The sequence below is a fragment of the Cyanistes caeruleus genome, chromosome 3 (assembly GCF_971803275.1).
Source record: "Cyanistes caeruleus chromosome 3, bCyaCae1.hap1.1, whole genome shotgun sequence".
Classification (NCBI taxonomy): domain Eukaryota; kingdom Metazoa; phylum Chordata; class Aves; order Passeriformes; family Paridae; genus Cyanistes; species Cyanistes caeruleus.
The window spans coordinates 52,749,568-53,903,000 of NC_141703.1; the positions used below are offsets into that span (position 1 = coordinate 52,749,568).

The following is a 1,153,433-nucleotide window of genomic DNA, read 5'->3' on the forward strand; positions in this document are numbered from 1 at the left end:
TGGGTTCCAGTCACTTCATCACATGTTGTCTCTGCTACTGCTTCCTCTTCAGGGAGGGGACTCGTTATGCTCTTCCCCACCATGGGCTCTTGTTTCCCTAGTGGTACACAGGTCTCTCCAGGAGCCTGCTCCAGCTGTGGTGCTGAATGGAGTCTCAGCCTCCCTCAGGCACCCAACAGCTCCAGCGTGGGCTCTTCACCACAGGCTGTGGGTGGATCTCTGCTGCCCTGTGGACCTCCGTGGGCTGCAGGGGCACAGCTGACTCACCGTGGTCTTTACCACACGCTGCAGGGGAATCTCTGACTGCTGCTGGAACACCTCACCCTCCTTCACTGACCTTGGTGTCTGCAGAGTAGTTCCTCTCACATATTCTCAATCCTCTCTTGCAGTTGCTGTTCAGTAACACAGTAGTTTTTCTTCCTTCTTAGCTCTGTTTTCCTAGAGGCAGCATCACAGTCGCTGATGGCCTTGGCCTTGGCCAGCAGGTATGTCTTAGAGTCATCTGGCAAGGGCTCTGTCTGACACAGGGAAACATTCTGGCATCATCTCACAGAAGCTACCTCTGCAGCCTGTTACCTAAACCTTGCCATATAAACCCAATACGATTTGAGTTATGCTAGTTACCTATTCAGCTGCTCATATCACCTCTCTATATGAGTTCCTGTGTAATCTGCTCTCCACTGAGAGGATGTCAGCCTGTAATCAGTGTCTCAAAGTGCTTGCATTCTGGAAGTTCTGGAGCCAAATCTACCCCAGAAGGGCATAGTTTGCAGAAAACAGTAGCTGAAGGCTCTGTTATCACACAACCCTACTTGTCTGAAATTTTGACAAAAACACTCTTGTTAGGTCTGCCTTGGATCTACATGAATTTACTCAACTTAATAGAGTTCTCATCTAAATTAACAGACATATGTTGGCCTAAAGAGGGATAAAACAAAACAAGTTTCTCATCCTTTTGTACTACCTATATATTGTGGTGAATCTCTAGCAGCATGCTGGAACAAAAGCTGTTAAAATTCTTCTTGAAGCAAAGCGATACATAATAAATTTCTATTTTTATAAGAAAATCAGATTTTTTTTTTACTTTTTTCCATCTATGCTTGTTAATGGAAGCAGATAAAAATGGGTCTACTTTTGTTTAGAAAATTTTCATAGAATCATAAATTGTATTTCCTTTTGTAAGAAAGTGGAAATCAGAAAATATGATTTTTACTTCTCCATGCAATTTTCTGATGTTTGGTTTAGATAAATATTAAAATTAGGTTATTTGAAAAACCTTCACTTACTGATGATATTAGCAACTACCACTATTACTGCACTTATACTCCACTGACCTTTTAGAATCTCAGCTCTAAAACTCCACTGCTGTGTTCTGATCAGATTGCATGTCTGGGGCTCTGGGATGATTTATCAGTTAGAAATTATTTGAAGGGGATGTATGATTGTAATATAGTTCCCTGATGGATCTTCCATAAAACTTACAACAGGCATAGAACGAGGTCACAGGGATGTTATCCAGCTTAAAATTTCTGTTCTAAGTTTCAAAATCTCTGCAATCTGGCTTCATTTACATCATACTCATAGAAAGAGAATAGCAATGACCCTAAAAATAAGAATGCAAATTTAATACTTGCCCCTTATAGAGCATGTAGCCTTTTTCAAAATAATAAAGGAAAACTGTCTCAAACTACAAAATAATGAAATATAGTAGATCTGCATTATGAATGTTCATGAAAAGAGAAAGTAAGAAGGAAACTTTATACTGTGCTTTGTGGTTCTACAGAACTCATTTACAACAAACATGAAGGAATTCTTTACAATCAGATAGCAGGAAAACTTTTTTAAAATATTAGAGCAGTCATAACTTTTTGTCTGTATTCTTCCTCTCTTCTGGGATGGTGTTAGAGAAATGGAATAGTCAACAGCAAAGTAAAACAATGTCTGTCTAAAGTTAGTAGAAGGGAACTCTAGTAGAAGGGAACTCTACCTCAGAGAAGATACAACATGTATCAGCATAGCTAGCTATGAATTCCATAGAATCATAGACTCTTCTGATTTGAAATGGCCCCACAAGGATCATCAACTCCTGAACCTGCATGGGACAACCACAAGAATCACACCATCTCCCTGAGAGAACGTAATTCTTTTTCCTCACTTTTAAATTTCTGCAATAAATGAGCATATGTTACTATTTCTGAAAAATATGTATATGTAACCTCTTTCATCTCTCTATATATATGGCAGGGCCTGTGAAACAAATATCATATTCCTTTGTAAATTGTTCCGCTAATCTAAAGGGATATATTGGACCTATACAGTACCTGCAGCAACTGATAACAAAATTAGAGTTCAGGAAAAGGTGGATTCTCTCAGTGTCCACCAACTGTCAGTCAGGACTCCTGATATGCAGAAGAGTTGTAAGGATCACACTGGAACATAGGAAGTATGGCATATTCACCTCATCATTTCTCCATATAGTAATGACAACATGTCAAAGGTATTTGTGATCTGTTTCAAAGGTTCTCCAAACTGATGAAACTGATGCATGACAGATCTAGTAATTAAAAACAATCAAATACATTTAATTAATTTAATAGAAGTGTTTTTGCCATGTTCCAAATCTAAGATCTGTCATCGAGATCATCCAGCTGCACCAAGGAGATTTTGTCACAATAACTTGGAGATGGCCAAACACATTCAGTAAACAGAAGTATTACTATGTTATTTTTAATCTTTAGCATGTGCAGTTTTCAATTATCAAGCTGTATGTTGCTGCGCATACCTTCAGGTTAGAACAAAAATACAATTTAAATCTCTGTCTTTTATAAAATTTACAATACCCTAGAGATCTTTTCATCCATAGATGGAGAAATAGCACACAGCATATTTGTAGTTATCCCTAATCCCCCACTTTGTAAAACATAAAATATTTTCTGTTTCTAAACATAAAGATGACAAACACTTTTCGAAAATAATCAAAAGTAAAAGTGTATGAAGTAGGCATACTGTGTGTACTTTGTGAATATACTGAAATATGGCATTACTTCGCATCAAATTACACTGAATTGCGCCCTACCTGAGGTAGTGTGAAGGGACTTTCCCAGTGTGTAGTGTCACTGTAAGTAAGGAAACTTAACTCACTTATATCAGAGAACAGTAAGCAGCTTACTTTGGGTCATAATGGAGTTGGTGTTTTAGATCCTTCAGAACAAAACTGGCTCTGTGATAAAACCAAAGGCCTTATTCCAGACTCTAAGCACAACCAGTCAAGTGGAATGACTCTAGAAGTTAGAGTGAAGCAATACTGTTCACAATTTATTCTCACTTATTCAGTATTTAAAGGGTTTCTCTCTTAAGCACCTGATACATAATTAGACTCAAGCCCTTAATTAACCCTTCTTTATTCATTTAAGATAATAACAATGGTTACAGTCTTGTTTCATTGCAATAAAGGGCAAACATACCCAAAGAAATGTCATATAATGTGTATTCCCTGAATTATTGCTCACCTGGCAATTCAAGTTCCACTTACTATGTCATCAGCGCCATTTTTGCCAACATGTAGTCTTTTTTCCTCTGAGTTTTGCAAGAACATTGTAGTAGTGAGCAATTTTGATGTTGGTAATCTACATAACTGACTGGAATGAAACAAGACAGGAGAAGTGTTAAAGCTGTGAGCCTTGAGAGCTCAACACTGCTTCTTTAAAACCCCGAAACCAAGTCTGAATTCCCATTTAGATGCTTCATTGGACACAGAATTAAACAGGACATTGAATTAAAATCTGCACTGCTTAAGAGTCTAATGTTAATTCACCAAAATAAATGGAAAAATTACTATTCCTTTCAAGACCATTTTTGGACCGGGTCCAAGAAGCATAATGTTCCCTCTTACAAAGAAGCAGCTCTTCATGCAGCAGCCAGCTCCTGAGTTCCAGTGAAAGCTCTGAATGAGTAAAATGTTACCCTATATATATTGATGAATCATGGTCAATTTGCTGTCTACCAGCACCCCCAAGTCCAGATTTTGTATATCTGACCATATTTCAAATTGCAAGAATATTGTTTTGTATTTTGGGCAGGCACAGATTTTTCAGAAAATTCTTATCTGAATTAAATATCTGGAAAGTTCTTAATTTTCATTTCAGATGGAAATTAATAAATTACAGCAAGGAGTAGATGACTTCTCTTTCAGTCTGTGAGCAGTTTCAATGCCTCAAAGCTCATGAATTTCATATATTTTAATGACTAATGGTATCACTAAGGGTGTAACCAGTTTGTCTTGAATCAGACATATCTGAACCTGTTGTTTTGAGTAGTCAAAACAGGGACATTTGAGCACGGCAGTCTGACTATTAAAAATAATGATGAGGTTGGTGTCTAGTTAGCTAAGGTGAATTAAGGATCTTTCATGGACAAGGACAGAGTAAATGGCAACCAGTGGCTAAAGATCCTGGGATTTGTTTAAGAACCAAGAAGATTAGAGTTTTTACTCTACTGTTATTCACTCCTTCACTCCCTCACTTAGTCACTCCCCTCCAGCTATATGTTCAATAGGTCTTGACATATTTTTCCTGCCAGGAGCATCCCAGCTAGTCCAGGAATGTTGGGCAGAAATTCATGTTGGTTCTTGCCATGCTGCTGCTCACAAGGAGCAGCCTCACAAAGTGTATTACCTCACAAAGTCCCGGACCATTCCCTGGCATTTGTCTGTACACAGTACTCTGATTTCCATGGTACTCACCCATGTCTGAGGCTTTTCCTTCAATCAGGATGTTTACCCACTTTGAGAGAGCACTTCTTCCTAAATTTCAATAGTCAGTGTGCAGAGGCACAGTACACAATTGTCTTCCGGACTTGCAGTTCTTTTCTTACATCACTTGTCAACTGGAGGATTCAGGACATGCTGCTTTTGTTCAGTTCAAGTTTTATCAGTATTTTTACACACATATGCACCCAGTTATCTGTCATGTTAGCATTCACATTTTAAGCTGTTTTTTCATAAGAAACATGACCTTGTAAAAATTACTATGGTTATCACTGTTTCAGATCATAATGTATTATAAACAATTGTGAAAGAAATGCCAATATTCACAGGTGATTACTTCAAGAATTTTTCATTTTATGAATTTTTTCTCTTTCTCTGCACTGCTGCCTCTGGCAAAACAGATATGATTTTCTAAAAACTGGATTTCACTATGAAAGTACTTTTTGAGTATTCATATTATTTGCCATCACCTTTTTACCTATGCCAGTTGATGTAGCTATATACTCGTAACAAGATGATTTATCAAAGTGAAAGCCGTTAACTCATTTTAGTATTTAATGACCAAATAAAATATACTAAGCAAAGTAGCAATTATGATTTTTAAAGAGCATAGAAATTTTTAAAAATAAAAAATGAGTGGGTTACTTAATTCCAAAGAAATGGTTACATCTGGAAGTCAAGACAGGTTATAACTTGGCTGGAAGTGCTTAACCTTTTCGTAAGAGCCCTTCAGGACACTATTCTAACAATAATCATGAAGGATTCCCTATACTAAAAGGTATAACCAAGATCCTGTGTTCAGAATCAAGAGTTATAAATGAATGGTTTATGATAAAACAAATGTCATCTTAAAACCTATATATAAATTTAAACACCATCATGATATATTCACAAGACATTACAAAATGTTGCATGGCACAAAAGTTGAATTTTACAAGATTCTATGTTACTAGAAATTGTTCCATGGATCTGTTCCATATTATGGACAGAAAGCAATATAATTTTGCCTTTTAAAATGTTTCTAAGTCTTATTTTGACATGTACTAGCACCCCAAATACTGTAGAAGCCAAGACTCTGCAATCACCAGGCATTGTATGGTTTACTGGTCTGAGGGTGAAAAATCCTGCCTGCAGAAAATACTGGTACTCCATGAAAGCAATGCTGAAAATAAGAGCTGGAGAAGACTGACAGACAGATGGTTAATTTGTCTGATGAGGCTCAGTATAGGTCGAATAGACCTTTGTGTATTTGGTCATCATAATATCTCTGAGGCAGACAGGCATCTCCCTGCATGGCTTTTAATGTTTTGGAGAGAGCTAATGGAGAATTTGTATTGTTCAGCATGGAAATAGATGTGATTTCTTCATTTCATGATCATGTATTGGAAATTACTTGGACAATTTCAGGTGCAAGGTCACTTAAAACATCCAGCCAATACCAAGAAAGTTCAGGGAAGCCACTTTGTTTCTATATTCTATACCTTGCATACTCTCAGAATTCAGTATTCTTGTTTCATTAGTCACAAATATGTAGTCAGGTTCACAAATAGTTCTATGATCTAAATGTTTAGTATAGGCAATGCAGAGATCTGGTAATCTTCAGTGGGTGGATGAAAGCATCTATTAGATACTAGCAATGTCTCTTTACAGAAAACAATGAAAGTTGTGCTGTTGTAGCATTTGTTTGCAACTCAAATTTCACTTTTCAGCAGGTAGTTTACCTGACATAAAATTCAACTGAAATTAATTACCACTGTAAACCAAATTACTTTTGAATTTGTAATCCTGTGCCACAAATATTTCATGCTTTCAAATGATAGGCATTTTCAGTGAGTTATTATAATGAATTGTTGATTATTACTTACACAAGCCAGACAAAATTAGTTTATAACTGTTTATTGTTTATCAGTCAAAATTGCTAGTTCTTATAGCATTACATTTCTATCATTCTATGACTTATATTAGCTCTTGGATGCATATGCTGGTGGCACAAATGTGTACAGCCCCTCTGCAAAATTATTTTTTCTTCTCAGAACACTGTATTAACCTACTGAGGAAGAAAAGTCTACAGTGAGAGTTGATAATGAGAAAGAAATATTTCAAGACAGATCTTTATGTTGGAGTGTTTATTTACTCGATTACATATATCATTTATGACTCATTCTTGCTATCAAGAGGTACATTTTACATTACAGTTTTCAAGGTCTAATTGTTGACAAAATGTTTTAAAATCACTGTTTTCTTGAGTGTTCCTCCCTCTCTTCAAATTTGATGGCTTTGGATTTAAGAATTAGGAGGTGAAAAACACTGGATGAGAGAGTCAGCTTTGTCAAATACCTTCATCTTAGAGGGGCATCTTCACCACTGCAGATTTGAATAGAATTCAGCTCATAAGTACATAAGTGAATGTATCAGATCAAAGAAAATAAGAAGTTTACAACTGAGACAAACCAAATCAATAGAGATGTAATTCGATTGTGTCATAATTTCATACTACTTATTTTTCACTCTGTCCTTGTTTCAATATATGTTTGCTTTGCCCCTGTGGGAGGACATTTGTTTTTGTGCTTTCTTCCATTTTCTGATAAATGGATATTGCATAGAGAACAAAAACACCAGGATAAAAAACAAAACAACTCATAAAGGAAGGCTTTCTCATCTTAATTTCTGTACAATAAGATACAGATTATAAGGAACAATAGCAGCATAGACCATTAAGAGAACTATCCTGAAAACAGTGGTCAAAAAGCAGAATCACAAATTCAATATCATAAAAAAGCCATGGCAAATTTAGAATTGTATTTTTGTGGAAGAAAAAGGAAAAAAGAGAGAAAGAAAGAAAGATAAATAGTTCAAATCTGCCTGCAGCAAAGTGATAATCAGTCATTATTCATGTTTAAATTAAGGACATAATTTAAATGCTTAGTTTGATCTGATCTTAAAAGCCTAGCTTCTTCTGAGTTCTTAAGTGAACAAATTGTTTTATATAGGAATTCTGAGAAAGGAACTGTACTGAAGAGCAGATCAATTTATGAGTAAATAAGTTTTAACCTATAAAAGTGAACTAGAAGAGTAAATCACAGATTAATCACAGATTATTCACTTTCCACATAAAATTATTTCCAAAGTAGACCTTCATACAATAACTGATGTGAACTCACAATGTCACAATTTTTCATAGTGGTTGCCAAACCCAGTGCTCTAAAAGGACCAAACCAGAAAAACTCTATATGAAAAAATCAAATTGATTTGCAAAATGCTCTTTAAAATCAACAAATCATCAGGGCAGGCAATAGCCCATTTTTCCATTGATTACTAATAGATCTTTATGGTGAAATTGGAAAGTACTTTGGACTTGATTAACATAAGAGATCTGATAGCCAGGATGCCTTGGCAAGAACAAACAGAGCTTTGAAGATTGCAAGAAGATTGAATCAATCCTGGTGACAGGGAGAAAATTGAAATACACACGTATGTTTGTATGTTTGTATGATGTTTAACTCAATTACTGTAGTAAAAAATTACTAGCTTTCTTAGAATGTAGCCCACAGTAAAACTGGATGCTGATCTTCAAGTCAGTTGTCCCCATCTCTCTTCATCACCGATAGTTTTTCTCATTATTTAGGTTTCTCTAAATATCTTATTTTTAATTGTTCAGTGGACAATAAATATGAACAATTGCAACCTTCAGATTGCTTGCCATAGCTATTTAAAGTTTTCTGCGCATGTCTAGTCATCACCATCACATGGTAATGTTTCCACTCTTGATATAGCTTACCGCAAAAAGAGTAGTAGAGTATAGCAAACAGCAAATAACAAATACATACATCCATGTGTGAATGTCTTTCTTCTCATATGGGTAGGTATCTACAGAAAAAAAATTGTATTCCCCAAGCATCCCTACAAGAAAAACTTGTTCCTGTAATTATTCAAAGCTTGCAAAAAAAACCAACAAAAAACCCATGGTGGAAACAGTTAAATAAACATCCATCTGGATTTAAACAAATATTTGTAAACATTGTATTAATACATTTCTCCATATTTCTTCACATACATATCTTCCCCTTTATGCTTTCTAAAATGTAGGTGAAAGTAAAATGTAGGAACCAGGGAGCTTTTAAACCAATTTTATATTTTTTATCTGCCTTATTCTATATATGAAATTGAGTTAATATTTACTATAAGAGAGCTTCAATTATTTTTTGTTTACATCCATTAATGCTGTGCTTTTAAAACCTGTAGCAAGTACATCATGTGTCTCTGTGAACATTATCATTACATTCTCTGATTGTTGTCTTATGTGATATGGAAAATAATCAACTGTCCAATTTTTGTTGAAAATCGCAAAAAGACTGTCATATAAGATATAAGAAAGCAATTTCCTGAATTCATTGACCTTTCAATTGATATCATAACACAGCATAATCACTAGGCATTTAAATTAGCAATGTAACTCAGTGTAGACGGATAACTGTGAAATCTCAAGGGCTTGTTGCCTGAACAAGACCACAGCACTGTAGTTAAAAGGGTAAATGCGCTTCATGTTTAGGGATGACCTTTAAGTCCCACAGCTGCCTATCATACATCTTGTTAATCTGCCCTGTTGTTGGGTTCATCTGCTTATTTTATCCTTATTTTTTTGTAGAAGTTTAGTTTTCAGTCAGGTCTGACACTTCTGCCACAGGTGCAAGACAGGTCTGTATGCTTTATTTTGTCATAATCTAGGCTCACAGACATCTGCCTAAGGAAAATATTTAACACTGAAAAAATGGTTTACTCTTAAAAGCTTTTTCTTTTAAAAGGAAAATAAAATACAAGTAGAGTTTCATTTTGCTTTCTTTTGATACATATATTTGATTATTAGTTTGATTAGAATAATCTGACATGTTTTTAGCTTCCTTAAGATGAAACATCCAGCCTTTATAACTTTTTATACTCTGAATAGTCATCAGAGAGGAGCTGGCACTCACAGTTTTTCTGGATATTATAGTACCTAATGAAAGATGAGGCAAAAGAATGTCTGCATAAAGATGTGTCTCCATTCCTGTGTTGAGAATAAAGAGCAGCAGCCTCTCTCTCTCTCTCTCTGACAGTAGGCAGAAAAACTCAAAGACAGGCAGGGAGAAGAATTCCAGGACAAGCTTTTAGAAGAAGTCACTTGAGATAAGAATTCAAGGTCTACGCAAATTTGGTTTTTCACAATGCCGCTTCTATGTGCAATTATAGCCCTTCTGTGGACATGAACGTGTAGATGCATAATTTATTCTGTTTGAACTTGCAAAATTAAAAGTTTTCAGTTTGTGAGCCTTTGAAATTATATGAACATGTGTACTGGACCCACCTAAGCAGGATCACATCTCAGCACAAGTCATGTCCCATTAACACAAGAAGATTATTTAGTGAAAAACAAAATTAAAACACAGCAAAACAAACCAGCTGATTTCCTTAGCCAGTATTTTAGTCTATGAGGTCAAAATCCATTGCCATTGACTGGAAAAACTCTGGAAGAAACCTAAGGAGTGTTGTTTGATGGAGGACTGGAAAATTTGATTCATTGGTGTCTGACAGTGGTGTTTGAAATGGGTTTGGGATTACTGGCCTTAGAGGCCAAGTGTCGTACCGCTGAAAACCCTTGACACTGACAAGAAAGATGTTAAGGATTCAAAATTCAAAAGGCAGTTGAACAAACATTCTTATCCTATAAGTCACCTCTTCTGGACATTCACAGCTATATTTTTTCTCCAGTTGAATTTATACCATTATTCCTGCTTTCTACAGATTGAATTTTGGTAATCTAATTAAAACCTATTCACTCAGTGTTACCTACTGGTTAGCTGAAGACCCCAATAAGTTTGTGTTGTAATTAAGTAACATCCCTGATGAGCTGACAATATGTAATACTTGGTAGCCTGAACAGCAATACCAGAATGTTCCTCTTTGTAGAGAAACACAAGTAAATTGATAAAATTCAAGTTAGTTCTTCTTTTAAGTGGGAAAAGGACTATAGCTTTCTGTACACAAATCATTCTGTTCTTTTAATCTCCTTTTTTTTTTCCTCTCTGACATATAAACTTTTCTAAAATAAGCAGTAATTTTCAGGGTTTATAACATTCATTATCCCCTCCGCTTATCTTGTGTAGCAGGCTTGTGCTTTTTAAAAGGACATTTTTCTTGTTGTATTGCTGTTTACTTCTCACACAGTACTTTTACAGAGAAAATGTCATGTTGGGAAGTGCCCAGGTAACCTCCATACAATGTTGGTTTTGTTTTGGATTTTTAACCACAACTTTATTTTACAAAAGGGCTTTTAACAGCAAACCCAGATCAAAGCACTGCAGAGTTTGGAGACAAAACAAAAGTTCCACAGTTAGGAAAAATCAATGATCTTTCAAATAAATCAAGATTAAATCAAATCAAGCCAACTTAACAGAGGATTTTAAAGCCAAACAGTGACTTGGCTTACCTGATAGCCAACCACAGGTATAACAGATCAGATGAATATAAAGCCAGTAGTAAATGCCTGTATCCTCTCCAATCTCACGTTTTAAACAAATAAAAAGACATTGAGTTAGCTCCTGACACCTTTATTGGCAAGTATTTGTTCCACAGGATGTCTTTCAGTGGGGCAGAACTAAAATTAGATGCTATTTTATATAAGATGGCAGAAATTGACTTTTGTCATCAATCAGCTATATCATTTCAAGTAACTGTGAAGTACTGAATGTCAATAAACATATTGGAGATATCTAATTAATTATTAGAATGTCTAAATTGAAATTCAGTAAGCTGTTTCAAAATATGCAGGCCTTAATTACTTCCTTTTGCACAGAACACATGCTAGATCATTTTTAGAATAGTATGTCTCATTAAACACTGTATTTATTCATCAGTCCTAGTGGGGTGAAAGGTTTATAGCACAGAGTCAGCAGTAGAAGGAAAAATATTTGACTTGAACTTATACATTTGTTCTTATACTGTAAGTGATTTTGGCATTTATAAACTGGTTCTTGCTCTGGACTCTCTAAATCTCAGCTAAAATGCCAAGCTAGTCATCAGCCATCCATTTCCCTTTCATCCAAGTGCTCTGTCCAGTGTAGAACCTGACACATTAGAAATTGTGCTGATATTCTGCATACATGCACAATCTCAGCTTATTTTTTCAGTTGCCAGTTAACCCTGGCTAGTTTTGCATAAAATAGCATATCTGACTTATCAATTCAGTCATAAAATATAAAGTGATAATCATAGATGAAAAATGAAATTTCCTTCTAAGCAACTTGCAGTATTATTAGCAGGTAGCTAGCTCATAGCAACAAAATATAAAACTCAAATTCTTTGATAGTAGTTCATAGTTTATGATCCATTTTGAGTAGTCTAATATTTTAAACAATCATGTTCAGGTTTTACCTCACAAGAGAGAAAAGAAGAGATAAGGCCACATTTCATTACTAAATATTAGTCAAATGTACCCAGTGAATTCATCAGACTTCCTTTAGGAACTGTCAAACAATGAAGAATATCTGAATGTCTTTAGTTACACAAATGTGGGATACATCTCATTTAGCTTTATTAACATAAAGCTGAGGCATCAAACTTTGAGCTAGATATACATCCACTGTATGCTCAGTATCTTCCTATAGCAAGGAAGAAAGAGGTGTTAGATATCTGACTTTAGCATATCAGAATGTGGGTAAGAAGAGTCCCACTTCTTATTGTACAATGTTAAAAGGATAAATATTTTTATCTGCTATTGATATTAATTTATTTAGGAAGCATTTACATCTATGGCACTGGAAGTTGACAACTCCAGTCACATCTCAAAGTTTTGCTTTAGGGCCTCCTGTTATGTATTATATGTATTATGGGCCTAGAAAACATGCAAGTATGTTGTTTTTTGGGGTTTTTTTCCCAGCTGGATGCTGATTTCTATAAAACAAATCATAAAGATCATTTTCAATTAATTTATTTTCATTCATCTGTATAGTTACTCCTTTTCAATCACTTCATCTTGTTAGTGTCTTAACAAAAGGAGAACAGAGACATCTTGATTGAGTGTCAGACAGGATGGATCTTCTTTTCATGTTTTTGCAGTTAGTTTAATATTTTGAATTCTCACAAATCCCTGTGTGTTCTTATTGACTCTTACACTGCCTTTGCAAAGATTTGATATGTGAGTAGTGGTTATTACAGGAGGACAAAAATTCTAAATTTCTTGCAGAAAATACAGTGATATTTTTCCCAAAACTCTCACTCTCTGGTGGTTTATTCAGTTCAATTTTCCAGTGCAGATCATCTTCACAACAGCTGCACTAATAGTCAATACTCCATGCCAGGTCCTATTTTCTGATCCATAGAACACATTAAATCACTTTTACTTGCGAGTTTGCCAATTAGCTTTTTCCACTGGATGAGTTTTCTTCATCAATTAAAATTATTGGTGATCATCTGAAGTAATTTCCCTAGTTCATTGCCACTATTTCTGTGCCACTATTAAAGCTAGTACATTATGCCTTTATCAGCTGTCTTTACCTGTCTACTGATCTAAACAGACTGATGCTGATATTTAAATTACAATGATGGATCTCAGATGTGCTCAGGAAGAAATTTGGATCCACTCAGAATTTACCTTGCTTCATTTATTTAAGTTCACAGAATCATAGAATGGGTTGGGTTGGGTTGGGTTGGAAGGGACTTCAAAGATCATCTAGTTCCAAACCCCCTGCCATGGACAGGGACACCTTCCACTAGACCAGGTTTCTCAGAACCCCATGCAACCTGTGTTTGAATTCTTACAGGAATGTGAATGGAGTTTCATCCGCAACTTCTCTGGGAAACCTGTTCCTTTGCCTAACCACCCTCACAGTACAGATTTTCTTCCTATCTAATTTATTCTTTTCCAGTTTGAAGCTATTCTCCCTTGCTCTATGACTACATACCCATGTAAAAAGTCCTTCTTGAGCTTTTTTTGTAGGTCCTTTTTATGTAATCAGAGGCCACAATAAGGTTTCCATGGAGTCTTCTTGTCTCCAGGCTGAACAGCCCCAACTCTCTCAACACATCTCCATAGGAAAGCTGACCCAGCCCTCTGATCATCTTCATAGACTTCCTCTGCACTCCCTTCATCAGGTCCAATAGTGTCCTTACTATTTTGGGGGTCCCAGAGCTGTATACCTGAGATGAGACCCAGAGAGCAGAGTAGAGGGGCAGAATCATCTCTTTCAGTGTGTCGATCACGCTGCTTCTCATGCAGTATGGGGTATGGGTGGCTTTCTGGTCTGCAAGCACAAATTTCTGGGTCATGCCAAGTTTTTCATCCACTAATGTCCTCCTCCTCAGGGCTGCTTTCAATCCACTCATTGGCCAGCTTGTGTCTGTGGTTGGGATTGCCCTAATCCAGGTGCAGGATTTTACATTTGACCTTGTTGGAATGCATGAGGTTTGCACAGAATTACCTCTCTAGTCTGTCAAGGTTCCCTCTCCATGACATCCCTTCTCTCCAGTGTGTTGACCACAGCACCCAGCTTCTTGTTGCCAGTAAACTCCTTGAGGGTGTATTTAATGACACCACACCAACAGAGTCATTAAGGAGTGCTGGTCCTAATATTGATCCCTGAGAAGGATCACTTGTCTTCACTCGGACTCTGAGCTGTAGACCTCAACTCTGAGTACAACCATCACTTCAACCCCTTATCCACCAAGTGGTCCAGCCATCAAGCCCAAGTCTCTCCAGTTTTAGAGACAAGGATGTTATGTGAGCCAATGTCAAGTGTTTTGCACAAGTCCAGGTGCATGACATCAATTGCTCTTCCTAACACTGTAGCCCCATCTCAGTAGACCACAAAATTTTTCAGGCATTATTTGAACTTAGTGAAGACATACTGACTGTCAACAATCACTTCATTCTTTTTCATGTGCCTTAACAAAATTGCCAGGAGAATGAGCTTCATGATCCCATTGCAGGGAAACTTGTGGATACAAAGAAAGAGCTACATACAATACAGTTTAGTCTAGATGAGTAAAAAAGCAAGGGCACAACAGAACATATTTACTTTTCAACATTGCAGACAACAATTCTGGCTCAAAACCATATTATTTTATTCAAACCCTCTAAAGAAGTTAGAGGCATTTCTTCTTCCCTTGCCTGGACTTCAAAGGTCAGAAAACCTCATGAATTCCAACAAGGTCAAATGTAAAATCCTGCATCTGGATTAGGGCAATCCCAAACACAGACACAAGCTGGCCAATGAGTGGATTGAAAGCAGCCCTGAGGAGGAAGACATTGAACTACTGGAGGATGAAAAACTTGGCATGACCCAGAAATGTATGTTGGCAGCCCAGACTGACTGGCCTGTCATTCCCTGGGTCTTCCTTTAATTTCTTAAAAAAAACAACAACAACAAAAACCAAACAAACAAACAAACAAAAAAACCCAGGAGGATTTATTAAAAAAAAGAAAAAAAACCACCCTAATTAAAAAGTTAATTTTAGAATTACTTTTAATTCGTTAAAATAAATAACATAATTGAATTAATTTCATCACAAGAATGGGGGTTACTTGTCCCCTTCTCTAGTCAGTTGAATGTCAACAGATTGCTACTATTTTCAAATATGATGGATAGTGCCTTAACTACTTCATCAGCCAGTTCCCTTGGGACCCACATCTGCATCTTGCCAAGTCCCATGGATCTGTGCTCCTTCAGGTTTCTTAGCTGTTTTTTAGCCTTATCTCCTCCCACACTGAGTGGTTCTTCATTTTCCCAGTTCTTTGTTTTTTGGTCTTGGATGATAAGGCTGAAGCACTTGCTGCTTTACTGGGTCCTCGCTTTCCCCTAACCTTGAACCTGTCTAGCTTCTGTCACATAAATGGGATTGGTCTCATATCCTTTCTCAATTTTCCCTGGCATGTTTACTGTGTTACACAAAGACAAATCCAAAACTTCTTTCATATAAATCTTGCCTAGCAATTTCAGGAGATGCAAACCAGCACTGCAAGCAAATATGAGCAACCCAAAACAAATTTTTCTTTTAAATGAAACCAGTCATCAAAAAACCAAAAAACCAAAAAAATTAAGTAATACTAGTTGAGTACAACTGGAATATATATGACCAACTTTTGAGTAGTCTCTATTAGCATATCATTAAATATAAATATGTGGAAAGTATTGGTCCATGCCCATGCATGATAAGTTCGAAGTTATTTTTTTTCCCATAAGTTGCAGCTACCCAGTGCTTCTGAAATTCATTATGAAACTATTCAAGAATGAAAGTTGAATGAGAGATAAAAATTAACCTGATCCAAACTGCTTAAGATTCATAAATAGTGACCACATCAACACCACAGGGCGGGCATGCTCTACAATCCTGCAACCTATATGATCTGGAAGCATCCTAGGTGCATGCCAGAAAGAAACCTGGGCATGCATCATCTTTATGTGCACTAAGGTTTCCTTTGCAAGGAAACTTGTGGATACAGAGAAAGAACTACAATACATTCTAGTCTAGATGGGTGGAAAAGCAAGAGCACAACACAACACATTTGCACAACAGTACAGACAACAATTCTGGCCCAAAACCAAATTATATTATCCAGACCCTCTAAAGAAGTTAGAGGCATTTTTTTTCTCTTCCTTTGCCTGGGCTTTAAACCATCTTTAAAAAAGAGAAAACTGCCATTGACTAAGACACCTTGTTCTAACATATACCTAGTTTATAGTAATTTTAGAAACATTGGGAGGTGGGGGTGAAGATGGTGGTTTTTTTAAATAACTGTTTCTTTAATCCACACCTGAAGTTGCTAATATTGCTTGTAAAGTGTAAGTGAATGATGTGAAAGTAATTTCTTTGCTATAAACCCACAAATATTCCCAGTGACAGCTTTTCATTAAGAAAACATTAATTTTAGAAGCATTACTAGAAGTTTCTAATGTTAGCACTCATCAATAATCTGATTCAATTTAAAATGCATATAAAAACAGCCATTCATTAAAAATTTTATAATAAAAATCTTAAATGAAGTACTTTGTAATGCAAAGACAGAGAAATTTCCTTCTCTCTCTACAAAGAGAGAGGTTTCCTTGTCTTTCCCCCTTTTACATTTTATGTTATTCAATGGCATTGGAAACATACAGTAAAAATCAAGGCATTTCCCACTTTTTCCAATGAGTGCTACTGCTTTGCTCTCTTCCTTCTACAAAATTCCAAATTTTATAAAGGTAAAACAGCAATATGAAAGTATACAAAATAACATTAACCGTGAAAAACACTTTTCTATTTTACATATTGTTAAAAGCAGAACCAAGACTTTGGAATATCACACAAACTCAGTATATTTGAAACCTTGTAAAATCTCATTTTTTCCTCATTTAATTGAAAAAAATAATTAATTTTAAAAGCACTGTAGTCCCAAACTTCTATCACAGAAAAGAAATGAGGACACTAAACTTTCCACGTATTTATAAGTCTAATTATAGATTAATATATAAATATATAATAATATAATATATAAATGCGACAATACATTGTCGCATTCTCAAATCTGGAAATTGGTTTAGGCAACAGCTGCATTGAAAGATCCTCTAACAGGATGACAAAGATCTCCAGTAAAAGAGTTTCCTTTTTCAGTGTCAAAGCAGATTGGCTACTTGTGATCATATACATACATATATATCTATAAAAGAAATTTACATGTATGAAATAATACATATGTAAGTCAGAATTCTGTCAATTTCTGGTTCAGCAAGACACAGTTCATCCTGAAACTTAATAATGAAGTCTAGAAAACACATTTACTTATGTAATGTAATTACCTGGGACAGTGGAAACATTTTAAAAGAAAACCTGTAGACAGTTTTTAGGAATTTGGTCACAGCTTTAGAGTTAGACTGTAGCAGGTAAGCCACACAAACCTTATTTTTTGTTGCAACTGAGCACCAAAGATGTAACCTGTTGTCACCGGAAGCCTTGAATGTGAGCTCTTAGATTGTTACACAGGCACTGGACCCCATTAAAAAGGCTGTATAAACACTAAGTCACTCTAAAACATAAGGCCTAAAAAGCTATGTGTCTGATGAGTAGTGAAATACATTCAAACATTAAATTATATACTTCCTCTCTACTTACATTGGATGAGATCTGAAATTCACAGCAGTCAACCTGGTAATGAAACAGTAATAAAATAGAAAAATGGATTTGTCAGACCCTCTCTCACATCTACTTCCACAGCTCAGCAGAGGATGTGTTTTTATTCATCTCAGATAGGGATCTAAAATTTAAAATTCCTTCAGGAGCTTAGGGACTTAAGTGATGATTTTAGACATGAGCAAATGATCATTGGTTCTCTTAAATACAGTTCAGAATATACTCTTATGCTATATTTTATGCCAAAGTTTTCATCATATCCACATGCCATACTCTTAACATTAATTTAATAAAGTGGTTTGTGGCTTTATATTAATTTTATGCTGAATTATTAGTTTTTCATAGAATCATAGAATGCTTTTGATTGGAAGAAACATTAAATGTCAGGTAGTCCAACCTCCCCTGCAATACTCTGGGACATCTTCAACTAGATCAAGTTTTTCAAAACTCTGCCTAACCTGACCTTGAGTGTTCCCACATTTTTAGTTTTTAATATCTTAAGTCCTATTTCTCACAGCAATTCCCTCATCCTTAGGTTGCATGTAGTGCAAACAATGTGAAAGAAAGGAATAAGGTCTCTGTTATTAGTCAGCTCAGTTTTTCAGCACCTAAATAGGATTAACCTTTTCCAGGATGATAAAAATTAGCTCATGATTTTCAATAATTGCAAAGAGGACACAGAAATGAGAACGGGAACATTTTCACACTATGAGAAACTTTATTGCATATACTTGAGGTGTTCTAAGAGTACTTAGACTTATTATGTTGTTATTATCATGCTGCACATTCCCAAAATATAAGTACCAGAAGATTCCTATTTAATTTCCCTGAAAATATTCTATATTTGACTAGATGATTGACATGATGATGATTTGACATGATGTAGACCATTCAATCTTCATATAGTTTTTAAATGGAAGCTGGTTTAGAGAGCCTATCTTAGAATATATTGTGAAGCTATTCTGGGAATGGAAAGTCTGGTCCTAATATTACTGATTAATTTAAAAACTACATTTGATTTGATGGCTCCCAATCTAAGCCAAACTTTGACAGTTCTGTAGCACTTGCACCCATCTGTCCTAGAGAATTTAAAAAACATAAATATGAGAAATACTTTTAACAAGTAAGAACATCAAGGCACCAAAAAAAAAAAAGGAAACAAGCAATACTAATTGCTGGGATAAATCCAGATGTCCAAGTCCCATCCTAGAAAACAAACCTTAATATATGTTTAAAAAAACAGTTTAGTCATGTATTGTCACTTAGCAGGGAATAAAAAGAAGCAGATATGCTAGACAGTTTTAATGCCTGTTTTACAATAAAATGAATCATGTCCTAATCTCCACTGACTTATATCAACCAGATTTTATTGACTATGAAGGAAGACTCGCATAAAAAGCTCAGATAGACACATCTAAACTCTATAGTTAGTGAGACAAATCCCACCTAAACACTTGGAAGTCATTACACAACATATTATACACTTTTTAGCTTCATTCCTTTTTTCTAGAAAAAATTAATAGAAGTAATTGCAAAATTCTTGTTTTCTTGAAAGCTTCATAGCTTTCTATCTTCTAGGGGCTTTTTGCTGTATTTCTGTTTGAAGGTGATGGGTTGGGAGGTTTTTGTTTTTTTTTTTCATTTTGACCAAGAAATTAATAACCTAAGAAAACTGAGACAGAGGAAAATTACAGCAAGTCAGTTTTTGATCTTTCAGTAGATCAAATTTTTCACTTAAACCACTTACAAAACTATTTTGTCTTGACAGATAGTTATAACAACAAAATAATGTTATAATTACTGCTGCTTGCTCCTCTTTCTACATGCATCTTTCCTCTTATATATTTCCATATATGCAAATATCAGCCTGTAATTTCTCTCTGTACCATGAAACTAATATCCTGTGATGGAATGCTAATTTAATTGAACTTACTTTGAAGCGGATGTTGAGCTGTCATTTCAACCAAAGTTTCAATAAATCTTGTCTAAATACTGTGCAGTTTCTTAAAGAATAGTCTTTGAGAGCTCAGAAATGTCTTCATTAATTTATTTTGATAGGTTTAGATATCACGAGAGAACTCTTTGTTGCAAACTCTTCAAATGTAAGTTGTCATGCAAGGGGAAAAAATATACCTCAACTATTGTGTTCTTTAGTTCATGTGTTTCCAAGTATAAAAAAGTCAATGTCCATTTGGTACTGAGGCTGATGACTAAATAAAAAGTCATATTTCAGAACTAATTATTGTACAAGTTATTTGTAACTAGACCTCTACAAAACACTAATTAAAAAAACCCAAAAACACAAACAAACAAACTCTCACAAATTGGACTCCCATTACGTGTGCTGACAGACACGTAGCTTCTATACTGAAATTCCAATTTATACTGGAATTCCTGTTTCAAACAGTAAGACCCAAAAACTTCCTAGGAATATTTTGCATCATGCTGCTCCATAACGGTCAAGATCCCCTGTCCTGGTAGAGTTTTCTAGGACCAATTGTCTAGCTTTATCATTAAAGTATATCTGACTGACAGCATCATCTATTCAGGAGTCTTGGAAAGGTCAACAAGATGCATTTGGAACACATATTTGCAACTGAACTTCTGCTTGAAAGGTGAATTAAAATAATGGAACTGTAAATAAGGGGATGCAACAGAATATAAACGAGGAAGAAACTCTGAAAGACTTCTGACAAGGTTCTTTAGTAGGACAGGAAAACTACTTGTATCTAAGGCAATTATAAAAAAGAATAATTTCTCATTTTTTCTGACTAAATCAAGCCTCTGAAACATGATGTTTATCTTTCCAACTTTGCTGGCATAGCAACCATGAAATGTTTCTCCTGTACAACACCTATAATTACAAATTTTTTGATGTTCAGTGTTCTTGCCTAACATAGAAAAAAATGTAAGAATAAGAGACTTCTTTCCCAAACAATAAGAAAGACATTTTCAGAATATGCAGACTTCATAAATGAAAGGCTACCATGCTGAAGTTGAAAATTTCCACCTTAAAGAACAATAATTTGCACAGCAATCAAAAGAGAGGATGATCTGAAATATGGGTAGATTGCAGATATATGCAGGATAAAGAGTCATCTTGGATCCCCTAGCAACTGGATGAGCAGAAAATAAAATTAATACATTTGTGGGGTTTTTTGTGTCTGTGACCAAAGAAACACTGTAGTGATGAGCTGGAAGCAGACTCCCAAGAAAGGTGGAATAAATAGGAGAAAATAAAAAATAACCAAGAAATGTGTATTAGCATCACAATCAGAGGCTACTATTTTCTAGGCTTCAAAACTGCAGTAATGCAAAAAGGCAACTTTCAGACTCACTGGCACAGAAGCTTGAGTGTCAAGGCAAGGTGAATAGGACTTCCAATACCTCCTACAAAAACAGAATAGCAAGCTGTTTATCCTTAGTTCATCTGAAATATGAATCAGCGCTGACTTATATCTGTGACCAAAGGAGGTGCATGAGCCAAAGCTATAAATGGTAGAGCTGAACCATGTACAAGAAATCTAAATATATCCCCCAGAAGTTTACTGAAAAAAAAATACAGAGGGCAAACTAATAGTTTCCAGCTCTAAATATTCCAAAACCCCACAAAAACTTTATTACATATATAAAAGATTTATCATGTGAACATCAGAATGTTGATGCCGTGACTGGTCATTTTTGTTGATTATTATTCAATTTTTATTGATTATTATTGATTGAAAAACAAATGAATACTTGAGTTCTAGAAACAGTACATTATGTTATGTTACATTGTGTTACTTTGTTTTACTGTATTATTCATTATGTCTTTGGATGTGTGGATCTTTTACATTATGTGCACTAACATATGTGAAAAATTTTGCACTTGTCTGTTGCAAACTATTCTTGAAATACCAAATATTTATATTATTTCAATGCTTCAACCATCAAAGCCTAACATGGTTACATTTAATTTTTTCCTACATTCTTATTAAATGTCTGTAATTAAATTCAAGTGTACTCAAGTTAAACATGCTTCAGGGGAGCACAGATTTAGATGACTTTAATGGAATCTGGATTTCATATATTGATATACTTCTCATTAGCAGACTAAATATTGACACTACCTTACACTGACATAAAGAGCAAAACTTTTCTAGAATACAGCTGACTGCAAATCAGAAGTTTTCAGCTGCTTCTCAACTTCAGTGAATGTACATGCTGCATCTTATGGACCCAGTGCCTTCACTTTTCACATAATTACTCTCTTGTCAGTTCTGTCCTTCTTTCCAATAATTCCAGCTCCTTCTAATTGCAGATTCCACTAAAATGAAAACCACAAGCTGCTCCCTTCCCCCCACTCCCTCTGGTGAGACATACAAAAGGCAGAGGTAAGAAAATTATATGGCAAACAGCAGTGAGATAAGAAAATGAACAATAACACCATCATTATTATTAACAAAAATCTACAAAACCAGGGTGATTTACATGCAAAGATGCTCACTGACCAACCTGGTGCCATGAAACACTCAAGAAACTGACAAAATTGCAGCAGACCCTTAGCGGGCAATCTTTCTCTTCTTGGCCATAATCCATGCCCTTCTCCTTCTCATAAGTGAGTCACTTATTCTACCCCATGGCAGTTTTGGGAGATGGTATAGAATAACAATCTAGAAATGCCCACATGCTTCCAGGCTCTGTCCCCACACAACTAGTGTGAAAAAATGAACTCTGTCCTGCTGAGAGCCAGGATGCACCCTCACAGTTAAAAACTGCTTGTTGACATTCAGCCTCCTGTTCTTCATTTTGTGATACAATATAAAAATGGTAGATCAGCTTGGAAGTAGAATTTGTATAATGTGTGGTTCTGTAGGGAAACAAAGTTGCAGCATATACACATCTGGTTCATTTACCCAAGGATTTCTGAGTAACCTTGCAAATGACAACACAGCCCACTGAAAAATTATAGCAGCTCTCCAGCTGTTTAATTTAGGATATGATAAATGGCATGCTCTTTGGATTTCTCTGCAACTAGAAGAGATGAGGTTCAAAATAAAGCTGGATATCTGTCTGCTCTTTCAGTAATTTCACAGTAGGGTTATCAGAGACTATTCAGTCTAGACTAATTGAAGGAAAGTTCATTGCTGTTGGAAATAGGTACCTGTGAAGTAATGTTTCATTTCAACCAAAAAGACAAATTGCTGTGTCTTACACTTGAAATAATTGCAGTAACCCCTCTAGAGAAAGGAGGCAATATATGGGAATAATCAGCTAATTGTGATATGTGATATGTTATCCCTCTGAAACTTAATATAACAGACATCACGAGAGAACTCTTCATTGCAAAGACAAAGCTGCATGAAAGACATTAGAGAACTGTGATGCCATTCCTTACCAACTGAAGGAGTACATAACAAAACAAAGTCACAGTTCACTGAAACAGATAATTTTAGTCTTGGAAATGGCAAAGTGTTCTACAGGGCTTTTTTTTTTTCCATAAGATTATATCTACATGGAATAGTCATTATATTTTATGAAAGCCTAGAACATACAGTCTATTCACATCTAAACAGTTAACATCAATTAGGGTATTAACAATCTGAAAGCGTGACACCTTTGAAGAAAGTATATGGAAGAGAAGTATCAATTCACTACCTATTGCATTAAGGGTAGATTGAACATCCTAGGCTACTTCTAAACTAAATTTATATGAGGCTTTTTACACTTAGAAGTAAAACCATTTTGAAAGATTTGAAGAAATCTCTTTCCACCCTTATTAGAAACTTTATTTAGAAGTGTTGATGCCTATTTTCACACAATGATTGGACTTCACTAATCAACAATGAGCATTTGGAATAAACTTTATAATCACCACCTAAACCAGATTTTATGTTAGGTATCTCTTCATTGTAAGCAGATAGCTTCCAATGTTTTCACTCACCATAGTTTGATGAGGGTATTTATGGGTATCAAGATGAAAGAATGAGTGATTTTTTAATGTTATTTTCAGATTTATTTCAAAGCATCTGAAATGCTAGCCAAACCAATGGGAAGGCATTTTCACAGGAATATATCGTGGTTTGAAATGACTGGTTCCAAGCACTAAAAAATATACAAATAAGCACAAAGTATTATTGTTCTATTACTTGTCTCTATTCTTCATACTTTTGTAATCTTTATATAAAAGAGAACAATATAATTTAACTCCAGCTGTCTGATCCTTGATCCTGATTGCATGAGAGCCCAAGAACTGAAGAAAATTTTCTACCAGAGCTAACAATTTTGACATATAGAAAGTGCAATGTTTCAGGAAAATTCTAATCTGCTCAATTAGGGTAGGTCATACAGTATTGCTACAGCTCCTGGAAGGAACAGTAACAAAAAAGATGTTTCACAGTCTTGAAATCAGGTGGTTTCATTGTTTAAACTTGGCCAAGAAATAACAAAAACTTACTGCCAAATACAGCAGCAATCATGGGTGCACATCCGGGTCTTATTCAAATATCAATTACACCTGTCTAAATTAAAAATTGATCAAGATCAGTAAATTTAGAGCAATTTAAAAACAATGTAATGTTAGAATTAGATCAATCACTTCAAAAATATTAAAATATAGTTAGAAGGAGTATATCTTGCATAGAATTTTTTCTACTCCTCTTGACTACTTTCCTAAATCCCTAAGATATTTTTGTGTAATTTTGATTAAATTCTAAGTCATGTTATAGTGTAGATTAATTTTTATTTTTTTTTTTTAAGCTCTGCAATTCCAAGCCAGCTGGGAGACAACATATGCTTGCTTGCTCCTTTGAAATATTTTAGTATTTCATGGCTCAAAATTATAGAAATATTAATTTCAACCTATATAAGACATGCTAGAGGTCAGGCAAAGACAAATGCACAAGCTAGCAATAAACAAATTACTTCATTTCACCTGAAAACATGTTTATATTGCACTTATGCTTTAACCCTCACTTGAATAATACTTATTCAGTTCAAAAAAGTGCTCTAAATTAGTAAGAAGTGTTAGCAAGTTTGCATCATTTCCAAGCTCAATATAGCCAATATAGTCATAGCAGCTTCTAAAACCTGGGAGAAACAATGCAGTGGCCCATATTGCAAATTATCCTTGCTCTTTGGTAAAGAGTTATTTTTTATAATTACAGTTAGATTGGCTAGGCTCTCTGGCAACTGAAGACCTCTACGAAAAACTGCATACCTTCAGAGAGTGCATTAACCATCCTTCTTGTAGCTATCCACAAATGTTTTTGCATCCTTTCAAGTGATTAGTCTTTCAACATGTGCACACAGACTATATTCCAATGCAAAGCAATTTATTTCTTATCTTTCTCTCCTTAGCTTAACTCCCTAAATCAGTTAAACAATCAATTAGTTTATCATTGAAGTGGAACTACAGTAACAGTTGCAGTACAGTTAGCTCTGAATTGTATTAAGATACCTTACAAAGGCTGTGTCTCATCCCTCAGGGTGGGGATTACAAAGGTAGAGATTCTTTTTTGTGCATAACACCTCATAAATGATTCTGGCCATTGTTTAGTGCTTCAGAAATAGAGAAAGAGCTTTTAAAAGCATACAGTTATCTTTTAAAAGCATACAGTTAGTACCCAGTTCTAGGAAGACAAATTCTGTTTTTCTAATATGAATTAAAGAGCAGCCATGTGGCTTCCATTCAAGCTTCACCAATTGATTTTTATCTTTCCTGAGGTTAAACTGCGTGCTATAATTAATGCTGCCCCCAGGTAGTTGTAACTTTTACAAATAATATTCAGCGTGTGATAATAGGTCTCTCTGGCCGTGACAGCAGCATGGGGTCACATTAATACAGAATAAATGGTCTTGAAAAAAATTCAGTATTAAATTTATCTTTTCAGCTCTTTTTTCTTACAAATAACCCTCAAGAATAATGTAATAGAAATAGGAGAAAAGAAAAACCCTATCAAATCCAGATAAAGTTTGTCATCTCCCAAATGTCTTGAATTGCCAAAGTGCTATTCATATGTATTCTTTTCTCTATTTGAATGTATCAGGTTTCATCTTTCAAATGCTGTAAATCCATAATAAGGTTTTGAATGCAGTATTCAAAGTAATTGCTGGAGTACACCATATTTAAATGGCTGCTCATACAGCCAAAACAGTTGTTCCACTCTCTTCTTTGTTTCAGTGGTATGCCTTTCACTATTCCTTACAATTTGTCTCATGTCAGGCACAACAATATAAAATTAATAATATTACGTTTCAATTTGCTCTTTTTATTCTGTCTGAAAACACAAAGCTGGGGTATAGAATCTTGTTTTCCTCCCAGTTACAATGTAAATTGAAGAGCTAGTAGATGTGTAGGTAGAGTGTTTAAAGAGCTGTAGAGGTTTTCCCAGGCCAAAAGGAAGAGCATGGTACATACCCAGTATATCTAACATCTGTCAAGTACACAGATGATGTCCATGAGTTACTATTGAGAGCTGTCATTTAAACCATGCTCAAATTTTACTCCAGAGAAAGTTAGCTCTCTCAGAACACAGCCCAGGAGTAAGAAGGCATGAGTGTCATTTGTACAGTCAATGGACCGATGCCTTGGAGAAAACCTAGGAAAGAAACTGACCATATGGACATGCTAATTTTTTAATACTTTGTCACCATGTCATATCCACTAACTTGGAATTTAGGACAATGTTTAAGACAGCAATATAAGCAAAGTCAGTGACCAAATTAGAATGAGAAATCTGACGGGCCTTAAGAAGTTTTAGTTACTTTGGCTAATCGATGTAACTTTGTAACTTGGCTAATTGATGTAATATTTGTAACTCTTCTGAAGGCTGAGTGGCTGCACAATCATCTCTCCCAGGAAAAGAAAAAATTTCCATGTCTCCTCAAATTACAAGACACAGGTAACATCTTTGTTTTCTCTAATAGAAATATACAGAACTTTGAATGTTTTTCTAGATGTAAATGTGAATATAACATAGTATTCTACTGCTGGACTGTGAAAGAAAAAATCCATAATACTTGAAAAATTCAGACACAAGACATCTATGACAAAACCACCTACACAGCATAAACTATAGACCAATTTAAGACCTCATATCTCATTTCCAGCCTTCAATACATCTATGTAACCTCATTTCCCATGTTAGAGTTTTATCTCCATTATGCCCTCAAAGGTGTTGAAAGAACAACTTCTTAATCTAACCTAGTACTCCTAAATCACTTATTTAAAAATTAGCAGCAGCACTGCTTATTAAATAAGTTATGTTCTTCTGTGTAAGTAGGATTTTGCACTGTGATAGTCATTGTACATCCACAAAAAGTGGGACATTTAACCATAGCAGCCGTGTAGGCATCATTTCAGTAATGACTCATGCCACTGCTCTGGTGCTCTGACCCTCACTGTGCCTCCCTAGATCAAGTTTGGCATTATGACACTGATATCTTAAACACTAACAGCCCTCTTGAGACAAATTGAGCCAGCTTGAGATGATCTCAGAATATTAAACATCCGCGTCTTGAATAGCTTCTGATTCATGAGGAGGATACTTCCAACAGTCAAGCACTCTCCTCCAAAGGGAGCTCTGAATCTCAGAGGTGGGTAACAAGTGAAAAAGGAGCATAGGAGCCAGAAAGCTTGAGACTGCTTTGTATGACACTTGGCCTAGTTAATGTTAGCGAATATGTTATGGGTCAATAAAACATTCACAAATTCACAATGCTTGGATTTTGTATTTTTCCCATTAGGATAGGATTGCTTTCATTCATTATGTTGATAGAGAAAGGAAATATCAGTTTTTTCAACCTTCCTTTTACATAGTTTGAGTCCTTGACCAAAATGAAAGTTGCAGTACATGTGCCTGCATACTAATAATGAAGAGATTACAGTTAAAATATAGAAGTTAAAGCTGGATAAAACCAAGAAATCTGGCAGTGGTTTAGATAAATAAAAAGCTACAAAGTAAAGAGCAGAAGATTGAAAATACTTTGTCTCAGAAACAGATAATTCAACAGATTTTCAATTTTATGTTAAATCATAGAAAAATTCTTCAGTACTCTGCTGTAGAATATTCTTAGCGTATGATCTTTAAACATGCCAGGAGGTTATTACAGCCCCTGTCACGTTAGCTGTCTAAAACTTTAAATGATCTTATCACAATAATAAACTAAAGCTCAGTTTTAAGTGCTCCTATGGAATGAATGCTTGAAAGGATTATTATGGGTTTTGAAGCCAATGACCTCTTGGCCATCCCTTTGAATCTAATTTGGCTAAGTAATAGCAATAAACTGTTACAATCCAATGAATATTTAATGGAATAAATAAAATTACATGTGTATTGTTATTTTTGATTACTGATTTGAATCTTATTCTCCTTGATTCTGGAAGAAATTAATATTTCTATATTGCCATTTATATGCAAATATATTTTAAAGATAGGTCTATTACTTTCTAAATTGGGTTGGTTTAGAATAAATTAAGACAAAGAGAGTATGAAACACCAAAGAGAGATGCGTATCATTATTTTATTTATACACCTGGTTTTATAAACAAGTTCTGAGTGGTCTAAAACTGGGTAGTAAAGGTGTAATAATGAACTCTTGCCTCTCCTCATACTCTATGAGATAGATAGTAGATACATTATAGGAAAAAGCCTTGTGACAGAACAAGAGCAAAAAAAAAAAAGAGACATTCCTTATTCTCTTGTCACACCTCTTCATCCAGCAGAAAAGTAACCTTAAATTAAACCTCTGAATATGCTTAGTATGTAAGCCATAAATAATTGAGGGTCCAGTCTTGAAGAGGTTGTCTTTTGAGGATCAAATATTCCAGGTGTTATATCACTGTCCTTTCTAAACCTTATGGTTGCATAGATGAGAGTAACTAGACAAGCAGTTAATGCAACTATTTATGGCTTCAATTGGGACAGTTAACAGACATCCTCAAAGAAATGCAGTAATTATTGACCTGACTCTTCTCAGTGTGAAATTTCGATACCACTGACTGAAGTGATGAATAAAATCACATGTCTATAAGGTTTAAAACTGTACTTCTGGAACCTACCTGGTGCTCAAAAAATGTCTGTGTAACAAAACTGAGCCAATAAATGTGGTTCTCAGAAATCTGAGTAGATCAATGGTTTTGAGATGCTTCAAATTAGTTGAATCCCAAGATCACTACCTAGCCCCTTTTGGTGGTTTATTTAAATAAACAAGAGTTCTAGGGACTTTATTATACTGGTCACAGTGCTGTTGTACTCAGCCATATTAACTCTCAATTTTAAATTATAACACACAAAGAATTTCATATTTAAGCAGCAATTTCATCTTAGCTACTGTCATTGTGTGCAATTTTATCCAGTACAGAAACGTGTGTTAGCATAAGACACTTTTCATCCTGAATCATTATGTTTATGTAAAGAGGCTGTTCTTCATATGATAGCAGTTGTTCATTTTGGAGATCAGAAATTAAATATATGTGTGGTTTTACTACCTGGAAAATCACCTACTACAGAAAAAGTGCTTGTAAAATGAAAATGTTTAATTTGAAAAAAAGGGTAACTAGAGGACAACAATTTAAAAACGTAAAAAAATATATTTTTAACTAAATTCTGTTATTGGCTATTGTGATATAGTACTAATATATTCTATTTTCTTCAAATGAGGGAAATATTAGCTATACATTTGATACAACAAACTTCCCAGTTTCAGTTTGGATACTTCTTTTGGGGCAATACCATTAAATACTTCCTCTGAAGAGCTTTTCTGACAAGAATTTCCAGCTGAGAGGTCTTAGAAGAGGATTTTTTTTCCTTAATCAAATATAAAACCCATATATATTGAAAGTAAATGTTTTGACTTTTTATGTACAAGGAAGAAGGATATTTTCAGTCATTTTAGATTTATAGATGGTTCCTGCAACTAGAATTATCATGCCATGATATTTAAAAATTCAAAAGCCTGGATTCTTCACTTTTAGTAATTCTTCCTTTTTATAGTAATTTTTCACTTTCTTTTACAACCAAGGAAAAAAAAAAAAAAAAGAAATTTCAAAAAGTCCTCAAAACCCAGCAGTGCTTTAGTATCGTTCCTTTAAAAATGCAAATGAATTTTTTTCAGACAGGAATGAAAACCAAGTTGACAGATACTGCCACTACAACACATCTTCTATAGTCATCTCAAGTGAACGCTTGATCATTCACACTCTCATAGTTCCAACGTAGCTCAACATATGGTAGGATGTTGTGACACACTTGCATGACTCATTAGTCAGGGATCTGATATGTAAAGCAGGAATCAAAGATCACAATTGCTCTTCAAGAAGCACAGGGGACATCGTAAGCATTTTTTTTAATTTCTTTTGTTTTCCTAGGCAATTTGATTCCAACAAAGTTATTCACAAATTTCCAAGATAATAGAGCTTTAGTTTACCACTGCCTTTGTTGTAACAAAAATTCTGACAGGTCTCAGTGTTTCTTTTTTTTTTTTTCTCAGGCCGAAGAAGACATTTCAGCACTCATAGAACTAACTTCTTACTTCAATCCAGCTGTTCAAGCACTGACATAAAATGATTTTGTTAAGGTTTCTTATACATCCTGGGTCTCCTGGTTGCACAGGAAGAAATTATTTAGAGTCATAAGTTTTGTAACTCAAGACTGAATCCTAAATAAAGATATTATAAAAATCAACCTTTTAAACTTCATGTTTACATTTATTTAGCCTTGAAAATGATGAATTTTTGTTTTTAAATCACTAGACGCTGAGTGTCTCAGCAGACTGATTTACTTAGTATATGAGCTTTGGCTACTGGTACCCAACGCGAGTTTCTGCAGAAAGGAAAATATGGTCCAGCTATGCTGGAGTAGTTATTATTTCTCACAACAACCTTTTAAGTCATATATTAACTGGTAACCAACAACATTAAAATTTTAAAAGTGTTTTCTTTTACAAAACCTGTAGTTTAAAAATACTGAATGCTGTGATATAGTATCACCATTATTAAGGATCTGACTGATACTTTATTATCAAAAAGGACAAATTATTAAAAGATCTCCAGATCTGCTTTTCCTGCTAGATGGTGTTTTCTAAAGTAGAAATCACTCACCTCCAGGCTCTCTCCAGTTGAGCCCCATCTGTCTTGAAAAGCTCTTTTTCTCCCCAAGACTTTACTTAGGTCAGGCATTTCCAAATATTTACTTAATGATGGTGACAATAGGGTTGAGTGTTTATGCGTGGGAATCAGGGGAAGGCCCAGAAGGCAGATATCATGGTGAGAGTCTATTGTAGAGGCAACCAGGATGAAGAGACAGAAAAAATATTCTGTAAGCATATGTAAGAAGTCTCATTATTGCTTCTTCTCATGAGGGACTTCAACATACAGGTTGTACGCTTGAAATACAATAGAGTAGAGAGGAAATAGTCTGGAATATGTAGAAAATAGCTTGATACATCTGGCTGGAGACCCAACCAGGGAAGACATTCTCCTGGACCTACTGTTTACACACAGAGAAGAATTTGTGTTTGATATGACGGCCCTGAGCACAACAATCCTGAAATGAGAGTGTTTTATTCTAAGTAAGGAGGGGTGCTAACAGAACTTCTGTGTTCGACTTCCAGGTGAGCAGGTTTTGGACCACTTAGGAGACTGGTTGAGAGAGTCCCTTGGGAGGCAGTTTTGAAGATCCAGGGAGGCTGGACATTCTTCAAAATGGAAATATTAAAGGGGCAGGAGTAGGCCATCACCTTGTGCCAAAAGACGATCCAATGGAGAAGACAAACCTGGTTGAACAGAGACCTTTGGCTGGAACTCAGGGAAAAAAAGGAAAATCTATAACCTTCAGAAGAAGAAGCAAGCAGCTCAGGATGATTACAAGGATATTATGAGGCTGTGCAGGGAGAAAACTGAGAGGGCCAGTGCTCAAAAGGAATTAATCTGGCAACTGCTATGAAAGACTATAAAAAAAATTTCTACAAATAGATTAGTAGTAAAAGGAGGACAAAGCAGAATCTTCATCCCTTATTGGGAGTGTGGGAAAAGACAGTGCTAAGGGATGAGGAAAATGTTTTTTTTGACATGGTCTTTAATAGTAACACCAGTTGTTCTCCAGCTACCCCGCTTCCTGAGCAGGAAAACAAGAACACAAAGACAATGTAGCTCCCATAATCAAAGGGGAAATGATCAATGACCTCCTTATGATTTCTGCTTAATATCTTGACTTTCTCCTAATGAATGAATTCTACCTTTTCAGGTGATAAGATATATAAAGGTGATCTGAAAAATGCCCTGAAAAATATGCAACTACTTACCTCAAAGATTACAAATTAATATTATAAATGGAACCTTACTGCATTTTTGTGTGCCTATGACCAAATATCCTGAAAGAAAAACAAGAACTGTACAAGGACGTTTTTTTGTGTTTCAGAAAGGTTAGGTTGTCATGTTTTTTTAAAAAAAACAGTTAAATACTGTTCCAGAAACTGGATCTAGAAGTGCAAAATCTGTCTGATCTGTACATTTAGGGTAGAAATATTTACATTTGTAGTGGAAGATATTTGTCAACACACTTAGAAATTCAGGAGTGAATCTCAGAAAGTGTCTCAAAATGAGTTACCAGTTTTCCCCTAGAATTAAAGATTTTCATACCTAACACTAAGAACAAATTTATCTTCTTTATATGACCACAATACAATGTAGTTGTTTAAATAATCCATGGCATTTAGAGCAGCCATCATGAAAAAAATATTTTTTACAATGCATGTATTACTATGAATAAGGAAATGCAGTCAAAGCAGAAATTCAGGTGTATTGCAAAAAATTCACAGGCAACTAAACTGTCACCAGAAAAGTTGCAAAGATACATTTACTTGAATACAGTAATTTCCATTTATCAGAACAGGTCTAAACAGCTAAAGTTAATTTTTGAAAAACTATATAATGCCATAAAATAGTATAAATAAATAAATTTTTAAAATTTATTATATTCTTGTACATTCTTTATTAGAATTTGTATATCATCATTATTGGGCAAATTTGCACTGTAGCACTCTGGGGTTTTCCTTTCTTCTCTGCAATAGGAGACATGCCAAGAATCAAAACACTTGTCATCTTCTCTTACATCTTAATTTCTTCACAGGTATATTTTCAATAACAAAGCCTTAATTTTTTTCCTTGTCTTTTTTGGGTTTTTTGGGGTTTTGTTTTTGTTTGGTTGGTTGGTTTTTTTTGTTTAGATTAAGTCCAGAAGCAATGGCTTTCTCCAAAACTGGCTAGAGTCCCAGGCCACATTCCTTTACTGATGCTTTTCAAAACAAAATATCATCTGTGCAAAAGTTATCTGTGTCTATGCAATAAAATAAATCTTCTGCATTTCCCAGTGATATGCAACAAGAGCTGAACCTCAGACTGCGATCAGAGGAAATGGTGCTTTCCAAGAAGCCATTCAGTATGCAAAAATATGAGCTCTAGTTTTATATGGTCATATGCCAGGACTGGCTTAGTAAATAACAGCCAACTCTCAAAAACTATTTCCACTGCAGTTAAATTTAAAAAGCTAATTTTTAGGCATTTTCTTTCTTGAGCTTATAAGAATAAGTACCTAGCTTTCTTAGTAATTTCTCCATGGTTTTGCATTTTTCCTATGGTTCAACAATAATAAACTATATCAAGTTATAACCCATTTTCTCTTCAATCTCTGATATCAAAATTAAAATAAAATGTCTTCTTTAAACTCTTCTTTATAGTATGGTGAACTTTTCCAGAATTTTCCTCTGTGCTATCTGCATATTCAGCAGCTTTTTTGGTTTTTTTTTTATTTATGTTAAAGTCAAATGAGTGACAAATGAAAAAAGATATTTTTTTTTTCCATATACTGGCACATATATTTATACAAACATAAAATTAGATTTGTGGAAAAAATAATCTAGTTAAGATGCAAATAATTATCCTGTCTCATTTTTGTTACTTATGGATTTCTTTAACAGTACTAATTTCATTAGTTCAGGTACCACAGTGCCTTTTGTATCACTCAAATTAGTACAGTTCCTATATAGCTTTTATCCATTCTTTCATTGCTATATTAATTTAGGAATAGGTCTTCTAAATCAATGATAGTTTAACTTCTTTGTAAATAAGGCACGTTCTGTTTTGATACTTGCAATCTCTTATGGCCATAATAATTTCTTGGCTTTTTTTTTCCAAAATGTGATGAGTTGGCTTTGTTCTCTGCTGTGCACAGTTCTGAATGGGCTCCAGTTTTTAATTTCCCATATCTTTCTACTTTAATATCATTCTTAATAGTACATTCTCCAACAGTTTAAAAATCCTATCCATTTTCCATCATATTCAGTTTTTTTCAGGTAATTTCCTTTGCTTAGCTAATTCTGCTTATTTTGTTATCTCAAATTTGTTTTCAGTCAGGTTCTTTTAATGTTTGTTTGTCCAATTTTTAATTTTTTTTCTATTTCTATTTTATAATAGGGGATTCCAATTATTCCCCCAAATTGCAAGAAGAGATCTCATTCATAGATGCATTACAAATTTCTCTCTGCTTTTCTTTTAATAAACTCTATTAAAAGCACCTTTCCATCTATTTTACATGAAGCTAAGCACCTCTCATATCTTTAATAGTTATAGAATTAACCTCCTCTGCATGAATTAACTGAGCAGTATTAAAATCAGGTAATGCTTCAGAAATAGCTGCTTTAGAAATATGACTGCCTCTAAATGTCTTCTTTTCTGCTGCCACCCATTTATTACACATTTCACGTGAACTTTAAATCTTCCACATTTCCAAATACTTTTGAGTCTAGTGAAATTTTTCAAGACTTCAGTCTTCTTTTCCAGTTCTTATTTCATCTTTCTTTTGATGCTGTGAATTGCTCACATAATCAATGAAGAAAGAAGTGTCTAAGAATGGTAGGGTCCTTTGAGACTCACCAGATTTCAAACTGGTTAGCACTGTGAAGGATGGGCTATTGCATCTTATAACATTCATTTGACAATTAATTCAAGATTGCATGCTTTTTTTAATAAGAGTGGAACAGAGGAACTTGGGAAATAGCATCCTGACAGCCTCACCTCTGTTCTTGGAAACAGCAACTCCTGGAGTCTATGCTAAGGCACAAGGCTGTGATTTAGACAGGCCAGCATGTCTTTGCCAAGGACAAATCCTGCCTGACTAGCTCAGTGGCCTTTTATGATGGAGAAATTACATCAGTGGACAAGGCTTTGGAGGGACCTATGATGGTTTTCAGTGATTAAATGGGACTTATAAGGAAAAAATGGGGACAAACTTTTTTTGGCATGTCTTGCCACACTAGAATAAGGGGTACATGGCTTTAAAATAAAAGAGAGCAGATATGGATAGTATGTAAGGAAGACTCTTTTTACAATGACAGTTGTCAAACACCAGAACAGGTTTTTCACAGACATTAGTTGTCCCATTCCTGGAAACATTTAAGGCCAGGTTGGATGGGGCTTTGAAAAACATGTTCTAATTGAACATACCCATGTTTATTGCAGGAACCTTTTAAAGGTTCCTTCCAACCCAACTACTGTATTCTTCTATGGCATCCTAGTTTAGGCATGTTGTTAAACAACTACCTCACCAAGATTTTAGGTAAATTGGCCCCATGGAGGTAATTCAGATTATCTAACATAATATTCTTTGTTGAGTCACAGGAAAAACTCCTTTGAAGACAAGCAGACAGCCAAACAGTCCATCCAGATAAGGCAGCTTTAATTTCATTTAATATATGTACTGATTTTGGCTGGGGAAGAGCAGTTAATTTTCTTCAGACTAGCTGCTATGGGGCTGTATTTTGGATTTGTACTGAAAACAGTGTTTATAATAGACGTTTTTGTTCTTGCTGAGCAGGGCTTACACATAGCCAAGGCTTCTGCTTCTTGTACCACCCACCAGTGAAGAGGCTGGAGGTACACATGAACTGTGGAGAAAACATAGACTTCAGCTGACCAAGGGGATATTCCAGACCATGTGGCATCATGCTCAACAGACAAAGATGGGGAAAGAAGGATAAAGAATGTTTAGAGTCCTGCTTGCCTGGAGAGATCTGAACACCTGCCTGGCCTTGGGAAGCAGTGAATTTATTTCATGTTTTGCTTTGCTTGAGCACATGGCTTGTATTTTACCTATTAAGCTGTCTTTATCTGAACCCATGATTTTTCTCACTTTTAGTCTTCTGATTCTCTCCACAGTCCTGCTAGTATGTGAGTGTGTGAGGTTGAGCTGCCAACTGAGGTTAAAGCATTACAATGTATAAGAAATCTTCAAACAATATTTTTTTCAAAAAGAAACTCAGTTAATTAGATCAATTATTGAGCTGTTTGTACTACAGGAAAATTACCGGAAATTTCCATCTCAAGCTTTTTGGAACTCAGTTTATCTAATCCTCTTCAATACAAGAGTGGAGAAAAGCACATTTTGCCTAATAATCTACTACATTATGCATTCACTCATAGAGGCTCTTGTGACAAGATTTAGTCATTTCCATAAAGTCAAAAGTGGGTTGCAACCACAATTGCATGGAATTTTGTTCTATTTTCTACTTAATATCAGGCCACTGTTAAGTCCAGTGTGTATACACTGCAAGACTAGCCAAAGGAAAGAGCCTGATTAATAATACATACAACTGAGTCCTAATTATTCAGGATTGATAGTTCCAAATTTGCTTGTAGAACCCTTATTCTTTTTTAAGAGCTATCTAACTGTGGTTTGATATTAAATTTTACAATTAGAGAGAAATTGCCCATCTCAGAAACAAAAAACACCTTTCAAATGTGTTGGCAAACAAAATTAAGTACAGGAGACATTTTCAGAATAATGAAAACTAGCTACTTGAGTAGATGTCCAGTGAATGAAAGAACTTACAGTTTAAAGCAGTTCCCCAAGACACTTGACACTTTGTTTTTCCTCATATTTTAAGTGGTATCACTTAAAATAAGGGACATCAGATTCTACATCTACCACTATTTTCAGGTAAATATTACATTTAAATTTCTTTTCTTTTCTTGACTTTGCAAATTTCCTACTGTTCAATACAGTTTATGATTAAGTATTTTTTTCATCATTTTTGCATGAGATGCCTATCATTAAATACCCATAGTGTTCTTGTGTTCTGAGATAGTGTCTTTCTATAATTTTTTTAATCTTAAATTAGGATTTGTCTATGATTCTCATCATGCTTTTCATGCTTCAGCACACTTAATGCATATTGTACTCTCCAGTCTTCACTAATATGACATATTTTACAAGTCACAACATAGCTTTGCTTCAAGACTTATTTACTACTACTCTGCTGTACATTTTATACAGGTCTATAGAACTAAAATTTACATATGTGATATTAAAATCTCTACTGAAGACAAGATGGCATAGTCTGTCACTCAAATATTGATTTAGAAATTGGTAAAAGTTAATAAAAATTCCCTTTTTCTGCCAACCAACCAACCAACCAACCAACTTAATCATTCTCTTAACTTTGGAAGACTTGGAAGGAAGCAGCAAATGATTCAGGGGCTAACATTACTATCTTTCTCACTTTTATTCAGCAATGTGACATCTGCTGCATTTGACTATCTGCAAGACATAACACTTTTTACCACTTTTGCGTAATGTTTTTGGAACAATATGAAGCATCATTAGTGTATTTCACTTCCAAACGTTATTGTCTCATGTTGCTTTATTACCACAATAAACTTGTGAATCATAGTAACTAACACAGTAGGTCTCCTGTAGTGAATTCATTTTCATATCCTCTTTTGTTATCATAAATGTGATCCAGAAAATTGTAAAGTCAGCAGTTCTATACAGCTTATTAATAAAGCACATTACAGGGATGCATTAAAGCCTCACCAGCTGTATTATAATGAAACACTCTAGTTATAATTACAATTATGCTAACATTTAATAATAATTGGGCCTCTGTGTCTGTAGCTCATTTGCTCAATAGGAGATTTGGTCTTGTCAGAAGTAGCCATTCCCTCAGCAGGTGACCTGGTTGCAAACATAACAGAGTTTAAACAGAGCATGAAGTTAGCAATGGCATAAAAAGGGCAGATCTGCAGGTGGGGTTACCATCTGTGAGGAGGAAAACGTGAAATAATGAGCTATATGGGCTTCTCCCTTCGTGGAGATCAGCTATCCAAGGGTGAAAAGAGGAGAAACAAAGATAATGGATGAGAAAGAAAACAAAAGTGGACAGGTGAAGAAATTACCTGACCTACAATACACAGCTTTCTACCATTAACAGTACATAGGACTACAATGTCAAGAGTAAACAACTAGCTACATGTGTCAAGTAATGCTACCAACACTTCTTCTGAAACAGAAAATTATTTTGAGAGTACTAGGAATTTATTTTTGAAGCCAGACTTTCTCTTCAAAGACAACAGCAGAGACCTTGGAGAGAGGTAGACGATTGTCCATTTTAGCTTCTTGGTCTCCAACAAAAAAGTCTACTGATACACTGTAACCTTAATCAAGAAACAGCAGCAGGAGTCAACCCACAAAGCTATCCTTAGAGATGGAGCTGAGCAGTCTGGAAAATTTTCCAGTTGATAGCAGATTATTTACAAGAAAACAGCACTTCTCCTCTATGAAAAGGAATACTTTGCACCCAAGAATTTACAGGAACAGACACAACCAAGTTTATACACCTCGTTATTATCATCCCTACCAAATTACAGACACAGAGGTAGGAAGCTGTCATTCCTATTGCTGTACTAACTGTTATTAACTCTTAACTCTGTACTAGATCTAGGCTCCATCTGCTTTTGGATTCAGGATGGGAACATATAGAAGATTCCAACTTCCAGGAGGAATGCCTTTACATGGAATTATCCTTCCCTCATCACTGCAGATAGACTTATTGTGTTCATATTGTGTAGAAATATGTACATTGTGAGCTCTTTCAGACAAAGTGTAGAAATAGTGGCTACACATATCTTCCTGAACTTTATTCTAAAATTACTCTGACCTGTTAAAGGAATGTCTTATATATCCTGTGCAAGAGCAGCTGAGAGTCACTGGAGCCTTATCAACTCCAGTCAACTAGTCATTATCAACTGGACTATTATTAGTGGGACAAAAATGTCCCTTCCATGGTCTCTCTCCAAGATATAATGTCGTCTGTTGCATTTATGCCTTCTCAGCTTGGGTACACGGCATAGGGAGAGGAGCCTACCTCAAGCAGAATATATGCTTTGCAGAATCTTCTATTGAAGTTATTGGCGGGAGGGAGAGGGAAAAATCCAGCTCAGCCTGAAATACTGGTAACTCTCTGATTAACAAAAGAAGGGAAAGCTGTCAGCTTACTGTAATTAAAAAAACAAAAAAAAACCAAAAAAAACCAAAACAAAAGCAACAAAGCAACAATAAAAAAACAAAAACCAAAAACTAAAAAACACACACCAAAAAAAACCCCAAAATAAACCCCAAGAAACCCAGAAACAAATAAGAAAGGGTTTTCTGCTCCTTTCTTCCAATTTTGCTTGGAAAAATCTCGGAGGATAAAACTGTGGCTTAGAAAATATCTAAAAAAACATGAGAATGTAATGTGGGAGGTCAGAAGATTTGAAGTATTTAATTTGAAGTATACAGAAGCTGCTCACTGAAACTGCATTAAGTTTATAATTCAAGGTCAGGACTATGATCCAGAGATGCAGAAATAGAAACAGTCATCATATATCTACATTCATTTAGAATGAATGGTCCTCTTATCCCTCTTGGGAATGTTTACACAACTAGCTTAAACCAATGTTCAGCTGTCTAGGAGTACATGAGCTTAATATCACCCCAAGCAAATTGTTGAAAGATATGACTTAAATTCTATAAGAAGAAAAATGCATAAAAAGTGGCCTTCAGATATAGAAAGGACAGAAATGGGACCAAACAAACCCAGCATTGATTACTATCTCGATATTACAAAGAGTGTCTGAATTAAATAATATGAATATCCTATTGCCTGTTGATCTTGGCATAAAAGGAGTGATGTAACACTGCTAGTGTATCAGTTTCTAGGGAATATTCAGAGCTAGAGAGATCTGGGCTCTTTATTTAGTGAAGCAACTTAGGCACCTTTAAAAGATAAATCTATACTCCTACATGATGTTCCCACCTAGAACTAGAGTTGTGAAGACACAGTTGGTGATCCCTTAGAATTACTTTTAAATGCTGTTCAATTAAACCCACAGTATGCCTTTCTTAGGATATATGAATATCATGATCCAAAAAAGAATGCTGGTGATATGTTTCTTTGATGGAAATTTTGAATCCATCAAAAACTGCTGTCAAGTATTTTAATTTTTGTAAGGGGTGGATGTAGCATAAGTGTCACACGCCCATATTTCTTTTAATAGAAAATATTTATATGTGACAATCAGTGTAATGTTAAAGAGTAAAGTAAATCAGCATACTTTAGACAGAATAAGTGTTTATTGGGCTCTTGTTTGCTCATAGGAAAATAACCTAGGGAATAAAGCATTTTTAACAGTTCTTTGGAAAGAGGTGTCAGGACTCAATAAAAAGGGAACAAAAGAGTAAATTATCATCCATGGAAAGTGAATGGGGTTTGTTCATAAAGAAAAGTTTTCAAAATGTGGTCCCTTTATAAAGATTCATATAATTGTATTTTTGTTTCTTAGAATCTTGATCTTCATTTTATTACCATAAATGGTCTTCATTTTATTACCTCTGATTCTTATACCGTCAGAGACATTATGTATTAAATGTATTAAAAATTAACTAATAGACTGATTTCAAGTATTCTTTAACCCTAAAAAAAACAAACCTGTCTTTGCAAACTGTTAAAGCTCACCATATATTAATCAATCTTTTGGGTTGGAAAAGACCTCTAAGATCATCAAGTCAAACTCTAAACCTAACTGTGTGAAGTCCATGACTAAACTGTGTTCCTAAGTGCCATAACTAAATATCTTTTAAACCCCTTCTCTGAGGAGTATCTTCCAATGCCTGGTAACCCTCTCAGTGAAAAAATGCTTCATAAGATTTCATTTCAAACTTTCCGTATTGCAACTTGCAGACATTTCCTCTCATCCTGTCACTAATTACCTGGCAGAAGAGGCCAATCCCCTCCTGGCTACAACCTCCTTTCAGGTAGTTGCAGTAAGTGATAAAGTCACTCCTGAGCCTCCGTCTCTCCAGGCTAAACAGCCTCAGCTCCCTCAACGGCTTCTCAGAGGGCTTGAGGTGGTCAAAACCACACAAAGTACTGGAGGTGAAGAATGCAGAGTAGAGAAGAACAATCGCTTTCTTTGACCAGACAGCTATACTGTCCTTAATGCACCCCAGGACACAGCTGGGCGCTTTTTTCTGCTCAGGCAGCTGTTGATGTGTATTGGCAGCTCCCAACAACCCAATCTGCCCAGGTTTCTTTCTGCAAGGCTGTTCTCTAGCCTCTTGTCTCCCAGTTTGTATGTATGGTGGAGAATTCAGCACTTGCTCTTGTGGAATTTCATACATTTGCTGATTGCCCAGCCCTCTAGTCTATCCAAATCTCTCTGTAAGACTTCTCCACCCTCAAACTCCTCCTAGTTTACTATCATTAGCAAACTTACTCAATAGATATTTGATTCCTTCACCAGATCATTTATGAAAAATTAAGGAGCACTGGCCCTATAATTGGGCCCTGGGGGACTCCACTGGTGATTAATTGCCAGCCTGGCATAACCCCATTTACTACAATATTTTGGGTCCAACCCATCAGTCAAATGTTCGTGCAATGTATGATGGATTTGCCTAACTGGATGCTGGACATTTTGTCCAGATGGACACTGTGAGAGACAATATACGTGAGAGACATTGATGCACATAACATTGAAACATATTATTGGCATATATGCTCTAAATTTCCTTCCACTTGAGTATTTTCACTAAAGAATTAGTGAACCATGGGAATAGATGTGGGTAGGATTACCTTAACTGGTACTTGCCTGTCATACAAATGTCTTCCATTGAACATGATAATTTATCTTCAGGTTTGAATCATTAGGCCTGGGACTGATTTAGCAAAGCTGGAAGTGAATTGTGTTCTTTTGATTTTCATGTATTGGGGAAACCTACTTGCAGATTTGTATAACACTATATGAGTTGACTTATGGATTTATAGCTATTATAATACTGGAATGCTTCACTGAGTGGTTAGATTTAGACTGGCTTTCTTTATATAAAACATTTCTTTGAAATGTGCCAGTGTACAGTTTTGATTGTTCACTCAGTAGAATTGGCATTCAAGGAAACATTTCTTGTTAGCTACAGTGCTTCACTTAGGGTCTTGTAATTCCTTAGCAGAACTCTCAACATTACGACATCACAGTTCATACATGATTATTGATTATACAATTGAGGGTCAGTGCAAGGCCCTTATGTTTTAAATCTGAAAAATACATTGCCAAGCATTTCACAGTTAGGATTCACAGTTCTGCAATGTGGTCAGCTGTCCTCTATTACCTCAGTCCATCAAAACTCAATATATTTTTATCCAGAATTGGTAATGGGCTCTTCTGCCACTGCTTAATGAATTTTTTTTATCCCCAGAGAGAGATTGTAGAATATCTGTAATTATATTTTTAAAGGCCTCCTTTGATCATCACTTTATGATAGTTAAAGATATTGTAAACAATTAACTAATACAAGTAAAAGCGCTTATGTATTCCAATATGAAGCTTTAATAAGGAAAATTAAAGTAGGTTCTAGGGAAAGTATCTGAAAACTTCTACTGAATTTCAGGTTAAATCATCTTGTTACTCTAATTTTGTAAGAATTATGTGTCATCAGCATCCTTGTATTGTGTAGAAATTTTACCCAGAGTCATCAAAAAATCGTCTGCTTAACTTCTGGAATACTATATACTCAAAAAGTACTCAAAAAGACATTAATATGTAGGCATATAAAAAAAAATAGTATTTTAAATGAATAAGTCACAAAATCATTTATAAAATTGTGTCCTTGTCCTTTATTTTTTCCCCTTTTTTAGCAATACTTTCTTGAAGAATATCACTGTTGTTTTTGATGGTATGAGAGGCACCACTGTATTTTCTTCCTGACAGCTGCTGAGAGATAGGTCTCATTTGTTTCTTCTTTTCAGATCTTGGAAGGAAAGTTGATTATCAATAAAAGGTAAGTTAGAAATTAATGTACATATTTTAAATAAAATAATATATTATAGCTACATTGCTTCAATATGTACTACACTAGCAGACACTTTATATTGTATTATATAAAGATTTTTCATATGTATTATATGATGTACTATAAGGCACTTTTTCATGTATGATACAGAAACTGTCACCATATAAATGAAAGGAATTGGGAAAAACTGTGCAGCAGTATGTAAAGAAATATAATTTCCCTCCATACATCTTACAAATGCAAAGATGTGATTCAGAAATAAATTCTCATCACAAGGAGACCACCAATGATCTTAGCAGAAAGATGAACTATAAGTGATCAACATTCTATATAAAATAGATTCTAGACAGCAATATTTGATTACAATTTGAAGGAATTATAGGTTTTATGAATTACCTTTTATTCATATAATATTTCAATAATAAAATCTTCCCAACAGGAATTTCTATTGTAATTTTAGTGAATTTAAATTGAAGCTTCATTTACAATATGAAAATCACATTTTGCACAATATTTTATCACTGTAATGATTCCTAGCTTTCTCATAATTTCTGAATAGTAAAATACATTATTTTAAGATTATTAGTAGCAACAATATATCAGTATATCAGGATTATTAATGAAAGCATATATTTTATATAAGCTCCACTTTCATTAATTCTTTATTAAAATAATGTCTTATACAGGGAAGATGGCTCTTTAAAAGAACTATGCTTTGATTGGCTAAGAGGTTTTGATAACATATTTTTAACTTAATCAAATTTTAATTTATTCAAAAGACTTCTACTAAATATATCTAACCATGCCACATTCCAATGATATCACATACACATTTTGTAAAATATTCTCTACAATATTATAAGTTAAAGTACAAGAAAGACATTAACATCACAGAACCTGTATAAAAAAAAGTTGTGATTTCATAATTATGGGTGTGATCTCTATTCAAGATTTTCTGCATATTGAGTGAAAATAGAAACACCAAAATTCAATAGTTCTTTTGATCACTTAACAAAAAATACGCTGATTTTTCAAGCATCACAGCTTTCTCTTAAAATTCATTGGAAGCATAGGTAAACTCATAGTAGCATTACATGATATGAATATATTACAATTATTATATTACAGCCTCTCAAGATTCAAAATTGAGGTTTTCCACTTCAGTGAGTGTATGAATCCTAATAAAATATGCATACCTAACTATGTAAGACCTAAAGAGCAATTTAACGCTACTACAATACAGTTACTTAATCTCTTACCTTTTCTTGTGTTTTATAAATATTCAGGAAAGAACTTCAGAAATCTGTATTTTAAGCACTACAGATTTAGTGCTGTAAAAAATGAACAGGTTAATAGCAATTCTGTCTGTGCTACACTTTTTAGAGTTGCTTGTTTGACTCCCAGTAAGCTAGTCTCACAGCTTCTAAATTTTAGTATTTATATTAAAATTGAAACCAGAAAAAGCCAAATGCATATAAATTGTTATTTATAGCAGTTTCATTTTCATTCTTCAACTTAATCAATGAGTATTAAAACTGGAAGTGGCAAAGCAAGTTTGCACTTCTTTCTCCTTCAAAAATACAAACAGTAAATCTTAACCACACATAATTTCTGCTGTTATATATTGTAAAGGTTATGTTTATACTATGAGCTGTGAATTAGATTAATGAGTTTTCTCAGCACCATAAACCTCCTCCACCAAAACAGGAACTAAATTGCAATAAATCACTGTTTATGTTCACATATTTATGGGACAGCAAAGATTTAGAGTTCTTCTACTTGGAAAACTGCCCCAACACAAGAGGAAAAAAAATTACAGCTTCTGTATTGTAAGGTGGGTGAATAGGGGCAAAAGCATGAACATTGTTTTCACTTCACTATAATAATGCCAGTAATTTATTAAAAGCAAGTGCTAGAGCAAAGCTATTTTGCCAATGCTTCAGCCAAAGTGACAACACACCATACAGTCACATTTTTAAATAACAACCTGTGTTTTCTCCTTTTGTGGTACTGAATATCACAACTATTAAATTGCACATATTTTTACATTATTCTTGAAATGAATATTTTTTTTAAAAAAAAAAATTAGTGATGGAATGGTAAACTAAAACTCTATTCTTTATATACTTCATGCATTAAAAATTCCTTCTTGAAATATGAAGAGCATTATTTACTTCTACACATTTACACTGATGATTTCAGATTACTGTGGTTGTGATTTCTAAATGTATTCCTCATAGGAAAGTACTGTACTTCCTGCATTTTCTGCATTTTCTTTCATAAGTCTTTCATTCTACATTTTATTCCATCTATTACCCATAACATTTTCTATTATCTGTACAAGAGAACAAACTTATTAAGACGTCTTTAAATTTTAAGAAGGTTTATGTCTTGATATTTTTTTAATATCTGGTCTTAAAGAAAAAAGAAAAAGCATTTGTTTTCAAGGAAATGTTATGCAAATATACCTACTTTCCAATGTCTATTGTAATATTTTTTATTTATGGAGAAACTCCTAAAATTATAACAAGAATGGTTTGTAGAGCTACTACTTTTTTTTTTTTTCCCAACAGCTTCAAAAAGGGGAGCAGTGTTCTCTCCCCTTCCCAGGCATAAATGCCTTTGTGAGCAACTTAAGTCATCCCTTCAACATATTGCAGACGAGTCGTCAACACAACAAAGAAGAGGGACATTCTTATCACTCCATGCATTGTTAAACTGTGGAACCGATTTTTATAGAATGTAGCAGATGGCAAAATCTCATATGAACTACAAAAGTCATCAGATAAGTTCAAAAAAGAAAAACAGGCATGAATTGCAAGATTTGTTAAAGGAAGTGATATTTTGCGCTTCCTACACTACAGCTTTGTGTTCCAACACTCTTTCTGATAGCATCTATTATCTGCTATCAAGGAAGTATTAAACTGCATGGTTCTTAACTTACTTCTTATGGCTCTTAATCATTGAATGGTTCTTATTTTGTGTTCTTATGCAATGCTGTGTTTCTTCACTCATCTGCAGGAACCTATCTGCTGTCATCTCATCTGAGAAATGGTAATATGGTGGCAGTTACAGAGTCTTTTATATAAGTGCAAAAGTGAATGTAAGATCTTTCCCAGAAATAAAATTACTAATTTTATATTTAAGTGATTTGTTAATAAAAAGTGAGGTCATGAAGAAAAAAGTGATTAGTTTGAATTTATATGCAGAAGGTGGCACATAAAGGTATGTGAACTGCAAAGGTGGATTTAATTTTCAAAACTTTGAGAACCACTGTCTGCATAGAAACATATTATTTCAGGTTTATAGTTTCATGGGAACCAGATAAGACTTTTAACAAAAAAAGAAATCCCAAACCATTATCATATACACTTTGTAAGAGAAAAGTAAATCTCTTGTCTACAGTAGTACATTTGTATTGCTCTTCTTTCCTCCTTGAACCTCCTCAGTAATTTTATGCATCATACTTTATTTATTTCAAAATATTGAAAAATTACACTTATAGTCAATGAAGACTTTCTAATAAAGAGTCAATCTGATCTCTGCTGATTGTACATGTCAGGATGCTATATCCATGTTCTTCAGTTGCTTATTCCTCTTCACTGATTGTAAAATGAGCATACACTCTGTCAGATATAGTTCTCCTCACTGTGGCAGTCTGCACGTAGCCCTCCTGAGGAACTGTAAGTCTTTAACACAAAGTAAAGAAGTGTTTCTTTTAACATTTGGAGAGCTGAAATTAATGACACCTACTCTAGAAGCAGAATAGTATGTTATGTAGTCTCAGTCAGTGTGAAATTAGCAAAAGAATAAAAAGCAAAGCAAAAAAGAAAAATCTCCAGTTAAACCACCAATCCCAAATGTTCTTGTTCAGATCACTAACTCAGAGTAGTGTCTAGTAAAGGTTAGTTTATGGATTCAGAAAATTTCAGATATAAGGTTCTAGTGATATTTAATTCTTTAGATACACTAGAGTAAGTAACTTAATTGCAATATTCAGCTATTCCATTCATCACTCTTATTTCAGGAAAAAACAGTTACTGTTTAAACTCTGTACATAAGAAGAAGCAGAAGGAAGAGCAGAATTTTCTTTTCAATAATTAACGGTTCTGTTCATCAAGTCCATCTCCTTGCCCTGTACAAAACAACCCCAAAAAATCACACCGTGTGCCTGAGACCATTGTCCAAACTGTTCTCGAACCTGGCTTGGTGAGGCAGTCCAGCACAGAGCAGAGCAGGACAGTCCCCTCCCTTGCCTGGCTGTGATGCTGTGACTGGTGCACCCCAGGACACAGCTGCCCTTCCTGGCTGCCAGGGCACTGCTGGCTCATGTTCAGCTTGTCATAGTACTCTTCAGAGAAGTGAAATTCATTATAAAATTATTGATTTGTGATATTTTATTAGATTTATGAAAAGGAAGGTTGATCTTCTATTTTTTCCCAATTGTTTTCATAATTATATACTATGTGGTGAACTAGTGCTGTTAAGTCATGCATAATCTTGAACTTAATTATAATACCCATGTCTGAATTAAGTAAAAATGTAAATAAACAGGTAAGAATGTGAAACAACTAGAAATAGTTTGCCAAAATCAGGTTCAGTTCATACACTGGAGGTTTTAATTATATGAAGTGTCCTTAGAATAAACCACATGCAGCACCACAATCCTAGCGTTTATGAATGCTAGAAGAAGAAAATAGTTTACAAAGTTTACATCATATAAAAAGGTGATCCCAATTGTCACAGTACTTCAGTCATATTGGACCAAGTGAGGAATTTTGTGACACTGTTACCAGCAGCACTTTTCAGTGTAATCGACCCCCATACCTTTTCAGTTTCTTCTAGTAAAACTTTTATAAACAGCAACATTTAGGGCCTATGTAAAATGTCCCATGAGATCATATTTCAGCTGGTATTTTTGCTGTCATACCAGACATAATCACCAGATGATCACTATTTTGCTATTTGGAATTTCCTGAGTCATCTAACTACTTGACAGAAAGATTTTTGACATCACCTCTAGAATATAAGTATTCTTTCTCTCTCTCAAAATTTCTTTCTAAAACTAAGGCTTTCTAGCTAAATCTTTCTGAATTGACTGTTTTCCCTTAGGTCACTCTCTTCAAGAGTTAGTTCAAGGTTATTTTGTTGTTTTATTTATCCTATATATTTTCTGAACAAGGAATGGTCAGACTATAACAAGCATGATTAATTTACTGTAATGATTCACTTCCTATAGCCTTCTTAACTTATAATAACTATCTGGAAGATTAGACTTCTCATCTAGGCTACTTTAAGTCTCTCGGAAAGAAAAGGTAAATAAACAAATAAATAAAGATACTTATCCCCTCTTAAAGTAGATGCCTAATTTGGATAACAGATCACCTACATGACCTATCTTTCCCTATTATCAAACTGCAATGGAACACAAGACAAATACAGCTTACTGCAAGTACCCTGCAGTTTGCTGTGGAGTGCTATTTGTACACCTCAGCATCCTGGTCCAACAAGATTTTTGTAAATATAAACCCAAACCAAAATATTAACTTGGTCTTTCTCTGGAGCTCTTTATGCTTGGGTAGAGATACTGCTTTAATTTCATCAGGAAGTAACATGATGTGTGTTTTCTCTTGTGCAGACAGAGTTGTTTTGGTTTTGTTTTTTTTAAATGTGACTCTGTTCAGTGCAGAAAACTCACACATTAACACAGGTGTAATCCACACTTCCCAACCTGACAGCTGACAAATTCTGGAAGCTCAATTCTTGTTAACCAGTAACCTTTCTGTTTCCCTGGAAGATGCAGTGACAGTGCAATGAGGATTATAAGATTCTTAACATTATTTAGCACAGATTTTATTCTCCCACAGAGACCACAAATGCCATGAATAATACAGATGCTATGATTTGGCATTTCAAGTATTTTACCCCTGATTTTGTTAGCTGTGGGATTCACATTATTTTACATAAGCAGCTCAGGTGACACAGTAATAGACAGAGTATGAAAGAATTAATCATACTACTCCTCCAGACTTAAATTACAAATGGCACTAAAGAGACAGAAAATACATATGTGAAAAGAGAATCTTAATTGTGACCTAGTTGGTTTTATTAGAGTTAATTAGGTCAGTGGAGCTGGCCTAATTTTTTAATTAATAAATTGATTCCAAAGGAATAGGTGAAAATATTGCCAGACTTTAATAATCCAGGGAGGGTAATTACATTGCAGAGATTACAGAAACAGTTTTTAACCACTCATTTTTCATTTGAATTATTTGACTCTTACATAACCGTTTTAAACTATGCTGTACTGTAGCTACAGTGTAGGTGGTACTTCTTACAAAGTTTAGATAAATATAAACTAGAAAGCATGCATTTTTTTCTCTCCTAGATTCTCTAGTCTGTATTATTTGGGAAAAAATCATAAGCTTTTTTTTTTTTTTTTGATTCCTTTCCGATGTATTTCCAAATAGAAAATACAGATAAATTTAGCAACCTGAAGACATCAAAACTGTGGGCAAATTTCCCAGAAGTTTTTTTTCTTAATAATGTCTTAAATTTAGTATGGATATTCTTTATACTCAATTTCTCTGCTCTTATCTAATTATTTTCTTTTAATTCCCTTAGAGAAGAATGCCTAATAATTAGAGGAAATCTTAATTGGTTTTGAATTTTATAAATAAATCAGCAAGGTTCTTCCCTGAAAAAAGATAGACCTGATGAACTGTTTTCTACTCCCAAAGGAATTCTAAACTCATTTAGGTTAAGCTACCACTAAGATTAAACACAAATTTTTTAATATGCCACACCATTTGAAAATTAGATATAAAGAAACTGCAAGAAAAGAGCAATTGATAACATGGGTGAGACTGGTCATATTATATCATATGATCAGATTAAATTATTTTGAGGAAATTTTGAAAAACGAGAATGGCTGAATAATAAGAAATCACCTTTTATTAGCAATAGATCTGAAACCAATTAATTTCTGGCTTCACCTGGGTCATCACTGCTCAGTCTTGCAAGCTCCATTGCAAGTTCTTACACAGCATGGAAAAGATGACAGTTTATTATGTGGTCTTCCTGCACAGAAGAAGCTGTATAACTATGATTCTACATTGCCTTATACAGGCTTATAAATTGGGAACTCCAAATCTAGAGGCTTTAGAGCTTGAGCTCTCAGATCCAAACACATAGAACTTCAAATTCCGGAATATTATAAATTACAAAATCCACTACTTAGATATATATTAACTTAATGTTTTCTGTTATTCAATGGAAATATAGATTACATTCAATTAAATATTATTTATAAATGTCTAATTTCTTTATCTCCTAGATTTGACCTGAACCCTACCTCTTGAGAGATAACTATCTTCAGAAAACTGTAAGACATTTTGTCCGTGATATTTGTTTCAAGACAGAGTCCAGAAACCAAGAGTTTTAAATTTACAGATAAATTTACTTGTACTCATCATCTTTTTTGGTACACTCAGTCTGCTAACAACTGAGGTATGTAGTAAGATAAGTATTGGTTTGAGTAATCCTTTTTAACAATAATGAACCAAGAATTCTAAGTATATCATGGTGTATGAAAGACTGCACAAAGCACTGACTTTTGAGTCAGGAGAGAAAGGCTATATCACAGGCTATCATACACAGAATGTTAAGGTCATTTCATTATTCTGTTTCTTTGTCTTCTTGTTTATAAATTGGAATTTATCTATCTGTATAAAGGAGACTCATATTTAAGTATGAATTTACTACATTATTTCTAAACTGACTATGATTATTATTGTCAGCTATTAGCATTATTGTAAGTATAAATTCCCTCACATATATTCACCAAGTATTAAAATTTAACAGTGAATATATGATTACAAAAAAACAATGAGTGAACCAAATTTGGTTTATTTTTTTTTTTACTTTATAAAAACATGAGCTGATGATATAGATTTAACAATATTATGCTATCAATAAATAGGTCTAAGATCTTTTTATATCTTAATAATTTTAATTCTTCATTAATATTTCCTGAGTTAGGGAAATATTTGTATAATAATTTGGGACCCTGGTGAAGAACCAACAATAATTTCCAGGACTGGGGCATTCTCTAGTCTATGCCCATAGATGCCTTTTACCTTCTTCAGATTATCTTCCTAATACTCAAAAATATCACTGATACATGCTCTTTTATTTGTAGACAACAACGTTCCTAGTTTCATATAGTGTGAGTGTATCAGCTCACACTATATGAGGACTCAGAAATTTTTTACAATAATTTTGATAAAAACAAGAACTTCTTGAATATCTGCCTGTATGTGTGTATATATATATATAACTAATCAAATTTGACTGTTAGAAGAAAACCTTAATAGAATATAATTATGATGTGTTACAGTGCTGTCATATAGAATATTAATAAGAGAAGTAAGCCAGGGTTATTATGAGGCAATAATGTGCAATTTTTGATGCGGAGAAGACTCACAAATTAGCCAAAGTTGTTCTTCCCAATCACAAACCAAATCTCCAGACACCTGCAGTAGCAGAACAAGACCAGTAAGTTGTAGTACATGTTGGGAAAGAGGCATAGAGAGCACAAAACCAGCAATCCCATTTCTAGATAGTTGTGGGGTTAGTTGGTATAGGAAAAGTTTAGAAATTATGGGAAAAAATAATTAGTATTCATAGATGTCAATTGCTGGGGTTTTTTTCTTCTTCTTCTTCTTCCTTACTTTTATTTTCCATGAATCTCTGGTGAACCAGTAAATAAGATTTTCTTTTGCAGGGTAGAGTTTTTGCCTTCATTCACAATCAGCCACTAACATCAATGTGAAGGAGTTCACAGATGTCAAGATCTATTATGCCAGTGGTTTTAGTATGATTAGGAGATATTGGCTCAGTACAGAGATCCAGCCTACCACTTCTGGAATGGTGTAGTGTTATCCTGACAGGGATAAAGCGAAAAATCCTTTCCTAAAAGAGAAGGCACTTTAAAGGAACTAAAATTTGTACCTGTAGGAGAACTGAAATGTGCTAATGGTAATTTCCTTTCTAGTAGCACCTTAAATAGCACACTTGTCCCTGCCGTGCTGAACAGTGAAAGCCAAAATGCCACTTTTCAGTCCTTGACAAAAAGCTCTTCCTTGAGCCAGTTTGCTGAACAATGGACCTAGGAGATCAGCAGCAATAAGAAGCTTAAAAACAACAGTGAGGAGCTGAGTTTCTTCTTGTGCTGTTCTTTTACTCTTTTCATGTCTCTTTGACACGATGCACATATTTTAAAAATACACAGATAATTTCAAAATTGTGCAAAGACTCCAACTGACTTAGGTACCAAAGAAATCACTCTCGCAATCTTCCTGATACACAGAACAATGCTATTGTCCTCTAACCAATATTTTTACTATTCGCAGTAACAAGACTATGTAAAACACACAAGTGTACACAAGAGTTCTAATTGTCATATTTCTCAACAAATAATAATACCCTCTTTATCTTAAATACACAGAATCAAACAAATAAACAAAAGCCCCCAAACAATAACAATAAAACCCAAAACACTACTGTTTTTAAAGAGAAACTGCATGTCTTTATGTTAGACTTTACATACACTGGCATCCTTTTGCACTTTGCAGAGTAAAAATTATTAAGGATTACCTTATTTGTGGAACAATATATACCACAAGTGAAACATCAAAAGAATAGCCCTCTGTAGCAGATCACATTGTAATGCTTGCAAATACATTGCTACAGTCTAAGATTTTTGTACCTATATCTTCGTTTTACAGGCAAGGTTGATAATGACTGTGCATAAAATATATTTTATTTGGATTTGTAGCAAGACTTTGATCAAGTTTTACATGACAGGCCTCAGCTTAAAACTACAAGCTTCAGAGATCCAGATTAATCACAGAAAAGTAAAAAGAGCTAGCTAGAAAATAGACTAGTGACTGTGTGGTGGAAAAAAACCCAACAACTTACAGTGGTTTAATGTAGGCCAGTGTTCACATCTTAAAGTGTCAAACCTTTGCAGAATGTATGAGGCAAATAACACCACCTAACCAGCTGCCTGTAAATGTAAGGATGACACAGAATGAACAGAGAGGTGGATGGCACAGCCCACAGCAGGGTGGAGGGTGTGAGGGGCGCTGAGGTACATCCTCTTCAGGAGGCACGGACACCGCTTCTCAGGGATGATTTGAGTGGCACAGGCCCACTGCAACACACAGGGTTGACAGTAAATACATTGGGCAGTCTCAGTTTTTGACTGAACACCACACTACCTCTATGAAAAACTATTATCTCTGTATGTGCTTAAAATACTTGCTTTCCTGCTCATGTTCTCGTGAGCTGCATCATTCACGAGGCTGCTAGTGGTGTCCCATATACTCTGCTGTGGGGTAAGGAGGGAGGTAAGTGTACATTACATCACTGAATTCTCTCTGTGAGAATATCCTTCAGTGAGATGGATAAATTTTTTTTTATTTTATGGCACAGGAAAAAAATGATGTCACATTCTACAACCCTTTAATGCTGTTTTTAAGTGTTCTATAGAAATGAAACAGTTCTGAGTTTCTCACTTTTGTGAATTGTTTCAATGTAATTATTAACTTGATAAATCCAAGTGTAAACATGTAAATAAAAGCAGACCTATTTTAAAGAGGTTTAGAATTCATTGATTTCATTTGTGCGTACCTAGTTCTTAGGAGAAATAATGATTCTAGTCTAACATTTATGTGCTTAAACACTAATTAAAAAGCAACTTAAGCTTAAAAATTTGTTCTATATCTCATATGTGCACTGTATCTTGAATGTTTGTCATTTTTTTGTCCTACAACACTCCTGAAAACTTTCTTTCCAATAGCAGGTCTTGCCTCCATTACTTCCCTGAAATTAACTGTTACAAATAGAACAGAATAGAACCTCAAACTCCATGCCCACACGTCCTTTAAATACCTCCAGAGGTGATGACTCAGCCACTTACTTGGGCAGCCCATTCTGCTTCCTGACAACCCTTTCAGTGGAGAATTTTTTTCTGATACCCAATCTAAACCTTTCATGGTGCAACTGAAGACCGTTTCTCCTATTGCTGGCTGCTTGTGAGAACAGACCAACCCCCACCTCATTACAACCTTGTTTCCCATAGTGTTAGGGACCCTTAAGGTCTCCCTTGAGTCTCTTCCTTGCTAAACAGCCCCAGCTTCCTCAGCTGCTTTTCATAAGGCCCTTCATAAACTTTGTTGTCCTTTTCTGGACATGATCCAGGACCTCAGTAAGGTCTTTATCTAGTGAGGGGCCCAGAACTGAACACAGGGTTCAAGGTGCAGCCTCACCAGTGCCAAATACAGGGAGAGACTTGCTGCAGGACAATGGTCCTGATGGCCACACTATTGCTAATATAGGCCAGGATGCCATTGGCCTTCTTGGCTACCTGGGCACACACACTGTCTCGTGTTCAGCCAGCTCTTATGCAGGAGCCCCATCTCTTTTTGCACTAGGCAGCTTTCCAGACACTGTGTCCCAAAGCCTGCAGTACTGCATGGTGCTGTTACCAAGGTTAGGATAGGAGCATCAATCCATCCTGTCCACATCCCTCTACAGACCTGTGCGTGCAGCAGGTCTCTGAATATTCTTTCCTGGATTATGGGACTTCATTCTTCTTCCCATCTCTGTCTTCCAGCTCAGGGGTCTGGGTATCCAGATAAAAGCTGAGTTTTAGTACTAAAGACTGAGGCAAAGAAATCAATAAGTGCTTCAGCCTTTTCCTAATCCTTTGACATGATGTTTCATCATGGACCCAAAAAATATGGAGATTTTCCTTAGTCCTCCTTTTGCTACTAATATATATAAATAAAGATTTTTTTTTTTTTTATTGCCTATTACCACAGTAGCCAGGTTCTACAGAATATTCCTTATGCCTCTTTTACCTGGTTGTGTGATCTATAACAGAATTCCACCATGATATTTGCCTTGTTGGCTTTCTCCCTGAATCTTACCTATAAACACTCAATGCTACTGTCACCATCCTTAAGCTCTAAGACAGTCAAAAATACTCCCTAATGTACAGGACTGACCAATCACCTCTCCTTCCTTGTCTATCCATTCTGAAGAGTTTTTAGCCATCCATTATAGCACCCCTATTGTGCAAGTTGTCCCACCATATTTCATTGATGGCTACTATGTCATCATTTTTGCACTGCACAGTGGCTTCAAGATCTTTCAATTACCCCACTAACTCCTGTGTGAAGAGTCTTTTCCCCTGTGAGATAGGCTTACCCTATCTATTACCAACAGGCAAGTGTCCTGTAAACTGTCCCATAATCGCAAAAACTGGGACTGCAGAATGGGGAGTCTGTCTCACCATGTTCTTCACCACAGGCTGTGGAGGAAATCTCTTCTCTAGCACCTGGAGCACCTCTCCACCTTCTCTCGTTTCAGTGCCTGCAGATGACTCATCTGTTTTTCCTCATTCCCCCTTATGCTCTGCCCTTTCTAAAACATATTTTCCCCAAGATACCACTACCTTGGCTGTGGGGCTCAGCTGTGCTTTGCAGAGAGCTGCTTCCAGACTTGGGAGGTGGCTGGAACCACCTGTGCTCCTCACAGGGGTTTCCCTGCAACCCCTGAAAATCAGCACCTGGACACCTTCACCTGGTGCTCATTTATTGCTAGTGCAGAACAGATAGGCAAAGTAATCCAGCATAATTGTGAAGGTTTATGTTGATTGCATGCACAGACCCTTTTTACAACAAATGTGTATAAAGTAAAGATGAACTGTCCCCATGAAATATGGTGAAGGTTTCAAATGTGTAAAATCCTCAGATGCTTCCAGAATCCGAGAGAAAAAAGAGTAAATGCTACCTTTCTCTCACAAATTTATCTTGTCAAATTGCATTCAGCTCCTAATCCTGAACACCACAGTTCCCTTTATCACCAGTTTTTTATGGTTTTGATTATTCATTAAAGTAAATATTTAAACATTTTATTTTTTAATCCTTCCTTTTTTGCATGTTTATTCAAATAGTCATTGTTTTCATCCAAATGGCATCATTTCATAGTGATGTTCATTTGCCAACTAATATTTCCCCTGCATACAATGAAAAATTCTATGCTTGTTGCTTTTCATTCTATCAGTTTTCAATACTTGCTTATCAGTCCTTGCCTGTGAAAACTGATCATACCTAACAATTTAGTGTACTTTTAATTTTTTGTTATTTTATATGTTCTTTTTAATTAGCAGCCAAAACTGTTCTGTTTCCCTGCATTTCTCAAATGCTTCTGGGTAAATCTCTCTCTACCTTACAATACAAGCTCTTTATGCAAGGGATATATTACAGTTTCTCTGACGGAATATCTGCAATTCTACTGAGATTAATTACTTTATATATGTTTTCTTAGAAAATATTTTATAGCATATTCATTTGGATTTCTTTTAATCATGGAGCAGATGTTTTCACCTCAGAATTTCCGCATGATCAATGTCTTCAATGCTCTTAAAACTAAAGGAACAATATACAGAATATGAAAATTATCTCACTTAGACCCAAAGCCTCTGCTTATGTTATTGCACACAAACCCAAGGCATTTTAATCATTCATTACATGGCTGATGTTGCCCAGTCTGCTTAAAAAAAACCAAAACAAAAACCCTGTAGAATGCTTAATAGCACAAGTCACAGAATACTGTTCTATTTGTACACATACAATAATTGGCGAAAGAAATTTTTCAAAAGAAAAACTCTGTGAGAACGTGGTAGAGATAATTGATTAAACCTCTCCTACTCAGTAGGATACACTGTAATTTTTTATCAAACCCAGCAGAAATTATTAAACTTATTAGGGAAGAAAAATAATTTTAGTCACTAGCCACCTGAGCATTTTGAATGGAGGTCGCTGGTATATAATGGTAAAATTACAGGGGTCAGAAAAAATTGAGAAGGATTAAAAGCCAAGAAAACAGAAAAAAAATGGAGGGAGGAGAATGAAAGAAGCAATTTAACCATCAGATTAAATGTAGTTCTGAGAAAGGACTGCAAAGATTTTGGGGCATAATGAGTGAAGAAAACTTGTTTCAGTAAGCTAGGAAATTTTCTCTTGTAATTTCATTTTTATGCTAGTCATCAAGTCCATATTATGCATGGGTTTTTGGATATACAGACATTACCTAAAGAAAACATTGCATCCTTTCAACATTTTGTCCTCCTTACTATACTAACCTACAACATCTGAAAGCTTTCAATGTCTCATGTAAAAAGGGACAATATTAGAATTAAAAATTCAAAGTTATTGGTGACACATTATGCTTACTTTTGATCCTACAAAGCAATCACATGACAAAGCTCTCTTGCAGCCTTCATTTTGATTTTTATTGGATCCCTTCCCCATATTTATAAATATTAATTCAAAGAGACTAACAAGTTAAGTTTAACATTTGTTCAGGGACAGCAAAAAAAGAGGTCACAAAGTATAGACACATATAAACAGCAGAATGCTTTTTAATCCCAATCTGTAAAAAATGAGGGACCACTAAAGCTTCAAATCAGAGCACAAGAAGTTTTCAGATATTTGCTTATCAATCTAAGCCTCTGAACAATGTCACTCTGTCTTGCTGTCAATTTTGAAACCAATCAGGGGTTTCCTGAGTTAGGACAAGCTCTGCATCATCTCCTCTGAATTCCTAGAAAAAGCATATTTCTTTCCTTCACCTCAAGGAGCAGTAATGCATCTGTTCCCTGCTTTTCTGAGATATTTATTGTTTAGAAGAACTGCATTCTTACCTCAGCTGTACCTTGGAGCTGTTACTTGGTCTCTTTTTTGGCCTCTGTCATCCTGTCTCTAGCTGCAAGTGCCTCACCCTGGTGGCCAAGAGCCTAACAGGACTGGGAGCAGGCAGAAAATACCAGGTTCTCCAAACATTTCCATGTGATCCAGAGTGCAGGAATGTTACTTTCTGTGGGCTTGTCCCATGCTTTTTGAAGAAGCAGTACATTAACAGATCAGATATGCCCAGTTACAACCACATAATTACATATTTTCATGGATATAGTTCTAGAAATAATGCATGAAATTGAAGATATGCGAAAAGCTTCAAAGAAACAGTTCTGTCCATTTACTTCAGGAGATGTGGTTAGGCCACTGTGATCAAGGTATTTTGTGCTGACAAACCAGAGTTCATTATTAGAATGTTACATTGAATCTTCCTTTTTTATACTTTCTCAATTTCCCTTTACACAAATTATAGAATTTTGAAGCTAATGATGGATATAGCACAGCACAATTGCTATTCACTGAAGTCTCAGCAAAGAGGCTACTACATGCAAACCCACAAAGTCATGGATGATAGGAGAAAATATAAAGCTATTTTGTTTTTCATATTCAGCCTAATTACCGGTATATAATGAGGTGGCAGACTCACTGAGTACCAAGTGTACCCGCAGAGAACAGAGTCCATTTTCAAAATTTGTCTCAATTTAGTGAAATTTATGGAGCTGAGAACAAGATGACAGAAGTAATAGGTTTGAGATGAGAAGCAGAAGTCTGGAATTATTTTCCTTTAAAAAAAAAAATATGGTAGCAAATATTTGAAAAATAAAATATCCCAGCTGGAATATTTTTCAAGTACATATTTGATAAGTATTAAACTCCAAATAAACAAACAAACCAAAATAAAAATGCAAAATACTTAATTCTGGTTACATGCTTCTCTTATGAATTTGTTACATTCAGGTTATGGAATACTTGAATTCCCACCAATAACAGAAAAAGCCTTGTTATGGGCAAAAAACAATGCATTGTATATGCAAAGCTGAAAATTTATAAAACTCATTAAAAACTCCTAACAGTGTAATCAAAGAACTGTTACTCCAGTTGCATTGATTTTAACATTTCTAGGTCAAATCAGATGCTGGTAGAATGATGTATACACAAGCTCTATAGAATCTACTCCTCCTTTGGCACTATGCTCAGCCTTCTACTCTGTATCCTGTCATCAATTGCTTCAGCTCTTGGGGGTTTTAGGTATTAAATCATCATTATACCAATGATGGAGGACATATGGTACTAGATATTAATAGTTTCTTCCTCCTCACTCTAGGATCCACCTAGGTTCATTTTTCATACATTGTCTTGGTCAGAAAAGACAAGTGTTTGCTAGGGAAGACAGGAACCTCCATTAAAATGGAAAAAAACGTAAGCGCCGTCCCCAAATTACTATAATCTTGAAAACAAGGGGCTCTCAGACAAAGATATGGGAATAGGAATAACTGTCCTTTACTAGGAAAATCAAAATAAAAATGGAGTAGCACAAAAATAAAAGCACTGACAGAGTCAGAATATAACCTGACACCCTGTTGTTCAGGGTGTTGGTAGCAGTCTGATTAAATGGTGGCTGCAGTCCTCCTGCAGTGACAGATGTGGATCTGTTGAAGCAGTGATCCTACACAAGGGTTTAGTTTCCTTCTGAAGGTCTGGTGGTGTAGATGAGTCCAGTCTTCCTCTGGGAATCCAGTGGAGAAGGGCTGCCTGTGGTCTTCCAAGTCTCAGATTCTATCCAGGTAAGAATGCTTGGCTCCTCCCCCTGGGTGGAGCATCTCACCATGGGTTGGTGTAATTTTATCAGTCATGCAGTGAGATTCAGTGGCCCATTAACAGAAAATAACCCCCCTGGAGGGAGGATGGGTCATGGAAGAGATAAAGAACACTGCCCCACCTGGTTTTAACAGCTGGTAATAGAATACATATTTTTGGTTACATCTTGCATTGCAACCAAAGACATACATATATCGTCACATTCCACATCTTCCTTTTACCTTCAAGTGCACCACACACCTGAATTTTCTGCATATGCGGTGATTTATATGTAATGGATACTTACTCTTTTTTTTGTCACCCCTATAACTGTTCTTTTTCCCTCTCTCCCAAGGCTGCATTCCTTTGAGGAAGCTGCTGAATGGTGGTGAGTGGCTTAAGGATACTGGAGTCTGCTGTCACCGGGTGCCTGCATTTTCCAGACACCTGTGATCACTCTCTCTCCGGTTGCACTCCTGTCCTAGGTTTGCTGCCTGTCACATGCACTAGCAATAATGCTCTTACTGGGTTGCAATGCTAGAGATTTGTGATACAGGAATTTCGATCCAATTTCACATTGAGCAAAAATGTACTTTCTCACAAAAATAGTATGGTACTTTGTCTAAAAGAGGAATATAGAACTGTTTTGACAGTGATTAAATAATATATTGACACTTACAATTTCAACATTTTTTTTCCTCTAGTTGACTCTGTTAGCCCAATACTTTTTAATAGGAAATTTTAACCTGTTAATAGGGAATTAAAAGAAATTTTGCCAATGATAACCCATAGATTATCAAATAAACCACCCAAAAATGAATGCTATATTCTATTTCCTGATAATAATACCTTTTGTTATTTGATTTAGCTCCTCAAAAGTGCAAATATCCTATGATAAATGGATATACTGAAAGTTTTGAAGATCTATTACCATTGTTATGAATCCTTTTTCTTAGACTCAATGCCACATTTATTGTCTGTATTTAAATAGGTGTGAATTTTAAAATACAAATTTTGTTTATAAAACATCAAAATCAGTAGTTGAACAGCAAATATTGTATGTTTTATTCAATACTTTTGTTTTATATCTTTATGCTAATGTCCTTCTTTTGAACATAACTATTCTTCAAGACACAAAAGTAATTTAGTCTAACTATGATGATTCTGACTGAATTAATTAAAGTGGTCACACTCCCTACTGTGGTTAGACAATGGTTTTGAGCACCAGAGTGGCATTGTAGATTGATACTTTTTGAGTAAACTGAAGTCAATTACGAAAGTTTCAGGATAAAACAAAATAATACTTCATATGTTCTGAATCACCTATAATATTATTTCAATAGCTCTACAGTATGCTTTTAAAAATGGGTGCATTTTCAGAGATTTTTTTTTATCACTTTGCCATGGTGATAAAGAAGATCTTCAAAATTACAATCCTTGGTTCAGAATATTAGAGAGACCCTGAAATAAGAAAGTCAATGCTTATTAGGCAAGGAGCTGACAGAACAGAGAGGAAAATCAAGAAAATAAAGATAAGGGAAACAACAGGAGGTTGCTTGTTGAGCCTGGTGACCTTATTTGCTGTTCTTAATATGCTAAAATTGTACCAATCACAAAAAAAGAGAGGGAAAAAAAAGTCCTTTAAAATTCAATTTTTCAGCACAGCGGTTAGATATTATTGGATTTTGTTCCCTGCATCTATTCTATTTTACTTTTTTCCCTCAGGGTAATACTTTAAAATGCAACTTGTTGTAAGCTAAAATGGAAAAACCTCACCTGATTATACATGGGTAAGTTATTGTTACTGACATGTATGCAAACTGCTAACTAGTGCTGTGTGCCCTTCATTCAGCCTGCATTATTTCCTTGACAAGAAGCACCAAAATTACTGGGTAAGAGTGAAATACAGCCTTGAACTAGTCTCAGAGCTTATTAAATATTTAATAAGTAATAAGAATCCATCAAAGGATGGACTTTCCCTTACCTGTGACAGCTGGAGGCAAGAATTGTTTTACAACTTGGCCTGAAAAGTGATTCTCTGTGAAAATGACATGAGCATAAGAGGCAGGAAGGAGGAAAAACACTATTGTTAACATTTAAATATACAGTAGTCTATGAATAGCTGACTTATTTTCTTTTATTATTATGGGGCCCCAGGAACTAGGAGCTATGACTGCCGACACAGTTTTGTGCATTTATCTATGTGTATGAGTTGAGTAACATGGAAGGCTTTGATACAGTTTCAGCTGAAATTTCCTCTTTTCTGCTTCTGCTGCCAACTACTTAGATACCATAATAGCTGAAGTGGTTTAGTCCTGTGACTTTGAATGTAATTAAAAAGGAAAATGTTTGCTACTTTTGATGAAACATGCATACATAAATTCAACATTGCTTGTAACAATCCTTTTCCTGAATAAGAAATGTCTTCCTTATATCTATCCTGAATCTGCCCTCTATTAGTTTAAAAATGCTATCCCATGTCCTATTGCAGCAGGCCTCATTAAAAAGTCCATTCCCAAAGAAGCCTGTATTTTGGTGAATATGCTAAACTTGACTTATTTTCCATAATTTGCTCTATGGTATAAATCTAGAGTATCAATTCTAAAAGGTACTTATCACTTTTGTAACATTGAAAATTGTTCCTTTAAATATTTTTGGTTGGATGGGGTAAAAATTGAAAAAGAAATGAGAGTTCCTAATAAATTACCAACATCAAAGTGGCCTGAAGTAGAGAAATGAGAGGCTAAAAACTCTGTGCTGAAACATCCATGAAAATGGAGAAGATACCCAGGTGAATTAGTGCTTCACCCCTGGGCTCTGAGCAACAAGCACCAGTGCAGGACCCAAAGGAAGAAATGTTATGTCTTATCATCACAGGCCCCATTACATTTGGTGCCCTTTTCTTTTTTCTTTTTTTTTTTTTTTTTTTTTTTCTCATTAAAATAGATAAGGGCTTCTTTAATAAGCAAGAAATTTTAGAAGTCTGGAATTTGCCATATAATTAAGCACGTGGGAGGCAGAGTTTCAAACTGTGAAATAAAAACAGTGTAACAAAATTTTTGATGTCATAACTCTTGAGAGATGAAAGAAAACATTTATCTCTGAACAGTTATAAGAATTGATCAAGTACTAGAAAAGGATCTGAGAGATTCTTGAATTAAAATTAGCCCTTAACAAAACACTTAGAAATTATTCAAGCAGAATTATATTGTAATCAATAATTCAATGTATAGAAAGTACAGAAATATTCTGACTGAAAATCCTAATGTAATACAAGAAAAGGTACTAAATATCAACTGAATGCAAAGTTCAGAGCTCAGGAATATCAACAGTGTATCAATTTCATCCGAATGCATACAGGCTAAGAAAATTTGCATTTAAGAAAAGTAAAAATTAATACAGTCAGTTGGATCTGTTTGCAGGCAGCTACAGTGAGCCCTATAAAGATAAAAGAACAACTGCAGCACCCCTAGCACAGGTGAATTTTTTTGTCGAAGCAGTGGAAAATTGAATATAAGTGAACTAGCACACTAAGGCAACTGTAACATTTCCTTATTTAAAATGAAACAATGGTGCACAACTACTGTTATAGATGAAGCAGAATTAACAATAAAATACAAGTAATGGAAAGTAAAATGTAAAAATTCTGAACTTCCAATGGTGTGCTTATTATCACTAAATTTACATATGAAGAAGATAAAAATTAGGAAAGATTTTATTAGCTTAAGGAAAAAAAAAAAAAAGATGTTGTTCAGCTAAAATGTATCTAGCCAGATAAAACTAATTATTGATTTTCATATTTGGGGCTGTAAAGCTTATATTTGAAATACATATATTCCAGAATTATTTTCCTTGCTGAAGGGACATTGGGTCCAAAGAAGTATTACAGTTATAAAGGCAATCCAAATGATCTGTTTCATGAGGCTGGTGGAGACAGAGACTGAGAAAACATGAATATCAGAGTATACATCTGATCATGTAATTCTCTCCAGCTGCTAGGCACCCCACTTCAGGATTAAAATAAAAATTCCATACTACTTCTGGGATCCAGAATACAGGATAGACCTCTGTTCAGAGCTAATCAGAATTCAGAAGACAAAACGCAGGAACAAATCATATTGACTAATGTGAGTATTCAACTAAGGAGTTTCTCTGCCTACTAACTTTTGTTAACTCTCTTAATTAGTTAGCAGATAAAATAGGTTATGGTATTTTAAGTTGACTAGAGTGATTTTTATTTTTTTTTTCTGAAATATATTAGAGAGAGGCCAAAAAAATTATTAACTGGAAGAAATGGGGAGGTATCAGTAACTTCCAACAAAGGATAGAGTGGCCCTTTTCTGCCACCACAGAAAAAGAAATGTTTTTTACCTTTGCCTAGGGGAAGGACTGAGAACAGACTTCTAGTCATGCATGCACCCAAATCTTTGTTAAGAGTCCCAGGAGTTCAGTAAATATCAATCACCTACCTATGACTCCCATTGGACTTCACAACATGTGATATTCACTGGGTTATCTACACACAACAACAAAGTACATGAGCAGTGCATGTTGTAGTTTTGGTGTCTAATAACTATATAGTGCCTAATAACTTTATAGATAACTTTCCAGTGAAATAAGGAGTACTTCCTGTGTTTGGCAGAGGTTTCCAGAAGTCTCTGTGGTATTTATAATGAAGGCAGCGAGATCCAATGATCTGATGAACTTTTGCACCTTTCAAGTCGAAAAAGTGAATTTAGATGTCTCCAAGGGTAAAAAGGCTTGAGCAGCTCCAGGTATTGATGATTAGAGTGCATACCAGGGATAAGCTCATCTTGTCTAACATGACCTAGATTGTTCTGAGACAGACATTGCCCATAATTGATACCAGTGTGATTGAAAACTAGCTTAGCAAGGTCCTAAGAGACACAAAGAAATAATGAATTCTTCAACAATGTTTAGGCTTTTATCTTGAAATTTTAGCTGTCAATCTTGACAAGATTATGAAAAAAAATGATTGTGCTCTATCATGGATTATGCCTCATACTGGTTTTCCTTCTGCTAAAAGAAAATATTCTGTAAACTGTTAGAGCTGTCTTGAAAAGTATTGAGCATTTTCTTTGAAGGGTTCTAATTATTTATTTCTTAGTAAAGCCGTGAATTTAGTATGGTGTCTGTTGTTTACCTACCCAGCAGTGAACAGTAAGAAAAACAGAAACTACTAATGAGGGCAAGATATTTAAGAGTGTCTCAGTGGGGTAAAGAGATGTTCTCTCAGCCATTCTGTCTGAAAGCCAAAACTGACTCATCAAGCATGAATTATATCTAAGTCAGGGAGACTGAGACCTAGATCACTGCTAAAATCTAGACATAAGACTTCTACTGATTTTAATCAGAGTTACATACTTCAGTGTTTCCTAGGATTTGGCCTGCTCAAAATACCCATAATTACCTAAAAAATAATGTTGACACATGGATGTTTCACATACAAAACTTGTATACTGTGCATTGAGCCTGGCCACAAAATTAATTTTATGTCCTTGAAAACTAAGTTAACTATTTATCTTTACAGCAGTTTCTGCTGGAGAAACCAAGATGTGAGAGGGATTGTAACAGAACTATCCATTGCAGTCTTCATTCCATCATGGGACAATTACATACAGCTGACTGTCTCACTGCAAAAAAGAGGAGACCATGATGAAGTTGAACAGGCATTTTTTTAATTGGTTGCATCTTCGTGGTTCTCCCTGATAAGGTGCCAGCAGACAGCTGACAACATAAAGCTATATCCACACAAGTTTGTCAATATGATTTAAGGTGAGGGAAAAAAATTGATTTTAAGCTCCTATTCCCTACACCAAATTTAGTAAAAATGTGTCTGAATAGATATTACATTTCATACGAAACATGGATTACATTGCATTAAAAAAGAGATTCCAGTAAATGGAATATTTCACTTATGTATTTCTGTGAATATAAATGTAAGCAGTAAGAAAGGCAGCACTATCCTCTTTGGTGCTATTTTTACCTCCCAAAACAGCATCTTTCTATGCCAAGAATGAAGATGTTGCTTGTTTGTTGTTTTCTCCTCATTTTAACTGTACCAAGGACAATCTTTGTTAGAGAAGCAGGTGTGGTGTAAAGAATAACTAATGAATTCAGGAGGAAGGATTCATTGTGTACTTTCAATAAAAGGAACTTTCTTATTCAGTCTTTCAGGACCCAATCCAAGACTCATTGAAGTCAGCTTGATTCCCTGCTCTGATTATTCAATACGGAATCATCAGAGACAAAGTAAACAAGACATGTCCTAATAAGTTCCATAGGAGCTACAATCCTGCCTAAGGAAATCAATATTACTTCTGTATCTGGTTGTACATCACTGTACCCATTGTGCAACGAGTACTTTTACCCTCTGGATGCAGACATTGAGAGCGCTTACTTCATCTAGTCATCAGTGCACCAGTTCTTAAACTCCCCGTGTTCTGAGGTATCCCAAGTACAGCTGAACATCACAGCCTGCAGTCTTCTAGTAAATTCTGTATCCTCTAGTATCTTTGAGTTTCTATCAGATTTTTGTGTCTCACAGAAAATGCAGAACTTCAGCTGATTTGGAAACATAAGCTAGATGGCCACCAGTGTTCAATTCCATGGGCTGGGTCCCACTTAGGTTTAGTACTTTGCTGTGCTTGGCAACATAAACCAGTAAGTAAATGTGGTGAGTCGACCCTGGCCAGCAACCTAGCCCCAGCTCTGTTGTTCATCCAACATGTCTTCAGTGGGATGGGGAGTGAATCTGTATGACAAAAATGAGAAAAACTCATGGGTCCAGAAAAATGGGCACTTTAAAAGTGAAAGGGGGGAAGGGATGGGAAGGGATGGGAAGGGAAGGGAAGTTGAAGGGAAGGGAAGGGAGTTTTGGGCACTACTGCTAGCTGCAGAAGTTTTATCTGTTGTTCTAAGAATGTGGTCATGGATGACATGTGTGATATTCAGATTGCACGTTTTGTGGAAGAAACGTTTGGTTTTAATAGTAGGAATAAGGATATGTGCCCATAAAGAAGCAACTGAACGAGAATGGCTGTTCATATTTTTTTTTCTTCCTTTGAGCATATGTGAACCATCCAGCAACAGTCTAACTCTTAATTCTTGTATAGGTAATTACCTCCTAAATAAGTTAATCAGCTTTCTTACCTTCTAAAAGGATGCATGAGTAAAAGGCAATTTTGACACTAACACCTTGACATGAGGAATAATGTAAAGTGACTGATGGAACAACATAAATAGCAATAAGCCACTAAGAAGATTCCCTCTCTAGTTCTTGCAAATGTGATTTTAGATCAACTGCAGTTTCATTTCTTCAGCTACACTTTTTTGGCAGTACGAAACTTCTGAAGTAAAACTTCTACATCTTTGACAGCTAGTGATGCTATATGCTGTCTTTTGCTGCTAATTATCTAGCATAATTTCCCTGGAATTTTTGTGACTGCTTAAAACTTCTTATCAAATAACTGTTTCCAGCTACATTTCTGTTATTTTTGGGCATTGCATAGTAGTAAAAAAACCCCATTAATATAATTTACATAAAGTAAACTTTACAGGTGATTATCTGAAAGTCTGTGGTCCTATCACAAAAGAGCTGATTGCTGCTGTGCTTTACCTTGACTGTGTGTGCACTTGACTCTGAGGGCCACCACCAAGCTGCAGCTGGCACAGCTGGCAGCAGCACACCTGCTAAGCAGAGCAGGCTAATGAGGATATCTCACACCAGCACACTTTTCTTTATGGTGGATAATATAGTTCTTCAGTAGAGGAAAAGTCCTTGTCCCCATCTGCAAAGTCCAAACTCTGCATGGGTCTGCCACAAGCCTGCTCACTGCTTGCCCTGAAATGACAGCTGCAGTTAGCTAACAGCATTACATAGTGAAACTCTGGGGTTTTTTTCTGTTTTGTTTTGGTTATTTTCCCTTCCAAATACTCTTTTTCAAACTTTTATATGCTTTTTTATAGAATTCTAAAATACAGACATAGAAACCAAAGCTAAAACTGTCTCTTGCTACTGTGCCTTCATATGTACAATATATTATGATTATTCTCCTTTGGTAGCAGGTATACCTCTGGCCACCATGGATTATGAAAACAGTCAGTCAATATTTGCTCACCTTCAAACAAAGAAAGGTAGAATGGTTAAAAATTAGTCCCCAGCACACTTTTCCACATCAGTTGTTGATCAGCTGTCGAGACACACTGACAAAGTCATATCATCTAAAATGTCATATTGGAGAAAACGTGCTTTTCTAAAGACTGTATATTGTGTACAGATATATTTTACAGGCAAGCACTTTACTAAATATGTATTGAATAAAATGTGAAGAGATTTTCCATTTTCTAACAACTACTTGTTAGTATTTTAGTCTCTTAAGAAAATATACTATGTATCTCTAAAAGTTTAGTTAACAAGTGATTGGAGTGTGATTGTATGATAAAATAAAAAAAAAATAAAAACCCTTTTCCTATTATTTTTTCACATTAGGACACCTAAGTATTAGCTGTTTGCATAGGTTTTGTGTATGTACCTTATTGTGTATAATGATTTTTTATCATTAGTCCTACATTTAGACTATTATTAGCTAACAAACATTGTTCATATTGAGCTGAGAATTAACTAGCAGAACAACTCATAATATTTATGGAAAATAAGACAACTTTACTACTTATGTATTATGAATTGTAACTATAACAAAAGGGAAGATATAATTATTGCATAAATAAGACTACCCAACATTTCCTTTTACATGATTCATCCTAATTAAATATGCTTTCAGTGTTAATTGCCCAATATTTCACTTTCAGATTGATTAGGACACTGTTTCTTGAGTACTCTGGAATTTTGCCCATATCAACTTCAGTTCTTTGTCTTTCTTTTATACTTTTTGAGCATAAGGAAGCTCTGGAGCCATCTTACTGACAGAAGTCAAAGCTTCATAACATTTAGACTGCTTTTTTTTTCCTCCCAGATACTCTGTAAAGAGGAAGGGAAAAATAACAGATTTTGAAGATTCTTATTAACATAAACTAGCTGGCCACTTTATAGTACTTAGAGCAAGTTTAGAATGTCAGCCTCTAAAGTGATATAACTTTGATACTATTCAGCTTCTTAAATTGTTTAAAATTTGTGTGCTATAAAGCTGGTGACTAGTTGTTCAATAAGTTAGATATTTATTTGAAAATCTTTTTCTTTCCATGTATCTTTGAAGTCTAACTGAAATTACTTGAAATTTAAATATATATGTATTTGTTTTTTTAAAGGCTTTTACACCAGAAAATAATTTCAGCTTTAGTATTAAAGAAGAAGCTAGAAATTGGAAGACTTATAAATAACTACTCCAAACTTTTATTAAAAAAAGAAAAATATCTCAAGCATCTTGGAGTTCATGGAGCTCTGTGTTGCCTCAGATATTCTCCCTAACATTTAAAAATAGCTAACAGCTTGGTATAACAATTCAAGATACTTGTTGTATTGAAGAAAATAAAATACTTTTGTTTTCAGTTCATAAAGGTGTGTTCAGTCATTGGGAAAATATCACTGTAGCTGGAATGCAGTTGCTACTACACTTGTATTTAGTGAATTTTAAGACCTTGGATACAGATTTCTGAAGGTACTATGTTGATCACTTATTTTAATTACTTCATCATTTCAGTTCAACTACCTGAGTAGCTAGTCAGAAAAATAAAATCTAATCTATGTTTCAACGAAAATTTTTACACATTTTTAATACATGGCACAGAGCTGTAATTTCCTACAAAGCTCTTTACCAGCAGATCAAGCTTATGCATTTATTGAAACAGTATAAATAGCTGCCTCTAAGTGAGGGATGTGGTAGAAGCCCTCTGAACCAATGCCTCCTTGAACAAACCCAGAGGAGGTCAATAATTTTTTTAATTCCTCAGTTCTTCATTTTCCTCTTTCTCATTTTCTTGATTACATCTGGGGAGACTCAGGCACACAGAAGTCACAAAGTAGCTTTGATCAGGCCCAGCTAGAGAGTTTGGGAATAAAACTGTAGGGCTTGCAGTGGACGTGAATTCCATCAGCAGAATATAGTGTAAAACAAAGCAGAGAAAAATACTCATAACACAGTGATTCCTATATAATTAGAAAGATGAAATTAGGAATGGAAGCTGCCAGCATTTTGAGAAAACCCAAGGACTTCCACTAAAGTTAATTATTTGTAGAAATGTTTTCCAAACTAGTAATGAACTGTGATCCTTAAGTTTTTAGTAACACCAAGTTTTATTTGTAGCTCAAGTCACCTCACCTCCCTGTAAGACAGTCTAAAAGGTTTGTTCGTACCTGAAAAGGGGACTTTTAAAAGGTGTCCATGCTACAGTTAATTGAAGCTAAAAATAAATATCTTTTGTTTCTTTTGTACACATCGGTTGTTCTTACTCTGCTCTTTTGAAAAAAAAAATATTGAAAATTAAAATGAGTAATTAACAATGTCTTCTCCTTTATCCTATTGTAGAAAAGCTTTTATTTCCCAAAAGAGGAGAACATAAGCTGCTTTAAACAAAACAGAGCACAGCTAGACAAATTTGGGTTGTAAGCTCTGCACAATTGCAGCCAGAGCTAGTTCTGCTTATATTCATTCTTTAAATGTGTGATGCAAGCTAAGAAAGGAAAAGATTTTCAAGTCCTCCACCCAGAGTTGCAAGGGAATAATAATAAAGCCACAGGTCAGGTGCTTCAAGATACTGCTTTATAGTACTTGATACAAAAATGTACATGAACACAGAAGCTCAGCGCTTTGAAAGCCAAGGTCGGCACAAGGTATCCAGCTTTCAACAGCAGTTGCAGAGAGTCTGAGTTGTCAAATAATGATTGTCAGAGAGAGAAAATGAAAATCCAAACCTCACTTTGCTTCATCTTTTGCTGCATTCAGTAGGTGCACATGAAGTGTCTGGGCCCTTTTCAGCTTTAACCATACTTCAGGCTCCTTCCACCCACCCAAGTGACAAGACTGCTGCTCTGCTTACTCTTGTGATGACAGCAAACATTCCCCTGGCTATGGAAGTGCCTGTTAGCAAATGGTGCTAAGGAAAAATCTGGGCAATACAGAAATCAATAGCAGAGCTTTTCATCGACTATAATGAAGCTGGATTTCATGTTGCAAGCCAGAATTCTTACACTTCAGTTTACTGCATTTCTTTTCAACAGCATTCAGGAGCTGAAAAGATTTATCCAATGACACACTTTATTTCTAATTTACTTATGATGGAAAATGCTTTAATAAAAAGCCCATGTATGGCAAAAAAAAAAAAAAAAAAAAAAAAAAGGGAACTTCTGAAATTAAATCTCTTTGTCCACTATTTGTAGACTGTCTTACTGGAAAAGCAGTTAGAATTTTTTAAAATATATTAATATATGTTTAATAAATTTCAAATCAGAATGAAGACATAAAGCTAGAAATATTCGCTTGCTCTTTGATGCCTGGAGAATCTGGAAGGGACATAAAATAAACTGATGAAATTACAACCACCACTGAAGTATATCTCTTCCCTTTATTTAGTGTCCTGAAGTGATTAATGCTCAGCACCCCAAACGACTTAATTATTTAGAATAAAAGTCACAAATTCTCACATTTATTATTTATTTGATGGTGGGAGAAATAAAAAGAAAAAGTATTCTGTTTATTTAAATGCATTTTAACTATCATCTGATCTGTTTGACAAAGAAACAGTAGAATAGTACTGAAAAAGTAATATTTAGGACTGTTCAGAAACTGATTTCCTTCCTTCCCTCCTTCCCTCCTTCCTCTGAAGATAAAAGAAGTAAATCTGAACTGAAATAGAAATATTAATGTTTGAAATTAACAGTCAATTAATAAAAACAGCACATTAAAAAATCAAAGCACTTGAAACATTATTTCTTGAATGTATTAATGCACATACCAGTAAATACTTTTGAGTATATACATTTATATTGAAGGCTATCTACTCTTAAATCACTTATTTTATTGTTTTATCACTAGCGATTAGGCATTATGAAGTATTTTATATTCATAATGCCTTTAAACTTAAGACCATTCAATTTAAAATATTTAGGCCAGGTTTGTTTGAAAAAATATTAAATAGGATATTAATATCCTATATATATCCTATATAGTCAAGAATCTAGTCTTGATTCTGAGCCTGACCCAAGACTAGGATATTTCCAGCAACTCAGTGGAGGGTGCCATCATACAGTGGGATGTCTTCTCAACTGGTTCTGTCAGATCAAACTCAGATACTTTGAGTTGTCTGCTCCATACTCTCCTTGTAGTTGATAGAAAAAAAATCCCACAAAATTTCAGACTGTGATTCATGTGAGCCCAGGTGATGTGGTTTCTGCTTAAGGACTCAAACTCTAAGTTTCTTTGCCTATGGTCCACTGGTATTTCAGATGCAGATGTGCAGACATTAAAGATGAACTCTCCTGGGTAGGAGGAGTCATAGCTTCAAAACACCTTCCTTTATTCAAGATATTAAAATGAGCAATGCTGTACCAAAGCCACAAACCTTTGTTACTTCATTAGAATGGGCAAAGACCTTCACACTCATGACCCATGTGTGAAGTGATGAAGCACTGCAACACAGCAGGAAATGCCTTGAATATCGTGAAGCTCTGAAGACAGACAGATTTCTATTTTCTAAAACATCAGAGTGAGGATAAACTCCCTGATTTTTAGGGCACTGGCTACAGACACACCATGCACTTAAGTACACAGCTGTAAAAATGCTGCAGAAAGTATCTCTTTAATACACTGCTTCCCTCTGCTTCAAGGTAGACCAGGATAGAAAAGCCTGGCTCTTATTTCTCCATGGAATAAATATAAATTCTCGAAAAAGGACACCCTAATTTGTGAACAGCTTGGCTCATGCTTAAGGTAATTTCTAGCTCACTACCAGGAAGTCAGTGAAGGTATAAGAATTATTTAAATCTTTTTTTATTATTATTTTTTTAATTATTTTTTGATTTTTTTTTCCTGTGGGGGCATATCACCCATAATACTTAGACCTGATTGAAAATGAGGCTGATTTCGATGTTCTAATAACAAAATAGAAAATTTAGGGAGATGGTAAAATGTCAAATAGTAACACACATTACCATTCCAATAGCTGCAAAGATCTTAAATGCATCTTTTAATCTAGCCAAGTATTTTATTTTAGCTTTCCACATTTATAGTAACAGGCACCTTTCACTCAAAGCCTAAGTAATCTTAGACCTTAATAGCTTTTCACTGCAATATGAATCATACTTTCCTTTACTCATCCCCAGTGATGGAAATGTGAATTTGAATTATTGGAATAAGAAAATTATAGGTAATTTATGTTTGTTGTAGTCTTGTTTCTATGATTTTGAGAGAAGATGGCCATAATTTGTAACCCTGGTAACAGGGACTGCACATCCATTTGTTAAATCTGACCCAACAAACGGCTTGTTCCTCTGAATTTTAGCTGGAAGGAAGAGAAAAAAAAAAAAAAAACAGAAAAAAAGAAAAATAAGAAAATGAGATTAACTCATCATTTGGGAATTTCCTTCTTGTTGTTATTGTTAATTATTCAAGTATTATTAGAGAATTAAATATTACAAAAGGATTTCAATAATAATTGCTTCTGCTGGAGCTATATTTAATTGTCTCAATCTCAAAGGAAAAAATCACTTTAAATAATGTCACTGGATAATAGCACCAAAAGTAACGATCCATTGAATAACACGCTTGATTTCATCACATACCTAATCAACACCTATTCAGATTTTTTACCTAAGACTTGGTTAAACATTTACTTACAATTGCAGCAAACACAGACCTTACAGTGAGAGTAACTGCATAAAACCTGAAAAAACCCTACAAAGATCCCAATTTTTTGTAAAAAATGTGGATCATGACTCTGCTTCCTCTGTAGTAAACAGAAATCAAAGTTCTTTAAAGCTTGCAAGAGGTGCCTTGTAACTTCTAGCATTTTGTCCTCAATTAGGATCAGTTTACAGCTGAAACATTGGTCTGTTAATTTAAATTGATTTGATGTGATGGAGCAGACTGTGTTCTAAATACTTTTTCCTAAATCACACTCAATTAAATAAAAAGCTTGTGATGTGTTGATGGGATATCAGTGCCCACAAGCTGTAGGGTTTGGCTGTATTATATAAATGTTTCTTTTTTTTAAAAGCAGTCAATCTCTGCACTTTTCTGTGATGTATCTTTTGAAATCCACTGCTGAAAACATACTTATCTCCTGAAACAGTCCCACTCTAATGACCACATTCCATTAACAACCTTTTTTCCCAGGCATGTTCTGTCTGTGGATCTAGTGTACCTTTTACCCATTACATGCCTTCAGACAATCAATTTCACAGACATTTCGCACAAAGTAGTGAATTTCATCCTCATAGTCCATTTGCCAGGTGTTTCTTCAGCTCTTAAATAAAATATTCAATTACCTAAGCAACTGTCACACCACTGAATTTTGCTAGTCAGAAGAAAATGCACGCACCTGTGCACAACCTCCTAAACTTATTTTAGCTTTTATTTTTCTTGGGGCTTTTTGTTTGTTTTGGTTTGGTTTGGTTTTGTTGTTGTTGTTTTTGTTTGGGTTTTTGTAATGTAAATATAAAACCCAAATGCCCTCTTCTGATACAGACTTGTCAAGATTTCAGTTGCCCTCTGTCAGGTCTGGATTGAATCTGGATCCCATACATTTCTATATTTACTAACACTAGCTAATGGCTGATCATAAATTCCAGGCAACTTTCTTGGATAAACTTTTTTAGTGCACAATCAAGTCAGATCCTCTTTATGTAATGGAACACCATATGGTGCTTCTGATAACACTGTAAAACCTGTGCCTGAGCCTCCTTGAGACACAGCTGGCTAGAAAAATTTGACTTGGAAATTTTTGAAAAATTTTCTGTGAGGCAGTGTAGTCGGATTTCTTCATGGTAACATTCAGGCACAATGCACAGGGTGAGAAAGAACCACTGAGTCAGCTATACAATTTCTCAAATATGCATATACACTTTCATATTTCCGTATTAAAGCATGAATGTAACTAAAATTCAATATCCCAGAGAGCATTTACCGTTCCTGTTCCTTTTGCAAGACAGTGAACTCACGATTTAGGCTGTGTCTTCGAGACCCACAACCCTCTGGCCTGGCTGAACTGTGTACCTGGCTACTGAAGGAGAAACTTCCCTATTTGCGCCAAAAGCTTTTCCCTTTTAAAACACTCTGTGACTCTTCCAACCCCCTGGGCTTTTGCTGCAAATTTTCCAGCTCTGACACGAACATGCACCCTTTCCACTTCTGGGCAGAGTTGTTCAAAGTCAATGGCCCTGCTGCTAGCAAGCACATTGATCCACTGGTGTAGAGCCATTAAGTGTTGATGGCCCTTGATTGCTCTGTCAAGGCTTCCCAGCTACAATCTTTCCTCTACCCGCCAACTTCCGGCTTTAAAATTAATGCTTTAAGCTGCACTAAATGTTACCTTCGAAATGAAGTGTAAAACACAACAGCCTATTCACAAAACACGAATGGGAATCATACATTGACAAAGACATAACACCAAAACATCACCACTTTCGTTGAGAGTTAAACAAATTTCAATTACTCTTTTCCAGCAATTAAGACTCGAAAATCTAAGGAAATTAAAATTAAAAGAACGCCACAAGTGTAAGTATGGAACAGAGGAGTCATCTCTGAGAAAATGTGTGGGTAATAATTCTCTGACTTCATAGCAAAAAGGCCAATCTCTTACTAGGGCAGAGCGAAATGATGAGCTATATGAATCTCAAGTGTTGTCAATCATGTGTCTGAACTATCCTAAAGAGTCAAGTTTTATATGAGACTTTTCAATGAGCTCAGCTTGACTCACTCTTTGGCACAGTGAGTGCTATTACTGATGATTTGCACACTAAATCGATGAAAATTCCCATAATAAATTATTGACTTATTTAATCCCATTTCACCCAGCCAGGCATATAATTAATCACAGTTTTGCAAAACCATGAACCTGTTAAAATCCAAATATGTATGTAATCAACAGTGCTTCTCAGATTAGCTTTAATCTGCTGACTAATAACATGAAGATTGATATTCCCACTCAAACAACCCCTCTATCCATTGAAAGCAGAGATGTATATTGAAACAGCAAATGGATTTCATATTTTATCCTCTAAATAGATGCCAGATGCTCGCCTAGTGTCACCTGGTAGAGGTCTATTGAAGGAAATGTCAATTTATACCAGCTGGTCTATGTGACTACGTGTCTAGGTGAAAGTGAATTTCTATGATTTGTATACAGAGTTCTTTGTTCCACTTACTTCATTCTTCTTTAATGACAGCAAATTAGAGTTAGCTGCATATGTTGTTTCAGTTTAGAAGCAAAATGTACAGCCTAATGTTGCCTTTATATTTGTTAAAAGAGTTGCATTTCCTAACAATACCCAGAAAGGGCAGTTATGTCCTCAGGAGAAGGAAGAGCAGTTTTCAACTGAGTTTAAAAGGCAAGTGAAGAGGGAAAAAAAAAAAAAAAAGTATGCAGAAAACAGCTCAGAAAACTCTAGAGGAACTAAAACTCATGAGCAGAAAATTCTATGCAAAAAAAAATTCAGTACTGAGCAAATGCAGTTACAATGAGCTGCAATCTCAGGTGTTTCCATACATGAGGTTTTTTTTTTTGTGTGTGTTTCCAAAAATAACATAAATATATACAATAGATCAGTCTATCCCAGTCTGAGTTATATATAAGTTTTGGTAGACAGCTTCTTGTTACTGCGTTGCAGTTGTTGTTTTCAAGCTGCTTTTATGTCTTATTTTGATATGCAAATAACAGAGGCTCAAATGTTAAATCACCTACCAAACAACAATTCAATCTTATTTTATTCTACTTCTCTAAACATTCTTTTCTGATTTTGCTTTTCTAAAGGCAAAAAAACCTCTTCCATTCAGATTGGAAACAGGGCTCCAAACTAGGCTATGTAAATTAATGCACTCATTCTGAGATTAAACCAAGTAAAATATTTAAACACTTAAAAAAAATAAATTATACAATGTTTTTAAAAACAGCAAGGTTTTCACAAAGGTATAATTATAAATAGGAAAAAAAAAATCTGACTTAGTGTTCTAGATATTGTAATTTTCACTGAGACCCATCCTTGCTCAGATTTTAAAGGAGCTGAGTCCCCAGTAGAATTTTTCTTCTTGTTTTTAAGATAGTATTTACATATACATGCAGAGATTTATGATAATGCATTTACAAGTGTTGCAGCCAGCCAGAAACAGTGAAGAAAATATATCTGTTACTTACTTATATAAAGAAATGCTTATAAGCAGAGAATGTCTATGCCAGAGTGTGAGAAACTACCACTGAAATAAGGATTGAGCGCACAGTGAGAAAGCTTTCACAGTGTAGTATCAGTGGAAGTGGGGCTGCTGGGACAAACTCATCTAAAATATTCTCAATATCACCCTGAATGAATGGTTCCACTAAGAGAGGTAATAGAAGTTACCAAGAAGTTACCAAGAACCGGTGGCACAGTCACAGGCCAACGTGCTTGTGATTACATACATGTTTTTAATGTATATAAATATATATATATACACACACATATATGTATGTATGTATTTATGAATGAATGAAAAATATGTGTCTGTGTGTGTGTATATACATATACATATACATATACATATACATATACATATACATATACATATACATATACATATACATATACATATACATATACATATTCTTCTGTGACTCCATATACTTAAAAAAGGATATTCCACAAACGTGTATGCCAACAAATCATGTCCACACATCTGTTTTATTTTGTTCTTGCTTTTTAAAATGAGCACTGGACAACACATTCTGCCCAAAAGAACTTCTATTTCAGTAACTAGGCAACAGAGGTAGACCAGAGATCAATTATGTCACATTTTTCCAGTAATCAGTGCCTATGACATCAAGGTTTCCTTATCTCTCAGTAGTGCACATACCACAGCTTGCTAATAACTGGCAAATAGTAAGGGCTTTGCTTTATAAATAAGTGAATAACAGCAGAGGCTCAAACAAAGTAAGAGGCAGTATTACTCTGGAAATTATTAACCATGGTAGAACAATACATGCATAAACAAATCAAAACAAGCGAGGCCCAGCCACCTCTGACAAGGATTCTGGGACATAATTGAAAACACTTAGCAAACCAGCTGTCTGGAGCAAAAAGGAAGACTTATACTTTATTTAGCTAAAATTAGCAGATGTACTTCAGGGGGCAGAAAGCAGTTACATGACCTGGAATTTGGCTCAGCCACACCCCAGTTATGAGTCAAGGGTATAGATCTCTGTGGCTACAAACTGGTAAATTTACTTACAATTCACAGAGCTGTACTGGGATTACGGTATCTGCTTACAATTTTTGTGGGCACTTTATAGACTATTCCAATACTGAAATTGCAAAGCAACTTGAAGATCTGTGCATTAAAATTTTATGAAAGTGGATCAAAAAGATTATTTTAAAAGTTCTTCTGGGAAATGTTTATTTGTACGTTCAACATTACAATATAAATTACTGTAAGTGAGTTAAAGATTCTAAACAAAGAGAATACCAAATGCCCCAAAATAATTCATTTTCCTATATCATCCTGTTCAAGAGGCATCACTCCCTTGATTTTTAAGTTCTTTGGACAACTAGTGAACTATTGCATAACACAGGCCCACTTTTCTGTCAAAAATAATCACTGACTTCAATGGAGCTTGCCAAATTTAGATCAGCAGTGTCCAGAGTAGAAACTGGACCTCAGACATCACAAGTTTGTTGGATTTTTTTTTTTAAACCAATATTTTTCTGCAATTGCATCTCTGAAGAACTGTAGACTTCCCTGTGGAGGAACTAAAAAAGTAAGATCTGCTGCTGGAGCACAACTCTGACAGTAACATACAAGGCTGGTTTTTTTCTGTTACTGAGCTATTATGTCTACCATACTTTGGACAATATAATGTAGTCCATCGTGCCTGTAGCTTTGCTCAGCTTGTGGTTTCTAATGTTCTCTGTGGTAGTCATTACACAGCCTGCAGCCACTAACAGTTGCTGAACATGCTTTTGAAGCTCAGTATAGAAGCCTGGCTTGCCCTCTGACAGACATTGAAAATGTTGTCTGTGTAGTCAGCTCATTTATTTAGAAGATGTAGATATACCTAGAGTGCTACATAAGGAGGTTTTCTTGAGGTTTTCTTAGAAACAGCCTATCTATTTCGGAATAAACTATATGCACTTAGCTGGAGGGACAGTGTGGATCAAGCTTAGGGAAAAATGAGATGTTGGCAGAGGAGAAGCAGAGAAACTTGTGTTATGGAGAGTTTTATAAAGTTTAACTGGGGGAAAGTATCTAACCCAACATCATAAAATATTGAAATGAGAGCATGTAATTAGGAAAATAATTCTGTGAGATGTAATTAGATCTGTTTGATGTGAAAACTGGATGAGTAATCATTTCCTGTATGCAAATACTTAGTGCACATGTATTTCAAATATAAGGTCTAAGGAGTGCATACATTGTCTGAAATATATATTAATGACACAAATCTTCTAAATGGGTGCTCAGATATTACTGGGGGAGTAAACAGTTCTATGAAAGGGAGTTGTCATTTTTCACAGCATTTTAGTTAGGGAGTGCAAATGTGGTATAATGACTGAGGAGCTGCTATTCATGGGAGAGTTTTTTAAGTGTTGTACCGTACTAGAATGTTTTTTACTGCTTCACTGGACTGAGGTAAAAAATTTTATGTACCTTTAAGGGATGATATTATTTATAACTGAGTGTATAAACTTAAGGAAATCAGAAACAAAATAAAACAACTATCTATTTCATAGAACCATAAAATAATGTAGTGGGTTGGGTTGGAAGGGACCTTAGATCATCTAGATCCAACTCTCTGCCATGGGTAGGAGCACTTCTTACTAGACTGGGTTGCTCAGAGCCCAATCCAACCTGGCCCTGAATACCTCCAGCAGTGGGGTATCCACAACTTCTCTGGGAAACATGTTCCAGGGCTTCACCATGCTCTGAATAACAAATTTCTTCCTAATATCTAATCGAAACATACTCTCTTACAGTCTGAAGTCACTCCCCCTTGCCCTGTCATTACACACCCTTGTAAAAACTCTCTCTCCCTCTTTCCCATAGGCTTCCTTCAGGAAGGCCACATTTAGGTGACCCCAAAGCCTTCTCCAGACTGAACAATCCCAATTCTCTTGGCCCTTCCTCATATCAGGGTTACTCCATCCCATCTAATCATTTTATCCCTTCTAATCATCATCTCTAAACAACAGATTTTTGTGAGAACAGTTAGGACTGCACAGCAATATTTTTTGGTCCTTAGGTCAATGTCAATGATGTGTCTTCTGTTCCAAAATTAAAGTCTACTGTGAGAATACTTGCTAGTCATGATAAAGTTTTTTTCCTCCTGGAGGGAATTATTTATTATTTAAATTTTTATTCAAGGCACAGTAAGTGACTTTTGCTACTATTAATGTTATATGTCTACTTCAAGACATGTATGATAATGCGTATTTCATAAATGTGTATATATATATATATATTTGAAGAGGTGTATCATTAAAAAAGGATCATCAATTGCTTCTCCAGATGCAGAAAACAAGACCAAGGTAATTAATTTTACCATTTGTTATTAAAAATACTATGTCTCTTAGACTTTTCAGAAAATTTAGCATATGTTTATTGATAGAATTCAGGATTTGAATTTAGGAACAGCAATATGTATTCTGAAGAATCCACATTTTATGGACTACTCCATATGCATTCTCTTTATACAACTGCATGGGATTCAGTTCTCAGCCATACATTCTGTTTGCAAAGAAACATTTGTAAGTAAATTGAGAAGGAAATTCTGCATCTCTAAAAGCAAATAAATGAGAAAATAAATTACCTACAAGCACCAGACACTGAATTGGTAATCAAATCCTGAAAGTCTTGAAAGAGAATTATGGGATTGCATATTAAATACTTGACATTATTTTCTTTTCTCCCAGAGAGAATATGACTTTCCTGTGCAAAACATTCAGATTATAGCTCGTGTCCTGTGCTCTCAGCCCTTTAAATTGTTTAAGATTTTAAAATTTAATCAAGGGATTTCTTAATGGAGGTGAATGAAGAGTAACATCAGAAATACATTTGACAAAAGGGTAACAAATTTCTACTTAATTATTTACAATGGCTCTATACTGCTACTTAGAGACACAAAGCAGTCAGGCTCCTGAGCATCAGATCCAGCAGTCTGGAAGGACAAGGGCATCAATTCGTCCTCACATCATGCAAACAGTTTTCAAGATTGCATCTTGTTGATCTTGATGAAATTACAAGTCTAGGATCTGATGCAGCATGCCAGTAATTTATGATCACAGGTCACTCCAAGCTGAATGCTTTCAGGGCACATCAAGCCTACTTGTCATTTGCATGCAACTCATTTTGTCACCTAAGAGATTTTTTTTCCTCAGGCCACTGGGCAGGCATTTGCAGATCTGGAAGGCCTGAATTTTTTAGAAAATGACCTCTTTTCATCCATCACAACATTAAAACAAACATCAATGCAAAATGTAATATTAAAGCAATTAACCTATTATCTTCAGGTCAGGTGTTTGTTATTTTGCCATTTACAGAATGACAAACTCTCCCACTTGGCTGCTGATGTTTGGACTGGGCCAGCTGTCTGTTCTTTCTAAATGCTCTTTCAGTTGATTATGTCACTATGAAGTGCCCTTCTTCCCACCACTTGGGATTACTCCTATTTAACTCTATAGCTGAGAAATTTTCCTATATTGCCTATTCAAGGAAAAAGAAAAAGATAGGTTTTGTAGATGTTATGTAACATTTTCCTCACCTTTCCACATTTTGGACAGGTTTATTTTTTTTTTCTCCAGAGAAATCTTTCTCACTCTTAATGTATTAGGTGGGAAAAAAAAAAAGTAAATAAGTTATTTGATGTTATTTCTAATGCTATGCCACTCGCAGGGACCTCAGGGTTCCTATAAGAATAGTAACAATTTAGTAAAGCAAGGTAACATTTCTCAAGGCATTTCAAAATTAGGGCTTATATGATAGAAGTATACCAAGCTTCATATAGACTTATTGGAGGAAGTTTAAATATTTGAATAATTCTGATTATGGGGGATGGGGGTTGGATGGGGAGGGGTTGCAACAGGAATAGAATTTATTAGCACTAACTTAGGCATCTTCACTCTATGTCTGTCCTAGTCATCCTCTATTTCTTTGCAAACAGCTCTAAGAGGAAGTTCATCTCACCCAATGATATCTAAGATAAATCAGGAAAAAAAAGCCTCTTGAGGATTCCAGTTTCTACCTAATGACAATGGGGAGGGGTAATTCATTCAGCTTTAGACACAGAACTGATGTTTCTCTGAAATTATGCGGAATGAATCTTGCATTGGGCATATTTTTACTCTAGGTGCAGACTGCCAACTGGGTCAAACCTGTGCTGTGGCACAGTTACTGCACAGCTTCTCTGTATCACAAGGCACTCTAGCTAACTCCCATGAAGCAGAAGTCTTGCTTCTTATGTCTAGAGCATAACAATGGAAGTGTTTACTTGATCAACAAAAAGTATTCTAACACAATTTTAAAAAGCATTATGCCTGTACTGCCTTTAAACTATGCAAAGCAATTTAAGTCAGACCCAGTCCAAAGCAGCTAACTTGGAACTGTCACTACTGGTGATATCCACAACAGAGTAACTACACAAGAGTAGTGTAGTAAGATTTCTGTCTTAGTAGTCAATATAGAGATCAAGCCTAAGCACTTCAGAAGAAAATGGATTTGCATCTCTGTTGCAATTTCATTAGGCATACTTAGAGTCTGATCTCGTGCTCAATAGACTTTGAAATGGAATAGACCAAACCCACACATGAATGAATACATGTTTAGGAACAAACTAAGTAAAGTGGCAACCTGACCATATTTAGACTCATATATATATATATATTCACATTGTTTGTTTGGAGTTTTTTTGCATTTGGTTATGGTACATAGCTTGGACTTTAAAGGAAGTTACACGAATATATCACTTCAAACCAAAACTCTTTTTCCTTCTTTTCTGGTATACCATGTTGTACTTTGGACAGCCTTATCCTGCGGCCTTATGCTTTGCATGTTTTACTTCATCAGCTTTCATGTTTCAGCTACTATAACTGGACAAATATCTCTCCACCTTTTTTTATTCCATGTATTAAGACAAACAGCTCAACCAAACTTTCTGTCATGTCATCCTGTCATCAATTCACACACAACGGGGGAAAGAAAAACACCTCTCCTTCTCTACTGCTACCAAAACTGTCATTCAGAATTATAAACCAGGTCATATAATTTGCTCCAAACATTTTCCACAACATTCATGGGAGATGAAGGTGCAAAAAGCATCCAAGAGCATGTTATCACCTATAGGAGAAATCTGAATTAGTCTTTCAAAAGTGTAAGGTTTGTTCTTTGTTCATATATTTTCTGAGAGAAAGACAAAGGAAGCTTGGACAAAGAAGTCTGTTCAAACCTCTAGCAAATGCAAATAGGTATTGCAAGAAAAATAAAACATTTTCTCTGTGTTCTGTTTTCCTATAATATACGCCTATCAAGCTTTGAGCAACAGTACCAATTAAACTAACCATAAAAGCTTGACATTTAGTGTTGAAAGAGATAATAAGGGAGCACAAGTGAAACCTTTCAGGGGAATAAGGAAACTGAAGGTGAGTCATAGCACCTGGAAAGATCTGTTGATTCTGTATGAAATTTAAAGGACAAATTGCACACAGACTGTAGAAACAAGGTTTTATAACAGCTACAGCAACTTGGATGCTGCAGCGCCACACATCTGTTTTATATATTGTTGAATAATTTAGTAATGAATTTTAAAATTAGAATAAGTTGCGAAGGGCCATTAATATTGCATAGAGAATTGTTGAATTATATGAGATCAAAATTACATCTGTTGTAGAGTGTTTCTTCCAGTAATGGTCACCTATGTTTATACATAGTCACTGCTTTTGTTAATTGTGAGTACGTTAGCGATGTTCTGGAGACTGAAATCAACAGATGTTATATAGTATATAGCTCTTCCAGATGGCAAACACTCCTGCTTTAATAGTTTAAATCACCCTTTTTTTATCATCAATACCTAAACATCACTACAGAACTGTTTTGTTGTTTTTTTCTTGCAACTATTAAGTTGGGAAAAAAAGTAGTCAATTTTTAAGTGTGCCTTCAGAAAGATGATGAACAATGAAGATACAATTGTTTAAATTTCTACTTGATTATGATACACATTGGATTTTTTCTGAAGTTCCTCAAGAAAAGCTTTGAAAAGTGTGAAAACTATTGCTGTGAAGAGAAATCTTTTTTTTATCTGACCAAGTGTCAACATGTTTACCTTTTAAAATGCCATGCTTCTGTGCTTTCATGAGACAAAAACACAAGGCTTTCTGAAACAGTGAGTGGAGAATAAAACTTCCGCTTTGTTATCAGAATGTATAGGAATGTTTTATAGAGTAAATTATTTTATAGTAATGCAATATTTCAATAGGATTTTATTGGTTGGTCATTCTTGCTACCACTTATATTGAATAAAAAATATTTTCTCATATTCTTTCAGTGAATGCTGTTTTCAGAATGGAACACACTTGCTGAAAAGTACTTCAAGATGCTGACAGACTCTTAAATTAGTATTTTTAATATTAATAATTAATATTAATTTAATATTAATATTTTTTATCTGACCCCCTTGATTCAGAAAGGTACAACCCTTGTTGCAAGGCACAGCATTGTTGCAAACACCTACCACTGTTTTCCTTTCTGAAGCCTTATCACAGATATTTGAGTATCTGCATTCCCAAATCAAACCCATATTAATTTTTCCTGTGATATTACTGTCAATCTCAGCACAGCTGTGAAATATAACAATGCAGTCTGTTGCAAAAATGAAGCAAAGGGCTTTATTTATTTATTTTAGAGTTTAAAATTATGAAAAATATTATATTAATGATGAGAGTTTTTTGGTTGCTATTAAGGTACCTTCTATATTTAGTCACCTGGTGACTCCTTGAATCACTTCTTGTTTCTCTAATGCTCACTGAATCAAGTTGACTTTGCAGGCTTCCAGACAGGTACTTAGAATGGATACATACTGTTTTTTTCTCCCACTCCTGCCTCAAAATACAAGGTCATATATCCACTCTCCTGTCCCTTGATGGGTACTCTCCAGCTGAAATCTGTTATGTAGCCATCTGTTTATTAACTACGAGAATTCTACAAAATGCATCTGTAAAAGAAACTAATTTTTTTAGAAATAACAACTAGCACTTTAGAAAAACAATTTCCATTTTCTGCACACCAGACTTGACAGTGAATTCCCTCTACCTTCTGCTTGTTTTGACCTTACTTACTGAGCAAGCATAGATATTTTCCTTTGTGCTTCTTCAGTGAATAGCGAATGTTCCTCTTTTTCATGTATTTTGTCTGTGCTTCAAAGTCCTTGATGATACAAACATTGTGGGAATGTACTCAACACTTTCTAAAAGATGTTTTCTTTCTCATGACAGTGACTGAATATAAATAATTAAATAATCACAATGCTAATGAATGTCCAAATTTCGGAAACTGAAATGTCATCTTTAGCATATATTGAAAGGGGTTTTCACTGATATAAGAGGGGAAAAAGGGGAAAAAAAATGACTTTTATTTCTTTTTGATACTAAAATTTCTGAGATTTACTTCTTGAAATTATAGGAGCTCCTTAGTCCATTTGCTACTGGTCTGATGTTTATATGTGTGTGTATAAATACAATCATGGAGAGAGACCTGGTGATTGCAGGAAACAAACACAAGAACATGTGTTCAGAGTTCAAATTCCTGGGCAAGTTCCTTCAGGTGTTACTGCCTGGTGATCTGCAGGTGTATTTGTTCCACTGGAGCTCCTCCATTGACATCTTTGTGTGGAAGTAGAGAGGCACTGTGCATTTTGGCTGTGGCAAAAGTTGGAAGAAAGATGGTGGTCTTTTAGAAGGAGGGATAGAGGGAATAGAAAGTCTCCAGGCATGATTCTGCTACAGACAAGAGTTTTAGAACTAAAGTACAAGACTAGTTAAAAAAAAAAAGATGAAGAAGAGTAAAGTATTATCACAGCACAATTGCTATCTATTGTACTGTGTATTTTGGTTTTTTAACCTATAATTAAGAATCACTGCAGTCTACTACAACCTGAAAGTCTCAAATCTTAAGCCAGTGGGAGAGAGAGTAACTTGAAAATGTATTATTAATATTATAACCAGGCGAATGGTTGATGGAGAGAAACAGGCATCTGTTGTAAGACAGGTGTTTATGACCAGCAGTATGTTTAATTTCAGGTCAGGACCATAAGAATAGCTGACCATGGAAGAGTTAAATGCACAGTGTGCTACAGTGAATACACTGTGAGCCATATTTATAGCTAATACAGCAAACTAATTACCCTGGCAGGTAAATTACTGACAATCGCATGTCTTACTTAAGTGTGTCAGAGTGCAGGTAAATTATCTGAATAGGCTGTTGAGCTATTCTGAGTCATTCTAGGTAAGCCTAGCTGATGGAGAGAAAAAGTGGATGCTACAGATACTAACAAAATCCAGTCTTATATTCCTTCTTATTCAGAATGGTTGTAGATAATCCACAATTCAGTGTCATAATGCCTTTGAATACTTCCTACAGGGCAGCATGATGTAGTCAAATAAACATATATATAAGATATGTATCATATAAATTATAAAATAATTATTATTTTTCATTAAAGTACCACAATCTTGATACAAATGATTAAAAAGTCAACATTTTGGCAACCCAAACCACTTTTCATTGATTCTAAATTGCCAGCCTCAGAAAAAAAATATGATTTTCACTCAGATTATTCATATAGTCAAGGCCTGAAATTCTCAAATGCAACACTTGGTGGTGGTTGTCTATGTAGCATAGAATAAAACTGAAATAACATGTATGAGAGAATCAAGTAGAAGTAAAAATTACTTAAAAATCTATCTGCACAGATAGTTTGTATGGCAAAACATACAGTAGAGCTTTATTGAACACTACATAGATTTGCCTTAATTTTAACTATTTAATTTTAAGTTCCAAGTGGAAAAGGCATCAGTAATGTGTGTACTGTTGTTTATTTAGTACAGGTCCATAGCCTTCAATACATTTCAAAGCTATATTTGCTTCCTCTAGATTTGAATTAATCTCTCAGTCTTCCTGCTATGGAAAGCTACCAGCTGTGACCATCAGTAAGTCCTCTTTTTTTTGTCATAGAAAAACATATAGTGCCATATCCAGAGACAAATTAGTCTGGTGGGTTCAGAAATGGGAGTCAGCAAAAATAAAGAAAGAATGAATTACCTAAGAGCAGAACAACAAGGCTGAGAAAAGACTCATGCTGAGAGTGCTGTGGCATGGGTAGATGTACAATATAATGAGCATAACAAAAATAATCACTGTACTTCCAGCCAAAGAGATTCCAATATTTCTGTTCTCAAAATGGCGTCCTAAAATTTCCAAACTTTTTTTATTTCCTGGCAAGTTTAAGTATCTGTTATTATTACTAAAATTATCTCAAATTCTAGCATTCTTCTTGCTCCATTAACAGCAATAGATATGTGCTTTGAATCCCTACAAGAAGAGAAATCCACTTATTAATAATAAATGCATTATATTTAAGAAAAAACATTTTTAAACATCTGTCTTTGTCACCACCTCAAATTCGATGCAACTTCAGAGATGATATCTGTAGAGACAGAAATTGCCTCAAAAATTACTTCCCTGACATAAAGATCTATAATGTCTTAAGGTAACTGGGAATCTACTGTATTTTTGAACAGTAGGATCCCTCTTGGCATTGAAGAAAACAGAAAGATCTATAGTTTTATAGACTGAAAGTAGTTATATTGATGCCATTAAGGGTATGAAAATAAGATTAAAACTCCACGAACGCTTAAGAAAACAAAAAAATATTGAAATGTAAACCAGAAAATTAATGAAATCCAAGGGCCACTATATCTGTACTACTGCAGGAAGAGTATGGTGCCTCAACAAAATAGAACAACTCGATAATTGAAACCCTCATTTTGTTCAGTCATTCACAAGAACTACATGTACTCACTAGCAATGATCAGCAGCAACAGAGACACCATCACAGGTACCACTGGGTGGATATTTAAAGAGCAAAACACATAGCCTCCAATATATCATAGAAAATTTGAATATGGTTTTTTTGGAAGGGACCATAAGGATCACCTAGTTCCAGCTCCCTGCCATGGAGACCAATCTTCCACTAGGCCAGGTTGCCCAGAGTCCCATCCAACCTGGACTTGAACACCTCCAAGGATGGGATATCCACAACTTCTCTGGGCAACCTGTTCCAGTGTCCCACTACCCTCACAGTAAAGAATGTCTTCCTTATAATTGCATAACATAACTAAGTCTACCCTTTTTCAGTTTAAAGCTATTTGGCCAATGGGAGACATGTCCCTCTAATGAGAGTGCAGTAGACTACAAGAATCATATCCCTTGACCTGCTGGTCATGCTGCTTTTGATGCATTTGTGCTTAGGATTGCCTCTACTCATGTTGATGACTTTATACTTGGTGTTGTTGAACTTCATGAAATTTGGATAGTCCAAACCTGTCCAGGTCCCTGTGGATGTTATCCCTTCCCTCCAGCATGTTAACTGCACCACACAGTTCAGTGTCATCATCAAACTTGGTGAGAGTGTATTCAATCCCACTGTCCATGCCATTGGCTCCTGAGGAGCCTGTTCGTCACTGGTCTCCACTTGGACATACATCCACTGATTGCTACTCCACAAGTTCCTAAAATTCCACAGACTGCCTCTGTCCTCAGTTCCACCTGTCTTAAAAATATGGAAGAGAAAACAAAACCCAAATTGCACATGACTAAATACTTAATTTAAAACTGAGAAAGAAGCACTGTGTCCATCAGTCAGTAACTGAGAGATGCTAAGAGAGAGAAATGCTTTCAGATACAGACCTGCTCTACTCAGCCTGTCAGTGGGATAAAAATAATAAATCTAGGCTGGTTTAATCCAGCAGCAAAAGATAATTCTATTTATAAAACAGAGCTGTCTTGGATATTGCATTGAGGACTGGAGTCAACACTGCTTTCTTCCTATTCACATGTGACCTGACTTGGGAGGACTTGGCACACTGAATAATACCTATCTCAGATAGTTTTAGGTACTGAACCAAGCCCTATTCCCGTCTGCTCCTCACACAGTCAGTGGAGATCTGAATGACCTATAGCAGTGTCAATCACAATTTAGCCACTTAAGGTAAATATCTAAATTTAAGTGAAATTCATGCAGGCCTGATTAACTGCATAAAAATGGTCTCTTAAGGCCAATCTTGAGGCATACAAGTGTAGGAGAAAAGCTATTTACTCCCACAGGCAAACTTTTGTCCAAGATATTCAGATGTGTTACAAACCATAAGTGTGATTAATATGAAGCTGACTGAGGTGAGAAAAGTGGTGGCACCTTAGCCAAAACCTGAAAAATTACTGTGTTAATATGTGAATTATAGCTATATCCTTATAGTATTTTGTCATATATTATATAATTGAAAACCCAGAATTTCTCATCTGACTTCAGTAAACAGTCCCCAAAGTACTTGTCTTTCTAGATTTTCAACACAAATAGGGCAATGTTTAGTTAGTCAGCATAATTTTTTTCCCTGTTATGCAATATAAGGCAATATCAACATGGCGATAAACACAGACCTTTTTTGGCTAGTTCTTTTGCTCTCCATTCCCAAATAATCTGTCAGGTAGTCTGTCTCTAAAGCTTTATGATTTTCTGAAATGGATGGTATTGCAGAGCTGTGGTAGTCATACCATGGCTAAGTGTGTATGTTATACTTTCTATTATAAGCTCAGTTGGGCCTTTATATCTAATTTTAACTTCAGACTGTTCTATTAGAAATTTCTCTTGTGTGGTACTCGAAAAGAAGATGACTTCTTTTTTCCCCTAGAAAGTTTGAGGGTAATTGGACAAGGCATTTATGAAAATGCTGGAAAAGCAGTAGTAATTTGCATTTTACATTATATTAATGTATTTCAGAACAGCATATCTCCAAAACAGAATGTCGTAGAAAAAGTAAATGTGATTTATTCTTCTGTTGTCACTGAGGACTGAGGAGTTTATGATTTTTACAGGACTAGACAGATCTACCAGTGATAGGGAGGAAGTAAAGCTTAAAAGGTTCCCAGAAGTTGGGCTGCTGTGAGGGCCTTTGTTTACCAGGTACTCAACAAAAGTAGGCTGTCTCAGGATCTGCCTACCTGAGAATATTTTAAAAGACAGATTTGGGAATAAACAGAGATATAAGATTAAGTTTTCTCTTACAAAAAGAAAAAAAGAAGCAAAATCCCTTAAAATTCATTGACACAAATTTTCAGATATGTCCTCTATTACTTTAGAAGAAGATTTTATTAGAACATTCTGCAAGAAGTAAGAAATTTGAAAGTTGGGAAACTGTAGCATTTTAAAATAAAATTAATAAAATCTGAAAACTAGAAACTCTAACATTCTTATGCAAAGTACCAACTACTCCATTTTTCCTTTCTCTTACTCTTGCTTGGGTAGCTTTCAGGTATAGCTGAAATGCCATGTATTGACCTTTAATTTTAGGTCATGATCACCTACTAAGAACTAAACCACAATGTTGTATTACTGCAAAAACATAATGTTAAAATATAGATACTATAAATTACTGGAAAAAATATTGCAACTTTAAGCAAAAAGAAATTATAACTTTGTGTTGTTCTATTCTTCTTTCCCTAGCTTTTGAAATATTCTCTCTAATGTTCTTAGAACATACATATAAAAAACACATTATCATCACAGGAAATTGATATAATTTCTAATGTAAATCTCAAGCCTAAATTTTTCATATTTTACTTAGAGGAAGTTGAGAAACATAGATTTAGAGCAAGTGTCATATTTACAAGCCGGTAAACTGGAAAACAAAATATAGCCATTAGAAGCTGAAGACTAAAATTCACCTCTAGCTTGCATTCAAAAAAAAGATTATAGTATTATACACACAATTCTTCACATTAATATTTTATATACCTTACTGAAGGTTTTAGTGTACTGTATTTCATACAATTTTCAGTATTATTGGAATATATAATTATATAGAACATATAATTATGTCTTAGAGTAGAGATTGATTATTAGCCCAGGTGTATGCAAGGTATGGAAGGAAAATTTTTTCACTTAATTTTAGTCACCTAAAATTTAGTCACCATTTCCAAAGTAGTAGTCCCAAACTCTAACTATCCCTTGGAAACAGAAAACACCTCCAGAAAGCAATTTATCCCCTTTGAAGACGCCAAGATAAATTCAGTTTCCTCAAAACACGGATTTTCTGTTTTAAGTGTTGTAGGACATGAGACATGAAGATTGGGTTGGCAGACACAACTGAAGAGACCCCTTTGGAGCTGTTGCTGAAAGCATACCACAGGGCATACCAAAATACTTAAAATATCACTAGACTCAATGATTTGGGAATTGAATTCCACACAGCTGTCAAGTTTAAACTAAATACACAACTTTCTTAGTGATTTAAATTAGGTAAGAGTATTGCCAGAGGCAGGAACCAAAACACGCAAAGTCTAATAGGTGGGTTGGTTAGTCATGTGACTTTTTTAGTAATTATGCTATCTGGAGAACAGTTAGTACAGGTCTGCCCATCAACGTTGCAGAAAATGCATACCGTCAAGAGATTCAAGAAAGGTATAATGAGTGACTTTTAAGCCAAGGACAGCAAGCATACAGAGTTCTGTATGTCCTTAACTTGTAAAAATAATAACTGTTTAGTAAAATCATTAACCATGTTCAAAAAACACAACTTTCAGTCTCATAATCTTTAAATGCATGCTTAAACTTAGCAATTTGGAAGCCTTTTCTGAATGAAAGCTTAAAAGATGAAGGTTACACATAAGAGAGAGAAAACAAGATAGCTCAAAAAGACTGAAGATAAGAAAGCTAAAAATATTTCCTTCTTTCTAGAGTAATGCATTTTCTTGGAAATACATAATGATCTAACTACAGCGATGCTCCTCTTACACTGAAAATTTATTCTTAAATGATTTAGCAATTGCAGTGTATGATGAATAAATTATATATGAAGATTAAGTAAGAAAGCATTAGAGTGTCAATTTCTTGCTTTTTTTTTTTTTTTCTTTAGCAGGATTAATCCCGTAGTTGTATTCTAACCCAAACTGGTATATTTTATGTATCATAAGGAAGGAATTTTAAAATTAAGGTGTTATTTTTCCTGCTAAGATACAAATCTTGAGGTCTAGAGATGGTCCTATAATTACAGATTTTTTGTAATTTAGGGGTGCTTTGGGAAAATTTTGCTAGCCTACTCCTCCTCTTCATGTGCAAATGATGACATATCAACATTTAAACACAGTTATAGCCATCTACACTTAATAGACTACTGGAGGAATCAGTATTAACCAGTTGATTCAGTCTACAAGTTTCTTGTAGCATGAAAGAATTTTGTGCAGAGATTTAAAGTGCTATTTAAAATTATTTTTCTAATTCAATAAGTTGTCTGACTCTTGTAGCTTAGCCATTTTAACACTGAGAGAGTGATATTCCTTGTTAATCAGCTGTCAATCACATTTTCAGTTAAGGGCTTGCCCTACATACAAGTGTGAAAATCACTTCAAAAAAAGGTTTCTGTGTTCTTTAACGGTTTCCTAAATCAATATGACATATATTACTCATATTTCTTCAAACAATTACTGCATTATTACTGTCTCCTATCAAAGGAGTAGCAAAAAGAACCTACCTCAAATCAATTTAGAATGACAGACCTACTTAATAGCTGACATCTGTAGTACACAGATTTTATTTTTTAAGCTGGCAAAGAAAAATAGTCCTACCTTTCCTTTAAAATTCCCTCCTGCAAAAACATTCAAATGGCACTGAATGTTAAAAAGAGAAATTGTGATTCTTTGAAATATCAGATATTTAATAATATTAAAAATGTTATTGTATCCTTCTCTTTATGCTATTTGGCATGAAAAGCTTAATAAGTTCCATTTCAGTTTACTGGGGTTTTGGTGTCTGTACATTACGTGAAACTGAAGAAATGCAGAGCAGACAACTCTTCATTCAGAGAACTGATAAGCTCAATAAGACATAGGTCCTGACTCAAATGGGCTATTGTTTTTCACTTTTCTTACACATTTGGGAAGCATAAAGTAATGTTTTCTGTGAAGGAAACTTCTTTCCCTATCCAAAAGGAGTACTTTCCTCATACACTGTCTAAATAACAGGCCACCTCAAGACAAATACTAGCTGAAGAACTGGTGTATTAGAAATGCTAGGTGTAGGTTATATATTTGGGTAAAAGGCCACGGTGAAGATTTTGTCTCTCAGATATCCTCTGACTGCAGGAATCCTGGGCACAGATACAGATTCTGCCTTCTAGCTGAAGTACTGTATGTTAGAGAGTTTTGAGTTTTGATCCTTTACCATAAATCTTCAGTTTGCCACACGATGGTAGAAAGTGTTATGTGGTCTGTGATATACAAGGTCACATAAAATAGATGTAAACCCTGTACAGGACATGTACCTACAGTTCATTGTGTTTGAACTAGATTATTTCCAGGCCCTTTCCATCCTATGACCCTACTATTTGACCTCCAGAGGATAGCAGGATATATACAGGTTACACATTTCATCTCTTACACCTAGAAAATACCTTTGCCCAAGTTTTCAGTCCTATCACTGCAACTGCACCATGCTTCTGAAGAAAACTGTAAATTCAAAGGTTTGAAGCTTTGATGAAGTGCTTGAACTGGAGCTGAATCTGAGGAAAGAATCTGACAGTGATACTGAGCAATGTGAAATTCCACATCTGAAGAAGGATGAGAAGGTAGCTGTGGATCAGTGCTGATTAAAAAGCATTTCTACAATCAGAAACTGAACTGTGGTGCTCTACATTTCATTGCTGAAGTCTGAACCTACACTTGGTTAAATAAAAAATAACAGTCCCATTTATTTCAGTGATTGTCAGACTAAGCTTCTGACAGGAAGCTTGTCATACTCTTCAAATAGAGGGCAAACCTTCACAGCAACACACTTCCACTTACAGTTTTCAGAATACATAATGCCTTACAGAAATTACAAATGAAAGTTGCTTCTAGTTTGCCTTCTCTTGATACAGCTGAGTCTCATAAATTTTAATTGAGCCATATAGAGCAGAGTGGGTGAAAAGGAAGTGGCATAGGAAGAAAACAAAGGTGACCTGATACATGATATCTTTCTCTCTGTCAAGGCACTTCTCATAAAATACTGACTGGTACCTTAAGGAAATGAGTATGAATGATAGTCATGGGGAGCAGAGGGAAAAAAGGTGTTAAACTTGTCTTTCTTTCTTTAAAGGTTATTTCTAATTTTTCATTTAATCTCCTTAATGAGATGCCTGTTGTTGCCCCAGACATACTTGCCTATTTCAACAGGTGACAGTTTGAACTGCAAACTTCAACTATTAGAAGGGAATAGCTAGTTAAAGACTCTTTTTATAAGAATTTATAAAATTAATATAAAGATTCTTTCTAAAAGAATCATAAAGTAAAAAATATACAAATGTTCAGAAAATTCAAAATGTTCAGAAGTGAATGACCCATTCCTGACCTTTAAATGTTTAATTTTATACAGCTGATCGTCAAAATAAAATTGTTTATGCTCCAGCATAAAACATTACATGGATATTAAATATATGAGGATATTAAGAAATCAGCCTATTTACAGTTTATGGGCTGCGTTTCATATACAGTGTCAGGTTACAAGCATCACTTTGAACCTGGGCCTTACATGTCTTCTGACTTTTAGCTCAGCATTGAGCTAAATCCCACAGATGGTGTTATGAGAAATGCTTGCTTTTATCACACAGCAGACAACAAGAGTCATTAAAATTTGATGACTTAAATGGGATAATGTTCAACAAAGAGATACATGAAATCCAGAATAATTTTCTTTCAAGTTTCTACATGTGAAAGATAAAATTTCTTGGTAACTGATTACCCTGAAAAGACTTCAGTTACTGAAAAAGTTGGTTGACAATTATAACAGAAAGGTTTGCACAAACTTTTCTCTCCAGAATAGGTGCACTCTGCAATAACCCTTATAGTCCCTGTCCACAGTTATCCACAGAGAGGACCTAATGAAAAGCACAGAAGCTGTCTCTAACTATTAGCTTATCTTTCATCCACAACAGGATGAAAAATCCAGTGATACAAGGGCATGCACCCATCATCAACGTGAGCATCTCTCCTGGATTATTCAGTTCACATATAGCAGGATGGCTATATCCAAAATACATTGAAATCAGCGATGGACCGCTACCAAAACTCATTTGGACAAGGTGTAAAGATGGTTGTTGATTTGTTCCTTTTCTTTTTTCTTTCCCCACAGAGCAAAGTGTTGTGGGGAAAAGCGAAGGCTCTGCTGCAGCTCAACAAAGAAATTCTTTTTCAGCATGAAGGTGAGGCCATGTATTGCATGCCCAGAAATGTATAGTTAAGGCATATATGAGGTTGGGATAATAATGAAGGGAGGAAACAAACCTGCTTCACTCTTGTTTACCACAGCTTTAAAAAAAGAAAAATTCTGTCTATGTTCGCAGGTTAGCAGCTTGAAGCATTGTGAGCTTCAGCATGAGTTACTATTCATGCAATCTGCAGTGGCAGGGAAACTGTTCACCAGGGGGAGCTTGGAACTGAAACTGATTAACACCAGAGATGTACTCACAGTGGGCAGGGAGGAAACTTTCAAGCTAAGAGAAATTTAGGAGTATGTATTCCCCTGTGTATGTGGAGAATATGTACTTGGAATAGGTAATAGCTTATTATCCTTTCAATGTGAATCCATTTCATCTTGGTTCAGTCTTACTTAAATACTAAGTGATTTCTTCTCCTTGATAACATGAGGCAAAGTTCCAGAGAAGGTGTCAAACTTTAGAAGGGAATAAGAATGCAAGAAAATAGTGATTATTATCACTTACAATTTTTTATAACAATGTGAAACATCTTTCTGGATCTTTTTTTAACCTTATAATGTTTCATGATGTTGTAACTATATTTTTTTTCTTTGTCTTGCCAGCATATATTCAAACTTTCCTTCCATCCATTCTTTAAGAATTTAGGTAGAAAACTATGTTCACAATTTAGAAAAATGTCTAGGTTCTTTTGTTTGTTTGTTTGTTTTTTGTATGTTTGGGGTTTTTTTGTTTGGTTATTTTTAATGCAATATGGTCTCTGAATATTAGTGCTAAATAGAGACGGTCTCCTCTTCCTGGTCATGCCCTAAGCAACATAAAATTAAAAAAAAAATAAATATACATGACTGTTTAAATGCTTATCACTAAAATTAAATAATTCTAGTTGGCATCACATGATCTGATCAAAGTAAAGGTGATTTGGGGAGTGTAGAAGAACAAATGATTAACAGTAAACAATTTAATAACAATTAGCCTCTTTACCATGTATCAAATGCTCACAAGTAGCTTAATACTTTCTCAACTAGATTCATTCCCTCTGACTATTCACTATATAGTTTCTCTCAATTACATGGATTTTAAATTCTTCATTTGAATTGTTTATTCAAAAGCAATATTATTTTTCTTGAAAAAAAATTAATTGAATGTATTGATAAATGTAAATGAAATAATGTATCTAGTTGAAACACCTTAGATTAAAAATTCATAATATACTCTCTTATATATTTGCTGTCTGAGCAGTAAACAGATCCTTAGTAGAAAGTTTTCACTAGAATGTCTGCAAGTATTGTAAGTACAAGTAGAAGATATTTAATAGCTATATTCTGTTTGGTAAGGTTTTCTAGAATGGGAAACTGAATCAACAAAAAATTTTAACCTAATTCTCCCCACACATCAAAAAAGCCCTCCTTCATGCCAGTATTAAAAGAAATAGGTCTGGTATTAATTTCTTTCTTCAGCCTGTTTCCTCTGGACAGTTTTTAATGTGTTGGCATAAATTCTGATGTCTCTTTATTTCCCTTCTTTTTCTCTATTGCACTCAGATATACACTGAGAAACCTTTCTTGTGAGAATCTATCTATAGCAGCATAGCGGTCAGCCTCAACCCTCGGCCAGGAGTCCTTGCAACAGTAGTTTAAGAGGCATGATGTGGCCTGCATTTTTACTAGCAAAAGTGACAGGCCTTTGGCAGAGCTCTCCTAAGCTCTCCCTCCTCTCACTTCAAAGTGCTTTACTACATTTTGCGTATTCTTTCTCCAAAACCTAGTTTCAGCAGGAATGATCAAAACAGCTATTAAAGCCCGTCCCTACAATATTTTATGATTGTGATGAGGCTGTCTATAGAAGGCTACTGAGATGCTACAGTGTTTACCAGAATATGCTACTTTTCAGTTCTATTATTCTTTTGCATAAACAAGGTTGAACTGTTACAACTTTGCTTGACCATAAAGGAGAAATGGCTCAGCACAGCCCTCCTGTTTTGTTAACACTGATGCCTTAGGAATAATTTTTCTTTAACAGCAGCTGCAAAGAGGACCCAAAATTTATTTTCCTCAAATTCCAAATTCTGTGCCAGATCCACTGTAAATCTAAGTATGAATATGTGCAACTGGTGGGCATAAGGTTAGTAAAAGAGCAAGGGTCTGAGGCTTTCATTGGAAGCCATTGTACAGGCAGAAGGCAGCTACTGCTGCTGCTGCCACGTGATGTGCTGACAAAGGCTCTAACTGTTGCTCTGTTTCCTTTTTTTAGCTAAACTCACAGTTCTGAACTGCTGATACTTGGTTCCCCTTTCCTTTTATGTCTTTTATTTAATCCTTATCACTTCAATATCTTGAGAGACTTGCAGGCAGGTTATCACTTCAGTAGAATTCCTAACTTTTTTTTTTTCCATACCTATACTTTCCAAAATTAGAAATTCCTCATTTTAGATCAGCAGAACTGGTGGTGATAATCATGGTTAGCCAAGAGTCCAGATCCTCAGACAAGTTTATAGGGATGGGGACCATCCAAGGTCAAATGCAAGGGAAATCATCAGCAAACCCAGCATAGGATCGGGTCCACATGTCAAGAAGTGTCACAAATATTTCTGGGCAGGTGTACAGTGATGAGACAGATCTGAAGTCAAACCAGAAAGTCAAGCCTGTAATACCCTGTATTTATCCTAGTTTCACTAAAGATTTTTTTAATGAACTTTATTCAAATTGTAATCATCAGCATCTATCCTAATCAAATGGGAAATCCAAACAGTTTGACAGAAAGCCTCTTTTCTTTCTTATCATAAATCTAGACATACCCTGTGGTAACTACAGTGAGAAAGAAAAGCGTGAGCTTTCTCAGAAGCACTTCTTTTTTCATAACATATTCTTATTAACAAGGCAAATACTGCACATCTGTTTTCCTGCTGGCAGCATGGTATTGCATTTGTTTTGGATTTGTGTTTTGTCTGATTCATAGCCATATTCTGCAGCCTTTTCCTTAAGTATCTTCAGTATTATCCTGCTGAATACCTATTCTGAAGCAAGGTCTCCCCTTTTGCTATCTCTGTAGTGATATTTGCTTTTCATGCTGTCCCCAAAGTCATTCTCTACTGCAGTTACTGTACTTTATAAACAACAGATGTTCCTTGCCCCTTGTCCATCTTAAATGATAGCTGTCAAGATGTGACATCAGAATAGGCCACCTTGGCAACAAACAAACATAAAATACCCCATTCCAAAGTCTGGACTATAGGTGCTTTTCAGTGCTAACTGCTCTGGCTAGAGATGTGAACATAATCCCAATTCTTCTGCTTTTTCTCTGTGTTTAGAAAAACAACCTTCCCAGAACACTTAAAATTCTGGCAAAAGAATTAATTTAATAAATTATGCTCCAATTAAATGCAATAATTTGTGTTGCCAGTGGGTAAGATTCACACCCATACCAATGCAAAAGAACAGTAGAAGGCAAAATCTACCCATTTAGTTTTAAGCTAATTTTCCTTTCATTCATCCTAGAATTGTTTTGACTGTGAACTGAAAAAAAAGAAAAAAAAATCCTCCAGCATGATAATAGCTATTTTTCATACTTTACCAAAGAAATTCAAGAGACTTTACACGGTAATTACAGGTCAAGCTTTAAAAATGAATGTGAAGATAAATCAAATTCTCTTACACCTACTCTCACTGGCTTGTCCTTAAGTTCTGTTGGATGGAAACCAGTACTGTTTTAATTATTAATTTTTCCCAGGCTTTATTTTTTATTCTTTCTTTTCTCAGTGGAAATTTTAAAATATAAGTGTAAGATTTTTCTTCTAAATCTTATGTTCCAGTTATGTGCTTTTCAGTACATAGTTTACAGACACTTGCAAATTCAGGAGAGCTAGCTAAGGGAAGAAATCTGTGTTGTCAGAGTTTAAATCTGGATATTGCATTTTCATTGTGAAAAGGTTCAAGGGGCTGAAAATCATTAAAAAATTATTATCACTTAAATCCTTCATTTACATCTATTCCATCTGAATCACAAATTAGTTCAAAGAGTCCCATGACCTGTGTTAAGTTTGGTAAGATGATTAAGAGGTATGACCCTCTGGAATTGCTTATATGTGATGTGTTAGAAAGTTATGCCAGTTTAAGCCTTGTACCAAAAAAATGACCATAATTTGTAAAGATTTGTGAATTTCCTTTAAAGCAGGCAGGAGAAAGCTGATTGGCATGAGTTTGCACACCAAGGACCTTGAAGACAATACAGTTAGGATCCTTACTTACTACAACTTAGATGTTCTTGCCTCGTGACATAATGATTGCACCAATTTACAGTTTCTTTAGACATACGCAGAATGAAAGCAAGTAAAAAGTATTCCAATAAGTTTAGTGGAAAGGGCTCTAATTTACAGGAAATTACGAATAATTTTTGTACTTCCCCCATACAAATGAACACTATCAAATGTCCATTAATTCACCTATTTCATCCCTTACAGTACAATAAATCTACTCTGCCCTTATGTGAGTCTATCTTAAAAGAGAAGATAATGAGAAGCTGTCCTAGAAAGCACCTACTTGGGCAATGATTTGAGAAAAATTTCTGACCACACACATAAGAGGGGAAATCTGTAGAAGAAAAATTAGACATACAAGCCAAAAGATATTTCCCATTATGAAATAAAATATACATGCCTATAGAACTCTTTCTAATAAGTCTAATTTTGCTATACCATTCATAATGGAGATTGCATATGAAATTCAACCATTTCCACCCATCCCTAGCTTTCTGAAAACCTGGTGTCAACAATGACTTCATTTACAGAATATTATTAAGATCTTTCTGCTTTATTTTAGAACATGCTATCAAATATAGCAAGAAACAGTCACTGATTAACTCTCCTCTGAAATGTGAACACTTGGAAGAGACAGCATTGTAAGCTACTCCAGCATTGCTGAATGTAGAGCAAGGTCCCAACACAGTTTTCCTGCTTGTATGTGCAATGTTCATACCAGTTCTTCCAGTTCACATATCTTAATGGGAGCTTACTTACTTACTTATCTGATGAATACCCTCATAACTGAATTTGTATTTCTCCAGTCACATAGTCCTGGAATATTATTTCTTATTTTCAATTTTTTTCAGTCTGTGGCCACATATTTGGGCAAACTAAAACACAGGTTTCTTTGTTTCTTTCAAGTTTAGATGCATCTATATGACTTCCTAGCCACACATTATTCTTACCACTATTTAATAGTTCCCAGTCTTCATCAGTCATGTTTTAATCCATATTGTAATAGTAACGTGAAATAGATAGGTGCAAAAATCTAAGACCACAGAGGCCAGTTTTTTTTTACATATGTCAATAGTGAAAGGACAAGGAAAAGGTTTTAAACTAAGAGAGGAGAGATTTAGATTAGATGTTAAGAAGAAATTCTTTACTCAAGAAGGTAGTGAGGTATTTGAACAGATTGCTTAGAGAAGCTGTGGGTACATCATCCCTGGAAATGTTCAAGGCCAGGTTGGATGGGGATCAGACCAACCAGGTCTGGTGGAAAACATTCCAGCCATGGCAGAGGGATTGGAAATAGATGATTTTAAGACCTCTTGCAACCCAAACTATTCTGTGATTCTGACTCATATCTACACATTAGGAGGCCAGGGGTAGATCTCTGCTCTCTGAGCCAAGTTTAATTCCAAGAGTGTTTAAATCTAGCCTCTTGTACAGCACATTGGCTATATTCACAGTCTGTCATGCCCTTCAGACCCCAAGGCATCAGCACCTTTACTATTTGGAGAAAAAATTCAGGTCATGTACCTAAAGAAATGTGAGAACTGTTTTGGACACTTGTTTTAGAGGGGCAGTGGCTTAGCAAACAGCCACAGCCAATTTGATGGTCTCCTCTGACTTTCCAAACATATTGGTAATCATTGAACACTGAACTTTATTAATACATTGTAAAAATAAGAAAGAAGAATCTACATTTGTTATGGTACATCATCTATGAAAATTGCTTCCATTTGCTGTGTAAGTAGTCTGGCATCTTCCTTGCAAAGAACATCTATGAAAATGATTATTATTTCTATTTTTAATTGCAGCACACAGCAGCTGTATCACAGAATGTTTCAGATTGGAAGCCACCACAGTGGATCATCTGGTCAAACCTCTCTGCTCAAGCAGGGTTATCCTAGGGCACATTGCACAGGACTGTGCCCACATGATTCCTAAATAGTGAGGGAGACTCCACCACTCCTCTGAACAACCTGTTCCAGTGTGGTCACCCACACAGTGAAAAAATTCTTCCTTGTATTTGTGTGGAACTTCTTTTGCATCAGTTTCTGCCCATTGCCTCTTGTCCTATTTCTTGGCAGTACTGAGCAGAGGCTGGCTTCATCCTCTAGACACTCTCAGGTACTGATAGATGTTGATGTGGTCCCCTCTCAGTCATCTCTTCCTGAGGCTGAACAGGCCCAGCTCTCTCAGCCTTTCCTCATAAGAGACATGCTCCTGTTCCCCAATCATCTTTGTTGTCCTAAATCAATATGTTATTTCTAATTCCAGCCTACAGCTACTGCTGATTAGCAGGAAGATTTAAAAAACAGTGACAGTGTCTGTCTATGCTAAAAATTTACCGGAAGCTTTTCAAACTGTCAGGGTTTTTGCAGCAAATGAAGTGTACTGCTTAGAGAAAAGTAAATGAAGCTGAACATGTACTTGATATTGATTCAGTCTACACAACAGATGGCAACATGGATGCAAATAAAGTGCTTGTCCTTTTATTATTATTAGTTAATATTTACATCACTGGAATGCCCAGAGGCCTCAGTTAGGAACAGAGACCCGTTATGCTAGATACTACACAAATACACACCGAAACATTTTGTTCCAGTATCATCTTTCTTCTGCTGCACACTAAACTCATTGATGACTCATTTGTATTGCCCAGAGAGTCATTCAAGCATACAGTGGGTTGATTTCCTCCAGCTGCTCTGAAAAGTTTATAACCTAAGCAGCAAGGGAAGGAAGAAAGGAAGGAAAGAAAGAAATCTTCATAAATGCAGGATTTAATTTTGAAGGTTTAGTCTTATGTATCTTATAACAGGGATGTGTTGCAATACTGCTTCTTGATCTGTTTTCTCAGTTAACTTCTTAGTTTCCATGTTTCCTTAGTTTGTCTACCATACAGAAACTCTTTTCATAATCCTGTCTCCTGCCCTTTGATTCATTCTTGTTGCTTATTCTCTACTGATTCCATGGCAGGTGCTTTTACCTGGTCCTCCAAGCCTGGAAAAACACTAGGAACAATACAGGAGTTAAAAGTGTGTGGTATTCACTGGCCAACAAAAACATCTCTAAGTATGAACTAAACTAGTTAATTCGATTTTCAAATTCAAGATGTTCCACTGTTTTCATTCAGAGTGTGATGTATTTTAATGATGCTAGTTAATATATTGCAGCATTGTATACTGTTCTACAACACAGATTATTATTATATATAGTCAGTTTTCCACAGAAAAGCTCCGTTGGCTCCAGGTTTTTGCCTGAGGACAGTTTCTACCAAGTAACAGGTGTGAGGCCTCCCCCTGCCCCATCAATCCTTGCTCACAGCAGGTGCATAGCTCTGTCTCTCACAATTAAGTCCTAGTGGAGTTTGAAACTAGATTTCAATCAACTGCTTTCTGATCCTGTGGATGGGTTTCAGATACATTGGCATACAAAGTTTCTCTCTCCTCTTTTCCTGCTTTCTCACCTTTTAGAAGGAAAAATTGAAAGATTTTTTTAGAAGTATACTAAGAGCTTTGATGTTTAGGATTGACACAAAACCCCACTATTTAGCTTCCGTCAGATGCAGTAGAAATTCAGCTATCTAAAAAGAAGAATAGTTTTTAGGATTCTAAAATTAAAGAACTAGAAAAATCAGGCTTTCCATGGAAACTTTGTTGCAGAACGAACTACAAAGTATTATAATATTAGCCTGACAAAAACAAAAAACAAAAAACAAAAAAAAACCCAAAAAAACTTAAATTTAAAATAACATATTAGATTGCAAAATAAAAACATTTTAAAATTCAATTAGTATTAAAGATATATTATAAATATTATCATTTTAGTATCTTATAAGAAAAATACAAGTGGTAAAAAAGAAGCCTTAAGAGAAGTACTTCTTAGACTTATATTGTATTAAGGATATCTACTTGTCAAAGAAATTAAGTGTTCCTGATGACATTTAAAGGAAGAAAATCCATTATATTTGCAGTCAATCATCACTAGGATTCAGAGTTAATATCATGCAGCCACCTTTTATACCTCTCCAGAAAAGTCACAGATGATGATTTGTGCATACAGTATCCCATAGCATTCATCTGATGAAATGTTAATTATTTTATTGCTGGTAGTATTTTTCTTTAGTAACTCTTGGAGTTAAAAAAAAAAATTATCTCTACAGTTTGCTGACTGGTACAGCTTAGTCTAAACTTCCATTCACTAAAGCCAGTTAATAGATATATTCACACTCAGATTCTTGGAAAATATCTGGTAACAGTCATTACTGATTACTGAGTTGATCTTTAGACTTGTATTTTTGTAGAGAAGAAAAAAACTCCATGTTAGTAATACCAAAACCAGGGATAACTGATTATGTACAATCTTCATGCAGCTACTCCTATGCAAGACTGGTAATACTGTCCCAATTATTACTGTGACGCACTATTACAGGAAACAAGAAGTGCTGTAACATTCCCCCAAAGAAAACAAGGATGTGCTGTTCCACAAAAATACTTCTACCATTGCTACCTTTTGTCAGGGGTTGTTCATAAAAAAATCCTTTAGGGGTATTTAGTTAGGTGTATTTCCTGTAAATCAAATAGAAATGCTAGGTCAAGCTCTATCTGGAAAATTGGGGGAAATTATCTTGACTGACTAGGTCTGAGAGCAATAAATCCTGTTGCTTTGGTAATAATTCTCACTTTAGAAAGAACAGGAAATACTGAATATAAAAATTGACCTGAAAGTTAAAATAATGGGAGCAGGAGATTGATCCATAATGGCAAATAATAGACCAATGTTATTTGTGACCACTTCCACCTCAGGATGTTTTTGACAACAGATATTGTCTCATTATCATGAAAATCTTTTCCTATTCAGCCATTATTCACCACCCATCCTTCCTTGTATCTCCCATAGCTTATTGGCCAATATTGATAGCCTGCACTTTGCACAAGATGACCTCTTGTCCTTCCAGAGGATCAAGCAAAAATATTATTTATTATTTGGCAAGGTTCCCTCTATAGAGTTTTCTGGCTTCAAATGAAGCATTCCAAACTTATCTGAACATTGTCTTATAATACTGACATCTCATTCAATCTAAAGACATTATTATAACATCAAGTGGGAGACCATAACAGATGCACATGAGCCATATACGCTCCTAGGGAATGAGATTGAAAATGTGGTATTCATTCTGGAATAAAACTCTGGATCAAATCCCATCAAGTAGCTCTAGTCACATTTAGTTACATAACTAGATTTTACTGCCCAGCTCTTTGGTTTATCTTCAAATTTGATGCAAACTACAACTCTGGAATTTATCTCCAAGCCTGGATTTTTTGTAATTAAATGGGAATGTGGTGGCCTGACATCACCAAAATGCCTCAGAACATGTGCTGTGAATTGCACATGTTCTCTACAAGTCCCTAAAGCATTCTGGTATCACAATGAGTATCAGAGTGATTGCAACTCTACAGCCAGGAGCCTATTGTCTATTTCAGAGCACTGAGCTGAACCCAGTTCAGCTGGCTTTTTTGGAAGTGGCACATGTCTAATCACAAGTTTTTGCTCCCTACCTCATGCTAACTATGGCAATGCCATAACCCCTCACAGACAGCCTCGATGACCTTCCTTTTACAGGCAATCCAGTTGTACAAGGTAAAACCCAGGAATGGCTAGACTATTCTGTAAGGTCACACATTCAGATTACAGCAGTAAATCATAGGCTTCAAATGCCAATAAGGCTGGAAATAATGAATGCCACTGACAGAAGCTCACAATATTAAAAGAAGTTATTTTTAATGTTTCTTAAAAGCAGTGTAAATATGGATTCAGAAAGTCACATGAGCTTATTCTTGTGGTGCAGCCTCTGCAGAAAGGAGGTCAGACTGTTCTTGTTTATGTCAAGGACTCAAAGCAGTATTCCTGGTTGACACTGGGGACAAGGAAGGAAGAATTTCACCTTTAAAAGCTCATGTTAAAGACAGGACAAAGAGGTTCTTTTCAAAGATGCTTGGTTTCAATTTGTATGTATTGGACTTGATCTCTATCACTGCTCTGTTTTTATATTGACACAATTCGACTGGATACTGATGAGTCACCTTTAATTTAGCCTAATGTATTTGAAAGGAAAAGGCTTCAGATTGTATGAAAAATCAAGCATAAGGCAGACTTTTGTGGCTAATATGGGTTAGAGGAATTTTCTTAGCTATTTTGGCACTTGTTTTTGCAAAAAAAAACCACAAAAGTTGTAATGTCTTGTTTCTGACAGGCTAGGGATTGTTTTCTTTTATAGTACTTTATGAGCCACATAATTTGCTATGTGTCACATTTATCAAATAATGCTTATTAATAAAGTTAATCTTGAGTTTTTGACTAATTCATCTGAAAAATCCTTAGCACCCACGCATGATATAACCTTTTTGTAAATGTGAGTCATTTACTTAAACTAAGGAAATGTTTATGGCAGTGTAAAACATTAATTAGTTATCAGTCTAAGAAAATACCAGGAACTAATGTTCAAATTCCTTGTATTTTAACAGATGTCAAAGAGATTAAGTCAAACAATTAACCTTCATATGACAAAAAATGTCATAGAGTAGAACAAGTCTTTAGTGTATCTGTTAAACACAAAGAGCATGCAAAAGCAAGCCAAACTCTAGTCAGCAAAAAGAGACAGTTATTTCTGTACAGAGATATATTTTACATTGGATATTCAGGCCGCTTCTAGCCTTCAGTCTATGTTTCACATTGCTTGGGCAGCATGTGCTAGTGCCACAGCAAATCCATTCCTCAGAATATAGTCTGAAATAAAACAAGTTTTAGATCATGGTCATAGTGGTCATGGTTATAGTTTAGTAATCCATATTAGAAACTAAGTGACTCCATTGCCTTCCTTTTAGGGACTGGCTTGTCCTTGGTTAAATAATGCCCTTGTAAAATTGCAAGGCAAAAATAAACTGTTTTCCTCTTAACTAAACACAGATAACCCAGTGATGTGAAATTACTGAAAAGATGTGATTTGGGGAAATTACAGTTCCTTGCTTAGTATGTGTTGTACATGCCCTACAGCCTTCCCTAACCAGTAGCTCCCAATTTCATTTAAATTGTAATGATTTCCTTTAAGGACAATTACGTTGCCTAAGAGCAATGCATGCATAATAATGCTGCTTTGGCATGGTTCAGTGTAGAACAGGAGTAATAACTGTTTATTAATATGATAATTAACTGTTAATGCTTAGCAACCTAATTATATCTGTTAAATAACTTACATTTTTAAGCCAAATTCTAATGGAAGGAATTCTATTAAAAATAATAAAGAGCAATGAATATTATAGTAAAGAGCGCAGTTCCAGTTAAAATGCTGGATTTTGACTTCATGTGCATGAAACAGATTTGGAATTTCTGCATGAACAAAAGAAGTTGAAAGGGTTTCCTTGTTCTAATAGAGGATGTCTCAATGTTAGAATTTGGGTCTTATTTGCAAAATGCAAAAATGAACTATGAATATCATAAAATTTAAAGAAATTAATAAGGCTATGTGTACTCCTTAGGGTTATTAGAAAGAGCTGAGAAAGGGAAAGACTTTTAGCAAGAGTTGCACAAGTTTCACTAGCAGTGACCTTAGAAAATTGTCTAATTAATTGTCCTTTGTTTGGTGTAGTAACAAGAACTACATTGATACTGAACAAACACATTGACAAATAAAATTCTGGCTAGGAGCAATAAGATTCCATATCTCAAAAAGGTGAACTAATTGGTGGTAGTCTGAAAGAGGAAAATCAAGGATGATCAAATACCTAAATGGTACATCTTATGACAAAAAATGCTTTTTTTCTTGTTTTTAGCCTAAAGAAGAAAAAGCTGAGGAGGAACAAGACAGTCTCCCAGTCAGAAGTCAAGTAAAATTGAGGAAGAACTGAATTGAGCAAAGCCAGTGAACTGAACACAGAACAGTCTTTAACTGAACAAAGAAATGTTGAAGTAAAGATTTAGAATGTATTTCTAAATACATTTTTTATATATATATATATATATATACACATTTATATATTTATACATATATATATAGCAAACCCAGCAAGAGTTTATTTCATATACTCTAAATTAATTTTGGAAAATTGTTCTCTGAAGTATTGCCACTGTACTTAAGAGATCTGTGACATTTGATTATCTCTTCCCTTATTCACTGGATCTGCAACCTGTGCAGGAAAAGTCACAGTTTCAGTTCTGTGGCTGCTAATTTTTATAGTGTTTTTCTCATAATCTTGACCAAACTATGCTTAAAAACATTGTAATTGCAATTTCCATTATCACCCTTATAGAGTTCAAAAAAACAGCTCAAGAAAAAATTAATCTCAACATACTTAGAATCACAGATAATAATGAATCTAGGTATCCTGAAGACAATGCCATATCAGGAGATTCTGTACTTTAGGCAAACCTTAACATTTATTTAAGATGGAAGTGGAAATTTTCCACCTTAATTTTTCCTGTAGCATCTTTTTTTGTCCCATAGTTCTGAGGGCTATTATGTCTCACAGGGTTTATCTAACACTAAGCCTTAGTCCAGATTTTTTTATAATAAACAGTTTTTTGAATTTCTACTAGTCCTTCACTTCTGGGATTTCTAACCCTTCAGCCCTTTTCTCTGCTTGTCACTATTAAGTTAAATAAGAGCATAATGTAGAATAATTTTACATGATCCTTTTGATCTCCTTTCTTTCATAGTTCTAAAACTGGCTTTATAACCTATATCCTATAATCTTCATTATCAGAATCTATAATTCCATTCTTCAGGATAAAGAATTCAAATTGATTATGTATTCAAAATAAGTTCTTCCTTATGTGGCATTCCAACATGACTCATTGAAAGTTTTAATTATCAACTAGCATTTGAATTTGATTTTGTTCCAAAGCTAAGACCAACAGGCATTTGCAGAATACAATGTCATACCAACCAATGTCACCTAGCTGGCAGACAGAAACTTATTGACCCAGTCTCTTTTTCCCTAGGAATTCATTGACATGACAAGGTCAACATACAAGGGGCATGTTGAAAAACATTAGGGGTGATAGGTAATACAGGGATTGATTCAAAATACCTTGCAGTGATGCAGAGGTTTTGTATAAACTCACTGGACACTAGATAGGACTTTAGAATATAGATATTATTAATGAGAAAAATTAAAATATAACTTAATAATGATAATTTGTATCACAAAGATAATGCTAGGAGAACTGATTGACACAAAGTGTACTCTCAGATGCCATATTACCCTCACTCTAGAAAATTTCATTTGTAAGAATTGAAGGAAGCAAAAAAGGAACACTGAAATTTGTGACCTTTCATCACAACTGGAATAAATCAACTCTAAAATAAAAGGGCATAACACTAGCACTCTGCATTCTCCACACTGAGGAACCTCATTTATCTCTTAGAAGAGAAATGGATTCTTGGCAAACTGAGCTGGCTGACAGTGTTCTGACTTGTTTGAGCCAGCTATTTCAGGGTGATTCATTAAGATCTATTAACACAAAATTTAAGATCCCTGACTTTTCACTTTTTATTTCAGAATTAGAAATTCTGCTGCAGTGAGGTCAATTAAACTCTTTATTATTATCAAGCTGATAAAGTAAAAAAGACTTTTATTTTCCTTTAATTCAATTATGGATGGTGCAGCAGACTATACTGATTTCTAGGACTGTACTGCAATCACAATTAATAGATTGAGTAGTCACTGGACACACACACACACACACACACATATATATATATATATATATATATATATATACACACATATATATATGTATGTGTGTGATATAAATATGGTTGACATGAATCCCAGTATTACTTGAACATTTGCACCCTTCAGGAAATTTGTGCTTGTACACCAGAGGTGTCAGTGCTGCAAAGATAGAAAGAAGGAGGTATATATATATATATATATATATATATTGTTTAGAGGAATGTAAAGCACTTACTAGTGCAATTGTGGCTAGTACCTACACAACATCTATGACCAGCAAGATCCTGGTCACTGGCAAGCTGAACATGAGCCAGCAGTGCCCTGGCAGCCAGGAGGGCCAACCCTGTCCTGGGGTGCATCAGGCACAGCATCACAGTCAGGCAAGGAAAGCGATTGTCCTGCTCTGTTCTGCACTGGGGCAGCCTCACCTCCAGTGCTGGGGGCAGTTCTGGGTGCCACAATGTAAGAAAGACATTAAACTGTTAGAGAGTGTCCAAAGGAGGGCTGTAAAGATGATGAAGGGTCATGAGGAAGCCATATGAGAAGTGGCTGAGGTCACTTGGTCTGTTCAGCCTGGAGGAGAGGACGCTGAGAGGAGACCCCAATGCATGTACAACTTCCTCATGAGGGGAAGAAGGGCAGATGCTGATCCCTTTAGGGTGACCAGTGGCAGGCCACACTGAATGGCCAGCTTGCTTTAACCGAGTGGCTCACAGATCCTGATCTAAGCACCTTCTCAGAAGTTCTGATATTACTAAATATTACTAAATACTAAAGCCTGTGAAAGATGATCTACAAAACCAGTTTGCAAACATAAAGGAGCTGCATAAAGCTAGTCAATAGGTATGTAGGAGTGTTCTCCATACATACTTCTGAATGCACAAGTCACTCCTCAGAGACAAGACTCTGTCAAGCTAGAATCACAGGTTAGATCCATTCCTGACAGTTTGGAGGCTTAGCTGATCAGGCTTGTATTTGTTACAGAGTAGATGTCAGCAATGGTCTCTGACTACATACACTAGCCTAGTGGTTACATGCACTTGCCCAGTAAGGGATCTGTTCTGGATTTGAAACTCACCTGGAAGAAATTCATGCACATTTTAGTCTGGTTGAGCGCAAAGTTTGGCTTTCACGTGTAGCTGTTGGAGTATACAAATGCAAGGCTTGTGGCAAGTGCGAACAGGAGAGAAAGATCACTTGGCATTCCGGTTCTGAGTATCCTCTGCTTGGGTGTGGAGGAAACCTGGTTCTGATCCTCACCAGCCTGCTTCTCATTTTCTAATCACCAAGCAGTGTAAAATGCATAAACAGCTCAAGGCATAAGGATTTGAAAGCTGATCTCTTTTTATCAGCAGACATTCATTCATCTGCAGAGTCCAGCTTTCTAAATTCCCTCCATTTGGTTCTAGGAATCCCACATATTTTTGTACTTTGGTGAGGGTGCAATAGCAGGAAACATCCGCGAAAAGGCAGACTTCTGGGGCACTTCCCTCACCACAAAACTGGAGAAGGAGAGAGGCATGGGTATAAATACTAAGCAGAGAAAAAGACTGACAATAAGTTTTTCCTTTCCTACCTGAGCTGCAAGTTTCTGAACTGGAGGCTGTTTGGCTGAGTAAAGAGGAAAGGGACACCTTTGCTCTGGCCCTGCATTTCAGTGGAAGTTCTCACAGCTACTACTCTCCAGAGAAGGATGTGTGCATTTCAGGAATGCTGCGAGCCTGGCTGTGAGGCCAGGCTTGCATGAGGTGCCTATGTCACCAGCCCAAGTCACAGGGTAGCAGAGGTGAGTGCTGCTCACCTCACTCCCTAGGGCCACTTCTCTTATGCATGTGTGCCCACTTAAGAATTTTTTTCAACTCAGATTTAAGGCATCAAACTAGACTAAAGAAGACATGAACTGTGTGCTTTGGGTCTACATATGCATATATGGTGGCCGTTTTTGTGATGCTCATTCATCCTAATTTGCACCACATCAATTAATCTCCAGGTATAAAAAAAAAATAAAAATTAATATATACAAACAGATAAAAAATTGCTCTCCTATCCTTCAGTTTCATTCTGCCTGGTGGCCTAATGTTCTTCCAAACAAAAATAAGAAAATATTTGATTGCATTTTCCACAGATTTCTGGTCATGTAATTTTTTGTAACTTGTCTGTAAAGCTCCAGTGGAGTGATATAAATAACAAAGAGGGAGTAAAAATAAAAATCACTCAGTGGTTTATATAATCCTCTCCACAATGTTTTGTTTCATGAAAAATATTTTCTTGTCTCTTGGCATCCTTTTTTCCTAAAAATTAGTAAAGTAGAGAAGTATTGTGCTGTCATATGTCACCCTCTTTAACAGGCTCTCAATCACTTTCATTTAGTGACACTGGACCTTGCAAGTGACCCTAGACCATATTCTCTCTTAGTGTCACATTATTGTTATTTATTGTATCACTAGAGCCTAGATGCAGAAATCTGTAGGCTTTGAAAAGCAAGGTTGCTCGGCACTCCTCAAAACAAAATAATATCATATTCATAAATTAATACTCAAACACAAAAAAATAGATACAAGTCCTCTTGTAAAAAGAATAAATAAAGTCACTGCTTTATTTATTTAATTTTCTCATAATGTTTTTTTCTGTCTTGACAGTTTTCTCAGCACACATATAACTACAGACATAATTAAAATTGTTGATGACTTAAAAATATAGAAATAAAGGCATTGTGAAGGAGAAGTCTATAAGCTGACTTGAAGAGACTGGGCAATTGGTTGTGGGAACAGTATATAAAAGTAAAAGGAAAGATATTTGAAAATAGAAGGTAAAATTACTTAAAGGAATACATGGCAATATCCTTGCAAGAGATAAAAAAGGAAAATATTTTATTCATAAGTATATTTCTATATCTATAGAAACAAAAAATAATACCTTGCCAATGTTCTCATCCATTGCAAGCTGGTGAAGGATTTTAGAACAATAAAAGCAATATATTCCTCAAATTTAGGAAGAAGAAATATAATAGCAACTCATACAGAATAAGGAGATGCCAGTAGCACTGGAAAAGGAAAAAGCTTTCATGAAGAAAACATTTCCAGTCTCCAAGATACAAAAAACACAAAAATCATTTTATAAATAGAAGTATTTATGACAGTGTGTGTCTATATTCAAAATCTTGAGATATTAACAAAATAATCTTAACGTCTCAATTAATTTTCTACCATCATTTTTTACCAAGCTTTTTTCTAAAAAATTATGTAATAGGTAACAGTGTGTAGAATAATTGTCTTTACACAGCTGAAGTTGACTTTATTATCAATCAATGTCACATTTGAGCCATAAATATTTGTACAATGTCACAGCTGTTAAATGATGTCACAGCAACACTTTAGCATTATGTAACACCAAAGAGCTGAGGGCCACTAAACAGATCTGAGATTTCACAGCACAGCTTTTTGGCCCCTTGGAGCTGTTTGAAACTATTTTCTGCTCATGATCCATGCATGAATAACAGATAAATAAGTTTTATATGTGAACTTGAATTCATCCCACTCACCAGTCTTAAATCAGTAGAGAAAAAAAAAAGTCTTAAAATCAGTGGAGAAAACCATAAACTTTTGACTCATCTTTCAACTCATTTTAAAGTGAGCATCTAAAATAGGTCAGAAGTATTGTACCTTGAAAGGTCTTATTTCTATCTCTTGATTAGAAAAGGAGCTTACAAAGGCTAAAAACATATAGATGTCTCCACTGTAGATTTCTAACATTTAATGAGATTAGTTCCATTAATGTATTTTAAATATTTACTTTTCTGTATAAAATCTTGGTTACATGTGTCCAGAAGTACAGGCAATGCACCAGTGCTCACTCTGCTTGTTTCATCAAATCTCTCAATATTCTGCCAGAGCAGCACAAAACTTTCAAATATACATGCACTTAATTATCTTTAACATTTTGTGTCTCAGTCAAAACACTATTGTCTTCAAAGTAATATTTTCTGAAGATAATTAATTATTCACATCCTCAGAAAATGTTATGATAAGAAGGAACAATTCATGTCACATAACTTCAGACATCTAAAAGTTACAGACATAAGACTGAGCCAGTCACCCTAAGTTCCCTTGATAGTAACTAAAAAGAAATTGACACCACCGAAGAGCAATACGTCTGACCTATCCTAGATACCAATCTTAGGATTAGAAGAATCATTCCCTTGAGGTATCCATTTCTCTTCATTGACTATAAAGAAAGAATAGGGAAGGTTAGAGAGATTTATTTTTTTTCTTTAAAAAATGCCAAAACTAGGGCAGATAAATCTTACACTAGGAGAAAAAAAGTTAGGCTACTTTGTACAGAAAACCTGTAAGAATACTTAAGCCAAGGGGCCAAATTAAGCTGTGTTGAAAATAGAGCAACAGAACAGAATCTGGTGGAGTTTTTAACATGTATGAGGCTCAATATATATTCAGTATAATTGGCCACTCAAGAAAACTCAGGAAAACTGTTAACAAAAAAGACCTTCTGATCAAACACAGAAATGAAGTATCTGTTCCAAGGCAGCCACATATTTCATATTTAATGCTAAGAATATTTATAGGAGTTCAGACTTAACTTGATAGGCTAAGTTCACATGCACTTTTAGAATGACAACAAATTAACCCTTTGGGTATTGGTGTCATACCTACAGAAAAGATTAAGGTCAACTCTCTCCTTCTATGTAGGTGACTGTCACTAGAACGCCAAGCTTAAAGCCAAATGCAGAAATTGACCTACAGTGAGTGCATTTCTGGAAGCTAGTCAGGGCTGTGTGGACAAAAAATGGTAGGTTTGGAAGAAACTGACTGGAATATAAGGGGTATAACACTTCCTTACCCAACTAATTTACAAAGACTATCCTGTATCAATGAAATATATATTTATTTAAAAATTGTAATTGAAATTCTTCTAAAACAAGGACATTTCTTGCAAAGCAGGGAAATTAATTTTGTTCCATCCTGGATTTCCATAGTTCTAACTTGCTAAACTTGGCATGAAGTGGTTGGGTTTTTTTGGCAATACTAGCTTAAAGTACAAATATCGTAACTTCATAAAAAGTGTAATTAAATAAAAGTATTTTTTAAACTTTTGTTACCATAATAGCTAAAGTAAACTTTTCATAGAGTCATATTTAAATCTATAATAAAGAATAATGTACAGAGAAAAGAAAAAAGGAAGATTCTGCACATTCTTCAGATAAATATTGCATAAGGTCAGGTTGGACAGGGCTCGGATCAACCTGATCTATTTGAAGATGTCTGGGCTCATTGCAGGGGGGTTGGACTAAATGACCTTTAAAGGTCCCTTCCAGCCCAAACTGTTCTGTGATTCTATGATTCTATAAGTTAACATTTTCATGTGCATGATTTCCTGTAGAGCAAACATGTAGAATAGCTGTCCTGAAGTCAGCAGCAACATTACAAAAATTGTTTAATGTCAGGCTTTCAGATGGTTCTGGGTGTACTGGGACTCTGTTTTTTACACAGGCTTGTGCACCACAAGTATTCTCACCCCTCACTCATTCTGGTCATTACACTGACTTATTTGTACAACACAAATAACATATCTGGTGTTTCACTGAAAAGAGACAGGATTTGCTGTGGTCAAGGTGTGGGGCAAAGGCAGGAAAGAAGGGACACATGCATTAGTGAGCACTAGGGAGAGGGAGAGCATTAGGGTAAAGCCTAAGACATGTTTGATGTGTAAACTCACATCAAAAATTGAAGCACAAAAGTAGTCATGAATACCTTGACATGTCTAAAACTTCAATATAATTTCATTTTAAAATACATTTGACTCCATTTATAACAATTATATAAATGCAGTATCAACAACCTACAATGCATTTTTTTTATAATTTTACAAACATATTTCTCTGAAGGAAACTTAATACTCTTAAGAATTTATCAGAAATATCATAGAACCATCATCTTTTTTAAAATGGTATTTGAGAGAAAAAAACATCTACAAACTTTCCCCCCAGAAAAGAAATCTAAGATTTTTTTTTTCAGTTCTGGTAAACCCAGATATGCCTGCAAGAGGTTGCCCATAGTAACCTGTGGTATGCCCATAGCCTGATGCACTGACAAAGGACAGAAGGAAAAGACTTCTCAAGACCTTGAACAAAAAGTCTAAAGGAAATACAACATTATGCTATGCTTCTGTGTTTGGGAGCACCCCAGAGACAGAGGAACTGCATACAATATGAAAAAGATGATGCAAGACTCTATTTTGTTCCTCTTGAGTTTATCGAAAGTTATATCAATGCTAACTAAATGAGACTAGGAGTAAAATTTTCCACAGTGATAATCTTATTTCATAATGGTTCTTTTTTAAGTGTCCACAGGGGACACTAGAAGAACACCAGGTCAGATAAGCCACAAGGCAGATACATTATAGTCATTTTAATGGTGCAGTAAAGGAGACAGAGTTATGATCCAAAAGGTAGGAAATTAGAACAGAATTCCCCCAGTCCAGGCTGGCTTGGGAGCTGAACAGAGCAGGATGGGAAAACATATCAACAGTAGATAACTTAGAATTTGACTTTCAGCGTAGAGCAGATAGAGGCAAGTCCCATCAGGAATATTTACTTAAAACCTGTCTGTGCATACAAAATGTGTTTTTTTTCTTACATGATATTTAATAAAAGATTTCAGCAACAACACAGTCCCATTTCATAGATATCATGGGTTTCATGAATATTTCTTTACTTTTTACCTACACATTGTATTCAACAGAATGATCCATGGTCTTTCTTTGTGTGGATAAGCACACAAAGGTCAAAGACTATGGCTCCACACCTGGCTGAACTGTTCAGCAGAAATGCAGCTGGACTGTGGAAACCAATTCTGTTAAATTCAGCAGGTGTCTTCCAAAGTAGCTGGGAATTAACTACTAAAGATTTCTTTAATTTCATCCTTCCTGTACAACACTGAATCCAATAGGCCTCACAAACAACTTCCTATAATGTAGGAGACTTAATGATAAAATGAAGTCAATGTTCTGGATTAATGCTTTCCAAAGTCACAGGCTGTTAAGTAGGTTACCAGAACAATTTTCAGACATGTTCACTAATCATCAAAAGGTCCTTAGTACCTAAGAAGTGACCTCAAGCATGATTTATTAATGCTTATCATTAACTTAGCACTACTGCATTCAGTTTTTGGACAGAAAGTTGCTGCCAATCAGCCTTAAAATAAGCTCAAAAAATCTTCCTACTTGTATTAATATCAGTTAAACTGCTTATGATATTTGATGGCAGGTTTTGACTGTGAAATTATAAAAACATTGGATGATGATATATTAGTAAGCATAGGACACAATTATAATGACAGCATTTGCTACCATAAATGTTAAGGCATACTATCAAACACAAAAATTCAGGGCAAGAGCTTAAGAAGAAAAGATTTAAAACATATCCTTTTCTTAAGTAATGTACTTTCCTAAATGTAATACATGTTTCTTATGATCATTCTAGAGGAAGTTATTCTCTAAAGGAATTTGAATACATAAGGGCTGATGGTTAGTGTCTTGCTGACACTGGACAAAATTTGAACATGAGGAGTGGGTGGAAAAAGAATAAGGAGAATAGTATTGTGTATGAAGGTTAGAGCAGAAAATTGGGGGCAATTAGTCTGGAACACTGCAGAGAGGCCATTGTTCCTGGCTAGGACATTTGCTGAGACTGCAAATCACATATTTATTTATTTCTGCTGAACTAGCCTTCTATGTAATAAAGTGCTGCAAGGGCACAGACCAAGAACAGTAACATAATTCATTTGAAATTAAGTCAGAGCAACCAGCTTATAGATAAATGGATAAAGAGCTACATCTTTTTCTGGCATAAATTGGGTGTAACGTCATTGCAGTCAATGGAATTGTATCATTTTACATCAGGAGAGAATTTGTTCTACAACACAAGCAATAGTTTTGGCAGTTATATCCCATTTTCTGTAACACCAAAGCTATAGAAAAATCCCATTCTCAGCTTCTTGTTGATCCATTTAGTTGTTCTGTCTAATGGCTAGATGGGTCCTCCAAGAATTAAAAAACAAATCAATTTTCCCTGCTGATGATATCTGAAGACAAAGGTATGGAATTAAATTCTGACACTTTTCACACCTAGAAGTTTTACTAAGCTCAACAGCACCGTTTCATAATGTACAAATTTGGTACATTGGTTCCTGTAGTTCTTTTTCTTTAAAATGTCTGAATATTTGAATAGCAGTAAACAGAACACCTGCATAAATTTAGATTCCATGACAACTTCAGCTCGGATGTTTCCTCTACATATATCTCAATCACTAAAAGAATGAGCTGAGGCAATTTGTCCAGATTGAACATTTAAACAGTTTTATTCTTTAATGAAATTCCCATTTCTAATTTTTTTTAGGCATTTAGAAATTATTTTGAAACTTACGGCAGCAATAATTCTTTATTTCACAATTTCCAGAATTTCAAAAATTAATCTAAATACTTGGCTCTGCAGAGGCATTGCAATCATTTCTTGCTCATATTTTGCTAGGTATTTGTTTCATTGTTGCTATTATCTTTTGTTGTTGTTCATCTTGGTATTTCACAGGTGAAGAAAGAAACTAAATCTCTTTGAGAAGACAGTTGGATCTAAGAATCCTTAGATAAGCCTTAGTTTTATTCTGGAATATTTCTATATTTTTAATTCATGTCTCTGGCATTTCATGCAATACAATAGGAAAACAGAAATGCCTTTTAGTGAAAGGGAAAGGTTTGTTTCAGAAGGTATTAGTAATTTCCTTAATATTGCTACATATTTCTTCATGGTCTTTTAACAAACTACATGGACTTTTGAGAGTCTCTTAGATTCTTTATATTTCTTCTTTAGTTTGCTTAAACTGATAAAACATAGAGAAAAAGGAAATGTTCTTTTCAGTGCTGCTTGGATCACAGAGAACTACTTACAGTTGTGACAAGCACCTTTTCATCTTTTTAGGAAAGGTTTCTCTTCAGTTTGTCCAAAGATTTGTCCCTGATATGTAGCATTAACAGGACAACAGCTTACACTGGAGGTTTGTAGAATCTGGAAACTTAAAGGAAAAATGCAGCCTACAGTGCTGAAGATTCACAACAAATTTAGACTCTATGCTAGAAATCTGCTCTAAACATATTTTGGTGTGGGAAGTGCTGTGACTGTGATATCGTCATATTAGGATACATCTGCAAAAGGACTTGCAAACCAAGCATTGACACTGTGGCTTTACTATGTTACTCAGAAATCTTTTGCTGGACTGCCACCTAGATCTATAGGCCACCTATATTCCCTGTCCAACAATCTCCATAACAGAGGTTCTGATCCTACTGTGCTTATACCCTGGTAAAGCTGCTAAATGTCTGGTCTCATCAGGGACTTCCAGTGTGGCCAACTCTCCAATGTGTTTGAATAGCATCACACAAAACACTTTTATCCAGTATCTTAGTACTCTCCTAGGACAGAGAATCTGAGAACTGAATCCTCACCTCTAACCCTGGCATCCTTTGAGATGAACACTCTATTACTATATTGAGAGTGGCTGGGACTTTTCTGTAGACTTTCTTATTGTTCAGTTTTTATTTGTCAGGTTTTGCGTAACAGTGTGTAAAAGTGGTGTCTCAGACTCTTACATAAAAGAATTCTTGTGTCAGAGAAATAAGTATGTCTTCTTGAGTAAGGGTTTAGTACCTTTCTCTACCCTCAGTATTTTCAAAGAGCTTTACTATTTCAAGTGACTCTCTGACTGCCTTGCAAGTTTCTGGGACACCTCCCTTTACCAATGCATTGAAAAAGGAGAAAATACAGTTTGTCTGCAGAACAGTCAGAAATTAGGTATCACAGTACATAAATTCTTCTCTGGATCCTTATCAATCTCCCCAGTGACCTGAAAAAGAACAAAATTGTACTGCATTTATATCCACCACAGAATCTGAATTTCAACATATTACTATCACGGAATTATAGTCAGGCACACAGAAATGCAGATTTAAGGTATCCATTTCTGATGGCCTCACAACCACATGTGGGAGAGGTAGGTGAAATGTTATAGCTGTGCAGAATATGTTTCCTCTTCATCAGTGACCATTGTGCAGTATTTGTAAATATTAAAGCATTTTATTTCAAATCCTTCTCAAGTTAATAATGGTTTTCAAATTATTAGATTAAATGCACCCTCCTGAAATGTGACAAAACCAGTGGAGTTTCACCAGATATGTACATGATTTTGGTTTTTTTTTCCCTTTCTGGCTTTTTCTTTTTTTTTTTTTTTTTTTTTTTTTAATTTATATAGCTTTTCAGCACTGCTAGTGGAAAAGAATCTCAGAGAACAGATAAATTGTCTGCACTGATTGTTTTTTAGTACCCCTGAACACAGAAAAAAAAAGTTTCAGGGTCAACTACAGTCACAGTTTTAGAAAAGAAGAAGGTTAAATTAGGCCCTCAACATATAAACAAAGGTTTGAGAAAAGTTACTAACCCACTGATCACTAGCCATCTCAACTAGGTTGAGAGCTGCTTGATGAGCAGCTTATTTGGGTAGGGACAGGTGACTGTTAGTCGCAGAGGAATTTTTGAGTGAAGAAAAGATGTTCACACAATGAAGGGGCTTAAGATGTCAATAAAGCACATGTTTATGGCAGTGGCATTATGCAGTTAGCTGTGAGTCACAGGTTGAAAAGCAAAAGTCATTTAGTTTGCTAATTACAATGAGCTGCTAAACTGAAGGATTCTGCTACAATTTATGCAGCACGAAGTATGGAGACAAAACACTAGAACATTTTAAATATGACCATTAAGGGTTTTTTACTAAAATAGCATCTGAGTCCAGCAGAATCCCACTGGAAGAACGTTAAAAGTGCTCTCAGTCTTTCCTGCTCAGTCCCTGTCTTGCACTGTAGTTTCCCGTGATGCTAGTCCTTCAGTTGATCGTTTTAGCACAGTGAATGGGTGTTTGGTGTGTGAGAGGCCTTGACTGGATATTGTCCAGGGAAAGTTTGATTCAATAAAATATCAAGTCCTTTCACAGGAAGGCCAGTGCACAAAGTAGAGATGTCTCAAACAATTCACCTGAGTTGAGGGTTCCAAACCTCTCTTTTCTGCACATGACACAGCTACAAGAAAGTGGGCTGCGACCTGTGTGACACTTCCAGGTTGTCCATATCTAGACCTGTTTTGTTCTACACTTCTAAATTTTCGTTGTATTTTCTGAAATTCACTGCTACTCTTCCTCTACAGACATGTAACTGTTTTCAATTGGAACTTATTATGCACAGTATAGACAAGTACACAAACAGATGACTCAGTGGTGGGAAATAGATATCTGGTCACACCCCTACAAATACACCAGGGATGATTTGTACACAATTTATGTTTAACAGGACTTAGAAAAATTACCCATATCATATGGCAGCAAGGGGGTAAGATTTCTTTCGGAGTTAAATATAACAGGGTCATTACTCTGGTTTTTGAGGCACATCCAGATAGAAATACCTACAAAAGTTACCCTCTGCATGAGGAAGCAACATTAAAATTCACAGTGAAGGAACTTGAAGACACTTTTACATAAAGCTGATCTGAACTGATGTCACGGGATTACAAGTTATATTAAAAAGAAAGGAAATGAAAGCCATGGCATGATATCCATCAAAGTAGTGTGGCAAAGTATATAAACTGCCCTTTGATAGCTATCAAGCATTGGCAGTAACTACAATAAAATCCTGTGGTGATCATCTACCATCATATGTTGGGCAGCCTCATGCTAAGTGGTACTATGCATGCTGCGCTGTCCTTAGGAGAATGCAGTTAACCCTCTGGAGCCTCCTAATTTCCTCTATGAAAGAGATTTCCAGGGGAGACTGTGTTTGAAGTCATTCGTACAACTGTCTCAAAACACCTTGGAGTTGTTCTTCTGAATCAAGAGTCTCTGAAATAATAAACGGGTTAAGAGCTTAACCAGGGGAATAGAAGCAATATACAATGATTAAGAATTTAGCAAGGAGAGTAGAAGCAATGTAGAAGAGTTAATTATTAGCAGATGGAGCAAGTTAGAATTATGACAATGTACCATTTGATTGACTTTGTTGTATTTGTAGAAGCAGGATGGAGAGGATAGGACATTGTAAAGATGAAGAAACCTGGGTCCCAAAACCAGCCAGAACCAGGCTGGAGAGCTTGGACTATGGCTGAGGAACCTGAGAGCCTGCCAAGACAAAGGTGGAAAGTTTACCATGAGGAAGGCGTCCCTGACTTCATCCTAGGAGATCACTGAACCATTTCAAAACCCACTGGCTCATTTTGAGGAAGGAGCTGTGCAAATGTGAAAGGACTTTGAACCCATTTAAATACAAAGCAGGGGTAGGCGGAGTTAGGTAATACATATGTATAGGCATATTGAATAATTATATGAATATGTAATATTCTTGTGGAGAAAAAGAAGGGAAGAGCCCAGTGAATTTTGCACATTCCTTTGGGAGATTACTCCTGGTGTGCCCAGAGTTGTAATAAACATACCACTTTCTAACTTTAATTAAGTTGGAGTGCCTTTGTTCGCGCTTCACTTCTGCAGAGTAAGTGAAAGGAAACAGGTAACTGGTAGATGCTCCCTCTGTGCTTGCATGAGTGCATCTGGAAACCAGTTTTCACTTGATATGTCACTTGTCTTCTATCTGCTGCCTTAGCACATTTTTCTTGACAGCAATTAGCTCTTGTGCCTCGAGAATGAAGAGTTTAACAAAATCCACCATAGGAAAGAGTCCTTCTCCTTTCACTTTGCATCCTCATCGGTCAGACTGTGTAGGAAGGGCCATTCTGTTCAGCTTCCTTTTCTGTCCTCTGTCCATCTCATTTTTGCCTACTTGCTAGCCTATTTACATGAATAAAATTGACATTAAATATGCAATCGTTAGTGGAAATGTCCTGGAGAACTTGCCACTAAATAATGTAATTTAGCTAATTAAGTTAGACTGGTAATAAAGCTAATGATAGAAACAAGAGTTTTGGCAACAAGCACCAAGTTCTGTGAAGAAGAATGTGATTGCTGATTGGATTCTATTCACCTTTAAAACTGCCATTTTGATGTTCATAAAGTAAGCACTGCTTTGTGGAAAAAGAGTGCTTTCACAGATGCATGGATCAGTAATGACTACAGAATCGGGATAAAACAGGCTGTTTAAGATTCAGGGTGTGTGTCATACCAAACTTCTTTCTCCAGAGGGCTCAGAAGCTCACAGCCAGCATCTTCTGGAAATGTGTCACCTTCGGTCGCTATTGATCAGTAGCTACCCACTGTTGTGCTGGAGATTCAGCTTACCAGCAACAAAGTACTGAAAGCACCAAGGGTGCTGCACAACAGTGCACAGAGCTTTTTGATGAATAAAGTAAAGAAAGAGATATCTTTGAATAAGGTCAGAAATTATTCAGTGATAACATGTTTTCATGTTATCTGTGAAAGCATCACCACAGCTCAGTTGACAGAGGTGAGAGACTACTCCAAAACACTGAGAAACAATCACACAGGCTATCTTGTTTTTTTGCACTGAAGAAAAGAGCTTCATTCTCTTGTTTTTTTGTCTTCATTTTTATCCAGCTGAATTTGGACTGCTTTACTTCAGTTTTACTTAACAATACTTTGTGAAAAGTGATTTATTTTAAGGTATCAGCAAAATAGTTCCTAAAGACAATTCTTCTAAGCTACAAAGACATCAAAAGTTTATAATAATTTCAATTTAAAACTAAAAAATTGTATCAGATAAATATCCATGCAAAGAAGTAGTAAAGTTATGATAAAATGGGATGCACACAAATGACCAAAGTACACACAGGCACATCAATTCAGTTTAGAGTCCAGTCAACCTATGAACTTTCTGTCTAACTTTCTTCCTGGAAATCCATGGGCGCTTAGGATTTTGCATGATGTTCCCCCTTGAAATCAAGGTCCAAAACTGTCCTATGAGAAACTACTATTTTTTGTCACACTCACTGAAGGGAAAAACTTGTGCTGGTTGCACCTACCTATTCTCTGCAGCCCCTGAAGTCATGGCACAGGTCTGTTCAGCCCCCTGGCAGGCAGTAGGAAAATTCTTCTGAGTTTACTGTGCTCAGGTGGAAGAACTGTTTCATGCTTTGAGTAATCATCTGACATCTTTCCTTGAAAAATCCTCTACAAACCTACACATCTCCACCCAAACCGTGGTAAAGGGGATGTGGAAGAGAAGAAAAAATGAAGCCAAGAGAGAAGACAGCTTTACTAGATAAACACAATAAGATGACACGTAGATATTTTGTCTCAAGCCATTTGTGGATATTTCAGAAGGATGCATCATCAGGGAACTGAGTCTCTTTTGTCTAAGTTTCTGCAGTTATTTCCCATGTGGTTTCCTCCAACATTTACAAAAAAATCACATTCAATTTGGAATAATAGCACAGTCATTATCTACCTGGTTATGCTTAACTTTAGAAGGGGCAAAGTTACTGAAAGGCAGTATTTTTCTTTCCTGCATCAGCCTCATTTTTGTGATTGACAACTGACTGACTGACTGACTCCCTTTTGGTTTTTGAGTGTGCTTGCCCTTTTATTCACATTTCTAACTTTCCAAAGGCAGCCAGAAATGGCTGGATAAAATTTGCATAAATATCAGTATGTAATTAATAATTGCTTGTGCCAGAGAACATGCAGTTATGGGAAAACAGGGGATGTGGGGTAAAGAAAGTCTAGGGCCCAGTCTTAAAAGTTTGCTGTATATTTACTGTAATGGAGGAAAGAAACACCAAGCTATTTACGAAACCTGGAAAGATCTGCAGCCTGCTATTACAGGAGGCAATGTTCAGCAGGCTTAATAAAAAGATGTGCCCTTCAGACTGCTCCCAGTTTGTCCTATCATGTCTTTTTCCATCTTCTGCCTTATAACATTTTCTATGCCTTGTAAACTGATAGGAATTCATTCCTCAATGGCCATATACAGAGGTTAATAAGCTCCAAGCAGCAGCTGACTTGGCACTAGAGGAGAAATACTCTGTGCTACATCCAGTTCAGAAATGTTACCTTCATATCCCCTTCCCTGTATTGGGAAACTAAGTCTTTTTCCACTTCAGTTCTTCTGGATATAGACTGGCAGTGTGGTAAGTCTTTCCTCTTGTCCTGTGTCCAAGAGGCTGCTCATTGTGAAAATTGCAAGTCAATGTGATGTGACACTGAGTCAGCCAGAGATATGAGGTAGGTGTGCCAACATTGTTCCTTACGTCAAACCACAAAACAGAGTTTTAGTGTTAAAAATCATAATTCATTCGGTCACAGGGTAGGACAAGAACACTACTACAACGGAGGAAAGGAAAATTTGTGGGGAACACAGCTTAAACCATTTGAAAACAAATGTCTCCTCTATCCACTGTTCCTATCCTTCCTTCTGACCTTGCCCTCCATCCTGCAGTTTTCACAGTGGATTGCAGCAGACTCTCTCTGACTATCTCTGAAAGTTTCCTTTCTGTCACCTCTGTGTCTGTGCTCTCTGCTTTCTCACTGATTCGCACGCCAGCTGCAGGCTCCCTGCCTGCTCCACCCTGCACTTGCCAAAGGTTGTCCAGCAAAGCCTCTAAACTCACTCTCAGAGATAACACCATCTCTGTCTCCCTTCAGAGGGTGCAAAATCCAGGACAAAACAAAGCAGCAGCTTTTGACCTTGCTGTCTAATACAGCCTTTCAGAAAAACACACTGCCCATGGAAACTGTGAACAAACAAGTAACTCAGGCTGTTTAACATGTCACTGTGACACGGCGGTGAGCGGTAGGAAAGGCTAAAAGAATTTAAAGGATTATTGGGGGACAAGCAACTAATCCTATGTGTATTTCTCTCACATTTCTTACATCGTAAAATGTCATTCACTTGTGCAGTCATGAAGCAGAGGACTTGCTTGTTTAAGAGGAACAGATCAGTAAGGTACTGAGGATTTCTATTCCTCAGAAGGATTCCTTCTAAGGTGATAAAAGATCATAGTTATCTATACTGGCACAAACAGCAAGGTGTCTCTGCCTTGTAATATTAGAGCCGAAATATGACACTTTCTGTGCCTTAAATTCAATTTTTTTTATCCTTGGAAGACACGTACAAATTCCACTATAAAATAAATGGAGTTTTGCACCAAGTCTTGAGAATGTTAGAGGTTAAAAATATTCTCTACCTCCTGCTCCATCTATGCCCTGCCATCTCTATATTTTTTTCATACATATGCAAGTTTATGCTGTAAAATGTTCATAGCAGGAGCTTGCTATAAAAAAAAAGCTATGTATTATACCTGATAAAATGCTAAAATAAAATGGAATTAAAAAAAAACTGTGAAATATACCTTGGACGCTGTGTGATGCTGCACTGGGAAATATACCTCACAGGAAACTATGAAACCTGTAACCTAAAACATGGCACCAATCAATCCATGAGAAAAACTAATATGCATGATGCCTGGGTTTCGTGTACTCAGTGAGCACATTCACATGATAAGGCTTTTTATCATTTGAATGTGCTGTACCAGAAGGGAAAGTATAAAAAGTACACTGTCACCAATTTGGAATGAGGTCTGTAGCAGTCTGCTGCAAAGGAAGCCAACCATAAATGGGGGAAAAAGAGATGTCTAAATAGGCAAGCCTTTCTAGAAAAAAAATAAAAAAAAATAACCTGTAAGAATGCAGACTATTGGTATAGATTTATTTTTTTTTCCCTTATTTTTTTTTCAACTATAATCCTTGAGAGACTTTTGAGACAGTCATTAATATAAAAGTTGAAAAATTGCCAGTTTACATATTTTTATTTTCCTGCTCCTTGCAATTAAATTCAGTAATACGAGCAACGCTGATTCTTTTTTTCCACCTTTTCCATTCTTCCAGTTCCTCAGGTTCTTAAAATTCTGAAGTCATGAAAGCACTAAAAGAAATATTAAACCCTGAAATTTTTCTAGTCAGCCACTCTTCCAACACTCATTTTTAAAAATTAAATATTTCTTGTTTCACCATTTTGAAGCTTTCAAAGTCCTAAACTTGTAACTGTAAAAATAGACCCTAACAGAACTATCACTCAGAGCATTGAACCAAATGGCACAAATAGGGTAGGAGTAGAAAGGCCAAGTAAGGAAAATCTAAAAAAAATCAAAAAAAACCCCACCTATTTCCAGATCAGTAACTTTAAAAAATGCATGTATACATGCATTTTTTGGCTTGTGTCTTTTCTTCTAGTTTGATCTTTTCAGTGCCGAAAAAAATGCAATTCACCATTTATTTATGTTTTTGGCTTTGTTCAAATGTTTCTCTGCCTTTCGATAAATTCTACTCACAACATGTAAATATCTGTGACAAAGACCATCCCCCTGGAGTGTTACAGGATGCATTGCTAAGCAACATTTTTTTTTTAGTTTGCTTTGATTTTTTTCCTTTTGTTCTCTCTTGGAGTTCTTTTAGTCTCTTGCTGTCTTACTGTGCGAATGCAGAGGGAAGTTCCACCAGGGCCCCTCTCTGCAAATAATATGCTATGCAAAGAATTCAGATTTCAGAGAGCCCATGCAGAAGATCATGACATTTCTTAACTGACTTTGAATGTAATGTTCAGAAACAGAATCCCACTGTCATATGGGAATATAAACCTGGGGTATTTCCACTCAAGATTTCCATTACCCCCCAAGTGGATGGGTCTGCGGAAGGCTCAACTTCAGAGCAGAAAATTATCTTTTCCACTTTTTCTCCCTTCTTCTTCACTTTTTGTTTTAATTTGTAAAAGAAATCTGAGTATATAGACTAGATGGGAATCACAGAGTTTGGATTGATTTTTTTCTTTTTTAAACAGGTACAAGCTGCTTTTATAGCATTTCATTTGAGAATATGAAGCTTTTCATGCCCTCAAACCATAAGGTGCCTTCCTGCCTCACTCTTATTATTGAGGCCTGCATTTCTGTTAATGCTGGTGTTAGGGGTGACATGGCAGTGGTTTCAAATGGGTTTGCAGCTGACCAACAGCACTCATAAATGGTAAGTTTCCAGACGTTTATGACAAAATTCATCTCTACAGACAAGGAAATCTTATATTGGTATGAGGCTGGCAGCTCTGAGGCAACCTTGACATAAATTTTCAGCAAACATATTCCTGCCATTGCAAGCTGTGCTATTCTATCAATTCAGTGTGATTATCTAGTCCAATACTGGGAATCCACATTTAATAGATGGTTCCAGCAGCAATCCTCTGACGCCATCAGCTAAAGCTTGTTCTCACTATCTTCTTTACCCTCGTCTATATTGGTGTCTATAAGAGAGCTTCCCAGTTCCATGAATTGGTATGTAAGGGCAGGTATTTGCTTCATAAACTCCTGCTGCTTCTCAGCTGCTTCTCAGTGCAGTGGAGGATTTTCAATGCCGCATGTAATTAACTATAACTGAGAAAGTAAAAACTAAGTGTAACAGGTAAAAATGTGATTTTTCAGGGTTGTTCCTTCCTACAGTTTTTCAAATTGCACTATGTCTCTCCCAAAAATGAATTCATGAATGACTATAGTATTTTTACCAGTGAACTATACTTGTGGAAATGGAAATTCCTGGTTTCCCTAAAGAGAAATAAACACTTTATGAACAGAAACAACACCTCAACATTTCATATAACAAGGCAGTAGTGCAGATGATTACAAGAATCTTAGCATATTGATAGTTCATGGACATCCTTACCCACTTTAACAAAAAATATTCATTTGTAAAGAGTGAACAAAACTTATTTTGTGCAAGGGTTGTATTTTGGCAAGTAGTAACAGCAAGAATTTCACTTTGAGATTTCACACTTGGAGCAATTGTACTTGTGTGATCTATTCCACTGAGCACAGAATCCATTTTTTCAAGCACTGAAGCTATTTGTTGGGGACAGCTTGAGACAATCTGGCAGTGCCTTTAACATTGACCTGTATCACCCCCTAAGGGCAATAGAGGTCAAGGCATTAGGCCACCGACAACGTGACAACTGTGCAGCTTCACTGTGATACAGTCAAATAACAACATGTATAAAATGTGAATATTCCCATCAACCCAGCAATTAAGCATAAAAGTAACATTGTAGAACCATTAATCAAAAATCCTAGCTTAATTTTAACAAACTGACACAGATGTTGCTTTCTTTCCCCTTTTGTTTCCTAATTCATATAATTTTTCATGGTATTACCTTTGTTTCTTGTTTCAGTCTTGGCCTTTGTGAGTACAGCCCTTTCTTGTCAGAATACTCCTACATCTTTTGCTACCTAGTACTTCTTAAATGTGTATCATTTCTACAGCTAAATTGCATAAAACATTCCTTTGCTACCAAAAAAAATAAGCAGTTTCTACTGCAAGAGATCACATTTTCCCATTTGATGTTCCTATGGACTGCTTCCATTTCCCCAGCTATCTTGAGATGGGAAGTCCAGCTGTTTGCTTTTTTCACTTCTTTCATTAGAGTTCACACTTTACCTCCAGATACCCTGCTAGAGAAACTGTCTTCCTAGACCAAAGCCCTCTGGAGATGTATAAACATTTTTGAGCATGTTAGAAGCACTAATGTGCAGAAACTTACCCTCTGCTGCATATGTGGCCTCTTCAGCTCTGTGCAGGAGTGCTCTTCTGTCTGAAAATAAAAAAGAGTGGATGAAATAAGAAGAGTTCTGTGCAACTGTAGCAATATTATTTTTTTCCTCCTTATAAATGCATTTACCAAGCAAATACCCAAATCCACTGGAGTTGTGGCTGATAAGGCACCTATCCCTGCAAGGTTGTGGACTCTGTCTCAGAAAGAGCATGGTGTGCACTTCCTCCATCCCCTCTACCTTTGTCTGCCATCAACTCTGTGGTCCTCTTCTTACCTGAGAAAGCAAGGTCTTTTTATTACATGAATAGGTTTGAAACAGTATTTTTACAATATTATTTTACCAATAATACTGTTACTTGATCACAATGAAATTACAGTCCCATTGTCGTTTTCACAAAACTTTATGAAAGAGTCACTATAATAGGAAAAACATCACCTGACAGGTATCTTCTTTCCTTTACTTCCTTCCTGCAAATGCTTGCAGCGTTCCTTGTCAGATAATAATGCACTGGATGCAGTAGCATTTTTCACTAACTTGGTCACCATTGTAATACTAACAGTACTCCCATAATATGTACCCAGATGAATACAAGCTTATTGTTGGATGTAAGTGATGTCAACCTTCAAAATTGAACGGTTACTCCAAAAATAACAGCTTTATAAAAGGAAAATTGCCTTTTTAGCCAGTATTGTCCTATCAAGGATTTTATCTAAGTAGTTAACTTGATAGCTTTAAGAAAACTTTGTTGTAATTAATTAATGTATTGTGTCTTGCTTGATTTTATTTCATACCACAATTTTTAATTCAATTAATTAACAGTATAGCCTCATTAAGCAATATGTTTTTAAATGCAGCTCATTTGTAAAACAGATATTGATTTACATCTTAATGCTCCTCTTACATTCAAGTTGTATAGAAATTGCACTCTTGCCTGAAATTAGACACAGTCTTACATATTTAAATTCTTCCAAAATAATATGAAATTCTGACAAACAGAAGAGGGATAGATGCTTCTTTGGCAAAGCAGGGATAGTAGAGAGCTGCAGAATGTGAAGGTGTTTAGGGTCTAGGCAGAAAAAACCCTACAACCTCAGTTAAGACAAACAATGACAACTTTCCAAGCACTTTGTTATTTATATATAGGTATTTTATCTGGTTGGTTAGTTAATATTGGTTTGTGGCTTGCTTGTTTTTAATAAAAAAGCTCTGATAAATATTTCAGCCTATAAAATTGCAGGACTGAATTATTAAAAAAAAGGGAGAAAGGCCTGTATAATTCATTATCTTCTTGTGAAATGGGTTTTTTTCTAATTGTTGTCTCTCACTGCATCTAAGGTATGAGACGGAAATCTAGTAATGTCAAGTTGTGAATATAAGATGACATTCACAATATGCCTCTCTTTTACATCTTTTCACAGATATTGTTTCCTACCATAAGGTCTAAACAATTACTTGATGGATTAAGGATTATTATTTTCTGAGTCTAGTTAGGTTTCAAAAATACTTTCTATAAACTTCTTTAGTGCAATTTGAATTGCATTATAAGAAACGCAAGTAACTAAAAGGAACTATTTAAACCTGCACTGCTCAAAACGACATGATACACAGGATTTTCTATTATGGCAATTTCACGTAATATTTTGTCACCCTAACAGAACCAAAAACCGGGTTTCACACTAACAGAGAATGATAGCCTAATTTCTTTATATGCCTGTGATTAAATGAAGAGTCTTAAGGCGTCCGAGTATTGTCGTGGCAGTGGGCTAGGGTGCCCCAGAAGCAGAATGCATTCAGGGATACTCCAACAAGCGAGTTAAACAGGAGATGCCCGGGCGGCTGTCCCGCCCGCCGCTGCGCCCGCTGGCTCCCGGCGGCCCTGCAGTTCCCCCCGGCCGCCTCTAGATGCCGCTGTTTACTGCGCTTCGGGACAGCCGCCACAGCTCGGGGAAATCGCGCAAACCCGCGCTCCCCACGCCAGCAGCCGAGGTTTCTGCAGCTTCAGGGTAAAACAAACCCAGTTTCTATATTTATTTGCAAAACTAACGACCCCTCCGCCCCACCTCCCCCCCAAAAAAAAAACGCCAAAACAAAACAACCCGAACTTGTACTTTTCCTTCATCAAATAGGATTGTTCTCTGAAATACAATGAAAATAGTTTTCATTGCAGCCTAAGCCATAAAATGTATCACAGGAATGCTTTTCTAGTTACAGAAACTCCTTTATACATACACACATGCTTAATTATTCTGGATGTCTTTGTTTAAAAATGACACTGTATAAATATTAATCCTTTTTTCTCCAACTATTCTTTGTTCCACAATCTACATTCATTATAGCACAGTAAATTTGAGATCATCAGATCAGTTACTGCTATTTAGATGTAAATGTCTTCAAGGAAGATTAATTACTCTCTAATTCAGATTTATTTTTTTTTTATTATTGGGATAATGAAGACATTCTCTGACACTTCCATGATAATTAAAAAAAACACTCGTAATTCAACATAACCCCCACAAACACAAAAAAACCCAAACAGAAACTCCCCTGTGCCTCCATATAACACAGTTCACACCAGAGAGAATTTTGGAAAGTGTATGGGTAATTTTTATGGCATTTAAGCTAGTAAATGAGGTTAGGTGAAGATCCAGGAGTCCATTTAGTAGTTGAAATGTTCACCTTCGAGTTGCATATCCCTCACAGGAGCTCCTTGGCTCCCTCTGGAACACACGAGAAGAATGCAAAATTACAGAGGGCTATCTTTCAGAAATGAAAAAGAAACCATTTTTTCCTTTAAACCAGTCAGAGAAGAAGAAATTCTGACTAGCGTGGTGATCTATCCACAAGCACATGGAGAGCATGTACTCATACATGTAACTTTTCCATTTGCACCTCCTGCCAGACTCTCTCAAAGAACGAGGGAGCCCTGTTTAGGCAAATGAAAGCAACTGGTTTTGGAATGCTTTAGAATCACCTGCTAGAAACCTCTGAGAAGTGGAAAACAAGCCACCAAGAGCACTTGAATCACAGGCTAGAAATTCATTACAGTTCTCTGAGGAGGCAGGAGAGCCAGGAGGCTTTTTTTTACTTTGTCCTGTGTGACTCAAGCATGCACCACCCTTCTGTGTACCACCTGCAATTCACTGATTACTCGGGGAGGGTCAGGCTTACTGACACTATGAAGGATACTGACATGGCTAAGATGTTCTTCCAGAAGGTAGGAGTTGCAATTTTGAACCTATGAAGATAAAAACCTGGGCTAAAGGAACACTAAAACCATTTAAACACAAATTTCATTGTTATGCTTAAAAGCAGAGTAAAACAAAATGTTCCATGTTTTACACAATACTTGATTTTGTAAGCATGCACTGGTTTCTCCAGTGGGAAGAGGAAAAGGATCTTTGTAGATACTGAAGTGGCATGAGAAGTGCATTGCTTAGACAGGCCAAGAATAAGAGGTTTTTGAACAGCCACAAAAGCACAAATGCAACTTCTCAGAACTTTTTTAATTGAAGCAAGCTGCGGACAACCTTCATTCAGTCTGATGACATTCAAGATAAGATTTTTAGAATTGTATTGTGAGATAGATGCCTAGGTAGTGTCCATAACTTACTTGAGACAACTAAGATATTTTTCAACCTGTTTTTGAGGCTTTGGGATTTTTTAAACCACATAGCTTCTTAGTGGTTTCCCAATATTATGCAAGACCTACTGCTCATCAGAGCAAGCAGTACCAGTGTAATAAGAACACAAGTTGTGACTGCACACTTTATGTGGGAGCCCCTTTAGGCTGAGTGGGAACACAGATATAATAACTTGTAATGCTAACTGAATGAATGCAGTTAAAGAAAGAATTATGAAAATGAGCATCCTGACTGTGTTTAGTGGGGAGGAGCTGTATTTTCAACATTACCTCCCATTAATAATGGTAAAACATACAGGTCCTGATCTTGAAATGAGTTTCTTATACTTTAAAGCCCACGTTCAGGCACAGCATAATTCTGCTTCATGACCAATACTGTCATTTCAACTTTTGGGAAAACTGAAACATATGAACTTCTGCAAGAGAACCAGTTATGTTCAATATCTGTAGGCTGATTGAAAGCTTATATCTATTAATAAATAAAAAAAAAAAAGATTACTTGTTAACCATAGATGTGTCACTGCCAAAGAATCCAAGCTTTGGCAAAAGCCTTAACCTTACAGGATTTTATATTAAATGTTTCAAAGCAACATATGGGACTGGCTGAGGAATACCTTCATTGCTGTTCCATTGAGAAAGTGTAGGGCACTGAACTACCACAGACCAAAGCCGAATGGCAGAAAAAACTTGTCAACAGAATAGAGATTTTCACTCACGTTCACAGACTTAGAGCCAAGATCAAATACTTAATGGGGAAAAAAATTGAAAGCTCACAATTCTGCTGGTTGTCTTGTAGTAGTGTATGTGTTTATTACTATTTCTGTCAGTAATGAAAAGCCTGTTATTGTGCTGAATACAACTGGCTGTCTCACTGTGCATCCTGAAGTCCTCTGGCACTCATGCTGCTAGAAAAAATACTAATATTTCAGTAAGACTCCCTACATTTCTCAGACAAGAATCAGCTGAACAGGAGTGTAAACCAAGCAGCAGCTGAAGCACACCTTCTTGAGATGACTAGTGTTCAGTGTATCAAGTTTACTGAATTGCACAGAAGTTTTGTGGGATTGACAGCACTGAAGCAGTGGGGGAGAAAAAGGCTTTATAATTACTACTCCTCAATGGTACAGTAATAGCATATGGAAGGTGGATCTGGTTTTACAATGACTGACATAGTTTGTTATGCCTTAAAATAAAAGACCTCACAATTACAGAAATGAGACAAATGCATAATTTTTGTATTACACTTTCATGCGTTTTTCCCCTGGCATCAGGTGCATTTTACCTGAGCTTTCAGTCTAAGCAAATCTGTACATTTCTTTTGCTATTGCCCAGATTTACTGTCTTCACTGACAAATAGTTATATAGATATATTCTATAGAGAAGAGGAATGTCTAAAGAGGATGGTGAATAAACTCTACTTACTGTTTTTCAAAATATTCTGTCTTGGAAACAAATATCCTCTCCTCATCACAGGCCTGGGGTTTGCAAGCACAGATATAAGTGAATCAGACAGAAGGCCTTCAGTCTATCCAAGCTTTAAAAAGATAAAGGGGAAAGACGGAGATATGAAAGGGAATCTAAAAACTGATCCCTGTAAATCCATCTGAAAATAACAACTTTCAGGCCTATGTCAGAACAAACTTTGTCAGGGAAAAAACTGTGGCACTTCCAAGCTATTCCTAATATTGCATTTTTCAGATTATAAGGTGTCCTCCCTTGGAGGGGGGATTTTCCTTGCTCAGACAAGCTGAGCCTGCCCGAGCCCATTGCAGGAAAAAGGGTGATGGGTGCCTTGCTAGGCTTTGCTGTAGATCACTGCAGCACCCTCCTGCCTCTGTTAGGATGAAAAGCAATCTCATCTACCTGTCTAGACAAGGCTTTGCACTGGTCTGATCCCTTTCTTTGGTGCTGCTTGTGACATCCAGAAATTTGACAAGGAAAGCAATTATTGATCAGTCTGAAGTGTGTTTTGCAGTGATAATTGTCTAAGCATGACTGAGTGATGCCCCTATAGATAGGTGCTTACTTATTTCCTGATGCATGTCGTCCTCAGAGCAACAGAAACATTGATAAGAGAGAGGACAAAGTGACTAACTTTGATGGAGTTTGTGTTGAAACATCTGCTGCTTGTCAACATGGGAGGCAGAGGCAGTAATTTATTAGCAATAAAAAAGGAAAACCCATGAAACTCCAACTTATTCTTCCCCTGAACTATTTTCTAAGAATGCCCTGTAGGTTTCCATAAAGGGAAAATACTGCCCCATTACCTGTATGTTTTCACTTTGCTTACATTATGACTTACATACATGATAGCACATTATTTACTTTAAGACTGATTAACTTCTGCCTATTAAGAATGATAAAGTCACTAAATGGAACAGTGAAAAATCTATGAAAACTCATACAGTGGTAATTTAGATTTTTTCTCTTGCCTAGAATCTAAATATTTTTAGGTTATTGGACAGAATGTAAATGACAGCAAAGATATTTGGTGACATTTCCTATTCTCTGAATACATACCAAACACAGACCTGTAATTTTCCCCCATTGTTTTCATGAGAGTAATTTCATTTGGATTAATCCTTTCTTTCAGGCTCAGCTCTGCATGAGCACTCTGCAAAATTTTGGCTTCCATATAAAGAGGAGCTCAGAGAGGAACTGGCCTCCAGAAAGCCAAAATGACATCAAAGTACTTCCCCAGAACATGGTGGCATGTACAGAGTCGGGGTACTGCTGCCCATAGGAGGAGGGCACGCACCTTCTCTTTCGCAGCTTTTGAGCTGAAGAACAAAGGGTCTTTGAAAATCACAGCCATGCCACTGGGGCACAGAAAAGGGATGTGGTTCAGGAGTCTGTGCTCTTCCCTCCAGTGCATATGCATGGCAAATAGAGGGGCATCATCTGCTCAATGAAAGGGTGTAGCCCTTGCAATATTTCTACCACTAGGACACTAAACATACAACTCCCAAGACATAAAACCTCAAAACCATGGATGCCTTGGTTTAACTGGAATGTTAAGAAATGCAGAAGTGTTAGAAATAAGAAGATCATAACAGCATGATGCTTTTAAACAGAAATCAGTCATCTGTCTGCCTGCCTTTGTAATTTAAAGAATAAAGCTATGTCTCCGTCAAACAAGTTGGTTTTGTTTTGTTTTTTTTTTTTCCCAGAGGACATAGGGTTTAATCAAGCTTTACTTCCTTAGTAACCTTTTGTAAATGGTGAGGCATGACTGACAGAAGAGTTAGGACTGAAAAAAAATAAGATATTTAGGTTCAAATCCAGATGTAAAGATGTCAATCTTACTAATGCAAGTTAGTGTGAGTATATATAATGATTTAAATGAGCATTTTCTATTTTCTGTGCAAGCAAGGAGCAGGTCATAAGTTGAAAGCAGAAAAACAAAGTAAATGCCTGTTTTGGTAAACCATGACAATGCCTGAAGGAAGTCTCATTCCACATTTTGGGTCTCATTCTGCTCCTGTCAACATTGCATCACAATAACTCCATCTATCAGATCTACATTAGTGTTTTGATGGAAATGAAAATGCTTCAACAAAGCTTTCTTCAGACATTTTTTTGTCTGAAAGCCTTTAGACTTCTTTTCTTTTACCTTCTACTCTTTTTTAAACAATAAAGCATCAATAAGACACCAGGTTATTTATAGGTTCTGGAATATTTCTGCCTTACAGAAAAGCACAGTTGTTTGAATCTGCTTCTGTGTTCTGATTCATCAGGTCCTTCCATCATAAAAAATGACATGAGTGTAGCAAAGAATTGAGCATTTTTTTTTCTTTTTGTGCCACACGAAATTACGTCTAAGTGGTCCAATAATTGCATTTTAAACAGCACTTATTATTCTTTTTTAGTTAAATACAAATGGATTTTTATTATTACAGTAAATGGACACTAAAGCCCTGTGAGGGAGGAAAAAGCCCCAGACACTTTCAAGCAAACAATTCAAGCTTGCATATTAATCTGTACCTTTAAATAAACAGCAATAATTAATAGGAGTTGGACACCTTGTTGTATTGTACAGTGACAGGGATTAAACACTGGCACTGCAAAATGACATCTTTCAGCTTGTGCACTTGTAGACCCTTCAGAGCCATGAACTGACATTTGCAATCTTTGTCAGTCAAAAAAAATGGCAAATTCAGTTAAATTTAGTTCTGCCATTCAAATGGAATGAAGGTCATCACCTGCCCCTTTTGTGATTCGATTACCCAGGGATTGAGTTTATTTTCCTGAAGAAAGACACATTAAAAGGTCCCAATTCTGCAACTCTTGCCCCATCTCAGCAGCTGTATTGGCTTAAATTATTAATCATCAAGTGACTTAGCTACTACAGTTCATTTAAGAGTACTGATTATTATATAGTCCTGAATTGCTCACTTAAGCATTTTTCCTTTCCTAGAGCTCCCACAACCATTCTGAAAAACAATTAAATACATTTTGAAATTGCAAAAAAATACTATATTAAATAAATAGAATTTATAATTCAATTACCTGGCTTTATCAAATGCTGTAGTTACATATGGTTTACATTACCCAAAACACTTTTATTGACTTCATTAATGTAAATAAAGACTACAGGTCAAATCCTTCTACCCAAGAAGACAAGGTAACTCTGAAGCAAGCTCCTGAATTACAAGCCATTAAGTGTACAAAGTCTGGACCAAAGCACCATGCTTACAAGGAGAAACATGCTTGTAAGGATATGAAGAAAACACGGACTTCATAATCCTCTCCACATGCTGTTCCTAACCGTGTGGCATTCCTCTCTTGTCTTCACAGATGCCTTGAAGTTTTGAGGGTTAGGAGTACAGCAGATGATAGGCATCACTTTTTGGCCCAGTGCTTCTTGTAAGTGGATTTTGTGAGGTTACTGTGAGACTGAATTGTGGCAGAAGCTGTAATCAAGGGTACAGCAATGCCAGTGCCAGTTAGAGCAGAGTGAATGTTTGCCCTGTGGAGGTGGGCTCCTTCATGGACTGAAAACTCCCTGTAACAGAGAGTTTTTTGCCTGCCACACTGAACTCCTAATCTCGTGTCCTTCCAGGAATAACCACATCAGAAACAGCCGGAGAGACCTCAGCAAAACCGGCAATACAGCCTTGAATACTTCCTATTGCAGACAGGACCAAGGGTGTATTTCCCAATGACTTAAGCAACATTCAAAGACAAGACCTCTGGGGATAATATTAAGGATTGCTCAATAGTTAGCACATAACCTGCTATCTGAACACACAAGCAGATTTTTATAATGCATTTTTTCACTATGCTGCACTGAAGGGGACATCCTATAGGTGCACCATAGGTCAGGTTCCAGTGTTGCAGTGCTCTGCCATGAAATAAGAAAGCTCATTCATTAGCATATGAATCAGCTCTCCACAGAAAGTGGTAGAGCTGCAGGAGAGGAAAAGCCATTTTGCTTTAATAATAACAGCCTGTAAGAGGCAATCCCAGGTACAAAATGATCAAGTGACCAGAGCCAGTTCAGTGAAGAATGATAGCATTTTATGCTCAACACTTCAAGATTAAAGTCTTTAGTTAGCTAAGCATAATGTGAATCAGTTTCATGTATAATGCATTGTGTGAGCCTGTAGCCACTGTGATACAATGTAAGCAATTCCATTTAGTGCAATTTGACTATAGCTAGTACAGAATAATTGGAGTCAGTTTCTAGTATGCTAGAATTTGAGTCAAATATGATATGGAAAAGAATTTGATACATAATAATATGGAGGGGAAGATAACAAGCAATGATGTGGATGAATAGTTAGTATGTTATAATACAGAAGTCATTTTAATAGCTTGTGATGTGATTACGAATCCAGTGCTCTTATACGTAGACAAAAGGCTAATCCATAATGGTAAAGAAAGGCAACTATTGAGGAACAGTACAAATAATTGCACCACAGCTGCATTTGAGGGGAACATGACATTGAATACTGCAGTTTTCTCAAATATAAGATTGATGAAGTAAACAGAGGATAAACATGGCTACTCAAGTGAGCACAGGACATGTCTCAGAGCAGTTCCTCACATTGCAGGGGTGGCGTGAATGCTGCACTGGGTGATTCCAACTCCTGCTCAGGAATTCAGCCCTTTCTGTTGTTTTCTACCATTCTTAGAAGCAGTTGTGAGAGTTCTAACCCCTTTGGAACTCCAGCCCTCAATTTCACAATCTGTTGTGGAAATACAACAGTTTGAAGATGTGCCTCTTCCATGAGGTTAATAATGTATGATTAGTTAAAGAACTACAGTGTTTTAAAGCGAGCATGTAAACATTAACATGACAGATCTACACATAAACATTGTTGGCTTCCTAAAATCACTTCTGAAAACAGCAAAAACGTGCTATTATTGTGACTTGTGATTGCATTGGGTTGAAGTCCAAGACACTAGTTCACTGAGGGGTTTTTTTTCTGTTCCTAACTTTTCACGAGTCTAACCCTGTGCACATGAGAAGAGCTCATTTATGAACATGTGCTAATCGGTTCTGACTACAAGTTTAAGTCATCCCTGAGCAAACAGAAAACTATTCAGCTTAGCAATAAAGTTAAATAATTATTACCAGGCTATGTGATGTGACTACAATGTGACATTGAAATGACTATGGTGTGATTAGAATAAGAATGTTATATGCTTGTGATGTTACTAGAATGAGACTATAAAACGTCTGTGATGCCATACTGCTGTGATATGACTAGTGTCAGGAAAAATGTGTGCATTATTAATGCATACATAAACATGCCATATTTCAGAAGCAGACTGCACTACACAGAATGCTAGCAGTTCTAATTATCTCCTTTATTAATGGCTGTTCTGCTTTGTATTTTAAAAAAACAAAAGAACTGCATACTTAATTCATTCACAGAATTCTTTTCCTAAGTGGCTTGGCAGTAAGGTTGCTCCTTCATGTCACTTGCTTGACTTTCAACGCTGGGGCTCTAGCCATCCTTCTCGTATTACATAATGAACATTTTTCTTAAACTATTATTAGATCCAGCTCTGTTTTCTGACGTTCCTTGATGTCATCAAAACCGGGATAATTTTTTCTTTTTCCCTGTGTATCTGTAACAACAGTATTTTGGACACAACTACAAAGCACAGCAAAACTGAGAGCGTTTAATCTTTACGCATCATGGGATTACAGGACGTGCAATGCTCACATACAGTGTCTGCATCCGTATGACTTGCAAGGATGTGTACACTTATCAGTATGTAGCACACAATTCCAAGTCAGGAAAATTACTGACCTCTGAGAGGTACAAGCAGCTTCCACCATTTGTTAACAGTGCAGCCTATGTGCAGACACATGTGGAAGTGTAAGAGCCTGCATCTGAAAATGTAGAATCTTCAAGGCAGAACTCTGATCTTTAGCTCACCAATGCTATCCACTGAAAATGTGCAAATGAGATAGTACCGCATACAGAAAAAGTCAAATGCTGATGTTATCTTTGTTTTTTTTTCTATGCATATGTATTTGAAAGGCTTAACCAGAAGCAGCAACCAGCGTGGCCACGTACCAGGGCATACTAAATTGGATAGGTTCTATCACACAGCTTGTAAGTTCAAGCTGAGAAAAGCTAGCAATAAAAGCACAGTCAAATGAAGGTTCATTCATGCTTCAGAAAACGTTGAAAAAGGCACTACATATAATGCACTATAGATAATGCACTATAATCATCTTCTTGTCACACTTTTGAGGTCACTCATATCATAATACATTGGCATTTTATTACAGTGTCTTCCAGGCATGTGATGCTTCTTTGTGGCTAGCTGGATAATTTACCTGTGTCATTTATGGGGAAGGCGAAACGATCACTTTTATTATTTATCAAACCATAGAGAGGAGGAATCTTTTCCAGTTCAATGTTTAAGCAGACAAAACCCAAACCAGCAGAGCAGATCTCTCCCTCCCCTGGCGAATGTGTCGGCTGACCCTTCGGGAAAGGGAAGGAGAAAGGTGTGCAGGCGTAAATGGGAGCCGAGACAGGGCTGGAGTCAGAGCAGCCTGAATTATAGATGAAAGGGCATGTATTAAATATAAGGCCGAACCGGGCGAAGGCGGGCTGGGGCAGGCGCTTGCCTCCGACCCCGCGCGGCGCCGGGCGGCGGCCCCGCGGCCCCCGCTCCGCTCCGGGCCCGACTCGCACCACGGGCGGTCGCGCTGCCCCGCGCAAGCGACACCGAGCAGGCACTGAGGCATCCCCCGCCCCCCCAGACCTCAAACCGCACCACCATCCCAAACGCACACCAAGCCCTTATTTCCAAATTACCCCTCAGCTACGCGCAACCCCGACGCTGCTTTCCGCGCCCCTCGGGGCGCTGCGCCCCCGACCGCCGAGCGCCCGCCCGCCCGCCCTCCGGATGGCCGCGCCGCGCCCGCGTGTCTCCGCCGCGCTCCTCCCGCGGAACGCCCCGCTCCCGCCGGTTCCCGGGCCGCCGGCAGTCCCCCGCCGCCCGCCGCGTCCCCCGGTCCCCGCCGGTCCCCTCCGCGCGGCGCGCAGCCCCCTCCCGCCCGGCCGGGCCGGGGAGCGACGTGCCCGGCGGCCAATGCCGCGGCCGCGCTCCGCCATCCACCGCCCCCGCCGGCGCGGGCCAATGCGGTGCGGCGGGAGGGGTGGCCTCGCGCCGCTCCCACCCTCCCTCTGGGCTTATTGAGAGTTATATCAAGAATTTCAGTTCAGAGAGAGAGAGGGAGAAGGAGAGAGCGAATGTGAGGGAGAGAGGCTGGGAGGGAGGGAAGGAGGGAGGGAAGGAGGGAGGGAGGAGGGAAAGCGCCGCCGCTTCCTCCCGTCACTAAAGCAATAACCTATTAGGATTTTTTTTTTTAGAATTTTTTTTTTTTTTTTTTTTTTTTTTTTTGGCAACTGTCACCCCAGAGCTAAAGAGGGAGAAGCACCGCCAGACCAACTCTTGCCATTTCCAGTCAGAAGTTGCAGACTGCATGTAGCTGCCTCTGCTCTGCCGAGAGAGGGACGGGAATGGTGTGCAGTGCAGAGTGGAAAATACCCCCGCTCTAAGAAGTGCACCGGATTTTTCTCTTGCTGTTTGTTTGGGTTGTTGCGTGCACGTTAGGCACCCAAAGGATCGCCGCTTCGTAGGAATGAAACGTGGAGAGGATGACTAACGACAGAACTGTGAATTTGTTCCCTGGAGTTGCTAATTTGCCACCCCGAAGCAACACATATCTCGAGGAGGAAGCGTTTGGCTGCTGCTGATTTCTCCAAAACTGGTGGTTTACCAGATGCATTGTGCTGTATCTGCTGGAACAGATCATTGCTTAGCTGCAGCAGATCGTCAAAGGTAGACAACTAACGTAAGTGCAAAGTTACCCTTACAGTGGGATGCATTTCCTTTAAAGAAAAAAAAAAAAGCAAAAAAAAAAAAAGCCTACACGCAGTATATTTATCTAGGGAAAGAATCAGTGTTTGGGATTCAGTTGATGTTGGTGGAAAAAGCTCACCTACTCGCTGTCTCTGCATCCCTACCTGCATTACTCTGCTGGAAGTAATCACAGGCATCAGTTACTGTGCAGCTTAATGCAGATAAGATTAGTGCTTAGGGCTGCCTAGTTCCGTCAAACTGTAGGTGCTGGCAGCCTTGCACCCCGATAATGCGCGGTTAGCAGTGCATGCAAACAGAAGTCTGTCAGTCGCTTTTCTTTTTTTTTTTTCCTTCCACCTGCATTATTAGTCTGCAGTATTTATATGTGGCAGCTGCTAATATAATCCTGAAGTGAGATCAGTGTCAACTGGGAAAAGGCTGCACCTTTTTTTCCTCCTCATGTCATCAGAAAATGTATATTCCCCCCCATCTGTAAACATGCCTCCTGCTTCTAAGTTACATTTGGAATTTCCAGCCTCCTGATTTAGACTGTGTTTAAAATACAAATAAAGTTTTAGGTTATTAAACAGAAGGAGAAGTATCCAACATCTGGAGAAGAAACATTGAGCTGAGAGTGTAAGAAACTGTAAGTCCTGTTATTGTCTCATCAGTTAACAGGGATGTGAAGTAGCCAGTGACGACTGCTGCAGCAGCAGCATGTCCGGGTGGTTATTTCCCAGTACGATAGCTATAGAGGGGCATGCAAGGCACAGCGAGCAGAGAGAAATCTGGTTAGCAAGAGCTAAAAAATACGTATGGAAGCAAACAGCAAATTACATTTGGCAGCTGACATAGCAGTTAGAATCCAGAAGTAGTCCGGGAAGGTTTTTTACTTGCACCAAATGACTGGGTGGAGGAGGGTAGAGGGGGGAATGCACGTTACGGATTACACGGTGTACCGAGAAATTATTCAGAAAGTACGTGTCGAAACAGTAGTTACCCTTAATCCTGCAAGTAGTTATTTTCATTCGTGCTCTGAGCAAAGGCAGCCGATGGGATATTGGTGCATTTGTCCGGAGGGCTTGCTTGTAAAAGGGAGCAGTAGGAAAATGTACTGCTGGAAGCGTGCATTGCAAAAACAAGTAGTAGTTGGAGATTGTGGATTTATCATGCCTAAAAAAACAATAATGCTGTTCTGTGTGGTTGTGTTGACAGTGATGTCTCCAAATAAGAAATGAGATGTAATGCATCCTGCAGTCCATGCATGCCTCCTCTTGCAAATCGCGCATCATTCCTCTCTGGAAACCTTTAAGTCCTAAAATCCGTGAAAAGAGAATAAAAACATTATCATGGACCTGAGGGATTTTTACCTGTTGGCCGCTTTGATTGCCTGTTTAAGGCTGGATTCTGCTATAGCTCAAGAACTTATTTACACTATTAGAGAGGAGCTGCCTGAAAACGTGCCCATAGGGAACATACCAAAGGACCTGAACATTTCTCATATCAATGCTGCCACAGGGACCAGTGCCAGCCTTGTCTACAGACTGGTGTCTAAAGCAGGAGATGCACCTCTGGTCAAAGTGTCCAGTAACACAGGGGAAATCTTTACAACATCTAACAGAATAGACAGAGAAAAACTATGTGCTGGAGCCTCCTATGCAGAAGAAAACGAGTGTTTCTTTGAACTTGAAGTGGTGATTCTTCCCAATGACTTTTTTAGGCTGATCAAAATAAAAATCATTGTAAAGGACACTAATGACAATGCGCCTATGTTTCCTTCCCCTGTCATCAATATCTCCATCCCAGAAAATACTCTGATCAACAGTCGCTTTCCAATCCCATCAGCTACAGATCCTGACACAGGTTTCAATGGTGTGCAGCACTATGAGTTGTTAAACGGGCAGAGTGTCTTTGGACTGGATATTGTAGAAACTCCGGAAGGGGAGAAATGGCCTCAGCTGATTGTGCAGCAGAACTTGGACAGAGAGCAAAAGGACACCTACGTGATGAAAATCAAAGTGGAGGATGGAGGTACCCCCCAGAAATCCAGCACAGCTATCCTGCAAGTCACAGTAAGTGATGTCAATGATAACAGGCCAGTCTTTAAAGAGAGTCAAGTAGAGGTCCATATACCAGAGAATGCCCCTGTAGGCACCTCTGTAATTCAGCTTCATGCTACAGATGCTGATATAGGAAGCAATGCAGAAATCAGATATATTTTTGGTGCCCAAGTCGCCCCTGCAACCAAAAGATTTTTTGCTTTAAACAACACCACAGGGCTGATTACAGTTCAGAGGTCCTTAGATCGAGAAGAGACTGCTATTCACAAAGTGACAGTGCTGGCTAGTGATGGTAGCTCTACACCAGCCCGGGCAACTGTCACCATCAATGTCACTGATGTAAATGATAACCCTCCTAACATAGACCTCAGGTACATAATAAGTCCCATCAATGGCACAGTGTACTTATCTGAGAAAGATCCCATCAATACAAAGATTGCCCTAATTACGGTTTCAGATAAGGACACTGATGTGAATGGCAAAGTGATCTGTTTCATTGAGAGAGAGGTCCCCTTCCACTTGAAAGCAGTTTACGACAACCAGTATTTGTTAGAGACCTCTTCCTTGTTGGACTATGAGGGGACCAAAGAATTCAGCTTTAAAATTGTGGCTTCTGATTCTGGCAAGCCCAGTTTGAACCAGACTGCCCTGGTAAGAGTTAAGCTGGAGGATGAAAATGACAACCCTCCAATTTTCAGCCAGCCTGTAATTGAGCTGTCAGTTTCTGAAAACAACCGGCGTGGTCTATACTTAACAACTATTAGTGCCACAGATGAAGACAGTGGGAAAAATGCAGACATTGTTTATCAGCTTGGTCCTAATGCCTCCTTTTTCGATCTGGATCGAAAGACAGGAGTTTTGACAGCCTCCAGAGTTTTTGACAGAGAAGAGCAGGAACGTTTCATTTTCACTGTTACAGCCCGAGACAACGGCACCCCTCCTTTGCAAAGTCAAGCAGCTGTAATTGTTACTGTGCTGGACGAAAATGACAACAGTCCCAAATTTACTCATAATCATTTCCAGTTTTTTGTATCAGAGAACTTACCAAAGTATAGCACGGTGGGGGTGATCACAGTGACAGATGCAGATGCTGGGGAAAATAAAGCAGTGACCCTATCCATCTTGAATGACAATGAAAACTTTGTGCTGGATCCGTACTCTGGAGTTATAAAGTCCAACGTTTCTTTTGATCGGGAACAGCAGAGCTCTTACACCTTTGATGTTAAGGCAGTGGATGGAGGGCATCCTCCTCGCTCTTCTACAGCGAAAGTAACAATAAACGTGATGGATGTTAATGACAACAGTCCTGTTGTCATCTACCCACCTTCTAATACTTCTTTTAAGCTAGTGCCGCTCTCAGCAATTCCAGGATCGGTGGTAGCCGAAGTCTTTGCTGTGGATATAGACACTGGCATGAACGCTGAACTGAAGTACACGATTGTAAGTGGCAATAACAAGGGTTTATTTCGGATTGATCCAGTGACAGGTAATATCACTCTGGAAGAAAAACCAACTCCTAATGATGTGGGGCTTCATCGCTTAGTTGTCAACATAAGTGATCTGGGTTATCCCAAATCTCTGCATACTCTTGTGCTTGTTTTTTTATATGTGAATGATACTGCTGGAAATGCCTCTTATATTTATGACTTGATACGCAGGACTATGGAAACACCTTTGGATCGGAACATAGGGGACAGTAGCCAACCTTACCAAAATGAGGACTATCTCACTATCATGATCGCTATTGTGGCGGGTGCCATGGTTGTCATAGTGGTGATATTTGTCACAGTTCTTGTTCGCTGTCGGCATGCGTCCAGATTCAAAGCTGCCCAGAGGAGCAAGCAAGGTGCTGAGTGGATGTCTCCCAATCAGGAAAACAAGCAAAACAAGAAAAAGAAAAGGAAGAAAAGGAAATCTCCAAAGAGCTCCCTTTTGAACTTTGTGACCATTGAGGAGTCCAAACCTGATGATGCAGTTCATGAACCTATCAACGGGACAATAAGCCTTCCAGCAGAGCTGGAGGAGCAAAGTATAGGAAGATTTGATTGGGGCACAGCACCACCATCAACCTTTAAGCCTAACAGTCCTGATCTTGCCAAGCATTACAAATCTGCCTCTCCGCAGTCTGCTTTTCATCTCAAACCTGACACTCCAGTTTCAGTGAAAAAGCACCATGTGATTCAGGAACTCCCTTTGGACAACACCTTTGTTGGTGGTTGTGACACCCTTTCCAAACGCTCTTCCACTAGTTCAGATCACTTCAGTGCCTCAGAGTGCAGTTCCCAAGGAGGCTTCAAGACAAAGGGCCCCTTACACACCAGACAGGTAAACGAGCACTTTTACTGGTCTATAAGTACTGCATACAAGTGCCCGATCAACCAGTATTAAAAGTGCCACTGTGTTGTGGGTTGGTTTATTTTTGTTGTTTTTTCTTTTTTGGTTTCATTCTAATTTAATTTAGTTAACATTATGGGGGGAACAAAAAAAAAAAAACAAAAAAAACCCTAAACCGAACACCAAAACTAGGAACAAACAAACAAAAACCTTGGACTCTTTATCATTTACCCAGGGCTTAACCATGTGTTTGCAAAATGCCTCTGATATTTTGGGTTTTGAAGAATTTTGATTGTTAGAGGAATGTTATGCCTCTGTGCATGTGCACATACGTGTGCAAAAACAAAACTGAAAAAAAAAAAACTTTTTTTTTTTCTCCCCAGTATTTAACTGTCCAATTGTAAAATTTATTGAAGAGCTGTTTCCATGTATGCTAAATTTCAGTCAGAAATTTGACTGTTTCAAGGTTGAAGGGATATGTACATTGTTTCAAATTTCAAAGTGAGTTGGCTTGAATTTCTTTTCCAGTTTCAATCTGATTGGGAACCTTGCTAAGTTAGTGTTACTAAAAGGGTTAATCTTTTTCCCTAACAAAGACAACCAAATTTCCGAGCTACTTCATCAGTGAAGCACGTGGTTTATTAGTTGGATATAACTAAGCCATACGTAAGTCTTCCTCTTGTTTGAGTTCAACATGATTTTGTTGTAATAGATGAAGTTTGGTATCGCATAGACAGTTTGCTGCATATTTAAAAAAATTGCCAAAGCATACGTTTGAAAGGAATTCGTTCTCTGAATACATCTGAATTATGCAGGAAAAAGAAAAAAAGTCAGTCCATTGTAAATATTTTCTCATCTTAGTAATGCATAAGTGATCTGACATATCTCATTTTAAACTGTGAAACACGCCATATGAAGAGGGATTAGGAGGCTGAGAGACTCATATTTCAACCAAATCCAGCATTAGGTTTTTTTCCTTAGGTCTAATAATTCCTTGCTAATAAAGATTTAAATGCGGTGCTGTCTTAATTTATTTTACGGGCGCTCGTCGGCGGGCGCCGCGGGAGCGCGCGCGCGCGCTGCCCGTAGATGGCGCCAAGGCACCGCGCGGCGCGCGCTGGCCCCGCGCCAGCCCTGCGGAGGCTGAGGGGGCCGAGAGGGCTGAGGGGGCCGAGAGGGCCGAGGGGGCTGAGGGGGCTGAAGGGGACGAGGAGGCTGAGGGGGCTGAAGGGGCCGAGAGGGCCGAGGGGGCCGGCAGGGTTGGGAGCGCCGGGCCGACGTTCCAGCCAGGGAAGCCTGCACTTAGTGACTGGCTCGGCCTGCGTCTTTGCCAGGCGGCTCTCCCGGTGCTCCGCCGCCGCAGAGGCTCGCTCGGTCGGTGCTGGGAGTCGCATCCGCGCTCCTTGCGGGCGCAGTACCCTCCAAGTGATGGCAATTTGTCTGAATTTATCAGGGATATGGATCCTAGGGAACCAAGCGAGGCACAATTAGGCTTGTCTTTGCAAAACGATTTTGACGGTAGCCAAGTTTAGGACAAAGTCATCCTCTCGTTGTTGCGTTAGCCTTATCTGAGATGAATGTGCCGTTCCCAGAAATGTGTCTTGACTTTGCGTGTCTGTAAGGTGTCACACTGACAAGATGCTAAGAATAAAACAAGCACTTTGGAGGCAGTTCTTCTAAAGTAACTGCTCTGACACAACTCTTTCTTATGAGACACTGAAAACACCACAGAAGAATCTCATAAACCCCTAATCTCTCTGAGGGACTTCAAAGAAGGGTCTACTCCCCAGCCATCTCACAGCACTGTACACATACTGTCAGTGTAAGTTAAAAAAACAAAAAACAAAAAACAAAAACAACCAAAAAATTATAGAAGAGCTCTGCATAGTCTGTGCTTACTCATCTGAAGTTTTCTCCTCAATTTTAGTTGCAAAATGCCATCCCCCAAAACCAAACATTCCTTTTCTATTCTGAGATTATTTTAATTTAGGCATAAATTAGCTTTCCAAACTCTATCAGAAAACTCAGACTTAACTCCCCATAGTATCTACAGACAGTTGGGACACCCGGAATTTTTTACCTGACAGAATGTGTAAGCTCTGCATGGCCAAATTAAACATGATGGGGAAAAAAAAAAAAAAAAAAAAATCCCACACCCATACAAAAACAACTGGTGGTATTTCCAGAGTTATTTTTGCTCATTACATTAAATATGCTGGTCTCCATTTAATAATATCTATAACTATATATATGGACTGGATTCAAATTTCACTGAGGTCTTAGTGTGTCCTTTTTGAAGTAAGCAGATACTCATGATTTGGGTTGCTCCCTGAAAAAAGCTGTATTATTATATGTAAATGAAAATACAGCTCTTTCTTAGGTAGACAGTTACCTAATCTGAGTTTGTCTATTTTTATTATGTGGGGAACAATATAGTGTCTTTTTGGTTTTTTCCTCCCAATGAGTGTTAGAGGATGAAATCTTTTTATGCCTACTTGTCAATTTTGGCTGGAGTGGAGTGGTATAACCATCAATGGTAGTAATCATCAACAATCTTCCTATTCTTCTGTCTGTAATTCCTAAAATTAAGATGCCTCTTAGATACTATTCATTGGCACAGGAGTGAAATATACCATCATAGGTCTTTCTTTGAAATTTGTGATAGACTATGGCCTTTAAGCAAAGTATTCAGATTTAAAGATCTTACTGAAGAGTAGTGTGTGCTAATGCCACAGCATCTGAGAAAAAAAATTTACAAATTCCTTTAGGAAGAGATACTTAGTTCTGTGCCATTGTACTGTTTTCTTCAGGTTTAATATAACTAATTTCTCTGCATCTAATGTTGAGTTAGGTTACGTATATATATATTCAGTAACTTGGTGTGTTTCGTAAAGAACATGGGAATTGTTGTGGATGATGTTAGGATAGGGAAAGATGAAATATAGGATAAATGTATGTCTAAGAAATACTAGCATTCTTTACCTTTACTTACAGTTTTGTTTAGTTCAAGGTAAACACACACACAGTGTGTCTTGCAGATACATTAATATTAGCAAACAGCTGAGACCTAAGTCAGCACTTGGACTTCATTCAAGCAAAATCCCGATACTTTTGATGGGCATGTGGCCCTAGAAATCTGTTAGAACTGGGTCTTAAATCAAAAAGCTTTTAGAATATAAAATATATTGTTCAATAAAAAGATTCTTAGGTTTTAGGGGGGATTTTGTGGGGTTTTTTGGGTTTTATTTTGGTGGGAAATTTCTGTGGACTCATCAATAATTTTAGTGGAAATTCTGTGGTTAAGTTATTGCATGTGACTTGAATTGTACAGACTGATGTTTCACAAATACCCAGTATGAAAACCAAAGCCTCCTTCAAGTGCCTATCTTGCAGTAAACCTGGTGGATGCTCTGAAAAGAGCATTTTTGAATACTTGAACTTGGGATTGTTCTAAATGCTAATTCACATAATTAGGAGTATAGAAAGGATGTTGCACACCACCAGCTTATATAGCTAAGCTTCCAAAATCAGTGTTATGACTCATAACGAATACTGAAATCTATGCAGGCTTCTCAATCAGTGTTCTTTTCAGTATTTGATTGAACTCTAAAATGCGCTTCAAATTAGTAAGTCATTACACCAAACAGCTACATAGAAATACAGCAGAAGACGACATGTTGTATTCTTCTATGTGAAAGATCTCTTTTGAAAAGCAAATAAACAGACAAAAACTCCTACTCAATGTCATTAGATTAACAATAGTTTAAATAATAAAAGAAATTAAGGCAAATTTACTGTGGTTATCCCAATTTTAAATTATAACAACTTCATTTAATCAGATTTAAAGCACAGCAGTGACAAATAACACAGGTTTAAAAATATGTATCAGTATAGGTTATGGGCAAAACCTTCAGTCTTCATTTCTAATCAAAATGCATTTAAGCATGTGCTTAACTTTCATTTAACGTGGTAAAACTGAAGCAGATCCCTAAAGTCCAAGTGACTTGAGATGTTGTCTTCAAGAAAAAGTCATAAGCACACTGTAAGCACTTTTCTGAATCAAAATGATAATTTAAAAATTTTGGAAACGTGCACAGTTCTAGAAGATTCAGGAAAGTTGAATATATGTTAACACTGTCCTTGTATTTCTGTTCTCCAGCGGCAGGAATTAAGGATTTGGGGCTTGAATGACACATTAGCTACATTCCATGCTAAAGTATATTTTTAATCTTATACTCAAAAACATAAGCTCTGTGAAGATTGCTTTATTCCTTTTTCAGCCAATGGACTTCTTGCCTGATCAAGGAAAAAGTAACCAGGCTCCTGCTGATCAATGCACATCACTTAAGCTTTACGTGCCAAATCTAGTTGATGCTATCTTGCTCTGGAGTGTTTAAATTTGTAAGTTTGGAGTTTATGTAAGAGAAAAGAAAAGCTGAAAACATTAATGACTCTTAATTTGATACGCCGAGAGTGGCAATTTCAAGGTGCATAAGTTGATGGAAATCTGCATTGGAACAGCAGTGCAGAGCTTACGTCACCTGCAAATATTAAAATTCTGTAACCATAGCATTCCACAATTCTGCGTGCAGTATTATTTTTAGTGGCCTTGTTTCATCTCTCAGTATAAATAAAAAATACATACATTCTTTTGTATGCTTAGTTTGGTTTATGTGTTAGCATGGATATTAGTCTTGGGTGAGGACTAGTCATCTGGAAAAGTGTCTGCATGTAAAATTCAATTGTTTTCTAGTTCTGTATATTTGTATATCTATACTAAAATATTAGAAATGGTGATAATGTACAATGTATTTTTTCTATTGTTGTATAACTGAAAAATAGGTTAACAGATTTCTCTGAACTGTCTAAAGAAATTAATCTTTGAGCTGAGACCAAGCATGGAAAATTTCAGCTGAAAAGAAGAATTTTTCAGAAAGTTAAGAGCATGTGAAATCTGGGAGTTATAATGGACATCTGAACATAACCCTAAGCTATAATACCATTTTCAATAGTGATGGTAGACTCGCTAAACTAGAGTAGGGAACATTTTGTGTATACGGATCAGACAGTAAAAGCTTAGTAATCTTAATTTCTCTTTAAATGTTTCCTGTGCAAAAGATTTTTATCAGAATCACTGGAGTCTCATCTGTCCTCAGTATCCAAAGCCAAAGTTTCACATATGCTAGGAAATTTGTGCCACACACGTGAGTGAGAACTCGATCTTGAGAATTTTATGCTATTGCAATTTTGTGATAATGTTCTTTTGTGTATAGGAACAAGGGAGAATCTTTTTAGTTTCCATTTCAGGTTTTCACTTCCAAAGAAACTCTTCTTCGTGCACAGCAAAACCATATCAGCCACACTTTATTGACAGCAATTTTATTGTAGCTAGAGGCTTACAGTAAGCTGTTTATTGCTGTTCCCTAACGCAGTTGACAGCAATTGGGGAATTAATTTTCTTGCCCCTGATGTGCTTTCTTGGGTATAAACAACAGATGTTAAAAATATGAAAACTGTGACCCATTTACATTCAGCAAGTCTTTACAGGAACAGTCTACCTGTCTGAAGCACAGGTTTCAAGTCCTGAGTAATTTTGCCCCATCAGTTCTAGGATTCTTACTTTTGCAATGTTTATCTTGATAAATACTGTCCAAGGCCAGATACGTAATGCCTATGGATAGACGGATAGATCCTCATCTAGGCAATTTCTGTCCAAGAATAGCTGGATTCAAGTTTCATTTAGTTCAGGATATGCTGTATCTACTTAGTCTACCATTTAATTGCATCGAACATATAGGATTTAACTGAAAAAATATAGTGTTCTGAAAGATCTAACAGGAATTACAGGTGCTACCTGAATTTTTGGTATCACTGCTTTCACAGAACATCATGGTGCTCTGTAAAATCTATACTCATAAGTTTCCTCAGTTGCTATTCAAGTACAGCCATGTTGTATACCTTCTGCAATGTCCATGTATTTGCTAAAGAAAAAAAATGTACATAGAATCATGTATTATTTTTTCCTTCTTTTATTTCTTCGGCTTTCCAGCCTGCGGCACAATGTATGTAAAATGATTTATCCCCATACATTGATGCGGGCACTTAATCAGTTCATTTCTGGTTTACATGAGATAACATTCCATTGAGTGGAAAGATTTACCAGACTATAGATAAGAGATGAATGGATGCTATCATATTTTACTGAAGTGCAGGGGAAGGAGGACATATATTGTTTGTTTCTATCTTTTAGAAAGACATTTGCTACATAAGGGGCTTTAGCATCTTACCTAACTGAGATTTTAAGTGCTAGTCTAGACACAAAATGCACATTAACCATTCCCTTATAATTAAAACACCATACAAAAAAAAGTTCCTCTTAATGGAGTTGCAATAATTTTCTTGTAATGGATTATTTTCTAGTGAGCTATAAACTCTCTCTTGAAGCAGAAATAGCTGTTTCTGGCAGAAGACACCTTAAATTGATATTGCTACTTTTTCATTGGTTGTGAAATGATGCAAACTTGAAATAAAGAACAAAGAATAAATTGTTTTGAGCAGCAGTATTGTTGTAGTCATACAAACCTGTGTGTATACTATTCCTGGGACAACTGGTTTTCAGGAAAACAAAAAGGCTGCTACAGTTTTGGTGCAAAACTCATGTTGATCTTTCTAAAAATAACTGGGCTTTCAAATCTTGGAATGATTTGGCCTTCATTCCAAATTTAATTTTTGGGTTTTGTGTATACTGTGAATTATATGGGATAAATCAGAGAAAGGAAGTTTAAAATCTGATTTGTAATCATACTGAGGTGTCTAAATTGTACCAATCTCAAAAGTTACCTATTCTTTGCTTCCTTTTTCCTTTGCAGCAAGTGGGGTGGCGGGGGGGAGATTTGTTTTAAACTCTTGACATGGGTTATTCTGCATTTTCAGGTGCACAGAGAGAAAGTTTTGTAATTCTTCATTTGTCAGGATTTTTGGTGTATAAAATGTGTAGTTTCCAATGACTTGATGTTGTAGTTTTGCAGTTTCTTTTGTGAAATGTCACACTGAACTTTTTGTGCACAAATATTAATATTAATATTAATAATTGAAACTTGGTCTGGAAAATGCACACTTCCTGTTACAAGAGGACTATAAAGGGCCTTTTTCTAGAAAAAGAGTTCATCATTTGAAGTTGCATTCAAGCTCAGATAAATCTGCTGGTTTATTCCATCTGCAGCTCTTTCTAATGTCAATGTCTTTATAAAAACAATAGGATGATATCCAGATAATTTTTCCAAAATATGTAAAATTAATCTGAAGTGAATTAAAAAGTGAATTAAAAACCCTTTTATTTTGAGCTGAATTTGATGAAATGGGAAAGATCTGCAGTCAGATATTTCTTTATTCCTTTGTTCCAACCCCCCCAGGTTTGTAGAAAGGCAGAGTTTTAAAATAACAACCTCTTCCAGAAAATGAAATCAGGTGTTCTTACTGGCTGATAGCTTAAAGAGAATCACTATTGATATTGATTTATAAAACACTTTGTAGCCTGAAATTGATATTCGTTCATTTGCCCTCATTCCTTCCAGTGAAATAGTCAGATGCTTCATTTGTAGTTCTGAAGGATGTTCTTAGCACCTCCTAGGCTTTCATGTGTTGCTACTAAGAAAAATTTCTGATTGGTTTTCATTATCATTAAAAAGTGTTAAAAATATGCCTGTACAATATTTTTCATCAAATAAACTAATTTAGCCTATGCCTTGTAAGGTCATACAGCCTTTAAATACTGAAAAAGTCAAGAGGAAGACCATGCTTCAATTATGAACCGTATTTTGCTATTCTTCCAGCCCCTTGTTGATTGGTAGCCAGCAGTAGTATCTCTTAAATAGCTAAGCCTGCTAGATGTAAATATCTGTCTCCTTCAAAACACATAAAGTTATGGAAACAATTGTCTTTCTGATGTAAAGGTTCTGTAGGATGCATATATTTCTACATAATGACCTGTGTAGCTTCTCTGTTGAGCTTCATGGTGAAATGCTTTGACCACTGAGGTCTATTTTCTTTTACCAAAAATTTTTTGGAAGAAAGTTTTCACAAAAGCTTGATTTTATAGGAAGGGGTACAGGAGCTCCAGAGAATGGTGCAGACTAATGAAGCTTAAAAGAACACCTCCTTCCTGTGTTGACAGCATTCACATCCTGAAAGGGAATGATATTTAACTCCTGGTTTTAGTAGTTTTCCATTCAGTGAGCTAGGTTTTGGGAATATTGTTGTTATTTGGGAATATATATTGTTACTCTAGCCCCTCTTCTTAGAGCATGTGATGAATATATCTGAACATCATGATTTTTCAGGTGCCCATTTTCCGATGGTAGATCTAGCCCTATGTCTGCAAGTGATGTGCACAGAAAATATAATTTGTACAGTTTTCAGCAGTACACTTAACTGGTAGTGCCTGTGCACACAGCGCATTCTGCTTTTGTTGACACTATGGTAGGATTCATCTTGTCTGACTTCTAAGTCTATAACAAGTCTAATCTGCTTCAGTGGGTTTTGATTTACCCCACCCTGAAGAAAATATGGTGCTTTAAGATGGTTGTCAAAGCTGAGCAACACAGCTTGGTGAGATGTATCCCACATCCAGTGAGGAGTATAATTCAGTGTGATCCATATTCTTCAGTTTCCTGGTAAAGTGCATTATCCAGTCCATTTTTCTCACTGAGATCAAGAGAAGGGTTTTAGCGTTATGTATTTCTTTAAATGAAGGAATTATTTGAATAGTGCTTTGGGCACAAAAATGTATGCGCACAGTTGCCTTTGGGAAAGTCTTCTTTAGATTATGGCACAAATTCAAAGGCTTCCAAATTAGCAGAAAGAGTCTTACTGACTTATTAATAAATCATTATCTGGCCATCAGCTATCTATTTTATTAAGATGGTGCAATGAAACATCAATAATTTTGTTTTGGTGTTGTTCTGAGTATTTCTGGTTTTCTGCAGCACTGCAGGTTCCTTGGTACCTTGTTCTGTGAATCTTAGTTACAGGCCGTTCACATTATAGTGTAAAAACGTTTCTTTTACCTCTTTCTGTGAAAGGTATATGTCTATAGCAGTATGAATTTTCAGTCAGTTGTCAGACTGTTTCACTTTCACCATTGCAAAAATACAGGTCAAAATATCACTGACATGCTAGTGTTACTGCTAAGAGAATTTGAAATTGCCTTCAGTTTCTGACAACAGTACTCTGAAACATGGATGCTGTTGAAGTCTGCAGCATCCAGAGCAGCAGGAGGTAGGCTGTGTACCACTTGCAAAGCTCTAGTCATCTCCCGTATTTTTAACTACTGCCAGATAAATAAGAAACAAACAAAACCAACAAAACCCCCAACCTAACAAAAACAACCAGCCAACCAAACAACACCCCTCTCCTCCAAATTAAATCTGCATCTGCTAAGGACAGTAAACACTGCCTGTTGAAATTTAATCTCTCTACTGTACAGGAGATGGACTTTGCTGCTTGAGATTTCATCAGTTTTATTGCAGAAAGCTGTTACATCTGTCAAACATTTCAGTTTGAAATGAACACCTGATTTTTTGCCTTTGTATGCTACAAGAGCACCAGGTTGTCAATCAACAGAAGTACAAAATGAGACAAGATAGGTGATCCGCTGCTGTGATTGGCATTTTATTTTTATTTCACAACATCATTTTTCTTCCTCAAAATTAAAAATGGCAATACTTTTCTATAGTGGGGTAACAGATGAGAAACATGGATTTAGAAAATGGAGGTCACTCCAATCCTGTTAGTCTTGGCTTCTAATGCCTATTTTGTTGAGAGTACTGGTGCAGTCCAGGTGGACAATGGAGCTATAGGTGACTATATGAATTTTGTGAATGTCCATCCTGTGTGATTGAGATGAAACTATGCATGACACATAAATACATTTAATTTTGTTATTCTTTGTTCTAGCTACAGCATTAATGCATTGCAACAAACTTGAGGCAGCCCAAAGTATTTAACCAGTAGGACAGGGCAGCTTCTGGGTGGGCAGTGTAGGCTTTCAAAGCTACCTCTGGGCAAAGTGGGGTCCAGAACCTTCAGCAAGTAATTAGAATCTTGTAACATTCTTGTGGTTTTGATCTGCTTTCCTGAGTGAAAATCAGAAGTTTTGTTTCTTAATGTGATTTTTCAAATTCTGGACTAAGAAATGGACAAAATCATAGGTGCTCTTTGAGAGGTTTGAGAAACTGATGCGCTTCTAGGTTTTGTGATATGTCTATTTACAACATCCCCACTGAAAATCCCTGGATTTCAGTATCACTCAGGTTTGCTGCATCTAGGCTTTGGTCCCCTTCTGTGCTTCAGCAATTGATTAAGAAATATTCTAATCTGTCACAGGGTACCAAGAAACTAATGGCTTGTGAAGTATTTTAGTCTTCACGCTTCCACTATAAATGATATGAAAAATAGTGTCATTTGGCTGATGCTTAAATACATATCTTTCTTTTCTGTCTTTTCATGTTTCACTTTTTATTATCTTCTTTTATTCATGCTTATTTTTGTAAAACATATTTATGCACATATTAGGAATTTGAGTTTCCCCCTCAAATAAATAGTATCACAGTACAGAAGTGGCACATTTTATATACAATCTGTTGTAGTACACCCAACTCATAACCACACATGGCTTGTGTCCACACAAGACTTTCAATGAACCATGCTCTTTAAGGATTTGAAACATTTGGAAGCATATCTGGATAGCAGAATAATATGAGAAGACATCCTATATGTGTTGTAGTTAAAACCTGTAGTCAAAATAGTTATTTAATATATGTTTTACTTTCTCACTTTCTTTGCTTTTTGTAAGATCATTCATACTTTTCTCATATATGGCATAATGCATTCACAATTTGTAATAGGTTTGCTATCTCACAGACTTATGATATAAAATTGATTCTGAAAACAAGAACAAAAAATGTAAATCACAAAGCAGAAGAGCAGAGATTGCAACTCAGTAACTGGATAGCGCTCCTTGAATTCAGCAATTTGAAAGGGAGATTGGGAGGATAGATGAAAACATTCATATATCTTTACATTTCAAAATGGTTTAAAGATGACTGAACTTGTAGGAAAACTTATTCTTTAATAAGAAAGCTGGCAGTGCTGCTGTGATATACAGATTGTCAGTGATCCTTGAGTCTACTTCTTCAAAGCAGTATGCTGAGCACTTTTCAGCTGAGCAGTTTCATTCAGCGCCTGCTGAAGCTTTATAGATGGTGCAGATCACCTCCAGACAAAGTACTTCTCATTGTCATCTGTGATATTTATCTGTCAAAAGAATGTCACAGAAATAATTCTCAATTTTAGAACTTTCATTCTTTGGATCAGTGGTGACCACATTAAAAAATGCTCTGCATTTGGTCTCACACTTGGTGTTATTTAATATTTTCATGTCGTAGTGCTGAATACCAGCCTTAGCTGTATTCAGCATTGTAGAAATTCATTTCAGTAAGCCTCTGGCTACTGAAAAGTGTTATATCTTACATCCTGCTGTCCTCAGTAGAGATAGTTGGGGGTCAGGAGAGCCCTCTGCACTGTGCTCCTGCTTGCTACTGCTCATGACATTTGGCATCTGATAGGAATGCTGTGATAACATCTTCAATTAAAAGCCATAGGCAACAAGCATAACAAAGAGAATCCTTAAGACTGCTTAACATTATGCCATTGCCTCAACTTGAATAAAACCAGCATGAGAATAAATTGCCTGTGTTAGCTTAATTGTGATCTTCACCTAAGCACTACCCATGAGACCTTAGACCCAGCAGAAAACGCTAGTGGGAGTATCAGGGGCTTTTTCTGATATTGCTTAAATTTATCATATTTCCCTTAGAAAACACTGTCACAATTTTATTCCAGCTTTAAAGCCTTAAGCTTTTGCTGCCTGTTTTGGGTTTTCATTACTTTTATGTCTATACAGTGACACAGATAATGAAAATCCAAAAAAACCTGCATATCTCTGTGTGTAACACCGCTCTGCAACTATATACCACCTCATTAGTTTTTTCAGTATCAGAGATAAGTTAGCACTCTGTCATGAAGTCTGAACTGCCACCACATCTTGCTGAAGCTTATAAGCCATGCCATAGTAACTTTCACAAAGCACATTAACTCTTGCAACAGAAGATTCAGTTTTGTAAACACAAAGAAATCTTATGGCTCTTTCTATCTGTGAAGCCAATTTGTTTGACATTTTCTCCTTTAAATTTTGCTGCTCTTAGAAATCTTTTGAAATATAAAGGGAGAAATTTCAGTTTTGTCTTTTTCTGCACAATGCAATTGACTGAGGTAGACCTAACCTCATTTACATTTGGACTGTGCTGTACACTCATTACTCTTTGAACATGTGCCTTTTTCTCATTTTTTAAAGATTCTATCTTCACTGAAAAAAAAATGTGTTTTGTATTAAGATTGCTGTTGTGAGGTATCTGCCTAAATGTAAAATCTTGTGGAGACAAGAAAGAGGTATTTTTTACCTTACTGTAGCTGGTCAAGGTCAGCCTGGAACAATTCACTTGGGGTTGATCTCTACTGGCTATGTACAGGTGAATCTACAATACCTTATCATTAGCAGGATTTTATACTGCCTTACCTACTTCAGTGTGAAATCATGCTGCACTCTCTTGCAGTGTGGTGCCTTTGAGGATATGAATTATGAGTGCATTTACTCTAGGTCCTTTAACACTTCTCAAGTGATGCCAAGTGAGTCTGTCCTACGGTCTGGCAAAACCATACAACTTGGTCCCGTGGTTGAATTGAAGTCCTTGGACTTTCACATGTAATACTGATGACATTAGCAGAGGTACACCTAAGTGTTCCTGCCAGGCTTGCATCACCATCTGGTTTAATTTCAATGCATTTTCATCATCTTCAACATCGGTGTTACTGTTCTGCAAACTATGCTCGATTGCCAACGACTGCAGCTGCATACAATGGATATAACTCAGTCACCCCTTAAGGCACAGTAATATGAATCACCAAAATCAAACATTGATTCAGAACAGGCCATTACATCGTGATGGTGGTGGTATAGATGTGCCTGTATTCTATTTTTACTAAAGTAAAACACAGTATTTTATAGGAACCATGATTAGAATAAAACATTTCATCCATGGTCTGTTCCATGTTGGCAATATATGAGTCGACTAGGAACAAATGTCAGTTCCTTTGCAAGTGAGGTAAGAAGTCCTGGGTATGAGTTGCCTTCTTGTAGTTTTTTTGTTCAGTAACTTGAGTCTTCCTGCTCCTAAGAATGCACTTCTCAGTGTATGTCTTCTACCTTTTTTAAAGTTTCTGATGAAACTGTTCACAGGTTTGGGATTTATATCTCTTAAAATGTTCCTTTGTATTGTTTCATCTCTTTTTTTTTTTTTTTAAGCTAATCTCAGTGACTTTTTTTGATATTTTCTATTTCTGAACTTTTTAGGTAATTTTCTTGCCTCATATACTGCACAGATGTTTCACCCATCCTCTCATTTTCAATATACTTTTATTAGCATTATTTCCCCTCATAAACCTACCTACAAGACCACATACTTGATACAGTCAGTAGTTACTCAGTGTGAGGCATTTTCCATTCACATGTGATACCTGCTGGCTGCTGCTTCCAATTATGCCATATGCTGGAAAGCTGAACTGTTGAAGTATTGGAATGAATGTTGTAATCAAACTAGTTAAGAAGTAGCAGTGTGTCTCATAAAGGGTTCTGGACAATGTCTGATTTCTGCCATAAGCAAAATACTGACAAGTCCTGCTTTGTTTTGCTGCTTTTTCAGGTGGCAGAGAGCTAGACATACATTCATTATATTGTAAAATCATAACCTTCGAGATCTTGCTGAATCTGCCCTACAGCTATTTATCACATGATTGCAGGGAATGAAAATAACATTCTTCCTTCTACTAGGAATATGTTGCTAACCTTGGGGCAAGATAGTGCATAATTTTAAGTGTGCCTAGTCTTGCTGTTATATATAGACTGTTATGAGATGAATCAGTGTCATAATTTCCCAGAATTTAGCACTAGTGCTTTAGCAGAGCCAAGGAGATTTCATATACTTAGGCTTTTGGCTGCAATAGTGACCAGGGATCTCAAGTCTGAGTCACATTGATATTAATGCCATTTTATAGTCATGGACAAAGGCCAAAAAGATGCTAAGATCATTTACTCCAAAGTTATTTTATTTTTTTTTTAGGCTACAGCTGCATGTAACTACTTACTCCAAGTAAAGGTTATCTCAGCCCAATTCTTATTTCATATTCATTAATTTTGTATTTGTGAAATCACAACTGTTTCCCTGATGGTTTTGCTTGTATTCAAGAGTTGAATCTGTCTCCTCGTATTTGTGCAATAATCCCTCTTTCTATATCCCACAAACAGGCTGAAGAAGGTGGAAAGATCTCTAACACTTTTTTCTGTCCTGTGGCACACATCCTTCTCTTGCAGCTCCTTGGGCAATAGCTGGGTTTAAATAAGAAGCAGTAATTCACTTTAAATCACAAGAATTAGAGAAGCTGAAGCTCAGTCCCTTTCACAATTACCAGTTTAACCTCTGAGCTGCCAAGCTCCCGCCTTTATAGGTGTAGCTCTACTATAGCTGTGTACCAAATACGTAGCTCTGACTCCTTGAGTTACTCTGTTTGCAGGGTGATATACAGGGAGTAGTTTTATGCACATTGAAATTATCTCTGATACTACATAGACACTGTCTTTCATGGCCCACTTTTGAGATACTTATCCATATAAACAGCATTTTTTAGTATTGTCTAAAGATAAAATGTCTGGAATGCTGTCTGGAAAAAATGTCCAAGCTATGTAAATTGAGTTTCAGGTTTTGGTCTGTGATACTTTAACATCTTAAGAACAGGAGGACAGCATGAAATTAACAGGAAAAGACTGAGGCGGATACTGATGAAAACAGTTGAATATGCAAATCAGAATACATCCACTGTTTTAAGAAATTAAATACTTTTAAAGTGTAGTTGTTATGGTAGTCTGTGCCCTTAACAGGAACTTGCACAGTTATAAAATAGATGTTATTTTCTAATCACGGGGGACAAAATAATCACGTTTCTCCTCCATGGGTCTGTGATATTTTTTTAAGTAGTTTAACACAATGGTAAAATGCCTTGTACTTAATCCAAACCCACTGGAGCTTCAGATTATGCTTTTCCAACTTGCTGTGTGAATTTTCTTCAGGGGATTTCTAGTTGATTAAAGCTTGATAAAGACCGACATCAGGAAGCGAGAAGTTTGTTTTTATTCTCTTCTGTATTGAGTTAGCTGTCGCAAAATATAGGTATAAAAGCAGCAGTCCACTTTTTCAGACTCAGCTGAGGCAAACATAATGATTTTAATAAATGGGCAAAGTGCCCATTTATTTTATTGAGAATTTTGCCTGATTAAGAATTGTTTCCCCCCTTATCTCTGAGTTTCTTGGACAAACTGTGTTGACTCTGATCCAGTCAGAGCAAGCTTCTTAATCTGGCACATTAAATAAAAGCTCAGCTGGGAGAGGAATGCAGTATTTTGTCTTTGCATTTCAATTGAGTCGAAACTTCTTATTTTAAGCTCAGGCTGTGAGAATCATCTTCGAGCAATATAACATCATACACAAAGTCAGGTGATAGATGCTTGGAATGAATACAAGTGTATGATGGGGCACATCTTTCCTGTTAATAAAAACAAAAAGAAGTAAATGCAGCATTCAGACTTCCTTATTCAGTTCTGTCAAGCAATACTGTTTTGACTTCAGCACTCCTGCTGTTTGGAGTTGTGGACCTTTCTTTTTACACAGACAGGGCATTATCCTACTCTGCATGCTGGGAAAAAGTCCAGTTGAGAGTAGCTGAAATTCTAAAAGAAGTTTCACTTTTGACCACATCCCAGTTTTGAATCAAGATTGCTAATGCAGGAAGGCTTGCTACTTCTAGAGTTGTGGAGAGGGTCTTGTGCCTCTTTCTCAAAATTTTTTCCTCACATTTTGCTCCCTTTTCTCTGCGAAAATTTTTCATATCTCTGCCAGTGTAATAATGAAAGAAACTGCACTTTTTATTTCTAAAACAAATGATTTTTTTTTCCACTTGTACTGAGACTTCAAGCTCTGCCAAAAAATCTGAATAGAAAGCACCAATTGTTCTATAATTCTTTAAGTAATTACTATTGAATACACACACTGTGGTTCAAAAATGCATAAAACTTCAGCAAGAAAAATCTAGCACAAATCATAAACAAGTAACTGATGCAAGTACTAACATAGATATTTTTTATTTTAATACATATAAATTATGAAACAGAAATACATTGTCAGTAGCCCCATGAGTGATCTAGTTGGTCATTTTATCACATGTTGAATGAGGGAAGGCTGCATGTACACTGAATGCTTGTAAGTTAATTTATCTTGCAGGAGTACCAACAATACTCAGAATTTAATATACAGAAGTACTTGTTAAGAAGCTTACCAAAACAATATGGTGGGTTTAGAATAAAATCATACCAGAAGGTCCATCCTTCAGTTCTCTGAATTACAAGGAGAAACAGATTGTTTCAAACGGAAGATGAGAAATAACATAATCTAACCAATCTTCACTTTGGCAGAGTCAGCAAGGGATGGCTGAGCTTTCTTGCTTATTCTGAGCTAAAGTATTTATTTGACAGAATACTAAAGAACTGACCATTTAAATTAAGAATATGTTTTCCTGAAAAGCGAAAGTCTTGGTAGGTTCAGATGGGTCCTTTTTGGTGGGTAGTTAAATAATGCTTCTTAGGGTCAAACAGCAGGGTGAACCAGTTGATGGCATCAGCCCTCTCTTGGGAACTACAATACTTAAGGCACCACTGGAAAAAAGTAGGTACTTGCTTCCTTATTTTTTTTTTTTTTGCTTCCCCTTAACCCTTCTGACCATGATTCTTCTTGAACTTCGAAGTCCATGAAGTTTTTTCCTCTGGAGCTTGAGAACAGTCACCTTTTAGAAATCTATTAATTAAAATTCTGCGATCCCCTCCTTTTTTTTATTTGCTGATGTTATAGGCTTAGCTCTTCTGCATCTTAAAGGCACTTTGGCTTTTCTTCCTACCTAACCAAATGTAGCAAAAGTATTCATACTCTTCTGTCTTACCGTGACTGCAGGCCTACTTTTTTCACCTTTGCATTGTTTCCCAGGAGAATGAACAAATACTCCCGTAGGGCAACCATTATCTGTTAGGAAGTGAATCATACATCTGTTGCATCTTACTGGCTCGTGCTGTTTTATCAACAATCAGTATTCAATATGTAGACCTAATTAGCATATTTGGGTTTGGAATTTTAAAAAAGAAAGATTTCCTGTTCCCTAAACCAAAGCATTTAATTCTGTATCAATGACAGCTCTTTCAAACAGAACAGGCAAAAATACTTACATGAGATATATTGTTGCATAGCTCCTGAAAAATATAATTTAAAAAAAAATATTTATAGTGGTACACATATAAGTATATAAATGTAATTGTTTATATATTTTTAAATGTTTTAGAAGACTGAAATATCAATATTGCTCTTTCAGTAAAGGGTAAACTGAGTTACAGAGAAATAAAATCTCACAGGTGACACATTTTTAAAGCAAATGGTAGAACATGGATTAAAAACTATGTATGTCCTATGCAGAAGCGCTTATATAAAAGAATAAAATTGAATTAGATATAAAGTGTTGATGTCTTCATGGAGGAAAACATAGCAGTTTTAGAAATCTGGGATGCCAATACCACATCAGCAGCTATTTGCATAGTATTGTCAGGGACAACTGTTCTGTAGACAATCCAGTGAATCAGAGCTGTTTGATTAATCAAATCAAATCTCTGTTGTAGCAATGCAGAGAGGTTATGTCTGCTGGCAATCTGATTTGAAATCAAATGTTTATGGATTAATGAACACAAATCAATTGCTTCTAAGCTCCTTTTCAAGCAAAATCTTAGGTCTTTAGAAATGTAGCTAAGTAGGGAATGATTAGCCTGGTCTGACAGAACAAGTGAAAATTTATCCCCTCAAAATACACTCTTTACAATTAAAGAAAATCCAAGCAATTAAAAGGAGCCAAAACAAAGCAAAGAACAAAATTTGCAAGTCATGTTTGCTATTTTATTAACATATGGTAATGTAAGCAATCTGTAATCATAGTTACATTGCATTCTAATTGAACAATAAACTTAACAGAGCTATTTCATGTCAGCTGAGGATCTGTCCCACAATCTGTGTTTTAAAAAGCAGTCCATGCCTCATCTTCAGATGACCCTTGCACTTTAATGTATTGAAAAAAAGGAGAAAGAGTATTCTTTCTTTCTTAGCAGTTGTTGTTCATTAAGTTGTCTTTAAACAGCGTGAACAATGTGTATATTATAAAAGGAAGTGTGTAATCCGTTTGCGCATAAAAGAAAGTTCTTCTGCTTTTATAGGAACTGACTTTTATAGGAAATGACTCAGAAATAATTCATGTACAATTTTGCATTCCCTTGGTCTCTCTTCTTCAAGAGGGCTCTGCTTTGGTTAGATACTAAATTAGTTATATCTAAATGCCACCTTTGTTCCTGCCCCCACTGAGCTTAACAGTTAATTTTCTCAGCTAGAATAAATAATCCTTGCTTTCATATTTTATCCCATCCCCTTGGTGCGGTAGACCAATAAGAAACATGCAGTTCTTACCGAGTTAAGCAAATAGAAGCACTTTTACTGAAGAAAATTGGCTGGCTTTCACACTCCACAGAAAAAATCATCAATTAAAAATGGAAACAGCTGGAAATTAACATCTTCCTCTTTTTGAAGGTGAATATTAAACTGCTTCCGATTTGACTTTCCCTTTCTTTGTTTGAGGATGATCACTATTATTTTGCAATTATGCTTTCTCTTTCTAAGGTAACAGTGGTAGCCTTACCTGCTTGGGCTTGTTTTTGGAAAATTTGACTATGTGTAACATTTGATCTAAAAGTAGCTGTACTGATTTTGTGCACAACATAACTGAATCCTAAATTCATGGAGGATAAACTTTTTATCAGACCAGTTTAGGGTTATCAAAAGGTTTGCATTAAAATCTCTTGGAATTTTACATTTTATACGAAGTATTTTTGGAAAGCCTACATTTTTGCCTCATGTTGAACTCATAAGGATCACAGAATTAAATTCTAAGGATGTTGTCTGCTATTTCACTTGAAAGGTGATTTAATCTGGAGGTTAGTTAGAGTATTTTAAATGGAAACATTAATGATGACAGTCGTTAATCTGAAAAAAACCCAACACCAAAACAAAAACAGTAAGACATCAGCCACAGTATCTTAATACTTATTTAAGAGTTAAATGCTGTGTTGTGCAAGGAGAAACTCCATGAACTGGCCTCTCTGATGAAGCTTCATACTATGTCACCATCTCAAAGTCATGATTCTTCTTGTGTGTTATACTGAATAATATCTTTTAGCTGTTTACTTTAGTGCTAATTATTTAATGTAATTTTGATTGGTTAGTTCTATTAATTTAGGTTGATTGGCTTGTGTAGGTTTTCTAGTTGGTTACATTAGTTTAGTTGGGCCTAAATTATCCAAGCAAGGAAAATATGCAATCAGTCATCATGTTGCCATGTGACTGTGCATGTGCATGTATAGATATGAGAACAGATATATACATGTGCTTGTATGTACAGGTTTACATATACCTATTGAAATACTGAGGGTTCTACTTCAGAGAGAAGACATGATAGTGGCCAAAGGTACATTATTCATTTAGTCTAATGAGCATGCACTGGTATGTATTAAATAGCTAAAGATTCATCAGAAGGAAATTCAAAGTAATTTTCAACAGTTTTTATGAAGACCAACATTACTTCTGTTGTGAATAAGCCAAAAGTATTTCATGTTGTCCAGCTGAGAGGTTAACCAAGTCCTCATAGAGTAATGGAGAATCTCTGTTTATGAAAACAGCTGAAGATCTAATTTCATGACATTTGAAGATTTATTTTACGGAATAAAAACAGATGCCAAATATTACAATGAACCATCTGAAAATCCAGTGCAATTGCAGTCCAAATCAATGTGAATCTTCTCCCACAGGGACCTAATGGCATGTATACATCAAAGGTGAATATATTCACCTTTAGGAATAGGAATATAGGAATGCCTTTAAACAAAAGCATGATGGAAGGCAGATGAGATGAACAGTTTGCAACTCCCAGGTTCCTCCTTAGTAAGCAGTTCCCTGGCTGAATCCCTGTTACTTACTGTCTAAATGAGGAAAAATAACACATAGGGACATCACTATGGCATCAGCAGTATGATTGGAGAGAGTTTCTAACTGGAAGAGATCCTGAGGCACCTCCACATGGGTATTTCTGATTTCATTTGGGTTAGATGCATTTTACTATTTGTGTCTGGATGAGAAAGTCTTCAGCATTGTGACTGTGTGAACCTGTGGTCCTGTGGGATCTGGACAGATACTTGCAAGATTTCAGTTGGGAAAAAACCATGCTGATACTGAGAGTGAGCTGTCAGGTGCAATTTCCATGTATAGGTGTGTAGAACTGATGCACTGCACTAGAAGATAAACTCCTTGCCACCAATTTGGCTTGTACAGTTGGATGTGGCATGGTTGGGTTCTGCCTGTGCTGTGAGAAAGCCTGTCCAGAGCATCTCTGTAGGCAAAGTCCATGTGTCAGTGTCCTTTGGGCTAATGTAGGCAGCAATGCAGACTTGTATGACTTGTTTTGCAGTCCATGGTGTCTGCTGCTACTAATATAACCTTTGAAGAGTTGTGAGGGTAAGAATTAGACACCTAAACCGCAGTTTAATTTAAATTTCTCTGCCAGATATTGAGTGTGTATGTATGAATGCTTAATGCTCAGCATGCATTAAGATTTCTTAAACAAAATTTGTTGAGGCTTTTAAGTGTTTTACCATAAGAGTATCCTGCTGTTTTCAACAGTGTTGCAAGGAGACAAAGCTAGTATCACTGTAGATGACTTCTGATTGTATGATAAATGTTGAAATTCAACAGCAAAGTCTCAACTATTTTTAAAACTAGCCTTGCAAAATTATTTTTTCTTTCAGTGTGTTGTTTGGGTTAGGCTTCAGTAGTCTCTTCAAGCTTAAATATGATCCTTCTGCACAAAGCTTCCTCCACCTTATGCTCCGTGTACATCAAAACAAACAAAACTAGCTCAGTGGTCTGGAGGCAGGCTATACTGTACCCATGGGTGAGTAAGAGTGATTTATGCAACAGTATGCTGAGATACATAAGTGTTGGGGACAAGCATGTAGATCACGTAATCACACTCGTGGCTACTGCTATAGTAGAAAGGATAAGATCTTGCTGAATTTCTGAAGGATGAGATAGTAGTGGCAGTACAGTGCTTCCAAAAGACAAGTCAGATCTGAGAAATAAAATGCAACAACAATAAATATCTCAGTTACCTAAGGAGAGCTTTATTTTAAATTTTCCTCTATTTTGTGGTTGATTGTGAAGCTTTAGTTTCGGTTTGGTTTTTTTTGTTTGTTTGTTTTGGTTTTTTGGGGTTTCTAATTTATTTATTTGCTTATGTATTTCCTCTTTTACAGAATTAAAATATCTAAATATTTAGTCAGTTTTTTTCTTAATTAAAGACTGTGATTGTATATGTCACTAAAGACCTTAGTGCAACTAATGAGCAAACAAGCTTTTGTTTAAAGGCTTCACTAGATAATCAATCACAAATCCTGACTGCGAGCTTGTAGCTGTTGCTTTTTCATGTCAGTAGAATTAAACCAAGGTTTACAGCTTTAAATTAATCAAGACGATGAAAGGCTGGGGATTTTTAATTTTTTTGTTTTCCTAATAAGTAGATAAATTTGACTTCTTGTCTATATGGGAAAAATAAGATAGGGGTGTACATGACCAGAGACAGAAATCCTGCAGCTGTGTGCATATGCATTTGAGAGAAGATCCAGACAGATAGATTACTTTGCAGTGTAAAAATGTTGAGTTAAAAAGAAAAATGCTGGTGTTTACAGAGAATCTTGTATTTAACGAGAGCAGCCCTGGAAAGGAATGCTCCCAGTAATCTCTCTTTAACTGACTCAAGTGGAAGAAAGCCAAGTTGTTCAGTTGCACAATGGGTTGCAATCATGTGGGAGAGTTCCCGGTTGGGAGTTGAAAACTGAAAACCTGACATGCATAAGTGAATGAAGCTACCCTATGTGATGTGTTGATTTAAGATTTTTCTCTCCCTCCTTAAAAAAACAGCCTTTGTCTGAGTGCTGAAGAGGCGACATTGTGAGACACAAAATTAGTTTAAAATTGACATTTCGGATATCGGTGATAATTTGTCCTGACGTTATGGCTACTGGTTGTCTTTGTGACAAGCAGGCTTGATCCAAGGGGGCACTGTGAGAGCCAAATTTAATAGACGACCATTGTAATTTTCTGCCTTGCGGACAGCAGAGACTTTCTAATGTTCCTACACCACAACAATCAGGGATTACTAAATAACAAGTCCACAGGATTGGGGGAGGATTGAAAGGATTAATGGAGTATGACAAAATTGCACCTGAGGGGGAAAATCTGTAGCAGTTTTTGTATCCTGATGTGGTACATCAGGCAAATTGGCAATTGCTACTGATCTTTACACATGCATGTCTTCAAATAAAGTGGGTGAAAGTCAAGCAGATGCGACTATGAGGCTAAGGCTGTCATAAACATTCATGTCATCAACTGCATAAATCACTTAATACTATCGTTTAAAGTATTTTGATGATCAACTATATTAAGCATCAGTGGATTGTAGGCACTGTACTAAATCATTTTTTTACTCCACTATAACCTCTTATCCTGCTAAACTAAATCCTAAAATAGATTAAAAATGTAGGGTTAGTCCAACCCTTCTCTTCAAAGATAATTAAGGAATAGAGTTCCTGTTTAGGAAGACTGTTTTCAGCTTTAGAACTTTAAAAAAATAACACAAAACATATAAAAATTGTTTTTCAGTCTGCATTCATGTGCTGACCTGACATTAACTAACTCCCACTATCCCTCTGATTAATACCGTTTCAGAAGAACAATAGCAATCCTAGCCCTGAGTTCTTATGGGATATTAATGTTTTTTAATAAAATGTTTAGCACTATGAAACATGAGCAGTTCAAAACATAGCAGTTTGTTAACAAATGATTTCTTTTCACACTGGTTTAAACCAAAAATCCCAGCACTGGTAGCAGTGGATTTTACATGAACTAAAAACAGGGAGAAGCAAGAAGAGAATTATTGATCTTTATTTTTAAAACTCTGTTTTCTTTGAAAAGGAACTTAATATACAATAAACATTGTTTATTACCTCTCTAAGAAAAAGATAAACTTGGGAGCATTTTTTTGGCTTCATGGAAGTTTTAGCTTGATGTTGTGTTCATAGTATCTGACTTAACCTTTAGATCATGGTACTTTTCTTTTCCTCCCTGTTCGGTATAAACAGTCATTAGGGAAAATAGCTACTGGTGCAGATGGTTTAAAATTTATGTAGGTCTACACAAGAAAGAGTAAATTAAAGAAGAGAAATCACATACACACAGTTGCAATCTGAGGTCATCTCTCATTGATTGTGAATTGTTTAAGGAAATGTTTCTTCAGCAGCATTGACTGAAGGTCATGTTATTTAGACTTTTGACTAGTGGAACAGCAAACGATTCATTAATTCCATTAGCCATCCTTTCTGCACACTGGGAAAAGCTAATGTAATTGTCAACTATTCCTACTGTATACTTAAGCTGTCAAGGATCCTGGAAGGCTTCAGTTATTCTCTTTGAAGATATCAAAGGAAGGGGCGGGCTATTTTGTGTATTTAAAACAGAAATAGATAAAAAATGTGCCACATAATGTAAGCTAAAAGACTTCTTTTTAACCTAAAGTGACACTTGAATACAGTAATGCTGGGCAAGTTTCTGACTGGTAAAGCTTCTGGTTTTTGGTCTTTTGTTTTTTGTTTTGTTTTGGTTTGGTTTTTGTTTTGTTTTGCTTTGTTTTGGGGGGTTTTTTTGTTTGGTTTAGTTTGGTTTGGGTTTTTTTTTTTTTTGGTTTTTGGGTTTGTGGTTGTTGGGGTTTGTTTGTTTGTTTAAGAAGAAGTCTAAAAGTACAGGCTGTCAGCACTCCATTAAACCCGTCTTGTCTCTGGGAGCCATGCCAGGGACTTCTTGTTTCCATTCCCTTCAGATTCCTGGGGCAGTTCAGTCTCACCTGTGTGCTGCTGTGTGTGGTGGACAGGGCGAGTGTAGCATGACTGAAGTCAGTGGGCTTGCTGTACTCTTCTTGCATGGATATTAGGCAAAACAGTGGTGCATATTTTTATAGCTTGTCACCATGAAGTGGCTCAGAGGACAGCAAAAGTGAGAAACATCACGTGGATCTGCAAAATTACTGGTATTTCTTCCTGCTGTTAACAGGGATGACAGCTGAAAGCCTAGTCTACTACATTTAGCAAGAAAAAGCAAAGTGGGGTTCCAGGGTGAGTGGAGTGCATCTGAAAATGCAATGTCTGCCCTCCAAGTGATCACTGCTATAGGTAGTGTTTATCAGACAGAGAGTGCTTTTTTTCTCCATAGAAGAGACAGCTATATTGAAAAGGCAATGAAGGTCTTCGGTGCAATATAGTTAATTGTAGCTTTGGTTAAAAGAGAAAGTAGGTAAGCAAATCCATGTAGCATGGGTTTTTGTCCACCCTGAAAAGGAAAAACATGCTCTCTTCTGTAAATCTTAATGTCCCAGACATCCTTGGTGTTGGCTAAAAATCCACCATCGGTCATTACACATTTCAGCATATTCCTTTTATTCGGCAATAATGAATGCAAAGCTGTCTTGTCCTTTGAAAATACTTTGAGCTGTTCAGATAACACATTGCAGAGTGGTTGGACACAAATCACATAACCCTACTGTGCTCTGTTTGAAAGAAAAGTGCAACTTTTAATTCATTATTGTCTAACTAATTTTTTTATGCTTTTCACACAGTTTTGAGTGAGAATCCTACAGCCCCAGTACATAATGTCTTTAATTGCTGAAAACTCGACTTTCTCTTAAAATATTTAATGTTACATCCTGATTGTAAAATAATTAGTAGTTTACTGCTTACCATTTTGTCCTGAAAAAGGAAAAAACATTTTGCATACTTTTCCAGACATAGCATTGTCACTGTGTGATGATTTTTCTCTAAAACATGAAAACCTGTAGGAAAGGAGATCCATCTGTTGGGAGAGTTTTGCTCTGTGTGTGATATAATGTAACGAGTAATCATAAATGTAAAACAGTTGATGTGACGATTTCCTATATAATGATTATGCAGTAGTTAGTAGCCACAGTATACTATATTACTCCTGTTATGTATTTTGGAGGTGGACGCTATGGATTCATAATATGGTTTAACTTGTATAAGTAGTATCAGTCCATCTGAGGGATATTCTTTCCCCAGGTTGAGAATTACAAATTAACAGTGTTGAATTTTTGAATCTTATGAGCCACTACAGAGTGGAAAATATTTAAGGATAGCAGTGTATGTGCTTCTGTATGTTACTGAGTGTTAAAATAAGCAATCAGTGGATTGTTAAATAAATTAATATATATATACATATATATATACAATGCATTATATTTATGCAAAGAATAGTTGCAAAAATCAGGTGAAATGTTTCACTTTTATTGTAGTAATAGGCACCATTGCTATGTATTTATCTATGCATAGTTTAGAAGAGAAGAAGATGCTGTCAATGATTCTGTAATATTTTCTTCATTGTAGTGGCTATGGAGTTGAATAAGAATTCACTGATATGTATAGTAATGAATCTTTAAAACTATAATTTCTAATCAGTACTGGACAGTGCAAATGAACAGGTGTCCTTTAAAAATGGACTTTTGTACACTTTGAGTAAAGAATTACCTGAAAAGAGTATAAAGTAGTTGTACATTCAAAATGTATTAAATTCCATTTTTTTCTTTGCTATATTTTGTAAAATGTTTTCATTGTAAACAGTATGCCTCTCACACATGTCAAATCAAAGCTCTTTATTTTAGAAATATATACCTAATGTAATTGGAAGCTTATTGCACTCTCATGCAATGTATATATTGTGACTTCAAAAAGTCTGTACTGAACTTTGCTCAAACTACTAGTATGTGGGTTTCTTTAAATTTATTTTTAATTAATGATATGAAGGATAAGATCCTTTCTAAATGTACTTTAAAATTCACAATAAAGTTTCAGAAGTTCTTTTGTACAATGTTGAGGCTTCGTGTTGAATTTTCTTGTTCAAATCCTTTTAAACTGGTATCTTGATTAAGTTCCACATTCTTCAGATATGTGTAAATCTGTGTTTAACATCATCACAATTAAAATCAGGTGTGCCCTGTCACAATGCACTATAATTCCATTTACATCAGAGTAAATTAAGCTACTCCATTAAACACAGTGTCTCCTGGCACTTCTGTAATTTCTGCTGGAGATTCAGTGTTGGTTCAAGAATGTATTGGACTTCAAGGGCGAGATAAAATATATCTCAATTTGTATATCAGCCGAATCTAGGAGACAATACAGAATAAATTGGATGAAATAGTGGAAAAAGAGAGAAAAAAATGCTTATTTTAGAATACCCAAAAATCTGTTTTATAAATCCCAATGAAAACAAAAGTAAACATGGCAATGCTAGAGAAAGATGCAGTGGTAGAGTACACAGTCAAATCTTTTGAAAGCTTTCAGTTTTATTCTGAAATTCCATGTATTTTGTTTTTAATGTTATTGGGTGATTCAGTAGTAATTGAGGTAAAAATATTGGTGGCGTCAATGGGGAATTTGCCTGAGTAGAGAGGTAATTGAGCTCCACGAAGCTTGGAATAACAATTATTTTTTCATTTCTGACCTTCTTCATCTGGAAAAAACAGTGACAATTGTTTTGCTCAGATATTAAAGTTTCTACTGAACTATATGTTTAGTAGTGACTGGAAAGGTTAGGCAAGAGGATTGTATAATTATTCTTTTGAGGACAAAACAGTCTTATTCTCCATGAAATGGACTACGGTTTAGCTGTTTACTTAATCAAAAGAGGATTTGGCTTCTAATTTTATAGATGAAAAAATCATTTAACATTGTCACTGTGAAAACTGCTCGTGGCACAGTTTTAGGTCACTTTTTTACATGTTTGACAACTCCGTATGGCATACTTGTATTATCACGAGATAGTAATTTTTCAAGACACTTTCACTGGCTCTGCATATCTGCATATCTGGAGACATATATAGCATGATAGTTTCCATTCAGAAATCCCAATATAGCTCCTTAACTATGGTTAGCTAGAGTTTTGCACATTAAAATTGTAATTCTGATGTCAAGTAAATCTGATTTGAGAATGAGCAAGAAATGTCTTTCAAAATCCCCTATTTAACTTGTCTGCTTAGATAGGTAAAACTTCTAGAAATTATTTCCCACTGCAAAGCTTCAACTAAGGTCCAAGGCAAAATTAGACCTAATTATCTTAATGGCAGATAATACTCAGCTGAATACTTTACTTACAAAATGCGTTAACTTTAATGGTGCTATTCATACAGAAAATCAGATCTTTCTTTCTGAGTGACTCCTTCTTTAAAGACCAAAGAACAGTTTTGAATTGTCTTCGAAAAGAATCTGAAATTCAGGCTCTAAAGAGAGCCCTCAGATCTCTGCAGAGAGATAGTTTCACCATACTCAACTATTTTTTAACAGTCTGTAATAACATTTATCTCATTAAAGATCTGCTATGGGGCTAACTCAACATTCAATTACGGTGAAGCACTGACACTCCAAATGAGAATAATTTTCACTTTTAATTCTTGAAATGGGAACGGATGTTCAAGTATTCGCGTCTGAGGAAACACTGATGACCAAAAGGAGGTAGGATCCTGCACTTTTCTTGCAAATATAGCCAGAGACCAGAAATAGCACTCCAACATTACTCACAACAGAATAAACAAAACACTCACTGTCATCAGGATTGCAAGTCGGTGCACTGCCTGTTGACAGGTTTGATGATAGTCATCGCCTGCTTGGCTTGCTGTACTTGGGACCCATAATCGTCTCTTGATGTACGGTTTTGTGTCTTTTCGCTAAGGTTCACATTGTCGCCGTTTCCATTATGAATTATGAATCTTTTCATTGCAATACTACTGCCAAGGTTAAGTTATTCGACTGGTCTGGAACCTGACTGGGTAACCCAGGCCCATATTAGCTGGCAGCTAAATCTGAGAGGAGCCTGTTAGTCTCACTACTGTACAGTGCACTTGTACGTGCTCCTTGGTGTGCCAAGGGTTGTGTTATCCTGTGCTGGATGCATGGATTCCCCTTGTGCAGAATCTGACTTTACCTGAGGTTGTAGGATCCTGCGTTCATTTTCAAATAATTTGATGTCAGTGACAGAAAAATGATCCCTGGTGTCCATAAGCAGAAGTCCCATCCTAAGTTTCATTTAATACAGCATTGTAATACTGCAATAACTTGGTGAAATAGTGGTAAAAACAATAAGGTGGTTGAATTAGTAACTTTCCCTAAGTAGGACAGACTTTTTGTATTAGTATTTTTCATAGACGTGCATGAGACTGACAAGCACCATGTTCTAGGCCATTTAGTTGTACTGAATACAATATATCAACATGTCTTTTTTTTTAGCTTAGTAAGAGCCAGATTATGGCCAAAATAAACTAAAAATCTCATAATTGGTAGCCATCATCAAAGGAAAAAAAGAAAACCAGTTTATTGTGGACCCAGGGGGACAATTTAATTAGTTTTTGAACATAGATACACTCAAAAACAGTACCCTACAGAAAGAGCTCTAAATTAAATCTTATTTTGATCTTATGATTGTTACATTTTTTTTTTATGTTTTTGCAGGTTTTTGTATATCAAGTGATACCATCAGTCCATGAATCCATGTTAAAAGGCATTTAACAGTCTGACTCAGTCAGTTATTTCTATATGCATGAATTAATTTCAACTTTATTTCCTTAATAGAAGAAATCATTTTGCTGATGAAGTTTCAGGAAGTGCTCTAGCATCTTTGCAGCTTCCTTGAAGACAGAGAAAAATTCCAAACAGCCAGCATTTAAACATCTGATAAGAACCTGCTTCATAAGAAAAGGAGTAAAATTATTTTGTCTTTGAAAAAGGCTTCCCTTAGATTTTTGATGGGGAACAGATTTGCTGTAGGAACTTGTTCAATTTCATTTTTGCATATTCACTCCCCATTTAATACAAAATGTTTCCTTGTTTGCAACATGAAACAGGATCTTGTCACTGCACCGCAAAGGGAAAATACGTAGTGGGCTTGGCATTCCCTGACAATATGCTTTCATTAAAACTTTAAAATGTAAATGTATGGAGAAATGCATGTCATATCCTATCACAGAGCTTCACAACTATTGCGTTCATTGCCACTACTGTGTGACAGAGTTGCTCTTCTTTTTTTAGCTTGTTTGCCTTGTAAATGTAACTATATACAGCAAGGTATATTTGAGAGCGAATGTTTTGCAAACCTCAGCTAATCAATAGTCTTAGCTCCAGCTCCATTAGACCATTAGCAGTTTAAATTAGTAACCAGTGGTTATCAGATCTTTAACCTTGCAATTTTTCTCCTCAGCCAGGTTCTTTCTCAAACTTCTTTGCAGCACTATTTTCAGGTCACTATTCAATGTCTTATCAAAAGCAGTGGGTGGATTAGAATTGAGATAGACGGGAAATGTTAAACGGAAATTGCTCAAGTATTGCTTTGACTATGGCCAGAAAGATGTTAATTAAAAGCAGTGGAGAACATAATCCTTTTCTGAATCCAGATGGCTATGACAGTTCCTAAAGTTGGGAGGTACGGGTCATGCTTTAACCAGCTACAAAGCTATTTAGATGGATCAGAGTGTAGAAAGATTATACCGGTGAGTCTAATTCCAGAAGTGTCACATCATCCATCCTTTTGCCTTTAGTTTTTTATTTTAATGCTAAATACTTGAAACACAATCTATCATTTGGAACATACGTTAATTGCAAAATAACGTAAGAGCTCATTTTGCTGTCAGAAATATTACTTTTTCAGTCTGACAGTACACAGCAATATGCCTGACAATAGCATTAGGGGTGTCTTGGAAAATATTTTCCTCCTCCAGCTTCTTCTAACTGGCCTTTCCAAAGGCCTATTCAGACATCAAAGAAACAAACCTCATTTCATGCCAGAAAACCATGCATTCCTTGGTAAGAGAGGGTAACCACAGGCCCCACTTGCAGAACCAAGGCAATTTTTCCTTTGTAGACAGGAATGTTGCTGCTCTGTTCTTCATGGGAGATAGGGGTGGAAGGAGCTGCAGTTGTGTGCTTCAATGACAGAACTTTGAGACATCATTTTACAGCCAATGCACTTGGTATTTATCTCCATGTGTACTTTAAGTCAATTATTTCTGCCATTCTTTTTATAGAAGTCTCTGACAGGACACTTAAGTCTCTGTGGTGACTTACATATATACCACAGGGGTACAGTAATAAAGCTTCAACAGTGTTAGGTCTCTGTGCTTCTTTGTGGTTTTATGCTTTATTTTTAAAAGTATTTTGACATGGCATTTTATGGGTTTTAGTTATGGGTTTGTTTCGGGCTTTTTTTTCCTTCTCTTATGCTGGCTCAGTCTTTCCAGACTTGCAAAATTATTGTGGTTTTTTTTTTTTTCTTTTCTAATTAATATTCTTTCTTAGATAATTTTGTTTTGCTGATGTAGTTCTTTATCAGGATGACAGAGTATTACTTTGTTGGAGGCAAATATTGACATCACTTAGAGTTCTACCTTTAAAAATGGAAGCAGGAAATTACTGTCCTAATCCAAATGCTTTTATAGGTGTCATTGTAAATATCTTTGCTATAGACCATGACAAGAAATTAGGTAGTCTGCTATTGTAAATGTGATAAGAATATCAAGCTACAGTGGAGATAAATGGGAAATCAGCATTATTTAAGAGAAAAACTAATCCACTGTCATATTGAAAATCAGCTGGTTGCCAAAAGCAAATATTTCACTTAAGTAAAGGCTTTGAGCCTTCTTTAAACAGGAGTATTTAAGGAATTTTGAGAGAGAAAAAAGAGATAAAATTAAAAATCTATAATTATCAGTAAAGATATGAACTTCACTAAGAAAAATAACATCAGATACTCTTTTAAGCATTTTCTCTAAAGAACTAGTGACACAAAAATGCTGTGTAAGAGAAGTAATTCCAGAAAAATAAATGTTGTCCTTTAGTATTGTCATTTGCCTGCAATTATCTTAGATTAAATTTATTTCACTGAATGATCTAATCACCTAGATACCTGTTACAGTTAGTGGAGAGAAACAAACAATTTGAGGGCATTGATTGATCTTTTTTCATCTTGAAGTAAGTGGCAAAAATCAGCCCTATCATTTTAACCCTAAATGTTAGTAGCTCATGTGTAAACATAAACCCTGTAGGGATTTAAAGCTAGATGATGTCCATTTTTGACATCATATTTCTTTGAGTGTTCTAAGTATTTCCGGCCCCAACATTTCTCTGACAAGGCTGTGAGTTCAATATGCAGAATTAAAGTCATTACTTGCAGTGCTCTTCATTTAGAAATGTGTAAGGAATAGAATTAAATGGAGTGGAATGTTTTCAGTGATAGCAGGCTGAAGCCTTGATAGTCATTGTCACTGTAGTACCTTAACAAAAAGCACAATTGATGATCCTAGCATTTTAGATATTCTTTACCAGTAATGTAAAGTAATATATGTGCTTTTATACCAGTTGACTGCTGAATGACAATTGATTTCTACATTGGTCATAATCTCTTTTGAAGCAGGTGAGGAGTTAGGACACTTCTAAGAACAAGAGCTCTATTTTTTAGTTAAAAAAAAAAAAAAGTTATAAAAACTAAATTTCATGCTGGGAAGTGTCTCTTTTACCTTGCTGCATGCAATCATTGTCTTGCAGCCACCTGTGTCTGTCTCATGTCTAACTTACTCTAAAAATTGGCATTTTTCTAACGGCTAGCCCAGAAAACTCAAACCTGAATGACAGGCTTGAATTCTTCCTTTCTTATGAATCATCACCAATTAGACATGAGTCAGACTAAATTGCTCAATCAGGTTTATGTGTTTTTCTCATTCTCTGAGGGATTTTCACTTCTCTAACAGTTTCCTCACAGATTTAATTTGTTTACCTTTATTGAAACATTTCTTTGAATTTCCTTCCATACTGCACCTTGCTGGAATTTTACTCCAAAGGGTATGGATTTTTTTCTGTGAACCTCAGTGGCAGCACCATCCTGTCCAAGCTCCATCTCCATAACACCTTAAGGCACTTAACATCATAGGTCTAGCTGGGTGTCTTTATGTGTCAAGGATGCTGGGGACTGGGATATCTTGGTTGTTCTGATGCTCTCAGTTTTATATGTTTGAATCCACTGCTTCCATTCATTTTGAATGGAAGAAGATTTTAGCTTTCAATGACAGCAACAATAACCATGACTATTATAAAAAAAAAAATAAAAGCCAAAAACATGGAAGAAAAAAACAATTTCTCTTCCAAGTATAATTTCTAAAAGAAAGATCAACAAGTCTATGTAACTCCAAAGGCCTATAGATTTTCAATAAATGCCCTAGATAATATTTATTTCATAGCAGGATGTGATCAACAGCATGGAATTTTTAGAAGACTGTGCTCTCAATCCATTCTATTTTTTTCCAGCTGTTCTGCCTTTGGGAGCAGTGGAGCAGTCTGGAAAAGACTGAGCAGATGAATACAGAGATTCTTTTAGAAACATAGCAATGACAAAATATGTCAGCATTTCTCTACTGACAATTTGCAATAGGTGATCTTTCTCAAAAGTCTGTTGCACAGTGCTAAAAAGACGTACAAAAGCTTAGCGTGCCCATGGGGCTTGGGAGCCAGATCATTTCTCTCAGTGAGTTCACATCCATAAGTTAAGGACTATATTCTGGACGGCAGCTTTGTTGGTACAATAAAGTCTCATAAAAGAGAAATATATAAAACTAGATCCATTACCATGGAAATAGTGAAAGGTCATTTCTATGGAAACCACGGGAAGCTCTCATGCTATGATTTTGAGGAAGCCTCTCTTTGAAGATGCAATCCATTTATACAATGAGCCTTGTTTTAAATTAAATTAAATCTATATATGCAAAGTGATAGACATTTTGAAAATTTTAACTTGGTGCAACCATTTGCTGAAAAAGGAATGAATATCAAATCCAGATGTGTTACTCATTTTGGCTATGGGGAAGCTGTTTGCTATCTTTTTTTTGTGCCTAGTGCTGTAAATAGCTGAGATTTCTTAACGAGAACAGTAACCTTTTAGGATTCAGGACTATCATTTCTGTTTTCTGTGGTTTCCTTTCCTGACTAAGCTGGATGCCATAACTTCAGCCTCAGGAGAATGCTTTCTAGTAGATATACATATATTTGTAATTTGAGAGCTCATTCAGGCACAATGATGAGAACATTTTAAGGATCTACCTTTAAGAAGAAATTCTCTAAAATCAGTGCAAAGAGTGGAGTTCTGTAGAAATGTCTGTGAAATCCTGTGCAAGCTAATACATCCTAATTTTTGTTCCTTAGCATCTACCAGCATAATATCTTCTGATTTTTTTCTTTAAGCAGTCCTATATGTAGCTCTTTTTAGAGACTTTTGAATGAAATTTCATAAGAACTACATAGAGAAGTAGCCTATAAATGTTGCAAAAAAATCTTACCTGAATAAATAATTCTCCAGTGTTTCTTCACAGTGAGAGAATGTACCGTTTCTAGAATGCAAGAATGGAAAGGTAAATGGATAAAAGAACACTAAAGTATTTAAAGATGTTTTTCATGATACTGGAACACACACACCCTACCATCATTGTGTATTTCCAAACAAATATAAAGCTTACTTGCAAAATCTTTGAAAGTTTCCCAAACTAGCTTGAAAAAGTAGATCCTCATGCACTGGAGGACAAGAATCCCTACTTAAAATAATTTACATAAAATCATAATGAAGGTTGGAGCCAGACTACTTTCTTTTTCTCTTATCTCATCAGAACCACTGAAGCAAAAGTCAGGGCATCTACTTTTACATACCTGGTTTAGATTTGAAACAGCAGTAAGCTTTCAGACATCCTGCTCCCCAGGGCTGCCTATGAAGTCAATGGGCAGAGTTAGTGATATCTAAGGTTAGGCAGACTGCACCACAGGTCTTGCCCACAGAAGTATTTAGGAGTCTATGCCCCATTAAGTCATGGGAATGCAGTCACCTAAATGTCTTTCCCAGCCTGACTATTTAAGTACTTGGTTACAGAGGAAGCCCAGTGCTGCAGCCTTTGAGGGCCACCTGAATCACCCTTTATTTTAGGAATAGCAGTAGCTCTAGGGCTGTGGTTGCACTTTTCTAGATAAGGCTCTGGGTGTTTTCCATACATTCTTTCCTGTCAGGATTTCAAAATGCTAACCAAACATTAAAACTTTTACCTTTCTATGTCTGAGTGAGTTAAGGATCAAAATGTGTGAAAACCAGCATTTCTAAGTTTCCTCTAATTCAATGGTTTATCAGTACTCACTTTAAATAAGCTTCGGCCTGGCTTCAGTCTCAGAGTCTGGGAGTCTAGGACAGGGAGTTCTTGCTAAAAATAGTATCTGCTTGCATCTACATTAACTGAAAATCAATTCAAGTTGTTTATCAGAAGTTTTTTACAAGTGGGAAGGAAGAAGTGATATACTGGTCTGATGCACAGGTCACTCTGCATAAGGTTTTCCTAATTTGACATCCTGACTTTCAGGGTGCAAATAAACTGAAAGAGATTGAGAGAAAGATTGAGAGAAAGAGGAAACATTGTGATTGTTCTACATTATTTGTCATTTCAAGGGGACAGCTTTGGTTGGAGTCATCATACACTTTATCACAAAGTCTAGTTCATCCATGCACTTCAGACTTTGAAACTGGAGATTTTTTTTCAATTGTCAAAAACTCCAAATGCATAGAAGATTTAAGGTGGTTTTCTTCCAACACTGTATGTACATGTATAATTCTTTCCACCTGTAAAAGGAAATACTTGAACTCATTCAATATTTAATTTATTTTAATTTAGTTCAGTGATGTTCTCCAAAATATCTCATTTTTTTGGCCAGTCCCACATGCACCAGATGAAGAAGTACAGATGCTTATGTTATGTGGAAAGTCTACTTTGCTTCTTTATTGACTGAAGAACATTGCTAAATATTGGAATGTTGGTTTGTTTTTTTCATTTTTTTCCTTCTTCCTCACTTCTAAATTCCATTGCTGAACAAAGATACAGATTTTGATAGCAGAAGATTCTTTTGATGCGAGACCACCATGATGGGTCTGCTGAGTGATATCTATGTTAGAATCTTTCTAAAAGTTCTACTTATAGCCCATCTTTATTAATTTGTCTTAGTTTCATATATGATACAGAAGTCTGCTTTCATTTTTTAATTATTTCAGGGGTCAGTACTGCCCTGTGGCATCTATCAGAAAGTGATCTGTTAACAGATTTTCAGGAAATCAAACCAGAATATTTAAAAATTAGTTAAATGGCGAATAAAAATCAGTCTAACTTCTGTGTCTCGTATCGCTTAAGATTTGCTTCTCCAGTCTTCTCCACTGGCATGTTCAAAGTCATAATTTTTTGGGGGAGGAAGGTTCATTTACAGTCAACAGAAAGTACACCTATATTTTTTTTATTTATTTGTTTTATTTAATCATCTACAGTTGTCGAGAAACTGTAGTCATCCAGCAAATTTTCATTACATTTGTCCAGATCCAGAGCAAAGTCAGGGAAATACTCAGATAAGTTTCAATGGCTTTGGAAGAAACTAATTTCATTTGTATACAGCTAGAAATATCAGAGAGCTGATTCATGTCATGAACATGAGTCAACCCTATGGCAAATGCTGCAGTTCAAGAATTCCATTGCAGAGGAGTTGGAAATGAATAAAAAGCCTTGAAGTCAATTGGGGTGGAGGAGATAGGAAGAGACACAATAATGAGCATTTGTATATGGTTCCCATTGTGCCTTCCATAACCTAGTTTCTAAATAGGCAGATGACTTCTTTATTTTCTCTAAATTATTTTTATTTAAATCAAAATTTGGCTACTTTTAACCTCCCCTGATCTCTCCATCCCTTTTTTTTTTTTAAAGAAGATTTTTTGGAAGGCTATATTTAGTACAGTGAGCCAGCAGTGACCAGTTGTCTCAAGCAATTCCTGACTTCTACCATTTGTAAAGGTAGTATTTAAAGAGCATTCTTCCATATCTTCCAGACATTAAAAGGAATGAAAAAGGACCAGACCATTTTGTCTAACCTTATGGTCCCAATCCAGATCTTCTGCAGATTTTTCTCGGTGACAACATTGATACCCTGATACACTTTTCACTTTTAGTATTTGGAAGTATTAAACTACTCCTTTGTTTATTAATTTTTAAAGGGTATCATTAATAAATGCATAAAAATGGGTCTGCATTTCTAAATGAATCATTTTCATCAAAGGCAGTGGGCTATCATTACAACTGATAGTGTTTAATTGACATTTTTTAAGATTAAAAGAAAAAATATCTTTTGATTTTGAATTATTAAAATTTTGAATTATTAAAATGGGTCAAATGATAATTTGGTGGTTTGAGCTCAAGAACAAGAATCATAACAGTATTTCTTTGTATATTTTCTGCTCTTAATTATTTCAAAGTGAGAAATTGGAAAAAATAAGTCTGATTTCTTTAGAGGATATTTATTTTCTGAAAGAGCAAGCAAAAGGTTATCCTGAGACAACATTTTTGAGTATTATATGAAAAGAGGGATGATAAGGATTGTAGAAAGAGATGCAAGGAGTGAAGAAGCTATGTTTAAAGAAAAGGCAGCAAAAGTGAAATTATCCATCATTTCTGATTTTCAGGAGCATATATGCTAAAATGTCAGAAGAAAAATATTCATTTTAATTATTATTTGTCACTAGAAGAGATGAAATATACCACCACTCATTATTTTTATTTTCTGATTTAGTGTTTTGATTAGAGACAATAGCTTCCAAAATGTACTGTCACAGCCAGATCCCATGTGCCTTGCTCTCTGCATTTGCAGAACATTTTACAACACTGACGCCAATTCTACAGACAGCGCCTTTTAGCAAATTAAAGAAAGTTGTATATGTGTCTCAAGATCAAATCCCCAGCTGAGAAGTAACTCAGGAAATCAGAGACAGAATTTTGAGTATGTTAGATGGTAAACAAAACTGTAGGAAGATGCAGCTGGTAGAAAAAAAAAAACAGTCCTCAGTGTGTATTGTATCATACGAATGTCAAAAGTGATATAATTGAATTGGAGATCAGAGAAGATTGGCCTTAAAACACAAAAGTTTATAAAAATTTTTGGAGTGGAAGGCATAATTAAAACCAAAAGAAAAAAAGTGATGGTTATGCTGACAGAAACAACATCTTGTCTCACTCTACTATAATATATTGATTTTTCAGTGGTAATAATAAATATACATGGGGTACATCTCTTTGTTAACAGCTGTGGCAATTGAAATGCTATTCACAAAAAGCCAAAGAATCTCAACCAATTCCCTCCAACTCAAAATGTGGCACTGGTGTCCTTAGGGGTTGCTGGGTGCAGGAGAAGGGCAGAAGCAAGGGCAATCAACAGAAAAGAGGCATCCATCCATCTTGGGCTTGTGAAAAGCCCATGGCAGTGACACAGATTCTAGCTGCCTCATAAGTGCTGGGCAGGGGGCTGAGGTTGAGAAGAAGGGATCAAGAACTTGTTTCTCATCACCTCCCATATCCTCCAAAGGCTCAGGGAAGGATTTAAGCTAAGGTGATTGCTTATTAGTTACTGACACTAGACAAACCAACATTTATCTTTACCTGACTTCCTGTACTGCCCATAGGCCTGACTCAAGCATAAACATGTTTGGAAGGTAAAAATATACCAGCAATTCAAAGTTGCCCTTTAGTTGACAATTAGAGCAGTACAGTTCTTGCTTGTTTGTCTGTAATATTAACCACACTGTCAGTGCTAAAGCAAGTGATAATAAGTATAAGGTGATAATATAATCAGTAATAATGCAAGATATAAGGCTCATTTCTTCCATCAGTGAAAAATCTACTTATTTAATAAACTGTACTAGGGCAAATTTTGCTATTTTTGTCCTTTCACAAATATAAACATAGGATCCACAATGAGTTGTTACACGATTCTGAGGATAAAATCCTGCCAAAGATGCTTTCAGGTCTTTTATAAGTCACTTGCATTGTTGTACATGAACTATATAGCAAAGGATTACTATATTTAATGTTTTGTATTCCTCCTTTAATATTTAATACATAGAATAGAAACCACTAAGAAGTTTGTTTTGTGGAGTCTCTCCATATCTTAGTATTTTTATTTATTTTTACTTTGACTTGTTTTTAAAGTATTTTTATTCTTTACATTCTTGTAAGAAACCATTTATTGGCAAGGTTTTACAGTTATGGAATAACTGACAAAGTGACTAAACACATAGGAAATTAGTAATCCCTATTTTACTTTTTTATTATATATCCTTATGTATAATAGCCTTGTATAGAACATGCTTTTAAAATCTATGTGTGGGTGTGTGCATGTATATAAATTGAGATTATATGTTTGGTGTGTCTTACATTTTATCTGTTCAGGTAAGTAATTTGCCTACCTTTTTTGTTTCAGGAAAGTGTTGTGTAGTTTTGTTTGATCTCCTCCCATAAAATTCTAGGTCATCTCAGTGATTTTGCAGTTTTTGTTGTGTGGGCATTATCTCTGTCTTCTAAATACTGAAGAATTTAAACCCCTTTTTTGTTGTTTCATTTTCAAGATGAAGCAACAGCTATCATGTTCCCATTGATAATAATAGAGATTTTGAGTATGATTGCTGTGGGAGCTGGCATGGTGGTATAACACATCTATCTAGATCATCCAAATGGCATTCAGAATCCTCCCAGAGTGTGTGGGATCCATGTCCAATCCCAATTACACAATGCAATCAGATAGTTATTACTAACTGTACTGGAATCACTAACTTTTTGGAATGTTGAGCTGATAAGCATGCAAAGAGCTAAAATATCTCTGTAAATAAGCATTAGAATTACTATGTTTGGAATATTTTACACCCTTCTTGATATTTCTTTTCATTTCCATCACCCCAAGTTGCATGCTAGATATTTTAGAGAGTTAAGATTGCTGGTAATATGATCAGAAAAAAATCACTTTGAAAAGCCTGTAAATTCATGTAATTCTTCTCAATGACTTCCCTGTCAGTGCCAGTAGAAAGTCAAAGATGGCTTTTCTAATTGCCAGCTCTGTGCATAGAGTATCTGAAAATCCATGTTTCTGACTTTTACATTTATCTAACCAATAAAAATTCTGCAGTTCAGATTTAGATAAATCATTTTGCTGATGGTGCATAAGATAAAAACGGAAATTCAACTGACTTTTAAATGAGGCCTGATTCTGTAAGGGTAAAAAGTTAGTATTTATTGTTAAAGGAGACTAGCCTGACTCTTAGAATGCCTGGGTAGATAAGTCCTTATGAGGGGGAAGGACAAGATATGGTCAAACAATGACTTTGCTGAGTTTATTTTTAAGTATATGTAAAATACCTGACCTTAAGCCTGCTGTAAAGAAGATCTGCTCTAATTTCAGCAGGCTTTGAATGTTGGGCTGATTAAAGATTACAAAGCACTTACTTCTCAGTTCTTGTAAGTACATTTATGAGAGTTTCTAAGGTTCTGCATGTACAATATGTACCATTATAATATCTTGCTGAGACAAGACACTTTGAATTTGTTCTCCATCATACTTATTCTGACTCTGCAGATATGAGGTGTAGTTACAGCCTGGTCTTGCCTTTTTCAACTTTAGAAACATATTCGTTGTGTTTTCAACTTAATGTATTTCAATGTCAGTATTCTGTGAGAAAATACATTTTGAAATCTAAATTGTCTAACGAATGTACAAGTTCTTTTTGTGCCCTTAACTGGAGAATCTGTGAATTGAGTGTATAAGGAAGGTATGAAAGGCAAAAAGTCCTTATTAATAAAACTTTATGCTTCAAAAATAGTTTGATGGAATCAAACACTTCTTTGAAACAAAGCTCAAATATGCATTTGATACAATGATTTTTAATGATAGAGTCCATGGGTGTCTTGAGACATCCCACTTCCCGTTTCTTGGCAGTTTATAACAACTGATACTGTGTAAGTCAAATCCATCAGAGGACACCTTTCTGCAAATTTCTATGCTCTGCTGTTGCAGAGCTCCCTAAGGGCTCTGGAGACACAGGAGGAGAGATGTTTATTACGAGCTTCATTTATTGAAGAAAACAGCTCTCACATTTAGGGGGAGGATCACAGAGACACAGTGAAACTCGGAGAAATCCCTCAGCTCTAGATTTTAAATCTCCCAAGCTTGCTTGTTCTTTTATTTGTCTGTCATTGTGCACAGAACAGCATGACCACTGTTTGCCTCCCGAGCCACAGCTGCCGGCGGGGGATAAGCGAGAGGCCCAGTGCAGCAGAGGGGAGGGAAGGATGTTTACATAGACCCAGCCTGCCTGAAGTTTTTACAGGAGGAACTGCTATTAGAGTGGTACAAAAATGTTAAAAGTGAGGATTTCTTGTCTGAGAGGGAACTTTCTTAACCTCTGTCTTGCTGTCTTTCTGCCTTGCAGAGTGAGAGATTTTCCACCTCTCCCTAGCTCCACTGGATTTTCTTTAGCTGCAGCTGAACTGATCAGCTGGCTGGCCCTGGGGAATCTGGTGAAGTGTTAAAGCAGGCCAGGTCTGTGGCCCGGTGGGCAGCTGGTGAAATTTCTACTCAGCATAGGCAGTGGGGGCTCCTTGCTTCTTGGCTGCAGGCATGCTCCAGCAGTGTCACCTTAGAGGTGTTTCTCTATTAGTACTCAGGCTGTTCTGAAAATGCCAAAAAAGAATGAGCTCTTCTGTAGCTTCACTTCCTTCATTACTGATGTCTGATACAGATTTTGCAGCAATTGCCAGCATGCAGCCTTTGGACCATGAGCTTCAGTTTCTTGGGACTAGCACACCTTTGAATGGACATTCCAGGAGGCTGTGTGGCACACACTGTGTCAGTCTTCAGAAAGGTATAATTCACCTTTACCTAGTCACTCAGCAACTTCAGTGGGCTCTTATCATCCCTTCTGGACACCCAGCAGCATAAATACACAGCAATCACTTTACTCCCCAGCTATACCCTGATTACTGCCATGGGTGTGCAAGGAAGAGGGAAAACCCTGTGTGTAATCTCATGGATGCTTTAGCTGCAGCTTGGACTTTTTTTTCCCCTTGGATTCCCAAGTGTAGAATTGATTGGTACTTTTTTCTCTCATGTGCTAATTTATGTAAGTGTGTGAAGTTCTGCTCAGAGGCTGGATCAGCTCACAGAGAACTATGTTCAGGGTGGGGATCATCTCAACTGAGACATTGTCTACAACTGAAATATTACACCTGAGCTCTGTATATAGCTCTAAAGAAACTGAGAGTAGGATGTCACAAGTCATTTGGCATTTTTAACAGCACCAGATGACCTATAATTCCTTATTTTCCTCTACCAACTGTGCATACTAATGCTGTGGCAGACTAATATTCCTTGCAGGATCAGATTATTTGGATTTGATATATTTGACCAGAGAAGGAACTGGTTCAATGTAACACATTTATATCATGCCATTACCTCCCAGGGAATGTTAATTGCTTGAACATAAAAAAGTTTAAAGGTTGGGCTTTTCTTTTTTAAAAAGCTGTCTATTATTTAGACCATCTGTGTTATCTCGAAATGTTTTCCTTTATGGCATGCATGATGTTTAAAACTATGTTACTAAAACCAGTGTTTTTATAAACAAGCACAAGATTTCCTTCAAATCAAATCACTTCTTTGTCTCCCTGTGTTTTTTTTTTTCCAAGCATATTTGCCTCTTTCATACCTGACTGTGTATTTTATTTGCCTATGGTTTTTCTCTGCCAGTCTAATCTGTCTAACCTATTTTAGGCTTTTACAGCAGGCTTATCACTTCAGTATCTAGGCATTAAATGCTTCGATGCATTTCTGAAGCCTTTCATTTTACTTAAATGCCTTTGAACACACTTAGAAAGTGTTATTAATTAGAATCAGCAGCCCAGTACAACCTCAGGTACTAATTAGATATTGCCCTTCCATAAATTCTTGGTAACTTTCCTACAAACAAAACATTTTAGCTAACTCAGTAATTTGGAGAAAACCACTGTATGCGTTTTTGTCAATCTTTGCTGCTTACATAATAGATATGACATGGTTAGATTGTGCTTATTTGTAGAATGCAACCATAAATCTTAATAAATAAAGTCATTTTAGCAATTATTGTCATTAAATTCATAGGAAATTTAGTGAAGATAGTGAACTTTAAAAGCAGTCATCCAATGACAGTTTAATTCTAACATTTTGTTTTCTTTCATGTTTGGTATTGTTTAAAGTATTTAATCTGTTTGTTGCTTTTTATCTCTATTACTTCATAGCAATAATTTTCCTAGAGTATTTTAAACAACATTTCCTTCTTCAAAACAGTGTGACTGTACTTACACAAGACCTGTAATTTTCAAGCTGAAAACTCAATAATAGGATGGCAAATATAATGCCCAGCCTTTTATGTGAGTATGACAAATTGTTTAATGCATCAGTATTATATCAGCATTTCTAGCACAAAGCCCAGTGAACACGAATTTAAATATCTCAAGAAGTATCTTAATGTTCATTGAAAGCTGGGAACTCTGGGAACTCTGGGGACACATCCTGCCTCCGGAGGTTCGGTGTCTGGGTTGTTGCTAGCAATCTACCAGATGTAATCACACTTTGATAGCCTGCTCACATAATAAGGAATGGATAGTGTTTTCTCCTGGTAGTGGTTCAGATAGGAAAAAAAGGAGTCATATATGAGGAACTTCAGTTACATACATAAATTCTTTCCTTGGCCCTTTTTTTGGTTTTGTTGGTTTTTTTTTTGTTGTTTTGTTTTGGGTTTTTTTTTGTTAATGTTGTTGAAGTACTTGCAGGACACTTCAAGAGACCATGTGCAGTTAAGAAAATAAATGCACCTAACACAATAAACTCAGTGAGGAAAAATACAATACGTGTTAAATGTGAGATGGTTTAAGTCTGATTCCCCACTAATGGGTTTGAAGAATAACTCCTCTGTCTTTTGTGCTGTAAATTTTGAGCTGTATTTTTCAACTTTGAAATTGTTATGATGGGAATGAAAATTGGTTTTTAGACAGAATAAATGTGTGGCTATTTATGAGATGATGCTAAGAAAGATTTGTTTAACTCAAACAATAATCTTTTATTTGTACTACATTAATTTTTACACCAGCACTCTATTTCTGCATTTCACATTTCTTTTCTCGTATGAGTACTCAATACTGTTTCCTTCAAATAATTTTGTGAAAACATGAACCTACTTGCTATATTTGAAAAACATTCCATTTCTTTTGATCCATTTTTATGACCTTTTCTTTCAAATAGGCCCTATACTTCATGTATCTCATAAAGTCAGACAAAGGCAAGTATATTCTGTGATTAAAATTGCACTTAGTATTAGTTTAGCCTCTTGACACAAATTTAAAATGAACAAGTTTTTCAAATTATTTTACTTTCTATGACTTAAGGGCCTGAAAATAGAAGTACATATGAATGAATCAACATTACAGTAAGGGATATCCCCAGTGTTTAAACTGAAGCAAAAGAATTCTTCCTAACCGTAGCACTTAACAGTCTCAAAAATCATAGGATATCCTTCCCACTATGTTTACTAAAAAGAAATCAAGGAAGGAGCTTACAAGACATTTTAACCTTAGATTTTGGCTAGAAATTCAGCACCAGCATTTGTCACACAGCACCTGCAGTGTTTGCAGAGGCCATATCAAATGACATCAATTGTAAAACCATATGTAAAATTGCATCTAGATAATACCTGGAATTAATTTATGAATCTCAAAGGTAAGTGACAGTGCACTTGATGAACATAACTCCAGAGCAACATGCCAGTTCCTAAGATGACTGAAAGGTTTATCTCAGCAGGCTGATTTCTATACCTGGAAATAAAAGTATCATAGCCAGGTAGCACAGTGATTTTTGAAATATAATGGGAATTGCATCTCAGATCTCAAAAATCTCCACATAACCTCTGCACGTCTACATCTATCCCTGAAGTCATGATGCTGAATCCTAAAGAGCTGGGAAAGAAAGCAAGCTTTTGTCAGAAGTAGAGCCTTTGCTATTCTTCAGGAAGGAAGCTTTTGTTCAGCTTAGTGCAGTGAGTTACAGCTCAGCAGAACTTTTTGTACTTTGTTTTTGGCTGACATTGGACTGCAGCTGTGATACAGATACCTTTTCAATGGATCTTTGAGGAAAGGTTGAGACAGGGCAAATATTTTTATGAGGTCCTCAGGGAAGTTGGGTCCCTGGAGAAAAGGACTGATGATCAAAAATTCACACAGTAATCTGACATTCACTGTTCACCTGAAACCTGAACTTTAAACTAAAGGACACGCAGGTCACAGTTAGTACATGCAGTGTCGAGACCACAGTGTCTTTTCTTTCCTTTTTAGTTCCAGTAGAGTGTCCCATGTACACAGCAATCTATAAATCCCTAGAGAGTCAGATTGCTGTGAAATAGCCACTCTTCTCTTAAATCATATTGGAATGAGTTCTTCTGTCAGTAGACCACCAACTCTGCACTGTCATTCATACACAAAGCCTTTTATGGAGTGATCTGGAAGTCTGAGCTGGGTATGTATCAGCCAGAGTACAACACACTCTGGGTGCTTCCAGTCATGTCATTTGCCTCTGGAGCATCTGTTACTACTTCTGATGCTCATGATTTATGCTAATGCCCAAAGGCAAGCTATTTGTGTCAATGTGTACACTTTTATGTATTTTTTTTATCTGTACATATATTGATAAAATTAAACTTTGTAGCTATACTGTAAGAATGAATGGAAATTAGCTATGTAAAAAGAAAATATTACATAAACTGTCATCTTAAAAATACCCGACACATTTTTCAGAATACAGTTGTATGCATATTTTAAATATGTGAAAACTTTACTGGAAAGTGGTGTTGGCTGATGACAGGAATGCAATAGTTTGGGACTAATGAGTTCTCTAGGGGTGAAAATTATCTATGTAATTGGGAAGAAAGTTTTCTTTCTTAAAACTGATTGCTTTATTTATTCAGTTTAGTAGAGCAAGTCTTTATTGTCTGAATTACATGTAAGTTGTTTGCTCTGCCCTTTTTTATTCCACACAGATTTATCTTGTTTGTTTGGGGTTATTTTACACCAGAAAATACTTTTTCTAAAGAAAAAAAAGGAAGAGTAATTAATCCGCTTCACCATAGTTGAACAGTTCTTGAGTTGAACTGTTAGTTCAGACTGAAAGAATAAACCTTCCTTAATTTAAGAAAACCATTTCAATTTTTAAAATGCATACAGTGAAAAATAGTTTTGCAGCTCAATCCAAATCCATCTAAGCATTGCAGGGTTGCTTTCCTTCAATGGTGGATGAAATTCTGTATATTTTAATGGCAAATAAGTTAAAAATATATGCATTCAATGCCTCATGTTTTGTCCAGAGCATGTGAATAGCACCAGTTTTTTCTCCTGATCTTTTCAGGGATGTCTCGGTGAGAAGGATGACAGGTCTAAGCATCCCACCCAAAACACAAGCTGTTAGCCTTTCCATTCTGACTACTTTGCTCCTGGGCATCATAGTCCTTGTAATTAGATGTTTGGAAATTTTGAGATGAACATGACTGAAAATGATTCCCTTTCTTTGTGTAATAAATATCAAAGATTCCAGATAAGAGAATATTTTCTCTCTCTGTAGACATTGCTGACCACTGGTGTAATAAGGTTCTTGATTACTTATGAAAAAGGTAACTTTCATCCTCTTTGGTTTTAGTTTTTTTTTTTCCCTTCTTTCTTTAAAAATAGTTTAAAATACAGGGGTTTCTTGTTTTGATGATAGGAAGAATATTCTTTTTTTACAAAGGATTCTCACTAGAACTCTACAACTTTCTGATGTCAATCAGTTTAAAAAGCTCTAGCCAGATTTCTGTTTATCTTATACAATTACAGGAAAGAAGAGCTAGCTCATAGCATCATTCCTACTGTCATGCCTGCATCCAGACCACCATCCACATAACTCTTTAGCATGAAGTATTTAGTGGCCTGAGCTCTTGGATGAAAAGCAGTAGCTGTTCAACTCCTGCTGTCTCTTTCAGACGTTCTCCAGATAATGTAGTATCTTTTAGTTGGCATCATCCTGAAAATGTATCTTGGATGGATTTTTATTTTCAAAGTGATAGTTTCCTGTACAGTCTGCTCTATCCTGGATCCAATTCAGTATGGAGGAATGTAATTTATCATTCTTTAGACTGATTTCATAAGATGGCATAGGTTGGCTCCAGTGAATTCAAAAATGCTGCAGTATCTGCCAGTACTAGCACCTGGAAGTGATGTCCTTGCAGTGATCTCATGCCTAGTAAATTAGGGTTTCTAGAACTCTCCAAAGGACACTCATCTTCCAGTCCTCTCCCCAGAAACCTATCCCTCCAAAGTCAGTACAGAAACAACGGCTGTGTTTCCAAAACTTCAGAACAACATGCCATTGCAGCTCAATGGATGAGAGGTTGCACCTACTGTTCTGGATTGTCACTGTAAGGTACCCCTTCCTAAGGGGGAAAGATTGCCTTTTAAAATGCTCAGGTTCTCTCTGTCCCTATGCAGCCCAGAAAGGAGGGAGCATGATTGCAACAAAGATGACTTTTTAAAATCTGACATGAGAAGAGAATACAGGCTGTTCTGTGACTAACAGTGGCTATGAAAGATATAAAAGATCCTTCTACACAGATTTTTCCTTCTAACAACAAGAACTAGAAATGGTTGCTCACAGTGCTTTTCCTTATACAGCAGCAAAGCCATCACGTGTTTTGCTTCCCGACAATTTTGGCTTGCATCAAATGTGAAGCTGGCTCAGGAACAGCTTGTAAAAGAGAGAAAAGTAAGATTTAGCCTGAACACTCTTTTTCGTTCGCTTGGCATGAGGATGATGGTATTTCAACTCGACACTGACATGAACATTTCAATGGCTGGACAGTAAGCTCTCTGATAAAGCCGTTGTCTGACCAGGAAACAAGGCTCTCGTACAGGGCAGCCTCTTTATAGCAATTATAGTTAAAATTAACCTTTCAAAAGTTAAGTTTCTGTTTGAGGGCCCAGAACAAGGAGTGAAAACGAGGATTAATTACCCAGCAACAATCTAAGCTCTTGTCTTTTCAAAAGAAAATAAAACACAGACAGGATTTCATGAACAGTATTTAGATGTATGTGAAAATATGTCTTTTAATTTTCCTGTTTAGGGTCTGCTTCCGGATACAAACACAAATGATGAGTCTTACATGTGGAAACAAACTTTGCCTAAACTTTGGAAAATTCAAAGCAAAGTAAAGAAAAAAACCCACACAGAAAATAATGGCCTTTAGAAAATGACAAGCTTGGTTTTTTAGGAATAGATTTTGACAAGAGCTGGCTGCCTCATTATGCTTAGTATTTCTGGCACGCCGTTTGAATATAGTACTCTTTCTGAGTACACTGCACAAAAAACATAGCTTTGATATGGCTTAGGATGCTTATTCCATGGTTCTCTGTATATTTCTTAGCTTTGCATTAGCTGCCATTGTGTGTTTTTTTCAAAATGTACATGCAAATCTTTTCATCTGTCTCTCCTTCTTCCTGTTCTTTGTTTCCTTTCATTTGGTTATAAGCATTTTATATCAGCTTTCTGAATCTGTCTTACTATACTAGAGCAGCGCCAAAAAGTGATATCATCTGGAAGTTAAGCAGAGACATTATGTATGTATTGAAATGATTCCTAAGTCATATATTCCATGTTAAGAAATATCTGGGGGAATAAAATTTATGTGATGGCTTGTAACTAATGTGCAAAAGACTTGCTCTGTCAGACAGTAAGTGATATGCACAGTGAGAGCCCATCATATTTAGGTTAGCAGTTTGCAGTCTTTTCAGTTGCTTTTGGTTTTTTTCATTTGAAAGTTTATTACCAGTTTTCTGTACATTCATCCAGACATTTAGGTTTCAGTAATCTTAACTCTGAATGTATGATCTTAAACCATTTATTAATCTGAAGATTAATCTGCTTTTAAAGAGAATTTTTTCTCCTGATTAGCATCAAGAAAACCCAATTCCTTGCTGCTTTAGATGAATGGAAATTCTTTTGGTTAGTATATGATGGCAAACTAGGATTTCTGCCAGTTCCCTTGATTGTATTAGAGAAATTCCAGACAGCTAGAAAGTCGTAGCTGCTTAATGCATGTTTAGTATTGGAAGTCTCCTATTGATGGTGCATTAATAGCTGTCATCAGAAGTATCGTATAAAAACATTGGTGTCAGCAGTGCTATGCCTAATGGCAATCTCCTTGTGAACAGGTTACAGAGAGAGGTGAAAAAGGATAGATTATTGTTTTAGACCCTTGTCCCTTATTTAGAGGAAAAGAGGGGTGAAACTGTCACTTTAAATAATAGTTTTCTACTTCAGGAGATGGTTTGTTGGTTATTCTCTCTCCTTGTAATGCCAAAGTTGATTTTTGTGTAGTGGAGACAATAAATGTAATGCAGGAGCCTGATACATATTCATAATTTTGCTCTAAGGCTAAAGTGCTTTCCTTGTAAATTCATCTAGCTACAGATATTGTGAACACCAAAAGCAATTACTTCACCCCATCAGATTGCTATAAAAGAGAATACCATTAAAATCCTTGTTCTGTATTTATTGTTCTAACAGTGAACAAGAAGAACATTCTGCTGAGACACCAGTGCGAGCACCAAAATTAGCATGCTTTTATTCAATTATATTTGACAAAGCTGGACACCTTTTTCTTTTTTTTTTTTTAAATGTGTAATGTAGTAAATTTATGTACCTCTCAAAAACAATTCATAAAGCTCTCCAGTGCTAAATTGTAGTAAAGTGCGAAGGCTAGGCAAATTTAGAAAAAGAACAGCATGCTTTCCATTTTCAAAGAAAGACATGGAAATCAGAAAAGAATGCTAATTTTTCAAGTTGGTGTTTCTATTCCCTGTTGTTTTTTTTTTCACTGTATAACACCTAGAAATAATTCATTGCTTGGATTCTACAGAGTTCAAAAAGATGTGTCCTGTCTCCAATACTTTTATATCAAATAGAATTCAAATCTGTATAAAACCAAAGGGACAGTGGAAAACAAGAAAAAAATAAAAAAATAAGAAAAGGAAAAAAACTCCCAGGACTCATTTTATGGTAGAGGACACTTATAAGTGAAAATTGGAGTATAAAAAAGAAAAAAAGAATGGATTAGCTTTCTAGGAGAGTAACTAGTAGATATTTCACCAATATTCATACAGATAGAGATATTTGTTTGAAAGTGAATAGCATACAGAAGCTGGGCTCACAGGCTTATCAGAGACAGAGGTAAAACTCTGAATATGAAAGAAAAATTATGGAATGGTGGAAGGTCAGCTGTGGATTTTCTTGAACCTTAAAAAAATTAGATTTTATGGCCAAGTAAATAATGCAAAGAAGACAATTTTTAAAAGGAGCATAAGGCAAAGAATATGATGAAAACATCAGGACAAATCAATTATCATTTACATAAGTGGGACTTTACATTTGTAGGACTGCTGGAGTGTCACAGTGACAGTTGTTGAGACAAGGGGGAGACTGTGAATATGTGAGACGGGGAAAGCTGTGCGATGACTTTTTCCCTGTACTTTGGGAGATGCAATAGACAGATGCTGGCCTAGAACTTTTCCAATTCACTGAGCTGCCACACTAATTTTACCACAGTGGCCATTGATTCACTTCGCAGTCAATGGACAGAGGCACCTCCAAAGCACCACCTATACTAAAGCAGGAAAGCAAATTCAACAAGATGAATTTTTTTTTTTTTTTTAGGGATTCTTGACCTTTTTGCGATTCCAGGTTTTAGAGACTACCCCAACCAATAAGAAAAACACCTTGTCATAACATTATTCAGTAGCTGGATGGGGAATACCAATAGCTGGATAGCAAATGTAGATTTTACTGCAGCACTGCCAAAAGGTTCCACACTATGTTAAAATCTTCTTGCGCAGGTGCTGTAAAATGAAGCCCTTTATACAGTCATGTATCTTTCTGTGCATGCATCATGCATCTCACTTGGAGACATCTGAAGCAGGAGCCTTGTGGGCCAGAAGCTTTATGAGGTGAACCACAAAGAGCTTTTGAAATGTTTTTAAGTGGACTGAATTGTGTCCTAAGATGTTCACGGACCCTGTTTCTTCTCCATTTAATGGTTTAAATTTCAGGAACTGTTTTTCTGTTTGTTAATGTAGGTAATGTGAACTACTGCAAAAGAAATTGCATTAAATACATTTGTATATCGTATCAGATGAAAAATCCAATTAAAATTACTTATTTGCCATGAAAAAAATGATCATGAGAAAGAAAATTATTTTAAAATTAGTGTTTTTTATGGGTGCTGCCAGTTTAGAACTGTATGCAGGTATATACAGATTTATTATCTAAAGTTGTCTTTTTCTATAAACATACTGCTCTAAGAACTCTGAGAAGTGTATGAATAAGTGTATGAATAAGTACTTGCAGCTAAAAAAGAGTTTAATACACATGGAAAGAATGCATTTATAAGTATCTCCAAGAACAATTCCCTATTTTTCAGCCTCAAGTGAAAAAGATTCGCTCAGACAAATTAGAATCTTCATATTTAGTTGTTTTACTGTTTTTAAAATTAACCTTAGGACCAGGTAGTTCCCTATGCAGCATTGGACTTGGGTGTTCACTTACTGCTTTGTGAGAAAGAGAGTATTTCAGCTGGATCTGTCTCTCAAGGAAGGACTCTCCAGAGGCTGAGCCACACTACTCAGTGGTGAGGAACAGATATGGGGAGGCATCAGAAGTGTGGTTGGAGGCTGTTGTTGCCCTTATCACTGCACTACTTCAGCATGCTAGTTTGAATTTAGTTAGCACTGCTGTCTTCTATGAAATAGGATGTTATTGCCCTTTCCTCTGAGCTGGTAAACATGCTGGGTTAAGAGACTTGGCAGAGATGATGTAAGAATTGTGTACAAACAGTAGAAAATGGACACATGCCTCCTTAAGCCTATTTAGTTGCTTACCAAATAAGCTCATTAAACACCCACCCTCCCCATCTCCACCCTCCCCATTTTATTTGTTTTCATTAGGGCAGGTTTCTCATTAGTGTCCATAGAGAAAAGCTTTGGTCTCTGCTGAAGTTGTGGTTATATGCCACGTAATTCCTAAAACCCAGAAGAAAAGATATAATCTTATGAAACTGGGTAATTTTGGAGGAAGCTTCTACTTGGAGTTGTATCTATGAAAGAGAAAGACAAGCCTAGCTACCAAGGAAAAGGACAAGCAAGAAATACAGGGCCACCACACTGGAAACCCTTTGCAGTTGATCCAGCAGGAAGAAGACATTATCATCATCTTTTTGTCATGGTTCTTTTTGCTATTTAAGTTCTCAGCTGTTTTGTATGTCAGTTTTAGAAAGAATATTTCAAAGTCTGGTTTGGTTTCTCTGTTCCTATCAAAGCTTCCTGCCCAACACATTCCTATCTTAACATGCTCTCTGCCTACACACCCATTACAAGGTCTCTTTCAGTGGTAGGATGCCTTGCCAATGATCTGTTCCTTCATCTGTCTGTCTACACCAGAGATTTTGCTGTTGAAAACACTTTTTAGTTTTTTAAGCAAATTCTTGTCATGTCAACAGGGTCTGCCTGTGTCAAGGTGGGAATAAAAAGTAGATTTAATTCTGGATGTCCGTATGCAGTAGAAGACAATCTGAAGTTTGGCTTCTGTTCTTCAGCAGTACTGGACATTCTTTAGGATTCCAGATATATTTTGGACATTAACCTCTGTTGCTTTAGTCACATCTGTACTAATGAAAATTCCTGTAAATTTTCACAGCAAAAACTATCACTAGTAAATTTAAGATAGGGAAGCTTTAAGTTCAGTTCAGTATTGCTAATAAATTCAATAATACAAGAAATTAAAAGAAATTAAGTTTCTCTCAGCAGATAGTGCAAGTAGGATGGTTACAATGAGCTACTGCAGCCATTGTCAAAAGCTGTTTAAAATTAGATTAGACCTTTTCATTGTTGTACCATTTTCAGTTGTCGAGTTGTAACTTTGTTTTATGAGTGCTGTTTAATATACAAATTTCACTGGAACTTGAAGGAGACAGTAATAGTTGTGATGATTTAAGATTAGAAGTATTTGGATAAACATGGATGCTAGCTGTAATAGATCTGAATTATCACCTGAGATTACATAACCTGATTTATCACTTCACTGAAGAATTGTAGATAACAGTTTACAATATATTTTCATATGTAGTCTAGTCACTGCTTCCTTTAGTAAATAATCCTCCTCTGTATAGCAGAAAAAAAAAAAAAAAAAAGTTTTATTTTTTCCTAAGGACATGCAAGATTTATGGAAAATAGTTTTTTTCTGTGTAGAAGAACTGATACTATTTGCTCACTCACTTTGATACAGGGATGGACAGTTATAACCCTCATGTACTTATTTATATTTAATGCATTTTGTTTCTCCTTCAAGTTCTGGAGCTGCTAGAGTAACTGCATTTGTGAAAACTTGCAGTTAATTTAATATCCATTTGCCAAAGTTAATAAAAGCACTCAAAAAAAATTGCTTCTTTGTCAATCTGTTCTAATGATGATGGTGACTAGACAGGTCATGTCTGAGCTTCCACAATCAGAGAGAGACATGAAAGGATTCTGGTAGGAAAGTATAATTAGTCTGTAAGTGTTTTTGCAGAAGTGTTTTTGCATAAGTATTTTTGCATAGATTTCCCGACCAACTTTTCAAAACTTTGCTATCAAAAATTAATGGCTTGTTCAACAAATATTTTTGTTTCAGCAGTCATGAGCCAGGTAGCTATTTTCTCTGCTCAGAGTGGCAGTCTGCTTGACACAGGAGATCCCTTTTTTCTCAGTGCACGATCACAGAGAGCACAGCAGACAAACGAAGGCTTTCCATCCCCCTGCTACGCATTGGGGTGCAAAGGCAAGGTTGCACCTTATTTTCCTCCCTCAGTCAGGCCTGTAGTCCTTTTGTCAAGGGCTCTGAGGTACATCCAGATTTATTTTCTGATGCAGACTCCTGCTGACTGAAATCTAGGTCGAAACCTTGTGACCTTCCTTCACGTGCATTCTCTCTGCTGCTCGGTGTCGCACTGCTCAGTTGAGTATGGGCTGCTGAGAGGCGCACGGCGCTGGGCAGGCTGGGCTCTGCCTGTTGTTAGAAACCTTTCTTACGCAAGAGCTCGAGAGTAATGCACTGCCTATTTAAAAATAACCAATTCCTCCAGGAATGCTGAGTTATTTCAGTAGTGATCCAGCAATGTCTCCTAGGAGAGGGAAATGGTTTTCTGAGGTCACGGAAGAGATCCTGCTCCTGGCAGTGAACAGCAATGAGTGTCCAAGGAATGGAGTGAAGGCAGGGACATCACAGAGGTGACATTCCGAGGTGGGGGGTTATTTACTTCTTGCTGCTCGGTTAGTTAGTTAGTTAGCAGCTAGTACAGGTAGGAATCAGCTCTCCTTCATTTGGTAGCAGGGGCAGAGGGAGTTAACGTGAAGAAATGGGAAGTAGAACATGAATCAAGCGGGAGAAATACAGCTTGAGTATCAGAGAAACTACTTAGCGGTAAGCTGTATTACAGAATCAGGCAGCTTCCCAAGGAGAGATGACGGATTTGTATTGCTTGTGGCATTTAAAAGTGAGCTGCGCACAGCACATTAAATACGTTAAGAGGGATCTCGCTGTCTCTAGCAGAATGGCAGATTAGATTAATATCTCTAGATGCAAATGTGCTGCTGTCCAGACAAAGATTTAAATATTTTTCAGAATAGTTCGAATAAACACAGCAGAAACAAAATCCCTTTTCTTTAAAATTGTAAGAAAAAAAGTTTCAACTTGTTTTTCCTGCTTGTTTTGAAGAAATTACCTTCCTTCTGTGAACTACAGTTGGATATCTTAACTTTTGGCACTTGTTCAGTGTTATAATCTGTATTCAATTAGTTGCTGAAAGATGTACTTTTCATATATATATATATATATATATATTTATATATATATATATAAAAATATACGTATGTATATGCATTTTTAGAGAATTAGGTGACTGAAAATATGTTGCATCATTTAATTTAACAAAACTAAATTACTATGTACTTATTCTAGGCAATTCCAAGCAGTATCTACATGGGAGTCGCATACTGTTCAACTTAAGTAAGGATTTTATAACCTGGGCTTTCATTTTAACCACTTCAATAGATCTGCCTTGTGTCTTTTAATGACTACTTTGTCCAGAATATCATACACCCTCTAGTGAATTAAATTCTCCATAGTCTGAAGCATTTACTTTCAAAAATATTTAATATGCAGCTGCCTGCTAACATACAGAGCAAATCTCCATGTGAAACTATGAAGTAGAAATAAGGCACTTATTTAAAAACTTCAAGACATCATATAATTTTGCTATTTAAGACTGTTTAAAGTTTCAGGAACTTCAGTAATTTTTATATGAGGGAAGCAATAGATCTAGGTATTCAGAAGAAGATGAAGTCAGAGAGTGTTGTGCCAGGTGTTTCAGCTGTAGAAAAACTTAAAGCATGGAAGGAGCAATGTAGCAGCAAAGCAGACCTGCTGAATAATTCATCACTGTCTTACACACTTCTGCTGCTGTACCATTATTTAGGAAAGAATATTATATTGTTATTGATTACAGCTGTTGCTGACACGTTTCATTTGCTGGGAGATGTGTGTGCAGGCTTTGTATTTCCGACACTTTCACCATCACCAGAGAAACTTATGTATGAGCTCGATTAAAATTTAAGAGTCTGGATGTTATACACACATGTACACACACACTCAGCATTTATCTCTAACACTCCTGGTTTGGGCAGGGTGAGCTTCATGTGTCAGAGGAACAGTCTTCCCACAGACAGTGTTTTTGAAGTGACAAGAAAAATTTCTTAAAGGAGTACAAGCAACTTTGTCTTTACCAAAACACCACTGGGAAATCGACTCCATTACACCAACCCACCACCCCACACAGGAGCACATCCCAAAGGACCTCGGAGTATCCTCTGCCGTGAGAGGAGGCTCTGCTGTGGTGTGATTATGGACAGGCCCATTTACACAAGCCAAACCCCAAAGGTGCCCTTTCTTTAGGCTGCTGCAGTTGCTGACACAAATGAACTTTTGCCTGAAGTTGGCTAAAGGCCAGAGGAACTTGATGGTTGTTGCAGCTGGTAGTACATCTTATTTGAACAAGGAAATGCAGTCCTCATATGCTTGAAAACAAATACACGCGCATACATGCATGAGTATCTATAAGATTAAGATAAGAAAAAAATTAATGTCAATATGGACTATAGATTGAAATGTATACATATATAGATACATGCCATTATTTGTGAATTCAGATTTACACAGGAGCATTGTGAGATTCTGTAGACCTCTGATAATTTTTAGACTTCTGAAATAGTGAAGGATATTTTCCTCTGTTAAGGAGAGGGAAAGGCAAGAAATAAACCAGAAATATTTTTCTGATTTATTTGGTTGGTTGGTTAAGGAACACCTGGTATAGTGAAAAAGGTATTGTGACAAAATCTATATTGTCTTGAAACAATATTGAGAAGATTCTAAGGAGCTGTGGTGAGCTTTGTCTTAAATGTTGAGCTTGTAGAGGATTGTGTGACAAATTTGGAACAGCACAGAAGGCTGACAGAAAATGAGCTGCTTGTATCCTGGAGAAAACCCTTTCCTTACCTCTTATGGCATGTCCAAATACATTAAAAAAAAAAAAAAAAGAAAAAAAAAAAGAAAAGAACTGTAAACAAAATCCAAGGAACCCTGAATGCTTCAGTAAAAGAATAATCAGACTTCCTTCCCCTGGTTGAAAATCAACTTCGTGGAAACAAAATTCACTTTATACCAGACTTAATCCATGGTAAGATACTGATCTATTGAAGTCAATGGCTGCTCTCCCAATGATTTCAGAGTAAGGGCTCACTCCTAAAGGCCAGTTTTCTCAGGTGGCAAACAGTGATTAGATTCATAAGTATCTGCTTCTGCTCAGATTTTGGAAGAGTCGGTTTACACTTATCAGGTCCAGAAAGCTTAGCAGATTACATGGTCCCCCAGTCCATCAGTCATACATACAAGGCATATCCCTTTTGGAGATACAGAAGCTGATTTGGCAAAGCTTGAACATCTTTAACTCTCTAAATACTAAATGAGGATTGCTTGATAGAATATTCCATAATATGACTAGAAAGTACTACTTGCATGTTTGTTGTTGTTCTCTCTCTTTCTCTTTTTTTCTTTCTTGGCCTAGAAGAGATTTTTTTTTTTTTTTACTTCTTACAACTTATATGATAAGACTGATTTTAAAGATATTTTTTGTCACCTGTGTTTGCAGGGACTCTGTATGGATACTGGATCAATATCTGAATAGAAATCTGTGAATATATCTTTAAAAATCATTCTTCAAAATGTTTGGCCTTTACTATGGTAAAAATGGGTGAATGCTGCAGATTTAAAAATAGGTTTTTAAAGGCTTTGATTCTTTTGCATCATCTTACTTCTACTATTTAGTTACTGTGATTTACCTAAAGGAAATCCATACATAGATTTAGTCATTGTTTTGATTCTTGGCAGCTAGTAAAACGAATAGCAATAAATCTCTGAAACTTCTCAAAAATGTTAAAAGCTACAGATTAATCATTATTTATTGTCTAGAGATTTTGGTATATCTGATTAATTTTCAAGATAAGTGCCAAGAAAAAAAAAAAAAGAAAAAGAATGCAACATATATTTTACAGAATGCTCAGCAAAACTCTCAATAATATGGTAGTGATTAGTGCAGAGCAATGCTTGCAGCAGTCATAGTGCCAGTGATTATACTTCAGATCCACTATAAAAGCAAGCTGTTCCTGATGTGCTCCTCAAAAGTAGGACAAAATGTTCTCCATTAGTCTGTTGCTACTTAACATCTTTCTCTACGTCATGTCTTGATTTTTCTCTCATGCCATCTGCAGAAAAAACATGTCTCTCAACCTTCTAGATCCTGAGATGGCAATATTCAGAGCTGTAAGAGGAATTAGGCTGTGTGAGAAGTAAATCTTGTCATGGCAGTTTTGCAGAGGCTTTTAAAAATATACAGACAAAGAACAAAGCTGACAGTTTTTTGGGTTTTTTTTTTATCTTCAGTAAAAATAATTGTATCATTGTTCACATATAAAATCATATATAAAATTCACATTTAAAATTTAAGTATAAATCATATTCTGTGATTTTAATCTATTTTTGCTGCCAAAATATATGAACACTTATGCCTTTATTCTCGACCTTGGTCATTAAGATTTAGAGCAGTGTGAGAGCAGAATGCATTATGGGCCAGCTGAATACCTTTTCTTTCTCCAGACATGAAAATATTTAATAAATATTTATACACAAATATGCAGTCATTGCCAAACATGCTCATGTGTGTATATATACCTTGTGTTACATGACGAGGGCTCTCACTACACTACATAGAGAGCACTGTGGACTGTTGTGACAATCTGCTTGTGTCCCCTTGCCAGTGTGTCCCCCTGAAGCAGAATGCTGATGGTATGAGCCTGGATCCAGGTGTCCTACTGGACTGACACTGTGGTGCTGAGCATTTCACCAGCCCCGGTTGGCTCCTGTGGATGCTTGGTACATATTCAGCTGCTTTTGTAAGAGGTGAAGAAAGAGCAGGAGTGTGTTTCTTCTGGGGCAGCACTGGGACCTCTCAGGACTGGTTGGTGATGAATGTGGAGTGGGAAAAGTGCAGAAAAAAAAAAGAAGTAATACACCTAAATTTATTGAGCTTTTTGGATAGAGGAGCACTTGTGACCTAGTGACACAGTGAATAGTGGCATTTTTTTGTAATATACATTGCTTCCTGACATGATAATGCTGCCTATGCCCTAAAAATGAATGCCAAGAAGCTCATGAATTTTTTCTATCTATGAGAAACATGGATGGTTTGGAAAAAATTAGAGGCCTTAGTGAGACTCAAAACTTCACTCTGCAATACAGTAACAAACTTGAGGCAAACAGTAAATTATAAGTGCTGTGATTGTCTTTGTACTTATGGACAAAGAAGCACAGCAAGCTAGGAAATGGAATGTCTTTGCCCTCTGTTGACAGAGGGCAAAAAATAATAGGGGATGCAACTAAAGATCTCATGACAGGCTGAGACATATTAACATATGACATATGAAATTTTGTTGAGGCCAATGAAATATGGTGGAGCTGTGCATTGAAGCAATGTCACATTCACCAGTGTCCATGTGTTATGTGGCAGATCTGTGAGACTTTTAACATTTAGAGTGTTCTCTCCCTTTGGTTCTTTTTCTCTCTTTCAAACATGCTCCCTCTCTCTCTCCCATGTGGTTTCAGTTTTGATTTTCTTTTTACAATGAACTTCTTTTGCTTAACAGTGAATATTTGATTAACAGCTACACAAGTACAACAAGTACTCTCCAACTTCCACTCCAGGTATGGAGTTTTTGATGTTTACTTTGGTTTTGTTTAGGTTTTTTGTTTTGTTTTTGTTTTGTAGTTTTTTTGTTTGTTTTGTTTTGGGTTTTGTTTTGTTTTGTTTTGCTGTGCTGTGCTGGAGTTTTTTGGGTTTTTTTGTTTGTTTTGGGTTTTTTTTGGTTGGTTTTGTATGTTTGTTTTGTTTTAGTTGTTTTTTTTCTTTTTGTTGTTGTTTTATCTTTTACACTGGCTTTTTAATCTGGGAGTTTTTTATCACTGCTCCTTTTTTTCAACTCTCACTTGCATCACCGTTGTCTTTTTTCCTATTCCATTCTGCTTTCCATGTTATATTTCATTCAGTAGTGAGAAGGGAGATTGGCAGGTATTTTATGCCAAAAATTGAAGGGTTGGAAACAAAGGGTTTCACAGAAGCGGATAGAATTATTTATTGTGGGAAAAAAAATCTCAGTGATCTTTTAAAATTAATTGAAATACCTTCAGAACTGGAAACCCAAATATCACAACGTTGGGAAAGAGCTTAGCCTAAAGCAGACTGATGCCAATAGAGGGATCACAAGTGACTTATAGTCAATTGGCATTAAAGCTGATTGAAATCTGTGACACTTCTGTGAAAAAGATGCCCCTCTCTCTGGGATTAACTAGCCTTAGTTTATATTTACAGTGTGAATATTGCTGCTGTTGCCATAGGATATGCCTGCCTTTTACATTCTGCAGTGTACTGTGTCATGTACTGTACTATATTATGTAGCATGATTTTAAAGATTTTTCTGTTTTCCATTTTACACTTAAGAACTGACGCATGCACTGCTTCTATGGCTTGCTCAGGGTAAGATGTGGATGTCTGTTTCAGAGCAAGGACTTGAATTTCAATCTTGTGAGTCAGTGCCTTAGCACTCAAACAGTTGCTACTCTCTGACATCTCTCTAGTAATCAAAGACGAAAAAAATGAAGGGTAAAATGTCTATGGGATACTAAACTTTATATTAAATAAGAAATAGAGGGAAGGAATTAACCTAAAAAATCCCATGCTCTAAAATGTTCTTATACTATTGAAACTGGGACACTTGGGCACCCAGGGATTCAAGATTCATGGATTTAGGACAGCAAACATGAAGGTGCTTGGTTGTATATCCCTGTGGCTGAACAACTCACTAGGGATACAGAAGTCTTAGAGATCTGCTCATTGCACTGTTCATGCATTTTATATTAGAAAGTTGTCAGGTAAAGAAAAAGAAAGGAAGAATAATGGAAATTAAATCGCCCCCTCCTCCCTCTGAAATAGGTTCAAGTTACATTTTAGGCATAAATATATAGTTTATTCTGCGTTATTCTCATGAAAAGTAGGTATCTAAGACGGCTTGAATGAGATGTTGCAGGCATGCTCAGAACAAATATCTAGAACATGGTGTGCTATGAACCTATAAAACAGATAAACTTGATCAATTTCTGCATTTTTAATCCTTTATGCAAATATTTTATTTTGCATTTGTTTTAAAGAATACTATTTGTGCTTGCTGAGCATAAAAGAAGTACAGTTATATAATCAAAATGACAACTGTCTGCAGTTTATCATGTGCCCTTGAACATGATGAATAATGGGTGCAAAGAGAAAATACAATCAGCAATAATATTGTCATACCAATACGAGAATACTTTGGCATGTGTCTTCATGGACATAGTTCCCACAGAACTGTAGTTATATGGAAGAAATGTTGCAGCTTTAAATTCCACTGTCTTATGATAAAATATTTCTAGAATAAAATGGAATTGGTTGAAAGCCCCTTCCCCTTCTTTCCCCTGTATTCTATATCCATGTATATTTACAAGGTGTTTTTTTTTCTATTTTATTGTGGTTACTCCTTTAACAATTTTCAGCAAATATTACTTTGCCAGTATTCTTGACAAGTTTTATTGCTATACTTCAATATCCTCCTCCACGTAGGGGTAGAATAATGTCAGTCATCTTGCTCTAAAAAGTAAATAAGGTAAATGCCAATTATTTTCTTATTTTTACTTTGGCAACATGCTTTTCTCTGTTTCCATTGTGAAAAAAAAAAATGCTATTTTTTTTTTTGGAGGGTGGGCTTCTTTTGGAAGATTTTATAGAGTATAGCATCATGGATTTCAAGATTTGGGCAAGGAACAGCATCATCTTGATGGACACAGTGAAGTCTTAAGCAGTGACTTGAGTAGATGTGTTTCATTTACATGCCTCTAATTTTAAAGATACATCCAGGTTGCATAATGCATCTTAGTGTCTGTTTCAAGACTAGTAAATAAGATCAGAGAATCATGGAATCACTTACATTGAAAAAGACCTTAAAGACTAGCGAGTCCATTAACCTAACACCCCCAAATCCACCACTAAACCACATTCTTAATCACCACATCCACATGTCTTTTAAATATCTCCAGGGCTGATGACTCCACCATTTCCCTGGGCAGCTTACAACCCTTACAGTGAAGATATGTTTCCTAATGCCACATCTAAACCTTCAGTGGACCACCTTGAGGCTGTTTCCTTTTGTCCTGTCACTTATCTATTGCTATCTGGCAGAAGAGACCAACAGTCACCTCACTACAACCTCCTTTAAGGTGGCTGTAGAGAGCTACAAAATAAAAATAAACAAAAGAGCAAAAGTCTGTTATTTAGCTCAGAGAACAAGCAGTATGTCACAGTTCACATTCGTGCAGCTAGATGATCCTAAAGGCAAGATGACCAGTGTCTTGCAGTTTAGGGACTGTCTCCATTCCTAGATTGCCCCTGCACTACACCACAGTATTTTCTATGACAGCAGTAGCTGCCTTAAAACTGTCAAGGACTGTGTGTCTGAACATGCTGACGGTGCCCAACTCCTGTTTAGTTTATGAAGCTGGATGAACCTTTGATTTTTATAGTTCAGTGACACTGTAAGGGACACTGCATATTGAGAAATAACCTACATATATTACTACAGTTTTCTGCCCACTACACAACCTCAGCTGTATCCCACTTCCAAAGTGGTTGGTATTTCAGGATTATAAACCCAAATAATGATAAACACCAGGAATTATAAATCCCAGGGGATGATGAAGCCCTGGGACAAAGCATGGATTTCCAGAATTCAAAGTCAGTAGATGCAAACTCAGCTGGGGACAAAGCCCAAAAGGGCCACTTCATTAACAGGGTAAAACAAGTATGGCTGATTCTAGGATAACACATGTTTTTGAAAAATAATTATGACAAAAATGGTCATATCTAAAGAATTAAAGCTAGTATTCTTAGTATACATTGCCTGGTAATTCTGTATGTATTGAGAGGTCAAATTACTAGAGTCATTATTAAAAAGCAGGGCTTTTTTCTTCAAGCCACGTATGAGTACGCAACTTCTGTGCTTTAACTTGGCAGAAGACTTCAATGAGTGAAAACCAGTGAATAGGAATCAGATATATATCTATCTATCTCCTGTATTTTTTGTTTGTTTTGGAAGGGGGAAATACTCAATTTCAGACACTGAGATGCTTTCTCTAATCAAACTGCATTCTTTTATGGAGTGCTATTTCTTTTCAGAGGTATCCGTTTTCTTAGTTTTCTGATCTTATCTTCTAAAAGATGCCAGCAACATATCTTGCTGAATATTCCTATGTACTATGGCTGCTCCTAAAATAATAATGCCTAGTAAAATCCTTATTAAAAAGTGAAAGGATTATTTTTGTGCATAAGTGCACATGCATGTTGATATAGAAACACACTATATGTCTCCCTCCCTTCATCCCTCCCTCCCTCCGCACTTTTGCACTTCCTTCCACACTTCCTTCTGCACTTCCTTTCCACATAACTTCTTGCAGATTGCTATTGTCTTTTACCATCCAAGAGGGACATCAATCATTTTGAAGCTGAAGTTATTTTCAGGAAAATGCTCACGTCTTTTAATATTGAAAGATGCTTGATTTAATCAGAGATATGAAAGCCTTTTTTACCTGTCTGTGGAGTCTAAGAATTTTCCTGCCCTTATGTTGTCACTGTAAAATAGAAGCAAAAATATGTATGCTTCTGCAAAAGACATTCCTTCAGTTTTGCTTTCTTACTGCTGAATGGCACAGCATAGGTCCAGATACTGAGGATACACAGCTGTGAGAAGTGTACTGTTAATTTTATCATCTCAGAGGGAACCAGGCCTGAAATAGGTTATTCCAATTTGGTACTATAGCAGAGAATTCATCTGGGGCTGGCCTCATCGTCTGCTTGGAGCACTCAGACGTCATCTTTGAAGCTAGCTGAGGGACTATACTGTCATCCCAAAGGAAGCAGAGTGGATTTGTTCCATTTGTGTATTTGTGCTCACTTCTCTTCTGAATGTAATAGAGTCAAATGAGGCAAGCTCAGGAGCTTTACAAGCTCTGTGACATGGTAGGGCTCTAAAGTTTAACTAAAATCGTATTTACATAAGCATGCTTGGTTTGATCCAGCAAACATTTTACATTCATATTCTGATTGAAAACACAGAGGGCCTGACTGCTTCTCTAGAGGTGACATGATACTCCAGCTGTAATGTAAGTTATCTAACTCAATCCCAATATGTAGTTCCTAGAAATAACTCATTCACACACAAACCTTTCTTCTTTCCTGACTGAACTCCTCCTGAAGTGAGATATTTTTCCAAACTAGCATAAAGTTCCTCAGAAAAATAGTTATGGAACCTTCCAAATGAAGTCAAAACATGAGCCTGTGTAACTAAGTAGTGTTTTCCTCTCCCTGCAATGGTAAATTATTGCCTTCTTTCCTCTATCCCTGTTGTGTTTCTGTACTAGAAACTTCTAAGGTGAAAAAGAGAGAAATTTTTGTTGTTGTTATCCTAAAAAAACCCCAAAAAGCAAAAACAACAACAACAAAAAATAAAAAACAAAAAAAACCATCCCCCCACACCCACCACACTGTCCCCCTCATGCTATGATTCCAGATTTGACCAAACTGGCATTATGCTAGATTGAAATTTTCTTAATAATTTATTTGAGGGACATCAGATGGGTTAATAAAAGTTTTGTCCTTATTACATGGAAACCAGTTCACACCCTCAGCAACTGCTGTGTGATCAAGAACAGGTTTATTCATGCAGTAAGCTACAACTCCTACAGTGATGCGTGTTTTTTTTTTTTAAATTAAAAAAAAAATGTTTAGCTCTCTGATAAAAACAAAATTGAATTAATTCTCCTGGTTCTTTTCTGAGACAGTAGTGGTGATAAGTCATAACTGCTACTCAACATCTATCTAAAAGCCAATGACTGTCAGTGCTTTAGTATCTCAGTCATCACAGTATTTCTAGGTTCATAAAGAAGCAAAGGCTACATGCTGCTCTCCTTGAGTCAATGAAAACTTTGCATTGATTTTGAAGGAAGAAAGAAGAAGACCCAAGTGCAAGATCTTGGATTTTACATTCTGGTCATCAGTGATAAATATTGACTTCTTTCATGGCAAATATTAAAGATTATTTTCCCCATTTTACAAGTGACAAAAATCAAAGCTGAGAGGTTAAATGCCTTGTGTTCAGCCACAGGTAAAGAGCATGGAAGAACTAAGACACTCAGGGAGATCTTGACAATCAACTCAGAACTAAATCTTGAATAAATTTGGCAGTCATAGGAGGCAGAAGATGAGACAGGAGGCATATACTGACTGAAGGGCCAGGGAAATGTGTAGAGATGCTTAGGGCATTAAGTTAAGCATGGGCTAAAAAAAAAGCTAAGAAAAATTTCCAGGCATAAATACGTAGTATATGCTGTTCCTAATGGAGACATGGGGGAGTTGTTTTGAAGTCAGGACTTTAGGGGTGTGGGATGCCTAGCTTGGGATCCTGATCTTCATTCTCACTGCCTGATGAGGTTTGACAAGGTCTCACACTGTTTCACTGGCTCTGTGGGAAGTAAAACTGCAATGTGCAGATACAGAAGCTCCAAGTTTGATATACTTTATTTGGGGAGGCTGAGATTGATTTAGCCAGGTTTCTCTAGATGATGAAGTAGGAGAAGGAGCTGAATGTGCAGGCTAGAGGCCCTTTTAACCTTAGAACATGAAACCTTTTGCACTGTTCAGCTTTTCCAAAAGGCCTTTCAGTGGGAAAAAAAAAATTCTTTAGTATTAAATGATTTAACTGGCATGATGCACAGCACAAGGAATAGGATTTTGTTAGCCTTTTGCTGAGAAGAGTTTTGCTATCTGGAGTTTCTGCAGAAGGAAAAATAGGAAGAAAATAACAGCTATAGGGGGTGCATGTTGCACAAGACAGATTGCTATATTATGTTTCAGTGTTCTCCTTTTCTTTCATAAGAATTCTAATTTACTTTACACTAAAAATTATCTATCACATTAAAATAGGTGGTAAGGATTATTACTAAAGAGCTAGAAAGAACATAGAGTGTTTTTCTGTCATTCCCCATTACATGTGTAGTAGCATCCCTGTTACCTAGGAGAGGAAGAAATGTATGTTAGGTATAGAAATTAGAAGGAGATGGGAAATGCCTATAATTGGTCCCTAACTGTCTGTGGAAAGAGATGTTTCAAACAAGAAAAATAATCCTGTTAGGCAATGGTTTTGCATCTTAATTAATAGAAAAAAGGGCGAGGGGGGGACCCAAAGAAAATGCAATTATATTTTTTTTAAAGTCTGAGTGTACAGTCATAAGCCATAAAGAAATGTAATATGCATTTCATATATATATGTATCCATGCATAACTATTTATAAATGCTCAGTACCACTGACTATTAAGGGGCTGCTGAGGACTTATGTTAAATAGATAGACTTGCATTTAAATGCTGATCTCAACTTTCCACAAGGGACCACTAAAAAGTCTTTCAGTAGAAAAGGCTGGGATCAGCAAAACATGAAATCATTATAGCTGCAGACTTTCTAGACCTGCTTTGTATTAAGCTTTTGAAAGGGACATTTGTTTGAGGATAAGATAGCTTTATCTTGCCTTGAATGTTTAATCTTATTCTATGGCAGAACCCCTGTATTCTCACAGCAAGGGCACAGAAGAAGGACTGAGGCACAGACCTGTCCACCCCCTCCAAACTGACACATGAGAAGTCCTGATGAAATTTGACTTTTCAAGGATGTCAATATCAGGCAACCTGGAAGTCAATGTCTTGATTCCATCATTCTTTACATCCTCATTTATCAGAACATACCTGTGAGAATTTACCTGGGTGAGTGCCCTAGGGGATATACCAACTTTTTTTCCTCCTTCACTTCCTTTACTAGAAGGAAAGCTAAGGTGATAACTCTATTGCCATGGAGTAAATATGACTTTTTCAGCCTATCAGGTTCTTGTTGAATGCTACCATGTATTTGGTCAAACAGTCATGTTGTCATTTCCCTATGGAAGCAGAATAAGGGGCTAGAATGAAGTGATCTGCATTTTTGTTTTATGGAAGTAAAATAAGGTACCCATGTTTATGGTAGATTTTTCTTCTTTTCCACAATCTGGAATTTCACTGATGCATTACAAAGGAAAATAGAAGGATCCCATACCACTGCAATCCTGTGGAAATTTGAATGAAAAATTGTAGATTATCTGACCTTTACCTGCAAATTGATTTATCCTTCAGCTTCACTCAAGTCATTAGAATTATTTCAGACCTGGATAATCCATAAAATCTGCAACCTGTAGAAGACAGGAGTGATACGACAACAAAATGGTTGGTTAGATGATTTGCATTAGGATTTGCAAAGGTAAGAAACATTCAGAAAAGTATGATAGGAAATATTGTTTAGAATGACTCTTCCCACCCTGCCCCCAGCATATATTTTTTGAGTTAAATGCTTTGTCCTGACTTTTTGCTGCACCAGATTTTTCTTGCTTTCACCTGACAAAAGAGAACTCCTCATTCTTTTTCCACTTCTTCATGATTCTTGAAGTGGTAGCACCTTCCAAGGTACTTCTTTTATACATCCCTTCTTCATCTTTTCATGCCCCTTTTTTCCTTAGGCACTAATTTGTTTTAAATGGAGATTTTCTCTAGGTAGCTTACAAAATTCACCCATTTACTATTTAAAAAAAAAAAAGTAAAAACCATAGTAATCACCATGACTTCATAAGCAAGCTGATTCTTGCTCTGTTCTTCTGAAATATGAGTGAATGGATGTCTTCTGAAGTAAAAACTATGAATAATAACAACAGATAGACTGAAAGGATGCTATAAAAAGTGGTTGCATGTGTGTGGTAAGCACAGACCTCAAAGAATGAATCAGTTATCTCATAACAGCCATATACAAGCCTTTGATTTGTTCATATATGAAACAAGACTAAGAATTCAACATGTTGAGAGGATCAGAGTTTAACTTAAGTGCAGTTGTCTTTTTAATAGCTACATGTATTAAAAATAGCAACATAGAAGTTGATTGTTTAAGCTCCTCAGAGATGCGTGACATGTATCAGAGTCTATAATTTGACATCTGGGATATAGAAACTGTTGCCACCCAAAGATTTGCTTATAATCCAATGATAAATGGCATAAGAAGTCTGTTCCTAGAAATGAAGGGTGGTCACAGAAACAAGCTTTGAGATCCTTATTCTTTTCCCATTTTTTACACTAACTATGATTGTAGAATTGAAGTATTCATATACCTGATGGATGGCAAACAGGAGCATTGTGACAGAAAGTGCTCTGCTTGGTAATCCAAATGCTGAGAGGTAGATCACATCTCCTGAGATGCTGAATTTTAGCTCTGCGTAGGTGGAATGTAGCCAATGTCCGCATAGTTTGTGCACTAGCGTATAATTAGCCAAGTACTTAAGCTTTTCTTTTTGTTTTTGATCTTTTACATGTGATAGCTAATGTTCTGTACATAAAAATGAGACAAAGTGCTCTCTCCAATTCTTTCAGAGCATTTCCATTTATAGAGATGTCAGAGAGCTATTTTTTTTTTTGGTTGTAATTCTAGGGAACATGAATGTCTGAGCTTCTGAACTGATTAACATCTTGTGCATGCAAATCTAACACAAAAGAATCTATTTACAGCTTGACTTCACAGCAGATTGCTACCATATTAGCAAACACCTTTAAGTTGTTTGAAAAAGTGATGATTTGTTATTTCCTTTAGGCTGTGTATCTCTCACTTATATGTGGCTGCTTTTTTCTCTCTTTTAATGATATCCCCATCATCAGCATCACCACCAAAAACAAAAAAAAAGCCTTTAATAGTAGCTCCCTGGGTTGATGGATAATATTCATAAAATAATTTAAGGTGTGGCATGGAAACTTCCTCTTTCAGTCTATCTGTGGTTATCCTCAAGGTTTTACAGATGGCTGCAAGACAACCCATAGAATCTTAATGCAAATTAGAATTTCAATGTGACTATGACTGAGTATGAGGAGAGTGTGCAACTAAATACATCAGAATAAATTAGTAAAGAAATCTGGTTTTAAACAGTTTAAAAAACAAATTTCTGTTTAGCTGTCTCTGCTATACACATATATGATCAATTTAATATTGAATCAATTCAATTTCTGCTGTAGAGGTAAAAATTGATGTACATTAATTAGCTACAGACACCAATAAAAGGAAAGCTCAATGATCATTCAGACTATTTTACAATCTCATGCCTAGGAGTGGTTATTTTGGGTCAAGGATATTGTGAAGGAGAGAGCAAGCAAGGACAAACAAGAAAGCTTGCTCATTTGCTCCTGTGTTGTGCCTGTTCTAAATCTGGCTGTTTTCAGGGAATTCAATCCTAGCATGTTTTAAAGCAGTGCTGAATGAACAAAAGCTTGTCTGGAAAAAGGACCAGATTCTTAGTTGATGTGAGTTATCATGGCTGCACTTATATCAATTAATCTACGGATTGCTATATATAATATTCTAGAAAACAGACACACATGCATATTGAATGTATGTATATCTTAAGATAAAGATATTATTGAAGAAGAAGGCAGAATCAGATAAATGTTCACAATTTTAATAGGCATGGAGAGTAAACCTACTCAAAGGTAATATAAACATTATTTTGTAGTTAAATGTAGACTAAGAAATGTGAAAATAAAGACTGGTAAATGTTAAATAATAAAGTTTTAACTTAGTAGAAATTTCACAGTGGAATACTTACACAGAAAAAAGATTAATTTTAGGATTCCACTCATAATTTTTAGGAGCCTTAGTGTTGGAGATGGATTCTGTTGAATTGGATAATATCCAAATAGTGTTAAGGCCAAGCCTGAAATACTGGATGTCAAGTTCTGGGCTCCCCAGCAGAGGAGAGGTATGGACAGAGTCCAGTGAAGGGTCACTAAGATACTTAGGGTATTTGAACATCTCCCCAGTGATGCAAAGGCAGAGATGTGGAACTGCTCAGAAAGAAGAGAGAAGAAAACTCATGCGGACAATACCGATGTGTATGAATACCTAAAGGGAGGGAGCAAAGAAGAGCAATACACTCTTTTTAGTGGTGCCCAATGACAGAGCAGAGGCAATGGGCACAAATGGAAACATGGGAGGTTCCTCCTGAACATGGGGAAATATTTTTTTCGCTGTGAGGGTGACCAAGCACAGGGACAGGTTGTTCAGGGAGATGGGAAGTCTCCATCCTTGCAGTTATTCAAAATCCATCAGCATTTTGTCCAAAGTAACCAGCTCTATTGTGTCCTGCTTGAGTATGGGGGGTTGGTTTAAATGGACTCTAGAAGTCTCTTCCATCCTCAACCATTCTGTAGTTCGGTGAAACAGGGCTGCTAACTGGTGAATTTTTATAAGTTTGAAGCTTGTTTATGGTGCTGGACTTTTGCAACAGTGGAATGAGGACTATTTTAGGCATCCATTTTAATTTATCTATTAGAAGCCTTAAAATTCGAGGAAAATAAATCACTGTCTTACACTAATGTGCGAATTAGTCTTATACCTTATGTATAGTAGAAATCATACTTGTACAAATAGAGTATAAAGAATGTAGCTGAGCTAACTAACATGCTAATTCCCCTTAACAGTAAAAGAAACAAAACTTATGGAAATGAGACTTCACTAAATGAAAAACATTCCAAGACTGGTGGAAGCCAGTGTTTCTAAGAAGGCTTTGAAATAGCCAAACCTAAAATTGAAGCTAGTGCTTGGGTGTGAACTTTATCATTCCTCTGCATAGGAAAATAGACCATAAGTGGTCTATTTTCAGTAGATTATGATATTGAGATCATTCTATGCCAATAAGAAGATATAAAAATATTGTGTACACACACAGACACACACACTACCGTTACCCATTAAGTACCTTAAAGTACAACAATGCATGAAGAGTAGGATGGAAAGAGCAATCAGAGGGAGAAAACCTTCTGTGAGAGGCTGACATCACAGCTTTTTCAGGTAGCTCTTGAACAGATTGAATATGGAAGGGAAGAGCAGGTGTTCATCTGAAATAAGGTCACCAACGAATAGAATACCAGACAAAGTTTGCTAAAATTGGGTCTGACTCATTTTGGAACAGTATGAAACATTTTTTCTAAAAAGGACCAGTTCTCAAAAGGATTTTTTTTCTCCAAAAAGCTGGTTGGTCAGTCTGCTTTTAAAACATCATATGAAGGGCCAAGTTATTGAGAAGTGCAGTTACTAAGCCATTCAAGCTTTCATTGTAAAACCTTTGCTCTTCCTGTCTTCATGAGTAGTGAAGGTTAGCTAGTATGATAAAATGATGCTCAAGTATTTAGTCTTTTCAGTTATCTTACATTCTGTTCTGCCACTCTTCAATCTATTGTATGCCTACAGAGCACTATAAATGAATCAAAATACAGTTTGTGGTTTATCATTGTCAAAATATAATAGAACTGTGATTAGTACAATAAATGCTGAAAGCACTGAAACCCAGTAAATAATACCAAATCTTCAAGAAAATTCCAAATTAAAACTTCCAAGTTGTTTACTGCGTTTTTTTGTCATACACAAGTACAATGCAAAACAATTTTTAATAGGAACAGACCTTAGTGATCAGAGATATAACAAAGAAGGATATATTAGGCTGCCTTATAAAAGATAATTTCTTCTCTGTTCCTGTCTGAAAAATATGGCTATTAATCAGTCAGACATTGTGTGTTACCTAAACACCAAATTAAGTCAATCAACAGAGAAAAGATAGAGTATTGAGAGATAAAAGAGCTTGCACACCTTGTGATGCAGAGAAAATTGATTAGGAGGGTTTTGGGGTCCAACTAAGCAAACAGTTTCCTTTGTGGTCCTCCTTCTGAATTCTTATCACTTATGTCTGCTAATGTCCTTTGCCAGCCTCTCATTCTTAATGTTTGCTCTCAATAAAGTCCCTCAAAATCCTTGGTTTATTCAAGCCTAGTTAAGCTCAAATAGCTGTTTCTCGTGTTGACCTGGCTCCTTTTTTTTAAGTTCTTGAACTCACAGTTTTAATTTTTGAGATTTCTCTTCTCTATGACAAGAACTGACTAATGCTTTTTTAGCAGAGCAAAATCTAATGGAGCATTACAAAACAAGAGAGATAGCCTTTGTCTTACGCTCCTATTTGATTTGGAAATATCAGATGATGTATTAAACAGGTCTTTAAAATCTTGCAGATATGACTGATATCACCTTTGTTGACATTATTTCTAGGTATTCATATTTTATTTCTTGTTTCAAAATGGAAAAAGCTCTTCTTTGTAGGATCAAAACTGGAACAGTAAAGATGAAGAAAATATGTCTCTGCATTATTCTGTAAATTCTAATTAAAATTAAAAAAAGGAAAGCAAATTAATAGCTTTCCTAGTATCTTGTAATATTTTTAATTGAGACCATTTTTACATTTCAATTTTACATTGATTTACATCTCACCCTCAATTCTGATGGTTTTTAAAGCACATAAATTAGCTGCTAATACAGTTATGCTATATCCAGGAATATTCTCAGTTCGGTCGCTGCATGTTCAGTTACTGATAAATTATAGAAGGGATCATCCCAAGTATGATGTCTTTTATGCCTGATGAGAAAATGCAGCTGCATGGTTCACACTCAGATAAGATTAATATATCTATACTGTGCTGGGGAATTTTATTACTAGCAAGTTGAAGAAATCTGTTGAGTTTATGTTAAAGTCATTCATAAAGTTGGTGATGAGATTACTGATGATGCCCATATTCAGGATTAATTTGTCATATAAAAGACTAGAGACTGTTCTTATTAAGGATGGCAGTACATTTCCAGCTGTTTAAATACCTAAAATTTTCCATCTAAATTAAAATTCTTAACCTATTACTACCTGAACTGATAATTAGTAAAATTCTTTATCAATTCCATTATCTATGTGAACCAAAAAGTGGCAAATCAAGAATTCATTACTTTTCTTTTAAAAGACAAATATGGGAAAAGTAGGATAATATAACATTTAACTATTTGAATTTGCCTTTAAGAAAGTTTACTCAGGAGATGAACCAGGATTTGTCAAAAATCTTTTGTCTCTCATGGAATTCATTTAGAGCCTAAAAATATATTAATTTGAACCAAGGTAAAATCCCAAACCATTGCAACAAATTATAAGGCTGTTTTGGCTTCAGAGGTTGCCATTAATTTACTGTGGTTGCCTACGAAAAAAAATCCTGATAAGCGTGAATGTAAATGCTCCTAATTCATTTACATTGTGATGACAACTTAATCTGAAATAATCTTGCTGTTCATATTATTTTCTTCACATATATATTTTGTACTTTGATATTTCCATTAAGTGTCTTTATTTTTAGGAGTGGATCTTAATGGCTTGAGATATTTTCTGAAAAATCTCAAGGAGTTTTATTACCAACATGCTCTAAAATTTCAAGCATGATTTAGCATTTTCAATTCTCCTATTTATCTTTGCCTCTGTATTTCAGTCGGTCACATCCTCAGCCTCCGTTCTATGACAAGTCTATGGACTTTGGTTTCTATCTGGAGATGTGGCTTATTTAGTTAGCAAAAGCACTCAGCTGTATGCCAGAAACTGAGGTTATTACTTAGAACTAACAATGTTGAATATGCAGTGCTTGTTTTTTCAGTACTTATTTTGGTTCTGTTTCTGAAGGCACTGGGCCAAAGTCATGAACAATGTGAAAAGCTATAATTCTATTGATGTTGGTATATTCAATCCTCTAACTCTGAGGCTAGGTTGGCCCATTGCCTATGCATTTCAACTTGAAGAGGATCTGATATCAGAGCAATGGACACAAAATGCATTTGCCTGTCAGTCTTTTTCAGTTGCTCGACGACAATCAGTATGGTATATTCTCTATAGCTGTAATAATAGATCTCAAGGGATAGTCAAGACATAGAGCTTTCATTTCAGACAATGATTGTTGCCTCAAGGGGGAACAATAAACATGCAGATATTCTTAGACAGCCTCTAGCACTCACAATAGCTGTTCCTAGATGTATAGGATCATAATGCTGATGAATTGTATGGTTTGTTGTACATATTTTTTATATAGTTGCTAGTGTCTCAAACTGCAAACTAATCCAAAGGCTGAATTAATTTGTAAACTTGGTATCATTGTGCTAGTATCAATAGCCCAATAAAATGGCAGAGTTGTGTAATAAGACTTGTGCATAGACTGCACAATTAATTTCAAAGTTATCCTTTTCTGCCTGGTAAATAAACACTTTTAGATTGGTAGGTATAAATTGAAGGTGAGAGATAGAATCTGCTGAGGTTTCCCTTCTCCTGCATCAGAACTGGACAGCACATTGGGAAAAGCATAGGCACCAAAATGGTCCTCTGCTGCTGTCCTACATTCTCCTTGAGGATCAGCCAACTTTGTGCACAACTGGCTAGGAGCAAGTGCTGGAACATCTTAGCACAGAGTCACAGGGTCAGTTCTCATCAAGTGCAGCTGAGTGCAGAAACAAAAGACTGCTGTTAAAGGAATCACTTGTGCTATAGGAGGCTCGCATGCAGGCAAGGTGGGCCTGAATGCTCGGTCTTGGGTGCCAGTCCATCAACTCACTGGCTACTGCAGATAAGACCTGGGAAGAGAATGAGCTGCCCTCTCCCTCCTCCTCTGCATGTGACAGTATGACCTGGCTAAAGGAACCAGAGATGGAAATGGAAATGGTCTGTCATTCCTTGTCATAAACAACGGCTGTTCGGAAGAAATTGAAAAAGGTTCTAAAGTGGAGGCAAAAGTGCATTCCTATTATAAATGTCATTTATTTAAATACCAGGATCACTGAAAGGGTATTTTATTCATTTTCTTGCTTTTGAAAAATTGAAGGAATATGTCAGAGAGTTTCACCTCAATGATCACAGTACAGAAAGCAAGGAAACAAGAGGTCAACTGGCAGTTGTTGGTTTTCCCATTACATTATACATCAGAAAATTAAGCTCTCTGTGATTTACCATTTGTGTTGTTTAATGCTTTCATCCAGTTTTTAAAAATTCACTTTAAAAAATAGTATTGAAACTCACAAATCCTTAATTCTGTCAGAATGTAAGGAAATTAGCATAATTAAAAATTAAATTGTTATGCCTTCTTGTTCTGAAGGTACTTTGAGGACTGTTGCTAAGCCATTTTTTTGGGCACTGTAACAGTTTTCAATACAATAGATTATTTATCCAGTACTTTTTGTTTAAGATTTTGTTCTTTTAATAAAGGTAAGAAACTGAGGGGCTGATTATTTTATTGTCTTAGCTGGAGATTACTAAATGGATGATTTCTTTCAGAGTTGTGTTTGAATAGGTTTGACAGATTTTACAGGAGTCTGTATCTTTTCCATTCCCAGAATTCCCACAGAAGCAGTGATCCTTGTAGCTTCAACACCTTAAAAACACATAAATGACTTTGTTTTCAGATGTTACTGTGATCAGCCAAGCTTCTGAATGACTAGAGTGAAGGAAGAGTGAAAGGTCTCTTGCATCTTTTCTTTGAAGCCATATATCTTCCTCTTCATGTGACTCTATGTGTATATCTTTGTGTTCAGGGCAGAAATAGTTTTAGGATGAATGCAGGCTGGCAAAGAAAAGAGGGATTGTCTGGAGGCCCCACATGGCCTACCTTCATAAAAATGATGACAAAAATAAGGACAGATGTGAAAAAAGGTTCATGTATTTTTAGGGACATGTATTTGCTCCACTCACTCTTCCTGTAGATAACTATGAATGAAAAGGTAGAGGATTAGGTTCTGAATATTTAGTATTGCAATTCCTCCACTGTAAACTTTCATGTGCAAGTAATCCACTGTTCTTCCACTCAGTTAAGAGAAGAAAGGGAAGGAAAACAAGTTAGAGGTTTGTTATGAAAAAATACTGCTGCATTAAACATTCTTTGAAAGATGAGCTTTGCAAATGAGAAGTACACCACAGCTGAAAGACGAGGGAGATTAAATTAGGGGCTACGAAAAGAAGTATCAATACCTGTCATCAAAATCCATTTGCTTCATCTAAACTCAAAAGCTAAAAGTAACCCAAACTTGCTTATCAGAAACTTAGTGGATTTCAGGTAAATTATCCTAAAGTTGTGACATATTTTTAATCACTGAGAACAGATTTCTAGTTAAGAGCGTAGCTTTTCTTAAGATCTGATTTGCACATCAGGATAAGTCACAGGAGGATACATCTGCTGTGGGACAGAAACTAGGATTATTACACTAACTGCTTATGAGTTACTCAGAGTAACCAGAAGAACATCTTATGTTCTTTAAATGAAGAAGTCTGCCAAATAGATTTTTTTTAATTGAGTCAAATAATTAAATAAATTTTTGTGTGTCTCACAATTTTACCAATAGCAATCAGATAATTGCCTCTTATCAAAAAAAGTAGTGGAGTGATTTTAAGGATTTAATTTCTGTTATGGGACTTAAACTACCTATGATTGATAATGTGCTTGAAAGGTTTGGGAGCCTTATTGATCATACAAAGTCTGAAGTTTCTCAGAATTACTTTGCAAAATGCTTATGAACTCCCATGGGACTAAAATACATAGAACTTGAACTAAATTCATCCTTTATTTTTGAATACCAATTTGAAATATCTGGTAAGAAAAATGGGAAAAAATAATTCAGCAGAATTATTCAGTAATTCAGTTTTGATTATGAATGTCTGCAATGTTTTAATTAATTTTGAAAATTAAATAGAAATTTGAAATTATATTGTGATCACATAACTTAAATAATACCAGAACTCAGAGTCATTGGCTAGTCCTTTGGTTTTCGAGGGAAGTTTGGGTTTGTTGCATTAATTTTCAGCTCTCTTTCATGGATTACTGAATGTTTCTGTGCTGTAAAGCTGTCTTTTCCCCCCATCTCTCCAAACCATGCTCCTGGGCCAGTTTCAGGGAGTCTGCATAACTAACTTCCATCACTTCAGTACAAATAAAATAAACTGCTGGAGTCTTTCTTCCCCCAAGTCAACAGCTGTGCAACTGCATGCCTCCTCCTTTTATTCATCTGATTGTGCATATTGCTTTACACAGAAAAACCTGCTTTACATGTTTATCTTCTGAAAATATTTCTGCTTTGTCTTCCTGAGTCTTATGCCATATATATTTTTCTTTCTCAGAAACCATCTTCCAGAGAACTAGAACTAAACCTCTTTAAAGTCTGCACCTTTCATAATGACCCACTGAAGACAGACTCAGAGACTTTAATTTGCTTTTACCTTCCTTCAGCAAAAGAGATCACAATTCAGTAATCTGCTGGCAAGAAAAACAAATAGTGACAACATCAAGCACTCCAGACTTCTCAGAGAGCATTCAGAGTATAAAAATAACCAAGTTCATATTCTGTTTATTTTTTCTTTTGGTTTTAGAACAGTTTAAGGCCAACTGAGTCTTATTTTCAAATTCTCTCCTGCAACTAGGGATTGGCATATATATTTTATTTACAAGCTGCATGGCCTTCTTCCTCAAAATGCTCATGCATTCTTCTAAGTAAGAGCCAAAAAACTCAGAAGAGGCTACAAAACATCTGATAAATCCTGATACCAAATGTGAAATGTGCAGCTTCCCTTGAACTGACTATATCTTCCCTTTATTTGGGAGGAAGGAAAAAAGAAAAAGAGGAGGGCACAATTTTGGTTCTTTATACAGTCATTTTATTCTCACTTCTTCTCCAGCAAAGGTGAGACTAAGGACAGGTTATCACAACAAATAATCTTTGTCTCATATACAAAATTGAAGCTCTCCTTTGATGATATTGTTTATTCTCATTGTATGAATCGCTTTTACACTTAAGTGACTTCAGCACTGATCCTGCAATATAGTCAGTGTGAATGAGGATACTGTTTTAGAGGCCTACAATATGCTTATTTTAAATGGAAGAAAATTCTAGAAGAAACCCTTTACTTTTTACTGCAAGTGGAACTGAAGCTGAGAGGGAACAGTAATTCTACCTCTGACACTGCAGAAGGGGAGCCAGGGGCATGGGGGGCAACACTAGAGGAAAGCAAAATTTGAAATCTGTTTAAACAGCAGAGACCATGAAAGCCAGCTTGCATAACAGGGTAGAACTGTACAGACATTTCAAGGTGCGCAGCCCTCTAGTGTTTTAAGATCAAATACTGAGAACAGTGGGATGCAACAGCTTTTCTCCAGCTAAGGGAGCTTTCTGCTGTGCCAAACAACTTTTGCATTTTCATTCTCAGCTGAAGTGTAGCAATGAAGAGACCTGATTCAAGTAAATTACTCACGCATCAGCTGCTTGCCTGTATGTCACTTATATGGAATAAGTCACAAGTTCCAGCAGCTTTTATAATCAATGCAGCAGCTCACATAGTCTGCACAGACAGATTTTGTCATTTATTCTGTCAGTCCCATACTTTCCAGTTATTGTATATCACATAAGATCTCTTTATATTATGGTGCTTTTCAAAAATTCTGAATTTCACTGAATTTCATGGAAAGAAATAGAATCATACATTTTTATTTTCAAAAATGAATTTGACCCATTGATCTAATTTGGTTCATTCTATTTTACCAGTCACTTAATGTACCAGCTTTCTCAGGCAAAATGTTTCCATAGAGGTTCCTACTCACCTGTTCTGGCAACTTAACTCAAAATAACCATTTGTCGTCCCCTCAAAAAAAAGCCCAAGAACAATCCACAAATGTGGCAGGAGCACATCAAACACAGACCTCGGCCATGCTGGCCAATGTGTGCCTGCTGACAGCCTTTCATGCCCCTGTTTTTGTGCCTTACAGCAGCATATCACAGCTGTGGTAGTGTGCTGGTTTTGGCTGGGGAAGAGTAGTTAGTTTTCTTCATAGTTGGTATGGGCAGGTGTTTTGGATTTGTGCTTAAAACAGTGTTGATAATATGGAGATGTTTTAGCTATTGTTGAGCAGTTCTTACACAGAGCAAAGGCATTTTCTGCCTCTCACCCCACCTCACCAGTGAGGAAGTTGGGACGGGAGACTGCTGGGACAGCTGACCCCAACACACCAAAGGAATATTGCACACATTTGGTGCCCCGCTCAGCATGTAGAGCTGGGGAAAGAATAAGGAAGGAGGGGATGTTCAGAGTGATGGTCTTTGTCTTCCTAAGTCACCATTCCATATGATGGAGATGTCCTGGAGATGCCTGAACACCGGCCTGCCCATGGGAAGTAGTAAACAAATTACTTGTTTTGCTTTGCTTTTGCTTTACCTATTAAACCATCTTCATCTCCAGCCATGCGTTTTCTCACTTTTACCCTTAACCATGCTCTCCCCATGCCACGGGGAGGGTGTGACCCAGCAGCTGTGTGGGGCTGAGCTTCCAGCCGGGGTTAAAGCACAACAAAAACACAACAGGTGTGTGCACGGTGAGCCAGGGCCGGGCCTGGGGGGGCAGTGGGGCGGGCGGGCCCGCACCCCGGCCCGCAGGCAGGGGCCGTGAGCCCCGGCTGAGCAGTGACCTGTGGGGCCGCACCCACAACAGGCCACAGCAGGCCTGCGAGGTGTAGCCTTGCCCTGGGGGCTGGGACGCTGCCCGCGGAGACTTGCTGGGACCTGTGGCCTCACACTACTGCCGGGTGTGATGTTTTCTTGCTTCTCGATGTCCCTCAATGATACTATGGCCCTTTGGGTGGAGCGGCCAGGTCTTCGGGGTTCCCTGGGGCTCAGTGTCAGTCTGTGAGTATGCACTTTGGGCCACTGTCCTATGCAGCAATATGCCCAGCAGGCACAGGGAACTCATAGCCTGTTAAACACCATGGGACACATCATGGTCATCCTCGGTGTGTGTCAGGTTTGGCCACTGTTTTTGGTTTTCTGACAGAGTTTGTCTGATTTTGTGCTCCTGAGTGGAGCTGTTTTCGCATACCTCTGTGACACCCACTCCGTTCAGCACTTTAGCAACACAAGAAACACAAGGTGAAAACAGTAACAGTTAAGGAGACTGACATAGCACATTTTCTTTATTGCCTTAGAGTGAGAAGGACATGTTCTCAGGGCAGAGACTGTTGCCCTGAATGCAGTACTTACACCATTGTATACAGTTATGGTATTATGTGATTTAAAAAAAATTCTAAAATGAAAAAAAAACCTGAAAAAAACCCACAAAAAATGAAGGAAAGAAACCCCAAGCAACAAAAGGAGCTTATAAGTAACAAAGTAAAGAAGTATGATTTAATGTAAATTTGCAAGTAATGAAAAATGTAATTACCTAAATACACACTCAAAGATAATAGTTTTCTGTGTTAACATTTTTTTTTCTTTTGAAGCTTTTAGCTTTGTAGAATAACTTTCAGTGCCTAATTTTGAGTTTTTTTCGACTTAAAATTGTGAAGTGGTACATCCACAGCCAGTGTGTTAGTCTCATATGCCACAGTAGCAGGATACTTAAGAAGGTACATATAAAAAGGAGTTGATAAACCAATACATTAAGACTGATTAATTTTCCAAGATTTATTTGTAAATATGTGGTTGAAAACCATTTTATGCATCATATTACTGTGAGTGAAAAAGAGGTGCTGAAGATGCCAGGAGAAGCTGACTTATTTTGCTCTCATTTTTCCCCAGGCTGAGTAGGGAAATCAGAACCTTTTCAAGTTCCCAAGTAAATTTCTGCATGTTGACTCTGTGTGTGGAGTGTTTTATCTGTGATGTTGGTAGCATAATGGCAAACATCATAAAAGCTATGCAAAAAAAATAAAAATAAAATTGTTGGCAGAGCATATGCAGTCACCCAGAGCAACAGAGGAGATTGTTCTAGGACAAGTGACAAAGTTTCTCCTGGTATATACTGATTTGTCACTTCCCTTGGGAAATAAATACGTCAATGCATTTGCTGCCTTATGTGTAATAAAATACCCTTCCAGCCAAAGAAACAAATAAGTGCTTCCCTCCTCCTTCCCTCTCCACATAATAAGAAAAACTGAAGTCTACTTTTTGTCTCCGAGCAATCCCTCAAATAAGAAGCAGTGTCCTGTAATTTGATTCAGTTAAGCACTAACCTCCATTCCATTATTCAGGAACGTCAAATCTGAGTTTATGGGAGAGGGATTTTGAGCAAGTCTTTTTAGTGGGCACAGTTTGTCTTGATTTCATATGCAAAGTGAGAAGAAATGAGGCACAGTGAATCTGAAGTCGGTGTTATAAACTACACATGTGGGTTTGCACATCTCAAGGTGAGCAGGGTCCTTACGACATGGTGCAGTCACTAGCAGAGGGTATTCCTTGAGTGTCTGGCAAATCTAGAAATTCAGCTTCATAGTCCAATGTGATCCTCTCTGGTGGAGACTACAGAATAGCTGGACTGACTTGCCCTCTGCTTGGTCCAGTCCATCTCTCTTGCACTTTAATATTCCTTGTATGGAAAAACTTAAGCAAAGATGGTTTGGGACTTTCTTGCTAATGCAGCATTAAGTTTCCATCTGTTTTAATCCTGTAAAAGAATGCATATTAGTGCTATCCCAATGAATATAGCTAACTGTGAGTTCAGTCTGGTTCTTCAGGTGCACTTTATAGGAAGAGCCCAGCTGTGCTGGAGTATGATAGATCGTTTCCACATTGCTCTGTTTAAGGAAACTTTTGGTGGAACTCAGTGCATGTGGGTAATGCACAGTATATTTTAATTTTGGGGGGAGTTTGCAGTCATTGGTGTTTTTGAAAAAAGGTATGTAATAAAAATTGGTCTCAGAAATTGTATTCTCTAGAAAACGTTTGTTATGAAGGATCAAGCTGAGTTTCAAAAGCTTTTTATTTTACAAGGCAATACTGTATTGATCAGAAAAGTGTAACTAGCAGCCATTTTCTTGTATGCTTAGATTAAAAAATAAACTGGAAGATGAGAGAACTGTTCTGTTTAGTGCCAATCATTAATTCCTATGTTTCCTTTCATTGTTGGTTTTTGAAGGTTGATTTTTGTTTGTTTTGTTGTTTGTTTTGGTTCTGTGATTTAGTTCTGTTCCTTTTTAGAAATTTAGTTCAGTTATTTTGTGAAAGATAAGGAAAAATAATTGCAGAGTATCTGTTATATTCAAGAGATACATTTTTCCTTTCCAGTTGTTACTTGACAGTGTCTTAGTTCACAGTGTCACATCTTGAAAGCTCTACAGTCATTTTAGACCTTTGAAATCTTTTCATGAATACTTAATTCTGCATTTGTAGGAGAAGAGTCTGTGCTGGAGAGATCTGTAGTATCGTTCAATCTGTGGCCTCTAGCTCTCAGTGCAGATTGTGCTAGGCAGCAGAATAAATTAGTATTACTTTGAAACAACGTTTGTCCACTGGAATGTCACCCCTTTAGATCCTTGCACTGAGCATACAAAATAGCATACAAAATGTAGACAGTGATGTATGTTCCACTGTGGTTCTCCCAATTATTGTTGTGAAACTCTCTTGCCTGCATTTATGTTTTGTGAGAAGACAGAGAACAGCAATGGTTCCAGAATGTATGTGTGTGATGAATGTAATTTATTTTCATTTCTTTGTTCCCCGGTAAGGGAAGTGACTGGGTAAAAGTGAGGTACATTTATTTAGTTGTGTAGGGAAGATACCAGAGCAGAGGATAGAGAACACGTGGCAACTAAGCCTGAAGAGCCTGACATACTGAAAAGTGCAGTGAGCAGATGTGATGTAGAAATAACAACTTCTGAGGGATGCAGAGGGTACTGTGCAGAGTGTGCTGAAAACCAGCTCAACTTATTTGGTCTGAAACCAAGCCTAGGGAAGAGGAGTTTCTTTCAAATATATGACTTGGGATACAGCAAATGGGACATTATTTACAATTCTGTTTTATTTCTGTTTTACTGAGCTGACTGGTTCTGAGATTTCTCTGTTAAAAATGCTTATTCTAGTGTTCAAATACAGATTTGCTTTAATGATTAAGAACCTGTTGAAGAGTTTTGGGTACTCTTTATCCAAAAAGGAAGTGCCATTTCAATATAAGTAAATGTAGTACTATAAAGGTCTGTATGTCTTTGGCTCCTGTCACAACAGCACAACAGAATTAATTTTTCAAATCAGAAATGCTTTTATTTTTTTTCAGCAACCCCCATGAATTACTTGCTCTAAAAATGAATTCTATAGTAACTTTGCTATTAGAATCAGGCAGATGCAAATCAAGAATGGCATAGGATCTACCCTAGATTTTTTCCCATTTCTTTCTCTCCCTTTTTGTTTTTAGTTGTTTAGCCTTTTTTTCCAAAAAGGATAAAAATAAAAAAACGAACAAACCAGAATGAAACCACAAACAACAACAACAAAAAAACCCAAACCACATAGTTAGCATGTAATATGCTGTTCTTTATGTATGTTAGATGCAGTGTCTTGAAGACCATAATATGCTTCTGAAAAATGTGAACATAAGTGGTAGGAGTGTCGTGGTTTTAAAGCAGTAATTGAAGAATTACTAGAAAACTTACTTATTTTCTGCTGTGAGATATGGATTAGAACAAGAGCAAAACAGGCTTAAAACTTAAAAGGAATAAAGAAAGTTTATTAACAAAACTATAAGAATAAGAACACTAGAATAAACTTTCAGAAAACTCCTTTATCCCCTACTACCTAACCATTTCCTTGTTCACATGACAACATAGGAGACAAAAAACTTTGGAACTTTGGTGTTTAAAACAGTCACAATTCCTGCTAGAGTCTTTTCATCAGCCTTTGCAGAGAAACAGAAGTCTTCTTCTGCTAATCTATGGAGTTTCTCACGAGAAAACTATTTCTATTATAGTTTTCTATTTTTTTGATGCCAGCTGCCCGGAAATCTGTCATCAGATTTTCTCCTCCTATTTCACATCACTCTGAGGTGTGTTATGGGCCATGAGTCTAGGGATGTCATTTTTAAGGATGAGTTATTCAAAGGCAAAAGTTCTCTTCATCTGTCTCTGTGAGCTTCTCTGGAAAACAAATTTTCCCATTGCCTTGCAAAGCTTCAAATCTTCAATTATTCCTTCTCCCCCCTCTCTTCCAGCACCTCACTGTATCAGAATTACTCCACCTTTTGCTCAAAATCCACACTTTTAACACTCCATTCCTCCCAATATACTCTGTCATGAATTAAAGGAATTTTTTCAGGACACTATTGTCCATCTCTATAGATTTAACAGAAAAATATTTCAGCTTAATTCAAGCATCTCCTTATTCTCTACCTCTTCTGAAGCTTAATTCTTTTCTTTACTGTCTCTGATAGTTTATAGTCTCTTTACATGTTGATCACTCTCTTTTTCTCTCTCTGGATAAAAGGATTAATCTGCAAGTCTCATCTGGGTAATGAACAGGTTAAAATCTTGCCCAGGCTTTGTAGATGGTTCTGTGATCTCTGCTGGAGCAGCAGCTGGAGTTGTCTGCGATGGAAGATTCTTCATGGCTGCTCTGGAGAGTGTGGTCCCTGTCTCAGCCTGCCGCAGGTGAAGAGCTTTTTTTCCTTTCTTTACCCGGCAGTCTCTAGTGAATTTCGTCACAGCAAAACCTGCAGCCGAGCCAGGGACCGGCCTGGCCCGGCCAGAGCCCGGGACAAGCCCCGCAGGCCCCATCTCCCAGCCGGGAGCCGCTGGGCCCAGCCCAGCCCCTGCCCCACGGGGCCGCATGGCCTGGGCAGGGGACGGGAACCAGCTAAAACTCTGTTACCTTTCACAGCCAGGAAACAAAGAGACAAAGAAATTCCCAGGCTTAGGTCTTAAGGTGGTGTTCACAGGTTGATCTCACTTTTCAATGGTTAAAACTGCTGTCAATTCTTAGAAATGGCCAGCTGTTGGCTAGGAGACAAACTCCCATCAGCCTCCAGCGGTTTTAACTTCCTTAGGTGTTTCTCTTTGTTTTCTTAAATGCCAATCTATCACAAGGAGAAAAAAAGGGTGTATTATTTTTTTTTTTTCTGCTTTTTAATAACTTCCAACAGAATTTACTTCTTTGAGCTTCTTATGTTTGGCAGCCTTAATGTACTGAATGCCATTCTGTTCAGACAAACCAGAACCCATAATAAAAACAATTCAATTAGACAAGACACTTAACCACTTTTCGCTTAAGTGTAAATTGATATGTGAACTGAACTCAGTGGAATTTTCCCACAGAGCTCAGTTATGCTGGAATAGATAAAATGTCACTGGTTTGTGTACATCTTCTTAAAAGTGAGGGGCTTGGCACATGCCACAGCAATTCTGGGAAATCTTCCCTCTCACCCTCTTTTTTGCTTTTGAATTTCCTGAGGGTCCTAATTAATACAGTTAGTAAGAAAAGCAGTCACAGTCTACTGGCACCCCAGTGGACTTTCATAAAAAAGAAGGCCAACTTCTTGCCTTTTTATGATCATCAGTTTATTGGCCATAAGATCTGATTTGGATCTGAAACCTTTATTTTTGCTACTTTTCTGTAACTATAAATCCCTTGCCAGATAACTCAATTTTTAAAATTTCATACTGAGTTAGTGTCTCTACCATGATATCCCCCTCTTGGAGAAAAGTTGGGGGCTTTTGTGCTTACAAGCACTCTCTTAAGCCGCAACCAAATATCTGCATTCTTAGCTTCAGAACACCTGGGACACACAAAAACTGGTATATTTATACAAGATATTGGCTCTACATACTTATGAAGTAGAAATTTCAGAGCTTGAGTATAACCTTGGAATTGGCTCTGTAAGAATGGCTTGTTTAAAAACGTCTCAGTTTTTTTTTAAAAAAAAAAAAAACAAACAAAAAACCTAATTAATACTTTGGCATTTGTTTGCATAGTTTAAAAAGCTTTTTCAGAGGAGGTAATCTTGACTAATCTTGTTTTACAGATTGGAAGAGAAGGATGTAGCTCTCCTAGCTTCACTGAACAAACCAGCAGTAAAGTTACAATTAGAAATTCAGGCCTCCAGGCTTCCTGTCACGACTGTCTCTGTTAGGTCCCATTTACAGGCAATAATATAGAAGTTTTCTCAATGAAAATTGACTATTCTGGATAGATTATTATTAGTGTTGTGTACTTACAGAGGCTTGCATCCTTTGACATTTATGCACAGCCACCACAGTTCTTAATAGGTGCATAATGTAATGCTAGCAACACCAAATACAAAGTGGCTAGAAATTAATAGGGTTTGTGGTAAAGACACTTGTGTATGGGACTTTGGCTCTTGTACTTGCTTCTTTACCATGGAAAAAGCTGAGAGAACTAACCTGTTCAGTCTTGAAAGGAGACAACTGAGACAGAACCTCATCAATGTCTGTCAGTATCTGAATGGAAGGTGTCAAGAGCATGGAGCCAGGCTCTTCTCAGGGATACCAACCAGTAGGACAGGAGATAAAGGGGAGGAACTGATGATGTACAGGAAAAAACCACCAGAATATGAGGAAGAACTTCTTCACTGCATGTGTGACCATACATTGGAACAGGTTGTCCAGAGAGGTTTTGGAGTCTGTCAATAGAGAATTCAAGAACTGTCTGGATGCAATCCTGTGCCACATGCTCAAAGATGACCCTGCTTGAGCAGGGAGGTTGGACCAGATGACTCCCAGTGGTCCCTTCCAACCTTACCCTGTCTGTAATTCTGTGAAAGAGGGAAAAAATCCCAACATGGAAGAGGGTGGAAGATTGGCAATAATTGATGAAGACTTGTTACCAAAAATTCTGGAGGAGTATGTGACCACATCTGGGAATGTGAGAAGTCCAAAGCTTAAGTGGTCACAGGAAGAGGGGAAGTTCATTGACAATATGAAATTTGAATAAAAGAGGGAGGAGGTCAGAATGCAGCAGTGACATGGACAGTAGATCAAATGAAACTGAGAAACGCTAAATGACTAAAAGGAACAACTAATATTTTCCTAGTAAGGCTGTGTGATATTTCTGAATAATTTTCATGTGAACCAGAGTATATCCCATGGTCAAGGTTTTCCATGTGAATTGTCACTAAATCAATGACAAACCTAAGTTCAGTTACACTGGTTTTTTCTGTACAGAGCAAGAAGAATGTACATCAGAGCATTCCCACTCCAAAATCAGGTGGTGAGTAAGTGGCTGCTAGCAAATGGAACAAGAAAGCAGATTTTAATACTGCAGTTAGTCTGGGGTCTGAATGTGAATTGAACAAGTCAAATTGAAGAGTGTAGGGTATAACACAGCATGCAGCCAATTGCTGGCAGTCCCCTGGGCTGTATCTCTCCAGAGAAACATCAAGCACTCAGCAGTGGAAGGGAAAGATGATGCATGAAAAGGAAGGCTTAAAAGTGTATCAATCTAGGTTCTGTTTGACCTCCAGGACCTTTGTGAAGACAAGAAGCTCAGAAAGTAAGGAGTCAACAAAGAGAATGGAAAAGAAAGAATAACTGAGTCAAAAGTGGATAAAGGAGAAAATGATAATGAGTGAAGATGAAGTGAAGATGACACAAGGGAGAGAAGGAACCAAATTGTGCATCGGGTGAAGTGCAGAAGAAGATTCCTTTTAGCATTTTTTACTATGCAGTATCTAAATGTCACAATAAAGACATCTAAATGTCATAATAAAGACTTAATTATTTTAGTATGTACTACTATTTCTAGTAGTACATCCTAAAAGATCCACATTTGAACATCTAGGCTTGAGCCTGCCCTGCTGCAGTGTCACTGCAAGGTGATCAAGGAAGGTGGGCACCCCCAATGTCTCACCTCTTTCTGAAGCAGGTGGTTTGCCTGGGCCTGGGTTTGCCAGGTACAGAATGGATGAGACAGCCATGGGTGAGGCAGGGCTGGGAACCACATGTGTTCTGAGGCTCAGGGTGGGTTCTGTGCTGGAGTGACTGGAGTGATTCAGGCCTCTTATGGCAGGTGGGTACCAGGGCACTTCTCAGAGGTTACTTCTCTTTCAAAAGTGAAAAGACAGAAGAAATGGCTGCTAGGTGAATGGTTCAGAGAGGCCATTCTTACCCCTACTCTGTCCTTTTTCCCAGCCCAGGACTTGTCACATATTTAGTTATCTTCATTATTTTTCTACTTTCCACTGGATGGACTTTTTTCTTAATTCTTTTTGAGACAAGGCAAGAACATAGACTATTTAGGGTCACTGTATTTAAAGGCTTTATTTTCATTATTGTTCTGTCTTTTAATACTCTGAATTCTTCAGGCCTTAATAACATTGCTGGGCTTTTTGACTACTGTTGTACATGGAACAAACGGTTTTATTGAACTGTCCAAAATACTTTCTACATCTTTTTCTCTGAATAGGTGTACTTAATTTAGAGCCCATTTGTACATAGGGGGAAATTCACATTATTTCATCCAGTGTATATTGCCACTTGACTACACTGAGTTTTATCTGTTGAGTTTCTTAAATGCATAACTTTATTCAGCTTTTCTGAAGTTCTCCCTGGTTTTCTCTAATCTTGAGTAACCTACATCACTTTGAATGTGAGTTTTAAAGGTTCCATTAATACTCTAAATGGTTTTTAATTTTTTGTTTTGTTTTGGGATTGGCAAGGCAGTATCAGAGCTACATTGAGAATACCTTTGTTCAGCAGAGCTGCAGTAATTGCTTCTGTCTCTTGTAGTCTGAAGAAAGTGAAATAAAGTGAAAATACCCATTCATAACAAGAAAATGTAAAGTCAAGTAGGCACAAAGTTTTTAATATTTAATTTTCCACATTATAAAGCAGACTCTTCTTCTCCGCCTTCCCATAAATGCAGAAATGGATAGGATTAATTAAACATTAAGCCATTATTCTTCCAAAAAGAAAAGTCCTTGCTGGTCATGCTTGATATAATATATTCCCAAGGTGATCTTTCCCTCATCTGAAGTTTCTCCATCATTGGTTTAAAAATATTAATAATAAAACAATAAATATTTTGTTATCATATTGCTCTTATATTTTTTACTGTAGAAAGGGATATTATTTTGTAATTCTTCCATAATTAAATAATTGACTGGAGGACTTATTCCATAATGGAAATGTGTGGCATTCAGTGCACAGAAAATGCAATGATTTAGAAATCAGACAGAGTCTGCAGAAGGAAAAAGATTTGTAGGTCTTTAGGCTCTAAGGAAGAAACATATTTACTTTCTAGACTGTTTGCCTTCCAGAAAAGGAGAAAGAGCAGGGAATGAAACCAACAGAATAGGGCCACTAGCATTTTTAGCTAATGATATGCAGTGTCAAGAAGGTGCTATTTGTATCTGTGAGATATTGCTGTGGGCTGACAGAATAAGAAAACAAGAAACATATGAAGTAAACTGAAGAAAGCAAAAAGATTCCATCCAGGAAGAAAATAAACCAGAGAATTTTTTTTATTTTTTTTTATCATAGAAGTCATACTTGCTTATTTTGCTTAAGGATTGCATTTTGTAATCTTGAGCATATGAACATAACTATTGCATTGGCTGTATCCTGTCTTTCTTAGTTTATCTTTTTTCCTAGCTTTGTTATTTTGCAGAGTGCACTAAGTGGATAGTTCTGGTCTACATTTTAACCATGGTAGTACTGAATTAAACTGATAGCGGCTGACATATTTAAGCAAAATAATGTGAAAAAGTAAATTGTCTTTATAAACCTACAAAATTAGGTGGTGAGTGGGGTGAGGTGGAAAGAGAAGAAGACAGATCCATGTAATATATTTCCTGTTGTGATATTGGTAAATAATGAATGTAGGGAGGTATGAATTTTAAGAAACAGTCTGAGCATTTACCTACCCCCTTTATTGCTCTGTGGAAGCTTAGATGAATTCTGCTGATACTTTAACTCAGACTTTATCTACTCCCTTTTGAGCACATCTCTGCAATTTGTAGTACTGCATTTTAATCTCCCAATAGTATATTTACTATCTAAGATCATATGTTAACAGCAGATTGAGTCCCAGAAGAGAAAGGGCAAACCAATCATTACTCAGATGTATAAAATCTTCTCTCAGGCAACATCCACAAGTGTCTGTCTAAAATGAAACCAAAAGAAAAGTGGATAAATGATACAAACTTGGTGTGCAAATGTCAGTAGGAGAGGAAGTGAAAATAAGACAGTGGCCCAATCACTGCTGTGACTACAAGGATTCAATCTAAGGTAGAGCCTTTCTAGCTCCCAACTGCCATAACTTTGATTAACCTTGCAGTGTTTCAGCACAGGGTCATGCTATCCTGTTGACACTTTTCCTTTGAGATGTCAGTCACATTTCAATAACTTTCCAGTGTGGGCTTGTAAGTCCTGTCTCTTCATTGACTTAGAATGAGGCAGGTTGCTTATGAATACAGCTTGAAGTGTCACTCAGATATTCTTGCATTGTGTTATCTTTGATTGACTTGTCTGGCATGGTGAAAAATTCATGGTACCTAACTGCCCCTGTTTTGACAGTCAGGGATTATTTTTTTTTTTTTTTTCATTTTTGAATTCCTGAAACTCTCTCACCTTTCTCAGAAAATGAGATTTGATCTTTGCTTTTTTCTTTACACTATTAACAAGCACAGGAGAGTCCTATCCTGCAGATGTAGTATCTTAGTATTACTGTCTGGAGTTTAGGTTCTCACAGCATGAAAAGCATAAGCTTTTCATGGAAGATAATACATTAATGATAGCAGAGAAAGCACCACTTTAGGAAAGGGCATAAGGGAAATTCTGATTGGTTTAGCTTTTAGTTTGTCTGGCTTGTGTAATTCCTAAGGGCTAGGCCTGAAGCCATGTTAAAAAAAAGGGCTAGCAAGAAGAAAGGAAAAGCAATTCTGGTTTTTAATGTTTATTATTACCAACATAGACTGTAGCTGGCTTTGTGGAAGTAGAAATCTATGTCCCAGGACAGTGATTATTCCAAGGCTGTGTTATTCAATAAACTGATTTATAACATATGATTCCAGTTATAATCCAAGAGTTTCTCCATTTATTTTAAACAAAATAAATATTTCCCTGCTGTATCCACTTGAGATTTATAATCTTGTTTTCAGGACTGCCCTAGCTCATATAAACAGACTTACTCCCCTTCCAGTGCTAACAGAAAATGCAGGGCCAGTGGTGAAGGAGGGGAAAATTCTTTTATATAAAATAGTTCATATCTGTTTCATAGTGTTTCATAAATCTGGTTCCCAGGCAGTAGAGGAAAATGAATAAGAAGCATTTTTTTCAAGCTGCTCTTGCTTGGTTGAATGGAAAGAAGTGTATAAAAACAGCTAGTGCTGGAAACCAGATGTAAAACAATAGCAAACAAAAAACTCTTCAACAAGTATAATCTGTTGTCAGTGAAAGGCAAAGACATCATTAAATTTGCAACAGTGCTCATTTTTCTAATGTAAGTTGTGGAGGAAGCAGTCATGCTGAGATGTGGAAGCAGTGGCTGTATCCAGAGCATTGCCATACCAAACTCTTGCATGCATGTCCGAGGCTAAACCTTGGCTAGATCTGAAGCCATCCATGTAGTGCACAGGGAGAGTTCTGTGTCTGGGAAGGATCCCATAATTTGCTGCCACGAGGATCCAGCTATTTAAGCAAGATAATAGAAGGGATGAGGTGGAGTCATGGATCGTCATGTGTAGTTTCAACAACATAAGTTAAAAGTACCCTATGGTAGCTCATGGTCTGGTGGCTGTAGAACTTTACTTGGCAATAGGAGTTGGAATACTCTTGAAAAAACAATTTTTTTTTTACGTTACATCCGTCCTTGAACTACTGTATAATTGGGACTAATTGTTCTTTCTGCAGCCAGATTTTATTTTTCAAGAGATACTTGTACAGGCCTCTGTCTTCTACAAGTCCTTGAGATCTTCTTGTAGAAGATCATGCCCTCAGGAGGAGACAGAAGATCATCTAGTTTATTGATCCTCATGGAACTTAATCTGCTCTCAGAGTACAACTTTTGGAGCTCTGTTGAAACTGAGACTCCTTCCATGTCTTCAGAAGTGGGAACCTAAGTGTGTGAAAATCTTCAGTGTATGAAGTGTGCTGGGTTGATCTTGGCCAGATGCCCACCCAGCAGTTCTTTTACTCCTCTTCCTTAGCAGGGCAGACAGAAAATGAGATGAAAAATTTCATGGGTTAAGGAAGAGACAGGGACATCAGTTATCAGTTACCATCTCTGGAGAAAGAGGCTTGACTGGAAAAAGTATGATTTATTAATTTATATGGAAAAAATATATTATTTATGTATATTAGCTTTTAGTTGGATGTTGAAAATCAAAGAAAAACTGAAACAATCAATTTCCCCTCACCAATTTCCCCTTCACCAAGAGATGAAGGAGAATGGAGAATGGGGGTACGGGTCAGTACACAAACAGCTTTATGCTGTTCCTTCCTCTTCAGATTTTCCCCTGATGCAGAGTGGGGACATCCATGGGCTAGAATTCTTCAGGATAAACTTCCTCTGTCATGGGGTCCTCCACAACTTGCAGGAATGTCTATGATTCAGCACCTGGAGCTCATTCTCCTCACCTTAGTGTTTGCAGGGCTACTTCTCACACTTCTTTTTCCCCATTCACTTCTTACTGTCTGTGCCCTTTATGAAACCTGTTTCCCCTGAGAAGCCACTGCTTGGCTGTGGAGCTCTGCCATGCCCTGCAGTGGGTTGGCTGGAACTGTCTGCCAGGGCTGCTCCTCACAGACACTGCCCTGCAGCCCTCCAGGATCAAAGCCTTGCCACATACATCTAGGCCACCAAGATATGGCACCTGAGAATGGTAGATGGTGTGTGAGTCAACACAGGGGAGGAGTTGGAACGAAGGCAGAGAGTAAATTTATTTCCATTTCCCTTCTCTCTCTATTCTCTAATATATGTCACCTAAATTTTGTGAAAATGAATATTTGCAGAAGCTTTGAGAACCAATAAGTTCAAATTTGTTACACTGATGTTGGAGATGGGAGGAGTGACAAGCACACACTGGGTTCATGCAGTAACAGTTTCTAATTTATTGTGGGGCATCTCTCCTTTAAATTTCAAATTTCCTGTGCTTACAGACATGATTGGTCAAGGGTCTCAAATCCACCCAGCTCATTGGCCAATATTATGGATGCGTCCATGTTTCAAAGGGATTGGCTGAGGTTCTCTGTTTGGAATTTAATCTGATAATCTATCATTATTGTGTCTGGGGATTTGTTTCTCTTAATGAGCTAGGCTGGTCAAACTGATCTCTGTTAAACCAAATTATCTATGCAGCTTATAGACCAGCTATGTCACAGAATTTTTTACAAAAATTAGTGCTTTGACAGGATGTTCTGCCTTCTAATACACATTGCAAGCAGATGTTATATTTTATATGTCTAAATAGTACCAAGAGATTACTAGTCCAGAAAAGGAGAACTGAGCTATGAAAATTTTACAGATGCATAAGGACTTTAAGTCATCGCATAGCTTGGAATCACGACTTTTTTAAAGAAAAGCAGATAACATACATTCATAAATATCCAGATGCCCTTGCTATGAAGTATTTTTTATGATGATTTAAATTCCATGAGTAGTTACCTGTGTTTCTTAATACTCTGATACCTCTTCAAAAGTTTTGGAAAATAACATTACCATGTTTTCCTTGCAAGTAATTTCTTTTGCTTTTTATTTGTTTATTTCTATATAGCACATTGCATCAGTGCAAAGAATGTATACATATTTGTACATGTGTATTTTATGTGTGCAGAATAATATGTGCAATATAGTGAAAGAATTCTTTCAGCAGCAGCATTACAGCCACTGCAGTGCTAAGGAGCTCAAGAAGTGCTCTTTCTAAAACACACTGAACCTCCATGTGCTGCAAACTTAATTATTCATTCACCTGTCTTGAAATGTAGCAGAGAAATAAGAAAAAAAAAAAAATTCCCAGTGGAAAATGGGACGGCCATGAGGAAAAAGAGAGAAAGCTGACACGACTGGAGATATCATGCTGTGGGCCTTTGTTTAACTGCTCAGATGTGTGTACTATCACAATAAATGGCTGTGGAATGTCTTTTTAGGTATCTTTTTGAAAGTGTTCAGGAGCAATATTCTAAAGACGCAGTTTAATGTGTGCTTTAATATCTATTGTCTATTGAAATATATTTCCCAACCTGGGTGCCTGTATTTTTATACAGCTACTGAAAAGGTTTAAGGTACATAAACAGGATCACTCTGGAATCTTTTGAAGGTGTGTAACTTCATTGCTAATCAAAGTTTCTTGTAGAAGCAAATTATCATACTTCGGGAAGTTGAATTTGCCAGCTACTCCTGGTGTAGGTGTAAATAAGTTAAGTTAGGCTGGAGTGGAAAGGACAACATTTAGCTATCATGGCCAAATATGTAATGAATACTAAGGAGAGAAAAAATGAAGGGATGGACTAGATTTTTATAATAATCTGTGAGTGGGAACAAAAATTTGCATTTTCATTTATTAGTCAGAATTTTTTATGTAACTCACCAGAAATGTGCAATTTCACTGGGATCTTTAGCTTATTTCAGGATGAATAATGATGTTAGAAAGCATCTGTGTCTGTACTCAGTACTTTTTTTTTCTTTACAGCCCTCTATGTGCTGCTTGTGTTTAAGCCCTTCTTGTTGGGCGGTCATTCCAGACCTGGTATAATTAGGCAGTCCTTCCAGGTACTTTGTCAGCATGGCTCTACTGAGGCTTGTAGGGTAGTGATGTAGCTACAGGACTACACAAGCAATGGCTGTGGTATTCACTTCTGGGATAATGACAACAAATTCATCCTAATCATGTTGTAAATTAGTTAATAAAATGATTATATTTTGGGTTTTGTTTTTCTTAAATTTTTGTACTGAAAACTTCCTGACTATATGTGACTGTTTTTTGGCTAATGGCTATCATCTCTGAGGTGATGAATCTGGATCATTATCCTACTTTTACAAACACTTCTCATTGACTATCATTGATGCATTCAAAAGAGAGTGAAATGCTACTATTAGGTTAAGCTTTTATTAACTTTATCCCATTTTATTTCACTGTAGGTCATATAACTTATGCATGAATATCTCCCTGTGTGAGTGGGAAGCATCATTCTCATTCCCATCAAGAGAGATGAGTTCAGCCCAGTTCAGAGCCTGCATCCTAACCTGTTAGATGAAGCAGCAGCAACTGCTTCAACTTTGTGGAGCTAGATTTGTTAGACATGATCAAAGAGTGCTTACTCAGGAAACTGATCTAGCAAGCCTTTTTCATGGATTTGGATGGACTAGACAAGGTACTCAGTCCTGAGAAGGCAAGGAAATTGATTTTGTGCCTGCATCAGGTGTATGACTGAGTTATAGAAACTTCATGGTCACTGCACAACCTCTCAGCTTCAACAGCAGACTTTGTGAGTACTCTTAGCTGGTGTTAATTGAAATGCGATTAGACACAATCTGTTGATACAGCTCAGCTGTGGTATGTCTAAGGTCATTTGAGAGTGTGATTAAGACAACTTAGATAAGCAAAAAAACCTGATTTTAAATAGAAAAATGTGGATTTTTTTAGGTTAGGTGTTAAGAAAACTTTTTGAGTGGCAAAACTGATTGAGATGAACTCTTCTGTGATATTGCTATCACTGCGGATCTGGAGGATATGAACTTGTAAACGTACTAATTTTTTTCTTATGGGTAGAGGTGACTTGCAGTAGGAGGACTGAAAGGCCCACAGAAGAATTTGCTTGCCCTTAGCCAGTTAGGAGAAGTTACATGTAAGCCTGTGTTATGACCCGCCCCAAAAGAAGAGGGTAACCCGAGTTCTTATTAATAGATCTCTTTGAGGTGGGGTAGAATGAAATAACACTGAATGATTTGTGCTCATAAATCTATGTATATAGGGTTTATTTTAGAACAATTTGGTTACAATGGTTTTCGTTATTATCTATAGTAACATAACAATGTAAAAGCATGCCAATAATGCTTAAGAAAATGTGTAAGGAAAAGAAAGAAAGGAAAAAGGATAAGATTAGATAAGATAACACCACCTGTGGATTTCATAGCTAGACTTGATTGTTGAAAGTTTGATGTCTGGTGGCCAAAGTGGTGGTTGCAGACTGGATCCATTGGTGGTAGAGTGGGTATGGGAGGAAGGTCTCCAAAACACAAAGTCCCTTGGGTTTATAATTATGCATAGTCTAGGGGGAAATGCCCCAGAACCTCCCTTTGGGCCAGGAGTACTGCACTCGATGATGTAATACTGGATCATGGGACATTTCAGGAGTTTTTGACACCTTCTAAAGTGCTGCAGGTGCAATGTTAAGTCAGCAGAGCTGAGTCATTTATAGCCCATCTTGGCCAGTCAGCAGGGTTGGATACCTTCAGGCTAAGTGTGAATATCCCTGTGCTTCCCCAAAGGGGAGTTACAGCAAGTGAGACACTTGAGTAAGGACAAAGAAACAGTACTTTGCCTGGAAGGATTTGCCTCTTTTCTTACCTGGTTCAACACCAGCTGTAGCCTGAGGTTCCGCCTGTGCTCACCCTCTGCACCTGGAAGGTTACTTTGCACATCAGGTGCAAAAGCACAGCAGCTTGTCCCTGATGGTTTGAGCCATCAACATACCAGTCTCTCCCACTTGTGGATGTAGTCTCCTCCCGAGCCTTATTAACTTCTCCTTAGACCTGGGATAATTGGACAATAGCACCACCTTTAACTTACCTCTAAATTGCTATCGCAGTCCGAATTCCAGTTAGTAGGCATATTTGGGGAGGGGTGGGCTTTTCAGTTGGCAGGTGAGCAGCTTCATCTTTGCTACAGTTTGTTACAGCAGGCCGAAGTCCTCAGACGATCTTAACAATGTTTAAGCCATTAACCAGCTCAGTCTCTCACTGCCTGTTGTGGAAGAGAGAACCTCATTGTGATTTCACTAATCCTGCTCTTTATTTGTATGGTATATTGAGTCCACAGCTTTTATTTACAATCGTCCAGATGATTATTTTTTTTTTATCTGTGTGATAGTGCATGTATTTCCATCTCATATATACATCCTTTTTTCTGACTTGTATTTGTTATTTAGATGTTTTCCATCCAATTCTGACCTAGAATGGTTTTGCTAAAATTGTTGTTGCTGGAAAAAACTGCAAGAACAAGATAAGTATTTTGTTTGAGTTCCTTCATTTAATCTTGAGGGGAAATAAAATTATTTGCCTTTGATGTTTAAAAATGTTCAGTATTTTAAGCAGCAGTTGTCATTCCTGCCTCTGTATGCTTACGTGCCTCTGGAGAGAAACTGTGAAGTCCCAGGGATGATTCTAACTGCAGCTTCAGTGCCATAGTCAATCCTGGTTTGATTCTTGCCATGCATTCACCCTGGGGCAGATACAGTTTTAATTTCAATAGTATTTGGGTTTTATTAATTTTGCTTCATTGTATATTTTCACTTTAATTTCATGTGGGCTTTCTTTTCCTACAGAAAAGTTGTGTTGAAACTAGAAAATAAATTAAAATAATTACTGACACACTAGGAGACACACAGCTCAATAACTCATTAAGGTTTAGAGATGTTTATTACATATATTCTCAATTTTCATTCACAACATGCAACATGCAAATTCCATCTGTCTTTTGACTATGCATGTTCGATAAAATGAATTACATTTTTTCCTTGCACAGGATGTATTATCTATCGAGATCCATGAAAACAAACACAATAAAAATTTTGGTGAAATGTTATTGTATAGAATAAGTGGTTGCTTTAAAAGTCTGACTATTTCAACTGCATTAATTGTACAAGCTACAGAATTTAGTATTTTTTGAGGAAAAAATAGGAACGTGTTTGAATTATTCATGTTGTAAAAATGGCCTTTATAACAGTTATTTTCATAACTAATTTTTACTGCAAGTTTAGCACATACCAAAACTCCTACTGAATTGAGAAATTAAGGTAGTTGCTGTTTTACCTATTTTCATGCTTTCTTTTAAAGATAGAGCTTCCTTACTGTTAATATGTTGCACATTGCAATGAACATGCAATTTCTTCATCAGTCTGTAAGATTTTATCCTTAGCAGTAACAGGATAGCTTTCTAATTAAAAGACTTTTAATTATTCTTTCTTTCCAGTGTGGGGAAAACCTAGGAGCCTACATAAATGATACAGTCATAATACATCCTGAGGAAACTAACAAAATGAACAGTATTAAGTCTGTGATACTTTTTCTGGTTCTGGTCTGTAGAGGGGGAGAGTCAGAAACTCAAAACTGTCTCATTATCCTGTCTTCGTTCTGCCTTTTTGGACCACGTGGAAATAATTTGATAAATGCTTTTAAGTATCTTGGATGGAAAGAGGAAGTAAGAACTGAGGGACAGAATTTTTCTTTCTGTGGACTCAGGCTGCCTGATGCATGCAGATTAGCCTGGATCTTGGTCCATGCTTCTCAGAGTCAGAATCCAACACTTCTGTTTGACAGCTAGAATTCTACAACCCTCCTTGGAAGAATGACTTTAGATCCATATTTATTCATTACTAAAGAATCTCATTTATGTGATCAAAAAGGGTAATTTACGTGCAGCTCGACACTCTCGTATTACAGTTGCACTGTTTTTGTCCCAGAATACAGACAAATTAGTAATTTCTTGATATATGCCAGGTTCTATTGCTCTTTCTTGACCAAATAAACTGATATAAATATGTGTCTTGTACTACATTTGGATGCTGTCTCCCGCAAATTGTGGTGACATCCAGAAAATTATTCATTAGGAAGAGGTATTTAGAATAAATGAGCTGTTGACTGAGGAAGCAAATGTGCTATAAATCTAATTCTTAAATGTGTTTGATTTAATTTACAGTTCTGATTCTGGTCCATCTTCATCTGAATATTGTTTTCTTCTTCAGGATTTGGAACAAAATATAAAGCAGCCTAACAGGATTTTATGATTATGTGGTTACCTTTGACAGGCTCTTGGGCTTTAAAGGAGAGTAAGATGTTTGCCCTAATAAAGGAATTTTTTTAAACAGAAGAAAACCACTAATTTCTAATGAAAAACTGCTAAACATAAAAAAAAAAGGAAATAATATGCCATATGGCAATTATGCCAAAAGATAGAATTTATTACCAAATAAAACTGTTGGCTTGTGCATTTCACAGTTTCCTCCATTCCCAACCAGTGTGTTTTTAGAGGCTTTCTGTAGGGTTAGTTGCCCAGACTTCTGCAAAAACAACAGTTTGTCGTTATTGCAGAAGGTGTTAGGAAATCAAATCCAACTGGAACACCAAATGAAATTACAGACTTGTTTTGTCCCAGCTGCATGACACATGCCAAGAGCTGAGTTTTCAGTGCAGACATTTAAAGAAATGAATACAGAATTCTATTTGTTCTCCTACTAAATGAATTATCCTTATTGTGTTTTTCATACTTCCATATGCTATTTAATATTTCAGCAAAGTCCTTTTTTTCCTTTCACCTCAGTGAAAGTGATTTTATGTGTCCTGTTTTATTTTCATAAGTGGTCTTAAAATGATAAAAAAGTAACAACCTGCATAAAACTGGAGTTTGATAACTAAATAATGTTTATCAGACAGATTAAACTGTCTTTAACTGATTTATCAGTGATAGCTTATAGTGACTTATAGTGACTTTTATAAGTCACTTATAGTGACTTACAAAAGCTTCATATGTGATGTATCACTGTTGGTGTTTTATCAAGTGGCATATTTTCTAAAAAAAAGTTAATAATATGGAATTTCAGAATGATTCAGTCACTGGCATTACAGAAAGTTCTTGTGAAATTTCTTCTTATGTTCTCTCATCTCACAGAGCCTGCTAATGAGTACTCACATCCCAACATGGTTCTGAATCTTTAAAAAATGTGTTTAATATCTCTATGTCTGTACCATCAATTTTCTTAATTATGTACAGTTTTAATTAGGTCACATTATAGAAAGTATTTCCCTTCTTCCTTCTCCCACCTACTGCAGCCGTTCATCTATGAAAGTGGATGTTTGCATTATCACCTCAGATAAGATTGGTACACTCAAATTGTGAGGCTGAGTTCCAGTTAGCATGCATTTTTAGATGGCATGCATGTAGCTTGCATACAAATTGTAATATGACGTGTTTGGTTTTTTTGGTTTTTTTTGTGTAAGCACCTGCTGAGTGAACTTTCTTAGTGTGTTCAGTAGTGCTTACTGCATTCAAATTGTATTTCCATAAAGAGGGTGAGGAGATGAATTTGAAGACGTGAGATCCCCTCGCTTCCACTCAGGCATGCAGTGTGACTCTCACAACTAAGTTGGCTGAGATCCTTGAGACATGAAAGGGAATTCTTCAGCAAGAACAATGGTGTTTTTATTTGGCAGTAGGAAAAGATGCAAGGGAACACAATTAAGCTCCATACGCTTGTGCTGAATGGCTTTATTCAGCTATGCTTGTTCACTGATATTTCACTCCTGTTCCTGTGATTGGCATGGGGAGGAATACAGGAGAATGAGTCCATAGACGCTGTCTTCAAAGGACAACTTTCTTATCTATAACTTGTCAAATTCGCTAAAAGCTAATGTCAGTGTATTAAACCCTTTTGAGTGTACTCGTGCAATTTGTTCATCAGTTCGGTTCTGTGAACAGGATGCATCCTTGAATGTCTTCTGTCTCCCAGGCCTCTCCTAATTTGCCATCTTTGGCATTTAATGTCAAGAAAATAGTATAATGTGAATTTGTGAAAAATATTTTCAGCAAGTTCATGCTGATACAGAATTTCCCTGAGAGGCAACATTAATAATGGGTTGGCACAACACATTTGCTGGAGTGGATTTGATGCCTTGATTGAGTTTCCGTGGTGCGTTTGTTGTTGCTTTGGGGAACGTGTGGATATTGGGTTCAACAGACCATAGAATTTTGAATTAACCTCTCTTTTTCTCTTCATGAATATAATGGCTTCACAATCTGTTCTTGCTTTGGCCTTTTATTTAAAGGAAGAAGTGAAGGTTTGATTTAAAACAAAAAACTCTGTTACTTTTGAGAGCATTGTGAGGAAAAATAAATATGCATAACGAAACATTGATTCCTAAGAATCTCTTAGACTACTTTCCCCAAAGAGTTTCCTATGCTGATTCTCCATAAAATATTCATTTTAGCCCTACAGTAGAAAAGATGAAAACCATTAGCACTAAGTTGAGAATATGGCAGTTCCAGTTTCACCTTTTGTTTAGGAGAAGCCTATGATTATTTTCAAGAGTCCTGGTAAATCCTGGCAGATATCTCATTTTAGGTAATTTCTCTTTTTCTGAGAGTCGTAATTGAAGAATGTAGTTTTATAAGATGAAGACTGAACAATAATAGATTTTTTTTTCTTTTTAATTTCTCTTTTAATTCTCTGTTGGAGTGCTCAGAGTATGTTCTGCTTGCCTTTTCAGTAAAGGAATTTGCTCTGGGGGTCTCAAAACACCAGAGTAGCAGTCTGATCCTTTCATTATTTCCAAAGCTTAAGAAGTTCCTTTAGTGTGTGAGTGTGTTTGACAGAGCTACACACTTGGATGGGAGAGAGCAAAGCTGCTAATAGAAGATAATAGCGAGAGGCAATATCTGTATTTCAGGGTGAAAAATGTGCTCAAGTTAACTCAAGGGAAAGTTGGTATAATACCTACTAATGTGGTGATCTGTAAACTGAGATGTAGGCTGAGTATGAAATGGGTGTGATTTAAATACGGCATAATTGCTGAAGTACATACTCTTAGCATATTATTTTTACTTCTTAAATTGATATGTTAGAAAAAAAGTAAAGATTAAATTTATTCTTCAATATTTCACTGTTTAATCCCTTTTTGCTTATCAAGACACACATTCAAGTTATTTTAAATTACTATCTGCCTTCTTTAGCTCAATCTCACAGCATTTTTGATTTTGCTCTCACAAGTTTATATCTAAACTGTTTATATCTAAGCTTTGAATATAAAATTAAAAACAAAACAAACCTATGATATCTTTGTTTTTATTTTAAAGAAAAGCTGGTATGAGCAATTTTCCACTTCTATTAGTTTAACTCTATTTTAATAGCAAGCTGTTGGCATTTCCTGAATGTTCTTTCTACCTAAGTGCTGGGCATGATTACAAAGCTGTTTGATGCTTTAGTGATTTGTTTCCAGAAATCCTTGTTGAAATTTGTGTGGGTTTTAGAAAGTGAGTTAAAGTGGGGGAAATTAAATTAACCTTTGGGATGGCCTGTCTGTATTCCAGACTGGCAGTAAATGATTCAGGTGAAATTTATTTGCTCTAGGAATTAGCTGAAATGATGGTGACCAGAGCTTTAAGCATTCAGGAAATGGTGTTGTAAGACTTACAGCATGGTTTTTTTTCTTTTGTTTTGGGTTTTTTTGTTGTTTGTTTGTTTGGTTTTTTTAATTCTAATTTTTGTTTTTATTTTCCACTGACCTGTCCAAAAGTGGCAGCTTCCCTCCCTTGTTTATGAAACACTATAGCAAGCATAAAATGGCTTTGAATTGGTTATTGTATACACCAGGATTTTTTCCCAAATTTTCTTACTCTGTTTTAGCTCCATTTTTTGTAACCTTGAGTAAAGCAAGAAGCAGATAAATTGGTCTTTGCAGCAAGACAAGCTTAAAGTAGCATAATCATGGGGTGAAACTGGAGGAGTAGGGGGCACTATTTTATTATCAAATGGCTTAATATTCCTGCTATTTTTGGTCTTGCCTTTGCACCTACCAGCTCCACAGGCAATAGACTGAATTGGTCTCGCATGGACCTAGTTTTCTGAATGATCAGCACCTAAGCAGGGCATAGAGAAATAAGAATCCCAAGAATCCTGTAAAAAGCTGAGAAACATTTAATACTGTCTGTTCACTATTCTTATCTGCAACAGTGACAAAGAAAAATTTTATCAAAAGTGGTCATGGTGTTGCCAAGCCCACACAAATGTGCTTGACTTAGTAATCCAGCTTCTTGCATGATGCAAAGTGTGGGCAGTTTTGGTATCAGAAAAAAACCCTGCTTTTTTGCATGCAAATAGAAGGCACTTAACCAGTGACCATATGGAGCAAAAGTAATCACCAAGGATGAAAGACAAATCAAGACATTTAACATCCTTGGGTTTTGTCAAAGGGACAACCTATGTCTCAGAATAGTGCAGTTCGAGTTTCATGGTGAGGATTTTGGGAATGCACCAGAGTAGGGATTTGAAAGATTATTCATTTATTGCAGTGACAAATGCAATGAAAATGTGTCCAGAGGCTTGCTTTATAGTCAATTGCTCCTTATAACCAATACATTTATCAGGTGTTTGACTAGGAGGAACTCAGAATAACATTGTATTGATGTAGATCAGAGCAGAACAAAGTATGTTGAATTTTATAGGTTTGACTATACAGCAGAGTTGAACATCGCTGTATTTAAATATTAGGTATTTTCTTTGATAGGATTTGCCACCTGTGGAGCATGATCTTCCTGTCACACTCTTAAAGCATGGTGATTTATAATGATAAATATAAGCAAATTGTAGATATATAGAAATGATATAAAGAGATTGCTCCTAATTTTCTTTTGTGATTTTGGTCAAGGATACAATAAGAGCTATTCACTGTTTTGTGGCAGAATATTAAAAACTGAGTGTTTTAGTGCATATCTTCACATTTTCTCTGATCTAGACGGTAAAAGATCAGTTCATCTTCTACACACTCACATTATTTCTTCATTGTTCTCAGGAATAAAAGCTTTCCAGGGAAGTTTCAGCTCTTACAGTCATTAAGAAAATGCTCTTAACAAAAGACCCAGCAAAAGAGTTTGCAACAAAATTAATTTGTAGTGTGCAGTCCTCATGGTCTGTAGTGATGCTTTGATGCAACTCTGAGAATTAGGGATGTGATTAAATCCTTTGCTACCCCAGGTTCTTCAATCCTGAGTGAAAGAAGTCCTTAATGTGGCATGAAACATTTTTACCCGGGTTAGAAACGAAGCATTTTGCTCCATTCAGGAAGTGCCTCAGCATTTTCTTCACCCTTGATGGCACATTGCTTCCTCTTCATGGGTCACTGTATTGCATAGAAAATCTGGGGACAGCGATAAATCTGGAATCCTGTATATGTTACTACCTATGTCAGAAGTCTCCAGGTCACATTCATCAGATTTATGGTTCTATTTTTTTCTGAATAGTACTTTCTAATTTTGGAATAATGAATAGTCAAGCAATGTTTTAGATATGGCTATGCTTTTATACAGTGTCCCTTTTCTTGCAACAATTTTTCTTGATTGTAAGATTTGCATGGTACGTCCCTCTGAATATTTCAAATATGTGAAAATGAGAAGACAGAAAATTACAGGCCAGAAATTGACTTTTTTTGAGCTTTTCTTATCAAGGAGGACATTGTAATAAAAATTATGGACTGAATCAATAAAATACTGTTGTCTAATTATGAAACGGTTGAAATAGTCTGAAGTTAGACATATGCACTAAAGAATGTTTTGGTGGTAACTTATAATAAAAAATACCAAACTCATTTGGAAGAGTAAAAAATATAAATTTTGTTGTTTGCAGTTAGTGTTCTGAAACTGTGTGCTGTACCACCCATTTATATGCCTGCACAAATATGTATCCATCACTTGGGCAGTTATTGTAATACTGGACTAATGATGAGAACGTGAAGCCAGGAAGAATAGGTTACACACACAAAAAAGCTTATTTTGTAGTTGACCTCACTGACATAACTGTTGACCTAGAGTTGCCAGCAAAGCATTGCCATGTTTTGTGATTGACTTGCCTGAGAATAGCAGCAACTTGTCCAAGGGCTGTGTTTTTGTTTTCTTTTTGTATGTCAGAGAAAGCAGCCTTAATTAAGATTTGTGTGATGACTATAGCTGAATTTTTCTTCATTTAGTCAAAGCCTTTAAATTTCTTAATAGTGCTGTTTATAGTATGCTAATTTGAGTTAATTGTACTGCACTAGATGAGACACTGATTTAGAAATGCTTGTAATGGTCCAATTTTGAGTGGAAAGAGACCCGTTCTTGTCTTATTCTTGTAGGCAAGTATTGTCTGCTCTGACCTGCAATTCATGTAATAAATCATTTTTAACACTGGCACAGGTGTCCTTTTGAGTTTAAATATGTTTTCCATTCATGTTGTCTGCTATAATTTTTTTCTGATGTATGGCTCATTATCACATCATTCTGTGTGCAAGTATTTTTATAACATCAGTTTTTGCAGACATTTCTACTTTCATAGCTGAATTTCCTATACTCATTTTTGAGTTTTGTATTCAAAGTGTATGCATGAGCTTTAAAATACCATATTCAAATCACTCTTGTAATTTTTCAGTGAAATTTGAATCTGTCTGAACCTGATTTATTCTCCAGTCTGAAAACAAATCATCTGATCAAGTAATGGTTGAGAAAATAGTGAAGAATTCTAGAGTTCTATAATTTCAGATATAGATAGACACCTATGGCATTACAGAGGTGAGAGCTTGACTCTGCAGAAATGATTTATAGTAGTTTTTAAATGTACAGCTAGTATTTCCAGTAGACTGTGTGAACAAGAATATAGGAATTTCTCTTTTAAAGTTTTCTTCTGTTTGAACTGCAAAAAAAAATAATGGGGAAAATAACACGGTTGATGATCCAGACAGTTCCAAAGCAGGATTAGGATACCTAGGTCATTCCTGACAGATGTTTGTTTCTTAAAGACATCTAACTGTGGAAACTCCAAGGCTTGCTTAACATTCTGTTTTAGTGTTGCAGTAATCTTTCTAACTGTTAGAAATCTTTTCAGTATCTTGGTACAATTTAATTTCACTAGTTCTTTATCACAGATAAGACATTCTTTTTTAGATTTACCTTTTATACATTAAAAGATTGCTATTGTCTTTATCTTCAGCCTCCTTTAAGCTTTAGCAATCATATGTTATTAAATCTCAAATATTTCCTTCTTGGTCAGACTCATGATAGTTTTCCTTTTTGCTTTTTCCTATGCATTTCTATCTCTTTGAGATGCCCCAAACAGGATATAAACAATCCATCTTGAGTTTTCCCAAATACTGGAGCGAAGCGGAGGATTTATCTTTTGTATGGTGCAGGTACTTTTCATTCTTACATATCCAAGATGTGTTTCTTGCAACAGAACACTTTTGATTTATTTCCAGATTGGGTTGAGATTGGATCTATAGATCCCTCTCTGGGAAACCTATGCATTGTGGTATGTAGTTTTGCTCCTGCCCTTCATAAGTTTGCATTCTGCCTGACCTTTCAATGTGCTGGCAGGTCCAGTACTTATGCATACTCTTTAAGTTCAATAAGCACTCTCTTCACAGCCTTTTTGTTAAAACTTCTAGCAAGCCTGTTAGAGTAAAAAAAAATTGTAAAAGATAATTTTAAGCAACAGCATAATCATGATTACACTTTGTGTACAGTTGCCTAATCAGTTTTGAGCCCACACAATATTATTAGCATTTAGAAAAATTTTTCTTTTTTATATGCATGAGGATTTTCTATGAGGCAAAGGGTATGAATATAAATGACCTTGACTAGATTATTTCTTAAATGATTGACTAATTCTTAACTAATTGATTTTTGACCATTCTTATGTCCTTTTCATATTTACAGTTACTTAAAAATCATGTGGTTTATTTGTTCCAGAGCTTTTCTAGGACTTAAAACGGACAGGAAAAAAAAAAAAAAAATTCTAAGTTTCCACTTTTAAAAAAGAGGAATACTATGTTTCTGCTTTTTCCATTTTGTTGATACCTCATGTGCTCTTCCCAGATTGGTTTCCTGATGGCAACATGATCCTGAGATGGCTTTACCAATTCTCTAAGTACTCTAGGAGGAAGTTCATCAGGCACATCTGCTCTGAAAACTAATTTACTTAAGTACTCTATAACCTTTTCTGTCTGCATATTTTAATTGAAATCCTTCTTTTGTTTTTTGTATTAATTATGCTAGTCACCTTCTCATTGCTGACCTTTTTAATTAAAACTAATGCAAAGAAGACATTAAATGCTTTGGCCTTCACATCTGTTAGTAACTTTTTTTCCTCTGTTGAATAGCAGAATAACACTTTTCTTTGTCCTTCTCTTAGTCACTTTGAATAGATTCAGTTTGATTAGTGCAGGATGTAGATCTTTTAATTATGTTTTGTCCTCCCAGTAGGCCAGTTTAAATTTCCACAGAAGGGAATTTTTTTTTTTCATTGACCTTCCTGTATTCATGTTCATGCCAAAAGTTGAATTGCTGGTATTCCTGGAATGTCTTATACCAATAAATAAATGAAGAAAAAGAAAAAAAAGAAAGAAAATAACATTCAATCCTAAACCAGGGAAAGTCAAACTGAAGAGACTTGACAGTTTTGTTTGCTGAGTGACACATTCAGCCCCTCATTATTCACACATAATGGAAGTGAACACTTTAGCAATTGGAAATCACTTTGGCATCATCAGTCAGTCAGAGGATTTTATGGGGGAAATGTTCCTGATTCTCTAGTCTACTAAAAGGGGACCTTTGATATTCTGGAATAGCTTTATTGCATTTAGAAATTTTCAGTCTTGCCTGTTCTACCATGAGACATGAAAGCATTATGAAGCATGATATTAACATGGACACATTAAAATTATTCTACTAATAACATTAACATCATAATCTTACCTCTTTCAGAATTAATTTGGACTTCTTGGAGTCCTCGCCTTTGACTTGCTGATTTTTTTTTTTTTTTTTTTTTAATATGATCCCAGTAGGTGTAATCCTGGTGCAATTTTAAAAAAATAATGCTTAGCAGATATTCTCCCTGGGAGGACACATGGGAATGGCTGAAGATGGTTTAAAGCAGTTAAGAGTGGTCAGATAGGGAATTTTCACTGAGTCTTTAAAATTTTCTCAAGCATCTGAAGTGGAATAAGGTTTTACCATTTTTATGTGCAATTTGCAGGCTACCAATAAGCCAAAGAATAGGAATGTTGACAAACAAGAAAATATAGTTCTGGATATACTTTTTTCTTCAGGTGGGACAAAAGTGTTGAATGTGATGGTAGATACTATCTTCTACTACTCATATTTACTGTTAGTCACAGGGAGGAGAAGCTACCTGGTTGCAGGAGACTGAGATTTACAGGGCTAAAAATGTATTAAACCTGCATTAGAGAACTTAAAGAATGGCTCCTGATCTGTAGGAGAGATTTGGCTTTGCTGTGTTTGTATAGCAAAGAAATCTAGAAATCTTGATCAAAATCTGTGAAAGAAAATCTAGGAGTTAAGTTGAATCTTTCAACTTAAATTCATCCTGAAGAATATATATTGTCTAAATGCTTGTATTATATATGTAAATAAAAGGACATAGAGCATCAGATATTCTCTTAAAATGCTCTGCTATATGTATTGTAACCAGACAACTTAGAAAAAAAATTTACTTGTTGTAATACAGATTGTCAGTGATGCCAAGGCTGTTACTGTACTGTAAGCAATGGTAGATATTTTGCTAAATCTGTGATAACTAAACATTATGGCAAAGATATCTGAATTATTTGTGAGATTTCAATAGATTTAAATGTAGCTACAGTATTTTCTGAGGAATAGAAAATGTAAGATTTTAGAGCAACTGTAAATGCAATCCAAGATTTGAAAAATACCTTTAAGTTGGCAATATCTAAATATCTAAATAGCATAAGGTTATTGCCAGCAGACAGAGCTTTTTTTATTTATTTTTTAAATTTTGTTGTTTGAATCCCATGAACTGCTTGCTGTTGCTGGGTTGGGTATGTCAGGTGCTAACGTGCTGTAGGCAGCACAGCAAGTGGAACCAGTGAAATGCTGTTACAGCCTTGGGCACCTAAAATCCATTCTGTTTGTTAGCATCATCAGACAGGTAATTCTGAGCGTAGATAATAGTAACTTATCACAGCCCCACATAGCACAAGGATGAAATCAGTCTCCCCAAGCTAAACCTGAAAGAGCTGACAACATATGCTAGAGTATGTAGGATGTAGCTTTCATCATTCTATTAATTAAATGCTGTTTTGACTAGCATACAATTACAGGCAAACAAAGCAAAAAAATAAAAAAACAAACCCACACAAAAAACAAACGCAAAACAAAACCCCAAGCTACTGATAACTGTTTCACTTTATGACTTCATATTTCAGAAAACATACTGTATTAAGCCTTCCATTGGTGTCATATTTACAAAATTATTTTGCCATCTTTCAGACAATGTATAATCTTTCCACTAAATCTTAGAAGTGAGTAGAGGCAAGAGTCCTATCAGCCTTATAACTGAAATTAACCTACCTAAATAAGGTCAGAGATTTCATTGTTTATTTGGGGACATTGTGGCAGGAGAAGACTTTTACACGTCCTCCATTCTTCATGAACCTTGCATGTGTCTTTATTAGGCTGTGTGTCATTAGCAATTAAACTTTTGTATTTATCTGTTGATTAAATTGCAGGTTTGTGCAAATAGGTAAAATTTAGCTAATGCTGAAACCTGGTGCAGAAAGCATGTTTTGGAGTCAACCTAATTCTTCCAGTAGAACTTGATGCAACAATTACTTTGCAGTCAAAATAAGACCTAAGATTTTCAAGGGATAAGCAGCTAACCAGTATGTACTGCAGTACATGTGTAAACATTGTTCTCTGACTCAGACACATTAATTTCAATAACCAATTTTCCTCCATTATAAAATTACATTTTCCTGTCTTACTCTAGCTGTTTATCAACCTACAGTTCTAGATATTATTAATATTGATTTTGTATGCACGAATATATCAAGTAACTTCTAGTTTTGAATTTTTCACTTTTAAAAAGAAAGTTGTTGAAGATAAGAGCAAAAAGCCTATGAAAAACTACAACACAAATCTTCCATTTTGTTTTGTGCAGTAATTTGTTCTTGATAATGCAATCTTGAAGATGGTTATTATGGCCAGATTTTTACAAAGAAAATGAAATAATGAAATAAACTCAACCAGTTCTTTGGTTCTTTTGGGCCATGTTTAGAGAGAGGCAGCTTTAGAGAGTGGTTTAGCTTGGTTCTGGAAATTAGTAAGAACCCATCTAGACCATAGTATTGGGACCACAACATTTGCTCAGTATTTTTGAGAAGGACTGAAATGACTGCAACCCTTCTACACCTACACTCACTAGGTGCTCATCTAACACCCATTCCCACAGGAGTTACTTTCCAATAGATTATTTTTTTAACGTATCAGATTGTTTTCTTTGCTTTTAGAGTCTTTTGCATTTTTTTTTGTCTCTGTTTGATATTGTAACTTTCCAACATAACTCTAAGGAAGAAATAAACCAAAGTGTATGTAAAATTACTGTTACAGTAGATATTGAACATGCTATGTCTGGAATTATCTGTGCATAAAACATCATCTTAAGAAGATCTTGTCATGAGCTAGAATTCAGTGAAGTAAACCTCAGTTCTTTGAAGTGTTAAGATCTGCTGATCACATGAAAAAAATTCTTCCTCTTATTGATTTTACTTTTCTTGGAGAAAATAGTGATAAAAATGGATCCTAGAATAAATTTAATTTATAAGTTTTGTCTCTCTACTGCATAAAAACATCATTTTTAAACTGTTTAAAAGTTGGTGGCCTTATTAATTTTACTGAAAGGGAACACTATTCTGTGAAGTTGCAGTTTAGTCTCTGTCATAACTGTATTTTCAGAGCGGTAAATAGACAGCTAGATGAATCCTAAATGAGAGAACATTTCTTTGTTTGTGTGTTGATACAGAAGACTCAGCGCTTGCAGGCATTGCAGAAGGACAAACGTTTCAGAGATCTACAACCTCTTAGGAACTTCGGAGGTTAATGTGCCATCCCACAGTTATTATTTGGTGTTTTATCAGGGGTTTTCTCTGGGCTTTGATTTTCAGACTGTAGTGTAATCTCCTATGGGTGAGTGCTGGATGACATCAACTTTAAAAATGCTGTGTTTTCCAGTTCTGCTGGGCTATACCAAAAAATTTTAATGCTATTTGAGACTTTTATGATTCTTCAGGTATCCCAACATCATCAGACATTTCAGACAAGAATCAGCAGGGGTTTGTGGAGTTCTTCAGAGACCCAAGAACACTTTGGCCAGGAAGAAGTCTAGAGATCTAGATCCTAGCACTGGGATCTGCCAGGTGTATTGGGACCTTCAAATACTCTAGTTTCAAGTCATAGAATAAATAATGCTTCACCTCCCTCAGAGCCTCCAGGCTAATTTAGGTCCCATGCATGTCTCAGAAGTGTCCTGTTTGAGGTTTTTTGATGTCAGGATGAACAGCAACCAGTTTGTATGGGGAGGAGAGTTTAAATGTCTCCATTTCCTTCGCCTTGCCTGGAGAGGCCAATGGGGGAGCACTGCCTCAAAACTACAGAAGCAAATGGAAAACAAGAAGAAAGGGAAGAAAAGGGCTCAAAAAACTGTATTATGATATTGCTGAAAGATCAGAATTGAATAATTTCTATGTTGTTTGTGGTCTTTCATTGTAGTTACTCTCATGTTTGCTTCTCCAAGACAAAGTTGTTTAAACAAAAAAACAAAACCAAGATGCTTCTTTTACTGCCAAATTTTCTAAGGCCAACATGATACTGTTATAACTTAAGCTTCCATTGTTCTAACTAAAGCCTTCATTAAGGAAGTATGTAAGTAGATATTTAAACATTTGGCAAATTTTAAACTATCTCCTCTCAAGCAAACTAAGAGCACCACCACAGTCATTGGTGTCATGCCTTTAATATAGTTTGTTTTATCTAGCATTTTCATGGAGACCTGTAAAGCACAGCAGTAACTTCACCGTTGGAAATGATGATTTATCTTGTGTGTGTTATGTGTTTGAAGCAGCTGGTCTGTGTCTGGGGAAAAGGAATCCCATTCTTTAGACATAACACAAGTCAGTAGAAAATTTGCTATCTCCTTCTTTGAGTTTTTGATCAGAAACTCAGGGTTGATTCTCTTCAGGTAGAAACATCCTTTTGGAGAATTTCAAACAAAACTCAAATCTATTCCTCTCCACATATTCTCTCTCATACTTTGCAGAAGTTTGTCCTTTATTTAGAGACTTCTAATCAAGATTCTCATCTTAATATTTTTGATTACTTCAATAAAACCAGAAAAACAAAACAACCATGCTTTTTTTCTGAAAATATATCTATCTTTTGAAGTGAAGTGTATACTGGAGCTCATTATCTTTGGAACATAAGTAAGAAGTTGAAGAATGAGAGTCAGTTGAGTAAATGTTTTTCTTGTGTGGGGGAGAGGATTAAGGCAGCAAGGAACTAAAAAGACATTTGTTTTATAGCAATCAGGCCTTCGTGTGCTGACACACAGTGTTTTTCCACTCCAGTTGTCATGGTTAGACATCCTCCAACACCCTGGGGGATGTAAATCAGAGACTGAGAATTTTAGACTTTGCTTTCTGGAGAAATGTACCTAGTATTTTAATGATTATTTATCTTTCCCAATTGTACATTTGCTTAGATGCATGCAGGTTTAAATATATGTAAATATATATCACCACTCAAATCTTCAGAAGGCAAAAAACTTTGGTATGTGTGTCTTGTTAACATTTTGCTATACGTTTTCCAGAGGTGTACTAGGAGCAGCCTGCTGTACAGCTGTTCTCCTCCAGCTGAACAGGTTCATAGGGAATGAAGAGCTTAGAGCAATTTGTAGGCAATGAAGCAAAAAGAAAAATCCACAAAGAAGCAGCTGATGTTAGCAGCTTTTAAAGAGAATAAAAGAAAGGGGAAGAATAGGGAGACAAATGTAGAACAGAGGGAGAGAACACAATTTTGGATGAAATCTGAATTACTGTTTTTCAAGACCAAGGAGAAGCTATGGTGCTTACTTTTATAAGCCACACTTTATCCTTTCATGCTTTTTACTGTCTCCTGAACGATATCTGTGCTTACCATACGCAGATGCTAAGCCAGTGCTTTACCTTTGTTGCACAAATAGCTGGGAGCTCAAGGCTGGCAGCCAAAATTTTGTGTTGGAGCTTTGTCATCGACACGCACCTAGGACTCAGTCGCGGAGGTGTTCAGGGCATCTTAAATTTTAAGCACATGTTTAAATCCCACTACTTGCCATAACACCTTTCTGGAATGAAACCTGCATATAAAACTCTGCAAAACAATCTTGCAGTGCCTGTTCCCTTATTTGTATGCCAGGAATAATAATGCTTAATTCCTATGTGTGTTTTGTAGCTTAATTCAGGGTGTTTATACACCACTCTAAGCAAAAGTATTAACATGAAAGAATGGTGGTTCATTACTGTATTTCATTAGCATTCATAGGAATTGTTGTGAATGTAGTTCAAACAGATATACATCTAAATTTTCATGGCATTAGACAATTGAAAATTTTAAAGGAAAAAATGTCTATTAATTGTCATTAAATCACTATCAAAAAGTCAAGTTCATCTCCTTAGCTCAGAAATGACATGGAGTTTACTTTCAAGAGGTCTTTTATTGACTTCTTATTTATTTACTCTCATACAGAGTGAGTGTGAGGTATTCAAAGTGTGAGATAGTCAAAGCTATAAGGCAATATACCATTTATTTACTTTCCAGAGGTACCTGTGAAGTAAGGAAAGAAGTAATGAAATGAAAAAAAACTATAAACATGGTATAAGAGCAGCTTATAAGAGAATACTAGATTTATTTTTTTTTTATGTTTTCATATATATGTTTTCATTTCAGGCATTATTTAGGAAAAATATAAATACTTCATGATATACAGATAATCAGATAAATCTTAAAAAAAAAATGAGTGAGAATAACTAAAACCACCATAAAATGTTATGTTTGCTATATTTTTTAAAAAAGTGTTAGTGATTTTAAATTCCCTGTAAGAGCACGTCTGATATTCCTGAGATATGTAATTGACAGGATGCAATGTCATGGCTCAGAGGGACCCATTATTATATTTCATTGGTTCATTTATTGCCTGAGGGTGAGAACAGGCAATAGAACAAGGTGTCAAACTTACTTTTAACCTTTGGTCTTCGAAGAAGCTAAATTAAAGGTTTAAGTGTATTTTAAGTTATCATCCTTAGACTTGTCTCTCTCCTTCTCTGTTTGCAACTGGCAAACATGAATGTTATCCAGTTTTCAGTGTCAGCCTCTTATATTGTGTTTCACATAGACCTGTTGTTTTCACCACAGGTCCCTTCATGCTTTTTCCTCTACTTTGTGTGACAAGCTATAGGTTGTGTCAGTTAACTTCAGTGATTCCTGCTTAGGGGAAAACATGTTAAAAAAAAAGAGAAATATTTCACTTTTGAGTGACATGAAAAAGGGATGAAACTGGCATATTTTTTTGAAATGTACCCAGGTCATAGATCAGACAAAGGATTGTGGCACGCATGCTTAGAAAGAGGAATAGATTCTTTTGAATTAATGGAGGAGAAAATGGCAGAATATGCTTTTATTGCAGAAATATTATGGGTGTATGTCAGTAATTGCAATGCTGCTAAAGATTGTTCCTACTGAGCTTCAGACATAAACTGTTTGTGTAGGTCAGATGGAGGGTTAACTAGGCCAAATCACACCTCTCCTCTAGAGAAGACATGTGGATGTGGGCCAGGAGAACAGGGAAATTAAATTTTACTATAAATTTGAAACAAAACCATAACTGTATATTTACTCCCACCTTCCTGCCTGCATCCTCTTCCCTCAAAGTCTTCAATCATCAAGTAATGCAAAAAGTAATGATGGATGCTGATGGACTAGGGACCATGGTGATAGCCTGTCTTTCTTCACAGAGAAATTTGTGTTTCACAGTATTTATGTAAGGATGTTAATGTTTCTTTAAGATAAAGAAAAACAAAAATAGAATAATGTAAAGTAATGTGGAAAGCACTTTTTTTGCAGCTTTAACATTTAAGGAATCAGCTCCAAAAATCTATTATTGTAAGGAGACCTCTGCTCTGATGGGTAAATATATATATATATATATATATATGTATTAAAAAAAAGATCCTCTTATGACTTTGACAATAGAAATTACTGACTGTGCTCATAGCACTAAACCTGTAATAATACACATTATACTACTCCTAACTTCTTAATTCAAGTTCAGATTAATTATTTTATTTTCCTAGTCTGACAGTTGTTTTGGGGTGGTGGAGGATGAAAAGTGAGATGAACTCTCTCCTCACAGATGCTGATGTCATTAAGTGTCCTAGCCTTTGTCCCATACACGTAATTCTGCCTGTAGTTTGGTTTGAATAAAGCCAGCTCAGCAGCAAAGACAATTATTTTGAGAGAAGTTTTATGTTACAGCTCTTTATTTCACTACTGAGGCTTTTTTTGCGTTTAGTGACTCCGTCTTGGGAATCCACCTCATTTCTTGGCTACAATGACCTTTGTGTTTATAATGTTTCATCAGTTTCCAAGCAGTCAGTTGGAGGTGAATGCTGTAGTATTAATATATTTATCATCCATTCATGTGATTGGAACATAATTTCCTTAACCCCCTGGTCCCTTTCCCTTTTAAGTTTTTCTGTAATGCATTTTGTTTAAATCTAGAAGAAGTATTAGATTCATTGCTTTTCAGACAGGTACGAGGTTTTATGATTTTAGGCTTTTATTTTAAATATATTAGTTTGCACTTTTTTATTGTTGTACATTATTTTTCCTGTGCTAGAAATTTGAACACATATCTGTTGGTTATATCATTGTGTCAGTGTTTCATCCTTATTACTAAAATAATAATAATAATACAGTATTCTCTCTCTTAAATGCTTTTCAACCATAAATCTGAGAGTACTTTGTAAAGGAATTCAGTAGTTAGCCACAGTTTACATGTTGGGAGAGTGAGGTTCAGTAATTGCCTTCAATTAAACTTAGAAAGCTACAATAGAGCTGGACATTGAGGCCACATTCATTACCCTCGTCTGCTTCCAAAAGAGTGAGGTTATCATGCTCCTATGCAGACAAAGAGACAATTCTTAAATACATGAGGAACCTTTCAATCTCATTCTTTTTTTTTTTACCCCTCTTCTCAGTAGCATCCACCATCCTTCCTTATTTCTAAGGAAATTAACTGTGGATTTTAAAAAAAATATATATATATTTATGGATTTCTCCATGTATTAGCACACTCAGTTTAAATTAAATTAATTTAAAGTATCATGTTCAAAATGCCTCTATTGAGATATGCTGTGTTTAAGTTTGTTTTTCTTTTGGGTCTGGCTTTTTGCTTTAACAAGGTAAGGATGAACTGCAATAAGGCCTTTGCTTTGCAGTGCTGTCCAATAATGTTCCTCATTTATTGTGTAGATAACATTTTACAGAACAAAAGGAAAAAAAATTAGTATCAGCTGCAAAAAGATACCAACTTCCTTTGGTCATGATGGTTCTTCTAAAATATTGTTTTAGATAACTAATCCCTTAAAAATAATACCTCTTCATTAAAAAAAACCCAAAAAAACAGCTAGTTTACTTGTGACATTTAAATGGATTAGTGCTATGTCTTCTGAGTGAGATTTCCTGATAGTCAAAGGTTAACAAGAAAATACATACCAAAACACAGTCCCTGTTTGAAACTGGATCAGTTTGTGGTAATAATTTACTGAAACTACATTTAATTCACTGGAAGCTTATTTACATGGTCAAGTTCAGGAGAATTAATCTGTAAAAACGAATTTAAAGTGGATTATTAAACCTAATTAAGTTCTTACATAGATGTTCATTCTGAATAAAAATTGCCTTGATTTGGTTGAACTTAGCTCACTTCCAAATGAATTATGACTACCAAGGATTTAATATAGTTTAAATAATCAATTTAAAGAACTAAATACAGAATAATTTTGCGGCGTGTTGCGGTGCAGACAATGTCTCTGGGAGAAATCTGTCTGTCTGACCCTTTCTCAGATGTCAGCATAGGTGTAGACAATAACTGAATTTAAGAGGTAGTCTGAAGTCTTTCAAAAGGTATTAAATCTCTTTGAATTTGGAAGTGATCTTTTAGGAGAGGGCAAGATACAGACATATAAACTGTTTAACGTGTAGAAATTTAGGATTGCAGGGATATAATATCTTGGTAGCTGCTTCCATTAACTGTGGGAAAAGTCTCGTCTTTAAGATCTAGGCTAACTTTTGTTAACTTCTGTTGAGGTGCTTGTGACCCTGTCCCCTGGGAATGAATACATTGGATAGGATCATCCTTTGTGGGCAGTAGGTGGCAATTATAATTATTTGTCATTCATTTAGAACATGATGGTGTTCTTATTCTGAAATTTCTATTTGGATACATTCTGGTAATAATTCTGAATGACCAATTAGGTCATAAGACACTTATTAAGTCATAAGATAAGATTCTTTGACTGTGTTTTTTAAAGGATGGCATTTTTTTAAAAAATTTAGGGTATCACCACATAGGTTTGTGAGTGGCAGATGACTTTAAGCAGACATAGAATTAGACAGATTCCTAAAGGAAAATAAGTCCCATTTCTGCCATAGCTGTGCTGTGATTGAATGAACATGGACTCTTGGAGGAACATAGAGGCATGGTCCAAATGAAGAGATCTCTCCCATGAGTGAGCTTCTTAGTATTTAAAAATGAAGTCTCTTATGGAGAGCCTTGCGTTGCAAGTGATGACAGTCATTAGAGAATTCAAGGTAACTTCCTCCTGTCCCAGTTTTTCTCTGACAATTTTGCAAGATGTTGCATGATTCCAGTACTTCCCCTTTAGTTTTAGTGGACTGCATTTTCACAAGATACTTAGGAGACAGCATTATTTGAGGATAAAATATTTTGAGTGGTAGATTATATCCCCTTACTTAAAGCAACATAATGAATGATGCTTGTATATGATCTCATCTTGATAAATTTCCCAATACATGAAGGATGTTAACAGAACCACTCTAAGGTAAAAATGCTGTAAGGGCTGAGGAGGGGGAAGCTATTGAAAGTTAAGAGAAATGGTTCTGTGTATACCGTAAGTACACAATAATTCCAGATATGTATGATTTCATTTTCAAAACATCAGAAGCATTATTGTCTTCTTGATTGATTTTTACATGGTGCAGTTTAAAAACTGGGTTTGTTTATCTCTGCTTGCTTAGTAGAAAACATCAGTGGAGAGAAAACTATTGCTATTACAAGAAGCATCACAGAAATGTTCATTTCAGCAATACTAACTTTACACACTGATTGTGCTATTGGATTTTGAAAGAAGAGAAAGGAAAAAACCCTGTGAAATAGTAATAGAAGGAAAGTAACAGAACAATTTTGAGAACTACTTGGTAATATCCTTCACATTTCACCTTTATTTGAAACACAGCATAGAACCATAATGAAATCTATAAATGTACAACTGTACAATGCACAAATGTACTTCTTCGCAAGTATGGATCAACTGAGAAAAATTATAATGGGGAAAAACAGAGTTAAACTGTGCAAGCACAGAACTGCAAACACACATTTGACACAGAAAAAATCCCCTCTTCTGAGGATCCCTGGCAGGATAAAGCAACAAAATCTGTCTTGCAGTACCTTTTCCCTCACCCCCAGGTTAAAGTCTCCATCTTCTGCACTGTATCACTTCTGTGAGCTGTTGCTGCTTGTCAAGTCCACAGATAACAAACCATACTAAAAAGTCGTAAGCACTTTTCCTGTGGCTGAAGAGGCTAAACATGCTTTCTGTGGGGTCAGATGAAGGCTGGTACCTGCAGGTCAGGAGGAGTGTGAACTCAGCCCAGAGTGAAAGAGGAAGGGGAAAAGGGCAGATTAAACTGCTTTTGCATACACTTGAACATTCAGTTCAGAAATGTTCAACAAATATGAAAATGCTTCTTGTCTGTGTAGGTACATATTTGTATCACTCATACGTACTCATGCAGTACATCTGAAGTGACATACCTGTTTACTTCCCATTCATAACTTTGGAGTTGAAAATACTTCTTTCCTTGTTTTTTTTAATGGGGTTTTGTGTTTTTTACTTTTTAGTTCAGCATCTACACTAAATATTTCTTGGGTAAATATCTTCTGAAACCTCTGAATTATTAAAGCATAAATTAGATGATTTAAGAGCAGAACATTTCTTATAGAAGCGCACTTGTCAGTGCTGGGGAGGTAAAAAAAATAATCCTGCTGTGTCAGTAGTCCCCTGGGAAGACCTTACCTTCCTGATACCATCCATGTTTCTTGTAGTTCAGAACACTTGTTAAGCTGAAAGGGGGAAGAGAAGTACATGACATTTATATTTGTTGTAATATAAACCATTTCTTATCTCTCCCTTCAGTTCCTCTCCTCTGCCTCCCTTCTGTCTCCATTTACAACTTCACTATCCCTTCTGCCTACTGGGACCATAACCTTATTGTAATCTTTCTTCTTTTTGCTGCCTTCTGCATATCTGAGGCAAAATTTATTTTTTTTTCTTCAATAGTCTCATCTCCCACCACTACCCCAAAAAAATCCACATTTCTTTTAATGTGTTTGCATCCTGTTACTTTTTTTATTTTTTTTTTTTTTTTTTTTTTTTTTTTTAAGACTGAATTTTCTCCTATCTCATCTCTGCCTCATAATTCCCAAATCAGCCAGCTCATGGGTCTGAAATTGCTGGCAACACTGGCAATTATATTTGCTAGTTCTTGTCATTGGGCTGTGGAACTGAACACCTTATTTCTTTATTTTCCCTGAAAGACAATCTGAGAGAGATCTAATTATTCCAGAATGCACTGTTCTTTCACTCTGGACTGGCTTTCAGTAAGCCTGGAAACCATCTCTACACCATCATCAACTTCTCAAACATTTAGCAGTTATTTTACTCACACTCGTTAACATATTTCATGTTATTCATCTTAATTAGACATTCGGTGGTGTAGGTTTCCATTTTTCAAGTTTCCAAATGAGCCTAAGGAATTTTGTCAGGGTTGTTTTGGAAGCCTTTCTGTCTTGTAAGAGCAGTCCAACCTGCACTTTATCCTATTTAGATTTACAGAGTAAGCATCCTTGTGCTGAAATTCCATGGGTAGCTGGTCTGGATTAGAGCTCTGCAAAGGCACTGAATACAGAAGCAGCAGTGAGTTCAGCTGCAAGTAATTGTGACCACAGCCAGTTTAATTCAAAACACATTTAAAATATAAAGTGGTATGTCTTTTATTTTTGGCATGTTTGCCCAGGAAATGACAAACTTGGGAAGATCTGAATGATGCAAAGTTCCTTTATAAGTTTCACCCTGAATTTTGTTGCTTGCTTCAGAAGAATCAAAACAACATTTTCATATTTTGCAGAACATTTTGAGACAGTCTCTTGAAGAGAAATGTTTAAAAAAACTTGTACAGGTTTTGAAAGAAACTTTGAAGAGTCCATAATTTTGCATTAATATTTCTGTGTTAATAGTTTTGAGGTTCAAATTAATGCTGTTATAAATGGCAGCACTTAGACATGCTTTCTATGTTCCTAACTGTGCAGGCACTAAGCAAATGAGGTTGTTAGATATCTTATGGCAGTTCTATGTGGGAGAACAACTAAAAGTATGAAGTTAATGCAGCAAAATTAAGGACCATTAAGCCCCTATATCGCAACTTATTGAAAAGTGGAGTGCTTAAAGGAGGTTTAAAATACAGAAAAATAAAGGCATTTTAATTCAGAATAAGAGCATCTACATATAGCTTAATGTGTTTTAATTTCTCTCCATTAACTTCATATTTTTAGTTGTGTCTTTTTAACCATCCCAAATGCGGGCATTCCCAAGTGATACTACTTTTTCTCAAAAGTATGTCTTTGGAACCTTTCTCTTTAAAATTTTATATCCTTCTATCTTATTCCATGAAAGTAACCCAAGAAAAATTCTTGTTTAAAAAATGAACAAAAAGACAAATAGTAATATGCTTTCTGTTGTCAACTGATCATGGCAGCAGACATGTCCATCAGAATGAGAAACTTTACTGTTTTAAAACAAATATAAAAGCTAAAAGTAAATTCATATTTTACAAGAAGAGATTAAAGGCTGGAGGAGAATTTAAAAGTTCATGAATGATGGACACAGTGGAAAATCAAAGAGAACAGAAAATAAAGACCAAGATAATAGTAAAAGACATTGCATCCCTGGCCACTGAAACTGTGTTCAAACCTGAAAATTTATGGTTGAAGTGAAAGATACAGATGTTTGTGTGTTTGGCACACTGATTGTAAAGAAATACATAAAGCTGTGCTATGCCAAAGCTGGGATTTATCCTGTTACTTCATGCTTGTTCCCCAAACAGTCTTTCTCTTCTTTATTCTGTGGTTTCTTTTCAGGCTTGACTGACTTTGGAGGGATTCAGCTTGGCTATTTTCTTGTCATTTTATTGTCCCTTAACCAGAATAACCATTTCTATGTAAAGAAATAGATACAACTGCCACATGATCTGTCCACATTATACTGTATAATCAATAGAAGATTCTTGTCGGTCATTAATATATATTAATATTAATATAATTTTCACCGTTCTTGAAGTGGAATTTTCACCGTTGCTGAGGCTGCATCACAGCCATGAACATTGCTACATCAGTTCACTGGAATCAACACTCATTTTTATGTTATGCTGTGTCATGCACTTAAGTAAATATTCTAACAGCCATAATAAAGAGAGAATACAGTAAGAAACAGAGATATCAATATCTCACATAGAAAGCAGAGTATTTTCTAATTCTAAGAATTACTTCTTTTGGGAAGGACAAAAGATCTGCTGGTTATTGCTGGTTTGATATTTGAAAGGACCTTGCTAATGTCACTTTAATGTATTAGATTGCTATTGATTTATTCTTTTTTAATAGTAACCTATACAATTAAGAAGATTAAAAAATTCCAATCTGTTGTTGGTACTAGAGAGATTTCTTACCCTGTAGTAGTGATATAGTTGATGCTAAGTAGATGCATTTATATAATCTGGTCATTATTTTTTAAAAAATATTTGATTACATAGTAACAGTAAACAATGGGGAATAACAGTTGAAAGCAGTGCAGCATTTCAATTTGGGGATACACAGCTAAATTTCAGTGCAGATCTTTACAGAGGTGTCCTGTTACAAGGGCAGAAGCACAACAGTCTTCATAGAAAGATGCCAAAAGCTTGCATTTGCTTTATCATGAGTTACAGTGGACTGCCAGTCCTGGGGCTAGTGTTTTTTCTTGTTTACCCATGCATTCTGTTGTTAGAGTGTGTAGACTTGCATTCTCCATTTAGAGAAATCAATGCTTTCATCCACCCCCTCCCTTTTTTCCCTCTGCCAACCATTTTTCTTGTCAGTTTTCTTTCCCCATTGCTGGGTGAGTAGCTTATGAGAAATAAACCACTGAGGCACATCAAACCTTATAAGAAGGCCAGGGCAGTAATTCAGTGGCTGAGATTTTTCCAATCCATTCTCTTTCAAGTGGCTTGTTTAAAAACAAACAACAGAAACAAAACCTCACAGTGTCTCTTGTTGATATTTAACAAAACTATGGAAAGACCTTTTGCCTTAATAATGCCAGTGACATGCATTTTTGTTTATCTTTCTAATTATTTATTTATAGTTGACATGAAAATTCTTCCCACTAGACATCACTAACTGCAGAAAACTAGTTGTGTATTGCTTTTGTGAGACTTCTGTTATTATAGCACGATTAAAATAGTACATTAATTATGCATCCTGCTATAAAACTGAATACAGCAGAGGAAATAAATATGTATTAATAATAAATTAGTTACTAATCTGTGTACTTGTCATTTCAATGAGATGTAAACTACTGCATCTTCAGTTCATGAAGACCACCACTTACCTGCTTTTTAAGTCCACTTACATCTCAATACTGTGGAAGGACAAGTTTTTGTTAAAAGTCACCATGTACTACAAATGAGTAGTCCCAAGCCAAAACTGTTATATTAAAAAGCTACAAATTTTACTGACTGTGAGATACATACTATTAGGCTGGCCATGTACATTAAACTTTTAATCATTAAAAGTGGTAGACACCTTTCTGAAACAACAAGATTGATTCTGACTTTTTTCTTTTTCTGAGATTTCTTGTACTACTAGAAAGGAAGCTTTTATACTACAGGGAAGCCAGCTACAGCTTATGGACTTGATGAAAAGTTTCACAGGCATGGGTATTTAAAAGAGAGTAGGCTTTGTAAAGTACATCATTTGATTGGATTGCCTTAACAGATTATTGTAAGGTTGTGTGTAGATATGTCAGATGTGAAGATGTTACACCTACTAGGCAGTATCCAAGGGCTTCCTAAATCTTTGTGCATCAAGCTGTCTTTTAGTTAAAGGACACAGTCAGTAGATTAGGAAGTAAAACAGGAGCCAAGTAGCAGCACCAAACTTTTACTAAATCAATCCATTTGCTTTCTTTTTGGCTCAAGGTAGAATAAAAATAAGATTATTTAATGTAAGAGCTGCTTGGCAAGACTTGCACTAGGAAATTAAATGTGCTTGGGATTACTGATGCCAAAGAAGCCAACTGTCATGGAGTGACCCATGTCTATGTTATTAAAATTTGTTAGCTTACAGAAGAAGGTGAGTGCAGGAAAAAAAAAACCTCTAGAGAATAATTTTAACTCCTAAAGTTTGTTTAAAATATAGTTTGGGATATTCATAGTCCTAGCTGTCCAGGAATAAAACTAATCCAGGGAGTATTTGTGAAAGTTAACAGGGAGTTGACTTTCCGTCTCTTGGTACATTTACTAGCAGTGATTATTTTCTTGGTAGTGGTAGTGTTGTTGAGTGAATGACCAGTATATTAAGTTGTCCAAAAACATATATTTGTGGAAGATTTTAGTTTAATCATTAAATGGCTTGTATATGAATATGTATTGCCCAGAATTTTTAGATTTAGAATGGAACAATGCATATGAAGGGGGAACTACACAGCTGTTGAGGTTAAGTTAAAAACACACATAAAATCCTTTAACTGACAGCACTGTTATGGTTATATTTTCACATTACCTTCACATTGAACAATGGCAAGTATAAACTTTCATCATATATGTCCATTTTTAAAAAATGTTTGATTATCTTGATTTCAAAGTTGTGTCAGCCAAGACAGGTTAAAATAATTACTGTTAATATTAGTGATAGCAATACAACAGTAACAATAATATGTAGCTCTCTCTTGGGATTTGCACCAAGAGATCTATAAATACTTGAATAAGAATGTGAATATTGTTTTATGTGCTGTGAAAGTGAGTCAGAGTCAAGTGGAATGTCATGACCGGAGTCACCTTCTAGGTCATGGGCAGCATCACGAGTAGAATGCAGATCTTTTGAATCCCACAGTATAACTCTGTTCACTGTAACAGCATCTACGCTTTTGCTCATACCTTTAAATTTTTCCTACATAAATTCTGTAGAAGGTTCTGAATCATGTATCATGGACAAGTCATCTTCAAGAGTCGTGATTTAGAACAATATGGGAATGTTTACTGAACTAAAACGGCTTTCTTTTTTCCTGTCTCTCCTTTCTTGTATTTTAATATCTTCTTAGTTTTCTCTAACAGAAGACAGAAAAGATCACCCAGTCAGGAAAGCTGAAAAAAAACAGATCACCTGTCTATAAAGACTTCCTGATAAATATTTGATATACTTCTAAAAAAAACAAACTTCCAGTGGCAGAAAATAGCAGTCTCTTTTTATGTAATCTTTTCAGTGCATCATTACCCTTATTCTTGGACAGATGTGTTTTTCCTTAGTGTCTAACCTGAATTTCCTTTTTTCTAAGTCCATAGTGTCCTCTCCACTTTCCTTTTGCAGCAACCATTGATATGTTGAAAAATTGTTCATGATGTGTGGAAAATGTTGACGATAGAGTATACCAAGGAGTGAATCTATTCATTCTTTTGTTACTATATGCAAGCTTGCCTATCACTTTCTTGAGAACACTCAGGAAACATTTTACTATTTTTCTTTGAAAATGTGTCTGTCTATCATCTTCCTTTCTTAAACCACTCTGTTCCTGACAGTGTGAACCCCTCTAGTAAGAGAGATGAAAACATGAATGCTGGTGAATACTAGCTTGCAAACAAAAAAAAAAAAAAAAAAAAACAAAAAAAAAAAAAAACCATAATTGATATTTTAATCATTCAGCTATTGTACTGTTGAATTTGCTTAATTTTAAAATAATACTGCATAATTGTATATTCACTGTTTTCTTTATTTTTTAAAAAATGTGTGATATATGTGAGAGGAAATGAAATGATATGGCTGGTTCCTGAATACTTTGGCTGCTTTAAGGATCTTTGATAGGAATTGTTTTGCATTACTGTTTGGATTCTTTCCTCTTCTTTATCCTCTTCCTTTTTTTTTTTTTTTTTAACTGCAAGCTATAAATAACTGTGATAATGTAGCATTTCTGTAAGAAGCATGTCCCACTGTTTACTAAACTCATGTAGCAACAGTCCATTCATTCAGTTACTTTGCAAGGATGCTTTGGCAGGTCTGTGTTTTCCTAAATGCATGCAAATCCTTCAGTTTAAAGCAGTAGGTCTTCTCAAGTTCTGCAAATACACTAATGCTAGTGTTGCCAATAGAGCACAAAATAGCAATGTCAGAAGGGTTGTCCCTTTATTCCCACACTGCTGCATAGATGCTTTCCATGTTTGCACTAACCTTTTGCTTTTTTGCTTACTTTGGTAATGTTTATTTTTGTAATTAAACCCCTCCCATTTTTTCTATAAGTTTTTGGTTATACTACACTCATTCATCAAGACTGGTGATCTGTAGAGAAAAAAACCCCTGACATTCCCAGTGGGTTTATTGGCTGGGGAGAGGAAATTTGAGTAATTTCCCCGGGGCTTTATTACACCCCTTTATTTCCTGGCACAGGGAAATTTCCTTGCATTACATTGTTTCTCTGGCTATCACCAAGAAATTCCCTCTGTATGTACAGGCATTTTAAGGTATGGGGAGATGAATAGTGGAAAGCCATATGTCTCAAGCAAACTTGAAACCTGTCTTTAATTCCAAATAGAAAGTGTTCCAGTTCTATCTTGAGACAGCACAACTTTGATAAATTCTTTCAAAATTCACTTTTGGGAAGTTCTGTGGCATCTCTCATTTGCTCAGATGACAGATGAAATGAAGTCTGCAAAGTAATCTGTAGGGTCTGGAGAGACGAAGTAAAAATTCTTTGTGAAGCTAGAGAAAGGTTAATGGGGATGTGACAGGCTTCCTACCATATGCATTGGTCTGAATTATATGATAATTTTTTGTAATATAGAATTTTTTTGTAATATAGAACAGCAACTTCAGGAGTTAAATGTTGGGTGGTGGACATATGTGGAATATGAACTGCAAGAATATAGTTTCATGAAGATTTAGAATGGTTCTTGCCTTCTCTCCCTATTGTTGCACCCAAGAAAGCCTCAGTTTTCTTTATATGTAACATCTGTGGCTTCTAGCTTTTAAGCAGCTGATGAAGTATAGAGATTTTTGCCTGGACATCATGATTACATGTACACGTACACACACACATAGGTGCAGACACACAAGCACACACCTGCTTTCTCTGACAAGCAAACAGAAGAGATGTCCACTTGATGAAATTATAAAAATGCTGTACAAGTGAAGATTTGCCTTGGGATTTCTTCATACTTCGTACTTTTAACAACATGCCAAGGCATTGCACCTCAGGCCCCAGATACAAGTGGAGTCTGTAGTGAAAAAGAAAGGGGTAAAAAAAAAACCAAAACATAATGCTGAAGTGAGCTCAACGTTATTGGGTGGTGCTAGCAACAGAGAAAGGAAACAACACTGTAAAACTGATTTTCTGTTCTTGCTCACTGCCTTTTGTGTTCAATGGAACCCCTCTTATGAGTGAGATAGGCTCTGATAAAAGAAGTGGTGATACATGAAGTAGCACTATGACAATGCATAAAGTGGTTATCGTCCTCACCCTCACTGAACTTTTCATACCATTAATGGTGGAACTAATAAGACTTACACTTAGGATCTCACCTTTGTGCTTCCTGTTGAAGTGCCATAGTTGAAAAGTGACAGCCTCTGCTAAAGCACTTCAAAATATAGCTGGTTGTTCTCATCACTCTAAACAGACACATCTTATTTCCCATTGTCAGGAACATTAAGTGACTTGTTTCAGCACAAACAAGAACTTGGAAATTATGACTGGCAACTCACATACCTTTTCACACACAGTTTATTTGAAATATCATTATACTATTAACAAACATGCAAAATAACTGCATAATTGGCACTGAAGCAAGTTAACAGACTGTGATAATTAATTTTAGAATTCTTTATATAAGCAGTTCACTTATATGTATGAAAGTTGTAATTCTCATCCTGCTAATACTGAGATTTCTTTTTCTGAATTCTTCTCTTCATTCCCTTTGGTCTTGTTTTTTTCCCCCAATCAAAGTACTTTTATTCCCCTATCCAGGACCTGCTCTGAAGTATTTTGCTTTCAACAAGAGACTGTCATTTAGTAGCAGATGCCAGTTCCAGTCGGTGGGACTGTAAACAGAAAGTACCCAGGATAACTGATTCATCCTCCACAGAGACCACACATAGTACCTAGGAAATGCGTGCACTTCCAAAGAGTGCTGTCCCCAGCTCAGGTTTCAGTGCAAAGTGCCAGAACGGGAGCCAGGAGAATTCATTTTGGCTTGAACTTTATGAACAAGGTAAGGTATGATGAGGAATGCAGTCTCCATTGACGTTGCTGCCTGCATTCTTGCTATTTAAAGAACAGCGGAACAAGCTTCAGTGCACAAAGTGCGATCATTTCCCCCAATACCTGATTTAATAGGAGTAATTTCTACTTACACAGTCTCTTTCTATTGAGAAGCTCACACTCTACAAACATGAATTAATTAAGCTTTATACTCCCTCTGTGCTGCATTGGTAGACTCAGGAATAGAGTGGTTTAACGTTATACTAGTGTGCCAGTTGGGAAATACCAGAAATCTAGTTTTCTTACTTTGCACATGCCCTGGGGCAGATTCAATGCATGCCTTAAATGCAAGGACTGAAAAAGACCATAAGGCATGTGACTGATAATACCTCTAGGCTTACACCTGGAGATAAGGACTCCTCCTTGGGAGAGCTGTAGTGCATATGGCAGTGAAGCAACAGGCTGATTCCATGTGAAAACATGTATGGCAGAGCCTGGTAAGGTACAAAGCTTTTCCTGTGGGCCTTGAAGAGAGTGTTGCTGTGACCTGTATAGTTTTGACTTGTTGTCTTCTCTCTACTCAAACCAAGTAAATTGAAGCTGCATCTTCCTCATAATGTTATCCCTAAGATCAAGGTGGTGGCTGTGTGCACATATGGATTTGTTGGTCAGGCTGAAAGGGTAAGAGCTTTTCCATTTGGCATCACTTGCTATGGCATATACTCCTGAGGTATCTGACAGCCATAAATACTCTGGCCAGTAAGACCACCTCTCTGTATGACCCCTGGTATCGGACATAGTTGAGCTTATGAATTACAAATCATGATCTCAGTGCCAGGACACTCTTACTAGAAGAGTGACAAGAGAGTAAATGGACTTTTAAAATGCAGAAACTCTTACTTTTCAAAGTGATGTCTAGAAGAAAATAAATCCCTCTCTGTGAAATCATAGGGCTAGGCCAATGCACATTGGGACTGCAAATTTGAAATGTTGCCTTATTTTTAAATGGCTGAGTAATCTGCTGCAGCAACCATAACACTTGTTACTTTTCTAAATCTACATAATTTGTTGCAGTGAAAAAAAAAGAATGAAATTTAATCTAACTAAAGAAAAAAAATTATCCGCTGTTAAGTATACATCCTAATCTCATACTGTCCACCCACTTTGGTTTACAAATGCCTCAGTGTCTTTTAAAGACTTCTGTGAGGGAGAGTGGAGGACATGAACTGCTTGAGCACTGATTGCTGAAGGCATTACAATGACTTAAGCTTGGAACAGGCATAATATCCCAGTGAGGGAGAGTCTTTATTCCCTGGCAGAGATTTTTCCTTCTGGAAAGTGTCTGAATGCTTTTGCAGTATTTCAGGCTGTTTACTAATTCCCAGGGGTAGGCTGTGGTAATGCTGCCACCCAAGGAGATACAAGCCCCTCAGGTCAGCCTAGGTTACATAGGGAAACATAGGATGTTATGTCCTTCCTCTTTTTGGGTTTAGTCAGTAATCCTGTACAAATATGTCTTTCCTCTAGAGTGTAAGGGGGCTGTGTTAGACTTTCTTTAAAAAAACAAACAAACAAACAAAAAAACTGGATGGAATAAAATTATTCTGTTTTTAGCCATTCAAAGTCATCAGGAATTTATTTCCTGATATTAGGATGGATCCGCAGCTAGCATTTCAGAGCTGGAAGACACTGATTTCTGAGACATAAAAATGGATTCCAATCCTACCTTATCTCAGAGTCCCATTACTCAGTATGGGTCAGATTATGTTGAAATTCTGTTTGCATTTCAAGGTCAAGATGGAACTTCATGGCAGACTTATGAAGGGAAAAGAAAATCAGGCATTCTACTATCAAAGTCAGATTGTCCATCCAACATTACAATAAATGTGATTGGACTTACCAGTTTTTTTGTAAGAGTTCTGCTACTCTCATGTGCCACCTTGTCTTTAAGTGAAAACCACTGTCCAAATCAGGAGATGTCAGGTTATAATACATAACTATAACTTTTGGCATACAGTGAATCCTCCAAGGGGAGTAGAACTCAAAAGAGAAAGAATTACCTTTGAAGTTCTCTATCTGTACGTGTAACCACTGATGAACTCCTTAAAATGTACAATAAGAACCTTTGCTGAACCTTTTGAGAATTCTAGTTGAGTTTTTACTAAAACATTTTCTTCACATTTCCAGTTGTTTTTGAGTGTAGGTGCTGGTGTAGGTGCCCAAAGAAAGGCAGCAAAGTTGGTGAAAGGATTAGAGAGAGCACAAGTCTTATGAGGAGTGGCTGAGGGGAACTGGGGTTGTTTGGTCTGGAAAAAATTCAGACCAAAGCTCAGGGAGGACGTTATTCCTCTCTACAGCTACCTGAAAGGAGGTTGTAGCCATGTGGGTGTCAGTCTCCTCTCTCAGTTAATAAGTGATAGGACAAGAGTAAATGGTCTCAGGTTGCGCTGTGGGAGTTTTAGCTTAGCTATTAGGAAACATTTCTTCACTGAAGTGGTGGTCAGGCATTGAAGCAAGCTGCCCAGGCAAGCAGAGGAAATATCATCCCTGAAAGTGTTAAAAACAGGGATGTGGTGCTTGGGGATAGGTTATATGGCAGGGCTAGGTTCATAGTTGTACTCTATGGTCTTGACAATTGTTTTTTAGTTAGTGCAACTTCACTGGCAGATTGCTGGTAGCTGATATAGGGAAGAGGAATGTCTTTGATTTTCTCAGGTTGCTTTTGAGTTTAAGTTACTGCAATCTGAATGTCTCAGTTTAGTTTCCTGTTTTGGTAGGTGATAGTAGTTAGGAGGAGAAGTTTGCATGTGTCAGAAAGTAAAATTAGTGTTGTAACCATGTCAAGGCTGAGACTGACTGAAGCAGTGCAAAACGGAAGGGAGCAACCAGAAAAATGAGGTTACGATGTCAAATATCCTGACTGATTTTGAATTAGAAGCTGAAATATGCTTTGCTCTATAATCATGATTCAGTTTTACCACCCAGGTTCCCATCCCAAAGAAAACCACATTCATCCTCTTGAAATATGGAAAACTGAAAATCCATTTTGATATTGTAAGAGGAAATAAAAAGCGCTGAAAGATTAATAATAGAATGCCAATGTATACATGTAATCCAGGCTTGAACCTGAGGGCAGTCCTTTCAAGGAGTTGAATGACATCTGTGTGTAATTTAATAAATGACTGTTGTAACACAAGTGGAGAAGCTCTCAGACACATTGTTTTTTGTGTTGATTGCTCAGTTCAATTACTGTAAACAAATAATGTAATGTTATAATAGTCACTGAAATAAATCTAGCCTGGAAGGGTTGGGAAAAGGTTGGAAAAAGGTTGGAAATATCAAAGCTGTATTTATTCATAATTCAATGCTTTGTTATTAGACTCACCTAAAAATAAAAGGTCAGGTTTTATGAGTATATCTCTAGCAAGGTTACCAATTTCAAATGCTTAATGACAACTTTTAGCTGACTGTTGGAATAGATTTTTTTTTTTCCCAGAATAAATATTCACAAGTTACTGTACACACAGAAATACTGAGCAACAGGTAGAGGCTAAATACATGAATTGGAAGACTTTTATTTTTATTTAAAGCCATTCCTATCTGAATGGGGTTTTGAATAATCCAATGTAGTGAAAGGTTCCCTGCCCACGATGGGGAGATTGGAACTAGATGGTCCCTTCCAACCCAAATTATTCTATGATTCCTATAAAGAGCTGTATTTACAAAGAAAAGATAGATGAACTAAAGTGTATTTTAAATAACCAAATGGTATCTTAGATAATAAGCCAAGTTTTTGTGGAAAGTCCAGTTTTGAGATATAACACAGTGCTCTAAAATAATTTTTCTTATTCTGCTTTTTCCAAATACTACAACTGGCTTCTTCTATTAAAACAATTTTGTCTGCACAGTAGAGCTTCATGATCTCTGAATTTTTATGCCCTTTCACCTTCTAAACTTCTTCTGTAATTTAGTTACTTCATATCCCCAGCTTTTTCAGCAGCAGCCTTTCTTCCTTCCCACGAGCTAGCACTACCCAGAGCAATGCCTTAAGGCTGAGAGGACAGGATGCAGCTGCCTCTAAAAGCTTGTCAATGATGCTTCTTTTTAAGTTGCTAAGAACTGCTAGCACAGCTGCACACTGATGTGGATTTACACTTCATTTTTTTTTTTTTTCCAATATGAGGAATTACTCAAAAGAATAATGAGTTAGCTACTGATGCATGAAGGCAAATGAAGACACTGCCTTATGCTTAATAGCATCCTAAGGACAGCCCTGCATTTTAGAGACAGTTTTTCTGGGGACACACTGCCCAGGTTGGATGCTATGGTTATTCTTTAAAGGGAATTTGAGGAGATTCTCATCTTCAGATGTGATGGAGTAGGAACTAATTTGAGTCAGCATTAAATCTACCATTAATATCTTATATCCTTTGAGCACATAGTTGTTTCAGTCTTGACTGTTAACACAGTATCAGCAGACTGCAATAAAGCAGTTAATTTTGGGCTGTAATTTATGAATTATGATGCATTTTAACATCAATGGAGTTTGTTTATTTTTATACAGAGCAGTATCTGGTGGCCTTAGTGACCAGTGTGCCCTCCACTTTCCCAGCACTCCTCTTTTCTCTGCAGGCTCCATTAGTTACTAGTTTTATCCAGTCTGAGGAAAGCAAAAGGCAAGGGAGCAAGCCTAGCAAGGCTATAAGCTGAGGTTTCTTTGCCTTCTTGTTTCCATTTTCCCTTTTTCTGTTTATTTAAGTTGTAGCTGTCATACACATGGCAGCTGTGCCTGCTTGGAGGAGGGCAGTGAGGGCAGAGAAAATCCAAGCAGTAACACAGCAAAAATGGATGCTTCTGGATGTTTGTTGCTGCGGTTAAAAATGCCAAGTTCAAAACATATCTTAACATTGCAAATGAAAACAAGCTATTTTGGCCTTTCTGAAATATCCAGCTAGGCTGGTTACAAAAGAATCTAACATTTGTTTGATGCCATAAAGATGTTCTGTCCAAATGACTGTCAGAAAGTTTGGGTGTATGGTTCAATAGCGGCTGACCTGATGATTCAGGTGGTCTCTAACACCAGATACATGGGAAGAGGCTTGAATTGCCCCTGCCCACATTCCTTCAAAACTGAAGACAGATCTTCAAAATGGAGTTCTCATCATGGAATGGGAAAATCATGTGCATGTGAGGGAGTTTTGCAAGGAGTTGAATGCAAAGGATTGCAATAAATTTCCCTACCCTTCACAACATTATTACTATAAGAATCTCTTTGGATGTTTATAAATTTATTTCTAATGCATTTCATAGAATCAGAAAGGTTGGAAGGGACCACAATGTGTCATCTGCTTCAATCTCCCTGCTCAAGGGTTATCCCTGCTCATTCATATTTTTCCATTTGCATCATATTAAATTTTTGTGATTTTTGTTCTTGCGCTATAGATTGTGGCAAATAAAGTTGCTACCTTTAAATGGGATAACAATTTCACTAAATTAATCAATTTCATTAAATTTCCAATTGCAGAGATCAAAACTTTTGTCTTGTAAATGGCCTGGAGAAAACATCTTCAAAATGATTAAAAGTTCTTTGAAAATGTAATTCCAACCATTAAAAACAAATTAATTGCCAGTTGCATGCATTAAAAAGATTACGTGCATTAGAATGTGAGTATAAGGGATGAAACCAGCAGCTTCATATGGTGTAAGTTCATAAAAAGGAGACATCAAATAAACCCAAAACTATAAAATGGAAAGAGAATATTTGGAAAATTAACTTAAGGTTGTACTGTAGATTATTAGAATTAATTTTATTATTTTTTAAAAAATATGTTCTGACTATATTTTAACAAAAACACTTGCTTTGGTGGCTTTAATAAATTTGGATTAATTGGTAAAAAATAAGTGAAATGTCAGATGCTTTAATGTGGTACAACACCTTTCAAATACCTGGCAGAATTTTAGAGTAGCTACCAATATTTTACTTTGCCAGCACTGGGAAATGATTGCTGCATTTCCAAATATTATTATAGTTGATTCATGTCATATACAAGTTAATTTTGGAATATTCTTTTGAGCTTTTCCAAACTTGAGTTCCTTAGACTTTGGCAGTTACATCAGCCCACAAATACCCCACAACTGAGCATTTTGGGCTATAAATCTTTAATCACTTAAATTATAGATTATGTGGGTATGTTCAGCACTTAGATGGGAATGAAATCTGGAAACTCTTGGTAATACACCATTATGTCAAAGTTCTCATGTGCCAAAATATCTGCTGGTGAAACCTCTAACACTACTGCATCATTACATATGTACAGCTGTCCATATACTTCTGGTTTGCTTAAAGTTCTGCCTTTTGCATCTTCAAAGAAAATGTTCTTCTTTCTGGGATCCTTTCTTGACAGTTTTCTTGGGATAAGCCTCTCATCACCTGGGCAGAGAGCCTATCACTTAAAAATCATGCCCAGGACACAGTATAGATGCTTGCATGAAAGAAAAGTAGCAAGGACAGATAACATTTCCTGTTCCTGAGCTTTGCTTAAGAATTAAAGAAATTGTACATCTCCTACTCTTTTTGAGCACTTGACTGAAGAAGAGGAGGTAGTGTGCTGGAAGGCTGTACAACCTGAGGTCAGTTAGGTGAGGCACAATCCAAGGGTTATGCATCCGCCTATCTTCTTCCATTTATTACTTTCTACAACTCTTTGTTCAGCTGCTGGACTTTGCAAAGCTTTTCTCCAGCACATCAAAGTGTGAGAAGAACCTGACAACATAACAAGAACTACACAGTCCTGCAACTGGTTTCCAGATAGATATGTCACCACTGAGTATTTTATCCTGAGATAATTTGTGCTATGATTAGAAGAGTGCCTGCAGACCATGACATGCAGCAGTGAAGTTAGACCAGTACAAGAGAAAGTATGTCTTAAGCCTCCTGTGAAAAAGGCAGCTTTTGCTGGCATGTGATAAAGCACACAGTGTCCCTTTTCATGAAACAGCATTGCATGTCATTCTGGCAACGTTAAATCAGATAGGGAACCTGCTGAGAAAGTATTGAATGAGATATATTGGGGCAGCTGCCTTATACAAGTACCCAGATATAAAGAAATGGTTAAACCTTTCTAGTTTGATATTCTGGATTCCTAGAAGAAAAAAGCACTAGGAAAAAGGCTTAAGTTTCATCTATAACAAAATTAATTTTGGATTTTTTCTTAATTAATAAATTAGGTGCTCAATAGGGTGAAAGTTTTTTTACTTTCAAGGAGTTGGCATGTACTTTTGTTTAGAAGAGATTAGAAACGTGATTTCACAGAGGAAATGTAATCTCATCTTAAATATTTACAGAATGCTAATTTTATGCTTCTACATTGGCAGAAAAACAGAATAGCATTAATTAGTTTGACTTATTTCCTAACTGAAATATGTTCTCTCCCTTTGTCTAGGACTACATTAGTAAAAAAAAAAATCATTCAGCCCCATTCTTTGGCCCACAGATAGTGCAACACAGTTTGCATCCATATGGCTAAATTTCCCCCTGTTCTTTAACTGTCCTCCAAAAAAGGATTGCCTGCTTTCTACCACAATGTGGAAATTGCAACTGGATCCTCCTTTTTCACATGCAATACATAAGCAGTACTTGGGAGATGCTATTTGGCACAACTAAACCAGTATTGATAATTGTGTGCCATTGCTTGACCCATGTGTTTTATATTCTAACTGTAGCCTGTGGCATATGTCATATGACCACCACCAGGGTTAATGCTAAAGGAATAGCTAAGTACTTGTTCTGTACACAGAACTTAATTCTCTGTTTGCCTACATAAATGTTAGACAAAATACAGCATTATACCGTAGTTTTAACTAAAAGGACTCTGAGCATTGAGAGGTTATGCAGAAGACTGAAATGCCTTTTCTGCAAGCCTTTAAGTTAAGCATACTAAATCCTGCATCACATTAGGATGAAGAACAAGCTGTGGTCCTGATACTCTACGAGTGGTTTCTTTATATATTGCCATGATGTTAGGGAACTTCCTTTCTGGAAGTTATGGCATTTGTAGAAAAAAAAATTGCTAAGTGTCTCTTGTACTAACTAAACTGTTATGGGTTTGGGGTTTTTTGTGTTCACTGAGATGGAATTCCAAAGTAGTGGGGTTTTTTTGTTTGTTTTGTTGTGAATTTTGTGGTATTTTTTTCTTTTGTTTTCCTCATAAATTCTATTTCAAGAGATTCCTTCAGGTATTTTGGAGACTTTCACCATATCTAGAAACTGATCTATAGCTGTGGATGCAGATTAAGTTTTAAATGGCAAAAAAGAAGTTTAGAAATATATGTATGCATTTTTCTTTGATGATTTAAGAATGCCCAAAGGAATATTTCCTATTCATATAAAATACTTAAGAAGATAAAATGGTTGACAGATTATTTACAAGAAAAAAAGTCACATAGACGTTTGTGTTCTTAAATATTCAATATAACTGTTTCTGATCCATAAATTGAAATCTCTTAATGCTAATATTTTAGATTCTCTTCCTGACCCCTCTGCAAAATCCCAGGACTTCATATAAAATTGCCTCAAGGTACACAGTGCTAGGAATTAACAGTGTTGTACTCCCCTGTAAAATTATCAGTGTTTTGGGATATGTCTAACATGAAGTTACACTTTTGGGTTAAACCATCATGATTTATGTTTTCCTGTTTTCCTGAAAGATTGCTTGAAAACTCACTTGCAGGTTCAAGGAACAAAATGGATCCTTGGAATCCTGAGCCCCAAAATCTTATCCCAACTCGGCATTAAAAGTGATCTTTAATTTTTGTTTTAGTTAAGCATCTGACACATTCTGTTGCAGTTTTTCTTTTGTAAGTATAAAAAGTTAAAAGCTTCTTGTGGTGTTTAGGGTTTATAATACAAAACTACTAAACTATTACAAGTTACATGCATACTTCAAGTAAAGCTTGTTTTATCTGTGTGAAGAAGAGTGATTCCTTTTCTCCAGACTTCCTAGAATACAAACATAATTATTGCAATTTAACGTGTGTGGATAGTGACTGCTAGTTCCCTCTGCTTTATATTTTTATTTTTTTTTAATTTTTTTTGTTCATTGGTATGCTTATTTATAGGGCAGTTATGAGATTGTGATTGAAGTTGGAAAAGACTCTTCCCTTGGGCTTGAAAAGTGACTGACCCCAATCAGCAGGGTGTGTTGTCAGTGCTGCTGGAATCTCTTCATCAATGAGTGGAAAGTAGTTTCCTGTCAAGTTTAGTTAGGATTGGGGTTCTCTCTTTTTTTTTGTTTTTTAAATCTCCAGCATAGACAATCTCTGTTTATATGGGCAGTGTGAGTCCTGTGCTGTCTTAAATATACAAAGAAGAAACCCTGTGTTTTAAATAGAGGGACTATTATAGTCTGGTCACCTTTATCTTCTATGTCTGGAGCTTTAAACTAAGCTGGATTCTGTCTTTGCTCAGTATGTTGGACAGGTGATATGTGAGGCTGCAGAGGTGGAGACTACAGGTGTCTGATGACACTGTGATTGGATGAAGGAATAAAGACCTTTGAAGATGGGTATTTTCTTTGTTCTCCAGTGAATGAACTGAAGGGAAACAAAAATACCCGTCCTTCAGTTTTCTACACTGGACAATAAGTGTGAGGTTAGGGTTGTGGTATGCTTTTTATTTGTTGGAATAAATTTATGAGGAAAAATAGCTCAGTTGAGGGGATTGGATCCATGTTTGAAAATCCATCATTACCCCTTTCTAAGAGTGACTTCTGATTTCCGTTCAACATTGCATTTTTTAAAAAATCCATTTTTCTTTCCAATATTTTTCTCAGTATGATGGTCTGGTGTTTACCCTTTACATTTGGCAGATCCAGATAGGGAGATGCAGTTCTCAAATAGTAATTTTTTCTGGATGGTTCTGGTTATTGTTCTTATTGTTGCAGTAGTGAACAAGTCTCATTCCTGTCATTTTCCCCCTCTAACTTCTGCTTTGCGAGGAGAAAAAGGAAAAGAGAAAAGGAAATCACTAAAGGGAGAGTGACATTTTTCACACTTATTTTTGATGGTCAGAGAATTTATTGAAGTGCTGTTCTTGACAGGATGGTTTCAACTGCAATCCAAACCTCAGATCTCAGTCAGAGCCAGGATCTGACTACCACAGAGGGGGTTTGCCTAAAACCTTCTCACAGTTCCAACTACATCAGCTACAATCACAGCTTTCTGTTTTTGTAGATTGTTGTCAGACTTCGTTATTAGACTAAAGTGCTCCAAGACAAATGGGGCTCTGTTGTAGAAGTGCCAAGTGTTATTAATTATTAATAAAATATTTAATTAAATACCACCACACTGGTTGTGATCATCTGCAGGTTCAAGGGGAAATCTCTGAGATGGCTGGTATGTAAATAAGGAATTTGTAGCTTTTTTTCAGGATTTTGGCCCATTGTCATGAGGAGTAGCTGTCCTTCATGAAAAAGCTAAATTGCTCCAGTATGTCAGAGGACAGCTTTTGTTTCCTACACATCTCAAAGCAACTACTTCCCTCTCTCTTTGTTTGCTACTTTTTGACATGCTTAAAGCGAGGAATGATTGAATATCTGATTAACTTCACATAAGAAGCATTTTTGCCCAGTTTTCTGACGAGATGCTGAACCAGTCCAAATCCTTTGAGTCTTATGTAGGAGGTAATCCCACGATCCAATGTCAGAATAATCCCCCCAAGACAGCTTAAATATTTGTAGTTCTTTCTTAAATCAAGAAATCCCTTGGGGTTTATACCAATCCCAATTTAAAAAATGACTTGACCTGAAAACCCTGGAGGAATGTTTGAATGAGGTTGTCTTGCCTCTGGCTTCCTGGCCAACTTACTCTAATAAGACATGAATAAGATATACAAGGTCCTAATTTATAATGTGATATGAAAATTATACATTCAGTGAAAGGCTAGGGGGAAAAATAAGGGATGGCAATGGTGATAGAGACAGCATTTATTGTGATTACTAGAAGGGGGCCTTAGTGGGCTGGGATTATTGTACTTTAAGTGAAATTGATTTTGTTCATGATTTGATTTTAATCTAGTTTAGATGAATCAAATTCTACAAGGAGCAGATATTTAATTTAGTACATTAGGATGAAAAGGACATCAGTTCAGAGAAGTTTAATGCATATGATGTGATAAAAGCAGTATCTGATTATGAGGGATTTTTTTATAGTAATTCCTTGTTATTTCATTACTTCTTGGGCATTTTTTTTTTCTCTACACATAATATTTTTGTTAAAAACAGCCAAGATTCTAGTCTCCTTAATGATATTGAGGCTGATTGCCTATGCTAAAAATTGGAGGAGGACAGAGAAGAAGACAGAATTCCAGACTTACCACACTGATTTTTGCTAGAGATCTACTATTGGAAAAAGCAGAAGATCCTCGCTCATCTCCAGGTCACTTACTATAGGTGAGCTCCTTTGCAGAACAAGCTCTGCCTGTCTTGTTACAGACTGCAGCTGTAAACAGAGTCTGTAGAAACCAATCTCCTACAATTTTCCAGTCTACTGTTTCCTAATCTAAGGGACCTGTAATGCTTTGCAATTTGGAAGAAGTTGGTTGCTGTTCAAGAGAGGTCTCCTATACTTTAGCAGTCAGGACTGGATGGACATTTTTTCTTAACACCAGAGCTGAGAAAGCCATTCATACTGAGAGTGTAAGGTTCAGCCAATATATATATAGGTACACAAAGATTTCTTTTTCTCATACAATAGTTTATGTGAAAATATTCCTATTTCACTCTCTTTCCCCTTTACATCCAATTAGTAGTGGCCTCTTGTTGGAAGAAAGTGCTGTTGATTCACTGTCTTCCTTGCACAATTTTAGCACTGCTCTTTGGGTTACAGATAAATCAGAGTAGTAGTGTCTTGACTGAGGAAAAAACTTCTTTTGTGTTTGATTGTTTAATGAACAAACCTTTTACAAGCTTGAGGAAAAGATCTGCTATGATGAAAGGGACTTTCTGCTACCATCTACATTCACAAAGATTGGCATGGGTCACAGCGATCTGCATGGGAGAATAATAAAAAGGAATAATGAAGGATAGTTCTTACATCATAGATGCAGGGCAGGAGTTGGCAGAAAAGCATTTTTATACATCAGTCTGAAAACGCTTGATTATATGTCATTTTGCTTGTGTTAAAACAAAATATGACTGCTCTTGCCCTCTTTGTATAAAATACAATTAAGATTTTTCATCTGCTGAAATGCTTTTCAGCAAAAGGAAGGAAAAAAGGAGGAGGGGGAAGAGGAAAACAAAAAGGCAACTCTTTGGGCATTGACAGCCAGTGTCCAGAGGATGGGACCTTGAATTTCAATGCTTAAATCTAATCATGTGTCTCAGGCAAAACTACATCCCCCTTCAACTCCCCCTTCCATGTAACAAGTTGTTCCAATTTAAAACCAATTTAGCTAAACTGGGACACTTGTGGATAATTGTCAGATGCCTCCTATTTGGAGGCAGAATTCACTCTAGAGAAATCTCTGGAGATGGGTTTACACTGACGTAAATGAAATTAAGATTTTAAAAGAGTGCTCACTATCTGCAGAGAATGAACTGGATTTCCCCCTTATTTCACTGTTTTAAAGCTAGTACCTATCAACTGTTTTTCTGATCCAAAACATTGGTCATTGTGGCTCATTGTTGCTCCCCATCCAAAGCTGAGAGCCAGCATAGGAATCATTTGAATGACACATTGAGAATGTAGTCTGTCATGACAGGGATGGTGTTTACATTTCTGGTTTGAAGTGTTTTCTCATTTTTGGAGTATCCAGTTAATAAGTCCCAGATGAATCAGCAAAAGTAGATGTTTTATGTGGTAGTGTCTTTTACAGATAGCGTGACAACAAATATTGTTTCCTTCTGTCCTTAAGTACTTACCTGTTGTAGGCAGCAACTTCAATTTAAGCTTGCTGTTTTAAAATATAATGTTTTAATTACATCTACATTGTTTTCTGTCAGTAACTAATTGGCATTAGCATATAAGACTATTATTTTGGATCATATGAAGGTCACTTGAGGTTTGAATGAAGCTGTGTTTGACATGGCAAGCACTGAATTTGATCCACGTCTTATTGATAATCTTGGACTTCTTCCACCTACAACAACTACAGTTCCACTGTGTCTCTTGCTTTTTCCTTAAAATGCTGGCAGTAATGAGAATTTTGTTGTCATTGCTGACTATAAGTCCTGTACTGAGATTGCATCAGCTCATTTAGCAAGAGCTTTTCAGAGGCCTGCTGGCAGAATTGCTATCCTTATTTTGGTCCTTCCATTTTGTGGATTTAACCCAAAAACTGGAGAAGTTCTACTCTTATATCTATTAAAAAATTACCAGAACATGTTTTGCTAGGTAACCAAATTTTCTTTTTACGTAAGTATTTTTAAATTTGCTGAATGCTTTAAAACATTGTGTTTCATATGGAAAAGCAAACATCATGTCTTTAGAAGGAGAAGGGTAGAAGGGAGCAATGTAAATATACAAATATGGACATTACATTGATGAGATAAATTAATATGGTGTGATTGAAAGCTTTTGTATATTAGTATTTTATAGTATTGTATTTCCTTGCTCTTACTAGGCTTTAAACTGCCTGAAACTGTGAAAGCCTATATTCAGTGTCACAGATGTGTGCAGGAGAATGCAAGCGGGTTGACATGTACTTGTCAGTGTCAGCTGAGAAAAGAGATGGCATGGATTGTTCAGTGGAACAATGAAGGAGGTGGTGTCTCTGGGACAATAGCATTAGCTGGCAGAGCAGATGGACTGCTAGCTTGGGAGGTCTAACTAATCCTCTGTCAGAACAAAGAACAAGAGTTTATGCTTTACTTGGCTAAAATCCATGAAAGTAAAACAGAAATGGGGATGTATTTGGAATCTTTAGTCAGGGCTACTGAGTTCAATAATTTTGACTGTAAAGGCTCTTTGAAATGTTCCAGTATGAGTGAATGTATCAGCACACGGATTCATTAATGTTAAACAAATATAGACATTTTCAACATATGAGTAACTCTCCTAGGTATAGTGGTAACATTATTTCTCAAATACAGAACTTTACTAGGAGACTGTCTTCTGTTCTTTAGAACTTTGCCAAAATTAACTTATCTGACATTTTCCCTTGCCAAGATTTGCCTAGCCTCAAGTTTTTTAAATGTCTAGAGGCAAAATATATTATTAAATAAAATTTTAAAAACTCTTACCTGTTTACTACAACAAATGTAGTCCCTATGTGCTTTGAAAAAAATGACCCTGGAGTTGGTAAGAATGTATCTTTTGCTTTTTCTTTGGGGAAACCACCCGTATTTCGTCCACTCATTCACATCGAAAAATACCTCAGTTTGCCCTGGCTCAGTAGCAACATTTGCATTTGGCAGCTGAAGTCTGTGATTTGTGCCTGAATTGAATTGCTTTATCTCTCAGAAATCACTGCTGTGACCTGACTGCACATGAACCATCCCTAAATAGAAATATTCATGGATGTGAGGGTGAGCAGTTCTTCCAGTATGGTACTTGCAGAGGGCTCTTGGTCTCCAGAGGAAGATTCTCTTCTGTGTTTTCAGTAGTTGTCCAGTTGTTGGACAAAAAGAACTGAGAATTGCAGTCTGGCTTGGTTGCAGTGAGATTAGGAGTAAGTGTGGAGCAGAAAACAGGGAATTTGTGTGGAAGAAATACCTTGGTCAGCAGGAGGGTGAGAGCAGGAGCCACCTGAGAGTCAGTGTGGCTCATGGATGGTGCCAACTGCAGCTGCAGATAGGCAGGAATGTTAAAACTGGAGGTAAAAGAAAAGGTAGCAAATTATATTGGCATGGTAAACAGGAATTAAGAATCTGGAAGAGCAGTAGCAGAGACTGGATGGTCACTGAGGAAAATGCTAATGAGAAGCTCAGCCCTGGACAACAACTATGAACCAGAAATTCCAAGTTAGAAAATATTCATAAGGGCTAATTTGATTGGTGGAAACTTCCTTTTGTAGGATTGCTCTGATACTGAAAGTGAGAAAGCCAGGTCAGCTGCCTCTGCCAGATATGCTGTCATCCTCTTCATTGCCTGGAAAGTGAATTAAGGAAAGAGTACTTTTTTATGCCTGAAGCCATCCTGGAGACACATGACTTAAATGAAGGTCTCATTACAACAAAGGCTTGTGTTTCTCACTCCCTGTGTGACAGCCTGTAATGCAGTAACACTGACGTGCAGAATGTCTTTGCACTTACCCCAGCAGCTGAGGATATCTGTGCAGACCCTATGGGAGGCTGTGAAGTGCCAACCACTGGGAGAAGTGAGACCCTGGGGCTCTGAAATTTATTTTGCACCTCTCTTTCAGTTTGAACAGATGCACATCAGCCTTCTTTTGTGAAACACGCCCAGCAATGCTACCACATACTGCACAGAGATGATGTGTGGATAAATCTGTTATTTAGAAAGAAATAAAAAGCTTTAGTGGGAGATTCAGGAGCCCCAAGGAAGTTAATATCTTCATATCAAGAACAGCATGCTGGAAAGGGTGTGTGGTGTATTCACTGAATAGTGAGGATAAAGTATGCACAGACAAGCTGCTGTTTAACTAGCACTGTGTGATCTGTGCACTCATTGAGAAGAAATTGCAGATGTCATTTGCGATGTTTATGTACAGAGAGGGAAAAACAAAACAGAACATTTGTTATTCTGACATTCCATAATTTCTGGTTACCTGATTTTGTGGTGTTAACTTCTGTAAAATTTCAGCAGTGAAGCTTTTGCTAAAGTTCAGGCTAGGCCTGCTACTCATCTTCCTTACTCCAGAAGGCTTTCTTAAAAAAAAACCCTCCAAAAAACCCAACCCAGAAAACCAGCCTTCTCACCAAAAAAATCCACACTTGCTGGGAAAGAGTTAAATAACAGGCCCTTTTTCTGTCTACTTTGCTAATCTGGACACTGTTAGATTTACAATTGCCTATGAGGTTATCTACCCTGTTAAAGCTCAGAAGAATTTTCAGTGACGCTCATTTGTAGTTATACCTGCTGGGGAAAGAAAGAGCTTGTGCAATTACAACTTCTCTTATAGCCATTGCTTATCTGAGTCTGCCTCCGAGTCAGGAAGCCTTTTCTGGCTTGAGCAGTGCAGTGAAGAATGACTCTGCTGCCAACAGAATGGAAACTCAAAACGAGATTGAGTTTAAATCCACAGCTGGGACTTGAGCACTTGGCACTAGGGATCATAAGGTCATTGCAGTAAGACAGGGAATGTGCATGCGTAGTGTGTAAGAAACACATCAGCTTGCCAGTCCCCACTGCAGATTTTCACTCTGTGGTTTATGTGTGCTGTACAATAGATATCCATTTTTTCAACCTACAAGAAAGCCCCAAGTCTGTATGTTTGGGGGTTTTTTTTTTCATTTTTATGGTCAGACAAAAATATTTACCCACAGTAAATATTTATGTATTAGAGTTGTCACTTCCAACACAGTGGAAAATGGATTTTCATATTATTTTTGACAATCAAAAGATACAAAATGTTCTGTGAAATATGATTATATCATCCAGGATAATAAAACTCACATAACTGAAGGCAACTTCTTTTTTAAACATTGTTTGGGATTTGTGTATATCTTTTAATGCCTTGTGGACACCAGATTGCATGACCACTGCATTTAGTAATAATACCAAATTCAGGGAAAAAATACAGATTGTTTGTGAAGCTAAAGCTATATTAATAGACAGTTACAGTCTTACAGATTTTCTTTTTGCGGTTTATTCCAGGTTAGATGTATTACCTTGCATTATTCTTGATAAATGACCAAAGAGAAATTGGTTCTTTTTAAAGAGCCAGTATGACCTCTGAAACTGGAGGTGCATATTAATCTTACACCCAATAATCCTGCCTGAAAAATACATAAAATGCATTTTAATAGAATCAGATGTAATAATTTCTTGCAGTGAAGGAGAGGTGAAAGCTTCATGTAGACAGAAGGAGAAACCAGTCTTGCTTCAAGGATTTAGGATAAAATGTGGTAGTGTACAGAGAAACAGGCATGGAAGCATATTTGGGAATCTAGAGATTAAGTTGGCAGAAATAGAATTGTTTGGTAAGAATGCTCTAACAAGAAAAACATTTAGCTGACATTTATAATCTCTTTGTAACTTTGGTAATTGCTAATGCACTGATCTCCCAGCCACTGAGCATGTTTTGTCTGTTGTCTGATAGGTATGACAAACTTGTCAGAGATTAGATGTATGTGCTTTATACAGTAGTATATAAGCTATACTTTGAGACATCTGAATACTCACAAGAAAGAGCTGATGAACCCCATAAGCTTTGAAAAACAGAGCTTGCGTGGGATAATTGAAATGCTAGACATAAAGCCATATTAAACTGAGCTTCATCAGTTAAGCCTCTCACAGAGCCGCATGTGCTGTATAGAAACTAGCAAAGCAACCAACTGGTATTCTAACTTTCAGATGGCAAGTCTGATTTCTTTTTTATGGAAAATGGGGAATAGCTCGGATCTAAAAATGCAAACAATGCACACCAAGGGTAGACTAAATGTGTGAAGGAAACTGTAAGAGCTCCAAAAGGTAGAGCTGAAAGCTCTATCGTTTGATTTAAATATACTGTAACACTGGAGATTATTAAAAGAAAAATGAATCCAGACTTGGGAGTCTTATAATTTGAGAAAACATGCAGATTTGTCAAATGATAAGATGGATGGAAAAAAAAAACCAACCCTTTTGTAATTTGCTGAATCAAAAATTAAAAAAAAAAAAAAAAAAGGAAAAAGAGTTTCAAGAGTGGTGGAACATATTGTTCTGAATTTAAATGGACTCCCTGCAGTTGCTCAGTGAAGCTGGCATTCTTGACAGGCCAGAAACTTCAGTTTAGTGATCAGCTACTTTGGGTTTTAGAATCTGTGGCTCTGATAGGAATTGGGATGCTTCAGGCAGTCCCCACTGCAGAATGAGAGGCAAGTACAAGGAGAATTGGGCCTCTCAGCACTTCCAGTCTCCAGGCTCCTTGGCAGAACACCCCTGGTATGACTAACTGCCCTTATGGGAGTTCTTAAAACACTCTTTTGGAATCATCTGCAGTTCATCTATGCAGCAAACATAAACCCAAATATTTGTTGGGGTCAATGAATGCAGTCAGAGGAGCTCCTCAGGGAAGATGAATAGAACTTGCAGTAATGAGGAAAATGTCACTTTCCAGCGACTTTCCTGTCATTTTTTTTCTGTTTTGTAACTTTTTAACTTTGCTTGACAAAGCTTCACACCTATTCCAAAACTATTCAAGCTTTCATTTATGCTGAAACAATTTTGACTTCCAAATCCAGCATTTATTCAGTAAAATAGACTTTTCTGGACCTTTTTCTCTCTTTTTTTTTTAATTTTTATTTTATTGTTTGGGGTTTTTTTAATTTTTGGCAGGACAGTTTTTCTGTCTACAACTTTCTGTGCTTCTCAAAGACGTGATTAAAGACTCCCAGCTTCAGATACTGATTTACTGCTGATAGATCCTACTCCTCCCCATTTAAATTATTTGTCCATTTCTTATCACATGATTTGATTGTAACTGTTTAGCAGTTTACTACTCTGCTTCCATTTGGATCTCTGTTGCACTGTTTGCTGACAAGCAGGAAATCTGTAAAGTAAATAACTTAGTTTAACCTTCACTATACACAATGTTCCTACAAAACAGGCTTTTCTATTTTGAGGCTTTTTCTGCCAAATGACCAACACACATCATCTTCATAAGTATCAAGGTTAGAAATCAGGCCTGTGTTTATTTGCGTTAATTTATCTTGACAACATGACGATCAGGCTCTTAAAATATGATGAGATCAGGCTATTTAAATATGATAGGACAATAACCATTAAGCTCCCATTTCTTAATCTTTCACTCTGGTTTCCAGATATATGTATTAGCCACAGTACTTTCTTTCATTCTGTTTTGTTTTTATTGTACTCTCCCATCAGGCTTGCCGTAATGCTGCTTTTTGTGGAAAACACACACTCTTGCAATAATCCACGTTTTGTTTATTCCATTTCAGGGGCAAGGGGGTTTGAAGAGAAGTACCGTGAAGCATTCTCTTCATGCTTTCTCTAGCAACAGGTTACAAATGATCTTAGACTACTATTGTAAGCAGAAGTATACTGTAGTGACAAAAGAGTATTGATAGATGAAGGAAACCATTAACTGTTTGTGGCTGTCATCTTTCTCATCTGTGGTACACCAGTTTCAGTATATATTCTTCCAAACAAACCCTAGCTCACGGACCTTAAAAAAGAGCTTCGGGAAGTTTCACTCATGCAGAATACCTTTGTCTGCTAAAACTATTGTGGAATTATGCTGCTGACATTTCAACTATTGAAAGTGGCCTTTCTTTGCTCTAATTAGACAGCTGAGACTGTCAGCTTTTTCTGTGGAGTGAAATTTTTATGCAATTTATAGTGGCCTCTTCTTCAGGAAGAATTGTGAAAGGACACATCTAAGTAGGAAAACTTGCCACTATGCAAACTGTTCAGGTTGTGTTTGAGAATGTGAGGATTGCTGTTAAAGACACACTGGCACAGGACATGTGGTTTCACAAAATATTTTTCAAAAATTAATTGTATTCATCCCAGGCTTGTCCTGTGAGTACAGCAGTCAGGGCCCATCTTTGATGCCTCTGTAGAAACTTTCATAGCCATTGGCAGGTCATGTTTCATAGAACTTATTTGGTCATTGATTGGAATAGGCTTCTTTTTTAGTGCTTTCCTCAGGTTTGTGGGAAAAGGCTCTTCACAGCCCCTTCCTTCACTGGAGCAGTGCATCTGTACATCACTCAGCAGGATTTGCTAACTCTCAGGCCTTGAGTACTGTGACTGTATGAAGGAAGGAAAATGTTACATTGCTGAATTTCTCTTAAATATCTCATCTACTATTTGCTTCACTTTGAGTTCAGTGTTTACAGCTCTTTAGAGAACAAAACCTTGAGAAGCTTTCAATAAAAGTAGACAGATGAATGGTATTCTAGCCGTTGTTATTTTGTTGGTGAGGAAACATGCAGACGTGATGTATATGAAAATCAGAGCTCAGGGTGTATAGTATATATAGTATTGTGAGATCTACCACACAAGGTCATCTCTGCTTGCCAGTGACACTGGATTTTTAGGATCAGATGATTTGATATTTGAAGCAAGACAGCTTGCCAAAGTCATTGCTTTAGTATCTTCCAGTAGATACACTCCTTGTTCCAATTAATAAAATACCCATCCTCAGCTTTCATTAAGCATGAGCCAAATGTCACCACCTCCTAAAATTGTGCTGCAAGGTTCCAATTTGTAGCTGCCTTCTGCTCATACTCTAGTAAGCTTGTGATAAGTTCACTTTAAACCAGATTTTCTTCCTGTTCCTTGCTTCCTTACCCTCCTTTCTTTGCTCATAAGGGTTTAATTTTCACTAGCTTGCCAAAAGCATAATTATGCTTGCTGCATATAAATACCCAGTGGAGATCAGAAGAGAAGACAGGGAAAGTAATTTTTAGAATTCTAAAAAAAAATGTCAAATGTAAACTGAAAGTGCCAACAGTATTGGAAGTGTGTGGGCTGGATCACTAATTTCCACTAAGGCAGGCTTCATTCAAGGGGAAAATATGGTTAAATTAGACACACTTAGGTAATGAATTCTTGCACATCCCTAATGAGCACTTCAGATCACCGGCTATTAGAATTCTAGTATACCCAACCTAAATTTGGATGGGATACTGCCTACACAACTCTCAGGAAAAAGAATGACATTCACTTGTTAGTATATGGGCAGTTCATTTGACTGTATAATGTTGTGTGTCATAAATGCTGTCAGTTTAAATAGGATTTAACTATCTGCATACACAGAAATTACAGTCTGGATTACGTGGAGAGTCTTTGTTCTTTGTGTTAATTTGTGATTACTGAATTCCTGTGAGGCAACTTTAGCAGATTGAAATTGCAGCAGCCCCAGTGACTTTCAGCAAGCTCTGCTTGCTGATCTGTGTTTGGAAAAGAATAATTCTGCACTTAGTACATACTAATTTTAAAGTATTCAGGGCATTCATTTATCGCTTTCTGTAACCTTTGATGGACAGTATAGACTGTGGGCTGGACAATGCAACGACAAATTCACAATTTAGGTTATTTAGAGTTATATTTTGATATAGGCTGTGTTTCTGTTAGCATGACTTAAAGAAAAAAAAATTCCTTCAGATAACCAAGGTGAAATTCATATGGTCTGATCAGAAATCCCTTGAAGTCAATGAAAAAAAACTAATTCCTGTTAATGAAAATGGACCTTATATTAGGCTGAAAACCATATCCTTCAAATTTGTTCTGAGCTCTGTAGCTGTTTATTTTTATAGATTGCATTTTCTCTAATTCCCTTTCTAAGGGTGTCTAGAACTGATCTCTTTTTCTCTATTTTGCCCTAATAGCTTTCTCCTTCTGGGCTTTTATTCTAGATCTCACTGTTAACTTCGGTACAATTCTACAGAGTTAAATCCCTGTCACCCTGAAAACTAAGCCTTCTGATCTTGTTTTCATAGTTTTAGTTACTTTCCCAGGAAAGTAACTATAAACATAAAGTGTTTATACATTCCTTCTTTGAAGGACGTTTCACGTGATCAGTGTGATTGGGAAGATGGTAACTTAGTTATCGAATCCCTGGTCATTGTCAAGAATCTATAAACAATGGAGTCAGAAAAATAAAGACCCTTTTCTTTCCTATCATACCATTGAGACATGTCCGTGTGAATCTTTCCGTGTCCTTTAGCGACAAATCCCCATCTTTTGTCTTCAGTCAAATAACTCTTCAAAACTCATCTCTTTTATGGAGCCTTTAGGGAGAACTCAATTACTTCAAGAAATCTGAAAAACAAAGAATATCCTAGCCAAATACATGATATGGTTAATTACCTTCACTGGAAAACTGTGATTTTCCAGCACACTCAGGAACATTCTAATTTCCCATGTGGTTTTTCCTTATGCTACTTTTTTTAGTGTTCTCCACCATTTTTTTTGTTCATTGTCATTAAAGATCTTCTGGATTTATTTTATTATCAGTAACATTTTTACATTTATTCAGAAGGTTTCTCAACTTATTTCCTTATAATGTATGATTCACACATGGGGTTAATATTTCTCTGAATATGGAAACCCATTAGATCTTAAAAATACTATTCTGCTAATGTAGTGCCATACTTTGCTTTTATCAGGTAGTGATATTTTAGAAATACATATACAAATTTATTTTAATATCTGGCCAAAGTCAGAATGCTAATATTGCAAATATTGTCCTGTAATCTTTTCTGATTTTTGAATATTTGTTTTGTGTTACTCTGTGCAAGTATAATAAATCTCTTTTGCTACTTGCTATGGACAAAGAGTTCAATAGGAGAACACTGACAGGTGGATAGGAGTTAATTTTGACCCTCTCTGCATATGCAAAATACTAATGAACTAGCTGAAAGTAAAATATACTTCTGTATCATTTGTGTATGCATTGAAATTTATGTCAGCCTTTCCCTTCTGTGTCAGGTCATGAGTGACATTTGAACAACTATTTTTGTTCATGTGTCATATCTAGACTGTCTCTGTATTTCTCTTTAAAATTTAAATAAATAAACAAAAATAAGAACAACCTTTTCCCCACCCTTTTCTCAAGTCCACAAACCCAGAACAATTCCATAATCATGACATTTTCAAAGCCCTTTCTGTCAACACTAGAAGGATATACATAAGTCATTATTTTGTTATATAGAATCAGTGTTGTATCTCATTTGCTAGAATTTTGCATACATATAAAGGTTATTTTGTTATAAGCAAAGACTATCAGCATCATGTGTTTCAAATATGATTTGTCTATTATCACCAGAGTAATATCATAAAATAGGGTTATTTAGTTTTTAACAAACACAGTTACTAGATCTTGGTGTATGCCTCTGTACCATCGAAAGAAGCAAAAAGCTCTATGAATTTGAATTAAGATTCTTTTGTGCATATAATGCTTAATTTTTTTTCCTACTTGTACTTTGTAACCAAGGTTATAAGTAATAGATACAGAAAGCAAATTAGATCTAGAAATATTTGAAATTACAGGCTCAGATTTTCCTTAGCTGAGTTAGGAGCTCAGAGTTAAATACAAAGGGGTTATTATGGATCTGCTTACTAATAACTATGATTATCCCAAATGAAAAGAGTAATTGTTATATATAAATTGCAAATGGGTCCTCACAAAACAGCATGTTTTCTCAGGACCCGTGGGCAATGCAAATATTACAGGGTAGTTGTTCTAATAAGGCTTACTGAACGTCTATTCCAGCAACTTCCTGGTTTTGTAAAATTTGTGAAACCGAACACTTATCTATAACAAAAATATAATGGTAAGAAAAAGTAGGGCTGCTTGGCGTAAGATAATATGAAATGCAAGACACATGCAAGATGTTCTCTTCAAGATCAGAAAATTGTTAGTTATCATTGGGTATGTTTCAACAGGAGGTCTGTTTTCTATTTTTGTCTTGAGAGGTGTTTCTCTTTAGAGTTGACATCTAACTTCACATCAAGCCTTCACATGTATAAACAAGATCAAAAGTTTTGAAAAACTTTAAATTCCTCAGTCAGCATTTCTTTTATAAGCTCAGTCATAATATTACTTTACATAGCATGGTATGTCTTTTCCCCAGTTTTCTTTTAGTTCTTTTTCATAACCATGGAAGAATTAATAGTGTTACAACCTTAGAAATGGAGCAGCATCAGAAAATGGGATAAATTAATGATCTGGATTAAAAGGCCTGGAAGTAAATGTATAGCTTTCATTGATCAAAAAGAAATAGACAGGATGATTGGAATTGTCATACTCTGCTGCTTTTCAATTCTCAAACTGCTTTTTTTTTTAAGATAACAGTAGTTTTTCATGCATAAACCTGCATTTTGGATAATCTATGCGAAATCAAACCTAGAGGCAGGAAGATAATCAGCAGGGATGCTTCTGAGAGGCAGAGGAATTGGGCTGTAAGGGATCAATGGGAATATTCTAAGGAAAGGAGAGTCTTTGTATTCAGTTCTTACACAATTACACTAAGCTGCTTCAGAGAGCCTCTTGTTTAATTTAGTTTTACTTTTTTTTTAAAGATAAAGACAGCATCAGAAAATAAAAAATCATTAAAATCTTAAAATTATATGATGCTTTTTGAGCACCATAGTCACTTCTGTCATTGAAGGTTAGATTTTTTTTGTTGCTTTGATACAGTATGATTCCATCATGTTTGTGGCTGCATCAACAACAGTGGGTTTACAGGGATTTATGACAACTAAAACTGATTTTCAAACTGAATTCCCTAATTTTATTTTCACTTTTTCTTAAACTGTTCAGAAACTGTTTTAAGTGCAATTGCATATAAAATGCAACTGAGAAATGTCTCCTGACATTTCTCTGACCTGAAATAGTTAAAGCTGACTCCCAACTAGGCCTTTTTTAGTGCACAAGTCTTTGTGATATGCATTTACGTGTTGTCTGTTTCCATTTTACTAACTTGTTGTGTAGTTCATCTAACTTCTCCAAGCTGAGCTGAAAGACTTGTATTTGGAGCTGTAGCTATCAGTGGAAGTAAATTAGTTGCCTCTAGTTACAACACTTTTTTTTTTTTTTTTTTTTTTTCCCTTAAGCAGCAGTAGTCAGGAAGGCTGGAACAGGATAAAAAAAAATCAAAATAATTGGTTGTAAGAAATCTGAAGGTACAGCAGAGATGTCTTTTTTTTTTTACAGGTAACTGTACAATTTGAATAATTTAACCTTTAAAATGTTGTTTATTCTGTTGTGATCAAGAGGAAAAAATGTCATTCCTTTCTTTTGCTGATGCCATTTACAGAGTATGATTACAGATGCATGGTGTAGGTGCTTGTGTACAAGGAGCCTTCATCTCAGTGAGGAGCGTTACTCTGGGAAACAAATCAACCAGAAAACTTAAAAATAAAAAAAAATCACACTTGGACTTATCTAACATTATTCTGGGCATTTAGAAACTGAAGAGTTTGACTTGCCAAATTAGGTATCATAAATCTGTCATAAACTATAAGAAGAGCTTTTCTAGTTTATTGCCCAAATCTTGACCATTCCCTTGTTTTTTAAAATAGATATTTGTGGTTACCCAATCTCTTGTACTCTGGAATTAGTTGCCTCCTGGATGCTGTTTGGGACAGTGGCTTCCTGTGAGCTGGGGCTGGCAGCTGGAGTTGTTCTCTCAGAGGGGACAGGGCAGGGCCCCTGCTGTCCCAGCCAGGAGCAGCCTGAGCCCTGGGCATCAGGGCCTCCCTGGAGCTGGATGAGGCCAGGCTGGGCATCAGCCCAAGGTCTGAACTAATGGCAGGAGAGCTGGGCACAGGTAGGGCTGTTGATGCAAATAGTGGTTATAATCTCCTCTTCACAGCATGTTTCATTTGGGTTCCCATTCCTGAGTTCACAGTGGTGCACACCACTGAAATTGCAGTTGTATGTGACTAAATCGAGAAACATTGGAATGATCAGTTCCAGCTTCCATGAAACGATCTGGTACCATTTTGCCACCTCCAGAAGTTGGAAAATTGCTGTTGTCTTGCTTTTTCTTGAGGAGATGCAGCTCAGACTGTCATTGTTACACTGTGTATTAGTAGTGCTGTGTGCTGCCTGGTACTAGTCTTTGTGGAGCCTTATTCATAGTGTCATGCCCATATGTGATTTGTCAGCAATGCTTCACTACTTGTGGGAAGACTGTGGTGTGCTGTCATTAATATTCCTATTCTGGGAAAGCCAACAGAAAGTGTTTGTGGAAAAGTGTGAATAAATCAAGGAACAGATCTCTTATCCAGAACTTTGTAGTAGAACTTTGTATGCTTTGAAATGTGACCAAAACACACACACACAAAAAAAAAAACAACAACAAAAAACCAAAAAAGAAAAAAGAAAAAAAAACCACAAAAAAAACTTCACATGTTACCTTGTGCCTTTCAGAAAAAAAAAAAAAAAAGTTTTGTTTTCTGGAACATATTGATATATATTCTATTCTCTGTTGCACCACTGCAGATAGTCCACTGGAAATACTTTGCTTGCCATGTGAATCATGGCCCGTAGCACGCCTTAGGGCATGGCACTTGTGGGGCTCAAGTGATAGCTGAGTTACTATATATGCACTGTATAGTTGCTTAAACTTACTTCAACATAAAACAGCACATTTACACATTAGAAAAGCACAAAGTGGTCCATGTGGAACTACTTTCACTTGAGGCAAAGTGTCCTTGTAGAGTTTTGAAGTGTGAAGTGAATTTTATCATTTTAAATTGTACAAATAAGCAGAAAGGAAAGTTAATTTGTATTCTTTTTCCTGTTTCAAGACAATCAAGGGGAATTTATTTTTTTTTCCTTGACGGGTAGGAGGGCTAAGACAAATTACCCTTTTGTAAGGTTGTAAGCCAGTTTCCAAAGGAATGTAAAATACAATGAAGAATGCAGGGAGTGAGCCTCTCAGACAAATTGAGATATGTGATGAGTACATTTATTTTGTGTGTTATTATGTGAAGACTTTTGTTTAGACAGGTAGGAAGGAGATGTGTTGGATTCATGGTCTATCAGAAAGAGTGCTATGAATTTCTCTTTTTTGGGAAAACACTAGTTATTGGATATACTGATTGCATATTTAAATATATTTCAAGATCAGTCTCAGGTTGTATTGCATCCTACTTGAAACAGTGATATATGCAGAGGGACAGTGCAGTGTGAAATGTATCATTTTACTGTACAGGTTTTGGGGCAGGTATGCTGTTTCTGTGAGCTTTTAAAAACTTTTTCACATCTTATGATCTAGTTCTCTTGATTCAAAATTGGTTTGGGTTTTTCTTTTTTTTCATCCCTGAGGAGGGTTCCAAAAAAATGCTCACCCAAACGTACTAAATAATTTGAATTATTTGTATTTGATGATTCAGGCAGAAGTATTCCCAGTGTGCAGTGGCAGACCTGAGAAGACTGATTCATGAAGAACAGCGGTAATTCAGAGACCAAAATATGGTCTTTTGAGCTTTTAAGGCACTATGACTTGCAAAGGATTAAAACTAAAGTCTCTCAGTGGAAGGCATTGGAATTACACCTGAGAATGAAGGCCACCACATCCCAGTTACTACACTACAATAGTAAGCTGCAAGTAAAATGCTTGCTGGAGCAACTGAGGAGCATGACTTTGTCCTGTGATGATGACAGCTTTGGCAGTTGCCTTTTCAAACCTAGGGTGTCTGGGATCATGAAGAGCTTGGGATTGCCTAAAGAGGGGTGGTCTCTACAGCTGCCTGAACCTGAATAGATGGGACAATTTAAAAATCAGCCTCTCTAGAATGTAGTTCACTGAGTGTTAAGGCCCCATTTTAATTTACAGTCCATAATATAGTTTCTCTGGCAGTGATTCATAAATCTCCATTTCATCCGTACGACTCCTGCATTGTAATGGTGCTTTCCCTGGTGCTGCCTCTGTCTCCACAACGCCTGCCTTTTAGGACATGCAGCATTCAGCGATAGGAATGTCACCTGATGCCAGTCCTTGCAGGTGCCTAGCATTATTGAAAATGCATTGATAGCTCACATTGCCATGCAGGGCCATGGTCATTAAAATTTTGTCATGTAAACCCTGCTGTTTTCACCAAAGAGGAATTGAGAGCCATAGCAGAGGACAATCATGCATTTTATCAGAATCTTCTGAAAGGAAAAAACCAGCAGGCTCAGAGCAGGAAGAAACCAGGATTGCATTCCCTTTAATTTAAATATAATGTAATACAATGTCAAAACCCATGAAATTGACATTTATCTACTGTAGTTCATTTTAACTTTTTCCCCAGAGTGGCTCAGTGTCCCATGGTTGCACAAAAGTTCAAACCAGTTGCACATGATGTGATTTTCATATGTTTTTCCTGCAGGGCAGATATTCATCAAAGCATGCAACAGACAGCTAAAGCAAAAGGCAGCAAGCTATAGATTATCACATTGATTTTTTAGGGGTCAAATTGTCAGATTAGTAGGTTTAGAGGCTGGGCCATTTGTGCTTCCTAGCACCAAAGCAGATAGAAACTGGCAGGCATTTTAGTAAGCTGAGAATTCTGCAGGTAAGACAATAAAGAAGTTTCCATTAAAAAAAAAATATTTTGATTGGTTCTTGGCAAAACATCACAAGAAATAAGTTCCTCCTTGCTGTGGTTTCACCAGGAAGCAAAACCATTTTTCTTTTTCTCTATATTGTGCTTGTGTACATGTGGTTTCCTTTTCAGTTAGAAATAAAAAGAAATTAGAGAAAGATAATTACAGAATGAATCATTTTTAAAAAAATATATATTAAATATTTATAAAATGCCTGCTGCAGGTTAACTAGGAAATGCATGAAAAAAGTGAAATTGAGATGTTTTTTGAAGTGATAACTCCTTTCATTTTTTCCTATTGTCTTAAGCTAACCAATATATAGAAATTACACTTCATTCCTACTGAAGACAGAGTCTTTCTGATTTTCTCAGAACTTTTTGTATTAAGATTAGTTCCCCCAGAAGAAATACTAAGAATATAACAATTTGAATTCACAGTCTGTTACAAACTTTAGATTCACTAGTTTGCCCCTAAAGAGAGGTAAGATCTATAACCAAAAGTTTCTAGCCCATGTAATTGTTCCTTAAATGAATAAGAATAAAGAGAAATCCAGATCTCCTACAGGTAAAAAAGTATTTCTGTTCTCATGTTTCATGCACAATGTGAACTATTTTAGTGGTAGGTGGACTTCAATGAGTAATGAATTCAGGAAAGGCAAACCCAATTTTCCTAGAAGACTGGTATCTAGCTGTTCTTGCTTTAAAAGTAAAAAGGGGGCTTTTTTCCAGTAAAGCATTAGTACTAGTGCCAAACACTTCAAAGATACTTAAAAGAAGCAGGTGTTCCATCATTTAATGAAATAAAGGAGGAAAAAACAAAATTTTTTTTCTTATTGAGAACCAATGTTTATTCCTAGCATTGCCAGCAGTGTATGAATTTTAGTATTGTATGCATGTTACTTCTGGATTTTTATTCTTATTTTGTAAAGAAACGATGATATTTGATCAGTTGGCTAACTAGCACATTCTTACCTTTGTAAGCATACATATTATCACCATGACCTCATTTCACCTAGGAGCTAAAAATGTTTATTTCAACAGTTGGCTTTTCTTCTTTCTTTTATTAATGAGTGCACTTTTGTTTATCTCTGTCAGCATAGCTTTGATTACATGGAATGTTGGCTTGCCCCAAGATTTTTAGTAACTTAAGCAACAATTTACATTAGGGAAGGTCTAGTGCAACAATGACAAAATGTTGTGAAATTAAACACAAGGAACGATATGTTAACATCACAAAAAATAACTGTCCTCTTTGAATAAGTTTATATTCTGACCTACAGGTCATTTTTTTCTTTCCTATTTTTTTTTTTTATAAGTGTAATTCTACATGTGCTGGAGATACTCACACTTTTACAATTCTCTTGAAACTCTCAGAAATTGATGTGAATGGTAAAAAGAACTGTGATGCAGCCATCTGTGAAAGGAGGAACTTATTCCTCCAGTGTGAAAATCTCCACAGCTTCATCTTTGTCCAACCTTGTTTTCTACTGGCCCTCTGAGAAAGGAGGATGGCAGGTTTGAAAAGCTTTGGAGTAACTGGTGTGCTTCTTTGAGGGCCTGCTCCTGGCCTTGTTTGAGACCTCTGATCATATTCCTATGGTTTCAAGGGCATTAGAAATAAATAAACAAAGGATTTGACATTAAAGATTTCTGTTTACTTCTTGTCTTTCACTGTACTTTATGATCTAGATTTTTATATGGATAGTAATCATTTTGGTGAGTATTATCATTTATTCAGTGAAATTAGCAGGTTGCTCTTACCTATTAAAAATATCTTCTATTCTTTTTGAATATGAAGAAACTACAAGAACTTCCACCAAATGCCTACTTTCTATAAAAATCAGCTAGATAATCATACTTTAGAGCTCTTATTAGTAATTGTGGACAGAGTTGTTATCAAGTGTTTAAATCTGAAATTTGAAAATATTTTGGGACTGTCAAAGTTGCTATCCAAATATTTAGAATACTATTTTTCTTGCTTGTGCTTGTAGGAACATTTAATATACTTGTAGCTGAAATCTGCTTCTTTGCAAAAAAAAAAAAAAAAAAAAAAAAAAAAGATATGCCCTATTTTTCGAATGCATATAACCTTTTGAAACTTTTAACTTGATGAAATCTGTTTGGACTTGTTTTCATGGATCTAGCAAGAGAACTCTGTGATCTCAGTTCTCTTTCTTTGCTTAATATAAGGTTGCAGGTCAAAGCATTCTCTAAGCTCTTGAAAGAAAGTACTAGAAGAATTCTCATTATGAGTAGTAGCTAAATGACTTGGGTTTAAACTGTGTCCTATTCAAAAACAATAAAAATACAATACACTGAAATATTGAAATTAAGTCAACACAACACATCAATATAAAAAGCCAGTATGCTTCAGATGAAAGGCATAATTTTGATTCCACACAGTAAAATTGCACTGAAGTGTAAGCAAACGAGAGCACAGCTCCCCCTATGTTCAAAAAAATTTGGCAGCCTTCGCTAGGGGCATTTCTACCAGCTGTAATCATTATATTATTATTTCTTGCATTCCTTCAGCTGTGGGAAATATGATGAATAAGAGCAGCCTCATAATGTATATTGATCACCCAAGTATTAATCTACTCAAGCAACATTTACCACTCACTTAGCACTTTTCATTTCTTTAAATATGAAAGCACTTTTAAAAGGCTGTTTTGGTCTGTATTTTTCCATTTTACTTATGGAGAAAACAAAGCAGGGCACAGCTAAGTGACTCTCCCCAGTCATGACCTCAGAAGAGCAAGTGAAGTGGCTTGAACCCTCATGTTTCTTAGGCTGAAAGGGGAGACAAAGTTGGCCAATTTCTTTAACTGTGATTGTGCCTGCTATTTCTGTAAAAGCATCTTTTGTGTACGTGGTTCTCTCTATTCTCTAAAAATAACTTCTTCCATGTTTGTTCTATCTCAGTTTTTCAGCTCTACCTATCTTCATGCCTTTTCTAGGCTTGAAAAACACATGCACACAGATATTCGTGTAGATTTTGAGGGCTAAATATGAGATTCTCTTGTTCCTCCTCTTGATTGTGGTGTACGGTCAATCTTAGGAAAAGGTGCTTGTAGGGAAGTCTAGTTCAGCACTTCAGCTTTAACAGATGTAGTACTTCATTTTTATCTCTTCCTGACAGTACTCCAGCAGGAGTTTTCCAGGGGTCTGGGACAATGTTTTGTGCAAGATAAGATAATACAGTGCACACATGCTGATTCCTAAAAGTGTGCTCTCTAGCATACCACGTTGATAGCACAGCAAGTAAACAACAATAACTACCTCTCTGGCACACACATCCGCAGCTATCGCTGAGGGACACTGCCATCCGAAACCTTTTCTTCCATGCAGTGCTGCACAGCTGGGCATGGGCACTGTGATTTATGGTCTACTGACTGCAGCTACAGCTAGCCTTCTCTGAAGCAGATTTTGCTTTTAAAACGGCCAGTCTCTGCTTTGTTCTTTGCTTGAAAAAAGAAATCAACTGAATTTTCCACTAGATTTGTAAAGTTCCAAAACCTTTTGTTTCAGTGACGAATACTTCATCCATTGAAACCTTTTACATGTCAGGATGGAACCATCCCCAGGCTGATTTAAAGGCAGAAGACAGAAATGGGCCACTCCAGGCTTCCTCTAAATAGTTTAGATGAGAACAATGAGCTAACAGTTCCACAGGGGTTTCAGAGGCAGTTGAATTTGCTGGATTGCTGAGTCACTAAAAAGATATCGCATGAATGAGACAATAATTTCTTTCAATTAGAAACCCGTAGAGGCAGGAATACACTTCGACTATCATGGAGGTAAAGTGGAAGTTCGGCTCCATTTTGATGATGTATTCCTCCGCTGCAGTAGGGCAAATGGCAGACAATGGAAATGTGCATCTGCTTACAGATACCAAACTTTTCCTTTCCTTTTTCTTTCTTCTTTTCAGTATTTCCTAACTATCTTTTCTAAATTCATTTTACTGTTGGCTGACTGTCACTGGTCACCATAGCAACAACCTCTGGTATCAGCAGGTCTGGGTTGCCCGATGTGAGCATCTTCACATTTGAGCCTTGCCAAGGCTAACTATTAATCCAGGGTTATATATTGGCTCAACACAGTAAGATTGTTTTCTCCCATTTTAGCTGTCTGTCTTACTCTTCTTTTCCTGAGTTGGTTCCTTCTCTTTCCTAATTTGTCTTTTGGGCAATCTGGTGTTAATTTTTATTCTTTAATCTTTATGTTATTTTGTAGGACTGGTTAGCTTAAGTATCTTTTAACAAAATAACATACAACACAATTGCATTACAGAATCTCTTTTCAAAGTATGATTAACAATTAAAAAGAAGGATTTGAGATAATCCTTTTATTAGGACAAATATTTACATTTTATTAGAAAAAAAAATTACTTGAAAGCTCTTTAGATGCTTTACATGGGATAACAATGCTGAGTTTTTCCTAGGGTAATGTGGAGAGAAATACGTTTAATGGTAGTGTGTTTGGAGACAGACAACCAGTATGGCATAGGTGTGAATGATGCAGCACGTAATGGCAGCATAACAGTCTTTAAAATTTTTAAACCCCTATACTCTGACTATAAAACAGCATCTAATAGCAGTTGAAACCTTGCTGTAAAGCAAATGTAGCAAAGTGGTTAAGAGTACTTGGCTGGGAAATAAGAGCTGAAAGAGAAAACTGCAGTGCAGTGATTGGTTTGATTTGCTGAATAAATTGCTATGTTCAGATTCAATTTGTATCAATAAGGAAAGCACTGTACACCTGCAGAGCCTGTCACACTTGGTATCCAAAATTCTGACACAGCTAGTCTTAAACAATCTTTTTACTGTTGTCAATAATGAAAGCCAAAAAACCTCAAAGCACCTGGCCAAAAACACCCAACCTTTAAACTTGGAGTATTTGCATTTTTATTCCATATATGAAAAAAAAAAAAAAGCGAGCAATGCTTCTTTGGGGTATTTCCTTAAGGAAACATAATACTTTTAATAAATGTATGGAATATTGCACTATTCTCAATGGATTATTTTAAAAGTAGCCAAGGGGTACTGTTCATTCAGTAGAAGGGTTTCTCTTTATTAAACCTGACTTAAAGCTAGAAGCATAATACGGTGTCTCCTTAATAAAGTGGAAATTACGCTTAGATAATTTGCAGCTATGATATAAAATGAAAAAATGTGTAGGCTTTTGCATTTTCACCCCAGCAACTGATGTTTATCCCTGTCTGTAATCCATGTAGCATTTCAGTATTGAAAACAGCTAGTTTCTAGGGAGTGCTTCTTGTGGGTTTTTTTTGGGTTTTGCTTTGTTTCTTTCTTTTTTTTTTTTTTTTTTTTTTTTGGAGGGGGGTTTGCAAAACCTCTTTGGATTTCTTTTGAAATGGTATAATGGCTCCAAGGTGTAGAGGCTGTTTTAGAGCCCACCTAGTAGATTTCAAGAAAATTTCTCAGGTATTTAAGAAGTGGCAGACCTGACAAAGAGACCTATCATTTTAATATTTTCTATGAGGGAATTAAATTTATTTCTAGGAGAATAAAAATAGTGTAAATTAATAATTTGTTTGAGAGAGAGTAAGTAGGGTGATTTGATGCTGAGTACCTTTTGTCCTGACTCTTCAAGCTGCTATGCTCATATCTGATTTTAGTCAGAATCCTTCAGATTCCTTCTGATGGGAAACATGAACCTTTTTGCACAGCCCAACACTAAAAACAGACTTAGAAATATTGCTTCTTAATTATAATTCACATTTGTCAGCTTGGGGTCAAGCTACTTTTTGAAAAAATGTCTACATGTCAAATTTCAAAGCGTGTTTGGCACTTGCAACCCAAAAGACTTATGGTCAGTTCTATGAACTCTTTTTAATTTTTCTTTAGTATTGGTTTAACAAACTAATGTTTAATCAGAGTGTTTGATATTTAAATATTAAACATTGCCATTTTCCTCTGGACGCCTAAACTAATACTAAAACAGAGTAAACGTGAGCAACTTATTTAATTATTGTTAATGGTCTAGGCAAATTCCAAGACTGAAATATCAGCAGTTACTACACATTTAACAGAAATGTGATTCTATTAATTTTTTGTATTTTTTTTTTTCCATGTGAATCTAAAATATTCTGAGCTGCTATAGCCTTCTTCAATAGATAATTTCTTTACACTGGAGGGATGTTTGGTGTCGGGATGAAAACTATCCTGAGTTTTCTATGACTCACTCAAACAAGGTCTCCTTCCTGGTATAGACAGGAGTTAAAAGTCAGTGGTCAGAAGCATAGTTTCAATTTGGAACATATATCACTAAGTATTCTAGGATTAATTTTTCAAGACATGTATTTTTCTCTTTATTTATTGTGAGACCTTCATATTATAGGTAAATACTCAAAAACATCCAAAATATTACAGAAAATTAGTCTTAAAAATTTGAACTTCTGTGAAGTATATATATGTATATCTCTCATATATATTAAATACCTTTCTCCATATATTTTTATTTTTATATATTATATATATATACATATATACACACACACACACTCACACACACACACACACACATGCATATATATATATGTCCTTATGTAATGATATGGATTTATTGGATCTTTTTCATTTTGGGGGAAAAGATACCCCAAAAAAACAAACAAACAAATAAATAAATAAATAAAAGAACAAGCAAAAGAACAAAAAAAAGGAGGAAAAAAGTGTTAGGTAGGGGAAGACCTTGACAGTGGAACTGACTGGTCTATTAAACATGTTTAAATTAATTTATTTGACCTTGATCTCTAAGTTTGTTCACAGACCTAGTTAAATCGGTCACTAGGCTGGCTCACCATACTTCCTTCAGGCTGTACAGAAGAAGGAATTAAACACTTTTTTATGTAGCCACTGCTGGAAACAGTAGAAGCTGTGCTACAAAGTGTTTGGCTGCATGGCAGAAGGCAGAAGTTGTACCTACCCACCTGAAGAAATAAAACCTATTTCTAAAATATAAATTCAGAGGCCAATGGATTTATTGGCTGCAGCTGTGAAGGTGAGTGGCTAAACACAGAAGCAGTTCTCATGGCCTTTCAGCTGTGAAGGTGCCAAAAAAATCCACCAACAATATATACAAAATACAAAAAAAAAATCACCAAGATTTTGCTGTGTTCTAGGGCTGGGCTTTTATTGCTGTTAGTGTTTTATTTCTGATTATGAAAGCTGTATTTTTTGTCCAATTTTTAGACAAAGTAAGGTGACCTGACATTTACCATAAGTAAACAAGAATATGAGAAGGAAATTTTCTATGATTTCTTTGTTTCTCCTAAAACAAAAAGCAAGTAAGTTCTCCACCAATGTCAAGATGTTCAAGATAAAATATGTACAATGACATTAATTGTTGCAGTATATGAAAAACTAGGTGGACTGTTGTACTTGTGCCATGCTTCAAAGGCATGATTTTTTCTTAGATAATATTTAGTGCATCATTTTTTTATAAATTTCATGCATATTCATTCAGCACTTGCCATATACACAGAGGTTTGCCTGAGCTCCTGTCTCTGTTACTTTATAGAAATACTTAAAGCACTTTAGCCCGAAGGGATTTGGTCTTGTGGTGCCTGTGTGTGCTGCCAGATTTTGTTATTTTATGTATTTATGTTCTTGATAGATGAACTGTTCCCTGCCTTCCTCTACTTTTAGAGAACTTTGCTTCTTTCAACTGTGTTATTAATGAAGGTAAGGAATCTCTTCCTACACATCTTTATTGACTCTCAAGCTTTTGGATGGAGTCCTGACTTTTGATTTCTATTTGGTTTTAGAATAAACAGGTAAGAACATTGAGTTGCTGAACAAAAGAGATCAGACTTAGATAATGGTGCAAGTGATGATTCAGAAGAGGTTTTAAAAGCAATGCCAATAAATATGATCAAAAGCCGTACCTACTCAGTTATTTCTCGATCAGTTGGCACAGCTCCCTCTGTGTTTTCTACCCAAAGCCATTAAGCAATTTGTTTGCAATGAAGATGGTTAAGCCAACTGCCTGAAACAGAATTACTATGCTAGTAATGCCAATATTCCTTGGTGTACAGAGACAGAAAGCTTCCTGAGGCTGCGGCTTGTTGATAGGTATGTAAAGACCTACAAGTCAAGAGGAAATTGAGAGGATGTTCAGGGATCTTCCTGTTTTTCTGGATTATGAGGGAAAGGATAAATACTGAATAATAGCTAAACAAGTCTAGCAGTAAGAGATGAGAGGCTTTTTCAGCCATGTGACAAACATTTGCTTCATTCATGCATCATAAATCTGCAGCTTGTTGATTTTTCCTTAGTCTTCCGGTACAGAGCCCTCAAGCGTACACACACTACTTGTTCTTGGAAATATATTGAAATAATAACTGTGATTCAGTCTGAGGTAAATAGAAGAGGGAGGGATTTCTAATTTGTAGTGCCTAGATAAGTACTGTTCATGAATTTACACTTATTTGCTCTTTCCAAAGATTTTTTCCCTCCTCACCATGGTCCTATTCTTTGTGTGCTACTTTTCATTTAAAACCAGATAGAGGCAATTACATTGCAGGGAGTTTATGAAGAACAGCTTTTGAGGCCTGATTTGCTCCTGTCTTTCTTTAACACAGAACAACACCAAAATATGGTAAAATTTACTCTGTTGAAGTGTAAAGTGTACCAAAAAAAAAAAAAAATACAAACCAGTAGTTTTTTAAGAGACATACCTATTGTAGAGACTGGGACTTGGGCTGGAGGGAGTTTACCTTAGATTATTCCTTAAAATGACATTGCAACACATCTGGCAGGTGAGTTGGTGAACTTTCTAAGGTGGATGGCTGACACCTGCGAGAGGGTGTATTATATTGGGTTTATGTGGCAAGGTTTTGATAGTGGAGGTGGCTTCAGTGAAAAGCTGCCAGAAACTTTCCCTATGGAGCCAATGCCAGCCAGCTCCTGAATGGACTCACTGGTGATTAAAGGCCAAACACATCAGTGATGGTGGCAACACCTCTGTGATAACATATTTAAGAAGGGTAAAAAAGTTAGTGTTGCAGTCTGTGATGCAGACCATATTGAGGGAGTTGTGCTCCTGCAGCCCATGGAGAACCCAATGCCAGAGCAGGTGGATGCCCAAAGGAAGCTGTGACCCTGTGCTGGAACAGGCTCTTGGCATGATCTGTGGGCCAGTGGAGAGACAGGAGCCCAGGCTGGAGCAAATTTTCTTGGAGGACTTGTGACAAGTCCCATGGGGATCACACACTGGCAAACTCTTCTGAAGGACTTCACCCTGTGGAAATGACCTGTGCTGGAGCAGGTGCAGAGGAACTGCATCCTGTGGGAATGACTCCCACAGGAGAATTTCATGGAGGAGTGTCTCTTGTGGGAGGGAGCCATGCTGGAGCAGGGGAAGAGTGGGAGGTGCTCTTCCCCTGAGGGGGAAGCACTGACCACAGCCCCCATTCCTTCGTCCCTGTGGTGGAGGAAGGAGGAGGTAGAGATTAGGGTATAAAGTCTAGGAAAGAGAGAGGTTGGAAGGAAGATGTCATTAAGATTTGGGTTTACTTCTCATTATCCAATTCTCATTTGATTGGCAATGAATTTGATTAACTTCACCAGCTCCAGTCTGTTCTGCCTGTGACAGTACTTGCTGAGTGATCTCTTGCTGTCCTTATCTTGACCCTTGAGCTTTTCATTGTATTTTCTTTCACTGTCCAGATGAAGAGGGTAGTGATAGAGCAGTTTTTGTGGACACCTGGTGTCCATACAGTGTCAACCCACCACACACTCCCATTTTTTTGATTTGGAAGTGCTTAGCTTTCCTCTAAATTCTGCCCACCTAGACAGCTATTATTTTACTGCTGTGCAAAACTCCAGTTGCACTTTCTTTGCCACAGACATTTTGGGTTGTCACTTGGTAATTCTCATTGACTTCCCAAAGAACTCTTTTGCAATATAGAGTCATTTTAGGTACTTGACAATTATTTGATTGGTAATTATTTTGTTTCAATCAGATTACATATTGCATGTCACATGAAATTGAAAAGATTGCATAAACACCTGTTCCAAATTGTGGGTTTATGAGTAAAATTTAGAAAGAAATTATTTTTAACCATGAGATTTTGTTTTCTGTGGCTATGTTTCTTCTTTTTTTTTATGGGATGGGACTCTGTTGGAATCATTCTCAGTTCCCATTAAATACATAGGATTTAAATATAAATTGGAAATAGAGATTAGTTTCTTGTTTATGAATAGTAGGGAATCTCAGATAATGACAACCGGATTTCTATTCTGTTACATTATTGTTTAGCTTTTTCTTTCATTCAACTTCATATATTTAATTTCCAGATAATATTTTTTGTGATATAAGTAATGAAGACAGTGAGTCCTACTAGTGGCCATTACCTGCAGCTGGTGCCCAGTTTGCATTCTAATCCATTACTAGCAAGTGGTTATTTATGTTCATTGATGTAAAACTGCCATCATATTTCAAACTTTGTATTCCAGTAAGATATGCTCCTTTAGAGAATGTTTAGAATGACATTCACAAAATCCTTTGTTTTAAAAATAAAGGAAGAAGCTTTTAAAGTTTTTTTTTTTAGAACAACTCTTTGCAGAATGAAAGCAAACCCCACACACGTCAAGAAAGCAGAGCATGATAGACATCAAGAAAAACATGGACTATTTTTCTCTTTTTTTTAACAGATAGTTTGAAAATGTCATATAAAGGCTGTGTTGTTCTTTTCATATTACCTAGAAAATCTCAGCAATGCCTAGACAGCAGGAAGGAAATATTCATGGATTGTTACATTATAGTCACAGTTCCTCTATTTCCCAAAATGCACAGCTACTGTGTCATTTTAAGATTTAGAAGTCACTGCATTTATGTTTTAATGATCAATGGCAGCTCTTGATCTGAGTCATTAATGAGATTTTGACTGCATCTGCATTTAAACCTTGTATATTCTGCAAGAGAGAGAGTATGCTTTGAAAATGAGATTTCTGTCATAGTAACAATAAGTTTTACATGCTCAAGCTGAGAGGATTCACTCTTGTGAATCCTTTCCTCTACCCTGTGGAAGGTTACACAGTACAAAGTTTCTGTTGCATGAGGAGGGGCAGAGGGAGAGCTCTTGCTCCTGTTTCCAAAGGAGCCCTTTGTTCTGCAAGCACAGAGGAAATGCCTCCTACTTGAAGGGACCTCCAGCTTCTACGTTGAGTAAAGTTCTACATTGATAGCAAAGTAGTAGGAAAGTCTTCTCAAAGTGAAATATGATTTTGTACCTCATTTATTAAGATGCTTTTACTTTCTTTGAGGGCAGCAGAGCACCTTGAGAATGACAGGTTGAGTATATATGTTGTCACTTGGAGGATGTTTAATATATTGTCATAGAAATTTGGGTCTAGTTAATCTGCTTTTAAAAATAGCAAATAATGGCCTTCCCAAACAATGCCTGAACTGTAATTCTATTCCTTAAAATTGTTCCTTGTAGATCTTTGGGGGTTTTTTTTTGCCTTTTTGCATGCTGCTTTCTCTGATGTATGCATTTCATTAGCCTTTCTATACTTTCACTTGGAGAGTTGTTCTGTCTACTTCAGATTCTTGTGAAGTTGTTCTGGTTAATTTCTCTTTGGCAATAGGCTAAATTTAAAATCCCAGTACAACAAAAAACAAAAATTTTCCAAATCAGAAGTTGGTGAATATATTAAAAAACCACACAGAATGAACGATGATAGTTCTATTGTAAAAGTGTTACACTGTTGTATTTAGACCTATCAAAAAAGGAGTTGTTACAGGTGCCTCACTGATTCCTTTATAAAGCCACATGTTTTTCAGGGAATCACTAGATATAGTCTAAATAGGCCAACAGCTGTTGCAAAGCCAAAATACTGCCCATTACAACATGTAAGGGGTAGCTTGGAACAGCTAACAGCTATAGATAGTTTGCAGAATGCTGGGACCAACATAGCACTTCAAATACCTCACTTGAATGAAAACTAAATATGTGAATTGCTCAAGACATTAGAATACATTGGTAGAGAAGCAGCATACAAAATAACAAATCAGCTAAATGCTAATTTTCTTTTGGAACTTGCTACTGACTTCTGTTAAGGCCGAGAGTCATAATCCTAACCACTGTTTTATAAAAATTATTAGAAGTGTACAAAGTTATGAATAAAGGTTGTCCTGTTGGCTATTCATTATTTTGGAGTTAACTGTATGGAAATTTGGTTGGCATGAGCAATTTAGTAAGAGATACTACTTCTAATTTGGCCATAGTAATTAAGGATAGTGTGACATAATGTTAAGGTTGACAAGATCAAAAACGTCTTTTTATTATCTCTGACAAACATTGTCCACTGTTGATTATTTCTCAGCCCTGTTTGTCCTATACAAATCTTCAATTTGGCCAAATGCCAGCTCTCAGGTCTTGAGCCATCATCTCATTTATTGCAGAGAGCTTATCCTTTGGCTTTTGACTTACTGTGTGGCAATTGCAGCCTGTGTTATCACTTGGGAATTGTAGAACTTAATAACTAATCAGAATTATGTAATTTTACAAAAACAGCTACAATTCCAACAGATTAATTTGCTTGGAATACTTAGGACTACATGATTCTGAGTCTCAGTTCTTTTAGAGCTTGAGTGGAAGACAGAATATCTATAACCCAAATATACCTTCCTTCCAGATGTTGAAAAAAAATCACTCTAGCATGATTAGGACTCTCTATTCCTTCATCTCATGTCAGAACTTTATAGAATCACAATCATTTAGGTGTGAAAGATCCTTTAAGATCATTGAGTCCAACTGTTGTCCCAGCACTGCCAAGTATATCACTAAGCCATATCTGTAAGTACCACAACTGCATGTCTTAAATACCTCCAGGAATGGTGACTCAACAACTTCCCTGGGCAGCCTGCTTAAATTCTTGACAACCCTTTCACTGAGATATTTTCCTAGTATCCAGTCTAAACCTTCCTCAGCACAATTTGAGGCCATTTTCTCTTCTCCTCTCTTTTTACCCGGGAGAAGAGAACATGACCCACCTGGCTACAACGTCCTCTCAGGTACTTCTAGAGAGTGATAAGGTCACCCCTGAACTTTCTTTCTACCAGGCCAAACAATCTTGGTATCCTCAGTTGCTCCTTGTAAGACTTGGGCTCCAGACTCTTCACCAGATACTTTGCCCTTCTCTGGACACCTTCCAGCATCTCAATGTCTTTGTAGTGAGAGGCCCAAAAATGCACACATGATTTGAGGTGTGGCCTCACCAGTGCCGAGTACTGGAGGGCAGCCACTGCCCTGGTCCTGCTAGCTGCACTGTTGCTGATACAGGCCTGGATGCTATTGGCCCTCTTGGATACCTGGGCACTTGCTGGATCATGTACAGCTGGCTGTCAACCAGCACTCCACATCCTTTTCTGCTGGGCAGCTCTCCAGCTATCCATCCCCAAAACAGTAGGGCTGAATGAGATTACGACCCAAGTGCAAAACCCATCACTGCCGCTTTTAACCTCATACGATTCACCTAAGCCCATTGACCCAGCCTTTCCAGATCCCACAGCTGAGCATTCCTACCCTACAGCAGGCAACATTCCCACCCAACTTGGTGTCGACTGCAAACCTACTAAAACTGTGACAACAGTGTCCACTTCCATCCATCTCTGGATAAATAATTGTCTGCTTTGTACTTTGAGATCTTTTGGAAGAAATGAATGAGCTGGAAAAAAAATCTTATGTCTGAACACTGACAGTTTTGAAGATAAGAAGGGAAATAAAAAGAATAGCTCAAGAGAGAACCCTGGTTACCGTGAACTGAAAATCCACTGAATTTCATGAACTAAGGAAAAGAATGATCCAGAATATCTATCTCCACAGTGGTTTAATCAAAGTTTTATTGGCTCAGAGATTTCTTTGCATTTTCATAATTCCTCTTATCAATTTTTATCTCAGGGGAAACAAAAAAATAGGGTATTTTATGTAGTAATTGTCCTTTGCATAGCATAAGATGACCACTCTGCAATGCCACTTATAAACTTAGAACTTCCCCTTATAAATGTAAAAACTTCCAAAACTGACTTTCCTGAATAAATGTAAGAGGACTTAAAAATTTAAATTTAAAATTATTTTAAAAAAATAGAAAAAAAAAAAATAGAAAGCTATACATGCATAAACTACTGGCTAAGAATAAAATCAACAGTTTCAGACCTCATCCTACAAACACCTTACTTAAGTAACTACTTACTTATATGTAAGTAGTGAATATTATGGGATTATATATAATATTTTATATATAATATATGGATAAGGGTTGCACATCTGGACCCTTGATCTTTTTGGAATCCTGGATAGAGACTGATTTTGATATGTGAGTGTTTTTGTGTAATCTGTTACAAATATGATATTACCTATATTTTAATACTGGAAAATTTTAATGGGGACAAAGGGAATAGTAACAGCTTATATTCTATGCAGTAATACCCAGAGATAAATTTATGCTACAACAATAAAAGCAGAAAATTTGCTATTGTCTTTGCTATTGTTGGGACCCTGTGGTTTATTTTAGGATTTTTTTTTAAAAGGCATAGATGCATAAACTATATCATGTCATGTTAAGTGCATGTTACATTTATAACTATACTTAGGTATTAGTTATGTTTAGCCTTAATATTAGGTATGTTTAAGCTTTTCTTATTGTTTAACTATTTTCATGGAACTATGGTTTATGTCCCGATGAAAACTACAAAATAAAAAAAGCTGTACATTGCCATTGCTGTCTTCAAACCACACCATTCCTGATTGAAGTATCTGAGAAAAAAAAGGAGCTTCTCAGCCTTACAGAAACCAATTCAGAACTATTAAGCATAGCTCAATCTCTGCACTGAAGGGGAAAAAAAAAATCGCTTTTGGATTGAAGATAGTGTTGTGTATGCCAAATTCCAAATAATGTGTAGAGAAAGCTACAAGCAAGTGTGTGATTTCTGCATAGGACTGAATATGATTTTCTATGTTATATAGATGCAAGACATAAGTTGTAATAGACCGGAGAGTATAAAACTCAGTAGGCCTTTGTTTTAAGAGGCTCTCTTAGTTTCACCTTTACTTCTGAAACCTTACTTGTAATTCGGTAAGTGAAATTCCAATTTTAGGAGGTTAACTCTTTAGAAATGCTGAATGGGGTCCTATAACATTCTGCACATTACTTTTTGTATTTTAAAACAGGCAAAAATTCTCTTTTCTGTTTTTAAAAGACATTTACCATAATGGAAGCAAATGGAATGGTATTCACTGGTACTTCTTCCAATCTCATAATACAGTGGCACCAAACGAAGCCATGTGCCCTACAGTGACACAAAACAAAACAAAATGCTCTTTCATTAACTAAAATGCTGAAATATATCACATTCATGTTTAATTCCATGCACATTTCTATCTAATCAACTAAAATTTTCAAGATAAGAAGATTGTTTTAATGGTAAAAGAAGTGTATTGGTCTATATGAGACACAATTCATAACAAAAGAGCACAGACATATATGGGATGTAGGAAAGAAAAGTACAATATGTTGTTTAGCTTCACTATGCAAAACAGGAAGATAGGATGTATTTGTGTAACATGAATGAGGTAATACGTGAAACCTAATTTCCCATAACCATAATGAAATATTTTATCTTTTTTTTTTAATAGATGGGTGACATTTATTTTTCTTTGCTAAGAAGGGGAAAGCATATTAGTTAGAATAGTTTTCAATAATTGTATCAATTTTCATATGAAAATGTTTCTTGACTTCAGGCCATGCTTTTTAACTGGTGACAATATTTAGAACAGGAATTTCTATTCTAAATTTCAATATTTAGTTCTAATAGTTCTAATTTTCAATATTTAGAACAGGAACAGTCTATTGTGGCAGACTTGAAAAGTCTAGTGTAAACATCTAGGTGAACATTTAGGTAAATCTGCTCTTTGTGATCAGATGGTCTCCTTTTCACAATATGAATTTTCAAGAAGTAAGATAAGGTAAAACTATGTGACTTTTATTTTAAAAAATGGCCAAAATATATGGCTGAAATACAGTGCTTGTGCATCATTTGGATATTTTTTTTTTCATTTAAGTAGTACTTGAAAAGAAAAAAATACAATGCACTATTTTACTAGTAGGTGTCTTTCAAATGAAAGATATTTCCTTGTTTCTTGATGGAGGAATTGTAATCAATGGGAATTAAGTCTTAAAAATTTAAAAGGTGAAGAACAGTAAACATACTAAATATTCAGAGATTGTGTTTGTAAATACTCATAGATTGGAAAAATCTCTCATATTCCTGTGAGACTAGCAGTATTCATGCTTTTTATTATCCCACATAATATAAGATCCATTCCTTCTAGGCTTTTAAAATTAAAGTCCTTACCATTGCTAACCAGCTCCTCCTCTTTTGCTATTTAATGTTGTACTACAATTGCATATTTATGCCTGAGTGTCCTCAGTACGTGTCCTGTGGATTGAACTCAGCCTAAAACCAGTCTTGCAGACAAAGTGTAAACCCTCAGGCACGTCTAAACCATATGGTGAGTGCAATGTGGATGTCCCAAGGACAACACAAATATGTACTCTGCATGGTGCTTTGTAGCATTGTGTGTGATATACCAGATCAGTTTGTGAGAGATGGAACATTACATATTTTCTCAACTTTAATATTTTTATCCTGGAATAGAAAAAAGAGAAAATAATTATAGGACTGTTTGGTTAGTGAGGCATGCATGTGACAGTTCAGGAAAAAAGTTAGTACCAAAGCAAATACATACAGTGCCAATTCATAGAACCATACAACAGCCTAGGTTCGAAGGGACATTGAAAGATGTAGCTTTTTTTGGGAAGGAAAACTTTGCTGGGATTATCTGGCAACCTGCCACGTGTAAGTTTGAAAACCTTCCATGATGGAAGTTGTTGGGGAAGAGAAGGAGACAAAATATACCGCATGTTTCTATGTGCTAGCTAGTGACATCTTAGCTCAATTTCAGGTGTCATCCCTTGATATCTTCACCATCTCTCTGTGGTGTCCAGTTTGTAATGTCTGACTTCAACTTCTCTTCAAGGCACCTACAGCTCCCTAGCTGTCCCTACAAGCACAGATTCTCTCTGTGCCCCCACTCCCTTTATCTTCACTTACTTTGTAGTTGCCCCCAAAACCTCACAGAATTTAGAAGGTGTTTTTCTGGCTACATAGGTAGGTACTTAAAAGTTTTCTTCCTGCCTCCCTCCCCTCCAGCTTGGAGAATGTAACGAAATTAATAACAGTGGGAGGAAGACCTGTTTGAGAATGCTGTTCAAAATCTGCGATCCTGGTTCTACCAAGTATCTCTCACATTGTTTTTTATTCAGTTTTCACTCAACAGATCTGATCTGAGGAGTTCTTTTATGCTTATACTTGTCATTGTTTACCTGACCTTGTTTACCATTGTTTAACCCTCATATAGAAAAGAAATAGGTGAAGAAAAAAACTAGTGAATTAGAAAATACATAGTATAAGAACAAAAGTGGGATATCTCTCTGGGCAGGCACAAAGGAGAAAAATGTGGCAAGTGAGCTGTGGAGAATAGTTTAAAACTACTATGTCTCCATTTTAGAGATGTTGCATAAGTTTTCCAGCTGCAGGATGTGAAGCAAGATGTCAATAGCATAGCTGGAGGTTAAGATAGGGCTGGAAGACAATTGGGACACACAGAATCAATTGTATAGCTGTCACAGCAAAAATGTATTTGGTTCTGCATCCACAGAAGTTTCACAGTTTCTCCAAACACATGCACAATGCTATATAGCTCACAGCAATGATTATACTAATTGACAATGGGTGACAAATCCAGTTGGCTGACTGGAATGGAGTGGAATACAATGGAGCATAAGACAATTATTCTGCAAAAGGGAAGTCCAGAGCCCTAAGATTTTATAGGAGATATTAAGATACTGGGGTAGTACTGGGATAATAGTAATTAGAACAGAATAGTGATTCATTATTACACAGCCTCCCTCCAAGATTGCCCAGATGTCTCAAGCAAAAATGCCAGCATAACAAGCAAAGCAAAGAACAAAATCAAACACCCAGAGATGGGAAAATCCATTTAGAGGGAACTTTTCTTCAAATTCTTTTTAAAATTATTGTCTTTTAAATCATGAAAAATGGCACATAACCTCTCTTTCAAAACCTTTTTACAGTTAGTTAGCATAGAATTCCCAAGAATATCAAGAGTTGTAAGTGCCAAGTCCTTCTTTGAGTCTTGGTAAGGTCTTGACATCAGTGACATGCTGTGGCATTGAATTCCATAATCTAATTATGTGCTGCATTAAAAAGAATGTTCTTTTATCAGATATGGAGCTGCTGCTTTTCACTTTCACTTAGTGTCTTTTTGTTCTTGAATTATGAGATGCAGGACTACAGAAGCTCCTGATCTATTTTCTCATTGCCACTTACCATTTTTATACTTTCATCATATCCCTTTTTTTTCATATTTTTTTTTTCTAAGGTTAACAATTCCAGTTTTTTTAGTCTTTTCATATGAAGGCTTGTCTATATACCTAATTATCACAATCACTCTTTTCTGAATATCTTCTAATTCAGTAATATATCTTTTTGTGATGGAGTGACCACTACTTCACACTATTCCAGAGAAGGGAAAATTATTGATTCATGTAATTACATATTTTCTTTCTTTCTTATTCCCCACCTCATTTCTTGTGCATCTGAAAATTTTATGTGTTTTTTTAGCTGCAGCTGCTCATCAAGCAGGGCTCTTCATTGAGCTGTCTGCAGTGAGACCCAGGTGGTTTTCCTAAGATGATGTTAGTAATTGAGATCTCTGATAAAACAAGTGATCAGTTACAGGTTTAGGTTTCTTTGTTTTGGTTTTAGGTTTTTGGGTTTTGTTTGTTTCTTTGTTTGGGTTGTTGTTGGGTTTTTTGGTTCTGTTTACTTTGTGTTTTGTTTTTTTTATTGTTTGCTTTCTCAATAGGTCTTATTTTGCATTTAAATAAATTATTTTCTCATATTTTAAGATGGCCACCCATCTCCCTGAGTCAATTTTCTCTCAGGCTCCCTGTCAAATTTAGACTTGGTTAACAGGATTTTCTTGTTATTTCTAAATTTTGCTTAATTGCTTCTTCTAAATTTTTCTAATTTTTTTGCTAAATTTTGCTAAATTAGCTAAATTTGCTAATTCACTTCTTTTTTAACATTAATTAATACATTTTGAACACTTGGTCCTATTGTGGTACCTTGAAGCAACCTGCTGTTGAATTTTTGCTATAGTGAAAATTGACAATATATATGCTTTTGTTTTTTTAATCTTTGAGAAAAGTTTTGTTTTGTTTTACATCCTATCCCAAAATGACTTAGCTTCTGACTGAGATGGAGACTGAGCCTCTTGAGAGGAACATTGTTTTTCCCACATTTATTCAATTACTCTAACAATGTTAAGGGCCAAGTTGCCTTCACAATTAAAGCTAAATATCTGAGAGACAATTATTCTGTTTGTAACCACAAGCATGGAAATTAAGGACAGAGAATGGAAAAGTAATTAATTCATCATGTTGGGCAGACACATTCAAAATCAAGATGGGAGCAAGCTTTAAACATAACAGTTCTTAGCATTCTCTTGGTGATAATCCTAAAAAACAGGAATATAATCAGTGCAAATAGGCAGGAGTGTGTGAATCTACTTCTTACACCTTAGACTTTGTGTGAAAATAAGGAAGAAGCAAACATACCATAGTGGTATGGTCTAAACAGCTGTTAATTTTCAAGACTTTCTTTCACAATGTGATACGAACCAAGATATTTTAAGACTTGGAATATTTCTTGTTGGAAAGGGGAAGGGCAAACTTATTTTGAGGCTTTATACATCCTGACCTCCCCTAGGCCTGCTTATTTCCTGGTATCTCTCTCTCTTTCTCTCAAGTGTTCTCCATCCTCTCCCTGAGAGAGTCTATGTGTGCTTCATCAGCCCTGACTGCCTACAGACTTCACCACCTTTCTTCACCAAGAAGATTGCTTGCACAGAGAAGTCTCCTCAGACTGCTTGGAACATCTTGCACAGATGCATGCCACTGCCTTGAACTCAGAATGGACACTAAAAGAGATCCTGAACATATTGGTGGGAAATGTGATCAGACACCTGCAGCTCAGACCCTACCCGTTTGGTAAAGGAACTCTAAGGACAGCTAGAACTTCTTGTGATATTCCCATAGTTTTATCTCACACAAATCCAGTATTTTCTGTACTGTAGTACAGCCAACCCTAATCCAAACTATTTTGGGTGGAACAGAGGTTGACAACAATTAAAGGTGACAACAGGTATCAACTATTTAATTTGTGAATGAGCCTGTGAAAATGCTAGTAACCCCTCAATAACTAGTGCTGGTGCCTGATGAGAGGACATGGCTATCTATGGACCAATTACACACACACACACATATATATATATGCACACATATATATCTCTGTGTATAAGAGTATTTATACTACATATATTCTTTTTCCTTTAGCAAGCTACTTTGATACAGTAAAATATAGGATGCACAATTATAAGAATAACAGTAAAACTTGCCACTGTGACCTTTTTGTTCATTCATAGCAACACAAAAATTACCAGTATGATACAATACAATCAAAAATATAAATAGAGTTTCATATTTGAAGGAAGAATAGGAAGAAAACTCAGTGCTCTTCACTTAATTTTGGAAGGCTCTAAAATAACACAGGACTTGTGCAGCATAGGAAAGTGACAGAGATAGAGCATAAACTGTACAGTCACACCTATTAGTGAACATAATGTCATATTAATGACACTTTTGTATCAAATATAGGAACAGAAACTATACTGTGTGTCAGTTAATTTAGAGGAAAGATAGTATACCAAAAATATGAGCTCACTGCAACAGTTCAAAGCTGAATGTTTTCACAATGGATTTGTAAAATAAGCAGCAACCTAATAAAAAATTATATCAGTCTTTATAGTTTGCCAGACAAACCTAAGAAAATAACATTAAATGATTAGCAGCAGAGATTTGTGGAAATCATGCATATAGAAAACAGTGACAATACTGTGCCTGGTCCTGGCTTCATATTTAGAATATCTGTGCTTTGCAATTGCTGTGGATTAATATATCTCTTGAAATGTATGTACATTCGAGTAGTATTGAGAGATGAATATATGCCTTTTCAATGGTGCTTTTTCATTTGGGAGAATGTCACAGAATACTTTTCAACATCTCTAGGAAGCTGTTACTCACTAAACAAAGCCTGTAGCCCACTATTTTTATGTAAACCCACCATGATAAAATATATCAATAAATAAGTATTAAAATGCTGTCTGAAATAAACCTGTATCGCTACAACATTGCAGGAAAGATTCTGTACTTCTTTCTTAGCAGGATTTTTTTCTTCCTATATAAGGAATAATATTTCCTATATATTTTTATTCCTATATAAGAATTCATTTGAATATATTCAGATTCTCACCTTTTCAGACAGGCTTTTCTGGTTCTCTACTTTCCTTAAAAGGCTGTGCATCCACCTATGCTCCCCAGTGTGGTGGGATATCAGAACCCATAAAAGACACTGCATTTTTCAAATAGAATATTTTAATACTTTACATCCTTCCATGCTGTTAGTCCCAAGTAATGACTTCTTTCTGGGGAGTGCTTTCAATGGTTACTACTTTAATGTACAAGATAGTAAATGAAATATCACAGTGGGAACAAATGGTTAAGGATGATATGGGCTAAAATACTTGTTTATTTGGGAAGTCCAGTTTCATCCTGAAATCTGTCACAAGAAAAACATCAAGTTTTAATCATAAAAGTTTATATAACTAGTGGGAGTAGGATTGGGTGGCGTTTTTGTTACCTCTACATTTCAATTTCATATAAACCATAATATAATTATGATTTTTTTTTCATCTAAACAAACTAGTAAAATTATGAGGCACAAAAAGTAACCTTTCTGAATTCAGCTTTTTTATTTTTGCCTTTTTTTTTACCTGAAGTTTATAGCTACAGATGTATATATTGAAGATACTCAGCTATCCTATACTTGATAAAGAAGTTAATCAAGGGACAATTTTTTGCTACCCTTACTGGAGATTTTCCACATGTATACAATCACAGAGACATAAATATATGAATATAATAATTTTTTCTACTTCTTACAATATCACTTAAAGTTAAAAATCATATCAGTAAAAACAAACTGGAAATCTGTTTTTATTAGTGGAACTCATTTCATCCAAATTTGTCAAACATACTGTTGGAAAGCTGTTTTTTTATGAATACACTCAAATCACTTGGGATTTCACTGGTTTTGGTTTTATTTTGTTTTGTTTTATGATGGTGCTCTATTTTTCAAAGACATGGACTTTTTCCTGACACTTTTAATTATACCTTTCTATGTAAGATAAACCGTGATCCTTAAACCATCCAGTCAAATCTCTTAGAGCAGAATTATATATGGTTCCCAGAAGAAAACAGCTGAAAACACTAAAGCTGGATGGACAGATAGAATAATTATTACATTAACTCAATTTTTTTTTTTTTTTCCCATACCAATATGACTTTGGGAAATGGAGAATCTATCAAATCAAGTATTTGACAGGTAACACACAAGACATCATGTTATCTGTGTTAGACCAGAAAATGTTCTTCTAGTTGAATCTTAATAAAAGAAACTTCTGTCTTCATACTTGGAAAGATTTCACAGGATACTTGGATCTCTTCTAAGCACAAGATGTCCATATCATTTTCTTCCATATTAAGTATTCTTATATTAGTGTATCATTAACAACCTATGGACATCAACAGGTGTGTGAATGCTGTCCATTCATAGAATGGATTGCCTTTTGAAAACATAACTCTCAGAGTTTTGAATTTTCCCAATTGGTATGGAACCCAGGGCTAAATCAGTGGAAATAATCTTTTCCTTGCTATCAATATTCTCAAGGTCTTACTGATCATTTATTGTAAAACCATATAAAAAAATGTAAATAAATTTCAAAATGTTCTCTAGACTTCTAGTTTTCCATGTTGTATTTATCTCTGTATTTTTTGTAAAAACCCTATTTTACTGAATGAATAATATTTTTATTTTAAAGACTAATCTTTAGCGGGCAACTCAATAGAAGTTAACTGCCTTGTCATTTAAAGCAGTGGTAGCTGTGATAGCTTCACTCATTAACCTGTTTTTCCTTGTTCATCTGTTTTTTGTTAAATTTCAGATCACATTGATTTTGAACAGTGAAATCAGATTGGCCTTTAAATTTTACGTTCCAATTCATATTCCATTAAGCAGGTATAACATAGTTCTGCTCATGCAATAGTATGTTAGAGATGAAAGAGGCAGGGGGACTAGGAAATCCCCAAAGAGAAAAACAATAAAGTTTATACTGTCTTATTCTTTAAAATTTAAAAAAAATGCGTGAGTTCAATTAGGTTCTTTTTATAACTTCAAAACTATGTGTATTTTCATGGTACTGGATTTCTTTTAATTTTTTTTCTTTTGGTCCAGAGCAAGTTTTCAAAAGCAATTAAAGATTTAAAGTACAGACAGAAGTGTTGATGATAGTTACATCATAGCTTGCTATTATACAATACACTTTTCTCATCATAAGACCAAACCCCGCCCCCCAATACATATTACTTATTTTAAAAAGAGACAACTGGCAAAGAAACTTGTTAATCCTGTAATTGGACTTGTTAAACTGTAAAAGAATTTTAATGTAGCAATAGCTAGTTTGCATGCAAATATCTCTGAACTGCCTTGTAAATTTTAGCCCAATGTTTGAAGTTTTTTTCATAACTGAGTTATATGAGATTTAAAGTAGAGTATGTTATGTAAGTTCTTCCCACCTCCCAGGATTTGGTAAATCCAAGTAAGTAGGCCTATCATGAATGTCAGTCAGTATGCCTTAATAAAGATTCAGTTTGAAATACTTCTACTGAAAACCTACTTGGACATGTCTTGTGTCCTTCTGTATCATGTGCTTCTCCTTACATGATCAGTTCATAGTAATTGCTGTGAGGCAAGCAGATCTGATCAGGATGGACAAACAATGTTGTGTTAAGTAAAACTACTTTCACTTATTTTGATTGAACTTTAGATATATATATTAATTAATAGTAGTTGTTAGATATATGTTGTTTTACTTCTAAGTTTAGTAAACCCCATATAGAAATGCCTGACTTCTTTCAAAGTAATTCTTTGTATGCCAGTGTCAGCTAAAGATTTTCTTGTGCACTCAAAATAGATTTGTGATCTTTATATTATATTGTTTGAAAGATCATCAACATGTATCCTGCTAGTGGAACTTCAAGATAAAGTTTAATCTTATATTTAAGACTGAATCAAAGTCTTTTCCCTACTCTTGGTACATAACACTTCTTTTTTTATGCTATGGACACTTCATACTCAATTATACATTGTTTCCATCTTGCCTCTCTAAGTTTTATAAAGATTGCATGCATTCATTTTGAAATTGAGACAGAAAAAAAAAAAAGATCTGTTTCTATCTCTCATCCCCTTATCTCATTTACCATTCTTTAAATAAATAATTCGATAGTTGATTCATATGTTGCTTAAGCTTTTTATTATGGCTTGTTTTAAGGGGAGGCTTTCAGAAGCTAGGTTTGAATACCTGGCTTGCATCTCATTATGCTGAATTAGGATGCATAATTCATGACCATATATTAGTTGTGATATATGGAAACAAATAGTTTTAACATTGTCCTGATAAAAAAAGAATTTAGTAATTTCTTAGATGACTGAGTTTGTATGTGAGAGACAATGAGCTAAACAAAATCAGCAATGTACCAGGAAATCCTTCAGATATTTACAGTATAACCTTTTCTGTGTCCCAAGAGATCAAAAGAAAAGTATGTGGGTGGTACACTTACCTACTTCTCATCTTGAGGCTTACCAAAGTGGTTGTCAGTGGAAGATCTGTATTGAGCCAATCGGGTATCCTGTATTAAGCACAATGCATGATCTTTGTCCCCTTGGTAACAGTTGTGTTTAGCAGAACACAAAATGTGTTGCTCTAAATCATTGCTCTAATTGGCACCTTTGTTGACAGTCTCAAAAGAAAGGTCAAGATGTGGTTAGGCGTGGGACTGATGTACTGTCTTACTCACAGCTGCAGCCTCCTTAGATGAATGCAGTAATTTATTGAGCAGGCATTTGCTTTTTAAATTCTATGGATATTTTTGAAAATTCCATGAGTAGATACCATTTGCATTTAATCTTTTGGTTTTTAATTTTTTTTTTCTTTCATACTTTGTTACAGATAGCATGCTTACTGCATTAAATCTAGGTGAGAAAAAAGGAAAGTGACTTTTTTGCCAAGCTAGTGCAAAAATACCTGTAACCCAGTCACTTAATAAATTTGCTTACTGTTGACAGGCACTGCTTTATGCAGTGGAATGTTAATACCACCTAGACCAAGCTAATTTGGGTGTTTGAAAAAAGTACATATTAGAACACCTGAGTTTAAAATGTCTATTCCATATATAGTCATATTCTATGAGATGTAGGCACTCAAAGAGGGTGATTCAGAGCCCTAAATTAGTTGACTAAAGTTAGACAGTGTGAATACCTCCTACAGTAGCAATATGTTGTAGAGGGACAGAAAGCAGGCAAGTGAAGACAGAAAGGGAGGAGTGGAGTGATAAGGACAATAAATGAAGTAAGTTTGTAGTGAACTTTAGAAAATATTAGAAATCATTAGGAGGTTTTGACAAAAGGAAGATATTTTTTCTTGTTGCAGCACATGTTCTAAACCAATAAGCTTCTTCATAGGTAACTGTTACAATAGTGTGGGTATGACACTTTCAGATGTGACTATCTGTACCTCCATTTTTTATATCTGCATTACAATTGTTCCTGCAGTCCCTAGTCAATACTGGAGGATTAAAGTACAGGTATAAATAATTCCTTCTTTGAAGAGTTTACAGGAAAAACAGGATTCATAGGTGAGAAATAGGAAGGCAAAGAGGAGACGAAAGAATGAAATTACCTGTTTAAAGTCATGAAGGATAGTAATTCTTTTTTACTGTAGCATGGACTACAATATATAATCCCTTACTATTTCCATGTGTGCAAGTATTTATAGTACACAACTTCTAGAAATTACTTTGCATTTTAAAAAGTTTGACATTACTAAAAGCGAAAGTATTTATACTCATGAGTAATTGTACCACAATAAGCAGTCTCATCTACATTTATAAGGGTTGGGTAGAGTTCTTGAAAATGTAGTCCTTTCACAGTATTTATGGATTTTATTATTTTTTATTGTATTCCCTATTTTATTAAAATAATTCATTTAGGCTGTAGCCACCTTTTAAAAAAGAAATCAAGAATTCTGCATTCATCTGTATGTAAATGTATTAGCTTATTAGTCACTGTACAAGAGGATGACAAATTTCAATTTTTCATCCTCAAATCCAAAGGTTACTAAAGGACAACATCCTACGGGTCTCAGACTTCTAATTTTTTTTTTTTTTTTTTTTAATTTGTATTTAACATCTACTTAGAAGGCTTTTTTGGCATTTAATGGGATTGCTACAAAATTTTCTTGTCTTGCATGGCCATTTATATGCACATACATACTAATGCTTTGTACCTGTACTTTTACCTGTCTACTTATCTATCCATTACCTTGTGTTGTGTAGGATAAAAACATTTGACATGTAATCATCTATTGAGATCTAGGTACCTCTGACAAATTTTCAATTAGAAACTGTCATTATTAGGCATGTTAAAGTAAGTGCACAATAAAAAAAATGTATCATTGTTTGGGAAGAAATGGCAAGCAAATTCTTCTGTTAAAATCAGCAGAGTTGTTATTTCCCTTGCTATTCTCTTTGATGGACTTTCAGTTTGCTGACTCATTGTAAATTGACTCTGTTGATACAGTTGTGAAAGTTCATATGCTTAGTTTTGGTAAAACTACTACATGAGTCACCAGTTGTAGATTCAGGGTTTCCAACTGTAATAACTAAAAGTACAGATGGTCTGATATCAATCTATTTCTAGTGGCTTTTTTTACAAAAAGTGCACTATTTTGGTCTAGAGCAATATTTTCTGATCATATGTGGATTCCCTAAATTGTATGGTATTTTAGATTTAGGGTTGGATTTGACATGGGCCATCTGTTGAAGACATAATATATATATAACTATATATATATTATACTGTGGATTCAATTTGGCATCTAATACCATCTAATAAGTCTGTTTGATCTTACTGTATAGACGGCTTTAGCTGTATACCTGTTTAGTAGCAGAGAAGTGCAAATTTCAGCTTGCATTCTTTTATTTGATAATGTTCAAGAAAAATATTTAGGCATGTTGCCTTTTGCCTGAAATTAATTTATATGGCCATTTATCCTTTTTAGCAAGAACATGTGGGTTTTTAATTAGCTACAGAAAAGCCCAGTCTGTATTTGATGCCTGATGGCTATAGCTGCCTTTAGATGGGCTCATAAATTCTGTCGCTTAATAGAGAGAAAGTGAACTAACACCTGTTGCTGTGCCATGTATTTAGCTATGTGAGCTTTATAACTACTAATTATTGTGATTTTTACAGTTCTAGAAAAAATCCTAAATGTTAAAGAATTAGAAAAAAAATTGAGACTTGCTTCTTATTGTACCTATCACTTTATTGTTCTTTCCTTGCCTAATGTTCCATACTTTCTTGGGTCATTTTCATAGATTGTTCAGATATTTGGATTAAGAATGTATCCTTGGATAACAACTACTGCAATCTGTCATGACTTTCTTTGTTCTTGGGTAAAGAGATAAACCCTTTCATTCCACCACTATCAAATTTCTCTTTGCTGTGCAGCAGGAGCCAGACACTGAATGTATCTGTAGCATGGGACTTACCAACCCTGCAAATGTCATGGAGCACATTCTCAACATGATGCAAGTTTTATATTTTGGCAACAGAAAGACATTTCCTATACTCCTCTTGTTGGTGTCCTGATAAACCTAGGCAGGAAATAGGACACTCAGAACAGGCAGCATATGGAATCGTGTTCTAAGAATGTTTAGATTCAGGTGAAACACTCTGAACTACTTATGCTTTTCTGGATTTTCTTCTCTCTTACAACATCCATTACAATGCATTACAATACAAACATTAAAGATATTTCTTTTGCTTGCTTAGGTACACATTTTTGCTTAAAAGTCTGAAGATTTTTTGCATGTCTGATTTACAAACCAGCATATACCTCAAAAATGGCTAAAGCAATTGGCTTCTCTTAGTAGCTGAAATTATGTTTAAAATCCCTTTAAATTTGAATCTGTCTTCTTTACCACCACCAAAGAAGATTTGAAAATAAAGAAGAAAACTACTTATGAAACAAAAATGGTTGTTGTATTATGATGAAGGGAAAAAAGAAAAAAAAAAAAAAAAGTGGTTTACCTGTTAGCATAATAATTAAAAGCTGGTTGTGGTTGACCCCAGCAGTCAGCTCAGCCCCACATGGTCACTTGATCACTCTCCCACAGTGGGATAGGTGAAGTGAATTGGAAGGGTTAAAGTGAGAAAATCAGTAGATTGGGATAAATTCAGTTTCATAGGAAAGTAAAAGCTTCCTATGAAACACAAGCAAAGCAAAACAAGGAATTTATTCACCACATCCTGCGGGCGGGCAGGTGTTCAGCCATCTCCAGGCAAACAGGGCTCCACCATGTCACACAGGACTTGGAAAAACAAATGTCTTCACTCTGAAAATTCCCCTTTCCTTCTTCTACCCCCAGCTTTATATGCTGAGCATGACAACATGTGGTATGAAAGATCAGTCAATTTGGGGTCCGGTGTCTCAGCTGTGTCTCCTTCTAACTTCTTCTGTACCCCCAGGCTCGTTGGTGGGGTGGGGTGGTGGGAGAAGAAGAGGTCTTAAAGCTGTGCAAGTACTGCTTAGAAATATCTAAGACATGTGGGTGTTATCAACAGTGTTTTGGTCAGAAATCCATAACATAGCACTGTGCTGTCTACTGTGAATACATGTGACTCTATCCCAGCCAAAGATATACAAAACTAAATTCAGGATATTAATTATTTTATTTATTTCTTTAACCCAATGTATTCTTCATATAAATACATAGCATAATAGCTTCAAAACTAGTTTCTGTTCTTGGATCCAGTCATGTACACTTCAGGAGAGATCACTAAGTTATTATCCTCATGGAGTGAAAGAAAAAAATATTTTTGTTTCATATTTTTTTCCTTTACATTTTAAATAAAAAAAATTAAATATCCCTATAAATATGAAGTTTCTGTAACAAACTGTGGCTGCTTTTCTGAGGCTATGATACATTTCCTTGGGTCACCTAAAGACAGATAGGATTAGATATAGCATAGCTCAGCTTTGGTTTTTTGTCATTTTTTACTGGTAGCAAGCTCATCTCATTGCTTGTGTTTCCATGCAACCATATGTTTATGTGAAGTCACATTTCACTTTTTGATGAATAAAGTCCTTCTAATTTCCTCTCACATCAATTGTAGGACTCATAAGTGAGGTGCAAGTGTCATGTAGTTAGACCAAGAATATAATATATTTAGAGCTTATCAGCATAATTATGTGTTTTGTTTCATTATTCAGGATTTATCAGCCCAATTGTGTGTTTTGTTTTGTCATTCACTTTTCTTTATAGTGTTTACATGCTGAGAATTTTCTTCCTGGCTTTCTGGAAGAATGCCAGACTCCAAGGAAGTTTCTCTTCCTCTTCCTTTTTACCTTCTTATTCAAATGCTCTTGTGTATTCAGCAAGAGGATGCCAGCTGCGTGAATTCAAGCAGCAGGGAATGCAGGAGAAGACAATTTTAGCACAACTTGCTACTTTCTGTGGTTTTGCACATTGCTTATTGGAACCTGTTGTTCATGTTCTGGAACGTGTGGCAGTGTGAGATGGACAGCTATTGAACACCAACATTTTAGAATTCTGGAAAAAAAAGCATGCCATGCATTTTTCTTTTGCTAGACAATGTGAGGAAGGGCAGTTTTCTGGCCACTTTAACAGCCATTTGCAATCATTTAGTTTAGTGTCTATGGAAATACATAGTGCAGCTCAACTATGCTGTGAAAGCCTTTCAGCGCCTGAGTGTTAGTGTTGAGCTGTCCTGCCTTATGTAAGCCAAATGTTTTCGAAATGGAGCTGCTTGCAGAAGTCTTGTCTCTGGAGAGATGTGCCAGGACAGGGGCATATTGGTTTTGACTTAAGAACTTGTAACCATTTTTCCTAGCCAGATTAAATATTACTAATGACAGCAGTTCTACAGGGAAACACAAGTGAACATTCTGTAGATAACTGTACAGGAGGGAGAGAATATATCTTCTCCCTGCCTGTTGTTTTCAAAGTCTAGTCTTAGAAAATTAAAGGACAGGAAAAAATAAATTATTAATACTGCTCATGAAATTTTAAACGTACAAACATATCTTGAAATATAGTAGCAGGAGGGTGATAAACCCACACCCTTTGCACTTTTTTTTCAGTAGTGGACATGTTTGTGCAACAGCACTCAAGCACAGCTTCTTACTGCAGGTGCTTTTACCATTTTGGGAGTTCACTGCCCTTGTTTTGTTAGCCTCAGCAGTTTGAAAGTGTTGGCTCACCCGCAGTGCTTGCAAATATATCACTGTCCGTGCTGCCTTTGCTTTTTGTATTTACTGGTGTCTTACGCTTCAGGGTTCCTGATGCCCTTGAGAAGCTGTGATCATTTTTTACATCTGTAAGAGTGCCAATTCATTTATTAAGACAGAGTCTGCGAGGCCCGGATAAATTTATTCTATCTAACATTTAATAAAACATTAAATTAAAAATGTGACTTATGCAGTGACATAGTCAGCATTATCTTTCCAAGGTTTATATTTGAGTATTGCAAGGCCCCACCTCTCCAGAAGGTAAAGTGCTATCAATCTAGCTCTGAGGTGACAAGGCCACTGATGTTTTTCTGTACTGGTTATTTAATAATTAATTTTTCATTGCTAGTCTGTTCAATAAATGGATTGCAACATTTAAGACCAGTTTAATAGGTTTACAGGTCCCTTATAAATTCCAACAATGATAATAGTTAATAGGAGAATAATGAATTTGTGCTCAAAGATCTCAAAATCAATCAAGCAAATTAAATCTGGCCTATGCTGTGGCTGCTGAATTGTTTTTTCTGTTTGTTTGTGTATTTGTTTGTGGATTTTTTTTCTATGAAACACAACCTGTGAGGATGAATCTATCTGATGATTTGTTGAATTTCTTAGTGTTTCACTTGTCATATTAATTTAAATCTTTAATCTGAGGATGTGGAACGCATATGAAGTGGCACATTAAATCAATATTATGTTGCAAACGATGTCTCTGAAGAGGGTGCTACTGTGTAGGGGAATGCAATAATAGGAATAATAAAAAGAAATTGTATCTTGATCCTTCTACATATGTTAGTACAATGCTGTTAATCAATTAAAAAAAACCCAACAAAACATATAAACACAAACACATACCTCTCCTTGTCAATGTGAAACTTTTCATTGGGCTTTATCACATACTCAAAATACAAAGTAAAAAGAAAAAGTCCAGATTGGGAAACCTTGCCAGTTACTATGAGGATTTGAGAGCATCAGCCCTACAAAGAAGGAGTCTATTGCTTAGCAGGGGCCTGCTTGGCATTTAAAATAGATGGTTCTTGGTCTCATTAGAGTTCATGGTAGTCAGAGGTAATCTCATTAAGAAAGTTAATAAAGGAGGAAGGTACTTTTGGTTTATCTTCTTGCTTTATGTCTCACCCAGAGCCTGATTTTCCACTTTCCTTCAAAATTTTCTGTATAATCACTTGAACTGGGCTGATTCTGTCATTTCACAGTCATTTACCCGGCTCTTTATTATTGCTCACATAGTACACTGGAAAGGGATTCAAAGCACTGTTATTCATTCCTGGCTCTGAAATTATCTTACTAAACATCCATTCACTTCGTTACCCATTTTGTACATTTGTAAAATACAAACCAAGATGATGACCTCAGTAAAGTGTATGAATTAAAAATGCTGGATAAGAACATAGTATGTGAGATTCACAACAGCAGGAAATTGGACATTCATTTTTCCAGTGCTTTGGGATCTGACTTAAGATCTCTTCTTATAAGTTCTTTTTTGAAGGAATTCTGCTTAGACAGGACATTATCAAAAAAAAATTTTATATAACCTTAAAAACAAGTGAAGGAGGAAGGAGAACTCCACACAACAACCACATCTCTTTTAATATAGATTCTAAAAAAAAAAACCTTGTGTAAGACCACAAATTTAAACCTACCCCAGGCAACCAATACGGCATGTGACACATCAAGGTATTTCCTTAGCCTTCTTGACATAAACCAAGGCCATCACCTCTCAAGCTTGCAGGCAGCAGTGTAGCAAGGAAACATTGCCTGGGCAGCAGTTAGCTATGGATGCTACTCCGGTTTTTTTCTGAACAGCTTCTAGACAGAGTATAGGCTGTCTAGGATGAAGGTGGAGAAAAGAGGATAAGGGCTTGGGAAAATCAGTTGTGTTGGTTATTGCAGTTAGAAAGAAAATGAACCTGCAATGTTATGTTGTACTACTAAGCTCTAGAGAGAGGGTGGGAGGATATTGTAGCAAAATATAAGAGAAAAACTTGGTCATGAGGGTATCACAAGATTATAAAATGTGGAGAAAAGCTGACAAACCTCTATTACTACAAGAATTAATTATTTAGCCTTGATTAGTGAGGTCTACATGTACTTAGAACAGATACTACCTATCATTAACTGGTAATAGCCTGTTTCCAGTACCTGATTATTAGTTACTATCGATGTTGATGTCTATTCTGAAAAAAATAGGTATTTCAGTACTGTAAGCTGATCAGGTGTTGCAGGCTGGATTTGCCTTGCTGCAACCCATCAGTACCACCTGCTTTTATTGCAATATTTGCCACTTTAAAATTTGGATTCACAATAATAGAATCATGCAGTAGTTTATGTTGGAAGGAACTTTTAAAGGTCATCCAGTCTAACCCCCTGAAATGAGCAGGGACATCTTCAACTAGAACAGGCTGCTCAGAGACCTGTCCATGTTAACCTTGAATGTTCCCAGGGATGAGGCATCTATCAACTCTGTGGGCAATATGTGACTACTTACCTTGTGACAGGAGACATTGGTGACCCATTTCTGAACACACTTTCAGTGCCTGGCAGTGGCCATTTTTCCCAACGGTGAACACTCATCACTGAGAAGCAATGGGCACTGACTAGTGAATGCAGACTGCACTTACTGCATAGCAGCTCACCAGCAGGGTACAGTCTGTGTAAACTCTTATTTTGGGACAAGGAGATGCAGAAAGCTGTTACTGCTTCTTTCCAGCTATAGGTCCATCAGTAGTTTCTGCAGTGAGTTTGTGACTCAGGTAATGAGCAGTGATAGTTTACTAGTGAAGTATGTAGTGACTTCAGATAAAAAGCCTGGGGCTGAGGGGGGAGAAGATAGAAAATGTAGCAGGAAAATGGGATTACAATAGCTAGAAGAGAGATTCAGGTAGCATTTTTTTTTTTTTTTTTTTTTTTGCTAAAACAGAAGATATAACAAACAGATTTTTGATGTAGAAGAGAGGAAAGGAGATAGGAAGAGGGATTACAGAATGGAAATTTTAGATTGAAATTTTAAGTGGCTCAACCCTTCATTTTGCTCATGCACTCTCCTTTAGTCTAACAAATGTCATGATATTACTGTGGCTGAAATCCACTTAATATTTGGTCTCTGAATACCAACCATGCAATTTCAGTGAAGTCATTCCTGAAACATAGTGGGAGATTCAAACTTAGTTCATATGGGCCTACAGATCAGTCACTAAATCCCAAGAAATGCTATTTTCTAAAGGGTGGGAGGAGCATTGGTGGGTGGCTTGAGTGAAGTAAAGTATTAAGAATAGATATGATAATGAGATTTGTCCTTGATGTACAATAAGTGCACAGAAAGAATAGCAACAGCAAACCTATGAAGATAGAAATGTATAAGGGGAAATCAGAACATTTAGCAGCTATTCATTCTCATAGAAAGAGCAGGAAAATTTATTAAAAGTAGTACCATATTGATGCCTCCATATAGGCAAATGGAAGAATATAGTAATTTGTTTAGTATTTTTTGACTCTATTTTATGAGGTCAGCAATAACACTGAAAATACCGCAGTGATGCAGAATGATAATGTGCAAATGTTTTCATGAATTAGTGGCCCTTTAAAATGTGTCCTGATGCCAAGCAGGCATTTATTACACTAGTCCTTACTATTGAGGAGAATTTCATTTGATGTGTAAAATATCCTGTTGTAGGCTACAATAAATTTTGAAGAGGGAATGACTAGAAATACAAAAAATTGTATTTCCTTACCTGTTAAAATTGAAATAACTCTTAAGAAATCAGCAAGGTGTGAGCTTTATTTAAATTGTATACTCAGTTCATTCCTATTCTCTAGGTATTTAACCCGTATATAAAACCAACATTATCTCAATTACAATGTCATCACCTTTAACTCTCATTCTCTGTGAGCTAGTTATTTCTATGAATTTGGGAGTAAAAAATCCTGTTCCTTGCACTCTGCCCAACAGCTCTTTGGGTTGGGAGAGTGCAAAGATCTGAGCAGGAAACCTTTGTTGCTGTCTTTCTTTAGCCTATCCAAAGTCCATTTTGTATTTTCTGTAGTAATTTCAGCCTGATATAATTGTAACCTTCTAGAAATTGACATTAATATTCGTTCATTTAGGGTATGGGATCTTATGTCACTCCTAAATACCTCTTATGATTGGACATGCTATTTAAAAGCCTGAGCTTGTTAATAAAGTATGGTATGTGACTTCTCAGTTCATTCTATTTTAGGTTTATGAAAAATACCTTTTTAGTTCTACTGTATTGTAGCATCTGAGAAATGATGACTTAAAGACAATCACTACATATTTCCGCAGAAGATGCTTCGAAGACATGCTTTTACAAAAATATTAGATTTTAGGCAGACAAAATAACTTTCCTAACTCCATCTAAATTATTTCTTTTTTGCTAGTGCTACTTTCAGAGGACTCTGAAAGTGTTTAAATGTCCACATAATAAATTTGGGGTGTGTGCCTCACTTTAAACTTGGGATCAACACAACACTTTTTTATTTTTTTTTTATTTTGCTTTTTAATAATGTGTTTCCAAATAAAATGCAGTAGTTACTTAGGTTTTTGCTTACTGACTGAATTCCTTAATTTTCAGGCCATGCCATGGAGGATCAGAGTGGTTGTCCCTCAGGGTTCTTTTTTAACAGTAGACCGTATCAGAGGGAAATTCAGTGAAAAATGAAAAGCTCCAAAATGGAAATACAGCAGCATTTCCACTGAAACAATTTTTATCCCATATTTCTAGTAGCTAAGTTATGTACCAGAAAGCTTATTTTATTAAAAAAAATATATAATATATATATGTATATACACACTGTCTGGTGTAGCAGTCAATGGTCTTGTTATTCATATAAATACCTAAAGCTCCTTAGAATCTGGCTGGGCTATTAGTTTCAGTGACATCTTGAGGGAATATGATAAAACATGCTTCCCAACACCAACTTTCTCCTTTCCTGGGAATAAGTTACTTGTTATTGTGAGAAGGTAGTCACTGTGGTCTTCTGTCTCTGATAGACCTGACCAAATAATTTCCTGCCAAAGTGGCCAGCTTCTTATTCCCTGGGGGAGAAAAAAAATGTGTTTTTGCCTCTCCACTCCATTAATAGTGTTTAGTTTCTAAATGGATTGGTCTTGAGGAATTGAATTCATACCTGCTGAAAGCACCAGCTCAGGCTTGATTCAATCAGCCATATAGATCATTTATGGACCATGGGCAGCCTCAGGGCAATGCTTCTTCAAAAATAAGTAAGAAAGTATGATTTGAACTCTCTATAAATCCATATCAGACTTATAACAGGTGGGTTGAAGTAAAAGTAATTTAGAAAAAAGATTAGTGTTCCTTTCAGGAATATGCAGATTAATGAAGTAATTAGGACAGAGGGCCAGATCCTCAGGGCACTGTAAATCATCATCATTTAGCTGAAGTTACTGAAGCTATGCAGATTTATAACACCTACAGAATTGATCCAGTAGCAAATCCTTAGTGATAATGTTGGTGTCTTCTCCTGGTAATAGAGCTACAGACATCCAGGATGACAGTTGGTTTGAGGGGCAAGTTCAGAGTACAGATAAAAGACAACATGCATATTTAGAGCATAGAGGATGTAAGGGGAACTTAAGACTGCAGAAGACCTTCTGGAGTTTCTGTGTTCAGTTCCTTTTTACTGCTGCAAGCAATGACATCTTATCATGCCATTCAGATTTTTTCTTAGAAACAAAAAGTGGTTGGTTGAGGCAGGATGGTATTTTAAGCACACACAGCATTACTCTGAAAAACAAATTGAATAGAACTTTATCACATGCTGCCCTCTGTTTCTTTTATGATCATTTTTTCAACTTTCATTTGTAAAAGGAAGGAAATTCTACGTTAAAAAGGTAGTTATGGGGGACGTGCTGTGTGTATTTGTGGGATGGATATAGATGGCTATGTTTCTAGTCCAGGTGGCATTGAGGAACATGATAGAAAGGCACAGTAAGTTGATTTGGTGCTTTGTAGAGCAGTATGAGGCTTCACTTAGCTTACCACCTGAGGTATCTGTTCTGGGAATGGTCAGCACACCCCCGTTCTCTGTGCTGTGTCTACTGAGCGAGGAGTTTGGTCTGCCTAACCTTTAGTGCTGGCAGCAAGATGCAAAGCCAGAAGGACAACAGCTTGGCTTACAAATAGCATGCTGAGTCTGCAAAGACCAGATAGATTGAAAGACTGTCTATTGACTTGTAAATTCAGGAAATTTGATACTGAATCCTGTGGCGTACTGAAAATGCAAAAGTGTTCTGTACTGTTTATGAATGCAATTTACAGAATAGGATTGCACTTTGGATGAAAATCAGCTTTTTATGCAGAAGTTCTGAATAAACTCTGGAAATTTTTGATTAGTAATGAAGTGTAACCTCAGCTCCACAAACATTTGAAATTGTGTGTCATTGTTTTTAGCTGGAGATTTTTGCTTGCTTCAGATACCGGAGGAGTGCATATGTGACAATGTGGTGTGCAGGAGAGAAGATGTGAGAGAAGGAGAAAAGGGAAGGCTTTTTTGATCTTCCAAAATGCTGTTCCTGATTACTGATAGGGAAGATAGTATGGATAAGCACTTGATATCCATTCCCTAAAGTCAATCTTTTTTATTTGAATTTTTCCAAAATTACATATTTCCAGAGAAGAATAAAAATGACCATTTTTCTGAGAATCATGTTATGATATTTCTAGATGTACTATTTTTCTGACTAGCCTTGAGAGTCTCTGATGTTTTGCAGATTCAGTTAAGGTGCCATCAAATCTTTGCAAGGCAATGTATACAAAAATTGACTGTTATGAAACACCAATAAAAGTTATAAAGCTTGTTGTCTTTCCAAAACTGCATATTCTTATTTTCCTTATCAAATGCAGCATATTGGGAATGAGAGCTGCTTTATTTATTCAACTAAATGGTTTTGAAAAAATAAGAATAACAAAAGATTTCCATGAGTGTTTTGCTGGAAAACTGTTATTTGCTCCTCCTAAGAAAACATTGGCTCTCCTGCCGAGGTGTAGTTACATTTCAAATCTGGAGCTAAATCATATTAGCATGGTTAAAGGTAAAGATAGCCTGTCTATGGTGAACAGGTTAAAATATCTTAATATTTAACTGGTGAGTTCTGGGGATGTGGCTTCAGGGTTTTTTGCTTGTTTAGGTTTTTTTTGGGTGTTTTAGAGGGGAAAGGTATTTTTGCTGTTGTTTGCTTTTTTCTTGATTTGTTTTTAGAAACAGGCCAAAAAATTCAGGTCAGGAAGAAGTTCATAGAAATTCCTGGTAAATCAAGAGTTTGAGACAGGATGCTGTCACTTGCAGGAATAACATAAATTCAGATGAAATTTTGAGAATCAGTAGTAGTGCATGTGTTCACTGGCTTGGTATTCTTGAGGTAGTTGCACAAGAGGAGACAAACTCATCCAAGTCTTTAGGAAAGTGGCAGTGTGAAGGAGCATCAGATGAACATGGGCTAATTTTGGACAGTGCTACTACTTCCACTCCCATTTGCATTCATCACTATTAAAAATTAGTTGGGGTATGAATTGCATAGTTTCTTAAGGAGCTCACATGTATAAAAATACAATTTGGATGATGAAATCTCAATTTTAGAAATTTTTTGTTAGCTTTGTTAGCTATAGTGTTTAATGGGAAATAGTACATGTTAAATCAGCAGCAACACCAATACCCAACAGCTATTTTAGTATATTGCCCAAAAAAGGGCACTTTTTAGACATATTATGCAATAGAAATGATTAATTGAGTCAAAATGACTACAATAAGAAAAATGAGATTAAATTGGTAAGCTTGATTTTCATAGATATGTGCATATTCTCACTATTATAGACTACTAGAAACTCCAATTTCATAGAAGTTGCACAAATGTGAAGCTGTCCTGGTCTGCTGGATGACATACAAAGTGTCCTCAATTCCCCTGGCTAGTACCCATCAGTGGGAGTCTGTCTGTGGATGTGCTTCTGTCTGTGCTTGATGCCATGCAAGACAAGAGCTGAAACAGATTCACAGTACTTTTTCAGTGATACAGAAATTTTGCTACTGCAGACACCAAGAATTCTTTTTGAACAGCACAATTCGACGTATGTATGAAAAATCTAAGATACTCTGTTCAATTGCATTGTGATTATCTTGATTTAAAAAGAAAAAACTGAATTAGGCAGTACAACACTGGTGGTATACATGACCTTAAGGACATTGAAAAAGAGTTGAACAATTCAAAACTTCAAGAAGAATTAAATTACGGTAACAAAAAAAAAAACAACAAACAAAACCAGAGTGAAGTAAGATGAAACTCATTGACTCCACAACTTAAAAGAATGTGCTCCTGTAGATATTTGAATTTAATACCATGTTTAGTAGGAGATTTAGAGCAAGTTATTTGATGGAGTCACTATAGTAAATGATGATATTAAAAAGATGAAGGAAAATAAAAATCTGAAAGACTCTTTTCGCAGACTAAGTTTTCATTAGGTCCTTAGAATATTTCTATATTGTACTTTGTTGCAATTTATGACATTTCTTTACAAAGATAGCAACTGAGCAGTTTAGAAAAAGGCTTGTATTTTGCATTGATCTGGCCTCTGCATTTTTTATCAGTGTATATTTGCAAAGAGAGCATTTACCCCAATTTTTGGGAGCTGCTGGACATAGGATAGGAGGAGAGAGGGAAGAGGAAATTTATAATAAATGATGGCACTCACCACATAACAGTCTTGAAATTTGCTGGGCAGAGCAGGGAGCAGAGCAACAATAAACAAACAAACCAATTGTAGGAAAAGGTTGCTCTATTTTTTTCCTGTTATTTTTCTTCCCTAAGGGACAGTCACTTCTGTGACATTGTTTGTAATAGGCAAGCTATTGTAAGCTAGCTGATCTGAGAGAAAGAATAAGGAAGACACACAGCAGGACAGAGAGAGATTTTTCTGTAGTCTTTTCTATTTTCTCATTTCTGGTACATTCTGAGGTTTTTTCTTATGTTATGTATCTGGTTTTCCAAATTAATCTCTAATATAACCCAGTCTAGAGAAAAAAAAATAGATGAAAAGGAAAAATGAAAAATTCGTATTTTGAATTGCTTGTAAAGATCACCTGAAAGAAAGGGAATCGGCAGGTTTGCTTCCAAACTGTTGCTGAATCAAGTCTTGTCATAGTCAAAAAAGAAATAAAATAAAATAACTTTTTAGAGATGCTATGCAAAATTTTCCAGATGGCAGAGCCTCAGGAACTTTTAGCCTGATTACAAGCAGCATGGATAACTGACTCTGATGACTACCAAGACTGCAGCCACCATGTTTGGTGACCTTACCTCATAATCAAGTGGGTTTGTTGTAGATGTTAATGGAAAACACTTACTGCCAAGGCCAGTGCTTTGGGCCATTGCAGGTTTCCACAGGGAACAGACTACTGAAGGAATTTTTTTTCTTTGATAAATAGATTTTCACCTGAGTCTTTGGGATGGGCGTCAGGGTATTATCTTGGCATCTGTCCTCAAAAATCCATTCTGTGCTAGCCATTTTGGTCCTGTGTACAGTGCATGAGTTAATCAGGAGCAACCAGGCATGTCTGACAAGCACAATAGCAAGCATGTTAACTTGGAAGGTGTTTTCAGCCTGTGGCATTTAGATATTTTGACAGTGTACATGCAACTGTTTTGAAGTACCTTACATAATGCACAGTGGGAACAGTGATGGTATAGACATTTAGTGAGGAAATATCTAGGATAATGACACATACAGTTGAGTAACCAGGTCCAAAAATGCCTCTGACAAAACCTAACATATCACAGTGTATGGACAGAATGAATATTCTAAGAATAGGACTGTGGAGTCAGAATGCATGTGGATATCTCTCTTTCCATAAATGCTGGATTTAGGGAAATTTTCTCAGTTATGCTCTCACTGGACCTGACCTTTTTAAGTCTGAAGCATACCTTAAATTCCAAATTCTTCTACCTCCCTGTGCACTACCTCCAGTAATTTCATAAGGGCAAGCAGCTTTCTGAGAGGTATTTGAAGTAGCAAGGTTATTTACCTTAGCTGTATATATGACAACTAAGCCATTAAATTAAGGATGGATTTTATGTATTTTCTTAGAAATGTAATTACATCTTCATTTAGATATAGTCTGGCAATTAACATGAACGAAAATGCAGGATGATTTTATATGATTTGCAGTTAGCTAGGGGACAGCAATATTTTCTCCATTTTTCTGTGTAGCATATTAGAATGAATTTGTGGCTTCAAGCCTTTTCCAGCCATCTACAAACAGCAATTTTCATTCACTATGATTAGGACTGAATTTGATATGAGGTCAACAGCTAATTCACTAAGTACCTTGATGTCCTTTTAGTGTCTTATTGCAACACTAATTTCTGTGCTTTTTATCTTTGGTCCTATCAGCTGAGCTCACATCTTTGTTCTGTGTATGTGTAGAGGCTTTTCCACTACTTTTTGGTTTTATTTATTCAACAGTACTCCCTTTTGTATGTATCTATGTATGTCTATAAAGGCATATTTACTTGCAAACATCAGATACTTGTGGGCTAATACTTTGTACATTAACTGTCATTTTGTCTCCTGAGGGTAAAGATAATTCCCCCCATGGAAGAGCTGAGCTGAGGTTGCACAGGTGTGTGTATATATCTGTGTTAAATTGCTTAATACTTAGAAGGGATTCAGAGCCTTTGCTGCAACTTCCGTGTAGCCTTAAGACTGTAACTGACTTGTGACAAACTTGAAATTCATGTTGTACAGAGAATTTTTCAAATTGACTTTCTATTTGAATTCCAAATTGGATCAGGGTCATACCAAATTTATTTTTTTTCCCCTGCACTTTGTATTTTTAAAATATTTTGAAAGTTAGGAATGAAATTTATAGAAGGTTGACAGCAAGAGGGAAATCTGTCATGACATAATTTTATCATACTTTCCTAGTCAATCTATATTTCATACATTTTTTTTTCTCTGTATGTCATAACATTTTTCACCATATGAATATGCATTACACTTATTCTTCCAGTTTATTTTATTATAGCTTGTGATGTTCAAAGGAAAATTTTATTTTGAGTGTTCAAAGTTTTGATTGTCTAGCCATTTTTTGGTATGTAAGATCAGTGTTACTGAAGTCATTAGCTCTACTTTGTTTAAAGGTAATTGTTCTTTCTTATTATATATATCTATTATTATATTAATGGATATAATTTAGATTATTGAACCTGATAATTCTTTGGGTGAGTTCACAGCAAGGGCACGTTGGACTGAATAAAAAGTTGCAAAACTTTAGTCAATAAACCAATTAATGTGTCAACAATGTATACTATTAGGCAGTGGTGCAATGCTGGTCGTACACCAGTCTTTAATGTTTGATCTTGAAGAGGAATAAGATATTACTCTCTTTTTTTTATCTGTGGTTTTTTTAAAAAAAATTATGTGAGTAGTGGAAAGTAAGAGCAAGTTTCTTCAAATTATTCTTTCAAATTAATCACTTTTGAACAGGTCGTAGCTTAAAAAAATAACAACAACAGCAAAGATAAACAATGATAATAGTGTAATTTAAGAGATTGCTTTAGCTTCTTAAAACGCAATTTGTTTAGGAAATTAAATGCCTATTATAATATTCTGAGTGCTATCAATGGAATTAAGTGAGGTTTTTATTTTCAGGAAATGATAAACTGTGTTACAGACTATGCCACACCCTGCAGTTTCTCTCCCCCCTTGTTTTAAGATTAAGAGCCTCAAGTATCATTAACAATCAAGGCAGGCTTTCCTACAGGAACAGTATCATTACAAATAAGTAGCTTAGCACTCTGTGCACGTTAATGCACAGAACAAATCCTAGCACTGATTTGCGAGCTCTAAAACCCATTAGAACACAGGCCCCAAAAGGGGCAAATCACTGAAATGTACTAATTATCGGTCAGGCTCTTCAGAAAGACTTTGGGTCAATGCCAGGCATTTCTAACATTTTCAGTAAGTTTAGACTGAGTTTTCTGTTTGGTTCCTTCTAAGAAACTTGTAGGTAGAGAATTTGTTTTATGCATGTATATTGAAACCTTATGGATTTATGAGAGGTATTGTGCTAAAAGAAAATCCATGTTTAGTGAGTTCCAGAGTATTGCTGGGATACGAAAGGTTATCACAATGTGCCATTTCTGAAGCCTAACTTTAGCCTGTACTTGGGTCTTGAACCTGGCCCAGGTTTTATCACCTTTGTTATTTGCCTGTCTGTTGTTGGGGAGCCGAAAAGCAAGCAGTGTAAAATAATAAATGAGTAAATGTTTATGCCGATGTCATGCCTGGTGCACGGCTGGCTGTCTGGAGTGGGAAGCTTCTCTGTGAAAAATGGACAACATGTGAATTTATGGCTCTGTCAGGTCATTCTCATGTCTAAGGGAATGGGTATAGTGGTTATCGACCAGCAGAGAATTTATATCTGGGATTGACTATCGTTTTTCAGTACAATGGATTGTTTCTCACATGTCTCATAAATAATGTTCAGCTTTTCATTCAAACTGATGAGTATACCAAAAAGTTGTATTTTCTGCTTTCTTTCTGCTTGGTGTTCAAACAGTGATGACATCTTGCCACTTTCTTCTGCTGCTTTTATATCTATGAGGCCTGAGAGAGAAAAGAAGATAAACAGCTATAGAAGTGCCTACTTGCTTATTTTTTTTAAGCAGTCAGAAGCCATCTGTTAAAGGATGTGTACTGACACTGTCTCTCATCCTGGCTGAGTTAGTGGTGATGGGAATGGTTCTCTACACTTTGGCATCTTAGGCTGAAAATGTTCCAGGAAGGTGGTAGAAACTGAGGCTTCCACTAAGTAAATGGGATGTTCATTGGCTTCGGTTAAACTTAATGCATGTTTACAGTACAGGAGAGGCTGGCAGGGAATTTAAAGCACACATTCCTTCAAAGAAACCATTCATGTAGGAGCTGAAAAAAGGAACCACTCATGGTCAGGTAAGTTTGTTCTATCTAACTAGAACAAATCCATCATTTACCCTTTTGGTGAGAGGACCTATACCACACTTTCTTTCAGCTGTGTTTGTGGGAGCAGGGGAGAGTGAGAGAAGATAGGGTACTTCAAATAGTCATGTAAATTTGTTGTAGGCTTTTCCAGCCTACATTCTTCATTTGTGAGCAGGCTGAACACGGGAATTGGTGGGAAACATTGACCACAAAACTTACGGCTTTCTAAGTTTCCCATGGAAATCAGATGCCAGTATTAGGGATATATAGCCTCTTGTGGTGTGACTATCCTTCTGTCCTCTTCAGAGCCAAAGTAGTATTCACTCCTTTTCTCTGCTAACCATGTTGGACCCCAGAGCTGTCTGCCCACTTAGTGCTTGTCTAGCAACTGTGTACTTTGGCAGGCCACAGTGGGAACAATACTGCAGCTTAGTTCCCAGTTTAGCTTGAAGTGAGCCAGCTTTGCTTTTGCTAGTAGTGTAGGCACAGGAAGCGTGATGGCAGCTATTTGCTGAAGTACTTAGAATCTCCTGGATTGGTCAGTCCTTAATGGACTGATATAATGGATACACTCTCACATCAACTGTGAGTGGCAGGAGCTGTTGTACAGTTTACACCAGAGTGGTAATAGGTCTCCTGGGGATCTGCAACTTGCAATATGCTCAAAGCTGGACATGATTTCTTTTTTTTTTTTTTTCAGGGGAAGGGATTGGTTTTAGTTTGTTTGGCTTTGGGGGGCTTTGTGACTTTGGTTGATTGGTTGGTTTCTTTGGGGTGTTGTGTTTCTTTTGGCTTTCCCTTCAGCTTCGTTCTCCCTCAGAACAAAGGTGTACCCATTCTTAAAACACAAACTATACCCTATTTTGTTCCTTTCAGGAAGAAAATTATTTTCTACTAATTTCTAATGCTTTACCTGTACTAATACACAAATGGAAGCACTGCATGGGTTTATGTTACAATGCATTCCTTTTCATAATAAGAGCAATTTTGATTTAGAAAGGCCTGAACTGGATAAACAAATAGTTTTTTCTTAATATTTATTTTGGTTTATTTTAGTATTCTTCAGCTGTGTTTTAACTGCTGTATATTAATTTGGATTTTTTTTTCCCCCTGTGTCTTTGTGAAGGCAGATTGTGGTTGCAGTAGTAGTAAATCACCAATCAACACTAGAATATTTTGCCTGGATTTGGAACTCTTTGGAACAGGGTTAAAGGATACTTGGATTAGGTTTGGTTTGAATTATTTCTTCCTCCTGTTTGAGGGAAATAAAATTAAGGCTGAAACAAGATCTTTTTTTGCTTAATAAAGAGAGAACAGTGTATCCAATATGTGTATCTTTATTCTCAAAGTCTCAGAAGTGAATTCATTAGAAGGGAAGCTAAAGTAGTGATTTGGTGATAAGGCAGCATGCTTCTACATGGAAGATTTAAGTTCAAATTTACAGCATTTTCTTCGTCCTTTGGAGTAGTTGCTAATAAGAAGACACAGCATAATTTCTTAACAACTTTCCCCTTGTCATACACTGAATTGCAGTAATTGAAAATGGGTGCAGAGCCTCTGGTCAAAGAATGAAACTTATTCAGGAGTTCCTGCACTAAAGACCTCCTATCCCATGGCAAGGGACCATGCTAATAGAAACACTGGAAAAGTTCAGAGTGAAGCTATTTCTGAATGCAGGTCCAATGTTAGCTGTGTGAGACGTTTTTATGGTTGGATTTGGGGTTTGTTTTTATTGTACTTTCACTTGAAAATAGAACTCAACTGTATCTGAGCAGTAATACTTCACCAGGCTTTGCTTGCTATAGCCTGCTAGGCATAGTTCCCCTGGGAACAGCATACTCCCCTCAGAAGCCTCTGAACAGCCAAGGTTTCATTTCTTTGACCTATGGATTTGATCCCAATCTACAGGGATCCTGGAGCGCAACTGATACTCTCTCTCTTGATCCATCTGAAAGCATATCGTGTAGCTATACGACTGGTGGGCTTAGACAATGTATACACATAAAAGGCTCAAATAGAAATCACTGACCTTGTTTGCTTATTCTAGCATGGTCTTTTTTATCCATTATGGAACTGAGATCAAGTGCACAGTGGTGCTGAAAGCAAAAGGCCTATCACGGACAACCAAGGGAATGTGTGTCCAGTGATGAGGATCAGCAGAGGAGTTGCTTCTGACTAATGTGATGCAGAGTTAAATGTGTCCCAAGCTCCCATAAATGTGAGTGACAAAGAAGCCTTGCCATTCATCTGTGAGCTTCATCTTTTATGAATTTGTATACTTTTCACAGCATAGTACTTCCTTTCTGTATCCCCCATGCCAGTGTAGGCTTTTGTGTCTAATCCCTTGGATTCTATCTGTGTGTCTAAAATGCATCCCATAAGCTCAGTGAGAGCTTACATCCAATACTTTGAATATGCAAGTAGGATTTCTTGAATAGTACCTCATCTGTAAGAATTTCCATGCATGGTACTGTGGTCAAAAGTTGGTTGATAGCCTGTACATTTCTCAAGAGAAGAAAGATTATGTGTTCATGATTTACACAGAAAAAATGTTCTTCTTTCTGCTGATATTTGCTTGTGGGTTGTAAAAAAAGGCTGTATATTTAGAAATGGCTGTAAGTATGTATATTTTTAATTGTATAATAGATATGATGCTGTGCCACTCAAAAATTATATGCTGTGATAAAGCACTGAGCTGAGATCTGGTGCTCAGTCTCTTAACTTCTTTAAAGATTTTGAATAACCCTTGGTAGCTCACTTATCTCTGTAATTAATTTCACATCTGTGAAGTAAAAGTGATTCCTACTTTTTTATCTTCCTTATATATATCATTGTTAAATAGATGAAAGATTTTTTTTAAGGAATATTTCTATTAAACAAATTGAGCTAGCTGTATCTTATCTGGTTTTTCAGTTAATCCTCCAATTTACCCAAATGAGACTATTAAAAGTAGGAAAGTCCTTTTTACTGCTGTAAAATAGTAAGGAGAAAAAAGTCTTTTTAACTATAATCAAAGTAGAAATCGTTATTAATTTTTTTTTTTTCTAAAACAGAGGGCTTCAGTCTTGCATAAGCATGATGACAAATCTTTCCCCCCCCACCTTTTCCAAAGTGATATTCACCTTTCCATTTGTGTCCTGTTGATCAGTCTGGGGTTTACACATAAAAACATAATGCTTACTAAGATTAATGTGTATTTGCATTACATAGAACAACATATACATTTTTAATGCCTTGCATTCAAATTATAGCTATAATATAGCTATTTTGAAAGCTCTCCTTACTGTGAAAACTCATGCTATTGCATCCAGTGAGTGATTCAGTCCCTGAAGTCTGGCAAAGCAAATAAACATCTAACATCACAGTGAACAACCATGTTGTGCCTTTCAGAACAGAGTATTACCTTTAAATCACTAATTTGTCTTTGCAGGGCTAGATATAGAATAGTGCATTGTATTCAGTGTTGGTGCATATTGTTACTAGATGGAGTATTCAGGCAGCTTAGCAATGAGTAAAAGAAAAGAAAATTTCTAGCCTGTTGTCCCAAAACCTAGTAGATAAGTTGCTAAACAATCAAATATTGGGGTGAGATCTGGGAACAACTAATTATTTCTAAAATGAAGGTTCTGCCCCAGCTGTGTAAAGTGGACACTTTCAGGGTTTGACAGCAGCTGAGAAGATGCTTTTTAAATTGTAGTTTTATACCAGGACACCTACTTTTTTACCATAAAATTTATTTTATTTACCTATCAAAGTACATAAACCACTTCAACTTCCAGTGTAGCTGCAAATATGCATTTAATTTTCAACATATATTTTCTTTTGCCTCTGAATGTGAACAAAAGTGATTTCAGTGACTTTAAATCATGGAAATACCATGAAGTAGGATTTGAATTATTTTATAAATTCTTGATATTCTGTGAGCCTCATAAAAATACCAGACTTTCAGACTACTAAACTTCCAAAGATCTTTCATCCTGTTTTACAATAGCATATGTATATGCTTAAATTTTTAACTTTTGGGAGATGCAAAACTGGGGCTTGATTATCTTATGATAAGCAGCTATTTTGTAGCCTCAGTGATCAGCATTATTAATGTTGTGTCTACAGTAATGGCTATTAATGCTACTATCATTCTAAAATAAACAGAATAGAATGCTTCAATTCAAAAGGACCCACAAGTATGATCTAATTCAGCTGCCTATTGAATTTAACTTTCTGATACAATTTTGTCTGATTATGAGAGAGCTGGGTAAATACTTAAAATAGATAAAATTTTTATCTAAGAGGTAAATATTCATAGGGGTCATGTATCTACCGATAGAATTTGCAGGGGATGAATTCCATACTAACTCAAAATTCAAGACATCTACCTGCTGGCAAGGCCAAATTGCAGAAACAATTTCTAACTTATTGGAAAAGAACAAATCCAACAGCAAACTCTTTACCTTGCACAGGTCACAAAGTTACTCAGCTAAAGGAACCAAAGTCACCCCAGGACAATGCTGATTTAAACTTCCTAAAATCGAACAATATCTTGAAATTTAGAGCCAGATTTGTTATTTTGAAATTTTGAGGAGTTTTAGTTGAATAAAACTTATAAAAATTCCTATTGTTTGTTATAGAAGATCATTCCTTGGCTTGCATTAGGGAAACTGTTTTGATTTTCATGCATGTCACAACCTTCCAAGTCATTGCTGCCCTAAAAGCAACCTTACTCTTTTCTCTCCTCTCTCACTTTTCCCCCTAAAATATTGTCATTCTTATCTTTGTCATTCATGCTGAGAGTTTATTCTTTCACCTACAAGAATTTCTGCAATTCTAAGCACCAGTGAAAGACAGTAAGCTTAGACTGGATGTTAGGAAGACATTCTTTACTGTGGGGGTGGTGAGGAATTGCAGCTGGTTGACAGAGAAGCTGTGGATGCCACATCCCTGATAGTGTTCAAGGCCAGGTTGGCATAGTCTAGTGGGAAGTGTCCCTGCCCATGGCTGTAGCATTGGAAACAGATGATCTTTAAGGTGCCTTCCAACCCAAACTATTCTGTGATTCTATGATTCTACAGTAGAAGACCAGCAACCTTAACTTAAAAGACCAGTGGAGGTGTTTTGGAAGGTTTTCTTCTTTAATTGATAAAGCAGCATTCTGACAATTCTTTCTGCTAGCATTTCTGCTAGAATTTCTGTATAATGCTGAAACCCTAAGCCATTGAAGCTGTTAAGAAAGTGGCTGTGACTATACCTATGCAATACAAATAATTTAAAAGCATAATCATGTGAGGTTTTTAAGGTTTGATGCTATTTATAAAAAAATTATTTTAATTTCTTTTGTATTGACTTTTTCTAACTTTTAATCTAAGTTTATGCTGGTACCTGATTTTGTGTTCTGAGATTCTTCTTCAATGCTATATACATTTGTATGTAAAAGAAGAATCACTAAAATTTAGAATTTTGAAAATCTGAATTTCATGTACTATTTGAAATGTCATTTCATGTCATTCACTTTTACTAAAATACAAATTGTTTTCTCGTTTTATTTTTCCTCTCGAACAAGTCAAAAAAGAAAAGCTTGCTTTGAAATCAGTTAACTCCTAGTATTATTTTTCTTTTCATGATGAGTAAAAGTAGAAGGAATGTCTTAGTAATTTTTTCTTCTTTCTTCAGGAAAATATTTTGGAACAGAATAAGAGATTTAAGGAGATTCTTAGAAAATAAATATCACTTTAAGTCAACAGATTTCCAGGGAGCTATTTGCTTGTAGAGCCTTTCAAGACCATACACTGAGACAGTGTGGATAGGTGGTGTCTCACCTGATTAGCATCTTTCTGGAGTAAATAATCTGTGCCATTTTTTTTAGCAATGCTTATGGAATGCTTTGTTGTGCAGGTAGAGAAGTAGTGTATCTTTGTTTCTCCAAGGGAAGCTGGAGGCAATCCTGCTGCATCAGATTTTGGAAAGACAATTGTATATGACTCTGATATCACCTGCATTCAAAGTCAGAGATCTTTTGACTTTCAGTTCCTCTTCTTTATAGGAACTTCTGTGGATTTGATTACTGAGTCTTTTATCCCTGGCAACTTTTGAGACTGCATAATATTGTGTCAAAAACAAGTGGAAAATTTTGAAATGTGCCTCCAAGTGCTGGTCTGGCAGGTGTGTAAGTCAGGATCTGTGTGCAGTACAGACAGATGGAGATGGAATTGTGGCCATGGAGGAAAAGTCTGTTGGTGCATACTGAGAATTTACACAAGCAAATAGAAGTTCTAATCCCTAGTCCCTAGTCCAGATACTATTGCATCTAGTCAAGTACCATTGCTTCATAGTTGTTTTTTGCACTTTTGTTTTGTGTTGTTTCAGTCAGTTTTGAGAATTAATTACACAAATATTTCAGTGAAGTGATTTTTTCAGCATCAGTGATCTCCCACACATGGACAAGCTTAAAATAGCTATTACACTGGTTTGATGGACAGGAACATGATAGGAAAACTTAGATTAGCTTGGGATTTCCAATTAAATAGTATGACAGTTAACTTTGTAGGCCAGTGGTAATAACCCAATGGTGTGTTCACAGGAGTGACTTTAAAGAATATGTGACATCTCATTTCAAATAATTTCCCCAATGTCCAAGAATATCATCTTCTCTATGTTTGCATATGTTGAGTAAAATTGAATCCCTAGATAGTTTGTGAACATTATTCATTCTTGTGGAAACTATTGAAATTTCTCTTACTCTTCAAATTTGGCACAATTTATGCAGTTTAACAGTGCTATGATTCCATCACTGGTATGTTTTTGTTTATCAATACTTTATCCTTGTTCTTCACTTACTCTATAAATGATGAATTTTAGAAAGGTTATGAAAAGTGAAAACTTTGGAGGGTTGATTCCTTCTGTCCCTGTGTCCTCTCTACCACATACAGTCTGAGATTTATTTTTGAAATACAGCACTTGAAAGTGTTGCTGGGAGGCTTATACCATGCTGCCCGTTCCTCCTCTCTCTGTGGGAAGTCCTGGTTAGGCCTCAGGCCTGTCTCACACATGCACCAAATTGTCATTCAGAACAAGAACACAATGATCTACTATTGCTCAGAATTAGCTGACATTTTTGGCATCTTTTGGTTACTAATGCTTTAATTTCTACTAACACGGTGGGTATTTTTCATAGGATCATAGAAATAAGGATTCCTAAAAGCTAACTGGATTGTGTAGCATCAGCCTCAGCTATAAAAGGAATTTTCTAGACTGATTTGAAAAACTGAGATTTCAAATCAAGCACCTTTTCCTTTCATCTCATTAGACTGTGATGGGGGGGAGGATTGTATGTGAAATCTGTTTTTCTTTAACTTTTCTTTCTTTGATTTCCTTGAATTTCATATTTAGCCTTTAAACAGCTTTTGTTATGTGTTTTAATTGTTTTTAAGAGTTTAAGGGTTTTATGCCTTCATCTTAGAGGTTGATATTGCAAAGAAACATGTTGATAAGAGCTTGAAAACATTATTAAATATTGAAATGCTTGGAACAGGGATGAGAAATAATTTTCCTGTCTTCAGGGGAATTTAAAGTTACTATTATCAATTAAATTAGTCTGAATGTGTATTTTAATGCATAAAAAGATTTATCTAAAAAAAGCCATGTGCTTTCACAATATGCGAAGCAGTATGCAAAACTATAAGATATTAGTCTATATTTTAAAGTTGTCATATAGTCTAAATTTTCTAGTGCTGACGAAATGAGATAATTTATGAGGCAATTTGCAGTATAACATAAATATATAGCATTCATCAGATAAAAATGTTTGCTGAGGAATTATACCATATTTAGTAGCATTAACTTTTTTGCCCTTTACCTAATGGCATAAAAATGCTTCTGGAATGAAAATAGTTCTTTTCTTGAAATATATCCTCCATTAATATTGCTTGTAATTTCTGTTATGTATCACCAATTATGTCTTGGCACTTTGCCTATCTTGGTGGATATGCTGTTAGAGTTGCAAAACCATTTAATCTAGAAGACCTGGTGGCCTGGAACAGTGCATTAAATTCACAGCAGAGTGAGAGAGAATTTAGGAAGAAATGCAATTTTCCAGAAACTCTTGCTAATGGAGACTGGAAGCCTACCAGTAACGAAGCTAAGGAGATCTGAGGTATGAGAGCAACAGAGAGAGAGACCTTCTGCTCTGTTGCCATTCAAGCTGTAACCTGCTATGACAGTTGTCAACATTGCCCTTTCTGATTTCTCCCAGTTGTATTCCATTTATTATAAGCACATCAAAGAGATGCCTGCTGGGGAATCCAGAGGAGAGTCACTGCAGGAGGCTGGCTAACAGATTTAGTCAAAAGTATCCTTGCCCCCTGCTATGAGCAATAATTTAATGAGCACTTCACAACAACAATATCAAAACAGGTATGCCCCTTGCTTTTAGTGGAGGGAAGAGGTGAGAAGAGTGGGCTTCCAAAATGTATCATATGTTTTTTTTGGAGCTGGAATCTAAGCCCCTGTCTTTTTGTCTTTTTACAGTGAGCAGAGTGTAGAATTAAGTTAAAATCTTGACCTGTTATACAAGATGCATGATGTTTGAAAGCAGACAAACATTGGAAGGTTTTCTTACTGACTCCCCGAAGAATTTTTTTTTTTTTTTTTTATCTTTGAAAATAGCAGGTAAGAAGGCCTGTATCTAATCAGAGAGTGGGTGGGGTTTTTTATTGTTTATTTGGTTGGGTTTTTTTTTAATTTTAAGGGGAAGATAGATGCTAATAAAGCAATAGACAAAGGGCGGTGTACAAATCTCAAACTGTTTTGAGGAATATAAGATAAAAAAAAATAGTGGAATAAACCAATGCAAATCCTGTAATGTATTGGAAATGTTTAAATAAAGATAGTAATTCTACATACAAGATACCTGAGTGGCTCTCTCTTGCTGGTTTGGACAAGGACTAATTGTACCCTCTACCAGTACAACCTCTTGCAACTCCATTTTGCTGGAGTGGAAAAACATATATAGCAAAGAATCACAAGCCATTCATTTGAATGAAGTAGTTTCTTGTGTGAAAGCAGCTGATGAGATCTGCAGCACATCTTTGTGGGAGCAACTAAAAGCACACTTCTGAAAAGTAGATTGTTGCCTCACTTGAAGCAATGGGGCTTCGTGATGCAGTAATTTTCCAAATATCATGCAATGATTGCTCAAAGGTATGTCATCCAAACTCAGGTAAAACAATTAAATGACTACTAAAAGAACTGCACAAAATACACACACATGCACAAGAGAATCATCCACTGAAATACAAGAAAATAGCATTGTCTGGTGAAGGGCTATGTATTTTTGTTATATTTTGCAAATCCAGTTAACTGTCTAAAATATAGACTCACATTAATCCCTAGCACACATTTCACAGGCACAGGCTTAATTATTTAACTTATGAGCCAAAAAATTATCCTTGTATTAAAGTCCTATAGAGTTCTTACAGATCAGTGCCAATCTTTTAGATTATTCACTAGAGTTTACAAAATCTGTTGTTCTGCGATCCTAATTTAATTTCATTTTCAAAGAAAAACTGTAGGAGACCATCACCAGTACACTAATATGGGGCAAGCTGTTACTAATATCAAATCAGAATTCATTAGAACACGATGGTGGAGATATCAATCCTTTATTAAAGTCAGATTATGCCAGTGCATTTCTGTCAATGCAGAAGGTGAATAGTTCACTCAGGATTTCTAGTGCAGTTGCTCATAATTAGCCTACAGGATGTTGAATGTCAGTTTGTTACATATTTATGCCCCAGGGGTCTGAATATTTAGTTTAACATATCATATAATGGACCTTCCCATTATATCCTGCCTTGTTTCCAGTTTTTCCTTTTCTTCCAGTGAATAAGGAAATCTCTTTTTTACTTACCAGAAAACCTCTTTTTATGCAAACCAGCACTATTGAAATGAAATTGATCAGTCTCATTTTCTCACTTTTTCTGGGTCCTGCTATGACTTTTAAGCTTCAGAGAAAACAGACAGCTGGCTTTGTAGGTTGTAGGAGTGTGGATATCACTGAAGTCTAGATAACATTAATGTGACTGGGAGTTAATTTGCTTGTCTACGTGCTCTGCATTGTGGGGTGCATCTTTAGGTAAAACAGTTGTGCTGGAAAAGCGGTCTGCCTTCAGAGCTGCGTAGTATGAATAAGAGAAGATAAGAGGATTCACAGCCAGAATAATTTCTAACTGATGCTGTTAAACCTTGATTTAGGATATTTCTGCACAGCTTGGCCCATGCTCACAAAATGAAACTGGTGGACTGCGCTGAGATCATAGGCAGTGATTAAACATTTATAGTTAAAGTAGTATACTATGATATTGCTGCTGCCCAGAGGCAAAGCATTGTAATGCAGATTCAGTATTGCTGCTGCAAGAACTCTAAAACAAAAGGGGGCTTAGAATCTCTTCTTTGGTGCTGGCTCCTGGCTATTCTCAAAACTACAAATATTCCTCTCTTCTTTATTTCAGCAGGGGGTCAGGAGGACAAGTAAATGAAGGTTGCTAATAACACTTCAAAGCTGCACTTTCCATCCTTTGTCTGTCCTTTGGGTCTGTCCTCTGCTTCAAGGTTACTCCTATGTATATTGGGTTACTCTGCTTTTGTAAACTGGTTTATGCAATTAAATTCCACAACCCTAATGAAATCCTGAGACCCTATATAGCTGAGTTGGTGGTGGTGGCCCAGTGGCAAGACAGGCAGATTACCTAGAATGTGTGCTGTTAGAAGGCCACAAGTTGTTGTAGACTTTTGGATTTTAAAAGCATTCCTGTCATATCTGTGATCACTTTAGGTGTATATATGACAATCATGTTTAAAACGTGTGTGTGTGTATGTCTTGTTTATTTTTAAGGGATTGTAAGAAATCATTTCTTGGCTGCCAGCAGCAGCTGGTATTATTCAAGAGTCCTGTGTTTTGCTTTGTTTGTATTTATTTGCATACCAGAGACTACTGTTTGCATAATAAGACTACTTCTAGTTAAGTCCCTGTATGGCTGATTGCACACACAACTCACCATGGTACTTTTATTGTGCTATCCTGAGATCTAGTTCAGCTTTCTCTCTGGTGGAGTGTTGACTTGGTAATGTTCGTAGTTTCTGAAGAAAACAGTAGGGTCGTGGCAAAATAGTTTTGATGCTGAGTATCATAATTGTTATGTTTTGAAATTCGCGATGTTGACAGGTTGGTGAAATAGAGGAAGGGACTTAAGGATGTAGATTATCACATCCTCATGATGCACATGGAACAGTATTGATACGCAAACACTAGTTTACTGCAATAAATGGCATTGAGACAAGAAAAATGGTTGTCTGCTAAAGTCTCTTAGAGGAGAAAATTCTTAGATGAGTTCCCATGGGACATTCAGAAAGTACTTAAACCTTTTCTAGTCTGTACTTTCTGCTACAACGTTTGAATTACATTTTTAAAATCACTTTGTAAGCATGTACACCATGTGCTTAGAGAGGACTTCTATGATGAAGTTACATAACCTGTGATGGGATTAGCTAGTGCCATACTTGAGCGTAAAAATTAATGTTATTTAAAAAGAAGTACCTGCTGAGGAGAGACCTATAGCAGGGGTAATTGTGCATTGGCAAATTCTTAATTCACATGTAGCTGAATATAAGTATGTCTAAAAGCTGAGCATGACCTTTTCTCTGAAAAGGATTGGAGATTTTGACTGGTTTGCTAGAGAAAACATGGTCTGATTGGTCCTTGTAAGAGATAAATGGCACAATCTCTTAACAGAAGTGCTGCTTCTTTTTTAACTGGTGTTTGTATTTATATGGAATTTAACTATCCTAAGAGTGGCAACCATGTTTCACAAGTATATGACTCATGTCAGCACCTGGAAAAGGGAAGAACACAGTTATTGTCCAGTAAAATACAATTAAAGGCAACATCTTGTTTTAATGCAGAGTTTTGAAAACAGGGATGACCTTTAAAAGTTGTATTGTCTTTTTCCTAGCTTATGACAGAATCTATACAAGCCTGATTTGTCACAGCCCAGCATCATCAGCTGAGATTTGTGAAACTTGCTGTTGCTTATCTTGTTCTTTTTTTATCTTGTTTATTTCTTTCTGCTTTTGTGTTTATCCTATCATTCAACATAAAGATAACTTAAGCTTCACCCACTGTGAGGAAAAGGGAAGAAGCGCAAACCCACATCTACATGAACATCAGCATGTCAGAAAAAGCAGGAATTTGTATGAGAGGACGGTTAGTGAATTCTTTCTAAGGCCTGCAGAAAAGGAAAAGGAGAGAAGGAACAACTGCAATACACAGAAAAATAAATTAGAGCCTTTATGGATAATGCCAATACAAAGTGCAGGTGTGACATAAGAGTTTGGGCAGGGAATTGGGAATAAGATCTGTTGGAGACATAGGAGTTTCTTCAGCTGACTTATCTTTGACCTTAGGGAACCTTTTTTGTACTTGCTTTGTTTGCTATATCCTAATACATGGTGGGTTTTGTTTTGTTTTTTTTGATTTTGTTTGGAATGAAGGTAAAGGGAATTGGTTGTTTGAAAAATGCTTTGAAATTCTTGGGTGGAGGCAAGTGACTCTTACTGCAGGCAGTTGGCATAATTTTTATACTTGTGTTCTGCTGAGAAACAGTGAAGGACAGGTACAAAGTTCCATCTCTTACACCTTTCACTGTCTTACAAAGTGTGTAATTGTTTACTGTGGTGTAATGCAACTGTAAAAATGCTACTGAACTAGAAGAAAACATCATTTTATGCTTATTTTTCCAGGTACAGATCACTGCACAGTGATCAAGACAGTAGCAAGTCAGGCTTTCCTGATAGGTACAGGGTACCCATACTGACACAGTATGTTGCTATGCTCAAAAATTCCCTTGAGAAACCTTCTTTTTCCCTGAAGATGATACTTATGGGAAGTTTCTAAGTAATCAGAAACAACCTTCTTCTGCCTGTACAGACTACCTCAGTGATGGCTTGAGACTTCATCTTGAAAGTGGAGTAGGAGAGTATGGCATAATTGCTGAGATAATCCTGCCTGAATTAGCATCAGTCGTTCATCCGATTTATTGCCTCCTCCAGGGTGTGTGCCATACCTGGTGGCAATAAGAGTTAGACTGTGAGCAGTAGACCTGAGCTTTCTACTGCTTGCAGAGCTCAAGAGCCTTTTTTCTACATGACATGCCTTTGAAAATGTAGCCTGACAGAAAAGGTAGTGCCTTCCTGCATTCCCTTCACTGAACACCACTTTGCATAATGATGTAGGAATTAACTATTTGCATTCTCTTATCAGCCAGATTCATTAAGTCAAGCTAGACTCCAGTAAATTGGCTGGAAACAGGCACAGGGAGATTGAATCCTATAGAGTTAGCACAGTCTAGAAAAGAAAATAGTTTTCATTAGTCCCATTTATTTATTTATTTATTTTCATGTGAGAGGGCTTGTTTGGTTGGGGTTTTGTTTTGTAGTTGTTGTTTGTCTGATTGTTTGGGGGCTTTGTTGTTGTTGGTTTTGGTTTAGTTTGGGGATTTTATTCCTGATTATAGCATATTGTCTATATGTAGTGATCTTTTTCTATAAACAGTGAAGGAATGACTCCTTCCTATATGTGGGAAATAGCCTATGACATGAAGTTTTAACTCTTTGGTAACAGTGTCATTAGCATATGTATTTTTTTAAAAAAAGGCAATCTAATTCCTATTAAACTCCTTCAGTATAAGATCTTGTTAAAGACAAAATATGTCTCAGCCTAAAGTCATAGTGTACTCTTTAGACAATGCAAATTTCAAATCCTTACCCACGTGTATTTCAACCCAATGACCAATACATGTCTTTTCTGTAATTGATCATAGTTTTATTTTATTGACAAAGAGTAGATCTGTGTTGGGAGAAAGGCAGGTGATGGGCACTGTTGATCAAAGCACTGCTATTTACATGCGTCTTCTCTGCAAAGGACCCTTTGAAGTTAGTCCTCTTGCTAATTCATTCACTCCTTTCCTTAGAAGGCAGCTTTGAGAATGGCAATGACCAACTTGTGAGTGAATAATATTTTGTTTCTGTGTGGGTCTCAAACATGATAGGATCCCAGCTGTGGAGGTCAGATTTCTTTGGCCGATAGTGGACTCTGGTTGACTGCTTTCTGCTGTGGTTCTGTGAACCGTATCAGTATTGATCAGAATAAAACTGCTTTCATGTCTGTGATCTCTGACTGTGCTGTAAAGTAACTTTTGTTTTAGCCAAATTGTGCTTGGGTAGTTTGATGAAATTTTTTTCTTCCTTCCTTTTTTAAAAAAATCTGGTTTTTTGTATGATATCTGGCTATATAGCATGTTACTTGCATAAATGGGCAGGCTTAGTTTTATTAAGTTCTCTCAAGCAGCATAACAAGACATTATGGTTTTCCTCAAGAGTTGTATTTGACTTGGCTAAGACTGAGTTTCTTATTTTCTCCCCTCATCCTGCTGAGAAGCAGAGCGATAGAGTTTGGGTAGATTATTATAAAGTGTTATGCTTAAAGGGGTGCAATACAATATTTAAGGAGATGTTTCATGGATAACCTCACTCTCTGGAATAGTGGTAAAAGTCCAGTGAAAGAGTCAGATTTTGAGCTGATTGGTGAAGCTTTCTGCCTTTCAGAGGAGTGTGTGGCTTCATAGTTTCAGTTACCTGTGCCCCAGTAATGCTGCCTGGATTGGAACTGTACAGCTTTTTAGTGGCAGACAGTGAGATGGCAAGTTTAAATAGGGATGTGAGGGTTGATTATGAAAATGTGTTCCTGAGGAAATTGAAAATTTGGATAGTGAGATGTTCTCAGATGGGAGATGGTTGTCAGTAGCTACAGGGATGTTTTAGAAATCACCTGTGCCATGTTTGGTAATCTCTCCAAGCTCTCTGGCTGGGAAGATCAGACCTTAAAAAAGAGAATGACTTGCAGTAGGAGGCAAACGAGAGAGGGAAAACCTATTCTGGCTGTTCAGCTGAAGCTCTGTGGTTTATTTATTTTATTTCTTTAACAGCTGTAAAGGAACAGTTTGAGAATCTGCTAGACCAATTAAGATCCATGTGTGTACACATTCAATTTGTATTCTTTGTATGTTTAGCTGTGTTAAACAGATATATGAGTAAATTTTCTTCCTTTTTTTTGTTTTTGTTTTTAAGAAAGTCAGAGATATGACCAAGATGAGCTTTACTTGCTTATTAGGAAAAAAAATTAAAAAAAATTAAAAGATACCAGTTTAGAACAAGTAGTGTGTCTGTATAAAAGAATAACCAATTTAAAAGAGGAAATAAAGTCAGTTATTCAAAGGTGAGTTTATCTACAAATCGGTACCAAAATTGCTATTGAAATAATAAAGCTAAATCAAACAATGTCCTTACTCAAGCATCAGCAATCTCTAAACAAATGGTGAATTTCTCTCGGTTACATATTGAAATATGTAGTTCTTTTCTAAGCAGTGTGCTACACCTCCGTTTAATCACAGTATCCTTCTTGCTGTAGAGCAGAATTCTGTTTTTTACAGCCTTAAGTAAAGCAAATAGCAACTATAGACAGCAGTAAAACAGGAAAGGGTGGTAATTTTTTTCAAGAATGACTTTTAACTTTATATTGATAAGAAATGCATTTTCATATAAGACCAATGCTGAAAGGTTTATTTTTTTTGCCAATAGATGGAAGCGGATTAAAAATGAGTCTCAGTGAAAGTATTAGAGGCAGTTATTAACATCTCCATAACAAAGGATTTTGTTTTGGTATACTATATTAGTATTAGTATAACTGTATTGTAGATATACTGGCTTTTTTTCAAAAATCATCTTCTTTGGCTTTGTAGAGGTGTAATGGTCTGTGCATGTTGTTAGCAGAGAATCTTATCCTTAGACATGCAGTTCAGTTATAAGAAAATGAAATAGTAGTGTGGTGATGTGACATGAGTATGTATTTTTTTTATATATGGGGGTTCTCTAATGAGACATAGAAAATGTCACTGTTTTATTCTTTCCTTCTTTTTTTGACTGGGAGAAGATCTTGGCTTGTGTGACTTCACTATTTATTTATTTTGTTTTCTTCTAAGTGTGGTAAGTTAGGAGATGCATACTGTGTATCATGCTGTGTTTTCTGTTGTCATTTTGAGATGATCTCCAGACAGTAAGGTCAGACAAAAAGTGTATGCCAAATGGCCCAGACAGAGGGAAGATGGTCAGTTGAATTAAAAATAGAATAAGTAGATAAATATTCCAGACCTGTAAAGTGGTGGGCTTTAATCTTCCAACCTTCTTTATTGCTTTTCTTATCCTCACATACTGAGTTCCTTTTGAACAAGCAGGTGTACTGCACAGTATAAAAACTTTTCATTAAGATGTCAGTTAAGATTTATTTCTTAATCTTAAAAATATCATTATATTCATAACTTCATCATCTTAGGCATTCAAGATGATTTTTCATCAGATTTTTTTGTCTCTAAAATATATACACAGTGTTTTTTATGTAATGACCATCACAAATATTTTTTAATTTTAGCAAAAACATTTTTTCACTTGTACTTTACATGTCTTGTGAAAAAGCTCTGCTCAAGCATTCTTAATTAGTTAATCTGAAAATTTTCACTTTTTAAATGGCGAATAAGTGTTACTATACAAACATTTCAGCTAGCCCATACTAGGAAAAATATATTGCATATAAAGAAACAAATGAAGAAAAAAAATATACTTTTTTTTTTATCTCTGTCACTGCATATTTAGGAAGCATGTATAGCAAACAGTGTTTAGATTAAACTTAAATCTGAAATGCAGCCACTCACCTACTAAAGCAGCACCAACTATTACTGAATTTGCAAAATTGCAACATCTACTATCTGTCACCCAAGCTTCCCACAGATGCCACCTTATGTAAACATGTAAGAGATTTACTGCACAAAGACCAACCCTGGTCATTCTCTTATATCGTTGATCTGAACATGTTGACAGAATTTCTGCCCAAAGAGGTAAACACCCGGATTCTGAAAGTGTACAGAGTTCAGCAGCCCACCAGGGAAAATTGCCTTATTATGATAATTTTGCATAGTTTGCATAAATGAACCATCTGCACCAGTGTAACTTATAATCTACTCTAGCTACAGGTTAAAAATCTCTAGACAAGAAGTTTATCCTAGAATGCTTTTTGCAGGCAGTCTCCTGTCTCTGATTCTCTAACTGCTCCCTCCATTTCAATGACCCTTTTTATGATTTTTTTTTTAATAGGTAGATAATATCAAGTGCTGGTTAGATGGAAATCTGTATATTTTTAAGACAAATAGTTCATCAACTGTAAAGTGCTGAATAGATCAAGCACCTGTTTTTGTTGATTTTCTTTTCTTTTCTTTTCTTTTCTTTTCTTTTCTTTTCTTTTCTTTTCTTTTCTTTTCTTTTCTTTTCTTTTCTTTTCTTTTCTTTTCTTTTCTTTTCTTTTCTTTTCTTTTCTTTTCTTTTCTTTTCTTTTCTTTTCTTTTCTTTTCTTTTCTTTTCTTTTCTTTTCTTTTCTTTTCTTTTCTTTACTTTTCTTTTCTTTTCTTTTCCTTGTTTCTCTATTTATTTAAATATAGCTGACCTTATTTCTCAGGATAAATTAAATTCTCTACTATGGAAGTGCAGAAGGAAACATATATGTTGTTTGAAACCCTTACAAGTGTTGTGCCTGTATCTTGGCAAAGAAAAACTTTTTTTAAAAAAGCAGGATAATATACCTAGTCCATTCTTTACTAAATTCTGATTTGATGTTTATCCTTCCTTCTGGATCAGAGTTAACATTTTACATAAAATGAAACAATTTTATTTTAAGGGTTAAATGAAGCTACACCTGTCTATAGTCTCAAATTCTAAGATGGTCAGGGTGAACATGGACCAGACTCTGCTTCTCTTTTATTCTAGAAGTGCTACAAAAGACAGTAAGAATTCATTTTGAAACTGGAGCACCAAAGTATCTTTAAAGTTCATTTTTATTTGATTTGACAAAAGTAGGAGACTGCTTTGCTTGCAAGTTCATGTCAGCTTCTGTTTTCTCTTACAGAGTGGAAACCTAAGTGCTTAAACATCAGTACTTGCCACTGTTTAATGTTTTCTGTGAACAATGAGATCTACAGCACTGAACAGTGGAACAAAACTGTCTCTTCTGCCTTAAATGTAGACCTCTAAGACTCTATGCTGTAAATCTTAGACCAACAGCATTCAAACATACTGTAATTAACTGACTGATATTGTTATTGGATGATGAGTCTAACATGAGATTTACGAAGGCACGGGAGTATGACAAATGTCCTAAATTGATCAGTTTCCTTAGGCAATAGGAGGATTTAGGCTCTCCCCACCAAATAATCTAAATGGTCTTTTTTTTAGATTAAACTGATACAAGAGTTCATTGCTTTGTCATTTTAATGTAGTTACTCTTAAAGATAATATTTTTATCTGAAAAGAACTGTATTCAGAATTTTTTAAAAAATTTCTTCAGTTTCTACAGATGGATATTCCACTGTGAAATTGAATGTGAAGAAAATTGATGTGTGTGGTTGGTTGGTTTTACTGGAATCCACCATTTCTTACAAAATCTGCAGTTGTGTAAGCAGAAGTTCCTATTGTGTGGTTTGGGGGCTTCCTGGAGTGTACTGAAAATTATTTTCTCTCCAATCATACTTGTCTCAGTTTGCCCCATGGTGTTTCAGGAAGATTTTGAAGAAGATGGAGAAAGGAGAAGATCAAAACTTTATTTGAGACAGAACACAGAGAAGCCACAAGAAACAGAACTGATAGAACATATTACAAAGGTCTTAATCATCGTATTATCTCTCTTTGAGAGCTTTTCTGTAATTCTGTAAGCAGCTCTCAATGTGTAAAAACCTGGGAATGTGCACTCATTAGCTTGCCCATATTCATAATGTGACACAGATGCAGTATCTTAGAGACAAAAGCCATGAAGGCTTGAATACTTTTCTGCTGTTACTGGTAGCAGAAACTGCAGTGAGGTAGAAGATAGGAGTTATGACTGTTGTTATCTAAACACCATGAATGCACTAGTATTAGGAGGTGCTTGCACTTTCTATGTGTACATGAATTTCTCCTTGACAACTTTATCTCTTCTTTAAGCACAATAACTTTTAAAACTTCTTTTCTCACTTTGCAGCTTGCTTCATTAACTACTTAAAGCACATTTCAAAACACATCTTCAAAAATAGGAATGTTTGTGTCTGTGGAATCTTCTAGAAGTCTGTGGAAGTCAGAAAATGAGGAAGTACTGAGTATTAAATGGTAAATGAAGAGTGGTTCTGAAATATGAAAGCTAGAAATCTTACTTTAGTCTTCCTTACGAAAGTTTAGTAATGTGCAATTAGAATGTTAGTAATCTACTGTATTTTTATCTACTATTTATAATCTACTTGCACTGCCCAAGTTCCTTTTAAAATGATAGTAAATATTTAATTTGCTATGATTTAAAATCAAACAAACCAAAATTAAAAACAAAGAAACAAGCAAATAAACTCCCCCCAAAATAATAATAAAAGCCAAGAACAACAACAAAGCCATCAAAACAAACAAGACAAACAATAAAAACCAAACAAAAAACCAAGCCAACCAACAAAAAATCCCCAGCCCTCACAGCTTTCTTCCTCCTCTGGAGTCCTGTTCCTGATGTAACAATCCAGTGACAGTAAGACGTGATAGGGAATATTTATGTAAATGATTTCACAGGAGAATGAGTAGTATGAAAACTTGGTAAGAAAGAAGTCTAAGTGACAGTGGGTAGGTAGAAAAGCCATAAATTTGGTGAAAGAAAAGTGATGAAAGTTTTTATATTATGGTGTTACCTCATCTGTTACTCTCTAGCCTTCTCAGGGCAGCATGTCAGAACAATTCATTTCTAGAAATTTATGGTTAGTAGATTGAGAGGTTTCAGTACAGTGATTCTTTTTGGAACAGCTATCCTTAAATCATAGCATTGTAATCAAATTCACATAGATGGGAGCTATGAAGAGTACAAAGTATCTCTTGATCATTTTTTTCAGATAATGGAATAGGGTTACTCTCTATATAAAAAAATAAAAATCAGAATTGTTAACCTGCTCCTTAGAAAAACTGGATGCTTTGGTTCAGAAACTGCAAATAGTCACCTCAGTTCCTTGCAGAGCAAAAAGTTAAATATATGACTAAGCTATTGCTGGGGTAGAGTCAGCTCAAACTGCTTTTGGAGATGAACTATATGTTCTTATGAATCTTTATCTAAAATATTTTTTCCCCTCTTTAGCTGTTAGTTGCTTTCCATGGAATTCATTTAATTTTTTATTTTTTTTTTCCCAGACTTAAGATTCCTTTGGTGTTAACTACTAAGATCTTTCACACAAATATTTATTACAGTAAATTCTATGAAAATAATTATTTTCTTTCTGGAAGGGGAAACACTATGTTCTGTATGATCTCTATAAGTTATTTACAGAGAATAAACTGTTATACATTAGAAATTCATGACTCTGGGAGTTTTCCACTTTTTTTTCTGCTGAAGATAATTAGAATTCATGTAACCAGACCTACTGTGAAAACAGTATAAGTTCTGAGTAACACAAATCTGTTTTTACAGTAACAACAGTATTATTGCACATATAAAAACTGAGGTCTTCATTTTAGAATTAAAAAGCAGAAAATAACCACCAGGTATTACTGTTCCCAAAGGCCTGTCGATAATGTTTTCTAATAAAGCAAATGACTGTGTCTATAAACCCATACATTCCCTTTGCACATTAAGTAGTGAATGGGAATTGTTAGAAAGCAAGTATTTACTGCTCACATGGTAAACACAGGTAAAGATTTGATAAGACAATGTTTCCTAAACAGAGTAACTTTCCTAGCCCTTGTGCATGGTTTTCTGAAAGACTGTGCTTTATAACTGCAAAAAGATTGCTCCTGACAGCAATGTCCCTCATATTAGAGCACTGTCAAAACACGTGTATATATATAAGGACAAGAAACAGCTGAAATACATCACTTGCTGAACATATTGCTGGGCATGCTCAATCTGGCTCTGCAACTGCATAATAAAGCTTAAGGCACTTACACAACAGATGTAGTGACTCTGGGCAGTGAATCTATACTCTTGGAATTACTATTTTTTAATAACTGTTAGTGAGGCTTGAAATATGTTCATATTTTGGGTAAGGAGGAGAAATGAATCTTTTTAATCACATTAATTCACATTCAGCTTTTGTATTTTGACTGATATTGTTGCTCTGTACATGCTAAAGGATGGTGGAAGGTATTAAAAAAATTGAAAAAAGAGAAGTTAGCCTTTCTTGCATTCATTTTCTTATATGATTTCATAACTTGTCATAGTAGTCATTGAATCACATATTTACTGCTTGAGGAGTTGCATACATTATCATGCTGATTAGACAATGAAGATCTAGGATTGAGTTTGAGTAGCTGTCATATACCATCCAGGTGTTTACTCTTCCTTACTCAAGTGAGGATGGGAATCTATATTTTGTCCATAACAGGAGGGACGTGTTTTAGATCCCTCTTTGAACCACTTCTGAATATTTGTTCTCACTCACTGAGAATCTGTATTGTGTGTACATTCATTGTCTTCATCTCATACAACTTGACGTCATCACTTGAGTGTGTTATCTTTTAACTTCTGCTCCAGGAAAAATATCCTAACATTTTTATAGTCAGGTTTAATAACTAGCAGAGATAAAATTCCAAGACTCTTCTTGGCAGAAACTTTTGAACCTTTGTTAGATATATCTGGATTAGGAGGCCAGTTGTCTTCCTTCTGCGAGTGTTATAATAAATAACAATATATAGAGATGGAATGGGATTTGGCATAGTATGCTTTCACTGTGCCTCCAGTTTAAAAGATGCCTAATTTGGAAATACTTTATTTTGCACCTGAGAAGGCCTAAGAAATGTGGGTCTTGTCTCAGGCCTGTAGATGCACATGTTATCATTAAGTTTTTGGATTTTTAAATGCCCAAAATTTTCCAATCTGTGCTTTGATCTTTTTTGTGATTTGATTTATGGGTCTGTGGTATCAATAACAACTCAGGGTTGCTCTGAAGCATAATTAAGGGACAGACTTTCTGAGGGAGGCACAGAAATAATAGATTACTCATTACTATACAAGATCTGTGTGCCCTACTTAACATGTAAAGAAACAACTTGTGTTTACCCTTGGATCTTACTGAGTTCTATGATTCTAGTTGGAAACTGTAACAGCAAAAATAGGCATTCTGCCTTAAGTGATGCTGTTCCTATCTCTCCAGTGCAGATCCTTCTCTATTGCAGACCCCGATTCCCATTTCCCTTTCCACCTTCATCATATTCAGGAAAAATACTTGAACCACCTGGTGCAGTGTATCTGCAGGAATCAATTTTCATTTCCCACTGGCATGTGAGCATCCACTTGCAAGGTGAGTCAGTGGAAGCTGGCTGCTCCTCTGTTGGAAGCAGTGCATGAATTACAGAGCATTACTGATGTGTTGTGGAGTGTGTGGATGGAGCTCCTGTTCTGTTTGCCAAGAGCAGAAAGTCACATCAGAGTGCAAATGAGGGATTCATATCACCGGCTTCCCAGCCTTTGAAATGCACTGTGCTTTACTCTCTCTGTGAGAATGGTGAGTGTGGTACAGCCACCTGTCAGCAGCCTGCTCCTCCACGCAAGAGTAGCTGGTGGAGTCAGTGTTCATCTGTGAAAACATCTGGGTAATTAAGCTGAAAGCCGAAGAACATGAGAGTTCAGGAGATAGTAGAAAGTTTCAAATATACTCTTAGATAGAGAGATTTGATTATCACATGGTTTTCCTGCACTTGACTACGTAACTCGATAGACATTGATCAATTGACAGGTGTGTATGCCAATAGCATTAAAGATTGTTATACTGAAGCTAGGATAGAAAGGGAAAAAGGTGATCTCTTTTAAAGATATTTTCTTGTAAATACACATTATCCACACCGTCTGTTCAAATGGGAATTATGCAGCGTTCTACTTTCTGTTCCCAGTTGCAGGTTGTTTTTTTTAAAGAGTATGATTGATACAAAATAAGGATTTAGGCAAAATTATCCTATTTCTTCCTACAAATAAAAGTGTTTTGAAGTAAAAATGTATTCTAATTGCAATAATAACTTGTAGGGGGTGCATATGCTCATTATATCAGTATTAGATGAAGTATTGGTATGGTAGGCATAAGATGAGAATATCAATGTGTGTGATGTGTAATTGCAATATGTTGTTTTTTGAAGAATGTAATTTTCTATAAAATACCTACAGATGTTTTAAAAACAAACATGAGTCTCAGAACACATGTTTTTCTGATGATTAAAAGTGCATACAGCTGTTTGGTTGTGTATTTTTGTTGTTTGCTGGGTTGTGTTTTTTTTCCTTTTAAATCACATTTTTATTTTAAGGGATTGTGAATGTCTTACATCAAGGATTAAATTAGGGTTGGCATTAATTGAGAGTTGTTTTCCTGTTAAAAACCCACAAGATTTTTTTTCTAAATTCATGAATTCTGACTTTCTTTGATAATGTATTGGATTCAGCTGGGAAGCTAGTGAATGTGCACAGATGTGAGATAAGTTTTGTTCTACTCTGAAGTTTTGTTGGGAACTTTCAATAGGAGCCTATTTAGGAGAAAGGCTACATGATTATTCATTTATTCCTTTTTTTCTATTATATTGCAGTGATACTATTCATGTCACAATTCAGTTTCTACTATTTACATTTTAACCTGTGAATATAGTCAATTTTGCTGCTGAAAAAAGAACTGTGTAGTGTTCCAGTAACTCATCTGCTAACATAGTCGGCTGGCTTTGATGAATGGACTCAGTCTAAAGGATTCTCTGCTACGATGTGTGATACCTTGAACAAATAGAAATGTGTTTTTCATCAACACATTGGAAGGAATCATTTATATTGTCACATATGAATGGCTTGTTCTGACTGTTATGTTTCCTCTGTCATACTGAGCTGCTCATTTAAAGTGTGTAAGGAGATCTTACTGGATAAAAACTGTTGTTCACCTAAATAATGATATCTCAAAATATTTAAAGCAGATTGATCCCCTATGACTGTGAGGTTTTGGTTATTTTTTTAATAGGATGACAGTTCTGGTTTTATTAGCTTGCTAAAAGTGTTGAATATGTGAGAATAATGGTCAGCCATTTAATATGAAATGTTAAATTTATATTAAAACTTAGATGTTTTGACATGCACAACAGGCAAAAAAGCCAGTTGTTTCTGATCATCACCCAGAAATATTTATTTGCTACATTGAGGAATTTATATTTATATTTATATTTATATTTATATTTATATTTATATTTATATTTATATTTATATTTATTTATATTATTTTTATTTATTCAGCCTGACCTAGGAAGTAGATTTGCAATGTAAAAATGTTTCTGTCTATATTTGTTTTTTTAGTGGAAGAAAAGCCTAATGTATGCACACAGTGTTTCTTATGCTATTAATTAATTTCCTATTCTTTGTGTGGGGTAGAATTTCTTAAAACACTCGTCTGATTTGCCTCTCATTTTAATACTTGCATACAAATTTGCTCAGCTTTCTGATGTTCTCTTTTACATATTTAATTTTTCTCAGATTCTGAGAAAGCATTGTATGGAGGGAGTCAGCTGGCACAATGCCCACAATTGATGATAAGCCTTTCCTTGTCATTCTTTCTCTGCCTCACTGTAGGCATTTATAAGCAAGGTAAAAGAACTCAATGTATCTGTGATTCTGAAAGCAAAATCCATCACTTCACCTTTTCTTCCAGTGAGAAGATGTGCTGCTGAAGGGACAGACCAGGACAACCTGTTTCACTAAGAGCTGCATAGAAAGCTTGCTTCTTTCTTTTTGTCTGTTATGCCTATTTTCAGTTGTTTTGTGTATGTGTGTGATTTGTTATTCTTGTTTTTGTTTTTTTGGGTTTTTTTTTTTCAATTTATTTTCTTGGTTTTGGTTTTTGTTTTAAATTTTGTTGTTATTTATCTGTAATATTTACTCATAATTAGGAAAAAAAACCAAACCTCTGTAATATTGTTGTTTTCTACTTATGGAATTCTTTGAATTGGACTGTGTAAATGAGCCATCACAGAAATTTAGATAAAACAAACTGATGTCACCAGGGTATCACAGCAGATTTGGCTTAATAATTCAGGATCATAATGTTTGCAGAAGCTGTTAAATGCTTGCTTGAAGATCCTGTACAGTAAGGTGGTGTATTTCCTCAGCTTGTACTCTTACAATCACAAACAACATTTTTAAAGACTGTTCTTAGTGTGGTGCATCACAGAAAGGCTTTGAATGACTCCTGTGCAGAGACAGGTTTTGAGTCTTACAGTCTTTAGGGATTTATGTAATGCCAATTCCATTGGTCATGTTTTCACATATCAGTCTTCAGGTCTAGATTCAAACTTCAGTGGTGTCAGTAAAATACTTTCTTCTTGATTCAGCAGACTTTTTACTTGGTATACTCTGATTTTATTGGCTTTTCTAGGGTTAATTTTTAAAGGCTTTATACTCAGATTTCAAAAATATCTAGAGAGCCCTTAACGTGACAAGAGATTTCTTGCAGTCTTGCAGCTATCGCAGCTTACAGTTAATTAGCACCGGCTTTCAGATACTCAGTGAGGGGGGAAAAAATCTTCTGATTCAGGGTGAAAGAAAGAGTAAATGCACATACTGCATGCTCACTTCAATTCTTTGCTGTAAATTACAGCATCAGCCAATAGAAGGACATTTCCCAACTATAGAGTGTGTTTTTGGTACAACATGATTTTATTTAGAATTGAGTCAATAGCATATACTTCTCTACTGGGTAAGGGTTTTTTAATGACTTTTTTTACCCTTTAAAAGACAGGGACTGTGTCTTAATGATTTTGCAATGGTGTGATGGTGCTAAGAGACCTATTATGACAAAAAGAGTAAAACTATTACTAGGAATGTATCATGTCTTGTCAAAAGATTCATTTTTCAGTAGATTTAATGGATTTCTTGACTTAAATCTTGGGAGATTCTGGGGCTATAAAATTACTAATGTAACCTAGTTGTGTTACTAATGTAATCTGGGTCTCTTAAGCAGGCTGTGAGGCAAAAAAAATATGACAAAAAAGCTTATAAGAAAGTAAAACTACTATGTATTTTCTTCTCTTAAAAAAAAAGAGTATTTTTCTCCAAAAATATATTGCAAAAGTGGGTAGCCTTCACAAAGAACCAAAACATATTCAATATAAATAGAAGGTGGTAATAGTTGATGATTCAGTCTTCTCCACATTGTGACAGTTCGCAATGGTCCTTCCAAAAGGAAGCTCTATGGACTTACTGGAATTAAGGATTTTTAAATCATTTGCTTCTAAAGATTTTATAAATCTAGAATATTATGAGCCACATTCAGATTGCTTACTAAATACATCTAAATTTTATATTTGTTGAATACCTATATAGGGACAGTAATGGATAATAATTTCAGTGGCTTACGCTGTTGAATTAAACACCTGATAGGCGAAATAATACCTGTGTATCATTCCTACCACTTTCAGTGTATTGTCTGACCATATAATCCAGTTAGAAAGTTAAGTACATTTAAAAGATGCCTTTACACCATGGTGGATTTGTGCATTTTTTAGAAAAACTCTGTAGAACTCTATTTTTGTCTGTGTTAAACTCTGCTGTATTTTTCCACTGGAGCACTGTTTGCCAGTTGGTTACTACCACAGATTTGATAGAACTATCAATCAAAATCATTGTAAAAGGGAAAATAAAAAGCAGACAAAACAACACAGTGGGACTGGCTGTGAACAAAACTTATGGCTTTTTTTGTACTGTGGAAAGGACACTCATCAGAACACCCTCATTTGTTTGGATGCAATTGAGCTTCAAAAGGGCAAGACAGATGTGCTTTTTACAGGAATATTAATTTATTTTGTGACACAGTTCATAAACCTGCAGCTAAATGTGAGAACAGAAGACATTTTGGGGCCAGCTCACTATATCTTTACTTTCTCTGGAAACAAAAATATTTCATAATTTTTTTTGTACCATTAACCTTCCATACCTGAGTTGCTGTAGCACTACAGCAGAGTGAAGAGCCTTCCATGAAAGTTGTGCCAGGATGCTGTCTGCTTGGCTGAAATAGCTCAGCACTTCAAAAACCTGGACAGATGGGGTGCCATCTCATGAGAGACAGCATTCTGCTGGGCTTCAGAGGAGCTAAGAGTTGAAGGTGGGGTACTGTACCCAGCTGACATACCAGCTCTGATGCTTATGTTACAGCAAATGAGGAGATGATGACCCCAAAAAAAAAGAAAAAAACAAACAGCTAGACAGCAAAGCTATATCTATTAAATATAAGTATGCCTGTTGTGTTCCGAATGCCAAATCTTTAAATTGACAGTCTTTAAAGATAGGAAAAGTCTGAATAGACTTTTACTTTCATTGTCCTACTCTCTGTGTTTGGTTCTGTATGTTCCACCTGTAAATGTCCAAACCACTACTGAAAAAACTTTCTCAGTCCTCCAAATGTCTGAGAAGCTCTTACATTTTTGTGTTTTTCTCACTATTCCTATAAAAAACACAATGTACTTTCCTGGTTTTGTGGTCTTTATTGAAACATAAACTGTGCTTCCTACACTTAGTTTATTCTTTCTGTACTATTTGCCAGCACAGCTAGTTCTCCTATTTTTGTAACATCTGTATAGAAACAAATCAGCTGCATACAAATGGATCTGCACTGATGTGCCTTCTGCTTGTGAACAGCATAAGGCAGCCAAATTTCTCCAAAAGATCAAAGAGTTAGGTTACATGAGTAAAGGTGTACATTGGAGACAGAACAGCTGCTCCAGAATCTTTTGAACTTTCATTTACCACTTCCCCATTCCCAAACATGGTGTCATGGCAGCAGTTTTTCACAGCTGTCAGAGACTACATTCTCTCCCAAACTGTTACCAGATCTTTGGTGTAAGACTTTGGACATGTACTTGTACATGTAATTGCAATTGAGTGTGGTTAAGGCTTATGCAGGCTGAAGTACCTTGTGTTGAGCGCTGTGTTTAGCACTTACAAAGTCACTGAAATTGGGTAGTGTTCCTGTACATGAAAAGGGCTCACTATCCATTTGCTTAACTAAAAAGCAATCACTTTTTCTATTAATTTCCTGGTATTATAGTTCTCAGCTCTCCAATAGAGGTGATATTAAAAAATATCACTTTGTATTTTAAGAACTATTTAATTTTCTTTCCCTGTTTGCAATATGGAAACAAAAAATGGAAGACTGTTTCCTATTTCCTGAGCAACTTGCACCCGCAGCACAGTCTAGGGTCCCTACGCTGATGTGGGCCTGTGCACACAGCTGATTGTGACTGGAAATGAAGATGACTCTTTGTCTCTTCTGTCATGTTGAATTCTAGGACTGGCATTTAAGAAACCCTTTTGAATGAGTAGCTTCAAATTGATCCAGTTTGTTGAAAAGCTTGAGGCCCACTGAATTGAAAAATAGCATTTGGATTGGAAAAAAATGATATATTTCAAGTCACTGTGCAAGCTTTGTGAGACTGGATTTTGCATAGCAGCAGTCATTTAGAGAGTGTAACTGCTTGTTTCAGCATTCTTTTAATTCAGTGACTTTTATCACACTAAACTTAGAACAGAAAGTTATTTCTGTATATGTGTTTATATATACATGTCTGTGTGTGTGCCTGTATGCATTAGTAGCTGCTATGTATAAGAAATAATTATTTGAAATACCTTTTAATATTTGAAAATGTTTAGATGCTATTCAGCTGTATTTTTTCTGAGCATGTTGCAGATGTGAATACCATGTGTTATGTACGGCTTTATACAGATCTGTAGGACTTGCAATATGCAGTTAAAATCTAAGGCTATAAACCTCAAGGCTGAATTATAATATTTGTAGAAAATCAATTATTATGGATGAAATTTATTAACACATTAATGTTTTATCAGTTATTAATAAATACATGAATTATTAATGGTGTTTTGTCAATATGCAATATGATCATTTCTAAGCTTTGCTATTTTTCCTCTTCAGGAGATCTTATTACTAGAATTTTGTAATTTTTTTCTAATTGTAACATCACAAATCAACAATAAGCCTTTTGTTTGCAGCGAAACTTCAAGCTGTGTACTTCAAAATTAAATGCTGAATTTTTTTAGTAAGGTTGCAGTATTCTTTTATGCTGTGTTTTAAAAATGATGTAAGTATTTTAAGGTTTACTGGTTATTTAAAGGCTGTTGATTTAAAGTGCATAGCTTCATGTGTTTCCCATTTCTCTATAACATGTTGGTTTTGTTTAGTGGTTATCAGAAGGATCTGGCCAATTCCATTCTTCAAATGTCACAGCACTGATCACAGCCATACATTTATTGGCAACCTTCACTGGCTGTAGGCTGCCTGCCTGGAGAGAAGTCTCAGGCCATACTGACAGTTTGAACAATGTTAAAGGATTGTAGGAAGTTCTCACAGTCAAACAGAGGATGGTTTATAGGCTAATGAACAGTTTGACCACGCTGATACATGTGCCAGAGGTTAAGGTTCTGACCTGCTGCTGTTCAGATTACTAGGACAAACGTAGCCACTGGGACCAAGATTAGCAATTTAATTAGAACACCGTGTAAAATTCATATCCTATGTCATTTGCTGAACAGGACCTATGTCATTATACATCTATTATATTATGGTTAAAAAAAAGGGAAAGTCAAGGAATATTTATGTGAACAACATAACTAGAATGCTAGGTTTTAGGGTTTCACATCATAATCTTCAGGTTTCGTAATTTGCATATGTTGCTTTTGTTTCATCACAGTAACACGGTACAAAGTGAAATGCTCCCATGGAAAATAGCAACAATTTAGTATGTATTACAGCTTGACACAATTAAAAAAACCAACAAATTGCTGTGGAACACATTGAGTGCAGGTAGCTTGGGGTACAGCTGCAGTGGAAGCTGCAGGTTGACTTCTGGTGGGAGCCTGAGGCAAGAGACCGTGAATTGCCCATTTTTGTATAACAGAGGGTACGGGGACATGTGGCAGAACCAGGTGACCGGACACTCAGTGATGCAGCAAGAGCCAAGGACTAGGTAGGAAATGTCAGAGTTTGGCACGCTTGGACTATGATAAAAACTCAGGGGTTCCTTTTGTTCAGAGTCCCTCCTGGGAGGCACAGACACCTCGGGATGTTCCTGTGTTACTCCACCATGAATAAATGGCTTTATGGAACGAGACATCTGAGACTCTGCTGTGGGAAAACTGTGGTGAAACCAGTGAAGAAACCTGGTCTGGCTGTGTGACTGGGGTGTGTGGGGAGTCAGGAGAGGCACCCTGGAGCCGCCAGCTGCACAGGGGCTTCAGTCCCAGTAAAGTCTCTGATGGCTGGAGGGTGACTGCCAGGGAGTCTGTCTGATTGAGAAGTTTCCCTTAATGCTATAAACATTTAAGTGAAGATCAAGGATATCAATAATTATGATAACCAATTGGGAATTTCCCATGCAAAGGTCTAAAGTAATTACTATTAAAAATTAGGATAAAAACAGGACAGTGATAAGCTGACCCAAAACATGTGTAATTGGTACAGTGGGTTTACAGTGGGTTTATTCTGTATGATACTGGTAACAGCTGGAAACAAGATACTGCATTTAAATTACGATTAAAAAAAAAAAAACAAAAAATCTGAATTTTCTTAGCATTTTTTGAATTCCAGAATAGACCTTTATTCCATTTTCCTAGGTGTGCCAGTAAGTTTTATAAGCTAAAAACTGGTGTCCTCTGTTATGTACCAAGGCCATTCAGACTTCCAGCTGCTAATAGAGGGTGAAGCTTTTGTCGGTCCTGAGACAGTGCAGTGACACTTGTTCTGGAGTGATGACTGTACAGAAGGGAGATCTGTAGCAGGACCATGGGGGAGAAAATGGAATAGTTGCATCAAAGTGGTAGTTTGCTATGGCTGCAGAAGATGCATTCTTACAAAGACTGGAAGTGTAGTTGTATAACTTTTGCATTTATAGATGCAGTATGCCTGTAAAGACCATCAAGGCAGTGACTTGCAATCTTGTGCTTAGTTTATGGGAAACTCAGAACTGACATTTGGCGGCTATACATAAATAGAATAATTTGCTCCTAAGAAAAAGTGTCATACTTAAAATTTGATATTTTTCTTTTCAAAATGAAAGAAGCCTTTGGCATAAAATTTATTCAGGGTCACATTTCACCTATAACCGGTTTTATTTTTTTCTTTTTCAAACCCGTGCCTAGTTACAGTTTAATATTTGCAGTCTCTAGATTGTCAACATCATTGTATAATAGCCAACTTATTATAGAAAGCAGCAAATGCCATGCTGCCAATCACCTGTCCATCACACTAACAGGTGCACTGCCATTGTCAGTGTCAGGCTGAATACCGGGGATCAGTTAGACAGGTGGAGTAATTTACTCATCTTGTAGTGGCAGAAGGGGACACCTTATCAAGGAAAAAAGGGAAGTGTCTTCCGTTGGTGCATTTGGTATGTGACTATGTAACTTGGATTTATAGTCTCTCTGTAGAAACTGATGTGCAGACTAAATTTCACTCTAAAGTGGGGGAGGAACTTCTTTAAGGTATTATGCAAGAGTATTTCTTTTTCCTTTCTCTTCACCTTATCTCCTGTCATTCTCACCCTCTCCCCCCACACCCCCATCCTCAACCTTTCAGTATTGTCAACTAAACAGACTGCTAGATTCAAAATGCTTAAAAAATCTGTCAATCCATTGTAGTAAAATAAAAAAATAAAATAATAGTAATAATAATAAAAAGATATAAACTTCAGTGAGAATGACAAATTATATGCCTTATTTTTATTTTTTTTTTTCCACAGCCATTTTTTATAACAGTGACTGGAAGAGAGGGGTCCAGAGCATGGTTTGACATTTCATTCAGAGAATAAATGTAGAAGTTATTATGGCAAGTAATAGTACCAAAACATAGTACCAATGCCAATCCACACCTGTCCTAATCTCTGTAGCTATGACAGCTTCTGGTTAATACCCAGAAAGTTTCTGGAGGCATCAGAGAGAAAAGTTGCTTTATTCACCTGTCACCAGTCTTTCTCTGTTGTGATGGACAAATTCTCAGGTATCACCTTTGATCAGAATAGAGCTTTAGCAGGAGAGCTAGATCAGGTGTGTTTGTACTTGTAGCTTCTGACTAAAGCCATCTGTGCTCAGGTACAACCAGTAATTGCCTGAGCCAGTGAATAGAAATATTAGAGCAATCTATGAGTCTTCGAAGTCCGAATGGTAGAGGTAACCTCAGACCAAACTGTGGGAAGGAAGAATTCATGGTAGTGGCTTGGAAACCTCGCTTTTATAGCAGCACAGAGAAAGCAGTGGCTGGTTGGTAGATTAAATACACTGGAAGTTAATTCAAGTTTATTTACAGAAGCATTCCTCGGAATACGTATACCCTCAAATTAGAAAATCTAGGGATTAAACAAATTTTAGGTTGCTAAAGTATCAATTTTCTTTTGGATACTGTTAATAATAGCTTTGACCTGTGGGTTGACAGGGGGTTTGTGCTGCATTGACTGTCTTGTTTATCAAATGGACTCCATAATCTCCAATTCCATCATCTAATATGTAGTTCAGCAATTCTTGTAAAGAGATGAGCTTTCTCCTCTTTGCTGTCTACCAAAATGTAATGGGCAGTGCTAAGACTTCAGAGGGCCTTGGGCATAGTATCATATTATACCTAATCTTATGTAATTACAGACTGCTGCCAAAAAGGCTCCTAGGATGTCCTTGTACTTACCGTTGCTTATCTTGTATCCCTTAAAAGGAAAAGAAAAAATGTTATTTTCCACTAATCAGTAAGAACCAACTATCTTCTAGCTGCAGGAGTGCTGGGGAATGAGGAGGACTAGGATTAGCTTTTTCAGGCAGCAGTTAGGTGGAGGATGAAAGTCTAAACCTCTGCAGTCCCTTTCCAGTCCAGATTTGACCCAACCGCATGGATTGGCACCTGAAACATTCCCTCTGTTTACTTTGCTGTGGGAAAATAATAGTGTTATTCCCTGCATAACATTACAAGCCCATTGATACCATGTATTAATTTTTCTGAGATCCTTTTTGATGGTGCTGTTATCTCTGTTTAACCAATACTGTGTTTACTGGTATTAAAAGGCATTATTCCACCTACACGTTCTGTTTACCAGAACTGCATTCAACCCTAAAGCCTGTGACTGAAAAAGAGCTGTTTTTTTTTCTTTCTAATAGAATTTAGGAAGTTCAGAGCCATTGAAAAGTTTGAAGACTTTGATCCAGAGCATTTTCTTTTAGGCTACTATTTTGAAATTTAATTTGCTGAACAAAAAAAGGAGAGTATTTTGCATAGATGGAAAAATAAAACAAAAGCAAACAGTACTGAAATTAGCTCTTTATACTGGACATCTAAGAAAACATTCCATTTTGTTTAATTCTAGTTTGTTTTAAATTGACATTCTCCCACTCTCACAGAAAACTGGGCTCAGACAATCAAGATCAGGTTCTGGAAATGAGCCTGAGACTTTAGCTACATAAATCCCCAGGGCTGAACATGCATATCACCTGCTCTTATTCTGATGTGCCAGCTAATGCAAGACCTTCATATTCCAGGCTTTCCCTGTTTCTGATCCCTTTCTTCCTAGAGAAAAGAAATGTGGATGTACACCCTGACTGCATCCTAATCTGTATGATAATTTGGTAAATCAGGCCCCTGAGGAATGACTAAATGCATGCAGAGATGCAATTTACATCACCAACGAAACTTTTGTTTCTGTACCAAGGAAACCAGAGGCCAGGTGATCCCCTGACTCCAGGTGGTTTGCATGACAGGGCTGCCAGTACAGAACTGAAGTTCAGTAGAACTGAAGTTCAATAGAACACAAGGCTTAAAAACAGGAGAAATTTGGTTTTGGTTAAGTGCCATTTTGGCAAAATAGGTGTTTTGGCAAATGTTACTGCCACTTCTGTTTCAGAAAGTATTTATTGTCTGTGAACTGAAACACTAAAAACACTCTTCAAAGATATAAATCAGGAAATATATTTATTGCTGTTTATTCTTAATAAAATGTTCAACAACTGCAAAATGACTGCAAATATTTCAATTAGATTAGAAACCTCCACAATGTCTGAGACTGAAGATTTAGATTTTGAGTCCCTTATACATTATTTTTCTCTCTCACATGAATGGAGATTGGAAAAATTGGTTCAGTTATTAGTTCAGCTTTATTAACTTTCTTTTCATTTTCAGGGATACTTTTTAAGGTAAATTATGCTATTCACTGACAATAAACATGCTAGTGTTCTCTGCTGCTTGCAGTTCTCTTTGTAAAAGAAAACTGTCTCTAACACAGGGAGTCCAGCTCTTTGCATGACAGCTAAATTTCTTTTTTCTCTCTTAATCTTACAGTTCTGTTTCTCAAAAAACTCACACCATACCTCCTCTCTTTCAATGCCTTTTGAATATTTCTTCTACTTCTGCTATGTAGTGCAATCTAAAAAGAACACAGTCTTTCACTGGTTCTGATATTATGCTTTCCCACCCAGTGATACAGTTTTGTCTGAACTAGAACCAGTGCTTTCAGATCTGATGTGTAAAGCTAAGTGTCTGCACCCACAGTGAATTGAATAAAAATTGCAGTTAAATATACCACACGTGGATTCAGGAGCTGAACCATTAAGTGTCAGGTCTGGAAATGTTGGTCTTTGTGTTCTGTAGCAATGACGGGAAGAAGGAAAGGATACCAAGGAAAAAAAAAATGAGGACTTTTTTCTTTTTGTTTTTTTTTTTTTTTTTTTAAATCACAATAAATTTAATAAATTTATGATGTTGTCATCAAAGAGTGCATATGAAAGCACCTTTGCAGAAAAACTGAATTCATTAACTATGTGGTGCTGCTTCAGAAGCAAAGCTGCTCTGTAAAATACTAGGAAGTTCTTCGTCACTAGATTGCTTTTATGTGTTCATAAAAGCTCTAATAATGACTTCATTTTTGAACTCTGTACACATTGAAAAATTCAGGTAGTGCTTACTGAAGTTCAGAGAAACTATACACTATGACATGTTCAGACACTGTTTTGTGTGCATTTTTTGGTTTTGTTTGATAGAGCAGTGAATAGAGACACCAGATTTTAAAGGCTTTCTGGTTTAAAGAGTGAATACCTCTTTCTGTCTGAAAATTTATATTCATAAATTGCATTGTCATTGTCTCAGTGGAAAAATAAAACATGGCATATGTAACTTGCTGATGAAGATATGCAGACCTCTTAAAAACTTAATCTGTTGCTTAGACTACAGAAAGCAGACATCTTACTTATATGGGTAAAATTGCTACAAGATTGAAACCCCAGATGCCAGGTCCAGAGATGGACCAATGTCCTCAGCTCATGGATGTCAGGTTCATCTTACAACAATTTTTTCTCAGCTTGCCATTTAAATGTTATTGCATAAAGGCACAGGTTATTTCTGATCTTCTGTTATTAATCTGAGGTATCATACAAATGCTTGTAGAAAAATACTTTTTTTTTTTTTTTTTTTTTAATAATTAAAACTCGTCTATCTGTTCTTGGGATATGCTTTAAAAGAGATGTCTCAGTTGCAGCTTTTTTTGGGGAATACCTGTATTGCTGCCAGCTTATATATCCCACTGGGAGCCTCTGTGGAGCAGGGATTACCTCAAATAGGTTTTAGCAGATTAAACAAGCCACCAAAAAAAGCTTGTCTTTATTTTTCCTTCCTCTTATTACAAATAGCACAGTGGACAGAAAGGGATGAATTGCAATTTAGTGTGTCAGCTATAAATATCCTGTATCTCAGGAGTTTTTTCTCCAAGTTTAATAATATACTAGTAAGGTATCATCTCAGAACTTCCAAAGGTAATAGCAAATACATGTGTGACATCGCGCTTGTAGGGACATGTAGCTTTTGCTATGTTGTTGCACTGTTGCTACATTGTAATTTTACTTTTCTGTTCTCAGTCAAACGTTCACTTTCGTTTTGCTTCTGCTTTCATGAACTGGAAGGCTTTTAAATTTTGGAGCAGTGTCCACTGACATAAACAATGAATTTTCTAAACAACAAATTTGGCTTGCTTTTGCACTGAATAAAATTACTTCTTTTTATCTCATTGGGGAAAAGAGTGAAGCTTATTCCTGCACACGTGAGCATGTGGTTCTCTACAGGCAGCTGCAATTCTTACTCTTTGGTCTCTGAGGGCTGTTGAAGTAAATTGATAGTTTTGGGCTTAAGCTGATCTTTGAGTTTCAAAACAGAGAAAATGTTGTGCATAGACACTCAGAGCCTACACCTTATGTGGTGTAGAGAAATGCAAGCCATGTACTGTCTCACAGTGTGCAGCCACAGGTTTCTGCTGGGCTGCTCTCCATAAACGTTGCTCTGTGTGAATAAAGCAGAAGAAGCAGAGCATCTTTGAAATTCCACTCGGACAGGAAAAGTAAAATTCTATCTGAAAGGTAGGGCACATTCAAAAGATTTTATCTTGTTAAAATGTTGCCTGATGCCCTATCTACATGTAACTGCTGGCATTTTTCCACATCATATTATTACTTTCACTTTTGTAGCTGATTCCCTGCTAGAACCAGTAATCAGTTTGATGTCTTTCTCCAACCAAAATCTCTTCTTCACTACCTCTAGCTATTAAAGGTGAAGTGATGCACCTTGCTTCATTGATAGATGATTACATATTAATTATACAATACAAATTGACTCGGTTGAAGATACTTTATAGGATTGCTTGCTTTTTCCCTCTAAATTGATCATGAGTGGGTAAATCTTTTGTTTCTTCTACAAGATTTATGAACAAATTATTCAGAAAATAATTCTTAAGCCTTAAAAAAAAAAATCATATCATTTGGCTTCTAAAAATTCTTCCTGTTGCCTAAGAAGTAAAATGTTTAAAGTGGATGCTTAAGATCTATGTATACATTCTTACAATATTTTTGCAAAGGAGCGGCAATCACTTAATGCTTTCCAGATCTGAATTACTGTAACAGGTGCAAGCAATATCCATTCGTCTCAACCTTTGTATTTGTGCAGTCTACATATTTTACATCATCATTCTTTATGTTGTTTGTGGTGATATTTTATGCTGTAAGAACAAGGGAAATGGAAAGCTGGTCAATTTCCCCTTAAATGTGGCCTTAAGCTTTTATCTTATAAAAAGCTTCTTCATATTAATTGAAATGAAATTAACTTCTACAGTAGTATAGTTTATTTTGGATGAATGATATTGGGTTTAATTCTCATACACAGAAAGCATGATAATGTAAATTATGTAATTCTTGAAATGCAGTTAGTCCAAAAGGTAATTTTGTGTAAGTGACAGTGTGGAGTTTCCTATTTCTTCTTTCTCAATGATTTCTATATTAAATGTGTTTAGCTTGCAAGTCTAAAAATCATTTATCTAACTGCCAGCTGTTCAAACTGAACTTGAGATCTTAAATCTTTTTCTCATACCTTACCTACAGAATAGAGTTTAGTTGCTGAAACTTAGATGCCAGTCCTTTTTTGTGATAGATGTGGCAGAATAGGACCCATCTCAATCTTCTAAGTGGCAGCTGGAGTGACATTACAACTCCATTGCAACTATTATGAAAACATTCCTAGATGAGGGAACAGATATAACCCTGTAAATAGAAACTGTTCTGTAGTCTGGAAATATGTAATTTTTAAATTTTACATTATGTCTGTGCACACCAAAGTAAGATAGAACAAAGGCAGGTGTAATTATCTTGCTTTATATGGAGAGAAAATATAGCTTTGACTTTGGAAGCTGCATTATTCAAAGTCACAAAGGCTGTTTTTCACAGTCTAATGTGCATCACTTTAAAACTGATTTGCTTATCTCTATGGCTAGTAATAAACATTTTACCTTCCTGAGTAGTTGCCTTATAAGATAGTGGGACTGTAAATTGAAGAGTTGTCAAATGGCACTTGCTTGTCTGGTAAAAAACATTTATTTAAACATATTTTTATATGCACTCAGTTATCTTCTGTCACTTTTCATTCCTTAATAGGTTTCCCCAAAAACAAAAATCATGAACATCTTGATCTCTTCCACCTGTCCTCTGAAGAGAAAGCAAAGCCTCCAGGTCTGAGTGTGGTCAGAATTAAGGAACTGTGCAATCTCAATCAGCTGGTACAATGTCCATTATGTCTATAGGCTCTTTTCCCCCCGTCACCTATTGTTTTCATATAGTACAAGTTGGTCAATATATGATTGAGTAACACACAGATATTTAAACCAGAAGTTTCAGTCCCCACTTGTAGTAAATGTTTTGCTTGGCAGAAGCTTCATTACACAATAAATGAGTCTTTTGGAAAGAGCCAACTGCTTCATATAAAACAAGCTCCTGTTCCTTTATTGCTTTAGGGGAAGAACAATGAAAATTCACTGTTACTGGCCACATCAACCTGACTGAAAGCCAAATAGGAAAATTGAAAATGATTGTCAAGTTCATCATATCTAATACAATAGAGGCAAATTAGAGTTATCTGCAGCAGCAGAAGTAGCAGCAGATTGCATTATAAATCATCGTATCATTGACAGTCAATTACATTCAAAACTTTTCAAGCATGAGGCAGTGGCAGTGTTTATCTACTAACAAACTTATTCAAGCCAGAAAACACAGTGTGGGTGCACGAGGAGAATTTCTTGGGGGTCTGAAGGGTTTGCATTAAAAAGAGAGAATTTTATCAAAAACTATATTCTATGAAAGGTTAAAAAGCATGAAGCCTGGTTTGTTGCAAAATTCCATCTTTAAACCTGATCAGCCTTTCTTCTTCCACTGCAGTAAATGCACGTTTGACTGTTGACTGGGAGAGCCCTCCAGTAATGTCAACTTCTCTCCAGTCTTCTCTGCTTCATTACCACTTTTTCTTTCACAATATTTCTAGCTCCCTTCTGAGTTCCCAGCATTTTATTCCCTTTCCTTTTTCTTGTTTGCTTGCTTTTAATTTGAAGTGCATTTTTAGTTTGTCTTCAGGAACAAATAGCTTTCTGTAAATTATTCAAAGTAAGTAACCTTGCATGTTAGGAAATCAGTCCCTCACCTAATATATATTTAATTAAATATATTAAATAAGTCCTAATCAAATAGATTGTATAAAAATTGATATAAATTGAGAGAAAAGTCTAGACAATGTTCTGCTAGTCAGTTTATTTTATGAGCTTTCAGAATTGGACTGAGCTTCAGAATTAAATGCAGTTTTTTCTCTACTGAAAGTTACAATGAGTGTACTTTCTGGCTGTTCCCATGGGCACTAGGGAAAGCACAGAGCAGGAGCAAAAACTTCTGGTCCTAAGACAAGGGTTTGTGATTTTGCTGTAGTGCAGAAGAGGGAGGGGGAGGGTGTTCCATATGATGATCCATCTACTTTTTCACCACACATAGAAAGCCCTGAAGCTGTAACAGAGTGTGATGCAGGGTTAGTATTGATCTTATATCCACATGTCTGTATCGAGTAGAAGGGATTGTTGGGTTTTAGGGAGAAGGTCCTAAATTTATTTTTTTGTGATCGAAACTGGGTAATCTCCAGACGTTGCCTAGCACCATGTCTCTTCATATTTTCAGAATGACTTGGGAAAACTATTGCAAGATGGAAATTAATTGCTCTAATATTAAATTTGGTATAATGTCAAGATTGAGAACTGTGCTGCTGTTTTGCAGAATGAAAAAAAAAATTATAGTAAGAAATAAGATGTCTGAGGCCTAAGATCTTCCTCCTGCAAGAGGTCTCCTTTGTGCTCTGACTGCTACTGTCTCTATGCCATTCCAGTCAGTTGACTCCAGATGTACTGCATAGAGACATTGAAATTCATTCTGTTTCAGTCCTAAACCACCAAGTAATTTTTGCAACACAGCCCTCTGTTTGTCTGATATGAGAAGAACATGAGGGTGAAGAGCCTATCTATATCTGCTGAATTTTGCCACGCCTGGGAACTTACCTTGTGTACCTCTAAAATTAAGTAGCCAGTTCAAGTGCTAAACTTAGCACTTCTTGGATAATGAAGAGGAAAATAGATGTAATCGCAAAAAGTGGTTTAGATATTAGGTGGGATAATCATGGTGAGAATCTAGAACCTGAGTTACTGTAGATACCATCTAGTTGCCTGAAGATAGGTAGGATAAACCTATTAAGTCTTAGATCAGAATGAACATGAACAAAATTGTTACACTGACATAATTTTAAAGCAGTATTAAATTAACTGAACAGATAGAAGAGAAAGGCTTTTGCATGCTGGTGAATTCAAAAGTGTATGTGCAACTTCACATTTCTGGAAACAATTAAAAAGTCTCTTAGCTAATGTTTGTATCAGGGAAGTAAGAAATAAAAATGTGGATACTTTGTGTGGAATTCAGACTCACTGGTTATGCTGCTCTTCTAGAGCTGTGCAGTTGGTCTATGCTCTGTCTATCTCATGGGTCATAACCTGTCATGTGAGGGAATCTCAGGCATTAGCTATCTTTTTAAGGGAACTGAATCTCTTCCATTCTGCATGATTGCCACTTTATGAAAGTCCAACTATTCCAAAATAGAGGACAATTAAGCATTCATTGCAGTTGTTTGCTTTTGGTGAGATGTTTCAATCAGTCTGGACTAGAACCTGTTTCTGTGGTTAACCAAAGTTTAGCATATTTTCAAAGATTTTCAGTTTTACTGAAGTCTTCATACAAATCTGGCTGTAAATCATGTCTCTATTTATCCATCTCCTTTGCCTCTTTTAGCTTTTTATGAAACACTCTTACATCCACTATTGAGTTAATGAATACTAAATTTAGTATGTAAGTAGTTTTGTAGAGGATTATGTTCCATATCTGTACCATATTAAGAAACTGGTGTTTGGTTGGCTTCTAAAGCTTCTTGACAGCTGGGGCATGACAAAGAAAGCTTTTCTGTATACTTGTTCTGAATTTTTTTAGGCATGGATTATCAAGTAGCCATAAATAAGCCTTATTGACCCAGGTTATTATTTTACATTTGCTTTCACACATTTCACATACTGAGTTGTGTTGTGTGTTTTTTTCCATAGGAATAGGTCAGGGTTAGTAACGCTCTGGGTGATATTCTGAGAACAAGTTAAGCCAGAAAGACTTGATTTTTTACAGACATATATTACAGTAGCCATCATGAATAAAATATGAGATTTTAAATTATGGTTTTGATTACTTAAAATTAAAAGTTATTACAATTGTGCTATCATACATACAAAGCAAACTTGTGATAGTAACATGAGTAAAGATTAAGAATAGGGATTTGGTCTCAATAACATAAACTGTTCAAATCACAAGTTTGTGGTTTTGGTTTTTTTTCTCCTTTTCAATACATTATTCAACTTAAGTCATCTTTTGGGACAGTTTTCCAGTGGTTTTCTTTTTATTTGTGCTCATAAAAAAAAAGAAAAAAAAAATCACTTGTACTACATGATCCTGCTAGTATTTATCAAAATCAGTGCGACCTATCTTGGTTTAAGCAGTGTATGATACGTTATTTTAGATACTGGAATTGGTCTTGGAACCCAAATTTTCTGCTCACTAGCTTTATTTGGTAGAGTTTAATCTTGTTAGCAGATACAAACAGGGCTTTTACAAAGCAGTTCTGATATTTTATTAAGTAGGCTTTAGATAGTAGGAATTCATTTGATACTTTGCTCTTGCTCTCTTATTGAAGTGCATGCTTTGACAATTAATATTTGGGATTATGTTCAAACTCTTGAACATATCAAACCCACAAAACCATCCAGTTTCTTGTTAATGCAATAACACCCTCATCATAAGGCTTTGTATTATAAGTGACTTTCCTACAGTTGCAGGCCCTTGAGGTCCATCTATACTTAATGAAACATGACCCAATTCCTGTACTTCCAAGGAAAAGTTTAAAAAAGCTCTTCTGTTTCATAAAGTCATGGAATATTTTTGCATTTATTTTGGATTTTTTGGTGGGTTGGGGTCATGTTGGCATGGGGACAACTGTCCACCTCTTTAACCACTTCCCAGTGAGAAACATCTTATCTGTAAAAATCCCAATTAGAAGCTACAGAAATGCATTTGTTCTCAGAATTCTGTACTGTATAGACAACACGCGTAATTTATGTAAAACTTTTGGAATTTGCACCTTCTACTATTTTGTAGGAAGGAAAATGATGGATTGTCAAATCATGCTACATGTTTTAATTTTTGAAGAAAATCTTTGAAGAAGATGCGAATGTGTTTATACAAGGGCACTCAACTCTTATAAGAAAGGTTATTAATGTGAGAAATTATTTGCTGAGGTAAACCACCTGCGTTAGACAGCAAAATTCATCACTCCAGTCTTGTATAGTCATGTACAAAATATATTGTATACATTAAAAAGTCAAGGGAATTAATGTTTTAGCCAAAATATTTTCAGGCCATCCTAGTAGAAATGCTGGGGATTGATGATAGATGGTTTTAATGATGTCAACACAAACATTTTCTTTGACATGATCCAAGGTTTAGGTTGCCACATGTAAGGTACAGCTTGTTGACACGTGATTGAGTGTCTTGTGACCCCTCAGAATGTATTTACCCTCCTCCTGTTTGTATGGCAGTAATACCAGGCAGGCATTAGTGAAAGTGGCTAATGATGTAAATTTTTGTAAATGAAAATGCAAATTATCAGACAAATTATATGCCAACTGATAACGCAATATTTCTATTATACTTATGTCTTTTTTTTTCTTTAAAATAAGTTTGCTCTTCATGTTTTCGTTGCATTTTGAAACATACCATAGTTTGTCCAGCTCCCAAATCAGTCTTCTGCAGTCCCATTACGTTGGTATTCATCTCGTTCTGTACATTTATTCTTTTTCGTTTTAAGGAAAACAATTTGATTTTTTCCTATTTGCCAGTGAGTATTAAAAAATGTGCATTCTAGGAGTCCTGAATTCAAATTGAAAGTCAAACTTCTTCAAAATGGTGTTCACACAACAGAATGCTGTTTCTATTTATCCAATATCATTCCCTCTAGATAATACAGTGTATTTATAATAGCCATGGGATAGAGTGTGGGGTATCATTTCGACATTCTGAAGACCTGAGTTTATCAGTCTGAGCACGACATTTATTTGTGACCTCCAATCCTTCAAAATGAAGGAAATGCCGCACAGTTGAATGAGGATAATGGATATTGACAAATTTAAGGAACAGATAAGTAGTCTACTGAAGTAAGATCTTCTGAGGCATCTTGAGGACTGGAGACACTCTGGTAGATGTATGCCAACCCTTCCGAGAGGTGGTGCAAAGGGGACAGGCAGCTCTGTAAAATACCATTATGACTGGATCAGAAGCTCTTCAGTAATCTGAAGCAGAAAGAAATCATATAAAACCAAAAAAAACCAAAACAAGAAACGCTGAAGAACTATATATATAAATAGACATAAGAATAATAAAATAACCTGGAAATACAGATAACATAAAGTAGTGCAAAATGGAAACCCTATGTTAATTAGAAATTGATAAAAAAAAATCATTAAAGGTTAAGTCAACAGGTCATATTCATATAAAAATTAGAAAATACTATATTTCCATTATAAAATCATAGAATCATTTACTGTTAAGAGGTTGCAAGGGACCTTAAAGATCACCTTGTCCCAGCCTGCCCTGCTATGGGGAGGGGCACCACCGACTAGACCAGTTTGCTCAAGGTCTTAAATATAAAGAAAAGAGAAAATACAGGAAAGTGTAGAGAATGATGAAGAATTCAATGATGTTCTTTTCTTCAGTCTTCATGCACTATCATATAGAATTATTTGACAATACCCAATGGAAATGAGTGCATAGGGTACATGAGAAACACGAGGACATAGGGCTTATGAGGAGGTGCACACTGAAGTATGGCTGCCTAAAATAAAAACCTTAAAAATAAAATGAATGAATGAAATTAAAAATTAATGACTGAGAGGTTTCTCTGAATCTTTTACATTTTGTGAACTCATAGAGGAGGATTCTAGGATGAAAAGATATTTCTGGGCTTCAGAATAAGAAAAATAGAACCATGTTGTCATAACCACTCTGAACTGAATCTTTGGAAATAATATAGGACAAGCATTTGATGTGTACAAGGAGTGAATTTACCTCTAGAATACTTTTGACAGGGTAACAGATCCATAGAAATCTGAAGATGTAACACACCTTGAGTTTAGTACACCCTTTCATCCTGCCCCACATGACATTCCTGTAGGAAAACTTGGGCTGTGTTTCATCATTATCCTGTGATGCATGAGAAGCAATGATTTACTGTTAGTGTCCCTTCATATTATGAAAACATGACAACTGAGTCTTGCATTTGTCAGTTCTGGGCAGAGTATTACTTTCAGTGTTTTCATTAATGATGTTGATGATAGACTAATGTATCTTTGTAAAAGCTGCAGATAAAAATCAAGGTTTTAACAATGAGTAAAGGGCTTGTTGGGGATTGGCAATCAAAATTTTGGAAAACATCTTTAAAGTGACAAGTTGATATTTATTCAAGATTTGTGGGAACTGTTACACTCAGAATAGAGAAATTAAATGCTCCAAGGTGAAAATACTTGGCTAGTCAGGTTATAGTCAGTCAGAAATGAAACATGAGTTAACAATGAGATCCTGTAAAATACATGAACATGTTTACTATGTACAAGATGTGAGAAACAATTATTCAAGTCAGTGTTTGTGAGGCCATATCTAGTAGGTTGTGTAGTTTTGGTCATCACATTTTAGAGAAGAGTTGAGGGACCTAGAGAAAGTCCAAAAGAGAAGAGTAAGAATAATGAGGGATTTTGAAGACATAACCTGTAAATATATTGATAGAATTTTTTATTTAAATTACAAAAAGGAAGACTTAGAGAAAACATGGTGTCTCTAATTATGCACAAATTTGTTGCAAGCAGGATGGTGATTCTGCTTTTCTTGTCCACTTTGTGGAAGAGAAGAATAAATGGGGTTAATCCACAGATTAAGTTTAGGGTAAAACACATAAAAACTTATCAGGCAGTAAATATCTGCAATAAACCACCCGCATGTACTTTTTTTATGGAGTTTTCTTCAAATTTGCTGAATGTCTGACAAATGAGTCAAGTGTAATTGTTTTTCTTTATATTCTGTAGCTGAAGTAGATGTTCTGTGAGATCTCATTTCCCATTCATTAATATGAATCCATAATATTTATGTTTATTGTACCAGGTTTATTTAGCATTTTTGCATTTTTATGCCTTGGTTCCTTATGCTTAAAATAAAACTATATTCTTTATTCGGTCGTTGTGGTGAGAGTATACGTACATGAAATATTTAGATTTCTTGGGTACTGTGACAATGGAAGCCATATACATTTGCACTGTAGAGTGACAGACAGCTGCTCTATGCAAAGTCATTTTGAAAATGACATTTCTTTGTCTTGAATTCTTGTTTGCTATTTCTGTGAGATCGGAAGATACAGTGGCTTCACAGAGTTGTAAAGGAAGTATCTAACCTCAGTTGTGCCTCTTGGGACCCATTGGACAATTTTTGGAGAAGTGTTATTTGCATATCTCAAATCAACTCTTTGGCAAGTATGGGAAAAGTTCCCAGCTGCCAGTTTTGACAGCCACAATTCTGGCAGCTGTTAGCCTTGAAGGGGAAGGAGAAAAGAAAAAAAAGAAAAAAGTAATGGCATTGGTATTTTTGTAGAGCTTGGGTGACATTTAATATTACCTGCTGAAAATAATAAAAATAAAAAGGCATGAATGTGAAGGAGAGAAAAGGGTTCCAACTCATGGAGCAGATAATAGTAATTTAGTATTTTAAAGCTACTCAATGACTATTTCATCTCTGAGCAGTTCTACTTACAGCTTGTTAAATTGAAAGAAGAAATAAGAAATTATAGGCTGAAGGAATGGGGTTAAAAATAAATCCTCAAGTGGGCTGGCAAACTGCAACTTCTTGGGGAAAAGTGGTTTAGCAAATGTCAGTTCTCTGTTGTTATTTTCACAAGAAAAGGCCTGATACTGCTAAGTATTTCTCAAAAGGGACGTTACTTTAATATAGAAGTAAAGATATATAATAGTGATTGTATAGAATAAATAGCTTTTTAGGTGTTTGAAGGATTTAGAGGGAAAACTTTATGAAGGGGAGAGATGATGTTTCATGCATTTTTTTTTTTTTTTTTACTTCAATACTTCTACAAAATAAAACAGATAATTTTTTTCAATGAAATGTGAGGAGATTTTAGGGAGACATCTTGATGTGGCTTGGTGCTAGTTGCTGGCTATTTTAGGGGGATTTGAATTTTCATTCTCGAAGAGACTGTAGTCTTCTGAATGCAAAGATGATGTTAAAAGAATTTTTGCTTGATTAGGAACCACGTAATTTGACCTGAAGGTCACATTACATTTTCTCTTGTGTTGAAGTATTATGGATAGTATTAATCTGTATTTGTCTTTTGTTTTCTGCTATATGTTATCATGATGCATTGCCATTACAATAGCAAATAGCCTGTCAACACATTTACTGGACCATAACCCTCTTGGGATAATCACTGAATTTTCATCAAGACTGCAATGATTAGTGTTTCTGATTATGATAATCAAATAACTAATTAGCTATCATGTTTCAGAAAAGACATAAAATGTTTTCAGAATATGTTAAGGCACAAGTTTTATAATATTTCCACTTGGGGTTTTTTTTGTGTTTTTTTTCCAGAAAGCTTAGAACATGTAGAATGAAATGGAAGTCATCAGTTTTTACTGAAAAGGAGCTGAATGCTTTCTTGCTCTGTCCTGTATTTCTGTTCCTTCCCCATAATTTTGAGCATAGCTGATTAAAAAATAGTGTGGAATTACTACTGAATTGTATAAGAAAAGGCAATACTTTTTTTTTCTGGAGTTTTTATGTTTCTTTTCCCTTTTCTTTATATTTTATGCCCTCTTTTTCAGATTTTCAGAAGTGCTAAAGTCTGATTAGATGTCTGAGTATAGGCAGAGATAGGTCTCATCTTCACTGACTGCCTCACAGTGGTGTTGCATTGTGACACTGAGATGGTGTTCTTCTCACCTTTATGTCTATTTTCTTTTTTCTATTTGAACATGATAAAAACTTGCGGTGTTTCATTCAGATTTCCTGCCTTCCAAAGTGAGTGGCTGACTGGAATTGTTGGGCTTTGGTGGTTTGTTTGTTTTGGTGGATTTTTTTGTTTTCTTTTCTTTTATTTATTTGTTTAATGATATGTCAGAGAAAGAAGGCAATGCTGGAGTTTGTTAAAGGATTCATTACAGATAATTCCAGTTCCTTGTCCTTTTCCAGAGCTACTGTTGGAACCAGATACTTGTAATTGCATTGTTTTCCACGCTGTCCTTCATCTGTGCTCATTTTAAATGTCACAGAGAGAGGTGGTGACATTATGCTAATTTGTAATGGATTCTAGTGTTACATTGCCCTATTTCTTTGACCTCAGCAAAGAGCACTTGCTGAGAAGAACAGAGGATGATTACCTCCCCTCTGAGCATGAACTAGCTGCTATGGCTACATGACCTTGGATTTAAAGAATAAACTCTAAAATTGCTGTGCAGAGGTTGTACAGGTTTTGTGCCTAAAACAAAGAAAGGATTTCAAAGAGAATTTTTTCCTCCTCTGTGGCTGGGTTTATAGATTCTTCCCCATACGGTATATCTCTTATTCAGAGATTCCCCTGTCCAAGCTTGTGAGATCAGTTTTCAGTAAATGTGAAAAGAAGTGTGGCTCACATATATTTAGGATATGGCTCTTTAAAAGATATGAAGCTTTTATAGGAGAATTAGATGAAAGACAAAGTATTGGAGTTTATTATGAGTTCATGGCTGGAATTGGACTGTACCTGTATCAAGGTAAGGATCTTGTCTGAAAGATTGCTGTGGTTTGATCCTCCTGCAGCCTAAATGCAGGAATTATTGAGCTCCTGACTACAAAAAGACTCTCAAAGCAGCCCCTGAAACTATATCAATTCTGAACTGCTAGAATATAAAAAAATAGTTACAGGATCAAAGCCATAGTCCAGCCATTACTGCTCTTTTTAAAGGAGAACTGAACTGGGTCATGTGAGAGGACCCTATGAATGGTGGAATTGAAGGAAGATTTCAATCTCCCTTTGAAAATATACTGGCATTAATATGATTTTGAAGAGCATGAATAAGAAGCTCTCTAGTCAAAGGACTACTGCAGGAGCAGGTTTTTGGCCTTTTTAAAGTCAGTTACAATTACACTGGAGCTCCAAATAAGGGGTGAGTAAGACCTGAGGACATAATTCTGAATTCATTCCTCACCCAAAACTCCCCCTCATGCTCTATGGGAGGATAAGGGGGAGTTTTGTGTTATGCAACAGTGTTTCATTTCTTGATTCTGGTTCACAGTGAAAGATAAATCCATTGTGCAACTTCCTCATTCCTTCTGAATCAAATAAAGTAAAACAAAAGAGAAAAATCCAGTAAACAGATTTGAATTCCTTTTAGGAAAAATAATCTGTTCTCTACAGATGTGTTCTGGTACTTTGATTTTGAAAGATTAGGTGGCTCACACTTGGTGAAAATCAAAGGCTATTGATTTCTACCCGTGGAATAACTAATATTTTCATATAATGCTTTTGATTTTGAATCTTGACACTAATTTTTTTTTTTTCTTGATGATTACCGGATCGTTAATGGTAGTGAAGTGAAATCTCTAAGACTATAAATGATTTGATGGATTTGATTTTTCCATCAGCAGAACAGAAAAAGTAAAACTGTGGTCTGAACAGATGCAGAGTGAATGTCAGTTGTAGGTTACTGTAGCATTTTCCCCTCCATTTTATAGATGGATTTTATTTGTTCTTGAAGGAATAGACCTTGGCTTTGGCACCCTTTTGAACTTCATAGATTTTAAAATTTCAGACTGGGCTAGATTTTTGTGGATTTAAAATGAAGGAAATCACACTAATCTTAGTAAAAAGACCCTCAAGCTTTTCAGTCATACTGAATGTCTTCCTGTCTTCGTATTTATTATCTTTTCACCCGTTGAAGCTTGCAATTGTTTGAGGTGCAAATTTGGAAGAAAAGAAAGCTAAAGATGGTACAGAAAGATGTTTTTAATGTTCATTATATTATTATCTTACATAGTGAGGGTTTGTGAATCAGCTTCAAAATGTCCCTTGCATTCTGGTCACATTCATTTTCCCAAGGCCCAAATAAAGTAAACTCTGTGTCTAAAATGAACACTTGTGTGGGTGTGCACATGTATTTGTGCAGATAATGAACTGTTGTTTTTTTTTGTGTGTGTGTGTGTGTACTCAGAATATCCCTAATTATAAGTCCCTAATACATTATTAAAATCTACAAAAATAAATCATATTTCTGTTAACTTTCTTTTTCCATGAATTTCTAAGTATATGCAAAGGAAAAATGGAACTGTTTTCTTACATGTCCAATCACATCTGCAAGAGTTGCTGAAATGTATCTGCTTGTGATTGTGGGGAGTGCTTAGAAAGATATTACAGATTTATTTAGCAAGAGGTAAATTTGAACTCTGAGCTAAAATACATCTACTTTCCATATTTAGATAGGCAATCACTTATTTTAATCAAATCTCAGTATTACAGCGTCATACTTCACCTGTTTCAGAAATAAATTTCTGTGGGAATAGGATGCACAGCAGGTTGGGATTTTTTACTGTGTGGTGAGGTCGTATTTCATATTAAATATCTAAAAGGAGTTAATTCTGTGGTGTAAAGCTAAGTTTATAAAATTGTACAATACAAAAAGTATGTTCATTGCACAAAAGGCTTCAGTTCTTTAGTAATCTATTTAGCAGCAAATGGAATGAAGTCTTTTAGTTATCAATGAATATATCTGGTGTATTCTTCTTCACATTATTTGGACCAAAATGACATTTCTATTCTTCTGGTTGTAAAGTTAAAAATGCCTATATTTCTTGCATTAATTTATTTATGAATAATATCAAGGAAATTTCAGTGATCTTTAATGCTGATCAGTAAAGCTGTTATCCTATTGCCATTTGAAACCTTTCATTGCATTTTTCTTCTATGAAGCAAATTTTTGGCAAGGAAATAGATGCAGGTGATGAAGTAGCAAGGCAGATCCCATTACTGTTCAAAGTATGTTTTGATGAGAGTTTTTTTAAATGCACACCCATGGCTACTTGGACAGAACAAGGGTATAAAATTCAAATGCAATGGTTATGAACCATTGAAACCTGAGAAATAGCAGAGAATATCTGAAAAATGTGACCCATACCAAAATGTTTCTGCATTCTTTCTGTTTTGTGAATAGTGACTTGAAATTCTGTCTGGTTTGAATATTGTATGATGGAAAGGTGGACAGTAATGGTATGTGAATAATCTCTGCAGTTAAGCTTTGAAATACAAGATTGATTTTCCTAAATGTGAGGTTTTGCTTACCATTCTCCAATTGCTTCTTTTTTTCTTCATGTTTTTCTCCCTTGGCACACTTAGTGCTTTGTTGGATTTTAGCTCAACTAGTCTGGCTTGCATATTGAAGATCATTTACTAGGAACCTGCTGGGTTACTTTCAAGAAGTTCTTAAATAAATCACCAACAATTCCATTGTAATTGTACATTTAATGTATTATTTGCAAAACCTTATTTTGAATGGGTAACTGAATAGTGGTTTATTTTATGTTTCTGCAGTATACTGTCTGTTACATGTGCAACAAATTCACTGTTAAACTTCAGTTCTAATTTAAGCATTGTCAAGAAATACTAGTTTATTTTTTTTTCCTTTCATTATTCACTTTTAAAAAAGGTATTTAAAAATAGATCTGGTTTTAATTAATTTTCCCTGATATTTTTAGGTGAGTTTAATTATGAACATATGCCATGGAGCTAAAGGTACTCTAATTGGAATAAAACATGTACTGGAAAAAATGTTATCATTATTTGGTATCTTTATGTCTCAATTTAGTTTTAGTGTCACAGTTTCAGAGTAAAAGGAAGACAGTTATTCTTAACATAACATATATCCCCAACTGGATCCTTATTCACTGCTGGTTGTTGCTTTCCACTGTGAACACCAACCCTCTTCACAGAGACCTGGAAACTCTTGTCAGTGAGGACTTGGGCAAAGAAAGCATTTATACCTCAGCCTTGCTCGTGCCTGCTGTCACTGAGATACCCTGCACTATTCAGTAACACTACAACATTTTTGTTGTTTGCTCTTTCACTACCGGCACCGCGATAGAAATTCTTGTTGTTCTTACGTCCATTTAAAATGTCAGTTCTATGTGGGTTTCTGCTCTCTGTGCCCTGGAAGTGCTTCTAAATTGCTCTTTTTATAACTTGTTCTGCTTTCATCTGTTGTAAAATGCTTTTTTTTCACATTGGAACAGTACAGTATTTATTGTACAACAGTTGTGTGGCCAGCAGAGTGAGGGATGTGATTCTGCCCCTCTGCTGGGGTCCCCAGTAGAGGAAGGATATGAGCCCACTGGAATGAGTCCAGAGAAGGGGCAACGAAGAAGATTAGAAGGATGGGGAAACTCTCCTGTGAGGAAAGGCTGAGAGAGTTGGGGTTGTTCAGCCTGGAGAAGAGAAGGCTTTAAAGTGGCCTAATTACAGCCTTCCAGTACCTGAAAGAAGCCTACAAGAAAGATGGAGAGGGACTTTTTGCAAGAGTGTGTAGTGATAGGACAGGGGCAATTTTGAACTTAAAAAGGAGAGGTTTAAATTAGGTATTACGAAGAAATTCTTTCCTGTGAGGGTGCTGAAGCATTGGAACAAGTTGCCCCAAGAAGCTGGGGACGTCCCGTCCCTGGAGATTTTTAAGGCCACGTTTGAAGAGGCTCTTAAGGAGAAATTTGGTCTAGTGGAATGTGTCCCCACCCATGGCAGGGGGTTTGGAACTACCTGAGCTTTTGGGTCCCTTCCAACTCAAGCCGTTTTATGATTCTGTGATACTTAACACTACTAATATATGATATAAAAAGAAATTACAGCTTTGTAAATATTCTGCTTCTTGGTGTATTATTATCCTGTGATCTTTGTAACAATACAAGTCAGTGTGTATTTAGTTGTATTTATTTATTTGCTGTTGTGGTTCAACAGTCTTTCATGGTCTATTTTTTATGACTAAGTGCTTATTCAGATTGGTAAGGAGTAGTATTTAACTTGTACCAAACTTGACTGAGTGTGCATCAGGCACAGTGGATAAGAATCAACATCCTTTTCCTGATATACACATTTTCTGAGAACATTATAAGAATTATTATTGACATAAGTTGTTGAATAAGCAAAATGGAAATCACAGTTTTCCATCTTAAGGTTTCAATCCTATAAAAATGTAAAAGTCAGGTAAGTGCTTTGCAGGAATAAAATTTCTACTGATGGTAGTAATAAACTTTTCAGGTGTAAAGCTACATAAATGTATGTGTATGGGATGTGTATATGTACATTTTTATCTAAACATAAACAAATGGTTGTTTGATTACTTTCCCTCTTCCACAGACCCCTTTATTTTGATCTCCATTTAGTTTTGCGGAAATTTCCACTTTGTGTTCTAAGGAACTTGGAGTATAGCTCTTACCTATTCCTTCCAATCTATGCTCTTTATACTCTTTCCTCACTAAAGTATGTGAAAGAATGTATTTCCTGCAGGGCTTTTAAATTTAGAGCATGGGGTTCTTAATGAGGGAGTAGAAATTGAAGCAAATAAATAAATAAAACATGGCTTAGTGAGGAATAACTGGTGTCGCTGAGAGAGTGCTAACTCAGTCCTGATGTCTGTTGGTATTTTAATGCATCCTGCAGCATAAATATAAGACTCCTGCCTCCTTAATTATAGCAAACACATTTTATAATGGTTCTATTGATCTTTTGTGAACAATGTTGATCTTGTAGGAAGGGTAGATGGTGCAGCTAAATAACAATGTACACTGCTATTGCTTTCCAGCAGGGTACAGGCATTGAGTGCTTCTTAAACAAAAATATTCAATTATTTGTGTAATTTATGTAGCATATATTTTCAATATTCTAAAAAACAAGTGAATATCGTTCTCAATTTCATGACTGGGATTGTTATCAGCTTCTGTCATTCATAGGAAATTACATCCTAAAATCTCAATAGATAGTGTGTAGCTGCTGTAAAAGCTAGTGGATGAGGTAATGCTATGTAAGCAGCACAGATTGTCCCTGATTGAATACAGATTGAGTATAGCGTTTGGAAGAACTTTTGCCAATCACTGAAAATAATCATTATGTAATTAAAATGAAAGAAATGCCTTCCTGGATTGAGTGACTTTTTTTATAAGGAAACTAATTAGTGATCTTAAAATAACAATGATATTTCAAGCTGGATAAACATTTCAGAAAAGTGGTAGCAAGGATCATAAAGTACAATGAAGTTCAAGATATCCTACCTTTTTTCAGTCACTTATCAACACCTTTTTTGCCCACAAATGCTGAGTTCTGGTACTGAAAAGGAAATCTCTGACCTTGTCTAGAGAAGTTGTTCTCTGTATTAGGCTATATTTAATTACTGATTCGATACCATAGCTAATCCTGAGATACAAAATGTAGAACTCTAATTTTTTTGTTCCTGCTCTGAACTGTTTTTTTAATCTAGTCTTTTCTTATTTCAGTGGAGTTTGGAAACACAAGCTGACTACATAAGCTGTGTCAAATATCTCATTCCAGGAGATGGACAAAATCCTTCTGACGTTACTCACAGGGGATAGTTTTGCATAATTCAGTACAATTGGAAAGAGTATTCAATAGAAAGAATAAAGGTCACAGAAACACAAAAGGAAAAATTGTCTTTCTTTTACAAACAAAAAACGCAAGTATACTGTGTGCCAAATATCACGCGTCATTGGATAGAGGAATGAATTGTGTGGGATCTGACAAGTTCCCAGTACTATCTAATGGCATTTTAAAATCTCATGCTTTATTGTGACTTTTCACAAATACTGTTTGTTACAATTTAGCAGATCCTTCAAAGAAATTACATGCTCTTCAGGAAAATGAGCAGCTATAGGAGGCAAGCGAGCTTACTCGAACAACTGAGACCTCTGAATTCATCTATCTTGTCTCTCTCACAAGACAGAAAAGCAGCAGTATATCGAAAGGAAACATTTAGATTTTGACAATACTGCTGCAAAGTTATACTCCTTGCTCTCAAGAAAGTAAAATGTAGGGGTCCTATTCAGTGACCTTTGATGCAAAGAAATACCAGACTGAAGTTGGTAAATAACTTTTTAGCATATTTGTCATTATGGAATTTTCTTACCTTATGTATCCTTCATTAAATATTTCCTATCATGAGAAAAAATTATGTAAAATCCATAAAGACTTTTAATAAGTAGGTGGACTGGACTCGATATACCATTTCGGGAAAATTTTGATCTGGGTCTGACAAGGACTCATTCAATCGTTATGAATGAGCAAGGATTTTTATGTTGCCATTTCTTTCAGTCTCCAGTCTTGTTGCACTTGTTAGCCAAGAAGAGGAAATGTTTATAAAATGTGGTGAGGATATAAGTCCTAACTTTGTTCTATGTAGTGATGTGATACTCTTTTATTGATATATGCTGGGTTCTGCTCTGTAAATAATTTGGACTACTCTAAGGTCAAAATTGAAACTCCCATTCTGGCCTTGTATCCTGCCTGTGGCCTTGTTGTGTCAGTCCATGACCCAAATACATATTATCTCTTTTTCTGATTTGTATTATTTGTGGGATTTAAGACTGCTGTCATCTGAACAGTAACTGATGTAAATAGGTCATGATATATTGATAGTCTTTGGATGAGGAACAAAGCCTTGTCTTTCCATTAATATAGAAATAGGAAGGGACACAATATGTGAGATACTTGCATTTAAATATTCACTTATTCTCTTGGGCAGTCACATTTTCTATTAGCTTAAGAATCGTAACATATAGCAGTGCATATGGTAAGCAACAGTAATCTAGTTGAACTGTTTGAAAGGCACACAATTGCCTTGAAAGCTGTCAGTGAAGACTTCATGTATAGTCAGTGTATAGTAATGCAGGACTAAGCAAAGCTCTAACAGAGATCCATAGTCTGGTGTTGAGTTTCTGTGAGCCATTCAGCTTTCCCATGTAAAATTATCGGACTTTCAGACTTACAGATATTTTCAGTGATTTCTGTGACTTGCTCTGTCTGGAGCACTTGATGTTATTTTTTTCTGCAGTGAAGCTCGTTATGGATAATCACCTTGAGCTGTGAGTAGCTGACTAGTTTTTCACAATCATTTGGCAGTCAAATTCGGTGCAAATCAGCCTAGCAAAGTTGACAGTATTCTTCTCACAACTGTGCATGAAATCCCTATGTGATAATTTCTCATTTGCAGAAGACTGGAAAAAGACATTATGAGGTATGTTTCCAGGGAGTCTTCATGTTTGTGTCACTGACTTTCTCCTTGATCACTTCAAGGGTTCTCTTTTATGTTGCTGTATCCTCGTTAATTTTGTTGCCATTTTCAACCTGTTTTTCAATCTCTTTTTTTTGGTGTTATTTTACTGTGCTTTCTATAGGCTATTAATTTATTAATATTAGTTATATAAAATTAGAAAAGGGGAAAAATCTTTTACATTAATGCCATGAAATAAAATGGTCCTGAAACAATGCTGTAGAAATACTGCTTTTCAGTCAAGCTGTTCAAAAAACTTCTTAAACTTGACAAGTTTTATTAGATTCTGGTGTTGAAAATTTCTTCTAGAGTCTTCTTAGCACTTTTCAATTTTATTCAGGTTTTGGGTTTGTTTTTCTATTTACCTCAGTAATCTGATTTTCAGAATGCTCTGACAAAAAATCACTGAGCATGTCCAGGTCAGATCCACATTACTTCATGAACAGTGTGTCACAAGCATACTGAGGTCAGAGTAAATGTTATTGGCAGGATGGGATAGATGTCATTTATACAAAAATTTTAAACATTTGAAGTATGCAGTTTACTTGTCAATACAAATGCTACAGAGGTCTCTCCTAAGACCTACAAACATTAGCAGATTTGCCAATAGTACCCAACTCGGTCATCTCATCAAATACTGTGATTGCCTTTCTTTGGCATTGATATCCCATTTGATTAAAGACTTGTCCTTGAATTCTAGGTTCTTGCCCACTCTAGTCAGAGATTGCTTATTTAACACAAGATGTGAGTGTCTCAATTTAGCCTTTTTTAATGAGAGAAACTACTTATTAAATGGGTTGCTTAATATAAAAAGCTGAAAAATACAGTCTTACTTATTATTTCCTCAGATTTAAAATTTGTATGTCAAACCTCTTAATTTTATACTTAGCATGGCAAGCATCAGCATCAAACACCATTGTCCAGTTATAAATAGAATGTGTTTTGGCAGGTGTGGGATTTAAGAATATACCTAGATACAGATGAATTAACTTATCTTTTTTTCACTTGTCTTAATTTAATTGAGTAGTTCAGCCTTAGTTTATCATTTGGCATTTTCAGTGTTTTATGCTCACAGCCGGGTCTTAAAACAAAAGATATTTTGTTTCCTTTATGCATCTTCCACAAAAGTTATTCAAGCACAAAAGGCTGGAAACATGCAGATGTAAAATTCCAGCACAAACATGATAGTCAGATTGTATCTTCTGACTCTCCCGGACTAACTTGAGCTCCTAGAGATGACCTACCCATAGAAGTCCAAAAATAGTTTAACTCTGGATTTAGGATACTTTAGGAATGCTTAACTGTACTTTAATACTAAACAGATCTTCCTGGTTATCTTGGCTATGACAACAAAGGAATGGGGTGAAAGAACACATTATTTAGGTTGATATGAGTCAAGAAGCCCCTAGGTTGTAGATTAATTTGAGAATTGGGTTGTCTTGTTTTCATTGCAAAAATAAGAGTATGAATGGCGCAAAGTGGAGACAGACTAGTCCTTTTTCTTTTCCTCCCCATGTTGGAGGAAGAAAAAAACCTTCCCAAACAGCCCTTGTGACATATCAGGTTGATTTTATGCTGTAGTCCATCAATATGATTGCAGCATATGTATACACATTACTGATCAAGTAGATGCCAATTTAGCTATGACAGTGTTATGTTCAGTGTGGGCTGAAATATTCTCATGCCTCATCCTTTGGAAGATTTGGCACACTGGTCAAACAGTTGTCCTTAGCTTGTTCCACTACTATCATTGCCCAAGGTTATATTTGGGGTCTGACTTCAGAAGCATGTGGGACTCAAGTGTAGGCAGAACAGTGGGAATATAAATTGTAAATAAAGTGCAGATTTCTTCCAGTACTGGGTTTGGTTCATTTGGTTCTTTCCTCTCCCCATCTCTCCCTTTGAAGTTGGGGTTGTTGCTTGTCTTTCTTCCCTCCAGAACAAAGAAATTAGGAAGGATGTAGTTGAATGTGCTGGCTCATCTAGTTGTGTTTATAAGAATACTATTTGTGTTTCTCGGGATTCATTTACCCCTTCAGACCCCCTGTTGTGTCTGAAGTTGCATTTGTCTAAGACAGAAAAGGAGAAACTTAAGAAGTTAAAATAAAATATCAGTAATTGATAAGAAACTATAAAAGATTTCTTATTCTGTGTGTTTACTGTTTTATTAGTGTGACTGTGTTTAATGCTCAGTGGTTTGCAATTTCAAGAAAAGTTTAATCTGTTTCTGTGTACTCCCAAACCTGCAGTGCACTCTATGAAATATAGCTTTTGAGGCACACATGCCCAGGCACTACCTTCTAAAAAATTTGTGAGAATTTCTCTGTCCTTCAGAAGTTAGTTTTTTCCTTGCATTTCCTTACCTTTGTATAGCAAGACATTTGTGCAGTTCTTTTATCTCCTGCTTTTATTGCAACAATAAATGTTCTTCTTGGCAAACCCTGTTTGGCAACAGCTTTTACTGCATGCTCAAATAAAAACCAGTATGGAACAGCATACAAACACAATGCAATATCTTGAAGTGTGAATTAGTAACCTTCAAACTAGGTTTGCTGCCTTGCCATTCATGGAAATATACCTAGAGATCCTATTTTAATAGATGGCAGTGTTTACCTCTCTTGCACACTTGTTTGTACAGTGAATAAAGGAAAAAAAATTTTCTAAGGGGATCTGTCCTACCTACAGTGGAAAGCAAGTTTTGTATTAAGGAGCAGTAAGAATTTGTATTTCCTTTCTTATATTTCTTCTAGCTTGAAGATATAAAGGTCTTCTATTTAATACAGTTTTTGATCTTTTCTTGAGAAATAAAACTGTTGTAGGATATTTGCCTTTTGCTGGTGTGGCATCTAAGCAATAATAATTACAGATTAAACATTCAACATTTTTTTAATACTGAGTTTCTTATTACTTTGCTGCTGAGTATTATCATTAAACACCATGCCTCCAAATAAGTGTGAACAGTTATTACTGTTATTTTCTTTTAAAATAATTGCTTCCATGAGGGGCTTTATTTTTCATTTGTAAAGAAAATATTGAAGTGATCTTTTCTTTTGAAAAAAAACAAAGGAAACAACTTTTAACAGAATTTTGTAATGAAATTTTTAATTTATCTCAAGCAGATAAACAAGATGATCATTAATAATTCTTGCTAGTCTGAATTAAGAATTCCTTTTGAATTCCATCTCCTTGAATTGTTGTTCAGAAACATGACTTATAGATTTTTATCTGGAAAAAAAAATCACCCTAGAGGTATTAACAGTGAAGTAAATGACTGTGTCTAAATGGATATATATGGAATACTTCCAGCTTGGGGTGAACATTTTGCTATATCTCATTTCTCTCAAAGGATGCGACCTCGGTACTGCACATGTGGTTTTCCATGAGACCAGTACAAATTTTACTCAGTGTCAACACAGAAAATTAATCTTTCTATGAGCAAGGATTTCTTCTGTAGTTGAAGGGGGCTAAATCAAATGTAATGATTGAAAGAAATTAGAGGAAATTCAGAGGAGCTGAAACCAGACCATTATAAACAGAGACAAGCTCTATATAAGGTTAAGTGCCTAGATAAATGTTTGTTATGAAGGGGCATAGTTGTGCAAGTCAGACAAAGTATGGAGTTCATAAAATTAAAATCCAAAATCAAAAGGGTACAGATTCATTCTGGCAGCTCCAGAAGTCCTTTAAATCTTTTTTTAATGCCAGGAGGTCTGCTCCTTATCTATGAATGCACTTTTAATTAGGGGTCATATCACTGTAGTAAGTGGGTGAATCACAAGTATTCAAAAATAGAAATCCTTGCAGCTTTATACAATAATGTTTATTTTCAGAAAGCTTAATTGCATGTGGAAGCAGATGGAAAATTAATGGAGTTCACTTTATGTCTGGGAGTAACTGGAATTTGAATGCAGAGTAGAACTGGCTGGAAAATGGAGGATAAAAATACCATTTTACTCACACCCTTCAAGTGGGACTACTTTATTTTTTCTTTAATGGATGTTTCTAAAGCTTCTACTTCTTCTCCTGTTTTGTTAGCAGGGGACATAATATATTTATTCCTTTCCATTTCTCTTTTTTTTTCCCCAGAACAATTGCATTTTTCCATGTTGCAGTAATTGTCTCTTGGTTTAGTTTGTGTCTTCTGTCATTTGACACAACAATATCTGTATTTTCAGACATTTTAAATATGCTGTTATGGTGCTTCTTCCCTATCTGTTGCCTCTTTCTGTTGAATTTATAAGGAAAGCCCCAGAAATATAATGAGTATTATATGTATAAAACATATTTACTTGCTATCACAACTATGTTTTTTCACCGGTGATATGAGTGGGTAAAAATATAGCAATTTCACTAATTAACTAAATAGTTTAGTTACCTAAAATAATTTAATTAATCTCAGTATCCATTTCTTTTAATTATTCAATTAGCATACATAGGAATGGTCCTAATACGCTGTGCTCAAGAGTTCCTAGCCTATCATGTCACAGATTAGGACGAACATATTGTGTGTATATCACATTTTTTTGTTTGTGTGTGGGTTTATGTTTCTCTGCTTTCTGCTCCTGAAATCTGTGGTCTAAGTGACTGCTGGCTCATGGCCTGTATTTAACTTTGTATTCTATAGGTCTTGATGGACTTCCATTCTGCAGTTACACATGGAAAAAAACTTGGGTTTTTGTTTTTTTTTTTTCTGTGCTTTTGGACATTTTCTATGCATGTAAAACCTTATTTCACATTTCACTGATTTCAGCTGACAGCTGAAGTAAAGTAGTTGTTGTTTCTATGCTATTTCTGTAGATCTGAATTGTTAATTTTCATCTGGGAGGTAAAAGCATGCACTTAATTTGTTTTTGGTTGTACTTTTATGAAGTAACAACTGAGCATAACTGAGTAACAATCATAAGGTTTTTGACAAATCTTTTGAAATTATGTTATTTTATAACTATTTTGAAATAGAAGACTAAATACAGAATAATTTTATATCTGTCCATTTTAGGCAAACATTTTGAATTTGAAGTGTGAAAAACAGTATTGGGTAAAATACTCAACTTGTCCCAAATGTTGTTATATTAATTAAAATGCCACTGGAAGTCAGATTAGGCGGTGTTTCAATGCAAGTAGCTGTTCCTGTCACTGTGTTTGATGCTTCAGCTGAAGCAGCGTTACCAAGTCATTCAGTGTGCACTGTATGAGTGTCTCTGATAAGACTTCTTCCTTGTAGGGATGAAATCCAAAAAAATCAATGTCAGATGGAAATCAAAGTTCTCATAGTGTGAAGGATTGATGGAAAGAGATTTTAATGAGTGCGAATTTCAATCTTTACCTTCATAAATTTGTCAGAAAGGGCAAGCATGAAATTCCTGGTTATAGAAGTCTGGGAAACATGTTTGAAATTAAGGAGCTTTAAAAAAGTTCAAATTAAAATCAAGAAAAATATTGTGATTGAAATGAAGAAATATTTTTTTCCATATTTCACCTGGAAATGTAACTCAGCTTTTGAGGAAATTAAATATATGCCTGTACCTCTGTGAAGCTGGTTGATAACCCCATTCTAATTACTTCTCAGCAATACACATAAAATTTAATTGATTCCGTTCAAGTAGCTATTTTCTCTTATTTAAAATAATTAAAAATCCCAGGTCTAAGAAACATGCTTGCTAGAGACACCAAGAAGTAGAAGACTCAAACAAGGGAAATGAGGAAATGTAGCCTACTTTTTCCTTTTCTTTTTAATTTAAGCATGATATCACAAAAAATATTCTGTAAGCTGAAGTTAATTTTGTTGATGATCAGTTACTACAGTTAATACACCAGTATTAAGTTACAGTTAATACACCATTTTAATTGTTAGTACTTCTGCATCCATGTCTTTTTACTATAAACCCCATTTTTTTTATAGCTCTATTCTGATTTGTTTCCTGTTCAAGCTAGTTGAATTTTTATTTGCTAAAAATTGTGTGCTTGTGCCATACAATTTATATTGTCACTTAAGGAGCTAATTTTAAACTATGATGGGCAAATCATTCATGTGAAAACAAAGGTAGTTGTTCTTTCTTCATGTAACAGGATCAAATTAAAACTGAGTAATAAAAACAAAAGGAGAGAAATAAATTGGAAGCTTATTCATTGCAACAGCTAGGCTCCATAGCTACTAATTCTAAACCTGTGATTTGCCTCTTTCAAATATTTACTCTGAAATAAAAATTCAATTAAGAAAGAAATGGGGGAAAACAGTTGAAAAAATTCTTCAATGAGAAAACTTCTTTAGAGCAGGTTATATAGTCTGCTAAAGTAGGACCTTAGTCCTTTTGATGCTCAGCATTATTATCTTTTTTTTTCAATAAATATTGCATTGAAAACACATAGCCTTATGATATTCTCCAGTAGTCTGTGATAAAGATGTCCCTTTCTTATATGAACTTGGGCAACAGCATGCCTGTGCTTTGTGAAGTACAAAGACTTCATAGGTAGTGAGACTTGGAAAGAACTCTGCATGCCACAGGCATAGTCTTTTCCCAGGTGTGATTTGAGAGAAGAGCCAGTTTGTACTCAGCTGCATGAAGCTAAAACTGGCAATGGAGAGTCTTCATCCATGGAAATTCCCCAAACTTGACTAGACTAGACGAAGCCCTGAGCAATCCTGTCTTGCTCTGAAGTTAGCTTCTGCTTTAAGTGGTTAGGCTAGATGATTCCTCCAGTTCTCTTCCAACGTAAAATATTTTACAGTCATAAAATGCACTGTATTTTCAAATTTGGCATAATGTCTGGGCTCAGAGTGCATCTTCCTGATGTGATAGCATCTCCTACCCACAATAATGGCCATAGCTAAATATTGTGCTGTAGCTCTGATAGCTCAGATGTCTAAAAGCTGTTGAAATTAAATACAGAGGCTTTCTATGGGCATCCCAGAACCTTTTGCTCTGTAGCCTCTTAATCAGAGATTTATTTTCTTATTCCCTGCTAAATTTTCATCTTGGAATCCTCCTGAAGTCCAAATGTTGTCAGTTTGACTGAAGTTTAGCTTCAGCTAATTACATGTGTTTGCAGTATTCAGTGTATGCCTAGCAAGCCTTGCTCTTGAACTTAAAAGAAACAAAATAACCAACCCCACAAGAAATTGTATGCTCTTGGTTGTTACTTATTTGAAATAAAAATTTTGGGGAGATAAATACTTTTAGAGAAAGGTTTTCCAAACCTGCTATCACAAATAAAATGTCAGTTACAGGTGTATTAGCTTCTATTTCTACAGCAACAATAAGAAGAAATTAGTCTGTCTCACTTTTGCTTTTTATATCTTGTTTTTCTGTCAGAGTTGTGAGTTGTTAGTAGAGGAGCTAGCTGGAGGAGACAAAATATATGCAGAGAAAGGGCTTTAGTGGGTATGAAATGCTTCTTACTGAACACTGACAGAGCCCGACCCTCCACTTCCTACGGTATGTCACCACCCGTATTCCACCATCTTTCCTTAGCCATAAAAAGAGGCCTTGCCAGTCCCCTAAATGAGGAACCAAACGTGACAGCTCAGCTGATGGTGTTGACATTGGCAGCAGGCTTGATGGACAGCACCAAACCTTGCCGTGGACTCTCTCCTGCTAATTAGCTGTTCGAAGGAACCCTGTGTGCCACAGGCACAGTCTTATTGGAAAAGGACATCTTTGCCGTTCACCCTGACAGCTGTGATGCAGCTGTTCACAGCGTGAATTGAGCACAGAGGGGGAGGGTGGGAGGTGGAGAAGGAGGAGGAGGATTTAGAGCAAGTGGCAACTCTGGTATCTTGCTGTGCAGAAGACCAGAGCTATAATAAACATCTGGAATGGAGAAGAGATAAGATGGGACTTGAAATTTGAAAAATGGGAACATAGTTTAGGCATGAAACTAGAGGAAGAGTGCAGGAAGGGAACAGGACTGCTCCATGAGGGCTTTGTGAGGCACCTGGAGCTGTATGTTCTTGAGATTTGTGCAGGCTGAAGGGTTTAACATACAAACCATCCTGATTTTCTATAGATTGTGTGCATGTCCAGTGACATTAGTGGGGGATGTGCTCCAGAAAGTCCCACAAGTGCAAGTGTGGGGAGCAGCATGGCCCTGAATAACTTATTGGTGTACCATAGATCTGGTGGCTTTGAAGAACAGCTGAGGGAAAGAGCTGAGAAAAAGTACTTGCTATTTCTTCTGAGTGATTAGAAGTGGGGAATGAGAGAGTTTGAGAAAGTCCTCCTGCTATTTTTCAAAGCAAACACCCTTGCTGAGGCAGGACCTCTTATGTGGTAAAATATACTCTTGTTAGAACTATCTCATTTGAGATTGGAACATGTCCTGTATTGGCATTTTGGAAGACATGTCTAACATGGTTAAATATTAATTATGCACTAGAGAAGATAAAGATGTTGTGTTGAGGATGTAGAAGATTCAGTTAAAATAGTGTCATTTTCACTGGTGTACTTCTGTTAGTTCCCATTAACTTTTATTTTCAGTGGTTTGTTTTTTAATGGACAGAGTGAGATTGTGGTCCTATTTTGGACCTTTTGTAATGCCAAACTATCAGTTTTAAACTTACTGAACATTTTAGAATAACATTTTAGAGGGGCAATAGATTGCAAAATTATTTCTAAGGTTAAAATAGGTTTACAATTTTTTAAAATGTTCATGTCATTTAGGAGGTAAAAAATCAGTTCAGAATAAATAAGTGAAATAAGGGTAACAGCAACATTCCCCTCCCCAGAACTCAGTCTAAACACTTGAGTTAATGCTGAGCATTAATTGGGGTTTCCTCTGTGTTTTATAGAAGCAGAAAGATTAAGACAAATATTTCGCTTGCATTATATCTGTCCCAGGCTAAGGGAAGGAATGATAGATTGCTTTGGAAAACTTCTTTGTAAAAGGCTTCTGGTATAATTTTACAACTGAATGGGTTAGTTTGTGATAGCATTGAGATTTGGGATGTTCCTGCAAATTGATTCTTTTTAAGTTTTTCTTTTTATTGCTGATTACTTATGGGTTTTATTACATGCAACTTCTCTTTTCTCCACTGACAGACAAAGTAGCTAACAGTATGCTGCAGTTGGTAGCCAAAAATGTCCCAAAGCAGATGTTTCTATTGTCATAGCAAAGAAACCACACATATGCTTATACACATTGCCAGTGTTTTCTTTTTTTTTTTTAATATCTTGTACCATGCTCTTATTACCACTTAACTTGAACTGAAGAAAAAATAAATAATGTAAAATAAAAAAGGATGAAAAGTAACAAAAAAATAACAAAGTTATTCATGATTTTTATTTAAAAAAATCCAAAACACTTAGAAAAGATGAACTTATACATTGGGGACTTACTCGATCAGTCCTTGCTCTTCTTTATAATTGGACTGTTCCTGTAATTTTTGAGTGTACATAATATATCCTGTACTATATTTACAGAAGCTTGCAGTGCCTTATGGTGACATTCTGTTTGTTATCACTCCTGACTTGTGAGGTAATCCCAATTACTTAACTGAAAAATTCAGATATCCTTCATAAATATTGATGGGCTTACACAACCTAAGGTCTCAGATTTGATACAATTATCACAATGCAAATGCAAATTTTAATTATCACAAATGTAAGTCAATTTATTGTGCATGTAATTTTGTTCCATTTAAAAAAAAAATTAAAAAAAGTGTTTACATGTCTTACCTTTTTGTAATATTTTTTTCAAATTTTGAAGAATACAACAAATCATTTAGAAACCAGTGGCTCTTTATATTTCTCATAACAATACATTTCAAAATTGTACACTATTAGTGGTTTTTAAGTGCTTAGATTTTGACATCTGTTCTGTGTAACGATTATTCAGCTTAATAGTAAATCAGTTTCTTTTCATAACTGTTTTATGTGTTTGTTTCACACCTTAAGATTTGGGAACAGCTTTTATGTATTTTTTACCTTTAGTAGTAAGAAAGCTTTAAAGATTTGTATGTACTTTTATTCATGTGTTCTTAATTGTGTAAATTTGTCATTGCACAAATTGGTAGTTTCATACAAGGGATTTTTTGTAACTGTATTACTATAGTAAATAGTCCACTAAAAGTAGACTAATTTTGCATCTAGCTATTTTTGCCATAGCTATATTTATATTTTCTTTTCGGCAGGAAAACAGTATATTCTCTATAACCAAGTATTTTCAGTGTCTGATATAAGGCAATTTTGTGTGGTTTGTTCACGGATGGCTGCAGCTGAACCCTTGCATGCTATGAGATATTAATAACATAAAATCCAACTTATTTTTGTTAATGACAAATTCAGGAGATAATGACATCTTTCACTTTGATTTAGATTATGCAGAAGCCAGGAATATATTGATAGATTCTTAAGAGAGAATATATCTTCATGTTTCTTGTCAACTGACAATGTTTTTGATAATGAACAAACCTGGAAATTTTAATTAAATTAAGACCCTTGTCCAGCTAGTCTTAAGGCTTAGGCAGAATTGTGCCCAGAAGATGGATACAACCTGCCAGTCATGAAAAGATGACTTAGAAAGCTCTTAAGGGTTAATATGTTTAATATTTCTGCTGTATGAGATTATGAACTCAGTAACAAAAAGAGGAGAGAAGTTGGGAATTTTGGGAAATTTTTAACCTTGTTAGATTATATAAAATGAAAAATCAGTGAGGTGAAAGAAAAAGACAGTGTCTTTCATTCTGTTTTCACCAGCAATATCTGTTGTTTTTTTACTACAGTTGTGACTGAAGGATGGCAAAACATTCCTCTGGACACTGGATATTAGATATATTTATAAAGAACAAATATATCAGAAAAAAATTGGGTTTTTTTAAATTTAGCATTTTTGTGATAGTAAGTTTTGTTTTATTCTAGGAACTTTTTATTAGAGTTATTATGATACTCCACAAGCCTGTGATACCTTCAACAGTCATAATCTTTCAGATTTCTTTTCTCTGAAATTAAAATGGTATCCCTGAGTGCTGCAGATACAATCTGTTTGATGGCATGTTTATGTGTTTATGAGTTTCTACGAGATGAACAGGAAAGAGTTGTTCAGAGAAGCAAAGTTTTTCACCTAATATGCCAGATACAGTCAGTATCCATTACAGAATCATATGTATATTCAGTTTATATATATATATATATATATGTATTAGGCGAGCAGTTAACAGCTGCATTAAATTGTGAGTGTTTTTTTTCTAAATAACTCTGTAAGTATTAGTAAGCCACAGGGGAATCTTTCTGTGGCTTTTTTTCAGGAAAAGAATTTTCATGTTTAGTTTCTCATTTATTTTCCCCAGTCTTCCTTGCACTCTTCCTTGCACTCAGTCTCTTTCTCGTTCTTCTGCCCTATTCCTGTCACATTTGTCGTGTGCAATACTGCACTCTCACATGCCTGCTCACTGCCTCTCACATTTTCTCAGGTGTGGTCTGTCTCTTGCACATGCTATCACTCAATGTCTTATTCATTTATCCTTGCACACTCACTTTCTTGCTCTTGGTCCCTCACTTACCCTTGTTTGCGTGATTTCTCTTATGTGATTTCTCTTTATGTGATTTCTCCCTTTCTTATTCATGCTCTTAAATTCTTATTCTCTTTCTTGCTCCTGTGCACTGTGTGTCTCTGTCTCTTTCATTCTCTTGCTTCTCTCAAACTTATTGTATCTTTTTTTTTTTTTTTTTTTTTTTAGGGAAAATAAGAGGTTTCTATTAGAAAGTGGTCAGGTATTAGTGACCATTATGGTCTGGTTTCAGAAATGTCTCTGCCCAAATTAAGGCGCAAATCTCTGACAGTGACACAAGATAGGTTGATCACCAGGCACAATACTGCTTTATGAACATTCTTAATTGAATTCACAGGTGAGGTTTTTTTTTCTTTGAGGTGTTCCCTCCCTCTTCCTTCCACCCTCTCCCTCCCTTCAATCAAGTCGTTGCTTGGAGGCAAAGAGAGTAAGGGGAGAAGGGAAAGAAGCTCATTTAGCAGCCACAGTAGACATAAGCATCATAAGTATCAATCAATCAACACACACGCTCTCCCACTGAGACTCCCCTGTGACCTTGAGGAGTGTGACAAATGACTTAGAGGACAGAACAGACAGAAGGTTTGTGATAAACCAAAAAATTGTGTTCTTCTGGGTGATGAAGAAAAATAAAAATGAAGAGTGAGGGTAGATACATATTTGGTTTGAACAGGAGTCAATAAATTCTGTAACTATCTTTCACTGTACTGGCAGTGGTTAGAGGAGTTTACTGTCACGGTAATCAAGACTGCTTCAATAAACCTCACTGCAGTGTTTACAGTGCTTCTTTTTGTGCAGTACTGCACTACTTTATGGCTTTGAGATCTCAGCTGTGGCTGGAAGTAGTAGCAGTTATTGATAACTAATTCCAGAGGCAACATATCTCGTCAAATCCATGTTGAGGGAAAATAATCAGCAGAGTGAATCACTTAACCTGGACAGACTTCACTCACTGAAATCTGCAGCACATTAACTCAGTCATGAGAAGATAATTTTTAATCATAAATGTTTGACACATCAATAAGTGCAGCAACTTATGGTCTGGTTGTAAGTGCAATTTCAGCAGATTTTTAAAAACTATTTTAACAACACATATATATATGTATGTATGTATGTATGCATGTATGTATGTATGTATTAGGGGAGCAGTTAACAGCTGCATTAAATTGTGGGTGCTTTTCTTCTGACTAACACAGTAAGTATTAGTAAGCCACAGGGGAATCTTTCTGTGGCTTTTTTTCAGGAAAAGAATTTTCATTTATATATCTGTAGATATATATATATATAAATACATATATCTATATATATATTTTAATAGAGAAATTGAAAGAAGCAATCTTTCTGTGTTTTTTATGTATCTGTATTTTTGGTTTTTTTATGTGAATCTAATGCAGTATGGGAGAAGGTTACATTTTCTTGCACACATCTATACACGTCTAGCCATAGCAAAAAACATTGTTAGGAGAAAGATCTTTTGCAACATCAGTCATCCTTTTTGTCTCCTTCAGAATGCAAATTAGTGTTTTCTTTACTGTATTTTCTTTACAACTTCCTCCTATTCAATTTTTCTCTAGTTTCTTTGACCCTTATCAATATGACTCCATGTATTTGCTCAGTGCTAGGCACTTAGTAATTGTAATAGTTGTTATGTGTTTCAGCCAGTCAAACCACTGATACTCTTGGTACTAAGATTCCTCTAGTTTCCAGCTCTGTAAAAAAAAAAAAAAATAAAACCCCAAACAAACAACTAGTCACCTTTCTGATGAAATATAGACTGTTGAATATACATCAGAGGTTAGTAATGCTTGTTCTCCATAATTGCTATTACATTCAAATGAATACTGTCCATAAACCTGATTTTCTAATCTCATTGCCATAGTTTAGAAAACTATTTCCCTTCCAATTCCTTTCTTTGTTCTGGGCAGAAGAGATCTATTACAAAAAAATTTGAAGACTACATTTTTTTCTAATGACAGGCTGCACTTTGCAATGCAGGAAAAGGTATTTTTGGTTCATTAGACTCAGTAGCAGTGCTAGTAAATCAAAGGCTAAATGAAAGGAAGTGGCATGTGTTTGGGGAAGCAGGCAGTTAAGTGTCATCATCCTTCTAATGATGTTGAAGCTGTTCAGATTGACTGGTAAAATGCCCAGATCTCCCTTGTAGCAGCTATAGAATCACACAGAATTCTATAATCCAGTATATGTCTGATGTTTTAGTGTATCGGACTTTTGGGTTCAGAATGTTCAGAAAAGAACATTACCTTGTGGAGAGTTGACATAATTTACAAAAATATAGTCCAATTTTAAAAACAAGTAAGTGACAAGCTCTGTAAGGTCCTAGAAAATGGCAGGAGAAAGTAGTCTGTTGCTGTTTCAAAAGACTTGTGTTAAGTTTACCAACAAGGTAATTTACTATCAGAAGGCAGCAAATATGTATCAATAAATTAATCAGAAAATTGGTTGTTCCTGGGGTTTTTCATGAGGTTAGTAACCCAATCCTGTAGAACTTCACCTTGCTGAAGGTAATTCTGTTTTGAAAGTGTTAAGTTTTTCCTCACTCACCAGATTTAGCTGAACTTTTCATTCAAGTAAGGCCAAATTGGTACTGTGGAATTTTTCAGCCCACTCATCCCTTATTTGCTCTAATGAGTGCCTTCAGAACGGGTCTGACAATGGTAAATGACAGAAAAGTGGGATTATAGGTTGGTCTGAGGAAAAAGATGTAAAAAAGAAAGGTTTAGGTCTTAAGCCATTAAGTGTGAATTGTATTTCTAGATGCTATGTTTTATTAATATGAATAACTATGCTCAAGTGTAGAATAGAAGACTGTCATTTTCTATCCAGTAAATGTTTCATATGCAAGATATGATATTTTACCTGACATTACCAGAAAGCCAATATATGGTTTTCAAAAACTTCAGTTTTTCTAAGGAAGAGTTTTGAGGTTTTATGTTTGTTTGTGTTTTTAAGCATTGGAAGTCTGAATATCATATTGACATTTTGTCCACTTGGAATTAATTTATTTTAGTTGGATCAAGTCTGTATCTACCAAAAGTAGTTAATCTTAAAAATAACCAGAAACAACAAGCCGACAAAAACTTTTGAAAGTATATTCAAGGACAGGGAAACATGAGCATCTGGGTATTTGTATTAGTTTGGGAACACAAGACATGTAGCTTTTTGTCTCAAAGAGATAAGGAAAATAGAACAGAAACTTGAACCCAGGTCATTAAAGCCCTAAGATAACACTTTAATCACTGTACCTATCCATCCTTTGGAAGGAGATTATTAATGCAACTATTTTCATCTGGTTTTAAAAGTCTGGTTTTTTTTATAAAATAGTAATACACCTCAGTTGAGAGTTCTGCAGCTCCTGCCTGGATTAAATAAAAATTAAACAGTAGGTTCTTTGTGTTATCAATACAAAAAGCTTTCAGGCTGAATTCAGTTTTGGTTTATCCTGAAGAAGAAAGATTAGCACATTTGATAATAGAATATATATCCCTGTATAAATGTTCTCATTATACGGTGGAAGTATGGATACTTTCAGCTCATGCAGTTTAATGCTGAAGGTATGAAATACTATAGGCCAAATATTGAGATACCAATATAGTCAGTCTAATGAAAACATGTGGTTTTGTAGGGTGAATGCAAGGTGAATTTGGCTATAAAACTAACAGTAACTCTGGAAAGTGTTAAGTATGCTTTTAATGTAACAACAAACACAGTTTTATTGGGGAAGGGAATAAAATAAAAGTTTTGAAAGGAGACCATGATAAAACTAGGGCTTAACAGTTTGCATAGATAAACTTTGCTGTAACAAGATTTAGTTCATAAGAATATTATGAAAGATTGTGATGTAATATTTGGGAGAATGTGGTATTTCAGGTATAATCCAATGTGTTCCAATTATGCCTGTCCATAGATTGATAACTGTGGAGAGTTTGCCATATAGCAAACATAAACCCAAAGCAAACAAAAACATCCTTGTTCAATCATATCAGAAATCTAATCTTGGGTTTTTATTTTTTTGCTCCAGTGGAAAGGTCCAGAGACAATGAATATTGGTTGATTGTTCATAATCTTTAAATGATTATTAAGCTAGAACCACCATGGCTTGGTAAATGGGTAAATAAGGACAACTGAGGAAGAAGCAGACAATATTGTACCTATTCAATGGTGACATTGATTCTAAAGAGAATTTCTTAAAATAGGTACTTAAAATAGAAGTTACGTGACCATAGCTGGGTTTAAGGGAAGGTTGTACCGGAGCCATTGCCAATAAATTCAAATTTCAGTTATTGGTAATCTTTTTAGTATCAAATATTAAACCATTAGTTTTTAAACAAAACAAAAAAGAAGAACCCCATAAAGGTTTGTGATCTGTATGTCCCTGAGTCTACTCTTTAAGGAACAAAAGAAAAAGAAAGCCTCTCAAACTGTAATGAAATGAATTTTATTTTGCAGGCACTGGGCCCATGCCATTTCATTTCATTACCAGGATACGCTGAGCGGGCTGGAATCAGCAAGAACTACAGGCAATGCAAGCTGATGATAAGCATTTCATCATAGCCCTAAACATATTAAATTTTTAGCAATAAATTTTATCAACACCATCTTCATGGCTGGATAACATTTTCCCCCCTTCTATCTTTACCCCACTCTCCCCTCACCCCATTCGCTTTGCTCTGCAAATACAGCTTGTACTTGACTGTTCTGAAAACAAATTTTTAAGAAATCAATAACTAAAAAATCATTTACAATTTAGCTAGTCCAGTAATTATCCTTCAGGCTACTGCCTCTACTTACTGAAAATGGGAAAATAAAGTTACAGTGTGAACAAGGGTAAGAATAGACAAACCTCATTAGGTTTTGTGACTGTCCTTAGATTTTCTCCTTAAACTAAAATATATCCCAGGGGATAATATATTCAGTTGAAGACCTCATTCCCAGACGTTTTGTTTTTATAGAATACTGATACAGAAAAAAGAAGTATAATTCTAAAATAAAAGGTTGTAGATTTAGTATTTCTAATAGTGTAGTCAATAAAATGTTGCCAATTTAATGGCTGCAACGGTGAAGTGGCCAAAACCCAGAAGTTCCTGAGGATCAGAACTGGGAGAAAACTTAATCTGCTGAACTGCCCAGATGATATCCCAGTAATCAATGATAGACTAAATGGGAACTTATAACTGTGAAACGGAGGGAGTAGGTGATGATTTTGGTTTAGTCTAGAAAAGATCTGTTCTTTCTGAGCATTACTCTGGGTAACTGTGTAACAAATTTAATGATAGGAAGGTGCATATTTAAGCATTCTCAAATTATGAAAAACCTGGGGTTGGTTAGGGACTAATTAGCTGGGAAAGCAACTCTAGAGAAGCTGACAGTAATCCTAATTGTATTAATAATGCATTGTCTTCTTACATAGTAGTATAGTATGGCTCATCACTGAAAATGTTGTTTTAAGCCAATACATTGTTTAGGTTTTGCTTGATATGTAATACTGGCTGAGTGGTCTGCTGGGGAAGAATACCGCACTCACAGACATGTTGACTGGTAAAGCCAGCATGCCTAATATCAGGATATAACTCAGGAAAACCTGAAAACTCAATACAGTACTCCTTCACTAACCTGTATAACTCATTTTGAAGCTTGTAGTGCAATAATCTAGGGGACAAAAAAAAGTTAGTGATGATATTTATACAACCAATCACTGATCTTATAGCCATACATGGAGAATGCTTCAAGATCCTTGAAAAGGAAAATTAAAAAAGAAATTTTATAAAAAAATAAAAAAGAAATTTTTAACAACTGTGTACAGCTTCTCCTTTTTATCTTTCTCATGCTCCTTTTTGTCTTTCTCATGTTTTATACAGAAATCTGTCCTACTCCTTTATCTTGTATTTCTGGTTCCTAATCTTAATGTAAAAAGAAAACCTGTTTACATGTGAGGGAGTAGCACTTGTAGCAGTGGAAATTAGAAATCAGAAAATTAGTAGGCATACCTCCATCTTGTTTAAAAATACACCCCAGGGTTTGAGACAAACTAATTGTTACATTAGATTTGGAAACGTGGGTAGGACAGGCTTTATCTGATAGATACCTGTAGCCTATTAATGTAATTATTGCTTGCAGTCAAAACAAAAATAAAACCTAAAAATATAAACTAAAAAAAAAAAGTTAAAGAACAAACCACTGGAAAAAATTCTCTGTCAATACTTACATAGAATATTAACATTTTTATGTATGAAAATGTATTATTAATTTTTCTTTTGTTTTTGTTATTTAATATAGTATTTTGACTAGATTTCATTGGTACAGCTCATCATGTAGATATTTCAAAGCCTGCCTGAGGTAGGTGACATTTCTACAGGTTGCTTTGGAAAGGCATCAGGAAATAGCAGCTGCCATTGCAATTCTTGGAAGAGGGTGAATTATTCCTGAAAGAAAATAGGTAGCCTAGGTATCTTCTTATGTGGTTTTCATCAATGTGGTGTCTGAGCATTTCGTACAAGTAAAAATAACAATAAAGGTTTTTCTTCTTCTTTCTTTCCTGCTGGGAAAAACACAGCAATGGCTCTATGGGACATCTGGCACAACATACAATAAATTGTTAGAGAAGTGTCTATGCACTGAATTTATCAGACACTGTCTTGGTCTCCATGTGGCTGCATCACATTTGTCCCTATGCAGGAAATTTAGCACATAAAAGGCTACTGTAAGTAGGGAAGGAATCATCTGTTCTCTGTGTTATTTCCATGGCACATTCAACTAGAAGTATTTAGCTTAAACTGCAGAATTGAAAACTCAGATTGAAAGTTTTTTCCTGTGATAGATATAAGGCACCATCATCTGAAAATAGATTACCTGGAGAGACAAAAACTTGTCATGACTGGAGGTTTATTAAGGGCAGAGTCAATAAATATCAGTTTTATAAAATGATATTATTAACTGATTGTTAACTGGGATTCTTAACTGATTGGCAGAGTTTATATCATGCCATGGAGTATGAAACAAGGGCATGACATTCTGGAATTCATTCTAACCTTTTAATTTTTGAACTCAAGGGAAGATCTAACAGTGCTTCTTTCATTAGATATTCACCTAGAAATTCAGTATGTGACTACTTCTACAAGTGTCGACCTCACAGGCTTCTAAATTTTCTCCCAACTGCATTTTTTTCCCTTCCTACTAATCGGCCTTCCTTACAATCCACACATTCAAGAGCAGCAACAATCCGGTTGCTCAGAAATAGTACCCCTCAGTGTCCTAGCTCACTAACACATTTAAGCTTCATGGCCAAACCACCTCAAAAGAAGAGGCAGAAAAATTCAAGACTAGTTCTTTCATAAAAATATTTTGGATCTTCTTTTCACCCATGGCATATTAATAAATACTAGAACTGTGTCTTTTTTCTACTCCTCCTTGGATCAACAAAGAACAAAGAAGAACAACTCCTTCCAGTAGAACCTAATACAAGAAAACTATGAAAAAATTGGTGGAAATTTGAGTCAAATAGAAGGTGACTAAATTTAGAGAAGATAGGTGAAGATATGCATTTCTATAACTATATCAAAGAATTTATTTGTTAATCTGTTTCAGATAAGATCTTTATTTCATATGTCCATTGATTCTACTAAAATTCTTTTCAATTAAGATAAGGATGAAGATGGATGAAGACTCATGTGCCCACCAACTTGTATTGAACATTTGACATGTTTAAAGCTACTCCTAGAAATATAAAATGCAACATTTAAAAAAATAATATTTTATCTATATTTATATATATATTATAAAATTCTTAAGAAATGAAAGTAATTACTTGGTTCAAGAATATTAAGAAAATCAAGAGAATAATCTAGACAAGAAAATAGTTTCACATGCTAAGTCATGAAAGCCTTAAATTTTCCTTATGCTAGCATCATCTTTATTATTTATTCAACCTCTTCCTAAACCCTCTTATTCTCATTGTTTTGTTTTGTTTTTTTGTTGTTGTTTTCTTAATATACAGGCCTAGCATCCATTTCTCCTTTCTGTTATTTCTGTAATTTTCACAAGGGCAAATTAAATCTGTTGCATGACAGCATTACGTGACAGTTCAGTAGTTCCACAATTCCTACAAATATTCCAAGTCTATTGCTGTCATAAGTGATGCTCCTGTGTGACTTTCAGAGAAAAAAAGCTTTTTATAGGCAGCTGTGCTAGTTGTCCCATTCTCAGTTCTTCAAGTGAACATAGTCGCAGAATTCTGTTCTGGTATGACAAAACTCCCTGAGAAATCATCTCATTTCCATCATGGATTGTACACCTCCTGATGCTGTGCAATACAAAGCATCTTTTCAATTTCCACATGCCTCTGCTGTGCCTTTAGTCTCAGAACTTGTTTGTTTTCATTTGGACTGAATGGTCTTCAAACCAAGGCATCTAACTTTATTGACAATGGCATATAATCTCCTGATTGGATTATGTTCCCTTCTGTTTTCTTACCAACATCTTTTGTTCTGTATTACTGACATTGCCATTTTAATAAGTATGCTTTTTAAATAAACTAGATTTAGATTTTTTTAAGACAATTTTGGTAGCCCCTGTTTGTATTGCTTTGTAGCGATGTGATTTCCCATATGCTGTTTTAAAATATTTAAAGCTACCTGGCAAATGTAATTGCTCATTTGTCCTTATGCTCATTCTTACTCTCACCAGTGTCATTTGAGGACTCATAAGAAGGTAATTCTTCGTGAAACAGTTCAGCACTAGACAAATGAAGCTCTTTTACCACTCTCCAAATGCTGTTTTTGTTCACTTCCAATCAAAGAACTGAGTGGTGTAAAAGAATTATGAAATTATGGGAAAAAAATACAAGGGATGGCAGCAAACCAAATCATAATCTTGCAGAGTGTCATCCACCCATACTTTTTCTGAAAATCTGGAAAATACTGTTTTCTCTCTCTCTCTGCAAAACTAGTTTATAGATTAAGAGAACTGCTTTTACTTCCCAAGTCCTAAAACAGTTGTTAGTCTTCTTTAATTTATTTATAATTGTGTTCCCCTTCCTCATGCACTTGCCTTCAATATCCCCCTACCAAAAAACCCTGTGGGGATGCAAATTATGGTATATGGCTGCAAGCCTCTTGTCAGTATTCCGTTACCATCAACCCTTATGGATCCAAGTTCTGGAGTTTCTAATAGAGCACCACAGTATAGTGACAGTGTTAGATGTTGAGAAATGCTGTAGAGACACAACAAGCTTTTTTCTTAGATGTGAAACATGACTTAGTGTGGTTTTCATTCATCTGTCATACAGCAGTGACTGAAAATCAGTTACCTATTCTTATCCTTTCTGAATAATCACCATTTTATAAAGTGCAGAGATAATAAAAATATGTAATTGTAATAATAATAGTTATGTGGTAATACAAATACATGAGTCTTGAAATTCCCTGCCACAATCTCCTGAGGTTTTCATCATCCCTAGTGATGCAATCTCGATGATACTGAGCAAAGGGGTATAAGTGATTTGCAGATACCATGCTCCTAACTTCTGCAACTTTCCTTATTTGCCATGAAATGCACGCACCTGTCATCAAGTCCTAAACTTCAGACACCTTCTACAGGGCTATTATTTGCAGTCTGCATGCAGTTGTTTCTTAAAACTTTGTGTTTCTCTTTATCAAGTCTCATAAATTTTCTGTTGCTCCAGGCCTCAATTTTATCCAGTTTTTTCTAGATTGAATCTCTTCAACTTGTGAGGTCAAGCACTCCCCCAATAATATTGTTGCTGTCTTCAAACTTGTTGAGGGTGCAGTCTGTGTCGTCATCCAGTGTGTAAATTAGGTTACTAAACAATTTAGGACCACAAATCAATCAGTGGGACAATCTGCTTGTTACCAGCTTTTGTAAGCTTTTCTTTTGGTGTGAATGAGAAATAATTTGTCTGTTAAGTATGTTGGATATTCTCTTTTGTTTGAATTTTATAAAATTGATTTTTATTTTATTTTATTTTATTTTATTTTATTTTATTTTATTTTATTTTATTTTATTTTATTTTATTTTATTTATTTTATTTTATTTTATTTTTTATATTGAGGTAAATTGATCCTAGCAATTAATATTCACACTAAAAGTGTTACCTTGACAGACATTTGTGGTGGATGTTCTGGATTCAAGAAATTTGCTCTACAGCACAACTTTGCATGTATAGATAATATAATTTATGTGATTCTTTTCATGTGTAGGTTGTCTTCTGTTACTCTATTTTTCTTTGGTGTTTCTTCCCTGCTCCCTACCATGGTTGTATGTTGTCACCCTGCATGTAACATTAGCACTTCAGTCTACGCTCAGACCTGGAGATTCTGCAGAGACCTGAACACTGTTAATAGATCAGATGGCCTGGAATGTTAATTCTTTGTCCTCAAATCATAGATATTTCCTGAAACTCACTATTTATACTCTCCTATTTTTTTTTTCCCCTTATTATTTTCAGAGTTAGTCAAATGACAAGCAGTCACTGGTGAGTTTGAAGTAGTCTGCAGTGTACTCTTCCCCTACTCAATTAAAATTAATAATTTTTTAGGACAAATATGCTACAAAATACAGATTTTGCCTCACAGATATGCAAGGATCTGTACATTTTAAAATGCATCTCTGATTTTAGCATTTCTTAGAAAAATCTGATTAAAGACATTTTCACATCCGAACTTCGAACTCTTTCAATAATATTGCCCAAATACAGTTGATAGTTTCTGGTGTGGTTCCTCTTTTTGATGGCTTTGCAGAGCTCATGATGAGGAATTTTATAAACTCAAATCTGCTTGTCCTGCCTTTCACATTTCTGTTTAAATACAGACATCTTCACTTGCAGTTTAAAGGGGAAAAAAGGGAATTTTACCATCAGGACTTGTACCATCTTATCTGTTGTAGGTGTTTGCTTCTCTTTAACTACCAAGATAGACAGACTGAAGGGCTTTTCCGGTTGGAAATGGCCTGCAGTATAAGTATGGCCAGATAAATGTCACCTTAGAAATTTAATTAAATGGTCACTAACATTAATATCTTCTTAAATTCCTTCTGTCAGTTGTTATAATTCAATAATCCGGTGTGCACAGACCAAACTCAAGGTGCTGATTTTGGAGTAGATGTTTCTCACTCTGGGTTAGTATTCCAACTGTTAGCAAAATAGAATTGATTGATTTGCAAGGTAAGGCAGTAAGATTACGCTTGCGTGCCATAGGTACAAAAAGCAATAAGATGTCTGAAGAGACAGAACATAATATGAAGAGAAAAAAACTGAAAACAAACTGGGACAGGAAGGGCTGGTATCATAGGGAATGTTAAAACACAAAAATAGTAAAAGAAATGCTGTGCATAATACTATAAGTAACAAATCACCTTGAAAATCTCATGGTTTCATCCTTTCTTGACCACCACTCCTACACCTTATATCCTTTATAGGAACCCTTGACAGTCATGCCAAAACTTTCTTTCTGGCCAACTCTTGGATATTTTCAGTGTATTTCAGCATTGCTGGCACCTTTCCTAAAAGTGAAAACAGTAGCATTTTTATAACAAGACAAAAATAAAAGAGGAAAAAATGTCCTATTCACCCATTTCTCTGTGTGAAGGCTTCTCATTTGTGGTTTTAATGCAATTAATCAAAGACCAAATGCATTTGTATTCACTGAACGGTTCAGGAATACTTCATATTTTCTCAGTGTAGCAGTGTGAAATGGTGCAGGATGCCAATGGTAATAGTTCTGGGAAAGATATCATTCATGCTAGGACAATTCTTATGGGTTTTGTTTTAGATGATGGATTGCACATTCTCAGTCATTTGCAAGCTAAAGGCTTTACATGTGCTGTCTACATTATCAAATTTCTCACTCAGTTTGAAAGCCACAGCATTTTAATTGAAAGGAATGCTAACCCCTTCAGCCCCATCAATATGTCAGGGTTGTTAGACTCTGAGAAATAACCTTCCCATTTCAGAAAAATGGACAAATCCCATACAAATGTTTTTACCTCAGCAACCAATGGGGCTGAAAGGTGAGTTGGAACATATTCAAGTGCAAAATATCAAACAGTGAACCCTGTGCTACTAGAAACTCTTTTAAAATTCACTGACTTGGAAGAGATTGAATATCTGAGGGCTTAGCAATGTCTATCAATGATGTTAGTCTCCCTAGAACTGCCTTAGAAAAGGCTTTCTCCTTTGAGGCTAGCTTCAGTGTACAACAGAGATTACTGGACCCGTTTCAGTAAGAGAGGGGATCAGAGCAAGGGAATTGGACATTTGTACAGCAGAAGCTCTCAGATCAGATTGGTGCTGCTCATCAAATAGTGGCATTTAGTTTAGCTCAGACCTCACACAGTAAAACAAAGCTGAGTAAGAAGTGAATGCTTTAGTGCCTTGCCATTGTGAAATGTCTTAAGATAAGCAGTATGTTGCATTTTAAAGCAAAATAGGTACTCCATTTATATACTGACTTTATCAGTGATTGAAAATATTGCCTTCTCCAGTGGTTGGAAAGCTACTTATAGAAGAGTGACGTATACATAGTTTACAAATGTCTTGGCATAACTGCTGATGTATGGATTTTGTAGGTAATGAATTTAACTTTACAGGCTGCTGCTGATGTTCTGGCTCCCCTCTTCCAAACGCTGTTCTGAGGACCTACATTTTATAAGTTATTTTCACATATGCTTTTAGAGAAGTCAAATGCTTATTTTAGTCAAGATCAGTGCAGACTTCTGAAATGTGGAAGCATTCTTTAAATGGTTTATTTTCCAAATGCATTTATTATTGAGTACTGTGATAGATACACTTAGATTGTCCAGGAAACTCAAACTGGTGAATCTAAATCACTACACAAATAGATTAACATTTCTAGGGTATATTCAAAGTTTGTCATTAAGGCATTTATGAGGATATTTTAATAACTATATGTATATGACATGAATTAGGGAAAATAACTAACAATGAGATTGAAATATATCTGGAAAAGAAATAGTTTTTGGATCTTCCACTAACTAACCAATAGTATTGTACAATCTGAATTTTAATTAAATAAAAAATAATAGAAAGGTCTAAGAACTTTTGACTGCTGTTTCCAGGTGCAACCTGAAATTTTATAAAATTTATAAAAATTCATTTGCTGGTAAAGTTCAGTTCTGAGATTGTTTGGTTGCAAATTGATCTTTCTGGAAAGAAAGACCACATTATGTCTCCAAGTCCAGACACTTATTTGAAGAAGTGGCTGCTTTATACGGTTACTTTATACAATTCAGTAAATATTCAAGACAAACAGTTTAAATCTGTACTGCTTCAGTTAAGTACATTTTACAGGTGTACATTTACAATAATTGTCAGGGGTGGACCCCTGGTGTTAAAATCATTACATTTTACTCCTAAAGGCTCTTTGTTATGTTTTTGTTTTTCCTTTTTCTGTTTTTAATCAGTATTAGTACTAATTAAATTAAATTTATTTCTTCACAGAGACATATTTTCACTGTATTTTTTGTAATTTCTTTTATATTAATGTGAAAACAGAAGTCATCTGGTAGATCCAAAGAGCAAGCAGTTGTAGTTTACTATGAGCACTTTGTTTTGGGTTGTTTTCCCTCTTTACATGAGATATAGGTACCTTTTATAGGCTCTATTGTGGTAGATGTCTGATGAATCTTTTCTTTAATGGCTCTCAAGGGAACAATAAAGTGACTGCTTTCACAGATGCTTCTGACCAAATCCTCTGGTTCTGTGGCTACTTGGTCTTTTAAAAAACTTGTTTTCCTAAGTTTTAAAAAGTCAAGATCCTTCTCAGTATGTCCCTTGTGGAATGATAGTCTAGCTTCCAATACCATAAATCATCAGATCATTGTTCCAGATAGTGAAAAAGTACTGGTGTTAGCTGACTGTATAATAAAGCTAGTTCTAATGGGAATTCATGTTCATCTCATGCTTTTCCAGTTCAGGAGAAGAATATGGAATGAGATCCTGTCATATAAAATTCTAGCTTTCTCTTTGATCTATCAGCACCAGTTTTGACCACACTGCTGCCAAAAAGGCAAATCCTGCTCTTTTCCCTGCCTCCAGATGTCTGTTCTTGCCACCTCTCTTGTGTCAGTGATTGTTCTGTTCTTCTGGGAAAACTAATAATTAGGGGAGGCAGATCTAGCTTTTAGTCAGTTCAAGGAACTGACATGACTGGTGAGTTACGTGATTTAAGTACTGACATAGGATGTGCCCAGCAGAAGAGTAGAAAGTGAGGGCTGCAAAGTGTGAGATTTTGTAAACATTGGTAAAAGTTTATAGATATAAAAAAATTTACCATAAAAAGGTTTGATTGGAATTTGTGAACATTTATTAAACTCTGGAGTTTAACAAATGGCAGCTGCCTAATTCTGTGGGTATAAGCCCTTGTATCTTGCTCTGTTACTTGCACTTTCAGTTTTATTGATATCTCAAGATTTCTATCAGAACAAGTGAATTAGATAGTCAAGTTTGTTTTTCTTTATATGTATATGTTTATATACTGATGCAATTCTTGGTTAATTTGTATATAGGATTTAGCAAAGGAAAACTAAGACTACTTTAGCTCTCAGTGTGCTGAAGCTCAATTTTTTTTCTGGTGAAGCCAACAGAAGGAAGAATGCAAATTCTTTCTACTACTCTTGATGCCTTCGGGTGGTACAGTTTGTTTTCAGAGAAGCCTCGTTGTCATGGGAGACACAGTGGGAAATGTAGTGTTTTCAGCTAAAGACATTCTGTAGCATCTTCTGTTGAACTATGTAACAGTGAGAATATCACTCTATGGACAGAATACTAAATAAATACATTGCTGCTGTTTGTATCAACTGGACTTCTTAATCTCATGGAGTTTTTTTGTTTGTTTGTTTGTTTTTATTTAGTTTTGGGTATGTTTTGTTTTGTTCTGTGTTGTTTCTATTTGTTTTGTTTTGTTTTGTTTTTCTGTTATTGGATACTTAAAGAGTACTAATACCGATTAGTCCAAAATATGTGTGATTTGAGTCACTAGTTACTAGTCTTTATTGAAAAGGGAATTAGAAAATAACAAATTAAAAACTCTCTAAAGTCTCACAGTTGATTCTATAGGACAGTTAAGCTTTAGCTAATTTCTTTTTACTGATATGATCACTTTTATTTGTTGTTTAAGGCATTACCCTGCATAAATATGAAATAATGAGAACAGTTGTGGATTTCTAAATAGCTGTCAGGCTGATTTTCACATCATTAGAAGCTGGGAGAAAGCTTGAGGGATGCTTGCTTATCCCTTGATTTTTCTAAAACCAGCATGAGCTGTTTGTTGTAAATGTTGGTTTGGTGTCTGTTTTCTAAACTAAAGGACTGCCTATTCTTTTTTATATTTTTTTCTCTCTAAAAGAATGGCCAGTCCTGTATAGGGTATGCACACAGAAAATTACACAGTGTTGCTATGCTGGCTTGAAAACTGTACTAGAAAATTTTGGAAGTGAGAAGATTTTCCTCTTTAGTTCTCCATCTTCACAGAGGAACTTAAAGTCTCAGGCAATTAAATATTGAACCTCAGTTCAAATTTTCAAGTAGTTTGTTTTCTGCCATTGAGGCATTTCTCCAATACTCAGTCAAATGTAGGCCTGTGTAGTGGTTAAGATGATGTGGTGGAATTTAGTTTTTTCCTCCTGCTTATCCAGATTCGTATATAAATAAATAAGTAAGATACGTATATAAAAGAGAGGGAACATAGGATAAATTGCTGTGATGACCCATTCAAATAAAAGCTGTGTAGAGAAAAAAAGGATTTTCATTAACACTTAAATTAGAACGATTAGAACTTTTTTGGCAAGTAAAAACAATTAGTTAATGGATACATATAATAAATTGAAGAACTTTGTGGAATACTCCTGCAGTAAATGCTTTTTTAGTAAAACATACCAGACAAAACTTTTGACATGCAAAAGTTAATTTATACATTTCTCTCCCTGTATTTAACTTCTTACATGGTTTTCAAAGTTTCTTTTAAGCTTCATAAAATTATTTTCTTTTGTCACTAAACTGCCCATTTGTACTTGAAGTTGAGGGCTTTTAAACTTATTTTATTTTCCTAAATTCAGAATTTAAAATATTCTGTGTAATTAAATACTGGAATTGTATCATAGCACTAACTGCTGTCTACTTTTGCAAAATTGGACAGAAGTAATTATCATAGCAAGATGGATTCTAAAATCATTGATATGATTATATCTTCTTAGAATAATATTGAACTTTATGAATATAATGTAAGGGCTGGATTTCAGAGTTTAAAACTTCAAATATGTTGCTATGTTATCAGCCGGTTATGAGAGGATTCTGTATAAACATTGGGGAATACTACATTTGCAATAGGACACTGAATGTCAATGCAATATAAAATTTGTACAACTGGTGATTTTTAGAGTTAATATAAGAGACTAATGAAGTGAATTATTTTTGTCAACAGTTTGAGACTAATGAAGAGTCTCATCTTGGCTGCTTAAAGTGAAACTGAGTTACTGAACTGTATCTTCCTGGTTAGTCCTGGTTCTGTATGAGTGTTCTAGACAAAGCTAGGGAAAGGAAGATTTATACATTGTTTCTCTATATTTTCATGTCAGCTCTGATAGAAGTGAATGATGTAATCGATCTCTAATCTTCACATCCTAAGTAATCCTTAGATGGTGGGGGTCTTGAAAGACTCTTTCCTCTTCTCTAAGCAGTATCTCACAACAGGAGTGACTTCACAATAATCCTTAATTAAAGAATAAAAATTGTTTCTTATTTTAGCATAATATTGCTACTTGTTAAACATCATCCACTTCAAATGTAAAAGTGTTAAGTGAAATTAAAAAAGGAGAAGCAGCTGTAAAATTTTGATTCAGCCCTAGAAGTAACACATGTGACTGATCCAACTATGTAATGGTAAATTCTCTTTGGGCATCAAAGGAATGATTATGTTCAGGCTGACTTAGACATCTTTTCCATTTTCTTGGTTTCCCAAGCAAGACAAAATTTAAAAGTCAGAAGAGGTGGATTTTGTTCCTCGAGAATATGGTTTCAGTGAAATGATTGTAAAAGCATGGGTAAAAGGAAACATCATATTTAATACAATCCTGTAACAGAACTTTCCTTCAGATAAACTGTGAGTATACGTATGGAAGTAAATTTTGATCAATACCTATAGTTATGATTGTGTATGTTTTCATAGAAAATCCCAGAAACCACAAGTATCCAACATTCCCTTCAAAAAAACAAACTAGACAAACTAAAATCAAATCTACATTTGCATTGTAATTTTGCTTGCAAAAATCAAACTTTAAAAACTTGGACTGAAATATACATGAAAGATATTGACTATAGACAAAGAAACTTATGAAGAACACTGAATTAAAAATACTTCCATTGATGAGTTAAAATACCATTTTGAAAAAAAAAAAAAAGAGATTAGAGAAAAATCTGTTTTCCATCTCTGTATAATTTAACCTGACAAAACTGACTTTTCTCTAGGCTCATATGTATTACATCATATTGATAAGGATACCTGTTGGCATTCTAAATATCTTATTAAGAAAATAGTTCCATACAAAATGGAAGGAGAATCAAATCAGCCAACCATCTGACAATATGGCAAATATCTTTGAACAACGATGATAAGAGCCTTGCTGAACTTTTTGACAGCAAAATTATAGATGCCTATGCTGGGCTCCATCTATAGGAAAAGTAGTGGCACTTCCAGAGGGTAGATCAATATAATAGAGATTGGAATGCTGAGTTACAGACTGTGTTTTTACCTTTGCCAGTTATGTAGCATTTGACTGTGGGGAGTTGGGTACCCTTAAATTATGGTAGGATATTCAGCAAAAATACATAAATTTCATTTTGGATTTAGGTTTGGTAGTTGTGGGTTAGTTTTGTGATTTTTTTTTTTGTTTCCTTGGGTTTTTTTTTGGTTTAGTTGGTTTTTTTGTTTAGTTGTTTTTAGGGGTTTTTGGGGTTTTTTTGTTTGCTTGTTTGGTTTTTTGGGTTTTTTTTGGATGATGCATGATTTTTTTTTTTTTTAATTATTCCAGGAAGGTGTCTAGCTTAGGACGCCATCCAAATTCTGGTGGACTTCAGAGACTCTGGCTTAGACCTAAGATGTCTACTCTACATATCTGTTAATCTATTCTGTTTTCTTTCCAACAGTCCCTGTTGAAACATTTTAAAATGAGTTTTTGTGCCTTTCAAAGGGTTTGTTCACTGCACTGCTAGACATCTTTTAAAAATGAAATTCATTTGGTGCTGTGCTACCTAAAACCCTAACCCAGCCAGTAGTAAATACAGACTATTGAACATATGCTTTCTTGGCTAGCAGTCAGACTTCTTTAACAGAGATTCTTTTATGCATACCCTTCCTTTTGAGCTAATGGAATAGTGACAACACGTTTTCTAAAGAAAACCTGTGTATGAGAAAATTGCTTAGACATGCATAATCTTTTTTCAAGAAGCTGTCAAGGATTTGTATTGATGCTTGATGGTATGTTATTAACATGCTTACAAAAATAATTTAAAGGCAGTAGAGCAGAGCTGTTTATACTATTTGTGGTAATATTACCATTACTAATTACATTATATTGTAATACTCACTGATATAAATCAACTGCTGGCAATGAAAGGATTAATGTGGGACGGTATAACAAGCCAAGATTTTAGACCTTTGAGTTCAGTTTGGCATTATCTTGTTGAAAAATGTTTTTCATCATCTTGTTTAATGTGAGTGAAACGTTTGCTATGCAAATTACTGCAAAGACAGCATTATTTTATTTACTTCTGTTTTCAGTTTAGGCCTGGCTTTTGTAGAATTAAAGAGTTTGAAGATTATATCTTTTGTTTAAAATTGTAAGACGTTTATGAAGAAGCACAAAAGGGAAAGGGTCATTTATTTTTTTCTCCATATGGAGGTAATGGATGACAGATAAGACAGTTTAGGGTATGAATCAGCCTTTAACTCATTAATCAAGCAAATCTGTTAATTATATTATTATATATGTAATGGGTTAAAACTCAAGAAAACCAGTACTAACATCAATATAAGAACTGGGATAAAATCTGTGGTATTCAGAAAATTAAGATTTTTTATAGAAATGAGGTATATGAAGAAATGAAGAGAAATGTCTGTAAAAATATAGGTTCTTCATGAAAACTTGACAAAGTTTATTTTTTGAGCTTGTGAGAGGGAAAATTACTAACAGGGGGATCAGTCAGTCTTATCCTAGACATTGTAATCTGTGTAGCTTCTGAAGTTTCTTCCAAGTATTGCTTTGTTTCTTTGATGTCCTGGTGGTCTTCATTAGGACTACTTTATCACTATTCTTTATAGTGAGAAAAATAAACTGATCATGTTAATCTCCTGATTTCCTTCTGACTATTGTCAGAAGTTTACATTTCTTTTGAATGGCAGCAGTAATTAACTGTATTCTTCCTTAGTGAGAGAGCTGCTTCTCCCTTGTTCATAAAAGAGAATTGGTGTGCTACCTGTACAAATCTTTACCAGGAAGTCTCAATGTATGTGTTTATACCCAGCAAGGATTTGAGCTTGTTGACTTCATAGGATTGGAATCAAAGCATTACATTGCGGGAAAAAAAATGAGAATACTGAATCATAGTGCCAATTTCAAAGCTGAATCACATCCACTTTTGGGATTTTAGTAGAATGCATCTTTTCTTGACTAAGAGTCTTTCCACCATACTAGAGTCCTTTACTGAGATGTAGAGAATTGTCCTTTGCATCAGAATACACTGCCTCTGAGAGAAAATGAGGAAGAGCAATTTCTGCTTTTGTATTAAATTTTTTTTTTGGTTAGTTGTTTTTTTCTGTTTTTGTTTTTAGCATACTGTCACTTAGAACTTAGAAATCTTTGGAGAATACAAAAAGTGTGCGCTTTTTTTTTTTTTTTTTTTTCTTCTGTTTTTTTGTTTTTTCCCATCACATATTGTTTGCTAACTTAATGCTGCAGGTCCTGAACCAATCTGTCCCCTGAATGTTCCTGGGGGTGTGTTCATACAACTGACCTTTTTGCAGGTTCACCTGAAGAAAGTTTCACAGACTTGAGAGGTTATAAATAGGCCCTTATCATCCACTTTTTCCACAATGTATCCACAGAACAGATGCAGTGCAATGAAGAACACTGCAAAGAGCCAATCATTGTTGGTCAGGTAGTGGTTTGGATCTTAGATCTTTTTGACCTTAGAGTTACCCGTAAATACTTTACTTGTGTTTTTTCATTGATAAATCACATCTACATTGAGCTAAATTTAAACCACCAATTTATTTCATGTAGGGGTAATCCACATAAGCCTAAATAGTGGTCATCTCTTTCTCAGGAACCACACATTATTCTTTGTCTTATTTATCCTATCTTTCCTTTGCCTTTGAGATGAGGGTGGAAGATTTCACCGATGATAATTTAGGGAACACTGGAGAAGCAAACCACAATAATTTGATATTTGTAGGATGATAATATAATCTTCTATGGCTGAAACCAGTTATAAACTCTCATCATTAACAGTCGGTCCAGAGCCATTTCAACCATAAAGATTTGCAGTGTACTACAAATACCAAGAGGTATTTAGTTAATAATTGGATTATGTTGCCCTTATGCGTGGATTGAATCTAGATGTCTGTGTTCAAAATAAAAGAAGACTTCTGCAGGAATTATATATTCAGTATCTTACATGTGATAAAGTTTTACATCTGTCAAGTGGTCTCACATCAGGAGATCAGCGTTAATTAGACATTACATAGACAATAAGCAGAAGAGAGCAATGAATTGACTGTAAAATATGAAAGGTGAACTTGATCTTATGTTTGCACTGTCTTTGCAGTGTTAATTCCTCCTTACATCTCATTTTATCCATTACTAGTGAAGTAACAGAGAACTGAACGATGGAACCTGGGATAAAAGCCAGGGTTATAAGTCTGTGAGGCAACAGTGATTAAGAGATGTGATTCTTATCAGTAAAATTTTTGATAGTGTAATGTACTGCAAATACAGAAATGTGTTGTGGAGTACACATGCTTTGGGAATCAAAATTATGAAATCTCTTTCTGCTTTCTTCTGATGAGGTAGAATTTTTCTCTCACCTCCAAAACATTGGTGTTGCTAGATTTTCTGTGTTTTGTATTTATTGCTAACACTAATAGTATAGGTAGTTTCTAGACTGGGTTTAAAAGGAAAAAGGGAAAAAGGCAGTGAAAAATGTACTTCAATTTTTTATCTGACAAAAATGTTCATTTGTCTTTCTAAAAACATACTTAATTGCTCACACAGGAAAATAATTGCACATCTTGTGAACCTTTTAGTTCTAACAGTGGCATATTCTTACTTTAATTATTCTTCATTCATTTAAAAAAAAAAATAGTTTTCCTTTTAAAGTTTTACTTCATCCTTTAGGAAGTGACTGTTCCTGTGTAGACTTTTTTGCTAGTTTCATTTTTCAAAATATGCAAATTTTCTTATCTTTCTAAATTATGTAGTTTCTGCTTTTTCTTTCTGTTTTTTTTTTTCCTCTTCCATGAGGAGCAACCATCACCAGGTATTGTTTATTTAATATTTTTCTGTGTGTTTTCAAGTACTGTAAGTTACAGCATTTAAACATAAAGATGAGCTGTAAGCAAAAGAATATGGAAGTAAATTTAAACCTGACCAGCTGGCAAAGAAGAGAACCCAGTGAGTTAATCTGGTGCTGATTCCTCAGCAAAGTGTTTACTGTGGATGTGGAGGTACTTTATGTGTGTATATTATTGAGTCAAAGTGCAAATCACTTCATCATCCTTATTTCTCCTTCTTTTTGTCATCTGCTGTGTCTTTTATTTCTTCAATATAATTATAAGATCAGAAGTTCATTATGCTTAAATTTCTCATAAAGGAAGGCAATATTTCAGAATCTTCACAGATATTACAGCATCCTCACAGGAAGATGTAATTCTATGTAAGAATCCATACAGAACTGTATCATTCCTAGACTGTATGCTGGTGCACTACAGTCACTTTCAGGCTCTCTAAATGAACAATTAAACACCATGGTGTCATGACAGTTTTCCCATCTATATACACATTACTGTGCTGTTGAAGATTTAAAAAAAACAACAAAGGAGATTATCCTTGCTAAGACCTATTAATGATCAGCCATAAATGAGTGTCATAATTTTTTCTTAGGACAGTGTTAGTACCACATCATTTGACAGGTTATAGTGTATCTTTTATTTTTATTTTTATGCAGGAGCCTCATGTTCTATATCAGTGGGAGAAAACTGAGGGGTGGGGTATCAATGCTGCAGTATTAAAGCCATAACAGCAGTAAATTCCTTTGAATACAGAATTTTTTGCTAGATTTTGTTGCAAAATGAAGTCTACAAAATTAAGTGGTTTATTACTTGAGGCATACAAGTAATGATTTAATTTTATTCCTCTTAGGCATATCAGACATATGTTGCAGGTTGTGTGAGCCTCAATAGGAGAAAAAGGCATTGAACCGTAGTCTCTTAACTCCTGTTTTGCTGGGAGTGAGACACAGGACTGCTCAGTCCCTTATGGCTTCTTCTATTATTTTCAGTGAAGTTTGTCTGATTATAAAGTTCATGTGTGTGTATTTCAGTTGTGTAATTCTGACAGCTTGACTTCCACAGGCAGTTGTGTAATTTAGACAGCTTAACTTCCATAGGCACTGTCATAACGTCTGTCAGAGAAAGAGACCAAAATTAAGTATTAGGTGTCCAGGTAATCAAGATTCTTCAGAATCAGGGTTTTACTTGTGAAATTGAGCTAATTTTTGAGGATAACAAAGTGCAGCAGGCTTTCCTCCTGAGGCAAGGTTATGATTTCTAGTGTCTGTATATTTTAATATATGATCCTAGTGGAAAAGGAGAGGAAGAAAGCCTAAGAAGTTTGATTAATGGAAGTAGCTTAGAAAGAGCTAAGTATGAGGACTGATCTCAGAGCTCTTAGGCTGGAAAAAACGTCCCATTAATTTTAGTGGGAGTTTTGACTGCACAAGGACTTTCAAGATCAAGTGCTTTCTTGTTCATTAAAGGATAGAAGGTAATTAGAAATAAAGCACAGAAAAGATTTTATATAGTAGTGCTTTTGTCAGCTGAAAAAAATCCATATTATTGTAGGAGTTTTAGGCTAATCTTTCTCCTTTTCTTGCATAAAATGATGACACAGTAGGTTGTTTTCATTATTCTTAGAGGTCTCTGCTTCTATCTGTTCATTTTATTGGGAAAAAGTGATTGGCAAGTTTTTTCTGTTATCTTCCTTGTTGTTGGATCACAATCTCTTCTTTGATGCTGACTCTGTCATTTCCCTCTTCAATCCAAACTGTTTAGTTCAAGATATTCCCATAACATTTTTGTTTGTAAATGTGGGATGATAAATGAAATAAAAAGCAAGTGTGCATTTTGGTTGAAAGATTTTGCTGATGTCAGCTCATGAAATAGAGAAACAGTTAGGAAGAAAACGATAAAACTGCACTAAGTTTTACTGAAACAAATCTTACATGTTTTATAATACCTTAAGTTATGTTGACTTTTTAACACCTTTTAGGGAAGCCATATATTCTTAAGACCTTGTGAATCCAGCCCTATATTTTAAATGTATGGCAGTCATGAGCCATTGCAGGAATCATGAATTTAGTCTGTCAGCTGATGGGAGTACTTTCTACATTGACCTCAGGGACAAGGGACTCATCTCCTGTTAGAACTCCATTCTTGGTAATACTTAAAAAATAAGATTTATTTTACTCTTTTTTTACAACTACTTTTTTCCTCTCCTCTGTATCAAAACCTTTTTTCCTTCAGCCTCAAGCTGTGATTTATTTGTGTGAAGAGTATGGTCCAAGTTTAATTGTGGTTGGAATTGCCACTGGAAGATTGAGAGCAGGGATTGCTTTCTGTGCAGCTTTCCATAAGGTGCTGGTGCACACAAAGAAGCTGTAAAAAAGGATGGGGATATTGTGAATCTGTTGCTTCTCTGGTTCTCTTTTCTAACCCTGCAATATGTAATGAACTTAACCATTCCTGAAAGCATGGGAAAGTGAGAGAGACATATTTCACTTCTGATGTAGCTGTAGCCTGTTTTCTTTTGTAGAAAAAAGGTGTTGTATTTTATGATGACATGAATTTGTCTTTTGAATCTGCAAATTGTTATGTGAATGAAATTTTATTCCTACTCGTTCCTGTTTTATTTTGATGGTCTACCTAAGCTTTCAACTAGCTAAGGAGATAGGAGAAACATTCATTGTTTGTGATAGAAATTTGTCTTGTAATTCCTTTCCAATTATTTTCAGGAAGCTACTTATTATTAATTTCTGCAAAGGTGACATTTCTGTAAAGGTGACTTTCTAACAAGTAGGGAGGTATTAGGTAATATGAGTATGCTTTCAAGAACTCATCTCTTTATCAAAGTGGATAAAACTGGTCAATATATATTCTAAAAGAGAGCTTGGTGCACAGCGACCTTTAAACCTGTTCAATTCCATTGTCTTTGGGTAAAATGCTCTTCATTTTTACTCATGAAAATAAAGAAAATAATCATAGGTAAAACATCACAGGAGATATAGGCAGATTAGAATGGGGCATTCCTGGTGGCTTTACCTCATTGTTAAACTCCCTGTTGATCTCCATGGATTACTTAAGTGCCTTTTCAGGCAGAGTGTAAGACGGAGTAGCATTTCTGCTTGTGTAAGACCAAATAACATTTCTGGTTGTGTAAAGCACTTTAATTTGGAGGTTTGTGGGTTGGGTTATTTTGTGGGGTTTTTTTCCCAGTTAAAATTTTAGATGACAAAAAGGGACTTCCTGAATTTAGTTGGAAATGTGACTTCAGATATGAGAGGAGAATACTTTTGGTAGATAAAATTCTTAAGATGACTTTCTGCTTTCAAGGGGATTTCTTTGAAAAGCTTTCAGAACTGTGATACAATTCTCCAAGAACACAGAACCTTTTTGAGATATCCAAGGTACCTGTTGGGAGTACTTTGGAAGAGACATGTGTTTTCCATTGCAAGTAAAAGTACTATTTGATGTAAAGTGTTCTGAGGATTTTGCTCACTATAGTGTGGTAAAAGAGTGGATAAACCATTCGGTACACAATACTAATGTTCTTTCTGAATATGGGGCACAGAGTGCTTGTTTGCAATTTGGGCATATTACTCTGCAGAGAATGGATTTGAAATTGTCCGACTTTCTGAAAACATTACTCTTAATGTAATGTTCTCTCTCTGGGAAGCTTTTTTTTTCTCAGATAAAATAGAACAGTGCAAAGGCCTGGTGCTGTGTTGTTTGCCGACTTTCTGACTGTCCTTCAAAATGCATGCGTTGTTTTGGCTTAGATAATTCAGAACTATTGTGGTAGTTTTCTGTTGAGTTAAATAAGAACATCAGTTCCTCTCAGAATAGGCAGATTTGAAGGTTCTGCAAACTTAGTAACCTACTGAACTTTCCCTCCACTGTTCTCTCACAGTCATATACACACAGTCTTTATGACTCTAGTCCTCAGAGACGTGATATTTTGGGGTGTGTGTGTATTATACTCAGGAGGGAACCTGAAGCAGTACATGGTGCTATTTATATTCAGTAGTTAGTAACAGGGCATGAACATCCATTAATGCTCACACATTAAACACAGCTTTAACTGCAGTTTCAAAGATCTGCTGTTTTTGCTTTTTCAAGTCTCAAGGCTGATTAATAATATCTTAATAAAAAGCTTAATAGTGCATTAAACTAAAAAAGGAGAAAAGTTTCTTATTATGAGATAACTTGGTAGATCACTAAACAGAACAATAAAAACCCATCTGAAAACCTGTTGACTGACTACAGCAAAATGTTCAACAATCAGCTTTCAGAAACCACAATGGTGTTTGATGTAGCATTTTAAATGTTTACCACTCATATGTTTGGTAACACTAGACTGGCCTCTGAAGTTTGTGAACCCTCATAAAAAGTTATTTATCTGTCTTCAGTAGAAATTTACTCACATTTTGCTTTCTACAGTACCAATATTGGGCCGTTTGGGGAGGTGGGTGATCTGAAGATCTGTAGAAAGAATGACACATCTTTTTTATTTAAATATTATTGCTTTTTAGGCACTGAATTTTGGAGATATGCCGAAGTACTTGTGGGAGATTTGGGTACCTGACAAACCATGGGTGGTAAGATATCAGATCCACTGCAATAAATAAAATAAGCATTTAATTTTAAGATAGGTATTTTTGGGCCCTGCTGTCACTGAATTCAATGGACCAAACTCCTGAAGGCTCATAAGAAGTGCAGTACTGAAAATGTATGCAAGTGCATTCCCATTCTTTTCAATATTGTCACACTGGTGCAAAGCTGAAGCAATGCCTGTAGTGAACTAGAGCTGTGACGGGGGAAGAGAGAATTTTTCAGCTGAAGTTTATAATAAGGCCGTTTCTCTTATCTTTACTCAGACAAGTGAGTGGTTAGTTGCTGCCTCTCAGAGCAATTAATGGCTCACTGCTGGACCTACTGAACAGTACCCTTCTCCACACATCCTCTTGAAAGTCTTGTTTGACACTTCCTTCTGGACTCGAACCCAGTAAGCCAGGGAAAATAACAACCTCCTTTTGAGCACTATGTGGACTTTTCAGAAAATGAGTCTGGCAGATGCTGTCTGTCCTCCACTATCAGAGTCAAGAATCAGAGAAGAACCAGAGTTCAATGCTTTGATTTCTAAAGCCCTGCATTAAGGAAGAGTCATGGTCTGTTCAGATATGTACTTTTTTTTTTTCCAGAAATGCAGTCTAATCTGTCAGTTTCCACACTGGATTTTTGTGCTAAATAAAGGGCTGTAGAATCTGTCCACTATATGTATTTTTTAGGAGTCTCTTCAAAATTAATACCAGAAAAATCCATGTAGAAGATCAGAACTTTCTGGTGATTTAAAGGTTGAAAGCAATAAATGCAATTTAAATGTAGCTGCATCTTATTATATATTTAATTACATTTGTTCAACTATTTAAACAATAAATTTGCAATACAATTTATTTCCTTTGTAATATAGGCTTCATTCCCCAAAAATGAACATTTTTTGGCACTTCCTTTAAGCTACATCAGAAGAAAATTTCCTGGAAACTGGAGTTTCCTGTATGAGATTATAAATTTAAAACTACATTTCTAACTACCTACTTCATGTTTGAATATTTAGCCTAAATAGTAGGACACGTTAGCTTCAGTGTAGTGCTCAGAGATCAGGCAATTGTTTTAATTTTTTTAGTGTAAAATATTCTGAATAAACTTTGAATCCCTATTAGTTTAGTATAAAATTGGTCTAGATTAAAACCCCCTAGATATCTATCCCTCCCCTTTCTAATGATAGAGAATACAGTGATTATAAATTAATTGATTACCACAAGAATTTTGAAGGAAATTTTCAGTAAAACAATGGCATTAGACACAGTTGAAGCCAATTAATTTAAAGTGACCAGAGTAACAAGTGGAATTCACCGTGGAACTAGATGGCCATTTTAGGTCCTTTCCAGTTGAAATATTTTATTCCATTCTATTTATTGCCCAACACTGGAAATTTATGTACCTATAGCTATTTATAAATTCTTTTTTGCAGGAATAGAGAATGGTTGGGGATCACTGAGGTGGGTTCAGGCAATGGAACACCATGTGAGATTAAACATGCACATGTGTTCTTAGCTCAGCTTTGATATATCCCCTTTTGCATTGGTCCTGAGTACAGTGTTTTAGGAGAAGCTGTCAAACCAAACATTTTATTTAATTGTATATTAATTTTAAAATAAAGAGTTGTACTGTATTAATTTATTTAAATCTAAGAGCAATATATATGCAATGCTCCATGTTCAAGTCAATTTTTGATGGAAAAGTATATTATTCTACACATCACACCAGCTTGCAAAAGCTGGTTTCCTAAGAGCTACAGATGTTAGGGAAATGTATTTCAGGAAGGTAGATGTTAATTATCAGAAAGTAAGTACTAAAGTAACTAAACAGGAAGAAAGTTCTAAGCTTGTAAGCTAAGTTCTGGAACATTTTATGTAATTCTCTCAGCCTTTCCCTAAGAATTGTCTTTGTCAGACAATTGTTTTTCAGCTAAGTTCAATACTTCAAGAGATTTTTAAAAACTAATGAAATATTTCTCACTCTTGTTCTAGGTTTTAAAAAATGGAAAAAAGTGTTCTCTTTACTAGCTGATATTGGACATGGAAAACCTTTAGTTTTTTGTTTTGTTTTTGATAGCTGAAAACAATAGCCTGTCTAATCTGTTTAATTAAGGCTTCTTTTCTGTGCCTGTGAATGCTAGGCTTTGAAAAAATCCTCCAAGCTGTTACTTATGTAAAGCACTTTACGTGTTCTAATATGTTTTTCATCATTTTAGTATTGAGAGATGCTCACAATCTGAGAATATCTAAGTAATGTTGATGATCTCTAGAGTGAATGAGGAATGCACATTTTTCAGTGCATTATTGAGTATGAATAAGTTGTCTTTTACTCTTGCTTTTTAAAAAAACAGCCGAATACCTGTGAGTACTTTGCATATCTAAATAGCAATTATGCAGCCTCTTTCAAAAGGATTCTTGGAAAAGCAAATCTCCATTAACATTGTATCTAATAGAATAAAAAAGCCTTAAAACAAGTTTCAGACCTAATGGATTTTCTGTTTCTTGAAGTTCAATTTCAGTCATTTCAGCCTTTAATATTTGTGGTAGATGGTCCTAAATACTAGGTGCTGAAGTGCTTAGATAAGTGTCTCATGTAGGTGATAAGCTGCAGTGCAGACAGCACGATTTTGTGGGGGAACTGGGCTGGGATGGGATGGATGCAGGAGTGGAGACACAGCACCCAGTGATGAATAATCTAAAATGTATTTAGGATGTAGGAGAGATGAGAGCATGTGGATAGCACTTTGTATTTTAATAAGGCTATTCTACAACAGGCACACAGTCACACATGCACAGACACACACTTAAAGCTGCATTTCCTTCAGCCCAATTCAAACCAGCGTGCAGTGCAACAGGACACACACTCCACCTGCACATCCTGGCTGGCCCTAGCTGTCAACTGGACTCTTGTGTGTGTGGTTAAGGCTTAGTCTTTTGTGGGATGCTGGGTGCCCATGGATGTGTTCACTCATGAGGAGTTAGTGTCATAACTGTCTGTGGCTTTATGTATCATACTGTCGATGTAAGCCACTATAAACCAAGCCAGTGAGCCTGCAGCCTCACTTGTCATGTGTGCTCATGCCATGGTCCTTGATATCATCCACATGTAAGGCCAACTAGCAGTTTTCATTGAGGTTATTATCACTCTGTTCTCCCAATCCAAATCTGTTACAATGTGTGAAGTCAGCAACAATTATGTAACAGAGTTCCTCTACTGCAGCTTTGTCTTGCATCTCATGCTATGTTAATTTTATTATTTGCAGATGGGCAGCTGTAGTCGTGGTTCCATTTATCTAAGCTGTGCTTTTGGGTAGATTCTTGTCTTGTGTCATGTGATCAAAACAATCCTTTCTAGGCATATACACGTTGGCATTGACAGCATTAGCATCTGTTCCTTGGGGGTGGAAATACTGCTTCCCACCCCAACACATTAATACACAAATCTGGAAATATGCTTGTATAGGAGAAAGAAAACAAAAACAAAAAATAAAAACAACAAAAAAACCCCCCCAAAAAAACCCAAAAAACAAAAAGCAGACACAGAAGTAAGATTTGTGGAGGATATAATATGAGCACAAATCTTGTGACTGAGGTTGACCTAAATTAACAGAATCTTTCTTTGAGAGAGGAAAGAGATGCAGACTCTAGGATATTGGCTAAGTTTAAGGGAAAGAATCCAAGACTATTCAAATATCTCACTTGATAATGTATCACATATTGATTTCCAAACAATAGATTGTGGAGGAATAGTTTTTTCTCTTTTCTCGTGAAAAAAATTGCCAAAACCCCACAAAAACAAAACAAGAAAACCTAAAAAAACAGAAACAACAAAAAAACCCCAGAAAAATCACAAACTTTTTCTGTGCTGTTTAAGCTAGATGACAATAACATTTTGATTCAGGATTCTGAGAAATGTAACGTTAATTTTAATGTTTGGAGTTTGTGTATACAGATATTGTTATTTATCTTGGCAGAAGTTTTCACAGTTTTTATTGTGTTCTGGTCATAACTTTTTATGCCTATTAACTGGTAAAGGAAGTACCTTAAATTGGATGTAATTCAAGAATGTTGGACAAACAACAATCTTCTTTGTAATTAGATTTTATTATGTCTTTGTTTTCAAAGTAAGCTTCTTTGCAGTTTAGAACTTTCATTAAAATTGCTTGGGAAACAGCTCTTTCAAATGCATCTAAATAGATGCTGGTCAATGAGGCACCACTCTTCTGTCTCAAACGTGAAGTGAAACTGAATTTTTTTGTTTTTATAAAAATCAGGTTTATATAAAAATAAATATCAACATCTATATCTTGACTTCAGTTCTTTCGTTAATTGGTGACATGCAATGTATGATTCTCATTTTTGATTCACCCCATTGGTGTCTGCACCTCCCCTTAGGGATCCAAGCTGTTTTCCACTCCTGCAGTAATTGAAATCAAACTTGTTGCAGTCTGTAATTGATAGTGAATCTAACAATCTAATGTTTTATATGAGACAGATGCACAGCAGAAGCACATGAAGCAGCATATGGATAAGCAAGTGCCCTACTGGGGTAAAGATAGATCCATTCTTATTTTGTTAAACAATATTCCAATACTTTGATCAAATAGTTCACCTACATTTTAGTAAATTAAGAGTTTTGTGTAGAACATTTGGAGTAGATGTGCTGTATTAATAGAAATGGTTAGACCTCATCTTTCAGTCCTCATGAAGAACTGTACTTCCAGACGCTGGAAGATTTTGCTTTACCTACACTTTTCTCTTGAGCTGTTAAAGTATTCCAATTTCTGTCTCACTGTTGTCATGACAGGTCTAATGGCTCATAAGGGAATGTAGACCTAGATCTTCTCTCTCACTCTTGTTTTGGCTTCTAGTGCAAATCATAATCTTGTATAAGGAATGTGTCTTTTTGTCTCTGGGTGAAGCCATTTGCTAAGAATCTGCCATTGGAAGCAGGATGCTGCTGTCTATCAGCAATAGACATGTTCCTGTTTTTCTTTCTCTCTTTAGTCATATAATACTTGCATTCGTAGTGAATAAAATAATAAGGTATTTCTAAGTATTATCCTATATCTCCCTTTCTCTCTCTCTCTCTCTCCTATATAATGGAAAAGAGAGCCAGTCATGAATGTTATACTAAATAACACCTTAATATTTTAAAACATGTGGGGTTTCTTTGTTTTCTTTTTCTTTTCTCTCCCTGTTGGACATCTACTCTAGTTTCTACACTAAGAGGGTTATATAGTTTTAATAGCATTCTTCTATCTCTAGCTTCTCTTCGAGACACAACATGCTGTAATTAAATATAGAACTAAAAAGATGTTGTAGGTTAATAATAACTGTGTTTGCTGATAGATTTGAGATATTTTTGATGCATATTTTCTCAGCAGAAATAGTCGCCTTTGTGGATTGCCTCATATCTGGTTTTGAAAGGAGCCTCACATGTTCCTTCCAGTACTACTGATAACAAGCTGTTATCAGCACATCTGAGACAAGCAGACTAAAGCTTTGAGCTATTGCATCTGTAACTAAGATTGAAGACCTAGCTTAAATCAAAAATTGCACTTATTCTGTGATGCTTCTGACCCTAAGGATGTTGTCCTGTGTAAAGTTTAGCAGGATTACTCCTGGGGTAGCAAAATTCCTTTAGGTATATCTAAATAAATATTAGCTTTCTGGTGAATACCTATAAAGAGATTTGGAGGAAAGCTAGTTATTCTGTAACTCCTCAGATAATACCTGGTTTCTCAGGGATCTAAGAAAAAATAGAGGAGGAATTAACTTCTTTTCTCTGTTCACAATCACAGTGGAGATTATTCTCATTAAATATTTATCCATCATGGAGGAGGAAGAGAGTTGAGTAATCAAATAGTTGGTGTTAATTTAAATGTCAAACCACAATTAGAAAAAACATCCTTGCAATCAAATTTTATTGTGGTTTCCCAATCTGTGCTTTGAAAATATCCTTCACTCAAGGGTTTCCACTCTGAGGGAAGAGAGGAGAGTCCCATATGGATTTGACTCAAATTTCCTGAACTTTTTCCTCTTTTTGAAAAATCCATAAAATTTCTGTGACTCAGTAATCCCTTCACAAGGTTAACTCGAGGCCATTAGTTATTTCTTGCAAATTGATTTTCCTCCAACTTCATCAGCCCGTATCCTGAAAGGATTCTGTGTTCTCCATTACTGCATTTGAGGTACCTGTTAACAATTTATCCAGCTTGTCAAGCTTTCTCTGAATAGGAGCACAGACTTCCAGCATGCAGAGCACTTTCCACCATTGTGTCATCTGCAAACATGCAGAGGATGCTCTCTGCCTCATGATCCAGATGATTAAGGAAAGCATCAGCTGCAAAGGTATCACTAGCCCCATTAACCATCCCTATAAACAAAATGCCATTGGAACCATTTGAACCTGGCAGTCCAAGCAATCTTTCCAGGCACCTTGTAATCCACCCACTCAAAACATATTTTCACCAATTTATTGCTGTGGATAAAATAAATAAATAAATAAAAAAGAAAACCAAACAAACCATAACTAAGATCAAGGAGAGCATTTTTCACCAAGGCAATGATCTCATCACAGAAGACAGTCAGGTTGATTTGCCCTTGGTAAATGAATGTAGAATCTCCCCTACTCTGTGTGCCTGTGTGTAGTTTCCATGAGGAGGCTTTTTGAGTAGTGAGCCTAGGCTGACTGACCTGCTCAGGTTCCTCCAATAATTCTCCTCCTTTTTCTCAGAAGTGGGTAAATTTTTCTGTCATCAGAAGCCTACCCTAATAACCCAGGCATTTGTAAGACCATAAACAGTGGCTGATGTCCCATACACTTAATTGGTTTGTGCCTCAATCTTCTACTGGGTATAATTCTTGAGTCTCCCAGACCCTGTCACAGGCTCAGAGGAGCTGGGAGGTTTGACACAGTCATTACCACTAGAAACTGAAGAAGGCATCTATTACCTCAGTTTTACCATGTTCTTTGCCACAAGGTTTCCTACTGTTTGAGTGACAGGCCCACATATCCCTTTGTCCTCATTTTGCTGATAGCATAACTTTCTTTTTATGCATTGCAGTCCTCAGTAGTGTGAACTCTAAGGCAGTATTGGCTTTTGTAATTCAGCTGGGCACCATTAGGATTTCTCTGTTATCTGCACTGACCTTATGCTGTGCCTGTTAGACTTCCTGGGCCTTGCACTGGGCTTTTCCTGTGCTTTGAAGAAGTTGTCACTGATGATCAGTCAGCTCTCCTAAGCATCTTTATCCTCCAGGGCAGCCCCATTAGACCCCACCAAGCAGATCCCTAACAAGTTTAAATCTGCTTTTCTAAAGTCTAGGTTTGTAATTTATTTTTTTCTTTTAGTAATAATTTCAACTCTGTGTATTCTGATCAGTTTATCAGCCACCAGTACACTTTTAAATAAAGCCAATCCTTGATGGTGGTCAGAAGTCTCTTCAAATTTTAGTTCTCCACCATTTTGCCCTTTCAGAAGATATTGGAAGTTTTTTTTTGTCTCCTCTGAGAACCACCCTTGTGATTGTGAGGCTTCCCCAAATTTTATAAAGGAGGCTTCATTTCCTCTTCTTGATCAGTCTTTAGCAGACACTCGTCACTGCAGCCTGATCTTGATACATCAGCTCCATCAGTTAATCACCTGCTCCAGTGCAAGTCTCCATGAATTCAAACTGTCTGTGTCCATAGAATGCAACCTTTCCTCCTCACTTGTCCTATGGCACCTGTATGGAGTCCCTGTGATTATTTTCAATTCAATGTGTTTGTGTACAGGCACTTGAGGTGAGCCCCCGAGCTGCACCGTGTTAAAAGAGCATGATCCCCGTGTGTTATGCTTGTGCCTGTCACATTTCCACTTTCTCCTGTCTCTCCTTTAAGTCTCAGATCACTTGCTCACCATCTCTAGATGTCTGAAATGTTTTTCACTAGATTTGCAAGCTTCTCTGCAAGCCTCTTTTAGAGGCTGAGTCTTGGCCCACTTGATTAAATGTATCATGACACAGAAATATTTGGCGTATATGTTTACATATATGTATGTATGCATAATATCAGAGATATTAGACACATAACACATATGTATACATAGTGTCATAGATACAGAATATCTATGCACATATTGCCTATCCATCCTTAAATACTGTATGAAAGTTCAGGAAGAGAACAGACACTTTGTGTATATTGTTCTGCCTTTGTGCACAGCAGGGGAAAGAGGAGAATGTAAGAAACTTCCTAAAGTATTGAATAATTATCTTTTTGATTTGGAGTATTGCCTTCAGCTTTTTATCTCCTACATGACTTACTGGCAGTATTTCCTTTCAATCTGATTTTTCAAATGGTACAATGTGTTTTTGGTTTTTTGAACATCATTGAAATGAGAAACAGAAAACAGTCACACATATGCCTGGCTAATTTGACGGTTATGATTTATTCTTCTTTGTAAAGAAAGTGTTGAAATGTTTTGGAAAGACTGGTCTTGCATAGGAATTCAAAACACAGGAGTTAAATAGATTCAATATTCATATTGTTTTCTTTTAAAACTATAATAATATATAAAATAAATTTAAAAGATCATCAGCATGTAGTATTCTAAACATATTTGACATGTAGAACTGAATTCTGATATCAAAAAAGACATTTTTACATACTCCCACAGATTTATTTTCTTTAAAAGCTGTTTCTCTTGGTGGAAAAAAGAAAAAAAAATACATATTTGAATATTTTAAGGAAGATACATCTATTATTTTATATTACTAAGATGTCTGTCTTTTCTTGTTTTGTAAGCAGGGTACAACAGAGGTTATCTAAGTGGGTATTTCTGATATTAATATGTGAAGTCTCTTGGACATTCCTGGGTTTATACCATTCTGTGTGCTATTTTGTTTTCTTAAACCAATAATTACCATTGTAGTTGAGACAGATGAGGAAGTATTCATGAGAACAGTTCTTCACAAGTTTTCTTCACCTGTCCCATGCCTAATAAGCTATAGAATTACTTTCCATGCTGAAGGAAATTTTTTCAGTTGCATTTTTCCTTGGAGGTGAGAATTAAAAAGAACATTATATTCCAGAATTCAAGGATTTTATGACCTAATGTTAAATGCAAAGGTGAAGTAGCATAAAAATAGACTAAAATGTGATTCACAATATTAACAATTTTAATATTTTTGTGGGGGGTATGAAGGGACATCAACTTGGATTGAATATTATGTTTCAGGTGTTTTTTCCTGTTGATGTTCACCTGAGTTAGTGTTTCTTCAATTCTTCTAAATATTGACTGTATTAGAGATCATGCAACATGCTTTATAGTATATTAAATATTAGCACACCCTGTGATTAGGCAATGGATTGAAGTGTTAGGACTTCACTGCCTGAAACTGGAGTTTAAATATTGTGGATACTTAACTTTGGGTGTCTGAGACTAGAGTTGCAACACAGCCTTCAAGAGCATAATGGTTTCATTTTGTTTGGGGTTTTTTGTGCTGTTTGTTTTTTGGCTTGTTGGGCTATTTTTCTGGGCTTTCTTTTGTGTGGTTTGGGTGTTGAGTTGCTGTTTGGTTTTTTTTTTTTTCAAATCTTATCCAATAATTTGTTAAAGAAGCTTGGGAAAACTGTTCACAGAGGCTGAAGTGGTGTATGGATGCCTAGAGTTTTTGTCCATCTTTTTTATGCCATGTGACATCAGATTATGTCCTCAGCAAGACCTGTAAAAAACATCCCACGTGGCTGTCATTGCGGGCAGAATTTGATAAGTTTTCAAATGCAGAAACTGAGTAAGGACATGAAATGTCAGTATAGACTAGCAGGAGTGTTTTGTGAGGATACACAGAGGTGATACAGAAAATGTAATTCAGCACCATCTTTGTCAAGGATTGAAGTAGCACAGATAAGGATAATTTTATCCTGATTAAAGTCAGCAGACGTTTGCCATTGACCTTCATAATGCTTCTGGATTTTTACCCACCCTGTGTGACTAAACTGGAAGTTGGCCAACTAGGTGCTAGTGGTTCTTCTCATCAGTAGAAATTTAGTCCGTTTTGGGTAAAACCTTTGTTACTCTTCCTGTCATCAGAGTGAGATACATTGACATTACGTATGACCTTTAAAAAGTTTTCCTCATTTGAGATAATTCACTTGATTTGAGCAGAGAGGGATAAAACATTTGTAGTGACTTTAATAGCCTCCGAGGACTAAAAATATGAATAAGAAAGAGGTTTCTTTTTTTTTTTTCCCATGCAATATGTATCAGATTAATTGTTTCTGGTTTAGGATTAATGAGGCTTCGTAGACAGGGATAAAGTGGATAAGCAGTCACTGATCTTTGTAGGAAAAAAATGGAAAGTATTTTATTCTAAAATGTTTCAACAGTGCTGAGTCTTTGGAATCAATTTTCTGGGTTTAATACAGTGCTGTTTCGAGCTGTCATATTTCTAATATATTGCGGCACTGTAAACCCTCACATCCTGGACCTTCCTTTAGAGGATTGGGTATATATGCCTGGGTACATGAATGTAGCAATCAGGAAATAGCACAAAGTGAAATGGCTGTTACTGCATGTTTTTCAGCTTTGCAATGTATTGCAGATCAAAGGGATTTATTACAAGAGAGGGTTGTTGATTTTGGTTTGGAGTGGGTTTTTTATTCTGTTTTTCTTTGTTTTCTACTTAGATGATCTTCACTGTGCTTTTTTTTTTCACTATACACTTCCATTGTCAGAAACATTAATATCTACCCCTCCCTCACTAAATAATTCCGTAACATATAGTAAAAGAAATCATTGCATTTTTTTCATACTCTTTGTGTTTCTCCTCTTCCCAAAATCCAACCTGACCTATGCCAGCTTCTGTTAGGTTCAGAATCAGAGGCTTTAGAAAGATGAAAGCTGCCAAGTGTATTGGCTAGCAATTCATTTGTACACTTTTCAATTTATAGAACCGTCCCTCAGCCTCAGTTTTTAATTTGGTGCTTTAGATGAAATCCTGTTTGGGGAAATCAATGAGAAGTTAACCAAAGCCTAGGCAGCTGCAGTGGTTAGAAGTCGACAGCTTTGATTGCATGCCAAACTGACATCTAGGTTTAGTTTTTCTCTTTTACTTCTCATTCTCCAACCTTTTGCCATATCACATGACATTATCCTATCAAGCTTTGATACTGGGAGGGGAGAATTTGTGTGCCGAACAGAGCATTGCTTGTTACCTTATACTGTAATTTTACAGTGACAGAAACATCAAACTAAAGAAAATATATAGCAGAAATAGATATTTAACACAATTTCTGACAATGTTACAGCTGCTGTGCCTGATGATCTGATGCCCTTCAATGCTGATGACTTAAACCAGGCTATTGATTCAATCATATCATTGGTTGAAGGTAAAAGGCCAAGGATGAATTTATACAACACAAAAGGATACATACAAAATATATTATTCATACTCATACAAAATTAGTGTGGGTCAGTTCACATTTTCCACAAGATTTCTTTACCCTTTTTCTGTTTTGAAATATTTAAAATGTTTTTGATGAACTAATATGGCTGTTAAACTGAATGATAGCAGTGAAATTAGGACAGATAAAATAATATGATCTGAATTTCCCTCCCCCATCTTAGTAATGTATTTAAACACCTAAACATACATTTAAATGTATGTATAGAATAAATATAAACATACACAATGCAGAAACTGCTGAAGTGGTGTGGGGTGCAGCTGCAGTGGGAGCTGCAGATTGAGGTCTGGTTGGGAACCCAAGGCAAGAGGCCGTGAATTGCCTGCCCTTTGCCCAAGGAAGGGCATGGGGACATGTGGAGACAGCCAGGTGACTGGACACTCAGTGACGCAGCAGGAACCAAGGACGCCAGACTTTGTCAGACTTGATCAGTGAGGGGATGAAAGCCCAGCGGTTCCTTTGTTCAGGGTCCCTCCTGGGAGGCACCAGCTTCAGCTGTTTCTGTGTTACTCCACTGTGAAAAAATGGTTTTATGGAATGAGACATCTGAGGCTCTTCTGTGGGAAACCTGGGGTTGAGCCTCAGATGTCTCATTCCATAAAACCTGGAGTGAGGAAACCTGGTCTGGCTGTGTGACTGGGGTCTGTGAGGAGTTAAAAGAGAGACCCATTGAGTCACTGTAGCTGAAAAGGGGCCTTGGTCCCAGCAGGGTCAGTCGGGGCTGGTGGGCGTGTGACTGAAGCAGTGCCTCCTGAATAGTTGAACTGGGATGTTTCCTTAACAAAACCAAATAAAGACAGTTCTCAGCTACAGTTATTTACATGTAGCTACGTGTGTGAGCTGTTATTATTATATATTATTACTTGTGTAATAGGTAGTATACAAAGGTCAGTTAACAAAGTGAGCGAAGTGTCTCGAGAAGCCAAGAGACTTGATAAAAGAATAGATATTTTCTGTGAGCCATATATAAATGCCTATAGCCATTTTGCCGCATAAATACAGCCACCAAATGTCCATGGTACTGAAAACCAGGCTCTGTAAACAGTATATAAAAGAACAGCTTTTAATGGTACTACAGTGACGCAAAACAAAAGCTAGAGGGAAAAAAAATTGGAGACCATGATGCAGAGAGAAGGTGAGAGTGATGGGTGCCTGCCTAGGCTCTTGAGGTCACTCATTGCAGACATGGGTTAGGAAGTGGGAAAAGCAACCAGTTTTTGATAATGCTGTTGTATTGCAGGTGTGGGTAACACTGAAAGCTCTTTTGGGGAACCTCTTATGTCATGTTTTTATTTTATTCCAGTTGGCTAAATCTGTCCTGCTGAAAGTAGGTCTGAAGGAAGAGTAGGTGTTTGATCTTACTCTGAACAAAGTCAGTACAAAATTAGTTTTGACTTTAGCGGCACAAGTAATGTTCATATGGAGAAACCATTTAAGACCTTCCATCACATTTAGAATATTTCCAGTGTAAAATGGGAATTCACAAACTGAGAGCTTACAGTTTTTAACCTTAGCTTACTTTTTTGCTGGGCACTTGTTAGGCAAATGAAGATTACTTTGACATGCTATTATTCACTGTAAGGCTGGAGTTTAATAAAGAGTCAGGAGGAGTAAATTAGATCATCTTTCTGTATCTCTTACTGTACTTTAAATACTACCTCAATATTAATTCCAGAACATAAGGCCAGAGAATGATTTTCAAATGGTAGCTTATAAACTACTAGTGACCTACTGTTTCAAAAATTATGCCAAGGCTAACTAAGGAAACCCCAAGAGGCTAAGTAAATTATATTAATATTAAAATTATTCATCATTGTCTGTGATTACAGCTCCATATTGTTGTTAAAGAAGTTAACTGAAATCAAGTACAGTATCAGCAAGAAGTGTTTCTTTGAGTTTAGGAGTTGATTTTTTGGGTTTTTTTCCTCATTAATATAAACAAATCTCAAATTGACTCAGAGGATTCCTTCCCTCAATTTTCTTTGGGGTGTCGTTTTCAGCTAGATGAAGTAATTTATTTTTTTTAAATCACCATGTTATCTTCTTCTATTTTTTTACTTTTTTATGACAGTAGAATTCATGTAGGTAGAAAGGTATTTATATTTATCAGAATAAAAAGTATTTTGGATGAGAATTTGTCTTTTGTCTAAAGTTGGAAGTACACCTAAAATTCTAAACTGTAGGAGAGCCAATTCCCAGACATAGATTGAAGTTTAAGCAGTTGTATATGTCAATTCAAGGGCAAAACCCCCAAATTAGTTTATAGGTTCAGTTTCAGAGAGTCTGGAAGTACCTAAGCTTTTTCAGTTAATGTTAATACTTCTAATAATCTGTCAATGTGGATGCACAGGGACAACACCCAAATTGACTGAACTACACATTTTTCTGTCAAACCAGTGATATCCAAATATGTTTAGACACAAAGAGCTCATCCCTGTGAATGATCTCCTTGAGAAGACACATCATCCAGGGGGCGGAATTTAGGAATTTATGTCATGTGCTGACTGTGCTTAGTACGGTGTGAAGCACCAGCCAACACCTTTGTTTCCCAGAGGTGGACAGATGAAGAGCCAACCTGCAATAGAGGGCTCTGACACAGCTTGTGCAGCACTCTTTTGGGACAGAGCAGGGGCCTATCCAGGGAGGAGCACCACCATTGTGTGCATCCTTTTACTTTGCATATGATGAATTAACATACTGAGCATACTGTATTCATTCAGTGAAACTGTACTGGAAAATAAACTGACATTACAGACATGTAGTGGCTTTCCTTGAAGCTAGTATAGTTTCTATATGGCAGGGAACACAAGAGTTGGGATGCAGGACAAGAGAGAGCATTCAAATATAAGGAATCATGACTTAGTGGAATATTTTAGGTCAATGTGGTGCTCAATGTGTGTGAATTTATTTTTTTTTTTTTTTTGGTTTCAGTTCTAATACTGTTTATGCAAAGATGATAATGCAAAAGCAGGTTTGAAACACGGGCATAGAATCCAGGGCAAGAATTCAAACACATGTTTAAAAAAGAAAAGGAAAATCTAAGCAAAAGAAAAAAATATGTTTTGCGCAGAAATTAAAGGAGAAATTACATTTTAAGTGGTAGTTTCATAGAGCTGTTTAGCTCTAGATTGATAATATAATATGGTCGAGTCTAGGAGAGGCACTTATATCTGCTGGGTGTGTCCTACTGACTAGCCATGGTTCTTTTCCTTCATGCTGGGGGTTCCATTCTGCCCATCCCACCACACACTTGCCAATTCCCTTCCAGGAAGCTCAATATATTGCAGAATTTAGATGTTCATCCTCTTCATAAAGTCTGTGTTGGGAGTGTGTACCTAAACACCCTTTATGGGTCTTTACAATGGTCTAAGGCATATTTAGAAACAAAATTCTTGTTTGTGAGATTACATATTTATTTGTAATGCTACTTAAATGTGTGGAAATATGGCACTAAGTTTTTGAACAAAACAAAATCAAAAGATGAGAAACACATATATTTGTGTTTATTATTATTGTTAAAATAAGTGAGATCTCTGCAGTGAACAGACTACAAACATTTAGTTCTTATATAATAAGCACAGTGATTTTGAAATTAATTTGACAAGATTACAAATAATAATTATAAAAGTTGCTTTATGCTTCTGTTGTAGTCACTGTATTGAGACCTAGATCTGATTGAAAATTACAAAATGCATAATCCTGCCTCAAATTTTTATCCTACTACTGCAACATTCAGAAGGCCTGAAATCACTAGCTGCAGATTATATGCAACTTCCGTGTGGTCAATGGCAATTTTTCACATCTTGTTTAATGAGACTTAGGGTGCACAGCTGCAATTCTACAAGTATTTTTTAATATGTGATAGTTCACAATTCTTTCCCTTGGAACCAGCTTCTTCCTTACTCTATTTTTACAGGTTATGCTGCATAATCCACAAAGACTCTGTTACCTTTGTTTCTGTGAGGAAAATAAAAATTAGTTTATTGTGAAACCAAAATATAGCTCAGCACCCAACATGACATGAATTCTGCATTGCAAGCACTAGTGATGTTAGGTTTACAAATGCTGGCATAGTATGTTGAAAGATGGACTGCTGCCTGGGCTCAGAAACAAGATATTGAACCCCAGAATGCTAGCATGAAATCCATGGAAGCTTTACTGTGATTTTGTAAAATGTCATATTATGCCTGAAGAAAGATGGACAGCTGTAACTCATAAGCACAGTAGGAACAGATGAATTCCAAGGTCAAATTTCATTCTGGAATAGAGCACTAAGATTGATTTTTATTTAATTTTTAACTCCACAAGAAGATTAAAAAATAATGAAATTAGGTTTTCAAGCTTATGCATGAGTGTCCATAGAGTATAAAGGTATAGATTTTTTTTTGATTTTTTTTTTTGTAGTTATACAAATGAAGATGACTTAGGAGAGTAAAACATTTGGGTGAAAATCTGTAATTTTGAACAAAGGGAATAAATAACCCATTTTCATGCAAGTTTTCATGTACAGGATTTAAACTCATACATCAGTTGTACAAAATAAATTTGCAGCAGATCTATCAAACTTGCCTTCTTGAAGGAAAAAAATCTGTAAAAATTATATGAGCTACATAAGGTGGTATCACAGAAAAAAAGCACATTAGATTTAACCCTTCAATGTAGGGGTAGGTAATAAATTAAGTAAGTAGTCAGGATCAGACAGTTCTGGAAGCTGAGATTTAACAAGCTGATCTCCATTTAGGTCCCACAAAATACAATACTCTTACTGTCCTTTGTTTGTTTTTGGCCACCCCTGCCACATAAAATGAATAAATTCAGGGGCTCAATTATTCCTTCATCCTTAGATTTCATTTAACGTATGCTGAATCTGTTTGATTCATTTGTTTGTTCCTTGGCATATGGATAAGGAGTAAGGTTCAAGGACATCTTTTAAATGCACTTGATCTCTCATCTATCTTGGACCAAAAGCAATTAAAGGATTAAAGGTTTGAAACTGGAGGATGTCTGAGCATGGAAGAACATTGGGTGTGGTTTCAGCTTTTGTACTTTTCTTTGGGGTTAATTTCTCACCTACTGCATTTTGGAAACTAAGATGAATTTCCTCTTCACTGCCTTTGTCATGATTTTGTACATTAACCCCAACTGGCAACTAAACCCCACCTGGTTGCTCACTCACTTTGCCTGTGGTGGGATAGAGAAGGGAATCAGTAGAGTAAATGTGAGAAAACTCATGGGTTGAGATAAAGACAGTTTAATGGGTAAAGCAAAAGCTGCACATGCAAGCAAAGGGGCAGGGAAGTGTTCAGCCATCTCCAGGAAAGCAGGATTCTATGACGTGTGATAGTCATTTGTGAAGACAATTGTCCTACGGACCCATTGAATCCATAGCTCTTCAATTTAGAGAGGAAGATGTTGTGGAGAACCGTGTCAAAGGCCTTACACAAGTACAGACAATGACATCCATGGCTTTTCCTTTGTGCACTATGTAGTCATTCCATGACAGGAGGCCAGTAGATTTGTTAGGCAGTACTTGCCCTTGGTGAAGCAACACTGGCTGTCCTGAATCACCTCCCTGTTCTCCATGTGCCTTAGCAGAGGTTTCAGGAGGATCTGTTCCACGACCTTCACTGGTACAAAGGTCAGACTGACAGGTTGGTTGTTCTCAGGGTTCTCCTTTCTAACCCTTGTAAATGTGGTTGTAGTTTCCCTTTTTCTGGGTACTTGGGACTTAGTCTGATCGCCATGACATTTCTAATATCATGGAGAGTGGCTTGGCAACTGCATCAGTCTTAGGACTCTGGGATGCATCTCATCACGTCCCATAGACTTTTGTGTGTTTGGGTTCCTCAGGAAGCTGACCTCTAAAGAGAGTCTTTGCTTTCCCAGTCCCTATCCTGATTTACATTCACTTGAGTCAGGGGCAAGAGAGGTTGCCAGGACAGTGGGAAGAGAGGTTACCAGGAAGACTGAGGCAAAATGGTTGTCAAGTAGATCAGCCTTCTCCTTGTCCATAGTTTCCAATATGCCAGTAGTGTTCATTGGTGGCATAAATGCTTCCTTTGACATTCTTTTTCTGGCTGACACACCTGTAGAAACCCTTGTTTTATTTTGCATCCCTTGCCAGTTCAGCTCCAGTTTTGTTTTCCATCCCCTTCCCTACATGGGTGGGCAACATCCATTTAATTTTCCCAGGGTACTTATCCTTGCTTCCGCTGTATGTGGAAGTGTCTGTGGCATTGAATGGCAATTTGTTGAATGTCTCTTTGTGCTTTCTCACTGGTAAATGTCATCATATGTATTCTTTTCTGTGGTTTGGCTAAATGTAGCTTGCATTCACATGCTTGTAAGACAAATTCTTGTCTTACACCACGTCTAAATATTTTTTTCTGACTGTGATTTTTGGAGAAATGTTTGAACTAAGTTTCAAAGAGGTAGCTATACTTCTGAAACTGTTGTCATGCTGTCACTTCTAATATGATAGAACAAACTTTCTGAAGTTACCTGTGTAGAGTCTCTATATATCCTGGCTTTTCTGGCTGTGGATCAAGATCCCATTAACAGGAGTTCTTCTGATCACTCTTGCTACATTTTACAAAAATAAGGAGATACCTCCTAAGGAAGATCTAAGCCATAAAGGACCTCAAAGATTAAAACAACTTCAATTACTCTTCCCACTGGTCCGGATTTAAGTGTAGTTTAATCCTTGTAACCACCTCCACTTAACAAGTGAGTCACACATTTTCTATCACATGAAAGCTGTGAATATTCTTAGAGTGTAGCTGAGCTTGAAGCCAACATATAAATCTTGTGTAGACGGACAACAATATGACTAATTTTTTCTTCAAATTAATGCATAACATTTTTTGCATGATTTCAGGGGAAATAAGGAGTTTTGTTTAGTAAAAATAAATTATTTGGTTTGGTATTCTTTCAGTGTAGAGGTATTTTTTTTTAACATACTTATCATGCCTGTAATGTTATTTGAAAGATTACATGCCATGGTCAGTTGTCCAGCTCTGACACCATTCAAGTCAATAACACTTAATTCTACAACCTTTTGTGTCAGATTTCCTTGAAGAGAGATTGTTTAAACTGTTTAGGATAGACTCAAAAGTTAATATAGCAAGGTGAATGATCAGGGATCTACCATTGGAGGCTGCATTTAGTTAGCAAAAGTGTTTATTTCATGATACACAAATACAATATTATTTGATCTGATAAATGGTTATAAACTCATGAATATAACTCTGTTGAATTACAGTATTAATAAATAATTTCAAAATTAAACATAGGTCAGGCATTTGATAAATTGCATTTGGAAGGGGTTTGCTTGTTTATTTGTTTGTTCTTAATATCTTATCTCAGCTAGGAATGTAGTACTTAGCCAAAATACATTTATTTTTCATTTTAAATTTCAGCCTTCCAAAAGTACTTCTTGACAATACAGAGAAAATAACTTTTGCAGAATCTAGAAGTGGGATGACTCCCATGCAGGAGTGTGTTCAGCACCTTAGAAGAAAACCTTGCACATGCATCCTAATTACCTCCCGGATCATGTAAATATATTTGTCTGGTTCTCTCACTATAGATACAAACTGTAGCTCCCTCTCTAAGCAGTTATGTTGGCAGATGGCATGCTGGTCCTTTTCCAGTAGACTTCGCCAGCTCACAGGGCTACCACCCACTCCCTTCCTCTTTCCCCAACCTTGCACCTCCTGTATCTTTTTAATACCCTTGCATCTCCTCAGAGCTCTTGGAAGGTGGTGTATTTAGAGAAAGGACAGTTTCATGTTCCAGGAGATTTTAAAACATGCCAACTAAGGCTTAGCTGGCATGCTAAAGTTTGCAGGAGCATCTGTCTATAAAATATTCTGACTCTACTTCTTACTGATCTCTGTTGGAGGCTTTGAGGGGAAGCTTGCAGTTCTTGCTCTAGAAAGTGAAAAAAAAAAGAAAAGTCTTTAAAAAAATATCTGTAAAATAGTTGAAACTTAATAGAAAATATATTCTTCTGGTAGCAAAAAAAAAAAAGACAGCTTCAAGGCTACTACTGTGTCTTCTCTTTGCTGTTCATCATGATTTATTCTAAGAACTTGTGCCCTCCATGGAAAATTTGAAGTAGACTTTTTTTCAGGATGGAGGCTCTGGAAATAAAGGCTGATTAATATCTGAACTTAGAGTAACACTTTTAGTGTGCAAAAGTGTATTAAATCTGAAACTTAAAGTAATGAACATGACCAAAAAAACCCCAAAACCCACGACAAAGTTCAGCTTTGTGAGATATTTCTTATTAATTAGTACTCATATAACATTATACAAAAATCTATAATACTAAGCAAGATCAGATTCCCCATAGAAAATGTTTGTCTCTGCATCAAAGGCTATACAAATGACAATGAAAACACGGGCAAATAATGGGTGTCAAGAAATTTTGTTAGTTTAAAGCCATAAAATAAATGTATATGTACTCTTTAAGAATATTTACTAGATATTAAAAAAAAAACAACTTTGTGGTATCTCTATCAAATGTAACAACATGGTTTTTATTAGGAAGAAAATAGGTTTGGTGCTTTTACATTTTAACTTATGGTACACCTAAACTTCATCCACTATTTGCACAAAAAATGTCTCATTACATGAAGGTAATTAGGTATCTGTCATTGCCAGATGCTGTTCCTTTTTAAAGATGATGACATTTCAGCACTGAATTATGACTGGATTTGAATAAGGATTTACAACAGACCTTCTCTACAGTACTTTCTTATCATAAAGCACACTGTACCTAAGTAATTGCAGTTTTCTTCATGCCATTTGCAAGGAGTGATGTTTAGGGTGGAGAACAGGACTTAGAATTTTGAGGAAAGCTGGTACTTTAAAGCTGGCACAAATTAAAGCTGCAGTTATGACTGAAAGTTGGCAGAGACAGACTACAGAGTACTTTGCTCCAGCAAGTCTATCCCTGCATGACTGGCTTCATTATCAGCCAGCAAGCAAAGAAATTTTAAAAAATAAAGAAGTTTAAAAATAAAAAAAACCCAAAAAAACCCCAAAAAACCCCTCCCAAAAAAACCCCCACCAATAAAACAACAAAACCCCAGGCAATTATATGAAAAATGTGAAGATCTCTGCTTTGATGAATTCCTGTATTCAAATGCAGGTTGTCTGGCCAGGTGGGGTTTTCAATAGGGGAAAGGTTCTGACTTCCTCTTTCGCACTTCAGTGAAAACCAGGATCTTTTAAGGCTGTTATATTTTTTTCTGCCTATGGAAGCAGAGATCAAAGAAATATTCTTCATCACCTCTATGCTCCATTTGAAAAGTTGATGAGCTGTAGGATATCTTTTTGCTTTGGCTGTCTCCACAGCGGTGGAGGGTATTTGCTCCATGTGACATAACAATTCATATAAACAATGTTTTAAATTCCAGAGCCAGTCTTTGAAAGAAGGTATTCAAAAACATAGTGATCCTTTTTTGTAGTTACAGGAGGTCTTTTTGTTTTCTTTTGTTTTACCACATGTAGCTGAATAAAATTACAGACAGAAGACTGATGAGTCAGTAATATGTCTAGTGACTTAGTATTTCCATTTTCATATGCTGAATCCAAAAGACTCTTGCTTGGTTCTGCTTATGTCAAATTATTATGATATGTTTCTCAGTCACTTTCTGACAATTTCCACTGTTGTCATAAATTTTTTTTGCAATGTGGAGAGTTGATAGAGTAATATTTTCAAGAATAATTAGTGACTTTGATTTTTCTGCTTGTAGATTTTTTTGTTTTGTTTTGTTTTTAAGTCTCTTTTGAGTGACTGTAGTAGTACTGTATTTTCACAAGCATGTAGACAAGCATGTAGACAGCAAAGGTAATATTTCAAGGGAAAAGTCCTATGAACTATAACCAGTTACCCACATATTGCACCCTTTCATCTTGTGGTCAAACTTGTTGAGAAAGAAGTTAATGCATGAATTCAGTTTTATGTCTGTCTCTAACAACTGCAGAAAAGTGTAGTGAATGCAGTAATACACTCTTACAAGACACAGTTTCATCAGATCTATCACAGGATGTTAAGAAAGTTTATTGTTTGACATATCTTTATTAAAATGCAAATTCTGGCATTTTCCCAAGCTGGCAAATCTTTTCCACTCAACAGTGTGAAGCAATAAAACCCACACAACTGTATTCTGAGAGAAAGTAATATTGCTAGGTCAATTTGCTAAAAACAGGAAAAAAATTTAAACTTGGGTAAAGAAAAATCATCAGAAAATTCTAAAAGGAAAGAAACAGAATCATAATCTGGCTTTCAGTGTTGTCATTCTCCTCCCTTTCTTATTCATTAATCAGTGCTTCCTCAGGACTTTTAGTGTTCAGTGCTCAGCTTCAAGTTTTGCAGTCATACCTCATAACAAAACGACTCAAATAGTTTCCTAAATGTTTTTAACATCTTACCAGTATAAACATTCTAGCTCATCTGTACTTGAATATAATTTACATAAAATGAAAGAAATTGTACAGCTACATTGTGAACTAAATGAAGACAAACCAGGAATCATTCAGTAAAAAGGAACAGTGTTTGGCTAATGGTGTGGGCACTGAGGGATTCAGCATGCTGTATGTAAGTGTGTAAATGGCAATGTATTGAATTGCATTCCCTTTGATCAATTAATAGCTCTCCTAGAAAAACTTTTTATTGTAGTTGTTATTGTTGTTATTGAATCCAATTGATTGAATTGGCTTAATAACATCTAACAAGTTGCTTAATATTAAAAAAAAAATCAAAGTGTGTAAAGTTATGCAGGTTAGCTAATATATAGTAAGTCTAGATATTACCAGACAATTTAATTTGTCTAGACTGTATATTGCATTTAACATAAGTAGAGACAGAGGGATAGTTACTGGTCAGAAGGTCCCTATTTTACAAAGCAATGAAAAGATCTAGAGGGAAGTACGTAGTGCTTCTTAAGCTGTGCAAGGGTTCTGTCATGCAGGTGAAAAGGAAATTAGTCCTCAATTCTGGGGTTATGCTATGATAAGATATAAAGTAGCACTAATTAATTGTAGGTAACAGTAGACTAAACTGGCTGTTATGCACGCCTGAAAATTACACAGAGAAGTCAAAATATTAGTGTAATGCTAGCATCAACAAAAGCTAATTTGATGACAGAAGAGAAACATCAGAGAACTTTTGTAGGATACGTTCATTACAGGGCATTCTGGATTGTTTAAAAAAAAATCCCAAAGATTATAGAGATGATCTGGCTTTGTTTCTGATTTATTTTTGAACCAGACAGTTGAGACATTTACAGCTGCCAACACAGGAACTGTTGGACTCAGCAAACTATTCTGAAAATGGGGAGTGAATGGAAGGACTCTTTTCTCTTGTTAAGACCAAAAGGATGAAATGAGTAGTCTTGGCTGTGTCTGCCCTGGCAAAGAGCCAGACAGGATTCAGAAGGTGTTTGGATGGCACATGGTAGAAAAGAAGTAATGTTTTAGCTAAACATGTAATATGCAAGAAAGATTACCCTGTATCTCCAGTGACTGCTTTTATATTTTCAGAGCCAGAGAACACAGAAAAAGAATTTGATTTAATGATTTAGATCTTTATTTCAGCCATAATGAATGGAACTTAGACTTTAGTGGAAGGTCTAAACTTTCAGAAGAAACAGCTTAATATTGGGGGTGAAATATATCACTGCAATTTTAATAATTTGAAACTGTCAGGTTAAAAGTACTCTTTCAGGCTTCACCTAATAAAGAAGAATACCCTAATCACATGCCTGCAGAATCCAAAATATTTAACAAACATTAAAAGTCTTAAGTTACTATATTATTTTAAATTTGGTTTATGGAGACTATATTTCATGCTCATTCCCACCTTCATGAAAATATAAGATGTGCCCTGGGATAAACACATTGTTAAAACCTTAACAAAATGAAATAATTCACCATTAAGGCGGTTTGATAAAACTGTCTGATGGTTTCAAAATGAAAGTTAATCTTCATTTTCAGGGCAGTAGTCATCAATACAGTCTACAAATATATATGTTTAAGTTGTAAAATAACCTTTGAAAAAACTTGAAAATCTCTCAAAAACTAATGGTATATAGAAATCCTAAAACATTTTTATTGTCAGACAAAGCCTAGTGGTATTTCTGGCAGGTTAATCTTCCTTGTGATGGAAAGTTACACTTGGCATGCATAATGGCTGCTTGTTTAGTAACAACAAAAACTGAAACACAACTAAAAACCCACTTGTATAAAATGTAAGGTCTAAGTAATCACATGATATGTCTGCAAAATGAGTTAGTTCTACAAAGTTTTTTTTATTAGAAAGAATTCAGCTATTATTTAAAGAATGGGTGTAAAAACCAAAGAAAAACAAAATCAGGACACTTTATCTTTAATCAGCATTACTGATGTCAGATCCTAAGAAATTTTTCTGGTATTCAAAGTAGAAATATAAACCCTTAAACTATAATTTCAAGTCAATTCATCCTTTCTTACTTTTATCAAGGCTCCATGCTTCTCATTCCAACCTGAGCATTTGTAAAATGAATGCATCTTTTGAAAGTTGAAAGAAAAACAGAATTAACAAAGAATGATATGCCCTCATTTCCACTAGTTCCTCATAATCCATCAAAAATTCTTCTGTAGAGGTTGATTTAGTTTAGAGAGTGTTCTAAAAAGTTATAATTGATAAAGACCACATGCTTGGACTCCTGCAGTTTAGAAATTATGCATATAATATATAAATATGTATGCCCAAGTGAAACACTTTTTTTTTTTTGCATTCCACTTTTGGAGATGGTATTATACTTTTGGTAAATCTGTTATAATGTTAATAATTTATTATAGTTTTAAAAATATTACAAAGTAATATTGTAAATATGGACATGAACGAAAATAATTTCACTTTTGAGTGTTATAGGTCTTTTTAAACCCATGTTGTGTATTTCATCCCTTTCTCAGTTCCAGTTTTCTCTTTACCACCACCTCAGAGTTCAGCAAAAGTAAAGAACTTGCTCCTTAATATTGAAATTTATTGAAGATGTGTATTCCTGAAGAACGTTGTCCTTTTCTTAGAATGTAGCTGTTAGTTAACTTGGGCACAAGTACTTACCATGTTTCTTATTAAGAGCCATATATATGTATGAATTTTATTGTGTGTGTACCTATTTTTCAATTATACAGGACAGAATGAAAGTAGTAGGTGATTCCCCTATCAGTTTTTTGTCTTTGTTCATGTTTACAAATCAGTCTTTTTTCTTTCTCCTCAGCAGTAGCAACTGCCTCTATGACTCCTTTTTTTTCTTTTTCTTAAGATTTTTCTTCCTTAGTTACATTTTTATACATTTTAATTAGTTATAAAAATGTAATTTATACATTTAATTAATTTTACAATAATTTTAATTTATTATTAGTAGTAGTAATTCCCATTTTCTTTTTTCTTTTTTCTTTTTTATTTGTCCGTGGCAGATATTAGTACTTCTGTCATTAATGCATACTCCACTAGAACAGAAAAAGTTTAAATGTTTTCCATTCAACTTACTGCTTCGCATTTATAAGGTTATTTGCAGGTATTTTTAATGCCTCCTTTTCTACAACCCAGCAGAAAGTTTGTGGATTGTTATCATAGAGTACATATTAGCCTGAAGAAACTCAAAAAAGTCAGTAGGAAGTATGAAACATTTTAGCTGTACGGGAAGGCGATGAGCATTATTATGAAGGTTAATCAAGAATAAAGCCTTAAAAAGAAACCCTCTCTTAATCACTATTTTTGCAGATGATAAAAAGAAAGCCAAAGAGATGAAATTGACAAATGTAGCATATAATGGTCCTTCTTGGAGCAGTACTACAGGGGCCTCATTAGTAGACATTTTAGTACAATCATTTTTACCCCTGTGGCTGTCACTTCAGACTACTCAGAAAAGGTGGCTGTAGGAGCTAATCACAGTGATGCCTTTCTCAATTGTATTTTCCTTGTAAAAATGAGGCACAGGAGAGTTAGCAAGTTCTAATTGAAATCAGAATTATCGTTGCCATGGATGGCATGCTGTGTCTGTAGGGTATGTTTGTGCCAGTGGAAAATTACCTTTTCCCCCTAATAAGTTTGGAAGCTTTAGACTTAAATGTAAAGTTGTACTGAAGTCAGTATTAGCATACATTTTTTTCTGCTGTTTTCAATACCATTTCCATCTGACTGAGCTGAAGTGCAGTTGTTAATTCATGTTTAATATTACTAACTGTGGTTGATAAGGGGAGGGGTAGACTTCAAGAAGATGCCCCATTTACATTGCAGTTGAAAGTTTAAATGGGCTCTTTCTTGCATGTAATTCCTTTTCCTTCAATATTCCTCTATTTCTCTTTCAAAAGTAATTATAACTACTATTTTCTGCATGCAGTTTAATTGCCACCTTGAGAGACACTACAAGACCTCCAATTCTAAAAAAAAAAAAATTGTTTAAGACCAGAGCAAAGTTTTACAATGGCATTTTAAATTGGGGGAGAATCTCAATTTTATTCAGCTTTAGTGAAGTATCCATTTGTATTGATCCTTCATATAGATACCAGAAAATAAACAAACAACGATAGAAAAGAGATTCCTGAACTTTCAATCCTTCCACCATTGAGATTTTGTGGTAGTGGTAGAGTAATAACTTACTGTAACAAGTATAAAATATATTTCTCCTCTTTTCCTCTTGGAAAGCAGGAATGTACTAAAAAGCAAAACAGGGACAGAAAAATATTACTTAGAAAGTTTTGAGCTCCATTAGGGATATCTTTTAATTTCTGTTCATGTCCTAAAGCTTTCTAGATTTGAAAGACTTTGTAATTGTTTTGAAGAATTGACACATTCTTAAAAGGAAGGTAAAAGGAAGAATCCCATCTTAGTCTCTGAGTAATTGGTGAAGCCTAATTAAGCTTTAAAGTATTTCTTCCTGAAAGAGCATGGTACCAGAGTGAAGGACACATGAATCTCTGTGAAAACATAGGTACATTGAACCACACTTCGATTTTAGTACAGACTTTTGAGTCACTGAGAAAATGGAGGCCAGACCTCAAATACTTTTTCACACTACATTTGAGTGTGTGTTTAATCCACTTTTACCTCTCTTCTAGTGTCTTAAAATGAGATGTAAAAGTTCAAAATATTTTATGCTGTGTTGTTATCCCTTGAATGAATTGTTGAATTGTTAATTATCTCCATCTCTAAACATCTGAAAGTGAGGAGAAACCACATTGTTCCTAAGACTTAGAAGCTTGAAAACCTTTCAGTAAGTTACAGAACCAGGGTTTTCTGATATAAGGGTAAAGAACCCAACTACAGCACAGCAGTAATATGTCACTGTTAGCAAGCAAAGCTATGCCTAAAAAATGAGGAAAACTTCAGAACAGAAATTCTGTCAGTATGCCATCAGCAAAATGGATATTCACTGCATGTGATTCTTGATAAGCTGACCGTTGAAAGGAAAGGGTGAAGCTGTTTCTTGCTGAGCTAATTGTAGAACTTTAGACACCACCTACAATGTATCTGCTTTATCCATGATCTCCCCATCTTTTGTCAAGAAAACAAAATAGTGTTACAGAATAAAAATTGGGATAGCACGGAAGGGGTTTTGAGTGCTTCTAGTTATACAGAATGCTATTGAAGCAGCAATAAGCAGGGAGTCTGAAAACAGGTAGCTATAATGGAAACTATTTTTCAGCTTTAACTGAAGCAGATGCTATCACATACGTTTTGTGATACTGACTTCTGAGGAGGCGAGCATAAGAAGTGATTAACCCAAGAGGTTATACTGACTGAGGTGAAATTAAGGTCAACAGAAGTACAATAAATCCTCATGTTTCTTGAATGTCTAAGTCCAAGTGCAGGTATTCTGAAGGTCTGTATTTGTGACCAGTAGAACTTTTTTTTTTTTTTGGCAGGCTAGCAGTATTGTGGTAATAATTCCCTAAAGTTTTACTGGTGCGGGGGAGCTGAGAGAAGTAATTCCAAAGCTTAAGTCTATAGGGATAAACATGCTTTCCATAATAATTATTGTAACTGAGTCATAAGTGTTTGTCTTCAAAGAGAAAGCTTTTATAACTATTAAAAACTTTGATGGTTTTAATAATTTTAAGCAAGATTTAAGTCAGAGATAGAAACAGGAAAAAATGCTGAAAACAAGAGATACGTTAGCACTTCAGGAGTTAGAAATGAGAGACAGAGAGAGAATTCTTGATCTCTTTTCACACCAGTTTGAGAAAAGTATCAGAAAATGATTCAAAAAAGGTAGAAAGGAGCTGAAGTGAAGAAATCAACACAGAAGACTGTTAAAACAGTTTCAGTTTCATTGACATTATGGATAATAATGCTGGTGCTCAACTGACTTTCTAGTCTGTTGTCTGTGTCTCAAAAACTAAATAACCTTCAGACTAATTTGGTTCATTTATCTGACTAATCAATTGTCTGGTTCCCTCAGTCAGTGCAAGGAAAGTAGCTTCTGTATTTTCTTTTTTCTTTTTTTTTTTAAATCCTCTGTTTTAGTTCTTTCATCTTCTGTTTTTCTACCAAGATGGACAGGGTGAGAGAGATATTTGAAGCAGTTCTGCTATGGATAAAAAATTACCTTTCCTACTGCCTCCTTCCCCCAAATCCTCATGTCCACATGCTACCTGAAAGCATGAACAATTAAGAAGGTAAATACTAAAGTACTAGTGAGAATTGATTAGAAAATTATCTTGCAGGAAGAAATTGCACCATTTACAGATGTAACCTTTCAAAACAAAAATATTTTTCTCTTGAATTTTCTCTTATTTTTGTATTAAATTGTTCTTTACACAGTAACAGAAAATGCTGAAATGTCTTTGTTATTATATTTCTGTATTGATTTTTTTTAAAATAAAATTTTATGTTGTCGTAGAAGGTTTTATTTATATCTATTGGTGTTGTGTTAAAGATGTCAGGCACAAATATCATAGCATTGCATTGAAAGTGCCACAGATTCTTGCCACATTCTTGTTCCCAAGTTACATTCAATGTCTCTTTGTGTGCTTGATTTTTGCATGCTTAACCACTTTTGTAAGTAGGACAGACCTCAATGTAGGCTAACATACACAATTTTAATGATTTTTTTTCTCTCTCCCATAATAGTTTCTCATTCACTGAACAGCTGGAAATATTCTTTATCCAGAAGAGTAGATATTTCCTTCTTTCCTTCCTTTCTCACTTTTTTTTTTTTTTTTTTTGGGGGGGGTGTTGTTTTTAAGGAAAATAATGTTGAAAAATCACGTTTTTATCATCCACCCATGAATATCATGAAGGGCTCTTTGTTTCATAGCAGTTTCCAATTTCTTCCAGAGACTAAGTAAATTTCAAGAGACATTCCCCAAACAAACATCTATTATAAGCTACAGCGTGGAATGTGTATTGTTAATAACGCTCTCAGAGGGCTGTCTCTCTTCAAACAACAACAACAAAAAAAACAAAGAAGAAAACTCTTAATTGTCAGGATCACATTCAAAGTGAAGGAAAGGAGGGCAGCAAAGGACAAAGAGCTAGACTGCACTCTACAATTCTATATTCTGTTAATGCAGATGTTGTAATTCATCTTTCAAGTCAATTACCCTTCTAGTGCCTTATGGGTAGAGCACAGTCATTAATATTACCAATAAACCTGATTGTAGTCAGATGAAATTTCAAACAGATTTCAAGCGGGAAAAGAAATTAGGTCAAGAGAAATAGCCACCAAAAATTAATGAGCCCACTGATAGATAACTTCACCATTAGCATCACTACTTCCATAATCTGATCTGATGATATAGTATTAAATCAGACACTATTTCACTGAATGAGGAGAAAGTACAGAGATTACATCTCTTTTTTTCCCTTTCCTTCTTTTCGTACACTGAAAAGTGTGCTGATGGAGCAAGTGGAGTATAAACTTCTAAAATCCTTAATGGTGAGTTTAGTGTGGTTTCTTTGTTCTTCTTCTATGCTTCAATATGTGCTAAGGCTCTTCCTCTGCAGAGAATTCATTGCAGGTCTGTCTCATAGAAGTATATGATATCTGAGATATCTAGAAAGACAACACCAGGGCTGCGAGGAGGTCTTGCTCTCCTATTAAAAACCGTCAATGTATGTACAAAATAGATAATAATTTAAGGTGTGTATGGGTGTGTAAGGGCAGATACAGTGACCAAGATCCCACCATGATTCTTCATACAATGAGAATTCATCTCAGGCCCAGACAAATAAATGAATCCTAATACCCTCCATATCTGACATATATAAGTACACATGTACACACACATGTACTGTACACATACAGACCAGGGCAATAGGCCCTATTTATTTTACTTGTTTTTACTATTTTTATTATTTTAGTATTACCTTTTTCATGTATTTCCAAGGCAATTAGTTTAGTATCACTTGGTATAGAAAGGAGAAGGAAAACACTACAAACCCATGAAACATCCTAAAGGCTACCTCACCCTGTGAGAACACAGGTTGAAAAACCGTATGTGTTTCATGTTGCTTCTTGCTTTAGAATGATGAATATTTAAATATGTAGAAAATTTTGTTTCAGTCTCATGGAAATTTAAAACGTAAACCTAATATTGCAACTGAATTTAGGTGGCTCTTTATATACTAAATATTTAAATTTAAAAGAAAAGTGTGATTGGAATATAATGGGAGAGACTCCAAAACCAGCCAGCTTCGAGCTTCAAAATGATTCTTGACCGTATTGACTAGATTCGTTAACAGCACACATTGCTAGTAGTTAGCACTTAATCACTATCAATCATCCCTGACAAGCTTATTTTAAATTAGTTACAAGTGTACAATGCCACTGAAGTGATACCATTTTAGTTCATACTGAAAGCGATAATCCATCAGTCCAGGGAACAATTTGAGAGGGAAGGCCATAACAGAATTTGTCACCTTCATTCCTCTTCATCCCTCCCTGTAAAACACCACTAGTGTTTTGTGTTCTGTGTTCCTCTGCCTCCTCCCCAAAAGAAAATTGGGTGATCTCAGCTTCTCTTGGCATTTATTTTTGGGATGAGGGCTTCTTCTGGTTTTGCAAATTCTGCAGGATTATTCTGGTTCCATCAGACACTCTGCCTGCCTTCTCTGCAGGATTATTTTGGTTTTACCAGACATCATTCTTGCCTACTCTGCATCCTTAGTTCTTATCTCGCAGAGTTTAATACTTGTGCATTTTTTATGCACCCTGTTTGTGCCACTGCATCACAACTCCATCTGCATCTTTGTCAATTAAGGCTATTATTTGTACATTAAAGCTGAGCTGCACTGCAAGATGTTATTAATGTTTTTACAATGTGAAAATATGCTTATATACCGTACCTGTTTATTCTATGTTAGTGTGCTTATGTCTGTTACAAGAAAATAAATTCTAATTTTCTTGCTTAATAAGCATCTAATTACTGCATGCAACAGGCATAATTTTTGACTACAGTAAAACCAAATCATGTTTGGAAGCATGGAAATTTTAACATAGCTTGAAACTCAGTCCCATACATGCAACAAAAAAAGGTTAAATCTCTAGTCTAGTTCTAGTTAGATTCAATTTATGTTTCAAAGAGATGTCTTACTATAATTACTTGAACCTCAATAGAACCTAAGTGGTGTATTTAACAGGCACAAACTGAATCGCTTCTGCAGAAGAAAGCTCAGATATATGTTCTTAAAATTTAGGCAGGAATGAACTTTATTCACCACTTTGAAGCATGAAGTCTAGATGGCAATCACTGAGTTTAAAACGGCTCAAAATGATGAGAGTTTACCTTGCTCACAGTCATAGGAATCCTGACAATTGCAAAACTGTTCTGAACATGTCTGTGAAAACTGTTGAGACATTTTTTCTATATTTTTCCTAACATCTATTCATCTAAATGAATAAGTTACAATTTTCTACAAGTCATTTATTTTAAAAATTGAGAATGATATTTAGAAAGAGCTTCTGATTGGTTGAAATAGGGAAAATATTGCTAAATATAAGCAGCTTGTGGTATTGAACATGCTGAATCTCCTGTAACATTTTTAAAAACCTCCCAAAACTGTGTGCATAAGTTAGCTTTGTGTGCTTAGGAGACAACTTCAAATCGTTTGAGGCGGCTAAGCAGCAGATCATTTTTGGCTTTTACTGAGTTTGGCTATATTGGCATTTTGTATCTTTCTTTTATTTACAATTTAGCATTGAACACTGTAAGGCTCCAAAAAACTCACTTGATGAGGCTTTTAAAAGGGCTTATGGTTGTTCCTGTACTCTGAGTTAGAGGAGAAATACTAACAAGAGGCCAGAACAGCAAAATAAGACTTTATTGGCAGCTCTAGAATATGAGACAACTTTGCAAGAGGTATAGAGAACTTCCAGAGCATTAACTTAGCTCATTCAACTTCACAAACTCTAAGCCCTTTTGATTTCAAGTTCCTCAAAAAATCCAGGAAGAGGGAATTAGACGAAGGAGGAACAGAAGGAGAGAAAGATAGAAAATATTTAGAACAGGGTACACATAGCTACCAGCTCCAGGGCGTCACTAGTGCTCAGCTGTTAGAAATTCCAAAAGGAGATAGAGTCAAGACATTTTTGCCACATGTTTGGCCATAAATACTCCTTGGGCTTCCTGGGCCCTTCCTGTAGCTGGGATTTCTGGTCACTTGGCATCTCTGGGGCTTAACCAGGGCTCCAGGGCTGGGGTGTGAACCATTGCCTCTTGCTGTGCCAGTGATTGGCAGCCTGGGCCAATGATGACAGGGCTGGGATACAGGATCTAAGGGGTGGGGAGTGCAGGACATGGCATCACCACAACAGAGGAAGGTCTGAACTGCCCCCTTCCCCACACACATGAACCCCAAAATGTCTTGAGACATAAAACTTTCCAATCTCTCATAGCCACTCCATAGCTCGAGGCATTGACTGTGACAACACTAATGGTACCTTTCCTCTTGTGGCAACTGTGGGATCCTAATCTTGTAGACAGAGGTGAAAGGAAAGAAGAGTCTCCAAAATTGCAGGTAGGGTGCAGCGTAGACCAGGATCTAGGAGGAGAGTTCATGTACCAGTCTTTCAGCTTCAGTGATCAAAGAGTCCAATAGATTGGTTGGTGATTTCCTTTGTGTTTCCATCCTGTCACAATGATATGCAGATTTCCTTGCACATTTCCCTTCCTCTTCTCTCCCTTCTATCTTTCCTCTCATTATTTTTTCTTTAAATATGGCAGATGTGTAGAGTGTTATCTTTTTACTTTTCATGTTAAGATAGTTTGGATAACTTGTAAGGTCTCTCACAGGAACGCAGGTCAAAGAAGATAATGGTCTGGTTAGTTCTGAGTTTCCTGATTCAGAATGGAAAATTAAATTGTTGGTTTCAAATTATACAAACTGAATTTCAGAAGTCAGCTGAAAAGCAGCTTAGAAAGTAGAAATGTTTATAAAAGCACTTGAGGTTTCTCTGCACATTTTGTGTCTGAAGTGGAGTCTGATCACTTCTTCACTTACAATGAATGCTTGAATTGCCAACCAATTCCTGATTTGTGATACTCTGCTACTCATTGTAAGAACATCCCTATGACATTATCAGTTAAGCACAGCCCCATCCAAGGTACTCACATTCTTAGTTTTTTACACCCAACTAAATGATAGAAACCCTTGGAGGATTTTCTTATGGTTCTATTTTGCTATTTCAGGCTACAAATTGTTGTAAATCTATGAACCTCAGTTTGCAGATATATAAAAAAGAAAGCTTTGAATCATAATTAAATTAATTGTAGCACTGGGGTGCCCATACAGAAGAGTATTGGAGTATTTTGAAAAGTAACTGTACCAGTCAAGGTTTGGAATCATGTTTAAGTGTTTTTCATAATATTCCCAAGGCCACTTGGGAAGGAAAGGGATACTAGCCACCCTCATTATGCCAAGTTGCATGGGAAACATAAATTTCCTTGACCATCAAACTACATAAGATTTATGGTTTCATAGCTAACTAAATTAAAAAAATATTTATAATTATTATTCTTATAGCTCATTTATACCATAGGGAAATATAAATATTCTTGTATTATAGAGAACTGTCTTATATTGGAGAACTGGTTTCATTGACATAAAGGTCAAATGTTTTATCAGTTTCAGTGAAACCAAGAATTCATTAAATACTATCATACCCTTGTTTCAAGTGAAATTTAACAGAAAAAGAAGTTCTTGTTGTTGCCAGATGCTCTGTCCTTTCCATAGACCAGCATACTGGGATTATATGTGCTTTGGGCAAATCTCCATCCATTGCAAGGTATAAAGTGAAAATTGAAAGATACAAAAAGCAATATAATAACAAAATAAGAAACATCTAACGTAGGGAATTTTTACAGGTTAAGTGGCATAGATGTTTAGAAAAGATGTACGATTATTCTGCAGAAGTAATTTCAGTTTTGGAGAGCATAGTTAATTATTCTTACTGTGTCAGGAATCTACTCAAAAAACGTATTTTGACTTTCTATCTGAAAACTGGTTTCATGAGTAAAAGGCACAGAAGAGGTGAAGTCAATGGTGTTTTGAATATTTGTTGTAGGAGACATTTTACTAATTTCAAGAATGTGTATAATTATTAGTGTTAGATGTGAATTTTTATTCCAGGGTTTGTTTATTGGAAATCTAGAGTTGCATCAAAGGACAAATGAAATTACTGGAAGATCTTTCCAGTTCAGATTTAAGAGCTCACACTTGAAGAATCACACTTCGTATTCTGTGTTCTGGTGAAACAATTTGATATCTGCATTGAAATGCATTTTCGGTTAATCTTTGTCTCGAGGCCAGTGGAGCACTGTGAATGTTGAATGTTCTTTGGCTAAAACACTGAGCACACATCACAGCCATTCCTGCTGTGCTGAAGACCAGCTGGGAAAAATATATGTACTCTGAAGTTAAAATAGTCAGAACAGGTCCCCTACTTGATAACAGCTGAGTGCTGTAGTCAAATACAGCTATTGCAGCGGGATTCTATTGATTTATACTGGATAAAACTGGTGCTTTTATCAAACAGTTTTGTGGCTACTCAGCAGTCTGTGTCAAGCCATAGGCAAAGATTTTCAGGAAGTTCCTGGCATCCAGAGAGACAGAGAAAAACTGGTTATTATACCAGGCAAATCGCTCAAATCACTTAACAGCACGCCTGCCTCAGTCAGATGGAAAGCAAATTCACATTATTCAGATTATACTGCAAGCTAGCACAGCAGAAAGATTAGGCCTCCCAATTTTCCAGGTAGTGTTTAAAATCTTTTCCCTAGCTAAAGGATATAGCTGACAGTTCACACTCCAAAGTCAAGTTAATCTGTAACATTATCCGCCCATTTTGCACTGAGCAGTCCCCAAAGCAGTTTGTAATATGCATATGAACTGAACCATTGTTGTGATCAAATTTTAAATACCCTTGTGAAATGGGAAAGAAGGAAAGATAAAATAAAACCCTGCTGCTCTGGTACTGAAGATTGACAGCAAAAGGAACAGTATTGCTTCATTGAGTGCATGGCTCTGGCTACAGTGGCTGCATTAAGTTGCTGGTGGGACTTCCAGTCCCTCCTCTAATGCATGGCTAATAGCTCAGCTCTGTAGAGTCGGGAGATGAAGCTTTCCTATTTCAGAATATTATGAAGTTGCAGTGGTGTGAAATTAGAGAGATAGTTATCGTAAATTTGTTTCGGACAAGGATACTTGGTTAATACCGCTCATGAATGCTTTTCCATGTGGCAGGTGTTTCACAGTAACTCACCGCTGCAGCAGCAACAGTGCAAAGCGATAGCAATATATATTGCATTTTCTGAATTTGGTGGCTTTTAAAATGATTTATTGTACTGGAGATCACACATCTGTTTGAAAGCAAGAGGCAAAACTGACCACAAGGAAACAATTGCAATTATGGCAAAAGGTAAAAAACAACACATCATTGTTCAGTCTTCTCCTGGCATGTTGCCCTCTTCTAGAGTGGTTGACACCATAATTAATTATATCCATTTGCTTCATAGTAGTGAAATTTACTCCTGACTTTACTGTGGACGCAGAATTGATCCCATTTGAAAAGCTATATAATTGACTGAAATAACCTCGACACCTTAAGTATGTCATGAGATTTACAAAAGCTTCTATACTTGATGACTCTTGTCAAATTTGAGAGCTCTTTCTTGGTATAGTCTTAACTATAGTATGAATAGATAATTATTAAAAAGGGTGTAATTCGTTTTATTGCTGGTAATATTTTTTCTTTGTGTTTTTAGCTATTTGCTCTTTTTTTATATTTTCCTCTACTATGTCTTATTCTTGCAAAAAGAAAGTTAGAAGAAAATATTTTTTCTCTCTTTACCTTACCTGGGCTTCACAAAACACAAGTATTTAATCCAGGTTTCCTCACAGAGCAACAGAGAAGTCTAAAATGCATTAGCCCCATGCACACACACCCTTCCCCCCACCCCCCCATGGGCCCCCTGCCTTCCAAAAACTGTATTTAAAGTTTTACTTTGTTATTTCTCTTATTTGACAGGCTATGTTTTAGGAGAATATTTAAGCAAACCTGTAATTCAAGCAATGGGAACTGAAATCTCATATGACACTTTTAGGACCAGTGCAGCTTATTCAGTACTGAGAAGATTTTATAGCAGTATCTGTTCTCCCAAGGCTGCATTGGAAGTACAAAGACAGCAGCTTTTTGACCTCCAAATTGCTTCAGTAAACATCACATTAATAGTTATAAAAAGCTTATAATTATGGGGAAAATGAAGAAAGCAAGTCAGTGATGAAACTTCCACCTCCTATTACACAGTCTTAGTCTTGTTAATATAAAAGTGTAGTCAGCAAAAATGTTCAGTATCAGTTTGCTTTTAACTGATAAATTAGAATGATGAATCATATATGATGTGACTAATATGGATTGTGTTGATTCCTAACCAAATCCAAATACAGTCTATAGAAGTAAAATTCTAGAATATTACTGAGTTCTAGTGGTCTTTAGAAATAAGTGTGAAAAAAATAGTGTTACTTAGTTGTGAAAAATCAGTAATGAAACCATTAAATTAGTAATACTGCATATATTAGTAATACTTACATATGTCTTAACTGATTTACTAACTTCATTATGATAAACCTTTTTATGTTAATATTTATTACCTTGATATAAATGTAATCATAAATTCTGACACAAATATTGTTTCCATAGCAATTGGTCACAAAGAGTAATTCATTAATATTCAATGAAGTGTTAATATGTGCAGAGTCTAGGGTTACTGTAAATTTCATTTTGACTTTAGATGGAAATATGTTGCAGCGCAAATCTGTGTATAATTGTATTAATCAGTCCCAGAGAGTATTTGAGGCTGAAACTTATATTGTTCTTTTATGTTTGACCTACAGTGGTGCAATATGAAATTATTATCTTGACAGAGGATGGGTTTTCTAATATTCTTAACATCCTACTCCACAAATCTAGTTAGAAGCAACTGGGTTATGTTATGATGCCTTTGATTTTTTTTCTTTTTTAGTACATGAGTTACAAATTCAGAAGGAAATTCAGTCTCATTTCTGTTAGAAACTTTAGAAAAGAGAAAGAAAGACATAATGAAGTTATTTTTTAGAGAGGGACATTTTCAGAGAAACATCTGTCACTAATTTTTGGGGATCTTTATTAGACTGTGAATATAAAACCTATGTATTTTTTTAAAAATAAGTAGGATATTTATTTTTATGCATCTATACAGCTGAAAATAGAGTTGCACATTGGCAGCTGGGAACAGCTGCTTATAATAGACTTAAATTAGTACACTTTGGAAGTAGAAGTAGGCAAATGAATTCCTGAGGTTTGTGGTAATATGGATTTCTTGACTTTTCATAGGTAGTTTGGTGGGAAATACCCAAGGCAAGGTAAAATAAATCAAACATCAAACTCAAAAGGGTCCTTCTCTCAAGCTTCTATTGACCTGTAATGTATGATTATAAAATATACAAAAATAATGCTGAGCATGCTGCATATCAAAGGTGCATAGTACCTTGCCCTTCCAGCTGCTGGGCTTCTTTCAGTCCTCATAATAGATTCGTAGAATAATTTAGGTTGGCAAAACCCTATAAAATCATTGAGTCTAAACAATAACCCAGCACTCTCAAGTCCACTACTAGAACAAGTCCTGAGGGCTGCAGCTACTTATCTTTTAAATATCTCCAAGGTGGATGACTCAACCAATTTCAGTGTTTGCTAACTCTTTCCATGACAAATTTTTTCCTAATATTTAATCTTAACTTCCCCTGGCACAACTTGAGTCCATTTCCTCTTGTCCTATATTGTTTCTAGATTGTCAGGAGAAAATCAAAAATTAAGAGAGAGCAAAAGGTACATACACTGCAGAAATGCCCGTATTACCAAAAAACAATTTGGGAGATCAGCAAGTAGGGATACCTGCAGTTCTCAGCAGTTCTTCCTGGAAGATTACTACCTGCTGAGAAGAAGAAAAGCTTGTATCACTGTAGGAGGACATCACAGAAGTAGGTCAAATGCCCACAGGTGACTGACCAGTATGGATATGTTAATACTTGGATCTTGCTCATATGTTTTCTTTCTATTTGTTAGGGGGTTGTTTTTTTTCCTTTTTTATCCTTTTTTTTTTTTTTTTCCAATAAGTATCTTAGTAGTGGGCTCCTTGCAACTTGCCAGCCATCTGTCATTTAGCAGAAGTCTTTTGATAGCAGACTACTTCCAGCATGTTGATCCCTGCTTGTTACTCAATTAAACTACACTATTACCTGACCTTTAGTAGTAAAAACTGCATACGATATTTTCACACCAAAGGATAACGTGAAGAAGTCTTATTTGGAAATGGTATTTCGTGATAGAGCAGTTAACTGGTTTGCCAGATTTGACAAACTAGGATTGTTGTTTTTGAAGCTGTAAAGAAATGTAGTTTATTTTCATTTTGTAAAGATATTTTGAAAAGGTAATTTAATTCTTTGAACTGTTACATAGTATAGATCTTAATATCTTGTATACATTCCAGCATTCCAGTTAGGATTAATAGGAGTAGTTTATCTAGAGAGAACTGATCAAAAGAATGTAGGAATTTTTCAGAAAAGGAACAAAGGAATCAGTGATGGAGTTTATGAGGACTTAGGTGTTTAACAGCCATGAGGTTTTGGTTTCATGTGGAAAAACTGTAAAATAATTCAGCACAAATACAAATTCAAGCCATGTTTTCAGAGCCAAAATATACAGATTACATTAAGCTTTCACTGTTATCTGACTTCGAGCTTTTTGATTCTGTGTTCAAGATGGTAGAAACACTGTTCTGAGCCATTATTTAAAACACTCTAAAGTTTTTTAGTTTTTTTAATCTAGAATCTCATGTTGATTTAACACATAGGGAAACTTTGATCCTGTCTGATCATATCTCAGTATCAGCTGCCATGGGGATCTTTTCTACAGATATAGCACCCAAATCTCTTTCTCTATCAATAAAACAAGATTCTGTTTAGCATCAGTTAGGCTATGCCCATTTATTTTGGCAGACTATTTTCTCTACATGATTTATCACAGGAGCTTCAGCTTTGCATTTCCTATATCACTCATGCTAGAGAATATTATTTTTGTCCAATTTGAATTGTATTTCTCCACCAGAAGAGAGACTTGCTTTTTTAGCTGACCTTTCAATTGTTCTTCTATGTCCAATTGAAAAAAAAATAGCTCTCATAACAATACTCCTTAATTCAGATCTGTCCTATTGTATGTAACTCCTCCCACACCTATGAAAACAAACTAGCCAAAAAGAAAAAAAGGTGAAACAAGAGGAACTCTGTGAAATGGCACTCCAGACATTGTATCATTTTAACACTGTGTCATCTACATACTGTGATGATCTTCTTCTGAACTCTTCCAGTGCCACTTGCTTACCTGTAACTTAATTGCATATTTTCTAACAAGTCTATAACCTTGTCGTGTTTCCCTTTTCACCTCCAAAAAGTGTGGCTGGTGAACAGTAGGTCTCCCCAGTTTACTTTTCAAGTGGGAGACAGGTTTGACTTGGCGATGCTGCCAACAGCTAAAGCTGGCTGAGGGCACAGCTTAACTGGCTGTCACTAATTGAAGGGAGAAGACTAATGGCCACATGTAATATTTCCACAGTAATGAGAGCACTGCGCTGACACTGCTGTGCTGCTCTGTGAGAGGCTTAAATGTTTTACAGGGATGGCAAGGCAGTACCATTCTCAACCCCCTCCACCCACGCAACTTAAATGTCATAATGTAGTGAACAAGCTGACTTGGCTGAGGAATTTCAAGCAGCTTCTTTTTCAATTCAAAAATGGAAAGAAAATTTGGTCTAGTGGAAAATCAATGGCCAGCTACAACTCAATGCCAAGACAACCACTTAACCAACATCTAATGACAAAAGAAAAATATCTCCATGCAGACAACAGTAATTGCAGAGTCCTGGTACTACCACGTTAACAAGATTGCTTACATTACTTTTTAAAATATGCTACTTTTATGACAGAGACATGACTTCACCAATAAATAACTAACATAGCAGATTTAGTGTGAAGAGAAATAGAGGAAGAGCCCACCCCAATGAGTTCAGTGTAGAAGGGAAAGATTGGACAGCATCTGCTGTCTCCCATCGGAAGGCAGGTTTCATTTGGGAAACTGAAGCAAATCACTGTAATGTAACAAGGGAGAGAGCAGTTATCTCTTCAGACTTTCTAAAAGGTGGTGTTAAATAGCTCTAGTCTGCACCCAGGTTTAGTATAAAATATTTTTTTCTCAGTCATACAGTACATTCTGGCTTAGAAATTCATTTTGTCAACATGAGCATGTTTACTGTTGCTTTCAAACTCTTTAACTAACTGGCTTGGCAGACAGGCAGCTCAGCTACAGAGAAATGTGGCTTAGCAGCTGCATCTGCCTGCCTGCTTCATAAAAGGAAAGGAGGAGAAATCATCTGAAACTTTATAGCTGCTCAGGGCAGTCTCACTGATCATTGTCCACCCTTACACATGTCCTACTCTAAGGAAAGTAATGAAAATGCTAATAAGGTATGAATGGTATATTATGATGCATGTGTTATAAAAAGAGGAGGGTGTGTTATTCCAGGTAATTTGGACAGGTTTGTACATTCAAATGACTGTAAGGAAGATATTCAGCTAATTCAGAAAATTTACCTTTGTAATCTTTCATTGTGTTCCTTCAGATCTGAAGACATTTAGCTTTTAACAACCAAAACAGTACAATTAGAAAGCCCTTGACAGGATTTTAACATAGAAATGTTTTTGTAGCATTCATTTGGCCATCCCTTGTTATTGAACTACTTGCAGGCCAAGGACAAGCCATAGGTGATGTAAATACTTCTTAATTAATATCTTAACATCAGAGGAAGTATAAAACAGTGTATATGTGCCAAAGAATCATCAAGGTCATATAGTTTGTGAAAGAATGTAGCTTTCAGATCACACAAGTGTACTTGCTTGATGTTACCTCTCCGTTTAGTCCTGCTGTAGGACTTAAAACTCATATTTTAGGATTATTCAGTTGCCAGTTAAGGAAAGCATTTGAACACACTTTAAATGCTATTCCAAAAGAAAACCTTTTTCTTTCTACTTCTCCAACTTAAGAGCCATTAGCTTATACATTTTCTCACAGCAGTATTGCGATGTTGCCACTGCATCAGAACCATTCTCTTTTCTGACTTTGGTCCCTTATGTATATAGAAAAATTCTTAGCTGCACTGGTAGATCAGAGGCACTACTTGTTTGTAATTATTTATTTTAATAAGAATTATGGACTAAAACTTGTGCTTCCTGGGAAAGAAAATTTAAACCCCAAAATCTTTAAAGTAACTCCTTTTTTTGTCACTAAGAGAAAAATGAAGCCTTGATTTTTGTGCTATATGTACTTATTTATAATTCTCTAGACAAATTGTCTGATTGACAACTTTATCAATGAAATGCAATTTACTGGTATTAGAGAGGTTACTTCTGTCTCTTGAGATTAGGAGTAAGCTGCTTGTGGGGTAGCTTTTGACATGGTACAAGGACTGGTGTTTATATGTAGGCAGTGTGCAGAGATTGCAGGCATTTGTTTCACAGTTATTTGCTGTAACACTTTTAAAAAGTGGTAGGATTTTACTGATAAAAAGTGTTGCATGAGGGATAATTGCTGCATTAATGTAGGATGAGGTACTCACAGAATTATGGTTAAAGAACACATAGAATGAGTTGAAGAGGTAGGATACCCCCAGCTGTTCTTTACTTTAAATCTCAACCTTAATCCACAAAGATTGTTAGAGTCTCTGAAGGGGCTGGCTGATAGTGGTGACTGTTATCCTAAAAAACAGATGGCAAAGTGAGTGACACCTATAAATGTGCAGGCTGTGTTACTTCACTGACAAGATGCTAAGCCCTTCTGGCACTAAAGTAAAAAGACAGGTGTTTTTGACACAAAAAAAGGAGTATTGAAACTATGCCTCAAGCCATGTGGAGAGTTGAAGCCAATTTTTCAAGTAAAAGTAACTAAAAATCTAAATTGGGTTATACATGTGAAAGCACGACAGCTTCAGACCTTTCCCATCAATAAGTTTTTGACGAGTTCTAGTGCCTGTCTTGTGCCTGTAGAATTAGCTGATCGTCTTTCAAATTAAACTTTAATTTTAAGGGCTTGAATAGATGGTAGCTTTTCTCTGGAAATCTCATGCAGCTCATTTTCAAATGAATGAAATGGAAAGCAGTATTTTTGGACTTCCCTTTAAGTTTGGTGATAGAATTCTTCGATTGCTTTAGGTCTTCCTTAAATATGGTATGAAGTTAATCAAGTATTCATGTACCACATATTATAGTTGTAATTAACAATGTCAGGTTTAGAGATTCACGTGGCCAACAGGGAAGCCACAATGATGTAAAACACAATGTAATGAGAATACATACTTTAAAATCCATTATCACTTCAACAGATTATTTTGTTTGAAAAGGTATTGAAGTTAATAGCTTTTAATCTACTTTCTGGAATGTAGTGGTATTATTTTTCATAACCAATGAAAATAAAGTTTCAATAATCAACCATTACCAGATAGTAAAATCTCCAGTACAGTTTTTTTCTCAGAGAATTTAGGCTTTTATCCTTTTTTCTGCTTTCAAATTTATAACACCAATTTATGTTTATGGATGAAAGGGAGCTGTTAAGTAATAACAACTACATCAGGTATTCACCAAAATAAAATGCAGTGGAACCCACTTGTTAAAAAAGGAGAAAAAAAAGAAGTGTAAAAAACACAGCAAAATATATCTTCTGTTTGTTCCCATGAAGTGAAAGGATCACCATGAGTTAAAAACTTTTAATTTGTGTGACAAGACTTTTGTGTATCAAATAGTCTGCTTCTGTTTTTCAACTAGTGCAATGTCGAATACAGTATAGTGATAGAATTAGTGCCAGATTATTTTGTCCTGTTTCCCTGTTTTCCATCATTTACTCAGCATAGTTGTCTTCTTGCACATCTAGACTTGTTTCAGGTGTATAATTTGTTATGAGAGTCCTGGTGAAAACCATGTGTCCAGCGCTATGTGTAACTGATTGCAGCACACTTCAGCAATGTATGCTGGGGGAGTTGGACAAAATTGTCATTAGAGGGTATTTCAGTGGCATATTTCATAGCTATTTCAGTGACAGGTGCAGAACAACACATGCAGTGAATGACCATTTCCCCATTGTTAATGATAGGAAAGTGACATTTAACATTAAAAAAAATATAATTTTGTGTCCTAAAGAAGCCAGCACCAGAGAAAGGATGGCTCCTTTGTCTTCTGTTGGGATAGTCACAGAGAAGGGAGATATCTTTTCAAGATTTTATTTCTTTCTTCATTTTCCATTTGAACAAAATTGGATAACTTCATTAAGTGTAAGTACTGGACACAGAGACTTCTCTCACCTCAGTCTGTGCTTGTACTGTTAGGCTGTCTCATTTGCTTTATTTTCACATCTAGGAATGCTGCATTCTTGATTTTGCAAGATATTTTTATAGGAACTTATATTCTCTCCTGTCAGTTGGGTTTCACTACAGACCAGGAAGATCAAGTTTTCTCTTTCTTGAATAACTATCATAATAACATAATTATTGTGCTAAAGTCAGCCACCATAACCACCTATTTTTCTGATAGCTGTGTTTAAAATAAATAATTATTTTTTCTAGGGATAACTGGATAACTGGATTTCACATACTGACATTCGAGTGAATGGTTATTCAAGAAACAGGTTTATTTTCACAGTCAGAAGTTTAAATATGATGAAACTTACATGGTTTTACTGCCATTGTTAATACCAATGACTCCTGATTGTTCTTTTTTTTTCTATTTTTTCTTGCTGTTTATGCATTTTTGTTTTGCAGAACACTGTTTCAGTTGTGTTTAAGCATCATATACTACTGAACCACTTCTCAGAACAGTTCTTTTAATTTGGACTTGCTTGCTTGTTTCTTAATTAAGTGTATATTATGTTGGTATGTTTGATAGATGGCTCTTCTTCTTCTAATCCTCAGATAGATTATTTATGTTTTAATAGTTTACCAGCTAATGAGTGTCAGAAGTATAGTCTTGCTCATGAAAAAGTAATTTCCATGTCTTATAATTTTTACTAACAATAACATGGAACAAGGGACTTGTTTCTCAGATTTCATCTCTTTAATACTGTGATGTGCATATGGATGTCTTTTGGATAAATGTCAGATTTGAAGTACTCTGTGATGCTTGTTCTTTTTCAGTAGATGCAGACTTTCATCCATACCATTCATGGTATTTCATGGCTGTCTAGAGGGAAATTCAGCATTGAAAGATGTGAGTTTTTAATTTGACATTAAAGAGCACGGGACTGATTCTCCATCTGTCTTCTGTGTTTTTGCCCAGTTTGGTTTGCTAGACCCAGCTTTCAGTGCATGTACTTGTTCCCTGTACATCCAGACTTCTGGTGATATAAAGTCCTGCACTGAATGAAAAGTCATACTGTGTATAGGACTTTTCTAAGACTTCAACAAAGTGCATAAACTTTAAAGTATAAAATTCACTCTGACCTGTTTCCTTAATGGTACCCCTTTTTTCACCGAGGCAGCCATCTCACATCACAGAATGTGAAGCTGGAGAACTGAGTCTTGGATTCATATCAGATACAGTCGTTTAAACCTCCTCTGTAGTCAGGGCAGTGATACAAGTGGATCTGAAGATAAATTCTAAAAGGTTAGGTGGTGATTTACATCTGGAACTGTGTGTTTTTTCTCCAAATGCTAGCAGCTAAGGACATGTAAGTAGTTTACACTAAGTGACTTAAGATGTGACATCTAAAATTTTATTAAATTAAGACTATATTTGAATTTAATTCCATTTCACTGACTTCTATAATTTTAAATTCTAAAGACATTGAACCATTTTTTGTAATGATTCCGTAAGAAGCAGAAATGCTCCATTAAAGGTAGGAATTGTCTAGAAAATATTATTATTATTATTATTATTATTATTATTATTATTATTATTATTATTATTATTATTTAAAAAAAATAATTCCCCTCTACTTGGCATTAGGCAGTCTATAGAGTACTTGATTGTCCTATCAGACAAATCTAGGTTTGGGGATGTCTGACTTGGGCAAAATTTAATTACTCAAAATGAAGTTTGCAAAGGTCACAAAGTCTAATGGATAGTATTTTTCACATAGGGAAATATTTAATGAGATTATAAGCAAATTCCAATGATTTGTGTCTCAATTTTCTTTCTTATTTGTGATGGCACATTAGAATTACACTCCAGTCTCTATCACTACTCCTTACCAAGCACATCGTTACCTTGTGATTTTCTTTTAAATGTAGAGGTGGATACTAATGACATACAACATAACCTTGTGGATTGCTGATATTTCCATTGACAGTCTTCCATCCTAGTATTTGCTGATCTCGGTGGTGTATAGCTTCACATCTGATTCCCCATGCAGATAAAATATCTTCTCTTGAAATGCTGTGTCTTGAATCTCTTGGTGATAAGACTTACCTACCATTTGTACTCCTTAATGAAGTAATGCATTTCTATAAAATTATTTAATAATTTCATATTATTTACACAATATAATTTATTTAAAAATTTTTATGCTGAAATCAACCTCAGAAACAAATACTCAAATTGCATTTCATTAGATTACTCTGTAGAACAGTACTAAGCCACTACATATATTGACTAAAATGTTAACTTCAATTTGTTTAAAGAATGGAATGACACCTGTGTATCCATATTACCTCTTAAAGAATGTAGATCCTGCTGTGTGCACAGATATTACATAGGTTTAATCTAGTTCAGTGTTTCAACAAATAAAATTGCTAACATATCAATGATATTATTTCATGGTTTTTCTCATTTATAGAGATAGGAGAGGCCATGTGATAGACTAACGTGCAATTCTCTGATAAAAAGTCTGGAGGGTTTCCTCTTATTGATTGCCTCCTTAATTTAAATGTTTCTTTAGAAGAAAATATTTTTATTTTAAAAATAATCAAATAAAGTGAATCTCTCTGAACATTTAAAACTTTTAGTAATTAAGCTTACTGTCTAAATAATGTTAATAGCTTTTATTTTGATATGTTGAATTTTGTAGTAATTTAATCTCAGTGTTCTTGTGTCTGCCAGACTAAAGCATCTCCTATCAGAAAATTTGTAGTACAATCAAAGTTTATTGTTTGGTTTTTGAGACTCTCAGAGCTACAGTTCTTGAACCTTGAAACTGTTCTCTTGACTACCTCACTCTAAATTTTTTCTCCCTGATGTAGAGAAAAATGTCATGTTCTAGTAATGGTCATCCCTACATGCAATAAAAAAAACTAAAGCATGGTTACATTCCAATAGGGAAATCTGCAATAGCTACATAAGTATTTTGAATATAACCTAAGTATTGCCACGTGATCATGTACAGCAAAACGAGGAATTAACTCTCTAGCCTGCCTTGAATTAGAAACACCATTTATTCATAGCCCACTACTAGCTACTGTGGAGAAAGTGAACTCTACCCCAGCCAAAACCAACACACAGTCCTGTATTTGGAGCTTATGTTCAGCTGATTTTCTGTAACAGTCCTCTAATCCTCCTGGATGTTACTATTTCCCCAGCTGTATAAACATGCTCTGCAAGCATTTCCATTTGTTGGTTAAGTATAAAAATCTGACATCACCATGCCAGGATTTGTGACCTGATGGACACCAGTAGAAAGAAATTTGCTTGATAATGAATCTGTGTTTACCTTTCCATTTTAACAATTCCTATTTATTTATTTATTTAATGTCAATAACTACTATTTATTTATTTATTTATGTATTGTTGTACATAAAAAAAATCTTGTCAAAAAGAATAATATTAGTTTGGTAGAATTTGTTTTCCATGAATCTATGTTACATTATTTTCTTCCGACTCATGTCTGCCTTATTTGTTTGTATCTAAATTCCTACAGATAAAATTCTTAAAGTATTACTTTGCTTACAATTAGAATGAAGTTGGCTTTTACAGCTTTCTCCAAACTATGTTGGTTTTTTTTTTTCCTCTGTGTAACCTATTTTGTTTGTTTTATATTTATTTCATTATGCTTGTTCACACCATGGTTCTTTTGAATTTAATGTCCACATCTAAATGCTGTTTTCTCTTCTATTCCAAGCTATATTTTAAAATGAGCACTGATCTTAGTCTTTCTTAGTCATTGTATGTTTTGGGATCTAGCAAAGCATTTTTTTCCTTATCTGCATCTGATCCATTGAAAGGTATCTACTGTCTGTATGGTGTCACATTTGTATGTTTATGTACCCTGCTCTTCACTGAACTAAGCCTTTAGAACACAAACTAGAATTAGGGACAATAAACATTTCTTATTCATAATACTGAAAGATCAGGGATCTTCCCAAGAGCATATTATGGATAAAATATTCAGCACAAAGATCTGCATAAAATTACAGTGCAGCTTCCAGTGTATTAGGACAGTCTGTTCCTTATTCATCCATACACAACTGTCCCCACCTCAGTTTCTATGAAGATATTAAGAAGCACTTATTTCTTTCCTGAATGACCCAAAACATATCACATTAAAGATGGAAAAAATGGTGGTGGCCTTAGCATAAAGATATTATTATCTTTGCAGCTCTCTACTCTTGTGAACAAGATCACGGGACTCTGTAATGATCACAGCTATTCATGACCTCTTTTATTATTGTTTTATTTCCAAAACAGCTTAAAAATTTGGCATCATGACAGTAAATTGGCATAGTATTCCATGAGGTGATGAAGGCTGTAACCTATTCACTCAAGTATGATAATTCAGTTAACTTTTTTAGGCATAAAATCTGTGAATTTGTAATAACATTGCTCAAAAGTATAACACCATGAAGCATGTATTTTCCTCCACCTATTTCCTATTTTCCTATTTTCCTCCACCGATATCTGCAGGTTTTTTGTTGATTTGTGTCTTTGTTTATTTATTTCATTTTTTTAGTGTTTGTTCATTGTTGTTCTTGTTGCTTTTTTTTTTTTTTTTTAACTGCAGCTCGGTATGCCACTGAGCACAAAAAGCTGCTCCATTTGTTCTGCTCTTGGCTGGTGAAAAATGTTATGTCATGCTTTTGGCTGGTTTCAGGGAATACTATATCAGGTATAACAGTTAAGTTAGATATTCGTAAGACTGCATGTATTCTTAAGGGATAGAAAACAGTTATCATAGCTAATCTGATAAGTGTTCCCTTCAGTAAACGTTTCCCACACACGAAGGACAAAATTTAAGTTCTGATCTAATAAGCCCTTAAGAGATAGAGTAGGGACTCTACTAATTAAAATTTCCAGTGTTCGTTTTTTTTGTTTTTTTTGTTTTTTTTTTTATTCCTTTGTAGTCTCAGTAACCGTTTTAACACCTTGTCAGGCATTCAGGAACTTCCATCTGTGCAGCCTAATGCATTTGTGAAATAAACCCATCTGTACAGCTGATTAAAAGTTGGATGTAGGCCATGTTTTGTCTTTATCCTGAAAGAAACAGTATTGCTGCAGCAGTTGTTGATGTAGGGTCTGAATACCAGAGTGGAATGCACAAGGCTAATGGAGTAAAATAGCTTTTAGTGTTTTCATTTGTATTTAATAATTGTTTAAAATAAAATCAGAACAAATTAAGTGTGACAAGCAAGACCAATTAGAAAGGCTGCAGAGTTCAAATCTGCAGTTAGATGCAGGAAGGAACTCCAGAATTACTGTCATTTTGAGTATGTGTTAACACAAAATGAATCCAAGCAAATAGCAACTTGATGTTCTCTACTTACTCTTCTACAAACACACAAATTTATTCTGAGAGTGCATATATGTGTTTTTCATTGCTATGGTATTCAGTTTGCGTTGCATGTTGTTAGAAAGGTGGAGGAACAGATGCAGAGTTCCTTACCTACAAACTAGGTCAGTGGGATAACTGCACCTGACTACTTGATTTACATCCATATTTTGTAGTCAGAGATACCATCTCTCATATTTCTATGCATAATCTAACTGCCACTGCTGAAAGTTTTATGGGGACAAAGCTGTACCTTCAAAAGGTTTTAAGGAACATTTCTTTAGAAAAACAAAAAGAAACAACAAAAACCCACACAGTCCAGTAGGCTGCTTAAAATTTCACGTGAGAAGACATGTACAAGGAGTAAATTATCCTCTCACAAATCTCATGGGCATATGGTAAAGAAAAAAAGAAGGGAGTTTAAGAGACAGAATGGGAATCTTTGTCTTGTGGGTTTTTTTTGTATCCTCAGGACAATTGTTATCACACATCTTTCTCGTCTAGCACAGAAATGCACATCTACTTTTTGCTATCAAGAGAAATGTAGCAGAATTCCTTCCATATGGAGTTATTATATATATAAATAAAATAATGGAATGGATTCTGATATGTGGATCTGTGAGCTGATATTAATGCAAGAAACTAAGTCAGATGGCACAGCACCACACAAATGTACTAGGTCACGTTTTGCTGGTGCAATGCCAAGCACCTATTTCCTCAGCACTGCATAAATGTATCAAGGCTGCAGATTATTCCAAGGGTATGTAAGACAATGCTTTCAAAAAGATGTATGTTGTGTTCACTGGTGTTTTATGGGCACGATCATCAATGCTTTCAAAATTACAGGATCATCAATGCTTTCCAAATATACAGAATATATAATACAGCAATAAAATAGGATTCATCACTGCATGTTCAATGTCTCCTGCGAGACCCTGTAATTGTGTCACACCGGTAAAGGTGTTGTATTGTATATGAAAACACATCTAAACTTCCTTAGCTATGACCAAGGGCTGTTGCCCTTCGTTCTGACATAAGTATAGGACTCTATTCCAGCTATCTACAAGGACTTCCAAAGTCTGTAAAGTGAGACATTTTTTTCTGAAGTTACACCTTAAACTAGAACATAACCTTATGTTTTTAGATAAGAAATATGGAGGATTTTAGCTAGCTAAAGATACCAGAAATACCGCATCAAATGACATAACTCATAAACTAGGTCTACACACTCTTTTATACTGCTAAAAAAATAAAGTAGGAGTAGGGGTTTTCTTTTTCTTTTCTCAAGGTAGTTATAGTAATTAACAGAGAAACAGGACCTTAATTATATTGTAGATGCAGCTGTTAATTATATTTGGTAGCATTTTAATATATTCAAAAACAAAACCAAAAAGAACACAAACAAACAAAACAAAAAAACCCAACCAAATGAAAAAGCAAAACCTCAGATCCCATAGGAATTCTAGAAAGGAAGAAAAATTCAGACGTTCTAATGAAAGAATATAAGTAGGGTTTACTCAAATCATCAAAATAAATAATTGTTTAAATCTTAAAACTGATCTCCTTAGGTCTTTCCTGAGGTGTTTCTTAGGTGGAGGGAAGTGTGGGGTTTTTTGGGGGTTTTTTTTTTGTTGCTGTTGTTGCTGTTGAAAAGTGAAAACACATTTCATCTTAGGATGGGAAATGACAACTATAATTATACACTGCAGAATTGCTGCCCACTGAGTACTGTTTTGTTGAATACGGTTCACTTTTGGTGATAATAACAATACGTCATTTGGTGAATTGTGAATTCCCTCAAGGAATTTATGATACAACCCAGGAGCTGAATAAATCCCACATGCTGGTGTCTGACCTAAGCTAGAAAAATGCAGCTGCTTCCTATATAGGACAAGTGTCACTAAAATATTTTTAAAATACTATGTTTGAAATTTCAGTTTCAGGTTTTCCAATTAAATTGGCTTGAATGCACTTTTTAACTTTTTTAAATTTTTTTTTTCATTTTTTTCACTCAAGGCACCATTTATTTATGTGCAGGTGAAAAGATGATAGACATGATTTTCCTCTCCTTTTCCAAACACAGTTTTTAGTCTACATAGTGCTGAGCCATCAGCTTTGGGTGTATCACCTTTCTGTTCTCACAGGTGCAAAGGGCAATTCATTCAGGTACAATCTAATAATTAACATTATTTGAGGAGATTTTCGTTAAAGTCAAGGTACATGCCTGGTGACTCATATTCTGGTTTCTTTAATAGGCTAACAGCAGAAAGCTTTCTCATTCCATGTGGACTGAATGACTAAAGGTGCTCCAGGGAAGTACTGTACTGAAAACAACAGAAAGAATTAATTTAAGCAATGTCATATGTAAATCCCTGTTGCCTTTTCACACCATAATGTTAATTCTAGGGATATGACCCCACTGGAGTTTGTGTCAGTCTCAGATAGGATAATGTAGAGGCATAGTACGACTGAGGGAATAACTTTTAGATTTGAATAATGCTGACTTCAATATGATAGTGACAAATTCACCAGTGGTTTACACTGGTGTAACATAGGATGTCATTTGGGTTATAAATTCTATAATAAAGAGAAGAACTTCTCTCACTATTTTGGCATGAAAGATAAACAAGACATTTTTATAAAGTCTTATTTATGCAGCATAGTATCAAATCAAACTGAATGTGGTAAAAGGTTTTGGGCGTTGTGTTTGCAATCAACAAATTCAAGGGACTGAAGCTTAACATTTATGTTTACCTCCCCCGATATATTTCCTGACCAGACATCTTTTTCAGCCAAACTGTTTGAGCAGCTGATCCAAACTCATTAATGTAACAGTATTTCAGCAAAAGTCATGCTGATAGCTATTGGTTCATTAGGGCCTGAATCCAGAAGGCATATAGAAATAGAACCAACTGACAATCTTGGCTTTGAATGCAATGCACTTATAAATGTTTTAATTTTTTTAGAGATTTTATCCTGTCTTTTGAGTGATCAAGATTACATGGTATTTGATAAGGTTGCTAGGAGATTTATTTTATTATTGTAAGTTTATTCCTCACACCAAGTTACAAATTAGATTACACTTTCAAACAATGTATTTATTGTGTTCTTATGAAGTTGTGGTGTAACACTAAACTTATCACACAATTTCATTGACTAAAACTGACATCTGTAGTTACAAAAATTAATGTATCACTCCATGGTATAGTTTGAGTAAGATGAAGTGAGAGACTTTTTTTGGAACTAGGAAAAAATCTTGCACAAGAAAAGTTGCAAAGTATACCAGCTGAAAGCGCAAAGCGTAGACATGGTCAGACACAAAAAGATTTATCAGAGAACTAGGGGATCAAAGGATCTGCCCATATCTGCACATATCTGTAGGATATGATGCTGGAATGTTATTGGACAATTTCTTCCTCCCCTGATTCATCTACCTCATAGATTCATATTACTTGATGGAGTTTAAAATGAAGAAAAGGAGGATCCTGAGCTGTAGCAGCAACAGAGAGGAGGTAGGGTAAAAGAGACAAGAACTAAGGCACATCTAAGCACTGTCTCAAACAGATAGTAGTGGGTGAAATTCCCTGAGATACCTATTATCTGAGTTAACTTGTAACTGTATTAGGCTTGTAGGGTAGTTCCTAGTCATCAAAAAACTCATCATTCCTAAATGAATAACTACAGGTTGAATATGCAGGTAGAACCTAACAGCAGGAGCTAGACAGTTTGACAAAGACTGAAAAAGGGAAGTGAATGTGAATGGCTTGAGACATCCTGAAAAAATAGGAGGAGTACATTGAAAAAATAGCTGTGGCCTATATTAAAACAGTTAGAGAATTCAACTTCTCATCAGTTTATATTAATCAGAAAATAAAGATGATGACTTAGTGTTGAAATATGTTATTTTGCAAGCAAATAAAATTTGTAATTAAAAAGAATTTATCCTTTTCTTGAATATTATCATTAGGGAAGTAACATATGGAGCTTTTAGAAAATACAGAATTTCTTTCTTCTGCAGGTATTTTCCCACCCCTGAAGGGGGATTAAAGCAGAGACATAGCACCTTTTTGTGTGGTGTTCTGTCCACTTGGCTCCAGAATCCCATGCATTTTCCCAGTGTGCTTTCAAAGTGGTTTAATGGACAAACAATTAGTCAGCTGGATGCCAAAGTTTCTATGACTTTTTTATTATGGTATTAAATTGTTTCAGTTTCAAATGGTTTAATTGAAATTAGTGCTTGGAGCAATTCTGAGAAGCAGTTCTTTGAAGCAGTTTACCCATTCTTTAGAATTTTTTTTTATTTTTTTTTTTTTTCCTAATTTATTGTTGTGTTCTCAGGGTATATTTCTCTTGAAAGACATGGTTTGACTGCAGAAACAATATGTTAAAATAATACCTCATTTAAACTAATCTCAGAGGGTGAGACTGTATTTGAACTACTAATGTACAGAGTAGCTACATGTGGTTTATAGGTCAAAGTATAATGGTGTGAGCATTTTTTTGATTGGTTCAAATTCTAACCACTGTTGTCCACTTGGCTCCAGAATCCCATGCACTTGGGGAAAAATAATAATGTGGTTTTTAACGATGCCAAAGCACTTCAGGATATTGCTTCTCCAAATATTAATTCTTCTGTGCAAGTTCCACTTTCCTCTTAGTGCTGCCCCCAATTAAAGCTTTAAGCACTTAACCTGTAGTTGTGAAAAAAGCGGTTTATGATGGGTGTAATCTTATTCCCAGAGGTCTAATTATCTCAGTTGGTTCCCAATTAATCCATGAAGTTGTTAGGTCTTCCTTTTAATTAGATCTGTTCTTCTTGAAGAACAGTTTTATTTTTCATATTTCACTTTATTATTTCCTTCACTGGAACCCTGCAGGGTGGGAAATCTACTTTGAAATGTTCTTATTTGTTTGATTGCTGGTTGATGCTTAATGAAGATGATGATCTTTACCCTCTGTTTGCATTAAAGTTCAGTTTGAAGTTTGGAATACAAGTCCTTTAAGCATGAAAATTAAATGTAAATATGTACCAAGTGAGAGAGTGACGATTTTCTTTGTTCTAAAGATATTAATTTAATTTTCTTTTTCATGTTAAGGCATAATTATCTTTGGTCCAATCTCACAAGATTGAAATTGAGGTAATCCTAAACACAATCTGAATAAGAATTTTGCTGAGTTTATAGTGGTTTTTTGTTTTATTTATTTATTTAATCAATGGGTATATTTTAGAAGATGCATATATGAGGTAATTGGATATAAAGTCTTATTTTCCTTCTGACTTACATCTGTGAAAAAATCTTTTCATATAACAGGAATTTACAGGCAAGAATAGAAGCTACATTAAGTAATCACAAAAACCACCCAGTAAATGGAATATTATCTGAAGACTGTTGGGAATTTCACTTACCCCTCCACTCCTGTGTCAGGTCGGCATGATAGAAAGTTGTATTGGTTTATCTGACAGTGTCCTTTCCTCTGTTGTGTCTCAGTGATATTCTTTTGCTGTATTCCATCAAAAAAACAGTTTACCCATGGGAATAGTGGTTTACTTCTAGGAAAAAAGTGATCATATGTGTTTTTCCTAACTGAAATTTAACCAATCAATGAAACTCTATTCAATACATGTTACACAGTTTCACTGACCAAAATACTTTCTTTCTGTGATATGCAATTCTGTTTTAAAGTCTCCATCACTTAGCTGTTTATTTTTGTATTAATTTTGCAGGTAGTGAAATGAATATCAGTTCAGAATTCACCATACCATTTAAGGATATACTCAATAATCAGTTAGTATTGTTTATGCATATATAGTAAAGTTCATGGAAGAAATCAGTATTCATTAAGAGAGGAATAAAAATAATAACCACTCATCTCCACAAACATGTTTTTTAATGAAATTACACAGGCTACATAAATGAGAATGGATTATAATTAGAGACATGAAGCTGTGATACATTTTCTACAGTAATTGGTGCTAGTGTAGTGTAGTGTAGTGTAGTGGTGAAGTGGTGGTCATAATTTTGTGGTTCTGGGAGGAAAAATATATAAAAATACTGGGTTAGCACATGTCTAGCTGCTAAGACATCTATTTCTTCTATCAATAATTAAGAACCATGAAAATAATTTATAATTCCCTCAGATTTCATTCTATCCCTTTAGACCTCAAACTTTTCAGAGATGCTTTGTCAGATGTTGTTCATAAAGAGAAGGTGGTGGTGTTTAGGATACTAAAGAGAACAGCAAGGTAGGGCCAAGAAATATACATTGTCTTCTTCCTGACCTCTGGATATTGGTTAAAAAGTGGAAGTCTGAAGGATTTTTTCAACTCTTCAACTTTTGTTTAGGGCTCTGACCAAGGGTCTTCAATCCTAAGCCCTTCATATCTTTTGCTGTAGAACAATATGGGCAGAAAAAAACTGGAATTTGTAGTTTAAGAATGTTAGATGATGAAAACATCACTGATGTTTTTAAATTTATCTTGCAAGTGTGATAAGCAGACAAGAGACACTTGTAATTTGTCTTCCACCACCACCTCAGAATGAAGCAACTGATGCTGCAGTCTTGACATCTAAACCTTATGAATTTTTAGAATTTTGCTGGGTTCTGTGCTGGCTGTCCTGGAATACAGGAATGCCTACTGTTCACCAGAAGCAGTTTGTGTGAAGCAGTTCATGCAGTTTCAAGCCTCTGCACACTGTAAGCTCAGTCTCAGTCAGTAAACACCAGCTGTGTCTTCATTTCTAAAATGCGCTCCTGATTCAAACAAGAATATTCATTAAGGTGAACCCCTAGATACACCCAGGTTTCAACTGATCTGAATATGATTTCTGGCAGTCAAAAACCATTTAACATGCCTGAACTATTGGTACCACATTGTTAATTTTATCAGAAGCTGTGTGTTACCTGATTTTCCTGCTAATGCGTATTTAGTTGCATACTCTAAGTAACTTTTCAGTTTCTAAGGGAAATATTTAATAAACACAAAAACAAACAAAGAAACAAATTGCTTAGGGCCAGATGGAACTGTATCAGGAAAGTGAATTTGGTTGTAGCTAGCTTTTAGGAATACAAGTGAGATATAACTAAAGTGTCATTGTTGTGAACTTGTACCTAAATATTTAAGTTGAAATGGTAGCAAAGTGCCCAATGCTTTTTGTGATTGGACTTCACGTATTCTGGTAGCTGTTCATTTAACCCTATTAACTCTCCTAACATCAGGTGTCTTAATTATAGCTAGTATGTACATAGATATAGATAGAATATTTGTCTAACCTAGTGTAACGTAAAGAACATGAAAGGAGAAAAGGAGAAGAAAACTGGTGTTTTAATGGAAAAAGCTAATATTGTACCTTGTTCATACCTAATCCACAGTACTTAGACTTTAATTCAGGACCTTCCATCCTTTTCATCTACCCTAATCTTAAACTCTTAATCTAAGACTAGCAGTGATGCAAAACTGTATTAGCAAACGCTATTGATGCACGAAGCAGATGGGTACAAGAGATGAAGTAGAACCAGCTGCCATACTTTCTGTCTGCATTAGAAATAATATCTTTATTGATACCCATGCAACTGGAAGTCTTGGAGAGAGAATAAAATTTAGTTTGAAAAAGTGTTGTAGTATTCTAAGACAAATCATTGGCTTTTCCTCCCTACAGACAAGGATGTCAAATTTGCCAGTAGCTGTCAAGACTCTGCCCCTCAGTTTTCAGTGCTTCCTTAAGTAAGTGAAAAGGAAAGTCCAGCCCCAGAGCAAGGATCCATGCAAGTTAAGTGCACTTCAGGGACAATATGATAAAGCTGAGGTTTTGGCTGTTGGCAGATAGATTAAAAGGAAATGAAGAAATACTAATTTTGTGTAACTAAAAGAATTTATACAAATATTTATAAATCCACAGATATTTAAAAATATTGTTTTGTGGTTTATATTATTTCTATTAAGTGTGTGAAATTTTTAAGTTGATTTTTATTAAAATAGGGTTCTTAATTATGAAGTCTAACCTCTGAAATTGCTCAGACAAACCTTTGTTCATTATGCATTAATTAGAAAGGCACCATTAGCATCTATGCTGTGAACTTTTCAGTGTAGTTCAAGACACATAGTAGTATAGCCAATTAAAACAAAAACATTTAAGTGGGTAAGAAAACTATTAAAGCTAATTCATTAGACCTGCATATTTTGGGGTCAGTGGTACAGAACATGCACATCAAAGCAGAAAAAGCTTGAGTTGCTAATATGCCCCAAAGCACTGAAGTGAGCAGCATTGCAGATTGTGAATTTGAGAGGTAGGGCAGCCTTAGGGTACTGATTACATTGATGAGGATATGGTAATGACTTAAGCAGCTGTCAGGCGTTAGAGAGACCAAAATCCACATGGATGTGTGGCTAAGTAACAGATGCCTTTAAAACTCTTTGGTTTGTTGCTGTTCAGTAACTTAGAGGAGAACTTTAATGAGGTGACCTCTGCAGTATTTTGTACGTAGATTAAGGTTTTTTTAAATTTTCAAAAGGCTAGTTTCTTGAAGCAGTGGATGAGCTCAGAGAGATCTGATTTTAAGAACTACCAACACCACTGTGAGGTCAGAGAGCAGAAAGGAGGGAAGAGGGTGATTTTGAGGAATGCTGAATAATAAATCAATTAAATTAATACAGGGTCTTTACAATGCCTAATACAAGTTCATCTGAGAGGAGACACCTTGATCTTGAAGGTCTCTTTAAGCTCAAATGTTACACTGGACATATGCTGTCAGTTGGTCTAATGTCCAGTGGTATTGTAAGTATTTCTGACAACCTGACCAAAATCTACTGCCTGAGAACCAGCAATAGAAATAGATGGGTCAGCAGCTTGAGGTAAACTAATGACTAAGATCATAATTCACTTTCAGAGAAATTTGTTTTCTCTCACAAAAGTTGTGCAACTAAAAGTTAGGTGCTAGATCAAAACTATTCATCCAAGGCAGTCTGTGGTCAGTGGAGAAAAATAAAAATCTCAAAGGAGTGAATCATGCTGCCCAGGAGTCTATTTTCTGATGTTTGAATTATTCTCTGGAGGATCTTCTTCTATTATTGTCTGTAGATGATGAATAAAGATGGATGGCATGACCAATTTAAAATGGATATCTGGCTAGCAGAAGGTTAAAATAACAGACTGGAAAAGATAAGTTAAATAATAATGTACCTGTGACAAATTACCCAGTTGGTACTGCTAGATAACTATCTGCCCATATCCTATCCATTTTTCTGTATTCCTAAACTCCAGCGCTTGCAGACCACTTATTAAGTGCATAGAGTCAATGGTCTTTTTTTTCCCCATGCTGTAGTTCCCACAAATGTTCCACGAATAAAATGGAATTGTGCTACTTGGATGGTATTGTCAGTAGCAGGGTGCAAAGTGGTATCCGCCTCAGGAGAGGTGTGGGCAATCACTGACACCTGACCTCAGTTAAGCTTATATAAAGTGCTGAAAAGGCCTCATACTGATTATAACAATTCTTTGGGGATCACCATCCTTCCCTCCTGCAGCTCATGTACAGCTCTTTAATGAGCTGCTCAGTGATCTTGTCCACAGTGAGGCTGGAAGTGAAGATAGTTGAGAACCAATCAGTGATGTGATTAATCACTGTTAACACAAGAGCAGGGCACTGCCGACTGTTGGTATGCACTGTTTGATTTGAATGCATTTATCTGGGGAGGTGGGAGTCTCTCTTTATTCTGACAGAAGCAACCCCGCTGCTTCCAACAGCTGCTGAAATCAGGCATGTTTCATTGCTATTTATCATTGCTATTATCAATACAAGAAATCATTATCATTGTGCTGAGGTGCTGGACACCTGTTATTCTTTCTTGTCTGAATACTTAAGTCAAATTAATAATATTCATAAGCTCTCAGTCAAAAAAGTTTTACTGTGTAAATGGTTTTGTCCTGGTCAGAGTTCAATGCCTTCATTTTAGCTTGGAAAATGATGCAGGAGGTATTCAAACTAGCAAGACTGAAGAGAAAATTAAAAAGTGCATAGCTCTCCTTTATAACAGATGTGAATAGCTCTCTATGATGATATTCAGTGATAAAAATCAAGGATCTGTGTATCATTCTTGCATCTCAAAATTACACTGCCTTTTCCCTACTGTTTTTGGCAGAACATTATTAAGATTTTTCTTTTGCTTGCTTTGGCTCCTTATTGAAGATGATGGATGGTTACTTCCTTTTGCTGTCAGCTAACCAGTGAATAGCCAGTTGAAAGGACAGGAATAAAGGACCAAACCCCTTTCCATTAAACAAAGTCTTAGAATTTTGACTGGGAAGGCAAGCACTAAATCTATTCCAAATCTATTTACTGTAGGTTGCCATCCATCACCCTGGTATATGAGTGCCTTCTAAATGAAATAAATGGTAGAAGAGAGGGTGTAGCTGAACAATAACACTCTCCTTGTTCAAGGTAATTAGTAATCCCATCAGGCTCGCAAAAGGTTTTATTGTTTGTGGAATGATTTGCTTTCCCCTCATCCAAATTATTGAAATACAAATTTTCACAATTAAGTAGGTTTGTATAGTGAAAGGCTTCCTTCAGAAAATTGCTTTTTTTTTTTTTTTGAATCCGTGGAATTTTATGACACAAAAATCCTCAAGATTTGTAGTTTCTAAGTTCTTCTGAGAACCTTCTTCACAGCCACCTAGTTTTCAGTTAGTATTTTGGAATTGTACTTACCTTTTTAATCTGAATGTACCTACCACAGGGATGAAATTGTGATGATGTTAAGTATTAAGGTTTTTAATTTACTTTGGTTTAATTTCATTGTAGAGGTTTTAAAATAATTGTGCAAAGATTAGTTAAGACCAAAAGAGATATTTCTTTAATTTGCTAGAAAGTTTTTATTGCTCTTTTGACATAGCTTAGAAGGCTACACTTTGTTTCCTAAATAATTAGAAGCTCTGAGATGGTGGTTATTGTTGTTGTTGTTATCATTATTATTATTGTTGTTGTTCTTGTACTACTTCTTTGGTTTCTTGTTTTCTTTAATATAGAATCTGTTAATTTGAGTTATTATATAGGTGGCATCTGTACTCTACAGACAGTAGAATATTGGTAAAGTGAGTGTTCTGTTCACATTTTCAAGGGAATATGATCAGGTTACATGCAACAAACAGTTCTGTGTTCTGCTTTTGTTAGTATGTAAGACTGGGAATATTTGGTTATGCAGATATTTAGATTTTTTATTTTTCCTTTCAGTTCATGAATTGCTATTAAACTTTGTGAGGTATTAGTGATCTGATCAATACAGGATCGACAAAATTTTGCCTGTTGCAGGTGGATGGTGTCTGACTAGTTATCTGAAGGCTGATTGAAAGGTAGATTTTTATTATTTTTTCTCCCCTCTTTCTTAAAGAGTGGCAGGAAATGAACTGTGCAGAAAATTCGTATATAGAAAATGTTCTAGAAATTTAAATGGTTTTTTGCATTCTCTGAAGAGAAACCCAAGAATTCCAGCTGTCCTGAATACACTTAATAGAAAAGTAAATATAAACACTTAGCAACATGTCTCTGTGTATATGTGATCTGCCTCCAGTATTTACTTGCCAGCAACACTTGCTCATTGCTAGCATTTCTCACATATCTCATGCCCATTTTTTCCTATTTCTATAGCCATTTAAGGTGTTTTGTGTGCTGTTCTGGTAGTTTGAAAACAGTAAATAATATGAAATGTTAATGAAGTACTTAGTAACCATAATAGAATACCTGCTTGCACTTTGATTGACAGTTCATTATATGAAATAAAGTCTAAATCAATAAGTGCCCAGCCATTTGTCTGGCATAAGTAAAGACAGACTATTACGATTCCAATATTTCTTAGAATACCAGCCAGATGGAGACTGGTAAGTACCTTGTAGACAAAAATGTGACATATAATGGAATGTTGTCCTGCTGGCATGAAAACTTGAGTATGCTCCATTTATGCACTGCTTAAATAAACTGATTCAGAAAACGGAGATTATAAATATTGTTTATTTCTGCATTACTTGTATTACCCACAACATTAGTAACCAATGGACCATTGAAAGATAGTTTTTCATATTACAAGGGCCAATAAGCTGTGTCACATCAATCTGTTTTCTAAAAGCCTATGTTGTAATGTCCATATTGTAGCTGTGCTTAGAAGAGGTGCGTATTTCAGATGGCAAAGTCAAAATTAGTTGTCCAGGATAACATTTTCATGATTAAGAAGTTAGACTTCCTTTCTCAAGGTAAGCTTGCTCTACTTCCTAATTCAGTCAGTGTGTGATCAAGTTCACGATGCTGTGAATCTCCCTGATTGTGATTTTCCTTTAATATTCGGCTGACTTGACCATAGCCAAGCTACATTACAGAATAGTAAGTGGAACTTGGACAACTGATGAGCTTTGGCTGAAGTATGGTTTTAATCTTCATGAAAGATTACAGCATAACATTTAACATATGGTAAAAATTAACATCACAAATTTGAGTGTACTTTTCAACTTATTTAATTGTACCAGCTTTTGAAAATGTGGTTCTTGTGGCTTAACTTTCAAAATAATCCTCAAATATGAGTTGTTAATTATATTTTAAACCTGGTGTTTTATGTAATCATCTAAGTCTGAATTTTGGAGAATAATGAAAATATTTGCTACATGATCTTGAAAACTTTGTCCTGTTTTTTAATTTAATTTCAAAAATTGCCAATGCTAACAAGAAAAACTTGTTTCTACTTAAGTTTCTATATTCTGAGAAAATATTTTAAATGAGTATTAGAGAAGGATTTTTTTATTTTTTTTCCTTATTGTTAGCAAGGGAGCCTTTTGAAAACAGTATCCTAAGTTGTGCAAGTGTTCCTATTGTTTTGGGTTGGCGGTGAGAAGGGATGTTTTCTCCTGATAATTTCTAATAGCTTAAGTTACTTGCCTGCTTGCAGGCAGCCCAACCGTTTATCATTTTCTGTTACAGGCTCTCAAAGTTACAGTGTATGTTAAAGAATTGAAACCTGGGATATTATTAAAACATTCCTTCAGCAACTATTACTCTATTTAGCTTATGATTCTACAAATATTATCTCTTGACATCTCAAAGTTTGTCAATAACTCTTTGCATGCTGGGATGTGCAACATGCTTAAGAACTGCAACTATTTAATGATGCTTCATTAATTTCAGTGGAATGCTGGGAGGCATATTTTCCAAGTGACATACTTATATCACTGTTCTGGGAATACATCGTGTTTTGCAACAATTACAACATCCACAGGGCAATAAATCAGTTAAGTATATTCCTCTAGGCTCAGAAAATGAACTGAATTGCTGTTTCAGGAACAACTTTTCCCAAGCTCATTTAAAAGGAGGAGGTTTAGGAGAGGCAAAGTGAAGTGCATATATAGGTGCTTTAGAATGACATTATGGGGACCGGGAGCAGGATTCTTTCTGTAACAGTATACAGCTAGAAATAATGACAAAAGTGTGCTGTAAATAACCTATTGCTATGGTACAAACTGAAACAAGAACATAAAATAGGTAATTATGTTCTCTGCATTTTAATCAAGATGTTAGCTCCACAATTTTCTTCTAGCTGTGGAGGTAAGTCAGGAAAAAAAAATAAATTAGAACAAAGTCATGTGGTAAAAGGATTAACTCCTGATGATCCTCTTTCCATTTAAGTTTGGATCCGTGGTGACAGTTCTTATGTCTGTGAAATACTCTGATGTTCTAAAAGCAAAAATAACTAATTATTGTGTACCCAGATCTATCAAGAATTATTCCTTGATTATTGGAACAAACACATATATATTTATTATGCATATATCTGTTTGTGATATATAATTATCTAGGATTTTTTCCCCAAACTTCAGTATCACTCAGCCTACTATGAAATAGCACAGCAGAATTGTCAGGCAGTCAAAAAAAAAAACCAACTAAAACCCCACAAAAACAAAAAACTACAACAACAAACCCCAAAACACTCTACCAGAAAATAACTCATTTAAATAGGAAGCATTTTACCATTATAGCAACAGTCTTTATTGTGACATATGCTAAAGTGTATTGCAATATTCTGTGGTTTTGAATTTCTGGGCATTTGTTGTGTGAAGTGTGAGTGCATAAATATACATCTATATATGTATATCTATAGATGTGAATACATATACACACACACTTATAGTGATCTGTGTATGTCTTGCTCAAGATCATTAAGGCTGATGTCTTCAGAAAGTTGTACTTTAAACACTCTTGTGCACCCACACATCAACACAGAAATGTTCTCACTTTTTACAGTCATAGGGAGACTTGTGAAGTAATTCAGTAACTCACAGGCAAGAGTTCTCCATATAACGTGAAGCAAATGTGTTCGGATCCTGCTTCACCTTTTATTGCTATACAGGCAAAGAGCTTTGAAACTAAAAAAACTTTTATAGCTGTTAAACTATGTAGAAATGTCTGCTATAATTAAAATGCAGGAAAATACTGGAGCATGAAGAATGGGAAATCATAAAAATGAAGTGCGTATTTCCAGTCCAGTGGGCGGACTGTAGAGATTGGGAAATGTATCTGCAAAAATATTGACAATTTGATACAGTTCTATAGACTGGGTAAACTGCAAAGATTTCTTCTAAAATAAGATACAGAAACAAATTTGGGATAAACATCAATGTCAACATTCTGCTGCTTAGTTGGACTGAAAGAAACTGTGAACATGACAGAATCTCCAATGTACCTCTGCTTCTAAGTTTGCTGTATTTACAGATACAACAAGAAATGCATTTTATCTGTATTGAGCTAATTTAACTCTTGGGGGGGACTGATTAATATATTTAAATGAGCCATTTTCATATGTGAAGCTGCACCTCCCAGACCTGATAACTAATCCCTAGAATTATTCATGCCTTTACTGGTGTGTCAGAATTGCAGTCAAAGGACGTCAAAAGGATGACTCCTGTTGAGATACTCAACTGAACTTTCAATTCACTCACTCAGTAGTGGGTGGGATAAGACCTACATAATCTTGCAAAATACTTGTTTGTGCTTGATTCCCTGTTACCTCAGCACCACAGTCTGCTTGATATAATTAGCAAAGTAGACCTGCAGGGTGTGTTCAGTCTCAAACATAGAGCACATACAATCTGCAGTGACGCCCTTGGTTGAAAAGTACACTTGTGCATCTCCCCCAGACTGCACCTGTGTAGTACATGTAAACATGTATAGGCTACCAAGGAACTATAATGCATCAGAGATTTTATTTTTTCCTATAAATTCTACCCTTTCTTAATGTGAAATTGAATCATGGTCTTAAGTTAGCCTACCTAGAAAGTGTGATTAAGATTAAATATTTATATATAAAGATATATATACAGGCACACACACACACACACACACACATGTAAAAAGTATCTGTGTGCCAGGGTTTCTCTATCAGTTGATTTTGAGAAACATAGATTATTTTATTCTTTGTGGAAAAAAAAAAAAAAGCCTGTATTGGAGCCTCTTACTGATGGTTGTACTTCAGTAAATAACTGTTGCTGCTACACCATACTTAACATGATCAAGACCTGAGCCCTTGTGAGTTGTCCTTTGTGTCAATCTTCAATAATAACCAGACTGTGATACACATAGAAGTGCATTTTCTTTTTCTAATCTAACCTTTGAGGAAATGCTGGCCATTGTAAGTTTTCTGTACAAAGATTGGGTTGACAGAACATACATTTGATTTCTGTAACTAGATAATTGAAAGGATGAGGCTCAATTCTTGACAATCCAGAGCAGAAAAATGTGGACCAGTTGAAAAGAGTTCACTACAGGTGAGCTATGAGAATGATCAGTTGTCTAAAGAAAATATAATCCATGAGAAAAGTTGTAAAGAACAGTGGTTGTTCAAACTAGACAATACCAAACTTGTGTGGGCATAACAAATAAAGACTAAAATCAGCAAGGGAGATTTAGGTTAGACATTAGAAAATATCTTGTAACAGTAAGGATGCCTAAGGACTGGGTTAGAGGTTTGAGGAAGGTTTTGAAAACTTTACTGATAAGAGTTTTTGAAATTAGACTGATGTCAGCTGGGATAGAAACAAGTGTAGGTCTTTCTGTGAGGAAAAAGGGATAGAAAATATGATCTATTGATCTTTGTAATAGCCTTTTTTTGTCCGTGGTTATATCCTGTGCATCTCCACAAGACTGCTTTCAGTTCTCTGAATTAACTAAAATATATAGGGAGTTCTTTGTTAGACAAAAGTGGGTTTTGGTTTTTTTAAAAAGAAATAAATTTTCTGTGAAAATTACTGCTCTTAAGAATTGTTTTGGGAAAATGTATAAACTATTGTTTTCTGTCATAATGAGATTTGCATTTTTTAAAAATCCCAACAAGCAGGTACTAGTATTGTGCCTTCTGTTATATTTTAAATGCTAGGGTTGTTCTTAGAGGTAGGAGAAACATATTTGGATCTGGTTTCTTGTATTTATTTTTTTTCCCCTTGAGCACATGATAGTTATGTATATATGGAGATAAATGTTTGGGTTTTGAAATGTGTAGCTATGAAAACAATTTGATCATGCAATTGAAATTTCACCCAAACCTTGAAAAACAAAACATGAAAATAATGATGTTTAGCAGCAGAATTTCCATGAAATTCCTCATTGACAGAACTGACTTTATAGTGTGGACAGTTCAGTTTGACTTGAACTATATAGTACATCTAGAGTTGAGAAACATAAACTAGCAGCAGGAAAGCTGCTATTATCTTAACCATCTTTAAAATGATAATTTTTCCCAGGAAAAATGCTGCATGAAGAAATATTGTTCATATATAGTGGGTATTAGATCAGCCTTCAGCTGAATTAGAAAGAATTATTTTAAATAGGGAGGTGAGGAGGGCATTCTTAGGACTTGGCTTGGATATTGGGAGGTTAAAGGGCTGGAAATGGAAGTGAAGACTGTAAATATTGGTTTGTCAATGGATTGACAGTTGTATGCAGGTTACAAATTTTGAAACTGATAACTTACTGATTTTTTAATGGGATTTTATGTTATGCAGAAATCCTTTTACTGATGTTTGCATTTTTCCCAGTCAAATAATATTTTACATTAATGTGGCATGTCTGTTTTGATTTGGTTTTAAGGGAGCTATTCTAGGGTTTTAAATCAAGCAGCGAAATTGCTCCTGTGCTGTATGCAAGTTTATAAGTGATTAGTAAATAATATAAATGCCTATTTCGTTCAGTTGATTGACAGAAATATAAAGTTGTACAGTTGCAGATACAGGAAAAAACCTCAAGCAATCCAAAAGTAGCATATACTTTTTTTTTTTTTTTTTTCTTTTTTTTTCTTTTTTTTTTTTTTTTCCAGGGAGGTAGATGATGTCTGAACAGCAAGAAAATAGATAAAGGAGATTTGTTGGGACATGGAGAGAAAACTGTCCTAGGTAATCACAGAGAACAAACAGAACAAACCCTACAACAGTAATGAGATTGTCTTGTCTGAAAGGATGGAGCTGCACCACAATTGCTGGAAAGATGATAGTCAGAAAATATAATTTTTACCAACACATGGACTTATTTGTTGACTGGGTTTAAGGAATTTTGTTTTAACTTAAGCATTTCTTCCTTAAAAATAATTAAGTCCAATTCCTCTAATGCTTTTACAGTGTGCAAAATTTTAACCTCCAAATTTAATATCTTTGCAGTTTATGTAAGTTAGACTGTATTTCTCCCTCTCACAGAAAAGATTGGCCTATTAATAGTGTCCTTTTCAACATATGGGATTATATTCTGTCAGTACTTAAACAGGACATGGTTCTTTTTTTATCCTGAATCCCACTTGTACTCGTAAACTGATGATGCAGAGTTATCAGCGTTAATTTTGTTACAGAAATCTTGCCAGATCTTTCTCATTGCCTAATGATTATCTGTGCTCTAGCTTGTATTCTATCAGTTTCCCAGAATTCACTGTTCTTTTAACCTTATTGAGTGATTTATTTTTGCACTCAGCAAGCTCTGAATATTCTTTTTTTTTATATCACAGAACTGGATTTTTACATGCATCTGTTTGTGCAATTTTTAAAGGAAAATAAATTTGTGCAGCTTCTTTCAGATTGTTTGTGGTCTTTTTGCAGAAATCTCCACAGCCTTTCTGATTCTAACATAGGGAGGGTGGAAAATGGCTCTAAACAACTTGCAGTTCATGATTTTAAAATTTCTTTTGAACAAAAGTATGAAATTAAGTATTTTTAAAACAGACATACAAGTAAAAATATATCTTTCTTTTTTCTTGAACTCAGGGTGTCTTTTAAACATTAAGAAATTACGGCTCCTCAAAAACATTCATCCTACTTCTGCATCATCCCCACCTTGCCAGTATTGACAGACAGTTAAGTTAAAGACCTGTGGTTATTCCTTGTATCATTCTGTTAAATGTTTATTTACAATCTGTATATGTGCTCATGGAACTGTCATATAGCTTACACAAGAAAATGCTGATAAATTAATATTGAGCTTTTTAAGTCATATATGGTAATGTCTGTTCAATGCATGATGGGATAAAAATGAATTCATTTAGTAGTAACTGGAGAAATGCAAGAGCCTAGAGTTGTTTCTTCCTTTTTGATTTTTTTAAAATTTTTTGTTTCCTTTTCTTTTTTTGAAAATGGGATCAAGAAATTCTCTGCAGATGACCAGGAAGTAAAGTAGAGGACTACTTAAAATATTTGAGATAATAGGAGAAAAGGATCTTAAGATGTTCCATTATTTTTAAACAAAGAAGCTGGTAAGCCCAAATAAAATTCCACTATTGGGAAAATCTGAGTACTTGGCCTTAAAGCATTAATAGTTTTGTTATGAAAATGAAATCCATAAAAGAGGCCTGAAATTGTAAGGGAAGCTAAGTTAGGCTGATTCAATTCAAGATAAAAATTTCTAAATTTTTTCATCAAATGGGGACACTGCCCACAATAGAAGTACCAACTGAAGCAGACATCATGAATATCCTCATTCTATTACTGATATTTAATGGAGTTTAACTTCAGTTATGAACAGCAAAAATCTAACAACCGAGAGTGCCTTGTAAAGGTTTATGGAATCAAAACAAAAGTCGTGCCTTTGATACGGTATTGCTCTGACAAGTGCACCAACACAAGGTTAGCAGGAGCTTTACTGCACTGCAGTGTTCACCTTTCTACTGACTAATCTTTATGCAAGGTTAGAAGCTCTGTGGTTTCTGATATGTGTGAGTCTGGAAAGTGTAAATAGTGTTGGTTTTTTTAGAGATAGGCAGTCTTGACCAAAGTAGAAAAATATAGGATACACAAAGGTGTGACTTTTGCAATTTATACAGATACTGTCCTTGGGAATAAAATCCCTGTCATCTCTGTGGAAATTATCTTCTTCCTGATGATGAGAAATATAATGTTGTTTTGTCAAAATACCTTAACATATTATTCACAGTGGAGAGATAGGATATAAATTCATGATTACAAGAATCAACAGTTACTTATATTAAATGCATCATTATTATTTGGCACTTGTAAATATTAAAAAATCCTCCAAAACCCTTCATGCCAAACCATCTGAAGTGAAATGAAAAACTAGAGGTATTTTAGTAAGGTTCTCTTGTGCCTCTGCTTTTCCACATTAAAAATTGAAACCCTGTTCTATTACATTTTAAAACAGTTCAGTATCTGCTGTGGCATGCTAGAAAATGTGGGGTTTTTGTTTTTTTTCCCCTTAAGAGCTAAAGATATTTACTAAACCATTTTTGTCTTTTACTGCAATCAAATATTGTAAGTGCAATTTCTTGTCTGCATCAAAAACACTTCAGATTTTTCCTCACATTCCTGCTGGGCTCTGGACACAAACTATCAGGATTATAAGAGTCTACTAAAGAACACAGATAAACACAAAATAAAAAGAAAAAATTGTAACACGTATGAGCATCAAAATCTTAGGTGATTCAGGATGAAAAGAATTCTTGAAATAAAATCAGCTTTTACTGTTTTAAGAATACAGTGCACCTAAACAATTACAGTATCAGTCCTTTCAGGGGCTGAGAGGAGCAAATTATGAATTTCTTGATGCAAGTGAGGAATTGATTTATATTAATCAGCAAAGTATTTTCACCAAGGGTGTTCTGTGGTTGGGATTATGTATTTATAATACGAAGGTGGTGGTTTAACTTTTACATAGAATCCATTTTCCACTTAACTTTGTTCTTGGCATTTCTTTCATTCAGCATTTCTTTTATTTTACAACTTTAGGAACATTCCAGATAAATGCTCATGGAACCATGAGGAAACATGGTTCAGAGAGATGTTTTATCACTCAAAACTTTGGATGTTAATCTCAACTTTTTTTTAAAGGGAACCCATACACTTTGTTCCTCTCAGCCTCCAACTGTCAGAACAACTATGAGGTTCGAGGCTTTCTGATACTAAAGCATGCCTTAAAGCAGCTTGACTGCTTGATGTAGAACCTGGCAAAATAAATAAAATTGAGCCGTAGAAACGCAGGGAGAGCGGTATAAATCCATCTGCTTTTGACAGATCAGGATTAGGTGGCTGACTTTTAAAAGGGATTTGTTCTTCTCATCAACCTATTTCTACTTTTCAGGTTATTTTTGTGGTAGATTACATTTCTGAGATGTTCCATTGTTTCAAAAACATGGAAAATTAAATCTCCATATTCTATATACCTTGTTGGTTTTTTACTATCTTGTAAACCAGAGAACTTTTATCTTTATGAAAAAGAGCTCTCTACTTCTATTTCATTTTATTTTATTGTCTGGTTGGGTTTTTTTTGCCTGAATATTTAGCTGATTGTGGTCTTGGCTCAGCTGTGGAATCTAAAAAGCTCAAAATCATATTTTGATCAGTTAGTTCTGCAAAGCAGGCCTGGGAAATACTAGAAAGTTTTCATCTCTTGTATTTGGTGTAAGTGAATTGTGTAAGTCTTTTGTATGTAATTTAAATAGGTAGTTTTAAACATGGTGATTTCCTTTGCTGAACTAGAAAGCTTCCACATCCTGTAAGGATCCAATATGTATGGAAAACAGAAATATATAATTTTAAAAGCTGAGAGAAAATACATGATTGAGGGCATATAAAGAGATAGAAATTAACTTGCTCTAGGGATAAAAAAGTTATAAATAAATTCTTGTTTCTAGATATTGGAGAAGGCTTTTCACAACAATTTTAGGAGACTTCACTACTTTGGACTATAAATATTTTAGAAGAAAGTAGGTAGTTTGAGATAGAATAACAAACAGCCAATTGATTAAAACAAAACAAAACAATCCTAAATAATTATTTAATTTCCCTCAATAAGAGTTGCAGAAAAATATTTTCTTCTATTGTGTTTTCCCCTTTGCATCTTGTACATAATGGCATTTAAAGCCTCATTATGTTTTTAAAGTGAAGAATGTTGTCTTAAGATGTATGAGCATGACAGAATGATTCTGTATGATTTTCCTTTGAAGTTCTGAAAAAAATTCTTCACATCGCATTGTGTGACAATTTCTTAAAAAGATGTTGGTGGAATGGAAGCTCAATGATTTTCTGTGTGAGTGGCAAGGGTTTCCTTTGAGTTAAAAAGATTGTGAAAGTACACTGTAATGTTTATATTGATCTAGACACTATCTATAGCTGTCTTTATTACATTTTCTTATTTTGGCATAATTTATTTATGACTAAATTACTTGGTGGAGTTTCAGGAAGATCAAAAAGAGATTTTCACTTTATTGTAAATCCCCTACAAAAGCCAACCCAAAAACATATTTTAATTGTTAAAAGCTTTACCAATGTAAGAGGAAACTTGAAGAGGTAAAAAAAGTGAGTATGACAAATATAGTTCATGAAAGCCCTGCCTTAGCATAACACACAGTGTTTACTTAGGGACACATTATCAAATTGCATGTTGCTCAAATGAAGTCTTATCACCGCTAAAATATTTATACTATAGTTTGAAAAGTAAATAAATGTTAAGTGACTCACACTTTTTTCTTTTTTCTGAAAAGACAAATATCTCTAGCTATCAAAAGCTCTGTATCCTTTATGAACTAGATTTCAGTCTGTTTTTTTTTAAATTAGGTTGCTTAAATGTATTTTATACACAACCCAGAGACTCATGAAAGATAAGTTATTCATCATTACACTGGAAAAATGCAGTTTTATATTGAAGAAAAAAAAGTAATTTGGTCATTTAGGACAAAACTCTTGCCATTCACCTCTGTGATAACTCTCTTGAAGACAATATAAAGCTGTAGATCCTCGAGATGTCATGAATCATGATAGGCAGATGTTGATACACTTGACACTGTGTTTAGCTGTTCATGAACAAATATCAGACTTGCTCTTCTGTGAAACCATCCACTGGTCCAGTGTGTTAAGGTGTTCTATTGGATCAGCCTTTCCTTGCCCGGCTCTGTGTGTTAGATCTCCATCAGACTCTTTGCTCTGCCCTGTCAGGCATGCCTGGGGCTGAAGTGGTCTCAGGAGCAGGTCTGCTCATACACATTGTCTCTGTGCTCTTGACTTCACGGCAGCTATGATGATGCTTGCTGCCTTATTTAACTGCTGTCTTACCTCGGAGGATAATCTGATTTAACAGTGATTTACATTGTCTGTACAGGAGAGAAAATGATTACTCAAGGTACAACATCACAGAGGATTGACTGTTACTTTTTGAGAAGGCTACATTGATGAGATAGATGCTTTTGATACACATTATAGAATTTAATGCATTATCAAATGTCTTCTTGGTGTATATGCTTTCTAATTAGAGTTCTTCTAGTTCTTCTTTTATAGACTGCTTTTTTTCACAGTTACACATAATAAAAATCTGAAACAAAAAATATTGTTACAACAAAAAATATGAAAAATATTCAGAGTGCAGTATTCCCTTCTAATAGTCCAAAACAAAAAAAAAACAGGACAAAAAAACAAACAAACAAAAAGTCAAATAAGGTAAACTGTAAAATCCCTTGTCTTGGAGTTTGACCGCTGCCAGCAGCCGAACAATTTTTCAAAAATTTTAGCATTTAAAATTCTTGTAAACCTTCCAAGCTTGGTGTTGGTACTTAGTTTGTGGATTTTTTGCTTTGGAGGGCTGTGGAATGAGTTTTGTGAGGTGGTTAAAATGAAAGCTTATTAAAGACAAAGTGGGCATTGTAAAAGGAAAACGAAAACAACGAAAGCAAAGAAAAAGAAACCTAACCAATCCCTATACATTACAAAGTTGACCTTGCACTAGTTTCCCTCTGGCAAAGAGGAGATATTATTTTAGAAGTTGTTTGCCTCTGGTTAGCCTAGGTAGGAACTATCTCACCCTACTCAGTTGTCTAAGAATTGTCAACTTATAAACTGGATATTTAGCTCCTCCTGTGGTCACTGGAAAGACACTGACACCAAGTAATTAATACATTTCAAAAAAGAGATGCCCGAGAGCAGCGGGAATTGTCTGGAAGTCGGCTTTGGACTGAGCACAAAGGGAGCCTATATAAGTATTATACATAGATGACTAATTTTAGATGGGGAAGGTTGAAAAGCTTTTTTGGCAATTAGCCTTAATATATCCCTTGTTGCATATACAATTTTTCATACTTAAGGTATTTATCAAGTGCTCTATATTGGAAGTCAGCATCATTTCCCAACTCAGTTGGAGGAGTAATTCACAAAAATATTTAATACCTAGAGGAGGGGCCATGCAGTATTTTTATTTTCTTTTTTTTACCATATCCCTATTTTTTTACCATACCATTTTTTAAATTTTTTTACCATACCCCTTCCTTCTTTTCTCACTTTGGTATTCATGCAATTTTAAAAATCCTTCTCCCTCTCACTACTCTGTTGTCCAATATTTGGTCTTTCATGAGCATGCTTCCCCCAAGCACCACCAGCTTGGCTCAGCTGCGGCCTGTGGTGGTTCCATTTGGAGGCAGCTGTAACTGGATTTGTCTGAAACAAGATAGCTGCCATTCTACCAAAACCTTGTCATTTAGACCCAACTGTCCACAGAAAAAAGTAATGCCATGCATAACAAGCTTAAGTATTGAGAAAGTTCTGACTGAATATTTCCATGAAGTCTCCTTGGAGCAGCAGATAGACTCTTTCTGGCATCAAAAAAGATTTGATGATGAGGTTGAAGCAAAGACAGTGTGTTTTCCACTGCATTAGGAGTATGAATTGTGAATTCAGTCCTGTTGAATTCTCAGGGTATCAAATTGCTAGTTAATCAAAGATGTAAATTTAAGAGGGAGAGAAGGCAGATTTTGCAATCATATGTGGGGCTCTTTTTCTGGTTTAGATAGTTACCTCTGTGTATGCAAAGAATTAAAGTCTCTGATCCCTGAAAGTAATTTTTCAGTCCATTGCTGGAAGAAATGTTGAAGTAATTGCAGTTTCAGTAATAGTCAATGAGTATTTGTAATTGCAAGTTCTGTGAACACTACTTAGAACTATATTTTAAAAAATATATAGAACAATATCCACATATGCCTGATCATATTTTTAAGAAATTATAGAGACTGCATTCTCTTTAAAGTCTCTGTTAAAATAGCCCCATGGAATATATCCATCCCTGCCCAATCCCCCCCCCCCTTCCCTCAAAAAAAAACATTTAAAAAAACCCAGTAGTACTATGACAATATAAAAAAAGGGATAATGACATAATTTCCATTCATTAACCTGACTGGGCTTTGACAATTGTAGTCCTCATAGCTATTATCTTTTACAAAAAGAAATTTTCAATTTGAACATTTCATAATATTGTGTTACTCTACTGCATTGTTCTATTTTTCTTTTTTTTTTTTTTCACTTCACCATAAAGTGTAAAAAAAAGATCCTTCATAAAAAGGATTGTTTATGAATCTAATAGTGAAAGAAGAGGCCAATGTCTGTTATTTCTTTTAAATACAAAAGAAAATACATGTCCTTTGCCTTGACTGTGCCTCTGAAAGGAATGCTAGCCTGATCGTGTATATTTAAAGTGAGTGACTTGTACACAGTTGACATTTATAATGGTAAGTCTTGAAAGCACTCACCTTTTCCAAACTGACTTGGTCAAAATTATAATGAAAATAATAATGTGATTAGACCTGGTATAAACTCAACAGTGGTATCATCTTAGAAATGCTTTAATTGTCAATGTTATAGGAAACCTTCATTAAAATCTTAAAATATCTTCGCATTGCAAGACTATGTAATTTAAAGCACTGACCAAACAGTTCTTGTAAAGTATAAATTGCATTTGAATGCAGACTGTTCTCCAAGATTTGTGGGCTGCTTTTTTTAATTCGTTCTTTGTGTAAGTTATTTCAGATGGACAACAAGATGAATTGAAAAAACAATACAGTGAGACATTGAAAACAATCAAGGTATTTTCCCTTTCCTAGCTAACCTTTCTAAAATCATGCTTGATCTTCAGAAACAAAATGAAAAGTGTTCTCTTCCATTAATAATGAGAAAATATTTTCCTTGATATACAAGAAGCAACAATAGATTTTAAATAACATTGTGCATAGGAGAATTCTCTGTGGGAAGCTTTAATTTCTTCTTGAAAGTAGATACTATATTATCCCCTGAATAAGTGTTATGGCTAAGTAAGTAATCCATACACATGCACAGTGTTTTAAGAAGGTATGAGTTAGTCCACTTGCAAAAAAGGAGGACACCTGGGGCCAAAATTCATGCCACTTAATATAAGGCACTTAACTGAGACAGGTGAAACACAAGTGCAGATGTGCCAAGTTATAGTGATTGGAGTCTAACAGAAATCTGAATTGACTTACTGAGATCCCTACTTGTCATTGCTGACTCTTCAGGAACAATAGGCATTTTTAAAGGCTCTGCTTAGATGCTTTTTATTCCAGTGTGTTTTGTTTTTTGCTAACAGTCACAGGAATAGGATGAACAATGACTTTTCTTTCCCCCTAATCATGTGAAATTCTCAATATAAAAACAAAGCTAGCAATAACTGTGTTTGAGTTATCTCAAAGAGGCAAGCCTGAGAGCTGTGCCTCTAAAACCACTTTAGTGAAAGGTTAATGCTCGTTAGTGTGGAGTCAACAGCACTCTGATAAACCTCATAGTTTAAACTAAATGACAGAAAAAGAGCTAGTAGTACACAACTGAGCATTACAATAAAATGTGATACATTGCATTTATAAAAATAAAAGCATCAGACTTTAGAAAACTGGATAATGCTTGCACTTGATATATTACAAGCAGAGTTTTATCTGCATTTCTTCCAGTCTCATATGTAAAATTTTTGTTGCTAAAAATAAAATAAAATAAAAATAAAATAAAAAGATATCATTGGTGAAGATCAATATGGGTCCTGGGTGGATGAAGATCAGGAAATGCATACATTGGCTCACAACAGCCTGCCAAAGGGTGGGTTTGGAGAAGGGGAAGAAGAGACAGCCTGTGGTACACTTTCTCCATTCTGTAGGAATGCGTGACTGATTTGGCAGGTGCAGGCTATTTGGCAGATCCGTTCCAGCAGTGATTTAAAGCAAGACAGGAACTAACCTCAGGAAGAATAAAGCAAATGTTCTCTACATGGAAAAAGGTATTAAATTAAATTAAGAATGAGCAGACACCTACTTTTTCCTAGTCTGCATGCCAGCCTTTTTCCAGGCAGTTATTGGGATCTGAACCCCAGATCAAAAGCAGCTTTTAGATTGAAGCAGGTCAGCATTAATCTAACTAATCAGAATAATAACCTTTTCTTTCATACTTCTCTAACAGTCTAAAAGAACAGTAATTGCTTTTGGAGGATAAACATGGAATATGGAATGAAAATAAGTAAGACTGAGGAACAAGAAGGATCAGAACAGTCTAAAGTTAAAATAAGTTCTGGATTTCCATTTAGGACAGTTCAAGTTTCATTCCTCCTTTAATATTTCAGAACTATAATTGGTTAAATAATAAAATTCCAATTCATGAGTAAGAGGGTTTTTTTTAATCATGGCTTATGTTCTGTAACCCATGAAGGTGATTCCAATGGAAAAAAAAAAAAAATGTTTCATGACCTTGAAAGGGGTCATGAAAAGTGGGTGCTAAGAAACGGATACAAAGATATAACAAGGCTGTTGCTTTGGTTGTTTGGATCAAATCTAGCACTTATCTAGCTGTTCATGAGCAGAAGTTAAGTGCCTATTCCAAGTCCTGAAATAATCAATAATAACAAATATTGCAGTCAACTTTCTGTAATAACTTTAGACATTTCAGACCACGAGGACACATACAAGAACTCTAAAGATTTTCAAACACATGGAAAGTAAAATAGAAAAATTGATTATGGTTTTCATTATTTGTGTATCCAGGTTAATATAACTGCTGACAGTAGAAAGAACTTGTGTGCTTCATTTGAACAGTACATTTATTTGAAATAAAAGGTTGAATATGACAGTATTATATTTGGATTAATACTTGAGGTCTCCTAAAAAACCCAAGAATTTGAATGTTTTCCATGGAATCCTATTTTCCTGTTAGGGAACTCCCCCAAATTATTACTATTTTACAAATTATTATTTTTATGGTTCAGCTTATTTAAATTCTTTCTCCAGGAATACTATGTCCAGGACTACAAATTCATACTTTAGATACTAATCTCACATTTTTATTCCTTATTTCAATGTTTTTTTTCAAGCTGAAAGCATGTGAGGACCTACTTTCTCTCCAGAAGGTAACAGCATGCCAAATATTGTCTGACTTCCCTATTTTAATGTATGACAACCCAAACTGGTACACAGCAGAACTCTAATTCAAGACTTAGTGTGATATTTAATTATTTTTTCTCCCATAAGACGTGTGTAGAACAGTAGAGGAGTTAAGGACAGAGGAGGCCTGGTGGGACAGTTTAGGGAGGGAGAAGCATTAAAATGTCAGTGTATGACAAGTATTTTGGTGCTGCATTCCTTCAAAGATGAGGATTAGCTGTGCTTTCAATTGGTTTTAATTTTCCTTGTTGTTGTAATAGAACTGTAATTGGTTTCTGTGGGCCGAGTACTTCATCCTCTCTTTTGCAGCAGCGCTGCTTGTTCATGTAAAGGTGATGCACCTATTAATATAAAAGGAAATGTAAACACACTCCAAAAGCCTTTTAAATAAGTACTTCCAGTAACAAAAGCCAAATGCTATATCTCATTCATTCATATTTGTATATTTTATAAATACATCAAAAGTATTTATTTGTATACCTCTGTGTATCTCACAGTAACAGCAGTTGGCAACTAGCCATTGTTTTTGTACAGTAAAACTGTCCATAAGCTTAAGTGGTTCTGGATTGTGTAAGTGACCACTCCTGTGATTAAAATATGTTAATTTTAATTGGATCATCTCAAATCACTCACTCACTGTAGCACTTTGTGAATTTGGAGATAACTTCTTTTTTAAAAAGATACCTCTTTTTAAAAAAAACCAAAACTATGATGTTCTATCCTCTGGTAGTGAGATCCAAAATATCCAAAACACTCTGATATCAAGACATTCCATTTCATGGGTACAGAAGAATGTATGTACATGCATGCACATATTTATATTTTTAGATGTTTGTATTCATAGTTTTATATATTAATTGATTCTTAATTTAGTCAGTGAAAAAAAGTAGAGAGTACATAATCATTTGTAGAATGCTCAAACCCCAAAATGGCATGCTTTTCTTGAAAACAAAACTAATTTAGTTGACCGGTTAATTTAAGCACTCTAAGAGTACCCTTATTTAACCAGCATGTTTGGGGCTTTTTTGAAAAACAAAACAGAAAACAAACAAACAAAAACCACCAAAAACAAACAACAAACAAAACAAACAAAAACAAAAAACTAAAACAAAAAACAAAAACAAAAAACAAAACAAGCTAAAAAAAAAAACCACCAAAAAAACCACCCTACTAGAAATTTGGTGTGTGTTTAACAAAGGATAATGTATGGTAAATCAGAGTTATCAGACATTTGGAAAATCTAAGTGTATCACTGACACTGCCTCCTGCTGCGACTTATTTTATGTGTTCAGATTCTTTGTTCAAAGCAGCTAATTTCCTACCCTAATCTTGCAAGATTGTTCCAGAAACAAATTAATGTCAGTGATTCATTTCTTGTTATTTTCCTTCAGTAGTATTTACCCATTATTTCTACTTAGTACATCATGTTGCATTTCCATAACAATTTCTCCACTCCTTTTGCTTTAGTGGTTTTAAATTCTACGCAGACCTTGTGCACCTTTCCCACTGGCATGTCTGTTCCTCTTCTCTGTAGTTCCTTTCAAGAAAAGGGTGATAATGCCACTGATCTCCAGTTCCAGGAAGTTAGAATAGAAAAGAGAACATTTCCTTTGTATTCTGTGGTGTTTTTGTTACTCAGATCTAAGCTTGCATTGGAAATTTGCCTCTGTTGGAAAGTATTTTTCAACATCAGAACAAACAAAGTTTTAGCTTCCACTGATTGTCAGTGTTTAGAATTATTTTACTCCAGATGTTGTTATCAAATGGAACTTGTTGTCCATAGTTTTAACTTTCCTTATAAAAATTTTCTGTTACAATAAAGTAATTTGTGACTTTTGTTACCTATTTACAAGGATAGTACAAAATGTTATTAATTCCTAGTCTGCTCCAAAAAGGATATATTAAGCTATTACTATACAGAATTTCCTTTTCTTGGGCTATACCATTATTGTTGACTCAGATGACCAAAACATTATCTTCCAAATATAGTTGTTTTCATGTGTTTCCTCATAGGACCTTTCCTTGTCCCACCTTCTGGTTTCTACTCCCTGATTAGGTATTCCAGCAGCTCTCACATCCTAAGAGGTATTAATAAGGGCCACCTGCCACTGTGACTCATTTAAAATGTCTCTGCACAGTCTAAGACAAGAGATAATAAATATGTCCAGGCCATGGGGGATCAGAAGAGAGCCAGAGACAGTATTGGTCAGCATAATGGGCAGTGGTCTCAGCATGAGGGCAACCTAACCTTATGCTCCATTATTCCTCTGTGTAAATGCTCAGCAAATGTCACAATCCCATAAGCAGTTTGTGGCAGGTACCACATGCTGCTGTAGGTCTGCACATAACCGCTGCAGAGTTAGTTTTTAACCAATAATGTTTGATACACATCCCAAACATTTCTGAACAAGTTTTTCCTACCAAAACAATTCAACATTTTTAATTGTATTTTCAAAAAATATTGGGCTTTTTTATTCTTGGAGGAGCGTGAATATGCATTAATTCAGTCATACCTCTAGCTCTAAGAAACCCCAGCTGAAATTACTTACCTAAACTACTATTCCTTCTGTATTTTTTGTACTTTTTATGGAAAAGTTTTCCCATTTCCTTAGTAATATTTTTCTCTTTGATGATAGTAGGTTACCCTTTAAATATAAAAATTTTATTTGTTTTAATCTGGCATTCAGTTGAAGACCATAGGGACAAGCAATAGATATAGCTCTGTCAAACCTTTATGTGCTGAAGGGCATGGCAAAGGCACTTGTCTTTGCATATGGACAACACATGTCTGAGGGAGGAATTTTGAACATGGCAAAGAATGTGTTTCTGTCATGTTGGCTCACGTTTGGTCTTCTTTCTTTACAATTTTGTTTTTTCCAATTTGAAAACAGATGAGACATTCTTCAGAGTCAGGGTAATGCAGCGAATCTGATTTTGTTATATTCCCAAAAATAATAATAAAAAATAAACCCAGAAATATTTTTTAACAATAATGAATAAAAAAAAATCAAAAAAACCCAGCTGCTAACCAAAACCCCATAATAACTGGAAAACACTACTGAGAAAGGTGAATATTGCTGTGCAAGAAGAAAAGTTTTTTTTCTTTAAATCAAATACACTAAATAATATATAATATTTTCTTAATATTAGATCTTACTTTCCATGTGGTTAGCTAGGAACCTTCTCATATCACAACATATTTCTTCTAAATTATTGAATATTTTCCTTCCAAATACTCTTGGCCTTCGAAACAAATTTGAAGAATAAAAATCTGAAATAGAGCAACACAGTATCTTCAACTGAATTTACAGAATATAGACCACAGAGCAAAGTCACAGCCATTGAAAGGAGTAGTTCTTAAGTTCAAAACATTTCCCAATTCTCCATATCAATGTCCAGAGAACAGGGATTCAAAAACCAGAATCCGATTCATCTCAATTGCACTGTGGAATAACATGAACCATCATAAATTTTTGTGCAATTTTTGTGAACATTACGCTCCTATAGAAATTCTGCCAACTTTGCTTAGATTAAACACTGACTTGGCAATAGCTGCAAATTAAATGGTGTGGTATGACAGAGGGAGTGAAGACTTGTCTGTAAGAGCAAAAGATATATACTAGTAAGCTTGCTCAAGAGAGTAGATAAAACTCTCTTTCTCCCCAGTTTGAGTGCTAGGAATGTCATTAGTCTTAGAAGCATTATCTGTCCTTTGTAAAGTCTGTCTGACTGTAAAGCAGATTCTAGTTTTATTATGCTTTTCTCAAGCAATCATTTTCTACTTTCTCTGCTTCTTTAGGATGTCACTCATCATTTGGAAATGATCAGAAGCATTTCTTGCTGCCAACCCAACCCAGCAGAATACTTTTAGAACTTTTCTGTGTGCCTCTGGAGAGCTAGCAGATAATTTGGGTTTTTCAAGTATATTGATGCAAGGACTGAGTGCAGGTGTTCATTCACTTGGCCCATTTCCTTTCATACTGTGGTGTTTGCCCTTTGGGAAAATGCCTTTGTGAAATGGCCATACAAGACATTTCAGGTTAAATGTTATTTTACATCCTGTCTTTGTTTTCAGCCAGTGGTAAGAAGGGCATGTTATCAGAAACACATTTAATGGTATTTTCCTACTTCATTAAATATTCTTTAGGAAGATACTGTTTGTTTGCAGCATCAGCTTGTCAGAGAAGTCCAGTGTAAGAGACATGTAGGAAGGGTCTCAAGTAGCAGAAAAACGTGAACAGAAAAGATCCCAAAGCTATTTTATATGCTAAGTCAAATGCTTTTGACAGAGATCAGTTAAAGACCAATTATATCATTTGCAAACAGAACTTCTTAGAAGGTTTTTGTCACCAATCCATTGCTTTAGAATAAGCCTTCTTTTCCTGAAACGGTATATAAATTGTCAAATGCTGTAATCATCCAGCTCATCGAGGCTTATGGCAAAATTTAAAAGCCCTAGGGATTTTCTTATGGCTAAAATACTCTGTCTCACTTTTGATCACATCCCAGAATGTACTGTGACCTCTTAAGTTGTGAAAAGACTGTTTCTACTTTGTCATTTTGTGGAATTATAATCGACTTCTCAACCCAAACACCATAAATTTAATCAGGGGCAAGTTTCAGTCTACAAGCTTAGTTTCACTGAAGCATATGGAGTCCTGCATGGTCTCACTAGAGTAGGCAGATGCCAGAGTTTTAGCTGTAAGGCAGTTTTCTGTATTTGGGAGATTGCATCCTTCCCACTTGAATGTGATGCCCAGAAAATAATTTTAGAATTAGTTTGTTATCCCGAGGGTATTTGAAATTTTAACACACATTTTTTCATACCATCCTTCTATGTGCATGTATAGTCTTCAATAAATACATGTGTACATTAAATTCATATACATGTATCTAGCCACGTATGGAAATTGCCACGTGAGAAGCACTGTTTACCCTTTTTTCTTGTCTTCTCATTACTAATAGATGTAACTTTAAAATATCATGTTCACAAAAATGATCAAATAAAGTCAAAACCAGTTTAAATATTTGTCCATTAAAAGAAATACTTTCACTGTATTTACTTTCTGTGAACATTAATCCCTTTGATTTCTTGTACTTACACTGACTCTCTCACTATGCCAAATAAACACCTCTCAGAAAAGACAAGGCGAACACAATTTGAAAAGGGCAAGGCACACAGGCTGAGCAAAGAAGGTGTCAAAATACTAAATACCTACTTTTGTGACACATCCAGTATGATGAGACTACGTTTACTTTTGGGCTTAGCATTAGCATGATCCTCAGGGATGTCTTTACAGAAATCTGCCTCTGACTTGTCCTGGTTGGGTATTTGTACTTGGGTGAAGAACAATTCCTCCCCACAGAGGAGTACAGAGAGTAACTGAGACAGCAGCTCATAGATAGCATCTCTTGGTGGTTACTCATCTCTTTGTAATTGTTCATAGTGTTTCATGAAGAGCCTGTTAATCCCTATAGCTTGTGTAAAGCAATTCCCTGTAGTCTAATTGAAGAAATTAAGGTGGGTTTATTATCACTGTTTAGTAACTGGACCCATATTCTCCTGTTGTATTCTGAGACAGAAACAAATGCTGGCTAGGAAGAGTGATGGCTATTTCCTCTTTAGAAGTGTGCAGAGAATTAAGTGATATGAAAGCTAAATTGATAATCAGGTGGGTGAGTCAGGGGGTAATTTGCAATTAAAAAGTTAGCCAATTTATTAGCTGATTTTCTTTTAATTTAATTTCTTTTGAAGGTCAGTTGTTGCCTTGATTGTCTCTTTATTTCATCTTTTAAAAACAATGGCTCTGATAAAAGGTTATCCTGAAACCCAGTATAGGGAACACCTAAGGGAGCATATTAATATGTAAAAGTGAGAGATTCATCTCCAAGGTGACTAATTTCATGCTGTCCTATAATTTCTACAACAGTCAGTGATAACTGGGTCTATGCTGGTTACTGGGGCATTGCCCACAGCCTGCTGCCTTGGAGAAACTGCTGGCACAAAGCTCTGGACATCTTGGTGCCACTTGCTCCTTTGGACTCTGTCACGACTGTTTTGTGATGTTGACTACCAGATATACCAGGTACTGAGTGGATTTCTGAAGGTCTGCTTTTTATCCAGTAAAAATATGTCTGGGTTGGTATGCAATTCTTGTCTTTTTTGTCTTCCCTTCTTTTTTTTCTTTTTTTGAAGTGAACTCTGAGCTACAAGATGCAAATGCAAGTACCAGACCCTTTTCTGCTGGCTTCTTGAAGCTTACTGGTCTTTAGCTAACGCAATTTAGCAGATAATATTATTTCTCATATTGACACACCTTTCAAATTAGGTTGTCTGTAGAAAATTTACAAATGAGAGATTACTAGTATGTCAGTAAGAGACAGTAGGGAATGGGTGTTTCCAACATAACCCTTTTGACTCCTTTTGTCAAAACCAGCAGCTTAAACTGTCACACAAAACTTTTGAGAGGATTATGCTTAATACCTGCACATAATTCTTAAGTGTAGTCTTTAGTCTAATGTATTCAGAATGTTTTATGTCTTTAAACTATTACAAAGGCCTTGCAATTTTTGGTAGGTTCTGATGCCCTTTTTAATCTCAGAATGCTATTGAAAACAATCTCTTTATAGCTTGTTCAACTAACTGCAGAGTCACTTGGCTTCTGAGTATGTAAAAACTACTATTCAAAGCATGAGCCCAAAATAAGACACATTTGTGTTCAGGGTCATGTTTTCCAGGGTCCTTATTTCTTCAGTGATGTGTTTTCATTTGAAAAACTAAAAAAACAAACCCAAAAATAACAAAAAAAACCCAAAACCCCTAAAAAAAAAAAAACCCAAAAAAAGAAAAATTGCCAATGTCCTTATCTGCAGTTACATAAATGTAAATCATGAATAGCTGGGCTACTGTCAGAGATGTTATTCTATATTAACCATCTAAAGTCAAGGGACAGAATTGGGCCTCTAACTCTAACTCTTTTTTAACTCTCAAAGACCTTCAAACTATAGGGGAAAATTCTAGGCTGAAACAATCAAAATGAACACAGCTCATTAATGTTTTTAGTCAACTGCTATAACATCAGTTCTCTCAATTTATCTGGGAAAAACAAAGATACTGAATCAGGATTGTCAAAAAGTTGTGTAATTCTCTCTTTTAAGCTGTTAGAATATAAAGTTTGGTTCTTTTCTTAAATCTCTGTTTTAACCCCCCCTTAGAATTGCAGCTAGGGACAAAAACTAAAAAAAAAAATTAAAAATACTGTAAACAACTCCTGCTCTTGCTGTTCTCTGAAACTGTATGTGTGAAAGGAGGGGAGCAGCAAAATACCCGTAGCTGTACTATTTTTGAAACTGTGGGACCTTGAAAAACAGCCTGGCTGTAGCTCCCAAAAGACTTTTGTGCACACCAGAGCGGGGGTGTTTGTGCTGGATTTCAGACTTCACCTACCAGCAGTTTTCACTTCCCTCACTCTTAATGCGTGCAGCAAACCAGAGCTGGTTTTCTTTTTTACAGATTTGCCCCTGCCCCTGTTGCCGGCTGAGCATAATGTTAGTCATACCTAGGGCAGTAAAAAATTAAATTTCTTCTGAGATTGCTCTGGTTAGGTGCCAGCGTTCAGCCAGGGTGCTGCTGGTCAATGTTAAGTTATGGAAATAGTCGCGAGATCTCTCGTGTTTTGCATCCATGGCACAAGCTGCTTTCAGGCAGTACACAGAAAAGCACAAAAAGTATAGTAAAGGTCAACTCTGCAGATAAGAGTTTTTCAGTAGTATTGAGAAAGAGATTTTTACCTTAATTATGGGGTTTTCAAATTCTAAAGGGATTTGGACTGCTCTTGATGTGCCTAGCTTCTTACACGCCAACCATCCAGACAGGAGAGAGATGCACTATGCTAGGATGCAAGTCATGGTTGTCATTTTCTTCGTAGACTTTTTATGTTCATGGTGTTTTCATTAAAATTAATGATAATAATTAATACTTTTTCTTAAAAAATTAACTTGAAATTTTTTCCCCTGATAATTCAGGTAAAGGTTCTTATAAAGGTCAAAACCTTGTTCCTACTGATCACTTTGGCCTTATTTTCTGCATATTATCATATGAAAACAAGATCAGCACAACTTGCAACCTTGCATTCATCTGAAGTATTCAATAAAACATGCATGTTCTGCAAACATGCAAGTTTTAGAATGTAATTTTAAGTGCTGTGTAACATTATATGACACAGATACTGCCTTCTACATTACAAAACCTTACTTAGAAAAAAGCCCTTAGTCTTTCATGGAAAAAAACCCTACATGATTTCCACTTTGACCAATTAAAAAAAAAAAAAAAAAAAAGAAGGAAAGAAAAAAAGGCTTAAACAGACTGTCAATTCTGCTGTTACTGAATATAACTAAAACACTGTGTTCTGTTAAATCTTATAGTGTAAAAGCAATTATTTATGTGTTGCTTTTCCAGTTAAAGAAATTATGAAAATTTGTAATGGTGTAGTTATACAGATACTTTTTCTTTTCAACAACATATAGTTCTAAAAACTTAATCTGATATAGTCAAATCATTTTTTTACTGCACTGAATCTGCATTGTCCTAGCCAAACAGTGCTTCTCCAGAGTTCAGACTGAAGTCAGTTTTCAATTCAATTTTCCCTGTCATATTGAATGACTCCATACAGCTTCTGTATGCTGTTAATAGCTTTCATGTGCTGAGCAGCCATTTCAGAAATAGATTCTTTCCTCTCTTGCAAGGCAGAATTTCTGATCTAAAAGACCCCAACACAACAAAACAAAATAAATGAAAACAAAACAGTTTAGAATGGAAAGGTATAATAATCTAAAGAAGCAGAAGCAGAGGAAGCAGAGTAAGAGATTGTTTTGAAAACTTTCTTTAAACAATGGATTTAGACACAGCAGAGAATCAGTGCGACATTTTGATTGCAAAGTTTATGCTGTTAAGTTTATGCTGTGTAGAAATAAACTTTCCACAAAGTTGTGACTCTGTTAAAGGATTTCAGACAGTCTGTTACCCTTATACAGCTTATTACTTTCAAGTTTCCTTACTTGAGTTTAGACATTCAGATGTGAGCCAAATGACCCAATCCATGTGAAGAAGCAGGTGCCTACCGACCACAATTAATCTCATTTTGGGATCACTCAGGCAGATCACAGAAGGCATGCTCCTGACATAACTGCAAAAGAAGACAAACTGGCTAGCTCACACTGAAATACTTCTAGACATTTAGAAAGTCAAAGAGTTTTTTTTTTTTAATTGAGAATGTAGGTGCTTATTAAAGATGCATGAATTTTTTATTTCAAGAATTTCATAATTATTAAGCGGTCTTTATTGGCCTTTGTTGGCCACATTGAGTATCCTGAATTTTGAGGGTATTTTAAAGTATCAGCATGATGTATAGATGAAAAAAAACCCCAAATCACTGGAAAGCATGTAGTTTAATTGAATATATTGTATGAGTTAAATTTAGAAGTCGTCAGTGTCACATACCTTGTCCACGACTCTCAAGGCTGCTGTTGCCATCCTAGACCAACAATTCTCTACATCATCATGATGGTAGTGTCATAAATATCTCATTCCATGTAGAACAATTTCTTGTTACTGCTATCTATGCAAAAATATGGTTATACCATACAAAGACACAAAAAACTAACACAGGTTAGCTCTAGCCACCTGTCCAATTAGAGGAGCTGTTGTCACATCTCAAGCAAGTAAAACAGAGATGCAGGTCCAGGAAAGCTCAGAAAAAGCACACCTGACAAGCCTCAGCAGAGAGGCTTTGCAGATTTAATGTGAAGCTTACACCTGTTTATCACAAACAATACTGTATTACCAGGCTGCACAGTTAGAGTCTCTAAAAGGGAGTGATTAAATTAAATCACGGTATATGAGTAAAAATAATGACTAATATGTGTTTGACTGTGAAAGAAGAGAGATTAGTGTCATTCATTTTATTGTTTTTCACAAATATCTGCTTAATGCATTCCACCACATGCAGCATAGTTGATTTTTATTTTTATGTAATATATTTTTATATGATTTTTGACATAACTATTTACAACAAGCATAACAGGTTGTCCATAACAATGGTTCCTAAGTTTTTGGTACTGCAAAGCATCAACTATGGTACAACTTCATTACATAGAAAATGGAGTTGCTTATTTTTGTCTGTTAAATAAGATTATACTCTTGAAATTTGAGAGGTTGTACATGAAAAGATGTCTTTTTAAAAACTTTACCAGTAATGTTTCTGTTTTGTTACTGGTTTCCCTTTTTAAAAATCACAGTGATCACACTGGATACAATTCTTTCCTTGCACGATTTTGATAATAGTATTGATTTCAGCAAAATTATTCTTCATTTGCCCAGTATGAGCAGAGAATCAGATTAATTTGCCAAAATAATTTTCTTGCCATATTATAGGAACTTATTACTTTTCCCTGTCAGACATAATCATGATAATTTTAGTAGGGAATAGGTTAAAATAATCTTCATCAGTTGGGCAAATTGAGTCAGCCTGCTGCTGTGTTATATAGCCCGTCTGTTCTGCCAACTTATTTTTGATGAGTTTCTTAGAAATAGCTGCTTTTATGTCAGTGACTTAGGGTAGGTTTGTGTGTAATTATGCTCTTAGTAACATTGCAAGTATAAAGAAAGAAGGGGGAAAAAAAAAAGACATAGGTCTTTTATGGGACCTCTTGTAGGCTTCTGTCTCATTATGTTAACAATCTGCCTAGAGAATGGTGTCAGATTTAGAGAGCAGACGAGATTGATTTACTTTTCAGGCCCTTCTACCCAGCCTAATTATTGCGTTACAAATGGCGATTCTTTCACCCCTCTGAAGGAGCACTTTGATTAGTGTCTGCAATGCAGGTGCCAGGGCTTAATACGGTAAGTGCATGTCAACTAGTTTCTTTCATCACATAGTCAAACTGTATAAAAAAAGCCATTGCACAGTAGGAGCTGATGCATGGCTTTACCAGAGCTTATATGAGCTTAAAATTGATAGGGTTAGAACAGCTATGAAATTTTCCATCTTGTTTTGTTTAATTTTTCTGTTGTTATTCTAATGGACAGGAGGAAAAAAGGGTAGATGCAAAATAGAAACAAAATTAGTGTGAATAGGTAGTTTTCCATTGTAGAATTTTATTTAAAATTCAGATCAGATTTCTTCCTTCTCCCTGCCCCCAAGACAAGATTGAATGGTTCTTCTCACAAATTAAGTTATAGTTTCAACATTATAGGCTCTCTTCACTGCTGATGTACTTGATTTGACTTACTGAAAGGGTTTTATTATTAAGCTGTTGCTCTTTTTCATTGCTTAAAGATTAATTTATAAATAGCATGATTTTTGTCAGTTGAGAATGACTACATAAATACAGGCTTGGATCAGTAGATGGGAACACAAGATAATTAGCACTAATTCCTTAAAAAATTTAGTAACCTTCATTCATGCCAAATTCAACAGGATTCACTTCAGACGCACTAGACTTCTCATTGACTTCTTATTGAAAGTTTCTCATTTATTTTGTGTGTTCTCTCATTTGCTAGAAAAACTGTTAAATTTATTTTTTTCCATTTTACAAACACTAGAGAAGAAAAATGTAGAAGATAGCCAGTGTGACATCCTTTCGTAGATAATTTTGCATAAGACAGTACTATAAAAAAAGATGGGGTGGGGCAGGGAGGTGCAATGGGGAAATTGTAGGCATTCTATTCTGAGTGGCACATAAAGGTGAGGCCCTTGAGATCACTGAAGGGAATGTGATGTTTCTCAAACACCTGTGTGTTTGAGTTCCTGGCTCAGAGAACACCTGCTTCTTACTCAGCTACCTCATTTCCCTTGGATCCTTATTATGAACTCTGTCAATCCTCATCCCACGTTTAACCAGCATTGCATGTTAATAGGTATCATTTACATCTCAAATGACTTTTCCGTGTTCAATTTGATACACGTTCCTTTCAAATTATGTCTGAATATATTCTGAATTATGCAAAAATTGATGGGTCTTCTTCTTAACTATTTGGTGTGCTATTATTTAGTGGTATTTAGTGTAATTACCAGGAAACTATATCAGTAATCATTGTAATATTCATTACTTATACAACAAATATATCCTATGCCTTATCATGTCTTATAATAATTTCTGGTTTATCTTAGATTCTTAGAGTTTTGGTAATTTTTCTTTCTAATTATGGATCATCGTATGGAATGTAGCTATCAAAACTAGTATTTGTATTATATTTTAAAAATTCTTGTAATTTTAATAAAATAAATGAAAATACAGAAACAAACATTGAGTCCAACAGGGCTAAGATCTCACAAAATATACCTGTAAATTGTTTACAGTCAAGTAATTTATTTTAAGATACCCACGTCAAAATTTTGCCTAATTAAACTAAAACAATACGATTATACCTTCACAGCTGAATTCATTGTAGCTACCTGTGTTAAACACAATAATCTTAACATACATGTGTGTTGAGATCAGAAATTAGTGATGAGTAGGAATATAAGAACTTAGAAAGAAGAGCAGATATTCAACAGAACAATGTTCACATTTTAGAATTAGGCTATCCTGGTCAAGTATTATTTGACTACAGCAAAATTGACTCCAAACTTTTTACTCGAATTTTATGTGAAATCTACCACAAATATAGTCACATTTTCTCCAGAGTCTAGATCTTTTCAAACTGCATTTTTAACAATTTTAGACATTGATCATGGTCCAGAGGCTGAGTCAACATTTGAATTTTGTAAAATATTGTCCTTTATACAGCAGATTTCTCTTGGAGATCCACTAACTCTGGATTTTTCAAAAATGAGACATTGAATGGTGCCTGTTTTGAAAGTTTATTGTAAAATTCTGCAAGGCATGTATAAGGTACTTTGCAGATTTTTGGTTTTCTTTTTAAGCAATGTTATGTTGTGTTCCAGAACTTTTTATAACTTCCCATTTTTTTGTCCTGTTTAGAAGTTCTGGAATGCAACATAGTCTTATAAAATACCTCCTGTAAATTGCATACCTCTGATAAAGATATTAGGATGAAATTCTATACTTGAGGGTGGTGAGGTACTGGAATCAGTTGCCCAGAGAAACTGGATGCTGAAAGTGCTCAAGGCCATGATGGATGGAGCTCTGAGCAACCTGGTCCAGTGGAAGATGTCCCTGCCCATGGCAGGAGGTTTGGAATAAGAGGAATTTTAGGGCCTCTTTGGACCCGGCCCATTCTATAATTCTATCAATTCAAAACTTCTATAGGCATGAAGGATTTAAATATTATGTAAACATATTAGGGGCTTTAAATGTATTTTGGTAAACTATAATTTTAAGGAGATTACTGTGGTCTGAAGACCAGATAGTTAAAGGGCTATTTAAATGCTAATGCTATGCAAAGACCAATATTTTTCATCCAGTTAAAAAAAAAAAAACAAAAAACAAAAATGACAAGCAAGAAAACAAGCGTGTACAGTAATATAATTTAGGTGCTACACAATAAATGCAAGACAGGAATAAATTATTACTATGCTTACTATTGGACCTTAACTCTCCCATATTTTCTAGTAAAATAGTTTCTATAAATTCATCCCTTTCATACTTTTTTTCTGTACTGGTTCACTAAGTCACATGCAGTGTGTGATATAATTTTAGCTTTTGGGGATAATGCTTATGCTCAGAGTGTTTGAAGAATGTGTATCACATACTTGAGTGTAATTTAAAAAACAATCAAAAAGGGGCAGTGCCACTCTGACATATGCGTCTTGCAGCAGAATGAGTTTGAAATTTGGTTTCATAAGCTTTTAATGAAGTAGTAGACAGGAATTTTAATAGACCACACTTTCTCGCATATTCTGAAAAAACCTTACAGTAAATGGGAATAGAATTTGACTGCATGTTTTCAGCATTGTAACTAACTAAATAAGAAAATCCAGCTTAATCTCCAGGCTTCTGTGAATTTTAATTCAAACCTTTGATTCAGATTAGGCAATTACTTATTCTTTGCACTTATCTGCTCAAACTAAAGTATGAGGAGTTTCAAAGCTGCAGCAACACTTTATCATGCTTGCAACGCTAATTACAACATAGCTTTTTTCAATTGCATGAGAACACAAAGATCATCTGTGTCATCATTCTTGCTTGATGCATAATTATGACCCAGTGCTTTAATTTGAATTGTCCAAAGGAAGGTTGAATTAGCTTCTTTGCCAGTAAATATAACAGCTGGGATTCTGTTAGTTCCCTGCAGAGATCTCCAGGCAATATTTATCAGAAATTTCAAGTGCAAAATAAACTGTTGTGCTCTAGCAGTCAGTCTTCACAGTGCTATGTGTACAGCTGTAATAAGTGGCAATATACAGTTAAACAGTGTGAATTTGATCCTGTTGCACCTTTCCTATCAATACTACTTGCACATTTCATGTTCTGATGCACAAACATTTCCTTCATAAATACAGTTTTTATGGGAATGTGTAGCACATCCTTATGTAGAAACCAACTATGTTTGGGGTTTTTTGAACACAAAAGTTCTTTTCCAAAAGGAGTTAATGCTGATAACATTATGATAACATCGATGCTTCGTTTATAGCTCTTTCAGTCTGTGTAAATAGCCTCACGTATTTCTGATTTGAATTGTTAGCCTCTTAAAAATAACCTCAGTCCAGATTTGCTAAGGTGCTTTTGTGTTCATAGATTAAGGACATCTTGAAGGTTAGCTAGGGAGCCTTGCGCTGGCTTTCTGAGGTTAGGAGGTTCGGTACAACACTCTTTCAGCTGCGGGGAGACTCTGAAGCAACAGCAACCAATGCCACACAACATTAAGAGCAGCAGGGCAGGGTCAGCAGGAGCGGGGCAGCTGCAGGAGCGAGCCGGGGCTGGGCGCGCTCCTCCCGGCCGCGCTGAACTGTTTTGTCAACAGCTCCATCTGCAGCCCGTGGGCAGCCGGGAGAGCGCTGCCAGCACAGCACAGCACAGCACAGCTGTCCGCGAAAATCACATTTGAAAGGCAACACCTTAAAACACCTTTTTGCCGTTGAAATTTTGGCACTGTCAGGTTTTATATGATTTCTGAGAGTATAGCCGTAGGCTCTGTCAACGGGACTCACTGGGAAGGAAGCAGGGAGGGAGCAAAAGGAGAATCGAGGCATCAGTGCTGCTGAGGGCCTGCAAGCAGGCATAGTACACTCTCCGGTCAGCACTTTAAATACGTACACAGAAAATTAACCTAAATGTTTGATACTAACTTTTTCTCCCTGTTCCTTCCTGCAAATATGCTTTTATTTGCAAAGTCCAAAGCTCTTGGTGTCCTTTGTGTGACATGACTGTGAGAACAGCATAACTCACTCTGCCTGCAATGTGGTTTCAGTGGTGTAACTTGTATGTCCAGCAGTGGAGAAGCCTGAAGGGTTTCTTTCAGAGTGTGGGGCAAAAATTAGCATTTATACCCAGGGTCTGTAGTCTGGCAACACTAGAGGGCTGTAGAAGTCTTCTCTAGTCACCTGCAGGTGACAGGGGTTTTTTGGTTTGGGTTGGTTTGGTTTCTGGTTTTTTATTTCCTGGGGGGTGAAAGTGGTGCTGCTAATGGAAGTACTTGGGCAGGGCAGATGATATGAGTGAACATGCTATGCAGGTTTCAAACCAGCATTGGTTTTAAATGTCTTTCAATCATAAAAGGAGTTAAGCTGTAAGTGAATATCTGTGTGTGTCCTGACTTATAATAATGTAATAATTGTCATCGCTTTGCACAATCATCCAGCATAACATTTGTCTCTTCCTCACTTTATAACCTAAAATAATATCAAGTGAATGTAGGTTTTTGGGGTTTTTTTCTTATTTGTTTTTTTTTGTTTGTTTTTTGCGATGTTTTGTTTTTGTGGGATGGGGTGGATTGTTAGGCTTCACTTTCATGCATCTCTCTAATTCTCCCATGTCTTTGTGTAGGGTGTTAAAAGGCTGTATGTTGTCTTTAGAACACCTTCAGATATCTTTTTTGACCTATTTGTGCTCTTGACAAATTAAAATGCCATTCACGATGGACAGGAACATTAGTCAGTAGGCAACAGTCATTCCCTGGCCGCAGAACACAGTACACAGAAAGCCTTCCCTTTCCCTTTTCATGACAGCAATTACTCCTACATGTCTGTATAGATGGGTGGGACTTTGGTATGTTTTAAGGATTAACAAATTTAGATCACTTCAGATAGGTGTGGAAGTGAATTCTACAGTAAAAGAGCACTGATATACCTTGTCATTATTTCCCTATCTTTCACTCAAAGGTGCTTCAGTGGTGTCAGTAATCTTAACTCATGGGGAGTGACTCAGTCTCTCAAAAAAGCAAGCTTCAAGTAATTTTGGGCTTTATAGGTCAAAAACAGCACTTCAAACTCCACTTGAAAAACAACAGGCAGCCAGAGTAGATTTGGAGAGCAGATGTCAAATGCTCATAAAGGGATACAAAGCATATCAAGCAGAATAGTACCTTCCTATAACAGAATGATTCCAGGCTGATTTAGTGTGAGACCCAATGAAGGGTTTATATCAGCAGCCAGATAGCTAGTTGCTCAAGATATATTTGCAAATGCTAAATTATGATAGCATATTATAACGCAGAAATATAATTATGCACTAAGAGTTTTTTCTCTTAATTTTCTGCATTACAAGGTCATGTAAAATTACACTCAGAAGGGAGAAACACTGCTCAGTATACTTCAGTTTCACCTAGAAAGAAGCCACCTCTATTCAAAACTCCACTCACTTGGCACTGTAATTGCCATAGTCTCTGAGAAAGCATCAAGAATTGTATTATACACCCTTGGACATCCCAAATAAGATGGGAAGAATTCAGAAGAAGAAATTTCTCCTACATATTCTTCTGATCTTAAAGTCTTCTACAAGTCCTTGTGTAGTTGGAAGTTTTGTATATTATAAGTAGAACTATTTTTTCTGGAAACAATTCCCCTTGCTTTCAAAGACAGTGAATTTAAAAATAACTGTTCGATTTCAAACATTATATTTTAAGATCCCTTAATAACATGCTATATGAACAATACTAATTAATATATTCAGATTCTGCTCTTAGATCAACCCTTCCTTTTAAATGCAAATATTTTTCCCCCTTTTTTATCACTTTATTGTTGCCGTAGATTTAATTTAATCTATCTGGGTTTTTTTTGGAAACTTCAACAGTTTGTTTGATTTGCTTAGGTGGCTCAGGATGTACAAACCATGGCCATGTCATGAGAACTTATTATGCTTTATAAACTCAATCCATGCCTGTATTATTTTTGAGGCCATTTTATGTATCGATGAAACTCGGATGCCTCTCAGTTAGAGAGTGGCATATCTTACCTATGTGTATTGACATGATGTGACAATTTAACATAGGTGGTAAATAGTGCAGAATCTCTGCATTCTTTACCATGATAAAGTCTGCTGCATCTCTGGTATAACTTCTATGGTCAGCTTGTTAATAATGTGGTGTTTTGGGGTTTTTGTTTTTTGGGTTTTTTTTTGTGATTTCTTTTTTGTTTGTTTTGTTTTGTTTTTCTGTTGCAGATTATAATTATGTGAATTTTGTTTCAAACTAGCATAGAATAGCAAAGCTTCTGCTACTGTTTTCAAATGCCAAAATACAGTGCTAGTAGGGTTTGTTATCAGCTATTATGGCCAGGTGTTGGTTCCAAGAGAGGAAAACAGTAGGTACTCAATCTGGATAAAGGGGGGGAAGGAAACATAAATCAGTTAGCTCTATCCCAGCAATGCTTTGTATTTTCTTCCTGTTAAGAATAGACTGTCAAAGTGAACAAGAAAAGTGGGATGCCCTTTTACTAAACTCTCTGGAAAAGGACAAGTTAAAAATGTGCAGCAGATTCCTGCTATCACTGCAGCTAAAGGGAAATTTTGGGACAGGATAGTTCAGGTTTGAAAACAATTGCATATTTTATTTTGATTTAATGGTGCATACAGTACCTGGAATATCTATAGGGAATTTGGAAATCCACTAAACTGATTAAGGAACATCAGGTCTTTTTTAACTATATTTTTGCTTGGCTTCAAGCAGGGCTTAATATCATTCTGGATGATCGTGTTGAGCACTTTGTAACATTACTGTATTGCTGATGTAATAACTTACTGAGGTAAAAACTAATGTTGTGATATCAGTTATTTAATTTCTTTTATTGATTTTTCTGACGTTGTAGCACTTTTCCCAGCATCAAGTGTGAATAGCATGACCAAATGGTTTCATATTTGAATATACAAATAAAGTATGAGGTAAACTTTCCAGCTTGAAGAAAATTAACCAAGAGGGCATTAGGGCTATATAAATGAAATTGGTTCTTGTTTCTCTGCTATTTGCATGTTGAAGAATTAAATCATAATAATTATTGTTTCATTAATGGTTCAGTTTTCTGATGCCACGTAATTTGGTAAGTGGTTGGTAACAAAGACATAATCAGGCAATTCTGATCAAATTTGGTAAACTGATGTGAATTCCACTGTGAGTGCTGTAAAATCCTGGGAAGTTGGGCCATATTTACAAATAGAAAACTACTTCTTCAGGAAAGCAGTCACTTCCACAAAGTGAAAAGCTTTGCAGAGAGTAATACTGGATAAACAATGGAATGTGAGCTCACAAAAATGAAAGGTTTTTAAAGATGTGACTATGCAAATATTGGGTAAGACTTAGCAGATTATATTGTCCCAGCTCTTGGCATTAGTATGACTATTTCATGAATATTGTGTCCTATTCTGGAACCATCAGTTAGGAAAACAAAACAGAAAATGTCAAAGGAACACGAAGAAATGATTGAAAGGACTGGAACACGTGCTTTGCAATGAAAAGTTGAGCTTAGTCTAAAGAAAGAGACTTAGATATTTGATTAGAAGCTATAAATACCTATACAGAGAGCAAGAATTTGTTAATGCTGGTCTATTAAATCTGTAGGCAGGAAAATGTTGATGTGTAATGACTAAAAGCAGAATATAGACCAAATCAAACTAAAAATAAGGTGGATATTTTAACTAATCCTGGAACCTATTTTCTGATGCAATTGATAGATTTCCTGTCACTAGAAATAAAAATGTGGCCTTTATTCATTTTCTTCCTTTAAAGATATAGTCTATGTCAAGCAAAAATATTGAATTTGAAGCAGAAATAATTGAAGTCTAGTATCTATAATATACAGGAAGTCAAATAACCACAATATTTCCTGTCTTTATAAGTGCATTAACCTAAAAAAGAAAGCGTGCACACTTTCCGTTTCTTTTCATTTCCTTTCTATATCCTAACTGTTAAACTACATGCCAATTTGTTGTCTACTCCTGAAAATACTGTGCGTAGAGAGCTTCCACTTATGTCAATAAGATTAGGGGATCTTAAGGTCATACCCTTAATATAAAATACAATTTATTTGGATATTGGCTACCTTCCAGCTGATACCATAACAAATTCTACTTACCTGAAAGCATACAAATTTTTTTCTTATTTCCAGTCAAGAATGTATAGCATTGCACAGGTGACCAAGTGTATTATGGGAGAAGTTCATCTTTCTTTAGAGGATTTAATACTACCCTTCCCCAGAGGCAAAATGCCAGATTGATTTGATGGACCAGTTTACCATAGCAAATTGCATATTCTAGAAGCACTTTTGACCAAGAGTTACTGTGTGTAGTGTACCATCTGTTAAAAGTCTGATATCTCTAAATTTAGATGATTGGTGCAGTCAATTTGGATATTAAATTATTCATTTAAACACTGTAGTGGACACTTCACCACATGAAAGCCTGCTTTTGCTTCTTCTGAAATTTTAGTTAAGTAGGATAGAAAATTGGTGGATAAAAGCAAATTTATTTTTCAGTACTTGGAACCGATACAATTGCCTCCATCCACAGAAAACCATGTATCAGTAACACTTATAATGCAAATACACTAATTTGACACTCAGCACTGTAAGTTATGAGGAATTAACTCAGGCCCTGCAAACCACTAGTGCTGTTATTACATTACATTGGGTAGACACTTTGTAGGACATAACGCCACACCATGTATGTGTTTAAAATGATCTGTCCTGAGAATGGGAGAAAGCGACACATGATGTGCAGCTGCAAGTTTTTTAATTTTGCTTTCCTATTACCTCCTTGTCCTTGTATTCAATGGGGTATTGTGTAACTCCTTTGAGAACAATGACTAGTGACAAGCCTGGCTTGCTGGTTAAGCCCTCTAAATTGAGAGTGTCTGAGCTAGACTGGTGCTAGGCTAGTAGCTTGTGTCTGCCTAGTGGGCCAAAAAATAAAAATTGTGTCTCATAGGCTTGCTACCAAAACTGAAGTTTTCTTGATTGTGGGATTTAAAAGACAGCCCACTGCTAGAATCCTAACCCCAAGTTTAAATGACAGCTACAGACTCAGCTAACAAGTTAGTAGTGATAGGAAAAGGGCTACAGGATTTAAACTGAAGGAAAGGATGCTTAGATTAGATATTAGAAAGAAATTCTTTACTAAGAGGGTGCTGAGACATTGAAATAGGTTACCTGGGAAAGTTATGGATGACCCATCCCTGAAGTTCTGATCAGCCTGGTCTGGTGGAAAAAGATGTCCCTGCCTGGCTGGCTGGGGGACTGGAACACAGTGATCTGTAAGCTTCCTCCTGCCCCAAAGCACAGGTATTTTGGGTTTGACTGGTAAATTTTTTTCCTATAATTTGTTTTTTAAGTTACTTAAGCATCAACAGATAAGAGAATACCAGAACCAGTGGGCAGATTTTTTGGTTCCTTTTGAGATTCCTCTTTGACAGCCTGTGAGACAAGATGGACTGAACCCTCTCATCTTCTGTGCTTCTGTCTCAGCATTTCAGGTTTTGCCTTTTTCAGCTCTCTGAAACAGGCTTTGCTGGCACTGTGGACCCATACATGCTGCCTATCAGCAGCTTCAAAGCCTTTGTAAGCCTCATATCTAAGTAATGATGGCATTGCTAAGTAACTTTGAAAGGTAGAAGTGAAACACATGTAGTACATTAGGAAATATCAGTGCTGTTTCAGATATAATTCATGCCAGAGAATTAAGGAAGTAGCTCAGAGCTGACACTTTTTCAGGATCATCCACAGGAGCTGGTGGATGGTCTGTTACTCAGGCGTATGAAGGCAGGATAGGCAGTTCTTTCAGTTAGCATGATGGATAGTAGCTGGTTATCATGTGATATATAGAATACACAGGCTTTATTCCTTGTTCTACAATCTTGCATAATAATTTGTTAATTTTTTAAGCTTAGTTGTTAATGACCATGTTACCTGCATGGTAGAATATTACAGCGCTGGTATGGTGTGCTGCCACTGATCTCTCTTTATTGCTGGGGATAGGTGTTTCTGAGAGAATTTTCAAATCAGGAACATCTCAAACTACAAATGTGGCTCTAGTGAGAGTTTTTTGTTTGAAGTGATGTGGTGAGCACACTGAAATATCTCTTGCTGATTTGGATATGTGTGTCCTTGAGAGTGCAATTTTTCATAGATGATAAATAAAAATTTAAAGATAATATACATGGAAATCAATCATAAAAACAGAATTATAATGTTTAATTTATGTGTGTGCTTTTCTGTTTTCTTTTCTTCCAGATTAATGATGAAAAATATTTGTCCAATAAGAAGTTTCCTTATTTAGAATATAAATGAAAATAACTGTAATGTGTGGCTTGTTGGAGGGGAGGAAATTATTGGTATTTTTTAAAAAGTAACTACAGACTGCATGTACATAATTATGAAACACTAATTACTTAAAGGTCACAGAAAGAGTTTTCAGGTTTTTTAATATCCCATGGTTTCCTTTTTATAAAGCATAGTAATTAAATTCCCTATCAACCATTTTCATGTGGTGTCATTTTACTGCATTATTCAAAATAAAAATATGTCGAATTTATGCTGGTACAGGAGGACTGCTTATTCTGCTATTTTCTATTTTTTTCTGATTGACACATGTCTGGAAGACACCTTAAGAAACAATATAATTAGTCTATTTGCATTGCCTGGAATTAGGTGACCTTTGGTTTTGGCGGTAATTAGACTGTCCCTGCTGTACGCTGCTTCTTGCTGGTAGTCACTAACCAGGCAGAAAAGGAGTCCAAGCAGCTCATTTAGTGAGCTACAAAAGCTTTTCAAATGTCATTAAAATGAACAGGAAATTATAATTAATAGTACGGTCTCATTTTATGGATATGTCCCACAGATAAAACGTGGCTAGAGCAGTAATTTATTTAGCCGAAAACCCCCTTAAAATAAAGGAGTTTTCTTGAGTGCTACAGCACCTGAAAGCATGTGCGTGTTCTGAGTGTTTTCTTCTCAGGATGTGTGTGTATGTAGGCGTACTTCATAGCTGGTTCTCCAAGGCTACTGAAAGATGTACATAGCTGAATATTTTATTTGTATAATCCAAAGTCACATCTCTTGTATCTATCTCATATACAATGCTTCAATGTAATTTTATTTTTTGTTTGTTTGTCCATAAAATATATTAAAAGGCAATGTGGTAAATTTTTGAGAAATATTTTTTACGTATTCACAGAGACTAGAAAAAACTCTAAAAACCAAATCCCCAGGTACTTACATGCTTGATCATACATGGATGATATCCTCCTGCATGAATCCAGCCCGCCAATAAGATAAATCTGGGTTGCCATTACAACAAATTGAAGGTTCATGCTTTCATTTCTAGCAGCTAATTGAGGCACCCAAGTTGATAGACTGGATTAAATAGACTCCTAGATTAAGTCTCGCTTCTGTGCTTCAAGTTGCATGGTAGAATGAATCAAAATTGTAAGGTACCTGTAGTAAATGGCTCACCACAACTGAATTTTGCACAAAATATCAGGACTGTGTGGAAGATTTACTAGTAAGTAATGACTGCATTGCATAACCCAGTTAAGATAACTGATCTATGCATTTTTGTGATTGGCTTGTAGCACTCTAGCTCTAGAAGACAAATGAGGCATATTCACAGGACAGTATTAAAAACCAGAAACGACCACGTTGAACTAACTTCTATAAGATAACTCTCATTTTGTTAATCACGATGACTGTGGGTTAAAAGTCCTTTCCCTTCATGAATGCTGAATGTGGGTCTGAAAGGGTTAAAAATGAAAGACTGTCCAGGAAAAAGAGTTGTTTTTAGAATTCTTTTTGGCTCAAGATGACCTTTCATCTGGGGGATGCTAAGAATATTCAGTCTGGGAAATGTCACATTGTTTTCTGTCTTTCTTGGGAAGTGGAATTTCTGTAGAAGATAACAGAATGCTGTAAAAGACCTAAAAAACATTCTTCACAGGCCTAGGCCTGTGAAGTAAAGTGGGGAGGGAGGTAAGAAGAGAGATTTGGAGATTGGAGATTTTAAAACACAACCTGATGAAGAATTATTCCTGCTCCAGCACTTTTTGGATTGTGAGCCAGGAATGTGTGCTTTTAGCCCCTGCTAAGATGGAATAAGCTTCAGCTGTTGATTGTGGCCATCTTGATGTTACCTGCATATATTTGGGTCACACACTGAATATCAACAAAGTGGTGGGATTTTTTTCAGAAGATTGTTGGAACATTTTGGAAGGGGGGGTTAAAAACATCAATCCTTAATATTTTTGTGAGTTTAGTATAAATATGTATTATATATTTTTATATATATGCCAGAAGAGTTATTCTCTTAGCTGAGTGCATTGTATATGTACTATAGCTCTGCATGAAATTTCATGTCTCTGGTTACATAAATAAGCATCTAATGTTAAGAATTTAATTAAATTGAAATTAATTTTAACATAATGTAGAATTAAATTCACGTGATTTTAAATCTAAAGCAGCAGATATGGTTTTCACTGCTGACACCAGTGCTTCAATTCCTCAGCCAGCAAGTGGTTTGGAAAGGTCAGCAAGTTGAATTTTCTTCTTAGGATAAAGATTTATTCCACCTTATTTAAAACATCCAAGACCCACATCTTAGAATACTCATCTTTCTGTGGCCAAAAAAAGTAAAGTAGATACTCTTTTGTGCAGATGCCTCTTCCTCTCTGTAACTAGTTGTGCCTCTGAATAAAAAGTTAAAGATAAGTTATCCAGGACGTCTAATTTCAACTTAAACATCTGATTTTAAATTTCAAGACTGAAATACATTGATCATTCCATTCTCTAAACTTTGGCAGCTGTGTCTGAGTATCATCAAAGGTAACCCCAGCTCAAAGAAAAGCTAACTTCATCCCCTCACATTGCAGTTCTGTATAGTCAGCCTCCCCACTAAGTTCACCCGAAGAAGGCCAGAGACCCATGCTACTGTGCCACCCTTTCTTTCTGTTGTTTTCTTCTGCCTTTTAATCTAGCAGCCACTTTATTAGAGGTCCAGGTACAGATGTTCCTCAATTGCTTGCAAAAAGGGTTAAAATTTTACAATCTTACAGCAAAGACTTCTGAACACTCAGAGGACCTGAATCAGTTTTGATAGTAACAGCAGAGAGGTGATCTCAAAAATGCATAAAATAATTTAGAACATTCAGGACTTGCTATTAAAAACAGAAGATTGACAACTTGCCAGCTTTTTTTTCCTGAGGATTGAAAACCAAAATATTTTTCTTGACATTCTACAGTCTTTTGAAACACTGGTTCTGTGAGATATCAAACTTATAAATGGAGCATTCAATACAAAATGGATATTTTAACTTTTTTTTTTTTTAATCTGTATTAATAAATTTGATTTTTTAAAAATACCAATCACATAAAAAATCCAGTTATCTATAAAATTACATCATGTGGATGCATGCCAAGAGCACTATTGGCAGAGAGCTAGACTTTAATAGATTCAGCTGTCTGAAAAATCAGACACCTTATAATTATCTGATGAAGCAGAAAGATATAGGCACATCAATAGGCTGCTTACCCTGACCCATTTTAGATATATTTGTATCTAAATACAATCACATAATAAACTTTTCTTTTCCTTTCACTTTTGACAATGTATATCAGTTACACTGAACTAAGTTGGCACAATGAGCTAAGATTGCATCTTTAACTTTAATAACTATTGTTCACTGATTTTCACATTGTTTGACTGCCAGTGGTGAAATATATGAAATTTTGCCCCTTGTTTAAGTAATAAGAATGGAAAGCAGCCCCTCTGCAACGTGACTCATCCCTGAGACAGTGATACTTGGTTATAGCAGTTCATTAATTGCTAAAAATATTCATCGATCTCTATACTGAAGCAAGAAATCTGAAATTCTCTAACAATTCCTAAGTGAGGATTGCTTGAATGTTCTCTTCCCAGACTTGGACAAACAGCCACTACTTGGATGAAAGAAAAGGAAAGCAAAGAAAACATAAATTTTATATTTTTTTTTCTTTCCTTATGTTGACCTGATAATACCTCTCATGGTTATTTTAGGAATTTTCCCATCCAGCCACATCATTTTACTTCATAAATTGCCAACATATTGATGATAATGTTTCATTTTGATAGTGAGAAATTACATAACACAGAAGCGAGGGGCTGGGAGTAAAGCTTTAGAGTAACTGATTGAGTGCCATGTCATGTTACTTTCTGTCATGAACAGATTTTTGTGTTTGTCATTTCAAGTTTACTGAATCCCTCATTTTTTAACTGCTGGGTGAAAGTAAATGATGTTGAATAATGTAATTTAAAACAATATTATTATAAGCAAATTGAACTGAAAATATATTTCTAGCTGAGGGTTAAAATAATGCAGGCTGTTACTCTTTTCTATGTATTTTATTTTGGTAGTATCATATTCAATCTGTGGAAATGTGAAAAGAAACACACCCACCCACCCCCCCACCCACCCCTTTTTACAGAATCACAAACTGTAATTTCAGTACATTTCCTGCATAATGAGACACAAATATAGACATTTATAAATATTTTGTGTAATATAAAGTCTTAGTACAAATTTCTCTAGTGTGGTCTATCCATGTTTAAAAAGACATGCAAATACACAATTGCTCTGCAGACACAGATACAATAGCTGTGAAACTATGAAGTATTTTGTCTATATTTTAGGCCAGATTATTATCAGAAGTGGAAAATGAAAATTTTCTAGATGTAATTAGAATTAAAAAAAAAATGAAGCATATACTTTAATAATCTGTAATGATTTTGTGTATGGTGAAAAAGGATTTGAAAGACACTTTTTTCTTTTTTTTTGGTTTTGGGAAATTGTATTATCTACAAACAACCTGTCTCATCTATGGCTGATGTTGAAGTCACACTTATATTAATGTCACCTTTGTTAAACCTATTAAGGTAAGAGATGCACACTAGGGACATGAAACAAGTACCATTGCTAGAGGATGTAAAGTTTTCTCACTTCTTGTGCAAAGCATTTACTATTTATTCAAGTTAAAGATTTCTTGGAATAAACCACATGCAATTTACATTCAGTATATTCAGATTCATAAAGGCAAAATATTATTTGCTTTTCATCACTTCCAGTTTAGAAAATTTATTTTCCTAATCAATATCTTAAAATATAACTCCATTATAAAGGAAGTGAAAATGTCTCAAATTATAGCCCACAAGAGGTTCTGAATGTTAAACTTACTAGAAAACTACACAAAATACCATCCACCTTTTCAATTTCCTTATAGTATAGAATTGTTACAGGAGAAACAGTAATGGGATATGCTAGTATATAGAAGTCCTAAATATACAACAAAGATGGCTGTAGAGAATGTTTGAAAATGTGGGATTTTTTTTCATTCATAAGGTGTAGGGAATTTTTTGTCACTAAAAATGATGAAAAAAGTGATTCCATAATTTTAAAAAGACAATAAATTTCTTGCAATAGCTTTTTAAAATTTAGTTTCTAAAATCACTTGATTCAGTGGGAAGTGCAAAGGAAAGACTTTGTATTATGCCATGAATTTTCTAGTTCTCTGCAAACACCCACAGGTGCATTTGTGTGTATATCTTTAGCTCAGGAGTCTGTGAAATTAGAAATTTAAGAAAAAAACCAAAAACATTTTCTAACCCTTAGCTACAAAGGTATATAAATCCTTTATTAAATTCTGTAGTAGCTCTGGAACTACTGAGAAGGGGATTAAGCCTATAGTTCCAGGATTATATTTTAAAATTATTTACTAGCATTATCTCAAAGCTGTTGCAACTACCTCACTCCCTGCAAAACAAAATGAGAAGTCAACATCAAATATTTTGTTACCCTGAGATTTTAGTTTCTATATTTCTTATAATAATAAGGGTAGAATTTGAAGCAGCTAAAACATGGATGAATACGAGGTGTCCATTCTATTTTACACATAAATGTTGTAGTTGAAGTAACTCATATTCATTTAGAGAAGTTATAGCAAACCATCACAAGGTGTGTGTTGCTCTTTTAACCTGCAGCAGTTTTAAATACTAAAAGAAGGTGGGTCTAGAGTGTTTCATCTGCAACCATTTCCCCTTCTGTGTTTCTCATTCTACCAAGTAAGAAACAGAATAATCAGAAGTTCTTTGAAAGTTATTAAAACAAAGTGTCATCAAACAGCCTAAGATGTTAAAATAGAAAGTTGTCACTGACATTTTGCCTATGCAAAAAGAGATTTCTAATCTCAAGATGTGGAGATAAAAATGACAGATAAATGGTAAATAGAAGTACAGTATAAAGGTGTCACTTTTCTTTTGCATCTCCAGCTGCTTTCCTTCTCAGCCTTATTCAAATTTATTGCTGATTCTTTTCAAGGCTATAAAATCCTGGAGTGTAACACAACCTCACATAATGCTTCTCTCAACTTTTATAGAAGAGGTATGATTTACTGTTGCAGTAAAACTATGCTATCAAATATTTTCTAACTGCTTTTATCTCTTCTGCTGATGAATAAAATGTAAAATGAGATTTCCATATGAATATATAATTGAAAACAAAGTTACTTATTGCAAACTACTTTGGGAAGCAAAATAGATTTAGATGTGTTAGTTTAACACTGACACAAAAATGTCATGTGATGTATAATTCTTATCTTTGATATCCAGGGGCTTCAGAATTTAAGCACACTGCTAAAAAAAAGCAAACTATACAAAAAACAAAACAAAACAAAAAGAAATCCCAGAGGACTTTGACTTTGTGATTACAGGGGCATACAGTAATTTCTGTGTTTGATTTCTGTATCAAGCAATTGGATAATTACTCCTCTTTTCATAGTAGAGTACAAATCTATTCCAAAAGCAATATTATCCAAGCTATTTCTATACATTCTAGTTATACTTCACTTTTTTTTATCTAGAGTTACATTCCTAAATGATATAATTCAGACTTCTTTGCAAAGAAAAAGACATAAACTATTCTATTAATACAAAAATTGCCATGCATCAACAAAAGAAGCAGATTTTACACTTGTTCACTTTCCCCTTCATTCATTACCCATTACTTGCACAGCACTTTTCTCAGCAATGTTGCATAGTGATACAAATAGAAGGATAAAATGAAGAAAGAAAAAAGGGAAAAAAAAAAAAATGGACAATGCAGTATACTTCGCACAGATGTGAGTGTTTTGAATGCCACATCTTAGAAGCTTTGGCCTCCATTAAATGTGCTACCACCTGTGGCTTAAAAGGAAGTTTGGTTGATCCTAAATTCAGTGGCTTTTTGCACAGGCCTGCATGGTGGAGCTGCAATTTAGCGTAAAAGAACAGCTTGTAGTCTAAAATGTGTGGCATGCAGAAACTGTGAGATGCACAGTGTGGACATAGAGGAGGGAGTATGTTCTGCAAGGATTTCTGCATGGAACTAACCTAGGCATGAATGGAGATGCTACGTACCCTGCTGAGTTGGCTTTTGTGCTTTTATTGCAGTGCTCGTACCAGACTTACACACTGTTTCTCTGCTGGTTTCTCTTCTCAGATGAACAGTGGGAGCTGCACTTACTATTTGTTACCAATTCTTTTTCCTGTTTGCTGCCCTGTCAGATTTACTTGAAAGAATTTTTGGAGTAGTGAAAAAAATGTTACAAGAAGGCTGCCATTTATAAGAAGCTTTTTTATTAGGGTTTTTTGAAGGCTCTTTTTTTCCTTTTTTTTTTTTTTTGTGGATGATCTCAAGCTTTTGAAATGTCTTTTCCTTCTGAATTGGAACTAAATCTGAAAATTCATATGAAGGGATTTAAAAAAAAAATAATTTGAGCTTAATCACTTTTATTTAAATTCTATTTTGTACTGTAATACACAGAATAATATAAATAGAAAATGAACAGGATGACAGTTCATGTCTGCCTGTGACAGCATGGTTTGGGATTTGCTAACCTAGTAGATCTCTTTCAATTCTATGAATAGTAATTTCAGAAGAAAGGATTAAAGACAGTCATCATCATCAGCTTTTTGCTTCTTTGAAACAAAATTTCAGCAAAATTACAACACTCAGTGAGTGAGTTGTTTCACTGTTCCAGTAGAAAATATGTTTAATATACATTTTTAAACTTTACTTGTAGAAGTAGGCTGCCATTTTGTAACAAAGGTGTATGCAGAACAGCACTTTGAGTTTGTGCCAGCTTTTTTCTTCAGCATGGGTTTCTAGAAGGTGAAATTGTGCCGGTAACCTTGAATTGCTCTTATAAATCAGTAATCCAATAACAATCTTCTACCTGCATTTTTCTTCCCCTTCCTATGGGGTTTTAATTTAGAGTGAATGAATGAACCACCTCATTTTTTAGTGAACTGCATCATTTGCAGACAGGAAAGGAAAGGTGCAGACCAGAGGACTGTGCCCTTACTGCCTTGTAGCCCTGTGGAAGCCAGCAGAGGATTTGAATTAAGAAACAGAATAGCAAACAGGAGTGCTATACTGAAGGACTCAGACTTTCCCTAGCTAAGCATAACTTACCAAAAGACAAGAGGCTTATATAAGTACTTAATAACTCTATCTCAGGAACATTGTAATGACAAGCTTTGAGAAAGGAGATTTTAATTACAACTATTTGAGAAATTAGAACCTGTGGCAAAGAAAGGGGAAGAGGCTTATCTGAAGTCAGAAAGCAGAGCAGGGTATTAAATTCATGTTTCACAAGTTTTAGTCCCTACAGTAAATGCCTTAACACCGGAGGTGTGTATAAATCACTTATCTCACTTAATCAATTGTCCTCCATTGCAGAGGAGTTTGGATTAGTAGCATCTGTTTTTCTCATTTTCTGTCTGCCTTTGGCAAAAAGCTTAGTCTTCTGAGAACCAAAGTGCTAACTAAAGTCTTTGGGCTTAATTTAAGAGCTTGTGGTTGAAGCTTAATGGTTTATGATGTATGGGAGGTCAGAGCAGATGATCTAATAGACCTCTCTCACCTTAAACCATATGAAACTACATAGACTTCTGAAATATGATAAAGCTAGAGCCAGTGTCACAGATCACAGTGATAAATGATGAACAAAACCTTCTGCTTGGCTGCAGCTTGAGAACAGGACTGACTATGAACATCCTAATGCTATGAAGAGATTCAATCTGCCCCTGTATGCCAGAGAAGAGCAGGAGTGAAGGGATCTGAAACAGTTGCACCTCATTTTATAGGTGGCATGTTTTGTGAAAAAAAAAGGTTTGTTGGAAAGTAAGGTCGTATTTAAAGGAAGCATGTTAAATACTTAGTATTTCAAGAATGGGGTTCACCTACATGAAAAACTCACAGTTTCTTATCAAAGGAACAAAAACTGTCATATACAGAGGACACTGATTCTTTGTTTCAGAGTCTTTTATCTTTGGTTTAGCTAACAGATTCTCTTGAAAAAGTCGGTGAGTCTGAAGTAAGGGACTGAATCCATTATGACCACTGAGCTGAGAAATTTCTGAAAAATACAATATATATGTGGGTTTCTAAAAGGATCTGAACCCATTTTGGTATTGTCTTGCATCCTGTGAAAAATGCTGCTTGAGAAAAGGGTTGCATGTCCTTGATTATGGGTGTGTTTCAGTCACAGCAGGCTGGCAGGTTAGGTCCACTGAAAAACTGCTGCAGTATAGAAGCAAATTAGAAAATGCATAAGAGGTAGAATAGTTTTTGTGTGGAAATAGACTTGCTTTTTGTAGACATATTCTAGACATGAAAAAACTGCCACTCTCAGATGTGTACTGGCAAAATAAAGATAACTGACAACCATATCTAGCTCTTGAAATATGTGCAGAGGCAACAGCATTGCATTTCACTCCAGCTGTTATCATCCTTTCCCCCTGCCCTCTCCTTCACTGAGCAGCATGACTGCTCTTGCTATTGCTTGGAAGATTTACTCAGCAAGTAGGTCTTGTGATGTAGGATGCTACACTGCTGGCTCTGCTGCCCTTGTGCAGTGAGAAGGGCCTAATACCTTATAAAGTCCAAAGACAGGTATTTAGGGGAGAGGAGTTTTGTGCATAAGACGTATAAATTTTTTTTTTTTTTTTTCTCTTTTGAACCCAGATTCTTAAGTATTGTCACTAAAACACGGAAATGAATGGAGCAGGGCTACATTTTATAAAGTGTGAGGAAGAGATATTGCTGTAATCAAAGTATAAGATAAGAAGATGGATAGAGATTTCAGTTGTGCTTTCTAATCTGTCAGACAGAAAGAGTCCATAAAATTTAGGCAAAATCTAGATGTAAAGACCTACAGAAAGGTACCTAGAAACATTACTTAAAACAGCATTATTTTATTGTCACAACAAAAATAAGGAAGTAATCAAAAAACTGCAAAAGCACATTAATTTCCTTATAAGTCTGTTCCTATATTCAAGCACAAATTCTAAATGTACAGAATTCCTCTGATGGAGACTATAATTTTTTAAATGATCACATAATGAAAAACCAATGTGCTAACCAAAATAAAGTTCTTTAAGGCAAAAATTCCAATACACACTTGTGTTATCAAAGACAAGTAAATATCTAGTGTAAATATCAGATAAATACTATATGTAGATACCTAAACAGGGTGTCCAAAGAGAAGCAACTAATCTGGGGAAGGGTCTGAGAGAGCTGGTGTTGTTTAGCCTGGAGAAAAGAAGGCTCAGGGGATACATATGGTGGACTTGGCAGTGTTAGGTTTATGTCTGGACTCAATGATCTTGAAGAACTTTTCCAGCCTAAATCATGAAAATTAATGATTTTATGATTCTGTCCCTCAGGTGATACATTAAGTTTTAGTTTTTGTTTTCCAGCTTCTGTACTGCATTAGTATATAACTCTGAACTTCATATAAAGTGTTAGCAAGTTCATCTCACAGTTTAGTTAGACAAAGCAATCGTTTTCCATCCCAAAAACCAAGGATAGCGTTGCAGCTTTAGGCCCCAAAAGTATAAACAACAGCAAATTGAGGAGAGCAAATTGGGAGGATGAGACTTCATACCCTGAAGCTGTAATTAGACAATTAAGACCAATATGAAAATGGACCAAAACTTATAAAAGTGTGAAATCTCATGACCTATCATCCATCTTAGGTGGAGCCATGGCCAGGCTCTTGTACTGCCCAAGGTGTATCCTTTGAAGGCCTTTTTAATAAATACCTACTTTATTCCTTTAACACCCTGCTCTAGGTAGCCTCTCAAGGCACCACAGGAACACAAAACTTACACTGAACACCCATATTGACTGAGAGACTGCAAATCTCTTAGTTTCAGAAAGAAACTAAAAATATAAAAGCAGCTTCATAGAATAAATTCACAACCAGCAAAACTGGGATTTTCATGGGATTTCAACAACATATGGTAGGTTGATAAAAATTTCTAGCAGAATCACAGAATATTCTGAATTGGAAGGAACCCACAAGGATCATCGAGTCCACCTCAAGTGAATGGGCATAAAGGTTTGAACCCACAACCTTGATGCTATTTGCAGCATGTTCTGATCATCTGAGCAAATTCTGTAGTATGTTGCTCTTCATTTTATGACTTGTGCATAATCTGATCTTTAAAACATGGTTGTACAGCTTCCTTCTTTCCAGTTTTTGCGTGGATGAGGTCCTGTGTTGTTTGTGATTTCATGGTGGCTCTGCAGGTCAGCTGAAATTTGTTTGGAGGTGCTAATGAATTTTTGGTTGTATTAGAAATGTACGATTGTAACAGTAACATGAAATTGGCCTGGATGGTACAAAACAGGTCTCCTAATAAACATATGGCTGCCTTTAAAAATATTCTATTAAGGGAATGGCATTACAATGAAAGGTGGGGGTCTTGGTAGACTTTGGGTTTGGGATTTTTTTTTTGGGGGGGGGTGCGCTTTATGTGTCCTTTTTTGTTTGTTTGTTTCATCTAGTTTGGTTTTTTAGGTTGTTGGGGGTTTTTGTTTATTTGTTTTTAGGGGTTTTTTCCTTCCTATTCAATTCATCACATTTCCTATTGTCAGTATCCAAAAAAGAAAAAAAAAATCTACATAAAATTACGCATGCAAATTGAGGACTTAATTACATTTTTACCTACACATTAAAGTAGGTGTTGACTTCTGTTATTCTGTAAGTGTAGCTTACTGCAGATAGGGAAATATTTTGCCTATATATAGAGAAATCTTATCCAGTTAAAGAGAATGAATGTAATTGAAGGACACATCAAATCATCTTTTTCTTTTTAGCTTTACTAAATATAAATCAGAAGATTTGACAATTTAAATTTAAAAATGTCAAGCTAACTAAGGTAACTACAACCCTCCCTAATCAAACAGCATCAATACAATAAGTCATTCTTGCAGAGGTTACACTGCCTGGCACACTGCCTCTTAGTTCCTGGAAGAGTGATTTCCTTGTCAGCTTTTCTGGTGATGAGAAGGGGTGGGTTTTTTTTCATTCTTTGTATTTAGCAGGTGTCAGGATACAAAAATCACTTCTCAGCTATGCAGTTGGGATTGACATCTTATGTCAGCATTTTGCCACATAAGTGTGACCTCACTGAAGAGATTTTGGACTGTGTGTGGCCTTATATCCAATCCCACCTTACATTTATAAGAATTAACCCTCACTGAGATATTATCTAAGTTGTGATAGAAATGTCAGAATTTTCCTGAAGAATTTTCTGATTTTACATTTACTAACTGCCCTTTGCCATTTTCTGCCAAGACAGCATAATATGTTTTTTTCTTATGATTGCTGGCTGCAAGGAGAGGGTTAAATCAATATGAAGATAATGATTTCAAGGTATAAAAGTAGAATCTGTATCATGGAGTCTAGATTCTATTATATACACTAAAATGTGTATTTTTTGAAAACAGGGGTATATGGCAACCACAGATTATTTTGTGTAAATGTGCATATATTGGCAACCATAGGTCATAAGTGCAACTTTATATTAGGTTTTAGCTGAAATAACGTGTGCTGGTAAGCTGAGCATTTTGAGGTGATGATGGGCTTGGGCACATAAATTTTAACCTTCTCTCAGAGGAACACAATGAAAAACTTCATTAAATTTCTCTCTGGGTATGAATGGTTATTAGTCTTGTTTTAATAATAAAAGACAATCCGATTTTTATATAGACTGTGTATTTTTTCAGTGTCTCCTATATTATTAATCAAGAGGTGGAGATGGACTCTGACAGGGGACAGATAAAGTCATTCATAGTTATCCCATTTCTTCCTTGCTGCAATGAGATAGGGGGTAGCAGAGAGCTCACCCTCTATGAAGGTCCTCTTGCACATGGATTGATTTAATTGACTTTCCTGCTTAATACTCCAGACGATGTAATGAGCTGATAGAACAGGTGGTATTGCTTAACAGATGGATACTGCATGCTATCTGTCTTTAAAGAACTGAAGTGATGATTTTGATTTGCTTATCTAGTATCTTACTGTAACTGGGTTTTGAACGAGGTCTTCCTAATTATGAGTCATTTCACAGCTGAGTGACTTTATTCTTCTATTAGTAAGAGTCACACTAGTCCTCTTTAGGCACATGAATATTGCTAGCAAGTGTCCTTTCTTTCTTCCACCCCAATAGTTAAGGTCTTTGTTTCTAGCTGCTATTTGTTTCAGCACATTACACATCAGAATAAAACAGCACCAGTTTACTTTGTGTCTGTGAGGAGACAAATTGGAGAGTAGGAGCTCACTCTGTGCATAGGTGATTTTTGACCTTAGATGCAAACAACATATTCTCAATGCTCAATGTTGGCAATTCAATGCCAATTGGTATGTTGGCTTCCCCAGTCTGAAGAGGTCTTGGAATAGCATATAGGCTACATTATTCTGCTGTCTGCTGTAAGATTAGAAGTTTGTGAAAGGTGGTTATGCAGTTACAGGTTACCATAAAAGTAAATTGCATTTACTGGTGGGTAAAAATGTTGTGAACTAATTTCACCAGTTCATTTCAGACCTTTTCATTTAAACTGACAGAAGCAAATTATGGTGCCATAGCTCATTCATCCATGATTTCACGCTCTTGCACCCTACGAAACAAGAGGCAAATCTCAAAGGGTTTCTCCGTGGTAAAACATTTTTAATTAGTAAATAATTCTGAAACTGTGCATTCAAAGCAAATCCTCACTAAGCAAGCCATATTGTCACTTCCAATGACAGCACTTCCAGATTTCTCAATGACTATGTGCAATGGTTCACTTTTCACAGCAGCTTTTTCTCCAAAGAGAGGAGAGAGTCAGTCCTGAACACTGTTTCTGTTTCTTGCCAGTTAGACTAGCATACAAATTGAGCCAAGTTTGCCTTTGTGAAAATAATTCAGTCTGCAATCCAGGAGACTTATAAATGGAAACTAAACAGTGAGTATTGAAAAATATGAGATGTCACACAAATGTGCATTTATTTTAATGGAAGTCTGGTAAAAATACCTTTTTTCTAGTGATGGCTTTAACAGACAGACTGGAAAACAGAAATGTGGCTATCTTTGTAATGTCATTTTGCTTAAATTCATAACAAATAGAAACAATCAGAACTCCTAGGCTAGGATCAAGGGAATATAAATAAAACAAACAGGAAATTAACCTGAACCATAGTTCCAAAAGATTTAAAAAAAAAAGCTTGGCAAAGTTGTTTAAAAAAAAATGTTGTATAGAAAGCCTTGTTTGTTTTCAGTTACTTTGATTTTCTTCCCCCAAACAGGACTGTCTTAGCAAGGCATCCTCTCTCCCTATCTGTTTGCAAGTTGCCATGGTATATCCACTAAGAACATATTATATTTAATCATTATTTTGAAGTTTCAGAGTCTAGCTAGCACCCAGAAGCCATTATTAATGTTGCTTACTGGAAACTCAATTCAGCCCCCCTGTGTGTAGGAATTGCAATACAAGTATTTAATTACCTAATCATATATCAATCATTACATCCAGAGAATCTTGATCCTATTCAGTGCACAAAATCTTCAGTCCAAGTTAATGAGCTAAACTCAATATTTTGCCTTCCTCCTTGTTCACTATCTGTTGATGTTATTTGTTGCAGTGTTCATATCCTGTTTTGAAGACAGAGCTATTAGTTTTCTTACTGAATTTGCTATGACATTTATCACTACTGTTTCTGACCGCTTTGCAAATATTATGACAGTGTTGCTGCACTCCAGTAAAGAAGCATAAGCATGTCAGTATCCTTTATGGTTTTGAAGTGGCAATATAAGCCATTATTGTATGCCTGATGTCAAATCTCAGACCCCAGATTAACCATTCAGGAAGTAAAGAACAGAAACTAAAGGAGAAATTATCAGGTTTCAGTAATATTTCCTCTTATTTAGAAGAGATCAAGAAGACTGGTTTTAGTCAATGTAAAGTAAGTGGCTTTGACAGAAAAGGGATTCATCCCACCTTAAGGATGATGTGTTTAACATGGCATCCTTGGCATATGCCCGTTTCTCTCCACTGGCTTGAAAAGTAATCTATTTTTTCACCCTAATTGGTCATTTGTAGAAAATGCAACAACTTCCTTTGTACCACAGTACAGGGAAGGTAGGGATAAAATCTTATTGAGTGGGCTTCATCATAGAGCTTTTCCAGGAGCATTATTTAAACCTTTAACTGATATCTTTTAATGTCTAGATTTGGAACAAATGATCCATTCCTGATCACTGGAATGCTATTTGCTACTGAATTTTTCCTTATTCCCAGGAGGGTTCAGTCCTATTGCCATTGAATCAGGGAGTATATTCTCTTAGACATTTTCTTTGTGGATTTCTTCTTGTCTTTTTCATCCATTTCCCAGTCCAAACTGCTCAGGCCAGCTAGAGGCTTTTCTTCCAATTCTTTGTAGCATTTTCTTCCTTTCACCACCTTCCTCTTTCCCTGCTGGTAAGTAAGAATCAATATCTACCCTTACTTTGTCCTTGGCTTGTCATACCCATTTGGTCTCACCCACTATCTTTGTGTGGCCTTTCATTTCGTTCTTCTTTCCTAACTACAAGGTTTGGACTACTTCCTGACTTCAGTCCTTCTTTTTCCATCCAGTTTCAGTCTTCTCTCTGTTATGTTTGTTTTTTTTAAAAAAGACTTAGCCTTATCTCTACTGCCTTGGTCAGTGCCTGTGTCTTCCTTTTCAGTGATCTAGCTCATGTCCCCTTGGGGACCTAAATTTGCCTCTTACATCTGGCTCCAAAATACAAATGAAAGTGTTGCTTTCCCATAAATGACTGTATTCTTGAACAATGCAATGCATTAAAAATGACCTTCAGTCTTGCTTTCCTGGATTTTAGTTGCTACAAGAGAAATCGATAAATAAATTATAAGTAAAAAACCCAAAAAAACCAAACCAAACCAAGAAACTAAATCACCACATTTGAAGACATTATGAAATCTGGTTGAAAACATATCTGCCTTGCTAACTCATCTCCCCCAGATCACATGTTCAGCAATTCATAGGAATGAAGCTGTTCTATAGTGTTTACTTTCTTCAGACTTTCATAGTCTAAACTGCTGTGGAGCAAAATTAACCTCCTTCTCGTCAGTCTCCTGCTGCTCAGAGGGTTTTGAATAGCAGCAGGAAAATATGACGAAAGGCTCTTGTCAGTTTTAACTCTGCTGTAGTCTGTCAAATCCGTGGGTTATGGCAGTGGCACTCCAGCTGTCTGTCTGCTGATTTAAAAAGCAGCTACCACATTGCCTTCATTCAGTTTACAGTTTTGAGACCATTTTTTCAGAATTTTTTCAAGACCTATTCTGCAGAAGCTGATAAGAGCTTGGAAAGAGTGAATGTATTCACTTATAACTCAGAGCAAATTTCCAGGTTGACATTAATTTAGTTCACACATGTAAGTGAACTGGAATTTAAGTATTACATTGCATTTTGATATCCTGATATTTTTTTATGATGAATATCTCACAGAGTGTAATGAAATTAATTCAAGTACTTGAAACATCACAAGAAAGTGATCCTGCTGAGTGTTCAACTGAATGAACACAGATAGGCAAATGGGCTCTTTTAACATTTGAGTGTGTCTCAGAGGAATTATGAAGGCAAGTACTGGCATGTAAGAAACTAAAGCATCAGCCACTTTACAAACATTTTTTTTCAAAGATTTTTTTAAAAGATTTATTTTTCTGCCTACACACAGTTATGGTTTTTGTTATTGACGTCACTTGGGGGATCGTATAACAATGGTGCTTCATGTGGGTATCAGATAGAAGCTTCATCTTGAAATCTGTAGTTTCTTGTTGCTTCAAAACAAAATGGCAAGTGAAGGAGGATCTGTCAGCCCTGTCAGGCTTCACTAATGTATTGCAGCTCCCGTAGTGTTCTCCTTGAGTCAGAATGCTGTGCTGAGCGTAGGCAACATTAGATAATACCAGCTAGTTCCCTAATCTCCACACCTAGCCTTTACTATAAAGCATTTTAGAAATAGGCTGTTGTATTGGAATTTCTTTGTCCAAGTCCTTTAAAGACAACAATTGTGAAAAAATCAAGCTGCCCTCCCTCTCCTCGGCCTGGAAAGACCTGGGTATTCTAGCTGTCTCTGCAGCCAACTCCACTGGAATTTGAAGAATTACTTTAAAGTTTGATTGTTGGTATCCCAAACCCTGTTAAACTCTGGACAATGCTTAGGGAATTAGTTTCAGAGCAATATTTAGGGTCTAAAGGAACATGTCTGTTTAATCTGGCAAAAGCCATCTCAGCAGTGTTATTAGAGACACTGAGAGAATTTTCAAATGCTGGTGTCTTTGTTCTTCTTCCTCTTGGCATATATCCTGAATTGCTCCTAGATCAGAGAGATGTGAAAGTCCCTTATGATTAAGGGTCTCTTTGTGAGAGTGCGTGAGTGGCCCTCTGCCAGACCACTGCTTTTCATTTCTTTAAAACCTTCACCTGCAGATGACAGACAGTAGAGTGTCTGAGTGATATCTGTTAGAAAGAAAGTGAGAGAAAACTGACATTGGAGTGTTGGCAGATTCACAAATATGTGACTATTCTTCCATGCTTATCACAAGGAAAGATAGTGGCCATTGAACTGGGTATTGCTTTGCAAAACCGTGGGCATTTAGGCATAGGAAGAGAGAAAAACTTTCAGGCATTCTCTGTCATCTGCTTTAGCTAGAAGCTGTCCTTGCTATTTTGCTCTGCTGATGCCTAAGCTGCTGCAACTTGCTGATTTCAAGTGTTGGTAAACAATTTGAAAAGAGATGATGCTTTTGATTTAAGCAAATAGGGAATGATTAAAGCTTTTGATATCCTACTGCATCTGTACTCAACCAGCTCTAAAAGAAATTGAAGTGACGCTGCTGGATCCATGCAGTTTGATGTGGGTGTCCGTATACTGTGAGGCTCTAAGTTAATTAATGCATCTTGTACTTGGTAGGATTTACTCAACAGAAAAAAAAACCAACAAAATGAAACAAAAACCAAAAAAATCTCAACTCCCCCCAAAAAAAAACTCCAACCCCCCCAAAAAAACCCCAACAAAACAAAAGATCCAAAAACCCCACAAAACAGCAAGTTTTTAGAATAATGTTTAGGTACCCTTATTTTTAAAATAACATGTTAGTTCTAAGTCATCATTGCCTGCTTTGTCTTAGAAAAAGCAAAGCCTGGAAGATGGCAGAGTAATTATTTCTGCACCAAAGTGCCTCAAAGATAGGACACCTATTTCTGGAATTTACAGGGAAATTGTAACTAGGCAGAAGGATTAGGATTTTGCAAAATACTTATTAGAAATGTCTAGGTTTCAGCTCAATCTTGGTTTTTGACAGTCTCATAAAAAATGTTATTTGTAGCAGATTTTCAGAGTTTTCTGTGAAATAAAGCTTCCAAACCTCTTGCACTACCTATTATCTATGTTGGTTTGGTTTTTTTTTTCCTAAGGTGGGTGGTGCTTACTGGTTTATAAGTGAGATTCTTGCCTGATTTCCATTAGTAAGGGCCAGAACCTTATTATCATTATAGTTTTCTATTTCTAATCTAGATGTTTTAGGGAGTTTGGTCATAGTCTTTTTGCAGAACTGTTATATAAGGTTATATAAACTATGTATTTCACATAGAAGGGTGCCAAAATCATTAAAATTAGGTGCAAGTGTGATTCAGTTAAGAATATTGATAAAAAAAACTCCAACCCACCAACACTGAAGTTGATATGCAAACATATATACTTGAACCACGTTTTCTTAAGAGCAATTCTGGAAGGAGTGCTGTAGTATTGTATACAACTAGGGCGGGGTATTTTCAATGTAAAGGCTATGCAAACATGCAATTTTTTGTATAGATTGCATGCTTGCACTTGCCTCTAATATAATTGCAATTCTATAGATATGTGTGAGTGTAGAAATAGTCTTCATCCACACATGTAATTTATAAGTGCACACAGTGCTGTGCTGTGTAAGTACTTTTAGATTCAGGACTCTCTTAATCATGGAGGATACTTATTAGATAAAGGAAAAAAAAGTATATTTTTTAACAAATAAAAACAGATCTGCTCATTTCTCCAAAACAAGGCAAAATGCTGAGAATCTAAGTGTCCTAATTGCAATTCCAAAAACTTCTCATGGTATTTCTTATTTATTTTATGTAGCAAAATGCATGTGAAAATTTAAACTCCCCAGTCTAATTAATTCTGCTCACTAATATTCCAACTGGCAAGTCTTCTCTAGGCTGAGCTTTTGTGGTTCTGCTGTTCATATTTCTTAATTATTTTGCTAAAAAAAATTCTCTCTCTGCTCATTTGCCTCATTTAATTTCACTCAGTTATGACTGGATCCCAAGCAAAGGTCTTTTAAGAAGAATTTTTCACTTGTTTTTGCTTCTTTTAACCTCTAGAGCTTTCAATGGTTTCGCCAACGTGTCTGCTTTTTTGTCACACCTGCTTTTGCGCTTAGATTGTGTTAGTTCTTCCCTCAGAATCAATCGTGAGCAGCTTGCAACCAGATGCCTGATTAAAAAGTTAGCAGACCTTGAGTGCAATTACTTCAGCTCTATGGCATTCACGCATTAAACCCAGTGTTAATTGTTTCCCATTTTTGTAACGATCCTTATAATAGGATAAACCAGAAGAGATCATTTCTTGAAGTTAAAACAGCAGAAAATAAAGACATTTACTCTGATTAATCATCTCAACATGAAATTAAAAACAATCACAAGTAAACATAGAGGATCTTTGTGCTAGGTACCAGTGAAAATTGTTGTTAGTACCGTTTGAAGTATTTATTCTGGAGCATGGCACAATGCACATATGTGTTGTATTAATGTTTAGACAGAAAGCAGGATTGAGTAAAGTAGTTTCAGAGTTGCTGCTTTGAAGGAGTGTAACACCATTATTTATACAAGCACTATTTTGATATTATCAGAGATAAATGTCCATATTATGTAGTGTGTAGATTTACTCATACTTTCCCAGAAATTAATAGTTCTGTGGTTTCACTTGGATTACTCTTGTATGTTATCATGTCACTTCAGTTAATGATCTTTTTATATTTGACAAAAAAAAATTAGAATATCTTTAGAGTAGCAATAAAGGAAAACCAAGTGAGTGAGTTGAGTAAATGTTAACAGACAAATGACATCATCTAAGAGTAAAACAACTCCTGCAATGATATCAAAAATTACATTTAAGTATTTTCACAACCATTTGATAGAAGTGTTTATACAGAATATCATAGTGTCACAGAACTGTAGAATGGTTTGGGTTGGAAGGGACCTTAGAGATAAATTAGTTTCAATCCCCTCTACTAAGGCAGAGATATCTTCCACCTAGACAAGCCTGTTCAAAGCACCATACAACATGTCCTTGAACAATTCCAGGGATGGGGCATCTGCAACTTCTCTTGTCAACTCCTTCCAGTGCCTTATTACACTCACAGTAAAGAATTTCTTCCTTGTATCAAATCTAAGTCTATCCTTTTCGTTTCATTAATTTCATTTCATTCCCCATTGTCCTATCACTATATATCTTTATAAAAGTCCATTTCCAGCTCTCTTGCAAGCCAAATTTTGGTATTGGAAGGTGATATAAGGTCACCCTGAAGCCTTCACTTTTCCAGGCTGAGCAGCCTAACTTTGTAAGTCTGCCTTCAGAGAAGATGTGTTCCAACCCTTTGATCATCTCTCTGGCTCTCTTCTGGACACACTCCAACAGATCTGTGGAGTGTCCATGTTGCTGACAAAGATGTTAAACAGCACCAGCCCCAAAAGAGACCCCTGAGGAATGCCAGTTGTCACTGGTCTTCACTTGGACATCAAGTTGTTGACTGCAATTCTTTCAGTGCAGTCAAATTCCTTGCCCACTGTGGTCCATCTGTCAAATCCATGCCTCTCCAGTTGAGAGACCAGGATGTTATGCAGGATAGGGTCAAATGCTTTGCACAAGTCCAGGTTCTCTTCCTTTATCCACAAATACTGTAATCATATTGTGGAAAGCCAACAAGTTTTGCAGGCATGATTTTCCCTTAGTGAAGCAATGTTGTCTGTGACCAATCTCCTCCTTTTCCATGTGCCTTAGCATAATTTCCACTAAGATCTGCTCCATGATCTTGCCAGACAACGAGGCGAGACTGACTGGCCTGTAGTTCACCAGGTCCTTGCTATTTCCCTCTTTTAAAAGTTGAGCGTGTTTCCCCTTCCCCAGCAAGTGGGAAAAACTTCATTAGACTTCCATGACTTTTGAAATATGATTGATAGTGGCTCAGCCACTTCACTTTTCAGTTTTCTCAAGACCCACAGATATACCTCATCATGTTCCAAGGATTTGAGTACCTTCTGATTCCTTAGATGGTCTTGAATGTGATAATTTCCTACTGCAGGCAGTTTTTCATTCTCAGTTCCTCCTTTTGTCTTCTGTGACTTGGAGGCCGTGGCTGGAGAACTTGATGGAGAAGACCAAGACAAAAGAGTTTTTAGGTACCTCAGACTTCTTCATATCCCAGGTAACCAAGACTTTCATTTTCTTCTACAGAGGGATCACATTTCAATCCTCTTCCTTTTATCTCTGCTATACATTAAGAAATTTTTCTTGTCACCTGTGGTCCCTGGGAAAATTTAATTCTATCACACATATCCTATTCTTGCCATCACTTGATAGGGGTCTTCTGATATTTATTTTCCTAAAGATGCCCGCTCTGTTTGCAGGTAATTTATTATTGGATTTTACAAGGAAATATTTGTGGGGGGGGGGGTGTGGGGAATGGGGAAAAATAAATATAAGTCTTATTTATTACTGTTTTAAAAATCAAAGCATGACAATGAATATCTTAAAGTAAAAGTCATACTTACAGAACTACAGTTAAGAGATTAAAGAATATAACAATACATTATGAACATAACAGAAGAGGTGAAGGAAGATATGTTGCTTTTTCTTTTATTTTTTTTTTTTTTTGTTTGTTTTAAGAAGGAACATGTAGCCCCAGAAACAACTAGAAAGCATAATAATTTAGATCCATCAAGCAGGACACATCACTAACCACAGTAATCATGTGGAGCTGTTATTGCTACCTATGTTATTTCCCCATGGCTTTCTTGTTGTCTTTATTTCATCCAGTCTTCAATCAGATTGTAAATTTTGTAAGGAAAGAGCATTCTTTCTAATATTATTCAAGTATTTCCTCTCACAGTGCTACTCTTCTGTTCTCTCTTCCATCCTTCCCTTCCTAGCATTAAGTCTTCTATAATCAAGTGAATTGAAATTATAAGCATATTTCTTCTACTTCAAATTATAAAATAATAAAGTATTTATTCTCTGGGTAACATTTGCCATCTGAGCATCTTAAATTCATTTGCAAATATCATGTTAGCTTTCCAAAACGTCATGCCTAGCTGAAAAAAAAAAAAGGGCAATGATCTTTCCCACTTACCAATAAGCACCAATGTTAAGTGTTTCACATCACTGGCAGCTTATAGCAGCTGGTCACCATCAGGAGGTTCTCAGTACCTGGAAGATAGGCCCCAGGTACCTTATTCAGAGTTTAATTGGAAACTTTCTATTGATTATAGCGACTTACATTTTATTACGCATGAAATGTGTCACAGAGTCTGTCTTCTAACTCATGTACTTTAAGCACATGATCACCCTCCATCCCCTGGGTGAGAATGACTACTTATATTCCCTCACATGTTGGCTTCTCTGTCATTTTCATTTTAGCTTAGAAACTCAGTATCATGAATTCTTTAAGATGCCGCTTGTCTGACCTGGCCCCTGATTTTAATTGTTAAGATTCAGGCTAGCATTCCAGATGGTCCCCTCTACCAGGGCTGCATAAACTGGACCTGGTTGGTGTTTTGCCATTTCTAAGGAAAGTGCCAGCTGTTACTCATTTTGCTTGTTACTGAATATCATTCGAGATAATACTAGTGGGCAAAGTCCTGAAGGATATTTGGCATTACTGCTCTGGTGAATATCTGTAGCCAGTGTTATTGAGTAAGCAGTTTCAGCTATGCCTGATCATCATCTTATGGAAAAAAGGACTAAAGGAAAAAAAATAAAACCCTACCCAAGAAATTAGAACACATCTGTCTTTCTTTTTCTTCCATCTGTCAACCCAGGGCATGTACCATATCGTATTTTTCCTAGTGTGGGAAACATTTGGCTTCTTCATTATGAAGTTAACCATGTACAGCTTGATTTTGGATTATTTCTGATAATTTTTCTGTTCTCCTTAAGACTGCTACTCAAAATACATTATTCCAGAGGGCTTCTAATTTCAATTCTAGGATTTTCAACTATGCATTTTTCTACGAAATAATGATAAATAACCTTGCCTCTACAGAGCAAAGCTCATACCCTCTGGTCTTGTTCAAAGAGCACAGAAGGCATTTTTCTAATATATACATATATTAAGCTTTTGTTTGCATATGATGTAGAATTAATTATTTTATAATTTTGACTGTATTCCTTTCAATAAAACTAGTTACAACTAATATTACCTAAAACTATTCCCAGGAAGAGAATAATTTTCTGATAAGCACTTATCCAAATGTAGTCATACCTGCTTTTTTCCCTAGTTCCAGGAACTCTTGCAGAGAAATGCTGCATACCTAAAAACTGATTTAAATCCCCTAGCTGCTCTTTTTCTCCAATATGTGGTTAAGCTGTTGTGACTCTGCTGTGGTGCAGTTCACGTGGTGTTTCAAGGACCTAAGTGAATACATCTGTGCCAAGTGGGACTTGGCTGTCCTATAACCTGCATATATGGGAGGCTTGGTCTGACCAAAAGTGATGGATGCTTGACACCTTAGCAGTTTGGCTGGTCTGCCTTTGCATAATGGAGGCATTAACAGAGTAATTACCTGTCAATGAAATCAACATTCCTTATTGCAGTGCAAGGCCTCCATTACCTTATGAGGAATAACTGCGGGATTTGGCCTTTAATGAAGCATGCCTGTCAGTTCATACTGAAATGTCGATCTTGCTTTGACTGCCACATAATTTTTTACTACAATTTTTTTTTGACATTGTATAATTCAGAAGTTAAGGGCAAGCTTCATATATAGTTCATTAATTACACGTAAGAATTTGATCTCCATTTAGAAACTGGAGAGATAAGCTATTGATGGAATATATATTTAATTGATTCTGGGAAGTTCAGGCACAGGAACTTGCAAGCACAGACAAAACATTGACACACAAAACACTTAATGTCAAACCAAAATGATTGTTTAATATACTTAAAGCTTATTTAAGAAGCCATAATCAGATTTAATTTTTTATATCCAAGGAATACTTATTAGCACACATTAGAAAAGAAAACCCAACACCAAAGGGCAAAAAAGTAGAATAAGTATAGTGAGTGTCTCTAGTACAAAATATAATATCTGTGAGTAATGTAATTTAGATTTAAAAAGTTGGTAAATTCAGAAACAATCATAACAATAACAGTTAGCCGACAGGAAAAACTTGGAATTTTATTAAATTTAGTCTTAGCAAAAATGTTGATAAACAATCTTAATACCATTGAGATCAGTGTAAAACTTTCTGATGATTTTACTAGCTTCTAAGTTAGGCCCACAATTATTCCTTCTACTAAGAAAATTCAAAATTGTGTGAAGTATTAGAATCTCCATTTCAGAGAATTTTCTAAAACATATTTTGCCTGCTCTTTTCACTGCTTTGTTTTATATTACTAGCAACTGTAATGTAATGACATCATCTTCCTCTGTTCACCCTCTCTATAGAAAACAAACACCTTTCCACTTTCACATTTTTTGAAGAAATAGGTGTGGTTGTCTGCCATTTTTGACTGGTTATCATCCTACTTGCAGTTCCTGCGGAAATATCTCAGACTTCCATATCTGTGATCTGTCAACAACAGAGATCAAACCAGGGAGTTTGGATGCATTCTTTACATGCCTTGTCAACCTGTGAAGACCGAGATAAGGTGGCTTCCACAGGCATTGAGCTCTGTGATTTATTCTACAGTTTGATAACACCTTAAATCTCAAAGTGCCACCATGCATTTTCATCCATCTGTCATAGAAAGGATCATATCAGAAAGGATCCTGAGCTACTCTATGTGAGAAATCGATGTTAAAACAAGCCAGTTCAATTTGCCCATATACAGAAGTAATAAATTTAATAATCTTTGTAATCCTAAATTCTTAGTCAAGAAATGTGCCCTGCCTGTTCAGCAGATAGCTAGTAATGTAGAAATGACATAACAACAATATTTGTCAACAATTGGTTTAGGCTTAGACACAACCTATATGGACTTATTTTTTTTCAATATTCTCTGAAAGATTAAGACACGTAGGGCACGTGCGTATATACCTTCAAAATTTTTTTGTGAAGTGCAATTTCATTCCTTTGTGGCTATGTGATTTTCACACTTTTATTTAAATTAGTATAGTTGCGCAAAATAAAATGTGAGGCAGAAGTTTTGTGCTTGTCAGTTTGCCTAACGAAAAACTAGTCTGCAAAACAGGTACAAATTACCCGTGAAATGTTAGTAAATGTTGGGCTCAAAAGTCAGCAGTCCTTGGCTATTTGTGTTAATTAACATGGTCATGTGTACTAGGTGGAAAGTGCACAAATAAATCCATCCATTTTAAACACTGGGATCAAAGGTAATAGCATTGACAAATTCTGTGAAATGAGAAACTTGCTGGTATACACATTAGAAAAATATATGCACCAATCATAAAATATTTTATGTTCAGATTAGGTGTACAACTTCCCGCTTTCTCCAGTTTTTTAGACAGAAAATGGAGAAGTCACAGGCCAAGGTCATATAAACTTCTTTAGTCTTTTGAGTGTGACTTAGTGAATGTCTTTCCAACAGAAGCCAAATAAAAGTAGGTGACTATTAACATCTGTTTATGCAACTTCAGAGATTTCTGCAAAGTTATTCTTTCAGGTCGCTGAAAGAAGTTCATCAGTTGGTTTTACATTACTAACATTGATTTCAAGCAGGACAAAGTAGGTTATTATACAACATGAGAATATAATGTGGACTATCAAACATTTTCTGCTTATTGTAAGGGGAACATGGCATTGGCAGCATTACCTGAAACTATCCAAATGATAGTCAGAGTTCTTGTTTTCCCTCTTTATTTCCATTTAACTTTTAATGTGTCAAGAGCATGCCAGATATAATTTGTGGAAAATACTAAAAATTGGATGGAGCCTAATAATAATAGTGATTCTTGTCAGGTTTCATTTGACTTCTGCTTGAGGCCAGCAGAAAATACATCCTAACTGTTTTTTCTCACAGTAAGATACCATTGAGAGTATCTGCTGTTTTGATAGTACAGCAATACCTCTGTCACATGGCTGATTTACATGCTAGAAGTCATTTTTTTCTTCTTTCCTTTTTCATCCCATTTGTTAATGAGGTCTTAGCTCTTTCTCTGGCTAAGATGCTGATACTTTTTTTTTTTTTTTAGTAGAAACCTCTGTGTGGAAGCATCTTCATAGGCTGATTCTTGGTTTTGTGTTTTATTTGGATTATAATTTCATGTAGCAGAGACTTGCTCCAACAGTTAACATGGCACAGGAATGAAAGACCCATTATCAAAGAAACACAAAAAAATCCCGAAAAACATTCAGCCACAGAAAATACTAGCATTCTCTGTGGATTTAGTTTTTCAAGCTTTGGCATCATAAAATAGTGCAAGGCAGATATACTTGTGTGTTATGTGTGCTGGAAGAGAAGTTTGTAGTCAGTATTTTTAATATGCATTATTCCCTGGAGAATCCTAAGTGAAAATCTGGGGATTTATTTTAATTTTCATTGTCTGTATCACATGTTTGCATATGCAAAATGAAAACCCCAATGCTTTAGGAATTCAAATTAAAAAAAAGAAAGAAACAAAAAAAAATCCCAAAAAGCCAAACCAAATAAATTCAGAAAACTGTTGTTAGGAAAGCAGTTCTTAAGGACATCCTGTCCTAAATAAGAAAAGATATGTTTTTATGGTGAAAATATATTATTGTCTAGTTATTTTTCTATTAGAGATGCAGTTACATTAACAGGTGTTTTAATTAGCTTATAGTGTGTGCAATCAATTGGGATAATAATATTAGTTTCAAAATTAAAATATGCTAGAAATTGCATCTCTCCCAGGATGCACTAGCTTAACCATATTATCCTTGACAATCATGTCCACTCAGTTTTTCCAGCGTGGATCCATTTATCTAATGTGACAGCTCCAGTGTTCCTTGTGTTAATAAATGTACAGCTGCTTTCTAGAATCATAGCATGCAAACGTTCTTGTCCACAAAGAGCAGTGCTGCTGCTGTTTCTGTGCTTGTAGGAGAAGACATGACTGCTGACTCAGAGTTAATTGTAACCCAGCGAGTTGACAGTGACAGATACCCGTACACGCTACTACTAGTTCAGGAAGCAATGTCCTAATTTACTATTCTCCAACAACATCCCTAAATTGAGAGCCTCCTTCCTTTTCCTCCTCCTGTCCCCATACTAATACAAGATATCCTTAGAGTCTTTATGAGAATTCTGTTTTTTTTCTGCATTTGTCAATCCTTGTTTTATTGAGGATCCATATAATCTTCATATAATTTCTTCAAACTCACGTGAATAACAGTGAAGGTTCCCATCATGGTGTCACTATGAACACTGGTTAGTTTAGAGCGTGATCATTTAAAGGCCTTCAGATTTTCTCCCCACCTTCCTCCCCTCCCCTTTTTTTTTCCAGTTTAGGATAGTCACTACCTTAAAAGCCCTTTGGTACAAACTTCCTAGTGGACACTGGTAATTTGTTGTTAAATCTGAGGATTCTGAAGTATGTTTTTCTTCCTTTTGCATTCATTATTAAAATGAAAGCATTCAAATCACAAGATCAATTCTAATATAGAGCAAGGGCTGCATCACCACAGACAAAAGATTGCTACCTTCACACAAGATCCATGGCCTGCTTGACTTCCAGGATTATGTGTGGTACTAAAGAATGCTAATGGAACGGAATATTAAATGGGTTTTTATCACATCTGTCTTTTTCCTGAAGATCACTGAAAAGTTTCTTGCTTCCTGGCACTGCAGAACTCTGCATATCTGCTGTAGTTACTGACAGCTATGAAACCTTAAATACACAGTACTTCTGTAAAGCAGTAATTTTAGGCTTCAGCAGTAAGATGAGGTGTCAGTAATGATTATTGACATCATACTACATGTATCAGTTTACTCAATGTAATTAATAAGCCCTAGCTGATGGAACACTTGTGTAACTCATTAAATACTATGAACATAATTTATGTTAACATTATACATTATACAAAGTCAATTTTTTCATATATTACAATAATAGGATTACTTTTATAAGCAGCCTCCAGATAATATACAGTCCTGAGACTGGAAATATTCTCAATTGTTCTGTCTCACATTTAAAAATGGGATTCATTGGTAAAAGTAAGTCCCCTGAAGCTGTATTACCCTGTTCACATTAGAGAAGCTGGATGAGTTTTATAGAATGTAAATCAGGGTAAATACATTATTATAATTTAACTTGTTAAATCTCAGCAACAGCTGTTTCTACATTTAGTACTTCATATGCATTATTGATCAACACATGTTTTTACTAATGTAAAACTTCTTAGAGTGTAGAGAAGTTACGCTGGTTATTGTTGTAATTGGTACAGTGCTTCTGAAATGCTTCTGAAATTGAGTGCACTTGTAATGTGTGTTATCTGTCATGCTAGGAGTACCTCATCACCAAAATCAAACTAAATAAATAAATTGAAGATCTCTGAAGTCTTCAAATTACAAAGATAACATAAAATGCAATTCTATTGCAACTAAATTGTTTATATGTGAGTAAGTCAGTCTAGTATCTTTTTGTCAGTGACATCTATTTCTTCGGGGTCTTGCATCTTAAATGCTTTCCTTAAACACAGCTGAAAATTTACGTATTGAATATCTGAAGTCATGTGGCTAAATAGTTATGAACATAGTGTAAAATCTAGGTAGGTTAATTTGAGGCATTTAAATGTGAAATCTCTGAACTTCATGTCTCTCTAATGTCAAGGGTTATAACAACAGAGTTGTCAAAGAAATTAATCTGTGTTACATCTTCTAATACATGCCCTAAATTTACCTTGTCATCAATAGTCAATGATTGAGTACAGGCATTCCAAAAAGACATGCTACTGTTATTTTACAATTATATATCTTTTAGGATGGCATGAATGTTCATTAGAGCTGCCTTTCCTACTCCATTAATTTTTAATTTTTAATCGGTGTATACAAATGTGTTCTGTTTTTAATAAGTCCTTTCTCAGGCTTTTTTCCCCCAGATTTTCTGGTAAGAAATATACAAAAAGTACATCAAGTTAACATGTTTTACTAACGTCTAGCCATTTGGGTGAATAATATTTCTGAACATGAGCTTAGTTTTCTGCTGGCAACACATATGGCTATTTTCTTTTATATTGTATTGCACAAGTTTCCATCTTTTCTTTCCATTTTCCTTTCCTGCATGCATCTGAGATATTAATTTTCCTAATTTTAGGCTTAGAACTGATTTTCTGAGTCTCAGACAATTCAGGAGGATGGGGCTAATATTTAAAATGTTCAAAATTTATTAGTGTTTTACGAGTCTCCAAACTTGAACAAGGTTGAATAATGCACTGATTTAGACTACATTAAACTATAACACTTAGCTTTCCTGTTATGTCAAATTTACACTGCAGTCAAGATGATTTTAGGTGGGTAGCAATGCTCACTAAGAAAAGCACTATTTGCCTTTTAGATGGATATTAGGAAGGCAAAATTTAAACGTATGATAGTCCTATGTTCAGTATCTTTAGTTAAAGGTTTGTCAGTGTTTTGAATGTCCAATTAAAAACATAACAAACAAAAACAAACCAGGAAGAATTTATGAAATAAAAACTATAGTTTCATGAAATAAAATGAAGTCACATTACTACATAAATATGGGAAGAATGTGATATTGCCTCCAAAGATAATGGAAACTACAGGATTTGACTGCAGGTTTTTTTTCATTCATTGTCTCTGAAAAACTAACACAACTCTCCAGCCAGACAGGTTCTTTGTTCTCTATGTTTAAATGTGCTTGGCTATCATGCTGTCATTTCCAACCCAGTCATGCGTCAGTCTGTAATTAATAATTTTTTTCACCTTTATGAAAAGGCCAGTTCTTTGTAGCCTTGGTAGCAAGACAAATATAATAGACAATTATATTTATGTTTCCTTTTAATACATTACAGTGTAATTTACAGATTTCTATGAAATTTTATTACTGAGAAATTGAGCAGAAGAAATCTGGTGTCTATATTGTCTGGTATAGCAACAATTTACATTCTGAAATCAGTATCAACATTGTTATCTTAAGGGGAAAAAGAAGTATATACTGAGGCACTCTGGCAATTTAGAGGGGTAGCATGGTATGAAGAAGTAGCATGAAGAGGCTGTATCAATTGCTTTTTCTTTTTTTCATTCTTAGTTTAGCTTGAAAGATTGGCCAAAACCCTATCTATCTCCATTATCTTGGTTCTGTGGCTAAGATTTCAAGATGAGCATGGAGAATGGATTATCCTGTGAGGCAAGCAGGATCCTTGCATAAGGACTGCCATGGGGACTGCACAAGGAAGTTTAGTTTAGAAGCAGACAGGAAAAAAATAACCCTAGTTCTCCTAGCAAATTGCAGGGATCTGCTGCATGATTTGTATATAACACTGACTTGAGCCAAGTTTATCAGGGAAAACCAAGAGTGGCTTTTAGTAAGAAATTAGACTGATTTTATCTCAGATTTACATTTTTTTCATACAAATTTCAGTGAAACATGAAAGAAGGTGTGTATCAGTGAGCTGAATTATACAAAGCCCTGTTTGAGGTGCTTTGTGGCCTTCTTATGAGATACACTACAACAGTCCCTGAGTCACCTTTCCAAACTGGAAGAGAATGTAGACTGTATATTTTAGAGGCCTTTCACTAAGTCAGTCAGAACTGCAAAACACAACAGATCATTGCTTATTTATAAAACAAAGTAATACAGCAACCATATGTTAATTCAAAGACCTTGCCAGTTTTTTCTGTGGAACAAATACAAACTTAGATATGTTTTGTTGAAACTGTTACTGATCTGTTTTTGTGACTTGGCCTTTACAAGCTCGATATCATAAAAAAAATAAATTCAAATCCATGTTATAGTACATGAGCTAGGAATCTTTGTTTTGATCCTGGAAGGAACAAACTTTATGGAAAAGACATCTTCCACAAAGACGTTTCAAATTAAGCATAGATTTTTCTTGTGTCTTTGTAACATCTTCATAAAATTGTGAACAAACAATATCTTCTCCATAATTATAATTTAATTATCAATAGTCCATAGGCTTTTTAAAGAATTGTTTACACTTAATTTTATTTTAATATGATTCTCCTTTGACTGCTTTATTCATGAGTGAAGTTTCAGTAAGTTATGTCATATATAGATTATTCTGTTTGTTTTCCATAATAAAGGTCAATTGGTTTTTTCAAGTTTCCCTTTTAAGCCTTCATATCAACAATCTTTCCATAAGGAGAATATTCCCAGAATGTTTTGTTTTTCTTTGAAGTTTTTTTTCTTCATAATCTTTCTTTGTCATCTTAACACAAAGAATACCATAATAGTTCAGAAAAGGAAGGAAAAGTTTTTGTTGATGCAAAATCTCCATGTCTGAAATAAAATATTTCAATGGCAATTAAAAAAATCTCATGCTTGAGTATATATTCTGATATACAGACCTAAATCCCATTCTGTAAAGTTTAATTTGACTTGCTGTGAACTGGATTTTTTAGTGGCTTCTTCCTGTCTGGAAAATCAAGGAGAGAAATCAAGGCTTTTAATTCACAACTGTATTGAGTGAAGAAGTTTAAAGTACCTAATTTGTAAACTTGAAATGAGACTTGGCTGGTTAAAATTCAGCAGGTTCTATTTCCAACTACCCAGTGTAGAAATGTTTTTTTAATTACAGCTTGGTTTATAACAATGGATAGGATCTGTAGCCAAATTTGTCCCTGTGAGACATTCAGCAATGGAACAATAGTATAATTATTTCTGGGATCCCTGATTAGCAAAAACAATACAATAGTTGTACAAAGCTTGAAGGTTTAGTTTTTGGAATGAAAAAGAAGCACAATCTCCTCTTAATGCTGATTTCTGTAACTTGCTGTATGATTCAAGTACATAATTGGAAATAAAATGCATTTTAGAAACTAATGTACAATGGAATAAATAGAACAATTTTGAAACCTAGTGCTTATAATTCCTACATTAAAGTTCTGTTTCCAACACAGCTCATAACTCACCTGCCACAGGACATTTCAAACACTCAATATCACGTGGCATGATTTTTCCTGTACTTCAGGCTTTTAGCACCCAGGTCAACAAAATACCTTACATTATTTGCAGCCCACTTTCTACCCATGTATGAGTGTGTCTGGGAAAATAGGGCAGCAGCAAAAAGGCTTAGGCTCATAAGTAGTGCCTTAAGTTCACTAATATTGGAGTACCTTTTCTAGAAATCTGTGCTGAGGTACAATTTCTACCAATTTATTTGGTTAAGTAAGGACTTCAGTGCGGTAGATATATGCTCTATGCAACTTTTCCAAAGCCAGAGATTTTTATAGAATGAAATTAGAAATTGTCAAGTCGGAGTACATTTTATACAGCTAAGATTGTCAAAAATTAAGTATTTCAGTACAAAATCATGTTTTCAGGGGAAATATGAAATTGCTTCTAATACTTCCAGATTTTCTTTTATTTTCAGTTAGAGTTGATAGAATCACTGAATCACAGAATGGCTGGGGTTGGACAGGGCCTCTGGAGGGTGTCTAGTCAACCCCCTGATCAAGCAGGGATAATTACAGCGGCTTGTCCAGGGCTGTGTCCAGATGGCTTTTGAATTTCCCTAAGGAGGGAGACTACACAGCGTATCTACACCACTTGTGCCAGTGCTCAGTTACCTCCCAGTAAAAAAAATTTTCTCCATGTTCAGAACCCCCAGTGTTTCATGTAATCATGTGCCCATGATTACCTGCTCTGTCATTGGGCACCATTGAATTCCTCATATTAAGAAGCAATGAGAAAAATAGAGCAGGAGAGTATGTGAAAGGAAAAATGACAAGCTGCAACACAAGTATATTTTAAAGTGTTTTCAGTATCTCCAAACAAAGTATTGTAATGAAGAAAAATGCAGTATGCTGTGTCAAGCACAAGTGCTACTTTGTTGTACTTGATCAGTAAGATTAGAATGTTCCTATCCTGTGTCATTCATTCCACATCTCTACAGCAGAGTTTGTGTTGCTGTTTTTATTGGCATTTCCAAGCACCGCAGCTATTTATTTATATTCCTAATTTCACAAATTACAGTTGTTGGAAATTACTAGGCACCTATTTGACTTTGTTGTAGCAAGAAAAAAGGAGCCGGACCAGTTCCATGTGTCTTCGATTTTATATAATTTGGTTGTTACTATGCTAAAAAAGTGTTGGCTGGCTGACCACCTGGTCCAAAAACAGGAAAAAATGTGTTGCTATTATGCTTGAAATGTCCTATTTTCAGCACAGGAGCTTGCTATCCATTATCACCATCTGAGATGGTGTTTCTCTTGTGGGTGTAAAGTCATGCTTCACCTAGATGAGCTTCATAGCATCTGCTGCAGTAGGTGATTAAAGGAGAATGATTCCTGATTGTTTTCCTGAATTTTAAACTCAGCCTGGGTTCAAAAACCCCTTTGAGTCAAATTGTTCTTAATTATATATTGAAATTACTTTGACACAGGTAAAATTGTATTGCTTTGACTGACTTCTCCTCTCAGTTTTGGGTTTCACATAACCATGAGGTGATGTTTTCTGATTAAAAATAAGAATAATTTTTTTCGGGACCTGAAGAAGACCCCTATCCCTCCCCACTCCCCCCCCCCCCCCCCAAATGCTTGTTCATGATTGAATATGTCATGTGTTTTAGATTTGAATTTTGGCCAAGCTTTGGGACCTGAACCATAACATTACCTCATGCTGTATATAATCCCACGTATGTTGTAGCATAATTAAAATTGTAATTACTTGTTATCGTTAGTCCTATTGTTGTACCAACTATAAACCTCATTACTCAAAATAACTTGATTCTGTCTTTAGGGAAAAAGAATTCAAAACTGGATTTTGTTACACAAGGGAGTAGATAAACACAAGCATAGTCTAAAACATGTTGGATTTTCTTCTGAAAGAAGAGTCCCTATCTTTACTGTCATGCAAGAAATTCACAATCAGCGAACAATCAGTGAGGGGCTCGGTGCTGGATCTGGACCATGTGTCACATCCTGCGATGCATGCTTCTGGGGGAGAGTCTGTGTACCTTGCCCAAGGCAGCTGTGCATGCTGTGTTGGTGCAGAGTCATGGGCAAACTCCAAACTGGACCAGCCAGAAGTAGGAGACCCCAGGTCTGGGTGGGGGTATCTGACAGGCAGGGGGGCAGTGCTGGTATTTGTGGGGGACCCATGAGTGTGGCCTGCCAGTGGGACAAGTGTGTGAGTGCTGCATGTGGGCAGCAAGCACCCAGTGAGACCAGCTGGTGAACTGGGGACCTGTGGGGATGGTCGGGGGGCTGGGATCTGGGCAGGGGTGCCGGGCAGGCAGAGGGGCTGTGCTGGCTCTAGGGAGGGCTGTAAAGGTGTTTGTAAACCTGGAGAGTGCGGTGTGTGTGTGGGGCACTTGTGACTTTCTTCCTCTGACAGCCCAAGAGAAGGAGGGGATGTATCCCTGTGTGCCTGTGCCGGTATGAGTCCTGAATGGAGGGGTTGAGGTGCCAGAGCCTTGTCTGGGGCTGTCTGTGTAGTGACAGCTGAGGCCAAGCCAGTGTCTGTGTGTGTGTGTGTGTCTGCATTACATGTTCAGTCTCAGTACTTGCAGCAGCGCTCCTTGTGTGGAGATTCCAGGCTGTACTCCTGCAGCCAGGCAGGAGCGTTCTGGACCAGGCAGTGGCCACATATCACATTATTTAAAACTTGTAAGCTCTCAGTACAGTGAAGACAGACTTTCTTCTCAATTTCTGATATGCCTAAGCTTAAACATTTGATTTGAGTCTCTTTTTGCAGAAGGCTTGTTCCCCTCATTGTTTTGATGGCACAACATAATCTAAAGTTCCTTTATGGACTGCATGTTATCCATCCATCATCTCTTGAGCTGGATCACTATTTACACAACCCTTCAATTTCTATAACCCTTTATAATGATCTCTGAATTCTTTAGTCAGTGGCTGTTGTGGGTAAGAATAGGAACATCACAAAAAGTTTATTAGATAATCCCCACTGTTGAGTCAAAGGGTGCAGAAAGGCCCTCCTTCCTTTCTAAACTTCCCAGAGAAGAATTTACATGTCACTGGACCCAGTCTTAACCCCAGACTTTGTCAATGGTTTAATTAACTTTGTCTCAGAAGATTAATGATGGCAAATCAGATAAATTTATGTAAATATTAATTAATTAGATGACAAATGATTAGACAAAATACCTCATTCAGATTTATTTACTACAGCATGTAAAAGCCAAAACTACTATCAGTGTAAAGTATAGGTACAGGTCACTATATCAAAGCTATTACATAAAGCTAGCAAAAAAGAAACCATTATTAAGCAGAGGTTGGTATAACTCACCACACCAATGCTCATGGGAAGATCTCTTTCACTCAGCCTCAAAGAAGGGGCTTCCCTACTTCAAGGGAGAAAATTTCATACACTCAAAGAAGGAATATGTGAGAGGAACCCAACTGTGCGGAAGTGGACTGGACTTCTACAGTATATAGTGATTGACTGCCAGTCTTAGGTCTCCAAGTCACCTGAGCAGCTTATCTGTCAAATCTTTACCCCACTATCAGGATTTAATTTGGAGTTGATGAGCCAGACTGCTTTTAGCATAATCCAGTGCCAAAATCAGCACATAATGACACCTCTCGGCCCACTACTGATAGCTTGCAAAATAGGACATATTTTGAGTTGACCACATTCCAAAGAAAATCACCCTGCTACAGTGGCTCAGAAGGGCAAGACAATATATTTTTCTCTCATAATTTAAAGTATGGATTTAAAAATTAATAGTACTATCAGCTAAGAAGTTGCCAGTATAAGTGTTAGGCCTGTGTCATTTTACTGGCTAACTGGTCCCTGTCACTGTCAGTATAGAGTCAGAGCAGATTTTGGCTAGTATGAGGAATTTTTGTTACTCAAGGTAAGTACTTTTATTATGTAACTCACAAAACAGGTCATTTTTGTAATTATGAATTCTACTGTTTATTAAGGTGGTTAATTATTTATAAGGGTTTTATTATTTTGCAGATCCTAAAACTTAATTTGTCATCTCTTCCCCAATTTTAGGGCTTAATATTCTTATTCATTCATGTCTTCTTATAGAATCTTTTAGGTTTAAAACCAATGAAAGCGATCTCCTTTCCTCAGATCATAGTGTGCCCTGGAGAGAGGGTGGGGGTAGAGGTAGGGGAATTCATCACCACAGTTTGCCACTTGCTGACTTTACTATTGATGAAAATTCTTAGTTTGGAAAAACAGATCTCCAAATTTATCTTTCTGAAAGTAGTTGCAGAAAGAAATGATTTTGTGTAGTTAGCTACATTTCTATTGTGCTCATATTAAAGGGGAAGAATAGAATAGCAATTAAAAATTGTTCAGGGTACAATTGTTGGTACTTCCAGACCAAAAAAAATTTTTAAGAAAAAGTAACAAACTGTGAGCTAAAGTTTTTCTTGCTGACATGTATAGAGTTAGGTTCTTTGTTGATGTAATGAATACATCCAATAACTCAGAGGATCTATTTGGTTTTCTACAGCTGGATTCTAATCCTAAAGCTAGAAAAGGAACTTAAAAGAAAAATACTAATTATAAAATCACAGCTAAGAGCAAATAGTATTACATTTATTTCTATACTGAATAACACAGTAATCTAAAGTTGACTTAATCAACTATATTCACCCAAGGGAGATGAATAAAAAGGAACCTGGTAGATTATATTGATTGCCATATAAAATGGTAGCAATTACCATTAACAAGTAGTCTTTAATAAGCAAACATACAGTTAGTACTATTAACTTGAGGTTTTTCTTATTAAAAAAAAAAATTATAAAGGAGAGAGGGAAAAAAGGAAAGTTGGGACCTGATGTTGTTTCAGGATGGATACAGGACACCTGATGTTAACTATTTTAAAAAGTGTTAATATTTTTAAGAATTTTAATAAAGTGAAAATACTTGTAGTATTTTCCTAATGTTTCTTTTTTTTCTGGCTCTATAGAAATCTTGAATCATTAGTTTAGATATTCCCCATAAATTTCAGGTGACTAATATTGAAAATAAATAACCACAAAACTAAACAGTTACTATTAACAGTTACTATTAACTAAGTTACTATTAGCTTAAGGCAAACTTTGTGAATCTCTGCTTTATCCTAAATTAATCTAACACACCAGACTATTGAAGCTGCTGAAATCTGTTTTTGGTGGGAAGATATGCTTAATTTGACCACTCTCTTGAGATACTCTTAAGTTAGTTGTTTCCAATCCTTCATAGATGCAGTATTTTGATCCATGAAGACCTGTAATATTCCTTTCATGAATCAACAGTCATGGTTGCTAAACAATTTGCAGTGGTGCTATCAGCTCTGAAACTCTTGGGGAATCACTGTATCATTCTGTGGCCACAATTCAAAAGTCAGATTATTTCTCCAGATGAGAGAGCTTCAAAATCAATAATAGTTAACTAATCTAAGATTACACTGAATGGTTTTTGTTTTGGTTTGTTTTTTTTTCCTTTTGAGATGGCTGCAGGTTTTTTTGCTAAAAAGTTCAGTAAGATGTGTAATTCTGCCTCTCAATCCCTGTGATTTTTTTGTACAAACTCTGTGCTGTTTTATTTTTATTTCTCCTACCAAATTGATAATTATTTATTCTGTCATTGCATTTTGTGGTTCTTTGCTGACTACTGTGAATTTGCACATATATTATCAGTACTAATTATCCATTTAAGGTACATGACTGCTATCAGTTAAATATACTTGTAGATAGCTATTTATTCATGCTACTTTTCCTGAAAGATAACAACCATTTTTACGGGTTTTTAGAGCTCAGTAGTTGTCTTTTTTTTTTTTTTTTTTTCTTTCTTTTTAGTTTGAATAGTGATAATACAGATTTTAAGCTCAGAAATATATAGTTATTAGATTTGCAGATATCTCTTGCTTTTTATAATATAGTTTGCAATGATTCCTGCTTCTCAGAGAGAGGTTTTTTAATAGATGATGTTTTGAAAATTTGGAGAAATATACCTAATTTTCCACTGATCAATTTCTTATAAGAAGTTTACTTCACAGATGAGCACATATAGACTTTTGAAATTTGTCCCTCCCATCTGCCAATTTCCCATTCAAAAGCAAGCCAAAAAAAGAAAACAAACCAAACCACAAACAACAAGCAAACATGGTAATAGCAATTGCTTCATAAGCATTGCCAGGGATCTATCTGTATGTCAAAAGTTAAAAAACAAAACAAAAAAAAAGTAGTGAAGAGAACTGAAAAGAAGAGCACTAATCAGTGTGTCCTGTGCTCTTCTTTGTAGTCCCAGCGCCGTGTTACATTTCACCTCCCCGATGGCTCCCAGGAAAGCTGCAGTGACAGTGGTCTGGGAGACCACGAGCCAGTGGGTGGTGGAACCCTGATCTCACACCCTCTTCCTCTGGTTCAGCCGCAGGACGAATTCTACGACCAGGCTTCACCGGACAAGAGGACTGAAGCTGACGGCAATTCTGACCCCAACTCGGGTGAGTCACCATCACTGCTCTGCTTATCTGAATTGCTTTGCTAACTTGGTTACTTCCTTTTTCATCCCTTTGAGCTTTGCAATGGTAGAGAGGTTTTTAAGCATGTGCATGAATATTTGATCATATTAGCTCATAAGGATTTTTTGGAAATAATGAAGTTTGCCTGAAGTGCCTGATGTTGTAATAATTTGACTGTGGAAAGAAACGTATATCCAGTAGAATAAATGGCTTCATACTAATTGCACAGTAAGCAATAACATCTGGGGAGAAGGATGTCCTACAAGATATCAAGTTTTTCTTGATGTTTTCAGTGCTGCAGCTATTTAGCTATAGACTTTGTTTTAGAAAAGTCATTCTAAATATCAGTTTAAAGTTCAAGGACATGGAGGTTGTACTATCTTTTAGACTAACAAAGAAATCAGTAAATCATTGAAGCACTGAAAAATTGAAAGAACACATATTTTTAAACACCCTTACAATTCCCCTTTCAAACATTAAGACTCACAAGGTTTCTTTGTTAGCTTGGAATGGCATGATGTACTGGAAGTGTGAGATACAGGTTTTCAAACAAAATATTAAGGATCAACTATTGGATTGGGGAATTTCGGCCTTTCTCTTCTTTCCTCCTCTATGATTCATTTACATTATTGTTGTGTTTTTGTGAGAGTACTAAAAATTGAAGCAAGATCTTCACTGATACTGTAACTAGTATTTTGGTGTTGGGGTTTGGAATGTAGAGGCTTAGACATCCTGAAGACAGGGAGGAGGAAGTAGCTCTTAAACTTCTTGTTTTTTTCTAGAATATGGAGACAAAGGTTAAAAGTCTTATTTGTGCTCTTGGAAGGTAATTGAACCTGAGTTCTCTTGCATCCCAGGAGTATAAAAATAAGAATTAGTTTCTGTCTTTGGCATTTCTCCCTTTTGTGTAGATGATTAAGTTGTCACTGGGCCTGTACAAACCAGGAGAGAAGGTGGCTTTGGGATCTGATGAACAATGTTAAGGTCCATCTCCTCATTTGGACAGACTGGATCTGAATGATGACATTTACATCATGGCAGATGACAACATGAACTGTGGAATATTGACTTTGGAAATATTTTTCTCATATGTATATGGGAAGACCAAGAGGTTGTGTTGGATGAAACTCTACAAAGAAACAATATGAAATGTTTTACTGTCTGAGAGTTGCAGTCTGGTTTCTTTTCCTCTATTTACCTTTTTTTTCTTTCCTGGATATGACACCTTCATTTTATTTTCTTTACCAAAACAGAAATGTTTTTGGAATTATGGTGTTAAACCCTTAATCTGTAGAAATGCAAAGAATGATAAAAGAGTAGCAACTATGACTGATTCTGGAGCAAGAATGTATGTCTATTTAAACAAGTGAGGAGCTTAAGTGGAATTATCTGGTTTATTCTCTGACCACGTATGTGACTTGTGAAAGATTTAACATCAGAGAGGAGTTTTTAATGCAGCATTGCAAGTTGGCACTGTTGCATTGGCTTCACAGACTCTGAATTGTACATCTTTTTAAAATGCAGCATAGAAGTCCAGCAGGAAAGTTAGGAAAAGAGATGTTAGTAAATTAGATAGCAAGTTATTAAAGTGCAGTTTTGGAAATTTTGTGTTAAACACATTGTGAAAACATAGTATATTAATCACAATCATCTATTCATGCCTATTATAGACACTAATAGAAGGTTAGTTAGAATGAGTTCTTAAAAGCTATATGAAAAGTTTTAATATGCTTGTGGTAGCACCTAATTTAGCCTTAGGGATGCTAAATTTGTGTCAAATATATGAAAATCTAACCATCAAGCTGTACTAACAATTAGTGAATATTGAAGTATAGGTTTTTCTGCTTTTTACCAGACATTGAAAAATACACCCTGTATCTCATCAAATCTCACAAACTAAGAAAGGAATTATATGGTCAGTACTGTGACAGAAATTATCCTAAAAAACCCAGGCCAGGATGGGAATCATGTCGCTCATTAAATGGATTTAGCTTCTATACTGTATTCAGTATCAAGCTATTGCCTAGGCACTGTATCAAAAATTATTTTGCTACTGTAGGCACAAGTTTTTTGAATGAGATGTGAAATAAGGTTGGTTATTGCTGTGGCAATTTTCAGAAGAGAAAAATGCTGGTATTGAGCAGTTACTTTGTGGGTATTTACATGTGTTCATGGCTAAAATAACTGATGTAGTATCATTTGAACATTGTATTCCTTGACACTCCTAAGCTGAATTTCTAGTTCTGTTGCAGTGAAATGTTCCCTAGTTGTATTTAACTGTAGAGGTAGTTTCATTTCAGTGGCTGTTTAAGGGGTTGCTGGTTATGAAAATACTTGGGACATGCTAAGGTAAAAGATAAACTATAAAGTAAGGAAGAAAGCCCTAGTGGAGAGTTGTAGTATTGCCACGTACATGTACTGCTACCAGTTTTGGACGATAATTGCATAACAATATTTTTATTCTAAATGCTTCAACTGAAGAGAAAGAACAGTGTTTTTGGGAATGACCTCTACACCAAAAATACAGATTTGTTCCACTGTATTTTTATGAAAGTTCATTTTAAGTAAAAGTTTGCTTCAGCTCATGAGAATGTGATGTTAATCTTGATAGTGAAGTCCTTGCCTCATGCTGAGAGCAATTTTAGTTAATGACTTTAATGCTCAGTGAATTGTGTGGGTTATTACTGTACACTGTGAAGTTAAGTGAATAAAAATACAGCCATTGTTTCTCAATATAATGTTGCTATTTTAATTATATTTGAAGAGTGACCGAGGTTCAAGTCTTCAAAACCTGAAATGGGGGGTGGGGGGGAAATGTACTAGAAGTCTTGCTAACTTGTTACACAAAAGTCTGAGAAACCTTACTGCCATATTTACTCGCAGTCATTAGCTTCTACAGAGACAGAAGAGCTACAATTACATGATTTAATGAAATAAACACACACAGTGAGAGTACATTCATCTAGCTAATCTGAAAACAGAAATCTCTCACACCGGGTGAAACCGAAATGAAGAAAGAAGCCAAATATTAGCATTGTCAGCCACACGCTGTCACTGTGCCCATGAGAAAAAGGCAACAAGATAGAGATAGGAAGTCTTTTATGATGATATGTATGCCCAAGTTTAGTTTGTATCACTGGAATCTGTCTTCTTTATTTAAGTCTTTTATTTTGAGGGTGGAATTCATTTTGCTAAGATGTATTTTCCATTTCCCTGTTGTTAATTGATCAATACTATTGATGGTCAGAGGAGTTTGATGCTAACCTATCAATTGCAACTTCCTTATAGTTCACTTTTGTCCCATTTGCAGCTTGATACACTTGATTCCTATAAAAAGGAATATATTCCAAAGATCAGTCATCTGATACAACTTCTTTAACTTTTAGCATATCAGATAAAAATGCAGAATACATTCCAGTTTGTTTGCAATGTAAAAAAAAAAAAAAAAAAGAAGAAACAGGTCAATCTAAAATTGAATTTATATATACTACTTTAAAACATCTTTCATCTCAAAAATTCCTGCTTTCTAATGATTTTAAACGTGCATATCAGGAAGTGTACTTTTAACACAAAGATCTTTATCATCAGTTGCATTAAAACTGTACAACTCTGATGTATTTTATTGTGAATTATTTCTTCAGATATTGCTCAAAAAACCCTGTTCTTTTGTTCTCCAGCAGTCGGGTGCAGAGTGTTATTTTTCATTACTACAACTGTGGTTTTCATCAGTGTGAAAAAACAACCCACCTTATTAGTGAATTCTTTCACTGTGGTTTAGTAAAGGTTGTCAGGGACTTAAATTTAGACTGGAATTGTAAACGTATCTAAGAGTTGCATGCAGCAGAGCTGTGCAATAGAACTGTATGAAGTAAAAATGTGCCTCCTAGTGTAAAGAAGGGGAAAAGTGCATTTTCATGAAAATGCTTGATAAATCACGTTTTGATAGCTGCAAGCGGTGGATGTGATTCATTTTTCTTCAAAGAGATAAAGAGGAATAGCATATATTTAGTGGAGTGTTAGAACTGCTCTAGGGAGAAAGCCTACTACACACTGTGGATGAATCTATGCAATAATTCCAATGGTTTAAAAACAGAAATATAATATTTATGTCTTCTGATACATGTTTACAAAGCTAAGTAAATGCTTGCCTAATTTCTACATCTCATTAATAAGTAGTATCAACAAAGCAATAGCTTTATAAAAACATGGAGCTGTACCAAAAATTGAAACACACCTACTGGTTTCAAGATCATATTTTATTTAGTAAAATTAAATAGAATACTCTTTTGTGTTCTGTGTTACTTCTGAAGCAATTCCATATTCTTGGAAGTAATGTTATAATGCTGTATTTCAATAATAATATTTGTGGACAGCTTTTTATTTCCAGTACAATAAAAACTGTGTGGTTAAATTCGTCTGATAAATACCTGAGTTCACACTTTTTAATAAACCTCAATACTGTGGTAGTTTATTCAAGTAATATCAGGGGTGTTAAATGGTACTCTAATTCCAGTAATAACTAGGAATATCTCTGTGGCAGTGGCTTAATTATGATTAAAGTTCAGAGTAATGGCAAGACTGCCATGTATTACACTTGGTCATATGATAGTGTCCCATGTGGAGAAGCTAAGCCTCTCCTGCAAAGAGCTTTGGTTTTACAGTGTCACTATCATTACACCCAGTGGGTGATGATGGTTTAACCTTGCAGGCATACCCTCTGCTTAATCCTGTCTTTCATTTTGCTGCCTCCAAAGTTTCTTATTTGGCAATACTGGAGCAGTCCATAGCTAAACAGCCTAAGGTATAGAAAAAAATCCTACTGTATTAATACTTAAATCTACATAATTTGCTGTCCATAGTTATTCTTGTGTTTTCATAGCATGAGACTATGAGGACTAAAATAGGAACATTTGCCTTTGAGTCATATCCTCCATTTCATTAAACACAAGTTCATACCTCACACAGAATCTAACACTGTCACATTTAGCTACAGGCAAGCAGGAGTAAGAAAAACTGGAGTCAGGTTGGTGAATTAGCCTACAGAAGAGCTGTAAAATAGACTGAAGTCTGAATTCAATCTCAGCCCATGCACTTATTTCTTTAAAGAGATAAATAAAATCTGAAAGGCATAAGAAGATTGCTATCTCTTTACATCTCTTTGATGCCTCATTGCAGTGGAGATTTAAAAATGGTCTTGCCTTAGAAAAGTCACAGTGCTACATCTGTTCCTATTCTACTCTCTTTTTCTCCACACAACAAAGCTAATTGAAGTGTAAATCAAGAGGCCATAACCATTGAATGAGCAGTAGGAGGGGAACTTGTCCCATTGCTTCTCCAAGAGGAAAAGATAACTTACCAAAACTTCCTAGCTGCTGCTGCCTGAGAAGAGCACTTGCAGGTCCTCAGCAGTGAGATGAAAAGGCTGCATGGGACAAGGGGACTATGAAAAGGGTTAGAGGATTAAAGGAAGGGGAAGCTTGCACATGAGATGAAAGCTAGTGCCTTTGGCTGCTATCACTGATGATACCAAAGACAGTTTAAAACCACAAATGCTTTTGCCAGGTTAAAACAAATGACTTAAACAATTAAGAGTTATTTTTCTCCTGTAAGTTTTTTCTGCTCACAAGGCCTTTCTTCATATCACAGCAAGCCCAGGTCTACTGCAGACATTCACAGACTTTTCTAAGTTTCAAAGTAATATCATTATCCAGTCAAACCTCTACCATGGCACAATGCTTAGTGCTTCACACAACTTAAATCAAACTGATGTTTTAAAATATTCCAGTGGTTTATTTCCACTGGTGTTTAATTTCATGTGTTATATGGGTTTACATGGCAAGTTAGTGGGGAGGGGGGCTGCAGAGAGTGCCATTTTGAGAAGACACCAGAGGCTGCTCCCCATGTTTGACAGTCAATTCCCAGTAGATCTAAAATAGATCCATTGCTGCCCAAAGCTGCACAGCAGGTGGGGGAAGGAGTGAGAAAAAAATGTGAGAGAAACAAACCTGCAGACACTAAGGTCCATGAAGAAGTAGGTAAAGAGCACTCTTCAGACGCCAAATAGATTCTGTCTCAGCTTGTGGAGAAGGTGGTGACCATGGAGGACCCCACCCTGAAACAGGCAGATATGCCCTGAAGGAATTTGCATGAAGAGCACATGCAGGAGCAGTAACTGGCCCCTGGGGAGCCCACTCTGGAGCAGTCTGGACTTGAAGGCTTACACCCTGTGGAAGGGAGGGAGCCATGTATTGCTTGGAAAGGACCCTGTAGTGGCCAGGGAGGAAGGAGCAACAGATACAAAATTTTACTGACTGACTGCAGATCGCATTTCATATCCCTTACTGCCACTTCGTGGTAGGGGCAAGGTGGGGAAAAGTGAGAAGAGAAAGGTAAAATGAAATAAAAACCTTAATTTCAGCCTGGGAAGAAGGAAGGGCTGGATAATGGGAAAAGTGTTTTTAGTTTTTTTTCCTGTTTCTCACAATCCTACTTGGGTTTTTATTGATGATAAATTAAACAAATCTTCCCCAGGCTGAATCAGTTCTACCAGTGATGGTAACTGGTGAGTGATTTCCCTGTTCTTGTCTCAACCCATGATGAGCTTTTTCATCTCATTTTCTTCCCATCCTGCTGAGAAGGGGAAGTGATAGAGCAGTTTGGTGAGCACCTGGCAGCAGCCAAGGTTAACCCACCAGAATATTAAACCTGGTGTTGTATTCTCAGTCTGAAAGCATTTATTTTCAGTTTATACCTCTTGTCTGTGTGACTCTACCACCCTTTGTCAAAGTAAAATCTGTGACTTCCAGAAGTGCAAGGATATTTTGAGGCCCAAGGGACTGTTTTGGCTAGTATAATATCCTGCATAATACAGATCAGAAGTCTTAGCCAATCACCTAAAAAAACATGTGTCTTCTGGTATCTACAGCATATGTTACAGAATGATTTTTTGATTTAATTATCTTCAGTGACTGAGGAAATAGTACTACATTGCTTACTGACTTCAACTGAATCAGCCTTTTATTTGAAAAAAGAGGTGTTTGGTATCCTTAGTTTGGATTCAAGTCTTCTTGAATCTTTAATACACTGGTTAATTCATAGTAGTATTTGGAATGTTGCTACATTTTGTTCTTAAGCACTTTTTTCCTCTCTGTATTTTAATAGTGGTCCACTGTCTGTCCTGTAAGAAAAATCATACACACACACACACATAAAAATATATATATATATATATATATATATATATATATATATATATTCATAATAAGAAAAATAAAACTTAAACCTTCTAAATTGCAGAGGTTTTGAATCAGTTGTTCCCTTTATCAGTCATTGTTTTTAACTGAGTGTTTTTTGTTTTTTTTCATTCCTCATGAACATGATGTTTAACTGTACTTTTTAGCAATTGAACAGCAAAAGATTTTTCTATTATTTAAAGACTTTCTGTGGGAAATGAAAGTCAAAAGCACAACTGAACACATGTATCTTTAATCATCATGAAATATATTAAAAAAATTTTATTAGCATCCTAGGTGCTCTATCACCTAACTGTATTTGACACAATTCACCTGCTAAAGATGTGATAATGTGATTATGACAAAAATATTTGTTTGATAACTTTGAGGCTGTTGTTTTTGAAATTCAGTGAAAGTTATTGTTGCCAGCTGTGACTCCTGGTTACCTTGATACTACAACTAATTTCCCAATGTTGCATATTCTTTTACTAACAGAGTCTTAGCAGTGCAACTCCTATTTCCAATGGCAAGTTGACAAAAAGGAAGATTATATTTGTGAGAATAAAGTGTTGAATTTAGCATGGCATTATTCATTTCAGCATTTAGGGGGTTAAAACTTTACAGTAGAATTAGAATTGTTGATGGCTGCAATGAGAGGAATAATTAATGCAGTAAGAATAACCTCATTGCACCCACACAGACTTGGACCTGACAATGAGAATGCAGCTTTGCAGTGAAAGTACTAGTAATCCTGGTGGATAGCAAGTTAGCTATGAGCCAGAAATGAACCCTTGAAGAAAATATATCAGTCTCCTGAACTGCAATAGAAAGGGTGATGCCAATAAGCTGATGGGAAAGATCCTTTCTCTCTACTCAGCACTGGTGAGACATGTTTGAAGTGCCAAGTCCAGAGGTGGTTTTTCAAGTATGGAAAGGAAATAGAAATATGGACTGAGTCCAGAAAAGGGCCACGAAGATTATTATGTGTATTAGAGCATCTGTCACATGGGGAGATGCTGAGAGAGCTGTGGCTGTTCATCTTGGAGAAGGGAAAGGCTTAGGAAAGATCTAATTAATGTGTACAAATACCTGATGTGGTGTGAAAAGGAGAGTAGAGAGAGAGACAGACTTTTCTCAGTAGTATACCAAATTAAAGAAGGGACACTTGGCACAAACTTACTTTAAAATTTTCTTTAAACATAAGAAAAAAAATCCAAAAACCAACCCATTTTCTTGCTATTGGAACAATAGAACTCTGCACAAAGTTTCCCAGAGAGATTGTGGAATCTTCATGGGTATTCTGGAAATCAAACAGGATGTTTCTCTGAGTCATGGTAACTCCCTGAGATGAGCAGGAGGGTATGACTAAGCCCTCTCTGGACTTCCCTTCCAAGCTTAACCATTCTATGATTCCGGAACCCTATAAAATAATTAGTCTCGAATAGACTGTGCAATACAGATGTGAAGAAGAAAAGGAAAGAAAAATCTGTATTCTCTAAGGTAAATTAAGTATAAACTTCTAAGTTTATGGTAGGATATCTGGTGTAGTGCTATACACAGTATAGAAATCAAAAACAAATAGGTACTATCCAGATACTCATTTCTTCTTCAGTTTATCTCCTGAGGTATATATCTGAAATGGGTCAAGTAAATCTTGTAAAGAAATGCCTTTATCCCACCATAGATTATGAATGAAGGCTGTAGAAAGGAATTAAGTAATACCCATGTTAGTTCCAGAAATTAATGATGAACTCAGCTTCATCATTATTCATCATTGGATGCTTACATGTAGAAATTGAAAACTTCATCCTAAGTGTCTAAGCTCCCTTGTTAGTTTACTGAGCACAAAAGCTTTCATTTAAACTAGGTACCTAAACCATGTTTGCTAAGTTTCACACTGGAGTTCATTCACAATATTTCTGATGAGTGTAATAGAAGCTCAAGCACCAAATTCACACAGACATTTTGGATGAAATTTATCTCCAGAATTTTTATGCATAGGACACAGATAATTTGTTATACATTAGCATTTGGTTAAATGCCTACTTTTTGTTAATTGCACGCCCTTCTTTCCTGTTTGACATCCACATGCAACCATCTTGGGGCCCCAGAATATTTCTAAACTGGCATTGCTGATAGCTAGACAGGAGTGAAGTTTAGATTGAGATTAATTCAAAAATATATGAGTGCAGGTGCCATGTGTGTAACCTCGTGAGGTATCCATGACTCATTCAGATGTGAGTTTGAGTTAGATGTGAATTAGTCTGAGATCCAGGTGCAGTCAGTGGAGACCTCAGTTATCACAACTGAGATTAGAGACCCAGTCAGTTTCTAAACTGAATGATGTGTAGTAGATATGTCTACTTTAATGTGAAAGACATTGTTTTCCAAACTATATTGACTGAATTGACACTGTGTATAGGGGAAGCTCAGACACCTAAATTTAGCTGATTCCCACAAATCCAACCTTTTGTGTGAGATGAATCTCAGCTGTTCTTGTTGCTAAGGGAATATTCATATCTTTTGGGACATTTATTAGTTTTTCTTATCTATCTGCACATAACATTTTTCAAAGGAGAAGAACATTTTTAAATTTCATGCCTCGTTTTTTACAATACTAATTAAATAAAAATAGCAATGCATACCTTCCTTTTCCTTTCTTTTTTTCCTCCTGAAATATAACATATAAATTAAAACATCCTACCTTTTTAAAGAATACTTCTAAGGAAGGATTTCTAAAAATAATTCTTGTTCTCTAATCAGTTTTTCTTTCTCCAAACAATCACCAGATATTGACTGTATTGACTGGAAAGCTCATGCCATTTTGAAAAGTAGGATGTCTTGAAGTGCAGATGATGCATTTTGACTGTTTCTTTAAGAATATCAATATGGTACTTTCATGGAATCCAGGAGTTCCTTCCTTAAAGCAAATACCTTTGTAAACTTTGTTTTCTGGGGAGGAAATCTAGACTTTTGGAAGAAAAAGTGTGTTATCTTAAGAAAAACCTTCTGCATAAGTGTCTTCAGGTTTGACCTAGACTTGTCCAGAGACTAGGTATTCATTTTATAATGTTTATCTTTTGGCTTTATATTTTGTTTTCTCAGATTTTATGTTTGCTTTTTTTTTTTTCCTTAAGGAGAAATCCATGCATAAGATGTGAGGTTCTCTGAATAAAATCTGAAAATGATATAGGTAATGAATATTCTGTTTTCTTTCAAATATTTGCCTTCCCAAAGAATGTTTTATGTTTTTGTACATACATTTGCTCTGTTTGTCTTCAGCAGGAGTAGAAGGGGGATGAAAGATGAATTAAGTAGGTGAGAAAAAAAAAAAAATAAGGAATTATGTTTGCAGTTTAAAACCTTTGGAAGTAAACCTTCTAGAAATAGGAATAAGAGTTAAATCATTTCTTAGTGTAATGCTTTATCCCCTTTCATATTAATCCAGGTAAATACATGTTAAGTAGGGAGAAGGAAAATGATAGTAGAATACTTACCTTATTTCACTGTTCTTTGCATGTTAAGTGTCTTTATTCTGTGGTTACAAGGTACCTGTGTGCTACAGAAAGTCCATCTAGACTTGGTAGAAACATTATCAACTAAACTTAGGATGTGTCTATCTGTGGCAAGAAAAGGAAAATATATAAAAAATCTTTTCCAAAACATTCAAAAACTTTTTTCCCATCTTGAAACAAACAAATAGGTAAAGACATAAATCAATCTTTAACTGTTCAGGACAGTTTGAAAATTTTGCAGCTTTGGCAAAAAGCTTTTCAGTATAAAACCCATGCTACATCAGCACAAAACCCACACTCCAAAAAAGAAAAAAGCTAAAAAACCCCAACAAAACAAACAAACAAACAAACAGAAATCAACCAAAAAAACCCACAAAAACTGTTATTTAGTAACATCTGGACACCTTTGTGAGAAAGTAGAAGAATGTTTTCTTGGGTATACCTTTATACAATTTTTATACCTTTATCAGTGTTTTTAGCTCTACAGTGAAGTATTACACAGCATAGTAGGAACAGATCTGGATGTGAAGAAACTGTTGCTGAGAACAGAGTTTGCTGAGCATACTTCTGTGGTAGTTGCTCTCAGCTTTTGTTGTCCATGGGCTGAATGCCCATTAGTTACTGAAGAATAATACTGATTTCATTCCATTCCAAAGGAATCCCATCCTCGTGCTCCAAAAGATCTTCACAAGCATGTCAAGTGGAGGTGGTTAGGAGATTCATGTCAGAAGTACACTCCTGCAAGTTAATGTAGTCTTACAATTTAGTAAGATACATCTCTTTCAACATGAAACAACTCACCTGTTATTTTAAACAAATCTGCATTACTGAACCTTCATTTAAGTACTTCATACTCAAATATTCCCAGAATATTTATGATGATTTTTAAGTTCTTCACTCTGAAAACCACACAAAAAATGTCATTTTCAATACAAATCTTAAAATTAAATTCTATGTGCCTACCATTTAAGAGAAGGATTTTTTCCCTCACTTGGTGATATGCTCCATTACTCTTTTAGATTAGATCTGTGTTGTCTTCAAGATCTAAAGAAAGTGTTTAAGTTCATTGAGAATGATTGAATAACTTATTTCTTTTACTTTAGTGTACTGAACTATTCTATTCCATAACTACATTTGTTAAATAGTGTCATGGAGATGACTATTGATGACATTATCAAGTGAAAATATCAGTTACAAATGATTCATTCATCTAAAATAACTGTGAAAAAATAAAAACCTTCTCAGCTTTATAACAATTGTGCATTTTATAATCCAAAAGCCAAATGGTGAGATGTTTACCACTCTACACATCCTTAATTTTTTCTTATGTAAAAATATATATGAATGACAGGAGAGTGTGATAGAGTAATTGACCAGTTTTTATTTTTTTTTAATGAATATTAAAAAAATCTCTTTTTGTTAAAGATCAGTGGTCAATTACTGAATTTAAGGAAAGCAATTTCTTAAAATGTACTTAAAATGTACAAGAACATATTTCAATATTGCTGAAGACTTACATTTGAACACAGCAAAGGCATGCAAAATTGATTTTCTTTTCAGTAGAGAAGCCAATACAATTTGAGTGTTTTGGGGTTTTCTTCTTTTTTAAATGTATTGGTTTTGCGAAAATGTAACAAAAATGGCTGGTATTAATTGGTGGTGTAATTCCAAGGCCCTTGAAACCCTGGCACTTAGAGTTGTTGTGAGTGTGAATGTGATCTGGCATGCACTGCATAGTCATTAACTAATGGATTGTAGCTACACTCTTTCAATAAAAACATGTAGGTGGTTAGTAATACAGTAGTGTTACCAGCAATTTTAAAGTCATTTGTAGGTTAGTTTGTGAAATTAAAAGTGTAATCAAAAATTTCCCTGCACTGCTGGCTTTTTTCTGCTGATTTAAGTGCAGATTCCTTGGATCATTCAGAAGAGAAACTAAACGACTTAAAAATAATCACCCACACCACAATGGATTAGTTGTTTGAATTATAGTTTCACAGTTCATGTATTTCTTTTAATGAGAAATTAAAAGAATTGTATAAGGTAGCTTTGTGCCATTACTCCAGGTCTTAATATATATTTATTAATTTTTCATATACTACACACACTTGTCCTTCATTATTTCTTCATTATGAATGGAAATCATATATTTCCAGTTGTAAATAGGCACCTAATAATATGAATCCCTCTTGCATGAGCAGCTATACTGTTTGGAGACATATTAATTATACATTTTGCAGAAGACTGAAAATATCTAACATATGTTATAGATGAATATAGGTCACTGTGACAGCTGTAATTGATAAATATATGCATATCTATGCATATAGACATGCATAGATATAACACTTTCCACTAGAGTACAGAGCTGTTCAGACAATCTAGATGTTAATGATATTGACCTTTGTCCACCCAACTTCCCTTCAGCATTTAAAGAGACAGCATGACTGATTTTAAAGTTGAACATCATTAAAAATAAGCTGATGCATCAGTGGTTATGTTCTGTTAATATCCTCTTCAGTCTTACCAGACCCTCATGGTCACATTCTCAAGAAATTCTAGCTATGCTCACATATTCTATTCCTGCATATCTGGACTGCTGCTTTAGGCATAGGTTCCTTGCCCAGTTCATCTTTGAGAAATCCAATTAAAACAGTCTCTTTAGGGACATGAAGATGGGGAAGCATCTGCAGGGGAATTCCTCATATCCTCATATGGAGTGGTCTTTTCAGCCTGGAGAAGTGGAGGCTGAGGGGAGACCTCATTGCAGTTACCACTTCATGAGCAGAAGCAGAGGGACAGGTACCAATCTTGTCACTCTCTTGACCAGTGACAGGACTCAAACAAATGGCATAAAGCTGGGAAAAGCTCCTCAGGGAAGTTTTCACAGCACCAAGCCTGTCTGAGTTCAAAAAATGTGGACAATGATCTCAGGGACATAGTGTGACTCTTGAAGCTGTCATGTGCAAGGGCAGGAGTTGGATTTGAATGGTCCTTGTGGATCTCCCAACTCAGGATATTTTATTAGATGGTTCTATGATTCTATGATTTTTTAACCTCAATGCACATTTAACACTGTGCACATTTCACTCCCTAGCCTATAATATGAGTTATGCCTTCCAATAAAACAAAATATTTTGCTGTTAATAAATAAATAAATAATACTTTCTATTCTGAAAGTAAAACAGCATTTCTTAGCTACTCTGTGTAAGTGGCAGAAGATGTCATGGCAAAAGAGGGGGATGAGTTAATCAAAAAATAGTGAAGAGTACTGGAATTCAAATAGTAAGTTGCTTTACATGCTTTATTCTCTTTTGGGCTGAACGGTGATCTACAAGAACGTGCATGAATAAATTTTTAAAAAATCCTTATAAGAGCACAATAACATTTAAAGAACCATTTAAGAATAAGCAATTTAATCCTTTGTAAGACATTTTAGTACAAAAGAGACTTATAGTCCACAGTCTTTAGTTTTTGGAGGAGCATTTCCTGTGACCTTTTGTATATTTCTCTCTTGTTTGCTTGTTTGATGAACAGTATATTCTATTATTTTGTCTAATCTAGTTCAACTGTTGTATGTATTTATTTGTTTATGTATTAACTTTGAAAGAATAAATCCTGGTAGCACTGTATGTTGATGTCTCTCCATAGATCATGTCCTCTGTTTAGAATGCCATATGTTTAAGTTGGTGACAAGATAAAATGCCTTTCTCGGTGGGTCATGTCCAGAAGTGACTGCTGATATTGCCCACAAGTATAGAGAGAGAAAAGGAGAGAAATTAGACAAGTGTTATTGGGGCAGCAGAGAAAGGAATGACTTGGAATATGTCAGGTAAATTGCCAGCAGGATAGATTATGCACGACAGCATAGGCATTGTGTGAAAAAATTGAGTGCTGTGGAACTGACATTGTTATAGGTAATGCTTCCATGTACATTGAAGCACTTTAGAACAGCTCTGTACTGCTCAAAAGTTAGAAAGCTCTTTTATTTATGGCTCAAAAATGTCCATGAATCATTCTGTCAACTGAACAAACTTGAACGAAAGAACGCCTGTCCTCAGAAGACTGTGAAGTTCCAGAACAATCTGGAAAACAACCCAAACTGAGAAAGAGAGTGCTTAACCGGGGGAAAAGATGAGTGCCATATTGCTTAATTCAGCCTCCTTCCTTTTTGCTCTTGTCAAATGTTTGCCTATTACAAGATGCCAGCCTACTCAGTGTTGTATTCTGCCACAAGATACATGGCATCTCACAAATCTGGCAGTACACTGACAGCAGTCTTCTACTTTTCTATCCTGGTTGCCCATTAAAATATGTATAACTAGACTGAGACTATGAAATAGGTATAGCATGTCTAGACTAGCCAACGGTGTTAAACTGTTGTGGTGCCAGATGTAATGCTTAAGAGCACTTAACATTGATCTCCGAAAAGTATTGAGGAAGTATTTGCATATTGCACATTTCTGCTAGCAACAGGGCTTTAGTGGTTTTTTTTTTATTTTCTTTTTTATATCATATGCAGTACTACTTCCTCAAATGTGTATAAGTCCTATACAGTCTGTTCAGTGAATCTGAAATTAAAATATGTGATATGTAAATTAATCTCCTTAACACATCAGGCATAGAATAGTGTATTTAGTCTAAATAAAAAGATGACAAAATACTGTTTTGTTGTGCTTTTTTTTTCAAGTAAATTTGGGAAATCTTGCACCTTAGCCAGGTTAAGTGAGAAATTAGATCATTTCACAGAATCACAAAATCAATCAGGTTGGGAAAGACGTTCGAGGTTATTGAGTCCAACCTATGACTGAGCACCGCCTCATCAACTAAACCATAGCACTGAGTGCCATGTCCAGTCTTTTCTTAAATACCTCCAGGGATGGTGATTCCACCACCTCCCTGGCAGTCCATTCTGGTGCACAATCACTCTTTCTGTGAAGAACATCTTCCTAATGTCCAGCCTAAACTCTCCACAAACCAAGATATAACCACCCCCCAAAAAAATAATTGGAAATAAACTTTTTTCTGTAGTTGAGATTTTGCTGCTAATCTACCTTGTGAAAGGTTTGTCAAACTGGGCCATTCATCTGTGTATCAAAATTCCAAACCCCGAGAAATTTGAAAATAGCACTTTCTACTGTAATGTTTGTACCCCATAATAGATACTGAGTACTTTTAAAGGAGGAAAAAAGCAATGATTTTCATTGTTAGAGGTTTTTTTTGTTTGTTTATTTGTGTTCTTTTTAGACAAGACATTTGACAAAAGTTGTCCTTAATTATCATTGTAAGCACATTTGTTTGATGATCAGAAAACATAAAAAAATCCCCAGAGAATAATTAGCAGAGATCTGAACTTCCAGTCTGTGTGCACAGACATACACAGATTTTCCTCCTTAGCCAACAAAAGTGGGTTTAGGAAGCACCAGAATGATCGGCTACTTATGAAGCCTGTGTTTTTTTACATATTAGGTTCTTTGATAAACTGTACTAATCCAGTAATTTATATTCAGCTATTCAAAGTGTAATACAGAGAAGTACCTTATCTCTTCCTGTCTCTTGTTTGCTCAGTCTTTTCATGTGCCTCTTACAAAACTTTGCCACTTGATGCCCTTTCAACTTTTCCCAAGTAGCAATTTATAAGGGTAAAGAAGGCCCATCAGTTTTATCTTCATTAGCATGTTATGTGGTAAACAAATTTGGCATGCAAGAATTTCTCTGCATTAAGATTAATTCAATCATTAGACTAACATTTGCTGCTGTACAAATACCCATTTCAACCTACTGAATTTATTATTTAATATCTGTGGGCACTGATTAGCGGTCTTGCTCATTATCACTCTGAACCTGCTAAATAAATCATGGCCTTAAATTGTTTGTGTGATTGTTCCATGAACTTGTTTTAACCTTTCTGACTCAAGTGTTTCAACTTGATTTTAAAAAGATAAATATTTCATTTTTCATATTTAATCTTGACAATTAGAACAATATATGAAAAATTCTCTTCAACTGTACAGAAAATTCTGCCCCATTACACAGGCTGGCTCTATGCAAGTAAAGAAGAGTGCACACTTTTATTTTGCTAAACACTCATGCTTTTCAACCTTATTCATCTAATATTTTTTATTGCTCACCTTTTTTTTTTCTTTATTTTATACCTATATATTGGATCTAGGTTTCCAGGATTATACAGGTAAGAATTGGGTGCAGGTGCCCTGGCACTGGCAGTGGGGGCTGCAGGGTGGCCTCTGTGAGGAGGAGTTGTTGCTGCCACATGCTGGACACAGCTGGTTCCATCTCACTCCAGCCCACCCACCTCAGGGCACAGCTGAGCCCTGCCAACAAGGAGATAGCATCTTGCAGAAAATATGCTTAAGAAAGGGTGAAAAACACCACCTGCAGTAAAAAACACTGCCTGGCAGTAAGAAGTGAGAAAAATAGGAGAAACATTGCTGCAAACTCCCAGGTCAGTGAAGGAGGGAAACAAGATATTCCAGGAATTGGAGCTGAGATTACTCTGCAGCTCTGAAGAAGGAGTCACCAGAGCAACTATATTCAGGAATGAGAAAGTGAAGTTGAACTTCAAAAGACAGAGGAGTGAGTGGAAGGTGTTCCTCTTGTTTCTTTTTTCTTTGTTTCTCACTACCCAGCTCTATTTTAATTGACAGCAAATTTAATTTTCTCAAAGTTACATCCATTTTGCTCATGGTGGTAATTGTTAATCAGTCTTCTCATCTCAATCTCAACCCAGAACTCTTTTATCTTACCTTCTCTCTAGTCCTGCTAAGGAGAAGCAGCAAGACAGGGCCTGGTTGGGCATTTAGTAGCCAGGCAAGGCCAACACACCAAAAGTGTTAGTTTAAACCAGTTGCCTAGGAAAATAGCCTTGGACTTTAGAGAAAAATATTATTCAATAGATACTCATTTTTACCAGTGAAGACCCCAGTTAAAATATTATGGCCAGGTTTTAATCAATCCTATTACTTTCTAGATTTCCAGTGTCTCAGCTTTTGTTTTATCTTCCTGAATCTTCTCTAATCTTATCTTCTCTAGTGTATTTAGGCCATCCTCTTACCTGTAAGAGAAATTTGTCAGATGCTAACTCTGTGACATTACCATATAGATATATATGAGGAATTTTGGCAGAATATGTCATAACTCTTCTTGATTATACCTAATGAAGTTTTGAGGAACTAATGATGTTTTGAATGTATATATATTTGCATTTCAGAGGATTCTGTCATGTCACTGAGGCAACTTTCATAAGTGTAAGATTTCAGAAGAGCACTTTTGCTGAAAGAAGTACTGTTCTCCCCGTGCTCTGTTCAACCCTTTACTTCTGAAGAAAATCTTCCTGAGCAGAACAGCAAGCTTTCTCCTAAAATAGCTGTACTGTTCTGTGTTTCCCACCCAGGAAGGCAAGCTTCCTTAGTGGCAAGAGAATATTATTGTAGTCATAAAGCCAAAGATAATAAGCTGTGTCTCATCTATATTATGGTCAGTGGGGAGAGCAGCAAGAAACTAGAAACTGTTACACATAGATTGTTTTCCTGTTTTCTTCCGTGAAAAAGCTGTAGAGAGTCTAAGTCAGTTTGCTATTTCAGCTCCTTACAGGGGTTGTAAACATCCTATTCAAACAAAAAATCTCCATAATATAAGGTTTTCCTTTCCATATAAGTAAAAGGGAGCCTTCAAAGAAAAAGCATAAAATTTGCCAGTCCACTTTGTGCAACAGAAGCTCTTACAGGTGGCAAATGGCCCGTGCTGTGCTATCACTCACCTCATTTACACTGCTTTACACAGTGATATAGCATAATAAGAATGTGTTGAAATATTAATATTATTTCTTTAAAGTATATTTTTCCCTTTAGTTCTTACAAAACAGCAACTATAAATAAAGTCCTTCATTACTGTCATAAACCAATATTAAGAAGCCAAATGCTATCTGAAGCAGTACCACTTTTCAAATTGAATGTAGCTCTGTCTTAAACATAGTACTGTAAGAATTTAATTTCCTTGCTTTATCATAAAAAAAAATGTTGGATTTTCATACTTACAGATTGTTTTTTTTTAAAGTGGAGCAGGAGACGTAGGTGCTTTGTATTATGTACTGTTTCCCTCTATTCCTTCTCAACTATAATACATTGCCATTTTGAATGGCTTATCCAGAAACTATGAAAATGAATTCTGAGTTTTAAATAATGTATAACTAAACCTGAAAAATGCATTTTAGAAAACTCAGGGCTTAGAGTCTTTCAATTTGCAGTACACAAACCCTTTTTTTAGCCCAAAATTACCATTATCATTTATTTACAGGTGAGTGTATTTTTACTGCATGCCTGTATCTGGAAAAGCATTCAGATCTCTATTTTTTTCTTAAAATTACTGCTCTGACATACAACTGTGAACAGCTTAAAAGGAAAACCTGTAAACAGCTGTCACAGAATACGCTGATGTTTCACAAGGCTTTGCTTGCAATCATTTTTTCAAAGTACTGTAACAATCTCTGCTTATGTTTCCATTATAGAAAGCCTCATTCTCTGCTAAATAGTGTGTGGATCTTTTGTCCCTGGTGCTTTATTATTTCATCCTTTGGATCTATTTTTCACTTGGCTGAGTAGTCAACTATTTAACATGAGTACAGATAACCTTTGAAAATGGCTTTTCCTGATGTTTGGTATGCAAGACCTGCTCCAAGTGGAAGCAACAACACTCTTGAGGTTTTTTTGGTGTGCTTTATTTTAGTTTTCTTGGAGTATGTTTCGCCTTTTTTTCTAATCTGACTACAAGGAATAAATAGGTGTCTAAGCCCACAATTGCTTACATCGCTTCCACCAGCTTGTGCAATGGGAAACCCAGATACAGAGTACAGCAGTGAAAAAAACCCTAGTAGTAAGACATAAATGGAAGAAATTGGTCAGCATGTCAGGTTCTGTAGTGTTAAAAGAGAGCCTTCACTGATTATAGTACATCCCATGGGTCAGTGTCTCAATGGTTGTGTGGAGTCTTTTGGGCCTGAGTCACACATTGATCACTGACAATGTCCTTTTAGCATTCAGGTAGATAATACTGAATTCCAATTGTTTTCATTACTACTGTAGTTTAGCTACACTGGAAGATGCTTTCTCTTTCTTCAAAAAAATCTTCAGAGGTGGATTCCCAAATGTCCCACTTACATGAAGATTCTGCTCAATTTTTTTACCTTTCTAGAAAAATTATGAACTCTAAAGATACCTCCCTTCCCATCAAATGAACCTGTTCTTGTTTTTGAATAATTGCTTACAATATTGATGTAACTAAAGGTAATATAACAGCAGTCATAAATGCAGATAAAATTCAAGTGAGTGTTATCAGGATTTGGAAAACATGTTGCCTGGTTCATATGGCAATTCTTATTTTGCAGGAAATGTTTCTGAAGCCTAGGAGAGTTCTGCCATAGCAAGCTAACTTCTGATAGAAGATTCATTCCAGCTTTTGATTTTCATTGTGTTCCTCAAATGGGTTAAATTTTAAACCAAAGATCAAAAATAACATCTGACTCCCAGCAAACAGTTAAAATGGGATTGTAGTTTATCTAGATTTGATACATGGCCATAAACACATAATTCCCCAATTAGAATTGCTTAGTGTGTTGGGTTTTACATGAAGTTCAACAGTCTTAATTTTATTTTAAATGCTATTTATTTTAAATACCATTAAAATAAATCAAAATTTACAGTCAGTGATGTGAAAATCATGATTCTTGCAACTAAATTTTTTTAACTATTCAGTTTATTGTTTCACCTGTTTGAAATTCAGCTCCAAATGAGTTGCACTGGATTTTTAGTTAGTTTAGGCAAGTAAAGCTTCATGTGCTACTCCTTTACAGAATTTTCTGGGGTATAGTGTTGTCATCATTGAGACCAAACACATGATAACCACTGTAGACAGATGATAGCATCAGTTAAATTGTGGTGCAAGAAAAGAAAAGTGTTTCTTTAACTGCTGAAAATTGTTATATAAAAACATATCTCATGACACTAAGAAACAGCATGCTTGCCTTTGTGGTGAGTGTTGATGATCAAAACAAGAATCCTGAAAATGGAAAAGTCACTATATCTGTGGCTACAAATTTTTTCACATTTCTGTATACATAATGTGTTGAGGAGAAACTATATGTTTTATTTGGTTCAGATTGAGGTTTTTCCTCTTTTCCCCCTTATCCCAACATTGTGTGTGTATGTATGTATGCATTCCTGAGGTTCTCTCCTTTGAGTGTAAAATAAAATAAAACGTAATAACACTGAAAAGCCGATGGGCAAAAATTGATTCATAAATGAGAAGGTGGCATTCATCTTGGAGCTCTTATTGGAAACCTAAATCTCAGTAAATTTGTAGCCTAAGGATACAATGGGCTTAAAGGATTTCTGTCTCTGAAGAAAAATTAGAACGCCTTTGAGGTAAGGTAAATGGAAAAGGTTGTTTGGGCAAACGTGGAGCTCTAGCACTATTAAATGTTAAGCACCATCAGGGGGTATCTCAGTCATTAACAAGAGTGGCATGTTGAAGATTGTTTCAAGCAGGAGAAGAATTATGGATGGTTGTGTGGAGGTGGCACAATGCCACAGGGAAATTATGTCAAGCAAAAGAAAGAGTTTTTAAAATATATTGTGGGAAAAATCCTACCGAAATAACATCCTTTCTTACATACTTTGGAATCTTTTGCCCAAAATAACCCTAAGTTGTCATTTAAACAAAGCAAATCTGGGACACTAACTTTGAAGTCCAGCGTACAACCAGTCCCCCCTGATCTTTGGTGTATTTTGTCTACACTTGCAGTATAAACAGAAGTACCAACTTAATCAAAACACAAGCATGTTCACTTCAAATCCAAGTAGTTAGTCTTGACTGACCTGGGAGTGTTTTATGGACCTTGTGTGTTAGTTTTGTATATAATTAAAAGGGCTCTCAGGGCTTCTGTAGGCAGCCAGCAAGTTAAGCTATCTGGTGTGAGAATAATGTGTTGCTATCTAGGGAAGGAAAGATTTAGGAGCCAAGCTAGGATCCCTGTTCTAAGCCAAGAGAGTTTGAAAAGTGAGCAGACATGAAGTGTTATATCTCTAGGCAGTAGTTACCAGATTTCTTATTACGTTAGCACATCCTCCTGGCTGTTCTGCAAAATGGCCCTGAGATTAGAAACTCTGCAGGAAGCTATCTGTGTTCTCACTGTTGGAAATATGTTGTTAGGATGACAGCAGCTACATGGAAAATGGGTATTAAGATAGTCTTCAGCATCAAGAATAAATTGCTTTCCCAGTTTGCCTTAAGGTATTGCTTAGAGAGAATAGCAGGTAGTGTGGACTATGCTGTAATCCTATTTGAGAGTAAATAGTGAGAAATAGCATAAGTTCATCTTCTAATGTATAACGTACAATAAATTGTACTGCAAAGCAACGAATTGTACTGTGGGACAAGAAATTGTGCTGTGGGAGGACCCTAATATTTTACTCAGAGTGATCTTTAGTACAGAAATATGCTTCCATATCTTCACCATTTCCTATATTATTTGTTATCATGTGATACCCTTGCAGCTACCTGCATTGGGTTTATGTGGAAAGGTTTGCTAGTGGAGGGACTGGGGGTCGCTTCTATGAGAAAATGCCAGAGGCTGCCCCATGTCAAGCAAAGCCAGTTTCACCTGGCTCCAAGAGAGATCTGCCGCTGGCTAAATCTGAGCCAGTCAGCAACATTAGGAGCACCTCTATGAAAATATTTAAGAAAGGGTAAATGCAGAGAGAAGTGAGGATATGTGAGAGAAGCGATGATATGTGAGAGAAGCACAGATCAGTGAATGAGGAGGGAGAGGAGGGACCTCAGGCACAAGAGCAGAGATTCCCCTACAGCTTGTGGAGGTCCATGGTGAAGCAGGCATTCACACTGTAGTCCAGCCTGTGCCAGAGCAAGTGGAAGCTCTGTAGGAAGCTGCAGCCTGGGAAGAGCCCTTCCAGGAGCAAGTTCCAGGCAGGACCTGTGGTCCTGTGGGGGACCCTTCAGTTAATTCCTGAAGGATTGCTCCACGTGGTAAGGACTCATAATGGAGCATTTTTTGAAGAACTGCAGCTTGAGGGAAGGATCCATGCTAGAGAAGTTCATATACTAGAGAAGCTCATGAAGGACTACATCCCATGGGAGGGGTGGAGCAGGAAAAGAGTGTAAGTAGTTGTTCTCCTGAGTAGAAAGGAGTGGCAGAGACAATGTGTGATAAACTGATCACAGCTGCCATTCCCCATCCCCCATCCTACTGGAGGGAAGGAGCTAGAGAAAACAGAGAGTAAAGCTGAGCCTGAGAAGTAGAGAGGGGAGGAGGGAAGGTGATTTTAGATTTGTTCTTACTTATAATTACCCTACTACAGTTAAATGTCAGTAAATTAAATTAATTTCCATAAGTTGAGTCTGCTTTGCCTGCGATGGTAATTGGTAAGTAATCTTCCTGTCCTTCTCTTGACCAATGAGCTTTCCATTGTACACTTTGTCTCTGTTCTGTTGAGGAGAGGGAGTGATAGAGTGGCTTGGTGGGCACCTGGTGACCAGCCAAGATCAACCCATCGCACTACTAAAATAAAAGGTTGATTATTTATAAGACAGTTGACAGCAAGGTGACCTTTTAGTTTCCTTTGAGCTGCCACTAACAGCTGTGCAGCCTGCATATTACAAAGTCTTATTTATCCTGCTGTTTCTGTACACTGGAATTTTATTTTATTTGGTTTTTGTTTTGGTTTGGTTTTTTTTTAATATTCAACAGCCTTACTTTGGACCCTATAAAAATGTCGTTTTGGTCCCCTTTATGGTGTTTTGGGGTATGTTTGATCCCTTTAAAATGATCCATGGGACAGAAGAGTTCATCACCTAACTTTTTTCTCCCTTTCTCCATAATTTTTAATCTAAAGCAGAATATAAAGTTACTCCAGTCTGTTTTTTTGTCTTTGTATGAATGACAGTGCTTTAGACCAGATTATAGACATAATTTTAGATACAGTTTCTGATATTACTATTTACTTTGTAAAGTAAATGGGTGTACATATATATATATATATATATATATATATATATATATATATACCAAGTATTGTGTCTCATTATTTTTTTCTCCAACGGTAACACCATTGACAAAAAGAGAGATATTAGTAGAAACTGGTATGCCAGCTGAAGTATGAGCTATTGTGAAGCATTGATATAGTAGTTTCAGGTCTGTCAGATACTTGCTAATGTCAACAGGGAAAACATCATGCCTGAAGAAGGTTTGAGTCAGGAAGGTAATGTGCTGGACTGTGACCCAGATTATCACAAATTGTCAGATTTCAAGATGAGGTGCAACTACACATACCTTAATACCTTCTCTGCTTAAATATTAACTACAATAAATAATAACAAACAATAACAAAAATAATAACTATTATTGACAATTGTGTTGTTATTATGTTATTTTATTATGTTATTTATTGTTATTATAATTTTTGATGTTATTAAATAATATCAACTATTATTGATAGTTGTTTTTGAGAGGTTGAGTTCATACAATTTTGTTTGCCAACTAATGCAATAGAAATGAATGTAAATTCATGTTGAGAAACGTGAATAGCTGAATTTTTTAAAAATTACTTAATTCATTCATATTAAATCTAACACTGTTCAGAAGAAATTCAGATTCAAGGAATGAGCACATCTTCACTGATAACATAGCAAATATATATAATCATTCATACAGAAAACTAATGTGGTACTTTACTGGATTTACTAAGCTCTTTTTAGTGACAAAGTTGCTCTACAATTCTTAACCATCTTGTTCAGGGTATTTAACGTCTTTAAAAATTAAAACTCATTAAAGCTATTTCATATTTAATACAAGCTTGAGACTCATGGACTAAAACACTGTGAAAGAAATCATCAGTTTCAGACTAAGATATTACTCCACTAATCTTGCAGAAACAGATTCAGGTGATGTGAACTTTTATACAGTTTGCAGTGAAACATACACTTGGAAAGAGGAATTAAAGATAAAGAAATGCATGTAAAGCCCTGAAGTGTTGGGTTCATTCCTTAACTAGAAGTTTTAGGCTACAGATTTAATGCATAGCTTCTGAAAATGTTAAATATCATACATATTAAGGCTACTTAATTCAGCTTTAACAGTAGGAGTTTTGGAGGCCTGCCATGTACAAAGTAAAGAGAGAGAGGTAAGCACTCCCCTGGTATTATGAGGAGCCATCACTCAAAATCATTTCTGCCTAATTTAAAACCATAGATCTGCATGCTGAAATCCTATGGAAGATTTTGTGCTTCAGTAAAAGTTTACATTAAACCCAGAATAAATTGTCCTAATTGCAGTATTTATGTATCAAAACAAGAGATTTTCACTTTGTCTTTTCAGAGTTTGAATAAAAAGGCCTGCCAAAACCAATTGAAGCTATTGGTTGATATGGGACTTTGTTAAACTGTGATGATTCAAGGTAAAGAATAGCAGCATCAACTCCTTGTTATTAATAATAACATAATATCTGTTTCTTCTGAGCAAGTGTGATATTGATTGACAAGAAGGAAGGAATATCTGTAGAGCAAACTTTAAATTACAGTATTTATTATGAATGTGACTTAAAATGAATTATTTAAGGGATACATTTTATCCTCATTTACAGTATTGAAGTTCTCTGGAGTTGGACATGCCCATTAACAGCAAAATGAAACTCTCAATTTAAAAGTTTCATAATTTATGTTTTGAATAAAGATGTTATATTTATAAATAGAGTTTAAAGCATAGAGTGCTTGTACTGAAATCAGACACTACATCTTTTTGAACAGTTACACTGAGATCAATTTCAGTTACTTGATTTATGAAGAAAGACAGAAAGACAGAAAGAAAGAATGAATTAATTTAGGCTCTATATTTGATGTGAGAGTACATGATATTGCCATTTACAGTCCAGTTTTCCCAGGTTTTGATGTTGACACCCATTAGTGTTCCCCAGCTTTGCTACTGTCTCTCATCTTGTGTACCATAATTTCCTTTATGTGCCTAACCATTAACTAACGTAGCTGATACCCTGCTGAGGAATTAAGAGACAGGTGAGGCATGTACTTGATCCCAGGAAGCTGAAAGTTTACAAAATTAGTTTCTGCACTCTTTATGTAGCTTTCACTACAAAATTACAGCATTCAAGAAGCCATTATACTGAGGAAAAATAGTCAAAGATCAGGAGTTAGAAATGTTCAGAACAAAGATTTTGTGTGTCAGTAAACTTAATTGTTCATTTGTAATTCACATTACATTTTCTCATTGAGGCTACAATTCACAATTAAAAATCCAGTTCTAAGACTTGATGTAAATAGCTTCTGTGGACCAGAATTTGTAGCTAAGGCATTAATAATCCTGGAGAAGGAAAATAAGACATGCTTGGTTTTACATAATAACCTATTAAATGGAGCATCACCCAAGAGTGTAGGAGATTGCACACAGGATTGCTTTGAGGAAGGAATGCAAAATTCATTGCAGAAGAATAGTGAAAGATTCCCTTGAAATATGTGGGATGCTGGAGTCTTGTCCTATCACATAAAACTGCCTGTGCCTTTTTTGTTCTGACCACTGGACACATTATAGTCATAATGATATAATTATTAAGAAAAGCTTTAGTAAAGAAGGGCCAGTCTATCCTATTCCTGCTTCTGGGGTATTTTCCTGGGTTACCATTTTTCACTATGTGTGGAAATCTGGAAAGCAAAGTAGAGGAGACGAATAATGGAAGAAACTGGCCATGTATAGTAGAGAACAAATGCTTTCAACAAAGTAATAAATGGGGACAACCAGTGCAATCTTTCCAGAGTACAGAAAAGATGCAGCAATATTGAAAGAAAAAGAAAAAAAAAAAAATTATAGCGCACCTTCATGGAACTTTGATGGGACAGCCCACTGGCAGCAGTCCCATAGTTTCATGACAGATGTATGGCAAGGCCTAGTTATTAGTCTTGGTCTAAAAACAACCTGTGGGCAGATTTTGTGCACCGGAGAGAGTAATAAAGGAATAAAGCTTTAAAGTATGCAGACAGAAGAGGAATGATTTTGAATCAAGAGTAAGAACCAAGAACACAATAGGCTGAAAATTGCAAAGCACTCTTCAGCTTTCAAGATACGGCCATGTAGCACTTAGTTGGAGGCACCCAACTGCTTATGAGGCATAGCAGGCATGAGTGGATTAGAATTAGTGTCCTATGTTTACAGCATCTAGGGACTGCCTGGGGAATGACTGTCCCTTCTAGCCTTCCATCTGCAGGGAGGCAATGATTTTTTATGTAGTCACACATTAAATTGTTTGGGTAAACAGAATTGAAACATTTTTTTGGTTGTTTCAAGTATATCAGTTCTAAACACACCTAACTCCTCTGTGGGCTTCACTACAGTGAAAAGGAGCAGTGAAGATGAAAGAAACAGTGGATGTTCACAAATCCCTTTGTAAATATCTCTTTTATGATAAAAGTGAGCTTTTCAGTGTAGAAACCTGCCAAGAAGGTCAGAAATAGAACTCAAAATCATCCAACACCCTGCTTTTGCTATTTACAGCTGGGGAGAGAAGAGGATTTAGTCATCAAACTGCAGTCTAATTAAGGAATTATATAAAAATGCCATGTGGAAATTCTTAATGTTTTCATTGTTCCTCTTGATTTTGCGTAGTTTCCCTTGGGAAAGGTCAGAATTATTATGCCATCACTTTATAGTTGCATAATTTTGTTTAATTTTGGTTGTTTTTCATTTTGGGGGAGTTTGTTTTTTGATTGTTTCACTTTGTTTTTTTGTATGGTTTGGTTCAGTTTGGTTTTTTGTTCCCCTTCTCTGATTTAGATTCATGCTCATTCTTCCAGTTTCACTTAAATTTAATCCCTAAAGCTTGTTAATTTAATATGTAATTATATGATCTTCTGATTATTGACTATGAATCAGATACCTGAGTGGGAATCAGCAAAGTTTGCTGAACTTCATAAATCCAAGTTTATAAAGAGGGAAAACTCTTGCTGTGTAAACATTTTTTATTTTTTTCAAACCAGAAAGTCATCCACTACTACACAACTCAAGCGGAACACCCAATCTTAGTAAAATATGAAAGCAATCTCCTGTTGCTAGAACAGGTTGCTTCTATTTCGGTTGCTATGGAGCTCTACAAGCAATCAAAGTGCAGACATGAGCTATGACACACCGCACCTGACGTGTTCCATTGATAGGTGCAGGGGGACCCAAGCCGGAGCAACATCTGTGCTTGGTTATATTTCCACACAGCCAAACCCTAACCTTCAAGCAAGAATTAAAGGTAACCTTAAAAAAGTGGTTGCATTGAATTTCCATACTACAGGCAATATACTTTTATGCTTGTAAAGTAAATTTAATAGGAGTTCAACAAAACCAATCCCAGCAGTGTTTGCAGTGTTTTCTCTTTAGTGAGTTTTAGTTGAAGAAGATCAAATATTGCAGAAGAACAAATGATGTAAACATATGTAATAGTACACTTTTATGATTTTCCTATGATTAGATGCAAATTCACCAAGTTATTTCTGTACTTCAGCATGTCTTTATGTAACAGCAGGCTTCCACTGAAGTTTTCTCTTTTTCTCAGAAAATTAAATAGGTTTTTTGCATTTTGCCAGTACTTAGCTAGCTACATATTTTTTCTATTTTCTTTTCTTTTGATGAATCTGTTATATTTGATAATTTTCTTTGGCTTTTTGCTTAGAAATTTAAGTAAAAAAATTAAGAGCAGATTTTTTAAATCTTGTAGTTAATATGTACAATATAGATGACATTTATTTGTTTTTTATAGATATGTTCTTGAAATTAAACATAGATATGAGTAAAGAAGAAATGCAATATGAACACAGGGAGGATATGCATGATTTGAAATATAAAAAATAGCTCATAAAGGGTGGTTCATAATGCCTCATGATGGAATAATTTAGTTATTCCTGAACATGTACACTTTATTTTTACCTCTAAAACATATTTCAATTTTGTCATCTTATGAGCTCATAAAAAAAAAAAAAAAACCAACAAAAAACAATTCTTCACTATATGTTATTCATAAACTCCATTTTATCAACTAGTGGATAACTGGAAATACTCTGACCAAAAATTTTACAATGGCAATTGTTCAGTAAATAAGATCTTTCTCAAACATTTTTGATAAGAATTTAGAAACAAAATCAAAGCTATTTAAGATGGGGAAAAAAAAAAAAACTTAAACAAAGAAAAATAATGAGGAAGCAAAAGGAGATCTTTTGTAATAATATTTTATTATTACAAAATATGTTCTCCCTTGAACATTTTCCTTGTAAAGCATAGCTTTTTTATTTTAATTGTATGTGGAAACTCTTTCTGACAACCATTTGCCTTGCATTTTTTATTTCAGTAGTTCCTTTTCACCGAGTATTTAATGCCACTCAGGACAGTAAAACTGAAAAGGAGTTAGGCTGTGGCAAAATAATTGATGTCCCTTAAGGTTTGCCCCATGAGAATGCTCGCATAATAATCCAGATCCCCTTGATTTAGGTCTTGTAGTTTAACCTGTCAATATGTAATTATGATTCCAAAACAAAACAGATTATTTCACAGTTTTAGTGTGGTTTCAACCATGTAGAATGGAGTGGAAATACCCAAGGCTGGTAAAAGAGATTGTCCCATTAATAGTTTTTTATATCATGACCTCAGGAGACTGGGACTATACTTGTGAGTATCAGCTCAGCTATCTGAAAGAAGAATCCTTTTCTGTTCCCCCAGTTAGTCTAAAAGGACTGGAACTTTAATTTTGATTGCCGCTAATAATTTTTAAAAAGCAATGACACATTTTTTGCATGCTTATTGTTTATTTTTCTTTATCAGTTGTTGGAAATATCTTCTCAGGCAGACTGGGTAAATAACTCTCTATAGATAATATTTTTTGTCACACCAATGTATTTTCTGTTATGGATTGTAATCGATTTTTTAAAAACAGTTTTATGACAGCTTAACATTAGTATGGATTAGCAGTGCAATTTCCCTCTAAAAAGAGAAGGGGATCAGTTAAGGTAACAGCTCTTCTATTAATATATTTTTAGCAACTCAGCAAACAATGTGGAAAATGTTCATGCTTTCTCAGTTCCTTTATCTCTGTCAGCTGTTCATCCTCACCTTCAGTTTGTCAAGTGAAGTTCTTTAATCCCAGCAGAGAGGGATTGTTGAAATGTGTTATTAAAATAGTGAAGTTGTTAAGAGCTTGTGTTTATTGTAATTTGATAGATTACATGAGTCTGTGGGCCTTCTGTTAAATCAGTCTATTGTAAAAAAGGAGAACCACAACAGTGAAAGGCAATTACATATGCACTTTTTCCCTATGCAATATCTATCAATGCAATTACTATAGCTTCATTTTAATTCAGCTGGGAAGACTGGTGGCTCAATGCAACTGTATTCTCTCCTCCAGTCTCTCCCAACTGAACCACAGCTTTAAATCCTGAGGAGTTCATGAGCTTATGATAGGAGGAAAATTCCTGCTATTATCCATTAACTTGAATACCAATGACAAGCGTCAGTCATACACTTCAGAAATCAAGAATGTATGTCATTAAAATTAAAATTATGTCATTGCCATTTCTGAGATTGACTTATGAGAGGTTGTCTTCAGGCATCTTGACAAGCAACAGCTTCAGCTTACAAATGGCTGGTTAGAAGAATAAACTCAAGGTGCATCTGTCAGAGCAGGAAGAGTGTAAGGGGGACTGTGCCAGGAATATCTACCCCTATTGTGACCAGCTTTCATTAAAACCAAGCAAACCATCATCTTCTAGGTCCAGAAATTCACATTAATAACTGCTCAAGTGCTTTTGGTTGTCATTTCCACATTCTGTTTTACCTGAAAGTTTTTACCTACCCTGCAAAGTTCTGTGATACTGAAATTGGTAGAGGACAATTTCAGACCTGCTGCCACTTATATTAAGCAGTAATAATGTACAATCAACAGAAGCATATATTAAATAAGAGAGATGGCAAGCATGTCCACTACTTTTTAATGGAACAAATCATCATGAAGGCCAAAAACATTATATGGTGAATACTATCTATTAAATAATTGCTTTTATTTATGAACTAGATTGGCTTTATGTAAGAAAAAAACATTTAAATCAGGACCAAAGGGTTTTTTAGTGGCTTTCTACTAATTAAGAGAATTATGCAAGCAATTCAGTTTCACCAGATATTGCCATGTTCTTTATTTGAATGGAAAAGCTTTCTATTTATTGATATTCTGTAAGCACTTACTTTTTAAAAATCTCATACTGTGTTTAAGTTTTTGCATTTTTCCCTGAGCATACAACTCAATAGTTTTCATTTATGCAAACATAATTATATGTGCACTGAAGCCAGAATAATTTCAAGAGTCAAGGAAACAGGAAGGAAAATATCCTTTTAAAAATACAAGTCTCATATTATGTTGGGAAATGTGATTTTTTTTTTTTTTAAGCAAATGCTTAAGTTTAATAGGCAAAGTATAGCAAACACTGCATTGTGTTTTGTTGCCTTGGTAATAGGTTTATTCCTGCAGCATATCAAAACGTAGTTGGGTTACTTGGAAGCTATGAAACTTGCTAGGAAGTGCATAACAGTAAATCTCCAGATATAAATTTTAAATTCACTTTTAATAAAATCTGCTCTACAGTTTTCTCAAACTTTTTAAAAATATTGCATTTCTATTTATTTCTTGTACATTTTCCCTATGTTTGCTACCTCCACTTTGCTGTGTTTTAGAAAGAGATGATGTGTAGTAATATTTTTCTTTCTTTTATTAGAAAGAAAAAGCTACATTAGGGGGATCTGGAAAAAAATAGACATTTGGAATTAAGGTTTATTCCCTCAACTGTCATCAGCATTATTGTTTGGTTGTTGTTATGGTCCTTAAGCAAACTGACTATGTCTTAGCAATGACTTCAATGCAATGGTAATACTAATAAATTTTGAAATCTGATATTACAGTGAATAGAACCATACTTGATGGAAATTAATATTATTTTTGGTAGAAGATACAAAGGAAATTTTCAGAATATGTGAAGAAAATATTACCTAAACAGGATTTTTATCTGCAATTATCAATCCTTTGAAAGAGGGAATAAGTATAGATATTCAAATAACCATTTGATCCCAATATGGATATTTATTTTAAAAGTTATAGGACACTTTTTTATGAAATAAACCCATAAAAAATTATATTTTAATGGAATTCTAGATATAAATATGTTTTCAGGAAATACACTTGAAAGCTTATGTTATATTCCATTGGATTAGGTTAGTTTAAAATTCTTAATTTTTGACAAGAAGGCAATTCATTCTCTCTTGTATGACCACTGCTTTATAAACCATTTACTGCTTGTGCTTCCAGCCTCTGAGTACTTGCCATCTCAGTATTTTAATATTGGCTTGTTAGGCATCTCCATCACTATAACTCCTTCAAAAATTATCCTTTTCTGGAATTTGTATCATACTTTGTGCTTTTATATCATTCTTCCTGTTGTCTTCTCTCTAAATTACAACACAAATACATTTTGATTAAGTCACTGGATTGTAAGTGTTCCATAATTGTCAGACTACTTGAATAGTAGTTTAGATCTTTGTGTCCTTGAGGTGTGGCAAACAATGCAAAAGATGTATGAATAGTTGATAAAATAAATCCTAATGGCCCCTGATTTGATCCCATCTTTTACTTTCTGGTTTTTTAACAGATTTTACAGTCCCTGTCTTGGGGCACCAGTAGATACTAAAAGCCTATTTTGTTTAAGAAATCTAGTAATGTGCACTGCAGTTAATTTATTAGGGAACAATTACTCACAGGGACTTAGAAGAGACCATTACTCCTTCTGTCCTATTGCTGGGGGGCACACAAAGGGAATGTGAATGACAGGATGCTTAGGGGTGGTGAGAGGTTTCTTGGAAATGGTCCTCTTCAAAACTGAGAGGGTGCAGAACAGGCATAGAGATACAACTACTAAGGAAGTGATTCTGTGAGTGTTTATATGTTGGAAATGTCTTATGAGAGCTGCTTTGGTGAAGGTGATTTTATAGTAATTCAAAAAGTATTATGAAATTAATATTGATTCCAAATGCTTCAGTTGACAAGGATACTTGGGGTTTTTGAGAAAAGACTTGTACTTTTGCAAACAAATGTCTGATCTTATGTAACTGTTCTGTTTACCTGGAATTATCTTTTCTGTAAAATATCTAGAAGTTTGAAGTAGCCAGAGATTTGATGTCTCTCATAGTATTAAAATCTAGTCTGTTTGCACAAAATATGTTTATTTTGCTTTCAATTTTATAATTTACATGTGAACATTTCTATTAGATACTTAGAGCTGCTGTTCTACCGCCTTCAAGTGTTTTCTGTACCATTGTCTTATTGACAGATTTCTCTGTAATCCCTAACACAAAATTAAAATCGACCTGTAAACTGAAACAAGTGTTAAGTACTCTATTCACCCCTTACTATCAGCATTTTGTTTCTCCCTATCCTTTATTAGAATACAAATATGCCTTCCTAAATACTTTGGGGAAATTCTAAAATTTTTCAATGTTAGAAGTCAAAGATGGGTTATTTTGTAACTGGATATCTCCATAGGTAACCCCTATGCTAATACTGAACTCTGCAGTAGAGAGTTTGATCTGTTGATTTGCAGCACTACAATAAGCTTTTGTTCTATAATAGCTGCAATATATAAAATTCATAAATTGCAACAGCATCATCTCTGCTGCCAGATCATAACTTCTGTTAAGTACAGACTGAATTCTTTGGGAGATATTCTCCCCACATGAATACTGTACCCCATGATCAAAGTGACATGTAATTTTCTCTGAGAACTTCTCTCATGTCTCTCATTTTACAAGCGGCTCTAAACTGATCCTTCCTTCCTTCCTTCCTTCCTTCCTTCCTTCCTTCCTTCCTTCCTTCCTTCCTTCCTTCCTTCCTTCCTGCCTTCCTGCCTTCCTGCCTTCCTGCCTTCCTGCCTTCCTGCCTTCCTGCCTTCCTGCCTTCCTGCCTTCCTTCCTGCCTTCCTTCCTTCCTGCCTTCCTTCCTGCCTTCCTGCCTTCCTGCCTTCCTTCCTTCCTGCCTTCCTGCCTTCCTTCCTGCCTTCCTTCCTGCCTTCCTGCCTGCCTGCCTGCCTGCCTGCCTGCCTTCCTGCCTTCCTGCCTTCCTGCCTTCCTTCCTTCCTGCCTTCCTTCCTGCCTTCCTGCCTTCCTGCCTGCCTTCCTGCCTTCCTGCCTTCCTTCCTGCCTTCCTTCCTGCCTTCCTGCCTTCCTGCCTTCCTTCCTGCCTTCCTTCCTGCCTTCCTGCCTGCCTTCCTTCCTGCCTTCCTGCCTGCCTGCCTTCCTTCCTGCCTGCCTTCCTTCCTTCCTGCCTTCCTGCCTTCCTGCCTGCCTTCCTTCCTTCCTCCCTCCCTCCCTTCCCACCCCTTCCCCTCCTTCCCTTACTTCCCTTACTTCCTTCTCCCCTCCCTCCCTCTTTTCATTTTGTCAGCACCACGGTGCTATATTCCATAGCTAGACACATCTTTCCAGTGCCATACTCATCGCTTATACCGCTGATGGCTCTATTTAAGTTCTATATCCTTTCTGCTTCCTGATTAACCTCTCTATATCCATGCTGGTACTGTGTAAAAACCAAAGTGAGAGAATCATGCAAAGACTTAATAAGAGTGTAATTCAATACTTGGTGCTGCTGTGCAAGCACTGAAAACTGAGACAAACCTAGGGTGCAGAGAGGCCCACAAATCTAAAATTGTAGCAACAATTACTGCTTTGCAAAGAATACTCTCTCAAGAGAAGATAAGTTTGTGGCATCCAATCTTCAGGAATTGGAAGGTGGTTGAGCAATTCAGTCATGACTGCCTTGCCATGTGGAGATGCTGACCTAGCATAGAAGTCAGACATAAGTGTACAGATTATTTTACGTTATTTTATTTCTCTAAGAACTTTGATGTAATAGGATAATATTTTGGCTAATATTAAAATATGAAATCCATTAATTTTTCTTTTAGTCTAAATTAAAAATAAAACAAAGTTAAAAGCTTCCTGCCTGACACATTTTTAAATCAGATTAGAATTGTGATTTTAAAGTTCTAATATATATTTGTGAAATTGAGTAATAATTATCATTTTAGGGACTTATTTTAATTTATTTTTCTTAACTCCTTAAAAGGAAAAGGATTGTCTTTCATCACACACCACATATTTTTTGGTGAGTGGATAACATATCCTATTTTTTATATAGTCACTTACATTTTAGAGCATATTAGTTTTTAGGTCAATGGTTGGCTCAAACTATGGTGAAATTTCTGACAGATCCAAGGCAGAACACCATTGGAGAATAGCTTTTTCTTTATTTTTGTTTTTTTGTTTTTTGTTTTTTCTTGATCAGATAATTAACTTAGGAAATACTAGCACATGCAACCAGAGAATAAATGCTTGAGTAAAATCAGATATTTTTATATAATCCCTGAGATTTTTCATTATGCAATAATATATCTAGTGACTTTCATGCCTTAAAATTGTAGAGTAAATTATGTGAAAATGACTGTTTAATGAAATCCAGATGGAAGCTTTTTGTCTCATTGGAATTTTCTCCCATTCCCTCTGCTATGTTACCAAATGTTTCTAGCAATTTCAATTTGCAAAAGATTTTGAGAATACATTGGGGACTTTAAATCAGTAAACCACCTTAAAGGAACTAATTTTTTCCAGAGGAAAAGATCTTTCAATATTTTATGTTTTGTCTTCAGAAAAAAAAAGTTGAGCTTTTAAATCTCACATAAAATATTTTTATAACTTATCTACAAATTCCAAATATTCATTTTCCTAGTATAAAAACCTACCAGATTTTTATGTTTTGGTGTGGTTTCTATTTCCTCTTAGCATCTGGCTTGCTGATCCAAATAGATGTGTAATGATATGCTGTACAGAGAAAGGGCTTTCACTGAGTTGTCTGTAATTTGTATCCATTTATCCCTCACCCTCAAGTTTTCCTTGGAAAAGTTTGTTTCTTTTCCCCTCCCTCTACTCAGCACTGCTCAATACCCTTTTAAATAAAATAAATAAATTATTCAGGTAAACAGAAAATTCCTCTTGTAAATATCCATGAGGATTTTGATATCAGTGGTGAAAAAAGGAAATATTGATACTTTAGTTAGGGGAAAGTAGTGCCAGTCTAAAAATTAAACTGCATGCCATGATGGAAATAGTTGCAGGGATTAGTCCTCACATAAGCTTGAACACAGGAAAAATGTACACAAAGGAAACCTCAGGTGCTAGCTGTCTTACCATTAGAGACAAGTAAGGATTTAAAGAGAATCTGGTTGTATTTGTTGATAGTTGCAAGTACTTTTGTATACTCAAATACAGCAATGCATTTTTAAGTATGTAGAATCTTTTTTTCTTTTTTTTTGTTTTTTGGTATGGTGTCAGAATTGATATTGTACTTTAGTACAGTGATGGACAATTATAGTGATGAAAACAAAGACAAATGACGTTGTGCAGTTTCGTTAGGCCTTTTTTGCTTTTTCTTCTAAGGAATTATGTTTTATGTTAAAATAGTCTGGTTGCAGTGGATTGAACAACTAATGAAAGGAAATTCCATCCTCCGCTAGCATTATTTTTTTCTGTATTTCAAAAGTCCATTAATATTCAAAAGCCTTTGTTCAGTCTTCCTTCAAGTACAACCTGGAAAAAACAGTGGATAAATTAAAGCCTTAAGAAAGAAAAAAAGCCTTAGCAAGTTTTACTAAAAACATCCAGCAAGATTCTCCTCGTCTTGTCATCAATTTTTTGGACCCTAATTTATTTTTTTGGCAAAGCATTTCTGTCAAGCAGGTACAGATTATATTCCTTCTACTATATAGAAAAATTTGTGCTCCTTAGGAAAACTTTCCTAGAATGCCTGGAAAAAAGTTTCATAGGGTTTTGAAATATACGTCTTTGTAACAGCTTATAGCCTTCAAGGAGTAAAAGGATATGACAAACAGTGGTAATAATGTGGGTCTGTTTGTTGTGAAAGCCAACAAAGATTAATGAAGGAAGCAGTTTTTCAAACTTATGCAGAGAACAATACCAGCTCCAGGGGGCAATGGCTTATTAGAACCTCTGTTCCTCTGCTTTTGGTTCAATTGGTTTGAAAAAAATGTTTCAGATATGTCCACATGGTAGCTGAGAGTGATTGAATATTGTACTGTGTGCTGAAAAATTGAATAATTCTGCATGATTGTAGACAGCTTTGCTTTCTAAAATGACCACTTAAATGATGTATTAGCTTAGGTAGCTTAAACAAAGCAACATAAAGCCAATTATTTACCCTACTGATAGATCCATTGCAGGAGTGTATTGGCTATTTTTTCTCAAAGTCTTAGATCTATTAGATTTTTCCTCTTTGTGAACTGCTACGGGAGCAACTTCTTTGTCTTGAAGACTCACTGCTTTTTTCTTCAATCAAATTAGCTCTTTTGTCTTCTAATTTATTCCCATTTGATAGTGTATTTAGTGATTACATTCATGCAGGACTATCCACCTGTTTAAGAATTAAACACTTCATGCATACTTTCAGATAGATGGACAGACAAACATAAAACATAATTGGAATGTTAGCAGAACTTTGCATTTACTTTAGGAGAATCTAGATTTCCATTACCGCAGGGATGCTGAGAATGTGTAGCACAATAAGGCTGCCAAATAACTGTTTTCCTAGTAATTTAATTTCCAATACTCTTATTTTTGTGTTGCCTTTATCTGAAAATATCTTCAGCACTAATATTTAAGAGCTTTAATATATTTAAATAGTTCACTAATTCTATTGTCTGCCTGCCTAACTGCAGGAAAAAAAAAGTCTTGACTGATCTACTTGGATGTTTGGTTAAAAAAATGGTATTAAGCTGAACAAAATACACCAAAGAGGTATTTATTTACCTTGGCAGTTATTTGTCATAAAATATGTAGATGCATAAGGGAGTGTTGTACAAAACATTGTTTTGGGATGTGGAGTTGTTTTTTTTTTTTGTTGTGTTGTTTTGGTGTTTTTTTGTTTGGGTACTTTCCCCCTGTTTTGGTGATGAAAAGTTTTTACAATGTAAATTCTCTTCTGACCTTCATGCAAAATTAGAATGTTTTTAATAACATAAATTAGCAGTAAAATAGCTGTTCTCGTACTGTTTTGACTCATGTTTCAGCTAAATGAAATTACAAAAAAGTAATTATTAAAAAAAAGTAAACCACCAGATTTTTAAAATTAGTTTAATTAAGTTTTTTCCTCATTCAACAAAAATTTCATTGCAAAGGCAGTTGTGACTGAAACAGTGTTAGACTCCAAATAGTAGCAACCTTTTCCACTTTGCTCCTTGCAAGGATTGGTATGATAACACAATACAATGTGGGGTTTATTTAATTAAGTTAATGCTTTGGGAATGTGGCCTTAAGCTCTGGGATGGGCCAGAGTAATTTTTTGAATGACTGTATGTTCATCCAGCATTTGGATGCAGCAACACTTTTGGTGCTGTATTAATTTCACTGCAGTGGATGTTTTCTTTGTCCATGTAAAAAATACATCCTCTGTTTATTTCAAGATAAGGCACTCAAGGGGTTAAATAGGCCTCGTTTCTATGGTGAGAAAAATAATTGGTATCGATTAGCAGTTGGTGCAACATTGCTGGAAGGGCTATTAAAGCCCTAAAGTACAGTACAAAATGATACTGAAAGCATCATGTACTCCCTAGACTGTCCTACACTAGCCATTCCTGTGTTTGAGATGTCCTCCTGACTTTGCTTATATTTCTCAGGAGCTTTGTTATACTCTGTGATTTCAAATTCTAAAGAACATTTAATTAGTTAAATGGGGGCTAGGGTGAAGGGGAATTACCCAGATGTAAAGGCGGCTGTCTTTCTCTTCAAACAAAATTTGAGAGCTATTTCATTAAGAGAAATAATTTAAAAATTGGATCTTATAGCTATATTTTTTATGCAGCTTCACTCTATGCAATACCAAAGTGACAGCAAGGGACTGGAAAGTGCATGTTTCTTTCCCTGTGCAGCTGTTTTATGTTCTCAGTCCATGTACCCTCACAGAGAGACAAGAATACAGTGGACTTTGCATAGGAGGTATTGCAGATGATCTAACCATATTTATCACTTATATTTTAAGAGCATTGCTCATCAAGAAATTACTTTAAAATTAAGCTAAATATAGAATAGCTCAAGGAAAACTTACGTTAAAATTAGAACAGAAGTTGCATATCATGAGCTTAAATCTCTTTTCACTTAAATTGATGTTAATCCAATTTTTTTGTGTATCAAACTGAAAATACTCATCCTGACATTTTCTGACTCTTTCAAGAAAAAAAATGTTGTTCAGTAAAAATGTTAAGCACAGTTAAGTGCTTTAGGGCATTATTTAGACACGAGGTAGTGTCTAAATGGGGTGTTTCGATTGTCTTTTGCCTGGGTCTGACTCAAGAGACCCTTCTGGGCTGCCAGATGGTCAGGTGGTTCTGACAGGTCAAGAATCAATGAAGGAAGAAAGTGGCAGTAGTCTGAGGGTGACAATGCATGGTCCATGCAGAGATCCCAAAGGAAGGTTCCAATCCCTGTGGCTTCCACACTTGCATTTCCTTTGTTTAGAATATTTGCAATTGCTAAGAAATAAACTGCATTTTCATTAAATGAAAATTTATTTAATTCATTTAATTTCATTAAATTCTGATTTGATTTGATTTGGTTTCCATATTAATTCAAGTTCTGTGGTAGGAATGTATCGTAATTCCCTAGCAATACATTTGGTCGAACCTCAATAAATTGTTTCCAAGACTTAACAGAGGCAACTGTTAAAATAGACTTTCTAGCAGTAGTTAAGCAAGCAAAGAGATACTGTGTCAAAGCTCCACATTTTTCTTCTGCTATTTCTCTTTAACTTCAGTGCATTGTCACCCAGTCTGCATTGAGTAGTTGGGATTAGAAAAATATTGTCCAACACATAATTTTTTAAAAGTAGATAAAAGTCTAAAAATAGAATGTGCACTCATACTATTTATGTCCGTATATGTACATTGTTGCCCTTAGTAAAAATAGTGTATTTTTTTCTCATTAGGATGAAGCTGTGAATCTTATATTTGTTAGCAGTCCTAATATAAAAACCTTTAAATATCAATTTTGTTCAAAGAAATAAAGGAGCTCTATAATAACAGTATCTTTGCTTAACCTAAATAAACTTTCATTCAAATTAAAACTAGTATTATTTAGGAGATACAGGATAGAAAGCAAACTTATCTGGAGAAAGGAATGTTACCTCATAATACAGTAGCTCACAGAATAACTAAGTAATTTACTTCCTTCTTGCAAGGTATCTTGAGAATCACCTACTTGTGTATTTTAACACACCACCAATGTTGAAGATTAACTAGTTCACCTGCCCCAAAATTTTAATGAGATTAAAACTGAAAAAGTCAATGTTCAATGAAAAGCTCTGTAATTTTGAATTAGCTTCTTCCAAGTTAGCCTTCCATAAATGAGAGGAAATGGAACATCAGCTGTCCATCGTGAAACAGACAGCACAGAAATCCAAGTGTATCTGTGGCTTTGGGGAGCTACCCTTGAGTTTTAAGTTGCTGTATAAGAGCAATAGTGATTTGCAAGAGCTTGTTCCAAAACTATGTTGCCATTTCTGATTCAATTGGTGAAGCAATGCTTACTCTGTCTTTTGAAGCTATTACTACTGCCTGCTTGCTGTCTCTTTTTGCAAACATACTTTTTGTAGTGACGCACTGCGATATTTTCATTATCACAATGGTATTGGCCTTCAGTTTTAGGATACAATACAACAAAACATGCTATGGTTGCTGGGTGGTCATAGTCCATTGGGACTAATTTATGAGTAATGCACATAGGGATCTTTTGAAAATATGGTGTGAGAGTTAATAGTTAATAGTTTAACCAAATGGCCATTTGCAGAAAAAGGGAGAGCTTTGTTGATGATGTGCAAGGTAACAGCCCAGGTGCAGAGGTCGTGAGCACCAGATGATGACCAGGAAAATTCAACCTTTGTTTAGCATGATCGGGGTTTTGAGCCAGGTGAGGAAAGGGGCCAATAAACAGCTGATCCTGTGAGGTGGGATATTGCTTTTATATTGTGCAGTCTCCCTTTCAGAACTGGCTCGGTTGTAAAAATCCCCCCAGGGGAGGTATTGGGACATTCACTCACAGGCCTGAGGGTTTTCACCTGTTCTGATGGGGCATAACTGGCTTTATGTGAGTGAGAGGCTCAGCTGAGAGGCAGCTGTCATGTCTTAGAAGGTGTCTTAAACCACCAGAGACCCCTGAAGAGATTCACAATGTTGCATTAGACACTGTAAAAATTCTAAGGAAGTATCTGGGAATTCCCACCTGGAACTCAGTGTGTATTAACCCACTGAACTTTGTGTTTCACGGGCTTCCCCCACCTGTGGCAGATCAGGGTTGCAACCATCACTTTAACTGATGGACATCAAAATTGCAGCAATCAAGTCTTGTCACTGAATTCAGAGGTGGTGGTATTTTTCCTCTCCATTATTTACTCTTATGCTTTCTCTTTCTTTTTTCTTATATTGTTTCTTAAGTGCTATTTTTACTTTTATATATTTTACAGAAAATAACCATACCTCCTTTCCATTGCAAACAAATTGTTCTAAAATAACCCCTACATATATGCAAATATTTATAAACACCAATTATCCAGTGTCATTTTACTCTAATCTTCCCAAGGTATCTAGTAACAAGAATCTGAGTTACCCTCTCCTTCAGGGACAGGTCATATCATACTGGTTTACTGCTATTTTCTCAGCCCCTTCTCTTCAACTCTATTACCTAATATTCATTTATTGCAACTTACTTTTCCAGATATTCCCAGAGTTCCCTCTATTTTAAAAATCAGCCCAAATATTGTGCTTTACAGGTGATTTAAACTTAAATTCAGTGATGAAATAAATTACTGGAAAATGTTGAAAGAACTTAGGAGTAACTTGAACAACAGAGTTTTACACTTCACATTATATGGTGACAAATCTCACTGAGTACTGCGGCAAAGTACTTCAAAAACATCTGCTAAACATAGACACAGGTAATGATAAACTAATCAAATGCTTTTGTGGATGACTGTCATCCAGCTTTACCTAAGAACAGACAAGCTGTCAAATCAAGGTAGTCATTGTTAGTATTCAGTCAAGAAAGACTCAAGAAAATAGTTCATTTGAATCTCTTTCACATAAATAATATCTTTTCTGCCAATTATTTGATCTGAATAACACATAAATAGAAATGCATCAATCCTAGATTCACTTCTTTCACTGCCATGCAAATTTTCCTGTTAAATTTCTCAAGAAAACTGAAGTCTCCCTTCCCAATGTTCAGCAATTTACACAGAAACTCTTGTTACTTCTGGAGAGAATACGCCGCATTAGTGTATTTATAAAACTTCTTGCATGCCTTTTCCTTAGTGAATGATGATTTTCAGGTCTGTAGTTGCAGTAATCTGTTTGAAGTAGTGTGAAGAACAGTAGTTTGCTTTGCGCTACAGTAGGGAATTAAACAGAGTCTACAAATATATGCAAATAAATATCCCTGTTCTGGGCAAGATTTCAGGAAGTTATACTGCCTGAACTTACCTGATATCAAGGGTACACATAGTCTCTTTACAAAAGGATGTAAGGCACTGTTGTATCAGTGTCTATGTCCTGCAGGGAATGTCTTTGACTCTTTAAATGTGAGAGTGTTAGGCATATAATATAAAAGTAGGGGGGAAACACTAACACCAAGCTTACTGATTTGCATTCAATAGATGAATTTATTACATTTTCCTTTGGAGCTTTTTTTACATTTTTTCTTCTTATAAAAAGAAAGGTACAAATACTTTAAAAGCTCCTTAAAAGTAGTAAAAAATCCATATTGAAATGGAATTCCAATGAAATGTATTTATTGTAGCTGATCAGATAATTTTACAAGACTTAATAAAATCAGGAGCCTTTTCTTACTTCATGAGCACCTGATTTTACTAGAACCACAATGCTACAAATAGTTAAAATAATAAAAAATGAAAAAAAAATCTCATTGCAAATAGCTTTATCTTCTAAAGATAAAGTCCCTAAGTTTGTGTTGGAAGAGAGATGATTATGCTTGTTGAAACACTACTTTTGCTCAGGAGCAATTTGGGTTACTGTGTGTGCCTTAGCTTGGTTGCTCAAATGAATAAGCCCACAACTATAATGGTGATATTCTTTATACACAATGAAATTTTTCCATGGTGAATTCTTTTTTTTCTTTGTAACTTATGACTTCTGAAAGATGTGAAATGATTTAATCAAATAGATAGAAGGAAAGATAGGAGAAAAATCTGATAAGCATGAAATCCAATGTAAGATGTAATTTTCCACCAATTTAGTGTCCACCTTCAAAAGATATAGTTGGGTAGAGTTTGGGGTTGAAAATAATTAGTTTTTGTTTTCTGTTGTTTGCAGGGTGAATTGGGACACAGTCTGAACAAATGATGTTTCTTGTAAAACTGTATTAAAGCAATATCTAGAAGAAAATTGTAGAAAAAGCAAAACATTTTGCCATTGGTACACAGGTCTCAGGAATTTACAGTTGAAAACATTAATGATTTTTGCATTAGTCTTAACTCCAGGAGATGAAGTCCTTCTTGACTGAGAAATGAAATGGAAAACTGTGACTTCTTAAATAATATATTAATAAGATTTTATAGCTTTCTTTTGAGAGAAACTTTTATTTGAGTTTGTTGTTTGTCTCCCTAAGATCTGATAGCCAGCTCTTGATCATTATAGGGCATTTGTGGAAAAAAATGTGCAAGTCATTTTCAGTTCTCTTTATTTTTCTGCTTAATGGAGAAACTGATCTTGTGTAGTCTTTGCCTAGTGTCACACCAAACAGAGTGAAATAAATAAGAACACAGTGATATTTCCAGGACAGAGAAGAGGAAATTTATATCCTTTCAGTTATGCAAACAAAGTAATAAAAATATTTTTTTTTTCAGAAAAGAAAAGCATATTCCTCTCTGATAATTTTCATAATTTCAGAAGCATATACAGAACCCTTTTCACCCTTGTCCTTGTTCTTCTATCTAAAAAGCAGTTTTCATTTTAAAGAGATGAGTCTTAAATTAAAGACAGCTTCAAAATATTGTTGGTCTGCCTCCTGCTGCTGACCAAGAAAGGTAAATGTGAGGCACCACATGTGGTAGAGAAAATTCAACGTTATGGCTGAATTGGAGGAGCAGCAGTGACAGGGACAGTATCAGGACACTGAGTATTACTGTTGCTATTTTATTGCTTTGTGTTTGCCTCTTGATGTTTGTCTAGTGCTGAAAGAAGATAGGGACAATTGAAGTGACGTGACCTATCACCTCATATGTGCTGTGACAGTTCTCTCTGTGTGCTGTGGACCCAATCGCACCCTGGGTAGTATAACATAATTTCAATTGATTTTGGTGGGAGCTGAACTAAGGCAAGTAAGGGCAAAATTTTTTCTTTTGGCTGCCGTGATTCTGTGCTTGAACATTCCAAAGGCAAATAAGGGTCTGTGTGATTCCATTCCTTCTGAGTAAACTACTGTTTGAAAAAGATTAAAAACCCAGAAACTTGCTGCAATGTCATTATCAGTTTGAAGCCCCAGCTTGTGTCACTGTAAAAAGAAGGGGAACATAAGCCAAGTTTTTGAAAATGTCAAGAATTATCTCTGCTTTGTCAGATTTGAGAGTGGCATCATGGGGCTTAATTAGACATCGTGTAATAGAAAATGCAGGGGTGTTAGTCAGTAGTGAGTGTCTTTCACAGAGATATAAACATTCATGCTGCTACATTATTCGACATCTTTCCAGTGAGCTTGTGAATGACCTAAAATATAAAGAAAGATTATTCTGCTATGAAATGTCAGGCTCATGCTCAGGTATAATTTCTTCCCTATTTGTTTCTAGCAGCTCTCTCCAAATATACTTAAAAATCAACTAAAATGATTGGGATTTTAAAATATGAAACCAGAAATTCTCTAACTAGGTTTTTTTTTGTTATAGGAAAACTTAAAAATACACTGTAATTTCATTTTTTTTTTCTTTGTGAGGCTTTAAATTTGTAGGAGGTTGAAGGTATTGCATTCACAGAATTCAGCTGTGCTTTCCTAAAAGTGTAAGTGCATGAGATTCAAAAAAGTCCTGATACAATAAAATACAAAAGTTTTTTCAGTCCCTTGAGTTTTGAGCATTTTTTGAAAGAACTTAGCTTTAGAGAAATGTTATCTCTGAAAATTGTATGAAATCCTAGATTTTACAAAGTCTGTAAGTCCAAGATAAACACCGGTACCAGTTTTTATGCATCATTTCTGATACTTTTTTTCCTCATCATAATTATTAGAGCTTTGGATCATACCAGAAGACTGAAATTTAAACAGTTCCAAAGGAGACATGAATACCTAAACATATTGTATCATTTGGCAGTTAATTGAAGGTAACAAGAGATGTTTGCAAATTCCACCTATGATTTATGATTGCAATACACTTTCCTTCCTGTGATGCTTGAATGGATACTAAACTGTGATAGAATGGACAGATTACAATAAGATGCACAGTGAGTGAGCTGTTAATATTTTTGCAATTATCATAGAAATAATAATTAACAAAATAAGAGGTTTCCCCTCCAGAGGTGGGACTATGTTGATGTAAAGCTATGATGTGAAAGAAGCCTTTCATAGTACTTAAAAATCTCTATACCTTTCACTTGCATTGGTTCACAAATGATTTTTTTTTTTTTAGTGTGTATTAGCAGTTGCTATTTTCCCTTGGAAATTTCAAGTACTCTTTGTTCAGTTTATGAGATTTTTTTTTTCTTACTTATACTGTTCATGTCTGCTATCACACATTTTTATTTACCAAGTTGGTATAATAAAAATATCTTGTATCCTTACTGATACCAAGGGACTAGAACATTCTTGATGGAGTATAGTTGTCAGCGGAAAGGGTGGGTGGTTACCTTGAGCCCTTTATGTTTGCTCAGTCTGCCAATGCCCCAGGAAAGCTGAGACCCTTGGGCCTCACCAGTCTGCTGTAATGGGGACTTCACCTGGCAGTCTGCTGGATCAGAGAGTTGTTTAGGGACATATAATAGCACATCAGAGTTGAACCCTTTCTTATAATTTAGAAAGAGGGACCCCTGTCTTGGATCAGGTTTTCCTTCTGCTGGGTTATTAGAGGGAATATCTGCTCAGTGATTCTTTCTCTAGTTGTTTACACCTTTTAAACATCTGGTGCATGTGGAGAAGTCCCTAGCTCTTATATTAGAGATAAACTATGCTTTGAAAAAAAACCAAATAAAGTTATCTTAGTGTTTTCTTTTACTAGGATTGAAAAAAACCAAGAGCAAAACAAAACCAATGAAAAAAACACACACAAAATAAAAGAAATGAAAACAAATTAAAAAAAAAAACAACAAAAAAAGCGACAAAAGAAAGCCACCAGCCAAACCTGAATATTTTTAACAATGAATTTCATAACAACAGCCTTTTTTTCACCAATTTTCCAAATAATGTGCTACATTGTAAGCTGTCACATTAAATTATATCCATCATGTAGCACTATAGCACCTGACTTGGCATAAAGTGATGTGAAGGCAAGTGTTACACATGAAGAGAGGAAAAAGGTTTTATAAATGCCGAGGATGCATTTGTGTGTTTGTACACCCTTACTTATCTCATAAGTAACATGTATAAGCCATGTCTTGCTCACATTAAGTGTTTGACTTAAACCCCCTGTACCAAACACATTCTGAGTGCAGAAGAAAGCTGTGTCCTTAGCTTACCCTGCCTCCCTAAAACACATTGCTGTCTCTGTTATGTAACATCAGTTATCCAAAGACTTGTCTGTTGACGTGTGAGTGATAGAAAGGTATTTTAATTCTGAAAGGAAAAAGAGGACTTTTCTCCCCACTTTATGTCATCTAGACTTCTTGTGCGTGTGTACTTCAAAACTGGGTAGTTTTTCAGACACTTGTGGGTCTTAGAACTATTTTTAATTTATTTTCAGTCTCCTTTATTTGTAATAATGCTTATGATTTGTAATAGTAGATTAGCAGAACAATTTGTAGCCAAAGGACTCAAAACTCTGAAAGTCATCTAGACTTATAGCTTCAAAACGGTGCTAAATTCAGTATTAGATCTGGTAATATGACCTTGTACTTTCCTTTCATGTGTAAGCATTGTATTACCATAGTTGGCAACTGTCATTCAGATCATGTAACAATATTGAAATTTTTCACATTATAATGGGTCCTTTCTTTCTTTTCTAACATAGGAGCTTTTATTTTTAATTTGTGCAACATCAGCAAAAAAGTATGCTTAAGCAAATAATGTATTAATAACATGGAGTAATAAAAATTATTAAGAAAATTACCCACAAAAGGAATTAATTGTGTTGTCAAATGTAACAGTTTGGTCTATGTGAGTAACTAAAAAGGTCGTTTTTGTGTTGATGTCAACTTTGGATCAAATCAGAACTGATTCTTGTTTTGTTCCTAGGATTCTATTGTTTAGGATCTCTGGAGAACTGTTCCCAGTCATTGGTAAGGCAGAAGCAAAGTGCCTCAGAAAGCCAGCCAAAGGCTTTTATTTTAGCAGTTCATACAGACATAGAGTCCCTGCTTTACTTTAAGTGCAGCTTACGTGGACAGATAGCATCAGTATCTATTTTAGTATTTATTCCTACTACTCCATAGGAAACATTTGTATTTTCATCTGTTTTCTGCATTACAGAACTATGGATTGGAAGAGTTCTCAGGAGGTTGTGTAGTTCAGCTTCTCCAATGAAGCCAGGGAGCAGGACTCTTGAATAGTGACCACCTTAGGTTACTCATGGTTTTCTGTAACAGACTCTTGAAAATCTCCAGAGATGGAGATTTTATAATTTCTCTGTGTGATCTGATTCAGTGCTGTACAAAAGCTTTTCCTAATGCTGAGTAGACATCACAAGTCACAGCTTGTAGCAGTTGCTTGGTGTTTTACAATTTGGCATTGCCAAGAGTTTGACAGCTGTGGTTAGAGACATCCAAGTAGTTTTAGGGTTATTCTCCTCTTAGCCTACTTTTTCAACAGACTGAAAAAGCCCAGTGCTCTCAATTTGCTCCATCAAGCAGGTATCTCACTATCTTGCTTGTCTTCACTGAGTACTTCACAGTTTTCCAGCATCTCTCTTGAAATGAGACACAAAATTGAACACATATTTCAAATGCAACCTTACTGCCATTGAGCTGAAAATAATAATTTACCTCTACCAGCTGACCACAGCTTTTCTAACGCAGTCCTGTGTGGGATTGGTCTGCCACAGTTTGATCCTACTTGACCTGATGTTCACTGTAACACCCAGGCCATTTTCAGGCTGGCTTGTACTGAACCAGCTGCTTCCCAGTCTGTGTCAGCACATAGGCCTATTCTGTCCTAGGTGTATAGTTCTGCACTTTGCTGAACTTTGTGAGATTTCTTAGCCAAATCCTCAGCCTTGCAGTCAGTGCTATCAGCAAGCTCTTTTAATATCCTCTGAATCACATCAAGTCACATCTATTAGGTCTATATTTGTGAGCTCTGGGATGTATATAAAAAAACTGAGGACAAATGTAAACACAAAGTAAGGGTTTCAGAGTGTGAGTAATACCTCTGCTTTTCTCATCAATAGGCAATAGCTTTTCACTTGCCTTGGCCTCACATATTCCTCCTGTGAGCTACCATCTCAAATTTTATGCTTTGATCCTCATCTGGTACTCATGAATAAAACAGGTCCAAGCAATATTAGTTTTTGTATATGAACCACAAAGAAAGTTTCATTCTTCATGGATAATGCAAACCCCAAAACTGAGTGAAGCATATACGTATTTGTTGCTGTGTATTTCTTTTTTTCATTTTTTTTCCTTTTCTTTTTACTTTTTTTCCACGAGTGCTATGGACTTTCCCTATTGAAAATCCAAAGACAAAACTTTATCATTAAATAGTTTTGACTAGCCAAGAATTCTAAAGTGTAGAAAGAGAAGACACAGACAGTCTGGAAATGCTATCAGATTTATTTAATTTTTAATCATAGTATGAGAATTGAATCTGTAAAAATACTGCTGCTTCAAAAAAGAAAATAAAAATACATAGTTTTCTGTGAATAGAGGAAAGATTGCTGAAATCCTTTCTGATTTGTATTTGTGGTACATATAGCAATGACAGTCAAATCTATCAAATTCTAAAATAGTGTATTTTCTTAGTATAAGAGGAAGAGTCAAAGTATTGCAAACAACTAGTAAAAAAATATATGAAAGACTCATTAAATAATGGTAAGTTGTGTGCCTATACTCCCTTTCTATTGATACCAGTTATGACACAGTATCCCTAAAAAATACATATACAAACCTTATAATTAACAATACAGTATCTAGAGTTATTCATTTTTAAACAAACAAATCTCTATTTTTGATGTGTCACAGAATATGCATTTATATAGATACATTTTCTTCCGAGGAACAAGTTCCTTGTTCACTTGTTATCACTCTATTTCTATTTCATATATTATTAAATATTTCCTGTCTGTAACAGTTAAGTCCATCCTTTTGTGAGGCTTTTTTGTTGTTGCTGTTGTTGTTGCTCCCTTATTAACCTCAAATAACCACTGAGAAATTCATGAGGAATTAAAGAATGACAGGACTAAGAAGACTTCTCTTCTCAGTGAAACCAGATTTTTACTAATGTTGCACTATTTTTATCCTTCCAGAAATTTGTCTTGGTAAAGTTCTGTTAGCAAGACAGATACAAAATTTTAATGCCAGAATTGTTGTGAGTTAATAACTTGTCATATAATATTTTGAAAAATTCTGATGGACAAGTTATGTACAGTTTTCATTTACTGCCTGATACCTTTAGTGATCTAGAGGAATGTGTCAGTGTTTCTACAATTTGATGTACAACTGATTTTCCCATTCCACCATGCCATTCCCTTAGGAAAAGCATTACGCAAAATGAGAAAATAGAAAGGAGGAAAGATTTTTTTTTCCCCTCAAAACTTGGTCATATAAATCGTTTTTAGCACTTCATAAATAAAAAGTTCTTGACAAGTGAAATTGGCTCTTTCTATGGCATATATTCAGGAATGCATATTCAAGGCAAGCCACCAATACAACACACTGGGAACTGAGTGGTGAACAGCTAAATGCACCAAACAACAACCACTGACTTCTCTCCTATTTGTGTACTGCCTAAAATAGAGACCATTTCCAGTATCATCCTGTTATGACATTGTCCTTGAACTGTGCATTTTGCTAATGTATAGCAATGTGATGTGTCATTTCTGAATTGTTCTCCGTCTACATGTTTTTATCATATAGTGAAAAAACTAAAAAAGTAACTATGATTGTTTTGAGAAAAACAGAGCATTAACAAATATTTGAAAGATTCATTACTTGTCAAGTACTATGACAGTTTAGTATTATAACTGAAGGATTATTCTGATAACTCAACAACAGTCCATTATCAATAATTTGGGTTCATTTTAATGCTCCTAATGTCCTTATAACACAGCAACTTTTATTTCTCTTATGGGTTGTTAAAAGTATTAATTATACATAGTGAAGTGAAATATTGTCACTGTTCAAATATTCAATAAAACATGATGCAAAGAAAAAATCATGTTTCATTTTTTTTTATTTTGGGAAAACTGCAACAATGAGACTGAATTAAGGTTTTGTATTTAGTCTTTTTACCTTTATTTTAAATATTCATATTAATAGTCTGAAAATACAGAGAGTGATGAGGTAGGTATATTTGTAGATGACTTATTTAACTTCAAAGAGATGTTCACTCAGAATCAGAGATATTGGTGGGAGGATATTAGGTATCCAAGGTAGCTGAAACAAATGCTAAATTAAACATATTACAACACATTAAAATTGTAGGAAAAAATAGCTTATAATTTTATTCAATAATATAATTTCTGTTCTGTTAAGTAGGATATACCAACTTAAAAAATTCACAACTGTATTTATGTAATTTCTAGTGGTATACAACTTAAGGAGCATTTCAGCTTAACATATCAATATATTAAAATAAAAAGGCAAGCTTTTAATATACATAAGAAAGGGAATAGCAAAGAATAGAAAATATATCATAATGCTTTAAATATCCCTTCTTGAATGCTATTCAATACTGTCTGTCCTGTATCTTAAAGGATATCACAGAAAAAGATATTTAACTATGTGTAATCCAATAATGAAATAAGTAAAAAGTTGTGTTGAAAGAAACAAAAACTACTGCAAAAGAAAAAAGGAATGAGGGATATCATAATAATATCTTTTCTGATTTATATTATGTATCACTTATTTCCACATACCAAACTCTATATGACTCTGAACAAAAGGAAACAAGGAGAGTAAATTGAAATTAAATGTTATGAAGTCCAGAAATGCTTTTAAGTTTACAGTTTGCTTTTTTTTATGCATATGTAAATGGTTTATGAAACTCATTAAGGCAGGACATGATTTAGGTCATATATTAAGGAAGTTTTTAAAAAAAGTTGTGACATTGACAATATATTTAACTTTTCTTAAATGACAGGCCATTTTTTTGAAATTAGTATTTCAGTCTAAATGTTAAAGTATGCTCTCTTTTAGATTGAATAACCTTATATCTGCCTGTTGTAGGTTTTTATATTTTCATTCAATATCCTGTCAGAGACAGGATATTGAACTAAATAACTCCTGGGCACATTCCAAAGTATCAGTTATGTCTTTTGCTCAGTGCACCATGTGTTTATAGGAAGTTCTATTAATACCAAACTAAATGCAGGTTCCCTGTAGTGATGCACAGTCCCTATTTCCAAAATTAAGAAGGGAAAAAGATGGGAGTGAGGCCAAGGACATTCCTGATGAAGGGAAATAGGTGATAGAATAATTATGTAGATATATAGAATTTATCAGTATAAGCCTAGACAGAACAGTGTGGGAGGTTCAATTTTTATTTGCCTTGACCTGGGCTTCAGTTTAAATATCTAATAACTAAAGTTGAACTAAAGTTGAACTAAAGTTAACTAAAGCTTTGTGTTATGTTTGCTTCCTTCTATGTGGAAAAGGGAAGGCACTATGTTTAAGCCTCAGCTTGTGAAAACTTTAGGAAGAAAGCTCATTCCTGGCCCAAAAGTCACTTAGTTGTACATGTCACAATTATTTGGCATTGCGTGAAAACTAGCTTGTTTGAAGTTTTTCTTATTCTAAGTTTTGCTAAAGTCATTCCCAAAGTTGCATTGTTCAGTGGGTAGAATTTATCATCTTTAAATTGTTCTTCTATCTGATACATCGGATAAACTTATGTGCATTTCACATATTTTCAGAACATACTGTGTTGGCAGCTTTACAGTTGAGACTGTTAAAAGCCTTTGTTTTTCAGAGTCTGGCACAAACTCAGAGTCTCAAATACATTCATACACATTTCTAATCAACCACTCTAATTGCATTGCTAATGGCTGCCATTGAATTTGGTGTCCTCTGAATTTTAATTTTCATACTTACTCTGCTGTAAGCTTTCTGGTCACTATCAAGGTAAACAATTAGGAGATTATCTGCCTGTTACCCAGCCATCAGCATGTGCTGAAGAGACACTGTCTTCATAACAAGAGAATAGCTTCATCCTTCATGCACAGTTAAGAGCTTGCAGCTGACTTGGCTGCATTTGGGGCTCAGTGGATATAGAGTCCATTAAATCATTAACTTTCTTTCTGGGTATAAGGTTTTTTAAATAAAATGATTACAAGGATCAATGGCCAAGAATATCTGTCCTATTGTGGCTATCCCAATACTGAAACAAATCTATGCCAGAAGTTGCTGGATAAAGTCTTCCAATTTTACAGCAGCATTCTTTACTAAGAATAAGATATACATCCCCACTTTTTTTTCTAGGACCTTTTGTTGTTTTGAGCCATCTCCTACTATTTAATTGTAAAGAATTTTTTATTTTTATAGGCAAATATTTTTTTTTTCCAAAGTGCTAAGACAAGCATTTTTGATAGAAAATATCTAGGCCTGAAATAGCAAAATGTTACTGAAGTACAATTTGTTCCATTTAAAAAAAAAAAAAAATAGTTACCTGAGCTTGGTACTAGCATCTTCTCCCTGTTCTTCATGTCCCTTAACTTCATCCTTCAGCAAATCCTGAACATAACTGGTAGATTAGTGCAGATTCCTTTTGTCCTTAAAAATTTCAAACTCCAGGTAATGCACTAGGCTACCTAATGGTTTACCACCATACCTGGAAAATTTGTGAATTTGCAGAAGTGCTGCAAATTATTCTAATGCAAATTCTGTGAATTCCATAAAGTCTGATTTAAACCTTAGATGTTTTCATTTTATTCTAGGCCACAATGATCCTAGTTCTCTTCTCTAGGATTTGATGTGTCTTAAAAGCACTCAATTCACAGGAAACTTGATGTCATGGCTTTGTTAGTTTTTACCTTGTGAAAGTTGATGTTTTCTGGTGCACTGAGAAAGGGAACCCCCTTCTCTTATGTTTTTTGTGAAGTTCTGATTATTTTTTTCAAGGCTTTTAAGGACAGAGTAATTTTCTTTTCATCACGGTATGGAAGACAGAGGAAATAGAGAAGATGAAAGACAATCTACAGTTCCCCTACCTTGTATCACTAGCTTGTTTTTCCTCAGTTCTTTCATTCTTACAGATGCTCTTTTTAATTATTATGTGTTTTATTAACTACCCTTCTAATTGAAACAGGAGGGAAAAAATACATTGCACTGAGATTCAGTCATCCATGTGATTTAATTGACTGTTCGGCAAAGTTTAGGAAAGAGTGGTCTTTTTGTTTTTTAAAGGAAAAAAAAGATAAGCCTTTATTGCAAAATGCAAAGATTTAATAAAAACAAATGCAAAAGAAATTTTTTTCTATTTTGAAAGTACTTGAAGGCCTTAGTTAGATCTCTAGTATGAAAGAAATGAGTGCAAGTTTAGATTAAAAAAAAAAGTTATTTAAATTTATTTTTTACATACTCAGTACTTTCATGTTTAAATGAATAATTTGTGTTAACAAACAGTGAGCAGAACACAAAAACTTGAAATACCCTGACATGGACAGTACAATTCATGATACCTCTTGAGAACTATGATTTTTGACTTTCAGAGAATTTTATCAATGCAGCTAATGTAATAGGCAGCACTGAAACACTATCACCAAATTATGAGCTCACACATCTCACCAATTCCAGGGGAGCCTCTAATGCTGACTATGGTAAATAAAGTTGTAACATCATTCTTGTATATAGAACCCCTTCTGGTTTTGCTCAGAATCTTATTGATGGAACTGTGGAAGCTACCTGCTAAGGGAAAGTTATATAGCTGAGCCTTTAACTTAATAAATGGTTCACAATAATCTAGATTGCAAGACATCTATAACCAAAGATTCATTAAGTCAATCTAATTAAATAAAAACAGTAAGCCAAATAATAAGGATGAGAGTCATGACCTGTAACGACCTCAAGTCCTGTCTATGACACAGAATTAATCTTTAATCATGCCTAATGGCTGCTTGCATATTTAATGCCTGCTACTGTTACTATCCTGCCCAAAGGGAATCTTCAGTTTCTTTCCTTCTTTCCTTAGTTCCTTTGAGAATGTGTGTTAATTACTCTTATAGAGGAACAATAGTGCAGATTTTCTGAGCTTATCCTTTCTTCTCTTCTCTTTTTTTTTTTTTTTCTTCCTTTCATAACTCCCTGAAGTCTAAGTGCACATAAACTTTTAGTTTTAGTTTTGCTCTGTGTCCTCAGTGAGATCACATGTAGGAATAACCCCAAGAGTTCCAGCAGTATAAATTGCATTAAATTTGGGAGTATGAAAGTGACAATTCGATACATGTTTCAGGTCAAATTGAATTTCTTGCTGAAATGTCTAAGTTGGCAAAACTGGCACAGCATATCAAATGTGCTTTGATACTCTAACAGATGTTTTTTAATAATCTTAGGGGAAATTAAAAATTTTGTTGCAAATCTTGTTTTTTCCCGCTCTGAGAAGGAGGAGCTTAACCATCAGTTTTTATGTTCTTTTTAAAATTTATTCAGTTCTTTGATTCTGTTTAGCTCTAGGAAAGAGAAAGGTGTTTCTCTTAAAGCTGTAGAACGCTGTAAGGGAGAATATGCCCTGTCAGATTTTCATAGGCTTTCACACTGTCAATGAAATTTCTATTCTAAGCTCACAGAACACTTCTCCTCTTAACTGCTGCAGAGAAAGATAAGTATCATGAACATAGTTTAACTAGACTACTGCCTTTCCAGGGTAATGTACATTTAAAGAAACTGTGATAAAGTTGTCCTTTACTGCAATCAGTAAAGGACATGTCAGTCCCATTTTGAAGGGCTGGTATTTTCATGAAAAAGTCCTAGGGAGCTAGCAAAAAAGTTTACTTATTTTTATTTTTTTATTTTTTTTTTAAAGACAAACCTTTTTTAGAGAAAGAGCTTCCATTCTACTTTCAGTTACCAGAAAAAAAATCCCAAAGAAACCAAACTTCTGAATGAACATTGCCAAGCACCTGTGACCATTAACCTTCTACTGTGTCTTCCTGCTTATGGGATTTGCCATTCAGATATTTATCTTCAGCTCAGTCCCTACAGGAATCTTTGTCTATCTGTCTGAAATCAGCTTAGCATGCTTTTTATGTGTGATTTTTTTTATTCCAAGTCGGACAGCAAGAAGGCACTTCAACAATAAATTCCATTATCATCTAATTCTGCAAATCATTGAAGTATGTGCTTAGTGTTCTGTGTCTTGTGGACTTCACATATCAGATATCCAGCCAATGTAAATTAGCATAATTTTACTCATAACTAAAGCCACTTTGATTTACACCATCTTTAGAACTGACTTAGCCTCAGTATCAAGACCTGCAGGCGGTTCCTGAAGGGACTTACATTTATTACTTATAAAGCATAAAAGTTCACTACTCTTTGATCAAGTTCTTTTAGATACTGCATGTGTGAATGGCTAATGTTTATATCAAATTTACTAATTTGAAGACAATTGATGTTACACAGGATTTCAGCTTTAGTGGAGTGACAGAAAATATGCTGAAAACACAACGTGAATGTAATTTATGCTTAGCAAAATATAGCAATTGCAATATATAATTCAATCACAATGCCAATGTGATTCTCATTATCAGCCTCCATAATATGCTCAATGAAGTGAGGTTTATATCTTGTGTAAACTCGTTTTTCATTTCTTCCTCTATTTTCAAGTTTTCATGTATCTTCAGATATAGGAAGGTGAAGAACTTGCACTAGTTGAAACTTTGATTTCAGCAGCTTCCTTGATTTTATGTTTAGTTGTTTCCCTAAGTCATTATATTTACTATTATTACCTATTTATATAGGTTATATAAATCCAGAAAGAAAAGAAAAGTCAATTTTCTTACTTTTAAAGGACAGAAACATGAGGTCAGCCACTTTAGCCTGGCTAAATTCAGCCCATTACAGAAAGACTGCATACAGCACAACACCCGCAAAGAGTTAAATACAGATATTCATGATGAGGCTAAAACAGATCAAAAGATCTGCACATCATTATGTATACAAAAACAAAAAATATGTTCAAAGAATCCCCTTTCATTTTTTTAGACTACTTACTGATTTATCTGAGTGACTTTCAGGTCCCCATTTTTTTAGGCAGTGGGCAGAAACTGCTGATTGCATAAGCAGGCACCTGATGTGTATGTGGAAAGTCAAAACATTCCAGGAGAGAGCCAGGGATTGCACTGTTACATTGGGTGAATATATAAATATTTTTCTGCCTCTGGACTGGAAGATACTCTTCCAAAAGATGAGAATCTTTAAGTGGCCATGGTGAGTTATGGTGTGAGAAATGGTGTCAACACATATGGGATGTGATCCAAGACCTTAGTGTGATCCTGTCATCCAGAGACTCAAACACACAGGTGGAAAATAAAATAAAATAAAGTTGTTCAAGGTTGAATTTCTCTAAATTCAGGTTCAAGCCAGTTGATCCTGGTTTTCAGACTGAAAGACTGAAAATTACTGCCACTGACTTCTCTCTCTCTTGGATGTCCAAGTGCTCACAAAGAGTGGCCAAGTCACACATTCAGTATTTGCGTAGATGAGCACTGACCATGTTCCTGTGTTTTCTTGCTGCTTACTGAAGTGTTCCTGCCTGGTTGAGCTTTTATCATTTCAACCAGCTTAAAATATCTTAAAGTTTAAAGCAAAGTTTAAAATATTTTAACTGCTTGTAGCACTGAGGGCTATTATTTGCATAATTTCTCAAAACCTTGTTGAGGTAAGAAATAGCTCCCTGAGCATGGAGCAGTTGGAGCTCCACAATGAGGTCCATCAGGGAAGAGTCTGGCAGCATTCATCCTATTGCCCCAGCCAGGGGCAGGCCAGCCAGGGAGCACATCCATAGGGATGGGAACAGGTTGAGACCAGGCTATGGGCCCACAGACGCAGCAGTGCCTGTGACAGGGCTGGGCAGGATGACGGGGCACTGGAGAACAGCCCTGCTCTGGAGTTGATGGAGCAGGGTCTGATGGCTCCAGGGGACTTACATGCAGTCCTAGGCAGGGTACAGCGAGGGCCCTGGGGACCTGGGCAGGTACAGTGAATCCTGTGAATACCATCAGGGCCCTCAAAATCCTTCTTCTAAGCCACTGCTTTCCTAGGCACCTAGTTTTTAACTACAGTTTTAACTGTTAATTCCCAGGAATGTTAACATTTACTCGCGCTATTAAAATACAACTTGTTCAATACAACATTTGATACCAATGATCCATACCATTCTGTAAAAATATTGTGTTCTTAGTATTTATTATTCCATTAATCTTTGTGTCATCTGTAAACCTCACTAATAAAAAAAACTACTTACTCAGTAAAATACTAGTAAAATGTACAGAAATTGTGTTGGATTTACAAACCCTCTCTGCAGGACCACAACATGTACTGAGTCAGTAGGCCAACACTAGCAGATAAAGAAGCATAGGGAGAAAAGAAAACCTTTCTCTTTCTTTTTGTGTTTCCAGTAAGATATTGTGCTGTGTTCACAGGGAGTGGAGTTTGGCCACAGACTCCTGTCAGCTTTTGGAGCATTTAAGGACATGTGTTAAATGGAGACTGAAAACAAGCTTCTCAGTACTTGTAATTCTGGGTGGTCCCAATGCATGGCTGTGTTCTGAGGCAGCGCAGTGCTCATAAACCAGTGAGTTTGTGGGAGTGGTAAAGAGATGATGATGATGATGATGAAACAGTGTCAAAGACATTGCTCTGCAAATTTACAGTTCTGGACGACTCTGCTTGCAAGGTCAAATTATGGCATGCTTTAACCATTCTGTATAATGACGTCGGCTAATTTATTTTCTAAATCATTAGCTAGAAAGTTTTATTATATTCTGTTATTTTGTGAACTCCTCTGTCACCTGCCTAGCACCTGCTCACTGCGTGTCACTCTTGTTTCCATCACTTTGCAAAACCTATAGGGGTTTTGAAGGATGATAGGATTTCATTTTTTCAGTTTTTTAAGCTATTAAAGCTGCTTTAAACTACTGGCCTTATTTGATAAGAAGTCCTGCTGTCACATGTTTTTGGCTTTTCTAAATCAAATAGAACATGCAGAGATGAGCTGTACTTGGGGACTGAAAGAACAAACAGTTCATCTTGTGAACTGAAATGTCTCCTATGAAAATATGAGCATCTTCAAGACACAATAAAGTGCTAGCAGTAGTGGAGCATTAAAATGGATGTGACTTTATATAACTGTTTGCCTCTGTCTTTTCCTATTCTGTCTCTTTGAAGGTAGATAGGAAAGTAAGCACATAAAAGTGGGCGAAATTAATGAAAACCATGCAGAGTAGAATATCTGCATTTCTACTCACGTGTCGTTGGGATGGAAAGCTTTATTTAAGTACACCTTTGTCTCTTACCTAGACAAGTAGGATAAGTCTAATGAGTGTGAGCAGACATTGCTTGTATCTGTATAAACCCTATCAGTGCCTTTTGTCAGGCAGAAAAATAATGATAAAAAGGAAAGAAGATTAGCCTTTGACAGTGACAATTCTCTACAAAAGACTTAATAGTCATTGATGGTGTTTAATGTGTAACATACTGGATAACATTTACCTTTGTGATGAAACTTCATAAGGAAACAAAAGCATTGGCTTAGCAGGTTTTAGCTGTAGTTGGACATTATGTGCTACAGAAATCCCAGCAGAGCCTGCTGCTCGAAGAGTTCATTGTTATTCAGTTTGTTAACATGACAATGATCAAAGATATGCAGGCTAAACCACTCATTTATTCTAATTAAAATAACTGTTTCAATCTGTTATAGGTTTTATCCTTACAGTGTGTATATCTAGCAAAAGAGTAATTGGTAACCTTAAAGTGTTACAGCAAAGGGCATAGTGCATTCTGTCTCGAGGGGCACTGTGATTTGATGCAGAAGGACCGGCATTTTTAAGAGCAGCCCATTCTTGCTCCTCACTTATAATAAAAGTGGTGGTCATTTACTGAGGAGTGGTCTTCTGGCAGCCATCCAGGTAGCTTGATACTTTATTTTGTGTTACAGTTGGAAATATGACAACAAGACAAGGCACCAAGCAGAGTGATATATACCCACTGTAGGTTTTCTTTCATTTCAGAAAAACATGCAAAGACTGGCTTTATGTGCTAATCCTATTGATTTATTCAAATCAAAAACAGCTCTGTGGTAGTTGGAGAAGTTGGTTGGTAGGTAGACTTACTGAATGCCTTCTTTGCTTCTGTCTTTACTGCTAAGACCAGCTTTCAGGAATCTTAGATACTGGAGGCAAGAGACAAAGTCTGGAGAAAGACAGACTTATGTATGCTTGAGGAGTATTGGGTTAGAGATCACAAATGTAAACTTGACACCCACATATCCATGGTCCCTGATGAGATAGAGCCATGAGTGCTGAAGGAGGTGATAGATGTTACTGCTAAACCACTCTCAACCATCTTTGAAAGGAAGGCCAGTGGTGTCCTGGGATGCATTAAGAGTCTGACCAGAACATCAGGGGAGGTGATCCTGTCCTTCTGTTCAGCTCTGGTAAGGCCACATTTGGAGTACTGTGTCAAGTTCTGGGCTCCCCAGTTCAAGAAAGACTAGGAACAGAACAAGTCCAGAGGAGGGATAAGAAGAGTTAGGGGACTGGGACAGCTCTCTATATGAAGTAAGACTGAGAGAATTGGGACCATTTAGGCTGGACAAGACAAAACTTAGATGTATTGATGAAGAACTCATCAATACATGCAAGTATTTTAAGGGGATGGGGCTAGACTCTTCTCAGTTCTTCCCAGCTACGGGACGAGGGCCAGTGAGCACAAACTTAAACACGAGAAGCTCCATTCAGATATAAAGAAATTCTTTAGTATGAGTGTGACAGAGCACTGGGACAGCCTGCCCTGTGACATTGTGGAGTCTCCTTCCCTGGGGATATTCACAACCCCCTTGGACACAATCCTCCATAACTTGATGTAGGTTAGCCTGCTTTAGCAGGAGATTGGACTAGCTATCCAATCCCACTAGGATCTCTAGATGTCCTTTCTAGCCCAACCATTCTGAGATTCTGTGATTCTCCATGTTGGTTCTTGGTACATTTTATTTGCTGTGTGTCATGTCCTGCAAATTAATTGTATTTAATTTAAATACAATTTAAATTACCTGGCCTTTTAGTATTGCAGAATAACTGTCTTCCTTACAGTGAGAGAGGTGCTGGCACTGAACTGATCAGTTTGCTCAGCAGCTTGAACATTATCAAAATATTCAACCAACTGCTCCAAAATGAAGAACTGATGAGTGTGCATATTCTTTTCCATTTATATAATCTCTTACACTGCTCGCATCTCAGAATCAACCTCAGAAGCTGTAATTAGATTTGAGAATGATAAGTGATACAGTCTGCTTTCTTTAAGAACCTAAATTAAGTTGCATAATTAAAGTTTTGCACTGCTAAATGTTCTGATTTAAATCTTTACCTTTGGTTGGGCAGGACTACTGTTTTATCTTCTATATCCAAAGGACAGTTATTGCACGGTGAAATGGATGAGGTATGGTGGTGATCCTTTCACTGGGAAAGTAGTAACTGAAACTACCACCACCATTGTAAAAGTTTTCTGGCTTTCTTCCTTTCACTACACAGGAACCAGACCAAGTGCCCTCAGAGAGTCAATGTGATGCTTTCCAGCTTGAAGAGAAAGCAGCACTAGTGTAGTGTTTATGGTCAGATTGTAGTGCTGGTTCACACCTGAGCCTGCATCTCACCTGGGTGGGTGCATGCATTACCTAGGAAGTGCAGCTAGGCATCAGGCTCAGCTGGGAATTCATACTTTTAGCTGTTATCTTCAATGCATGAAGCAAAGCAGGAATATTCATATACCTGGGCTATGGACTCAGCTCTGAAGCAGCAATCACTGCTGAGGTAGCTACAAGCAGATTTCTGAGTGCTGCTGCCTGTAACCTGAGAAGCTGAGTCAATATCAAGACATTACATCTACAGTCTGGAATTAAAATGTTCATTTTAATGTGAATTAGGGTGCCGACTTAAGACAAATATTAAGCCATGGCCTATTTCCTGTCCTTGGCTGCATCTGGGAACCAGACATGGATAATAACCATAATTGCAATAACTGTTGTGATAGCAGTCTAAAATAAAAGTGTCACAGTGACTGAATTGGAAGTATGAATTGCTTTATTGATCTTTGTTAATGCACTTTCTCTTTTTTTAAATTTTTTTTTTTTTTTTTAAACAAAGATTTGATAATTCTTTCTCCTTTCATCAGGAAGAAAATACTAGTTGATATGTTACTGTTCTGCTGAGATTATGTCTTTTCTCAAAATAAATTGTCTAAATACCTGTCTAATGTGTAATACTAAATATAAACTACATTTACACATCTATAAAAGCAAGGTCAAACCATCTGCTTGCTGTGTTTTTAGCAATGAGATTTGTAGAAAAGAAAGTGTGTCTTACAATATTAACAGTGTAAATTTCCCTTTATTTTTGAAATCACAATTATTTTTCATTTATCCCTTCCCTGCTTTTTCAAACCCCACATGGTTTTATAATCACCTTAAGTGAATACTTACTTTCCTTAAGAGCAAAGTCTAAATAATACTTTTATTATATATATGAAGTGTCACTGAGAACTGACTAATTATATAAAACTCAGAATGGCAGAGATTAGCTGAGTTCCTTAGCTTAGCTAATACTGTGAAACAAGAAAGATTTTATTTGTGACAGAGACCCTTGTTCCTCAAATATTGTCACTCTTCATATATGCAGGAATATATCATATTCCTGCACAGAACAGAGCTGTGAAATAGAATTTATATTTAATTTCCTCTTGCAGTGGCTTTCTCTTGTAGTGTTGTCATAACAGGTGGTGGGAAAAAAACTCCAACAAAATATACATTGAAAGACAAGAAAATCCTGAAGACCTGAAAGTAAGCCAGAATAAAAATATAGCAATGTTATTTATTTTTACACTGTACCGTGATATAAATTAACAGTAAGAATGAATGATGGGAATAGGAACAATATATTAAGTATAAAGGACAGGGACATTTCAAAAGAACTGCTTCTTTCTCTGAGAAGCAAATCACTCTTACTTTTTACCTGACTTTTTCATCCTTTCCCTTTCTTCTCACCCTCCTCTGCCACTCAAGCTTTCCACCCCATCAGTTAGGCCAGTGGCTGAATCAGCTATTGATTGAGATAAACAATAAGTGAGCGATTAAAACTTAGCAGTGAGCAGGAGCTCACTGGCTGGGCATTGAGAGATTAGTAGATAGAAATAGAATAGCAATCTCTTAAAATGATTATGAGAGAGAAAGTGTTTATAAGTCATGAAATGGTAATTGGAAGATGCTTATGATTTTATGGCTTCTGATGGCAGCTTAGAATATATTATGCCAGAGCACCTCAGAACCATCCATCCTGAGGTCTTGCTTTAGCGTTTTCCGGTATTTTTTTTCACTATTAAGATGTAATACTAGCCACCCAGGTGTCAAAGAGAAAGGAGTAATGTACTCACAGAAATTATCAGCTGTGTTTTCTTTATATCAGTGACTTGCCACTACTCGATCACCACGTTATCTCCCTTAAGCATATAAAAAACTAAGGCTCATATTCTTATGTTCTAACTTATAGAGTGTGGGTCAATGCAAATAAATTCTTTAAGGGTACAGTGTTCATATTGTGTGCATTTTATTCTGGACTGGCTTTATCTTCATTTTTTAGGTTAAATGCCTGCTATGGGTTGCAGTGCATAGAAAATATGTCTGTGGTAATAAGTGAAGTGGCCCTGTAGAAGTAGATGCATAGAGTGAAACAGGTGGTGTTGAGGACTCTGTGTCCTCACTGCACATGTTTTGGGGATGTGTGTGTGCTCTTGAGAGTATCTCTGGTTTGATGATGTGGTCTGAGTACTCATTACCGGTGTCTTAATTTAATCCAAGAAAAACTCTCTTTGTGTGCTCTAGTAATTCTCTGTGCTGTGAGCTGAAGAGCAGTAAAAGGGAAATCTGAGAGATTCCCTTCAAAAATACACTTCATATCAAAAGTAAAATGCTAGTGTAGATGTTCCTTACTTAAAATACCTAATTAAGACTACATGAATGCATACTTAATAGTTAATTATTGACTAATATTGAAAAACTATTAATAGACCTATTAAAACCAGTAATGAGACTGCTTCACAGTGAAGTGCTACACTGTATGAATAAGAACATTAAAATCTATCTTAAACTAGTAAATTTTAAACAGTGTTCATGATCCATAACTGATGGACTCATTTGCAGACCAGAATTAATATATGAGCTTTTGTCATACTGAGAAAAGAAAAAAATTACGCTGTTTCAGTGTGTTCTTAATAACATTTATTCATAGATTCATACTAGTTGTCTGGACTGCAATTGTTTACTTACCTATTGTTTATGCAAACTTTAGGGAAGAAAAGGCATCCCAACGTTAAACATTCATGGAAAAGGCTGGTTACTGACAGCCATTAATACAGTGGTGATTAAAGAGCACTTTGAAGGTATATTCTCCAAAGCAGAATGTTTAGGACATTTAAGCTTAAAGGAAATGGCCAGTGGCAAAAAAGATTTGTCTTATAACAATATTTTTAAGTCACTAGTCAATGCCAAGCAAGGTTGACAAGAATAATAATATATAATTCCTTTTTAAAAAGTAACCCCAAAACTCAAGTGTTTAATTATTGATCCAAGTAATATTTTCCTTTCAAACTCATCCGGGGGCTAAGAGCTATTAGTTAAAGCATCTGACAGAAACTCTTCCTAAAGGATTAACAAAATGAACTCTTCAGCATTTTGTGAAAAAGGAATTTTACACTAGGAGATTAAAGAAAACAGACATTTAAAGCATACTGAGTCACTTACAAAAAATAATAATTACACTAAGGTTTCTTCCATTCCTTCTTTCCCTGTACACTGCTTCCAAGTGATAAAAGGTACATCAGTCTAATCAAATAGTAATTGATGTTGCATGTTAAAACAAAATAATTTTCAGGCTAATTTTGCTACCTTTATTCATACTTAGTTACTTCACCACCCAACATATCTGTATATTATATATATACATATACATATACATATACATATACATATACATATACATATACATATACATATATATGTTGTATAAAAATGAATTAATTAATTAGTATTGATTAATGAGGTACTACTCACTCTAAGGAGAAAATATCATAATTATGTCATATAATATAATATTATAATAATATAATTATATCAAATACCCATTTGGTATTACCTTTCTCTTCTTCTGACTGTTAAGATATTCATGAATTATTTGTACAGAAATATTTTACAATGTGTTTGTGGCATGTGTAAGATATTTAAATTCTGTTATGGCTATTTCTGTTAGAAATCTCTACTTTTTCCCTCGTTCTGTAAAGTCAGCATAAAAGTTTAAAAGAGTTTGATACCCTAAATGTTTTTTGAAAATCTATTCTCATGTCCATCTGTATTTCTTGAAGCCTAACACCTTTGAAAATCAAGTCCACAGTGACTTCACCAGCCATTACTGGGAGAGAAAGGACTTAAACAGAGATCCCAGCTTTATGCCTCACCCTTTAGACCATTTCTTTACCCTTTCAGTCTTTCTGTGCTCACAATTCTTATAAATGTCAGTGGGAGCAAAATTACTAGTGTTGGAGTTGCAAGCCAAGAATGAAAAAAGCTGACTTAGATAAATTTTATTTTGCACTCTTGCAAGCCAATTTTCAATAATCCACTTTATGGCCATCTACACCCTGTTGAATTGTGGGATAAAAAAGTGCAACTGAAATAATTCACCACATTGCATCTAAAGGCAGACTCTCATTTGGAGAGAGGTGAAGTAGAAAGTCAAAATTAAATTGGTTTGGTTTATTTCAAGCCTCAGGAGCTCTAATGACATATGCCATTTCACCCAAACAGGTATTTTTATCGTTTCATATAGAATCAAAAAGTATGCATTGGAGTTCCTATCTATTGTAGAATTAAATAGATATTTTCACTTGGGTATACTCCAGGAGTGAAATTATAGCCCCATTCAATCTGGTGGAACTTTTTGCAATTGACTTCAAGAGGGACTAGGACTTCACCCCAGGAGTGTACTTTCAGGCTAGCTAACATCTTTTTTTAATGTACCCCCTACACAGCCTATTAAATATTCTTGTCATTACAGAATACAGAAGAGCCCATTTTCCAATTTGTCTCGCTCTGACGAGCACTGTTTCATAGAGCTCCTCTCAACCCCTGTTGTTTCCTACTTACTAGTTAGAGCATGAAAAAGCCAGTGGGTCAGAGGTTGCTTTCTCAGTCATCACGTATACCTTCTAGCAGCTAACGGAGCATGAAGGCTTCCTAACGGGCAACCTGAATTTAGTTACAGGCTTTTGACATACTTGGTCCATCTTCTATTTGAAGATTTTTATTATAGACATGGTTTGGTAAAAAAAAACCCCATGATTTGAAACAGCTGGCCTATGGAAGTCATAGAGAGAGAAGGCACTGTGGGAAAGGACACGGAAAAAGGGTTCTGAGCATCTCTTATGTAACCACAACAGAAAGAAAAATTATTCTCTCTTTTAATTACTATATCTTTTGTCACTCCTTACAATAAAAGCTGCTTAAAATTTGTAGTGCATTTCAGTAACCCTGTAAACAGATTACCTTGGTACATGCAGAAGCACCGCAGAGTCTGTGTGTGTTGCCATCTCTGCAACAGCGCTCTGGCTGCTGCTGTTCCACAACACTGCCTACAACTAACTGGAAGACAGAACTGAAAGAAAAACACATAAAACAGGTTATTTTCACCCAACAGTTTACTAAGGGATACAGCAGGGCTGGACTTCATCACAATTAAATTTGAGAGGATAAAATAAGACAGCAGAAAAAACACTGAAGCTGACTGCAAGTTTTTGTGTGAAGGATTTAATCTGCCAAGAGTTCAAAGAGATTTTCTTTGGATTTAATGGGAAAATTTAGGAGCCTCCTTGATGTAGTTAGTTTAGCGAACATTTATCTTCTACCTAGATACTTTGTGTAAATAGAATGAAGATCAAACTCTTAATGATAAATTCAGGGGTGCCCAAAATCTGAATTAATCGTATGCAAGAAAATACATGTAATATTCTGATCATATCAAGAACCACATAAATTTAAAAAAAAAAAAATATAGAATCCCACGTGATTAAATACCAGGAATTAAGATTAAGTTAATTAAGATTAGATTAAATTCTATAGGTTACATTAAACATACACCTTTCCTTAAAATCACTCACAATTGTCTAGTTGTGATACAACTATGTGCAGGCCTGCACTGTATTTTACTGCTTGTGTAGATAAAATGCTCTGCTTAGCACTTACCTTCAAAGCATTTTACAAACAAAGCATTCTCCTAACTTGATTCAAATATGCAATTATTTCTTGAGCCTTAAGTGATTCTTGTTTAATTTGGGAAGGTTTAGGGACTTTTTTTGTATAATAGATATGGCTAATATAAAGCACTAGTATGGTCCTGATCCAACAAGAGGATGAAAAAACCCTCTATGCCCTGCATATCCAATGCACTCTACAGTTTTTAAACTGACTTACTCAACATACTGTATTGTTGCTATGGTTACTCTACATTACACTGTCTCATACATGGCCTCTCTATATATATGTATGTATAAAGACCACTACAGCCTTACATCATAGGATTTCATACAGTTTATCTTTTGGGATGCTCTAATTCACTGACTGAAAGCTATTTAATGCATACGTACAGTAGCCATGATGAAAAGAAAAGCCTTTGCTTTCCTTAATTTGCATTCAAGAAACACCAGAAACCTCAAATACTATTGCCAATTCACTCTGTGAGTGCCTATATAAATACATATAGTAAATATATATTTCTTTTTAAACACTTGACCAAAGGAAAAAAAAAAAAAAAAATATTGTAGAAGAAAAATGAAAAATGTTTATGTGCCTCTTTTACATCCGGGTTGAAAGACTGGTTCATTCAATGAAATAACATGTTAAAAGTTTATTATCTCATTCTTGCTCACTTTTGCTTCCAAAAAGAGTTACCAGAAAAGTGGGCTGCTGAGCTGGGTGTGTGATTGAGTATGTTTGTGATTTTAAAAGTCTATTTTAATTTTAGACTCCTATCTAGTAGGTTCACTGCTACACTTAATTTTATAATACAAATCAACCATGTTTATGTTTTGCCCTTAAAAACCAAAATTAAAAGAAAAGCTTTCAGGATGTCTGGGAACAAGATCCTAAAAAAGTTCAGTCTGAGCACTTTTCAAGAACATCATTTTAGCAACTTCAATCTCTTTTGTTTTCATTATTTATCGCATTTTAGACAAATGAAAAGGGTGAGATAAATTAAAGATAACATCACAGTGATTCTCCATCCAAAGGGCAGCAGTTGGATACTTGAACTGAAATACTTTATAGGCAGCGATAACAGGTCAGGCTTTGGCTGTATTGGTCTGTTTAGTGTCTATGTAGTTAATGAACCCTTTTTATCATAATTTAAAAGACACGAGATTAATTCAGTTGCTGTTGTTGAAGTGAAAGAAAACTGGCCATGTTGAATATATGGATGGGTGATTATCTCACAGTGCTGAAAGCCAGATGGGACCAGAAAGGCACAGGACAATATTTGTAAGCAATGCAAAGCTATCCTTTTGCACTAAGAGCTAAAGCAGGGATTTGCCTCTCCAGTAGGCGATCATCCATCACCTTTTATAGAGATTCTTTTTGTTTTTATCCACATTTTCAAGATTTAATGTGAGTGTACAGAATTGGGTAGGAAACAGAATATAATTAGACTGTTCTTTGAATATGCAAATTGTAGTCAGATTTAAAAGGACTCTGAATCATTTCCAACTTGCACTTACCTTTCAGGATTACAGAAACATATTTGCAATCACAGCTTAGGCAGGTCTTAGCTGCACAACCTTCTATAGTATTTATCACTGGTTTGAATAAAACAGAATTATTTTTGGTACAGTGTATGGGTCTAGTTTTATGCTACTACATTTACCATGAACTTTCCAGTATGGCTAACTTACTGTTAGAAGCATTAGTTAATGGGATAAAAAGAGTGAAGGAAACAGTTTAAAAATCAGCAGTCTCACAGGGATTTGGATATCATCCTACTTAAAAACATCTTCAGTGTATTTTCTTGAGAGATTTCTATTGGTGACTAAAACTGCAGCCAATCAATTTCTCATTCTCAAAGCATTTCTCATACACCTTAAGTGCACAAAGGGGAAGTGCAAGTATTTTCCATCCATCCCTATCTCTTTTCGAAGCTAGATTACCTCTGTTGTCCCTTAAAAACCTCTGCAATCATTACAATGAAGAAATGGCAAGTAATGAGGCATGTGAACCATGAAGAGTAGGATACTCAGCCTTTCCAGGGAGAAGTTCAATTCCCAGTTTGAGAAATTAGAATATGCTTGGAGGCCTAGAAATATTTTTAGTAGGTTGTGGAACAGTAACTGCAGAAGAATAATTGAATATTCTTATAAAGATTGTAGCCACTTTCTGCTTAATCAAAATGGTTCATCTAGCTTCTTTCCTGTATTACATTGCCATCTGTCCCTCAAATATGAACATTCAAAGAATGAAAAGGAAACAGGGTGACTAGATTTTGGGTCATGCCAAATGAGGTGTTCTTTCCCATCCTGATTATGGGAAAAGAGATGTCATTCATAATTGTCTTGTTTTTCCAGGGTAAAATTGACTGTACTAAGAAAACTGTAGAGATTTACGAATGAAAATATAAGAATCATTATTATTTAAAAAGTAAATTTTTGTAGTATCTTTGCTGCAAGTTGAAATATAAAGATATCACTGTTTTAAGGACAGAGTGATAGCCTAATACATATGGCATTCAAAATATGCTTATAATTTTTATTATTTTAATGATGTTTCTGGAAAATATTTAGCATTGCATATGGACTAATTTGTATGGGTTAAATATAACTAATTCTAACATTATGATTACAATGTTCAAGTCTGCAGCCAAAAATCTAGCTCAGTTTCTCCTTTTGAGACTAGCAATCAAGAGAGAAATCATTTAACAAATATTTGTTTTTCCATATCCAGGTATATATGAATATGTTAAGGAAGACTGACCAATGTTTGCTGTTCTAAGATTGGAAGCTGTTTCAATTGCACAAATGTGTTGACTTAATCCACCCTAAATATCATGTGTTACTCTATATGTCATTAAAACATCTTTTAGGATCTGAGCATTAGCATTTAGTTGTCATAAACCTCCCATCACCTACTTCTCTAACATTAAGTCTCATCAACCCCATGCTAAGGTTAGATGTTTTTATACCTCTAAGTGACTATGCCAGTGTCTCTGGCCACGTATGTTACAGGGTGAATGAAGGGCTTTATGTCACCACCTTTACTTCGTAGTGGACATCTGCTATTTCTAACCATTTCTGACAGTGTTTCCTATAACACAGCTGTGGCAAAGTCTGCAAGCACCTTTGTAACACTTAGGAGTTGCTGTACAGCCTGAACTCTTCTGTGCTTGGCTGTGGTCATCCTTGGTCAGCAGAACTACAGAAACATGCTAATATGCTCAGTATTTTAAGGAACTTGGGGTACGGGCATTTCTGAACATACCCTTGAGCATTTCTGATGTAGCAGGGAAATCCAGCCATAGAAGTTGGCATGTATGCTCATCAGACTATTGGCAGGCACCATGTGTCTGTCTTAGTTCCCCTTCCACAATGCTGTACAACAAAACAAAAGAAGGGTAATCAACACTCAGAAATGCAACAAAAATCACAGATGGGCCCTTTGCACTACTTTCACCTAAAATTGTGGGTAAAACACTTTCTGGCTCATTTTCTTTGTCTAAAAAGTGGTTTGGCTCAGGCTGAGCATCTTCAGCAGACAAGGACAACAGTGCAAGGAAGCAAAAATTATAACCAAGGACATTCTGTCTATTATTATATTATACTGAACTGTCAGGAAAAATTAAATCAAAAGGTTGTCTGCTCTCAGAGGAGAATCACACAGAACTTTAGCGAACATATATGCTATTCTGACTTATTTTTTACTTTAATCAACTCTTTTTTTCCTTTTCTCTCAATTTTCACTGTTATGACTGACAAATGGGCAAACATGACAGATACAATTTCAAATGTTGAAAGGCAGGCTAAAATCTTCTCAGAATGCTATTAGGTGTCATATTTTGTTCAACATTGTTTTAACTGCTTCATGAAGTTCAACAAGGACAAATACAAGGTACCACATGTGAGTCAGGGCAACCCCAAGCACAAATACAGGCTGGGCAGAGAAGGGACTGAGAGCAGTCCTGAGAAGAAAGACTTGAGGATGTTGAAGGATGAAAATCTTGACACCACCTGTCAGCGTGAGCTTGCATCCCAGAAAGCCAACCATATTAAATCAAAAGAAGTGTGGTCAGCCTGTCAAAGGAGTTAATTCTGCCCCTCTAATCCACACTTGTGGAGTGCTGCATCCACTTCTGGGACCCTCAGCATAAGAATAACCTTGATTTCTTGAAGTGAGTCTAGAGTATGGCCAAAAAGATAATCAGAGGGCTAAAACACCTTTCCTGTGAAGACAGGCTGAGAGAGTTGGGGTAGTTTACCCTGGAGAATAGAACACTCCAGGGAGACCTTATTGCTGCCTTCTGGTAGCTAACAGAGCCTACAAGAAAGCTGGAGAGGGACTTTTGGCAAGGGCATATGTTGATAGGACAAGGGGCAGTATCCTTTAACTGAAAAAGGATAGACTTAGGTTAGTTACAAGAAATTAATTCTTTTCTGTGAAGGTGGTGAGATGACCTGGGCCAGTGAGACACTGGAACAGGTTGCACAGCAAAGCTGTGGATGCGCCATTCCTGGAAGTCACGACCAGTTTGGATGGGGCACTGAGCAGCTTGGTCTAGTGAAAGGTGTCCTTACCCAAGACAGGGGGGACTGGAAATATAGGACCTTTAAGGTTCCCTCTTACCCAAACCATTCCATGGTTCTGTGATGATTCAATGCTATGACAACTGAACTATTGTCACAGTACAAATACTGGTGAGGGCATGTTCCGGTTCAAAATGCTAGTGTGAGTTTTAAATGCTGCATTAATCCAGTAAAAAATAGAAAATATACCTTGGTTAGTCTTACAGACTGTAGACATTCAGATAGATTTTTAATAAAATATACCTAATACATATAACTAAGTGCTATCAGTCATTGCTGCAGAACTTCAGAAAGTCAAAATTTAATAAAGAGTAAGTACCTTTCTAGAAAGTGATATACAGTGAAGCTTTTTTAGGTTGAGCAGTATTAGCAAAGGTGCCCTCTTCAAAGTCAGGAAATTTTGAATGGCTATTTCAGGATGGAAGAGATGGCATTTAAAATGCACGTGGCAGCTTTCTGAATTTTATGCGACCTTTCTGTGTCTTAAATAACATTGCTGTATCTTCCAAGCATCCTCATTCCGTATTCTCAGTTATGTTGCAGTATTATTATGTACTTTGCTGATGTCCGATTGCAAACAACCATTGCTAATCGGCTTACTCGAGCTTCCACATATAACTTTTAAAGAGCTTATGAAGGTAACCCATTGAGATTAAGAAGGCATAAGGCCTGTTGTTTTGAGGTGCCTGACAGGGAGATGGAAATGAACCCACCTTCCCATACAGTGCAGCAAAAGTAGAACAGCTTTCTATCAGTAATTCTCATTTATCTTTACCGTGTCAGATTCAGCACTTTATCATCAAACTCACTGTCTTATCACTGCATAGCATAGTAACAGGGATAACCCAAAAACTGAGATGCAAGAAGTTCAGAGGTTTAATATTTGGTTCAATATGAAGCACTATGTTTTTTCCTGTACTGATTTAAAGTTGCCCTTTACACAGCTTAAAAAAGACTATTGGTATAGTAATAAGTATTTAGGAAACAAATGTGACATTAAAAAGATAATCAGTGTTTCCTTTAGAAATGCAGTGTGGAAATACTGAAGGTGAGAGAGGAGAAAACAAAAGCCTTTTCTGAAAATCAGTTTCCACAATGATTATCCAAATGGTGCAAAAGAAATAGTGATTATATTTCAAATATTTCAGTAAACGTGTTTGACACTTTTCACCCAGTAAAAACTCTTTTGGGTTACGGTACAAGAAAAGAGCACTGATATGATACAATTTTACTACACAAAACATGTAACATTCTTTTTGGGGTTACTGTTGAGAAAAGACTGAAAATATTTGTAAATTTAGCAAAAGGTAATGTAAAATATTATACTCAAATGACACTTGGTACAGTTTAGAACACATACACTTTTCTGAAAGCAGACAATTTCCTAGTGTCTTCATCTTATTCTAAATTGTGCATTTTCTCTCCAAAGGGAAAGTATTTAAGAAGATAGTATATTTACTGCATTCATTTTAATTTCCTTGGTGGCCAGATATTTTCTCGGAAAACTTAATTTATTTATATAAACATAAAAATATGTTTAGGACTTAATACAACATTGCTGGGCTTTGATCGTGTAAATATGTGCAATTGTGTAGCTGTCTGTTTGCAGTATAATTAAGAAGAAACACTTGTTTTCAAAGTTTTTAAATTGGAGTATTTGGGGATAAAGAAGGGCTGTTTTGTACAGCATTAAAGTTTTTTTCAGCACAATTCAGAAATGTAAGCATTTCCCCCCAACACACACAGTCATTTGGTGACACTAATGTATTTCCACATTGACTCCCTGTATTGTTTCTGCGTTTCTGGCTCATATATATGTAGCCAGGCTAAGTGAAGTGCCAGCTATGTCAGCACAAAGCTCAGAGAAAACTCATTTACCTTCTTCTTTTGAGTGTCCTTCCTCTGTCTAACCAATTAACACCAGAGTAAAATATAATTTTTTCTCCTACCCATGAGGCATATGAATGCATCAGAGTAGGTTACTCCTGTCTTTCCTGTCATCTCAAGTTTGAGGTGTACACAGTGACATTCAGGTGTTCTGAAATGATGCCAGAAATTTTGGTTTGAAATGCCAAATGAACTGAATTTGAGCTATGTTGAGAAAGTACTTGTCAAAAAGAGGTAAGAAGAAGGAGTAATCTCCTTTCTAGCACACACATATGTGGTATAATGTCCACTGAATGTGTCCTGTTTATTCATCTTGTAGCACTGATTGGAGAAAATTTTCCAAGTTTAACATCTTTGCTGCAACAACTGTAATAGTACCTGCATCATCCATTAAGTGTCAACATGTGACATGTGCCAACAAGCGACGTGTCTTTTTCTGTGATAAAAGGAAAGGAAATTGCTTTACATAAGGAAGTACTTTATACTAACAAAGTTAAACTTTCTGAATAGAACTTAAAGAAACATAGATAGCATGACTGAAGTTTTAATTTCTATCTCCATCTCATCTGTGCATGCTGATTGAGCCTAAGGAGACAATAAAACATGGCTGCATGAAAGTAATGTTTGATGTCCGATTGTTTCTAAGATATCATGAAAGGAAGATTATTTTTTCTCTGTGGATTTTTTTGTTGTTATGTAAATAATTGCCTTCCTCTTTATCTGATCAAATCCAATTACCTCAGATCTCCAAATGCCCAAGAGCTTTTTGCTCTTTGTTTTTAAATATTTCTCTGTATTAAAACTTTTTAACTCTTGGGCAAATGTCTCCTGTTTCCTCTACTTTTAACAAATCTAGAGGTTCTGCTGCTGAATTAAAATCTTTAATACAAACCTTTTGAGTCTAAATGTGCTTTATTTCAGGTAGCTAAAGAAACTGTAGATAAGAGATTTCTGTTCCCCTTTTTTTCTCTCATGGTACTGTCTCCCTTAATGTAACTAGGCTTGTGACCCCCACTGAGCAGTCTTACCAATAAAGAGAAAAGAAGCACAGACATCCAAATTTAATTTACAAGAGTCACTGCAATTTTTGTTAATGTTGTATTTTTAAAGAATTAACTGAAAAGTTTTTTATATTTAATGTTTTGGGTTTTTTTCTTCTTTTTCCCCTGTACTAAAAAGAACTAATCTGCTGATTAGCTTTATCCTGCTGATGGTGTCTTGAACTGTGAGCAAGACCCCAGCAAGGCCCTGTAGCTATGCAAGATGAGGCAACTGTTGTGGGAGCATCTAGGAAATAACACCTAGGGTTGGCAGGTTCTGTTACTATTTAGGCTGAAATTTTCCATTCTGGCTAGCTGCGTCAGGACCATGACTTGAGAAAAGTCCGCCAAAATGGTTCAGCTGTTTACGGCAGCTAGGCTGCAAAACAGTGTGTTGCTTTTCAAAGCTGAATTGTAAGTGACCTTGAAACTTGGCAGAGGAGTGGCATTTGTGTCATGAATGTTTCTTTTGCTATCCTGTGACAATCCAAGCAAATTTAGCCAAGATGAAAAAGCACATATGTTCGGTAGATACTTACCAGAAGTTCACTACTGTTACCTCTAAAAAAAGTCACTGAGCATGTTTTCATCTCTTACAGTTCCTATTACTGTCCAGATGAGATGGTCTGCTTAAATACATCAAAAAATGCTCCATTCAGGTCAGAGCTGCAAGGGTGAAACTAAGCACACCTGCTGTGATCTGCTTTGAGGAAAGACTGGCTAGGAACTCAAATGGGAGCAAGGGAGTTTATCTTTCACCTGCCCTGTCCCTATCTTTCACCCAGTCCCGGTCCCTTTTCTTCTCTTCCTCCTTAAAATGGCTTAGAAAGCCAGCAAACTCAGGTACACGGAATTTAAGCAGCCAGATTGCTGCATTTGTAATAGGAGTTTGGGGAAGGTTTCCCTGGATAAGGAGCAATTGAGAGAGAAGCTGGAGAGAGGGAGCAAGTGAACTGAATTAAATTGAATGAGGAATTATGGGACTCAGAAGTACACAGTTGCAGAGTAGGTGGAAAGAAAGGAGGATATTAAAAAAGAGAAGTTTACTTTAAATAACGTGTAATAATGATATCTGACATAAGAAGCTGCAGCCCCATGACACTTTTCTCCAGAAACTGGCTGCTTTTCGTAAAATGTTTCCTCTAAATCACTCCTGCTGTTGCTGTAATGTTTAACTATACAGCTAGAATTTTCCATTTCCCTTAAGCAGGGTATTGGTTTCTTTGAAGAAATGGCGCATTTCAATCCCTTTCAGTCTGTCAGTATCTGAGGAGTTATTAACTTAGTTTACTTTTTCTTTGCCTTTCGAAATCTGACACGGATTTGTCCCACATCTCCCAGAGGCTTCTGTGTGCAATTAGCCATTGGATTCACTGAGTAATTACTTCATTTTTCATGTAAAATGCGCTTGATTTATTGTATACTTGGGAGTGGAAGGCAGAGATAGGTCAACAACAGTTAGAGGAGATTAGCAGAGAGATTCTCTGCTGCTGTGGTAGCAGTCAATCCCTGGGGAAGCTGGCTGTGCGGAAGCAGTGCCACTCAAGCCTTGGCAGTGGTGCACCATTTGACTTTGCCACTCCTCGGTGGAATTAATATGAGTGACTGCCAGGCAGATTTTAATCCCTACCTAGCTACAGACGCCAGCAGATTGTGGAAGTGGTGGAGGTCTTTAAAGAGTGTGCTGGTAAAAAAAGCAGACACCTTCTTATCAGTGGGAGATGTGACCTGTCTTAGAAGCTGTCTGCCAGGTAGAATAGTTTCAGTGTACTGGGGAAAAATGTAGACTGCCATATCATTTCAGACAGGTGTTATTTGTACTCACTCTTCTGGGTTAATGACTTTTTAAATAGTGGTTTCAAAATAGTTATGCTGTAAAAACTTATATGGAATAATGTGACTTTTTTTTTGTTTTCTTTTTTCCCTGAAAAACAAAAAGCATGGAAGGGCTTCTTTATGAAGAAATATGAGCTGCTGAAGATATATATATATATATATATATATATATATATATATATACACATATGGTAGATTCTGATAAATAATATAACAAAAATAACTATGTGAAGAACACTCAAAAAATTTCAGCTGTTATGGAACTCACCATATTTATTGTACTTTTATATAAAATGTATCAGTGTTGGTAATGATTATTCCTTTATTTTTGTCATTAGTTGTTTTATTTTAAAATATTTCTAAGAAGAAGAGAATTATAAGGAAAATTGAATACTTTTGAAGATGAAATTATTTAACCACAGGCACAATTTACCAAGAAGCAATAGCAACCAGTCCTTGTGAAATGTTATTGGAATTAATTTTATTTAAAGATAGTGAGGAGTTTAATGCACAGAAATATGAAAAAAATAGGTTGTTTGGTGAACCGCTACTGCTTTTGTATAGGAGATCAAATAAGTGACTAAAATAGTACTGTTAAGCTTTAAAATTAATGTATTTTGGATGGTGCTTCTCAGCTAAGCCTGTGCTGTCAAGTCTGTCTCTCATTATTCCTTTCTTTTGAGAAACCAGTCAGAAATACTAGGCTATGGTGGTAGATACAAGCTTTCCAAAGATAATGAAGATAATATCTAATAGGATTTTTTTGTTTTGTTTTATTGTTTTTTTTTTTGTCTTTGGAACACACTTAATCTTTTTTGTTTTTTTTCTACCAACTTAATAATTTTAATCAATGTCATGATATAAAAAGGTCATTGCACTGAGAAGCCTTTTTGCAATCATGATATTCGTGATACACAAAACATTTGATGTGCACATATAAACTCAATATTCCACAAAAGCTCAATTTAAGCATTAAGAAATGAGAAATTTATATGTACTGATTACAAAGATGCAATACGATGATATGATTTTAAAACAGGGAACAGTTCAACACTGTGTATTCCAGTATTCAACTAGCTTATGCTCCAGCTAGGAAGGGCAACTTCCTGTCCTAAGGACCATCCCCACCTCCTCTCCCTGAGAAGTAACCAGTTATTACAGTATTTTTATAAGAGGATGACCAACTAAATCTCTCACCAATACCTACTTACAGTACTCTGGGAGTTATTACAAACCATACAGGATTCATAGAATTACACAACAAAACTTTAGATAATAACATATTTTCTGGAAATTAACCAGTTCTGTGAAGCAATTTTGTCAGGAAGGCTTTATTGAGCATTGGTGTGTGTCTGTGATGGCATGTAGACATGAAACTGTCCTGTCTTGGACTGAATAAATCCAGTATTTATCTACAGTCAAGTAAGTGTATCTGGTATTTTCAGTGCATAACTTTATTTTCTTGGTTTTGGTTATTTTTCTCTAGTAATATTTAACTATTTTTTCATTTAAGGTTTTTTTATAATTGTCTGTGTTTATGATTTTTTTTTCTCAACAAATAACAAAATTAAAGCTCTTTTTTTTCTCTTCCTCTTCTCTTTATCCTAACTCCAAACTTTAAAAAGAAAAGGAAAAGATAGAGTCCTAAAATCAGTTTCTATAAATTTCTGTGACATAAAACACAAAATGTATAAGATTGTTAAGTTCTGTCAGTGAAAGTCTATGAGTATAATTTCTGGTATGCTGATGGGGTTTGACTGTCTGATTTATGTGCAGCAAATCCAGACAAGTGATTAAAGTGCAAATGTACCCTTTTCTTCTAATCTTATAACTTTTCAAATTTTCCTGTGCAGTAGAACAGAAAGACAAAAACTGAATTCCCGTGCTAGTAGTAAAAACCAGCAAAAAGTTTTAAAACTCTGAATTGTGAATAATGTGTAGAGCAACTTGCTTGGTTATTTTCATTGTAAGATTTGAAGTCCATCAGAGAAAACAAAAGTTCCTTAAAATAATTTCAAAAGTCAGCACTGTTCAATAGTTATGACTATGTGGTATCAAAGACTTTCCCATCTGATTATAGTGGGCATAATCCATGGTTAGGATTTTTTTATATAAAAAGACTGACTAGCATACTAGCAGCTAATATAAAATCCTAGTAGTAAATGTATCTACCAGAGACAGTACTGGGTGTTTGTAACTAATACACAGGTTTTGTATTAGGCCAGTTTCAGACTATAAGTTTCTAAGGTTCCTTATTCAGTAATTGGTAGATAAAGTTAGCCTTAGCTATTCAGTCTTTTCTTGTAACATTTTTCAGAAATAAGAAGTAAATCAAAAAAATCCCATGTAAAAAAAAGAAAAAATACAAGAAAAGAAAAAATTATCTTATCTATAAGGGAATTAAGAAACAAAGAAAAACAAAACCCAAACATACACCCCACTTCTTTAGAGGTTAGTTGTCTTCCATATTTGCTATTTCCTCAGTTATGTTGCTTGTTTTTATTTCTCCTTTACTTCACTGGAGTTCAGTGCAGTTTAGGGGGAAAGTGAGATGCAGAGTATATCTGTTTCTTCTCCTTTGTCATCTTTGGCCAGCTTTCTGAAGGGTAACTCTTTATCCAGCATTAGTGCACATCTGAGGGGCACCAGAGGATGCCAATGATATTGACTGCGAGGGTGTAGTCATGTCAGAGGCCTGATCTTATTCTCACTCTATTCCTTCATGATAAAACTAGCCAAGCTATATTATTACTACAGTACCTGCAAATGGCATAGCCAGCCAAATATCTTCTAATTCACCTTTTTCCATCACCAACGCAATATCTGCTGCAGGACAACTGAAGAGATGAATATAAGATTTTTCCTTTCCTTTGTATTTTCTCAGGTTGTTTTCTCTGTAGTTGATGTTTGTTTCGATTATTATTAATCTCGAAATTTGTGTTTCCACTTTTCTTGAACTATTTATGATTATCTTGAGCTGGAAAGGATGCTATGACCTTCCTTTTACACAAAATTTCAGGGGCTAAACATTCAACAAGGAAGAGAAAGCAAGATCCATTTGTCTTAGGAGTTTAAATTGTTTTTTTTCATTCTTTCAGTACAGGTTCCTAAATGTTAGAGTCTAATGATTTTAGACTTGGATTTTATTCAGTACATCTTGCTGCAGACATTCAGCTCAATTGTGGGAAGTTATTCAAATACTTATAGGACCCAAGAGTGAAAATATTGCTATTGCCTGATGATTAGAGCATCTACCCAGGAGATAAATATGCAGCTTTTTGTTTCTCTTTCCATTAATTTTTAATTGTTTATATGGAGTAAATTGACAGCACCTCCCAGAAATGTTTCTAACATATCCTTTTGTAAAAAAGGAGCAAAAAGAGTTACATCTGTTCAGGCAAACAAGAAGCTGAACCTGGGTTCTGTGTGTTGTCTCAAGACCTAACAGTTTCTAACCCTTTTTCCTCCTTTTGTCAATTTTGAAAATGCTGTGATTTATGGCTTAATTTAATCTGTTTTTCTTAAAAGTTTCCCATATAAACACTTAATTTTACATGTTTTTAAGGTTTTATAGCAAAGAATGTTAAATTTATTCCATGTGTCAGTAACAGACATACATTGACATGCATGCCCAATTTAGTTTTCTTTTTTTTTTATTTTGTTTTCTACATATTCTGATTATTATAATCCTGTAAAATATCAGCATATCTACAATTACTAGGGTAACAACTGTTTCAAGGTAAGAATTTTTCCAGCTATTTTCAGGGCTGATTACTCATTTTCAGCATCTATTTAGAAGATTAATCTGTGTAATACTTTTTGTATAGATCACTTTTGATTTGCTAAATATAGCTTTTTGTACTTTTCCTCAAACTGATGTCAAATTGATTAGACACTAATGCCCTAGTATGTCACTAGACTGTTTTCATCTGAGAAACAGAGGTAAGAGAGTCACTTTACAGCCCTCAGAGATTTTCAGCTGAAATGAGTTAACGTCTGAAAACACTGTCCCTACTTTCTATCCACTCTGCTCAATCATAAGAACTATTAACCTTTGATTAACCTTTGTGTTAACTATATATTTTCAAATTCCTTATAAGCTCCCATGAGAACCGAAGGCTAAATTTCAGCCAATGTTCACAGTGTTTGATTTTCAGGCAAATAATCTAATTTTCAACAATCAGACAGTAAACGTTAGAAAAAAACTTAAGTTCATGGGCCATAAACATTCAGGATAGCTGTGTGTAAAAATATAACTAATTAAACCTGTGGATATTAAGTAAATTCATTAAAATATGATTCTTGGTCTGTCTGTCAATGGTCTGTCTTTAAAAAGGAAAGTAAATGTAGGCTCTGAGCAAGCTTCTGAGCAGTGTAGGCAAATTGAACTTTGCCTCCTCTGAGTAAAGTGACGCATAATTTATTTGGTCTTTACTGCAAGTGACATTGCAATTACATTTTGAAGGTGATGTTCTAGTCTGTCAAGATAAAGTGTTCTTCAGCCAATACATTTAACCAGTAATTTACATTGCTACATAAATTCCTCATTTAGTAGTTTATTACCAAGTCCTTCCTTCTTTATGCTTACCACTTATTTCATCCTTCCTTTTTTGGACAAGTTTCTTTTAGTTTTACTCTAGGGCTATTCTGATATACTTCAAAAAGATTTTCTCATTTTATGCACCACTCCTTTCTCGTCTCTTTTTTTTTTTTTCCTTGTTGACTTGTCTCTCTAGTTGCTCTGTAAAAATTCCTACTATTACACCTTATGCTTCATCTCCTCAAATTAATCTGTTCTGACACGTTCTTCTCCTAATCTCTTCTTAGCTCACTTGTTTGCTCAGTCTTTTTTTTTTGTCTTTTCCTTTAACAGTGTCCCTGGTTCTTTTTTTTTTTAACCTTGTGTATCTCATCTGTGACTTCTCTGGAGACTTGTGGCTGATCTGCCCTTCAGAGCTGACCATTTGTAGACAGAGATGATGAATGGGACAGAGAGCTGGCAAGGAAGTGCCAATTAGAGAAGCACAGCACTTGCTGTTCTTGTGGCAACTACAGTGGGACAGCAAGGTATTTAGCGTAGTAAGTGAATAAATGCCTTGAGCTTTCAATCATGGTTTATGAGAGAAACAGACTATATTTCTGAAACCTCACTGTAATGCTGGGACCAGTCTTGTAAAATGGTATATTCTTGGCGTGCTTGAATAACCAATCACCCAGAGTAAATAAGCTCCAACAAGTAATGAAGATCAAAATACAAACTTTAATCTGTGTGTGAGACCATACTTGGTTCTAAAGGAAATTAATAACCATTGTACAACATTGTTGTTTATTAGTCTGAATCTCTAGCGAAGAAAATTCTCTTTTTTTTCATTTCTATTCATTTATTTGAATATAAAACAGTAATTTCTCTTCCACAATGGTGATAAATAATGTGAACATGAAGTTTTTAAAAACAATAACTTTCTTTTATCTTTCTCCCTATTTATGACTCATATTTCTTGTTTATATAACTAAGTAGTGATGGATAAATAAATTGCTTCCATTAACTTTTGACGGGGAAACTTAAGCTATCAGTAATAAACATTTCATGTAGTGAGCTATATGAAAATACCTTTAGGAAAATTTGTAGTGGTCTTTCCTGTATGTGGTGTTTTCCAAGAAAACACTCAAAGATGATGTAATAGAGTTTTTTTCTTCCTTGTTTAGCATTTATGTACTGAAACCAGACATGTACAGAAAATTATTCATGAAACTAGATGTGCAGGAGATCCTGACATGTACAAAATCAAGGTATCAAGATACCAGATACAGTCTCTTGGTTTATCTTTGGTGCAATGCAAGTCTTATCTTTTTTTTTCTATTCAGTCATATATAAATAAATAAATAAATAAAGATAAGTAGGGAATTTTGGTAGGGAAACTCTTAAGGTGGTATATCTTGGATCTAGAATAATGGGACTATATTTTTTGCACAACTCTATGCCTAACTGATAACTCCTGACAGGAGTTTGAACACAGACATAAAGTTGCTGTATCCCAAGAATGCTGTTAGGATGAACACAGATATAGAGGCCCATTACCCAGTTTGGATGAGCGACATAGGTCCTAGGCTCTAGTTGAGTATCTCAGGATTTTAGTATGCTCCTAGTAATGATGGACATTATAGCAGGGTTATTTAGCTTACCTATCACACTCAGACTGTGATTAATTTCACTAAGATTTCATTTCTTTAGCTTGACTTTAATATTAATTGCTGTTTTAAAGAAAATATATGTATGTTATAAATGTATGTATGCTTAAAAAATCACTGTAAATAGCTTTTAGATGACTATAAGGAAATTATCAGAAGTTGGCCATAAATGTTTTTCCAGATAAGAAAAAAGCTAGACTTTTGAAGGCTCCTGTATTTTGTACAACAATTAGCACATTGTCAATACTAAGTAGGTTGAATCAGTTCATGCACTTTCCACTAACTCAGAAGTGCTTCCCCTTATCTATTTCACAAAGCTCAAGAGTGTATTTTCAGATAACAGCTGAACTCCGTATTATATATCATATTTCATGTAACCACTATCACCTGGTTGACCTGTGATAGCTGTATTGTAATACTGTTCTAGTATGTTGTAATTTTCACAGTTTCTTGGTTTTTTTTTTCAATTATTTTCATTTAATAGAAGGCCTTTTGTTAGAAGTTTCTTTGGATGTACTACTTTAATGCCCTCTACTAACTACTATCAACCATTGTGACTGGTAATTTTTAAAATTAATTTGCCAAACCCTATTACATTCTTAATACTATTTACTCTGATTCATTGTATCTTAATTAATCTCAATATGTTTAGAACCTTAGGAGATTTAAATCTAGCAAAATTATCTTCTGTATTTTTGCTCTTTACCCAAAACAACTAACAGGTGAAAAACCCAATTTGATGGTATGTATGCTTGATTCCTGCATTCATACATGAATAATAAACCATGAGTGGAAAAATGAGGCAAATTCACACAAGAAGGAAATTACCCATCAAATTAATGTGTTCTGAAAGTTTTCTTAGAGAGTAGCTTTTGCATGTCTGATCTCTTTGACAGTTTCTGAGGCATGTTTGAATTCCTGTTTTATTCCTATTTTTTAGGCTGGAATTAAGGGAAGAGGAAGGAAAAAAGAGGTCAGGTAGAAAATTAGAAGAGAAACGTGTAAGAAATTGATTTCTCTTAGTTCTGCAATCTATCCAAAAGTAGAGATATTCTTATCCTAACACACCTTTACTTAGACTATTCTAAGAACTACCTTGGTATTTACAATATGTAACTAGTGTTGCATGCTTGTACGCATGTGCAGCTAATACATAACCTAATCAATATTGTTCACTGCATCTGTGCTACACTTAGAAAATGAACTGGTGGAGAGGGAGAGGTGCTGAGTTACAGAGATTGCATAGACACAAAGAAGGTGCTATTTCCTGAGCTGCTGCAAAGCTCTCCAATGACTCTCCTTCACGTTGTTCGCTATTGTATTTGTTTCACACTACACCAAAGCCTCGTCAGTCATTAAAAACTGAGCTCAGTATGAAAATGGTGTTTCAGAAATCATGAGCCTCACAGATCTAATACTTCTGTTCCAGTTCCAAAATAGGATTGTATAGTTTCTAGAAATGAGTGACAGGATACTTCTGTTTATAATCTGGTGCAGAAGCAGAAAACCTCACATGGTCCATTTACTTTCGAATTGTTCAGAAAAGTAAAAGCTGAAAAATGTGAAGGAAAAGCTAAAGAAGCAATTTTTCACTCTGTTAATAATGTTCTACAACACACAAAGCCAAATACTGCATTTTATCTCTGTGTGTGTAACTCAAATTTAGACTTGTAAAGGGTGTTAGTGAGAAAGATTTAAACATAGGTCTTGGTTTAATTTAGAACTGATTGCTCATTAATCTTTGGAATAGTTATCCAAACTGTCTTCCAACTGCAGGGGAGGCAATTGGCTGCTATCATCAAACCCTGCTGTGCAGTATTCAGTTCTTCTCTGGCGCAATATTTAGCCTTTTGTTCAATGTTTACATACAAAAAATTATAGAGAAAATATAGCTTAATGAGCTAGTATGGTTTGATCAAAGGAGTTAGGCATTCAGTGTCTGCAAGTCAGTAGCCTGTGTGAACCCACTTGAGTTGTTAGATGTAAAGCATAATTATTTCACACTTTTGATTTGGTGAGGCAGAAACCTCTGACACCATGGAAACTGAAGGACTGCTTGAGCTGCTGATTCAAAACCAGGAATAAGATGTTCAAAGTCTAGATTTAATTGTGAATTATTATTTTGTCCCTGTCTGAACCACAATTTGATTTTGCTCTTCAGTAAGATAAAGGAGTAACACTTGGTAGCTATGGACTGAAAGACTCTGTGGGATGGTTAGGTCTTTTTTAGCTTTTGGCTCTTCCTGATTAGGAACTCTGATGTCCCCTTACCAATAAGCAGGCAATGAAGTGGTAAGAGTGATTTTCAATCAAGACCCATATTGTATGTTTTCTTGGGCAGGAATGAACCGTTCCTTTCCTTTTGGCTTATTTTAAAAAGACAGGCTATTTGGTGACCTGTATAATTCTTTCTGAGTTGACTGAGGTTCTTCTTTAGTTTGATTGACAAAAACTGAATCTTTTTGAAGGTCACAGAAGTGTTAAGTGATGTAATGTTGATCACATTAGGAACTAGACTATGAACTGTCCATCTGAGAGCAGAGCTGCTAATTGAGCAGTTCCTCTGGTGACCTTGTTCAATATCACTCTTTTTAGAATAAAATTATCATGGCAGAGCCCAAGTTCATCAGCCTTTACTTTCTGACTCGGCAGAGAAATAAAATACAGCAGAAAAATAATAGCATACTGTGCTGAATAACAGCTATTTTTAGATTGTATCTGTGGTTGAAAGAACAGCTCTGCACATGTGCAAAAATATCAATATAAAACTGTTAATGAATTATCAGTTGGGATGGTATTTATTTCTGAGAAATATATTAATTTACATGTTAGTATTATGACTAGAAAACAGCATACTAACAAAACCTAAATAAAGAATACATATGAATTTCAGGACTGCTGGCCTCCAAGTAATGTCAAGGAGCCCAAGGACAAGGACTTTTCATGTTATGTAGTTTTTTATATCCCTGTTGTGGCAGCAAAAAACAAATTGAGTAATAGGAAACTCATGCCAGTCAAAAACATTTTATTTAGTGTAATCCCTTGTCAGGCTAATGTAAAAACATATATCTTATTTTAATGGGACTGCCACTGATCTGTCAAATATACAAGAGTAAGTTGTGTAGCTTAAACATGTTAGTATTTCTGTCTTAAAAAGACCCCCAAATGCAAACCATTGCTTCTGTCTACAGCTATCCCACCAAAATGTCTGACAGTGGCCAGAGAAATTAAAACATGTGGTCTACCATGCAATCAAGTCAGAATTAAAATAATTTTATCTGTTGTGAGATGTATTATTGCAGAAGAAATAATTAAAGGAAGGGATATTCTACAAGAATATAAAACAGTATAGCCACAACATATACTTTCAACATATTTATGGGATTTTAATTATTATTTCATTATCATTGAACTGTGAATTCTGTAAAGAGATATTATACTGTATTAGTTGTCTATCTGTCCTATTTGCAATATAAGACAATGTTTTGAGAAATAAATAATACATTTGGGTTTCACTAGTGAAATATTTAATCAATTTTTTTTCTGCTAATTCTGCAAATTCAAAATTTTCCCTCTGAAAGTAATCAAAGGTCATTCTCTGTTCTTTGGTGATAAAGAGTGATAGTAAAATTGCATGTCTGTTTGAAGCATACATTCTGCACCACATGCAAATATTTTTTATATTTATAGTATATAATCTAGTATGTACTATATAGTATAGTATGTTCTATATAGTGTATATACTATTGTATGTATTGTCTCATATGGGATAAAACACATCTGTTGTCCATGGAAAAGTTGAAATTTCTGTAACGTTTATTTTAGTGAAAGCCAAGAGCTTCTGTGTGAAAACTCATTTCCATGATAACTGGAATAGGAAGTACGTAACCATGTTTAGTCTGGTGAGGGGGTTTCATTTTGCAGTTTTATCCCTCAGATTTCTGGCTATGAAGGAAGGTGTTAAGTTTAGGAGTGAGAGAAAAATCTGACTGCCTAGGCCTGTTTGTTCAGACCAAGTGGCTCAAAAACTGGCTGTTGAGCGCTTTATAGATGGTAGAAATAGACAAGCTCTTATCTCAGCTGTCTCACTTCAAATAGTCTTCTATTATTTTCAAGCCTATTATGTTCCTACCATGTTTACCTTCTTATCATTTCATTCTCGTAATCTGAGTAGCAAGTTCCAGTTCAGAAAAGAAAATACTGAGATATTTGGGTTTTGTTCTAAAGTTTGCCATCAGACCAGATAGATTCTTTTGCACTCTGTACTATTCCCAAAACATTACTATTTTATAGTCTTATCCATGGCTGTCAGAGTAAATGCACGAAGCCATGTTTATGGGTGTTATCAAATATATGAAAATATGCTAAGCCCTCATTTTAAAGTATTGTAACTCTAATACCCCAGAGCTGTAATGGGAATAGTGGAATAGCCTTTAGAGTTCACATTTTTGAGAGCTTCTCCTGTACTGTGAACACTGGGAAGTGACAGCCAGTGGGTTATTTCAGTCTGTAGATGAGATCACATGATCTGTATTAAACATGAGAATCCTTGTGAAAATACTCATATTAAATTAAGCATTAATTATTTTTAATTCTTTTTCATGGTTTCAGATATTCCTAAACTAGCAGTATGGGCTTGTTTTCTTCCTTCTTTTACTTTTTTTTTTTTTTAATTCTTTCATCTTTTTACTGACTAGCCATAGAAAGGGGCATCCCAGAAAGAACATGTGTCAAAATTATTTTTGAATATAAAATTAGAACAATTAACACGGAAAAGGTGGTGGGTTAGAGGCTTCAAAGTGGTAATTTAAGGCTATAAAATCTCCTTATGCTTAGGTAGAGACAAAATAATGACTTTAACCTATTAAGCAGTAGGCATGTTTTAAAAAAAATTAATGAGTTATTGCTTATCAGAAGTGATTCTTTTGAGTCCTATACTTTTTGCTATCTTGTGTCCCAAGCACTCATTCTGTAGAGCTGCTCTCATGAATTTTTCTCACTGTCAAACACCACAACTTGACAAACTCATTTCATACTTCAATTTATAATCAGAGCTTCAACTCATTGCTTGGCTTCTGACTGCAGCTTCATGTGACTGACTGAGCCAGTGATCCCTGCTCTTCTAATGTGTTGCTGCTTAGATGGAATATTTCATTGTTAATCCCACTTGATAGGATAACTCTCAGTGTTAACAAAGGCGTTGTTGAATGGAGATCAGTGTCAAGCATCATTTCAGAGTAATGATTACAGGGAAGACAGTTCTACTCCTCTGTGGGTAGCATTTCTCTACAGCTCTCAACTTTTCACTGTTTCTACAAATATATACTATATGGAATAGATTTTAATCTAAACTACAAATTTTACTCCTACTTGGATTAATACCCAAATATTGGCAAATAGAAATACGTGAAAATGTAGAACTCTTCACAAAAAAGATATTTTTCAGGTATCACAAAAGACCTGGCACAGCAGTAATGCTATTATGTTCTCTTAATAGAAGGGTTAAGCCAAGGAACATTTCATGAAACATGAAATCATCAATAGTAATGTAGACTAATCTCAATTTGAACATAGAATAATCTAAAGTATAAATCACAAAAGAAATATGGCCTCTGGTATTAACTAAATAGCACAGACAGTGTTTCTGTTTTCTCATTAATATCTTAAGCAATATAATTTAGAACAGCAGCTGAACCTACCACTTTGGGAATTATCAATAGTTTTAATCATAGCAGATAAATAAGTCCCTCAGCTTTGCCTCAGGGTCCATTATTTTCCTAAGCAGTACAAAACTGCTGATGTAAATGCCTCTGTCTCAGGTCTTCCTACTTAATTGTAACCACTACATGCCATATGTATTCTACTGTCTCCAGCTAGGTGCTATTAATACAGAAGCTCTGCATTTATTATCCACTGAATTGCACTTCTTTGGGGAAATATAAATTAAATTGAATTATTATATACTTCCTTAGGTTAGTAATAAATGAGAAAGAAAAATGTAGCCTTTTTTTGATACACTAATTCCTTGTAAAACAGGGGGATTCAAATCACATTAGGATGGCATATAAAAAATTCTCATAATATTAGAAATATATGCTCTTAACCTTATCTTAGATTGGTTAATTTAATTTAAAATCGTCCTAATTTGCCATACATTATATTTATCTTAGCAACAATAGCCCCATTGGGTAGAGGAATAAAAAAATATTATTCTTAAAAAAATATTTAAAAAATTATAAATTATAGAATCCACTACATATGCCTGATTAACCAAGAAACCTTAAAAAAAAACAAACAAAAAAACTCCACCACAACAACAACAAAACTCCCAAACAACATACGAACAAAAACCCAAAACAAACAAACAAAAAGACCAACCAACCAAAAAAAAACCCAAACCAACAAAGAAACAGAGATTGAGTACAACCCTACTGAGAAGGGTTTGGGGTTGCTGGTGAATGAAAAGTGAGATATGAGCTGGAAATATGTATTTTTGGCCCAGAAAGCAAACAGATCCTGGGATGAATAGGGAAAAGCAAAAATTACTGAAGCAAATGGTAAAATAAACCTATTTCAAATATTGCATCTAAATATTTACTTTGATAGCTCAAGATGAGCAATGTCTTATGCACTGGGGACAGGACCCCAAAGGCTGTTCAGTGTGGAAGATGAATTCTTAATAAATAGTAATTTCCTACCAGAACTTTTTTCCTTATGTTTTCCACCACTTACTAAATGATAGAATGTTGAAAGTGAAACAATTTTTCTACTAAGTCATATGGTCTGCTCATATCTGAACTGTTCACTTTGCAGTGTAGTATCCCAAACTCTTTTATAAAGTTAATAGCAATATCTGCCTGAGGCAACACACTCAGAAGCCTTCTACATAGACTTTAAAAGAGGGATTACCACCAAGTAGCATTTCAGTAGTTCAAATTGTGGATTTCACATATGCTGGCAGCAAAGCTCTACTGAGTGATCTAAACATAAGAGAAAGGTGCTCTGGAGTTGACATCACTAGGTCAGGGTGAGGTCTGATTAAGTCAGGTTTGCTATACACTTTTCAGCTGTTTGCAGGAGATACTGTCCCTTCTTGCCTGTGGACCACTTGTGCAGTTTTGCATTTTGAGCTAACTATTGCTTCAGTCAAAAACAAGAATTCAGTTTGTTGAAAAAAAACTTTGTTCAATATAATATCCACAACTTGGTATTTCTCATTGCAGTCAAGTGTTCTATCTGTTCCTTCGTAGAGGGTGTACATAGCTCAGCCAACGAGATCCTGGTTTACATCCTTGTTATTTCAGAAAGCATACTTTGATCAGAATGGATCTGTTCTTGCATTTTTGCCCTCTGTGCAAAGTCTATTTTTGAAGACATATCTCAGCCAGCAGTGTAGATTCAACCAAAGCATTTATATCCTTCTGTAAGAGCAAAACTGGACAAATGACCATGATCCATCCCATACTAACGTAGAAACTTTTCTAATCTGAGCAAAAATCAAACCCAGGATTTGTTTACAAATTAGTGTAGTTGAATTAACTAAGGTAGGCATTATTGTGGTCTTGCAGTGCTTCTTAACCTTGTGATATTTGTGCAATACTCTTTTAGTTCTACAGATAGAAACTGGTTTTTTTCTTTCCCATAGGTCTTTGTGCCTTAGATAAGTCTTAGCTTTCATTTTTGCTTTTGTTTTGGGCTTTGACTTTGGTTTGGAGATTTTGCTTGTTTGTTTGTTTTGCAGGTTTGTTGTTTGTTTATTTTTTAACAGAGAGATAATTATTTTGTTAATGAGGGAGTAGATCAGACACTTACAAAAAACTTAATAGAATTTTGAATGTTGTCATGTCAGGCTGTGTGAGTGCAAAAAGTACAGAAGCACAGTGGGGCATCAGGTCTAGGAGGTGAAGGCTAAAAAATACGGTTTTTATTAACAGAGATTGAATGTCATACTTTTTTTTTTTTCCTCTGCATATATTAGTCTTGAAAGACAGAACAATGAACTCATATTTTTCTAAGTTTTTTTTTTTTCCAAACTACAGAAATGTCTAAATTATAAAATAATACATTGAAACATGTTGATGGAATTAAAACTATGTTATTCCATTAATAGAGAGCTCTTAGTTTGCTTAAGGATGTACAGTAACAAAAGTAAAGCAGCTATAACCTGTTGTGCAGTGGATACAGACAGTAGAGAAAGTATCCTGTATCACCAGCTTCTTCAAATTAAATCTACAGTTTATTAAATTTAGTCCACGTAAAATTAGAGACTTTTGTTTTATTATGGAGATTTGAGATAAACTTTTTCTTTGAACTTTGTGGGAGGAGAGGTAAAAAACCTGACTTCCACAATTTCAAGGACAAAGCAAAGCATACTCTTTTCATTTTCAGGATCTTTTTAAGCTAAAGAGGGTCACGTCATTTGTATGCTGACATCCTACCTATTGTTTTCATTAAAGAAAGAAGAGTGAGACTCTGAGAAATCTTGAGCTGTGCCTGATAAGAAATTTTTAAAAGATGACCCCAAACTGTGGAGGATGATTTATGAAATCATGGTTTTCATTATTAGAGTTAGTGCTGACTGTGTTGTTTTTGATTGATATGCCTGGAGCTTATAGGTTTCATTTTTTTCTCTTAAGCAAAGAGCAAGGGCATTGGAATTTTACTGGAGAACAAAGTTATGTAAAAGACATCCAGGTACCAAAACAGGTATTGCTGAAGACAAAAGGGCTGCAGAGAAAAAATATTCATGCTTTTTAAGTTGCTATGTAACGTATATAAAGCTTAAGATTTTAACAAAACTTTAGGGACAATAATATTGAAAAAAAGAGAACAATTTACTTCTATACATAATCACTGATGAAGATATTCCAGATAAATTAATTCCTATTTTCATATCTGTCACTAAAATTAAATTAAAAAGATAATAAAAGTCCCCTTAAAATTCCTTCCCCCAGAAAGAAATCCCAAAGGCAAAAACTGCAAGAAAGTGTAGTAATTATAGGTACTATATTGGCATATGTGTGGCGCCTAAATTGACAATACAGGCCATATCTCCTCTATTGAGGTTACAGAAAGATATGACTGCTCTTGTAAACACATAAGATGTCTAAACTGAGCTTACAGCAAAATATATGCTACATTAAGATGTAGTTTATATTTCATAAATAGTTCACCCATCCTGTTGTCAATGTCCAGGTAAGTGAGAGTGTAATTTGTTTCTCATTTTTAAAAGTCCAAATTGTCAGAATAATATTTATCTATCAGAAACAAAGCAAAACAAAAAAAAAAGTAGTGAAATTTTGTCTTGTGTTAAATTCAAACTAGAGAGAGAGAGGATTACTTTGTTTGCAGATGTAAGGGAAAAAAATTAATGTATTTTTATTAAATGAAATTTTTGACTGAGACTGCAGTATATTTGTGGAAAACAAAGTAAGAATATGTTTTACAGTAATATTTCCTTTAGTTGTTATTATAAACTTGCTTTCTGGAATTTCTTGTACAAGTTAAGATATGGAGGAACATAACACTCTAAAAGAAGAATGATACTGCAACTCACCTGTCAGGGTCCAAAATCACAGAACCATAGGGTCATAGGACAGTTTGGGTTAGAAGGGACCTTAAAGATCACCTAGTTCCAACCTCCTTTTCTTAGGCACAGGCACCTTCCACTAGACCAGGTTACTCCTAGCCATGTATTATCTTGTCTTGTGATACTTAGTTTCAGAAGTAATGATATATTATGGCACCTATTGCTAAACATCATGCAGCTGAGGCAAAGGACACTTCACACTGGAGTTTCCATTCTCATCTATCTGAAGAAAAAAAAATCCATTTACTGCAGAAGCCACTGGAAATTACCAGAAAGCACAGTGGAAGCTAGATGTAGAATGAAACTACTACTACCACAGCCAGAACATGTTATCATAAATCAGTTTACTTGTATTTTCTGTGAGCTAAGAGCAAGCAGCTGGTTACACACGTGGGTTGACTTGCCCATGTGTGTAAAATCTCACTTGCCTGATCATATGGTTGAGCTTTAAGGAACCCTTATTGCACCAGTAAGAGGTAAAGTGCATATAACCACCTAATAATAAAAAAAGGAGATGAGGGAGATGTGGAGAGATGAAGAACAGAAAGGAGGTTCTTCTGGTGAGAGGTTTATTTATACCATTTATTGCATATGTATGAATATGTATGTATGAATATCATGCACATTAGAGCTTTTAGACACCAATGCATTAATAATTGTGTTATTAACGTGTGTTGTGTAATATTAGTTTCATGGTGTAAGTCAAAACCTAATAAGCCACAATCAGAGCTACTGATTTTGGGGAAAAAACTTTAGACTTTAGTTGCACTCTGCACTGCACACAATGCAAAGTGTCATTTGCACTATTAGTAAAGTTCAATACAAATGCAAGAATCATGGTGTAATTTTAGTATATGCAAACTTTTATACTTTTATGGGTTTTAAGTTTTGTCAAATTGGTATGAGCAAATTGCTGCCATGAAATGTCACTGATAATAATTAGAGTATTGCAGAAATTGCTTTGTACAACTGTCTCTTTTTAGCAGAGATTCTAAATAGTGCCCATAATTGCAGTGCTAAGCATAGTACTAAACACTCATTATGCAGAAGTGTGTGAGGAATTGGTGAGCTTCAAGAAGCTGAGGATATGTTCTTGACACCTCAATTAAACATCAGGAATTTTCTTAGATTATTAAAATACTGAAATGCACTATTCTTTTAATGCCTAATTGTGTTTTATTGGTTCATTTATTAAAAATAAATATTTTGTTTTTTGTTCAATTCTGTTTGCACGCATGAATTTTCTTTTGACAGAATAGGTACACAATTCAATCATGTTTTGTAAATTTTTTCAGTGTGACTTTTACTGAAGCAAGCTATACTGAACTGTATTCAATATTGGGTAGTACACATTTCAACTTTATTTTAACCTGCAGTCTTGAAAATGAGTTTTGGGGACCATGAAAGGTAGCTTGATTGATATTTAGCTCCTAATACAAAACTGTCTCTGGGCTGGAAGATTACAGAATCAGAGAATGGTTGGATTGCTTGGAGATCATCTAGTCCATCTTCCCCCCAGGTTACACAGAATTGTGTCCAGGCAGGTTCTGAATATATTCAGAGAAAGAGATTCCACAGCTTGTGTCAGTGTTCTGTCACCCTCCCAGTACAGAAGTTTTCCCTCATATTTGGGTGGAATTTCCTGTGATAAAATTTGTGCTTTTTGTCCCTTTTCCTGTCACTGGATACCACTGAGAGGAGTCTGTCCATGCTACATTCCTTTTAAAGTAATTGAGTAAGCAATTTAACTAATTTTTAAACAAAATATCTCAAACCACATTTATTCTAACACCAGAGTCACAACCCACACATTTGTGATCTAGTAGCAATTTGTATGAAAGAATTTAGATAGAGCCAGATGTAAAATATCTTATTTCTGCCACAGAACAATCTGTTTAGGCAGAAGATGTTTTATTAGTGGGGTTTACGAAATCTGGATGCTTCATTAATCCCCATCTATTGCTTTTTTGCAAGAAGCTGACTCTTTGTGTTCTCATTAGGTATGTTCATTCCACTACTTTTCAAGAAAGGGAAAGCCTTTTTCTTCCCACTCAAATCACATCTCTGGACAGTCCTAGTAGAAAAATGTGAATTTAGAGCTATGTCAGGTACTTATTTATTTATTTTTTTTAAATAGTCTTTTTATTTCATACATTATTTATTGTAGTGCTAAATAATTATTAAAAAAAAACCTATACATAATGCAAACACTTCCTTTTTCAGACAGTCAGTATGACTGAACTAAGGACAAGGATTCTGAACTAGTACAAGGCATCTGTGACTTCTCACAAAACTCACCTGTGTAGATGTGTTTTCAAACTGTTTAATAAAAAGTTTGTTTAATACTTTTAGTCCTTTTTTCAAAAACATAATGCTGGTTTCAATAGCTTAACTGATTTCAGTGGTGTTCTTTTTCTTAAGATAAAACAGTGACATTTTGTACAAACAAAGGAGATTCCACTTTTTGCACCAGTAAGAGCTGCAATAATATAATTATCTATATATTTTAATAATAAATAGTTCTCCATTTGGTATTTCAGAAAATTGCATTACATATCAAGCTCTGTGTTTTATACACCCTGGGATATATTGATCTATATTAAGGTAGATTTCTTAAACACAAATGTCAGCCATGGAAGAAGACATACTAAACCATATTTCTGTGAAATAAAAGGAATTCTGCACCATAACTCTTCCAGTCTGCTAGTTAAGTACTTAAAACACCTCTGTATTCTGGTATTCCACTTTGATTGTAAAAGACACTTTCATGACTACTTCATACTTACATGATTAACTTTTAAGAGTTTTAAAGTTAAGTGAGATTATTCTCTCTTTAAGTTGCAAATTTTCACTTTAAACTAATAACAGTTTTGTAACACATCTGAGAAAGCAGAGAATTCATATGTTCATTAATTTTGTTTTCAATTTACAGATTTGTAAAATAGCAAAAAGATGTTATAATTTTCCCTTATAGAAGTATTTCCCAATTTATTCTAAGCATTAATTATACCAGGAGATAAGATAAAACCATTCTATTGACAAAAACCTCAAAATAAAATGATCCCCTCTTTTTTTCCTATTTTTTGTAAAGGACTTTCAAAATCTTCAAAATTTAGTTTAGATTTGTTGTAGATATGATAAAGATATGATTGTTATGTAAAAGAGTGACAATTTTTTATAGAAAATAGTTAGGTACCAAATTTCTTCACCACTGTGTTTGAACATAGTGTTATTTCTGAGGCTTCTAAAGGATTGAAAATATGATTCCATGAATTGAAAAAAGTTTGTCTATTCAAAATGATTATTTATGGAATTCATAAACCCTGAATCATTTTATCTTTTATGAAATCCTTTTGTAACATTTTTTTCCCCTCTTCTTGCATGGTAAAGTACAATTCTGTGCTGAAACTCTCTGAATCAAGTGGAGGCAAATTATAAATAGTGGCATGGTAAACAAGTAACCATTTTTTTCCAAATACCTATCTTTAGATACTTTAGGCTTAGCCCCAGAATGTGGGAATTCATTTTTTTGTCATGTGAAATGGACATATGATAGCTAGATGTTGCTGTTTTTATAATTTCACACTGGAGATGAAAACTCTGTTGGGATTTCAGGTACACATACAGTTTAAGAGAATGTGCTAATGATTTAGGGACAATTCATGATGTCAAGGGATAAATAATTCAATCACATTATTGGTACTTGTATCCTCTTTAAATAGTTTCCCTTTTTAAGTAGAAATTTTGATCCTTGAGGAACAACAAGCTATTTTTTTGTTCCTGATATGCGTATAAATTAACTGGGGCTATGGGATGCGGGGGGGAAGACAGGGGGGAGTATCTCTAATGACAGATAAGTTTATGTATTGCATTCTCTGCCTTGACAGCATTGACTAAAATTTCTTTCCCAGAATTCATTCCTGGAATATTACAGCTTTTGTACATACTTCTAGTAAACATAATTAAACAATAATTAAATATTTCTAGCTGTGCTGTTCATCAAAAAGAAGAAGAGATAAAACATGTTTTCTGCAATTAGTAATTTGAGTTGATCCTTTCATAATTTTGTTCTGACACCTGCTTAGACAGAAACCAAATTTAATCCAGAAGTAATTTTCCAGCACAGCATTTTGTACTGGGAGAAAAAACATGAGGCCAGGACTGACTTTCATGCAGATGAGAAGCCTCAGGAGAGACATACATCATACAAAGCAGATTAGCATGGGTGTCATTGATTTAAACACAAAAGCTTGTCTGAAATTTTAAAGTCTTAGAAAAGCAGAAGTTGTGTGCACAACACGGATCAAAGACAAAGCAGAACATCAATTTAATAGGAGTTGGAAATTATTATAAAGATGGGAATGCAATCTAGAAGAAAAATCTTGCTGACTGTACTGTCTCATTGGGTTGAACTTCTAGAAATTCCACAAATTAAATTCCATGTAATCATACTGAGTCCATCATTAAAAAATAAAGAAAAATTCCATTATAAAGGAAAAGTTGACCCAAAGACTCCTAAACTAGGTTTCAGTGCTTTTCTTAGTCTTTTTGACCAAGCAGGATAAATCAAAACCCCACATTTTATTACTCAAACACATCTCCCATGACCAAAATCATAAGTTCTTAAGCAAGGGTTAGAATTTGTGCTTGAATGTGGAAATTTGCTGGTGCATACTTGACCTTTATGGTTTGTTTTTTTTAAATTGGAAGTTGGAGCTTTACTCCAGAGCTAGAGGAGCCAGGACTAAATAACGGCATCAGCTATCCATTATATCCAGTGGTTCTCATTCCAGTACTGGCCTTATCCCTGAATACTTGTCCTGCATTTTGCTTATTTTTCCAAAAAATATTGTCTTCATTATGGCAATTACCTTATACTCCACCCCAACTTTACACATTGTCTGTATTAAAGCAAGAATGAACCCTGCAAAATATGTCCAGAAGTGTCTTTATCACAAAGTCATCTTGCACAAAGAGAAAAAAACACTGTACTAATGAATTTTAAAATGGAAAATCCTTACACACACAGAGAGCTGGGTATCTGAGATAATTGTAAGTTTTAGAAAAATATGTGAATATATAAGCATATATACTTGCTTTTAGTGTCACATGTTTGGGGTTTTTTTTGTGATTAATTTTGGGATTCTATAATATTTGTATTTGCTTATTATTATATTAACTAAATGATGGTAGTAGCTAAAGAAGGGAAAATATTAAATATTGTCATATGCTTCTCAGTGCCATTTGACAGTGGTCACAGAAGAGCAGACATGAACTCAATGTTTTCCCAAATCTTCTGGCTCTCCTCTGTTTTGCTGACTGGGTAACAAACATGAGCCTGTGTGGAACAAAGTCTCTTGATGACTTTGCCTGTGTTGGTTCCTGCAGTATCTGTCTCACTCTTTATATATGGATTTGGGACAGAACTGAAATGTAATGTATATCTGAGTAGAATTTATTAATATGGCATTTAAAATGACCAAATTCCATGCTATATTCCCAGTGTTAGAGCAAGAACAGTGAGAATAAAACAAGAAAATTCTAAACAAAAGAGTGTTTTTTTCAACTGAGCTCTGTAAAGGAACCAATTTTCAAGTCTGTGGGTGATTTTCAACTAATTTGTCTGTCCAAAAAGAAGAATTTCCTTTGTGAGGAAGAATCCTTTGCTTTTACATTCTGGATCGCTGAATTTTATCACTTTTAGTATTCAGAGGAAATCTTGTCTAGGGGGGACTATAGTATTTTATCTTTATTTGCTGAGACTATTTTGGTTCCAGAGTGGGTAAACCCTGAAGGGAATCTCTAAATTGGAAGCTAAGTCTCGAGACGTTACATCCATTTAAAGATTTAACTGGGCTTTTGTCATTACTGTAATTGTTTACCTTAATTTCAAAGACTGCTACCTATAGAAATGCCCACCGATGTAAAAAGTTCAGATGACTCAAACTTAAGCTCTTCCACCACTTATTGTTTGATCTGAAAAGCTACATGTTGAAGAGTTCAGTCTGGATGTTCAGTGTACTAAAATTAATCCAGGTTAGGAAGTTGCTTACCTAGCCATAATAATTAAAAACATGCTGCAAAGCAGGGAAAAGAATATCTGTGTACAAAACTTCCAGATAAATGATTTTTTGACTGTCCAGCCCTGATAAATAGACTTCCTGAATTTTTAAAACTAAAAAAAAATTCTTCTGTGACTTAAGTACATTCTGCCTTGAGGAATTTCAGTCAGTTTGAACCTGAAATGCAGTCTAAGGATGAATATTTAATTTCACTTTCCTTATAAGTGAAGTTGAATCACTTCTACAAGTCTGTGGGTGACAGTTTCAAATTTCAGCTCAGGCAAGCAACCATCAGAGAATAACATTACAGCAGAAAAAAAGCTGATGTCTCAGTAATGATATTTTAATATTACAGAGCAGTAGTAAAGAGATCTGCATTCCCTTGTGACTGCTTCTGTTGACTTAGTAATCAATATCACCATAACAAGCAGCATATGTAAAATCATACCAAGAGCCAGTGCCTAAGGATAATGGAGAAATGCATTCTTCATATTTTCCTGGGTTTGCAGTTTATTACTTTTCACTATAAATGATTCAGAGCAGTACTATTTCAACCTGCAAGCCAAATTGAGTACTGGACAGTCATGATCCACCCTTGGGACTTTCGCGTTTGTGGTCAGAATTACTCACATTTATCTCAGTTCCAAGGAAGTTTTCTTTGGGGTATCTCCTTGCCTCTTGTAGGACTAGGGTCAGAACATGTTTGAACAATTTCTGCAATTAGCATAGTGGAATTTACTAGGCAAGCAGTTGTTGTCACTTCTACCTTCTTAGGCAGAACCTTCATTAAGCATGTCTACATCCATGACTGAGAAAAAAGGCTGGTGCAAAGAAAAGGGACATATCACTCTGGCCAAAAAACCAAAAAAACAAAAAACAAAAATAAACAACCAAACAAAACAAACACAAAAGAAATAATAAATTACATGGAATTGAAACAGCGAGAATACAATCATAGGATCATAGAATGATTTTGGTTTGGAAGGGACTTTAAATATCAACTAGTACAACCCCCTGCAATGACAGATGAGCCCAGGGCATCTTCATCATGATCAAGTTGCACGAAGCCCCTTCAACCCATCCTTGAATGTTTACAGGATGGGACATCTGCCACCATTCTGGGCAGTCTGTGTAAGTGTTTTACCACCCCCACTGTAAAAAACTTCTTCCTTACTGCCAGTCTGAACTAATATTCTTTTCGTTTAAATACATTATCCCTTGTCCTGTTGCAACAGTCACCACAAAAAAAGTCTGTCCCCATCTTTCTTTCCCATAAGCCCCTTTCTATTACTGAAAGACCTCAATGAGGTCTCCCCAGAACTTTATTCTCCCCAGGCTGAACTACCCCAGCTCTGTCAGCCTGTCTTCATAGGAGAGGTACTCCAGCTCTCTGATCATCTTCATCTATGGCCTTCATCTAGACCTGATGCAACAGATACACATCTTTTTTGTGCTGAGGACCCCAGAACGGGACACAGCACTCCAGGTGGGGTCTCACCAGAGTAGAGGGGCAGAATCCCCTCCCTTGCCCTTGCTGGTCACAGTGCTTTGGATGCAGCCCAGAATATATTGTGTTTTCTCAGCTGCAAATGAACATTGCAAATGTCCCGTTTTTCATCCATCAACATCTCCAAGTCTTTCTCTGCAGGGCTGCTCTCAAACCATTCAATACTGAGCCAGTCTTTCTACTTGCAATTCCCCCTCCTAAAGTATGGCACCTTGCACTTGGCCTTGTTGAACCTCATGAAGTTCCCATGGGCCTGCTTCTCAAGCTTGTCCAAGTCCTTCTGGAAGAAATCTTATCCCTCAGGCATGTCAGCTGCACCACACAGCTTGGTGTCATTCTGCAAACTTGCTGAGGGTGCAATCAATCCTGCTGTCTATGTCATTGATGAAGACATTAAACTCTACTTGTGCCAGTACAGACCCCTGAGGGACACAAGTCACAGGAATTTTCACACTGTGCTTGGTTTTGCAATGTTTCATTGTGATATAACAGAAATAAGAGACATAACTGAGTCCTGATGGTGCAATATCATGGTATAAATCTGACACTGACAAGTAGTTATGGTAAAATAATTATATAGTCTTAGTTGCAGTCTAGCTGCAATTTTACAGTGTGCTTTGAGGAGTCACAAAAATGCATAAATAATTATTATTTGTGTTTAATAAAATAGCAATGAGCTGTGAGTAGTTAAAAATAATAATTCTGTCTAAAACAATGAAAACTCAATAAATTATGTTTTTAAAATTGATTTAGAAATGCATCTTTGAATAGTTTCAGATTTTCACTTACTGCCTGCTTAACTTCATTTGGTTTCATAAATGCTACCTTGCCTGTACACAGTTATTTGCATCTGTGTCGGAGGGGTAAGCTTGTGTGCAATCTTTAATATTTTTCAGGGGATAGTTTGCTCACTTCACTAATAAGACGAATGAAGAGAAATAAAATGTGCTAGTTTTTTCAACTGGTTCCATTAGATTGACTCATGTAGCTCACTGAAATCAGTGGATATATTTTTATATTTCAAAACTGGATATTAAGTGCTTTGCTGGATATGGTCCTAATCACTTAGCAGTGTCTCAGTAGTCATAAACAGAGAACGTTGAAATCAGTAGTTGGGTGTCAGTGAGAAAAAACAGAAACCCAACCCTCCCTCCCTCCCTCCCTCCCTCCCTCCCTCCTCATCCCTTAATACTTGTTCTTGAGATTTTAAAACAATTTTTAAACAATTTTCAGTTTTAACATAAATTGTAAAATAATCATTTTGATAAGAATTCTAAATTGTGGAGTACAAGAATGTTGGCTCATCCACTGATCAGGTGGTTTCCTAATTAACGTACCAAATGTAGATGACTGTCAATACAATAGATCTTGCGTGCTTCACAGTAAGGGAAAATGTAGGTAAACCAAAAGGGAAATGGAGCAGAAATGAAATGCTAGTGTTAATTTTAATACATTTTAACAAATTTAGGAGACAGCAGTCTTCAGTCTATAATACTCTTCTTAGATTAAAAGAAGCTTTAACATAAAATTAGTTTAAACTCCAGCATAAAGGTGAATACATAAGTAAATCTGGAGAGACTTTTAAATATTATCATTGATGTAATTTATAATTCCTTTTTATATTTTTTATCAAATCCCATTGGTCAATTTTGTACTTCAAAAAGTCAATTTTCCTCAAAATAAATGTGTTGAGATCATGGTCTGTCTCACCTCTTTGAAGGGTAAGTGCTTAAATAAAAAAAAATACTGGTTTTGCCAAAAGGATGAAGGAAGACAGAGACTTCTTGATGTGGTAATAATTAATCAATCACCAAAGGGTAAATAATATTTGCACTGAATTTAATGTATTACAATATTGGTAATATATCCTTGAAACACATACCTTGGGGACATTGATAAAATATAAGTTCAGAATTAATTAAGAAAGAAGATAATTATTTAGACCTTTGATCTTCATTATGTTTCTACACATGTTCTTCTACTGAGATGTAACCAAGAAGACCTTCAAACAATATTCTGTACCTTCATAAAACTTCTTGCTCTCAGGAAATTTATATTAATTTGTCATTTACTGGGACTGTGCTGTTGCACCTGAAAATTCATAATCTCCTTTGCCTGCGGGTGAAAAAGCTTTTTGCTATTAGGCTTTTTCTTTTTAATTTCTGGCTTTTGTTTTACTATACTACTTTATTTCTTTTTTTTTCTTTTCTAGTCAGATATCTTTTCCACACACTATTCAACAGCATAGAAATCTGTTGCTATTTCCTCCTTATACATAGGGAAATGGTTGCTTGAGCTTCTGTCATGAAGTATTTGGGAATCAAATCCAGGTTGTTGGTCAGATAAAACTATAGCATTTCAGAGGCAGTGAGTTTGTAGGTGACATGTGAACTGTATGTGTTTTTGGTTTTTTTTAATTTAATGTTTGTGATAGTCTGTCTTAAGAGCCTTTACTGATAGGATGCTATTGTGCCCCACTAATGTAATACATTTATGTTGGCTTAGAAATTGAAATTTCTGAGCATTTTTCAAAACCAAACTAGGAGTTCAAATATCATCCAATTATTGATTGTGAGCTCATCCCTTAAAACTATTAATGTAATTCTTACTGATTTCATTTGAAGAATACTGACCACAATTTTTGTTTTGATTCATGCCTTTGCACAAAAAAGGACAGACCGGTATGATACAGGCAAATCATTTTTAAAAAAAAGAAAATTAAAAAAACACAGAATAATTTTTTGTAATGGGTGTATTTCCAGAAAACATAATTTTGTTCCTAAATAGTCTCTTTATTGCAATTTTATTTTCCCACCCAGTAAACGGGATAGCTACATATTAGATGTTTGCATCATGTCTACATATATACGTGTATCTATCTCAGCTGTAACTGTTTTGTTCTTCTACCAAATCACTGTGTACACCCACAATTACCTTGAATATTTTCTCTATTCTAGACGGTACTGTTACCTAGTAAGATTTTGGAAAATAAAATTTTATCTAAAAGTAAGGTTACTCTATTTCTCATAGTGCAGAAGACTATATGATATGACTGCCAGTACTCAGCATATGTCTTGAAACATGCTAAATTCCCATTTTATTTTTCTTTAATCAAGGAACGTGTATTTCCTCATTAAATCTGTAAGCAAGAAAAATCAGGACTACATTCTGCTAAATAGTGTTCTTAAGTTTGCATAAAATTATTCAAACAAATAATGATATAAAAGCTTAGTTAATAATTCTGGAGACAATCTTCTGAAGAAGATTATCTGCCTATGCTTTGTATTAATTTAGGAATTTTAGCTATAGTCTGATATCAGTAACAATATAGAACACAGGCAACATAAATATTCAGTAGATTTACATTTTTCATATGGAATGTCACTTATTTCTCATTAGAATGAGAATGCTCTGCATCTGCCTTGCAAAACTGAAGATTATGACTGTAAAACATCTATAAACAAATTCAGAACAGCTTCAAGCCCAGTTTTGGTTTAATTAAAGACAGTTCAAAGTAACTGGTCTTGTAGCTGCCTTGAGGTTTTGCATTTCTCTAAGTGCCCAGACCCACAAAGAGTCCCACAAAGAGCATTGCTGTGTCTGTAGTAAGTGAGTTTTGCTTTATGGCTGGTCAGTTATATTAGGAACAGCAAGGGAAATGAAAATCTGTCGTGCACCATGGGAGGCGGACAGCTCGTTTCCATAATCTCTTGACCTCCCAATCTGATATTGTGTTTTCAGTCTTTTCAGAGCAATTTGTGTTTTCAAGGCACTTGCATAGCTGCTCTCCTGCAGAGCCACTATCCCTGGTTTCTGATCTGGATGTGTTCTGCTAGTTTGAGCACTAAACATTTTAAAATGTATGAATTCTGACAAGCAACTGGTGACACTATGATAGAAAGTATATTTTTAAAGCTATTAAGTACTTACTGCATATATATTCTATATTTCACTTATCATTTGACAGCAGAGTAATTGCAAAATGAACATTTAGATTGGATTGAGGACACCATAAGCTGCAACAGCTGTGGGTGTGAAGAAAGACTTTGTTGTACATGCTTTGCAGTATGTCAAAATAAATAAATAAATAAAGTTTTGCACGCTAACAGAATGCATAAGGTAGCATTTGTACTTTCTTGATAAATCCTCATGACTGAACTTTCATAAGACTTTCTATATGAGAGGTTAATTTCTGAATCTTGGGCGAGCGAAATTGCCATTTGGAGTGCGAGTTAAAATATGTGCTATTCATTTACTATGGAGTAGGCTGTATAATATCTGTATCCCACCCTACATTTCTTAATTCAGTTTCTAAGATTGGTATTTGTTAGATAATTTACTTAAGCACAAGCCTCAATATTTTGCTGGATCAGCAGCACACCAATTTATCAGTTATATTTTATTATATAATAGGATTTTCACAAATATTTACAAATAATATTTGCTCCATTTATTAGTTGTTCTGGATACATGATTGTTATATGGCCAGCTTTATTTTCAGAAACCTTGGTCAGGAATGTTGTTGGGACTGTGCCAAAAAAAGAAATTTGTGAACAGTCCTCAGAGTTTCCCAGAAAAGAAGACACAAAAATCTCTATGAACAGTCAATCCCAAGCTTGTTTTCAGCTTGAATATTAGGTTTTGCACAAAATATTTTTAAATTTAAATGTATTGAAATTACTGTAACCAAAACATAGGTTTTGCAAAACATAGGTATATCGTGTAAGTATTTCTTAATGTTAATTTTCTTGTTTTGTCAGCTTTGGTGTCAAACACAAACTCAAAAATTATCTTTTTTTTTCTAATTTTGGAGTCTGCCTAGTTAAGCTCCTTATAATAGCATGGGCTATTTGCCTCATTATTGTAATTTCATTGTTATTCTCTGTTATTATGTTCAATACTAGGCTGTTTTCCAACAATTGCTATACAAGTCATACTAATTTGTACGGTCTCACTGCCCTAATGTTCCACTGAGATACTACTTTAATTAAAACATGACCTTAATATTCATAACTGAATGTGAAGCATAACCTTTTATCCTCAAGGAGTGTCATCAAAGGTTGCATCTTAGTTCTGAATCAGATCAATGGCTGTCATGCAGGATGAAGCTCTTATCGTCTGTGAATGGCACCCGATGGTAATTTATAACAGTACCTGCCAACTCATCGATCTTTAGCGGCACACTGCAGTCATTCTCAACCTGCTTTAGATGCTTTCATTTAGCACTGCCTAGCCATCACTCCCCAATGATAGTCAGGAAGCAATTCATAAAATCAGAGTGAATTACCGTGTTTATATGTGCCTTAGCATGAAAGGCAGCAAGCAATTCTCTGAAGGCTGAAATAAGTTTGTGTATGCTGTACCATCAATTTATTTTGTTATTGTACCTGGAGGGGAAAGACTTTTGTTTTAAAAGGTGAGCGTTCTGCTTCAGAGTTACGGGACTGTGAAGCAAAACTGAATAGTTGTACCTATCTTGGAGAAAGAGTGAATGGAACACCCTGCAATAAAAAGAGCTAGCCTCAGGTCAGCATAAAAATTAATTACCGTGGCAATTGACTATACTGTGAGAAAAAACAGCTAACAAAATAACCAAATGAAGTGGGTGCTGAACTGTATGGATGTTAAGTAAGCATTTTTTTCTGTAACAAAGAGACTTTAGAAAGAGTTAAAGTCTCTTGATTGGAACCCCCTACATGGTCCATGAAGGATATTGCTATCTGCATCACTGTTCACAGTCCACTCCACAGCTGGTTCTCTAAGACAAAGCCTCCTTATGCAAAGTGTCTTTATATTCGGACCTGCATCAGTTCCTTGGTCTCCTGTTTTGCACTTAACCTTGACATTGAATAGATGCTATTGGGATGGAAGGGATAAGGGTGATGGAAGAGGAAGGGCTACACAGGAAAATGCAGAAACCATTGTAAAAGAGTTACTGGATTTAGATAACCATTGTGATTTTGTGCTTATTGAGTTGGACACTCTTAGAGAGAATTATTCTGGTTTTCTGTCACAACCAAACTAAAACTAAAAAATACCTTTCTTGAGCTAACACTGTTTTAAAAAAGGTCATTTAATGAAATAATTTTGTTTGCTTGTTTTGCTCATTATTTAGTACCAATTGATTACTCTCATAACATTTAATAGGACTAGGTCTAATCAAAAGGTCAACTGACAATTACTGTTACTGTCTGGTACTGTTTAACTCAGATGGTAGAACACATACAGCTATGGAGCCAAGCATTTCAGTAACCTTTTGCAGATCTGAATGTATTCTAATATTTTTTCCATTACTTGCCATTTCTGTGAGGATTATCTACAATAAAGCAGTATTTTGTTTTTTTCGAAGCATAATGAAATAAGATTATGGAAACTTCAGATTACAAATAAACATAATAAAGTTTTAATATTAAAGAAATCTTAGTATAATTAGAAGGTTCAGCAAATTGCACGTTATAGAATACCTAAGGTGTCTTTAAATTGACTGAGATTGAAGAAAGAAACACACACCAAAAAAAAATAAACTAATTAAAAAGTCTTTTTATATAATTTTTTTTTTTTTTTTCCTAAGAATCCATTAATTTTGCAGTCAGGATTCAGAAATCAAAATGAAAAAAAAATATTTCATTACAAATATTTAAAACAGTAATAAATAAAATCTATCCATCTCAGAAAAAGGAAAACAATCCAGTTCAAAACAGTAAGTTCCATTATATGTATTGTGTCAGCTATACAAGAAGCTATCTTCAAAATCTTTCAGAGTATCTTTTTCCCTTCTGCGTCTCTTTTTTTCCCAAATTCAGTCATTGCCATTTCATTTCTTATGTAGCCCCCCCACCATTGCAAAGCGTATAATTCTTTAGTATAGGATCACTCCATTATTTTCATTTGACAGCTTAGTGATTCCTTGTTGAATTCCTTTTACAGGTCTTAAAAACAAAAAAAGGTTAATTCTCCTCTGAGAATGATCTGTGGATTAGTGTTACACACTACAACACTAAACTTTTGTCCTTGCCTTTCCTTAGTTTAATTTTAATCTCCAAAACATAGCTCACCTGGAATGTTTCATGTCTTTTTTATTGAATCTGTTTCATACTAATCTTCCAGTTAAGAAGGAAACCACTTTTTCTTCCTTCAAGGCAGAAGGTTTTCTAAATCTTAGCAGTATGTCATTTTGACAATGTACTTCAGACCAGAAAAGAAAAATTGTAATGAAGCATGTTCATGTCCTAAATACTGGCTTTTAAGCTTCTTGCCAAGTTCCATTGATTTTTTTTTACTGAATTATGAAATTTACCTAATTTTTAAGTGAAATATATGTATATATTTCTTTACTTTGTGGATTTGAATGTCTGAGCTTTAATTTTGAGGGTGAAGATGCAATAGTCTAACATTAGCCTTGGGTTCTGTACTTGACTCAAGGCCTTGAGAGTGCTGCAATAAAATAGTCAAGTGCTTTAATAAATATCTACTAAAGTAAGCTTAGTCTCTAGTCCATCAGGATTTACAGGTCCTGCTCAGCAGAAGCGCTACCAAGCCAATCTGTCTGTACCAGCACAGGGGTTTCTGCCATTGCACATGCACATCTGTGACTTTTCAGTTCCCAGCCACTCGTAGGATGAATGGACAATTTCATTCTTCCAGCCTGTAGAAATCCTTCTGAATGGTAGTCATGTTCTCCAGCATATTGATTACTCCCGCCAGTTTGGGGTCCTCCACAAACTTGCTGAGAATACATGCCATACTTATTTGGACTTATTCTTGTTTACCTGTTCACCTGTTACAGATGTAATTAAGTCATAGACTTATAGAATGGTTGGGTTTGTAGGTGACCTTAAAGATCATTTGGTTTCAATCTTGCCTGCCATGGGTGTGGTCACATTCCACCAGACCAGGTTGCTGAAAGCCCCATCCAACATGGCCTTGAACACTTCCAGGAATGGGGCATCCACACATTCTCTGGGCAACCTGTTCCAGTGCCTCATCTTCACTGTTGAAGTGAAGAGCTTTTCCTACTATCTCATCTAAACCAACATTCTTTCTGTTCAAAGCCATTCCCCCTTGTCCTATCACTACATGCTCTTGCCAATTGTTCCTCTCCTGCTTATTTTGTAGGCCCCCTTTAGGTATTGGAAGGCTATTGTAAGGTCTCAAAAAAGAAACACCTAGAGTGCTATGTGTTGTGTTTTTAGAATTCCTTGGTTGTTTCAGGTTAACTGCAACAAGCATAGAACATTTAGGAAGAAACATTAATTTTATTACATTCTTTTCTCCAATAATTTTTAGAAATCACAAGGACCGTGAGACTTCCAACTGTGCCTTTCAAGTTGAAGTCACACATTGTAATGCAGTTTCTCCATTTCTGCAGCAGAACTCAGTGAATATAGATTCCTAGACTTAAGCTGTTGGTCAATTAAAGACATCTGCTAATGCCTTGTCTAAGCTTTTTGTTGATTTTTTTGAATATGAATTTGTTCATGTTGATCATTTGTTGACTTGTTTAGAACATGAATCTATGAACATGCAAAACATTTTTCTTCTGAGTTATCAGGGAACTCAGGTGCATCCTTTTGATAGAAAATGACTAAGGTTAGATTTTTTCTTACTAGATCCTGCCTAAATCCAGTATATCAGTGATTTTAACATTTTATGCATGCAAATCTTCCCATCAGGTCTCAGTAATACTAGCTAGATCATAAAAGAGCAATTCCAATTCCAATTTCTCTTTTTTATTATCCAGTCTTCTACCATTCATATATAGGCAACTAAAGTATTTCTATTCAAGCTTCTTGTTGCCTTGATTAATTTTATTCTTGACATCTTGATTTTGCACTAAATGACTGTTCATTTGTTTCGCCTTTACACCCTCCTTGGCAGTTGCTCATTTATGTACTTTAACTGGCTGAGTCAGGTGATTCCCTACAAGTTCTATGAATTCAGATAGATAAATAGCACATGTGCTAAAAAGGACCATCACCAATAAATTCTTGCACAGTGACTAGAGAGGCATAAATAATCCTGCATTTATGTTGTGATTAATATTTATTTTAGTAATGTAAGTCAGGAATCTGGTCTAAGCTGCTCCACAGACTTTCTCCATAGTCCATGGAGATAGATATGTCCATTCCCTAAACTTAAAAACAGTCTTGAAATGAGTAATCATCTGGACTACTCTGCTGATGCAAGAAACAGCCTAGATAAAGTTTTCCCAACTGGAATACCATCTCTCATGTTTAGGGATAGAACTCACTTAATGATTACCTGAGTCATCTGGAAATGGTTATTTCTTTTCTTTCACTACACATTCCAGCACATTGTTGCCATTCCCAATTGAACATAATTAAATTTTACCCAATGGGCAAAAAAACCTCATCCTACTAGCTGTCTGCTAATGCATAGTACTCTTTCTATCCTCAGTAATGAATCCTTAAAAATTTTTTTTCTCTTTTTTCCAGCTCATTAAGTTCTCTATGTTTTTGAGCAGCCATGGTTAACCTGCTAGACCAGCCAAATGACTGTTTTCACCAATTTTCTCTTCTTTTCACTGAAATAGGATTAATTTCCATTATAAGGAAATTTTCCACATTTCCATATGGACCTCTAAGCATGCGTTTGTCTTGCCATGTTCATTCTCATCTCTCTCCTAACATCTAGAATATTTCTGTATCTCCTAACCTGTTGGGATAAGTTGTCACTCTCTTCCTCTGGTTTCCACTCTTTGTTTAGTATCAAGTAAATATAATTCTTAAATCAGCTTATCAAATTCTCCTCCTTTGTGATTCTCTTCCTTATTAGAAGATAGTTACAAACCCTAATCTCTGCAAATGCCTTCTTTTTTTTTTGGAATATAGCTCCTGTTTGTGCAAAGAAAGGCCCTTTTGACTTCAGAAAAGATCTAAAATGGAGCACCAACTCCTCTTGTAGGGCATATCATCCAGAGTTATTCTGATTTTACATTTAAATCACCTTTTTTTTTTTTTTCTCTCTCTACTACTTTGTAACATTATTTTAGGATGTAGAAGGCAGGGAGAGAGGGCACATACTGTGACTAAATTAAAGCTTATTATTTGATTAAAGAAGTGGGTATTACAGTCTAGTTCATAGTCAGGAAACATACCTGGGACTCCATTTCAGTGCCTGTACTGTCTGACTTCATTTTACCTATGTTAAAAATTTTGGGAAAAATTTGGTCAGTTTTTAAATGACCTAGAACAAGACATTTAAAACAGATTCTCTTGTTCTGTACCAGTTCTTAATCAGCTGACAGAATACTGAGAAGAAACCGCATTGAATCAGCACCCACTACAGGCCTTTGTAACACTTTTGTTTCAATTAAACAGCTGTAGTCTCCTGCAATAAAGAATTTATGAAGGAGCAAAACTTAACAAATTGGTTTGCAAACACTGAAATCCAGTCTTTATATTCCTTCAATGCCTCAGTTTCTCCATCCATAAAACAAGAATAATTATCTCTCCATTTAAAACTTACTGAATAATGTAGATAAGAGAATGCTATAGGACAACCAAGTATTATTAACATCACTATTATTGTTACATTTATAGACTGCAATCTGCATAGTGACTCATGACACAAAGCAATTGCTTTGCATATGGTCCTGTGGCTGAAAGTACAATATGGTATTAAAGGCAAACGTACAATTACAGATTGTCAGCACACCAGAGGGAAAAAAAAAGGAAAAAAAAGGATTACTCACCAAAACCTAGAAAAATCCTTTCTTTGCGGATAATATATGACTCAAAGTCTTCTTTTCTCCTGATAGCTCAATTCTATGTCTTGTCTCCAGGGGAGATCAAGATCTGCATTTAAATAAAGATATTAATAACTAGAGCTAGGTTTATTTCCAAGGATGGTAAGTGTTATAAGGTACTTAGTATAAGAGAGAATGTGAATTGAATAGTGAATGATATTCTAAATATCCTGACGAGTTCATCTTTTTTCATTTATCACATCTTAGAGATAAAATTATAGGTTATATTGTAGGGAGTCTAATAAGTCCATTATTCAGGTGTTATTGGTGGGGTTCTGTTAAAGCAATTCAAGTTTAACTATAGTAGGAGTTCTCAAATACTAAGAGGAAGCATATGTTCATTAAGGCTTGTCCCTATTACATAAAAGAGAAACAAAAAAGACTCCCCTAAAAAACCAAGCCAAGCCAAACCAAACCAAACCAAACCAAACCAAACCAAACCAAACCAAACCAAAAAAAAAGCCCCAAAACCAACAACAAAAAACCCCACATAACAAAACAACAACAAAAAACACCAACCAAAAAAACCAAAACAAACCAACAACTAAATAAAATAAACACACAGCAAAAGAATTTTAGCAATGGAAGCAAGCAGCTGTGTAATTTAATTCTGGAATAAATTTTTAATATGAAATGAGAGTAGCAGTGTTCTGAAGATTATGTAAAAGTTAGGTTAAGGAGACTTTTCGGTGTTATGCAAACAAAAATTTGTTTCCATAACTTTTAGTGCGAGGCACAAGAAGCAGTAATACTGGACTATAGGGTTCTGAACAGTGTCAGATGCCTGAACATATATCCATAATTAACTTGATTAGTAGGAAATCCTCCAGAACTATGACATCTTTCTGGATGTTAATAGGAAGAACTAATTTTTAATGGAATGCACTGGGAGAATTAAAAACTGCCCACTATAGGAGATCACATTTGAGACTGCCTCAGTAACCTGAAGGTCCGTGCAATCCGATCAAATGTATCTGAGGGTCGTAAGAGATGAGGTGGAAGATGAGTTGGCCAAGCCACTATCTATCATATTATGAAGTTGTGGCAGTCTGGTGAAGTTCCTAGTGACTGGAAAAGGGGGAAACATAACTCCCATTTTTAAAAAGGGAAAAAAAAATCCTCCTGAAGACCCAGGGAACTGCAAGCTGATCAGTTTCATCTCAGTGCTTGGCAAGATTACAGAGTAGGTCCTCCTAGAAACTGTGCTAAGGCACACAGAAAACAAGCAGATGGTTGGTCACAACCAACATGGCTTCACTAAGCTCATGTCAAGCTTGACAAACCTGGTGGCCTTTTATGATGAAGTTACAACCATGGTGGGCCAGGGAAGAGTGAATACCATCTCTCTATCTTTCCTGTATACAAAGCATTTGATACCCATTGCATCTGTCTTGTACGACACCCTTGCCTCTAAAGTGGAGAGACATGGTTTTGACAGATGAACCGCTCAGGATTTGGATAAGGATTTGGCTGGGTGATTGCATTCAAACAGTTGCAGTCAACAGCTCAGTGTCCAAATGGATACCAGTGACAAGTGGCATTTCTTAGGGGTCAATATTGGGACCAGCACTGTTTAACTGTGGATAGCAGGATCAAGTACATCTTTGGCAATTTTGCCAATGACTCCAAGTTATATGGTACTTTTGAAATGCTGGAGGGAAGGGATGCCAAAGGGACCTGACAGGCTTGAGAGGTGAGCATATTCACACCTCATAAAGGTCAACAAGGCCAAGTGCAGAGGGCACATTCTGCAGACAGAGAATGGATTGAGAGCAGCCCTGCAGAGAAAGACCTGGGGTATTGGTGGACAATACACTCAACATGACCTGGCAAGGTGCACTTGCAACTCAGGAAGCCGATCTGGGCTGCATCAAAAGAGGCATTACCAGCAGGTCAAGGGAAGGGATTCTCCTCTTCTCTGCTCTTGTGAGATTCCATCTGGCGTACCATGTCCAGCTCTGGAGGCCCCAATACAAGAGAGACTTGGAGTGAGTCCAGAGGAGGCCATGAAGATGATCAGAGGTCTGGAGCACCTCTCCTTTGAGGACAGGCTGAAGACCTGGGGCTGTTCAGTTTGGACAAGAGAAGGCTTTGAGGAGATCTTGTAGCATCCTTTCTGTACCTAAAAAGGGAGCCAGGAAGGTGCTGGAGAGAGAAGTTTTTCAAAGACATGTAGTGATAGGGCAAGGGGGAATGGCTTTGAACTGGAAGAAAGTAGGTCTGGATTTGCCATTATGAAGAAATTATGAAGCTGGTGAGGCACTGGAACAGGTTACCCAGAGAAGCTGTGGATGATCCCTGGAAATGGTCAAGACCAAATTGGATGGAAGGTGACCCCACCTATGGCACAGGGGAATTGAAACTTAATGATCTTTAAGGTCCACTCCAAAGAAAGCCACTCCATGATTCTATGAAATACTAGTTTCTGTCTTTATATCTAATCTCTTTAGCTAATGGTGCAGAACACTGTGCTGTAATTGGGCCTTGTTACAAGGTAACGAAGTAAAGAATCAAAGTCCTCTTTTCTTTTCACTAAATCTTGTGTAATACTTCGTTGCTGAAATTCTGCCTTTTTACTGTTCTGGATCTGTAAGTTTTTTTTAGTTGTTTCTTAGGGGTTTTTTGGGTTTTTTTTTGTTTGTTTCCTTATGGCACTTTGAAATCATCATTTTTAAAGGTGGCCATGAAAGATGTAATTTCTACTTTCAGACTGCATAACTCCTCTGTTCCAGCAAAAAGTACTCTTAGGGATTTAATTCTCAACAAGACACAGTCAGCATATTTCCTCCTAATGTTGCTTACAAAGAGTATTTCCATCTGTGTAGACTGGGAAACTGAGAACTGGGAATGTTCCAAAATCAAATTGTTTATATTCTGTCAACTTACAATGTCTTTTGATTTTTCATTGTTTAAACTATATAAATCTTTTCAAAGCTTTGCTGTTTAAGATTGATTTTTCAAGACAGTGTCCAGCAGTGCAATTATATTGAGATGATCATACTTCATGCTGTTTTTAATCTGTTTTAGGAAATACATTTAAAAAAAAATAGCTGACTCAGCTGCTCACTAAATTTCCCTGGCTGTAGCTGGGCTGGCTTGGATATCAGCAAGGGTCCTTTTTAATGGTCCAAGATCCCCTCCTGGTGTTATCACCACCCCACAGTGGTTGCTGTGTATCAAGTGAAGGACTAAACAGATGATGATCTTTGCCTGTGAGTTTCCTCTTCCGGCTGCAGAGGTGGACAGAGAAGCAGGTGGCTCCCTACCTTCCCTTCTACTTGTTTCAGCTGTGGAACTTGGCCAAGAGAAATAAAATGGTGCAAATCTTACTGTATTTGAGCTTCAAATCCCATGAACAGTACCAGAAACATTTGGCAAATATCAGGAAAAAAAAATTAATATTGAAAGCTGGGAATGATATCATAATCTAGGGAATACGTTATGGGAAATTTTATTCTTTAACTAGAATAACAAAATTTCTCAGGATCATGCTTAATCTGTTTGTTTTCGTTTTTGTTTTTTTTCCCACAGAAGTTGAAATGGAGATATATAGGTAGATACTAATAGAGTTTAGTAGATAATCTAGTTTCAGCTGAGTTTATCTTATCTACTGTTCAGTGATTCTCAACATGTATTAACTACAGCCAAGATGAATTCCTGGGCTTGCATAAGATGTCATGTCAGTACATGCAGAAACAGGCCTTGTCTTTGGCCTGCCCTTGTTCTTATAGACTTGGCTCTGCTGCAAGGTAACTACAGGTAGCAGGCTTTGGCTTTATCAATTCTCTATTATTTTACCACTAATAAAATTGTAGCAAAAATGAATTGAAGAATGCTACCATTTCAGTGGTTAAAATAATATTTTAAAGTAGATTAATACTTATTCATTCACACATGAGTGGGAGGAGCTGTTTAATGTATTCAAAACTTTGTGGTTTTTAATTTATGATCCTTCTCTTCTCTAGTGAATCTGTAAATAAAGAGTACCATGCCCCAGCAACCTCTGATCTGTAGGATTCATTAATAAAATGAATCCTACACATCAGTAAAAAAACCAGTAAAAATAACTTTGTCATATTTTCACTTTATATTACATTACTCTCAATAGTTGTTTCTGCAGCACTTCCATTGTGAGACAACATAATGTGCTTTTGTCAAAGCACAATGTTTCTTTGTGCTGAAACCAGGTATTTTGCTGTCCTCGTTAAAACAAATTAGGTTGTCAACCACGACTATTTATCCAATTATTTAATTTGCTGGCTTTTTCTAAGGAGACATTGTGAATGGAAATGATATATAAATCTGAGTGAAATGCTTCTTTCCAGGTTTCCAGATTTGATATATACTGATGTATGTCCAGGTAAAGACAGTATTTTCTTTCTTGGCTTTTCTTTCTTGGCTTTATTGTTCTTGCTGTTACAGAAAAGACTTGAGGTCAGACCTTTTGTTTGCATAAATCAACAGAACTCAGCTTGCTCTAAGGCACTAGCTTAAATTCATTAGGCATTTTTTCAATAAATACTACTGGTTGAGATATGTTTCTAAATAATTTAAAGAACATTTGAATATTTTCACAAAAGAGTGAAAGTAGCCTAACTTTTTACATTGAAAGACCAAACATTTCTCTTTCTTTTTCTTTTTTTTTTTTTAATCATTATTTAGATAAAAATGCTCAACAACCAGTGATAACAATACAAATTTAAGGATGGATTTGGAGGAAAGTGACAAAATAGTCTAAAACTAGGAGGTAAATACCAAGTGGCACAAAATATTATGGAATAAAAGTACTGAATAGCTTGTAAAAAAATTGGAAATAAAGATGTACCATTTCTCTAATTATAAGCTACACTGGGGCAAGAATTCATGTGCTAAGATCTGGCCCAGTGTGGTCTGCTGTCAAGGCTGATGTTGTTTTCTAGTATAGAACTGGGACAGTAAGAATTGATTTTTCAAGAAAGCGTTGTTTTGGTTTTTTCTTTGTTAGAAAACTAAAATTCAGCAAAAAGTTCTGAAAGCTGTCAGTTCCAGTGAAGATTGTCCCAGGAAATATTCCCCACATCCATCGATCTTTTTCAGAAAAGAGAGAGGAAAACACCTACTCCGCAATATTTGGTAACCGGTGTTCACTGGCATGTACAATTCATGCCCCTGCTTTGTGTCATTAGTGTAAGGAACTAGAACATAGTCCTCTTGAGTCATGCATAGCTCCAGTTCCTGCCAACCTCTTCTCTGCCATTGTTTGTCATTACAGAATGGAGATAGAGCTCGCTCTACTCCTGAGAAACTTTGCTTCTTCAATTGTAGAATAAGAAAGTTTGAGAAAACTTAAAAAGTAATTAATGATGGGAAAATAATTTCCCAGGCAGCACTATTTCTGATCAAGTCTGGTTTACTGCCATGGTATGTCCCTATCTCAGCTCAGAGCTTTCTCCCAGTAAATGACTGATTAGCCACAGATTCTTTAGAGAAGTTTAGAATTTTGGATACAATAGGAAAAATATTTATTTCTCTGTGTTATTGCTTTCTGCAATTTTGTGATGCTCTGCTAAATGCAAATTGCTCCTCATTACATTATTTGGGTGGCTTGTTTTCTTGTGTTCATCCACATGTTTATTTATAAAGAGATTGCTATATATGATGGCAATTACAGTGTCAGTAAGAATAATAATTCAGCAAAGCAAAGCCAATATTCATTGAAGAAACATGTAGAAAAGGCTAAATGATACCAGAAAAGTGTACTCAGTGAAAAAATACTCACTTTGAATAATCTGCTTATGATGTCTCTAAAACATTAGTAGCTACATGCCCACAACAGGAAAATTTTACAGTTGAAGGAAAGAAGTACTAAATACCTATTATTACAGCAATGCATATTATTAATGAACATAATAAAATATGTAAGTTAATATACAAAGCAAAATAGTGTATTAGAAAACTCAATGCTAATAGTATTTTGGAGGAGAAGGAGGAGGTGGAAGCTCCATTGCTTGAGTTATTTAAAATGGGAGAAAATAGAGCATTTTAAAGAAATAGACTGTTCTGCAGGATTTTGTGCCAGACCAAATGCTACACTGTACTTGCAAAATCTGACAGAATTGGATTTAGCAGATGAAAATGACAGTGTGAGTCAGCTGCTGAGTGCCTAGTATCACACAGGTAAACGGATCTTTTGAGAATATCATCAGTGAGTCCCAAAGGAACTGCCATCCAGAAGACCTTTTCTAGTTTATTTAATCAGTGTTAATGAACAGACAGTGAAGAAAGACAAGCTTTCCCAGTGACTGTACCCATTTCTATTCTGAACTGCCCTTAAGGTTATTCTTTTAGTTCAATGGTTGTACAGAGAAGGCAAATTAACTTAAATGCATTTCTTTAAAATTATCTAAGTGCTTTATGTATCTAGTGTAATTTGGAGGTTGGAAATAACTTGGGGCCCTTATAAATCTTGGTTGCTTGACAAAGAGAAAGTGACAGTACCTGTGGAGGCAGATGTACTATCTTCCTGTTGCTATGTGGAAACAACACAAGAAAGAAAATACTCCATCAGGTTGTGCAGGTTTGCAACACACATTTTGTCTCCCTTCATTTGATACTATATCTGATAATATTTCCTAGGGAAAACTGGTATAGAATATTAATTTTTCAAAGGTTCTCAGGGAGTATAATGAATAGTATTAGATGGGGCTCGCATACTCAAATATATGCTTACTTTGTAATATAGTCAATTTGTATTGAATTACTAAATTTCAAAACAATTTTGTTTCAGCTTGAACTGACATTTTCAGAGTCAAGGCAATTTAAATTTAGCAACTTGACTGCACTTCTTAATTCAAGTGCACGTTTGAAAAGATTGAAAAAGCTGTTACAATAGCTTAACTCTAGCTCAACCTAGTTCAACAAGATGAGAGCCAAAAGTAATGGAGAGTTGAAATCATTCCTCTCTCAACACAGACTGATAAATCATCTGAGGATTAAATCTAGTATTTTGGAGGTACACAAAAAAATTAGAACTGATATTTTGCTGCCCATCTAATTCTTCAGAGAGACAACTGGGCTTCCAGGTTCTTCCAGGAAAAAAGTCTTTTCCTTCACAGGTAGCTTTAAGATTGATGCTTTTACTTTCACTTGTTGTACAGCCTATATATGTTATTTTTTTCTTTTAAATTAATTTTTTTTGTGATTTGAAATATTGAGCTTTTGTTTCAAAATTTCTGACTGGTGATTTTAAAATTTCATTTCAACCCAAATAAAGGTGAGATATACAGATAAATGAGCTGAGAGTGACTTCATAGTGAATTATTCATCAATATAATGAAGTAAGACATCCTTACTAGTTTTAAGGATTCTGGCTTTTGCATCAAGATCAAAGCAAACATAATTGAAATTATGCTAACAATACTATAAAATATAGAAAACTGAGAGATGGAGAGCCCAGTCTCTTCAGGTTGTAGCAGAACAAATCTTTAAAAATAAGTGCTTTCACAGCTACCTAAAAATCAAATAGAGGAATCTCTGTGGAATATTTTGACAGACTCTTTATCAGAAATTTACTGTGTCTGGGAGAAATTCAGTAAGACTGTTTACAGTCCTGTTAACTTTAATACAGTAAAGACTTGCAAGATATAAACATCTGTGTGGTGGCAAAAAGCTCTGTAGTTTAATTGTGGCTCAATTTCTTTTACTCTACAATTATGTATTTTCTACACAGAATTAATTTGGAGTTATTGTCTTCTGAAATACCTGGTTTTGTGGACTTCTAGCCTTCTGCTTTGAAATCCAGAAGTATTAATGAATTTACTTGTGAAATCTTCATGAGACATTGTTAGTGATTTTTCATCAGCTGTCACCCATGGCAGTGAAATATTTGAGTACATTTTTTTTTTTAATGTAAATTGTGAGAAAGTCAATGAAATCTACCCAAGGAAACATGGAAACTTACTGGAAACATAGACCCAAGTTTCCACTCCCTCACTGAGGAGAAATCTGTCTCAGGCTGTTTCAACATTGAGATGCAATGCAACACTGAATGTCATTTTATGGGTTATGTTATGTGCTCCAGTCAAGTCCTGAGATTTTTCTAGGAGGAATCCTCAGCTATTTGCTCCAATTTTTTGATAAGTAGACCTGTCTCTCTAGGTTGAAAGAAAGAGTGGTGTTCTCCTGCATGTTCCCTAAGAGGAAGGACTGGGAAATTAAATGTTCACCAGTGTTGAAGAACACGTCATCTAGAATGTAACATCTATGTATGCTTCTTGACTTCTGTGATTAATATTTTTTCTTGTTCTCCTTAGAATGTAAGCATAAAAAACATATTGTCAAACTTGTTCTACGTAGGGAAAGGCTGAAGTGTTCCATGGTATCTTTCACTTAGATATTGTCACTGATTTAAGGTTGAGTATATTTGTGTGCCATTTGGAGACAGAAATCTCTACAAATCTATCAAAAGACAGAAATGCCATTGGGAAATAAACTAGGGTTGGAGCAAAACTAATGAGTTAGAGACTCTGGTCTTTCAAGTTTCTGGACATTAAATCATCCCTGAGATGCACCTTGGAGGACAGAACTTCTGTTTCAGACACAAATCTGAACAAATATAGATGATGTGAGAATGTTCAATTACTTCCTTCTCCAATTATGACTGTGCTCGTTTAAATTAAAAACAAGGTGAATAAAAATTCTATTCCTAAATATTTAGGGGTTATTTAAAGACTTCTTACTCAAAAGAAATCAAACCATCCAAAGAACAACCAAACAAAAAGCCCAACAGCAAGCCTCCACATTTGGATTCAAGTTTCACCTATAAGAGTGGTTTAAGTAAACACCAAATTTGTTTCTGGATCTTAAAACTTATGGTTCTATTTGAAATTTTCTGCATCATTCTTCTGTGATTTACTTCCACTGTTATACAGGAACCAACAAAGTTTCTTTGGTATTTAAAAAAGACAGAAATCTTATTTTGTTTGTACAGCATAAAGGCAGAAGAAACTTGCAAACAGAAAAAGTCTTTCAGTTAGAAATTCACTTACTCGCTAAAACTTTTAAAATATTTACAGTATGTACTTTCCTAAAATACTTTCCCTTATGATTTAATTCCGTGTCTTCTGTTTCCTGTGGCTTAGTTAATTCTTGGTTCTAACAAGGTAATATGAAAGTATTTTTTGTCTTTTGCTTTACTCCTTTGCAGCTCTAACAGGAGCCCTAGCATATTGTCCATGTAAATTGGTGCCTGGCTTTACCCATGTGATTTAAGACAGCTACCTGAAGCACTGAAGTTAATTTTGGTACTCTTAAAAGCACTGAAATAAGAGTCACAATTACTACGTTTTTCTCTGTGAAGAAACAGGCATTTCCAAAGGATGATTCATTCATCCGTGAGTCTATATTTTCACAGAGGTCTATATGAACCTACTGTGTGCTTAGTAATTACCTGAAGTTAAGCTGACTAAACTGAGCCTTCATCACTATGCAAAGTGACCATGGATGGGCAGATTTTGAGATTTAGTTTGAAAAGGGAAATAGCAATGCAAGTTTCTCTGTGGTGCCTAGCCAGTGTGCAGCAATCCCAAGGCCACAACTGCGCATGAGGCCATGCCTATGCATGGCTAAGCACTGAATGCTTGCTCATTCACTGCTTGACACTGCTACTCAGACTGCCAGGAAGTGTCACAATTCTCATGGATGTTTTGTAAGGACAGGCTAAGCCACAAGGAAGTTAACTAAGACTACCCCATTTTAAGATGAGAGAACAAGGAAGCACCAAGGAATTAACTTCGGTCTGATGAATAGTGGAGTATTGCTGAGCCAATTAAAAGGCCAACTTCTGCACCAGAATTGTTTCATTTGGATGTGTGCATTCAATTAGTTAACTGCTACTGTGTTTTGTAAAATGCCTAAGAAAAATCTTGTGGAAATGGATAGGAGAAGAAGGAATTTGGGAAGACATAATCAGACAGTGCTTTGGGAAACTGTACTGAGATTTTAAAGGGAAGGGAAGGGAAGGGAAGGGAAGGGAAGGGAAGGGAAGGGAAGGGAAGGGAAGGGAAGGGAAGGGAAGGGAAGGGAAGGGAAGGGAAGGGAAGGGAAGGGAAGGGAAGGGAAGGGAAGGGAAGGGAAGGGAAGGGAAGGGAAGGGAAGGGAAGGGAAGGGAAGGGAAGGGAAGGGAAGGGAAGGGAAGGGAAGGGAAGGGAAGGGAAGGAGATTTTACTTCATGTCTTTAGTCATAATGACACTAGCAGAAAGTTCTTTGGTCTGACTTGATTTTTAGATAGAGGAGCCAAGGCTTGTCTGTCTTTTAAGGAAAAACATTGAATATAAATTTTGTTTAAAATGTTCAAGAAGGAAGGAAGTATTCAGCTCAATTATTAACAGAAGTCTGGTTTTAGTTAATAGCCTTTCTGAAAAACAATAATTAATAATAATTCTTAATTAAAAATGTGTATCTCTAAATTTTACCATGTCAATACACATCATAAGTTTACATGTGCATTATAGCACCACAGTGAAACATGCAAAGAAGCTGTTAGAAATATTAGTAGTTATAAAGCTAGGTCCATAAAGGGAGAATGGTTCACTTAATGGATTCTTATTCCCCAAGAATGTAAATATTCTTTGGATGTTTGGTGCATTACCTATGCCCCAGAAAGAAGGAGCAAAATTTAAATAGTGTGATTCATAAGAACTTAAATATGTAGGGGATTTTATTTATTTAGTAGTTGATTTTCCACTTGGCACCTTCTACAGAGTAGTTCAAGTGCATGGATTTACTTGGGCAAAGAGGAGAGAGGAACAAAAAACCCAGATGCTTATTCAGACTGGGGTTGCATTGAACACTTAGAGGAGTGTCATGCCCTACCTTCGCAGGAGTATTCTGTTTCTCATTGGATTCATGGAAATGTTCTGAAAATTGAGGTTCAAGGTCAACCTTTTTTCACAAAATAGAGAATAACACAGTTCTGTTCATTTTTTTGTAATATTCCACTGATTAAGAAAAGATTCAACATATAAGAAACTTTTGCCTAGATCTTTTTAGTGTTTGATGAGACTTTACGTTACCTGAAAGATTGCATCTAGTCCAGGGCTATAGGTATATTCTTAAAAAATACTTTCTCAATGTCTTTTTTTTTTCCCTGCTGTGCTTATATGATCAGTTGAAATATTTTTTTAATGGAAATAAGAAAGAAATATGAGTCAGTGTCTTATTTCATAATCTGAAAAGGCTGAAGATCCACAAAGATGGAATGCATAGTTTACAATAATTATCTCTTTTTCTACTGAAAATGCATAGATAGAAATAGTTAGAAATGCAGAGGAGCTGGAAAGATGACAAAACATAAAAACATTATTCCAGTTCCAGCTCCCAGGACTGGATTTCTGAAGTCAATTATTTGTGGATAGAACACATAAACACTCCTGGAGGCTGTGAGAAAAATGTTAAACATTCTGAACAGACCAGCAAATTCTGTCAATCCATTTATCCTGCCTGTGATGACAGCCATTTGAAACCAGAATTTCATCTTCCCCTGCTGAACCATGACTACCTTCTTCTCTCCCTTTTGGGCCTTTCATTATTCCTTCAGGCCTAGTCACACAGCAATGTCATTTATAGCAGGCTTCAGCCCTGTTTTATAATGTCTTCCCTCTGCAATCCACAAAAAAAGTTATAACATTCTTTGTGGAAATGGGTTTATTTGTTGTTTGTGCTGAATGTGGTACCACTTCTAAATCTGATGAAAGAGAAGCTGAGCAAAAGGCCGCAAATACCATATGGTCTCTGATCTGCTTTCACATTTTTTCTGTGGTGGTGAATTAATGTGGTGCAATCGCCAGGCTTCTGAATATCTTGTGGGACCCCATTTGGCAATGCCAGGAATTATATTTGCAACTGAATGTTCTGATTGCTTTGGCATCAGCAGTTGCATTGGGGCACCCTACACAGTTCCCATTCCATTGCTGGCATTCCAGGACAGGCTTTGAGCACAGGCTTTCATGATTTCAAAGTGTAAGGGAGGGCTGAATCAACAGGAGATATTCCCTGGCCTCCAACTTCTGCAGCAGTTTGGGCAGCTACAGTGTCCAAGAGAAGTATTGATGTAAGATGGGTGCTTTCAGGATTGGTCAAAGACATTTCTAAGTCCTGTCTTCAGCACTAAAGTAAAGAGTTTAGCATCTCTTCCCTGAGACATACTTTGAATATAGTTCTTTATTCTTTTATAGCTGATAGAATTATGCTCAGCTGTAGATTTGTATTATTTAGTTTGGACCATGGCATGCTTTCATAAAAAATGTTCAAATAAGCATCATACCTCACTCTATGACTCATGGAAAAATATGGATTCTGGCATTAATTGCTAGCTACTAAATGACTGTAGTAATAATTACACTAACTGTGAGTGTAATTGAGAGCAAATTCCAGCTGTACCTCTCTAGCTACTGCATAATTTTGGGTTGAACTTGATCAGTAAAGCAGATCCTAATGCAAGAACAGTGCATTTACAGGTTGCTCCCACATGCCTTGAGGGTTACCACTCAAGCAAACAGAATATTGAGGTTTGTAACACTAGCAATAGAACAAGTTTTAAATGGGATAGAAATGATGACATGAGAATAGGAGTTTCCAGAAGGGGTATGTTTTGGTTGGAGTACAGAGGGAAAAATAGGGTTGAGGCAGGAGGGGATCCTGGCTTTCCTTTCGAAGCTGTCAACACTTTAGTTAACAAATTTACTTTGAGAATTTCTCATTCTGACCTCAGCTTAACTATCAGCACTGAACTTGTTGTTTTCTTGAGCGTGTTTTCCTAACTCTACACAATATCATCTCTTCTGATCACTACTTCAGAATGGTAATCTGTACTGGAAAACTATAGATTAGTCTTCTGAGATAGAATCACTTCAGGCAGGTAAAGCCTTTCAGATGTTCCTATCAGTTAGAAATAAAAATGGGTCCTATAATTAATTCTTATTACCATGTAGCAATTCACCTTTCTCTGACTCTTTCTCCATACTATGGTCAGTTCCTTTTTGTAAGAATATATAGGAAACATTACAGACAGCACAGATTTTTATTGCTCATTATTATATCTAGTTTGGTTTGGGGATTTTTTATTTGCTTGCTTGTTTCTCTGCTTGGTGTAGAGATTTTTGATATATGAATCTCCATTACAAATATTTAAAAAATAAACTTTGAAATTTTTGTGTGAGGCTAACAGCATGTAGTTTACTAAGTCTCAAAAAATATAGAATTTGAGTGCAATAAAAAAAAGTCTACACAAAACAATGAAGTAATTTAGAATGAAAAAACTAAAAAAATATCTAATTTACTGGGAAGATTATTTTTCAGACTAACTGACATGTTTGAAAACTGTAACATACATATTTTTGTAGCCAAAAGTCTTTCAGGGAAATTTAAAATCAAATTCAGCATGCCGTTGCATTACATGTATATATATAAAAAAAAATAATATCAGAAGATGTGAATCTCTACCTTCTTTATTCCTTTTTTATATCTTCTGTGGTTTTATGCAAATTTTTTATATCTGAAGATATCACAGGTTGGCACTCAATGTGTGTACTGAATTTCATTTGAAATGCAATAGGAAGATATTTACTATTGCTGCAATACTAAATACCAGACTATCAGAAAAAAACAGAAAGAGGTTTATGCTAGATAGTATTTGATGAAAAATAAAGAACATGATCTTGCACAGAAACTGCTGGATAGTGAAACAGTAAATTAATTTCAATTGTTTAGATACCCATCTATGCACGCATGTACTAATTCTATTAATGTGAATGATAGTCTTTTCTTTAGTTTCACTGAGCTTACTCCAGACTTTTATACTGAGTAGAGCAGCTGTCAGAACTACAACTATGTCTGGATCCTAGATTTTTCTTGGGTTTTTTTTGTAAATACCGAGCTTTTGATCATGTCATACTTTGTCACTATGAACACCTATGAAGGTCTCACGAAAAAGTCATGTATTTTGTCTTCAAGTCATGCAGAATACCATTAATTATTTTATTTGCCTTTTCATCCATTCCTCTCAGCTCTTATGTACTTGCTGACAGCTGTACTTAGTGGCGTGACTCACAACCTTCCCTGGAGCAGAGCCCTTTGAGCATGTGCATTATTGTGTTACTCAGCTGGATGGAATCTATTGCCCTAGGTTAGCCCATCATGTCGGCAGCCACTTAAAGGAGACTGATTCACTTTTACACAGAATGTGTAGCAAAACCCTAAATTTGTGCTGGCAGCATTGTCTGTACAACTCAGAGAAAATTCAGCAGTTAAAAAAGATGTGATGATCAGGATTATCTCCTGTTCCTGCTTACTAAATATTAGCTATAGGAATTGAAGAAAAATGCTTTGGTTTCACAATCTGTTACTGTATTGGTCTAAATAAAATGTTGGGGTTTGGACAGTAGGTGTTAAAAGTTAATCAACTGAAATACAGACTGTTCAGATATTGTTGGAAGTTTGGAGATTTATTTTGGCTATTATTGTCCTGGGCTGAGTGCTGTTTACATAAGAGAGTATATTCTAGGTGAGTTCTTCACTAAGTTGATTTAATAAATGTCCTAGTGCATATAAACCCTATCACTGTTAGGAGGAGGACTCATTAGCTGTTCATATGCTGCACTAATGGAGTTGAGCTTCTGGCAAGTCACAGTTTACTCAGTGCAAATGGTCTTCAATTAATGTTCCAGAGGGGAATAAAGTTTTTCCATATTTTTATATTGATGCAGTTTTATTTTGTTCAGTTGTCTTTTCAATTCAAACCAGATAAATATTTACTCATTTGTCTAATACCTCCTCTTCACCACGAGGGTAACCAAACTGCTGAAATCAAGAGTATGTTTTATGTCGCAATTTAAAAACAATAAAAATAGGAGTCTATCTAAAATTTATAACTGTATCTAAAATGAATAATCCTATTTTTATACTTACATCCTTTTTTCAGAGGCAGCAAAGCAGGCTAACAAGCCTAATGATTCTCTCTTTCTATGATACTAAAGCCTTATTATCTTGTTGCTTCTTTGTAACGCCATGAATAACATTTTGAACAAGCCATCATTAAATCTGTTTCAGTTTCTATGTGTTAATCTACAGGAAGAGAGTTAGTGAAGTTTCAAGAACAAGTTAAACCTGATTACTTGTCTTCAACATCTGTTTTTTGTAGTCTTACTGGGATGTTAGGGAGATGACAGAGATGATGCATTCATTCTGTAGTGCCTGCTCATTGCCAGAACTGGGAAATAAAAAAATATTCTCCTTCATGTCAGTATTGTTTAAAAGATGTTCTTCAGTTGCGAATGGTGGATATTCTGAGATTCCCCTGTCTTCCTCTGTGTCATAAATAAACACAACACAATAGTTCTTAAGAAGCAAACATCACAACCTAGTTTGAAATTTGTTAGAAAATGTATACTTTAACAATTGTATTAAATGAAGAAAAAATAGAAAATATCAAAGAAGTTTTTGTGGAATACTCTATTGACTTCCAACAAAACGGTATTTAAAAATGGATAAATGCCATAAAAGTGCATTTTCAGCTTTCTGTGACTCTGGCAGATGAGCACAAATTAATTTATGCCATAAGCATGCAAGCTTCTGAACCCTTCACTGAATTTCACCAAGGGCAAATAACTGCTATAAAAGTATTTTCATGCTTCTGTGGCTGTGCAACTAAACAGAGCCCTTTTACAATATTAGCCAATGTAAATCAAAATTGTCAATATTCTGTAAGTAGAAGAAAAAAGTATTATTGGTCTCTGTGTTTGAGTGAATCCATGTGTGAGGCGGTTTTGCAAAGGCATTTGATTTTCTGACTCGGGTTTGTGTTTCTTTCAGTAAATCAATGACTTCACCTATGCAATAATCAAAAAATTACAAATGATCTATTTCTTTACATATGCATGGCTATTTACGTTGGGTTTATAACTTCTTTATCAACAGAATATGAAGTTTGTGAACGCTTTAGTTTTCCTTAACAGTCAGTGCTTCCTCTTGATTCTGCAGTGCCTCCTGAAGCAAAACAGCCATTCTCAGTAAAATAAGGGCTACAGAGCCCTCTGTCCTTGTTAATGTTTTTTTCCAGTGAGTAGGGCTGGTTGCACAGTGCAAAGGCTCTGAATTATGACTAAGAAATCTTGAGTTCTCTTCATAAATCTGCCACTGACTGTTACAGGACTTAGAGCAATTAATTTGATCTCAGTTCCGATCTATCTTTGCATTTTTGCTGTTTTGTGTATGAAGGTAATTTTAGCCAGTGGCTTGCCTCCTCACAAGTCTGCAAAAAAAATTTGGAACTGTGTCAGTTCTTAACTCAGTTAAGAACTCTGGAGGATATTATCATACAAAGAAATTATAAACCAAACCTACAGGAGGCTTGATAAATGACAAGCATTTGTATTGTGTGTGTGTGTGTGAAACAAACTAGACTTGCAATCCACTTGGAGAAACGTTCATCAAACCAGGTGACATTTGCTTGTGAGCTCCTTGTCTTTAATTTCCACTCAACATATCAATTAATTAATTATTATTAATTTTTATTTATATGTTTTTCTGCTTAAGAAATACAGGGGTTTTACCCACTCATTTCCACCTGCAGTTACACAATGATTCAGGAAAAGTTGCTTAATGCTGCACTTAACTATCCTTCCCACAGCACATATCCTTTAAGACCTGTGCTTACTGACAACACAGCAAGCAAATGCCGTGAAGGTTAAGCGCAGTAGTTAAACAAAAAGTAATCCTCCTACATGTTCTTCCAAGGGCATTGCCAGCAGATTATTAGGACAGGAGGATGGGAGTCTGACATTAAGTGTTCTCTGGTTCAGTCAAACTGAAAGATACACAAAAAATATTTTTTCCTCTCTTCCCATATATGCCCATGGTTTTTATGGCACTTTTGCATATGGTAATTATTTGTCTCTAACAAACAATTCTCATGGTTTGTTATTTCTATGGAAACCAACTATTGATTGAATTCTGTCTTAAGGCATAGTATATTTACTTCTGATGCTAATCAGAGGGGAAAAATGTAATTCTTTTATATAAATTCATGACCACGAAAGACAAATCATAGGATTAATTAGCCAGACAGCCCATGCAGCTCTCATTCAACAAATTCTTTAGCAGAATAAGATGCTCTTCTATAGTAATATCATGGTGTGAAGTTTCAGTTACAGAATCTCTTAATGTAATACAGTAAGAGAGAATACATACTGAGGAAATTTAACAACTTGTGTTTGTAGTTTTGCCTTAACAAGTTAAAATATGTAGGTCAAAATTGCTTTTGTAAAAATGAAGGACTCTATGAAAAAGACAGGAAGATTTATTAAAGAAGTAATGTATGTTGTTATCCATTTCATTACTAGTATTTTTGGTGAATATTTACAGCAAGGTACCTCCTGCCTTGAGGACACTATTTCTGTAAAGTGCCCATGTTAAAATGACTTATTAGCATACTTAGTCCTTATTAGTACACCCCTGCTAAGGACTGCACTGCAAAACAATAGGACCTTCAGCTAAAGTTATTCATAAAAGCCAACAATCAGGGACAGAATACTTTGTCTGTTTCTATGAAATTAGTAAACAGGCTGTTGTTAACCAAGGAAGAGGAAATTAATTCAGCAGCTAGGGAAATTGTACCACTCTGCCACTGAATCCCAAAGGAATGAATCCAGATGCATTAGTAAAATTATGCATTTTTAAGTCAGTTGTAGCAACATATGAAAACTCATCAACAGAGGGGAAGGTAAAAGGGGACTGAATACCTTAAATTTATTTTGTTTATAAATATTTTTTCTTATAAATTATTATTTATAAAGGATTCCATTGATGCTTTTTGAATCTCTTTTTATTGCACTAATTGCTTGATCTTTAATTACTACCCAAGTCAGTCCAGTGCTTACATATTAAACTTAGGTTAAATCAACACTTTTAGAAAAGTATAACATTCAAATATTTGCATTAATTTAAAAATAATATTAAATTATTATTTTTCAAAGAAAAGGGTCTTCATATTAACCTTGTGATGAATCTCTGTCTAAGTAGCAATTAGATGCTATGTAATGGTAAGAAAGCATTCACAGCTATTAGAATGAATTTATCTCTAATATATCTGGGTTTCATCTTGGTGTAGATGTTCAGCTTTCTTTAAACAAAACCTATGCAAGTGAACTGTGAGAGAGCAGGATATAAAAAATAAAATAATTATCATATATTAAAAAAAAAACAATACACAAAAAAAAAACCCTCTTGCCCTTGATTCAAGTAACTACAAGAGTGTTAATCAATAAACCTTTCCTCACTGGCAGTTCTATTATATTTAACGGGGTTTTCAGCTAGGTGACACCTTTTTCTGCAATACTATTTTGTACCATCATCATATCATCTCATGCAAGAGTGGGTAATGGAAATTAATGTTGTAGTGATACCAGTGACACTAATTGGACTAGCTTACTTCACTATTATTGAGGAAAGAGGACTGTCATAAATGTGTTTAGAAGACTTGCAGGAGAAACAAATACAATGCATCGTGAATGCATTTGTCTAAGATACTAATAATTTCCTTGGTCTTGCAGAATGTTATTAAAATATCTTAGTATATGGTGATAAAACTGAATTTTTTATAGAACTGATGAGAGAAAAAAAACCTAAAAATGTAATGAGAAAGGCAAAAAGTAGGGATATAGGAAGAAGAGTGTGTGATCACCACATGAGGGAAAAAAAATCATCAGCTTGAGTGTCATATAGTTAAAAGTAACTTTTCTCATTGTAGTTGCTGTCTTGAAAATGCTGGCCAATTTACAGAAGATTTGCCAGTTATATTTGTCTTTTCCATTTATCATAGTCAAGAATAAAATAATCTTTCCTGGATACAGCTAAAGGGATGACCTAATAAGATATTAGACAGACCATTTTATTTGCTACTGGTTTTATTGTCAGCTAAAACATGGCTGCAGACAATTCAGCTGAATTATAGTTTGTGCTAAGTAAACATGTCTTCAGCCACGGATATCCATATGGTCATTTAAATGGGCTTCTGGGACTTGAAATGGCACTTAACATAATATATTTCTTTTAAATATATATATATGTGCCTATTGTATAGTCATATTTAGTCTCAAACTACTAATAGGATCTTTTATTTGTTCATAGACTTTTCTGGAAAAAAGCTTTTATGCATTTTCTGCAAGACAGGTGTTGGAAATACTTGTATGTGTAATGGCATATAATATTATTTTTTCATAAGGTGTGAGTGAAATAGCTCCAGGCTTTTTTACCCAGAGGTTTTTTTTTTTCTCAAAGTACAGTAGCTATTTCATTTCTCACTGAGATTATAACAATGTTAATGGGGAGTGAGACATCCCCCACCTCCCAACCTCCAAATTTGTGTTGGATTTTTAATTTGGTGCCTTTCAGCAAATATTTGGAAGAAAATCTGAGGCTGGATGAAACCCAGTGGATCAAAAGAGCCAAATTATGTCAATTTCCAAGTTATACAATGTTGTTGTTGTTGTTGTTGTTACTTTCTGGGTCCCCTGATTTTGTTTTGTTTTAATGACATTGTGATTCTTCCAGCCTTTTCCTCTAGTAACTGAGCTTTGGGAAAGCTAGTATTTTATTTTGTTCTGAGTTTATGCTTGAACTAAAGAAGATGAGAGACTGCTCATGTATCCACTCCATTGCACAGCCTCTAGGAAACTTGCATAAAAGTAAAGTTACTGGAACTTGGAGTAAATCAAAAATCAGAAAACCAGATTAACCTCCTGTGACTGCTAAGCCTCAAGGAACCAGGTCACAGAGAGTCAGAGCCATTATAATTGAAGTAATTCTGTTGCATACTATAAATATAGACCAGTGTGTCTGTAAGAATGGTTGTCCATCCCTGTACTGCTGCTGTGAGGAGGTTAGACACAGTTTCCTTTTGGCATGACTGCATAAATATATATACAGCATGTTTGGAGTTGATCAAATTGAGCACAAAAGATAATTTGTAGTTCACTGTTTATGCATTTTTAAGTTTTCATGTGTGAAAGAGAAGCTGCTGCTTTCTAAATGTTAAGTGTACAAGCAAGGGCTAAGTGCACTGGTACTCTGCATTTTGGGAAGCAGTAGCTGGAAACACCTACTCTGTTTCTCTTGGAATAAGAATGCCATGAGCCAGTCTTGCAATACCAGTGCTGAAACTCTCACACTGTACAGAGCTAAAAGACCATGTCGTGGCAGGAAGGATGATAGACAGAAAAAACATCACATGTACATTATCTTTTGAACTTACTGATTTCTTGTCAATGAACTAACACCTCATGGATTTGGAACTGCTTTTAAAATGAGTTCACATACTTATCAGAGTTGACAAAGTGACAGGGGAAAGAAAAATAATTCCCTGCTGTTTCCTTGATTTGCTTTCCTATTCCTTGCATTAAGATTTCATGGGTTCAGCTTGGAAATAGGGCTTTCTTTGAGACTTCAAACAAATCAACAAACACTGAAAGAATGAAAACTATTGCTTTCAGTCAAATATTTTATTTCTTTTAAATAAATAATTAACTACCACTTTACTTTTAGTACCAGTTAGTTTTAACACTATTTATGCTCAATTATTCTGCAGAAAATATGCTCTTAACCTGATAACCTGCCAAGCATTTTTGTATTGGATGATTGGCTATTACTTCCTGCATATATGCTTGAATGTTACATGAGTATTGCAAGCTCTTTATATCATGTGTTCAGCATCTGGGGTGAGGCAGAGTCACTTCTAGTTCACCCTCAAATAGTTTCCCTACTGAACAATTATGTATATGTATATGTATATGTATATGTATATGTATTATTACAACTGTTTCTTAACTTAATCACTTGATACAGAAACCTTATAGATGCTCCAGATAAAGCCTTAAGAATATTTAAGAACAAAGAGCGTTTAGAACATTAAGAATAAAGAACATTTAAGAATAGCATGACATTACATGAGTTTTTTCTTCTCAGGAATGAATGATTAGGTGGGAAAATAAAATATTTTGAAGTCTGCTTAAAGTACTGACACTAAGAATGACCTTCTAAAGATTGTAAAGCTTTACTAGAGTGTGGGTATTTTTATCTTGCAAAGTGAAAGGCGGATGAACTGTATCATTTTATTTTTTCAACATTTAGGTAAGTTGTGGGTCAGGGTCTTCTTACCACACAAGAAAACTCTTGTCCACTCATGAAATTAGTGTTGAGTGAAAATCATAAAATCTGTTTTGGACAGCGGTCTCAAAATTAAAGAATTCTCCTCTGGAAATACCTATCTGGATATAGAGTGAGTCTGAGACAGTAGTTTATAGTAAATACACAACTTTTAGGTGGATAAAGCTAAGAGAGATGAATCTCACTCTTGGTTTCCTCACACAAAAACCCAAAAGCAACTGTGGTTTGAAAAAAAAAAACCACTGAAACCAAAACCAAACTTGCCTCTTCTTTATGATATGCTGATAGTTCAAAAGCATAAAATTAGTCAGTCTCAGGTGATGAGTGGTAAATCAAGCTGAAGTTATTCAGTTACATCTTGAGTTTTTCCTTCTGTTTCCTTTCCTTTGTTTCCCTCCCATCTTGGAAGAAAGGTTGCTGTGCTTCTCATTCCTGCTTGATAATTTCCCTATCAAAAAAACTCCAACACAAAAGCCAAACTAAACAAACACAAAACATTGATCAGAAGCTGCCTCTACACTGAACTCAGCTTTGTCCACCTTTCAGACTTGCCTGCCAAATAAAGTTCCTTATCAGGTGCAGGTCCATTTCTGACTTTCAGTGTGCTTCAAGTGTGAAATAGATACAAAATACATAGATTAAGTAAAGTAATTCTCTTAGTATATACAACAGCAGAATTTGTGGCAAATATAAGTTTTCTTGGCCAAACCTATCAGTACCTGGACATTAACCACACATCTTTGCTCTTCCTGATCAGATTTCCTGTGCTCTGTTATGCTCTTTTATTTGTTTAGTCTGTCTTTGCCTAAATTCCTCATCTTTTGAAATGCTTCCCTACAAAAACAGATGTTGCCAGGCTCAAATTTGTAAAAAGTCTAAAGCTATCTGGGTCTCTGGCGACAGAAGTCAGCTGTTTACTAGCTGGATACCTGGTTTAATAAAGCATTTTTATTTTACTTGGGTGTGTGAGTTACATGAAAGGAAAACTCTTCGTGTGACCTCAGGTACTTTCTCTAGTGACCTAACTAAAAAAATACTAACATGAAGGCTGGAGGTTTTTGCAGAAACAGTTTCAAATACAACATTTTCATTTATCCAGTACTCTTTCCAATAATAAAAATGTTATTTACTGGAATTTTTTGAGTGTTGAAGGCCAATTCTTCACACACTGCTTTGCAATTTATGCTTCTGTTTCACTAAAGCTATGCCCTTGTTGATATTTGTGAGCTATTGGTTTCAGGAAAGACTGGAGTGATAAACTATGCACAAGTACTTTTTCACTGTACTTGTCTGTTGGGCATAGGAATGTTAGTTCCTATGAGCTTACATTTGGAACATAAAGAACCAGCCTTCAGTAAGTCTAAGAAAGAGAAACTATATTCAGTTAGCAGGCAGAAGTGAAATATAATGATATATACATTATATACACTATTTACACTGTATTACTAGGAGCAATAGAGTAAAAATCAAAGCATTCTGGAGAAGAAGTTCTTGAAAGAAAGAGAAAAAAAGAGAGAGAAGGAAAGAGATCAGGAAACAAGTTGTACTTGGCTAGTATAATTTTCTTCATAGCAGTTCATATGGTGCTGTGGTTTAAATTCATAACAAAAACAATGCTCAAATAATACTTCATAAGACACTTAAGCGCTAGCAACAAGGCCTTCTCTGATTCTCACTGTGACACACAATTGTGTGACACACAACTTGTTGTGCAGTGGTTTGGGAGCTGACACAATCCTGCAGACAACCCGAACCAGAGATACTCCATAGCATATAATATCATGATTAGCAATAAAAGGTAAAAGAGGAGGTGGCAAGAACATTATAGTTATCTTTGCATCACTTCTTTTGTTCTGTTTCTTTTCCTTCAGGTTGTTTGGGATGGTTTTTTTGGGTTGTTTTTTGTTTGTTTATATATATTTATTTATTTATTTATTTATTTTATGTAGAAGCCCAAGCTTTCATGCTTTTTTTCTTCCCTTCCTTTTTTTTCTTCCCACTGAGGAATGGGAAGAAAGTGACTGAGCATCTGTGTGGTGCTTAGTTGCCCAGTGGGATTTGCCAACAACTGAAGGCAGAGGTAAAGGTAGGGAAAAAAATCATGCTCATTTCTGATGCTCTTTATGTTAGGGTATATGGATTTTTCATTTGTAGCATATCAATTAAAATGTGAATGAGAAAAATTTGAAAGGGCAGTGAATTACACTGGTTGTTACCACATACTTCAAGATTACAGTTTCAGGGAAGAAAAGTCTTAGCATACCTTTGTACTCAGAGTTATACAAATGTATAATAATCTTGGAACTGTTACTGTTCCATTGTGTAAAGGATTGAATTATGAAACTCCTTTTACAAGCCTTACTATTTTGTGGTTCTTTTGAGTACTTAATAGCACCACAAAGCAGTTACTTTTGAAATTATTGAGCTCTACGGCAATCTGTATAGTTGTATAGTTGTTAGAAAAGTAGATCATATTCCTATTCAAATGCCTAGTGTCCCTTTTTATGTGTAAACTAAACTCAGGAGGTTTCAGAGAGAGGAACAGATGCTCATGCAGCTTATCCCTAATATATGAACACACATTTCTTTCTGAACTGCATTAAAGAGATTGTCTTCACGGTTTAATTTCCTCTTATTAGGCTCTTGTCCTCTGACAGGAAGCTGGATAGATGACAGAAACTGAAAATAGTCCTCTACGGTAGACTAAACAACAAGTGTCACCTTCAGTGGCAGCCTGCAAGACAAGATTTTTGAGTATTTTTCTACAAGCAGTGTTACCTTACTGTACTTCTAGATTAAATCTGTTGGCTTATTTGCAATGGGCAACTACTTTAAAACAAAATCACACAAGAATTAATGCCTTCTAGTACATTGCCATCCCCACAAAGAGCTCTTGCTATGTATCTATCTGCTACTTCCACAAATAACTATCTTTTGTTCATAACCCTATTTCCTGACATTGATTTCCCTTTGGCTACCATACTCCACTGGTTCCTTAAACCTTGATCAAGGCTCTTTAAGTGACTTCTTTGAAGTGCCCTTATCTGAACTAAATATGAATTTGTCAGCACTGGTGAGAGCCAGCATATATAATACATATTTTCCTTTTCTTTTTCTTTATTTTTCTTTTTACTTAAGATTTTTTAACTGTCTGCGCAGCTCCTTCTCTGTAACCCAGGGACAGACCTGACCAGCATTTCATCTTGCTCTTCTACTTCTGCCAGACATAGTAAACAGTGAAAGTCTTCATGGCTTTCTTTGTCTTCAGAAGTAAGAATACTTAACCAGAGCAAGATATATTCACAGGAAATTGAACCTTACTAGCTGGAAAGAATCACTGGAGATCCTCTGATCCTCTGTTGCATCTTAAATGTCTCAATATCTGTGTGGAGACCTCACAATCCTTCTGGGTAATGTCTTCCAGTGTTTTTTCATTATCATGGTAAAAAAAAAATCCGCATGCCCATTGGAGAATTTCCCTTCCTGCAATTTGTGCCCACTGCCTCCAGACCAGCCACTATGTACCTCCAAAAGACTGGCTTCATCTTCTCTGTGCCCTTCCACAAGGTATGTGAGGTCCTCCCTAAGACTTCTCCTCTTAAGCCTGGAAAGACCTCACAGCCACTCACAGTCTCTCCTTGTACACCATGTGTTCCATTCCCCTCATCCCACCAGCTTGATGACCTTTTCTGGGCCCACTCAGTGTACCAGTGTCATTTCTGTACTGGAGACCCCAAAACTGGAAACAGGACTTGAGATGTAGCCTCACAATTACAGAGAAGAATTGCTTTCCTGGACCTGGTGAGTAGACTCCTGCTAATGCATCCAGATTATCAGTCTTTGTCTGTGCTTCAAGGGTGGACATGATTCATGTCCAGTTTTTTTCATCAGAATGTTCAGACACTTTTCTGTCAAGCTGCTTTCTCTCCAGCTAGGACCCAGACTATAGCATTGCATGGGGTTATTCACTCCCAGATGCAGGATTTTACACGTTGCTGAATTTCATGATGTTGCTGTCAGCCTGTTCCTCACACCTGTCCAGGTTCCTCCAAATAACAGTCCTGCCCTGAAGCACATCATCTGTTCCTCCCAATTTTGTATCTGAAAATATGTTGAAAGTGTCCTTTCTCTCATCCTCCAAGTTTTTAAGAGTCATTAGACAGCATTTTCCCCTGTAGTATTAAAAGTTGACTTTTTGACTGCCAATCACTGCTCTTTAAGTCCAGCCTATTTTCCTCCCACTTAATTTTGCACTTATCCAGTTCACAGCTCATGAATCTGACTGTAAGAGTACAATGTGAGACTGCCAGAGATGCCTTGCTAAAGTCAAAATTTGTCACATCCACCATTCTCCTTCCACACATACAACCAGTTCTCTCATTGTAAGAGACAGGTTGGTCAGGTACAACTTGCCCATAAAGGGGCAAGTGGTGGATCTGAGGGTGCTCTCCAAGGGTAAATTGTGAGAAGGAATGTTCTTCTGCAAAAAGAGCACAGAGGTGAAAGAGCTCCCAATATTTTCTGTGTGAGTATAGAAGGATCACTCGTCAAGTCTCAGTCCATGATACACAAGACAGGTCATGACATGAGGCTTATATTAATTAAAGACTTCTATCCACTCAAAGATTTTCAGTAGGTATTAGCTAACCTAATGAAAGATTAGTGCTCCTACTCTAAACGACCTGATGCAGTTTCCCTCTCCCACCATTTCCAGTTACTCATCTTGTGAGACTCATCTCGCCTAACTTCACCTTATCTAGATTACCTCTTTAGTTACTGAAAAGAAGTGGGCTTTTCTAGGATATGAGTCAACTAATTTATTACTAAGAGCTACCTGGTAATAAAAGGAGATCATATTCTAAAAATAAGAGTTCTTTTTACTGTATATAAAAAACTCTGTCTTAGTTGTAGATTAAGTCAGATAAATCTCACATGGGAACATTTCTTTCAAATTTCCCCAGGATATTTCTATTACAATTCAGTTGTTATTAAGTGGGTAGGAAGAAAGTATAAATCTGGATTTACCTCACATCTAAAGTATTCCTATTTAGAGGTCCTTGAAGATTTTTGTATAGCTTATGGTACATTATATCTCACACTAATAAATATATGATTGAGTTTCCTTCTGGTGCTATTAGTTGTGTTCTATGTGCGATGTATGAACAATCTATTTCCTTTTGCTGCTGCTAGAATGAGTTGTTTAGGCATTTTGGAAACATGTCAGTTTTTTAAGGGATTCAATCTCGCCTGAGTCAAAAATAATGGAGTTTTGCTATTGCCTTCAGTACAGGCAGGATCAGGTCTTCAGTCTTTTCACTCTAATGTGATTCTAATTATGTTACACTTTTGTCCTTCTTCTGTGCTTTCCCTTGCAACATTAAACTTAATTTGTTAATTACCCAGCATTTGCAGATTACGAGGCAAATCTGGAACTCATTTCCTTTGCTGCTTGCTCTGTGTTCTCCCTCTTAAACAAATGGACGGATAAGCATATGACTATTTTTTTCTGAGCTTTATGTCCCTTATTAAAGTCTAGTACACAGTGGTCCCTGCTTACAGTCTTGTCAGTTTACCTTATACAAATTACTTTACTTTAGATTTTCCCTGATTCAACAAGATACTTAGGGTTTCAACTATCTGCAGTAGTGTTAGGAATAATAATGAATTTGATGAGACTACTCATGATGAAAGTTTGTCTGTAATTACTGTTTGGTAGTTGGGTTTGATTTCAGAATAGTTTATTACAAGGATAAAGACATTTATGAAATTCGGTAATACTGGAATAGCCCTTTTTCTAATGTAAAAATTACATGTCCAAAGAAGTGAGTTTTGCATAATGAAAGTGATTAAATGCAGAGTACCATCTTTCACATGTATTTCTTGAAACACTGCTAAGCACCATATTTCTGCTGGGATAATCACTTATGTCAATCTGAGATTAGCTACAAAGAATATATTCTGAAAGATTATTCAATTATTAATATTGAAAAAGCCATCCAAAGAAACTAATATTTGTAAGAAATCAAAATCTTTTGAAAGGTTTTCTCCACTTCAACTCTATTCATAGAGATCTTGATATCATCAATAAGAATGTCAATTGTAATGCAGATGTCTGTCTAATAGGAAGTGTACTGAGATCATAGGCTCAGTTTTCATAAGCATATTCCGTAAGTGAATAGCCATCAGTAAGCAGTGATGTTTTGTTTGGACATTTTTAATGAGCTGCGTCATATACAAACTAATGATCTGCTAGAAGTTGAAAAGTTGTAGTCTCCTTAACAGTCTTTATACCCTTCAGTACTCCTAAATGTTCTGTTTCATTTTTCTTCTCCTTTTTACTGATATTGGTTTTTTTTCAAAGTATTCCTTTTTAACTGTTTTCCAAGTCTTGTCCTAAAGCCTTATTTTTCACAAGATTTTGTCCTTTTATTCCATGTTTATATTTTATCAGGCACATTTAGGTCCTAAAATTTGACTGTATCTCTTGGGCATTGAACTAATAACACTAATACTAAATAATAACTTCATCTTCAGGAAAAATTAGACCTGAAAAATGAAAGTAGCCATGCTTGGTTTCCCGCAATCATCAGGATGGTTCTTTAACTGTTCATAGCTTTTGGAGGCACCACCCTGGAGGTCTCAGATGACATTTGGAAGATTTCCATGTTTGAAGAGTTGTCTCTGCAGCAGGAGCTTATGGATGCTCAAAGAATCCTTACTGCAAATGCAGCACTGAAGAGAATTTAAGCTGAGGATTTGGGGGTCCTTGTCCAAGAACAGAGAGCAGCCCTGCAATCTAAAATCTGGCAGCCCTGCAGCCACAAGTCTGGGACTTGAGGAATCCGGCTGCAGGGCCTTCCACATGCCAGCATCTGCCTGCAGCTCTGCATCTCAAACCTCTGCCCATCACCTGGTATCTCCTGGCTGGAGAGTATGTTCACAGTGGGCATTCACTGAGCATTCATGCTCCATGAACTAGAATAATATTTAGTAGTATTTTTAGGAAGCTGACTTCTATATTCTGGCATGATCCATAATTTACTGCATAAATTTTAGTAGCCTTAAACTTTTTATAATATCAAACATGAAAAATTACACTTTTGCAATATTTTGATGTCTTCTATCCTTTCATGCAATGTCTACAATCATTAATAGAAGGAAGTGTTGCATTATCATTTCCTTTTGTAATTTCCTGTCATTGACTACACGCCTTAGTGCAAGGGTCATAGTTTTAAAGATGGATGTCTGATTTTGGCTATGTACAGCTGTAGTTGTTCCTGTATAAAAATACTTGCAGTCAGGTGTGTACACAAGGGCCTACAGGCTGAAAATTCAAATTTGAGCCAAAGCTGCAAATTAGTCATTCTAGAGACTCATCAAAAATGCATTCTTTCCCTCCATTCAGCCTTATTCCATGTCTTTCTCACTTGCAAAATAAACCCTGTGTGATGAGCTCTTGGTTATTCCTTTTTCCCCACTTCTTTCACTCCTAAGTTCATCTAGAGCTTCTAGGAGTACTTACTGTAAATGTACCACCATCCTTTCAATTTAAGCTGTGATGTGGTAAATGTAAGCATATATTCTAATTTTTATCTGCCTTTTTTTCAAGTTTAATTCATATTCTAAACATGCATCAACCAACTCTTGGGTTTGCCACTAAAATAAGGATTAAGTATCCATTTGGCATGCTTATCATACACTGACTACTGCCATACCAGTGGAACCAGATGGAATAAAAAATGTCATACTGAATTTTTCCAAGGACTTTTTCTTTAAAGAAAAAAGTGGAAGATAAGGAAGGAAATAATAATAATAATAATAGAAATATTTACAGCATGGATTGGAAAATGTATTTGTCCTTGCTGCTGGAATTGCTTATCCTCACATTTAAACCTACTGTTTTCAAAGGTGTATGATCTTTTCTGACATGAAATTTCTGAGACCTGCAGCAGTTTAGTTGCTCCCATTAGCACATGAAACAATGACTAAAAGTCTCAGTGTTATACAGCAGGTTCATCTTAACTGTTGTTCATCATATTTCCTTCATTTTGTAAAAATCCCTTAATTCACTACATTCTTACTAGAATACAAATAAACCTAAAAACCAATCAACAAAAGAAAAAAAAAAAACAAACTTAAACAAAACCCAAACCCACCACCTCAAAATATCCCCAAGAGCTCCAGCTCTTAGAAGGGGTCATGGAAATTTCTTTCCTTCTGGAAGCCTTCCAATAGTTAAAAGAATCTTCTTCTTATGCCTCTGAGCTACAGTATGCAAAAGTCAGTCCTACTAAGATATAATTAGAAGAGTAGGATAATTCTAATGCTGTTTTACAACTGATGAAATCTGCTTCAGCTCTGTCTACCACCTGATTACCATGGAAACCATTGCTGGCCAACAGAATAATTCTGATCAAAGGAATTATTATTAATCTTCCCAGTCAAGGGTGGATGAAGGGATGGACAGCTTATGTTAAATTTTCTGGTACAGGCTGAAAGGTTCAGTAAGGGTAAATATTAATTCCTAGACTGTTAAAAAGCAAGAATATATAGTTATGAGACAAGTACAAACCACAGTCCAAAATTCAGATACTAGCATATTGCAATATGAGCATCTAGGAATTGAACATAAATAAAGATAGTTTTCTGATGGTAAGGAGCTACAAGAAAAATTGACATGGAGAAATTGAGAAAATCAACTGTCTGTTTCAAGGATAGTCAAACAATGGTTTAAAACCTAATGTTGGAAAGAAAAAGTATTAAGAATGTTGTACACAGGTTAGTGTTTAGACAGACAAATAGCTATTCTTGCCAAAATATACTTGTTAGAAAAAATGCTTCTGTTTTTAATACAGAGAAAATATCCATGGTTTGTAATAAACATTGAAATCTACATATTTTACAGAGATTAGAGCGGAGATGATAGAATCTGAATTCAAACTTCTGCTATTTGAACAAACAGTATTTGTTTTTTATAGAAAGGCTGTGAAAGCAGAAGAGAAGCCAACATTCTCCAAGAGTTCCCTGTCTCTTGAAACATGTGCAAATTGATCAGCACTTGATGTTTCTAGACTTGAGAAATTTTCCACTTCACAAATTTATGTTTACAGCAGACAACACTCACATAGTCATAGAATGTTTTGGTTTTGAAGGTGATAATAGAAGTGACCTAGTCCAGTCCACTGCAGTGAGATGGGATATATTTAACTAGACCTTAAACATGACTGTTTCCAGAGATGGGACATCCACCACCTGTGTGGGCAATCTGTGTTAGTGTTTCAACACTCTCATTGTAAAAAGGCTGTCTTATATCTAGTATAAGTTGACCAATGCCGTGGAAAACATACTTGTACATTAAAACTGCAGAATTCCAATTTTCTCGTGGCTCATATTCAAAAAGACTAGAAAGAGAGGATTTAAAAAGCAGAAAATGTCATAAACTTAGAGGGAGGAAAGAAAGAATGAGGAATCTTGTTGCTAAAGGACACAAAATGATTCACACTTACATGATCTCAGTGGTATGACAGGAAAAGAAGTAACTTTATTTTCTGACTCCAGTACTTATGGATTCCCAACAATGACCAGGGATTGGATAATTAAGTTGCCACTTTCTCAATGACACTGGTCACGTGAAAAGTCCATGAAAGGACATTTCTTAGAAGGAATGTATAAACACTTAATGATTATAGTTACTTTCTTGGGAAAGTAACTAAAACTATGAAAACAAGATCAGAAGGTTTAGTTTTCAGGGAAACAGAATCTATACTGAAAATAACTGTTGTAATAATCTTGTTTTGCTTTAGGTAGTATAAAAAGGTATTTTTACTTTTTAATCAGTAAATAAGTGTTATATTACATTTTAGTCTAAGAACTAAATTAGACAGTTCCCAGTGAACTCACAATTAAATGCATAGATAATTAGCAATCACTTCTCTCAGTCAAGCTGTTCTTTCAGACTATTTCTGTGTGCAATGGGTTTAGGTACCTTCACACAATGATTTAATTCCATCTTAAAATGCTGTTATTAACCTAAATTTCAAAGTGGCCTTTTTATTTCCTTTAACTATAAAGGCAGCACGGACAGTATGTTCAACATGCTTTTTGAAGACTAACCTAGGTGAATGAATCTTGCACTTGAGGATCTTCCCAAGTGACTGAGTGATTTGGTGGTTAATCCTTTGTTCTCTTTGTCTAGTATTGCCCCAGTGACTTTTAAAAAACACACAGGCCACAATGGTACCAGTTTTCTCTGTAGAACAGATTGGGAGATTAATACAGTCTGGGGTAGAAAGCTGTTGGGAATGACAGGGAATGGATCATTTTTAGTAAAGCGACATACTAAGTATAGCCATACAAAGGTGACAGAAAGGGTTAGGTTTAGGTTTGCTTTCTGGTTTTACTCTGTGTGTGTGTGTGACTGGATTAATACTGACTGTCTAAACATACTTATTTTCCTAGACTTTGTATAAATAAAAAATGAAGGAAACATTTTGCTACTCTAGTGATTTGGAACATGAAAGTAGATACTGCGGTATGTTGGAAGCCAAAAGCATGGAAGGACTCTGTACCTCATCATTGTACTTTATAATATCAGACGTTCAGTTTCCCAATGGGAAATAAAATAGGACTTCTTTCTTACAGTCTTCACCCTTGGTGGCCAATTAAAAGCTCTTTTGGTTCCAGCTGAAGACTTGGCAGGTCTACTGTTTTGGCCACAATGTGATGAGGAGTATAATGAAAGTTAAAGTTAAATTACAGTTCAACACCTGTGGCTGGCTTGGCTCTCTATTCACATTTGACACCAAGCCAAGGCAAAGCCAGAGTGAGAATATTCTAATGTTATTTCTTGGCAGTCAAAGTCACCTTAAATATCAGTTAATACATTTATCTTTTCTCATTTATATAGTTAGCTCCAATGCTTTGACTTCCCTCTTGCTCAAAGGGACAAACTAGGACCTTGGCAAGATTCCATTACTGCAGGTTTGGTTGAAGGAGTTATTAAAATTTAATATAAATTTACTTTCTGAATGGAAAATATGAAGTACAGCAGTTATTGAGCTTTATCATGAGCACACTGTTGTTTTCTCAAAATCTGATTTGAACTTCTGTTTGAATGGGTATTTTGGTTTTATCCTCACTAGTAACTGAGCCCCACAGAGCTACTTGCTCACTTTCCCCAGAGTGGAGGAATTTTGGAATTTTTGGAGGGGAGTTTTGGAAAAGTAAAAATAAGAAAAATTGTGAGTTCGGATGAAGACACCTTAATAAGTAAAGCAAAAGCCACATGCACAAGCAAAGAAAACAATGAATTAATTCACCACTCCCCATGTTCAGAAAGGTATTCAGCCCTCTTCAGGAAAGCAGGGGTCCATCATCCGCAACAGCTACCTGGAAAGAGAGAAGTGCCCCTGCTTCCTTCTTCTTTCCCCAGGGTTATATGCTGAGCATGACGCCATATAATCTAGAATATCCCTTTGGTCAGCTGGGGTCAGCTGTCCTGGCTGTTACCCCTCACAACATCTTGTGCACCCCTGGCCTCCACACTGGCAGAGTAAAAAAGGCCTGGCCGCAGTGTAAACACTGCTCATTGATAGCACACTCCTTGATTTATTGACCCTATTTTCAGCACAAATTCAAAACATAGTCCCATACCATCAACTGTGAAGAAAATTAACTCTGTCTGTGCCAAACTCAGCACAATGGGAAGTGATTTTTCTATTCTGTGAAGTCTTTCAAGATTTTTTCATTTTGTAGTCTGCATTTAATAAAACTAAGACTTCTGAAACTCTTCAAGAGAAACGAAAGACCTATTTATCACATAATAGCCCTTTTTTGGAGGGCTACTTCTCTTTCAGAGAATAGGCAATAAATTGTTTTTCAAAATTGACTTGAATGTGGCAAAGCAGGCGCTTAGAGCTGGCTCTTTGGAGTAAGTAAAACAAATCCATTTATTGACTCTTTCCAGTTGTTTCTCTCAGTCTTATTGTGGTTGTCCCCCTTTGAACTTTTTTATTACATAGGCACTTGAACAGGATCTTTGTTCTTTATCAGGAGAAAGTACTCTAAACTCTCCCTTTTATGTAAATCAATATGCCAAAAAATGGAGTAGCGGCAGAGAGAGGAAAAAAGAATGGTATTTATCTTACAGGCAGCATCCATGTATGAGTTGCCTATCTAAACTCTTACAGAAGAGAAAGGAAGTTCTAGACATAATTCATATTATCCTAAAGCAGATATCTACTAGATCAAAAATAAATTCCATGCTAGCAGCATCTATTTCTCTCCATTCATTCTGAAGGAAAGTAAACTGATTAGTTTGTTGCCGACATTGTGGTTTTGCGTCAAGTAGATAAGATTAATTGTACCCATGTTGTGACTATGGTCTAATGTTTTGACTGTTTGTCTGAAAGCAGATGGGGAGATTCAGGCCCTGTAGAAATATGGTAGTGAGACCACAAAATGTTGTTGGTACTTCACAGAGAGGTTAGATTAGCGATAGAAAACGACTGGAGTAGGCACATGTACTATACTTGAGCAAGGTATGGTACTGCGGGCAGGTGTTCAGAGAAGCATGTTTATGAAAAGAGAGTACCTTTAATTTTTTTATCAGAGAAATACATGTAGTTCTTGAAAACGTTTCTAAATCTAAAACTATGCCATGTATTTAATTACAATTTTAAATATTACTCTGAGTTTCTTAATGAATTTGTGTGTACACAGCCCTATTAAAAATAAAGTTACATTTTTGTTCACTCTATACCTTTATTGTTTTCAACGTTAATGATGATTACATTACAGAAGTTGTGTGTGAGCATTAACAGATTTATGCTATACTGTTGATTGACTATATCAATAGAAACCTCAGGTATTAGTGAAATATATTCATATAAGTATTTGTGAATGCATATATACAACTACAAAATACATAGGTAATTCTTATGTATCCTTATGTAGGCATACATATATGTTTCCATAGCTGTTATCGATTCTTAGAAATGAAACTTATAGTACTAATCAAGAAAAAGGTTCTCATATCACAGTAGAAAGGTTAGGTCAGATGTTTATTTTTCATGATTAGATAATTTTAGCCTCCATCTCAATTATATTATCTAAATGTATCTCAATAAATATATATATATATGGAAATTACCTATTTCTATTTGGTTTCTTGGCATTGTTGGTTTTGGTTATCTGTTAGAGGTTTGGTAGGGGATTTTCAACTGGTTTTTTTTTTGATCCATTGATTTCCATGTTACTACTAAGAAATATTATATAGTGGTGCCTCTTGCATTTCCTATTTCAAGGCATTTTTCTTAGAAAAATAGATGTCAAGACAAAAAATTAACAAACACAGTCTTAACAGGAAGAAGCAAGAACATTTTATACTTAAGGTAAATAGAAAATCTGTGACGTATAATGTAAGTCATGCCTTAAATATATGTTGAGGTATAGTTCTGTTTCTATTCATATGCAAATATTATGTATTTGAAAGGGAGGGATTCATAGGTGGTTTATTATGTATTAAGATTTATCTGTCCTATTATAGCTACAGTCTGGAGGGTGGAATGTTACAGAGAAGATCTATTAACAAAATTTACTAAAAAAAAGAAAGAAATTTAGAACTGAAACCTTAGATAATGGGTCACTGCCACAGTTTTCAAGACTGTAGTTCAATCTTCAACACTGTACCTCTATTACAGCTTCTGATAAAGAAATGCTGCTGTAAAATTTTGCCTCTAGAGAAACAAAGTGCAATTCTTGCTGTTCAGAAGTTGAGAGCTGAGACCAGATTGTGCCTTAGAAAATCATAGCTGTCATTTTTTCTGCTCTTGTTCCTAAAGGAAACTATGTCAGTTGTGGATATCTGACTCATTGCCTCTTTCTGCAGTATCTCATCCGTGCTAGCCATTTCAGGGTGACAGCTGAGTAAAAGCCCTGACTGTATCTCCATCTACATGTTCCTACCTCTCTCTTTTTTGAGAAAAAGTTGCATCCCACAGAGATAGCTGTTATAAATGCCTTTGGGTTAATTTTATCCTTTTCTGACCTGAATTTTAATACAAATAGGAGATAGTAGACACATCTGAAAATTCAAAAGTGCTGCAGATCAGCATAGCATTAATACAGTCACAGGTAAGGGGTACCTTTGCTGGGCTTATGTTTAGCTAAATAATTTTTTTGTACACACTAAATGCAATAAGTATTCTACCGATAATTTTTATGCGGACACATGCCATCCCCTGTGAAATTTGTGTTGACTAAGGAATGCACCTTATGAAGCAACATAGAACTTGCTGATTGTTTAATCAATATTTGTACTGCCTAGTCAAAATAAAACTAAGTTATAGGCCTGAGTTCAAGACGACTTTGGAGAATGCTCTGATAATGCTGTGACTCTTGGGTCAGTGGTCCTGCTCAGGGCCAGGAGCTGAAGTTGATGCTGGTGGGTTTCTCAGCATATTCTGTCATTCTGTGATACTATGATTCTATTAGTCAAATTGCAGTGCTGATAACACTTATATATGGTTTTATTAAAATATTGTTAAAATATTGTTAAAACCCTGTAACAAAACAGTGACCACAGATACATGCAAAGTCTCTCATAACCATCTGCTTTTGCTGATCTTATGGTAACCCTGCCAGTGCTCTGCTGGATCCCAAGGTAAATGAACCATTTGCATTACAGAATGACATAATACATCCTGCCTATTCAGTTACAAGAACTCCCTCTTTGGCAATTTCCCCTTAACTTTCTTAAAGCATAGAGATGTGTTTGTGTGAGGACATCCGGCAGATTCTTTTCAGAAATGTTGTTTTATGTTAATTTTGTGTCAATTCAACTTGGAATATTTTTCTTATCCAAATTATGGCAGCTATAAAGCCACGTTTCTATCCTTTGTCAGTGATTGCATCATCTCCAGGACATTTCTTAATTTTGGTACCATTCTTGTATGGTGGTCAACTATCGAAAAGCAACTAGCTAGAAATACAGGGAAAGGACTGAGGACATTATCACCCCTTTGTGCTATAGTCATACATATCAACAGAGGTATTCCACGAACCCAGGTTATTATTGTGGCTGCACTGTGAAGAGAAAATGCTAAGGTCACATAATCATCTATCATTTGAGGTGCATACTGCCAATAGAAATCCTTTCTGTGATCTCATGTAACAAAATATAAGCCTGTTATCTTAGGAAGATACCTAAACTTTTATATCATTGGCCTGCCTCTTGCCTTAATGATTTCATTTAAACTAATACATATGAAAGATACTTGACAGTGTATGATCTGAGTGCTTGTGAAAAAGGAAGAAGCTAATCTCATGAAAATTGTTAATAAGTCTTAAAGTATTATCAATGTTTTAACATATTATTCATTTTGTATGATATTAGGGAGAGGGGAGTTGGCTAATGTGATAAGAAACCAATTAATATGATACAGAAGCAAGTGTATGATAAGACCTTTGTTCAGAATATTGTTGGCTTTGGTAAAACCTCCCACACAGTCGTTCAATAGATTCTTCATTGCAACTGCGACGGGTTTTTTAATGTCCACCGTAGGAGAACACAGGGATTTGTTTGTTGCAATTTGTACAGCTTGGAGCATTATCAGCAATGAAGGAACAACTTGGAAAACATCAGATTACCTCTTTCTTTGAAAAACGTCTCCATTACCAGCCCACAGCTAAAACTCATGAGTAACTGGCACTTTTTAATTTTATCTGAATATTCAGCTCAAATGTTATCCCTTCCATTTGAAATATTATAGTTATAATCCCACTAAAATACAGATATTTTTTACTTTAACCTGGAGTGAAAAAGCTTCTCTTATGAGCCTCAGGATAATATTAGGTTTGAGAAATGTGGAACTCAAGTTTAAACAATATGCATATTTGTAGGCACTGAGTAGGCTTCAGTAAACACATGAGCTTGAACACATACTTTAAATACAATGCCTAAAAATGTTATATATTCTACATATTCTAGCATGCATGTTCAGTCCTCTAGCTTTTCAATAAATAAGAAAAAAAATATTGAACATGCTTCATGTTTATTGACACTGTTGTATGCAGTATGGTGTTTCAATGATTGCTAAGTATGTCATTATTGTTCTTATTAGAGTTTAACAGTGGTGAGATTTAAATTATTACATTGTTACATTTCCCTTTATTTTTTAGTCTCTTTCATGGGCTTCTGCTTAACATTTTATTATATGTAATGGTTAATTTCCCCTTACTATAGATTTTGGTTTACTTGTAATTGTTCAATCATAATGGAGTCCTGTGTCTTTGAACCATGCAATAAATCTTATGTTGAAGCAATACTGAAACTATTTTGACCGACAGTTGTAATTTCGGATTGTGATTTGCCTGGGATCTCCAGAAGTTAGTTGTTCTGTGTCACTGTAAAACTATAATATGAAAGACACTATGTATTTCCATTTCTGATGATTTTTTTTCCATTAATGCAAGTCTGTTAACGGCTGCAATAAAAAAGTGGATTTTTAAAAAGAGATAGTTAAAGATGAAACAAGCAGGGTAGACCAGGTGAATAAGGAAGTTTAATTCTTTCTATCTCATAAAACGATAGGCAAGACATTAAAAATAAATGAACAGTGGAAAATCTAAAGCTAAAGGAAGAAAGTAAAAATTGTTCTTTTCTTACACAAAGTGCATTTTCTTTAATTTCTTTCTGATCATAAGTTTAGCACCCTGTGCCAGAAAAGAGTAAGGCCAGCAGATGCTGCCTTCTAAGGCATGTCCAAATATGTCCTCAGCTTGAATTCAGAAGACACAACTGACTTCATTTCAAAACTGGGGTAAGAAGATGAATATAAGATTTAAGATGTGGGTGACAGCAGTTAAAGAAAGCTAATCATATTTTTAGTTAACTATTTTCTGAATTTATTGCCAAAAAGAAGTTGTTAAACGCTCATTTGCTTTTTCAAAGTGGAGAATTAAATCCTTCACCAGTGTGTTTCTTTTTTTACTTCTCCTTTCCCAATAAATGAGATGAAGTTGCCCTTTCTGAAATAGATGTTGAACTCAGTAGCTTTGAGATTAAAGCATTGCTATGTGTATTTTAATTCTATTTTCATTACATTACCTTAAATATTTTCTTTAAAATTATTATTTTGCACTTTTTATTTTCAATAAACTGTGTTCTATGCTTAACATCACCAATCTTGTAATTGTTTGAGGCACAAATAATAAAAGCTAATTTGTTGACATTGCCTGAAACACCAAGGAATCCAGCCGAGACTTAATGGATTTCTCTATCCCTTCCTTAAGAGGCAGTTTCTAGTTTAATTCCTTCTCTGGCAAAGGATGTTTCATTGAAGCGTAAATTCAGGGATCTAAAGGTTATGAATATAGCTCTTTGCTGTCCTATTTATTCATCTGAGGTCACGAAAGCTCAGCCTGAGATACCAATCCCTTTCTAAGACAAAAACACGGAATACAGTGAACAGAATGAATTATTTTCTCTATGTAAATAGCAAAAACATTAAGTAATGTTATTCACTGCTTTTAAAAATTTGATAGAGACTATGAGTAGGGCCTCTCAAATAATCAAAATACCTAACTATTGACATATTAAATCTGTGAAATGTGAAAAGCTTATCTAAATGAGATTCTTCCTCTGGATCTTCCAAATACCTGTATCTTTCTGAGGTCGTTGCTGTGGATATTCTTTATAAAGAAAGTTTCCTGGAAAATACTTACATTATTTAGCTCACAAGCTTAATACTATTATCCAACAATATAATTGCTATTTTTTATTGTTATAAAGATATTTCACACTGGATTGCCTCAAAGTACTTTATTTATTTTAGTTAATACATTTTATAGTGCTCTAAATTTCTAAGCATGAAGTGGGTTTGAAAAAAAAAAAAGTACTAGCTGGAACTGATATAATTGTAAGAGAAAACTGTAAGATGAAATAGTAATGTCTGGGTGACTTTAAATTCTTTCAATCACTAACACTATAATTATCACTGTGATTTTTGTGATTCCTAGAAAACATGTGAATTTTATATTATATTTAAAAATTGCTACTTTTGACTGTGGGTAATGTTCCTGCGTCATGTCTTTATGCAAAAGGTGACAGTCAAGAACATTCTGGAAGTAAATTAGGAGTCTGATGTTTCTAAGGTAACAAGCTGAGAGGGTCATCATTCTTAAAAATTATGACCAAGAGAAGGAATGCTGAAATCAGTCTTGGAGTGGGGATGTTTCAGAAAATTCTTGATCCCATGTTGCTGCTGCCAGCAGAAGCCAGGATGAAGTTTTGAGGGATGGACCTAAAGAATACAAACAGAAATAGAAACACTTAAAGGTATATATATACATACAGAGAATATACTAAGTACTTCAAAGTTGGAGCCCACATCTAAGAGAGGTGTGAAAGCTCCTGTTATAGTCAGTGACCACTTAGTCACAGTAACTAAGCTTTAAGTAACTGAATCTAAATTGACTTAAAGACTTAACTAATCTAAGGCTTTATTTAGCTGCTTACACAAAGGTACATGATATTATGTATAATAAAAATCTGCTCTGGTCAAATGAGACAGATAGCTCTGCCAGCTTTGATGGTAAATTTGATGAGTTCCGCTAAAATAAAAAGTTAAAAAATCATACTTTTTTTTTTAGTTTATTCATTGCTTAATACTCTTTTGCTTAGCAGTAATCAATTTCCACACTGACATAAAGCCCTTGGCTTTTACTCCTTAATTTATTCTCTTAGGAGCCACACAAGTGCCCTGCAAAGCTAAAAGTTCATTTCATCTTTCTTTAATTGCACATTAATTTCATGTAACTTTTACAAGAACATCATTGAAAAGCAAGATAATTTGACCTATTCTTTCATAATTGAAGAACTACAAATGCAGGGGAAAAAAAAAAAAAGTTGCAGAAATTCTCCTTTTATTAATGAATTAGGCTTTTAATTGATTATACATTTAACTTTTCATTTAAAACTATGGTAATTATAGGTTAGCTTTTCAATTTAGTCGGTAATCTGTTAATTCTTATTTAATAAATGTATTAATTAAAATATATAGGCTTTATCTTTATTTCTATGTAACAGCTATCAACCTAACTTGATAATTTATGCAGTGCAGTATCAGAGCGCTCATAATTATATCATTCCATGTATAGTTTAGAGCCATCAGAAAGGGAGGCTAGCAGGCATAATTGCTAAAAGTAAAATATTAAAATGCAGTTCTTTCAGTAATTTATTAATCTGCAAAAATTTAACCTGAAAACTTATTTTTGCTTGTTACAGATTGTCTGCGTCTCCAGAGTTTTTCTTTGCCTCCTCACCTCCCAGCACATCACAAAAATGATAACCGCAGTTTGAATTTAACTTCTTTTAAAATGTGAAAGTAGATGGAAAGTTTGCAAAATACAGCCTTAATACCCTTGATTAAAATCATAGCTGTACTTATTTTGAAAGGAAATACCCAATAAAATCTGCTTAAAATTAATTTACCTGTTAGTAACTTTTGATATTGTATGTGTGCACTATAACTGGCTGGGATGGAGTTCATTTTCTTCATAGCAACTCACATGATGTTGTGTTAAAGATTTCTGATCAAAACAGTAATGATTAGACACTAATAATCTACCTTTTGCTAAGTACTGTTTGCAAGTCCATCTCTGCTTTTCACTCTGCTCCCTTTTCCCCACCTCCCCCCAGTGAATAAGATTGGTCAGTGCTCAATAAGTTGGAAGTTGAAAAACCTGTGCAGATCACCTGAACTAACTAAAGAGATTCTCCATAGCATGCATACTCAGCAATATAAAGAGAGAGACGTGTTAGGAGGTTACCTATCTTTTTCCTCAGGCCTGGCTGAATATTTGTCTACCCTTGTGACATGGTGAGTGAATGCTGTTATGTAATTTTTGGTTTGTTTTTGTCTTCTCTCTTCTTCTACTTATAATTCCTTCTACATTCCTCTTTTGCTTAATAATTCAATTTTTTTTAAATCTTGATACAAAGTTGTTTATTTTTCTTTTATTTTTTCCTTTCCTCTTCTTCTATCCCAGTGAAGCCTGGATGGGGTAAGTGAGTGAGCAGGTGTGCAGTGCTTAGCTGCCCACCAGGGTTAACCCACAATAGTAGGACAATTTTATTTTTTTTCCCCAAGAAAAAATAACTCATGGCTATATGTTCACATCTGCTTGGATCACCATGATTAAAAGCATTGAAGAAATACAGTATGTGTTAATCTCTTTATAATTTTTACAGTAATGTGAAAAAAAATCTGTCCAACTCACCTTGTGACCAGTCTTCTGAAGAAGATTTGAGACACATCCTCACTTCCTTGATTAAATTATGGGAAACAGATTATAGACTACACAGAATTCTGCAGATTTGTTCTAATCTCGATAAGCATTTCCGAAGCCAAATATGTAAGATGTTTGAGAAGGAAAAATCATGCTAGCCTAGTGATGGACTTCTAAGTAGAATCAAGAAGAATAGTAACTATGTAATACTTACAGTGACTTTCTTTACCCAGCTTGCAAATGAGATCACACATCTAGCTAAGACTTCAATGTCTTGGCTGTTCCAAGACTCCATAAGTTTCTGTCTTGTTCCTGGTTATTGGTTGTTCCCGTATCTCATACATTATTTCTCTTCTTCTAAGCTTCTTTATGCTTTTTTTCTACCTAAACTGCTTATTTCAGTTTGTAGTAGTGCCCTACCATTTTCCCATCACTGCATTAAAATATTTGTTGCAATTAATTAAAACACCTTTTTGAGATTTGAACCTTCTGTATGTTTAGCCATGACAACATGTCATTTGAACTGTGAAGTTCATGTGAAAGCTGATGTACTACAGAGTGCCTTGTCTGGTGTCCTTGTGTGCCATAATCTCTTTGCTGTACATCTATCCAAGTTGCTGAGAACTGTGAATAACATTTTCAATACCGCTTTTCCCCAGTGTTAGGTAGAGCTGTGCACATGATAGAGTAAGTATCAGGCAACACAGCATAGGTAAGAGAGGATAGAAGCCATTTTTTAGCCTGTTATATTGAAAGAAAAAAGCATGCTTTAAGAAGATCAACTGTATTCTGTAGTGTTTTTCTTCTGGAAGATATACCTGACACAACAAAGCAGAAAAAACAACCAGACAGCAAAAACAAAACAGGAGAAAAAACCCCAACAAACAAACAAACTCAAAACACAAAAAACCACACCTACATTCTAAATTAATTGCTAACTAGAATCAGCAATCCTAGTTCATCTTTTTAGCACACATTCTTTAAGGTAAGCCTCCCCTAAGGAATGGAAACAAGAACATTTATTAACTTTGCTTTTTAATAGCATTTTTAATTTCACAGAATTATTAGTTTTAAGTCAAAAATTTACCATATGCAGGATACATTATTTATTTCCAGCATCTATGTTCCATAGGCTTTTGTTAACATAAATCTTTATTAAATTTCTAAAATAAATTTAGCAAAAGAGATTGCAACAAATTATTTCTATGGCATCAAGTTAATGTTTTACACCTGTTGAAAATTATCTGGACCATTTAAATACACAAATGTGCACGCTCCCACCTCCCTCAGCCCAGGGGAAAGGGAAAGAGAATCCAAACAAAACTTTTATGTTGAGATAAGAACAGTTTAATAATTGAAAATAATGTAAAAAACAATCATAATGTTAAATAATAATAATGATAACAAAAGGTAAACAAAGAAGTGATGAACAGTGAAATTTCTCACAACCTACTGACCAGAGCCACCCATCCCAAACCCACACTGGCTGATCCTTCTGGGCAATTCCTCCAAGTTCATACAGTGGGCACGATGTTCTGTGGTGTGGAATATCCCTTTGTTCGGTCACATCGCCTGTCCCAGCTGTGCTTGTTCCCAGTCTCTTTTACATTCCTCCTCACTGGCAGAACATCAGACAGGAAAAAAACCTTAATATAAACGTCACTTAGCAAAAACCAAAACATCAGTGTGTTTTCGACACTGTTCTCATTCTGAATCCAAAACACAGCACTGTTAACAATGACTGAGAAGAAACTAAATCTACCTTTAACTGCAACTAGAACACAAACATTGAAACCTGATGAAAGCGTATGGTACTTGTTTGCAAGTGTATACAAAGAGTGTAACAAATTGAATTTTCTTCCAGTTAACACATTTGGGGTAATGAGTACTTAAGCATAAGTTTCCAGGACAATTATTTTCTGGGTCCTCCTACATGACCTTGTTGCTGAAAAGTGATCATAATGTATTATTTCAAAGGATAAAAAAATCAATTCTTGTTATATTCTGGTAGTGCATCATGAGAGAAGTGGTGAAGAAAATATTGCTTTGAAGGCAGTGTAACCCCACATGTTTAGTAGAAAGAAAGCAAACCTCATCTACCATCTTTCTGAAAAGTCCTCAAATATGGTCTTTGATGATCCTAGCTAGCCCCATGGCACTGTGCTGTTACTAGCTGCTGGCACCAGGCTTTTAAAGGCTCTGGAGTCTGCAAATACGCTTTGCTCTCATACTAGCACAGCACAGTTACAGTCCAGGCAGTTGTGTTACCTTTGTGGTTGTGTGATAATGGCTTGCCATGTGGACACTTTCATTTGATCCCTATTCCATGTCATTTCGTATCACTATAGCAAAGAAAATGCACTTGAAACTACACTTTCTGCAAAAGAATGCACACTTAAATGTCAGATTGATCTGTTTAATAGCCTATTCAACATAATAGATTTAGTTCTTAATAGGAGCATAAATTCATGGCATTACACAATCTGGTTTTTGTTTATTTAATCCTATCATTTTAATCTGTAAACTCATGGGAGATGATGTTCAATAAATTTAATGAAATACTGATCTTGTTAGTGTCAAAGGAATTTTGTGATTGTCTTTTTTTAAATAAGAAATTCACATATGTTAATCAGGACTTCAGTGGATTCAGATTTCCCTTTTGTTTCATTCAAAAAATTGTTGCTGAAGTAATGGCTCTTCTACAAATTTTTACCCACAAATAAGGAAAATTGTTTCCCTCTTAATGGTTCTATAGTCAGTCTTTGCCACTTCTCAGAAGCATTAAAAAAAAAAAACAACTTTTTCCAAAGATAGAAGCCCCATAAGAAATAGACACGCTCCAAAAAAGTTACTTTAAAACAATAAAATTTGTATTTATTACCTAGCTAGTGTTGATAAATAATTCAATTCTTGTGCTTAAGAAGATGATGTAAAATTGGACTCTCGGCAATATTTCAATGAGAAGCTAAAAATATAAGTTAATTCCTGAGATGTTAAAAACATAAGCAGCTGAACATGGAAATTAATAGTCTCTCCATTTCTGGTACTTTTTTAGACCTGCTTTACCAACAAATTATGAAACCTAGGGGCAAGTGAGCTATATCTATGATATTATTTGTGCGATAATAATGCTAAAAACCATCAGACTGGGAAACTCCTTGGTCCCTTGCAGAACCATGTCACATCATTGTAAGTAATGATTTATCTAGCCTTTTTGATAGCATCTATAGTGATAGTGCCTTGACCAAATGCCCTTAAGGAGCTTATTTCTGCAACAAATTGATCTTTAAGATAATACCCTTTTCTTATTTACTTCTGCCACTTTTCCGTTCTTTGCTTTTGGCCAATGCCTCATCCTTACCATTTCCTAAACTAAATAAATCGCTTCTTTCTTTTATATAGTATTACCCTGGAGGTACTTGAAGAGACTGATCATGTCCCTAGAGTTTTCAGTTTGGCAGATGGCACTAGATCATTTAGCGTTCCTTCATATGGTTTATTTTCTGGTTGTTGTGTTTCATTTTGTTATCGATCCTCATAGTCCTGTAGTTTGTTCTGTCCGACTCATTATCTGTGAGAAATAACATTGCACACATGAGGCAATGGACTCACAGTGAGGACATGCAGCTTCTCTGCCCAAAGTAGAGCAGTAAAAGTGCTTCTGTTAATGCTGAACATGGTCACTGTCCTGGGGGTGCTTGTACCATAAGAGATGGGTCCTTGGAGTATGCCACATAGTGCAGTCTTTATTGGTGGGAGAGGTACAAAACCGAGTAGAACTTGTGGCTCCATTTTGACTTGGAGAATTGTTTTGTGATCTTTGCTATGGTCTACACTGAGATATGAAATGAAACTATCCCATAGATGGCAGAGACGTGTTGAGGAACAGCAAGGAACTCAAGATGCTCATATTGAAAAATACCAGGCAGTTTTTGTTTGCAGATTCAGATTTTTATCAGATGCTTACACTCTGTAAGATTTTGTCTTTTTAATTCTGTTCTGATACACTTTCATTACAGCTAATTATGCATCCAATGTTGCTTATGGTAATGCTATGGTTGCTATGGTGTGCTATGGCATCCAATATGCATATGGTAAGTCAGGGTAATAATTTCTACCTGGGCTGCTTATGAGGGTATAAATTTGTGTCTTGTCATGTTTTAGCATTCCTTTAGTGATGAGGCTTTCACTGCTCCTAAAAGTGAATGGGCCAAGAAAAAACAAGGCTGATTATATTCACATTCCCCTCCTCTGATAGCTTTATAGGCACCTTGAGGATGACATGGGTGAGTTTGCACCTTCTCTCTGCGTGTTTGTATGTGCTTAAAGACATACTCTCCTCATGTATCATTCAAATGTAGACAGTGGTGGAATTACTTCTTAGACATCTCAGCTGCAGAGCAATATAGTACTTAGTTTCTTTATGGTTTTTAGGGTTTTTTTTTGTTGGATTTTTTTTTTTCTGTTTTCTTTTTCTAAAGTGTGTGCAGCGGAGGTGTTGACTATAGTGATGTTGACTGCAGGCATGAATATTTACATCTAAACAGAAAATCTCCAGAATTTCAAGGAGATGGAAGACTTTCATGGTAGCATTACAAATAGAGCAGGTAGCAGAAAATCTTGCTTCAGCTGCTACACTTCGTAGTGCTGCCTTCACCTTGGATTCATTTCTAGCTGTTGGCTGCACCTGCACTCCCCCCAAGGGGCTGATCCCATGCCAAGCAGTGCAGAATGGCTCATGTGCAGGGCATCACCCATGGCTACCTCCTCACAGACCAGACTTACTGGTGCTACAGTAAGTCTACTTATATGCTACATAGCACACAATTCTAGCTCTCTGTAATGCCTATGCCACCCTAAGACAAAGCAATAATTTTTTTGTGTGCTTTCTCAGGTCAGGACATTGGAAATGCAGTGTACTGCAGTCCTCAGCATGAGAATTTTAAAGCACAACAGGACGTGTGAGGTTGGCCTCTCCTTAGAAGGGTCCTGAGGGCAGGCAGGAGTGTTTGCAGGCAGACTACCTGTGGAAAGTGTGTTAGAGGACCGTGCAGGGCCAAGAAAGCAAATCTGTTATAGTCATGTCTTTACAAATGAGCCCTGGATGAAGCTCAGCTCAGAACCATACAGAGGTTTTCTTTTGGAAACAATTAATTGGTATAGAGAGATTTGTGTAGCAAGGAAATTAGGGAATTAGGATATGAGGAGTAAACTTGGAAACAAAGCTATTTAGCTTACATAAAGATGTTTGTTGAGTAGGGTTTAAGGGGTTATTCTTCACTCCTTATCTCATAAAATTGTGTTCTATGGTTTTCTCATTTGTAGATGGGTGGCAAAGCGTAGTTTCACATGTATCAAATTGTTTTACCATGCAGATAAGGCAACATTGTATTTTGTCCTGGCTATCTCTGAGTAGTGATATTTAATGATCTGACAGCCTTGTTCAAATGAAGAATCCATTACTTTAACAGCAGATACAAAATTCCAGAGAAAAATAATATTTTAAACAAAAAAAGTGATCTATGTGTGGGTGTGCCTCACTCAGCATTTATTACCCTTTATGGCAACTCAAACAATTTAAGAGATGCTTCTTCCTACTCCAGTGTGTCAGCTTGGTTCTTTTGAAGAATGTGCGTTCTCTGCAGAAAAAGCAATCATTAATCCCACCATACTTCTTGCATTCTTATGTATTTTGCATACAACCCCTGCACAGATTTAAAATAAGTTTGTGAGGCTGGTATTAGGAAGAATTAGGCTGATAATTACATCATTGTCCTGTGCAAATCTTTAGCTGCTTACTTTTGTTTTTGTATTTCTATTTGTATTTTGTATTCATTTGCTTTCTACTTGTGATGTACTTTAATACAGCAGAACTTTAATGTGACAGCTTAAATGTTATAATGATATGTACATATTATGTATATATAAAAACTCATTGGTTTTTATTGCTTGCCAAAAGGAATTTATGCTGGGATTTTGGGGTTCTTGTTGAGATTGAGCTTGGTGACAGATACCTTAAATGTGTGTTTTCTATCTCATTATAAGAATCATACCAAGGGCAAAGTGAATCTTCTATTAGAATATTTCTGACTGTGTGTATTTGAGCAGTACATACTCATCTCTTCTGCCTATTGTCTGGAGAAATTCTCTGTAACCAAAGTTGTCAGACATGATAAAAAAGATGAAAATAAAAGAAAAGGTAAAAGATGACAAAAGTCATTCCTATGGGAACCAATTTTCCAAGCTCTATGAGTTTTTCTGTTTCATCAGACATACCTGAAGTAAAGGGGCAATGTCCTGCATCAGTTTGTCTGTCCAGCCTCACTCCAGTGTTTCAGGTCAGAAGAAAACTTCGTAGTCTGAAATTGAATGTAAATTGGATATATATTTGGAATAATGTAGAGATGCAGTCCCCAACAGAGAAATGTGAACTCAGTGATATCAGTTGAGGGCTTGCCTAGAAAACAAAGAAAGAATATGACCTGCAATTTATTCTAAAAATATTGAAATTTTGTAGACTAATAGAATCATTCTGGCTGGAAATGATCTCCAAAATTACAGACTCCAATGTTAGATCGAGCACCACCATGCCAACTAGCCCATGGCACTATGTACCACATCCTGCAGTTTCCTGAATACTTCCATGGATGGTGATTCCATCACTTACTTCCCTGTACAGCACACTCCACTGCTTAACCACCCTCTCAATGAAGATATTTCTTCCTGATGTCCAACTTGAACCTCCTCTGGTAAAGCCTCTTGTCCTATCTCAGGTTGCCTGGGAGAAGAGGCCAACCCCCACCTGGCTACACCCTCCTTTCAGGGAGCTGTAAAGAGCAATAAGGACTCCCCTGACTCTCCTCTTGTCCAGGTTTAACAGACCCAGCTCCTTCAGCTGCTCCTCATAGGACTCACTCTCTAAACCCTTTTCTGGACAAGCTTCAGCACCTCAAAGTCTTTTTTGAGTCGAGGGGCCCAGAACTGCACACATTACAATACTCAGGGTGTGACCAGTGCTGAGTGCAGAGGAACAACCACTACCCTGGTCCTGCTAGTCACATTATTTTTTACACAAGTCAGGGTTTCTTTGGCCTTCTTAGCAACCTGGTCACACTGCTGGCCCATATCCAGCCAGTTCTTATATGGTGTCTATTTTATTTTCAAGATTTAAATATTTATAATGAATTTGATTATTCATGAAAAATAACTGAAAACTTAGAAAAAATAAAAGTTCTACCAGACTACGGGAAAATATTGGAAAGGTTGGAAAGCATTGTTAATTTCAACCTCGCACATAAAAATATTCTATCCTGAAAATAAAATAAAAAAAAACCTGGATTTTATTTTTCTTTTTCTAAACTCTTCCATTATTTTTCTTCTCACTGAGAGCCATCTTTTCTTCTTCTTCAGAGAAACTTCTTGGTCTTCCTGCGAGCTACAGAAGTCAAAAGTAATGACCACTTTAAAGTTTTATATATTGGTTTCAAGCTCAACAGATCCAATAAATTAATGAGTACTATGGATCTCCTCTCTTTGACATACTGCTTAGGGCCATCTTCAGACAAAAAAAAAAGGTTTTGGTTCCTAACTGGAAAGATTCTTTTAAAACCAAAAAGAATAGAAAGATGATAAGTAATTCTGAACCTTTGAAGTAAATGACAAACTTTCCAATTGACATCAGCAAAGGCCAGGTTCACCATCCATTCTTTGTGAGATTTGAACAAAGCATGAAGATAACAAGCTACAGGAAACAGGCCTGGGCTGCCTTCTTGGTACTATACGTTGCCCATATGTTCCCGCATCCCAGTTGGGAAATTGCAACTATAACTGCTATGCTTTCTTATCCATAAAATATCTGTAGTGAAAATACTGATTCAGCAGTGCTTTAACACTTATGAATGTCTCTCTCCCACTGACTTAAAATTTTTATAGGTTTTTCATTGTGACTTGGAATTTGAGCAGATGTGCAGAAAGAAAAATACATCATTACTGCATTCTGAGGGATATTTCACATCACTGTATTCTAAGCTATTTAACTAGGTGGCTTTTTATTTTCCTTAAAATATAAAAAGAAGAAAAAAGAGACAATGAAATGTAAACATAGATAATCTGTCATATCTGTACAGATATATCTGATATATCCTTTCTTCTTTCACCTGTAAAACTGGAGTGTTATATATATATTTCCTTTCAAGGGAATTGTAGAGATTCTACACCCAAGACATAAGATAAATAAAACAGGGTGAAACTCATCTTTGGACTAAGCATACCATGAACTCAGGAGAGTTTCATCTATCCTTATCACAAGGTTTAAGCGCAAAAGGAAATTATAATTAAAGAACTGTAAATATACATAGTACTTTAGTCACAAATAATAAGTCAAGGTTACCTTCTCTAGTCAACCTTTCAGGTATCAGGAGACCTAATTACAAAAGTGATAGTTTCCCCTTCAGCTGACTAAAGGTAGCAAAAAACTATCCATTTCCACTCTTCATTCCTTGTCCTCCTTTACAATCAACTCTGCTTAGTGGAGAAAGGAATTCTTTAAAAGGTTTCAAACATTTCCAAGATAAAGAGAGACACACTGCATTTGGGTATATAGAAATATGTCTTGTTTTACATGTTTCTGAGAAGTCCATCACTGCAACTGAATTGGGACTGAATGATGCCTGGAAAAAACTATAGATTTGCTATATCAAGGTTATAAAAATAGAATTGGAAATCTATTAGTCTATAACATATTCAATAAAGCTATAAAGTTAAAAGTATATTTTGAAGTGCTATAGACTGAAATACCAAAACAGCATGCCAGTTTTTTAAGTATGTTCTGTAGAATATTAAGTTTATTAACATGCTTGCAGAGGTTTTCCATGATTAATAGTGACATATTCACTTAACTCTTCTCGTCTATTTCAGATGCATATTCTTTGTATACAGCTGTCTAAAATAGCCTATTGCTATTTTAATGTCTGAATATATAGTACTAAATGTCCAAATTTTCCATTAGACATACCTGGGCAGCACCCTTAAAGCTGATAAGAGTGAAGTGTGGAAGTGCTTGGGGGCTGATCAAGCCTAAAGGCTCTTCCTTGAAATTTTTATAGAAATTTAAGATTAAAATTTTTGAACTCAGTGAGACTCCTGTAGCATATCAAAATGGTCATGTGATGCTAGAATTTACAATTCTTTTTATTTCATCAGAATATTTATAGTTAGTATTTGGTAATATTTATGAGGGCTAAATAGAGTTTGACGTAGTTTGTTTTCACCCCTCATACTGCAAGAGTTAACCAGCTGTAAGTTTAAAAAGAAATGGCTTTGTGAGAGTTAGTTGCTTCTTCTAGCTGTAAGAGGATAAACATGAAAATCTAATCCCATGTGTCCTGAATTATATGTCTTATGTATATAGTGACTATTGCAGAAGAGGAACTACTGTATGTTTTTTATTTTATATCATATCAAATCACTGTGATTGAGGGAAATGGTGAAATACAGCTATTTTTACTCTTGTTTTCCACTGAAGTACTTCAGTTGTCCTTTGCTTACACCCCCTCATCACACCCACAACACACATTCATTGTATAATTCTTTACTGTTTAATCATTCATTTAACAAAGATTTTAAGTAAGAAGTTGAATTTATCAGGAATAGAATCAGGATTCTATTCCTCCTCCTTTCTTCTTTAAAGTTGGATTTGATATTTCTTGTGCATTGATGTGAAGGTAAAAACTGAAGTGTTGTTTTGTGTACTTCCTTAGGCTATCCTTTTACATCAAGATTTGATTTATTTTTTTAAAATAATTCAAAACATAATCCTTTAAAAGGCTCTGTGGTGGAATGCTATTACCTCTTTTCCTGTGGAAGCTAGGCAAATTGTGGTACATAAGGATTAATTTCAGATTCATTGTTTCAGACGTATCTGAAGGGCTGTAATCATATTAATATGAAATAAAGAATGTGAAGTAGGTAAAAAATAGAAGGATAATAAATCTAAACATAATCTTAAAAGTCAAAATCTTGCATGCGTATATGCTCTGTCCTTTTAAGGGATTTTAGTTGTGAGGTTTTTTTTACTTAGGTTGCAGAGAAAAGAAATAATATGGAAATATATGGGAAGGATGATAAAACATTCTGGTCTTGAAAGTTTCAAGCAAAAATAAAAACAGTAAGTTCATTAAAAAACTGGATAGAACAAAAACTGTTTAAAATTTCCTACAGTATTAAACAAACTTTGCTCTGGTGCTCTTGTATTCAATTTATCATCTAAACATACTTTTTTTTTCCTCATATCCAGCTGTTGAGAGAAGAAGATCACAGTAGTCCACTTAGCAGGTTTGTAAGGGTGTTTTTTCTTTCTGCAGGCTATCAACACCTCACTGTAATGTTCAGCATTTCAAACATAAATTTTGCTTCCTCTGCTGTTCTGTTACATTTCTCACACATTCTCACTGATTTGCTCTTTCAAGCTCTTAGTTCTCAAGAATTCTGAAGTATCCTGCCCAGAAATATGGGGCTGCACCAGACTTTTTCCACTGTATAGGATGAGTAACTGAAGGCTTCCTAATTTATTTGTCTAAAACTAAATAGTGATCAGGGTTCTGTTGCCTTAAATTTTGCATGTTCCTATGTTTATTTGTTTAGTTTTTTGGATTTTTTTTTCATTAGTACTTCTGAGTTGTGCAGTGAATGTAGTAAGTCATAAGCAGAGTAGAACATTTTTACTATTGCTTGTGAACAACTGTATCCTCTATCATATATTCACACAGGAATAAATAAATTATTCACACACAAAAAGAAAGTCCCACAGTATTGTTCATATATGTGTAATTTAGGACTGTGTCCCTGTGGAGCAGACTGGATCTGTCCTCTCCATGCAGTGTTGACCTGTGGGTTTCCTTAGAGCCCCATCTGGAGCTCCTGTACAAGACATTAGTAACAGCTCAGGACTCTATGAACTCATCTGAGGTCTGTGCTGCAAACCATCAAAGAGGGGTTTTGTAGACTGAAAAAAAGGATGCATGTTGAATTTCAGGTTGGACATACCTGATCCTCAAGAATGCTAAGGTTGTTTTAGGAAACTAGTGTAAGCCTGCTGAAGTGCTGATAGGGAACAGCACAGGGCACCACTGCGGTGACATTCATGTTAATTTTGGAAAGGGATCCTGACTTGAGCAGCCTTGTATGCTTGCAAATTCATGGTCCTTGCTCAGTGAGTTCCTTGCCCTGCACCCCCCAAACGCACATTTGAATTTTTTTGAACCAATAATCTTTTTCTCCAGTCTCTCACAGAGTCCTGCTGAGAGCTGGTTAGAATGCTGCAGACGCTTCTGCAGTTGTGATGGCTAGTGCTCCAGTTTGCTCCCAGTCTCATTTATTTAACAATACAGATATAGTCTGTGTTTGTTTTTTCTTATCTGTGTATTCTTACAGCAATGCTGAACCCTTGCATCACTGTTATTATGGCTGATAAAATCTTTGGCATTTAACTGACTTCTTTCTACATTCTATATGAAGATATATCTATAAATACACACAGATGCATGAATCCAGATAAAACTGTTTTCAGTATTTTCAGATATCTTTCAGGGATAATAGCCTCATTCTCAGCATTTAGAACTGTACCAGCATTTCTTTGCACTAGTTACTTGTTTCTTTTTCCTGTCATATACTATTTCTCCCATCAGCTCCAGAAACTTTTGAAGTACTTGCTTAACTCTGGAATATTTGTTTGAGATGCTTCCTGACTTTGGTCATCAGGTTTTATAAACCATAAAGCAGAGACTTTATAAACCACAAAGCAAACTACAGTACTGGGTTTATCTTGGTGAAAAGAGCCTTAATGCTCTAACAATTTTTCCTTTATAAGCAATGTCCCTAATGCACTGCGGATGCCAAAAGCATCACATGCTTCTTTTTCTTAATCTCTTTAGTAGGCCCTAAATTTCAGTTGTGATTTATAGCCTTTCAGTAACTAGTTTCTAGTTTCATACTCAGCAATATCACGGTCTTCAAGTTGCTGACCTGCTCAGCAAGCTGTTTAGGTGAAAATTGTGGCACCTGGCAGGTTTCCAAGCGTGTCTGGACCTCCATTATTCTGGAATCCCAGCACTCAGTTATTTCAAACCAAAGCAGCTTTTCCAAAAGACTCATATATTAATTAAAAAGAAAAATAAAGAAAGGAATGAGCTAACTTTAGAAAATTAAAAAGTCACAACCTAGTGACTTCTAATTATATTGACCAGTGTTTGGGGCACTGGAAATCAAAGTGATCTTTACACCTTCTATCCTTGTATAGTTTCATCAAAGTCAAAGCTGGCTTGAAAAAAAAACCATGCGTGAATAATTTGCTTTTTGAAAATCCAACTCTGCCATTCCTGGTTTTGACCTTTCTATTTTTGCTAGTAATGTAGCTTAGAAATAAAGCAGTAATTTTCAAATAGTACCTTACAACTCCATTACAGGGAGAACACACACTAAAGAAAAATTCCTTCTCATTACTGTTTTTTTGTTTTTTTGGTTTTTTTACCTAATCAGGGCCTAAATTTAAAATCTAGAACTAGTTGCCTAGATGTACTGAGTTTAGTCTCCTTGAGAGAGATGGTGTATGTAAAAATGCTTCTTTTAATACTGAATATCTACTTTGTTGCTTCATTTTTTGAATGTGATGGTTTTAGGAAAACACTTCACCCAGGAGTTTTCTATTTCTCTGAAATGACCATGAAGGACCCTAACTTTTTCCCAGATAGACACCTCTGTAGCATAGATAAGTGAAGCTAATTGACAGAAATTCTACCCTTTCAGTTTGCTAAAGCCTTAAATTTATCCGTGTAAAGTGTTGTTTAAACTGTAAAAAAAACCACTGGTATGGATTTTTCATTCACATGGAATTAAAAATCTCAATAGAGTAACTGAAAGTGCCAAAAATAATACACAGTTTTACCTTACCTTAAAGATTTGTCCATGCAGTTTACTTAGTTGGTAACAACCAAGTTGTGATTAATATTTACTGGCAGCAGTTTCAGCAACCTCAATGAAACTGCTTTTTTTACTACCAAATCTAGAAATCTTAGTGGCTTCTCACAAGAACACATTAAATAGTTTTTTTTTGTGAGTCTCTGCCTTCCAAAAGCCACAGCAGCAGGCATTGCCTGCCTCTTGTGCCCATTGTTCTTTACTGCAACAGCATCTTTCCCACAGGTGAACAAACTGGACCAGTAAGGGGAAAGCTCAGATTCTCGTTTCTTCTTGCCAGTCTCCCTCTTTGTGTGTTTTTTTTTTTTGTGTGGGGATGTCTGTATTTGGTTTTCTTCTTGGTTTTATTTTTTTCCTTAACTGTGCCCTTTTAATCAAGTAATTTCTCTCTATTGCACAAAGGAAAAGTAACGACATAAAAAAACTTTTCATGCCAAGACAGTGCATAATTTAGGGCTTTTTTTTGTGAACTTGCACCACATGAATCAGCAGTCACTAGAGATTATAGGATTTGTAAAAGTCAAAAGCACAAACTCAAGAATTGCATGAATGACCCTTTTGTGTGCTATGGATGTTTGAAGGTTTTCTTGTGGGCCGTTGTTTATTTTTCACAGGGAGTAAGGAAACATTCCTCACTGTCCTGAAAAATAATTGTTGCAAATGCTGGTATATAAACTGCAATATATGGTCAGGAGTTTCAGATAAGTAAAGTTCTTCTCTGACAGCCAATAAATGCAAGTATCGTAAGCTTCTGTTTTATTTCTAAATATCAGCATGAATGTTGCTTGAGATTCGACCCAAACTGTTTTCCTAAAAATAGTCAAGCTAAATCTTTCATGTGAAAATCAGCTATGGTAGGGAGTTTATTACTTTTGAATAAGGCACAGTGAAAATTGGTGTTTTTTTTTTTTTTCCTATGAAATCAGTAAGTTATAACGAAAAGGTTAAGGCTGTGAGGTGTGGCAAATCCTGAACTATGTTTCTCTGAGATTGGGAACGCATGTGGGGCAGCAGGAGATTTTTTCATAGCCCTTTGCATTAGATGGATGATGCTCGAGGGCATGGCAGTGGAATTGGCTTCCATCGCTTACACAGTTACATAATGCACTTGGAATGGAGGAAGGATGCTTCTCCATTAGAGAATCCAGAAAGCCGTGTCCCCCACTGAACCCACTGTTTAATATGCAGCAGAGAGCACCGAGAGGGGGAAGGCTGGGAGAGAGTGAGCTGTAACATAGGGCTCTTACACAGCTTCATAGCAGTTTGGGCGTTTGTTGTTTCATTGGATTTTGTTAGTTTGTTTGGTTTTTTTCTCTTCCTATCTGTGCCTGAGCATACTAATTGCTTCTTTTGCTCTTCCTTGTTAGTTCTGCTAGTTCTTCAAATGCTGTACTATAAAAGCATAACGCCTTACACTGCGGGGGAAAGTGTGAAGGTCGGCTGGTAGTACGACATCTCTTTAGCGAGAAGGTTTTACCCTCTGGTATTCTTTACACATGGTCTTTTCACTTATAGCAGTACTTTGTATTTAATTTTTTACTTGAATTGATGGTCTGTTTCCGAGGAACATTATTTTTTTTTGTTGCTTTGTTAGGCGGTCTTTTTTTCTTTCTTTACTGTGTTTGTGTAGGTCATGTGAATTATGGCCAGAAGCTTTCCTTGGAAGCTTTGGCTTGAATTTATTTGAATGAGGGGCCCAGGTACTGTTCTGTAAGAATGCCTTTATGAAAGGCCCATTGTTGAAATTTTGGAACAGGGAAGAATATATTAGAGCAGCCCTGAATGTGACTGCAAAAATGATAGCATGGCACTATGCACTTGTGTTTCCTTTACTCTTTCTCAGATGGGCTCAGTTACCAGCCAGGAAAAAAAAAAAATCTTTTCCAAATACCAGGTCAACAAAATCAGCCAAGAATCAGACAGCCAAGCGAATATGTGTTTTCTGGTGATACATACTTTGGGCTTGTAACCTAATGAAAATTTTTGTTGCTGCTTGAATTTGAAAATAAATCAAGCTCATTTGCTTGTATGTGAACAGTAAGAGTGGAAAATGCACTTTTCCACAGTAAAAGATGAGTGTCAGAAATAATCATTAATAACATCCAAGTTTATCTTTGTCATTGGGCTGACCTTTTATCCACTTAGAGTTGATGTTCCTAGTGTGCCTTGTAAAAGAATTTTTAATTCACAAGACAGACATAAAACCTGATGACTGCTGGGTATTGAAGAAGATGAAGCATTTGCTCTAATTATTTTGATCTATTAGCTGTCAATGATATAGAAGTGTCTTGAATAGATATAGGTACATTTTATTATAGTAGTTATAGAGAATGCTTGTAAATGTTCTGCCTATAAATCACCTGGTGTACCACAGCTACATCAAGGCAGTATGATCTGGATGATACAAAATCATGAATGTTTTGAAAGTGAATGAAAATAATGTACTTTAGAAAGCCAATTTCTACTTAGTTTCTTATAATTTATTTATTTTGTTGACATGGTATTAATATTTCGAAGTTTGATACATTGTTTTCCCTTACTTTAACCTTTGGTATTGTCATATTGTTATTTTGTAAGATTAAATAAAAACGTGATATTGATTTAAAGTTCTAGGAGTGAAGAATTTTAGTGGAGGTAAATTTAGCATATTACATTTTTTGAAGTATATCAACATTAATAGGAGCTCTATAACTACATGAATAGGGACATCCGTGCACTTTCCATTAGAAATATTTTACAAGTCAAAAACCCAGGTAAAACAGCAAAATTACAAATAATTGTAACTTTCAAATACTAAAATTAGTGAAATTAATATTAATGATTAATTCAAATTCCAGTGGCATATACAGTTTCTCAGTACAAAGTACAACAGAAGAGTCTGTCTTCATTAGTAAAGACTCAAAATACTGTATTTTTTTTTAACCTCAAAAGTTTTGGTGTACTTAATATGAAGTAGCTAGAGTGCTGAGTAATTATTATAATTCTACTTGCTGTGAATTTGCAGTTCACAGTTTTGATCTTGAGAGCTAAAGTTTCTTCTCAGGTGATGCAGTTTTCACATCTGTAGTAAAAGAGTGTAATAAATTTGTTGTGTCTCTTGCTAATCAAATATTGACTGGGTATTAGAAATAGGCTCACAGACAGCATCTTTCATATGGTTTCTAGTTTTATATTATGTTAGTTACCCATTTTCCTTATCAACTATCCATCCAGGTTTACCTTTTTTCCACTCTGCCTGTAATATTTGGAATATAGTTTGTTTTTGCAGTGGCTGGCCTATGTAACAAAATAATATGAACAGGTGTGTTGTCATAAATATTTATGCTTTCCTTTATGCAGAAATACTTGTGTATTAAAATTGTGCATGGGTTATTTACTGATTTTATATCAGCATATTAATAATTAAATGATTCATAAAACATATGCATATTTCTTAACACTGTAGTTTTATAGCAATATATATCCCTCTGTACAACCATCTGGCATTAATTAGTAATAGGTAAATTACTGTAAATTCAGTGCAAAAGAAATAAATGTGTCAACTCTGGACTGCATAATATTAATGTATCCACTTACCTTTCACCACACACTTCATACACAGAGCTATACTATACGTAATGAGCTTTATTTTTACTGGTATTTTGTTTTCTTAGCACAGATCGAATAACTGTTCTGATTGTGCTGTACATATATATAATCAATGAAGTCTTAGACACACATATGTATAAATTGGCAAAACATTCCTTGTGTAGGTATATATAAAGATATAGGTATGGGTATGGAGCTGTATTCACATGTACACCTACACACACATATGCATAAAGCAATGTATATGTATATATGCTGTAACTAAGAATAATCCTCATATCATCCCAGAAATGGGTGGCTTTTATGTTCTGTAAAGCCTCTATTGTTAAAAAGCCACCATGACAATGGCAAATGGGAAGGCTATATTAAAGCGAAGGAGCGAGAATTGGGACAGAGGGAGATGAAAAGGATTGCCTGTTATTACAGAAGTCTTTGGCAATTGGGAAACTGGACTTAGATCTTTACTGTTTCAAAAAAAAGTTTAACTCCACAATTTTGTTATACTGTTCAAATTTGTAAATATCCCTTGTTCAGGACAGGGAAATGTGCATTAGTAAGAGACCAGCCCTGATGTCACATGTCACATCCATGGCAGCTCTTTGAATTCACAGTGAGTCAGGAGATGATTAGCTTGTAAGCAGAGATGCAAACCCAATACAATGACCATATTTGAATCAAGAAAGTGATGATTTGTCTAAATCAAACCTCTGTTTATCCAGCTGTTGACAGCTGGCACTGGCTGCAGTGAGATGGACTGACTGAATCATGCAGAAGCTCTGCTTTAGGCTACAGGGGAACGTGGACAAGCAACCTTAATTTGTTCCCTCTGTGTTCCTCAGGAACATAGTATTCAAAAGTATTTACTTGGTACCCATGGAACAAAAAAAAATTGGAGTGCTGTTTTTTGAGGGGAAATATGCATGGCATCCAAACTAAGAAGAATCTCGCAATTGTTTCTGATCTAGATTGGTTTTTTTCCTAATTTTTTATTGTAACTTTTTAATACCAGTGAAAGAATAAAGATCTTATCTGGTGTCAAATGCTTTTAAGTCCTCCTGGACATTTATCTGTATCTAGAATGTGATTTGTATAGATGGGCCCAAACCTTGGTTAGGCAGGAAAGCCTTTCATATAATTCGAGCCTGATATAACAATGATCTTTACACTCCCTTAGCCTTTAATAGTTTGAATTCTGTGCTCTTTTTGACAGGTATCTTCTATCACTTCAGTGCTATTCTTTTAGCATGTCTTTTGTGATATAGTTCTATTATCATTTTTCCAACTTATTTCAGCCTATCTATTTTTATAACCTTTCAAGTCCTGTTTGAGTTCTAACTTTAATTTGGAAATAAAACAGTATTTTATTTTGATTTTTTTCTTCTAGATTTTTTTTTTTAGTATTCAGTTTTACATAAATCTGTCTCAGTTTTGGCGAGGGCTGTTTATTGCTTGTTTGTCAGTTTTTTTGTTGTGTTTTTTTCCAGTAACATAATATAACACCCTTAAAAGTAAACAGCTTTAACACAATATAATGTGTTTCATGATAATTTCTAAAGGGTTATTTAAAACATATCTACAAACAGTTCTTTACCTCCATATCACATACGCAATACATGAATAGGTTTGTCATTTTTACCTGTGCAATGGGTGTACAAATGTGCTATTATTTTGTCACCATAAATTTTTGTACTGTATTCGCTAAACTGAATGAGCTTTTTCTAGTGTATAGCCTCAGTGGTGCAGGAACTTATATTTCTTTGCTAATGTTTGTTTGAAAAAACATTTTAATTAGTTTTTATCAATGTTGTTATGAATTAATGAATTATTACTACCTTTTGTTAGATAAAACAACAAGATATGAAAGAACTTGATCAGTAAGTAGAAAAATTCTGTTCAGACATATAGATTTAATTATTTAAATACTTAATAAATATGCATGGTTATTTAATAAGAAATAATTTAAAAATATTCAATAAGCAATATATTACTATTAGTTTTTCATTCTAGACACTAGCTTAGTCTTCATCACCACAATATGTAATCATCTAATTTATGTCTAATTAATTTCCCACATATATTTTCACCTGGGTAAAGCAAATTAATCTTGGTTATTTAATGTTATTTTGTAGTCTTAATTCCCTCCTACTGGGCCTGTAATATATATATATAAGGACAGTCAATTACTATGTTTCTGGGCTATTGTTTTACCTGCTTCTTCACCAGCTTCTGAGGGAAAGAGTAGAATTGCATAATATTTCAAATCTAAAAAATAGTTTTATTTTTATTAGTAAAGTTTTGTACTCTGAATCTACAGATAAAAATTTTTTCTGTCATTCCTATTTCTGTTGTCCATATGTCACATTGGCATTATCTTTAGGACATCTGTAAGCAACTATTTTATATGAATTCTTCATATTTTTACTTTAGTAGAATCTTTGTCCAAGTGACTACCCCAGGCTATCCTTACAGAACTTTGTTTCACACTCATACATAATCTTGAACAGTGAGCTCCTGGCAAAGAAATGGAAACCACGTGAACCCAATGGAATCAAAGACAGAGAAGCATACTTGTGTGTCCTCACATGCACAACCAGTATTCGCTCCTTTCCGGGAAGCCCCAAGTCAAAATAACTCAATGTGCTAAGGAAAAGAACAAAAGAGAGTTGGTTGAATATAAATATGGCTTGTATCTAGAAAGCCTGAGAAGCTCACTTGTTCCTAGCTAATATAACAAATATGTTTTCTGAATGTCCAGGCTAGCTGTGTGCTTCGCAAACAATTATGCACATACTGCGGGACTGGAAGCAAGAATATTTGTATGCATGCTGCTGTCTTGTTGGCAAGGCTGGACTCCTAAAATGTGTTTCTACCCAGTACATGATGAATTATTCTGCAGACTAATTCTGTGGTTTATAGGTTGCTGTAGGCCACTCATGAAGTCATGAGCATGGTCATTCAAATACAGAACACTTATAAATTCTGGCTTTAAAGTATACATATAAACTTCTTTCTATGCAACTGTAGCTTGAGTCACCCATCCTGAATAATAATGTCTTTGCCAGGTGTTGTGGGATAAGTTGGGATTTTTTTTTTTATGAAAGCAGTGGAACATTATTGTACCTGACTGTTCTTATGGCCACCAGTGTTCTTGAAATATTAACAAAAGAGATGATGACAATTTCTGGATCCAGGAAAATTCTTAAAATAAAACATAATTGCAGTTTAAAGAAACTACACGTGGTGAAAATTCTGGTCTCTTGTGGAAGATGAAAAGGTTTTGAATCTTCATAATTTAATGCAATTAGATTTTAAAAATTCTTGAAGAATTTTGCTTGTTATCTTAATTTTAAATGCTATATATATATGATCTCCAGTTCAAAAATATTGAGTGTTCTGTTTAGCCCAGAGTGATTATTTATGAGTAATAATGACAAGAATGGAAGTCTTGGCAAACCCTTGATTTAACTAGGATGAAGATCATGGCTATTAAACAGGGCTTTACTTAAAGTAGGAATTCCACTGCATGACTGTGATACCTCTAAGGGCAGTGAGACACTGTGCTGTCTTGTGCCTTGGCAGGAGTGGGTGCTGTGAATATAGAAAGGACCTGCTCCATGGAAGAAAAACACTTTGAAGAGAAAATTTGAAGTATTTTTATCAAAGCCTCTATAAATAGACTTGGATTTAGGCTTGGCCTTTAAATGAATTGTGAATTAAATTTTATTCTAATGTGGAGAAAACGTTTTTTTGTCTGATGTGGAGTCAGTTGTAACTTCAAGCCCAACTTTAACAAACCTTTTCAGCCAATTATTTCTAGCCACCTTTTGTATGGTTACGTATTTTGTAGAGAGCAAGGAACACTTACACAGCAAGAATACAGACGGAAGCAAATAAACAGGCCATCCAGAAAGTACCTATGCTGCTCTCCCAGCAGGATCTCAATAATGGTATTTGAATTCAGTGATTGAAGTAGTGAGATCTCCTAGCAAGGAACTCATATGCACTTAGTGATTCACTTATAAAAATCCATTTGTAATAAATTATTTCATGGCATTCTTTTAATTATTTATGATACCAAATGGTCATTCAGCATTCTGACTCATGGCTTGATACACTTACATAAACACAGCTATTCACTGCATGCCTTTCAAAGGTGCTAGGCATTTTTACTTTACTCAAGCCTGGTTTAAAATGTTATTCAAACTGCAAACAGAGGCAAAAATTGATTAGCTGTTCTAAAATCTATGCTGTAACTTGGAATTGTGGCATTGAAAGCCTTGCCTATATCATATATCTGTATATATATGAGTATGCTGTGTTTAGCATAAGCTTGTTTTAAACTAGAACATAAATATTTTACTACAGTTCTGAGGGTTTTTTGTTTGTTTTCTAATTTTCCTTAATTTAAATTCTGTACCATGATTAAAATATAAAACAATACATCAGTAACTCTGTAGTGCTAGTCTAACTACTGAGGTTACACCTCAGATATTTATCTCCTCTTGGGAATTAAGCTATGGAGAGCTACCAGGACAATCTTCTGCAGTAGGTAATAAACCCTCCAGTAAGTCATTGTCTCTTTGGAGGAAATTGTGCATTCAGAATGGAAATGAACCTGCTTGCAAAGCTTGAGTGCATACTGGGATAGGAAGCTTTGAGGTGAAGAAATCCTATTTTTCTGTTATGTAGAAAGCTAGCTGGCATCATTAGAGTCTTCAAATATGACACTGACAATTGAGATGAGCATCTGGTAGCATTTGATAATGGTCTACCACTGGAAATAAGGTAATAAATTTCCCCATAATGGTTAGCTGCCAACAGTGTTCATTTATGAGTGAAACAAGATGACCATTTATTTTCCCAGTTGGGCAATGTTGCAGATTTGTGTTCTGCTCCTTTTGGTGAAGATCTGAAAGAACTATTAAAGATATATTATTGCATACTAAGTGCATTGCTTTCAAATGCTCTGTGTGACAATTCCTTGTTGTAATTATGTTTTAATGTCAAACACGTTGCAGATATATTCATGTAGGAATATATCTGAATGTGCAGAATCCAGCTATTTCCTCCTTACTATAAATACATGCTTTCTGCATTCAAAGAGTAAAAGCATAAATTTTCTCTTGTAGGCTGGAGGAAATCTGTGAATTGTGCTATTTTAACAATGCAAAAATCAGCTTAAAGCTGATTCATATGAACTTAAAACAGCCTTTGTTTCTGCCACCTCTGAAATAGAAAGTGCTCTGGGGCCTGGATTCATAACCAAGCCTATCCAAGGGAATTTTTCATACTTGCTGAAATATGCACACTTAGGAAGTATTCTTAATTATGAACCCAGTGTCGGTTTTTTGTTTTGCTTTCATCAGCTGTGGTGTGTTTCTGGGTGTAGCAGAAATTCTGCGCTGTTTGGGCAAATGTCTAATGTTAGTCTAGGCTGGGATCTTGTGCCTTTAGACTTCTTGTATAACTGATGGAGAATACAGGCACACTTCTACACTGCAGAAGTAGCTGGGTTAGCACTCAGCCTCCTTGTGTTGTCATAAGATTATGACAGCTTTCTTAAAAGCTTTCTCCTCTTGCCTCATTGCTACTGTGCTGAGAGGAGAAGCTAGGTAACTCCAGTTTTCTGTAAAAACATCTGTGCTGAAGTGCCAGCCAGGACTGAGACAGCGTGTCAGAAAAGACTAGCAAGTAGAGCCCGTTTGTCAGTGTAGTAGTCTGGATTTGATGATTTAGAAGATCACTTCTGCTGTGTTTTCTTGTTAAGATGCTGAGCAGACGTCTGGGGACGTTTTATGCTCGCTGAGAGTGTAACATACTTTGCTGAACAAAGTTACAGTGTATGCTGCTCCTGCTTTTTCAGTTAAAAGCATCTTTTTTTTTAAGCCTTTGTACGTGGGGAGGGTGAAGGGTGAAGGACAGTAAGCTTGTTCATGATAAATGAGTTGCTGCAGCAAAAGGCATTGTATTGCTTACTATGTGTACTTGTCGTTAAGGAGAAATACAGTTGTAACAGCATTTCAGTTTCTGCATTACATGCATTTAAGTGCCTGTCCGCTAAGGACTCCTTCTTCCACTGATTCAAGTAGGAAAGTTGGCATATTATTCCCCAGTGCACTAAACTCTATGTTGGCTGCTATTAAATGCTGCCAGACAGGCAGAACAATATTTGAAACAAGACTGTTTGAACTGAAATGTAATTGGACTCATTTAAAGTCTTATTACAATGAAATCTGACTTCCTCCTTGTAATTTGACTTGTAGAAACCTCTCAAAAAACATTACCTTTTGCCACAGGCTGTAAATTTAAATTCTGCACTAGGTAAGCATAATGAGAAAAGAAAGTTCTGACATGGCTGGAGATCATATCAGGTCTGGCTTGATTAATTATTTCCACACAATCAATCAGCACCTTATTTAGATAACTGGAGGCACTCGCTAGTTAATTTGTGAGAGTAGAACAATGAGGGCAAGCATTTATATGGTCAGTCAATACTCCAATTAGTGTTAGAAAGTCAAATGCAGGCTGGAAAATAGCTAGTAGAAGAAAAGGGACTGGAACAACATAGCAACTTCTCTGGTTTTAGATAGACTTTCTCTTATTACACTGCAGTGACTCCACTCACCCTCTCCAAAAGTATTTGCCTAATCTTTGTAATCATCTGCTTCATTAAATATATATATATATATAAATTTCTATAAACTTTTAAAGCTAGCTAAAATGAATACCAACAGTTCATTCATATAACAACCCTCAAATTTGCAGCTGTATATCTACTCATTCGTCTTCTACCTTAACAAGACTTGCTTTCACTGCAAAACAGACACTAGTTCTAGGAAGTAAAAAAACTGCAGAACATTGCAAGGCAGAAGTCATAGAAAGAATTAATTACTGTTCAATTACCAATGTACTGCCTGCTGCAGGGATTAATTTGCCTGAAATATGTGGGGGCCAAAGCTGAAAACTAACTCCTGCATTCAGAATAAATTCTCAGGCCACAATGTCAAGGGATAACCTGGCAGAGGTTTATGACAAACATTCTCCAAAACTGCTTTGCTGTTGTTCCTCCATAGCATCTAAACACTAGCAAATGCCTATATGTGAGAAAAAGAGAAATAATCATTTTAGATAACATTATATTTCTCCACCTTCTGCTTGCAAAAGGAAAGAAGCCAAATTCACAATCTGACATTTCAGTTAAACCATTTTTATCAACATAAGACTGATTTTAACAGAATCTTCTCTGTGAAAAAAAAAGTTTAGAAAATTAGCAACATTTTTAAAAGAAAAAAATTGAAATTTTAAAATATTTAAACATGCATAATATCAGTTAACCAGCTCATTACATCATAAAAGTATTTATGAAGTAACTTTATTATGGGTTTTTTATGATACTAAGGAAGAAATTTTGGAAGGAGAATTTTGGCTTTATGTCTGATGAAAGAAAAAGGCACCCTTTTTGCACACACATTTGGTGAAAATATCATTACTTTTCTTAGATTTTTTTTGAAGTTAGAGAACTTACATATTCTATTACTTTTATATTTGGTATCTCTTTTCATCCTTAAAATCATAATTTCTCCATAACATCAGTAGGTTAACTTAGATGAGAAACCTTCACAAAAATCACTAGCACAGCTGTAACTGTTAGGTTCTGCACAAATATAAGTACAAGGATCATATGGGGGAAAAAAAAAGAGTGTTGTCTCAAAAGCCCTGTTATTCAATGAAAAGTGAATCTGAGGTACCTCATTGTTACATTATTGACTTGATTTCCACAGCAATGACTTTTGTTATTGTGTGATCCTGATTTTGCCAGCCTTTCAGGGAGAAAAAGTATTTACCTTCAAGTATACATGCAAACATATAAATGAAAATATTTGCATACTTCAGTACTGTGGAAAATAAATTGGTTTATTACTTGCTCTGTACTGCTGTACAGTAGAAGTTCTCTCCATTTCTTGGAAGATATTTGAAACAGTTTCTAAATAAAATCTTTTGCAAGCTGCATGTAGGTGATCAAAAATATGATCTAGTTCACAAATCCTTAATCTTGTGTGACCTTATTGGGCATAAATCAGGTAGGTGATAGGTGGGAATTATTTTGATATTTTTAACATAGGTGTAATTATTCTAAAATCTAAGTGCAACAAATGTGGCAAGAAATAATTACTCTGCTCATTTAGGTTAAACCAAATCAACGTGGTTTATTGATTTTTGAATTCTGTGTAATTAATAGGCCAGTTGGATAAACTATATATTTTGTTGCTGCTGGAGATGAATAGGTCACACGGACATAGCTCGAGGTGTGATGAAAGGAAGAGCAAGCTTTATTTCTTCTCTCAGAATTTATAGGTTTTTGACCACAGCCAGGGATTGGATGGTCAGGATAACACCTTCCCAACCTCACTGGCTGTGAGAGATGTACATCAAGAAACATGTGAAAGAAGGAGTGTATACATATCCGTGTTTATAGTTACTGTTTTGGGAAAGTTCTTTAGAAACTGTGACAACAAGCTCCGAAGCTGAGTTTTCAGGGTGACAATATTTGGCATCAATTCCAGCAATACAACAGATAAAGCATGATACTGTACACTTACAAAGTGTGGGTGTACCCTTAAAAATCTCTAAGTGCCCTCCAGGAGCCTCTAATGGCCCACACAGAACCATGTGCCTATGTGCACATGCAAGCCTGCGTCTCCTGGGGTTGCAAGTGCGCTGGCCTTGTGTGTGACCTGCACCTCTGCTTCTCTCTACACCCCATGGTGGTAAAAGGTCCACTGGGCTCACACAGGTGGCCCAAGGTGAGGCCCCCAGCACGTGGCCACCTTGTCGTGCCATACGCCAGCTGCCTCTGCTGTCAAATGAGGCAGAGACCCCATTAGACCCAGAAGGAGGGCAGGACAGTGGTGAGGTGAGTTGAGGCAGTGTCCCTCTGGAGGTGGAGTGCTGCTCTGTTACTTCTCTGTTGCAAAATGTCTCCCACATCACAAAATGTTGTGCCACTTTATTCTTCCAGTCAAAATGATTTATCTCATAAATCCTGTACAATTATCTGATCATTGTTTAATCTAAGTGATGGCAATTTCATGCAAAACTTGTCGTTGGTAATTTCTTCTTTAGGGGTCTCTGATTTGGGGCAATATTGTCTCAGAAGAGTATATTCCATTTACACACACTGTTAAAACTCACTCTCCAATCCAATGCTATAATCTGTTGTTAGCCTGAGCATGTTAAAAAGAGGAATCTTTGCAGATTCCTCTATGGCAAATCATCTAACAAGGTTTAAAGGATAAGAGCTTCCAAAGAAAGTAAAGGAAACTTAAGGAAGGGAATGTGTTAATCAATGGATTTAGTCCTATACCCTAACACTGACTATCTTTGGATGGCTATACCTTGAGAAAGAAGCATATGAAAGAGAATTTAGTTAAGATTCCTCTGACAAAGTAAACAATTTTTTATAAGATAAAATATAGTTAAAGGAGTATGGCAAAATAAGAAAAGGTGATTTTGTTATTTACTGTGTATTATCTGTATCCTTTCCAGCCTGATTCTTTTCCAGCAACTCCTGCAAGGACTGTAGAAGTGGTAATTTAATGCCCTTTACACATGGCTGTATGCCAAGCCATAGGATTTTGTTATAATTCTCCTTTCCTACACCTCTTACCATATTGAATTTGTCCTTGAAATGGACAACATCATCAAGAGTGGAGACTTAATTATAGCCACTTAGAGACAATTTAAGAACTGTTGTTTAATTTACTGCAATTTTAAAGTGGAAGCTCAATGGTAGTTTGGAACTTCAGCAGTTTTAAAACACTGACACATAAGACACTTAGTCAAAGGTTTGTGTAGCACAAATTCATTCTCAAGGAGAAGTGAAAACAGTAAGGGCTTTCAGACTAAATTTTTTAAAGCACCACTGTATATACTGAGGAGTAATCTGACCATATCTTTTCAATTTAATGGTGTACTGTTTAGGACAAATTTGGGAGAAAATCTCAGAATGGGGTCCCTCTAGAAAGTAGATTCAAGTGGCCCCTCCCCCTACTGGAAATGCCATATAATCCATAAAACATTTGCTTTTATTCAAAATGCATAGGCATGAGGTTTTTGATAGATTCCTTTTTTATATCTGGCAGTATCTAATTTAATCTTATTACTTTAGCGTCTGTAATTCTGGGCTCTCTTTTCTAGTCCCTATACATGTGAATTTGAAAATACATATCAACTGCCATACTCCAGAAAACATGGTAAACTCATAACTCTGTTAGCCTATGACAATTTTATATCCAGATTGAAGAGGATTATGTTAGTGTGGTTATTTTTAAAGACTGTTGTTTTTGTCATTATTTTTTTCTTTATAAGAAGATCCTGCTGGGAAGTCAGATATAATAAGGGATTTTGATTACTTATTCAGTAACTCAAATATATTGCAAGTTCTCCATTTCCCTTTAAATACAAAGAGTAGGGTGGGAATGTGCATGTTCCTTAAAACAGGGTAAGATTTCAAGACTGCAGTTGGGTAAGGATGTGTTTGTCCATTTGAAATTAGTGAATAATCTTTAGCAGTTTTAGGAACATTGTCCCTATTAATGGATGATTTCATTACAGTGTAATAAAATAAAATCAAATCCCTGTGGATTGGAAATGAAGAGTTGAATTTTAATTGACACACACTGTGCCTTCTGTAGGCAAGATTTGGCTGGTAAATGTGCTTAAAATTTTTTTTGTCATATTTCACATTATTTTCTGATTCAGTCATTTATTCTTACAAAGAAAAAGAATAAAATTCTATTTAGAAGAAACACAGTTTTTTAACAGCTGACCTTGCATTAGATAGTTGGTTTCTATTAGCGAACGTTACCTAGTAGCAGACCAGCACTGGAATGGCCTCCCCTGCCTTCCTGAAAGCTTCTGTGTGGGTATGCCAGATAGGAAAGTAGGTAAAATCAGATCCTGAGGCTCATGGAGGAAATGTTATAATGCAGATTACAGATTTTTTCCAGCTGGTTTATTTGTTTCAGTATATTTTGTATAACACTGCACTAGGACACTGCACTATCTCTGGGTTAAAAGGCTAGATTCAGCCTGGAAATGAGAAAGGTTGGGGAGTATGGACCTCTCTTCATGCTTTACCTCAGATTAATGGTGAGCCTACTACAGATCTGAAAGACAGAAAAGCATATTTCACGCCTTACATTGCATTTTAGCTTCTCTATAATTTTCTGCAATTGACATACTGAGATCCTGAACAGCACTACTTGCTGGAGTAATTCAGAGGAAGCAGAGTTGTGTAGTATGAACATACATTACCTCTGTATCTGGAGAGATGGGTGTGAATGGGGAGCAAAATGTTGTTATCCTTCTTCAGTTAAGTTGCTGCCCCTGCCCTGCTTCTTAGCATAATGGTGACATATAATAAAGTTTAAATAAAGTTGCTGGCTGGTATTTTTAGTTTTTTCATGATCTACTTTATATTTGGCTGATGAGAGTGCTCAGAGAACCTTTGCAAATGTTCCTTAATGGCACCTACAAGAAAGTAATAGCTATACGCATAATGTTGTTATGAAAACTAAAATAGTCCTCAAACATACTACTTTCTCCCTTTTGCTTGGAAACTGTCTTTCAGCAACAATACTAACTATAAAAAAATGTTTTATTTTAAAGGATGTTGAAGAAAATCACCATTTCCTTTACCAATGAATGTATTTTTTCTCTTGTGTATAAATACACACAACTCTCATAATCCTCAATGCTCTCAATTATTTTTAGCTTTAACTTAATATTAATATATTAACTGGTGAATATTATCAGTTTCAATGTATTTCAATACATATTTTCTTTCTGAATTTCAGTTAATAACAGTTTATGCATATAATTAAAATTAATTTTAATCTCTGCTTTAGCCCATATTTAATGGGCTTCTACAGTATACTCAGTCTGTTTACACAAGAAAAATATTTTTTCATTTCATGTAGAAAGGGATGAAAGTCAACAAATTCTAAAGAAGTTCAAAAATATGGGATTTTAAGATAAAATGTTAGATTATTTAAACTATTTCTTAGCAAGATTCTGAAGCATGCAAACACATAATCCAGTGTTAACTACATGACAGTTCTCAAATAGAAAATTTTCTTTTTTCCCCCAATCTTTTCCATTTCTGCAGAATCTACATACTTTTGATATTTTTCTTTTCTTCCCCTGCCCCAAAAAGAAAATAACAGAATTGCAAATTTTATTCCTCAAAATAAGACTTGGAGTCAGTTAATTGCACATGATTGTGCCTTTACAATTATTTTTCATTTTTCTTCTGCTTTGCCCTGGGGTGTTTTTACAGAAAAGTTCTGTTTATGAACAAATTAGTTGTCATTCATTGCTTCTTTGTTGCCAAGTTATCTTTCAATGCTGGAAACCTAAGCACCTACATGATCAAATTTCTCTAATTTAGAAGCTGTATCATAAACAGATTTACTACATGCTAAAATATGTGGAAGTAGTAACTAATTTGGTATATGAGAATAAGCTGTTTGTTATTTTCACTACATAATCCTGAAGAGGACATGATAGCTTGTGTTATATTAAGAATTGACCATGTATGTAGAAGCAAATTTTAATTTTTTTTCCCATTTGTGTATAGTTACAGTGGTCTCTCCTGAAGGTAGCAACAGTAAGAGTCACAGATAATATTATCTTGGATCACTTTGTGAAGTGTGTTTATGGATTTTCAAATACTCTTAATTTTTGACAAAGGTTTACTTTTTTTATACCTAGGATGTCAAGACAGGAGCACCTGGAGCCTGGACAGTTAAAAGTCCAGCTACAAGTGATGTCACACCACTGGTCCATTTCACTTGATAAATAATTTGTCTGCATGCATACTAGTAAGATTATTTTACTAAACCAACGGTTTAAGATTATCTCTGCATATTTGGCAGTGATTATTTATAGACAGGAGAAGCATTTTCATGCTGAACAGGAATAAAATAAAGTCCCTGGAGGTCTCTGAAGTCTCCATCCCTAGAGGTTCTCCTGTCTGGAAAAAGCCCTGAGCAATCTTTGCTAATTTTAAGGGTGACACTACTTTGAGCACACAGGGGACCAGAGACCTCTGGAGATTCTCTACCAACTTTAACTCTTTGACTTCTCCATCTTTTGGGCAGAAGCTGTGCTGTGCCCAGGACCTGTTTCCTACCATGACTTAAATGTCCAGAGTAGTTCTGGTTACTACAGGCAAAACAAATTTTATCTGCTAATATTAAAATATCCAATCAAAAGGGGATATTTGCTAGCTCAAGTACATTGTCAGTTGAGGGAACATCCAGGAGTGCCTCTCTAGCTCTGGAAGTCGTTGTGTTCATCCTCATGACCTCATTTTACTGCTTTCCAGCTAGCAGCTGCAGATTTGAGGGGGAAGCCTCAGGTAATATAATCACTTTGGTTGAACATGTGCTGTCCCATTTATTTTCTGGAAGTTAAAAGAGGTCAAAACAGAATTTCTGCATGTCCTATAGCACAGTTACAAGAGCACAACTTGGCCAAGGACTTGTTTCTATTCTTTATTTTGTAAACAGAAAGAAAATTTGCTTGAAGAGTTTTTTCCTTTTAATATTTGTCATTTTTTTTTTTTGTAAAAGACACAGAACATTTCTTTTTCAAGGAAAGGAATCAAATATTTATGTGGAAGCAGGTTTAGATTGTTTGGGGTTTTTTTGTTGTTTTTTTGAGGAAAGCTAATGAGAAGAATGGGAATTTCCAGATTTGGACCGATTTGTCTGAAGATATATTTTTTTAAAATTAAATATTCTGCTTATAATACCATTCCACAAGTAATCTAGTTACTTTTCTTCTTTTTTAGCTTTGTGGCTTTATTATTTATATAGGGCCTTGTGATGGCATTTTACAATATTGAGTGTGTTGCTTTTATTAGATTTGTGTTCCTGACTTTTTCGTCAACTTGGGTGTTTCCTTATAAATAAAATAGGGTTTCACAGCTGGTTGAAGCCTTAATAATGTTTTTTATTTGGTGCAAAAATTCTCTCATAAATAGAAGTCTAAGAGGTTTCTTTTTTTAATAATTTGATAAAATTTGTACTTATATTTTACTTTGGACATGTCTGACAAGCCTATAGACTAGCCTGTAAACACGGATATGATAGGATATTTGCTGTGTTTGGTAATATTGCTGTCAATGTGGCACTTTATACCTTAGAGTGATTGCCTCTGAAACTAGAGGGGTGTTGTTGCTGTCTAAAAACAGTTTAGGATATCTTGAATTCAGAAACTCTTGATTTAAAGGCATATTTCTAAATTAAAGCTGATTATTTCAAATATATAATCAATATAAAAATATGTAATATACTATCCAAAATATGCTGGTTTTTTCCTCTATGTAATTTAACAGACATTGAAAAGTCTTTTTTTTTTTTGCATTTTGTATTAAAGGCTTCAAGAATCTTTTCCTGATGGAATTCTCTAAAGAGCTATTGCTTCATAAGAAATGAAATCTGCTCAATGCTTCAGTCTTTCATATTAAGGTTTTATACTGTCATTCATAAACATGTCATTGAAATACTTTCCACATAACTTGACTATCAATAGCAAATCTCTAGTGACAACATAGGATATATTTATCCTGAATAATACAGCTCCAAGGAACATTTCCAGCCACTGGAACCAAATTGTCTACGTTGTTAAATTGTTAGATTTGTCCCTTGCGTGGTTTTGGCCCAGACCAAGTAAGACTTTTCCAAGCAGCTCCTGGGCACAGTCCAGCAGCCAGAACAGACCAGAGACCATCCCCAGAAGGCAATTCAGAAATGCCTCATCCTGATCTGATTGTTTTGGAGAGCAAAAGAGTTAACAGCAGCAGCACAAGCTTTACATGCTGATGTTCTCAGTGCCAGGGAACAGTCCCAGGACATGTAAGTCATAGCCTTGGAGGCTTGTTCTCCCATCTTTCCTGTATCAAAAATGCCACAGTGAATACATTTTATTCCTCTATTTTTTTTTGTAATATGCTTTGTTTATTCTTTTGGAAGTCTTTTGGCTACGATTTTCTTCACCATTGGACGGTCCATCTTGAGCTTTGTGGACCTTTTCGTTCTGGAGATATGACAGCCAAGGTGTTTCACATTAAAAGGATTTGAGCCAGTGGTCACTATGTAAATTTAAGTGCTTAATGGAGTGTGGGAAGCCAGCAAAGTGAAACTTTGATGCTGTATATGGTAGTCGTAGAACCATGTGGTAAAACATGTGAGTAAAGCATAATATGTAGCATGGTTTATGTTTTAATACCACACTATAAAGTGGGTAAATGCCAGGGAACATAGCTAAGTTTTCATGTGCGAGTTAATTTTTCTTTTTCTGTCTTATTTATTTGAATGTATTTAGATTAATTGTAGCAGGACATGGATATTTGAGTTGTAGCAAAGTTATAACATAAAGGAAAGACAGAGGTTGCACACTGTTCAGATCTTAAAGCTGGGTGTAATTATATTGCTTCTTGGTGTTAGAAATGAGAGGAAAGGAGCACTGTATACTTACATCTGAACTCTATGAGTTACCAGATGTTACACGAATCAGAGACAAGTTATTCTTCTACTAGAGTATCTGAAAGAACTTTATAAAATATTATGTTGCCGAAGTGTTGAATTACAACAATTTCAGTATTTTGTGTTTAAATCTGTTTTCATTTAAACATGTACTTTTGCACTCTACTGTCTCCTTCAGGCTTTCCAGCAAAGGGATTTCCATAATCTTTCCTATAAAGAGGAGTTTAAAATGTAGCCCAGAAACACATTTTGAATGAGTATTTCTATTTCTATGTAATTCAGCTTTCTTGGGAAGTATATTTTTAATATCTGACCACTTTTGCTTATACAGAGAGAAAGAATGTAATATCATTTACAGTTTTGTTCCCAGGAAGGTCCATTTTCAGTCTCCCTCCAGCAGCAATTACATATAGAACTATTAATATTGCTTTGAAACAACTTCTGAAGCACTTGCAAGTGTCTGGAGAAAGAGGGAGTTTCATGCAATTTAATTTTTCTGAAAAACTGTAAGATTCTTTTGCTACCAATTACTGTATTTTTTTGCTATAAGTTTGCCATAAATTAGTCGTATGTGAAACTTGAGGAATGTAATATTAGATTAATGCAGACTATTTTCCAGATTTTTTCCCCCTAGGTTTTGACAGAAATAGACAATCTGTTAGAAAGACTTATTAATAGATCCCTAATAATCTCCTAATTCCATGCATTTGCCTTAGGAGAACTCTCAGTACAGTTTTCATACACTGGTTTCTAAATCTTGTCCTGAAATGTGATTTATTTAGTTTTTTCTGTGTCATCTCATTTTATCTCATTGTCAGTACCAAGTAGCCCCTACTTCTCAGACCTCTGAAGTATCTACCATTTTTTTACCAAATGATTGGTTTTGTTAGCTGCTGTTTAAGTGTGTATGGTCTGTGATAGATATTTCCATATTGATTACACTGTACCTGTTGTCATTTATAAGACAGTACCTTAAAAGCAAACACGTTCAGATACATTTCCACATTTAGCCTAAAGCCCTTCAGAAGCCTTGCTGTGGTTACTGTTTATTTCAGATATTTGCAGCCTCAGGTATATTCTGAGATATGTTTCTTTTTCAGTCCATTCAATATGATGTGCATGCTGCTGTCTTTTGAATTTTTTTTTATTTTTTTTTTAGCTGAATAACATTTAAATATATACTAGAAAGTGAAGAGCACATATGTTTATGCCTGACGTTTTAAAGAACTACTTCCATGAACATTCAAAAGACATAATTGGAAACAGAAGCGCTCAGTGGTGGTATTAAAATGAGCATTCATATACACATAGTCCAAAAGTAATGTCTAATCTAAGACCACATAAAACAACTGGTTGTGATGAATGAAGACATGGTGAAGGAAGGATCAGCGTGCCAAAGCAAACAACAGATGATGGATGCTACTTTCTATGCCTAGGACTTCACTGAAAGTGTTCAATTGTGACAGTGTAAAGCGAAATATAAAAATAAACCCAGAACAGCCAGCAGCAGTAACTGATTTGGAAAGAAGTTAGGAGAACAATTCAGTCGAGAATTCTTGAAAATATCTGCTACTAAATTCAGTGCTATACTCTCACTGATCTTATATAACACTACATTTTAAAATTTATCTATTGTCTCAGGTAATTGTATATTGTGTGATATTGCCAGTAATATGTTGCAGATAGTTTTTTGTTTTGTTTACCTTTTTCTTTGCAAAGTTCTGCAAAAGGTTATGATGAGTTTCCAGCAGGTTTTATTATCACTTTATAGGGTATTGAATTTTAAGTTCTTGTGAATAAGCAAGTTTTGAGAAGTAATTTTACAAATACCCAAGACCCTAAGCAGTGGAAATCAGTGCATCCAGATTTTGAGAAAAAATACCTGCTGGACTCAAAGGTATGAATTATTTCTAGCTAAATGTTGATATGTCGTAAATGCTTTGTGCAGCTTCAGTTACATTCTCCAGCAGGGGAAAATGGAAGTTCCTTTGCATGCTTTTTAAATTGTGTTTTAAGCATCAGGCAAAAGATCTATACCTTCAAGTGAAATTTCAATGCTAGAGAAAATTTACTACTGGGGAAAAGCTTCTTCATTAGGTCACATATTTTTAGTGTTCCATGTAAAATGCTATTCATTGCCAGAGGAGATTTTGTGAAGAGAAATGGGGAAAAGAGCAAAAGGGTGAAAATAATTAGGAGATGCAGATTAGGAAGCGGTACAGTTAGGAATATATGTGATGATGAATGCATTATGGTATTTTAGGTGAGTTAATATCAGTGCTAACTTTGGAATGCAGTGAAATGACTGAATGTTTGGTACCTCCTTAGGAATATTTAGAAGTGAAAGTATTTGTTGATAGACAAAATAATTCTCTCTGTTACTCTTGCTGGATATTACTAATTTAAAACGAGCTCCTTCTCCATCTCATGGCTCAGTTTGTCTATAACCTTCTCAGTTTGGGTTTCTACTTCATTTACTTCTGTGTCTGAGCATATGGGTGTCAGTAGGCCTGATAGCAGCCTACTTTCTACTAGAAAGCTTAGCAGATAGTATATTTCAGTCTTTTACTGACCAGAATTTGCCAATCATATGTTGCAGAGAGAGATTACCTTGTTTGATATCTAAAAACTTGGTATTTAAACATCTTATGAGGCTGAAATCTAACAATTAACTGAATTCAAAACTAAACTAATTTGGACTACTTTAATCTAAGGGATGCTCTTGGTCATGTTTCAATTGTAGGCAGGAAGAATTTGAAAAAGCCTGAAAAACTTGCTTTTCATCATGACAATTTTTTTCCTATAAAAAAAAACAAATGGATGTTGATGATTCTTTCACTGTGAGGAAAAGATAATGTGAATAGTAGTAAACCACAACAGAGGTAATTGTGAATGCTGACAATAAATTGTGCTAGTTCCAAATTATGCCTTTGAGCAAACTGGAAATATCACAATACTTTCTTTAAATTTTGATGTTCATCTCACATATTTCATAATAAATGTTTCTCTATATTTGAAGTTGGGAAGATCTATTTTTCATTAAATACTCCAGGTGAACTCTTCTGGTTTAGCTGGTGTTCTTATCCTGTTTCTGCTTTAACCAAATTCTTCTTTTAAAAGAAGAAAATGTCTAATCTGAGGCCTTTGCTCATAATTCATCCACAGAATTCTAGCAAACGAATGTGAAACAGATGATCTGGTTCAGTATTCTTTCCTAATTCAGTAAAGTTCTATTTCTGATCTTCACTGTAGATTATTTCAGGTTTAATTGATTTGCAGATAAGGCCTGAGGTGACAAAAAAAAATAAAATAGCTCTAAGATTTAGACATAGGGAGACATAGCAAGGAAAAGCAACAGAAAAAAAAAGAGTTCTGAACCAATTAATTTTGAAGGGCACCATAAGTCTTTTAGAGATCCTAATGAAAAATTCGAAGGAGCAAATTAATTACAAAACACATATATAGAAGGTAGGTTTTGAAGTAACAATTCTTGCAAGACAGTACCGGGAAAGTATGTTCTCATTTAATCAGGGAATGAAGAACTAACATTTTTAGAGAAAGAAAAATTAAGTTTGTGGTTAGCCTATTTCCAGGAAAGCTTCTTAGTGGATTAGAGGTTGTCTACAGATAGGATTGTCTATATAATTAGGCTTAGATTCATCCTATTACTTGATACCTTGTCAGGTGCCTCACTAGAACTTTATTAACTGCTAACACCCTGTTTTTCAGGGAAGAAAATATGTCCAGAGAGTGATTCAGGTATAAGGTATGCAGAGCTCCTGAAGATGTTCTCACCTATGACCATACTTGCTCTTGCATGTGTCTCTTGACTGGGATGTTGGTGCTATGAGCACAATCACCAGATTCTGGATGGTGAAATGATATGCATTTCTTCCATAACAATATCCATGATTGCAAGTAAATTAGATTTCCAAGCAATTTTGATATTTAAAAGCATTTCTAGACAGCATAGGGATTGCTGGGATGTTTTAATCTGCCTTCCTACATAACTGTGTTATGTTTCTGATTGAGCCCTAGTTCTAATTTAGCTGCCTGTCTTTGAAAGTCATTTTGGAAAGGAAGGAGCTGCCATTTGAAGGTAACAGTTGCTCTGCAGTGATTATCCACTCCCTGGTGTCACTGTTACATACATAAGGGTAGGTGAGATGAATCCCATTGATATCTAGAATTCTGAATAACTCCATGTTAGTCAGACCCTCTCATATTAATCTGCACAGAGCAGCTGACCAGAAAGTTCAAGTTTGGCAGTTTAATGCCACATACAATATTATTTCCAAACATTAATTTCCCTCATTTATTTTTAGTTTTGATTTGAGGTTGTAAATATGTTTTCTGACACTCAGCCTAATCTTCTTCCAAATATATCAAAAATTATTTCTAGAAGCTGTGCAAAGGATTTATCTCCAGAATTGTTCAGTTCAGTCAGCAAAGCCATTCCTTTGTAAAATCTAACTTTTGACCAAGGGTTTTTTTTATTTCTTTTTCTTACTTTTACCATTACAGTTAATGCCTCCCATTCTTTGCATGTTTTTATTAAGTATTTTCTTTCTCTTGTCTTTGGTTTCTAGTATTTGCATTTGGATACAGTCTTACTGATTTAATTTAATTTAACCATGTTATGAAAAAAAGTCTATTTTTATTCTAAAAAAAAATATTTTTATCTCTTTCTTATTTCTACAAATCAATTTTTTTCACTAAGAAAAATGGTCCAGTCTTTGCAGTTAACCTGGGATTATATTCATGTATATTCATTTTCCTTCTTCACATTGATTTCCAGTGCCATGTTGGGCAAATAATTTGCATTTTTACAATTCATTTCTTTTTGCTTGCCAGAGGATAAATCCATTAGCTTTCTGAAGATCTCATACAAAACTCCATTATGACAAAAATGCTAATCATGACTGGCTAGTCATGCCTTGCTAAAGCTTCATTCCTAACTCTGATGTTTTGAAAGCCACTGGACATTTTTCTCATAATCTTCACGACCCTTGTTTCCAACTGGAAACCTTTTTGCTTGGGAAATGGGAAGCTGGAAAACTTCAGTGTGTTTTTTTACTCACACAGATTAACTATTTGCCAGTTTTGTTCTTTCCTGAGACCCTTTAGGAAACCACAGTGTAGGCAGGGTCCTCCACATGACAACAAAAGTGGAAGAAAAATTTTATTTCTGCCTGGGCTAACTGATGAACCAAATCACATGGAATCAGGAAACAGAAAACACTTACTTAAGAACCTATGGGACTTGCACACAAAAATCAGAGAAGCCTCTTCCTAACCATAACTATTTGAGAAATATGGTGGTTTAAGGTAAAATTTGCACACCTGAATATGCCATAAATTCTGCCCAAGTAGCTGCTGTTTTCCTTTTTATTCTGCTATTTAAGTATTAATGTTCCAATATCATTTCAATGCTACACTCTCATTTCTAGAATTCTCTCAATTTAACCACTTGAAGGTTCCCTTACATGGAATAATCTTTATTCAGTATAAACCTTTAATTACATGATCACATTTTTAAGCTTGTGTTTACATTTCAAAGAGGTCAATGGCTCCTAAAGCTCATGCTTGAAGATGAGCATGTGCTAAAATGCTTCTCTAAATGGAGATAAATTTAAACACATGCTTGAGCACTTTCCTGATTCTGGGACCAAATTACATCTAGGGCTAAACTTGGATATCTTTAGTGAGTGTAATCTAGCATATGCAAATCTTAATTTTATTTCATGATTTTATATTTCTTTGTTCTTTTCTCTGATGTTTCCCATTTGATACTTTGATGTTATTTATGCTTTTTTAAAATTAAGAATGTATGAGTTTGCTTTTTTTTTTTTTTTTTTAATTAATCACACTTTGCTGAAATTATGTATCTCAGCATGCTATCTCACTCTCTGGTTTCTCATAACTCTGTCATGTAGAGCTGTCTTTCATTTCTGCCTCACACAGTGTAAGCAAGACCGGCTAATGGCAACCACTCTAGAGCTTAACACCTTATTACAAAATAAATTAATCACATTACTGGTATCTACATCTCTTAAAGTGTGTTTGGTTTTAGAAATAGATGGAGAGAGGAATGGAGATGGTGAAAAAGTTGAAACTTGTTTTGGATGCTTTCAAGAAAAGGAAAGCAGGAAAGAAGGTTTGAGAGTCTACACATTAATAAATTATCTTTTATTCTAGAGGAAATATGAACTAACTTCACTTGTATCTAGGGGAATACTACTTGAACACATGTACAGCTAAGACTAACAGCAGAGTCTAAGCATTTTGGAATGCCATATGGTTTGCCCTCACTAAAAATAATCCATCTCATTGCCTCCTTCTGTCCAAATCCTGTATGATTAACTCTGCTCCCACCAATCCAAGCCATTCACAAAACAGGGACTCTGTTAACAGCATATTTTTAAAAACCTGGTTGCTGGCCAGTATGTTTAAGTTTTTGCCAGGAATATCTTGTATAGGAACTGCACTGTTGGAAAGAAAAACTTTTGGGGTTTTGTTTATTTTTGTGCTGTAAGTGAAGTTACTCATCTGTTTAGAAATCACCTTTGAAAATTCAAAGCTTACTACTTCACATGAGACTTTTCACTCATATTCAGTGCCTCTGGCTTACAAGCAAGTGTCATATGGTTGCAATTAAAAGGATGTCACAAAAACTTCATTGTAAGTAGGGTAACATATGCTCTAAAGGGGTTTGTTTCAATTTTCAGTGCTTTGAGTCTTGCTGGGGTTGGGAGTCACATCTTTCAAAGCTAGTCAGCCTTCCTGCCTTAGATATGTCAGCTGTTGGGGTGCCAGTTAAAACATCTTCCGGAAATGTTGACAAGTATCTGAAGGAAGAAGCCAACTCCTCCAAAATAAACACAGATGACTGAGGAATAGGAGTGGCAAGTTTTGCTCCAGAGGTGGTACATCTATCAGTCAAGCAGACTATGTGTGGCATTTGAGAAATATTTCTTAAGTGACAGAGAAGGGTTTTCAGTATTTCTGCATTCTGCTGTGGGAACAGACACAGACTTGCCTAACATAAGCCAGAAATAGGGAAAACAAGTAATTAAAAAACCCCAACCAAACAGCACTGAGAGTAGAGAAATGAGAGAAATATGTTTGACATTCATGCTTATCACAGAAGGCTAAAAGTCCAAAAGGCACACAGTCGGTCCTGTTGCAAGAGTGAGCTAAATTAATGAGTGAGACTCATCTTGCATGCCTGCACTCTTAAAATGCATAGCTGCAGAATTTTTTGGATGTGTTTACAAAGAAATGCCTTGCAGAGCTATTTTCTCATTATGAATTTGTTAGAACAGGGGCAAGCATTTGACTCAAGTTCTCAATTCACTTTGGCACACATACAATCAAATTTTCCTAGATTTCAGCATAATCTTTGCATCTACTGTGAAAGAGAGCAGGGAAATCAATCTGCAAATTGCACATTCGAACGCTATAACAACATATTGCTATTCGGTCTTCCTTCATGCAAATTTTTTATTTCCCTGACAGAGATTTCCCCCCCACACTTTCATTTTAATCCTTTATTTGGCAATTGCATTTCCCTTCCCATACGGCTCATGTCTCAGCGTACACTAGTAATTCAGCTCTGGCTGTCAAAAAAATTAGCAATTTAATGTTCTGGGCGGAAAGTAGCCATTGTTAATTATTTTCCCATATAGCCCAAGTATATTCTTACAGTTATGAAAATGGGGGGAAAAAGATCCTGCTTCAGACAAAATCTTATTTCAGTCTGTTGTATGACTGAACTCATCATTACTTCCATAAAATCCTTAAACATATTCCCTTTGCCATCTGTGTTAAACTTCTTACAAGGAGGGAGGTGCTAAACTTCCGGTTGATGTTTATATAAGCTAATATTTTATCTTTGCTGCAAAATCTTTGTTTGGTTGTTTGGCCATTTACTAAAGCAGGCAATAATATCTCCACAACTTGAAGTAATTTAAATAAAAATCAAAGTCCTTCACAATTCATAGCAATGGAAAGAAAATATTTTTCTGACACTAACAATCTCAGCAGTGAATTCTGCTTTTATACGAGGGTGATTCTGTTTAGAATGGCAGAGTTTAGCAAACTATCTGTGTTACTGTGCAAGAAGTACCAAGGGTATTTAAAAATTCCGGGTGATGCATCAGGTTGGTTTTTTTTTTTCCTGAATCTAGCTGACACTTTTACAAATTTATTTTGTCCTGTTAATTATTGTCATCTAAGCTGTTTTGATTGCACTCTGTCTAAACCATATTTATTCTTTCTTTTTAGGATGTCTTCACAATATCATATCCTGCTATAGTTAGCATAATTTAATTTCACAAAGAAAACAAATGCACAAAAAAACCCTCCAAAACAGAAAAGCAAAATATCCACACCACACCCAAAAATTACCTCCTCTCCCCTGTTGAGATTAGTAGAAAAACATATAACTGAGAAAGATTTAGAATGGGAAAGTTCAAAAACTGACCATATGGATTAAAATGCATAGCTGATTTTAGAAACAGCATTGATATTCATTAACAAAACTATTTTTTCCTCAATGGGTATATTTTTATAAGGTTAAGAGAAGAGTAATTTTGAATAGTCCAAGAGCAGTGTCAACATTTGGCTTGTGATGGCCTTAGTCAGAAGAGGGGGCCCTCCTCACACTCTGTTTAGTGACTTGCTGTGCTTCGTGAGGGCTTGATCACATCAGACTTTTAGGTCAGGAAAGGACAGTAGGGCTCTCTGTGTGTAATGTATGAGGAGATGGGGAAAGGACCTGATCTGATTCAGGACATGACATTAAACCTGTGGTAATGTACTTTCTTTCTCAACAAAATCTAACAGTGCATTACTACATTTGTATATCAGGAAATGCCATTAGCAAAGAGAAAAAAGTATAAGAATGGCCTGTCAAAAGTATGTTTTGTGTTTACAATTCATTCTTGCAGAACTATGTGGTAATTAGTGTTTTCCAGTTGTGTTCACCTCAAATAAGTTTTATTTTTGAAGTCTTCTTGGGATGTTTTTGTACTTTCCTGACAGCAGTATCAATAGTCACAGCTGCTAGATGTCTATATTTCTAAGCTACGTGTTATACTGACAGTACTATGAAATATGGAAAAAAAAAAAAAAAAAAAAAAAAAGGCATAATATATTGAATAAACAAAATTTTATTTTTTCTCTTGATAAGATGTCCTGATTAATCATGTCAGACTGAATAGTTGCTCAGAAGTAGCACTGAATTTTTAATACTACCACACAAGACCAGAAGCTCAGAAGTGGCTTCCAATTACTGCTGTCAATGTTGTTATTCCTTTTTTATTTTTCTGTGTGTGAATGAAGAAAAAACATTAAAGTGATTATCTATTGGATACATCTGCCTTAGTATTTTGGTTTGTATCCATTGTCCTGCCCAAAAATAATCCGTCTTTCTCTTTTTTTTCCCCCTCTGTTGTTTTGCTCTGCAGAGCAGTTTTGGTGTACAGATTCAGTTTTAAGGAAGACTATTTTCAGAGAGAGCTAAATTCTGGAAAGTGCACACCAAATGCTTTCTTGTCTTCTTTGGCATCTGAACCAAACACTGATTTCAAGTAGGTACACACATGGTAGGGATCTTCAGTACACAGGGCCAGATAAAATTCAAAGCAACAGTCCTCCCCCAAGCAGAGGGAGAGGTGGAGAGAGAGATTAGGTTTTTGGGTAAAATGGTTTAATAAACTGCCCCAAACTACTTGTTATTATGCTCAGGACACATTACACAGACAGGACTCTGGAAGCTAAGTGACATACTCCATCCATTATGTCAAAATAAGCCAAGCTATGTAAGGATGAAAAGTTAAATTATATGTCAATGAAAATTCAGCATGAAAGGCATACAGTCATCTAGACTAAATTTACAAAAAGCTGTGGATGCCCTATCCCAGGAAGAGTTCAAGGCAAGGCTGGGTAGAGCTCTGAGCAACCTGGCCTAGTGAAAGGTGGCGCTGTATGTGGCGAGTTGGAACTAGAGGATCTTTATGGTCCTTTCCAACCTAAACCATTCTGTGATTCTATGAATTCCAATGTTTTTGAGTCCTGTTTGAGCACCGAGACACATTTAGTAACACAGCCACAAAGTGTGTATAGGTACTATTTTCAAGCTCTAGGTGGATATCTTCTCAGATCTGGGACTGTGAAGTGGTATTCTTAATACCTCAAATGAAAAAGCATGTTTTCTGTTATGGAAAAATCATCTTCATAATTCTCATTCATCTCTTCAATTCAAACCATTGTATTCCTGTAAAGCAAATTTAAATTTAGATAGAAGAATGACTGGTTTGAATTATACACATTTGCTGTTAAAATGCAGAACTTGAAACAGATGGAGGACTCTAGGAGTGAATTGATGAGGTTAACACACAGCTCTTCACATCAATTGGAAAACTCTTTGTGGGAGTGCAGGTAGTATGTGCTTTATACATCCTGGTGGTGCTTTTGTGTAGTTTGAGAGTAGTATTGATTCTGTAGAAACACACAGTGGGGGTATGTTTTTATGTAGATTATCTCATTGGTTAGCCAGTACAGGAATAGAGAAGATCTTAACTTGAATATTTGAGAAAATTTGAATGAATTACCTTCAGCTTGTTCTCACAGACTTTCTCTGATCAGAGATTCTATCAAAGAGTTGCCTTACCTTTTTTGTGTCTTACAAGTAAAGACTTTTCAGCTTCAAGGAAAAAAACTTTTTTTTTTTTTTTACCCAACCACTTTGATAGAGCTGGGATTGTTGTTTGATGTCTCTGGATCAAGCTGCCTGAGAATACAAATAAAATATATATGTTTGTATGTTAATGATTAGAGAAGATGATATCAGTTTCTAAAATTCATATTTATCACCAGTACCCTGGATTTTTCATATGTGATGTCGAGTACTGTTCAAGTACATGACTTCAGGCTGTTTTCAGTATATTTTCAAATCACCCAGGGTTGCTAGTTTGAAATATGTATTTTAAATTTTTGAAAGATTGGGTTTGTCTTCATTCCTTTGTGTTACAGATTTGTGAGCTGTCTGTGGAAACCACTACTTAAAAAATTGTGTCAGGAGCATGTCAAGTGCACTGACAATGCACATTTTGCAATGAGCATTTGCTCAACACAAGAGATCTGTGAGATCTACTCTGTGGTAGTCATGAAGGTGATAACCGCTCACAAACAGCAAATCTTGAGATTAATAAACACTACCTTGGTTTCAGCATCTGGAGTGTGAGTTCCATTTTGCATAAAGTGACCTTGGTGGAAGCACTGAAACAGAGATGTGTGTTTGTGTGTATGTGTGCAGGTGTGTGTGTGAAATTTATGACTTGCTGTTTGTACCAGCTACAAGGAAATAACATCCCTTGCTATTTCCTGCTTTCTTACTTTATCATTATTACTTTACAGCTCTTTTTATCCAGGAGATATACAAAAGAGCATCTTTACCTCTGTTGTTATCAATGCTGTTTCCTTTAAGATAATAAAAGAAAACATCTCTGAAATACGCCCTCATACATTTTTGTTTGAGGGACAAATTCAATAGCTGCTGATGTCTGATGAAAGATTGATATTGAATTAATTGAGTGCCTAGCCTTTGCTAACCTTTATACAATGTGAGATAAATAGTCACTGCAGGTAACCTGTTGCAATAGCTGGCAAAAGGTGGTGTACTTGTATCTTCTTATAACTGTAGGTGTCAGGTTTAGGAGTTTGTCCTTCCACACTGTGTCTTTTGGCTGCTTCCTTTTCAATGCAATTCATCTTCATTGGCTCTCTACTGAGAGAACAGACCCTACTCATCAGTTTTACAGCCAGCAGTACTTTTCATTGTTGTTCAGAAACGGCTTCTAATGGCATAATTCTTATTTTTTTAAGGAAACACTGTATGTTTACATTATGCATTATGACTTTGCTATGTCAGTGGGAAAATTTTAACTAATTTTTTTTTATAGACTGACACAGCATTTTTATTTATTTTGTTACTGACTTTTAAAATGTCCTGAAGAGGATACCACAATATCCATTCCATGTGCACAGTGTTTCTTGGTGCACAGTGTTTCTTGGTGGCTGTTCATTTGGTTCTCCAAAACTGGCTGACCTACAGGCAGCAACATTAAGGAAATGCTGTTCACAGCAACATATTTTCTTCTACTTTTGAATTTCAGGTTTATTTTTCTGAAGCAATAAATAGCGTTAGAATGCCTATGAAGAAACTTGCTACCAAGAGACAAAGGTGGGGGAGCTTTAGAATTTACAACCAGAGGTTATAAAAGTAATATTCTGAAGAGTCAAAATTGACCCTGGTTTAGTTCACATGATGAACATACAAACACACACACACACACACAAACACACTATTAATAATAAAAACATAATCAATGAAAAAATGAGCAAAAGAAGCATCATGTATTTTCAAATACAGGGCCCAATTATTTCTCTGTGAAGTTTTTCTTCAGATAGTTGGTACCCAGAGAGTGCCTTCTGATTCAAAACATACCTTAGAGAATTGAAGTATTCTACATGGTAAGTTTAATAAAATAGCTGAGTAGCACACTTTAGAACCTAGTCACATAATAAAGGCACATAGTTCTGCATTTTGAGACCATCTGTATTGTGAATATAGCAACAAGTCATTCACATCATTTACCATACAATAATAGTCAGGGAGCTATTTTAGGAGCAATGGTCCTTACATTGCAGACATCTAGCAAGACGCTACAAAATACAATTTATTTACTTCAGTGCTTCACAAAGATTAACTTTATCCTTGGGAGGCTAATAACCCTAGGCTCCCTTAATAGTCCATGGAAAGAAATAAGCTCTTTCAGTTGATTCTGAGCAGACCCCTAACTTGAAGGATGCAGACCATTTGGGGAGAGTACAGAAAAGATCAAGAAGAGGTTTTGAAACTGTGATCTGCTTGTAAAGATTGTGGAAATTTGACTTGTCATAAAGGGGGGGAATGCAGAGGGATATGATCGTTTTAAATACATAATGGACTGCTGCAAAATCTGTTGTCCATGAAGACAGTGAATAAGATAAAGCAATAATTGAGTAAGGAAGATTTTTTGGAAGCAAAATCTTCCAACAGTATAGATATGGAAGCAGGCTGAAAGAATTTCTCAGTAGATTTCGAAGACACTGTCATTTGTGGGCTTTAAAAGCAGAAGGAATGCCATAAATATAACTGATTCCACCTGGAGAAATCAGTAAAATAGATGATCCATTGAGGCTTCTTAAAGCCCTGTGATTTTATGACTACCTCAAGAATAGTTCTATTTTATGGAATGGCTTAAGGAGATTTCTGTCTTTAAATGAACTTTAACTTTTGCCACCATTATCCTTAGTAGTGTGTTAGAATATCCACTGAAAGGTTATCAGATGCTGTGATCCTTCCAATAAGAGATAATCAGCTCATAGATTCTATAACTGATCTCCTGCCTATGGCCAGTGCTTCATACATCGTTGACTTGACACCATGTGTTTTAAGGCATTTGATGTCAGTACCTTCAGTACTGTCTTAGCTCTACTGAGAGATTTGATTCCCCAGTGAATTCCTATTTTTCCTATAATAATTCAGTTTACTAATAAAGTGTTCTGAGCTGTGAGTCAAGACTTTTACCCAGTTTTCATTGCAGTACTTAAAGCTTTTTCAATATCTTTTCATTCAGTCTTCCTACTGAAAAAGTTGACTTCATTGATATATTTACAATGCAACAAATTTATTTTTTCCATTGATATACATATGTAACAGAACACATATTTGGCTTATTCTCCTTAAAGTTTTACAAATAAAGTAGCAAATTATTGTCATGAACCAAGTTTATTTTTTACAGATTTGTAATTCAATACTTTTTGTCTCAGTATTTTTGTTATAAAAAATTCAATGGGTTTGGTCCTACAGGATATGTTAGTATGTGCACTTTAGGTGAAAACAATAATAATTGTAACAAAAAGTGAGAGACTAAGGTTTCAATTAGGCTGTTTTCATATTTTAAATTTATTTAAATAGCAACATCTTCTTTAATCAGTCATTTATTGAAATGAATGTCCTTTAGTTTTGTCCTCAATTTGAAATTCTCAAGAAGTATTAAGGATTGAGATCTTATGTTGCCATTTCCTAATGTTTAAATTGAATCTATAATTTTTTCTAACACTCTGACTAATTGATAAAATTAAAAATTTATTTTGGTTTAATTAGACTTTTAATGGTGACAAGAAGTGTGTTGCTGGTTAACACTTTTTCAGTGGCTACAAACTCAGTAAATTTCTGTCCAACCTCACCTTTTGTCCTTTTCTTACAACATTTATTAAACTCTCCCAGGTATTCTATTTGAAGTACTTCACCCAAGTTTATCTGGTTAAAAAAAGAAGGAAATATAAGCACTATAAACATTGCCAAGTGAGTTGAACTAGAGAAGTATTAAATACAGAAATATTTAAATGGTCACATACTTGTGGATCTGACCCTACAATCACATAGTCAAGTTAGTAATATTGCAATTAAAAAAAAGATGATCATAAATTCACTAAAATCACACAAATGTGAATGCAGCTATAGGCAATTTAAATTATGTGAACTTCCTACAATAGTAGTTCAAGATCATACTAACCTTAATTTTACTTTATTCTACTTTAAATTGTACTTGGTAAAGCTATATAGAAGTTTTAAGCAGCATGATTTTTTATTTATTTTCATTTTATTTATTCTCTTTCTGTAAATTAAGTAGAGCAGTAAATCTTTTTTTTCTTCTCCCCTCCCTTCCCTGGTAGTACGATTTAAAGAGCTTGCACATCCCCCAGGTGAGCTGAGGTGCTATTTTGATATTGGAAGCACACAACATTTATACATTGTATAGCAGCTAAATCAAATTATTTAAAAAAAAAAAAAAAAAAGGGATAACGATATGATAAAGCCATTTGCTAGGAAATCTTCTATATTTTCTCAGTAGTAGTAGGGAGGTCAGCAAATGAGAATGGCAAATTATTTTCATGAAAAACGTTATGAAGTTGTGTGATCTCTAGTAGCACAGAGGTCATAAATCAGCAATGGAATGGAAAAGAGAATATAAAATAGCATGAGATTGTGTGAAGGAAGTGCAAGCCATCTTCACTGTCATTCTTCTCAGTTTTTCTCTTTACTAAGAAAGGCTAGATGACCTGAACTCAGGCTACAGACTGTAAATCAGTAAAATGTTGAAGAGATTTCTGTTTTTAATAATCTTTAGTCTGATGAAAATTTTCCTGCACACATTATTTCTGGGCATTTTCTATGAGGAGACCACTGCCAGTTCTTTAGGGTTACATGTTCATGTCATCGGAAATATTTTTATTTTAGAAGTTCATAATTATGGAAATATGCATGAGCATGATTTTTTTACTAAAAAAGTAAATAAATGTCTATCACTTGTGATCCAAGGAAGAAACTTGGAAAAAAAAAAATGTTATTTTAAGAACTGCAGGAAAGAAAAAAGGCATATCTAAGCAATCAAATGTAATCTTTATTTTTCTGTAAACTGCCTTGAATTTTGATCCTTGACTCAGAATTTTAAGTGTTTGAGATTGGCAGTGCTTCATGTGCGTAGTCTTCTTGGGAGAAATTTTCTTTCAGCTAGTAGATGAACCATGAAATTGCTGAAATCAAATAGAGTTTCAGGATTGCACAGAGAGCACAGGCAGTTTTTCTTTGTTTACAGCAGTGGATAAAACAATGTGTCTGATGAGCTAAGCCAAGGAGAAGCATTTCTGCAGAGATACATTGTGAGTTTTTTCTCTTGGATTGAATCAGTGAACCAAACTCTCTGCTGCTATAAATTGTTGCAGATTACAGTTTCGTTAAAGGATTGTGCTGTCCAGTCTGTGCATCTTCCATTTACGTTCCTGTGCTTACTGTTCTATAATTCCAGCCAGGGTTCTGGCAGAATCACTTTTACCACTTCTGTATCTGATTCCCCTGACAAAGTCAATTTTGCACCACTAAGGACTTCAGAACTGGCATAGCAAAGGAAGAAAATTTGTTTTGTGTGCATTCCTCTAAAGGGAGTAATTAAAGGGGCAAGAGAGTAGTGGTTTGAATTGCTTTGGTATAGAGTGAAGTATCTGATGGAAAAGCTAACTTTTTTAGCTGGCAGAAAGATATGGACAGTCTTTCTGAAGAAGAAACTGACGTTAAAACTATGATATTAAAACTAGTAGGAATTATGGCATCTTGTAGATTCTTACCTTCTGAATCCCCATAAACAATAATAATCCACTGTAGGTGTCATAATGCTAATGATAATTGAGAAAAAAGAGTATTGAAATTTCAATTATTAGAACATTTTCTTTCTTAAGATGCTTTATCTGTTGTGGTAATTCAATTTAATTAAATTTCCATAGGTTAGAAGGTATTTTTTTAAACAACTTCAAGCAGTAATAACTATCAAGTTCATCCCTTTTTTTCCCCCAGCATATCCTGCAGAATAAGTTTCTTAAAGCCTTTAACCATTTAAAGGAGAGGTAGTAGACAATGTACTTAGGGCACATGATAAGAGGGTTTTTCTTGGGAAGAATTTGCCGAAGAAAAATGGTGCTTTTTTTCTTTCTTTTATTTTTTTGTAACAGATCAATTAATAAGAATTCACATAAAAATCAGACAGTGTTTTGATGAGTGTAAAGAGATGTCTTCTGAAGAAAGGGAAATGATTCTGTTAGATCTGGGATCCTTATACCACAGATTCAGAAGACCCAAAATGAAGCAATCTCACAAATTAGAGTGCATTCATTCAATAAGACAATAAATAATGATCAAGGACTTGCATGTACACTATTTTTTTGGGTTTTTTTAGTGAAAGTAGTCATAAGTACTTTCATTCAGTTTAAAAAAAATCTATTTCATTTCATATGCAATTCTTTTCAGAGATGGCTTCTAACTGCAAGTGCTACAGTATAATGTTGGGTGTCCACACAAGAATGAATGTGATGTGGTAAGGAAAAAGAACATGGGATTTTTGCAGTTGGCTTTCCTGTAAAGGAAAAAAAACCCAAACAGGTGTTTGAGAGGTGGTCAGAGATTTGGAACATTCAAAGTGGTCCCAGTAGAACAGAATTTGTAGACCAAGCACAGGTGAGATGCTGCACGGTAAATGCAGTCCAATTTTACACTTGCAGAGTTTATTGCATGGTCTCATTACGTCAAATTTAGCTGTAGTACCTCCTCCTCTGACTTGCTACTCGATACCCTGTTTCCTGCAGATCATCCTTTGTCATCATATTTAAGGCTGTCAACATGAAGTGTCCCACTGCCTTGGTGCTGTAACCCAGAGTTAGCACTTCAGCAGAACTCTTCACATATGATGCTCCTCAGTGTCGCATCCCCTGAAAACTCTAACATAAGACTACAGTTGTGGTGGCATGAATAGTTTGGTGATTCTAATTTAATTTTCCGCATTCATATGCTTTTGTGTTAAGACAAGAAGGAGAAAAATGGTAAATAGTAAAATTCAATCAAATCTTACACACAGAATCATGTTATTATGCTCAGAATAATTATACTCAGAATCATGTAAAAAGAGGTATTTGGAAGAATAAATGTGACCTTTTATTGGGTAAAAAAATCCAAACCAAATAATTTCTGGCCAAGAATCAAATATTTTAATTCAGAAATGTGTGCTTGTACACCAAAAGATCTTCAATGCAGATTCTTTATGCACCTTTCCATAACTTGACCTTCCTGGATTTTCATTTGCAGTAACCTTTTAGAAATGGCAGACATTTACACCATGAAAAGTTTTATTTTCCACTGGAAAAAGTCCTACTTTTTTCCCCATAAAATTTTCTACTAAAATTTTTATGGGAAATTTTCAATTAAGTGTACCAAATCTGCTGCAAAGTTTATGCTTTGTTTCTATTAGCTCAGGTAATTAGTTTCTCACTTCTGTTTCTGTTTGACCTATAGAGAAGTCTGTCACAAATACAGAGGCAGGTAGGATGTGTATGCCATAGGAACAGGTGACAACAAAGGACACCACTGGATTTGAGAAGCTCTGATAGCTTCTATTCCATACTGAGCTGAAAGTAAATTTTAAAAAGTATTGTGTAAAGGGATTATCTGTGTTGGTTTCAGTATTCCCATGAAAAATACAATGCCTTGTTTAATGAAAACTTCTGTTCTTCTTTTGCTGTGTGTTGGGAAAAAATCCCCAGCAAATGAACAAATGAACAAAGTAGAAAATCATCAGACAATTAATAACAGATTACATTACTGAGGCAAGCAAAAAATAGGGAAATTGTTAAACACTATCAAAGGCAAATATTTTGGTTCACTCTTAAGTGTGAAAATCAGTTGCATTGCTGGGTTCTAATAAGTGGATTTTCTATTTAGCCAGTTGTTTCTCTTCACAATATCCAGCCACCTAGTGACTGATCTGTGCCAGGTGGCATTTTTCCAAATGTGTGGTATTTCCATGTTTCTGTTCACAGCTTTCTGGAGTCAGACAGATAAAAATACACCAGAATATAAATTTACCTGTGGATGAATGAAAATGCATATAACACTGTGACTAATTTAATAGCAGACTAAAAAGGCAATACAAAACAGAAGTTTATTAATAAGTTTAGGGTAAATGAAAACATTATTAGAAAGGTAGAGGAAAGCTAAGAGAATATTCTGAATATGTTGAAAAATGAAAACATAAATACCAGAAGGATGGGTCTATACCAAATATAATAAATCACTATATTTTAGAAGTTTAAAATAGTCAGTTATCCTGTGATAATCAGTGTTTATAGCTGCCTATGATGAACTTTAAATAGCTATTGCATTAGTCAGGTGCTTGGAGTAAAAAAAGAAACCAGATGACTGTTAGATTGACAGAGCTCTCTGGCTTATTTGGAATCACAGTACGCAGAAATTTGCTGTAGTGTACATTTAGTCCCTACCAGTTTGGTACTTCAAAGGTAGGTCTCCCCCACAGAACTGCAGAATGGCAAAGAAATCATCATTTCCTTCTCTGTGTTGAAGACTCCCATTCAGGAACTTGATGTAGGGCATATCTGGCCAGTGTGAAACTTCATCAAAGGGACTTTGTTCTCAGAAAGAAAGAGTCTTAGAAGAAAAAAGCTTGGAGGTGGTCTCCTTACCAACTGGGAAGGAATATTTTCACTCCCTTCTTTTCGTGGGTCTAAAATAGGAACCACATGTTGGTGATATGAAAACATTTCTGGAAGGGAAGATGAAAGATATTAACTGCTTTGTCGACAAGATATCCCAGAAGAGCATATAAAAAAGAGGATTTATAAAAAAATTGCGCTTTTTTTTTTTTTTGTGAGATTGGCCAAGGATAAAAGGGTGAGAAAAATGATTAACCATAAAAGGTTTTTTCTTATTGCAAAGTTTTGAGTTGGAATAAATTTTTTAATACTTTATATTTCTTCTTTCCAAATTGTGAAGTCTGTATCTTCTCACTGAAGATTTTAAAGCAGCAAAAGAATAAAACAAGAGAAAAAAAGAGCAATGCATTGTTTATATGACTTGTAGCAGGTATCTTGGACATTTGCATATTTTAGAAGAATATGACTAGACTGTATCAGAGTATTACTGTGCTCAAGACACAGAAATATATTAAAAACACCTTATTCTTGGTCCTTATATCATTTCAGACTCCCTCTCCATTTTCCATGGAAGAAAAAGGAAATTAATTTTTGTTAGCATTCCTCAGTTACTAAAACATAGTTATCTGGTAGTTTTTAGAAAAGTTCATGGGACTTTCAAACCCTGCTGTTTAAAAACTGTAGAAGTTTTGACTATTAGTGGATTTTTGAAAAATGTGTTTTCCTCTTTATTTCTCTGTCTCCAAGGTTTTTTAGCAGTATTGATCTTCAAGTCAATGCATCATTATGTTGTTCTGTGAAACCACTCATATCCTATTGTTATGTAAGTGCAGCCACTGGGGGAAAAAATAAAAGTGTATTTTCAAGGAAATAATACTGGGATTGCAAGCAAAATCAAGAAAAGGAAAAGCAACAAAAGGAATTTCACTTGAATCTACAATCAATAATATTTGACCTTATCTGGTGCTTAATTGGTTGGTTCTTCAAGTGTTTAGAATGGTGGATTACTTACCCTGGTTAGTGGAGCTGTTTTACAGCAGCCATGTACCTATGTATTGATCAGGGCTGTGTGCTTGGTCATGATTACGCTGTAATGGATCGCTCAATGGAAAGAATTTACTCGAGCACTGTTAGCTCTTAATAAGTCACCACATGTTCACAGGAGAGTGTGATTATTCTGTTCTGTTCCAGAACTGAAAGATGCTGAAGCAATAATATTAGGAGACAATTTATAAAGCACAGTTATCAAACTGGAAAGATTAAAGTTGAAGTAGAAAGGATTTGTGAGCTGTGAAAAGCTGTCAATACTTCTGCCTAGTTTTGGTTTTAACTTTAAATTTATTTGATTATTGCTGTATGGAAGTAGATATGTGTGGAAAGACATGCTTATCCATACACATGTGCTTGCACAAGGTTGGATGCGTCATCTAAGTAGGATTATGATTAAGCAATTATATAAACACATCCTTGTGCTTTAGGTGGTCTTCAGTAAAGAAGGATTTTTTTTTCCCTTTCTTATTCTAATTCTTATCTAGTTTTAATTTTATCCTTGTTAAAATTTAACTTTAGTTAAATGTGGATGCTGTCCAGCTACTGAGAGCAGATATTCATCACTTAAAGATATTGTGCTCAAAAAGACTAGGAAATTTATTACCTGTAATTCTCTTCATTTTTTTTACTACATTAAGTATATTTCTTCCATTTCTGTGAAATGTAATAATTTTAATTAAAATTATTTTAGATTTCTTTTAGGTCAGAGTTACATTCAGGCATGGGTTTTTAATTATTGTCATTAACAGGAATTCCTCTACTTACTAAACCTCCAGTTTCATATAGATTTCAGTAATGTGACAGCCAAGCATAGAAATCCTAAAAAGAACTCATTATCTAAATTGTGTGTCCCTGTGTAATTATGCAAGCCATTCAGCAAAACATTTCTGTTATCATTAAACAGCCAGTTGGCTCCTATATGTTGATATGCAACCACAGTGACTTCAGCAGAGGAGATATTAGTGTTGCAGTGCATAAAATAAACACAGAACTGTTGACATGACATATTTAGGACAAAAGAAGCATACATACAGCAGTTAGAAAAAAAAAAAAAACAGCATGCTGAATATTTTTCGTTTGGTAACACTGTACAATTTGTTCATATAAATCCTTTGCAGAGTTTCTTTTCAGTTATGAATTCAGAGCATACCCTACAGCACTTTCTCATGAAGCAGCAACTAATTGAGGGAATTCTCTCTATTATTTATGGACTTTACATTAGCTTAAAATTCCTCATATTTCACTAACAGTTTCTTTAGGATGGAAGAGCATAACCTTGATCTAGATTCTCCAGTTAGATTCCATTAAATTCATGAAACCTTATTGCTTCTCAGCTTATGTCCCAACACTGGTTTTATCTGAAGAAAATGTTCTTCTTGAGCTGAAAGAGCATTATGCATCTTTTAATAGAATTATTTTTCACTAGAAACATGGCAGGACAGCAATTGCAGCAAAGAATCTATATAATACAGTATGGAATGCAAATCATCTGAGACAAGGGCAGAGAAAGCTTTAAGGATAGCTGTTTATTCAAGACTGTTTTGTAGACTGTAGATTTGTACACTAATCAGTGTTTGCAGTCTGATTGAGTAGCTTAATCTGGAAAACTCTTGTTGTCTTAAGAAAAAAAATATTATTTACAACTACTTCTGGTTATATGTGTGTGTGCATGTAAAGGAAGCAAATAAGACATTTATTTGTGTTTTTTTCTCCCATCAGAAAGGCAGCACCTTTACCAGTGAAATCTGTGTATTTGACCAATAAAACACCTTATTTTATTAATGGAAATAATAAGAATAGTTTTTTGGGTTTTTTTTTGCCCTACAGATGTCATTTTTTTTGCCAGACATAATGCTTTTGGTTTGGAGGACATTTTTCATCTGTGTGACCTTTCAAACAATCATCTGTACGCAGACAAGTGTAATGAATCTTCTTCTGTTTTCTCTTTTCAATTCCACTAGGTATTTGTGACAGGGTAGTTCATTACGGTTTCTTCTTCTGGAAGTTGCTTCGAACTTTTTTTTGAATGAAAGGCATTTTTTTCTCCTCTTTTAAAAAAAAGATAAAAATAAAAACAAGTCTCTCTGAAAAAGTCTTGACAGAACAGTGAAATGCAAGCAGTTATTCCAAGGACTGGATAAAATGTGACAGACAAGGATATTATTTGTGGCAGTAACAATTAATGTAGGAAATATATTTACATGGGTTTTGAAAAGCAGGCTGGAATCTCTGGAGGGAAAAAAACCAACACAGTAGTTCTTCCCCTTGCTCCAGGTTTATTTTTATAAAAGGATTATATCTATTGGTTCGCTCTCATACACAACTTCAGATAACCAAAATTCCATTTCTATTTTTATTAGCAGAAAACCACACAAATTACAAAATGTCTTTTATGTACTGTTATTGGTTTTGCTACAGAGTCTGCCTATACCATAAATATGCCTTGAAGTGTGTCAAGGCAATGAGGCCAGCTGGGTGCTCTGTGCAGTCCCAGGAGTAGCGTGGCTGGATGCTGCCTGCCTGCTGAGAACAACCCCTGCCCCATGCTCTCCTCCCCACACTGTTGCTGGGAGAGCTTGTTCCAGGAGACAACCATTCTAGCTCCTATCTCACTTAGGCACTGGTGTTTTTTTCATTTAATGGCTGTGAGACACTGAAGTAATTGAGAGGTTACCCTTAGTGGTTTAGCCTTCCAGGTTCTTTGGCTGGTTTGCCTAAAATAAAAGTGAAAAAAAAACCCCAAAAAACATAAAATAATCCCAACTCTAACATAGTCACTGTTAGAAACATGTATATGTCTAGGCATGAAATTACACCTCTTTCTGATCACACCCATTTCTCTCATACAAAAAATTATCATCAAATGATTCATAAAAGCTAATTAATTAAAGTTTCTCCATAACAAAGTGCATATGTCAGTGATGTGTAAAGCAAGCTACTGGTAGAAACTATTTTTTCCACTAAGTAACATTATGAATAAAACAACAAAAAAGCAAAGCTATACTTTCTTTATAGCTAGAATGTAAATTTGAAGGTGAAATACAGCAGAGGAAATTATATAGGAAAAATTTAGTAGGAAAATGTCTGAAAACCAGAATATATTCCAGTGATTAGTTTTAAAATTTGGTCTGAAAAATCCTCAGTAGCAAACATTTAATTTGCTGTATTTATTACTGGAGTTTGCATTCAAAAATATCATTGCATTAAGCAGGAAGAATTTTGGCAAAATATGCTAATTGGCAATTAAATGCAAGGATTCTGATATTATTTACTCCTCTAAACTTGAAATAATGTTAGCTCTTACCACTTTAAGCTCTATATCAGCTTTTAACTGGGAATAGGAAGTAACTCAGATAAGAATCTCAGAATATTTTTTCTAAATCAGTTTTTCATGAAAGCTTCAAGGGGGACAAGCAAAGAAGGGTGCCAGATGCAGCTTTTTTCAAATAGCAGAGAGTAGGTAAAATGCCATTCTCATTCTTTGTTCATTATTTAACCCCTGTGATTTCTTCCTTGCTTCTTAAAAAGATCTGTATCATCAGTTACTTTGAAAAGTACAAGTATTTCAAACCTTTTCATTATAGATTGCCAAGAGTATAGCCTTCCTTTTGTCTATTTTAAATATCTGAATGGGCCTTAGAGAATCTAAAGAAGCACCTCACTGATCTTTTTGGTTAGCATTCATAGTATTTGAAAGTGTTGAATTTTTTCTCTTCTTTGAACACCAAAAGCTCATCTGGATAAAACAGGAGTTCTGAACATTTATTTAGGGACAGTGGAAATTCTCCAAGGAAATCCTGTGGTTCAGTGAAAAATTTCATCCATATGAGAGCTGTGTAAACCTGACCCTCATGACTGCACTACCAGTAATTCAAATAAAATCATATATAAACTGGCATTGGGTCATAGCACAAGATACAGTGGTTATTGCTGTGCAGTGATGGATGGGCATATAATAATGTCAAAAACTGATACTGAATCATGAAGGGTCTTCTACTTTCAAAATAAGCAACCTTCACCTTGCCTTCAAAATCTTGCTGGGGGAGGGGAAACATTTCCCTTTCTTGGCCTAGATAGATATTTCAAAAGCTTATTCGCTGATACTTGTTATATTCACAAACTATATGTGCTAGCTGTTTGCATGATTTACAGCAGAAAGAATTTACTCTACACAAGAAATCATTGTCTGGAATAAATAGTACAGAGATGGTATGAACATCATAGAAGACAACCTGAGGTGAATGGCAGCCAAGAGGGCGTGATGGGAGTTAAGTTATGTATGTTTTACTTACAACTGCTTTAGACCCCTTTGTGATGTATAGGTGGCATAATGCACGCTGTGAATCTTAAACATTTGTGTTTCTGTTTCAGCTTTAAGGAGGGAGAAATACTGTGGTCTGTATTAATTGGATAACTTTGGCTCAAGCTTTTAAGTGTGACAAATGGAGATGTGCCAAAGTGCCTGAAAGTAATTCTGGTTGTCAGTGAACCACAGTGGCTGCCAGTTTGCAGACAATTTCTAGTCTTCTTGAGTCTGTCACATCTCTTTCACACTACCTATTTACCATCTGAATAGAAAGCCAGCACTGTGAGACATAAATAAATGTATTTGTCTTTAAAGTGATGGTGTTTCTTTGAGGGACTTGTGCTACGCTGAGCTACACATCACGAACCAATCTGAACTTCTGCAATGACACAAATTGCAAACAGGTCTCCTCAAGAAAGCAACAATTAAAGTGCTGCAGGGAGCCAAAGAACATAATTAATAATGAGGTGACTTTGTGGTTACCATGTAATTTTCTTATGCTGGAATGATGTTTGGGTTAGGTTAGCTCATTCTCCCCAGGACACCTGAAAGGATATTTGTGATAGAACAAACAACCTACCCCTGCGGATGTGACAGCAGAAGGCTCTGTTGCTTTATGAGTCTGATCCAAAGATGCCTTATGTTCCTTAGTTTACAGGAAATCCAGGGTAAACCTTTTATTTACAGATAGGGAACACTTGCCAGAACAGAATAAAAAAGCAGCTGATTAATCAGCATGCAGCCTTCATCTTGTAGGGCCTAGCTGCCTGGACCTTTTTAACATTTGGAAGATTAGCCTTGGTGAGAGAAACGTTGTGTGGAAATGCTTTGATAGCTCTGTGTTTTAGTCTATCATGCTTTGGAAAGGGGATTACTCAGGTTTTGAAAAAGTCTGCATGTTAGAACAGAGGATGTTCATGGCTGGGGAAAAAAATTACCTCGTTCTAGTTCTGTGCTGCTGCCGTTTGAAGCAAAATGAAAGGAAAGCTTGCTCTGCAACTTCAGTTGATAAAATCTGTTTTCTGGAACATTACCAAGTCTAAACATATATCATCTATGAGAAATAAGGCAGAGAAAGGATTATATTCCTAAATAGGCTTGGAATACATAGGCAACTGCTAAGAAAACAAAAATAAGGAACAGTGCCCTTCTAGTTCGACCCTTAAATTATGCAGCTGTTCATTACCAGAATTATATATCTCATGCTGCCCTTTGGAAGGAAGGCATGGTGCACAGAACTGGAACAATTACTGAATTATAGTACAATAAGAAAGGCCTCCTAAAGTGTCACACGCATGTAGAGGAAGATAAGAAAGGCCAGCTTAAGTTCTTGGCATTTTAAAGAAGGCAATCAAGAAACCCTTTGAATTCTTTGGTGTTCTTTTCCTGCGGTTCATCTACATTTTTATGCAAGTCTGACAAAGCATCCCATTCATGTGTCAGCACTCTCGTCTCTGGATGCATTAGTGTTTATTACAGGCTGAATTTGCAGATGCTACCATTTGAAAACAGTAATAGAGCCAGTTGTGTGGCCTTAATATTTATATAATTAATAATGATTTCATGCTTCCCTCCCCAGTGCTTCTGAAATAAAAACAGCTACATTAGCATGGTCAAGCATAACAGGGCTCAATGCAATCCTGTAAGCCTAAATTGTTTTGCCATAACAGGCTTTCAATTTTACTCTGAAGTAAAATGTGTTCTGTTAATCAGCTTACTGTTAATGAAATATTTGGGTGACACATTTGGCACATTTTTGCACATTTAGCTATGAGATTATATTTTTTATGTTGATCACATATAAAATGTATACTCTGAAGAGTATCTTGAATCTTTTGTATTTGAAAATAATAATGTGCATTTTTCATGTCCCAAAAGTTTATCTGTGACTATGGTCTGGAAAATAGCCAAATTAAACTTTTTTTTATTATTATTATTTTATTCCTTGCAGTTATATTTCCAAATAGTGTTTCTCTTCATGCATTTGGGTTGTACTGAGAATACACCTAATCACACTCAGACTTTGATAAAGCAAATTTATACAATATTTCTAGCTGATATTTACTTATCCAGAAATAGAGATTGATGGTAAAAAAAAATAAGAATTACATTATTCTAGTCTATTTAATGCAAAAGTGTTTTTTGTGACTACATGTTAAATGTTTCCATATCCTGACAAAGAAAATCGTAAGTAAAAGTAATTTAGTAATACATCAGGCTCTCTATTCTGTTTCATTGGGAATAGAAGATTTCAGTTATTCCTACATTTTGAAATGAAAAAAAAAAAAAAAAATTTGGCATGCTGGCAGACTGAGAGAGCATTTAAAGATGTATGGGATTTTTGTTCATATGTTTGGTTTTATTTTTTCTTTTATTGATTTGTCCAGAGTTAAACTACCACAAGTTTTGAAGGTGATTGATTCAGTAAATTATCTGTCAGTCAGGATCAAATTCTAAGAAAATACTCTATAAAAACCAACAAAGGAATTATTAAGGACAGTAAAAATTATAGAGTCTGTCCTTCTGTTGTGTAAATATTGTGTAAAACTTTAGAAAAAGTAAAAGCAAAGCAAACCCTTTTGATTACAGACACAAAAAAGGGAACGACTTGCCTCTTGAGATGGTCTAACTGAGTTTATATGTCTGGAGCTTGGGACTGATGAGCAAATACAGAGAGATCTGATAGGCTTACTGTGTGGCTATGCTTAAGAAACAGGATCACCATTATCACAGCTGAAAGACATTTTTATTTCTTTTGTCTTAGATGCTCTTTAACATCGTTCAGGGTAGCTTTACCAGAACTTCTAAGGATTGCATTTGAGAGTTCTTGTGTCATTTGTCTCACATTCTGTTTACTTTGCTTTGCTGTAAGCTAGTCACTAAAAGCTTGTATCACTCCTAATTTCAATAATATCTGTACTGTGTAGATGAGGCACAAGTCACTTCTCCCCTTGCTGCTTTCTCACAAGAATAGGATGCTTGAGAAGGAAAATAATTAAGTCATCAATGCTTTTTTGCTTCTCCTTGCAAAAGTACCTCAAGTGGGAAAGTACTTGCACTACCAGGGAAGTTATAAGTCTCTCATGCAGTAACAGTTCAGAAGTCTATCAGAGACAAAAAACTTTTAGTCTTCAAGGCACCTGTTTGTCTTTTACACTTAAGTTTCCAAAACTTAAGCAGACCTCAAGCAGAAGCAATATGCCATGTGAAACATAAAACCATATGGAAATCCACCATCCAGAGATTAAGTTTCCTCTTTGCCCAAACCAGGCTGGTAGAAAACACTCTGATGAGAGATTGTGTGGAGGGTTCTGGTCTCAGGTCCACATGCTAACAGTGCAAATTACCATGTACCCCTCTTCTGACTGGTGCTGGGCTGTGAGTGGACTTCATGTTTATTATTTCTTCATATTATTTTTTTGTGGTCTATAGATGAGGTCAGAAGGGGAACTTCAGGACAAGAAAGTGGGTTTTACAATTGCTCTGTGTAATAGAGAGTTTCTAAGAGGAAGCACAATATGAAAGTTTATGGGGTTAATAGAGTAGAACAGAGGATCCTTAGCCCCATGTAAAGCTACAAATGGCAAAGGCCTTATTTTAAAACTATAAATTGTATGTTATTAGGATCTTGACAATTCAGATTTGAATGATATTTGCCACTGTAAATTAAAGCCATTACTAGAACACTTAGATTGTTCACTGAAAATTAAACTGTGAAAGCTTGCCTGAACTGTTTTGACAATATATTTGCTCTCATGGAAGTTTTGTTTTTGGATAAGAGAATTACCAAACTGAAAGAAAATAATATCTTTTAATTCATAATGTTACTAGCTTTTAAGATTAGGAGCTCTGGTTTTCATCTTTCAGGATATGTTTTGAATAATGTGCTTTGAGTTATTTAGAGTTGCAATTTATTATGACAAGTAAAACATTGTGCAAATCCTTTGAGAGAAAGAAAACTTTTCAATTAAAATAGAATAGGGCAATAAGATACAATTTTTTGTGTCTTGTCCTAACAGTAGTCTGGTTAGCAATAATGTTTGTTGCAAATTTATATTTACAAGTAAACTGACCTTATTTCATTGTTTTTTACGTGGCTGATATTGAACAGTATTGGATTGTTCTAATGTCTCTCTTACACAAACAGATACTGGGGGTGACACCCTCTGACTTTAGTGCTGCTGTAACAGATGATACAGCTGGGGATTTGGTTTATGATGTCTGTGAGCGGTTCTGCCTTGAGAGGAAATAAAAAGAGAAAAGGATTTACATTTGTTTTGTGATTCTTTGTTCCTATGGAAATTGAAGACACCTTTTTTTTTCTATGAGATGAATTTCAACTTTTCATATCTCTTGAGAATGAATTTCAGGCACCAGGGAGAACAAAAAGAGAATATCTCTAAGTAGGATGAGAGCTTTCAGCCCGATACAAAAAACATGACACCCCCCCACCAGTCTGGCTTGCTAGAAGGGTTACTAGTCTGTCATCACAGCACAGTTATCTCAGTACTTCTTTTGAGTGATATAAGAAGACTCAAATTTGGGCCTGTGAGCTGCAGATAGCTTTCCCTTAGATCAAACAGAGAAAAGAATGTCTATTTTGGCTTTAACCATTGGATTGTAAATACAGGCCTGTTGTTCTTATTGACAAGTACTTCGTTTTACCTCTTTCTCTGCACTCTCCAAATTCTTTCATCAGCCATTAGCTCCAAACAGCATAGCAGGAGGCATTTTTTCTTTTTAGTTTTTTATTTGCAGCAACCTTGAATGCTTGCCTTCTCTTTATGTCTTCTGCTGCTGCTGTTAAAATATTCATATCCTTGATTTTAAATAAATAAGGCCTCTATGTTTCTCTAAATCAATGTGGTTAAAAAAAACCTTTTTCACAGGGAATTCTGGGTGAATACCAATTTATCCTTACCAAAAAAAAAAAAAAAAAAAGACACCTTCCTACTGGAGATTTGTAAGCTCTGGCTGAAAGATGAGGATAATTCTGACATCAATCCTAGGGTAAAATAGGAGTAATTTAGCTGAAGTCAACTGGAATTGGTGTAAACAAGATTAAAATCAGCCTTTGCGTATATGCGACACACATGTATCTTAGCATAGGACCAGTTGTTACTCTAGAAATGTGTTGGAATGGATGCTTCATTAAAGATTTGAATGCTGGCAAACATTCCGATCTTAAAATAGGACATAGACATTTTAAAAGGATCTTTCATATGTCAGTGCACATTAAAATAGAAAAATAATCTTATTTTAAATAATAATCTATTTAATTTAAAATAGAAAATATTATTTTTTTTATGTTGGTTGTTTACCTAAGTCGTGAGAAAAATGGAACAGGTTGTGACAAAAAACATATCCCATCTGAATTGTCTTATTGAGGAGGGGGGGATACCACCTCTTTCAAAATCATCACTCTTACTGCAATGATTAACAGGGTGCTGTACAGGAATCCCATCTTTCAATGGTGCATTGCTTCAAGGAGGTATCAAATGGATGTCTCTGAAAATAAATTAGTTTGCAAGTTTTACGCATTGTTCTTCTTGGCTTCCTCATTTAACAGTCCAGAATAGTCATAAGAATTTATAGGGCATCCATTGCCATGGTATTAGAGAGCTATGCAATCCACAACCCTGTGTTAGCCTGTAAGGTATGGAAATTCTATTATCTTCATTTTATAGATGAGCATAAAGACATAAAGAGGAACCAAATGACACCGTTAAGGTCACACACATTGTCTTTGATTTAGGAGATGTCTTGAAAGATCTGTCTTCTGTTGCTTCAGCTGTAGAATCTGAGGATGCCATGTCTACACCTGATCTCGGTGCTTTGGTAGTTTAGTAGTCAGCAGGGAGAAGTAGGCATTTCCAGGTCACAATTCATCTCTTGGTAAAGTAAAACCTAGAGGAGTTCAGATGAATCATGTTGTGAAAGAGCCTATTTAAAGAATTTAGTTGATTAGCTGAAAGGTATTCTTCAGTTAGAAATGCCAGTATTTCATCAGATCATTCCTTCTTCTAGTACTGTCGTTTACTAGATGAGATTTTTTGGAAACATTCATACTGAAAAATCCCACCTTCTTGATGAGAATTCTTATCCTTAATGCTGCAAATTCCCTTTGTAAAGAGTTATAAATCCTTTTATCTATATTAGAAACAGTACATTGTGACTATAGTTTCTTAATATTTTATTGCTACACAAGCTTCTATTGTACGTCAGCTGACTTGACTGTCATCAGATATTAAGCAATTAAATACAAGACTATAAATTTCCATTAATTTTCAAAGTAAAGTTTGCTGGTTTTATTGTGGAATTTTTGCTAAAATAAGAACCTAAATGTTGGGATGGAGTCCAGTAATCTCTTATCATAGACACTTTGTGGTCAGATTTATTCTCATGCCAACACTTTCTTTTAATTTACAAATTAATTTGATGTCTCTATTTGTTTATCAATGGTTCTCACCTTTTCCTTTGTCTGGTTTTATTCTAAATTAAAAAAGCTAAAATCTCCTAGTCTTCTCTAACAAGAAAGACTCCTGTCTTTTTTTCTTTCTTTAATTCTTCTGATAACTTGGTTTTCACTGAAAGTACTTTCCAGTTTTATGTCAGAAGCACATTGCATCTTCCCTTTCTCTATAGGTCTACATGAAAGTCATTACTGAAAATATTATTCAGGATTAGTTCTGATACTGAATTATGTGGGACCTCTCTCCAGCTCTATCTCTTCCCTCATTGAATCAACCTACAGATTCTATTAGCCTATATTCTTACTAAACTAAAATAATTTACTATATGGAATTTCATCGCATGTTCTGCTGAAGTCAAGAGAGATGATATTTACTCCATTTCCTTTGCTCATAAAAATGAAGTAATTTACCATGGTAATCTCTCATATTATCTACCATTCTTAAGATATTTGTGTCTGACTTTTCATGGTGTTATACTTTCCCTTTTAGTTCTTTTTTATTCCTTCAGATCAATTCTTATAGATTTGTGGCAATTTGTGCCTGCTTTTCTCCTCCCCAAGTTTTGGTGTACATTTATGACACCCCACTCAGGTAGCACTCATCTTGTACTTAACTTATTTATAAAATGAGTTTGTGTTGAATGTGTATTTTAACTCTGATTATTTTTTCCCGTTTGTCTGTAGTAAATGCCTCCCCAGTGAACAACAAGTACCTGACAAAAGTACACAAAGCAAGGATGAGGAATGTTAGGTGCAACAGAGGTAGCATGAGTGTAAGCAGCTGCTTCTAGGTGGTGCTGTTACTGCTGCAGCCCATGGCCATGAGGTGGACATTTGTGTAAACAAGTGTTGCAGTCCTACTTAATCAGCCTCGTCAACAAGGAGATCTTACAATCTCCATCTTTTAGCTGTAAAACAGTAGGCCTCTGAAGGTTTACTTAGGAAATTAAGTAAACAGACACAGAGAATACATTCTCAATGCATAACATTTAGAACAAAGAATGTTTTTAATGTTACTGCCTTCTAGGAAAAGGATGTGCAAGACAGCACTGGACAATTTACCAAGAGGTTTATGTCATTCCCATGCTCTTTGACAGCATGGGTGTAGAAACTGACAAAACATAAAGTTCCTTTGAAAGTCAGACTACTGAGAAGTTGCAAAGTGATTACCTGAGACTGTGAAATAGATTAATTAACAAAGAAAAAAATGCAGTGCCTAAGAAAAAGTTCCATATTCAAGGTGTCTGCCAGGTGTTTGCTGCTTTCAGTGCTATTTTTCTCCCCACAGCAGGGAACAAAATTTTCCATTATAATCAGGCATACTGCTAGTACTTAATGCCTGAATGGGGGACCAAAGACAAATTACGATGTAATCAATCTTTTCAAACTTTTGTGAAGGGTTTGTCCTCTTACCTTGCACTCAAAAAATGCTATTAGCATTATCACAAGTTTCAGTTGTTTATTTTTCTGTTTTGTTGGCCTGGCCCACTGTCCTACAGCTACAGCTTTGGCCCCTTAATTCTTCAAAAATCCATACTTCTGTGGTGAGAGATAGCTGCAATACTCTGAAAGTGAAATTCAGAAACTAAATTCCATTCTATTTTTTGTGTCACAATGCAGGGAATAAAAGAGAGGAAAGGAAAGGAAAGGAAAGGAAAGGAAAGGAAAGGAAAGGAAAGGAAAGGAAAGGAAAGGAAAGGAAAGGAAAGGAAAGGAAAGGAAAGGAAAGGAAAGGAAAGGAAAGGAAAGGAAAGGAAAGGAAAGGAAAGGAAAGGAAAGGAAAGGAAAGGAAAGGAAAGGAAAGGAAAGGAAAGGAAAGGAAAGGAAAGGAAAGGAAAGAAAGGAAAGGAAAGAGTAATCACCGCCTTTGAGTAAATTTAAGGGTGAAAAACAGACAATATCAAAAAGCTACAGCTGTTATACTCCAGAAAGCAGCTCATCTAAGGACAATATGAAAATGCACGTGTATGCTATGGTGTTATAAACACAGTGTTTATTAAGAAAAATAAGACTATTTTTTGCATAAAAGTATAAATTCATTCTGTAAATAGGTTAATTATAACTGTCTCAGAAGCATTTAATTTACATTGAAATATATATATATTAATGAATCCTTATTTCTAAAATACGTTTCTTGCCACTTGTGTGTTTTTCCATTTTCCTTCAGTACAAATCAGACCAAAATCAGATTTAGGTTAAACTGAGTTTGTTGCAAATTTGTGGCAGATGCCTTATGCATCCATGTTATTATGTAAATAAGTATTTTAACTGATTTGAAAATACATTTGGAGTACATTTCTCTTAGCAGAATTTAGATCTAATCTAAATCTGGGTACTTGTTCTCCTGACTTAAGATGCATGACTCAGAATAATTGAAGAATGTAACAGGAAAAAGTGCTTAAATTAGGTGCCTAGTAAGCTTGATTATATTGTTGATTTTGTCTTCTATTCTACACAAACATATATCCTTGATAAATATCACAGGACACAGATGTCAGAGACATCATTAAGCTAATCCAGAGACAAAAGAACCATTTCCTAATTCTGCTTGTATAACAGCATCTCATTTAGCTAATTTTGTAAAATTCAGATCAGTGCCAGTTGGGTTGTCAGAACTGCAGGCACATTACACAGAGAATACTAGAAAGTGCTTTCTTGCATTATGTCTGAGCTACACCCATGCTACAATTCCTTCTTTTTCTTTGAAAACTGTGTTCATTAACATCATTTTTCAGAAGAGATATCCATAAGTCTCTTAATGAGCTTATATAGTTTACAGTAAAACTCCAATTAAACAAATGTTCCTGAGTCAAAACACTTACATTTTATTAAACCATGCTTGAAAATTAATCTGTGCTGCACTTAGTCATTACATTCAATGTACTGAAAATTAATATAGAAGCAACATCTGTGTGCATCACATATTTTTGGTTAGTCACACTGTCCTTGTCTGATACTTAGAAAGACCTATACTTCCAGGCTTTCAAATCTCACTTGGAAGACTGGAAAAAATTATCTTTGTGGTTCTGAAGAGGAAATCAAATAATATTTCACATGAATAATAAATCCACATTTAATGGAGGAAGCTTTACTTTTTGATGACCTTATTTTGTCTTCTTCCAACTTAATAAAATATCTCAGCAAATGAACCCTTCCAAACCTGTAACACCTCTTTTTAAAATATATATAGTATTTATTCATGCAAGAATAGCCCTAAAGTAGGCCACTTTGAAGTTGTATTCAAATCTAAGTACAAAGTAAAAGGACTGTCCAAAATTAGTGCACAAAATGTACATAGAATAGGTCTAAACTAACACATTTAGAAGAATATTCTGGATGTCATTTCCAGGTTCCTGGACCTTTTTTAAGCAAGATAATATTATCAGCTATTTTTTATTTTCAAATAGGTTGAAATGGATTAAGGAAGATGCTCAAAAAATAATTGTTACTATGAGTCCAGATCACGAACACTTACACACACAACAAGCTCTTTACATTCTGCTTGATGTCTGTACACAGTCTGGTTTCTCAAGTAATAAAAATATCATGGGCAATTTGGTTCATATGTGAAACAATTTTTGGGAAGGAACATGCCAAGAAAAACTGTTGGTTTGATTTCCTCAAACCATTGGGTTTTTACAATACCCAAAGACAAAACGGAAGGTTTACTTACCTCCATGGAATTAATTTCATTGTTATAAATGTGGCTAGAAACAAATATTTCTTGCTCAGTCCAACCATAAGAATCTGACAATTTCTAAAACATGAGAGTTGTGAACACTTGGCAATACACTCCATGTATTTTCTCAGTTCTAGTTTTAGATGTAAAGGTGAACTGGTTTTATTTTCCAGAGGGTAACAATAAATTAAGAAAAAAAAAAAAAATTAAAAATGCATGATATAATCTTGGGCTCATATTTAATGACGTATAATATAGGCTTATCATTTTCAACCTTCTGAAAATGGGCAATATGAACATGTCTGTGTTTACTGAACTTGTAGAAATGAAAACTTATGAAGCAGATTAACAACCTGAGTTAAATATTATATTTTTCTTCTTGTATTATAAAAAAAGAACAAAAAAACCCAGATGATTTACCAAAATAGGAAAAGCAGTCACTAGATTTAGCTCACTTAACATCTCCTTTCACCTCCCTGACAGGAACGGCAGTGCAGATGTTAATTACCATTTATAGAATGTCTTGTCAAAACATCTAAGAATTATTGTTCTGTTCATGACTTTGTCCTGTGCTTGGGTTCAATGGCTGATTTCAGACCAAGAATGCAGAGAAGGATCACTGACACTTGGTTAGGACACCCTGTCTTTCCATGCAAACACCTGCAAGCAATGCATGGCTTTGTGCCAACAATTTAGCTTTAGAAGAGAAACTATTCTAAACCTGTAGTTATGAGAGAATTAACAGTTAATTTTAAGATGATTATTTCCCTTTTATCAAGTGAGTTATTTAATGGCAACTTCAGAGGCAGCAAGTTATTTAAAAGCAATGCCAAATGCTTAAAATCATGATGACCTGAGATACCGGAATACTTTACTGATAGGCAAAAAGATGTATTTCAAGCCAATTTATTTGGTGGGACAGCAGAGACAGGCAGCTGTTTATCCACACATTCATTGGTCACATACCTCTTCCTATTTGAAATAGGTTGGAATTTTGCTACTGTCTTCCTTGGGTGTAAAACTTGGTCTTTTGTCACTACAGAACACAAAATTAGTTTTACCTATAAGCCTGATTTAGGTAGGCATGCACTAAAGGAAACAGACCAATTCCCTTGTGACCTTCAAGTCATTCCTTTAGCATTTAGCTAATCCCCAAATACTATACCAATTCTTCCTACCAATTCTTACAAGTACTCTAGCTCAGGACTCTACTTTTTCCAAGCTGTCCCTATATAGTGGTGCTTACTGTCTTTTTTGACATATTTTCAACTCACTTCTCATCAGTATACCTGTATTTTTCTCAAAAAAAAATAAATATTCCTCTCACCATCTTCTCAGCTGCCTGGATGATAAGTCCTTCGATAAATTTATATCGCTGAGTTTATTCAACAGATTTCATTTAAAATGAGTGATATGGCATCTTCTTGTAATCTATTTAGGTATAAAACTTCAGGTTATTAAAGACAGAATGCTAGGTAAGGTAAGATTCATTCCATCCTGGGGTTCATCTCTAGAGACAGTCACCTGGAAGTGTTCAAGAAACATCTGGATGTGACACTTTGGATATCGTTTGGGGGGGATTATTGTGGTGCCAGACTGATGGCTGGACTAGATGATCTTGAAGATTTCTTCCAACCTTGATGGTCGTGTGATCTGAACCTATTATGAGGAAATCTCTTGTATATTTGCTATGAATGCTAAATGCAAGCAGCAAGCAGGGAGCACAGTGCCTGTGGAAAAGCAGGTCACATAACTTTGTCAGACTCACCTGAGAAAGTGGCCTGGGAAATCATAAGGAGGAATTAAAACAATCCTCAGAGATAGAAGACAGCTTTGCAGGTGCTGTTTGTCTGTTCCTTGTTTTCTTGCAAGAGAAGGTAGAGGGGTGGTGAACCCCACTGACCAATGATGGTGATGTGTTAGTTTACTAACCAATATGGGTTTTACCTTTCCGGACCTTTGCGTATGGGTCTATAAAAGAAGATCTGGGGTGATAAACCTAATTCTCATGTTCAACTCACAAGAGAGTCCGTGTTGTACCGCCTTGCAGTTCCCAATAGTGCAACAATTTGCTGCTTAAAGGACCAAGGTGAAGTAGTGCTACAGGGAAGACAAGTATAGGACTGAAATGAAATTTTATATGTTTGCAATGTATATACCTACATGAGAACCACAGATATATGTATTTTCTAATTTCTCCTTTTGATTAATAGATATCCAGTCAATTTTGTCTAGTCTAATCCTGTCAAAGTTGGTCTAGTCAATAAAAATAGTAAATCACCAAACCTAATGTAGAAAAATTAATCTGAACAGCTCTTTAGATTATACTGCTTTGACTACATCCCCCTTAAACACAATGAGAAGTTATAGCACCTATTATGTACATGCCTTCATTGTAGATAGCTAGATTTAGCGTTTGAATTTGGAGCTATATCTTACCCTTGGCTTTGCCATAACACTTCGTCACTTTGATCTTTTAATGTGTGTGCACAGATTAGGAGATGTTTCCTTACACAGTTATTTATTTCTTTAAAACTAATTGCTGTATCAAAACCCTGACTTTTAGCTTGCAAAATTAATACCTCTGAGCTCTGTCACTTGTGAGTGAATTCAATCTGGACAGAGCCCCTAATCTATCAAGGTTTTCAGATCATTCTCAAAGGACATGATGAGGCATTTCAGGACAATTTTGCTAGAGAAAGTTTTTTATTTTCCTTTTCCTTTGACACTTTCTGCTTTACACAGGTTAACTAAGGCTAGGAAAATAATACATAGGAAATAAGTCCCATACACAGATTCCTTATTTGTCAATGAACAGAAATATGTATAAAAGAAAAAATAAAGAATATATATATATATATATATGTATATATATATATATGTGTATATATATATATGTATATGTGTATATATATATATATATATATATATGTAGATCATTATGACCATTAATTCTGCCTTTATTCAGTTATTGCTTAATAAAATCAATATCCTTACTTCTGTGCATTCCAAGTTACCATGACTGTGATCCAGAGAGCCAGGATATGTATTTATCCTAAGTCAGAAGATAAGGATTTTGCTGTTGTTAGAAAATGATCAGGAAAACAAATTAATTTAGGCTTTTTAACAAAAATCAAGTTAAATTCAACCTGAATAGTTTTGGTTTTTTCTGCTGTAAATGAGTTAATTGTCAGGCGTATAATAACAGCACAAAAATTTTGCAACACTGTGCAGAGTAGAAATAAATATTGTTCAGCTGAGTTTCACAACATTCTGCCATTTCTTCTTGTCTTAACTGCTTTTTTTCACATTAAATCCTAATTTTTCTCAAAGAGAATTTGTAGAAATTACTAACCAAAATTTGATTTTATTTCAAACAGTTGACTGAATCTTCCGAATTGAGACTTAAGTTGTTTTAGACTGACAACAGGTTCAAGTTTGGGGCTTATTAACAGATCAGAAAATGTGACCATGTCAAAAGTGATTCTGTCTCAGCATGTTGCCTGTAAATCAATTCAAAAAAATATTTTGATCAAGTATCATAAATATTTAGGTGCGAGAGAAAAAAGATAGTAAATTAATATGACTATGGGATGCTTTATGAATATTTTATTATCACCATCCATCATCACCTTTTGGGAACAAAGACTTTTTTTAGGCAGCAAAATGAAGAGCCACATAATGAAAAGATTAATGCTGAAAATAATATTATTCCAAATATTTGAACACTGGTCTCATTAAGTGATACAATCAAATTAAAAAAGTTCATTTGAATCCTCTGAGGAGTTTTTATGCATTAGATTGTCCTGCTTAAATTAAATGTATGGCAGGAAAAAACTGCCAATTTTGAGGAAATAAAATTAGGTGAGATAGCATTCTTCAGAGGAGTAGCATGAGCGGACAAAAAGATGGATGAGTTCCATGCCATGCTGAAGATGGTTGCAAATTTATAAAGATATGCTTTCTGCTCTTTGTGTGCCATAAAGTCTGTCTAAATAACAATATCCTCTCAGGGGGAGAATCTGCTGTTCTGGCTGCCCATGTATTGTTGAATTTGGACTATCTCCATTTGCAAATGTTGACTTTTCATCTGTGCCCAAAGAATGAAATCCGTATGAAAGATGTGTAAAGCTTTTAATCTTTATTTATTTGTTAACAAACGGGGTCTTTTTGCCAAATCCTGTTTGCATTTCTTTTCTCCTGCTCTTCCTGCAAGGTGACTGTCTGAATCCACAATGTGACACTTCAGCTAAGAATACAAATTGCAGTCATTTGTGCATCTTTGTTTGTTTATTTACTTGTTTGTTTGTTTTTAATGACAGAGTGTATTAAGTCAGAATAGAAATCCCAGACATTATTTTGTATCTTCTGTATTTCTAAAGGGTATGCTGGAATTGGCTACATTTGTCAGTGAAAGTTTATACAAAATACAGCTTTATGCTAATGGTTTATGATACATAGATTTTTAAGACCAGAAAGAACCACTAGATTATATAGTGAACCTTCTCTTTTTCCCTTTTTTGAGTATAAATTGTAAAGTTTCACACAATTAAGTTAAAAAATAAAAATAAGTAGTGGCATAAAAATCCGAACATAGGCAGTATGCAATCCATAACAAGTAATGGAGCTGGATTTGTATGGCAAGAGAAGAGCACGGAATCATTCAGGTTTGAGCTGCTCAGTTGTCATTCAGCAGCATTCCAGACCATGGTGCTTTGTACCACCTCCTATGGCATCTTCCCACATCCTTGTTGCAAGGAACATGCCCTTGTGATTTCAGATTGCTGCAACTTGCCTGCGGAATGGTCACAAGCTTCATGTTGGTTAATATGTCTCTTTGTTCTTAAAGACTAGGCAGCACTAAGTAAACTTGACCCCTAGTAACTTACAAGTTTAGCAGACACAGGAATCATATGGCTACTTCTGACTGTGCACACATGGAAATGCAGAAAGGTTAACAGACATGTATGTCAATGCAGAAAATGAATGTAGTTGGAAATAGGAACAGAAAATTAGGTCAGATAAAAAAACATCCTAACAGCAGAGCCATTACTGATGGAGGTGTAGCTTGTAAGTCATAATGGTATTGAATTTCTAGGTAATATACCAGGAAAAAAAAAAGAAAATATAATAAACTAAGTAAAATTCCCTTTCATTATAGCTTTTATAGTAGAGCAGCTGTAGGGGAAAGGAACTTGAGACAAGAAATGCAGAATACTTCCTTAACTTCTGCTTAGTTTACTTTCTTAGCTTGGAAAAGACATAGACATGAAAAAACTTCAGACAACTGGGTAGAAACAAAATTTCAAGTACTTGAATGTTGCTGCCTTCAAAATTTAGCTGCCCATGGAATCAAAAGCATGCAGAATTTTTGTACAGTCTTGTACATGATATGGAACCCATCTGGATTACTCAAATTCTTCACAGAATACTGTAGAAAATCTTACTGTGCGAGGTTTTCCCACCTTTTCAGAAAATACTTTTGGTCCTGCTTTTCTGTATCCCGGGAAGTCCCTCCCACACACCCTTACTCTCTCTGCTTCCTGGCCTTCCTGTCATTGTATTAATTAAGGATTCTGACAGTTGATCTCTGCTAAGTAATGCAGATACAAGTTAACCTTACAGCATTATTTATTTCAGCCTTGATGAAAAAGAAGTTTGGGCCAAGACAGTTTGGATTTCTTGATCTGTACCTAAGTACAGAGGATGGAACACCAGGAAAGTGAGGGAGAAGCAGCAGGGTAGAAGGTGGTAGTGATAAGTCTAGCAAAACTGGCAGCAGTGATAGGAGGAGTCCAGGGACCTTTGAACAAGGCAATTTGAGGATGGAATGTGAATTGACTGTGCCAGGTAGAATGTCCATGGAATAAGTCACTGAAAATATATATTTTTAATAGACACTGCATGTTCCTGTTAATTAATTATACCAAGGAAGCACATCTGACACAGCATGTGTGTGGCTTTGTAGTCTTAGATTTTTTTTACAGACTAGAAATAAAGAACAGTCTTCCCCATTTGTCTGATACTTAAGAGCAAAAAAAAGTGAAAATAATCTTCTTAATTATAAACTGTTTTCCAGCTATTATATTTAATATATGACTAGTTGTAAAACTTCTATGAAATGAAATAATATAATTTCAGTTCCAATATAAGTAGGGAAGCTGTAAAATCATGAGATCTAAGAGAAGGTAATTTAGTAAAGTAGCCCATGAAAGTTCAAAAGAAAAAAAAAAAAACCAAAAAAACCCCAGCTTTCTGTATTTGAGGATAAGTAGAGCTGAAAATGTTGCTTTTGTTTTGTTTTCCCTTTTAAGATGCAATATGAAAAGTTAAATAAATATGGTTGTCTGAAATACAACTGTGGCTATGTTCAAATCCACTGTACTTAATGTTAGCACCCTGAGGCAAAGAGTACCTATTCATGTTGCTTGAGATCAAAAAGTCTCACTGAGTGGAAATTATCTTGTTTCCTCAACTCTTTTAGAACTGAAGAATGAATTTTCTGGCTGTAAGCAAGAGAGTTTTAAAGAAGCAGGTTGAAAAGCAGCTGGTCATCACACCAGAAGCTAGTTGCTAATTGCAGCAGTAAGTTAATCAATGAAATAGCTGTTTAGCTTCTGGGTATAATAAAAATAGATAAAAGACCACACAGAAATTCCAGCACAAGGGTATGACCAGCTCTTGAGTGGCATATATTATTTTCCTTCTTACACCTGTCTGCTTTTGAGTAGGCAAGACATGCATCTGCTTGACAGCTATTAACAGAATAAAATAACAACATAAAAGCATTTTTGGGTAAAATCTGATATAAATATTTACAAAGACAATTTAAGGGAGTGTTTGTTATGCACTTTTGTGTTTGCTTTCAAAACATTTAACTCCAGAGACAGATGGCTTGTACAGTTTTATCAGCACTTGTGTCATTATATATTCAAGCAGCCAAGACTGATAACCAGTCACACGGATTATGGATTGTTCAGAGAACAAATACTTTGGACAAAAAATCCCCCACATATCAATAAAGTACTTCAGTATGGAAAAGCTTGATACAGAAATTGCAGTGACATTTTTGTGAAGAGAAAGGAAACAAATTAATGCAATTATAAAATTAAAGCAGCAGGAACAGGTTTTTAAGTGGTGTCATTGTATGCGGTAATGAAACAACTTTAGAAAATTGGGTGAAAACTATTGTTCAGCAGTGGTGGAGGAGAAAGATAATTTACCATTAAGGCAACATTATGGCTTTCTCAATACATAGCAGCCAACTCTTCCGACACACCATCCCCAGAAGATCTCTCTCCTATCATATTGCTCATGATCATTACACTTTATCCTGCCAGATAGAAAACTGAATAGTAAAGAGTTTTAGAAAAGAATAAATTTTATGATTGAGAACATAATAAAACAGAAACCAGAAACTCAAGCATCTAATTGTCAAAACAGTCTTTTTGTCTTTTTTTTTTTTTTTGGTTGGTGAAATCCCTTTTTTTTCCTTTTCATCTTTTTCTCATATCTCACATTAAGAAATTTGTAGAATCTTCTAAATAATGAGCATTCCCGTTATTGAGTAATCATGACCATTCTCTGAAGTAGCTCAGGAGTGAAATATATTATTCTAAAAATCTACTTTTCTAAAAAAAATTACTTTGTGGATTTTTTTTTTTTTTCTCTTGAGATGGCTCAAACCAAAAGGAATTAAAATAATAATTCTTAGTTATATATTAGATGAAGTCTTGCAAGGCATTTTGCAAACTTAAACCTCACAATAATTTAGTAAGGCAAGTAAATATTACCTGTATTTTACAGATTGGAAAGCATGAGATAGAGTACTGGAAAATATGTGTACACGTTCGAGTAGGAGTCTGAACTTCTTCTCAGATATGGACATTCTTACATACAGGCATATGTAGAGGTGTGTGTAGTCTGTAACACTCCTCACAGCTATTTGGACAGTTATACAGATAAAAGAAGTGTCTTTCAGGTGGTCCCTGAGATTCCCAGTCCTCTCCTAAAAGGAGTGTCTCACTCTGTCTATAGCTATCAGCTGGTGTGACCAGTAGCTATATAAAAATTGTAATTGGCTGCTATAAGGACTGCATGGTCTCACCTTTGATTGATTACCTCTGCATAGGGAAGGTTGACTGGGGGAAGACTAGCACACAACAATTAATTTTCCAGGTCCAAGTTACAACAATTAATTTTCCAGGTCCAAGTTACAACAATTAATTTTCCAGGTCCAAGTTGGACAGTGACATTTTGTTAAACTGTAAAAAACCCCAAAGAGCAGCTCTTGCACATGCTCTCAGCATTGTTATCCCATTCCTGTCTGAGGCTCACAGTAGTAGCAGATATCTGAATATTCCAGTGCTCTCCAGAAAGTCTATCAGCTTAGACATAGCAAAAGCGAAGGATGCTTAAAATTCATTCCGAATTGGACAGGATTAACTGCCTAGCACTGTTACTAAATAAAGCAAAACACATGAAGTAAATCTTCCATAGAGTTTGACATGTATCTTGTAGGGCCACATGCACATTTATTCTTAAGTAAAACCAACTTATTGCTCATTTAAATTTTAAATTGAAATGGTAGTCTTATCTCTTGAAATTTATTTAACTAAATAGAAAAAGTAACCTATCCCCTTCAGAACTATCATCCTGAAGTCTATCCTGTTACCCTTTTATTCCACTGAAGATGGGAAGCACAGAGTGCATGTAGTGTCCTTCTTGAAAAGTGTCATTCTGTGGAGAAACATTTTCTTTCTATTTTGAATTTTAATGCTTGTAAAACCTTTTGTTCTTTCTTCATCAGTAAAATAGTAGATTACTGGGAGAGTAGGCAGGTTGAAAATAGTTCTGACACTTCTCACCATTTTTCCTCTGAAATGGGAAGAAGACTAATTAAAACTAAACTTTAGTTGATAGACAAAAAATAAATTTAAAAAGTCAGCTTTTACCTGTAGATTAACTTTTGGAAAAGTTAACAATGTACTGTGAGCCCATTCCTTGCTTCTAATTGTTTTACTTTGGGTTTATTTCTCTCTAAGTACCTGCCTCAGTTTAGTTAGAACTCCATAATAGAGGATTCCAAAACACTTCTCTTTCAGGTCTAATTTTAGAATTGTGGTTCATGGTTCTCATTGAAATCTCTGCTAAGATCCTACTTTACTTTTGCTGTTTGCTTTTTTTCCTAATGGTTTTGGTTTAATTATTTCACCTTGTATTGACCTAAGTGGAAAGTAGCATTGATTCTATACATTTTTCATGTTTTAGTTTTCATCAGTGGGACACTTTTGTATATGGGGAATTCAGTAACAACTTTTATTATAGCTTATTATATTTTATTATAGCTTATTATATTTTGTCACATCAACAGAGTAGCATATATTCTCTAGATACTCAAAAAGAGGTGTTGGTCAGATATAAAAATATCAGCTAATTACTAATGCAACATGTAGAAATATGCCTGATTTTTTATTTTTTTTTATATCTTTGTTTAAAAGCAGTGGGAAATAAATAGGAGTCTCCATAAAATTAATTGAGTTAATTTCAGTGTTCAGAAAAAGATGTTAGTAAGGGTAATTTATTGTATATGCATGGAGTACAAGAGAACAAAATATTCTTTGGCATTTTAACACAGAAATCTTTGTTAGAGTGTCTTCACTTATCATTTTGAGTCTCAATTAGATTATTATTAAGATACACTTGTTTTTTCTGATACACTGCTGACATTTTTCTTCTGATTAGTAACTTTGCTATTCATGCCTACTTGCTAATGTTCTTTCTGAAAAATCAATCTATAATTTCCTTCCTGTCAGTGGGCTGGTTAATCAAGGAAATATGTCTCCTTAATTCTTCAAATGTTTTCAGTACTAGCCTGTTGATTTACTCTAAAGTGAAGAAAAGACATCTCAAAATTCTTGCTAAAAATTACAACACAGCAATTACTCCTGGCAAAGCATATACCAGATATATCTAACAAAATCTCATGAAATGATTTCTCCACCTTTTTCCTGGCTTGCCCTTCCTCATACATCCAGCGTAAGCAGATGAGCAAATTAAGCCATTTAAAAACGCAGTAAGACTGAAAGGAGTCTTGTGCTGCTGAAGGCATGGGTGACCTGTCTGCTCGATTGTGAGAAGCCTGCAGCTGGCCAGCTGTGTCCTCAATAGTGTGTGAAAAAATATGTAGATATTTAATATGCATAGTACTTAAGGAATATAAATTTCTGTCCCCTGTGGTCTTATATTTCTAGTTTACAAAGAATTACGAGAACAGTTCTTTTTAAAGTGCCAGATTTACATAAGGCTTTTTTTTCCTCTTTGCTTTAGTGGTTGTATAGCATCTGAGATATGTTTAATGATCAGAAGAGTTACAGATTTTATTCTCTTTCCTGATGCAATGTTTTGAACTGTTTCCTGCAATTTTTCTTAAATCAAGCAAAATTTAACTTTTCTGTTACTTGTTGAGAGTATGCACTCGAGTGTGCATCCAGTGGGTAGATACTTAGAACTATGCATCAAGCTATGTTTTTAAAACAGTAGACATTAGAATAATCCTGTGTATAGAACATTATTTTGGGAAATCCTGTTTTTGGATAGTACAGATGTTTCTCAATTTGCAGTAGCCTGGTAATTCACCAAGGTTCTTCAGCAGTAAAGTGAGTTGAAAGCAGAGCAGAACACATCCAAATAATAGGCCCTTATAAGCATTAATTCTCACTCAGAATCTGCAAGGGTAGGTTTACTTCCTTGGACATTTTCACTTACCTAGCTCTGTTTTCTTGGTATGACTTTAAAAAAGGAATTAAGTTTATTCATAATACGATCCAAGACCAATAGCATAGGGATAATTGAACTGTTTTTCCACTCCTGGAAACCAGGTAGGTAACATATAAAGGCAGTATATGCCCTACGAACAACTGCTCTCTAACAGAATGAAAATGTATATAGAATTTACCAGCACAATATTTGGCTGCAGGATCAGTGTTAATTTTCTCCTGAGGTCTATGTATAAGCTTAATGACAAATATCACAATCTAATATTACATCTTTTTTTTTTCCCCTTTCTCTCCCTTTTTTCTTTCTCTGTTTTTCTTCTACAGATGGGCCTCTTGGTCCACGAGGATTAGCTGAAGCTACAGAGATGTGTACTCAAGAATGCCTGGTTTTGGGTCACTCAGACAACTGTTGGATGCCTCCTAGCTTGGGCCCATACCAGCAGCCAAAGTCTCCTCTCTCCACCTTTGCACCTCAGAAAGAGTGGGTTAAGAAGGACAAACTAGTTAATGGACACACATTGACCAGGACCTGGAAAGAAGATAGCAACAGAAACCAGTTCAGTGATCGAAAGCAGTATGGTTCCAGTGAGGGCCATTTCAACACTGGCAACCACATGACTGACATTCCTCTGGCCAACTTGAAGTCTTATAAACAGGCCCCGGGATCTGTGGAGAGTCCAAAGGAGCACCAGCTATAAGAAATGGTTACTTTGGACCAATGACTTTAGCTTACTTAGACTTGCTAATACTATGTGTGTGTCAGAGCTTTATGTACTGGGTAGACCTCTAGAACTATGCTTCACCTAGCAGAGATATGCATATCTTTATGTTAGCACCGTGGAAGGTATGATGTCCTGCAACATGAAAGAGTGTTTCTACTAGTTGTGTGGTTTTCTTAAACAGACATGATTAAAATCTGCAGAGATCTCTCCAGTTTGAAAATATCCTTTTTTATTTCTTTGTTTTTTGACCCTGGACTGCTGCTATGAACAACAGAAGATGCATTTGGAGAGCGAGAGTGCGAAAGCTCAGTGGATTGAAAAGATGGAAAAGCATATCCAGTTAGAAAATTGTGCTTTTGTTGTCATTGATCTATGCTGGGACCGTTATACTTGAGATCATATTGCAAACAATTGAAGCTGTAAACATTAAACCTATTGTGCTATTAACAATGTTAGTGGACACTTGTAAGTCAATCAGCGTTCAAATACTTGTAAATAGCAACAATTACTACTTACAATTTTTGTGTACTTATAATGTTCACTTGAAAAGATACTGTAGCATATTTCTGTGTTTCACAGTTGCTTTTTAATTTCTTTCATTTGCTTTCTTGTTGTTTTGCTTTTATTTTCAGTGATGGTGTTTCTGTGTTAGTAGTCTGTCTGACACACAATGTTCCAAGAAACTCAAGCCACTTGAATTAAAAGTGAAAAGAGTGATGAGGTGGGAAGAAAGGTTGCTTGTAGAAAAGGAATAAAACCTTTTTTCTATGTAGTAGCAAATGATGCCAGCATTCGGTTAGAATTTCTTCTTTTTTTCTTTTATTTAAATTTAATATTAAGAAATGAAAGGACTTGTGTAAGGGCTTAAAAACTTAGAAATTTTTTGTTTAATTTCCATTATGTTTCATAAAACAGGGAAATTACAAAACAAAATAATAATTAAATGTGTGGTGGTGGGCGAGGGAGAAAGATGTTTATTTGGGATAGTTGATCTAATTAGCTATAGTCTGTCATTTATTGAGTAGTAGCGGATGTTGATCCCAGCTGAAATAAGTGGAGGATATTCTACAGGAGCAAAATACAATAATAATGTTTTTCCAGTTGGGCAGGTGTGTGTCTATACCCAAGACAGTTTGTATTGCTGAAACAGCAGCATTTGTGTTGATCTTCATCTGCGTTAACGTTGTAGTAACACGAGTGTTTTTAGAACATAGCCACAGAATATTTAATGTGTTGTGCCTTCATGATGTAACAGAGCATTCTCCTGGTAGGCTAGTTGGGGGAACTAGAGGGTTAAATCTCTAATTATTGCTGTTTAACTGTTTGTTATCATAGTTGGTCAATGCCTGGCAGGTACCAGTATCATGTCACCTCAGCCAAATCAGCAGAGTGACTCCCAATGTTAGTAAGATCTAAGTTGCACGCAAAGCAAATCCAAATCCAAAACATTTTTAGGTGGTTTTTGTTAAGGCATGAGAGATGATTTACACAAATAAATAGCATGCAAAAAAAAAATAAAAAAATAAAGTCCTTACAGAAAAAAGCAAGTTACTTATGCCACAGTAAAACATCAGTCTTAAAGTAACAAATTAAGCTAATTTGAAGGTGATTTTATTTTTACCAAAAAACAGAACCTTTTTGTTTCTCTCTTTATTATTTTGTATATAGCAGTTTACTTTTTTTTTTCCCTCCACAGTATAAAAGGCTTAAAAATGGGTTAGGGGTGCATTGCTTATTGCAGTACTTACGTCAGTTTGTGAGGGGTGTTTGATGACTTTGACAGAATAAATATCTAACCAGTTATCCTTGTTACTGCTTTGCCAGTTCAACATTATTTAGTTATTCAGCTTTTGCAATAAATGTTCTGAATTTCTGATTGTGTTGTGTTAGTTCTTGGGCAGATGCCTAAGGGACTTAATTCCTGTTAATTTCTCTTTCTTTCTGTTATTGGTTGGTTTGTTTCTTTGCTTCACTCTGAATTTCCAGTTATTTTCCTAAGCATACCATGGTCCATTAATTTCATATCTATATGTGTAAGACTGGAGAATACAGCAAATTATAAATCCTGGGGACTATATTCTGCCAGTCCTATGTAAGTAAGAACTTATTTAAAATTAGTTATTTGAATTGAGTGAACTTTTACTTAGCATAAGAATGACAGAATCTAGCCCACATTTGTTAGACCGACATAGGCACATGGAATAAGCATCCTTGCATGAATCTTTGCAAAAGTACAGGGGTAGCATATAGGAAATACAGCACTTACCACACTTTGGTCTTTCTTTTGAGACTAGAATAAAGTCATATCAAAATACAGTAAATTATTTCCTGTGAGGAAAATTTGAGTAGTTACTTAATTTTTGTTGTGGCACAGGAAAAAAAAAAAAAAAAAAAAAGACACCATGCTGAGCAACCTTGAAAAATACATATCAATAAGAGTACCTATTTTTGAACATGCTGAGTTTTAAAGCAGAGATGTGCTGAGTTCTATATTAAAACCAGAAATACTACAATTGCCTTTTTAAACAGAATATATTTGAAAATATTTCTTTTCTATCGTGGACAGAAAATAAAAGATGTGACTCTTGCTGCAGAAAGAGAACTATAGTCTTTTCCAACCTTCAATACTTTGCCCTATTATTAACCTATGCAGGAGAAGCTAAAGCAAATTTGGTTTAAATTGCTAGCAGGTGAAAATTTTCTTATCTAATTTTCTCCAATTCTGTGTAATTTTAGAATCTTAAGACCTTATCCAGGTTTGAGACGATTATTAAAAGAAAAAGACTGGAGAAAAAGAAAGCCAAGAAAGAAAGAAGAAAAAGAAAGCAAGAGAGACAGAAATGGAGGGAGGGAGGAAGGGAGGAAGGCAGGAAGGCAGGAAGGCAGGAAGGCAGGAAGGCAGGCAGGCAGAAAGGCAGGATGGCAGGAAGGAAGGCAGGAAAGGAAGGCAAGAAGGAAGGCAGGAAGGCAGGAAGGCAGGAAGGCAGGAAGGAAGGCAGGCAGGAAGGCAGGCAGGAAGGCAGGAAGGCAGGCAGGAAGGCAGGAAGGCAGGAAGGCAGGAAGGCAGGAAGGCAGGAAGGAAGGCAGGAAGGAAGGCAGGAAGGCAGGAAGGCAGGAAGGCAGGAAGGCAGGAAGGCAGGAAGGAAGGAAGGAAGGAAGGAAGGAAGGAAGGAAGGAAGGAAGGAAGGAAGGAAGGAAGGAAGGAAGGAAGGAAGGAAGGAAGGAAGGAAGGAAGGAAGGAAGGAAGGAAGGAAGGAAGGAAGGAAGGAAGGAAGGAAGGAAGGGTCTGCAACACTGAGAACTGCATCTTAATTCCATTTAGTCTAAATTAATGTTTCCCAGATGTTTCCACAGAATTTGAATTTGGCCCTTAACATTTATTTAGTTAGTGCTCATTCATTCACAACCATTTGGTTGGCTCAATCAGTAGTAGTACTACTGTTGTCTAAAACTCAGAAATAAGTAGAAAAAAAGAAAAAAGGAAAAACCCTTCAGGAATTCTATGATATCTCAGATGAGGAGTTTTAAAAAAATTTAAAATCCCATTGCATCCAATGAGATGACAGCTGAGTATTGGTGATGATTCAATTTTATCATCTCTGAGACTAAATATTATTTCAAATTATTCATAACCAGCCATGATACAGATGCCTCTCTGATGTTAGTTCTGGCTTTTTGTTTTCCTTCAGACTGAGTGTCCTTTATTTATTTATTTCATAGTGCACACACTTGAAAGACTGCTAAAAAGGTTGGCCAAATATTTCTTTCATAGTCCTCTATTTTTGTTGTCACTGACCAAAAGCCCTTATTCCAAGTAGAAAACTGAAAGTATGCACAGACATAGTAACTTAGTCCTACTTATTCCTACGCTGTGACAACTTGTACTAAAGATAGAGCAGTCAGTACCACTTAAAAAAACACAGAAAGTTCAGACTTGAACTGTGAAACATTTTCTAGTGGTTTAAGTAGTGATGTACTAGAAGAGATTGTCTAGAGATGGGCTTGGTATTTTGAAGTATAGAAAGAAAAAATAGCTAACAATAATGCATGTTTTTTGTCAGAGGGAGCAGATGGGTTAGATGCTTTCTTGAGATCCTTTACAGATGATGTGACATATAGAAGAGAAGGTATGATGAGGGAATTTCTGAGCTCCACAGTATGATGAGGTCATATGATAGAAAAATTTTGTACTGTATTTTCTTAGACAAATAGGTAAAGAAATTGTCTACTCAATGCCCCTTGATGGAGTTCACCTGGAACTCTGTGAAACACTGCATAAAGGCTAAAAACAAAGGTTAATGACAAAGAAATAAATGAAGCAGAATTAGGAATATGCAGTATACATCAATTTTAACAAATAGATAGGAAGAAAATTATATTCACATTCCTTGTTTAATGTGATTATTATCTTTGCAAGTTATTATTAATATTCAAGATTTTAATCTTGATCAGAAGGAATCTTAAGGACTTTATCAGGAAGTAAATTAAAATAATGGAGAAACTTAAGAAACTTTGGATTCATAAATGACACAAATGCAGGAGATGTATACCTGTGTTAAAGAGCAGGAGTGATAAAGAGTAATGTAGCTGACATGAGAGAACAAATAAATAGGGAAAATAAGATTGCAGTATTGATCAGAAGTTGAATCCTGGGATGTTTTAAGTAAAGGGAGGCACTAGTTGCTTAAATGAGAGAGAAGATGTAGTGAAAATCATGCAATGCAGCAGTAGGGGATGTCAGGCGATGCATAGGCCACATACTCATAACATGCCAAAACATGCAGCAGTAGGGTCTAACAGCCTTAGGCAGTACCTCAAAATATATTAAAAGAGTATGCTACTGGCATGAGAGCACAGCAGTAGTGTCATATCCAGTTCAGACAGACGGACAAATTTTGATTTCCTGTGTCCACAAACTATTTACCTGATTCAGATTATAAAACTTTTTATGTCATTTATCCTTGCCATAACAATGAACAAAAAAGCAGTGAGAGTTCTCTACAGGACATGGCCTCACATGAGCCAGTTTAGACTGTAAAAGCGACTAAGTACTCACAGTTCCATTTTTTCCCTTTTAATACACTTCTTCTGTAGAACTGTGTTTCAAAGTCTTGACTTTAATTAATTAATATGCCTGTAATAATTTCTGCTGTGATGAAAAGCTTCAAAAAGGGGACCAGCTCTAGAGCACAGAAAGGCATTTTAATATACAGAAAACATGATACAACATAACCCAGAGGTGTGAATCAGCTCAGTATATCATGGATAGTTGAGCTGTAACTCAATTAACATTAGTTTTATTAACTTGCACTGCTCACCACCTTAGTGGACACATCCATCAAATATAATTACCCCCTAATCTAAAACCACCTCTGACTTTTCCTCTTGTTCCAAAAAGAAACTCTCATTGGTAGATGCTTACTTGTAAAATTATGAGATACCCTTTTTTCACACATTACTTGAGTTCCAGTTTGTGTCCTCTGAAATATAATACGTTGTTTAGCACAGCTGCTTATGTTATAAAATGCTTTAATAATATATAAATAAATTATGAGACACCATTCTATACTTTGTTTTCAACCCGTTGAGTTGAAAGTAAGATCGTAGCATAGAGGGCCAGGTTCTGATCCTTCAGGCTTTATAGAACTTCTTACAAAGTAAAATGTCAGGACCTCTCCGATAATTAGTAAGAGAAATGGCAAGTCCTTTAGTATACAGTGGTCAATAGGGCAGTATATAATGTTTGAGAAGAGTAAATGTGTTGTTTCCAGGTCTTTAAAGCACAAAGTAATTTATTTATAAACTGAAATAATTGCCAATAAATGAAGAATTACTGGGCGGGGGGAGAGGGTGGTTGGTATTGGAGTTTTTTTGTTGTTGTTGTGTTGTTTTGTTCTGGCTTGGTTTTTTTTGTTTTTTGTTCTGTTTTGGTTTTTTTTTAAATTGATGCAGACCCATCACTTTATTGGGCAGTAATAGAATTTATATGCTGACATGTATCCACATGCCAAATAATCTGCAGCTCTTTTGAGATATTGAATGCACTTAATTTCTTTAGAACACAGCAGTAAGCTTCCTCTTGTATGAATAGTTCTGAATTTCACAGAACTGGATCTGCAATGAGAAGAATATCAGATGTATCACATACACATCATATGCTGTGTTTTGAAACAAGAATGCTTTCTCTAACTGCAGTATCTCATGGTTCTTATTACAGGTCTAAGTTTATAATGCTACCTAACTGTACAAAAGTTAAAATGAGGATGTTTTTAGCTATAAGAAAGTCTGAAATTCTCACAGTATATTATGAAAAGAAAGGACTTAAAGAAAGTAATGTCCCTCATTTTCAAAAATAAGTTATTGTTGTTTTTGTTTTTTTTTCCACAGCCATTCTTAAATCCACCTGTTGTGCCTAGGTATTGCAACACATTCTAATATTGCATGGCATGTAAATAGATACCTTAATTACTCATAATTATATGATTATATACACATATATATATATATAGATTATATATATATACATAAATATTATCAGTCACATAATTACTCAGTATTATTTAATGGAATTTTGGGACTATGGATTTTGTTGTTTGATGTACTTTAAACTGTATGAAGCAGCATATTATTAAGACTATCCTCACCAATGCTTTTGATTATTTATTCATTAAATAAAGTGCTTTCCTTTGCTTGTTATAATCCTGTTTGTACAACCATGTGATAATGTTAAAATGGGTAAGTACTGTACGGGAATTATAACTGTTTCTTTTCTTGTCTAAATATATACCTATAACAATATTTATTAGTGAACTGAGTTTTAAGAATGTGTCTTTTTATGTGTTTACTATTTCTTTGCACATAATCAAAATTTAAAGTGAAGCTGGGATAACATTTCTTCATACAATTGAGAATGCCCCAATAGCTTTGAAATTATATTTTGCCTTTATCCACAAGTGATATTAGAATGAGATCTGTACTTCAGAATAAAATTAATCAAAAATAAATAATATAAATATAATAATAAATCAGAATAAAATTAATGCATAGTAGAGTAGTGCTATCAGAAGTAAACATATATTCTTAATTTCTCAGGTAAAGACATATTAAGTCTTGGATCAGATAGGACAAAACTCTACACTCTGAGGATAATGTTTATAACAGCTGATTTAACAGAAGATTAGTCAGAAATCTGGAGCACTAAACAGCTTTTTTTTCATGTTTCATAGCTTTCACCTTTGTATTGTAGCAAGGATCCACAAAACTGGGTTTTGTTAAACCTTAGATATACCAAATTCAATGGGAAATTTCTAGATTATTTCAAAAAGCCAGTAGCCAGTATTTTACTGGCATTTAAACTTGTTGTTCAAAGGAAACACATCTTCTGCTGCCATTTCACTCACTGCAATATTCCATAGGACCGAAGGGAATTGAAAGTACCACTTGTGTGTGGTTCTGCAGCTATGTAGACATTTTGGGTACTAACAGATGAGGGCTCATTGCTCTCACAGTGGAGAGCAAGAGAGAGAGTGTAGGAGAAAAACAGGAAGGAAAGGGGCTAGAAGAGGGCTGCATGCTTTAGGGAAGCAGTAAACTGCTGCAACAATGAAGAGTATAACTTTGAGCCTTCATATATCTCTAGCATCATAAAAAATGACCCTCCTATCTACATAGGTTTGTGTACACACAGCATTTAATATTATTGTCTTGTGGAAAAGGATGATCCAGAATTTTGGCAAAGTTGTAACATATATATATATATTTATTTTTTTGGGGGGGGGAGGGTGTTGTTGTTTTTTTGGGTTTTTGTTTTGTTTTGTTTTTTTTTAGAAATTTCTCTTTTGCCTACAATATGAATATAGAGACCACAAACAATGCCACGTGACTTAAGTAACTGAACACCAAGTTTGATTATTAAATTCTCAATATCTAATGCTTATAAAATCTTTATCTACAGATAATTTGTAAATAATCTGTAGGCCTAAATGATTAAGAAATTATGTATTATCATCTAGCAAAAAAAAAAAAAAAAGTCTGTACAGAAATAATTACATTCTTCATAAACAATTCAGACTATTCCAGAACTCACAAAAGGGCACAGATGGTAAAGATACAGTCTAGTGCCATAAAGCAATTGGTGAATTTATTTTCATGTGCAACATTCTACAGAAAGGTCTGGGTTATTAATATGTGTGATATTTAAATTAATTTAATGTGAGATTAAAAAAATCCAGTTACATAAAATCAAATACCAATATCACATTAATAGAATTATTTTTCTTTTCTATTGCAAGTCACTATTTGTTATGTAACAAGCACTGCATATTTCTTAGTACTGTGTAAGGAAATTGTTTAACAAAGCTTTCTTTAAGTTTATATATTATTTTGTGGTTTTTAATTCAAGTTTAGAGTTTGGTGGTTTTTTTGGGAAGAGAAAGTTTGAATTCTGTTTACAGTATTTGTACTTTTAATTTTGGGGGGTTTTTAGATTTTTTCTCCGGGAGTATTATTTACTGCAGGGAATGACATAGTCCTCTGCTTTTACTGCATGATCTTGTACTCTTAGGACACTTAAGCTATCTTCAATAGGAAGTTCTTCTACATTATTGATAAAGACCATGCATAATTACTGTCTACCATGTGGTGTTCAGCCCCCCAGAGGGAAAAAAAAATTGGAAAGAAGGCAGTCACATAAAGACAATTGTTTCATTCATTGCAAAACAAAAACCAAAACTAACTAAGCAAACAAACAAAAAAACAAAAACAAAAACAAAAAACCTGTATAAACTGTACTGTGTTATGAAAGCAAAATTTATGAGTCTATTCATTCATCCAGAACTACCTACTTGCTGAGTCAACAACACACTGTTTGCTTCCTTTGTTAGGAACAACACTGAATGAAATTGTGGACAGTTGTGCCTAATGGTGAGTCTAAACCTCATTCTTAAAAACAATTTGAAAAATGGCTCTGAAGCCTCTAGATATATGGTTTTGAAGGAAATAAAATATTGGGTAAGTCTCTGGCTCCTTACATTTAGGTGCATAGTTGAGCAACCCTTTAAAATAATCTCAAGTTCCCTAACAGGGAAACAGCTATTTTTGAAGAGCTCCAGAAAGAATCCTTTTATTCCCAAGTTTAGCCACATTAGATCTCTGCTTTATGGAGAATCAGAGTGCAGAACCTATTCCAAACTTTGCAGCTGACAGCTGCAAAGTCTCTGGATACTCTACCATGTCAAATTACCCATCACTAATATTGAAAACCTGAAAACCTGTAAGCAGAACAACAGTGAAAAAGAGAGATTGAAGCTCAGCTGATTCAAGCACCCTACAGTTCAAAAAGAAAACAAACATTGTGGAAGAATGACCAAAAGATGTATTTAAGATTTTCAGATTTTAATTTTCTTTGTGAAACATGTAGCTGCAGGGAAGTATATTTCTAATATTACATTTTCTTTGGATACCCTACTGTGTATGGTTCAATTACCATTACCATGCTAAAGGCTAAACTCAATAAATTTACAAGCAATAATTCAATAATTCTATACAAATATGCATTCAGTCAATATATGGTTCTTGTATGAAAAGTACTAATAAACTGAGTTTTTCTGCACTTCTAGAATATCAAATGTACAATTACTATTTATAATAAGCTTGCAGTCACAGACTCTGTAATTCCTTAGTCCTGAACAATTGTATAATTACTAATTCAACTACATTAGCATTGGGAGTAGACATGGATGATTTCAAAAGGGATACTACTGATTTAATGAGGTCTCAGTCTGTACATTTCCAAAATTATACAAATTCTGTTTAACAGCCAGCCACTAATGCTTTTGGGTATTTGAACCAATAAATCAACTAACTGCCAACCAAAAGAATCATTAAAAATGAAAACAAACAGAAATGAGAATGAAATTGCATTTTTCACAGTGTGAAGCTACCAAAACTCTATTTCCTGACTAGTTTCCAACAGTCTGTCTAACTTCACTAGAGAGTAGTTGCTGCTGAATCTACTGAATACCTAAAGCTGCCATTTGTGACAGTGCTTTTATATTTTGAATGTTTGTGGCATTGTGATTATGCTAGGATAAATATGACGATAGACCATGGGCACAGAAGGGCTATACTGAATTCATTGCCCTTCTCTTGCATTTTCCACCTCTTTTTTTCTGTGTGTGACAGACAGAAAATGATCAGATCCTGAGACGGTGAAGCTGGTATTTTGCCAAAAGTAAATAGTTGTCATTTTTGCCTAGAAAGGAATTTGAAAAATTTTGTGATACTTGCATTTTTTTTTTCTTGAAGGTATCTTTATTCTACAAAGGTCCCTGCATTAAAAACTGACTTTGATTTCAGTGGGAGACCTATTAGCTCAAGCAGTAGTTCTCATGTTGGCGGTCATTACACCAAATAACGATGAAAAGATATGTCAGTCAGAGACATCACAAAATCCTTAAACTCATATGCCCCCAAGTAATCCTGCTGTGCAACCGACAATTACCGTACATAGGGGAGGGAAGGGGAAGAAAGATTTTAACATAAAAAGATTTAGACTGGCTAAGTGTTGTGCTGTACTAAAACAGGGTTTCTCCCTGTTGCTCCCCCACCTGGGTCTGTGGTGTGTTGGTTCCTTCCCCTTGCCCCACCCCTTCAGTTTTATCCCATTGGCTGTAATTCTACTGTCCCTGCCCCCTTCTCCCAGTATAAAAATTCCTGCCACTGCCCACTCAGCGTTTTCTCCCCTGGAGTAGTTCTAGGGTAAGTTGGGACAGTGTTCTGATAGAAAAAATTCTCCTCCATCTTTTACTTTTGTCCTTGCTGTACCCCTCCTACCCCCTGTGGATTGGAGCTAGTCAGCGATTTTTCGGGGCTGGGAGCAAAGGGATTTCAGCACCTAAGTTTTAGCATGGTAGTTGCAGATCTACCACACAGTTTCCTATAGTGTACCTCCATTGTTTTAATGGGGGTTTTTAGTGCTTATAGTATAGGATCTGCACATGTTCATAAATTTATCACACAAGTTGCTCATGAAATTAGGCAGATGTTGGCTTCATCAACAAGTTCACTGGATAAAATAAATTCTTATCCTCAAAACAAGACATCTGAGCCTGAGCTACTGGTGACTGGGGTCATCTTTATCTCTTCCTAAGAAGTGAAGAATGATGAGAGCTAAATCATGAAATTTTCCTTCCAGCCAAGAGACCTTCTAAAGATCAGGCTGAGCACTGTGAACTGAGTTAGTGTCCTCAGATTGCTGTGCCTTCCCTAGAGAAGGCAGAGGTAATGTGGGAACTACCTACTACTTTCTTTAGCATTCCAAAGAGGAGCTGTGCTGTACTAATCCTCAAATGGTAAGCCTACAACAGGCTATTTCCTACATGAGCTCCTACTGAAGAGGTCTGTTGTGCAGGTGAAAGTGTCAAATTGGGGAGGACCTCTCGTGACTTCTCCTAGCCCATCCTCAAACATCAACACAGCTGTGCTGAGAGACCTCTCAGCACCTTCACAGCTACTACTGGTGACAACTGACCCCTAGACACATCCACAGAGAGCCCTATAATGAAAAAGTTAGGATGAACATCAGAGTGCAGACTGATGTGGCTTTTTCAAGCCAGAGCATTCTGCTTCCATGAGGTGTGCATATAATGCCACTAGAGAATTAAAAAAAAAACCCCATAAATTAGTGAATTTTACCTTGGAGACTTTCTCAGATAAGAAATGTATTTCTTTACCAGGTTTAATCTCTGTTACTGTGTCATACAGGCACATTTTCCTTCATATATGATCTTCCTGCTTTTTCCCAATTTTATTCTAGTAGCATTTCAGCCTTCTGGCTGCAAGAAACAGATGCCAATTTTCTTGTGTAGTCTTTCCCTGTTCCTACCTGTCTTTGCTTTACTGCAAAATCTCCCAGGCTGCCCAGGGTAAGTGACACATTTTAGAAAATCATAAGCCTTTTAATCCTACAGGACCTCTTTTTCTTCAGATTCAGACCTCTGAATCTTTTTAACTTTGGTGGAAAGACCACTCCTTTTCCTCCTTTAGACCCTCACACATTCAGATTGTTCGTGAATTCACTTTTGCACAACAAAGTATGTCCCAAAGATGATGTGGACTTGCTTTGAAACTTGCTATGAATTGTCTTTGTTGACAGTAACCCCATGTTTTGAGGGAAAATCCTGCTTTTCAAGGGTATCAAAGGGTGTACACTTGTAAGTATTATGTACAGCAGCTACTTCGACAAAATGTGAGGATTTTAGAAATCGGAAAATTTAGATGAGGGGAGGGGAGGGGAGGGGAGGGGAGGGGAGGGGAGGGGAGAAGCTTGACTGTCTGTAGATAAAGGAAGAAAAGGGTAAGAGAAAATAAAGAGAGAAAATACTTGATGTTTGTGCTTCTTGTAGCCAAGACTAGGATGCAAAGTCTCTCTATGATGTCTGAGAATACAGTGCAAAAGTTTGAATGGTGTTATGGATCATGGAAATTTTGATGCAAAAAAGTGAGGACGAGTAGGTAAGTAATTCCAAAGAAGAAGGACTATACAGTCCAGGTTTTAGGCTGCCAGACCCAAGTGCAGGTGGCTTGCTTTGTATATGCTGTAAGTGAAGCTTTTCCGCAGACCTCATTAATTACACTGGAGTCTGAGTAGGCCTGTGTGTCTTGAATGCAGCAATGCTCCAATACAACAATGATCTAGCAGGATTATAGACAACCTGATACACTTAGATCATCACTTTTTCAATCTCTAAGAACTGTAACTTGCCTCTTCACCCTTGTCAGAAGCAGCAGCTCCTCATTTCCTTGTTTGAACTTTGTCCTGTCTGGCCGTATATTCCCACACAAATTCCTGTCTGACTGATCATATGAACGTCATGTTGCTAGACCGAACCCTGAATTTTCATTAAAGCCTGTCATCTTCATGCAGTCTTCTTCTAATCTATTCCTCTTTTCTGTCAGTCAGCTGCACTTCCCCCAAGCCTATGTTGTTTTTGTTAAGGTTTTTAAAGTACCACTATGATTCAGATATCAGGATAGGCATGCATGGTTGTAGACGAAGAACAGAATGTGGGTGTTTCTCAAAGACTGTTTTGGACAGTCTTAATTGGTACCCATGGTCGTGACAAAACTGAAGTAACAAATACCTAGCCAGCAAGAGCATATTATCAACAACTAAGAAGTGGGATGTTATTTGCAATATATGTGAGAGGGCTGTATTGCAGATGTTGGTGTTTGCTAAATCTCAGTGTGCAACTGAGATGCTTTCTGATAAATGTCTACAGACATTTATCTTTGTGCATGCGTGCATGTGAATGTGGGGAAGAAGCAGTTATTACAACTCTGATGAGTACTACAACATCTATAACCCTTTTAGTCAGGTGAGCTATTGTGACAGATATTTTGAAAGAAAAATAAGATAGGGTTGTTTTTATTTGTTTTGGTTGTTTTATTCATAAGGCTAATAATTTTCCTATATGTTTACCAATCTCTAATAATTTATTTAGCAATGAGAATTTCCAAGTCATAAAATAAATAAATAAAATATATGATATAAATAATAATGTAAAAATAAGTAATTAAGCCAGCAAATAAACAAATAATATATAGTGAAAATAACATATATTCAATCCTGTACTGTATAATATCAGTTAAATATTTTTAAAATGCCTATGTTTCTAATTTTGTTTGTTACATTGAAGAGTTTTATTCTCAGTTCAGAGTGCAATTGAGGGTGTCCATAAACATGTAATTGAGTTAGAGGAATTCAGAGGTACTGAAAACCTGATCTGAAATTTATTTAAATTAATTAACTCTTTTCTATCGTCACTTAGAAATTAAAACAATTTTGTAAACTAAGTCATTAGTTTGACTATTTAAAAACAAAATTTGAAACCAGTGTTATTAATTAAAGTGAGGCTTTGAAATCAGTACAAAACATTTAACTCCAACTGCAATTAATGTAGCAACTTAGAGCAGGGTTTCTCATCAGCTTAAGTGTTCTCATCAGCTTAATGCTTATGAGCTTGTTTTCATAAAAGAATCCTTTCTCTATAATTTACCAATATTTTTTTTGCTATATTGTTTTACAATGTGTGCTGCAACGAGATCCCAGGGAGCGACCTGCGTCTCTGAGCCCGGAGCACACCATAGAAAATGCTGGCGATTTAAGACGAAGGAATGGGTTCTCATTTGGAATCCAACAACTGTTTTATTGAACACAGCCTCAAACAGGTGCAGGGATGAGAATAGAATGGCTGGCTAAGGGCAAAGGGTTAAATATGAGGCACAAGGGGCGGGTCTGAGGGTCGAGGTCGGGGTTAAGGGAAGGAAGAACATCCTAGGAAGGGTACATAAATGGCAAACAGGGGCTGAACAAGAGTGATATCAATTTCACAAACTGCTAGAACACCATAACCCAAAAGGCACAAACATGTGGTTTCAAAAGCCCGTGGGAGCAAGTTTTTCCTCACCCTAAGGCAGAGGGGCATCCATTTCTCCTGCTGCCCCCTCTAGGGTTGAGGCACCCTGGCAACAGGCCCCCGGGCCTTCACAATATTGTCCTTCAGAAGTGAAGAAAATATCACGTTATTGTCTTCAAATATCATAAGGGGTAGAAAAGAAAAAATCAATCAATTGAAGAGAAACAACAAACAGAAGAAAAAAATCCAAGCCATGGGGTCATCCCAAGTGTATTACTGGGATGTGTTTTCCAGTTCCTTTAGGAGTAGTCTTATGGGTTGCTGAAGTCCTGAGGGTTGCTGTTGATGTTTAATTATTTTTATTCTTTTGTTTGCTAGGGATGCTATACTTTCTCAAATGTGCAGGGTCATGGACATCAGAAGTGCCTCTGAACTGTCAAGATCAGATTTGTATACTGCTGCCATAGAGGAACCAGATCCAGCAATATTCGCATCCCTCACCCACACTCTGTAGGAAAACAGAGTTGAAAGGGACATTCTTTGCTGCTTTAAGAACTGGCTGGAAGGACAGGCTCAGAGAGTAGTGTAAATGGTAAATGAGAGTAAATGGTCCTGCACCCATTTGGTGCCTGGTCACTAGTGGTGTTCCTCAGAGCTCAGTGTTGGAATCAGTCCTGCTCATTGTCTTTATAGATGATCTGGATGACGAGGGGGTCAAATGCACTCTCAGTAAGTTTGCAGACAACACTAGTTTGTGTGGCTGTCAATCTGCTGGAAGGTAGGAAGGCTCTGCAGAGGGATCTGGAAAGGCTGAATCAAGGGGCCAAGACTAAAAATATGAGGTTCAATAGAACCAAAGACTGAGTTCTACGCTTTGGACACTACAACCCCATGCAGCACTACAAGCTGGGGCAGAGTGGCTGGAAAGCTGCCCAGCAGAAAAGGATCTCAGGGTGCTGAACCTGATGAGCCATCAGTATGCTCAGGTGGCCAGGAAGGCCAATGGCATCCTGGCCTGTATCAGAAATAGTGTGGCCAGCAGGACCAGGGCAGTGATTATCTCCCTGCATGCACCACTGGTGAAGCTGCACCTTGAATGCTGTGTCCAGTTTTGGGCCCCTTAATTCAGGAAGGACATTGAGGTGCTCGAGTGTGTCCAGAGCAGGGCTAAAGACATGGTGAAGGGTCTGGAGCATAGGTCCTATGAGGAGCATAGGCTTGTTTAGGGGGGAGAAAAGGATGTCTCCAGGGAAGACCTTACTGCTCTCTGCAAGCCCCTGAGAGGTTGTAGCTAGGTGAGGGTCAGTCTCTTCTGCCAGGCAACAGCAACAGGACTAAAGAACACAGACTCAAGGTGTGCCAAGAGAGATTTAGGTTGGACATTAAAAGCGATTTCTTCACAGAAAAGGTGATTAACCATTGAAATAGGCTGCCCAGGGAGGTGGTAGAGTCACCATCCCTGGAGGTATTTAAAGAAAGTCTAAGTGTCATGATCTAGTTGACATGATGTTCAGACAACAAGTTGGACTTGATGATTTCAGAGGTCTTTTTCAGACAAATTGATTCTGTGATCCTGTTAAAACCAAACACAGTGACCAGCAGAGGCAAAAATTATCTCTTAACTGGAGATTTCTGCCCTTGACAACAGATTAGCAAGACCATGCATGCTTCTGCTAGTAAGGTTAAATTCGACTGACTCCCTTCAACCTGGACTGTGATGTACCAGTCATACCTGGCTGAGCAATTTTTATTACTTTGAGCTGTATTTCAGTGTGTCCTTGAAGTGTTTAATTTGTCTGTCCTGGTAACATGTTACTTCTTTAAGTCCAATGCACAACAGCTGCTGCAGGATGCCAGTTTCTTCTACCCTAGAAGTGTGACCAGCCTGGTTCAGCCTTTTTATAATGATCATGGCTACAGTCCCTGGAACATAACTGTGCTCTGAAACTTTTTTATTGAAAATTTTATCCTGCCATCTGATGCACAATATGGTCCACAGATGGTGCAGATGACATTTGTCTAAGGAGTCATGTATGTCGTCACTAGCCCATGTCTTCAAACCATTCAGCAAATTGGATAACAGAGCTGCTTTATAGACTTTTAATGTGATCTACCAATTAATGTTGAGCTGCTGTTTGACCTCAGAGTAGTCTGCATTTATGGCCTCATGGTACAGTACAAAAAAATGGTATTTTATTTCTTGAAATTTTTAGAATAAAAACAGGATGGTAGAATAATTGGTCGGGGGGGGAAATATTACTGTTTTCTTCTAAAGTTTTTTGTTTTGTTTTAAAATCTGGTTTACACTGTTTTAAACTGGAAGCATTCCAGTTGCTGACTTTGCATGTTGTTAAGAGTCAATACTTAGCAGCTATAGTTCACTTCTGTTTCTTATTTATTGCTATAAATGGCTAAGTGCCTCTTGGAAGGGCCAGACTTTGATCACAGCAGGCAGCAGGGAGTTAAATGTCTCATGAATCTGAGTGTACAGATAAACAAGTAGTCTGATGCTGACAGGACATCTGCTGATATATAACATACTATATGTGACTAAGGCTATAGAGTTTGTCTCTCAGGTTCCTTTTGTTCAGGACAATTAAAAATAAAAATGGAAATTTTAAAACAAAATTAAAAATTCCCACACCACATCTGCTAACTGATCAGATTTTCCCTCTTTTCTTTATCTATGGAGAAAACTTAGAATGTAGGGGGAATGTTTCATCTCAGCAGTGCCTTTTCTTTTGTTCCATAGAATCACAGAATGGGTATTAACCCACTGAGGGAATTATTCCCTTTTTTTTTTTTTTTTTTTTTTTTTTTTTTTTTTAATGTAAAAACATGTAAAAGAGAGTTCAAATTACATTATACATTACTGTTATAGAGGGTACCTTTTCCCTCCAGATCTGTAAGTTATACCATACTAGGCTTTTAACTTTCTCAAATGGAAAATTTCCTCTGAGTAGCTGTTTTGTCTTCTTCTGGACTATATATTTCCCTCTTTTTGTTTTTTCTCTGTTTATAGTCTATTTGTTGATAATAAGAGCTGACTGCTGGTTTAGGTGATGACACTATTAAATCACATACTGCTTACATCATACTTTTCCTTTTACAATATTTTCTATTTTAGTATTCCTTTCCTTAAAAAAAAAAAATCCAAATTACAAACTGAACATATGTTTCCAATGAGCTTCCCAGGTGTTTAGCCTCAGTGACTACAGTTAAGTTGAAAACAGAAACATAGATGAATAAGTCAATAGAAATTATTCCTTTTGAAGTGTTTTGCCCATAAAATAACTTGTCTTTTATTCAATGTATTTCCTCCTCATTTGTCTGCATTTATTACCTTACAGTGAAGTTCTTGGTTTTTGTTTTCTTCTCAGAGAATGTAGGAATACAATTCAAAGTATTTTATTATACTTTAATATTTTATTTACAAGTATATGGGGTCAATTAATTTTTTAATGATTTTCATACTTGGTTGGTAACCTTGAAAGGTAATATTTCACTTCCAGTTCTTTCCTCAGATATTACTGTGCAAGTCTTGACAGTCTTTATGTGTCTCAGATGTAGACATCAGGCTGCTTACTGTCTTGTCCCGACTTCGTAAATAATGCTAGTGCTAATAATGTCCAGTGTAAGCCTATTTCCAGTCTAACAATGGATCATTTTGCTCACTGTTGAGGTTTTATCTCCTAAAGAACATGTTATCCACGGCATTCCTCATCCTAATCATGTCTCTTTACACAGAGACTCTTTACATAGAGACATTTATACATAGAAAGTTCACAGTATGGTGTCTTGAAACCCCAGAGGAAATATGAGTACTAACTGTGTTTTTTGAGTGGTGTTTTTTGTTGTTTTTTATTTTCTTATTTATTTTTTTAATTGGGAGGATGGAGGTGGGGAGGGTGGAGCTTGGATAAAAATATTTGAGTCACTTCTCTGGAAAACTTCAAGTGAGTTTTCAGAAAAGAAAAGGAACAAGACACGTCCTAAAAGGTAAGTTAAAGTGTTAACTGCTTACTACAGCAGAAATCACATCAGGCTCTTTCTCCTTCTGTGGCTACACAAACAACATTACAAACTATCTTCTGTATTCTTCTCTCTATTAAATGTTGCTGTTTTACAGTGGTGAGCCTGTTTCTTATAAGTAATGAATAAAAGTGTTTGTAAATAACATTTCTCTTTTCTTTCCTACACATTCTCTAAGGACCAAAATCAGCAGTGAGTGAAAGGACTTCCAAATAAAAATATTTCAAATTAATTTAAACTCTTCCTCTATGTATACAACAAGTCTGTTTTTGTCCCTTGTGATTTATTAATTTTAAATATCTTCATATATGCTTGTTTCCTTTTAATTTTAAAATATCCTCAGAGGCTGTGCCAGAAATTTACAGTACAAATAGAATATGTTAGAGGGGAGCTGTACTGTTAACTGTAAAGCATCACAGGTCATCTGTATGCATTTAACAAATAAATTTCAGATGCTCAGTATGTGTCAAGAAAAAGCCAAAGCTTAATCACTTAATGACATGTCTATGTAGACATAAGCAAAGGTCTAGCTGATCCTACTTTAGTGTATTATGACTGACTCTCTGAGCCAAAATTCTTTAAATGCTATTTTCTAAGCTTTCCTTTCAGAGCAAGGATTAAGTTTTTTAAGCTAAAGTACAGCATATCTGTTGGAAAGTCACAGTCACTGTGTACTACTAACTCAGCTATGTCACAAATTTCTGTTACTTTGTTTATATTTACCTTGTCAGTATTACATTAAACAATATAGATGGATTGTGCCTGTTTTTCAAATAATACAGCTTCAGATCTCAAGCTCAATAGTTTATTTTTGCTCCAGAAACAAAGAAAAATTGCACCCTTGGTAAATGAAACTAGTTTCATAAGACAGGTAGATACTGAAACCTAATGCTTCACAGATTTGCATCTGTTTTTCTCTAAGCCATCTTCCTATATCCCATGTGACAGACCTATAGAACAAAAGAGAGCACATCTGGAATTAAACTTATGATGGTTGACTATGGAATAGACTTGATGTATAAGCCAGTTTTACATTAAGAGAGGTTCCTGGCTTTGGAGAGAGGAGGAGAACCTTCAATTTAAATGAGTTCAAATTTTGTTTACTTATCATTGAATATTTAGTATATTTTCTAGGTCTCAACAGATTTTTAAGTGGATTGGAGATGGTCTTTTTTTTCCCAGTCATAATATTTTTGACATTAAGATTTTCAGAGCAGGCTGATACTGTATACATTTATACAACTTCAAGGCTCAGCCAATTCAAATGAGGAAAATTTAAAATTTCTCATTGAGCCACTTTGTCAATTCTTTCATTGCAAGAAGATGATAAAAATCCTGACTCATTTGAGTTTCATTTTTAAGGCAGTTTTAAAAGTATGATGATAGTTCCTGTCATTCCATAATATTTCTAGAGGTTTAGTGATTTGATTTGTGTCTTATTGGTTAAGAGTGCTGCATTCTTATATTTATTGACAATTTGGGTGTGTTATTATACTGATGCTGGTGGTGGTTGTGGGTTTTTTCCTTCTGTTTGCAGATTCAACATCTGAAGATTTCTCTAGAGCTTTTGCAAAAGTAGTTTTATGGGGCAGGGGCGTTGTTTTTCCATGTTAGTTGGGCTTTTGCTCTGATTTTACTCTGCTCTTTTGGAAAGAAACATTCACATGAACAAAAATTATATAAATTAAAAGTTAAACACCAGTTTGTTTTTGCTATGATGAAAGTCCATTGTATTTTATGATTTTTTGAGAGAAAGATCCCAGCAAGTAGCATTACTAGTAGAAATAAGAGGAACAGTTTTATTAGGGTGACTCTTACTTGCACTGCCAAAAAATGCATAATGCCTGTAGATTTTTTATGTTAAAAGGTTGCAGTTTAGGAAATGCTGCTGCTGAAATAAACTGTTCCCAGATCCAAGAAAGGCATGAAAATTTTATTTCCTGTAGATTGTGTAGATTGTGTTACCTCTGATGAGTGTTTCAACAAGAATTAAAGATGTTTTGTTGGGTCAGTTCTGACACCTGGTCAGATATTCCTGAAAATATGCCCTTAAATTAGTCCAGAAAACCCAACCACTCCTGAATGATGGAGGTACAAAATGAAGAGTTCTCTTTCACTAGCGTGTTTCATCCTTTGTTCTGTCTTTTCATCAGGAACAGAGATAAAACTAAAGCATTTGTTCAGTCTTACATTGCTGAAAGACATGGAGCCCCAGAAGAGTGCCTTTTTTAATGATTTTTTCTTTCGTTTTTGTTCATCTTGTGCACACACACACAAACCAATGTGAGACATCCAAGCATGAAATGATCTACAGCTCTGAATTGTAACATTTAATGCACTGGCTTAGGTGGGAGTGAGACCTTGCTTCCAGATGAACAAACAGTGTGTTCATTTTACATTCTGTGGTGTGTCTTAAAATGTTGCAACAGTCCTAAAAGCCAAGATCTGAGCTGCACAATTTGTTGTTCACATGCAGTATACAGGTAGTAGGTTTGATTCTTTTGTGAGTGGATTAGAACAAGGATTAAGACTTGATCAATTCAAACATATATCCTCCTGATTTTCAGTACAGCAAAAAACCCAAGCTAAAATGCCAGGGAGAAAAATACTAGGAATGCTAATTTCTGTTCTGTTAAGAGCCATACAAATGCTGGGGCTCCAGAAGGGTTAGCAGACTACTCAAATTCAAGGTGCTCAGATATTTAGGGAGGCGTGCCCAGTCAGGTCAACTCCCTGTTTGCTGAGACCATCTTCTACAGAAGGTATTGTGAGAACTGAAAAGTGTGAGCTGCAATGAAAGATATTTTTATCTCCTTCACAAGGATGTAAATCCAGCTCCATGCTCTTGTTCCATGGTGCAGAGAAAGAAGCATTCTCATTTCGATGAGTGACAACAGAACTGCATATGCACATTTTTGTATGTGATACACATTTTTGTATGGTATCTGATAAAGATTTCCTATTACCATGTCTTGTCATTAAACTTTTTTCAGTATCTATAATTTGTCCTTAAAATATGATATAGCTCAGTTGACTTAGTTTTGGGAATATATTTTTCCCAGTGATCTAGGGAAGTATTGTTGGTAAACCCTGGTTGTGACCTAAACTGACACTCACAGCAGGAAATATTTGGGACAGAATAACTGTCTCAGTGGGACACATGGTCTGGGGCGCAAACAGCAGTGCTGAATCACACTGTAGTAACTTAATGAAACTGCAGGGAGAATAAGGAAATCAGAACACTTTTCCCCCCTTCTGAGATTCCTTGTAAAAATTCTGTAACAGAAACTTATGACCTAGCAGGGTAGAAAAGGGAGTTTAGAACAGCTCTTTTTAAAACAGGAAGTACTTTAATTTCATAAGTGGCAGCACTATGGTTTTCATTGTTGAGGATGAAAGTGGTGTCAGCATTTCTACACTGCAGTAACCCTGACCATAACTTTGTTAGGAAAAGAAGCTGTAAGACTGCTTGCAATGGCAGTCATGCAGAGAGACTCTGCAGGAAAACTTCTGGACTTACTCCAGTCATTGCACATTTGGAAAGAGCTTCACACAAAGGTATTTTGTGCATGAATAGTCCAGAGGAATAGGTTTTTGGACCAACTGGTGTGTAGCTAATTTTAAAAAGTCAGTTTACCATAACAATTATTTTATGGGCTGTAGAGCAGATCTCATTAAAGTAAGAAGAGAATAATAAATTAAAGGAGAACCAAACATTAATACATCTAATGCTGCCTCTACTTAATAGGAACATTACAAATGGTAATGAGAACACTGTTCATCTTTGTGGGGAATGGTGGTAAATATGGGAAAAATAGAGAAGTGTTATATTCTGAAGCACAATTTTCTGATGTAATTTCTTCTGTCCTTTTAAGCATACAACGTAGCAGCTCTTTTGTGCTCAGACACCCTTTCATTGCTATTCTGATTATTTTTCAGATTTTCTAATCATATTGCTTTCTGTGTTTTTTAAAAGCCTATATATAAGTTAACTATAGTTTTGCCTTTCCTGGAGTTCAGAATATTTCTTTCTTATATTATCCTTTTTCTCATCTACCTTGTATTGTTGGGGTTTTTTTCCCTTTTCCTGTAAGTCTCAAAACTCATGGGCTCATCTATGTGTGTATAACACATACACATGCATGTGGTACATTGTCATACTGCTTAAGACAATTGGATGAAAAGGCAATAAACCCCAAAAATTACATAAGGGTTTTTTTTTTTCTGTGAACCTGAATACACACTTCTCTCCAGTGAGGCTCATAAAGTGGACCCAGTGTTCACACATACTGTAATTATAGGTAAAAATTTAGGGTTCATTCTAATACATTGTAAATTGCTGTATGGAAGATTGAAGATCATGTGTATCTGTTTCCATGCAGCAAATAACTGAATAATTAGACATTATTTTTGTATCTTTATTTCCCTGTGTAATGTATTTCTATAGATTTTTCTCTATTCATAATGCTGATTATTTAAAATAATAAAAAATCACCATTTTTGCCCTTTGGTTTTATTTGGTAAATTAATTCAACTCATTCATTTAAAAAAAATGTTATTTTCACATACCAGTTGTATATAAAAGCAAAAGATCTTTTTGTGGTGCTTTGTTATTCAACTTTTATTCTTCCAACTTTCACAGTAAGTGTCAAAGAACAACAATAGTAGTCAGCAGGAGTTTTCCCACGGACTTCAATGGTATCATACTTAGATCTGAGGTGAGTACATTTAAAAATCTCAATGGCTATTAAGCAATTTTGAAAAACACCACAGGGATGCCTAAAATTCAACATTTGAAATCCAAAAGGGAGAGAACTCTCATGTACTCTTTTTTTAATAATAGAGATAGTAGCTATTTCTTTCATATTGCTTTTATCAGTCAATCTTGGATCTCACTGCAAAGGAGATTGATACCATACTTCCCACTTTATGGACAGTGAGATGGAGGCATAGTGAGGGGGGTGTCTTTTTCACTTCAGCATATGTGCAGACATTCAGTGCTGAGTGAAGGCCCAAGGTGATTTAGGAGAGTTGTGTTCAAACAAAATAGAAACACTGTTTGGGGAAACAATCACATGAATCATGAAACATACTTAAAACATGGAAATGCTATCATGGATTTGTGTAAGTGAAGTGGGTTCTGCAATCATAATAAAACCACTTCCAGTGCCGTGCCTCGGAGCTCAGGCTCAGTAGCAAAGGCTCCCCCACCTGCACTGGCTGCCGGAGAACCTCACAGCAGTGACTGACTTCTGACTCTTCACAGACTGGTGACAAAAACAACAAAAGTGCTTAAGTCTTAAAGTTTGTGTAGTTTTCACTTGGGTTCATATGCATTTCATGCACTCCGAGTTTGCCCATGCTTTAGTAGAAAAACTCAAAAGCAAAAAATACGCTGTTTAAATCCAAATGAAACAACATCATAGTTTTCATAGTTAGGTTGAGAGCAGTGCCAGATTAGTACTTTGCACTGACTCTGAACACATGAAATAAAGACTGGACCTAAGTTCCAAGCAGCCACATTTGTGGTTTTTTTTACCTGTTGTCTGCAGACTTAGTGTTGAAGCTTTCATTATTGCCAGCATGGGGCAATTCATCTTGGGGCTTAATTCAATTGCCTAATCATAGACCTTGAACACTAATTTGAGACCTACAGAATTAGTCAACAAGGTTTCATGGTTTGCATATATGATACAAGAGTTATAGGAATCTCACTTCACCCTGAAATATTAGACAGATGCTAGACCAAGTATTCGTACAACTCAAATGGCAATGGATAGAAATACACGGATAGCTGAACTGAGCAGATTATTGACCATAATATGAGTTTATAATTTCAAAATATAGTCGTATAGATACTGTAATTAAATTTTCTTAATTAAAAATGGAATTTTATCCACTTAGTATCCACTAAGTATCCACTTTGTATGAGTTTAGAGAAACTGTATTGACAGACAAGCTCAAAATGTTTTCCATAGGTTTTTATTTTTGTATTTTAAGGAAGAAAATTAAGAATAAATCCACACTTCTAATCTCACTTGAAAACAATGCAAACTAGAACTCACTGTATAGCAATGTAGTCAGTGAGCTAATACAGCTCAGCTCAGTTCTAGAGATCAACAACTTCTGCCGTGCTACTTGTCCTATGCAGCTTGCTTTTACTTCCAATGCATTTCCCAGAGAGTAAGATGCTCCTTTAAATGCTATTTTTCATCCCTGTGGGGATATCTCAGGTAATCAAGTACTTAAAAAAACAGTACTTGTCTTCTATTTTTAGGCAACTGAATTAAGTACATAATGTCTTGTCTGTGAAGGAAAATAATTAATATTGAAGTCTGAGTTTCTTGAGAAATGATGTTAGAAATAACAGTAAATAAAAGGTAACATGTAACAATAAGCATAATCATACAGTTATCTAAACCTCTGTTAGGAAGTTTTAGAAAAGCTATTAAAAACAAATAATGCACAGAGGGTGAAGATATTAACCAGGAAAAATGCATCTGAGCAAAGGACAAAGTAAAAACTTCAAGGTGTCAATTACTTCTTGATCAGTAAGCATAATCTTATTTATGGCTTGTAATATATGCTGCAACATTTTTAAGAGAATAAAGACAAAAATATCCATAAATCAACCCTTGGAATAAAAAGAATGCTTTGATGTAGAATTGTTTTAATCTCTTTATATTTCTATACCATAGACACTCAAGTCTGAGTAAACAGCTTCGATCATAATTTATTGTTGAGGCAGAGGAATAGACACTTTCAGAGTCAGTTAAACAGTCTCTTTTAGACATCTGTACTAAGATGAGATGAATCTTGCTTTAGAACTGTTTCTTTCCACTGAGTATGCTGACAACTTTCTTCTTCTAACTTTCATGAGAAAAGGCAGGTCTCAGACAATGCTATCATTTGGTATCCTTCATGCAGTAGAGGTGTTATTTGTACAGTCCTGTAGAAATTCTCTCTTTTTTATCTATTTTGTATGTAGAAGAAAATCACTGAAAAACTTGACACTGTAAGCTTAAATTGGCATGAGTATTCCTGAGCATTTCAGACACATATCTTTATCCTCTTAGATGTGACTGCATCAATAAACATGTATGTAAGAATCTGAATGAGTGTCAGTTGAATGAACATCAAACTGAACAAAGTATAAATGATAACAATAGAGAAAAGAATATGTTCATTTTGGCTTCTAATAAAGAAAAGCTGCTGACTGGTGAAGTGAAGTTTAGGAAAAGTGAGGTCTACTTCATATGCTTGTAATTTTTCTCTATTATGATCTTTGACTATTGTAAAAAAAATCATTGTAATTACTTGATAAAAACAAACACAACATTTCTCTCTAACAAAACATGTATTTGACATTGTTCAGAAAAGCAGAGACCAGGGAAGGTTGTATTTGTATCTTCATTGGGGTATCAGTAATAAAATATTAGGCCTGTTTAGATGATAGATGGTAGGGAGGAATATAAATTGGTGCTTTAGTGTCAGCTCACAGAGGTCAAGAAGGGAGGTCTGGATGCTGTTCCCAACTGCCTTACTGGCTAGGTATGTTACATGAAGAATATTGTTTGATTAAGATAAATAGGCTCTTGAGAATTTGGCTCTTAGATTCATTATCCTTAAACATATACTCTGCTTGTTACTGACCTAACATAATTTGAAAGCCTAAAAAAAAATAAAGTATTATAAAAATTACAGCTATCATGAGATTTTGGTTTTTGAGAGTTTTTCATTTGCTTGTTTGAGATGATTTTGTCCTGTTTTGTTCTGGTTTTTTGGTTCTTTTGTTTTGTTATGTTTTGATTTTGTTTTTTGTTGTTTTTTGTTTGTTTGTTTACTTGCTTGTTTTATTAGAGAACTGATGGTCAAAAGAAGAAACTTTAAAGAAGAAAAGGCTATGTGGTCTAAAATCTAAATGAAAAGACTGCGATTTCTGATGGTGGAAAAAAATCAACGATATCAATGATCAATCACATTGGCTTGAGTAGTTGGGCAAGATTTCTGGAAGTTAAAAAATCATGTGTGTAGCTCAAAAATCTATAAGTGAAAAAAGGAAACAAAAAAAAGTGCAATGTCAACTGTCTCTGTTCTTCCAATCACATTTTACAAAATAGTCCTTTACTGACATTATTTAATTATTTTTCAAAAGTATGTGTCAGGTTCTGCTGGATGAATAATTTATTTGGTACCATAAATGAAAAATATGAGCTTAGTTACACAGATACAGTCAGAATATTAAATTTTCCTAATAAAATTATATACTTATACACAGGCATAGCCAATATTGTTGTCGTGCTGGATGCACAAAGTATTCTTTGTGTCCTTTATTATGTCCTTTCAAAAGTACACACTTTTTTCCTTCAGCCCTAAGAAAATTTAGTCCAAATAAATGTTAACACATGTTCAATATCAAAATGTGTCCAAATATTATCATATATTCTTTCCTATGAAGAAAAGAAAATCTTATAGTCCATATGGTAAAGGATGAACTGATTACAGACCTTACTTTGGCATGCCTCTTGAGGATTCATTTATTTAAACTACAAGAAGCAAGTGAAGCTGAACTTCCTTCCTCTATGTTGATTGTGTTTGCTGACCTCTGCTAGGGCCAGAAGTACTGCTGTGAGATGCTGTCACTTCCTTCACAGTTGTAACTTGGCACTGAGGCTATTGTCCCTTCAGCAGGGATCCCTTGATTTGGTGCAAGATCAGAAGGCATCGCCTGTGCCTGGCATATTTATAAACTAACATATGTTGCTGCAATTCTGAATCTTCACTGTTCAAGGCAATAGAATAAAAAATAACAAGAGATTATGCATAATAATGTATAATAACATATACATTTTTTTCTGTCAATAGCCTACTATTTTCAGTCTATTGCTTGATTCAATCATATCCCTTTTTTCAAAATCTGGCTCAAGCTTGATTTAATTACTGTGTTTAAATACTGCAATGTGTGGAATGAAGAAAGTATTTTTGCTAGTCCTAAACACTTAATATGTAATTAAATTGGCAATTTCTTTAGAAAAGTGATGTTTTAATACACTGCAGTTTGCCTAGCTTACTTCCAAGAAGCATTTTGCTTTTGTTGCAAGATAAACTAATGATAAGGATCCAAGTATAATTCTGCTGTTGGCCAGGTTCCATGAAATGTGTCTGCATGCTATTTATAGGTATCTGTTTTAGGTAGTGATTATCAAGATAAAAGTGTACCTGTTTCTAATAGCAGATTTTTATTTTTTTTTTATCCTTTAGTATTAATATAAAAGCACCATTCAAAATAAGATTTGAAGTGGTTACACCATGAAATGTTTGCATAACTTTGCAAGAATTTGATGTGTTCTCAGTGCTATGAATACTTCTCAGTATTATTTAAATTATTCTCAACTAAATAGATTCCTATGTAGAGAAATAAAATTATGCTTTATCTAGGTATTTTATAGGCCTCAGCAAGGTGATGTCTTTAGAGTACATGATATTTCCATATTGAGGTTATCAGAAAAAAAATTTAAAAAAATAGGCATGATGAACATAAGAAAATACAAGAGAAAGAAAGACTTGATTTGAATTACCTAGACCCAAAGTTATTCATTTGATATTCCATTATTCTAAAACAGTCTTAAATGGAATAATTTTTTTTGCCACTACAGAAGCATTAAAACATTTCATTAGCTAAGTCTGGAGAATTCCCAGAGAGAATATTGACAGTCAAGAGCCTTTTTTATGTGGAACTGAAAAAGGTTTTTGTACTCCAAGAAGTTATCATTGCTTTCTTGGGGTCCAGTTATGATTTTAGATTTTGATCAGAGGAGTTTATACTTCAAGAGGACAAACTGCTGCAAGAATCCTCCAGAGGTAAAAAAAAGCAAACCAAAAATCAAACCAAGACAAAACAACCACAGATATTTTATCATAGTTTATATTCAAAGTAGAAAACCATGATGCTGAATATATCCAACAAAATTTCAGTGATTTAACTAGCAGCTGAATTAATTGAAGCCTCATCTTATTTCAAGTTAATGCATGACCAAACTTCCCTTCATTCCTGAAGATGATCCTTGAGTTAGTAGTCAGCACCTGGATGACTTCATTGGTTTGTAGTGGAGTCTTGGCTATTATTTAACTGTCAATGCTCAAGACAGTTGTGTATTTTCATTTCTAATTTAAACACAGTGTGCTACATCAAAACCACTCTCATGCTTATTTTTGTTGCCCTCCTATTTTAGTAATTTATACATTCACATTCATATATATAGAACATAATTTTTTATATACATAAGTGCATATACATATGTGTATATATCTGTATATATGCATATACATATACATATACATATACATATACACATACATATTTAATTCACATTCATTTTAGTATTCATATATTCTTCACAGTACATATAATACAGTCTAAAAAAAAAGCATAAATGGCACAGCAAAAATACAGCCATAACATGTGAAGACAAATATGGCATAGCAAATCAGCCCAAAAAATAGGTTTAATACTACTGCATGGGATGTTTGAAGAGCTGCATTTAAATTATATTTCCTGTCTCAGTCTTGTTAGAATTTACAGTTACTTTCTTGGAATAAATTTGCTGTCTACTGTGATTCTAGATGCTTAAAATAATGCTAATCAAACCAAAAATTGACTGTTCAAGTATTTACCACTTTTTTTTTTTTATTTACCTCATTTATTTTAGTTTAGTCTAGTTCTATCATCGCAGTTTACTAAGACACAAAATACATAGGAAAGAAAAATGTACACTTTTCACTTTTACTTGTCTATCACATTTCATAATGCAACTTTTAAAAAGTACCAACAAATTAGACAGTTACAGTTAAATTCTGCACTAACATTTAGTAAGAGTACAGTAATCACAATTGTCATTCAGTTTCTTTTTGTTGCACCTCATTATATATTTGCCCCAAGAAATCAAAATACATCTCTTATGACTCCCATTGTCTATCATAATATGAAATATCTTCTTCTAAAGTAAAAGTAGGATAGGCATTAATTTAATTAGCAACCACTGTTTTCACCTGTGGAAGTCAGTAAACTGTAAAATTGCAAAATTACAGCTTCCATAGTATTTTTCTTCTTTTGTGTCAGAAATTGCCAGAAATTGTAATTGCTTGGTAGATGAAAGTATGGTAGTAGGGATCAATAGATCACTGTACTTTTCTCTTATTAGTATTTTCCTGATCAAAAGTTTTCTAATGAGTCCAGAAAAAATAAATAAATTAATAAACATGTATGAGTTTATTTGCTTTCAACTTTACAGCAAATCTCATTGCCTGAAATATTACAAAAAACAGTCAGGTAACCACCTACCCATTCTCACTTTTGCTTTGGAAAAGGAAGTCTTATTAAAAGCATATACTGTACTTTAAATTGTAGAATTGTTTTTCCCACAAAATTACTGTTTCTAAATCCAAATTGCCAAAGACTGCTCTATGATCCTCTCCAGCTGTCTGACTTATTTTTTTTTCTTTTTTTTGTTTCTCATTTGTAAATTGAAATGGATGTGGAAAAATGCATTCCTATTCAAATGAATACACTTCTACATAATAAAACAAATGCTGCAATGTGATCCCTTTCAGGCAAACAGCTCAAGAAAGCAACTGCAAGCTTTTTCTTACTTCACTGCTATGCTTTATTGCTGAAGTAAAACACTTCAGGGAGGTATTAAATATGCATGCTATTCTTTTTTCTAATTTTAGTGTGAGAATTACCCTCAGAACTGTGTTTATACAGTATGCAGAATATAGCAGATCTGTGGCAGAGTTAAGAAACCCATGAGGAGGTATCAAAGTTTATGCGTCTTGCTTCAAATTAAATCCCTGCATCAGCAGGGCATTTTCATCTTATCTTTAACAGAGGCAAGGAGATGGATTGAGAAATGTGTTAGGTGCCTTGTGCTTCATTGTCATTTTTATCTTTCCCTTTCTTAAACTAAAGAGATCCATTAAAACTATTCATGATAAGCTCTAAAATGTTATTTGCTATCATTTGTTTTATAATTCTCTGTGATATTTTTCTTTTCCTAGGAATTTTGAGTGGGAATTTTTTTAAGTGTACACATCAACTAAAAATGTTATGCCTTACAAAACCACTGACTTGAGTATTTAAGCTTTCATTTTGGAACTAAAGTCTTCAATCTGAAGTCAATTTATATTTCTCTAGGACTTGATATTTTGTGGGGTTAATTTAACTCTTAATTTAACTGTTGTCCAAATCCCTTTTCTAAATGCTATGACTACTTATTTTTTATTTGAATTTTGGAGATAAAAGTAATATAGTCTTAAAAAATTAATCTGAAAATGAGACAATTACTTAATTCAAGTAAGTATATAAGCACCTGCTTCAAACTGATTACTTAATTTAAGTGCCATCAAATTCAATGGGGGTTAAGGACCTCCTTAAAGTTAAATGTGTATTAATATGCCTGGGAACAATGTCTACAATTGCATATTTGGAGGAATACAACATTCATTTGATATTTTGATGACATGGTAGGACTGTGATGAGATGGGAGCCAGTAAATTCATTGCAACACAGCTCCAAGAGCTTGCTAACAATATTTAACTAGGTCATAGGGTACTAATTATTAAGCTTTTGTTTCTAGTCATGGACAACTTTGAGAAGATAAATATTTCATCACTCAGTTAAGTGCTCTGAATTGTTAGTTATTCTTGTGATAATGCAACAAGAAATACCTCTACACTAGTATATACCTTCTACAGAGTGAAACTGAATGTTTCATTTGGGCTAAAGTTTCCACTTACATCTCTGTACATAAAAGCTAAGTGATAAAATACCTAATAGTCATCTCCCTTGAAGGTCTGATCTAAATTCAATAAAAATAATTAGAAAAATTTCCACTGGCTTCAATTACCATAGGAGCCTACTTTTTCAGGTTTTGCTCACACAATGTTCCCAGGAGACTCAGTATGAGATATACATGGCCAAAACCTAGATAATAAGGAAGTGGCTTGGACAACAGATTTATTAGAGTAATTGAATGTATTTTTAATTTTTTTTTCCATTACTATAGTCATTCAGTAGGTGATATTGTGCATAAATGGTTTTTATCCAAAATGAAAGCAAATGTATTTGAAAAAACAATTGTCCTTAATTATGTCTCTTCATGATGTTGTTTACAACACAAGAAGTTGGAATATGTGAAATAGACTAAATGTGAAACAGCATAATCAAATACGGAAGCACCACATGACTGCATTAGTAAGAGAAATACAGCTTATTTTTAGCATTTATTACCAAAAAAATAAGCTCTATATTCAAATACTTGTTAGGTGGAAGAGGAAATGTTTGCAAAATCTTGGATGAATGCTCTCTAATTATTTAGAGTAAATGGTTACCATGATGGAACATTAATTTAGGTTTAATTAATTTTGTCTTTTGTATCTGCTCTTTCTGCTTGATTTGTTCTTAGGGTGTGTTCCACAAAGTATGTCTTCATTTGAACACTAGAACTGGTTGAAAAAAGCAATTGATTCAATTAAAAATGTCACTAATGTTTCACAAACATAATTTCTGAATGATTAAAAACACTTCTATTTGTCTAAAGAAATGGCAGTAAAATAATCTGGTTTTATAACCAGTTACTGGAAGACTGGAACTCTGACAATTTTGGACTGAGAGTGGTCTATAATTCTTCCCTTTTCCATGTGATTGAATTCAATCTGGCCTAGGGCTGTGTTAAGTCAAAGCTCTTACTGTGTAATAGTGTAAGGACTATTCAGTTGTAGACACAGAAATAATCTGTGGTCTCAGCCAAAATGAAAATAAAATCCTGACAATAAACAAGATAAAATACACTAATTGTCATTGGTTTGCATTACTGATTAGCAGGCTTAAACAGAGAAAAAGGTCATAAAGAGTGGATTTTATTTTCAACACCTTTGAAAAATATATAAGCAAACAAAGCACAGTCATCAGCATAGTTCATTTAGTACCAATTACATATTCATTATAGAAAAGGTGTTTACTATGCTAAAATGACTAATGCCTGGGTTTTATGGGAATAAATTAATTAGAAGACTGGTCACAGGTAGGTCTCTGCATCACAACATTTTTAAAAGTTAAAAATGTCTCTTTTTATGCTACTTATTTAAATATGCATATAATTTGCAAGTGACATGCCTATAAAATATAGTTTGTATGCTAACATGAAAATATGTTGATGTAGTTTATGTATATTTATATATGGCCTATATGTTTACATGGTTATGTGTATTTACATTGCATGCATTTGTGGGATCCAAATAGTGAAAACATTTACTAGGGTTCTAGGTTTAGCCTGATATTTGAAACAAAAATATATTTGTTTGCAAACAGAGTTCTTTGTGTGTAGGTATGAAAAAGCAATGTAAAAAAATCCTTAATTTTAGCACTTCTCAATTATGTCAGTTATTGATAAGGTATAGAAAACTGAACACAGTAGCTATATATGAGCTCCACATTTACTCTGGAAGAATTTGTTTACACATTTAAATATTTTCATTTAGGAACTAAACAAATTTAAACTATTATTTTTCCTTTCTAAATAGGACTAGAATTTCTGGAGGTTCGAGGTGTCCTTTTATGAAATTAAAAGCTGGGAAGTAGCTAACCTACTCATATCTTTTGAATTATATGCACTGGTGACAAGAGAGAGCTATCTAATTGGTCCATTTCATAAACTGATGAGGTTCAGAAACATCTCCAAGATTCTTCTATAGCAATGCTCATGTAATTTCTAGTGTTTTTCTCCCATTTTTTTGTTTTTTGATTGTTATCTAATGTATGGCTTAGATTTTTTTTTAAACTACTTGAATTTTATAAGTAAGATTCTGCCTCAAATTCTGTAGGTTACAGGCTTTAGAAGACATCATGTCTGATTTATCTGCTTCTGTTCATGTATAATGTGGATTCTTCTCATTTTGTAGGAAAATGTAATTTTTTTTCAGTAGCTAAAGTAAAGTAAAATTTTTGCTGTAGCTGAAGTAAACTTCTTAGTATGTCATTTGACGGATGTCTCCTTGTGAAGTCTTTACTCATCGATTCAGAACCTATCTCACAAATCAACTTTAAATATATAGTGATAAGATTCAAGTCTGCATTCATATTTGGCCATTTCTTAACCAGGAGTACATTGACTTGACAAGACTGAAGCAACTGAAGTAGCCAGGGAATTAAGGTGATTTGATTTAAGATAAGCAGAGATTAAAGGAATGTTAGCATTCACAGATTTGCTAGGAGAGAGCAAAAAAGCGGCATGATAATCCCCTGGCTATCACTCAAAGAGGTACATACCAGAGATAGAAATGGAAAGGATCATAGGAAGATTGTATAAGTAGGAGGATAACAACATGATACAATTAAAAGTCAAAGTTGATATTAAAATAAGAATTTTCCAAGTCTTCAGTCTGATGTATTAGACTGTAATTGTGTTGGGGAAATGTTATATTAGTGGGAATATATAAGTCAAACAGAACAAAGCATAAATACATGGGACAACCCTGTGCAGATGTGAAAGACACAGAAAAAGGGCTATTTAAAACCAAAGTACTTTTAATCTCTTAAATTCATGACATAGATACTAGAGATGGAGGAAGAATGAAGCCAAACCCAAGTATATGTAAAGGTTGAATCAAGTAAGAAATATGGAGTGCTTAAATTGTCTTGCAATTCCAAATAAGAGGACAAGATTGTTCATGTCATGGAGTTCAATCAAAAAAATACCCAATAATTAGAATTCAGTCTCAGTTTGGTGCCACACAACATTGGAGTTTATCTCCTTTCCAGGGCTGCTTTACCCTGACATTCATTGCTTACTCTTCTTCTTAGCCTAGATGTTCACTTGCCAATGAAAGTTTAATTGATCATGCCTGCCTACAAGGGCCTGTTTTGGGGGAAAAGTTACTTCTCTTCACATTGGGACTCAAATATAACTCAGATGCATGATCCAAGACCGCCAAGAAATCCAAAACCTACACGTACTTGAAACTGTAAAATTTGTGTGTAAACATCCTATCTCATTTGATAGGTGTGATGTAGCTTGAGAATGAAGTAGGAATTTGTGAACTTGTATTTTTGACTGTGTCAGATAGAATGACTTTGAACTTTCATCTCCTGGAACACATCTACTGAGAATATCCCTCAGTGGTTGTCACAGGAGATCTTATATTTTTGAGGACAGGTCACTGTGCTGTTGTGGACTGGCTTGTAATGAAATTAGGAGGAATGCAAGCTGACCTTATACAACAGTTGGGGCTCACACAGAGGGAAGGAACTATTTGTAGAGAGATTACAATAGAAAATGGTAGGTTCAGGTGCTACTTTCAGCTTCTGTTTTGATCCATTTGGGGGTTTTGGGGATTTTTTTTCTATTAGAAAGAAAAATCCCTTTTGATTAAGTCTTATCCTCTGAAGATGATGAGAAAAACTGATTCAGGCAGGTGAACAGGATGTTTATACCTATCATATCTTATCAGTTCTTATTCAGAAATTAGAATATAATTTTCACCACTTCTGCAGGGAAGTATTCTTATTTAAGAATAGAAGTATACTCCTATTCTTTCAGGTATCTGAATTTTTGCTACAAAGTGCATCCAAACTAGAAGGTCTATTTTCTACCTACATTATTTCATTAGCTGAAGGAACTGAGGTAAATGAACATGCACACATATTTAATTAATAAATTTGTAATCATTCCTGACCTGAAAATATATTAATACGTGGCACATACATTGACATGTATCAATTCTTGAAAATCACAAAAACAACCACATTTTATATCACATATAAAATTTGGTCATATTTAGTCAAAAAGAAAATAAATTCATCTCTATGAAACAGAGAAGATGACTTTTGTCTGTTCTTAAATTACCTTACAAATTAAGTGAGTAAAAACTGCAGGACAACAGGTGTAATAGAAAAACAGAATATGAATGTATAAAATAAAAGCCTCTTTTTTCCATCTTTTTACTGAGTTTATATAAGAGCCTGTTTGAAAATGAATTATTCATTCTGGAAATCTGCAAAAATAAAGGTTTTATCCTATTTTCGATCCTTTTGTTAATTCTGTTAATCTATTTGTAATCTCATTCTGATCCTTTTTAATCACTAAAGATTATGATAACATACAGGTTTAGTTATGATATTGGTTGATTTTCTTCAATAGGTAAGGAAAAAAACCATTACACTGTACATGTCTAGAGGGAACACAAAAGCTATCCACTAAACTATGTAAAATTATATGCACATGTATTTACACAGAAATGTTTAGGTTTTGGGAATAAGACCAGTCATATTTCTTTTCTTATGGCTAAGAGATACCAAAATCCTTTGGTCCATTTTAAAACTGGTTTAGTCAAAGAATTAGCTCATACTATTTAGCATCTGGCTTATGTCTTCTCATGACACTCAGGGACTGCAAGCCTGGAACCTATTGGAGTACTTGGTATTGTGTTGAATGCCAACACTTTCCTACCATAGTTCTCTCTCCTCAAATCCTTTGGATGCATGGGATATTCCCAGGGATATTCCCAGAAATGTCTTCTTGGATTTTCTGTAGCCTCTTGTAGCAATACTGACAGCTTCCTTATCAGTTCTACATTTACCTCCTTTTTTTCAGGAACTTTTGGAGAAGTTCAAGCTGAAAAAGCAAATAAATAAAACCCTGATATGATTCTGGCCAATCTAACTGTGAGAAAAGTTTCTCTGTAGTTTACTGCTTATGGTATGACAATTCCTTTGGCCTTGTTAACAGTGTCTGCATGGGTTGCTGCCAATTCTGCAAGCCTTAGTTGTGTCTAATATCAGGAGTGACCTGTCTCATGAGTTCATTTGCTCATTGCAATCTGTGGATTTTTAACTTTCTGTATTTGTTTTTGTGGTAAGGTTTTGGTAGCAGATGGATGGGCTACCAGGGTAGTTTCTGGTGAGAAGACACCAGAAACTTCTCCCATGTTCCAGATACAGTTCCAGCTGGCTCCAAGATGGACCTACAGCTGGCCAAATCTGATGTTACAGAACCTTTGCCATAACATATTTAAGAAATGGTGAAAAGCACTGTGTACCAGCAGCTGAGAGAGAGGAGTGAGAATATGTGAGAGCAAGGTCACTGAAGACAGAGGATGAGGAAGTGCTCCAAGTGCCAGAGCAGAGATCTCCCTGTCCTTATTTCAACAAGTTTTAATCTCATTTTCTCTCTGTCCTGTTGATGGAGTAGGATTGATAGACCTACTTGTTAGGCACCTGTCCCAGCCAAGATTAGCCTATCACACTTTTCTTATAGAGCACCAGTTGGGAAAAAGTCAGTAACTACTTGGCTAGAATCAAACTCACCCCCAAGAGTGTATCTTGGTCAAAGACATCCATGAATACATTCTATTTAAAACAAAACAATGTCTTATTTCATAGAATCTGATCCCAAACTAGCTTTGCATATAGAAAATCTATAATGTATAGAGATTAAATCTTAGCTACATATAAATGTATAAATGGGTTTGTTGGTTCACATAATGTACATTATGTGTACATGTTTCCAGATCTTTATTTGTGCTCTCTGTGCAACCAACAGGAGCAGAAGATAAAGCCCAGAGTCAAAGACTTAGAGAAGCATAAATAAGTATACAGAGGGACAGGAATGAAAAGGTGAAAATTTCTGTGTGTTTTTTCTATATGGTGACACTTGGTTGCGACAAGAACTATTTCAAATACCTCAGGTCCCTGGGAAGTAGGTTCCAGGTGATAACTCTGAAACATGAACTCCCAGAAACCACTCTGACCAGGAGTACTTTCTCTTGAAGACCTATTTTTTGTCAATTTAAGTCTTGTCACAGTTAAAAAAGTATCAAATGCAGTACTAATCACAAATACTCCAAGTAGAAATTATTAAGGTGGCATGAATGTCACAATAAAAATATGTCTTTCTGTTTATTCTTTGCTCTTTAAGGTATATGGTAGCCCTAAATCTGTAGTTCATAGAACATCACTCCACTGAATTAAAGTGTATTTCGTCCTTGAATTCTTCTTCATATATCTGTTATATTTAACAAAGTATCATAAGCTTCTCAGAAGGATGAATTATTTATGAATATACCTAACATTTTGAAAAACAGATGTGAGGTTCTTGAGATGAAATAAATGAAATTATGTAGTATTATTGGTGAATATTGATTGATTACTTACAAAATAAAAAGCTGATCAGTATTTTGGAAAAGGTTTGTTTCATTTCAGCTTCCTATATCTATCTTTATACCCCATTAATCTAGAATTCAGCACCTGATTGCTACTACTTCATTAAAGCTTCTGTAAAATCTGGAAGGTCATGTCAGTGACAGAGTTTTGACTGCCCCCAAGCTGCTGATTATTTTTTAGGTTCTGTTTAATTATCTCTTGTTTTCACAAAAGTCATGTGTGCCTGCAAATAATGTGTAATGTTTGTTATTTCTGGATGAATGCACTTAATTATCTCGAAAAATCATTTAATCAACAGATGTCTCCTCCTCTTTCCTTTGTACTAATCATTCTCTATCTTTGTGAAACTTTTTTTTTTTTCCTGAGTTCTTGTGTTCCCTTTTTTCTTAGCTCTAAAGGATTTATCCTTCAGGGCAAAGCTCTCTCTCAAAACCAAAAATTGTGTAGCTGCCTAAAGCACACCATAAAAGCTTTGCAGACATTCCCTGGTGGATGTTTGAATACATCCACGAGATCTGTCCAGACAGCTTAAAAAAGAAAAAGAAAAAAAGGGAAAAAAAAGAATCACAAAATTTTAGTAATTGCTACAGTGGGTTGTAACAACTAATGCTTCAAAATGCCCTATGGTGCTAATAGCAATACACTGTGTGAAAGAAATGAAAATTTTTAAGGGTCCACAAATTAGGAAGCGTACAAAGGAGAGAAATTGCCCTCATAAGGTTAATACCACAATTGATAGGGGCTCTGTTTTCTGGTAAACTTTAATGACAATATGAGTAAAATATTTAGAAGCACCCTTCAAATTGAAATTATAAATAAAAAACATTACTTTTGCAAAATGACTCAATATTTATTTTATTGAAACATAACTTTTTAAGTGCTGATACTGCAATATTTTAATCTATTGCTATTATAGTACTTGTGAAATGAATTTCAGTACTAATAATGAAAAATGGCTGTATATTATTTGCATAGTATGAAACCAAGCTAAGAAAATTCTGCTTTTGTGCTTCAAAGAAGCATAAGCATCTAACATGACCACTTAGGTCATAAGAAACTCCAGAAAATAGTTACCTAACGCTGCTTAAAAGGATGCAATTCTTCAGTTTGAAAGAATTATTTTCATCCTTTTGACCAAATATAAAGCTGAAATGGGGATCAGTCTGAAAGACAAAACAATGACACAGTTTTCAAAACTATATTTCTTTTTAGAGTCTGTTGATTCACAGAAACGCCCTGTAGGCTTGTTGACATAAAATTCAGTCTCTTGAAATACAGACTTAATGTTACAGAAATACAATTTTTTGACAGAACATCCTAACAAGTGTTTTCCAGCCCCATGATCAATAGGATTGCTCCACCATATATTTTTTTTTAACTCTAGTGTGTCATTTATCTGTTTCTATAAATCCATCGAACAACCTTATGCACTCCTATCAATGAGAACTTCAGACAACTTGTTATCTTAATATATGTAGGCTTTTTCTTCCTAGACCCTTCATTCTAGTATATATTATGGGAGGGAATGTTTTTACACACCTATTTATTCTAGTATTAATGCTACTTATAACTACATAATTATTACCTACGTTGCCTAAAAATATTTGCTGCAACTCAAGACTTTACATGGCACATATTGAGACAATTGCCACTTCTCTACAGAGCTGGCATTGTAAAATATAGGATAGGTGCATGTAATGTTTGTTACAAACTAGGCACTTCATATGATAGAAAAATACAAGCATTTATACAGCATTATAAATTACTCTGTGGAGTTGTCTCCCATCATAGTCAATAAAGAGAAACAGGTACTCTTAGATTGCATACCTGATTTAGAGATCTGAACCAAATCAAACATAATGCAACATATACATGGCTATTTTCCTTCATTAAGTATGAGAGGATGGCAGGGATCCAGCTCTCACAGAGACTTCTACAGTGTACATATTGTAAGTTACATGAAATAAATCCAAGCCATGGAAGAATTAAGTTCTTCGTAAGGACATGGTGGATGTTTCTACAGCAAAAAATCTATTGAGGAAAAGGAAAAAAATAACATCATTTAGCATTATGTGGCTTAAATACTTTCATATTTTATATCATGTTTCTAGTAAAAAATAATCTGTATCATAATGCATATAGTAAGTTCAGACCTTGACTACAATTTATAATTTCGCTAGTACAGGCATTTTAGAGCAAAATGTCTGAGCTATTAAAACCAGATGTCTTGTTGGTTAAACTAATATTACAAAGGGAAATTGTCCAAAATTGTTAATATAAAATAATTCTTTTTTGCCTTACCATTCTGTACCCATGGGTTCTGCTCATGTAGCTGTGGTAGCTATGTATTTTTATTATGGTGATAGGCTGAAGAATATTTAAGCCTTTCAGGGAAACAATTACAGAAATCATAAAGGAAATATAATTTATATGGTCCCCAAGTTCCCTTGATAAGGGTCAGTTTGAAAGATAGTCTAGCGATAGTCAACCTTAAATATAAATGTTATACCTTGAGGAATAATGGCTATTATCAAATAATGGATTCAATATATTCAATATTGCAATGTCTTTCTGACAGGGTAATCTTCAAGACAAAAAGACCCCCAAGATTTCAATTATTAACTCTTTGTTACCTGAGGCAGAGTTTAAATTAGTCTGTAGTAATAGGACTATTGTACATTTACCTATTGAGACATTGGACAAATGGCATGATTATCCAAGTGTTTTAGCCTTTTTTAATGGATCCTAGGGAACTATCACACCTAGAAAATTCTACTTACTGAAATGAAGAACAGCTGTCTTTGGATACTAGAGTGAGAACTTTAGAGTTATTGTCATCACTCGTCAGATTTTCACCAGTTAAATATTTTGTGCACAGCAATCTCATCTATCCTTTTGCACAATCAACAGTGAAATAATAGAAATTTTACAGACCGTAGATCATCAGCATAGGAAGAAATGCAGGATCAACAGAGAGGAGAAAATTTTGTAGTTAGTTTCCTAACTAAGTAGTACTTTTTGTAGTGATCTTAGCAGCTTCTCACAATGTAAGAAAGGCTTGGGGCCCACCTCAACAGCTTTACCTTGAAGCTGATTGCAGATGCTGTTCCTCATGTATTTGTACTGAATGTAAGTTCATAAGCACTCCTGAGAAAACATTTCTCTGTCTCTGCTCCTGAAGTTGAAGAACTGGCAAGAAGAAACTGGGGAGAAAAATGAGCAGTGTAACTTTAATTTGCTGATGAAAACATGGTTACAAAGGTAAAGGACCCTTCCATCTGGCTGTATTAATCGTTGACTAATTTAACATTTACAAACTCATTCCATAGGATTTAATACAATTGCATCAGTGACCTAATTAAAGATCCAAAAGGGCAACATTCGCACTATATATGCATATATATGTGGGTGTTTAATTCAATGGGCGCACATAAAGATGAAGATCCATAAAAGTACCAAGGTATACATGTTAAAAATCCCCCTAAAATTCAATGAAATACATTTAATATCTTTGCATTTCTCAATGAATGGATGTTGAGCCCTAAGGAGTAGGTGTATCAGCCCAGGCCACATCATTACTTTTGAGTGATAGTCCTCTAAACCTTGCAAACCTGAGAGTTTGATTGTATGCTGCTCAGAGGCTGTGTTGGACACAGCCTGATGCTGTCCAGGAGAGCTCAACCTACCTCATTCAGGACCACCATTTATAGGGCCTCAAGATGGTGTCAATTTCTGTTCTGGCCAAAATCCTAGTAAGCAACTACTGGAATTTTTCAAAAGTCCGGTAACGATGGTACCATTCCACTTGGCCTACAATTCAGGTAAGGAATCTTCCAATGCTCTTGGCTGATTTCTCGATCCCCTCCTTTTCAGGCAGCAGAAGTCTCTGGTATGGCAATTACAGCCCCACTTTAGGCATGTGAGAGTTCTTGGTACTTCCAAAGGGCACTTGACAGCCCAACTCATTGCACACAGACCAATCATTAACAGGAATTTCTGATATCATAAAATGGTCCAAAGAATGGGGCCAGAGTATGCACCACCACAGATATGCATACATGGGGACATAGATACACTCAACAGACAAGGACACAGCCACAGCTGTGGCTACACAGATGTCCACAGACAAGGCACTACCCCCAGCAGCCCACACATTCAGGAGTCACACAGATGGCCATGTCTCCTCCTCTTAGGCTGGCAGAGGTAGGAGTTCACTAGGGTTGCACACACACCACATTCCCCAGCTTCACAGACACACACATTTGTGGCTTCCCCAAGCACTGGCACCATCTCTACCCCAATGGCTGGAGATTAAAGATATTTCTGGCTCCTGTAGCTGATGCCAAGACTCCACTGGCTCCAGGAGCAGATATCAAAGGCCAGAGGTGCTCACAGCCCCAGTCTGAGTCCAGCAGCTGGCATCAATTCCCCTCATGCTGGTTCCCCCAGTAGCTGGCACTGAGTCCTTGAAGCACTGGCATGTATGGGATGGAGAGTGAGATTATGCAGAGGTCATTAAGAAACCATGTAATAAAGCGGGACAGACTGCAGAGATCAGGTGCATAGCTCAGCCAGACTGGCACACTGAAGGGCCCTGTTTTGCCCTTGACTGCTCCTTTTATAAGTTTTTCTGTCCCTGTTTTCTTCAGAGGATATTCTGGGATTTCAGAGATAGAAAGAAAAAGAAGAAAACACATAGGTGTTTATGGAAAAGAGATACTTTATGCTGTAGTGATGTGTGTAGTGACAGGACACGGTAATAATTTCATTGCGAAAGCAGGTAGCATTAGATTGGATATAAGGAAGGAACTTTTTACAGTGAGAATGATGACAAACTAGAATAGGTTGAACCGTGCATACCCTGTCACTGGCCATATTAAAAGTCAGCTTGTGTGGCTTTGAGAAAACTGGTCCACTGAGAAATGTCCCTGCTTATAGCAGAGGGCTAGGGCTAGATCTCTAAAGGGCCCTTCCTACTTAAAACATTGTGAGATTCTGTTATTCTAATATTCCAACTAGAACAGTAACATGTTTAGAACCAGAAAATGCATAATGAGACTTCACACGAACAATTTTAAGCAGACTTTTGAAATAATTTATTTAATTTTATAGAAAGAGATATGAGTGGTGCAAAATTAATTCTGAAGGTAAAAGCTAGTCTAAACTCTATTTCATGAAACCTTTTATTAATATCTATACTGTTGGCATTTATTACAGTGCTAGGAACGTGTTTTTTTTCATTCTCATTTCCATCATCCATGAATTGTCCATACAACTACTGTTATTGCATTACAACTTTTTGTGAAATTTAAGTAATCTCTGAACAGAAGTTTTAGCCTTCCTTTTCTAGGCTGCTGAAGATTTGATCCTCCTAGCACTGTGGTCTGTTCACATTATGCGAGGACAGTAATTGTGAAAATGTGTTTTTTATGTTAGTTCACATTCACCTTGGACTTATTTCACAGAGGTACAAACTATTACACTTGTTGAAAACTGATGGAGAATTGAGCCCAACTGGTTTCATTTACACCTATGTGATGCAAGTGAATATACCACACAGAGTGCAAGGCAATTGAATTGAATAACAATTGCTTGTCCAGGTTTCATAGAATGCATAATAAAATATTTTATTCTCTGTTTTCCTTCCTTTCCTAGCTATGCATGTAAAGAGGAATAGAACAAGGAATTTTATGCTGTGTTTTCTGTATTACTAAAGCAAGGAGAAAAAAAAAAAGAAATTTAATCTCCTGTGTCATTCATATGAGATATCAGTGAAAGTGGTGCAGGTTTAATTCTGATTCAAATTATATACTGCCTTGAAAAATTTTGGTCCCTATCTTGAATCTTTTGTGCTCATTTTTTGGAACTGAGAGCATTATCCTCAGTTGTACAATAGAAACAATTTGTTCCAGGGTCCTTAGCCAGTAATGTTCCAGAAACAAGACGAACTACAAAGCAATTCTCCCAATACATTTATCAGAACAATGTGATACATGCCCAAGTGCAATAGTAGCAACAAAGCTCTGATGATATTTCTAAAACATTGCTTAATTAAGTTGTTGTTCATGCAGTAAACACAGCATCAGATTCCCAGGCCTGTCCTACTGTGTTGAGGGACTTAAGAGTTACACAGCAGACATTGGGAATAAGGACACGCTTCAGGCATAATGAAGAAATCTTGAAGGGAAAAAAATCCAAGGAAATGAGGAAATAAAGGGAACCCGTGACAGATAATTTAACACAAGATATTGGATCAAAAATATTTTTTATTTCTTTTTATGCAAATGAAATTTCTAAGGAAAATTACTGAAATAAAATGAGGGGCATGAATATTCTATACCAAGAGAAAGACAGAAACAATAATGAGCAAATAGGAATTTGAATAAAAGTGAACTATATTAAACTAAACCTTTAATTTACACTAAAATAAAATAAAAAAATCCTTTCACTGACAAGTAATATTCCTCAGGGGCTGATCTGTATTGGGACCAGTTTTATTTAATATTTTCACTAATAACATAGAGGGATCGAGTGCGCCCTCAGAAAATTTTAAGGTGACACCCAGCTGAGTGGTTCTGTGGACGCACCTGAAGGATAGGATAAAATCCAGGGAGGACTGGATAAGTTTGACAAGTGGGCCCAAGGGGAAGGATCTCATGCAGTTTAATATGACCAAGCACAAGGAGCTGCACCTGGGTCAAGGCAACCCCTGGTATTAGCCCAGGCTGGGGAAAGAGAAGATGGAGAGCAGCCCTGTGAGAAGGCCTTGGGGTGCTGTGGCTGAGGGGCTGGACATGAGCCAGCCATGGGCACTCCCAGCCCAGAGAGCCAAACGTGTCCTGGGCTGCATCCAGAGCAGCGTGGGCAGCAGGGCCAGGGAGGGGATTCTGCCCCTCTGCTCTGCTCTGCTGAGAGCCCACCTGGAACCCTGCATCCAGCTCTGGGGTGCCAGCACAGGAAGGACATGGACCTGTTGGAGTGAGTCCAGAGGAGAGACACCAAGACGAGAGAGGGATGGAACAGCTCTCCTGTGAGGAAAGACTGAGAGAATTGAGATTGTTCAGCCTGGAGAAGAGTAGGCTTCAACATGACCTAATTGTGGCCACCCAGTACCTGAGGGGATCCTACAAGAAAGATGGAGTTTTTACAAGAGCAGGTAGCGATAGGATAAGAAAGAATGTTTTTGAACTGGAAGAGGAAAGGCTTAGATGAGATGTTAGGGAAAGATTCTTTAATCTGAGGGTAGCAAGACACTGGAACATGCTGGCCAAAGAAGTAGTGGCTGCCTGGGAATGTTCAAGGCCAAGTTGGATGGTGCTCTGAGCAACCTGGTCTAGTTGAAGATGTCCCTGATCACTGCAAGGGTTTGGACTAGAAGATCTTTAAAGACCCTTTCCAGGGTTCAATTTTTAATGTAAATACTAATGATAATTTTATTTATTGCTCTTATAAGGACTAAAAATGACACATTGGAAGAAAAAGTCCATGGTATTTGAAATACTTCTCAACTTTCAGGATTACCTGAATATAAAAATTGTAGTGGTTCCTTCTGCAACAGTTTCAGAAGGTACAGGTAAGACTTGCTGTCCCTCAAACATGATGCTAAGGACTGACAAATTCTGGCTCATGTGATTTCAGTAGAAAACCAATCTTAGGTATGACTGCCCATGCTTGATTTCATAACTAGGGATGCTGTGTATGAATGACCTTCTCCATTCATCTGAAGGAAAGAAGAATCAGAACATCAGGCTTTAGAAAGAAAAATTATTATTGCTATTATTATTATTATTATTATTATTATTATTATTATTATTATTATTATCTCTCTGACAGCTAAAAGCATTTGATTGCATGGAAATATATCACTTAATAATTCTGTGGGTTGTATCCTTCATCTGATGCATTGATGGAACTGGTGTGTGGTCAATGAATGGCATAAATTTGTCACTTATTGAATCTTAACAATTCTACATTCCATGTTGAAATCTATTTTTTTAGGGGTACATTTTGGGGGTATATTTTTTTTGAGGTACATTTTAAAAAAAAATGTACCTCATATTTTCCCTAATGTTATTTTTAATCTATACAAGTATTTGTTTTTTTTCCTTTTTTCTTTTCCTTGTCCCCTGATATGTTGTGTTTACAAACTGATTTTTGACATAATGTTCCTATACTGATGTATAGAAAAATTCCCATTTACAGTGTTTCATAAAATAATGAGCATACTGTATTTATAAAGCACTGAATGTAATCTTGCATTTAAAAATTATTTTCTTTTCTGGTATTGCTTTAACAAGTAGATCCATGAGCCCTGTTACTAACAAAAAAGAAGTGTCTCATGCACTGATCAAACCACTAGCAGAGATTTATACATTTATTTATGTTACTGTCAAGGATATTTGGGTTCAAAGCAAAACAAAGAGGGACATACAAACTCTCAGTTGGACATACAAGCACATCTGTATACCAATTAAGCAAACTGCATTAGGAGTTGGTAAGTCTCAGTATTCTAGATGTCCACCTGAAGAAAAAAGACTTGATTCTCTGACACAGGAGTCTTTAATAGATGCTAAGAAAATAAGTTCACATTTTCAGCTTGTAAATTTTGGATATTAAACCATTAAGATATGAAAGTTAATGCAAAAAATAAATTTTAAAGTTTAGATTTTGAAAGTTTACCTTCACATTTAAGTGTATTTTGAGACACTTAGGCCTTATTCTTTTGTGGTTTTTATATATGTATTAAATAAGATATATTGTGGAAATCCGTTATCTGGGGAACAGAATCAACCTAAATCTACCGGTCTTTGTAATATCTCTATGAGCTCTACAATATTAAATCATAATGAATAGCATTTCAACAATATCTTTTATAACCACACTGTTCTATGTGCAATTTAGAGGCTATTTCCATTAATAGTTTACACATTTGCTAGTGTTACACTTTCTATGACTAATGTAATCTCTCAGCTTTGAATTCTTAGACCAGGGATTTCTGAGGAACTGCAGTGGCTTTTCATCTGATATCTCATCTAGTAACTCCAGCTAAAAGGGCAGTATTGCACTTAGAGTTCTTTATAGCTCCTATCTTCTGTAGGAAGTCTGGAACTACTTCATAGAGGACTCTGCAGGATGATTTCAGCTTTTCCTTTGAGGAATTTCAAAGATATTTTCCTTCCAATAGGAAATTGGAACAGATAGGAATTTGTTACACTTTCACCAGGGGAGCACTGTGCCACATATGACAGAGGACACTGTAATATGCTTACGTATGAGCTACTGTATTGATGTTATTGAGGTTAATCCTTTGGTATTTTTGGATAGCACTAAAAATATTACACAGAAGATCTCATTCCTGTTGATTTTTTCCCAGTGCTTCAAAATAAATCTTCAAGGCCTGCATTGGTCCAAAATAGATCTAATAGCGCCTTTTAGATATAGAAGGTTGAAATTAACATTTTTCATTTGTGCCAAATTTTCATTCAGTAACTAAGTTCATCACTACTTTTTTCCAAAAATTTAGAACTACAAGATAGGTAAATTAATACCTGACTAGGAAAATTCTCGAGATCATGCTTTCATGCACTGTGCATCAAATTGAACCTACTTTTTTTAGAAAGCTTTTGAAATGTATAATTGATTAAATCACTGTCCATTTCTAGTACATTTGCAAATGAAATTGCATCCTGGTTAATATCATATTTTCATTTCTAATGAAAGGCAGTACTGTTTGTAGTGACTAGATAGTTCTCAGGATGCTTGGAGATGATGCTTCTCTCCTTAGTCTTGGCTCAACTAGCTTTATTTTTAAGAATTCCCTAGTGAGAAGGGAATCCCTGGCTCTGATTTTAGCAGTATAGGCGTAGCCTATGAGACAAGCTAGAAGAAGTTGAGAAATCTGTCTGACATGCAGGAAAGATAGTGTCTGAACCTTATGCCAGACCACAGGTGCTCAGGGGCGGAAGGCTGGATTGTGTTCAGCTCTGAATTTTAGAAGGAACGTTCTGACTTGTTAGATAAGAAGGATGGGAAAAGAGAAGTAGCTGGAAGGGTAATGGAATGAAATCAGGATGGAGTAAGGACAGAAGCAAAATACAAGGGGATACTTGATACAAGAGGATAAAGAGCTCAATCAGGGGATAAAATAGGATCCCAGGTTTGTTAGTCCTATACATTTTCTTATAACAGGTAATATTAACCCCATAGGATTATAAACCTTGTACAAAAAGACAAGGTTTTTTTAAGGATAAGGTTTCATTATTTTATAACTGCATAGAATGATGAAGCAGAATACTGAAGTAGTCTGTGATGGATCTGTTCTTGTACAGCTTCAGTAACAGTGACATGAAACTTGATCCAGTCAGACTTGGAAATAAGCACATATAACTAATATATAAAACACCTAAAAATTTCTCAACTCCCCAGAGGATGGAACTACTCAAACAGCTCTAAAGTAAGCAGTCTTAGGACAGTCTTAGGACATCTTCTAACCACTTTCTTAGAAAAATATAGAAATACAGATGTATCTGACATGAATTGAAACAGAAGATGAGACTCGCACATGCTTGATAAAAGCCTACTTTGTAGTTTAATGTTTACATTTACAGAGAAATTAAGATAATACCTTTAAATTTTGCTGTATTTGGTTCAATGTGTCTTTAAAATATTTAACACAGGATGCTGCAAGCATCATCAGACTAAATTGACAGACCATCCACATAGATGACAGTAATTACAGGATTTATATTTCTCAGGATAATAACAGTAATGACAGCAAGTTATTGCTTACTGCATGGGGTAACTCTAGGGGTAGGTACAAAGGGAAAACAGGTGGGATAGAAAAAGTCTTTCATAACTTCATGATTTAAAAGCTATTTATCCAGATTCTTGCTATATTCAGTGGTTAAAACTATAACCTTAGAACCAATTTTCCAATAATAGACTTATCCTACTGCCAAACAGAGGAAATTTACCATAGTGTGTCTGCCTAGCTTGAGGAAAATATTACAGATGTAATCAAAATGCAAATATAAGGAATAAAATATGTTGTACTGATCTGGCTGGGATGGAGTTAATTTCCTTTATCATAGCCTGTATGGTGCTGCAGTTTGGATTTGTGACTAAAACAGTGCTGATAACACATCAATATTTTTGCTGTCACTGAACAACTCTTGCACAGCATCAAGGGTTTTTTTTGGGTTTTTCCACTCTGCCCTACAAGTGAGAAGGCTGCCATTGGGGTGTAGTGAATAAATTATCTCTTTTCTTGCATACTCAACTTTTTCTTCACCTATTGAACAGACTCTCACAGTCCATGAGACTTCTTCCCTTTCACTTTTTACCCATCTTGCAGAAGAGGAGGGTGAGCAAGCAGCTGTGCAGGTGCCCAACTGCTGGCAGGAATCAACTTATCACAAATGTAGATATAAAAGAGCAGACAATAAAATATTACATATTTATTCACTGTGAGGCTTCTTTCCTTCTATTATTTTCAGAATATTCTTTTTTAAATGTTGATAGTATTGAAGTCATGCTAGATTTCAGTATGTTTTTTGAGTTCAAACTGTCTTTAGTTCAAACTGAGTTAGGTATTGACTGAACCAAAAGAAAGCAATGTAAAACTAACAAGGGAGAGAATGGATAGCTGAGATGTTCAGTACAAGGTAGAATGGACATCTGAGATATAATTTCAGTACAAGGTATCAGAAAAGCACAAATACTTTATATTGCAAAGTCTTTTACAACAAACAAGGCAGAACAATCCCTGTCGTCAATAATCATAAGGGAGAGGCGAGTAAGAGATGTTACAGGAAAAAGAATTGCTGAAAACCTGAGAAAAAAATTAACACAAATTTTCTCCTACAACATTTTTAAATAGATATCTTAGGCAGAGTTTTATGCTAAATGAAGGAATGCAGAATTCATAGTTGCGGATTCCTTAGTGTATTTTGAGATGCTCTTTAGGCATACTGGTTTGTGCCAGTGACATATTATGCCCAGTAAGTCAAGTTGCAGACTAACACTTTGTCACTGTTATACCATGATCAGTCACAAAATACTTCTTGCACATTTTTCATCCTTTTTCCCTGGAACAATATTAACATTTTAAGTTCTCTTAAAGTAGCATTAACTATAAAATTAAAATTATAAACCTAACTGTGAAAAGATGCAACTGTAAATTGTGCATGCTACAGAGCCAGAACAACAGTGTTGTGTAGATACTTGTGCATGTGTTCATTCTACTTAGAATTTACAGTTCCATCTGTTTAGATGAGTTTTCAGATGCTAAATCACTAGGAAGTTTTCACAGGAAAAATTACTTACTCCTTTTTCAGTCTTTGCACTGCAAATTTCAATCACAGATACTCTTCTATAAACTTCCTTTAGTAAAATCCTTCCAGTAAATTTACCAGTATGCATATGTGGAATGTAATTGGACCACCTTCACTCCACGCATCCTCTCTTTGTAACAAAAAGGCATGGAAGGCACCCACAGATTTTTTTGCTATCTATTGTAGTCTCTGTAGACATTCTTTCCATTATCTGGAAAGAACATCTCTGGTGCAATGGAAAAATGCTAGCTCTGCAGCTGGCACATAGAAATTTTCCTTAAATCAGACTTTTTTCTTTTTATTCCTGTGACCTAAAAATTGCAGTACACTAAAAATCTCCATGTTCTTTAATTATTATTTAAGACTAAGACCTCAATTTTTATTCTAGAATTACATTATTACTGAAAAATAATACAGATTATCTATTTTAGATAAGAACTAGCAAAACAGATCTAAAAGATTTTTTATATGTCCAATCTTTTGGGAATTATATGTCACCTAAAGTACATGGAGGCCATTCTCCACAATCTGTTTCCTGAATTCTTTTTCAGTAACTAAGTGCCTGTTTCAGAGTGTTATGGAATTTTTCATTCTACAGTTTTAAATAGCTCATCTATTTTCCAGATACCATTTGAAATGGAACCCCTGTGGTCCAGGAAAGCCAGAGGAAAATGTTTTGAACTAGCATGTGGACTATCAGAGAGTTCTGACAGCAGAATGCAAAATAATATAGTGAAATTCTTTCACTTTCACCTGTTTCCTCTTGAGGTGATCAGCAAGATCTCATTAACAGAACTTCCCATACCATTTTGTAAGTGTTGCTCCAACAGGCTATGCTGAGGTTTTAATAGGACTTTCATCTAAAAAGAGGAAAAAATGATGCGGGAAAGATGAATTACTATTCAGTATAAGCTCTTACTTTTTTCAATATAACTATACTGTATTGCAAAGTTTATGTGACATATAGAGGTAAAGTCTGTATGCTTAATAATGCTTTAATAATAAGAGTATATCCCTGTGGTGTATCCCTGAACAGTTTACTTAAGGGATGGAAATACTTCAATACAGTCTGTGTCACTAGTAAACACTTACTTATAAACTGTGGGAATTTTAAGCAGATGTTGTTAAAGCACACAACCAAGCTGAAGTCCATGTCAAAATACGGGTCAATAAGCTGAATTTAAGATGTGGTTTCTCTTTAAAAGACAACATGTGTTCAAGGCCAGAACAAGGATAGAATTTAGATGTTCCAAGGTTTTGCAAATTATTGTTACAACATCATAACCACAGGGTCTAGAAATTCAAAAATAATTGTCCTGAAGCTATTATATATTGGAATAAAACTTCATTATTATGCATAATGGCAGTCTGATTTTTGCCTTTGAAAAAACAGAAATTTAAGAGAGAATCCAGTCATCTTTGGACCTAATCCTAAATCATAAACTGTCTTATATTTCTGGTACTGTTCTTGAAATTCATCCATTTTCATAAAAAGCTAATAGATTAATCTGTGGATTAGAACTTTTATATCTGATTTACAGTTTGGTGACTTTTTAAATTAACTTTCTTAAAAAAAATTCAACTTTAAAGTGATGATCTCAATTTAAAAAAGGTCCTGTGCTCGTTCTTAAAACAGTTGCAACTTCTCAAATACAGCAGAATTTATCTGGTAGATTCAGATATGACTGGTACTGAACAAAACACCTGAAATATATGTTAAAGACCTTTGTGTGTTTAAACTACAACTAAATTAGTTTGCTCTAGTGAAATACTGATGTAATTAGTCAATGTACTAAAAAAGAAAATATCACCCAAGAACTTGTGCCATAGAAACTGCAAAACCACATGTTTTTAAGCAGTAGGTTTATTAGTAGTGTAAGTAGAGATAATGTAATTCTCTGTTTATTTAAGTCTGGTTACCAGAGTGCTGTGCATTTCTCAGAGGTTCCTTAGTAGAAAACAGTGATTTCTTATTCTAACATTGATCTATTACATGAAAGACATTCAGAATAAAAGATTTTCAATTGCTGAGATAGAGACTTCAAGAAGCCATTCAAAATTCTTTACAAGTACAGCCTCTAATAAGAACTTTCTGTTCTTAGATAAGATTTGTAACTGCATTCTCCAATACAAAATTCTGAAAACTAGACAGTAGACAAGCACAAGTTGCAGAGTTCAAATTAAGAGTAACTGCATAAAATCTTATGCCATAAAAAAGGTTAGACTTGATATTTTAGTGATCTTTTCTGGTCTGATAATCCATGAATAGATTAATTTTTGAGGTTTTAATTTTCTTTCTCATTACAAACTTACATTCTAGAAAAGCACTGGAAAAACATTGGTAGCAGAAAATAAAAAAACAAAAACTTTAAGACATTATTTTTTGTTATTTGGTAGTTAAGAATATTCCCATGGTTCTAGCTAAATGATCTTAGAATTTTATATATTTTAAAGGAAATTACTTTATTCCCTTTTTTTTCTTTCTTTCTTTTTCCCCTCACAAAGGCATTTTGTATTCATTCTCAAAACGAAATTGGCAGTTTTTGCAAGTGCATAAGAGTCTAAGCTCTCTAATGATGTTGGAATGTGTTATGTAGTCTTTGAAAGAGGAAAATTAACAATAGAATATGATGAATATTAGGCAACAATTAGGCTGTGTGCTTTGACACAAATTTGGGCAAATAGTCTGGTATTCAGCTTCTTTAATAATGGCATAGTTACACAATTAGGATTGTGGTTACTCAAATCCTATAATTCAGTTAGCAAATGTCTACATATGGGAATTATAGACAGGAGCTAGAAAGTTCAAATGTGTTTGTTATAAGCTTCTGTGATTCTGATGCAGTTGGTGGGCATTTCAGATTTGCAGTTTAATGTGAGCTTTGTTATTTTCACTTTCTTTTATCCAGGTTGCCAGCCATATGAGAAGAACAATCTGCCTGTGCCAAAGCAGTATGTAGGCTTTGCTATGTACCTACTTAAATGTAATGGCCATTGATTTCCTTTATGAGAGTCTCTGATTTTTTGTAATGCATGTAAGGTAGCATACCAATTCTGTACTTATTTAAAGCCCTGTGCCAAAACTACACACCATCCTGAATAGATTGTTGGCTCAATACCATGAAAAAATTGTACTTAGAGGAGGAAAATTTAGCTGATTGGACCTTATTTGTACACCCCCAGGAGTCCAAAGCAAGCAGAAAGTCATTCTTAACAATAGCTCTTCTCTTTTAACCTATTCAGCAAAAATGATAGGCCATCTATTCAGTGTCTACAGAAATAAAAAATCTGAATGCTATCAGTGTTACCTTTCCCCTACCCTCCCTCTGCACCCTCCTTCCTCTTTTTTTTCTCTTTCTTTATGTATAAAGAAATTGTGTGTCAAGGAGAAATTTCACATCTGTCTGATACTCATGTGATCCCATTAAACAAAAAAATGTGTAATGGGAAAGACTGGAGCAATCTTAATGGAAGAAATAAGTGTTAGACTGAGTCCAAGTGGGGAAAACCTCAAATTACTGGTTGATATAGTGAGCCAATAATCCTGTTTATAAACATATTTGTCTACAGCTTAGACAGCTGACACTGTAAAACAAAATGCATCTGAGCTTCTTAATATAATCCATACATCACAGTACAAATTGCTGGACTTCTAAGAGTGAGTTACAGACCTACTTCTTTGCTTTCTTTCTCTTAGGAAACTAGTTTATTGCAGTCTGGAAGGAAATATGGTTTATTTTAAAGATTTTTCTTATTGCAGTTTGCCATTGATGAAATGGAGATGTGAAAGCTGACAGAGGAATGCTGTGGATGGCTGCAAAGCCAGTGTTTAGTTCTCTGTGACAAAAGTAAAAAAATTCTATGTTACTTTAATACACAATTTGAAGAATAAAAGGACTGTTTAAGTCATTGAGTCACTGAATCTTTTATGACTTGCAATATAAAAATAGTTTACTAGTGAAATATGTAAAAAATTTAATATGTTTTAAAAAAACTAATTATTTGTAATCATGTCTTTGGCTGTTTGAATTTATAAAGTTCTGATCTTGTACTTGTTCCAATCAATTGAAAATCCACTTCTGAATAATATTTAATTTGTGTTCTGCTACACTCATACAAGTACACGGCAAAGGCACAAGGTACAAGGTTGTACGGGTTCAATTTCAAAGATATAGTGTAGGTTTCAAGTCACCTTAAGTTTTGATCACTGCAGACATTTTGCCCTCTAATCTATTGTCATCAAGCTAGATTTTTCATTCTATCCTCAGAATTTCCAGTCATACTGATGAAAGAGGTGGGTGCAAGGGAACAAAGTCATAATTCATAACCCTTAGTTTAGCTTTTCTTGAGGCAATAGAGCTGTGGAGGATGCCTCAGTTATTACCTTTTGGAAGTGATTCTTGTTGAACTACCTGGCATGGAAGGATTCCTCTAAGACAGAAGCCTGAAGTCTTTCTGCCTAATAATAATTCTTAGTGAAGATTCTTAAATTAGGGGCCACACCTCCTCATTTCAGACAGTCTGTGAATTCCCAAATGCAAAGGTCGTTCTATTATGGAGATTAAACTATTAAACTTAGTAAATCAAATAAAAAGAAAAAGTAGGTAGCACCTTGGACATAGATAAGTTATGGCAGGAAGCTTGGTGTTACTGGGGGATTTTGCACATAGCAGATGTGTATAAGCACCAGAGCATGTTTTACAATAGATAGCTTCATTTTTGGTTACAGAGCACCAATTCCTTTCTCAAAAAAACTTAAATATCATCACTATTCAATAACACTCAGAGCTTGATCTCTGCAAACTCATTATAAAAACTACTGCCTACATCTATACTTTTAAGAAAGTCATGGTGGAAGTTCAAGCACTGATAATCCACTCAGCCAATATTATATTAATTGCTGAGCACAGCTTTGCTTTTGTCAACAGGCGCTCCCAGAAACATGGCCAAAGCTCTGATCAGAGGCCATCAGCTGCAAGAGACCATTTTCAAGGGGAAGTATGATTGCAACAAGGTTTGGCTCCCATAAAAAAATACCTCAGTGTTAGAGTGCATTATCATAACATTATTGGAAACATTTTACTAGGAAAAAAATTGCAGAAAATCATTCTTTACTACATCCCACCTATCTTAGCAGATAAACATGGCTCTTTCAACAATGACATCTTCCACAAAAATTTAAAATCATAGAATATCCTGGGTTGGAGGGAACCCACAAGGATCATCCAGTCCAGCTCCTGGTTCTGCACAGAGAGTCACACACACACCATGTGCCTGAGAGCATTGTCCAAACATGTTTTGAACTTTGTCATGCTTAACCTTTCCCACTTCTCTTCCCTGGGGAGCCCGACCAATGCCCAACCTCCATTTGGACGTGCAGAACATTTTCCAAATTTCCAGCCTTTACCTCCCTCCATCCCACATCATGCTATCACTGGTCATCAGAGAGAAGCGATCAGCACCTGCCCCAAATTTAAATCAGGAACTGTTTTCATGCAATGCAATAAATCTAGACAAATTCTTTGTAATTATTTACTGTCTTTGGGAGCATGTAAGTGTTTAAATATTTCTTTTTCTGGAGTAGTTTACTGGGAAAAATATTAGTCCTCATTTGAGTGTGCTAAAAAAATGAAGCATTTTACTGTGTGCTCCATAGTAATTGTCTCTCATTGCCTTCCATTTACAGTATGACACATTAAAAACATAATTAAATATCGACTGAGTATATTGTCTCGTTTGTCTTTTCTCCCACTTTAGGTTAGTGTCATATCCACTGAACTCTTAAACCAAAGTGGGAATCAGTCTGTGTAATCCCATCTGCGATGGATTGTGTGTCTAGATCTCTCTAGCCTTGTAGTCATATGAAGGACATCTAACCTATATTAAGAAAGGTTAGATTGTCATCCACTGGTGTCCAGGCCTTCAGATATGTGTAGTGAAAAGATGTAAGCAGCTTACTTAGATGTTCCAGACTTCACTTTACTGGTTTAAAATATGCTTTTATCTCTGTAGTGGATTTATTGAAAAATTAGAATTTTTCCTTATGTGGCTTCTTTAGTGGATTGTCTTTTTTCCAAATTATGTGCACTAGATTTTACTCTCATTATCTTGATAATGCTGCATTCTGTTTGGAATCAAAATCTAAAAGTGGTCTCAGGTTTTTTTCTGAAAAATGACCATGAACTGACCCTTAATAACAAATTTTAATGTGCTAACCTTATTCACAATCAGTAAATAACAAAATGGTACAAAAAGCAATTAACATAAATTAAAACATAAATTTTAAACAGCAAGCACTTAAAAAAATTCTAATCAGACACCTACTGACTGAAGATCTAATCCTGTTGCCACCGAAGGCAGGTCATATATTATTTTAATTTCTTCTATCTAGCTTGCTGTTTCTTGTTCTTATAATAGGATATATCACTGCAGTATCTGAGTGTCACTGAGAAAATAGTAACTGCTCTAACGACTGGTAAGTAAGATAATTTTTTTTCTCTTTGCTTAAGGCAATTAAAATATGTTTTTCTCTTTTGTGGTTGTAACCCCAGCTGATATCTTCTTTTTTCTTATCTTCTGTTTTAGCACCTTTCCCATTCCTGAGTGCCATCTCCATATTTGGAGAATTTTATATATTAATTGAAAGAGTGTTCAATTCAGGTTTATTTTAGTCTGGTCAGACAAAGTTTTGATGCTGTACCACATATTTTTTTAATCTCCCCACTACAACTACAACAGGAAACAGTTATAAATGCAAGTCATCTTTATGAGGACAGACATACTCCATGAGATATATTAAGCTTTAGAGACAAAGAGAGATTAATTTTGAAGGTGGCTGATATGAGATGACTGTTTCAGGTGTCACCATATTAAGCAATTTTCTGGGAGAAGATGGTGGCAATTTTATTTTATTTTTATAACTAAGGAGATGCCCACATTCTGTATTTGCTTAACTTTTTTACTGTTATGGTGCTGCTACTATGATCCAGATATTAACAAGATTCCAAGGAAATGCCAAAATGTGATGATCTATCACTATGAAGATGGGACAGAAGGGTATCTTTTATTGTCCAATACTGAAAAGAATTTTTAATTCTCAGTAAAGACTCATCTGTCAATCTTGTCGGCAAGAAAATTAAGAAAACAAGTAGTTCACTTCAAATCCACAAATTTAAAGATATTCTATTTCAGATTAGATAGGATTTTACTGGTGGAAAATAAGAGGACCAGAGTACCAAAGAGTACCAAAGGAATCGCAAAGCAAAAGAGAAAGATAGAAATAAAGAAAGCTTTACAGTTAGTTTAAGGATAATAAAGCAAATAGGCTGCTCAATCACAACAAATATGTTTTGTATGTACTAATTAAGGCCACTGGCACCTTGAAGTATCTTGTTTATGTACTTTTCACAATCCACAGAACAATTTAGATTCTCACAGCTGTTGCCAAAAGTCAGTCTTAGTCCAATGCTTTAATTGATCTATACTCATTATCAGGATGGCAATCTTTCCATCAACATAAAGTCAAAGATGATGTATCATTAGTAGAATTTTTCGAGCAATTTGCAGAATACTGAGACATTAAATATTTTCTGCCCTTACTGAAGTTCTTTGATATGTAACAATAAAGATGACATCTCTAAATGCAGTCTTCAAATAAATACTTGAAGGTTTGTAAATCTGGTGGATAACAGAAATGCCATTTAACTGACTACTAACTGCTAATGCCATTTAACTAACGCTGACTAACTGCTTTCTCATTTCTTAATAAATTAGGGGGTGTTGCATAGAACATATGGCTTTATGATGATCTAAATATTCTTCCACGATTATGAAAAATTACCACCTGTTATAAAAGAAATATGTAATTACAGTGGCTTATTTAGAAAAAAAAATGGGGAGTGGATTATGTTCTAGAAAAACATACAACCTACTTGATCTTTTCCTTTCTTTCCCTGCTCCTCTTTTTATGGATATTGTATAGCTATACAAGATAGATAATATGAAACCATATACTGCAATTATTTTTTTTAGACTCAAAATATATTCCTTACTGGTATTCTGTTGAAAAGTTAAATGCATAACTTAAAATTACATTAGATTTGAATTAAAAGTAAAAAGGTAATATAATAAAAAGGGGAAATTGCAGCAGGAATACTTGATAGTCATAAACATATACATTATGACTTCAGCAGATTAATTCTAGATGTTGTATTTGAAAAACAAACACACAGACGAATCTGTAAACATGTGGATATTCCCACAGACACCCTTCCTCTTCCCAGAAGTAATGAATGATCATACATCTCTCCAAAAAACAAATAGTTCTGAAAAATACACTCAATAATATTTAAACTACCTTTAATGACAGTTAGGAAAGGAAAATCAAAGACAAAAGGAGGGCATAAATAACTGCAAAACTCCAAGATGACAAAACGTAGCACATATATTTTGCCTTTTTTTTGTTTTTTTTTGTTAAAGAGGCAAGCAAGCAGCTCATTAATTTTCTATCAACAGAAAAATCAATGCAACCTTTAATCAAAAATATAAACAGTATGTACGTGCCACCTTTATATCTAAAGTATTTAAAATTCTTCCTCCCAGTGATCACATGATAAGAATTTAAAAATGGACTAGAATATGATTATAATTCAGTCTATTTAAGGTCTCAAATGGTAATGGTAGAAAAGCTTAATGTTTCTATCTATAGGATATATTTTTGGGTTGGATTAAGTGATATGCTGAATGTCTTGGTGATTTTAATTTGCCTTGTGATCTGCAAGGACAGGTATGAAATTTTAACAAAATCAGCCAAGAATAACTTTCAAGAGGAGCTGGCAATTTATGTTACTGAATAATACTCTGAAAACAAAGTTAATTGGACACATAAGATGCAATCAATACTTTTAAGAATGGGAACTACTGCTATTTATCAATTTGTTCTTTACCAACAATAGCTATCTTAGGCGTCATAGTGAAATGTCTATTAAAACAGAATACAGCATACAGAGGAGCCAAAGAAATATTACTTCCAAATAATGTTACTGAAAAATGTCATGTTGCTAAAATGGTCTACACTTACTTAGTAAAACAAATGAAGCAAAAAAAAAAAAAAAATTGAGTTATGTAAAGGCTTACATAAAAGATAAAGTTTTTAAAATTACAGCATATCTGTTGCCATTACATTCTGATGATGGACACATCAGATTGTGTGTCCACTACAAGGTCATTGGAGTGACCAAATTTTAAATTGCTACCTAAAATCTGGAGTCTCCAGCACTGATAATGTTTTCAAAGCAACTTAGATTAATAGTAGATAGCCTAAAGAGTAATGCATAATTCAAATCTTTCTGCTGACTTGGTCACTGCTCTCATCTTAGATTTAATGTTTTTGTAGTTAAGGACATAAATATTGGTGCATCCTGGTAAACATAATTTGGGTATTTGTATTAGAGGGTTGTAGACCTTGCACTGACCTGACTATTCAGGGTCTCAGCATTTGCCTGGGCTTGTCCTGTCAGCTGGTTTCAACTCCTCAGTACAACCAGCGGACTTCAGAGAGCAATTAATCTCAGCCTAAAGTGGACATTTGCATTTGACCATCCAATTCTTTGTTGCTTTAATTATATTATTACAGATTTCCCCCACGTACTGTAGATGTGTCCCACTGCTCCCTTTCTGATTTGGCAGCTTGCCTGTGCCAATTGTCCTTGAGAAAGAGTGACATAGATGGTGCTGGGAGACAGAGACCATCTGAATTCTTCCTTGGCATTTCCTGAAGAAAAAAACAGACAGAAACTGCAGGCAGAATGAACTTATTCTGAATTCAATTTACCTAAAAAGACAATGTAGTTATGCATAAAGCCAGGTCTTCTTAGCTTTTAAGCTCCTAGGGTTTGCCAGTTCAGGTAAATGTGGATATGATCAGAAGAAACAGGGACAGTTGCCTGAGCACAGAGCTTTCATATATCATTAAAATAATCTTTGAGATTTTCTGTATTTCTGTTATTTAATGTGCACACTTCCACACATCTTTATGCTCTGCAATGTTTATTCTCTGAAGACCATGAAAGAATAATTTGTAATATTTCATATCTGTAATTTAATTACCTCAAAAAAGAGGAAAAAATATAAAAAGGAAGAAAATTGGCAATAACTCAAAAAGGGTAGAAAATATAGTAACCAATATAAAGTGGATACAAATGTAACAAACATATATTTACAAAGTTAAATAAATTTTACATGAACAACAATGGTGTTGGATAGACCACTAACAGTACTGCATATGCAAGTACTTGTTATGCATGTTAATGTTGCTTATTTTGTAAGGTATAATGCTTAGCTAGCTGAAAAATAAAGTACCAGACATTACTAGAAAAGTCAGTTATACACATGTATCTTATTATTCAAAAAATTAATGAACTTAACTTTAAAAAATTAGCGAATAGACCTACATAATAAACCCATTAGACATTTACAAAGGTATAGTTTTAGTGAATAAGAAGGGTCTCCAGAAATATAAATCTATGGGTCATATCCTTTAATTTGTCCCAGATCTGCTGAAGTTAGTAAAATATTTTTCATTGAACGAAAATGCATTTTTTAAATACTTTTATTCTCTGTTATCATATTAATTACTTGTCTCAATTTTTATCTGAATTTTTTCTACTTATTTGCAATTATGTAGAGTTACATTGTATGCAATCTGAATTTTGTCCAATTATTTGCCATACAATACCTTCTAACAAGAGCTATGTTTTTAACCTATGCAATGAATTTTGGCAATGTTATTCCTTTTAAAGTCAATAGGTAATGAATTACTAAAATATTTGTTTCCTACTTTGAAAATTAATGAGCAAGAAACAAAATAAAAATGTTCACTGGCTACAGAAAGAGGCTTTATTGTTAAATTTGCTCAGTATTCAGTTGCTCAGCTTGCTGAGTTGCAATGTGAATGCTTCACTGGACACTTAAGTTTTGAATCTGCACTGTTAGTTATTTTCAAAAGCATCATCCACAATTCACAGGTTCTAGGGTAATGTGGAATGTCCTGAAAGTGCACAGTTGTTTTCAAATTAGGAAGGAAAATACCAAGAAAAAGAATGATCATTAAAAACATATAAAAACATATTAAAAAAAAAAAAAAAAAAAAAAAAGAGAAAAAAAAAGAAAAGTAGAAATGAAAGAAAAAGATCCTTTCATGTTCTGGACATTATTTTTAATCTCCAGTCAGAAAAAAAATCTGAGGCTACCTTTCAACATTCTATATATATTAGATATATAAAATAATGAAAAATTACAAAATAATCACAAGTGTATAACCTCTATCTTTTTTTTTTTTTTATTATTATTTTTTCCCCGAAGGATATAATTACTAAACATGACTAAGACAGCATGTTTTTACTGAACACCATCTGAAGACATTGCTTGGAAAAGAAAGTACTCAGCAAAGGATGTTCTTCACTTTATGTGTATATAAGACATGAAGACTAAAGAATGAAAGCCTGGAACCAATACAATAGTTACGTTAGAAGCATTAGGCTACAAAATACTCATACATTATTAAATATCTCAGCTGTGGCATCAGAGTACTTCTTAATTCTCTTTTTCACTGAAATAAAAAATTTATTTGCTAATCATTAAATGGGACAATAAATCTAAGATAAAGAAATAATGATAGTCAAGCATTTGTGAATACAGGAAGCTTAGAGAAAATAAATACCTTGCTCTTTTGGAGTAATCTCTGTGGTATGCCACTACTTCAGGGATCTTGCTTCTGTATAACACATGCTTAAGGTCTTAATTTTGGTATATTATATTAAAAGATATTTTGGGGCTGGACATGTAAGGAAGAACTGTGAATAGACAGAAGAAAGAAGGCAGGCATGTGCTAACCTGAACATTTACAGCATGAAAGAAGGATACTGGAGTGAGTCTCAGACACTATAATTTCTTTAATTTGAGACATTACCATATACAAACTCTCTTCATAATTTACATTCATGTCATGGGCTGTAGTAAATAACTTTTTGGCCACCTGTCTGTTTGGCACCCATGAGCAACGACAACACTTCTGTTCATGGTGTAAAAGAAGAATCACGCCAGCTGAGGTGCAGTTTTTCTCCATCATCACTGGGCTAAACACCAAGTATCTTGCTGCTTTATTGACATCACACTTCTTCCACTAGTTTGCATTTTTATTTAGGTAATTTTGCCAATACATTAGTGATGTCTTACTTAACAAAATTTGCTGAACACTGAAACCTTTTCCATTTTGGCAAGATAGCTCTGGGTCCACAATTTTGACAGTATCCTGTGTGCTTTCCTCTCCCTGCCCACCACTCACCCTCCTGCTCCACCCCGCCCCCCCCCCCCCCAACTTGATGGTTCCCCCACCCTGGCTATGGCCCTGGACCCTTTTTCAGCTGCCCAGGGCCATCAGGCCCTGCCCCAGCAACACTGCAGCAGGTCTGATCCAGTTCCCCATAGCTCTGCCCTGCCTGGTCACAGACCCCACTAAGCCAGAACCACCTGTAGGCCAGTGGCCTGTCCCCACTCCCAGAAGATGTCTGATGCTGGGACTATCCCTAGTGCTCCCTGTCTGACCTGCTCCTGCCAGCAGAGCATCCTGACAATATTCACCTTGAAATAGTCCAGGTTTGTGTATGGGTTATCTTGGGATATTATCCAGCAGTGAACTACCACTCACAGTTTTGGCATCTTTCATTTAATTTAGGAAATTACTCCTAAGAGGGTCATCCTGTGGGTGCACCTATGCTCCTGTAGAATAGTCAGCCAAAGTTGGTCAGTTATCAAGACGTAGTCAGAAATTAAATTATTTTTTCCTCATCTTCTTTGAAACCTTTATGAACATTGAAGCTGTTCCAAATATATCTAGGACCTGTATTATCAGAGAGGATCTCACTACCTACTAATATACTACTGTATGTCACCGCCACAGTTTAACCCCAGGCATCAGTCAAGCCCCATGCAGCTGCTCACTCACTCACCCTCCAACAGGATCAGGGAGAGAATCGGAAGGGCAAAAGATAGAAAACTTTTGTGTTGAAGACAGTTGACTAGGGAAAGCAGAAGTCACACACAAGTGAATCAAAACAAGGAATTTCTTCAATGCTTTCCATGAGCAGGCAGGTGTTCATCCATCTCCAAGAAAGCAGGGCCCCATCACATGTAATGGTGACTTGGGAAGACAAATGACATAATTCCAAACGTCTTGCCCTTGCTTCTTCTCCCCTCACACTTTACAGACGAACATGATGTCATATAATCTGGAATATCCCTTTGGTCAATTGGAGTTAGCTGTCCTGGCCATGTCTCCTCCCAGCTTTCCATGCAGCCCAGACTCCTCACCAGTGTGGGAGTACTAAAACAGGAAAGGCCTTGGTTCTGTACAAGCACTGCTCAGCCATAACAAAAACATCTCTGTGTTAGCAACCCTGTGTTCAGCACAAATCCAAAACACAGCCCCTAACAGTTACTGTGAAGAAAATTAAGTCTGCCTCAACCAAAGCCAGCACAATCCCACACAAACTCCCTTACAGAACATCTGTAATCCTTGAAATAGTCCAGGTTTGTGTATGGGTTATCTTGGGATATTATCCAGCAGTGAACTACCACTCAGTTCCTGGAAACCAGGATACAGTGCCACATATTTCCAGTGCTAAAACTCTCTCTCACTCTGTCTTTCCCCTGAGTCTTCAAGGTTGCAAGCAGCTCCAAGTACCACATGGTGACAAGAACTCTTGTAACAGAGTGAAAACCTAATAAATGCTGTTGCCTTGGCCTCATTTGCTGCTTGCTCAATCTCTGTGCAAACTTCTATGAACACAAATATATTGCTGTTGTTTTGCTAGTTCAGAAGAAACTGAGAGTATTCCACCTTTTCTGTTCTCTGTGTAAAACGTGCAGTGATCCAGGGGATGCTGTGCAGTGTACTTGATGCAGAGCACACGGGGCAAGAGTCTGCTTCTGTATTTTAAACATCTCAAACAGACAATAAAAGAGCTTCATCGTATCTGTGGGATTATGTGAATAAACTCAATAGGCAGCACTTAGTAAAAATACATCCTTGGAAATATAATGCAATATCCTAAAGTAATTTCATAAATGTGAGTCACCTAATACAATTATAATATTATAAGAAGCCATTTCAGAGGAAAAAAATCTTCATGCATGATTAAATAACAAACTTCATCTGAGCACACTGAGGATTTTTAAAATTGCAGCAGTTCTTTTATTTTAGCTTCTTCAGGTATAGGATGAGCTTTATATAGATTTATCTTCAGTTTTTAATTTTCTAGATAGTGTTAACATTCTCTCTAAAGCAAGAGATGAAACAGAACTGAAACCACTAATGCATGAAAGACTTTTCTTCTTCAAAGAACAATATACTTTTTAGTGATGTAGCTTTCACCAACATAATACCTCATTATTCATGACATTTTTGTCCATTATAGCATGAGATTCCTCAAAAGATAGAAGTAATCATCCAGCAGAAAAGTCTAGCTAATTGTCCATTGTCTGAAAAATCAAGCTGGTGTAATGGATGAAACATCAGTTGCAGCAATTGCTGGTGTCTACTGACAGAAGAAATGCATCTCTGAAATTACTGTACCAGAAACCTCAGAAATCTGAGACTTCCATAACTGCTTTCTCCAGATAGATAGAAAAGCTTGTTTGCAGCAGAAAATTATGTATATACACACATATAAGAAAAATTAAATGCCTTAAAAAATAAATATGGCATGATATATAAACATTACTTTTGTGGAATGTAAAAGGTATTGACTCATTTCTTATTGCAGAGTGATTAGTGATTCTGTAGGAGCTGAGGATGTACAAATATAAAGGAATACATGTTTTTAAAATTTCACTTTAGTCCACTCTTTAAAGCATATACTATTAAAAATGTGTTTTGTTTGGTTACTTTTTTTAAAATACACAAAATAACTTAATTATATAATTAGAGTTAGGAAAAGGCCAACATAATGTAAGTGCTTTAACACCTACGCATGACTGCTTAGTAAGTTTTTCTGTCCTAGGCAGCTAAAACTTTGTCAATTAAAATCAACAAGTAACTATGAGAGGAATTTAGACACTTTGGATACCAGAAGGAGATTTGGCAATTGTACTGGGGACTTCTAGGACAGCTGGAAAGAAAGCAAGAAAGCCTAGCAAAACAGACTATAAAGTGAAAGAAAGGATGACCATGTACAAAAAAGTTAGAAATGGGCAATGAAATCAAATTAAATTGTCCATTTCAATGAAATTTAAATGGACAATGAATTGAAATCTGTTTGCAAGTATTATCATCTACACAGGGAAAAAAAAAAAAGAAAAAAAGGAAAATCAAACAGAACCTTCCACTCCCTCAAATCACCTGCAAAATAGAAGTATTACATTTGAAAGTCAGTTTTTTTGTTTTAGGAGTATTCGTCTTCAGATAGGGAAAAAATACCAGAGCCAGGGCATTCATGTGAAAAGATAGAAAATAAGATTAGACATTTTTAAAAAACTGATTTTGATTAAATTTGAGAAGTAAGACCTAAGGAAAAAGGGAGATGTCCTACATTAAATGTTAATAGATTCTACTGTAAGAAAGTTGGGCCTTAGTTCTGCCTTCAGATAAATTACAGTGAGAAGTGCATATAATACAGAGGCAGGATTTTGGCCCTTTTCATTTGCAATTTTAAGGTGATTGAAAATAAAGAGAGGTCAGAATAAAAGATGGTTGGACCAGAGGATCATTGAGGTCCCTTCCAATCTGGTATTCTATCATTCTGTGGGATAGCTGGAGGATTATAGGCAAAGTCTCTTTTATCTGTAGTCTGTTCCTACTCTAATTCATTTTGAGCTGTGCTTCATTTGCTGTATCTGGAAAGGTAACAAACTGACATACTCAGAGGAGCTATAAAGGAAAACGAGTCCTCAGGTACTAAGCAAAGATATAGAAATAGCTGTAGTTTTCTGATGGAATAGTGACAAAGAATATCTGAACTGAATCTTTTTTTTGTGTGTGCCTGTCTCATAATATATTGCATTAGAGATCAAAAGTAGCTATCAATTTTTATCAAAATGCTATTTAACTAAAAACTTTTGTAACACTGGCTTATCTGTTGGAGTTATCATCTACACCGCGAAAAAAAAAAAGGAAAAGCAAACAGAACACCCAGTCGCCCTTAAATCACCTGCAAAATAGAAGCATTACATTTGAAAGTTGGGTTGTTTTTTTTTTTGTTTTAGGAGTGCTCAAGGCAGTTGTATTTGTGAGCTTCTGTGGGTTTAGATCTCTGTTCAGTTCACAAGTTGGAGACCCTTAGGAGAAATTGTCTTCTCTGGTCTACACTAAGGCATGCATTCTGAGCACTGAGTGGCAGCATGAAGATTCGGCAGGATGGAAAACAAGTATCAGTGCCTAGAAAAATAAAAATAAGCATTTGAATCTAATCTAAATTTAATAATTTTACCATGTGATTTCTTAGATCATTCTGAAGGCAGTGTTGGGGAAAAAATCTAAACCCTATACTCTATAGTTCTCTTATGGTAGAAAGTTTTCCAATAAATATTGTGAATTTTACTGTACTCTTACAAGTTAGGAAAAATTAAGCACACAAAGAAATTAATTGTCATCTTTGGGAAATAAGGTATCTTAGGCCTACCTTGAAATGATAATATGACAGGTACACTGTACAGTGAACCTCCAACGAGACAAAAGAGAAATAAATAAAAACTTGTATGAAGATATAAGGAGAAAAAGTAAAGTTTAGCAAGATTATACATCTGGACTATATGATATCAGCCTGTTTCAACAGCTGTAGTACTAACTGGAAATTCTTTGTGGCTTGTAAAATGAAGACAAAGTTAAAAAATTTTGGATTTAGTAAATTATTATTTTCCTAAAATACTGTGTTAACAGCCCTAAAGGGCATATATACATATATATATATATATATATATATATATATAAAGGGGTTTTGCCTCATCTAGATTGAATTTTAACCAATGAATAAGGCAACAGTGATAAAGTATTGAAATGACAGAAGACAATAAAGTCAGGTGTCCACAGTCCATAGCCATATTTTGATATATTTTTAAAAAAAATGTTATTTTATATAGAAACGGAATGTACACCAAAAAAAATGGCAAAAATGGACTAAGAAGACAACAGCAATGAATAGTGCAAATAGAAGATTTTGGAGCCGTAAGTTTTATGACCAAAGACATAGTAAATTTTAATATAAAATTAGTTACTTGCTAATATTTTGGAACCAATAAAATATAGTTTTGACACTTAAAAATGGCAATAATTCATTGATTTAAAAGGGCTGTAACATATATACAATTCTAAAATGCATTTGGCGCACATGACTTCTTAAACCATGAAGACAATGCCATCCCTAGTTAGTGTTTTCCATCTACCATGCACAACATAAATGGATATGAACAGAAGTGATGCCAGACCACTGTTACCTATTCACCTGTTGTGATCCTCACACAAGTCCATAGTGGCATATACATCTCCCACTTGTAATACGAATATCATGGTCCATGCATTTCATCTGATGTTTTTAGCTGACACATACTATTGTAAAAAAAAAAAAAAAGATTAAAAATAAAGCTCTTACTCTGATGCTTTAGTATTGTTTTATGATTTTGTTGAAAAGTAGTCCGATAAAAGAGTGCAGAAACTTTGGAATATTTACTGAGTCATGTTAACTGCTTATAAGTTTCCTGAAACTTAAGGCTATGATGCAGAAAAGTGTCATGAATTTCATGATTTAGAAACCAGTTTAAGTGAGTAAAGAAGAAGATTGGCAACTAGATTAAAAGAAAATATGGTTGTCATTTTGGTACTCATGCTCATCCAGGGACATTGATTGCCTTGATCTCCCACAGAATTTTTTGAGAATTTATAGCATATATTATGCGTTTTTTCTCTTGCTGGTGTACCAGTCTTAATACTAGAGCATCTAAATATTGAAATTTGTCAAGAGTATTTTGACAATATGCATGTCAACAAGAAGTTAATTCAACACTTTTAAAGACTTTGTGTCTTTTTCAATGAAAAATATTCTGGGAACGTAATATTTACAAAATGTAATACCTTCTCAAAAAATAAAGAGAGAATATAAGTTCAACAGTGACAATTCCCTACAATAACAATAACATTAACGATAACAATAACAATAACAACAACAATATTATTATTATCATTAATAATAATAATAATAAATAACAATAAAATAATAATAATAGTGATAATGATAATGATAATTAAATAATGATAATGATAATGATAATAATAATAATAATAATAATAATAATAATAATAATAGCAGCAACAACCACAAACCTGATAACAACAAGGCAAATAATCCTCTGTCTCACATCCCAAGGGATATTTCTAAACAAAGACATGTAAGACAACATTCCAAAGAACCTAGACCTTCAAGGGAGTGAAAACCTATTTTTCTTGTAAATCCTACTAATACCTTTGGAGCTTTGGTCAGTTCTCACTCTGATGAAATTATTCAGGCTTAGAAGAAATGTCAAAACTAGACTGAGTCAATCCAGACTCTAACTGATTGAAAATGTATTTGTGCTGACAATACCTTTTAAATCTATGAAAAGGAAAGAATTTTTAAAATAACATATAGTCCCTGCTATTGCTAAGTAAAAGATTAGAAAAAGGGTTGACCATTCACATAGAATTTTTACTATTGGTGTCTTGTCCTTTGACAAACATTTGAGGACCATCATTTGATTCATGACAGAAGTTGCCACATTAAAGAAAAAAACAAGTGGTCCCATGTGTCAGGTATCAAATGGTTTATAGGTTACTTTTCACCATAAGACAATACAGAAATATATGTTGATGATGCAGTCTGACATGACCTGCTTCAAGAGATTGTTTTCAAGTGTTTTCTTTCTTAGTTTTACTAACTGCAAAAGGTAGAAAATACAATCAGGTAGGAGAAGGAATTTTTCCAGCTAACACAAGTATTACGCCTACGTTACTTGTTCTTGTAACTTCAAGGAATGCTACTTTCTATCTCTTGTCTTATACCTCTAAATATTTACAATTTATTAAATGATGCAAAACTTTAAGCTTTATTTAATATATTTTATTAATTTATGTTAATAGGAAAACCATATGACATTCAATGATTTTATCATTATAAAAAAACATTTATTTTCCCTGAATAAATGTGAATTTTAAAATAAATCTTTAAAATGCAGAAATCAATCTGATGATTCACAGTGTATGTTTTTTCTAGATTCAATAAAACATGTGAGACAAAAGCATTTCTAAATAATTTCTTTTCATATACTGTGGCAATTAACATTTCAGATACCAAAAAAAAAAAAAAAAAGCTTATGACTGTGTTAACTATAATGAAATTATCTGTTGGTATTATTCATTAATGTTCTAACCATTTTCCCATAAGAAATATTAAGCAATCTAAAAATGAGCATATGTTTGTGCAAATTATATTCTCCCTTAAGATTTTATAAGAAGCTCATCATAATAAGCAATTATACGGTAGTTCTTGAGCTTAAACTTTTAGATTAATCACAGAAAGGTTTCATGCATAACCTTCTTGCCAAGAACATGCTTTAATGTGACAGGTTTATCCTCAATTAGGTTTTGTTAAAGAGTCTTCTTTGTAGTATTTTTCATGTTTTGGTTTAGTACAAAGACAGTGCATTCTCTTTACATATATATTACTATAAAAGGTATTCTGTTCAGCATTCTGCTTTTAGTGAATAATTAATTTGATAAAATTCGGGTTTTTTACTGATTGGCTTCTTTTGCAAGCATAGCTTAGCTTCTGATGATCAAGATGACAAGATAACACAACATCATCATGCAAAAAAACATGAAAGCAAAAGGTAAACCCTCTGCTTCTCTTTGAAGAAATGTATCTTTTGTAGTTTTACTGTTTGTAGATGTCAATTAACCCTATTTAATATATTTTCTCACAAAATATGTGTTTGAATGGTTCAATGCCTTTAGGGTGAGAGAGAAAAAAGGTCTAACTACAAATTCCAGTCTTCTGTACTTTTATTTGACATTATCAAAAAGTACCACAGAGGCAAAATGTCATGTTATGTCATAATAAAAAATGACAAGCTCTGTACAAATACATGAACAGCAAATCTTTTATCTGGTATTAGTGAAATAAGTAGCAAAGATATAAATGTCTTCATTTACAAAGGATCTAGATACAGTAAGTAAAGACAAGTGAAATCTTTTAAAGGAAGCATTTAAATGACTGTATGTGCATAAAATAATATGGGACAATAAGAATGGGAAGGTTCTTTCCAGTAAAATAGATGAAGTCACCATTCAAGACATTGATTTTTTATTCAATAATTTTATGTTCCTTTATATTGACTGAGCATTCCCACTTGACTAGGTACCACAAACCTCAGGAGATTTCTGGTATGCCTGGCCTGCAGAGGAGAGCCTTCCAATGGCAGGCTGTTCTTTACCAAATAGCAGATCCCATGGTGTTGTGAGAATGCATTTACCACTGCAAGTTGGACACTGGTGAATTTTCAGGATAACACTGATACTTGTGAATAAGCTTTTGCAGCTGTCTTCTGAAGACAGATTGGTGTTTGATACAATGTGGAGAATGAAATGAAGCATTATAGTACAGAAAGCAGTGGGATATGAACTGTAGTCTCATAGAGGTAAGAATTGAAAGGATTGCAGTAACATAATAATCACTCAGGAATTAAGATATTCCCCAGGACAAGACAGTACCAGAACTGAGATAAAGATTATCCTCCTCCAGGTAAGCATACAAAGAAAACATATCCTCCCTGAACACAGATTTTTATTATATGAACTATGGTAGATAAATAAAACAAATAAAACAAACTAATAAAGACAAATAAAGAAATAGACATTACAAAGTATTATACTTTAATATATTTTAAAATAGATTATATTTTGATGGCAAATGATGTTGCATCCAGTTGGCAGCCAGTCACTAGTGGTGACCCCCAAGGATCTATGTTGGGGCTAGTCCTGTTTAATATCTTCACTGAGGATCTGGACAAGGGGATTGAATCCATCATCAGAAATTGGCAGACAACACCTAGCTGGGAGAATTTATAAATCTGTTGGAGGGTAGTAGGGCTCTGCAAAAGGACCTGGACAGGCTGGACAGATGGGCCAAGTCCAGCAACATGAAGATTAACAAGTCCAAGTGCCAAGTACTGCACTTAGGCCGCAATGACTCCCTGCAGCGCTACAGGCTGGGGATGGTGTGGCTTGGCAGTGATCAGGCAGGAAAGGACCTGAGGGTACTGGTGACAGCTGGCTGGACGTGAGCCAGCAGTGTGCCCTGGTGGCCAAGAAGGCCAAGGGCATCCTGGCCTGTATCAGGAATAGTGTGGCCAGCAGGAGCAGGGAGGTCACTCTTTCCCTGTGCTCAGCACTGGTGAGGCCACACCTGGAGTGCTGTGTCCAGTTCTGGGCCCTCAGTTCAGGAAGGACCTTGAGACGCCTGAGTGTGTCCAGAGGAGGCAACGAGGCTGGTGAGGGGCTTGGAACACAAGTCCTGTGAGGAGGGAGCTGGGGTTGTTTATCCTGGCAAAAAGGAGGCTCAGAGGTGACCTTATCACTCTCTACAACTCTCTGAAAGTTGCCTGTAGTCAGGTGGGGGTTGGTCTCTTTGTTCAGGCAGCAACTGACAAAATGAGAGGACACAGTCTTAAGTTGTGCCAAAGTTTTAGGTTAGATATCAGAAAAAAAATATTCACTGAAAGAATGATTGGGCACTGGAATAATCTGCCCAGGGATGTGATGGAGTCACCACCCCTGGATGATGTGGCACTCAGTACCATGGTTTAGCTGATGAGGAGGTGTTCGGTTAGGCCATAGTTTATTTAGACTTGATGATCTCAAAGGTCTTTTCACACCTAGTTCATTCTGTGATTCTGTAATTTTGTAACTGTTAAAATAGTATGGTGTTCTTGGTCAAAAAAGCAATTAGTGGGATATTTGTTGCTTCAGCATGTCTCAGATGTCTAAAACTTACCTCATTGTTTTAGCTGCACTAATAAACAATGCAGAGATATAATTTCTGTCAGAGTAAAAGTCCTCAGCTATCTCAGGTACTTACATTAAGGTACAATGATAAATTCTTTATTGATGCTTCTTTTTATCCCCCTACTGATTATGAAGAGAACTCAATCCAGATGATTCATCCTCTATGACACTTCTCTCATGACAGCATGAATCACCCTCATGAGTTCTTGTTTTCCTCTGTCCGCTAGAGCAAGGAAGTTAGAAAGTTCTCAACTGTTACTGAGTTTCAACTCTATTCGATAGAGTGATTATCTTTTACTTTTCTGTCTATTTTTCACTCTGTTCAGAGAATAAAACCAGCAGAACTACTCATTTTCTACCAAGAAGGCATTTAACTTGGTTTCTAATGCTGCGTTCTGGGGATTTATACCAATGTTTTACCTAAAAAAATTAGTCAGAGACTGGTAAACCAGAAATAAATCCAGACAACTAACTTTAGTCTCTGTTATCTTTATGGTCCTCCTAATTTTTGATATATTATGGAGCTAGGTTTTGAATCTGGGATAAAAACAGGATTGAAAAATCCAGATATGTTTTAGGTATTTCCAGGCAGTGCTTACTCAGCACCAAGGCCTTTTCTATCTCAAACTTCCCCACCAGTAACTAGGCAGGGGTGGAAAACAGAATGTGCAGAGACACAACTGGGACAGTTCACCCCAGGTGATTGATATCCAATGCCATTTGCTGTTGTAATGAAACCTGGGGAAAGGAATTGGAAGGGAGGGCATTCAGATTTATGACATTTGTCGTAACATGTCAGTGCTGCATGTGATGAAGTCCTGCTTTCCTAGAGAAGGCTGAACATCTGCCTGACCATGGGAAGTGATGACTGAAATCCTTATATTCCTTTGCTTGCACAGATGGTTTTGCTTCATTCATTAAACCATTTTTATCTTGTCACATGAGTGTCCTTGCTTTTGCACTTCCAATTCTTCTTCCAATTCTTTTTGCTGCCCCAATGCAAAGACCTGAGTGTGTGGCTCTGAGGGGCTTAGATGTCTACCAGGGTTGAGCCACACCCATTCCTAAATTCCAATGCATGACCTGGTTTTCAATGATTTGTGTGGTGGAGATCTTTTCAAAGTTTGGCTTACCTACTGAATATGTGTTTGCACCTACAAGCCAATTTAGTCTTACTTTATTTTCATTGCATACACAACAGAGATAAAGTGACTTAAGCATTGAATGAAAATATTTTGCCCTTTTTACAGAATTAGTATGCTAATAAAAGCTGTCTTTGTAAGAAAAATAAATAATTTTTTTTAAAAAATTGTGCAACTCCATATTTACCCTCTTTAGAAAGCTACATATTCCTTAGAGGAATTTATTCCAGGCCTTCAGGTGTGCACAGAAGCACATATGCATGCACACACATGCATGAACCAATGACAGCACTATAAAACCCAGTTTTGAATCAAGTTGGAAGTTTTATTGGAAAAGCTGAACTAGTTGCTTACCAAAGAAATTTTGCACATAGTTGCAGATTGGTGCTGAAGCATCATTTCCATTAACAACACAGGGCAGTCACTGAAGGAAAAAGTGTGCTGGTATGTCACTTGAAATTCTGTACAAATGAATGATATATTGATGAATATGATAATGAAATATTGGCATCAGATATGTCCAAAGGTCAACTTGAGTTCTGCAACAGTATTCTAAGACTTTGACACAGCTTGATCAATATCATGAAAAAGAATCTATCCTGACCAATTAGCTTCACTTTAGGTTCTGGCTTAGTTTCTTTACATAGAGTTTTTTCTACTACTGCATGAATACTTGATTGGGGATTTTTGGTTTTGTTTGGGTTTGGTTTTTTTGGGTTTTTTTTGTTTTTGTTTTGTTTTGTTTTGGGTTTTTTGTTGTCGTTGTTTTTAGTTGTTTTCTTAGGGTGGGTTCTTTTGGTTTTTGTTTTTATTTGTTTATTTGGGGTTTTTTTGGGGTGTGTATTTTTTGTTTTGTTTTTTGTTGGTTTGGTTTGATTTGATTTGGTTGTTTTTTGCACAGTCTCAATTGTTCAACACATTTACTAATAAGATAACTTTATGAATTACATGAGCTTCCTCTATGAAGAGAACATGTCAAATGAGCTTTGTGCTGTGTGTCAGAAAGACAGTCTGAATAAGAGTTAGTTTACTACAATATGGTAGCACTATTTACTAAATGCAGATCTTACACTAAAAGACAGAGAAAAACTTGGATGAACAATACCATATATTGGCAAGTTCTTCACCTATACTCGATATCCAAAGTAATCCACAGATAGAATGAATTTCCTGCCAGTCTATTTAAAGCTATAAAAACATAGAAAATTAAGGAACAACATTAATATTTGTTTAGAAGTGTATTCCTGGCCTGAGCAGAAACTCAGAATCTTAATGAAAACTCTTTGATAATATTAATTTTGTAGATTGAAGCCAAGTTTACAGCTTTTTAATTCTGTTAAAAAGTACAGTCATAGTTTAAGAAAATTTGCAATATTAAATTCTGGTTTTCTGATTGTCTTCAGAATTTTTTAATCATAGTGATATTAAATTTGTTTTCTGACAGTGTTTATTTACCATTGTGTTACTATCAGAAGAAGACAATGATATGGGCTTTTTCTTCCCTTTAATTTTATATGTCACTATTCTTCAATAAACAATTTATCCTGTGCAGATAAATGAAGCGATGTGGGTAGATTTCAATCTTAAACTGGCATAGTGACATACTTCAAGTGCTGTGTGAGCTTAGGGCTGAAATTGTAGACAAGAATAATTTTCTGTGTTGCATGCATGTACACTGCATTTGAATCAATTTGAATTGTTTTCAGGTGATGTTCTTGATTTGGCAGTAAACAAAGGTTACACAGTGTAATGGTAAAAATTAATTTTTTTGTGTGTGTGCTTTGAGGAACTGAACTATAGCATAAAAGAGTTAGGGTCAAGTTTTCTCTGCAGGCTCTGCTGACACATTCCCATTTCTCACCTGTGCATGCTCACTATATGTGATAACTATTTCATTTCTAGTGATACATTCTATTTCCCTGATATCTGTTTAGGTTTAATCCCACCTGATGCCAGACCTATGGGCACAGGAGCAGGCAATTCCCCAATACTGAAAGTCAAGCAGGTGTGCAGAAGGCCAGTTTGGCTGAACAGGAATCTTCTCTTGGAAATAAGTCAAAAAAGAATAATGTATGTCCAGTCAAAGTAAGGTCAGGTGACATGGAAAGAAAACAGAGGTGCTGCTTGCCATGGTAGGGGATGACCCTATGCAAGTCAGGAGTTGGACTTGATAACATTTGTGGGTCTCTTCTAGCTCAGCATACTCTGCATAATCTGTGATTCTGTGAAATTTGTGGTAGATATTAAGAAGAAATGTGTTACTGTGAGTGCAGTGAGGCACTGGAACAGAGAAGTTGTGAATGCCCCTCCCCTGGAAGTGTTCAAGGCCAGGTTGAACAGGATATTTAGCTATCTGGTCTAGTGGGCAGGGGGGCTAGAACTAGATATTCTTGAAGGTCCCTTTCAAACCAAAACATTTTATGATTATATGATTCTGATATAATCGTATTATTGTATGATTCTAACAGACGCAAAGATTACTAGAAAACTGAGACTTGATAAGAGAAAAAAGAATTGCAAAAGAGAATAATTTCAATTGGCATGGTTGGCTAAGGTGGAAGTGCTGCTTGCTACAGATTTTTGTTGAATGATAGAGCTCCAGTGTGGAGATTATTTGGAAACCCAGGACTAACACTTCCTTTACCATCTACTGTTATCAAGACATCAGACATATGGGGTACAAATTAACTGGAATCTTCATTACATGTTCTGTTTCTTGTTTGTATCATCAGCCATTTAGCCATTGAGCTTCTTTCTTTACTGTCAATTTTCTTTCCCTACTCAATGGTATTTACTTGCAAAATGACATTTACTTATAAAGTGACAGTCTTTTTCACCCTCAAGTGACATTTCTATGGCACACTGTGCAAATGTTTGGCAAAGATTTGCTGGATCGATTAGAAGAAACAAAGGAAAAACACACAACAGATGTTGATTTTCTTGTAGCTGTGACTATTGTTTTGAAAGACTGACACAGAATTTTCAGGTTTTTCTGTCTTCTTGGCAGCAATATCAAAAAACTTGTCTGACTGCAACACACACATACTTTCACCTTCATTAAACTGACTCTGAAGACTCCTAATAATGGAGGCTTTGTGTCATCTTTCACCAGATGAGCTGTTTTGAAAACAGCAAAACCATTACAGGACAGTCATGAATCAATCATGGAATTAGATGAACTAGCTTACATTGACCTTACAAAAGTCTTTTCTCTGACATCAGAGAAGCAAAGAGCCATTTCCCTCAGCATTTCCTTTATTTATATGACATTAATTTTTAAGAGAAATTAGATTTTCAGTAAAATTCTGAGTCTGGTGAATATTTTTATTTTAAAATATCAGTTTCTATTTCTTTGGTAATGAAAATTTTCTGAATAAGCAGATACAAGAACTAAGAAATCTGTTAATATGATGATACAACACGCAACCTTCAGGAATTGTTTGACGTGTTCTTTTAGATTTTTGCATTTTATTATGTATTGCAGAAACAAGAAAGAATTAATCTGGTCTTGGCAAAACCTCAGTCATTAAAGACCCAGTGCTTTTGGCTGAATCTGTAGTTCACTAAATTTGGCAGCCCCAGCTCATAATCTTTAAGTTCCATTTTAAAGAAACCAGTCAAAATAAATCAGGTTTCCATGCTGATTTAGAAATTTTTAATAAAAGTAAAAATTAATGGCAATAAAGAGTATCTGGATGTTTATGCTCGAATCAACACTAGAGGTTACATTTAATAGTCTGATCATACTCATCTAAAATATTTTTATACGACTGACAGTGTCTGGGACATCTGCATAGGATTTGAAATACATGGATGGCACAGGTCATTGTAGGATGTGCAAAGGCTCTGAGCAGTGACTGGATGCCAAAGGGATCCACTCTCTGAATCTCTGTCTCTGATCCATCCTCTACTGAATCTCAAATGACTCTAAACTCTTTAAATCTAAGATGGTCAATTTTCTTCTTGCTTGGGATTTTGTTGTTGTTGTTTGTTTGTTTGGTTTTTTGTGAGAGAAAAATTCATTCCCTAATGTTCTGCTTCAGATCAAATATGGTAGCAGTTTTCACAGCTGCACTGAGAGGTTTTTTCTTTGATTGTCACAGTTTTTTCTTTTAATTAAGAGTTTCTAATCAGGTATTTCTATGTGCTGAAAAATCACTACTTAGATAAAAAACTGCTCCTCAGAAAAGGTAAGACAGATGTTAAAGAGAATGGGTAGACTTAAATTAGCCAAGTCCCAGGCTCACCCCACCTAATGACATTCACTTAATCCTTTAACTTCAGAGGTTAACTGATCAACATTTTTGAGTCTAGCTCTAATAATTTTGGACTCCCCAGTGTCTTATGTGACATAGAAGTCAGTGTAGCACAAGGTAGTGCTCAGCCTAAGGATATCCAGCTGAAAACATCCAAAGAGTAAAAATGACTAACATCTAACTTGTCTCTTGAAAGGAAATTGGTCTTCACTTATATTGGAAGGAGCCTTCAGTAAGAACAATTCCTAGTTCAGTGCCTACACAGACAAATATATCAAGCTTCTGCTACACTTCCCAGGGCACTGCTTTCATATGCCCTAAAGCAGAGGTTCCTTGCAACAAGCAACCTGGTTGGTGTTCTTAATTGTAATCAGGTGTGGCCATTCTGTCAGACATAATGAAACCTCTCAGACATGAGGCCAAGAAGAGCGGACTTTATTAAAGTGTGGCCATCCACAAGCTCATGAGATCTGGAGTAAGTCTTAAATGAGAGAGCAGGTATGAGAATGAGATTATTCACTTATTTAGAAACTATAATTTCTGCAATAATTTCCAGGTGTTTTAGTGAGCTCATCGGTATCACGTAAGTTTGGTCTGAACTGGGTTTCATGCAGATTTCCCCTCATTCATGAATTAGTCCTGATTAAATTACATTTCAGATATTGAATCATAGTGTGAAAATAACCTTTAATTCTGTTATTCTTATTATCAGGTCTTTATAAAATATATGCCTCCTTAGGTAACTTTATGTAAAATATGCAATATAGTAAATTTTTAGTTATTTCTCATTCTATGCTTCAGTTGATTTTCTGGAATTTCTTAATTCTGATTATGGGTATTGGATTTTTAATTTTCCTTCATATGCTTGGCTGAATGGATACCACTAAGTATGGTCTTTTCTTCTCATAACCTCAGGAAGGCTCTGAAAGTGCCCCTATTTTAATGACAGAAAAGTAAATAAAAGGATGACATTGCAACTAAGAACAATGTTCTGAATTGCCACCATGTTGCAAGTATGATTGCAACTGAATTAACTTTTATGTTGAATATGAACTCATACAATATAAAACGGAAGTGAAAAAACAATTTACATTATGAAAATGTCAGATTTTGAAATTAAGCATGGTAGGCTGCATAATGCCAAATAGATTTTTTTTTAAATTGCTGCCCATACACTAACACATATACATTCCTATCAGCATCAAACAATTACAGTCTATATAATTTTTACCTTAAGTACCATGTAGTAATGTATTTTTAAAGTATTTTTATAGTATATGAAAACACAAACTTTCCGTACTCATTTTTATTTTAAATAAAAAATATGAACATTTTTAATGTGTTAAGGTTGCATTTAATCTACACTTATAGACTTCCTGAGGAGCTGTGTGCATTATTATGACAGTATTTAATTAGGTTTACTTTTAAGAAATTTAAGTGTTTCATCTTTCACCTCCATTGTATTCCTCCAATGTGTTGTATACATTTGTATAAACAGTAATAATCTCTGTCTTATCTTTCAAAAAACCAGTTTAACTAAAATTAAATTGCATTACATTTTAAACCTACTTATAGGGGTAAAATTCTGTAATATTAAAAGTTACATTCAATAATATGGGTGGTAGTTACAGTTAATGATGAAATATGGAAATGATACATAATATCATTTATGGTTCATAACCAGGAAGAAAAGAGTATCCTCTTTAGGATATCCTCTATAGGAAAGAAAATAAAAGGAAAAATGTCCTGAAATAGAAACTTTCACTTTTCCTGCCCTTAGCTTACTTATCGTCATAAAACAAAAATAGTGAACAGAGGCTTCAATTACTTGGATAATTAGATTCCCTGGGTTGGTGGAGAAAAATAGACCATTTATTAAAAGGCCATCACAATAAAAATTATAAGGAGTAATGAATGTTCTTTGGGAAAAAAAAAATATATCCCTGAGTAATTAACAATGAAATATTTCCTAGGGGACAAATTAAGAAAAATAATGAAAATAATGAAAATGTTTGGCAGTGACAAAAAATATTAAATGGCCTAATCAAGGTGCAAAGCACAAATTCCTGTTTAAAACAGGAAAAAGAGTGATAGTTAATCTTGTATTGCGTAGGCAGATGGTAATGGTGTAAGAGCTGCTAATGCAGGGAACATTATTTCATTCTAAGTTCTGTTCCAAGGTCTGATATGATGAGAAGCTTACGCAGATTTACTAACCTTATACAGTGGCATATTTGATCACATGAAATTTCAGCTATACCTATTATAGAACTCTAAAGCTGCAATTAATCAGTTCAGTTGTGCTGTGAGAGTTCCATTCCATTCCTTTTCTTTTTTTTAAATCTGTTTCATCTCAATTCTCTGAGCACTGTTTAGGGCTGCTATCAGTGAATTTTAAATTATTAACATTAGCTGCAGTCTGTTAACAGGTGTTTATTTAGTTATGCCTTGGAGTGAAATATTTCTCCTGAGACTAGAGTTTGAAGGAACTCATTTGCTAGATCATTTTCTGCAAGGGTGTATATTTTATTTTATTTTATGAATCTAATAGATACTAGATCTAGGTTCTAACGACCTTGAGTTAAGTAACACTCCGACAAAGACAAGCGACTGTGACAACAATTCTACACAGATAAGATATTGACAACCATAGACAACCATTGCCAGAACTTTTCTGGTCTGTACCCCAAGTCATGTGATTAAATGCTGGCGTTTTTTGTTAGAGATTGATTTAGCAGTCAAACAGTGTACACTGCACTTTAATTTTTTTATTTTTTTTTAGCTGTATTCCAAGACAGACAGCTCTTTGTTTCTGTGAACATTTATGGGACTGTCTTCCTTCACTTTTTCATAATCCTTTCAAACTGACACCTGAGAACCTCTCAGATGTCCATGTAATTCTTGGGGACAAAGAATGAATTCACAATAAACAAATGTCTTGAGAGAAGACAAAAGAAAAGAAGAAGAAATAAGTCATCAACACAAGAAAAAATCATTACACATATTGAACATTGGAAAGTAGCACCAAAGCAGCTTTTCCATGTTACATACTGAATAGCAAATTGCCATTCAATTATTCTTGAAATTCCCGTTGAAGACTTTTTTCCCTCTTATCATTATATTTTTTTGTGTTTTTTCAGTTTGGTTCTGTGTCTCAACACACTAAAGCTAAACAAAGTGCCCCAGGCTCTGGAAGTATTTGGGAACATGTTTGGAACAAAGACTTGACACAAGTATTGCACAAGTTAAACACAACTAGTTGGAAGGTCTTTTTGGAAAATCTGGACACTACCACTTCTCATCTTGGCAGGATTTTTGAAAGGAACAGACTTTGAGTGCTGTACTTCTGGCTCCCTATTCTGGATGCATGATAACATAATTACAGGATGAGATTTTTAATTCCAAATTAACTACATTTTGGAGCAAATGCCTCTATATAATCATTATAAACTTTGTGCTTCAGAAAAAAAGTTTCTGAAGCAGGAATTTTAATGTGCTTATGTTTGTACCTTCTAGGACTTAGATGAATTTATAACACAAGAACAACATTTTAATTCTAATAGCAGATGATTTACACAGCCTGAAACATGATTTTTAAGCCTAAATTCAGGACTGCAATATATAAATGCTGCTTAGCTAGATTTCACAAGCACCTGGTATGCCCTAGGTAAGATTTTTGTCAGAACCTTCCCCGAGGGCTGAAATTTGAACTACTGTGCATTCTTAGTGCAGACTTCAGCATTACTGTGTTGATGTCTTCAACTAAAGATTATTGAATTAAAAGAAGATTATCCTATATCTACGTTTTCCTTAAATTTTGTCTTTTTTATCCAGTTCTTTTCCAATGTGTAACAAAGGGAGCAGGAGATGATGAAGGCTAACCTAACTGGAATACTAGGTTCTATCCTGCAGTGCTGCCTTCATTCAGAACGGCCTGAAGTCATGGAAATTTTCTTTGATTAATGTAGTGACTCTGATTGAGGTAACAGATCAAGAGATACTGGTCTGATTCAGAGCTGACAAAACTTTAATGTAATTTCTTTTTATCATATATTATATGGGCTATTGCTATCACATGCATTGTACTTTGACTATAGCATTATCTTTTTTCTCACATATATGCAGAGAAATCATACTGCTTATACCAATATTTCTTCTTTTCTTCCTAATTCTAATGTTTGGTATGTGTATCCATGCTTAATAACATAGAAAAAAATGAAAAATGTAACTTGGTAACCAAAAGAACTTGCAAATTGGTACAGAGAACAGCTATCCAGGTGCCAGTTGAAATGCTTTAAGTTATATAAAACTTCAATAGCAACCTGGAAATTAGGCATGAGCCTGTGAAAAACTTAAATCGATCTGTATCAGCATCTGAGGACCAGACCTCTGACATTGGAAAGGGCATTAGACCCATATTGCTGGATCACTGCCTGTGTGGAAGAAACAGCTTTGTGTGTCCTATGCAGTGTCTCTGTGTTGAGGTACTAAAATATGAAGAGGATTCTATGTCAGTTTCCCCGATTAGAAACAGTGTTACTCAGACTATGCTAAGAGTCAGGGAGGACTAATTTAACTAATCTGGTTCCATTTTAAGGATGAATCTTTAGTAACTGTAGAAAATGTAAGACTTCCAAAACAAGGCTCCTTTAGAAGAGAGTGGCAGGATAAAGAACACCACTGCCCAGACACTACAGTGATACACTTGCATAAAGATTTTATTTTCAATAATTATGAGCTGAAAAACATGTTTTATCTGAGAGTGGATGGAATGCATGTTTATGCCTATTCTCTGTTCAATTAGATTAGAGATATTTGTCAGCCTTGTCTACTTTGTAAAACTGCTTTTGTCATATGTGTCTTTTTTTTTGTCAGGTGTGTGATATTGCACCCATACTGGTCAGGCTAAACAAATAATGGGCCTTTTTTTACTTCTATTGCAAAAAGAAATTTCAAAAGGAAGTCCCAAAGGACACAAGATCTGAATGAGGTCTAGAAACAAACCTTCTCACACCTTGCAGAATTACCAGAGTTTGCTGCAGGTCAACATACACATCAAAACAAATAAATATTGCACTAGTTTTAAAATTATTCAGATTTTTTTTATGTTTCCTGTAAACTTAACACCAAAATTTCTCTCACACAGAGACATTCACAGAGATTAGGCATTTATATATGTAAAGAACCATTAGATAAATAAAAAATTATGAACCCTTGATAAACAAGCTGTAAACAGAGGTAAGAGTTCAATTTGCAAGTATTAGCTTGACTGGACATTTTAATTCCATTTAGTACACTTAAAAGCCACCAATAAGTCTGTGTGACTCATTCCAGATCTTCAAAATCCTCAAGATACCATCTGTGATGTAAAATGATCTTCTTTAAAATAAAAATAAATGTAATTTAAGATTTTTAAAGACAATCCTAATCTTTAGTTCTGACTGTCATTTCCTAGGCACCATAAATGGCATATTTGCATATGACACCAATTTTCTGATTGCAATGCACTTTTTAATGATTTTTGCAAGCCATATTTAAAGCACATTATGAGAAGAGTATTTTAAAAAAACCCAACCAGATGCCCAGCAGGCTTAAAACTACCCTCATATATCAAGAATAACACTGGAGTCAATCACTGTCCACCTTGCCCTCAATTCCACCAACAACAATCTTGGTTTTGATGTTACACATGCAAGTTCCACACTATTTTCAGGTTACCCCAACTCCACACCTATGAGTTGAAGGGATACTCAGCACCTGTTAAAGGGATTAGCTGACCAAGGAACACCCAGTGATCTCACCAGTCAGGACTTATATGGAACTGTGAAAAGCCGCTGTAGTTTACTGTAAGGAACTGTGATAAGCCATTGTAGTTTACTGTGGCAGTCTCAAGCAGATGCAGAACAACACACCATAGCACCAAGTGAACTAATATGAGTCCACATTAACTGCACTTATCATCCATGTATTACGAATAAGCAAAGCTTGTTTTTGATTGTCTTGTTTCTACCTGTTGTTAGGTCAAGGCCTTCTTTCTTCTTCATTTTCCTGTCTTCAATCCGCTACTTATCAAGCAAGACCAATTTTATTTGTCCAGTCAGAGGTCTTGTCATGCATGCCTGCCTGCCTCAGTATTGATTCTTATTTCTCCTGTTTTATGGTTTCGACATGTGTCACTCCACCTGCTCTTTCTCCATTTTTTTTTTTTTCTTTTTGGGTGATATTTAAATGAACTTACTTTGGCCTATATTAACATTGTATTAGACTGAATGCAAATCATATGGAATTTTTCCAGGGACATCTATTCTTTTTAGGCCTTTCTTTGACCTTTTTTCAAAAATTGAAACTACACAAAGGCAAACCAGGAGCCACAGTGGGTATCAATCTATCTCTCGTAGTGGAGAACAGGGAGAATGCAATTGTAGGGGTTGTAAGAGAGTGTCTACATGACATTTAGGTACTCTGAGAAGCAAGCAGCTGGACTTCTAGGTAGGAGTGTGGCTCAAGAAAAAGCCTTCTATTCTGAAGCAGCCAGTAAGACTGAAAGGAGATTAAATACTAAAATAAATTGTATGTATATGTATATATACATGTATATAAAATCCAACAATTTCCAAATAGATGGGAGACTGCTTCAGATTCACAGATGCAGGCATCTACAGTAGAGGGACCCTTATACAACAACATAGGTATCTAAGTTTCTATTATAGTCAGCCAATGCAGGCAACAAAGCTTAAAAAGCAGAATCATCTAAATGCAGACACCAGAAGTGACACTTAATTGCATTAATTTAATTGTCTAACATTAATTTGGAAGTCCTAGGTTATTTTTGTGTGTCTTTAGCTTCTGTTTCAGAAGGGCACAGCTCTCTTGCACATCCTATGTCAAATATCATAGCTGTAAACATATAAACATATATATATATATATAGGGTATTTAAACATGCCCTATATCTTAGCATATATACCCTACCATGTCTCAAAAGCCACTCAATGACCATTTTCAGGCATCTAAATCAATCTATATGTATTTATATAAATATGGTTACATTTATATTTTTTAATTTTAACTTTAAAAAGCACAAGACAAGATACTGTGCAACTTTCAGTGCTTAAGAAAAATTGGTTCGAAGATTCACTGTTTTGACCCAGGTTGTGGTTAGCTAAGATTAGTTAAATTCAGAAGGGGTTTGTCATCTAAATTACTTAGTTGAGTACATAGAATTAAAAAAATTTATCCAGCAAACTGAAGCACTTGATAAAGCACAATGGCCCAGAGTCAACATGATTGCCTATACACCTAGCGCACACCTAAGCATTTTGCTGTTTGAAGAACAAACAGAAACTTACAAAAGAACTAAATTCTTTCAAGTAACTTGTCTCCCATCTAAAAGTGGGACTCTGTTTCTGTGGCACAGCTTTGGCCCTGTTTGTTCCAAACCACCGAATATTTAAAACAGGAAAGGACTGGTCAGAATAAGAGATCTTTGGAAGAAAATAATATTGAAGGTTTGTTTTAGTTTAGATTTGATTTATTTTTTAAACCTCTATAAGAACGTTATGAAAAGAGGACATTTGTTTTAACAGTCATATGACATTTTTCACTAGATACATTATGAATGATAAAATAAACCATTTTTTTTAACTTCAAAAAGTATTTAAGATATTCGTAGTCAACTGTAGGCTGTTTCTGCAAAGGCAGGTACAACCTATTAATGACCGATAAAGTGCCTCTCCCTGGAAAGTACTGTTTTCATGTATCATCTTTCTTTCTAATTTAATCCTTCAATCTGAATAGTATTCTAGAGTTAGCTAAGGGTTAAGGCTAGATTATGAGTAATAAATTATGTATATGATGAGATTCAAGGAATTCTTTTGTTTCTTGGTTTTATGTCTCTCTCTGACACAGCTCATATCTGACCACAGGGCTTTATAAGATTTTGCTTTTTTCCCCTTCTTTCCCTCCCTTTTTATTTTTTTATTAAATTTCCTACATTTCTAAATAATGTAAGTATCCTGGCATGCAGCATCTTTGACAAGTCAGAATGATAATTTCTAGAGTACTGTCAGATTAGATAAACTTTCCATCCAGTGTTAAATCCTGTGTTGGAGTACTTAATTCTAACACAACCTTCCAGAGTCTGACAGTATGACATTAGCAATCTACTGATACATGGAAGAAGTACATCTGGAAATTGAATGATTCATTGAACTTTTGGGATATGTCTTTCTCTATAAGCTTCAAAATTTATTAACATAATTCATGTTAAATAATAGTATAAGGTTTCATAGCATGAAGAAATTTTCAGGTACGAGATAGATATAGATTTGTGTATATTTGTCTGTCTGTATGTGTGTATCCATATATATATATTTATGTGTGTTAGCAGAGAAATAGCAAGATGTAAGTATTAAAGAGATGCACATGCTTATATTAAAATTATTTTTTCAAATAAATTCAAAAAAGGATATAATAATAAAGTTTTATCTGTTTATTCTTCTATTATTATCATCATAATAATATTAATATTTCTTTAATCACTTTCTGTTCCTGTTGATACTGGAGTTTTATATATATATATGTGTATATATATATGTGTATATATATATGTATGTTTACCTTTCTTTTAGTATGTTTTTCAGCTGTTGAAGGCTAATTTTATTGGGATGTAGCTATGGAAATGCATGTGGCATATCCCTGTACCTAGAAAGAAAATTTGACCACAAACAAGGAAATTCATGTCAAAAGTAGCAATTCAATTAACTCCACAGTTGTGAATAACTGAAAAGAGGTGACTGTGTCACAATATTTTTTATAAGACTTTGCACCATTCTAAAATCTAATTAATAAATGATTTCTCAATTAAAAAGTGAAAGATTTGAAATAAGAGCAGAAAAATTAGTGAGATTTTAAGAACTGATTTAAAGCAAATGAATCAAGATGACCAAGTTTTTAAGCCTTAAAAGACTGGCAGATTATACCCTATTAATATGTAACGTGAGAAAACATGAGAAAAATATTTCTAAGATTCAGTGTCAAGAAATAAATCCAGATAAATTTAGAATTTAGAATAAAACTAAAATGCAGTTGCTTAATAATTTTGTGTTTTAATCATTATTGGATATGTAGCATTCTCTCTCATGAGGTCTTTAACCCAAGAAAGATGGTATTTCACTGAAAATTAAATGTTTCACTGCAAAGCTGTGAACTTGACAGAAGAACTTTCAGGTGAAATTCCAGTGGGCTTGGTTGTAGAAAAAATCTGAATAGATTAAGACAATTATTCCTTCTGGTTCTTGGGGTTTTTTTTAATCTCTCCTTAGGAAAGGAATATGGCACTACTGTTCTAATTTGCTGATGCCTCACTGGCTGATGCTAGAGAGTGAATCAGGTGAAAACTTAGGAGAAAAAAAAAAAGAAAATAAAAAAGGAGTAGGAAATTGTCATTGTTTTGTGTTTGATGATAGATTTCCATCAAACAAGAGAATGAACTAAAATGCGTTTGGAAAAAAAATACAGTTGATTTTACCTATCTGCTTTGTTACCAAATAGATTAGGGTGGGTTTTGTTGCTTGGTGCAAAGATGAATGTATACAATAACCTTGAAAAAATAATTTTTTTCAACGCTGCCAATACTATTGTAATTATTTTAGTTTTGAACAATTTAAAAATTAACCTCTCTTCCATCTTCCATACCCACCCATCTATTCTTCATATTGTTCATCTATTGCTCAGCCTTTATAAATTACTAATTCCTTGGTGGACAGTGAGAGATACCCTAGCAAATTTCTAGTTGTATGCTAATAATGGAGAATTTTGTAGGGCTCTGATTTGTTACTTTAAGCAATTGCTCTGTCAGACAAATGGTTCAATTAAAATTTTTATATATATATATATATATATATATATAGGTAGAGGTGCCCTGCCTATGAATACAGGACAGCATTTCTCACATTAAATGAGACTGAGATTCCAAAAGACATGTAGACAAAGAGAAGTTAATTTCTTACAATTAAGAACTGCTTTAGGAATGTGGATGGTAAAAATGCAATCCTTAATCTAGCAGTTATTTTGCAAGTACATTTCTGCTGGTGAATATCCAAATGTTAGAGAAGATAATGACATATGCATCTAAAATATTTTAAATATTTTCTCCTATGTCACCCAATTTGTCCTAATATTTTCCTTTTTAGCCCACTATATGTTATGTTATCATATTTTACATACTATTCACCTCCACTCAACTGGAGGATAACACTTGTAATTTCAAAAAAGTCCATACATTTTCTTTTTACCCATCCTAGAATATTAATTGTTGTTATTTAAAGATCTTTGAAAGAAATTCAGCATGGCTGATATTGCAAATTGTAGCATTTATAACATGGAAATTGTCTTAGACAGATATTTTTCATTAAAATTACAATCTATTATTTATACTACTAATAAATAGGTCTAATGAGTATATCGCTTCATAAATATCAATGGCTTTACCTAATAAAGGGTATGAAGATTCTGAAAACTCTCTTTTGAAGTATCTAACATTATTCCAAAACAGGACACAAAATCTCTGATTTAGGTACCTAAATTCTTACGTAGAATGTCAGGACAGGCAGGTAACTCAAAATGGAATGTAGAAACCAACATTCAGGAAAGCAAATCTAGAGGCAGAGGTGTATCTCTTCCTAAGTTGTTGCCACTTGGAACTGACAGTCTGGAACTGCTCTGGGGAAGGGAGACCAAATGGCAATTCTTACCTTCTCTGAAGGGGAGCTATGACCTGTATTAAATTCTGCTCACTGGGAGCATGTCCTAAATTTTGATGATAATAAACACTGATATAATGTTCATTTTGTCCAGTCTTGATGTGCAACTTGTAGGTTCTGAACGATACCTGGTTTTGATCTATCCAGGCTCATAAATCTGAAATGTATACAAAGGTGCAGCTTAAATAGTGAAGTAAGCATCAGTAATAAAAGGAAAGTACTAATATAGTTTCAATGACACTGAGATGACAGGACAGATGTCCAGGAACCAACACATTTAGCCTGCTGAATGTCTGCTCAATTCCAGCTCCAAGACTGTGGTTGCTTGTTTCCTCTAATACAAATTATGTTTTTGCATTTTAAGGATATCAGTCACTTTGTTTCTGTGAATTGGTAATTAATTTTGAAGAACACGAACTATTGCTCTTCAATATAAATAATAAAGACAATAGCAGTATATTTTAAAGTACTGCATATATTAGAAACTAATTGCATTCAGGATATCACTAACCACAGTTAATCGCCATTGAAGAATGTAGATTGCCATTTTGCTGTTTGAATAATGAAAGTTTAAACTCCTTGAATTCTCTTTGTTCTTTGTAACCATGATTTAGTATTTAAAATATTTTTAGATATCATGCTTTTTTTTCGTGGTGTTTAAATGCTTAAGGGGAAAACCCTTTAGACCTCAATATTTTAATTTAGAGTTTTTAATGAGAGTTTTTCAGTTTGACTCTTTAGACATTCCTTGTTCATTATCTCATCTGTGACCTTCAAACATTTTGGAAGGAGATACTGAGATAATATGATTTTTACTTTCAGCATGTTTGTTTTAGATTCATCAAGGTCTCTAAATGGTGATAAAGAGGGCAGGGAAGGAATGCCATCAGTATTTGTTTCTCTTACTGTATCACCCCACTGACCCCTGTCCCTGCCGTCTTCCTGTGTGCTGCTCTCTGCAATAGCTGTTTCTAAAGGACTAGATGGCTAATTTCTCTCTGTGTCTCTTATCTTGCATCTGGATATGGTACGAGGATCTTGTCAGAGAAAGGGATTAGAAAGGATGGAAAACGTAAAATGATGGGCAAAAATGACCTTTCAGTAGTGACTGCCTCACAGAGCTGGATTTTACTAGACATTGATAAGGCTGGGCTGCAGGACATTCTTCAGGTTATTTGAGCACATGAGCAAGTGCATTAGCTGTGAACCCTAATTAGCTTAAGCAAATACTAGAAAGAGAACAAGAAAATATGTGATTAAAATTATTGTGGATGACTACCCATTAAAAAGAGCCAGGTGAAAAACTTATAAAGCAAACAAATGCTAAGCCTTAGTGAGGAAACTGGAGATGGGAAAGAAGAAAAATTATTCTAGAAATATGATGTTGCCCCTTATTTTTACCTAGTAAAGGCATGAGCATGAATGCATGTACATTTGCACCATATCAATATAGCATATACTCTTTGTCATTGACCGTAGAGACATAAGATGCCTGTTTAGGACACATTTGGTAAATTAATTTCCATCAAAGACATAAGAAATTCTGTCTATGTTGAAAAAAACTCACTGAAGACATGACATTTAAACAGCATGATCTATGTTCCATGTCCACATTAGCCCAGAGTATGAGAGTATCAGCTGTCTTATCCATTGGAATATAAAAACCCTTCTTCAGACAGATATCTGTACATGTAACAAAGATCAGAAGAGTACCCAGTTGTTATCATTGTAATTTATTAAACAAAAAGATACAGTGATTACATATATTCAAAGAGAGAAATACAAACATTTTGAGGAGAAAAATACAAGTACTTTGATAACATTAATTTTACTGGACTAGTCAAAAGGTAAAATTATTGCTTTAAAAATATCCTTTTGAAAATAGGTATGTATGTATTGCCTTCAATATCACAAATTGTAAGCAGTAAGCAAAAATGTAGATATAAGTTGCTGTTTCCTACAATTCTTATATATAGTTTTTCCTCAGATATAGAGGAAATGAGAGTAATTAAATTCTGGATTTTTGAAAGGTAAGAGATAGAAGGACTGGTGGCACTAATACTTCTAGATCTCAGTGTTTTGTTCCCAGGTACACAGCTCAGAAAAACAAAGGCCGCATCTTCATTATCTTTAGTAATGAAGGAAGAATCCATTGAACTTATTAACATCTTTAATTATTTATGGAATTTGGAGTAAGTCAGAAAGGTATCCATTTTGTTATTTAATAACTTAAATGATTAAACATTCATTGTATCATTGATCAGCCAGAAACAGTTGTGCTGAAAGACTGAAGATCTATTCTGTTAGATAGTAGGCAGCTCCTGCAAGATGTTTGAGAAATATCTTTATCTTTCAAATTTGAAAAGCTGCCATCTGGAGCTGTATTCACACTTTTTGCTGAGCAGCACTCTCTTGGCTAAGAAGCAAAGTCATATGTTCTTTTTGGGATAGCTTATTTATGTACTCTTGAGCTTCCCATCACCGAGTAATTTTCAGTGCGAGTCAATCTTCCAAAAATGGGGATTTGCAGAGGCAAATCTCCACAGAGATTGGACAGCTTTTCATATCGAATGGTCTGGGTATATCACCTCTGCATAGCCAGTTAATCCACCACTTTTTCTTTTTCAGAGTTTTTGGTTGGTATTTCATATAAACTGATAAGAAAAATAAACTGAATGAAACTGGAGCCATAGCTGGTTGTGGAAACTGGTGCAATAGACCTGAGATTTGAGATAGGCTGAACATGCAGTGCAAGCAGTCACCGCTCTTTCTAGTTGTCAATGCATGTGACATTGCTTAAATACATACTTTTAGAAAATACACACTTTTAGAAAATACTTATGTTGAGGCAACATACTGGCAAAACACTTATTTTCAGGCTAGTGGATAAAGTAGTATGCAAATAACAAATCTTCAGCTTGGCAGCTCTAATTAGCATTCTAAAATAATGCATGAAAATATTCTTAATGTCAGTTAGTTTGGGGAGTTTATGAGGGGTTTGTGTTTTTCTTCTTACTTTCCTTGAATCACGACATGCTCCTTTTTGTGATGTGTGATTAAGTCTGGAAATAAATCATTGCTGTAGTCCTGGCATTCATAAAATCCTATACATGTGACAATATGGGGTAGTAGATATTTTGGAAGCAAAAAGGAATGTTTACTGTGTCTGTGCCAGAAAAAGATGTTTAGCCTACAGCTATTTCATGGCAGTATTAGTGTCCAAGATCTGAAAGCAATGGAATATAGTTTTTTGCTTGCTTGTAGACTTTTTTGTTATTTTTTGCAAGGAAAATATCAGCAGACAGAAAGTCTGAAAAGCCCCTCTACTCAAACAGCCATTGTGTTTCAGGAATAACAAGCAGCACAATTATTTACTCTGTATAACTGCAGTAAACCCCTGTAAACTTAATTTCCTCCACCGCTCCTCCTTACTTTTGGTTTTTTGATTTTTTTTCCTCTAAGTAACAGTGATGCAGTAGAATTCAGTGGAGCATAAGCTCAACTGATATCTATCTCAATTGATTAACTGTCTAGAAGATTTGATTTTCAGAATAGATACCCAAGAGAGCTCCAATTCATTAGTGGTTGTCCACATGTGATTAGAAACTGTGGGAGGTCTAACCCCCTCTTTTAATTGATCCAATTTCATATTCCTCATGGTCATTAAGTGTGTTAATGGTAACTTAGTACCTGCATTAAGAAACCAACTTAACAACATCCTATAAATGACTTTAAGTCAGCAGGTGCCAAATTTACAGGGGAAAAAATGACATGATTTCTGCTCTAATGTTACTGCAGGAGGGATATGAAGTAATAAAATGTTGCAATAGTTTAATCCATCATGATCAAGCAGTCATCATTTGATGATAACATGATTGTTATATAATAACTATCCTTTTTTACTTGATTGCCCCTTCTTCACTCAAGGGTATTATTTTTTTTTTTGTGTTAATGACTACATTCATTTATGCTGCTCTGTAAGGAAGTAAGACTTTCCACTTTCTTCGCTTTAATGATATCATAAGCTTGAAGATAGCAAGCTGTTTTAGCTGTAGGTAATGCCAGAAACACTCACGGATTCTTTATTATTGTCCTGTGTTTACACAGACATTTTATTTGAGTAATCTATTTGTAAATCAGATGAAAGGAAGCTCTCATTTTAATAGCATGCTACTTCTAAAGTTATTTTGATTCCAGCAGGATTGGCAGTACTTTAAATAAATTCTGACAGAGAATTCAAGACAGAGTTTGGGAGTGATTATAGCAAATATCCAACTGCTATATTAGTTTTTAATGAGGGATGTAAGAGTTAAACCTTTCATTTAAAGATATTGTCCAAATGTTTCTTAGTTTCTTCCCCAAAATATATGTGCAAGATGACTGCATAGATAAACACCACAAATACAAGCACTTGGAACTGTACCTCTTCACATGTCCAAATTTGCCCCATTCTGAGCAGCCATATGCCTAAACCCTGTTGGTTTCCAGAAAATACATGGAGAAAATACCTGTACTCCCTAAAGTGTTCAGTCAGTGAAGCATTCTGGCAATGGCATACTTAGCATGCACCTATTGGATTAGGTTGTCATACAAAATGGAGTTACTCTAGGCTTTGTTATGCTGCACAGCAGTGTAATTGGAAATAATTTCCCAAAATATCTGAGAAACCAAAGAGCATTCTGAGTATGAAAGGGAATCAGGTCTGTTTTAGTCTGTGACAATGGGTACCCCATACAATTAAAAGAGAGAACCAGAATAAGAACTATTCCTTGAAATTGGTTAGCATTTAAGAAAAAAAGAGGTAGGAGAATATGAAATACATGTAATGGGGGGAATGACAATGTAGAGGGTTAAGAATGTTACATTAAGAATGTAAGGGGAAGAAAGGAGTAGAGAATGTGGGATGAAAAGTGTAGGGTTTAGGGTGTTGGCTGGCAGGATAACAGAAGAATGTCATTCTTTCTGAAAATTAATGCAGTTTCTAATGTTACAGAAAACCAGCCTCATTGGCTTCTGGGCCAACACAAAATTTATAAATACAGAAAGTTTAAACTTTAGGCCAGATGATCTTCAGAAAATATTGGGCTCTGAGTGACATGACAACACAGGGACCTGTGGCAACAGCCAGGTGATCAGACACTCAGAAGCACAGCTGGAGCTGAGGATCCCCAGACATTTTCACACTTGGACAGGAAGAATATAAAATCCCTGGTTTTCCTTTATTCAGTGCTTCTTTCCAGAGGCACCCAGCTCTGGCTATTATTTTGTTATTTAGCTATTGCACCAGGACTAAATTATTTTAAGTATCGAGAGGCCTGATTGGTATGGGTAACCTAGGGAGGAGATGGTATAGACAGTGGGAATGGGGAGTATGGGGAGTTAAAAGGAGAACCTGTTGTTTCACTGGAGAGATGTGAAGCCCACTGTGAAGAGGCTGCAGTTCCACTCAAGCTGTGTGGTTGTGATGGTCAAAACTTCCTTAATAAGGGGCATTACAGTCAGGTGTAGACAAACATATCTGAGAAAATAATTGGGATGCTGATTGCTATCAATTGCTAGTTCTTAGATGAATATGGAACTGTACTGACAAAGTGCACCTCTTTCCTCCTTTCCTAGAAAGCAGCAAGCATTTGGCTTGGTTATAAAGGTGTGTTGTTTCCCACTACCCTGCAGGAATGGTGGGAAGGAGGTTTTTATTCCTACAGCTGGACTCTGTGCTTACCTGAGAAGTGTCAGCTGAGACACAGTATTAACTGGCACTACTTGAGAGAGACCAGGGTCATGCCCCTCAGAGAGGAGAAATGAGTGCCTTGGGGGTTGAGCTAGAAGCTCTGCGTTCTTTTACTTTACAGTAACCTGCTCCTGAAATTCATCATTTGCTTATTAATTTCTCAGGACTCAGAACTCTTTAGGTGATTTGCTTTGTCAGACCTTATTTGGTGATTGGTTTAAAAAAGAATAATTAGTAAAATGTGAGTTTCATATAAATATTTACACATATGTTTATACACATATTGTTATATAGTGATATCAGATCTGTTTAATTAGTTCAGATGAACTAACAGATTGTCATGACTGGCATAATGGTGTATAATCAGCAAGTTTCTGTGTTAAAGCTCAGAGCTCAGGTTTAATATGCAAGAGAAATGTAGAATTCTTCATGCTTGTATTTTGCCTTTTAGAACTGACAATATGAATATTGTTGGCTCAAGAAGATATAAAATGTGATTCTAATAATATTACCTTACACATTAAGTTTATATCATCCTTACTTCCCATCTGTGTCACGTTTTGATGCAGAACAAAAATGTTGCCAGACATTCTACAATTATGTAGTTAAATGGAATAGTGTTGTAACCATCTGTAAAATCCCACCACAAAGAAAATCTAAATGTTGAGTATTATCTTTTTTTGACATGAGTCCAAGATATTGCAGCAATAATTCTAGAGAAGAATACATGCAGCAATAAGAGCAAAGAATAAAATCAAGAAATTTTGTAGCAGTAATTCACCTAGAATGCAGGCATTTGGCCGCAGTCTAGCAAAGAGACAGTAAAGGGTATAGTTTTATATGTACATATGCAAGTATATGCCTAAAAAGAGCGTGGCTAAGCAGAATTCTCAAAAAATGTCTATTTCTTAGAATTCCTGACCTCTTTTTCTGTTTTTCTAATCTTCTAGGTACAAATTCACAGAAGTCAAGGTAAATAAAGTAAAAAAGGTGAGCAAGTAAAATAATGATTATCCTGCTCTTGCCTTTAGGAAACCTTAAATCTGTTGAAACTTTTCATTAGTATTTCATGCTTGTCTCTTTATTTCTTGATGAATTTCCCACAGGGGAAAAAATTCTTATTAACTGACTAATGAATACCTGGGACATAAATATAAATTATAAAGATTCTGTAGATCACTTTTGAGCACAATGTGAATAATTTAATTCATTAACTCCTTAGAGTGAATATTCTATTATCCTACCAAATTCTTATTTTATTAGGAAATTTAATTTTATCCTTATACTTCTAATATAATTTTTAAACAAACAGCAACAGTTGCATAAATCAAAACATGTGTTAATAGTTTTCAGAGAATTCTGGCCAAATTCTTATTCTTATAAACTGATTTTCGTTTAACAAAGTCAGTGGTGAAATATCTTCTTATAGCAGTTGAGGGCTTGGCTCCTTATAACACAGAAAATGTATTTCATTTTGGACCCTACCTGATACTGCATTTGTAAATTTCTACAAACCTGGTACATTGATAGCTTTATGTGAGCAATCAGACCAGTATTTTTCTTTATTTCAGTTCAAAATGGGAAATGTAGTTTACAATGAGAGAGCTTAGAAAAGGACAACTATAATTAGAAGTATACCATGGATGAAAAATTTGGAATGTATAGTAAATTCAGCTGAGGTAGAAAAGCACATTGTGCTGATTTTTCTCCCTTCAAAAAGTGTTCCTTTATTCTACTTGATGGAAAATCCTAGATACATGAAAACTGATTGATGAAGATAGCTCTCTCACTTTTTAATGTACTTTATATTTGCAATAAATTTTCATAGGTTACCATTTAAGTATCTATGTGCTGAATACTTGATTAGAATATTTATGATGATGATAGGTGGAGAAAGCAACACACTGCTTGTCTTTACCTGATCACTGTATTTGAATAAGCTGAACTGCTTCAGAGGAAACAGAAGAATGCTCTGATGCTTGGGATAGAGCAGTGAATGGGAAGTACAGAATATGCATATGTGCATATGTGCAGCACATATGGAGACACCAGAATTCAGGTGGTTTAATCTTCTACTGTATCCTACTTCTGTAATTTGGCAAAACATTTGTACCCAGCAGAGCAGCTTGCTTGCCTGTCTTCTAGGCTGAGAATTTTGAAATTTGGTGCACTCCAGGTTCTCAGAAGGACTCAGTCTGCCTACGAGGAAGACTGAGTGCTTCACAACATGCAGCACTACCTTCCCTTTTGGAGCGTTCCAAAAAGAGTTGCTTGCTTTTTATGTTCTTACTGGTTTGAGCTCTCATAGCAATTCTCTGAGCAACTACATCTGTTCTATTCTGCATAAAAATAATTTGTCTTTCTAGAGCTTAATTTCTGTGTTTGAAGTCATTAAGAGCAGAATCAGGTCTTGTACACACATTTCAGGAATGAGATAGCATTTTATTCTGTATGGAGAAAGTGGGTATTCTTAATAACTGAATATAAATAAACCATGCATTGTTATTACCATGTCTAGACATGATTTCATGATGAGAATAATTTGGATGATTACATGATGTTGGGACTCTGTGTTTTTAAGTTGCAAGCATGATTATTTGTCTTCATTATGAACATTTTAATCAAATTTTGTATCTACTGTATCTTTCATTTTATCTGCTATGCATGCAATTTTTTTCTTAATTGGCAAAACAGTTAAGATTTAAATAGCTTTCTAACACAGCACTCTTCTTTCTCTAGGTTCAAGTGTTATATATTTCATTTTTCCAGTTAATTTTTCATTTCTTCTCTCTCTTTAAACTCATAGGAAAGAAACAGGAGTCAAGTGCTTTGTCTGAATGTTGTTTGAGTTAACCTGCTTGGCTTAAAACTTAGTACCTAGGCAATGCTTGTATCAATGAATTAAGATTTAGAAATTGCTTACATTCTTACAGAAGCAGTTCTACTATGAGTAAATATTTAAGTTTTGGGAGGAATCTCAGTAGAGTTATGGCCCAGCCTAGCAAAACATTGGGCAGATTATGTTCCTCAAGTCTTTAGGCAGTAAGGTCTTGAAGCTCCCTTCCAGTCTCCCTGGACAAACTACTCAATTGATTCACTGATTTCCTTATGAAAAATTGTCCTTCCAGAAAATCTGATCCTTACTTGGTTTAGTTTGTGACAATTGCACTTCACATTGTGCTTGTATCATATATTGGTGTAGGTATGCTTGGAATTGCTTTCCTTTAAGTAACTTCACACATTTGTCTTTGAGTACTGTCAAGCAAACTACTGAATTAGCAGACCTGAAAGGTAGCACCAGTTTCTTGATCAGGGCACAGTGCAATAAAGGACCTACTTACGCTGGCTTTTTCAAAAACAAAGCTGTAGTCTTCTAATAAACCCAGATGTACAGAGACATCACAGACTGCCTTTACACTGGTTGTTCTTAATGGTTGCATTTAAATATTATATTCCCTTTCTCATCCCCCATATAATTTTTCACTCAGATGCCAGACCCCTCTTTCTTTAAACTATTCATTTTTTTTAAACTATTTTGTAAAGGGTTTTACATTCTTAGTTTAGGTAGTTCTTGTTCCCTATTCCCCTACCTGTTAGGAAGTTAGTACATAATACACAGGAAACTCCTTTCTCCAAACTTTTACATTTACAGTGGAATAGACAGATGACAGAACAGACACTGCAAAAAAGCATCAGTGCCCTGAATGTTGAAATGAATCTTGGTTTTCAGTCCCTCTAGACTCACTATGCATAGAGCTGGGATTTCACTAAGGTTCTTGTTACACCAAGCAATCTGTTCCTATGCAGAGATAGTTGTGCAATGTCATTTGATTGTATTTTGTCCAGTACTGTTCTGCTTACTTCAGGTTTTTTTTTTCTTTTTTGTTTTGCCTTTTTTTCCACAATGTATTTCCACCTTTTCTGTCTTCTTTTAAAAGTACTTACAATTTAATGGGTCTTCTAATTGAAGCAAAAGGTGTTTCTTTGCAGTTAAAAATATCTTTCAGTGAATTTCTCATGTACTGGTAATAGAAGAGCTGTCTTTCTGCTATTAGCACTGCAGAATAAACCTATGGTTAATACCTTATTTACACAAACTGAAGACACCAGGTGACCTTGAAGCTGCATTGTGTTCAGTGCCCTTTTTATATCCTTAATTACCAGGGAATATAGTGCTTTAAAAAAGACTAACATTTCACTTCAACATCCACGATAATCTATTATAAAGCTAGCTAAGCCAGCCCCCAAATAAAGAGAAATGTTATTACATGCTCAGCTAGCTGTCAAGGGGCCATGAGTCAGTGGCTTACAGTTATCAAAAGTAACAAGGTTGTTCAGAATTTCACCCAACAAAGCTGGCCAGCTTATGAAGGGATTAAGCACTCTTTGATTAGAACAAATGGAACACATCCTACCCTTTTAATTAGCATTCCCTTTCACTTGGTTTAGTCTGGTAATTTGACACTCTTACTAGCCAGTGCAAGAAAAGACTCAGTTGTGGCCTACCCATGAGTATTATAGAAGTAGTATATTAGCGTGCACTAGCTAAATTGTGAGCAATCTAGAGATCATGCTCAGAGTCCTTTGAAAATCCCGAGGGCATAATGTCAATAGACAGTGTAATAATACTTAATGCAACTCTATGAGCCTTTTGGCACAATATATTGCCTTGAGGCCACAGTCTTTCTACCTTCTGTCCTACACACCAAAAAGATTTTATGCCAGCTGTATTGATATTTTAGAGGTTTATATTTTAATTACTCACTTAAGATAAGTCAGTCACAGCAACGTGTGTTTGCAGTGGTGAAGAAGTGAAAAATATGTTGAAAATAATTAAGTGTTCATATGAAGACAGTTCAGTGTGGAAACATTCATCCTTGACATGTTGAGAAGAAAGAAAAGAGTTGTTTCATTAGAGCACAAATATTGGCACCTTGATTTTGTACTGTCTTACCTCACTCTTTCCCTGTCCTCTCTCTGAGCTGGTACTTTAGTGTGTATTTGTATTTGATAAAGACTTAAGAAATTACAGGTGAGAAACCTGCTCTCCAGACTTTGGCTGTGCCCAACTCCACATGATACACTGAATAATCACTTGATGAAGTGATCATCAATGTTTTTCAAGCTGTCTACTTTCTCTGATACCTTTCATTGACACACATTTGAAATAAACTCCACTCTATGTTGTCCCTCTGTCTCAAACCAACTTCTTGAATGTATAACTGAGAATTTCATCCTGTTCACCCATATCCTATCATTCTCTCCTCTCCTCGGTCCTTCCTTCTGTATGATACTAAATGTAAAATATCCAGAGTTGTTCAGCATGAACAGTGGTGACAGTCAGCTCATGTTTCAAGAGCAACTGCTCATCTCCTACTCTCCACCCACCAGACATCACCCCTTCCTCAGATCTGCCCTGTGATCTGCTTGTGTAATCACTTCCTAACAGTTCAAACAAAATTGCCTGTGTTAGAAAAGCTCTAACTTTTAAAGGGTTTTAGTTAACCAAAATTATATTGACTTAATGACTTATTTGGGAAGCAGGTATAATCTAATTCCATTAAATATGCAAGTTTTATTTTTATCTCCTGTATTTCTCATTCCTAGAATTATAAAAGCAGCATAGTATTTGATTTATATGATCTTCTGCTACACCACAAAACAAATAATTAAAAAATATAGATTTTTTTTAAGGTCCCTTCCAACCCAAGCCATTCTGTGATTCTGTGATCAACTGGAATTAGATTTCATGCATTGTCTTCCAAAGCTCCCAAATCACTATGTGTCCCATCACACCTTTGTTGTCCTGCAGTAGGACATTGAAACAGACAATATAGCCCACATTTTTTGTAGATACTTAGACCTTCATTTGCAGTTCACACCCAGACGTTGGACTCACTAGAAATACACAAGGGAACTTAGTTATTACTCCTTTCAAATTCTGTGAGTGGGCACTTTTTCTTAGGGCAGAAGATCAGAATATTTGGTGTCTCTACAGTACCACATCTAAGAAAGTCTGCTGGGAGTTAGAGTAGCCTGGGTTTTGTTCATTGGTCTTTTGCTTCAAGTGCTTCACCTTTGATTGGGTTATTCGCCTGCCTGCAGGCAGGAAGCAGTATAAATTACTGTAAAGATCTGTAGTAGCCGAAACTACAGTCTTCTCTTAACACAGCTCTTGCCCCTCTCTACAGTCTGTATTTTTGTGTGACCCCTGATAGAAATATTCAAAGGATATGTTTCAAATTCACTTTTCAGACCTCAACAATATCCTAAACCATTTTACGAGTCAAATTATTCATGCTTAATAAGTCTACATTCTAAGAGACAATTCTAGGCCACTTTCAAGGACAGTATTAAAAAAAAAAACAAAAACAAAACAACAACAAAATTCAATATAGAAACTGTTTATGAAGATTAAAAAAAAAAAAAAAGTGAAATTATTTGCCCTTGAGAATGAATAAACCTCAAAGAACAGATCAGTGTAGTTTTGGTTTTTTTCAATTTAAGAAGAATTTCTGTTTTAATGAAAGAAAAGTTTTGCCTCAGACAGCCTGTCAAAAGTAAGATCCTTTATAATGATGCATGAAATGCCACCACAATGATTTTTCTCCTTGATGTATATTTTTAAAAGATGATAGGCATGTTTTTTTTGAGTGTAATAATTAAAGTCATGCACATCATTGTAGTTTCTTGTAACTTCTTGTTTTTTGTTTTCCAGTGTTAGATTGGGGCTTTTTTTTTAATGTATCCTGGGATGTAAAAATCATTTGAAAATGACAAACCACCTAATTTCAGGTAGACATTTTCAAAAAAAAAATCTTCTTCAAGGACAAAACAAAATGAAATTAAGTGAAATAATTTCTTTTTTCTCTTCTTTTTATAGAGGCTTTTAAGACATTTAATGTTCTATGAAATAATATTTTCTAGATTGTTTCTCTAATAGATGAATAACATAGAATTAAAGTAATTGAATAGAAGCTGTAAGGTAGTCATTTAGTTTCTAGAATATTAATATAGAAACAATTTAGACAAATTGCAGGATGAAATATAAAAATAAGAATGGATTACATCATAGGGAAAGTGGAAAAGGGGCAAACAAAATATTTCAGAATTTATCCAGAATGTGGGAGGAGGTGAAAAAAAAAGAATATAATTGTGGTTTATGCATTTCCTTAAATAAGTTCTTTCATATGTCAGGTTTGAACACAGAGAAATACTGCAAAAATAATATTGTTTCATTTCTCTTTTATGTGTGCTGTGAACACCTACTAAAGAATTAATTACACAGAAACAAGGAAGGGTACACTTGTCATTTGCTAATATAACTAAAAAACCACTTTGATTTCATCTGTAAATCTACACACATCAAATTGAAACAAAAAAAAAAAATGGTGGAGTAACATCTAGCAAACTAATTTCCTGGGAACAATTCAACTGCTAGGATATTTTGTTTGTGTCCCAGCCCCCTGCCATTCACATATAAAGACAAAGAGAGTGTGTGTGCACGGACTCACACACAGTTGTATGTGTTTACCATGACCCACATATGCAAATATACTAGAGTGAAACATATAAGGGGACTCTCCACTAAAGGTGAAAAAATATTTGTGTATCTTACCAGTTTTCTAGTTCTGCTCAGCTGTTCCTAACTGATTGTTCATTTGCCTCATATATGAACAATGAAATTCCATGAAAAACTAATACAAGTTATATTAACAATTCATAACTGAACATCAACAACAGGAGAAGAGGAAATATCCATTTTTAATCTGTACCAATGTCATTCAGTCTTCTAGATGCCTTTTGAAAGGAAAATTTTAAAGAATATATTTTTTTTTCCTAGAAAATACTTGGAAATTCAAAGTCTGGTGGTTTTTTTAAGATCTGAATTTGTATGTTTCCAGTTTTAAAGGAGGTCAGACTGTGTTTTCAATTAAGTTTAGTGGAGATAAACTTCAGCTGTAAGGTAAACAAATGGGCTACAGGACTCTGGAGCATGCTTATGATAGAAATGCAGGGATATAAAAGTGCTGTCATTAGAGTAATGTCTAATGACTACTAAAAAAAGGAGAAACGAAAGAAGCCAGTTAAAGATTTAACAATATATCTCTTCTTAAACTCGAATGGGAAACACAAATATTTGTTATTGCCATTCATAACTTATGATTACATATTTTATGTATTTATGTACTAATTTATTATACATTGCATGTATAACAAATAATGCTAATTGAATTATGCCTGATCGAATTAATAGGGGATGGAGAAACTGAATTGCTTTCCTGGGAATGTTATAAAAGCTTCACAGAATAAAAAGGAAACTTTGAAGTTAGACAGAATAGAGGAGGCTCTCATATTAGGAGTTTAAGGCAGTTTATCACAAAAGATGAATCCTTCTACTTTTTTTGAAGATACTGATATTAATAAAGGATATTAATAAGAAAATTATGTTTGAAAGGAATGCATCGTTACAAAATCATTATGAAATAACTTTAATAATAATACTATGACAATGAGACTGTTTAAGAGATTGGTAAGATGTTGAGTGTTTCAGCTATGGTTAGCTTTGTATGAATATTTAAAGGTGCATGAATGTATTTGGATTACATTACAAAATTACTTTTATTCAGTCATCAAACATTGTCTTTCTGAAAATACAGACACAATTTTTTCTTTAATTTTTTGAGTTTTATATGTAACCTAACTTCCTGGCATTCGGTAGGTGCTAAGGTGAGCTACCATATCTATCAAATTTTGAATTGTATCCTGTACAGCTTGTGTGGCACAGTATGCCAACAGAAATAAAAAAGAAAAAAGAAAAAGCTCAGAAAACCCCACTATTTTAAGGAATCTAGAAAATGCCATCTCATTTAAGCATAGCAGCAGATACACATTCACTACCAACTCTAGTGATCTAATTTTGCAAACTCTAAATGTTTTTAGCAAAAGGAGAATGAATTCTACTGCAGTTAAGATAAATTCAAATTAAATCATAGAATGATTATATTATCCTTCCTGTTATTAATTTTAAGTGATAAATTGTGTAGAAAGAGGTGTAAGTATAACAGACTGGTCTATTTCTAAATTTGTCAAACAGGCATACTTTGCAATCAAACTTCCTACAAACTCTTTCTTGAAAGGTCAGATACATACTGATAGAAACTGTTTTACTTAAGTAAAATACTACTGCTAGATCTAAATTTGGCAGGAATCAGGACTCCACAGAGGAAATATTCTGTGTCACTTGTAGTCTGACAGCAAAAAGAGAGAACTACAAATCTCACGAGAGTGCTGGTGCTCTCTCTAACCACAGACATTTGATATTCTGTCCAGTCACAGGCATTCGCAGGTCATGTCCATGGTTTCTGAGCTGTGCCACAGCACTGTTCAATATACTGGCCATACAGGCAATCTTTGTGTGCCATGGATCCTTTTTGCATCATTTTATCCAGCAACTTTGAGGAAAACATACACATTTGTGGTGCAGAGGGGTCATGTGTGTTGGAAAACTCCTTCCACTGAGGTGTGAAAGAGGGAAAAGAGAAAGAAGTTGGGAAGCATATTTGAGTTCCTTACATGCAATGAGGGGAACAACTTGACGTTTACTCTTAGGTATACAGTTTAGTTTAAGGCACAATTGATAACAGCACATAAGACTCCAAACTGAGCAGTTTGGTATCATATTGAATATTCTTTTAATTCTCATTGAATATGTATTTTTTCTGCAATTGACTGCAGAACTACATTATACAGAGCTGGAAAATTTGGCCTAGCAGGCAGATATTTTGTATAAGACTTTTGTTACACATCTGTACTTTTCAACACTTATCTAAAATGTCAACACTTATCTAAATTCTCCATATATCATTACTTGTTATATTATTCAGATGCCAATTTTTTTTTATTATTGTTTTCCTGAGACAGACTTTTATTTGTGAAACCAGCTCCAATACTGTATTCTCAACTGCAAGTCACATAGTATATAGGAATAGTGCATGCAACAATAGAATATAGAAAACAAGGTAAAATTACAGCTCTTATGTTTCTTTTTACTAGAATTAGTTACTCAGCAGAATCAGTTCTCTGCTAACTGACTAGTGGAAGCAAAACACATCCTACTCATGTGCTGACTTATATCTCTCTGCAAAATACTGAGCACTAGATTTAAAAAATGCCAGAGGCAAATTTGGTGGTTTGTGGCTTTGGAGGGATGAGGTCTATGTCTATCCTAGAAAATTAAGAACATGGTTTGTTGTTCCTGAGGACAAAGAACATGGAAATTATTTAATCCATACAGCTCTAATCCCTGCCTCTGATAAAAAGATTTGCTCTGTTGAAAGTGAAAGGAGCAATCATTTTAATGACAGTGTATTCTTATGCTTAGTCTTAGGAGTACCTAAGGTTTTAACAGGAAAGCACTGCTTTACCAGGATCAAACCTATGAGAACTGTTGAATAATTTGGTCTTGCACCCTGGCCAGCTCAGTATTTTAAGTAAAGATATAACTGACTGATTTCTAGTCCTTACACACTAACACTGTCCAGTGAAAGAAAATGGAAGGGCTTATATAAAACCACCACCCCAAAATCCCTTGTCCCAACATCCATCATTCTCCTTGCAATTAAAAAGAAAATCTACCAATCAAACATTCCCCACAGTAAAAAAATCAAAAACCTACCACAAAAAAAAAAAAAATATTACTTCGCCAATGATTTTGTTTTCACAAGTCAACATGTCTCTCTGATCAGTAAGGGTTATTTTTAGTTTATATATTTATCCAATGAAATATTATGTTTCCAAAGATTTATACCATAATATACGCATTTAAGTTTTTGTTTTCTCTCTTAGAAAAGGCTTAATGGATCTTTTGTGACATTGGAAAAAGACCAGTTGTAACTGTTAGCATTTCAAAGTATTGCTTTTTGGGTTTTTTTGCTGAAGTTATATGAAAGTTCTAATATTAAACAAGGGTTATATTTATCTTCTGGTAGATTGAATGCTGGATGAAGTCCACATTGGTTCTCTTACTTTTTCCAGGACAGCAGTGTTGGGCAGATGTGAAGCAGGATCATATGCTGTCAGTGAATATGTACTTTATCAGATCATAGTTACTTCTATCTAAAATTACTCTCAGAATTTTAAGACCCATTTCACTCTTCAGTTGTCAGAAGTTTGATTAATAAATGTAGGCACTCCTTTATTCCTGGCAGCTTTACAGCTCAGTGTCAAATGCATGTCTCATTTAGTTTTAGCTGTTTAGCTTCATATGCCTAATTATACTACTATAATGGAAACACAAAAAATTTAGAAAGAGTTGCCCCCAAATTCTTCTGAAACCTACAGCTATTTCGATATTTCATTATTTCTTTAATTTCTGAGATATTTTAATGATAAAGAAGGAAATTGCTATTTTTAAAGCAGTAAAAATATTTGGTGAAACATTTCTTTTTATGTGGTTTCATATTTCAAATTTGTCATATGTCTCTAAGATCATTCTTTCATAAGAATTTTGAGAAATGCAATTATGTTATAGTGCTGGACATTACATTCTTAATGTTCCTTTTTGTTTGTCAGAAGAAATTGTATACTTTTAAAATGCATTGGCATTAAGCTTGATACTGTGCTACAGAGCTTTACAAGTAACCTGTGTACTAAAAAATTATTAGAACTCTGGGTTGAAGATAGAAGACATAAATATTGACTGTAGGAAAAGAACAAGACATGTTTTCTCTTTAGGATACAGAAAGTTATATTGGCTTCATTGTGCCATTGATATTCACTGTGACATTGATATTTGTTGTGCCATTTGGGGCATTTTTTGAGAAATCGCCTGGTAAAGGAGGCACTCTAAAGAATGTAAGTAAAACTGCACTATTCCACATGTAAAATCAGATAAACTGGTACATGGATTTAGGAAATCTTTTATATTCATGAGTCATGGTTTTTATTTCCAAAGTTAAGACGTGGGAAAGCAATCTCAAAGACAGGAGCATCTAGCTGTTTGACAATTTTTCTTTTCTTATTTACCTCCTATTAGGAATAACTTTCTCATACGACAAACACATACCTTCATTTACATATTTTTAAACTTTTTCTTTTTTCCAAGAAGATCACTTTTGTTAAGGCTTCATTTTAAACTGATGAAATCAATTTGGAATGAATACCACACTGGTGTATTTTCTGTATGTGTTGTTGAAGATTAGCATAGATTGGGCTGCACTTGACAGGGCCTGAGGGAAGTCACAAGTTTCACTGCCTCTTCCCAGCCCCTCTGTAGCTTTTTCCACCCTGATGTAGTACTCCAGGGCACATATAATCCTCTCATGGCAGTTGCCCTGGGACAATTTTATAGAATTTTAGAAGCTTTGTGTGTGAATGTGCCATGCTGTGGAAGTGTCATGCAATGGATGTACAACCAATAAAGAAAAATGTGGTTCATTTTCAGATTCAGAGAAAGAAAATCACTCAAACTAAACTTAGGAGGACAACCCCTGTTTCTGGCATCCATCAAAGGCATATTGCCTTTCCCTGCCAATTTCTAAAAGCCATCAGACTTCTTTAGAATAACTGGGAACCTAAAGTTGCATGCATGCATTGCATGCATGGATCTAAAGTTTACATGCACAACAGTTTAATGGTAAAAAGACACAGACACTGAATAGTGTATGGTAACATGACAGGAGAAAAAAGTTAAGTTGGCACAAGATATGATATCTCAGATAGCTGTAAATTCCTGTGTTCAGATATCCGAAATTCAGAAGTGAATGTCTGTGACTCATCTCATCCTTGTGTCAGCTGCCCATAGCACTTCCTTTGTATATCTTCTGTGCACCCCCAAAAGTTTTGGGAAACTCGATTATTTATACTGAATCAGACCATATATACTTAAAAATCATGGGAAGTTGTCTAAATCTACATGAAACAGAAGATGATTTTAGTAAAGATAGATGCATTATGCATTATTGATGCTCCAGTCAAGCCTCAAATCCATTCAGAAAATAAAAGCTCTTTCTCAGGTATTTACGAATGAGAATGAATTGAAGAATTTCTGGAACTCTTAAGTTTCATAACTTTTAAAAACTCACATCTCAAAAGGATTTTTCAATAATAGAAGATGGATTAGAACTGGTCCTAAAGTTTACAGAAAAAAATGCACTGAATGTGAAGAACCAGTATAGTATTTTTGCTGCTAGGGGAAAAAAAAAAACCAAACAAACCAGAACTCTAAACCTAAACAAATACTTCAGATAATCCTGAATAAAGAAGTGGTTTAAAATTTGAAAAAAATGTATGCTTCTTTATTTCTTGTACATAAGTATTCCATTGATGAATCTACTCTCTGGAATTTGTGTTGAAATGTCGTATTCTGAGCAAGTATTAGTGAATATGCCTAGACAATGAAGTGTGAACTCATAAATGTGAGCAATTGTACTTATAGTAATTTCTTATTCTCCTAAGCTATGTTCACGCTTTGAGCACTGTTAGATAATGTTATTATTCATATTAAAATACTCAATATCACTTCCTTCACTACTCTTCCTGCCCTAAGAATTACTCCAAAGATCATACATCAAATTCTCTAATGACATGGTTAACAGCAAATGTGAATGTTAAGGTATTCAGGCTCAAGCAGGATATCAGCTACGAAAGTAAATTTCTGAGTCAGCAGGACCAATACCTGACTATTGTTTTCTTTAAATTGAAGCTGAGAATTTCAGGTTAAGGACCTCAAAGGACACAGTGTACCATGCCTCAAAATGAAACAGATTCAGAAATCCTACAAAGTATTAGTTTTTACTGCATGGTCTAAAATACCACCTTTAGTCCTGCTGAGAATTCTGAGGTATAGATCATAAAGTATGGCAGCATGCACCCATTTTGATGATATTGCACTATGCTGTGTGTCTGGAGCTACATCAGGTAGTACATAATCATGTTTTGAAACACCCTTTTGCTCCCACAACATTTTACAAAATGTTAGACTCAGTTAACTTAGAAGCCCTCCAGTATTTGTCTCCATCAAATCAGCCCAAAAAGTAAAGCTGTTCTTCCTCTTAGGTAATTTACTATAATATTTAAGTAGTTCACACGCACTCATTGATCTGTCTACACTGCCATTATAGTCTGTGAGCATCTGGAAATTTGTTTACTTGCACTTAGGTGTGTTCAGTGCGCAATGAGATCTTTAACAGTGATCTCTTTAACAAAGTATCTATGTGGACCTTCCAGAAACAACAAAAGACATGCATAGGAGATGTGTAGTTCTGTACTGGCACTCGATGTCTAACATGACATGAAAAAGCATTTCAAATGGGTTGTGCACCTATTTTGAAAAAATGAATCAAATCTGTATCATAGTTGAATTGAGGAAGTTGAATGAATTAGTTCAGCCTTTAAGAGACTTGCAAATTTAGTCAGCTGAACAGGTTAAATTTTAGTCTGCATAGACTTAGTTCATTTGCCCCAAATATGGGCTCCTGGAGCTAATTATGGTATGCTGGGATATCCAAAACATACACACAGAAGTGACAGGTGGGATATAAAGCAGACATATGTCACCCTGAGTGTCAGCTGGAGTATTTGGAAAATGGCATGAGGTGAACACATTTAAGCAAATTGTTTGAGTCTCAGTCAGTAAATTGACAATAAATTTTATCAGTTTACTTAAATGTAAGCACCTACTGCAAATTTGCCTGCTCTAGAATGCACAAATCTTCTTACTGTTCTTCTTATGTTATGGTAGTTAGACCACAATGCTTTCAGAAGGTCTTTGTAGTTCTGAAACAGAAACTGTAGGACAGACAAAAAAAAACCACCCAACACCAAAAAGGTATGAATGTTCTGTGTGTAGGCAGCTGAACTAAATCCTGCATAATGTGGATGAATCTGAATTCCACCTCCACGTAAAATAATAAAGTATACAGAGAAGACTAGGAGAATGACCCAAGTGAATATTGTATTGATATGGTTTTTGCTAATATATATGTAATTATGTACTGTGAACCTTATGTAACAAGAATAGACTTGTTTATTGTGTGCTTCATGGTTAACAATATAAGGAAAGAAACATAGAAAGGTAAAATAATGTGTATCAACCAACCTATTTAGAAGTATACAAAATATCACTATTTAAGTAACCCCTTTCTTTTTTTTTTTTTTTTTTTTTACATAATACTTCTCAGCAGTAACAAATAATTTTTGTCACTTGATTTACTATGCAATAAAATGGTAAAATCTCCAAGACTTTTCTGAAATTATACCACTAACAGGGATACCAGGTGTGGTTTACAAGACCGTAAATCTTCCATCTGCTACATATACAAGTGTCTCTGCCTTCGTATTTCTGCTAAAGATGATCCCAAACTCACTTCTTAGAATACTAAAATGATTGCTTGGATACAATGGAAGAAGAAAAAAACATGTTCTTTACAGAGAAATGTTGAAAGCTAATAACTTGATTTTTTGTGCCTTCAGGGGGCCACTGCTGGAAATCAGGGAACATGTGAAAGGTATGAAATTCTAGTTCTATACTTATATTAACCTACAGTGTAATCCTACCACTTATAACTCACCTCTGATTAATTCTGCAACAATTTTGCAATAAAATTAAAAAATTATATTTCAAAATATTTTTTATGTACACCCAGAACCACAGAAGAATTCAAGTACTTAACGAAGCTGAAATTAAACTTGGTCACCTAAAAGCAACATTCTGGAGGACTTGTCCCAGTCCTATCACTTAATCCAATGGTTGTTCCCACTTTTCTCTTTTTACCGGTGTAGTGCTTATTGATTTTAGTTGTGCTCTTACTTGATTCTAAAAATTTGATACACTTCAATTTTCTCATGTACGTGGAACAAAGATTTTGTATTTTTAACTTAAATGCCCCCACCATTTTCTGGTTTTATCTATTTTCTTCTTGAATGTGTATCTTCAGATTTATCATCATCTCATCAGATTTGGAAATAATCTAGATTGCAACTGGAAGTTATGAAACAATATTTGATATTGAAAAAAATCTATAAATCAGAATTATAATTTATATTCTGGCTATCTGGTTGGAATTCTTACCATCATTTCTCCCCAACAAATCATATGTTCTTGTTTGGAAATGTTCATAAACCATGTTTGACAAGTTCATTGTTTTCTCATAAATGCCTTATACTAACAGTAGAATAGTATCCTGATTCCTTGGTTAGAAACTATAATCAAGCATCTTTGACTTGCAGATGTATTTTTAATTGAAAAAAAAATAGGACAATAAGAGTTTTAACCTGGAAAAAAAAAATCAGATTTTTAGGGTACTGTGCTTAAATAATTCATCAAAAATAAAATGGAGGTGATGGGTGACATAAAAAAGAACCTTGATGGTTCATTAATCTCGATGGTATATCACACAATGAAAGAATGACAAGATATTCAATAATTCTGAAAGAAAAATTTTAAATATAAGCTCTGTGTTTTGAAGCAGGTGTGTTTAGACAGAATTGAACAGCAAAAGCAAGCATAGCTTAGCTTGTTGCATTATATATATATATACATGTGTGTGTCTATATCTGACATGTTTCTAAATTAAAATCTCTGAGGCTGTTTGAAAGTGATGCACTTTAAAGAAGTATGCAGAGGTAGGTTTTAATTTAATTGACTGTTCAGAGAATTGAGTGAAGCTCAAAGTTAAGAGCAAATGGAAGTTGTAGAAAACTCTGCTTCAGAGGAGAACTTTTCAGCACATTATTCCTATGTTTTCTAGAAAATATTGTGGTCCGTGAAGCATAGTTTACACTGAATATTTTTACTGTTTAAGCTTGCATGAAATAATTTTTGAGGAATCTGGATTTATTCTGTGTCTCCAATTTCTTTCATTGGTATGTAATTCAGAGAGCTGTCATTTTCTCTCTAGCATCTGATGGACCTCTCACTCCCTGCCCAGTATTTAAGTTAGATATTTTAGTTTGAAGGATGATTCTCGTAGCATTCCCCCCACCCCTGCATTTTTATTTTTTTTTTTCCCTTAAGTAGAACAATCAACTTTGTTCAAAATCTGCGCAGGGTCCAAATACATTCTGGTTTACTTTGTTTTGGCTTGTTCTGTTAGATGCCTATTAAGCTAAAGGGAATTTGTTCTTCTGCCCACAAGCTGTTGCTTAGTCCTGTGCTAATCCTGTCATTTTGCCTCTAAAACATTATGCCATAACTTAAAGTCTCAGTAACTGCTAAAGGTGACTGTAGCACAGAAATCAAACTTGGGAATTTAATTTGGTTTTGATAGTTTAAAATCTGAGGAAGATCATCAATTGAAGACCAGCTACTAGAATACATTCACACAAGGTCTAGTTTGCATATAAAAAAACATGCATGTATAAACACCACATGCAATTCTCGCATAAAATTAAAACAGTTACCCATGAGAAATAAAACTAAATTTAAAGACAGACAAATATATTGATTTTTGTTACGAGAGTTTTTTATATAAACAAATCTGAAATTCTTGAGAAGAAATTCAGATGGAAAGACAATTCAGTCTGTCTCCCTAGAATATTAGAACAAATAACAACAAACAGACATAGTAAAATGACAAACAGTCCAGAAGATAATTCTACAAACTTTATAGCTCTTCTGCTTTTCAGAGATTTTTCATAAATTCTTTAATTTTGAGACTTTGTATGTTTCTTCTGTATCTCTTAAATAGTCTACTATAATACAGAAATTTTAATAATGTCCTTTTTATATTACCCATCTATGGGACAACCTGTCTGAAAGTGAAATGAAAATATGCTTGGGAGTACTGAGCATCCATGGAAGCATATAATGACTAGAATTATTAGGATGTCCTTCAGTATGCTGGAAAAATAGTGAGATGTTTTCACAGTCCTCTCTTTTAAGTAATTAGGTCTGCTACACTTTGTACAGAAGCATATACTGAGCTTCATAGGAATAATGCTTTATTTTAATTTAATTTCAGTGAATAATTCTACTGACATTTATAAATAGTAAATAAAACTGGCTGTGATTGTAGCTGAAAAATAAGTGCTTCAATAGCTACAATTTCAACACATTGATGATTCCCTACAAAAATAACAATTTATTTCTGAACTCCTGTTTAACACAGGACATTGTGACAAGATTTGTCCAATAATGTATGATTTTTTCCTTTGTTATCAAAGAAAATGTCATGTTTTGCTTTCAATCTCAGAGTAATAATCTTATATCTGAGTTCAGGGACTGCATTTCCAAAGCTTCTTATTTTAGTGTGAACTACTGACAAGCTGATATACGAAAAATAAGAAAAAGTCTATCAACAGAAATTGTATCCAAAGGACCTTTAAAAGTAACCCTAAACTTAGTAACTGATTGTAAGCTTGTGACATTGGAACTGCTCATGGCTATCTCCTAAAAGATGTCTGTAGATTTCACATACATTTCATAACAGCCTAAGAAATGCAGGCCAACCCAATTTTTGCAGTATCACACTTGTCAAGGCACCCAGATGATCTGTGCAATCATATGGATTTATGATCCAAGAAAAGTAAAAATTCTGTGAGGGGATCACAATAGAGAGAAACACTGAAAGAAACATCAATTCCATACAGAAAATAAGAATCAGTTTCTGGTAAGTACTTTCAGTTCAGATATGTTCATACTTTCAGATCTATTTCTTTTATAGTGAGCATCTTATTAAACTTCCTAAAATAGTCATAAAATAGATGTTGTTTTCCCATTAAACAACAAGCTCAACCTAAAGCGAGAATAGAGCTCTCCTGGGATTTTACTTGCTTAAGGAGATTGTTGGCAGTTTGCTTCAGTTCACCATGCAGAGCAAATTCACTGGCTAAGCACCAGATCAAAGAACTACAGTACTGTTTAAAGTGCTATGAGTTACAATCTGACTTCCAGAGGAATGAAAGGAAATGGAAGGGAAAAGCAAAGAAGATGAACAGATTTCTTAAGGTTATAGTATAGAGACAAATCCCACTGATAGACAGAAAAAAGCAAAACAAAATAGCCCCACTATAACTAGCTGATAGTATTTTCTTTTCGTTCCACTGGGGGGAAAAGAAATAAAATTGATCCAAGTATATGATAAAGAAGCAATACTGGTAATGGAGAGAGAAGTTCAGGAAGTATCTGGAAGATTGGACTACTTGGTAAAAATATATTCTCTAAATCTGAAAATCCATTACTATGGATTTCAGAGGACCTAGGAAAAGGTCCTTGCAGGTGATGGCTGTAACAACCCAGTTGCAGAATATTTCTGAGTCAGTAATAAAGAAGCTTGTATTGCTACTGTAGGCATTTTAAGACAGCAAACTATATTTTTCACATCAAGTTCCAGTCCAAAGTTAAAATATTTAGCTTACACATTTTTATATATAAATTTTTTTACAGTAGGAAAACACAGTCATTTGCAGGCATGGTGGGTAGAATTATCCTCTAATGCTCAACACCCATTTTTAAGGTGGTTATTTTTTCCTAGGCTCTTCAGTGTCACATGGCTGGAGTCAGATTAGAGTTTCATCCTTCAGGATTGTTTCTGCTTCCTTTGTAAAAAGGAAAAATAAAATGTATAAAGGTATGGTTAAATGATTCACTTAAAACAAGTTTTATTTTGTTGGTTTTAATACTTAAAATACAAATTCTTGTGGAATGCAAGGGAATATCCATGCGCTAGAAGGCTGGAAGAAAGGTGTCACTATTAGAGTGGTGATTCCATGATGAAGATGATGATGGCTATACCAATGACAGCCATTCTTGCCCAAGATATTTTACATTCTTTCACCTAGAAGAGTATACTAAGAAACTCTCGGCTCTAAAACAGTGAGCCAACTTACATCTTGTGGCTTTTTATAGTCTGGTAAAAGCTTCTCTTCCTCTGCAGTATTACCCTCATGCTTGACATCCACTGTCACTTGCTGGGGTGTTGGGGGTGTAACATTCTCCAAATCCTGGTATACGATAAAAATGTGCAGTTTAAAACAGTAAAAAAAAGCACATGAGAATAAATATCTACTCAGACAAAAGAAGAAAAGTATTTTCTAGCTTGCAGGTATATTGAAACAGAAACTTAATAATTACAAGTAAAATAGAAAATTAAGAGCTACAAGTAATGTGAGAACTACAAATAAAACTGATGCATAATTGAGTTGTGTCCCATTGGGAGACATTCACCTCAGAATTTGTACTTGAATAGATGAAATATTGCTTCAAAATTATGTCAATATTATTTATATTATTAAATTTGAGAAAGAAAAAGAAAAAAGATCAAAAGAGGGAGAGGAGAGGAGACTCGAGGAGAGGAGAGGAGAGGAGAGGAGAGGAGAGGAGAGGAGAGGAGAGGAGAGGAGAGGAGAGGAGAGGAGAGGAGAGGAGAGAAAAAGCACCACTTCTGTGTAGAGTTTTTGACTCATCTGATAACAGAAAACAAGCCAGCTACTTTTCTGAGGAGATTCAATCTCTAGATTACTTTAGATAGATTTCTTTGTATTTTGCGTTTTACTTTTTTTTCCTATATGGAGACACAGATTGCATCTAATTTTGCTACATGTCCAAAAATCTTCAAACTGAAAAATGGAAAAACATGAAGTTGTTGTGTAAAACTAAAATTCATGAAGCTTGTTTATTGACATTTCTTTACTTGCAACACGTTTCTGAGATGGCAGCATTATTACCTGTCCATAGTGATTTGTGTTTCAAATTATGGCTATGTTTCAGGATGAATAAAGACACTATAATCCTGTATTAGGCAGTCCATCACAGTTCATTTCCATTTACTCAAATTATGTAAAAACAAGGATGGTGTACAAGGATGACACAAGACCTTCTGCTATTTGCCATAAGAACAAAGTGGAAGAAACTGTGATGCTGGAAGAATGATACTTGACAATACTGTTAAATAAAAGAGGATCAAGGAATGGTGTCTGTGAGTACAAGCTGCATCCCCAGTGTCATCTCTCTTTACAGATGAGTCATTCTAGAAAAACAAAAACAACATAAACAAACCCCAAACAATCAGAAACATTCAGGGAAGACATTAAGGACTCTACTGGGTGTAGCTGGCAATGTTTTGTTAGCAGGGAACTTCAGGTATGGGTTTTGTGAAGAGAGGCTGGGACTGCCCTGCATGCTCTAGGGTGTGGCTAAGCCCATAAACCCAGGTGGTGGTACCTCAGTGATAACACATTTAAGGAACAGGCAGTGACGAGTGAAAAGTGAGAAACAGTCCTGCAGACAGCAAGGTGACACAAGAGGGTGGTGAGGGAGGGAGGGAACAGGTGCTCCAGACAGCAAGGCAGTGATTCCCTTGCAGCCCATGAAGAACCACTGGAATCAGATATCCCCACTGTAGCCTATGGGTGACCCCACACTGCTGCAGCTGAGCAGGCCCCAAAAGAAGCTGTAGCCTGTAGGATAAACCTATTCTGGAGCACAGCAAAAGCGTTAAGAGCAACAAAACCTGTTACCCACAGTCCCCCACTCCCTGTCTCTTCTGTGTTACTCAGAAGGGGGTGTGGCAGTGGCCTCAGGGAGACAAAGAGTTAACATGGTTCCACCCCAAACCCCTTGAGAAGGGTGGCCCAGGTGTTCTGACTGGGTTTGAGTCCCTGGGGGTTTTTCCCTTGGTGTGCTTCTACTGGTCCCTGACCCTGAACTCCACCCTCAAAGGTGGGGACCCTTGAGAGTTCTGTCCCTCAAAAACCCCTGCTGTGCCTCTGCTCAGGGCTCTTTGTTCTGGATGTGACTTTGTTCCCATGCTGAATAAATGGTTTCATGAACGGGAGCCCGTCTCCTTGGTGTTTCATGCTGGTCCCCAGAATCCTGCTGCTTCCCTGGAGGAGATCCTGAGGTTGCTGACAGCAACAAGGGGGAGGTATAGGATTCAGCAATAAAGGAGTGAATCTGAACCTTGTGAAGAATGTGTGAGAGGAGGTGATTTATATTTTTTTGATTTTGTTTCATCATTCTACTATGATTCAAATTAATAATAAATGAAATTAATATTCCTTGAGTTGAGTCCTGTTAGAGCAACTGGCAAGTCATGTCCCTTCCTTTATCTCAACCCATCAGCTTTTTCAGTTTACTTTCTCCCCTTGTAATGTGCAGCAGAGAGGAAGAGAGCAGCTGAGTAAGGGTCAGGAAGGTGGCTAAGATCACCATGATGATGAAACAGGGTCTCTAATCAGTAACCCAGTGTGAGAATTTGCACACTGCCCTTTCCTTGTTTAAAAGTAATGGTATACACAGAGATAGAAGGTATAATGAAAAAGTTTCAGTCACTTTCTCAAGGTCTGAAGAGAAAGATCTTTCAGTGCAACCTCAGACCCAAACTGTGGTATAAAAAAGTATTTTTAGGAAGCTCCCTCTCTTAAGACACGAACACCTACTTTTGTAGATTCCGAAAACGTTATGGTCATTTAGCCTGACCTCTTGTGCAACATGGGCAATAGCATCTTATTCAGTGACTTCTGCAATTAGTCATTAGCCTAGAAATCCTGTCATTCCTTTTTCTGATTTAGATCTATTACTGGACATCGTGTTTGCAGTCTATCTTTTATTTTAGTTAAAAATAAATATGATCTGGTGAGTTTTGAAATTTTTTTAAATTGTTCCTTTTAAACCTCATGTGTCACTGTCTTTTTTTATTATTCTTGGGTGATTAGCTCCTTGATGTCATGGAGATAGCTGCCTCTATGTTGCTTGCAACTCTGCTATTTCTTGTAGTCTCTGATAATGTGGCAAGCAAAAAAATAGAAATTTTGTTACCTCATTCCCACCAATCCAGATATCGGTGCCTGATTTAACCTATCATTAATAATGTCAACCTGTAAAAATACATGCACTTTTTACAGTACTGTGGAACTGGAAATACCAGAGTCACATTTAGCTGCTCTAATTCACTATTTTAAAAGAGTAGATTATGTAGTACAGTGAGGTAAGAGATGGTAACATTTTCTAAGAGATCAAATATATACCATAAATTTGTAAAGGCTAAGGAGTGCAGATCCACTGCTTTTGACAGAAAATCTGCCAAAGTTACAGAATACACATAATTTCTGATACAATTAAAATAAGCTGTCCCCAGCTACAGGCTGAATAAGTCTTCATTTAATAAAAACAGTAGTTCAGTTACCATAACATTTTAGAATTTCTAATCCCAGCATAGAGTGTATTTCTTGTTTGTGTTAAGAACTTCTAGTGCACAGATCAGAGGAATAAAACAATAAGCAAATTAAAAACACAATTCCCATACTATCTTCATAGTAGTATTTGAACAGCTCTGAAAGATACCCTGTACATGCACATACACCCACAGAGAAGGCTGTGGGTGGTAAATTCATTGACAAGCAGTTAAAAATAAAAGGCAAAGCCCACTTGGTTAATTGCTCATGTTGTTTACTTTCACAGTTGGCATTTTCTCAAATCAAAACCAAGCACTCTTTTCCAACATAGACTTTTAAGACAACATAAATGTTGAGCTATTTATAAACCAAGTAAACAATTTCCTGAAATTTTACAACTAGAATATCTTTAACTTTCACATGTATCATAGAAGAGAAGCAGAAGAACGATAACAGTAACCATCACTTTTAAAATTTTAGGTGGATGCATAAATATAAACTAAGTTGCTTGTTATCAGTGTCTCAGTACAATGACACCTACATAGAAATCAGGTAAGTTAAAGTTGTTATGTGATACAGCAGGAGGAAAACCTAAATTACTTCACTGCTTTCCAGTGAGCATTATACAGATATTTAGCTCAGCTGATTAGAGCATTGTGTTAATAGTGTCAAGGTTATGGGTTTGATCCCTGTAAGAGCCATTCATTTAAGAACTGGACCTGATGAGCCTTGTGGGTCCCTTCCAGTTCAGAATATTCTGTGACTCCTTATAAAGCCAAGAGAAATTTCACACATTCTATGATGAGAGCAGCTGTAGTTCTTATAAGGCCCAACTGGTGAGTGGACCAGAACTATTCCCTCAATCAACACTATTTTCTCAATTGATTGACATGATCAATTGAGCATGCAGTCCTGCAGCCCTCTCTTGGTATGCAGTTGGTGAATGATATACTCCAAGTACTTCATTTCTGCACTGATTGTAATTGAATCTTTGAATGACACAGACAGATTTCAACGTCTGCATTGTTGATTTCAACAGCTGGATAAAACGAATGGCCTGGCCATACTGATCCACAAATTTTTGGAAGGTATTAATAACAATTTAGTTGTACAGAAGATGTAGAAAACATCTTGAGGATGTGATTTAAATTAAAATATTTTATTCTACATAATTGAGAGTTAATTGGAAACATGGACATGGGGCCTACCTAGAAAGACTAAGTATGAAATGCCGACATTTATAATCTTCAAAATTGGATAGCACAAATGAAAATTTCAAGAGAAACATGAATTTGTATGAAAAGATTTTCCAGGAACTGTGAGCCCTCTGAAGGAACACATGAAGGGTTATGAGTGATAAACCTGCTTAAACTGAATGTTTTCCTGATAAACCTGGCTAAACTGCATGATCTTGAACAAAAGAGGAAAGCATTCAGAAAATGGAAACTCTTTATCTGAAGAGCAGACCAAAATGCGTTAGTAGTGACTACGTCTATTTGATTGAATACCTTACCTTTCAGGGTCCCTTCTAAACCTATGATTTATGAAGTACAGTGGCCTTTCACAAAGTGTCAGCTTATATTTTTATGAATACCATAGGTAGCTTAAATTATTTTTTGCTCCCCAATATTTTTTGTCATCTGTGCTGTTCTTTTAACTTACCCTCTCACCTCTAGGCATGTTGAGATGCAGTTTAATAAATCAAAAGTATCCTGAGGACCAAACTGAAGCTGGTTTCCATTTCTTGGTTTCTTTTTTTTTTTTTTTTCCATCTTCCTCTCAGTTTCTTCTGGTTTTTTTGCAATATAATAAACTTGAAAAAATAGAAGTTTGAATTAGTTGATAGAAACAGATGTTGAAAATTCTTGGTGTGGACTGCTTATGAACATTCTTTTCCCTCCAACCCACTTATTTTTAATTTAAATATTTAAATATTAGGGACATGTTTTCCACCTAGTAGTTGATTCAGCATACTGCACCATAAATTCTGTTTTCTCGTTAGCTGTATGGCTTTTTGCTTTGTAGATAAAATACAGAATGAAAACTCAGCAATGGCTGTCACTCCCAATCTTTAGATAATAATTTTCTTCCCATTTACTTCCTCCTTCCTTTTATTGAATCTTATGATAGAAGTGGCCAGCTACACAAACATGCAAGAGCTGGTGGCAGGCAAATAATGACACCAACACCTGTGCAGAACTGTAGTTTATATGGAACTCAAAAACAGCTGAAGCAGCCAAAGTCTGAAGTGTCACTGAGCACACAGAAGTGAGGACAGTTGGGTAATGAAGTAAGCAAACACACTCATGGGCCTCCAAATAATTCCGAATTGCAAGGACTATATAATAATGAATTGTAAACATTTATTTTCAGGCATGCGTTACCAAGTTGCCAAAGTGTTTAGAATTGATAAAATGGATTTGTGAATATTTTTAAAAAGATCCCTGTCCATCATGTTTTACTCATGTTTTCACATTTTTCAGCTGTTTCTTTTTGAATGAAAAGAGAAATATTTTTGTCTGTTTTCCCTGAATCTATTATTCTACAAGAAAAGTAACACACTACCTTTAATTATTCTTTTATAAATAGAAGAATTTAGAATATATTTGATGAAATATATTTCTGAACCAGAAATACCTGTCAGAAATCTAATGGTTTCAAACCAAGAACATCCCTCTTTGCAAAAACGACAAAAACTAGCATTTCATCTATACTCTGCATGACTCAAATAGATCCGGAATGGTGAAAGCACAGCTGAGATAGTACAAGGGGTCGAACTCAATTATGTAGACAGGAAGTTCAGGCAGATGTTTTAACACAGTATCTTGTACTGATAGTGTTGAATACTGATGCTAGAATTCTATGCATTTCATTTTCTGACAGAAATATTGGGTTGGTTTGTTTTTGGTTTTGTGAGGGTTTTTGTTGATTTTTTTGTTTCTTTTTCTTTGGTTTGGGATTTTTTTTTGGTTTGGTTTTGGTTTTGTTTTGTTTTCTTTTGAAGTTTCTCTGAAGATGAAATTGTAGTTGTCTAATCAGCACTACTTTCTGGTGCCATTTTGATATTTATTTCTCTCTCTCGATTTTTTACTTTTCCTTTAAAGGCCCATTGAAACGTTTATTGAATACATACACCCGTATTTGAGTTCCATAAGTGTTTTCAATCATTCTGAGTACTTTATATATATCTGCCAACTCATGAGCTCATGATTGTTAAGTATGTTTTGCTACAGGTGTTGAAATCAGTAATAGAACTTTCTTGAAATGGTTACTCATAAAAAAAAAAAAAACAACCCTGAAATGCAACTGTCTACAGAATGAGTAAATTTCTTTTTCCCTTGTATTTTTTCTCTGCCTTTACAATTGTTTGGCCTCTGGTCCCAGTGTAGTTTCACTACCTACACATTTGATAGCTGTAAAATATTTAAAGCCAGTGAAGAAAAGGAAAAAAAAGCACAACAAACACCTTTTGTACCAATTTATGTTCTGGTACTGTCACTAACTTTTACAAAAGAAGCATCTTACAGTCAGTAGAGGAAAAATATCTGAGTTAACCTTTAAGTGCTTTAGATAGTTTCTGCCTTCTGTTTCAGTGGAACATACTGAAGGAAACTTCCGTACAAACTGTTCTTGAAAGTTGAACAGGATAATGTGTCCCTCAACAAGCCAAAATAAACATGTACAATAGCTGAAAACATTCTATTCTTGAAAATACTATCAATTCCTATGCACAGATGGATTGAGAGTTTAATTACAGCAACCTTTGACTATCATAGACATCACTGTTCTCTCAGAGCTGGATAAACAGCAACAAAAATATCCATCAGGAACTAGTTTGACAGATCTATATCAGTTATGATTGCAGCAAGATGTTCTTTCATTTATATCACTCAAACATCAAAAAATATTGCAATATCCTTACTATGGATGGATGTTTATTTTTAGGTATCCAGTGGTGTACTTCAAGTACAGCAGCAAAAACTATCAATATTCAAAGGCCTAATTAAAGTTTGAGTTTACTTCAAATTATGTTTTGAGTGCTTGCTTTTTGGTGCATATGTGGAAACACACACACACCACTGAATTCTCCTTAGAGCATCCCCACTGCTGAGATACTGCTTTTCAACAGAAGAGCTTTTCTGCAATAGCATACCAGTAGTAATCTGTGGTCATGTACACAGAATTGCAGCATATTGCCATGTATTTTTTCTAATATAGAGCTAAATGCTTTGTCAAGACTGGAATTAATCTTCTTATGTTGATTATGAATACAAATACTCCCTTTGTTTTGATGTTTTCTTTAAAAAATAAACTCTCTGTTTTCTGCTAGAATGTAAAATTATGAAAAAGAAAAAAGAGAGAAAAAGAAGATAAGCTAATTGCATGTTTTATAATGGGATGTATCTATTCAAAACCATAGGTAGTGAGTAATAACCTCAGCCAGCATATCTGTACCACAGTGGAACAAAACAATAACTGTTGTGAAGAGAAGCACTCAATAAAGTAAATATCATTCTACTGAGTTTATGGGATAGTAATGTATAATGTCACAGCACGTGTTATTTTAATTATCCCCAAAATAATATACAACACATACCATCTTGTACATGACAGCAGATATTTGTAGGTTCTGCTTATGTATACTTAGTTCCTACTTTATTCCAAGAATCGGTGGGGATTTACGCTTGCCTTCAGCTTCTACAATATCTTGCAATAATTAGTAAATGTTTAAATGGCTGAATGCAGACAGGTGGAATTTATTCCAGTACTGCTTAGAAGTGGCTATGTGAACCAGCCTGTGAGGAAGTCAGTTTGATGTGGCCCTGTGAGTGAGCTAGTATATCATACTATACAGTGTAACTTTGAATCAGATATGTTTATGTGCCATCAATAATTTGTTCACAGAGTCACTTAAAATCAAGATGAAATTTTGGCTTCTGAGGGAAATATGAAGACAGTTATGTTTTCATCATGTTGGTAAAAATTCAAAATACATTGGTTGATTTATGCTGTTCATGATAATGTTAACTGAGCAGAAGGAAGACAAAGTTCCCACCCTAGTTTCTACTTTAACACTTGGACAATTCCCTAATCTAGAAAACACAGTGAAAGTGTTTTCAAATATGACAAAAGTGTGTCTGATTTTGTTGCTGAGCAGAAGAGGGGCTGACTAAGTGTTTCATATTCAGCATGTAAGCTTGAAAAAGGACCATTCTGCACTTCTCAGTCATTTTATTTCTAAATGCAGATGTTTTGTAAAGTTCACACTTTTAGGACTCTGGTATTTTTATTTTCCTATCCCATTTCAAAAGATCATAGTGTAAGGACTTGACATAATTATTACCTCTCCCCTGTGTTTTATGGATAAGACTTATATAGCCAGGTGCTTCTTGTAACCACTTTTAATCATTCATTTCTAAAAAGGCAATTATAAATTCCCTATCCATGGTAAACATTTAACCTCTCATGTCAGCAGGGCCTATCTTGTTGTTCTAAAGAGATTTTAGCTGTGAAGTGGAGATGGATTGAATTAAGTGTTTCAGCTCCCTGGAAATTATATGAGCATCCTACCAACATCTCTCTAATCAGAAAACTATTTCCACTCTTCTGCCTTAAATAGTATCAGTCTAGGATGTGTACAGGGAGGGTGAGAATTGCTTTAACAAATTTCACTACCAACTGTCCCTCAAATGGTACAAAGTGACACTGCTGCTGAATAGAAGGTGCTGACTGTTATCTGTGGTTAATAGCATCTTTTGCTAGCCCCCATTCAGCTGCCAGTTAGCACAAAGCCACGTCGGCAGGACTTTTAAAGGTTCTGCATTAACACACCCAGACAATCAATGTTTTCTGCCCCTTCCTCAAGGACATTGGTTTGTTACCATTGCTAGACGCTGTCAACAGAAAATGACACGGGAGTCACAAAAGGTAAAATGGTGTCAATTTAATCAGAGAACAGACAAAAGGCAAACAATGCTGTCCTGGAAAAGAGTCTAGCAAGGAGACTCAGAGGTTGGAGTAAGCCACACTTGGCAGGTCCCAGTGAAACCAGATTGAAATTCAATGATACAAAATCCAGCAATGTGACACACAGGATGAGAGCTGTTGTTTCCATTCAATTAAAATCAGTGACTGCTGCTGGCGTAAAATAAATTTGACAAAATACCAAGAGAATCTGTATTGTAGGTCAAACTATTTTCCTTCTAAACTGAAAGAAAATAACAGTGGGAAATGAGTTAGTGCAATTGTTGTCTAAATTACACAAAATAATAATAAAAAGTCATCCTGCAATTTCCTGTTCACTGTGGAGTTAAACAAAACTCTACTGATTGAGATAATTCCATTGTAAAACTAAGCATTTAAAGTGTTTACAAATGTATGAATACAGACTGCAAGAATTTTAAGATTCTTCTTTTTAGAATTGTGTTGAGCACATAATTTCTCAAAAAACCTGCTTATTTCCAAGGATTTATAGAAAAATAACATGATCTTGCTTCTTACTTGTGAAAAAGTTGGTTTTACAAACAGTCCAGCTATGCAACACTTTCATGCATGTATCCTATACTGACAGGATACTGCAACCTGACTGTCAACTCAAAGTTTGCAGCTTCCTCCTGCCTCTCTTAGGTGAGTCTTGTAAGGAAAGCTTGGTGCTCAGCTGGGGAGGGATCCAAATGGTTTCTGATCTGATCTGATCTACCTGGGTTAGGAGAACAAATCTCACATTAGGGGAATGAATCTCACATGTCCTGTAGCCTAGATGCAGGTTTGCAGACATTTAGGCTCAGGTTCACTTTGTCTAAAATTGACCACCAAGCTAGTGTTCTTTTCTAGCTCATATAAATCCAGAGAGTTATTAAGTGTTCTGAAGTTCTGAATCAACTAGAGATGCCCTATGTCTCTCTCCACTGCATACACAAGAAATGTAAAGGTTGATTTTCTAATATTATTTGGAATAACTGTAGTCCATTTTGTGTGTACTTGAAAACAATCCTCTGATGAATGATGAGGATAATTGTTAGCATTCAGAAAACTCCTCAGATTATTTTTTCTGCTATGTAAACTATTAAGATGAGAAGACATTAAAAAGAAAAAAAGTCTATTTTTTTGAAAATAAGCTCACAAAAAAATTAGGAAAGTAAGTTGCTCAAGATGATATAACTATGGTCAGGTGAACCAGCTGTTTGTCAATTATTAGAAATATATGAATGCTTATATTAATGAGCTTTTTGACTAATTAATCCATTTACCTTTTTTGGTCTGTTCTGCTGATTATTTCCCGTAGTAAAAAAAAAAAAAAAAAAAAAACTTCTGAGAATTTGTAAAGACATTTGTGTGTATATATATATATATATATAATTTATTGGCCTACATAATAAGTATAGAACTTATTTGTATATTCTGAATACCTTTCTGGTCATCTTGATATAATTTCTGCCTGTAAGCTCCTTCAAAGTAAATGAAAGTAACTGTAATCAAAATAACTTTGTAAGATGTAAAGTGACGAGGGCAGGTGCCAGGCTGGTAACTGCTCTTCCGTCATATGGCATTCTACCGGGGGAAACAGCTGGACTGTGATTTATGAATGAGGATTCGTTAAAAAAACATCAGTATTACCCTGCATGGACAATTAATCTGGTGGGAAGCCACCTAAACTCAAATCCAATAAGAGGCAGACTGCTGGCCTTCTGAAATAGTGTGGTCAGCTCCCTTGAGGAGGGAGCAACTTGTGTTATAAACAGTCACAAGCAAGTAGTCAGTGAAATGAGTTGAAGATGCAACTGCCTAAACCTGATGTGTTGTTCAGAGCAAGACACCCTTGGCTTTATCTATCCTAACATTAGATACCTGAGAGACAAGCTGTTATCATAAACTGAGTATGCCTCCAATAAAAGAGATGGAAGGAAGCAAATACATTCCATACCAGAGCTTTGGATGGGATCGCTTGTGCCTTCAAGTGCATCTTTTTCTCTGTTGACAACCATTTTGTTTTTGAGCCTGAGGTGCTTATTTTCAGGAGCTTCTGGGTTAGATAACATGAAATGAACACCTAGTTGAATGAAGTTCTAGTTCATTTCTGAGCAAAATTTTAACAAATTTCATACAAATTTAACAAATTTTATACAAAAGTATGACTTTAAAAAGCTACTTTAATGAGTGTTAGCAATGTAGCACATCAGATGATTTGTTTGGAAATTATTCAGTCATGATGATGAAAATACTACTTAAAGGAAAAAACAGAACAATTGAAGAAAGCTTTTCTGTGTTCCAGTGTACAATCACTGTATCTTATATATGACAGAAATTTTCTATTTAGATTTAATCTATTTGAAGCATTGTATTTTCTATGGAGTGTGTATTGAATTGATACTTTTGGTGGACCAGAACTGTTTTTATACTACAAATAACAATCGTGAGAAATTTGTAAATGTATGGTGTATGGACCTTTCTATTGATAACTCTGTCAGCAGAGTTCTTTAACATTATTGATAATAAAATTTTTAGAAGTCACAGATATTTTTAAAAAATACATATAAATGGTAGTTACACACAAGGTAGGGAACATCAACTTCCCCAAAAAAAAACCACAAACAAAACAACAAACAAACTAACCAAATTAAAAAAAAAAAAAAAAAACAGCAAAGCTTGTTTAGTCCTGTTTTTTGTTGTGTTTTTGCTTGGACTGTGTGTGTGTTCATGCACACACATGGCTCTGTGTGTGTGTGTAAATGTATTCCAAACGTAGCAACTATGGGCACCATTCTTGTTCTGTCATGAGTCTGGATTCAAGACTTTTTCCAGACAGCATCTTTTTCACTCTAGAGGTAGAACTTTAAGATAGGCCAAGTCAAGTACATCCTGAAAATTCCTATTTAATTCTTAAGGAAGTCTAGATGATTACTTTATACAGGTATCTAGACAGCAGAAGTCTAAAGTTATTAAGGTTAATCCCACCTTATGCATATGTTTGCAAAAAGATGTTACATTCTGTTTCAATACAAATGACAGAAAATCTTGCATATGGAGCTCCAATAGTCAGTCAAAGAAATATTGTGATTTTTGTCTAGACTTCCTTATACTTACTATTCTTTTATTTACATACGTTGAAATGCAAAGGATGAGTTTTGATTCATTGTATTTTGAGAGTAGAGCACTAACTACCTTAATTAATACACTTTGGACATTAAATATCTTAAGAGAAAGCAGTCTGATTTTGTTTCTGAACTAAACTTTACATAGCATTATTGTGGGCCCTTGGATTTTTGACCAGAGAAGCACATTAAGACGTCAGAAAAAGCAAAGTTATTTCAAAAGTAATGAAACAATAAATTACATATTTTCCTGTTTACAGATGAAAAGCTGCCTATTATTGAGGTAGTAAATGGTTTTCAGTTTGAATGGATTTATTTCTCAGATGCACTGACACTCAGAGAAAAGGAGAATAACAGGTAAAAAACAGGCAATAAAGCATCAATCTTTAAAACACAAAAGCACTGGGACAGCTCAGCCACTTATTGCAAACCACTTCTCCATGGTTGTACAAGATATAAGATGGAGTCCCTACAGAACTAAATTAAATAAATGCAGTTCAGGGGGTGTTTCTGACAGTTGTGTAGCTCAGATACACAGTTATGCCCGACTAGTTTATAGCTAATTGTAATTAAGTATTAAACTTTACAAATTATATTTTTCAATAACTTCATTAGGTGAAAAACATCATTTAGCTAGATTCATTTGGGAATGACTCTATTTGATCGCAGCAGCTGTTAAAATAGCACACGACTGCAACTGAGTATTCAGACTGGATAAAACCCTGAGGAATATCTGATACCATGGCTGACCCTGTTTTTAGCCAGGGACTTCCTGAACTCGTTTCTGCCTGGACTATCAAAGAATGCTGTTCAGTTCTCACCACAATACTTTCTATTCCTCCCCATTCCAAGAATTTCCTAGAATTTCTACAATTCAAAAATACATTTCTGCTTATCTGAACACTGTATCATGAGATACATATTCACTGTTCTTTCTCTACAATATAAATGATGCCAGACAACATTATAGACAGAATCATCACTGAAATCTGCAAATCTACAAATCTACACATTGCTATAGTTTCTTTGTGGCAAACAGTCAGGTATTTTCCTTCTCAGGAAACCATCCTGTATTCTATTCTTGCATTTACTTTTCCACACCCTTGTGAACCCTTGTATAACAGTTGCTTCAGGGAAATTCAGAGTTTGAAAATGTTATAGCAGAAGGGGAAGAGAATTACACAAAAGTATATAAATTAAGGGTTGTTCCACATTATTAGTGCATGTTGAAACTTCTGCAACAGTGAAAATTTAGCAATTGAAGGAAATAAAATAGGGTGAAGTTGAGGGCTCCATGAGGAGTCTTCATCAGTACATGGGAAAAATAGGTCCTGAAACATGCACATATGGAGGATAATATTATTATTTTCAAGAGGCAACAAGAGTTGGAAAACCTGAGCACCTCTAAGAGGAGAGTGTCTGTGTATGAAGAGGAGCTGAGCTGAACCCTGAGAGACAGTTGGCAAAATGCAAAGTTTGGACAGAAAAAGCTGCTTAACACACATTGTTATATGTTGACTTTAAAGTCTTTATTTATTTTGCTGTATTGAAATTCTATTTGTTTCAGATTAAGATGTGTAAAAAGAGGAAAAGGAGTGTGAAGCCAGTGGTAATATGGTTGAAGCAAAAGAAACAATTCTGGTGCTGTGTGCAGTTCTGGGCATCACAACAAAGGAAAGATATAAAACTATTAGAGTGTCCAAAGAGGGATGAAGATGGTAAATGGCCTAGAGGGCAAGTTGTGCAAGGAGTGGCTGAGGTCACTTTAATTCCTCAGCCTGGAAAAGAAGAGCCTGAGGGGAGGCCTGATTGTTGTCTACAGCATCCTCATGAGGAGAAGTGAAGAGGTAGGCACCAATCTCTCTGGTGAACAGCGACAGGACCCAAGGGAATGGCATAAAGCTGTTTCAGGGGAAGTTTATTTTGAAGAGTAGGAAAATGGTCTTCACCCAGAGGGAGGTTGGGCACTGGAACAGACTCCCCCGGAGAAGTGGTCACGGCACCAGCCTGGCAGAGTTCAAGAAACATGTGGACAATTCTCTTATACACATGGTATGATTTCTGAGGCTGTCCTGAACAGGGCCAGGAGTTGGACTCAATGATCCTAATGGTCCCTTCCTACTCAGGATACTCTACAAAATATAATTTAACAGCACATACAGAGACAGCACGCATTAATCTGTGGACTCCCTCAGAAACATTTCTGTCTTTGATACTATCAAACTGTGGGTTCATACTATACTCTCCTGATCTCCCTGTCATGTCCCTTTCTCCAGTTTCCTATGCCTTTGATGTAAAAGTTCAGTTTTAGATTATTTTAATGGTCTCGTCCTGAACTTTATCCTGAAAAGATAACCTAACACCTGCTGAAAGAATTATGTACTGTTACTAGAGATGGAAAATGATTTTCTGGGAATAACTACATCCTTAAACTTTCTTATACCTTTCATTTTTAATATATGTGGTGGGAACACCTATCTGCACGGTAGAAATTTTTATTTGTGATAAATCCAGTACTGGATAGATGCACAGACAATATAGACTCTAAAAAAATGTTTCAAAGAATCGTATCATCTCTAGGTTAAGTAATTCTTAGCTCTAAGTGGTTTTGTGTGTACGTTTTCCATATATTGAATGAAGCATTGAACAAACTCTGAAAGATCTTCCTCATTTCTTATAACCATGCATGCATGGACAAAATCAGTCAAGCAGGAAAATAAAGAGATAATGAGAAAATAAGAATCTATTTGCATTCCCAAGGGACTCTATACATTCAGATATGATATTTCCACTGTAACTTTAGTAGTTAAAAGGAGGATTTCACTTGAAGTCCTGGATGAAGGATTCTTGATTTCTTGATTTCTAGAAGAAAGAAAAAATAAGAAAGAAGCATAATTACCTTCTTACACAAAGATTCAAAAAAATTAAAACTAGATTATTTTTACTAAGACTCTCCATCCAAACCAAACCAAACCAAAGCAAACCAAACCAAAAAGAAAACACACAAGAAACACTAAAAAACAAAAATAAAAAGAGCATTAAAGTGGGATATGCAAGAAGAAGTTATGCATATTGTGCATAAGATAGATCAGGAGTTTTTTTATAACAGATGGATAAACTGACAGATACTTGCAAAATTTCCATGTTCATAGTTAAAACAAGAGCTTGCTTTTCTGAAGAAGCAGAGGTTGGAGACTTTTCAGGATTGTGGATTAACTTATTTCTATTTAAGAGCTTAAAAAAGTCTTTAGATTCTTTTTTTGAAAAAAACACCTAAAAGAAGTGAAGATTTACTGGATTTTTTAGGTTATTTAAATACACTTACACAGACAATCACTGCAACAGCTAATCAAATGTGGAGACAGCATCTGAACTTGAATGAATTCAAATACACACCTTAAATTCATGCCTTAATACCTTTTGTATTTAACCCAGTATTTTTTATTTGTTGTGATGTTTCTATATGCTGAGGTAAAAGCTTCTCATTAATATCCTGCCTTTATAGAAACTTTCTCTTAATTACTTAATGTAATAACAATGAATATCATCATTGAAGACTATGATGAAACTTACTCACATAATTTCTGAAAAAGAGTAGAAAAGAGAGAAGAATTTTATCTGTGCATTCTGATCAAATGTCAGTAACGTGGAGGTGAGGAAACCAAATTTATATACTAGAATATAATTTTAACATAAGAACACCTAAGATGGCATTAAACTCCTTCAGTTATATAGGAGATGCACTAAATATTGTAGTATGTTTATAGCACAGAGGAACAAGATTTTACTCTTTCACAGGCTACTCTTTTCCTGTTATTTGGTTGGCCCAAATCACACCCTTCTCTGGCTTTTAAAACTGTGATCTTCTCATTTTTCAAAGGCCTTTCTTTTCATACTTTTTTCTTCAAATAATGTAAAAAAGGTAGCTGGTGACATATTTGTGTTCTATACAGCTGTACAGGAACTATTTACAGCATGTATTTGTCACAGAGTTTTGCTAATTGAAATGTAATGTGCAGATTATGCACATCAAAAACACCTTTCCAGTGACTAAATGAATCCATGTTATTCAGAGTACAAGTATGATACTAGTGGTTCCTTTAAGAAGTCTGGCTTTCTAGATCAGTTAAATATCAAACATCCCTACTTTGACACAAAGTGTTTTTGTAATAAACAAAGCATATCACTCAGATTTTATTTCTTCTACATGTTATGGAAACTTTCTCTAAAGACTTTGGAGACGCCTCGTGGAAAACTTTGATAGTTCCTTTTTTTTTTCCAAATAGTTCTGCAAATATTATCAAGTATTTTCTTTCCTTTCTCGTTGTAAAATGCATTATCTAAGACAACAGATGATGTATCTCTGGGCTGAGTATTTCTCGTCACAGGTAATAACTAAGGTAAAGTAATAACTCATTATTCGTGAGATACATTCTGACTCATGATATACATTACTATTTAATCCCTTTTATTATTTCAGACAAGAAAGAGGACATAAATGGTAGTATTTTCCATTTTGTTCATTGTAGTTGAGAATGTCTTTATCAGTAGTAAAATAATGTATGAAGTCAGAGCACCCCTAGAGGAACAGAATAATGTTTTCTTATTCTTCCCTCCCCTGCATCTCCGCCTTGTCCCTCCCCAGGTTATGAAATAAAATAACTTTATCACTCTACTGTGTAGGTAACCCAGTAACACAATCCCTATATGTGTGGGCTATACATCAGATATGCCACAATTCCATGTTATACTTGAGCCTTTTACTCTTTAGTGTGCACTGTTTTCATATCTTTCTGTTAATTATATTTTCCTTAGATGACAGCTGACTGGTAGAAAGAAAGGGTGAAGGCTTGTGGGAGTAGGAGTGGGTTGTTAAAATGTTATTGGAAGGAACTCTGCATAAAATTATGTGCCTATGTTGGGTCAATTTACCACCCATATAATTTTTATATCTAACTGAAAAAGAGACTGGGGGAACTGAGGAAGATTATAAAATAAAATATTGTAAAGATATCTATTAAGAAAGAATTTAAAATATTTTTTTTTTCTTTCTATCCTGAAGAGGAGAATGTTCCAGGGAATCAAAATTCTAAATGTTGTTTATATCTAAGCATCCTTCACTGGATACTCTCAGTGAAATGTGGGTGGCACTGCAGTTTACAGATATGCTATGAATGCTCTTTATTTTCTTATGTGGATTTGTTCAGAAGTGAGAATAGTGGGTTCCAGGAAGATCTTTTGTCCAAACTAAATTTAATAATGTATGTTTTTTTAAATGTAAATCAATGCACTGTAGTTTGTTTTCTTCTACACCTCCCCTGTGCCCATTCCTGATCAATGAAACAAAGGAAGGAAAGAGAGTAGGAGGACATTGATGGTCACTTCCCAATCAAGGAGAGTTTTACAGTTAAAGAACAAATGCACTTGTTACGCTTGTAGTACATCATATACTCCGTAAAAAGATACTGTTTAAAACCAGTATTAAACCAGTTTAAGACCAGGATTTGCTGCTTGAGATTTTGAATATGGATAGAATTGTCTGAGAATTTACAAGTAAACTTGTTTCTTCATATATGAGTTAATTTGAAAATTGAAAGTTCAAAATGTTAGCATTTTCTTATCAGAATTTGTCACAAGTCTTTTAAATAATAAAATAGTTCTTCAGACCTGCTACTTAGCAAAATCTCATTGAATGTTGTTACACAGGCATTACCTATCATCTGAATACTTATTTTAGGATTATATTTTGCTTTCTTTTTCTAGTGTCATATGTAAATGAAAATTTAGTTTCAGTGACTTGAGAGACTGACTACTTTTTTCATCAAAATGTCACCTAATTTAACTGTTGAACACAAAATCAGTACTACTTTTGAGGAGCTATGTAGGCCACATTTTATTTACTTTGAATTTTTTTATGTTATGCTCTTTCCTTCTTTGAGATACATTCCCAAACTCTACTTTATATGTAAGGAAAGAGAAGTCTAGTTAATACATCTTTTTTTTTCAGTACTTAAAGAGGGAAAGCAAGTATTGTATACCCCTAAATTTTAATTTAATTCCCATAGATGCTCATTAGCCCAGACCTGGAAGGCTAGAACATTTATCCTGTTGATTTCAAAGGTTACAGAATTTCAAGTTCTTTCAGTTCTTGCAAAAATAGGTGAAAATGAGAAAACTCTACTCCAGTCAGTAGTTCAAAGATAGTTGATTAGTTTTTACAGAGCAACAAATCTAGCAATGCCAGTCTGTGAGCTCAATTTAAGTTTCCTTTGACAAAAGCATCAAGGCCAGCTGCGTAGAATAGAAGTGGCAAGGTTAAGAGTTATCATTCATATTATCTATTTGTTTTTATTACCTGTTATCTGCCATGGATTTCTAGTAGAAGGAACTTTACAAAAAAAAAGTGAAGGCATAGTAAAAGTAAAACTCTTTAATATTTTGGTACAAAAGCTCACCTGACTAATTGATTTCTTAATTTAGGTTTTTCAAAGTATTGTGATGAAAGACACAAGTGTTTTCTTACAAGTTTTCAGAATACACAAAACATTAGGTCTTTTATCTGGAGGAATCAATGGCCATATTCACTTGCTTAGAATTATGCATTTCTTCAATTTGACTGTAGTTCTGATTAGGTTTCCCCCCTTCAACTCTGTGTTTAGAGCTACTCTAGAGTAACTTGCCAGAAACACTAAGGATGCCTGATGTCATTCCCATTTTTGACCACAGATCAGAGTAAAGACTCTTTAGGTCTTTGGCATACTGAGAAATTCAGTAAATTTCAATAAATGCTTTTTGGAGGTCTTGTGGAATGAAATTTTCAATTGTCATTAATTTTAATATGTCTTTTCAACACTGTTATCATCCATGATGCTGATGGTACTACCCATTTTCTAGTCAAAAGTACTAAATAAAGTTACATTACACTTAATGAAAAGGCTTAATACCATAACATGTTATTTCATTAATAATCTCTTAATTACATCCCAAACTGCCTCAGACTGATTAATTTATTTTCTTACTGTTAATCTAAAAATTAGTCTTACAACTTGAATTAGTACATTTATTCCTGAAAAGATTTGATTAAACATTTCAGCAAGTTAAAAAATTATGAACTGTACATTTCTTTTAGAAATTTAACAAAAATGAAGATCTAATTTATTGATGACTTTACATGATTTTTATCATAGCTTTGACTTAGTTTTATACATCTCTCTGGCTTAGAGTTGCTTTGCATCAGGGAACTCAGGAACTCTGTGCATTAGTTCTATTTCAGGCAACCTAGCTAATATTAATACCTGCATTGAGTAACGAGCTTACCTGGGTAAAAGGATTGGTTGACTTAAAGACAAAGGAATCTGCTTCAGCAATGAGAAACCTGGTTAAAATACTGACATTTGAGTAACACTTAACAGAGATTATCAAGTGTAATCTTCATCAATGAAATGGGGAAAATCGTGGTCTCTCTAAATTATAAATATGAATAACACATGCCCACATAACATGTTCATAGATATTTTTTCATTTCTAGCATAGTGTCTCTATAACATAAGGAAAAAGAGCCAAACTATAGAACAGGAAAAGGAGCTGGAAATAATACAGAGAATTTTGAAAATCCAAAACTAATAAACCCAGCCAATATGTGTATGCAGGTTTAGGTATGTTTTCAAACGAGATTCATCTTTAGCACTGTCTTAGCATATTCAGGTTCCAACTGAGTGAGAATGCAGTAATACAAGTTTATTTTCATTGCTAATTTTACCTTGCTCCTCCTGCTGCTGTTTGTTCATTGTATATACAAACATGGGAAAGCTCCGAGCTTAGAAAATAAGTTTTTTGATGTCCAACTGAAATAGTACCTTCCAATCAGTTATAAGATTTTCTCTTGCTATACTTATTATGTTTTCTCAGCAGGTTTCTATGTTCTGCATGCTCAGCAATGGCCAGCTCTTCACTTCCTTAAAACAACATCTAAGCTCCATAAAGGATCCATTATCTGTAGGATCCTAAATACAGTCCTTACACAGAAGAATCACACAGAGGAAGCACTTTCATCAGGCACCATCTGATAAGAACATCAGAGAAACCTCATCTGTTCCTCTGGTGGGGGTGGTTAGTATCTTTAGCCTAGTCATGTAGAACTGTGATAATTGAGGTGTCTCAGCTTGGTCACAGTCGGTGTCATTCTTACGCAGTTTGTTAGCCAGTGGGACTAATATGGCTGTATTGCACTAAAAGTCAAATTGTACCAGAATGCACAGAAGTATCACTCAGGAAAAGGTTTTGATGCTTTGCTCATTTAGTCATTTCCACTTGCTTGCTAATAACTATTGCCAGAGATTTCTTTCACCTTTTCTCTAACCTTTTTCTGCTTTTGCTTGTTAATTTTTTTATTTTTTTTTACCAAGATCTGTTTCTTGAACTAAAAAGTTTTCATGGAAAATATGAGTTATGATAAAACTTTCTTGACTTTAGGGTGAAATTATTAATTATAAAAGGCCACTACAAAGAATAGACCACAGGCTTAGTGGTTCAGTTAATCATCTCAGGAGTGAACAAAATTTTAATGTCTACACTAAGTTGTTTAAAGCAAGAATGAAGTTTGGATCTTCCGAAGTCTAGCAAGTACTCTCATGCCTCAGTGCCTCTCAAGGAATTATTTGCTTAGTAATAGATTTCAGTTTTTTGCTGCTGGAAAATGAAAATGAATTTCAATATTTTGACATTTTTATATGTGAAACCAAATTCTTGTTTACCAGATGGTGTTTATATTTCTAATGAAATTTACTTGTTTCCCACAGCCCCAACTTACAGTGATCTCCTGCATCCTGATGGGTCAAATATTTAGTTCTTTATTTTTACCTTAAAATAAATCAAATGGTGCTGTTTTGTGTTTGAAATCTAATGCAGCTTACAGGTTTTTCTGATGCAAATTTTCATAAATATGACTTTTCTATGAATTCAGATGAAAACTAATATTCACAATATTTTCCTTGTGGAATTAAAAAAGAGAAATACAAGAATACTCGACATAAGCAGATGAAATATCAGATGCTGTTGAAACATATCTAAGGCATAACTCCTACTGTTCAGCTGACAGCTATGTCTCATTTTCCAGTTCCCCAAATAATGGCAAATTGTACAAATGGGATGAGCAACAGGCAAAGACAGATTATTTCCTTAAACACACAAATTAACATTTCAAATGACCAAAAGCATCCCAAACAGTCTCTAGTTGCTACTTCATAGGACTCCCATGGTTTCTGTGTTGTATCTACCACCTTCTTATATCATGGGTATCTCAGAGGAGCTCAAATGACTCTTGAAGTTTCTCTTTAGGCAGCTGACTCAGGTTCTGTATACTTCTTTCTTTTTGACCAAGTTTACCATACAAATATAAGCCTGAAATAAAATTCTTTTGTGCCAGAGGCAGTTAGATCATATGAATCTTTCAGGTTTCTTATCAGTGCAGTTTCATTCTATAAATGTTACTATGATGTTAATTTATTGTAATTAGATAATGTCTATTACATATTTTGATTATTTAACTTTTTTTTTTAATTAACATCAATAATTCTACTGTTAATTATGTGTTCTTATAACCAAAATGACATATACTTCAAAACCACCTTTGATATCTACATATAGGCATAGAAAGTTGGCAACTTCAATCAAAATCATTAGTTAGTATTTCAAAGTTATGTAAACCGCCATGATATCATATTTAAGTAACAGTAGCAATTTTCATGGTATCTGAGCTCTGAGCACTCAGGAAGACTGCCAGTCTTTAAATGAATTCTTAATGCCAAAAAGAAAGTGCAATTTATAGTTGCTGAAACATAAATCATCTGCTCTGTTCTTTATTCATTTTCTATATTCTTTTTTGCCATTAATTCTTTCTTTTCATCAGATGCAAAAACTACAGTTATTAAACATTGCTCTTACCAAGCTTTGAGGTAAAATGTCTCAGTTCAGAAAACTATACTTATGTTTTTCGGGTTTTTTTGCTTTGTCTTTCTCTTGCTTTACAAAGAGGGTTACACAGAATTTCTTTCGGAACTGTTTTATACGTCGCAGAATATGAGTTTCCTGTGTTGCCTGGGAAACTGATTTAGGTAAACCAAAAAACCACATTTAGTTTGCTAAAAAAATGTTGACTTAGAGAACTATACTTTTATAAGTTTAGGTTTTTAAGTATGTTGGCACCTATTATGCTTGTGCAACTGATAAGATTTCTAAAAACATGGTCATCTTTTTATTCTGAAGATTTCTGGTGGGCCCTTTGCCAGAAAAGGATGAAATAACATTACGGACTCACTGGATAGTTGCCATGGAATTTTCCACCAGGCAGTTTGTGAACTGATTATGGATCCTTCATAAGCTATAGAGAAGTTCAAAGGGATCATTAATTACAGTAAAATCAGGATGAAAATTGCAAGTATCTGCTTTTAAAAAAGCATCAAGATCAAATGAATCACGGACTTAGCAGTTATCCCAGCTCCAGACTGAGCACTAAGAAACTTATAGGTACCATAACAATTTCTTTGGAACTCATATCAGGTGTTTCTCTCAGGACAGACTTCACTTGCCTGATTACATTTTAACCCTGTTGCATTTCATGTCTTTTAACATGCTTTAGAGTGTACTTTCTCTAAGTCCCCTTAACACCTTTCATCCTGTTTAGACCTCCTTAGTAGCCTTGGCCATTTTAAATAGCATCAGACAAGAAGATTTAGGTAACTGAATAGATCACAAAGTCAAAATATTAAAAGGACATTGGAGCCATTAGGCTTCATTTCAGAGATCAGAGATTAATTTCATTTGTGGGCATGCAGGAATCATTGTAGGTCACCCATGAACTTTGCTTCACCTGTGGATGCATCATAGAGTCACAGAAAGGCTTGGGTTTTAATCCATGCTAAAGATCATCTCATTACAAGTCCCCTGTCATGGGCAGGGATACCTTCCCCTAACTACACCAGGTTGCTCAGAATTCCTCCAATCTGACCTTCCATATTTCCAGGGATTACACATCCACAGCTTCTCCAGGAAATCTGTTCAAATGTCTCCCTTTTTTTAATATCTTCTGTGGATTTCTTGGATATCATAATGGCCTTGAACCTTCAGTGTCTCAAAGATCTTCATGACTGATTCCAGTATGGCTGGTGAAATTTGGCCAGTTCCACTTACCCCGTGGCAGCATATACATGGGTATCATTTCAGATGCATCATAGTCCTTCCTTACTCTTCCCTGCTGGGTACGTTATGGTGGGAGAATGCCTGAAAGCACTGTTGAAGGGAAGTGTGTGGATAGAGGAAAGGTTGTCTGGACTGTGATGCATCTCCGTGCTGGGCTGATTTGCATTGCTGTTGACACCCTTGAAACATTTGTCATACATAATTCCTATATGAAAAGTTTTTCATTTTAGTTAATATTTTTCATGTATGCATCACATAAAATGATTTCTCTCACCTGTTTCAGGACGCATGCATGAGACCATAAAGTAAAATATTCTGTTCAAGAAAATCTCAAAATACTAGGAAAGTATTTAAGTGTAGTGTTTGTTGTTCAGAAACTTACCTGTGACAAAACATAGGAATTTTTTTCCAATCTTTTAAATGTGTGTTCACTCATTAGTTTCAATGTGCTAATTTTTTACTATTCTTGCAATGCTGTCTGTGTGGGACTATGTGTAATGTCTGTTGCTGTGTGAGGGAGGATGTAGAGCAAAAGAAATGTGAAAGATCTTGAAACACTTTACTATTGCAAGTAGTAAAATACCACATTTTCTGGTGACCTAGCTGGCTACTGACTAACATCTTGCTATTTACCAGACTTGCATAAATCTTTTTAAATGCTCTCACTAATGATTTATTGTGTACGTGCTGTTCAGTATATTAAAATCATATATAGCAAAGTCCAGAATTAGTTGTCTTACATTATATTAATTATGTCCATAAAATTTCTAATGGGAGAGTCAACCCTGATTAAGTACTTTCTGCACTATTAGCTATGATAAATCTAATATAAAGTTGACTTTAAGTATTATTTATATGTACACAGTTATGGGCCAGAGTTTCCAGCTCCTTTAAAATTTAGTTAATTTTTCTATTGGCTAGTAAATTAGCATCATGCACTTTAAGGTGAATGTGAAAGAAATCCAGAAATTCAGTAAACTCACTTGTATTGTAGTTGCCAAAATATTGTCTTGATATACCCATGCTGTTATAGAATATTTGTCACATAGCATTGTGAGGAAACAGGTCACAAATAAGTTTGTTTCAGGATAAGAAATTCCATTCCAGTAGAAAGAAGAGACTGAATCTTTCATCAATATTTATTGCATCAACTAATGTACAAATTGTGACAATACTGTTAGAGGTGGAAACCAGGAATAATCTTTGGCTATACAGAAGTTGTAATGAGATGCAAGTGCAAGGCCCAAAATTTAGGGCTCTCGACAAAGTAGTTACATGCAGATAAATTCCTATAGGAAGTTGCAGTCTAGATTGCTCCATAACCCTCTTTTAGGCAAAAAAAGACCAGGTTAAGCACTTTGCCATACAGACCAAAGTATACAATGTGCCTATAATTTATATGTCTAAGGATTTAGACATTAAAATAGAACAGAAAACATAATAAAAAATATCGTTATAATTATCCAGGACTTTCCCTCTAAATAAAAGCATATTTTTCTCAATTTTTTGAGAACCAAATCATATTTGGAGATATATATAAATATGTTTTAATAGATAAAGTAAGGTCATTTCATACAGACATGTTTGTTGCCTAAAATTATCTGAGATCAATTGAAAACAAGTAAAGGTATGAATCATCATCTGTAGACATTGCATCTGTACAGTTAGGATGAACCTAGCATCTATCTGTATGGGTTATGGGAACTGTCCTCTGCCTTGGTTTGCAGTAATTTGCTTTGCCTTTTGTTTAAATTAAGTAAGTTGGACAGCTCAGAATGTTTCTGTCTTTGTAAAGGATAATATAAACTACAGTTTTCTATAAAAGATTGCTATAACAATGATATAGCTATATTTTCTACTAGTACTAATATTTACCAAGGGGGGGTAATCATTCCCTTTTCCTTAGACTGTTCAAATGATAATTTTTTGTATAAAACAAAACAATATGAGAGCATAGGTAAATATAAGGGTTTATTAATAAATAATTCAGATATTTTTAATTTTACTGAGAAAAAGTTAAAGATATCAATACATTAATTTTCATTGTTTAGTTCTAGTGTGCAAAAAGGCTCAGCAATCTTAGGAAATTAGGTAGTTTATCTTTAGTATAGCACTAGACCTTCAGGAAGAACTATTGTCCTTGGGTGTCCCTCCAGTCTTGAAAGTGCATAGCTGTGAATGCAGATGAACAGACTGAGTGTGTACAAGGGCACAAAGACTTGTAACAAAGAGCGACATATAAAGAAATTGGCGTCAGAAACACGAGAGTCCCTGAGCCCTGTGGAGAGACCATAACAAGAATAGTATTGTACTTAACATTATTTGTTTCCTGTGCCTTGGGGAGAATAATTATGCTGCTGATCTGTTCAGTGAGAGAGACAATACGATTCCCTCAAGTCCTTTCACTTGTGTAGTATAAGTTTTATCAACTTGTTAGAAACTTTTTCTCTATTGAAATTACTACATATAGGTAATACACTGCAGTAATAATTATATTTTAAATAAAGTTAAAATTAATAAGCTCCATGATTTCACATAAGAGCACTTTAAACTTTTGCTATTCTTTTGCCTTCACCTTTTGTCTTCTTTTCAGCTATCTAGACTTTTTAAGCTATAATTCAAAAGTAGTCTATAATATAATGCCATTATTTTGACCTGAGAACCCAGTCAAAAGTTAAGGTTTGTCCTGGGTTGCAGTATATTCTATCACCATCCTCATGTACTGTTGAAACCAGGTGAGGCAGTGCTCCCTGCCTCCCCCCCCCCCCCCCCCCGGGCTACCTTCTGTTAATGGGCCCATCAATGCCCTGCCCCATGACTCATAGATAACTTCCCCCTGTATTGTCCCCTGTTAATGGGCCCACCACTGCCTTGCTGCATGACTCAGAGATAACTTCCTCCTGGACTGTTTTCTGTTAATGACTCACCATCCCATTGTGAGATGCTCCTCCCCGAGGGAGGAGCCAAGCATTCCATACTGGATATAAGCTGAGAATTCGAACACCACAGCAGCCCTTACCTACGGGACTTCCAGAGGACAGGAGCTACTGCTGGACTTTCAGCTGAAGACCAGACCCCCTTTCTTCCAGAGGATCACGCTTCAACAAGACCACCTCATCTGGACGACTACCATCACCCTAACAGGGTTCCAGGCTGTATTCTGACTCTGTCAGTGTTTTTGATATTATTGCATTTATTCTTTTTATCATTTTCCTATTAAATTATAATTCTGACTTGCGATCTCTCACTGGTTTGATTTCAAACTAGTACATATTTTGGCGCCCAACGTGGGGCATTAACCTGAGAGAAAGTCAGAATTGCAATTTCATATTAACAGAAACCTATCCACCATGGTGGTTGGCTTGTCTATATGGGTACTGTATCTTGCTCTCTATATTTTCCCTCACATGGGGAACTACTTGCCTGTTGTATTGCTCCTGTTGAGACCAGGGAATGGTATGAGAATTGCTTTATTGGTTTATTATGCTTATGGCATGATAACCTGTGAGGCAATGAATACCATTCGGAATATATACTCAATTTTGTTTGCTTGTCCTAGTCTGGGCTGCTACATCTGGAACCTTCTCAACAATCGCACCCTGCCCTTGGTGGGAAGAGTGGAGAGTGGTTTCTTCCAGCCTTTCAGATCAGGCACAGCAGTTTTTAAAAATATTGAGTTCTCTCTGGATGCCAAGGACAGCCTAGTCTTGCTGTTTTGTTTTCTCTGCATGGCCTGCACCATGTACACCATGCTTAGAAACAAAGCACTGTTTGGTGTGGTACAGCGTCTTCTTGAGGAGGAAGAGAAAAGAACCAAGAGCAGAGCAACAGCATCCATGACCACACAGACTGCCACAGAGGAGAAAGGAACCAAGAGCAAAGCCACAGCGTCCGTGTCTACGCAGACTGCCACAGAGGAGAAAGAAACCAAGAGCAAAGCAACAGCATCCGTGTCCACTCAGACTGCCACAGAGGAGAAAGGAACCAAGAGCAAAACAACAGCGTCCATGTCTACGCAGACTACCACAGAGGAGAAAGGAACCAAAAGGGCCATGAGCACCTCCACACAAACAGTCACCGAACCAGAGCAGCCTAAACCGGTAGAAGTTGCCCCCATTCAGAAAAAGAAATCAAAAAGCAAATCAGTCCGCATAGTGACTGATGAGGGTGAGGCAGGACCTTCACACGCAGCGGAGGAGACAGAACCAGAGATTATCACTCGCTCTCTATCCCTAGGTGAGCTGCGTGACCTGCGGAGGGAATTCACCCGCCAGACGAACGAGTCCATCCTAACCTGGCTGCTCCGCATCTGGGACGCTGCAGCAAACGACACCATCCTGGATGGAAGTGAGGCCAGGCAACTGGGATCGCTGTCCCGGGATGTGGTCATTGACCAGGGGATTGGGAGAACCCAAGAAACTCTCAGCCTCTGGAGGCGACTGCTGACAAGTGTAAGGGACAGATACCTCTGCAAAGAAGACCTCCAGGTGCACCAGGGAAAATGGAGCACAATGGAACAGGGTATCCGATGCCTGAGGGAGTTGGCTGTGCTGGAGATCATTTTTGCAGAAGATGAGAGATTTCCTAAGAGCCCAGATGGTGTCCAGTGCACGTCACAGATGTGGCTGAGATTTGCACGGCTTGGACCAGAGATGTACTCCCGTTACCTGGCAACACTGCAATGGAGGGAAGGTGAGGACAGGGTGGGTGTCCTGGCCAATAAACTAAGAATCTACGAGGACACTGTCACTGCCCCGTTTTGCACCCATGTCTCATCTGTGGAAACAAGGCTGGCTGAGCAAGTCCGGAGCTTGATTGAAGAGGGCCATCAGAAACTAAAAAAGGAACTTAAGGAAGAAATTTACCACGTCTCCCCAGAACCAACAAGAGTCTCTGCTATTAAGAGTAGGCATTCCCCAGCCAGGGAGAAAGGATACACTCCACGAGGTAACCTCTGGTTTTTTCTCCAGGAGCATGGAGAAGACATGAGGAAGTGGGATGGAAAACCCACCTCCTCCTTAGCAGCCCGGGTACGTGAACTAAAAAGAGAGACAACTACCACAAGGAGCTCATCTAGAGCCAGCGCCGCTCCGGTCTCTCGTGGCCAGAACATCAGAAAGTATAGAAATGATGATATGAGTGATCCTCTTGAAAGGACATCAAGAGCATATTCACCGGAGGAGAGCAACGTGCACCATGACCAGGATTAGAGGGTCCCTGCCTCTAGCCAGGTAGAGGAGAGGGACAACCGGATCTATTGGACAGTGTGGATCCGATGGCCTGGCACATCTGACCCACAAAGATATACGGCTTTGGTTGATACCGGCGCTCAATGCACTCTAATGCCATCAAGGTATGTGGGAGCGGAACCCATTTCTATTTCTGGGGTGACAGGGGGATCCCAGGAGCTCACGGTACTGGAAGCTGAAGTGAGTTTAACTGGGAATGAGTGGCAGAAACACCCCATCGTGACTGGTCCAGAGGCCCCATGCATCCTCGGCATAGATTACCTCAGGAACGGGTACTTCAAAGACCCAAGAGGTTATCGCTGGGCTTTTGGGATAGCTGCTCTAGAGACAGAAGGCATCAGACAACTGAGTACCTTGCCTGGTCTCTCAGACAACCCTTCTGCTGTGGGACTACTGAGAGTTGAAGAACAACAGGTACCAATTGCCAGAGCAACAGTGCACCGTCGGCAATACCGCACCGACAGAGACTCTGTGGTCCCCATCCATACGATGATTCGTGAGCTGGAGAGCCAAGGGGTGGTCAGCAAGGCTCGTTCACCCTTTAACAGCCCCATATGGCCAGTGCGTAAGTCCAGTGGAGAATGGAGACTGACGGTGGATTACCGTGGACTGAATGAAGTCACGCCACCACTGAGTGCAGCCGTACCAGACATGCTGGAGCTTCAGTATGAGCTGGAATCCAAGGCAGCAAAGTGGTACGCGACCATTGATATTGCAAATGCGTTTTTCTCCATTCCTCTGGCAGCAGAGTGCAGGCCTCAGTTTACCTTCACCTGGAGGGGTGTGCAGTATACCTGGAACCGATTGCCCCAGGGGTAGAAGCACAGTCCTACTATCTGCCATGGACTGATCCAGACTGTGCTAGAAAAGGGTGAGGCTCCAGAACACCTGCAGTACATTGATGACATCATTGTGTGGGGGAACACGGCAGCAGAAGTATTTGAGAAGGGACAGAAGATCATCCAGATTCTCCTGAAGGCTGGTTTTGCCATCAAGAGGAGCAAAGTCAAGGGACCTGCCCGGGAGATCCAGTTCCTGGGGGTAAAGTGGCAAGATGGACGGCGTCAGATTCCCACTGAAGTCATCAATAAGATCACTGCGATGTCTCCACCGACCAACAAGAAGGAAACACAAGCTTTCCTAGGTGCCATAGGCTTTTGGAGAATGCACATTCCTGAATATAGCCAGATTGTGAGCCCTCTCTACCTGGTTACCCGCAAGAAGAACAATTTCCATTGGGGCCCTGAACAGCAACAAGCTTTCGCCCAGATCAAGCAGGAAATCGCTCATGCGGTAGCCCTTGGTCCAGTCAGAACGGGGCCAGAAGTGAAAAACGTGCTCTACTCTGCAGCCGGGAACAATGGTCTGTCCTGGAGCCTTTGGCAGAAGGTGCCTGGTGAGACTCGGGGTCGACCACTGGGATTCTGGAGCCGAAGCTACAGAAGATCCGAGGCCAACTACACCCCAACAGAGAAAGAAATTTTGGCCGCCTATGAAGGAGTCCAAGCTGCCTCAGAGGTCATTGGTACTGAAGCGCAGCTGCTTCTGGCACCCCGACTGCCGGTGCTGGGGTGGATGTTCAAGGGAAAGATTCCTTCCACGCATCATGCCACCGATGCTACTTGGAGCAAATGGATTGCCCTCATTACACAGCGTGCCCGTATTGGAAACCTGAACCGCCCTGGGATTCTGGAAATTATAACAAACTAGCCTGAAAGTGAGACTTTTAGATTATCTTCTGAAGAAGAGGAGCAAGTGACACGTGCTGAGAAAGCCCCACCATATAATGAGCTACCGGAGAGTGAAAAACGATATGCCCTCTTCACCGATGGTTCCTGCCGAATTGTAAACACTAACCGGAAATGGAAAGCTGCTATATAGAGCCCCACACGACGAGTTGCACAAGCTACCGAGGGAGAGGGTGGATCGAGTCAAGTCGCAGAACTTAAAGCTGTCCAGCTGGCTTTAGATATTGCTGAAAGAGAGAAGTGGCCGAGGCTCTATCTCTACACTGACTCCTGGATGGTAGCTAATGCTCTGTGAGGATGGCTGGATCGCTAGAGAAAAGCCAACTGGCAGCGCAGAGGGAAACCCATCTGGGCCGCTGAGATTTGGCAGGACATCGCCGCTCGGGTGGAGAAGCTGATCGTGAAAGTTCGACACGTAGATGCTCATGTACCCAAAAGTCGGGCTAATGAAGAGCACCGTAACAATGAGCAAGTAGATCGAGCTGCCAAGGTGAAAATATCACAGGTGGATCTGGACTGGCAGCACAAGGGAGAATTATTTTTAGCTCGTTGGGCCCATGATGCCTCTGGTCATCAGGGACGAGATGCAACGTACCGATGGGCTCGTGAGCGAAGAGTGGACCTTACTATGGACAGCATCTCACAAGTTATCCACAACTGCGAGACCTGCGCTGCAATCAAACAGGCCAAGCGGGTGAAGCCTCTGTGGTACGGTGGAAGATGGTCCAAGTACAGGTATGGGGAAGCCTGGCAAATTGACTACATCACCCTTCCCCAAACCCGCCAAGGCAAGCGCTACGTGTTGACCATGGTGGAAGCAACCACTGAATGGCTGGAGACATACCCTGTGCCTCATGCTACTGCCCGGAACACCATCTTGGGCCTGGAAAAGCAAGTCCTTTGGAGACATAGCACCCCTGAGAGAATCGAGTCAGACAACGGGACGCATTTCAAGAACAGCCTCGTAAGTACTTGGGCCAGAGAACATAGAATTGAATGGATCTATCATATCCCTTATCATGCACCAGCTGCTGAGAAAGTTGAACGGTGCAATGGACTACTCAAGACTACCCTAAAAGCACTTGGTAGAAGAACCTTCAAAAATTGAGAAGTGAACTTAGCAAAGGCCACCTGGATGGTTAACACCAGAGGATCCATCAATCGAGCTGGTCCTGCCCAGTCTGAACCCTTGCACACGGTAGATGGAGATAAAGTCCCTGTGGTACACATGAGAGGTATGTTAAGAAAGACTGTTTGAATTAATCCCACCTCAAGCAAGAGCAAACCTATCCGTGAGATTGTCTTCGCTCAAGGACCTGGTTGCACTTGGTGAGTAATGCAGAAAGATGGGGAAACCCGATGTGTGCCACAAAGAGACCTCATTTTAAGTGAGAACTGTGTGTAAAGTTCCATTGTATATATATATATATATGTGTGTGTGTGTGTGTGGAGTTTAAGGAAGGTACTGATTTAGAATTATGTAGATGGTAATAGAATAAGGGGTGGATTATGTCCTGGGTTGCAGTATATTCTATCACCATCCTCATGTACTGTTGAAACCAGGTGAGGCAGTGCTCCCTGCCTCCCCCCCCCCCCCCCCCCGGGCTACCTTCTGTTAATGGGCCCATCAATGCCCTGCCCCATGACTCATAGATAACTTCCCCCTGTATTGTCCCCTGTTAATGGGCCCACCACTGCCTTGCTGCATGACTCAGAGATAACTTCCTCCTGGACTGTTTTCTGTTAATGACTCACCATCCCATTGTGAGATGCTCCTCCCCGAGGGAGGAGCCAAGCATTCCATACTGGATATAAGCTGAGAATTCGAACACCACAGCAGCCCTTACCTACGGGACTTCCAGAGGACAGGAACTACTGCTGGACTTTCAGCTGAAGACCAGACCCCCTTTCTTCCAGAAGATCACGCTTCAACAAGACCACCTCATCTGGACGACTACCATCACCCTAACAGGGTTCCAGGCTGTATTCTGACTCTGTCAGTGTTTTTGATATTATTGCATTTATTCTTTTTATCATTTTCCTATTAAATTATAATTCTGACTTGCGATCTCTCACTAGTTTGATTTCAAACTAGTACAGGTTTCAGTGCTTTGTTTTCAGTAGGAGAAGAAATTGATTAATTTGAATCATAAGATTCTGATGTAATTATTGTTGTTTATAAAAGACATACAAAGAGGTTTTTCTTTTTATTCATGATTCCAGGATGGCTCAAAAAACCTGAGATTTTAGATCACTTCTATTTCCTGTATCTTTTCTACTAAGAGGCATATAATTCCCCAAAAGCCTTTCTCCTGCCCTGAATTCTACTGCTACTAAGTGGCTTCTGCACTGATCCATTATTATTTCTCTGCTGAAACTTCGACTCACGGACCTACAGGCAAACCTGGAAATTACTGCTGTTCTTATTCCATTTTGAACATATTCTTAAGCAGATTTAATGTACCTTTCTTGAGAATGGATTTTTGCTTAATAAGGACATTTGAGTTTCTGAAAACATTGTTTTTTTTCTGGAGTATTAAATGAAGAACATTGATTACGACCACTAGTTTCAATGGCATTTTCTTTATCACACAGAAAGCTTTCTTTACATTTCCATGGCTGAGTTACGAGCTACAGCTGTCCTTACTAGTATGTAACTGGGACAAGTAATCAAGGAGGCTGCATTAGGCAGGCTCAAATCATTAGCTCAATCATTATCAAACTTCTGGGAAGAAATGGCCTATTTCACTTAGCAGTTTTCCATAAAATAGCTTGGCACAGTTCCTAGTAGAGTGCCTTTCAGGTACTGGTAGTAGTACAGACGTGCAGATGTGGCTGCTCACTATAAGGCGTAACAGAAGGCCCAAATTTCATTATGCAGGCTAGAGTCATGTGGTGAAAAGTTATCTGATTTTGTTTTATTAGAACTCAAAGGTGTGAATCTATACTTATTATAAATAACTCATTTAGGACTATAAGTGGCAGCTGGCATCTATAAGATATAGTGCTGTTCCTATATTTTTCTTCATTGGTTTAGCCATAGAATGAGAGGCCTCCCCTCTTCCTATTCACTTTTTGCTTTTTCCAACCCACATGTAGATGAATGTGATAAAAAGACCTGACAGTATCTGTATTTAGAATTGTCTGAATATGTAGTAAGATGACTAAAGTGCAAGAGTCCAGTGGATATGTCTGAAATGCCTTCTGAACTGAATCTATACTCAGATTCAGCCCTTGTAGGACTGAGGAACAACTGAATACTTTACATGCATTATCCTCTTTATTATAGTCCCTGATACAGTCCTGTCTGCATTATGAACACTGGGATTAGTGTTTAATCAGTGACCATATATTTTGAAGGGTCTGGAGTGACCAGTCTCAAATTCTAAATAGCTAGCTGTCTGTGAGATCATCCCTGTAAGATTTAATTATCATGTCTCTACACGTGAGATAGCATTTTAGTCAGGCTCACACTGGGATATCAATTTGAAGTTGTAAATACTTCCTGCTCAGCTACAAATACACTTTAAAGGCAGTAGGGATATCAATTTCTGGTTTGGACCTTTTCTTAAGTTCATAATTTCCTTTGGCAGTGCTGATGTAACTAGTGATTCATTTCTCCCTAGTCTACCTGCATGACATATGGTTCCATTACTTACTTCCCACCCTTTCCTTTGTATTTGGTGGCATCAATCACCTTATACTTAATTGAAAAGTCATTGTGGCATATCTTGTGAAGGAGTTGGTGGAAGTTTATAATAGATTGGAGAACTTCTGTAATGAGAAATTAGACACTCATATTTAGACATTTCAGACAGCTAGTGCTGAGTTCAGCTGAGCAAAATAGGCATCTATTGCTATTCAAGATGTTATTAGTGTCATTCTTCTTTTCCTTAAACAAAGAAAACAGATTATCAGATAGTGATGTTTAGTGTCTATCAGCTCCATGAAGATGTCTCATACATCTTTGTGTACTGTCAATGTATAGATAAATAAATAGAATTCTTTAATTTTGATAAAGTTAATGTTAGTATCATTTCCAGCTGTCCTTTGGTTTAGCTAATTTTGTTTTGGTTTTAAACTAATGATTCCCCAAGACTTGATTTCGTCATTATTACTGCTTTTTTGTGGATACTGCTATTGATGCCTCAATATTTTCTTAAGTTAAATAAAGAGCAGGAATATTTTTTTGAAAAATGCATAAATAATCTGACACTAGCGAAAATATGGAATGTAGCAATGTCTTAATTAATAGATAACTAGATGAATATATTAAATATATTTTCAACAAATTGCTTTAGCTTCTTACATTTTCAACAAATTGCTTTAGCTTCTAAATAAACTTTAAAGAAACCTGTGCTGACTTCAAAGTTTTATCATAAAAAGGATCATCAAGTGAAGGAACATGAAGGTATGAATGAACTAAATGTTTGTAGCTAACTCAAACTTATCGCCTACCAATAGGCTAAATTCTGAACCTTAATACTAAATGAACTTTGCTTATTTTTGTGCATGCATATACAGAGAGTGGTGATTTTTCTACCATGTCAGATGAAGGGGAAAAAATCAAAAAATTTAGGGGCACAAAGCTATCATTTTTCTTGTGTTAGTTATATTTCCTAGCAATTCTACTGAGTGATGGAGGTTTCATGTAAAGATCAATGACACTGAAAACTGGTTTATAACTCAGAGTGGCAGCTAGTATAGTCTCAGAATTGCTTTGCTGTAATCCACCCTGTCTTTCTCAGTTAGCAAACATTATCCAAATTACAGTTATGCCAAATATAGGCAAAACAGATGCTTCTTACAAGCTACAACTAATTTCTAACTGCAAATTTATAAATATAAAAACATTGATTGCCAATTCAAAATATATTACATCAACAGTTAGAAGAGAAAAGAGAAAAATATTGTTATACTAGTATGTGTCCTCATCAAAGCCTAAATCTTTATTGATGTTTCTGAGGAAATGGGATTGTAGTGACAGGGATGGGTAAAGATTAAACTAAAAGGAAGAAAATCCTGACAGAATCCATTCAGATAGAATTTCAGTTCCACGTCCTTTTTGGTAGAGAAAGGTACATTAAATAGAACAGTTACAGTAGAGGTAGAGTTATAAAAAAATTAATACCCCCTGAATAGAATATATCTCTAATTTCCACATAAGTTAATCATAAACAACTTGAAAAAACTATCAAGTTAGATATATGGAGAAGAAAAAAATTAAACCACAGTTTTGCTCCTATGAATGCTGTCCTTTGGGTACTACCTGTAGTGCATTAATATATATACTTTCAGAGAAAACAAAAGTATTTCCTGTGAAACTGTAAGAACAGTGGAACCAGGTCTCCAGCAAGTAGCATTGTACTAAATGTATTTAACAGTGGGTGCCTAGGAAGCAGGATATGGCAACCTGTATAAGTTCTTGGAATGGCTTATTTTTCTGCATGATATCAGTATGGCCACAAAAATGGTCTAGATATAGGTTGTGCAAGATTCCTGTTCAGAATTAGAAAAGTGGATGTTTCCTTGCTAGTTGAAGCAATTAGAGACGTACTATAAAATCATAAAGGTCTGAGGAGAAAAAGAGGGGAAATGTTGATAAGTTGAAATTATTATAGATACTGACAATTGTGTTGTTATTTCTGTGGGAACTAACTATATGTTTCCTTGGTCTTCCAGTCTATCTGACGGTAATGAAAGCTGATTGTTATTTTTAATTAAAAAGCTTTATTAATTAAGGGAACAGTATAGCATTTTTTTACATTTCATCAACATGGGTTCCCCAGAGCATGTAAAGAACAAGGTTGGGATGGGAGTTTGAATATTTTTAATATTAGGAAAATATATATATTTTTTTTTTAATATTAGGAAAGATTTTGAGACTGTATTTCCCAATTTCTGAAGGAGTACAAATATTATATTTAATAAGAATTATTGTATCATTTTTTTTCTCAATCCTCATTTCCAAATTTTTCAATGAAAGTATTTATGTCTGCTAGATATTGTGATGATCTGACATTTTTACTGTGTTTTAACTGTACTAAGGAATATCTCCAATTCCAGCTGAGTCCTTGAGGCAAGCAGGACTATGCAGATTACTAATGGGGCTAAGTATCAAACAAGTACATAGTACTCAGCCACGCCAAAATGGCAACAGTCCTGGCTCTTCATGGCAGCATCATGCCATACATCTTGTGAAATTTCCTGGGGCAATCTTACATGTCAGCAATCTCTTCTCAGGATGTTTTGAGGATTATAGACTTGAATTTTGGTACTTAAATTACTCCTGAGTGACACACTAGGTGCTCAGGAGCTTCGCATCTGCAAAACAAAATTTAGAATTTTTCTCTGCTTTCATGGTTCTTAACTTCAAGTTGATCTCTTACAAATTTTAGTTTCAATTACTTTGGAAGCATAGAATATTCAGACATTGCTGAGTGATTATGCTTATATTCAGACATTTCTGAAGTATATTCTTTATATATAGATATATATTTATATGAAGATAAATTTTGTGTTTTATTTTTTTCCAATTGTATTCCTGCCTAAATGATTTAGACAAAGGATAATTTCAAGAGGAGACTTATTGAAGGGGTAACTAATACAAGGAATAAAGTAAATTTCTTCTAAGTTTTATATATATATATAATGGAAATAACATTTTATCCTTTTTAATGTTCTGGAAGACTAGTACCACTAAGAGCCTGAAACTGCTTTAAGAGTCAGTGATGACTTACAGGAAGGACAGATGGCATTCAATTCAAGAAATTACATGCGACAATGACCAAGACAAGAAACCTGATTTTTTCCAATTTATACAGATTTTTTTAAGATGAATTAAATTTTATAAGGATTGTCTATTTAAGGAAATTAAGATTAATTTCTTATTTTCTGGTTTCTTCATAGGTTTCTTTTTGTCCAAAATTATATTTGTCTTATGAGAGATAGCTATTTCACTAAATAATCTCCTCTTAGCACCTGAGAAAAGCCAAGAGTATAAGTGCAGCATAAACAAAATAATTATAATTTATGGAAGCTGGAGTATTTCCACTCCAGAAAAAGATTTTGGCTGCCCATTCCAAGAATAGGAAACATCCATGGAAGTTTTACAGAATCCTGGCATTTATATGTGATAAAGAGCAGTCAGACTAGCAATTATGGCACCATGGCCTTTTCTTTTTAGTCTTGTAAAACAGATATTGAAAAAAATTTAAAGAAGGAATTAACCAAAAGTGTAATATGCCATTGTATAAAGCTATCATGTACTTGAGGTTTGAATATTGTATGCAGATCTAGTGACCCCATGTCTTCCTATTCCTCTCTCCAAATGTATGACTATAAGTAGAAATAGGTCTAAAATATACAGAGAATATTACATAACAGACTATATGTAATATTTGTAATAGAACTGCACAAGAGAAAGCTGAGGAAAGGACTGAAGCAGTTTCTGTATGAAGAAACGTGAGGTCCTACTAAGAATGCAAAAGATTTTGCTGAGATAAAGGTGAAAGAAAAAATGGAAAATATGATATAGTGCGTAACATAAATAAGATAAATAAGGAATGCAAATTTATAATGTAAGATTTGGATGACATTGAATTAGAACAAAGAACAAATGTTTTTAATTAAATTATAGAAACAACTGCCATATAAAGCATATTAAAGTGGAAAACACATTGCTACAAAATGTTGTCATGCACAAAACAAAAAATACATTCAGAAAAAAGAATGATACATTCAAAAAAAAAACCACTAAAGATGATGGTTGAATGTGATCTAAACCTTAAAATTAAATGGCAATAAATTGTACAGACAAAGAATTTTTCTTTACTTGGTCATCTGTTTTAAATATCTATCTAGTGCACACCATGATTTTATATGGTGGGTTGATCTAATTAGGTTTATATTACCTTTTATTAAAAAAATAAAAAGTGTTTTTCCAGCTATAATTTTATTTTTCTTAATGCCTATTCACAGCTTGTCCATCACTGTAGCACTGGTGTTTCAAAATTGATGGCTACCTTCATGCTTAATATTGACAAAAAGAGATCAAACACTTACTTCTGGACCACTGTCCTACTACTAGGGCTTGTTTCCCTCCCAGTTCATCCCATCCTTGCAGCAGTAGCAGGCTCCAGACAAGCTCCTCCCTACTGAAATGGTAACAGCCTGAGAAAGATCTGGGGCAATGTTTGGGAAGTAGAGACAAATGTGGGAGAGGGCAGACCAAGGGTGTCTCGGTTCTAGAAGACAGGTGTCTTCCAAGGAGCCTCCCTTGGAATGAAAGTATGTAGACCCCCTCCCTCCAAATTGTTATAATTCTGAAATCAAGGGGCTTTATATATATAACAGGAATAACAGTTCTTTACTAGTATTTATAACCAGGCAAACAAACAGCAATAACTACAGCATTAACAGGAAAACAGAACCAGGGTCCCCGTGACAGCTTTCTCGGCTGAGATGGGATGGAGGAGAGGCTTTGTTTCACAAACCCCTCAGGCAGTCAGTCCCGGTGCTCCTGCAGGGCTCCGAGGAACACTCGGCTGGAACAGCAGGGATGAGCTGAGATCCTGGGCTGGTGGATGAGGTGTATCAGCAGGGATGAGCTGAGATCCTGGGCTGGTGGATGAGGTGTATCAGCAGGGATGTGCTGAGATCCTGGGCTGGTGGCTGAGGTGTATCAGCAGGGATGAGCTGAGATCCTGGGCTGATGGATGAGGTGTATCAGCAGGGATGAGCTGAGATCCTGGGCTGGTGGATGAGGTGTATCAGCAGGGATGAGCTGAGATCCTGGGCTGGTGGCTGAGGTGTATCAGCAGGGATGAGCAGAGATCCTGGGCTGGTGGCTGAGGTGTATCAGCAGGGATGAGCAGAGACCCTGGGCTGGTGGATGAGGTGTATCAGCAGAGGAATGAGCTGAGATCCTGGGCTGGTGGATGAGGTGTATCAGCAGAGGAATGAGCTGAGATCCTGGGCTGGTGGATGAGGTGTATCAGCAGGGATGAGCTGAGATCCTGGGCTGGTGGCTGAGGTGTATCAGCAGGGATGAGCTGAGATCCTGGGCTGGTGGCTGAGGTGTATCAGCAGGGATGAGCTGAGATCCTGGGCTGGTGGATGAGGTGTATCAGCAGAGGAATGAGCTGAGATCCTGGGCTGGTGGATGAGGTGTATCAGCAGAGGAATGAGCTGAGATCCTGGGCTGGTGGCTGAGGTGTATCAGCAGGGATGAGCTGAGATCCTGGGCTGGTGGATGAGGTGTATCAGCAGAGGAATGAGCTGAGATCCTGGGCTGGTGGCTGAGGTGGATCAGCAGGGACGAGCTGAGATCCTGGGCTGGTGGATGAGGTGTATCAGCAGGGATGAGCTGAGATCCTGGGCTGGTGGATGAGGTGTATCAGCAGAGGAATGAGCTGAGATCCTGGGCTGGTGGCTGAGGTGTATCAGCAGCTCCATGGCGGTGCCTGGCACTACCACACGTCCCAGCAGGACAGGGGGTGCGAGGCCACCAACAAAGAAGGAAGAAGGAGAAGAAGCAGCAGCCCCGTCTGGGTGATGGTGAAATTCCCTTCTCCCCACCGCAGCAGCTCTGCCCTCAGCGTGTCCTTCTCCAAAGCTGAAGAAAGCCAGCCAAAACTGTCCCCACCCTCCTTTTTCCTGCCCCCTTCTCCCGCTGGGCCCGGACACTATTTGTCTTTTGTCAAGCACCCAGCAAGTTACCATAGTTAGGTTGTCCCCGCAACTAATGGGTAAAAATTCCACGGGCAAGCCAGAACTAAAGAAAAAAACAAACCACCTAACCCCCAATAAAGGGGAATATCTGTGGAGAAAGCAGCTGCTGGCAAGCGGGAAACTTGTTCCTCAAACAAACCTCATGGAGCCTTTCCACCCCCCTCATTCTTTATTGACAGTTTCAAAACCCTCCACTTGTGTTTGCAAACTCCTCTCTGTAATCAACAATGTCAATGACACAGTATTGAATTTTTCACCTCTAGGATGAAGATGAAGCAAATCTTTGTCCATAAGGTAGGACAATTCAATTTTGCTGTCAAAAGTCTGAAAGATGGAGAAGACATTTCGCTATCTGTGCCTGTGTGTCTTTTTATTTTTTTTTTTCCCTCGTGTGTTTCCCCTCGTGGCATAACCAGGTGTGCATTGGGAATGCTGCTAGCTAGTCTCTTGGCTAAACACTTTGAATGATCATACAAATAGTTTTGTTAAAACAGAATTAAAAAATTTAAATTCTGTTTAAATTAAAATGAAGTGCTGTTCTGTTTAAATAAAATGACACTGATTAATTAGAACTCTTTCCATGTTTTTTTTCAATACTGATTTCAACAGAGTGCCCATGTAAAAAGAATAATTTTTTCACGTGGTGATAACTAACTTTCTGATCTTTTCTTCTGCTTAAGCAAGTGATAATGGGGAAGTCTCTTAGTTTTTGTAGTGTTTCATCTTATATTATTTATATATTGCCTAGCATAAGAAATTCCAGTTGTAGGTAGGAGTTCTGGGTCCTATTGTAGTACACGGGTAATTACAACATTTAGAAGTGAAATTGTAAAAATTGCTTTTTCTGGTTCTTTCCTGAGAAAACTAGTATGAGATCTTGGTGCTGATATTGCAAACTCCATCCAATTATTGTGATTTAACACAAATTACTTTAGCCCTCACAATCTACAGAAATGCTATAAAGTGAAAAAGATGACACTGAAAGTTATATTATGCTCAGAAAATACATTCATCCATTTTAGTGTATATTTTTTTCCCAAAGAAATGTAGTTTCACCTTAATGACCTGCTGACATAAATGAGGATTTCAAAAGTCTGAAGTGATGAAAGGATCTGCTGAAAGTGCTTGTGAATAACTATTCTCACATCATCAATTCTCCAACATGTGGTAGTGATCTATTTGAAACTCCCTTCTGGGAATTCTGCTTTTCAGATTGCAAAGAGATGGCACATTTAATTCTTACATAACAAAGTCACAGAGTTCTAGTAGTTGAAGCTCTGAAAGCATTTCCATGACAAATTTCTCTTCTTTTTTCAGGGGTGTATAAATAAGTTAGAAACAAACAAAAAACAAGCAAACAATGATTTCGGCAGAATGCAATGTTTTGAATAGATCCTAGCAGCTGCTGAGGGGTAAAGTAGAGCAAAGATGGTTATTCTATATAATAACCCTATGCTGCTTCTGTGGAAATAATTTCCTCCTTTCCCTTGAGCCAGTTCAGGTCAGCTGTCCTGGCTGTGCTCCCTCACAGCTTCTTGTGCCTCTGCCCATTGGCAGAGCATGGGGAACTGAAAAGCCCATGACTTCGGGCAAGCACTACTTAACAGCAACCAAAGGATCAGTGTGTTATCAGTGTTGTTCTCCCACTAGCTAATGGGAAAAAAATAACTCTATCCCAGCTGAAACCAAGGCATTATCCACCCTTTATTCTATACCATGTTCAAAATATAAATTGGGGGAACTTGGCTGGTAAGGGTTGATAACTGCTTGGGGACTGGCTGAACACTGGGTAGTAGCTAGTGAGGAATTTTAGTGCACATCACTTGTTTCCCTTGGCCTTTATTCCTTTTTCTCTCTCCTTTTCAATCCAACTATTAATATTACTAGAATTTATTATTACCATTATTTTATTTTGCTTCAGTTATGAAACTGTTCTTATCTCAACACGAGTTTTTATTTCTAATTCTCCTCATCCCTGGGGGCAGGAGGCGGCTGGTGGTGGATTTGGGGACATTGGTGTTGAGTGAGTGGTTGTATGGCTCTCAATTACCACCATGTCAACTCCTTTTGGTTGTCCTGGAAATTACATTCAGACCTCCAACTCATAGGATGTTTCCTGATAAGTGGAGCTTGGTGGATACACTTGTCAGGAGAACAAAAAAAGCCCACACAATGTAAGGATGGTTCAAAAACCTGTGACATTGGTGACCTAACTGGTCTTTTCTATCAATGGTCTAATATTAGAATATTTTTCCTCACTGCAGTGAAAGGTCAATTATGTGAACCTGTTATTGATATAGATTCTTAAAGTAAAACCAGAGCAGAACAAGAAAACACAGCATTAAAATGCCCTTCCTTTAAGGTTAGACTGCACAATTTTTTTAATACCACTTAAGGAAAACATTTTGTAAGAGACAAAGACTTTAAGAACATTTTTAGATTGTTAATCTTTCAACTACCAAAAAAGATCCTGGCTCACAGAGCAAGGTATTACTTTTATCAAGTAACACTCATTTGGACAATGTGAGCTATCTTCTGCTATTTATTTATCCTATTCAATAACACTGATTATACAGACTTAAACCAAGGTGGAAACACAATTATTTACTGTTGTCTTTTGGATTACTTTCCCTCTGTAACACAGAAGATTAAACATAATCATTCCAGCTGGAAACACTTCTTAGCTTAATCAAGGACAAACTCACAAAATAATTGTACCTGTTATTTATATGGTTTATGAAAGAAGCCCTAAAATGAAAAAAAGTAAAAACAGTTAAAAATATATAATTAGAATTTATTATAATAAAGTACTTAGAGTTTTTTTTGAGTTTTTTTGTAATGAAACATTTTTTCACATCAAAATGCTATATGGAAAGAATAGAAAGAATAGATAACTATTTTTCTTTAAACTAGAGTGTATTTGAGGCATTATACATGAGTTTGGTTTTTTTTTTTTTTTTTTTTTCAATCACGCCAGTAATAAAAATACCTTATCTTCTTACCAGCTACATTAGTATAATAAATATATAAAAACAGTATGGTACCAGCTGCCAAAATATTAATTGATTTTTCAAAGTTGCTTTGAATGATATATCATTATGTTAGCAATTTTGAAGATAATTTAACTTACAAATAGATGTCTAATAAGAATTTAGAAGATCAAAATTTTATTTTCAGGTCTGCAATGAACATTGTGACTATTCATGCTTGTTTTCTTTTGTGTCATCTTCCTTGCTACTCTTTGCCTCTTTTATTTTTTCTGAGAGTTTATATTTGGATGCCCATTTTAAAAATTATTTTTGTTGACCAGAATAATCAGTTTAAAGATACTCTAAAGGCAATAAAATCTTCATTTCAATTTTCTACTCTTTCCTGGAATGATACAGAAATTATTGGTTGATGGTATGGGTTTTGGTGAGTTAGAATGACAAGTCACAATTTTTTCCAGGCTTTTCTGTAACTGAATGTTTCAAAAACTGTTCATGCAGAATTTGGTGAAATATCTGCTCAGAGACTTGAACAGACTTTCTGTCCTTAGTCCATTAAGGCCTTTTAAAGATTCCATGTCTTATCATAATACCAACCCTGATATATCCACTTATTGCTCAGCAAAACAACAGCAGATGTATATTTCCTTTTCTTTTATGAGCTTATTGGCTATTTTTGTAACATTTCTAATGGTGGGAAGTTTGTGGGAGTAAGTTTTCTGTGGAAATAATTCAAATCTTGTAATAGTTCATGCTCAGTGCCACGGTCCTGTATGTCTCACAGAAATGGGACCTGAAGGATGTCCAAGAACTCATTCTGCTTACATTTTATTCATTACACAAAAAAGGGAAGATCTGCTGGAATTTAGGATCTGGATTTATAAATCTGGAGTTATGCAGAAATTAGCACTTTTAATTTTTCTAAATAAAACAGACAAACATTTTAATGTACCAGTTTTAACATCTTCTGTCATACAGGATGCAAGGTACTGTTCATAATGACAGGGAATTTCATTCTATTAGGAAAACAGCCATACTTTTCCCTTTACAACCCCAAACACACTTAGAGGCTCTTAAGATAAGAAGGGAGGCACAATATAATTCCCTAATACCATACTGAATTCTTTTCACTTGGACGGCTGAATAGTTCAGAATCACAGTTACCTTGAAAATAAATGACTGTGCTGAAAGGAGAATTAATTAATTCAGATAAAGTAAATAAACTCTGTGAACTGACTAATGTAGCAGAAATTACTGGGTGCTGATACTGCTGTTTTAATTATTAAGTCCACATTAATTAATTTCAGAGCTACCTTTTTTGAAATCCACAGCTTGACCAACATTCAGAGTACAAAACATGCCAAGAGCCAAAATTTGCTTAGTAACACTTTTTCAAAGGCTGGAACCAAGTCTTCACACAACTAAATGTGATGGACTTTAAAAGGAAGCAACAGTTTCAATAAATGGCACAGGATCCAAATAACTGTGTTGTATTTCCTTGACCACAAACTGAGAAACAAAATTGTGTCCACCTATTTCTTCCACAGAAGAAGCTGGACATCTTTCTAATTACCAATATGGTTCTGAATATAAAGGGAGCTTCATGTCTCTTTGAGAGCTGCAGTAAAATGAGTGATCATGGCTACCCATGCAGAGCTCCTAGACACAGTGTGATTCAGTCATGACCCACTGTGACATTGCAACCTCATGAACTTAAGAATGTGTGAATGGGTGAGAATGAGCTGTGTTGCATTTAGTAGTTAGTGCTGATGCTTCTTGTACCTATGGATATAAATAGTATAAAATTTATTTATACCATACTTTAATCTCTAACATGTCACATGTGAAGGACTGTTTCATATAGTGCGATCACTGAAGCACCTATTTCTACTGAGGAATGCTTGGCAGCAATATTACTATCTGTACTTTATTCTAAGACAAAAAGGAAGGTATAATATATTTAAGACTGTCTTTGTAGTGATTACTTCCATAAATTGCTAAAAAAATTTACAGCCAGCAAATTTATATCTGCAGCGTCACACAGCAGTAACATCAGTATGGTAACTAAAAGATACATTCCCGAAGGGTTTTGCTCTCTAATCCCTCATCATTTTGTTTGCTTCTTAGAATGAAAACACCTGTAGTAATGATTTCTCCTGACAAGCTGAAAGGCACTGAACAAGTTTAATAAATGCTTTAATTACACTTTTTAGTATAACTTCACCGTGTATCAACACCTCTTATGAACATCCTAATCACTTGCTTTTTCTTGTTTTCACTTGAAGCAAATTTAAATTTTTTTGAGAACTCTACACACAACTTCAAGGATGAGGCATGAATGTCTTTGAGAAAATCACAGACAAAACAGCTGTAAGAAAAGCTCTTGTGAGCACTTCATGTCATGTACTGAATTAAAAACATTTAAGGACAAAGAAACTTCTACAAAAAACTTTTAAATGCAAGTTTTTATGCACTAAAGTTGCTTTACTAGGACATTCCATCTGAGACTTTCTGCTGGTAAATAATCTGCAGACGAAATCCCTGCTTGACTAAAAAAAAGTAGTTTTTTGATTTTAAATACCATTTAAAAAGCTTAAAACTATTTTTAAAAATAATTTTTGCTCTTGAGATAGAAGCAGGACATTGCTTACCAGTTACCATCACAACAAAACAGACTTGAGGAAAAAAATAATTTATTGGCAGTTAAAAAATAACTAAATAAGTTATAAAATGATTATGAGAAAGAGTAAAAATAAAACCAACCCACAGACTCTAAAACATTTTCTCCCACCTTCACTGTTTTTCCCAACCTCAACTTCATCAACTTATTCCCAAATTTTCTATCTCTCCCTCTCCAGCTGTGCAGGGCAGATTGTAGTAACTCATAACAATTTCTCTCTGATGTGCTCTTCTTGGGGTCTTTCCCAAGGCTTCAGTGGGGATATCTGCTCCACCACAGTCTCTTAGCAGGCTGCAGGGGCATGGTTTGAGTTGGAAGGGACCTTAAAAATCATCAAATCCCAATACCCCTACTGAGGATATCTTTCACTAGCTCAGGTTGCTGAAAGCCATTCCAACCCAGCTTGAACACTTCCAGGGATGGGGCATCCCCAGCTTCTTGGGGCAACCTGTTCAAGTGCCTCATTACTAATTTTCATTGACCTACTTCTCAAACTGCTCAAGAATCCACTGGCTCACATCCCTTCCTTCAAACATAAGAGCTGAACCACTCAAATTGAGTCACCCCCAAACCTGCTGCAGGTGCACTTGATCCCACTGTCATGTAATTAAAAATATTCAGCAGCAACAGTCCCAGTACAGACCCCTGAGGGACACCACTTCTTTCTGATTTTGATTTTGACGTAGAGCCATTGACTGAAACTCTTTGCATGTGGCCATCCAACCAATTCTTTATCCATCAAATGGCTTGTCTTTCAAATTCTCATCCCTCCAATATAGCCACAAGGATGCAGTATGGAGACTTAACAAATGATTTACAGAAGTCCAGGTAGATGATATAAATTGCTTGCCCCTTGTCCACCAATATAATCACTCCAGTGTAAGATTAGTCATGCACAATTTGCTCTTTGTGAAGCCAAATTGGCTGGTTTTTTGTCAGATCTCTGGCATCCATATTACTTGACAATTACTTGACATACCTTCCAGCAGAATTTCTGGTCCTTCATCGTGTTCTCATGACTGCCTCTCATTCTTTTTTTTTATTATTTTTAATTTTTTTTTACATTCTCGTGACTTTGTGCAGTGTATTCCATCTTTTCTCAGCATTCGAGCCACATTAGCTTTGGAGCCTAGCAATGTCCTGCAATGGGACAGTTGGAGCAGGCTGAAACCATTAATTAGACATTAAACATATATTATGCTAAAAATGTTAATACCTATCATATATTATTTCTCTGATTTTCATACTTTAACTTCTTTACTTTTTTTTTCTTTTTTCTTTAATGTAAGGAACAGAAGGTGTGAGGTTTTTTTTCTCTCCTTCCATGCATGCATCTATGATTTTGTTGTCTTCCAGGAAAAGTTGTTGCTAGAAGTTTGCTCCAGTATGCTTTGTAGTCATAGAAATCTTTCAAACTATAACAAGCTAGAGTAATATGATTTAGATTTAAAAATACACTGCCTTTTATGAACAAGATAAAATTCTAGTTCTGCAAATAATTTATTTTGTATATTAGGTTGTTTTCTATAAAGCGAAAAATTAAATCAATGTTGTGATTAAAAAACTTTCCTTTTAATCCTACCAACTGAAAGAAAAGTAGAATTCTGTTTCTGTAATAAATAAAAAAAAAAAAGAACGGATTAAAAATAAAAAAAAATAAAATGTTCATTTTGATAGTTTTATCACGTTTCTGCAAAATAAACACAAAATAAGTTATATTTATGCTGGTAGGTTTTTTTGTGCATTTAAAAGAAATCAGATTTGTATCACTATAGCAAACTTTACACAGAGAAATCTTTTCTATTTTTCTAGGATTAGCTCTGAAGTTTAGGAATTGTGCTTTTAATAAATTTACCCCATATAAAAAGCTTAGAGGCACATGAATACAGAAAAAATATGAACTTGATCCTAATAAATGTTTTCTGGAATTCACTGGTATCATTTAAACACAGCTATCTTCTACAACTTCAACAGTGCAGCATGTGTTCTAATTTGCAGAGCTCTAGCTTAGAAAAAGATGTCATAGGCAGTTTATTTCCTGCTTGATTTTTTTTTTCTGCCTAGCCTTTAGTACCAGTCCAGTGTAAATGAGATAATTCTAAAATCATTTAACCTTCCTGTAGGTTTAAATCTATACTTAACTATATCACGAAAGAGTTTGTTCTTCTAAGGACTGGATCATAGCAACTTGCAGTTTCCCAGATGGAAATTCTGAGCAGCTGAGCTTCTGCTGTTTGCTTCCTGGTACAAGAAAAGGCATTTGTAGATCAAGCAAGCAGCAGATGGAGAACAATTGGAGTATATAATTATTCGGCCTGGACTCCTTTTAAATGGGAAGGCTGAACTCTATCTATTTGGCTGGGAAGACAGAGGAATACAGTAGCACATGGTAGTTAAACCTTCCAAAGATCCTTTAAAATAAATCTAGGCAAATATGTGAAATAACTTCATCAGTTAGCAGGGTCTCCTTTTCTGTGAACTCCAAAATCTGGCAAGTCATTGTCAGTTTGCTTTTGAAGGTTGAGATTAATACACAGCCTACCCAAACACTTCTGTATTAATAAACTACATTGATTTCAGTATGTTACCTGAGGACTCCATCTGGTGACTCTCCTTTACTTTGCCAGATTTTGAAAAGCTGCAGCCTTACTGTGATCTAATGCCAAAATATAAAATCCACTGTAGGAAAGTATTAACACATTGTGATTCTTGTTCTGTGGAAGTGAATAATTGAATTCTGTGACTTTTTGAAAATGCCCTCATAGGAGCACTACATTTTGTAAGCTGACAGCTAACAATAAGACTACGTGCCAGAATCAGTGTCTAGAGACCCACGATTATTTTCATTAATTATTCAAGATTAAATGGACATATGAAGGAAAATACAGAGGGCATCAAAACAGGAATGAAAAAGTATTATGAGAAAAAGAAGCCAATCAGAATAATTAAAATACCAGTAAAATCTGAAATTAGAAACAAGTAGAGGACAGTAAAATGTTTCAGAAGAAAAATGGGAAGAATTGTATGCTCTTAATATATCTAAATTACCTACTGAAATTACATAGGCAAATCAGACATTATTCATATATTTTCCATTCAATACAAATGAATTCCTCACAGCAAAGGAAGACTAAGGACAGAGAGAAAAAGGAAACCTTTATTTATATTAACAAAAATAAAGACTAGGTTTACAACCATAGGTAGCAAAACTTACTTTGGTTTAGAAAATTGATGTTGTAAGCCAAAATTAATTTAATGACAGAAGAAAATTTTAAGATGACTGATGTTTTTACTAGGAAAAAAATCAGACTAAAGCAAGGAAAACTACTAATGAGAAAATTAAACTGAAATAAAACCATAGTAGAAACGTTACCAGCTTCCTCCTATCTTCTAGATTTTGTCTTCCTCCTTATTTGAAGTTTCAAAAGTTCAATTCTTTTCTATGGGACTGTGGCAAATCAAGGGCCTCAGATTCACATATAATATGAAGACTTCATCTCACATTTTCTTTACATATTCAAGTATTTAAGCCCTTTTTTTTTTTTTTTTTTTTTTTTGTCACTTTGGAAGGGCTCTAACTGGAAAATAGGATATTTGTGAATATGTATGAGGCTCCCTTACCCAAACTCATTTAAGCTAATTCGGGAGAAGCAGATGGTTTCTTCACCTGTGCATCACAAGCAGTCTGACTGTGTGCTTATTCCTTGCACTGACAACAAGACTTCCACGGTGCTCTCATGGCCTCATTTCTAGATCCAAGTCAGGCAAGACAGTGCTGAGGCATTTAGCTGCTCCAGGCTAAGATGTGACTCTTTCGGGTACCAATGTGCATCTGAGTGCCCTGACAACTTTTGGAGTCAAGCAATGAAGTACCTATGGAATTTAGGCAACGTACCTGATGGTTGTCAGGGATTTTTCAATGTCATTTAGAGACAGACTGACATGACTCACATTTCTCACATCTCATTCAACTGAGACCACTTTTGGGCAGTACAGAATGACTTAGCAAAATTAGATAACTTTCTCCTACGTTATGAATCAAATAAACCTAAAAATTACATTTATTCATTCTAATATGAACTATTTTAACAATATTATTAGGCCCATGATCTTTATGAATATCACCATTTTTACAGATGAAAGATAGATTTCATAGCCACCATTTATAAAAAAAATCTTTCCTGAAAATTGATTTTTTTTTTCTGGGGTTAGAGGTTCAGATACACAAGGAGATAAACTACAATCATAAATAGTTAATCTTTTGCACACTTTTGAACTTTAGTATATTTCATGCATTTGATTTTACACAATGAAATGCAATGCTTTAAAACAAAGATTAAACAAGAATATATGCAGAAATAGCAAATTGTAATGCATTGAAAAGCAGCAAAATTATGATTAGATTATTTAAAGTGTTGATTCTTTAAAGAGGATTGGGTACTATTTTGCTTCAGCTGAGCTGATGCGGGTGTGTATGCACACACCATTGCACAAAGGCATGTTGGCACAAACACAACTGCACATACAGACATGGGTAGAGGGAAGTTCTGAACAAAAATAACAGATGTTAGTGCTTTGTCCTTTCAAGTCAAAATGCTGATATTTTTTGAAGTAGCCTGAACAAAGTGCTTACATCTGTTATATATTTAATAGTTTTTACTACAATCAGTATGACTAGAATTCGTATCTCTTGTGCATTAATCATAATTACCGATGTGTAATATTGGTTCTACCAGAATTAAATATTCCATTAATTGGATTTTATATATTAAATACACCATGGAATAGGTAGAATGTATAGAGTAAAAATACATAATTTTTAGAATACTTAGTACACTACATGAGAGATGCTCATAAAGAAAAGTTCATCTCAGTTGCCCATCAACAATTTTACAACCAAGATAATTTTCTCCTGATTATTGAATTGTATCTGACTTAAATTGCAATAAATAAAAGCCTCTTATGTTTTTTTACGTGAATCTTTCATAATCTATTATAGTAATCCAATGGTATGAGGGCATAGTCCTAGTCTGCCACAAAGAGTAGACTTTCTTAGTTTCCACCACTATAGTGTCTTGGCTATCTTAACATATAACAATGACTGCATTGTGCCCAACATTGTCCTAACAGTTGTTTTCCTGTTTTCATTATTTGGTTGTGGGGTTTTTCTGGGGTTTTTCTGTGTGCGTATGTTTTATTTGGGTTTTTATTGTTGTTGTTGTTGGTTTTTGATTTTTTTTTGTGGGGAGTGGATTTTTGTATATGCTTTTAATTTTGAAAAGTACAATACTCAATTGAAAGAAACATAATAAATTAAGATTACCTTAAATTTCTTGCTACTAAGGAAAGAGATTAAATTAGCTCAAAAGTAGTGGAAGATACAAGATTAAGAGCATATCTATTACATGACAGTCAAATATATATAAAGAAGATATGGTGATTAATGACTCCTGTATCTGGCTGATGATTTTTAGTCAAACTATATTGTTATAAATGAGCTGTATAAAAGAAACAGTAGCCGTTGTGAAGTGGCTGAACTAAGCACTTGACATGCAGTTAAAAGCATTGGGACACTTCTACACACCTTGTGGCTATATCTCTTACTGATATAATCACAACATGATGTTAATATGAAGTAAGTCATCTGTGATAATTGTTTGGAGAGGAAAAGTAAGTATACCTGAAGACTGATTATTTATTCTCCGGCTGGGGGAGTTTATGGACCTACATCCTGTACTGTGGATATGGAAGAAAAGAATTTGAGTACTGATCTGTACCATAGCGAATTTGTGTTTACTCTGTATTTAATATACTGACAGTGCAGTCATCCCATACTACAACTATATTAATATCCTGAAATTTGGAAAGAAAGAAGATTAGAATGAAAATGAAAACTGAGAAGATACACTGCCATATTTCTTCTTGTTGCTGTTTTAGCTATAGGAAGTAACATCTTTATGTCTCATCACTGTGGAGGCTAAAACTAGACAAACAGAATCAGATGATCTGTCACACTAATTAAAGAAGAACACAGATTTCTGTCAGTTGCTGAACTGTCCTTTTTATTTATATATAATTTTGGAAAACACATTTTTCTCTTGCAAGAGTCTGTAAATACTCAAATATTCTAAAATCTCAGGACAAGAAGAAAGTTGTTTTGCTTGAAGATATCTGCAGATGATTTTACAGATGTACCAGCTATGAAAACAAACAAACAAATAAGGATCACTATTATTACGGATCATCTTGTGTAATGATAGAACAATCCAGACACACATTTTCATGCAGCACAGTCTATATATAAGCTTGCTTTGTTTATTTTTCTGCTTCTATTTTTTTGCCTACTGATACACTAGTTTTATTTACAATATTTCTATATTTCTTTTTTTTTTTTTCTTTTTGCTGTTCTGTTTACTTCTCTTGTGAGGTCTGCTTCAGTAATCTGGAGATTCCATGCTGAAGCTTCACTATGAAGTGAAGCATGGATACTGGAATAGAGAATATATACATATGACAAGAGGCTCAGGAAAGCATGCAAGTGTCTTGGAGGACAGCAATAGAATTCAAAATAATCTTCACAAATAAGAAGCATGTTTGAAGTAACAGAATGCAATTCAATAGAGACAACTACAAGATACTCAGGCAGAAATAATAAATTACACACATACAAATTAGGGAACATCTGTTTAGGTTAAAGTTCTGCGGGTCTCCAAGTGAGAGGATGTCAAGGTCAACATGAGCAAACAAAACAAGTCCCAATGATCATGAGTCAGCAACATCAAAAAGTGGACATTGTGACAAAACATTTATTGTGGCACACAAGAGGCATACAGATATCCTTACAGTCCATTCAGCATTCATGAATACACCTGGATATTCTGTGAAATTTTCTTTCACCAGGCTTTATAATGAGCAATTGGTGGAGTGCCAACTGAACAAAAAGACTGATTGAAGTTTTTGGTTTTATAACCTTCAAGGAAAGATAAAATGAAGAGGACATTTAGGAAGAATGTGTTAATAGATTTCAAGAAAATAAAATACTATTCAAAGGAAGGGTTTATATACTCTCTGTATCAGAAAAAAAGTAATGGGCTTAAATTGCAATAAAAGAGACTCATTGTCTAGCATAAGACATATTAGAAAACACTTTTGAAAGAAAAAGGTAGTGAAGAACTCGAAAGTTTGCCAAAGAAACCTGTCAACCTTCTGTCACTGAAGGTACTTTTAAGCAGACTTAATGTCTGTCAAGAATGAATTATTTTCCAAACTCTTTTTCATACTTAACATAGTATGAAGATTCTGAATTGACTTTAAAAGAAAACCACTTTATTCTTCATTCTGTTCTCTACATGTTTTCCTCTTTCCAGTCTGCTATTTTTGAGATGCTTCTTAGTTTTTATGAAGATCTGGAAATCTCAAACAGTTGTAAGGAAAACACTGAGAACACATAATTCTGCTTTTATTCCTGTTCTTCCTGTATTGTATTTTATATTTTTATTTCTCTTATTTTGTTGTATTTTTTTTCTTCTTTCCAGAACATTGCCTGGTTTCCTACATGTGTGAAACCATATTGCATATTTATACCCACTGTCATACCTGTGCCGTGTCTGAAGCTGGTCATTACTAAACCTCTATGAACTTACTTCTCACCTCAATATCCCACTGTCTTCATCTTTCTCTGTGCTTCTCTATAGTGCTCAAAAAAGAGAAATACTGTCTATCATGTAGCTCAAAACTTATAGTGGGTAACCTATAATTGATTATACACTCACATTCTTCATATATTCTCTTACCTTTCTATTGCTACCTTTTTTATCAACCTCTTTTGTTGTAATCACTGTGCATACTGAGATTTGTATGGACAGATGCAATTAAATTTTACTGTGAATTCATGAAGTGCTAGAGGAAATTTATGTTTACGAAAATTGTGTAGAAGTGACAAAACAAACTGGAATAAAAAAACAAACATGCAGGTTGTCATCAGCTGTGTTACAAAATAAATTTTTTAAATTAACCAGAAGTTTTAAACTCTGGTTCTTTTTCTTGTTTTTGTGGGGTTTGGTGTTTTTCCTGAAGAAAACTGAAATTGACCAATTTGCCTTTTTCCCCAGAATAATTATAAAGAACAGTTATAAACAAAGGCTTGTAACAGTTAGCAAAGAGCAATTTCTGCATTTCAACATAGGCTTTAAATGCATGTTAAAATATACTCTCCACTCAATGTCTTACATACATGCTGAGCTTAAAGGTGGATTTGTAAACCAACAGAAGGAGAAAGGAAAACACCTGTCATTTGTTGATCATCTGTGCATTCTGTAAAAACACATTGGTCTGATGATATGTCTGGGGAAGGCAGAAGGTGTGAAATCTGGATAAGACACTCTGCATATTTAGTTACCAACTGATACATTAATTTCTATAATTTAAGTAGTCTGCTGGGTAAGATTTTTGGTATTAGTTTTAATGGCTTGCCATTGAGAAAACTTTTGCTGAAAATTTAGAAATGGATCTGTAATAAAACAAAACATTTGTTAATATTTATGCTCTCATGAAGTTTCTAAAATATTATAAATTATATTGCCGAAGGACAATATTACAGTAGACTGTTAGCAGCATATCTGGAGGGAAGTGTATATGTTCATGCATGTGTGTAATCATCTTAATGGAAGTGAAGCAAAAATAATCAGGTAAACAGGTTATGGTTCATTAATAATTGTCAAGTAAAGTAGAAAAAAAAGAGAAAAAATAAGAAGCCAGACACTTCCACAATTGAATTTATCCTGATCTGTAAAATAAAACAGTTCACTAAATCACAAAGAATTATCTGGAGGTGGCCCTTTGCTCAAACAGGGCTACACAGAGATGGTTGCCTAGGACCATATCCAGGCAACATTTTAAAATCTCCAGGGACAGTGACTCCACAACCTCTCTAGGTAACTAGAGTACCAGTGCTTGGTCACTAATATTCATGAAAAGAAGTTTCTTTCTGTTTTGTATGAGCCTCCCGTGTTTTGATTTGTGCTCACTGCCTCGGGTCCTGTCATTTCAAGAGATACCTCTTTCAAGAGTCTGCCTTCTTTACAGATTTTCTCCAGATATTCATATACTTTGATGAGATTTCCCCTGAGCCTTCTCCAGTCTAAATAGTCCCAGCTCTCTCAGCCTTTCCTCCTATGGGAGAAGCTCCAGGTCCTTCATCACCTATGTAGTTCTTCATTAGAAATAGAAAGGAAAGTCCAGCAGTTTTTCAGCCCAGAACTGAACACAGTACTCCAATGGTGGCCTTTGCATTGCTGGGAAGGGAAGGATCATCTCCTTTGATCTGCTCTCAAGACTCCTCCTTATGCAGCCCAGAATACTGGTGGCCTTCTTTTCCAAAAGGGCACAGAGCTGGCACAGGCCTGACCCCCTGTTTTTTGCTTGCTCCCTTCAAGCCCATTTTGCAAATCTCCTCCCAGCATGTGCTGATGCATTGAGTTGTTAGTTCCCAGGTGCAGGACTTCACACTTTGCTGAACTGTCTGCCATTCACTTCTTTTCTGGACTGAGCTGTGTTACCCACAGAAATTCTGTGTAAAGGCCTTGCAGGCTGAAGGGGGTCAGTGCCTCTGTTGCTGGAGAAGTCATTGCAGGATGAAGGGCAAGAACATTTAAGGGTACTCAGACATTTCCAAAGGATATTATTCAGGGCTTTGTATAAATATGTAAGACTGACATCCTAAAATGCCTAGGGGAGAACCTAAAGATGGGAGAATGGGCAGATCTATCTGGATGGGGAAACACCATGGAAAAAGAAAATCATGGGGTCATGGGAAAATTCAGTTTCGAGAGCATGCCAGGAGGTCACTAGTGAAACCTCCTGCTCAAAGCAGCATCAGAAGATGTGACAATATGGTCCAGGACTCTTTAAAGCTTTCTCTGGGGAAGCCCCAGGGGTGCATAGTCTCTCTGGGCACTTTTCTCCTTTCTGGACTGTCCCCATAGGGAAAAATGTTGCCCTGTCTATCCAGTGTAAACTTGTCTTGTTTCAGGTGAGGGTCACTGCTTCTCATCCCACCATCATGCACTGCTGTGGAGAGCCTCGTTCCATCTTCTCAATGTGCAAGTTGTAGGGCTGCTGCAAAGATGTGCTTTGGGCCCTCACCTGGGCATCTTTCCACTGAAAAGCCACCTCCATACTATTCAGATTCATTGCGTGCCTACACCAAATGCAGTACATGGTCCTTTGCTGCTTGCCTTGCCGCAGGGCCCCCTCCTCACAGATGCCTTGGTACATCTGACTCTGAGAATGAAGGAGCTGGTGTTTCTGGATCAGACCAAAGAGCAGGAACAGCTCCTTTCAGACTCGGTCACTAGGAGTGATGAGCAACTGTCTATATCTCAGGAAGCCTTGTAGGAACAAACCAAAGAGCTGTGCCTTGTCTCTCCTTGTTTACTTTATCATGTGTCACACCCCCCTTGCACCCACAGCCCCTGGGACAGCCCCTGTGTTGGACCCGAAGCTACTCACAGCTGGGCAGACAGGAGACAAATATTGAAAGAGGCTGCCTTCACTCAGTGCCTAGAGCTGCTTCTCTCCACCAAGCCAAAGATTGAGAATCAAGACCATGATCCTTCTGGAGCCTTCACACCTTGCATGTGTGCCCACAGAAATCCTGGACAAAATATAACAGGACAGAGCCTGCAGCTGCTGAAAGGCAGCAAGCTTAGGAAGTGTCTCTGTCACTCTCTGACATAAAAGAGGAGTCCCACCACCCACAGGAGCCACCCATCACTGTTTGTCCAGCCAGGAAGACGGGTGTCCCAAAGGGAGAAAGCCTGTTTTGCAAGACATTTGGTTATCTTCTTCTGACCTTGCAGATGGGTTTTAACCTCAGGTGTATCAGATCTCGTGGTGAGGAATATTCCCTGTGCACAAGAACCTGGCAAGAGGCAGCCCAGCAATCCAGGTGGAGGAGTTCTGGTGATGTCCTCAGTGCCAACAGAATGCCATCCCTTGGCTCCTCTGAGAGTTTTCAAGGGAGAAGGATATACCCCTGGTGTCCTGAGAGAAAGTCCTAGATATGACAGTCATTGAGGTTGGAAGAGACTTCTGGATGTCACCATGTTCAAGCAGAAACACCTTGAGCCCACTGCCCAGGATGGCATGTGTACAACTTAGCCCTGTGTCTAAAACCAACAACAGCTGGAAATAATACTGAAATTCATTTTATATTGTTTCAGCTTTAAACATTGATGCTTACAATGGTAAAAAAATTTTCAATATTCTGATTGAAGTCCAAAGCCTTACCAATGAGATGTTGGAGTTTTCTGAATGCTGAGAGAAAAATCCTTATTAAAACTGCAAATGATTTTGCTTTGATGGAGTTAGGTAAGACTCCTCTCTGAAATTTCTTCACTAAAAGTTTCTTGTCAACTTGTGTATGTGTGTAGGCTGAGAAAGCAGATGTGACCATCCCAACTGAAGGTCAGATCATTTCTTTGAACCTCAAAATGTATTGACAAAGCACTGAGGTTTTGTTTCCTTACAGAAAGAAAAAGGAAACATGATAACTTGATAAATTCAACTTGATAACTTGATAACTTGATAAATTGAAACATGATAACATGATAAATTCATTCAACCTCCTTCAGTTGAATGAATTGAATGTAATGTTCTTGCTCATATTATATCTTCCATATTTTCTCTTATATCTTATATCTTATATCTTCCATATTTTCTCTTAGCTTAGTCACTTTTTCCTTGGTTTTTATTTTTGGGGTGGTTTTTTTTTTGTTTTATTTTGGGTTTTTTTGGTTATTTGTTTTTTTTTTTTTGGTTTTTTATTTTTTGTTTGTTTGTTTGTTGTTTTTTTTGTTTTTGCAAAAGTGGAGCAATGAAAAGGCAAGCTTAAATGTAGAAAAGGTCATTAGACAGCATTTTAGGCACTGAGCTTTAAAACTCAGTTGTCGTTTACATTTATAACGTTTTTCCCCTTTTTCTAAATTCTTCCCAGCTAAAATTTTATATCTGTGAAACTTCATAGATGTTTTCTCATCTGCTGCTCAGCACGCTTATAGCAGTGTACCACCAGTTCATTAGGGCCATCTTCCCATTTCCTCCTAGACAGTAGACATGCTTGAAACTTGTTTGAAATGCTTTCCCTTATCTCTTCCTCTTTGTAAGGCAAAACTAGTTGGACAAGGACTTTTTCGTTCTGCTGGTACTACCTGCTGTTATTTCACAGATGACTAACTATAACACACATAATATGATGAAGACTTCATCTCACATTTTCTTTACATATTCAAGTATTTAAGCCCTTTATATGTCACTTAGGAAGGGCTCTAACTGGAAAATAGGATATTTGTGAATATGTATGAGGCTCCCTTACCCAAACTCATTTAAGCTAATTCGGGAGAAGCAGATGGTTTCTTCACCTGTGCATCACAAGCAGTCTGACTGTGTGCTTATTCCTTGCACTGACAACAAGACTTCCACGGTGCTCTCATGGCCTCATTTCTAGATCCAAGTCAGGCAAGACAGTGCTGAGGCATTTAGCTGCTCCAGGCTAAGATGTGACTCTTTCGGGTACCAATGTGCATCTGAGTGCCCTGACAACTTTTGGAGTCAAGCAATGAAGTACCTATGGAATTTAGGCAATGTACCTGATGGTTGTCAGAGATTTTTCAGTGTCATTTAGAGACAGGTATGACTCACATTTCTCACCTTACATATCATTCAACTAAGTCCACTTTTGGGTTTTTTTGGGTCTAGCCTAGATGCTAAATTCCATGTAAAGAATCCTTTAAAGAATGGTTTCACAAACTGTAATGATGAGGAAAGTAATCTATGACTGCCTTACCAATATTAGTAATGACCACTATGTGGTCATACAGGCTCTTGTAGATCACATTCTTAGCAATCTCTTCACAAGTATTGTAAATTCAGTCAAGCATCAGACATCCTATTAGTTACTTAGTACAAGATGTAGCATAAAACCAGCCTTTGAGTTTAATCCCCAGCCTGAAGCCCAGGCTTTACACAGGTAGCTGTACTGAAACTTCTTCTGGCACCCCGGGCATGCCTTAAGTATTTTTCCTGATTAATATATTTGTTAATTCTTTAATGCTCTATGATCATATTTTTCATGCTCTTGTAAATTTTATTTTTGAAAAAAAAACCCACCCCAATAATGTAAATAAAAAATGGATATATTTCAGCAGTGTAAATTAATAAGCAAAGCATGTTAAAGGTTTTCAAGAGGATCATGTTCAAAGCCTCACTGCAGTGTTAAACTTATTCCGATTATATTTGTGTGAGTAATGGGAATAAGGATATTGTACTCAGGTCCTAATTAATTTGTCCATAAACTTTTATAAATCAATCAAAACTCAGAAAAGATCAATGGTAGTATAACCAAAAAATAGCTCTGAATCTAAGTAACTATTTAGATTCATATGTAAAACAACTACAATTTTATTTTCTCATACTTAACTCTTTACAGTGCTTTTCCAATCAGTCATGCCAGTGTACACAGATACCTATGCCTAAAATAACATATTCTACCTTTCTTAGCATAAATAGAAATTATTAATTCATCTAAAATCTAACAAGTTCATTAACATAAGCTGTCATTATGCCAGTAAAATACATTGTGCATTCATTTTTTTAACTACAGCTATACATTTGTAAATATTTAAATTATTAAATATGACCACAAAAATATTATTAGAATCACTGTTGCCATCACTTTTATTAAGTCTTTTCAAAATAGGGATAGACCAGATTAAAATACACTTTTTTAGTAGAAGACAAAGAGATTTTTATTTTAATACACATTATTGGAATATCAGTTTTAGATACTGTGGATCAAACAGCTGGCCCAATTTCTCAGATTATTCATATGCTTCTTTCATCATTGGCATTGGTCAGGCTCAAGAGGCCAATAGCTTTCTGCAAACTGGTAGATGCTGTTAGTAAATAAATAAATACAGAACAGGGTTTTTTTTTCTCATATGCTTTGTATTGTTTAAGTAATCTTGCCACATTTTCAATAAGCTGCATAGAACAGGCCTTTCAGTCAGCATGACTGAACATGCAAAATGAGTAGATTTTGGGACTTTTTCATGACGCGAAATATGGCTCAGTTTTACAGCTTGACTGAGTTTGTGCACTACAGTTTTAGTCTTCTTGAACTACCGCTTCCTGCAGGTTAAATCCATTCAGAAGAAATCCATGGAGAATACAAAAGGTACACTTGTGGTGGGGTCCTTGTAGAGATGAAAGCCCACACATCTGTATGTATTTCTTTCTTGTATTTGTGATGTGTGTGACTATGGCCAAAGAAGTTTGAGCACTAGCTGAAGTAAGAACAGCCACAGCCTGCAGTCCTCGTGAAAGAGGTGTATCTTCTAAGAGTCATACAAGACTAAAAACCTGCTTGAGCATAGCTAGTCACTGAAATTTTCTAATTCAAATTATGGAATCACAGAATCATTGAGGTTGTAAATAACTTTTAAGACTATCAAGTCCAAAATCCAACCTAGCATTACCACCACATTCACCATTAAATATTAAAAGTATATTCAGGATGGAGATAAAATTTGTGATGAGTTTTGATAGAACAAAAAAAAAAAAATGTAATAAAATAAAAAATCGATTAAGAGATCAAAAAAACACAAAACAATAAAAATAAAAAATAGAATCCGGTCTCTTTTCATTAGTTAAAATCTCATGGCACATTAAAAGTGTGCAGAAATCTCACCAGCATAGTCCATTTGTGTCAACAAATCTATCTGATTCATGCTATCTGAGGAACATTTTTGATTAATTCATTTAATTTTGAAAGATCTATTAAAAAGAAATCAATTAACAGTCAGTGGAAAAATTACTTGAAACCCTTGCTCTTCTAAATGTCTCCATGCCTTGATGTCTAGTTAGGCTTTGCATTTTAGCATAAATATAACCTCACCATGTGATAGACAGACAGATGATTAGTCACACATTGGAGATAAAGGCACAGCTCTCTTAGGAGAATCAGCCTGAGTTTTACATGTGTCACAAACTGGTGTAAAACAACACTGTTTGCAGTGAAGCTGCTGGGGTTGTCTTCCTCCATGCCCTTACAATTCTGAAGTCCCGTGGGCATACATATCCCTAAGCATGCTCAAGATAATAGTGTTTATTTAGTTCAAGATAATAATAGATAGTATCTTTAAACCCTCCAGTAAATATTGAGCTCAGTTGTGATGTGAGCCCAACACATCTTTATTAGTTGGCCCAACTAGGGAGATGCACAAGCACTTGAATTGTGAATTATGATAAAATTTGAAAGTTAAGCTATTTTGTATTTTACAAACATTTCAGTCATGCTCATATGCTATTCATCACAAATACTTCCATATCTAGGTGTCAACATTGTCGAGTTTTTTAGGATTTCAGCCTGTGATTTTTGTATTTGTTGTGAGTCATTTAGACAACTAAACCTCAGCTAAATTATTCATGTTGTTGCAATTTACTGAAGAAGAAAAAAAAATGTTATTTTTAGAGGCCCCAAGTAAAGAAGGACAGAGCACAAACCATAAATGTATGTCAACTGTTAGACTGTGAGCAATACTTTGCTCTTCAAGCTAATTATTAAATTAACATTTTATAATGAGATTATCTCCATCTTTATGACTATGTAATAGAACATTTCTAGCCCTTTTTTGCTGCTTTTTTGACCTGTCTTTTGTCAGTTTTACAAGGAACTGATGAGATGTCAGTCTTTGTCAACACAGAAATAAGATGGTTCTTGACATTGGGGTTTTCTCATTGATTAAATTGTCATGGTGTATTCACAGCCTAAATGCTGCCTTCTGGTCACTGTCCTTTTCTTCTGTGGAAAATGACCTTTGTGAATGATTGCATGCCCCAGATGTGTCAAAATGAGGAGCATGCAGCAATCCAAAGTGGTAACACCATGGAGAGTATTTGTCCACTGATTATCTTGTAAACTGGACAGAAGGAGGAAAAAATAACCAAAAACCAGTTTTTACCTTTTTATTATTGAAAGGTAATTTAAGAAATTTTAATAGCACTTTGTGTTTTGCTTTAGAATATTTTAATGATTGTCTTACATTGCTTGTAAGGATAAGTCTAAAGTACTTTTCTGAGCCACAGTTCTAGTCACTGCAACCATAAGTTTGTTTTTAAACTACCTATATGTTTCTCTTTGTGAGGCTATCAAAGAGTTATAGGAAATATATAATATAAGGTCTACTCTATGTTATGTCAATATGGAAACATCCCTAAGAGTGATTATTATGAGTGGGAATTTCTGGAGTGTAGTGCATTCTGGCTGTACTCCAACATCCTTCAATTTATCTTCTGTCCTGTAGAACTTAAATGGAGCGTCAGTGAAATTATATAAAATTTCTTCCTTTGCACTGCTGAATTATCCACACTTAGAACTGAGAAAAACTTTGCAACAATTCTTTCTGAAAATAATTTACCTAATGCAATTAAAGACTTTCCTTTCAACTTTGTTGACTTATCAGAAACTTCATGAAAGCAAAGCAGATGGGTAGGTTGGAAGGCTTGTGTTAGTGCTTGTTTTTCTGCCTACTTGCATCCTGGTCCAATGACACGTGGCTTCCCTGGCTCCCTGAAATCCCACCTGTCTGGGTGTGGGCTGCCCAAGTGCCTGGGAGCTCTGGCTAACTTATCATACAACTGGTAGTATACAGGAATGCCATGGCTCCATGGAAAACCTAGGCTGCACGGTTTCTTGGGCAGACTGTTTCTTGGCTGACTATGTTTTTTGCTGGATCTCTGCCCAGGAAACGGGCATGGTCCCAGTTCCCCAAGCTAGTTGGGCAGATCTAGATTACTGGCCTGCAAATGACAGAAAGAATAGATTCTGCCTTCTCTAAAACACTTTTTTCTCAAAATATTATTTTTGTTAAAAATTCACCTTTGTGTTCTTCATTCTGATAAAAAAAAAAGTGTCAAATTTTAAAATTTCTACAGGGTGAAAACACAAATTCCAGAACCAAATGACATTACAAAGAATAAAATAATTTATTATAATTATCAAAAGGTAGAATCGAAGTAGCAATCAAATCACGTGAAAATTTTTATTTAGGAAAGAAAATCAGAACTCCTCCCATAAATATGGAGGAAAGCTCAGAGTTGTAAACTAACAGTAATAGCAGAGTCACATGGTAAGACAGTTCACAGGTCTTCTGTGTGTTCACTTCTCCAGAAGATGACATATTCATTCCTCTCAATCATGCCAGAACAGTTTTTTATGCAGCAGTGAAGCAGAAAAATCTCTAAGAACAATCTCTTCATATGCATACAGTACCTCTGCTTCTACATACCACAGATGCACATTCAGATGCTACTGTCACAATAATCAAACACCAGTAATTTTTCTATTTATTCATATATTCAAGACCAGGATCAATGTTTACTTCTGAGAGGATGATACAGATCACATTACATCTTAAGAAATTACGTCATTCAGAATACAAGACAAAAAGCAACCCTCTGTTTTATTTTGGAGTATCATCTGCTTGGAAGATACACAGCAAAACTAACAACTTGCAAAACATGTTCCTGAATCCTATTATTTATTTGTATAACTTAATAAAAAGAAAGGAATATTCCATTAAGCAACCAAGTGAAAAAAGGTATTAAAAATGTTTTTATTTTGCTGATCTTACTGCTATATTTGCAAATAAAAGTGCTTCTCATAAGTAAAAGTTTTGGGGTTAAAGCACCAAAACAATTAAAAATTGAGATATCACCTCACTGATTTTTTAGTTCATCGTCCGCTGGGTAAGAAAATATATTCAGTCAATCAAGCAGAAGTGTTAAGCCCATACAATAGTACACACCATCATGTTAGGTTTTACTAGGATTCAAGTTTTTCTATTTAGTCTTTGGGGCATACAGAAGAATTTATGCAGTTTTTAGCCGTGTGAAATGGAAGAGTTACACTGATGACAAAAGTTTAATACATTCTGGTGAATACGGCCTCTTAGGCTTCTTCACCTGCAGAGCATTTTCTGATCCAGACCTGGGTCCCAGAGATGACAACACCATGTACGTTGTACCCAGCCTTGACTTGCTGCTGCTAAACTTGCCCTTATAACCCAAACAAATGTTTCATGGGGGAATAGGGGGATAGAGAGTATGGAAGAGGGGGGACTAGGATTCAGCACTACATGTTCTAGGGCTGACATCAGCTTAAGGCTTCACACTGCTAAGAAGACAGCAGCCATGACCTTGGCCACTCTGAGGAAAGTAGCACCAATATCACAGAAGTTCTGTATATCTGATGGGATCTGACATGGAGTTCAGTCAGCTGTCATCATAAAGTGAACAGAAGCAGAGTACTAAGTCCATTCCGGGGTACCAGAATGAAAAATACCACAGTGCCTTGACAAAATTAGCCACCCAAGCAACATTACAACTAATCAGGGATACACTTAAGGAATAGAACATATACAGAGTAGACATTCACAGGTATACTTGGACCTGATTGTTATTCAGCAGGAAGTTTTTAATGGCCTAAATTCCCTCTCCTTAAGCAGCATATGCCTAGATCAGATTCAATTATCTGCTCACTCAAATTAACTGGCAGGACTCAGATACAAATAATCCAGAAGAAAACTGTGAAACCTTGTCAGGAAAAAAAAAAAAAAAAATCATTCAAATGATGAGGGAAAAGGATGAAGTTTTGCACAGCGATGTAATTGGTGGGGGAGGGAAGGGGGGGAGGAGGAAAGCACAGCTTATTTGAAAATAATAACCAATTAATTTAGATATTGTGAAGAAAAAATAGATTTACTGGGGTGTTTGGAGATTATGTAAAGGTCAAATTATCTCTAACCTCAGGAAGATCTCTGTAATCACTTCTGTAACAAATATAGTATTTGTCCAGCTTTTGGGAGCAGATTGCCTCCATTCTTAAAGCACAATTAAATTTACTTCGACAAACACAGAGAAAAAATCCATGAATGTTATTTTCTAGGAGTTTTATGGAATACAGATATAACTAGTCTTGTTTTCATTTGAACATTAAAATACTGACGTCATCTAACATTTTCTTCGTAGAAAATGATGTTGTATGACTCAAATTTTACTTTAGCTCTTCACTTAAAACGCACCTACTCACAAGAAATGGAAAATTATTGAATATCATAGTCTAACCCTCAGATAATCAAATGAAACTTTCATAACAGTTATTTGTAGAAGTTATTTATGGGAGTCTTAAAAGGCTAAAAGCTTTTCTTGCTGATTATGTACATATTCTGCATATAGATTATTTACATGTGAAATGTTGCCTCAAACACATTTGATTGTATTCTTTCAGAAAAATGTGTATTGGTGTTCTGTGACTGAGGAAGACTTAAAAATATTTGTGTTCTCATTTGCACTGTTGCAATTTGGCTGATGCTTTAGAAGTAATGCTTTAAAAATTATGTAGAAGTAATTCATTTTTTCCTCTTCCAGTGCATTTTAATACAGTCTAAAGGTCCCAATTAATGTTCCTCCCTATCAATATTTCACTAAATTTCACTAAATGTAAAAGCTGCATTAGCAACAATGTGCTTTTAGTGCATCTCTACTTCTAGCAGAGCTAAACTGTTTGGGTGACATCCAGGTACAACACTCTATAGATTCATTAGATTGCTATATTTCACAGAGGTCAACAAAAATGCTTTTTATTTTCAAAATACATTGTTTCTTAGTCTTCCAGTAGTATCCCTACTGATACCTATTTTATTATTACATCATTTTTTAAATGCCACTGGTTTTGTCCATCACCTCTTGTATCCCTGAATCTACTAATAGATGAAAAAGGACATGTTCTTTTGAAATTTTCTTTATGGGAATAAGCTCTGATTCTGGAATATTTCATAGCAATATTTCTGGGGTTTTTTTGTTTTTTTGTTTTTTTTTGTATCATACCTGAATCAATCGTAATATCATCTCTATCACAATTCAAAGAAAAATTGAATATAATATTTTGCTTAAGAAATAGTTAGTTTTCCTTTTCAGAAGTGCATAAATAAGCTAGGGGTAAGAAAATCATACATCTAATTCCTAGAGGCATATTGAACTGATTGCAATATCTCTTGTCATACTAACATAAGAAAGGAAGCAAAAAAAGGAAAAGATGGTTTCTTAATTGAGAAAGGAGTAAGATGGAGTATATAGATGAAAAACTGTTCTTTATTCTGAGAGTAAAATTCAAAAAACTTTTAATGGTATTAAAAAAAAAAAAAAAAAAAAAAAAAAGTTATGAAAACCCAAAGTGAAACAACAGCAATAATAGCAAATATATTAATAGTGTAATCCAAAACCATAGAGACATAAGTTTAATACTTGCATTGTTAGTGTGTGTGAGTAAATTTTTAAGCTGCATTTAACTTACAGGATACAGGTTGCCCACTCCTATCTACTGCCAAATGAATGAATAGATTTCTTCATAAAGAAGTCTCTTCTGACATGTGGGTCATCTGATTTTTGGTGACTATTATTCCTGAAGGGGGTCTAACATAGAGTCCTGTGATTTTTTTTTTTTTCCCCTATGGAGAACACCGGTCCTTTTGGGCAATGAAAGTCTTCTGAATCACCCCCATAATGGGAAAATTTTGAGAGTTAGAGGGATTGAAATTTAATGGTACAGTACACTTTAAATGACAAGCTCAGTCAGAACAAAAGGCATAAATCCCTTCTTTTCTTTGAGTTTTCTTACTCATGGGTCTATGCCATTTGACTATGCTCACTACAATTTTGTGACATGTGTTCCCAGCTCCTATTACCATGCTGACAGTTATCTTTGCTGAAAGTCATGTAGTGCAGTATCTGTGAATAAGAAACTGGCTGATAATATGGTAACCAAAGAAAAGGAAATGTTCTTTCACAATCCAGGAAAAGCAGAAGCATTTAGCTGAATTGACAGCTACAGTCTGCATCCAACTTTTTGTACTTCAAGGGACTCAATAAAGTGCTTAACTGTTGTACCACATAATTTTGCATATCTATTAAAAGCTCTTTCAATCATGTATTTTTTAATAAAACACATTAAGAAACTCAGAAGAATATTAAAAAGCCATATGGGAAGAGACAGCAACTGTTCACCAATGAGCAGAATGAATGCTTTCTACAAATAAGTAAAAATAGTGTTATCTGAGATACAAAATGGGAATGCCAAGCTATATGAGCAGTTTCCAAGAGAGAGGAAATCTGTGGTGGGTTAACAGTGAGCCCTATGGCTTCTAACAGAGTCAGTTAAAACAAAAGAGGCAAACATTATTTTATCACTACCAGGCATTGGCACAAAAATTAAATTCAGCTGATTTAAGCTTCTGCTGGATATTCAACAATGCACATTATGTCTGTAAGTATATATAATGTCCTAGAGACAAGATCTCCAGAACAATTTAGTACAACTCATAAAACAGAAGCAAATGGCATATCTGGAAGGTATCCTCCTGTAAAATGCAGTGCAGGATGATATTTATTGATCCCTAATTTGGTTTAGTTGCCATAATTACTTCGGTGTTGTACTACCCTATTTCATCTTTGAAGAATGTGCCATAGCCTCACTCCAAATTTCGCAAAGGTCCTTTTAATCTACTGTGTCCATAAAAATGGATACATGGGGAAGTAATGATGTATTTTTTTTCTTTTCCAGAAGGAGAAGCATAAAGAGAAATAAGAGAACAGATTGAAAATGTCTGCTCCTTACCACGGAAATCAAACTGAAATGGGAAATTTTCACTCACAGTTAAAAAATAATCTGGAGTCACAACACCTGATTGTTAAAGAAGAAAAACATTAAGAAAAAGATTAAGAGTTCTTAATCTTCTTCTGTTTCATCACATTTTTAACAGATTCTTAACTAAAAAATATTGCATAAATGCAGATTGATATTCAGACTATCTACTGTAACATAGCAAAATACCCATGAAAATGTAAGTAGCTCTTTTCTGTCTGTTGTGACATGCATCAAAATAATGTAATTAATACTGTCGTAAAATGATTAATAGAATCACAGTGATTAAAAGTTAATTCATATGAATAGAAGACCTATTAATCTTTCATTTTAACTTATCAAGGACTAGATTAAACTATAAGACAAGAATTCTGAAGCATAAAAGTGAAATTCACTACTAAAATATTTTTTTTTCCCTACAGTACTTTTAATATTAATTTTAAAATCAGTCAAAATCTTTCTTTTATTGCACAGTTTGTTAAAATTATATCTTTGTATTTCCAAAGTAAAAAAAAAAAAAAATATGCATTCATAAATATTGTTGATAATTTAATATTATCAAATGTTCAAATCTTCTTTACCTTTCTGTGTTTCTCTATTTTTCTGAGGATCTCAGAGAATTTGGAAGATATAATTTGGAAACTTTGGGTACTACAATTCAACACTGCACCAGAGCATAATCTCAGAAAAGTTTAAAATGCTGTATTTACAAAAGTGCATAGTTTTAAACATGGCATGAGCTTTGCTATTTCTATCCTTGCAGGTTATTTCTTGAAGATAAATGAAATAAATATTTCTTGATTATGTCAAGTTGGACTAATTGTACAAGGACTTTGCAGCGCTTTGAGAGCTTGAGGATATTCAAAACTAAGGCAGAACCTCCAGATAATTGATGAAGCATCAAAATCCTGAAAATGCTGTACTCTAACCTAGTGGTAAATTGTGGATGGAAGGGTCACTGATTTGAAGACAAAATAGATTAAAATGAAGATAAATTATCTTTGTGGTGTTGAGAAGCTTGGTTACTGAGACTGTGAGACAAAATTCTGTCCAGAAGCAATGTAATAAAGTTTAATGGAAGTGGCAGGCCTAAGTCCTGCTTTTTGAAGGAATTGAAGATATGCATTTAAATCTTCTGTTTCTTACTCAAGATCTCAAGATGTAATATAAAAATAGTCTATTATTAAATAATTGTTTTATGTTTTTCTATTTTTACACTAATGGGTATTTTCAAAAAACTCACAGGTATGAGAAAGAAAATGAAGTGTAGCTGTCCCCTTAAAAAATTCTTTTTGTTTTGGGATGATTTCTACTAACAGAGATCTGCAGGAAGATTGTACAGTGACTAGAGCTCTTTTCCTTTCTGCTACCTCTGCTTTTAATTAGATATGTATATGTTTTCATTGGATTATGCAAGGAAGAGTGTTAAAGGAGGCTTTGGCAGATGAAATAACCTATGCACATAAAGCCAAAAGCCTCTGATGATACTTGTTTCTAGAGTGACTGGATAAGTTCTGATAATTTGATTGGAGGATTTGTTGTCAGTGGGAATGTTAGTGGTTAACTCCACAAAAGTTTAAAATGTATGTTCTTGTTAGTAAATAGAAGGAGCTAATTTAAAATTTCCAGGATTTGGCAGGCTGGCAGGAAAGAAAATACGTTATACTGTGGTGTCTTTAAAATGTCTTGAGGGCAAGACAGAAACTATTCCAAGTCACATTGACAGAAGCTCAGGAGAATGAATTAGGGCAATTTTTGCTCTCCTTTACACCAACATAAATCTGGAGTGACTCCACTGAAATAGATAGTTAATCCCAACATAATCAAATACAATTTCTTCTTTTCATTATTACAGTTAAAAAATAAATAAAAATGTCTGGTGTAAGTTATAATTTTGTAAGTTATAATCATTTTATAATGAATTTACTCAGGGCTTGCCTTTAGAGTAGAATTTATTGATAATGTAAATTTAGCTATAGTTAATAGATTATCTGAACTTTTAAACTTCTTTCTGTCATTTGGCTACTTTTCATTCAACCCTACAGCTAATTCTTTTGTTATCTCAAGCAGGGTTTCATTGTTATAGGGCAACACTGAGGAACCAGCTGACATATCCCTTTTTCTCAGTCTGGGCTACTAGACAGCCTCTGTAAAGAAGGCTGTCTGTGCATATGACTTTAGGGTATGATCCAGTCCCATGTTGTTGTTGTTCTTTAGGTATGTGATGTTCACTATCCAGTTTTCACAACACATAAGAGACATGACACCTGCCCCAAGCAGTTTGCAATCTAAAATTAGATATGCTACATTGAGTAACAAGTATGATTTTTGTTGTGGTATAAAAGCTGATTTTTATTTTTTTTTTAATTAAAAAAATAAAGGAAAAAAAGAAATTATTACAATAAGTTTACATGAATTTTCAGTTTCCAGATCAATTGTAGTTGTAGGTATTGTATTAGCTAGTCAAATGGTTTCCAATTGCGAAGATAATTTGTCTGAACTAGAGATTGTAAATGCAAAATAAAGAGCACAAGAGGATGCTAGAACAAGATACCATTGAGATGTACAATTTATCAGAACCATTAGATCATTCTAATCACAGAAGAGGACATGGTATAGCTTTAACTGTCATAGCTCCATAGAATTAGGATCATGACTAATTTAGGAAACACTGTTCACTGCAATAAAGAGGATGCAATTAAACCCGGGGTCAGTCTGATTTTTTATTTTATGCTCCATAAAAAAATTACTCTCTAGCACATTCCAAATTTTTTGAAATGAGATGTTAATTGGTCTGCTAGAGACAGAATATTAGAGGGAGATGGACAAAAGATCGATGTTTTTAGGGCTTACTTTGACATTGAAACTGACATATATTCCAGGAGTAAATTTTACCCGTCTGGTATTTGTACAATACTTTGGCAATGTAAAACAGTCGTGTGTTTGTGCTCAAGGAAATTCTCGCTTTGTTCATCAGTTAGAGGTAAGAAAAAGCAAAAAAAAAAAGGTAAGTACAATGGTTCTAAGTGGCTCACATGGTAAATTAATCTGGACTCCTATGTAAACTTTTGCATATTAGAAGTCTGTTCAGTTCATATGCCAACAAACTCTGAACATGTGAAAGAACTGAGGATCAACAAAGCAGGAGGATAAGCTCCCAGTGTGCTTTTTCCTGCAGTTCAATTCTCCAACAGTCTATGATATCTGTTGCAAAGACTCTTTGCTGTGGAAGGTTACCTCTGTCCTGAGGCCAAACTGCAAAGGTCCAGTTCAACTCAGTTTCAAGGCTATTTTGGAAGAGTAGAAAGCAGTAGAATATAGAATATTCTGCTAACCCAGGATTTTCCCCATTTACTTAGTTAATCAAACGTAAGAATATGTCTGGTAAAAATAAACTATGTAATTTTATAATCCCCATTTTGATTTTTTATTCATTCAATTATTGAATTTTCAGAAACTCTTATTTTCTCATAAAGCTTAGTCTGGGAGGTAGTAAAAGGGATTTTATAACATTCAAATTAAGATTTTTCTGTTTTAGATGAAATAGATATGAAATGGCAATAACTGTCACCTATCTAGGTAATGGGAATACTGTAGAAATTCACGGACCAATGGATGAAGTAGATGTTGCTGAAAACAGACTGTAAGATAAGCTTGAGGAAATATATTTAGATCTTCTCAAGAATCTCTAGTTTTTCTATTTTTCTGATTCAGACATGCAGATCTCTCTGCTTCCTTCTCTTTGTTTCTCCAATTAGAGACTTCATGTGCAACTTGGAGATAAGTCTAATTGAAACTCCCAAAAACTTCATCTTCTGAAATCTCTATGATCTTCATTCTTTAGGTAGTACATAAATAGCTTAACCGGTATCTCTTCAGCTGTACAGCTACTTACTTATTTATTGCTCTTTCATTTCTGTTGCACTGCTTTTGTAAGATTTGATTTCAAACTACTCTCTAACTAGAACAAACAGTTATGCAAATGAAAAATGAGATCCTTCAACACTTCAGAGAACTGCGACACATTTAATTGCTACAAGAAACCACAAAGAATCAGTTAATTCCAGAATAATTCAACATCTGTTAGCAAAATTAAAGAAGATACTGAATTTATTGTAGATCTGTAAATACTCAGCAACTTGGCAGCTGGTATTTTTATGGAGTAGAGAACAAAAGAGAAAAAAAATAGACAAACTAATTTTTCTGGGTAAGGGACATTGTTGCAGAATATATATAAAAAATATAACTTTTTAATCTCAGGAAGACTTTCTTGTTGCTGTTCATATGTTTTTTAAGATTTTATTGCAGCTTTGGAGCTCATTCCATTTGGTGTTACATATGGAATTGTCTGTGCTAAATTTGCTTTTTCAGTGATTCAGGTATCATGTTTCTCATATACTGCAGAAAACATCAGGCAGTTTATTTCCATGGGATATTACAATGAGTGTTACTGGCACAGCAGGACCTGAGGAAAGCAGGAGATCTCATGGAAAGCTTCTGATCCCTACAAATTTCAGTTTATGTTGCAAAGAATGACACATGAAACCTCTGCTCCGAAGTGTCATCTGAGCTGGCACAATTGTCAGATGACAGGCAGATGCATATTGTGTACAAATAGCTGAGAGGCATAACTGCAAGGCAGGATCACTTGGGATCGCAGATGGTAATTCCTGAAACAGGGCATTTATGAGGATGTCATTTTATCATTACAATTCCCAGTTTGCTTTCATCTTAGGGAAGTAAATTTGGAACAATTAGTCTTTGAAGTCTGAAATCAAAATTCAAAATTTTAAAGTGTTGATAAGCATATACAAATATATTTGTAACAGCTCATCTTGGAAGACCTTAGGAATGTGACCACTTTCATAAAAACATATTGAGGCTAAATTGGTTTTCCCAGTAAGAGGTTATGGCTAGTGACCATGGGCAGATGTCTTCCATTCTTGTTAACATAAATGATTTGCTCATTCTGCACATGGCTATGCAAATGAGTGTGTCCAGGTTGCAGAGAGGAGGCAGAACTTAGTGCTATGTGAGCATGGCAAAGTTACTATTCTATGCTTTTATGCAGAAAGGGAATGAGGTTGCAGATGCTGCTACTCAGAATAGTTGTTGGCAGCATACAGCCTTTTACAAATTTCAGGAGGATTCACTGAACCATCATTAGGGAACCAGAAGGATCAATAAGGTGAAAAAAAATCTAATTTTTGAAGCGCTGGGGATTTTTGTCCCACTTTCCTGCCTACTCTTGGTGTTATCTACAGAAAAGTCATTTGAAGACAAATCGCTATGTTAATCTCATTGAATCAAACTGAAGATGAATTCTTCAGGAATTCTTGAATGAAAGTCTTTAAAATCAAAAATTATTAAAAAAAAAGAAGAGAATTTGAGGTTTAAGTCAAGGTCAATTATTCTGTGTTTGGCAATGGTCAGGATTCTTTTGTATATATCTCAATTATATGGTCAGGAACACAAGCATTGATATAATTATATATAACAATTATATATAACTATTAAAAAGGTGATTTTTTTTTTATTATTATTAGGCAACCAGCTAAATAAATATTAGCCAGCTTTTGGCTATGCCCTTGTTAGAAGACCAAAGCAATTGAATTGCATGCAGTAAGGACTCAGAAGATCAAACACTTTAACTATTGGTTCTGTTCATTCTCATTCCATTTTCTCATTATGCACGTGGAACTGTTTTCCATGGCACTTTGCAGTCGCCAAACAAATTCTGAACACAGGTAGAGTTATTTCAATGCAAAACAGAAATTGCCAACTGATATTCCCTTTATTCCTTTCAATTTGCTTTGAGAAAATAAATAAAACAAAAGTCTGCTGTGACAGAATAACATGACAGAATAAGATTTTTTGTAGCTTCTTTATCAAAATTCACTGACAATAAGAAGGTTTATAGTGAGTAAATGGAAGTTTCCTTTAGAGTAAGCCTCTGGTCATAAAAGTAGATCATTGCAACTTTTAAATATTGACTGAAGATTATTTCTTTCTGTGAAAAATTAAATTGAAGATCACCAGAATTTTGAAAATATGATCCTATTCTTTTTTTTTTTCTACATATTTTCCCCAATATTTTCTACTACAAAAGGTGGCAAAAATTATTTTTTATCCTGGTTAAGAATAATTTCCTTAAACTCAGGAAATTTGCTTTCATGTTTAAGCTATATATTGCCCAGGATGACAGAAAAAACATTGCAGAATGATTTTTAGCTCCTTGTAGTGTATGACACACATAAATATTTAAAGAGCAAATTACCTGCCTCTTACAAAAACTTAAAGCATTGTTGAAAATTACTTTCTATAAATTCTATTATGTATAATCCTAAGACTGGTAAAAAGTTTCAGATAATATATTGGAGGCTATAGTTAGATAAAAAGAGATAGAATTTGTCTCTTATCATACTTTTAGCTGAATACTGAATTAGGATAAAACCACAAATAACCCCTGGCAATACAGAGAGTGCCACTGCAGATTCTTGTTGTATCACAAAGATGTGGGTTATGTTTTGCATAATAATTACTTGAGGCCTTTTTCTCATCTGGAAATCAGAAACTGAGTATGTCAGTATAGTGGTAGACCATATGAAGTGTCAAGTTTTCTGGGATGGACCTTTTGTTTCCCTCAGAATAATTTTTGTCCTGTGGCCCTGGATATAAATAAAAATAAAATACAAAAAAAAAAAAAAACCCACAAAAAAAGAAACCATATCTCAGATCTTGTGTATTTACTGATAATGTTACAGAGATTTTTTTCTCCTCAGACTTAGCAGACTAGGACACTTTGACATGATCTTCAGCAAGAAGAAAACATCAGCTGGGTCTTAGAAAACAATCAGTTGCTATGTGTCCCAATCATTGCTCAAAGTGTCCCATTCTTGTCCTTTTTTCCTTAGTTAAATACGTCTCACAGTCTTCATGTGCTTGACTGTAAGTGAAAGGGCAGGACTCTTGTCACATCACAGGAGGGGGAATGATGGTCCTGCGCTGTGTAAGGATTGACAAGGGGAATTGCTGTTATTCTGTATCCTTTTCTTACAGCTCCCCACTCCACAAGCTCTTTGCTAGATGTCTTGCAGAGACCAGGCCAAGGTAAACTTCCAGCTTCAGGTGAGAGTAATCTACTTTTTCATACAGCAAAATTATGTATGTAATCTTTCTAGGTGAGTCAGGTCTGAGCAACTTAACACTGAATACATTCCTTTCTTCTGCTTCATTTATTATTGCTGGGGTTGTGAGTTTGGAAAAATAGGGACTTCCAGCCCCATGAACTACTGCACTGTCTGAGTATGGATGCCACATGATTGCTTCCAACAGTCAGGAAAGCAGTGTATAGACATAACAGCTTCAAAACAAGCTTCTCAGCATGTGCATGGAATACTTCTGAGATCATATATATGAAACCTTGCTGTTTCAAAGCAACAAAGGCACAGGCAATAAGTTAAAGACTGCAGAGTAGGATAATATAATGTAAATTTGTATTATGTTCTCCCCCTAAACACAGAGGTCTTTTCAACCCCCTATTTTCATTATGTGATTTTATCTTCATTATGATGCTACATGATCCAGACTCTTCTGCAAGGATACTTGCTGCTATCTTTTGCATTTTTGCACAACTTCACTTTCTTGAACTAGAACATCAATCTTGTTCTGTTTTTATATGTCACAGCCCTCCACTGGATGCCTTCTGTTTCTAGCATTCCTCTTCTACATTCCCTTATTTGAAAGAGCAGAGATGTGGGAACACACCACAGAACAGCTGCACGGAACAATTTCTCATCAGTCCAAAGTGGTGCCTACAAAAATGATAAAGGCTTTATTTAAGAGAAGTAGCAGTAAAGTTCATCTAGAAGATCTTCTATCCTTTCGCCTCCCAACCTCCACTCAATGTATGGCAAAGCAAGATTGGGGAAGCTTCTAATTTGTGTTTTTGAAGGTTTTGCTTATTTTCACTAAGGTCCTTAACACTTCAAAGGAGTGTTCATATGGGAAGTTCTAAAAACATGCACAGTATGGGAACTAGAAGAATTTGTAAGGCTTCACTACATTAATCTAGCTGGAAATTACTGAAAGTAAATAAATAAACATATGCTACATCTGTGGCTTTCCAAATCATACCATACACCTGCAGATTGCACACATGATCTCTCTTCATACTCTGGAGGACATATTTAATTCAATATGCTTTGCGTAGATCGGATAGTATGTCAACATATGTTTCACTGTTCTAGTCAAACTGGATTTCAGAATAGAACAGGTAACTGCAATTTGGTCAGAATAGCTGCTGTTGAGGGAGTTGACAGCTCATCCCAATTTAGCATCATCAGCAAACAGTATTCCTTCTAGTTCTGCATCCAAGTGGTTAATTAAGATGCTGAAGATGTTACGACCCAGTGCCATGAGGTAACAGTAACCAAGACTCTTGTCAGTAGATCCCTTGGGGTAGATTAGAGTGAAACAACAGTGAATGATGTGTGTTTGTAGATATATAGATATAGATAGATATAGATATAGATATAGATGATATAGATATAGATATAGATATAGATATAGATATAGATATAGATATAGATATAGATGATATAGATATAGATATAGATAGATGATATAGATATATAGATATAAATATATATGGTTTATTTTAAAGCAATTTGGTTGCAAAGGAGAACAGGTGTCATTCATTTATTGTGTTTACCTACAGTAATATAGATATACAAAGGCGTGTAGACATTTTAGTTGTTATTATGTATAGTTGTATGAAAATATGAAAGCATAAAATATAACTTAAGAAAATGTATAAGGGAAAGAAGGAAGGAAAGGTTAAGAAGGCCTTGTGACAAGACATGGCTGTTGCAATTTGGATATATGTTGGTCCAGTCTGGTAGAAGTGGTGGTTGCAGGCTGGGTGAGCCTTTGACTCCTTCTAAGATGATACAGATGCCTATTACATAAACACAGTTGAGTCTGTTATGGCCCATCATGGACCAGCAGCCGAGATGGCTTCAGGCTTTGTGTGAATGTCCCAGTACTTCCCTTCACCCTCATCCACAAAAATAAATTATCACAGCTGAATTCACTTGAGTAAGGACAAAGAGACAGTACCTGCCTTGAAGGATTTGCCTCTTTCTTTATCTTGTTCAGCACACATCTGTACCCTCTGATTGTTTGAGCCATTAATACTCAAGTTGTTCTTCCAATATCACTTGTGGATACCCCAAACCTGGGATGGTTGGACAGCAGTATCTCCTTTAGCTTATCTCAAGCTCCTCTCACAATCCAAATTCCAGTTAGTGGGCATACTGGGGAGGAGCAGGATTTGGTGGTTGCACAAGGACAACTGTTTCTTTACAGTTCGCTACAGTGGGCAAAATCCAATGATTTTAGCAATTTTTAAGCCATTAACAATTTCAGTCTCAAGCAGAAGAGAATCGGGCCTAGAGTGGAGCCCTGAGGAACCCCACTACTGACAGGTCACCAGCCTGATGTTGCTGGAAATTATACTGTGTTTAAATTTTTTTTATATAACTTTAGTCAGGCGTTTTGTTCACCTTTTCCCAGGAGAGAAAGAATGGAAGTTTACTTTCAAATAACTGTTTCACCCTTGGAGGCCTGATGAGTTTAACATCTCAGCTAGGAGTAGGACAGAAGATAGACAAAAGATAATGACCATTATTGAACATCAACCCCAAATGTCACCCCTGGCATGGTCAGAGACTCTTGGTCTGGGGAAAGATAGCAAAGAGAACAAAAGAGTGAGAACCTAATTAACATCAAAGGTGAAGGAATCAATAACAAATAGGAAACCAAATACTAAGAGCTCTGTACCTTGGGATGAATGAAAATTTAATCAGTGAATTTCTCTGGGTTTTTACTGTATAAGTATGTGAAAAATCTAGCAAAAGCTGTGTGTGATGGGATGATTTTATCTGCACAATCCGGGCAATATGAAATTATTTTGGTTGCACATCCTGGCCAGAAAACATCCTGTAATGTCTTAATTCTCTAACACTAAAAAATTTTGTTGGGGAGTTTTTGTTTTTCCTGCAGTTCCAGTGGCAATGACACCCTATTCACCATAAGTCTGTGCTCAACCTGTGAGCTAGTTGCTCACCCATAGCATGATATGGTTATTATCTGTGTGCTGGACGTTTTGTCCAGAAGGATACTGTGAGAAATAGTATCATAAGCTTTGCTGAAGTCCAAAAAGGAATATATATGTCCCAAAGGGCAGTCACCTTGAGACAGCAATTTCAACTTGGAAATGTTTTGATTCATTGGTGCATTTATATCCTGTACAAACTACTCTTTGCTATTTGAAAATATATTTTTTCTCTTTGTAACTCTTCTAAGTATGAAAATTTCACCATGGTACAGCACATTAACAACAAGTAATGTTTAAGTAAATGGTAGCAAGTTATTTCTGCAAAATAAAAGATGTTCCTTTGTGCATATATTATACATGGTAGGTTTCAGAGTGATGTGAAGGAAGCCACTGATATTGCCAGTGCAAAGATAGTTCCCATTTTCATAATCAAAACAGATGAAATTTGAAAAATACAATTGAATCCATTTATTAATTCACTTTTCTGGATATAGACACAGCTCTATGTCAGGAAGAGAAGTGTCCCTTCAGACACCAATTTTCCTTAATTTCTGTTTTTTTCAAATTTAAGATACTACCAGATTATAAGAAAGAATAGAGAGGTTGTCACTGCAGATTTGTTTTGTTTTTTTAATTTGCTTTTATTTCCATGTTGATATCCAGAATACAGATGAATGAATCCTTCAAATGCTTTATTTTCATGGTCTAATGTTTTCAATGGTCCATAATGGCTAACAATTCAAAATTCATACTCTGCATTGTACGCTACTAAGTGTTCATCAACTCAGCAATAGGATAGTCATCTTTGGAGACTATACATGGAAGGAACAGATGCAATGAATTAATCAGAAGTTCCTTGAGACTGAAAATTCTCTTCTACAAAGAGGAGCCCTCCAGATATGCTCTGCAAGAAAAGAAAGAAAAGGAGCTCAGTAATGAAACAGCCCGTTCACTACACGCAGTTTATAACCTCTTGCTTAAAGGCCACTTTATCTCACACAGGAAAGTTAGATAAGACAATAGCTGTTACAAAATTTGTTCCTAGAGAGATCTGAAAAAATACAAACCTGGACACTGTAGAGCTGTATGGGATGAATCAATAGTAAACATAGTAAAGGATAAACCCAATTGATGGCTGGATAAATACAATATATGGGGGGAAAATATCCATAAATTTTCTACATGGAAATCATGCTTTATAATGGTTTTGGAATTCTTTGATACAATCATGGAGGTAAGATCATCTGGGTTGATACCATTCAGAGATTAAACAGAATTCCTTTCCAAAAGTTCCTGGAGAAGCTAAGCAACATCTTAGATCTTAAGGACAGATGGGCTCTTGAATGGAAAAAGAAAAAGGGAAAGAGAATAGGAAGAGAAAAGGGAGTGACTGGGAGAAAAAGGAAGGCAAAGGAAGGGGAAAAAAGGGAAAGAAATACAGCTCTATCCAAGGCAAGGCAAGGAAAGTCGTAATCATTTATTTTTATCTCAGTCTGACACTGAGTGCTTCAAGAACCTGTGCTAGATGCAATGCTCCTGTACATTTCAGCGCAATAAAGAGGAGAGTTAATGGTGAAAAACTGGGCAAGGCTGAATGATAAAACCATGGTATTCCTGTAGTTAAATGCAAAATCATGAATACAGGAGAAATCTTCATTCCAGATTTAACAGTCTTGGATTCTGAATGACTATAAGTATGACGTGCTGGCACTATTTTAAATAATCCATGAGAATAATTTATCTGAAGTGACCAGAGATCTGGGAGTAAAAAAGCAAACCAAACCAAGCCAAAACAAGAAAAAAGGACAGCCCCGATTCCTGTCCTTCAAAACACAAGAACACGAACAGAAACCACTAAACTGTGTCACTTCACAAGTCCCTCTTTGGCTTGCATGTTGAATATTGTATGCAGTCCTGGTCAATATCTTGAAAAAGATGAAGTAGAGCAGGAAAAAAAAATCTAGAAGACAGCAAATATGACCAATGTTCTTGAGTATCTTCCATACTGAAAATGACTAAGTAAACAAACTTAAAATTAATAAAGAACAGGTATTTTTTTCACATAAAACATGCCTGGTTAAACTGCATGGTTCTTTGTTGCAGAATATTGAGTATGGTGAAAGTTTACAGTGGCTTAAAAAAGGAACAAGACAGATTAGTGAAAAAAAATCCAAAGACAATTTATCTGGCTCATGAAGTTTCTGATCTGCAAATTGCTGTAGCCTGAGGAAGAGCTGTCCTTCACATTTTAAAATGAATTTGTAGCTACCTTTAGAGACAGGTATGAATAACATGGATCTTCAGCCTCCTTCAGTCTTTCTGCTCTCAAATGATCATAAAAAATATATATGGTGGAATTTTATCAATGTAATTAATATTTTTGTTCTTGTATATCTTATTTTCTCTATCCTACATTTTCTCCTGGAAAGCTTTTGTTTTACTTGCTTTTTAAAACATAGTACTTAACTTTATACTGATAATAAATAAAGCTGATAAAATAATGATAGGCTGATAAAATAGGTGTAATGAGAATGTTAAAATCAGAGAACACTTAGATACAAGAATTTTAAGAGGGCAATACAAAAATATAGAACAAGTCATTATTATAAAATACCTACCTAAGAACTGCAGGATAATTTTATATAAAAAAAAATAATTGTTTGAAGGTTATACTTAATTGTGAGAATCCAGATGGTATTGTTGAGGTGTTGTTTTTACTCATCACAAACTGTCCAAGGAATGACTTAGTTTCACTTGGAACACAATAAACTATGCTATCATCAAATCAGTTCTTATTAGTTGCATCAAAATAAGCAAGACTTGTTAACTTATATGTCCAGAGGGAACATGAATAAATGAATACCTGAAGTTTCTGAAAATAGTATCACTGCATAGATTGAATGAACCAAAAGAGTCATGCACTTCAAATTTGAACTGTGATAAAAAATTAATAAAAAGACATCACCCCATAGTTCAAGTTTCCTAACCAAGGTAATAATTGTTTAAACATATGATTTAATAGAAACATTAAAAGTCATTAATAACAGATGTTTCTTAGGAGAGTGCTTATTGGTAGAGGAAAATATCAAATATCTGCTGCTCTTTAAGGAAAAATTTGACATTTATATGTCATTTTTTTTTGGTTTTCTTTTTAATCCCACATATATTGTAATAAGACAAAGTATACAGATTCCTTAAAATAGTATGTGAGGATCCCTTAAGGCTATTAAAATGGAAATTCACCGGCTATGTAATTTTGTTTTGCCTTTCCTACAGAACTTTTCTTTACATTCATTATATATGATGATGATAATTATAATAGTCTTGTGCAATTGGTGGTCACTCCTACCTTTGAAATACTTACATATGCGTGTATGTATATATACTGCTGTTGGATCATGGCAGACCCAGGACTACATGTATTTAGAAGACATTAAATACTCCTAGTTTATTGACTTGAAATAAAGTATAAAGGGAACAAATTAAACTCCAGAGAAGCTGATTGTATTGTTTTAACTGACTTCAGTGTAGTTTGGATCAGTTTTTCACATTAGGAATCTGAAGTAGGTTATAGGTGATCGTCTTTAGACAATAGCCCTGAAAAATGCCCATATTATTTGTACAATTTTTTTCAGATTATGAATATATGTCTTTGGAATTAGTGTCATTAAGTCATTCTATTGACCCTCTTTCTACATGTCTATGTGTCATAGTTGCTCGTATTACACTCCCGGAGGCCCTTTGCGTATAAAGCACAGCTCTCCCTGCTTCCTTAGTAGTTTCAACTTATAAAGAAACTGTTATCTTTGAAAATAGTTTAGAAGTTGTTGCAGCACTGATGAGCTTATTTTTTTCTCCTTGAATGTTAGTTTTAAGATTATCCTAATTCAGGCACTATTATTTTGCATCTTTACAAATACATGTTCTTGGAGGACTTGGTAATGTAATCTCTGATTAACAGTACAAAATAAATTACTAAATATGAAATATAGTTTATCTTCTCATATAAAAAGTGTAAAAACTGTTCCTCTAAGTGGATAAAATCAGAGTATGTGTTTATTATATCTCAAGGTTCCGTTGTCTTCTAGCTGACATATGGATACCTTCAAGTTCTCTTAATTTTCAATGCTGGTGGGACATAGTCACTGGAGGTGACATGTGGCATGTGTCACAATTATACCTTTGAGATCCAACAGATGTTCCAGTAACTGTCTTTCATATCTTTTAAGTTTATTCCTTAATTCTTCAGTTCAATTTTGAAAAAGACTTAAAAATATGCTGAGGCATCCAATGCCCACAGTTATCACAGAATCTGGGTGCCTAAGTGCCCTCAGAAATTTTACTTTTTTTGGTGGACTAGAAGTATATAGACTTAACTTGAATTCCAGCAAGTAGTTTCATTTCTTTCAAGGCTTATGAAAAAGAAGAAATGATACTTCACTTCAAAAGGATTATTAATTTATCTGCACAGTACTGAATACATAGTCAGAAGTAGCAAAATGCCACAACTGGACTCAGACCTTTAAAATCCTATAAAATAAAAAATGAATAGGGAGAAAGTACTTTAAGAGACCAAACATTTTTCTAGTGCCCTGATCAGACCACCTCCAAATTCTGTTATTCTCTGTTTTTTCCACAGATGTCAAGAAATATGCATAGGATCACTGAGAAATCCATTCCCTCCACTAAAAAAGTAAGATTTTGTCAGTGAAAAATTGTATTAAATATTACCTGTTGTCCTGCTATAAAGGGTTATTAACCAAAACATTGCCTTTCAGGTTTGTTTGTTTTTTTTTTTATTAGCATTTTTGCAGCTAAATTAAAAACTGTGAAATCTTTAGGATAATGAGAAACTTGAAGTAAGAGTAATCTGTGAATAGAGATCTCAGCTTGTTTATCAGCAAGTGTTGTATGATCACATATTTTAAGAAAAATATAATGCAAAAAGATGGGCACAGCAGCTGAGCAGTGAGCACTACTGAAGCTGGATGTTAAGAACAAAGAATGGCATAAGTGACACATGAGAATTTTGGGACCTAAAGGCAAGGTCAAATTGTCTATAATGTCTCTAACCATAAGAAGTTCTCAGCTTGCAGCCTCCAAGCAGCGAAATCTTCTGTGTCATATCTCGTACCAGCTCCCATATTTCCTATTTGACTGTAAGATAACCTCTGGTTATTGTGGAATGTTGTTTTGAGATGAGCACTGTCAACAATATGCACTGTCTGTAAGCATCTGTGCCATTTGCCTCAATTCACTATAAATTGTTCTCTTCAGGCTCTTAATTCAAACTCTGCTGTTGATTCTCTCATGTAATATGTAGACTATTATGATAGAAAAAAAAAGAAAGACTATTGAGCTTAGCAAAGCAGAACATATCTAATCAAGTTTTGCAGGTATAAAAGGAGGTGGCTTTCCTTAATTGATGTATAATTTGAAATTGGTCTGGATTTTAGTGGTTGTTACATTTCCTAACACTATTTGACTCTTGGTGTGTTTTAAATATAATGATTAGTTTAAAAGGACATAATAAAAAAAACACAACAACCCTCAAACCACAGGAAACTAGAAACATTTGTGCAAGTGAAATGTGCAAGTATTGTTTAAAACCTGAGAAACCGACCAATGATGGCAACTACTTGTAACAGGACTTTGTCCTGTCCCCTTTCAAACTAATATTTCCAGCTCTTGGTATTCAGTAAGTGTTTCAAAACGGGTTTTTTTTCACATGAATAGCTTATAAAATTTTGTTGTGGTTTAACACTTGTATGCAGCTCAGCCCAACATAGTTTTTACATTTGTTCCCTCACAAATAGGATGGGGAAGAGAATGAGGAAGGTAAAAGTGAGAAAACTCATGGGTTGAGATAAAGACACTTTGATAGGTAAATCAAAAATTGTGTATGCAAGTAAATAAAATTATGCTTATCAGGTGGAGCGAGAAAAACAAAAGACTTCTTTGACACTGTGTAAGAATTGCTCAGCAACATCTAATACAGCAGTGTGCTAACACTGTTTTGGTCACAGATCTAAAACTTAACATCATACCAGCTACTATGCAAAAAAAAAAACTCCCAACCAAAGCCAGTACAACTTACACAGATCAGTACATACAATATATGACATATCCAATGCACTCTCATTAGATATTTCTTTACGTCCCATCCTTTAATACATACACCAACATAATTTACTTATTCTATGAGCCATTCCTGTAAAATGTCTATAAAATACTCATTGAGGTGCTTTAGTCCATGGTTTCAGTTCTGTCCATCAGCATAGTCACTCAGGATGGGAAACCCAGGATGATGCACAGAGTTACTGTGAAACAAAACCAGCTCATGATGTGTCGGTGCTGCACTTGCACATTTCTTGTGAGGCTCATCCTCCACTGGCCCGTGTGTTTCCTGCTATAGTACTTCCTATAACACACAGCTCAAATAATGGGTTACAAGAGTGCACAGGTGCATCCTTTACACATCTAATTATTTTTGCATTCCTTCCTAAGAACTATACCTCTGCTGCTATTTTATTAGGAAATTGAATTTTTTTTAGGATAAAACAAAAACTTGGAATTCCTTTATATATATATCTAGAAAACTCCCAAGTTTGAATGGAGAAATTTTCTGGCAGAACCCTGGAAAAAAACTCTGATAGTAAGGTAAATAAAGACAACAAATAAATTAACGCTATTCATCTGTATCGGGTGAGAATTTGCTCCTCAAAATGCTCCTCAAACTCAGATAAAAATACTCTATTTAAAAATGAGAACAGAGATTTAAACAGATGCACTCTAATTCAGACCAAAAAAAGAATAATCTCAACCACCTAACAAAACACCACCAAAAACTCTAAAGAAGAGCTGAAAACTTACTTTTTTATATTAAATATAAAAAATGTATATATATGTTTTCCCTTTGTGGAGGGGAAAAAACCAGAGGTCTTTTATTGCATCTATTGTCCCAGAATAAAGCTTTTTAAACAAAAAACACTAAAGTAAACTTTTGATTCAGTGCTCCCCACAGGCCACTCAGGAAAAGTTATACCCCCTGAGTCTAAAGCATCTTCTTAGCCGTGAGTCAGAAATAGAGGGAACACACCATGTTAATTTATCCTGAGCATTACAAGCTTTATTGGCATGGCAGGATGAGTAATTGCTGATTGAATTTGACTTTATAGGCATCCAAGTCCTTGGATGTACCTAGGACTTGGGTACAGAGGCTGACAGATGGTCATGAATGATTCTTTCTAATTAGGGAAAACTGAAGGAATCTATATGCAGAATTCATGCCTGGATAGTTGTCCATGGGACATATGGCAGAATGTTAATGAATATGTACTTTACGCTTCCATATATATTCAACAGAGAACAAGTATTAATAAGCCATGTAACAAAGTGAAAAAAGGATCATGTGATTAAAGACAACATTTTTAAGTTTTCCAAAGAAGGTTTGTGTGTTTTGATCACCTGGTGTGCAACAAGACTATCTTTTCTCTTGTACATCTTGGTAGGTACAATAAATATTGCTCTCGATACAAAAGGCAATACCTTTCTCTGAAGCTATTGCCATAAAAAAAGATAAAATCTAAAGTGAAGTGTATAAATTTGACATATTTATGTAAACTTCTATCAATTTTAGTCAAAACCATAAATTTTTCACTCCATGAGAAGAAGTAAGGTTGCTTTAAATCCATTGTTTTTCCTCTTTGTCAAAGACAGCTGAAAGAATTAAAACATACAGCCACTCAGGCATAATCAGAAAACCTACTCAGCAAAATAACTTCTGAGATGACCCTATCTGGAAAGTACATGATCTATTTTATACCTTTGGGTATATATAGTTTGGGGTTCACAAAAGAACTTCTCTGACTTCCCACCCTTTGCCTTCACAGTTTGAAAGAACCACTGTGGATGGAAGGAATATATTTTGAATACGTCTAAAATAATGTATGTGGAATAAGTGAGGTCACACTTGGGAGTTATCTTTATGTTAGAGTTTCTTTTCTTGTCAAAACGCTCAAGCAAATCTCTCAGCATTTTCTTCCACAGTACTAACATCCTCCTCATACGCTCTTCATATTGATAGTGTATGATTGCCAAATTATATCTTTGTAAATATTACTTAAATTAATAATTGCTGTCTACTTTAAAGCTTTGTACTGTAACTGAGTTCTATACTTTGTAAATTATTCCTTTAGGATCTCCTGTCTACTCACCTTTTATACTTTAAAATTATTTTGATTTTTCATAGTAAGAATAAGTCTTACAGAAAATCAGAGAATCAGGATTATACATTTATAAAAGAAAATGAGCCTCATAATACACCAACATGATAACAAACAAATTAAAAAATAATATTTTTTACAGTGTATATTGAATGTCATTGAATGTTTAAATGTTTAGTGAATGATAAAATTTAGCAACTTAGCTATGGACATTCTGGCTTTTACAAAAATATGATGGTGCAGAAAAACATTTATTTGAGAGGGAAATCAATAGGTTATAAATGACACAGTCTAAATAAATTAAACTGATGCAGAGATTTTGGAAAAAATATTCTTTTGAAAACATAAACTAGAATAACAGATACCTGTGAAAGCCAAAAGTAAATGAGTATAATCCAAAATAGTTTGTTCAGAATTGCAAGCTGAAAGCATATTTAGTTTTTAAAACACTTTTAGGGACAATCAGCTCAAAGAAAATTTCATTCCTCTTTGATATTAAAGTATAGTAAATGGAATTAAAAGAGAGAAATAAAAAAAAAACCATGAAATATAAATAGACATAAGTATAGTAATAGTTTTTCATAAGATACTAAGTCATTTCCATAAGAGGAAATCTCAGTTTTAAACTAGATAAAAGAAGTTTTCCAGTCTTTAGAACATTATTTGTGAAGTGAATACCCCTGCTAATTTATTGTGATTTGGATTCAAGTTGTCTTGCATTTTACAGTGAATCTCACACTAAAACACCAAATTTAAATGCATAGTTCTTTGTTCTGAATAAACAAATTTAAAATAAGGTAGTGTGCTACCAAATTCCACCCCATCCCTGCCCAAAACCCATTTTAAAAAAAAATATTTTCATTATTAATGTTGCTTAGAATCACAAGAAAACCTAAAACTAGGACTCTCTGGGTAATGGGTTGCAGACTATTTTTATCACATGATATCTTGTCATATAAACTCACATGTTTTCTATGTTACCTCATATATCTAAGTAATTATTCACAGAACATTATTTATGTAGAAAGTCTTTCTTTTCAGATTTGAATGGTTTCTAGTTGCCTTATAATATTCATGTATTAATGAATGAACATTGCATTTAAATGCCAAGTTGCTCTCCCTGTGAGCAGCTATTATGGAATTTATAATATGTAATAGACTCAATTGGGGGATAAAGCTAGAAAACTAATATTGTCACTAGGATTTCTGGACACACTATATAAATTATTAATGAGTAAAATTGTATCTTTCGAGATCACTAGGATGGCATAAGTATGTAAAGAAGGAGATTATTCTCTGTTGAATAACTGTGTATAAATTAGCCATAAGTTCTAGGGTCTTGTTGCCATTCTGAGGGCACAAATTATCAATAGACTTAAGCAGAATGAGCATTTAACATTCCTTTAATAAATTTATATTTACTTGACACAAAACAACCAAAGCATATTGGCAATTCTGTTCACAAAGACTTAAAATAAATTTGTTAACCATCTTATAATAACTCTACAGAATGATACTGTGTTCATATGTATAAATATCTAGAAGAATATTCAGCTGCAGTTCAACACCCATAGCTTTCTTCTGTAGTTCTGTTTGCCATGATTGTTTCAAAATATGTTGAATCCTGGATGGATTTCTATAAGGAATCAGATAATACCTTTGTTGATTTTTTCCTAAGCCTTATATATTGACTAATATGTAAAAAAATTATTTGTTTTCACATAGAAACTTAAAAATTTAGGAGTATATTTTGGATCAGTAGTGTAACTTACAAAAGTTATCTTCAGTATTTGTACATTTTGTTTTCATATTCTAGTACATTTCCATGTTTGCTCTCTTGAAAATGAGAAAAAAGTCAAATAGAAGTAATGGACTTATTCAGTTCAGGGCAGGCTTTAGCTGTGCCCTTACTAAATATTTTGGTGAAAATTTCATTTCATTGATCTGTAGAGGGGAAAAAAACCAAATTTAAGAATGCCATACAGAAGGATATAACATCTTTATAAACTTGTCGTTATTAGAAATCCATGAGATGCCAGCATCTTCAATACCTTTTGTTCTCCTGATCTCCCAAAAGATATTGTCTCCAAGCAGTAGGAAAAGAGAAAGTACTCAAATACACAACCAAAAAACCAGAACCATTCAGCCTGAAAAGCAAACAGCTGGAAATTGATAAGAAAGAAGTTATAAAATCTTGGGAAAATGGAAAAAAAAACAAAACCCATGGACTAAATGAAAGGGGAAAGTTTTTCATTATTTCTTCCAATGACGAGCTGTTACCATGCTAGTTAATAGGGCTGACAACAGCCTAATGTTCAAGGTAATACTTTTCCCTTTCCTGGGTTCTGTGTGAATCTACTTTTATCATTTTCCTATCAGTCTGTTTCATTGCTGTCAGGTCTCAGCTAAAATTTGAATACTGCATGACAGCTTCCATACAGAAATGGAAAGAGAAAGTTAGAAGGAAGAAGATGTTTTCTTTTTCATTACAATTAATTTTTAGATGGATTTCTGATTCTTATAGACTATATCTGTGGAGATAGTCCACTTCAACAATGACAATTCATGTATGGAGAATAAAGCAAGAATACAGGTAATAGGCAAAGCATTATCTAGGTATGGTAGATCAAATCAATACAACAGAACTAACAACTACTTAATCCTTGTAATCCACACAAGAATATGATGATTTTTCTCTCTTATCTGTAACTTTCTGGAAAGAAAATGGTCACATAATTAACTAAGAAATCTTATTTATTATTACATGTTATGCACCATGGCAATTGATGTGAGTTTTGCTAGTGACTTCAATTGCCAGTTGAAAATTTAATTTTCTTCTTTAGCTGTTAAATGAAAAAAAAGAAGTGTTTTTTTTTTCCTCATATGTATTGTCTTCCACCGTTCCCTCAGCCTGCACAACCCCCCCAAAATATTCAAAGACATGCATACATACTTATTAGTAACTACTGTAACTTAGTAACTGTAGAGACTACTGAACAAGAAATGTGTTCAATTTTTACTGGAAGTCTCTTGGATTATGAATACTAGTAGAAAGATGAAGATGGGGGAAAAAAATATTAAAATAATATGCTCTTATCAGGATCCAAAATACTTCCCTGCAATGCCTCCAAAAGAGCAGATCTATTGGCCCTTCAGAAATCCTTCCTGTTATCCTACAAGTACAGATATGATAAATAAATTAAATGTGGACAATGCCTTGGTTATGAAAATGCTGCTTGCTGAGTTGATTGGTGTACAATATCAAAAATAAAAAAATAAAAATATAATGTTTTTTTTTAAAAAAAAGAAGAAAATTTGTATATCCACCAGAAAATCTGGCCTAGTGGTTTTATTTTTTTATCTGCTCCTGTAATACAAACCTCTGTTTTTATTATTAGAGGATGCATGCTTTTAATTAGAGGATGGATACTTCTTGCTCAGTGCTATGCCACAGACTAGTGGGTGCTGGGGGATTGAGCTGCTTTTGTCTGTCATGATATTCTGATCCTCCTTTTGCTCACACCTCCTGAACACTATAGTGTTACTAACACACAAGATAGGCAACAGCTCACTGATTGACAGCACTGGGTTAAGCTGAGCAGAAATTTTAAGAAGCCTCAGGGAAGTATGATATTAAATATCAAACCAATATTTTGGCTGAAGAAGGAGAGCAGTAAGTTTGATGGAGAGAAAAACAAAAATAAAATCATGGAATAGAAATAGAATTACTAGAGAATGTCAGTAAATGTGAAATTAAGACAATCTTTTGTTGTTTCCATGCTCTGCAAAATTAGCCACAGCAGATTACAGAATATTCTGAGTTGGAAGGAGCCCACAAGGATCAATGAGTCCAACTCTTAAGTGAATGGCCCATAGAAGGATCAAGGCCACAACCTTGATGTTATTAACACCATGCTCTAACAAAGTGAGCTAATCTCAGGGTCAATAAATGATCATAAAGACATTTATTTTTCTTTAAACCCTCAGGTGAAGGTTAAAAAATGATGAAAAGCTTTTCTCAGCTGCCATAAAATCAATCAGTTTTGTCATTTGTTTTAAATGAGAAAAATTGCAACCCAGTAGATTACCTGGTGTTCAGCCTATGAACACTACTGCTACATGAGCTCAACAAATGTACTTTATAAAAATTTGTGACAAGTTGCTTAATGTAATTTCATTATTTTCTTATATTTTATTAATTAAACATCATTGTAGTAAAATTTAATATGTGATTTTAAGAAGCAAAGAAATTATTTTCTAGATCTCATTTAGATATATTTTAAAAATTAATTTAACATTTTCAAATGATGCTGGTATATGCACAGCACTACATAATATCATTATTATTATTATCCTCCAGCGTATGGATCAAAAAGCAACATATAAGATTAAGATCACTGTAGAGTGCAGTTTGCCTAATTGATTGCTGCAAGATTTATTGCATCAGGCATACAAATAGGAAAAAAACATTCAATTTAGTTTCCCCTGTCTCGAAACATGTAATTCTGAAACTTTAATTTTAAAAAGTACTCAAATCTCTGATTAAATCTTATCAAATTCCAGTTAAGTTAATTAAGCAGATGTCTACATGTTTTGGTGAATAAGAAGATACTGGTGAGTTGAAGTCTATATTAACAGTAGAAAAAATTCCAGCTACTTAACAACTGTTTGTCTTCTGGGTACACACAGCAGCTCTACACAGGATGTAGTTAGTTCTTTAGTGTAAACACCATATCATCTCTAATATTTTTTTATTCAAAATCTTACTTCCAGAGGCCTATGAAAGAACAGGTGAATACTAACTAGTATGTGATGTAAAAAGCACCATGAAGAAGTTTCAGTTATTGTCTTTATGGTAATATTCAATTCTTGACTGCAGGAAGAATGAGATGCCATAATAAATTCCTTGCAAATGGGGAAGGATATCACGCTACCTATACATTTAAAGTCAGAATATCTATATATCTCATTGAGGGAAAATAACTACATTTAATTTTACATGGAAAAACTTCATGCTACAGCTCAGAAAACTATAAATAGAATATCCCTAGGAAGAAAGACTAACTCTGTAGAGAAACAGTTTTCTTTACCATGAATTTTTATTTTTTTTTAATTCACAAAACTGAGGAAGATACTATTTTCTTGGTAAGTTTTTAAGGGTTCTATTCTGCTCCCCAGTTAAATTTTGCCTTCTATGACATATAACTATTAAATGGTAAAAGTTTAAAGTTCTTATTTACTGTTCAAAATCTTCCTAAGTGCAGTCACAGCTAAGTGGAATCCTGTAATTTCAAATGTCACTAGAGAGTGGCCCAGTGTAAAGCATTATCCTGTAAAAGGAAAGCTTGCAAAATATATTCTTATGTCCTTTCTCAACCTGCATATTCTAGCTGAATTTGAGTGTTTGTCAGGCAGAAGATACAATACTGCATATTAATGTAAACAATTTCTGGAATTCCACTCCTTTACATACAAAGCACACAACACAAGCTCCAAATATTGTTGTATTGTTTGGAGATTTAAAGATGATAGATGCTTGCACTGACAGAAAGATTTAATCATTGCTAGCTGTCAAACCTTAAAAGCTATGGAGTGATACATTATTGTCACTTGCTTTTACGACTTCCCTTTTTAATGAAAAATATATAGATTATATTTAGTGCAAAGGAAATTTCCCAAGGCAATAGAACCCAATTTCCAGGGCTTGCATACTTCAGGACAACATTCAGTCTTCACATGAACACTTGTGAGTCTTATATTAAAGCCTAAGGGAAAGCTCTGATTCTTGATTATAGATTGTTAAAGGGATAAATTTCTATATATTTATAGGAATATAGAAATTTCGTCTAGAGACTTTAATGAAAGTCACTTTTTACATTAAAATATTTGCACATATATGAAGACAATCTTCCCCATTCCCTACCCACCATGTTCTAATGAGTTTAAAGCTTTAGCTATTAGTTTGTAGTCAGTCTTCCAACAGGAAGATAAATATTGGAAACAGAGCCCACTTTTACAACACTTACTCTTCCAGCTGGGTTTGAATTTTATTGATCTTCATCTTCTTTCTTTCTTGTTGCTGTTTTATTTTGGTCTATGTGAATTCTTCATTCTGCTGACCATTTCCACATTCATTCCATTGTGGTACTCTCATGACTTAATAGTTCCAAATTCTCAGGTTCAAGGTTTACATTACTTTTCTCATACAGAATCCTGTCCCAAAATTTCAGAAGGAATGAAGTAAATAAAAATAGAGAAAATAGGAAGTCAATTTGCATTATTTGAATAGCAATGAAAATGTGAAATTTCTTTCCTTAAAATGTTCCAGATCTTTTGAGATTGAAAAGAAACAAGAATAGACATATTGATGAAGAAGTAATTGCATCAATTAAAACTATTTAGCATGGTAAAATCTAGAATGAAAAGATCAGGTATATCTTCATCAAAATACATCTGAAATAAACACATCTTATTTAAAAGTAGAATTTAGGGTAAGAATATTTTCTCCATTCACAGAAAATATTGAAAGTAAGTTATTTTGTAGACCAGTTGTAATCAGCACTATTGACACAGACTAGTGGGACACTCACTCTATAGGGTGGATGTATCCTTGTCCTCACTAGCATTCCGGTTTCTGGATATAACAGTTTCTCCTCATCTCAGCTTTTTATATTATCTGACAAGCATGTTCAGCTGACAAGGTACCTATTGCTTAATTACACATTGTTTTCTAAACTAGAGAGCTTAAACCTCGAAGACCTTACTTACCATGCAGCAGTGGATTTACCTCTGGTCATTCACCAGTTACTAAAGGATTTTCTAACATGTTCTGATTTCTGCCCCAAATAAGTGATATTAATGTGAGTTTGGGAACAATTATACAACAAATTTCATTTATATCTCTGGTTTCCATCCAGGAAGATATGGTGAAGGCCTCATTTACATGACCAGTCTGTTTGGCTAGATTTCATGTCATGATGACATAACAGTCACCAGTCATTTTCCTCATAGTTCCAATTATTAATTCACCTTCAGAATACCTTATTTTCATGTTTCCCTAGAAACAATGAGAGGGCAGTGGAATGCAAAAGGATATGAACAGGCGTGATCATACCTACACTTTTCCTGTAGCTTGACTTCAGTTGATGGGCTAACCAATAATAGTTTCAGGAAATATTTTGTCTTTTCCTTCCTACTAAATTGCATAATGGTGTGTATTCTCTGGTGTTCTGAGTTCCAGCACAGAAGTCAGACATTTATTGGAATATGTGCAGGATGTACTCAGCTATTTTTCATGAAAATCATAGAAGGAAAGAAAGGAAGGGAGATTTTGAAGCTTTGAGATTGTGTGAATGGTATTCCTAGGTACCTTATTCAGACTTGCCAAAAAACAAAAAGGAAATTCCACAAAGAAGGGAGTGAGAGTCTTTGCATAATATTGTATACAGAAAAATATCCTTATGTTTGTGAGAAAGGATGCTTTCTGCTACTACTTTAATATTTTATATTCACTTGCATTAAATAAACAATTTTAATTTAACAATCTCAAAACAATAAAGAAAAATACCTAAAAAAAAATACTGAAATTTTATACTCATTGAAATGGATGTATCTCAATTTCTTAATTTTAACTGTATCAAGAAACAGTGAATGAAAAACTTAAAATGATATCTTGGATAAATAGGTGAGTGTGTGTCAAGTACCATGATTCAAGAGGAGATTGTTTCTCACAAGGTTTAAACCAGAAAAAGTTCTAACAGAAATCCATTAAATGCATCATAACCTACTTCTGTTTCAGAAATAAGTTTCAGGGCTTCAAGCATTATTACTTGTCCCGGTTTCACCTGGGACAGAGTTAACTTTTTCTCAGTAGCTGGTACAGTGTTGTGTTTTGGATTCAGGATGAGAATAATGTTGATAACATTAATGTTGATTTTGTTTTTTTGCTAAGCCGTATTTATCCTAGGTCAAGGGCTTTTTTATGTCTGTGCTCACTAACATTAATGTTGATTTTGTTTTTTTGCTAAGCCGTATTTATCCTAGGTCAAGGGCTTTTTTTATGTCTGTGCTCACTCTCTGCCAGTGATAAGGTACACCTAAGAAAAAACAGAGAGAGCATTGCTGGGATGTGCAACCTGAATTGGGAAAAAGGATATTCCACACCAGAGTATGTTATACCCAGTATATGAACTATCTATAGCATATATATGTGTGTATATATATATATATATATATATATATATAAAATGAGAGTTTCCCAGGAGACTGGCCAATTTAGGTTTAGGAATGTGGTCTGGCATTGGTCAGTGCATTGCTTGCTTAGGTTATTTTTTTTTCTATCTATCTATCTATCTATCTATCTATCTATCTATCTATCTATCTATCATTTATCTATTTATCTATCTATCTATCTATCTATCTATCATCTATCTATCTATCTATCTATCATTTATCTATTTATCTATCTATCTATCTATCTATCTATCTATCATCTATCACTATTATTATTAGTAGTATTATTAGTATTAGTATTAACACTATTATTGTTGTTGTTGTTGTCATTGTCATCGTTGTTGTTGCTATTTACTATTATTACATATGAGTCTATTTTCCATTTAGTTTACTAAACTGTTATCTCAACCTACAGGTTTTATTTTTGATTCTCCTCCCATTCCACTGTGGGAAGAAGTTGAAGAGGGGTTGTTGAGTGGGCAGCTGTGCGGTGTTCATTACCAGCTGGGCTTTCAAATAGAGCATATAGCTGCATCATCAGATTTGGTAAAATTGTCTCAAACTGGATATAAGATAAACCTTTTTGACTATGACGTTAGTGAAACACCGGAACAGGTTTCTGTTCCATAGGGGTGGTAGATGTCCATTCCCTGAAAACATTTCAAAGTTATGGACAGGACTGTAAGCAATCTGATCTATTTGAAGATGTCCCTGCTAATTGCAAAGGCTTTGGATTAGATGGGCTTTATAGGTCTCTTCCAATCTAGATCATCCTATGATTCTATGATTCTGTGGTTATATACTCTCTGTGTACTTTGATTATTTTACTTTATTCAATTTTTCTTTATCCCTAGCCCCATAAATTGCCTTCTTTTTTCCTCAGAAATAAATCTGCACCCAAGAAATAGTAACAAGACGGTCAATCTACTTACTTAGGAGTTTCATATTCACTCCTACTTTCTTGTTTGCAAACAAGAAAGTCACAATAAATACAGTTTTCTACCCATTGGTCACATTCCAATAGTGAGTTTCTTACTCTACTACTTTGCTCTGCAAGTTTCTTTAATTGTGATATCACTTGTCACTGAAATGAGTAAAATAATATACAAGTTATTTCCCCTGGGGATTGATGACTAAACCATTTGGATTGATGTTAATCCTTGGAGCAGTGCATACCTGTGGCAGGTCGTGCTGTGTAAAGCAGTGGCGTCTGGGTAGATCAGTCGACTGACAAGCTGTGGGAAAGAAGAATGAGATCTAAAGATCAGAGGTTAAAAAGAACTAGTAGATTTTTCAGAAGGACACAGAAAAGACTTCACATTGTCCATTTCAAGGTAAACCACTGAAGGCTTTTCAAATGGAATAATGAGGAAATATTAAAACTCTAAAGGAATCCAGAACCACGGAACCTTCAGGATTCAGTAAAAAAAAAAAACAGCATTGTTACAAGATGATGTTTATCAAACAGGTAGTAAGTACTTACAGGAGTAAGTCAGATTGGATTACCTGAAGCTGTGACAACCTAAGAAAATGGAAGACATGTCATTGGTAAATTCATATGATGATGTTTTGAGCTATATGGTCAAATCAGTTTGTTTGAGTGAGGATTTTGTCAGACAAATGATCTCTGCACCATGTTCCTTGTCTGGTGCAAAGTTACAAGTAGCTGTATTTTCAAGAACTGGTCAGAGAGACACTTGAGAAACAATAAGATAACCTTACTGATGAGCTAAAAAACCAGCTATTTCAAGGGCAGGGGAACTAATTAACAAAAGCCTTATATGTGTTTGTTTCTGGAAACCTGTTTTAGAGTAGTGAATCATGAGAAAAAGTCACCATACTCATTAAACAATAGTTTTTCTGAACCTTTTTTTTTTTAATAAATAAAACTATTTCCAGCTCAATACCAGTTAAAATACCTGGAGGTGTAGCTGGGGATCCAGCTATCTCTCCATAGCACAATGAAATAAAAGTTAAACAATAAGCAATAGATGCTGTCATACAGCATCTCAGCAGAGATCTGGATAAATACACAAAGAAATTATTACAGGGAGTCTTTCTGCCATTTTTCAAGTTTTATTGCACTGAGTAATACACAGTGAAAAGGAAAAGAAATTATTCCCCTCTATGATCCTATAGTCAGCAGATATTTTGTTGATCTTCGTACCAGTCAGGCAAAAAAGGTGTTTGATCTTACATGAGCATGTGCCCAAAGGCCTTTAATCTGTCACAGTCATTAATGCCAATGACATTTTCACTGACCTGCTAGAATCCTTTAACTCTTTCTAGACAACATTTTGTGACATATCCATCCTTCCAATTAAATCTGATGATCACTTGGTTGAGTAAATATTCTCAGGAGCAAAGGGGAAAAGTGTTTTCCATTGTCTTTTAAATTACAGATCATGATGATGGCCACATGACACTTGATTAGCAAAGTACTGAGTGGAATGTGTTTTGTAATTTAGCTTCCAAATAACCTTTATATTAGAGAAGTCAGTGATGTGTGGCTTAGTATGGCACTACACATATCAGAAGAGCTAGAAAGAGATGAAATATTGCATTCTATACTGGTAAAGATTTAGAAAATAAATGTATGACAGAAGTATAATTTTGTACTTTTATCTTTCCTGAATGCTTTAAAGGCAAGCATCTTCATTTGGCAGTCAGAGAATTATTTTCCTCTTGTGGCATGTGCACAATTCAAGAAGGAAATTCTATATCATTTCAAAAATTCACTAAAACAAAAAACTGAGGGAGAAATCTTCACGTATCTTTATTAAAAAATCTCTGAGGCTTTCAGGAAGAAAAACTCAGGTGTACTCTATCTCCTTGTGGGTTTATGTGTAAATCTTTCTGTAGTGTAAACAGACTAGGCACAGGATGACTTATTTTGACCACTATCCTCAGCAACTCCACATGCTGTGCAGACAAAGCTTTTGAAACATTCAGTGTTAGTTATTACGGAGACAGATGGGATTTGCAGCCAGCCTGCACTCCAGATAACCTTATAACAGTGGTGCTGAGAGTCATGGAGTTACTGGGCTTGCATAGTTTTACAGCCATGGAAGTGATCTTACAGGTGTCATCTGGCACCATTCTGAGTCAAACCATACAGAAATTTAAGCCTCTTCACAAGGCTAGGTATAGCATCCTGATAGTTCTGGAGATGGCTGCTCTCCATCTTGCAGGTTTCATACCAGAATTCATTCTGCAATGGAGATGTGTGAAGAAAACACTTCCTTCCACAACTGCATAGTAAAAAGGGGATTAGACATACCTAAGTTTTTATAGGTTTTCTATTTCTATTTCTATTACCTGTATATAGAGACAGATACTACAGGAGGAATAAAGGTCCTCTCTATCCAATTGACATTTTAACAGCTATGGATGACCTTTCTGTTCTTCAGTTAGTATTTTCAGATCACCTTGTCCCACATTTTCTTGTCAAACTCAGAACTGAAACAGGAAAAACATGACCCCAACGCCAGATTATAAACTGAGGCAGAACATGTCTGTTTTATTGAAGGTAAGTGCTGTAAGCTATCTCCTGTCCTCATGTCTGCCAAGTTCAGCAGGAAAAGAGTCAGACAGCAGACCTTCACAAAGAAGACAATGAAGTATATAATAAAAAGTAAGAAAATCACAGAAGTTTTAAATATGAAAGAAAACAGAGAATTTTTTCCAGATATTAGTGTATGAGGTACTGACCTTCCATATTATGCTGTGTGCTCAGGACAGAGTAAAAATCATGACTCAGGGAAGCATAACCTTCTAGTCAGTCATTCACTAGTGCCCCACAGAAATATTTTCTTCTCTATTATATTCTCCTTTCTTCACAATGCCTCTGCACAAGTGTGAGAGTCTACCAGGTGCCATGCAGTAGAAGGCAATGCTGATTAGAACATACATTTTTGCCTCAGTTTCATTTTTTTCTGTTTATGACCATGACATACAGCTACCATCATTCCTGAAGCCTGCTAGCCTTAGGCATTTGACAAAACAGGATGTGGGGGTACAGCTGTTGCCCTAACTTCACCTCTAGACTTCACTATGATCTTATAAATGCTAATCAGGCCTTGGCCTTGACAAATATGATCCAGGCTAAGCTCCTCTTTCACTTATCAGAAACACTGTCTACTCTCTGGAGCTTATGCTGTCCAATGGGCTCCTTTTATTTTTAACAAACAGGTGTGGAAATTTATTTTTCTTACCTGAAAAATGGCCCAAGTAGAACAACACTTTTGTTTTTGAAATTTCAAGGAAAGTTATTGACCCAAATTGCATCCAGGATGGAAAATTATTATGCTTTGAATCAACTCCCTTGTGACCCTATAAACTGTGATCTTTGAGCTCTCCTGGACTGCAGCAGGTGTGACCAGAAAAGTCCCTCTTACTGGGACACCTCTCAGAGCCAGTGAACTCTCAAGTTTGCTACACAAGAAGACCACCACTGAAAGCCTACGATGGAGCCTGGGATATCTCCACTCCTTGAGGCTCAATCCTTCACCTATTGCAAAGAGACAAAGCAAATTTTTCACAGGCATATGTACACCTTGGAACTTTAGATCTCTAAGTGTGCGCGTGAATATGCTACAGCAAATGTATCGTGAATGTTGTTCTCTCAGATTTTTTAAGTATGTTAGATTTGTAAGTAAATTAGGTTTAAAAATGAGTTACTATTGTGCTTATAGTAAATTTGATAGAATCTTTTGTTAAGCCTATTGACTGAGTGCCCTTGAATTCAAATTCTTTTGAAACCTTTGGTCTAAATCACTGATCAAGCCCAGGGCTAAATTTGGAGAGGGGTCCACTCTGAAACTTGTGAATCAACGAGAGAGTCTGACTTATTCCTTTTTATTCTTACCCTTTCCCATCTTAACCCTTTTGAATCCCTAGCCTACATGTAGATAATTTTGTGCTGAGTTTAATCTGATTTTTCTATGTATGCTATAACAATTTAGTAAGTAGTAGAGTGAGCAATTGCAATAGACTTGCCAACAACTTTTTTCCACTTTCATTTATGTATTAAACCTGTTTTTGCCGATATCTTTGCTGAGTGACCTGAAAGACCCATTTCTGCCGAAGGATCACAGACAGCAGGAAATTTGAAAAAAAAATAAAATAGAAAAATCCAATCTCATCACATGTCAGTGACAAGGAAGAAGAGAAAAAGGATTTGGTTTTCCCAGTTATATTGAAATTAGGCTATCAGTTCTGGTGGTGGGAGGTCTACCCAAGCCTTCTCTGTTTAAGTGTCTGTCAAGCATAGTATGAAACACATATATGCACAAATATATGACCCTGCTGGAGCTCCTGAATGTCTTCTCAGCATGATCTGAAAATGCTGCTATGCTCTGTTAATCTAAATCTGTGTAAAGTATAAGGAAAGTAATGTTCCATATACCGCAGTAATAGACGTATGATCTGAATCTTGCATTCAACCCATTCTGTGAAATATTTAACTATTATCTTGGGTATTTTCAAAATCATAGGAAAGATGATGAAGAATAAAAGGCATCTGCAGGGGGTTTTGTACATGTTCTTAATTTGGAAATGGAAAAGAGCAGTCTGACAGCTATCTTTTGCAAAATTATCATAAGAGGGTTCTAGATTCTTTAGATTAGTTAGAATATTTTTTCTCTGGTTTGAGCCTTTTTTTACTTAATCAGTATGCAGAAGCAACATAGCACACCCCAGGAGTGACTTCTAGATGCCATTGCATTATAAATCATTGAAAAAGCACTAAATTCATAATGACTCTTATATTAAACTCACTGGATAGATTATAGTATATTTAATGGCCCATGCCCACCCTTTTTTTTTTTTCAGCTGCACTTATAGTTGGAGAGTTGTTATTTCCACAGTTTTCTTTATATATAAGTGGATTGTATTGCTTTTCACCTTGTTGTATGTTCATGGTTTTGAGTAGCAGCTTTTTGTTGGTTTTCTTTGTAAAGGATAAAAGCTCACCGTCCCCATCATTATTTCTCTTTTGAGTTCTCTGAAAAAATTGCTTTCAAACACTCTCCTGTCCCTCCAAACATAAAGACAGCAAAGAACGAAATGAAAATACAGCATCTCCCTTCCCCCAATATTAACTTTCCCTTCCATTGGTAAACCCTAGTGGTTTGAACTACCTTTAAAAGGAATTTGTTTTGGTTTTTTTTTCTACTTTAAGCCTTCCCTATTAAGTGAGAGTTCTGCAGATCACAGAGCTACAGTTGCACAATATATGTTGTGGTAAGTAGAATTAACCTCTTGATCTTGAATTCTCCTCTCCTGTGATGCACACAGATATTTCTCTAACCATGAAGTTTTTACAGATAAACAAAAGATGGCTTTTTGCTACTACTTTGCACTAAAAGTTATGCTAGTAGTCCACAGAATTCAAGTTCTTAGGCTATTTTAGCTACAATTAGTGAAATTAAAGTTGCACATTTCTACTAAATATCTATATTTTCAATGGCAAAAATTCATCCACACTTATGCATCTACCCCATTTTGATTTGGAAAATAAAATGGTACATTTCTATTAAAAACCAGATTTGTTTACTTGTTTATTAGTTTTTATAAGGTGTATATGCAAGTGTCTGCATGAATTTCTTTATGTTTTGCTTTTTTAAAAAAAAGTATACACATGATTTTGCAAAAAAATTGCTGGAAATGAAGCTCCATCTTTTTAAAAGAGAAAACTACAATCTGTTTTTTTTTAAAAAAACAGTAATAGAGAAGAAATTATCTGACTAGTTCTATTAGGGATGGTTCTGCAAACTCTGAAATTCAGCTAAATGCAATAAAGCTTAACAATACCTTGAAAGTGGCATAATTAAGCCAAAATATTTCAGGAGAAAAGTTTGTTGTTTTCTAGAAATGGAAGCAACAATATATTGAATAACATATGCAAATAAAATCTATTTTGCTATTAATAGCATTAGGACCAAGAATGAACACCTTACACTGTAAATGGTGATCTATGTCTCTTTGCCACAAACATTTTAGTTGGTTATGCAGCAAAGACAACAGTGGATCAATTTTGTGTGTAATTAAATTTTTTTTCTCTGATGAGTGAGAAAGCAAACAGTAAAATTTGAATAATAGTATCCAAGATAATTTTCTGGCCAATTTAGGGAACAATTACTTGTTAATTTCCCATTAATATATAGGAAATTATGTAAATTGTATAAACAAACTAACTTCTATAATTCTTCCGAGGATGTGTTTGTGGGTTACCCTTTACTTCACTGTTTCAAATGAAGGTAGAAGAAATAAAGAGATTTATTCAAATAACAACTTTTGGCTTGTCTGTAAGAAATAATTTTGATTTTCTTTTTAAAAAACTAAAATCAATTTACCTACGTAAAATTAAAAACATTGCTTTGCCAAGACAGAGGAATGTATGAATATCTGGGGCATTTGCATGTTTTATATGTTACAGTAATGCATATTTTACTTGTGGCCATAACTACAAAAACAAAATCTCTCAGACTGTGCTGGTACAAGAGGACACAATTTGTACTTCTGTGAAGTTTTGTGTTCCTCACTGTATAATTAGAAACTTTAGAAAAGTGGCATATTTGTACATCTGCTGGGAAGATAATGTTCTTAGCTCTTGAGAAGGAGAAGTAATCTAACTTCAACCTCAAATGAATGACTTTAACTGGATTTCTGTTATTCTATAACATTTCCAAACAATTTATATCACTCTTTGAAATGTTTTGTGATTTAGTAAGCTTCTGCAGCTCAATAGTGAAAATGTATTTTAATTTATTTTTTTTTTTAAAGTGGTGTCCCCACAAGGACACCAAGGGATGATTTTTACATCATGTTAATATATATGAAATTTCTTGACAAACGAGAAAAACCCTGTAAAAATATGGATAAATATATTTAACCAATTAAATTTTATACAGTGTAATTAAAGAAAAGGGATGTTTTCCTCAGGAGAAACTATCTTGTTTTAGGCCTGTCATGCAACATTTGAGAGACAGTTCATTGCTGATAAATTTCTGCAAAAATTTTCTTTTCTGAAAAATGTTACAGGGTTTTCAATAGCCTCACTTTTTCTCTCTCAGGGAAAACATGAGATTGTTTCTTCTTCTAAGACCAGTGAGAGCACAGGAAAGAGGAAGCTCACCTGGAATGACTGTCTCTTATGAACACAAAAAGCACCTGTACAGGTATACATATATGTGTATTTTAAGGAACATTTGATGCCATTTGGCACACAACATTGGCTCACAGCAGATGCGAGACTGAGTGAGAAATTTGAACAGGAAGAAGCAATTGTATTATATAAATATTTATTACATTTCTGAAATAAGTGATCAGTTACTGTTTTTTTTGTTTTTCTCTAGAGGGGGAAATCCTGGTTGTATCATTAATGCAACATATGCATCCCCAGTTCTAAGCTGAATGTTGCATTGTTGTTCTCTTTTCTGGGCTCTCAGAATGTCTCATAGGTTTTATTCTGCACTTCTCATTCAGTCATTTTCTTCTCTGGTCAGCCTAGGTTTTATCATTCTATCTGGCCTACTGGCTACTATGTAATAAGAACGAGGTTGAAATTTGAGACAGAGAATCCACCTTTTTTCAATCCTTTCCTAAAGAAAAGCTGAAGCATCTGAAAGCATGAAGGCATAGGGCACAGGTCTCACCGCCAGTTTGTAGTCATTTGGAGCCAGACAGATTAGACAAGCTGTTCAATAAATTCAAAGTGTCAGACTTGTTGATGTACAGAATAATTCTGTGATGTGAAATACTTTGTGCAGACATGACAGATGCAAAGTATGACAACAAGGTCCATGGCACCTCTGAGATGCCTTGAGCTGGAGGTGTTACCTTTCCTTTCCCATACATCTGATTTTGTTTTAAGAATCCTTTGAATAGAGAAAACTGTCCTGAGACATTATGTACTCAGGAATAATCTCTCCTGTTGCAGCAGTCTTTTTTCACATCCAAGCTTCATATTTCTAATTGAATTTTATGTAGCATTTAAAATTTCTTATCATAAACTTTTCATTTTACTTTTTTTTTTTTTAACAGTATTTGTTATATATTCAGGTAATCTGAATCTTAATATTTTGTCAAATATTTCAACATATGATAAGCCAAGTTTGAAGGGTTTTTTGCACACTAGGGGACAAAAATCTGAAGTAGGCTTTCCATTTTTTCTAAACTTTCTTTCAACTTAAACTTCTTTGCAACATAGTTTTTGAGTTGTAGATAAGGGAACTCACAATAATATTTTCGAGTATTAAAAAAAGAAGTCCTCTTTCTGGTATTTGTCTTATTTCTTTAAAATTTTACTTTTTCTCTAACTTCTATGTATAAGCTTGATTTTAATTCCTTTTATCCTCATTCTTCTATAAATCTTATACATTGAAGTATCTTTTTTGCTGCTCATATATACTCACCATTGGTACAATTTTATCACCAAACTGTCTAAGATTTTCTAAGCATTATATGTCAATGTGTCAATATGTCAATTACATGTCTGTATTTCCTTCATACCATGGAGTTCAGATGTCACTCTGACCTGGTGTCAGCACCAGTTTTATTTAATTGGCTTTTATTTGTTCTAAAGGCTGTGTTGACTCCAGAGACTGTAAGATGTTTGCAAAATGAAATTATGGTAATGTTCTATTTGTAAGTTTAGTGCTGTAGATGTAGAATAAAGGTGATATTGAGCAAAAAAAAAGCCAATATATTGTCACAGAATAAATGGCCACAGCTTGTGCTGAATGTAGAACATGAGACGTGAAAAGGGGCACTTGTCCTTTCTGTTCAGCGCTGGTTTTCACAAAATGAAGCCTTTAACGTCTGTAATCTGGCTTCCTGCCAAGCCAAGAAAATGATGAACGTAAGATCAAATAAGTACAGACTTTTCTTTCTGAAAATTATTTTTTTCATTTTTATAAAAAAAAAAAGTCTTAAATGTGTATCTTGTTTTTTCTTTTTTACAAGTATACAGTAATTAATAAATTCTTCATTCTGCTTAGAAAGGTAGGTTTCATAAAAGAGCATCATTTAGCTGACCCATTAATAGTTATAGCTGTCCATCTGCTCTCTTTGTTTTTTATAACATGACAAATTCTATTTATTTCTTTTAGGTTAAAATCAGAGTTCCACAATAGCAAATCCCTAACTCTGAAATTGAAGCTTGTCTAACATGTTTTCATCAATGCCAGATGATGAAATTTCAAAATTTCTTTCCAATTTTTATTTCTTGAATAAATTACATTCAGGCTACTGAGGCTAATTCCTCTTCAGAGTTTTGAGCATTTTGGTCATACTGACCAAAAAATTAATAATCACTTTTTGTTGTTCTTCCTTTACAATCATTCTGTATATCCTCATGAAGACACATAAAGGTAGTTTTAACATGATTCATTCATCCTATGCTATGCATACAGATGTTAAATTTCACTGGGGTTCTTACTTGGAGTGGGTAACTTTCAACACCTTTCCTTCCTTGTTTCTCTCTACCCTTCATATTTTAATTTTTCTTCTGGTGTTATGCAATATTTTGACTGATTGAAAAAAGAGAACTGCAAGACTGGGGGTATACGCTGCTAAATGTTAGTTTTAACATAATGTAAAGCAGCAGATATTAAAGAAAAGCATTCATGGGGAAGAACATAAAGGCAAATAAAGACATGCATATGTTTCTCTGTCTGGATCTAATTCTAAGAAGGAAAAGTAGTAGGTCCAAAGCAGAATGTTAAATGCAGCAAAATATTTACCTTTTTGTGTACAGCACACAGGTTACATAAGTTTGAGTGTATATGGCTTATATATTCCTTTGGTATTCTTTTCATCACTGTAGATAAATTAATAATTATATGTCTTTTATGACTGTATGACTATTCAGTAGATATTTATGCACATAAACCTGTATACCTACTTAGAATAAAGGAAGAAATAAGTTTTTGAAGAAAACAGCAACAGAAAAAAAGAGAAAATTCATAAATTGCTTCGATAAAATGCAGATTAATTGTGTAAAGCAGCAATGAATAAAGAGTCTTATTTATTTTTACATTTTACATTTTTAAAGCACAAAAGGGAAACAAATATACACCAAGGAAATGTGACACCTTCAATTTCTAATTATCCTAAAATAATTATAAATGGTGTTGATACAAAACTGGGAGAGTGGCTGAAACACCAGAAGTCTCTCCTATAATTCAGTGGGACCTTGATTGGCTGGAGATTTGGGCAGAGAGAAACCTCATGAGGTTCACCAAGGGCAAGGGAGGGGACTTCTCCCTGAGCAGGAATAACCAGCACAGGCTGGGGCTGACCCACTGGAGAGCAGCTCTGCTGGGAAGGACCTGGGAGCATTGGTGGATGACAAATTGACCATGAGTTGGCGGTGCCACTGTGGCCAGGAGGGCCTGTGGTATCCTGAGGTGCATCAAGAGGACCGTGGCCATCAGGCTGAGGAAGGTGACAGTGCCCCTCTGCTTGGTCCCAGTGAGGACACATCTGGAGTCTGTGTCCAGTTCTGGGCTACTCAGTTCTAAGACAAAGAACTACAGGAGAGGGCCCAGCAGAGGGCACAAAGACAGTAAGAGCATCTCTCTTATGAGGAGAGATGTGAGAGCTGGGCCTGTTTAGTCTTGAGAAGACTGAGCGGGGATGTCATTAATGAATATAAATATCTCAAAGGCAGGTGCCACAAGAATGGTGTCAGACCCTTTTCTGTGATGTCCAGCCAAAGGACAAGGAGTAAGAACCATAAATTGAGACACTTGAAGCTCCATCCCTACATGAGAAAGAACTTCTCTACACTGAGGGCGGTACAGCACTAGACAGACTGACTAGGGAGGTTGTGTAGTTAAACAAAACCCACCTGGACATGTTTCTGTGTCACCTGCTCTAGGTGACCCTGCCTTGGTAGGGTGATGGATTGGATAATCTCCAGAGGTCCCTTCCAACCCTAAAAAATCTGTCATTGTATGAATTATAATTTAGTTACTTTTTCCTCCCTTTGCTATATTCTTTTGGATGTCCAGAAAAATTATTACAAGCAACCCATTCTTTTTATACGCATTCCATAAGAGAAAGATGCAACTTTTACCACTCTAACACAAGCACAGCCAGATAAATTTTTTGCTGCACAATTTTAAATTTCATTTTCCTTTTTATATTCTATTTATTTCAGACAGATTTACATGCATTTAAAAGCAAATGCAACTTGCACTTGCAAATGAAAGTCATTGCCAAGTCCAAACAAATGTATCACTACTCTACAAAAGCTGTTCACTTTTCAGAATCAGTTCACATGGCTGGGTCCTAAGGGTCAAAAAATAACAGAGACACTAAAAGAAAAGAAAAAAGAGAAATGCTAAGCATTCTTGGTGGTGTGTTATGATCATTCATACAATAGATTGTTTAAAGGACATGTTTTATTATTATCTTATTAAACTAACACACTGTTTATGTGACTATATGATACATTGTATAATAGCATAATAAAATTGCAACGGGATAGATAACTGCGATGGAATGAGTATTGCTTCAGTGGCTCATGGCAACTTATGGAATGCTAATGCCAGCTGAAGTAGCATTTTTTGGTTCAATGAGTTAGGCTATCAGCATCCTGGAAGCTATGTCAGTGAGCACACTCATGTCTGTTTCAGTGTTTAAAATACCATGGATTAAGGAAATATTTACATGTGTACTAAATATTGGATCTATCTCTTTTTGTCTTCATTTTGTTTTCCAAATTTTTATTGTGTACAGAATCTAATTCCACATTTCAGTTGTGGAATTCAAACATGAACTCTTGAAAGAATTACTGTAAGTCAAATGAGGCTTTCAGGGGCTTTGCTTGTTCCTTTTCTTTGATTTCTTGTGGATTTGTGGGATTCTTGGTTTGGGTTTGGGGATGTGTGTGTGTTTCAACATGTATGGCTGAAGTACTCCTCATTTTGGTGTTCCGTTTTGGGTTTTGAGTGGGTACAGGGACTTTCTACCCATCATTTATAATAGGCCTTGAGAAGTATCTGCAGGAAGATATGGCATGATAACTGGCAAGCAAAGTTCCAAATATGATTCAAAAATTGTATACCATTGCTAGTGGATCCCTTTTTAGCTCAGGTGTAGTTCTGTACTACTGTAATTTGGATTACAATGTACCTGAACAGTTCAAATCCTCAAGAGAGGAGCTATGGATTCATGTATCTACTGCACATTTGGCACTGATTTAATCTGTTCTGTTTTTGTAATGGCTTTAAATTAAGAATTTGTGCTCTTCAAACATTTAGAAAACTGAGCACCAAGAAATGGCCCACATGGACAATGTCGTTGTTATTTTTGCAGTGCAAAGCCACACACTGTTTAGCCTCCTTTCACTCTCTGTCCAACCATCTGAGTTATGATTTAATTTATCTACATCAAATTGTCTTGAATAAATGGAGAAAAAAATTTATGAATCTCAACAGGAACATTCAAAGAGATTTTAATTCCTAGTTATTCCACAAGCCTGATAAACTTTGATGCTAAATATAAAAAAGGAAAAGAAGCAAAAAATCCAACAACTGAATAAAATAACCAAAAATAACCATTAAAAAAAAAACAAAACAACCAAACAAACAAAAAACCAAATTTTAAAAACTTTCAGAAATATCTGGGTTTTTTTAGGGAACCTCTGTAAACTTAGGAATTCTTTGCATAAATAAAGAATAATTCTAGTTTTCATTATGAACACAGAACCTGGATTTTTTATGTGATTAAAACAAAGTTTTCAAAATCATGTTCTGCTATAAACATGGCATTAAACACCTGTCACAATTTCAAAAAGATTCTTCTCTGATTCAAATTCAGCAGCTCTATACAACATTTTAGCTCAACACAACTAACTTCAATACTGCTACTTAGGCAAAGTAGGAGACTAATTGAAAGTGACTTCCAACTTTAAATGTCTTCATATTTATGCTCTCTTTGTAAAGTTTCTAAAAAGTTCAGAATTTCATTCAAATTGAATTCACCCCTGAATACCATAAAAGTTGAATAGTAATTTCTTAAGTCAGTTACTGTGTATCTCAATCCGTTCCTTTATCACCTTTGTTTCTGCATTGTTTACCTAAAAAATGAGGAAAATATATGTTTTTCATTCCACAGGAATGTTGTGAAAGTAACAGTGATGTGATGCTTGAGTTTTTGGAAGCATGTGGATGAGAATCAAAGGCATTCTGGTATCAATGATCAAATTCACTTTGCTGCACAAACAGACTGGAACTGTTTATATTTTCAACTGAAAACCTACTCCTGAATTATTCTAGTCTATTTGAAAAGAATAATTCACAGTTCAATCAGGTGTGGCATTTACCTTCTCTTTTGTTACACAATGATTCCTGTGTTTTAAAATACAAATAAGATTAATTAAGTGCTGCATGTATCTTGAGGTTTTTAAAAGTCAATTATTTTAAGGTGTCACAGTTTTCTGTCTTTTCCTCTTTATTTTCCTTGCTTGTTTTCTCCTCTTCCCTTTTCCTGTCTTTTTCTTTTATTCTGTATCCCTACAGGTATTTTGATCCTCGAGTATGGTCAGACAGTCTGAAGACACATGTAAAATAGTCCAGTTGACAAAAGTTTTAAAGTAGGAAGGTAAGAGTGCTTGATTCTTACACATCTTTACTTTGCAGCTGAGGTTGTCAATCCTTGCAACTTGCTCAGCTGAATATAAAAGAAGTACAGGAATAAAAAATGAGTTAATTTTAAAAAATTAATATAATGTTCTATGTTCCATGCTAGCTACAATATGAGTGTAGGAACACAGAATGTTCAAACTAGCATATTTTTACATGATTATGTACTTATGTAACAAAGTTCATTTTAGAGTCTTGTTCCAAAATTATTTATTTTATGCAGACATTTTTGAGCAGAGTTAAGAAATTTTAATTCACAGTGATCCCCAAACCCTTTAACAGCTTCTCAAACAAGTTCTGTGTTTTTAAGCACTTGCCAGAACACCAGTGAAACACAGTCACTTCTAAAAAGAAATATAGCTTTTCAAACACCATTATTGGGTAGGACCTGGATATTCTAAGTCAGATGAAATAATGCAATTATGTAAAAAAAAAAAAAATTCTAAAATTATGATCATTTTAGAATGTAAAAATCCCTCTGAGTGTGCTATTGTGTTCTTTGTTTGCGCTTGTGTCTTTGTGTGCATATCTAAACAGAACACAATCAGAATTTTTTCTGTTCTGTATGGAACACCAATGAAAAAAATTCTTTCCCAGTCACATTCCTGATCTTAAGAGGAGAGAAGACAATTACATTTAATATATCCTTCAATGGAATTTTTATAAATGTTTCTAGCTGAGAATGTGTCCCAGCTGTTTCTCATTCTGATACTGCCTCCACATTTAAGAGTTTTAAAAGGTTGTTACAAACATAAACAAAGCAAAAATGCCTAGAAACTTAATTTTAAAAAATATTACACAGAAAAGTTTATAACTTCTGGGGATTTATTTTATTATTGTTGGGGACCTTTTGTTGTTTTGTGGGTTTTTTTAATTTATTTTCTTTTTTAGTTTTTTTTTTTTAAGCACACTCTCATTGTATCCAATATAAACTGATGTACACATATTTTTGTCCCTTGGAATGCAATTTTTGTAAGGTTTTGAACACTTCTTGCTGTATAAAGGTAATTTGGAAGTCAACAGAACGACACAAAATGCTATATATTACTTTTGTTTACAGGAACAATATATTACTAGAGAGCAGAAATATAATAAATCATAGAAATTATATATTTATGAATTATACAATATTTTTGTACATATTGTTGATATTGCATTGAATTATGACCATAACCTGAAATTACTTAAATTAAAAAAACAGCAGATTGGAACAGAAAGCAAAAATATAGAAGATGGGACATTTATTGACCATTACCCTTTTTATATATTTTATATATATATATATATATTATAAATAATAATATAAATAAATATTTATATATTTTATATATTTTAGAATAAAGGATTTATAAGAAATGAATTTATTAATTTTACCTTGATAACATAGACTACTAAGGGCAATGACACTATTCCTTTTCAATTTTATCTGGGCTTTTTTTCTTTTTAACTTCTGAAATTTCACAATGAATGTTAAAAGGATGGCAGTGCTCATCACCATCAGATCATGACAGCCAATGTAGCAGGGAACCTCAGTAACTGTGGCAAACAACTGAGTAATATTTTCTCCATGGTGAAGATATTTATACACAGCAATAAAGTCACCTTTCTAACTGTAGAGTAAGTTGAAAATTTTGAATTTTTGACAGTCATTATAGGTCTTTTTTCAAGGTTGTGAATAATTTCTGTATATATTCTTTTAGCTTTTCTTAGTATGTCAGCATTTTTCTCTAAGTGGATACCAGAATGGTAGAAAATATTCAAGTAGCAGTTTTATGTGGTCAAGATTCCTTCCTCTTTAGTCAAATGTCTTTCTTTTCAGAATAAACCCGAGGCTTATTGTTGAGTCATTTTGCCATGAAATTGCCTTGAAATCCACGATGATGTACAAAAACATACATTACTGTTTTCCAACTCCATTTTAAAATTATTAGTGTCACCTACAATAATTGTTTCAATACATATTATCTTAGCTACGTTAAAGAAGCTGAAGTTTGTGAACTATAGTAGCTTAGCTGTGAATGCTGAGGAGGTAGTGGCTGTCAAGTTTCAGGTACTTCTTCATACATGTAAAAGAAGATATGTAGGCTAGGATTCATTAAATATTACTCTAGAAGTCAGACAATGAAATAATAATCATATAAGCTGATAATTTGGGGCTTCTTTTCAGAGTCAGGAAGATGAGTTGTCTCTAGAACATGCTTCAACTGACCTATGTTAAACACTTAAACTACATTATGAAAAGAATTGCTCACTGGAGGCCTCTGATATCCAGGGATTAGAAAATGAGGCAGGGTTCAGTCATAGACAGTCATGACATAGATAGTCAGAAAAAGAATTTGAATCTCAGCTTGAGATCTTACTCCTTAATAGATAAATGTTAAAAAATTCACATATTTGGGGCTAGGCCAATATTTTAATTGGTTGGTGAGACAAAAGGTCTGTTAAATGGGACCTTTCCTTACTCCCTAAATTTCAGGAAGAAATACCTTAGAAGACATTTATGGAATAATGTATGATTTTTATATATCAGCTTTCTATTTGGTTCATACATTCTATGTCTTATGGAGCATACCTTGATTCTGGTGAATTGCCTGATAGATACTATCTGACTTGAAAATAGCAATATAAATATTAGAAACATCCCATATAAATGTGCTTGAATTAATGCAAGCATGGTCACACATTTCTTTGGCTACAGCTGTCATGCACTTACAGCTTCCTGTATTAATTATGTGTATTTTATATGTTTAAGGGTTTGTCTTCATCATGGTAGACTTAAATATTACAGCTGATATTTAAAGCAAACTCCTAGATCCCTGGTTAGTGCATCTTATTTATAGAACTGCCTCAAATAGTTTGCTTCTTTTTACCCCATGTCCAAACACACATTTTTTGTTTGTTTGTTTTATTTACCTCCAATAACATCTTTTATTTAAAAGCCAAGTAAGTTTCATAACATTTCTTTAGTTCTTTGAGAACTTTGAGGTTTAGTTTTTTGAGAGATTTTCAACCTGTCCTTTGATCATTTAAAATAAATTAGAAATTCACACATGAGCTCTCGCTAGAAGTAAAAGCCAAGCAGATGTTAAGTTGAATGACACATCTGTTGGCTTGAGAAGAAATTATACATGTGCCAAATTGGATTTGCCCTTTATTTTTCTTAGGAGACTGAATCTCATAACTGAAGCAGGCACAACATAACCAGAAAAATAATGGGTTTTTTAAGTCATTAGTTCCATTGTAAATCCATATTTTAATGATAATATTTTGCATCTTTTTAACTGCATTAAAAGCCATTTAGCTTAGAGATGAGCTGTACATCAAGGTACATGACATGGATATATTCAATGACATATTAACAGTCAGTGTAAGAATATAGAATTACTTCATGTCATCAAACAAGCATATATTTTGTGAGCAATATAGTAATTAAAATCAGTTCATAATTAGATAACTAAATATTTTACTATTACAAAATAAACAGCTTAATCTATTTCTAACCAGGAAATAGTACTAAACCCAGCATAATTTCTAAGCAGCAGAAACAAAATTTTACACTGGAAAGAACTGAGCAGGCAGATTATAAGAGAAAGCTTCCCACACATTCATATCATGAAAGGGATTTGGGTTATTGAAGGTGAAGTAAGAATAACTTTCGTTCATATGTTCTGAAAAAGACTGTGTTACAGAGATGATAATACATTTTGAAAATGCAATAATGAAATATCTAATAACAGTTGTTAGTGAAAGGAAATGTACAGAAGTTTTTAATACAAGGGCAAAGAGACACTGAATGAAATTGAAAAGCAACAAATTTGAAGTTGATTAAAGAGATACGTCTTTACATGATACAAAATTAACCTGTAGTTTTCATTGCCACAATATATCCTTGAGACAAGAGTTGTATTGATAAAAGGATTAGACAGTTACGTAGATGATAAAAACACTCACAGGAACATTAGAGAAGAAAAACAGAAAAAAAAATAAATAGCACGTAATTTAACCACTAACTTAAAGGACAGATAAAACTTCGAAATTGTGCAAGTTACTTCATAAAAATTTATTCCTGTTTTTGTAATTCTAATCAGAAAAATTCATTCTTCGAAGAAAGATTTGTCCTAATCTATTTCTTCATTCTCATTTTTCTGAGAAGCTTAAAATTTTGGTGCAGTATCTTCCTCTTCATCCTTGTCTGTCTAGAATCTGCTTAGGTTAATTCCTAGGTATTTTTCTCAGTGAAGTCTGCTTACATGGTCCTTGATTCCCTCTTACTAAGAGCTACTGTTTTCTTTGCTATCTTCCTGACTCTTTTTGCTGAGAGTATAAGGTCACATTTGTAACTCACCACCACAATTTCTATTCATAATCTGCAATCTGTGGTATCATTTCACATTCACATTATTCCAGTCCACAAAATTTATTCTAAAGTCACAAGCAATTCAATTAACTGAACATAGCAGCTTCCCACAGGTTTAATTAAAGTTTAACTCAAACTAATTTAAATAATGGTTTCCTGTTACTAGTTCACTGTTATGCCAGTTAAACAAACAAATAAAAAAATATCAGTTCAATACAGATCCAGTCAATTCACAGGACCATACACTGCTGAGACAATAGAAATCTGTTTTGTTTTGTTTTTTTCATTAGTAAATAAAGAAATTACATTTGCTGGGAAATTCATACTATTGTCAGGATTTTAATATCTCTTCTTCCCATTTAGGATTAAATGACCTTTCATTTTTGCATTCTTCTTCTCATATAAAGATTCATTAACTCAGTACATCGGTGCAGGGGAGCAGCAAGATTTAAATAAAAGAAAAATAGTAAAAGATAATAGCTTGTTTTGGTCAGGATGTTGAGAAGTCATCGGGTCCAACCCATTGTTAAAGATTAGTTTGCAAGTGGTCTCATCCATGTGTGTAGTTTGACAATCTCTGTAAATGGAGAGTTCAATGCTTCTTTAGATAGTTACCATTCCTGTGAAGATCCGTGAAGATTTTCCCTATTTGCAGTAAGAATTCTTATTCCTGCACTTGATGTACACTAATTTTTCTCCTTTTGCTTTGTACTTCAATAGAAGAGTGCATCTTGTCTGTAATCATCTTCCAGGTCACTGAAGATGATTCAGGCCCTTCCTCAACTGTATTATCCAATCTGAACCAAATAAACTTCCTTGACATCTTCTCATGTCAAGAGAGACATTTTTCCATGCAGACCAGTGGGATACTGAAGGATAGAGAGCTAAGCTGTTTCTAATACTTGCATCACTTTTTCAGAAGGTGATGATAATTTTCAACTTAAAAATAAAAAAGTTTTATTTCCTGTTGTTCCCAAATAAAACATGAAATGCACATATGGAACAGCTGGTCAACTTGGCAAGGTATGCAGAGGAAAATAATATGGAAATTCTAGAAATAGTTTAAATGAGTTATTATCTGACTAATCAGCCTTCGTATTGCTGCTGTTAGACTGTATCCATTAGTTGACCTATACCTCTTAAAGCTACTTCTGGTATCTTTATCCCATGCTGAAGCCTGCACTATAGTTGTAGCTTAAGTTACTTCTTAGAAATATTGCTGCTGACATTATGAGTCAGTTGACCTTAAAATTTCATGTCACTCCTTCTATTGAAAATTAGGAGATGAACTTTACAATGACCAGAATGCAGAGCTCTGCAATGGAAGAAATAATGTAACTTCCTTCCAGTAGTACAGTTGCTGAGAATCACAGCAAAAGTAGAACAAGAAGATCAAAGGATGTATAAAAGACTAGAGTTCCAAACACTGTCAAGACATGTATGTCTAAAGAAAAGAGTTTGAAAGTGACCTTGTTTCATTATCAAAGACTAAAGTTCACATTCTGCAAATAACACCAATCTTGAATGTAAAATCAACTAAAGTAAAATAACTGAAATTAAAAAAAAAAAAAAGAAAAAGATAATTCCAGGAAACAACTGTGAAGGCTGTAATAGATGAAACTTACATGTCTTCTCCTTACTTTAGATTTAGGAAAAAAAATAAAAATTAACCATGGTAAGTGGAAAGCCAAAAGCTTACATTTAATTTATCAGTAGTGTGTTAGTTCTAATAGTGTAATTGTAATACTAATAGAACTAAATACAACATTAAAATAAGATAACCTCCTTACTCAATATACAAAATGCTTCCTACAAGAGAAAATAGCATAGAAAAGCTACGAAAAAAAAACCCAAATGTGAATTACAAGGCTCTTAAAGATCACTTTGAAAAGAAAATTGATTGGATTATTGTTAAAAAATTGCGAGAAAAAATCATGAAACCACTAATCAGCTCTTTGACAACTGCTTTTTTTCCATTAATAGTATAATAGAAAAGAAACAAAAACTCTCATCATTTTTCCTGTTAAAAATTGTATTCTATTTTACATTCCTAAGGCCAGATGCCAAATGGTTGTCTGTGGAGGACCATTCATAATGGCAGATCCTGTTGAATTTTTATCCCATAATGTGGTTTCAAATACTTCATAGAAATATATCATGAAAATATCTCATTAAAACTTAGGAGAATATTATTCAGGAAATTGTCATTTTAATTCTGACATGACAATTCTGAGCTCCAACTGAGATATACAAAATACTTCAAAATCTGAGCCTAGAAATTATTAATTCTACTTCATATTAAAAATCACACACTTGACAGATGCAGGCTTTTTATGGATTACTATAATTTTTCATGTGTCCCAAATGTTAATGGCTCTTTTCCTCTGTTCCACAGGGAACAATTATCCCTTCTTTTCAAGGGCTATGACTCAGGAATACAATTACATTATAAATAGAATATATATGTTTAATGCATTTTAGGTTTATTTTCCTGTTTCCTGTCTTACCTGCTCTAAAATTTGTTCTTCTAAACCTCTACTAGGGGATGTAAAAGCTTCTCTTGAAGAACCTCATTTTTCTTTAGTTTAGAAGATGATCAATCTAGAATCTCTGTGCTCAGAGATCTAGATGGTAGCAGACTGAATGACACTTCGGCAGTGACTTTCTCTTTCCCATAACTAAATTTCTAAAGGCAACTCTTGCTTTACACTAAAAAGGGTGAAAAAAAGTGAGGCTCAAGTTAGCTGTCTGTGTTTTTTGCAGTTACGATAATTCTCCTCCATCTCAATTAAAAGCTATTTTCCCTCAATGGATGGAACTGAAATTGTGCCATTGAGGTCAGCATCTGGGACAGATCACTCTGTAAACACAAATCAGCACTCAGGAAAAGGAATAGCAGGTGTGATTCACCACAACTGACATTTCATGTCAAGATAGAGAAATAAACATGCAGGAGAATGTTTTTATTTCTCCCAATAATGTTTGGGGTTTTTTTCTCCCACCTAGTATCTTAATAAGACCTGATAGTGATTAGAATGTCAGTTCTTGTGAGATCATAGCAAGAGTAGGCAGTATGGTGAGAGATAAGCAGCCCTGTCAAAATTTGTACTTGAAAGTTAGATTCCAGATCTAATTTAGTAAGTGAATTGAAGAGAGGCATGAGACACTGAAACAGGAAAATACAAATCCAGACCTGTCTCCAAGCTGCTATGCTGATTTAGGCAAGCCATACATTATCTCTAAAGCCTCATTTCTGCACTAACTACTGAAAGAGTGATTAGACCTAATAGGAAATATTTGTGTTAGTCAGGTCTTTCAAAACGTAATACAGACGTTAAAGAACTGTGGTAAACATCAATTGTTTATTCTCTCCATATAATTTTCAGCACTTTTTACCTTGCTGCCTTATTTTAAGTCCATTCCACTAGGACTTGTAAGCCAACATCTAGAATTCTCTTTTCTAGCTACTTGGAACAAAAACAGGTCCACTTGGGTCTTTAGTTTTCTATCAACATACTTAATTTTTCATATTTTTCCCATATTCCAGATAGAGACAACACAGTCCATCACTTATTGATTCAGAACAAGGGGAAACTTTAAAATATTTACCTCTTAGTTTCTGATGAACTAGATACAGCACTGCTCATCCAATATACTGATGCAAAACCTTTTCAGTTTGAGCTTGGATGCTGTAACTCCCTTATTCACACTTTCCTATTTGTTCGCTATAGAATTAATAGTCTTCGTAATACTGTTCAAGACTGGATGCTTTCTGAATTGGTTGGTTGATTGGGGTTTTCTAACAGTTCATTGTGCTGTTTAAACATTTTCATTTCACTGTTTTCAAGTGTATCTTTCCTGAAGTGTTTCAACTATGATAGCTCTTGTAATCGGTTGTTACTGTAATATCCATTTTTTGGATTGCAGACCTGTGTGTTTAGTTTTGATCTCAAGATTGTACTTTGTAATCTTGTTTCTGAAAGGAACTTCCAGCTTCTGTTCCTCATACACTTGAGAACTAAACCTGGTTTTATTTCCTAGTACAGTACATTGACAGAGACCTGCCTCTTTTCAATATTTGGTACATATGTCAAGTTTATTTCACCCCTCCTTATTCTCTTGGTAAGTAGATTATCCTATCTTCTGTTCACTATTGCAGTTACCTGTATGTCATCTTTATTTGTCCTAGAGCTCTGGTCACTCTTTACTTCTACATATTACGTGTTTTCATCACTGGCTTCTTATATTAGATACTCTCATATACTATATCAATAACTACTTCCTTATTGCACTGTGTTGATTTCAACTAGATCTATCATGTCACTACATTCTCCTTACAGTGCAGATAATATTGTAGCCTCTTATCAGCATGTCTTGCAACAAGACTGCAGCTCCTCAAGGAATAGAGGTGCCACAAAGTGCCACCCTTCTCATCAATTTTCAAAAGATTTCTCATTTGATTTAAGGCCTTCCCTTCCTTCAGACAATTAAGGGTAAAATTTGTATTCTTTTTTTTATTTTGTGATAAATCTTAGTGATTTATTGTCTTTGTGTGCTGGAATTTGTGAGTTCAACTTTCAAGGAAAAGGGAAGCTGAATTCACTTTTTTCCATTTTTGTTTTCTTTCTGCAGCAAGTATTCTATCTATAACTTCTATCTTTTGAGATATTTATAATAGAGAATTACCATAGAGATGATAAAAAAGAATTTCACTAGTATACTCCAGTATGCAAATGAAGTATTTAATCTAAATTATAGTTCAATAAAAATGTGTAAGAAGGCACCAACATAAATTTATGACTGAGATCTTTAGCTTATAAGGTTTATTTTGTAACATTGTTGAGAACACAAACAGTTTGTTCTGAAATATTTAGAACAAATACTTCTACCTCAGCAGTATGATATCTGTGTATTCATAATAAATGGAAGGTAGTTCTTTTGTATGCCTTATAGGACATTAAGAAGGGGAGGTTTGATGTAGTTATGTCAGATTGTTTCAATCCTGCAGGAATGTAGTGAGGGACTAAGGTAAGGAGCATCTGTCATTTAACATGTCAAACTTACAGGGACCAGTGGAGCTGATAGACATTGAAGGAAGTGTGTTTTGCAATTTATAAGGATTAGAATACTAATTTCTGTTGCATTTATAACTCATACAGGACATGCACTAACCTGCAGTCTAACTGAAACTTCTGAGGCTCCTAATGTTCATGGTAAAGCAAGTAACATAAGTTATTTTTTTGTGGCTTTAGTGTCCTTGGTGAAATCAGTGATGGTGTTCTCCTCAACTGTCATGATTAATGACAAAAATTTTATAGGGGAAAAAAGTATATGTTGCAATTTTCCTTCTCAAAATTGTAATAAGGGAATAAATGGTGACTGAAAAGTCAGAAATATGGCCATGAAAAGCTAAATATTAACTGCAGAGAGCAGATGTCTTGTTATGATAATGATAATTTCTATAAAAAATAGAATTATAACATTTAAATTTAATAAAAGTATTTCAAAACCTAAAACAACCCTTTTTTAACAAATAATTTACTACACTTTCTGTCTGCATGTCCATGGCTATAATTTTACAAGCAAAACAAAAGAAATGGTGAAAGGTTTAAAAGTTAAGAACACAAGTGGCATGGGAATTAAACAGATTATTTTTTTTTCATAATTTAATTAAAAATCTCTAGCAAAAAATATTTGTTTGCATATGTCATATCACATTACTCTTAAAAGAATATTTGGTTTCCGTGAATGTAATGATTTTGCATTATTTCTCTCAGTGCAGCAGATATATAACCAATGAAACAGGACCTCTCACTTCAAAATTTAACATGATACATGTACAAAATTTTAATCTACTTGGAGATTACGATTTATGCTTTGTGGTAATTATCAACAATACTGCTACTATTAACTATCAGGTACCAAACTCAATTGTCACTGGCCAATCTGCTTCCAATCAGATGGTGCAAAAGGCTTAAGAAATTCTCATGTGGCTCTCATGTTCTAAATCTCTGTAATTTTGGGGAAAAGTCTTATTTATTTTCATTAAATTAATTGCAAATTAGGTCATTATAATTTAATCCCATCAACATCAAAAGAATAATTCTTACTTGCATATTATTGACTTCTAGTTTTTCACTTCATTTTTCTGCAATTACAAAACCAAGATGGAGAAAGATATCAAAATGCTTTATTTCTATTATCTTCGAAATAATACGAAAATAATAAGAAAGTTTGAGGTGCTTTACAGAAACCCAAAGAGCATTCTATGAAAATAAGAAAAAGCGAAGGAGAAAATGTTTAGAATGGAAATAAAGCTGAGGATCTGGAGTTCTAAGTTGGAGCTCAGGTCCAGTGCATTGGATGCAGGAAAAAGATATATATTGTTCACACATGGTACTAAACCTGGAGGAGCTGTGGGCTTCCTTGAGGGCAGGGGGCCTTACAAGGAGATCTGAATAGACTTGAGAGCTGGGTGATTGCCAGCTGTATGAAATTTAGCAAGAACAAATGCAGGATTCTCCACCAGGGTCAGGGTAATACTGGTTATACACACAAATTGAGTGTTGAGAGCCTGGAGAGAAGACCTACAGAAAGAGAAATGGGGATTTGGATTGATGGCAAGCTGAACATGAGTCAGCAGTGCCCTGGCAGTCAGGAGGAACAACCCTGTCCTGAGGGCATCAGGCACACAATGGCCAGCTGGGCAAGGGAGGGGATTGTCCTGCTTTGCTCTGAGCTGGGGCAGCCTCACCTCGAGTGCTGGGGGCAGTTCTGGGCAAACAAGGGTTACTTGGTAATACAGTGGCAAGTTCAGAACATTTATTTAGTAACTTTCTCAATGAAATCTTTCTTAAGCAATAGCTAAACCTATACATCCTGTATTTTGATGAGATACACAAAGAATATAGTATATTTAATCTTCCTTACCCTTCTACCTAAGATATCTTACAATACTTTAATACTTGGATATTTAATACCTCTGAGGATAAAAATACGTATCTAATTTTGGTACCTTAACGTGGGCAGAATCTCATTCTGATGACTTCTTATGACAATTACCTCTTTCCAGGCAAGACCATTCAGGTCTTTATCGTCTGATCACTGTTATTCTAAAGAAAAAATTCAAACTTTTTGCCTAGATCAAGTGGCCTGGCTCTAATTTCATAAAGTTTAGCAAGTTGTACATGCCTGATTTATTTCCCTGGCTTCACAAACATACTCAAAACAAAGAGAGCAGGCCATGTGTTTTTATGTTTTAGTTTCATCAAGCCAATATTTACCTGTAGTCCCACATTTTTCTCTCAGAACCTTACTTATGCTGTTCATTTTAGTTAGACCCATATCCTTTACTCTGGAAGGTAAAGAAAGTCCTGGTCCCTGGTGCCCATGCCTTAGTAGTAATTTTTGTTTCGTCAGACAGCACTTCCCTTGGGTTTATGACATGTTCTAGTCTAAGTTTCTGGGCAATAGGCAAGTAAAACAACCCATGTGTTAAGTATGTAATAACCATATTCCTTAAAATAACAGGAATAATAAAAATAATAAGTATTAACTCTGATTTCATAAATACAAAAAAAATTGCCACAGAATGTGCAATGCAATGCTGTTTAAAAAAATCCAGTATAAATCATATGCTTGTATAAAGCAATCTTATGCTTTAATGCTTAGATTCTACTGAGACTGTGCTACAGAAATATTGAAGAGAGATGAAATGCAGTTTTGAATAAAACATCAAAACAATGGTGACAGGAGGGATGTGTCATTTCACGTCCTTGATGCAATGGTGGTTCATAGAATCAAATATCTTTCATAAAATGCAAAATATTTAACATGAGTAATTTTAATTATTTTCCCAGCTAAGGATTCTTTCAGAATTATATGGGGCACTATCATAATTTTTCTTGGAAGACAGAACACATATTTTTCTGTGGGGAGACCTAGAATTTTCCCAGTTTTGCTTATGGCTCTGCTCCCTTTAGAACTCTTCAGACTGCAGTTTCACCAATTTTCAGAAGGTTCATATTCACTTTTTCTTCCATGTTCCCTCTCCCCTCTCTGCTTTTCTTTGAGTCAAATCTGTCAACTTTCCATTGATTTTGCTTCTTTAGGCTGACAACCTGCTCTGTCTGCCACAATTAAAACTATGGGAACTTTTCCCATGGAATTGAAAATCCCTAGACACATCATAATTTTAAAAGCCCTCAGGGGCTGCATAATAAATATAGCATGATACATCAAGTAAGAATAACTGGAAGAAGGCTTTGTCCTGAAATCTGAGGGAGAAAGAGAGAGAGAGAGAGAGGGAGGGAGAGAGAGAGAGAAGGTGCATATGCATGTATAAGCCTGCATGCTGTTCATAAAGTACCGAAGGCAGAATTTAGCCCTGCCCTGCCAGCAGCTCTCCTTGAGCACCTCAAAACTTCCCATTAACCTTGTGGCTGCAAGCAGCTGTGGAAGAAATTCCAAATAATTCCAATTTCCTAACACCTGATTTTAGAAGTATTCAGGGATGTATGGTAACATGGTAACATGTACCTCTGCCATTGGTCTGATGAGTGATATGAAATAAATGGCTGTGCTGCTCTGTGTGTACTTTATTTTTAAAACAGAACTCATGGTTTCTCTGTCCTTTACAATGTTCTCTGAGTTCATTGGAGCAACTATAATGGTGAAAAGGTTTTATTCATTGCAAAAGAAAAAAACATTAAATGGCAAGCATTTTGAGGGCCACTGGACCTGAGATCTATGCACTTTTTCTTTCGTTATTTTAAAAAAAATAAGAACAGACAATAATCTGATTAACTTTAATTCTAGCATACTCAAGAAAGGAAGTGTGGTATGTTTATGTTTGTTCATTTCATTACTGTTATTATATTTATGTGACAAAGCTTAATTGATTTGGGGTATTCATGATCACAATTTAAAACAAAGGTACATAAAGTAAGTGGCTGAAAACAAGTTTATCAGTAAACAAATTGAAACACAAGACTGAAAACTGCGTTTATGCTAATGGAGCTAAGACTTACTTCTGCATAACTTCAGGAGGAAAATTTACATTTCTTGCTGAAGGAATGGACAGAAATGGTGTCAGAGATGTATTTCTAGACTAATACAGCAATGTCTTCATCTGTGTTCTTTTCATTATTAATAGTTTTCTTGCAGTAAAAATATTTTTAAATATGCCTTGAATAAAGACAAGTGCTTAGCCAGTAATATTTGTGTACTGCACAATGCTTTTATTTGTTGTGTGCAGACTGTATATTTGAGTACTGTATTTATTCAGTACACATTATTTAAAACATGGCATATCTGGACACCTGTAAAATACTCATTTCAAGTGTTTTGTAAATTGCCAGTGAAATTTATCCAGTTTGACAAATCTTGCAAGGACTAGCAAAGGAAAACAAAAGAAAAAAAACTTCTCTACTGTATCTCCTTGCAGAAGCTATGTTGTTGCCTCTAACACAGGGCAAACAGCATCATGCACTTAAGTGTGACTCATCACTTAATCTTCTGATGATTCCAGTATGTACTGGGAAAACAAAAGGAATACAGATGAAGGGAAGATTTACTGATGTGCACTGGGCTACATGTGCCCTTCTCTAATGGCTTAGATATGCATGGAAAAGAAACAAGGAAACAAAAGAAATAAAACCTTTTTATCTTTTTAAGATATTTGGGATAGGAAGTCAGAATGTGATAACAACCCAGGTAATGGCTTTGGGCATGTGAAAAATCAGTCTCAGTGAGGCCATTTGTGGTTCATGCTGATCATTCTAATTAGAAAGCAGCAATGAAAAAAAATACCCCTTGGAGGAACATATCCATAGGAGCCCAACATCCAACAGAAGCTCAAGCCAAAGGTCAAACCCCTGTGTCTGACACCCGGCCTGCCAGACAAGGCATGGGCAAGGTCAGGGTGCTGTAAGGACCAACAGTTGTGCAGGGCCCCCCCAGGGATCCATGAGGCCAGGGCTGGCAGCTTACTCATTAGATCTTCACTATCAGGCTACTGAGAGGTATAATGTTCTTCCAATAACCTCTTTTAAAATTCCCTCTGTGAAAGCCTAATCCTAAGGCTCATATTTCATCCTTTCAGATGAGAAACCAGGGTTTCCACACTAACACAAAAGGAACTTTATAGGTGTATTATTGTGTCTACTCCTTCATATAGGATCTATCCTGTGACATAGATACTGAATTGGATGATCTCTGGAGAGCCCTTCCATCCCCAAACCATATGTGATTCTGTGACTTCTATAAAACTATTTTGTTGACTGGTAAAGAAGTAGGTGTGTATCTGTCTTCCCCACTGACTTCAGAACAAAGCCAAACACATAAGCTTCATAAGTTAGGTACCTAACAATAAATGAGTCGCATTTTGCTGAAGCCACTGAGGAATAAGACTCATATAATTAAGAGGTTAATTTTTCACTACTAAACTTCTACAAATCCCTCCTTCTACCCTTTCAGAGGCCCTAGAGTACCCTGGATGGCCTCCCAGTGCCACTACAGAAAGGTCTGGGTCTATAGTAAGACTAACATCTGTCAGTCCTGGTACACATCTGGCATACACTACAGCATCTCAAATAGGCTTAGACATCTATGTTCATATAACAGAAAAGCTCCCAGGGGTGTCTGCAAAGCTACTTAGTTGACCAAATGTTGATATCTATTTTAAGATGAGCTGAACAGTTCTCTGTGCCTGGATTTAGTTGCTCACAGTTAGATGCTTAATGCCATTTTTAGATGTCCTAGCATATCTATGTGGAACTGGCAGATATGACACCAGATATGACTTGGGTTCTTCTGCAGTGACAGCTGGAAGTCAGATTAGATACTTTATGGCATCTCAAATGGCACCAGATACCCACATTTAGACAACCAAATCAATCTGCTAGTTCCCACTGTGCACCAAAATTATCTCTGTATTTGATTCTTCTGGATCACTGTTTTCCTAAGGAGTGTTCCCCATCAGTAGGCTATAATAGAAAGAAACTTCAACAGCAATTTTTAATAGAAATTACATGTCTCTTTAAAACAAAGAGATAAAATGTGCCAAAAAATTAAAAACTAAATGAGTACAAATAACTAGTAAAAATAAAAATTGAAGTGCTGAGACTACTTAAATATGTAGTAAATTCTTCAGCATACAATGCTTTTACAAGAACAACCATTCTTCCGTCTGAATGACAGATTTGTATCTAATCAGATTTAGCTGGGGTAAAAGATGAAAGTACTGTAAAGAGTTCCATGACCTTTGCACTGACAAAGCCAGATTAAGTAATCATAAGTGATTCCTTCTGCCAATAAAAGCTTTCTGTTAAACTACTGGACAGAAAGCTATACTGTAAAAGCAGATATCTTTAACAGAATTTCTAATCACTGTAGAGTTGGATAGTTCTCATGGGGAAAGAATAGTTTTATTCCCCAGGGAAGTCTAGGAATAGGAAGTGTTTAATTTCACTATCTTTTTTTTTTTTTTTTTTTTTTTTTTTTCAGAGAATGAGATCAATCTGGATCTTACTGTGATTATACTTCTCTAAAGTATTTTAATTTTGAAATTTCTAGAGCTTGTGTAGCTTGTTTTTTCAATGCGTTTAAATTGGCAAAACTCTGTTCACCCCAACTGGCATATAACAAACGCTGAAACAGAATCTGGTTTTTTTATAAATGATGTTTTCATTTAATAGCTGTAATGTTTAGAATTACTTAATTACTTTTAAACATAAAAAAATTTCTGCAGTTAAATCTGAGAACCTGATTAAGTGATGGAGGCTTCTGAGTAAAAACATAATCTTCTGAGGTAAAAACATAATAGGGCAGACTCTGAAGGGATAGAAGAGCTATATAAATACAGAGGCTGATTCATCCATTTTGAATTTTAAGCTCTAATAATGTGTTTAACTCCAATTTTTAGGTATGTAGGAAAAAAAAAGAAAAGAAATGTAGTTATCTTCTTCAACAGAAACAGAAGTGTCATTCTGTTTTTAAGCTGAGAGAAGTGCTGAAAGAAGTGTCTGTGAGGCTGAGGGAAGCTGAACTCCTGAAATACCTGGTTTATCAATCTAAACACAGCATTTTATTGAGATGCACTTTCCACCTTTAATACAGGTCTGCAAATTTAATATACAACCTTAATTTAAGAGTGCCAAAAGAAACAGGAATCATTTTTTCCTTCACTAATAGACAAAAAATCAAAATCTCCCATAACATTTTCCAAACACCTCAAGTAAGTGAGTCATTTTAGTCACCAACTGAGAAGGCAAACAGTAGTGTTTAATACTCAGATGAATTTCTAGAACAGAAATTATCAGACTTGGGCCAAGTATTTTCATTATCACCCAGCATTACACCACAGTCACACATTAAAGCATGCCATGGTGCTAGATTGTTGTACATTGAAACACACTATGTAGCCAAGACTAGCTGTGAATTTGGAATGATGCTGCATGGCAATACTAAGTTTCAGGTCTATTGAGCAGTTGTGCTCACAGCATTCCTGTACAGTTGTGAGACATGGATCACCTTCTGTTATCATGTCAGAAGGTTTGATAATTTCTAACTGGTATTTTTTTTTCTGTTTGTAGGATTCAATATCATAACCAGTTACCACTGAGATACTAAACACCAAAAATTATGTTGGTGTTTTATAACTCTCGGCTGGACTTGCTCAAGTTATTTATGTCTTTTTATACTGTGTAACTAAACTGGACTGAAGTATTCCTGATTCCCACGTGACCCTGATATGAAACAGGTCCAAGACCAAGGAGATGCACCTGGGTAGGGGCAATCCCAGACTGTGAGAAATTCTCACTGAGAGAAAGCTCTGAGGAGTAGGAGGAGAATTTGTAGGGGGTCTGGTGGATTAAAAACTGGACATGAGCCAGCAGTGTGCCCTCACATGTCAGAACAGGCTGAGGGATGTGATTCACCCCAACTACTCTGCCCTTATGAGATACCACTTGGGCCACTGTGTCTAGCTTTAGGGTCCCCAGCACATGAAAAACAAGGACCTGTTGGAGCAGGTCCAGAGGAGGGCCACCAAGATGATCAGAGTACTGGGGACAGTACTCATAGAGAGTACCTCTCCTATGAAGAAAGGCTGAAAGAGTTGGAGTTGTTCAGGGAAGAGAAAGTTTCAGACAGACCCCATTGTGGCCTCACAAAACTTAAAGGAGGCTTTACACAAACTTTTTGCAAACACAGTAAGTGATAGAGCAAGAGAGATTAGTTTTAAACCACAATAGATTAGATTCGGATTAGATGTTAGGAAGAAATTCCTTACTGTCAGCATGGTGAGGCACTAGAACATGTTGCCCAGAGAAACTGTGAATAATCCATCCCTGGGGATGTTCAAGACTAGGCTGGATGGAGGGCTGAGTGACCTGGTTTAGTGGACAGCATCCCTGGATTTGTCAGAGGGGTTGAAACTAGATGATATTTAAGGGCCCTTCCAACCAAAGCCACTCTATGATTCTGTGATTCAGGGTAATGTCATGCTGAGTAAATGAGAATGATCACTACTCTATATCTACTGATAAAATTCATGTCAGTGAATTTTCAGCGCAGTAAGGTGTTTGGATTCATTGCTGCCAGGGCAGCAGGAATCCCAGCTTTTCCAGCAGAGTTACTATTGTCTGAGACAATCAACAAACAGTACTAGCACAGGGCTGGCACATGCACAAGCAGGACCTTTCACTTCCTCATTATGAAGTTCTTGTCTTATTCCACTGACCTCTTTAGGTCCCTTTGGCAGCAGCTGTGTCTTCATTGTATACTGGATGCTTACAAACATACACACACAAAAGTTTAGGGTTACCCACAAACTTAGTTACTGTGTAGTTTTTCTCTTCCTTCCCCAGCTCACTGGAAAGGGTATTAAAGACAATAGGACACAAGATAGACCCCCTCAGGAACTCTACTTGGAAATTGCCTCTGAGTATATTAAAGACAGTTAACCTTCGTTTTATCAAATATCGGAATCATCTTTTGTTCTTGTCTCTTTTCACAGCCTGTGAAAACATCCTAGAGATAGCAAGGTTCAGCTATAAAACACTAACAAAATTTAAAAAAAAATTAAAAATTAACAAAAATTTTTGCATGAGATGAATTCTGGCAAATGTGAAGTGTTTATTTTGTTTTCTAATCTTATTTGGCAGGATAAATATACAGGACATATATGTTTTTCTCACTGCCTTCAAATATTTTTTTCAGATTATAAGAATATGAAATAATTCCCAAATCAATCAGAAGTTGGTTATGTGTCTTGTGGATTCATTATCCCTAATTCACTGTTAATATGAAAGCAGGGTTCAGTAATGGAGCTATCTTGAGTTCCTTCATATTTTACATTTATTTGCATTTTCTGCCAAATTGATTACATTTATGGCAAATTGCCTTTGTCAAAATGCTGTACGCATGCATATTCACTTCTACACTTCCCACACTAACAGCTGAGGTACCAGCTTGTTACAAGTTTTTCATGGCCATCTTTATGTGAGCTGATTTTTTCAGATATTTGATCTCATCCATAATTATCTATTGCCTTTTCAGAATAATATATTGATTTAGCTGAGGTAAATTGTCTCATAATTACATAATAAATAAACAATTACCAGTCAAACTCTGGAACTGATGGCAACTATCATGGTGGATAGAAAAGGAATATGAATGACTTAGAAAAGTTGGTGACAAACTTCACAGGTGAAATTATTCACAGAGTCAAGTTAGTAACATCTGCAATGGATTGCAGAAGGACCTCATTATACAGTGCAATTTATCAGCAAAGAAACAAAGGAAAAATCAATATAAATAGTGAATCAATATAAATACATGATGCACCCACACAGAGGAAACTGCAACAAGCTTTGGGGTGCTGATTTCAAAAACATGGAACTAAAGGAGTTAAAGAAATGAATTAAAAATTGTTGTTGAAAGGAATAAAGCAGATTTCACTCTAGGAATAATTAAGATGACTTTTCAATCAGAAAAGAGATGAGAGATTTAATTTAAAGCCGTGACAGGAAAAAAAAAATAAAGAAAAATAAAAAAGAATTAATATCCATAGTTTCTTGTAAAGGAAAAAATAACACACAAACAATATCTTAGGTTCAAAGAACACAGAACAGTATTTTGACTAGAACAGCAAACATATATAAAAAAAAGTTCATCTATGGGAATCACTGATAAAAATGTTTAAGGAAAGAAAATCTTATATGGATTCAAAAAAATGAGAACAAAGCACATGGTTTTGGGGGTAGAACTCTAAACACCATTATGAACAAATGAATCACCTTTGCCTTTGGAAGTCCTTCAGCTGCTGATCCCTAGGAACAAAATCAAGGACATTTATAACTAGTTTCATACACTCCTTCCACAAGCAACATATGACTAATACATAAGGGAGGATTGCATAAGAGGGGACAGTGGATAAAGTGGACCTCAAAATTATGATATTGAAGTGACAATAGCAAAAATAAACAGATTTGGGTTTAAATTTTTTAAAAAATGAAATTTTGTTTCTATGATTTTTTTAAACATTTTTTTTTTTAAATTTTAGAATAGTACTCCTTTTAATAGGAAAATGTTCCATGGATATTTATTGAAAGTGCATTTCTTTTACAAGGCCAGTAGTCAGACACAATCTACACTTTAGCATCCCCACTTTTTATTGGCCTGACCAAGATGATGTAGACCAAGAAGTCAATAAGAAATAAATTTACAACAATATATTAATATGCTCTAGCTCCATCTAGCTTTACTTTCAGGATTACTTCTATCAGAAAAAAGTTTTTCTCTGCAAATAGAATGGGAGTTGTTTTGTCTGAACTGGTCATAGAACAGTTTCAGAAATAAATCCTGGACGTCACTAGGAATCTTGAGAAGGAAGGTGCCACTTTCCTTTGATCTCATAAAATTTTGGGTCAGAGTCTCTAAACTATTTACAGATAGCAGACAAAAATGTAAAATTTAGTTTCTTTTGTATCTAATTTATTAGTATTTCTTATTTAATGAGTTATTTTCCATTTCTTCAAAGCATTCCAGTAGTGATGCAAAGACTATAGAGCTTTTGCTCTGAAACTGAGATATATGTAAGTAAAAGTTTCTTCACTCTTTTTTGCATTTTTGTCTTAAGAACAAAAGCCTCTCTCTTTATTTCTGCAATTTACAGATTCAATGGGTCTAGTCATATAGGAGCATGCTAATAGTTATCAAGAATATGAGTTTTCTAGAGGAAAAATATTATGGTACCCCTAAAGGGCCAAGAAGCATAAGGAAACAATACAATTGAAAACAAACATGATTAAAACTTGTCACAGTCCTCATTGTCCTGAGTAACCCAGCCTGCTCTTGTAAAATGGAGCACCTCTTTGCCACTATGTTGATACAAAGGAGGTTGGGACAGCATTCAACAATTATGCCATTAAAAAGAAATAGTGATCTTGTCAAAAGACAAAGGTCTTTTAATATCAGATCATAGTCTACATTCTTTCTCACTTTCTTAATTATTTAGGAATACCATATTATTTTAACTTCACAAATCACAGTTTGTCAAAAATAATTTATGATAATTTACAGACTTCTGTAGAAAACTATGATTCACATAGTGAAAATCCTTCCACGTGTATGTTTGTGTTTTCTGGATTAATCATCCTTAGCACTGTTAACAGTAATGTATTTCCCAGAAATAAATTTTGATGTGTTATTCCCATAGGAAATAAAGAATTAGAGGGAAAGGCAAATAATATTTTGTCTGCTGTTTTGCTTGATGCAATAGCTTCTTCAGAGTCTTTGGTTACAAAGATCCAAGTCAACAAGACCAGCCTTCTTGTTCATGATTTTTTTTCTTTTTCATTATATTTGGAGATTCTGAATTGTCGTTAGCTTTTGTTTGAATTTAACTTGGTGGAAGGCTAAAAGTGAGATTAGTAGAATTCAAAATATTTTGAAGTGTGCTAAAAGATAATGCTTGGCAAGGTGTTTTTCTTATTTTTCAGGATATTCTGAAAATGAAACAAAACCCACTGAAAATAGAATAATGCTATTTTTGGAATCCTTCAGCTAACTTGTTAGTGAAAGTAGTGAACATGTTAATGTGTTTGCAATTGCATTTTGGGTGACCTTAAAACCCTCAACTCTTTTATGGAAAAATGCAGCATTAACTTGAATATGTTGTCATTCTTCTGGAATTTAAAATACTATAGAAGTCAGATAATATAAATATATATCCCACAGGGCTAAAACAGAAATATTTATTTCAATCTCTCTGAGACAGAGATGCTTCTATATTTAGCTCAATTTTAATTAACATATCCTTTTTTTTTGCATATAGGTAAAACCTTACAAAAGGAAGGCCTTGTAAAACCATGGCCCAGGCCTGTTACTTTGGCTAAGTAGAAGACGACTGTGGGAAAGTGACTCAGCTGAAGTAGAGGCAGAAAAACAATTTATATAACCATTGGGTGTTCACATTGTGGTGTATGGTGGTTGGTTGGGTGATGTTTGTTATGATTTAAAACCATGTAGCTGATAATGGGCTAACTCCTTACAAAGGCCTGATTTCTGTAATAAAGGGGCTTTCCTTTGCACCTGCCTGGGGACTCTGTGTCACTATGGACCCACACCTCACATCCTTTTAGTAACAAAATATAAATTTACTGATCTACTTGTAATTTTTCCTCAGAAATGAAGTAAAAATATACCATTAAATCCATTCCCTCTCTGTCACAGGAATAGAAATATGGTTTATGCCAAAACTGTGAATTAAATAACAAGTGTAAGGTTATGTAATACTTTCCCTAAGACTCTGATTTCCAGAGTCACATTATAAAACACATTTTCAGAACATAAGTAATAAGAATCAGTATAACAGCAATCAAATGTTCTCTGACCAAGAAAAGAAAAAAACCACAAATATACAAACACGTACATATACATATATATGTATTTATAATATCAATTCTCAGTGTTGTAACTGATCCCATGGCTCTAGAGTTTTAACTGTAACTTCTGAAAATTAGCAGTTGGCAACACAGATATTTCTTCATGCACAAGCATGGCTTGATGGAGAAATTTAAAAAATGTTTAAAGACTTAATTTACACTAAAAAAATTCTGTGAACTGACATATTCATGCAGACTTTCTGCAGGCAAAAATAAGTAATCAAAATTTGCAGCAGTATTCAGAGGTAGTTCTTTCCTCTATGTAATTCAGATCTAAATTCCATTGTTTTATTTTTTAAAAGGAAAATGAACAACATGTCAATTATAGAATTAAAAAAATGCAATAGGTCTGAGAGATAATACATTCAAAGCTAATTCAGTTAGGACATATATCAAAATAATTCACATCAGATTCTGTCTAAGTATTGTTGATCTGTTTCTCCATAGAAATAAAACTTGAACTGAAACTTTCATTCAAATTAATTGGAAAAAAATTATTATGAAGTAATTTAAATCTTATGTCACACAATGGACCATTGTCTTTCTGTACTTTTGTATTCTAAATAAGTACCTTGCTATGGTCTAGCACAAAAGATAGATTTGCAACTACTTTTTTTCCTCTTTACTGATGACTTTTAATTTTTTTTTTGATTGGTCTATCATTTTATAATTATGCCTATACAATCACTTCTTTCATATAAGTGGATTACTGCACTTCTGCCTTCAGAACACCAGCTGTGCTTCACCGGTAGTTATTGTTGTAAGTCCAAAGCAGAACAACTCAAAAATCATTCCACTGACAAAACTGCTGTGTTGAAGCAGTGGGCCACCATCTGCATTTCTCTCCTGAACTCCTTTTTAAATAATATATTGTATAAGTGAACAATTCTCCCCTCTACTTGGGGAGCTTATTCTCTTTTTCTTCATCATTTCCAAACAGCTCATTTTTTCCCCTTGCTATTATCTCCAGACGACTTCAAATTCTACAGAGCTGCAGGTGACTTTTAACTGAAGTGAGGAATAGATACAATGGATAATTTAAAGCAAGATAGACCTCAGCAGAAAGGAAAAGTTGCCTGCAGAGCGAATGTATCCAAATTCTAATGATGTTTTCTCTATTGGAGTTACTGTCCTGCTCTGTTTTGAAAGACATAGTTATTCTTCTCTACTTAATATAATTTACCATTTTTGAACTCACTGCCAGATTTGGAGATCACAAAAAATAACCATCTTAACATCTGCCTTTTTCTTCCATTATATCTTTTCAGAGAGGATTAATTACTTTTTTTTTTTTTTTTTTTTACCCAGTACAAATCTTTGTTTTTTCACTGCCTCTAACATCTTTGTAAGCAGCTTCACACCATCATGTTCCACACTTACATTTGGTGCCAAGTCCCTTTCTACTGATTATCTCAGCTGGAATGCCAGAGAGCCAGGGAGAAGGGGAAGGGTTTAGCAGTTATGTCCTGCAAACGAAATCATCTGTTATTCAAAAGCAGTATGTGGTGTTCAGTACTCAGAACTGCATACAGAACTGTGCTTTTTCTTTTGCCCTCTGACCCTGAAAATACCAAAGGAAATGAATAGCGGAAAAGTTGGTATATATGAAAGACTATCACTCAGGTAGAGAGATTAAATGTAACTGTGATTTGAGGATGGAGCTTATTTTTGGATCTAGGTTTTTTTATTATTAAATATAAACTCTCTTCAACACATCACGATCCTCAAGTCAGGTCAAATCTGAAAATTATAAGGAGAAAAAATACTAATATTTCACAAAATGTCATGAACAATGCTTATATGGTATATTTTTGCTACTGTGAACTTCCATCTAATACAAAATATCATTCTCTAGCAAGAGACCAAATAGAAATCCTTACAGCTAAGATAAACAGAGGGGCTAAGAAAGGATTTATATCTTTCATTATTTATCCTTTGTGATAGAGAGCAGTTCTTCTTTGGTCATGCTAAATAGTCTTCCAAACACAGACAGTTTAAACTCCAGTATCGGTGTGGAGGTGGAAGATAAATGCATCAGATAAATACATACACTTAATACACCAGAAATGCATCAAATGCTCCAGGAAACAGGCCTGATACAATTTTGACAGTCAGGGACAAGATGGCAGCCTTGTTCTGTTTCATGATAAAATCCTCACATGTTTTATCTAGGAAGGTCAGATATATACCATTAACTGTCTGCCCACTGTCTTCTAGATATTATGGATAGGCTATAGGAAGATGTGAAATAAACATGCAGTTGAGGGGCTGATGTCATTTTATTATGGTCACAATTTGCATGGAATGGGTTTTAGAGGTATCAATTCAGTCGGTGTCCATTGTGAAATCATCTCCAAGACAGAAAACTTAAAATAATGAATTATCCTCTTCATCATTGCTAAAGATTAAAACAGTGCACTGTATTCTGAGGGAAAAAAACATGCCACGATTCTTCCAGAAACCCTTCTCCCATGCAAGTCCAGACTGGTGGATTTGTTTCAGTGTAGTCATCCTTCTCTGACAATATTGATAAGTTTTTGTGTGAGAAAGGAGGAAGAAGAAGCTTTTGGAAAACAGCAGGGTGTCTGTGTTCTTGGGTCATAATGTGCAGAAATCATGGCTAGGGAAGGACCTAATTGTGGAACTCACCACCTGCTTCTGGGTATTAGTATTTACCAATATATTTACAGAGGTTTAAATGTTAAATTCAGAAGTGACTGCCTGAAAAAAAAAAGTGTAGTAGAAGAGCTATGATAACATTGTGAGGAACTTTTATGCTCTAGAGAAGATGTATGGTTGAAATGAATATGCACTTAAATATTTAAAGGTTTAAATGCAGGGTAGCCACATTGGATAAAGAAACATGTTTCACTGGGCCCTCTGTGGATTTGTACATGCAGCCCCACTCTTTTAGATATTGAACTGCATGTTTTACATGAGGCTAACAGGGCTACAGAAAACTGTGGGTAATCAACCAGCTATGCAGATATGCAAAGGCATCAAAGCATCAGCCGTAAATGGGTTTCCTGTATTGTTAACTTTCTATGTACTTTCTTGGGGTAAAAAAAAAAATCCACACTGCTCAAATTAATTGCAGTTCGAGGGATTCTTTTCCCTCAGTAATATGTGAAGGTGGTGCCTTCAAGTGGATGGAGGTATTTTGACTTTCAGAGAAAAATTAATTTCCCTGCTCATAGATGTCTAGTTCCATTTGTTATGTCTTAGGAGTCTGAGTCATTTACCTTGTACAGAAACAGTAGGGTATTCCTATCTATGTAATGTGGCAGATAGAGAGCAACAAGGATATTCATAGGTGTCTAAAATGTCTCTGGATATCAATGTTCAGGCACCTGCATCCCACTCAGGTTCAGAGAAAAAGAACTGTTGGATTAAACATCACAGACTAAAATTTACTAGGGAAGTCTATGACAAGCAATAAATTGTCTCTGTAGTAGTGTTCAAAATGATGTGAAGTACAGAATGTAAAAAAGCTGCTACATTTTTGCCTCTTCATAGCCATGAAAGGTGTACAAATATATGTTTTTAGGCCACACAATAACACATATTCTCCAACATTAATAAACAATGATGTCACAGACATGGAAAAAAAAAACAACTCCCTGGCTTCATCTATATCTCCTACTACAAATTGAGTATCAGTGGTTTATACAGGAATGTAGTTTTTTTAAAGCAATTACATCTGATTATGCCAGTGGTTAGCTGCACATATTTTCCTGTGTCTTCCATGGGACTTGTCCACTTAATGGGATTAGCTTGCCCATTTAATTCATTATTACAGTTTTTCATGGAATAGCCATCTGGGACACAAGACTTAAAGTATTTATTTAACAAAGCAAGATGATCAAGAATGTGAAAAGTCAGGTTAAATCTCTTGAAAAGAAATATTTTCTTCAACAATATAAGAAAAGCAACATTTGGGAGAGAGTCTAAGGTACAAAATGTACTACATGTATGACTTTTAAGTGTCAATAAATGGCATCTGAATGTGAATTTAAATTCTGTGACTATCAAGTCAAGGCATTGGTGTCCCCATCTTTTTTACTCTGGTGAATGATCATTCTTATCTGTTCTATCCTTATATCCATTCTATCCTTATTTATTTTTAAAAAAAGCTTTATACAAATATTTTCTACAGTGCAAAAATCTTCTCAAGTATTTAAAGTAGTGTTGTATTTGCATCACTGAACAAGTTGGAATATCCAAGCTATGTCACAAACTGAAAATAAAAGAAAGTTTTGCTCTTATCAGGAAGCTGTACTGTTCTCTCTTAGTGCTCCAGACTGTAGTTGATGAAGAAACTTAATATGAGACATAGTACTCAATATTACAGAGAATATGTAACATATTCAAGTGATCAAACCTGGGATCAGTAATTCCCAAATAAAAATGAAAGGTATAACTTTTGAAGAAAAGAATTAAAATTCAGAAAATTTCATAGATCATGGCAACAATGTAGTTGGAAATGACACTGAGGAAATTCTTGATTTCTATTTACTCTGTCACCATTTTTAAGCATAACTCATTGCTTCTTTGTTCTGACTATGTTTGGGAATCTACTTATGAGAACATTATTAATGACATTAAAATTATAAGCGTGACTTATGTCAGAATGCAACATTTAAAATAAGAAAATATATTAAAAGTATTTAGACAAATTGCTTTGAGAGTAAAGTAAATGCTACATAAAGGTTTTATTCCTACTTTAGTTTCCAAGGACATTTTAATTAATTAATCTGTAACTACAATATACACTACAAATGGAAATCGAGCCATAGTTATCTGTGCAAATATGTTCTCTCAAAGATATTCATAATGAAAAAGCACATCAATAATTGTGAAGCAGGTCTGTGGATCAGCAGTCAATAAATATAACACTACCTGACTACACTGAGCATTTGAGAATTGCATTGGAAAATAAAATTCAATTAATAATTTCTGCAACTGATTATTGTTAGACTTAAGGAACATAAAAATACAAGGTTCAAATGTATAAAAATATTCTGAGGTCTTAATTTCCTTTAGTTTGATAAATCCTAATTCCAGTGAGACAATGATAAAACATATAGTTAACAAAATTGGCTAGGTTTTCATTCAAAATGAACATATTTTATCCAGCCTCCAGCAGAATAGTATACATCCAGTCATATTAGTAACTATTCCATTTATACTCACTCTCGTTTAACTGTTTTTCATTTTTGTTGAATCCACATCTCTTGTGAAAGACATTTTATACTGTTTATAATGTACAAAGACTTGTGGGAAGAATTTTTGTTAAAAAAAAATTTTAAAAAGTTTGGCATAGCTTACATAGTGTAATACTCCCACTGGGAATCAAACATCTTGAATATGACAACCAGTAGGTGTCTGGATGGTTACCAGAGTCTCTGTTCCATGATTCAGGTGACAGACCTCAAACTTTATGCAAAAACCTTGTAATTCAGCTGTGAATGATGTGAATGTGAAGGATGTGAATGTGAATGATCCTGCATGGCCACTTCAGGGTATGCATGACCAATTTCTATCATCTTACACTCTGTAAAAAATACCTGTGAACTTCTCTACATAAAAAAACCACACCAGTCCTATATGACCACTCTTGCATCTGAAGAACTATTTTTAGAAGCTTTTAAAAACTGTCTTCAAATAGTTTAGTATTAACTGGAATTATTGGAATTAACCTGTGAAGTTCTTGGGGTAACCAGATTCTCCATCCAGCATGTTAGTTAACATTTCTGTAATACATAAAGGTAGAGATTTTGTCTCCATTTGGACAAAGCACAGCAGGAACTGCCTAGGAGCATCTCCAGAACTCTCTGAAATACTCACCTGGAAGCATTAGACAAGTGCTTAATTGTAAAGGTGGTAGATATAATGGTAAGAATCAATCCTCTTGTTTGAAGCTGGTTTATCATTTCAAATCTATCCATTTTCTCACCAGCAGAAAGTAGCTGTATAGCTGCTTAGGTATACCTGAGGAATTGGTTTAAACACATTTGAGTTGCACACAGACACACAGGTACACAGTTGTTGTAATGTTATGACAAACATTAGTTTCATCTTTATAACAAAACTTAAATTTCATAGACTTTGGCATAATGTTTTCCACGTAATTTTAAATGTATGAAGAAACTTACCAGGGAGAACTGTTAAAATGAACAGAAATCTTACACTGCTATTGATAACAAAACAGAAGTCAGCTTTTAATAAAACTAAAAAAAAATGTGAAATGAATAAAGAAGATACTACTGGCACTGAATACCTGTCATTCCTACATCCTTAACTGTTATTCTGACTGGATTTAAGAAATGTGTCTTGCATCTTGACTTCTCTAAATCTAGTATACTTTGAAGCTCTCTGGAAAACAGTCATTCATTATTTAGTATAGATGAATATCCTAAATAATATTTAAAGTAGATTCATAATGTGGTGATAGCACACAAATGCTGTTATTCTTCTAGAGTTAAGAGAAAAATAATCATGCATGAATGTAGAAATATTACAAATTCAAACTTTTTGAAAGATCTTTATTTTTTCATTGAATATCTCTTCTGTGGGCTTAATAGAGATTTGAACATAGGTTTAATTGAGATGTCAGAATATCCTTTGCACACCATTAAAATGCCAACTATATGGACTGCTTTGCGGTAAATATTTTAAGATTCTGTGACAACCAAGTCAAATCTACTGTCATATTAATAGGTGGGTGATTAGGTGGGAAAGAGAAGAGATTTCTTTCAGCTTTCTGTTAGCTTTATAGGAAACAAATTGACAAATCACATAGAAATATGGCACTGCTTTTTATATATGTATGAAATATTTTGAATGTTGCCAAGTTTGTATAATATATATCTTATCTGCAAGTTAGACACAACAGACTCCATTGCATCTAAAATTTTCTTTGCTCTTGAAATGTTTACAAAAAATTGTCAAATGTATTCATAGGAGAAAATGCAACTGATTTTGACATTATAAAAAACAGGGTTGAGAAGTAAATTTTTGGCAATGGAATTACTTCTCTGCAACAGCAACCATTACTTTGCATACTTCATACTGAGTCGGTAATTGTTTTGGTTTTTTCCTTCTTGCCTTTACTATAAGATTTCCCCAAAACCTCACTTCTCTGAAGGTTCTACTTTCAAATGTCATATTAGTTTCTCCTTTGGCCACCACTGTTTTTTTAGAAAAAATAGCTTTTCCCATAGTTTGTTTCACAACATGAATGTTTATTAAGGACAATCATACTCATCTCAGTCTTTCTTCTGTCCAAATGACTTATTATCTCCTCTCATAAAATGCACTCACTAGTCTTCTTTACTTAAAGTTTCAGTTTCTTTTCATTTTCAACAGATGAGCAGTCAGTGTGACTTATTCTGACTTAGTCTCAGCAGTAAATTGTGAAATGACTTGAGTATTCTCTGCTGTTACTGGAAATATCTTTGCAATTATTTTTTTTTTTGAATAGTTACATCATGTAAAGGGTGGATCATCATACTGTGATCCTTTGAAGTGACTGCTGTTGTTTTCTTTCCAGGTGTTTCCAGCTGAGGTTTTTCTGATTAACAACAGAGGTTCCTGGGACCTTGCATTTTGCACTGCTTTCATGTAATTTCTATTATCCAAGTTTTCAGGGTTATAAAGTTCTTTCTGTATGAAATCCCAGATGTTACCTCACAAATTTTAAAAGCAAATATATTATTGGTAGGAACCTGCTCACAGGAAATTCAGGTAAGAGTAAAGAATGCATTTATATTAAAATCCAAAAGTTTAGCATTAGTCTAACTAAAACTTTTATAGTCTAATCAAGGAATTATTAACCTAATTAGATGGATGATAATGCTTCTACTCCAAGTTATTCACTTATTTAGCTATATCTAATTTTCAGCAATGCCAAGAGAATTCCTAGAATTTACACCTGTCCTCGATGTTATTCTGACCTTTACACTGTCCTTGTTTGTTCTATTTCTTTAGAGAGAAAACAGGGGAGGTCACAGTGCCTTGTAGCCCGTGTTCTTTTCTGAGAGTAGCATATTGTTAACCTTAATGGCTTCTCTCTCCTCATACAAGGTCTGCTTGAGTTTTTTTCTGCTTGTTTACATCAATGTTTACATGCTCTTTCTACACAGTTTTAAATTTCCTGTTATATCCAAACCTATTGTGTTTTATATATGCTGAACACTCGTCCTGTGCTTTCTTTGTTACCACTAAAACCAGTTTTACCCAGCTCCAGGGGCTCTGTTCCTTCATTGTCCAGTAATTGCCCAACTGCCTGTACACTTGGTACCTTTGTTCTCTTCTCACACTCATAGTTTTTGGGGACAGATTTCACAGATCTCCTTTGCATTGGACCATCATTTACAATCTTAGTCTTAGAAGTCAATAAATGTATTTGGCTAAAGAGAATGTGAGGATTTCTGGTTGATTGGTTTTGTTTGTCTGTTTTTGTTTTATCATGAAGCAAATTGCCTTCTGGACAGTGTTTGAAAGTGGGGAAACATCTCAGGAAAAAACAAAAAACCAAAGCAAAAAACCCCAACCAACTGATTGGGAAAAATCATTGTGTCATTCACAAAGATTTCTCTTCTTATCCTCTTCTTAGCTAAGAAGGTATAAAAGGGGAAACAAGATTGCTGGTGTAATCTCAGATGATTGATTATTAAACTTGTTTTTTTTTTTAATTATTTCCCTTTTGACTAAAAGTGTGTGACATCAGTGACTGTTGACTCCTTTTTTGCACTATCTGATTCTTATATATGGTCGCAGAAAAATCAATGGAAATTAATTTTGTACTGAAGAAAATATGCTCCCTGCGTATTCTATTCAAGGTCTTGGGGATTAAAAAAGTATACATTATGGTACTTAGTAGCATCTTCTATGAAGCTCTGCAAAAATGTGATATGTTTTACTCCTACTTTCATTTTTTCAGATCCTCTCTACCACTCGAATAATGAGTTTTCATGGTCTTTGAATCCTTTGAAGTAGGTATCTATTCTGTATCTTGATTTTATTGCTTGCTCACCACTATTCTGGATTCATACATTGGAAATGAAGCTAGTAAATGGCCATAAAGCAATCTTTCTCAGAAGTAACGGATTACATTAAAGCAGATTAGATTAAAATAGACATTTCATACATTTCTTGTCACTAAAATTCTTTATTAGAATCAGATGAGTCTGCTGATTACATGGAATACTTTTATAGCAATCTTAAAAAATATATGACAGTTCATTACTCAATAATTTTCAAAAATTACCTGATAGATTATAAGAGTGACAAATTTTATTGACATGACTGGACAGTAGGATAGGGAAAAAAGCAATCATCACTTACAACTTTTATAAGACACAAATACCAGCCAGGCACCCAATTCCTATTGAAAGTAAATGGGAATTGTAAGCATAAAATTGTTTATACCTCTGCAAATCTCTTTCATAAAGAAGTTTACCTCCAGTGATCAATCTTCACAAGTGTTTAGTGTAAAGGAACTATTTTTATCTTAATGAAATATGGATATAATACCTTGCCTTGGTGATTCCTTGCATGTTGACAATATTGACTAATGTTTCTTGAGCCTTCTCATCCATTATTACAAGATCTAATACAAATTCTTGGGAGATACTACAAAACCAGATTGAGAGAACATAATCTTCTCTTTTTCTCCTGTAGTTTTTCATTCCTAAACAAAGTAAGAGTAGACAGTAGCAGATGAATACTATACAATACTTCTTCCATTGTACACTAATTTTCTGCAAATGCAAATAAGCAGTATGTTAGACATTGAAGAATTATGAACATTAAGTTACAAGATTATATTTAATGTATGAAGTAGGATTTTAAAGGTTTGATGTGTTTTTTAATAAACCAGTTTATATTTTTCCAGTGTCTTCAAAGAAATATGTTGAATAAATTTCTGATAATAAGTCTGGAGACTCACAAAGGAAATTTCATATGCAAGATCTTTTGCCCCTTACATTGCATACAATGAAAATTTGATAATAGAAAAAAGTGTCTGACAGAAATGCCATTCATTACTGGTACAACTTGCTGGTTCCTAACACACAAAGTAAGTTGCTCGAGAGCAGTCTGTCCCCTCAAACCTCATTATTTTCTATGTATTGTATTACTGTAGCAAACTCACTGTGGAGAGGGAAACACACTTGTGCAAGCTAGTAATGCCTAGAACAATTTCAACCACCTATCATGGGTCAAATATAGAACCTATTCCTTGTTTCTCTTTAAAAATAATTGTAGTAGGACCTGAGACTCCATTTCCATTGGGATTAACTAATTATTAGTCTGAAAATTATCCAGGAGAGGGATATCCTCTCAATTCCTTCTGTCAAAGATGCTCCACTATGCATAAGATGATTAAATATTAACTAGGCACATGTAAGCCTGATTTTATGACTTGGTGGATAGAGTGGAGTGGAGTTCTCTTCCAAAATTGAAGAGATGTATAACCCTCTTGTAATTCTAATCAGCTTAGTGTTGTAATTAACTGGGGAAGGGGGGGATGGAGAAGAAAATAAAAACTAAACAAAAAACAAAACCAGAAACAAAACAAGAGGAGAAGTATATCTCTTCTAATTTCAAAGCACCTACAGGATTAAAATCTTCCAGGTATCAGCAGCTAACCAGCCTCCACTTGTTATCAAATACATCGGTTCTGTGCATCCTCTATTTCTGGCAACTATCTTGTGATATCTTGGGTTTCCCAGAGTATCTAAAATGACACTAGTCTCCAAAGTCAAGGCCAGTGAACTAAGCTTCTAAATAAAAACTTAGCCAACTGAGCTTCCTGAGTTATTTGTCCCAGCATAAAATACACTTGGCCAGCTGAAGAGTTGTCATATTGCCTGTAGGCTTTGCATGATTACCCTACTGTAAGTGTCAAGTGCCAATTAAAATGACCTGGAGTATCTGAGACATCTCCTTGGCACTGGCAGATATGATGCAGACGGTATAGAAAACTTCTCTTTGTATCCTGCTTACATGGCAAGTTTTTGTAGTGAGAGGGCTGCAAAAGTGACTTTTGTGAGAAACTTGCCCTGCCATGTTTGACAGAGACAGTTCCAGCTAACTCCAAGAGGGATCCAAAGCTGAGATTGTCAGTGACATCAATAGTGGTTCTATGATAACATATATAAGAAGGGATATAAAACACTGCACAACATCAAACTGTGAGAGAGGAGTGAGTAAATATGAGGGAAACAGATCTGCAGACACCAAGGTCCATTAAGAGAAGGGAAGAGTAGAGCTCCTCCTGCAGCCCTTGGCAAAGCTCATGACTATGCAAGTTGTTTCCCTGCAGTCCATGGGGGTCCATGGTGGAGCCCATATCCATCTGCAAACCAAGGAGGGCCCCTCCTTGATGGAACAGGTGGAAGTGCCCTGAAGGAAGCTGCAGCCTGTGGAGAGGAGCACACGTAGGAGCAATTTTTCTGGCATGCCTTGTGAGCTCCTGCAGCTCACACTGGTGCAGGACTGCATTTTGGAGCAGGGACCCCATACTGAAGCAGGAGAAAAGTGTGAGCAGTAAGGAACAGAAGAGACAATCTGCGATGAACTATCCACAACTCCCATTCCTCATCTCCCTGAACAGCTCAAAGGGGAAGAGGTAGAAGTTTCAGACTGAAGCTGAGATTAGAAAACAATGAGGGGTTGGGAGAATCTGTGTTCTTAGATTTATTCTTATTTTCCTATTACACTATTCTGTTATTAATTGACAATAAAATAATCTTCCCCTAGTCATGTCTGTTTTGCCTGTGACAGTAATTGCAGAGTGACCTCACTATCCTTATCTATCCTGTGAGCTGTATTTTGCTGTATTTTCTCCCCTGTCATGTTGAGGACAGGGAGAATTGGTGGGCACCTCATGGCCAGCCAAGGTCAGCTCACCATACTGCTCTACACTGACAGGTAGATAGCAAGATTCATAGCCCAGGATATCTCAAATTATACTAAATTGCTGTTTGAGACAGCTGTACTAAACACTTCTTAACTGCCACAGAACATATCAGAAACTGCTCAGCTCCTGAATTAATGAGGAGATAGTCAACTAGCTGGAACAAGGTATTCCCCTGTGCATGGACATGCATCTTAGACACTGCTAGATACTGAGAAAACCACTAAACCCCCCAGCGACTGCTAAATGGAGGTGACTGTTTCAGGCTGTGGAATCATGTAGATAAGTAATACAATACCGACACTAAGAAACAGGCTACAGTCTTTGTATGGCTTTTGGAAGGCCTCAGGAATGAGACTTGTTAGACTTTCTTTGCCTCAAATTATTTTAAAATCCAAGAACTTCACTTTTACACAGTTAATTTATAACTTTTTAGCTATGGTTAATCTGCTTGGTTTTGGTTTTGTATTTGTTGTGGTTGTTGTTTGCTTGATTATTTTTGATTTTTTTTTGCTTATATTTTTATGCCAAAACCATGCTTTGACATTTAAGAGGAGAAACAAGTAGCTATTTTTTCAGAATGACACACATAACTCTAATGTGGTGATGTAGTACAGAGACATACAGGTCTATTGACAGGAACAGTGAATACTTTAAAGGGGGAGTAGATGCAAGATATGACAATGCCAGAGGCACAGACTAAGAGAGGAGATACTATGTCTTTAAACACTCACAAAGAGTCAGTTAAACAATCTCACATGTAGAGCTGGATGAAACACATTTCAGAGATAGTCAAGAAAACAAAGAACTGCTGCCTACTATAAAACTAAAACAGTAGTAATTTTATCTTTTCTGTTTCTTTTGTTGTTGTTATTCTGTAACAATTGAATCTGAAGTAATAATAAGTATTTGGATGAATGATAAGGATTTCAATCATATAAAAAATATGTTCTTGGGTTTTTTTCCTGGTTGTCCACAAGATTTTCAGTGTAAGTTGCTGATAGGTCAAACAAAACCAGTGGTGACTCATGGGCTGTCAACTGGCAGATAAAAGCCAATAAAACACCCTAGGCTATCACATAAACCTTTAAAATTTCATACATGTGAACAAAAAAGTCAAGGTTCTTTTGACTTTAGCACAATGTTACCTCTAGACAGATAGCTGAGGTATACACTGTTTTCAGATACTTGCAAAGAGTCATGATGTATTATGACTGTCAAGAAAAAGAGCCAAAATAATACCAGTTCTATTAGTGTTACTGTTTATTTATTTATCCTGTTTTCTTTCATACAAAGTAGTTCAAAATACTAAAGCCACTAGTAATGTAATTGCCATTTGCATGATTTGGAGAAAGCATGTCAATTATGGAAATCAATGAACAATTTGTGATAAATTGATCCCCATGGTATCCCTGAAAATTGAATAACAGTAAATAAATGTTCCAGTTGATTAGATCTTTAGATGCAGATGCTTGGCAGTGGTGGAAAGCCGCATACATTAGGAAGGGTGTTTGGAGTAACATTAATAAACTCATACATGTATATGATTATATATATACACATACACATATATTTATATAACAGTTTTGCTTTCTCATCTTTTTTCACATCCTCCTTGCTATAATCTCCTCCACAAGTCAGCACCAAGGCCAGCCATCGAAGTCAGGTTAATGGATTCAATGAAAGTTCTCAACCTAACACTTTTTTAATTGTTGCAGCTTTGACTGCAGGGTGTGTTCATTACAGCTGTTCATTATGACTGTGGCATAAGATTTCAAAATTAATACAACACACTGCCCTGGTAACTGACTGGACATTCCTTCTCCCCATATCTATTCTGTAGAAGCTGACATTTTATTGCCTTTTTACAAATCAAAATTATTATAAGCAATAAGTTCTTATAAAATCAGGACACTCATTTTTTCAGGACTGCCTAACTCCCAGGACCTACTAAAAAGGGAAAAAAACCCTAAACCACACTGAAACCAAAAAACAAACAAACAAAAAAGCTTAATGCTTTGAAAATCTGAGTGATACAGTTTCAAAGTTTAAAAAAGAAAGTGTACTCAGATATTCTTCCTCAAGTATGTTGCATACATTAATTTTCTTTTAAAATTACTAAGATTTTTCTTTCACAAAAAACCTTCCAAACAACAAAAAAGCTTCAGTGACACACAAAAAAACCCCAAACCACCCTGAAAAGACATTGAAGCCCAGAGAAATTGAAAAGCAAAGTGTAAATTCAGTGCTCTGTATGTATATAATCCATTAAAACCTCACTATGAATAATTTTCACCTAATGTGCACCCTTGGTAGGTTTTGGTTTAGGTGTGGGTTCAGGTTTTTTTTAAGAAGATTACTAGAAAGTTCCCCTCTCATCTCAATATTTTAATGTGATATAAAGTTTCTAAGCACTTCTATTAATCTTGCAGGGCCCGAATCTATCAAGGCTGTATAAAGTTCCTGTTTTCTATTCAGCCCAAAGAAACCTATTTATTTTTATTACTTCTTGTGTTATGTATGTGATCATAAACCCCAACAAAATAATAATTGTTGATTTATAGCTGGCAGAATAAAACTCTTCAATACAACAAATTTTATGCTAATCAAGATGTAAAAGTACCAGAATCTATAATATGTATATAACACATTATATATACATAACATATTAGATGGATAGATAGATAGATAGATAGATAGATAGATAGATAGATAGATCATATTACACTAATTGTGTTTGACTTGAAAATGTCTTTATTACGAAGTTAAAATTGGTAATCTTTGTGGAGTATTTTCATGCAGGAAATTCTTTGTGTCTTTTGAAATGAAAATGAAGAACAATTGAAAAATATCAATTCATTTTGAGAGTTACAAAATACAACAAAATGGAAAACAAAAGTTTATAGAATTGCCATGGTGCATAAATGTATGAAGTAGTTCTTGTTTTGTGTTATAAGCATCAGACTGTCCTTCACAGTCATATTGTGCATGTTCTTCTGGCCAAAATTTCTCTTCTGGTTTGCTTTTTTTTAAAAAAAATCAAGTAAATAGTCCTAGACAACTTCTGCATTATTATTACAATTGATATTAATATTAATGAATAGATAGCATTACAACATAATTTAGCTTTAGAAAAGAACACATCCATTTTGCAGTGCTTCCTAATATTATGTTTTGAGGGCATAATAATTTTGGAAATTTCAGGACAGGTACTCCACTAAGGAGTTAATTTTCCTAATCATTAATATTTTTGGTTGCCATAACTCCACTACTTCAAAGGACTTTTAGGAACAGAAAACTAGGGTGAATAGCTCTTACATGGGGAAAGCAAATGTTTATCTTTAAAAAACATAAATCACATTGTTGTGCTGTTTAAACATTGAGATGTTTTACATACAGGCTATCACGGCTTAACATAAAAGCATCCTCCCTTTTCATGCAAAATCAGTTTAATTATGATGAATAAAGTCAACATGGTTAGGGTCTGAAGTCCAATGTGAAACATACTGACTTTCACACTCCTGCTGAAGAGCCCCACTTGTTCTTGGCCTTTATTAATATCCACCACTTCGCTGCCTCATGACTCATTGCACTCGTGCATCCATTCCTGACACCTGCTCACACCATCGGGTTATTTACGAGCCTACACAAAGTTTAAAGAGTATTACGTGAGCTTAATTGTACATAAAGCCTAATTCCAACAAGAAGGTTTTAAAAAAAGAAATTTTTCATTGTCCAGGTGGGACAGACACAGAATTTAATTCTGTCCCAGGAAGATTCTGAGGTTAAAGTATGACATTTTTATGCCTAGAAAAGCTATGTAAGGTTATTTTTAGTTCTTTTTATGACTCCCTGTGAGTCTTGTATGTCTTGACTGAAGATAAGTAAGGGAGCCTGGATTTTCAAGTGGAAGGGTACAAAATTAGTCCCAATACTGTTTTTTAATTCTCTAACATAATTATTATGATTCAACATTTAAATTGTGGTAATCTGTAGAGTCCCTGACCAGGGAATAGGCTGAACACATTTTAAGAAAAGACAGTCTTGCTTCCCCCAGTGGATAAAAAAAAATATTTTGCTCACATTTAAGATGACCAATATAAATAATTTTTAATTTAGCAGTGTGTTAATAGTGTTATCACTCAGATTCATATAGATCCTTTTATGGTATCTAATTGAAAAACACAGCTTGCAGCTAAAGATGGGAATGTGCATTTGGTTACTTTTTGGTTTCTCTGCAGTCTGTCCTTTTTGCTGTGGTGCATTGAATCACATTATGGACAAAGGAATAGAGGATCCGGCTTAAAATTTCAAGATTCTTCTCCAAAATGTTCATTATGCACTACCTGTATGTCATGGTTTGACACTGTGCCCTCCAGTGGATCTTTTGGAGAAGGCTGGAATTGGTTTTGTTCAGTACTAGACAGCCCCATATTCAGCTCACAGCAGCCTTATCACTTATACTCAATGCAGGTAACACACTGTTGATTTCTTCCTGTAAATTATCCAAAACCTTGAAAACTACCCATAAACCATTGGCTTCTTGAAGTATTATTCTGTTGGTCCAAACAGTTTTCCCCTCACCTAGCAATGCTGTCTGCTCAGTCGTCTCTTTACTTGGTTTTGGTCTTTGACTTTTCATCCTACTTAGCTTTGTCATGAAGGTATCCTCAGTGCCTCCTTGCCTTCAGAGAAGAGAGAAGAACAATGAAGATTATCAACAAGGACAGGGAAGCCATGCACATTATTAAAGAATGAAACATAGTATTAGACTTCCTTGAATTTGGATTGTCGTATTGGTTACAGCATCAAGCTGTATAAATATATTGGAAAATATATTTAAGAAGGGGCAAAGTGTTGTACAGCAGTGTGTTTCTTGAGGGGGAAGAAAACACCAAAGAAACAATGAGAAATGAACCTGCAAACCTCAAGGTCAGTGAGGGAGGGGAGGAGCTACTACAGGCACAGAAGCAGAGATTCCCGTGCAGCCCAGGGAAGAGACCAGAGAATCATTAAAGCTGGGAAAAAACTCTAAGATGATCAAGCCTAACCATTAACCCAACACTGTCAGGTTCACCATTAAACTACGTCCACAAGCACCACATCCATAAATGTTTAATCACTTCCACAGATGGTAATTCCACTACTTCCCTGTGTAGCCTGTTTCAATACTTGATCATCCTTTCTGTGAAGAAACTCTCTTAATGTCTAATCTAAACCTTCTCTGGCACAAACTGGCTTCTTTAACCTAACAGAATCACAAAATCATTAAGGTTAGAAAAGACCTCACTGAGGTGAGAACTGAGAAAAGTTCACTGAGCCCAAATTTTGACCAAACACCACTTCATCAACTAGACCATGGCACTAAGAACCACTTCCAGGCATTTCTTGAATACCTTCAGGGATGGTGATTCCATGGCCTCCCTGGGCACTCCATTCCAATGCTTGACTACACCTTTAGAGAAGAAATTCTTCCTGATGATCAGCATGAGCATCTCCAGCACATCTTGAGGCTATGATAAGGTCACTCCTGAGCCTCCTTTTCTCCAGGCTAAACTACCCCAGTTCTCTCAGCTGCTCCTCATAGGATTTTTGCTCCAGACCCCTCACCAGCTTCCTTGCTCTTCTCTGGACACACTCCAGAACCTCAGTGTTCTTGCAGTGAGTGGCTCAGAAATGGACACAGGATTGGAGGTCTAGCCTCACCAGTGCTGACTGCAGAGGAATTACAATGTGAAGGTTCCAACTACATAAAAATTACTTTGGACAAGAATCTTCTAATTGAAGTGTATTCAGAATTTCCTATTAGATGTTTTTCTTGAAATGGAGGACCATAAACATCTTCTGTCTTATTTAAAATGTGTTGATTAAATATTATGGCAATATCCTTACTGCTGTGTGCAAGTACCAACTATATTTGTCCTATTTTTGTGGTTTTGTCTATATTTCCTTTTCAGCTGTCTCATTTAGTCTATTAATTTCCTTTTTATTTGATATGTTACTTGATTTCATTTATTCTTTTTAAAGATTTTTATCTGTCTACACACCCTCTCTGTCCTCTCACTCTAACTCAACTTGTAACATTGTAGACTTTACTTCTTCATTCAATTATTCATCCCTTTCTTTTGCTCTTTTTCCACCAATTCCCACCAGCATTTCTCACCTTCTTCTCAACACTTTGTACCAATCCTTTGATCTTTTTACTACAAATATCTTGACGTTCTATTTTTCTACGCTTTTCTTTTCTCACTTCTTTTGCAGTTGTATCACGTCTTTTCACTTGTCCTATCTCATAGTTCTGTCTTCTAATTTTCTTTATTTTTTTTTTTTTTAATCATTCTTTTGGTGTAGCTAAGAATTGACATGAAAGGATTAAAGCTGAAGTGCACTGGATTTTAGGAAGCTTTTTGCAACCATCTGCTTTTCTGATAATTAATATGAAACTCTCCATCAGCTTTCACAGTTCTATTTCATCTCTGAATTTAGTCTTTCTATGGACTGTGTGAAAAGTAATTTAGACCTCTCTTTTCCTTTTTCACAACAAAAAGGGAGAGAGGGAAAAAAGGATAGTGCTACTTCTCTTTGGGAGCTTCATACTCTTATTTCAATGTAAGGAATCAGATTATTAAAGTGACAGAATTTAGGAATCCATAATGAAAGTAAAGTTAATCTTTCTCCTCACAATATAAACTCCTTTTTATAGTTTTAAATTTTTTAAGAAAAAACACATTGATAAAGTAACTTATGAACTTCCCTGTTCTTGTACTCTTTTGTTCACTTTCAGCAGGTGCCAGCTAATCTTTTTTTGTGGATGTAAAATAAGTTGCTTAGGGAGCAGTTCTGGAGAGTGAACATTTTTTTTCTACATGTATACATACATGCCTTTAAGAGGGTCAAATGAGGAGAAACTCATTGGGAGAGCAGAAAGACAGAAAAGGGTAAGACTTATATGACGCTGATTCTGTAATACATAGGTTATAACATACTCTATGCACTATCTTACAAAATTGGATTATCTGTAATGTGCTCCAATCCCTCATGCCAATTATAAAGTATATATTGTCCAAATTGCTGATAGGGATGGAGTTATACAACTTGAAATGGTTGATGATCTTCCTTATGGATTGTGCTTTACTAGCTATGAAAAACTGTAGAAGATACTATAATATGTGTGGAACTGGACAATCACAACAAAAATACTTAATTTAAAATAGTAATTAAACAGAACTTTTATTGGATCTTGTTTATTAAGTTTCTCGTTTACTTTTTATTGCTTTAACTTCTAGCTGTCTGATTTATATTCAAAATAATAATTGCTAATAATAGTACCACAGAAGAAAATGGTTTGAAATTTCAAACAGACTGAAGGGAAGCCAAGTGTCAGGCATGGTCTAGGAAAGCATCTTATAACTGGATATTTGACTGTCCCTGAAAAATAGGGCACATTTTCTCTGTTGCCTTGATGCTTCTATAGCTGTTTGCTTCCCAAGAATGCAAAAGCTATAAAATACGTCACAAAGTTCTATGGCTTTCTAGGCATTGCTTTTATGGGAATGTATATAAGTTGTACATAGGAAAAATCAAAAAAAAAAAAATAAAAAATCCCAGAGGTATATATAAATAAAATAATTTAAAGTGATTACCTAGGATCTAACCCTCCAAACTGAACTAAAACACCCAAAGAGTTAGGAGCTGTATTATTTTCTGCCTTTTATTCTGAACACCTCTATACCACACAGCTAAGAAGCAAAAACCTATTAAATAAACAAAACTTCAGCATTCTGAATAAACTTTACACCCTTTGCCTAAATTTAAATGAATTAAGCTGTGAACAGTGTTGGAAAAGAATTTATTACTTTACTCCTTTTCATATTATTCATAGAGAAGAAACAATGAAATCATGTTATCTAACTATTTACAGAAACTACAAGTGACCCAATAAGCTGATGGTTAAGTAAATGTGGCAGATCCCCCATATTACTGATTCATATAAATCAAAGCACTAGCAATAATAATGAAATATGATATTAAAAAGTAGCAGGGGTTAGCTTCCTTAGACTTTCCATGTGTTCTGGTGCACTTGATGCTTCATTTTCTTGTGCTTTACCATAGGGCTATTTGTCCTTGAAAGTATTCTTTCTGAATATAAAGGAAGATGTAGTCCTTATCTAATCAACACTAGACTTGGAAATTTTCCAAAATGAGTGTTGCTCGCAGAACTCTTGAGAACAGATTTCCTTACTACGCTATTTTGACTCTAGTATATTCCTGGGAGTGTTGTGGGAGAAAATTGGGTTATAGAGTACACAGGCCACCCAAAATGTGGCAGTCCTTACAAACTCCTCTACTACACCCTGATGACTGAATTCAAGAACACTTTCATTTGGAATTGTCCTAGCGGATATTCACATCACCCTGTATTGTAGCTGAGTTTATCACAATTACTCTTTCTGGCTATACTTCAGTCATTACTTGCCCAGGTCACTTTACCACCCAATACCTGAAGCCAGAACAGCCAAGAGTAAAATTTGTGAATAATCAAGGGTGCTGCTGGACCTGATATTCTCACTGATGCATCTGGGACAAAGTCTAATACCAATGGACTTTACAAACCAAGGAAACATTTCTGTGGTTGTGAATTCCATGCAACTGTGGGACTCATTTTTTAGTCCCTGAACTGCAGTGCTCACCCCATGGGGAGGGTGAATCACTGTCAGATTCACGTGGGTCATTCACAAGTCCATTGCTTCCAGTCTCTGTGCCCTGACCGACCTCTTCTCTGATGACACATTAGAAATAGCAGTTCAGAGCATCCAAGGTAATTTGTACTGTATTGGGATTGCAACATGGTATTGTTGGGACTGTTTCCCCTTGCAGAACCTTGTTCAACCCTTCCTACTCTTTCTGACCCATTTCTCAGTGCATTATTTCCAACCTTGCCCCAGCTGTGCCTGAACATTTACAACAAACACATGCATGATGTAGATATAATATTTTGAAATGACTGATTGTTTATTACTTTTCCTTCCATAAAACACTCATATTTTATAAACCAGAACTACTTTTCAGGTACCTGAAATCTGCAATTAGCAAGCAAGCATTTCTTTTTTATATTTATAAATACTTGCTTTAATCTTTTGTTGTTGTTTTTGGAAGAAAAATTCAGGCTGGTCAAATATGTTGATATTTTCTAGAAAAAAAGAATTGGTGTAGTCATTTGATTTCATTCAGAAACATGTGTGAGAAATTATTTCTTTTGAAAATTAATTCAAAAGTTTGAATTACATTCTTACAGAATACTCTTCTTAGATGCATTACTAATTTATCCCAAATTTAGTACCTAATTACCTTTAATACCCTGACATGTCCTCACAGACATTTTGAAATTACTGTTGTTTTTAATGCTTTGCTTTGAAGATTATCAGATGGAAATATCTGTGTTGTTCCAGAAATGCATAGTGCAATTTTTTTTTGTTACTGTATACCCACAACACTTTTCTTTTGCTCCTAGTATGTAGGAGCAAAAGCAAAGCTTTTTATAATGTTCCCTAGCGTTATACATTTTCTAGGTATTTTGGAGAGAAAAGTAGACATACTGAATTCTAGTCTTACTGATTGTGGGGAAAAAACCTATAAAATATTATTTCCACAGCCAATTTCTCAATAACCTTAGTCAACATCTTTCTAAAATTTAATCTGGAGACACTGTTATGCTCAAAATATTGCAATATGTCAAAGTTAAAATGCAGCTTAAGTAGAACCATGAATTTTTGTTAGCCTGTTTTAGTGTTTTTAAAAGCATAGTATTCCAAACTGTCTCATTAACACAAAAAGTGCCTTATTCATAAATTATTATACAAGATAATTTTTCACAGTGATTATCCTTTTTCCTGTGTTATCCATTCTGTGGTTTCTAAAGCTGTCTCTCTAGTCCTCCTCAAGCAGGATGTGGTTGCTGACAACTTTACCGCACTTTGAGGTCTCCCCTCAAAGTGCTGTAACATGATGTTTTCAAGGCTGCATAAGGGTTTGTTCCATCCTCTTCAGTGGTAGCCTTTTCTTGGAATTATTTTCACATTTAATTTTGTATCACTCTCATTCCTTCTCATTCATTCCTAGCTGAAGTTGAGAAGCTGTTCAACAGCCTTTTCCAGCTTCATTTGCCACAAAAGTCTCTTGGGTTTTGCACAGCGACAATTTTATATGTGAGACCTTTATCAAATGTGGTGTTCCATGGGCTGCTCTGACAGACTTCCACTGACCATTTTAAAAAATGCGCACAAATTTGCAGAACATATTTACTTTGTCAATGGAAATCAATTCTAATGCAGATATCAGCAGACATATAGCATGCACCTCCAGGTGTCAGACTACATTAAAAAACATTCTTCTAGAAAACTTATATGGAACTCTTTTTACTGTCTGTACTGGGATTTATTTACTTTATTTGTCCTTCTAATTTTGGAATTTAAAAAAAAAAAAAAGAGATTTTGATATAGGAATGACTTTGAGTTCAAGCAACCAGAGTTTCTAGTTTTTCAGTTCAAACTGTTATTTGCCCAGTACCAGGAAGGAACATTGGATGGAAGCCATTTCTTTCTTGTATGAGTCAGCAATACAGCTCATCTTTTTCCCATCATCCCTGTTAAATTATGCCGTGATTTCCAAGAGATCTTTTCCAGCTTCTGGGAACTGTTAAGATTGCTTCAAGTCTTTTTCACAATGATTGTTCTTTATGTAGGATAGGCTATGTGGTGACAGCAGGAAGATCGACAGCATGTCCTGAGCGTCTGTGCTCATTTTTTAAAAGAAGACTTTTAGGCTTTTCTGATGGATGAAAAGTTGATCAAAACTGTAGATTTCAGATTCTTTGTCTTAAAATTCAAAGAAAAAGGTAAATGGCTGAATGGGCACCATCAAGAAAATATGTAACAAAGTTAGTAAGTTGTACAGATACATGGTTTTCCCCTCATAAAATATGTTATTGTGTCCCAAGTTAAATTAACCACCTTATTCACTGAGACAATAATATAATGACCGTAGACAGTCTGAATTTGTTTAAGGATTGCCTTCAGCCACTATCCAGAGTTCTGAGTGATATAATGTGTGCTGTTTATCATGTGAATGTTAGTATTCAACTAAAGAAGTTTTTTGCTGATCAGGCCCCCAGATACCTTGCAAATTTTGGTAAGAAGTGATCTTGCCTGTGTTGCTTTCCCAGTACATGTTCTGGCTGCTCCAGCTTGGTTACAAGGTTTAGTTTTAAACAAGAAGTAAGAGTCTCTTTAGTAATTTGCTACACTCCATAACACATTGTTTGGCATCTGTTACCTTCCCAGATTATTAAAGCAGGTTGTTGTACATTACCCCAGCTTAAATAAATATGTCACATTACGAAGAAAAATCTGTACTTAGATTGAAGCAGTAAAGCTATGTTTGCTATAGAATTACAAAATATAGTCCTAAAGTGTTGGGGGAAAAAAGCATCTACACAGTGGGGTCACTCCAGGGATGAATACAAGTCTTTCTTTACATTATCATCATCATGTGAAAGTAATGAAGGCACTCTTGAGGGACCTCGTTAAAAGTGATATTTTTTCTCTCAGTGTTAGTATGAGGAACTTGAAAACTACATTATAAAACAGAGACTCAACCCTTTCATACACATTTTGGGTTAAAGCAATCCAGTAAGCGGGAACAGCTGTGACTTTAATCACATAAGAAATAAACCCTTCCATTATACCCTGCTGAATGTGGAGGCAGAATGCAATAACTAAACACCAAAAGGGAAGAGGCAATCAGTGGGATATTTATTTCCTTTTATTGTTACATGATATGCTGATTTCTGTTAAAGTAATATTAATTTTTAAAAAATCATTATTGACTTAGATACAGATGAGATGCATCAGCAAAATTCAGTGAGTATTTTAAGGCATTTAAAGGTTAATGTCTTATTCTTCAACAGATTTTTGAGACCTATCTTGTCTTTTAACACTTTGCATATTAATTTAGTAATTTTCCATATGCAAATTTGCATTTGGTCAGTTACAATACATGATCAGAAAAATTACTTGGGTCTATAATAGGTTCCGCAGATGTCCTAAATTCCACAAACCTTTCCTTCTAAAGTTATCCAAAGGGAGGTGAAATATTTACCTACCTATTTAGTACAAAGCCTCAACAGAGAAATATTTTCATTTTTACAGATATGAAAGTCTTGTTACACTCAGGGATTATTTTTACCTAAGTAAAAATTCTAATTTGAGGGCCATAGTCATAAGTAACAAAATTTCTCTGTGTAAAGCATAAAAAAAATAAAAATGTCTTTGAAAAAACACAGCATAATGAAAGCTGTTTGTGGTAGTGCTAGGAGGAAGCTATTTTTTAAAGCTAACCACAACATTTACCAACTTGTATTGCATTTGTTTTCTAGTGCAAACCTCTAAAATACTTTGCTTCTGTAATTGCACATATGTCAAGCCTTAAGAATTAGGAGAGGAAGGGATAGAGACATAGGCAGAGGCATTCATCCTAACCAGCTTTAGATTGCTTTATCTGAGTTAGTTATCTTGGGGGTTCAATACAGATATGTTTTCTTCATAAATCTGTCTTCAATGCAACAGTAATATTAAGGTTAGGTACCTCAGGTTTGATCTCATTCTAAAGCATTTGAAGATGTCTTAATTAGGTGACCCAAACTGAATACTAAAGCAGTTATTTCTTTCCATTTATGGTAACTGAGCCCATGAAATCTAATTTTGGCAAACCCTACTGTGATTTTTTTTATTGGCATCAGAAAGTAGGTCTCTGGCAATGCTAGGAAGAGATTTTATTATGTAGTCTTTTATGTCTCAGTGCAAATTTCAAAGCAGACATTGTACTGGAGTGCGATTAGAATAATAAGAAATCACACAAATGAATAAAATTTATTTTGCTTCAAAATACAAGTAAATACCATATCAGAACTTTTACATTTATTAAGCTGTTCTGTTAATCATTAGAATTTAAATTTTAAGTAAGATGATGCACAAAATGGTTTCCTGAAGTTTCTTCTTCCTGAGATAGTCTATTATGTGTTTTTAATGAGTTTTATACCTCGTAGAATAATTGATGATGCCTATTTCAAATATATGAATTAACAATAAAAGCTCAAAGTGGTTTAACTATCTACATGTATCAATGGCTTAGAAATAAATGGAAGACCCATCGGCTGAAAAAGGTTCATGACATTTTCTCCAGCTTGACAGACTTTTGCCAAGCTGCTGAAGGTTTCTGATCTATGATAGGTCTGCAAGACAAACTCTGGGCAGCTGTGCCAGGAGAAACAAATCAACAGGGTTTATGTTGTGAAAACTCTGGGAAGACTTGTTCTGACAAGGGTGGGATGAGTAATATGTGTTTCAGGGAGCAGAAGCCAATGATGTCTGAAAAAAGGAGGAGGGACAATAGTAAAGCACATAATGGAAATATGCTTGGGTGAGAGTCATTGAACACGGTTTCAGACAGCTGAAGTATGCATACCTGCTATTGAGTTAGAATTTCTTCTGGTGTGCTGATGAGCAACAAATATTTTTAGGGAATATTTGACCTGATTTACCTTAGAATGAAATTAATTGCTCCCCGCACTTAACTGTAAAGGAGGTCTGTCATGAGTAGTTTGTGTGTGCATACCTTTCTTATATCTGTTTAATTTTGGCAATATTTTGGTACAAGCCAGCAGTTTCCTTATTTTCTAAAGTATGAAGAATTTCCATCAGCATAATAAAGACCAAGAAGACATATTTGAAGTAAACTTTACACATATGTGACTAAGCAAGTCTTATACATCAAACAACATGACGTCTTCAGAAGATGTCCTTCAAAAATATACATAAAATACATATATTTCACATATCAGCATGGCTGATGTTCAGACAGTTTTCTGATACTATTTTCAAGGCTTGGTGTGTACAGACTTAATTTTTCTCCAGATCTCACTTATTTCTTTTACTTCTTCAAGTAACATAAATAGTTGTCCTTTGTTCAATTCTTTGCATACTTGGCCTGCTTGAAAATTTATATCTCTTTACTTTACATTCATCTTTCCATGTCCTACTGCATTTGTGCTTACAGATGAATTACTTGCTTCAGTATTTAATGACATCGTGAACTACATCAATCATATTGTATAGTTCCCTTGTGTTCTTAGAGCTTTAGGTCATTCATGTACAGTAGCTATTTAATTGTCAATTTCCCATTAGTCCTAGCCTATCTCCAGAGTACTTTTAATTTTTATAGAGATGAGAGAGTTAATTTTTATAGAGATGAGAGAGCACTAAGTATAACACCACCACCACCAAAATAAAAACAACCAAAAACCACCAAAAAAACCCACAAAAAAACCTAAATAAAATTTTTAAACTATTTTAAGAAATTTTTCAGTAAACTGACTGCTTTTAGTGATTTTATTGTTGTTCAAGAAGTACTTAGTAACATATATGAAAATAAGGAAACATCTAGGATTTCAAGAGTAAAATTTCAGAAAGAGTTGGGAATGGATTGAGGGAAGGTCTGAGGAGAAAGGCTTCAGTGTGTTGGTGGATGCAAGGCTCCACATGACACAGCAGTGTGTGTAGCCCAGAAAGCCAAACATGTCTGGGGCTGCATAAATAGAAGTGCAGCCAGCAGGGCAAGGGAGGTGATTAACCCCATCTCACGGAACCTGCTAATGTCCAACTCAAATTCTCAGCTCAAAAAGGACATAGATATGTTGGAGCATGTAAAGAGGAGAGCAATGAGTATGATCAGAGGGCTGGAACACCTCTTCTATGAAGACAGAGTGAAAGAGTTGGGTCTATTTAACTTGGAAAGGAGAAGGCTCCCAGGAGACCTTATAGAAGCTTTCTAGTGCCTTAAGGGGGCCTATAAGAAAAGCTGGAGAGATTTTAAGGGGTATCTCAGAGTGCAAGAGACAGCAGCAAATCATTACAGGTGGAATGTCCTCTTTCTTGTAAATTTCTTCAGTAAATTTGAAGCAACGTAAGACTTTTCATTAAACACTATCGCTCTGAAATAAATTGAGTCAGACACAGAAAAGAAGACTGATGAATGCCTTTTTACCGAAGAAGATATTTGAAATTGAAAAAACTCTGATCTTTCTACTCTCCAGTCATGACAGAAAATCTGTTGTAGCAGTACCCTCTTGCTAGAAACAGCTGTCTTCCAAAAGATGTGACCAACCCCAGCATTTTAAAGTCATTTTAATATCTTCACTAATTCCAAGGGAAATGCACAGATTTACTAAAGGAAAGATTTTTCAGATGTTAACCATTTCACCCACGAAGTAGTGGAAACTCTAGCAAACTGTAGTGCACATGACAACTGCTCAGAATGTTATTTTTATGATGAATATCTATGCAAAAGTTTAATAAAACAACTTTTAGTTTTTCAAGGAGTTTTCCTCTTCAAGCCTCTGCATGAAAAGCACAAAACAAACTGATAATGACACATCTATGACAGGATCTTAAGGCTCTTAATGATGCCTTAAGTTTTCAGTTTTTCTGTTCTTTGGTGTGTGGCTTTTTATTCAGGGTTACTAGGAACTGTTCACAGGGTGATGAGGACACAACAATCCTATTCCAGTTGGGGGCTCAAGAACAATTTTTTCAAACTTCAGGCTTAAAGTATAAACAACATGAAAAGGAGGATGGGAAAGAGGGACTCCTGTATGCAAAAGGAACCAAAGCATATAAAAAGATCTCCTGACTAAGTTCTCCTTTTGTTTCCATCTTGGAGCCATCCAGGCAGAGCACTCCTACTGCCAGGGTGTGGCTTTTGAAGGCTTCAATAAATATCCTTTATTCCTCTTAACTCTGTCTAGCCTCTGTTCCAGCTCCTCAAGGTATCATGGCCAGACTCCATAATTCAACTGAAAAAAATTGCTCTTCCTTCTGTGTACAGTACAGCAAGTACTGCAAACTATGAAGGATCAGATGAGAGTTTGCCGTATATTGAAAATCAGCCAAATTTTCTTCCTGATACAAAAATGATGTATCAAGTTCAAGAGTATATTTAACATATAGATACTGATTCAGTTAGGTAATAATAAAATAAGGACTCTGTTGATACTTTCAAGCCAGTTTCAGTGGTGGAGGAAGGGAAACAGCTATACAGAGGCTGTTATTCACCGTTCTGGCATATAGAAGTAGTGGAATACTTTAGATGTAAATAATCTTGCACAACTCAGATATCTAAAACATAGATATCTAGAGCTAGACTAGAGACTCTTTAAGGGGATATCTTCAAGATTAATGGAAAGCATAGGTACTCACAGTCAGCAGTTCATTTATTCTAATTTAGAGCACTACTCAGGCTGAATACTGCTCCAAAAATGCCTGATTTTTCTCCCCTAATTACAAAAATAAATAACACCTAGAAATATGTACTAAGGCTGGGTCATTTTTTTAAAAAGACAGAATGTACCCAATCTTGAGGTAAATTTTTTGTTCAGGATAAAGAAACCCATAGTCCATAAATGAGGTTCCACTTTCCTGTTAGTAACTAAGGTATGAAAAAATTACAAACCATTATTAAAACTCATTGGTTAAAAAAAAATTAAATACATTAAACTATAGATAGCAATTAAAGCATAAAATAACTGTTGCTAATTAAAGTATACACAAAAAGAATAACATACTAAACTTTACAATAACTCCATCCAGTTTACATTTCAATCTTTTAATCATAAACAGTAGTATTTTTCAGAATAATTAAAACACAACATCAGACTTGCTCTTCAGCCAACATAGATTTTATTATGGCTATGGCAGTCCAGGAAGCTAGCTAGAAAGGTCTAGACTAATTCTATTAATGTTCATAATTGACATTCTTTCTCTTATTGTTTACAATCTTCTTCATTTTTTTAAAATTCCTGGTTATTCTGACACTGTTAGGATAGCCAGTAAGTAATCTCTCTGTAGTTTATTGTTCAAATGTTTCTGTTTTAGCTGAGGTATTTCTTTCATTTTCTTATGACTGGATTGAAACTTTTACATACATGTAATTTCATTGGAGCAAGAAAATGACATTTCTTCCCATTTTTGGTATTTGGCATAATGCCAGAGGCTTACAATAAAAATAAAAAATGGCTATCTACCATTAACCTTTTCTCTGAAGTACTTATTCCACATTTCATCTAAGGACAACTTTGCCACAAAAATACTCTCCTTGTTAAGGTTCAGAAGCTGGCTATGTAAACAAGCAGTTTTAGTTTGGTTTTACAGTTCATGTAGAACAATGCTGCAAAATTCCTGTGGAGGGGAACTGATAGGCTAGCCTCTGAAGAATAGCATACATCTAGCAGCATCTATCTGTTAGCCAGTTAAATTGTGTATGTTTAACTGTCTATGTTTAAGACATCCTTCTGGGTGACTTTCCGTAAAAATTCCATCCTTTCCTATGCCTCCTATAACTCATCCTAGATAGCATCATCTGAATGGACTTATATACCAGAAGAAGATTTCATCCAAAGTGAGTAATACTCTCAGAAGTTGTCTCTGAATATCCAAGTCCTTTATAAATGTGAGCTGGATTTCTTCTTTTGTGAACTGCTGCTTTATTTATGTACAGTGTCAGAATCCATATCATCTGAGTCACTGCAATTTTAGATGGATGATGATTCTTGGCATTGCATGAAAAAATTTCAAGCTTTGCTTGGAAAATTAAGATTTCAAGTATTTGATGTTTTGGAGAAAGGTCAGGATTCTGTCTTTTGTAAAATAGCCCTTGTTGTAGCTGGAATTAAAGAAAATGTTTATTAAGATCCAGACATATGGCACAGTTTAGAAAACTACTAGGAGGGAGCTCCAATTGGTAGGTTAATATTCTAGCATGATAGATTAATCAATGTAAACACATAGCTCAGTTGAAACCGCTGTTGCAAATTGCCAATTTCATCTTCATCCAGCAGAGAAAATGCCAACCTTTCTCTCAGCAGTAAAATCTTCTTGTTATAACAATGAAGCAACTCCAGAGTTACTGTTATTGTGAAACATCTGGTATCTACAAGATGTAGCTCCTGTGAGATAATCACATACCTGTAAAATTAGAAGAACTTACTGAACTTTGTTGTATTTCATGTTTTGTAATACCCCTGAGTGTGGTAGACTCATAATTCTGTAATCACTTTACCTCTGCACCAGAAATGAAACCACAGATGTTACACTTTGCTATAATGGCCACAGCTTAACATAAATAAATGATCAGAATAACAGTATTGTTCATATATAAAATATGTACAGCATAATAAATATCATGGGACTAAAAGTTGCTGGGAACACACTAAAATAGGTGCAGAAGGCCTCATTACGGACATCATTAAAAATAGATCAGGAGATAGAAAAGTAATTGTGAAGTTTGTTCTTTTTTTAATATTATTTTTTCTGTTAGGATATTTTCTCCTCAAAACAATAATGGGCTTTGGAACAACTTTTTATCTGTTGGAAGAGTCTTTTGGATCTTTTGGAAGAGATTTTTTCTTCAGCAACTTAGGAAAGAAAAAGAGAAAGTAAAATAATCGTGTTTTGACAAAACAGCTAAAAGACACATGGATTTCTAAGTAAAACAGATACACCTAAATAAAATGGAGAAAAAAAAGAGGAAAATATTTTTTTACCTTCTGTTTTTCTTCTATGCTTTCCCATTACTTTTAAAACTAACTAAAAATGAAAATGGTATTTTTTTGACAAAATCAACTCATAAGATAGAAAAAAACTCCCAAAAGAACTACAATAGCTACTGCTGATCACTGGCCACCACGTACCTTCTGATCTGATCTAAAGAACTGCTAGAAAAATTATTTAGGCATGAAATATCAGGTTTTACAAAGAAATAAACTGGTTCTGCAACATATAAAATAAGTCACTTATTAGGAAAAAATGTATTTTTAGATACTTAGCACTTTATATTAACAATACGAAAGTTGGAATATTTGTTTCTTACTGCAAATGAAGAATAAATGGCAATTTTGGACATGATTGTACAGGAATGACTGGCAATACTAAGGTAGAGCATGGTATTCTTGGCAGGAAATGTTAAATATTTTAAGGACAGTTTCTCCAGGGATAGTTCTGCATGATTATTTACCATTTCTAATGCATATTTCAGAAAACACAAGATGTATCAAAAGGACTTACACCTTATTCTTACAAAATCCATCATACTGAATCATATTACAATAAAATCAGATATTTTTAAGTAATGTTGACAAAAATGGCACATTCTCATGTTAAAAAACTAACAGCTAACAGCTGTGCGTATCTTGTGATACTACCTCATGGCCTGTGCTGCCTTTATCCTGAAATTTGTAGAGACACTTCCCCTCTTCTAATGCTATAATTTTGATTTTATAACATATAAAAAAAATTAACTGTGTTTCTACACTAGTCTTCAATGCAGGGGATATTTCCACCAGCTAAAAAAGCTTTGGAGATGAAGTTTCAATGCGTGATTTGAGCCTTCAAGGAAAAAAACCAAAAAAACCCAAAAAACCCAACAAAAACCCCCAACAACATCTCCCCCCAACAACACAAAAGCCCAAATCAAAACAAGGTGACAAAGCCCCAAAAGTAAACCAACACAACAGGAAGAGTCCATCCATTTTCTCCATCAACTTTCTTTGTTGGTTTGGTAGGGACATTTCTAAAACACTGCATTCGTAGTTCACAGTAGTGGCACATTCAGCACACAGGGAAATGACAAGTATAGTTTCTGTCGCCCTTTCCTTCCTTCTGTACACACCTTGGAAACAAGTGTCTGTTTGTACTGATGTAATGGGAAGGTTGCCATTAGCATGAATTTTAGAAGGTCAAAACTTTGTGTCTGCAAAGCCTGTTACTGTGCAGTACTGAACCCAACAGAAGAAAACTTCATAAAGAAAGAACTTTATAATTCTTATGGAAATACACTTTTTTTTTGCTTTTTTGTTTATGTGGCACAGTGTAAGAATGATGTATATATGGACGTAATGGAGATTCATCTGGTGAGCTTAATGGGCAATCTGTTACTTTTTGCAATAGTACTTTTATACCATATGGCACACTCAAGTGCTGCAGTCTCTTCAGGTGGAGGGTTTTGATAGACCCATGTATCAGAAGTGTCAGGAACTCTCAAGTGTTTGTTGATCAATGGCACTGCTCTACTATTTTTTTATTAAGATGTCAAAGTGTTAACGAGGTATAACCTTACTCTGGGCAAGTCTGGGGTAAATGTCTTCAGAAAATGCAAAGGATGAGAATATACATTTCTGCTGGCTAGGCACCTGGTTGCATGGTGAGAACACAGCAAAACAGTGTCCTCTGCTTTTACTGAGCTGCTAAGTCTTGGTAGAACCAAAGCTGCTACAGAGAGCAAGCTGTCCAACTATACAACCACACAGATTCCCAGCTGTGGGATGTAAAGAGATATTCCCAGACATGGCAAGTGACTACAAGAAGATCTGTGGGTGGTGTGACCAGGTTCATGAACTGCTCTCCTCGGGGGCTGAGGGGCAGGATGAGGTAAGAGTCTGAGGAATACACTGGAGCCATACCCTGATATCTATGACACACAGAAGCCAACTCAGTGCAGCCACTGCAAAGGCAGGTCTTGAACCTGGTTTGTGCCAGGAGCAGGGCAACACCACAAGGCTTAAGGACAAGTGGTAGAAGATTGTAGAATGCAGCAGTAAGAGAAACCCCTCCTCACCCACTATTTAACCCTCTGAGATACCTTTACAAATACTTACAAGGCCCTGGGCACTATTGTTCAAATGTATAATGGGGAACATGAGCAAACAATTTCAGAGGATAGAGAGGTCAACCCTTGGAAAAAACCCTACAATAAGACCAACAAACAATGACATATTATGATCGTTGGTGATTCCCTCCAGTGTAGAAAGGAAGTCAAGAAAACATTTTGTAACACTGGGTTGGTTTTTTTATTTTTTGTTTGTTCATGTGTGGAGGGGTTGGTATTGATATTCTCTTTTTTCATTTGTTCTTCAAATTTCCTGATACTTCTTCCTAGTATAGCTATATACATAGTATTTGTGGCTAATATGATGTACAGTGGCTTTAAAATTAAATGCATTTGAGAGAATATAATGATTTAATACATTTTTCCTTTTTCTTTTTTCAGTTTCATAACTAAAATCAACCAATCAAAGAACTGAAAAAACCTAAAGAAACCCAAACAAGGGGTTTAAGGTTAAGGTGCAAGGTTTAAGTCTACTAGGTACATTTTACAACAGCTACATTATAATGTTTCTGATTTTCCATCACTGTTACTGCTTTTTTTTTCTCACATACAGTTACCTATTTTAGCATGACTTATTAAAAACTATTAAAAAATAGAATAGACATATAACTCAAACAGATGTTTTCCTAACTTCAGTGTATTCCACCTGAACCCATTGGCTGGCTTTTTAATTTTGAGCATTTTCTAGCTATAGCATTCATTTTTATAGCAGTGAATAATAACTTATAATAAACATACAATAATTATATTTAAGACTTTCTGTATACTTTCTTTAACTTTGACAGTAGAAGATTCCAACACACAGTCTTTTACAGGAAATACTGTGAATTTCTGCTTCACAGGTTTGACAGCAGCCCTGTCCAGCCTGATGTTCATCTGCTGCACTGTTTGGCTTGTTGACTGACCCACAGACAAGAACTCAGGAGGAGTAAGACCTCTGATTTGGTTACTTTAAGTGTGATATATTGTTTCTTGCTGATCAGCAGCCTTTTCCAGGTGGACATACAATGGTCAGGATTTCATAGCATCTTATAATGATCTAGATTTCACTATCTGTCAGTTAATGGTGAGATAAAAACAAGAGTATTTTGTAAGCAAGTAATGACCCATTGCTTGCTATCTGCAGGAAAATGCCTAAGAAGGATACACTGAAACAAAAATATGAAGTCCCAAAAGATCAGTAAAAATATACTGTGGAGTATGAATTTCTAACTGTTATTTTATTTTTCTTTAAAATCCTTATAAACACACTGAATATAGATAAAAAGATCAGAAATAAATGTAAGGTATCTACATGGAAGACTTTATAAATTCTTTTCCTCATTTCAGCATTTTTCTATCAGTGACCAAATCTTGTCACATTCAATGAGTCTTAATTTTATCTAGTAGTTAAAAAATATAATTGTATGAGCAACTCATATAGCACATTAATGGAGAGAATATCTGAATATCTTCTGCCCCTCCTACTTGGTGTGCAATATCATTCTTTACCAAAGCAGAAGGTACAGGAGGATCCTCACAGTCCTGAATCATTACTGACAGCATTTTCATACACAGGCTACCTAAATTATAAGTAGAAATAAAGTAAGTTTAGGGGAATATAATTAATAAGATGAAGGAGAAAACATAAAATGGAGGGAAACATAAAAATGTAGTTGAATGGAGACTAAGAGACATACAAGAACACCAGAATTGAACTGGTGATATAGGCAAAAAAGAGAAATTGAAAAATAGGAAAAAATTCCTGGAAACAACCCAACCTAGAAACATCAAGTACACAGCTAGGGACAGATTTGAGAAATGCTTCAATTGTTTCTATGAATCAAGTTGGTTGATTGAATACAGAGATGGTTGGATTTTTAGAATGATTTAGCATAACCATTTAAAAAATTTTCCTTCATTACATTTCCACTTCAGTAACAGGAAACTCAAGTATTTCAAATACTTTTATCTTATTATAAGGGATTGATATGAAAACCTCTTCTGTTTTTCAGATCTGTTTTTACAGGTTAGAATACAATTAGCTTGTTTTTCCCTTAGTACTTCTGTTAATTGAATGTACTACACTATTAATTTTTCCTTCTCAGTTTCCTCTTGCTCTATTTCATTCACAAAAGACAAAACTAAAAAATATGAAAAGAGCTTTTCTTTACTTCTCCTCATGCTCATGAAAAGTGTCCAGAAGTTCTGAATTTCCTTACTCCAAAGTCTTATACTGAAATTTTAGCCATACATTAACTGTAACTTCAGTTTAAAATTAGAATCTTTCACAGATTAGGACAAAGAGGACTAAAACATTTCTTGTTTTAAAGACCACAGTGATAAAAACCCATGTAATGTTATTGACCCTCTTTTAAGGTAGATGCACCAGGAAGATATGAAAAATTGCTTTCAGGAAATTCCCATATCCAGTACTTATATAGGGCTCTTAAACAAAATGTCCATAGTGAGGATTTAGGGGAATTTTTGATGTCCCACAATATCCCAAACATCTTCACAGACCTGACAAACATGAAACAGGTTTAAGAGAATCACACATACTTCTGAAGGAATAACTTCTGAAGGAATTTAAGTGAATCCAAGGAATCTAGATAACTAGTTCAGATTATATTATAGCAAATAATACTGAAAAGAAAGCATTAAGGTTAATTTCACTGATGCCATTTAGGATCTTTAGAATATCTTAATTGACTTCAAGTTGCTACAGCAGTAAAATTAAGACCTCTCAATATAGGTTTTGTGTCATCTTTCTCAGTCGATTACAGATATGTCCAGCATCCTAGAGCACCTCAATAACATTTCACACTGATTCACACATTCCATGTTTCAGACACTTTCCAGGCTACAAAATATATTTGATATCCCAAGATTATGTCATGACCTTTGTCAAACCACTTTTAACGTAATTTTGGAGGCAATTTTAACAACCACCTTGACAGTCTTCGATGAGTCATTTTTTGAATAGATTTCATTACAGTATCCTTTTTTGCCTCATTTTCCATAAGAAGACACTGACCTAGTTAATTGCCTGTAGCCCAGTGATAAGCATCATAATAAAGGCATATCTGCAAAGATTGTAATGGTTTATTTTAATCACAACAATGTGAATTACATGCATTCTAAAGTCCCCTATTATCTACCTAATCTGTTTAAAGCCTTATTGGTACTTAACCTTATTGGTAAGTCATATGAAGTTAAAGAATGCTGAAAACTCTTATCCTGCACATATGCATGCTGGTTTTGGCCATTTCAGACACTTAACTAATGTAACACCTCACTGATGTGTTAGGAAGGGAAAAGTAAGGCAGGCAAGGCAGTTGCCCCATAGATTTACCTGTAGCACCCAAGCAAGAAGAGCAGGGAAGGGCTGGTGATAATAACCAAGGTCAGCTGAGAATTCTGTCATCACTGGGCAGTGTGATGGTGAACGGGCAGGTCAGGCCCAACAAGGTGCTAGGTCTGGCAAAGCAAATCTACAGGACTCACCAGGCAAGAAGTCAGTTTGTGGTCCTGATCTTAAGGAATCAGTGGATAAAAGCCCTAGGTGTGATTCCTCATGGCTTTTCTCCCAGCAGTGTGGTTTAGTTGCACCATATCAGAGATGACCTTGAACATCATTATGGAACGTTATGGACAGCTGCTGGAAAGCAGCTCTGCAGAGAAGAACCAGCGGTGTGTCCTTGTAGCCAAGAATGCAAATGACATCCTGGGATCCATTAGGAAGAGCACTGCCAGCAGGTCAAGGGAGGTGCTTTCACTACTCTGCTCAGCCCTGATGCAGCCACATCTGGAGTGCCATGTCCAGTTCTGGGTTCCTTGGTACAGACATGGAGCTCCTGGAGCGGGTCCAGTGGAGGACAGCAAAGCTGACTAAGGGTCTGGAGCATCTCTTTAATGAGGAAAGGATGAGAGAGTTGGGCCTGTTCAGCCTCAAGAAGAGATGACTGACAGGGGACCTCAACAATGTCTGTAAGTATCTGAAAGGAGGAATTCCAGGGGATGGGGCCAGGCTCTTCTTGGCAGTGACAAGCAATCGGACAAGAGACAATAGGAAGAAAATAATGCCCAGGAAGTTCCACCCGAGTATGAGGAAGAACTTTTTTACTGTGCAGGCGACCACACACTGGAACATATTTGCCAGAGAGGTTGTGGAGTCTCCCTCACGGGAGGTAGTTGAGAACCAATCCTGTGTCATGTGCTCTAGAACGACCCTGCTTGAGCAGGGAGGTTGGACCAGATGATCCACTCACTGTGTTTCCTTCCAGCCTGACCCATATTGTGATGTAAACAAGATGAGATCATAAGATTTTTTATTCTAATATTGACACAGAAAAATAATAATTTTACAAATTATCATATCTGAACATTTTAACTTTTAAATCCCATCCTTTTTGCCACTAATTACATTAATGGTACAAACAGATAACATTTTTCTCTATGGTCACAATGGATGTATCAAACTAAGACACAATGGCTATGGAGGAGAGACAAAAGACTATGGATTCCCTGGGGAAATACCTGGCAGAGTATGTGCAATTTCTCTTTATCTTGTACACAAAATAACCTTTTTCTAAAATAAGGGCCTAGAAGAGAAAAGCAGAAGAGATGAAAGAGGGCTTGACACATGCATGATTTAGGAGCAGTTCCAGTTTATATGTATATGGAAGGTCTTATATCACCAATTAATAATTACATTCAGTCTGGGCTTATACTCCATAGTGATTGACAGCTTTGGCTGCAGTTACTTGCCATCTGCTTTGTTTCTCTGTCTTCCCCTGTCAATTTTTTCCTACTTTTTAATTGCCCTTTGTTTTCTTCATCCATTCCAGATGTTCCTCCATCTTCAGCGATTTTTTCATTCTCCTCCAGTGTTTGAAACACTCTTTCTAAGATGGTGACCACTTACTCTCCCTCACTTGTTTCAAATATATTATCCAAAAGTAATTTGAGACTATACCATACATAAATAAAATTATAAAATATTATTATATTGTCCCCAGGATATGCAGATTAATATCTTTACATGGTCTTTTCCTTATGAGGATAGGCACTGTGCCTTATTTTGGCATTGAATATTCTTTTTTATGGATATATTTCAGAAATATCTCTGAAATTTGGAGCTTTTGTCTTCAGAGTACAGAAGTACAGAGCACTGTTGTGGAGAAGATGCTACTGTAAATGTTGTGAAGTACGTAACCAATATAATTGCAGTAGTAGCAATAATTCTTTGATGAATGTCTAGCTTTTACTGTGTGTATATCATGAATAATAGATTATGCCTTAATAAGGTCTCAACATAACACACACACAAATATATATATACACACACCAAACTCTATAGGGCTTAGCCTTGTGATTGTACAAACCACAGTATTCCCAGATTAAACTCCTGTTGAACACAGATAAATATAAATTGAACACAGATAAATATAAGTATTTATGTTTAATTTATATCCTTAATTTCTGAGAATGGCATCTCAATATTTTCATATCAGTTCCTACTTATTACCATGTCAGTTGCAGAAAAACTGTGTCAGAAAATATATATATATATATATATATATATATATATACATACTACTACAGAAAATCTAGTTAAAATTGCAAAATTCAAGAAGCTATTCCTTCAGGAGAATCAAACATATACACAGATCAATTTTATTCAAAGATGCCAGAAAAATTAATCTCTCTCTGTCATGAATCTTAAGCCCCTAGTAAGATATGATTATGTTTTTCTTGTATGAGTGATCCTGGATATTTAAAGAAGGATACAGCAGATTACAGAAACACTCTTACTGAAAACCAGTACAAGTGATGTCACATGGGATCTCTCTTATAACATGTGCCACTCCTCTCATTGACAGTGTCAATGTTCTTTTACTTTTTAGAAATAGCGATATTTTTTCAGGATTGTAGTCCTGCCTTAACTAAAGGCAACTTTTTTTCACCTCAGTTCTAACATGGATTTAAGAATAGTGAAATTGTGTTCCTTTCTGGAGACATTTGCATTCAGGGCTACAAAGTACCTACCCTAACCTGAAACATTTGGCTATGTCAGTAACACAGTTTCTTAAAACATTCACAAATAAATGAGAGAAAATTTACTCGAGTGTTAAATTGTTGATATGGTTAGGGTTTTTTTATTGTTTTGGTTTTGGTTTTATATTTTTTCCTTAGTAAAACATATCAGCAAAGCTACATTATAATAAAGAAGGGATTAATTGCATGACATGTAGCTGTTTGCTTTGAATTTTTGTAATTGAAATAAACAAAAACCCCAGCAGCAGAACATATCTACCAATCACCTATCATATTGTAAAATCATAATATCACCATGGAATTTATTGTTTTGTGCTTACATGCTCTCATATTCCTAATCCTACTTCAGTATTACATAGGGCAAAAATATCCACTGACTTGGACAGAAACAATGTCAGGTTTCCACATACATCTTCTGTGGCTAAAATGCAAAACACTGTGATAGAATTCTCTGTGAATAATGATTTATATAGAGGTTATTCTTTTGATATTGCAGAGTCCTTCAAACGTTGGATAAGTTGAGTAGCATTCTAATTTCACCCAGACACAGAAAGATTAATATTTTAAAGAAGGTAGCTAATAACAATTTACTGTACACCATTCCTAACACATTTCACAGTTTTAACCTTGAGAAATGACACTTGATGCACTGTCAGATGCCACAGTGAGGAAAGGATTCCTCACAGCAAGCCTCAGGCTACTTATTGGTAATTGGTTTCATGAACATTTACAAAGTGATGAAATATTTTTTCCTATTTATATTTGAAATGTCTATCTCAGAAACCATTTTGATCTACTAGGTGGAATACAGTTATGTCAGGTGTTCCATTTATTTCTGGAAAAATCACCAGCATCATTTTCTTATGGGCAAAGAAGAAGCATATCTTATGTGTAACTGAAGCCAAAGATTATTATTAATATTAGTAAAATCTGAAGAATGTCATAAAAATTAGTTCAGCTCTAGTAAGAAAAACAAAAAAAGAAAGCACAGAATTGCAGGTAAAATTATTACACACATTATTTGCTACCTTTTTCCCAGTGTTATACTCTCCTTTCCACTGCCTTGCAGGCTCATAAAATTAGTGGTTAGCTTGGTGGTAGTGGGTATTATGATGTCATCAGCATTTGGAGACTTTGCCAAAAGAAACATGGTGATTGTATTAGTGTTTTTTTCTTCTTCACTTCAGCATCCTGTTGGGGTCTTTTAGAATCTTTGCTAACACATTTTATTTCTTTATCTTTCTTCATTGGTCTACATCTCAACATTGCATATTAATTTATTAAATATAGTGAAATGGGCTTTTTCCTACTTGTTCCACCTAAGCCCAGCTTTGTCCATCTCCAAGTTTACATTCTTGTAACTGACCATGGATCAGTTTTTTATATCTCCACTGCTGTGCATGTGCCCACCTTATGCCTTACCCTTACACACGTAAATGGGGATATGTCTTCATGTCCTTTATGCTGCTCCCTTTGTTTTCCAAGGCACTGCTGTCCTATCAGGTCTGTATTTCTCTACATTGCACCATTATGTTGGAATCATTAATATCTCATTTGTCACAAAATAATTGTTTTTAATTGCTCTATATATAAAACTATGGTTTTACCATGTGAGGATTAAAATTACTTTTTAGGTATTTTTTTAGGGACTTATAATGTGGTTTTTTTCTTTCTTAATATATACAAAGATATTGATGAGGTAATCTCTGTTAATTTGTCAGTCCTTTTAATGATAACCTTCTATTTGACTATATCAATTCTCTAGTATGTTTATTTCTGTTATTACTGTATTAAGCACTGTATGCGTGATTAATTTTGACAGTTTAATATTATTTCCTTTTTCTTCTTTTGAGATGAAATATAAAAGTAATATTGAAAAATCTTTTAATCAAAAAAAATATCATTCAAGGTTATGATGAATGGACTCCTTGTTTATAATGAGGTACCTATATACTCTTATGTCTGGTCTGGGTACCCTCATCATTGTGCCTTGGACTATGGTACAATGGACTATGATTAAGATTAACTAATCTATCATGTTAAGGCAGATAATGAAAATATTTTCCCAAAAGCCTTTCTTGCCTACAACTTTATCCTTCTCCCAGGTTTTTGTTTTATTTTATTAAGTTACTGTATTAAAAAATAAGCATAGATTTACACAGAATGTCATGTACTAAAAGTTAGGTCACGCTGAAAACAAGACACATTAATAATCCAAATTATTTTTTTTTTTTGCAAACTAGGAGCAGAAACTGTTATGTTCATGTTTTCTTGATGAAGGGGAAGCAGTGCATTAGAAGAACTTGGGGTACCCGGTGTACATATTAACTTTGTCAGCCTAATTAAGTTAATTCACCTTATAGGTCACATTCCTTATTCTTCTTCATCTGCAAAAGTAACCATAATTTCCACTGAGTATGTGGTTAATTGTATAAGTTGTTTTCACAGAAGAAAAAGCCTGACTATGCTACTACTTATACACAAGCAGATCTATTTGTTTACTCTCTAAATAGTTAATGGACCTGTGTCTGTGCATGGTATACTTGAAAGCATTTTCACTTCTCTTTAGCAAGCAAAGCATAGTTTCAAACAGCAGAATATTTGATATTATCATTCCAGTGTCTTTTTAAAAATGTACTAATTTGTAAAGTTAAGAAACCTCACTCTAAGTTCAAGAGCTAAAAAATTATTTTCCAGTTGTTCTTTATATAACCCAAATCATCATTTAGATGCTGATTGCTAAGCTACATGGATTTTCTTCCTCAGAATGTCATGAGACCCAGCTGGTTTTATTACTCTACAGGTGGTGATGTTGCAGGTTTTCTATTTTAATCTTATCAATAAAACAGTGTTGTAAAGATAAAATAGTCAAAGTACTATTTATTTTTTTCTATTCAGATCCAAAATAAGTGCAAAAAACTGCAAAATTTTTAAATATGTCATATATAAATTTATGAAACTATTAATAAATTAGAGGTTTTAAGAAGCTCTAATAAAACCTCATATTTTTACATTTATATTTAATGACCACATTTCATGCAAAAATAGAATTAATCTGTTTTAACCAATATAATTAAGCTGTTTTTCCTTCTGTATAGCCAATAGAGAAGAATTAGCAATTCTATGATTTGATGTAGTTCTTAAGTGGACAGAACAGCCTCTTTAAAGTCTTTCTCTTTTTCTCCTTTAGCATCATACTAAATCCCAGCTTTTCTGATGTAGATTCATTGGTATGCCGATTTTAAAGCAAAGATAGCAACTAATGTATTAAAAAAAAAGTTCTGTTCCTTTTAAAGCTACCATGAAGCCCAACTGTGGCAGATCAGCAGATGACATAACACAGACAGATGATTAGAACATGAAGCAGTAAGTATTCTTTGGTTATATGCTTGTGTGTTTATTCCTATACTTTGATAAAGTTAGCATCAAGACACTAACTCTAGAAGACTTAAAACATCAAAGATATGTTTGAATTACAGTGAAAATAGACACATCATCTGAAATGTAAAGTTACTTTAAGAACAAAACTCCAATTTATCAAGTTATTTAGTAGTAGTCTCTTTCTGTCAAAAATTTATGACACTCTTTTATATAAATACTTGCAGCTGTTGAATATGTCATCTATATGCTGTGAGTAAGCTTAAAACACATAGCAACTTAACCCAAATTTTACAAAATGAAAAGACTTCATAAGATAATAGAACAAATGAAAAATACCAGAAAATAGCACTGCTTTTTCTGACATGAGCCTCATGATCTTGATGAGAAGGCTAAATCAAGAACATGTGAGGCACAGATTGAATTATAAGGAAATGTAGTTCTGCTATTAGAAAAGCTTTGGGACACATCTATTTTAGGACATATAATACAGAGTAAAATGTCTCCCTTGGAGTTCTAGAATGAAACACGCTCTAAAACCTCTGTAATCAAAACTGAAAAGGCTATGATGGAGTTACACTATTTTTTAAAAATCCTTTTAATCTATAACTGTGCTATTTTGTTGCCTGAGGCTATCTTGAACTGTTCTTAAATTACTTCTTTTTAATTGGCTATAGTAGTTGATGTCATTTTCTAAATGGCAGGATCTAGGAACAAATAATGCTTTTGATTCACTGTTTATCTTCATGATAATGGGCAGACATTAATAAGAAAGACTGTTACTTGTATTCAACAAATGTCTGCTTTCATTTTTATTCCTTGCAGGAAGATAAATCTAATATTTAGACAGTTCTTAATAAGACTCCTCTTATGGCTTTTATTTGCCCTGGGGACCAGAAGAGGAGGTTGTAATTTCCCATTGACTATTATCTGCCATTAAGGTCCTTCTGTTTTGCAGTATTTGTAGGTAGAAATGAAATTTGTCATGTTTGTTTGGTTCTTTTGTTTGGTATTTTTTCCCCCTTGCAGCTTGGTATTTTGCAATATATTTATAAAGCTTCCTGTGTTTTGAGTCTGTTCACATGATCTATAAAAGTCAATAAAATACTCTACAGGAAATTAAATCACAGATAATTCCATTAAAATAAGCATTGCATTTGAGAGAAAATTCTGAAAAAGTCAGACTGTTTCATGGAAACCATAGTCTTGCTGAGAAAAACCCCACAAATTATCTTCAGAAATCTAAAAGTCAAATGTGCAGATTTGATGCAGTCTCTCCAGAATTTTGTAGTAAAGAGAAGAAGGAACCTCCACAGAAGCACCTCTCATTTAAAAAATATGAGTCCATTGGCTAAAAATCTGCCAGGGACTATAAAGCAAAGTTAGACCTATAATTTCTATACAACTAAAATTGAGTCCAATTTTGTTTATTCATGGTGTTAAATTATTTTCACAACTATAAGCCATGACTATGAAAGATGGAGTTAGGAATCCATCATCAGAACACAGAATTTGAGAGCTGTAACCCAAGATAAGGCCTGTACTTTTTTTCATATGGGACTTCTTCAGCAACGAGTTGAGGGAAACAGCTTGAAGATAAAGGCATATCTTTTCAGGTTGACAAGGTGCATGGTTTGTTGAATATTTGATATTTCAATTGATTTTTCCTTTCTAAATGAGAAAAACGCTGATCTGCTACCCAGCTTTTTAAGTTCAACAACTTTATTTCTTTAGTAAAACTTGTGTGTCTTCAGCAAGCAGAATCACAATTAATCAGATCAGTGCTCATGAACAGATTTGTGGCCTTAGAAAAAGGATGTGTAGTTTATACTGGAATGAGTGCCCATGCTAGTTTCTACCACACGTTCAAGATAATGTGCAAGAAGTCAACAAAACAGATGCCTGTACTATAACAAAACATTATATTTTACATGCTCTACAGATAAGAATGAGTTTGGGAATGCTCTTGTGAGTAGATGTAAATGTAACTATTATACTTAATGTTTAGGGGTTTTCCTTAAAGGATGTTGTTTTTCATAAGTCACACTCCTTGTACTATCATTTGTTTGATCAAAATTAGCTGAATTCCTGTGAGCACAAGAAAGAGATGAACAAAGCATAAAAATTATGTGTGTGAAAACTCAAAGTGCTGCTCTTAAATGGATGAAAGTGTTTCATTAGTATAAGCTAAAGAGATATTATTTTTTTCTTCCTTGGATATTGTATTTTAAATTAAATGCTAGGGTTTTGCCTTGCAGTTGAAAGTTACTTTTTTATTAAGAAAAAGGTGTACTAGGGCTTCTTTTGCACTAAGAACAACCCTGTAATGCAGCCTTAAATTGAAGACTCTTTCTTAAAAACAGAAGTATTATTCCTCATAATGTCTGATATCTGCCATAAACAGAGTTCAAGAAACTGGGTATGATTAAGTAATCTTGCATTGAAGTGAGATTTCTGAACAAAACAAGTGGCAAAGCAGTTCTATGAAAACTAGTATGTTAAAATTCAAAACACAGCTTTCTTTGCCAATTCCAGTTATATTCCAGTTTTGTAATATTTATTACATAAATAATGTATATAATGTGTGTTTATCTATATTATTATTATTATTATATAATATTTAATATTTAGAGGTAAAGTGGAATCCCTTTTATGGACTCTTCAAATTTATACAAATCTTCTATTTTTGAAATACGTGTATTTTAAATATATAAAAAATCTTTAAGAAAATGATGTTTACATGACTGTCATAATGCAAACCTCAACGACATTTTCAGATTATGTGTTTCAGTCTCCGTGTTTTCTTTTTTTTTTTTTGGAAGAGAATTTAATTTCTAGCTCTTGCAATTCAAAAGGAAATATTCTGAGTCAAAGGTAAAACAGCTAACAACCTTAAGCCAGCCTTGATTAAAAGGAAGTATCTTAACAAAGAATTAGCATCTTGCTTTTTTCAGATTTATTTTAAATCACTGGTGTGTAGAACTTGTGCTCCAGTTAAACACAAGAGCCATAGAAATAGTGCTAAGATATTTTTCCTCTATTATTTTTCAATTGCAAAAATGGATTTACTTGAATTTCACACTGCAAGGTACTTCGACCTTTGTGCTTCTTAAAATCAAGGTTAAGAAAGAATTTCCTAACACATTTTGCTAAGAACCAGATCCAGTGTATCTGTTTGCAGTTGCATATGTGGTTCCCCAGAACCCCTTTATTTAGCTATCTTCATTGTTGCCAATAGATTTCTTGAATATCTGAAGCAATCTTAAATATCTGCATCCAATTTTTTCTCTCTACAGAATTGACAGACTCATAGAGTGCTCTATCAAATTTGCTTTTTTCCCCAACTCTTATCTATATGTTCATGTCAAAGGGTCACACATGTATGTACAAACGAGGGAAAGAAACCCTTTGCTCCTCTGTGAGATCTGCTGACTGATACATGGAACAAGGTTCCTGGACTTCTCTTTGTAATATAAACCACAGTGCTAGAGATCAAAGAACTCTTCATAAAAACATATTTCATGATAGGTATATATTGGGATTGTGTGGTAAGGGTTTGGTTGGTTTTTACTCTTTATTTGGGGGGTAGATGGGGAGAGGAGGGTGGCGCACTACAAGAGTGACTTCTGTAAGAAGCTGCTTGAAACTTCCACCATGCCAGCCAGAGCCAAAGCCAGCTGGCTCTGAGATGGACCTGCTGCTGGCCAAGATGAACTCATCAGCAGCAGTGGCAGCAAAAGATTTAAAAGGGGGGAAAAGAGCACTGTGCAAGACCAATTGAAGCTGGAGAGAAGAAGGAGAATATATGAGAAAAATAACCCTGTAAACACCCAGGCCAGTGAAGGAGAGTGGGAAGAAGTGCTCCAGATACAGGAGCAGAGATTCCCCTGCAGCCTATAGTAAAGACCATGGTGAACAGAGATGTTCCCCTGCCAAATTCTGAGCTATACAGAATCCGAAAATAAGAAACCTCACATGCACACATATAAATTATGGCTTAGGATTCTAGGGTCACACAAGGAATACACATATATATATAGTATATAATAATATACTATAGTGTGTGGATGTAGACAGCTTTCTTGGAAAAAGGACAGCATCAGGTACTATGAACCTTCCAATTCACCTAGTGTACAGGAATGTCCAGAGTCTTCAGCCTGCTTTTTTTTTTTTTTTAAACCCTTGTAAGAAAATGTTTATTGGCCTCTCATTATTCACAAGACATATAAATATTCCTGGGCTTTTGATTTACTTTCATAAAAGATTATCACAAAATATTGTTCCATGTAACACTTTTGAACACTAAAATGTGGTGCCAATATTAAATATTTAACACAATTTTTCACTCTGCAAAGAGAAGGACTATATAAACTGAGATTGCCATCCAGTTTATTGTATGGCATCCTCCCTGGTAGGTAGGGTAGTGAACACCTAGAATATTCAAGTCTAAAAAATAACTCCTTAGTAACTTCTTTATCTGATAGACAACTTTGATTATTACAGTTAACCTTTTGATCAACAGATTCTTCTTCTAAAATCTCTTTGATACTCTACAAAATTATTCCTGTCAGAATAGAAACTTAACCCAGAGACATTATCACATGGTTTCAGGACGAGTGACTAGAGATTATATTGTTTGCCATAGGCATATGATATTACTGTTTACTCAGGGGTTTTGTATGATCAAAGTTAGGGAAGTCAAAGCTGAATTACCAAATATTTTACCATGTTTTATATATGTGCACAAAATCATTACTTTCCTGCAGAATTTCTTTTAAATCTTGAAACTAGACTACATCCCTGAGCTGGTCATAGCAGCATCATTACTAAGTTATTCCAGGATGATGTATTTTATTTCAAGCTTCTTATCTTCTTAAAAACTTCCCACTCTACATACAGTATAAATTAATAGGTTAAATAAAAAAAAGAAAATATTACTATCTTTAATTACAATGTATGTTCCATTTAAAGCTCTGGAAAAGAACCAATACTTGGGATTTATTTTGACTTGTAATGATGTTACGTACTAACAACATGAGAGTACAATTTATGAATCCAATTGTTTAGATGTAATATCAATAGTCAGTTTACACTGAAACATTGTCTGGTTTATAAAGAACAGCACAGAAATAAGCTACAGTATCTATGTTTTTATTGTGTTAAACTCAGTTTCTACAAAGAGACTTGCACATCTAAACAATAACATAGTCACTGAAGACAATAATGTTTAAAGACTGGATTCACTTTGCCTAGCTCTCACCCTACTTGGTATACTGTATGCATGCTATTACAGTGACAGAGGCTGACAGGCAGCTTTTATGAGTTTACATCTTTCCTCCCTCCTCCATATCACTTTTCACTACCATAATTCTGCTAAGATTTCCACTTTAAATAAAATTATTAATTTAATCTGGATAATTTACTATAATTTTACTTCCAGAGTTAAGATGGTGATGAACTGAAGCAGTAAAATTTAAAAATCTCTTTAATCTGGAATGTTTAAAATATCTTCTGACATTCAAAAATAAGACAGCCTAAGCAACAATTCAGTTTTCTGAATAATAAACACACCTGGGATAAGATGTGACACTCAAATCTGCCTAAAATTATCCTTGGTGCTTAGCTTCATTTGTCTGTACACTGGAGAGGCATCTGTTATGATACCAGGAACTGATACCCACTTGTATTTAAGTTTTGATTATGATTTATGGTTAGCCAACATTTTTTTGTGGGTTCAGATAGAGAACAAGCAAAGACTGACTCTAGCAAATGGTTAGGATAATTGATTAAAAGAGAAAATATTTAGACAATATAGAAGATTTAGAGAATAGATTTAATTTTGACATTTTATACAGTGTTCCCTAACAGAAAAAAATAGTGGCAAAAACATATCTACATTTCAAGGAATTAACTATAAAATCACAATTTGGTCATCACAATAAAAACTCTAAAGTGTTAGCTTGAAATGGTATTTTGAGATTGGGGTGTTTTAGCTAGTTAGTTAAATATGTATGTTCATATATCCATGATTGTTTGAATCACCTCTGGGAATTATGCCCACAAATGGCTCACATGAAGGTAAAAGGAATTTATGGCATGAGTGTCAGCCTCAGTCACACTATGCTGAGATGTGGATTTCAGAAGTGCAGGGTAAGGTAATGAAAGCTATCTTCTGACTGGTAGATTGTTAATACTGCAGGTTACAGCATCAGAAGTTGAGTAGAATGTGGAGTCCATGTTACGGATCTGTTTCATCATTTTTATTTAGTAGAAAGAAGAATTAAGATATGTCAGTAACATCCCACTTCCATTCTCTAGCATATTTTTACAGAGACCTTGAATTTTATGCTTAGAGTCCATTTCAACTGGAGAGTCAGAAAGCATATGCATCCCTGATAATCCACATTCTAGTAGTTAACTTTTCTTCTTAGCCTGAGGAAACTGCTTTTTCAAACTATTTAACCTGAAACCTGCTTAAAGCCTATATATTTGACCTCCACAGTAAATATTCTGCAGGTAAGTAGGTTTAATGATCAAAAATCAGACAGCAACAATGCTTTTGTTATGATTATATGTGTTCGCACTGACAGCAATTCTGTTCATCAGTGATGTAGTTAGTTATTAGATACTGGAATACCTCTTCTCTGCAAACCAAGAGGCTACAAGTGAGAGCAGTCAGCACAGACTATCTAGAAAGCTTTCAGGGAGTCAATAGAGGAAAAGCTGCATGTTCAGCCTTTGCTGAACATGTAACATAACTTCCTGTGTCCTGGATCATCAGAAAATTTAAGACACAAGGAAGCAAAAGAGGTTTAGAGATAAAACCTAGATTTTTCTGAATTTGTATCCTGAACTCAGTTTCTAACTCTGTTTTAATTGGGATTAGGTTTTCAACAGCTATGTCAAATTTCTTATGTAACTTTTTTATCTGATGTTTTTCAAAACCCAACACTGTAACATAAAATGTCTTTCGTTCTATAATCAAGAATGTTGAGAATTTATTTCATTGTAGAAAAGTCTTTACATCATATGTAAATTAGAAAAAATAAATAAATAAATAATTTTAATTGAAAACTTTGTGATTTTAATTGAAGACGTAGTGATTTTATTCTGTTACAGTTACTTTCTATCTCCCACTAAATGGAAATAAGAGATGTGAGTGCTAAAAATATTTCTTTCTACATTTCCAGAATTTTAACAGTAGCATGCTAATGTTGCTATTTACAAGAAGGTAATTCAATTTCCCCAAATATCTGCTTTTACACCTTGGTACAATTTATTAACTTTTGTCTCTGTTTACAGTAACAATTCTCAAAGGTGCTTCTGATCTTCTGTCACGAGAGAGCAAAAGGTAAACTTGGTGATTAACCTTTCTCCATTCCATCTGAGTGGGATGATTCTTTTTTCTTGCACTGTAATAATTTCCTTAGATACCACTCATTACTTATGACCAAAGAATGATGTTCGGATGTCATATGGTGATGTTGTTACAGGATAGCTCTGCATGCAAAAATCAAAATCAATGATAATAGTCTGGAGCTGTCTTTATGTGGTGTTACCGGAATTGTCCGCTATTTTCCTATCTTTGTTTTACTCATTTCTTAGAGAAACAAAATGTTTTCCTGCGACTCCTTGCTAACAAACTTCATGTAAAGCAAGCTCTATGTACCTAGTCACATATACAGCAGGTTATTAAGTCTTACTAAGGGAGAAGAAGGATGCTTACCATAGTTTAGTGTAAGCAGATGATAAGAAAACCTTCAGGAATATGTACATTACTAGGAGAAGCTACAATAAAAAGTTTTGATCCTGTATTAAACTCTGTGATTGCATTTGTGTCTTCTTTCTAAGTGGTTCCTTGACTTAGTGAACTGTCTTGCACCAGTTTACTGACCAAAGAAGAACTATCAGAAATAAGTTAGTATGACACACTGGACCTTAAAGCCATAGAAGTTTAGAATAAATAGATTTCCCAGAGATCAACAATTTTAATAACAGTAGTGTGCATGTATTTATACAGATAGAACCATGAATACATGGTTTCCATATTATTTTATTAAATAATAAAAACTTCTATGAATTAGTATCTCTCATCAAGTACTAATGCACATGAGTAAGATCCCACTGAGGCTTCTCTAATCCAGGCTGAGCTGTTCCACCTCATCAGCATTCCCTCATATGTAATGCTCCAGACCCTTCACCGTCTCCATATGCTGGATTAGCTCTCTGTTATGTCCGTATCTGTTGTACTGAGGAACCTAAAACTGGATCATCTCCCTGCTGTCAGCATTCCTACTGTGCAGCCAATGAGACTGTTGATCTTGGCAGTGTGGGCATGCTGCTGGATCCTGGTCAGCTTGCTATCCAACCCTTGGGTCCCCTCTGCACAGTTAATTTCCAGCCAGCTAGGCCCCAGCATGAACTTGGTACAAGGCTTTGTATATCCCTTCATGAGGTTCCTATCCACCAAGTTCTCTATTTTGTTGAGGTTTGTCTGAATAGGGGCATATCCATCTGTTGTATCAACTACTCCTACCACATTTGTATTATCTCTGAACTGTCTGAGGATGCTCTCTTCATTCATTTTTGAGCCCTGGGGTGGACCACTGGTGATTTGGCTCCAGCTGAGAATTGTGACCAACTTTACAGTTCCCATCACTACCTATTTATATAATCCAACTTATTTATCTCCCTTAACCCAAATCACTTATTAACCTATTTGGTAATTACCATACGATTCCTAAAAAAATATAATAAACTGTTTGGGTATCCAACAAAGTTATCTGTGAAGACATAATATGAATGAAACTGATATTATTATGGGGTAAATATCTGCAATACCTGAGAACTAAAAAGGAAATGTAAAGGAATAAAATAACTTTAAAGTTAGAAGAAGTCTTTCTGAATTACAGGAAGGCATTTTAGGAAAAAATCTGTTTAAAAAGGTAGAAAATCATTAGAAAATTATAGTCCCAAATTACAGTGATAAAAGTTCAGAGTGATATAACTGATAAAATGCAAATACAAGGAACATAAGGCCCAAAACTTATTTGGCACAGTTAGGTTAGCAAAAAAAAATTTTTTTTTTTTTTTTGTTATATAGTCACATCTCTCTTCTTTTAAGAAACCTCTTTTCCAGGAGTTCCAAGAGAAGTGCTACTGCGCTCCGCAAATTATACCTGCATAGTAGACTTCCCACTAGTAATCCCATAAATGCAGAGAGAAATTCTTAACTGTATACCCAGGATGTGATTTTGTACATATTTTTTCTTCTCCCAGCCAGAATAGCCTCTAATCTGAATTTAAAGCTGAGAGAAACTTGAAAATGTTTCATGCATATTTGGGATTCCAAGCCTAAAAAAATAGAATAAATATAAATTTGAAGAGATAGTCATCAGTAACCCTGAGAAGCAAGAAATGAGTAAGTTTTTTAGGAATATATTTCTAAAGGAATGTGAGAAATATCATAGGATTGATGTAATGACTTCATTTCACTTTAAATAATACCATTACTGCCTATGACTTCATTGGTCAATGAAAGGGAAAAAGAAGCTGTGGTGTGATGATACCATGGTTGAAACACAGCTCCAAATCACAAGGTTTAGAGTATCACAGAATCACAGAATAAGCTGAGTTAGAAGGGACCCATCAATTTTAAATATTGTCAATATATGAACTACCTGTGAGCTGAATAACTCTCCAGACCCCTCTAGCTATATTGACCAGGTGTCCACAGATTACACTGACAGCTTAGAATTTCAATGTTTTTACTCCACATATGCTCCATGCACACAAATACAATAAAGCAAATACGTGTCAGCTGAGATTAGGAGTTAAATGGCCAGTGGAAGAATGGCTGAAAGAGCTTTGAGACTGCTGAGGTGTCATAACAGCTGGGTTGCACAGTTAAAAGAAAACCAAAAATCCCCAGAAGTTTTGCTGATTTTGTGATACCAATGATCTACTTGATTCCCTTTATACTAAGAGTTGTTTTGTTTGTTTTATTTAAAGAAGTGGGGCTTTTTTCTGATATACACATGGATAGTGTCAGAAAATGCAGCTCTGCCTTCAGCAGCTGAACAGTTTTTCAAGCCATCCTGCATCAAGCTGATGTGAACTGACACTACTTACACCCAGGTGTCATTGTCTAACATCCCTCTTGACAAAAAAATACGGCTTGACAGATCTTATTTTTCTGTTTCACCTCTCCATGCAGTGTTCTTTCACTTTGCAGGAAATGTTAGAGGACTATTTTTTTAGTATACAAAGAAGTTCATGTAAATGAAATCCTCCTGTGTGCCTGCAGATCCTCATGATTTCTACACATAGACTCATTTGTTGTCCACAGATACTTCCCAGTCCTTCTGTAATTTTCTCTGTGATGCTCTTCACTATCTTTCAACTTTGAAAAATTATGGGAATTTGATTTTTTGTGTAATATAATTTCTACATGATGTCTAATCTACATATTAGAGATATATGATGTCTAATACAATTTCTACATTCCATCTACATGACGGAATTAAGGGCTCAGAAACAGCTGATTAATTGATAATTCTGGCAAATTAAGGATTTAATATATGACTGAAAAACTTCAAATTTCACTGTCAATAAATATAAAGCTGAAGCCTACCAAAATTTTATTTCTAATAAGAGTTATAAATTACATGTAAGGATTGAATGAATTCATAAGCATGTTTTGTTTTGTTGTTTAATTACAGATTTACCAATTCAAACTCTATGTGCTCTATCAACAGTTGATCAACAGCAACAAATACTGGATAATAGGCTCCTGATATTATACAAAGTAACTCGTTCTGCTGCTTCTGGTGGACAAGCTAGGAACCTAAAAAATGGCAAAGGAAGTACTTTAATATATTGGTCATGAAGTGCACAGCAGTAAAACAGCATAGTTTTGTACAATGCAGAAGAGAAGGAAACAATTTAATAGAAGAATGGTTCCCTGGGTGGAGCATGAATTTAATGTTTGGGTGACCAGTCTTTAAATCTGTACTCTCTTTATTTAATGCATTGCATAAAATTGTCCTAAAGAATATACTAAACTGGGAGAAAAATAATTTTAAAAAGTAATAAAAAAAAAAACAAAGGAAAAATTGTATTGTACTGATATGAAATCAATAAGAAAATCTATGGTTGAACATATGGAGGTGGTATACAGCCATCAAGGGAGGCATGACACAACACTGATATAAAAATACCACAAAGTAATCCTGTTAATGTCTATGGTCCTTCTATTCTCTGAGCATGCAGAGCATAATAAAAAGAGCAATGTGCCCTATGTGCACTTCAGACATTAAAGGAACATGAGATACAGGTTGTGGTCAGTCAGTGAAGAAGGGCAGAAATGGGCTGCATTCATGCAATTGATGACAGTAATGTGACAAGAACCAGTGGAGAGGTAGAAAGACCTGAACTGTCAGTGACAATAACTATGCAGAGCTGAAATTCCTAAATATATTGTGACATCTTAACAGCATCATAACAAAGTGTAGCAGACAAGTAGACACTATCAGAGACCATCAGAGACCTAATAGTTGAGACAGTAACAGCATGGCTCAGGGATGCACGTTTTGGTCACACCAAATGTAGCGGAAGCAGAGATCCGTGACACCTTGAACCACAGCTGTCAGTGATAACCCTATGGCACCAATGTCACAGCTACTTTAAAATATAAATGATATAAATTTTAAATATTAAGTACTGTATGTGCAGATGAAATAAAAAAGATGGAGCCAGATATGACAGTAGGTCAAGAGACATAAAATAAACATAAATTCTGATTAAAATAGGGGAAAAAAATTACCATGAGTACTAAAAAAAACTAGAACAAGTTACCCAGGAAATTTGTTCTGTGTCTTCCCTTGGAAGTAATCAAGACTTGACTGGACAAAATCTTGGATACCTTCAGCCAATTGGATCTATTTTGAGCAGGATTTGAAGTAAATATTCTCTGGATATTCCTCCCAAAATAAATTATTCTAGGTTTCTAATATTAAGTAGTCCAGATTTCTCTATGGTGGTGCTTTTGTAGCTGTAATGATCAAAGCACTTAATAAAACAAACTTTGTTGAAACACATAGCACCTCTTGGCAAAAGGGGGAAGTATCCAAGCATTGAAGAGCACAAAATTTCTTAAAATTTGGGTTAATACACATTTTGGATGATTCATAAATATTTTATTTATTTTTAGTGATTAGGTATTCACACCGAATGTCCATAACTCTTCATTGCCTAATGGTAAATCATCAAGGAGGTGAATTAACCAGGTTCCAGCATTCATGGAAGTGAAAGAATTTCATGTCAAAAGTTCAATGTTTTTCTCCTCAGGTCTTGTTCTTCATGCAAGACAATGTTCATAAAAATGAATACATTATATGTTTAGTTCAGAATTTACATACCAAATCCTTTTGCCTTTACCAATGTTGTCTCTTTCTGTCCTTGTCCATCCATTTTAACTCAAAAAATCAGGAGTTGCCTGTAGAACATAAAATACTATATATAAAAAAAAAATGGACACATTGAAAGTAACTAGAAATATACAAACAATAGAATTTTTTACAAATAAGAGTCTTAAGATTTTCTTCCCTTTTATGCTAGTGGGGATAGAAAAGTAGAAAGCAGAGTTCCAACTGTGATTATTAAAATAAACACATATCACAAAAAGATGCACTTTACTTTGATTACTGTGAAGGAATAATGATTTTCCCGCCTTCTTTTTCATGACCTTTCTACTCATGTTAGATGTCATCCTGCCAAGCATGGACAAATCTTTCAAATAAAGAACATACATTACTTACAATTTATGTTCACTTTCTCTTTTTGTGATTTTTCATTGCTATTAAGATTGTTTTCCTGCAGATTCAACTATATCAATTTGCTTGTTGTTCCAAAGGTTCTTTGCCACGCATTTGTGGACATTTTTATGAATGCAGTACATATTTTTCCTTTTAAATTCAGTTTCGTATTTTATCTTTTATGATATATTAAACCTTTCTAGTCATATACATTAAAACATGTTTCATTCTTTCCCCTATGCTGATAAGACACTGACATCAGTCACAATTGCATGAAAACTTCAGCAGACCTAAAAATTAAAGAATTTTTATTTTTGGTCCAGTTTTAAAATCTGAATCTGTCCTAATAAAATGTGCAGATCATGATTTGTACTTCAGGTTTATCAATCCAGAACTGAAGGAGTTATATAGTTTAAGTATATTAATTTGAACACACATATTGACTAAAAGCCAATAAAACTTTTTTCCTATATAATTGTTCATCCATCCAGTCCAGATTATCAAAATAGAAAAATTAATATGAAAAATTATAAATCTCAATCCCACTATCCTCATGAACAAGTAAATAAGACCATGTTGTTACTATGAAATTAATATGCTATTTTGGAAGTAGTTGGTTAAAGACTGATGAATGTCTGATGAACCCTAAACTGAAAGGTTACGCTTGGAATAGTACAGCACAGGTGTTTCTTTCCTTGAAATTTTATTTGCTTTATTATAAGAAACAAAAATTATCTATGAATTTTAAATTTCCTTGATAAAAAATAAACAGTAAGATACAATATCTCTTTCTGTGTGTTCATTTAAAATAGATCACCATAAGTAGTACGGCTCTTCTTGATCTTTAGATATTCTGTTTATTTTTTTTTTTTTTAATATTTAGAGAGGCCTAAAGAAACACTTCAGAGGGATTTGTTCTCATTAAACTTTTTTATTGCCAGTGATCAATCACATTTCTTTTCCTATTACAATATTCTCTTTAACCTCTTAACAAGGATAGAAAGGAGATGGTCACAGCAAGATTTAACGATGGATTGGGCATAAAAAGGAGAGCTGAACTCTGTTAGCACGTATCTTCACATATGGTCTGAATTCAGATTATGAAAAAATTAATTTATACTGAAAAAAATTACCCTTAAAATAATTTTTTAAAAAAGATAAATTATGCTACTTGATCTTAGACACCTGAGGACCTCTTACAATCCAGCCAAAATTCATGCTTAGTTTACTAAATCAAGGCTGTTACATGTGGGTTGTGGATTGGGACACGAAAGTCATGATTCGAGTTCCCTCCTGATCATCAGACAAACAGCCCATTTTACTGTTTGAAACTTACTTATATAGTTGGTTTCCAGGTCATTGGTCAAGACTTTAGCACCACCCAGCTCTTTTACCAGTGGTGTGCTTGCATCTGAGCTCAAATAAGGATGGCTGAGGGTCCCCTGTAACTTATCCAGGGACTTGTTCTACTTCTAGGCTGATTGAGTTTGGGGTTCTGTATAGCCAAATTTATCTGGCACCTATAAGCTAGCTGCCATGGTGACAAAGGCCAGTGAGTTTTTTTAAGGGTCAGCACCCACTACACCTTTTTCCCGGCTGCTTCATCCTGTGTGAGACACCTTCTTTCTAAACTTGATGCAATTTTCCTAAACATGACCAGTTGTGCTGGTTTTGGCTGAGCTACATTACATTTTTGCTTTCTTGGTAATGGCTGAATATCTGCATGCTGATAGGAAGTAATGAATTAATTCCTTATTTATTTTTGTTTGCCCACACAGCTTTTGCTAGATCTATTAAATTTTCTTATTCTCATCTCACAAATTTACTCACTTTTTACCTTTCCAATTCTATTCCCCACACTGAGAAATGGGAGTGAGTGTTTGTGTTAGGCTTAGCTGCCAGCTGGGGTTAAACGCCACCACCACTGCATCAGAAATTCTACAGGGTACTTGAGAAATTCACACAAAGCTGGGAATTATTCTCAAGACCTGCAGAAGATCATATGGAACAGTAAGAGAGGAAATTTGGGGTATCTTCCACAGACACTGAAGAATTAATTTTATACAGGCTTATTAAATCCTAATTGTATAGCCTTTGTTCTATGGTAATAATGTAGCCCGGGCTTTGATTCAGTTGCCTAAATGCTGGATTTCAGTGTCATTTGAAGTACTTTCAGATAGTCCACATATTTTCAGCTGCTCCTCTAGAAAGGCAGAGTTATCTCATGAATCAAATATTACATGTTAGTCTCAGAGAGATCTCAGATACCCTAGGGCATTTCAAGTAACACAAGAAGAGTGAGGGGTGGGTGATAGGAGAAAATGAAGTGATCCATTAGGGACTGGGATTTGAATTCTTTTAGCGAATAGCTACATTTAAGTTAGGTACTAAAATCCCAATTCTAAAGCTTCTATTTAATCTAGAAATTACACATTTTATCATACTAAGTAATAATAATCATATTTATGCTTGCTGTACACAACCCTTCTCCAACTAAAGCATTATATGCTTCCTGTCTGTAACTCTTACCTATTCATATGGATATCAATATTAATATAGAATATTTATTTTAGGCATACTAGGAACTGCTACCATGCAAATCCTGTAAATTATTCCTATAAAATAAATATGTGAAAATAAAAACATTTATCTTGTCAAGTATTTGTTAAAGTGTAAGAAGTAACTCTGAAATATATATTTTTTTTAAAGTGTCATTTTTGAAGCCTAATAATCTTATTGAGATACAGATTTTAATTTTCATTTTAAAATATTATTATTGGTCATCTTGTACAATCTTTGAAAAAGTCTATGATTTACAGCTAGCAAATTTTCTATCACAGATACATTTCTTTACACTGTAACCATGAGGCCAATATCAGAAATATATCTTTGAAACAGAATAAAACAAAGTGTGAGAAGTACTCTCACAATGGTAATGCAAAAGATGTGGGCTTTAACTGTTAGTAAGAGGTACCTTTTTCCTTTATCTTAAATTCATGGCTGTGGACCAAAATCCTAGGTTTGGCACAGAAGTATATAGATGTTAGGTATTTTAAAAATCCCCCTGAATTTCTGCATTTTAGTTGTAGAGAAAAGCACAGAGATGTCTTTTAAGGATGTGTTTCAGTGTATTTTGAAAACATACTAAGCTGGGGGATGTAGAATTTGACTGGTATGCTGGGTGCATTGAAAGAATCTGTTCACATTAGGCATATGCATCTTGTGAGTTACATCACTGACTGCATCTTCAATGTATAGCAAAAATGTCCCATGAGGTCTGTTTAAATAGTAATCTTTCAAAAGCACTTTGGAATATGTCTCATAGAAGCTCTTGTACTTAGGTATGGATTTTAATATTATAAAGTAGTGCACATAAAAAAGCAATTAAATTACTTTTGTGATATTCCTAAAATATTACCACTCATACAGATACTGTTTTGTTTAAACAGAGAGATAAAACAGTATCTCAATTTTACATTAAATGTTTACCTTTGAAATTGCTAATGAATCTTTTAATTATGCAGTCCTTATATCACCTACTTTGATTTAATCTTATAAATCTTGAAAATTATAAGATACACACTTTTGAAGGGCAGTAATATTTTGGTTAAGCCTATGCTTTTGTGTGGAATACTAGTAAAGTACAGAGATCTTTCAGCAGTAGTGGTTTCAGATAAGGTATCAAAATTATCACTTAAGAAGTGTAACTCATCTGATCTATGTACTTTTCAGGCTCAAGAATTTTTCCCCTATAACCCAAAACCCGTATAACTCCATAACTAAAGTAAATTATAGATGATAGTATAGCTTGCCAAGACTACCTCCTAACCCTTTATTTTTGAATCTGGTTTACTGAAGATCCAACTATAAAGATGTCAGAGAAGGAAGGTGTCATGGAACTTTGGCTTCTACTCCAAAGACTCTTAGAATGACTTTGCACTATGGTCTAGGAAAGAGATATTCTCCCTCTGTAGGGTGTTCAATTCTTAGCTTTTCATCTCTTAAGTGGACTACTTTTTCTCTGATGGTGCAGAAGTTCCCTGAGCAGTCTATAAAGAAAGAGGAAGTTGTCAAGATTGCATGCTGACTGCCAATGAAGGATAGTAGATTTCTTCTTCACTTCACTGGAAAACTCAGAGTAAATATGAAAACATCATAAATTTTTGTACCAAGAATGAAAATCTGCAGAATCACGGAACAATTGGGGATGGAAGGCACCCCTTGAGGTTGCCTAGTTGTGCCGGTTTTGGCTAGGGTAGAATTAACTGCCTTTCCAGTGTCTTGTACATGGCTGTGTTTTGGATTTGTGCTGAATGCAGGGTTGATAATACAGAGATGCTTTTATTATTGCTGAGAAGGGCTTACACAGAGCAAAGGCCTTTTCTGTTTTGCATACTGCCACACTAGCAAGGAAATTGGTGGGTGCACAGGAGGTTGGGAGGAAACACAGCTGGAACAGGTGACCCAAACTCACCAAAGAAATATTCCAGACCATATGGCACTATGCACAATATATAAAGATGGGAAAAAGAAGTAAGAAGGGGAAGTGATGGCATTTGCCTGCTGAAGTCACCATGACGTGTGATAGGGCCCTGTTCTTCTGGAGATGGCTGAATATTTGCCTGCATATGGGAGGCAGTTGATTAATTTTTTGTTTTCCTTTGTGTGTATGGCTTCTTTTCCTATTACCTGTCTTTATCTCAACCTATGAGTTTTCTACCTTTTATCCTACTAATTCGCTCCCTGATCCTACTGCTGAGGGAATGAGCGAGCAGCCGGGTACACTTCATTGCTAGCTGGGGTGAATCCGTGACACTAGTGCAAAACCCCCAATTACTAGAGCTGGTTATTTGTGGTACTTTGCAGTCACATTTTCAGTATCTTTCAAAGTGGAAACTCCACAATTTCTCTGGGCAGCCTGTTCCAGCATGCAACCACTTGCATACTCAAAAAAGTGTTTCCTTGTGTTCATGTGAAAATTCATGTGTTTTACTTTGGACCCATTACCTCTAGTCCTGTCACTGGACACAGAGTGTCTCTGTGTCTAGAGTCTCTGTCTTCTTTATGCTTTTTCTATCAAGTTTTAATGCACATGAAAAAGATCTCACTGAGCCTTCCCTTCTCCAAGCTGAATTCTACCTCACCTAGCATCTCCGCCTATGAAAGGTGCTCCAGACAACCATCTCCCAGTGAGTAACCATGACCTTTGCTGGACATGGTCATATCATGTCCCTCTTGTACTGTGGAACCAAAATTTGGACCCAGTATTCCAGATGGGGTGTCTCCAGGAAAGAGGAAAGATCATCTCCCTGGTGGTAACATTCCTGTTAATGCAGCCTAGGGGGCTGCTGATCTTTGTGGCAGCAAGGGCATATTCCTGGATCCTGGTCAACATAGAGTTCACAAGGAGTTCCATATCCTTCAGTGTAAAGCTGCTTTTTAACTAATATGTTACCCATCATGAGTTAGTGCATGGAGTTATTTCTGCTAGAATTAAAATCTTCCTCTTGTCCTTTGGTGAATTTTGTGAGATTCCTGTCTATGCAGTTCTCTATCTTGATGACTTCCCTCTGAATTTCATCCCACCTACTTGGTGTATCAACAATTCCTCCGAGATTTGTTTCACCTGTAAGTGTGGTAATGGGACCCTGGATTACTGGCAGGTGCCTACTAAGATGCTCTATCATTCCCCTTCCTCAGCAGGACAGGAGAAGAAAATATGACAAAAAGCTCATGGATTGAGAGGGAGATCACTCTTTGATTACTGTCATGGGCAAAATTGACTTGACCTGGGGGAACAAATTTAATTTACTGCCAATCAAACACAAAAGCATTAACTAGAAGAAATCTTAAACTGCCTTCCCCCTACCCCTCTCTGACTCAACATCACTCCTCACTTCCTTGCAGACAGCTCATAATACCTTGTCTCTGTTGTTCCTTCATTTATTCAGCAGTTATGTAGTTGGAGTGATAATTTAAAATGTGTTCAGTAAGACAGTATGAACTAAACTCGTGCTTTTGTTTCCTGTTTCTTCCTTCATATACTTTCTGACAGGCAAACTTTCAATCTGTACTGTGTTCTTACTTAATACTTAGAATTCTACTGTCTTGAATCATTCTCCATAAAGTTAATGTTCTGTAAATATCTTAGTTATCTTTCTGAAGACCATAAACATGAGCAGTGAACAAAGAAAGAAGCTCAAATCTAATGCTGAAGAGAAAATGTCAAGTTATACATATAGGAAAGATGACAAATGATGACTTGATAACGGTCTTTGCAAAATTCTCTCTCTGAAAAAAATATAGATCAGGAACTCAGTCATCTTGCACATAAAATTTAATCATTAATTTCAGAAGAAAAATATGTATAAACGCAGTACAATTTTTTTTGTGTGTTTTTGGAAGAAAAAGAAAAATAAAAAAATAGTTCAGTCTAATCAGGGAGCACCAAATATCTGAAGCCAAATGACAAACAATGTAATTTTTTTAAAGAAAAATATTAATTAACTTATGATTACCTTAGACTTATTTGTTTACATACTAATAGTTCTCTTTTACTCTCTTTAGAGTATGACACTCTACCATATGCTGCTGAGGGTAATATTCTAAGACAAAGAAAAGGGATAAGCTGCAGTTTTGAGAATTCATGTCAGTAATTATTAAAACCTAACAGTCAGCAGGAAATTACACCTTTTACTAAATGATCGTGTGAGTTGCTGAAGGGTGATACTTTGTTTAAATGATTCAGTGGGATATGTAGTTTTGAAAAAATCAAAGTTTAAATCTTAGACCATCATAACCAATTCTGGTGACAAAGGCTCCATTCTGTGAAAGAGTCCACTAGGTTAATCCAGTTTTATTTAGACACATATCCCACTGCCCGTGGAGTCAAAATTCTAATACTCTTTTGAGAAAAGAAGGCAGAAAACACAAAGTATGTGCAATTTCATTTAAACATAATTTGGATTCACTAGTTCTTCAACTATAAACTCATTATTTATAAGGGGCTACTCATGCAACATTTATTTCTGAGTGATGATTTATTGTGTCCCCAGAGAACATTCAGTGGAAAGGGAAAGGTTATAGCAGTAGCATTAATGCCTGACTATGCTGATTTATTACAAAAAAAGAAAAAAAAAAGAAAAGTGCAAACGTGCAAACCACAGGGAAGAAAGCTACTAAGCTGTATAATTTGATTAGGTAAAAAGAGCATTAAATGTGAAAATCCTAAACTATTTAGCTTTGCTCTTCTGCATATAAATTAGAGATTAGGTAGGAGCAATATGCACAGTTCCTTTGTAATACATAGGTCTAATTACAATAAATTTAGAAAAGTCTAAGTGTGTAATATGCACAAAGTAGATTATGAGTGCATGGGAATTATAAAATGTCTGGACTTCTTTAAATCTTCTGATGTGACAGATAAAGTTACTTTTTTCTTTTTTTATTTTCCTGTTGGAAACATATGAATATACTTGGAGTTTACTCTTTCTTACTTTTATAGCAAGTGTATGAAGTTTAATTAGCAAGAACAAGCTAAAAATGTAAAAAAAAAAAAAAAAGGAATAGGAAAAGGGCAAAGACTAAAGTAAAATTCATGCAGTAATGTAAATGGATATGTCTGCCTGAGTAGCCAAACAGGAGCAAAAAAAGAAATCTAACATTATATTTTACTGCTAGCCCTGACTGATGTCAAATAATTGAGTATAAAACATAATGTCTTCTTATTCCAGTGAGAACAATGTTTTCATCCCAATATGCATTATTCAGCTTTATTAAATATCATCACATCACTTTGTGACATTTTTCAATGTAAAGAAAGCTGTTAAGTCTTGTTCCTTCCCACAGCAACTTGGGAAGAATAAAGCAAATTTCATCATTGCAGCCCATTTCCTGGGCTCAGTGATCCCTCCCAGTTTTCTATGTAACCGCCACAGTTTGCAACTGAATAGAAATTGGTGGCTTCAATGGTCTTTCCTCTAAGTGTGTTTATGTGCAATCTGATGATCTTATATCTCTTTATATCTGCAGTTTCACAATATAAATTATTATCCTGGTCAAAGTGAAAATATTCAAGGGAGGTAAGAAAACTGCAAAAGTGGAACTGATACTCAGCTTCTGTAACATATTCAGGAGCAAATTTGGAGCTGATCTTGACAATCTCTAATATATATATATAATATAATCTCTAATATATATATTATATAACAACTGTATCTACTATGGTTAAATTTTATAATCAGGGGAACACTTGGGAATGATAAATTTCAGTCTATAAAATTATGAAAAAAAATATAGTCAATATTAACAGCAAAGAAACAGTAGAGAAGACACATGCAACATGCTTGGTCATGTTTAGTCCCTGAAAATTCTGATTAATAAATATGAAAAAAGTATAAACCCATTTTACAAACCTGAATAATACCATTTAAGAAAATAAGTGATGTATAATATACAGGATCTGATGTAATAAGGAAAACAAAATGTAGGAGATTAGTGTGCTTATGGAGATCATTTAAAGTGAAGTGCAAAAATATAAGAAACGTTTCATGAATCATGAGTTCAGTAAATAAAGAAGGCTACAGTGCTATAAGGAAAAGTTACTGATAGAATTAGACAATTTCCAAAACCAATGACTTATTGACTGGAACATTGGGTTATTCAGGTTAAAAGTGATCTCTGGAAGTCTCTAGCCCAATCTCTGCTTTGAGCAAGGTCAGCTGTGAAGTCACATTAGTTCCTAGGGCTTCATCTATCTGGGTCTTGAAGACCTCTGAGGATAGAAACAGTATATATCCCAGGATATTGTCCAAGAGATAATGTTTCCTGAGAGGAAGAAACCATACAGGGGCAGTCTGCATGAGGCTAAAGAATGTTTTAAAAAATGTGGATATCTGAAGACATTCAATGTTAATGTTTGAAAGATTCATCAAGGCCACTGAAGCAGAGATTTAGAGTAGATATGAAGACAAATGTGTTACTTCTTTCTTAGATATAGGAATTAATTTTACAGTTATGGAAGAATCTATGAATCTAGAGAAATGCTAGTAAGCAATAGACCTTTGGAAGTGTCTTTTAATAAACAATAAGGAAATTATTATTAAGAAAAAAAAAAAATCAACTCCCAAAACTTGACATTTAATTTCAAGAGAAAAGAAAGTTCAATATTACTATAATGTATTTGGGCAACATTTACAGCTACTTTTTTATTAAAAACAAAGAAAAGGTAAAGATTACCTTTCAAATGGTCTGCATTTCTGAACTTAAGATATAAATAATAAATAGTTTAAGTTATACATATGATAACATGAAAAATGAGCAAACACTCCTAAGCAGAAGTTATACATGCAATTATTTCTATCTATTAATAGGACAAACTTAAAAGGTAAAAAACCTTGAATATAGGCCTAATAATTATACTGGAAAGTAGGTGATTTTGTAAATCTGTTAAAATGACAGTAAAGTTGCATGTCAAATACTGATTAAAAACTAGATCCACCCAAGCATGTAAATTATTATTTAGGACTTAGGTGGAAGAGAGTTTTATCAGAAAAATGCAGTTGAAGAATCCCTCTTCATTACTAGCCATGGAGAAAACTGACCTCAGGAATATCGTTCTTAACCACAGACATATCATATTGTTTGGTGGCCTAGAAAATGTTGCATAGAGCCAGAAAGGCAGGACCCAGCATTCATAAGAAACTGGCACTTCCACAGCAGTACAGCATCCCACACTAAAGTATCTAATACCATTTGAGATGCCATTCACTTGCTACTTCAAAAGCTGGGTCACCTTCTAAGGTGAATTAAATACGCAGACCCTTTGAAGATGCCTCAGAAACTGTAGGCTACATCTCATACAGCAGTACTTAGTTTCTATATATGTGCAACTACATGGATCCCTGAGGATCTCTGACCCTCTGACCCTCATGCCTGGCCTTCTACATGAAATCCCTGAAAGTAGCTAGTTTTAGAAGGAATGATCCAATCTAGGGTGCTTAGCAATCAACTATATTTAGGATTCAAAACCAACCCCTGTATTTAGGATTCAAAAAATCTGCAGGTTTTTTTTTTTTTTTTCCTTTTAATCAGGGCATCAGGCATCTCTCAAATGTCAATTATAGTTATTTAATATAACAACCTAAATATTTGATTAAAGAACTGGCTAAGTAAGAGATGCTGTCTACTCCTCTTGGTGCAGATGTGCCTCTGTGTGCACCATGAATGCGCTAAACTTAAAAAGGATAATTACTGAATCATTAATGATCAGAGAATTCACACTGATATAAAGAGATGATTCATATTTCAGGATTCATAGGTGTTTTTTGTTAGTTTGGAGTTTTTTTTATCAACTGACTACTTAAGGCAGTATAGAAATAAAGTTAGAAAAAACAGAAATGCAGTCTAAAATCAAGAAAAGGCTGAGGCTTGGGACTTCAATCTAAATCTTATTTAATGGTTTCTGTTTTAACAGAGTCTTCAGAGTACTGATTTCTACTAGGTTCAAACTTTAAATTGATTTTGTATGAGAAAGAATAAACTACTGAAAAAAAAATAAATTTACTTAATTAAGTATTGGTGAATATAAGGTTATTTCTGACACTCATTTGCTACTGCACATTTCTTAGCACAAATTTCCCAGCTGTTACCTTTGTGTTGTTTCTCCAGTAGTAAGATAGAGAATAGAGTCTGCTAATCAAGTGTGTTAACAAGGTTTCCGTTAACTGGATTATACAGGCCAAAGATTCAGACTGAGTATCTTATAATTGATAAATATAAAGGAGTTCTTGCCCCTTATAGAAGTTATCCATGGTAAAAACATCAAAGTTTTAAGTATAAGACATACCATAAAAGAAATTAAAACTGTTTCTAAAACAACAGTACCAAATGAATGTAATTTTCATGAACACTGAAAAAAAATTAAGACTATGGGTTGATTAATAGAAAAGCAAAGAAAAAATGAAAAATAGGGAGGATAGTAAGAAAAGACAAAAAATAGAATAGAATGACACAGTAAACAGAACTCATGATACACAACACACATTTAAAAGACTTGGAACTTTACATGCTATGAATAACAGGAATAGTAGTCAAGGAATAATAGTTAAGGAATTTGTAGTTAGTGCCCAAATATCATATCTTTACCTTTAGAATGACAAGGAAATAAATTAGTAAAATAAAATTGTACAATATCTTAAAATTCAGAGATTGAAATTAGTGAAATCTTATACTCTTACGAATAAAAAGGCAAACATTTTATGATCTTTTCACACAAGCAATTCCCAATGTGTTGAACGATTGGCATATGAAAGAATACCTTTATTTAACACTAAAATCTATTTTCTTCAATTTCTTCTGAAATATCTTCCTTACAATTTAGGACTGCATTTAATTTGGTGAGTATTTATAAAACACAGGAAATTATAGGAACATATAGACCTAATCTGGAAATTATTTTTGTTTGTGTCTGGTATGAAGATGAGTCCAGTGTCAGCACTTAACAAATCATGTTGATTACTTTCACGGGAAGTGCTGTGAGATTTTTAATGACTGTAGCTGATTAGAGCCTGAAATGACAGATCATGAAAAGAGCAGAGTCTTTAAATTAGGCAGTTAGCATTTTGAGTCAGGGAGGAAAAGACAGAGAAAAACATGCACATATTTTACTGAATCCAACTTAGCTCAGCTATGGAGTGAATGTATTGGGAGAACAGGAATCTTCTATATGATTCTGGTACCTTTTCCTACAATATGCAATAAGCTATTTTTCATATACATTGCCATATATTGTTTTTTAAAACTAACAAAAGATGAATTTGTATGTCCCATTTTATGATTTGCTTGCAGGCCCCAGATATCACAGGGGGAAAAAAAGGACATCAATTTCATACAATAAATGTGGTTTGTATTTTTTTAATGTCATTACTTTGTGGTTAAGTATGCATATCAGGCATGTATAGCCAACACTGAATAACATACTACACCAAAAACAGTATTTATGATTAAAAAAAAAAAAAGGAAACAAGGAATCAAGTAGTAATTTTATCCAAATAGAACCTCAATATCTGATTAAGTCTCCCATATCTTTCTCTGTTTACGTTTATTTCCTAGAAAGGATTACCAAATACTTTTGAGTAGTGAGTACACACTATAAATTATATTGGCCAGGAATCCAGCCTACACTGTTTCTTTGATCTTGGTTGTCAATATAACTACTTGCAAAGCTAGTAATATTAGGAAATATTTAGAAATACTTACAATACTTAGTAATATTAGGAATATTTAGAAAATACTTAAAATGAGAAAAAAGATATCAATGAGCATTTCTGTTAAAATACTTTTTTTTACTTTTTTTTTTTTTTTTAATGAACAAATAAACAAAACTAATCCCTTCAAAATGCCAAAAGGTTTGAAAACAGGTGTTTCTTAGAGAAGTTGTTGTAAAGATTGACCTCTTCCCAGAACGGATAAATAGGAAAATTGAGATCAATCTTGGGAAACAAATGAAAAATAAACTCCCTTGCTTTTAATAATTTTGTTATTGAGGCACTGCATCTACTTGACGTGGCTCTGCTGCCACTGCCAGGCTGTCTGTCCTAAGGATGTGTAATACTTTGATGACTACATTGACAAGGGAACGCAGTTAACAAGGTGTTCTCAGACTGTGCCTACCACTCAAGCTGGAATGAATGCTCTCCACATTACCATCCAAAAAAATCAAGGGAGTGAACTTCTAAAAAAAAATACAGTTTTTGACACAATACTTCTCTTTTGGAATGGTAGTTGACTGAAATCTTGGAAGTAGTACCACACAGGAAAATATGCTTCAAACACACCATTGTTCCTGCTGCTTCATATGGTCTACTTGGTGATCCAGGACTTAGTATGTTACCCATGTCAATATTTGCCTCATAAGGGGTTTACTTGCACTGTATGTCCAGGCTTCCTTTTGGAACTCCATTTTTATAGCGAGACAACATAACAGTGCTTTAAACTCACCCACCATTCTCAGAATAACCTATTATCTGTTGGTACTAGAAATGCTAAGAAAGTTTTTTTCTGTGAAACCTAAACTGACCTTTATCTATTTTCATCTGCAGCAGTATCCCTTATGAGTCACTGCCCATTAATTGTATAACTACCTTTCATAACAAATCTAACATTTTTTCTAAAAGAAGCTCAATTCCTCTCATTACAGAATTCCATTGTTTGAAGCCTGATAAAGAAGTATCCTGTTGGGAAAGAGATATTCAAGAAATGCCAGAAATGTTTGTCCATGTTTGAATCTCGTAATTAAAGGGAAATAATTTGGCAACTAGAATGTTCTTTTCCTTTTATGGTAAAATATTTGTTCTCCTAAGTGACCTATGGCTAACATGCCTGTAATGGATCTGAAGGATGAAATAGTCATTTATATGTACACTAGCAATACTTACACTTTTATAGCAAAATATGCAACAGGTGCAGAATATATATCTGGCATAATAAAGGTTTGCCATCTGTTGGTATAGATTTTGGAATACACTTCTATTTTCACCAAGTGATTTAAATAAAAGATATGAAAGAGGAATACTTTTATTAGTTGCAATAAGATTTGTATTTTTTTCCTTTAAAATTTATTATCAATAACCATTTCACTTGTATAAATACAGCATATATTTTACATCTACAGTGATTTTACTTGAAATACTCAATAATTCTTATAAAATTGGTTGATCTAGAGGAAGAAACATCAAGAAATATTTATGCAGCAAAATTCATAACAACAAAAATTCTGTGACCTTATTCCCATGTTGACTCTATTAGCTTTGATTGAAAACATTGAGAGAAATGGCTTCTGTGAGATCAGTGGAGTGACTGTTGGCTACTCAGGATAAGAATGGTAAATATTCAGAAGAGTTAGGGACATGAAACAAAAAATTCTCTCAACTTTAACATAATTGGCTTTTGTTAAATATTCACTGCATGTTCTATGCACATGACCAGAGTGGGGATCTCTCTTCTGGGAAACATCAATGCACACAGACCTTAATCTACCTTCTAGACCTACCTCTTATCATCCCAGGGCCTGTTAGAAGAAGAGAGGCCTGGAGACTTGCTTATGAGCATGCCATCACACTCTCACAATCTGCCTTATCTTAGAGAGAAGAAAGGTGTGAACTTAGGTTATTAACCTTTCTAAGATGCAGCTCTTCTGTCTGTCATGCCTTCTGGAGCTTTTTTATTTTAACTGTGTATATTCATTTCCTGAATGATCAGTAAGACAGAAGATCTGCAAACAAGAGTTATATTTTTGACAGATTTAGGATACCCTGATGAAAAACATGGACACTACCTGTGTAAAATGAAATGGAATGAATTTTCAAATGATGATTGAAGATTTGTAACTTTATTAATTTTCATCATACTCCTGGATATTTTTCCCATCTCTTGACATTCTTGGGATACTTCTGAGCAGTTTTCTGAATAACAGTTCTAGAAAGCTTCTCAACAGGCATATGTACAATCTATATTACATATGGCTTCCACCATTTTTCAGTTTCAATAATATCATGGTGAAAGACTCAGATGGCTGGATATCTACCATGGATAGGTGCAGGAGGTTTTAGGAAAGACAGGACAGGCAGGCAAGGAGGGAGAGTCATTCAGAATGTGAGACTGTAGCAGCAATGAATGGAGCTCTGCTTAGAGATGGGTGATGAATTAGCTGGCTTGGAGTTAGTGTCAGTTGGAACTAGTGAGCAGACTAAGGTGGGAAATATTATGGTTGATATCTGGTGAGCTTAATACCAGAGAAAAATGCGTAGATATTAGAAAGTTTTCTTGTGTAATATTTTTTAAAGTATTATGCATGAACCATTTCTGCTTAAATTTGGACAAGGATTAAGAGTTTTTAGTGCAACTGGTCTGCTAATAGAAGCTGAATGTTCAGTTACAAATTGACTTCTAAAACTTTGACTAGACTAATAATAATTTTTTTTCTTCATAAATAAAGGATGTCTCTTTTTACCGTAACAAGGTTTTGACTATGACACTGAATGGGTGTGAAGAGTGGGTTTTAATCCTTAATCATAGGAATTTTGTCATACTTGTATGACAAAGAATCACAGGGTCTGTGGTCAGGCTGAAATCTGATAATGTTAGGTCATGTGGCAACATGTTAAAATGGTAGCCTTAAGCAACAGAACCATTTACTTTTTTCAAATATTTCTACTCTTTCTACAACATTATATCAAAAGATAAGTAACAATTTCTCTTTCGCCTAATTACTTTCTGTTTAATAATGTATTTTCACCACAGACAATGTGTCAACCATCTATACTGGTATTTCTTGTTGCATGGCTTGATACCAGTGCCATAGAAGCTTCTTAAGATTTTTCCTGTAGGATTACTGTTTTTTCAGGCTGGTTGGAGTACAATGTAGGAGGAAGACAATGTGCTCCAGATCTGATGTTTATAAAGTGAGAGACCAATGGTCATGCACCAAAGGAAACTTAAGAATTTGCCTACTGAACACAAAATCTCATGGAGCATGGAACGGCTCATGTCAAGCTCCTACTTTCTGATCGTCTTAGGTATACAATACAGAAAGGTGCAAGAAATACTTATTTTTGGAATGTTCTGGAGACAGTCCTTTGCTGATACTCAAGAGGCTAAGGGAGACACTGATGCACCTGCTGCAGACTAATAAGAAAAAGTGGTGTTGGATGGGAAGGCTGATAGAGACTTTGCTGTACCTATGATATAACAGAATTTAGTGAGGGAAATAAGGAAAGAAAGCATAAAACAGAAGCATAAAACATTGTTTCTAGTAAATGCAGGCTTCAGCTTTCTCAGGGAACTGCTAGGCTGGACCTTGTGGCATCTTGCCCTTCAGGGGCCTAAAAGATCTGGATGATCTTTCAGAACAACTTCATTAAAACTCTAGAGCACTCTGTCCAATATGCATAAAATTAAGTAGGCATAACTGGAAGACACCCTGTCTGAATTAATGCCAAAAGAAAGCATATGGAAGATAAAAGCAGAGAAAAGATACCCAAGAGGAACATATAGAAAATACCATGTAATGCAGGGATGAAATTCCAAATAACAAAGATCAGCTAAATTTCCAAGAGTGAGTGATGTGAAAGGCAACAAGAAATGCTCTTATAAATATATAGCAGCAAAAAAAAGATCAGGGAATTGTCAGGCAACCAGCAGATGAAGAATAGGAGAAACTCATTGAGATAATCAATATCTTCTTTAACTAAGTATTTACAGGCAAAGTCTGCCAACAGGTCTCAGACTTGTATGTTTAATGAGTGAATTGAGACAGAAATCCTACTAATTACAAAAAGATTCAAGATAGGGACCGTTTTGACAAACAGGATATAGATGGTTCAATGGTATCAGGTGGGATACATCTGAGGGTGCTATTGCATCCAAATTTAACAGCCAGTCTAAAGCCTAAAACCAACTCTGCTTCTGGTATATATCATTGTTCAATGCCAGACATAACTAAGACCCACACAGCTGCTTTCTCAATCCCACGTGGTGGGATGAGGGAGAGAACTCAGAGAGCAATAAAATGAGAAAATTTGTGTGCTGAGATAAAGACACTTTAATAAGTAATGCAAAAACCACATGCACAAGTAAAGCAAAACAAGGAATTCATTCACTGTTTCCCATGGGCAGGCAGGCATTCATCTATCCCCAGGAAAATAGGACTCCATCATCTCTAATGGTGACATGGGAAGACAAAATACCATCATTCCAAGTGTCCCCCTCTCTTTCTCCTCCTTCTCCCAGCTGCATATGCTGAACATGATGTCATGTGGCATGAAATTTTGCCTATTGGGGTCAGCTGTCCTGACTGTGTTGCTTCCCAATTTCTTATGCACCCTCAGTGTCCTCGCTGGAGGAGTGGTGTATGAAGCAGAAAAGGCCTTGTCACTGTATAAGCACTGCTCAGCAAAAGCTAAACATTCCTTTATTATCAACACTTTTCAGCACAAATGCAAAACACAGCCCCATAATAGCTACTATAGAAAAAGATTAGCTCTGTCATAGTTAAAACTAGCATACCATATTAGTATACAGTTATATGCACAGTCTTTGCAAAGGATTTAACAGAGGGTACTGTTTTTTCCTACCTTACTTCAAGAAACTTGAACAGGGGATTCCTGCTATGCCTTTCTGGCAGCAACACTTCACCTATCTGGCTAACTAATACATATTGCTTTCATTGTGCTCTAAAACTGGTTTCTCTCCAGACTGAATTCAAGCTCATCAGCAAATGGACATATTTTTTTACAGCTCAAGGATCCCTGTCTTCTGCCTAGGTATTTATTTTCAGCCTCAGCTGTCATACTGTGATTGTGCATTTTACATACTTAGAGGAGATAACCTCTCACTGAGGTTTTCAGGGATGTGGTTTTATGACAACTTCAGGACATTTTAACTGAACCTGGCACACACTATTTCTGTGACATTTTCAGGTTTATAAGCATTAATGGCAAATCATGTTATGCATGCACTGTAATACACACCATGTCAGTCGTAAAAGAACTTATGTAAAATATCTTTCTATCTGCTTATTATTAACAACTTTCTAATTACTGGTGTACATTTGAATTAGATTCTTCTCATGTCTAACACTTCTGACAAAGCTGTTTGATTTTATTGCAACCTGTTCTCATCATTTTTTTGAAGGTGGTGACAACCAGGACAACCCCTAATTTCTGCAAAAAGGCAAAAGTCATGCTGAGCATGAAAAAGCAAGGAGATTCCCAGGAATTGCAGAACTGGAAGACATGTTCAGGTTTAAAGTGCTGGAAACAATCAGAGGATTTATCATGGCTAAACTCTGCTTGACCAGACTGATTTTCTTCTGTGGTGAAACTTCCAGCTCTGTGGATGAGGTGAGAGCAGGGAATATAATTTTCTTTGACTTTAGAAAAGTATTACATGGTATTTTTGCAGCCAGATTTATAAGAGATTGTTTGGATAGTCTGTAGGTAAGAATGAACAAAATTGGTGGGACCACCAAATTTTAAGTATTAGCATTTCGAAATTTGTCAGTGCACTGAATTCTTCAAAAATCAGTCCTATACTAGCAATCTGGGTGGTGTGGCAGGACTGAGTGGTACCATGTATTGGGTCTGATTGAGATATGAGTTATTTTTTCCTTAGCAGCCCAGTGCTGTGCTTTGCAGTAGTAACTGGAAGGGTGTTGATACCACACCAGTGTTTTGGATACTGCTGAGAAGCACTGTCTCTCTAACATTCCACCCCCTACCACCATCAAAGGGTTGAGAGTGGGCAAGATCCTGGGAAGGGGAATTACCAGGCCATCTGACCCAAATTAACCAAAGGGATATTCCATACCATGTGATGTCAGCTCAGATATAAAAGCTAAGGGAGAGAATGGGAATTGAATTTGCCTTCTAGAGCAAAGGCTATGCATGCTGAAGCCCTGCTTCCTGGGAAGTGCTGAACATAGTTCACTGATGGGAAGTAGAGATTAACTTTTGCCTTTGATTATGCATGTACCAACTTTGCTTGTCTTTTTTTTTACTCTAGTAAACTGCTGTATCTTAACCTATTAGTTATTTTCCATCTTGCTCTCTCCCCCCTATCCCACTGGGAAGGGGAGGGATAGAGCAGCTTGGTGGGCCCCCAGTGCCCAGCCAAGGTCAACACACTACATGCCAGCTTATGCATAAAAAATCCTTTTCATTCTCCTCTCAATTCTCTGCCTTTTCTTTCCTCCTTATTCTTCTTTTTCCCTACCTCAATCCTTCACCTACACAAGATTTGCATAGTCCCACAGTCCTCTCTCAAAATCCATACTATTCATGATCCTTTAATTTCCCCCTCTTATCTGTTGCACAGCTCAGATAGTCTCTTCTTAAAACTGTGCCTTGTGTCTTTAATAGCCCATCAAATAGCAGCCATAGTGTTTTGGTATTTGTTATTTTCTTGTTTATCACTTGCTTATCAGATTTGTGTGTCTGTGTGTTTTGTCTCTTTCCCTTTTACTTTACGTCATAAAAGTCCTTGACATAAGCTTAATGAGCCAAATTCTCTCCAGTCTCACACACTAGCCACTACCCACTGGGTAATATTATTTTAGAAAAGGTCTTGTGTATGGTAGTGAACAAGAATTTGAGTATGAATCAGCAGTATAACTTTGTGACATATTAGCCAACAAATAAGTAAGAGTGTAGCCTGCAGGTTGAAAGTAAAGATTATTACCCTGTGTGCGGCACCTGTGTGACCCAAGTCTGTGTCATATTGCCTTAGGTTCTGGGATTACCAGTACAAGAAAGACACTGAGAGTCCAGAATTCTCATGGAGAGGGTCAGAGGGCTCAGGCATATGAGACATAGGAGACACTGAGAGTACTGGTGAAACTAAAGAGGGATGTTTTTCAAGACTTCTGTCTTTGAGTACTTAATGGGAAGTCACAAAGGAGACAGACTTATTGGTGTTCACAGTGAAAGGACAAGAGGTCAAGGTTAGAAGTTGAAGCAAGGGAAAAATTATTACTAGGTATCAGAGCAAAATTCTCCACAGGAAGTATTTAAACACTGGAACAGGTTATTCAGACAGTCAGCTGAACAAGACACTTAACAGTGGGATCTAACTTTGAAGTTAGCCATGCTTTGTGATGGGGGAATAAACTAGATGACCTCTAGGGGTCCTATGCAATCTAAATTATTCTCTCATTCTAATTTAAAGGTCAGTATTGGCCTGGAATAAAATGTTTTAGAGAAAAGAGAGGAACATTCAGATTCATTTGTAAAATTTGAAATGTAAATGTTGAATCTGGACAAAAAATATACTCTGACTTAATTTTTGCAAGAGTTCTGCAGAATATATATTAGCCCATTACAATATGCTTAGAAGGAATGCTCTAGGGATAAGCTACACATGTTCCTTAACTTTATTTGATCTAAGTCTGATTGCAAGTGACTGGATAACAGTAAGACATTCCTCATCCAAGTATATGTGAATTTATAAACTACCCTTAGAAACTCTTAGAAGTACACAGGCTGTCTAGTGTGTCCTTTATTGAACCCAAATTATGGAAGAATTCTTTCTTACTTCTTGTTTCAGCAGCCTGGCCCTAAGGGAGCATACAGCTGGCACAACCTAGCTCAAGGAGGTAGAAGAACTTTTCAAGGACTAGCAGTGACCTTGGAGTCTTTCTGGAATCCAGTGATGGGGTAAAAGCTTCAAATGTAGGACTGAATAGTACCCATGCATTTTTAAATCTGCTTTTGTAGAAATAAGGGTATCAGCCAGAAGTCAGACTTTGAATTTATTTCTGTTTCTTGAAACCTGCCCTACAAAATGCATTTTGTTTCAAAATATATTACTAGGTTTTTTTTCCACCTCAAACTGGAGCAGAAATTCTGTCTATTCTCTTCTGCATGCAACTTGTGATCAGCTCAGATAAGGTGTCTTTAGCTGAGTTGCATCACAAGCTTTGAAGAACGGAAGCATTGACATAGAAGCTGCTGCAGAATTTCTTCCTCTCTAGGAAGTTGTTCAGCAGATATCCACCAGAGTGAGAACATGGCTGAGATTGGCCCTTAACTACCTTGGTTGGTCTTAACTATGTCCTCAGCCCTAGGTGAAAAGAGCTTTGAGCCCTTGCAGAGTAGCTGTTTAATTCCACAGACAAAGAACTTTTAAAACTCCTCTCCTTAGTTCTCTGAAGTTCATAAAATTTACCTTACAGAACTAAGTAATTTGAAAGTTTAAAAGATGTTTCAAAAAACCAAGAAGGTTGGACCATCAACAGGAAGTTTACTTAGGGAAGTAGTGTCATCAGAGTCCTCACAAAACCTTATTTAAAATTCCAGACTTGAAAAGTAAGTATCTTTTAATTTCCAGATTTTGTACTTTAGCACATATTTGCTTGCTTCTTTCATGGTTTATTCTATCATTGAATCTCCTACCTCTGCATCAAAGAATGGGTATTTTAGGGGTAAGGTTTGGAAATGCTATACAAGTAAATAATCTATTCTGATAGGGGAAATTCATAACATTACTTTACAGAGACACTCTTTTAAAACATATGTGAATGATTTTAGTCTCAAGAATATACAAAATCTTCACATATAAAGGTAGAACATCTAAGAACATAGACTTTGAGAGAATGTAATAACCAAGAAAAAGTAGAAGAAGCAAATGAGGCTCCTAGTGGAATATCTATATATCTGAAGGGAAAAAAAGAAAATATTTTAATATTTATTTTATTTAAATAAATTTTATTTAAATAAAATAAAATTTAAAAAGGCTGCAATTCATGTAGCTTATCTGTATGAAGGTGAGCATAGAAACTAGCTTGACATGAAAATAGGTAATTTTATCAAAAGATATCCAAATTACTTAATATTACATTGATTTTTAAGAATCTACATAAGTTACAACAAAAAATAAATATAATAAAGAATTAATAAGAAGATGAACAAGGATTAAAGTTCAGTTCAAAGTTTCTTGACCTGAGTATACTCACTGTTGCTTTTTCACAGCAGATCACTTCTAGCTCCACAGTGACTTTTGGCATTACACAATGAGCTGCTAATTTCATCTGCAAAGCCAAACACCTAGAACTGCTTTAACAACTTGAAATCACTCATTCATGTCCCTCAAGTCAATCCAATGTCCAATGGATATTATTATAAAAACAGTTCAATTACATGCAGCAATCTGTATACAGATAGATAAAATAATACAATGAACTAAAACAGTTTCCTGTAAATATATTGTCCTTTAAACCCTCATAGGTAGTATAAATGAGTATATTTTTTATTTAATTAATCAGTATAATTATTATACATTTTCAACCCAGTACTTTGAGAATATATGCTCCAGAAATTTGATGCATATGTGCAGACTGTGGAGTCAACTATGCACTTTATTCTATAGGATAATTTATTACCTTTTCCATAGTTCTCAGCTAAATGCTAAAACTAATGTTGTAAATTCAACAAGACACATTCGTTTCTGAGAAAAAAGTGCAACATAACTGCTTCTAATTAATTAAAATTATCTTTGAATTAATAAAGACAAAAAAGTAATTAACCAACCAAAACAAAACAAAGAAAAATAGTTAGGAGATAGGATTTAACAAGATGTATTGATAATATTTACCTACAAAACAAACAAACCACACACAAAAAAATCTATTTTTGAAACATACTCTTCTAGCTACAGCCAATGCAAGAATCTCAAACCCAACGAATATCTGCGTATAATGTACTTTTCTTATGGGAATGGTTAATTAGAATAGGCACTTGTAGGAACTAAAAATGTTCATAATTTTTTTTCTTCTGCTGCAGAGATAAATGAAAGTACAAATCCACAATCTTGCCATCTAAGCCTATAGAAGTATAGGTAAATCACCAAGACACACTCCCTGTATAGTCTCTCAGGACAGAAGTTATAACAACTAGAACTAGAAATGGCATTCTAGAACTCTACAATATTTTTGAAAAGTGAACAGAAATGATAATGATGAAGTGACAGAAAAACTTACATAGCATGAATTTGTTTAAACCATTATGAGGTTTAGAATTCCCTTAAGCTATTCTTTAATAGAAAACTACCCAGAATGACACTACATGCCAATTAAATTTATAGGCCATTAATAGAAAATCAATCTTTATGGTTTTAATCAAAGCTGAGACAAGAGACTACCCAAACCTTCTGTGGCAGGTGGTAAATGATCACTGCACTATGAGAAACAATTTGCAGCCATGTCATTGCAGTGTTCCCAAGGTAAGTGTCACATTGCATATGCTTCATTTTTCCTATATTTTCGGGTATTGGTTTAATCCTGAAAATCTGATGTATTTGAGGTCTGATCTAGTCTAACAAATCCTATATACTTTCTTTTAGTGATTCAGAATATGTCCCATTAAATAAGGTGTTTATATATTATAAAATATGTTATTATATTACTTTTGTGAGTGTATATGACTTTCACTGCCTGAATATCTGGCCCAATTCTTATATATACTCTATTGAAATCAGGTTAGTTTTCTTCATCTCTTACTCCTTTTAAGATTAGTTCTGTTGTAAAACTTCTAACAAATCAAGTACACTGGTCTAAGAATTATTTTAATGTATATTGACAATATCTGAAAAACTGTATTATTTTATCATATTGTCATTGTTTAGAGCAAATAGAAATATTGCAGCTGTGCTATGTAAGTTTTTTAGTTACTCTGAATGAAAAAAAGGTTATGTTGCTTTTTCGATCACCATAAAAATCTTTCACCTCAGTGTCCTTTTGTGAAAAAACTCAGTAAGTGAAAATGCTTTGAAGGCAGGTTTCCTAATCAGATTTTTATAAGGAGATATCATTCATTGCTCAGCTTAACAGGGCAGTTGAATGCCAACTGGTAATTGAAGTCCGTCTGCAGAAAAATAAAATATCAATCACACTTGTCATTAAAAGAGAAGGGAAAAGCACAAATGAATGTGGTTTTCTTTTGACCCAAGGATTTTTATTTTTTTTAACAGAAATACTGATTTATGCAACCATCAGGTTTGAATGCATGCAACACAACTTTCTGAGATTGAATTCCATTGATTTTCTATAACAATGTCAAGCATTCAATGCATCACAGAAGCTGTGAGACTGAAATAAATAATCCCTTATGAAAGAAAGTGATTCTTCCCTTCTTAAACCCATTGGTGAACATCTTGCTCTCCTTCCGCCTTGCTCTGTTGTAGCTTAAGCCGTAAGATGTTAGAACTTCTTAATTCCCTGTCTTCATTTTCATTTAGGATAACATGCTTTGTTTTCCTTATGACCTTCTTTATGCTCTTGCCTCTAGGGTAAGTTGTTAAAATTGTATCCCTTTCTGTTTATGAAATGTGAATAGATGTAAAGAGCAAAATAAATGCTAAAAATTCAACTTTGAATATAGTTATATGTGATATTGACAGAATCTGAGTAGCACAAAAATAGCATTGAAAGATGCTATTTCACATGGAAGATTCATATTTGAAAGGTGCAAAAGACTTGTATGTAACACATACTACACATGCAAATTATTATTTGTAATGAGCTCTGCAGTGTTTCTGATCACACTGTCAGTCATAATCACTTTTCTGATATTGTTAGTTCTGGTTATTTGAGTTTAATATTTATAGCTCAAGATACTTATTTATAAATTTGAGTTAGATGAGTCTTGTACTCCACACCAAATTTATCACTTGCTTTGTTATTGATTTGTTAGTTATTTACTCTTCTTTTTCATACATATGATTTAAACTTGGTAAATAATTTAAATTCCACTATGACATTCATTTCAGGCACCTTCAGATGTTGTTTTGAAATTCCTACCTTGAACATAAAAACAAACTATTGCTTATGAAGAATGACATACAATTTTGAGGTGAGTGTTTCCATACAAACAGATACTACTGTCCCCAAAGTATTTTACTGATGTGCAACTTGGTTTATCACAAATACAAAATGCATGATTTTCAGATAAAAACTCAACTGTTTCGCAAGTAAGAAAATTAAGAGCATTGAATTATCTTCTCATCCTTATTCAATAACAGACAAATCAGTTATTATTTTTTTTCTTTTTGTGGTTCCCTGTATCTTAAGGAGTTCCAATGACTATTCAGCAGTTTCCTCAACTGCATGTAGGCCTTCTATTTTAACTGGCAATAGCAGGTCAATCAATACAGGTACTCATTTGTAATTTTAATAGGTCTACATTTGTACCTAAATATTGGTAACATAAATAAATATAAATAGAAATCTCTATTTGAAAGATTTGATCGCCAGTGAAAATACAATGTAAAAGTGACTGCTAACTTGATGACAATATCTACTTTAGGCATCTTGTTTCTGATATTTTAATTTGCTCAATGTTTCTATTTCTCTTACACCCAGGAAAGAATGACTGACATCTTCAGTGGGATATTTGAGCAGAGACACAGTTTTGATTCATCTCCTACATCACTGGTTTCCATTTTTTAAAGGGAGGCCCATGACAACTCTGTTCCTTGATAATAACAATTTTTTTGACAATTTGAACCCTGTGATTTTAACATCTTCCTCTTTTAGAGTGGTTTAGAGAAGTAAAGAAAGATGATTATAGACTTCAATAGCTAATACAACTTAAACCAGCATGTCAACAACCATGAGTTTCACTGAATATGGAAATCAGCTTTTCAGAAATTAGTTCTTCTCTCTCATAGTCAAACTTATAGTCAAACTTAAGAAGTGTGGGTTGAGTGAGGTGGATTGAGAACTGGATGAACAGAAGACCCCAGAGCATCCTAATCAGTGGCACAGGATCCAGTTGGAGGCCTGTCCCTAATGATGGATTAGGGATGGATAGTCCCTAATCAAGGATTGCTACTGAGCCCAGTATTGTTTAACTTACCCATCAATGACTTGGATGAAGGGGCAGAGTGTGTCAGCAAGCTCACAACAACACAAAGCTGGGATAAGCAGACAATACCCCTGAGGGCTCTCTCTGCAGCCCTTCAGAAGGATTTCAAGAGGTTGGAGAGATGGTTTGAGAAGGATTGTCTGAAACATGACAAAGGCAAATGCAGCATCCTGTACCTGGAGAATAATAACCCACCAGTACAGGCTGACCTGGAAAGCAGATCTGTGGAGAAGAATGTGGGGGTGCTGGTGGACAGAAAGCTGTCCATGAGCAAGAAGTATGTCCTTGTAGCCAAGACCACCAACAGAATTGTGGAATGCATTAAGAGCGCTGCCAGCAGGTCAAATGAGATGATTGTGCCCCTCTACTCAGCCTTGGTGAGAGCACATCTGGAGTGCTGTTCTGGGGTCTTCAGTACAGGACAGACACAGACACAGCACTCCTGAAGCAGGTTCAGGGGAAGGCAACAAGGATGATTAGGGGGCAGGAGTATCTCTTCTATGAGGAAAGGTTGAGGATATTTGGCCTGTTCAGCCTTCAGGAGACATGACTGAGGAGTGGCTTCATCAATGTCTATCAGTAACTGAAAGGAGGGTGTCCAGAGCATGAAGCCAGGCTCTGCTCAGTGGTGCCAAGCAACAGGAGAAGACACAATGGGCAGAAACTGATGCACACGAAGTTCCATCGGAACATCAGGAACAACTTTATTGTTCAGATGACAGAGCCTTGGAAGAGAGTGCTCAGAGAGATTGTGGAGTCTCTGATTGTTGGCCCAGATAAGCCACTGTGGTCTCTTTCAAAATGACCCCATTCCCTGATTCTGTAAGAAAAAAGCAGGAATGCAATATAGCAGTAGGTATGGTCAACAGAAATTGGCAGAGTTTTAGATTTAGTTATTCTTTCTGAGAAACTCATTCCTTCTTTCAGAAATTTTATGAGATCTTATTTTCATAATTAGGTAATATCCAACTGGGCAATGGCTTACTGACTGCTATGCAGATTGTCATCTGGAATTGTTTACTGCCTTAGGACAGAAAAAGACATGGAATACATCTCACCTGTATGCATATTTTACTTCAATGTATCTTTTTTCCTGTGCTATAGGTAAGGAAAAATCAATTGGCTCTGAAATCTTCTACTTGTGTCTTACGTGTATTATGTTTCCTTGTCCTTGATAGGACAAAAGATGGTTTCTGTCAGGACAACAGCTTCTGTTGATACAAATAGAGCACTTTGGGAATAATTTAACAGATGTTAGTTGAAAATGACTGAGAATATTCAGTAAGGGAATAAAGTGGTGAAAAGTTATATTTAGTATTTAATTATTAAAATGGAAGTTACTTAATCAAATACATGAAAGAGATATAGATATCTTTATAATCTCACTGCGATAGTCTTTCAAATAGTTGTAAGGAGCAATAAGGTCCCCCCCCTGAGTCTCCATTTGTCCAGATTAAACAGCACCAGTTCCCTCAGCTGCTTCTTATAAAACCTGTGCTCCAGACCTTTCAGCAGCTTTGTCATCCTTCTTTGGACAACCTATGGCACCTCAATGTCTTTTCGTAGTGAGGGGCCCAAAACTAAGCACAGGACTTGAGGTGCAGCCTCACCAGTACTGACTACAGAGAGATGATCACTGCCCTGGTGCTGCTGGCCACACTATTGCTGATACAGTCTAGGATGCCATTGACCTTCTTGACCACCTAGGCAGACAGTGGCTCATATTCAGCCAGTTGTTGACTGACACCCACAAGTCCTTTCCTGACAGGAAGCTTTCCAGCTGCTCTTCCCCAAGCCTGTAACATTGCATAGGGTTGATGGGACCCAAGGGCAGAACCCAGCCCTTGGCCTTGTTGAACCCCATACAGTTGGCCTCAGTCCATTGATTCAGCCTGTCCAGATCTGTCCCTTCAGAGCCTTTGTACCAGATCAACACCCCCACACAACCTGGTGTGAACTGACTGAGGGTATATTCCATCCCCTTGTCCCGATCATTGATAAAGATATTGAAGAGAACTGGCCCCAACACTTAGCCTATGGGAACCCCAGTAGTGACTGACCTCCTTCTGTGCGTAGTACCTTTTATCACCCTACATTTTCGGCCCAGCCATCCAGACACTTTGTTACCTGTTTTCTGTTTCAGAAAAGAGTGCACCTGCCCAAGTAATGAGCAGCCTTATATGGTTGCCACCAGACTGTTGGCTGAACCTGGCTTCCAGCACTAGACCTGTTCTTATTACTCAGTTGTTTTTGTCAATGTTCTGCCTGATTTGCTGTCACACTCAGCTTCTGACTTGCATTGCCTTGCAGAATAACTCATTTCTGCTGCTCCCTGGCACATATAACATCACCTCTTTCACTTTCAGATGTCCTCTTGTTCCTGCCAGATGGATAGGAGGTTGCTTTGGCTTCATGTCCCCAGGTTCAGCCAGTAATGAGTCTGAGCACATATTCCTGATTCACAAACAAATACAGCTGGTCACACAGATAAAAACAGCGGTGGCATAAACATGAACAGAACACCCACTTCTGTTCCACCTTTCCAGCTGATTTGGTTTAAATCTACTTGTACAATATGCACAAGCACAATGTACTTCTTTTCAGTAGTTTGGCCCAGAGCCTGGTCTCCTCCACTTCCTTGAATCTGAACCCATAGCTGCCTCTTTGGATAAGGTCACTCACACCCTTTAATCTACTCATTGGCTTCTCCAACTTGAACTTCTCTAGTGGCTTGTGTACATATGAACATAAAGGAAAGAGAGACACAGCTGGAAAGAACAACAGTGTCATAAGAAGAAAGGACAGATTTTAGCTATCAAGCAGAGGATTTCATAGAAATGCACTGACCAACAGGTTACTTCCATACAATGAGTGACTTTGGGCCCCTTTTCCCTCTTCTAACTGCATCCTTTACAAAGTCCTTTGTCCTTTAGACAATAACCCCTTTTAGTCTGCATGGTTTTCTGGGGAATTTATTTTGCTGACTCATTTTGGTGAGCTTCCCACCCAGGAAGACAATCTAATAATTGTCCTTTAGCAATACAAGAATTAGCAGAGACAGTATACCCTTTCAACGACTATGTTGACAGGTTTCCTTTACCTGTCACTGCTTCTCTGATCTTTTCCATGGTTTTGTTCAATGTGACTAACATTTAGTGAGATAACTTAACTTAGGTAATGAAAGACATGAAATATAGGTCTTTATAAATTATTCTATCTGGTAATGCCATACAAATCTTTTGTACTCTCCTTACTATAAAATGGGTAAATATTTAATTTGTATATTTATTTCATTTCTATATTCAGATACATACTTAAGACTGCAGTTTTCAAGTTCCAGATCTGCTTTTGCTCCATACTAATCCTATGACAGAGCAAGGTAACTCTAATTAAAGCACATGCCAGTTCTTTTTTCCTTACAAAGAAAACCCACTTGGATGTTTCAATAGCAGGTGCCCTAGTATATACTAGATGCCAATCTGAAAAGCAAGACACTGTAATAGATTATACAAGCATGAAAAAGAATGTCTAGACAGAGCCTGAAGACCTTCTGCCTTTGGCACAAATCACAGTTGTTCATCATCAGTTTGTATTCAGAGTCTTGGAAGTATGGGAACAGAATCCACAAAGAGCTTTATCATTTTCTCTGGTTTAAGCAAGAATTCAAGTAAAACTTAGAATGAAGAACCTAAATAAGCATTTAGATGAAACAGATATTTCCTATGAGTGGCAGAATTAGCGAAATCTTTTCAAAAAATCTGTGTCATTTTTTTCCAATTTCCATTCATGATATCACCTGAATAATTTCTGGGTTTACCCATGTGCCCAACTTGAGCTCAGGACTGTCTATATGTACACATGCTGTTTCAGTACTCCTATGCTGGCTGTCCAGTTCCAACAACTATTCAAAGGAGACAGTAAAATCTGGATTATTCTTATGATCACTGATTTTTATGAAACTTGTTATGAAACATTTCTCTCATGTTTAGCATAACTCAGCTGAAAAGTTCTAGGGGTAGCTGGATTTAGACAGAAAAAAAGATAGCTCATAAGTCTTTGTTCTTCAGAAGACCAGGCTGAAACCAGAAAATTTGAAAAAGAGAACTCATCCTTCTTATTCTCTGTTAATTGGAAATTTCAAAAATTATGTATGTGAAAGTTAGTAGAAAGCCAATTTGTTTATTTGCTTCCCTTGAATACTTTGTATACCAAAAGTAATTTTTCAGGAAGATGAAGATCATAGGAAATCCTACAGATTTAGACAGAGTGCTGGGTTTGGCTGTCTGGCTGCTTAGATAAGTGATAGATAAGACATATTTTGTCCTATAAACTTGTTGTTGGAGGTTAGGTGTCCTTCCTTTTCTTCCTTCTCACCTATAGAATTTTCCCTATTATTTGCAGGCAAACCTGACTGCTGGCATTTACCTAAGACAAAGAGTTCAGCTGGGCCCAGGGGGAAGAGGGGGGCAGGTAAAAAGGGACAGAGGACAGGGCTTCTTCTTTTTCTTCTTTGTGTTCCTCAGAGCCCTGCAGGAGCACCAGGACTGACTGCCCGCAGGGGGTTTGTGAAGCAAAGCCTCTCCTCCATCCATTCCCATCTCATCCGAGAAAGCTGTCACGGGATCCCTGGTTCTGTTTTGTTATTAATGCCATAGTTGTCATTGTTTGTTTGCCTTGTTATACATACTACTAAATTACGTTATTCTTATCCCCATATCTTTGCCTGAGAGTCCCTTAATTTCAAAATTATAATAATTCAGAGGGATGGGTTTGCATTTTTTCCTTCCAAGGGAGGCTCCTGCCTTCCCTAGCGGACACTCATCTTCCAAACCAAGACACTTGTTCTAAGTTCTTTTCAATAAAAGGGAAAAAAGAAACCAAAACAAACCCAGTGTGTATTATTTCGTGAGAAGTATATTTTTTCTGATGGCTGAAAAGCCATCCAGGCAGGCAGCGTGCACAGCTCCACCTTGGGACATCAATGGCACTTCCTGACCCCTGGTGGTAATACCTTCTTTTCCCTTTGTCTCCCCTCTCCATTGCTCCCATTTCTTCTTCCTTTTGCTCTGTCTTCTCTTGTCCTCTTTAGCGGGATAACTCCTTTTCATTTTTTCTTTTCATTACCAATAAACGGGTCTCAGATACAACGTTTACCTCATTTGGCTAATTCCATTCCTGACCATCCATTATTAAAAGATCTCCAAGCTGTTCCCCACTTTGGAATGTGACACTTTCTTTACTTTGTGAAAATATTCCAGGGTCAGTCTCATCAGCCTCTGGGCACATGATCAGTAGTTGATGCAAGAAGCATAGAAGACATCAAAATGCTTTAGCATCTGGAGTGGGTGGAGTGTGTAGAAAGGAAATTAGAAATCAGAAAACTGAAACAATGCAAGCAGATGAAATTTAATATAAAGATATACATTAATCCTGAGAAGCACAGGAAAAAGCTATTTTTGTGTGACTTCACTTCTTCATACACAGATCCCTTTTAACAGAAGGAGATAGCTAATGGCATAAGTCAAGCAGGTTCCAATTATGTAAGGAATAGTAACAAATAATGAAGTCTTCATGGTTCATATGGGGTCAGGAGGAATGCTAGAAGTTCCAAATGAATGTCTAGAACTGGAACTCTGCCCAAGATACTTGGTGCAATTTACACTGCAATATGGAGAAGTGGAAGGTTATCAGGAAATGCCATATGTGTTCAAACCATGAACAGACACAAAATACTTCCAGCTAGGGCATCTTCATTGGAATGATCCTCAGTAGCTGTGACCACTCAGTTCAACTACAAACTGTGGAGTCCCTTTAAAAATGTAATAAGAAATTAACCTTTTACCTCTCTTCTCCAAATAGACTGAATACATAAATCAGCCACTATCTTGAGCAAGTCAGGATTTTTCATTTTTTCTCCATTTTGCCAAAATTACTATGATTACTGGTACTTAGGGGTCCTTTTTCAGTTTCTAATTAATCAAATTTAGTCCAAAAGAGTAATAGAGAGGGAAAAACTAACACAAAAAACTACATCAAATTTACAGTTCAATTAGTCACCTTTGCCAATATTGCATCACAAATCGTTACTTTTTTATAGTTAGATAAGGAAATAATTATTATGGTAAAAAAACCCAAACAAACAAACCCAAGCCTTTAAACCACAGCATTGTAGAAAGAAAAAAAAAAAAGAGCTTTTTCATACTCATATGCAATGTTTACTCAAAAATACCTGGTTGCTCATAGTCTTCAATTAGGCATACAGAGATCCATAAGAAAAAGCCATCACAACCAAATGTGAACTTTGATCTGTTTCTCTGCACTTGTATCATTAATAGATTCTTCATCTATAATAGTAAAGAAATCAATTGTAGTATCAGGAAAATAGGAAGAGGTTTGTGTAATACTGCATAAGAAATGCAATTCTATATATTTAATCAATTAATTTCTTTACTACAAGAAACAGCCTTAGCAATCAGTTAGGGCATTTATTTTTAATAATTGAAGAACAGGTTTCAGAAAAATTTAGGAACTGTTGAACTGCTGAAGTATTTCAGGAGAATGAAGATGATTTACTCCTCACTTAGGCACTTAGGCACTAAAGAAATAACTTTTATTTATACAATGATGGTCAGCCATAGACTTTTATGGAAGAATATGGACACTTTCAAAATCCAAGATTGTCTCATAACAAAGATACAGAAATGACACCTTAAAATGCATGGTGTCTCTAATACAATATAGCCAAGAGGAAGAGTGACATGCCTTCAGGTCTTTCCTTCAAGGGTTATTTTTATCTTAATCCCTGAAAAAAAGAAAAAAATAAATCAAATAGGACTCTCAGGTCCCAGACTGATGTGATCACTAGGCTACATAGTCAGAGTTCACTTTTCTTCCCTTCTCTATGAAACCAGTGTTCTGGTAGAAGAAGGTGAAGAATTCTCATACTCAAACAACTGGAATCACACCACTATCATCACTAAAACTTCTTTTCTGGACTTTTTACAAGGTGGAAAAAAATATACATTTGCAAAGCAAAATTTTTGACATTTATCTTATGATGAGATGAATAGCCAACAAAAGTAAACATAACTTTTCACTAACTAGGAATATTTTAGAGTAGTGGATATGAATTTCATTACTTCAAGTTTCCATGATAACATGGAATGCAAAACAGTAAAATACTCTGTTTTGTTCAAGCAGAAAGTAGACTTTAATATGGTTCCTGCAGTCAAGTCAGTGGAAAATACTGACCATGCTCTACAACCAATATGTTCTAAGAATGATTGGTGGATCCACTGAAAAGAAGAAATTTGTAGGACCATCTGAGTTGTTGTTCTTAATAGGACTTAATGTTGAGCTAGGAGCCCCCTTGTTCAGCACTGTCCAAGACATGTATGACTCTCAGTATGCCTAGAAGAGCATCTCTAGATAATGATGGAGTACTGGGACGATTACAATTAAATAGGTGAGATTTTTTTAATTATGCAGATGGATGACCAGGGATCTTTGCCAGTACAGACTTTCATTGACTATCCTATTCCATTCTTCATTCTACTGAGTTCATCTACCTCATCTCACAGCTTTATGTTTCCATATTCATAAAAATAATTAACACCAGCTAGGAGCATCACAAATCTATTGCCAGCAAGCTATTACTCCTGTAATAGTTTCTTTCCAGAGTAGAGTTATGAAGACTGATATCTAACAAAAATACAAGGAAGGGATAAGGTAAAATTAGAAAATATCTCTTTACATTCATAAAAGTGCATACATATAAAACACATACACAAGTGAGACATCATTCTGGCTTCAAGTACTTATTGCTTGACAAGTGGACATATGTGCCTTGGCTTCCTTTCACCTTCTACGCTGCTGGTAATACAGAGCAGCTGTGACCCTAAATTTAAGCTAAGATTATGACTGTTATCTCTTGACAAATTTGTTCACAATTCTTCAGACATTTTTGCTGATTCAATACCACTTAACACTGGCATATATCCAGATTTCTGCAGAAACTGCAGTTATGTTGAGCTTTTGAAATATCTTTATTTTGTACAAAGACAAGGATATGAGTATTAAAGCAAATGTCAGTTTCATATAAAATGAAGTCAAGATTTGAGTGAAAAAAGTGAGGTCTGATCCTTTACTACCATACATCTAGAGTGATTACAAAGATTTGATGGAAATTTAAGCTAGAAATACACCAGGGCAAAACCACTGACTTAAATATGGTAGAAGGGCCTGATTCTGCTTATTTTTTTCTATTAATATGTGTGCATATGCTTGGGGGTGTGGGTGTGTGTTGAGGGAGGGGATTGTCCCACATTGCTCTGCACTGGTGTGATCTCACCTCAAGTCCTGTCTGCAGTTTTGGGCACCTCAATATAAGAAAGACAGTGATCTGCAAGAAAGTGTTCAAAGGAGGGTAACAAAGACAGTGAAGTGCTTTGAGGGGAAGCCATATGAGGAGCAGCTGCAGGCCCTTGGTCTGGAAGAGACTGAGGGGAGACATCATTGCAGTCTTCAAATTCCTTGTGAGGAGGAGGGGTAGACACTGATCTCTTCTCTCGAGTGACTAGTGACAGGATCCTAGGGAACCCCATGAAATTGTGTCAGGAGATATTTAGGTCAGATATTAGGGAAAAAGCTCTTCACAGGATGGTTAGACACTGGAACAGGCTCTGCATGGAAGTGGTCACAGCACCAAGCCTGACAGAGTTCAAGAAGCAGTTGGACAATGCTGTCAGGCACAAGGTGGGATTTCTGGGGCTGTCCTGTGTAGGACCATGAGAAGGACTCAATGATACTTGTGAGTTGCTTCCAACTCAGAATATTCTATGACATATGTATATGTAAAATTACTACAGTATGGATTCTGAAAGCTTGAACTTGTTTTAAAGTGTTAAGAGAGCTGGAATGAAGCATTTCTTTACTCTCATTTGCATTACCTATAATGCCATATTTGAAAAAAACCTTTTTCATGTCAAAAAAGAAGGAAAAGAAGTCAGGATTTTAGATTTCCATATGGTTTTAGCAAACGTTGACTGAAATATCTTGTTTTAGATGTTGTAGTTTTGATATTTTTTACCTTTAGAAACAGAAAAAATTAAATATTCAGAAAATAAATTAAAAATGAAATAACATAATTTTCCTTTAATTTTTCCACTAGCATCTTATGAGTTGTTAATGAAGCTGAAGTAATTTTAACAACAACAACACCACAAAAGAAAATCTGTCCTTGCTTATGTCTGTATAAGTCAGATTGAATTATTGAGAAATATATCCTTGACAGTGTCTACACATACATACAAAATCAAACATAATTATGCCTTTCAATTGTACTTCTAGTAGTTTTAAAGTTTGTGGCTTTTTAAATCACTGGCTGTTGGAATAATAAAATGAGATTCAATGGCAACTTAGCAGCTCAGCAAGTGCAGTATGATATTTTCCTTGGTGCCACAGGATATCTACGAACGTTTGAAAATGTGTTTTGAAATGTGCCAAATAGTTTTATTTAATATGGACACTTCAGAAAAAGAAGAACTGATCAGCATGTGGGCATTATGGGCATTGCATTGCTCTGACACATTCTAGGAGCATGAGATTTAAAAGAGTTCTTTTATTAAATTTCTGATTAAATGTCTGAATGGTTGTGGAGAATGAAAAGTAGGACTGCCATAAATAATAGTAGAGCTAACTGAATATATTTATTTCCCAAAAAATAGTTGTATATTGCTTCTCATCCCATACTACTCATAGGTATTTTCCTTAAAGACTCCAAGTGCATTTGCTTAAGAGAAAAATATTTAGAGAAATTATGAGCAATGCACATCTTGTTTATAATTCTGTGTCAATATTACACTCTGGAAAGAAAAGGGGGTTAATCTGAACATTTTAAAGAAATACAGTGTCCCTGGTGTTCATTTTGTACTGAAAAATGTGGAATGCACCACGTTATAAACACTGCATTTCAGGTTGCTTTGGGGGCTGATAGTAGGAAGTGATAGGCATATGACTATACTTGATTAATCCACTTTAATTCCCTAGAACTTTAATAAAAGCAGATAGGGAACGATGATGGTCCAGCCAGTCTTACCTGGTAAAAACTGAAAAAGGGCAATTCTCTGGTTTAACCCCAGGAAGCAGCATGGTCCCACAGAGCCTCTTGCTCACTCCTCCACAGTGGGATGGGGAGAAAATCAGTAAGGTAAAAGTGAGAAAAACCATGGGCTGAGATAAAAACAGCTTAAAAGCTACAGCAAAAGTCCTGCACACAAGCAAAACCAAACAAGAAATTCATTTGCCATGTCCCATTGGCAGGCAAGTGTTCAGACAAGTAGGGCTCCATCAGGCATAAAGGTGACTTGAGAAGATGAATGCCGTCGCTCCAAACATCCCTCCTCTTCCTTTTTGTTCTTCCCCCAGCTTTATATGCTGAGCACGATACCATATGGTATGGAATATCCTGTTGAACATTTGGGGTCAGCTGTCCTGGCCTTAATGCTATGTAAGCACTGCTCAGCAAAAGCTGAAATATTGGTATGCTAGCAACACCATGCTCATTACAAATACAAAATACAGTATCATAGGGGCTTCTGTGATGAAAATTAAATGTATTACAGCCAGAACCAGAATAAAGAGTGACAGAACTCCTGAATCAGAGTGGTTTGACTCAAAGAACAAATGTCTTTGATCACTGAGAGAAACAAGCAAAGCTAGTCACATTTAACAAGCACTTGTTCTCAGAGAGAATGATGACCAGTCAAGTACAAAATTTTGAAATTTCTTTTTTAAAATAAACTGATGAGAGATGTGAAAATTTTGAAATTCCAAATCTTGCCTTGTGTGGTAATAGACCTGCAGGTAAAAATTATCTAGTTTTCATTGTTTTGAAATGTTTTCTCACTTTCACCTTTATATCTACATCAACTACAGGCTTGAAGAACTTTGTGGAAAATTTCAGGTGTGACTTAGAGATCTGAAATCTAGACTTTGGATCCTAAAAATAGTTGGTTATTTGTAACAAATTTTATAGAATCTGAATGATCCAGACATCTTTTTTTTTTTTTTTTTAAATAAAATTCCCCTATATTCTAGTTTTTCACTTCTGTGACTACCTGCAGCATGACTTCTTGCTTAGAATGTGTGCTGTGCTCTGTAAGATTGCCTTAACTTGTCCAATTTGCTGCTTTACACTGCATCAAGTACCTGCATTGAGCATAAACACATTATATGTGGACCAAGTTGCTTGCAAAATGTAATGCTACTAATCCTTTTACATGCAAAGCAAACTGACAAAAAAAAAAAAAATTAAGTCAGAGTTAAATCACTGCTCTGCAATGCAGGAGAAAACGGAGGTATCCAGATGGCAATTTTCTGCCCTTTAGTTAAATTTAAGCTGGCAGAATCTCCTTGTAATGGTCTTCAAAGGACTTTGTTGTCTTCTTGAGCATAAACACTTATATTATGCAGACAGTCATTTTACTAAGTCTGATTTTATCAGTCTCACTTAATTTTGGTCTACTGGGTCTTATTCCAAATCTCCTATTTCAAAGGAAAATTCTTAAGACTGAAAGTAAAATTTATTCTCAAGTCATGGTGTGTCAGCCCCTCTTGCTGAAGTAGCCTCCCTTGTTAAAACATCATTAAAAAGGTTATTTAGTCCAAAGAATGAGAGATGCAGTCTCACGCTGAAAATGTTTCTCTAGATTGATATGTTAAGGACTTTCAGCTGTGAAGGAACAGTTTTTATTCCTACTCAAAAAATGTTTGATATATATAATATCATATTGTCTTACATTTAAGTTTATAAAAGATATTTGGAGAAAAGGCCAGAAACTCCACTTTTCAATGACCTTCCTTATCTATGCCAAGACAAAGTTGCATTTAACATATGAGCTCTCCTTGACCATATTTATGCACTATATTATTCATCTAATAAGTTGTGACCACCAGAAAATGTCTGATAAGACAGAAAAGAAAAGGTTCCTTTCTTGAAGGGTCCTACTTGCTGAAGAGGAAATGCTTATGAAGGTGATTGGTTGCACATTTTTCTTTGTAATAGTGTGTAATACTCTTGCTGTGCTAATTTATTCCCTAATGTTCTTCTGATTTGAGTTATTAAATTTGCTAAACATATGATCTTGCCCAATCCATAGCCCTGTAATCCCCAATGCCTAATCACACAAAATAGTATTTTTCCTCTACCATATGAAAGTGTCATCTTAACTTTCCAATTATGAATTTATTTTTCCTGGAATTTTTTGTGTAATAAATTGAAAGTAGAATACTAAACAGTTTACCTACAATGGGTCCTTTTATGTTCCATATTTCTGTGGTAACTTTTCATGTTTAAAACTAAGCTGGCAACTAAGCTCCACACAGCCATTCACCACTAACCCTTCCACCAGTGGAGCAGAGGAGAGAACTGGGAGAACAAAAACTTAGAAAACTCATGACTTGAGACAGTTTGGCAGCTAAAGCAAAAGTTACGTGCACAAGCAAAGCAACAAGGAATTTGCTCACCACTTTCCATGGACAAATAGCTATTCAATCATCTCCAGAAACGTATGTCTCAAATAAGTGTAACTGTGACTTGGGAATTAAAAATGGAACATCCCCTTCATCATTCTTTGCCCAGCTTTATGTGCTGAGCATAATGCCGTATGTAATGGAATGTTCCTTTAGTTATCTGGGGACAACCCCCTCCCAATGTCCCATGCACCCCCAGCCTCCTGGGACTCAGGGACCTGTGGGGTGGGTAAGCAAGGCCCGACAACAATTTGAGAATGCACATGGTAGCATCTCCCTGAATAACCCCCAGCCTCCAACAGTGGGAGGCACGGGGCTCTCCTGAGCCAGCAAGGCTCTCTCAGTGATTTTTCTGCTGGCAGCAGGCCCTGCTGTGTAACATCCCCCATGTCCCTGGCAGCTTCTAACGCTCAGTGGGACTCACTGGGCGACGTACAGCCAAAATTTCTCCTCAGGTCCCTGCTTTAGGGTCAAATCTCAGCCTCCCAGTATGGCTAGTGTGGGCTGGGGGAGCAGAACAAAGGGGTGAGGTTTCATTACCTTAAGAAGCAGTGCAGAGGTGCCAGGCTGCAATCACAGCCTTTGACTGCCAGCAGCAACTGATGTGTCAACTGCCAAACCCGCAGAGAGCCTTCTGGAACCTTCCAGACACTGGCAGGTTCAGCTGCAGCTGTGGGTGACACTGGCCACTCTCGGCTTCACCAGCCACTTACTCCAGGCTCTAGGACCATTCCTACATGGCCACACCTGCCTTCCAAGACTGTCCAGCTGTGCCCATTGATGCTTTAAGTTTTAGCTTTTATATTTTTCATACTTTGTACTACCTAGGTGTGTGTAGTTTTAAGCTTCATATTAAGTGTTAGTGAGCTCTGTTCACAGAGTAGGTAGAAAAAGCAATTCCTTTTCTATCTTGACGCCAAGGACAATCGTTACAAGTTTCAGGCCCATAAAAATAGGTAGACTGAAGAAAAAAAAACAAGGATGGGACTTCATAACCTGAAGCACTCATTGGACAATTAACCCTGATGTGCAGATGGACCAAAACTTATAAAAATGTGAGACCTCGTGACCAGTGATTCATTTTGTGACCATTTTGGGTCCATCTAGGGTGTAGCCCTGGTCAGGCTCTTGTACTGCCCAAGGTGTGTCCTTTAAGGCCCTTCAATAAATACCTACTTTATTCTTAACTCTGTCTAGCCTCTGTTCTAAGCCAGCCTTCTCAAGGCATCACCATGCTCACCCTGTTGGAAGGCCAGGGCCCTTGGCACCATGCAGCTTCTATCCCTCTACAGACTTCTTCCTGAAAGAGTCAGACTTGATGATCCTTCCAGGTCCCTTCCAACTCTAGACAATTCTGTGACTTGTACCATGGCACCAACCCTCATGTCCCTCTACCTCTCTGTATTTGGTCTCTGCAGGACTGCAGCAGCTTGGACCCCAGGGACGGCAGTTCTCCCTGAAGCTCACTGGGCTTATATCCCACCTCTCCCAAGGGAGCCCAAGAGGCCTCACCTGAGCCCTTTTCTCTGCAGAACCCGGCCACAGTTCCCCCAAGGCCAGGGCACGTTATCACCCCTTGAAATAGCCTCACCCTCCAGGAAGGGCCTCAGTGGCTGTTTCCCAAGTGTAGTTTCCCTTTGGGACACACCTGTGCTGGCCCTGACCATCCCAGAATCCCCTGCACTTGGCAGACCCAGCCAGTCCCTGGGAGAGCCCTGAGCTGGGCTGGGCTGGGCTGGATCGGATCCTGGGATTGCATAGAATAGTATTCCATTCCATTCCCATGTAGGTACATTTTGCAGCCTCAGCAGTTGAGTCTGAGGCAAAGTTTGGCAAGGGAAACCACTTTGAATCTTGTCACTTCGTGGAAGGGTCTCTCTTAAGCCTTTGAATACTTACATTTTCCTATTCTTGCCCTTCCCCTCTCCCTCAGTCTCTGCACAGATAGCTTTTAGGTTGAGTTTGATTTTGTCTCAATTGATGTCGGATATTTGTTTCCTTTTTCTTTATGTGCTATTATCCTCTAGGCAGTATTGGAGCAAACCTTGCCAATGAAGTTTGTTGCACAAACTTTTATATTAACTCTGCATTTGCTGACACCTTTTTCTCACGATTCCTCATGTGACCTAAACCACTCTTTGCGACATACAGTTGTCAATGTGGTGCACACCAGCTGCTTTGTATCTCTGTGTTGTGTGTCTCTGGCTTTGTTTTGTTCAATAGAGTAAAAGAGGCTCCTCTTAACCCAAGTGTTTCTGGGCTGCCATAAAGCCCTGACTAAAGCATTTCAGATTAAATCAACTGCTTATGCAAACCCTTTCTGGCACTGCTCCCAGCAGGGTAGAGCAGCAGAGAGAACAGCTGACTCTAACAAGAAGACTTAGGGTTAGAAGAGACCACTGCAGATCCTCCAGTTCAACCCCCTTACCAAGGCAGGGTCACTTAGAACAGGGGACACAGGAATGTCACTGGTGGGTTTTAAACGTCTCTGAGAGGAAGATCCCACAAACTCCCTGGGCAGCCTGTCTTAACAATGTGCCACCCTCACACTTTCACACCCTTGGCGTGTTGTGGAGTTGCCCCCATAGCAATGCCTGGCCATATCTCTAAGGAGGTCCCTGTGCCTGGCTGTGTTATAGCCCGTCAGTGCAAGGGACTGCTGGCCCAGGGTCTGGCAGCTGAGAAGAAATGGCTGGGTCTCAGAAGATCAGCACCCATGGCCATGCAGTGCACTGCACCTCACCATAACCTGCCACTCCAAGATTTAAAGACTTACCACCCTTACTGAATTTCTTCAACAGGCAGTAGGTAATGCTCAACTTGAAACATGAATTTCCTGGGATTCTTCACTGTTAGCCACCTCCTGCCATGAATTTTTATATTTAGTTGGAGGACATGTTTCATACCTGCCATGTGTGGTGAACTCTGGCTTTGTGAAAACCCATAGTTCTCTACCTCTAAGTCTTCTTCAGCTGTCAGAAGGATTTTGTCATCCAGTAAAGTAATCTCTGTCTATACACTTAACTCAGATTGAATCAGGTCAGTGTAAGTCATTGGATTTTCTCCAAGTTTTCCTATAATTATTTCTGCAAGAAAATTATTCAGCCTTATAGGTAAAGTGTGTGAAATACCTGATATGTTTCTTTCTTCAATTCTTTCTACTGTGAATATTATGGAAAGTAAAAAACCATCTTAATTAAATACAGATGACCCATGTATTTTCTTTCTTCTTTTTACTTCAGGAATGTATCTATGAATATATTACTGAGAGGTCTTTGCATATTCATTGTTTCTAAAGATTTCACTGCTGAACACTTGTAGATTCAGAAGACTTAAGGTTATCGATTTGAAATTTTTATAGCTATTAATAATAGGTGTTGCAGGAAAACCTGGAATTCTTAATTATCAGACAAGATGATTACTAGTTGGCTGCATTTCCCACAACTTTAGATACTGAAATCAATAGCTAAACTAGTGACTTTAGGCATCTCTTAGTTCCAATGGAGACTAATAGGCTTCTTCAGGATGTGATCTATTTCTTATTGAAGGGTTTACAATTGTCTGAACGATCTTTGAAAATAATATATTTCTCTCCACTGACTATGAAGCAGTACTGGGATAACTAGGTTGGATAAGGATGTTGACATGGAAGATATCCACACTTAATCAGTTGAATATCAGTTACAAAAAATAGGAAAGTTCTTGCCTCGATGAATTTGCTATCTAAATAAGAAAGGGGGAAATAGAAATTTAAAAGACATTAAATTGCTTGCACAAAATCAGAACCTAAAGTATCTCCTGAGTCAAATGAAATGGCTTTAAGCAGAAGGCTGTATCTGCTTCAATTTTCAGTATGGAGTTGTTCTTTCAAAGCTTCTTTGGCACCCTGAAAAGGTTCTCATACTACACTGCTATGTTGATGACAGTTTTTCTATGTTTATTTAGTAACTTATTTCCATTGTACTAAAAATGCTGTTTGATTCACTTCTACATAGAGAGCTCATAAAAAATTGAAAGGCTTCAATAATTTTAAATCATTTTACACTGCATATAGAGATTTAAATTTCAGTGCTATTTTCTTTTATTAGCACTTTAATTTGGAAGGTACTAGGCTTCTACAAGATTTAAAATTATTGGAGCATTTCAAATTTTTATAAGCTTTCCAGTAAAGATGTGACTATGGTTCTGGGCTTATAAAGTGTAGGACATTTTAAATTTAATCTAAATTATTTAAGTGCTTCAGACTTCAGGGAGATTTTCAATCTTTCAAACTGGGATCCATGTTCAGAAACTAGAGCAACCTTATAATGTAAAGTGCTTTCACAATTTTAAAGACCTGCAGGCAGCATTCTTAAAAGGCCTTTTTTATTTTCAGTTTGTTAATTTAAATTATTTGTTTTCATCTGCAGTGTATGGAAAGGAAAAAAGGTGCAATAGAATGTAAATGGAAGTCTGTTTCCTCTAGAAAATTTTGGATAAAAATTATCTTTCCTGCTGAGATAGATGGTGAGGTAATGTGAAAAACACCATTTATTAAAGTACATTTTGAAATTTGCTTAAAGATGTTGCACATTCTATAGTCTCACCTATGCCCATTGATACTAGGTGTACTCATAATCTCAAAATATCAAAGACATATAACTTTCATTTTCACTCTTTTCAAGACTAAGTTTCACCTGGAGAGGAACCAAAAAACTGTATTTTGTTTAACTTTTGTCTAATGTGAAAATGTTAACTTCCTGTAAAATCAAAAAGGCATGTGCTATTTCTATAGCCATGTTTTTCCTACAATCAACAAAATATTATGGCATTGAAAACATATAGATGTCTGATTCATACAAGATTTTGAAGCAAAATTTCAAAGCAAAATTTCAAATTTCATTGTTGTGTGCCTGGGGAAGAATTCTGCTAGCATCATCAGTTATTTTAGATTATAATATCTCCATCCATGTAACATGTGAACATAACTAATTGACCTTGTCTTTTCCATCACTATGACACTTATTTTCTGCTACTGGAATATCATTTGTAATTCAGATTGCTTAGTCAAAGAAATCACATTTATTTTTCATGACACTAGAAAACTTCTAAAGGCACAGAGTAATTGTTGAGCATCCTGGTTGCAGAGAGGAGAGAGGAGCTTGGTGAGGTGTGGTTGCCTCAGTTGTTATTCTATATCACTCAAACCATCACTGGGAGGTGTGATTTCAGGATGAAAATGTGTGTGCTCCTGTCTCTCTCTCTCTCTCTCTCTCTCTCTTTCTCAATCTCTCTCTCTCTGCTCTGTTGACTTGCCAGTCGCCTTCCCTTTCTCTCTGGGATGCGGCTATGGGATGTGGTACTGAAATGATACCATTAAAAATGCAAATCAACAGTAGGTGCTGACCCAACAGCTCTGGCATGAAGGCTTCCATTGAGAAAGGACTGGCAAGGGCAATGCCAGCCCAGCCAAGCCCATCAAGCCAAGCCCGAACAAGTCAAAAGAAGGCAGCAGAACAGTGGGAAAGTGGCTGTGACCTGTGGGAACAACTTCCACAGCAGTGAAGCAGTAGAAGCAGCAGCACAGGCACCTATGTGGAACTGAGCCACAGTGGTGCAGCAGTGCAACCCAACTCAGGTTACCCAGTTTTTGGGGAATTTCTTTGTCACTGTCATTTTTTCAAGCTTGGGGTGGGGAGGGGGGCACACACATTAACTGCAGGAGCTCCCCCCCATCTTGCCTTTGTTTCCATTGGCCATTTGGTATGCTGCATAGGAATGGTTGCCATATTGCCTTTGTTTGGGAAATCAAGCGTGCATGACCTATGCAGGACATCCACCATCTTTTGTTCCTTATTAGTGGTGAACACCTTTTTGTGGGTAAAAAAAACTTCTTTTTTTGTACACCTTTGTTATTAATATTGCTGTTATTATGTTTATCTTACTCCATAACTTTGCACTTTCAGTAAATTGAAGAGTGGAAGGGGGACTGGCTTATCTGGAGTTTAATTTCCCTCTAGTATTCAAACCTGCACATGGAGTTAACACCGAAAGGTGTTAGAATCACTAATTTTGCAGAAATGAGCTTTCAGATTCAGTTTGAGCAAAAGTGACATTAAATTTTTGTGCATATGTTAATCAAGATGCATCAAGAGCTGCCAGGGAGCAGTCAATTGTGACAGTAAAGTAGACACTAGAAACTCTTGAACTAGATCGAGCAGGTGGCAAAATTCCATCTTTGATCTCCTGGCTTCATGGGTCATATCCAACCAGGTATTGGACAGTCACATAATCTGTATCATCCTAATCCAGAAAGAGTTTTAAAGATATATTACTTGAGTCACCAAAGGATCGAAAGATCAAAGATGATCCTTTTGAGGTAAAAAAAATTCATAAAGCCAATTCTGTCTCTTTCACAAAAGAGCAGTAGCCTTCTGTTTAGATAGTAGAATCTAACTGTACTGTAATCCCTGCTAAAGCCCATTTACCACTCACCTGGCTCAAATGTATGTAGCACACACAGAAAATATCTACACTAAAGAAGCTGTTGACAACGTAGAGTGGAAATTGATAATTAATAACAGGCATTTGAATCCAAATCCTTCTCCATTAATGATACAACTTGAAAAAGAAATAAAATATATTGACTTTTGAAGGAGTGTGATTTGCTCTCATTTTTGCAAACCTGAGGACCAAATACACTGATTTACTGTAAGTACTTTGCTTGCTTTTCTGTACAAAGTAGTAATGAATTTGGTTTAATGGCAAACACTAAACTGAGTTTACAGCTGTGTTCTGTTCTTAGAGTAGTATAAACCATCTGGAGAATACTACTAAATGTCACCCACAGAATCATGCCCACATTCTCAGCTTACTTAATTTTATTTTTTTCTAGTAATGCCAGTTTGTACCATTGTCAATACATATAAGAATCTTCATTAAACCATTTTTGCTTAAATCAAAATTTTGCTTAAATGAAGACAAGATGACAAACTGAAATAATTATTCAGTTTTAATTGTTGTATGAAATATGCAGCAAAAGTACTAACTGAATAACAAATCTGTATAATAAGAACAATCCTTGTTTCAGGGTTCCTGCACTGAGTAGGTCTGACAGATCATTATAGAACTACAGAGTAATAGAATGTCCCAAGCTGGATATCTGTGGCCATAGTGAACTAAAGAGGTTTTATTTAGGACCAAGAATATACCTGTGGGGAAGGTCTACCATTCCTGTATCATAATGAAAGAAAGGACAAGAATTTAAAAAGAGAAATAAATGAAAAAAAGTTCAGAAAAGATGAGACAGAAGTTGAGAATAAACATTACGGTAAAATATCCATGCTCACAAAACCAGATGTTTATTCTACATGTTCACCTTAGAGATGGAATAAAGATATTTTCAAGATTCTAAAATTTTCACTTAAGTCATAATAAGATGAAAAAAGTCAAAAAAATTAATAAAACCCACAAACCAAGTCTGTGTTCCCAGGCCTCTTTTCTGCTTACAGAAAGGAAATGAGAAATACGAGATGAGAAAATCTTTTTACATCACCCTATCAATGCTATCACCAAAGGATGCTCTTTGATGTAATATTTTTCATATTAATAGAATGTTTTTTACATTTTCCATCTTTTGCTTTTTCATGTTAGCCAGAAGACAAAGTTTCCAACCATCACAGCTGTGCTAGGAACTGATAAAATGGTACATATTGCCTATGTATATATGTAAAAAAAAAGTGTTTGTATATGCAAAAGATATTCCTAATTTTTACATTTATTAATAAAAGTTGTCCTTTATGGTTTGAACAATTTCTAGATATTTTTAAGTCAAATTTCCAAATTTTTTTTTCCTTGATTTCTGTTCATAATCATAGTTACTGTTTTATTTACAACTGTAGCTTTTTTTCCCTTTTTTTTTGTTTGGTAGAAATCTCTGATTATATTTGTGAGAAGAAATTTCACTTTGACTAAAGAGAAATTGTAATCAACAAATTAATTCACTTTATAAAACTTCCAGTGAACAGATTTTTTGCATAATATTATCTAGCACATGAATTGTTTGGTGATTAATTGGTTCTCAATTTTAAATTAAATGAGTACTTCAGAAGAATCTAGGGAGTTTTAAGGGGAAAAACAACAACAGAAAAGAGGCCAGATAAGAAATATAGAGATGTATTTCCTTGATCTTGCACAAAAGCAGAAATCAGCACCCGTTTTCACCCGTTTTTTTTTTACTTTAAAAAAACCAAACCCCAAAAAATATCACTACAGCAAGCAAAGTAAATAATGGGGAAATATTTCTAAGACGTTTTCATTATGCAACTTTTTATTGCTGTGTAAAATGTTCTTCCTTAAGTCTAATTATCTATTACTCAATCAAGCAAAATGGCAAATGTAATCAAGGTTCATTGAAGTAACCAAAAATTCCAATCAATAAACTCAGGGTGGTAAGCATGGCACCTATAAAATCTTGTAATACACACTGTTAAAATGCTTGTGTATTGTTAGAGTGCCACTCATCTACACATTTTAAATTCTTTATATGCTTTAATTCATTTTTTGATGGTAAATTTGTTCTTATTTTTCCTCTGAATTTCCAGTAATATTGTAAAATCTTTAATGTAGTAAAGTGACAGCAGATTCTTTAAGAGGTAAAGTTCTACAGCAGAGCCTATGACAAGATCTCAACTTTTTCCTTATAAATCTTCTTGTACGAACTATTAGCTAAGCGATCTATGTTTTTACTTTCATTTATTTTCCTTGCCTTTTTTCTTATGAGGTATTTTGTTAATCCATTGCTAAATTTCTCCCCTATAGCATTCTTTTATTTTTAATAATAAATGTTTACAATTTATTAAAATTTGAAAAATCTGCTTTTCTGTCCTTTATACTGTGATTTAAATTTCTAATGCAATATCTGCTCTACTACTCTGTAAAATATTTTGAGGACAGCCACAATCCTAGTTTTCCATTTGGTTATTTAATATGAGATTCAAATTACTATAGGTTCCTGGGCTACAGTTCTATCTTAGGAAATCTATGTGGTGGTTTGCCTGCAATCTGCTTGACTCGGTAGGACATCTTCAGCAGGTAACTGTAAAACTGTAGTCTGTGTGGTCTTCAGTAAAGAAATCATCCCTCTTCAACAGCAGATATACTATTCTGTTATACCATGATTCTTTGTGCCAGTATGTCAAATTTAGAAGTTACTCCTTCCGAACATCCTGTATCCCCAAAATTTATTTGCCTGATGTGACATCTGATGCATCTAGAATTATAAAAAGCAGCATTTTTTTTTTCTATAAAAACAATAGGTTGCAGGAATATTGTATGGTCTCCACTAAAGAGTATCAAGAGCATTCCTGAGAACTGTAACTCTATTTCTTATGCACACATATTGCTAAATGTCTTTAATAGCTTTAATTATTTATTAGCATGGTTTTGGTTTTTGGTCTCCAGCCATTTTCCAAACAATTTATATAAAGTTCTTGAGAGTTAGGATGTGTCATAGACCCAATACATAAATTAGTGGAGTCTATACTTTCTCTGGAGTGTATAAAAATTTAATAGTATGGATACTAGCTGTTTGGAGTTAGCTGATGTGACTCAGGTGCCTTTAATATATTCGTTTAATTCTTTGAGATGTGGTTTTCAATTTATGTGTTACAGAGAATTATGCATAAACCTTCTCTACAGAACTGAAGGATTTTATTTTCTGGGAAAACTATTTTTAGTCAGGATTATTGCTCAACAATTTGTCTGTCCATTAGTTTCACCCTTCATAAATGCTATGTTTACTACTTTCCAGGGGAGAAAAGGATTTACTAACACCCAAAAGACATCAGTGTTTCTGATATGCCTTATCAGGTGCCTACTCTCTGAGAGAAGCTAGTACTGTGATTATCTGGCAAATTCATGGATTAGAGAAAATCCCTTGGAGGAAGTTGTGTGCATGACTGTAGCCTCAGGAGAAGGCAAGGGCATAAGAATAAACCTCTCGTCTGACCAGCAGAGGTCACAGAAGGAAAGCCTGAGGACAGTCGTTTTTTTTGGGACTCCATCCTAGATAAAAGAGCAGTCCCAAAAGAAAACACACCCTATCTAGTCAACTTTTCAGATTAATTGAATAGATAAAGGTCTTTTAATCAGAGTTAAAATAAAGATAGTCAGATGTCGCTCTGAAAACTCAGCTTCTGAGCTTCCTAACATAGTTTTCTAAAGGCTTTCCCAGGACAGTAACTGTAAACATAGATATGTGTACATTCTTTCTGTTACATGTCTTGTGATGAGCATCTCTCATGGCCAGTGCAGTGAGAAAGTGTTATCCTGACCCTCCAATCCCTGGCCGTGGTCAGAAGCCTATAAATCCTGGGAGGAAAAATAAACTTTCTCTTCTTTTCACCACACCTCAGCCTGTGTCCATGTGATCTATTCATCTTCAGCAGCAACAGTCAGACTCATTCAATTTCTCTCTCCCACACACCCTGTATAGTTTGGTCTTTGAACATAATCACCTCATTAAGATTTGAAAAGTAGTACATTAGGAAGTCTTCATGTGTGTTTTGGTGATTTTGATCTAATATCAAAAATGGTTTCAAAATTCATGGTCCTAAGAAGGACTACTACCCACTTCTGTAGGGCCCAGAATCCTACAGAAGATCCAGAATTTTGCAACGTTAAATGTATGTTAGTATTTTTGTTGTTGTCACTACTCAATTGATATTAATATTATTATTAATAATATCAATATCAATATTATTTTGGCCTGGAAAACTCAATGATTTA

At 35.5% G+C, this 1,153,433-nt stretch overlaps 1 protein-coding gene and 8 long non-coding RNA genes across 14 annotated transcripts; 4 read left to right on the top strand and 5 right to left on the bottom strand.

Moving 5' to 3' along the window:
* Positions 1 to 52,267: 52,267 nt before the first annotated feature.
* Positions 52,268 to 54,736, bottom strand: LOC147654151 (uncharacterized). Its single transcript, XR_015285467.1, has 2 exons — positions 54,651 to 54,736; positions 52,268 to 53,263 (listed from the first exon to the last, which is right to left on the bottom strand). It is a non-coding gene; the product is annotated as an uncharacterized LOC147654151 (long non-coding RNA).
* Positions 54,737 to 141,111: 86,375 nt separating this feature from the next.
* Positions 141,112 to 806,601, top strand: PCDH9 (protocadherin 9). 6 transcript variants are annotated; one of them, XM_086881104.1, is made up of 6 exons: positions 141,112 to 141,222; positions 141,389 to 141,825; positions 143,049 to 146,218; positions 437,648 to 437,713; positions 574,688 to 574,763; positions 804,331 to 806,601. In XM_086881104.1, exons 3-6 carry the CDS (start codon positions 143,183 to 143,185, stop codon positions 804,702 to 804,704), a joined length of 3,552 nt encoding a protein of 1,183 aa, XP_086737230.1. In that variant the 5' UTR covers positions 141,112 to 141,222; positions 141,389 to 141,825; positions 143,049 to 143,182; the 3' UTR covers positions 804,705 to 806,601. The 6 variants fall into 6 exon arrangements, with proteins under 6 accessions (XP_086737230.1, XP_086737228.1, XP_086737231.1 ...); XM_086881102.1 differs by lacking the exon at positions 437,648 to 437,713 and having other exon boundaries at positions 574,562 to 574,763; XM_086881105.1 differs by lacking the exons at positions 437,648 to 437,713; positions 804,331 to 806,601 and adding an exon at positions 575,693 to 577,514.
* Positions 689,342 to 714,400, top strand: LOC147654152 (uncharacterized). The gene is made up of 2 exons (XR_015285468.1): positions 689,342 to 689,378; positions 712,749 to 714,400. It is a non-coding gene; the product is annotated as an uncharacterized LOC147654152 (long non-coding RNA).
* LOC147654153 (uncharacterized) lies at positions 724,021 to 725,902 on the bottom strand. Its single transcript, XR_015284556.1, has 2 exons — positions 725,707 to 725,902; positions 724,021 to 724,516 (listed from the first exon to the last, which is right to left on the bottom strand). It is a non-coding gene; the product is annotated as an uncharacterized LOC147654153 (long non-coding RNA).
* LOC147654154 (uncharacterized) lies at positions 725,944 to 729,066 on the top strand. Its single transcript, XR_015284555.1, has 2 exons — positions 725,944 to 726,094; positions 726,466 to 729,066. It is a non-coding gene; the product is annotated as an uncharacterized LOC147654154 (long non-coding RNA).
* Positions 806,602 to 882,628: 76,027 nt separating the features above from the next.
* Positions 882,629 to 919,607, top strand: LOC111926334 (uncharacterized). Its single transcript, XR_002862859.2, has 5 exons — positions 882,629 to 882,705; positions 899,652 to 899,691; positions 914,176 to 914,210; positions 918,177 to 918,272; positions 919,412 to 919,607. It is a non-coding gene; the product is annotated as an uncharacterized LOC111926334 (long non-coding RNA).
* Positions 919,608 to 996,993: 77,386 nt separating this feature from the next.
* On the bottom strand, positions 996,994 to 1,059,506 carry LOC147654155 (uncharacterized). Its single transcript, XR_015284558.1, has 7 exons — positions 1,059,331 to 1,059,506; positions 1,055,641 to 1,055,784; positions 1,055,493 to 1,055,546; positions 1,051,174 to 1,051,259; positions 1,014,011 to 1,014,069; positions 1,010,629 to 1,010,815; positions 996,994 to 997,281 (listed from the first exon to the last, which is right to left on the bottom strand). It is a non-coding gene; the product is annotated as an uncharacterized LOC147654155 (long non-coding RNA).
* An 18,977-nt stretch (positions 1,059,507 to 1,078,483) lies between these two features.
* LOC147654156 (uncharacterized) lies at positions 1,078,484 to 1,080,594 on the bottom strand. The gene is made up of 2 exons (XR_015284557.1): positions 1,080,516 to 1,080,594; positions 1,078,484 to 1,079,790 (listed from the first exon to the last, which is right to left on the bottom strand). It is a non-coding gene; the product is annotated as an uncharacterized LOC147654156 (long non-coding RNA).
* Positions 1,080,595 to 1,102,598: 22,004 nt separating this feature from the next.
* On the bottom strand, positions 1,102,599 to 1,143,314 carry LOC111932279 (uncharacterized). Its single transcript, XR_002866070.2, has 4 exons — positions 1,143,207 to 1,143,314; positions 1,140,232 to 1,140,310; positions 1,104,325 to 1,104,401; positions 1,102,599 to 1,102,751 (listed from the first exon to the last, which is right to left on the bottom strand). It is a non-coding gene; the product is annotated as an uncharacterized LOC111932279 (long non-coding RNA).
* Between the last annotated feature and the right edge of the window lie 10,119 nt (positions 1,143,315 to 1,153,433).

What these genes read in the sequence shown, in the direction of transcription:
- PCDH9 (XM_086881102.1), top strand. Translation starts at nt 143,183, where the DNA reads ATGGACCTGAGGGATTTTTACCTGTTGGCCGCTTTGATTGCCTGTTTA. An exon ending in GCCCCTTACACACCAGACAG is followed by an intron (nt 146,219 to 574,561) that starts GTAAACGAGCAC and finishes TCTTCTTTGTAG; the next exon opens with TCCCAGCGCCGTGTTACATT. An exon ending in CAATTCTGACCCCAACTCGG is followed by an intron (nt 574,764 to 804,330) that starts GTGAGTCACCAT and finishes TTTCTTCTACAG; the next exon opens with ATGGGCCTCTTGGTCCACGA.